The sequence below is a fragment of the Lagenorhynchus albirostris genome, chromosome 11, assembly GCF_949774975.1.
Source record: "Lagenorhynchus albirostris chromosome 11, mLagAlb1.1, whole genome shotgun sequence".
NCBI classification, from domain to species: domain Eukaryota; kingdom Metazoa; phylum Chordata; class Mammalia; order Artiodactyla; family Delphinidae; genus Lagenorhynchus; species Lagenorhynchus albirostris.
In genome coordinates this window covers 83,075,826-84,074,099 of record NC_083105.1, presented here as the reverse complement: position 1 = coordinate 84,074,099, position 998,274 = coordinate 83,075,826, and the positions used below count along the sequence as shown (strand labels likewise).

The following is a 998,274-nucleotide window of genomic DNA, read 5'->3' as shown; positions in this document are numbered from 1 at the left end:
GCGGGGGCCGGGCCGGCGGAGGAAGCAGTCGGCCGGGGCGGTGGAGGGCTGGGGGCGCACGGCCGGCGAAGGTGGGGCCGTTCTGGGCGGTGCCTCGGCGCGCGCGGCTGGGCGGGAGGGGGCAGCGGCGGACCACGCGGGACCCGCCCCCAGGCTTCATCTGCAGCGCCCAGCTCGCAGTCGCAGGTTCGGACCCGGGACGCCGCACGCTGCACTCCGCGCACCTAGGAGACGCCACAGGCACCCCACGGCGCCCCTCTCGGGTCCACACGGTGGAGCTGCGAAGATCCCGCCACCCCTGGGGTCGGCCTACACTTGGGCACATTCATTTACTATCATTTACTGCAAGTAAATAAACATGCAGTCACCCAAAGTGGGAGGCGACTTGGGTGATTTACGGAGAGACCTGGCCGCCAGTTCCCCGACCCGGGGCTTTCTGAGCACGCCTTGGTGAATACCATTCTCCACACTCTGGGGCTGGGAACCTAGCCCCAGGCCCAGACAAACGCGACAGAGCCTTTCATCACTAATTAAGGGGGAGGGGGTCTGTTGTTTTTCGTTGTTGTTTTTATGGATATTTCGAAGCCATCAAGGGTCACTCAAAACGGCGACCTCAAATGTACCTATTGCCCCTGACAGCACAAGTAGGCGACAGACTATTTTTAAATAGAAGTGCCCTTAATAGTCTAGACCTGAGGAGAATCATTCAAACATTAATTAGAAGACAGATTAATCACTTAACGTTCAGGGAGTTAACACATTAAACAATGGAACCATTAAAACTGCTAGCATGCCCAGAGCCTGCGTTGATAAACTACCTAGCAAGGTTTGGGGGAGTTTTCTTCTAAAGATTGAGGCCTGGCAGACCAGCGCCTATACCTAATAGGACCTCCCATCTGAGTCTCTACTTGCAGTTCTGTCCCTCTACTCCGCCTCATAGAACAGGAAGAATAACACAGCTATGTTAAATCCCAACTAGTAAGTCTGTTAACCTAGGCCTGACACCAACTGTCCCCTTTTCTTCCTACCCCTTATGTGGGCTGTACTCTGCAAGGCTGAGTCCTGCCTCCCCCTTCTGGCCCTTGGTACCAGGTGGAAGAGGCAGAAGAGAGGAGGTGGAAACAGGGAAGGGAAAAGAATATACCTGCTCTAGTTCAGGTAGATGCTAAACGTTTTGCACATATCATCTTATTTAATCATCACAACAACCTCATGAAGTCCGATGCTTTTCTCTAGTTTACACAAGAGGAAACAAATTTAGAGAGGTTAGAAATGGGGCCCAAGTTCACACAGCTGAAAGGAAGTATCCTTCATGTCAGATCGCGTTTGCTCCTCTGCTTCCCACTCAGAGGGGCTCCCATCCTGCTGAATATAAAAGAACGCATCTTCTCCAGGTTCTCCATGGGCTTAAATTGTTTGACACCCCTGCCTCCTTTCCTCTCTGAGCTCTTACCCAATAGTCCACCTTCCTCACTTCCAGACTTACATGCTCGTTCCTGGCTGTTCCTTGAAAATGCAGGCAGGCTTCTGCAGGGAATTTGCACGTGCTGCTTCTGTATATGGAACACACTGTATATCCACAAAGCTTCCTTTGACACTTACTTATAAATCGTTGTTCAAATGTCTTCTTCTAATGAGTTTCCCAAAAGATCATGTGATATTGCATCTCTCCCTCCTCCAAAATCCTCTCTCTCTTCCTGGTTTTTTTTTTTGCGGTACGCGGGCCTCTCACTGTTGTGGCCTCTCCCATTGCAGAGCACAGGCTCCGGACACACAGGCTTAGCGGCCATGGCTCACGGGCCCAGCCGCTCCGCGGCATTTGGGATCTTCCCGGACCGTGTCCCCTGCAACGGCAGGCGGACTCTCAACCACTGCGCCACCAGGGAAGCCCCCTCTCTTCCTGTTTTTCTCCAGAGCACTTATCACCTTCTAATATACCATATAGCTTACTTATTTTGTTTTCTTGTCTCTTTCCCGTCAGAATATAAGCTCCATAAGGGCAGGGATTTTTGTCTGTTTTACTTACTGCTACAAACACAATAGGCACTCAGTAAATGTATGGAATGTTGAATGAGTGAAGTTATGTACCCTGCTTCAGAACTGTGTGAATCTAAATCCTTCCTTAGACACAATGCCTTAAAGTCTCTGTAATCTCTGTTCACCTTCTTACAAAATCTGCCTTTAAACTCACCCACATCACTTTCTGATAAACCACACCCTAGGGAGTCTAGAAAAGTCTGCACATAATGGACACAGTTTTTGTTAAGTGAATGAATTTGCACTTATGTGTACGTTGCTTTGTAGTCACTCTTCAATGTAAATCACAGATTTATTTTGTCCAACTTCAAGTACATGATAAGCTCTTGTTTTCTCTGACAGCTGCTAATACAATGTTCTCCCTGTAGCTGGTGCTCCATAAATCTTAAAAGGACTGTAATATAGAAGAGGGAAAAGCTTTATATAGCACTTTTATGCTGAGTGTGAAAATTCTGGCATTAGCAGAGACCTAATCGTCCACGTGTCTCAGTTATCATCTGGGTTCAGGATTGCCAAAACAGACCTGTATCCCACTCTCTGTTCTGTGCACTCTACACCCCTGCCTCACCTCACACACTTTCTCTCTTCTTCCTTTTCTCACCTACAGTAATGGATACACATGCAGGACAAGCCTTTCCACCATTTGGTCCCGAGCGCTCTCTCAGAGCAAGCATCCTTCTCCCCCACACTCTTTCCTTGACCCAGGGCTTAGAGCAGTGGGTCTCAAGAGAAAGCACTTCATGAATCACCAGGCATACTTACAAAAATGCAAGTTCCTAGGCCCCTGATCCAGATATTCCATTCAGTTGGTCTAAGGTGAACCGGAAATCTTCATTTTTAACCAGGTGATCCTAAGGTGGTGGTTGGCAGTCTGGACATTGAGAAACTCTGATCTAGTTACTCAGATTCCTCTCTCCTTGGCAGCTGCACTTTCTGCTAGCTTTGGGGATTTCTATTCCTCAAGCCCAGTGGCTGCATTGAATAGCCTTGCTGGCTCTCCCTTTCTTTGCCCTCCTCAAGGACAAGTGCACAGGCCGGCACGGTGATCGCAATGGGAAAAGAGAGAGGGAATAACAAAAAATATAAACTTGGGGCTTCCAGACTTGCTCTAAGATGTAACTGAAGTTTCTACCCTCTACTGTTATACTCTTCTGGGAAAGCAGCCACGTATACACATGCACACACACACATCCTTTTGATCTTGCTTAATGAAGATCATACTACCCTTTTCTTCACGGGATGCCCTGTGATATAATCAAAGCCAAAACAACAGGAATACCCTTGTGTTAATTGGGCTTTTATGAGATATAAAATGCCAGGACATGTTCAGAACACTGCAAATGCTGAGGGTTTATTTAAAGGAAATTAGGAAACTTTAGAAAACTGTATCCCATCATCAGCCAGAACTCCTGTCCATTCCGGGAATCCACTGCAGTTCCTGTGATCCAACAACAGGCTCCAGTGCCTTGGTCAGCCCCTCATTAACAAGCATCCGTTGCCTATACTCTAGTAACTTTGCCATTCTCCCGAGAATCAGCGCCCCCCTGCTTCTTTCTCGTACAGTCTCCGCTTCTACTGCTACCTCTGCTTCCAGTGACCACTCGCTGTGAGTTGCCTTTAAAACATCCCAAGAGAGAGGATCTGAATGCATGTCATTCATTATTCAATAGGGAGGGCCTTTATGGGACACAGTTTTCCTGATGGGCCCACCTGATTGGTGGCTGGCCTTCTTTATGTCTGCTTAGAGACTGTTGCCTTTGTTTGGGTGCCAATCCTGGATCCAGACAATGGTGGCCAAGCAGCAGGACACAGAGCAGGGAAAGTTAAACGGAGGAACCACCTAGGGATGCTCTCATGGACCCTCCATCAGTTTTCTCAGATGGGAAATTTGTACCGCTGAAGAGGTGCTATTGAATTCACTTACCCAGCACATAGTCTCCTCTGGACACATTTCATTAGACTTTTGTGTTCCTCTTTGACATATCTTTTTTCTCCACTAGGTTGTTAATTTCTCAAAGTCCCTGCCCCATTTAACTCTACATCCTCTAGCACATAGTAGGGCCTCTATTTCTTGTAGTGAATGAAATTATAACAAAACTTCAGCCCTGTCTCTACACAGTTACTTCATCTTCTCTAGCTAATTTCCCATATCATTTCTTAATGAATATCCAGTCATCATCTCAAATGCCTGTCCAAACCAAAATTCCCCATCTTATTCCCCAAAAGAATTCCCTCTTCCAATTTTTTCCATCTCACTTATCACTCTCATGATCCTTCAGAACATTTAGATTTGAAAACTTAATGTTTAACCCATTCTGCATGCAAGTTCCTTGTAGTGATACTTCCTAGTGTTTTCTCATATCTGCCTCTTCTACATTCCTTCCTTCACACCTGTGTTTCTAGAACGGCTTCCTTAGGACTCCCCTACCTCCTGTCTTTCTTCTTTTCAGTTCAGGTGCTGTTGCCAACTGAATCTTCCTGACACATGTCTTTCATCATCATCAAACATTTACTCTGCACCTACTGCATAGAGGCTGCACTCATACAGATTACATATTTTAGAAGTGCAAAGAGTTACTAGCTAAGTTCCTAATGAATACCTAAAGACTGATAATTACCTTAGAAAATTAGAGAGGGAAATGATCACTGGCCCCAGCTAAGCCTTCACTAAGACTGAATCTTGCTGATACATCTTTAATAACTGCATCAAGTCCAAATTTTTGGCTCCCAGCTTTATATAGCACACGTGGTCCAGCACCATCCTGTCCTGCGATTTCGTCCCGCACCTTTTCCCAAAGCAGATGCCTTCCACTCCTCAGGCAAATCTCCACTGTGCCACAAAGCTAGGATATTATGTCTTTGCTCCTTTTTTTCACCAGGTACTTTTTGCCCTTCTCTTTGCTAAAATTCTCTTTCAAGATCTAGAACGAGTCCTTCCTCCTTTTTGAAAGCTTTCTTAATGATGCCATCTCTTTTTCATCTCTCTCTCTGTCTCTATTATTTCATATGGGTTAATCGTCACCCCACGTAAATTCTAAAATCCCAGAGGCTGGGGACGTGTGTATGCATATGGCTGATTCGCTTTGGTGTACAACAGAAACTAACACGGTATTGTGAAGCAATTATACTCCAATAAAAATCTATAAAAGAAAATAAATAAAAAAATAAAATAAAATCCCAGAGGCAAGAACCATAACTTAGGTGTGTGACCCCACCCACTCATACAAGCCTAGTTCCGTGCAATTACTCAATAACTACATGAATACATATAACGCTGTTATCAGCAAGGTAAACATGAAGAAAGCAATGTTTGAGGAAGATTACAATGGCAGCTAAAGACAGAAAAGATTAGAAGGAAAAAAGACCTCAGGTAAGGTGTTTTGGGGATGGTATAACAGTACCCAGTGAGAGTGGGAATGGTGCACTGGCTGGATTTGGTGAATCAAATTGGTGAATCTCTTCAAACTTTGTGTTTAAGAATGGGGCGGTGACGTAAGAGCTACCATTTGTTAAACTCCTCCTACAAGCCAGACAAGTTTTATATACTCGTTAAAACAAAGAGCACATCTGTCCCATATCTGTCCACTTCTGTTCCTCACTGCGACCCCTGTAGTCCAAGTCCCCCATCCAGGGGGACAAGTCATCTGCTAATGGGTCTCCCAGCTGCTACTCTTTCTCCTCTGGAATCATGTCCCATAGTTGAGCAGCCAGACTGATGCTTTTCAAAATGCAAATTGAATCATGTGACCAGCTCAAGTTCTCCAAAGATTTTTTATTGTACTCAGAATAAAATTCAAAATCCTTCAAATGTTTCATGAGGTAGTTTCTACCTATTTTGGGTCCCACCACGCACGACCCTTCTCCTCAGTAGGCTCCAACTACACTAGCCATCTCTTCCTTCCCCACAGGTATCAAGCTCATTTCCTCCCCAGGGCCTGGTTCCTGCCTTCTCCTGCCAGAGAGCCTCGGCCTGTCTTTCAGGTGTCAGCTTAACACCACCACTTCAGCGAGGGATTCTCCCACACCCGGTCCAGATCAGCACTCCCCACCCTGTTCCCTTACTTCTGCCCTCCAACTAATCCCTCTTTAGCACAGTGGCCTGTTTTATTCCTTTACTTAGCACTTACATCTGAAATTATCTTGGTCATTTGTTTGCTTGTCTGTTCCTCCCCTGAAATATAAATTTCATGAGCCCGAGACCACTGAATCCTCAACGCCCAGAGAGAGCTTAGTGCATAGTTGGCACTTAATAAAGATTTGCTGATAAGTTGCTCTAAAGAAAATATAAGAACTAATCATCCACTCTAAGTGAGGTCTTTGCAAGTTAAAGTCTCTTGCTTTTATTTCTGTCTACCTAATGCAATAAGACTTTATTGAATGCTTGTTTTGTTTTTAAGAAAATTAGAAATCAGAGGTATATTTTAAAACTGCTTCCTTTTAATTCCCCAAGGAGGTGCTCATTGGATGACCTATTGATTATAAGCTTGATTTTCCTACTTCCCGTCTCTCCTCCTTAATCAGTTATTAGATAAGTTGTAAGTTTCTTCTGTTCCATTTGTGGTAATGTGCATTCAACAGAGCTTTACTTGTACGTATCAGTTTAACATTCTGGAGTCTAGGGGTATTAACCCTTTGGGACCAGGTGTTTAATTCAGTATCCATATGTCCTCAGTTGAAAGAAGCAAGTCACTTTTTTTTTTTTTTTTTGCTAAATTCTTCTAGTCTCTGTGGAAGATTATTTGCCTTGTCAAATATCCAGTGAAAATAACTATGTTTCTAAAAGTAGTGAGAAGAGTAGCATTGTTTTAACGTGTTTGCAAATCTCTTAAATGTCTGGCTTAACAGAAGAAGCTAGATTCTCATATCTGCTCATGCATTCTCTGTTTAGACATGACAGGTAGCATCTAGCAAACTCCACTATACACTCATAAGAGAAATCAAAGTGAGAAAAGAAAGCAACATCTAGGTATTGTTACGAATATAGGTTTGACCTTGCAGAACACCCAAAAAGGTCCTGGAACCTCCAGGGGTACCTGGGCCACACTTTGAGAACTACTGTTCAAAAGAACTCTTTCTTAAATTTTTGCTAGTAAAACGGTCAAATTTAATAAAGACCAATGCAATGGTTAGCTTTTATAAAGTTATTGTTTTACTTCTCAGAGCAGGCTCTCTAATACAGTCCATATTAGATGGCATCTACTGATAATGGTATGTGGGAGAAATTATCGCTAAGATAATATACACAGGTAAAACAGAGGCCTCAAATAATGGACTTCTTGCAATAATTGAAAACTTGTTTTTAGGCCAGTTTTGTGTTCTTCAGGATCTTGAAGCCCTTTACAGATGTTAATTAATTTAACTTCCCAGGTCACCAAAGAATTGTTTCCAGATATAATTTTTGTGCATTTTGCAGACAGTTTAACTGACAAACAGGGTAGCAGGGCTTGTCCTGGCTTGAAGGAAAGCTGTAAACAAAAACAAAGAATTTATCATCTACCTATTGTGACTATAAATGCACTATATGTTCCCCAGGTTGTTTTAATTTACCAGGTTTGTCAGGAGTATGGATAATGTCGTTATAATGGAAGTGTCTATGTCTCAACAATACTTGACTTTTTTTACTTCCTTCTTTCCTTCCTTTCTTATTTTTTTGAAAAAATACCAAAACTATGAAACTTCTCAGACACTAAATCTTAGCCCAGTTCCATAAAGTACCTTGGCCTTCTAGAAGTCATCAATTAAGTGACTTCAGACTCTTACTGTATCCCATCCACTGATGTTTGTCAGTCACAACAAAATCTTGTCACTGCTCCGTTGAACACCTCCAATAGCTTACCGTCTCATTCAAAAGCAGAACCCTCAAAATGACCCATGAGAGACCGCCTTACCTTCCTAATGGTGTGTCTTCCTCCTCTTTTGTTGCTACACTGGCCTCCTCTTGTTCCCTGGACAGATCAGCAGATGCTCACCTCAGAGCTTTTGCACTTGCTGTTCCTGCTACCTGGGAGGCTCCTTCCCTCAGATCACCCCATGATTCACTCCCTCATTTCCTTCAGGTCTTTGCTGAAATACCACTTTCTCAGTGAGGTCCCTGACCACCCAATTTAAAAATGCAACTTCCACTTCAGAACTGTCTCTTTTCTTTATTTGCATTTCTTTTCTCCATAGAACTTATCACCATCTGTCATACAGTATGTCTCACTTACGTATTTGTTCATGATCTGTCTTCCCCCAACTAGAGACTAAGCTATATATGAGCTAGGATTTGTGTCTGTTCTATTCACTGTTGAATTCCCACCACTAGAACACAGAGTAGACACTCAAAAAATATCTGTTGAGTAAAAAAACAAATGAACTTTGACGTGTGTCAGAATGGTAAGAATGGGACCAACCACAAAAATACACTAAAATATAATAAATATGTATTTCCAGAAAACCATCCTGAAACAAGCTATTACATCAACAAATGAGGACTAATGGACACTCCACTCAATTGTTTCTCCTGGCTTCAGAACGTTGTACAGCTTGTATCATTTTTTAAAAGTTAATGGTAGAACTACCCAAATGAATTCTTTAATAGATAAAATTGTAAGTGGTGTGTAAATTCTCCTCATGATTTTGATGAGAGAAGGTACTCTACCTTTGAACATATGTTGAATATTTCTTGTTCTTCTCTTTGTGGTTTAGATTACTTATTAGCCTGATGTAAGTTTCATGAAAACAAATCAAAATGAACTGATAACCAATCTAATTTTCTAAGTGAAAATTCGTTGTGATTAAATATACTTACATATATAATCAAAGCGCAAGTTCCATACAAGTGTATGTAATTGTTGACAGAGTTTGAAAAAATTGAAGTTCAGAAAACAGAGGTAAAAATGAAAAAAATATAAGAGTCTATGTCTAGTTAAGACTGAGAAGGTGCACACGTCCGGATGGTGTGGGAGTATGCTTTGTGTGTGCTTTAATCACACTGAGTAATGCTTACTGGTGACGGCGTCATCAAGGCCTGCAGCTGTCAACTAAGCAAGGTGTTGAGATGATTTAGTTGTGAGAATATCGCAAGTCATTTGTAACTAATATTAAGATATTTCATTCTTGAGTTGGCTTTAAAAAATTTAATTCACGTTCAGCGTTATCCCTAGCACATGCTTCTCAAGCTGACTTGAATTCTCATGTGCTTCCTTGCGTAGGAGTTGCAGCTAGTTCCCGTGGGAGTATATGATGAATGCGATGATCTTCAATCGTTTCTGTCTCAGAGAGAAAACATAGAGAATCAACGGTCTGGTTCTTTTTCTAAGGAAAAGCAGAAATCCTGCAAAATAAAGAAAAAGGAGAAAGAAAAGAAAAGCTTTGATGCCATTATCAATATACTGTTGGGCCGTCTTTTTCAAATATTTCTTGAATAGAACACTTGAAAACCATTCATCATGAGCTTGCTTTCAGATGGTTAAGGGCAGGCTGCTGTGATTCATGTAAGTTCACAGGGTGAAATGTAAGTCTGTAAAATCCTAAACGGTGTCATGTTATGCACTGAGACATTAACATATGAAACTCAACGTCCAAAGGTTGAGATTGCTTTTGGTTTTCTTTCAAACCTAAGAATTCTCAGAGCATCTGAGAAAAAAAACATTACTTTGTAAAAGGATTTGGGACTGGTTAGGTTCAGAAACATCTCTACCCGAAATAGTAAACAGTGTGTGGAGTGGTTTTTATTTTTCCTTATGTGCTGTGGAAGAAACAAGCTGTTATGGAATTTTGCATCTTATCTTATTTCTATAAATTAAAGAAAGATGTGTAGTATTGCTGTGGTACTGACTTACCATAAAGAGCTGGAATAAATAAATAATGAGGATGCCTATAAATGCAAGACATTTACACAAATAGTAAATTGTAACACTGGAAAGTATATAGTTTTGTATTGATGATAATCCTCATTACCTTTCACCAGGGCTTTTGTGCTGGGTTCTTAACTTGCCCCACCCCTGCCCCCGTACGCTATGATTTTTTTTCCCTCTTTAAATCCACTTCCTATGCTATTTTCAGATTAATCCACTTGAAGCACGATGCTGACATCCCTCCCTCGTTTAGAAATCATGATTGCCTACAGCACAGATACCTACAGAATAAAGTTCAAATCTGAATCTACTTTTCCAACCTCATTTCCCACTAGTATCCTCCTTCAGGTGCTTTATTAGAAGCTAAACTTCCTTACTTCCCTACTTTTCCTGCCACTAAGAATTTGTCTGCTGACTGGAATTCTTATTTTCATGTCTGAATTCTCTCTAATCCTCAAACAGGAGCGAAAACCGGTTCTAATGGGGGAGGAGTAGAGACCCAGGTGTAAGAACTCTTCCTTGGGTTTATGGGGCAGTGAATAAAGTCGGCCCCCCATATCCATGGCTTCTGCACCTGCAGCTTCAACTAAGCTCGGATTGAAAATATTTGAGAAAAAAATTTTGGAAAGTTCTCAGAAGCAAAACTTGAATTTGCCTCATATGCAGCAAGTATTTGCACAGCATTTACATTGTATTAGGTATTATAAGTAATCGAGGGGTGATTTAAAGTATATGGGAGGATATGTGTAGGTTATATGCAAATCCTATGCCCTCTTACACAAGGGACTTGAGCATCCTCGCATTTTGGTATCTGCAGGGGTCCTGGAGCCAATCCCCATAGATGCTGAGGGACCACTGTACCTTCAAATGGTGCAACCCTTTAACTGCTCTTTTCCTAATGTCCTCTCCAATGTATTTTCATCTTGCCCTTAAAAACTTTCATGACAACATAATAAGTTTAAAACCATTTAAAAGTCCCATTTTTAGAGAATATGTTTGGAGCAGCAGTCCCTCCCTCATTCCCAATGAGGCACCCTCTGACTTCAAAGCTCTGTTCAGATGACACTGACTCCATAAAAGCTTGTCTCTGATTCTCTTAGCGAGGAGTAATTTCCACTCTTCTCAACTCTCATTATACTGTATCCACTTCTTTTATTCAATATCTGTGGGGACTTCTAGGTGGCTGGTGCCCAAACTACAAGGTAAGAATGATCCTACTGCTAAGTATTTCATTTAACCCTTTGACCCTCCCGTGTTTTTGTGGTGTTAGGAGGGTCTTTTCAGTGTGCAAGGAATAGCCACACCCAGGTTATCCCCTAATTGATAGAAATACATTGTGAGGGACTTCCCTGGTGGCCCAGTGGTTAAGAATCTGCCTGCCGATGCAGGGGACACGGGTTAGATCCCTGGTCGGGGAAGATCCCACATGCCACGGAGCAACTAAGCCCATGAGCCACAACTACTGAGGCTGCATTCTAGAGCTTGTGAGCCACAATTACTGAGCCCGCAAGCCACAACTACTGAGCCCGTGCTCCGCAACGAGAAGCCACTGCAATGAGAAGCCTGTGCACTGCAACGAAGAGTAGCCCCTGCTCACCGCAACTAGAGAAAGCCCACGCAGAACAACGAAGACCCAAGGCAGCCAAAAATAAATTAATTAATTAAATTAATTTATTTTTTAAAAAAGAATACATTGTAAAACTCTGTAGGGAAGTAAGAAAAAGAACCACAGTCTCTACTCTCAAATCAATGGAGAGGCTGAACCCAGGGCATAGCAATGCTCTGGACCCTCTAGGCTCAGAAGAAGCTCTAGCGATCAGCTCAGCTAGCTGTCCGCATTCTAACTCAAGTAGCACATCATTGCTTGCTCCTTATTCTAGCTTTCTGCTGTCACAGTGACAGTGACCATTTATCTCTACTTCTTCAACTTCAGCCACATTAACTTCTGGAAGGTGAACTTAATCAAGCTGGCTGGTGAGGGACTCACCAATTTTGGACTCCTGTCTTGGGCAGAGCTTGTGCCCCAGACCGCTTCTGGAATTTGGTGTTGGTCTCAAATCCAATCTTCAAAGCATTGGGATGCATCATGTATATTTAAAGTAACAATTTTCAGCTCTTTTTCTTTGAAGTTGGCTATGAATATATCAGACAACAGAAGCTTCACACCAGACATACCTTTATTATAGCTGGTTGTAATGTTTCATATCTCCTAGTTGGATTGCAACTCTCTTGAAGACATAATTGTGTTCCATTCATTTGTGCATCCTCCATAGAGACTGGTTTTAGTACCTAACACAGAGTAGATGCGCAATAAATATACGTTGCTATGTGCCAAGATTATACCCCGAATATAAACCCTACACCTCTCAACCAAATGCTGTAAAGTCCAATCTGGCATTGGTTATTCTCTAAGGTGGTTGTGCATCACCCCTGTTCTCAGCAGCCGTCACACTAAAATAGAGTTTCACTGCTTTTATATATAGTTCTAGCCAGAAGGGTGCAAAGCCAAAGGTGGCGGGGGGAGGTGCAGGCTCTTTGTCAGTTTGCTTTTTTCTCTACTGTGATATGTTATAAACAGTTGCATAAGATTTCACTAGAGCCTAGGGCCTCTACATACATACGAAATGCTGAACTAATGACCAGTTGATTATTTAAATGTAGTAGAAAAGAACTTCAGTGGTGGAGCAAGAATGTGAAACAAAGTTTAGATCCCTTAACCACATTTCTAGTCCAGCCCTGGTTTGGCAGCCCTCCAGAGGGGCCACATTAAGATATAGGTGACGGGCTTCCCTGGTGGTGCAGTGGTTGAGAGTCCGCCTGCCGATGCAGGGGACATGGGTTCGTGCCCCAGTCCGGGAAGATCTCACATGCTGCGGAGCAGCTGGGCCCGTGAGCCATGGCCACTGAGCCTGTGCATCCGGAGCCTGTGCTCCGCAACCGGAGAGGCCACAACAGTGAGAGGCTCGCGTACCGCAAAAACAAAAAGATATAGGTGACATTCTGAAAACAGAGACTTACTAGTACATTTTGTTATATATATTTTTTTCTCTGAGTAATTTGTTGTTTCCCCTTCTTCTTTATATCTTCTGGATTGTATTTCTAGGTAGTGGTCCAATGCTCACGTAAAGCAAAACATTTTTATTTTTTTGTCTTTAACACTACTCTCCTAGAAATTTTATCACTAGGTTCTGTCTCACGTTCACTTTGCAAGATTGTTTTCTCTAACACAAATTATCTATAACTGTACTTTGTCATACATATTTCTGATAAGTGCATATTTCTTTTAGTAATGATCTTTCCTAGAAAGAATACCAATAAAAATAAGTCCATAAAAAATGTAAGATGTTTATGTAAAATCTCATTTGACTTTCAAATCACTTATCAAATATGAATGCTTTCACCCCAAAAGAGAATGATTTATTTGCTCTTCCTGTGTGATTCACTTAGATTGTGAAAAGAGAAACACAAAATCATTTTGTTAGACATTTAATTGGAAATTTTTCCGTTAGAAACATTGCTACTTGAACTGAAAGAATGAGAGGAATGAATGTTACATGCATAGTAAGAAAAATTTTATGAATTTATGAAACAGCACCACCCCTGTTTAGAGAATAATTCTAGTCTAAAGCATTAACGAATTAAACAAATGAATATTTAGCCTTTCCACTGGAAAAAAGAACAGGATGAATTCTTTAGACAGTTCTATTTCAGCATATGATCCATCAGTTTTAACCTCTTGAGTTGCCTTGGGAAATTATGTAAGTAGTTTCCATATTAAATGTTTTGTTACCCAGGAAATGCAGGCTTTTGTGGCACAGCTCTTCAATATTATACATAATGTATGACCACCGTCAGCCTCAATTTACATTCAGCAAGTCTTCCTTGCAAAGCATCCATACCATTAACAGAGATAAACGTATTTACCCAAAACTTTACAAACCACTCTGCATTTGCCATAATGAAAACTTTAATAGCCCAAATGGCATTCTATTATTTGCAAATTAGGCGATGTCACTCACGTACATAAACTGGTATCCTCAACACACGGAGTGCCCTTCAAGAATCTCAATATAATACGCCATCTGTGCATTGCTTCTGCAGGAATCTGTGAGCGCTCACAATATGTTCAGAGTCAGAGGTACTCTCGTAGTTGAAAATTTCTGCTAGAGAATCCTTTCTGTGCTGACTTGGGAACAAGGAGCTGTAAGGTAATGTTCAAAAGCATAATTTGCTTTCCTGTAGAAGATAATTTCCTTTCCTAAAAGAATATATTTTCTTTTTTAGGCCTAAGCCAAGGGATTTTCAAGATAGAATACAAATTATTTTATAACAGAATAAAGTGGAAGTACAGCTAGCAACTGGGCTTGAGCGTCAACTTTCTCCCTCACTTATTTAGAGTAGAATGATATGGTGAAAGCCTTTGACGGCTTTACTTTAAACTTCTAGTTTGTTCTCTGATGAAAAAAGTTCCCTTTAATATTTAGAGCACTTTTTAGAAGTTAGGGCCCCCTAGTAACTCAGTAACCCACAGGACCCCCTGCCCCCATCTGGTTTTATTGTTCTAAGGGCCTATACTGCTATTTTTCCTCTTCTCCTTCTCTGCTTCACTTTCATACTTGATCAGAAACCACAATGCTTATAGCAGTGGTAAAAAAAAAATTAATTTTATATTAAAAATTATTTACAGAAATTTATATTTGGACTCTAGTGATAGACAATAAAACAGAAATAGATATGTTCAAGGTATACCCAACCATGAAGAAAAACTAAAGTTATAGCTACACCTAGTAGGAAACTGACTGAGAATAAAAACTTTGCTTCAGTTCAACACATTTTGTCTCTTGAGCAGAACCCTTTGGCTAGGAGATAGAAATATTTGTTTTCGCACGATCCCAGCCTTACTGCAGCCTGTGGCAAACTGGGAAGGCCAAATTCTTTAGTCCCCAGTCTTCTTAAACCACCTCCAGACTGCGTTTGGTACCTTTGCTCCCACTGTGTTCATCCCTGTAGGAGCTATGGTCTTTGTTTCTTGTTCACTAGAATGTAAGCTTCTTGAGGTCAAGAGTCATGTCTTGTTCACTCATACATCCAACAAATATTCACCAAATGTCTACTATGTACCAGTCACTATTTCGGGCACTGGAGATACAGTAGTATAAAAACAAAACAAAGCAGAACAAAAAAACTCCCTGCCCTGGTGTAGCTTGGAGTCTTAAGAGGTTCAGTGGTGTGTTGTATTGCCTTTCTCAGACCTGCTTACCTGTGTGTTTTCCATGCTCTGATGTCTCTTGTCCCTTCAATGTCTTCATTCAGTGCCTCTGTTCCAACTTAGTCTTGCTCAGCCTCTGGTATTCAATAAATATGTGTTGAATTGAATAATTGTTTCTCTGTGTTCAATGGAGACATGGCCCGTGGCATCTCTAAAGTTATAAACAACATGAATACCTTGCTGTGGGGCCCACCCAAAGGTAATGTGGGACCTGAAAAGAGAGAAAGATTTGTGGAGACGACTCAGGTTTGCAGAACAGAAGAAGTGGTCCAGGGTCACTGTGGCAGGGCCTGTGCCGTCCAAGATCGGCTCAGGATCTTGGCTGAGCAGAGATGAAAGTGGCTAGAAACATAAAAAGGTAATTTGAGAGGTACCAGGAAACTCCCTTTCACCACCTAAGAGCGTAAGCCTTAAAGAGCTGGGCAGAAGCCAAAGAGCTGGTTGAAACAGGGAGGTCACCCTAAGAGATACACATTTTCTTCTTGAATCTTACCCTGCTAGGATTACATTTTCTGGCTGGGAATGGAGGTAAAGGGAGAATGGACGTGAAGATGGACCATTGGTAATGAAGCTTTCCTAAAAAATAAGGGGCAGAGCCTATTCTCAAGATAAATCAAAAGATGGATGGGGATGAGGAAACTACAGTGGGGCAGCTGACTATGATTAAGGTTAAAGACGGCCTATAGGCCCTTGGGGGGCCCTGTGGACTCTGAGAGTTACCAACTCTACTATCCAGGTTTAGGCCTTCAGTATTTTTCTCTCCGGTTAACCTCAGCCTTCAGTAAAAACTTGTTCAATGTTTGGAAAGAAATAAGATTCGTATTTAGCATAGCTGTAGTAGCAAAAAATGGACTAAGAGATCGTTAATATAGAATATAATATAGTCACTTAAGAATGTCATGTTGCCACTAAGAATGGCAATACAGAAGTACATTTATTTATTTATTTATTTATTTTTGGCTGCGTTGGGTCTTCATTACCGTGCACAGGCTTTCTCTAGTTGCGGCGAGTGGGGGCTACTCTTTGTTGTGGTGCGTGGGCTTCCCATTGCAATGGCTTCTCTTTGTTGCGGAGCATGGGCTCTAGGTGTGCGGACTTCAGTAGTTGTAGAGCGTGGGCTTTGCAGTTCTGGTGCGTGGGTTCTAGGGCATGTGGGCTTCAGTAGTTGTGCTGCACGGGCTCAGTAGTTGTGGCTCACGGGCTCTAGAGCACAGGATCAGTAGTTGTGGCACATGGGTTTAGTTGCTCCATGGCATGTGGGATCTTCCCTGACCAGGGATTGAACCCGTGTCCCCTGCATTGGCAGGCGGGTTCTTAACCTCTGTGCCACCAGGGAAGTGCCAGAAGTATATTTATTATAATTTATTCCCAATATATTGCTAAATGAAAATAATAGATTATAAAATTGTATCATCCTGTTTCTGTAATAAGAAATAAAGATTTACATATGTGTTCAGAAGGCTATTCAGTAAATTATTCACGGTGAAAAATAGTGGGTGGTGAAATTTAAAGTTTTTAATTATTTAACAATTTTAGCAATAAGTTTGCTACTTGTAAAATAAAACAATACATAACTTTAAAAAATAGAAATAAAGAAGTAAAGGGAATCAAGGATAAGAATCACTCTTGTAAAAGCCGTACAATCATTACAGCTGCCAATTTGTATCCACAGGCACTGCTCAGGGCACTCCAGTGAGCAGGTCAGATGTGACTCCCATTCTCTCAGAGTGGAGAACCTAAGAGCAGAGCCATGCTAACAGTTTGCCACTGTCTAATCACAGTGGAGTAGAACGAGGTCTGGCTTTGCCATCAGGCAGAGGTGGGTTCCGCCATTTTACCTGTGAAGTCCCTGAGTGAAGAACTCAGTTACTGTTGCCCAGGTCTCAGGGCATCCATGGTACACAATCTTCACCTTACTGTCTAGAATCATACTCCTTAGTCTTCCTTGCCTGGACTCCAGAAGGCTCTTTCGAGCTGTCACATGCCCTTTAATAGAGTTCTTCTTCCTTTCCTAAGGCTGACTATGCAGTAAGACTTTCCCTTTATTACTTTGTTTAAATGAGCATTTATTCACTTAAGGAGCAATGTTTTAAGTGGTGCAAGTTAGACAGTATGGCTAGTGAATGGAGAGAATGTTAAAGCGTGTGAGTGTGTGTGTGTAAGAGAGACTGGGGGTGCATCCTCAGAGCCCCTTAGAGTCTCTCCCATCCTAAGGGACTTAATAAAGCAGTAAGTCCCTGCACTGTTTGTTGGTTGAAGACCTTAATGAAAACAATGCCTGACAATAAGTTTGATAAATTAGTGGTATTTACTCATTGCATTTCTTACAGGCCACCAAGGAGAAGGGAGCATGTATTCATTCAATACATATTTAATGTGTATTATTTTGAAAGGCAAAGATAGAACAGCGAATAAGACAGACAACACTCCTGTTCTCAAGAAGAATACAGGGACTTCCCTGGTGGCGCAGTGGTTAAGAATCTGTCTGAGAATGCGGGGGACACAGGTTTGAGCCCTGGTCCGGGAAGATCCCACATGTCGTGGAGCAACTAAGCCCGTGAGCCACAACTACTGAGCCTGTGCTGTAGGGCCCGCGAGCCACAACTACTGAAGCCTGAGTGCCTAGAGCCCATGCTCTACCACAAGAGAAGCCACTGCAATGAGAAGTCCACACACCGTAAGGAAGAGTAACCCCCGCTCGCCGCAACTAGGGAAAGCCCCCGAGCAGCAACGAACACCCAACGCAGCCAAAAACAAATAAATAAATAAACTTATATAGAAAAAGAAGAGTACAACCCAGCAGCAAAACAAAGACCCCACCCACATAATGGTTTCATCTTATTATAAATCCCATATGCAAGCACTAGGAAGGCAGCAAACCATAGGCTCTTTGCACTGAAATCAAGACAGATCTCGGTTTATTCTCAGGTCTAGTGATTTTTCAATTTCAGATTCTATGTTTTAGAAATTTATTTTTTTATTCAACTTTTTTTATGAGGTTTTCCATTTACAAAGGAAATGTTTTAATTTTATTTTAAAAATAAACTTTATATTTCAGAACAGTTTTAGATTTATATAAAAATTGCAAAGATGGCCTAGTACAGTGATTTTAAATCTATGAGCCTTTGAGCAAGTGACAGTCTATTTGAGTTTCGGTTTCCTTATCTGTAAAGTGGGAAATATAGGGTGGTTTTCATAGGGTTGTTGTAAAAATTAAAAATAATATTTATAAAATATCTCACAGTTAGTAGGTGTTCGATAAATTCTAGCTCTTATTATGGCCCTCCAGCCTTGTGACTGGGTTCAGTTAAAGGCTAATGTCATTCCTGGACTTACAGGCAAGTCATTTATGGCCTTTCAATTTCTGTGTCATCTATCCAAGGGACACTTGGGCGGTGGCCACATCTCCAGGGTGACCTGAATACATACTGTTCAAGGTCAGAGTCGTGCCAGTGTTGGAAAAAGAAACCCTTACTCTAGGAATTCCTGACTATGTAACCATTAAATCATGGCCCCTCTTTTAGACAACTGACATACTTATTAGGCTGGAAGAATCTAGAGTTACAACGCTTCACACTTTTCGGCATGCCTGCTCCACAGCCAACTGAATTCATCCAGAAATGAGTAAGACTGAATGACTCACTAATGGTGAGAATGGCCAGCCAGCCAATTGGAAGGAAAAAAAGAGGTTTACAAGAGAGCGTCACCAGTGATGCTTCAGGCTGTGCTCATAAAATGTGCATGACTACATCACAATGCGTGTTTAAAAAAAAAAAAAATCTATCTTCCTTTGGCCTTTGTAAAAACTGTCTTTTTTTTTTATTAAAGAAAAATGCTGAGATTCATTGCTATGGGCAAATGATTACTTTTACAGAGAACATTTTTTTGAACACTACCAATATGCCAAGCACCTTGCTCAGGACTCTATGTGCATTTTTCATCTAATCCTTCCTACAACTCAGTGAGGCAGTCACCGTTGCTCTATCCACTCTGCAGAGGTGGAAAATGACACTGAATTTGATTCCAGTGCTTTTAACCCCTAGACAGTACTGTGTCTGTGTGTTATAAGGTTTTATTGAACAAACAATTTGAACACCTACTCTGCTAGGTATTATGCTGGTTCTAGGGATAATGGAGAACAAAGCAGACATGGACCCTACCCTCACACAGTTCACGCTGCAGAGGAAATATGGTCCATTATGAAGGGATTTCAATAAAGTTTGATGATTATTATAATGGGAGCAAAGTAGGGTATCAAGGGAGTAGAGTCAAAATATAATTTCACACTGGCTGAGCTCTCCAGCTAGTTCTGAGACTGCATGCATTCCACAGAGAAGTTTCGATTGTTGATTACATGTCATTTAGTTTACAAACCTATAATCCTTTATCATCTCACTAGTTCTTTTTTCTTCTTTCTCTCTGTTTGTTCTTCTTCCCTTTTATCCTTTATTTTCTTTCTTTCTTTTTTTTAACACCCAGATTAAGAGCATATTTGGTTTCTTCCCTGTTGCCATTAATTTTCGGGAATTCAAATTACTGTAGTTTTGTTCATAACTGGAAGAAGGGAGATTTTTCAGAGATTACTTTTTTCTATTATACAAAGGAAGGAAAAATATTTGGTAAGGTTTGAAGGCCAAGCTCTAAGACCCTTTTGAAAAAACATCTAATCCAACTCTTTTCTGAAAAGGCACTATCAACTGTCCAGAAACACCTCTTAGTTAAAAAACTCATTGAATTTTTAAACATCAATCAATTCCTATTAAACAATACTGAGTTATGTAAAATGAGTTAGAAATATGTACATTACATTTCCCGTGAGGACATTTGAATGCTGAAAAGAGAAATTCCTTTAAAGAATCATTTTGTTTTTGCCAAGCCAATAATATTTGAAAAATAATTTGGAATATTTTGTGAAACCTCATATCCCAAGAGATTCATCCATCTCTCCCAAATTGTTCGAACATGTGTTTTATTTCCACACCTAAACTTATCCAATTTAGTCACTCTCCTCGAATTAATAAAACCTTTAAAGGAGGAGGGGAAATAAAAGCTACCAAGCTACAAATCCCAACTAACTGTGACTCAGATTTGAGGATTAGTCTTCAGTTTTTGCTTTTGCTTGAAGAATCTCTTTGCAAATAAGAATAGCCACGATACACGGAGCTCCCCTTATATTCCAGGCACTGTGCGCTTGCTTTCAGTATTGTGTTAATTCTATTCTTCGGGGGTGCAAAAACAGAGAAATGGTCGCTTGGCTCAATTACTGTCGGTTTCTTTAAAAGGATACGATATGGGGAAGTAGAAGAGATAGATAAAAGTCTCATGGAAGCCTCATGGAAAACTAGATTTTTGTTCTAGCCACTCAGCAACAACTGAGTGAAAGCTCTGGTCTAGTCGTATAAGCGACCCTCTGGTGACCTCACAGGAACTCTTGGCTTGTTGCCAGGCACATGACTCAGCTCCTCTGTCTGTTTCTCTCTACCTGCTTATTTTTCCAACTATTGCTACTGACTCCACGCCACTCACGTTCTCTCTGCCTCATGGCTTTGCTTACTCATGGCTTCTGTTTCCTGTCACCCTTCTCCTCACTTCTGCATTTACCCAACGCTGACCCTCCCTGGATGTTTCATACTCAAACTCTGCGAGAGAGAAGAAAGTGCGCGCCTCTCGTGCCAGGCTTCACCACGGGCCACCAGACTCCATCACAGGCCGCCAGACTCCAGGCCTTGTCAATCCCTGTCGAATTGGCAGGGTTACATGGCAAAAACACAAGGTTAATATGCCTATACGGAACCTCTCACAAAGAACTACTCTGACGCTTTTCAGGAGAGAAGAGTGAAGCTGGCTGGGTGCCTGAAAAGGCCTGCACATGTGTTATTATTTCAGTTTGAAACTAAACAAATGCCATTTATGTAGAGAGTAAATCCTATCATCATCATCATCATCATCATATCTACCTTGTATAATAATATCTAAGGCTTGACAAATATTACCTTGAATTAGTGTGTTGCTCTGGTTTGTCAAATATTCTTGTTAGTAGAAGACGGTTTGGTACTCTGAATGAGGATTGTTGACTTTAGAGAAACTAGAGTGAGAAGGCATAATGGCATAACCCAGTAGTTTTCAAACTGGGGATGTTCCAGGGCAGTGGAGGGACAAGGTAGGAAGAGAAGTAAAGCAGCAAAAACAGCTGTTCAACCGAAGCATCCAGGAATTTGCCTGTTTTCTATTTTTCACATGCACGGAAGCTTTTGCCTTAAGAAAAGATTCCATAGCTTAACACAAAGTTTGAAAGCTATCCTAAGAGATATATGTCAAATCCCTGTTCCTCCTCTTTTTTGTTATATCAAAATGCATAAATTAATTACTTTCTTTTGCCTTTCTTTCTTCTTTTTGAAAACAGGGAGAATGGTACCTCTTTCACAGGTTTGATGTGTGGATCTAATAAGACACAGCGTACAATGCACCAGGGTCATTGTAACTAAATGAATGTTAGCTCCTGTCCACATCAAATACTGAACAGTATAATTCTACTAGTCATGACAATCTTTCATTATTGGTTTAGAGAAGGATTTTTCAGGAGTGTCATAAATAAAATGCTGACTAACCGAGTTACATTCAGTCTTGCTATAGAAACGTTTATATTGTATAATAGATATTGAACCATACAATTATTGTGAAAATTCAGCCTTCCAGAAACTTTTCATTGTACAATCAAGTAATTAGGAAGAACATAGGAAGGGGCATTACCCCATTGCGTTATTCACACAGATTATCTAATAAGCAATTCAGTTGTCATTTAAATCATAATTTCTTGAAAATATTAAGTGGTTTTCAAATATAAGGTATTATCATTTTTATAATTATGACTCATCCCTGGCTTCTAGGTACTTTTTCTTAACAACATTTTAAAACATTCATTTTACCTTGTTGATAATGTTTCTTTTTCAAAAATCTTTCCCACAGTGAGATCATTGTACAAAATGCAGTTCCAGGCATCAAGAACACGAGTGTGACTAAAATCTATTGCCTTACGCATAAAAATGATGATTTTTCTGAAGTGGCAGTTTACAAGGTGGATAAATAAAGATTCAATATTCAGTGACTTTCCCAATTTTATAGAATTTTAGGATTTTACATGTTCAGGGCATTTAATTGATAAATGAGAGAAATAAGTACAGAGAAGGTATGTGAGTCACACCATGGTTAATGCTGGGACCACAAACAAACATGGGTCTTTTGGCTTTCCAGCCTCTGCCTCACATTGAGATCAGTGGAACAACCACCTACAACCATTGGCTGAGTTATCATCTGAGGCTGAATCTGAACTGAATTCCATGAAAAAAAAAAACCACATGTAATAATTATCAAAACTAGAGAACATGGAAAATAAAAGCAGGGGAAAAAAGAGTAAATATTTAATGCTATTTAACAAGCTTACAAACACCACATGAAAAAATAAAACTTTGTATTGTATTTGTGTATTATACTCTAATACATCAAGGTAAAAATCCAATATTCTAATAGAGAAGCCAATTAGAAAATCCAGTGATTAGTCCTCCTTAGATGATAATAAGAGAAGTCTTCAATTACTCATTTGTCTGACAGAAAGTCTTACCTTTATTATATTGACTAGTGGGAAAAATGTGTTTAAATGTCTACAAGAAGTTAATATTTATTTTTCTATGAGTAACAGCAACTGAGATTTAATATGTTTGAGTCAATATAGAATCTTATTTAAACCAACAGATTATTCTTTGCGTTGAAATGGAATTCAAATGAGTTGATTTGCTATTTTTCTTCTATATTGAGATAATAGTTTCTGTGAGGGTTGGTGCTAATGTGTATACCAAGTTAAGTGTGCAAAGCAGATAGGATAGGAATACTGGGTATCAGCGGCTGCCAACTTAGTCTCTGACTATCTCTCTGGGAAAGAACTATATTATTGTAGTAAGTTTCTCACTTTTCTTTCCAATATTCCTTCAAAGCTGTGTGAGTTATCTGTTGTGATATTGATGATATATTTGTTTGGGCTAACAAATTATCCCCAAACCAGTGACTTAAAATAACAATAAACATTCATTATCTCTTACATTTTCTAAGGGTTTAGGATTTGGGTGTGGCGTGGCAGGGGGTTTTAAATCAGGTGTCTCATGAAGTTGCAGTCATCAGAAGGCTTTTCTGGGGCTAGAGGATCTGCTTCCAAAGTGGCTCACTCACATGGTAACAAGTTGGTGTTGGCTGCTGGCAAGTGGCCTTACTTCTTCTCAATGTGGGTCTCTTCTTGAGACTAGTTGAGCATCCTTACAACATGGCAGCTGGCTCCCTTCTCTGCAATCAACGGGAGAGACCAAGATAGAAGCCTTAATACTTTCTATGATCTAGCTACAGAGTCATGGACCATCACATCTATTGTACTTTATAGATCACATTCCTATTCAATCTATGAGGATATTACACAAGGGAGTGACCATCAGAGTTGAGGATCTTTGGCAGCCATCTGTAGACTGACTACAAAAAGGATAATGTATTAGTCAGGACACTTTTTGTTCTCAAGTGACAGAAACACAACTCAAATTCACTTAGGCAAAGGGAAATTTATTGGCTCACATGACTGAATTATCGTTAAGTATAAGCTGTATCTGTGCCTGAAACATTAATAAAACCCTAGGATACACAAACACCCTGAGAACGCTCTGTCTTTCCCACGAATCTGTTTCTCTTTGCATGTCAGTGATATGCTCTCAGACCTATCACATGGTCAGGCACACCCCTGCTCCTTTGCTTTCTTTGGCGAAGAACAACTCTCTTTCCTAAATCCTGGGGAAAAACTCATCATATCATCATATCATCATTTTTATTGCATCATATCATATTTTTGCATCATATCATCATATGCATCATATCATCATTGCATCATATCATCATTTTTATGGCCATTGGTTTGGGTACTACAGTCAGCCATTACCACCAGAACCACCATGTTGGAGTTCAAGGCAGACAAACTTCCCAAAATAAGTGGTGCTGGTCCTAGAAGAAGAGAAGAACCAAGTAATAGTGGTCTACAAAAATTAAATATCTTAAGTTACCTAAAAAACAGCCAAGTTGGGCTTCCCTGGTGGCGCAGTGGTTGAGAATCCGCCTGCCGATGCAGGGGACATGGGTTCGTGCCCCCGTCTGGGAAGATCCCTCATGCCGCGGAGTGGCTGGGCCCGTGAGCCGTGGCTGCTGAGCCTGTGCGTCCGGAGCCTGTGCTCCGCAACGGGAGAGGCCACAACAGTGAGAGGCCCGCGTACAGCAAAAACAAAACAAAACAAACAAAAAAAACCCAGCCAAGTTGGCAGTTTTTTTTTTTAATTAATGCACCTTGAATAGGCAACAGCTGCCTCTCCCCACTGCCACCATTTCCTTTCACTCACCTTTCGTCATTAATACACTTTAAAATTTTTTGCCATCAAGGGCAGTATTTGTTAAACAAGAAAGCCTTTTAAGTCCTTTATCAAAGGTTTATTTTGAAACCTATAGGTGCATTATTTTACTTTGGTATAAATGTCATTTGCAAATAGTTCAAATGAACAGTGCAGGTGCTGAATCATGTGAAGCTAATAAAAGATAGTTACGGGCTTCCCTGGTGGCGCAGTGGTTGAGAGTCCACCTGCCAATGCAGGGGACACGGGTTCGTGCCCCGGTCCGGGAAGATCCCACATGCCTTGGAGTGGCTGGGCCCGTGAGCCTGTGCGTCCAGAGCCTGTGCTCCGCACGGGAGAGGCCACAACAGTAAGAGGCCTGCGTACCACCAAAAAAAAAAAAAAAAAAAAAAAAAAAGATAGTTACAATGGTAGAACGGACAAATAGAATATTTGAAATCTGGAATGAGACGAAATTTGATGAAAATGCTAAGGACATAAAAACTGATTCTCTATTTGTCTACCTACATGTATGTAATATTCAGAAAAAGAAGATATTATATTTATATACATATGTATATATTAACATAAATACCTGTACATATATATAAGCATATTCAGAATAGAAGAATAAGGAAGAGATATACTCACTGCTGACAATATATGATAAAATACTAATGGACCAAAAAAATGCAGAATTCCTCAAATCCTCCTTCCTTTTTCTATGTAGAGAACACTGAACTTTCAACTGGAAAGTGTAGATCAATCGCCACTAAAGGGCATCCGAAGCTGGAGATAGATAAGAGGATAACAAGAGAGCACCTAATTGCTTTAATGAATTTAATACTCCTGAGCCAGCCAAAGACTTATTAAGTTACTACACAACTTGTAAATGTGCTTGAGGACTTGATTTCAGTCATCTTCGAGAAATCATGAGGTTCTTCAAGTAGAATGTGCTGACCAGCTGTTATTACTGAACTGAACCCAGAAGTATTTCCCCTTGTGGATGTGAATAAACCACATAGAGGTACTTTCAAAAAGTAACCTCCACAAATCACCTTATCTGTCTAGTAATAACAAGGGCCATATGCTTCAGAAGTGTCATTTGGAGAGGCTCAGTTCAATCCCAGTGTTAGAGTCAATCCACACAAGTTACCCGGAGATCAGCCAGTGTCATTGACATTTCATAGAAGCTGAGCAAGCGATCCCAGAAAGAACCTGAGGTCATTTATTTGAGCCAGCTGGCCACATCCTTCCTTTTGGAACCCTCAGAGATGACTTTCTCACAGATCCTATGAGCATTTAAAAAAAACTGTTTCAATGATAGGACAGCTGTAGGACACATTGAAATTGAAATATAACACATCAACAAATGTGAGTCCCGTATGTAAATTTAAATACAGTAGCTACATTAAAAAAGTAAAAAGAAACATGTGACATTAATTTAACGATGTACTTTATTTAACCCAGTATATAAAAAATGTTATACTCTCAACATGTAATCAATACCAAAAATTACTGTGATGCATTTCATGTTTTTGGTACTAAGTCTGAAATACAATGTATGTTTTAAACTTACAGTTCATCTCAATCTGAACCAGTCACCAAATGCTCAATGGCCACATATCCGTATCGCAGGAGGCTGCTGTGTTACCTGACAGCACAGGTCTAGTTTAGGATTATGGACAGTGGTCCTCAAAGTATTGTTCTTCCTTTCCAGGAGGACCTGAAGACTTACCAAGATTACTCTTTGCCAATGTAAAGGGAGCTTCTAAACCCGTTTTACACTTCTTCAGCTTCTTGGCATCCCCTGTCGCATACGTGCTCCTTTTTTCAGTTAATTTGATAATGCTAAAAATGGGGGCAATTCAACGCATTTCCTATACTTTTCTCCATGGACCAAGCTGTTTTAGAAAGACTTTGAGGGCAGGACATATGTGAGTTCAAATCCCGTCTGTGCCGTTTTGACTACCGCAGAGGCTTCTGGTTGTCCCTAATATCTGTCTTCCCCTCTGGAGATGTAGAAAACTTGGCTAGGTACAGAGACACTTAGAAAAGGAACAACTACATTTCCAGCATAATTTGCAGCAAGATATGGCTACCTGCCTAAGTTCTGACCAACAGGGTGTAAATGCAAGGGTCACGGGGAAGCTTCTCGGAATCTTCCTAAAAAGCAGCATGGTGCCCTTTTTGACCTCTCCTTCCTTCCGCTTGCTTAGAGTACATATGCAGCCATCTTGGACCATAAGGTCAAGGCCATGCATAGTTTGAAACATCATATCAGCTCACGGTCTTTCATACAAGAGAGAAATAAACTTCTATACTTGCCACTGTGGTTTTGGATTTTCTGTCACTTGCAGCAAAATCCTAATACAATGATCTTGGGTAAAGATTTAACCTCTAAACTTATAAGAAAGGTGACGAACATGTCTGTTCTAATGCCTGGTACAAAGTAGTTACTTTACACTGTTAGATTTTTCTTAAGTATATTAAAATGACAAATCTACTCAACTCTGTAGGTTTCTAAATAAACTCATTTGTTCCTCTCCCAGCTCAGTTCCCTGGCTTCTTTCTGAACTTGCAGATGATGCAAAGATCTTCATTGCATTTGCATTTCTTTCCAGAAAATTGCCTGACTTCCAGTTTACTCATGTTCATGAATGCCGGATGGCTCAGAAAAGCCTCTGCAAGAACCTTTCAAATAAATATTTAGAAAGGCATTATGAGAGCACTTAGCAGTGCTATTCTAGAATTTCTAAAGCAGCAAGATACCAAGATCATGAGGCCCTTCCTTACTTTAAGTCACATCTCTCAACCAAGCAGATCTACTTACTGTGCTATTATTTTTAATAGGAAAACAAAATCATTCAAGCATTCTTTTAACAGATTGCTCACTTTCCAGGAGAGTGAGAAGCATAGGGAATACTCAGTGTTCTATCAGTTGTTTTCCAAGTTCCTTTTTTGATAGTGGAACAACATGTGAAAAATTTCAAGGAACCTCACTTTTTTAAAACAAAACTTCAAATGAAAACAGTGATATCAAGAAGTATTTATTGAGAATGCCATAATTAAAGGTACCTGTCAACATACATTAAGTTTCCAGAGGATGCCAATGTGTTTAAATCATATATGACACACTCTTGTGTGCGTTGTCACTTATTATGCTTTCGAAGAATGGTTAAAAACCAAAAAGGATGGGAGTATGTCAAAAAGACACAGGAGTTAACCCCAAAGAACTCCCAAGGACCAAACCTAGAAAATTTGAGCAACAAAATAGAGTATTGGTTTATAATTCAAGAAATAAAATAAATATCCATAAGTCCACACTGCTTTAAATAAATGATGGAATAAATAAAGAAATTGGGGATAAGGGACAAATCTTTCTTATAAGAAATTGCAAATAATATACTTAGACACTCCTGCTCCAGGAGGTGGAGCTTCAGTCCCTGCCCCTTGGGTATGGGCTGCACATAATAACTTGCTTTCAAAGTGTGGAAAGGAAAAAAAAAAAAACCAGTAACCTTCCAGCAGAGAAACCTGGCACACAGTGCCTTAACAACGAGATTAAGGTTAATATCATCAGTGATAAGTCATGTGGGTGTCGTGATGCAAGGACAATGACAATTCACCCTGTAGAATTCTTCCCCAAATCCATAGTCCTAGTCTAATCATGAAAAAAAGGCAAACCTACAAAATGCCCAACCAGAGCTCTTCAAGATTTTCAAGATCATGAAAAATGAGGAAAGACCAGGGCACTGTTGAGATAGGAGGAGACTAAGGAGACATGACACCTAAATGTCATGTGTATCCTGGACTAGATCATGGAATGGGGAAAGGACATTAGTGGGAAAAAACTGGCAAAATCAGATAAAGTCTGTAGTTTAGTGAATAGTTTTGATGAATGTACCATAGTTACATAAGATGTTATCACTAGGAGAATGTTAAATGAACATTTGTAGAAAGTCTATTGGGTGCCCAACACTGTACAAAATTATAAATATAAAATAATGGATATATTTATATAATATTCATATTACGCATAGTTCCCTCAAGAGTTATTAAATAAAAGAAATATGGTTGCCCTCAGGGAGTTAAGCTATAAAAATGAATTAGAGAAAAAATAATGAAAATCACCTTTAAACGATGGCTAACATTTAAATAATGCTTAATATATACCAGGCACTATTCTAAGGACTCTGCATATACACATCAAATTATTTAATCTTTATGAAACCCCATGAAGTAAGTACTATTACTATTCACATTTTTTCTAACTTTTTTTTATTTTGAAATAATTATAAATTCATGGAAAATTTCGAAGAAATGTATAGAGAAGTCCCATGCACACTTCCCCCAACTTCCCCCATATTAACATCCTACACAACTATATAGTAGACTATCAAAACCAAGAAATTGATATAATCCACAGAGCTTATCCAGATTTCACTACATATATGTGCACCTGTTTGTGTGTATCTCGCTCTATGTATTATTCCCATTCTACAGATGAGGAAACTGAGGCCTAGAAAAACTAAGTAATGCTCCCAAGGTCACTCAATTTGTATGTGATGAAGCTGTTATTCAAATCTGGGTTATTTGGCTGCAGAATCCATACTCTTAACCATTAAGTTCTACTGTATCGCAATTTAGTCAAATATTGCAGTAACTTGAATGATTACATCAGCATATCTAAAGAAAGAATGTAATCACAAGTTACCTTTAAGGTTCAGGGGAGGGGTCAGATAAAGCTTAGAGCAACTGGCTCTACTCAAAAGAACAGAGTAACTGTGCCCACCCTGTATCTATATGAGGATGAAGATTTGGGACCAACTGACCTCGAGTTTTATGACACAGTCATCATAAAAAGCAATTCTTATAATTAAAGGAGTATCTCAAGCTATCTTTTTGTGTGTGGTTTTTTTTTTTTTTTTTGCGGTACGCGGGCCTCTCACTGTTGTGGCCTCTCCCGTTGAGGAGCACAGGCTCCAGACACGCAGGCTCAGCGGCCATAGCTCACGGGCCCAGCCGCTTCGTGGCATGTGGAATCTTCCCGGACCGGGGCATGAACCCGTGTCCCCTGCATCGGCAGGCGGACTCTCAACCACTGCGCCACCAGGGAAGGGAAGCCCCTCAAGCTAACCTCTCAAGCTCTCTTAACTGAAGAATACATCTGGGGAACAACAAATAGCCCTTGTCCTTATTCATGACCACAGAACATTATAGCCGTACATTTACTTGTAACGTCTCATAAAAAATGGAGTCCTCATAACTACTATGTAAACTCAAACAGAAGCTCCTTGAGGACAGGAATGGTGTCTGTCCTGTTCATAGTACCTCTTGTTGAATGAGTGAGAGAATGAACGAATGAATGACTGAACTGATCACTGGTATTGTCAGCAGGACTTCCCGCCAAACAAACACACACATTCATCCATAATGCTGGAAACGTTTGAGTGCTTGTCAGTCCTCTTCCATTCCTAACATCCAATCAGTCCTCAAGTCCTAGGGAGTCTCTTACCACTTTTTCACGCCTTCATTTATTTTATTTTGTTTTTCCATAACCCAAACTACCATCCTACCTACACTAGTTCCCACATACTCTGCTCCCCTTCCTCTTATGATGGAATAAATATTTCTTCTCCTGTCCAAGGCCAAGTTCTCCTTTTGTGCTCTTGATTTCATTTCTTCATTTTAACGAGGTTTATTGTCTGTTTATATGTTCATAAATCAAGTAACAAAGTTATTTTTTCATATTGGTCTATTTAATAAACAGTTTAAATAATAAAATAAAATTGAGTTATAATCAATTTTTTAGAACACTCTGCCTCTCAGTTTTCCAGGGTCACGTATGAAGATGGACTTTCTCAATTAATGCATTTCAGCGAATGCCAACATTTCATGGCATTTCAGTCATTGCCAACAGGGAAATACTGATAGAAAATGGAGATGGATGATAGATTTACTAATTAGAGATTGTATATTTTAAAATGTCACTAATACTACATTGATCTTTATAATTATGCTTCAGACTGAGGAGTTGGAAAATAGCAGGAAAAATCAGCAAATTTTGTTCAGGGGATACTATTTGATGTGCTTCCTCCCTTCCTTTTTTTCCTTATGTAAGTCAAGTATCTTTCAGTTTCTGCTTTGTTTTAATAAAACACTTTTTTTGAAAAAATAAGGAACAGTTATTAGATTTTGTAAATTCTTTCAGCTCTATTGAGGTGTAGTTGACAAATAAAATTGTAAGATATTTAAAGCATACATTGTAGTGATTTGATATATGTATATATTGCAAAAGGATGCCTGCCGGGGCTTCCCTGGTGGCGCAGTTGTTGAGAGTCCGCCTGCCGATGCAGGGGACACGGGTTCATGCCCCGGTCCGGGAAGATCCCACGTGCCACGGAGCGGCTAGGCCCGTGAGCCATGGCCGCTGAGTCTGCGCGTCCGGAGCCTGTGCTCCACAATGGGAGAGGCCACAACAGTGAGAGGCCCGTGTACCAAGAAAAAAACAAAACAAAACTTTAAGCTTGTAGATATTAAAAATGAAATGTTGGGGGAAAGGCAGGGAGATGTGAAGGATGTGGGGAATCCTAGACAGTGTTCAATGGCTGGAACTTGGGGTAGTTTGGCAAAAGATGAAGCAGGAAAGGCAATCAGAAGCATGACTGTGATGCCCTTTCATGCCACACTAAGGAGTTTGTATTTTATCCTGTGTAGCAATATTGCTCAATTGTCTTTGTATTCTAACTGCTAGTGTTTTTAGTTATGCCCTCATTAAGCTTCATCTAGGATTTTGCAGTGTATTTATTTAGTCGAATTGGATATAATTGAATTAGATATGAAGGATGCACTTATATTCCCTGTGAGTTTACATAACTTTTCCAGCTTTAATGTCAGTCAACTTGAGATGTTTGTGTATAAACAGACATTGCTGTTTGAATGCGTTGCCGGTTGACAGTAGTTTCAAAACTGTATTTGTGTTTCTAACCCTTAGCACTGTACTTTGAATTTTTCCTCAAATGAGCAAGTTTTACAAATGGACAATGAGAAATTAATTTTTTTTCTCAGTATAAAATACTCAAGCAAATGTTGAATATAAAATATCCTAGTAAACACTAGGGGGTTGCATAAATTATCTAATTATAAAAAATAGCCTCTGCTTCCAAGGTGTTGATAGTCAAAATTCCTACATTTTATGAAACACAAATATAATTCTTTAAAATGTATGCTTCTTTAGCCGGACAGGCATATATTTGTCAGATTCTGTGAGTCTTTCCCCCTTTCATTATTCTATTCACATTTGATAATGAGGTAACTATTTGCAAAGGTATAATGGTCAATGATATCATCAGTTTGAACACATTAAGTGTTTACCATCTATGGAGATAAGGCAACAGGGACTGAGATCCTTATATTTCCCAATAGCTTCTTCCAAAATGCAAATTCACCTCCACAAGAAGCTTTTAAGAAAATAATACTTTTTTTTTTTGGCTGTTTCTCGGAATCCTAACTCCCCGACCAGGGATTGAACCCAGGACCATGGCAGTGAAAGTGCAGAGTCCTAACAATTGGACTGCCAGGAAAGTCCCGATAATAATTCTTAAAACACCATATTATTTATGTACCAGACCATTTCTCCCTTTGAATAAAATTTGGCTATTTAAAATTTTCTTTCTTACTTCTTGCAGTCTGTTTACATTTGGATGATTTTAAAAATATGGGTATCCCTCAAGAGATTAAATCTTCTCAACCTACATCCTTGTTGGTTATCCATTTTAAATATAGTAGTGTGTACAACAAGGACCTACTCTATAGCACAGGGAGCTCTGCTCAATATTATATAACAACATAAATGGGAAAAGAATTTGAAAAAGAATAGATACACGTATATGTATAACTGAATCACTTTGCTGTACACCTGAAATTAACACAACATTGTTAATCAACTATACTCCAATATAAAATAAAAAGTAAAAAAAAACCTTCTAAACCTACTATGTGAAACATCTATTTGTTCACGAGAATTCTTTCAGTTTTTGCCAAACTTTGTATTCTTAGTTTTGCTTAGTGCCTGGTATAAAATATATAGATAATAAATACTATTTGAATGAATAAATGAATGAATAAATAACAGCCATGATACCAGAATACTAGAAAATACAACTAATGACGATGCATCTAAATATTCAATTAAACAACATATATTCTCCTCTTAGCACTAAATCACAAAATATTAGGTACCCATGCATGTATCAAGTTACCTTTTCATTAAATTATACGGCACATGTAGTATTTTGTCTGTGAAACCATTATCGCAAAAATTAGTTGTTTTATACTAGCTTTGGTTGGGAAAAGGAAGTATCATGTCCTAGTTAGTATATTCAATAATTCTATTACTAGACTGTTTCTATTAACAGATACTTGGCAAATAGAAAATCTCTATTGACAAGTGTTTCTGTGACTGATGTACAATTATAATGGATATTACTTAAAAATAAATTTAAAACCAGAGTTGAACTCTAGGCAAAAGTTTGAAGCTTATGAATTTTGTATTCGGAGCCCTCCCCCTCTTGTGTCTTCCCCTCTCTTTCACTTCGTAGGATTGTGTATCCTTTACCAAGCAGACACTGGTTGCATAATCAATAACCAATTTCCTTGACTGTTCTGCCTAACAGACCCCCACTTTCTTAGGTATCCATCCTCCTCCATGGGGCTAGGTGCTTCAAGGGATATTGGCTCTACTTCCAGCTTCAGGGGCTAAATTCTGATTGATCTAAGGCATTCATGGCGTTCTCACTCCCCTGGCCAGAGATTGATTTAGGCACCCAGTTGTGACATAATTCCAACCAAAACGGCATAATGGGGAAGTTTGGGGGCTTCGGGAGAAGGTTTGGCCCTCCTGCAGTGCCATCTCCCTTTGGATATTGTTGTGTTGTGTCTGGAATTGGCATCTGGAGTTGTTACAGCCTTCTTTACTAGGCTGCTGGTGAAGCCAACACGCAGAGAAGGGCAGAGGCAAGAGATTACAGAGAAGTAGAGCTGAACTCTGTGTTTGTAGTCTACTGGAATTCAAAGCCAATCTTGCTGCTAAAAGTAGCCTAACTAATAACCTTTCCTCTGAGTACTGGATATTCTCATATTTTCCTTTGGTATCCCAAAGCCTTTCACTAGAAACGATCCAATCTACCCTCTACAGTGTTCCTCCCTCTACTTCGCCACTACTTCTAGCTCATTATTCATTAAAACTTTCATTATCTGACTGCCTCTATTTTCAACTGGATTCTAGGGGGAAATCCATCTGATGCTAATTTTCACTAGAATATTTCCAGGAGACAACCAATCGGATACTGAATGGTACTAAGCTGAGAATGACTGGGCCCCTTGAAGTGTCCATGTTCTCAATGGAGAAGTTGTTAATTGAAATAAAATTCGGATTTGTTCAAGTTTAGAAATGTGACAAAATGAAGAGAATTTCAGGCAATGTGGGGTGATATCTAAAGTTAGCTGTTAACTCATTCTTCCTGAGGCTAGGTTAAACTATATCGATGTATTTATAATGTTATGTAGATTTTATCAACTCAATCTTGGGACCCTGACCACCTATGAATGACATACATAGGGAGATAATTAACCCGAATGTTTGCCTTTCATTCTCAACCTGGTCTGGAAGATGAGAATTTAATATGTGTGTGTTTAATAATTAACATAAAGCCTTTCCTTAAAGTCTTTTTGTTAGGGCAAAAAAAAATATGTGAAATAGATTACATTAGAAGGGAAGAAAATTATTTTCTTGAACAAAAGGAATGCCTTAGCATCGTGTCTTGAATAGCTCACCCTAAAAGCTGATTGCGAAGAGTAAAGCTTACTTGATGGTCTGTGATTTTTTACTTTCTAGATGGCCTGCACATCTAAAGGATTTCATTCAAATGGGGCTAGATAGCCCCATGGTCACATGATGGACTCTCAAACATGATTGGCGCCACTTAATAGGATCGTGGTTAGTATTGCCGTCTGAGAAAGGAGAACATGTGACTGAGGATCAATTTCACATCATCACAACTGAAGATTCTTTTGTCAAATCAGATTCTTCTGGGGATACTTTGAAAACCTCAGGTCAAGTGACAGAGAAGCTGAGAAAGGCTTGTATGAGCCTTTATGATGAAAGGAACTATTTTAAAGGCTAAGATAGAAAAAGAAAAGCCGATCCTTTCTGCATAGGATATTCCAGCCCTCTCCTATGAGTGAAGGCAAATAGGAAATATTTTTCTCAGACCCAATGGTGGTAGGTCCATTATTCCACCAGGTATAAAGAGCTATGAAAATGGGATTATGATTCATTGTGTCCCAGCACCTGGCACAGTAACTGGTACAGAGGAAATGTCTAATTGTCATTTACTGAATGTCCATGGAGTTGAAAGTCTTAAATGAAAGGGTCAATTCTCTAGCAGTGGCCATTGCCAGGTCCCTCAAAGGAGTTTCCTTATTCATTTGCTACCATTGTTTTTATCGTTCATAAAAATTAGACAAATAAGGAGAGTTACATTTTATTGGGCACTGATAAATAAATATATATAGTACTATTCAGGTACTAGGTATTATTCAGATACAAAGATCAATAAAATGGGGCTGCTATTCTTTTTTTTTTTTTTTTTTTTTTGCAGTATGCGGACCTCTCACTGTTGTGGTCTCTCCCGTTGCGGAGCACAGGCTCTGGACGCACAGGTTCAGCGGCCATGGCTCAATGGGCCCAGCCGCTCCGTGGCATGTGGGATCTTCCCGGACCGGGGCACGAACCCGCGTCCCCTGCATCAGCAGGCAGACTCTCAACCACTGCGCCACCAGGGAAGCCTGGGGCTGCTATTCTTGAAGAAAGATTGCAGACTTACAAAACAATAATCAGGAGGGGAACCAAGTCACTTTGGGAGCCCAAAGCAGGAAGCAATTAAATGCCTGGGGGAGCCAGAAGCCTCTCCCTAAGGGTCTAACAGCCTTACAGCCAATGTGCACTTATTGAATGCCTACTGTGCGCCAGTGGAAAGAAATGGGAAGCTTACACAGACACAGGAAGGCTGGGTTGGGACAATGCCCAAAGGTTCAGTGTAATTGTAGCATAAGTTATCTCTGGAGTCCAGGGGACGTGGGGGGAGGGATTGGTGTCAGGAGATAAAACTACAGGCTGAAATGAGCCACCAGGATTTCAGGGAGAGGGACTGACACAATCGAACCTTGTTTTGGAAAGTGTTTCACATGAAGAATGAATTAGAGGAGAGAGAGATTAAAAGCAGAAGAGCCAGTTAGCATGTCTTTTTAATAACTCCTAGGAGGAAACTAAAATCATTGCCAGTGAGAAAGAAGAAAATACAGAATCCAGAGCTTTTAAATAAAAAGACAAAAGTACAATCAGGAGGACCAGGTGACTGATTATATTATTTTTTTAATTAATTAATTTATTTTGGGCTGCACTGGATCTTCGTTGCTGCGCACAGGTTTTCTCTCGTTGTGGCGAGCAGGGGCTACTCTTCGTTGCAGTGCACGGGCTTCTCATTGCGGTGGCTTCTCTCGTTGCAGAGCATGGGCTTTAGGCGTGTGGGCTTCAGGAGTTGTGGCGCCGGGCTTAGTTGCTCCACAGCATGTGAGATCTTCCAGGATCAGGGATTGAACCCATGTCCCCTGCACTGGCAGGCGGATTCTTAACCACCCCAGGTGACTGATTATTTGTGGAGTGAGAAAGGGGGAAGTTGAGGATTATTCCTAGGAGATATACAAAATCCCAAGGAGATACATAAATGATTTCTCCCATAAAAACTCCTGTCTTTATAGATGACACTAAATCACTGAAGAGAGAATAGTATAATGAAAGTAGTAATTTATTAATAATAATAGGTAACAGATTGCAGACATGGTAGGGTACTGATAATTGAAGAAAAGATCCTCATTAAGTTCACAAAGAGAATGATATGAAATAAAACATCCCCTGAAATTCAGCACTATTTATTATTATTAATTTTATCATAGATGTTATCAATAGTAATAAATTGTAATTGTTTAAAATAAACCTCAACTATATACAAAAAATTGGAAGAAACATCATTTAAATTATGCTTCTAGATCTTCAATTAGAATTTTTCTCCTTGATTTTCAATTCTTACCTTGAGTTTTCTAACTTAATTTTCACATATTTAGCCCCAAAGTCATATCAATAAGCATTACTAGTCATATTTAAAAAGAAAAGGAAATAGCTAAGTCATCTGTTTTCAGTTTTGATGCTGAGTTGGTCTAGACAGGATGAATTTATTTTAACAGAGTTTTCAGCTGGTAGCCATTCTGCCCTTAGAAATGTGATTTTTCAATTGAGGATATGTTATTCTAGTATTGGCATTGTTAAGAATGGCTCTTTGGTTCTTTATAGTTATTCGCCTATTGTTATTGATAGAAACAACAATAGTATAAATATATGGTAGATTATAGTTTTAAAATGCCTTTAATTTGGTATTTAACTTAGACATTTGATATAGATAGGGCTGATAGAATTAGGTCCTTTAAAATAAAGTTTAACTCCTTTATTATGAAATATAACACACATACAATAAAGCATGCAAAACATGTAGCTCAAGGAATTAACATAATCACGTGTGTCACCATCTCCAGATCAAGAACCATTGTCAGATCCCCAAATCCCCTCATACCTTCCTCAACTCTCACCCTAACCTCTACTGCCCAGGTGACCACTTTTATGGCCTGACTTTATGGCCATCATTTTCTTTCTTCTCTTTATAGTTTTACTACCCATCTATGCATCCCCAAATACTATGATTTTTGTTTGTTTGTTTAACTTGATTTATACAGAACATATAAATAACAGAGTAAAGAAAACTGTTTTCCTTTGTGCATGGCTTCTTTCACTCAAGATGTTTTTGAATTTTACCAATGTTGTTTCCAGCTGTAGCTCATTCATTTTCATCGCAATGAAGTATTTTCATTGAATGAGTACCTCACAACTTATTTATCCATTTACTGTTGATGGAAATTTGGATTGCTTTCAGGTTAGCTAATGCAAATAATGTTTTTATGAACTTTCTTGTACATGTGTCCTGGAGTGCACATGTGCATAAGTTAGGGTAAATATACCTGGTACTGAAATTGTTTAGACACAAAATATGTACTTACTAGATAATGCCAAATTGTTTTCATTTGGTTATACCAATTTATACCCTTGTCAACGGCATACAAATGTTCTTGTTTTTCTTGCTATTCACTATCATATTGCGATTGTTGGTCTTTAATTTTATCCTTTCTGGTGGGTGTGTAGGACTATCTCCCTTTAATTTGCATTTTTTTGATTACTAACAATGGGATTGAGCACTTTTTCATGTGTTTATTGCTATTTGGATATCTTTTCTTGTGAAGTATCTGTTGAAATCCCTTGTCCATTTTTTTCTGTTGGATTATGTGTCTTTCTTATTGACTGGTAGGTGTTCTTCATTTATTTTGTATATGAGTTCTTTGTCATTTATTTATATTTCAGCTTGTTTTTTTCTGGTTTATGGCTTGCTTTTTCACTTTCTTCTTGATGTGTTCTGATAAAAAATTCTTAATTTTAATGTAGTCCAATTTATCAGTCTTTCCCTTTATGGTTATTGATTTTGTTTGTTTTGTTTGTTTATAAGAACTCTTTCCCTACCTCCAAAAACTTGAAGCTTTGTAGATTAAGAAATGGAGATGTATGAGTAGAAATATGGGGTGGTTTGGCAAACTTGAATTCAGGTATTTTGATACCAAATTCTGCTTAATCTCCATTACAGCATGCTAATATCAATTTTAATGCAAAATTATTTGTATTTAGTTTAGTCACAAATCTTTCCTCATTGCTTGAAGTAGTACAGAGTTTTACAATTATGGAGGAGGAGGTGATGATACTTAGGGCTAAAAATCCATAAAGCTCCCACTTGTCCCTTTATGCCCTCAGCCAGGAGTGGAAGGATATTTTGCAAGTATTTCCAACTTTGATGCTTGTATAGCATTTCCTCAGCTGATTAATATTCCCATACCTCCTCTGGCCCCATTTCTGTTCCGCACACACAAGACCAGGCAAAATACAGTGCAATAGGGGATTTAAGTTTGTAGAGTATATATATACTAAGCCAATAAATCACCTCAAAATTTTTTTGGAATAGCAAAGGATATGGAAAGTTATAGAGAAGGATATGTAAATAAATCAATAACCCAGCATGTTCCCTGTTGAACACGGGCCTCACTAAGTTTCCATAGGCATGTACAGCTACATATGATACCACCTGTGCTGAATAAAGATTCCACCAGATTTGAGGAGCATCCAGAGTTCCTTGTAAACACTCTGGCGACTTCCCCTAAACTTCTAACATGCCTAGCTGCATTCTTGTTTGCTCACTAGGAGCAAATGACTGTTAACAAATCAACTCCAGCACATCCCTAACATACAGCAGTGTTAATTATATGTCATGTTGTACATGTCAAGTACTTATTTATCTTAATTGGAAGTTTGTACCTTCTGATGGACTTCATCTAATTCCACCTTCCCTCACCCCCCACTTTTGGTAGATACAAATTTGATCTCTTTTTCTGTGACTTTGTTTACTTGTTTGTTTTTGAAATATAATTGACCTATAACGCTGTTAGTTCCTGGTACACACACAGTGATTCAATATTTCTATACATTTCAAAATGATCACCATAAGTCTAATTGTCATCTGCTACCATACAAAGGTATTACATAATTATTGACTATATTCCCACAGTATACATTTTCTACCTGTGACCCATTTATTTTGTAACTGAAAGTTTGTACCTCTTAACTTCCCTCACCTATTTCTCTCCTCCCTTCACCTTCTTCCCCTCTGGCAACAACCTATTTATTCTCTGTATCTATGACTTTGTTTCTGTTTAGTTATGTTTGTGCAATTATTTTGTTTTTTAGATTTCACACATAAGTGAAATCATACAGTATTTATCTTTCTCTTTCTGACTTATTTCACTTAGCATAATACCCTCTAGGTCCATCTATATTGTCACAAATGGCAAGATTTCATTCTTTTTTATGGCTGAGTAATATTTCATGATATATATATATATATATATATATATATCTCATATCTTCATCATGCATTTATCTATTGATGGGTGCTTATGTTGCTTTCATATCTTGGCTCTTGTAAATAATGCTGCAATGAACATAGGGGTGCATGTATCTTTTCGAATTAGTGTTGTTGTTTTCCACCCAGAAGTGGAATTGTTGGGTAGTTCCATCTTAATTTTTTTGAGGAATCTCCGTACTATTTTCCATAGTGTTTGCACCAATTCACATGTCCACCAACAGTGCACAGGGTTCCCTTTTCTCCACATCCTCACCAATACTGTTGTTTGTTGTCTTTTTGATAATAGCCTTTCTGACAGGCATGAGGTAATATCTCATTGTGATTCTGACTTGAATTTCCCTGATAAGTAGTGATGCTGAGCATCTTTTCATGTACCTGTTGGCCATCTTTATGCCTTCTTTGGAAAACTGTCTATTCAGGTCCTCTGCCCATTTAAAATTTTTTTTTGATTAAGTTGTTTGTGTTCTTTATATATTTTGGATATCAACCCCTTGTTGCATATAGCATTTGAAAATATCTTCTCTCATTCGATAGGCAGCCTTTCCTTTTTGTTGATAGTTTTCCTCACTGCACAAAAGCTTTTTAGTTTGATCTAGTCCCATTTGTTCATTTTTGCTTTTGTTTCCCTTGCCTAACGAGACGTATTCAAAAAAATATTGTTAAGACTGCTGCCAAAGAACATACTACCTATGTTTTCTTCTAGAAGTTTTATGGTTTCAGGTCTTACATTTAAGTCTTAATCCATTTTGAATTTATTTTTGTATATTGTGTTAGAAAGTAGTCCAGTTTGATTCTTTTGCATGTAGTTGTCCAGTTTGCCCAATACCATCTCTTGAAGAGGCTGTCTTTTCTGAATTGTATACTTTTGTCTCTTTTGTTGTGGATTAATTGCCCATATAAGTGTGGATTTTTTTCTGGCCTCTCTATTCTGTTCCATTGATCTATGTGTCTGTTTGTGCCAGTACCATACTGTTTTGATTACTGTGGTTTTGTAACATAGTTTGAAATCAGAAAGCATGATATCTCTTATTTTGTTCCTCTTTCTTAAGATTATTTTTGTTATTCAGTGTCTTTTATGTTTCCATACAAATTTTAGAATTACTTGTTCTAGTTCTGTGAATAATGCCATTGGTATTTTGATAGGGATTGCATTGAATCTGTAGATTGCCTTGGGTAGTGTAGCTATTTTAACAGTATTAATTCTTCCAATCCATGATCACAGTATATCTGTCCATCTGTTTGTGTCATCTTCAGTTTCTTTCACCAGTGTCTTATCAGAGTATAGTTTTTACCTCTTAGTTAGATTTATTCCTGGGTATTTTATTCTTTTTGATGCAATTGTAAATGGGATTGTTTTTCTTAATTTTTCTTTCTGATAGTTCATTCTTAGTGTATAGAAACACAATGGATTTCTGTATATTAATTTTGTACCCTGCAACTTTACCTATGAGTAAATTCATTGATGAGTTCTAGAAATGTTTTGGTGGTGTCTTTAGGATTTTTCTATGTAAGATTTTCTATTGTGTCATCTGCAAACAGCGACAATTTTACTTCCTCCTTTCCAATTTGATTTCCTTTTATTTCTTGTTATCATCTGATTGCTGTGGCCAGGGCTTCAAGTACTATGTTGAATTAATCATGAAAGTGGGCATCCTTGTCTTGTTCCTGATCTTAGAGGAAATGCTCTCATGTTTTCACCACTGAGTATGAGGTTAGCAGTGGGCTCATCATATGTAGCCTTTATTATGTTGAGGGGTGTTCCCTCCATACCCAGTTTGTTGAGAGTGTTTATCATAAAAGGAAGTTGAATTTTCTCAAACTTTTTCTGCATCTATTGAGATGATCATATGATTTTTATTTTTCAATTTATTAATGTGGTGTATCACATTTATTGATTTGTGTATATTGAACTATCCTTGGGATAGCACCCATGGGATAAATCCTACTTGATCATGGTGTACGATTCTTTTAATGTGTTGTCAAATTCAGTTTGCTAATGTTTTGTTGAGGATTTCTGCATCTATGTTTATGAGTGATATTGGCCTATAATTTTCTTTTTTTGTGATATCTTTTACCAATTTTGATATGAGGGTGATTACTGGCCTTGTAGAATGAGTTTGGAAGCATTCCTTCCTCCGCAATTTTTTGGAATAGTTTGAGAAGGATAGGTGTTAACTTTTCTCTAAATGTTTGGTAGAATTCACCTGTGAAGACTTCTAGTCCTGGACTTTTGTTGGTTGGGAGTTTTTTTAAATTACTGATTCAAATTCATTACCGTATTTGAGCTGTTCATATTTTCTATTTCTTCCTGAATCAGTCTTGGGAGATTATACATTTCTAGGAAATTTTCCATTTCTTCTAAGTTGTCCATTTCATTGGTATATAATTGTTCATAGTAATCTCTTCTGATCCTTGGTATTTCTGTGGTGTCGGTTGTAACTTCTCTTTTTTCATTTCCAATTTTATTGATTTGGACCATCTCTCTTTTTTTCTTGATGACTCTGGCTAAAGGTTTACAATTTTGTCTATTTTTTAAAGAACCTGCTCTTAGTTTCATTGATCTTTTCTATTTTATTTTTTGTCTCTATTTCATTTATTTCTGCTCTGATCTTTATGATTTCTTTCCTTCTACTAACTTTGCATTTTGTTTTGTCTTCTTTCTTATAGTCCCTTTAGGTGTAAGGTTAGGTTGTTTACTTGAGACTTTACTTGTTTCCTGAGGTAGGCTTGCCTCACTATAAACTTCCCTCTTAGAACTGCTCTTGCTGCATCCCATAGATTTTTGGTCATTGCATTTTTGTTTCAAAACAAAAAATACATGTGTTTGTCTCCGGGTATTTTTAAAATTTCTTCTTTGATTTCTTCAGTGACCCATTGGTGGTTTAGTAGAATATTGCTTAGCCTCCATATCTGTGTGTTTTTGCAGTTTCTTTTTCTTGTATTTGATTTCTAGTCTCATAGCATTGTATTTGCAAAAGATGCTTGATATAATTTCAATCTTTTTAAATTTAATTTACTGGGACTTTTGTGTGTATGTGTGTGTGGCCTAGCATGTGATCTATACTGGAGAATGCTCCATGTGCACTTGAAAAGAATGTGCATTCTGCAGGTTTGTATGCAATATTCTGTATATATCTATTAAGTTCATTTGGTTTTATGTGTCATTTAAGGCCAGTGTTTCCTTATCGATTTTACGTCTGGATGATCTGTCCACTGATGTATGTGGAGTGTTAAAGTTCCCCACTATTATTGTGTAACTGTCAATTTCTTCCGTTATGTCTCTTAATATTTGCTTTATGTATTTAGCTGCTCCTATGTTGCATACATATATATTTACAATTGCTATATCTTCTTGGGTTGATCCCTTTATCATTACGTAATGTCCTTCTTTGTGTCTTGTTACAGTCCTTGTTTTAAAGTCTATTTTGTCTGATGTAAGTATTTCTTTCCTGGCTTTCTTTTCAGTTTTATTTGCATGGAATACCTTTTTCTATCCCCTCACTTTGTGTGTGTATGTCTTTAGATCTGAAAAGAGCCTCTTGTAGGTAGCATATATATGGGTTCTGTTTTTGTATCCATTCAGCCCTTTACGTATTTTAATTGGAGAATTTAGTTCATTTACATTTAAAGTAATTATTGAGAAGTATGTACTTGTTTCTATTTTGTTAATTGTTTTGGGGTTGTTTTTGTGGTTCTTTTTCTCGTTTCTTCTTTTAATCTCTTCTCTTGTGATTTGATGTTTATATTTAGTGTTATGTTTGGATTTCTTTCTCTTTTTTGGGTGTGTCTATTATAAATTTTTGCTTTGTGGTTACCATGAGTTACATATATAATATATATATTTTAATTTTCTAATCTCTTAAGTTCAAATGCATTTTAACAACCCTGCATTTTCACTCCTCTCTCCACCTTTACTGTTTTTGACATTATATTTTACACCCTTTTGTTTTGTGTATCCCTTAACTATTTATTGTGGATATAGATGATTTTACTACTTTTATCTTTTAAATTTCCTACTTGACCATTACTGTATATTTGACTTTACCAATGAGCTTCTTCCCTTCATACTTCTAGTTGTGGCCTTTTCTTTTCTGTTTAGAGAAGTCCCTTTAATATTTCTTGTAGAGCTGGTTTGGTGGTGCTGAACTGTTTTAGCTTTTGCTTGTCTGTAAAAGTTTTGATCTCTCTATCTGAATGATAGCCTTGCCAGGTAGAATATTATTGGTTTGAGGCTTTTCCCTTTTATTGCTTTAAATATATCATCCACTTCTACCTGGCCTGCAAAGTTTCTGCTGAAAAGTGCACTAACAGCCTTATGAGAGTTCTTTTGTATGTAACTTTTTGTTTTTCCCTTGCTGCTTTTAATATTCTTTCTTTATCTTTAATTTTTGCCATTTTAATTACCATGTGTCCTGCTCTGGTCCTCTTTGAGTTGTTTCTTTTTGGGACTCTGTGCTTCCTAGACCTGGATGTTTGTTTCCTTTCCCAGGTTAGGGAAGTTTTCAGCTATTATGCCTTCAAATATGTCCTCTGCCCTTCTCTCTCTCTCTCTCTCTCCTCCCTCTGGGGCTCCTATAATATGAATGTTAGTACTTTGATGTTGTCTCAGAGATCTCTCAAACTCTCCATTTTTTAAAATTATTTTTTCTGTGAGCTTGAGTGATTTCAACCACTGTGTCTTCTAGTTTGCTGATATATTGTTCTGTATTATCTAATCTACTGTTGGGCTATATCATTTAAGGGTACCCTTCTGTGTGGACTGACTACCGTGGGTGTGCTGGTAGCCATGGCTGACCCCCAGTGTAGTTGGTTTCCAGGCCCTGCTTTGTACATAGGCTGCCAGCTACTGGTGGCTGGGGTCAGATTCTGGCTCTGCTGGCTGTACAGCCAGAGGAGTCCTGGTTCTAGTTCTGGTTCACAGCTGGGCATGAGGTGACTGGCTACAGAGTCCCGGGAGGTTCCAGGGCTAGTGCTAGCCTAGTGGTAGCCAGAGTCGGATCCCACAGTAGCTGGCTATGGGACTAGGGGTCCTGGAGCTAGTGTTAGCCTGATGATGGGCAGGTCCATGACCCAGGGAGAGCATGGGGCTGGTGTTTGCCTGCTGGTTGGCTGCGTCAATTCCTGACATGACTGGCTAGAGGGTCTGGGGTGACTTGGAGCTGGTGATTGCCCCATGGTGGATAGAGCTGGATCCTGACAAGGCTGGCTGAGGTGCCCAAGGTATCCTGGAGCTAGTCTAAGCCTTCCAGGGCACAGGGTGTCCCCGTGCTTGTGCCCACACACTAGTGGGTGAGGCTAGATCTTGAAGCTAGTATTGGCCCACTGATGGGTAGATCCAGGTCCCAGTGTTTCTGATTGCAGGGCCCTAAGTGTTCAGGAGTTGGTGTTGGCCTGCAGGTGGGCAGGGTCACGGCCCATGGGGTCCTGGAGCTTGTGTTGGTCTGCTGGTGAGTGTACCATGTCCTGACCCAGCTGGATGCGAGGCCTCAGTGGTCCCAAGGCTGGTGTCTGCTTGCTGGTGGGTGGAGTCACGTCCTGGGGTCTTTGGCTGCAGAGCCTGTAGGTTCTGGAGCTGGTGTCACCATGTTAATGGGTGGGGCTAGGCCCCAGGGGATCCTGGGGCTGGTGCCCACCTCTGGTGGGTGGCACCATGTCCTGGATTGGCTGGGGGACCAGGGGGTCCTAGGGCAGCCGGACTGCTGATGGGTTGGGCTGTGTTCCAGCTAACTGCCTGGCCTGGGACATCCCAGGACTGGTGCCGATGGATTGTAAGCAAAGCCAGGTCCCGGGACTAATAACCTAGAAGGATGATTCCCAAATGGCATTTATGAGCACAAGTGTCCTTGTTGTGGGATGCACTCCCCAAAATGCCTGCTGCCAGTGTCTATGTCTCCAGGGTAAGTTTCAATTGCATTCTGGCTCTGCAGGAGTTTCTCCAAGATCAGCAAGTGTGTTTGACCCAGACTCCTTTCAAACTACTGCTTCTGCCCTGAGTTTTCAAGCATGTCTTTTGTGTGTGCCCTTTAAGAGTGGAATGTCTGTTTCCCACAGCCCTCTGGGTCTCCCAAAAGCAAACTCTTTCGGCCTTCAGAGCCAAACATTCTTGGGGCTCATCTTTTCGACGAGCAGTGCTCCCAGGCAGGGGAGCCCGATGAGGATCCTGGACCTCATGCTTACTGGGGAGAACTTCTGTAATTGTAATTATCCTCCCATTTGTGGGTTGCATACCCAGAGGTAGGGGTCCTACATACACTGCGTCTCCGCCCCTCTACCCATCTTGTTGTGGTTCCTTCTTTATATCTTTAGCTGTAGAGGATCTTTTTTGCTAGTCTCCAGGTTGTTTTCATGGATAGTTACTCTGTAAATAGTCGCAATTTTGCTGTGCCCGTGGGAGGAGGTGAGCTCTGGGTCTTCCTACTCTGCCATCTTGGCCCTGTGTCTAACATACATGCTTTTAAAAAACAAAATTAGGGCTTCCCTGGTGGCGCAGTGGTTGAGAATCTGCCTGCCAATGCAGGGGACATGGGTTCGAGCCCTGGTCTGGGAAGATCCCGCATGCTGCGGAGCAACTAAGCCTGTGAGCCACAACTACTGAGCCTGTGTGTCTGGAGCCTGTGCTTCGCAACAAGAGAGGCCGCGATAGTGAGAGACCCACGCACTGCGATGAAGAGTGGCCCCCACCTGCCACAACTAGAGAAAGCCCTTACACAGAAATGAAGACCCAACACAGCCATAAATAAATAAATAAATAAATAAATAAATAAATAAATAAAAAGCCAAGCATTTGAAGTCCTTTAAAAAAAAAACAAAAAAATACAAAATTAGAATTATATTGCATGTACTGTTTGTAGCCTAATTTTTATTTCCCTCTCAACACTGTATAACTCGTATTGTTCTATAATATAATCAATGAATTACTTTGTCTATAGTCTAAGTAAATTATTGGCTAGCAAATGTGAAAAGTAGATGAGGAATCCTGTAACATGATGCTACTTTCCCTAATAATAAATCTAATTTTTTTTTTTTTTGGGCCACGCTGTGTGGTTTGTGGGATCTTAATTCCCTGACCAAGGATTGAAACCAGGACCCAGTAGTGAAAGTGCCAAGTCCCAACCTCTGGACCACCAGGGAATTCCCAAGAGTAAATCTAGAATTTACATTTTGATGCTAGAAGGACACTTGTCACTAACTTTTTCTCATCATTTGCTTTTCCTCTTAGGATATCCGACAGATTATTACTTAGTGTCTCATTGCTCGATTTCTCTTATCTCCTGCTGGGATAACCTTTGGTTAGGGATAGCACTGGCAGAATAATTTGGTCTATAATTCAATCTTCAACGTCTTTTTCCCCTTGCCTCCAGTGTACCTCTCACTGTTTGTCACCATCCCCAAGAGAAAAGGGCTCAGAAAGATTCTGCTCTTCTGGGAAACTTTCCTATACTAGTGTCTTTTATTGAGATCTCAGAGTCAGCCTTACTACCATGACCATCAGTCCTATTTCCTGGGATCCACTGGACTTCTCAGGATGCAATCATTATCTATCCTACCCTCTATTTATCAGAGCATGCTACATGCTTCTGCTGGGGTAAATTTTGTCAGGCAATTTCTTCTACAGAGTATTCTATTTAGCTGGTTAGGTTTCCCAGAGCAAGACATGTAACCCAATTTGCTGTTTGGTTTACCTCACTTGCATGGAAATATGACATTTAGAAATTTTAATTAATCAAGTAAGAGAATGACTTCTTAGAGTTAAGATTTTTAAAGTCCCCTTTCCCTGGGTCCCCATTTCTCTGCTTCCCTCTGACTTGAAGCTATTTGTGGACTTCTGTGCTCTTCTTTTCCCCAGAAACCAAAAAGATTATTTGGAGAAGATCACCATTTATACCTAGCTCTCAGGCCCCCCTCCCCTATACGATCTCTGACTCTGCTTGTGAAAAACAAGTTGAGCCCCTTCTTGTCTTGAATGGTCATTTTCCTCTCCCTTTTGAAGAGGAAGATTTGTGAGAAGCAAGTTTCTCTATTAACCTATTACTCCTACATGTTGGTAGGTAATTCCTTCCACTCTTTTTTTTTTTAAAATTATTTATTTTATTTATTTATTTTTGGCTGTGTTGGGTCTTTGTTGCTGCGCGTGGGCTTTCTCTAGTTGTGGCGAGCAGGGGCTACTCTTCGTTGAGGTGCTCAGGCTTCTCATTGCAGTAGCTTCTCTTGTTGCAGAGCACGGGCTCTAGGTGCATGCGGGCTTCAGTAGTTGTGGCACACGGGCTCAGTAGTTATGGTTCACGGGCTCTAGAGCACAGGCTCAGTAGCTGTGGTGCACGGGCCTAGTTGCTCCGCGGCACGTGGGATCCTCCCAGACCAGGGCTCGAACCCGTGTCCCCTGCATTATCAGGTGGACCCCCAACCACTGCGCCACCAGGGAAGCCCCCGTTCCACTGTTGAATAGATTCCCAAAAGCTTCTCTCACCTTCGACCCTGACTCCACTTGGTCCTCTCCAGTTGAGTTTCTATTATCCACACTAGGCATTTTCTTCCCTCCTTTGTTGGAAGATTCGATGAGGACAAGCTAATCCACCATCTTATCTCTCAACTGGGGTCCAACCAAAAGCCCCTGATATCAAAAGATGTGCTGAGAATGAGCTGGGATTTTGGTAAGATATAAGTCTCTCTCCTCTGTTTAACATTCCTCTTAGATTTCTTTTTTTTTCTATAAATTTATTTATTTATTTTATTTCTGGCTGCGTTGGGTCTTCGTTGCTGCGCACAGACTTTCTCTAGTTATGGCGAGCAGGGACTACTCTTCCTTGCGGTGTGTGGGCTACTCATTGTGGTGGCTTCTCTTGTTGCGAAGCACAGGCTCTAGGCGCACGCGGGCTTCAGCAGTTGTGGCTCGCGGGCTCTAGAGCGCAGGCTCAGTAGTTGTGGTGCTTGCACTTAGCTGCTCCGTGGCATGTGGGATCTTCCCCGACCAGGGCTTGAACCTATTTCCCCTGCATTGGCAGGTGGATTCTTAACCACTGCACCACTAGGGAAGTCCCCTCTTAGATTTCTTAGAGCCATACCACAGTGCCTTGATAATCTATCATTGTGTAACAATTCATCCCTAAATCTAGCAGCTTAAAACAGCAAACAGCATTATCTCTGAGGGTCAGGAATCTGGATTGATTTAGTTGGGCGGTTCTGGCTCAAGGTTTTGTATGAGGTTGCAGTTAGATAACAGTCAGGGCTGCAGTCTCTGAAGTCTTGACTGGGGCTAAAGGATTTGCTTTCAAGCTCATCCGTATGACTATTGGCAAGTAGCTTTAGTTCCTTACCATGTGGTCCTTTCCGTTGGGTTGCTTATGATATGACTTCTCCCAGAGAAAGTGATCCACGAATAAAGATAGATAGAAAGGTAGATAGAGAGATAATCTCCCAAGATAGAGGATGGAGCTAAAATCTTTTTTTTAAACAGGCTCTAATCACAGAGTCCCCCTTGCTGTGAAGAGTAATCCTCACAATGTAACATTTCTCCACACAACACCTGTCATTCAAAGCACATATTTTAACTGTGTGAAAATTCTCTGTACCTGGGACGGTAAGAGGATTTCCTATCAGGTGCCTGGAGGAATGGTAAAGTTACATTCATGATGAGCAGCAAAGAGTCTATGACTGATCACAGATTTCTGCATTTGGGTATGAATGGTCTTATTGTAGCCCATCTGCTGTGAATAGGCTGTGCCCATCCTAAAAAAACTGTCTGTTTAGTGGTTCTGGGATCCCCCTAGGTTCTTTGACCATCGGCCCATTTGGACAAATGTGTAAGATGCCCAGTCCCAAGGATCTTGAGGAAAAAATGTCTCCATGCATTCTCTGCCCCAGACCTTGGAAGGTGAACTCCAATAGTTCTTTTTGGTTGACAAGTTCAACCAAAAAGAACACGTAAAATAAAATTTCTCTTGTGCACACTTTTTTTAAAAAATTGCATTTTAAATGGAAAAGGTTTAAATCAGAAGAATTTGAAAGAATTTATGAAGTTGCTACAAATATCCAATAACACACACTAGCATGAAGCAAATTGTATTTGAAAAGAAGCTCAAGAGGACAATAGTTTCTCTTAAAGCGAAGGGGGGAGAAACCTCCTGACACGATTTTATAAAACAAATATTTTAGGCATTCATGAGAACTAGTTCTGGAAGCTTGTGTAAAGAAAAGACATATTCTTTTCCAGCACCCACATAGCTGTGACTACCCTGTCAACAGTCTCCAGACTTCAGATAATTGGCCCCAAGATTTTCAAATACTTTAGCCAGATCCCTGGGGTAAAATATTTGCCATTTAAATGTCCTTTGCTTCTTTCAGTCATTTCTCTTTTTTTAGTATCTTACTTGCTTCTTTGTCTAATAATTAATCTTACGGATCTATGTAACCACGAATTTTTTTTTTCTCTTTTAGGATGAACATACAGTTTTAGGACAAAGACGAGTTTCTGTGATTTAGGATATGCTATATTACTCAGCATTAAGTATCTTTATGATGGTATATGTAGGGGAGAGGAAGAAAAACATTTTTCTATACACTTGAAAATGAGAAGGAGTTAAGGAGTTACTAGTAATTAATGGTTCATCAAATCTCCCTTTAGTTTACCAGCTAACATTTAAAGTAGTATAAATAATTCAGTCAAGCAATTTTTGAACCCCATAAATATTTTCTAAATACTTACTCTGAACATTGTGTCAACAGTGGTGGCTATAAAGATTAATAAGGCAGAATCCTTGCCCTGAAAAACATACAATCTTATGAAGAAGGTAGGTACACAAGAATAATTTCCAATTTTTCTGTGATAATTGAGTAATATTGGATTATGGGTAAATGGGCATGCTCCCATTCCAAAAGAAATATGGTTTTAGATCTTTTAAAAAAATAAGATAAAGAATAATCTCTTCCATAAAGCTAAAGTAGAAATGGAAAGGATTGGGGTGTTTATACTTGGGGCACCAACAGTCATGTTTTACATAGTTCACAGTGTATGAAACATCACTCTGGTGGGATATAATGATCCCACATAAAGAAATTGAATCTCATAAAGATTATTATATTCCTTGAAAGCCACATAGCTAGTAAGAGTTAGAACCAGGACTCAACCTCAAATATTTGTACTCCAAATTCAAATATGCAGTATATGCAAGTAATTTTTCTCTATATCTATGTAAGCATCTTTGATGTCCAGGACAGCCCCACATGCAGGAGTACACAATTCAGTAACTCTATTTCCTAAGTTTTTTCATGTTTCTTCTTAAGAAAGAGAAATGACTCTAAAGTAATTACACAAACTTACTTAGTGGTTGTCAAGCTTCACTGAAGAGAGGAAGAGAAAGAAATGTCAGAGAGAAGATTAGATTAGCAGCATGACTCCAGCTTCTAAACACTACAGGAGGTTACTGGTTGTAGTTGTATAATCTACTCTAAAGGTATCTCAGAACAAGACCAATTCTCAGCTGCTCAGGGAGGTTTTTAAACATAGTTCTGCCTGAAGGTCAGAGAGTAGAGCCAGTAACTTCAAAATCCCTATAATTACATGATTTCGGGGAAAGGGCAATAAAAACTTCTTTTTTAACCCAAGTAGAAGCAAAACATTGAGTGTCTAGGTTGCTGGTCAATAATGAATAGAATGAACTTTACTTTGTGTAACCTTGTAAAACGGAGGCAATAATCTCAAACTTTTTTTCTGCCATTATTAAATTCTAGAGTTGGAGACTTGTGACAAATAACCCAGTCTTTTCTATGTTGTAACAGACAACTTTCCCTGAGGAAAACAAGTTTAAATTTCAAAGACAAAAAGAGAAAGTGTTCCAAACGTATGGACACAAGAGGGGAAAGTGGCTGGGGGTGTGGTGGTGTGATGAATTGGGAGATTGGGATTGACATGTATACAATAATATATATAAAATGGATAACTAATAAGAACCTGCTGTATAAAAAAATTAAATAAAATTCAGGGCTTTCCTGGTGGCGCAATGGTTGAGAATCCGCCTGCCGATGCAGGGGACATGGGTTCGTGCCCCGGTCCAGGAAGATCCCACATGCCGTGGAGTGGCTAGGCCCGTGGGCCATGGCCGCTGAGCCTGCGCGTCCGGAGCCTGTGCTCCACAACAGGAGAGGCCACAACAGTGAGAGGCCCGCATACCGCAAAAAAAAAAAAAAAGAAAAAAAAACTATGGCAGGAAATGGTGAAAGAGGAGGGTTTGGATTACTCTCTCTTCTCATGCCGTTTAGGTGCCCCTCAAGCCATTCAACTTCAGCAGATCATTATTTGCATCTACTTTTTTGAAGAAGCAGAGATCAGGTAACACGGGCTTCCTTCACATGCTGCCTATCACCATGAGTTTCTCTGGATCTCTGAAGAGAAAGGGGCTTACTTCCTGTCCAAGGAAGACTCCCCATCTACACGTGATCTCATCCTCTCCATTCTTCTCTAGAGCCTTGTTCTCCATCGGTGAAGTTCCAATCACCCTTGCTGACTTAACTTCTCCTCAACCTATAAACATGTTCTATTTTCCCCACCCCGTCCTAATGTCCCACCTGCTTTTCTTCATTACCAACCCTTCACTTGAAAATCTAGGTCTACTCCTTCCACTCTCCTAAAATGGTTCTCCCAAAGGTCCCAGTGGCTTCCAAATCCACTGGCCTTTTTCTGTGTTCTTACCCTCTCTGATCTCAACAGCATCTGACACTTGACCACCTACTTCCTGCTGAAATTCTCTTCCTTGAAGTCTTGGACTCCCCTCCCTGGTCTTTGACCTCACTATGATTCACAAACTTTTCTCTCTCTTCTACCCATTAAATGAAGTGCTACTGAGGACCTTTCTTGACCCTCTCTTATCTTACTCTTTTTGTGCTCTCTTTTGCAGAGCTTATCTCAACTCTTTTTCCTTTTTGCAAATGATTTCTAAAGTTATGTTTCCAATCCTGACTTCTCTCCTTTTTCAACGCCTGAACTTCCAATTGCCTACCACATGCCTCCACACTCCAAAACAATTTAAAATTTAAAATCAAAGCAAAAGGAGTCATACCATCTCTGAAACTTGCTCACCTGGATTAATGCATTTCTAGCCTCCAAGAGCATTTAGGAGCACATTCAGCTCCTTGCTTTCTCTTGTTTCCTCCATGAACATAATCAGTGGAAAAAAAAAAAAACAACAGACCTTGGAACAAGATTGACTCGGGTTGAATCCGTCTTCTGCTGCTTTGAACTGTGACCTCAGACTAATTGCTTAATCTCCCTGAGTTTCTTCATCTGAATTAATCAAGCATCCATATTTACCAAACCTACATGTTGCACCAGTTAAATGAGATGTTTTACAAACCGCATGGTACATGCCTGACCTATAAAAATATGCAAATAATTTTTGTTTTTTTAGTTTTGCTTACAAATATTCTTTTCTGTCTTAGCATTTTCTCTCTCTATGTCACTGACATGTCACCACCTTAGTTTCGTGTCTCATCATCACTTGCCTAGATCATTGCAAATTTTTGAAAAATATTTTCTTGCCTGCACAATCTCCCATCCTCCTGTCCATCCTCCTTACTACTACTAGGGTTCTTTCTAGAGCACTGACATAATCTTGTGATGCCACATGGCTTACAGAATAGATCACAAGCTCCCCATGTTGGTATTTGAGTTACTCCAAAACCTGGTCTTTTTCAACCTTCTGTAGTCAATACTCCATGTACAGCCCCCTGAGCCCACTGCCTTAGCCATACTGGGCTCTTAATTAGACACTCTTCACTTTCCCACCTCCTTACCTTTGCTCACTCAATGCTCTTTGTCAGCTAGGGTGTCCTAGGACCCAGTTAAGCCATAGAGCCATTAGACCTGTTGTCTGCAGTTTAGTGAAGCGGTCCTGAGAGGAAACCATAGGAGGTAAACTTTATTTAACACAGATATTATGTGCCAGGAACATTTCTAAGTGCTTTGGAAGTATTAACTCATTTTGTTCTTATAAGGGCCATGTGAGTTAGGTACTATTATACTCCTAATTCAAAAGATTAAGAAACCAAGGTATCAAAAAAAAAAAAAAGCATATGTCATGTGCCCAAGGTCATAGTAAAGAACTAAGAAATAGCAGAGCCAAGCTTCCAATACAGATGGTCCAGATAGTTAAGAGTCTGTGCTCTTAACTAGTCGCCATGCTGTCTATCCTAAACGTTTGCTGGGGCAGTGCCAAGGTCAGCAATTCCAGCTACGATTTCCAGTCCAAGTGAAGCTATACACCGACAGGCAGGACCAAGATAGAATGCCAGACAGGTCAGGAATGAGATGCATTGATGTGTGAAGAGGTTCAAGGCTGACAGCTGCAAGATGAGCAGACAGGAGTGATGTCGAGCAAAGTTCAGGGGCTCATGACCTCTTTTAATGCAGTGTCCGCCATGACCTCTGTGTGGTCAAGTTGAGATCGGTTCAGGGATCCAACACAGGCAAGTCTATCTTGTTAACTGTTATTTATGTGTCCCTGTCCCCCATGAGAGATGAGCCTCCAGAGAGGAGGAATCATGTGTTCCTCATCTTTGTAGCCTCCACAGTATCTGATATAGCACATTTATTTAATCAACAAATATTTATCAAGTGCCTATATGTGTTATGAACACTGTAGAGTTTAGGACCATTCCATGGTTCCTTCCCTCAGAGTTGCTTTCGTGTTTTTCTCTAATTTAATCTCTAAATTGTACAAGACATCTGACTGCTACGAGCTTTCTCCACAGTCTTAGCAGAAGCTATACAAATCACCTCAAAACTGCAAGGCTGTCTGGAAATGAATTAGGGCTGAGACTTAAAGAAACGACTCTGGGACTTTTAATTAGAAGTGCAGATGCACCACACAGATTCCTTGCCATTTGGCGAAGCAAACCTGATCCCAGTAAAATTGCTACACTTGGCTCAATTACAAGTGTTGTGCCTTGTCCTTCTCTGTATTCCCCCTGGTGTCTTGCACAGATTCTAAATATAGTAGGTTTGCTATATATTCCAGTTGCTAAGAAATGTAAGTGAAAATTTCATACCTGAACACTTTCTCTTTTTTTTTGAATTTAACTATTTAATTCTATGAGAAAAGTGAAAATTCCAAAAGAGGATACAATTATAGCAAACCAGTAAATAAATAAACAAAATAAGATATAATGGCAACTGTTGCTATAAAAATACTGAAATAACCACCAAAGAGATTTTTTGGTGAATTCCTAAAAGTGATAGTTAAACCACTTAACTATACTTTGTCTTAGATGACCAGCTACATTTTCTAAAGCCTCATGCTAGAAAAATGAGAGGCATGTTTTTACTTTTAATGATTGTTCCTCACACTGCATTTGCCCTATTTCAAGACAATAAGAAACATCTTTGCACAGTGTAAGTAACAACATGGCTGTTGATGATAACAATAATAGAAACATTTCCAGTTCTCCCAAACTGTAGGTCAGCCAACCTCCTGCGAAGTGTTCTCCACTTCTCCATTTTTCTAGCGATATGACTGGTGTAACAAGTGGTCTCAGGATTTTCCCGGTTGTAGAGAAAGAGTTCGTATGTGGCTGCTCTGGTTCAGTTCTCACAGCTCTCCGAGGAACACAGAAAAGAGCTGGATCCAGCAGCCTGCTCAGCCAAAACCTCAGGAGAAAACGTGAGAGGAGGGTGGTGCAATTAAAGCCTTCCTGTATGGTGCAGTTGCAATGTGGTTGAAAGAACTGGTCAGAACATCACTTTTCTTTGTTACAACATTTTTCATTTAAGGAGCTCAGACATCTTTGGCCTCCAGAAATTCCCATTACGTGGATAGACACAGTAACAAGTACAGGGCAGAAAAGTCACCCAGGTATTCACTTAGTTTGCTTAGTAAAGGCAGAGTTTGGATCACATCTTACGTTTGACCTCTTCAAAATGTTTTCCCCTAAGAAATAATTTCCCCATGCATTATGGACTGTTTACTAAGTGATAGGCTCTATGTTTCATATTTCCATAAGTTAACTTGTTTAATATTATCAACAATCCTGAAAGGTAGCTTTTATTGTCTCGGTTTTTTTTTGGCTATGTTGGGTCTTCGTTTCTGTGAGAGGGCTTTCTCTAGTTGTGGCAAGCGGGGGCCACTCTTCATCGCGGTGTGCGGGCCTTTCACTGTCGCGGCCTCTCTTGTTGCAGGGCACAGGCTCCAGACACGCAGGCTCAGTAGTTGTGGCTCACGGGCCTAGTTGCTCCGCAGCATGTGGGATCTTCCCAGACCAGAGTCCAAACCCGTGTCCCCTGCATTGGCAGGCAGATTCTCAACCACTGCGCCACCAGGGAAGCCTTATTGTCTCAGTTTTATAAGTGAAGACACCAACTGTCTGAAAATAAGTAACTTCCCCAAGATCATTCAGCTAGAAAAATGTGGAAGTGAATTTTGAATGTAGACTGTATGGATGCAAAGCCCATGGTCTTTACACTCTAGGAAGCTACTTATCCATGGACACCCTACTCCCACCCACACATACACTATCATCTTCCCCCTCAGGCATAGTCTTATTCTTTGCTTTGGTTTTTAAAAATCTTGCTTTTCAGTAAATTTATTCTTAAGAACTGAAGGGGACTTCTCTGGTGGCTCAGTGATTAAGAATCCACCTGCCAATGCAGGGGACACGGGTTCGAGTCCTAGCCTAGGAAGATCCCACATGTCGTGGAGCAACTAAGCCTGTGCTCCACAACTACTGAGCCTGCACTCTAGAGCCCACGAACCACAACTACTGAAGCCTGCGTGCCTAGAGCCCATGCTCCGCAACAAGAGAAGCCACCGCAATGAGAAACCCATGCACCGCAATGAAGAGTAGTCCCCGCTCGCCGCAACTAGAGAAAGCCTGAGTGCAACAACAAAGACCCAATGCAGCCAAAAAATAAACAAATAAATTAATTAATTAAAAAAAGAAAAGTACTGAAGAAGAGAGCTCCATAATTTGATTTCTGAAAAGTAATCACCAGTGTTACAAATGCTCTTTCTGTATTAAATTTTATGGGTCCAAACTACTTCAAGATATATATGTAATAATGTACTTTGAGAAAAATTAGAAAATACATAAACATTTATAATTTAGAATCCACTGAAGTCTGGTTTCAAACTCAGTATTCAGCCAAAATTTACTGTGGCTTCAGTTTCAGACTTAACTTTCATTTCTGAAAGTCAGAGTAGCTGATTCTATAACGTGGCATCAGTAACATAAACAAGGTATGTTATTCAGTTTAATATTAGTATCTGAATATTCAGTTTCAAATATAAGTGATTATAATATTTATGCATTATATATCTATAATATAAGCAGTCTAGAAATAAAATATTATAATGAAATTTATAATATATGTATTTATAGAAATATTATAATGCTTTTAATATGAACATTCTAGAAAGTACTTAGAGTAAAAGTTCACTTGTGTGCCTTTTTCAGATTTTGTCAGCTGAAGCATAAATGCATTCTGACTTCTGAGAATAAAACGCTGCAATAATTAATAATGTTTGTAAGCTTATGAATTTTATGTACCAAAAATGTCCTTTAATTATTAAGAAACTTCAAATATTTAAAGATTGACAGTTATTGTGAATATAGATCCATAATTCCTTGTCCCAAATTTCTCATGGAATGCAGAAATATTCAGATTTTAGGAAGGTAATACTGTACATTACATGTACTGTATCTATCAATTCTTCCAGAGGGTAAAAATGGGGGACTGGGAAACAAAATAATGAAACACATTACTGCCTAGTAAATGCATGAATGCTTCTACAAAGCTTCACATCAGATCAGACAAATTTTGCAGCCAAATGAGTTATGAAAATATTTTCATTTCTCAGAGCTTTGGGATATTTAAATTCCAGATAAAGGATTGTGGACTTTTTAAAAGGAGACATTAGCAAGATAGCTTTAGGAAAAATAACAAACGTTTTACAAACAAATGTTCAGACACATAAAAGTAGTAACTTAAGACAGAAAAAGAGAGATAGATATTGTTAACATCATACCATAATGCTAATCTAATAAAGTCGTTTTGTGAATGAGGATTCATAACATTAAACAAAAACCGTCTTTTAAAATAGTATTTAAGTCTTTGTTAGTATTTAATTCCATTTTAGGCTATTTTTTTCAAAAAGAAGCCTCTATTTGTGATTTCTTTGTACCTTGTGAGGATGAATTAAAATAATTCAATGTTACCATATATAAATTCCGCAAGGATAAAAAGCTCTATAAGTATGTACAATAACATTCATGATGAAGATAACATGCATGCAGGAAAGAAGATAACCTTAGAGAAAGATGAGATACTCAAAGTATACCTTGTACTCACTATTCAAACTTCAAAACAATAGACTTTGTAAGAGTGCTTTATAACAGTGGTCCCCAGCCTTTGTGGCATCAGGGGCAGGTTTCATGGGTAGCAGGCGGCGGGGGACTGAGGGGGGAAGGTTTAGGTGGTAATGTGAGCGATGGGGAGAGGCAGTTGAAGCTTCTCTCACTTGCTTCTCACCTCCTGCTGTGCCGCCCGGTTCCTAACAGGCCAAGGACCAGTAGCGGTCCGTGGCCCAGGGGTTGGGGACCCCTGCTTTATAAGATACTTTCTTATGGTTTTGAGTCCATGGACTCAAAAAATGTATGCAAAAGGCTAGCTAAAATGATTGGTATAACTTGCCAACTATGAAAAGATGAAGGATTTTTCAGACTTAACCACACCATGAATCCTATGTACAAATTTTCTTCCAGAAAATGTTACTGAAAAACATTTTCTGCTTTTTTTTTTTTTTTTGCGGTACGCAGGTCTCTCACTGTTGTGGCCTCTCCCGTTGCGGAGCACAGGCTTCAGACGCGCAGGTACAAATTTTCCTCCAGAAAATGTTACTGAAAAACATTTTCTGCTTTGCACAAGAGTGATGTTGCTTGAAAGGGGGCATCTCTCCAATAACACAAATGTAGGCTCTAGAACAATCTAACAGCTGACTGTGCTAAGAAATTATTGTTCCTGAACTGTAACATCAAACTTATAAAATTTGTCTAATTTTTAATAATAAAATTATAATCATAAAAAAGTTTTTAAAAATAACACTTCAGATTTATTTTTGTATCCCAGAAGTTGACTCTATAATGGTGATATTAAGCTTCAGCCCCACCAAAAATAGATTTTAATACATGGCCACTTGTGTGTATTTGGTCACTTATATATATTTGAAATATATATATACATATCACCAAATATTTGGTATATATATAATTATTATTTTATAAACAGAATCGTAATGTGCATTCTGACTAAATCATTCTTTTATTATTGGATAGATTACCTTTGCTGCCCAATTGAAGTGTCAAATGTAATTTTCAAGTTTGGACTATAAAAAACTGTATAGTGACAAATTTTGACAGATTGTTACTGATGAAAAATCAACTACTGTTTATCTAAATCCTATTATGTGTCACATATTGAACTAAGTACCTTCAACCAATAGCTCTGTGAGAGAGGAGGTTTTAGTATTATTCCACTTTCACAGATGAGAAAATTGAGGCTCAGAGAGATTTAAATGTTGAGTTTGAACCCGATTCTTTTTTACTTCAACTTTACTGTTCTTTTCACCATATCAATGTTGTTTTTCAAAACTGAGTAAAGAGGGAGGAAGAATCTTGAAGACCCCAAGTGTTGACAAATTATCTTTATTATAATATGATTTAAAAATATATATATATATATAAGACTAGGTAAAACTCCTAATTATTGTGGCTCTCATATGACAATAAACCAAACCAAATTTATAAATCAAAGTCAAATAAAACCAACACAATATAAATCCACAATATTAACATAATGGTTGATGTAGTTTTGCTGAAACTAAATCGTCACTTTTGCATTAAATAGTAGAAAGATGGATTTTGTGGGTTTTACTTTACTTATCTACATGATTTCTTTGCTTTCCCACATGATGAATCCTTTGATGCACTGCCATTAGCACTGCAGTTATTTTTTCTTTTTGATATTTGACTATCACTTATTATTTTGTTTTACTAGTAATTTTAATAATGTCCTGCAAAATACAATAATTAGAACAATTTTGTAAATTTTTACAATTTTAAATATGCTAATGTTAATAAACTGTCATAAGTTGGAATGTACATACAGAGACACAATATATACACTAGAATCCTGCTCTAAGATAATAAGTTATCAACCAGAGCAGTTTCTCTTGAGTTCAACCAGTCTATACACCATGCTCAATGTAATGCTTCAATTTTCCTACCACTTTCCTCTATTCAGACTACTGGGAAATCTTTACTTGTGCAACATATCATGATTTTACTTGGCTTGCTATTAACCCCATCATAAACAGAAATGCAAATGAGGACACTGAAATCATATGACGCTACTCAGTATAACATAGTCATTCTGATTTTTCAAAAGATACTTGTTTTCATTGTTTTAGGTAACAAAAAGAAGCACAAAATTTTAAAAAATTCTCTTTGAACTTCCAGACTCCTGAGAAGACAAAATGGACATAAACATAGGTACCATTAGATGTTAGTAAGTGTGCTGTAAAACAAAACAAAACAAAACTTCTATCGTTGAATATGTTTGGGGAACTCATTACCACGTTAAAGTTTCTGAGAAATTCTCGTTAACTTCGTTTGGTTTATGTAGTGCAGAGCAGCCAAGAAACGCCTCAGTTCAAACTGGAATGCATTTTGGTGAATGCCACTCTAAACAACAATATACAGGGCACTAGAATCAATACAGCTAGAGAGAATCTCATAATTTCAAGGACTGATCATCTTGAAATATTGACTGATGAATTGTTTTTAACTCAGACTTTACAAAAAATTCTTTTCATAGCTCAGTCTTCAAAGGTTTATAGAAATCAGTTATCTGTTTATACCATATTAAGCAGCTAGTAATAATATCTGGGTTTCACTCTTATTTTAGAGAGAAAAATTGTATCTTTCATTGTGAATATGGCCACAGTGCCTAATACAGTGTCTCGCCTGTGGTAAACACGCACTAACTGTTTGATATTTGACTGTTGATGCAATTTCTCTATGCCCCAATTGTAATTCACAGGCGTGATTTCTTCGATAATAACCAAGACCATAGGGACTGAAGCACATGATTATAAGTGACAAAGCCATGGTACTGGCAGGAAACTCTAGCCCTGTTCCTATTGAATAAATGTGAATAAAATTTATGGTATATGCATGAATAAAATATACAGGACATTTTTATTTATGAATACAGTAAACAGGGTTGGAAAGAACACAGGATGTATTTTTAGCCTGTATTTTCCCTTCTTATAACTGGATGGTTTGATGCTTCATGTTTTAAAAAGATGTTTTCATTTCCTTTGAGATTTTTATGAGTTCTTTTCATTTGGGAAAAACTGCTACCTCCTGTGGCACATAGGTCTGCAGAAGCTGCTGTGGATTTTGGCCCTGGGGATGTAGGCGTTATTGTGTATTTCTACGATAAATTTTCAGGGATATTAACTTGCCTGTAAAAATATGCCTGTGGGCTGAATCTTGGCAGTTAGCATTTTAGTAAGAGAATATATTACTAATATCTGAATGTCTAAACAAGTAACACATAGGTAAGCTATTTTAAAAATTGAGTGACAAAAAAATTGGCTGTCATTGCTACCTTTTGAATGTGTTTGGCTATAACTAAATATCAACTTTAAATTTATTTTTTAAAAAACATTTGAGAAGTAAGGATTTGAGTTCGCCCTGCATTGGCTCACCTCATCATGAAAAACAAATAACTCAAGTCCTTCATTTGGAAAATTGGTGACACTGAGCTAGACTCTGAGTCAATATTAATACCTATTGACTTAGGTTCTCGGGTTTAAACTTTGAAGGATAGCAGTGATTTGGGGTTCTCATTATGACTTCCCTTTTTCTTCATTAATTTAGTTAGTTTAATAAGTATGTATAGAGAGTATTTAACATCCCTAGCTTTGTCCTGAAAGTCTACAATGGCAGCACCTAAGAACCGGAGGGCATTAGCTTTGTTTAACAGGTGACTGTAACTTGAAGTGAAGATGAAACAAATACAAGTAAACCACATTGTAATGTAAGTCCATTGTTCAGAGGTATTGCCATTAATAGTTTATGGAAAGGGAGACAAATGAACTAATTAACCCACAAATTGAAAAAACCAAATGAATAAATAATAAGCATATTGGGAAGACAGTTTAGTGTAGTGAAAGCTTCATGCTTTGAATCCAGACTGTACCACTGCCACCTAATCTCTTTTAGCCTTAATGCCTTCTTTTGTAAAATTGGGATAATTATAGCTACTTTGCAGGGTTGTTGTAAGGATTAGACAAATACAAATGCTCAGTAAATAGGGACTATATGATGAATATTATTTTCATGGCCAAGTCTCCGTTGGAGTTTCATGGCAAGTACTATGGGTAGTACTCAGTAAGGGAAGGTTTATGTAGTGCAGAGCAACCAAGAAATGCCTTATCTTTGCAAAGGTAAGAGCTGCATGAGCAATAGACAGTAGAAAAGGCAAAGGAAGAAGCTTGACTTTAGGAAGAAGCCTTTCTTTGATGTCAAGACCTATGCGCTAAAGTCACATGGTGTTACCGATCCAAACTTGGGTCCCCTTGCCTGCTACACAGCAAAGCCAATCTTCTGACACCGTGCTGTGGTAAAGGAAAGTACAGCATTTATTTGCAGGGCACCAAGCAAGGAGAATGAGCAGCTTGTGCTCAAAAGACCTGAATTTCCTGATGGCTTTCAAGGAAGGGTTTTTAAAGGCAACATTTGGGGTGAGGGCTGCAGCTCATGGACTTTCTTCAGACTGGTTGGTGGTGAGGTAACAGGGTGATGTTTCTGGAATCTTAATCATTAACCTTCTGGTTCCAACCAATCTGGGGTCTATGTGCTTGTAGTCAGCATGTAGTCACCATCCTCTACCTGGGTGAGAGTCTTAGTTTCTGCAGAACAACTCAAAGATATACATCAGATTCGTATGCACATCCCTTGGGGAGGAAGTAGGACCCTGTTTTAATACTGAACTATTGTTCAAGCTATCTTGCTTGACTACTTTTCCTTTGTTTCTGCATTCCCTCACTTCTCTAATTAGTAACTGCTTGAGTCTACTCTTTGGGACTCAGGGAAGACCTAGAAAATTAAAGCCTTTTTCTGCAAACAAGAAACGGGAGACCCAGAGGTGCTTTTGTACCCAGGAAGGCCCCATAGGGTCCTGCTTTGTTTCAATCCCCCCTTTTCTTTGATACTCCTCAAGCTTGAGGGGAACTGGGGTATGACAAGAAAGGGAATAAAGTTTTGGATAGAGAGGTTAATCATAAACTTGGCAAGGGAGCTCCATTTTAGGGAGACTTGGTTTCAACGGGAGGATCGTAAATCCAAAACCTCTGCATTTTCACAGTCAGTAGTATAGTACATTGTTTTTAACACCATGTTTCAGTGGGATGTGGTTATTAAGACTAAAATTTCTTTTGTCCAGAACTGAGAAAGAGCTGACGGGAGTCCTGTTGCAAAACTAATGAAGGAAAATAATCAGACTATGGAAAAACTCATCTGTTATTGGCCATATTTTCATGTTTTGAAAAATATACTGGTTTATCATCCAATCACACATGAAGTTGAGCACTAGGCTTGGTGTTTTCAAAGACATGGTCTCATTTCATCCTGACAACAGTGTTGATTATCCTCATTTTAACTGTGATAAAATAGGCTCAGAGAGACTAGCAGAGCCAGGATTAGAACATAGGTGTTTGCCTTTAACCACGATCTTGCACATCACATACATGCCCATATTCCTATCACGTATCACAATGAATTTATACTCCGTTCTTAAATATCCAATGGATAACTGGGGGAAGGGCGCAGAGGGTGAGGGAGTCAAAGCGTGGAGGGAGATCAGGAGCTATTGGGGTGGAGATGGGAGTAGAGTAGATAAACAGAGGGACTGAAATGGGGATGGGTAGGGGGGAGACCATCAGACATATTCTAAGATCATGGTCCAAGGTGCTCTTAATTCACCAATCCTGAGGTTCTCATTGAGACCCCAGAAACATATGTCCTATTTTCTCATTTACTACAACATCTCACAATTGGGGTGGGGGTGGTGCATAATTTGATATTGTGCTGATTTCTATGATAATCTTTGATACCTGTTTTTGAGATAAGCAGCTGCTGAAACTCCATCTCCTCCAGCAAGCTTTCCAGGATGGCCGCCAAGGAGCAAGGACTCCCAGCAGCTCCACCCAGTGCAGACATTGGTGAACCCCTTGGACTCCTTCACATTTGTCACTCTTCCTCTTCAGGCCAGCTGACCTTTCTGTTTATTCACAGTAAATCTTACCCCTTTATTCAACACTGACAATAACATCTCTTTTATCATCCACATAGTGTTATCTGGTTATCTGTCTGCCTCATCTTGGAAAACAGAACTTCCTATCTACTGAAAGACTTGGGAAAAATCTTGAATTTGCAAACCTGTGAGCGTTTCCATTTCAAGGATGGAGGAAGAGCTCCCAGGAGCCAAACTGGCCTGTCACTGAAGCTTTGGGATATTTTCTGGACTCCTTTCTCTCTCTGCATTTCCAGGTTCACTCTTGTATGATACAGGCGAAGTTTTCAAAGACAATGAATTTCAGCCAAGCAGAGCCCCGGCCTCGAAAGCCTGTGGTGTGACACTGCAGTCTAAGCCCCTGCCACTGACAAACAAGAGCATCTAGACGACCAGTGAAAAAAGTTGAAAGCAGATTATAGAATTAAGCATAATTTTAAAGCCTATTTTACTTTATTACATAAGGAACCCATGTTTATTGAACAAACTTTGGAAAATGGAAACATTTTGATATGATTAATTAATTAATAACAAAGGCAGAGGCATCTCTTAGCTGGTTTGGGGGCACTCTCCACTTTCTCTGCTCCCATTAAAGGACAGATGTGATAAGAGGAAGTTCTTTTTCCTCTTTCTTTTTTCAAAACCTCATCTTACAGGGAGTGGCAGATCTAGAATTTTACACAGAGGGGCCTAAGGGCCATGTCCTATTATTTATTATAAGGAGAGGGTTAAAGCTGTGAGTTTGCATAGCACTTGACATGAGACGTAGAACACATATTATTCATTTTAAAGAATGGCTCACGGAGATGTTTTGGAATATAACGTCCTCCTAAGCCATACTCCTAGTGTCAAAATTGCTGCAGAGGAATATTCAAGAGATTATTCAGTTATCTATTCAGTAAACAAGCATTTATTGAACACCTTCTATGTGCAATGCCATTAGGTAGATTCTAAATGAAAAGGGAGACAAAGACATGAACAAACTTTGGTCCCAGCCTTTATAGAACTTTTAAATAACAAAAAAGATTTGTTTGACATTTAGGTCATTTTCTACTAAAAATAATACTGTGATGAAATCCCTGTGGTTAAATTCTTTTGCACATATATAAATACTTCCTTGGAATACATTTTTAGAAAGGGATTTGTAAGGTGTCATTTTGATGATTTTAGAACTTATGATAAAACAACCAGACAAATCCATGAGACATAGATAGAATTTAATGGATTGTTATTTTAATACCTACAAGCGTTGGGTGGCTCCAAAACTTTAAAAATATATAAAAAGAATACAAGCGTTTGACTCAAAAAAACTTTACATATCTTGAAAGCCAAAGAAATACAAAATCAAATGAGGCAGTTTCAAGAGTGGGTGTCACAAACCTAATATGGCTTGAAAATTAGGGGATAAAATGATTCAAATCTAAGGTCCTTGGCTAAGTGACCACCTTTTGTTTTAAACGATGAACCCTCTGTTAGATGCTATAAATAGGACTCAGTATGCCAGGTGCCCCTCCCGTGTTACAAACAAGGATCCAATGTTGTCTCAGCCTGGACCATCTGGTCCTTATGAAGCTTTGGCAAGCTGAAAAGACAATGTAAAAATTTCATGGGGAGGTAACCATCCAAACTGTGAAGGATGACATAATTACTTCCTTGGTGGTTAAGCATCTTTCAATTCCAAGAAGATTTAGAAAGTTTTTCATGGTATTAACATATTTTGTGTTAGGAAATCTGTGTATACTTAGTATTTTTGAGATGTTTGGAATTTGTTAACAGATCAGTTTTTTGGTTACCACTTTCAAACCGCTAATACACGACAGATTTAGACTTGTGATTTAAGTTGAAATCTTATCGAGGTGATATATAATACATATTAGAGTAGCTAAGAGATCTTAAAGTTCATTGTACTTACAAGCTTATTTTATTTTATTTATGGTTTATTTGGTACCAGGAAGATTTTGTTTGTTAAATCAGAAAATTATAGTGTAAAAAAAACCTATATTTTAAATTTGTAAATAGAATTTAAGATGTTCAAAGGAGTTCCTTTAACTGTAAATGAGATCAAACATTAAGTGATGGCCCTCAGATGTGACTGAAAATATTTACTGAACTTAGAATATTATTTGTAAACTGAATTTAACACCTTAATTTAAAAAACTACTGTTTAGAAATTTGTAACTTTAGTTTAGAAATTCTGAATAATTCTTTCTACACAAAAAACCCTCCCTGTAAGATTTTTTTTTTTTAATGTGACTTTTAACACAGGATTAATACAAATGAACAAGTCTAGGCCTCTGATAACTACTGGGTTGTCTATGTCTGAAGTTTCAAACTCTTTATTCCTGATTGAGTTATTCCTATGATACACTTATAAGCTGATTGGCATAATAGAGTTTTAAGTAAAGAAAATAAATTATTTAAAGATACATAATTTTCTTCAGTGAGGATATAGATACATGTTTTGAATTCAGAGATTCAAAAGAAACTTACTGATTGAAAAGTTTTCATGCTATTCGGGAGAAAAGAAAGAATTGAGATGACTTTATGAAAAAACTAATTAAAGAGTTGTGAAATAGGCCCCATAGGAAAAGGTTTAAAGGTCTGGAATATTTAAACTAGAGAAAACCAAGGTGAAGTGTCTCAACAAAGTGGGTTGACTAAATTTGGCTTATAAATACTAGTTGAAGTACCTACAGCAAATTCCCCCCTCTCTCTGCCCACATTAAAGCAAATAAAGCTAGTTTTTTATTCTTGAGCTTGCCTATTAAGTACAGAATTTGAGGATCTCTGGATATAGGAAGAGATATTCTATGAATTATTTGTTAAACAGATATTTTCTTTCCATTAGAGAGAGTGCAAAGAAAGAATAAGCTTAAACTACAGCAAGAAGATTATAGGTGGACATTGAAAAAAATTTCAGATCTCAGATGGCATTATACAAATAATGTATTATTTCTTTTTGCTGGGAAAAGGAACTAAAATACATAGAGACTATTCTTTCTTGATTAGTAGAGACAACCATAAAAAGATGCTGAGAAAACTCACAGGGTAAAGGTGAAAGGGAAGGAAGGGAGGATTCGTAGCCCTTGGGCATAGTCAAGTCCTAGGCAAAATTTTAGAGGGCAAATTCAGCCATTTAGTTCTTCCTACTTCCCCACTTCCCATTCAGGTCCCAGGAAACTAGCTCCTCAGGACCCTCACGTTCATAGTCCCTGTTCTGAACCACATGGTCTTACTCTAACCAACTTGTCCTCATCCCTCAGGGCTTTGTTTTTGATTAGATAAAAACCTGCCCAGGACCTCCCTGGTGGTCCAGTGGTTAAGACTCCATGCTCCCAATGCAGGGGGCTGGGGTTCGATCCCTGGTCAGAGAACTAGATCCCGCGTGCCGTAACTAAGAGCCCACATGCTGCAACTGAAAAAAAAAAGATCCTGCATGTCGCAGTGAAGATCCCACATGCTTCAACTAAGACCCAGCGCAGCCAAATAAATAAATGTTTTTTTTAAAAAAAACCTAAACAAAACAAAAACCTGCTCATCTGACAAACAGTGCTTATTAAGGTGTTAATGAGTACCCCTTGGCTAATGTTATCTTTGCTCAAATAGCACATTTACTTTATAATCAGATTCTTCTGAGTATTTATAACTTCACTCAAAGCAATGACTTTAACAATAGAATTCTCTGGAACTTTATTAGATCTGGGTGGGTAAAGCAGACTTGAGGAGATTAAATACTCCATGTATACAAATAATTATTAAGCACTTCTTTTATTCTACATAGATTAGATAGTGATAAGTGCAAAATAGACAAGTAAAGCAAGAAGGTGGGGTAGAAAGTGTTGGTAACATTGGGGAGTCAGGTGGGGAAAATTTTCAATTTTAAATGGGAAGGTCTTATTGAGAGGACATTCACATACAGACTTGAGGGTGGTAAGGGAGCAAAAGCCATGCGGATATCTAGGGAAAAAGTATCCCCAAAAGAGAACAGCAAGTACAAGGGTCTTGAGACAGGAGCTAGCCAGGTGTGCTTAAAGAACAGCAAGGAAGGACATATGACTGGAACAGAGTGAGCAAAGGTGAGAGCAGTAGGAGATGAGCTCAGAGACATAACAGAGTGCCAGTTATGAATGACCTTATAAGCTGACTTGCCATTGATGGAGAAGGAGACTGTGGGAGGAGCTGATCTGAGGAGGAAATATCAAGAACCCAACATGCGACATGTTGTGGAAATGTCAAGGAATTATTTTACCTATGAGTCTAGAACTCAAGAGAGGTCCAAGTTGGGGCTATAATTTTGGGATATATATTTAGCCAAATTATTTATAAATTTGGGGTTTATATCTATCTATATCTATCTATAGATATAAAGATATATCTATATCTGTAGACATAAAGAATTGTGAGGATTGAGCCCTGGGGAATACACCAGCATTTCTCTGTGACCCAAACAGGGCAGCTTGGCCTTATCTATTCTCCACTAGCAATCTCATCCACAAGGCTTAAACTGTCCTAGTTCCATCTCAATAAATTTAAAAGACCCTGTGGGAATACACTCAACAATACTGTATGAGTTTATTACAGTAGCTGCTGTGACATGTGGTTATTCCTTGGGGAGCAGTGTTTTGATCCATTTCATTTGCTCCAGACACCTTCCAGTACTGATATATTTCAGGACTGAGCACAGTCATGCTCTAGACATCTTCCCGTCCAGATATTTTCCATTCCTTGAAAGGTTACAAATTATGATAGCAATTTCCTTACCATGAAATAAGAATTTAACAGCTACTTCACAAGATCATCTTGATAAAATAGAGAATGCATCTAGTAGAGCATCTGGGGGCATAGTGTAAAATCCACAAATGTTTATTATTTCTTTCCCCAGATACAGTCTGGAAGACATTTTGGTTTTGTTTTTGTTTTTTTGGTTTTTTAAAGCTAAACTATAGTTGATTTACAATATTGTGTTAGTTTCAGGTGTACAGCAAAGTGATTCTGTTAAACATATATATATATATATATTCTTTTTCAGATTCTTTTCTACTATAGGTTATTTGAAGATATTGAATATAGTTTCCTATGCTATACGGCAAATCCTTGTTGTTTATCTATTTTATATACAGTGGTGTGTATCTGTTAATCTCATACTCCTAATTTATTCCCCTCCCCCTTTCCCTTGAAGACATTTTAAAAAAATCCATTGGACCAGAGTGTAAAGATATGTTTCAGAAAATCGCCTAATGGTACCTGCAATTATTAAAAAAAAAAAGAAGAAGAATGTGCAAGGAACTTCCAAGATTATCTTGGAATTGTACAAAAATATTAAATGCATAATCTTCTCTCCTTTTGTATTGTAATGCTTTAATGCTTTGTATCACTGAAACAGTTCTTTATACTGCTCAAATTGTGTCAACAATCCTGTTAGCAATAATATTTGTGTTAATATTACAGACTGGTAATAAAAATCTAGGCTTTTAGAAGAAAGAGAACTTTCCTAACATGGTGCTCCTTCATACTTGTAACATAGCACTGCTTACCTAGCGGTCATTAGATTATATATTAATGGATGTCTATGTGTTCCTTTAACAACTATTATTTGAAGGATTTAACATGTACTGGGCAGTGTACTAGCCATTGGAAATTCGTTGTGAATAAAACATCATCTGTGCCCTGGGAAAGATTTTTTTTTTATTGGAGTATCGTTGCTTTACAATGTTGTGTTGGTTTCTGCTGTACAGCAAAATGAATCCTGAAAAAGATTAATGTATGGTGAGAGTGAAGAATAAAATAGAGTATGGCAAAATTTACAGTAGGAATAAGTTCAATGCACTATAGAGGACAAGAACACCATGATTTCCCCCCAAATCTGCCATAACTCATTGAAGATTTAATTTATTGGAGGTCTACCTTCTGGTGTCACAACTCTATGAGTAGCAGATAATTTCAAATATAGCTTTGAAATGGAATAGCTCATTAGTATCCTTAAAGCTTCCTTTTTCCTTTCTACAACCGGAAGTATGAATATGAATGCCTGATTGGCCAGCAACAAAAAGGATAGGTATTACAGTCATTTTGTAAGTCAAGCCTGAATCACTGTTTTAATGAGTAAATCTTTCTGTAAAGGTGCAAGAGTATAAATGTCTTGGCTAAAGAACACCAGCCTTGCTTTCCTCCAGGAAAATCAGATCTCTTGAAAGTATTTTGATTTTCTCCCTGGAGTATTTACATTCAGTGGTTCCTGGAAGCAAAATCTCTAACTGGACATAGTTCCTGTGTGTGATAAGCTCTTAAGCCATTTCACGGTTAGTATTTTTCACCTGAATTTCAAGGTAAATTGCTAGCCTCTCTCAACACTTACTGAGCATGTACAGGTTTGGGTTCTGTGGGGTGAGGAACCTGATAATATTCACCTCATAGCCTCACACCTGTCTTTCTGGACTTTGTGAATTCTCTTTGATCAATTTTCAACCACAGAGGTCTTTGTGATCTCTGTTCATGGAGGTTTACCATGTGACGCTCATTAAGGCAAGAGAAAGGCAATAATTAAAACTCAGCAATACTCTGAAGCACCTAGAAATGATCCATACTTAGTGGGGAGCAACCTTATTCAAAATTCCTTGCTGATTCACTGACAAGTAACTTCAGAAAACATCCCTGAAAAGGCTGACATTTCCTACTTTTGAAAACATTAAGTAATTCAATAAGGTTGAATTAGGGGCAAAATTCTGAGGAAAATAGTCATGGTTTTAAATTATTTCCTGTTTTTTTTTTTTTTAAATTTAGGAGTATACTTTCCATTTCAGTGGGAAAGAATTATTACAGTATTTGCCTAAAATAAAAAAGTCTCCTTTAAAGCTAGGCTTGTACTGTAATAATTTATCTTGCATATTTTCCAATGAAAAATACGACTCTAACACTCAAATTCCTATCCTTCTTGCTTCTTCCTAGACGTCAGTGAGTGTATATATAGATTTGCATTTTGAAGTGGATTTGAGATTTTTAATCATGCTTATAATTTTGTTAATAAAGATAAAGCACGTACTAATGAGGTCAATTAGTGAAGGCCTTAGAAACCTGGACTTAATAAATGAGCTATATTGTGTGTGTTTATTTACATTCTCTCTGTTAGACTGTCAGTTACTAGAGATCAGGGACTGAAATCATTAAGTATGCACAGACCCGGCACATAATGGAAGCTCAATAAATAATTCTTGAACTGGACTCTCAAACAGGCCCTAAATCAATTAGACTATGGATAAGTAAGAATAGAAATGAAAATTAAAAATAAACTTATAACTCTGGTCATATATTTCTTTAAGATATGGATATGCCCCAGCACTATATATAGGATGACTAAGGTACTATAGGTAGGAGGTAATGCAGACCTCCAGGGCAGTAATACATTTTATGAGCAAACCAGTCTGAAAGTAGATTTTTGTTGTTGTTGTTGTTTTCTTGGTTGTTGTTATTTCTCATATCTGCAATTAAATGAACCGAACTGCTGCATCCAACAATTTTCGGTGCTTATTCTCTATTTAAAACCATATATAGCAAGATTCCCAGAGCAGTGGAGTCTTATAATGGTTTCACTTCTTTCCTCTCTCAACAGCTGTGTGTCCGTGTGTGTGTGTGTGTTTGTGCGTGTGCGTGTGTGTGCGTGTGTCTGCTTTTTCACATCATTACTTATCTATTTAATGGGGAAAACTGCTGAGAAAAATCATTGTAAGACTGAATTTTGCCTGCTGTGACAAACTAAAAAATCTGAAAACAAAAATGAATCAGTTTCAGCAACTCATCTCTTGCTTCACTTTCCAACACTGGATCTATCTGCAAAATTTAAAAGTTTTAACTTAAATGTTGTCTTTCCCTAAAAATATACAGTATGAGAAGAAAGTATAATAAGACCGTAAGATGAATGCAAAGGCTTTTGTTTGTACCAGGTTTCCAGGTTCCACATTAATGCATATGAGCTAACATCATTCAGAATGTCTCCCTCTAAAACGTTGGGCTCGGGCTTCCCTGGTGGCGCAGTGGTTGAGAGTCCGCCTGCCGATGCAGGGGACGCGGGTTCGTGCCCCGGTCCGGGAGGATCCCACATGCCGCAGAGCGGCTGGGCCCGTGAGCCATGGCCGCTGAGCCTGTGCGTCCTCCGCAGCGGGAGAGGCCCGCGTACTGCAAAAAAAAAAAAAAAAAAAAACACAAAAAATCGTTGGGCTCATTCTATCCTCTTTGGCCAGAGGACAATCCTGGGTGTGAGGAAGGGGTCTTTTGAAAACACCTCCTTTCCAGTTGTTTTCCTTTCATTAATTGATTAAGTCCATAACTATTTGTTGAGTGCTTACTAAGTATCCCCTCCACTACAAGGACACAAAGGTGAAAAAAGCTAAGTCCTTCTCCTTGGAGCAATGGAAGAGTTACCCTGAGATGTATCCAGAGTGTCTTTTCAGCTGCATCTGGGAGGTGGAGGTACAGTTGGTGTGTGGGGAAAGCTGGGAAGAGGAGAGTGAATAGCACTTAAATTCCTTAAGAAGGAATGTGGGCTTGTTCTTTCGGATTTCAGATGGCTGCTTCTCAAACTGCTGTGTATGTACTCACCCAGGGGCATCTGAGGCTTTAGGATAAACATAGTGCAGCTCCCTAGAGTAGCAATTTACCATGAAGATTTGGGGAGAGAAAAACCACCATTTTTATATAAAAATAAACCTGTATATATTGTAAAGTAGAAAGCAAAATTTTCTGTTTGACACAATTGCTTAGGGCTTTGCCCAGATTCTCAGATTTCCTCTCCCTCTGTCTCTGCAGCCATTACGTGTCCTTTGTAATATCTGGGAAGTACTGGGCAGTCATTGATGAGCTGGCATACAGCCTGGCCCTGCACATGGTCACCCAATCCTTATCAAGAGGCTGGTAGTACCTTCAGACTGGCTGCCCTCCCCCTCCAAAAGGAAAACCACCTGTCAGTGCTAGGTCCATTTCATCTTCCTCCCTTCTCAGGTTTGTATTTGAGTAGGTGTTCAAAGTTTAAGTGAAAGGATAGTAATTATAGCACCACTTACCAAGACTACTATGTGCCTTGCACTTTACATACATGATGATATTTAAACCTTACCCTCCTGCTAGGAATTGTGTTTGTTTTGCATATGAGAAAACTGAGACCTAAGGTCACATAATTTGGAATGGTGGGATCAGAATTTGAGGTCAGGGCTATCTGACCCCGCAGCCCATTTTCTAAGTCTTTCCCTTTATGCAACTTGGCTTGGGAAAAAAAAAAAAAAATCAGACTTAGTCAACCATTTCTGCGGTCAATGAGTCCTGATGCTCAAAACATCATACTTGTACACAGTGTCCTAAACCCACAGAGACAAAGCCATGCCTACAGGTATAAGCCTGTCCATTGTGCACTCGTGGAATCTCCACCCTGGTTGCCACACCTTTTTCAAAGCCACAGGACTCAAAACAAACACCGGACAGGGGTGGTGAAATGTAGGTGCCTTAAGCTGGGGTGGAGCCCGACTTGGGCCCAGCTTCCCACACAAGGAGTGCGTTTTGTATATTATTAGCTTTACACCTGGTATATGAGAATTAAAACCAAACTAAAAAAGCTAACACAAGCAGCCTCAGTGAGTGCCCCTCTAGGCTTTTGAGACCACTGCCTCTCCATATAAGTGGCCGGTGGGATTTGTTTGCAAATGTATGTAAATTGGCACCTAATTTCCTAGTCAATCAATGTTTTTCTTACACCGTTATTGTAGAAAACCCTACTTTATCTGGCAAAGCATTAATTCACTAGAAACTTGTATATTATTTTACAGACACTTGCAAATCATTTTACAAAAGACGTTTTCAGAATCTTGACCTGCCTTCATATATTTGCATGAAAAAAAATGAGCAGTTGAAGGGCAAGAAACATATTAAATATCTGGTAAGAGCCTAGTTATGGGACTTTAGCCTGCCTGAAGAGCCACATGTGAAGTTCATTAAATGTCACTTCTGATTTAGTACGACTGGAGGGCCCATGAAGCGGCAACATTAACAAGCAAATGGGAGATTCTGAAGCAGATCACATTTCTGAGGAATATTGTTCTGGACTACTGTTCTGGAATGCTATATACATGATCGCTTTTCTTGCTTTCTAATTTTTCTAGTTTTGAGAATGTGTTATTTTGTAATCAGAACCAAACATCTAGTGTTAACAAAAAGAAAATTATTCCAGCTGCTGCCTTAGGCTACCATAAATACTTTCCAAGATTCCCAACGTATCCTATGATTTCTTACTGAATTTTAGTCACTAAAAGATATGCAAGTGGTAGGTGCATCGGTACTGTGAACTAGGGAGTGTGATGAAACCATTAGCTTCTAATTTATTAGGATTTAAAAGGCACTGCTGTATAAATACTTTGTCAAGAACTAGCAGCAGGGCTTCCCTGGTGGCACAGTGGTTGAGAGTCCGCCTGCCGATGCAGGGGACACGGGTTCGTGCCCCGGTCCGGGAAGATCCCACATGCCACGGAGTGGCTGGGCCCCTGAGCCATGGCCGCTGAGCCTGCGCGCCCGGAGCCTGTGCTCTACAACGGGAGAGGCCAAAAAAAAAAAAAAAAAAAAAAAACTAGGAGCAGAGCTCCTGTGGAGCAGAACTAGAAAGTCAGCCCGTGCAGCAATATACCAATCAGAATGGGCAAAGCTTGCTCTTCATGGCTTTCCCTTCATGGAGAAACCCCAGCTTTCTCCAGGCAGTCTTCAGGGTTCCTGGGCTTTAGGGTCTATGGTTCTCAGGACAAGAAAGCCTGGACTAGCCTGTTGAGGTGGTTTTAGAAAATACCTCATCATCCAGATATTTGCTCTCTTCCCAGGATAAGAAAATCTATCCTGAAGGGAGTTGGACCAGTTTCAGGGACTCCTTGGAGAGAGACTCATCAGCTCTACACAGGTTCCCAGAGGTATGAGCTGAGCAAGAGGACGTCATATTTGACGAGTACCTTGAACTCCAGACAAGATACTCTATTAGGCTTTCACATATATAGAACCGCTTAATTTCATCCAAGCCTTGCAATTACTGTACATTGTAGATAAGGCTCAGAGAGGTTAAGCAATTCTCCCAAGTTCACTCAGCTGGTAAGTGGTAAATCCCAGTATCGAATGAAAGTCTGTCTGACTTTCAAGCCCAGAATACCTTACATCCAAGAGGGTCACAGGAGAAACCCTGAATAAGATCTCAAAAGGCATAAAAAATAATCTGGGGATGTTCTAATGCCTAAGGCCAGTGTAGCACTGGAGGTGGCAAATGGGAGACTGCAGAAATTAAGGAATGATGATGTGTGCTATGAGGTCAGTTTCAGCTTTTGGGTTGCTTTTGGACACTATGAAGCATATTTTAAAGGAAGACTTGCATCCATAACAGCTAAGACAGAAAATAGACCGAGGGAAGGAAGAGGTGCTTCTGCAACTAGTTTCTAAATAGAACTATGTAATCAACAACATCAGCAGCTTAATTAAGAAGAGATGATGATCAAGGGGCACGTTTTCAATTAAGAACAGCACCATTCAAGATCAACTTAACTGATACCTGTTCCTCAATACTGAAAACCATTATATAGCCATGATATTATCTTATTCATAGAGAGCTTAATGTACTAGGAAAGATTTGTTCGATCTTGTTTCAGTTCAAATCAAAACTCTATAACATTTTTTGTCAGATAAGCAGTGAAGAGATGTTAAATGTGGGTCATAAAAAGGCTTCCCCTGGCCAAGTCCTCTATTATTGCCACTCCAGGTTTTCTCTATTGCATTGCCCTGTTTTGTTTTCTTCAGAGCACTCTGAACTACCTGAAATTATCTTAATTTATACATTGCTGTGTTTGTTTTTTTTTTTTGCGGTACACGGGCCTCTCACTGCTGTGGCCTCGCCCGTTGCTGAGCACAGGCTCCGGACGCGCAGGCTCAGTGGCCATGGCTCACGGGCCCAGCCGCTCCGCGGCATGTGGGATCCTCCCTGACCGAGGCACGAACCCGTGTCCCCTGCATCGGCAGGCGGACTCTCAACCACTGCGCCACCAGGGAAGCCCCATTGCTGTGTTTTATATATATTCTCTACTAGAATATAATCTCCACGGGAGACGTCTGGTTCATCACCGTATACCCGGTGCCTACATCTGCGCCTGGCAACTTGTAGGAGCTTGTTGTAAATTTTATTCAAGAAATGAATAACTAAGAAAGTCAAAACATTTGCTTTAGAGATTTAAAAATATATGTACCTGGCTAAGTTTTGTTTTGGATCTGGTAGTGGAAGAATGATGGCTACATCTAAAAATGTTGCCTCATTATTTGGATTTTTAGTTACTATTTTGTATTTTTTAAAAGAATACCCTAAAATATGTATTATGGGTAAAATATAAATTACATATAAAGGCCAATATTTATTGTGTGCTTACTATGTGCCAGGCATATATTATCAACTCAGTTAATTCCACTACAACACCATGAGGTAGGGCAGTATTCTTACCTCCTAAATTTTATAGATGATAAAATTGAAGCACAGGGTTGTAAGGTAACTTATGAAAGCTTTCCAGCAGAAAAGTGGTGGAATAGGGATTCAAACCCAAGCCATCCAAGTCCAGAGGCTATAGTCTCAGGACTATATTCTATATTCTACTGGATTTCTACTAGATATGAATGTTATATATGGATACGTTCTATTAGATATTCTGCTGGATTTCTATTAGATATGAATGCTATATATGGATATGTTCACTTTTTTTACACAAACATAGCAGGAATCATTACATACTTAGAGAAAAGAAACTTTGAACATTCTATAATGGTCCTGACATATGGTGCAAACCCTGGTCTAAAAGATAGATGTGACCCCATAGGTTGTGTACTAGTCACACAGGGGGAAACCAGTGACTACACAGGGAGAAATAAGACTACACCTTGACTAATTTACCAAAGTTAAATTGCTAGTGAAGAAAGATGGATATCATGTGTCCATCATGGATGGAATACCTTGAGAAGAGCATAACATCTCTTATGTAAGGATGCATAACCTGAATCTAATAATAAGGAAACATCAAACAAGCCCAAGTAGAGGAATATTCCATAAAGCAAACATCTGTAAAGCAAAGATGTCAACGTCATGAAAGACAAAAGAAAGCTGAGGAACTAGTTCAGGTTAAAGGAGAATGAAGAGAAATAACAATCAAAGGCAATGCATGGCCCTACACTGAGTCCTGTATTGAAGAGAGAAAATGCTACAAGGTTCATTATTAAACACATTGACAAAGTTCCAACACCGACTATAGATTAAAGTATTCTAGCAATACTGAATTTCCTCCATTTGATAACTATACTGTGGTTCTAAACACAAAGAATATCCTTGTTCTTAGGAAATACATGCTGAAGTGTAAAGGGATAAAGGGGCACGATGTACGCCACCTACATTCAAATGGTCCAAAAAATAATAGAGTGATAAAATATGTAGCAAATTTTAAAAATTTGGTGAATCTGTATAAAGTGTATTTTAAAGTTCTCTGTTTTATTCTTGAAACATTTTGGTAAATTTGAAATTATTTCTTCAACTGAAAGTTTAAATTGAAAAAGAAAAAAATGCTTCAGGGAGGCACTGAGTTTATTACTTGATATACTATAACTGACTTATATAGACGGTATTTCAAGAAAGAGGATTTGTTCAGTATCTTATGCAAACTAGGGCACAGATATAGTTACTTTACAGGTTTGAGCTGTTGGATTGTCATCGTGATTCAGTCACAGGAAACACCAAGTTGTCATTAATTGTGATCACTGGTTATTAGCATTGTTTCTCATTTGTTATACAGTGAGATGTTTGTACCTGTATACTTTAAAGATTCTCTGATACTAAAAGTGCTCAGAATCAGCTCAAACAACTGGGTATCCTGCTATGAAGTAGAGAGAGTTACTGAGTGATCTGCAGTACTGAGTGATGTGGGTGTGGGGAAAAGACTAACAAACTACAGCGTGTTAGACCTAGGATGTTACTAGCTCTTGAATTTACAAATTAAGCTGTAGAGGAAAGAATGTAATAATTGGCCAAAATTATGTATTAGTATGAAAAAGAGAGAAATAAAGAAAAAGTGGATTTGGGAGGTGGGCAAAAATAACAAGAAGTAATAGAATGCCCACTTTTTGCACTGTTATGTAATAATTTTTATGTCTAGACTTTGGCTAACTCCTATACGGCACACATTGGTTCCTAACCTTTATCACAGTTTGTGGAAGCAAGAGTTTGCTCCGTTTTTACTTGTTACTCTAATGTTTAAAAATTCCCAGTTTTGATAGAGTTCTTTTTAAAAAATAGCTCTTTCAATCATGGGGTAATTTGAACAGAGTACCCAGGAGTTCCCTGGAATCCTTTTTATCTTGAGGTCACATAGATTCCTTACAGTTTGAGACAGCCACTTAATTTTGTGTGATGGTAATCATTAGGGATAATAGAATGTAAAAATTTCCGCCCATACACAGTAAGAAATGGGGGAAAAAATCTAGTACCAAGTCATTAAGATACATTTTTAAAATTGTCTGCAAATCTGCTTGTAACAATGATTCTAGCCACCTAAATTCAGCTGTTGAATGGCGAATCTATCCAAGTGCTGTGCAATTCAACTTGACTGCATCATATTACCTTTCAGAGGTGAGGCTATCTCAAGACAGAATAATATAAATACAATCCAGCTAATATCTATTGAATGCCTACTACATTCCAGGCACCAGACTTCACATAATCATCTCATGTAGCCCACACAAGTCTGCAAATTAGTTGTTGTTGCTATAAAATATGTGTATGTATGAGATATATATATATATATATATATATTTTTATTTATTTATTTATTTCGGTACGCGGGCCTCCCACTGCTGTGGCCTCTCCCGTTGTGGAGCACAGGCTCCGGATGCGCAGGCCCAGCGGCCATGGCTCACGGGCCCAGTCGCTCCGTGGCATGTGGGATCTTCCTGGACCGGGGCACGAACCCGTGTCCCCTGCATCGGCAGGCAGACTCCCAACCACTGCACCACCAGGGAAGCCCTATATATATATTTAAATTCATTTTTATATACCTAAATATATATGTGTGCATATATTTAAATTTAGATGTGGAAACTGAGGTCTATGAAGGTTAAGTCCCATAGGTCAAAATTCACACTGCCGGTAAGTAGACCAGGATTGAAATGTACATTTATTCATGTTTGTCCCCACTGTCCCATACTTGAAGTGCACGCTTGGCAAATCCCTAGCCAACTAGTGCCCACTTTACCTCGGACCCAGGCCATTTTCTAAAAAGCTTGTCTTAGGTGTACAAAAGTCCCTCTGGAATTTCAGGGACGAAACAGCTTTTCTTACCTACCTATAGAGGCTGACTGTTGTTGTTGTTACTATTCTCATTATTATTATTATTTTGCCTGAATACTCAAGTAGGACAAACATAATGTTGCAAAAATTGCTCTCTTTAATTTTTACTTTCATATTGAATTTTACCTTCTTAGTGCTTTGATACTTAATGTCATATTCTTCTCAACACTTATGACAGCTATAGTCGATCTTCATTCTTTCAAATATTCACAACTGTGAATGCCACTTACACCTTTAAGATTTCAGTTTACTTCATGGGAAAGCACTTCACTGACAGAAGACATTGTCCGTGAACAGCAAACAAAACTCTTGCTGAAGAATTGTGCAGGAGAATACAGACTACATTTTGTACCGTATAAGGGATCTGGAGCAAGTTAGTGTTCAATAAATACTGAAGAATACACCAATTGAACTTAAATTACCATTAAACATTTCAGGCTAATTTTATACCTTAATGGAATGATATCATTTTCATAACAGTAGAAAGAAATGATTAAAACCGCTCCTTGTATCTTGCATTTATTTGATATTGGAGCCCTCGCTCCCCGCCCCGCACTGGTATATTAAACCTTTAATAGTATTGGTATTGTTATGCTCATGTTTGAAAAAGAAAAGGAAATCAGATAAATTGTGATTTTCCCAAGGTAATACAAAGATTGCAGGTCAATTAATAGCTCCTGGTTTTGTCAACTTATGCTTTAGGTCTTATGTCCTAATTTTTTTGTTTCACAGAGAAATGTATTTTCATTCATTCTTCACATCATCACTGAAGATATGAAGACATTCAAGCCCCTGGTCCAGGACAACATAAGAAAGTACTTTGTATTAGTTGTAGTCAAACCAGATGATTTCTGAGGTTTCTTACAAATTTGATATTACTTCAGGAGAAAAGCATTTAATACTGAAACCAAACAAGCATATAATATAGATCAATGTCTTTTCAGAGTGTTATCTATCTGTTATAAAGTATATGAACAATACAGAGTTGTGGTTAACACAAAAATTTGACATCTGTTGCCATACTTTTAATGATTTCCCCAGTGACTATGTCAGAGCCAGTATTTCTCCCTATTTCTCTTTCTATTTAAAGGGCAATTCCTTCTCCCTCACCCTAGACATTGCTTCTGAATAGTAATTGCCAAATTCTTGAGTGATCCCACAGTCCTGGCCACAGGCTCAAGGAGAGGGCATGCGAACCAATTTGGGTAATAATAGTAACTACATCCTTGGCCACAGGAGTGGTGCAGGAATGGGCATGTGACCCAAACCAGGCCAATCAGAATCCTTTCTTGAGATTTTTGCTGACCTAAGATGGGACAGGAAAAACTTTCTTCTCTGATACCATGAACAGGTGGGTCTAGAATCTGCCAGCAATGACCATGTCCCCACTGGGTGAAAAAAGCAAGCCCATAGTTAAGGAGGAATACAGCTGAGATCCAGAAAGAAAAATAGCAGAGAGTTTTGATGGCATTTAGATCCTTGATTCCAGATATTCCTCAGGCCTGCTTCACCCATGTCCTTTGGAAACGTGATCCAGTAAACTCTCTCTTTGTTTATGATAGCTCAAATAGGGTTTCTATCATTTGCAGCCACAAATATTCTGAGTAGTACAATTAATACGTAAAATTGAAAATGGAATCCTCCTAAACCCCTTCTCAAGAGGTATTCGTCAAGGCTTATGGATATAAGTTTCAGAAACCCAATCTGGTCCATCTTAAACAAATACAGAGATTTATTTGCTCCTATAACCAAGCTTTCGGAGGGGCAAGTGTGTGAGCTGGCCTTGAGGACTCTGGAAGCCGGGACTCATGACTAGCTCTGTCCCATCTTCACTTTTCCCTGCTTGTTAACTCCATTCTCTCAGACTGATTCTTTTCCACCAGGAATGAAACTGGCTACTGGCAGCCCAAGAATCATTTTGTGACTGGGGAGAGAAGAGGTCTTTCTCCTCTTACAAGAAGCCAGTTACAAAAGCCCCCGGCAAGGACTCTGATTAGTTTGACTTGAGTCACAGTCTAATCTCTGAACTAATCACTGTGGCCAGGGGCCCTGGGGTAGTACAACTGAGCAATTCCTGCAGCCAGAGGGACAGAATTGAGAGGAAAATGGCGGCTTCCATCTGGAACAATTGACAAGAGCAAGAAGAGGTGGGGTTTATCAGATAGAGTGGGTTGCTGTTTCTAGAAGAAAAGAAAGGTGGGAAGCAGATAACAAGTTACTGTTCACATGCTCTCTGTTAGCATTTTGATGCATACCTTCCTTTTCTTTTGTGAGCAAATGTAGAAAAATAGGAAAATTCCAATGTATCTACTCATGCTGGATGCATCCCGATATTCAAAATAAAGCGTGTCTAGAATCGACATTTCTCTGTGAAAAGGGGACATGTCATGCTATATCTGGTGTTAATAGGTAGGGGAAAAATGTCCTCGTTTCTAATAGGTGGCATTCTGCTTTCTTTCAGGACCAGGAGAAAAACAGAATTTTCCCCAAAGAATTTGGAGCTATAGGCATAAACCTGAGGACTGGGGTTGAATTCCCTGTCTAACTTTGGCAGAGGACATCCTTCTTCAAAGATGTTACAAAGATATCCTTCAGATAAAATTCTGAGATGACTCTGTCACTTCTGCCACATCCCTTAACATATGTTTCTAGCCTAGTTCTAGGCGAATAGCATATTTTCAATGAGTAGATGATAACTGCCTTGGAATCTAAAATAGGTATGTATTTTCACCAGGCCATTGTTGTGCACTGGGGAGATCACATTATATATATAAAATATTACATATATATTTTACATATGTGTACTATAATACACATTATATTACATATATAAAATATATAATGGCTACATATATTTAATATGTAATATATAAATATAGTTAATGTATAATATAAATACATATTTTTTATATATGAAAAGAAAATAATGCCTTTGCATTCTGGTAACATTCAAAAATTATCTGCAAGGTTTTATAGTCTAAGCTCTGTAGCCGGGCTCCAAGAGGGCCCCAGGGCTTCTCACCTCCTTGGTGTTCATGCCCCTGTATAGCCTTTTCTGACAATGAACCAAGGCTGCTCTGTGTGACCAATAAAGTAAGACAGAGGTAATGGTGTCTGAGACTAGGAAACTCTGAAGCTGTGCCTTGTCCTCTTATTATTCACTCTGGGAGAAGTCAGATGCCACGTCGTGGGTGCTCCACAGCTCTACGGAGAGCCCTACATGGGGGGAAAACTAAGGTCTCCTGCCAACAGCTGCCACCAACTTGACAACCACAGGAGTGGGTCACCATCAGCCCCAGTCAGGCCTTTACATGAGGTCAACCTCGCGGGACAGATGAGAGAATCTCTTGAGAAGACTGAGCCCGAACTGCCAGGGGAGGCCTTTCCCTAATTCCTGGTGCCTCTAAATTTGGGGGGGGGTATTTGTTACACAACAATAATAACTAATATACAAACTAACCAAAATAAATTCAACAAATGTATCTCAGTTAAGTTTAATAGCAACCTTTTTTTCTGAAATCCACTTTTCCTCTCAAGTCCCCTTTAAGACGTCAAATTGGACGACGTTACCACAAAAGGAATATGATTTCTGATTCTTTCCTCCTGCTGAGGCTACTATTCTGAGCAAGGCATATCCCTAAGGCACTCTATTTCTAATAATTAAGCATTTGTCTTCAGCCAATGAGATCTCTGTTACAGAGAGAACTACAAACACTGTTTTCTTTGCCAGTAGTAAAAATTCAGGCGCCAGCTGAGGTCACTAGTAAAAGAATACAAAGTAGCAGTTAGGCAACATCTCTCCACCCCACCCGACAGGTTTTCCTTTAAACGCTAAACAGAAATAAACCTTTAAAAGCACATATAACAAAAATGCTGCTGTTCATATATTTTAAAATTTTTGTTGTTTACTTTCACTAAGTAACTTGTTGAGAAAATGTGTGTTACTGAAATATTTTTAGTTATGTAAACTTCTTGTTAATTGCTAAAGGAAGGGGTTTTGGGAAATATTCATGCTAATATTTGCTTTCCTGAGCACCAACCGTCCCTTAGCTACATGTTCAAAGGATTCAAAGAAAGAGCGTTAAAAATTGCAAAGAAGGAAGAAAGGGAAAGATCTATTTTTTTTAAAAAAGAACTAGTTTCAGGAAAATTCAAATTGAGCTAGGCATTCTGACAAAGGTAACAACAAATTATGCCAAGTTAATATTTAAAATTACAGAATTTAACATGAGTAAATATTAAAATGTGGCCTCTTTTTAGCTACAGGGTTAAAAAAAAAAGCCTTACGTTAAAAATCACTGCTATTCAGAAAGTAGATTAGCCTAGGGCTGGGGGTATGAGGAATGGGGAGTGAATGCTAATGGGTTCAAGGTTTCTTTTTGGGGGTGATGAAAATGTGCTAAAATTAGATTATGGTGACGGCTGCACAGCTACGTAAATATACTAAAAAACATTGAATTACATACTAGAAATGGGTGAATTTTCTGAAATATAAACACATCTCAATGAAGCTGTTTTTAAAAATTGTCATGGATGACCCTGAAAACATTCAGTTAAAGGATTAGCAGCGTGCAAAAAGTCACCAAAAGAATGGTTCTAGTTCAAATGTTGTTTTCCTCCTGCTTCTAAGCAGTTGCATGTTCACAACCAAAGCTAAACTCAAATTTTAAGATGCCCCAGTGGTACATTTAAGCAATTCTCTAACAAGAAATACAACTAGGAAGCTCTTTTAAGCTGAAAGTTATGCTTCACCCTGTGCTCAGACAATAAATCTGACAGACTTTGAACTTGCCGTCAAAACTGAAGAGAGAATAGCTACAGTTTGCAGTTACTATCAAGGCAAATCTACGGTGCAAAACTGAAACTCTTACGAGTGCAAAAGGCATGCTTTTCGTAGACATTACTGTCACCAGAACAAAGTGTACCAGATATTTTGCATTTCAGTTCTTTCAAAGGATTACGAGGAAATTGTTTTTCCACAGGTTACCTTATATATGTAACAGTGGCTCCCAAATATGTAAAAGCCCAGTTTTTTGTTTAGTTCAGTTTTTTACTCCTGGAACAGCAGCAACAACAAAAAACCCCGTTAATTAGACTTTGTTGATTACCTGTCATGTAAAAGTTTTTGAGGGTTAGTTCTTAAATAAAAGGCCAAAGCTAACTAAAGGCACCCTAACTATAACTCCGTGTATACATTTACAAGTTCGTTAAAAGCTTCTTAAATATCCAAGGCCCAACTGTATATTTCATTTAAAAATATATCATGAAAATATAATATTTAAAATAAAATATAATATGTATAATGAAAGAAGCCAGAGACAAAAGACTGCTACTGTTGGTTCCATTGATATTAGGCTCTGGAAAAGCAAAAGTAGAGGAACAGAAAATAGATCAGTGCTTCCCAGGAGCTGTGGGAGAACGGCGCTGACTACAGAGGCACATTAGGGACCTTCTGGGCTGAAGAAAATGTTCTGTATCTTGATTGTGGTTGTCATCCCTTGACTTTGTGCGTTGTCAAAACTCACAAAGTGGAACTGTACATTAAAAGAGATAAATTTTAATGTAAGTAAATTATAGCTTGTACTCTCATATAAGTAAATATATTATAAATATTAAGCTATTTTGAACAAGGAGTATGCTGTTAGAGTTAACTGAATGATGCTGAAAATACATTATGACATGAAAAAAAATTGAGTCTACAGGTATTGGAGGTTTTATGATGTCCCCAAATTTTTATCTTCATTGTAGAAGCTTGATGAGAAAAAGTTTTTAAAAACCAGTCTGGATGGTTTAACTCTACAGGCTAAAATTAGCTCCTACAATGCAGATGATCAAATGTTTTACAGGGTTATTAACCTTCATCACTCACTTGATTATTTATCATTTACTGCATCCTCTTATTATTTCTCTTTGCTTTTATTATTACAACTACTTAATAGCTATAGTTTATTAAGGGCCTACTAAGCCATTCTCTATTTTCCTTTTCATTCTCTCCCTCTGTGTGTGTGTGTGTGTGTGTGTGTGTGTGTGTGTATATATATATATATATATATATATATATATATAGCAATTTTTAACAAGAGTTCATTTGGCTTAGTTCCCTTGATGTGAACACTTTCTTACTGTTTATTGGGGTAGTAGACTACGTACATTATAATTATTCTTGGTATGTGTATATATCTATGGCAATGTTACACATCTGTTAAGTAAACTAGGAGAGATGAACCTAGATTTTTCAATTGGAAAAACCTATCTTTTCATGTTTATTTCTATTTCCCACTATAATGTGAGTTGTAGGAAGGGGCAATGTGGGTTTACTCATTTTCAATCTCTACTATACCTACCTCAGCGTAATGCAAAGAGCAGATGTGCATATACTGTTGCACAAGGACAGAACTGACCACTAACAGTCATCACAGAGAGTTGTAGGCTAATGTAATATTAATCTTATATCAAAATCTTTTTGGAGGTATATTTAAGAGTTAGAAAGAAGGGCTTCTCCCATCTTGCATAACAAAACTGATTTATAATTTATCCTTGAAAGTGACGGCCGTTTTATTTTTTGAAAGGTAGTTCCACTTATCCTGTAAGGCTTGGAGGTATAACTTGTTTCCATTCCAATGAATTTATGATGCCATTTGATTGTGGTTGTGATGGCTTTTGTAGATTGGTGCTCAACATCCTTGTCATCATCTTTCTAACATGCCTGCCGATTCTACAGAGGCTGGAAAGTCTCCCAGATTCCTTGCAGTTGGGTCCTAGAATTTTAGGGTCAGCCAGAGAGGCTGCGCGGCATGCGGGATCTTAGTTCCCCAACCAGGTATCAAACTCTTGCCCCTGGCAGTGGAAGCGCAGAGTCTTAACCACTGGACGGCCAGGAAAGTCCCTCCCTGGTGTAGTTCTGTAAGAGCAAATCATCCTTCTCTTGCCCCTGCTTGCAAGCACGGCTCTGGAGGTGCTGAGTTTTTCTGTGGCAGCATCAGTACAGCACCCCTGCTGTCCAGTCACTAGCTTCAAAGGCAGGGGCTGGAGCATCTATTTGACTGGTGTGGGCTGTAATGAGTATGAAGGGGTTCTGAAGCCAGCAGCTGTGGCAGTAGCTCCCTGATTTTGGCAGTGGTAGTGTAGCTGGTCCAGTGGAGTGGCTTTGCAAATTGTCCTTAAAGCTCAACGTTGAGTCTGTTTCTTCAGCCATTTCAATGATTCTTAAGCCATTGAATACCCCATAATAAATCCTTTCCTCCTTAAACTAGCTTGAGTAGATTTTATTCTCGGCTAATGAACCCTGACCAATACAGAAATGAAATGGGTTATAGTGATCTATAGACAAAAATTAAATGGAGGATGGCACAATACTGTCCATCAATATAATGACCAAGATGACTCCTGAGCCTAGCTAAAAGGAATAGATTTACATTGTTTAGATGGATATTGTCTATTTGTAATCTAATGAACTCCAAAGAGAAGGCTAGATATTGCATGCAAACTGAACATTGCCTGAAATAAGAAAGCATCGATCAGGACCCTTAATGGACTCTATTTTCCTTTTGATAAGCACTATTTAAAAGTGATTTTAGGCATGATTATTAGAAGTAGGAGGGAGGACAATAAATGATTGAACCATGTGGAAAACATTTTTGAAGAGAAAATTTTCTGAGATATGCTAATTTTATGAAAGTCTACTGATTTTAGTTAGTCATGAGAAGTCTTAAGCAAGGCCTGTGAGAAGTCAAAGCCTCCCAAAAAGGAGGACCCCCAAGAACTAATGGACAAAGCATTTGAAAGTACTAGAGGAAAAGAGGAGCCCTTCATGAAAAGTTTTGCTTGGGGGTCTAAAATCACATACGGAATATAAGTGTAAAATTTTATTTTGAAACCATATAATTAATTGATGTTACACAGCTTATTGTAAAGGATTTTGAACTATTAGAGGTAAAAATACCCTTACAATGTAGACTATGATGATGATGATCTATTCTGAAGCACATTTTTCTTGAAGGGTAGTTATAGCCACCATAACAACTTTCATGATGCTTTAACTTAAAACAGTTAAAAGGAAGTCTTACAGTACCACCTAGGTGTGCAGGTTACGTCATGGTGAATGTGTCAGCAGTGTGGACCTGCGATTTAAAAAGAGCTGACAGGATCCTACTGTATACAAACCAAAATAGGACATGCAAAAACCATGCAGTAATTTTTCCCAATATATGTAGGGATGGTTAAACCCATAGTAGAAACTCACATCCAGTCTGAGGCTTCATATTTTTAAAAGAATGTGGAGAAACCAGAAAGGGAACAGCATAGCACAAAGACTGATTAAAGAACTAGAAAATAGGGCATAAAAATGGTAAGGAATGGGAACTGGTTTTTTTTTAGCCATAAGAAGGTTAAATGGTCTTAATATGTAACTTAGCTGGCCATAAAAATAAAATAGACAAATAACTCTAGACATCCTAACCACCTAGACAGTAAGAGCATAGAATTAAATAAATAGGAACATAAAATTTGCCACAAAAATCGCTTAAGTGAGAACAGGTTCTACCTTTTGATTCCAAAATAGCTGGCCAGATCGGCTGAGAGAATCTCTACAATGCAAAAACACCAGGCAAGTGGAACTCTGGCTGAATGCTGGAACTCCTGTGGTGTCTATGGACTGCTAGATAAATATTCAAATATTTCATTTTAAGAAGAAATACTCCAACTGTTATTTATTATGGGGAAAACCATGAATGGAGAGACTAGCATACTGTACCCATTGCAGATATTTCCAGAAGTAGAATGGCTAAATCACATAGACATCTAGCTAGCTGTATTAGCAAGTTACAGCAAGTTTTGTGAATAATTGCGTAGGGCATACTTAACAGGTACTGACAGATTTGAACATCCAGTAGTAGCACTTAGGCTTTAAAGCTAGGCTCCATGCCAACAGGAGAAAAACAAATGATTGGCTCGTGGGTTCCTGTCTACTTTCTGTGAGGTATCTGCCTTGCCACAGTCTCAGCGTTTTAAAGAATAAACTTGGTCATTTTAGGCTGGTTTCTAAAATAAACGAGGCTAGGATTAAAGATGGCAAAACAGCACATGGCTGTATCAAATGTTACTTATTACTTCTTGTGAAATCTTCTGAAATATTTTGATAATAAAATGAGAGTCTTTAGTTGTTTCCTCCTGACCCCCCTCAAAAAATCACGACTGATGCCAGAACAATGTGTTAGACCCTAGACCCCACTAATGACCACACATATCAAGAAACCCAGTGTTTCTATAGAATCACGATTTAGATTCCTCGAAGGAAGATGGGAGGGGAGTTTGGAGGGGAGGGAGTGGGGAGTAGAAAAGTGGTGTTGCTAGAGAGGTTCTGGATGTTTTCTGGAGTTAGATATAACCCTGATGCTTTAACTCTGCCCTTACAGAACCCTAGAATTCCAAGTAAAAGTGTTACTAAAATAAAGAAGTGTGGGGAAATGTCCTCAGCCCAAATGAAGGAAAAAAATGCACAATTATCCAATGGTCTTGAAATAGTTCCAGGATTCTGTTTGGACAAGCAGGTAAAATGAGAGTTCCACATGTTCCCTGTTGTGGAAATCTGTGACTTTTTTTGTTGCCCTATAGGCCCTGCTCTGATCAATTGCTTCTGTTCTCCACTCCATGGGCTTCTGATAGGACTGTCAATCAGACAGCTCTGCCTGCCCCATCACAGGCCTGAGCATCAGAGGACTCCCTTCCCCAGATATAGTGGTTAGTCCAGCATGGCTACAGGTTCAGGCTGGGCCTTGGAGATTAGCATGGTTTCAGGGGAATAGAGGTCATTTCTCCTTCTGGGACAACCAGCTAGCAAGGCTATGTACACCTGGGATGATGGAAGATGACCTTTCTTGCCACTGGGAGAGAGTCTGCAAGAGAATGAATCCAAGGAAGAGATGAAGCTAAGAGATGGAGAGTAAAAGAGAAGCCTGATAGCAATGTTTGAGACATGTATAGCCATGGCAGAGACAAACCAACCCTGGGAGTTTTTATTTCAAGTGAGCTTCTTTTTTTTGTTTAATCTATGTGCACTTAGATTTCTGTCACTTGCCACCAACAGTCCTGACTAATACACTTCCATTTTACAGACTGCGAAACAAAAGCACCATAACTGTTAAAATCTATAGTGAACAAGATGTGAGAAAAGCCACTGAAATATTCACTAATCCATAAGCAACTGGATGTGTGGACACCATTATATTATCACAGTTTTATTTATTTGGACTTAAACTCTTTTGGAGTTTGTGCAAGGTTTTGCAGTGCACAAGTGAAGGGCATAGGCTTTGAGTCAGACAGCCCCAAAGTCCCAGTCCCAGCTGACACTTACTGGCTGAGAGGCTTAGGTGGGAAGGGGAACCTCCCCAGACATCAGTTTTCTCAACTGTAAAAAAGGAAGAATAATCATCTCAACCTCATAAAATTATTGTAAGGCTTAAATGAGACAGTATATGTCATCTTTTGTTTGTAAACTCTCTGTAAACCATCCAGTGGATGGCACATGGTAAGGATTCAATAAATTCCTCCTACTTTTTTAAGTAGATAGCAAACATTAATGTTACAAATGAGACCTAGGGGAAGGTTAAAGTACTGGGGAAAAGACTTTGTGCATTTTAAAGCATTGAGGACTTTCCCCCGTCTTACTGTAAAAGACACTTGTTCTGAACACAAAGCTGTTCTGAACACTTGTTAAAACTATTCTTTTAAAATAAATTCTACCTACGAATCCTGTGTACAGATAGCAATACTACTGTGAAGGAGTGTTGAAAAGTCAGGTTATTTTTGTCCTTATCTGTCTCTCCTCCCTCACCCCTTTCATCCCCACCAGCTTCCTAATCTCAGGTTCCGACACTACCATCCAACCTCAATCCAAGCAAGATGGCAGGAAGGAATTAATCTACTTCTCCTTTACCGTCGTGCCTTATTAAATTGACTGTTTATGCTTGGATCTATTTTTTCATCACCTTCTGCTTTGCTCTTCCTGCAAAAGGCCAAACACAGCAAGCCACATTTCCCAGGCCCTGTTGTCAAGTAGCTCCTAGTTAGGCTTGGACAACAGAGATAACAGGGCCAGGGGAGGGCATGTCTTCCCTCTCTTTGCTTCAGGTGACTGCATCTCTTTCATGGCCCAGCTTCCCCCCAGCAGCCACAGTTCCTGGACGCTGGTGACACCACCTGTCCCTTTGGTCCCTCTAGTCTTGGGGGTAGTATCCCTGCTCTTCCTAACCTTGGGGTTTCCAACTGTTTCCTATTTGCCCTTCCATTTTTCTAACACTCTTTACAATAATTCCCACGTTAAATTTCTTCTGTGAAACCTGCTGGCCTGGGTTCTGCTTTCCTGATCAGACACTGACTGACAGAATTTTCTCTATCCAACTAGTGACCGCGCCTTGTCAATTTTTGACTCTCTTTTTCTTCATCCCTTTCTCACTGCCCTAATGCAGGCATCATCTCTCACCTGGACTGATCTAATATCTTCAGTCTAGCTCCCCTTAAAGACCTTTTCTACATTGCAGCCGGAGTAAGCTTTCCAAAACACAGTCATCGGGCTTCCCTGGTGGCGCAGTTGTTGAGAGTCCGCCTGCCCGATGCAGGGGACACGGGTTCGTGCCCCGGTCCGGGAAGATCCCATATGCCGCGGAGCGGCTGGGCCCGTGAGCCATGGCCGCTGAGCCTGCGCGTCCAGAGCCTGTGCTCCGCAACGGGAGAGGCCACAACAGTGAGAGGCCCGCGTACCGCAAAAAAAAAAACCCAAACAAACACAGTCATCTTATTGTGACCTTGTTACTAACCTTCTTAAAACCCCCTTCAGTGGCTCTTCCTCTCATACAAGAGCTAAGCTCCTTAGTGCGACAAAGCTTTTCACAACCTGTCTCCTTACCCTTGCCAACTTCATCTCTAGCTTCTCAGTGTTCTGGTAACACCAACTTGCTTACAACATTGGCTCACACACCCACTCACACAAAAACATCCTGCTGTTCCACCTCTCTGGCCTTTGTTATAGTGTTCCCGTCCTAGCTACCTACTTGTGGCTAACTCTCCTTCAAAACTCCGCTCAAAGATGTCTCCTCTGGAAAGCTTCCGTGAGGACCCAGGCCATGCTTCCTCTGCCTACATTTACCCTATTTTATTAACGTACTCTGTGATGAGTCTCTTTCATCTAGAGTCTGTTTCATCTCATCAAGAGTCCCAACTGTGTCTTCCTCATTCGTATGGGTTTCTGTACTTCCTATCAAGAGATACTGGTTGAAGTGAACTGAACTATACCCCCTTGCACTCTGGCAGGCCAAATTAGGAACCCATGAGTTATCCCAATTTCCTTCTCCTTTATTCCCACATCCAATTAGTTAACTAATCTTAATTTTACCTCAGAAATTGCTCTGATACCTCGATCATTCTTTCTCACCCCACAGCCGCTGCCCCTGTCTTCTAAGTCATTGTTTGTAAGCTTCTTTGACCATCACCCACGCTGATAAATACATTTTGCATCATGACACAGGATATGCATTCTGCAGTTCAAGTTTTTAATAAAGTCACTTCTAAGACACAGATAATTTGCAAAATGCAACCAAGAGAAAACTTACTCAAGACTGACATCTCGTAATTAATCACCCATTTTTTCTCACTTTTGTCTTTTATCTTCCAGGTAATAAACCCTACATCATACTAAATGGCTTCAACCCTGTCATGCTTTGTATCTAAAACAATGCTGGCTATGTTAAAACACAGAAACTTAAACATGCTAAATTTTAAGTAAATCCACTTTGTTCATTTTGAAGATTTAAATCTATTGTAGAAGTGAATTTATTAAAAATTCAAATTGCCTGGAAAGTTTATGCATAACAAACAAGTAAATCAAATAGCAGCTTTATGAAACACTGATCCTTATTTCATAAGACTCTTTAATATTTTCTTTTCCATTTAACCTTACTTTTTCTAAATGCAAGTGTGACCCATGAAAATTACTTTAAGATCCACTTATGGGTTGTGACCCACAATCTGAAAACCACTGTTCTAGGCTTTCGTGATCACGTGCTTGAACTACTGCAATTACTTCCCAATTTGCCTCCTTGTCTCCTGTCTGGCTACTAGGCCACTACCTTTCTAAAAGAGACAAACCTATGTCACTTTCCTCCCCCCTGCAAAAAAAAAAAAAATGTCCTGGGAGTCTGACACCACCACCTATAGAATAAAATCCATATTTTTTGGCATGACATATAAAGAGGACCAGGATTAGTGCCAGGTCCTCTTTTCACCCTTATCTCCACCCACTGCCATCACCCTTCACACTATACCCTGCAACTTTTACCTCTCCCCTCACTGACTGACACCTTCCTAGCTCCATCCTTTTATCACTGCGATTTCCTCCACTTGACATGCCCTTCCCCTCCTTATGGGTCTGTTTATCCTACTTTATTCTTCAAGGCCCAAGTACCAATGTCGTTATTTCTTTTTGTCTCCCTCACCTTTCCCCCTCACCTCTGAGAGACTAGCAGATTAACAGCTCTATCATCTGTATTCCCATCTGACAATTTGACATTATCATAGCTGCTTTATATGAATATATATATTTTTAATTTATTTATTTGGCTGCATTGGGTCTTTGTTGCGGTGCGCGGGCTTTTCATTGCAGTGGCTTCTCTTGTTGCAGAGCACAGGCTGTAGGTGCGCAGGCTCAGTAGTTGTGGCACATGGGCTTAGTTGCTCCACGGCATGTGGGATCTTCCTGGACCAGGGCTCAAACCCGTGTCCCTTGCATTGGCAGGCAGATTCTTAACCACTGTGCCACCGGGGAAGTCCCTATATGAATTTTTATATGTACCTGTGGCATCTTTCTGAATATGAGCCTCTTGAGTGCAGAATCTTGGTGCTGTTAGAAGAGATAATGACTATAAAACACTTGGAACAGAAGTTGGCAGGATCAATAAATATAAATTCCTTTTCTCTTTCACTCATATTTGTGCCCTATCACTTAACCACATGATACACAATAAATGTATATTAACTTCCAATCTATAACTTAATACCTTATATGTACAATTATTTAGTGTATGAACAATACCCTGCATTTATGTAGTACTTTACATTTACATCTTACACGGTATTTCTGCAAATATACCCCATTGGTCAACCAATGGGAAATGCTGTAGGACAAATGGAATCCTACTTTATCAAGGAGGAAACCAAGGATGGATCCAGTGAAGCTGGCTATTATTGACCAAGGCCACATAGCCAAACTCAAACGCAGACCTGACTCCAAAGCCAGCTGCATCTTGTTCTCTTTTGGGTAGAACTACCCCCAGCCATTAATGCCTCGCAGCCACCCATCTGCTGGCAGACCCCCGCCCAGACTCAGGGAAGAGCCATGGCTCTCATCTGCCTCCAACTTACACCCTTCTACCTCCGGTCTTGACTCCCCTACTTCTTCAAAGACAATCTGAACAAAGTTCCTTTTCTGAAGATGGCTTCCCCTCAAAAAAGGATTTGGGGAGACATATTTCTCCTTTAAAAAAACAGCAAAACAAAACAGAGACAAACCAAAAAACCCCACAGCAACAGAGAAACAATAAATATGAGGCAGTTTGCTTACTAATAACAGGGTCAGTCAAAAATCAGGCCCAGGTTCCACAGGATGTTTTTTAGTTTGTTTTGTTTTTGCTTTTTGTTTGTTTGTCTGTTTTTAACAGCTGCAGTGAAGTGGCAGGGCTCTAGGAACCTACTGTAAATATCTTTCACTTTCACTCACCAGGGGATAAAGGGTGACAAGGATGGCAGACAGAAAGCATTAAATAATAACTTCTAAGCTCTATTTTAGCAAGTGGAGGGCAAGAAAATCCAGATTTACCCAATGCCTGTTATATCCTGGGGACTCAATATACATATTTGATATAATTCCCACATCCCCAATCAATCAATCAAGTACTTTTTTTCTTTTTTTTAACATCTTTATTAGAGTATAATTGCTTTACAATGGTGTGTCAGTTTCTGCTTTATAACAAAGTGAATCAGTTATACATGTACATATGTCCCCATATCTCTTCCCTCTTGCGTCTCCCTCCCTCCCACCCTCCCTATCCCACCCCTCTAGGTGGTCACAAAGCCCCGAGCTGATCTCCCTGTGCTATGCAGCTGCTTCCCACTAGCTATCTATTTTACGTTTGGTAGTGTATATATGTCCATGACTCTCTCTCGCTTTGTCCCAGCTTACCCTTCCCCCTCCCCATATCCTCAAGTCCATTCTCTAGTAGGGCTGCATCTTTATTCCTGTCTTGTCCCTAGGTTCTTCTGACCATTCTCTCTCATTTTTTTTTTTTAGATTCCATATATATGTGTTAGCATACGGTGTTTGTTTTTCTCTTTCTGACTTACTTCACTCTGTATGACAGTCTCTAAGTCCATCCACCTCACTACAAATAACTCAGTTTCGTTCCTTTTCATGGCTGAGCAATATTCCATTGTATATATGTGCCACATCTTCTTTATCCATTCATCTGTTGATGGACACTTAGGTTGCTTCCAGGTCCTGGCTACTGTAAATACTGCTGGAATGAATATTGTGGTACATGACTTTTTTTGAATTAGGGTTTTCTCAGGGTATATGTCCAGTAGTGGGATTGCTGGGTCGTATGGTAGTTCTTATTTTAGTTTTTTAAGGAACCTCCATACTGTTCTCCATAGTGCCTGTATCAATTTACATTCCCACCAACAGTGCAAGAGGGTTCCCTTTTCTCCACACCCTCTCCAGCATTTATTGTTTGTAGATTTGTTTTTTTTTTTGTTTTGTTTTGGTTTTTTTGCGGTACGTGGGCCTCTCACTGTTGTGGCCTCTCCCGTTGCGGAGCACAGGCTCCGGATGCGCAGGCTCAGCGGCCATGGCTCACGGGCCCATCCGCTTCACGGCCTGTGGGATCCTCCCGGACCAGGGCATGAACCCGTGTTCCCTGCATCGGCAGGCCGACTCTCAACCACTGCGCCACCAGGGAAGCCCTGTTTGTAGATTTTTTGATGATGGCCATTCTGACCGGTGTGAGATCATACAAGTATTTCTTGAGTATTTTCTACTCTGTGCCTCACACTGAACCAGGTGCACGGGGAATAATGATCCTTCCTTACGGAATTGCCAGTCTAGTGCAGCGGTTTTCAACCTTTCTTCCACCCCAATACACCTGAGGGATACAGAACATCATTAGTACCAAGGGCTCATCGTGTTCCAACTTTTAGGATACACTTATGGCAGACTGGGAGTGGTGAGGGGTGGATGGGGTTTCGTGGTGCAGGCTGATGAAGTACCCTGAATGATTCTGATGTAGTCCCCTTCTACACGAATGAGGACACAGATTCAGCTAAGTTAAAAGACACTCAGTCTACAGGGTAACGGTGCTGTGATGGGAAAGCACAGTTCTTTGAACAAGCTGGAGGTGCACCCACAGTGGAGCTGGGTGGAGCTCGAAGAGCTTTCTGGAGGAAGTGACACACCATGAGAACTGAAAGCGTTAGTAGGAGCTTTTAGTCAGAAGAAGGGGCTTGTGGATGAGATGACATGGTACGGCAGGCAGCATTCTCAGAATAGCCTCTGCTAAAGCTCAGAGAAACAACAAAAGAATTTGGCGCCATTAGGAAAACTGCAAGGGACTTCCCTGGTGGCGCAGTGGTTAAGAACCCACCTGACAATGCAAGGGACATGGGTTCAATCCCTGGTCCGGGAAGATCCCACATGCCGTGGAGCAACTGAGCCTGCGTTCTGGAACCTGCGTGCCACAACTTCTGAAACCCGCGCGCCTAGAGCCCGTGCTCCACAACGAGAGAAGCCACCGCAGTGAGAAGCCCGTGCACCGCAACGAAGAGTAGCCCTTGTTCGCCGCAACTAGAGAAAGCCCGTGCGCAGCAATGAAGACCAAACGCAGCCAAAAATAAATAAATTAAAAAAAAAAAGAAAAACTGCAAGAATTTAAGAATGGCTGAAGGGTGGAGTGTGAGCAAGGGGAGCAGCTAGAGACCTCGGTCTGGACCCACTCTTGAGTGGTTTTGTAAGCCGTGCCAGGCTGCATTCCAAGGGCAATGGCATCCACTGAAGGGGACTGACGGAGGGGACATGGCTGCATGGTGGAGGAGGTTTTTGGGGTTGGTAGACAGAAGGCACTTAAGATCCTGACCCATGGTAGGAGTTGGCCATTAGTTGGATATATGGGTTAAGAGAAAGTGGAATTAGCCAGGCTTTGGCTTGAATAACTGAGTAGGGATGTGCAGAGATAGGGCTGACCTTTCATCCTAGGTGGCTGGGAGACAGAAAACGAGCAGTTCAGTTTGGAACATTTAAGTTTGAAGTGTTCAAGTGGGGATGTCCTACATATAGATCTGGAGCTCAGCAAAGAGACCTGGGCAAGACAGAAAGACTTCAAATGGTAACAGGGGACATGACCTGGGTAGAACCATCCAGGAGAGTGTGTTGAGTAAGAAGAGACTGAGGCTAGGAGGGAACTTTGAGAAACACAAGCATGCAGAAAACTAGAGGGGGAAGAAGAGGCAGCGGAGGAAGATGTCAGGAGCAAGGCTAGGGGTAGATGGGTAGCAGGTTACTTCCATTTTACAGATGGGAAAATTGGGTCTCATATTCCACAGATGGTCTACCGCTTTCCAGCTGGCATGAGGCAGAAACGTTCTTCAATCTCCATCAGGTTCCTGGCTTTCAAATCACTTGTTTCTAGTACACAAAATTGTAATTGTATAAACAGGTATAACCTTCTCCTCCTTAACTCTTCCTCCTTTGAATTTGCCTTCCCAGTCACTAATCACAGACAATCTGCCAACACCAGGTTCCCTTCAGTGGCTCTCTCTCCTGCCTAGACGATAATGACAGCGGAATGATGCAACCAAAGGGAAAAGCAAAGAGAGGACTCACTGGACCTTGAATTAGGCCCCTTTCCCAATTTACATGGTAACTCACTCAGTTCTTTAGATCTGACGTTATCCAATGGCCTGAGCTAGGAATGAAGTGCTGTGTAAAGTTTAATCATTAAACGACTTTATAAGGCTGTTGCAAACATGGAGCAATGAGAAAATTGGCTTAAATAATTCGGGTGTCCAGGAGCAGTCTCTCTTACTTGAGGGGATTAAACATGCCACCTGACACCCACCATGTTTACCCAGGACTAGGTTTATTGTAGTTGACAGGTAGCAGGGACGAACGAAGGCTCTTGCCTTTTCGGTGAGATGCGAGGTGAGCCTGGAAGGTCCCCTGATCAAAGCCAGCTCCCGGCCCCCAGACAGTGCAGGCTTCGGAGTCAGATTGCCTGGTTCCCATTCACGGTCGGGCACACACTGATTCTCAGAATCTGTTTCCTTATCTGCAAAATGGGGATAATAGCACTCACCTCACCCAGCTATTGCGAGAATTAAATGAGACAGTCTGCCAGAGCACTCAGCACACAGCACAGATAACCATGAGCTGCTGTCACCACCTTTTTTTGTGCTAAGCTTTGCTCAACGGTGGAGTGGGCCCGGACCCTAGGAGAACTGGTAGTAACCCTACCAGGGTTATTAAGGGTGGTAACTGCCCTTACCTTATAATGACCCTGAGCCAGGAATGAGGGAGCAGGTGAGACTGCTCAACGTTTTCCAAGACAATGTACTAATTCACGATATTCTCCTCAAGAGATTTCTAAGAAGCAGTGGCAAGGCCTCAGGAGGTGGGTCCCTGGCAGAGAACAAGTTTCTTGTGACCATGCCCCTCAATACTGAGAAAAGATCCCTGATAAGGTGTGGAGAAGCCGTCCTGCTCTACACACGGCTGGGATTCCTCCCCCTTGGCCACCTGCTTTCCTAAGGGCAGCAGCTGACATTTGGTGCACTTCGCCACCCCCCTCCCTCCTGGAATTTAGGACATCCAGCTAAGCGCGGGGCTAGCTTTAAAAGGAATTAGTCGTGGTTCCTAAAGAGCCCGCCGGGGACGGCATGTGGTGGCCCAGGGCTGGGGCTCCGGGCACCCGGGCCCGGGGTCCCCTGGGCGCCGCCAGCGCCCGCCCTACGCATGAAAGCCCGCAGTGCCGCGCCGGGACAGCACCGAGGGCCCGAGCCCGCGGAACCTCTCCGATGAAAAAGGAAGAGCCAGCCCTGCAGATGCAACCGTTGCAATTTGGGTCTCTTTCTCTCCTCTGACGTAATGCCAGTTTCCTGCTTTCGCACTGCAGTGTGCAGCTCGCTGGCCTGGAAGTCTGAAGATCAATGGACTGAACGCCAAGATAATCACGGCCACTATCTTGCAGTTTATTTTCCACGAATACACCCCGCCCCCAAATTCCACGACTCTTGGCTTTTCAGGCGGTATTGTTCTCCCTTCCCCCCAGGAAGGCCGCCTCTACACATAGCCCAGCACCAGGAAACGGCGTCGGTTTGTGGCTCAAATGTGGGGCCGGGGCGGGGTCGTTCAAACCTTCTGTCTCCCTCCCCATCCCCACCCGCCCTACAGCTTTGAGATTTCATATCCCTGGCTTTGTTTTAAGCAAAACTATTGTCGGAGCTGCAGCATCTCCCCCCCTCTCCAGAAGCCGAGCTGGGAAGTGGGTAAAAACTACTGAGGAACGTGCTCGGACGCTCCTCCACGCCTAACACCCCCACAGGGAAGAGACCAGCAGCGACAGCCCCGCCACCGCACTCGCGCAGGGCCAACTGCAGCGCCACCGCCGCATCCGAAGCCGCAGCGGCCGCCGCCGCCGCCGCCGCCGCCGCCGCCGCCGCCGCCGCCCAGCTGAGCCCGGGTAGACTCCCAAGGGCTCTTTAAATACGATCTATAAATACTACGGGCTCTCGGCGCGCGCGTCACGGCAAAGCCGGCCTCCGATTGGCTGTCGTAACCCCGCTATTTGCATAGCCGGATTGCTCAACCGGGCGGCGACAGCGGCCGAGCGCGCCCCTCCCCCTCAGCGGGCGCGCGGGGCGCGCGGGCCGGCGGGCGGGGACAGCGGGGTGGCGGCCGCGCGGGCCGGGAGACGAGTGCGAAGCGGCGGCGGCGGCGGCGGCGGCGTCGGCGTCCAGAGCGGCTTGAACTCGGGAACCTTTCGAGCCTTGAGTCATGCAGCCGGTCTTCCGGGACGCTGGCTGCCTCCCAGAGGATCAATTTTGGCAAGCCGAGGGCCGGCGCTTTTTAGACTGGGTCTTTTTGCTTTCCACAGAAAGAAAAAGAAAGTTTGCAGGGTTTCACCGGAGCAAACGCTCTGGGTGGCTTGCGAAGGCACCACGTGACACCTGGACACGCAGCTAGAGGCCTGTCCAATGACTTGCGACTTGGGGTGTTCAAAAAAGGCTTTTGCACGATCACAAGTAAGACCTCGTTAGCTTGAAAACGGAACAAGGCGTGTTCGGAAAATGCAAGATGTTTAAAGCTAAGTCTTTTAAAAAAAGCACCAATTAGCCAATATGAAGCGGCGATGCGGAAAGTTTCCCCCCTGTGGTTCTATAGGGGAAGAGAATCTCTTGTAGCGACTGGAAATGTTCAGCAACTTGGCCCTGACCTGAGCTGGTTGGCTCTGGGAAGGCGGGTGGTGGCAGAGAGTGTCAGAGAGGGAGAAAAAGACCACGCTTTGAAATTCGGGAAGCAACCCGATGTTGCGGAGTATATTGGCACCCAGGATTCTGTCGAGAGGATGGCATTGATCGCGGGTGATAAATGTGCAGATATTGTTTTATATTAGTATTCAGATGTTACAAAATCATTTATCTGTACAGAAGGTAAAGTGAGAATAGGAACTGTATCTGCCGTTTGTTGCAAACATTTTAGGTAAAATCTGTGACATAGTGAATTCCTTACTTTTGAATGCGAGAAATACGATGACTTCCAGTTTCTTCGTTTTGTTTTAAAATGTCCTCCCCTTAAAGCGCACACAACACATGCTAAGGTTACAAGCATTCCCGTAACAATATCCGGGGATGACGCTGAAAGTATATGTTGGTGTCTTACACCTAGTCGGTCCTCAGAAAATAGTGGCATGAATCACACAAATACATCATTTAGAAGATTTTTTTTTTTGCTAAAAAATCTAAGGTCTCATTCAGTTATGTTTCATAAATGTTCTACTTCGATATCCTTCTCCCTTAAAAAAACTCAAAGCTCATACGGACTCATTTTTTGACACTTAACTACTGTTATTTGGACGCTAGCGAGTATGCGGCTCTAAAAGGTTTTAAAAAAGAACTTCGGATTTTGACAGAAGAGCGCCCTCTGCTGCCGAATAGTTTATGGGCAACGCTCCTGAAAAGTGAAACACTTGGGGGTATGCCCATCGCAAAGCTGGCAAGGTGAACTTTAAGGTATTTTTCACTAATATCTTTTTTGTAAGTCACTTTGTAATTCTAGCCATTTTAATCATTACTTCTAAGCTAGCAGAATAATTCAGTTGTGAATACTACCTTAAATACCATTCTCGTTTCCATAGTAATTCATACCAGTTTATGCTTTAAAACCAATACTAAAGCAGAAGATAGACCTGTTTTACAGTCGTTATTCTCTGCGTTAACAGATACCAAAGTAAAAAAAACGCTTTAATCATTGAAATACTTTTTCCAATAATTTTAGCGCTGTGTCATATGAATCATTAAAATGGACTGATTTGAGCACAGACTACTTGCGATCATCTTACATCAGCGTTTTGCTTCTCTGCTTGTTTCCCTCTGTCTTAATTAGTGTTTCTGATGTCCCAGGCCAAGTATAAATGCACCTATAATCGCTGACTTTTTGGTTATCGCCTCTTCACCATAAAGACTGTCACTTTATTATAGTATTAATTTATTATACTTTCACAGTATTTTCTTTTTCCTTAAGTTTTCCTTAAGTTACATTTCTTTTACTAATTCATTTCTTTGTTGTCTGTATTAATATGCTCAGATGAAAACAGATTTTAAAAAGTCCCAAGTAACTGTGTAAATTGAAAACTGCACATCTTGACTGCTACTTCCATTGGTTCTCATTTTTTAGAGCTGCTCATCTTGAGGAGGAAGGAGCTACATTCAGAGGTTAGCTGCTGGTACAGCTTTGAGTCACTAGGAGGTAAGAGGATAACTGGTAAACCACAAATGAAGAGCTAAGGGAGGTGTATATCTCCTGCTGTAAATGCTAATATGGGCATTTCAGCTGCGTTCCTCACAATAAGCATTTTACCACTCTTTATAGAAACATACAGATAATGATCATGAATTAGTCTGTGGTTCTCAATTCTCTCTCAGTAGCAGAGGCAGAAATGGAAATAGAGACCATTATTATGCTGAGAAATGTACTTAGAAAAAGTAGTCTCCAGGGCTAGAGAGAGACTCTGTCCTTGTATAAGGCGGGGGTGAGCAGCCCAGTACTCTCACAGAAGTCAGGTGTTCCAGATGCTCTGTGAATTGGGCTCCCTTCTCCCAGTTAAGGGTGCAGGAACAGCATCTTTTTCACATGGATGCTCATATGATCACCACATCTCAAGCCATTTCTAAAGGTGGAAAATAAATGTTGGAAGTTGCTGCCATGGGAATACGCCTGGCAATTGTTTATTTCCCCCCATTTATTTAGTGGTAATTACAAACTGTTCTATCCACATTCTACTGTGCACACATAGTTGATAAACATGTCAAGCTAGGGGGCAGACTGGATACATGACAAAAGGCTTATGAATTGGCCCAACTTCGTTGCGGTTAGGTCAACACATCCCTGAGATCCTGGGGTGATTAATAAATTAATTAATTTGCAGTGGACTGCAATGCTGGCTTCTCAGTCCATTGACCAAGGGGTAGTCTCTAAACTGTGTTACCAATGTCCTTGCTTGACAGGGAGATTATATGACCCATAGCATGTGAATATGGGAGTATGTATATTCACTATTGGCAAAAGTGGTTTTCTTTCTGTATTAAAATAGGACTCGAGTTTTGTATACACTGTCTATTGAGGAGCTCATAAATTCTGCTTGTAATCCAAAAATACTTTTGTTTTGGTAAAAATGATTTTATAACAAAAATCCAGTTGACTTTCATCTTTTTAAATTACTCCTTCACAGTTACACTTACTCATTTAAATACACCCCCCGCTTTATGTAATTTTGCCCTGTACATCAGATGGCCTAAAGAATATTATTAGTAGAATTACGATTTAATGAGAATTTAGTATATATCAGGGACCAACCAAGGTCTCTTGTAACCCTTATTTTATAAGGGCAGTCCTATTGCTATTTGCATTTTACGAAGAAGGTAACTGACCCTTAGGGTACATAACTGGCTCAAAGTTAGTGTCAGAGCTGGGGTTCAAATCCGAGTCCATCTGACTCCAGGTCAAACCCTCAGAGAATATTGCAAATATATAAAATTAAAAATGAAAGCCATAGGCTTAATACTAATCACTTTCTATGGTATCCTAGAGCAATACTTCCCAAATTATATATCAGAAAATGTTAGTTCCACATGATCTGTTGTGAATGGCATGAAGAAACAGAAAAGTTCCATGATCAAATGTTTTGGAAATAATGGGTTAAACCAATATTTTTAAACTGTAGAACTGTGCAACGTTAGTGGGAGCCATTCATGCTTGTAGTCATTGTGGATTTGTATAGTTATTACAGCATTTTTCCAGGCGATGGCAAAAACATGTCTTTCTGTTTTGCACAGTGGTGCCATTTGAACTCTCATCGGTGCTAGAGGTGGGAATAATATGAAACGCATAACAACTGCACACTGTTCCCTTTTGTGCATTGCTAACATCATCACTTTCTGGTGTTTGTTGAACTGACAGATTATTTGTATCAGATGGATTTAAAAAAACAGCTAATTATTTTTAGGGTTCTAAATGCCTTACACTATTACTTGTTACACCTAAAAGATATGTTTGGAAAGTTCAAAGATTTTCTTGCTAGTTAGAGACTTCCCAAACGTAGTATAAGGACATTGGAATAACAAAATGTAAAACTATTTTTATTATTTATTTTGGCAGCGCTGGGTCTTAGTTGCATCATGCGGACTCTCTTAGTTGTAGCATGCAGGCTTCTTAGTTGCAGCATGCACGCGGTGTCTAGTTCCCCGACCAGGGATCAAACTCAGGGCCCCTGCATTGGGAGCACGGAGTCTTACCCACTGGACCACCAGGGAAGTCCCTAAAATTATTTTTTAAGTAGGCTAAGAATAAGTAGTTGGTTCAAGTAAAAATACTTGAAATATGTGTGCATGCACTAATATGTATGCATAATACACATTCGTTTAAACTTGTTGAGAGGAGAGGCTATTTTTGTTTCTTTATCCTTGCCAAACACCTGGCCCACAGAAGGCATTTATGCATTTAGTTAGTGTTTATTGAGTGCTTTCTTTTACCCAGGCATGGTTCTGTTCCAGACGCTAGAGATAAGGGTGAAAAAGTCCTCATGGAGCTTACATTTTATTGGGGAGAAATAGACAATAAATGGAAAGAGGGATGTGAAGCCAAAAAAGTGAATAATGGATATTGAAACACTTGTAGGGTTAGTAGATCAGAATTCTCAGTGAGACAAAAGCACTTTTGAAATGGGTACCAGAGGAAATGCACTGGGAGGAGAGGAAAGGTTTGAGATCACTTTTTAGGAGGTGATGTAATGATTGGTAATAATAAGGAGAAGTTATGACTTTAGAGTTGAGGGGATTAAATGGAAGAAAATAAAAGGACTATTGGAGAGAAAAAGATCAAGATGCTGAGGGACCTGATGTTGAATGGGGCAGCGCGTGAGTGATGCAGTCATTGGAGATGGAGACAGAGACAGAGCGAAGAGGAAGACAGCGAGCTCTGTGCTGCTTCTCATAGAAGCAACTGAAGGGATCGTAGGTGACGGCGTGAGGAGGGGCAAGTGCTGGTTAAGCGGGCTGGAAACTTCATAAAGGATGGAGTTTCTGAGACAGAGGAGGAGAAATGGTTTGGAAATGGCAGTTTATATAAATATAAAAAAGTAAAAGGAGGTGAGAGGACCGTGGGGAGGTGTGTTCCCAGGAGCAGCCAGAGTTGAATTAGGTCAAGACTGTGATGGAAACATCATTTTGATGAATGAATAAATATTGAATTTTCTTTTCTTAAAAATTTTATTTATTTTATTTTTGGTTGCATTGGCTCTTTGTTGCTGCACGCGGGCTTTCTCTAGTTGCGGCGAGCGGGGGCTATTCTTTGCTGCGGTGCGTGGGCTTCTCATTGCGGTGGCTTCTCTTGTTGCAGAGCGCGGGCTCTAGGCACGCGAGCTTCAGTAGTTGTGGCACACGGGCTCAGTAGTTCGCGGGCTCTAGAGTGCAGGCTCAGTAGTTGTGGCGCACTGGCTTAGTTGCTCCACGGCATGTGGGATCTTCCCGGACCAGGGCTCAAACCTGTGTCCCCTGCTTTGGCAGGCAGATTCTTAACCACAGCACCACCAGGGAAGTCCCTTGAATTTTCATATAGATATAATTATTTTGAATAATTTTTAACTTAACCTTTTAATTTAATATTAAAGTAATGCATTCCAATTCCCTTTGTTCATGCTGTGATTTGTGTTTCAATACACTCATAAGGATCAAAGTTGGAAGTAGAAGAGAGACTTCTTAGTTTAAAAGTATGTGTTGAGAGGGCAACTATCTATTTTTTACTGTATACATGTCAGTATTTTTGAATTTATTGCAAGTAAGTACTCCTTTTATAATAAAGGGGAAAATGAATTATTTTTCTTTACCATAAATATCTGAAAATAAGGCCATCAAAAATTAAAATGGATATCCTGAACAATTTTCCTTTTATTCTGGAGTAGGAGAGTTTCAGAAAAGGAAAATAGTCAATACGTTTTTTAAGATTGTTCTGCCGTCTCCATCTCCCTACCAAAACATGAGTTGGGGTTGGATTTTCTCCAAATACTTGAGCAGCTTCCCCTATCTCTTTGCAGAACAAGATGCTCTAACAACTTCCCATATTATATCCAGGTTCTCTTTGATATTTACTCATATTAAGGAAGGGTATATAGGAGTTCTGAGGAGAAAAAAGACTTCCCTCTGTTTCCCATTTTCTAAATAATTGACTCACTTGTGTATTGTGCTAGTGAGCTCTACCAAGTCTTTTTTGTTTTGTTTTGTTTTGTTTTTCCCAGCTTTATTGAGATACAGGTTTCCTCCACTATCCGAAAGTAGAGCTTTCCTATGAAACCTTCGTAAGCCAAAATGGTGTAAAGCGAGGAAGCAATTACCTTAGGACACATCTTGCTAATGGATGCACAAAATAAATTGAGGCAAAGCACAGATGCTCACAGACACAGTACGAAGCTATGGTGGCTTGATGCTGAGATGCTGAGTGTAGTTCCAGGGAAGGAGATTGGCAGGGCCCCTCTCACTGCCCTGGGTGCCCTGGGCCTCTACAATGGCTCACTGAAAAACACTGATTGCTATTTTTGCTTTTCTCCTTTTTTCATAAAAGTGAAAATCCTCTTTGGATTTCTTTCAGTTGGCAAAAACAGGTACTAATGTAGGTCTTTTGTAAAAACTAAGTGGCTTGAAGCAGACTTTCAGAAAACAGGGATTCCTGCATAATTGACAAATAACATTGTATAAGCTTAAGGTGTACAATGTGATGATTTGATATATGTATACGTTGTGAAATTATTACATTAAGGTTAATTAACAGATCCATCACCTTGCATAGTTATCATTGTGTGTGTGTGTTGAGAACATTTAAGGTCTATTTACTCTCTTATCAACTTAAAAAATTATTATTTTTAAATTAATTAATTTTATTTATTTATTTTTGGCTGCATTGGGTCTTCGTTGCTGCGCATGCGCTTTCTCTAGTTGCAGCGAGCAGGGGCCACTCTTCATTGTGGCACACGGGCTTCTCATTGTGGTGGCTTCTCTTGTTGAGCAGCATGGGCTCTAGGTGCGTGGGCTTCCATTGTTGTAGCATGCGAGCTCAGTAGTTGTGGCTCATGGGCTCTAGAACTCAGGCTCAGTAGTTGTGGCTTGTGGGCTTACTTGCTCCGCGGCATGTGGGATCTTCCCGGACCAGGGCTTGAACCCATGTCCCCTGCATTGGCAGGTGGATTCCAAACCACTGTGCCACCAGGGAAGCCCTCTCTTATCAACTTTTAAGTATACAATGCAGTATTGTTAACTACAGTCACCAGGCTTTACATCAGATCCCCAGAAGTTACTCATCTTATAAATGAAAATCTGTACCCTTTGACCAACATCTCCCCATTCCTCCTGTAAAAATAGAGCTACCATATGATCCAGCAATCCCACTTCTGGCAGATGAAATGAAGTCACTATGTTGAAGAGTTATCTGCATCCTCATGTTAATTGCAGCATTATTCATATTAGCCAAGACAAGGAAATACCCTAAGTGTCCAACAACAGATGAATGGATAAAGGAAATGTGGTATATATACACTGGAATATTATCCAGCTGTAAAAAGAAGGAAATCCTGCTGTTTGTGACAAAAGGGATGGGCCTTGAAGGTTTTATGTTAAGAGAAATAAGTCTGACAGAGAAAGACAAATACTGCATGATCTACTAAATCTTTGAGTAAATAATTCAACAATCCTTTAGGCTGAATATTGCTTCCTCTTGGGTCATACTTTATCAACTATAGATAAAACAGGCCTATTTAATAAATAAAAAGGAAAATGAGCACTTACTATGTGTAAGGCATTATGCTAAGAGCAAACCTTAGATTACCTCATTTAATCCTTGTAACATCTCTTTGAGGTAGGTTGTTGTCTAATTTACAGATGAGGAAACGGAGACACAGAGAGAATAAGTAGCCCTAGATCATACGATTATTAATTCCTGGAACTAGGATAGGAACCCAAGTCCGCCACACCCCTGAACACACAGCCCTCTGTTTAGGTAGATATTTTCATTTTTTTCAGTAGGGATTTTCATTTTTACTGTGTTTTGGAGCTGAGATTGTCACTAAAACTGGATATTTCTCCACAGAGCTTTAGGGAAATGTCTTTAGGGTAGGAGAAGCTTCAACTTTCCATAAAAGATTATCTCAAAATCACTATATAATGATAAGAATAAATGATGTTATCTATAGTGCAATGAGTGCTATTCATGATGTTGTTCTATGTGACTTGAACCAAAAGTTTGGAGTACTTGTGACTCTTTAGGAAAAAAAAAAGAAAAGAAAGCCTATCGAAACCCCTCAATGATTTTAAGTGGCATATCTGTGCCAGAATCCTGACAGCACACTCAGCTGGGATTTTTTACCCCCCAGCTTTATTGAGGTATATAAATGACTAACAAAAATTTGGCATATATTGAAGGTGTGCAATCTGACATTTTGATATACATATACATTGTGAAATGATTGCCACAATCAAGCCAATTAACATATCCATCTCCTCACACTGTCATGATTTTTTTGTGTGGTGAGAACACTTAAGATCAAGTCTCTTAGCAAATTTCAAGTATTTAATACAGTATTATTAAGTATTGTCACCTTGCTGTGCATTAGATCTCCAGACTTATTCATCCTGCGTAACAGTGGAATTTTTTAAACAGATGTGTTTATTAAAAGAATTATTTACAGAGGAGTGGGTGTATTAAGGGACTAAGGGACCCAACAAGGGATGTTAAGATACCCAGGGGTAACAGCAGGAAGCCATTACTTTCATAGATCTGGAGGGCAGGAGAGGAAAGGGTGTTATCAGAGCAGGTGAGAGTGGTGATCTTGGAAGTGGCCTCCAACAAGAGCTATAGTTGTTGCAGGACCAGCCATGGCCAGAAGGGGGTGAGCAGACACATAAACAGGAGGAATCAACGCTCCAACCAGAAGCCAGGGGGCAAGGGCCTGGGGTAGGGGTGAGGAGTTTCCTACCACAGAGGTCACCCTTCTAGGGCACAGAGCAGGATGGAGAATGGATTTGGGGACAAATTGAGAAAAACAGCCAGTTATCTATCAAGGACAGACCTAAGAGTGGTAATTTAGAGCTAAATAAGTCTCCATTATTTAGTAGGAACACAGCTATATTCAATAAAAGGCAATACTTTAGGAAATAGCTGAGATCTATAGAACGTTATTTTAGATTTGAACTACAGTGAAAGGCACTTTGGTATATGTCAGCACTTAGTAGCTTAATTGGTGTGTGAGTCAGCTCCAGCTGCCATAACAAAATACCATAGACTGGGTGGCTTAAACAACAGACATCTGTTTTCTCACAGTTCTGGAGGCTGGAAGGCCACAATCAGGGTGCCAGTAAGGTTGGGCTCTAGTGAGAGCTTTCTTCGTGGCTTGTAAATGGCTGTCATCTTGCTGTGACCTCTTTTCTGCATGCTTAGGGGTGGGGGTGGTGGGGATTGGGAAGGGGGGTGAGGGGAGATAGAGAGACAGACAGAGAGAAAGAGAGAGACACCTCTTTCTCTTCTTTTAACGACACTAATCCTATCAGATTAGGGCCCCACCCTCATGACTTCATTTAATTGTAATTATCCTTCAAAGGCCTCATCTCCAGATACCATTTACATTGGGGATTAGAGCTTCAACCTAGAAATTCTGGAAGAAAATTTAGTCCATAACAATTGAGATCTCGCTCCAAAAAAAAAAAGAAAAAAATAGAAAAAAGAATTAAGAATTTGTTCGCTGATACTTCTTTTTAAACTTTTTATTTGGAAATAATTTTTTTTTAAGTTGCAAATATAAGATAGGGAGTTCCTGTATATGCTTCACTTGGCTTCCCCTAAGGTCAATACTTATATAACTATTGTATAAGTATAAAAACTAGGAAACTACTATTGTAACAATGCTATTAACTAAACTTATTCAAATTTCACAAGTCTTCCCCCTAAAGTCCTGTTTTTATTCCAGGATCCCACACTAAATTTAGTTGTCTCTAGTCTTCTCCAATCAGTGACGTTTTCTCATTCTGTCTTTTTCTTTAATGACCTCAACATTGCTGATGAGTGCTGGCCAATTACTTTGGAGAATGCCTCTCATTTGGGTTTTTCTTAAGATTAAATTGAGATTCTGCATTTTTGGCAAGAATACCCCAGAAATGATCCTATATCTTTCTCTGTTTATCATTTCAGGGGACACATACGTTGATAATGTCATCTTACTGGGTTTTTCCAGTATAATATTACTATTTTTCCCTTCATAGATAAATATCCTTAGGGAGATTGTTATCTGCTTCATGATCGTTTTGTGATACCTTAAAACAGAAGTGGGGAAGGGAAGGAAACTTCCTGCCCTTAATATTTTATGTACTATCACTCTGTGAGATGCACAGAGTATGAGAGAGAGCAATGTGAGGTTATTATTCCTATTTTAAAAAAGAGAAAACTACATCATTTTTAGATTAAGTGATTTGGCCAAGGTTACAGAGGGAAGCCTATTTTTAAAATTTTGAATAACTGTTGGATTTTCAGAAGAACTTACAAATATAATCACATTATGTGACAATAGACTCTAAAATTCAAATTGTTTGATACCAGAACATAAATTGACTTTTTCATTCATTTTCAGGTGCCTGCAATGCGCTAGGATTTATACAGTCTTTAAAAGTAGATCACAGCTCAGACTGAAGCACTAGTTTAAAACCATGGCACATCTCCAAAACTCATTTAAGGAACCAGGTGGTTAGTTAAACCTTCAATCAGATTATTATTTAAGTGCTTCTTAATAATCATTCTGTGGTTTAGGCAAAAATGATAGAGGAACACTCTGAAAATGTTGCGTCCTGATTTGGGGGCCAATACAAGGACCATTTACCACAGATAAATAATTATAAAATGAATAACTATAATGATGACAGCAATTTTTGAGATATTTAGGATAAGAATTTGTCAAGTAAATTGTTGTGAATACCTTCTGAATAGAAGTTAAATTTGAGTGAAGGTGGAAAATGGCACCTAAATTTTAATTATATTTATATTGACATAGATAATTGTGTAACATTGCCTAGAATATCTAAGGATCAGAAAGCTAAACGGACGTAAGCACTAGATATGTGAATACATAATAATTACTCCCACTGAAAAGATTTTAAAATAAGTTAACCCAATTCTCTGAATTGAGATTTCATCTAATAAAAGCAAGAATTAAAACTTTAAAAAAGATTTAATAGTGATATTCTTTTAAAAATGATTTTAATCTCTCTCTCTCCCTACGTCTGATTCCAGTTCCCCAGAGGCAAGCATTTTCTTAGAGCTTCTAGTATTTACTTCTACAATTGGAATAACCTGCTTATACTGTATTTCTTGATTTTTAATAAATGTTTAATATTACCAATTGACTTCCTACTGTGGAAGGTGAGGATTTAGCTCACTTACAGCCAATACTTTACTCCCATTTCAGCTTTCTTATCATATTAATATGATTTTACCATAATTTTTGGTTAGATGATATTCAGTGTTGATAATATTAGGACTGTGTAAAGATTACTTGCAATTGAGCCATGTAGGGGATTATGTTCCTTCTTTGAGCAACTTTTTGTTTTCCCTGACATTCATGATTGTCTTTTTTGTCGCTTGCTTAGTTTTCTTTTATTAATTAATTGTAAAACTCTCAGCTATTAAGTATCACACATTATAATAAGGTGATACAATTGCTTCCTTCCCTTGCCTTCTTTTCCTTTCCTATTTTCTCCTCCCTCTCACTCTGTCCCTGATGATTCATAATGCTGAGCGCCTGTTCACAGACCTGTTGTCCATTTGTGTGACTTCTTTGAGAAATATCTATTCAAGTCATTTGCCCATTTTAAAACATGATTATTTGTTTTCTTGCAATTGAGCTGAGTTCCTTCTGTATTTTGAGTATTAACTCCTTTGGTTTGCAAATATTTTTTCCCATTCCATAGGTTGTCTCTTCACTGTTGATTGTTTTCTCTGCTGTGCCGAGCCCTTTTAGTTTGATGAAATCCTATTTGTCTATTTTTGCTTTTGTTGCCTGTGCTTATGGGTAATTATTATTTTTGCTTCTTTTTTTTTGTTGTGGTAAAAAACACATAACCTTAATTTTACCACCTTAACCATTTTAAAGTGTGCAGTTCAGGAGAGGGACGTCCCTGGCAGTCCAGTGGTTAAGTTTCCGTACTTCCACTGCAGGGGGAGCCAGTTCGATCCCTAGTTGGGGAACTGAGATCCTGTACGCCGCTTGGCCAAAAAAAAAAAGATTTTAAAGTGTGCAGTTCAGTAGTGTTAAGTATATTCACTTTGTTGTTTGACGGATCTCTAGAACTCTTTCATCTGTACCCATTAAACACGAATGCCCACTTCCTATCCCTCCTAGCCCCTGGCACCATCATTCTACTTTCTGAATTTGACTACTTTAGACACTTCACATGAATTGAATCATACTGATTTTGGCCTTTTGTGTCTAGCTCACTTTGCTTTGCATAATGTCCTCCAGGTTCATCCATGTTGTAGAATGTGACAGAATTTCCTTCTTTTGAGAGGATACATAATACCCATTGTATGTATGTACCACATTTTCTCTATCCATTCATCTGTTAATGGACATTCTTGGCTACTGTGATTAATACTGCAATGAACATTTTTATGCAAATATCTGTTCGACATTTTTCTTTGAATTCTTTTGGATATATACCCAGAAATTTGATTGCTAGATCATATGATAATTCTATTTTTAATTTTTTTATGAACATCCATACTGTTTTCCATAATGGCTGCAACGTTTTACATTCCCATCAGTACTGCAGAAGGGTTCCAATTTTTCTGCATCCTTCCAATGAAAATGTTATTTTCTGTTCTTTGAATAGTGGGCACCCTAATAAATGTGAGATGATATCTCACTGTGGTTGTAATTTGCATTTCTCTTAGGATTAGTAATGTTTTCATATGCTTGTTGGCCATTTGTATATCTTAATTGGAGAATTGTCTATTCAAGTCCTTTGTCCACTTTTTAAATAGAGATATTTGTTGTTGTTAATTTGTAAAAGTTCCTTATATATTTTGGATATTAATCCTGCATCAGGTATATGATTTATAAATTTTTTTCCCATTCCATAGATTGCCTTTTTCCTCTGCTGATTGTTTTTTTTTAATATGCAGAAGTTTAAGGTTTGCTATAGTCCCATTCGTCTATTTTGGCTTTTGTTGCCATGCTTTTGATTGTCAAGTCCAAAGTGCTAAAGCTTTTTCCCATATTATCTTCTAAGAGTTGTATAATTTTAGATCTTACATTGAAGTCTCTAATCCATTTTGAGTTAATTTTTGTATATGGTATAAGGCAGGGGTCCAAGTTCATTGTTTTGCATGTGGATATCCATTTCTCACAGAAGCTTTTTTTTTTTTTTTTTTTTTTTTTGCGATACGCGGGCCTCTCACTGTTGTGGCCTCTCCCGTTGCGGAGCACAGGCTCCGGACGCACAGGCTCAGTAGCCATGGCTCACTGGCCCAGCCGCTTCACGGCATGTGGGATCTTCCTGGACCCGGGCACGAACCCGTGTCTCCTGCATCGGCAGGCAGACTCTCAACCACTGCGCCACCAGGGAAGCCCCACAGAACCATTTTTTGAAGAGACTCACCTTTCCCCATTGTGTAGTCTTGTCACCCTCGTCAAAAATCATTTGGCCATATACAAAAAAATTATTATATAAAGTAAAAAAATGAAAATACAACTTACATTTCTAGGAAGATGGTGTAGATGTACATTTCCCTATTCCTCCCACTATGTACAACTAAAACCCCTGGGTATTATATGTAAAACAAATATAAGAATCTGAAAGGTAGAGATAAGAAGGCAGACTTACTAGGGACCTTGGAACCCAAGGACCAGCATGGTGGTAAGTATTCTGAGTTTTCTCTTTGCTTCATATATCCTAGACTTGGAGCTGAAAAGCCGGCAACTCAGAAACACCAAAGAGCATTGATAAAAACCCCCAAAACAAAAATCCCAAATTGATATACAGATTTAACATAATTCATATAACAATTCCTACAAGAATTCTTGTAGATTTGTATAAGATTTTTCTAAAATGTATATGGAAAGATAAAGAAATAAGCATAGTTAAAACAATTTTGAAAAAGAAGAATAAAGGTGGGGGGGAATCCATCTACCTAATTTCAAGACTTATGATGTACCTGCAGTAATCAAGACTCTCTGGAGGGATAGACACATGGATCAGTGGGACAGAATAGGGGACCTAGAAACTGCCTCAATCACACAAATATGCCCAATTGATTTTTGATAAAAGTGCAAAAGCAATTTGATTAAGGAAAAACAACCTTCTCAACAAGTGGCAGTAGGACAGTGGGACATCCATAGGCAAAAAAAAAAAAAAAAGCCTTGATCACACCTTATACAAAAATTAGCTCATAAAGGGCCACAAAATTAAATGCCAAATGTAAAACAGTAAATTTTTTTAGAAAAAAATAGGACAAAATCTTTGGGAGCAAAGAGTTCTTAGCTCTTAACTGTTAGGCAAAGAGTTCTTAGACTTGAAATCATAAGTAAAATTCATAAAAGGAAAAAATTGATAAATTATACCTCACCAAAATTTAAAAATTTGCCCTGCAGAAGACCCTGTTAAGAAAATGAAAAGATAAGTTGTAAATATGAGAAATATTTGCAGAACACATATCCAAAAAAAGGACTAGTAACTAGAATATACAGAGAAACCTAAAATGCCAAAAGTAAAGAAACAAAACACTCCAAAAATATATGAAGAGACAGCTCACTGAATAGTATATACAGATGGTCAATAAGCTCATGAAGAAATGTTCAACATCATTTGCCATTATGGAAATGCAAATTTAAGCCACAATGGTATATTGTTACATACCTATCTGAACGGATAAAATAACAACTAGAAAATGGCAACTACTGGAGGAAATGCTGAGTAACTGAGTCCCTCATACATTGTTGGTTGAAATGTAAAGTGGTATAGTTACTCTGGAAAACAGTATGGCAGTTTCTAAAAAAATGAAACATGCAATAACTGGATGACCCAGACATTATACTCCTGGGCATTTATCCCAGAGAAGTTAATACTTTTGTTCACACAAAAACCTGTAGACAAATGTTTATAGTAGCTTTATTTGTAACAAAATCTGGAGATAATTTAGATGTCTTTCCACAAGTGAATAGTTAAATAAACTGTGGTACCATGGAATACTGCTCAGAAATAAAAAGGAATGAACTACTGATATATGCAACAACCTAGATGAATACCCAGAGAATTATGTGAGTGAAAAAAAGCTTAATCCCAAAAGGTTACTTACTGTGGGTTCTATTTATGTAACATTCTTGAAATGACAAAAGTATAGATATGGAGAAAAGATTAGTGGTTGCCAAAGGTTAAGGAGGATATAGGGGTGGGAGAAAAGTGGGTGTGGCTATAAAAGGGCAATTTGAGGGATGCCTATGGTGATGCAAATAATCTGTGTTTTGACTATGTCAATATTAACATCCTGGTTGTGATTTTGTACTATGTTTTTGTGAGACATTACCAGTGGGGAAACCTGGGTAAAGAGTACACGTGATCTCTGTATTATTTATTGCAATGGCATGTGAACCTACAATTATCTTAAAAAGTATAATTGTAAAAAGTGTAAGTACTTCCCTTACTTTTCTTCAATTTAACTACCATTAAACATTTTGGTGCACTTTTTCCAAATAGTATGTCAAGACAAAATCCAGATTTCAGATAAGGACTCCATGGTCTTTTAGACCATGTTATACATACTGGTCTGAAATGCTTACCTTTTCCATTTGATAATATAGCTCAGACAGCTTTCCAGGTCAGTACATCTCTCTCTCTCTCTCTCTCTCTCTCTCTCTCTCTCTCTCTCTCTCCCTCTCCCCCCCACCCTCCTTAAAGACTGTAGGGTTATCCATTGTAGGGATGTAGAATTCCATTCCCCTGTTAATAGACATTTATGTTTGTTATGGATTGAATGGCACCATCCTTTCCCCTCTCTCCCCAAAAAGATATGTTGAAGTCCTAAAGCCCAGTACCTGAGAATGTGACCTTATTTCTAAACAGAGTCTTTACAGAGGTAATCAAATTAAAATGAGGTCATTAGGATGGGCCCTAATCCAATGTGACTGGTGTCCTTATAAAAAGAGGAGATTTGGACCCAGAGACAGACATGTACAGAAGGAAGATGATATGAAGACATATATTCTCCATGTAAAAACAGAGGATGGGAGTGCTGCATCTACAAGCCAAGGAATGCCAGAGATTACTAGCAAATCACCAGAAGCTAGGAAGAGTAAAGGAAGGATTCCCACAAATTTCAGGGGGAGCATGGTCCTGCTGACATCTTGATATCAGACTTCTAACTTCTAGAACTGTGAGATAACACATTTGTTCTTTTAAGCCATTCAGTTTGTGATACATTGTTACAGCAACCCTAGGAAACTAATACAATGCTGTTTCTTTATTTTGCTATTACAGATTGCTACAATGAACATTCTTATACACATAGCTTTATGCCTTCTTGTTATTTCTGTAGGGTGAATGCAATTATGAATCATTGTGTATGTGTATGGTGCATGTTAATATGTGTATTAGTCTTCATGGGCTGACATAACAAAATACCATAGATTGGGAGGCTTAAACAACGGAAATGTAATTCTCACAGCTCTGGAGCCTAGAAAGTTCAAAATCAAGGTGCCGGCCAATTCAGTTCCTGATGAGAGCCTTCTTCCTTGCTTGCAGAGAGCTGCCTTCTTGCTGTGTCCTCACATGGTAGGGAGGGAGGTAGCAAGCTCTGGTGTGTCTTCTTAGAAGGACACTAGTCCTAGCAGATTTGGGTCCCACCCTCATGACCTTATTTAACCCTAGGGTCCCAAAGGTCCCATCTTCAAATACCATCACACTTGGGGGTTAGGGCTTCAACATAGGAATTTTATAGGGACACAGTTCAGTCCATAGCATTCTGCCTCTGGCCCTCCAAAATGCATGTCCTTATTGCATGCCGAATACATTCATATCATTCAAACAGCCCCCAAAATTCTAACTCTAGCATCCACTCTAAAGTCTAAGTCTCATTTAAATATCTAAATTGGTGAGATTTGAGATATAGTTCATCCTGAGGCAAAAATCCCTCTCCAGCTATAAACCTGTGAAATCAGACAAGTTACGTGCTTCCAAAATAAAATGGTGGGATGGGCATAGGATAGACATTCCCATACCAAAATAGAGAAATAGAAAAGAAAGAAGGGATGATGCATCCCAAGCAAGTCCAAAACCTGGAAAGACAAATTCCAGTAAATCTTAAGGCTCCTCTTTGACTGAATGTCCTCCTTCCAGATCCACAGGGGCAGGGTCCTGCCTTATGGACCCACTGGCATGGTGGTCCCACCCATCAGGCTCTCCTGGGCAAGGTCTGCTCCCAAGGCTCCAGGTACCCCTAATCCCATGGCTCTGCAGGGTGGCCCCACCTCTGAGGCTTCAGGCAGAGACCATCTGGCTGGTTGAAACCAAGGTGGTTGCCCCAGCCTTTGAAACTGAGGAGGCAACCCCAATGATCTGAATCACCTTTGGCATTATTTTTTCCTTTTCTTTAAGAATAGTATATATTCTCAGCCAAATAGCTCATGATCCGTTCCTGTAGGATCTCAGAAGTCCAATAGTCTTCCTTCATTCTGTCCCACATTTTCCTGTTTCCTTTAGTCCCACCTGTTAGTGATCCCATCTCTATTCCTGGCTTCTGCTGAGATGGCTGATTAAATCCATGAGTCTCACCCCTGATCTTTTTTTTTTTTTTTTGCGGTACGCGGGCCTCTCACTGTTGTGGCCTCTCCCACTGCGGAGCACAGGCTCCGGACGCGCAGGTCCAGCAGCCATGGCTCACTGGCCCAGCCGCTCCACGGCACGTGGGATCCTCCCGGACCGGGGCACGAACCCGTGTCCCCTGCATCGGCAGGCAGACTCTCAACCACTGCGCCACCGGGGAAGCCCACCCCTGATCTTTTTATCTAATGGTTATTGAGCCACACCCTTAGTGTTCCATTCAGAACGAGCTTTCTCTTTTTTTTTTTTTTTTTTTGCTATATGAATAGACTGAGAAATTTCTAAATCTCTTAAGTTCCTTTTTGTTTAACAATTCCTTCTTCAATTCATTGCCTTCCTTTTGCATTTTACTGTAAGCAGCCAGGGGGAACCACGCTGCTCTTTCAACACTTTGCTTAGAAACCTCCTTGGCTAAATATCCAATTTCATTGCTTATAAATTCTTCCTGCCACAAAACATAAAACGCAGTTCAGTCAAGTTCTTTGCCACATTAAAACAAGTGTCCCTTTTCCTCCAGCTTCCAATAACCTATTCCTCATTCCTTCTGAGACCTCACTAGAATGGCCTTTAATATCCATATTTCTACCAACATTTTGTTCATAATTATTTATGTATTCTCTAAGAAGATGAAAACTTTTTCTCCATCTCTCCTCTCTTCTATCTGAGCTCTCATCGGAATCACGTTTAACGTCCATATTTCTAGCATGCACCTCAAAACTCTTCCAGCCTCTACCCACTCTCCAGTTCCAGAGCTGCTTCTGCATTTTTAGGTATTTGTTACAGCAGTATCCCACTTCTTGGTGCCAAAATTTGTATTTGTCAGCTTGGGCTGTCATAAAAAATACCATAGACTTGGAGGCTTAAACCATAGAAATCTAATTCTCACAGTTCTGGAGGCTGGGAAATCCAAAGTCAAAGTACCAGCCAATTCTGTTCCTGGGGAGGGCCCTTTTCCTGGCTTGCAGATGGCTACCTTTTTGCTGTGTCCACACATGGTGGAAAAAGAGGCAGCAAGCTCTCTGGTGTCACTTTCTTAAAGAACACTAATCCTAGCAGATTAGGGCCCCACCCCATGACCTCATCTAAATGCAGTTACCTCTCAAAGGTCCCATCACATTGGTAATTTGGACTTCAGCATATGAATTTTGGTGGTACCTAATTTGGTCCATAGCAGTACGTATATGATACACGATTCACTTCCAAATTACCCTGGTTGGCATTATTTTAATGTGTGTAACCAGGAGAAATATTGTCTCTTTTGGGGATTGGCGCTGAGTTGCAGGATCCATGGTAATGAACTTCCTTATATAGCGATTATTATACTGCCTAGACATTTTAATCACAGTTATGTGTAAATGTGTATTATTGTTTGTCTGTTAACATTGACATCTCAGAGAATAGCCACAACTTGCTACTACAGATACCATGGATTCAATAGCAGAGACCAAAAACAGAGTTGGTCTTCTCTACTTCCAGCCTGGCCTTTCTATACCCTTTCTCTTGGCCCATCACAAGTCCCCCCCTCATTCCTTTCTTCTCTCTCTTCACACAACCTGTCAAAATTTCCTTTCTGAAAAAGACTGTAGTAACAATAATTTACACAATTTTAAGGATTTAACCAAATTACCTTTTCATTCACAAAATTTGCTTTTTAAGCCTGAAATTTTAGGCATTAATGAGCAGACAAAAGGAGGGTTTGGAAAAACGAAGGACCAGTCCAAGTGCACTTAAAAATCAGATACAGATGACCTCTAGTCCTGTATGGACCTGGTTAGCATGGTATTTCCTACCTTCCTTCCATCTCTGAACCCTTAGGCTGTGCACATATATGATGTGCTGCTGCTGCTGGTTGATCTTCAGGCACCTGTGACCTATTCCCCCTCTCTCTGTCCAACTTAAGAGCCAGGAAGGGGGAAGGAAGAAGACATTTCAACATGGAGGCGGGGAGAGGACAAGTGGCTGAGCACCTCAGCAATTCCTAAGCTCAAGTTAAATCTTCATTCTCCTGTTGCCCTTTGGAAATACAGTGGGTAACACACGTGGCTTGGGTATGGAGAAAATTCTCGGAGGACAAGCTATGAAAAGATGTTGAAGTCCAAACCCAGCTTCAAAGTAGGGCTCACATCTTTTCTTTTTTTTCCTCCCAGCACCATCCCTCTCTTCTAAGGGTTTCTCATCTGCTTTGTTCTCCTGGTCATGAGGTTTTTTCATTTGCTGCTGACAACATAAACTATGAATTTAGTAAGGGTTTGGTTTAACTTTGGAGTAAAGCTAAAGCACAGCTGCTTCCTTTCTCTTGTGCCTTTTCCTCCTCCCCATCATTTTTCCCTATAAGTTTAGACCTTTACTATTTTAAAAATTTAGCCAAATATCTGTATTTTACAATCAAAACTGTTTTTTGAAAACATCAGTCTCATTTTTCTTTGTTAAAGAACTGACATGCCTGAAAGTTCTAGGACTCTAGCCACTCACTGCTACATATTATTAAGAAAAATGATTGTTGGACTGTTTTGAATGGGAGTGTAGCTGTGGATTTTTTTTTTCTTTCCCCTGCACACACCTCAGGAAGGAAAATACAGAAACACCCTTTTGACTACTCTCTTGAGAAGTACTCCTTAAGCCCAGAATAACTCCAAACAAGTAAAACCTTTGTGTTTAGCATAGAGTGGATCTGGAGGAGAAGAGGATGTAGAGAAAGACACAGAGCATTGGGCTCTTCTCACAAAGAAATTCTGTGCTTTTAGTCTCTGTGCTTTTAGTGTCTCTAAAAGCTGTTTACTGAGGGGAGGGGTGGTAGAAAATGTACCCATTACAGGGGTTGTTTGAATCTCTAAATCTGACTTCAGTTTCTAAGGTAAATGACCTGTGTAAATAAAATTGAAATTACCTCAGGTTTCTTTTTGCAATATTCTTCCCTCCTTTTTTTGCCCATGGTTGGCATTCCAGTTTGGGTTGTGCTTATAAGTAAAGCACCAGGTGTGTAGACAATAAATAGTTCCAGGGACTGGGGCTTTTTATACTCTCAGATTCATCAACTCACAACACCTCAGTGGAAACCAATCTTCATTTGGGGAAGCAAAATACATTTTTGATATTAGTCCCGTGGAACAATGGACTCTATTCACCATGGAATTCCCACATTTTCAACTCTTACAAATTTTCTAACTTCTTGCCTTGTCGTTATTTCTGATTCATTCTGTCTAAAACCGAATTTATCAGCCCCCTCTGGTCCCTCACTGAATTTGTTGAAGAAAAAATTGGGTGTTTTCTTCTAGGCACTGGGCTAGGTGCTTGGACTACAGTGGTGAAGAGGCAGTAATTCTCAGCCCTTATGGAACTTCCATTTGAGCAGGAGAGGTCAGATAGTTAACAATAATGATCTTAATGACTATAATTTCAATGGAGACAAATGCTATGAAGGAGATGCACAGGTACTATGAGTGAGTTCAACTGGAGGAATCTGTCCTAATCTGGGGGATCAGGAAAAGTTCATTAAGGAAGAAGTGTCCAGGCTGAGCTCTAAAGATGCTTAGATATCCACTGTGGGGTACTGTGTCTCCAGGGGAATCAATAGCTGTGGAAAGTGATTGTGAGGAAGCATGTGTTAAAGAAATTGAGCAAAAGCTCTGGTTTCTGGAATAGAGAATGAAGGGAGAGTGATGTAAAATTCAGTCTTGTGAGGTAGGCTTGGAGCATGAAGGCCTTTGAGTCACCTGGGAGATTTAGAATTTTGTTCTAAGAGTAGTAAAAAGCCATAGAAAGATTTGAACCAGGAGAATCACTTAAATAGAATAAACTAGAATAACTGACTGCTGTCAGGAGAATGGAAGCAAACTCTGGTAGTTAAGATTTTTGTTCATCTAGCACACTTCTTGCCCTCCACTTCTGGTAACAGTACACCTCTCCTCGTTTTTGTTTTTTCTTTTTTTTTTGGCTGCATGTGGCTTGTGGGATTTTAGTTCCCCGACCAGAGATCGAACCCAGGCCCCCTGTAGTGGAAGAAAGGAGTCTTAACCACTGGACTGCCAGGGAAGTCCCAGCACCCCTCTGCTTGTGGAGAACCCCTTCCATGTGATTTGGGTAAGGTTTGACTCCCTCATCCCCTATCACAGGGATGGGCACCGTAATTTATCTAAATGTAACTAATCAGAGTTTCCTGTTCTCTTGGCCTCAGGGTTTGGTTCAGCAGTGGGCAGTGACCCAAGTCAGACTAATATCCTCTCCAGGACGTCTGCTCAAATTCTCAGGAAAGAGATAAACCCTGTCTCTCTGGGATTGTCAGCTGTAAGGATCAGGTCAGATCAATAGGGAAAAGATCAGTAATCTTTTCTATCATTTGGAGAGAGCCATCTGAGACTAAAACCAACCTAGAGGGAAGCATATCTAAGAGATGGAGAGAAAGATGGATTCCTGAATAAATTAGGCAAATCTATAGATCTAATCATGAATAGTTCATTTCCTCTTGGTTATGTGATGCAATGAATATACTTCCTTTTAAAAAAAGTAATCTAGGGCTTCCCTGGTGGCGCAGTGGTTGAGAGTCCGCCTGCCGATGCGGGGGACGCGGGTTTGTGCCCCGGTCCGGGAAGATCCCACATGCCGCGGAGCGGCTGGGCCCGTGAGCCATGGCTGCCGAGCCTGTGCGTCCGGAGCCTGTGCTCCGCAGCGGGAGAGGCCACAACAGTGAGAGGCCCGCGTACCGCAAAAAAATAAAAATAAAAAAAGTAATCTAGTTTGAATAGAATGTCTGTCATTTGCAATCAGAGTCCAGACCAATACTGGAAGTAAGAGTAGATGCAGGGAGATGGATTCAGTAGGTAGTAGTGATATAGGTGAGAGATGATGATTGGACTAGTGTGGTCATAATAGAGATGGAGAGAAGCCAACACACTTGGAATCTGTTTAGGAGATACAATTGGAAGGATTGAACAATTGATTAGATGGGGGGGTGAAGGGAAAAGGGGAGTGTCAAAAATATTGGCTGGTTCTCTACCTTGCATATCTGAGGATGCCATTCACTAAGGCAGGAAACACCCAAGTAGGGATAGTTTTGGGCTAGCGGTGAAAGGAAGTTTTTAGCTCAATTTTGCTCATGTTGTTTAGTGTTCCTGAAAGACATGTGTCTGTTAATGGCACTATCATTTCTGCTAATAAGTGAGACTTAAAACTATTACCTTCTTTGACTTAACTCTCACTATCATTTCTGAAAATTCAGGAAGACCTTAAGGTCTACATTTTAAAAAATCAATTTTTTTGAAGCATAGTTTACCAAAAAAATTGCATACATTATATATGTACCGTACAATGAGTTGTGATAAATGCTCATATCTATATAACCATCAACACAATGAAGATACATTTCTGGGCTTCCCTGGTGGCGCAGTGGTTGAGAGTCTGCCTGCCGATGCAGGGGACACGGGTTCGTGCCCCAGTCCGGTAGGATCCCACATGCCGCGGAGCAGCTGGGCCCGTGAGCCATGGCCGCTGAGCCTGCGCGTCCGGAGCCTGTGCTCCGCAACGGGAGAGGCCACAACAATGAGAGGCCCGCGTACCGCAAAAAAAAAAAAAAAAAAAGATACATTTCCATCACCCAAAAATTTCCTTTGTGCTCCTTCCAAATCTATCACCTGCTCCCCCCAACCCTTGGTCCCAGGCAAACGCCAGTCTTCTTTTTATCACTAGATTAAATTTGCCTTTCCTAAAGTCTTTCATATAGATGGAACTGTGGAGTATGTACTCTTTTATGTCTGGATCCTCTTACGTAGCATAATGTTTTTCGAGATTCACCAATTTTATTGTTGAATTATTCCACTGTATGGATATACCATGATTTGTTTTTTTGTTTGTTTGTTTGTTTGTTTTTTTGCGGTATGCGGGCCTCTCCCTGCTGTGGCCTCTCCCCTTGGCGGAGCACAGGCTCCGGACGCGCAGGCTCAGCGGCCATGGCTCACGGGCCCAGCCGCTCCGCGGCATGTGGGATCCTCCCGGACCGGGACACGAACCCGTGTGTCCTGCATCGGCAGGCGGACTCCCAACCACTGCGCCACCAGGGAAGCCCCCCATGATTTGTTAATTCACTCTCCTGTTAATGAATGAATATTTGAATTGTTTCTAGTTTTGGACTTTAGAAATAAAGGTGCTATATACTTGCCACGCACAGGTCTTTGTGTGAACACAGTTTTTATTTTTCTTGAGTAAATCCCTAAGATTTGCATTGCTGGGTCATATGGTAAGAGTATGTATGTCTAACGTTATAAGAAATTGCTAGTGTTTTCCAAATGGCTACTTCTCCGGCAATTTATGAGAGGCCCAGTTACTTCCACATTCTTGTCCATACTTGATATTGTTATTCTTTCTAATTTTAGCTATCTTAGTGCATGTGTAGTGGTATTTCATTGTGGTTTAATTTGCATTTTCCTGATGATTAATGATGAGCATTTTGCTATTTTTTTATTTGCCGTTATTAAATGAGGTGCTTATTTGCTATTTGTAGGTATACTTTGGAGAAGTGTCTATTCAAATTCTTTATTTTTAAAAAATACTTTTTTATTTTGAAATAATTATAGGCTCATAGGAAGTTGCAAAAATAGTACAATGAGTCTGATGTACACTTCTCCCAGCTTTCCAATAGTGACATGTTATGTAGCTTGTAGTACAGTATCAACACCAGGAAATTTACATTGGTATTACTGTTAACAGACTTTATTCAACTTTATCTTTAATAAACCTGCATTTTGTTGGTATGTGGATGTGTGTGTGTGTTCCATGCATTTTTATCCTACGCAAAGATTTGTGCAGTTACTACAACAATCAAGATACAGAATTGTTCTATTACCACAAAATGACTCTCTCATGCATACCCCATCACACAATCCATCCCATCCTTTGTCCCTATCCTTTAGTACCAGTGTTTGTTTTCTATCGCTATGATTTTATCACTTTGAGAATAAATAGAATCATATAGTATGCCTCCTTTTGAGACTGGCTTTTTCACTCAGCACAATTCCCTTGAGATTTACTCACATTGTTGTGTCTATCAGTAGTTTGTTCCTTTTTAGTGCTGTGTAGTATTCCATCATATGATAGACGTATCAGAGTTTTAACACTTACTCGTTGAAAGACATTTGAGTTGTTCTAGTTTTCGGCTATTTATAAAGCTGCTGTGAACATTCATGTACAGATTTTTATGTAAACACAGGTTTTTATTTTTTTTTGGATAAATGCTCAACAGTGCAGTTTCTGGGTTGTATGGTAAATGCATGTTTAATTTCACAAAAAGATGCCAAACTATTTCCCAGAATGGCAGTACCATTTTGCATTCCTGCTAGCAAGGTATAGGAAATCCAGTTTCTCTGCATTTTTGCCAGTATTTGGTATTGCCACTTTTCTTTCCTTCCTTCCTTCCTTCTTTCTTTTTTCTTTGTTTTAGCTGGTTTAATAGGTGTATAGTGATATTGCCTATGTTTTTAATTGGGTTGTCTTCTTATTATTGACTTAAAAGTATTCTTTATACATTCTGAATGTATGTCTTTTATGAAATATATGTTTTTCCAACACTTCTCCCAGTTTGTGGTTTGCCTATTTACTTTCTTAACATCTTTTAAAGAGCAAAGGTTTTTAATTTTGATAAAGTCCAATTAATCAATTTTAAAATTCTCTTTTTCATGATTTTTTCTGTCATATCTAAGAAATCTTTGCTTAACCCAGGGTCAAATAATATTCTCCTATGTTTTTCTTATACTCATATAGTCTTTGCTTTTATCCATAGGTCTGTGATCCATTTTGAGTTTATTTTGATATATGCTATGAAGTAAGGGTTGAGGTTTGCTTTCTTTTCATGTGGATATCCAGTTGTTTCAATGCCATTTGTTAAAGAGCTTATCCTTTCCATACATAATTACTTTGGAAACTTTGTCAAAAATTGACCATATATGTATAGGTCAGTTTCTGGACTTTCTATTCTGTTTCATTGATCTGTATGTTTATTCTTACGCCAATACCACACTGTCTTGATTACTCTAGCTTTAGAGTATGTCTTAAAATCATGTAGAAAAAGCAACTTTGTTGTTCTCTTCAAAATTGTCTTGGCCTATCTAGTTCCTTTGCATTTCTATATAAATCAGCTAGGATTTTAACTGAGACTGCATTAAATTTATTAATTAATTTGGGGAGACTTGACACCTCAGCGATATTGTGTCTTCCACCCCATGAACATGATATGTCCCTCCATTTATTTAGGTCTTCTTTAATTTTTCTAAACAATATTATGTAGCAGTCTTTCACAATCTTTGTTAAGTTGATTCCTAAGTAGTTTGTATTGCTTAATGCTGTTTTAAATATTATTTAAAAATATTAAGTTCCAAATCGTTCATTGCTAATATATAGCAGTTGATATTTTACATGTATTCTGTGACATTACTAAACTCCCATATGAATTCTAGTAGTTTTTTTTTTTTTAGATTTCTTAAGATTTTCTACATAAGTAATCATACTGTCATAAAAACACTTCTCTTTACCTTTTCCTATCTGTAGACTTTTTGTTTCTTTTGCTTTCCTGATTGTATGGGCTAGGACATTCATACAATATTAGATAGGAGTGGTGAGAGCAGATGTCATTGCCTTTTTCCAGATCTATCTGCTGAATTTGGATTGCTATTACTTTATTAAAGAATTTTACACTAATGTTCATACGGCATATTAGTAATTTCTTTTAATACTTTTGGTTTTGGTTTCGGGGTAATACTGACCTTGTAAAATGAGTTGGGAAGTGCTCTCTCCTCCTCTGTTTTCTGAAAGACCTTAGGTAGGATTGATATTATTACTTCACCAGTAAAGCCATCTGGATCTGGCATTTTCTTTCTGGGAAGGCTTTCAATTATAAATTCAATTCCTAGATTAGAGTTATACCTACTCAGATTTTCTGTTTCATTTTGAGCCAGTTTTGGTAATATGAGTCTTTCAAGGAATTTGTCCATTTCATATAAGTTGTTTATTGTCAAAAGTTTTGTGTCATTTTCCTATTACCTTTTTAATGTCTGTACACTCTGTAGTGAGTCCTGTTTTGTTTCTGATACAGTTAATTTCTGTATTCTCTGTTACTTTCCTGATCAACTGAGCAAGAGGTTCATAAAATTTATTTTTCTTTTCAAATACCATATTTTCCCAATTTGTAGTCTCCATTTCATTGACCTTCCCTATTGTTTCTTTTCTATTTTATTGATTTGATTTTTCCTCTCGTTTCCTTTTACTATAGTTTTAATTGATATTCTTTTTCTTGCTTCATAAGATTGGAGCTTACAGCATTGTCTTGGACCTTTCTTCTGTTCTATAAATTTAAAGTTATGTATTTCCCTCCAAGCACTGCACTGTTGGCATCACACGATTAAAAAAAATCGAAATATAATTCATGTACCCTAGAATTTACTCTTTTGAGGCATGTACAATAAATCGGTAGTTTTTCGTATATTTACAAGGTTGTCCAACCCTCACCACAGTCTAATTCCAGAATATTTCATCACACCAAGAAGAATCCCTATACCAATTAGCAGTCACTTTCGATCCCACCTTTCCCCCAGCCACTGGCAACCATTAATCAATTGGACAACATTTTGTTTACTGTTCATCAGTTGATGTACATTTTGATTGTATCCTCTTTTTGGCTTTTATGAATATTGCTTCTCTGAACATTCGTGTACAAGTTTTTGTTTGAACATATGTTTTCAGTTCTCCTGGGCATATACCCAGGAGTGGAATTGCTGAGTCCTATGATAACTCTGTGTTTAGCTTCCTGAGGAGCCACCAACCTGCTTTCCACAGTGCCTGCACCATTTTGCATTTCCACCAGCTCAATTTATCCACATTCTCTCTAAATTTGTTATTTACATTTTTTATTATAGCCATCCTAGTGTGTATGAAGTGATATCACATTGTGGTTTTTTGTTTGTTTGTTTTTGTTTTTCAGGTCATCTTTATTTTTACTGATTTTCTGTGTTCTTTCAATTGTGTGTTCACATTGTGGTTTTGATTTTCATTTCCCTAATGACTGATGTTGACTGTCTTCTCTCTTACTCAAGGGGTAGTCAGCCTTTTTCTTCAATGCAGGCCTTCAATTGATTGGGTGAGGCCCAACCACACTGGGGAGGACAGTTTGCTTTACTCAGTCTACTGATTTAAATGGTAATCTCATCAAAAACACCCTCATGCAAACACCCAGAGTAATGTTTGGCCAAATATATGGGCACCCTGTGACTCAGTCAAGGTGACATTTAAAATTAGCCATCATAAAAAAAAAAAAAAAATCTTAAAAATGCAAAAAATCCATGACTAACAAATACCAAAAATTTAAATAAAAGAAGGATCAGTAAAAATAAATAAATAAATAAAATAAAATAAATAAATAAATAAATAAATAAATAAATAAAATTAGCCATCATGCCCATCTTCAAGATTTTGGTGTGGGGGGGTTAAGCTCCACCTCCTGGCTTGGGGAGTGTCTACAGATTTTTGAAATTCTTCTGTAAGGAAGATTTGCCACTTTTTCCCCATTGAGTAGGTCTTTGTTCCTCACAACCAACCAAAGGTGCCCTAAAACAGAAGGCCTAAAAGCCATGAAGGAGATAAATGTTCCTTTGGTATGATGTTTTAGATTAAATAATAGAATATTATTAAATCTAGAATATTTTAGATTTAAACAATAGAAATTTAAAAAAAAATCCAGATCCTTCCCTCATATCCTACAGAATTTAGTGTCTTTCTGGTGACATTTGGTGAACCAGACCTCCCACAATGGTATGGTTCCTCTCAGTTTATCAGATATTTACTGAGTAGCTATTATGTGCCAGGGATGATGCTTAGACTGAGAATATGATGACAAGAAGTCCTGTATTCAAAGAATTATAATCCAGTGAGTCAAGCACAGGTGTAGAGATAGAAAATTTGGGTTGAGTCCTGCTTTGTCACCTACTCTGACCTTAGGCAGGCAGGTTAAAAATTCTTTGAATGTCAGCTTCCTCATTTTTCAAAAGAACATAATGGTAGTGATGATAATGATAATAATAATAATAATAATACCTGGTTCACAGGGTTGTTGTAGTAACTAAATAAAACAGTGTTTGTGAGGAAAAAGTTTTTAGATTGCTTCTCAAATGCTATTGTTCTCAATAACAACAATAGGCAAGATAGGCAAAATAGATGTCATTATCTCCAACTTTTGTAGCTTTGGCATAATGATTAAGTATCTTGTGCAGAATCACACAGCCAGTTATGTGCGCTGCTCACTTCAGAACACAGGTCTTTGCATTCTGTTGTTTCCACCCCACTGCACTGCAAGAATCTGATGCATTCCTCTGTATAAGGGCAGCCTGTCTATTTTTTAAATTATTCTGGAACACATTTAAAAATCCATAATGTGAGATTAAAAAAAAAGAAAAAACTTCTGGTTTGCATTTATCTTGGCAGCTTGGAGAAAACATATTTTTCTGGGCATGTTTGGAAATGGATGATCGTTTTTGATTCTTAGCCATAGCCTCCAGGCTTTCTTTGGGACACTTTCAGAGATTATCTTTGGGATTCAGGAAAGCATAATGTCATTTTATTTTTCAAATCCTCAGGGTGTTAGGAGTTTTGCGTCTTATTTTTCCAGACTGCCCTTTCGTTGTAGCTATTATTTTTTAAATCTAATATTCATAATTCATTTTGTTGAAGAAGAGATTTCATTTTATGCCAATAAATATGTATGAATATTGGAAGATGAAAAAAAATGCCTGAGCTCTGAGTGCTGGCAAGAATTATAGGGCATGGTATAGTGAAATAGAATGTGGGGATTAAGTCACTGTGCTCCTCTGTATAAACCACATGATTGAGAAGAGAATGGGAATCATCTTCTGCTGAAATTCCTCTTGGAAATACCTTCAAAAGCATATTGGAAAAAGATAATTAAATTAAAAGGACACAGTTTATTTTATTTGTAGAATCATAATCCTTCATGGGAGATCTGGGTAAATAGACTTCAAAATTTTGGCTTTGTTCAAGATTCCTTGACACATTTGGTGGTTTGAAAAAATAATTTAAATTCACTATCTGAAAATTAGAACAACTATAGTTCATAACACTGTACTTGGAACTTGGGAGTTAATTATATTAATGGCTGGCATTTAATATATGATGACTATGTGTCAGACCATATGCTAAGCATTTAACTAGCTATTAACTCATTTAATCCTCTCCACACTACGGGAAGTAAGTATAATTATTGTTTCTATTTTATAGATAAGAAAACTGTAGTAGGAAATTTTCAGTGTATTATAATCATCTGTTTACATATTGGTCCGTTCCTCTGGACCTGAGGGTAGGCATTGAACCCTCATACTATTCATCTCCCATGCTTAGCACAGACTGTGGTTCATAGGCAGTCAATAAATATGATCTAATCTATGCTTCAGGAAGCCACTGAGCGTACGATGGATTGAAGTTCATTGTTTAGGCAAAATCCAATAAGAATTTATATTTGGATGAAGAAAGTAGGAAAAGAAATATAGAGATGTGAAAAGGTAAATAGTAAGTGATATAAGATTTTAAGTAAAGGCAGCATTATAAGCTATCTCTAAAAGAGCTGTTTGGGACTATGTTAATGGGTTAAAGACCATGTACAGGCTTACCTTGTTTTATTGTGCTTCACCTTATTGTACTTTGCAGTTATACATTTTTTTAAAAATTGAAGGTTTGTGGCAACCCTGCATTGAACAAGTTCATCAGTGCCATTTTTTCCACCAGCATTTGCTCACTTCGTGTCTGTGACACATTTTGGTAATTCTTGCAATATTTTAAGCTTTTCATTATTATGTTTGTTATGGTGATCTGTGATCAGTGATCTTTGACGTTACTGTTGTAATTGTTTTTGGGAGCCGCAAGCGGCGCCGATATAAGATGGTGAACTTGAGAAATGTGTGTGTTCTGACTGCTCCAGGGACAGGCCACTCCCCCATCTCTTTCCCTCTCCTTGGACCCCCCATTCCCAGAGATACAACGGTATCGAAATCGGGCCAATTAACAATCGTACAATGGCTTCTAAGTGTTCAAGTAAAAGGAAGTGTCACACATCTTCCACTTTAAATCAAAAGCTGGAAATGATTATGCTTAGTGAGGAAGGCTTGTTGAAAGCCAAGATAGGCTGAAAGCTAGGCCTCTTGTACTAAACAGTTAGCCAAGTTGTGAATACAAAGGAAAAGTTCTTCAAGGAAATTAAAAGTGAACACACAGATAATAAGAAAGCAAAACAGCCTTATTGCTGATATGGAGAAAGTTTTAGCGGTCTGGATAGATCAAGCCAGCCACACATTCCCTTAAGCCAAAGCCTCATCCACAGCAAGGCCCTAACTCTCTTCAATTCTGTGAAGGCTGAGAGAGGTGAGGAAGCTTCAAAAGAAAAGTTTAAAGCTGCCAGAGTTTGGTTCATGAGGCTTAAGGAAAGAAGTCATCTCCATGACATACAAGCGTAAGGTGAAGCAGCAAGTATTGGCATAGAAACAGCAGCAGGTTATCCCGAAGATATGCCTAAGATAATTAATGAAGGTGGCTACACTAAACAATAGATTTTCAATGTAGATGAAATAACCTTATATTGGAAGAAGATGCCATCTAGGACTTTCGTAGCTGGAGAGGAGAAGTCAATGCCTGGATTCAAAGCTTCAAAGGACAGGTTGACCCTCTTGTTAGGGGCTAAAGCAGCTGGTGACTTTAAGCTGAAGCCAGTGCTCATTTGCCATTTTGAAAAGACCCTTCACAATTATGCTAAATCTACTCTGCCTGTGCTCTATCAATGGAACAACAAATCCTGGATGACAGCACATCTGTCGACAACATGGTTTACCGAATATTTTTAGCTCACTGTTGAGTCCTACTGCCCAGAAAAAAAAAGATTCCTTTCAGTATATTACTGCTCATTTACAAGCAACTGGTCATCCAAGAAGAGCTCTGATTTTCATGCCTGCTAACACAACCTTCATTTTAGGGCCTATGGAACAAGGATTAATTTTGCCTTTCAAGTCTTATAATTTAAGAAATACATTCTGTAAGGTTACTGTTGCCATAGATAGTGATTCCTTTGGTGGATCTGGGCAAAGTAAACTGAAAACCATCTGGAAAGGATTCACCATTCCAAATGCCACTAAGAACATTTGTGATTCATGGGAACAGGTCAAAATATCAACATTTATAGGAGTTTGGAAGAAGTTGATTCCAACCTTCATGGATGACTTTGAGAGGTTCAAGACTTCAGTGGAGGAAATAACTGCAGATGTGATGGAAATAACAAGAGAACTAAAATTAGAAGTGGAGCCTGACTGTTAGCATTTGCCTTATGTATTGAGGTTCTCCTATGTTGGGTACATAAATACTTACAATTGTTATATCTTCTTCTTGGATTGATCCCTTGATCATTACGTAGTGTCCTTCTTTGCCTCTTGTAATAGTCTTTATTTTAAAGTCTGTTTTGTCTGATATGAGAATTGCTACTGCAGCTTTCTTTTGATTTCCATTTGCATGGAATATCTTTTTCCATCCCCTCACTTTCAGTCTGTATGTGTCCCTAGGTCTGAAGTGGGTCTCTTGTAGACAGCACATACACGAGTCTTGTTTTTGTATCCATTCAGCCAGTCTAAGTCTTTTGGTTGGAGCATTTAATTAATTTACATTTAAGGTAATTATTGATCTGTATGTTCCTATTACCATTTTCTTAATTGCTTTGGGTTTGTTATTGTAGGTCTTTTCCTTCTCTTGTGTTTCCTGCCTAGAGAAGTTCCTTTAGCATTTGTTGTAAAGCTGGTTTGTTGGTGGTGAATTTTTGTAGCTTTTACTTGTCTGTAAAGGTTTCAGTTTCTCTGTCAAATCTGAATGAGATCTCTGCTGGGTAGAGTAATCTTGGTTGTATGTTTTTCCCTTTCATCACTTTAAATATGTCCTGCCACTCCCTTCTGGCTTGCAGAGTTTCTGCTGAAAGATCAGCTGTTAACCTTATGGGGATTCCCTTGTATGTTATTTGTTGCTTTTCCCTTGCTGCTTTTAATATTTTTTCTTTGTATTTAATTTTTCATAGTTTGATTAATATGTGTCTTGGCATGTTTCTCCTTGGATTTATCCTGCATGGGACTCTCTGCGCTTCCTGGACTTGATTGACTATTTCCTTTCCTATATTTGGGAAGTTTTCAACTATAAGCTCTTCAAATATTTTCTCAGTCCCTTTCTTTTTCCCTTCTTCTTCTGGGACCCCTATAATTTGAATGTTGGTGCATTTAATGTGTCCCAGAGGTCTCTGAGATTGTCCTCAATTCTTTTCACTTTTTTTTCTTTATTCTGCTCTGCGGTAGTTATTTCCACTATTTTATCTTCCAGGTCACTTATCCGTTCTTCTGCCTCAGTTATTCTGCTATTGATTCCTTTTAAAGAATTTTAAATTTCATTTATTGTATTGTTCATCATTGTTTGTTTGCTCTTTAGTTCTAGGTTTATGTTAAACATTTCTTGTATTTTCTCCATTCTATTTCCAAGATTTTGGATCATCTTTACTATCGTTACTCTGAATTCTTTTTTCAGGTAGACTGCCTATTTCCTCTTCATTTGTTCGGTCTGGTGGGTTTTTGCTTTGCTCCTTCATCTGCTGCGTATTTCTCTGTCTTCTCATTTTGCTTAACTTACTGTGTTTGGGGTTTCCTTTTTGCAGGCTGCAGGTTTGTAGTTCCCCTTGTTTTTGGTGTCTGCCCCCAGTGGGTAAGGTTGGTTCAGTGGGTTGTGTAGGCTTCCTGGTGGAGGGGACTGGTGCCTGTGTTCTGGTGGATGAGGCTGGATCTCATCTTTCTGGTGGGCAGGACCATGTCCGGTAGTGTGTTTTGGGGTGTCTGTGAACTTAGTATGATTTTAGGCAGCCTCTCTGCTAATGGGTGGGGTTGTGTTCCTGTCTTGCTAGTTGTTTGGCATGGGGTGTCCAGCACTGGAGCTTGCTGGCTGTTGGGTGGAGCTGGGTCTTAGCATTGAGATAGAGATATCTGGGAGAGCTCTTGCCGATTGATATTACATGTGGCTGGGAGGCCTCTGGTGGACCAATGTCCTGAACTCGGCTCTCCCACCTCAGAGGCTCAGGCCTGACACCTGGCCGGAGCACCAAGACCCTGTCAGTCATGGCTCAGAAGAGAAGGGAGAAAAAAAGGAAGAAAAAAAAAGTTATTAAAATAAAAAAGAAGAGAGCAACCAAACCAATAAAGAAATCCACCAATGATAACAAGCGCTAAAAACTATACTAAGATAAACATAAAAATCAGTAACTAGTCAGTCACATACAGCAAACCCCAAGACTTCAGTTGCTCCCAAAGTCCACCACCTCAATTTTGGGATGATTCTATTCAGGTATTCCAGAGATGCAGGGTACATCACGTTGATTGTGGAGATTTAATCCGCTGCTCCTGAGGCTGCTGGGAGAAATTTCCCTTTCTCTTCTTTGTTCGCACAGCTCCCGGGTTCAGCTTTGGATTTGGCCCCGCCTCTGTGTGTAGGTCACCCTGTGGCGTCTGTTCTTTGCCCAGATAGGAGGGGTTGAAGGAGCCGCTGATTCGGGGGCTTTGGCTCACTCAGGCCAGGGGGAGGGAGGGGTACGGATGAGGGGCGAGCCTGCGGCGGCAGAGGCCGGCGTGACGTTGCACCAGCCTGAGGCGCGCTGTGTGTTCTCCCGGGGAAGTTGTCCCTGGATCACGGGACCCAGCCCGCAGTGGCGGGCTGCACAGGCTCCCCGGAAGGGGCGGTGTGGATAGTGACCTGTGCTCGCACACGGGCTTCTTGGTGGCGGCAGCAGCAGCCTTAGCGTCTCATGCCCGTCTCTGGGGTCCACGCTGATAGCCGTGGCTTGCGCCCGTCTCTGTAGCTCGTTTAGGCGGTGCTCCGAATCCCCTCTCCTTGTGTACCCCGAAACAATGGTCTCTTGCCTCTTTGGCAGCTCCAGACTTTTTCCCGGACTCCCTCCTGGCTAGCCGTGGTGCACTCGTCCCCTTCATGCTGTGTTCACGCCCCCAACCCCAGTCCTCTCCCTGGGATCCGGCCTCCGAAGCCCGAGCTTCAGCTCCCAGCCCCGCCTGCCCCGGCGGGTGAGCAGACAAGCCTCTCGGGCTGGTGAGTGCCGGTCGGCACCGATCCTCTGTGCGGGAATCTCTCTGCTTTGCCTTCTGCACCCCTGTTGCTGTGCTCTCCTCCGCGGCTCTGAAGCTTCCCCCGCCGCCACCCGCAGTCTCCGCCCGCGAAGGGGCTTCCTAGTGTGTGGAAACCTTTGCTCCTTCACGGCTCCCTCCCAGAGGTGCAGGTCCCGTCCCTATTCTTTTGTCTCTGTTTATTCTTTTTTCTTTTGCCCTACCCAGCTACGTGGGGAGTTTCTTGCCCTTTGGGAGGTCTGAGGTCTTCTGCCAGCGTTCAGTAGGTGTTCTGTAGGAGTTGTTCCACATGTAGATGTATTTCTGATGTATTTGTGGGGAGGAAGGTGATCTCCACATCTTACTCTTCCACCATCTTGAAGGTCCTTCCTCTCATGGTTTTTAATGAGAAATATGAAGTGAGTTGGATCATCATTCCCCTATATTTCAGGTACCATTTTTCTCTGGCTGCTTTCAGGATATTTTCTTTGTCTTTTGTTTTTAGCAGTTTGGCTATGGTATTATCTGGGTATGGATTTTTTTGAGTTTATTCTGTTTGAGGTTCAGTGAGCTTCTTGAATCTGCAAGTTTATCTTTTGCCAAATTTGGGCATTTTAAAACCATTTATTTCTTTAAGTATTTTTCTGCATGATTCCTTTTGTTCTCCTTTGGAGACTCCAATGACATAAAGATTAGACCTTTTGGTATTGTCCCATAGGTCCTTTAGGTTCTGCTTATACAAAAACTTTTAAAATCCCTATTGTTCAGATTGGATACTTTTTACTGATATCTTGAAGTTTGTTAGTGAGCCCATCCAGTAAGGTTTTTATTTCAGTTATTGTACTTTTCCAGTTCTAACCTTTTCTTTTGGCTCTTTTTTTATACCTTCTATTTCTCTCCTGAGACTTTCTATTTTTTCATCTGTTGCAAGCGTTTTTGCATTTACTGATTAGAGAATGATTTTAATAACCATCTTAAAATCTTGGTCCAATTTCAACATTTTTGTTCTTGGATGTTGATTGTCTTTTCCCTTGAGAAATGTCAAGATTTTACTGATTCTTTATATGTTGAATAATTCTGGATTTGATCCTGGGCATTTTGAATATTATGTTATGGGATTTTAGGTTTTGTTTAAACCGGTGTAGTAGGCAACTGAACAGTTTAGGTTTAGCTTGCAAGTTCTTAGCCTGCCTCCTTTTGTCTGTGACTCCAACATCAATGCAGTTTTCAAAGCCTTTGCTGTGCTACTTGTGTCTGTCTCATGTGTGTAACACCAGTGAGCAGTCTGGGTCTTAGGCAGTGGTCCATCTTGTAGATCAGTTCTTAATGCTGTTTATTTAGGGTCAGGTCCATATATGCAGAACTCAGAGATGAGCCCAGGAGTTCATACATAGTTTTGTTTGTTTGTTTGTTTGTTTGTTTGTGGTATGCGGGCCTCTCACTGTTGTGACCTCTCCCGTTGCAGAGCACAGGCTCCGGACGCGCAGGCTCAGCGGCCATGGCTCATGGGCCCAGCCACTCCGCGGCATGTGGGATCTTCCCGGACTGGGGCACGAACCTGTGTCCCCTGCATCGGCAGGCGGACTCTCAACCACTGCGCCACCAGGGAAGCCCCATACATAGTTTTAAGGCATTGCTTTCTGGAACTTCCTTCTGTCTGTTATTCCCCCCAGGGAAATCTTTCCTGCTCTTAGGCATCCCCTTCCTGGTCTTCTAACTAGAAACTAGAAAGCCATGGCTCTCATTTCCCTGGTCTCTTATGCACTTCCCACAACTGTGTCTGCTACTGGGACCAAGTAGTGAGAGATCAGAGAGAAAAGAACAAAATTGGGGGCTTCCCTGGTGGCGCAGTGGTTGAGAGTCCACCTGCCGATGCAGGGGACGCGGGTTCGTGCCCCGGTCTGGGAGGATCCCACATGCTGCGGAGCGGCCGGGCCCGTGAGCCATGGCCGCTGAGCCTGCGCGTCCGGAACCTGTGCTCCGCAGCGGGAGAGGCCGCAACAGTGAGACAACAGTGAGAGGCCCGCGTACCGCAAAAAAAAAAAAAAAGAACAACATTGGATTCCCCTTACACTCTTGGATCAGTGGTTCCTCTGGTCAGAGACAAGGGTTTCCTCTCTCTAAGTTTTAGGCATTTGTTCTGCTATTGTTGCCTCTGTGTCACTGTAGGATTACCCAGGGGCTGGGGCAAGAGAGGGAAAGAAAAACCCAGAGGATTTCCCTCGATCTTTCTGATCCATAAGAGGCCATTTTCCTGCTCCTTGGACAAGAAAGAGAGGACTTTTTTGGGAGCACTTTCCATCTGCTCTGGTATATAATTCTGGATTTTAGGTTGCCTTTGAGTCCAGGCTGGGAGAAACTAGATTTCAGGAAGACAGAAACTCACCCCCAGTTTAGTGGCTCTCAGATATCTGTTTGTCTTTACCAATCTACCGCTACCATTTCCTTTTCAAAGTTCTCCATATATCCTTTCCAAGGGGCTTAGTTGCATTCAGTGGGAGAGAGAGGGTGGGGTATGTTATCTCCATTTCATTTGGAACTCAGAGAGCTCTTCTTTGCTCTGAATTACTTCAACGTAATATTTCTTAAGATTAAGGACTTTCTCTTATGTGACTACCTTATAATAATCAGAATCAATAAACTTAACATGTCCATAATACTGCTATCTAACCAAAGTCCATATTCAAATTTTATCAGTTGCCCTAATAATTTCCTTTATAGTTATTCTTGTCCCTGGCTAAAGATCTATCCAAAGAGCATGCATTGTATTTAGTTGTCACGTCTCTTTATTTTCCCTTAATCTGGCTCAGTTCTTTAGTCTTTCTTTGCCTTTTATGGCCTTGATGTTTTAAAGATATAGACCAATTATTTTATAGGATATCTTTAAGTTTGTGTTTGATGTTTCCTCATGATTAGACTCGGTTATGTATTGTTGGCAGAAGTACCACATGAGATGTTGTGTTCTTCTTAATGTATATTACAGGGGGTACATGATGTCTATTTGGACCACTATTGGGTTGTTATCTTTGATCACTCAGGTAAGGCGTTGCTTAACAGTTTTCTCTACTGTAAAGTTAGTATTTTGTGAATATTTTTAGGGGTTGGAGTTTGAATATGATTACAAGGTTAGAAGGAAAACTCTAGACTAGTGCTGTCCTATAGAACACTCTGTAATGATGGAACGTTCAATTCTGCACTGTCCAATAGGTAGCCATTTGAAATGTGGCTAGTGCAACTGAGAAAATTTAAGGGGTAACATTTGAAGTTGAAAGTTTCCAGAGAAACTACCAGTTCCTAAAGAGTTTTTTCATACCCTGGTTTCCTGAAATGCTCTGAGAAGAAAAGAGTTGCAAGGTCAAATAAATTAGGGATCAGTCTTCAGAGCATATTTGGTGAAACACAGTACAATATGCAGCCATCTTGTAATGGCAGCATGTAGTATTTTTTCATTTGTCCTAGTGCTAGGTGTAGGTGAAATTGTCAGCTAATTATTTTGTGAGTCCTCCCAAAACTTCTTAAGTGGTTTTTATAAATTAATTACTGAAAAGTACAGCCAAGTCGATGGTAATGATGGGGTTTGCACCTGGGCCAGTCATCTGACTCCAAAAGCTGAGGTATTTCTAGTACATCAGCAATGGTCATGGAGAAAATGTTATTGAAGTTCAGGTTGCCTCATGAGACTTTGAAGTCTCATGATATAGGCAAGAGTGCTTCAAACATTTATTTCTAGTACTTGGATTCCATTTTATCAATGCAGACCCAGGAAATGTTTAGCATTTATGGAATGTGGTCATCTCAGTCTTTCTAAGGGAATTAATATTAATATTAATGGCCCTTATCAATGCACAGCATAGCTATCTGAGGATGTGTTTCTTTCTATTTAAGTAAATGAAATCTCAGAACAGATTGCCTTAGTGAAAGTCATTCAGAGCATCAGAGCAAATATTCTCATGCAAATATATAGTTATCACAAAAGGGTCTAAGTGTCTGTCAAAATCACACACATAATTAGTTACTGAAGGGAGCATAGGATAGTTGGAAGGTGTGAGGAAAGGAGGCTTGGAGCAGAGAGAAAGGAGAACAATTTGCAGAGACAAAGAACTGTTGAGCCAGAGACTAGAGCCAGCAATTGGGTGGTTTGAATTAGAGGAGAGTAAGCTATGTACAGTGTCTTCTTTCTCTTCCTTCAGCTGTAGTTCCTTTGGGAAGCTCTTTGCTGAGCCTGGGTTGGAGAAATTTCATTCTCATAACAGTAACTTGTTTTGACTGGCTCACGCCAGCAGTTGAGAGCTGTAGTTTGAAGAATTCTCAAGCAAAGGGATTTTGTCTAGTTGATGAGCTCAGAATTCAGATAAGATCTTGAAAGTGGTAACAAGAGTCATTTGTTGTGTGAAGCTGTAATTCTTGAAGGTAATTGGGTTTAAAAGCATAAGTATTTCAGAGATTGATTTCATCCTCAATAAAAGTAGATTTTACTTTCTTTTAAGGTACACATTGGAAGTTGTGACCCAGAAATGCCCCTCTAAGACATTACAGATGGCTATTTTCATGTGCTGTTTGGCATATGTTCAGGGAAACCACAAGGGAAAATTGGCTTTGAAATGCTTGTGCTGTAAGGTATATGCTGCGATACTTTGTAAAGACTCATTTTCTTGCCAAATATAACATTCAGTTACCAACTGGAAGTGTAAAAGTTCATATTTTCATGAAAATCTTAGCAATGAGTTTGAACATAAACAATTAAGCAATGCTTAATTATGTTTCATTTTTTCCATTCTTCAGTGCCTACTTACTTTACCACTAGAGGGCATTGTTGGCAGGGATATCAAGAGAAAGTAAAACAAAGAACTTTGTCTTTTTTTTTTTTTTGAGATTTTTTTCAGTTTTCATTTCAGCCAGTTAATAATAATGTACATTCAAAGCATACTTTATTTGTTACCTTTTTCTTCTGTTTTGCATCCCAAATACTTAACTTTTAGCCTTTTTTTGGTGCATTAATTTAATAAAAAACAAATTGTAAAATTTTTTTCAGGTTTCTAACAAATTCTAAATCTAGATTTTTTCCTCCTCAAATGTTACATATTCTTGCAGATCTTCTTTTGGTATATCATTGCACAGTTAGGGACTCATTCTTATTTTTTACTTGCTAAACGGTTGAAAGAATTCCATTTTCCATATCATACCTTTCCTGATATTTGTCAGAGGATCAGGGGCCTATTTATAACAGGCAAAGTCTCTTTTACACACAGATGTTGAAATCTAAAAATGATAAGAGAAGTTCTTTCCATTTGGGGACAATTGTATAATTTATTGGAAGTTCTTCATGTGCAAAGTTTGCCTCTAGAATTCATTGTATTAGACACGGTCCTTTAGTTGCCAGTAATAGAAACCAAATCAGTCATGCTTGTGCAAAAAATAGGGGGTGATGGTAATTTATTGTCAGGAAACAGAGATGTCTTATGGACTGTGGCCAATACAAGAACTGGAAGCTAGAGATCTATCAGGATACTCTCAGTGTCTTGTGTCTGCTGCTGTCTATGTCATTACTTTATTCTGTTCTCTCTGTATATCACTATTCTCTGCCTCTTGCATCTCCATGGCAAAGTATGTCAATAGAGTGAGTGAAAATGACAAAAGGTCTCTTGCTTCTCAAGAAGAGGCGGTTCTAGCGTTCTGTGAAGCTGGCTCCCTCGGGGTGGTGCAATACTGAAGTGATGAGTGGATTCCATGGTCATGGGCTCACTCCCACATCTTCTTCATGGTGAAGTAGGTCTCCTGGTTGGATGCCTTGTGTGGGTTTCCAGGCCTGTGGTTGAGATGCTGCATAGGCCCCTGAGTGTGGTGCTGGCTGAGGCTCTGGAATGTGTGTGTATCCCTGTGAGGACGAATGGCTGGCCTTTCCAGGATGTAGGGGTTCCACGTAGTCAACTTACTACTAAGTGGCTGGTTGACTTCCTTGAGGAATAATGCCATATTGGGGGTTCAGTACTGGTCTCTGTTGCTGACAAGTCGGATATTCAAAGGCAGCAGTAGCTAGATTGGTCTCGGTAAGAGGGGTCCATGCTCTTGGGCTCACACATAACTTCTGTTTCTACCACCATGTTTGCTCTGTTTGTGTGTCTATCCTGCTTGCTCTGGGTGACTGATGACAAAGACTGGCTAATGTCAAGTGACTATTCATTTTGTCTCCTTGGTTGTTCAGGGCTTTTTCTGTGGTAGATGCTTTCTGGTCAGTATTCACATATAATACACAAGTTTTCACACTTCATGCTGTCACCTATATGTCTATCCACAAGACTCCTTGTTTCTCATCTTCCAGTTCTTTTCCTTCCAGTTCCCTAGCCAGACAGTCAGGCCATTGGATGCTGCCCAGGGATTTATATATATCCTCACCTTGGATCACTTCTCCTTTCACCCAAAGCCAATGAGCAATTGTAGTGTTCACAGGTCTACCATTGAGAAGAATCTCCTCTCTGTTGTCTTTCCAGGTGTAGCACAGAGGTACTGAAGTTTTAGTTTGCATTAGAATTATCTGGACAGCTATTCAAACCATAGATTGCTGGGCTCAACCCCCAGAGTTTCTGATTAAGTAGGTCTTCAATAGGAACCAATACTTTACATTTCTAACAAGTTTCTAGGTGATACTTCTGGTCTGGGGACTGTATTTTGAAAGCCACTGCTCTAGAGATTATAAAATGCATAATCTACACTTATTACAGTCTATAAGTAGCATTTTACCACTTCATGAACAATATAAAAAGCTTTTATCTCTAAAACTGCCCTTACTTATGACTACTCTTTTTGCTTTTATTGTCATGTATTTTACTTCAACCTATGTTATAAACTCTACCACATGTTATTTTTTAAATTATTTGTGTTGTTTTAAATAGTCACTAGTCTTCTAAAAAGTTTTAAACGAATTAATCTTTTACATTTATCCATATGTTATCCTTTCTGGAGCTTTTCATTCTTTTTAAAAATTTCATGCTTCCATTTGTAATCATTTCCTTTCATTCTGAAGGACTCCTTTTAGAATGTTTTGTAGATCTGCTGGCAAAAATGTTCCTCAGCTTTGCTTTGCTTGAAAATGTCTTTATTTAACCTTTACTTCTGAAAGATATTTTCACTGGGTAAAGAGCTCTAGGTTGGCAGTTTTCCTTCTTTTTTTTTCCTAGCACTTTGAAGATGTCATTTAATTGACTCTTGGCTTCCACCATTCGTATAATTGTTCCCTTGATGACATCTTTTTTTTTCCTCTGGCTACTTTTAAAATTTCCTTTTATATTCAGTCTTGAGCAGTTAATCATGATGTTTTTAGGAGTTTTTTCTTTGTATTTATCTTATTTGGGGTTCACTGAGCTTCTTGTATCTGTGGTGATGTCTTTCATCAGTTTTGGAAAATCCAGAGACATTATCTCTTTAAATATTCCTTCTCTCCATTCTTTTTTTCCTCTTCCAGAACTCCAGAACACAGGTTAGACCATTTAACAGTCTTTTTCTTTTTTAAAATTATTTTTCTTATCTGTGCTTCAGTCTGAATAATTTATTTTGAGTTGTCTTTGAATTCACTGACTCATTCCATGAAATCCTAATTTTGTACACTGTATAGTCCTAGAAAGTTCATTTAGTTCTTTTTAGAGATTCCATTTCTCTGCGTAAATTCTTCATATTTTCAGCCACTTTGTCCATCTTTTCCTTTATTTAACATGTTTATAATAGTTTTTTTAGCTTGCTTCTTTTTTTTAAATTAATTTATTTATTTAAGGCTGTGTTGGGTCTTCGTTTCTGTGCGAGGGCTTTCTCTAGTTGTGGCAAGCGGGGGCCACTCTTCATCGAGGTGTGCGGGCCTCTCACTATCGCTGCCTCTCTTGTTCTCTGCGGAGCACAGGCTCCAGATGCGCAGGCTCAGTAATTGTGACTCACGGGCCCAGTTGCTCCGCGGCATGTGGGATCTTCCCAGACCAGGGCTCGAACCCGTGTCCCCTGCATTGGCAGGCAGATTCTCAACCACTGTGTCACCAGGGAAGCCCCTAGCCCCTAATTTTTTTTATTGGAGTATAGTTGATTTACAGTGTTGTGTTAGTTTCTGCTGTACAGCAAAGTGAATCAGCCATACATACACTTATATCTACTCTCAGTTCCAACATCTGGGTCATCTCTAGTTTTACTTCTATTATTTTCTTGATTAAAAGTTACTTTTTCCTACTTCTTTGCATGTCCTTTTTTATTGTTAATTTTTAAAATTTTATTCGGGACGTTGTATTAAAAACCTGTAGATATTGACGTAACTGTGTTTCTTTTCAGGTAGGGCACATTTTCCTTTACCAGGCAGCAAGGTTGAGGGACTAATCACTTCAATTCCATCAGGAATTGAGTTGGGATGGGAATGGGTTACAGCTTTAGGTTGCTTTGGTTCTCATCTGGCTTGAAATGTGTTGAGAATGAGATCTGTCCTGTTTTTAGTACAGCTGCTCTCCCCGATCTGACTTGGAGATTTAATCACTCACGCAATGGGGAGCTCTCTCTACCTTTCCAGCCTAGTGCCCCAGCTTCCCAAGCTGCCCAGCATTCATCAAAAGTCTCAAGGGCAAAGACTGACTGGTGGGGAGAGCTGCTTATTCTTTTGTGGATTCCTCTAGGCTCAAATATATCACTCATGCTACTGTGGCTGTTATAGACGCTGTTAGATTTTCCTTTCCCTTGGAAGAAGAATCCCTTTTCTCATGGCAAGCTCAATTATCTACCTAGCTCAAGCTTAGCAGATGCTACTAGGGAGGAAAAGGTTCTTCCCTGTCTGGAAGATAATTCCTTTAGACTTTTTGGCATCCATTTTTTCTTCTTTTCAGTTTATCCATTTTCCCCCTACAGTGAGAGCTATAACTTTCTATAGACTTTTACATCATAACCTAAAATAGAACTCATCTAAATTGTTTGTAACCCCTATGAAAACCATGCAAATTAGATATTATCACCTTTATTTGAAGGTGAATATCACCTTAAAGATTAAGATGAAGCTTAGAATGGACCACTTGCCTGACATTATCCTATTTGAAAGGACAGAATCCGAATTCCACTGCAGGCTGAACTTGCCATGCCTCCAGAGCTAGTGCCACCTCCCTTCCCCACCCTGCACTTTACTCCTTTCACTATAAAGGCACTGCTGTAAGGAGGCTCAGGAAAAAAAAAGTGTTCTGTGGTAGAATTAATCTAAGAAATGCTGCAGGCTATCTTCCCCTCTTTAAGATTCATGATATCCACCAGCATGTTAAAGTCCTACAGTAAATAACTTGTTTAATACAATGTTTTCTAAACTTGTTTGACTTCAGGACTTTCCCCCACCTCAGCAAATAATAGCAATATCACTCCACAGAACTAGAGTTGTGTGGAGTACATTTTGCACAGAACAGCACTACATTATTGTCTCCTGATTCTGCTGGTTATGTCTTCCAAAAAGGTCATTTAGGCATTATTTTATAATAATTCACCAAAGCATTTAATGAAGAACGCAGCACTAAATTTTATTAATTTAATTATTTCCTATAGAAGAAATACACGTTTAACTGAATGTTTAGAATAAATCTGTTTTAAGCCGTGCCTTTACCAAAAAAAAGGTAAATATGAGAGAACAAAGTTAGCATAATAAATTATATTGTTTTATTTAAAATAGATTATCTTACATGAAGCAAGTTGCTCTACCCTTATCAATAATGAATCATTCTGCAACATATAGAAATGGTACTTTAGAAATATTTTATGTCAGAAGAACAAGGAACTTCAACGACTGAGAAACTTACAGCTGTCCAGACAGAGGTCATAAAAACAGAAGTATTTTCTCCATTAGGTAGATTCACTGGATATCACTATCTTGCATTAATATCTTTACCTGGATTTCACTGTAAAGGTTAAAATAGAACTTATACAATATGTATGTTGCAGGAAATATGTTAGAGTGTATTAATTTGGTTAAGACTCATGATATAAAATTTCTCGTGAACTAAAAATCAAATTGATTTCCACTGGATCTTCTGGAATTTCTACCAGATTCCAGGGTCAATGAATGTCCACGTTGTTCTTTGAGACAGGAGTCCTTTACGTGGTTTAAAAGCATCATTGGCCATGATCTGCTGGGTGAGAAAGCTCAGTGTATTAGACTCAGATGCACTAGGCAGTTACTATATCCAGGACATGATGATATGTTCCCTGACCCTGAATACCAAATGTTTACCGAGAAACAGGTGGCTACCCTTGACCAAAAAATCCACACTTCATTCATCTTCCCACTGTTACGTGAATAAATGCTGATCAGTGGTTCCTGTTACAGGGACTATAGAAACATGACTTTTACTTTTACAGAAAAATAGTGACCCCTGACATACTGAGTTTCAGCTTAATCAATTATAATCTCTTGGCCAATCTTGTTTTATGTATGCTTCCTCCCATTTTGCACTATCTCCAATCCCTCCACCACTAAGTGGATTATTTTAAGGCAAGTACTAGACATTGCACTTCAGAATGATTCTCTAGGACTTTCTGTTTCCCGTACATTACTCTTTTTTTTTTTTTGCGGTACACGGGCCTCTCACTGTTGTGGCCTCTCCCGTTGCGGAGCACAGGCTCTGGACACGCAGGCTCAGCAGCCATGGCTCACGGGCCCTGCTGCTCCGCGGCATGTGGGATCTTCCCGGCCGGGGCACGAACCCGTGTCCCCTGCATCGGCAGGTGGACTCTCAACCACTGCGCCACCAGGGAAGCCCTGTACATTACATTTTTTTAGAAAAATTAAACCTTTTATTTTGGAAGCGTTTTAGATTTATAGGAAATTTGCAAAGATAGTGCAGAGAGTTTCCATAGTACACAGAGTTTCTATATACCCTATGACAATCTCCCCTATTATTATTTTACATTAGTATGGTGCATTTGTCACAATTACTGAGTTAATACTAATGCATTTGTATTAACTAGCGTCCACAGTTTTTTCAGATTTCTTTAGTTTAGTTTTTTTTTTTTTTTTTTTTTTGGCTGCACCACGCGGCATGTGGATCTTAGTTCCCCGACCAGGGATCAAACCCACAGCCCTGCAGTGGAAGTATGGAGTCTTAACCACTGGATGGCCAGGGAAGCCCCAGATTTCTTTAGTTTTTACCTAATGTCTACCTTCTATTCTAGGATCTTATCCAAGGCACTGCATTACGCTTAGTTATCATGTGTCCTTAGACTCCTCTTGACTGCAGCAGTTTCTCAAATTTTCCCTGTTTTTTTTTTTTAAATACTGGTCAAAGTATTTTTTTTAAATTATTTATTTTTGGCTGTGTTGGGTCTTCGTTTCTGTGCGAGGACTTTCTCTAGTCATGGCGAGTGGGGGCCACTCTTCATCGCGGTGCGCGGGCCTCTCACTGTTGCGGCCTCTCTTGTTGTGGAGCACCGGCTCCAGACGCGCAGGCTCAGTAGTTGTGGCTCACGGGCTTAGTTGCTCCGCGGCATGTGGTATCTTCCCAGACCAGGACTCGAACCCGTGTCCCCTGTATTGGCAGGCAGATCCTCAACCACTACCCCACCAGGGAAGCCCTGGTCAAAGTATTTTTGTAGAATATTCCTTAATTGGGAATTGTCTGATGTTTTTCTCAAAAGTAGACTGGGACCATGGAATTTGGGGAAGAAAACTACAGAGGTGAAGCGCCCTTCTCATCACATCATATCACTGGTGTATACTTTTAAAACCACGTATCACGATAGAGGTTAACCTTGATCACCTGGCTAATATACTGCTGTCAATTTCCTTTACTGTAAAGCTACACTTCCCCCGCTATTTCCATACTGTACTCTTTGAAAGGACGACATTCTGTGCAGTCTACATAATGAGGGGAATTATGTTCCACCTTCTTGAAGGGAAATATCTACGTAGATTGTTTGGAATTTGGCTGGGAGGTTTGTCCATTCTCTCCTATTTACTTATTCAATCATTTATTTATAGCAGTATGTACTCATAGGTATGTCTTATATCTTGAGTTATAATCCCATACTAACTTATTTATTTGTTGCTCCAATTGTTCCAATTTTAGCCACTGGGAGCTCTTTCAGTAGGTTCCTGTGTCCCTTTGACATATAGCTATCACTGTGGGTTTTTTTAATGTGATTGACTGTTTTTTGAGCACTTCCTTACTATGCTTTAGGCCCATATTGTGTCTTTCCAGCCCCAGTCCTAGAATCAGTCATTTCTGGCTCCTTTATTGGGGGATGGCACTAGAACTGGGTGCTAGATGTGCTCATCACTACTGGGGTGTCACTGCTTCCAGGTTCTCTCAGTTGACAGAGCAAAGAAATACACCTGTGTATGCACATATCAATAAGTATTTCTATATGTAACCATCTGTATATATAATAAGCTAAAAATGAATTCATAGTGATGTCTCCAACTCTAATTCAATACCACATAAACCCATTCAAGCTTTTTCCCCTTTGTAATCTCCCTCCATCAGTGAGAAGCCTGGCTCTTGCCATCTGCCATCCATTTATATGGTAATTTAATTCCCGTATACATGTATAATGGTTTCCAAAATGTTAACCCAACCTCCATGGAAACAACTTTATCAACTAAAATATAGTTCTTACGTATAATTTCTTTCATCTTCAGTCTTAACAGTCTTCATTCATTTCCAAAGTTATTTAGGTCAGCACATTATTTCCCCACCCCTCTAAGGATTTATAAAATCCAAAAGAGCACAAAACTATAATAACAGAGTAAAAGCAACCCATAGGCCATTTCACCCCCCTAAAATTAACAATAATTCCTTAATATTATTAAATACTTAGTCAATGTTCATTTTTTCTATTATCTCATAAATGTTTTATTTTAGTATTGGCTTGAGTCCCAAATATAAACAAGTTTCACCCATTGAATTTGGCTGATATAACTATTAATTTTCTCTTAATCTGTAGGTTTTCTGCTCTCATTTCTACCTTGCCATTTATTTATTTATTTATTTGTGATACGCGGGCCTGTCACTGCTGTGGCCTCTCCCGTTGCGGAGCACAGGCTCCGGACGCGCAGGCCCAGCGGACATGGCTACGGGCCCAGCCGCTCCGCGGCATGTGGGATCTTCCCGGAACGGGGCACGAACCCGTGTCCCCTGCATCGGCAGGCGGACTCTCAACCACTGCGCCACCAGGGAAGCCCGCCATTTAGTTTTTGAAGATATGCTTCGTTTGCATTTCTTCCTACAGAATTTTCTTCCTACGGAAATTCTGTCCTATAGAATTTTCCATTTGCTGGATTTTGCTGATATTTAATATCTTACTTCTTTCTCTGTATTTCCTATAATCCAGTATTTCTGTAGTCTGTATTTCTTGTAATCTTGTATTTAGATCTAGAAGCCTAAGCAGATTTGATGGGAGGAGGAAGAGGACACTAATATTTCATAGGCAGAGTTGTGTACTTAGGACATTCCATCTAGAAGCACAGTGTCTACACATCTCTCTTTTTGTGATGTTAAGAATGATCAATGCGTTAAGATATTGTTAATCTGTTATAAAGTTCATCATCAGCCTTTTACCTAATCATTTTAGCAACCACTGATGATGGTTACTTAGATCTAGTATTTCATCAGGGTTTAGAAGTCAAATCTGATGTATTCAGTTTATAAGTGCCAAGAGGAACTAATATTTAACTACCCATTCTCTGCAAGAAAAATATGGTATTAGAGTCTGGATTAATTGTGATAAGGTGAGAATGATGGCATATAAGAGTGACATTTGGTTTTACTGCATTGTTCTAACAGTATAACTTGAGAGCTGAGTTGGAGAGCTGGGAAACACTGAGTAATGATATACTTCTTCTTTCTAGGAATGCTAACTGATTTTCCCAATGTCTCTTAGCTAGTGAGTGGTAAGGCTGGAAACAGAATATAGGTCTCTGGACTATGGATTCAGTGTCCTTTCCACCAAACCCTGATGCCATCCTGCTTTTGTGTGCTCTTCAGCACTGGGTCAGCAGACACAATAACATCATTTATTTGGCAATATGGAAAGATATAGGATTTCCCTATTTTAATACAGAGGAAAGCTTGCTTTATTAGTAATCAGTTTTGCTTCACAGAGAGAAGAGGTGGTCTATAACTCTTGGTAAGAAGAAAGACTCTGTTCTGGCTGGGGGCGGGGGTTGTCACTGGATGGCTCCTTGCTGATTTGATCACCCAGGGTGAATGGTTAGTGAAGCACTTATTTATTTATTCTTAACCCCGGCTAAGAAAAAATGGTGACTGAAAGTAAAGAACTGAATGTCTGACCTTTACAAAATAAAGGCATTCCACATATTGTCTTGGCATTTTGCATTGTTTCTATCCTTTTCTGTGCTAGCCCCTGTACCTCTGGAGCTGAGAAGGCTGTGATTTACATCTCCACACTCCCTTTCCAGCAGAGGTTTGGATTCAATTTAAATAATGAAAACGAGATGCATTCATATGAGATTTAGAATGTAAAGGAAAGTTCCTCAGGCATCAGGGGCAGGTGTGTGAACTTCCGCAAATGTGGGTTTTTGCAGTTGCCTACTATAATTCCCTGCCAGTTACCCTCCCCAGGGCTGCAGGCAGCTGTGACTTTTAGCAGTGGTTTCCTGCAGTTTTTAGACCGATGGGCAGCAGCAGGAACCTGCTGATTCTCTGGACAAAAACTACACCTAAATACTGAAGGCTAAATGATCCCCCATCCCCTGCAATTTTTGCTCCCAGCTCCTCCAGTGGTTTTGAAAGCATCTACTTCAACGTACGAATTCTTTTCTGTTTGAAATGCACAGAGTAGTTTCTGTTTTTCTAATTGAACTCTGATATAAAAAGTAATTAGTGTCCGTGTCTGAAGTTCAAATGGTAGGATCGATTTATATCTCTGATAGTAAAGAAAATAGGAAGATGCAAAGTAAGCTGTAAAGCAGAAGAAAGAATCACATAGTTTTAGTTAAAAATGAAAAAGTACAGAAAAGTCATAACTGTCCACATTTCACTTTGTCTTTTTTTAACCTTAAAGACAAAGCTAAGTCTACTTTAATCTTCGTCATCCGCCCAACATCATGTTCCATTCCCTTCCCCATTTCCCAGAGAAACAACCCTATTGAGTTTGTTTATATACTTGCAACCCGTATTTTACATATAAGTATGTAGTAACATTTCATGTGTTTTAAAAACAACATCATATGTACATATTCTCCATCTTGCCTGTGTGTCTTCAGCCTCACATTTTTGAAGTTGATCCAGGTTCAGTTGCTTCAGCTGCTGCGTAGTGTTTCCTGGTTGATTTTGTATTAATTTTGTATTAATATGTTCACCTACTGATGGGCATTTAGGTTGTTTCCAATTGTTCGGTATCATGACTTTTATGCTGTCAATACTATAATAAGCTCCTCTTGTTCTGAATGCTTTCTGAGTCTTGAATTTTAACGAAGCTAAGACAACATATATATTTCAAAAATATCTTTCACCTCTTTGTATTTTCTTGGAAGACAGTTACTTAACAGTGATGGGGTCCACGTACCCTAAAAACAGAAAAGTCTGATTCTAAATGATCAAAAAATCATACAGTTTAGATGAACAGGATTTTCTCAAATTCTTCATCCCTTCTGACTAGATGAAGCCATGGAGACAGAAGGGAATCATCCGCGTTAATAATTACTCGTGAGTCTTTGGCTTTTAAATTGTGCCATTGCAGTGTTTGCTTCGTAGTGCCTTGTGCCCACACCAAAAAGTAGCCGTAGGAAACTCCATGCCTCGTTTGGAGGCTGCTCATCTATACCTTTTGCTTAGGCTCAATGTCAGTTCTTGCTCCCTAACAAATCCCCTGGCAGTACAGAAACCAATGTTGGAGCACAGACTCTAGCAAGTGTGACAGTTATGCTTAGTGACTCTCTGGTGTAGTCCTTCACAAGCGTATTTAGTCACTCACTTGGCATGTTTCATGTAGAGATATGCTTTGCAGAGAAACAATTCCAAGAGGGTTGAAATGAGTCATAGTAGTTGATTAGTCTGTGGTGGTGGTGAGTCACTGGAACCAAAACATTTTGCAAAGTGCCTACTGACAGAGGACCAGATGCTCTGGTTTGAGCTAGTGAGATGTGACATTTTGGAAAATAGGAAGAAAATTGTGATATCTTACTATCTCCCCATGGAACATGCGGCCAGCTGCCTAGAGGAATACTTTCATTTTTGTGTAGACTGCTTCCTTGACTTAGAACACCCACTCCAGTGCTACCACTCTGACTTGCAAATTCCTATTACTCATCGTTCGAGATCCATCTCAGGCCTGAAGTGTTTCCTGAGACACAGTTACTCACTCCCATCACGGAGCCTCACAGCTGTTGGTTTCTACTGTGATTAGACCATCTATCGTGTGATACTGTGATTTACCTGCCTTTGTATTTATCTTCTTCATCATTCTTCAGGGGCAGAGACCTTGTGTTAGTTGTCCTTATATACTGAGCACGTGACACATAGTAGGGCTTGATTCACTTTTTAAAAATATTTATTTATTTATTTTATTTTTGGCTGTGTCGGGTCTTAGTTGCGGCGTACGGGCTCTTTCATTGCAGTGTGTGGGCTCTTTGTTGCGGCACATGGGCTTCTCTCTAGTTGTGGTGAACAGGCTCCAGAGCATGCAGACTCGGTAGTTGCAGCACCTGGGCTCTCTAGTTGTGGCGCACAGGCTTAGCTGCCCCGTGACATGTGGGATTTTAGTTCCCCACCCAGGGATCGAACCCACATCCCCTGCTTGGAAGGCAGATTCTTAACCACTGGACCACCAGGGAAGTCCCTCGATTCACCTTTTTTTAAAAAATAAATTTCTTTATTTAGTTTTGGCTGTGTTGGGTCTTCATTGCTGTGCGCAGGCTTTCTCTGGTTGCAGTGAGCGGGGGCTGCTCTTCATTGCAGTGTGTGGGCTTCTCATTGCGGTGGCTTTTCTTGTTGCGGAGCATGCGCTCTAGGCGCGCGGGCTTCAGTAGTTGTGGCATGCGGGCTCAGTAGTTGTGGCTCACGGGCTCTAGAGTGCAGGCTCAGTAGTTGTGGCACACGGGCTTAGTTGCTCCATGGCATGTAGGATCTTCCTGGGCCAGGGCTCGAACCCGTGTCCCCTGCAGCGGCAGATGGATTCTTAACTACTGTGCCACCAGAGAAGTCCCTCGATTCACCTTTGTTTCTTTGTTAAGTGGGTGTGTTACTGTTTATGTAGGCACCAGGAGATGCTAATACTTATAACAGTAATAGTTAACTTTTACCAAATGCTTCTTATTCTAGGAGTTTCATGGTTCAGGTCTTACGCTCAGGTTTTCAATCCATTTTGAGTTAATTTTTTTGTATGGTGTAAGATAGTGGTCCAGTTTCATTTGTTTGCATGTGGCTGACCAGTTTTCCCAAGAGCATTCATTGAAGATACTGTCCTTTTCCCATTGTATATTCTTGGCCCCTTTGCTGTAAATGAATTGACCACATATGCATGGGTTTATTTCTGGGCTCTCTATTCTGTTCCATTGATCTATGTGCCTGTTTTTATGCCAATACTATACTATTGTGATTCCTACAGTTTTGTAATATAGTTTGAATCAGGTAGCATGATGCTTCCAGTTTTGTTCTTCCAAGTGCTTCTTATGTGCTAGGCACTGTCTTAAGTGCTTTAGTTGTATTAACTCATTTTATTCTCCAATACCATTCAGGAGGTAAGAACTGTAATCTCTTTTACAGATAAGGATGTTGAAGCACAGAGACATTAAGAAACGTATCCTGCCATAGAGCATCTAAGTGGCGGAGTTAGGAATAACACTCAAGCATTCTAGCATCAGAGGTTGCATGCTTAGACACTATGCTATATTGCCTCTATTTTATGTTAGGAAGATAATCTAGAGATAATTTTAATGAAACAGAATAAATAATTTTACATTGGAAAATAAAATTGCAGTCACTAAAAGAGAATGTTTCAGGATTAATTTGAAGACTGTACTCGAATGAGTTAGAGCTGTATGTGTTTGCCTAGAGGGAAATCTCTGATGTATAATTAAGAAAAACAAATTTTAGAGTAACTTGGTGTTATAATTTCTCGTGAATAAGAAGAAAATAATAGAAGGGTCATTCAGGCTGGACCTCTTCCTTCCACATCTTTCTCTATGCTGACAAAACATGTGCATGAAGGCTGGGCCGTAAATATGGGTTATGACACAGAAGGGGACTAAGTAGGGGAGTGAGCTTATTAATTTTCCTTTTGAATTTATTTCATGATTTCAGTGGCAAAATGTCATTCTTTTAATATTTGAAGAAGAATTTACTGAGGAAAACGTTATTGAAGGTGAATACAGTAAAATTCTAGAGAGAAATTCCAGAGAAGGTGACTTGCCAAGTCACACCTGGTAGGTGAAGTTGACTTAGTTCAAAGCGGTTTCCATGAAACGCTCATTTTAGCAGTGGTTGTTTCATTCTTAAGGACTGTGGAAAATGAAGAAACTGTGGTCTGAGGCTGGTAGGCCAGGTCTAGTGGGGGCACCATACTCATTTATGCATCTCCCTGACTCACGTCGCCCCACTTGCCCCTCAGGCCTGGGCGACTTGCTCAGGGAGGAACCCTGGCCACTTGCTGTCCTCTGCTAGCTCAGCCTGTTGTGGGTGAGGACTCCTCAGGCATCCTTGTCTGACTGAGTGTCTCACAAGGGCTCTGGCTCCTCCTGCCACTTCCGGGTTCTGAGGAAGTACTTGCTATGGGACAGGAGATCTGGCTTCCCCGGCAGCTGCCCCAACGGGATGGAAACACAACCCGGGAGTACAGGGGGAGGTGCTGCTCCGTGCAGCTCACTTGGACAGGAAACAGAAGAGGGCCAGAACACAAATCCTTCTCTCATCCTCCCCTTGATCAATTCTTCTGAGGCTCAGTGGTTCCAATGGCCTTTTCAGAGACGTCTGTGCAGCAAAGCAACAGACTAGGTCTTCTTGTGGGGCTGCGGCCATCACTGTAATGTACCGCCTTGTGTTTGCTTTCTCTCCTTCACTGTCTCCCTTCCACCTTTGCCCTCAGGCTCTTGCTGTCCTGGGAGTAGGAGTGGTAGCACACAAACTGTACATCAGGCTCTGTTTTCTAGGGGACCGGAGCCAAGATGTGGTGGGATATAACCTGGTTTAGAAGCATGGGTGCCTGATGTTATAAATAGTCCTTTGTGCTGAAAATTGGGAAGCACTATTTGAAGTCTGAGTGCTTGACTTGTGGGTTTTAAAAATTGGTTTTTGTCTGATACAAGGAAATGTAAGTTAGACACAATTATTTAGGAAAAATAAGTTTTCTCTAAATTATATAGAAAGGAATTAACTTGGGATTTTTTGTGAAGCAAATTGTGTGAATGAATTTGTTGAAATACCTTGATTCTTTTATTTTATTGATTTATTGATTTTATTGATTTCTGCCTTTACTAATAGGATATGTCTTTTGAATTAACACCCTGTTGTGGCCAAGTAAAAAATGTCAGCTTTATCCGACAAATATTGGCATTTTGACCAAGGCTAAATATATAGTTAAAATAAATTTAAATAAAAGTAATACATACTTATCTGGAAACCTGATAAATACAATAATGTATAAAAACTAAGAATCAGCTATAGTCCTACCATCCAAATACAGCCATGTTCACATTTTGGTATATGTCTACCCATGTTTCCTATGGATAGGATATGTATATATTTTACATTGGTATGCGTAATATGGCAATATATACACCAAGTAAACATGTAGAATAGTTTTCACATATTAATATCTGTATATATTTTATAAAACACAAACATTTTATATATGATTTGGAGTATTATTGTTTAACTTATATATTATGAGATATTTCCTAAGTTATCACATATTCTAAAACATGAATTTTAATGGAGACATTCGGTATTTCATTGTATGTACAGGTCAGAGCTTATATTTAACCAAATACTTTGTTGTTGGACATTTGAAATGTTTTAGATAAGGGGGCTTGTATAAGTTTCCTTTTTCTTTACAAAAATGGTATAGAATTTAGAGAGATAGAAAGGGCCTTAAGAGATGGTCTGGTCCACGCCTCTGTGTACGACCCTTTAATCATCCCTATAAGCTGGACTGAGACAGTAAAATTGTAAAAAGGCTTTATTCCACTCTATTTTCTTTTATCTCTCTTCTTGCTCAGTTGCCCAAAACCTTCAGCCCCTTCTCTCTCTGTTTATTGCCAAAACTAATTATCAAAACCTCATCTATCTGGTTTTAATAAAAATGACAACAGCAGACAGAGCTGAGGCATGTAGTGTTTACTGTGTACCAGGTTCTAGTCTAAGCACTACATTTATTTTAACTCCTTTAATTCTCTCAAAACCTTCTGAAGGAGACACCCTTACTATCCCCAAGTCAGAGACAAAATGGAATCACAGAGGTGTTAAGTTAATTATTCAAATTCACTTAGAGTTAGCAAGTGGTGGGGCTAGCCTTTAAGCCCAGGCAGCTAAGGTTTAGAACCTGAACTTTAACCACTATGTGATAACAGATGCCCCCGAGCATAAACATGCCAAAGAAGTTTCATTCTGAGTTCTAATTTCCATCATTGGAAAGGGCTGCCTGGAACGATGTGTTGAGAAGGATTCTGGGGCTATATCTGGTTTTAGAGGGGAAAAGGGCCATGATATATGAACAATGTCTCCCTTCTGTGAAACGAAAGAGTGATTGCATATTTGCCATCTTTGCCTTACGGTTTTTGTTACGCTAGAATTAGTTCATTTCAAAGGGATAAAACTCCAGAGATAAAAAAAAAAACATTCTGTAGGTGGAATAGAGTTTACTTATACTATTGTTTTTGTTTTTGCAGGAGGCAGATGAGAGAGCAGAGGTTAGGGCGATTTCAGGCTTTTGAATTCACCCTCTTGGTCTACCACCTTCCTACCAACTGACATGCTTCCCCTATCAGTTCAAATGACTCATTTGAAGATCTTTATCTTTATATTCGTTTTAAAAAATTGCCTCTTTCATTCTGTCTGTCCTTAGTTCGAATGAAAGCAGAGGACAATGAAAAGCACAAAGAATCTGGGGACAGAGTTATGGGCTTATAGTTTTTGCTCTATCAAATTAACTGTGTTTTCTTGTGTAGTATTTACTAAACCTCCTTTTAGCCTCCATTTTCTCATCTGTAAAATAATTCTTACGTAAACTGTTGTGAAGATGAAGACAGGTAATTGTACAGGAAGTGCATTACTGGCAGGTGATGAATGTTCTCTCCATCACTCTCATATTCATCAATACATTGTATCCTTTTTTTTTTTTTTTTTTTTTTTTTTTGCGGTACGCGGGCCTCTCACTGTTGTGGCCTCTCCTGTTGCGGAGCACAGGCTCCGGACGCGCAGGCTCAGCGGCCATGGGCCACGGGCCCGGCCGCTCCGCGGCACGTGGGATCTTCCCAGACCGGGGCACGAACCCGTGTCCCCTGCATTGGCAGGCGGACTCTCAACCACTGTGCCACCAGGGAAGCCCCATTGTATCCTTTTATATTCTTGTTTTCTTTGATTATTTCTGACAGAGGCCATTTACTAAAATGTTCACTAAATTTTTTGTTGTTCTTGCTTTTTGGCTATATGGAGATATCCTTATCAAGCTTCAGCTATGGATATTTCAGAAATGAACACTCAGTTGAAGACCTGGCTAGTGCTTGGTAACTACACAAAACTGTATTATGGGTTATCTTGGTGCTTGAATTATACTTTAAGAAGAATTATGGAAAGCCTGCTCTCTCTTAAGTTGCTAGTGCCATCATTTTCTAGATTGCTCAAGGCAGAAATTTAGGGGTCATCATATTCATTTGCTTTTGTTTTAGATGACTTCTGTTGCTCACTGATCTGATGTTCATCTCATCTGTGCAGGAAAGAGTTTGCGCACCTTTTAGAAGGACTACTTGGGGGGCTGGCCCTTGGACGCTATCTTGGAACTTGGCTTTGGAACTGATACATTGATAAGGCTGTTTGGCCCACCTGGGCCCTGACCCTGCTCTACCAGCTTGCCTAGATTAATGGTACAGATGGTGCATTCATGGTGAACGCCTGCTTTCCTACCGGGAGTCTGGAATTTTGGTAGTTGTGGGTCGTCACACAGGCAGAGAGGGCCAACGTGACCGGCCTCCAATGAAAACCTTGCACTTTGAGTCTTAAAACTGGTTTCCCTGGGAAGAAACACTGATTTCTGTTTAAGAAGGAGCGTGTTCTGTGTGACTATCCGCCTGGCTCTCCCCATTCCAGCCCCAGAGGAGAACTTGGGAAGCCTGTGTCTGAATTCCTCCAGACTCCACCTTATGTGTCTTTTCCCTTTGCTGGGAATGCTGTGTATTGTTGCACTGTAATAAACCGTAGCTGTGACTATACTGCCTCTGTGGTGATGAGCCTGTGAGCCCTTCTAGTGAGTCACCCAACGTGTGGGTGGTCCTGGGACACCCGAAATACCATCTGTTGTATTTTTCGTGTCTTAAAGTTTAATTTGAGTCTTTTTTGTATCATTCATGTCTCCTTTTAACAAGCTAAATCTTTTCTCTACCTTCTTGAACATATGGAATATATTTATTATAATTGTTTTAATGTTCAAGTCTGCTAATTCTATCATCTGTGTTATTTCTGGGACTCTTTCCCTTGAATGATTGGTTTTTTTCTCCTCATCAGGGGTTGTATTTTCTTGCCTTTTAGCATACGTAGTAAGTTTTTTTTTTTTTTGCGGTACGCGGGCCTCTCACTGTTGTGGCCTCTCCCGTTGCGGAGCACAGGCTCTGGACGCGCAGGCTCAGCGGCCATGGCTCACGGGCCCAGCCGCTCCGCGGCATGTGGGATCCTCCCGGACTGGGGCACGAACCTGCGTCCCCTGCATCGGCAGGCGGACTCTCAACCACTGCGCCACCAGGGAAGCCCTAGTTTTCAGTGTTTAAGGCGGGAGGGTAAATCCAGCCTGTTACTCTGTCATGGTCACAAGTGGATGTCCAGACCTCCACACACTTCTTTGAATCAGGTAGTTGAGGGTCTTGACTTCTCATCACTGAGATACTGCCTGGCACATAGCAGTTGTTCAAATATTATCTGTTGAAAGACGAAATGAATGAATACTATATAGTTAAAGGTACAGTAGTATTTTTCATTTCCCCAGACTAGACACTTAATAGTAAAACTTCAAAAAATTATGTTTAGATGTATGCAGCCTTGAGGTAAAATCCCTGCTCTCACTTAGTAACCGTCTGACCCTGTGGCCTTTTCCCTTCTGAGGACAACATGTACCTTGCAGGACAGGGGTGAGAGTTAACTGAGAGGTGCTGTACAAGGAGCACACAGTCAGTTCTGAGTGAGATGGGAACACTTGCTATTGTTCTTGGCCTGCTTAAGTAGTAACCCTATATTGATATAAGGCTTTATAATTCATGTGCTTTCCATAGATGTGTCATATATAATCCTAACAATATATTTTCTCCCAAATAATTACCTAAGGTTAAAGTCCCAAGAATCTTATGAAAGAAGAAAAAAATAAGACAAGCATTTGAAGACTTGAGAGCAGAGCCTTACTTTTTTTTTTTTTTTTTTTTTTTTTTTGCGTTACACGGGCCTCTCACTGTTGTGGCCTCTCCCGTTGCGGGGCACGGGCTCCGGACGCGCAGGCTCAGCGGCCATGGCTCACGGGCCCAGCTGATCCGCGGCATGTGGGATCCTCCCAGACCGGGGCACGAACCTGCGTCCCCGGCATCGGCAGGCGGACTCTCAACCACTGCGCCACGAGGGAAGCCCCAGAGCCTTGCTTTTGAACATCACACTCTATCTCTGCCTTTGAAGATGAACATCCAGGCTTGCATGATAGACTTTGTCTCTCAAGCTTTTAACCTGCTCTTCACCTGGTTGTTTATGCCAAAAGCTGTCTTCACAGACTCCCCTTTGTGCCCACCTTCTGTGATGTAAAGCCTATGATTAATATTATGTGTTACCTTGACGGCTGATAAATTTGGGAGGGCCTTGAGTGGCCTAATGCATGTCCCCCTTCCCACTGTGCTCTCATGGATAAGGCCCTCTAGCCAAACAACCGTCCTTATGAAGGGGACCAGGCGCAGTTTCAGCTTATCCTCAAGGGATGGGTTTTAGTTTCCTGCCAGACTGTGGGATTATTCAAACAAACCAATCTCATTCTCCTGTGGGAACCAGGGGGCACCCTGACCTCTTGATACTACAAAGCCTGCTTCCCACCCCCCTGGTTGTTCACTCGCCCCTGACTGCAAACTCCGTGTGGCCCTGTGTGGGTGCTGTGTCTTCTTCCCCTGAGCTGTGAGCTTATGTGACTAGTACTGTTCAGCCCATCTGTCCAGAATTGGGTGTCATGTGTTTGGTCGTCCCCTCAGAACCCTAGGACAGGAATCTTTCCCTGGATAGTAGGGTGAATGTTGTGCTAATTTCTGCTATATAGCAAAGTAACTCAATTATACACATATATACATTCTTTTTTTAACACTCTTTTCCATTACGGTTTATCCCGAGAGATTGGATATAGTTCCCTGTGCTATACAGTAGGACCTTGTTGTTTATTCGTTCTAAATGTAATGGTGTGCATCTACTAACCCCAAATTCCCAATCCATCCCTCTCCCTCCCCTCTCCCCCTTGGCAACCACAAGTCTGTTCTCTATGTCTGTGAGTCTGTTTCTGGAAAACTCTAGGAGCTTATAGACACAGTTTCCCAGAAGAGGTCAGGAGGGGGACTAAGGAGCCAACCCCGGCTTCTCCTTCTCTGGGTCTGAGTGCTGGCCCTCCCACACACTGGGAGAAGGTAACGGAGTGTGGCAGGACAGGGTGTTCTTTCTCTGCACGCTTCTTCCTTTCATCCTCACCCCTGATGGGAAGGAGGCTTTTAATCTGATTACGTATCTAAGTTATGCTGTGAGAGGTGGTCCATATTAGGAGGAGGAAGGTTTGCCTGCCTAATAACCTCTTTGGTCAAGGATCCCACTGGAGAGGTTGGGAGCCAGTTATATCCCAATTGGAACCAGGAGCAGTAGTTGAGTTGGCTCTGGAGAGGTGGTGGGTGGGAAGGATGAGCCAGAGCCTTTGAGTGGGAAAAGGGATAGAAAATGAAGAAGTACCAGTAAAGTGCCTGTTCTGTTGGAACTCACATATTTCAGGATATAAAACATCCTGAATTTTTAAATAACAAGAATACAATTAAATGAGAAAAGAGAAATATATGAAATGTGACTATACTTTATTCTCCCTGAAAATGCCTACTGTTAGATTTATTAAATTGAATAAGTTGGGAATCCAAAAGTTAGTTTGAGCTGAAAGGAGAATTTGTTGAATCAGGATATTCTTCATAGGCCGCTGATTGAAAAACCTTTCTGCTAGCTGGTGACTAGTGCGGTTGTTTTAGTTGGTAAAGATCTCTTTCCACATTGAATGAATCAGAATGGTCTCGCCTAAGAGAGTGAGACAAAGAATCCTACTAATACTCCTCAAACAGCTTGGGAACAACACAGATGATACACCAGGCTCTATTCTAAGCACTTGTTTACATGCATTATCTCCTTTAATCCCCAGAACAGCCCTACGAGGTGGGTGCTATCACTGGCTGTGTGACTTCTGACAAGTTACTTACCCTTTCTGAATCCCGTCTGTAAAATGAGTGGAGCCACAGTACCTACTTCAGAGCGTTTTTGTGAAAATTAAGGGATAGGATCAATGTGAAGCGCTCAGCCCATTCCTAGAATACATTAACTGTGAAGGGGAACAGAATAGGCCACCCCAAAATATGCCTCTTTGGCATAAGGATTATTTTGAAGAACTGCAGACACAGGAGAAAACTCTGAAAACAGAGTAGAAGGGAAATTTACATTAGAAAGGGGGCCTGTACCAGGAAGAGAGCTACCAGCAGAGATAAGGGTTTTTGCCTGAGCGTAACAGGGAAGCCTTTGTTTACTTCTCTTTGAAGTCCCAGTTCCCGATGCTTTTCCTAGCTCGGGATGGTATATAAGCCTCAATTTCTGGCCGCTTTTGGTATCTCATATTTTTTGTGGGACTCCTGTACGTACATACTTAAAATTTTTTTTTTTTCCTGTTAATCTTTTATTACGGGGGGTCTCGACCAAAGAACGCAGGCGGGTAGAGGCAAAATTATGTTCCCTCCCCTATAACTGCTAAAAGGATTTCTTGTTTAAAAGCTACGCTATTTTTGGGCTTCCCTGGTGGCGCAGTGGTTGAGAATCCGCCTGCCGATGCAGGAGACACGGGTTCGTGCCCCGGTCCGGGAAAAATCCCACGTGCCGCGGAGCGGCTGGGCCCATGAGCCATGGCCGCTGAGCCTGCGCGTCCAGAGCCTGTGCTCCGCAACGGGAGAGGCCACAACAGTGAGAGGCCCGCGTACCGCAAAAAAAAAAAAAAAAAAAGCTATGCCATTTTTATTCCCGACTGTCCAAGGGAAGAGTTTACAGACTATGGGTGTTAAACATATTTGAAATTTTCAAAGCGCTCAGAACACTAAACATTCCATCACTGGGCCATCACGTGAGTTCAAGCCCTGGATAGTGCAGGAGGCAGGTGTGTTAAAGCTAGGTGTGTATTTGCATCTTCTGGCCCAGATGCACACAGTAGGCAGTGCAGGGCGTGGAACAGTTCAGTGGCCAAGACGTGTGGCGCCAGATTGCCTGGATTCGAATCCCAGTCCTGGCATTTAGTAGCTGTGCAACCGTGGGCATTTAGTTAACCTCCCTGCACCTCAGTTTGTCATCTGTAAAGTGGGGAGAACAGCAGCACTGGCCTCAGAGGATTGTCATGAGGATTAAGGGAGACAGTGCAGGTGAAGCCTGCCGGGCATGTAGGGAGCACTAGTGAATGGAGTTAGGACATGCTGGTGAACGGCATTCGAGTAGAGGACTGTGGGACGTAGATCCTAATACAAAATGCTAATAAGGTGTCAACCAGGAGTTCTCACCCCTGTCGTGTGGAGCACTTTCTGGAAGGAATGATTTTTGGATGCTTAAACAGCTAGCGTGTTGAGTACAATTTGCAAGATGCCGTGCTGAGTACTTTACCTGTTTTAACTTATTTGATCTCAAATAATGCCGTAAGATAGGCGCTGTCGTTCTTCCCATTTTACAGATGAGAAAATAGAGGCCCAGAGAAGTGAAATACCCATTGCTCTGAGCAGTAAGCAGGACTGATGCTGAAGGGCCGTATGGCTGTGGGCTGGAGTGCAGAGCTCCCTCGACCATCGCGTTCATGTGCTGCAGGCTGGACTGTGATTCAGGAGGCAGCTGCCTGGTCTGGGAGGGGCGGGATGCACCCTAAACCTCTGCAAATTCACCTACCTGTTCGCAGAGCGGGGAAGGTGTGTGGTGGTGGAGAGGGAGCGGGACACGTTCCTTACCCTTCCCCGGAAGCCACTGCCACAAGAGGCCACCTCGATGCTGAGCCTGTTAGCGGAGGAGGTGGGTGCCTGGCGTTCCTGTGAACTGATTAAAAGCAAGAGAGAGGGATGGATCTGGCTTCGTGGGGCGACAGGCCTCTTCGTTCAACACTGAGGTGAGGCGGAGACGGCTCCTTTATGCCCAGAAATATCCATCCTACCACCTGTCTGAAAACGCCTCTGTTTCTAGAATTCCCTGTTTACAAAGGGAAGGGCACAGGGACCACATTAACTGTCTTCAGGTAACACTGATCAGTTCATCCTTGGAGTCCCTGCTTCACGTGTGTTTGTCGAAAAGATTACATATAATGTCCTCCAGCAGAGGGCAAGAAAAGGGAAACAGAATAGGAAACTACGTGATGTGTGGTTGGGTGGGAGAAGGGATGCAGTGGGGAGGAGAGGGGCTCTGAGGGGGAAATTGCTAGGGCAGCAGAGCCAGTGCTGCCTGCTTCCAATTTCTGTTACGCTGACCTTAAACGTCATTCAGGAGGACTTCATGTGAGTCTTTGGCATGGATGTTTCGCTCTGACCCTTGGGAGAGAGCAGACAGGAGTACTGTCTCTTTCATCTTTAAGAACACTTTCCTTTCTATTCAGCAGCTGCCTTATTGCAACTGAAGTTCCCATCAGTCAAGTAGACATTAAGTGGCTTCTTATACAAATACTTGCTGACTTTGCAAGGGCCTCTGAAAAGCATTCTATTTCTTATAAATTCTTTGAAGTTTTATTTTGGCTCCAGCAAGTGTGTACAGATATATCCAGAGATGGAAAGTGTTCCTGTGCAAATGAACTCCACAACCACGAAGTGATGGGAAAGACAATATGCTCACAATTCCCTGTTGGGGCAGCCCCCAAAGGTCACCTCCAGGTAACGTGATGGGGAAGTTGCTTTTGCTGTTAATTATTGTCCACGTTTAGACTAGAAACTTGGCGAGCTAAAAAAAATTTAAAGTGTTCATGATAGTCAGTTTGAAGGATATGGATAAATGAATTGAAGAAAATAAAAATCACTTGTAATTACAATACTGAGACGACTTCCATTAACGATCTTTGCTCAGAATATATCTGTATCTCTATCTTTGTCTCTACTGATCTACCGATCTATCTATGGCCATAATAGTGTTTTGAGATATTAACCAATTTTTATTGTAAATTTTATCAAAGTATAATATACAGACAGAAAAATGCACAGATCATAAGTGTACTTTTGGACAAATTGGTGTTTTGTTTTTTTTTTAACATCTTTATTGGGGTATAATTACTTTACATTGGTGTGTTAGTTTCGGCTTTATAACAAAGTGAATCAGTTATACATATACATATGTTCCCATATCTCTTCCCTCTTGCGTCTCCCTCCCTCCCATCCTCCCTATCCCACCCCTCCAGGCAGTCATAAAGCACCCAGCCGATATCCCTGTGCCATGCGGCTGCTTCCCACTACCTATCTACCTTACGTTTGTTAGTGTATATATGTCCATGACTTTCTCTCGCCCTGTCACAGCTCACCCTTCCCCCTCCCCATATCCTCAAGTCCGTTCTCCAGTAGGTCTGTGTCTTTATTCCTGTCTTACCCCTAGGTTCTTCATGACATTTTTTTTTCTTAAATTCCATATATATGTGTTAGCATACGGTATTTGTCTTTTTCTTTCTGACTTACTTCACTCTGTATGACAGACTCTAGGGCTATCCACCTCATTACAAATAGCTCAATTTCATTTCTTTTTATGGCTGAGTAATATTCCATTGCATATATGTGCCACATCTTCTTTATCCATTCATCCGATGATGGGCACTTAGGTTGTTTCCATCTCCGGGCTATTGTAAATAGAGCTGCAATGAACATTTTGGTACATGACTCTTTTTGAATTTTGGTTTTCTCAGGGTATATGCCCAATAGTGGGATTGCTGGGTCATATGGTAGTTCTATTTTTAGTTTTTTAAGGAACCTCCATACTGTTCTCCATAGTGGCTGAACCAATTCACATTCCCACCAGCAGTGCAAGAGTGTTCCCTTTTCTCCACACCCTCTCCAGCATTTATTGTTTGTAGATTTTTTGATGATGGCCATTCTGACCAGTGTGAGATGATACCTCATTGTACTTTTGATTTGCATTTCTCTAATGATTAGTGATGTTGAGCATTCATTCATGTGTTGTTGGCAACCTGTATATCTTCTTTGGAGAAATGTCTATTTAGGTCTTCTGCCCATTTTTGGATTGGGCTGTTTGTTTTTTTGTTATTGAGCTGCATGAGCTGCTTGTAAATTTTGGAGATTAATCCTTTGGCAGTTGCTTCATTTGCAAATATTTTCTCCCATTCTGAGGGTTGTCTTTTGGTCTTGTTTATGGTTTCCTTTGCTGTGCAAAAGCTTTGAAGTTTCATTAGGTCCCATTTGTTTATTTTTGTTTTTATTTCCATTTCTCTAGGAGGTGGGTCAAAAAGGATCTTGCTGTGATTTATGTCATAGAGTGTTCTGCCTATGTTTTCCTCTAAGAGTTTGATAGTTTCTGGCCTTACATTTAGGTCTTTAATCCATTTTGAGCTTATTTTTGTGTGTGGTGTTAGGGAGTGATCTAATCTCATACTTTTACATGTATCTGTCCAGTTTTCCCAGCACCACTTATTGAAGAGGCTGTCCTTTCTCCACTGTACATTCCTGCCACCTTTATCAAAGATAAGGTGTCCATATGTGCATTGGTGTGTTTTTTATAAGCTGAACATACCTGGGTGCCTAACAGGTAACTGAAGAAATGGATGTTTCCATGAACCGGTGTGCATTCCCTCTGCGTTTACCTGTACGCTGAGGTCCTTTCTCTACCTCAAGTAGGTAGAGTTTTCCAACTTCATGTCTTGGGTAAAGGAGGCATCTTCAGATCACAGAGAAAACGGACCTGACTTTTTGACAGAGATCCAAGAAGATGAGAGATTTAGAAGAACATGAATCAATTTGAGCCAATTTTTTTTTAACCCTAAGCCTAGATAAAGGATTCTTGGATGGGGGAAGAGGAGAGAAGAAAGTAAGCAAATCAAGCAAAGACGTCACTGGGTCTCCTAGAAGGGGCGTTGGCCCAACCCTAAGTTCACAAACTCTATCAGAGAAACTGTGGACTGGAACTTGGATCCACATGTAAAGGTTTCCAGAGCCAAGAGCATCCTGCTTTCAGTACAGTGAAGGCCTGAACCCTCATTCAATGCAACCAAAGTAGCTCCCCATGCTCCATGTGTCAGCATAGCCTCCCAAGTCCTAAAGTGCACATCTTAGACGTGAGGGTGATTCTGGTGCAGAGAGTCCTTGGTCCTCGCTTTCAAAAACATGGGTGTAGGTTTTTGTCCAGGCCATGACCATGCTTCCCAAGCTTGTCTGTGCATCAGAACTACCTAGAGGCCTTGTTAAATACACAGATTTCCAGGACCCACTACTGAATTTGATCAGGTCTGGCCATCTGAATGTTGACCAACTCTCCCAGGGATTATTATGCAATCAGTCAGGCATCCACTGGAGGATTAGATTTGACATCGGAGGATTAGAAGTGCTTTGCCAGTGGCCTGTGAAGTATATCACTTTATAAGAACAACGATTCAGTGCAATGGTGTCCAAGTGACCCAGTGGAGCCCACTTAGAAGCTGTTGATGGAAGAGGAGCAGCTTAGGTGGTAAGGCACCTCTCCTGTCCTTCATTCAGGCAGACAGACCCCCTTCTACCTAAATGGACTTGCATAAAGTATTCCAAGGTCAAGAGAGTTTAGCAAACCACTCTCAATTCCATAGTATCAACCATTATCAGCCACATCCTTTGCTCTGTCATTTATTTTATCCACAGAGGAATTTATGTGAGGATGAGGGTACCCCTGGCAAGAGCTTTGCCGGCCAAAGTCCTCTCTTCATTCCCTGAAGAAGAGACGTGCAGCTATGACACTGTTGCTCTGTGCTTTCTAGCATCATGCCTGCATCCGCAGGCCTCCTGAGGCTCCCAAGAGATTCTGCCATGGATTAGCTTATGCCCTTCTGACTAGAGAGTACTCTGGGCCTGGCTTGGAGGCGTTTAGAGCTCTGTTCCTAATTATTAAAAGCATAGCAAGAGTGCAGAGAACATTTACAATAGTAATAATAATAAAAAAGAACTTTAAAAGCCAAGGCTATAACAGACAAATAGTCTATTAACCTCTTCAGATGAGCTAATTTAAAGTGAGTGTTCCAAGTGTAATACCTGCTAGGATAATGTATGAGCCATTGACTGGTAACATCTAGAATATGTACTGCTGAAGCCAGCACCAGTGACCAGGCAGACCTTTTCATTTAGGGCTGCCGCTTAGTGGGATGAAAGTACAGTTGAGGCTCCCTGTCTGCCAATGGGAGTAAATGGAAAAAAATGGAAAAAGAAGAGCCAGGATGGAAAGAAAGCTAGAATTTGAGTGCCCCCAAAATAATCTTTTGAATGTGATACTGGAGGAGAAGTTAGACAAGATACAAAAGGAACTTGTAGGAACCAGATGATTTATGTTCAAAAATAGAACTATCCAGAAAAAGAAGGATGGAGAAGAGGTAATTACTGTGTCACTCAAAATCCTGGTGCTGGCTGCAGGGTAAGATGGTGAATGTTCTAACTTCTCAGCTAGATTCGGGAAGCAAGGATGGGAAAATCAAATCAGGTGCTGTTTGTTTATTTCAATTTGATTTTATCAAAGTAAACTTCTTATTGATGTATGTCTTACATACATAAAAGTACAAAATCATAAATTGATAGTTAGGTGAATTTTTACAAAGCGAACTTAACCCTTATATAAAGTGAGTGCAGGATGAAGAGGTAGAACATTAACGGTTCCCTGGATGCAACATCCTGCTTCCTCCTAATCATTGGCTCCCACGAAGGAAACCACTATCCTAACTACAAACATGGGGGATTTGCCTACTTTTGAACTTACATAAATGGACTCATACAGCCTGTACTCTTTTGTATCTGCCTTCTTTTGCACTGCACTGTGTTTGTGAGTTCACCTATGTGTGTGTGTGTGTGTGTGTGTATGTGTGTAGCTGCTCATTTTTTTGACTGTATCATGTTTCTTCCTATGGATGTACCACAGATTCTCTGTTCTGTTGTCAGGCCATTTAGGTTATCTTCAGCTCTTTGCTGTTACAAGCACTGCTGCTATGAACTTGTTTGAGTGGATTATTTTTAAATAATCTTGGGTGACGGGGTTCAAGATGGTGGAATAGAAGAATGTATGCTCACTCCCTCTTGCGAGAGCACTGGAATCATAACTAACTGCTGAACAATCATTAACAGGAAGACACTGGAACTCACCAAAAAAGATACCCCACATCCAAAGACAAAGGAGAAGCCACCGTGAGATAGGAGGAGGGCCACAATCACAATAAAATCAAATCCCATAACTGCTGGGTGGATAGCTCACAAACTGGAGAACACTTATACCACAGAAGTCCACCCAGTGTAGTGAAGGTTTGGAGCCCCATGTCAGGCTTCCCAACCTGGGGGTACGGCGATGGGAGGAGGAATTCCTAGAGAATCAGACTTTGAAGACTATCGGGATTTGATTGCAGAACTTCGACAGGACTGGGGGAAACAGAGACTCCACTCTTGGAGGGCACACACAAAGTAGTGTGCTCATCGGGACCCAGGGGAAGGAGCAGTGACCCCAGAGGATACTGAAGCAGACCTATCTGCTAGTGTTGGAGGGTCTCCTGCACAGTCAGGGGGTGGCTGTGGCTCACCATGGGGACAAGTACACTGGCAGCAGAAGTTCTGGGAAGTACTCCTTGGCATGAGCCCTCCCAGAGTCCACCATAAGCCACACCAAAAAGCCTGGGTAGGCTCCAGTGCTGGGTCGCTTCAGGCCAAACAACCAACAGGGAGGGAACCTGGCCCCACCCATCAGCAGACAAGTGGATTAAAGTTTTACTAAGCTCTGCCCACCAGAGCAACAGCCAGCTCTACCCACCACCAGTCCCTCCCATCAAGAAACTTACACAAGTCTCTTAGATAGCCTCATCCACCAGAGGGCAGACAGCAGAAGCAATAAGAACTACAGTCTTGCAGCTTGTGGAACAAAAACCACATTCACAGAAAGATAGACAAGATGAAAAGGCAGAGGGCTATGTACCAGATGAAGGAACAAGAAAAAACCCAAGAAAAAAGACTAAGCGAAGTGGAAGGCAACCTTCCAAAAAAGAATTCGGAATAATTATAGTGAAGATGATCCAGGACCTCGGAAAAATAGTGGAGGCAAAGATCGAAAAGATGCAAGAAATGGTTAACAAAGACCTAGAAGAATTAAAGAACAAACACCTAGAAGAATTAAAGACCAAACAAACAGAGATGAACAATACAATAACTGAAATGAAAAATACACTAGAAGTAATCAATAGCAGAATAACTGAGCAGAAGAATGGATAAGTGACCTGGAAGACAGAATGGTGGAATTCACTGCCACTGAACAGAATAAAGAAAAAAGAATGAAAAGAAATGAAGACAGCCTAAGAGACCTCTGAGACAACATTAAACACAACATCATTCGCATTATAGGGGTCCCAGAAGGAGAAGAGACAGAGAAAGAACCCGAGAAAATATTTGAAGAGATTATAGTTGAAAACTTCCCTAACATGGGAAAGGAAATAGCCATGCAAGTCCAGGAAGCACAGAGAGTCCCAGGCAGGATAAACCCAAGGAGAAACACGCCGAGACACATAGTAATCAAATTGACAAAATTTAAAGACAAATTATTGAAAGCAACAAGGCAAAAATGACAAATAACATACAAGGGAACTCCCATAAGGTCAACAGCTGATTTCTCAGCAGAAACTCTGCAAGCCAGAAGGGAGTGGCATGATATACTTTAAGTGATGAAAGGGAAGAACCTACAACCAAGATTACTCTACCCAGAAAGGATCTCATTCAGATTCGATAGAGAAATCAAAAGCTTTACAAACAAGCAAAAGCTAAGAGAATTCAGCACCACCAAACCAGCTCTACAACAAATGCTAAAGGAACTTCTCTAAGTGGGAAACACAAGAGAAGGAAAGGACCTACAAAAACAAACCCATAACAATTAAGAAAATGATAATAGGAACATAGATATAGATAATTACCTTAAACATGAATGGATTAAATGCTCCAACCAAAAGACACAGGCTCGCTGAATGGATACAAAAACAGGACCCATGTATATGCTGCCTACAAGAGACCCACTTCAGACCTAGGGACAACTACAGATGAAAGTGAGGGGATGGAAAAAGATATTCCATGCAAATAGAAATCAAAAGAAAGCTGGAGTAGCAATACTCATATCAAATAAAATAGACTTTAAAATAAAGAATGTTACAAGAGACAAGGAAAGACACTACATAATGATCAAGGGATCAATCCAAGAGGAAGATATAAGAATTATATATGCACCCAACATAGGAGCACCTCAATACATAAGGCAACTGCTAATGGCTATAAAAGAGGAAATCGACAGTAACACAATAATAGTGGGGGACTTTAACACCTCACTTACACCAATGGAAAGATCATCCAAACAGAAACTTAATAAGGAAACACAAGCTTTAAATGACACAATAGACCAGATAGATTTAATTGATATTTATAGGACATTCCATCCAAAACCAGCAGATTACACTTTCTTCTCAAGTGTGCACGAAACATTCTACAGGATAGATCACATCTTGGGTCACAAATCAAGCCTCAGTAAACTTAAGAAAATTGAAATCATATCAAGCATGTTTTCTGACCACAACGCTCTGAGATTAGAAATGAATTACTGGGAAAAAACCGTAAAAAACACAAACACATGGAGGCTAAACAATACGTTACTAAATAACCAAGAGATCACTGAAGAAATCAAAGAGGAAACCAAAAAATACCTAGAGACAAATTACAATGAAAACACAACGATCCAAAACCTATGGGATACAGCAAAAGCAGTCCTAAGAGGGAAGTTTATAGCAATAAAATCCTACCTCAAGAAACAAGAAAAATCTCAAATAAACAATCTAACCTTACACCTAAAGGAACTGGCAAGAGAAGAACAAACAAAAACCAAAGTTAGTAGAAGGAAAGAAATCATAAGGATCAGAGCAGAAATAAATGAAATAGAAACAAAGAAAACAATAGCAAAGATCAATAAAACTAAAAGCTGGTTCTTGGAGAAGATAAACAAAATTGATAAAGCATTAGCCAGACTCATCAAGAAAAAGAGGGAGAGGACTCAAATCAATAAAATTAGAAATGAAAAAGAAGTTACAACAGACACGGCAGAAATACAAAGCATCCTAAGACATGACTACAAGCAACTCTATGCCAATAAAATGGACAACCTGGCCGAAATGGACAAATTCTTAGAAATGTATAACCTTCTAGGACTGAACCAGGAAGAAACAGAAAATATGAACAGACCAATCACAAGCAATGAAATTGAAACTGTGATTAAAAATCTTGCAACAAACAAAAGTCCAGGACCAGATGGCTTCACAGGTGAATTCTATCAAACATTTAGAGAAGAGCTAACACCCATCCTTCTCAAACTCTTCCAGAAAATTGCAGGGGAAGGAACACTCCCAAACTCATTCTATGAGGCCACCATCACCCTGATACCAAAACCATACAAAGATACAACAAAAACAAAAAATTACAGACAAATGTCACTGATGAATATAGATGCAAAAATCCTCAACAAAATACTAACAAACAGAATCCAACAACAGATTAAAAGGATCATACACCACGATCAAGTGGGATTTATCCCAGGGATGCAAGGATCCTTCAGTATACTCAAATCAATCAATGCGACACACCATATTAACAAACTGAAGAATAAAAAACATATGATCATCTCAATAGATGCAGAATAAGCTTTTGACAAAATTCAACACCAATTTATGATAAAAACTCTCCAGAAAGTGGGCATAGAGGGAACCTACTTCAACATAATAAAGGCCATATATGACAAACCCACAGCAAACATCATTCTCAATGGTGAAAAACTGAAAGCATTTTCTCTAAGATCAGGAACAACACAAGGACATCCACTCTTGCCACTATTATTCAACAGTGTTTTGGAAGTCCTAGCCACGGAAATCAGAGAGAAAAAGGAAATAAAAAGAATACAAACTGGAAAAGAAGAAGTAAAACTGTCACTGTTTGCAGATGACATGGTACTATATACAGAGAATCCTAAAGATGCCACCAGAAAACTACTAGAGCTAATCAATGAATTTGGTAAAGTTGCAGGATACAAAATTAATGCACAGAAATCTCTTGCTTTCCTGTACACTAATGATGAAAAATCTGAAAGAGAAATTAAGGAAACACTCCCATATACCATTGCAATGAAAAGAATGAAATACCTAGGAATAAACCTATCTAGGGAGACAAAAGACCTGTATGCAGAAAATTATAAGACACTGGTGAAAGAAATTAAAGATGACACAAACAGATGGAGAGATATACCATGTTCTTGGATTGGAAGAATCAATATTGTGAAAATGACTCTACTACCCAAAGCAATCTACAGATCCAATGCAATCCCTATCAAATTACTAATGGCATTTTTTACAGAACTGGAACAAAAAAATCTGAAAATTTGTATGGAGACACAAAAGACCCTGAATAGCAAAAGCAGTCTTGAGGGAAAAAAACGGAGCTGGAGGAATCAGACTCCCTGACTTCAGACTATACTGGAAAGCTACAGTCATCAATACAATATGGTACTGGCACAAAAACAGAAATATAGATCAATGGAACAGGATAGAAAGCCCAGAGGTAAACCCATGCACATATGGTCAGCTCATCTTTGATAAAGGAGGTAAGAATATACAATGGAGAAAAGACAGCCTCTTCAATAAGTGGTGCTGGGAAAACTGGACAGCTCCATGTAAAAGAGTGAAATTAGAACACTCCCTAACACCATACACAAAAATAAACTCAAAATCGATTAGAGACCTAAATGTAAAACAGGACACTATAAAACTCTTAGAGGAAAACATAGGAAGAACACACTTTGACATAAATCACAGCAAGATCTTTTTTGATCCACCTCCTAGAGTAATGAAAACAAAAACAAAAAGAAACAAATGGGACCTAACGAAACTTAAAAGCTTTTGCAAAGCAAAGGAAACTACAAACAAGAGAAAAAGACAACCCTCAGAATGGGAGAAAATATTTGCAAAGAAATCAATGGACAAAGGATTAACCTCCAAAATATATAAACAGCACATGCAGCTCAATATTAGTAAAACAAAGAACCCAATCAAATAATGGGCAGAAGACCTAAATAGACATTTCTCCAAAGAAGACATACTTATGGCCAAGAAGCATATGAAAAGCTGCTCAACATCACTAATTATTAGAGAAATGCAAATCAAAACTACAATGAGGTATCACCTCACACCAATTAGAATGGGCATCATCAGAAAATCTACAAACAACAAATGCTGGAGAGGGTGTGGCGAAAAGGGAACCCTCTTGCACTGTTGGTGGGAATGTAAATTGATACAGCCACTATGGAGAACAGTATGGAGGTTCCTTAAAAAGTAAAAATAGAATTACCATCTGACCCAGCAATCCCACTACTGGGCATATACCCAGAGAAAACCACAATTCAAAAAGACACATGCACCCCAACATTCATTGCAGCACTATTTACAATAGCCAGGTCATGGAAGCAACCTAAATGCTCATCGACAGACAAATGGATAGAGAAAATGTGGTACATATATACAATGGAATATTACTCAGCCATAAAAAGGAACGAAACTGGGTCATTTGTAGAGACGTGGATGGATCTAGAGACTGTCATACAGAGTGAAGTAAGTCAGAAAGAGTAAAACAAATATCTTATATTAATGCATATATGTGGAACCTAGAAAAATGGTACAGATGAACCAGTTTGCAGGGCAGAAATAGAGACACAGATGTAGAGAACAAACGTATGGACACCAAGAGGGGAAAGTGGTGGGGTGGTGGTGGTGGCGTGATGAATTGGGAGATTGGGATTGATATATATACACTAATATGTATAAAATGGATAACTAATAAGAACCTGCTGTTTAAAAAAATGAAATAAAATTCAAAAAAAACCTTTATTATTATCTTTATATTATTTCAAAAAATTCAACTATTTTTCTTTTAGAAGAACATAATGCATGGCAAAATATTTTCTGAGATCTAAGTTACACTTCAGCACTACCATTTTCTTTTCATATAACAGTAAAATATTAGTATGCATATTATCAATGGTACTCATCACAATCTTCTGCTTGACTTTTTGAATAGTGGGAGAAAACTGTAAACACATGATTAGAGGATTGAGAAAGTATTAAGTATCAAGAAAATTACATTTATGGGCGAGGCTCCTTTGGTTGAGGAGAGAAATTTATTTATTTAAAAAATTTTTATTGAAGTAGAGTTGATTTACAATGTTGTGTTAGTTTCAGGTGTACAGTAAAGTGATTCAGTTATATGTGTATAATATATATATTCTCTTTTACATTCTCTTCCATTATAGGTTATTACAAGATATTGAGTATAGTTCCCTGTGCTGTATAATAGCTCATTATTAGTTATCTATTTTATATATAGTAGTATGTATATTTTAGTCTCAAACTCCTAATTTATCTGTCTCTCTACCTCCTCTTTGGTAACCATAAATTTGTTTTCTATGTCTATGAGTCTATTTCTGTTTTGTAAATAAGTTCATTTGTATCCTATCTGAGATTCCACATATAAGTGATATCATATGATATTTGTCTTTGTCTGATTTACTTCACTTAGTATGATAATCTCTAGGTCCATCCATGTTGCTGCAAATGGCATTATTTCATTCTTCTTTTATGGCTGATTGATAGTCCGTTGTATATATGTACCACATCTTCTTTATCCATTCGTCTATCAATGGACACTTAGGCTGAGAAGAGAAATTTATAATGTAGTTTTCTGTATTTCATTATAGTCCATAATCTGGATGATCTTTTCATGATAGGAAATCCTTAAACCAATTCATGATATCTTATAACCCTCAATTAAAGTTTCATTTAAAAGTGTTGTTTCCCCATGAGTGTGTTCTAATTCTGGTGTTGTCCTGAGGAGGGCATGGTGGATGGGGTGCATGGGCGCTATCTCACTGCTGTTCTCTCTGCATGTTCTGTAACGTCCATGTTGCCTCTACGTAGCTGTTAGGATCAGGTTTAGCTCCACATGACAAAACAACAATATGAGACAAGACGAAATAACAGGGACTTAAACTTGATATGGTTTATTTCTCCCGTAAGCAGTCTGGGGATATAGGATGATATCTTTAAGATAGCATCAGTGATCCTAGCTTTTGTTTCCCTTGTCTGTTGTCCTAAGCCGATGACTTCCATTCTTATACTTACCCCATGGTTCAGTATGGTTGCTAGTGATCCAGCTGATAGCATGTCTATGTTATAGGCTGGAAGCAGGAGAGAAGGAGGAGAAAAGGAGGTAGGGAGGGGGGAGGAGGAGACAGAGGGGGAGGGGGAGGGAGAGGGAGAAAAAAGGCATGACCTCTGTCTAGAAATAGTTCCTGAAAGTGACAAGCACTTCCATTACATTCTCAAAGCCAGAATGTCATTGGGAAATATGGTCCTTATCTAGTCATATTGCTGCTGCGTATATATTGGGGCTTTGTTAAGGAAGAGGAGAAAAAAGGGTGTTGGGTAGAGGTAGGCATTTAAAGTGTTTGCGACACTTTCAAGATCTTAGGCACATGCTGGGTTTGCTCAGAGGTGGTGCAGCAATGTGGTAGACAGCAGAGAAGGGCACGGAGGACCCTAAACATAAAACTGTACCCGAGAAAAGCCGGCATCAGACCTGCCTGACTTGACAAATTCCTTATTTTCTCGGGAGCACTTTATTTAGCAGTATGTTTTTGCAAAATGTAAAAGATAAAGATAGGAAAAGTAAGTCCTTAACTTTCATTAAGAGCATGAAGAGACAGTGTGTTTGGTTTGTTGGCTGGTTTTATTTTTGTTGGTGAGGCAAAGAAAGGAAGATGACAGAGCCTCCTCTGGTGATTTTCACTGGTAAAGGAAAGAAAGTCTGGCCAAGTTTTTCTAAGTGTGGTCCTGCCCGAAAGTAGGAGGATGAACCAATTACATTTTAATAGATTTTTTAAATTACTAATGGAAAATAAACAAAAGTTTAAATGGCTCTTATTGGATTTACTTTATATTTACCAAATGACTATTATTTAAATATTACATAGTTAATAACTATAACTATTACAGCATATAGCATAGTCACATTTTTAAAACTTTAAAACATTCAAATTTTTTTGAAATACAGTTCTCACTGTTTCTTAGTCTTTGACAAGTGACTCGGATTCTGTACTGCTCATTCTCTGAACCTGTCTGGTGTGTTTGTAATAATAATAATAATGATAGCAGCAACAACAATAATAAATATGATGAAACCATGTGAGTTTAATATTATCATTTAAATAAAATGGGCATGTAGGCTAAGAATAATCTTGAAAATCAGGGAAGAGTATTACTCAGCTGTGTGGTTAGGCAGGAATCCCATGGAGGAATCAAAGCCCCCACTGAATATTTAATGAAATGTGGCACAGTTATGAGGGAAGATACATACTTCAGTGTAAAATGGCTAAGCAATTGCACATGCTCTCCTTTTGTGAGCTTTGTACCCAAAATAACTTGACTAAAAAGAGAAATCTAGGGCAAATAATTTTATTCATTTAACAATGCTATATAAGCTTGTTTTTCTCAGGAGTTTGGAAGGCAAATGTGGCAGAACTCTCCATTTCACCAAGTATCTATCACACACCAATTTTATACAGTACTACAAAGTTTTGGATCCCTCTTATATATAAACATGTGATATTTCTCCCTTCTCGTGGTACAGTGGGGAGGGTACTGGAATAGGCCTTGTGGACCTGAGTTTTCTTACTTTGCTAGTAATGGGCGGGGGTGGACCAGATTAGTAAGAATCAAACAAAAAGGAGAGGGACCTCTTACTGAGCTCCATGTGTCACTGCGCTAAATTCTTCACATTCCGTCTCGAGTAATTTAATGCATTAGCTCTACAGCTCTACGAGGTAGGTATGTTTACTCTCTCCACTTTACAGGTAAGAAAACCAAGGAATAAAGAGGTTAAAAACTGGCCCAAGGTCACATGGATGCTGTGGGGTTGACCTGGTAGAACTAAGAGATCTAGACTAGATATTTCTAGGGTTTCTCCTTGTGCTGACCTCCTTGGACTCTATATTTCATTTACGTGGATATTAAAACCACATTGGAAAGTCGTCTGTGAGCGTGGTGGGCAGCATTCCTGACTGAAAGGAGGAGACACACCCCTGGATGGCTGAGTAATGGAATATGGTCCTCAGTGTCATTTACTGGACTGATTCACATAAATGATATTTTGGGACTCTCTCAGGATTTCCAGTGCTAATCTGAAAAGTAGCTGAGGTGCAGCTACTACTGGTGGCCAAAGTCATCCAGTGCCATCGCCACTGTACTAAGGTGAGTGACCTAAGTCAGCGCAACTTCTATGCCCTCTGCCCCCATCTCCAGAACCCTGGAGTCCATGGAGGGGCTGCAGGGGATTCATTACCTCCTGAAGTCAGGTGAAAATTTTGTATGTAGGTGATATGAACATTTTTTTCTGAGGGGAAAATCCATAGCTTTCCTATGGGGAAACATTACCTTTGTTTTTTGCCAAGAAGTTTGGCATCAAAGGGAAAGTTAGATAGTAAAGATATCTTGAAGGGAGAGAGGAGGCATAAGTCTATTTTAATATATGAAGGAGCCTGGCACGTCTTTCATCTCAGTGGAAGAAGGCAATAGAGGGGGAAAGATGGAGGACACAGCGAAGAATGACCAGTAGAGCATTGTTCTAATGGGGATGGGTAGAGACAAAATCAAGATCACAGATTGTGGAAGAAAGCAGCAGGGGCAACTTCTTCTCTGGAGAGGAGAGAGGCAGATGGGGAAGACAGGGACTAATGAGTTGGAAGGAAGAAAAGTTGAAAGATAAGTTACCGGTTAAAAGTCAGAGGTCAGGGTTAAGACTAGGATTGGGAGAAAAGTACATGAGTTTGGAAAAGCTGCCTTGGGGGATGCAACCAGCACGGAGGCCCAGCTGGAATGGAAAAACATGGATTTGTTTTGGAACCAATGAACATAGTCATGAGATTCCCCCGCTCGGGGCGGCCCCAGATTAAAGTGCTGCTGCCCCGCCTTATTCACGCCTCCTTCTACCTGCACAGCTGCTACGCGCGGCCGCGCAGCTCGTGCACTGTGCAACGCGGGAGGACGCGCTCCCACTGTACGCGCAGTGCGTGTGTTTTATCCTGGCGTTCTGGCAGATGGCGGTAAAGCATCTTTTTCTCACAAAATCAGTATGCTCCAACTTTCTAACCAATGGAAGCAAAGTGTCTTGAAGAGGGGGAGCCTTTCTCAAATTGGCAGAAAGGTGCTGTATAGTCTAGCAGCGGCTCTGAGTGTAGAGGGCTAGGAGAAGTAATGTGGTGGGTGCCAAGATGCAAGTCAAAAAAATCAGGCCTCTGCAGAACAGACCTGTGCTCTTCTGCCTCAGCTAATGCACAATTGTCCTAGTTCGTGCCGCTCTTAAGCAAATACCACGGATTGCTGAAAACCTAGCCCCATTCTCCCTTTCTCCTAAATCCTCTTCTGAGTTCAATACCTGATTTTCTTTTCTGCTGAAGTCTATTTGCCAGCACCTTGTCTGCTACTCACAAGGCACCATGTTTTATTACTATATATATTTTATTACTATATTATTAGATATATTTGTCTTCATAATCCTGAAATGATTTGAAATCTGAATATGACAGAGTTATAGTGGAGCCACTAAGGCGCCATATTGGTCTGTGATGGTCAGTCATGGGCTAGAGAGCCCCTTCCTCTTCAGGCAATCTGTCTCCCTTGTTGCCTGAAGATATGAGGCTTATGACATTCTTTAAAATCAGGAATCCGGGAATTCCCTGGCGGTCAGTGGTTAGGACTCCGTGCTTCCACTGTAGGGGGCCCGAGTTCGATCCCTGTTTGGGGAACTAAGATCGGCATGGAAAATCAGTGGGCTTCCCTGGTGGTGCAGTGGTTGAGAGTCCGCCTGCCAATGCAGGGGACACGAGTTCGTGCCCCGGTCCGGGAGGATCCCACATGCCGCGGAGCAACTAAGCCCGTGCACCATGGCGGCTGAGCCTGCGCATCCGGAGCCTGTGCTCTGCAACGGGAGAGGCCACAACAGTGAGAGGCCAGTGTACCGGAAAAAAAAAAAAAAAAAAAAATCAGCATGGAAAGTCAAATCAAATCATCAAATCAGATCAAATCAAATCAGGAATCCTTAGGCCTCAAGGTACCTTGTTCCATAAGGCTCTACAAGACCCACTCACCCCTTGCCTCTCTGATCTGACCTTCCTCTACTCTCCTCCATGCTCCCCAGTTCCAGTCATGCCTCCCTCCTGTTCCTCACACACACCAGGCCCATTCCCACCGTAGAGTCCCTGTGCTTGCCATCCCTCCTGCTGCAACTCCTCCATGTCTCCACTTGGCTTGTTCCCCCATCTTCACAGTATCAGCTGACATGTGACCTTCTTAGGGACACCTTCCCTGTCCAACCTATTTAAAATTGCAATAAACCCCCTCCACTCTTTCCTTATCACCCTTCCCTGTTTTGTTTTCCAGCCTAAAAGCACCTTCTAACTTGCTGCGTTGATGTACTTACATATTCTGTTCATTGTTAGTCTCCCACCACTAAAATATAAGCTCCGTGAAGGCAGAGATTTTGTCTGTTTCCTGCCTCCGCTCTGGTCCAGGATACCCCCCAGCATGGTGAACAGCCCATGAGAACAGAGCCGGCACTCAGTCATTCTATGTTGAATACATTGCTTGAAAATAGTTTCATATATTACTTTTCTAAATCATATATACAATGACCAAAGTATTTTCTAAATCAAAAATCGGTCTGACATTTGTAAATCACAAATTGTAGGGTTTGGGCACAAATGCTGCATTCTGGGGTTGATGATTCAAAGACAATGGAACAGTGATTTGAAGTCGGGATGGCCCTGTAAAATCCAGAACTTACCATGGCTAAACGGTGCCTGGATAGACAATAGCTGAGTCCTAGTAGAAACCCTTTAAACCCTGAAAGGGGATCTGGTGTAAATGTTGACAGTAGAGAGATTCTTCAGGAGCCACAGCTCCCGAGACTTCTTTCAATTCAAAACTTAAGTAACCACTTAGTTTACATAATAAGTTAGGTCAGTGGGTATGTACTTAAGTCACCAACCTATAGTCATACATTATTTCTTCTTCTGATTATATACATTCTTATATATATGTTCTGATATATGTGTTATACTGTATGTATATGACTGAAAATAAATTCCTCTGGGGTTCCATTTAAACACCCCAAGTCAAGCAATACGTTTTTTTTTGAAACCCAAATCTCTTCAGCGGTATTTTCCTTTGTGGTAATGGAAGATAGCTGGTTGTAGATGATTAGATGGAAGTGAAGTAATTTGGAAAACAGTTCAGAGCAAGTTTGAGAGGAAAATGGAGGAAAAAACAAACAACAACAGTGAAGAATACACATTCTCTAAACTTCAGGCTGTATAATGGCTGTTGTCAGCAGTACACATTTGAGTTATGAGGTAAAGTGATGAATTGGCTGGGTCTCAACAGGAGATGACATTGGGACCCGATAACTGAACATTGCATATTGAGCCCAGAACCACACTAGCCTCAATAAGTCCCCAGCATCCTTAACTGTACATTTCCCACTAATTATATTTTTTACGGTTGTCAGAGATCATTAATCTTGAAGTTCTAAGACAGTCTACTTTCATGAGAAAACAATAATTAAAGCCCAGGACTTAACACAAGTCTAACTGCCATGATAATGAATTATTAATACTTATCTGTTGACTCGTTGTACTTTTTGAGAATGATCTGGGTTTATCTCTTTTCCTTACGGACAAAATCAGTTACATTTTGGATAGATCCTTTGCTAATGTTCCCAAGTGACAATCAGTATTGAAACTCAAGAGGCACAGGCAAATGGCTCCTCCTAAAATGAAGAGACAGGAGGTAAAGTGGAATCTATCTCATTTCCATGGTTTTCAGAAGACGTACCTCTCCCGTCTCCAGAGCAAGCTCAGCGTGTTCTCTGAAGTCCCATCCTCCCAGCGCCTGCCTGGTGACTTTTATGTTTAGGCCCCTCACTTTGAAAAGGCACAGGCTTAGGAAACAGCTGTTCACAATTAAATTAATTATCATTTGTCAACAGCATTCTGAGCTCAGAAGTTCTGTGTTCGCAGAAGAGAAAGCTGCCAGGCCACGGTGCTCTTCAGAATGCGCCTGCACTTACATCACCCATCTAGTTTGGGAAGGCGGCTTTAAGGTTTTCAAAGCAGTGACAGTATCTTTGTAAAACTATTGTCACACACTCCACTAATCTTTTTCTCTTAACTTTAGAGCATTTGCTCATCATTTGTCTGAGATTTTATTTCCCTTGGATTTTGACACACCACTTCAAAATGGAAGACCAACAGCAGAGAATAAAGTGGGTATAAGAAAATCAGTGTGGTCCTCTAAGAATGAACACTTAACGGATGACGCTGAAGTTCCTTGGCAGTGACTCTGTGAAATTTAAGAATCAGAATTCTAACCATTTAACTCTTGGTTAAAACTTTTCTTTGCCGACGTAAGTAATCTGAAGAGCTAACTAATACTTGGAGGACCCAGAGCTTTAACTGTACTGACTAACCCTAAAGACTGTGTATGTTCACGTAATGCAAAGTTCAGTCAGGAAGGGAATTAACCTCAAACTTGAGAAAAAAGCAAGTGTGTTTAAGTTACCTGGGTAGGTACTTTTGAGTTCTTCTTCTTTTTTTTTTTTAAATTTTTTAATTTGAAAATGGGGGAGTCATTTAGAAAGGGGGAGTCATTTCTAAAATATTTAGAAAATATTTTATCCAATTAGAGTTTTCAGTTAAAGTTAAATCTTCTCCCTATTTTAGTCTAATTTATTTTATTTTAGCATTTTTGAACACCCCTCAAAAAATCCAACATGTAGAAAAGCAACATGCATGAATATGTTTCTTGAAAATAGGAAACATTTGGGAAGTGATTTAAATGTCCTATAGGTGAATAGAAAATAAATTATGAGATTTGACCCAATGGCCATTTTAGTTTATTATGAAGACTACGGAGCAACATGTACTGTGCTTATGATAAAATTACATAAGAAAATCCAATGATATTATTGAAAAACAAAAAGAAGGAAAAAACAGGATATAAAGATTGTTATGTACTGATTTCAAGTGTACCTGTTTCTGTAGCTTTCAAAATCTTTATGATATGGCTATAAATTTATTATTTAATTCAAAGTAATATATTAGACTTATTTTTATACCAAAGAGAGTCTGTGAAAACCTCGCGGATAAAATCTAAAGGAAACTAGAAAGTTTAGTTTTTGAAAAAACTATTTGAGTTTAAATTAAAAACCAGTTCAGCAAATCTCTTTTTTTTTTTTTTTTTTTTGGTACGCAGGCCTCTCACTGCTGTGGCCTCTCCCGTTGCGGAGCACAGGCTCCGGATGCGCAGGCTCAGCAGCCATGGCTCACGGGCCCGGCCACTCTGCGGCATGTGGGATCTTCCCGGACCGGGGCACGAACCCGTGTCCCCTGAATAGGCAGGCGGACTTTCAACCACTGCGCCACCAGGGAAGCCCAGCAAATCTTCTCTTGAGCTTCCTGCTCCACCTCCCCCCGACATTTGTTCAACATTTAAAGGTTTTGAATAAGCCTGTAATGTGTAATTTATTCTTCTGTAATGCTATCCCATATTTTTTCTAATCTCTCCTTTTTAAAAAGATAGCAAAATAAGCAAATAAACCCACAGTTAGCAAAGAAACACTGGATAATGATGGACATCTACAGTGGTTTTTGTTAGCTGCAAAAGAACTAGCAAAAGCTCCATTTGGCAATTTCAAAGAGCATTTACTTATGTTCATGAAATGTTCCTAACATAAGTGAATTTTAAACTGTAATACTTCCTTCAAGGACGTCATTTCTAAAACATGTGGCAATTACAGATCTTAACGAGGTGTATATTCTTCAGTTGCCAACAAACAAGAGTAACAAATTTATTATCTAGAAGGAGAAGATAAATTCACAAAATTTAAAAATGAAGCATTTACAAAGGTATGGGAAAAAGGAAACCTTATTTTATGGGGCTATGAAAGGGAACTAGAAATACGAAAATCACTTTTTAAGTTTTTGCGAATAGCTTCAGTTTAGAACTAAAGCCTTTCCTTTCTCTTTACTTTTGCACTATTAAACTGTTTTGCTTTTTAGTGGTGGGGAGCAGATATAGGGCCATCGACATCCTCTTAACGTTGAGCCAGCAGTCCTAGTTGAATACAGAACTTAATGAACAAGGATTTGTGAAGTTTCTGTGATCCTAGAAATATACTGAGTACTCTAATTAGTGCTTCTCTAACTTCAATGTGCCTACGGACAACCTAGGGATAGAATTAAAATGTGGATTCTAATCCGGTGGGTCTAGGGTGGATTCTGAGGTGATGGATTTCTAATAAGCTCCCAGGTAATTCAACGCAACTGCTCTAGAGACTAACATTTGACTAGCACCACAGAACACCAAAAGGCAAATTTGCATGCCTTTGAGAAAGTGAAATACAGTAGACAATTGGCAGAAGTAAACCCTCGCGCACTTGGCCAGATGTAAGTAAAGCAGCTGCAACAAAACTCCAGCTGACTGCTGGTGTCGGGGGCTGACGTTGACTGAGGATGAAATGAGAGCTTAAAGTATCTAGTTCAAGTGGCTGGTACCAGGTAGGTAACTGTATTTTCCTCTTCTTTCCATAAAAATAATTACCAAATGAAACGGTTAGGGAACACAACCTGATAACATTTCAGCATTTTATACTGATAAAATCAAATGCTGATTGGAGAATGGGCCAGTGGGTGTCATGTAGTGTGCAGAAGACATTACTTAATATACTTGAAATCAGTGTTGCTTTTGCTAGATGACTGGCTTTATTTAGCAAAAAAAGCTGGAAAAAGTGACTTTCCATAAGAGAAGTAAGAGGGAAGTCATCTGTGGACGTGGTGGGTAGGTGGAGAGTTAGAAATGGACTAGGAAGCTAAGGAAATGGGGCTAAGAAGGAAGGTTGATGGAGCAATATGCCTTTATAGGTGGAATGTCCTTGAGAAGTTCCGGGAGATGGTGTGATATTGTGATTTACAATAAGAAATATATATTTGGTCTTCCGTTCCTGGCACAGAGTTCCCCAAACCCTTGGAATTTCCTGTGATGAGAGCAAAGGTGTCTTTTGTCATGTTAATAAGTGACTTTTGGAAACTGTCTGAGGATGCAGGCTGGTTGCCAGGGTAACCAACCATGTGATTATAAGGTTGGACCTTTCAGTTTCACCCCCCTGACTTCCAAGGAGGGAAGGCAGGCTGAATTAATCACCATCAGCCAATGATTTAATCAATCATGCCTCTGTAGTGAAGCCTCCATAAAACGCCAGAAAGATGGGGTTTGGAGAATTTCTGGTTGGTGAACGCATGGAGATTCGAGGGGAGTGGTGTGCTCTGGGGGAGGTCATGGAAGCTTCTAGCCCCTCCCCCATACCTTGCCCTATGCATCTCTTTCATCTGGCCGGTCCTGTGTTATGTCCTTTTATAATAAACCAATAATCTAGTAAGTAAAATGTTTCTCCGAGTTCTGTGAGCCACTCTGACAGATTAATCTACCCAAGGAGGGGGTCATTGGAACCTCTAATCTATAGCCGGTTTGTCAGGAGCACAGGTGACAACCTGGACTTAGGATGGGTGTCTGAAGTGGTGGTGAGAGAGGGCATCGTATAGGACCGAGCCCTCAACCTGTGCGATCTGATAATATCTCCAGGAAGACAGTGTCAGAATTGAGTTAAATTGTTGGACACCCAGTTGGTGTCTGAGAATTGCTTGGTGTGGGGAAAAAACCCACACTTTGCAATTGGGTGCAGAGTCTTATATGGGAATGCTCAAAAGACTTCAGAACAGAGATGTTAAGACATTCAGTTCTAAGTTACTTGCTATGCTGTAGGCTAAATGACACAAATCCTCTCTATTGCCCCGAGGCAATGTGTCCTGGACACATACAGCCTTGTAGGAAGCACTTTGGGGTGTGGAGGATTCTGGTCATGTCCAGCCTGATGGTTGTGTTCAGCCTGTGGGAAAGGACAGCAGAAGGCAAGACAAGACTAGCCCATGTTGAATTCAGCAGGAGGTCATCAGTGACTTAACTCCCTAAACAATCAACAATCCCCAGAGATACTGGAGAGATGGGGGTTTCACATGTTGGGAGCAGGATAATGAGTCTTTGAGAACATTTAGGGAGTTGACAATTTACATAAAAATAAGGTGTTAATTGAAGCAGTAATGTGCACAAAAATATGGAATGGAGAGATATCATGTGACCAGAAATCAACTCGAAGACTTAACACACCTTAGATTTCACTTGAGATTTCAAACTATAGGGGAGTAAGAGCCATCATGGGATCTTGAACTGTAATGTGTTTAATTTTCACTTCGTAGATTTTCACTTTGGCAAAACTAATAGGACAGCTTTAGAAAAGCATATTGGTCAATCTGATTAGGACATTTTTCAAAAGTCTTTAAAATTAGAATATCTCCCTATCCCCCATGAAGTTTTTACCTGAAAATTTTATAAAACATAGGTTTAGAATAGCTCAAGCCAACTTTTCAATTTAGGTTCATACCTCCCATCCTTTCCCTTAATAAGATACCTTCCTCACTTCCTGAGACAGCTCCTTGAACAATTTCCCAATAGCATATTTTCATAATGAAGATTGACAATACACCATTTATTAGCTAGGGAACATGAGTTACATTGTACAGGTTGATATTGCCTTAACACTGAGGGGCAGGGGCGGGGGGACTGTTACACAGACCATGGCTGCCTTCTCTGAGTATTTGTATGCTTTGTTCTAACAGTAGGTGATGCAGGTGAGAAGCATTTTAAGAGGCCCATGCTGACCACGGAGACAGACCTTTACTCAAGCCAAAGCTCAGTGTAATCAACCACCATATTTGCTTAATGATTTTTAGTTTTTTTGTTTGTTTTTGTTTTTTGCGGTACGCGGGCCTCTCACTGCTGTGGCCTCTCCCGTTGTGGAGCACAGGCTCCGGACGTGCAGGCTCAGTGGCCATGGCTCACGGGCCCAGCCGCTCCGCGGCATGTGGGATCTTCCCGGACCGGGGCACGAACCCGTGTCCCCTGCATCGGCAGGCGGACTCTCAACCACTGCGCTACCAGGGAAGCCCGATTTTTAGGTTTTATAATGTACATGTATAGCTAGAAATGCTCTACTCCATATTTATTTTTTTCTCATTGAAAAAAAAAATTTTTTTTTTAAAGCCAGTCTTACCAAAAGCAAATTTGGAAAAGTTGAGGTTTCTTAGAAAAATAACTGCCGTATTATAGTGGGATAAATTCTATCTTTATATGTCACCGTCCAATGTACTGCCAGATTCCAACAGAGAATCTGGAATTGTTATTTCCCTTCTATAACATATGGGAGCAAGTTCAAACACTTGGCCCCAGAACACAAAGCTTATGATTTGGTTCACTCTCCTTTTCTTGCCTCATTTCCTTGTTCCTTCTTTTATTCCATCTTCTAAATGCACACCAATATGAATGACCATTTTTCAGAGCCACCCAGAGGCTTCCATTTATTTTCTGTATGTGATCAGCTTCCTTTTCTCCATTTGCTTGAACCATCTTCACTTGTTTCTTAAAGTCAGCTCCATGGCACCTGTCTGGTATTCATTCTCCAAAGAACACACAAGATTTTATATTTAGCTTTATTGTAGTACTTCTTTGATACTTTATTTTATTACAAGTATCTTTTCCACTGGTCTATGACTCCCATAAAAGCACAAATTATATTTTGAAAAATTCCGGTGCTTAGCATATAATAGACGCTCAAAAAAAATTAGTGATTAAGAATGCATGACAGGGAAAAATAAGTTTGCAAAATACAAACTCAACAGACAACTACAAGCCCTTCAAGACATGTCTCCAGCTAATCCACATAGATTTTAGTGATTTAAGGAAGAGGAGAAAAGGTTAAGGGCTTCCTGAAAGGTGGTTCTAGAAATTAAGAGGAAAATTATAATCTCTAGAGCTACTTATTGCTTCAGGGCAATATTTCAGATTTCCCTTGTTTCAGGTAAGCTGACAATATACCCCCAATAAAGGTAAGGTCACAGTTTCTTGCCTGTTGTGATGGGATTCTTTGAACATCAGGATTCACCAGCTGAATGATGGTGAATTGGGGATGTCTTAATTTTCCAAGATTGGGGCAGACATGCTCAGTTAAGATTAAAAGGGAAAGATCAAGTTAAAAAGAAGTATGTTTTTTTTTCTTGGTGATTTATACATAGTGTTGTTGTTTTTTTTAACATCTTTATTGGAGTATAATTGCTTTACAATGGTGTGTTAGTTTCTGCTGTATAACAAAGTGAATCAGCTATATGTATACATACATTCCCATACCTCCTCCCTCTTGCATCTCCCTCCCACCCTCCCTACCCCACCCTCCTAGGTCGTCACAAAGCACTGAGCTGATCACCCTGTGTGTTGATTCTTCCAATCCAAGAACATGGTATATCTCTCCGTCTGTTTGTATCATCTTTAATTTCTTTCATCAGTGTCTTATAGTTTTCTGCATACAGGCGTTGTGATCAGAAAAGATACTTGATATGATTTCAATTTTCTTAAATTTACCAAGGCTTGATTTGCGACCCAAGATATGATGTATCCTGAGAACGTTCATAGTGGTTGTTTTAAAATAAGGCCTCCTATAGAGAAGTGGTGTCTATGCCTCCTCCTCTTGAGTATGGGCTCTATAACTGCTTGACTAAGAGAACATGGCAGAAGGATGCTGTGTCATTTTCTGCATCCAGATCTTGAGAAATTGGTAGCTCCCACTTCCTGTTTCTTAGGACACTCACTCTTGGAACCTAAGTAACTTGTGTGAGGGAGCCCAAGCTGCCTTGTGGAGAGCAGTCAGCACCAATTTTCCTGCCATGTGAACGAACCATCTTGGGAACGGATGTCTTCCCCATGCTACCCCAGTCCCCGAGCCCCTTGTGGTTCCCCTGTTTTCAGCAGAGCAGGAAGTATGAGACACAAGCTTGGAAAGCAGTTCCTATGGTACTTCTGCTCATGGTTACAATGTTCCTCCTTCTAGACCTAAAATTATTATTGGTTGACTAATATAAATATAATGTGTAATTCAGGCAGAAGGTAGTATTATTAGTCACCTTTGCAATCTGTGGATATTAAGGCAAAATTTGACTGCCTGGCGATCCTGTTGGTCTCTTGCTTAGAGAACCTTTTCCCCTCTTTCTCAGGACCACAGTACAGACACAAACACAACCTATTTAGAACAGACAATACTGTTTTCAAACGATTCCTAAAGTTTTACATTTCTCATGCTGTGGTAACATATAAGCAACAGGCTTATATGAAATTTCACAGTATTCAACACGCTGAGACTGTCTTCAGCCTAAGAAAAAGAAAATATTAGGAAAAAGAAAACTCCTCTAAAAGTAAAATTTCTATTGCATCTGTTTTGTCTTGTAATGTATTCCAAAGAATATGGCTATGTTATGGATATGTCTATATAGATATATTTCAAGTCAGTATTTTTGTAAACATAGATAATTGAGTGGTAACCATTTACATTATCTGAGCACAAAGTTGTATTGCTACCACGCATTTTAAAACTTACTCAGATGGCTAGATTCTAAAGCCTCCTCTACTTGGACTTGGCATTAAGTGCCAAGGGCAGGAGTTTATCCCCGAAAAGAACTCTAGCCCTGACACTGATCTGAAAATTTGGATTCCTCTGCAAAGCTCTTTGGCAATTAACCAAAAATACTTCATCATCTGAACAGTGTTTATCCTTTCACAATTTCTTTCACTATTTCATGCCAAAATAATGAAGTAAGTGTGTGTGTGTGTGTGTGTGTGTGTGTGTGTGTGTGTGAGAGAGAGAGAGAGAGAGAGAAGAAAAGTGCTGGGGTACAGCTCAAAATGTTCACCTATTTTGGGGCGTATTCAGCGGTAGGTAAAGTTTTGGGTTTATTTTCATTGTAATTCATGTAGTTCATCCATCTGTAGATGATTCTGTTTCCCTAAACAGTGAATATTATTATTATTTTAAACATCTTAATTGGAGTACAACCGCCCCACAATGGTGTGTTAGTTTCTGCCCTACAACAAAGTGAATCAGCCATACGCATACATATATCCCCATATCTCCTCCCTCTTGCCTCTCCCTCCCACCCTTCCCGTTCCACCCCTCTAGGTGGACACAAAGCACCAAGCTGATCTCCCTGTGCTATACGGCCGCTTCCCACTAGCTAGCTATCTTACATTTGGTAGTGTATATATGTCCATGTCACTCTCTCACATTGTCCCAGCTTCCCCTTCCCCTTCCCCGTGTGCTCAAGTCCATTCTCTACATCTGCGTCTTTATTCCCGTGCTGCCCCTAGGTTCTTCAGAACCAAGTGACTATTATTTAACAATGATCATTACTCGGATGTTTTATGAAATAACCCTCACTGCTCCTGTAAGATGATTATAAGCAGAGTGCTGCTGCCAAATTGCAGAGGCAAAAATGAAGTAGTGAATTTCTGGGACCATGAGATAAAGCTCACTGCTGTCTAAGGCTGCTGAAGCCTAAATGATCAATCTTATACCTTTCATTCAGAAACTTAGGAAAACAAAATGCTCCAAACCCACATTCTTTCTTTGTAATCCCTGAATAGTCTTGCCTGAGTATTACCACTTAGGTAGTTAATGATTTGTACCAGTAGAGGTAGGTCATTCTTCCCCTTCCTGTACTGTTCTAGAGAGACTGATAGCCCTTGAGCAGGAAGATAGTTGAGGCTTGTGCTAGAACACTCCATGGTGATGTCACTGACAAGAAATCTACCACACTGAGCATTTATTTCTCTTTTTCTTGCAAGAGCAAAAGGTTATACACTTTCTGAGAGCTCGCTTCACAAAAACAAGCAATACTTAAATGCACCATATTTTTGACCACCCAGAGAGGAAGTGTTCTTACAGAAGAGCTCAGAGGGGATATTGTTGTTGATGAAGTGTCAATGAATCAGATATGTAGGTGAAATTCTTCTGAAGCTACACAATCTTCAAATATAAGGAAGACTATTTGAGCTGAAATATGTTTTGGATTAGGAAACCTCTCCTCAGTCGAGGGAAATAATTGGAAACACCTGAGGCTCACATGCCGTTTCTTTTATGTGTTTCTATCGCAAATCTTTGAGGGAAGGAGGTTGGGAGGGATGCCTGCACGGGTGAGGTCGCTTATTGGCTTTAGTTCCCAGAGCCCTTTGGGTTGTACATTTATACTCCCAACTTGAACACGATAATCACAAATGGAGGCAGCTGGAAGAGATTATGAACCATGAAATGTTAACTTTGATTGTACACTCTCGGATGCTCTTATTGTCTCCTCAAATACCGTGACTACACAGTTTCTATGGTAACTATGAAAAAGAAAAGCCTACACAATTTAGCCAACGTGTGATTCAAAGATCATACATAATGGTTCAGAGTGGCATAAGGTGTTATTCAGAGTTGTCTGAAAAGGTAGAAGTCTACTCCTAAGTGTCCAAAGACTAAAGAATTAATGTGATCAGTGTGACTTGGTGACTAGAAAATATTTGTGCTTCATCATTATGCATGGGTTAAACGTGAATCCTTTTTATCTCCAACCAAAAAGCATATGACAAATTATTTTCTCAAGAAATATAACTCTTCTCAGATGCTTTAGACTGGCATATGGCTTTTCTTCCATCTTGGAAATACTAATCTGATTTTACTAGAGTTTTGTTTATTTACCATTTTAACTATTTTTAAGTGCATTCACAATACTGTGCACTATTTCCAGAACTTCTTCATCATCCTGAACAGAGATCCTGCACCCCTTAAACAACAACTGCCCACTCTCCTCTTGCTGACGCCTGGTAAAAGCTATTGTACTTTCCACTTCTATGAATTTGCCTATTCTAAGTACCTCAGAAAAATGGAATCCGAATATTTGTCCTTTTGTGTCTGGCTTATTTCACTTAGCATAATATTTTCAAGGTTTACCCATGTTGTAGCACATATTAGCATTTTATTTTTTTACTGGATGAATAACATTCTATTGTGCGTATATACCCTATTTTAAAAATCCATTCATCTGCTGATGGACACTTGGGTTGTTTCCACCTTTTGTCTCTTATGAATAATGCTGCTATTGGTATACGTATATGTTTGAGTTCCTTGGCGCATGACTTTTTAAAAATAAAGTATTTTTAGCCCTTGATATTTGGATATAGTAAAACAAAACTCAATGATCACCACTAATGACCATTTTTTGGGTTATTTTACGTTTATTTTTTTAAACAGAGTATATCGGGGGAAGGTCCTCACTTTGCTTGCTCTACCTCACCTTCCAAGACTGTATATGCCCCATCTTCCTGCATATGTTACATAAATAAGCAGAAATTAAATTAAATGAAGCTGGGCTACCAGGTATAGACAGGATTTGTTCTCAGAAGCTGACGCAATCATACCTTCTGCGTATAAAGAGGGTCACCATTAAAAATGAGCAAGTTCATTAGTTTTTCAGCTTCTATACTCTTGATGGGTATAGAATAAGATTTCCAAAGACTAAGAAGTGAGAATTGTAAAAAAAAAAAAAAAAAAGTAGCTCTATCAGATTATTTAATTAAACCACTCTTGGCATTTCCTATCTGTGGGATTTTGTACCTAGTATCACGAGGTGGAAGAGATTATTTTGGCATTTGAGTTGCATGTAGGCAGGTTTAAAAACCCCCAACTAGTTACTCCATAGAAACTTCATCTATTACTTCCAGCCATTAAGAAGCCGGATTAATGCGTGCTTTTGGGAGACAGATTCCAAGTGTAGAGAATCAGACCACAAGATTCAGAATTCCTGAAACACGTGCTTTTGGAAGATGCATCTGCAGAAATGGCAGAAGTTGTCGACCTAACAGCTGGGCAGGGTATAAAAGGCTGAAATTAGTGACTGGGAAACTTCATGTGCGTAAAATGAAAACAGTGATGGTTTTGCTTTTGACCAATGTTTTTCTTCATAACAGCCTAGAAAGCAAATGTTTTAACTTGTCCACGAACTCTCTCTCCTGCTTTAAGAAATGGTTACAGGAAAGTCCTGAGGAATTATCTTTTCTAAAAGAAACCGTGTTCTCGCTTGCTGCTGGTTTCCTCTCCTGGGTGGAAGGCAGGCTGCGTCATGTCAGGCATCCTTGTGTTGTTCTCTAGACTTGGATATTATTGTCCTGAACAAAAGATAAAATGGCAATGCATGATGAAATATAATACAAACTGGAAGTATGTTGAAATTGTCATAGCAATATAAAGTAGAGATGATGAGTCTTTCCTTCTCATTAATCTTAAATTAAGACCAGGAAATAGCAGATCTAGATCATACTCATGGATGGGGGATGATAACAGGAGGGAGGAAATTATTCAGTGATGCCTCACCTTTTGCCAGGGTGAAAGGATTATTCATTTTGGTCTCCTTCTAACTCAACTCTGTAACTTGTGTGCTTGTTCAGGTTACAGTTCTTAGGCTGATTTGTGATGTGCAGGGTTTTTTGACTCCTAAGCAGCGTAGCTATTTCAGACTAACTGGTCATGGATACTATTTACTTCTGGTCTTAAATACGAAGATCAAAATGATTCTGAGACAACCAGCTTAATGACTTGTTTCTAAATGTTCACACCCTTCATTTCCTTCTTGGTGGTACTTAAGTAGTACCTAATTATCTCTGCCATTAAATATCTAAGAGGTGCCCTAGATTTAAAATATACCAGGTAACATGCACACAAATGTAATAAAGAAGAGAAGGTTTTGTTTCTCTGTTTGCAATTGCTTGAGTCTTCTCTAGGAGACTTAGCAGGAGACTCCTCAGCCTGAGATGTTTATGTTCTACCCTCCTCTGTGGAAATGGAGCTGGACACATCTGCATGGGCATGTCGTTTCCTTTAAACGATGGAATACCTCTGACCCAGCATGGTGAAAAGTCTAGATTGCAGGTCTTTTTATTCCTCCTGTACGGCCTAGCCATGGCACAGTAAGGTGAGGCTGGGAAGACAGAGGACAGGGTAGCTGACAGACTTTGAAGGAAAGAAGTTATAGGAAACAAATATTCATGAAATTTCAACTGACTGAAGAATTTTGGAAATAGACCACTTTGAGGGCAGAGAGGAGAGAGATATTAGTACATATATAGAAGGAAAATATAACAAAATACAGATAGAAAACACTGACATCAGAAAATTTAATCATTAGACTTTCAAAACTCCTTTAGCAAGGTTTCATATTAAAAGTATTAAATATTAGTCCTCCTTTCTATGCTGCTAAATACTGACTCTTAAAACTCACTATTTATGAGTTAAATACTCACTCATAAAAACTGTCCCCAGGAGGAGAAATTGTTATGGAAGGTTCTTGTCAGGGTCCTAAGAAAGTTTCAGTGAAGGGCTAGAAGGACACCCCGTGTTTGAGTTGTCCAGTTTGGTCCATTCAGAACAATAAGTATTGTGTGAACACATGTCAGTTCATGGAAGGACGCTATCACTGGTACTTTATTAGGAGTCCTAATACAATACACGGGAGTATCTCGTAAATGTAAGAACTTTTGCCAATTGTGAACTCAATATCCCATGCTTGCAATTTTGGTGCTGTCTTCCCAGGTCCTAATCAACTGCATACTCTTGAGGACAGTGCTGGTGATATGTAACAAGTCCCACTTCTGCCCCTGATCCTTCTTCCCTCTTTATTCTCTATCCTAGATTGTCATGTCTCCTAGCAATCTGCGAGTTCATGTGCCAGGTGGGACATGATGTGGCCTTGCTAGAGTTCTCTTCTCTAACCTGTGGAAAGTTCTGTTTCTGCAGCATTCTGTGGCATTACCCATCTGCACTGCCCATTATTCAGACAGCAGAACTCTCACACATTCCTCGCAAAGAACTAAGCAAAGAGAGCTTTTGAGAGCTGTGACTCCAAGTGCAATGGCATGGAGTTATTCAATTGTAGCCTAGACGTGATTAGCAGTTAAAGAATCTAGAGATTGAACTTTAATTTTCTGTGTTTGTACCAATAATTGACACTCTTAACTTAGCAATTTTGGAAATAGGACTTGAATCTTTTTTAGTGTGTGGAGAAGTCTTAAGATTCTCACGGTAGCCAACTCCTTTCTTGTAGCTCAAGACAATCTTTATTTATTTATTTATTTATTTTTGGTTGCATTGGGTCTTCATTGCTGCAAGCGGGCTTTCTCCAATTGCAGCGAGCGGGGGCTACTCTTCATTGTGCGAGCTTCTTATTGCGGTGCCTTGTCTTGTTGTGGAGCACGGGCTCTAGGCGTGTGGGCTTCAGTAGTTGTAGCATGTGGGCTCAGTAGTTGCGGCACGTGGGCTCTAGAGTGCAGGCTCAGTAGTTGTGGTGCACAGGCTTAGCTGCTCTGCGGCATGTGGGATCTTCCCGGACCAGGGATTGAACCCATGCCCCCTGCATTGGCAGGAGGATTTTTAACCACTGCACCACCAGGGAAGTCCCAATCAAGACAATCTTAATGCTTGATTAGCAGAGTGATGTGGAAGAGCGTTGGCATTAGGCTAAGATTCTAGTCTTCACTTTGCCAGTTCCTATCTAAGTGACTTTAGGAAAGTCACTGAATCTCACTGAGCTTAAGTTTCTTCAGCCATAAAAGGGAGATAATATCAGCCCTACCTACCTCATAGGTTCAAACAAGATAATGTGAAAACCGTGAAATCCTGTACAAATGTGTAACAATACGAGTCACCAAGGAATGGTCGTGAATATCATTGAGAACTGAATAATGACTTTGTCTCTGAACAGTTTTCCATGAATAGATATACCAGACTCAGGAGCTGACTGTAATACAGAAATTATTCACTGACAAATGGAGTAAAACTTTGCTCCTAGTAAAGACCTCAGAAATATTCTGAGAGCACACTGATGGTCCATCCTAAAGATGTCACCAGATGGGGACGGAGGCTCTGAGAAGACAAAAGTAAGGCATCCAAGGAACCTAGAACTTTTCAAAACAGAGTGGGTAAAAAAAAAAAAAAATCAGAACTACCAAAGAATCTCCCACAGAGAGGTTCAGTGAACAAATCTGTGACCATGGTAGTTAAGCAGAATAATGACTGAGGAAGACCAACAGAGGCTAAAAACTTTTGCCAAAATTATGTTATTCAATATCCCATGAGAGGATTCAGAACATTTTTTTCCAACCAAAACCAACAACAACAAAAAATCCTTGTTTTTGTATATAGTAAAACTCAACTGCACATTCAGTATTCAGTATAATTCCCTTCTGGCTACAGAAGTGAAGGGTAATTGAATTGTAGAAGGGCTGGTTGCTAATGTCTATGGCAGATTTCAGATCCCATCCTTTGCATTTCAACGACATGCCGCTTAGGGCTATGCCAACTGGAAGAAATGGATCTCGGTATAGAGGAAACTCTAAGACTTCTGGGAGCAGAGGTTATATCAGTGGAGGCCAAGGCTGGATTCTTCAGCTTTTTGCAATTAAAAAATCTTTAGTTTAATTTTGACCCTGTGGTTGATTACTAGGTGAATTTTGGTAACTTGTCTCTACAGACTTCTGTTTCTTTCACTCTAAAATGAAGTGGCTGTAATAAACCCCTTTACAGTCCCAACGTTCTACGAGAAGTGTCTGAGAAGAAAGGTTCTCGGAAGAATAGGAAGAGGTAGCCATCACATGTTTAAGAGTTTGGAAGCTGAAGGATAATGAGGCTATAGAAATGGAGAGAGTGGGCTTGTAAAAAAGTAGGTAACCTTCAGAAAAACAGATGTTGATTAGGAAAAACCTAGGAAGAGACAAGCTGAAAGAAACTGAACAGCTGAGCAATCAGAGAAAACTGGAAAGGTTGGTACACAGATGTGGGTAGCTAGTGGGACCATGCAAGGCCAGCAGGCTGTGTAAAGTCAAGTCACTTCTGCCAGAAGAGTTTAGAATACTAAGAAGTTGGTGATCGGGTGGCTGTAACTTTATTCTTAAATCAAGGAGTGAATCTAAAGCTTAGTCAGAAAAAAAAAGAGCAAGAAGACATATAAGTAGATTAGTCATGGACTAGGGCAACAAAGGATGTCAACTAGAGAAGAACACTGACCAAAAGGATTCCTTGACCAAAAAACACCTTGTCATCAGCACTTTGGGGAAGAGTTAAACACAACCACTTACAAAACAGAAAGCCACTGAAATCTTCCTCAGTTACTTAGATGTTGATATCAGCATGAAAAAGATGAGGCAATGCAAGAAGTGACTGATTAAATGATGCAAAGTCATTTATCAACTGAGTAGCTGAGGCCAGAGTTCTTAATCTTCCCTTTCATCACCATTTAAAAGCCACACAACTAGAGAGCTTCTGCAGTCTCTTTAACCAGAATAACTTCTGTTATGCTATTAATAATCTGTTGCTCATAGGAATTAAAATGTACTGGTATAGTTGTAAAATTGATTTTTTAGTATTTGAAGTGACTCTGGATTTCAGTCACTCTTACTTGTCCATCCACAAGGATAGGATGAGGATAGAGGGCAAAAAGTAAAGATGTGATATTTCTTTGTTTCCCATTCTTAAAAAGTTTATCATACAACAGAGACGACAAAAGCTGATGGTTCCAAAAGCAACATAAATATTTAACAGAAAACTGATCACTACAGGATATATGAGAACAATCCATGTTCTGAGGGCTCTTAAAGATGTATCTACAAATTATTTTAGTCATTAGTTTTCTGCAAAGAAGGCAAATTTGCAATATCTTTATATACTTACCTTTAAAAGTTGAATTGTCTGCTTATTGCTTTTGTAACTCAGACGTCCTGTTTTTCCTTGATCTCTGCAAACCCAAAAAGGAGGGTGGGGGGCGGTTAGGGGGATGGGCAGGATCCAGTCCTATATGCCAAGCATTGATTTTTCTCATTGAAACAAACCATGAAATAAACTAACAACAAAAGGATTATCTTTCATTTGAAGAAGAAATCTAAGGTTTAAGGACAGTATATAATGGTAACTTGAACTAAAGGGTTTAAATACCACTTGAAAAGTATTATTTGATTATTAAGTCCAAGTTTTCAATGAGTCATTTTAAAAGGAAACATAAATTTCAAGATATAATTAATTAAAACTTTGAGAGAAGAAATATCTGGAAGATATATTTTTTAAAACTGAAGTTGCAGAATAATTTTACCAGCCTGTAAAATTCCTCAAATGCTTTCTACAATTCCAGCAGCCACAATGATGAAGTAGCTAGTGAAGGGAGGTACAGGAATAAGGCTTCATCCGGAGGGATATACAAGGAGATGTGTGGACAGAAGCAGACACCGCCTAGCCTGCCAATTTAGGCGGCTCTACTCTGGTGATGAATGAGGTGACTGATTCATCACCAGGGTAGAGTGGTGGCTTCCCTCACTTCCATATATTTAGGCAGGGATTGAAAGTCACTTTGTTGAAATATAATTCCTACCTTAAAAAAAAAAAAGTGTATCACATTGAAATAGTGCTGGATGGATGACCCCAAGTACAAATTACTTCCAACCCAGCGATGAGATGTTATTTTATTCTTGTAAAATATGAAAGGAAAGAAAAATAATATTCTAGGTACAGACAACAATGAGCTCCTCTGGAAAAAACCACTACAGGAAAGCTCTTCAACTATACCCAACCCTTTCTTCTTCTCTGTGAGCTCAGAAGAAGAACTATCAAGTGAAATTGCTAGTATTTGATTACAAAGAAACAATATCCAGAAGCTGGATGTGAAAATGTGATTGGCAAGGAAGAGTAACAAAAATGCAGGGTGTTTCTAGTTAACACAGTGTTTCCCTCAGCCACTAATAGGTTTCTAAATCCAATGAATCAGGATGCTGTTTGGCACATCACAGGGTAAACTTTCTGAATAGTGAGTTATGGACCTGGAATATAAACAGGCTTCTAAGATATTTTCCTTACATAGGCAGTGGTTTAGATAGAACAATCTGGTCATCACGTCTCATCTTCTGGAGCAATTTGTTGGCCTGAAACAGATTAAATATTTTATGTGTGTCCTTCCAGACTGACTAGCCTGAGGATGAAGGTTTTGAATTGCACCCTGAAAGTGAGTTCTTCAGCAAAGTACTGTATTTTAGAGCTAAAAACACTTACAGAAAATTCCCATCTATAATTTCTTTAAGTTTAATGATGGGATTATCACTGGTAGTGGTGCTTGTTTCCATTTCAGAGTGTGATGGTAATTTCTTGGGGTTATTTGAGCCCCAAATATTTAACACTTAGTAACTTTAATCTGAATACTTTGACTTCCTAAAATAGTATTTTGTTTACTTGTGTGAAGAAGTGGATCATTAATGACGTATTTCCATAAATGAGATTATAATCTTTCGTAACTTTAAAATACTTTTGTTTTGTAATGTTGAAATGTTTTGAAATAAAAGACCTAGTCATGAAGTTACAAATCATTCTGTCATTAAGACTAATATCTTGTCAATGCAATAGGATAGAAAGCCCAGAGATAAACCCACACACATATGGTCACCTTATCTTTGATAAAGGAGGCAAGAATATACAGTGGAGAAAACACAGCCTCTTCAATAAGTGGTGCTGGGAAAACTGGACAGGTATATATAAAAGTATGAAATTAGAACACTCCCTAACACCATACACAAAAATGAACTCATAATGGATTAAAGACCTAAATGTAAGGCCAGACACTATCAAACTCAGAGGAAAACATAGGCAGAACACTCTATGACATAAATCACAGCAAGATCCTTTTTGACTCACCTTCTAGAGAAATGGAAATAAAAACAAAAATAAACAAATGGGACCTAATGAAACGTCAAAGCTTTTGCACAGCAAAGGAAACCATAAACAAGACCAAAAGCCAACCATCAGAATGGGAGAAAATATTTGGAAATGAAGCAACTGACAAAGGATTAATCTCCAAGATTTACAAGCAGCTCATGCAGCTCAATAACAAAAAAAAACCCAATCCAAAAATGGGCAGAAGACCTAAACAGACATTTCTCCAAAGAAGATATACAGATTGCCAACAAACACATAAAAGAATGCTCAACATCATTAATCATTAGAGAAATGCAAATCAAAACTACAATGAGATATCATTTCACACCAGTCAGAATGGCCATCATCAAAAAATCTAGAAACAATAAATGCTGGAGAGGGTGTGGAGAAAAGGGAACCCTCTTGCACTGTTGGTGGGAATGTAAATTGATACAGCCACTATGGAGAACAGTATGGAGGTTCCTTAAAAAACTAAAAATAGAACTACCATATGACCCAGCAATCCCACTATTGGGCATATACCCTGAGAAAACCATAATTCAAAAAAAGTCATGTACCAAAATGTTCATTGCAGCTCTATTTACAATAGCCAGGACATGGAAGCAACCTAAGTGTCCATCATCGGATGAATGGATAAAGAAGATGTGGCACATATGTACAATGGAATATTACTCAGCCATGAAAAGAAATGAAATTGAGATATTTGTAGTGAGGTGGATGGACCTAGAGTCTGTCATATAGAGTGAAGTAAGTCAGAAAGAGAAAAACAAATACCATATGCTAACAGATATATATGGAATCTAAGAAAAAAAAATGGTCATGAAGAACCTAGGGGTAAGATGGGAATAAAAACACAGACCTACTAGAGAATGGACTTGAGGATATGGGGAGGGGGAAGGGTAAGCTGTGACAAAATGAGAGAGTGGCATGCACACATGTACACTACCAAACGTAAGGTAGATAGCTAGTGGGAAGCAGCCACATAGCACAGGGAGATCAGCTCGGTGCTTTGTGACCACCTAGAAGGTTGGGATAGGGAGGGTGGGAAGGAGGGAGATGCAAGAGGGAAGAGATATGGGAACATATGTATATGTATAACTGATTCACTTTGTTATAAAGCAGAAACTAACACACCATTGTTTTTTGTTTTTTGTTTTTTTTTGCGGTACGTGGGCCTCTCACTGTTGTGGCCTCTCCCGTTGTGGAGCACAGGCTCCGGACGCGCAGGCTCAGCGTCCATGGCCCACGGGCCCAGCCGCTCCGCGGCACGCGGGGGCACAAACCCGTGTCCCCTGCATCGGCAGGCGGACTCCCAACCACTGCGCCACCAGGGAAGCCCTAACACACCACTGTAAAGCAATTATACTCCAATAAAGATGTTAAAAAAAACAAAAAAGAAAAAGTTAAGGTTATAACAAAATATATTAAAAAAAGACTAATATCTTGGAATTCTTTATAGGTTCATTAAAGAAACCTTTATTTCAGCTCTGAGAAGAGACATATAAATGGTTCTCACTTGTCTATTTTTTTAAAAAAGAAACTCCTACAGAAGTATTGTGATATTGCAATCAGAATTTTCTGAAATCAAGCAACAGAAGAGAAAAATCATTACTTTTAAATACATGATTTAGGGGCTTCCCTGGTGGTGCAGTGGTTGAGAGTCCGCCTGCCGATGCAGGGGACACGGGTTCGTGCCCCGGTCCGGGAAGATCCCACATGCCGCGGAGCGGCTGGGCCCGTGAGCCATGGCCGCTGAGCCTGCGCGTCCGGAGCCTGTTGCTTCGCAACGGGAGAGGCCACAGCAGTGAGAGGCCCACGTACCGCAAAAAAAAAAAAAAAAAAACATGATTTAATATGATTTTCTTTTATAAAAGAGTTCCTACTTTTTTGATATTATTTGATAATAAAAAATGAACTGAAACCCTTGGCATTTTGTAGTGTTCTTACAAGTAATTATATTCTATTCAGTGTGATTGTAAGAGGTCCAAGTAATTGGCCTTCTATATTCCAGAGGATAGGTATTTTGTTTTAAAATTTCTATATATCAATTCATACAATTTCTAGTTATACTGTTGACTAATACTGCCATATGTATATATATACACATTTTTATATATATATATATATATATACACACACACACACACACATACACACACATATATTAACTGAAAATCTGGCCAGTCATAGAAGTGACATTCGACGTTCCAAATTCTTAATCTGGTAAATGTAAACAATGCAATACAGGTCTAAACACGAGTAAACAGAACAGATACTAATATGAAGGATACGTAAAGAACATTTATTTCAAACTTGTATTTGTTTTGCTTTGTTACCATCATGGATTGGAAGTATATTCTTTTTTTATTTTTATTTTTTGCTGTTTTGGGTCTTCATTGCTGCGTGAGGGCTTTTCCCTAGTTGCGGCGAGCGGGGCTACTCTTCGTTGTGGTGCGCGGGCTTCTCATTGTGGTGGCTTCTCTTGTTATAGAGCACAGGCTCTAGGTGCGCGGGCTTCAGCAGTTGTGGTGTGTGGGCTCAGAAGCCATGGCTCACTGTCTCCAGAGCGCAGGCTCAGTAGTTGTGTCGCACGGGCTTAGTTGCTCCGCGGCATGTGGGATCTTCCTGGACCAGGGCTCGAACCCGTGTCCCCTGCATTGGCAGGAGTATTCTCAACCACTCTGCCACCAGCGAAGCTCTGGAAGTGTATTCTTATGGGAAAATAAATACTTTGATCCCAGAACAGAGAGGCTGGATCTATTGAAATGCAATGAGTCAGGCCCACAGTTTAACTAAAGTAAAATTCCATAAATGTGATCTTACTATAGAGCTTACGCTGATGAGATTTTTTTTTTTTTTTTCCTGCGGTACGCGGGCCTCTCACTGTTGTGGCCTCTCCCGTTGCGGAGCACAGGCTCCGGACGCGCAGGCTCAGCGGCCATGGCTCACGGGCCCAACCGCTCCGCGGCATGTGGGATCTTCCTGGACAGGGGCACGAACCCGTGTCCCCTGCATCGGCAGGCCGACTCCCAACCACTGCGCCACCAGGGAAGCCCCCTGAAGAGATTTTAACTGTTCCATTCCTGTATGCTGTTATCTAAGTTTCCTTTGTTTTCTAACTGATTGACTTTTAAAGTGTGGCTTTGCAACCCTCAGAAACTAAGGAACATTATTGTTATTATTACTATAATAACATTTTTATGGAAGACGGTAGCAGCTGTCGAGTCCACAATTAAAATGAATGCCACTGCAGTGTGTAACATGGATGACAGATGATAGGCAAGCGTATTAGACAGTGTGCAAATACAGTGCCTTAAACAGGGTACACCCCCACACTGTTAGCTTAAAGCAATGTCTGTAGGATAATCTCTGCCGGCTAGTTTCTGCCATTTGATTTGAGTTACAGAAGGAATCTGACAAAGTTGTCCACAGTCTGTCAGCTATTTTCAGCAAGAAGAAAGCGCATGCTTGGACTGGGAACAATGGCGGCAGAACAATGCAAACACATCTGCTTTGTTAAAGGGTCCATAGCCTTTCCAAGAGCGACTCTGTTATGCTGTGGTCAGTGCCTTGCCTCTGTGCTCTAATACAGCGGTCCCCAACCTTTTTGGCACCAGGGACCAGTTTCGTGGAAGACAATTTTTCCACGGACGGCGAGGGGTGGGGTGGGAGGATGGTGTCAGGATGATTCAAGCACATTACATTTATTGTGCACTTTATTTCTATTCTTATTACACTGTAATATATAGTGAAATAATTATACAACTCATATCATGCAGAATCAGTGGGAGCCCTGAGCTTGTTTTCTTGCAACTAGATGGTCCCATCTGGGGGGGATGAGAGACAGTGACACCCAAGTGTGTTACTTACGTTCAGTCTACTCTGTGATGTTGCTTTGGTCACCGTCACTGCAGAAAACCCTGCTTCACAAAGATAGGATGTTGGAAATGGAAGCAGGTTCCTCATGCATTTGTGGCAATCTCAGGATATTCCGGCTTGACTTCAATCCAGAACGTATGGAGATTTGAAGTTGTCTCACACATACCTTTAAGGCCACCGTCATTTGCGATCTCAAGCAGTTGATCCTCTTCTAGCACGGACAAAATCGATTATTCACAAATGGGTCGTGGATCCATTCCTTCCCAGTTCAGGGGTCTTCTGTGGTTAAGAAGTAACGCTCAAACTCTTTTGAAAGCTGAGATAGGTGATCGTGCACCAGCTGGGAGAAAGAAGCCCCTGGCTCAGTCTCCTTCAAAATCTCTGCTAATGTTTGAAACATGTCAAAAATCCCAATGTTCACTCGTCACCCCCATAATTCCAGTTTGGCTTTGAATGCAGCCACTTTATCTGCCGACTTGAATACAGTTGTCGTTCTTCCCTGAAGTGACATTGCGCTCGTTGAGCAGGTTGAATATGTCACACAAGTAAGCAAGTTTTGCGACCCATTCTGTGTCACTGAAATGTGCTGCCAGTGGTGATGGTTTTTCTAAAAGTAATCTCTGGAGTGGCTCTCGTAAGTCAGAAACTGTGGCCAGTGATCTACCTTTAGAAACCATCTCACTTCTGTGTATCAGACAAGACGTGTGTGCTCTGCACCCATCTCCTCACAGAGCTGTGTGAACAGACATGAGTTAAGGGCATATACTTTAATGTGGTTGATAATTTTAATCACATCCTGCAAAACACTGTTAAGTTCAGGTGACATTTTTCGGGTAGCCAGCATTTCTCTATGGATGACACAGTGCATAGACTCACGTTCAGAAGCGACCTCTTTGACCTGAGTAGTGAAACCAGAAAGCCGTCCAGTCACGGCAGCACCTCCGTCTGTGCATATACTGACACAAAGTGACCAATTCAGTTTTCCTGTTACGTAATCATTCAACGACTGTGGTGTTGGTTGGCAACAAAAGGGCACATAACATATCCTCATGCACATCCTCCTGAAAAATATATTGCACAAAAACAAGCATTGTTGCCTTGTCAACATCAGTAGACTCGTCAACCTGGATTGAGAACCACAGTGAGTCATTAATCCACTCTAACAATTGTGCCTCAGTATCCTCTATTTCATCAATTCATCTAATTATGGTGCTAGCCGAAAGAGGAACACGTGCCACCTTTTGAACTGCAGCCTCTCCTAAAAGTTCATGACAAATGTCCTTAGCGGCAGGCAGGATCAACTCTTCACCAATACTAAGGGCTTCTCAGCTTTAGCAATGCGGTTAGCCACTAAGAATGATCCTCTCAGTGCAGACACATTTGAGGAAGTTGTGGCCTTCAATAATTGCTTCTGTTCTTCGTGTTCATGTTTTTTTCTTTTGAGAAACTCCAAAGGCTTGTCTTTTAATGCAGGGTGCTTGGTCTCTATGTGGCGAAGTGTTTCATGGCTTCGTTGGATAGTGGGTCACCACATATTATACAAAATGGGCTTGGAGAATGTGAAACACCTGTTGCAATGAACCCGTATTTAAGTAGGACTCTTGGTATTTTCTTTTAAATACAGCTTTCATTTTGTTGGCAGTCTTAGAGTCTTCTGCTGTCTCATCATTGGGTCTTTCCCCCTTTTCAAAGCAGCTCTCCAGCGACATTTGTGTTTTACTCATTTTGGCTAGGGTTAGCTTGTGGGCTTACCAAAACTGTGACTGAGACAAGTGCGCAGTGCTGGAAAGAGGTGCGGACAGAAGTGGTAAATAAAATAATGGGTGGGCCAGGCAAGGACTAAAATAAGTGGATTCTGACTGAAAGCCTGCCACCAGATGCAGCCGTACAATTGAAGTACTTGCCACTATAAAGCCTGCCACCAGATGCAGCTTAATTGTCATCTGCCACTCACGGATAGGGTTCTGATATGAGTCTGCAAGCAGTTGATTTATTGTGGTCTCTGTGCAGTCAGACCTCTCTGCTAATGATAATCCGTATTTGCAGCCGCTCCCCAGTGCTAGCATCACTGCCTCAGCTCCACCTCAAGTCATCAGGCATTAGATTCTCTTAAGGAGCGTGCAACCTAGATCCCTCGCATGTGCAGTTCACAGTAGGGTTCTTCTCCCTTGAGAACCTAATGCCGCAGCTGATCTGACAGGAGGCGGAGCTCAGGCAGTAATGCGAGCGATGGGGAGCGGCTGTAAATACAGATGAAGCTTCGCTTGCTCGCCTGCTGCTCACCTCCTGCTGTGCAGCCCGGTTCCTAACAGGCCACAGACCAGTACCAGTCCATGGCCCAGGGGTTGAGGACTCCTGCTCTAACATCTCCAAGTGCATACTACATTCTATCAAAAGTGTCTTTCTTGTTTTTTATTTTTCTAAATTTTTATTGTGGAAGATTCCATACATACAGAAAATATGAAGGGATAATACAACCACATCTGTATACCTGTCACCCAGATTCACTAATTAATATTTTGGCACATTTGCATTATCTATCTATGCTTATACCACACCAAACCGTTAGGAAGCAAGTAAAGATTTCTGTATGGATCTATGAACAACGAATATAACCTCAGTAAAATTAACACACCTAAGGAAAAAACAGTGATCTGTCCATATCTAACATTCATTATATATTTATATTTACCTGATTGTCTTAAAAATGTCCTTTCTAGCTGAGATTTTTGTTTCCTTTTTGATCAGTAGTCTGTTAAGTGAAACTAAATGGTAATGATCCCATGTGGGCCATCTCGTTTAGACTTAACAAGGGCTGACACAAGATGGTTTCTCTCTATCTTAGTCTGGAGATGTGCCAATACAGGGCATTTAGGATGGCTTTTCTATCCTCAACACATGGCTTCATCCCTGACTTGAAAGATGGCAGCTCCACCCTGTAATCATGGCACAGAGGAGACACAGAGGAGCACACTGTCCAAGGGCATGATCCAGATGCTGTGTACACAATTTCTGTTCACATTCTATCATACAGAATGTAGACGCATGGTTCCGCCTAGATACAGAGACTGAGAAAAACAGGCTTTATTCTTGGTGGCCATGAGTTTAGGTTTCCCTGGACCTATGGGTCTTGTGTCTAAAGGAACAACCGTTTAGGGGCAGTAATTAGCCATCTCTGCCATGAGATGTTCCTGGAAATGACTGCGCTCTGATGAACTATAATAAGACGAATACATTGCAATATATTGATATGCTTAGACATATTTCAGGTAAGACTATTTTTCTCCTACACTAAATAAGCCTCATATTATTCACATTTATTTTGAGCTCATCAGTCTATTTTTTTAGGTTTTCTTTCTCCTTCCTTGTCAGGGTATAAGTTGTCAGTGCTCATTACTGTAACTATGCTTTCTTCCCTTTCTAATTTTCCTTTTCTTTGTCATCAAGTTTCTAAAAATAAACTTTTATAAGTATAACATACATGCAGAAAAGTTCACAAGTCATAACTGCACAGCACGATGAAAACAGTGATTCATGTAAACACCACTCAGATCAAGAAATGGAATATTGTTAGTATTCTAGAAGCAGTTTTGTGTAATCTTCAAGTACTATTCCTTTCTTTCTTCCAGAGATAACACTATTCTGACCTTTAACACCATGGCATAGTTTTGTATGTTTTTGAATTTTATATAAACGGAATTGTATAATATATGTTCCTTTCAGTATGGCATCTTTTGTTCAATATTATGATTCACTGGTGTTATTGCATGTAACAGTAGTTAGTTTTCATTGCTTATGGGATTGTATTAATATATCATAATTTATCCATGTTATTGTTGATGAACAATTGGATTGCTTCTATATTTTGGCTAATACAAATAGAGTTGCTATAATTATTGTATTTGTCATTTGGTCCACATGTGTATGTATTTGTTAGGCATATATAATTCCTGGGAATAAAACTGATGAATTATGGGATATTTGTAAATTCATTTTTCTTGCCTTATTGCACTCGGACTTCTGGTACAATGCTGAACAGAAGTAATCATAAAGAGAATTCTTGCCTTGAGCTGAATCTCAAGGGGAAAACTTCAATTACTTCACCATTTAGTATGATAGTTTGCATTAGGATTTTTGTAGATATAAAGGAAATTCTTTATAATCCTAATTTTCTAAGGTTCTCTCCTCACGGGTGGGTATTGAATTTTATCAAATGATTTTTCTATATCTATTGAGATGGTTATAATTTTCTTCTTTATTCTGTTAACTAATTAATTTTCAAAGCTTGAACCAACTTTGCATTCTTGAAATAAATCCACTTTGTTTGTGATATATTATCCCCAAATAGCCCATGTATCAAAGAAGGTCACATTGAAAATTAGAATATATTTTGAACTGAATGATGATGAAAGTATGGAATATATGTCAGCAACACAACATTCGTATACTATTCTTTCAGTGTTTATCCCAGATTCCAGCATGCATACTTGATTTACTAAAGTCTAATATAAATTGTTACTTTTATAACTTATTGGACAAATCATGAGATTTAGAGTACTTTAACTCCATTTACTCCCCTCCCAATTTTTGTGCTATTGCTGTTGTTATTATAGGTTAATTGTGTCCCTCCTAAATATATGTTGAAGTCCTAACCCCTTGAGGTTGTGAATTGGAAACTGGGTCTTTGTAGATGTAATGAAGTTAAGATGATGTCATACTAGATTAGAGTGTGCCTTAATCCAATGACTCGTGACGTCCTTAAAAGAAGAAGGAAGTATGGACACAGATACACAGATCATGTGAAGATGGGGGCAGAGGTTAGAGTGATGTATCTACAAGACAAGAAATACCAAGGAATGCCAGCAACCAACAGAAGGTAAGAAGAGGCAAGGAAGGATAATCCCCTAAAACCTTCAGAGACAGAGTGTTTGGCCCTGGTGACAACTTGATTTGACTTCTAGTCTCCAGAACTGTGAGAGAGTAGATTTGTTGTTTTAAGCCACTGAGTTTATGGTACTTTGTTACGGTAGCCCTGTGAAACTAATACAGTTGTCATGTATTTAAATTCTCTCTATATTTTAAACCCTATGAGGCAATATTAGTATTGTTTTGTGTAGTGAATACTCATTTATGTTGATCCATGTTTTGACTGCATTTTTTTTTCACTTCTTCCAACATCTCTGTGCATCCTTCTAAGATCATTTTCTTTCTAGTTGAAGTATTTCCTTAATGTGGGTTTGCTGTTGATGAATTCTCTCAGCTTTTGTTTGCCTGAGAATGTCTTTATTTATTTCACCTCATTTTTTGAAGTTGATTTTTGCTTGGTATAGAACTCCAGGATAGTTCTTTTTAGTACATTAGCACACTGAAGATTTCATTCCATTGTCTTCTGACTTCCATTATTTGGTTTTCTGAAGTTTTATTATAATATATAGGTGTAGTTTCCTTTGGATTTGTGCTGCTTAGAATTTATTTTTCTTGTTTCTGTGGCTTGATGCCTTTCATCTATTTTTGAGATTTTTGTCATTATTTCTTTAAATATTACTTCTGCCCCAGTCTTGCTCTCCTGTCCTTTTGGGACTCAAATTATAACTCTACAAGACCAACTTGTCCCCAGTCTCTTTTTCTAACCTGCTTTGTTCTTTGTCTTCTTCTTACTTTTCTATTCTTTCCTTCCTTCCTTCTTTCCTCCTTGATTTTGGAATATTTTCCACTCCACTTCATTTTCAACACTGCTTCCAAAATTCTCTTTAAAATGCAGATATAACTCTATAAGATGCCTGTTTAAAAACCTTCAGTGTCTCCTATTCTGTCTGTCCTTCATCAAACATGTATTAAACTATTGTGTCATGCGCTGTATTTAGTGCCATTTATGTAAATTAAAAATACATCAATTATACTATACATGTTTTATGAATTAATATATATGTAATTAAAGTGTGATAATGAGGACCAGAATGACTTATTCCTATTTCATATCAGAACTCAAAAGAAGATCAAAGGGGATTTCAAATTTATGGGATTTTTGGTAATGTGAAGCAATATGACAAAATGTTAGCATGCATTAATCTTGAAGGATAAGTACATGGGTGCTTTTAACGTTATCCTCTATACTTTCTGTATTTTAACATGTTTAAAAAACAAAATGTGCTTGGTATAAAGTAAGCATGAGATGTGTAGATGTTTCTTTAAAATTATCTTAATTGTTAGTCTCTAAGCTCTTCTATAATATATTTGAGAGGCACAGTTAAAAACAAGGCAGCTAGTCCCAGTAGAAGAGTCACGTGCAACTGAGATTCTTTCTTCTGTAACTCAGCAAACTAGCTTATTTATCACTGTAGGGGGAAGAAGCAGGATTGAAGAAATTTTGAGTAAAATTGGTGAATTTTTGTTTTATCTCTTTTTTTCTTTGTCAATTGTTGAGGAATGTGCTACTGATAGCAAATAGCCCAATGGTAGGCAAATTAAAAAGAGACTGGCTAATTAGCAAACAAGGTAACTTTCGCTTGAAGAATCATGTTACATATTTTTTCAAGGAAATGAACTGTTGATTCAGGGACTGCTGTTACCCAATCAATGATCAACAAGTCATTCATAACATCTGTCTCTTTGTGGCCATCTTTCTCAATTGAAATAAAAGAAAAACTCTTAAAATTCTCATGTATATCTGTTAATATTGAAAATTTAATGAATAGAAAATTTAAAAAGTATGTAATGATGAACAGAGACCCTGAAGGTATCAAAGCAACTCTCTTTTAAAATTACCATTACAGGGCTTCCCTGGTGGCGCAGTGGTTGAGAGTCCACCTGCCGATGCAGGGGACACGGGTTCGTGCCCCGGTCCGGGAGGATCCCACATGCCGCGGGGCGGCTGGGCCCGTGAGCCATGGCCGCTGAGCCTGCGCGTCCGGAGGCTGTGCTCCACAACGGGAGAGGCCACAACAGTGAGAGGCCCACGTACCGCAAAAATAAATAAATAAAATTATAATTACATAATATACAAATACAGGACTTCCCTGGTGGTGCAGTAGTTAAGAATCCGCCTGCCAATGCAGGGGACATGGGTTCAAGCCCTGGTCCAGGAAGATCCCACTTGCTGTGGAGCAACTAACCCCATGTGCCACAGCTACTGAGCCTGTGCTCTAGACCCTGTGAGCCACAACTACTGAAGCCCCTGTGCCTAGAGCCCGTTCTCCGCAACAGGAGAAGCCACCACAATGAGAAACTCGCACACCACAACGAAGAGTAGCCCCTGCTCACCGCAACTAGAGAAAGCCCACATGCAGCAATGACCCAACGCAGCCAAAATTAAATAAATAAATAAATTTATAAAAAAAATACAAATACAGTGAAATTTATGTTGAATAGAAAAAATTACTGAATAATCAAGGTGAGTTGCCACCACTATAAAAAGGTGCAACAAGAAAATTTGAAGTCAAATTTCTCTGGAAAACAAGTTGTTCAAAATAAGTAAAACAGTCAAGGCTATCATTAATTGGCAAAAAACATGAATGTACTTCTTGGAAATCTCAAATCTAACTCATAAAGTACTAAATATGTGTGTCTATAAAATATGTATATTAAATGTATATGTGTATATAAAACATTACTGAAAGAGTCTTTAAATATCAGACACAAGTCTTTTACTTTACAGATGAAGAAACTCAGGCACAAAGATACAGGATACTTAATTTTAGGCAATGGAATACATTCAGGAATTTACAGAATTTCCATCATTCCACTTCTAAAAGGTATTATTTTGGAGGGTGCTATTTCCCAACATGTGTTAGCTTACTAACATGGTGGTTCTTATACTGTGTGTACAGAATCCTGTGATTCCAGAGAGGTGTCTGAAAGGTCACAGGGAAGGAGGAAAGAAGAAGATGGGTGTAGTGGGTAGTGGGAATCACTCTTCATCTTGGACGGGTCTCCTTTTATCCATTTCATATACTGGGATTCTGCAAAGATTTCATTTAAAAAAGCATCCCTGGGGCTTCCCTGGTGGCGCAGTGGTTGAGAGTCCGCCTGCCGATGCAGGGGACACGGGTTCGTGCCCCGGTCCGGGAGGATCCCACATGCCGCGGGGCGGCTGGGCCCGTGAGCCGTGGCCGCTGAGCCTGCGCGTCCGTAGCCTGTGCTCCGCGACGGGAGAGGCCACAGCAGCGAGAGGCCCGCGTACCACACACACACAAAAAAACAAAATAAATAAAATAAAAAAGCATCCCTCTGCTAAGTATAGGTTTGTAAATCATTATAACCTCACCGGGATACAGCTGCTCCATGAAAGTCTTTCTCCACAGCTTAGAATCTGCACTGTGTCTAATCAGTTCTTCTTAATCATTTGGCAGCATCTGGTAAACCTCATGGACTTTCTTGCCAGAAAACATCATATAGGCATACATTTTTTTCTCCAAGTTTAGCCATATTCATGGACTTCCTGAAGTCCATTAACAGATCCTAGGCTAATAACACCAACTCTAAAAGCTTTATTTAGAAGATTTAAATAAGAAATTTCTGGGTGAAAAAGAATAAGAATTTGGTAATAATATTAGAGTGTGTTTGGAAAAGATGGATATTTTTAGCACAGCTTAACTTATAGGACCAATTTATCTTGCCGAATGAAAAACAAAATATACTTTTGACCAAACTTCAAGAAGCCTATGTACTCTTTTTTTTTTTTTTTTTTTTGCAGTATGTGGGCCTCTCACTGTTGTGGCCTCTCCCGTTGCAGAGCACAGGCTCCGGACGCACAGGTCCAGCGGCCATGGCTCACGGGCCCAGCCGCTCCGCGGCATGTGGGATCTTCCCGGACCGGGGCACGAACCCGTGTCCCCTGCATCGGCAGGTGGACTCTTAACCACTGCACCACCAGGGAAGCCCAAGCCTATGTACTCTTGCTGGCCATGCTGTTCTTTGGATTCATTGATGCACTCAGATAACTGTGCTAGAGCAAATAAGTGAATGGCTCATGGTACTTGCTTTCGAGGCCATCTGTTCTTGAGGATATGAATACTTTTTAATACTTAGAGACTTTTACAACTTAACCACCTTTTCACCAGTTCCACACACACACACACACACACACACACACACACACACATACTCACCACTTACTCTCCACTGGAATAAGTATCCCTTTGACTTACCTGGCTAGATCAGGCTTGGCTGACTGAGACCTGGGCTGTCTGTCTAAGCTGCGTTCAGTCATGTAGGTGTTGTGAGGATCAATCAGTGAACAGTAAGGATGTGCAGAGACATGAGGACTGTGGCACCAGGGGCTGTGATTGGGGAAAAGGGTTGGTGGGATTTCTTTTTCTCTGTAAAAGAAAAATTAAGCCCAAATTGAACCCCAAAGGCACTTCATACGGTGGCATTAATAATGAAAGCTCAATTAGAGTGAAAGCATGTTCCAAGACCAGAGAATATGGCTTTTCTAGACTTTGTGGGCAGCCCCATTATTCACATCAGAAGCATTTGCCTACAAATGAATAACATAAATTCTGTTCTTTCAGCCACAGCCAGCTCTTGATCCAAGATGAAAATTCTAGATGATGCAAATCTTCCTCCACCTAAGCACTGCCAAAGGTGTGGTGATAACTTCATCTCTGCACTACTCCACGGCCTTACCTCTAACAGCAGTGCTGTTATGGAATGAAATGACCAGAGGGGTCTTGATATCACCCAGTGGAAATTGACAGCCTTTATCATCCCATGAGTTTACCCTACTAGCTCTGTGTTTTTATGTTTTAAAACATAAAAGCTATTATGGTTTTTATGGTCTTATTCAAAATAGGAGTGTTTTGGTCTTTATTGATTTACCTATTCATCATATATCTACTTGTCAGCCAGTCACTCCCACCGGTTCGGCCCTTATTAATTGTGGGAAGGACTTAATTTAAAAAAAAAAGAAAACAAGCAACTTTTACCTTGTAAGAGAAGCTTGAACTCGTTCCACCTGATATTTTGAGATATCTTGCTTAGATTGGTCTTGTTTTTCTTTAGTTGTAGTTGTAGCTGCTGGCCAATGAAACATGTGCCTTTGAGATGTTGGACTTACTACTGAGCATCTGTCACATTCAATGTCAGTCTCTAATTTCTCCCATGCTTGCTTCCAGTGGATAGGAGTGTACCAGGCAACAGCCTAACAAAAATGATTTATTAACATGAAATACTATTGAAGTTATAGGTTTTCTTTTTTAAATGACATAGGCTTATTGCAATAAAATTTCAAAGTCAAACTGTAATGTCATTTACGTCCTGTGTAAGGATTAGTGAAACACATGATGAGGCTGTAGTAAGACATCCTGGCCTTAGTTTCCAGTTGTGAAAATTACAAGCTGTATAACCTCAGGCAGATTAGTCACCTACTGTCTTGGACTGTGTCCTCATACGTAAAATGGGGAGGGTGGTGGTGAGGGTGTTATATGAGGGTGTGGTGATATTCAGTTAAGCTACTGAATTTTGTAACTATAAAGAACTATGCAAACAGTAGTTGTAATATTAATAAGTTAAATTTTTAATAGTTAAGACTCTATCTATCTATATATCTATCTAGTCTTATTTGAGATGGGGAAATGGGCATTAGAACTAAAGACATGGAGAGGAAACCACATTCTCCAGGCTAGAATCCTAGGTAGGCAGGTTTTTTTTTTTGGTTTCCTGAATATGTGGCATATATGTGCACATATATGTGCAAAAATTATTCAGAAAAATCATGTGTAGGGACTAATAATTATGTTTTTGTTCAACATGAGAAAAGTTAGGCACCGAAGTGTGCCCTATCATTCTACTTGTTCTCATGATCTGTTTTTAGTTTATAAAATTAGAGGTTTGGGTTGATGCTGTAACCATTGCCAAACCCTTTGTTTGCCAGCTAAACAGACATAAAAGCAACACAAGGCAAGTGCAGCTAGGCTAGGCCCACAGCAAAGAAAGAGAAAGATGAAATCTTTCTTAAAAGGTTTAATTTCATGGCTCACAGCAGGAAAACCCCACGTTTGGTTCAGTTCATCAGTTAGGGATTCTCTTTTTTTGCAGCTCAAACATAGATATTTGCGTGGCAAATATGTTTATGATCTTTTGAGTGCAATCTCTCTCAGTTAGATTGTATGCCTTTCCTAGCCAAGGGCAATATTTTATTTCTTCCTGTACTATAGGGGGCTTAAAAACCTCTGATGATAATGACAGTGATAATGTGATAAAATGATGTTTTAATTTCACCTCTGGAATGTTGACCATAGGAACCCTGTAGGCTCTTTTGTCTGGTTTTATTTTACTGTTGCCATTTTGCCTATCATGTGACCTGGAGCCAGCCATTTAACTTTCCAAGCCCCATTTTCTTCCTTTGTAAAATGCTTAAATAATCTGAGAATCAAAGGAGATAACGTACATATAAATAGCCCTTTGAGTTCCTGTGGCACAGGAGCGGTCTGTTCCATGTCTGAATCTCTAATAGAAAACAGTGTATTGGGAAAGTCCCAGGCGTTGAATCATATAAGATGCCTATTAAATTTCTGACATGTAATATAGAGGCTACAAATCATATAGGACAACAATGTGGTGGGTGAAAAATATCTAGCCCTGTTTAAAAATCAGTAGACTCGGGGCTGCCCTGGTGGCTCAGTGGTTAAGAATCTGCCTGCCAGTGCAGGGGACGTGGGTTCGTAGCCCTGGTCCGGGAAGATCCCACAAGCCGCGGAGCAACTAAGCCCGCAAGCCACAACTACTGAAGCCCGCATGCCTAGCGCCTAGAGCCAGTGCTCTGCAACAAGAGAAGCCACCGCAGTGAGAAGCCTGCGCACCACAACGAAGAGTAGCCCCCGCTTGCCGCAACTAGGGAAAACCCGTGTGCAGCAACGAAGACCCGACGCAGCCAAAAAAAAAAAAAAGAACAGGACACTGACTTCACCATTAGGTTTGCACAGGATTGTTGTACAATTGGGGCTTGTCCTAAATCTGTTTTGTTCCTTCCAAAGAAAATCTGATGGTGGCTGGTGCTTTGCTTCAGATGCTGCTGCCCAGACCTGAAAGAAAATAGTTCGTGAATAACAGTTGCCATTGGAGTTCAACATAGTTTTATAAATGTCAGAGGGTTATTGCAACACATCTTTCTAAGCAGGTGAGGTTTTTAAAATATAATGACTGTATAATATGTAATGTCAAGCTGTGTAACTGAACAGCTACTGTATGTGGTTTAAAGTAAAGCCCAAGAAAGAGAGGGGAACTCTCCAGTGTCACCTAAACAAACCCTCTCTTTGTTTTTTCTTTAAAGATTATGTTTGCTGAGTTTTAGGAACTTAGGTATTTTATTTTGATAGTTAAATCATAAAAGCACAAAGTATTGTATGCCAAATTGAAGAAAGCTATGGAAATTTAATTATGGGTATTCATTTATATGCAGAGATGGACAAAGTGGCACAATTAACCAACAACAACCAAAAAATCACATTTAACAGAGAGATCAAGGGATGAAGAAAGCACTGGTGCTAAGCCATGGTCTGACTGGGTAAATGAGTTTTCCCTGAACAAATCTAGCTCATAGTATTTATATCTTATACTCACTGTTACCGTGGAATTGGCCTGCATTTTGATATTGGGAAGGAATTGGTACAGAGAGACTGTTTGTCCATCCACATTTTGTTGGAGAATATGATTTCCGATTTCCAGTTCTTTGTCAAGGGAAGAGTTAATGAGCTTCACGCATAAACCTTTGACATTCACTTCAGCTATTTTAATGTCTCCAAGAGCACTAGAAAATAAAACTCAAAGATTATAAGGTGCCTTCAGATGAGCGTGTCTTTAGCTCACTTTAAGGACTGAATAATAAATATGCTTTGGAAGTTGTTCCTAAGCTGTATATTCTGTTGGACAAATTCCATGTAGAAATAGTGTATTTTGTGCCTTAAGCAAATGGCTTGATTTCTTAGTTCTGTTTGGTTATCTGTGCAACAAAATGATCTTTCACATAAAATAAACTTTAAAAATGCTTTAGGTATCAAGATAAAAATGCCATTGGGAGGTACTATTATTATTATTTAAATTTCCTACTGTTCTTCACAAGAAATACTGAGACATGAAACTCTCAAGTAGATCAAGAGGAAAGTTAAACTATTTAGTTTATTTCTGATAAGGTTACTGTGAACATGAATTGCAACTATATGCTTAAAAGAATTCTGCAAACTTAAAACATACACATATAAGATGGTATTTTTTCCCCTTCTAACATTTTGAGAGCTTAGTATGTATCAAGGACCAGGTTAAACATTTATATATCAGCATTTTTCAGAGTGTGGGTCACAACCTATAAGTATTGGGTTGGCCAAAAAGTGCCTTCTGTGTTTAAGTAAAAATAAAAGACACATTTTTCATTTGCACCAAGAACTTTATTGAACAACGTATTCATCCTTTTATTCCACTATCTTCTGCCATTTTTCAGGCAACTTCATAATTCCATCTTCCCAAAACTTTTTATCTTTTTGAGCAAAGAACTTGTCCAGGTGCCTTTTACAGTCTTCCGGGGAATTGAAAATTTTTAGTAAGAGAATTTTGTAAAGACCCAAATAAATGGAAATCCGAAGGTGCCATGTTTGGTGAACATGGCAGATGAATCAGAACTTCCCAGCCAAGCTGTAACAGTTTTTGCCTGGTCATCAAAGAAATATTATCCTGATGGAAGATTATGTGTTTTCTGTTGACTAATTCCGGATGCTTTTCATCGAGTGCTGCTTTCAGTTGGTCTAACTGGGAGCAGTACTTGTGGGAATTAATCGTTTGGTTTTCTGGAAGGAGCTCATAATAAAGGGCTCCCCTCCAGTCCCACCATATACACAACATCACCTTCTTTGGATGAAGACCCGCCTTTGGTGTGGTTGGTGGTGGTTCATTTCGCTTGCCCCACGATTTCTTCCATTCCACATTATTGTACAATATCCACTTTTCATGGCCCATCACAATTTGTTTAAAAAGCGGAACGTTTTCATTACATTTCAGTAGAGAATCGTATGTGGAAATATAGTCAAGAAGGTTTTTTTTGCTTAACTTATGTGGAACCCAAACATCAAAGCGATTGACGTAACTAAGCTGGTGCAAATGATTTTCAATGTTTGATTTGGATATTTTGAGTATGTCGGCTATCTCCCGCATGGTATAACGTTGATTGCTGTCAGTTAATGTCTCGAGTTGATCAGTATCAACTTCAACTGGTCTACCTGACCATGGAGCGTTGTCCAGCGAGAAATCTCCACCACAAAGTTTTGCAAACCACTTTTGACACATTCGATCAGTCACAGCAACTTCTCCATACACTGCACAAATCTTTTTTTGCATGCGGGTTGCATTTTTACTTTTCTTGAAATAATAAAGCATAATATGCCGAAAATGTTGCTTTTTTTCTTCCATCTTCAATATTAAAATGGCCACACAAAAATTCACCAATTTTGATGTCTTTTTTTAAATGCATGCTTATATGACAGCTGTCACATACAATCTAACAAAATTGTTTTGAATGAAGTTAAAGACAACTAAGTGCTACTAGAGTCATCTTACGGAAAAAAAACGAATGAAACTTTTGGCCAACCCAATAATCCATGAAATCCCTTTGGTGGGTTAGGGACATAACTTTAAAAATGAAATATACCCCTACCAATAATAGGAACCAATACTTATGATGTGCCAGGCACTTTTAAGATATTATCAATAAATCTATGATTTCATATCTATAATTCCAAAATGCAAACATATCTGAAAAACCAAAAGATTCTTAAAAAAACACACTTAAAGCAAAATCTGACCTGAATTCCTTTGGTGGCAAAACCTGACCTGAAACTGAGGACAGGCTAGTTACTGTCTTCATTCATGATTTGTGTAACTATTCATAAATTTGGCTGTGGAAAGATTACTGTTTGATTTTGGATACTTCTCCAAGCCCTATTGGGGTGTTACGTAATATGTGTTCTAGTCACCATATTACTTTCTTAAAATCCTCCAAATTCTGAATTTGGAAACATGTAAGTCTCCAAATGTTTTGGTAAAGGCATTGTGGACTGGTAGTTACTTATTTAATTCTCACAAAAGGCTACATATTTCTTATTGAAGTTCACCATAAAAAATTTGAAAAAAACTGTATTACCTCATTTAATTCTCACAACAACCCAGTGAGACAGGTACTATTTTTAGTCCAACTTTATAGAAAAGGAAACTGAGGTTTAGAGAGATTAACTGCCATGTCCAAGTTCTCTCAATAAATGTCAGTTCTTGTTCTTCTTTTGCAGCTAGTAAAATCTCAAAGAAGTTTGATCCAACAATTCAAATTGTTTAAATTTTGTATACACCCTGGTGGTTGAGCACTGCTAGAAGATACACACACACACACACACACACACACACACACACACACACAGTATAGACTGCTGCCAGCAAATGAATTAGTGGCCTCCAGCCACATGTGGGCCCTTAGCGATTGGCAGCAAACTGTGTTCTTCATGAGCTGAGCCAGCACCTTCTGTCATTCCCTCAACAACATTCAAATCCCTGCCTCACATCTCCAGTTTTATTGTCAGAAAATGATCTCACTAAGAAAATAGAGCCATCAGAAAGAAGTGTGTTTTCCTGCTTTCCACTTAGATGCAGGTTCACCCATGCCCACACTGACCTCTTCGTTCTAGCCACCTCGTTTCAGTGCAAGAGGAACCCTTCTCCCATCTAAAGTGAAACTCTGCTTACCACCTCCTGCTGCTGCTTTGGTGTTTCAGTCCCATTCATTTTTCTCCTTTCACACCAACCTCTCCCTCTAGACTGCCTCTTTCCCCCAAATATGTACATATCTTCCAAGTGCTATAACCTTAAAAAAGAAAAACACAATCCTCCTCTGGCTTCCACTTCCTACTGCCATCACAACCGAGCTTTTGGAAAGACTACGGCATGAGTTCTTCATCTCTTACTCACTCCCTCAATCCACGACCACATATTTCTGCCTTAGACCAAGATGATTAAGGCCCTCTTAAATTGGTCATCAATTAGTAAATTGAGTGGTAACTTTTCAGTCTTTGTCTTTTTTTAAATAGAGGTATAATTGACATATAACATTATATTAGTTTGGGGTGTACAACATAATGATTCAGTATTTGTATATAAGGCAAAATGATCACCACAATAAATCTAGTTAACAACATTGATCACCATATATAGTTACAATTATTTTTTCTTGTGAGGAAAACTGTTAAGATCTACTCTCCTAGCAACTTTCAATACAATACAGTATTAGTAACTGTGGTCTCCATTCTGTACATTACATCCCAATGACTTATTTTATAAATGGAAATCTGTACTTTTTGACCCCCTTCTCCCATTTTGCCCACTCCCCACCTCTTGCTTCTGGCAACCAATCTGTTCTCTGTATCAATGAGTTCTTTTTTTTTTTTTTTTAGATTTCATTGATAAGTGAGATCATATGGTATTTGTCTTTCTCTGACTTATTTTACTTAGCACAATGCCTTCGAGGTCCATCCATGTTGTTGCAAATGGCAAGATTTAATTCTTTTTTTATGGCTGAATAATATTGCATTTTATATTTATACCACATTTTATTTACCAGTCATCCACTGATGGACACTTAGGTCGTTTCCATATCTTGGCTATTGTAAATAATGCTGCAATGAATATGGTGGTGCATATATCTTTTTGAATTAGAGGTTTTGCTTTCTTCAGATAAATACACAAAAGTGGAATTGCTGGATTATATGATAGTTCTGTTTTTAATTTTTTGAGGGACTTCCATACTGTTTTCCATAGTGGTTCAATTTACATTCCCACCACTCAGTCTTTGTCTTAATGTCTCTGTGATACCTGCCTCTGCCAGACAGGTCCTTCTCTCCTTGTTTCCCCAAGTCCACTGTTTTTCTTCTACCAGTCTGGTTGCTCCTTTATAGTCTCTTTTTCAGATTTCTCTTCCTTCATCCATTTCTCAGACGTGAATCCCTGGGATTCTGCCCTTAATCCTCTTTTATTCCCATCACACTCTATACACGTGATATCACCCACAAACAGGGTTTTCAGCAACCATTAATACACTGATGACTGCTAAATCTAAATCCTTTTCCTGCTGAGCTTCAGACCCATAGACCCCGTAGAAAGAAAGGCCCCAAAGATACCTCTAAATCAACATGCCCCAAAATGAATTCATCATTTTAGAAAAGTAGAAAACCTATTCCAGGAAATTTCATCATCATTTATCCTGTTGGCCACGCCTGAAACTTCTATTACTCTCCTGCTCTCTTATCCTTTTTGCCTTATCTGTGATGATGTTCTATTAATATTACTCTTTAGTATCTTCTGTATATAGTGCCTTCTCTCCATCCCTATTGCTGCTGTCTTCATTAGGCTCTCATCACCTCTGTGTCACAGTGTAACAGTGTCTTAACTGGTTTCTCCAGTCTTGCTCCCTCCTAACCATTCAACATTTTGCTTCCAGAGCAATCTTTGTACAAGGATAAATCCTTCAAAGTCTGACCATTTCTTTCTAGAGAAAAACACCAATGTCACAGCATGGAAACAAGGCCCTACGTGATCTATCAGCCTCTTTAATTTCTTTTTTTTCCCTACTTCCTATCTTTGCTTAAATTGCAAAACCACAAGAATTTCTCACAAGACTTGTGATAATTCATGTCATTGCATGCTTCACCCATTGCCTATGCATGCGCTGTTCCTTCTTCTTGTTCCACAACACTTGAAATTTTCAGACTTCTTAATACTTAATATCTTGGGTACAAAATATCTCATTGTTATTTTAACTTGATTTTCCCTGTTTATAGTGCAGTTGAGTAAGCTACTTATTGGCTACTCAGTTTTCTTTTGAAAATTGTCTTTCATATAATTTAGTCCATTTCTATAAGGTTGTTTTACATTTTTAAGATGGATTTATAGTATAGTATTTAAATATATACAGAAATTTTTGAAAGAACTGTGTGGTAATAAGTGGGTATTATCCATGTTAAGTTGCTAATAACTTCCTATGACAGCAAGAGAAAACTAACATACGCTTCTTATGAATTGTAGAATCACAGTGCTAAAAATATTGCCTGCAGTTTTGGTCTCAATGCCCTCACCAGAGATTTATTCCAGAGTTTTCTGTTTTCTATTTTTCTGTTGATAAACCAGCTACCAATCTTTTTGTTGTTCCTTTGAAGGTAAGTGTCCTTTTTCTCTGGCTGACTAAGATTTTCCTTACTTCTGTTTTAGAAGTTTTTCTACATCATACCTAAGGTTTTGTTTGTTTGTTTTTTCCCCTATGTTTTCTCTTGCTGGGAGTTGGTAGTGTTGTTTGTACCTGTGGCTTGATGTATTTCATTTTTGGGAAAATTCTCTGCCAGTATTTCCACCAATACTGTTCTACCTCAGTCCTTCTCTACTCTCCTTAGTGACTTCAATTACAAGCATTTAGATTTTTTAAAATCTTGCCCTAATTTTTCCTTATGCTTGTTTTTTCTAATCTCTTTGCTCTCTATAATTCAGCCTGGATGTTTTCTTCTGAGAATGTTCCGGTTCAATAATTCTCTCTTCTGTTGCATCAAATATATTGTTAAACTCATCTACTTTTGAAATAGTAATTTCTGTTATTGGATTTTTTTTCTAGAATTTCTTACTGATTCTTTTATTTTTAGTTTCCAGTTCTATGCTAAAAATTTTTCTTGTCATTTAATTCCTTGACTGTTTTAGTCAAGGTTATTTAAAAAATCCCTGTCAGATAACCATAATATCTGGATCACCTAGGGCTGTTTTTATTGTCCATTTTTAATCTTAGTTTTGGGTCAACTTTTATTGTTTGTATGCCTTGTTATTTTTGACTTAGTGCCTAGTATGATAGATTAAACATTGCAGAGGTAATTTAAAGCTATGTATAATTTTTTCTTGATCCAGAGAGGATTTACTTTAACTTCTGGCAGCCATCTACATTGGGGGGAAACCACTTTAATCCAATCAGGGTGTGAAATAATTTGACACTAGGCTTTGGCCCCAATTAGGCTGGTTTATTTTGAAGATAGCCTTAATACTGTGTGTACCTTTGAAGTTACAACTGAAAGCCTGGGGTGTTTATCAATGACCCTCCTTCTTGACAGGCCCTGAATCAAGCCAATTTTTAATTCACCCAGTCCCGTGAGACTGCCAAAATCTCTGAATAACTTCTCAGCCTCTTAGCTGCTGCTTTCAAATTGACAACTGTTTTGAGGAGAAAAGTGGCTCCAAATGTCAGGTTATTACTCTGAGTTTCCTCTCCTAGAAGAGGACTTGTGAGAATATAAGATGTAAAATCTATGAAATCTTTATGTATTTATTTATTTATTTGGTTGTGCCGGATCTTAGTTGTGGCAAGCGGGCTCCTTAGTTGTGGTTCATGGGCTCATTAGTTGCAGCTCACTGGCTCCTTAGTTATGGCACATGGCTCCTTAGTTGTGTCATGAGAACTCTTAGTTGCAGCACGCGTGTGGGATCTAGTTCTCTGGCCAGGGATCAAACTGGGGCCCCCTGTATTGGGAGTGTGGTGTCTTAACTACTGTGCCACCAGGTAAGTCCCAATCTATGAAACCTTGATCTACACTACCAAACTGCCTTCAGTGGTCTCACTTTATACCCATACTACATTGTATGAGGTTGCCTGTTTTGTAGAGAGGTTCACTTTTGAGCAATGTATATACCTGTTCCTTTCTTTTACATTACTGTTATGGTTTTTACTAAATTGTAGATATAACGTTTTTACTCTTATATAATAGCCCTAGAATTTCTCTATGGCATCCTCATTCTAGTGTTAACTGAATTCTCTGTGGGATGTTCTTATTTTTTGACAGAATTCCTTTTTGTTTTTGAGACTTGCTTTTTCTGCCTGGGAAGATGAGCAGTAGTTTGAGTTTTTCTTTTAACCAGATAAGACTCTAGAATAGCTCAGTTATCTCTTTGTTATCATATATGTAATTGGATATGTACAGTTGCTTTTCAAAAACATTTCATTATTCAAGTGAAATGTTTATTCATTCATGTTAAATTTTTTATTTTATGCATATAAGTAGAATAAATTAGCTTGTCTGAAGGAAAAAATACCATTGTTCATATCAGGGCTAGCCACTTCATTTGCCTTCCTTTTGATATAAGGCCAAAAGTTACAGGAAAATACTTCACATAATACATGGAAATTCACTGAGCCAGGGCTGTTAATCTGCTATCACACAACGTTCTGTAGTTATCTTTTTTTTCTTCCCTGTAAGCCTTCCCATTTTTCCTTAGTAGGAAAATGACTTGAAACCTCTAAGTTGTGACTGGCTGAGAGTATAGAGTGATGTACCAATCATTCTGTCAGTAGCCTTTGCATGGTCTTGATTTATAGAGATTGAAAAGACAAATGGCTATATCACTTCTTTAAAAATGACAATTTTTCGTTATTTAAGCTCTGATTTCTCTAGTTGTTGGAGTCTACTTGATAGCTCCATGCTACTTTACTTATCTTACTTTAGATTTTTGCTACTCTAAAGTTTATTAAACTTATCTTTAGCATTTCAGTTCTTCCAATATGCATCTACCTAACATTATCTATGAAAATTGGCACCTGTGTTTATAGTTGCCATTAACACAAGGAAAGACAAAGACCACATGATCACACTTTTTAATCAGATTCAGAAAAAGCATTTGACAAAATTCAACATCTTTTCACTACAAAAACTCTCAAAAAATAGGTAAAGAAGGAACATACCTCAGCACAATAAAGGACATATATGAAAAGCCCACAGCTAACACAATCAATGAGGAAAAACTTCCTCTAAGATCCACAACAAGGCAAGGATGCCTATTCTCACCACTGCTATTCATCTTAGTACTGGAAGTCCTACCCAGAGCAATCAGGAAAGAAAAAGAAATAGAAGGTGCCAAATTAGAAGGGAATAAGTGAATTATCTCTGTTTGCAGATGACATGATCATATAGGTAAAAAACCCTAAGAACACCACAAAACAAATTCAGTAAATTGTAGGATGCGAAAATCAACATACAAAAATCAGTGGCATTTCTGTACACTAACAATGAACTAACCAAAAGAGAAATTAAGAAAACGATCCCATTTACATTAGCAACAAAAGAACAAAATACTTAGGCAATAACTTAACCAAAAAAATGAAAGATTTATACACTGAAAACTACAAAACACTGGTGAAGGAAATTTAAAAAGACACAAATAAATGGAAAGACATTCCATGTTCATGGATTGGAAGAAGTAATGTTGTCAAAATGTTCATACCAGTCAAAGTGATTTAGAGATTCAATGCAATCCCCATCAAAATCCCAATGGCATTTTTAAACAGAAGCTGTAAAAAAAAAAAAATCCTAAAATTTATGTGAAACTACAAAAGACCCCAAATAGCCAAAGCATTCTTGAGCAAGAACAAAGCTGGAAGTATGACACTTCCTGACTTCAAATTATATTATAAAGCTAAAGTAACTAAAACAGTGTGGTACCAGCATTAAAAAAGACATATAGACCAATGGAACAGAATAGAGAACCCAGAAACAAACCCACACATTTATGGTCTACTGCTCTTCAACAGGAGTGCCAAGATGGGGAAAGGATAGTCTCTTTAATAAATGCTGGAAAAGTGGATATCCACATGCAAAAAATGAAATTGGACCTCTATCACACACCATACACAAAAATCAACTCAAAGTGGGTTAAAGACTTAAAGGTAAGGCTCAAAACCATAAAACTCCTATAAGAAAATATGGGGGAAAACCTTCTTGACATTCGTCTTGACAATAATTTCTTAGCTAACACACCAAAAGCACAGGTGAGAAAAGCAAATATAGAAAAATGGGATTACCTCAATTTAAAAAGCTCCTGCACAGCAAAGGAAACAATCAACAAAATGAAAAGGCAACCTACAAAATGGGAAAAAATATTTGCAAATCATATATTTGATAAGGGGTTAATATCTAAAATATATAAGGAACTCACACAACTCAATAGCAAAATATCAAATAATGCAAATAAAAAATAGGAAAGGACCTGAATAGACATTTTCCCAAAGAAGATATGTGAATGGCCAACAGGTACATAAAAAGGGGCTTAACATTACTAATCACAGGGAAACACAATCAAAACCACAATGAGATATCACCTCACACCTGTAAGAATAGCTGTTATCAAAGAGACAACAATAAGTATTGGCGAAGATGTAGAGAAAAGGGAACCCTGTGCACTGTTGGTGGGAATGTAAATTGATGCAGTGCTATGGAAAACAGTGTGGAGGCTCTTCAAAAAATTAAAAATAGAACTACCATATGATCCAGCAATCCCACTTCCGGGTATTTGAAGGAAATAAAATTACCATTTGTTGAGTTATCTGCACCACCATGTTCATTGCAGCATTATTCACAATAGCCAAGATACAGAAACAAAGTGTCCATTGACAGATGAATGGATAAAGTGAATGTGGTATTTATTTTATAAATACAGTTGATTATTGAACAGTGCAGGGGTTAGGGGTGCCGACCACACACACAGTGGAAAATCAGCATATAACTTTATAGTCTGCCCTCCATATCCATGATTCCACATCCACAGATTCAGCCAAACACAGATCATGTAGTACTGGAGTATTAATTGAAAAAAATCCACCTATAAGTGAACCCAAGCAATTCATACCTGTGTTGTTCAAGAGTCAGCTGTATATATATATATATATATATATATATATATATATATATATATATATATATATATATATGTATATATATATACACACATACACACACACACACACATATATATATGTAATGGAGTATTATTCAGCCATAAAATGAAGGATGACCTGCCATTTGTGACAACATGGATGGATGTTGAGCACATTATGCTAAGTGAAATAAATCAGACAGAGAAAGACAAATACTCTATGATCTCACTTATATGTGGAATTTTAAAAAGCTGAATTCATATAAACAGAAATTAGAACAGTGTTTGCCAGAGGATAGAAGGTAGGGGAAATGGGGGAAATATTGGTCAAAGGATAAAAACTTCTAGTTATAAGATGAATAATTTCTGGGAATCTTATGAACAGCATGGTGACTATAGTTAAAAATACGGTATTATATACTTGAAACAGTGGATCTTAAATGTTCTCACCAGAAAAAAAAAAAGGTAATTATGTGAAGGATGTGTTAACTAATTTTATTATGATAATCATTTCACAATACATATGAGTATCAAATCATCATTATGTAAGGTAACTATGTGAAGGATGTGTTAACTAATTTTATTATGGTAATTATTTCACAATACGTATGAGTATCAAATCATCATTATGTAAGTTACACAATGTTATTTGTCAATTATATCTCAATAAAAACCCCCAAAAGACAAAAAAATGAAGTTGTACGTCTTAAATATATGCAATTATGTCAATGATATCTCAATAAAACTGTCTAAAAAAAGTGAAAGAAGAAATGGTTATAAGCAGATCCATACTACAAAAAACGTTAAAGGAAGTTCTTTTCAGGTACTAGCATAATTAAAATGGATGGAAATATAATTTATAGATCAAAAAAATAAACAAAACAAACAAACAAAAAGAACTAAAAAGCAAAGCAGTGAAAATACATAAGGGTAAATATATAATATTTTTCTTATCATTTAAATTTCTTTTAAAAATTGATTATTTAAGCCAAAATAACTATGGAGTATGGGATTTACACCATATGTAGAAGTAAAATATGTGACAGCAGAAGCACAATGGCTGGGAAAAGAGAAATGAAATTATAGTATTCTAAGGCTCTTATACTATTTGTGAAGTGGTAAAATATAAGATGAGGGTAGTCTGTAATAGGCTCAAGATGTATCCTATAAACCTGGAAGGAACCCCTAAAATAAAAGAGTTATAGCCAATCAGCCAACAATGGAGATAAAATGGAATATAAATAATGATTAATTTCAAAGAAGACAGAAAAAGAAGAAAAAGAGAACAGAACAGTTGGGACAAATAGAAAATGAACAACAAGATAATAGAATTAATCAACCATATTAAAAATTACTTTAAATTGTTTAAATGCCCAAATTAAAAGACAGAGATTGTCAGAAGATGAAAGAGCAAGCCTACTGCATGCTACCTGTTGATACAAAACATAATATTAAATATAAAGACACAAATAGGCTAAAAGTAAAAGGATAAATAAAGATATACCATGCTAACACCAGTAAAAGAAAGCTGGAATGCCTATATTGATATTAGACATAGTAGATTTCTGAGCAAAGAATAATGCCATGGATAAAGAAGTTTATTTCATAATGATATAGACATCAATTCTATATTGGAAGAAGATATAACAATCCTAAATGTTTATACACATAAAAACAGGGCTTCAAAATACATGAAACTAAAACTGATAGAACTGCAAGAAGAAATCAATGAATCCACAATTATAGTTGGAAATTTCAACACCCCTTTTTCAATAATTGATGGACATAAAATCAACAAAAAAGACAATAGACTTAACACCATCAATCAATTTGACCTGATCAATATTTACAAAACACTCCACTCAACAATAAATATATTTACCAAAACATTTACCAGGATAGACAATATCTGCTATAAAGCAAGTCTCAATACATTTAAAAGGACTCAAGTCATATAAATTATGTTCCTTGACCACTATGAAACTGAATTAGAAATCAGTAACAAAAGATATCTGGAAAATCATCAGAACTGGAGAAGTCTGTAAAATATTTGGGAGCTAAATAATAGACTTCTTATTACTCAAGGATCAAAGAAGAAATAAAAATGGAAACTAGAAACTATTTTGATGCCACAGCTAAGTGCTGAATCTTGGGAAGACTATCCCTGGGAGAGGACTCAATCTAGCTATGCAGAGATAGCAAGGAGAGCCTGGAGTGTGTTCTGGGTGGAGCAGTGGTGGCCACTGTCAGCACACTCAGGAGTACACAGCAGCTCTCCCAGTGAGAGTGCCCTGGGCTCTGCCCACTCCATACTGCAGCTTAGCACTAGATCTGGGTCCTGGAAGAAGACTGCCACAGAGGCAGCCCAGATCTCAGGCAGCAGCTGAACCACCTCAATTCCTGCAGCCACAATACCTCAACCCCCAGCCCCAGCCTACTTCACATCACAGCTTTGCACTAGATTTAGGACAAACACAACAAAGAAAGGTAAGTGACCTTGGTGCTGCTTCTGATCAGAACCGTGGACACCTACACAAGTGGTGCATAGGTCCTCTGTGACTGCACAGACCTCATTGCTTCAGCAATCACCTCCTTTGGGGAAGGGCGTGCACTCAAGGGCAACAGAGTCTGATTGAACCTGATCCTCAGGGCTTCTGCTCCAACAACTGGGAAGTAGACCCTGCTCCTGACAGGGCAGCAACAGCCATGGAGCAGAGAGTAAGTCCAGCCTCACAACCTGCACAGGCTCTACACACTACAACACCAACCACACCCCTATCAAGGGGATAATGGCCAGCACACCTTTAGGAAAGACATGGCAAATGTCCATATCAAAAGCAGTCCTCACACCAAAAACGCTGGACACACAAAGTCTACACAGGGATGTTCCCACATAAAAACACCTCTTCAAGTGATGTTCAACACCACAGCAATCAGACAAGAAAAATTGAAAGGGAAGAAGGTAAAACTGTCAGTATTGCAGATGACATTATACTCTATATGGAGTCTCCACACAAAAACTATTAGAACTAATAAATGAATTCAGCAAGGTAGCAGGATACAAGATTAATATACAGAAATTTCTTGCATTTTTATACACTAATAATAAAGTAACAAAAAGAGAAATTTAAAAATCTTATTTCAAATCTCATCAAAAAGAATAAAATACTTAGGAATAAACTTAACCAAGGAGGTAAAAGACCTATATGCTGAAAAATATAACACAGTGACAAACGGAAGTACAGATGATTCAAAGAAATGGAAAGATATATCATGTTTTTGGATTGGAAGAATTAATATTGTTAAAATGGCCATAGTACCCAAAGCAATTTACAGATTTAATGCAATCGCTATCAAAATACCGTGACATTTTTTTCAGAACCAGAGCAAATATCCTAAAATTTATATGGAATCACAAAAACCCAGAATTGCCAAAGCAATACTGAGGAAAAAGAACAAAAGCTGGAAGTGTAACTCTTCCACACTTCGGACTGTACTACAAACCTGCAGTAATCAAAACTGTGGTATTGGCACAAAAACAGACTTATGGATCAATGCAACAAGATAGAGAGCCCAGAAATAAACCCACACACCTATTATCAATTAATGTATGACAAAGGAAATAAGAATATACAATGGAGAAATGACCGTCTCTTCAACAAGTGGTGTTGGGAAAGCTGGACAGCTAAAGCTGGATGTAAATCAATGAAATTAGAACATTTCCTCACACCATATGCAAAAGTAAAGTCAAAATTGTTTAAAGACCTAAATGTAAGACATGACACCATATAACTCCTAAAAGAGAACATAGGCAGAACATAATTTAACATAGGTTGTAGCAATATTTTCTTAGATCAGTCGCCCAAGGCAAAAGAAATAAAAGCAAAAGTAAACAAATGGGACATAACCAAACTTAAAAGCTTTTACACAGCAAAGGAAACCATCAACAAAACGAAAAGACAACCTATGGAATGGGGGAAAACAATTGCAAATGATGCAACCAACAGGGGGTTAATATCCAAAATGTATAAGCAGCTCATACAACTCAATAGTGAAGAAACAAAAAACTACATCCAAAAATGGGCGAAGACCTAAACATTTTTCCAAAGAACACACATGAAAAGATGCTCAACATCGCTAATTATTAGAGAAATGCAAATCAAAACCACAATGGGGAATCACCTCACACCTGTCAGAATGGCTATCATTAAAAAGTATACAAATAATAAATGATGGAGAGGGTGTGGAGAAAATAAAACCCTCCTGCTGTTGGTGGGAATGTAAATTGGTGCAGCCACTATGGAAGACAGTACAGAGGTTCCTTCAAAGCTAAAAATAGAGTTACCAGCAATCCCACTCCTGGGCATATATCTGGAAAATGTGGAAACTCAAATTTGAAAAGATACATGCACCCCAATGGTCATAGTAGTACTATTTACAATAGCCAAGGGATGGAAACAACCCAAGTGTCCATCAACAGAGGAGTGGATAATGAAGATGTGGTATATATATATATATATAAAAAAATGAATGAAATATTGCCATTGGCAGCAACATGGATGGACCAAGAGAATTTTATACTTAGTGAAGTAAGTCAGAGAAAGACAAATAATATATCACATGTGGGATCTAAAAAATAATACAAATGAATCTATATACAAAACAGAAAGAGACTCACAGATATAGAAAACAAACTTATGGTTATCAAGGGGAGAGGGAGGGCAGGGGAGGGACAAATTAGGAGTATGGGATTAACAGATACAGACTACTACACCTAAAATACATAAGCAACAAAAATTTACTGTATAACACAAGGAATTCACTATCTTGTAATAATCTATAATGGAATATAATAAAAAATGAATCACTATGCTACACACCTGAAACTAACAAAATATTGTAAATCAACTCTACTTAAATTTTTAAAAAAAAGGTATTTTGAAGTGAATGAAAATGAAAATAAAACACATCAAAATTTGTGGGATTCCACTAAAAGCTGTAGTTAGGGGAAATTTTACAGTGCTAAATGCTTGTATTAGAAGAGAAAATGTTTTCAAATCAATGATCTCAACTTCCACCTTGAGAAACTAGAAAAAAAAAATGAAACCTGAAGTAGGCAGAAGAAAGGGAATACAGATCAGAATGGAAATCTATGAATAGAAAACAAAGCAAAAAAATTAGAGAAAATCAATTAAATGAAACACTGATTCTTTGAAGCTCAACAAAATTGATAACTCTTGAGCAAGATTTATCAGGAAAAAGAGAGAAGACACATATGGCTATTATCAGCAATAAGAAATGTGACATCACTACAGATTCTACAGATACTAAAAGGATAATAAGGGAATATTATGTATAATTTTACAACAATAAATCTGACAACTTAGATGAAATGGACAAATTCCTTGAAAGACACAAACTACTCAAGTTCACTCAAGAAGAAATAGGTAACCGGACTATCTTGACATCTATTTTAAAGAAGTAAAATCTGTAGGTAAAAACCTTCTCACAAAATAACTCCAGGCCCAGATGGCTTCACTGATGAATTCTATAAAATATTTAAGGAAAAAATAATATTACTTCTACACAAACTCTTCTAGAAAGTAAAGGAGGAGGGAATATATTCCAACTCATTTAATGAGTTGAGTATTACCCTGATACCAGGGCAGACAAAGACATTAACAGGTAAAGAAAACTACAGGCCAGTATTCTTCACAAACATAGATGCAGAAATTTGAAACAAAATTTTAGCCAACTGAATTCAACAATATATGAAAAAGATAAACATTCTGACCAAGGGAGGTTTATTCTAAGAGTGCGGGGCTACTTTAACATTTAAGAAATAAAAAATCATATGATCATCTCAACAGATGTATAAAAAGCATTTGACAAAATCCAGCATTCATTCATATATTCATTGCCACAGATCAAATATTCTGAATCAGAATCCTGTCACTCCTTTGAGTGACAGGATTGAAAGTTTGAAACTTTCCCATTGCTTCCCATTGCCCATAGTGAAGTCTACATTGTCTGGTATTCAACGCTCACTGTGATCTGTCTTCAACCCTGATGCCTACAACCCTGTTATACCTCTTCACGCACTGCTCAGTACATCCATGCTTATACTCATATCTGATCTTAGCTTTTCTGCCTCCCTCATTTTGTCTATGCTGCTCCTTTGTTCAGCCCTGGCTGTGCATTAGAAGTACCATGGCATTTAAAACAAAAGCCAAAAACACAAAATACGATGCCCAATTCCACTAGAAATTTTGATTCAAAGAGTCTGGTGTAGAGTCAGGACATTAAAAGCTCCCCAGGTGATTCAATTTTGTGGGTAGAGTTGAAAACCAATGGTCTAGAATATTCTCAGAGACTCCAAATTTGCATATCCAAAATGTACTTATCTTTCCAAGATGTTTTCCATGATAACTCCTTCACAAAATCTTCCCAGACCATCTCTCCTGGGAAGAAAGCTATCCTCTGAATGCCTTATTACTTTACTTGCTTCTCTCTTGATCCTTACCTGAAGGTCTTCATGACCTTCTTCATGATCTGTTTGAGTAAAGTTTCTTAAAACCATATTCATAAGTTTTTTTTGAAGTTTTGCTGAAAATAAGTCATCATTTTTAACATGGTAAGTACTGTATGAATAATTTGATGAAGTGCTTTTAGATGGTTGAGAGAACACTTGGGTATTCACTACAATTAAGTGGCAAAAGTGGTTGATTTTAGGAAATCTGACATAAGGGGGAAAAGTTTTCCTTTATGTTTGACCCTTAACTTTGGCTAACAACTTCTTTTAGTCCTCAAACACCCTCTATCAACATATGCTTATCACTAATGGGCAGAAGACGTAAATATACATTTCTCCAAAGAAGACATATAGATGCCAAAAGGCACACGAAAAGATGCTCATCATCACTAATTATTAGAGAAATGCAAATCAAAACTGCAGTGAGGTACCACTTCCCACCGGTCAGAATGGCCATAACTAAAAAGTCTACAAATAATCAATGTTGGAGAGGGTGTGAAGACAAGGGAACCCTCACACACTGTTGGTGGGAATGTAAATTGGTGCAGCCATTATGGAAAACAGTATGGAGATACCTCAAAAAAATAAAAATAGAGTTGCCATATGATCCAGCAATCCCACTCCTGGGCATATATCCAGACAAAACTACAATTCAAAGAGAAACATGCACCCCAATGTTCATAGCAGCACTATTTACAATAGCCAAGCCATGGAAACAACCTAAATGTCCATTGACAGATGAATGGATATAGAAGATGTGGGGTATCTATCTATCTATCTATCTATACATCAGCCATAAAAAAAGAATGAAATAATGCCATATGCAGCAACATGGATGGACTGAGAGATTATCATACTAAGTGAAGTAAGTCAGAAAGAGAAAGACAAATACCATATGGTATCACTTATATGTGGAATCTAAAGTATGACACAAATGAACATATCTATGAAACATAAACAAACTCACAGACATAGAGAACAGACTTTTGGTTGCCAAGGGGGAGGAGGGGTGGGGGAGGGAAGGATTGGGAGTTTGGGATTTGCAGATGCAAACTAGTATACATAAGATGGATAAACAACAAGGTTGTACTGTATAGCACAGGGAACTATATTCAGAATCCTGTGATAAATCATAATGGAAAGAATATGGAAAAGAATGTATATATATGTATAACTGAGTCACTTTGCCGTATACCTGAAATTAACACGACATTGCAAATCAACTATACTTCAATAAAATTTTTTTAAATTGTGTGTTTATTACTAAAAATTCACAATTTAATCTGTTGTTTGTGCAACAAGAAAAACAGGGTTAAGTAAATGCATAGATGCGTCAGCTTTTATTTTAGTTCTAATATCAACTTTCTTCCTGATCAATTCTTTTTTTCTACAGATACTAATAACCATAAAAATAGATCAGTAAGTTATAAATCCATCTTTTTCCTTCTGTCTTGAACTCAAGACAGATAGGAAAGAATTCTAAATCCATCTGATTGATTTGCCAATAATGAAAATTTTCTTGAATAATTGAGTTAACTTTATTGGTAAGCCTTATGTAGTGCTGTTTTCTCTGGCATCTTTGAAGAATTAACTTTCCTTGTTTGGTTCCCTAGAAAGTTATATTGATTCCTTTTAACTGCCCAGAATATGAAACAGTTATATTTTAATGGATTGCTTAGGGTCTTAGATGAGATCATGGATCTAACAACAGTTTAGAACTTTATTTCCTACTAATTTATTACTCCTACCCCAATAGAAGATATTAAATAATTCAAATAGAGTATTTACCTGGATCTAGATTGGCCCACTTCTTCAAGAATCATAGAAAAGTGCTTCCAAGTTTTCTTGGTGGGGAATGAGTGCGTGACAAGTTTCTTTGAATCACCAAACAAAGATAGGAAATAATCTTCCCCTTCCCCAACCACAGCTAGCTGAGAAGCAAGCACCGGCATAGTGTGTTTCTTTGGAATTTTGAAGTTGTTGAGTCCTTTCAAAGAAACCAAAGAAGGAAACAATAGAGAGAGAAGTAAATAAAAGATTAAAAGAAACCAAAGCTACTATCTTTGTTCTTTGTTTCTACAAAATGATATTCTTTATACTTTTTACTGTCACAGTCAAACTAAGTGAGGATAGTTCGAAGCTTTAAACCAGTCTATAAAATAACCAGTGATTATTTTTAGTGACACTCAATTCCTAGAGATTACTGCAGTTATCTTAAACTATCAATTGTATCATCAGCATAATTACAATTTAACTGATTAAGTTGTACTACAAGCATCATAAGTTTTTGAGTAGGTAAAACATTTGAGTTTCTCAAATTTGGTACGCTATATGTAAGTACAACTTTATTCTATTTTGTATTAGCTTTTCTCCCCAAATTGCTACTCATAAACTAAAGTCTCAAATGAGTCCTTTCCTACCAATGGTTTGTATTTTGCCAGGTAAAGACTTAAATTTCCTCTCATTAACTAAAATACTTTATTAAAAAGATAAAGTAATGCTTAACCAGATTCTTGTAACCTCTTACTCTTTTAAAATTCTCAGTAGTAAGATTCAAATACAAAATAAGTTTCAAGATTTTGCATAGAAAGAATCATGCTGGATAAATCTAATTATGTATCTGCAAAGAGAGAGTAACAGTACAGACAGGCATCATGATGAAATAGATAGAGCAATGTGTCTTGGATTTAGACACATCTGTACCCCAGCTCTGTCACTTACTAAGCCAAATGATTTAAACCTTCCAATTCTCAGTTTTCCTGAAAATAAAATAAGGATACTACTACTTTGTGTGAGGCGATGTGAGGATTGAAGATAATATAGGTAAGTGTCTAGCACAGTACCTGGCATTTAGCAGGTACTCAATAAATGATAGCTATTATTGTAGCACAGGGACTTTGGTCAATGTGACCCTGAATCCAAAATCATCGAAGGATTAAGACAATCTAGAGTGTGCTTTATCTTCTTGTGTCTTTAACAAAGCCAAAGCAATGTGAAAGGTGGAAAAAAAAAACATAGTTCCTAAAGAGGATTCCTCAGAGTATTTTGTTTAGAAGAAATATTTGGAATTAAGTTAGTTCATTCCCATTCAAGTGAGTATTTCCTTAATCTTTAAATTCCTTTGGGGGAAGAGAATATATAGCATCCTTAATAGCTCATCCTGAGGGATGAAAATCTTTGTATTCTAAAAGGAAAGAAGACACATTGATTTTAGTTCCAGTTATTATCTCATCTAGAAATGAAATGAACCAAATGCAACAAGTCTTGGTAGACTCAGCCATGTATCTACAGAGTCAGAACCTACAGTAACTGAAGAAGACTTCATCCCAGCACAACTCTCATCTTGCCAGGCGAAACCAGTATATTTGTTACCCTCCCCCTCAATACTAGGAGCTTTCACAGTTCAACTCAAATATAGAACATATACCATGATGATACAGTGCCAAAGGATGAGAAATATTACCTCCTTAGATATAAAATGTGTATTTTCACTTTTAAGCATATAGATTTTGGTCATTGCTAAAGGTCATTGTGAATTTAGGAGGCTTCTTCAAAAAATGTATCTTAGGCATACAAACAATGAAGCACAGGGAATATGACAATAATGGCAGTAGATCAAAATCCTATATAACACTGTGTCAAAGGCTTAGGAAAATACCAGGAACAAAATGAAATGTAGATAGGAAGGAGGAAGGCTGTAAATGTCCACAGAAGGGTAGAGGAAAATGAAGACATCAGGTAGTCATGGGTGTATTCGTGTTAACAATTTTGAAACTTGTTAGTTGACTCGTAATACAGACCCCAAATCTAGCCTATTCTATGAGAAGGTACTTACAGATACATTCAGATTCACAACTAATTTTATTGAGCACACTTGCTGTGTGCTAGGTGATTTTCATAAATATCTCATTTAATTCTTAGGATAGCCCTGTGAAGCTGATATTTTAATCCCCATTTTGTAGGTGTGGAAAATGGGACTCAGAGATGCTAAATACCTTACTTAATGTCCCATGTTATTGGGACTAGAAAGGGGATTTGAACCTAGGTCCTCTGTTTCCAAGGGCAGTGGTCTTTTCAGTAAACCTTGATAACATACCCTCAGAGTTCCCTAAACATGGTGAGGAACATACACCTCATGGTGTGAGCACTGCTGAGTGCATTGTTGGCAACTGTCAAAACTTTACTGCTGTTTTCATTTTCCTCTTCTCCAAATTCTTTATTGTTTTTCCCTTTTCTCTCCACCATTTTATTACCTACTTTATGTTTCTTCTTTCTCTTATCTACCCATCTTTCGTTACTTAAGCCATAGTCTCCTAAAGCATAACATACATAAGACATTGTTAATCTTTCTGGTAGCATTCAGAGGAAGAGCAGTTAATGCTATATATCAGAATTTTTAATCATTTAGCAATTCTAGAGCATCTAAGTGGTCAACCCATGAATTATTATGATAACTCAAGATATTTTAATCACAGAGATGATGTACTTGGCCACATATGTTTACGTGACTTGAATATGACTCCAGGGCTAGAATCAAGGATGGGCAGAGTCAAGTTATTCTGCATATGACATTAAGAAGTTAGTATTATTGGAGACAAATAATAAAACATCATTCTGGCTTCTAGGCACATAAAGACTCTATTGAACTATATGCTTTAAAAGTAGTCTAAAACACTTGGTACATGTTTTGCTTACCCAAGCTGTCTTCTGATTGGGAATGGCTCACTAGAGCAGGTTTAAGAGGCTTTGGTCCAATTGTTGAAAAAGTTACTCCACTAACTTGAGGGCTGGACAGATAGTAACTGAGAGGTATTTCATTGGATAATGACCATGAACATGGCAGTGTAGTGGTATCTGAATCCGTTGACGTTGGAAAAAAATGTACTACAGATCGCTGTGTCTTTGGGAGATTGTCACATGTGTCTTCAATTCTGTGTACAAAAATTAGTATAATAAACAAAGTGAGAAAGACAAAATGATAGACTGTGAGCACAAGAAGCATTAATTATCATTATTACTCAGGATTTTGCTTTTCAAAGATATTATGCATCTAACACAAGCACAAGAACATCTTATATTTCTAGTTTTAACAATCTACATAAAACACTTTAGTGTCAAGTCATGCTTTTCTCTTTTCTATTTAAAAATCAATAAACTCCTACTTCAGATAGTTTTGCAAAAGTGTAAATGCTGAAAGAAGAAAATAAAAATTACTATATTCCACCAACTAAAAATTTTACCATTTCCTGCCATGCTTTTTATATTTTATTAAATTTTTTTAATAAATTTTTTATTGAAATATAGTGATTTACAATATTATATTAATTTCAGGTGTACAACATAGTGATTCAATATTTTTTCCTTCCAGGCCTTTTAATGCATTGGTTTTTTTTTTTTGCGGTACGCGGGCCTCTCACTGTTGTGGCCTCTCCCGTTGCCGAGCACAGGCTCCAGATGCGCAGGCTCAGCGGCCATGGCTCACGGGCCCAGCCGCTCCGCGGCATGTGGGATCATCCCAGACCGGGGCACGAACCCGTGTCCCCTGCATCGGCAGGCAGACTCTCAACCACTGCGCCACCACGGAAGCCCTAATGCATTTTTTTCACTCAAAATTGAGACTCTATAAACCATTTATATCCCACTTTTATCACTTATTATATTTCCCCTTTCCATTAACATGAAAAACATGATTATCATTTCTGTTTAATATGTAATAGTTTACTATACTTTTTCCTTTAATTTCTCCTGCTGCTTAACTAATTTTCCTGTATTTATAAAGATTCTAGAGTTAATGTGTGCTTTCAAATGCACTTTACAAATTAATAACTATAAATACAGCTCACATGTGTATGTTTGTGTGTATCTGTGTATGTGTATGTGTGAATGCTGAAGGGACTAGCACAAAAGAGGGCGAAGAAAGACTTACTTTCCAAGTATTATTTTTGTAAGTAAATCCTACTATATGAATAAAGATTTTCCTTTCTTTCTTTTTTATATATGTAAAAGTATAGTGTGCAAGCATTTAAACAAAATCCTTAAACTACAGTACACTTATTTTACAAGTAAAACAATATTCTCACGGAGTACCTCATGGAAAGGCTTATGACAACTGCATTTTATGAGTCACGTTGAGGCTCTTCTTAGTAACTTCAAAGCAATCCATGTGTGTGTGAATGTGTGTGTGTTTAATGCTTGAATTGTGAACAAAGTCCTGGGGTCCAACCCTTTAGCTCTCTGAAAACCAGACACTTGGCCAGCCCAAGCCCTGCCTTCCTGGGGGCCAAACGTCTATCCACTATAAGTCAGGAACTAAGTGTTTTGCCTCCAAGCACTGTCTCTATTTTGATCTCTTTGTTTTCCAGAGTTCCTATAATGTTATTTTAGCCAGTCTTCTGTTCTTTGTTTTTGTTTTTCCAAATCTTTCCATAACGGAACAAGGGCCTGAAGCTTCCTAATCTGCCATCTTGCTGATGTTACTCTCAATCTCTTTGTTTACCAGGAGGTATTCACAATTGTTTTGTTCTATAATTTGTAAGTTCCTTCATCAGAAATATTATATCTGGAGAGCTCTGTATTCAAAATCAGAATTCTCTAAGTGTGCCTCTCACAAGGCACAGATATCTCAGGCAATTTTTAAAAATAATTAAATGGCATTGGCTTTGGAAACGGCATTATTATTAGCCCAGAGCTTATCAAGCTTGAGCACGTGCCATTCTACCGACTACCCAACCACTCATCTTTGTCAAAAACCTCTAACCCATGAAGATATGCTCTTGAGTATGACTGTGGTGGTAACGAAAAGGAGACTACAGAGGTCTATTGTCAAATGACAAATATTTCATCTCTGTCTAAACTGAGACAGATCATATGACATAATTTTTCCCTGACACTGTCTAGAATAAGCAGGAAAAGGACCTTTCTCTTTCAAAGTTCCTTACATCTGGGTTTCATTACAGACAACTGGCTACATCTTTTCAGCATGTTCATTTTATAAGCTCTGAATTTTTTTCTTCCACTGGTAAAACAATAGCATTTCCAAATAAATTTAATTCCACAAAAGATTCCCAATAAGCCTTTGCAAATGTTGTGATCAAAGAACTTCAGTTTAGGGCCACAGGGGATTCTTGTTTTTGTAGTTGAATAAGAAATTTCTAATGGCAGCACACACCGTTGGAAGAGCTGAAACATTTCAGGAAGAGATGAGCGTGATGTAGCCCATTGTCTGAGCCCTGCACTCACCCACCTATTAGACTCCTTTTGGAAGATGAGAGATTTTCTTCCTAGTGCTTAGTGAGGTTTCCCTTTCCCATGTGGAATTTTCCAAGCCCTTACTTGGTATTTTGCTCCCTCTGTAATTGATTAGCACTAAACCAGAGGCAATTATAAAAGTTCAATTCCAGCATTTCAATGTTATTTCAACGCTGCATTGGTAATACTGACAACAGTTATTTCTCAGATGACCTCTAAGAACAAATATTTAAAAAATAGACTTGAGGGAGATTGGTTCAAGATGGCAGAGTAGAAGGACGTGAGCTCACTCCCTCTTGCGAGAGCACTGGAATCATAACTAACTGCTGAAAAATCATTGACAGGAAGACACTGGAACTCAACAAAAAAGATACCCCACATCCAAAGACAAAGGAGAAGCCTCGATGAGACAGTAGGAGGGGTGCAATCACAATAAAATCAAAATCCATAACCACTGGGTGGGTGACTCACAAACTGCAGAACAATTACACCACAGGAGTCCACCCTCTGGAGTGAAGGTTCTGAGCACCGAGTCAGGCTTCCCAACCTGGGGGTCTGGCAATGGGAGGAGGAATTCCCAGAGAATCAGACATTGAAGGCTAGTGGGATTTGATTGCAGGACTTGGACAGGACTGTGGGAAACAGAGACTCCACTCTTGGAGGGCACACACAAAGTAGTGTGCACATCAGGACCCAGGGAGAAGGAGAAGTGACCCCATAGGAGACTGAAGCAGACCAACCTGCTAGTGTTGGAGGGTGTCCTGCAGAGGCAGGGGTTGGCTGTGGCTCACCATGGGGACAAGGACACTGGCAGCAGAAGTTCTGGGAAGTACTCCTTGCCATGAGCCCTCCCAAAGTCCACCATTAGCCACACCAAAGAGCCTGGGTAGGCTCCAGTGCTGGGTCGCCTCAGGCCAAACAACCAACAGGAAGGGAACCAACAGCCCTACCCATCAGCAGACAAGAGGATTAAAATTTTACTGAGCTCTGCCCACCAGAACAACACCCAGCTCTACCCACCACCAGTCCTTCCCATGAGGAAACTTGCACAAGCCTCTTAGATAGCCTCATCCACCAGAGGGAAGACAGCAAAAGCAAGAAGAACTACAGTTCTGCAGCCTGTGGAACAAAAACCACATTCACAGAAAGATAGACAAGATGAAAAGGCAGAGGGCTATGTACCAGATGAAGGAACAAGATAAAACCCCAGAAAAACAGCTAAATGAAGTGGAGATAGGCAACCTGCCAGAAAAACAATTCAGAATAATGATAGTGAAGAAGATCCAGGACCACAGAGAAGAATGGAGGCAAAGATCGAGAAGATGCAAGAAATGTTTAACAAAAACCAAGAAGAATTAAAGAACAAACACCTAGAAGAATTAAAGAACAAAGAGAGATGAACAATACAATAACTGAAATGAAAAATACACTAGAAGTAAACAATAGCAGAATAACTGAGGCAGAAAAATGGATAAGTGACCTGGAGGACAGAATGGTGGAATTCACTGCTGAGGAACAGAATAAAGAAAAAAGAATGAAAAGAAATGAAGACAGCGTAAGAGACCTCTGGGACAACATTAAATGCACCAACATTCACATTATAGGGGTCCCAGAAAGAGAAGAGTGAGAGAAAGGAACCAAGAAAATACTTGAAGAGATTATAGTCGAAAACTTCCCTAACATGGGAAAAGAAATAACCACCCAAGTCCAGGAAGCACAGAGAGTCTGAGGCAGGATAAAGCCAAGGAGAAACATGCTGAGACACATAGTAATCAAATTGACAAAAATTAAAGACAAAGAAAAATTATTAAAAGCAACAAGGGAAAAATGACAAATAACATACAAGGGAACTCCCATAAGGTTAATAGGTGATTTATCAGCAGAAACTCTGCAAGCCAGAAGGGAGTGGTATGATATATTTAAGGTGATGAAAGGGAAGAACTTACAACCAAGATTACTATACCCAGAGAGGATCTCAATTCAGACTCGATAGAGAAATCAAAAGCTTTACAAACAAGCAAGAGCTAAGAGAATTCAGCACCACCAAGCCAGCTCTACAACAAATGCTAAAGGAACTTCTCTAAGTGGGAAACACAAGAGAAGAAAAGGACCTACAAAAACAAAACCAAAACAATTAAGAAAATGGTAATAGGAACATACATAGCGATAATTACCTTAAATATGAATGGATTAAATGTTCCAACCAAAAGACCCAGGCTTGCTGAATGGATACAAAACCAAGACCCATCTATATGCTGTCTACAAGAGACCCACTTCAGACCTAGGGACACATACAGACTGAAATTGAGGGGATGGAAAAAGATATTCCATGCAAATGGAAATCAAAAGAAAGCTGGAGTAGCAATACTCATATCAGATAAAATAGACTTTAAAGAATGTTACAAGAGACAAGGAAGGACACACATAATGATCAAGGGATCAATCCAAGAAGTAGATATAAAAGTTATAAATATATATGCACCCAACATAGGAGCACCCTAATACATAAGGCAAACTCTACCAGCTATAAAAGAAGAAACTGACAGTAACACAATACTAGTGGGGGACTTTAACACCTCATTACACCAGTGGACAGATCATCCAAAGAGAAAATTAATAAGGAAACACAAGCTGTAAATGACACAATAAACCAGATAGATTTAATTGATATTTATAGGACATTCCATCCAAAAACAGCAGATGACACTTTCTTCTCAAGTGCACATGGAACATTCTCCAGGATAAATCACATCTTGGGTCACAAATCAAGCCTCGGTAAATTTAAGAAAATTGAAATCATATCAAGCATCTTTTCCAACCAAAACGCTATGAGATTAGAAATCAATTACAGGGAAAAAATGTAAAAAACACAAACACATGGAGGCTAAACAATACATTACTAAATAACCAAGAGATCACTGAAGAAATCAAAGAGGAAATCAAAAAATACCTAGAGACAAATGACAATGAAAACACGATGATCCAAAACCTATGGGATGCAGCAAAAGCAGTTCTAACAGGGAAGTTTATAGCAATAAAAGCCTACCGCAAGAAACAAGAAACATCTCAAATAAACAATCTGAACTTACACCTAAAGGAACTAGAGAAAGAAGAACAAACAAAACTAAAAGTTAGTAGAAGGAAAGAAATCATAAAGATCAGAGCAGAAATAAGTGAAATAGAAACAAAGAAAACAATAGCAAATATCAATAAAACTAAAAGCTGGTTCTCTGAGAAGATACACAAGATTGATAAAACTTTAGGCAGACTCATGAAGAAACAGAGGGAGAGGACTGAAACCAATAAAATTAGAAATTAAAAAGAAGTTACAACAGATACCACAGAAATACAAAATATCATAAGAGACTACTACAAGCAACTCTATGCCAATAAAATGGACAACCTGGAAGAAATGGACAAATTCTTAGAAAGGTATAATTTTCCAAGACTAAACCAGGAAGAAAAAAAAAATATGAACAGACAAATCACAAGTAATGAAATTGAAACTGTGATTAAAAATCTTCCAACAAACCAAAGTCCAGTACCAGATGGCTTCACAGGTGAATTTTGTCAAACATTTAGAGAAGAGCTAACACCAATGCTTCTCAAACTCTTCCAAAATTTGCAGAAGAAGGAACACTCCCAAACTCATTCTACAAGGCCACCATCACTCTGATACCGAAACCAGACAAATATACTACAAAAAAGAAAATTACAGACCAATATCACTGATGAATATAGATGCAAAAATCCTCAGCAAAATAGTAGCAAACAGAGTCCAATGACACATTAACAGGATCATACACCATGGTCTAGTGGGATTTATCCAAGGGAGGCAAGGATCCTTCAATATACTCAAATGAATCAATGTGATACACCATATTAACAAATCAAAGAATAAAAACCATATGATCATCTCCATAGATGCAGAAAAAGCTTTTGACAAAATTCAACACCGATTTATGATAAAAACTCTCCAGAAAGTTTGCATAGAGGGAACCTACCTCAATATAATAAAGGCCATTTATGACAAACCCACAGCAAACATCATTCTCAATGGTGAAAAACTGAAAGCATTTTCTCTAAGATCAGGAACAACACAAGGACATCCACTCTTGCCACTATTATTCAACATAGTTTTGGAAGTCCTAGCCATGGAAATCAGAGAGGAAAAGGAAATAAAAAGAATACAAACTGGAAAGAAGAAGTAAAACTGTCACTGTTTGCAGATGACATGATACTATATAAATAGAATCCTAAAGATGCCACCAGAAAACTACTAGAGCTAATCAATGAATTTGGTAAAGTTGCAGGATACAAAATTAATGCAAAGAAATATCTTGCATTCCTATACACTAACAACGAAAGATCAGAAAGAGAAATTAAGGAAACAATCCCATTCACCATTGCTACAAAAAGAATAAAATACCTAGGAATAAACCTACCTAAGGTGGTAAAAGACCTGTTCTGAGAAAACTATAAGACACTGATGAAAAAACCAAAGATTACACAAACATATGGAGATATACCATGTTTGTGGATTGGAAGGATCAGTATAGTGAAAATGACTATACTACCCAAAGCAATCTTCAGAGTCAATGCAATCCCTATCAAATTACCACTGGCATTTTTTACAGAACTAGAACAAAACATCTTCTAGACACAAAAGACCCCGTATAGCTAAAGCAATCTTGAGAAAAAAAAAATGGAGCTGGAAGTATCAGTCTCCCTGACTTCAGACTATACTACAAAGCTACAGTAATCAAGACAATATGGTACTGGCAGAAAAACACAAATAGAGATCAATAGAACAGGGTAGAAATCCCAGAGATAAACCCACACACCTATGGTCAACTAATCTATGACAAAGAGGCAAGGATATACAATGGAGAAAAGATGGTCTCTTCAATAAGTGGTGCTGGGAAAACTGGACAGCTACATGTAAAAGAATGCAATTATAACACTCCCTAACACCATACACAAAACAAACTCCAAATGGATTAAAGACCTAAATGTAAGATCAGACACTATAAAACTCTTAGAGGACAACATAGGAAGAACACTCTTTGACATAAATCACACCAAGATCTTTTTTGACCCACCTCCTAGAGTAATGGAAATGAAAGCAAAAATAAACAAATGGGACCTAATGAAACTTAAAAGCTTTCGGACAGCAAAGGAAACTATAAATAAGATGAAAAGCCAAGCCTCAGAGTGGGAGAAAATATTTGCAAACATATCAACAGACAGAGGATTAATCTCCAAAATATATAAACAGCTCATGGAGCCCAATATTAAAAACAACAAACAACCCAGTCAAAAAATGGACAGGAGGCCTAAATAGACATTTCTCCAAAGAAGACATACAGATGGCCAATAGGCACATGAAAAGCTGCTCAACATCACTAATTATTAGAGAAATGCAAATCAGAACTACAATGAGGTATCACCTCACACTGGTTAGAATGGGTATCACCAGAAAATTTACAAACCACAAATGCTGGAGAGGGTGTGGAGAAAAGGGAACACTCTTGCACTGTTGGTGGGAATGTAAACTGATACAGCCACTATGGAGAACAGTATGGAGGGTCCTTAAAAAACTAAAATTATAATTACCATACAACCCAGCAATCCCACTACTGGGCATATACTCAGAGAAAACCATAATTCAAAAAGACATATGCACCCCAATGTTCAATGCACAACTATTTACAATAGTTAGGTCATGGAAACAACCTAAATGCCCATCGACAGATGAATGGATAAAGAAGATGTGGCACACATATACAATAGAATATTACTCAGCCATAAAAAGGAACGAAATTCAGTCATTTGTAGAGACGTGGTTGGACCTAGAGACTGTCATATAGAGTGAAGTAAGTCAGAAAGAGAAAAACAAATATTGTATATTAACGCATATATGTGGAATCTAGAAAAATGGTACAGATGAACTGGTTTGCAAGGCAGAAATAGAAACACAGATGTAGAGAACAAATGCATGGACACCCAGGGGGGAAAGCGGGGGGTGGGGATTGTGGTGGTGGTGGGATGAATTGCGAGATTGGGATTGACATATATACACTAATATGTGTAAAACAGATAACTAATAAAAACACTTTAAAGAAATAGACTTGAGGGCTTCCCTGGTGGCGCAGTGGTTGAGAGTCCGCCTGCCGATGCAGGGCACCCGGGTTCGTGCCCCGGTCTGGGAAGATCCCACATGCCGTGGAGCGGCTGGGCCTGTGAGCCATGGCTGCTGAACCTGCGCGTCTGGAGCCTGTGCTCCACAGTGGGAGAGGCCACAACAGTGAGAGGCCCACGTACCACAAAAAAAAAAAAAAAAAAAAAAAAAGACTTGAACTGATCAGTAAACACAGGGCATCTAGATCTAAAGTAACATTAGCCTTAAACTGTGTATGTTCAATATTAGAGGTCATTTTCTAGAAAACATTGGAAAACCAATGCTAATGCTTTATTTGATAGAATGATTTACATTAGTAGTAAAAAGAGAGCTGTAGCTTTTATTTAACATCCTCACAGACGTTTCCTAAACCAAAATTCTCTAGCAGTTCTCTGTCCCCAGGTTAAGAAAGTAGTTTTAAAGAAACTGTCTGCCAATTACCTTAAAGAAACAATTAACATGCTAGATATGAGCTTTGGAATCTCAACCAGGTCTGATATGGTGGAGATCTGTCTAGGTGAATTTTTACATTACTCAAAGACTATACCTTATAAAACAGTGGTTGGGGAAATTGTATGTTATCATTAATTAATTTTAGGAAATTTGTAGACTCGATTCTAGTTCTAACTTTTTATAAGCTGTTTTGAAACAAAGAGGTCAAATACTCCAACCTCAACTTCTAAAACTCATTTGTGCCTTTCTTACTGCGCTTGATTTTCCATTTTATTTTCCTGCTCATGGACTTCACTCTGCGGGACCGCCGAAATTTCCTGAGTGGCTTGTGTGTCTTTCATCTTGGCTGGAAGAGAACTCTCTTTTCTTTTCTGGGAAAACAAATCATGACATTAGTCAGTGAATAGAGCTGAGTTTCAAGGCAGATTTTCTTTTTTGAGTGACCTCACTTGTTAATCTAACTACCTTAAAGCACCTGCCAGACTTCATGATTTCTTAACCAAGCTGGGGCCAGAACCAGGATTCTAATATGAATATGTAAGCACTGATATAGCCAATACTGATATAGCCAATACTGATATTGGCTAAAAATATTAAACACATCAAGATGAAGGTGTGTAGCACTCACTGGAAGCAACTCAAGAGTCAGTGCAGTAAGCCAGCAAAGCTACCTTTATGATTACAACTTTCACATCTGGCCAACACCACCTGTTAGAACACTGTGAAGTAATGTCTCCATAGTTACAAAGTTCCAGTCTCTGAACAATTACTATGTTAATGCTGCACCTGCTTTGCAGTTTGCAGACATCAAATAAGAGTAATTTGCCTTTAAGAGAGCTGTTTATCCTACCAGACAAACTTTGCCATCAAAATGTTTGATATCCTATTTTGGATTTCTTAGGATTAAGGCTAGTATGCAAATATTGGGGGAGTTAATCACTGTTTTTTGTCTTTTTGTTTGTTTTGTTTTGACAAATGCTCTTTGAGCACATGGCAACAGCTAGGCAGCAGGAACAGAAAACTTATATATTTTAAGGCGAAAAGAAACCTATTGGTAGAAACAGTGAAATCAAAGCCAGGAGTTCTAAATTCTTCTAGTTACACCAGCAATATGATTTAGAAGAAATCACTTAATTCAGATTCTATCTTGTGTCATGATAATAATGGCATGGGAATAAAATTAACCCGTATGAAAGTAAATGATTGTACACAGTAATAAGATATAGAATGATGATGATTACTGGATGAGTAAGTTCATTCAATAAATATTTAAATAAGCATCTACTGTGTACCAGGAACCAGCAAGTTACTATGAACAAATAATTCCCACTTCAAGGAATAATGATAAAATATCTTCCAATTTAGATTAGAAAATGGCTTCCAAAAAACTAAAAATAGATCTACCATATGACACAGCAATCCCTCTACTGGGCATATACCCTGAGAAAACCATAACTCAAAAAGAGTCATGTACCACAATGTTCATTGCAGCTATATTTACAATAGCCAGGACATGGAAGCAACCTAAGTGTCCATCGACAGATGAATGGATAAAGAAGGTGTGGCATACATATACAATGGAATATTACTCAGCCATAAAAAGAAATGAAATCGAGTTATTTGCAGTGAGGTGGATGGACCTAGAGTCTGTAATACAGAGTGAAGTAAGTCATATAGAGAAAAACAAATACCATATGCTAACACATATATATGGAATCTAAAAAAAAAAAATGGTCATGAAGAACCTAAGGGCAGGACAGGAGTAAAGACGCAGACCTACTAGAGAATGGACTTGAGGACACGGGGAGGGGGAAGGGTAAGCCGGGACGAAGTGAGAGAGTGGCATGGACATATATACACTACCAAATGTAAAATTGATAGCTAGTGGGAAACAGCCACGTAGCATAGGGAGATCAGCTCGGTGCTTTGTGATCACCTATAGGGGTGGGATAGGCAGGGTGGGAGGGAGAGGCAAGAGGGAGGGGATATGGGGATATATGTATATGTATGGCTGATTCACTTTGTTATAAAGCAGAAACTAACACACCATTGTAAAGCAATTATACTCCAATAAAGATGTTAAAAAAAACATAAAATATATAGATGTATACCTTAAAAAAAAAGGAAAATGGCTTCCATCTTGGAATGATGAACAGTATTTAAATACAAAGGACAATGAAGAAAGTAACTCTTTTAATAAAAGAAAAAGGCAAGAAGTATATCACATAATGAGGCAAGTAAACGAGAGGAGAGTAAACATTTGACTATTTTCTGCATCTCAGAGATAAAGAGAAATTCCTTATCAGCATTATAGGCCAATTGCATAAATACAGCATAAAGAGATTTATAAATTTACACTTATGTTTAGAAAAGAATTAAAAATGGATTTATTATTTCATGCCACTGTCCCAGTTTCCCTAAATCTACCTGTCTGGATGGTTTCCTAGCTGTAAAAATTTCTGTACTTGAACCACATATGTTAGCATGATGTCATTATGACCTCATTTGTTTTATCAGAGCACCTATCCACATTTTCCAGCATAGTTTGGAGAAACAAAATTCTGCCAACTGAGAAAAACTTTGAAAAGCTTTGAAATTGTGAACGTTTCAATAGTTATTTCCCACACAGGATATTTTCCTTATTTCCCTTCTCCAAATTAGAGCATATATGCAATTAAAATCAATTTCCTCTTTTACTGCTTCTCAAACTAAGCCAGTGGTTTTCAAAAGGAGTTGAAGTGAATCATAGCGGGAATTTTGTAAATATGAAGGGACATTAATAGTAGTCATAAAGATTTGGTGGGGTGCTAACTGGCATTTAGCAGACAGGATCCAGAAATGCTAGATTTTCTGAAATGTGGCAGATAATCCTACTTGGCAAAGAATTTTCCCACATACCACATGACTTGCCAGACATTCATGTAGATGAAAAATAGTTTATAATTATTTGAGCCTAAAGCCTAGCTCCATATTACATATAAATGCAAAATATTTTTGTACACTTTTAATTATTTTGTATACAATTACTTACATTGAGGGAAGGTTATAGATTGGTTTGTTCAGACCTTTTCCAATAATTTTTCATCAGTTTGGAAAAATTACATCAATGGCAATACCACTTGGTGTATTCATGTGGCTGTTATAGGTAATAACCGTAGCAACAATAACAAAATCAACCTCAATCTGATGAATCCTTTAACTTACATAAAATACAGAGAACAGAAAAGCACGTTAGCTAATAGATCAAGAGATTTAAAAGACACCCTTTGTCATTTGTGGATATAATTTATAACCTAATTCAAGCAAACTGTAAAAAGTGCGTGACATTGGAAATTTAAGTACTCTGGGTATTTAATGATATTAGGAATAAATGTTAAATATTTATGGTGTATTACGGTATTATGATTGTATTTTTTAAACAAGATTCCTTGTTGTTTAGAAATACATACTGACACATTTAGAGATAAAATGATATGATGTCTAGATTTGCTTCAAAATAATACAGAGGGTAGGGAGTGGATGGAGTTGTGGATGAAAATGATGGAAGTGACTTGTAATAGTTGAAGCTAGGTAATGGGTACTGGGGGTTTGTTTATTTTTTCTATAAATGTTTGAAATTCTCTGTTGTAAAAAGGGAGGATCAGGGCTTCCCTGGTGGCACAGTGGTTGAGAATCTGCCTGCTGATGCAGGGGACACGGGTTCGAGCCCTGGTCTGGGAGGATCCCACATGCCGCGGAGCAAGTACGCCCGAGAGCCACAACTACTGAGCCTGCGCGTCTGGAGCCTGTGCTCTGCAACAAGAGAGGCCACGACAGTGAGAGGCCCGCGCACCGCGATGAGGAGTGGCCCCTGCTTGCCACAACTAGAGAAAGCCCTCGCACAGAAACGAAGACCCAACGCAGCAAAAATAAATTAATTAATTAATAAACTCCTACCCCCAACATCTTCTTAAAAAAAAAAAAAACGGAGGATCATTTGGGAATGTGTAGACTCCACACATTGATAGCATCATCTTCATGGCTGTCTCTAATTCAGGAAGGACAGAGTCAAGATAGAGCTGAAAGCAGAAAAGCAGAAAGCAGAGAGCAGAAAAGCAGAAACACTTACTGTTTATGAGGTTCAGTAGCCTTCACACAGGTTCTTTCACCTCAGCTCTGGAAGATGGGAGTCTCCCCATTTTCCCAAATGAGGAAGTGGAAGTTCAGAGAGATGAATACCTCTTCCAAGGTTATATGGTCAATAGATGGCAGAGCTGGGATTTGGTCTCACATCCATTTGTTACAAAATCCCCTTCACGGGCTTCCCTGGTGGCGCAGTGGTTGAGAGCCCGCCTGCCGATGCAGGGGACATGGGTTCATGTCCCGGTCAGGGAGGATCCCACATGCTGCGGAGCGGCTGGGCCCGTGAGCCATGGCCGCTGAGCCTGCGCGTCCGGAGCCTGTGCTCCGCAACGGGAGAGGCCACAACAGTGAGAGGCCCGCGTACCGCAAAAAAAAGAGGCTTCCCTGGTGCCGCAGTGGTTGAGAGTCCGCCTGCCGATGCAGGGCACACGGGTTCGTGCTCCGGTCCGGGAAGATCCCACATGCCGCGGAGCGGCTGGGCCCGTGAGCCATGGCCAATGAGCCTGCGCGTCCGGAGCCTGTGCTCCGCAACGGGAGAGGCTACAACAGTGAGAGGCCCGCGTACCGAAAGAAAAAAAAAAAAAATCCCCTTCACTATATTCCCTGTTTCTCTGCTGTAATTCCTGTCCAATGTCTTCCTAGCTCCTTCCACGGTAACTGCCTAACCATTTACCTACTCCCGAACCAGCTTTGTCCCTTTCTTTCTCTTCGCACTGGTCTCAGATCACTCTCTCCCAACTTCCGGACTCTGTGTCATTTCTCTTTGGCCTTATCCTCTATTGGGAACTCACCAGAATTTTGCATGAGAAATTGAAGCCCCATAAGAGTAGATATAGGGCAAAATAAGATGATGAAAACTGAGTTTTATATTATGAGCTTTTACCTTGATTAAGAAAAAATTAAAAGTGGCAAAATACCAACATATTCAGTAATCAAAAAAACCCCAAAATATTTTATGTCCATAATTTTTTAAAAGTTGAAAAACACAAAGAACTGGCTTTATGCATCCTGGACCTCTGTCTCCACATATGGAGAACATTTGCACAGTAGGGGATTTTTTTTATTAAATCAGTAATATAAATAAAATGTCTTGTGTGAATGAAGGTTGTATATATAAAGAGAATTTTCTTCCTCTCTCAGGCCATGGGTGGAAATTTCCAAACTGAGTAATATGCAGTTGAAGATTACAATTTAAAACATGACATGTTCCACTAAGATTCAAAGAGTTTGTATATATAGGAATACAGTTTCACATTTGCACCCATATTATAGTATAAATTCCTATTGTGAAGCATCTTACTAGTCTAAAAATATACTGTATTTCTTCATTTCCTTCACACAGAACCACGTGTAAATAACACAGCCTTGAACAGAGATGCTATTATTTCACCTTGACGTCAGGGTCATGTGAAGGTCCTACAGGACGTGTTCACAGAGAGGATAAAGGACCACTTATTGGGAGGTTCGAGTTTCAGATAGCTTGCTCAAATACCTTAATGGCTCTTCCCAATCACAAAATTCTATTGCCAAACAGCACTAAGAATGTCTGCATACGTGATACTAAACATCAAACAGTGGTTTGAATCCTCGGACATATGTACCAGTTTTAGCAATGGTTCATAAATAACTGCATGGTTACTTCACACACAGGGTACATGTACTGAGGCTCAGCCTTTATCCACGAATCATTTCTACACATGTTCTTTAGAGGAATAAAATACTTATTCTAAGACAGGGCATCTCAGACTTTTTCAGAAAGGCAGAGATCCAGAACATACGCTCTTACTTGCAGAACACCATTTTCCTGTAAAATACTTTAAAAAATACAATATATTCAATATATTTTTTACTTCATCTACACACCGTTTTTATATATTTTTACTAGCAACAAGAAATGCACTTCATATTATTTGGATACCATGTAAACGCATAACCACCGGCTCACACGTTTTAAAACAAAATAAAACACCCAACAAACTGCTGAGCCAAGAATAAACGATTGGTTTTGAGTTTTCCTGTGGATATGAATTTGCAGTTTCAGTTTCTTCTCTCATCGACTGGCAACCTTAAGCAGGAAAGTGGTGTCTGGAGCCAAAGACTTGTAGAAAAGGATTGGAGAACAATTTCAATTGAGAACATGCGATCCATTAACTTTTTTTCTTTTGCACACACGGTAAAGGCGATCATTACTCTATATTACAGTCGAACGCTCCCTCTCTACAGCTTATGGAACACTAGTGCCCCGTGGGAACAAGTACGAGCAGCAGTGGATTAAAGGAGTGTGAAAGAGAGTTATTAGAAGCCTGAATGTGAGCCCAACCCATGGCATCAGGCACAAATATACGACTGAATGGAGCCTGGCCCAGCTCACTGTGGAAGCACACCCAGGCGAGGAGGGGCCTCAACCCTGCCTCAACCCTTCTTCCCTGGTTAGGGCACACGTAACAGATTTGATCAGTTGTAGCTACTGCCAGCATTACTCATGACTGATGATGGCAATAGGTGGCCATGAGGGGTACAGTTCACTAAGGGCGGATTCGTTACTCTTGAGAACCCCCCTGATAGTTCTGTCTACATAAATGAAGCTGCTTTCATTATTCTCCCGACAGTTTGAAGTACAAGCAAATTTAAACTGGTAAATTAAATTTAAGTTGGCTAGCAGCTTTTCTCCTCATGTGCAAATGAGAGAACAGAAGAAATTGAGAGGCTCCTAAGGATATTAAGGACCCCGAGGTTCACGTTATGACTTTTGCAAGAAAAGGACACCTCTAACCTTCACTAGGAACAGAAAATAAATGATCAGCGTGGATAATACTGTGCCTGAAATTATCCTGTGTCATTTGTTTGAGACCCTGCCTGTTAGAAAGAGGTGAGAAACCAGACATCTGAGATGGAATGAGAAAATTCATGCAGTGTGAGGGAATGGAACTCTCTGACCTTTGGCCACATGTAGATTAGTTTGTAGGAGAAGAAAGACAAGCTGGACATTTTTATACACTGGAGATTTTCATTGGCTATTCTATTATCCTTAGTTTTGTTGTTATTGTTCTGTGTTCATGTTTGTTTCTCCCTTATTTTCTGAGTAAATGCTTTTACAATTCAGAGCCATAATCAATAGTGAATACTACTACTACTAGCTATCATTTAACATACATTTCCTATTTGTGTTAAGTACTCTATGTATATTATTTCATTTCATCCTTTTAAGGATGTGTAATTATCCGTCTTTCACAGATGATGAAACTGACACTTATAGCAGTCAGATAATTGCCCAGAGTCACACAGCTATGAAGTGGCAGAACCAGGGCCAGAGTTCTGGTCTGTCTGACTTTAGAGATTGTATTCTTCATCATTATACTCCATCATTCTCTGAAAAATACAGAGCACCACTGTTTAAAAGACTATTGGACAGGGCTTCCCTGGTGGCGCAGTGGTTGAGAGTCCGCCTGCCGATGCAAGGGACGCAGGTTCGTGCCCCGGTCCGACAAGATCCCACATGCCGCGCAGCGGCTGGGCCCGTGAGCCGTGGCCGCTGAGCCTGCGCGTCCGGAGCCTGTGCTCCGCAACGAGAGGCCACAGCAATGAGAGGCCTGCGTACCGCAAAAAAAAAAAAAAAAGACTATTGGACAAACAGTCTATAATGATATAAATAGGTGACAGCCATGTTCCTTGCTCTTCTGAAATTTATTCTTTTGATGGGGCAGTAGTATCTGTGAATATGAAAAAATAATGCATGACAGAATGTGATAAAAATCAAAGGATAGTTCTGTTAAGAACTAGAAGAACTCAGGGAAGAATTAGTACTTTTGCTGTTGTGGTTAGAAAAGACTTCACAGAAGAGATGAGATATGTGTGGACCTCAAAGGATAGATAGGATTTGGAAAAGCAGAGAACAGGAAGGAAGGCATTTATTATCTTATATTTTCATGCATGTGTTCACTCAACAAATACATATTAATTGTCTGTTGTGACTAGACAGTGTTGAATGTACTTTTCTGGCGAGCATCAAAATCCAGGGGTAGACATGGGGTAGGCATATTAATGGCTGAGGCAGAGAGATGGCCTGGGTGTGCAGTCCTAGGTAGAGTCAGATAGATAGGGGAGACCAGATCAGGGAGGGCTGTGAACCAGGCCAAGGAGTAGAATATATTCTCAGTATGCATTATCTAGCCATTTACTTGTTCCTAATGGCTCAATAATTATATTAATTACTGGATATTTCAGGAGTTTCTTGCTTCTGTTTGTATGTAAGAATGTGTGTGTATGTTTTTCTTTTCCTTTTGTTTTTGGATTTATAAGAGTTATTTATTTAATCCAGGTCAAAGTTCTTTGCTGGATTTATGTATTACAAATATATTCTCTCAGATTGTAATTTGTCTTTTTATTCTCTGAAAGGTGCATTTTATGACTAGAGATTCTTGATTTTAATGAAGTCCAATTTATCAATCTTTTCTCTTAATGACTTTGTGTCCTATGTAAGAAATATTTATTTAAATTGAGGCCATGGAAATATTAGACTATTTTTTCTCCTGGAAGTTTTACTTTTGTACCTTTAATATTTATGAACCACCTTAAATTAATTATTGTGCATAATACGCAGAAGGATTCAAGGTTTAGTTCTTTTATTCACAGAGTTATCCAGTAGACCCTGCACTCTTTACTGAGAAGACAGCATTCCTCCCATTGAAAGACAATAGTACCTCAGTTGTAAGTCATGTGGCCATATGTGTTTGGGTCTCTATTATGTTCTATTAATTTATTTGTCTATCCTTGTGCCATTACTGTACTGTCATAATTAGGGTAATTTTATAGTATAGTATATAGGTCTTTCAAAAAATTTGTTCAATACTATCATGACTTCTAGGTTCTTTGATTTCCATGTGAATTTTTAGAATCATCTTGTCAATTAAAAAAAAATACCAGCTTATATTTTGTTTGGGATTGCACTGAATCTACAGATCAATTTGGAAAGAATGGATTATCTCTAATCTTGCTTTCTGGTAATATTCTTGTCAGGTTTGGGTATGAAGATTATGCTGGGCTCTGAAATAAAAGCAAAAATAAATAAATGGAACCTAATTAAACTTAAAAGCTTTTGCACAGCAAAGGAAGCCATCAACAAAATGAAAATACAACCTACAGAATGGGAGAAAATATCCACAGATGACAACCAACAAGGTGTTTATATCCAAAATATATAAACAGCTCATACAATTCAATATCAAAAAAACAAATAACACAATAAGGGAATGGGCAGAAGACCTGAATAGATATTTTCCCAAAGAACACATAGAGATGGCTAACAGTCCCGTGAAAAGATGTTCAACATTGCTAATTATTAGAGAAATGCAAATCAAATCAACAATGAGCTATTGCCTCACACCTGTCAGAATGGTTATCATCAAAATGTCTACAGATAAGAAATGTTGGGAAGGATGTGGAGAAAAGGGAACACTTGTACACTGTTGGTGGGAATGTAAATTGGTGCAGCCACTGTGGAAAACGTTATGGTCAAAAAACTAAAAATAGAACTACCATATGATCCAGCAATTCCACTCCTGGGTACATATCTGGAAAAAAATGAAAATATTGATTTGTAAGGATATATGCACCCCAATGTTCATAGCAGCACTATTTACAATAGCCAAGATATGGAAGTAACTCAAGTGTCCAGGAACAGATGAATAGATAAAGAAGATGTGGTATATATACACAATAGAATATTACTCAGCCATAAAAAAATGAAATTCTGTCATTTGCAGCAATATGCATGGATGTGGAGAATATTGTGCTTAGTGAAAAAAGACAGAGAAAGACAAATAGTGTATGATATTACTTATATGTGGAATCTAAAAAATAATACAAATGAATGTATGTAGTAAAACAGAAAACAGACTCACAGATACAGGAAAAAAACTAGTGGTTACCGGTGGGGAGAGGGAAGAGGAAGCGGCAAGTTAGGGGGATGGGATATAGAGATAAAAACTGCTATGTATAAAATAGATAAGCAACAAAAATATATTGAATAGCACAGGGAATTATAGCCATTACCTCGTAAAAAATAAAAAAAAGAAAGAATGAAAGATCATGCTGGTTTCATAAAACAAGTTGGTAAGTGTTTTCTCTTTTTCCATTATCTGGAAGAAATTGTGCAAGATTGGCATTATTACTTCTTTATATCTGGGGCAGAATTTACTGGTGAAACATTCTGGTTCTGGACTTTACTTTCTGGGCAGTTTTAAAGTTCAATTTTAGTTTGAAAAATTCAATTACAGTTTTAGGACTGATTATATTTTCTGTTTCTTCTTTGTTGATTTCTGGTAGTCTGTGTTTTTACCAAAATTTTTTCAAAAGGAATCTGTGATGTTTTCTCCCTTTTCATTACTGATATTGGTTATTTGCCTCTTCTATATATTTTCCTCTTTGTTAATTTAATCAGTCTTTTTAAAGAACCAAGCACTGGCTTTGGATCCTTTTTATTATACGTTCTAAAACTTTCTTTGGGTTCAGTTTGCTATTATTTTTGTGAATACTTGAGATGGCTATTTAGATAATTACTTTACAGCCTATTTTTATTTTCTAATATAGGCAGTTAAGGCTTAATGGCATTTCCCACTAAGCATGGCTTTAGCTTTATTCCATAAATTTTACTATGTAGTATTTTAATTAACATCTCTTTAAATATATTTTTAAAATTTACATAATCTCTTAGATAGCTATTGCTTAATTTCCAAACATATGAAGATTTTCAGGTTATTTTTTTGTTAGTGATTTTTAACTAAATTCCTCTGTGCTCAGAGTACATACTCTGAATAATTTAAGCTATTTGAAATTTTGTTGAGTTTACCTCACAGCAAGCATACGGTCCATTTTTGTAAAAATGTTTCTGTATTTTTGAAAAGAGTGCATACTTTGAATTTGCTGAGTACAGTGTTTTATATGTCTCAATGAGACTAATTGCAATAATTGTGTTATTTAAATTATTTTTAGCCTTACCAATTTTCCCTACTGATTATAAAAATTACAGAGAGAAGTATATGAAAATTCATCATTTTTTTGCAAATTTTGTCTGTATTTTACATTTCTACCAGAAGTGCACAAGGATTCCCTTTTCCCTACATCTTCACCAACACTTGTTATTGCTTGTCTTTTTGATGAAAGTCATCCTAGCCGGTGTGAGGCGACATCTCATTGTGATTTTGATTTGCATTTGTCTGATAATTAGTGATGTTGAGCACCTCTTCATGTACCTATTGGCCATCTGTATGTCTTCTTTGGGAAAATGTTTATTCAGGTCCTTTGCCCATTTTTTTTACCAGATTATTTTATATATATATTTTTGCTATTGAGTAGTATAAGTTCCTTATATCTATTATTTCTGGCTGTGTTCAGGCACCTGTCTTGTTTCCTCATATTTTTGAGTATTCTTATTTTTTTAACTAAATTTATTTATTTTATTTATTTATTTTTGGCTGCACTGGGTCTTCGTTGCTGCACGCAGGCTTTTCCTAGCTGCGGCAAGAGGGGTCTACTCTTCGTTGTGGTGCATGGTCTTCTCATTGCAGTGGCTTCTCTTGTTTGGAGCACGGGCTCTAGGCAGGTGGGCTTCAGTAGTTGTGGCACACGGGCTCAGTAGTTGTGGCTTGTGGGCTTACTTGCTCCGCGGCATGTGAGATCTTCCTGGACTAGGGCTCGAACCCGTGTCCCCTGCATTGGCAGACGGATTCTTAACCACTGTGCTACCACGGAAGCCCTTGAGTATTTTTCATTGAGTAACAAACATAGTTTATGAAAAAATTATAGATGTAATTTAGGCCTAAAGTGATACATTCCTTTAGAGAGTATCTATTAGGCAGCTAGGGAAACTAGAAAGTCCATATTAACTAAATCAGTTCAGTCAGGGGTTAAGATAATTTGAAGCTGGGTTTCAGTTTCTGTGAAGGCCAATCTATGTCTGGTTTATTCTTACTCCTAGGGTTTGACTTTTAAGGTTCCAACGGTTTGACTTTCAAGGTTCCAACCAGAAGTCTGGAGGGAGGTGTTACCAGTGCTTCTACTCTTTGTTGGACCTTGAACTTCAACTTTTGTCTGCCATATCCATAAATCTGTAAAATCTCTGTTCATTTTCTCAGCCAATTCTTCCTAAATAACCTGATAAATTTAGGGCAAATATGGCTGTAAAGATGGGTTATCTTTCTGGGTCTTTTCATTCTTCTGAGTCTTGGAATCATCATGCTTGACTGACTTGATACTTTTCTGGTGTCTTTAGTTCTGTTACATTCTCTCAGCTTTTCTATTTGTTTTCAGTAGGAGAATTAGTCCAAAGTACCTGGGCAGCCCTTACTAAATCCTTATCCTCATATTGTTTAAATAAAATATTTCTATGCCTTTTAGTTCATCTATTTGCTATATTGGTGTCGTCAGTCAATAAAAGAAATATTCCTTTTAGTATTGTGCTTAGACAAAAGAGCTGGTCCTATAGCCTGTATGTTCTATGACAAATTTAAGATGAGATTCAAATTTATTTTGTTACTTGGAAATTTTTATTTGGCCCATTTTCTAGCTTTTTTATGGCTACTTCACTCTTCTCCTCCTTCTTTCACAGTGTGTTATGCAAATTTAATAAGAAAATACCTGTGAAAGGTCTTTGTAAATGTATAAAGAATAATACACGTATAAGGTGGTATTACTATTCTAGATTCATCATCGTTTTTCTTGTAAAAACCTTGTACACATATTTTAGTGCCTCTGAGAAGGTTTTGGTGGGCCATTTGGCCCACCAAAGAAGTATTGTTCTGTACTGAATGATGACAACTGATTTATTCAGATCTTCTCCTGGGAAGAAGGATCACAAAGTAAACAAAGTGAAATGGTTCATCTGCACATGAAACATGTATTATTAAGTAACTTGTCAAAATCATACAGCTTGTGCTTAATGGAAAAGGTAAAGCTAGTACATGGCAGCAGGGACTGAATCCAGGACCCTATGAATCTAATCCCATGGCATGAAATAGAAGCAGTAAGACAATGAAAATTTGAGAAAATTATTTTCAAAGACAAAATTTCAAAGATTTGAAAATCAAAAAGAAAAACTTCTCTCAACTCTGAGCTACTATGCTAGCATATTTCTCCTTCCCTCCCTCCCTCCCTCTTTCCTTCCACAGCCAAATATCTCTTGGGGGAAAAAGCTATATTGCTTTCATTTCCTTACTGCTTACTCACGTTAAATCCACTGTGATATGATTTGTTCCTTCATGGATAAATCATGCCTGCTCTTAGGGATCACAATGACCTCCTAGTAGACCCATCTAACGGCTTTAATCCTGCTCTGTTTCTATATGATGTCATTCTCTCTTGGCCTCTTTTCCTCCAAATTCTTGTCCAACTCCCCTTCCTCCTCTTTTTCTCCAAGTTCAGAGGATCACCTTGTGTCAGTCTTTGGCCCTCCCTCTCTTTGCTTTTTCCCTTTCCTATTTCCTTCAACAATTTCACCTTTTTTTTTTTATATACCTGCAACCATTGTATCTTTATGACTCTAAAATCTCTAGTTTATGCTCTCCTCTTAAACTAATCCAGCAATTTCAACTGCCTACTGCAAGTTTCAGATTTTTCCAACCCTACTCAGTTGTCCCTAATTGTTAAGGACCTCCCGGATGGAAATAGAGCTCAACCCAGTCCTAGAATTAATGAGAACTCAGGCTGGCAGGAGATACCAGCTACCTTCCCTGTGAACAAACAAGGTCTAGAAATAATGTAATTCTTGACTTCCTCCTGCCTGAGGTCAGGGTGCTTTGAAATCAACAGATCCATAAATAGGTGGAGAGCATAACATTTCAGTCTTTCATTGAAAGACCACAAGCCCCAGCCAGAAGGCTTTATGGCTGGTCCTTCTGCTTAGGTCTCTGATGTCCAATTTTTATGCCAGTTTACCAGATGTTAGAATGCAGCGTATCCTCATTAAAGGTCAACCTTGTACACTAGGAGACTGGTAACTAGAAGCGGGGCAGAAGTGGCTTTCATCAACCCTTTTAGCATAAATCAGTCCTCTTCCTTGTGGCTCAGTTTTGCTCTCAGCTTCTCTCGTTGGGCACTGAAAGTCTTCCCTGATGAGAGTCAGTCTTCACCTACTTCATGAGTCACCAAGGTCCATGCTATGAGGATCACTTCTGGTACATCATGGTACCTCCCTGAACCGGATTTGAGTTTGAAGCACTCTGGTTAAGATTATCCTTCCATGGACATTAGCCTTGATGTTCAGGACTTTATAAACCCTACCACCACTGATTATATCCCACACCTTGCTTAGCCCTCCCCCCTAAGCTCTTACTCTATTGGCACAGACAGTATTAGGACATTTATAATTGAACTCATTGGGACAGGACCTTGATGTCCCATATTCTCTTGTGCTCACTATTTCTTCTAGTATTACTTTCACCCAGACGTTCAATCTCTGGATCACTTCCTCATCTTTGACAAATATTCCTCCTTTGTTAGAATTCAATAAATCATCTATCAGTTTATTTTATTCTATCTCCATGACAACTCTCATCGATTCCTCCATTACCCAGCTAAAACAAAATACTCAGTTTTATCTCTCTTATCACTTGCCTTTACTCATCTGATGCTCCAATCAAATTGATCTATGTAGTATCTTTGTATGTGCCCCTGGCTTTCCCACATCCATGCCTTTGTTCCGACTATTCCCACTGATAAGTATCACCCTTCCCAACACTGCTTTTGCCTCTAAAAATCTATTCAGTCTTCAAAACTAGTTTTCTCAGCCGTAAAATGGAATTAACATCTATTTCATAGAGGACTACATAAAATAATGTAAGTAAAGCATTTTAAATGGTTATTATTTTTAATAAAACGTCATTATTATTTTTATTCTTAATATTTATTACCCATATCGTCCATAAAGTAGTTTTTCATTCTCCCAAACTAAAAATGATTTCTTTCTCTCCTGAATATCCATGGAATAGGTTTTCCATTTCTTTCCCATGGCATTATCACATTCTACATTACATTACATTACATTACATACATTACATTACATTACATTACATTACAGTTGTTTAGCACATGCCTTATCCAATCATAATAGACTCTAAGCTCCCCGAGGTCAGGGGCCATTTTTTGGGCATCTTTGCTCCTTCTCCAGTGGACAGAATAGATACCTTATAAGTATCTGCAAAAGCAATGAACGGATTCACCACAGTGGTAATTATAGCTTTATCACCATCTTTACTCACAAATTACATCTTGATGAAATTACAAATTAACAAATCCCATTCTACCTACAAATTACACAGTGAATCACTAATCTGGAGGGTGATTACCCGGTTCTTTCTGGGAGGTGTTGGCAGACTCTGAAAGACAAGTGAAGATCTGAAGAAGGCAGTGTTGCTGTTCATAGGTCAGAAACTGGGAAGAATGTTTGTCCCTGGTGAACCTTTTCAATTCCAATATCAAATTTCTTCAATTCTTTTGGCTATAAGATATACCATTATTTTATCTACCACCAAGAAAAAAATCCAAGATAGCGAATCTAATAAAAGACCCTGGCATAAAGCTGGGATCCCCAAGGGACAACTTGAATTTTTCAACCTGAGCCTGGTAAGAGAGAAAAGAAAACTCTCCCCTGAGATTTTGAACCACAGTCATTACTCACATAGGTATGAGGTCTGCATTCACACCACCAATGTACTGTAAAAAGAACTCAGGAAGATAATTAAATTTAAAGTGGTCTCAGGTTGGTAGTGGCCCTAGGTAACTGTTGGAAATAAATGTTTATATAAGAAATTCAATCCAGGCAACACCAATGTCATAGATTGCCATTGATCATATGATGCATCTCAATTTCAGAGGTGTTAAATTGTGAAAAAATATCATCGCAGACTTGATGTAATACATTGTTTCCATTAAGTATTGAGAAGGTCTGCAAATAACTCAGTGAAGGAGATAGAAAGTAAAACCAAACCTCTCTTTCTTTGACATTTTGACCAGGACCAGTTGCTTCTCTTCCAGAGACCCATTAGGAAGTACCCCTGCATTCAGAAAATAGATTCAGAGAGGGTAGGGCATTTCAGGATCTGTGCTGGTCTCATTGTCCTGTTTTATAAAGCCCATGGTGGGAGACTATTTGGGATTTGGGAAGGGATGGTGAAAACCCATTCTCTAGTCCCAATGGACTGACTCCTACCCACTAGGGCTTCAACTTCACTCCGCTGAGAGGCTTCTTGTTTTGTTCACCTGCCTGATTGTCCACCTGCTTAGTTATCTTCCTTCCCCCATCTCACAGAGCACAACAGGAAGCAGGTCACTTATGCAAGCAGACATTTTACATCATGGGCCACACCTGTGTACATGTGTGCATGTACACACACACACACACACACACACACACACACACACACACACTGGGACGATTAGCTGATCATTTTTATACTACTGTGAATAAACCTAAATCCCTAAAACATGATGTTTTCTTAAATGGGAGTTTAAATGACACCAGAGAGGATGAGGAAAGGTGGTCCAGGCACATGGAAAGGGCAGGTTTGAGTGAAATACTTTAGTGGTGCCTTGGGGCAAGCACAGTAAGTTTGAGGACTTAGGTGCCTAAAGGTTGGGAAAGCAGTGACACTGGTAGGTGAGAATGTGCCAAAAACAAACTACTCAGCTCTGTAGTTTTTTTCCTTGGGGAGCCCTGTGAGGACAGGTAACCAAATACAAATAGAATACGCTTTCCGTATGACTAGAAATACTAATCACACAACATATTACATGTATATGTGAATTGGTTTAATGCCAAACCATGTAAAGGAGGAAGCGGTTTAATACTCCAATGAAGACTCAGTACCATTGGAGTAGACTAGAGCTGATTCAGACCATGCATCAATATTGAGCAATTCCCGTGGTTGTCATTTGCTGAGTCAGTACTGGAGTTTTTTTTTTTTTTTTTTTTTTAGTACTGGAGTTTTATGTGCCATCTGTTACTATACGACAACACGCAATCTTGAAATTCACTAGAGCAAAATAGTAAAAAGACTTTTCAAAGACTTGTCTCAGGAATATTTGCTAATCAAACTCACTCGTAAGGCAATCAAGATCTAACCTTGGACTTGTTAGCTCAATGAGATATCCAAATAAGCCAAACTTAGTTTTTGAATACTTTTGATATTTATAAATTATGATATGCGATTTATAAATTGACTCAAACCATAAAACTACATATCTTAGTTTTAAAGTGTTTCCTCCTTAGGCTGTGAGTTATCTATTAAGTTAAAAAATATGCATATGCATATATATATGGATATCTATCCAGATGGTATAGAACAGGTACTGTCCGTCATCTGTATTTCCAATTGCCTATTTCATTTCACCATCTGGGTGTTCCACATGACATGCTGTGTACAGAACCAAGATAATTATCTTGCTCACTTTCCAAACATACTGGAGATATTATCTCCATCTGCCTGTACTATCTCAAGTAAAATCAATAACGTTGCTCAAGCCAAGTGCTTTGGACTCCTTGATTGTTTCTTCTCCACCTCAGTATACTCAATCAGCCATTACAGATAGTCAAAAATGTCTCTTGTCTCCATCCCCTTCTCTTTGCAACAATACCATTATAGACTTACATCCTATTTCCCCTAAACTGTTGAAATAGCCTCTAAATGGTATCCCTCTAGTATATTCTCTACAATATCACCAAAACTGTCTGAAGCAGAGATGTAATTGTTTAAGTTCTCTGATGCCCAGGGAAGAAAGTAAAAAATTCTTAGCTTAGTTCATGATTTGGCCTAAATGACTCTCCACCATCATCTCTAGCCATTACTCCCCACAAGCCCCATAATCTAATCACAGCAGGTTACTAGATATTTTTCAGTGCTGCCCATCCTTGGTTTGTTTGATTGTTTATTTATTTATATTTAATTTTATTTTATTGTGATAACACTTAACATGAGATCTACCCTCTTAACAAATTAAGTGTACAATAGAGTCAACAATTGTTGACTATAGGTACAACGTTGTACAGCAGATCTTGAGAACACACCCATTTTGTTTAACTGAAACTTTATGCTTGTTGATTAGTAACTCCCCATCCCCCTCTCCCCAGCCCTGGCAACCACTATTCCACTCTGATTCTATAAATTTCACTGTTTTAGATACCTCATATGCAGCCTTTGTTTATTATAGTTGTTTCCTCTGCCTAAAATGTCCTGTCCTCTTTTGTCCAATGGAAACTCCCACTTATCCTTCAAGGTTCAGATCATTTGTAGTTGTACATGACCACCTTCATCCCTGCCTTCCATCCCTCTCCATCTATGCTCCACATTTCTCTATTTGAGTATCAATTACATTATTAAAGGCAAAGCTGATAGGCAATAAGTATGCACTTCAGCCATACTAGCTATAGATAGCCAGTGTCTATTCTGATTACTTGGTGCTTTTTCAGTATAGTTAGTAAACATCTCGAATGAAACTCCTGATTATAGACATTATTTCAGGTCTATCTGGATCATGACGCTGTGAGATAAAGGGTATAGGCTATCTTATTTATCCTCATATCTCCAGGGACTGGCATAATACCACAGATGTGCCCTGTATGCTTGGTGAGATTAATAATATGTAGACAGTCAGTCTTTATAGTAATTCGTTGAAAAATAGATTACTTTTATCAAAAAAATTACTTTTATCTTAATAACTATGAAGTTTGCCTGATTCATACCCAAATGATCATCAACCTCTTTTATGATCGAAGCTACACTATGGATTTGATATGTTCGGGGGCCAGTTATAACAAATGGTTTGGTTACCCTCGGGACTTTTCCTTCTTGAAACTAGGTTGGAAAAGCCTGGCCTTTGGAATCAGACAAACCTCAAATTGAATTGAGAGCTGTCTCTCAAAAACTATGTGACTTTGGTTAGCTACTTAACCGAGATCTATTTCCTCTTCTTCAAAAACAGAAAATAGATACCTCCTTTACAAAGTTGTTACAAGAACTAAGTGAGATCATGTATTTAAGGACATGGGATATAATCGGGCATGAACAGTGAACTTTGGTCTCCTTGGAACTAATTTAAGTTAGTAGATAAATTTTCTATTTTGAATACCAACCTCTCCAACCAGAAAAAGAGCAAGAAAAGGCATATGAGGTACAGTTTCCCTGGTAGCATCCCAGAGAAGCTGTACATAAGCTATCATGATGGACAACATGCCTGTTACTGACCCAGTTCTGATTATGCAGCAGAGAAATAATCATATGGCTGTGTTATGTACTAGGGGTAAGTTAAAGGCCAAAGACAGCTTTCTCTTTGTCAAAACAGGAACTACTATATATTTTTTTTATCCCTAAAGAATCTGGTTCTGAAACATCTGAATTCATTTCCAATGGAGGCATCTCTTTTGCTGATGAAATATGAGGAGCAACTAGGTAGTGCAGTTGGTAAGTCAACTGTCAAGGTTGGTAATGTAATCATAGTTATTTTATTTCTCTGACCTCTGAACCTATTAGAACTAGGAAGGGTGATTCTGAGACAAAGAAATGTTGAATACCTCTAAGTCACAAAGTTTAGTAGAAAACAAAAATTGTTCCAAACTCTTTTGATTAAATTCTATTATCCTAGGCATCTACTTCTAACATGGAAAATTGACAGATAGGAATAATTGATATTAAAAAGGATTAAATCTAGGTTGGATAATGTGTTTACTTTTATTTCCCCCGATCTCTTTGGCTACCCTACTTTTATCCCTCCTTGTCCATGTGAAGATATAAAAACCCTGGCATCATGGGCCCCGTAGCCAACAAATATGAAATGTTTCCTTACTGAGGAAAAGGAGATTATATGTTAGCTCTATGTTTTTCAAGACTTAACAAGGATGCTAGAGTGGCCAAAAAACTTGATGGTTTCTTCCCTTCACCTTTAAGTACCATCTGTTTCACAATTTATTCAGATCTAAATAGCCCAGTCTATATATCTGTATCAACAGAAGATGGTCAAGTTGATGTGCAAAGTTTACTTTCAAACTTATTCTATAATTTAACAATTAACTTAAATCAGCTGTTATTTTCATACCTGTTCATCAGTAGATTGCATACAAAGACATAATTCACTTTAGGGAGGCCTGTCTCCAAATGACAATATTGCTCAGGAACCTATAAAAAATCACAACAATCACTTACTTAAAAGATTCTATAATTAAGAATAATCTCATTGTCAGCTTCAGCGAGAAACAGGTATGAACTAAAGAAAAATCTGCATAATTCTGAAAAATTTCTTAGGATCCTTGCTCCTGCTTCCTGCCCCAACCTAGGTCCTATAATTGAGAAGTTTGGGCCAAAGTAGTGGATATTGTTGGCACAGAGGCCTCAGGTTACTTGCCCTCCTTATTCTTTGAACTAAGATCCTTTGGCTTTGTGGTTTACCTCTTGGGAATCTACAGATATACATAGACTTTGGAATTTCTCCAAATTCAGAGCTGAAAAAGATGCTGTATATAAATGTAGCATTATCTGAAGACTTAAAAGTAAATCTTAGTAACTGTGGAAGGGTCCTGAATCAGGATTAAATTATAGAAGACCACTCCTTCAAGAGAGGGAAAGAGGTCAGGGGAAAATAAAAGTCAACAGATTTTCTAATCTAGATTTAACGCTTTTTAATATCAATTATTCCTATCTGTCAATTTTCGATGTTACAAGTAGATGCCTAGAATAATAGAATTTAATCAAAAGAGTGATAAATTTGGGACAATTTTTGTTTTCTACTAAATTTTGTGACTTAGAGGTATTCAAATTTTCTTTGTCTCAGAATGATCCTTCCTAGTCCTAATAGGTTCAGAGGGTCAGAGAAATAAAATAACTATGATCACATTACCAATCTTGACAACTGACTAACCAACTGTACTGCCTAGTTGCTCCTCATATTTCATCAGCAAAAGAGATTCCTCCATTGGAGATGAATTCAGATGTTTTAAAACCAGATGCTTTAGGGACAAAAAAATAGTAGTTCCTGTTTTGACAAAGAGAAAGCTGTCTTTGGCCTTTAATTTACCCCTAGTACATAACACCAGCCATATGGTCATTTCTCAGCAGTATAATCAGAACTGACTCCTAAAACCCTTGGAATTGCCTAAGTTATGATAGTGATCAATATGTCTTTTGTTATGTTAATGATGTGGCTTTTGGACCCCACCTAAGGATGGGGGCTGGTTGCCAGGGGAGCCATCTGTGTGATTAGCAGGTTAGAACTTTCATTCCCACCCCTCAGACCTCTGGGTATGTGGTAGGGGCTGGAGATTGAGTTCAATCTCCAATGGCCAATGATTAATCAATCATGCATATGTAATGAAACCTCCACAAAAGCCCAAAAGGAGAGAGTTTGCAAATACTTGATTCTTATCTGTTTCCTCTATTAGACTGTAAACTCCATAAGGGTAAGACTCTTTTTATATTTGTTTGTGTTTTTTGTTTTTAAGTCATACTTAATGGGGAAAACTGAAAGCTTTCCCCCTAAGGTCAGATCTCCATAAAAGAAGGATGTCCACTCTTGCCTATTCAACATTGTACTAGAAGTACTGTCCAGGGCAATCAGGCAAGCAAAAGAAATAAAAGGCATCCAAACTGGAAATGAAGAAGTAAAACTATCTCTATTAGCAAATGACATGATATTATATATGGAAAATCCTAAAGAATCTGCTAAAAAAATATTAGAATAAAGAAGTTCAGCAAGGTTGCACAATACAAATCAATATGCAAAAGTCAATTTTATTCCTATATACTTGTATGAGCAATTAAAAATAAAATTAAGAAAAATTCCATTTACAATAGCATTAGAAAACTATAAAAAATTGTTGAAAGAAATTAAATAAGATCTCAATAAATAGACATCTTATGTTTATAGATTGGAAGGCTTAACATTGTTAAGATGGCTATACTCCCCTAAATGATCTACAAATTTAGCATAATCCCTATCAGAATCCTACCTAGCTTCTTTGTAGAAATTGACATGCTGACTTAAAATTCATGTGGAAACTCAAGGAGCCCAGAATAGCCAAAATACCTTTTAAAAGAGAAACAAAGTTGAAGGACTCACACTTCCTGATTTTAAAACTTACTATAAAGCCACCATAGTCAAGGCAGTATGGTACTGGCATAAGAATGGATATATAGATCGGTGGAATAGAATTGAGAATCCAGAAATACGCTCTCACATCTATGGTCAATTGACTTTTTACAGGGTGCTACAACTATTCAATGAGGGAAAGAATAATCTTTTCAACCAATGGTGCTGGGACAACTGGACATTCACATGCAGTGGAATAAAGTTGGATTCCTACTTCAAACCACATACAAAAATTAGTTCAAATGATCAAAAATCTAAGTAAGAGCTGAAACTATAATACTCTTAGAAGAAAATACAGGAGTAAATCTCCATGACTTCAGATTTGGAAACAGATGATTAGATATGACACCAAAAGCATGAGCAACAAAAGAAAAAATCAATTGGAATTCATCAAAATTAAAAACTTTTGTGTAATAAAGGACATTATCAAGAAAATGAAAAAATCCACAGAATGGTAGGAAATATTTGCAAATCATATATCTGATAAGGGACTATCTAGACTATATGGAAGAATGCTTACAACTCAATAACAAAAAGATAAATAACTCAATTTTAAAAACTGGCAAAGGATCTGAATAGGCATTTCCCCAAAGAATATATACAAGTGGGCAATAAGCACACGAAGTGATGCTTGACATAGTCATGGCGGAAATTCAAATCAATACCACTTCATACATATTAGAATGACTATTATCAAAAAGACAGATAATAAGAAGTGTTGGTGAGAATGTAGAGAAATCCGAATCCTCAAACATTGCTGGTAGGAATGTAAAATGGTGCAGCTACTTTGGAAAACAGTTTGGCAGTTGCTCTAAAAGTTAAACATGGAGTTGCAATTTGACCCAGCAATTCCACTCTATGTAAGAACCTAAGAGAATATGTCAACACAAAAACTTGTACACAAATGTTTACCGCATATCCATAGAGACAGAAGCTAGATTAGTGTTTGCCTTGGGCTGGGGAGGTGAGGGCTTATAGCTAAAGGGTATGGAGATTCTTTTGAGAATGATTAAAATGTTCTAAAATTATTTGTTGGGATGGTTGCACAACTCTGAATATACTGCAAACCGTTAAACAGCACACTTTAAATGAGTGAACTCTACTGTCTATAAATGACCTCTGAATAAAGCTGCTATATAACAATAATAATAACAATAAATATAACAACAACTGTATACCCAGTGCTCTTAACAGTGCCTAGTGCCTAGCACAAAACATATGCCTGATATGTTAAGGGAATATTTTCTATATATTGACTTAGAATCCTCAAGCAATGCTCATTAGGTTCTCATGCAGCAATCTTCAAATTTTAACGTATGTAAGTTAACTAGGGGAGCAGATTCCTGCTCCAGCATTAGAGATCCCTTTCAGAAGGTCTGGGATGAGACTCAAGCATCTGCATTTTTAACAAGTGCTCCTCTAACGTGCTGTGCACATACTGCTTTAAAGAAACTGCAGCATGAGGCAAAGGCAGAAGCCTTGCTCTCTGGATAGGCTATGAAGAAGTTAGAACTATTTAAACACTTTTTTTTTCCTTGGCATTGGGTCATGGGACAGGCAGGGAGAACCTTTCTTTATCTGATCCACGTAGGTTGAAATACAAGTTCCTTTTTTTAAAAATACCAGTCTTACTTTATGCATACAAGAAATAATAGGTAGCTGAGTTGCCCCAAATCGGTGACCCATTTAAATTTTTTGGCTTGTGGATGAACTAGTGAATTCATTAAACACACACACACACACACACACACACACACACATCCAGTCTCTCAAGAGAAAGGTGGAATGCTCAAAATGAGATCTCACTAGGCAAGAAAATTAAAAGTTCATTGGTTCTCAGTAAATTATTTCTGGAAGTAGAAAAATACTTCTCATAAGACCACATAGCTGAAAATTTTTTTCTTACATACAGTAACCTAAATCTGGTATTTAATTAAGACTGCATCAATATTCTATAAGCACAGTTATGTGGGAAAGCATATCTGTATTTGATTTACATAATTATTTTTTAGTACTGGTTAATTATAGAATTTTAGAGTTAGAAGATACTTTGAAATGCTGACTTTGAAATGCTACTAATTCCATACCTGAAAAACTTTATGTTACATAATATATAATGTTATTTAATAATATAACAAAATATTTTAAAATCTTTAGTTAATATAGGAACATAGATTTATTTTTACCCTTTTTAATCCCCTTGCTTCAATTTGTCACTGAGTTTTATAATATCTTACTCTTAAATGTGCTCTAGAATTACTATACCTTTTTCATTCCCAATGATTCAATGTTAATATTTTGTCCTTATTAACTCAAAGTTGGGTTAGTAAACCAGGCTCTGCTGGCAGAGGAAGCAACAATACAGAGATCTGAGGCAAGGGCTGTCTGGCAAGAGGCTGGTGAGGCTGGGGCAGAGGGACCAGAGGCAGGGGGGAGGGGTTAGAGAGTGATGGGAGAGGAGTGAGACTGATGGAGAGTCCAGATCCTCAGTGTCTGATGGGTCACTGAGCCAAGGACTGACAGGATCTTATAATAGGGAAGAACATTTGTATTCTATTATAAGTTAATCACTAAAGGGATGTTGCCTGTAAGATTAAATTATACCTAATGGTCCATCTCTGGGAACCCTACTTCCCAGGTAATAAGCATTAAGCTAAAATACCTTTGTTTAGCTCACAGGAAATATCCTCACCAGGCCCACCTGTGAATGACTGCAGGAAGGAAGAAATGAACACATCCTTCGGGAAGCAGATGGGAACCAGGAAGTATTTGACTTTACTCCCTCCCCTTTTAGCATAAAAGGAGCCTGAATTCTAACTAACTCAGGCAAGATGGTTCTTTGGGGCACGAGCCCGCCATCTTCTCCGTTTGCTTGGTTTCCAAATAAAGTCACTATTCCTTGTCCCAACAACTCGTCTCTCGATTATTGGCCTGTCACGTGACGAGCAGTATAAGCTTAGGCTTGGTAACAATCTGACTTCTGCTTTAAAAAGCCCACGTTGGCTTCTGTATTGAAAATAGCTTGAAGGAGCTAAAAGAAAAAAAAAAAAAAAAAGCATGCCATCATCGAAGGAGAGCTCGTGGTGCTGGGCTCAACAATGTGCAATGAAGGCGATGAGACAAGGTCAGATTCTGGGTACATTCTGAAGGAAATGCTGGCAGAATTCAGTGGTAGATTTGAAGTGAGCTGTGAGAGGTGAAGAGACAAGATGGCTCCTGGGATTTAGGCTTCAGCAACTACATGAATTAAGCTGCTAGTTTACTGATTGATAGATAGACGTTGATAGATAGATAGATAGATGATAGATGATAGATAGATATAGATTGGACAGACTATCTATCTAACATATGCAATATATTCATGATCTTTCTCACTTAAAGAACTGAAACAATCAGAAATTAATTGTGTGAGAGAGGCTAACTGGTTTACCCAAGGTCACCTTGCTAGGGAGGTACAAGCTTGGCCTTGAGCAGCGGTCCCCAACCTTTTTGGCACCAGGGACAGGTTTCACGGAAGACAATTTTTCCACGGACGGCGGGGGGTCGGTGGGGTGGGGGGATGGTGTCAGGACGATTCAAGCACATTACATTTATTGTGCACTTTACTTCTAGTCTTATTACACTGTAATATATAATGAAATAATTATACAACTCACCATCATGCAGAATCAGTGGGAGCACTAGGCTTGTTTTCCTGCAACTAGATGGTCCCATCTGGGGCTGATGGGAGACAGTGACACCCAAGTGTGCTGCTTATGTTCAGTCTACTCCGTGATCTCGCTTTGGTCACCATCACTGCAGAAAACCCTACTTCACAAAGACAGGATCTTGGAAATGGAAGCAAGCTTTGCAGTGCTTTTGTGGCAATCTCAGGATATTCCACCTTGACTTCAATCCAGAACGTATGGAGATTTGAAGTTGTCTCACACATACCTTTAAGGCCACCGTCATTTGCGATCTCAAGCAGTTGATCCTCTTCTAGCACGGACAAAGTCGATTATTCGCAAATGGGTCGCGGATCCATTCCTTCTCAGTTCGGGTGTCTTTTGCAGTTAAGATGTAATGCTCAAACTCTTCTGAAAGCTGAGACAGGTGATCATGCCCCAGCTGGGAGAAAGAAGGCCCTGGCTCAGTCTCTTTTAAAATCTCTGCTAATGTTTGAAACATGTCAAAAATCCCAATATTTACTTGGCGCCCCCATAATTCCAGTTTGGCTTTGAATGCAGCCACTTTATCTGCCGACTTGAACACAGTTGTCGTTCTCCCCTGAAGTGACAGATTGAGCTCGTTGAGCAGGTTGAATATGTCACACAAGTAAGCAAGTTTTGCGACCCATTCTGTGTCACTGAAATGTGCTTCCAGCGGTGACTGTTTTTCTAAAAGAAATCTCTGGAGCGGCTCTCATAACTCAGAAACTCTGGCCAGTGATCTACCTTTAGAAACCATCTCACTTCTGTGTATCAAACAAGACGTGTGTGCTCTGCACCCATCTCCTCACAGAGCTGCGTGAACAGACGTGGGTTAAGGGCATGTACTTTAATGTGGTTGATAATTTTAATCACATCCTGCAGAACACTGTTAAGTTCAGGTGACATTTTTCGGCTAGCCAGCATTTTCCTACGGATGACACAGTGCATAGACTCACATTCAGAAGCGACCTCTTTGACCTGAGTAGTGAAACCAGAAAGCCATCCAGTCATGGCAGCCGCTCTGTCTGTGCATATACCGACACAAAATGACCAATTCAGTTTTCCTGTTATGTAATCATTCAGACTTGAATAGCTCTGCAGCTGTAGTGTTGGCTGGCAACAAAAGTGCATATAACATATCCTCATGCACGTCCTCCTGAAAAATATATTGCACAAAACAAGCATTGTTGCCTTGTTGTCAACATCGGTAGACTCATCAACCTGGATTGAGGACCTCGGTGACTCATTAATCCTCTCTAAAAATTGTGGCTCAGTATCCTCTGCTATTTCATCAATTTGTCTAGTTATGGTGCTAGCCGAGAGAGGAACATGTGCCACCTTTTGAACTGCAGCCTCTCCTAAAAGTTCACGACAAATGTTCTTAGCAGCAGGCAGGATCAACTCTTCACCAATACTAAGGGCTTCTCAGCTTTAGCAATGCGGTTAGCCACTAAGAATGATGCTCTCAGTGCAGACACATTTGAGGAAGTGGTGGCCTTCAATAATTCCTTCTGTTCTTCATGTTCATTTTTTTTTCTTTTGAGAAACTCCAAAGGCTTGTCTTTTAATGCAGGGTGCTTGGTCTCTATGTGGCGAAGCGTTTCATGGCTTCGTTGGATAGTGGGTCACCACATATTATACAAAATGGGCTTGGAGAATGTGAAACACCTGTTGCAATGAACCTGTATTTAAATAGGACTCTTGGTATTTTCTTTTAAATACAGCTTTCATTTTGTTGGCAGTCTTAGAGTCTTCTGCTGTCTCATCACTAGGTCTTTCCCCTTTTCAAAGAAGCTCTCCAGCAACATTTGTGTTTTACTCATTTTGGCTAGGGTTAGCTTGTGGGCTTACCAAAACTGTGACTGAGACAAGTGCACAGTGCGGGAAAGAGGCGCGGATGGAAGAGGTAAATAAAATAATGGGTGGGCCACGCACGGACTAAAATACGTGTCAGATTCTGACTGAAAGCCTGCCACCAGATGCAGCTTAGCTGTCACCTGCCACTCACGGATAGGGTTCTGATATGAGTCTGCAAGCAATTGATTTATTATGGTCTCTGTGCAGGCAAACCTCTCTGCTAATGATAATCTGTATTTGCAGCCGCTCCCCAGCGCTAGCATCACCGCCTCAGCTCCACCTCAGATCATCAGGCATTAGATTCTCACAAGGAGCGCACAACCTAGATCCCTCGCATGCGCAGTTCACAGTAGGATTCCCGCTCCTATGAGAACCTAATGCTGCCGCTGATCTGACAGGAGGCGGAGCTCAGGCGGTAACGCAAGCGATGGGGAACGGCTGTAAATACAGATGAAGCTGCACTTGCTTACCCCCTGCTCACCTCCTGCTGTACGGCCCGGTTCCTCACAGGCCACGAACTGGTATCAGTCCGTGGCCTGGGGCTTGGGAACCCCTGGCCTTGAGTATTGCTCAGTGGTTACACGAGCCTTTTCCTTTTGCAAATAGCACAGTGGCTCTTGCACACATCTCAAGTTTTTGGTTGGCCAAAGTCCTACACAGTGTTTGGGATTTTGAGAATTCACAGATTTTGCATAATTTAAGATATTTTATAAACCTAATCAGGTATGCAGTATTTTGGTGGTATCAGCTGTAACCCCGAACTCCAGGTCCCATATCCTGAAAATGGGCCTAAATGTAATGCTTTGATCAAGAGTAAAGACATTTGCATTTTAAGGCCTGTTTTTCAAGTGCAAAGGATAATTAATTAAAAAATACAGCTGACAGCGTTGAAGATTATTTGGGAACCAGAGGGATACAAAACTGTGGCTTCAAAGTTGATTATATCATCATAGTTTTATTAGCATTTGTTTTCTTTTGGCCACTTAGAAAATGTGTGTTTTCACAGTAGACGGAGATCTAATACTTATTCAGTAAAGAATATTTTTCTTTGGCTGAGGAATGTAAATTTGGTGCTAAGAGATGAGTTCAAAAATATTATATTTATATCAGATTTCCAAACTTTTTTGTATCAAAAGAAATAGTAGTTGAAACACTTTCCAAGTAAAATGGATTATACCTGCTGAAAACACTACTGGTTCTCATTTAAGTTGCTGATTTTTTAAAAAAGAGTCTGACCCTGAGGACAGCTGCCTGTAAGCACAGAACACAATGAAGATGAGAAGAGAGACACCCGCCAAAGCAAACATCTGGGTCTACTAGTTGTGTCCTGCAGACTCTTTCACATCTCCATAAGGCATTTGGGGTCTTGGGTTTGAACATTCCTTTCTAAAGGCTCATCCTTAGCAAACTCCCTGCTAGTCTAGATTCACTGGCATTTTACAAAGCCTGGTAGCATCCTTGGGTCCTGCTTGTTAAGACTTGCAAAGTACCGTAGACTCAGGCTGCAATCTTCAGCTGAATTTGGATATAGGAAATTAGCAATTACAAAGTGTTCTTTCTGCCAAAAATAACATGCTGTGGCCATTACTTTGCTCTGTGATGAAACAAGTCATTTTAATCCTTTGTAGTAGGTGGAACAATGTGTACTTGACCAACCAAAAGGGAAAATACTTCTTAACTCAAGGGAGATATTTTAGGCTACCACACATAGACTTATGTACATAATAGGAAAAGTAATCCTTTTCCCCCAAGCAAAACCTTCTAAAGTGATCTTGAAATGAAATTTGCAAAACCACCTCCACCTTAATGAGAGATTTTGTAAATTTGCCGAAGTTACCACACTGCACTAAACTAGGTTTCCAACAGCCAGGTTGAAAAAAGACGTGAAACAATTACACAGGAAATTGTGTTTACTTGAACTTTAAGATATTGCCTCAGTTTCTTTTCTCCATTGGCAAGGAATGCATGGACTGGAGTGACGCAAGGTTGTGTACTTCATCCTGATGGTTAGCACAGGTGATTGATTAGTGAATCAAATAGTTTTACAGCTGATGAGAACTTAGACATTGTCTAGTGAAACTTTCTTATTTTACAGATGAGAAAATTGAGGTCCAGAGGATGAACTCACTTGCCCTCAGTCCTTGTGTCAGTTAGGTCTGGAAGTTTTCCTATCCCACTGTCTTGAATGGAAGGAAATGCCCAACATCCTATGTTATTTGGATACTTGTATCTCCCCTTTTGCTTTTAAGTCAAATCTAAACTATTTTGCTTTTTGTTTCTCATTTTGTTTTTTTTTTTCTTCTATCTGTTTTATGATGGTGAAAATTCCCCATGGTGATACTTCTAGCTACTCAATCACTCAAGCCAGAAACCAAGAGCCATCACCCCATTCACTAGATCACCAACTCTTAAACTATCTGCTCCCCAAACAGCTCTCAGATCTTGCCTTCACTCTTCATCTTCACAAACACAGTCCCTATTATTTCTCACTGCAATACTGCAGTAGTAGTCTCTTTATTGCCACCCCGCCTTGCTTCCATGTCTTATTTCTCAGTGGCAAAACCTGCCAGTTGCCTGCATTTCTGTTTTTTTCTGCTACGCTGCCCTGATTACCTTGCAGCTGGGTGTGACCATGTGACTAAGCTCTGGCCAATGGGAGGTAAGTAGAAGGGTCATGTGGCAGTTTCTGGGAATCTTCTTAAGAAGGCAGTTGGTGGGCAGTTTGCCCTCTTTTACTGTGTCCCTACTTAAGTTTGCTGCCTGTATTGTGGATACTGCCATCTTAGACATTAGATTGGGGCCACACACGAGAGCAACAATATAAAGAGTCTGAGTCTTTGACACCATGGGGACTCTGATGCCATATTAGCCTTGAACTGGATCTCTGGACATAGCGTTTTAAAGTAGTGTTATTTTGGGTTACTATCAATCAAGCCAACCCTAGTACCCACTATACAGCTAGCAACCTAAATTCCACAACAGCTTGAAGGTAGTATTCCTGAAACATAGATTTGATCATGTCCCCATACTTAAAGGGCCTCCTATTGCTTGTAGAATAAAGCTCAAACTCCTTGATAAGCCATAGGGTACCCTTTGTGATCTAACCTTGGACTTTCTCTGGAACCTCATCTCTCTTCATGCTTCCCCTTTGTGCTTAAAGCTCCGGCAATAATGAATCACTGAACTCATTGTAACCTCCAGGCTTCTGCCCAGCCTGTTTCCTCTGGTTGGAAATTTTCTACTCATCAGTTTGGACACTTCCTTCTTCTGTGATACCTTCCCCTAAAACCCTGAATTCTGAGTTAATCACTCTCTCCTCTATGTGACTTTCACCTTGTTCCTGCTTCTATTATTGCCCTTAAACTATATGGTAATTATTTGTCTATATGTATGTATTTATGGCAATTTCTCCTTTTATGTCTGTTAATATTTAGGTGCTCCTATATTAGGATGTTATATTGGGCTTCCCTGGGGGCGCAGTGGTTGAGAGTCCGCCTGCCGATGCAGGGGACGCGGGTTCGTGCCCCGGTCTGGGAAAATCCCACATGCCGCGGAGCGGCTGGGCCCGTGAGCCATGGCCGCTGAACCTGAGTGTCCGGAGCCTATGCTCCGCAACGGGAGAGGCCACAACAGTGAGCAGTCCACGTACCGCAAAAAAAAAAAAAAAAAAAAAAGAAAAAAAAGAAAAAAAACGGTATGACAATATCAAGTCTTGGTGAGGCTATGGAAGAACAGAAACTCCTATAAGCTGCTGGAGACCAAATTAAAAAACAACTGGAGCATTATCTAGCAAAGCTAAGACATTTATGCCCTATAACCTGGCAATTACTGTCCAAGATACATATGTAAGGCTGTTAATAACATCATTTATAACAGCAAAATTTTGGAAATAATCCAAATGTTGATCAATAGGAGAAAGAATAACATTTCTATTTATAGAACTGTCAGAAATAGATTAACTGGAGCTACACACATCCACATGAATGAATCTCATAAACACATTAAGGAAAACAAGTCACCAGGAGAAAAGTATGATTTCTTTTATATAAAATTAAAAACTCACAGAATTACACACATGTTTGAGATACATATATAAGTGGTAAAATTGCAAAGAAAAGCAAGGAACTGATAAACACAAAACTCAGGGTAATGTTTGATGGTGCCTACTGGGGGCTGGGATTGGGGATGGACACACAGGTGACTTCAAGACATTGTTAATGCTCTATTTGTTCTATTTCTCAAGCTGGGTGGTAGATATAAGTTCATTCATTTTACTTCTTTTTTTAAATTAATTAATTAATTAATTAATTTTTGGCAGTGCTGGATCTTCGTTGCTGCGCGCGGGCTTTTCTCTAGTTGCGGCAAGCAGGAGCTACTCTGTTGCGTTGTGTGGGCTTCTCATTGTGGTGGCTTCTCTTGTTGCGGAGCACGGGCTCTAGGCATCCAGGCTTCAGTAGTTGTGGCTCACGGGCTCAGTAGCTGTGGCTCGCGGGCTCTAGAGCGCAGGCTCAGTAGTTGTGGCATATGGGCTTAGTTGCTCCGCAGCATGTGGGATCTTCCCAGACTAGGGCTCAAACCCATGTCCCCTGCATTGGCAGGCGGATTCTTAACCACTGCGCCACCAGGGAGGTCCCCATTTTACTTATTTTTAAATTACATAAACTTTACATAAGCTTTTTTTTTTATTATGCTTCATCTTTCATTTTATAAATTGTTTACATTAAGAGTAAAGAGTCTAATTATTGCTTTGATGTTCTAGATACCAGACAAGTTGCCAGGAAGGGATTATGAGGTTTAAAATCTTTATGGCAAGACTATTCCACATGGAATAATTATAAAAAATGCTTTCTAGTCTACCAATTAGACTTAAGAGAGTGTAGACTGCATACAGCAATTATTCAGGGTGCAGATACCCCACGTCCACTTACTCTATAAGTCTCTGCACTGGCAGAAGTGTTTTACACCAAGGCTGAGCCCAAAGCAGCCACCATTATCTACCCACGTTACTACAGAGAAATCATAGAGAAGATTCAATTCTCCTGCAAAACAAAGCTAATGCTTTTGAAACACAAGGTGCAAGTTTATAAGAAAAGAAAATCGATACTTAATCATCAGTCCTCATGTTCTACTCTTGCTGAAAACCAAGTTAATTCTTTTCTGAATGGTCTCTCAACACTTTAATGCCTATGCCATAATGTTAGAAAGCATATTTTAGGTAATGTCAGAAAGTTTGATTATTTTTAACCATGCTCCTTTTATATCTAGAAATTTATTTTAATTAATTAATAATACCAGAAAAAGAAGGAAGGGGGGCCATATGAAATTTTAGTATATTTTAGCCTCTTCATCAATTCATCAGAAAAGTATGAAATCAGACTTGTAATTGGGCAGCGTGACTCTGGTTGCAACTTGTTAATCCTGAATTTTTCTTTCTTAAGAGCACGCATCCAGGTGAAAAGAAGAACACTCGCAACCTTCTTGCTGATTGGTTTTGGACCGTATCATTATGACTTTCTCTTGTTTAGGCTGAGAGGGAGGGGAAGTCAGAGGATAGAGGGGCAAGTGGCAGAAAACATAAGCCGTGCCTTGAGGAAAAATCACTGAGTTTTGTTCATTCCTGAGGTGCCCACGAGGTGAGGGAGTTGCAGGACTTCCTCTTCTTTGTAGCATCACGTTTGCCTCAGGCCCGCATGGAAGAGTTTTCTCTCAAACTTTTTCTAAGGGGCTTTTAATGACTAACAGTCAAAAGATTCCAAGGATTGTTTCCTAAGAAGGACCAAAAGTAAAAGACCCTTCTGACCTGAGCAAACCATCCCACTAGACTCCCATATACTTGGATTTTCCTGGAGGTGGAGGTCATGACTTTCAACAAATTTGGCTTTTAGCCCCACTAATCTGAGTCATCGAGAACCGAACACAGATGGGAAGAGGAAAGGGGGGAAATAGTTGAAACAAATAAAAAATTCAGGCTTAGTTTTCTAAGTTGCTCTGAGTTTTGTTTTGTTTTTTTCCCTTGTTTTATCTAACCTAGTCTTAGAGCCCTTCTTCTGAAATTCAGACAGCACCCGTTTCTATAAATGCACAGTGAGAAACATCTGGACTCTTGGAAGCAACTTGCCAAGCAGAAATCGGCAACAATGGAAATGTTCTGTACTGCTATAAAGAGCAGGAAGAAGTGGTAGAGATAGATGAGCGATAAAAATTTCTGATATATCACAATAAGATGTTCCCTTTCTTAAGTCTTGCCAGAGTTCACGTTTACCTTTTGTATGTTCTTAATTATACAACCTTTAACTTTGCGGAGCGCTGGTTTAATGTCACTTAATTTCATAAAAATATAACCAGATGTGCAATTCTTTTAATGTTCAAAATTCTATCAGGAACATATTTTGTATATTTCAAGAGGAATGTTGCAAAAGTTCTTAAAAAATAAAGTCACCTACTTTGCAAAATCAGATTTTAAAAACTTTCTTACAACACCAGTGTGACATCAGCATATGTGACTCTGCACTCATAGTCAATATGGGCACAAGGAGGTCTTTGTACATTCATTATTAAATAAGTTCTAGAACCAGATTCACAGACTTTTTTTTTTTAGGTTGGAAGGCTCTTTAGAGTTGATTTAGTATAGTCTTTTAATTCTAAAGAAAAAGAAATGTATGCTGAATGATTAGGAAAGGAATTTTATTATACCAGGTCCTATAGAGGACATAAAGGTAATTCCTGCCCCATGAAGTTGACATCCTATTAGGCAAAAGGAGAAATATACACCAATAACATGAGCGAGAATATTAAATGCCTCAAAACGGATACATGAAGCACTGAACTTTTGGAGTGGAAGAACAACTCAAAAATTCATGGTGGGGTCTGAGAAAGGAGGAGAGAAATTTTCTTTAAAAAGGTAACATAAGATTTGGCCCTTGAGACCTAATCAAACTTACAAGCTTTTGCACAGCAAAGGAAACCATAAAAAAAGTAAAAAGGCAAACTATGGAATGGGAGAAAATATTTGCAGATGATGCGACAGACAAGGGCCTAATCTCCAAAATATACAAACAGCTCATACAACTCAATGACAAAAAAACAGACAACGCAATCGAAAAATGGGCAGAAGACCTTAGTAGACATTTCTCCAAAAAAGACATATGGATGGCCAGTAGGCACATGAAAAGATGCTCAACATCACTAATTATTAGAGAAATGCAAATCAAAACTACAATGAGGTACCACCTCACACTGGTCAGAATGGCCATTGTCAAAAAATCTACAAGGAATAAATGCTGGAGAGGGTGTGGAGTAAAGGGAACCCTCCTACACTGTTGGTGGGAATGTAAGTTGGTGCAGCCACTATGGAAAACAGTGTGGAGCTTCCTCAGAAAACTAAAAATAGAATTACCATATGATCGAGCAATCCCACTCTTGGGCATATACCTGGACAACACTATAATTCAAAAAGACACATGAACCCCTATGTTCATAGCAGCACAATTCACAATAGCCAAAACATGGAAACAACCTAAATGTCCATCGATGAATGGAGAAAGAAGATGTGGTACATATAATACAGTATAATGGAATACTACTCAGCCATAGAAAAGAATGAAACAAGGCCATTTGCAGCAACATGGATGCAGCTAGAGATTATCACACTAAGTGAAGTAAGTCAGAAAGAGAAAGACAAATACCATATGATGTCACTTATATGTGGAATCTAAAATATGGCACAAATGAACCTATCTACAAAACAGGAACAGACTCACAGACGTAGAGGAAAGACTGTGGTTGCCAAAGGGGAGGGGGGTTGGGGGGGAAGGACTGGGAGTGTGGGATGAGCAGATGTAAACTATTAAGTATAGGATGGATAACCAACAAGGTCCTACTGTATAGCACAGGAACTGTATTCAATATCCTGTGATAAACCATCGTAGAAAAGAATATAAAAAAGAATGTCTCTATGTGTATAACTGAATCACTTTGCTGTACAGCAGTCATTAACACAGCCTTGTAAATCAACTAAACTTCAATAAAATCAAAAAAGATTTGGCCCTTGAAAAATGAGTAAAATATTGACAGGAGAAACTGTAAGTCAAGGAAATTACAGCTAGGAAATAGCATAGATATGTATGGAAATTGAGAGAGAAAGCTGGAAAAGTGGGCTGGTCTTCCCTGCTAGACTAAGAAAGAGCTATGCAAACAAACAACTGCCTGGCTGAAAAGAAGTATATTCTTGAGTCAACTCTATAACATTCGCACAAACGCATCTAGTTTAAATAACCACCTCTGATAACAGAATCTGCTACCTCTTGAGAGTTCCTGTCCCAACTTTGGTTGGTTCTATTTTCTCTTTATATTGAGCCTAAATCATTTTTCTTATGGCTCCAACTTATTTGTTCAAGTTCTACCTCTTATGGCCACACAGAACAAAGTCCATTTCCAAAGTCATCTATCTTTTTTTTTTCCAGCTGTGGTCCTTATGGCCAAAATATCTCCATTTTTTTAAACCACTTGTTATATGATACGGTCATTGATCATTCCCCATCCCTGATCACTGTATTCTGATTAAACTCAGTGTTTCTTATATCCCCCTTTAGGTGAAACACTTCCACAGGACACAATTCCGCTGACATTAATGTGCAGTGGAGCAGTCTACTATCCCTCTTTCTCTTTTCATAGACATCCCAATGTAACTGAGGTCCCCTTCATTTATATTTAGTTTAGTAGGTAATGCAAGGCCACTGAAGGCTTCTGAGCACGGACTTATGGCTGTCCGTGGCTACAGTTGCACTAAAAGAAGAGAGAATGGAGGCGGGGGGGGGGTGCAGAGTATTAGGAAATTAAGGCAATGGCCCAGGAAAAAGGCAATGAGAGGCTGAGTTAGAGTGGTGATAAAGCAGAGAGTGAGTGATGGGAGGGGTATAGGGAAGTAGACACCATGTCAACCATGAGTTGACATCTCATTAGATGGGGGGAGGGAGAAGCCACAGAAGTCTTTTAATTTAGACTGGGAAAACAGTGGTCTCATTAATCAGACATAAGGAGAAAGTCTCAAGGCACAACTTCAGGGGAAAATGTTGGGCTTGGTTTTGGACATAAGAAGTTTGAGGTGGCAGCAGAGGCTAAGAATGAAGGAGAATTGGGGAGCCTTCTTCCCTCAACAGTTGAACCTGTGGGAGTGGGTAAGACCCTCAAAGCAAAGTCTTTAAAGAGAGAAGAGAACCTTGAGAAACACCTACTTTTAGGGGTTTACAGGAGTCAGAAGAAGCAGAGAAGGAGAGTGAAGAGCAGTCCTATAATCCAGGGTAGGAGTGTTAAGGGAGGGATCAAGTTTTTGTTTGTTTTTACATTTTTATTGGAGTATGGTTGATTTACAATGTTGTGTTAGTTTCAGGTGTACAGAAAAGTGAACCTGTTATACATATATCCACTCTTTTTAATATTCTTTTCTCATATAGGCCATTACAGAGTATTGAGTAGAGTTCCCTGTGCTGTACAGTAAGTTCTTATTAGTCATCTATTTTATATATAGTAGTGTGTACATGTCAATCCCAATCTCCCAATTTATCCCTCCCCTCCTTTACCCCCTGGTAACCATAAGTTAGTTTTCTACATCTGTAACTCTGTCAAGTTTTTTTTAATCATCAAATGCCAGGGAAGTCAAGGAGAATAAAAACTGAGGAGAAGCTATTGGATTTGGTGATTAAGAATACATATTATTAAAGGACACTTTTAGTGGGGTATCAGACAGAAATTATATAAGATGTTAGGATATGAGTAGGTCACAAGGAAGAGGAGACCGCAAAGATAAATGAGTTAAAGAACACTGCCATTCAAGTGAAGGAGAAGATTAACAGGATTGAAGGAAGAGGTTTGATAGTTTTGGTGAGGGTGGGAGGGCGTTGTTGGTTTTGTTTAGCATGGGTACACCTGAGCACAGGCAGTGAAAAGGAGTGAAGTGAAAAGGGAGGGAGTGAGAGCAAGTACATTGTGGAATCCTTGACTATGTAAGTGAGTTGAGATAGTTAGGTATATCCTATCCATGTTTTGCTCAAACATAATGGTTCAGCACTAGTATTCAAGTATTCCACCTGAGGACATTTACAGCATATTACCTTAAAGGACAAAAATTTAATGGAAAAACTCTTAAAATATGATTTAGAAATAGAGCACTGCCTTTCCTGCCTCTCTTTCTGTGTCTTCCTGTCCATCTTGGTCTGTCTGTCTCTCACACACACAAAGAGCCATGAGCACTTCCAAAACATTTCTTTGACTCTATTTCCCAGGCAAGTGTTTGATAAGCCAACTTATCTTCATATTGACCATGAAATTATTTCACATGGGCAGGTAAGTTAAGTAAAATGCAAACATTTTTGGTGCTGAATCCTAATCCTAGGTCTTGCGAGAACAAGAGCTTTCCATCAAATATGAGATTAGAATGGGACTCATTTTGTGCCAACCTGATCTCTTATTTAAATGGTTCTTTATAAATTTAAGTTTCCTTTGCTCACCATTTTGGCCACTTTCCCTTTATTGTATGTGGTAGACTAAAGAGTAAATGTTTATCAGTCAAAGATATTTTTCCTTGAAACAGCAAAACTTCAGTTCAGGAGTGGAGCATGCCTATTCAACTTGCTTTACCATTTTAGCCTTTAACATAATTGGACCTATTCAAAGGTTTTTGTGTGTGTTCAATGAGGTGGAGCTTTTCTTTCCACTGCTAACTGCAGAAATAAGAAAAGCGCCATGGCATTTGATAGAAACACAGCAAAATGAGCATTTTTAGGAGAAACTCAAATGTTTCTTGTTAAAATAAATGAATAAATTGCCTGAAAATCATGTCATTCCCTATAATTAATCATCTCTATCTGCAGTCGCTAACACGCACACACGCGCGCGCACACACACACACATGCTCATAATGTTTGGTAGTGATAAGTTCTGTGAAGAAGATAAATGAGGCAGGTTAAAAGAGAGTGACATGACTGATACTATTTTAGACAGTGTGGTTAGGGAAGGGCTCTCTAGAAAAAAATATTTAAGGAAAGACTTGGATGAACAAGAGCCAATATTTATTGAACACTTACTGTGTGCAGACATTTGTGCTAAGCTCTGTATCATTGAATCTTTACAATGATTTGCTTTACAAAAGAGGAAACTGAGGCCCAGGGAAGTTAAATAACTTGCCCAGTACCTTACACATTCTGGTAAGGCTCACAAGTTCTGGCTGAGACTTGCTTTTTCCCTTGCTACTATTAATATTACTATTAACTTTAATATTAACATTAATGTTAATGGATGGATAATGGCCCCAAATTAATATTAACATTATTGTTAATATTAAAGTTGAGGCCTTCTGGGTATAGGGTTTTCCTTTATTTTTAATGAGTAACACCTAGGTAAGAAGTGAATTCTATAGAACTCCAGTGTCCCTGTGCAATCTTGAGGACCATTTGCCTCTTAGAGTCACCATAAACACCAGACACTTCACTGATATTGCTCAAGCCTAGAAGGCAGGTATCTCAGTAGACAAGAATGGATGAGACCTCATGGACCAGTGGCGGGGGTGGCCTTTACTAGGAGAGTGGGTCATCTATCCGTGGCAACAGAGGGAAGGTGGGTGTATTGGCATGGAAGCAGGTGGTGTGTAGAGGTGGTGGTGTGTAGAGGTGGTGGTGGTAGCTTGCAGAACTCTTCAGGTGGCTTCTGCTTTCTCAGAGAGTTAAAATAGGAAAAGTGTGGGCTTCCCTGGTGGCGCAGTGGTTGAGAGTCTGCCTGCCGATGCAGGGGATGCGGGTTCGTGCCCCGGTCAGGGAAGATCCCACATACCGCAGAGCAACTATCATAAGAGGGAGATAGACAGGAAGAACATCAACTGCAATGCCAAGTGATAAATAGCTAAATAATATTAGTCAGTGGAGAAAGTGTGAGGCCAGAGAAGCAAGTGGTTTACTCTTTCTGAGTGATTCAAAGGAAGTTTTACAGAGTAGGTGAAATTTGAAGCAGTACTGGAAGGATATAATGGTAATGGACAGACACTGTTCTAAATATTTCTATTCATAGTGGTCCTATGAGAGGTAGGTATTATTCTTGCCCCCATTTTACAAGTCAAGGGATTGATGTACACGCCCACACAGCTAGCGTGTGCATCACTGGCACACACTTGCCTAGTCTGACTCCAGAGCCTGCTCTCTCAATCACTTCCCCAATCTTAACTTTTATAGATGAATACCATTACGATTTAAGAACTGCCTTTTCAATCTCCTGTTTGTCCCTCTGTGGTTGTTTATGCATTAGCTAACTGCAAGATTTTCCTTGAGATGGACATTTTGATTGATTTCAACCACACCTGCCTATGAGGGTTACCAGGGGAGCTCTTCGAAAATTCCAAGTCCCAGGCTGTACCCTTGGGAATTTTGATTTAATTGGTCTTGATTGGGGCTCAGGCAACAGTGTTTTTAGAATCATTCCCCAGGTCATTCTAATGTGCAGCTGGGGCTGAGAATCACTGACTTCAACGAAAGAAAAGAGTTCTGAGGGGTAGATAAAAGAATTTGATACTTGCAGTACCATTGCTTTGGGTTGAGAATTTTCTCTCTTAAAAAGGAAATGCTCTAAGAGGCTGGAGCAACATGTTAAGTCTCTAGAAAGATCCTAGTGGGAGTGATTTTATCAACTCTCCTTTCTCCTTGTGATGAGACCTTCAGGAAGGGCCAGCAGTAGAATCAGAGAAGCCAAGGTTGACTAAAAAGCCAAGGATTTGCTCTGTTCTTAGTAAAATCACTTGACATTCACTTGAATATTTGTCAGTGTAATTTAATAATTGACTCCAAGACCAAAGCAACTGCTAAAATGATCTAAAGATAACTCTAAATAAATTTTAGGATCATACTTTGGTTAGTAAAGTACGAAGATGGCCAGGCTATAAGCTTCGTGAAAGCAGATGTTCTGTCGCCGTATCCACAGCACCTAGCATAGTACTTAACACCTCGTAGCCATTCATCACACACCTGGTGAATGAGTGAAATTCGTCATCCATCTTCATGCGTGTGAAATGCTTTGCCCCAGAAGAGAAAACAAGTCTGGTGCCTGATTCACAGTCTTTGCCACACTACTGTAAGAACATTAGGTAACTCGCTCCAATTTATTGATCCATTTCCCTATTCGGTGACATTTGGATTATTCCCAACGTTCTGCTCTTAAAAACGATACAAAAAACACCTTTGTATATGTTTGCCTGTGCATTCACAGAATATATCCATAGAAGTAGAATTGCTGGGTTGGTGGTATGTGCTCGTCAACATTTTGTACATTGTTAACTAGTTTTCCAACTTCGTACTCCAAATAATACACAAAATGCAAAATATGAAGAAAAAGATGATCAATTTGATTTAAAGTATAAAAATTCTAAATGACAAAATATACAATAAACAAGCTAAAACATATTATAGCTCTTTTCACTTCTTTCCAGTACAAGTAAACAATATAATAAACAAACTTAAAGTTCCAAGTTCCCCTTTTGTTTTTTTTGCGGTACGCGGGCCTCTCACTGTTGTGGCCTCTCCCGTTGTGGAGCACAGGCTCCGGACATGCAGGCTCAGCGGCCATGGCTCACGGGCCCAGCCGTTCCGCGGTATGTGGGATCTTCCCAGACCGGGGCACGAACCCATGTCCCCTGCATCGGCAGGCGGACTCTCAACCACTGTGCCACCAGGGAAGCCCCAAGTTCCCCTTTTGTAATCAGCTCATGAAATGGCTAAGAAAGACTAGCACCCCACCCCTCTTGTGTCTGTCTTTGCCCAAGAAGTTGTTTAGGAGAATATTCACATCTCCAGATGGTTCTTCAGGGCAGTTTGCCTGATGGTAGTCCAGCTGAGATCCAGGAAAGAATGATCTAAGACTGCAGGTGCTCATTCTGCCATTTTTCCAAAGCAAACTCCCAGCCCTTGGAGGGTGGGGCAGAACACAGGGCCACCTGGAGCCCCTCCCTGGCGTGCCTGCCTTTCCCTCCTACTCACCCCTCAGGGACAGACTAATTTTAGCAAACTGGGCTGTCAAGCTTTCCTGGGCATAACTAATGCAAGAGAATTCTCACCAAGGCTGATCATAGACAGATTTGCTAATTCCCCCTTTTTTTTGAAGCATTCATTATAAAATTTTTGTCCAATATGTAAATTCTCTCTATAATCAAATAACTCAGAGTAGAAGTGTCTGACCCTTCTCAGGGAATCCTTTGAACTCTGTATCTCCCAAAGCTTTAGCTTTTAAATATTTGAGAGATGTGAAATACATATATAGGTGACCATGCGTACTTTATGATGTAGACTCGACTTTAACTCTACTTGAAATTCGGGGGTACCATGCCGAGAAAAAGAAAAAAAAGCTTAGCTATTGCCATAGTTTACTTCCAGTTATGACAGAGCTGCCCTTCCAGAGGAAACGATGTGTTCCCGTGTACGACCGTATTTTAGATGGAATAGCGATACCTATGGCAATTTTCCATACAAGGTTTTAAAAGGACATTTCAGAAAAACAAGAAAAAAAAAACCCAAACAGGCCTTTTTTAATGTTAACAGGAAACTTCAGCACCCTCTCAGTCTAACTCCACTTAGCTCTACGTACTCAATTCTCATTTTCAGCATTAGCAAAATAAATTTAATGGATCTGTTTTGTTGTGGTGGTTTCTCTGAAGCATCAGAAAATGATACAATGTACCTTTTCAATGTAAATATTTCTTTTTCTTCAACACAATAGGAGTAAAGCTACTAGCTTTTCCTACCACGGCAAAACAAAAGCTGCTGCTACTGCTATGTGAGTGGTCCCTCTGAATGGTCTCCAGGGACATGCTAGCTTTTCACAGAGCAAGTCATTCAGTTTGACCTTTTTCCTCTGTGCCTTTTCTCTGAACTGACGCCGTTTCTTGTGTTGAACACAAAAGTCTAAACTCAGCACTGCAGCTTCAGGCACCAGGTCACCTTGGTCCTCTCACAAAACCTCGTGTGGATTGTATTCATCTCTAAAGCCATTACTATTAGCTTCCATGTCTTCATTTGCTCTAATAATGGTCAACATTTATTGAATCCTTGCCATGTGTCAAATGTTTTATGTGCACCTTGTCATGTAATTCTCCCCAACCTTATGCAACAGATATTTCACCCCAATTTGACAGACGGAGAGAAACTGAAGCATCAGAGGCTTAAGTAACTTGTTCAACATAGGCAAGTGGCAGGGAGAAACCTCAAAGCCAAGTAAGCTGCCATCAGAGTCGGGCTCCTAACCACCGTCCTGGGCTCCCTCCTGTCTGTATCCTCCATCTCCATGCATTGCTATATCCGACCTCCACAAGACTGGATCTCTCTGGTTTGTTCACTGAAGTATTCCAAGGGCCTAGAACAATGCCTACATGTAGTTAACACACAATAAATATTTCTTGAATGAATACATCTCTTTGTTATTTTTTTCTTTCACTTATTCATTTGTTTAGTAAACAAATGTTGATTGAGCCCCTAACACCAGGACTTATTCTACACACACGAGAGGCAATAATGCACAAAATCCCTCCCCTCAAGAAGATTACTTTTTTTTTTTTTTTTTTTGGCCAGGTCATGCAGCTTGTGGGATCTTAGTTCCCTGACCAGGGATTGAACCTGGGCCACAGCAATAAAAGTGCCTAATGCTAACCACTAGACCACTAGGGAACTCCCAAGAAGATTACATTCTCGATGGAAAAGACAGACTAATAAATATTTAATAGTTAGGTAATGAGTTGTTGTGAAGACAAAAAGTAGGGTAAAGGGGCTAGAAAATGATGGGGGAGTACTATTTTAGCTTGGGTAGTTGTGGAAGGCTTGTCTGAAATGCAGACATTTGGGCAGCCACCTGAAGGAGGGAAGGAAATGAGTCATTTGGTTATCCAGGGGGAGGGGGCCCAAAAAGGAGAAAAGGCAGGTGCCAAGGCCATTAGGTGGGAGCATGTTGGGCGCGTTCCAGGGACAAGAGGGAGTCCGTGTGGATGCTTCTAGTGAAAAAGGAGGAGGGTAACAAGAGAGATGATCAGAGATGTGGAGGAAAGGAAAGTGCTGGGCCTTATAAGCCATGGAGAGAACTTCAGCTTTTATACTGAGTGACATGGGAAACTAATAGATGGTTTTGAACAGAGAACTTATGAGATTTACTTCCTTAATAAAGGGATCTCCCTGTGGGGAGAACTGAAAGAGGGCACACATGGAAGCAGATAGACCAGTCAGGGGATCTTACAATAGTCCTGGCTAGAGGCAATGGTAGGTTAGACCAAAGTGGTAGCAATAGGGGTGATGAGAAATACTTAAATTCTAAATATCTTTCAAGGGTGGTATAATTTGCTGGTGGAGTGAATGTGGGATACGAAAGAAAGAGAGGAACAGCCCTTAGATTTTAGACATTTGAAGCAGGGCACTTACTGAATTGGGAGGCTCTGGGAAGAGTAGGCTTGGAACTGCAGGGGAATCAAGAGCTTGGGTTTTGAACATGTTTCTCACCATCTTGTACTGCTTCGTATGCTGAGCATATTCAATAATGATTATGCAAGACAGCAACTCAGGGACCTGAAAATCTAAACAGCCTTAGGGTATACCAAGCAGGTAACCTAACCATATGACACGGCCAAGTACAAAAACAGCAAAGCAGTGGTGAGATCACTGAACTAGAGAATTCATGTATGATCCACAGGCACTAGCAAACATAAAACAAAAAGTTGCTCTGGCCCGTGTTGCCCTTGACCTTGAGTTTGCGAGCCCTGAAAAATGATTTCAGACATCGCTGGCTTTCATCCACATCATTCTTAGTTAATACTGATATGTACCTTCTGCTAAACTGGGCATGCAGCTGAATTTTGTAGGACAGAAACTGCACATCCTGCTTTCATTCATCAATGAATGTTGTTATTCTTACAACAAATATTTGTTAAACCCTCACTCCGCCAGTCACAGTTCTAGAAAAGTCATGACAGCAAATGGATAGTGCCAAATAACATTTCAGATTATGTTACTACCTCAGAGAGTCAGAGATAACCACTGACAATCTCAACTATGAGAAAAACAAAACACTCTACACCTGAAACTAACATAACATTGTAAATCAACTATACTCCAATAAAAAATTAAAAAACAAAACAAAACAAAAAAACCAGAACAAAATATAAAGCCTCTAAGAGGGTTCTGAGTAGTTTAAATAGATGTTTGAAGTTGGGCATTCATGCATTAAAGTTTATATGCTTAATTCATATGACATTTTTTCAGGACCCCCTTCTTATTTCACACATAATTTTAACAAATCCAAACATCTGTTTTGTAGCCCAAAATAGATAAATCAGAAATAAGTTGGCAGAAGAGGAGAAGGGAAGAACAGTAGTAGAGGTGGGCACACTGAGAAGGGTTAGCTGTAATAAGAAACACCACTTGGGGCTTCCCTGGTGGCGCAGTGGTTGCGAGTCTGCCTGCCGATGCGGGGGACACGGGTTCGTGCCCCGGTCCGGGAGAATCCTACATGCCGCGGAGCGGCTGGGCCCGTGAGCCATGGCCGCTGAGCCTGCGCGTCCGGAGCCTGTGCTCCGCAACGGGAGAGGCCACAGCAGTGAGAGGGCCGCGTACCGCAAAAAAAAAAAAAAAAAAAAAAAAAAAGAAACAACACTGCACTGCTAGAGGGAAAAACATACAAAAATAAATAAACACAATTTTTGAAAAAATGTGGAAGTCGGGGGAGACTTCATATTTTCTATATGGACAAGAAGTCTGTTAAAGTTTAATAAACCTGAAGGCTTCACTGTTTTAAAGCACAGTACAGTCAGCGATGGTCATCTAGTAAGGTTTACATTAAACTCATACGCTCTGCCTTAAAAAGTCAGGAAACATACAGTCCATTTAAAAGATTTCTCTGGAAATGTTGAATGTACACATTTAGAAGGATTTGCTTCAGGTATTTGGAAAAATCTGTCCAAGTGAAATACCTCATTCTCCAATAATGTTGGGTTTCTGCTCTGATCCAGTCCTCTGGCCTGTGTGCCACACACAGGCCCACATACATGGTGAACAGACAATAAAAACACACCCTCAGACGTGCTTTCCTGTTTTTAGCAACTGCCCCAGACCCTCTCACATCACTTGCCTCCTCTCTCCCTCCCAATTCCATTCCAGCGTTCAGCCAGCCTCTGTTCCACAGCTCTGGCCTGCCCTTTGCTGCCTGCACTCATAGTTGGATCTGATGACAGAATTTAGCTTCCCTGCATCTGACCTTTGGAGTTCCCTGGGATGTGGCTGCAGGTGTGCACATCAGGTACCCACCAGTTCTCACTGGGCTTTTGCACTGCAGAGCCCACCCCAGCTTTAGCCCAACCTTGACTTGTACTTGGATTGGACCCCCAGAGCTTGCCATGACTGTTCTTACATTCAACATGCACAGAAGACACCTTTCACATATGAAAAGGACACAACCAACACAACATCAATGAGGATGCAATTTGAGTTTTTCCTGAGTTAGTGATCTTTCTTTTTAGAAGTGGTTAACTCATAGAATCATAAATCTTAGGCTTAAATTATCCTTAAAGTTTGCCATCAGTCTTAATGTGAATGCTGTCTGCAAAGCTACTAAACTCTTCCAGTTTTCATGCGTTTCCCTCGTTCTTCAGAAATATTCATTTACAAAACAGAAAACTAGGAAGAGGTACTCAGTCCATAGCTGTGACGTAGACTATAGCTAAAGAGTTAATGTAAGGATTAAAACAGTGACCTTTGCTTGTTTAAAGTAGAAAAAAGAGCTAGCCAGCCACAGCTAGAGAGCCAGACAGTGTGGATCTAAGTGAACAACCCAAACCAATCCACTAGATTTTACAAGTTTTTAATAATGTTAATTTTTGTCCAAGGTAAAGGAGGATTAAGTGACCATTGTTTGCATTATTCAGGTGTGTGTTCTTTAACTTAAAACTAATTACATTTAACCATGTGACCTGGATTTCAAAACACATATAGACCACAAACTCACTTTTATAAAAGAAGTTATCTATAACCTCTGTCTAAAGGCAAATAAAATGGCAAACATTCCAGTGTCCACATATTATCCCTGCAATTGAAACTTTCTTTCTACTATTGTTCAGTTGCTATGGAAAAACTGAGTTCTGTAGACCAAAAGTAAATATGTAATAGCATTACAATAACCGCAAGAGATCTGAGTGTGTTGGGCACACATATACACACACACACAAACACACACACATGAACCCCCCCCCAGAGCAGAGTGTTAATGGACATATCTCTGTAGCTAGGTCCTTTTCATTTACATTACTCCTCATTTTTTCCTAGCCAACTGAGCATGATGTTAGCGTGATGAGCTCTGTTTGGATAATAACATATCTGATTTCACAGCAACCCTCAACCAACAGCTTTCAGAACTGCCTGGCTCTAATTTTCAACTTGTATTTTTCAGGCCCCTGAACCATAACATCTTTCCGACACAACTCAGGAATACAAAGTTGTAAAATAATCTGACTTGAGGAATAATAAAGAACAAAATGAACTCTGGAGACTGGGAGACGGATGTTTTGGTTCAAGCTTCACCGTTTATATCCCTACTACCGGGAACACCTCTCAGGCCTCTGTTTCTCTACTGATAATATTAGGGAAGTCACTGAACAATTTCTGTGAAATGGACCCCATAGTCTGGTCTGCTGCCTCTGAGGGATTCTAGAACGTTCTCTTCCTCTTCCAGCTCAACTCTTTTCAGCTCCTGCTTATTCTCTTAAACCTGCCCTTTTCAGAACCCTCTGCTTACTCCTTCCCTTCCTGTCATCATCTGAGCAGTGAACTTTCTTTGTACAGAAAGACTTTTTCTGCCTGATGGTTGGCAGAGTGCTGCCTGGGCCCTGGCCTCACCACCAGCAAGACAGGCCCAGGTGATGGCCCCAGAGAAGCTTGAGCCTGGGTGGTGCCTCTGCCGCCCTCTAGCTGTGGCCTCCAGCAGCCTGGGCTGTGCACAGAACTTGTTCCTTAAACTTACAGTCTTCAAGAGTCTGAATTTAAAACTAATAATTCAGTCCTCTTCACAAATTGGTTGTGCTGGGTGCTGGTTACATAGGTGTGTTAAATTTGCTAAAATTAATAGGCCTGAATACTCATGATATCTATATTTTTTGTACATATGCTATAGTTCAACAATTTAAAAAAAATTTTTTATACAATTTTGAAAGATTACTTTCCATTTACAGTTATTACAAAATATTGGCCCTATTCCCCGTGTTTTACAACACATCCTTGAGCCTATCTTACACCTAATAGTTTGTACCTCCCTCTCCCTGACCCCTATCTTGCCCTCTCCCCACTGGTAACCACTAGTTTGTTCTCTATATCTGTGAGTCTGCTTCTTTTTCTTATATTCACTAGTTTGTTGTATTCTTTTTAGATTCCACACATAAGTGATGTCATATAGTATTTGTGTTTCTCTGTCTGACTTAACTCACTTAGCATAATGCCCTCCAAGTCCATCCATGTTGCTACAAATGGCAAAACTTCATTCTTTTTTATGGCTGAGTAATATTCCATTGTGTGTGTGTGTGTGTGTGTGTGCGTGTGTATTATATCTTCTTTATCCATTCATCTGTTAATGGACACTTAGGTTGTGTCCATGTCTTGGCCATTGTAGATAATGCTGCTATGAGCATTGGGGTGCATTCAACAAATAGTTTTTAAGTTAAGTGAACAGACCATGATTTTTAAAATGCCACCATATCACTGATATTTTTCCCTTATGTAAACAATAAGTAAAATTCCTTTTCCAGAGGAGTAGGAATCGTTAAAAAATTCATGTTTTGTGAACATGTATTAAGTACAATTTGATAAATATATCTAGTGATTCTCTGGGCTGAATTTCCTAACAGCACTTACTGGAACCTAAGAGGTTTGTCCTTTCCCACTAAAAAGGCAAGGCACATATTACTTAAAGGGTAGAGTACAGTAGAGATTGGAAACCTTGTTCTATAATTTTTAAACAAATGTTGTACTGTGTCACTATTTCTTCATGTTTATTTCCAGGCTGAGGAGTTCTATGCAACTGATAGAACTTTCAAAAGAATAATCATAAAAAATTGCTCCTACCCAACCTGAAACCTCAAAAACATTCTCAATGAGCTTGAACATCCCTTGAGAATACATCAAACAATGGCTTTTCTTGATTAAAGAGATTTGTTTTATGATTCTTTTAAAGGGAGCCTTTAAAGTCAGTCATTGAGAAAATTTTTGATGTATTTTTGCACTCAATTTATAGACTAGTAGTAAATCTGTAAGTCTAATATAGAATATTCTACAATAAAAGAAGGATCTATTTTACAGAACCCAAATCCTGTGCCCAGAAAACACCCCCATGCTACCTTTTTTCCTTTCTCTGAGCTGATACTACAAAGGGAATTTTACATGCTAACGAGAAGGTCAGATCAAATCTCTTTGGCAGTGTAATCTATCCCTTTCAAGGGCCAGATTCTTTCTCTGTAACTACTGCTTATAACTGACAATAGCTTATTGTTCAACTTCTTGTTGAGTGATGATGATGTGCCTGAGAAAGGCATCTGTGGTGGGAGAGGGGGAGGGAGGGAGGGAGGGAAAGAGGTGTATTCTTTTTTTCTTTCTCTTTTTTTTTTTTTAAGTGAAATAGCTTTGAAAAACTCTAAGCGCAGACACTGTTGTTAAAGGAACATTTCCAGCTCTCACGATGACTTTTTCCCTCAAAGTACTGTGTGCAATCATTAATCAGTTCTTTCCATGGGTCATTTTATGTTATAGAGAAATGTTAGCATGCTCTGAACATCCTTCAGGAGCTGGTGGAAAAAAGAGCCCTAGAAAAAAAGCACTGGAGAGAATCACACTTTATAAATTTAAATTAGTGCAAATATTTTTTGGAAAGAGACCCTCTCATATCACACACGGTTCATTCAATTAAATTTTCCTGATTTCTTCTGAAATTCTGGATAATTTCTCTCATTTGGAATCACCAAATGACACATTCTTCATAAATTATATAAATGTGCATATGTTTATTCCACAGTGCATATGGTAATAATTGTGTTTTATTGCATATATACATGAACATGAATTAAATTAACTTGGGGAAAACATCTTTTTTTTTTTTTTTCCTTTTTCTTTTTGGCTGTGCCGTGCGGCCTGCTGGATCTCAGTTCCCCGGACCAGGGATCAAACCCATGGCCCCTGGATTGGGAGCATGGAGTTTTAACCACTGGACCATCAGGGAAGCCCCTGATTTTCTAACTATTATTTTTTTTTTGCCACACCCTGCAGCATGTGGGATCTTCCCTGATGTGGAACCACGTCCCCTGATGTGGAAGCACGGAGTCTTCCCACTACCAGGGAAGTCCTGGGGAAAACATCTTGCTTGCAGCCAACCCTTATCTTTAAAAGGCAAGGGATGTTATAAAAGGTAAAATTTGAATACAACGATTGAATTGAATATATTATTTTTAAGTTGTCTTCAGATAGTTTTGATAAAAACTAATTTTGTGTTTTCATAATTCGCCGATTTAAAATTTATATCTATGGCTTAGAATCCACAAATAATATTTTTATTTTTGTTTCATCATTCAGATGTTATGTTCTAAAATAGGAGTCTGGAGATGTGGTTCTAGCTCTGTCACGCACTAGTTATAAGACCTTCACTATAATTGTAACAATCCAAGCTACAGTTTCTTCATCCACAAAGGGTGAAACTCCTTCCAAACACTAAAATTGTACAATTCTGAAAAATTGCACCTCTCCCCCTTGCCCCTGCCCCAAGATGTTTATGTACTAATCACCATAACCTGGGGAATGTTACTCTACATGTCAAGAGGAAAATTGCAGATGTGATCAAAAGTTAAAAATCTTGCAATAACATTATGCTAGATTATCCAGGTGGGCCTGATATAACCACAAAGGTCCTTTTAAAAGGAGTACAGGAGGAGTCAGAATCAGAGAGAAGGCTTTGTGACAATGAAAACAAAGATCTGAGTTATGTGGTCCCAAGCTAAGGAATGCCAGCAACCTCTAGAAACTGGAAGAGGCAAGGAATGGATTTTCCCCTTGAGCCTTGAGAAGGAACCAGCCCTGCCAACACCTTGGCTTTAGCCCAGTGAAACTGATTTCAGACATCTGGCCTCCAGAACTGTAGGAGAATACATTTGCATTGTTTTTAGCCACTAAGTTAGTGGTAGTCTGTCACAGCAGCTGTAGGAAATTAATACTCCATATTAGGGAGAAGCACTTCTCATTGGTGGTGTGAGGAAATCTATGGACCCCCTGCTCAGTGAAAAAAATCATCCCTAATGAAAATTATACAAACAACAACATTTTAAAGCATCTGGAAATTGTCCTAAAGATATACAGAAACTGGAGAAATAGTTATTTAAGAAAATCTACTAAATCTCATCAAGAACATCAAGCCTCTAGCATTTGAGCTACGACTTGCTCCCCACCCCCCAGTTCAATGAAATGGAAGCTCTTCTCTGGTGGGTGTGGCCAAGAAGGATGTCATCTTTCTTTCTTCAGCCCAGTCTAGTCAGGGAAAATTAGGCAACAGTATAAAATAAAAGGCATTCCGATTGGAAAGAAAGAAGTAAAACTACCCCTATTTGCAAATAGCATGAGTCTGTATATAGAAAATACTAAGGAATCCACTAAAAACCTATTAGAATTAATAAATGAGTTCAGCAAAGTGGCGGGCTACATGATCAATATATGTAAATCAATTGTATTTTTCTCCATTAGTAATTAACAATTGTAATTCTACCCATTGGTAATAAACAATCCAAAATCAAAATTAAGAAAACAATTCCATTTACAATGGTATCAAAAAGAATAAAATACTTAGGAATAAGTTTAGCAAAAGAAATGCAAAACTTGTACTCTGAAAACTAAAAAAACATTGTTGAAAGAAATCAAAGATCTAAATAAATGGAAGACATCCTATGTTCATGGATTGGAAGATTTAATATTGTTAAGATGACAGTACTCCCCAAACTGATCTACAGATTCAGTGCAATCTTATGAAAATTCCATCCACCCTTCTTTTTTGTGTGTGTGTGGAAATTGGGAAGTTGATCTTAAAATTTATATGGAAATACAACCAGTATTCATACAAAGAATACATAAAGAACTTTTGCAACTCAACTATGAAAAGAAAAATAATCCAGTTTTATAATGGGCAAAGGATGTGAACAGACATTTCTCCAAAGACAATATACAAATAGCCATCAAGGACACATGAAAAGATGCTCAACATCATTAGTCATTAGAGAAATGAAACTTAAATCCACAACGAGATACCATTTCATACACTAGGATGGCTTTAATAAAAAGAGACACTAATAATAATAAGTGTTGGTTAGTATGTGGACAAATTGTAAGCCACATACATTTCTTGTGGGAATGTAAAATGGTGCTGCTGCTTTCGGAAACAGGCAGTTTCTGAAAGTATTAAACACAGAGTTACCTTATGACTCATCAGTTCCACTCCTAGATATATACCCAAGAGATATAAAAACATATGTCCACACAAACACTTGTACATAAATATTTATAGCAGCATTGCTCATAATAACCAAAAAGTGGAAACAATCCAAATGTCCATCAACTGATGAATGGGTAAACAAAATGCAGTACATCCACACAATGGAAAATTATTGAGCAATACAAAGAAATAAAGGGCTAGTACCTGCTACAGTATGGATGAACCTTGAAAATATTATGCTAAGTGAAAGAAGTCAGCCACAAAGACCACAAATTATAAGCTTCCTTTATATGAAATATCCAGAATACACCAATAGATAGGGACAGAAAATAGGTTAGTGGCTGATTCAAGCTAGGGGACAAGGGAGGCAGATGAGGATTGATTGCTAATGGGTACAGGGTTTCTTTTGGGGGTGATTAAAATGTTCTAAAATGATATTGTGATGATTACACAACTCTGTGAATATACTAAGGATCATTGCTTATATCTCAATAAAATTGTTAAAAATTTTAGTAGTTATCCGAAACATCACAGTTGTAATAACATATCAGCCTACTGAAAGAAGATGTCTTTAATTTGAAGTGTATTTTAGTTTTCTGTTCATGCTCATACTGCAAACGTTTATGGGACACCAGGAAGTGCTCAGTACTGGGAAATTAAACAAAAAATAGTTTCTGCACCTACTACTAAGCCTGGCGTATACTATGTACTCAACAAATAAGTTTTGAATGGGTGGATAGATGACCATAGAATGGGTCTGGAAAGTAAGAGTGTTCTGTTTGTATTTATAAAACTCTATTAAGGTATCAAAAACGTAATTTTACCAAGAATAGGTAACGTTTATGTCCTAAGTTCCTTTCCTTTACAAGTTAGGTGTTTTAAACTAGTAGCTTGGCTGCAAAAACACACAGCAATAACAAAATTATTAGCTGATATAGTAAGCTAGGTGCAATGAAAATGTTCTGGGGCTTATTGTCAGGAAGAAATGGTTTCAAATATTGTCTCTGGCACTTACTACCAGTGTGACCTAAGATAAGTTATTTAAGTCTTGGTTACCTCATCAGTTAGAAGGGAATAATAATAATATATCCCTTACTGGGTAAGATTATTAATATAGGCGTACCTCGGAGTTATTTGGGTTTGGTTCCAGACCACTGCAATAAAGTGAATATTGCAATAGAGTCGCAAATTTTTTTGGTTTCCCAGTGCATATAAAAGTTGTATTTACACTAAACTGTAGTCTAGTAAGTGTGCCATAAACTAGAAAAAAGTGTACACACCTTAATTTAAAAAATACTTTATTGCTAAAAAATGCTAACCATCATCTGAGCCTTCAGCCAGTTGCAATGTTTTCGCTGGTGGAGGCTCTTGCCAGGATGTTGATGGCTGCTGACTGATCAGGGCGGTGGTTGCCAAAGGCTGGGGTGGCCGTGGCCATTTCTTCAAGTAAGACAACAATGAAGTCTGCTGCATTGATTGACTCTTCCTTTTAGGAACCATTTCTCTGTAGCACGCCATGCTGTTTGATAGCATTTTACTCATAGAACTTCTTTCAAGATTGGAGTCAATCCTCTCAAACTCTGTCACATCTTTAGCAACTAAGTTTACTTAATGTTCTAAATCCTTTGTTGTCATTTCAACAATCTTCACAGCACCTTCACCAGGAGTAGTTTCCATCTCAAGAAACCCCTTTCTTTGCTCATCCATTAAGAAGCAACTCCTCATCTATTCAAGTTTTATCATGCAGCAATTCAGTCACATCTTCAAGCTCCACTTCTAATTCTGGTTCTCTTGCTATTTCCAACATGTGTGCAGTTACTTCCTCCACTGAAGGCTTGGAACTGTGGAAGTCATCTGTGATGGTTGGAATCAACTTCTTCCGAACTCCTGATAGTGTTGATATTTTGACCTCTTCCCTTGAATCATAAATGTTCTTGATGGCATCCATAATGGTGAATCCTTTCCAGAAGATTTTCAATTTACTTTGCCCAGATTTATCAGAGGAATCACTATCTATGGCGGCTATAGCCTTAGGAAATGTATTTCTTAAATTGTAAGACTTGGAAAGCCAAAATTACTCCTTGATCCATGGGCTGCAGAATAGATGTTGTGTTAGCAGGCAGGAAAATAACATGAATCTCATTGTATGTCTCTATCGGAGCTCTTGGGTGACCAGGTGCATTGTCAATGAGCAGTAACATTCGAAAGTAATCTTTTTTTCCAGGCAGTAGGTCTCAACAGTGGACTTAAAATATTCAGTAAACCATGTTGTCAACAGACGTGCTGTCATCTAGGCTTTGTTGTTCCATCGATAGAGGACAGGCTGAGTGGAAGTAGCATAATTCTGAAGGGCCCTAGGATTTTCAGAATAGTAAGTGAACATTGGCTTCAACTTAAAGTCACCAGCTGCGTTAGCCCCTAACAAGAGGGTCAGCCTGTCCTTTGAAGCTTTGAAGCTAGGAGTTGACTTCTCCTCTAGCTATGAAAGTCCTGGATGACATCTTCTTCCAATAGAAGGCTACTTCATCTACACTGAAAATCTGTTGTTTAGTGTAGCCACCTTCATGAGTTATCTGAGCTAGATCTTCTGGATAACTTGCCGCAGCTTCTACATCAGCACTTGCTGCTTCTCCTTGCGCTGTTATGTTATAGAGAGGGCTTCTTTCCTTCAACCTCCGCTAACTTCAGACTGAAATTCTGCAGCTTCCTCACCTCTCTCAGCCTTCATAGAGCTGAAGAGAGTTAGGGTCATGCTCTGGATGAGGCTTTGGCTTAAGGGAATGTTGTGGCTGGCTTGATCTTCTATCCAGACCACTGCAACTTTCTCTGTATCAGCAATAAGGCTGTTTTGCTTTCTTATCATTTGTGTGTTCATTGAAGTAGCACTTTTAATTTCCTTCAAGAACTTTTCCTTTGCATTCACAACTTGGCTAAGTGTTTGGTGCAAGAGGCCTAGCTTTCAGCCTATCACAGCTTTCAACAAGCCTTGCTCACTAAGCTTAATCATTTCTTTTGATTTAACGTGAGAGACCCCCAACTCTTCCTTTCACTTGAACATTTAGAGATCATTGTAGGGTTATTAATTGGACTACTTTAAATACTGTTGTTTGCCAGGGAATAAGGAAACCTGAGGAGGAGGGAGATGGGGGAACAGCCAGTCAGTGGAGCAGTCAGAACCTACACATTTGTCGAGTTCACCACCTCATATGGGTGCAATTTATGGAGCCCCCAAAACAATTACAAGAGTAACATCAAAAATCACTGATCACCATAACAAATATAATCATAACGAAAAGTTTGAAATATTGTGAGAATTACCAAAATGTGACACAGAGACACAAAGGGAGCAAATGCTGTTGGAAAAATGGTGCTGATAAACTCGCTCGATGCAGGGGTGTCACAGCCTTCAATCTGTAAAAATCGCGATACCTGCAAAGCTCAAAAAACTGAAGAGCAATAATACGAGGTTTGTCTATACTGTATATTTAGAAAGCAGCATAATGTTCAAAATATGGAAGGTATCCATTAAATTTAAATGAATTTGCCTTAATTCAGCAAGTAATATAATCAGTTTGTATTATTACTTGTCCACAATGGTAAGCATTTAAAATGCATATTTGCTATGTTGCATGAAGCTTTGTGATAAACAATAAGAGAAACATTATGTAACTCTAGCATTCCACAGAAAATAATTTGAGATATACAATTTAGAAATTAAACAATTGCTGAAAACCTGGTCCATTGAGATTTCTCTGCTTTCCCATTTTAATCTTCTTTACTCTTGAGTAATAAATATATCATTATTATTTGTACTGTTTCATATAATTATAATAGGACTTTCCATTTTTTTAAGTAGCTTGGAATTATTTATATTTAAAAAATTGGGCACTTGCAATCAGAAACTCTAAAACTCAGTTTTGCTACCCAAGGGCTTTTGCTCACTGCACAATCTCCTCTTTAACCCAACTACCAAGTTTCTTCCAAAACTTTAAAGAATAAAATTATCACATTACTATGTTGTACACCTGGAACTAATCTAATATTGTAAGTCAACTATAATTTTAAAAAATGTCCCCAGTGTTAACCAAATTAATTTTATGACAGATGCCATTTAGAAAATAACATACGTTAAAGAATCTAGGGTAATTTTTGTCTCGTTTGGATCTTGAGATAAGGAAGCTTGTTGTTCACAGTACCTCCATGTTATAGGCTGAATATCTGTGTCCTCCTCAGATTCTTACATTGAAGCCCTCATCCCCCACCATGATGGTGTTTGGAGATGGGGCCTTTGGGAGGTAATTAGGGTTAGATCAGGTCATGGAGCCCCCACGATGGAATTAGTTTCCTTGGAAGGGGATGGGGAAATCAGGGCTCTCTCACTCCACCATGTGAGGAAACAGGTAGAAGGCAGTTGTCTGTGAATCAGGAGTGGGGCCCAGGCAAGAACCCGGTCATGCCAGCACCTCCCAGCCTTCAGAACTGTGAGAAATAAATGTTTGTTGTTTAGGCCACCCAAGCTGCGGCATTCTGTTATCACAGCCTGAATAGACTAAGACACCTCATCTCTCTCTGGCTATGTCTGCTGGCAGGTGCCAGAGAATAGCTGGCTTTTATGTTAGCTCTATTTTCCAAATATAACTTTCTCTTTCAAAAACTACATAAACAACAAACCTGTCTTTTGATCTCCTTTCCCCTCCTCACTTCAGAAAAGAAAAGCATTGAGAAACTGTTTCTTAAGAATTTCTATTTTGAGACAGAGCTACCTTAGCTGATGTTTAGTGGATTAATTTCACTCTGAGCTCAATTTCAGTCAATTGAAATAATATATATACACTGCCTGCAAATCAGACCTCTCAGGACTGTATTTTCCAGTGTACTATTTGGTCATGTCATATCTATCACACATTTTCAATATTAGAGGTCAGAACACATTCAGTGATTCAGCAAATACAATATGCCAAGCACTGTTCTAGGGATTGGAAATAACACACAAGATAATAGCCTTGAAGAAAGATGAATATTCCCTCAAGAATATACTTCTCAAGGATCAAATATTCCAAGATAAGTGGATAAGATGGAAAAGAAAGAATATAGACATATAAAAATAGCAATTTTAGATTGTGATAAGGGTTAAACAGTAAATGAGTCATAATGGAAGAAGCAAGGGAAGCCTTTCTAAAGCAGATGACATTTAAGTCATGCGTGATATGAAGGAGCAAGACATACAAAGAACTGGAGGAACCAGACAGGGTGAAGACTCTGAAACTTTGGTGTACTGGAAAAATAGGAGCATGATGAATAAGCAAAGGAAAGAATGGCATGAAATGAAAGACGTAAGCAAGGGACTGATTGTAGAGGGCCTGTAGACAGTAGGGCGTGGGATAAACAGGGAAGATAGGATCTGATTTACATATTATTTTTTAATAACAAGGAAAATTTCCCTGGAGGCTCGGCAGCAGACATTCCTTTCAATTCATTGGCCAGAATTGTATCACATGCCCTTTTTTAAATTGAAGTATAGTTGATTTACAATACTGTGTTCGTTTCAGGTATACAGCAAAATGATTCAGTTATATATATAACTGATATATATGTATGTATATTTCAGATTCTTTTCCATTATAGTTTACTATAAGATATTGAATATAGTTCCCTGTGCTATATAGTAAATCCTTGTTGCTTATCTATTTTATGTGTAGTAGTTTGTATCTGTTAATCCCATACTCCTATTTATCCACCCCCCTTTCCCCTTTAGTAACCATAAGTTTGGTTTCTATGTCTTGTGAGTTTGTTTCTGTTTTGTAAATAAGTTCATTTGTATTATTTTTTAGATTCCACGTATGAGTGATATGGTATGATGTCTTTCTCTGTTTGACTTACTTCACTTAGTATGATAATTTCTAGGTCCATCCATGTTGCTGCAAATGTCAATATTTCATTTTTTAAGGCTGAGTAATATTCCATTGCATATATATATATATATATATATATATATATATATATATATATATATATATATACATACACACACCAGATCTTTATCCATTCATCTGTTGATGGACACTTAGGTTGCTTCCATGCCTTGATTATTGTAAATAGTGCTGCTATGAACATAGGGGTGCATGTACCTTTTCTGAATTAGAGTTTTCTTTTTTTCTGGATGTATGCCCAGGAGTGAGATTGCTGCAACATATGGCAGCTCTATTTTTAGTTTTTTAAGGAACCGTCATACTGTTTTCCATAGTGGCTGCACCAACTTACATTCCCACCAACAGTGCAGGAGGGTTCCCTTTTCTTCACACCCTCTCCAGCATTTATTATTTGTAGACTTTTTGATGATGGCCATCCTGACCATCCTGAACACTGTAGTTTTGATTTGCATTTCTGTAATAATTAGTGATTATTACTGAGCAACTTTTCATCTGCCTATTGGCCATTTATATGTCTTCTTTGGAGAAATGTCTATTTAGATCTTCTGCCCATTTTTTGATTGTTTTTTTTTTTTGGATATTGAGTTGTATGAGCTGTTTGTATATTTTGGAAATTAATCCCTTGTCATCACATCGTTTGCAAATATTTTCTCCTATTCCTTAGGTTGTCTTTTGTTTATGGTTTCCTTTGCTGTGCAAAAGCTCATAAGTTTGATTAGGTCCCATTTGTTTATTTTTGCTTTTATTTATTTTGCCTTGGGAGAGTGATCTAAGAAAATATTGTTAAGATTTATGTCAGAGAATGTTTTGCTGATGTTCTCTTCTAGGAATTTTATGGTGTCATGTCTTATATTTAAGTCTTTAAGCCATTTTGAGTTTATTTTTGTGTATAGTGTGAGAGAGTATTCTAATTTCATTGATTTACATGAAGCTGGCCAGCTTTCCCAACACCACATATGGAAGAGACTGTCTTTTCTCCATTGTATATTCCTCCTTCCTTTGTCGAAGATTAATTGTCTGTGGGTGTGTGGGTTTATTTCTGACTTCTCTGTTCTGTTCCATTGATCTATATGTCTGTTTTTGCAGCAATACAACACTGTTTTGATTACTGTAGCTTTGTATTATTGTCTGAAGTCTGGGAGGATTAGTATTTTTTTATTTTTAAACCAACAGCTGGCAGTAGGAATGGAGCTACCATGATTGCGCCATGACTAATCAAATTTCACCTGGATGTCTAATCACCTGGTAACCACATAAAATCGAGGTTTTGTTAGCAAGGAAGAAGGGAGAAATCCCTCTTGGGTAGGCTTCCGATGGAAAAAGTACCACAGAAAACCTATGTTAGCCAAGTGAAGATGACAAGTAGTCAGTTGATTATACAAGTCTGGGAATTCAGGGAAAGGTAATCAGATCGTTGGCAGATGAGGTCTTCCACAAATGGCTGATATTTAAGGTTACAGATTGGATGAGATCACCTGGAAAGACTGTTTATATATTTAGAAGACAGCCCAGTATTATGCTCTGGTATATCCCAATGTTTAGAGATCAGGTAAATGAGGAGAAAAAAAGAAAGGACTGGCCAGACCTAGTTGCAGGAGAGTATTTGTCTTAAAAGCCAAAAGAGAAAAGTTTTCCAAAAAAGGATTGGGCAGTTGGGTCAGATGTTGCTGAGAGAAAGGTGAGTACATTGAAAACAAGAGAAATGTACACAGGCTCTGGCAATAATGAGATTGTCGGTGCCCCTGACAAGAGCTGATTCAGTGAATGATTAAGCAGAAGATTGACAGAGTATCCAAAGAATGAATGAAAGCTGGGGAAATATTTTGAGATTTGCTGTGAAAAGTACAGAAAAATATAGTGGAGAGAATCACGACATGGGAAGGTTTTGGTTATTATAATTTGAGCGATTATACAAATGTTTGTATGTTGCCTGGAATGATCCAGTGCAGAGAAAGACAATGATGGTGTTGAATAGAACAAAATATAAGAACAAAATCCTTGGAAAAGTGAGAGTGGTGGGATCTGAGTATGAGTGGAAGGATTGACCTCTGATACGAAAAGATATTTATTCCATTTCAAAAAGAGGGAATACAGAGAGAATATGGGCACAGAGACCGAGAGGTGTGTAGATTTAATAAGATGCAGGCATTCCTGTAACATGGCTTAGATTTTTTTCAATTAAGCATGAGTCTAAGTCATCGGCTAAGAATGAGGATGGAGAGAGTGTGGGAGGTTTGAGGCGAGAGGAAATATGAAACAGTTATTTCAAAGACCCCAAAGGGAACTTTATTAGGGAAAGATAGTGGGGCTCTTTGGCAGTAATGTGGGCATATTTGAGGCTTGGGATCACAGATTTAAAGTGCAACCAGCAGACAATTGTGATATAATCTCCAGTAGGTCCACACATAGAGAAGATGGCTAGTAGATTCATGTAGCATTGGGGTCTAGCCAGGCAGGTACAGGAAGAGTGGGGCCTGTACTTGAACTGAGCGTGTTTTCAGGTAGATTATTTTAATAATGGGTCATGAATCGTAAGCCGGGTATAAAGAGAAGCCAAGAGAGTAGTGAAGATTATGAAAAAGTGGCTGCATCAATGGACCAGAGGCTTCAATAAAAGTAAGAAATAATTGCAGTGAAGGCTCTAGAGTAAGGGAACTGAAAGACTAGGGGGTCGTGACCATCAGAACAAGTTCCCACTTTTAAGAGTTAAAGCGCTCATACGTTATTACTTTGCATTTCCTGCAGCCTTTTCAAAAAGCTCAAAGTACCTGCTGTGCCCAGCTTGCTAGTAAAGGGTACAGTTACGTGTGGCTAAGAAGCAGCCATGTGATTAGGGAGTTGGTACTGTGCTAATTCAGCAATGACATGGTCAAATGGACCACATAACATTAGATCTGAACAATAGGGCAACATCACTGCATAAGGAAAAGAGCTTGGGTTTGAAGTCGGAGCAACCTGATTCAGACCCCAACTGTGACATGTAGAGGCTATATACCTTGGAGCGTATTTCTTAACCACCCCGAGCCCTGGATTATCCTTTTAAACTGGGATATTGCTACCTCCCTCCAATGGGTTGTTATGCACATGAAGAAAGGTAATATATGTAAAGTGCCTGGAAAGAATAGGTTCTCAGTAAATATTAACTTCTGGAAAATAAGGCGCCATGTTCCTACTGCTGCATAGAAGTTTGGGATCCATTTCGGAAGCCTGTGCTCTGAGTGTAGGTGGTAAAAGGATGTGTCAACTAGAAGGGCAGGGAGAGGATTCTCCTTATAGCGTTATCATGAGTGAGGGTGAAACCTAGCTTGGTTATTGCATTATATATAATAGTTTTGATGATAGGGATGAAGGTCTAATTTTTGGCTAGTGACATTTAGAGATCAGAAATAAAATCACTGTACCTGGATTCATGTTTTTTAAATAAATTATGAACCCCGAACTAGGAGACAAGGTGGTGGTTTAAATGGTGTGTGGGGGCAGACTTAACCCAGCCCAGCAAGAGCTGGTCAGTTATTCCCAGACAGTCCGTGGCAATTAGAGTTCAGTGTTTGTAAACGGGTTTCAGAAACCATCTTAGCCTTTACCTGACTCTCAGCTCTCTCTGATCTCTCACAGCCCTCTCCTGTTGCTCTGATTTCTTGTCATTTGATAGTTCTATCTTCCCCAATTCATCTTGGTTTATAGCATCTAATCTCCCTCCCTTTTAAATGGTCTTCTGCTTTCCTGTTGATGGACTGCCAGTGCCCGACTTGGCCCTGGGATCTCTTTTTCTTAACTTGTGATTTTCTCAAAGCTCCTTCGAGGGACAGCTGGGTTGGGACTGATGGTGTCTGCTACTGTGTATTAACCCAAATACTCCCTGGCTTTGATTATTACAAGAGGAAAAAGTAGACTGAACATATGCAGCAAGGAAGCATCAACCATATGTCAGGGAGAGATCCCCACTAACTGAACAGGTAGCCAAAACAAAATTCCAATAGTAGCGAGTTGCAAAAACTTTCAAATATAATGTCCTGGTGGCCTTAGAAAATCCCTATAAGGTAGGTGGGATCTACTGGGGCTCAGAAAGTTTAAGTGCAACCCAGCTTTTCTCTAGAAACTTTGCTTTCAGAGTAAGTATTTACGTTTTGGTCTTTAAACTTTATAATTCATTAACATGAAAACTCCATAGCTTGTATATATTACATACGAGAGATGGTTGATATACCTTGTCTAAAACCCATCAACTCAAAAAAAGCAGAAAAAAGGGGCATATTTTAAAAATGCCTTATCTAGTATTCTTGAATGAGAATAATTTGGATTTTCTTCCAGTAACTTCTGAAGTACGACACTGTCATTTTTTAAGATGGTAGAATAGGGTTTTGATGCCTTTATATCTAATAGATTGTTTGGCCATTCCATAATGCTGTGTTCCAAAAATAATATATATTTTTCTTACGGAATTTTTATAATCCAGCACAAACCATTTTTGGAAGTAGTTACAATATAAGTAAAAATATATACATACATATATGTGGTTAAATCTGTGATGGAGGGACTGTGTCCATCTTGGCCACTCTTTTATCCCTAGCAGGTTGCCTAGTTCCCAGCATTCATCAGTTAAATGGATGAATAAATAAATTAGTCTTATGATCTACTGAGTTCCTAGTATTATATACCCAAAATGCATTATTACTATTTTAAAATGAATTTATTTCATTTAAAATCTTGAAACTGGATCAACTGCCTCCAGTTGACCAAAATGGTTCCTCTTGACTGAGAGTTTAGTAAAAACATCCAATTTCATAGCAACTGTCAAATAATTTTGAAAATTAGTAAAAGTAGAAGTTTTAGGACAAATTAGAGGATGTTTCTACATTTTCTTTCTTTTTTTATTTTTGCCTGTCCTGTTACTATGTTACTATTATTATTACCAGAGGATTATTTAGTTATTCAAGATAGAGAATGTAGTTTTAAAAATATAGTGCTGGGCTTCCCTGGTGGCTCAGTGGTTGAGAGTCCGCCTGCCGATGCAGGGGACACGGGTTCGTGCCCCAGTCCAGGAAAATCCCACATACCATGGAGCGGCTGGGCCCGTGAGCCATGGCCACTGAGCCTGCGCTTCCGGAGCCTGTGCTCCGCAACGGAAGAGGCTACAACAGTGAGAGGCCCACATACCGCAAAAAAAAAAAAAATATATATATATATATATATATATGGCTATTTTTATTATAAAAGTAATGTGTATATATTGGAGAAAACTTGGGGAACACGGATAAGCCAAAAGAAGAATCACCTAAAAGGCCACTTCTGTGAGATATCTCTGTTTATGCTTCCGTACATCTTTCCTGTTTTTATTCTATAGCATATTTATTTCTACAATCCTGGGATCATATCATATATCTCTTAAACGTTCTTCTGCACTTCACAACAGACTGTATTATGTTTTGCTCAGAAACAGACTTTTAATTCATGCCATTTTCATTACCTTACAAATTTCATTAACACATTTATGAAGAAATATTGTTCTTTCGTATCAGTGGTGATGACAAATATGACCATTTTCTGGTGTCAGGTGTTAATCGTGTAGCAAGGCAATGAGGTAAGCCAGTTAATTGCCTGATGGGAAAAATCCAGCATTCATTTCCCATTTAGTGTGATGGGCCTGGACTCTAGAAATGCCAGAGCTGCCTGCTCTTGCTGGCTGTTGAAAACAGCTTCCCCTAGTTTTTCTCCTGTTACACTCAGACCTGGAAATCTGGCACACAGAGTCCTCGTAACAATTCAGGCAGCCAGCTTTTCGTAGCTACGCGTCAGTGAAAAGACAGGACGGCTGTCCTGAAGTGCCTGCTTGGGGTGGTGACTTGGAGCACCCAGCATGCGGTGGGATGTGCTCCTACCTCACCCAGAGGGGCAGTCACCTTAAAAGGAAGTCAGCCCATGAGTTTACTGCTCTCATGCTTTGACAAGGCTCTCACAAGTTTTATAGGTTTTCCGAGATCTTATCTGCTTGATAACCCAGGTTAATCATACAGAAAATTTATTTCAAAATATTTTACCTTATACGAATTAGCCTGTAAACAAAGGACTTTTGACGAGTATTTTCCTAAGTAAACTCTTTCCACGTTACATATTAGGTTAACGAGTGCAGCGGTCATTGTAACGATATATGTGTGTGCCATGGTGGTTATTCTTTATCTTCCTATAATACGTGCTGCATTTACTGATTTCTCATTTCATTTAATAAATATGTACCAGGCACTGTGCTAAGTGCTGGGGAATCTTAGAAGGAACTCAGCAACCTCTCTCAAGGACCTCATATTCTAGAGCTGTACTGTCCAGTATTGTAGGCATTACCCACATGTAGCGATTTAAATTTAAATTTTTAATTAATTACAATTAAAGCAAATTGAAACTTCAGCTTCTCAGTCACACTAACCACACTTCGAGTACTTAATGGCCACATGTAGCTAGTGGCAACCATATTGGGCAGCACAGATATACAAATTTCTATCATTGTATATAGTTCCATTGGCCAATGCTAGTGGAGACACTAAGAGAATATCAAAGCTGTTAATAAATTATGTTTCTGAACCTATCACATTGGATCCATCCTTCAAAACATTTTGATGACTCTCCCTATGCTGGCTTTGTAATTATAGAAACAATTCTGTAAGGAAGCTTCAAGGGAGATTTAGGAAGAGGGTGTTGACGAGTATATACTCATTGTTAAGGCAATTGATCGTCAAACTTTTTATAATTGTACACTACTATTTTCAAGCAAAACATTTTTGTACACAAACTGTACACAAAATATCAAAGCACAGTATATACTTAGGGCTCATTCATGATAGTTGATATAATTCACCTTTCAAATAACTTACTGATGATTTCGAATTTCAGGGGCTAACTTCTTGTTATATGTAAGTAATCATCATTGTTGTCATTGCACAATGAAGCTGAAAAAGAGCTTTTTGTTCTATGAGTAGGAAGGAGTGTCTGTCCTGCACTTTTCACGTTCACTTGCATTTGCGTATTATCTTCTATCTACCATTTGTTTGCAGGCTTCTTTTTAAGTTACGTGTCCGTTTTGTGAGGGTAAGCTTAGTTCATGCTAAACAATGTGATTTGGAACTTCAGTTAAGTAGGCACCTATCAGGTGCACCATTTTTCAGTACGCCTTCACGGAAGAACCAGTTTGTGCACTTCAGTCAGCCATGAACTCCCACTCCCCTCCGGCTGTCTCACACTTGACTGCCGTGATGTGGACTAAGTGAGATATGATTGTCAAATTTAGTAAATATTAGGAACGCTTATTCCCTTTCTTTTTTTGCTCATACTAGCTCTAACATTTTTTTCCTTCACCTGAATGGATCATCTCATCTCATGGGGTGGAGAACCCTGATTTGGAGGCCACTCACGTAGACGCTGGTGGAATGTTATCAATCCTGTCGTGTGACTTATGAGTGATATTCTTTGGGCATCAGCCTTATCTAAAATTATCTTTATGTTTAACTTAATTTATCCCCTCAAAAATTTACAGCAGCTTAATAAAAGTCTACATGGTACCAAAAGATTTTTAAACACACAAAATAGCATGTCTGGGATCCTGTATACTTGGGCTACAAATTTGGTTTTTAGCTTCCTAGCGGCCAGTGTAAAGAAGGAAGTATGAACCCCACTAGGATGATCTCCATTTTACATAAGGGCAAATGTAGGCTTAGGAAATTTTAAACCATTTGTCGAAGTTTTTCTAGCTAGTTAGTGGCAGACCAGTATGTGAATTCAGTTCTATCTAATCTCAAAGCTATTTCTTTTGAAATAAGGGTAGTTATAAAAAAAAAAATCTAGTTTCTAAGTGGGGCTAATACTACTTACCACGTAAATTCTTATAAGGATTAAATTAGAAGGTATATTAGTTTCTGAGGGCTGCTGTCAAAAGGTACCACAAACTAAGTGGCTTCAAATAACTGTTCACAGTCTTACAGTCTGGAGGCTAGCTCAAAAATCAAGGTGTCTGCAGGGTTGGTTCCTTCTGAGGGTTCTGAGGGACAATCTGTTTCCTCCATGCCTCTCTTGGCTTCTGGTGACAGCCAGCAATCCTTGGTGTTTTTGGCTTATAGACGCATCCCTCTATAATCTCTGCCTGTGTCTATACATTGGGATCTTCCTGTGTCTCTGTGTCTTTTCTCCTCTTCTTATACAAACACCAGTCATATTGAATTAATGTCCCACCCTACTCCAGTACCTAATGACATCTGCAACAACCCTATTTCCTAATATGGTCACATTCTGAGGTACTGGGATTAGGACTTCAGCAAATCTTTTCAGAGATCACAATTCAACCCATCACAGATGGTGTATGTATTGACAAAATCCTTCCACCACGGCTGGCGCATGGTAGTTTTCAGTATATATGAGTTTCCTTTGCCCTCCACTAGATTGAACTACTGAAGAGCTATAACTTTGTCTAATTCCTCTTTGTGGTCTCAATACTTTGCACACGTATACACACAGTAGATGTTTATTAATGTTTTTGACACATGGTGAACCCCAAACTAGGAGACAAGGTGGTGGTCTAGCTGGTGTGTGGTGGCAGACCTATCCCAGCTCAGCAAGAGCAGGTCAGTTATTCCCGGAGAGTCTGTGGCAATTAGAGTTCAGTGTTTGTAAATAGGCTCAGAAACCATCCTAGCCTTTACCTGCCTCTCAGCTCCCTCTGATCTCTCATTTGCCCCTAATTTGTCATTTGATCGTTCTATCTTCCTCAATTCATCTTGGTTTATAGGATCTAGTCTACCTTTTTTTTTTTTTTTTTTTTTTTTGCGGTACGCGGGCCTCTCACTGCTGTGGCTTCTCCCGTTGTGGAGCACAGGCTCCGGACGCACAGGCTCAGCGGCCATGGCTCACAGGCCCAGCCGCTCCGCGGCACGTGGGATCTTCCCGGACCGGGGCACGAACCCGTGTCCCCTGCATCAGCAGGCAGACTCCCAACCACTGCGCCACCAGGGAAGCCCTAGTCTACTTTTAAATGGTCTTCTGCTTTCCTGTTGTTGGACTGCCAGTACCCAACCTGGCCCCAGGATTTCTTCTTTTTTTTTTTTTGTAACTTGCGATTTTATTGAAACCCTTTAGAGAGGCACCTGTGTTAAGACTGATGGTGTCAGCTACCCATGTGTGTTAACCCAAAGGTCTGGTTTTTCAATACTCCCTGGCTTTGATTATTATAGGAGGAAAAAGTAGACTAAAAATATGCAGCAAGAAAACACATTTCAGAGAAATATCACCATAAGCAAATCCTCTGAGTTGTTATACTATAAAACACTGTATACTGTAATACAGACTGATGTGAGTGAAAAGTTAGAATTAAAATATAGTCTATATTCAACTCTACCACTTTCATTATTTTCAGTTATAAATAACCACCAAAGCTAGGTTAAACTAGTAGATAATATAATGAATAGATAAATAGTGTCTGTAATTAGCAAAACTAGCAATCCACTGGCTATATTTATATATAAATGGCGAATACTTGTAGGTGATTATAGTATGTAGGTAAACTTTCTCATTATAATTTTCATACACCACACTTGCCTAAGACATTTTTTTTCTATCAGTGGAACTAATTAAATCCTTAGTCTCTGAGACTCCAGATGACAAGAATTACTGAATTACTCATTTTCACTTAAAAGAAATGTGACAATACAAAATTCAGTTGGAAAAGGATACTCTATACATACAAAAACACCAGCTAATTAGAATAATGGTTTTCCAACATAAGTCTGTTTACTTTTGCATTATATTATCATGAGTTGGATAAAGTGATTTTTAAATTCTTTAAAAGTCCCTTCATAAGTGTGTATTTTCCGTGGAAACAAGTATCTCATAAACTAGGTTCTTATCCTAATTTGGTCACAAGTTTGCAGGGAGAAACAGACCTTGGCAAGTCACTTGGTCTCTCATGGGCCTCTCTTTGCATGCTTGTCTAATAAGGGCATTGGAATATATTATTTTTTTAGGTCTCTTCCAGCTCTACAATTCTCAGATTCTGTGAATAGAGAAATAGTTTTGAACTATACTATTCATCTTTTTACAGACAGTTATTTTTAAACTATACGACGCTTACACTTTTATTGGCCAAGAAATCAAGTATTCATTCAAAAATAAAAGACAATCCAAACCACAAATCGACCTCTACAAATAATAATTATAACAGAAAAGCACGCTGGGCATAGACCCATGATACGGTTTCTACATGGTACCTGTATAAATCACACACTGATTTCTTAACTAAATGAGGTCCTTCAGGTTAAGCTGTGATTTTTAATGTTATGAGAGCAAAGGGCATGTTCAGTGAATTTCCATGGTTGATTCTGCACAAGTAGTCATTTTGCATATACAGCAAGCTGAGCCTATTTAAAGATAAAAATCCATTCACCAAAGTCACCTTCCCAAATTTTAGCGAATGTGTTGTTTCAGCAATGCCTACAGTGTACTAGATTGATTAGATTTTTTTTAAAAAAGACACTTTGAAATTGCACTTAATTTTGAACTAAATGCAAATTTTCTAGGCCGTGTATGAAACTGAGCACACCCTTTCTGTGTTGATTGCATCAGGTGTCTTAGACAAAGCAGCAAATGGGGTCATTAGCTCCTAAAGGAGCAATTAGGTAAAAGTGCTGTAATTTACCAAATGTATAATGTATGATGCTTCTGGAAAGGTTTCAGTCTATGCAAAACGGGTCAAAATAATAACAGATGTTTCTTAAAGGGACACTAACACAATTCGCTTTCTTCCTTCCTTTGTTTTTTCCTTCTTTCTCTCTTTCTTTCCTTCTGTCTTTCTTGTTCATATATATCTAAAGTTCATTTCCTATAGGATATTATATCGGCCAATTTAGTGATTATATCCTGCTTCAAAAACACAATTTTTTAGTGCTGATGAAAATGTAAGATTACATAATTTTCAAATTTTATGACCTGAAATCCTTGTATCTTCTTTTATTCTCCAAGGCAGCCTTTTCAATACAATACTTCTAATGTATTTAACGCTTTATACAAGCAAAAATACTCCTATCATCTGATGAGCATGGATGACACTTCAAAGTTACTCGTAATCCCACCAAGCCAGAAGGACAGCATTCCAGACTCTGGAAATTTCCTTCTAGAGGGACTTAAAAGTCTGTGCAAGCCATTAAGAATTAAGGAGATGACATGTAGTGAGAAAATTGGTGGTGAAAACACACCACTCATTTTAGTATTTTGGCTTTGAAAAGAAGAAAATCATCAGAAATTAAGAAAAAAATATAGGTAGAATTTATTTTCAAGAACCCATCGAAGGCAGAAGAGAAAGTACCTGGGGAGAGGGAGATAGCATGCTTTATAACGGGGGATGGGAGCAGATGTGTGAGGGAGCCCACTGTGGATGGGAGAGCTGGGGCAATAGGTCAGCACAAGAGGCTTGACAGCCTTGGAGATGCTCTTCCCTTCCTTTGGGAGAAACTAGGAAAAGGGAAGAAAGAAGGGATAAGAAACTGCTATGTGTTGAGCTGGACACCCTGCAAGTTCTGTTACAGAAATTTCATCATTTGGTCATTAAAAGGTCCCAATGATACATGGTAGTCCTCATTTTACAGATGCCTTCAACAGATTATCTATTTATTTTATGCCTAGATAAGTAATTTATCTAGTTATATGCCATTCCGCTAACAAGTGACACATACAGACTTTTAGGCCCCAAACCCATATTCATCCCCCCTTTTCACCACACTGCATCCCAGAGAAAAAGGCTGAGGAGTCAGTGTATATAATACTGTGTGATATCGCTTACATATGGAATCTAAAAATAATACAAATAAATGTATGTGCCAAACAGAAACAGTCTCAGAGATGTAGAAAGCAAACTAAATGCTTACCAAATGGGAGAGGGAAGTGGGGAGGGGCAAATTAGGGGTAGGGGATTAAGAAACACTAACTATTATATATAAGATAGACAAGCAATGAGGATATAGCACAGGGAATTACGGCTGTTATCTTGTAATAACTTTTAATGGAGTATGAGCTGTAAAAATACTGAATCACTATGCTGTATATCTGAAATTAATATAATATTGTAAAAAAACTATACTTCTATTTTTTTTATTTTAATTAAAAAAAAAAAAGAAATGGAGGATGAGATTGACAGTGGCTTACTTTTATTCCAGCGTTAAGAGGACATGGAGTTGGAGGTTTAAGGAGAATATAGAAATTTTCATCTGTGATACACAAATTAGTCTCTAATGTAGCTTTTCTTTAATCTGCTCTTACTGACTAACTGTGACTGAATAAAACTTCGGAAATCAAGTCCTATTGATTTAAATATACTTTGCCTTTCTGTCTGCTTAACTGTCTATCAGTAATGTTCTTGACACTGTTTCTCTGTCTCTCTATCTCTGTCAGTAGTTAGGAATGCGCCAGAAAACTATATAAAGGAACTCTCTGTTGATATTTTTCATAAACCCATTTTAAAGCCATTTACTATCACCCAATTTGTTTGTCTTAGCTCAGTTCATTTTCATTGAGTTTCTTAGAGAGAGCACAACTTACAAGGCACACCATAATTGGGCAAATCTTGGCAACAAACATTTACTGAACACAATAAATTGATGCAGCTTCGCCAGATTCGCCTGGTTATGTGAAGATGATGGAATAAACCAGGATGCTGACTGGTAAAGTCAAAGAATCACTAAGAACAATAATGACTTGAAAGGACCTTCTGTCCCTCCAGGACATAACTAGTTACAGGAGAGGAAGTAGGAGCATCAGGACCACGGGGCCAGCCTGCTTGGAGAGGACTGGCGAGTACTACAGCCAGCTCGGGGCAGCATGAGGGCTGGACAATGTGTCAGATAACAGCTCTAACAGGCAGAAAAGAAGGGCGTGTTCTCTTACCCTGCACACAGATGCATGAATGTATGCTGGGACCTCGGTGGCAAATGCCAGTAGACAAGAAGAGGAAACAAGAACTACAATCCTGAAAACTGACCCAGCTATGGCTCTGACCTCCCAGAAAATAGCCAGTAGCCCGAATATGCAGTCAAAAGTGAGTGTGGCCACGTCAAGTTCTAGTCCAGCCTAGGTAGGTACCCAGAGGAGCACCAGAACGATGCGAAGCAGGACTCCGGGAAGTGGGACCCATGCATTCATAGTGGAGCCATGCGATCAGTCCGTTGAAAGACTGGAGACAATGCAACAGGGCTGAGTAAAAGTGAGCCAGGGGCTTCCCTGGTGGCGCAGTGGTTGAGAGTCCGCCTGCCGATGCAGGGGACATGAGTTCGTGCCCCGGTCCGGGAAGATCCCACATGCCGCGGAACGGCTGGGCCCGTGAGCCATGGCCGCTGAGCCTGCGCGTCCGGAGCCTGTGCTCCGCAACGGGAGAGGCCACAACAGTGAGAGGCCCACGTACCACAAAAAATTTAAAAAAAATTAAAAAAAAAAAAGTGAGGCAGGGTGGTGTGTCCCAGCTAGCCAGCCGAGCTGAGGGTAAGAAGGGACATCAGGCACTTCCATGTTCAATGGAAGTCCAAGGCATAAACGCAGACATACAGAAGGGCCTGGTATGGCACAGGTCACATAGTGATTACCCCTAGATTTCTGGATCTCTTGTCTACATCTGCAAGACTAACTCCAGACCTCATCTGCTGCGTACAGAGGCAAATAGCTTCTGCCCGATTTCATGCTTCCTGTTAGGCGTGGGTCAGCAAGGACAAGAGCCTACGAGAAGATCCTAACCAGGACAGGGACACCCACAGAGTTACTGGGATCCGGGAGTGTGAAAACTTCCTCAGCTCAGCGGCCTACACAGATGTGGGAGAGGTCATGCCAGGTCAGTGACCATGGCATCTGGGGCTGAGATCATTTTTCAAGGTGACCCTTCAAAGCCTGGGGTCATGAAACCGAATGAGGGTGGAACATGGGAGATGCCAGTTCACTGCCCAGGCAGTGGCCCCTGAAGAACGTGCTAAGCAGGATTTTCCTGTCTTCCTCATTCCATCCCTTGCTTGGGTCTTGCTGAGTGCTGGTGAGTCCACCTCTGCCTGATGGTTGCTTTACAGAGTTCTGGAAGTTACTTTAAAACATTTTAGCTTATATATATTTTTATCCCCACCAAAAGTTTTTTTGATAAGCGATAAACATTAAATATTTTTAAATTAAATGTTTTCTGAGTGCCCACTGTGTACAGATCATTCACCATCAATGAAAAGAAAGAGCTTGACCTGCTCACTTCCATACATTTTCAGTCAATCATATTTGAACGTCTATATCATCCCTCTCTCGCCCATTATTTCCCTCCTCCCCACATGATACAGGTTCCAGAGGAGTTTTGAAAAATTAACCATTTCGAATAGCCTGAAATTTAAAATAAAATAAAAAACAGCCTGGACAGGTGTGGGGCATTACCAGAGCAAATTCCTACTTCCAGAAATCTCTTTACTTTTTTTGCCAATCAGCCCAAGACTGCCTACATTTGGAGAGAAACCCAGGCTGCTCTGTAAGCAATTTCTGGGGAACCTCCCTATTTTCCGGCAATCTCTCTCAACGGGAGATTGCCCAACTCGATTCCAGAGTCTTTCAGGAATCGAAGGGCAAGGGTGTTGAGGGTATATTTCAAATCCTTCCTTGGATTGGGAGAAGCTGCTGATACCACAGGCATAAGAATGTTTTCTCCCCAGCTTTTCTTCTTCACCCCATCACCCCACCACCAGCCTTCATCACACACACACAGCTTGCGAGAGAGCAGATTTTATTCAAATGTAAGGCCAAAGTGACTCTGCCACTTATATCTAATCAAATAGATTTACAGACAGGGATGTAAGAAAACAACTTAAGAAATGATGCAGTATGTCATGATGACCTGACCAAAATAATATAAACTGGTGAAGTACTGAAGGCGGACAAGTATTTCAAAAGTCAACGTAGAGCCTTGCTCTTCTGAGGACTAAATGGCAGCTAAAGGAAACAGCTGAGCCTTGGTCTGGATTGTGGAAGTGAATCAATAAAAAAGAAAGGCAGAAGAGCCCATATCCAGGCATGGCTGGAAATTAAGGAAAACAAAGAAAACTTGAAGGAGGCAGATCAATGCTGTAAACCTGAAGCAAGCCCAGGGCAATGCTGAGATGGTGTAAATTACAGCTTACACAATCTCCACAGTCTGTACATTTCAAAATAAGTTAATTAATGTAGAAGGAAAAGGAGAATGTGTTAATTCTACAATATAATAAAATCAGTTTCCAAATCTGAAAAAAAATGATAGGCTCATTAGCTTATTAACATTTTGACTTCAATGTTTCAGAATTTAGAATGTGAATAGAAATAATCTTTCAGAGGGAAAATGTCATAATATCCCCTGTGCACATGTGGGTTCTGCCACTAATTAACCAACTGGCAGGATCTTCCAAAGGACTGCCACTGCCCTCCTCTGGTACAGGCTGTACTGTCAGAAGAAATGGGCTGAAACACCATGTTCCACCACCCAGAACTCCTGCTAATGGTTCTCCTATTGCAATGTTCTCTGAATTGGAAAGGACCACAATGCCTCTGTGTGAAGAGAATTAATGGGGGTACGTGGAGGATTGCGAGTGGAAAAGAGAGGTCTGGGCACAGGGCTCAGAGCCCGACAAGCTCCTATGTGAATAGTTTTTCCCTAAGGTTTCATCAGAAATGCTGTAGGTCTCAACTCTGTCAACTATTCAGCTTGGTGAGGTTCTTCCTCAAAGGCACCTGACACAATACAGTCGTGTTCCAATCCGGGAGAGCAAGATTAACTCAAGGACAATAGGGCATGACCCTGATGGTCTGAAGATTAACAAGTACTTGAAACAAAACAAAACAAACAAAAAACCCAAACAAACAAACAAAAAACTTTAGAGGAGGAAGGGAACAGCTTGTAACCCTTAGAAATGTATCTGCGCAAGTTTCTAGAGTCAGGATTTCCCAAGAGTTCGGTGTGAACACCCTGTTTTGCTCAACCCTGGCTATTGTTGTAAAACAAACATTTCTATTTGGCTGTATACAGAATTTATAAAGCACCTTAGAATTATTTGCAGAATATGATCTTCAATCCAGGTAAAGAAAGCAAACAATTATTATCCATGCCCAACGTTGATCATGAAAAAAAGCAGATCAAGTGCGCTTACCTCAATCGCTGCAGTTGTTTTATGGCCGCAAAAAAATATAACACCTACGTGTTGTCCAGCAAAGTCGCCAAGTCAGTGCAAGGTTCTTTATGAGACAATAAAGAATAAATACAGTCAGAAAAGAACACAGGAATTGACACAGTGGGTGGTCCAGTGTTCCTGCAGCTCTGTCATCTATTGCCAGCATAACCTCAGCAGGGAAGGGAGGGCTTGGTTTTCCTTCCTAACTGTATGCCGTTCCCAATTCTCTTCATCCCACAGTGCAACCTCTGTTTTATAGGCTCCTTAGAAGAATGCACACTCCAAATCTTTCAGGTTTTCTTAGTTGCTAGGAATGGATCTGCCATTCATAAAACTGTTCAAATTCTTTCAAAATTCACTTATATCTTCTTCCATTACTACCTCCCAAAGTCGTGAGTTCCACAAAAGAACTTTCTATGTAAAATTGTAAGCTAGACAGTGAAAAGTTGAACCTTCTTTTTTCTGTAAGAAACTACATGAAAATATCCCAAAGGCATTTTTTAGAGCAATAAAGCATACTTGGAAAACTTTAAGGAATTTACTCAAGAGAGGGACAAAATATAGAGTCCTAAAAGAATTGGAGGTCTCAAATTTGGGGATTGCATTAGAAGTATTAGGGCCTTGAATATTTTAAGCTCTAGATCTGAGTCCATGTCTCACTTTTCCCAGCAATGATCTGAGTACCTGACACATAGAGGGTCCTATTCAATCTATATTCATTTAAAGAAAATGGCTGAGGTACTGGTATATGCATATGTAATCTACATCTATCAGGCCTAGTTATAGGTAAATTAAAATATTATGGTTTTCTTGAAGCTTTTAGTTTTTCAGGATTTCCCTCTTCTTTCAAAAATCTTCCTAATACTTAATATGCTTTATATTTCTTCATAGCTGCTATTACTATCTGATATTATTTATGGGTTTAACCTGTTTGGTTTTGGCCTGTTTCCACCACAAGAATGTGAGTCCAGGTAGTAATTTTGTCCATTTATTCAAACACTGTGTCAGGTACTGAAATAGTACCTGGTATGTAGTATGCACTCAATAAGTACTTGTTGATTGGTGAGGGAATGGATTTTCATCCACACGTTATTACTGACCCAGTATTTCCCACCAGGGAGAGGGCAACAAGGCCAAGTGAAGGGACTCAGAGTCCAGTCAGGACAACCAAGAGATCACTGCCCAGCTACCAGCAGGTCACAGATGGCATACTATGTGCTTTGAGCCTAGCTCCCTTATTTAGTGCCCAAATTTGTTTTGCAGTATAGTTCTTATTACTGTACCTGTATTCCAACCATTCGAGAGCATAAAGGCATTGATTTTTTATTTTAAAATAAAAATAATACTAATAAAATGTTCTATTTCCTTCTGCTCAATAATCAGGCAGACCAGAGAAACTCTAGTCTTCAACTGACAACCTGTTGGCATAGTAACAATAACAAGCTTGATTTCTTAGGGAAGGTGAAAAACTATTTTCGGTTCTTCTAATTAGGGAACAGTCTCTTGTTTTTAATGTTTCCATTTATTTGGGTGCAGAGAAAAAAAAGACTATCTTATCCTTTAAAAACTTAGTGGCCAATCATTATGATTGTTTTGATGTTTAATTTTCCCACAAAGACTTTTTTAGAGAAGGTAATTTTTCTCAGCAAGTGGAAGATATAGCATCACCTTCATTCTATGTGATCAGCTTTATTTCCATTTTACAGATGAATAAAGAGAAGTATCACATTATGGGTGATCTATCTCGGCTCAAAATGAAAATGACTGACTCAGATGATTAGAATTGTAATCAAAGTAGATCCAATTAGAATCCAAAGATGATTTTAAAGTTCTGCAAACTCTTCTCCTTTTACATTTGGTTTGGTTTTCCATTGACTCTATAAATAAGGAGATTCAACACAGACACCTATTAGTGAGATGAATGACAAATGGAGAGTTGTAAGTGATTATGGATAGGGTGAGCATTCATCGATGTTTGGGGCAAATTGGGTTATTTTAGACTAAATGCTGCTTTGGGAAATTATGTATAAAGCTTTTGCAAGGGGGCACTTTCTGGAACATATTTTGTACTCTAAAAGGCAGGCAGATTCTAATAATCAGTGATTTTTTTTCCAATATATGTATGATGTAGTACACAGCACAAAATAATACTAAAATTGCTTTTTTAATGAATGACCTTGAATAACATTGACTTTTATTATCACAACCTAATATTTATGATTTTCTTTTTTCAGGTTCAGTCTGCCTTTCCTGATATATTTTACACTTTTTGAGGGTATTGATCATGCCTTCTTCTTTATTTGTATGCAATAGTCAAGAAATGCTTATTAATTTATCACTTTCTCTAATAGAGAAAATGAAAGTAATCAAAATGTTTCATTTTTCTTGAAGAAGAATGTTTACTGAGAGACTATTAGTTCTACTCTAAAAATAATGCACATTCATTTTAGAGAAATGGGAAATAATACAAAATAAAATTAAAATTTGCTATTTTTCCAACCTGGAAATAACTTACACTAATAACATTTAATTTACTTAATTTTTCTTGGTGTATGTAAAATATGCCCTTTAAAAGAAATCGAAACCACGATTGCCATCTTGCTTTGTATCCAGCTCCATTCATTTGATAAAAGATAAACATTTTCCATTTAGGTACAATTAGCACAATATAAAAGCAAGGAATGAAAATAGAACACCTTATATTTTAAATTAGCATGAATCACAAACGTGCAATGTTCCTTCTGAAATGTATTTTTAAAACCATTCAGCTATTATTAAATTCTAATGCAATAAATAGAATTGCCTGAAGCCCTGCTCTTAAGTACAAACAAAAAAAAGGATGATCTTCAGGTCTTGGTGTGCATTTCTAGGTTCTATCCCCCTATTCTTCCCACTTCAGTTGCAGCTTGTCCTCTGTCAAGGAGGCCCAAGCATGAGGAAGTGGCATTGAGCAGCTCAACCCTTCCCATCATTTCCTTTCATCAATCCATATGTGCAGCTACCTGCTGTATCCCCAAATACAACGCTGCTTCTCAGCTTCTTTGAGCCCTTCTTTTCAACACATCACAGGTCAAAGCCCTAGTCAGAATCACGGGCATCACCAATGCAATAGCTCTTGCCCATATCCCTGTATCTTCTCTTTCAGTGTATTAGTTTTCAGGAGTCATAGCATTTCGTGTTTTGGGGTTGGTTTATTTATTTGTTCTATGTTTAAAGCAAAAGCTTTCACGTGCTTTAAAGTAATGAAATGACTGAATCACTCCTTATAAGCTATGAAAAAAAATCTTCAGTTTATAAAAGAAGGTAATATTTTATTGCATTATTTTATTTCTAAAAAAAATCATTTAGTTTTCCAACAAATCTGTAATATAAAAAATGGAATAGAAGTTAGTGGCTTAAAAACAAAAGAGCCGTTTTTTGTTTTTCTTAGCACTTTTAAATTGCATATCAATTTAGCATATCAGACAGAAAGTGAAACATTTGATCTTATTGTTGGCTGACCAACCATCTATGTTTGCCTGGTACTACCCCAGGCTAGTGGTGGTTTCAGAGGCACTGAAAGTCACATATCCAGGGGAAACTCCTCAGTCCCAGAAAAGCCAGGATAGTTGGTCACCCTAAGTCTTGTTCCGTGAGATACATTATATTTATCAGAACACTGATGTTCATGATGCTGGTGGTATTTTCTAGGGAGTGAAAAATAGTTTAAACAAATCAAACTTTTGCCCATTTTATGGTCGAATTTCTGTCAAGTCTAACAATAGGCTATTGTGGTAATTCTGGGAGATGTTTTCAGCCCTCTACATTTCTTACAAGAATATATGATCTGAAAAACTGTTTGTTAATTGCCCAAAAGTCCATATGTTGATGCAGGCATCCAATAGCGATTGGATAAAACTGCAAGGACTCCATTTTCCATTGCCCTTTCGTTTCCGGCTACTTTTAGCTCTGAACAGAACCAAAGCCCCGACAATTCCAAACTTTATGTCTTTCAGATGTGACTTTTTTCCCCCAAATCTTTAGCACTGCGGTCTCTACTAAAGCTAACATTTCCTGTAGTTCTCCAGAGCTGCTTCTCTGCACCAAAGCAAGGCATCCACCAAGAGGCCCGAGAAAGAGCACCCTAATTGGTGGTACCACACTTGTGAACACCTGCCATCCTTCTGCCTATTGGAAGAAAATAATCTACCCCTGGAAGCCTCCCTCTCTCTCTCTCTCTCACTTTTTTAGCAGATTTTGCTAGCAATCTGTCCTCAAGCTGACCTTACGTCAGTGCTCTTTTGTTAACACTGCAATGTGGTGACTGCCTCATCAATTCATCCTGGGGTTGAAGACTATACGTCACATAATTGTCAACATCTTGATGCACGGTCATATTTTGTTAATATGAAAATTCATCACTGTTCCCACACTGGGCACAGAAACATTTCATAACATCTGGGAAAAAAAGGTTTTATGAGAAGAAACAAAAAATACTGACATTTTCTTTTCAGCTTGTACTAGTTTATAACTTGCGCCCAGGAAACTCCAATGTTAATGCTCATTGCTCGAGCATCTGGAAAATGGAAGCTCATTGTTTTTGGTAAATTTCGCCCATATCCTATAATGTCATTTGTAAATTTGGGAGGCACTGGGACATTTTTTTATCCTGATAAAAATATCAAAGACCAATTTTTTTTTTAAGTCACTAGGTACAGTTTTGAATTTAAATAGAGACCATGATTTGAATGGTGATTAACATAATTACTGTGGGACCATATTTTATTTTTAGAAAATATTTCAAGAGAAAACCTATATCACTAAAAGACATTTTGGAATTTGTTTTGTACCTAAGATTAAAGAGGCATAATTTTAATGCACCAATATAATAGAAGATAAATGGAACGTTGTTTTGAAATATTATTTTTAAAAAGAACTCTCAGACATCCATTGTAAATAACTAGATTCCTTAAAATTTGTCAGTTTATAAATATTACATGAGGATTATGTTGGCTCCATATACCTCTTTGAGGGTTTGAATTTTCTCTGGAATATTGGTGGTAGATGCATAAAGAAGGAATATATATTATATCAAGTTGTAACAAGAAAGGCAATGTGGCCTCATATTTCATCTTCTGGACTTTCTAATCAGTTAGATATAGATATAAGTTTCAGCTCTGCCACTGACTACGTGGGCCACTTTGGACAAATTACCAAAACTCTTTAAGCCTTGGTTTTCTCATTTGTAAAATGGGGAGGCTCTTACGAGAATTAGATAAAATAAGGTAAAAACAGCATTTAACACAATGTCTGGCGTGTGTTAAGTACTCAGTAAACGATAGACACTATTACTAGTTTCATTAATTACCAGAGATACTGGGATGCTCAATGAAAGCAACATTTTTGAAGCTGTCTTAGGCTTCTGTCTCTCCAAAGAATGCCCTACCCGGACTTATGATGGTGGACAGCCCAACCAGAGTTCCAGGTACATACAAATGTCTTTTTATCCAAGAAACCCTCCCGGATCCCCTCAACTATATGTGAACATTTACTCTTTTACATGCCCCATTCTTATCAGTTGCCTAAAGTAAAGTCCCCAAATATACAGAGGCATTGGTATTTACAGTTCTTTGTGTTCTTACCACCCTGGGGGCAGGGGTTTTGTTTTCCTCCTCTAAGCTCCTAACGTCTAAGATAGATGAATGTAGGCAACTAGAAGTCCAAGCAGCATATGATATGAGCAGAGAAAGTAGTGTAAACAAAGCTGTCAATGTTCAGAAGAGGGAGGGGTGGTAACTTGTGGCGGAGGTGATAAGAAAAGATCTGTCTGGAGGAAGTAGCTTTGAAGTGGAACAGAAAGGCTTAAGAGGATTTCAAAGGAGAAAAATAGAGAGAAGGCAACTTCATGAAAAAACAAGTGAACCACAAAGAACAAGTCAGGTTGATCAGAGCAAGTTGAGTGTGTGATGGGTGGGAGATAATCCCCAAAGGGAAGCTATAGTATGATTGCAGAGAACCCTAAAGGACAGGAAAAGGAGGTTGGATTTTATTTGGGGGTCAATGGGGAGTTGCCAAAGCTTTGAGAGCGGAAAGTGACGCAGAGAAGAGATGCCAGCTGCTCCCATCGTGACCTTCCAACTCTGTATTCATCCAAACTCATATAAACTTGCTAAATATCTCCAAATTATCTGTCCCATATGGGTCTTTGAGACATAGCCATGCCACATGCTAAGTCTTGAAAGTATGTAAGCTAGCAGTCAACCACAGCTCTTGTTTCTGCAATAGAAAGTAAGTTTCTGTTCTAGTTAAGAGCAGGGGTTTGGGAGGTAAAAGGTCCTGGATTCAAATCTTAGCTCTGTCAGTTACTAAAGAGTGATCTCAACAAATTACTTAACCACTCTAAGGCATAGTTTCCTCACCTCTAGATTAGGTAATTATATTAACTCATAGGGTTATTGTGAAGTTTAAATGCCATGCATGTAAAGAACTTAGCAGAGAAACTGCTCACATGACTCTACTATGATTCATCATTTCTCCATCTCATCTCTCTGGTTCTTTAAATCCATGGTTTTCTTTGGCCTCCAGCTTTTTTCTTTTCTTTTCTTTTTTAACATCTTTATTGGAGTATAATTGCTTTACAATGGTGTGTTAGTTTCTGCTTTTTAACAAAGTGAATCAGCTATACATATACATATATCCCCATATCTCCTCCCTCTTGCCTCTCCCTCCCACCCTCCCTATCCCACCCCTCTAGGTGGTCACAAATCACTGAGCTGATCTCCCTGTGCTATGCGGCTGCTTCCCACTAGCTATCTGTTTTACACTTGGTAGTGTATATATGTCCATGCCACTCTCTCACTTCGTCCCAGCTTACCCTTCCCCCTCCCCGTGTCCTCAAGTCCGTTCTCTAGGTCTGCGTCTTTATTCCTTTCCTGCCCTTAGGTTCATCGGAGCCATTTCTTTTTATTTTTTTAGATTCCATACATATGTGTTAGCATATGGTATTTGTTTTTCTCTTTCTGACTTACTTCACTCTGTATGACAGACTCTAGGTCCATCCACCTCACTACAAATAACTCAATTTCGTGTCTTTTTATGGCTGAGTAATATTCCATTGTATATATGTGCCACATCTTCTTTATCCATTCATCCGATGATGGGCACTTAGGTTGCTTCCATGTCCTGGCTATTGTAAATAGAGCTGCAATGAACATTTTGGTACATGACTCTTTTGGAATTATGGTTTTCTCAGGGTATATGCCCAGTAGTGGGATTGCTGGGTCATATGGTAGTTCTACTTTTAGTTTTGTAAGGAACCTCCATACTGTTCTCCATAGTAGGCCTCCAGCTTTTGATACTGTTTCCGGTTCCCCATCATGTTTGACAATATGATTAGGCTCCCTCCTCTAGTATCAGGGGCATTGCAGGAAAGGCTGATCCACTTCAAATGGCTTAAGCCTGAAGACAGTGTAATAAAGAGACTATTTACAGAGATAGGGACTGGGTTGAGAAAACAAGGGATGGTGGATTGCCAATGAATGAGAAATAATGATCACCTTTAAGTTTAAAGTAGAAGAGGGACTAAAAAACTAAAAATAGAGCTACCATATGATCCAGCAATCCCACTCCTGGGCATATATACAGAGAAAACCATAATTTGAAAAGATACACGCACCCCAATGTTCACTGCAGCACTATTTACATTAGCCAGGACATGGAAGCAACCTAAATGTCCGTCGAAAGAGGAATGGATAAAGAAGATGTGGTATGTATATACAGTGGAATATTACTCGACCATTAAAAAGAATTAAATAATGCCATTTGCAGCAACATGGATGGACCTAGAGATTGTCATACTGAGTGAAGTAAGTCAGACAGAGAAAGACAAATATCATATGATATCACTTATATGTGGAATCTAAAACAATGGTACAAATGAACTTATTTACAAAACAGAAATAGAGTCACAGATGTAGTAAACAATCTTATGGTTACTGGGTGGGGGGAAGAAGGGGGAGGGATAAATTGGGAGACTGGGATTGACATATACACACTACTATATAAAATAGATAACTAATAAGGACCTACTGTATAGCACAGGGAACTCTACCCAATACTCTGTAATGACCTGTATGGGAAAAGAATCTAAAAAAGAGTGGATATATGTATATGTATAACTGATTCACTTTTCTGTACAGCAGAAACTAACACTAACATCATAAATCAACTATACTCCAATAAAAATTAATTAAAAAATAAAATATGTGGCACATCTTAAAAAAATTTTTTTTTAAATTTTTAAAAAAAGTAGAAGAGGGACAAAGGTGTCTGGAGACAAGTGGTCACTAGAGCTGTGGCCTGGGAGGAATGCAGCTACCCCTGAACAACAGTGAGGCAGGGAGGGAGCTGTGTGTGTGCAGGGGAATAATCCAACCTCTTTCCCTGTTTTCCCTCCAATGTCTTGCCAGTGCCTTCCATTGGCTGAACCCGGTTCGAAGCAAATCAATAAGAGAACCAGGTGATGCAGTCTACAGAGGCCAGTTTTCTGGGGCACAAGCAAGGCAGAGAAGACCAGAGAACAGATGGTGCACTGGGGCTGGGGCAAAATGTGTTGTTGCTTTCCAAATAAGGGGTAGAAGTGTTAGAAGCAACCAAACATCTCAATGGAAGGTTACCACTGCCTCCATGACAGATGGAGGGAATGAAGCTCAGAGAGGTAGTGACTTGCCAATGTTATCAGCTAGAAGAAGGAACCAATTCAGAGCCCTAAATGGTGCCTCAGGCCTACTCCATTTCCCACTACGCTGCGCGGCTCCACACAGAGTGATGGCTGAAATGACCTTGGTCTCGTCCAAGCAGTTTCTGCCCTGAGATAAGCCAAGGGTATGAAATCATATCTTGTTTTTTACCCCTGCTTCAGTTCCCTACGTTCTTGGTCTGAATCCATTCGTTGGGATTTTCCAAATAATCTTTCAGAGAGGGTTTCTTAAACATTAACTTTGAAAGTTATTGACATTAGGAAATTGGGTTCCCTCCTTTTTAGGGAGAGGGAAGGTTAGATCGAAGATATAAAGGCATCTGAAAGAAAGAGAGAGAAAGAAAAGCAAGAAAGAAAGAAAAAAGGAAGGAAGGAAGGAAGAAAGGAAGGAAGGGGGACTAACCAAGTGCCTATCAACAACAGTAGAACGGAAAACTGTGGAATATCCACATAATGGAATATTATACAGGAAGGGAAATAAAACTGCATGCAAAAAAAGGAGTGAAATTCATAGATACAGTATTAATGGAAGGCAGTATTAATAGAACCCATTTGTAAGATTTCAAAAGCAGGCAAAAATAATCTATGGTGTTAGAAGATAGGATCGTGGTTATCTTAGGGGCTGGGAAATGGAAAGGGGTTTCTGTGTTGTTAATAATTTTCTGCGTTTTGTCTATTTGTTTGTTTTAGTTTATTTGTTTAATCTGGGTGGTGGTTGTACAGGTGTGGTCATTTTGTGAAAATTCATTGAGCTGCCCGTTATGAATTGTGCCCTTTTCTTTTTATTTGTTTTTTAACATCTTTTTTTTTTATTAGTCATCATTTTATACATATCAGTGTATACATGTCAATCCCAATCGCCCAATTCAGCACACCACCACCACCACCCGCCGCTGCTTTCCCCCCTTGGTGTCCGTACATGTGCCTTTTTCTATATACACAGACATACAATTTCAGGTAGCCAGTTGCATTAGTCAGTTTTGGTGCAGTAAAAATCAATCTTCCAAAGTCTCTGTGGCTTTCCACACAGTTCTCTTTGTGCTATGCAGAATTCTAAGAAGGCCCCCATGGTCTCCATCCCTTGGTGTTACTCCTGTGATGTGTTACCTTACATGGAAAAGGGATTGTGCAGATTGTGCTGGGCTCCCCGCCCTCCAGGTCCAGCCCCTGCGTGTTCCTCTGTCCTGACGCTGGCCCTTCCTGCCCAGCTCCTTCCCACACCATCCAGGGTCCCCAGGAGCACCACACCAGACCCCCTTACGGAGCTGGCAGCTGCACAGGCTCTGGCCCTGCTGGCTTCCTTGGGACCTCCTCTTTATGAATCAGCTGACTTGAAGGTAAGGAGATTATCTGGGTGGACCTAACCTAATTCCATGAACCCTTTAAAAGCAGTGTCTTCTGGTCAGAGACTTGACAGGAGGGAGATTCAGAGTGCCATTACTGGCTTGAGGATGAAAGATGACACACTGAAAAGACCTGAGAACAGCCCCTAGGAACTGAGAGCAACCCCTGGCCCACAGCCAGCAAGAGGACCTCAGTCCTACAACCACAAGGAAATAAGTTCTGTCAATGACCAGTGAGCTCGGAAGAGAACTCCAAACCCCAGTGAGAACAGCAGCTGACACCTTGATCTCGGCCCAGTGAGACGCTGAGCACGGTATCCGATAGCCCCATGCCCACACATCTGACCTACAGAAGCTGTGAGATGATACATTGTGGTTTTAAGGTGCTAAGTTTGTGGTAATTTGTTTGCAACAATAGAAAACGAACGCACATTTGTTCACATTTTGGCGGCTTTGTGTTGGCAGCTGCTGAGACCCTGCTCAGCTCTGCTCCACGAGTCTTCACATTCCGGGACCCATATTGAAGGAGCTTCCATATTTGGGACATTCATATGACAGAGGGAAAAGAGCAAGTGAGATCACAAAAGCCCATGATGCCTCTTAAAGTATGTAGTGTTCATCACATCTGCTCACACTCCAATGGCCAAAGCAGGCCACACAACCAGGACCAAAGGTGATGGGGCAGGATGTATAATCTTCTTACAGAAAAGGGGAGATTGAATAATATTAAAAAACAATGCCATCTATCACCATGGGCTGTTATAACTGTGGCCTAATTGGAAAGAGCAGAGTCTTTGGTGTCAGAAAGTCTTGAGTATGAATCTTGGGACCACCACCTTACTGGCTGTGTGACCACAGGGAAGTTAGGAAATTCCTCTGAGCCTTGGTCTCTTAAATGGTAAATACCTATCTTACAGGGTTGGTGTGAATGTTAAATGTACCAATATGATGCCTGGTAGACACTCTAATATGTGTTGATAAATATTAGCCTGAGACTCTTACCTCAGGGATTAACCAGAATGCAATTCTTCCAAAGGGAGAAGTCAGGGAAAGGAAGCCACATCTAAACACACCTCCTTTCCCCCATTTTCCTAATAAAACTAATGCAGAGTCCAAAATATATAATTCCTTTATACACTATATCTCTTTGAATGTTGTAGTAACAAATGGCTTAAAGGGAATATAACATTACCCTTCTGAATGGAATTGTTGAATGCAATCAATATCAGAGGTGGAATTACTTTATAATTACCTTTCTAAACTGATGATTCACTTTAACAGCTATTTTTTGCCTTATGAAAATGTTGTCATAAAGCCACAGTTATTACAGTTGGAAAACTGACAAATCAAACAGTCAATAATACTTTGTCCTCAGACCATTTAGACTTTCTTTTTAACTTGCCCAGGTAGTTTTAAACACTATTTCAGGTTTCTAGTTCACAATTATCTCTTTTAAAGTAACTATTGATATTATTAGTTGTTATTTTTTAAGCCCCAATCCATTATTTGGGGTTTTAACTTTTTTTAATCACATAAAAAATAACCATCTCTCTCTCTCTCTCTCTCTCTCTCACACACACACACACACACACACACACACACAGAGTTAGTACACTTTCTTCAGCAGAAGAAAAAAGTCACGTCTCGCAAAAACTTACCAGATGAAGACAACTGCAGTCAACATTTTGGTGTGTCTTCCAATTTTTCTTCCTGAATAGATAAATACATAGACTTTATGACTGTATACATATATAGTATATGTTTGTATTTCTGTGTATTTACATATATTTCTTTCACAAAAATGGGGTTATATATTATATTCTATTTTTAACCTGCTTTTCCATGTAGTTATATTCATATATACCATTGCTTTAATGATTTTGTTTAATGATTTTTTAAAATTTATTTTTGGTTGTGTTGGGTCTTCATTGCTGCAAGCGGGCTTTCTCTAGTTGCTGCGAGCATTGTGGTGTGTGGGCTTCTCATTGCAGCTTTTGTAGCTCATTGTAGCTTCTCTTGTTGTGGAGCATGGGCTCTAGGCACGTGGGCTTCAGTAGTTGTAGTGCATGGGTTCAGTAGTTGTGGCTCACGGGCTTAGTTGCTCCGCGGCATGTGGGATCTTCCCGGACCAGGGATCAAACCCATGTCCCCTGCATTGGCAGGCGGATTCTTAACCACTGTGCCACCAGGGAAGTCCCAATGATTTTATATTTATTTTTCAACCAGTATCTTACTATTGAATATTTAGATTATTTGTTAATTTTCTATTATCTACTCTCTGAAACAGAGCTTCCACTAGCCCATATATATGAATTAGAGGAAGTCAGGGTGTAAGGCTTGCTGGCCAAGGAACCTGTCTGATTTCAGCCCTACTCACCCCTCTGATCAGATCCCATATACGGCAGCTCTGCTCTTAAATTTCCAAATGTATACTGGAAATGTTAGAGAATCTCTCTCAGAATGGATGAGCCTTTTCTTGAAATTTCCAGCCATTCTGTATTATCAAGAGTTGCCATATGGTATGTAACAGTATCCACATCTTGGTTTATTACCTGCCCCTTCTATGACTTGTCTTTATTGACCTGTTAATTTCTCTGTGAAAGGGCATCAGAAGTGATTAAAGTGTTAAGACTTTACAGGTCAGAGATGCATAGAGCACCCCCCCACCCCACTTCCAGTGTCATCACAAAGGTGCTCATGATTAAAGCACTCAGGTGATGTCTCTTTTTATTTTGAAAACAAAAATGGAAAAAGAGAGCCTTGTGTTCTGATTCTTCTTTTGCTTCAGACCTAGAAAATGGTTGCTCATAAAGTCCCCAAAAGAACTGGCAATAATGACTCTCGAGAGCCCTGAATGAAGCCATTGTTATAGAAACATGACTGCCTTTATGGGTGAAACAATTACATTTTTTTATACCACATGGAATTAAATGGAAGTCTCCATCTGCCTCTGTTAAGAGCTCCCTTTGGAGAGACTGGTAGCCAGTTAGCCAGAAGCCAGTGGACACTGACCTCTAGCCCAGACCCCTGGTCCCAGCCTTCCGTTGTCTCCTCCTGGGCTCCGACCGCAGCTCTTCTCATGCAAGTGCTATTGTTGGTGTCTTCAGAGAGAAGCTGTTAAAGGAAAGGGAAGTTTATTTGCAAGTGGGTAGGAAAATGTTCCAACAAAAGAATGAAATGATTAGCTTCCTTCTATATATCAGCACCAGCCCTGTTGCCACATCTTCAGGCTGTAGTGAGTGAGGAAAACAATGACATTCCTGATGCAAGGCAGAGTCACCTGCAGCCACTGACCAATCACAGGTAAGGCCACCCTCTTCTTTACCCTGGGAGAGGGTGGGAGGTGGGGAGACTGCAAAGTTATCCTAGTATATTTCTCATCTTATTAAAATCTTTTAAAATGGGAACGATTCTTTTTTATATGTATATTTTTATTGGAGTATAGTTGATTTACAATGCTGTGTTAATTAATGCTGTACAGCAAAATGACTCAGTTATACACATATAGACATTCTTTTTTTATATTCTTTTCCATTATGGTTTATCACAGGAGATTGGATATAGTTCCCTGTGCTATACAGTAGGACCTGGTTGTTTATCCATTCTAAATGTAATAGTTTGCATCTACCAACCCCAAACTCCCAGTCCATCCCTCTCCCTCCTGCCCACCACTTGCCCACAAGTCTGTTCTCTATGTCTATGAGTCTGTTTCTGTTTTGTAGATAGGTTCGTTTGTGCCATATTTTAGATTTAAAATGGGAACCATTCTTGAATGGAGGGACTATGTAAAATGACAAGCCCTAAGGGGCCTAATTCTTTTTAACATGATATGATATGACCCTTTAAAAGTAGAAGGTTGAGAGATTTGTGGGGTTAGCTGATCATTAATTTTTCCTATGTGTGAGGTATAACTATCACTCAAGAAAGTCTAGAAAGCTTACCACCAGGCTATTGTGGTGAGCCTGAGGTCTGACAGGAATCTCAAGGCTCTGAGAGAAGGCTTCTTAACCTGATCTGTGCTGTATTATTTTGGAGGGGAGATCATGGGTTGCCCATTTCTTATAGACAATTTGACATTGTAGACAATTAGGAAATATGATCAGACAAATGCACTATTGGAAAAACGTGTACAGCAGAAGGATAAAAAGAGAACATCTGGACATGCCCTTCGTTAGCTATAAGTTAGCTGATAGCTTTGTCCAAGAGATGGATGATGGGGCTTCAATAAAGGGATGAGGCTTCCTCATTTTTGCCTTGAGGAGAGACTTGAAGAAAGGGAGCTGGTGGGTTTGCTGAAGAGCTGGGAATGTCTGCATGAAAAACGGCTGCCACAAGTGAAGGAAAAAAGTGTTTATTTAAACAATGGAGGTAGTGGGATGTGGAGAGGGACAAGAGTTAGAGGAGTGAGAAGGGAGAAGAAAAGGCAGAAGACATAAGAAAGATTTGCATTTTGAGGTCTTTCACAAACTCCCTGGCTTCTTACCTTTCTATGTTGTCTCAGGTCTAACACTAAATAACACCGCCCTTAGGAAGCTTCCTGCTCCCAGCCTGAGTGAGATGCCCTCATCGGGGCTCTTGGAGCTCCCGGTGTCCCCTCTTATTTCAAAGGACTGCAATGGCCTAAGTTGGTTTATCTGAGTGTCCAGTGGACTCTGAGCCTCGTGAACTCAGTGATGTGCCCGCTTTGCTCCCTGCTGTGGTCTAGGCATGGGGAACGATGCCTGGTGCATAGTTATTGTTCAAAAAGTACGTTGGATGAATACATTGCAGGGGGGAGGGTGCAGAGATCATAAGCAGAGAGGAGAGGCTGATTAGAGAGGAGCAGGTTCATGGGGATGGCCGGAGTCCACAGGTAGAGAACTGACACAGTCTGGGAACTTAGAGAAGCACCGCAGAAGGAATGGGTGGGTAGCAAAAGATGGAGCTTCAGCGGTGAGCAGGCGTGATCGCTAAAGGGCCCTTTAAACCATGTGAGAGAGATTAGAATTAATGTCGAGGGCAGTGTGGAGACACATGAACAGGAGAGTTGGGAAGCCATGTGATTAAATTTGCATGCTTAGAAAGAGGAATTTTGCTGCAGCCTGTAGAACAGATTCGAGAGGGGCCAGCATGGAGGCAGGGAACCCGTTTAGAGACTGCTGCAGAAATCGATGGGAGATATCATCGTGGGTTGAACCATAACAGTGCAGAAAGGATGGAAAAAGTGGTGGAATTTAAGAAATATTTCAAAAGTAGAATTGACAACCTTGATATTGATTTGGGAATAAAGAAGAAAGAGAAGTCAAGACTGGTATCTTTGTTTCAGGCTTGAGTAACTGGATGATCAGTGGTACCATTCGCTAGGGAAAAAAAAAGAGAGAAAGGAGTATTTGCTTGCATTTTTGTAAATTCAGTCCCAGGCAGGTTGAAGTCGATGTGTATGTGGAATATTCGAGAGGCAGCTAGATAAGCGCATCTTGAGAGCTCAGGTGATGAATGGGGCTGGAGAATCAGAGCTGGTGGTCGTGGACATAGAGGTGGTAAGGAAAGCCATGGAAATTGATGAGGTTGCTTACAGGAGGGCATAGAGGGAGGAGACAAGAAGACTCAGGACTCTGAAGAACAGACACACTTTTTGTTTTTTGTTTTTTTTGGTGGTACGCGGGCCTCTCACTGTTGTGGCCTCTCCCGTTGCAGAGCACAGGCTCCGGACGTGCAGGCTCAGTGGCCGTGGCTCATAGGCCCAGCTGCTCTGCGGCATGTGGGATCTTCCCGGACCCGGGCACGAACCCGCATCCCCTGCATCGGCAGGCAGACTCTTAACCACTGCGCCACTAGGGAAGCCCCAGACACACTTTTTAAAAGGCAGGAGAAAGGAGCCTAAAAAGAACAATATGATGAAGTAGCCTGTGAGATAAAGAAGGGTCACAGAAGCTGAGGGGAAGATTTATTTCTAGTAGAAGAAGTGGTCTAAATATCAAAGTCTACAAGGAATTAGGTTGACAACGGAGGCACATCTATCAAATGTAGCACCAGGGCAGTAATTGGCAACCTTGATGCAAACAGCTTCAGTAATAAGTTTGGGGGCAGAAGCCGTATTACACTGGGTTGAGAAGTGAACAGGAAGTAACAACTTGAATACAGCGAGTGTGGACAAATATTTCAAGAAGTTTGACAGTAAAGGGGCAAGTATGCTTACAGTTTTCAAGGCCCTTAATCATTCAACCTTTATAGGAAGAAATAATGGGCAACAGTGGCCTAAGGAAGAGCAAAGAGCAAAACAGATCCCCCAGAGCAAAAGAGATCACTCCAAAACCTTGAGGTGGTGGTCCCCCAGACAGAAAGTGGGGGAAAGTGAGTTTGCTGGGAAAGTTCCATTTTATTTTATTTTTTTTTAAATTTATTTATTTATTTTTGGCTGCGTTGGGTCTTCGTTGCTGCACGCGGGCTTTCCTTTCTCTAGTTGCCGCGAGCAGGGATTACTCTTTGTTGCGGTGCGCGGGCTTCTCACTGCGGTGGCTTCTCTTGTTGTGGAGCACGGGCTCTAGGCGCGGGGGTTTCAGTAGTTATGGCTCGTGCGCTCTAGAGCACGGGTTCAGTAGTTGTGGTGCACAGGCTTAGTTGCTCTGCGGGATGTGGGATCTTCCCGGACGAGGCCTGAAACCCGTGTCCCCTGCATTGGCAGGCAGATTCTTAACCACTGCGCCACCAGGGAAGTCCCGGGAAAGTTCTATTTTAAACTCTGGTGTGTTGGATGGTGTTTTGCCATGGAAGATACACAACGGCAATGGGAAAGAGAAGAGTGGAACTGACAGAGGTGCCCTATCTGAGATGGACACTTACAGAGTTCTCTGCAGTAGTGGCAGCCGAGACAGCCCACAGGAGTAAGACTCCCAGGGAAAGAATGTGAATGAGAGGGACAAAAGATGGAGGACAGTCATGACAGCCGTCCATTGATATTTGTCACCTAGGAACTAGATATTTTTCCTGACTGGACAACTGGATAAGGAAAGTCAAGTCATCATTTCTATGCAGACTTTTTAACCTTTACTGAATTATCTTATGTATAAGGGAAATCTAAACTGCTTATTTCAAGACAAGTTAACCCTCCCCCACCTCCACCCCCAGACTATAATTGTGCAATACTCTTGACTTTACAACTTGAAGTGTATTCAGCAAAATGGATTCAGATGCTTTCAGCATTTTCTGTAATATGTAATTTCTATGAACAATATATTTCTCACCATCAAATACTATTTTCTATAATGAGTAAATTGATGAGGAATGCAAATATGAAGTTCACCCCAGCCTCTCTCAGGATGAATGCTGAAAGGTGTCATGTGTTTGGGCAACAGCCAGGGTGTGAGTGATGAGGTTAAAGGACGTGGTGAAGTGCTGTGTTAAGAAGCCGAAGCTAAAAAGGGGGGTGGAAATCAGATCCCTGCCGGTCTTTAATATTCTGCTAAGTAATTTTAGCTTCATTATGTAGACAATGGAAAGGCATTGAGTTATTGTGAGTAGAGGAGTGAGAGGCTTAGATCTGAGTTTTAAGAAGGTAATGGTGGTAATTAGTAGGCTCCTAGAAATATTTGTTAACTGAATGGAGAAAATGATGACTGAAGACTAGGGGATCAGATAAAACGTGCTGTTACTATTCGGGAGATAATGGGAGATACGGTGGAAGGTCTCCCATTAAATGAAGTCAGGGACTGAATTTGATCAGTCATTTGCTTTAACAAGTAGGGAATTAAGAAAAGATATATACACTTTCCTCAGAGATTATATTTTCAACCTAAGACATATATGAGTACACTCATCCAGCAATTGTATAATAGAGTGCCAAGGCCCTTCCTCTGAGTATAAGTTTGCTAATTGGAAATGTATCATTTTTCTTACGTGAGTCACATTCATGTTTCCATTTCTCTAAATTGCAGCAAAGAGCAGAGTGCAGAATCTTAAAGACATGTTTACAAACTTTTCCCAATCATGTTTGGTTCACCTTTCTCATACTTATTTGAATTATAATATTTTCAGCCACTCAGTCTCACCAAGTCTTCCCAAAGAATTACAACTTAGTTTGCATAGGAACAGCTCTCTTTCACACTCAGGTTTCATTGGTTTACATAATATTTAATTAAATGCTGTAACATATTGAAAAGTACAACTGCATTGACTGGCTTGTGAACAAGATACAACTGTTTCTTGGTAAACATACAACTAAATTGATGGGAGCAGGAAAGTTTAGTGCAGCAGACAATCTCCTACTAGTCTCCAGTGATGAGTGTGAAAGAGGATCGGAAAGGGCTGTTAATGAGGGGATTTGGCTAATTGGGGATCTGCTAACAGAGCTTCCACTGTGATGATGTGAGCTCGAGCAACAGCAGTGGAAAAAGACAGGACAGGACAAACTGAAAAGACATCAAGACACCAGCTTTGGAAATAAACAGGCTAGAGTTCAAACTGTGACTTTATCACTTAGCTGTGAGCCCCAAAGTTTCTTTTTTCTTACATATGAAACAAGAATAATGCAGTGCAGTGAAAGATTGATAGGGAAAACGCAGCTAATGTACTTAGCAATGTGCCTGACACAAGTAAGGAATCAGTATGATATTATCAGCAGAATTTTATGTTGAATTGAGGAAAGTGAAGCCTCAGAGATGATTCCCTATGGTCTACCTTGCCTGAATAAAAGATAATAGGATTAAAAATGTAATACCACTAACTGAAACAGGAAAACCAAGAGAAGAAATAAGAGAATGGAACATGTTTTCAGGCTGAGGGGAGGGAGCAGTAGCAAGAGAAATTTTTTTAAAAAATTAGAAATCAAGAGTGGCTTTCTCTGTTGTATGAAATTGTAGGTGGTTTTTGCATTCATCTTTGTTCCTTTCTGTATCTTCCAAATTTTCTACTTTGAGTGTATAAATACTGGACTCAGAGAAAAACACTATTTCCTTCAACATGAGATATGAGATTGGGGATAGTCTAAGAGACAATGTTCCAGAAAAAGTGGAATGGGGTGGTATGGGAACACAGGTGGAGAAAAAAAGCTTAGGAAGGGGACAGGGACATTTCTCCCACTGAGGAAAGAAAGAAAAGAGAACAAATGAAGGTTTAGAGAAGTTTTAAAGTGGACGTAAGAAAATTTGAGGAAAATCACATCATTTGGCCTCTACATTTTTTTTTTTTTTTTTTGCGGTACGCAGGCCTGTCACCGCTGCGGCCCCTCCCACTGCGGAGCACAGGCCCTGGACGCGCAGGCCCAGCGGCCATGGCTTATGGGCCCAGCCGCTCAGCGGCATGTGGGATCCTCCCGGACCGGGGCACGAACCCGTGTCCCCTGCATCGGCAGGTGGACTCTCAACCACTGCGCCACCAGGGAAGCCCTGGCCTCTACATTTTTAAGTAAATTAAGAGGCAAGGTAGTTTGCTAAAACTGAGGAGGGAAGATAGAACTGGAAATATGGAAAGAGTAAAAATGGTTTTAAAACTTCATATGAGGAACAAAAAAAGATTTAATTTGAAATTAACACAAATCTTTCCAAAAAGCCAGGAGGCCCAGCTGAGGGTGAATAATACGCGTGAGTTGTGGAGCCAGAGGCCCAATTATCTCCGTTGCCACAGTTGACTGTGTGTGAACGGCGGCGGCAGTTCAAACTGGCCAGGCAGGTGTGGGAGAGTCATGGGTGTGGAAACCTGGGGGAACCCTCACTCCACCAAGCCTGTTCTTCTTCCTCATCTCTCGCAGGCAACTACCACCGTGCCCTCTGTTGCTTTTCACAGAAACCTTGGACTCATGCTAGATTCCTCTCTCTCTTTTATGAACCCCCATCTAAACAATCCCCAAGTTCTGCTCACTTTTTCTCCTAACACTTCTCCTCCTTCACTGTCACCACGGTTGCCACTGTCATCCTCTTGCCCTAACTATTGCCTTGGCCTCTAACTGCTCTCCCACATCTGCTCCTGCCTCGCTCAGTTCCATTCTTTGCATTGTCTTTGTCTTCAAAAAAACACATCAGGTATTGTTTCACCCTTTTAAGACCCTTAAAAGGCTTCTGATTTCTCTTAGAATAAGGAGCAAAGTTCTCAATACAGCTCACCAGGTCATTATGATCCGGTCCCTGTGACATCCCAGACTCACCTGGCAGAGACCCTCCTCTAGCTCTCTATTCTCTGGGCACATGGACCTTCTCTTTGCTCCTCAAAAACATGGAGACAATAAAGTGACCAACAGAGACAGAGATGGGGGCGGGCTCTCGTATAATCAGATGCTATGGATTTCATAAGGAAGAGAAAAATAAAGAAAATTAAATTACATTTTAAAATACCAAACGAAGACCGAGCACTGACCCAAAGAGTTTGAATAATTTAAACTAGTAAGAAAAACGGTGATGTTTACGTATTGATTGGCTTTCCCTTACACCCTCCACCCTGGCTACCCAGTGCTTAGGGACTTGTGGGGAAGTTCAGATCTGTTTTAGGGAATAAAATCCAGATGCTTCACAGACACCAGACCCTCCAAGACAATTGTCTCTGAGCACTTTCCTTGGACGTCCCAAAGGCATCTCAACACCAGCAACTCCCTCCTCCCCATCTACCCCCATCCATCTCCATAAGCCAACCAGGACAGCCGAGCAGAGCTGTCCTGGTTCCTCCCACACCTGAGCCTACTGACATGGCCCTGCAGTCCTCTCTCAGCCAGGTTCTCAGCTTGTCTGGATTTGGCATCTGTCCCCAGCCTAATTCCCTGTTCCAGTCCCCCCTCCCATCCATCCTCCTCTCAGATACTGGGCTGGTCCTTCTAAAATATCAACTTGCTCCCATCACTCTCAGGATGAAAAAGAAAAAAGAAGAGGAAGTAGTAGAATGTAAGAAAAAAAATATGCTGACATTGACCCCAAGGAGTATGGAGGGAAAAAGGAATGACCTCTGTTTGAAAGTATTGTGATTCAAGTGGGCTTATCAGCAAAAAGCCAAATTTTAGTTGGTTGTACTCTTAGATTTTCATTCATTTAATCAGATAATATCATAAGTTTAATACTTCTCTAAATATCTGTGAAATGTCTGAGGCATTGAAGACGATGCATACTAGTTAGTACAAAAGGGCAGACTCTTTCTGAAATGAGCCACAAATTTCTGCAAAGCTTAAGTTATCTTCCACACAAAAATGTCAGAAAAAATTCTCAGGCCTTTTGTTTCATGAGAGTAGTATAACACTTAGGATGGTCACTGAAGAAAACAATCCCTTGGAAACTGGTTGAAACACATTTCCCCACTCGGTGGGCGACTCAACCCTTGTTCAGCAGGGCCACAGGGACAAGTTATTGCTGCCTCAAGACCACATTATACAAACCGGGTGATCAAAGTCCTCTTTTCTAGTGGGCAGAGGGCTTAAAAAACCATATCTCTCAAACAGCACGTTTGTTTAGCAAAGAGCCTTAGGTGCAGGGACCATGGGAAGGGAGCCTCTTTCTGACTTCTTTATGTAAATGCCAAAACACTTTCCAAATGTTATGAACTTGAACTGCTGTTTTTTGACAAGTGAACAGTGGTTTTCAGGCAGCTCCTCAAATTACAGTCCCAGACCTGGTAAATAAAGGCATTTAGGAGTTGTCTAGAATCTCAGGCTGCACATATCATTTGTCTAAGTAGATGATTGATATCCCAGCCTGAGCCTAAACTGGGTTCAGACATCCTGGATGTGTACAAAGGGATATCCCAAAGCGTCTTTTGGAGAACTCAGAACTGTCTTGTTTTTCAAATAAAAAAATTTAAATTGAAGTATAGTTGACATACAACATTATATTAGTTTCAAGTGCACAACGGAGTGATTTGACATATTTATACATTACAAATTGATCACAACAGTGTAAGTCCAGTAACTACCTTTCACCTTACAAAGTTATTACAGTATTATTGACTATATTCCCTATGCTTTACCTTATATCCCCATGACTTATTTATTTTATGACTGGAAGTTTGTACCTCTTAATCCTCCTCATGTATTTTGCCCAACCCCCATTCCCCTCCCCTCTGGTGATCACCAGTTTGTTCTCTGTATCTATGAGTCTGTTTCTACTTTGTTTTGTTTGTTTGCTTTGTTTCTTAGATTCTACATATAAGTGAAATCGTATGGTACTTATCTTTCTCTGACTTATTTCACTTAGCATAATACCGTCCAGGTCCACTCATGTTATCACGTTATCGCAAATGGCAAGATTTCATTCTTTTTATGGCTGAGTACTATTGCATTTTATAAATACATATTTTTCTTTATCCATTCATCCATCGATGGATACTTAGGTTGCTTCCATACCTTGGCTATGGTAAATAATGCTGCAGTGGACATAGGGGTGCATATATCTTTTCAAATTAGTATTTTCATTTTCTTTGGATAAATACCCAGTAGTAGAATTGCTGGATCATAGGGAAGTTCTATTTTTAATTTTTTGAGGATCTTCTATACTGTTTCCAGAAACATATCTGCAGTTAGAATATAGGAATGATTCTCAGTACAGTTTGGTAGCTGTCTTCTGCTCAGCGTCATGAATCATAACTGGATGAAGGAGGTGAAGGAGGGGGTTGGAGAGGGAGAGAGAGGCGTTGGAAGCTTGATTTGGCTTTTAAGACACCACGACCCAGAGGGTAGTGGGGACATCCCCCCTCCCCTCACTCCAGACCTTCATGCAGCTTTAGCACCACAAGAGGACTTTTATGATGTCACCCGGTGTGAGATGGACGACTGGGAGCCATCCGGAGTCACATGTGGCCAGAGGGGACTTGTCGGGAACTTCACAGTAGACTGTGAGCCATACTTGTTGTAGAGGGTCATTCTGCAGGGAGAGTAAAGTCTAAGATAATTCATAAATTTCTGGCCTGGGGACTTCCCTGGAGGTCCAGTGGGTAGGACTCCAGGCTCTCACTGCCAAGGGCCCGGGTTCAATCCCTGGTCGGGGAACAAAGATCCCACAAGCCACACGGCCCAGCCAAAAAAGAAAAAAGAGAGAGAGGCTTTAAGCATAACTTTCTGGCCTGGCCAACTGATAAGTGTTGGGTGGTGGTGCCACTTCCTGAAAGAGAGAACAAAAGAGAAGCCGATGATGGCCATTTCAGTTTGGGAGACGTCAAGTTTGAGATGACTGAAATCTCCCAGGGAAGGTGTCAATAAGGCAGTTCAGAGCTTTAGAGAAAGTCTTGGGTAGAGCTATACATTTAGTGCCATGGGTTTAGAGATGTCATTTGAAGTAATGGCTATGGAGGAGATGGTCCAGAGAAAGTACATGAGGAGAGCCCAAAAGACAGCAAAACCCTAACATTATCCATATTAAAAAGAGTAGCAAAAAGTGCGCTTAATAGAATAATAATTGAATAACAGGGTAAGCCCAGGGGTGTAGGAAGGAGATCTGGGAAAGTTGCTATCCAAAGAAATCCCACTTATAACTTAATCTACAGAGTCGTTTTTGGAAAATGATACCACTTCTTTGTTTCTAGATCTTCCCTTTCAGAGAAACTGACCATAGAGTATTAAATCTGAAATTGGACTTTCAAGTAAAAGAAATAATTGTTAGGACTGCTTTAAAGATATAAATCAGTGAGTAGTTAAGCCAGGAAATAATAAACAGTCATTAGCGGAAGCATAGCAATGTAAGTCCTAGAAACTTTTATTTCTTTTTAAAAATTGATTGTCCAGTAAGACACCAATAGCATATAGACCCACATTAATTGGTGCTTATAATGTGATTAATCTCTTTATTTCCCCTCCAGTCATTTGAAATGTTCTATAAGATGCCCTACTGAAAAAAGGTAATATTTTAACAGGGACTTTACAAGGGCTTTCATTTTGCAAAGTTTTAGAGTGTGGTGGCACCCTTCTTGGCATCATAATTCAACACCAGCCTACTTCAAATCAGATGTTTATATGTAGGTTCAGAAGATATGCAGGACCATGAACTCCAAGACTGAAATTTCAGAATGTAACTCTTTCATTTTTTAACTGGAAAATAAACAGACCACTACCTTCTTTGTAAAAGAGGTCCTACGTGATAAATAATAAGGAGGACAGCTTTGCCAAGTCTCTCCCCCTTTTTTTACCATCTTTTCTAGAGAGTTTGTAGGTGACCAGTTGCAATGCATTTTGTAGTGAGAAGCTGTATTATTTCAAATATCCTCTGTAATCCTTTACAATAATTAAATGCTTATTCCTGCTATAGGTAAATAAGTCTATTCCACAGATTTCTGCCTGTAATCTAGAAGCTTATAGTGAGTGTCTTTTTTTGCTTCTGAAATTCTATACAGCTGACACATGTGCCATATTTAAACTCAGATTCTGCTATCTCTTCTCCTACTCCTGGTGAAATCATTATGCCCTCAGTTGATATTTCTCATTTTCCCTTTAATAAAACCACAGTGAATCTTTTTGTATGCCTCCTATATAACAAAACCCTCAAGAATCAAATAGGTTCAAATTTGTCATGATTTCAACATGGTGAACTTCATTTACAGTTGTTCTGGACATAACACACCTGGCTGGAATATACTTAGTCTGGATTCTACATTCATTTTAAATTCAATTTTAAATTGACAGAGGAATGGATAAAGATGTGGTACATGTATACAATGGAGTATCACTGAGCCATTAAAAAGAATGAAAAAATACCATTTGCAACAACATGGATAGACCTGGAGATGATCATACTCAGTGAAGTAAGTCAGACAGAGAAAGACAAATATCATATGATATCACCTATATGTGGAATCTTAAAAAAAATGATACAAATGAACTTATTTGCAAAACAGACTCACAGACTCACAGACTTAGAGAATGAACATTTCTTCTTTCTTTAAGAATAAAGCAACCACTTACATTTGCCCTGATGTGAGATGACTTGGAGCTCCTGCCCAAGTCCCACATTCTCCAAGCCTTTCTCTATGAGAAATCCTACCCAGAGCAAGCATCTGTTCTCCAGAAGATCTTAAAAGGGATGTTGAAGAGGGTAACGCATGCAAACACAGTATTAATGGGTGTTTCACATACATTTCTCACAAATTGAGTGGGTTGAAGACTACCGTGACTTCAAAGTTGGTTTCTCTGCTTAATTCCCAGAAGTTCCAAGTCATCCGTAATTGAATGAGCAGTCGCTGCACCTGACAATTAGTTGACCCTATTTCCTCTTTTCTTGTCTGCCACTGGCTGGTTATAATGATCATCCCATCTATAGGTTCAATCCTGCCCTTCTCAGGCAGGAAGTATTTAAAAAGCCTGGGGCCCTTGATCTCTTCACAGTCATGAGAAGTTTGATATTAAATGTCTTGAAGGGATAGGTATAGTGGATTCACTTTGTTATAAAGCAGAAACTGGATTAGGAGCCAAGATGGCGGAGTAGAAGGACTTGCTCTCTCTCTCTTGCGAGAACACCAGAATCACAACTAGCTGCTGGACAATCATTGACAGGAAGACACTGGAACTCATCAAAAAAGTTACCCCAATTCCAAAGACGAAGGAGAAGCCACAATGAGATGGAAGGAGGGGCGAAATCACAGTAAAATCAAATCCCATAACTGCTGGGTTGGTGACTCACAGAAGGGAGAACACTTATACCACAGAAGTCCACACACTGGAGTGAAGGTTCTGAGACCCACATCAGGCTTCCCAACCTGGGGGTCTGGCAACGGAAGGAGGAATTCCTAGAGAATCAGACTTTGAAGGCTACTGAGATTTGATTGCAGGACTTCGACAGAACTGGGGAAAACAGAGACTCCACTCTTGGAGGGCACACACAAAGCAGTGTGCGCATCAGGACCCAGGGGAAGGAGCAGTGACCCCAGGGGAGACTGAACCAGACCTACCTGCTAGTGTTGGAGGGTCTCCTGCAGACATGGGGGGTTGCTGTGGCTCACCGTGGGGGCAAGGACACTGGTAGCAGAAGCTCTGGGAAGTACTCCTTGGCGTGAGCCCTCCAAGAATCCACCATTAGCCCCACCAAAGAGCCCAGGTAGGTTCCAGTGTTGGGTTGCCTCAGGCGAAACAACCAACAGGGAGGGAACCAAGCCCCACCCATCAACAGTCAAGTGGATTAAAGATTTACTGAGGTCGGCCCACCAGAGCAACAGTCAGCTCTACCCACCACCACTCCCTTCCACCAGGAAACTTGCATAGGCCCCTTAGATAGCCTCATCCACCAGAGGGCAAACAGCAGAAGCAAGAAGAACTACAATCCTGCAGCCTGTGGAACAAAAACCACATTCACAGAAAGATAGACAAGATGAAAAGGCAGAGGGCTATGTACCAGATGAAGGAACAAGATAAAACCCCAGAAAAACAGCTAAATGAAGTGCAGATAGGCAACCATCCAGAAAAAGAATTCAGAATAATGATAGTGAAGATGATCCAGGACCTCGGAAAAAGGATGGAGAAAAGATTGAGAAGACGCAAGAAATGTTTAACATAAAGACCTAGAAGAATTAAAGAACAAACAAACAGAGATGAACAATACAATAACTGAAATGAAAACTACACTAGAAGGAATCAATAGCAGAATAACTGAGGCAGAAGAACGGAGAAGTGACCTGGAAGACAGAATGTTGGAATTCACTGCTGTGGAAAAGAGTAAAGAAAAAAGAATGAAAAGAAATGAAGACAGCCTAAGAGACCTCTGGGACAACATTAAACGCAACAACATTTGCATTATACAGGTCCCAGAAGGAGAAGAGAGAGAGAAAGGACCCGAGAAAATATTTGAAGAGATTATAGTCGAAAACTTCCCTAACATGGGAAAGGAAGTAGCCACCCAAGTCCAGGAAGTGCAGAGAGTCCCATACAGGATAAACCTAAGGAGAAACACACCAAGACACATAGTAATTAAATTGGCAAAAATTAAAGACAAAGAAAAATTACTGAAAGCAGCAAGGGAAAAACGACAAATAACATACAAGGGAACTCCAATAAGGTTAACAGCTGATTTCTCAGCAGAAACTCTACAAGCCAGAAGGGAATGGCATGATATACTTAAAGTGATGAAAGGGAAGAACTTACAACCAAGATTACTCTACCCAGAAAGGATCTCATTCAGATTTGATGGAGAAATCAAAAGCTTTACAGACAAGCAAAAGCTAAGAGAATTCAGCACCACCAAACCAGGTCTACAACAAATGCTAAAGGAACTTCTCTAGTGGGAAACACAAGAGAAGGAAAGGACCTACAAAAAGAAACCCAAAACAATTAAGAAAATGATAATAGGAACATACATATCGATAATTACCTTAAACATCAATGGATTAAATGATCCAACCAAAATACACAGGCTTGCTGAATGAATACAAAAACAAGACCCATCTATATGCTGTCTACAAGAGACCCACTTCAGATCTAGGGACACATACAGACTGAAAGTGAGGGGATGGAAAAAGTATTCCATGCAAATGGAAATCAAAAGAAAGCTGGAGTAGCAATACTCATAACAGATAAAATAGACTTTAAAATAAAGAATGTTACAAGAGACAAGGAAGGACAGTCCACAATGATCAAGGGATCACTCTAAGAAGAAGATATAACAATTATAAATATATATGCATCCAACATAGGAGCACCTCAATATATAAGGCAACTGCTAACAGCTATAAAAGAGGAAATCGACAGTAACACAATAATAGTGGAGGACTTTAAAACCTCACTTACACCAATGGATCATCCAAAATGAAAATAAATAAGAAAACACAAGCTTTAAATGACACAATAGACCAGATAGATTTAGTTCATATTTATCGGACATTCCATCCAAAAACAGCAGATTACACTTTCTTCTCAAGTAAGCATGGAACTTTCTCCAGGATAGATCACATCTTGGGTCACAAATCAAGCCTCAGTAAATTTAAGAAAATTGAAATTATATCAAACAACTTTTCTGACCACAATGCTATGAGATTAGAAATGAATTACAGGGGAAAAACAGTAAAAAACACAAACACATGGAGGCTAAACAATACATTACTAAATAACCAAGAGATCACTGAAGAAATCAAAAAGGAATTAAAAAAATACCTAGAGACAAATGACAGTGAAAACACGATGATCCAAAACGTATGGGATACAGCAAAAGCAGTTCTAAGAGGGAAGTTTATAGCAATACAATCCTACCTCAAGAAACAAGAAACATCTCAAATAAACAATCTAAACTTACACCTAAAGGAACTACAGAAAGAAGAACAAACAAAACACAAAGTTAGTAGAAGGAAAGAAATCATAAAGGTCAGAGCAGAAATAAGTGAAATAGAAACAAAGAAAACAATAGCAAAGATCAATAAAACTAAAAGCTGGTTCTTGGAGAAGATAAACAAAGTTAATAAAACTTTAGCCAGACTCATGAAGAAACAGAGGAAGAGGACTCAAACCAATAAAATTAGAAATGAAAAAGAAGTTACAACAGACACCGCAGAAATATAAAGCATCCTAAGAGACTACTACGAGCAACTCTATGCCAATAAAATGGACAACCTGGAAGAAATGGTCAAATTCTTAGAAAGGTATAACCTTCCAAGATTGAACCAGGAAGAAATAGAAAATATGAACAGACCAATCACAAGTAATGAAATTTAAACTGTGATTAAAAATCTTCCAACAAGGGCTTCTCTGATGGCGCAGTGGTTGAGAGTCCAACCTGCCGATGCAGGGGACGCGGGTTCGTGCCCTGGTCCGGGAGGAGCCTGCATGCCGTGGAGCGGCTAGGTCCATGGGCCATGGCTGCTGAGCCTGCGTGTCCGGAGCCTGTGCTCCACAACGGGAGAGGCCACAGCAGTGAGAGGCCCGCATACCACAAAAAAAAAAAAAAAAAAAATCTTCCAACAAACCAAAGTCCAGGACCAGATGGCTTCACAGGTGAATTCTATCAAACATTTAGAGAAGAGCTAACACCTATCCTTCTTAAACTCTTCCAAAAAATGGCAGAGGAAGGAACACTCCCAAACTCATTCTATGAGGCCACCATCACCCTGATACCAAAACCAGATAAAGACAGTATAAAAAAAGAAAATTACAGAGCAATATCACTGAAGAATATAGACGCAAAAATCCTCAACAAGATCCTAGCAAACAGAATCCAACAACACATTAAAAGGATCATACACCACGATCAAGCGGGATTTATCCCAGGGATGCAGGATTCTTCAATATACGTTAATCAATCAATGTGATAAACCATATTAACAAATTGAAGAATAAAAACCATATGATCATCTCAATAGATGCAGAAAAAGCTTTTGACAAAATTCAATACCCTTTTATGATAAAAACTCTCCAGAAAGTGGACATAGAGGGAACTTACCTCAACATAATAAAGGTCACATATGACAAACCCACAGCAAACATCATTCTCAATGGTGAAAAATTGAAACCATTTCCTCTAAGATCAGGAACAAGTCAAGGATGTGCACTCTCACCACTATTATTCAACATAGTTTTGGAAGTCCTAGCCACGGCAATCAGAGAAGAAAAAGAAAGAAAAGTAGTACAAATCGGAAAGGAAGAAGTAAAACTGTCACTGTTTGCAGATGACATGATACTATACATGGAGAATCCTAAAGATGCCACCAGAAAACTATTAGAGCTAATTAATGAACTTGGTAAAGTTTCAGGATACAAAATTAATGCCCAGAAATCTCTTGCATTCCTATTCACTAACAATGAAAAATCTGAAAGAGAAATTAAGGAATCACTCCCATTTACCATTGCGACAAGAAGAGTAAAATACCTAGGAATATACCTACCTAGGGAGACAAACTACCTGTATGCAGAAAACTATAAGACACTGATGAAAGAAATTAAAGATGATACCAACAGATGGAGAGATATACCATGTTGTGGGATTGGAAGAATGAATATTGTGAAAATGACTATACCACCCAAAGCAATCTACAGATTCAGTGCAATCCCTATCAAATTACCAATGGTGTTTTTTAAGGAACTAAAACAAAAAATCTTAAAATTTGTATGGAGACACAAAAGACCCCGAATAGTCAAAGCAGTCTTGAGGGAAAAAACGGGGCTGGAGGAATCAGACACCCTGACTTCAGACTATACCACATAGCTACAGTGATCAAGACAATATGGTACTGGCTCAAAAACAGAAACATAGATCAATGGAATGAGACAGAAAGCCCACAGATAAACCCATGCACCTATGGTTAACTAATCTATGACAAAGGAGGCAAGGATATACAATGGAGGAAAGACAGTCTCTTCAATAAGTGGTGCTGGGAAAACTGGACAACTACATGTAAAAGAATGAAATTAGAACACTGCCTAACACCATACACAAAAATAAACTCAAAACGGATTCAAGACCTTAATGTAAGACTAGACATTATAAAACTCTTAGAGGAAAACATAGGAAGAACACTCTTTGACATAAATCACAGCAAGATCTTTTTTGATCCACCTCCTAGAGTAATGGAAATAAAAACCAAAATAAACAAATGGGATCTAATGAAACTTCAAAGTTTTTGCACAGCAAAGGAAACCATAAACAAGGGGAAAAGACAACACTCAGAATTGGAGAAAATATTTGCAAACGAATCAATGGTCAAAGGATTAATCTCCAAAATATATAAACAGCTCATGCAGCTGAATATTAGAAAAACAAACAACCCAATCCATAAATGGGCAGAAGACCTAAATAGACATTTCTCCAAAGAAGACATACAGATGGCCAAGAAGCACATGAAAAGCTGCTCTACATCACTAATTATTAGAGAAATGCAAATCAAGAATACAATGAGGTATCACCTCACACCAGTTAGAATGGGCATCATCAGAAAATCTATAAACAACAAATGCTGGAGAAGATGTGGAGAAAAGGGAACCCTCTTGCACTGTTAGTGGGAATGTATATTGATACAACCACTATGGAGAACAGTATGGAGGTTCCTTAAAGAACTAAAAATAGAATTACCATATGATCCAGCAATCACACCACTGGGCATATACCCAGAGAAAACCATAATTCAAAAAGACACATGCACCCCAATGTTCATTGCAGCACTATTTACAATAGCCAGGTCATGGAAGCAACCTAAATGCCCATCGACAGATGAATGGATAAAGAAGATGTGGTATATATATACAATGGAATATTACTCAGCCACAAAAAGGAACGAAATTGGGTCATTTGTAGAGATGTGGATGGATCTAGAGACTGTCATACAAAGTGAAGTAAGTCAGAAAGAGAAAAACAAATATCATATATTAACGCATATATGTGGAACCTAGAAAAATGGTACAGATGAACCGGTTTGCAGGGCAGAAACGGAGACACAGATGTAGAGAACAAATGTATGGACACCAAGGGGGAAAGCCGCGGGGGGGTGGGGGTGGGAGTGGGATGAATTGGGAGATTGGGATTGACATGCATACACTGATGTGTATAAAACTGATAACTAATCAGGACCTGCTGTATAAAAAAAAATTAAATGAAATTAAAAAAAAATATCTTGAAGGGAGTCCACTGGCTTGGATTAGGCTAGGGATCCAAGTAAACACCTTGCAGGCTGCCCCACATATGGGTGTGAGGCCCTGTGTGCAGGTCCACACATTGCCTCTCACTCCTCCTAGATGTTCCCATGCGCCTCCTGGTCTTGCCTTGCCCTTGAGAACTGGTCCACCTTTGCTCTTGGTAGTTCTACCCAGAAGCTGAAGCTTTGCCTTGCATTCCAATTCAGGGCCCACATCCCTGTTACTCTTACATAGGCCAACTGGCTTCAGGCTGTCAATCTCTCTGAACTTGCATCATGGACTTCTGGGGCTGAGCACTTGCTGGAGGCTGCAGCCACCTTGAAACTTAGTGTTTCCTGCCTCCCAGGTGGATCCTGTCAGCCCTGGAATTGGCACAGTCCTCCTTGGGCCAGGCCTACTTTACTAAGGGGGCCAATATCAGATTAATTACACTGCCCTCTGATCTGACTTGCTACGAATAAATATTCGATGGGTCCCTGATAAATCCCAAACTATATGATTAGCATCTAACGTGTGACAATGCTTTACATAAAAACTGTATCATCAGTTATCCGTGTAATGAACTCCCTTGATGAAATTAACAAACTTTAAAAATGTGTTCAGATTACATGGATGTGGTACCTGAGTATTAGTAACAACCTTAACAAATAATCATTTTTCAGTAAATGTAGGGTTACCTACTATCCAGGTTTATCCAGGACTCTTCCAATTTTAGACTGAAAGTCCTGCAAACTGAGATGGTTGGTCACCCTGGGAAAATGAATCAGCCTCTCTTATTGGTATTGATCTGAAAAATGAGAAAGGACCCAATTATAACTGTATATAAAATTACAACCTGACTATTCTATTTTTAATTACAGCCTCTTCCTGCTCACTTAGCATACTGTAGCTCTACTTCCAGCTAAATGGAATCCTTTCCACCTAGACCTCTCTCCCTTTTAAAGGACATTTTCCTTTCCCTACATGACACTTTCTGTTCCTAAGACCATAATTAACACTGCCTTCTAGATTTTAACAGATCATCCTGACCCAGACAGTGAACCTAGTTCCACAGGGAGGTCTTTTATCTAAGGCTAGCAGTTGTCCCGGTTTTCTCATCGTTTTGACTGCTGCATTGCAGAGCCCCATTTCTTCATCCTACAGAGAGTGTTTTAAGTGTTTAAACCAGGAAAGAAATAGAAACTCAAATGCTAGGTTAAGCTAAATAAACAGGTTTTTTTTTCTATTTAGCAGTCCTTCTTAATGTCTAAATTTCCTAAATATGCACTGTGAATCTCCAAATAAATTGACGGCATCCAGTGTTTCACAAGCATATTTGATCACGGATGTCATTTTAATAGCTTGTGGAATTCATGTCTGGCTGTATAAAGTTTGAGAAGTACTAGTATAAGTGGAAAAGCACAGACTTTGCTGCCAAAGAGCTCTAGGTTCAAATCTTAGCTCCAATGATTTTTAGTTGGGTGACTTATTCACTTAACCTATCTGTAAATCCTTTCTTTAATTAAGTTTCCACATTGTTATAAAAAAGGAGGCAGAGAAGGAAGGAGATTTAAAGGCAATTTCTGTTTCCAATTTTGTATACCAGGTACCTACCTGTTGGGGCTCTTGTAAGGATTTATAAGCCTGTGTATGAAAGGCACCTGCCATACTACCTCAAAATTCCATGGTGTGGGGCTTCCCTGGTGGCGCAGTGGTTGAGAGTCCACCTGCCTATGCAGGGGACACGGGTTCGTGCCCCGGTCCGGGAAGATCCCACATGCCGCGGAGCGGCTGGGCCCGTGAGCCATGGCCACTGAGTCTGCGCATCCGGAGCCTGTGCTCCACAACGGAAGAGGCCACAACAGTGAAAGGCCCGTGTACCGCAAAAAAAAAAAAAAAAAAGAAAGAAAGAAAGAAAGAAAAGATACACGTACCCCAATGTTCATTGCGACACTATTTACAATAACCAAGACAGGGAAGCAACCTAAATGTCCATTGACAGAGGAATGGCTAAAGAAGATGTGGTACATATATACAATGGAATATTATTCAGCCACTAAAAAAAAACAAAAAGAAAGTAATGCCATCTGCAGCAACATGGATGGACCTAGAGATTATCGTACTAAGTGAAGTAAGTCAGACAGAGAAAGACAAATATCATATGATATCACTTATATGTGGAATCTAATTTTAAAAAATGATATAAATGAAATTCTTTACAAAACAGAAACAGACTCACAGATTTCAAAAACAAATTTATGTTTACCAAAGGGGAAACGTGGGGTGGGGAGGGGCGGGATAAATTAGGAGCTTGGGATTAAAATACACACACTACTATATATAAAATAGATAACCAACAAGAACCTACTATACAGCCCAGGGAACTCTACTCAGTATTTTATAGTAACCTATTTGCGAAGAAAATCTGAAAAAGAATGAATACATGTGTATGTATAACTGAATCACTTTGCTGTATGCCTAAAACTAACACAACATTGTAAATCAACTATATTCCAATAAAATGTTTTTAAAAAGATAATGGGAGAAAAAAATAAATGGATAGAAAGAGAAGAGAACCAACGTATGCTCTGTTCCCCCACTTGGAGATCCACAAGGCATATTAGCATAGTAAAGTCTCCTCTTGGGGGATAGGAGAGGCAGAAAGGTCATAAAGAAGGTGGAAAGAAGAGGTCAGAAGGCATTAAAGATACAATTCACACCCTTCAGTCCACAAATAGTAAGAGGTAAGATGGTTGGAGACCTAATTGCTAAATTCCAGAGCCATGTGTTCTATTTGGGAAAAAACTTCCAAATCTATACTCAGTCTCATTTCACAGACTAGATGTGTTTCAGAAAAACTGAGCTTCATACAAGTTTATTAAGCACATTTTCCCACAGGCTTCCATTATAAGAGCAGAGATACATTTCCTGGGAGAAGGACTAGACCAACATATAGTATATCATTATGTTATGATGAAAAGAACCCCAAATTTTTTCTGCTGTGCTGTGCAAGGAATGACATTTCCCTTCATGAGGTTTCAGTTTTCTCTTGAAAACAGGGATAATAATAATAATAATAATACCCTTTCCCAGGATGATTATGGGGGTCAAATTAAACAAGTTATGTGAAAAGCCCTGTAGACGGTTACCATCCTGAGGACAGGAACCATGTCTGTCTTGCTCGTCATAGTATTTCCAGCACGGTCTCAGGGGGTGGCAGGTACATGGCTGGCAACCAGTATATTGATGCTGAATGAGTAAATTACTAGTTTATAAACTCAAAAGCCCTGAGCAAATTCCTGTTTGATGTTTGTTCATTGCTTTATATATCTTAGGAGTATTTCATTACAGTGTTCTAAGACTTTGATTTCACTGCATTTACTGTCAAGTCCATTTTATGCAAGAAACAGCATTTTCAGATCAAAATAGTAGGAATGATGTCATCTCTGAATATAAGCAGTCCTTCCCAAGGAAGAGCCATTAGCATCCTTAACCTGTCCCCAAATAATAATATTATTAGCATTTATTGAGCACTTACTGTTCTATATGTTTGTATATAATAACAACAAATCTTCGTAAGTATCTTTGCTACAGCTAGTATTATTACAGCCATTACACAGATGAGAAAACTGAGGTGCAGAAAGGATATGTAACATCCAGAAGATCATAGAGCCAGAATTCAAGCCAGTCTGACTGGCTCCACGGCCCTCACCCTTAACCGTGGTGCCCTGTTGCCTCTCACAGTTCCTGGCATTGTCTTTATTTTTCACTAGAGAAAAGTTCATCATGAACCAGCACTGGTCTGAAGCCTGGAGAGCTGATTTATTTTACTTGAGGGTTCTTTTTGCCATAGCTATCCTTCCCTCTGAAGTCCCAGATCCCAGGAATTTCATCCACAACTTGGGATAAAAATGATGACTAGTTCTGATCAGAAGAAAATAATGTGGAAAAAGAAAAAATAAACACTGGCGGGCTTCTGTTTGTAAAAAGAGAGGAAAATCAGAAATACATACCAAGTGGGAGTTAAATCTATTCTATTAAAGGGGGAAATGTATGAGGAGCAACTCCTGAAGTTAAAAAGAGTTAAGTCAGTGGACTCAGGTACCAGTTACTGAGTTGTGGTGGACAACCCAGCAAATGTTACCTTTTTTAATCCACTAGAGTGAACTGAGCCAAGATCACACCAAATGGAACCAAGGGTATAAATGAGACTGAACCCCGCATACATGGGGCCCTGCCTCCAAGTTCATGAACCAGTTAGGGCGGAGGTGGGTGTCATTAGTGAAGAGCAGTGAGCGGTTCAGAAGCAGACATTTCTGCTCTGCCGGCTGGGTCCCTGCCAGGCTCTGCTCGTAGCAGCAGACTGCAAGGCTGAAGGAGGAGAAGGGAACTTGTTTCTCTGTCTGCTGTCTGGGCATCCTGGCTGCTTCCTACTCCTTTGAGGGTCTGCCCAGCGATGTCTTTTTATTTTCATCCATAGCAGTTGCAGTGACAATTGGTTGTGGTTTTCAGATTCCACTCCACCCCCAGCTTCCAGGACCACTTTACCACCCCCTTTCAGAATTACCCCACCAGCCAGTCAGTGCCCCCTCCTCAGAGGACTGCCTCTACTGGGCAGGGCCCCTCCTCCGAGCTTTTAAGTTCTGATAGCTCCAACTCCCATCTTTGTTCCTACGGCTGCCGCCTGCAGTTACCTCTGGCTTCCTTCCCCTTTGCATTTTCAGTCCTCCAATACCCATCTGGTCAATTTCTTCATGAAAATGCCTGGTGTGGTTTCTGATTTCCTAGCTGGACCTTGGTAGAACAGTGCCCACGTCCATCTGTTTCTTTGATAGGTACTCTTCTTACCCCTCACCTGTCACTTGGTATTCGCAGATTTGCATTACTGTTGAGGGCTTCTTTGTTTTTGTTAATGTATGTGTTATGACTTATCACTTCGATAAAAAACTGCTGGAAGCACAGAAAACATTTACAGGGTTTGGATTCAGAAAGATGTAGATTTAAGATCTGGTTTTTCCATTTCGCAAAATAAGTGACGTTGAGCAAATTATTCCACAATTCTGTAGGCCACTTTCTCATCTATAAAATGGTAACAACAGTGCCTGCCTCTTATTGATGTTGAGAGGATATGAGTAGTGTGTGTGTGTGTATATATATATATATATATATATATATATATATATATATACACACACACACACACATATATATGGTGACTTAATAAAGGCACTCAGCAAAGGGCTTTTTATTTTTTGGGTGTCTGTGCATGATTACCTAGGACACTGGCTTGTACATGGTAGGCACTAGTATATACCTGGTGGTGATGATGATGATTTAAGGTTTGTGTGTGTGTGTGTGTGTGTGTGTGTGTGTGTGTGTGTGTGGCTGTAGCATGGCATCTCACACTGCCTTGTACACAGCAGCTCTCAATGAATATATGTGGGTGATGACAAATGATGTAAGATTGGACTATTTGATTAATAGCCCATTACACGTTACAATCTATTTGTTATGCGTTATTTACTAAAAAATAGACTGCTGCTCTGTCTGCAAAGAATTCCAGAGTGTGCTATTTGACCGAAGGTCTGTCTTACCCCTGTGGGTACATTATACATTGACCACGTATTAGTTCAGTGTGTTTGACACAAAAGGTCTGTTACCTGTTCAAGTGCTCCTTCTATTAGGAAAGAAATGAAACTCTTTCTGGATGATCTTCCTTGAGGCAAGAAAAAGTCTGTGACTTTCATGACGGACTCTTACTTTCAATGAAAATGGCAAATGGGCACCACCAACAGTTCGCAGGAACCCAGAACAGCCCCGAGGACAGCACACCACGTGATTTGCTAGTAGCACAGCAGAATGAGAATTCCTGCAGCACCTCTGATTGTGCTTGAAGAGCCCAAGAACAGAGCTGCATGTTCAATCATGGGGAAGGAATAATAGAGACCCGGGCGCCCGGCGAGGCAGCACCATGGAACTCCGGCAGGCTCTGCTGAACTCCGGGTAGTGTAAAAATGTCATATCGTCCCCGTAGCCCTCTTGCCTTAGATAAGGTCCATCACACATGAAAAATAAAAGCAGTTCGAATCCTTGGGGGTTTTGAGGCGAGCTTTCTTGCCTGTTTTCAGTTAGTCTTTAGAATATATTTATATTGAACAACACCAAGAATAAATATCCAACATATTTATTTATATATATGTTTATTTATCCAACACTCATATCTATATACACTAAACTCATTAAGAGAGATTGGACAACCAGGGCTTCCTGGCTGTTACTGAAGGGAAGATATGCTGTCAAAATGGGCTAGATCAGGCAAGCAACATTCATTTGTGATATCTGAAAATAAGTAATGACTCAGGAGGTTAACTCTGCTGGTGTCAAAATTCTGCCCTCCTGGCTGGTCAGGTCAATCCGGGACATGTGCCTTGAGCACAGTGGTTCTTAAGCTTTAGTGCCCATCAGGGGGCTTGGCTAGACACAGGTTGCAGGGCCCCACTCTCAGGTGGAGCCAATAAGATTGATTGGTTGATTGATTTAAAAGAATTTGCTCATGTGGTCATGGAGGCTGAGAAGTCCCAAGATCTGCAGTAAGCAAGCTGGAAACCCAGGAGAGCTGATAGTGTGAGCTCTAGTCCAAAGGCTAGCATAATTCGAAAAGATACATGCACCCCAATGTTCACTGCAACACCATTTACAGTAACCAAGATATGGAAGCAACCTGAATGCCCATCGAGAGAGGAATGGATGAAGAAGATGTGATACACACATATAATGGAATATTACTCAGCCATAAAAAGGAATGAAATAATGCCATTGTAGCAACATGGATGGACCCAGAAATTTGAGTGAAGTAAGTCAGATAGAGAAGGACAAATATCATTTGATATTGCTTATATGTGGAATCTAAAAAAATGGTACAAATGAACTTAATTACAAAACAGAAATAAGAGTCACAGATGCAGAAAACAATCTTATGGTTACCAGGGGAGAAAAGGGGAGAGCGATAAATTGGGAGATTGGGATTGACATATACATACCACTATATATAAAATAGATAACTAATAAGGACCTACTGTATAGCACAGGGAACTCTACTCAATACTCTGTAATGACCTATGTGGGAAAAGAATCTAAAAAAGAGTGGATATATGTATATGTATAACTGACTCACTTTGCTGTACAGCAGAAACTAACACAACATTGTACATCAACCATACTCCAATAAAAATTTGAAAATTAAAAAAATTAAAAGGTTAAAAAAAAAAACAAAGGCCAGCAGACTTGAGAACCAAGCAGAGCCAATTTTTAAGTTTAAGTCCAAATGCAGGAGAAGACCGATACCCCAGCTCACGTACTCAGGTAGGAGGAGTCCCCTCTTACTCAGCCATTTTGTTCTATCCAAGTCTTCAATTGATGGATTGAGGCCCACCCACACTGGGGAGGGCAATCTGCTTTACTCAGTCCACCAATTCAAATGTTAATCTCATCCAGAGACACACTCACAGACACATCCAGAATAATGTTTGGCCAAACGTCTAGGTGTCCGATGGCCCAGTCAAGTTAACAGATGAAGTTAAACATCACAACAAGGAATGCTGCTGCTGGGTCAGGGTCTACACTCTAAGAACCACTGCTATAGCGTAAACTGAGTCAGGAGTCGAAACCCAGCTCTGGCTTTATCCTTATCACAGAGGCTGGAACATTTGCAGGTGCTTAATAAAAAGTTCATCGAGTGAGTGAGGAGTGAGGAGTGAGTTTGTAATAGAAGGAAGGAAGGGATGGAGGGAGGGAGGGAGGGAGCAACGATCTCTCTGTATAAAGAAACTCCAGTGGACATCAAGTGATCAGGATTCTTGTCTGACTGGACCTCACTTCTCAGCTCTAGGGTTTGGCCCAGATCCTCGCAGGTCTCTCAGGCTCCATATTTCTAGGTTCATTTCTAGTTCAAAGTGGCAGTAATGCTTAAGGATTGTTTAAAACAAATAATTCACTCAAACAATAGCAGTGAGCATTTATTGCAAGCTGGTTATGTGCCAGGTACTGTACTAAAAACCTTATAGCATTACCTCATTGAATCCTCACAATAACTCCATTATTTCTATTTTGCAGATGAATAAACTGAAATCATGCATTGAGGAAGTGGCTGAGCTGGGATTCCAATCCCAGTTCCTTTGGCTCCAAAGCCCTACACTACACTGTACCACAAACATTTGTGACATCCAATATAGGCAAGTCACCACACTATGGGGAAAACCTCAAGGCTAGTGATAACTAGGATTTTATTTAAAAAAAAAAAAACCTAAAGAAATTTGGAACAGAGGATTGGTCAAAATGTTACTACAGTAGAATGTATCATTAAAGACTAAGGCACTATGTATAGGGGTTTTAAAAGAGTGTTGAATTTGGGATTAGACTATCTGGGCTTGAATCCCATTTTCGTCACTTACAGGATGTATTAGCTTGGCCAAGTTACCTACCCTTCATGCCTCATTTTCCCCATCCATAAATACTTACCTCATAAGGGTGTTTACAACCTTACAGGATTAAATGAGTTAATATATGTAAAGCATTGACAGTGCTATTCACAGGGCAGTTAGTATATGACTGTTCATTAGTATTATTGTTATCACATCCCCGGCACCAAGCTCTATGCCTGACATGTGGAAGACTATATAAGTATAGAGTGAATTCCGAGAAGTCATGTTCTCTGGAGACTGTAGCAGTTATCCATATAGCGATGATACTTAACTATATAACTGACCTTCTAGAAACTCAGCCTTTAGACGGCTTCTTCCTTTCCTCAAGGCACTAATTTTTTTTTTTCTTTTTTTTGCGGTACGCGGGCCTCTCACTGTTATGGCCTCTCCCGTTGCGGAGCACAGGCTCCGGACGCGCAGCCGCAGCGGCCATGGCTCACGGGCCCAGCCGCTCCGCGGCATGTGGGATCCTCCCGGACCGGGACACGAACCTGTGTCCCCTGCATCGGCAGGCGGACTCTCAACCACTGCGCCACCAGGGAAGCCCAAGGCACTAACTTTAATAACAGTTATCACTACCTCTCAAAGTGCCTGCCTATTGCTGGCTCACTGATATTATATTAATATGGCTTTAATGTGCTGCATAAATACAGAGTAAGAAAATAGACAAAACCCTGAAATTCACCTTAAATACCCGAAAATTTTCAGTTCTCACAGCTGACAATGATTGAGACTTTAAGAGAACTTTAAAAAAAATTTAACCAAGAACTTCTGAATTTGCCTTTTAATTAATACCCGTGTAAAAATCACAGGCGATGACCTCTTGTTTTGCTTGTCAGACCAACTGAATAAAAATCTCTGAAAATTCAAAACTTGACCCATACTTTCTTTAAAAAATGGAATGTGGCCGAAGAGTTCAGAGCAGAGCATAGTGAGAGCTGTGCTTTGTTCTCTGACATTTAAAAGTACACCTGAGCTCTTTAGCACAGGGATACTGAATATTCAACAACACTGAAATTTCCAGTACTGCTGCCTGCTTCAGCACTTTAATTCCTAGGATATGCCAGGTTGCACATTAGCATTTAAATAGACAGCCCTGTCCTGCAGAAACCTAAGATTTATGTCCCACTGTAACCAGCTTCAGCTCGTGCAGGGGCTGTGGAGTTTCTTTGCCTCCTCTGACGTTCCAACTTCTCTTTCAACTTGTGCCTTTGTGGATTCAGGATGATCAGTTATCTGCAAGATTTATAACCAACAGCTTTGATGTTGAACAGATGTATGGTGTCAACATTCTGCAATTCAAGAAAATACTCTCTCTAGGACGTAATGTGCTTTTCTCTCTGCTGACGGCTCACTTTGATATAATGAAACAAACTTCAGTTCCCTGGGTTTTTCTTAGAGAGGAAAAATTTAAATCAGTCTTCATTCCAAGTTGGAACTTAATTTGGTATAATATCCCTAACTTCACTAAACCACCAGGCTAGGTCAAAAGGGCTCACTCTTCACACACCTAAAAATCCACAACTGCTTTTATGTCACAGAAGCAAATCCACAAAGTTCTAACTACCAGAGTGTTTTTATTTGGATGTGATTACCCACCTACTGAAACTCAGACTTACTACACAACTTAAATCACATGTTTCTCTAAGGGCCATCCTATCCTTTGACCTCGAGCGTGATAAAGGTAGGTCTTACCAATATTCCCGGACAAACTTTTATACTGCCTTGTCAGTATAACAATGGATACAGGTCATAAAGCTGGGGGGTTGTGTCAGACACGTGTGCAATTGTACCATTTTGCACTAAACATCTCACTAATGAGCATTTTCATGGTAGCACCTAGGGCTGCGCTGTTCCGTATAGTAGCCACTTGTCACGTGTGGCTACTTATATTTAAGGTAATTGAATTAAAAATTCAGTTCCTCAGTTGCACTGTCCGCATTTCTGGTGCTCAATAGTCACATAAGCTATTGAATTGGATCGTGTAGCTGTAGAATATTTCCATCGTTGGAGAAACTTCTGCTGGACAGCACTTGATCTAGAGTCTTAGGATTTAAAGAACCTCAGAAAGGGCAACCAGCCATCCTGGTTTCCCCAGAATTTAGAGATCCCTGGGTTTGGGGACTTTCAGTGTTAAAATTGGGTTAGTCCCCGGAAAATTGAGACAGCTCCTCACCCTAAGAAGTCATCTAGTCCAACCATATATCTAATGTACATATTTCTTCTGCAGCATTCTTGACTTTGGACATTTCTAAGCCTGCCAGCTAAGTGATGTTAATAACTGATGTGGCTGAAGCAGGCAGGATTTGGAGAAAAGTAGATCAAGCTAAAATAAATGAGAACTGTTTCCGAGTTTCTCCAAGAGGTAGGAAGTTCAGAGGAGCAAGGTACATTGTTTAAGTAACCACAGCGAAATGGTCCCACCCACTGAAAAGAAGCCCATTTCATAAGTAGCCTATAAGATCAGCAACAAGTCTAGCGTCAAAGGCACTTGTCAGAAACGGCTGGGATATTTACTGGTAAACCAGAGTCCCGTGTCATATTAACGGGCAGGATTCCGCTGAATTATTTTTTTCCCGCAAAAACAAACAAACATATATTTTGATGTCACTGAGTTTAAGAACTGAACGAAGCCACAGAGATCTTCCAGTCCAACTTCAACTTTTCAGAAGAGAGACCTGATGCCCAAAGTGCGTAAATAGAGGAGAAAACCTCTATCGCTTTTCCAAACAGCAAGAGCAAAAGCACAGACTAGTCTAAATTCCTGCAAAGGAAATTAACGGCATTTTAACTGAGCATTACATTTTTACTACTTCTCTATGATTTTTTTGTTTAGTATTGTTAAAAACTGTTTACTTGATGTTATTTTATATTTGAAGTAGCTTCCTACTGAGAAAATTTTTAGCAAACACAGTCTTAGTAAATATTGTGTGACGAGCGTTCAGAATTGACAGCATATACGGATAGGAAATTGTTTAATGTCATCAGATGGCAGAAGGAATGTAGAACTATTCCCATCTTATTTTGCTTTGTCTTCTGCAGCCTGGATAGTAATCCAACATTGTCATGGGGGACTGAAGCCCAAGTGAGGCAAGGAAACTGGAAGAGAAATTTAGGTCTCCTTAAACCTGGTAAAAATCCAGGCTCCAGACAGAGACAGACCTAGAGTTTCAAAGCTGATTCCGAAACTGTGTGACCTTGGGTAAGTATTTTACCTCTCCATTCCTCAGCAAGGTCATCTATAAAATGGGGATTATAACAAACACCATCCCATAGTTTAGATAATATCCCATAGTTTAGATAATATCCCATAGTTAGTGACATGTATAAAGTTCTTAGAACAATGCCTGACCTAATTATTATAATGATTATCACTAAATTACAAAAATGATTTCACGTCTCCAGATCCAGATGAATTATACACCAGGGTAGTGAACAACATGCAGAAATATTTGTTGAATGATGAATACACAAAATACAACAAAGCCTGGTAACTGTAGCTTATGACTATTGCCTTGATCAACGACATAAAACACCTGCACTCAGACACTTGCTAAAGCAATGTTTCACAAATGTCAGTCATCTGCTTGCTATCTGTATTAGTTTCCTATTGCTGCTGTCATAAACTACCATAGACTTAATGGCTAAAAACAAGAGGAATTTATTCTCTTACAGTTTGGGAGATCAGAAGTCTAAAGTGAGTCTTATGGGATTAAAATTAGGGTGTTGGCTACAGTGGTTCCTCCTTGCAGTTCCAGGGGAGAATTCACTCGTCTTTTTCAGTTTCTAGAGGCCACTTGTGTTCGTTGGCTAGTGGCCCTTTCCTCACATCACTCTAACCTTTGGCTTCCCTTATCACACCTACTCCTTTGTCTTTGACCCTTCTGCCTCTCTTTTATTTTATTTTTTTGCGGTACGCGGGCCCCTCACTGCTGTGGCCTCTCCCGTTGCGGAGCACAGGCTCCGGACGCGCAGGCTCAGCGGCCATGGCTCACGGGCCCAGCCGCTCCACGGCATGTGGGATCTTCCCGGACCGGGCCACGAACCCGTGTCCCCTGCATCGGCAGGCAGACTATCAACCACTGCGCCACCAGGGAAGCCCCCTCCTGCCTCTCTTTTAGAAGAATCCTTGTGATTACAACAATGCGCCCACCCAGATACTCCAGAAAAATCTCCCATCTCAAAATCCTTAACTTAATCATGTCTGCAAAGTCCCTTTTACCATATATGGTAACATTCACAGATTCTGGGATTAGTATGTGGATATTTGGTGGGGGGTGAGGGTGGGGATTATCCAGGCTAAAACATCATCGTTACCATTTGATTTTGGCCACGTGTGTCAACATACTATTTTTTTTTAATTTTTACTTTATTTTTTTTTAAACAGCAGGTTCTTGTTAGTTATCAATTTTATACACATCAGTGTATACATGTCAATCCCAATCTCCCCATTCATCACACCACCATCCCCACCCCCTGCCGCTTTACCCCTTGGAGTCCATACGTTTGTTCTCTACATTTGTGTCTCAACTTCTGCCCTGCAAACCAGTTCATCTGTACCATTTCCTAGGTTCCACATATATGCGTTAATATACGATATTAGTTTTTCTCTTTCTGACTTACTTCCCACTGTATGACAGTCTCTAGATCCATCCATGTCTTAACAAATGACCCAATTTCGTGCCTTTTTATGGAAGAGTAATATTCCATTGTATATATGTACCACATCTTCGTTATCCATTTGTCTGTTGATGGGCATCTAGGTTGCTTCCATGACCTGGCTATTGTAAATAGTGCTGCAATGAACATGGGGGTGCATGTGTCTTTTGGAATTATGGTTTTCTCTGGGTATATGCCCAGTAGTGGGATTGCTGGATCATATGGTAATTCTATTTTTAGTATTTTAAGGACTGTTAAAATACCTCCATACTGTTCTCCGTAGGGGCTGTATCAATTTACATTCCCACTAACAGTGCAAGAGAGTTCCCTTTTCTCCACACCCTCTCCAGAATTTGTTCTTTGTAGATTTTCTGATGATGCCCATTCTAACGGGGGTGACGTGATACCTCATTGTAGTTTTGATTTGCATTTCACTAAAAATTAGTGATGTTGAGCAGCTTTTCATGTGCTTCGTGGCCATCAGTATGTCTCCTTTGGAGAAATGCCTATTTAGGTCTTCTGCCCATTTTTGGATTGGGTTGTTTGTTTTTTTTATAATGAGCTGCATGAGCTGTTTATATGTTGTGTAGATTAATCCTTTGTCCAATGATTCGTTTGCAAATATTTTCTGCCATTCTGAGGGTTCTCTTTTCATCTTGTTTATGGTTTCCTTTGCTGTGCAAAAGCTTCTAAGTTTCATTAGGTCCCATTTGTTTATTTATTTTTTAAATTTCCATTACTCTAGGAGGTGGATGAAAAAATATCTTGCTGTGATTTTTGTCAAAGAGTGTTCTTCCAGGCTTCCCTGGTGGCGCAGTGGTTTAGAGTCTGCCTGCCGATGCAGGGGACACGGGTTCATGCCCCGGTACAGGAAGATCCCACATGCTGTGAAGCGGCTAGCCCCGTGAGCCATGGCCGCTAAGCCTGCGCGTCCGGAGCCTGTGCTCTGCAACGAGAGAGGCCACAACAGTGAGAGGCCCACGTACAGCAAAAAAAAAGAAAAAAAAAAAAAAGAGTGTTCTTCCTACGGTTTCCTCTAAGAGTTTTATAGTGCCCAGTCTTACATTTAGGTCTCTAATCCATTTTGAGTTTATTTTTGTGTATGGTGTTACGGAGTGTTCTAATTTCATTCTTTTACATGTAGCTGTCCAGTTTTCCCAGCACCACTTATTGAAGAGACTGTCTTTTCTCCATTGTATATTCTTGCCTCCTTTGTCATAGATTAGTTGACCATGTGTGCGTGGGTTAATCTCTGGGCTTTCTATCCTGTTGCATTGATCTATATTTCTGTTTTTGTGCCAGTACCATATTGTCTTGATTACTGTAGCTTTGTAGTATAGCCTGAAGTCAGGGTGTTTGATTCCTCCAGCTGCATTTTTTTTCCTCAAGACTGCTTTGGCTATTTGGGGTCTTTTGTGTCTCCATACAAATTTTAAGACTTTTTTGTTCTAGTTCTGTAAAAAATGCCATTGGTAATTTGATAGGGATTGCATTGTATCTGTAGATTGCTTTGGGTAGTAGGGTCATTTTCACTATATTGATTCTTCCAATCCCACAACATGGTATATCTCTCCATCTGTTGGTATCATCTTTAATTTCTTTCATCAGTGTCTTAAAGTTTTCTGCATACAGGTCTTTTGTCTCCCTAGGTAGGTTTATACCTAGGTATTTTATTCTTTTTGTTGCAGTGGTAAATGGGAGTGTTTCCTTAATTTCTCTTTCAGATTTTTCATCATTAGTGTATAGGAATGCAAGAGATTTCTGGGCATTAATTTTGTATCCAGAAACTTTACCAAATTCATTGATTAGCTCTAGTAGTTTTCTGGTGGCATCTTTAGGATTCTCTATGTATAGTATCATGTCATCTGCAAACAGTGACACTTTTACTTCTTCTTTTCCAGTTTTTATTCCTTTTATTTCTTTTTCTTCTCTGATTGCCACGGCTAGTACTTCCAAAACTATGTTGGATAATAGTAGTGAGAGTGGACATCCTTGACTTGTTCCTGATCTTAGAGGAAATGCTTTCAATTTTTCACCATTGAGAATGATGTTTGCTGTGAGTTTGTCGTACATGGCCTTTATTATGTTGAAGTAGGTTCCCTCTATGCCCTTTTTCTGGAGAGTTTTTATCATAAATGGGCGTTGAATTTTGTCAAAAGCTTTTTTTACATCTATTGAGATGATCATATGGTTTTTATTCTTCAGTTTGTTAATATGGTGTATCACACTGACTGATTTGCATATATTGAAGAATCCTTCCATCTCTGGGATAAATATCACTTGATCATGTTGTATGCTCCTTTTAATGTGTTGTTGGATTCTGTTTGCTAGGATTTTGTTGAGGATTTTTGCATCTATATTCATCAGTGATATTGGTCCGTGATTTTCTTTTTTTGTAGTATCTTTGTCTGGTTTTGGTATAAGGGTGATGGTGGCCTCGTAGAATGAGTTGCGAGTGTTCCTTCCTCTGCAAGTTTTTGGAAGAGTTTGAGAAGGATGGGTGTTAGTTTTTCTCTAAATGTTTGATAGAATTCATCTGTGAAGCCATCTAGTCCTGGACTTTTGTTTGTTGGAAGATTTTTAGTCACAGTTTCAATTTCATTACTTGTAATTTGTCTGTTCATATCTTCTATTTCTTCCTGGTTCAGTCTTGGAAGGTTATACCTTTCTAAGAAATTGTCCATTTCTTCCAGGGTGTCCATTTGGTTGGCATAGAGTTGCTTGTAGTAGTCTCTTAGGATGCTTTATATTTCTGCGGTGTCTGTTGTAACTTTTCCTTTTTCATTTCTAATTTTATTGATTTGAGTCCTCTCCCTCTTTTTCTTGATGAGTCTGGCTAATGGTTTATGAATTTTGTTTATCTTCTCACAGAACCAGCTTTTAGTTTTATTGATCTTTGCTATTGTTTTCTTTGTTTCTATTTCACTTATTTCTGCTCTGATCTTTACGTTTCTTTCCTTCTGCTACCTTGGGTTTTGTTTGTTCTTCTTTCTTAAGTTCCTTTAGGTGTAAGGTTAGATTGTTTATTTGAGATTTTTCTTGTTTCTTAAGGTAGGCTTGTATAGCTATAAACTTCCCCCTTAGAACAGTTTTTGCTGCATCCCATAGGTTTTGAATCATCTTGTCTTCATTGTCATTTGTCTCTAGGTATTTTTTGATTTCCTCTTTGATTTCTTCAGTGATCCCTTCGTTATTTAGTCATGTATTGTTTAGCCTCCATATATTTGTATTTTTTATGATTTTTTTCCCTGTAATTGATTTCTAATCTCATAGCATTGTGGTCAGAAAAGATGTTTGATATGATTCCAATTTTCTTTACTGAGGCTTCATTTATGACCCAAGATGCGATCTATCCTGGTGAATGTTCTGTGCACACTTATGAAGAAAGTGTAATCAGCTGTTTGTGGATGGAATGTCCTATAAATATCAATTCAATCTACCTGGTCTATTATGTCATTTAAAGCTTGTGTTTCCTTATTAATTTTCTGTTTGGATGATCTGTCCATTGGTGTTAGTGAGGTGTTAACATCCCCCACTATTATTGTGTTACTGTTGATTTCCTCTTTTATAGCCGTTAACAGTTGCCTTATGTATTGAGGTGCTCCTATGTTGGGTGCATATATATTTATAATTGTTATGTCTTCTTCTAGGATTGACCCCCTGATCATTATGTAGTGTCCTTCCTTGTTTCTTGTAACATTCTTTATTTTAAAGTCTATTTTATCTGTTATGAGTATTGCTACTCCAGCTTTCTTTTGATTTCCATTTGCATGGAATATCTTTTCCCATCCCCTCACTTTCAGTCTCTATGTGTCCCTAGGTCTGAAGTCGGTCTCTTGTAGACAGCATATATACGGGTTTGTTTTTGTTCCCATTCAGCAACCCTGTGTCTTTTGCTTGGAGCATGTAATCCATTCACATTTAAGGTAATTATCGATATGTATGTTCCTATTACCATTTTCTTAATTGTTTTGGGTTTGTTTTTGTAGGTCCTTTACTTCTCTTGTGTTTCCCACTTAGAGAAGTTCCTTTAGCATTTGTTGTAGAGCTGGTTTGGTGGTGCTGAATTCTCTTAGTTTTTGCTTCTCTGTAAAGCTTTTGATTTCTCCATCGAATCTGAATGAGATCCTCTCTGGGTAGAGTAATCTTGGTTGTAAGTTCTTCCCTTTCATCACTTTAAGTATATCATGCCATTCCCTTCTGGCTTGTAGAGTTTCTGCTGAGAAATCAGCTGTTAACCTTATTGGAGTTCCCTTGTATGTTATTTGTCATTTTTCCCTTGCTGCTTTCAGTTGTTTTTCTTTGTCTTTAATTTTTGCCAACTTGATTACTATGTGTCTTGGTGTGTTTCTCCTTAGGTTTATCCTGTATGGGACTCTCTGCACTTCCTGGACTTGGGTGGCTATTTCCTTTCCCATGTTAGGGAAGTTTTCGACTATAATCTCTTCAAATATTTTCTTGGCTCCTTTCTCTCTCTCTGCTCCTTCTGGAACCCCTATAATGCGAACATTGCTGTATTTAATGTTGTCCCAGAGGTCTCTTAGGCTGTCTTCATTTCTTTTCATTCTTTTTTCTTTATTCTGTTCTTTAGCAGTGAATTCCACCATTCTGTCTTCCAGGTTACTTATCCGTTCTTCTGCCTCAGTTATTCTGCTATTGATTCCTTCTAGTGTAGTTTTCATTTCACTTATTGTATTGTTCATCTCTGTTTGTTTGTTCTTTAATTCTTCTAGGTCTTTGTTAAACATGTCTTGCATCTTCTTGATCTTTGCCTCCATTCTTTTTCCGAGGTCCTGGATCATCTTTACTATCATTATTCTGAATTCTTTTTCTGGAAGGTTGCCTATCTCCATTTCATTTAGTTGTTTTTCTGGGGTTTTATCTTGTTCCTTTTTCTTGTACCTAGCCCTCCGCCTTTTCATCTTGTGTGCCTTTCTGTGAATGTGGTTTTTGTTCCACAGGATGCAGGATTGTAGTTCTTCTCGCTTCTGCTGTCTGCCCTCTGCTAGTGTTGGAGGGTCTTCTGAAGAGGCGGGGAGTGGCTGTGGCTCACTGTGGGGACAAGGGCACTGGCAGCAGATGTTCTGGGAAGTACTCCTTAGTGTGAGCCCTTCCAGAGTCCGCCATTAGTCCCACTAAAGACCTGGGTAGGTTCCAGTGCTCGGTTATCTCAGGCCAAATATCCCTGCCTACATACTATTAATATTTGTCTTAAATTTTTCTCTTTTTTTTACCTAACCTTATCTGCAAACTCAAGGTTTCAATGGATTAGTTATATTTTTTCTAAAACATATTAAGATAACATTTTAAGTATTAAAATGAAATTTGTTTATATTCTAATATTCTTTTGGGCTATGAGTGATGTACATACTGCAATTTAGGAAATACTGATTATGAATTCTGATATAAATTGACCTCTATTAAGGATTGGCCCACGATCTTCCCACTATATTAGGTAATTGGGAACATCTATCTTAGTCTAATGAGCAGGCTTATTATCTTTTCTGAATTCTTTAAGTTCCGACCCAGTACTATTTTAGAAAATAGGAGTCATACTATTAAAGCCAGACATAGAAATTCTTTGAACAAGCTACATTTGAATGTTAAGTCCTCTATGTTAGGGAAGGTCAAGAATCATCTCCTTGAACTGCATTTCTGATCCTTTTGTAAACCCATACCTGGAGATATGACCCATTATGTTAGTGAGTGTTCTATGCACAGGGAAGCCAGTAACAAATTCCTGCTTGCGTTTCATTCCAGGAAAGAAAGATGGCCTCCAATGGTACATTTGTTGGCTTACTTTTGCCATAAGAAGAAAACAAGTGTAGCCTAATGTATTTCTGTTTTTGCCTAAGCCATACATAGTCAGATTTAAGGTGTAAATGAAATCAGTTCATCACTGGGACCTTGGCAGTAAGATTCCTTTTCTCTGGACTTATGAAGTATGTTGTTCTGAGGAATAATTGTTTTACTTCATATTGAGTCCAATAATTGTTTTACTTCATATTGCGTCCAGTAATAATATAAAAGTCTTCCTGTGATAGAAATTGTAATTAGGTGGATTTGGAAAATTTATATGAAAGTAATTCCTGAATCCTGGACTATATTTAAAAATTTTAATATAATACTTGTAGTGGGCATGAGAAAATACCTTGCCCACCTCTAAGCACAGAGAACTTGATCAAAGGCCCCAGCTGCAATACTCTCAAATCCATCCCTGTGTTTGTACTGAGGCCAAGCTTCCCATGGGCTTCTTCCAGTAAGGACTGAGCACAGCAGGGATACAAAGACTGGCCATTCCTGGGAATTCAGGACTCCTCTGATGGCCAGTTTTGGTGTGAAGACTCCCTGAGGACCTTGCTTAACCTTAGATTGCGTGGTAGTCTAAGATATTTCCATTCGACCCTCCTTCCCTCTTCGTGTTCACTATTCTTGCCTTGTGATCAGAGGAATCTCAGCCTTCTCTGTCTCCCTTCACCTTTTCTCTCATAGGCATTTCCCTAATTATATTTTTGCGTTTAATCCCATCTTGGCATCTACATTTGGGAGGACCTGGATTAACAAGTATTTTGTCACTTTCTGACCCTTAAAATAATCAGAACTCTTTTTTGGGAAGGCAGACATGCATCAAATTTATAGAGTGGTTGTATCAAGTTGTTTGGCTGCATATTTAAAAGGAGAGGGCATCATACACAGCTTTCAACTTGGGGTTGTATCTGTCTCCTGGAGTATTTTGTTGCAGGTTCCACAGTGGAACCAACAGTTAGGATCAACGTGGTATAGTTAGACCCTAGGCCATCAAAAGGCTGCTGATAGAATGACGAATGATGAAAATAGACTTCAGTAGCTATCATGGGTTTTTGTGATGAGATGGAGTAGAAAGAAATAGAGTTATAACAGTGCCCAGGTGTGAAGTTATTGAGACTGGATCTTGCTGACAATTTATTTAAGATAGTACATGGGAAAATCAAACCACAACTGTATTGAAAAGAAAAAACCTGGCAAAGAAATGGCATAATAGAATAGTTGGCCTGAAGTTTCCTTTTGAAAAGATTGGGTGTTTATACATAATACTCACCTTGAAGGAGATACAGTACGAATAAGTTTTAGTCTTCCTCAATGCTTCAGACCTTTAAGTAGGGATCACTTCCTTGTGTTATCCCATTCTGAGTGATAGAAATTTAGTGTCTAGGCCTTCAGCCCTGGTGGGGCTTTAGGTTTTGACAAAGGGGCACTCTCCCATGATATAAACCTTAACTCCACGCAGCTTTTTGAAATTCCAGGGTTATACTTCTAATTGCAGTCCTGACTTTTAACAAATACATACACATAAGCAGACGGCAAAGTGGATGTTCATAAAACACAGTAAGTTTTAGAACTAACATATTCATCATACGTATGTGTTATCATATATCATGTTATCTTGGGTGCTTCTTCAGGCACCCAAGATGGTACCTTGTGTTACAGCATAATCTCTTTAAATTTGCCTTTATGTAGTATAGACAATCAGGGTTATTATAAGGCTTCTTTCACCAACTTCATCTTTTTGTCTAAAAAGAGCTGATAAGAGGTGAGTCACTGGTACTGAACAGGACTGGCTGTACACAGTGCTCAAGAGAGATTCTCATTTTCAATAAAACATATGAATCAAAAATTGTTGGTGAATATATATTATGCTTGAAATTTTTACATTAAAAGTAGCTGATCTTATAAAATATGACAATAGGTTAATGCACAGTTTAATTTAAATTTTCTCCAAAGTCCCTCAATTGTCTGGGTAATTGAAAGAAATATCTTGTAATAACCTATAATGAAGTATAATCTGCACAAATATTGAATCACTATGCTGTACACCTAAAACTAACACAATATTGTAAATCAACTGTACTTCAATGAAAGGAAGGAAGGAAGGAAGGAAGGGAGAAAGAAAGATCTTCTTAAAAAGAGTGGGGGGTTGAAAAATAGAAAAAGCCATGGAGGCGTGGAATTATTTTCCCATTAGTTTTAACTTTCTTTTTTAAAAAAATTGACACCATAATAATAACTACCTCTAAAACAATGCATATTGGAAGGGAGAGGGCAGGAATTGGGGAAAGAATCATAAGGCCTACAAGAATATTTGTGATTATCTTAAACTAGTCCTATATTTTTAGGACTACTTTATTATCTTAAACTAAACTATATTTTTAGTAATGGAAAACATACACTACTACTCCTCTACTATTCACAATGCTTCACTTCTGACACAGATGTGTGGGTTTTCCACACCAAGCAATTCTCTAACTTTCTGGACTGGGTGTCCTCCAATTTAACTCAATTCTGACACTATCTGCCTGGAATTAGCATCAGATTCCACAGTTTAAGGGCTCAGTCCCACAAAACTACCTCCTGCCCCCCAACTTTAGCCACCAATTGTAAATTCAGGTTGTTACCAGTGTTAGATAAAATAATAAGGAATCTACTATAGTTAGAGAGTGCTATGGAATGAACTGTGCTTCCCCCAAATTCATGTGTTGAAGCCATAACCCCCAATGTGACAGTATTTGGATCTGGGGCCTTTGGGAGGTCATTAGATTTAGATGAGGTCATGAGGGTGGGCCCTCATGGTAGGATTAGTGACCTTATAAGAAGAGACACCAGAGAGTTTTCTGTGTGTGTCTCTCTCTTTGCCATGTGAGGGCACATCCCAGAAGGTCGCAGGTTGCAAGCCAGGAAGAGAGCCCTCACTAGAACCCAACCATGCTGGCACACTGATCTCAGACTCCCAGCCTCCAGAACTCTGAGAAAATAAATTTCTGTTGTTTAAGCCACCCAGTCTGTGGTATTTTGTTATGGCAGCTCATGCCAACTAAGGCAGGGCATCAAGTGGTGCTTCTCTCCTGTAGTAATATTTCAGCTGAGACCTAAAGGATGAGTAGGAACCAGACATGTGAAGAATGAGAAAAGCATTTCAGGTTGGAGAGAACATGTGAAAAGGAAGTGCTGTTAAGAGGAGAAGGATGCCTTTGAGGGACTGCAAGAAGGACAACATTACCAGCAGTGAGGAGCACAAGACAGGGCTGGAGAGGTGGGCAGGGGCCACATTAGACAGGAGCTTGAAGGCAACAGTCCACATTTTGGTTTTTATCCTATGGGCAAGGTTTAAATCAGGGTAATGATATAACCTAATTTTTGTTTTAAAAAGATCACTGACTCTTGTCTAGAGAAGCCACATAGGAAACTTAAATTTTCTATTAGTCATATTTTTAAAGTAAAAAAATACATACTAAATTAATTTTACTGATATATTTTATTTAACCCAACATATCCAAACTATCAGATCATTATCACAAGCAATCTAAAAAATTGTTGACATCCTACTTTTTTTTCATACTAAGTCTTGAAATTCAGTGTGTATTTTAAACTTACAGAACATCTCAATTCAAATGAGGAGCATTTCCAGTGCTCTGTAGCCACATGTGGCTGGTGGCTACCTGATGGACAGTGCAGCTCTAGAGAATGAATCAGAGGGACTGCAATGCAAGCAAAGAGCCCAGATTGGAGGCTACTGCAGAAGCTGAGATAAGCACTGCTTGGATTAGGATAGTAACAATAGAGTTGGCAGAAAGTGAATGGATTTGAGACTAGTCTGGAAGGAGTTAAAAGAAATAGACATGAAGGAATGTGAGGTAAAACATTAAAAGGTAAAATACAACCAGAAATAAACCATAGGATAATTCTAAGACTGTTCCTAATTAATGCTTTGATCTTGTATTTCCTCTCTGTAGAAAGGTTATGTTTTTACTGTCACTTATGATTTAATTATTTTCCTTTTTGTATCTACTTTCATTTTTGATCAACTGCTTTTCTGCTTTGGTCTGCTTCAAAATTCCTGTTTCATCCTCTTTTCATCTGTTTATTTAATTCAACTTGATTTAACAGACATAATTGAGTGACTGATTTGTGCTAGGCTTTGTACTGAACACCGGGAAGATAAAATAAGGAAAGGCACTCATATTAAGAGGCCAAATATAATATATGAGACCTAAAGCATTTACTTTTTTTCTCTCAATTGTCTTGGTTGTTTAACAATAAAGCATGTTCTAGTTTCATCCAGAACATTCTCAGAGGATTGTGTATATCCCTATTTTTGGCATAGTGTCTGATCATTCAATCAGGGTCAGTCAGAAAGACAAAAATCACTCTACAGATTTTGAATAAAACATGGTTTAACACTGGGAATTAAAGATTTTTTACTACACCATTCCAAGGGCTAGGAGAACAAAGGTCAGGAAAGCCCCTGCAAGCTTTCAGGAAATCTAAAAGTACAAGATTATCAGAAAAGCTGCCTCCACGGACCTCAGCTGTTTCAACAGATAAAGTGATTCCTAGGAGAATGCTTGGAAGCCACTGGCAAAACCTCATGTGAACCATCCACCAATCCCCACCTGCCTGCCAATGGCTGCCACAGTAGAATAATGGATTTTCCTCTTTGGCTAGGGATTCTGGGAAATGTAGTTCCCAGGCTCCTCCCCTGTGAGGCAAGGAAAATATAGAAAGAGGGTGGGCATGAAGCTGAGATACACAACCAGGCATATGTAGATTGGGCCTGTGGTTGGTTCTGGGATAAAATATTGTACGGCTGTAAGCCTCAAATACTCAGTTTCAATTTTGTGCTGTCAAATACATTTTCAATTAAATTTCTAACATATATATCTTGAATAATGTTTTTCTCCAGAATCAGAAAGTACCTTGAGGAGTTTGAAGGCAACTAAGCCCTAAAAAAGTATTGAGAGGTTGAATATACAAACAGGAAATGGCCAGACCATATATAAAAATAGAACTTTGATCTACAACCTGCCTAGGAAACCAAACCCTTTATGTATAATAAACAACCCAGGAAGCCAGCCAGCTATAAGTCTGGTTGAGGAAACCAGATTGCTATCTCTAGTGACAATCCAGGAAACTAAACAATAACTTCCGTAACTATCAGCCCCAGATGGCCAGGACTTGATTAATGACTGTCAGCTTCCCTCATTTTTGTCCCCACTTCTAACTTAGTACCAACAAGGGGAAGTTAGGTATGCACTTCTCATCAATCACATAAGATGCCCCATTTCTAGCTAGCCCTGCCTACAGCTTCTCCATGCCAACAACACTCAATCATGGCACACCTGCAGCCTCTCCTTTTTTTCCACTATGAAGATTTCCCACTTTGCTCTTCTCATCGGTTGGTTTTCTTTTTTTCCACAGTATTAATCAAGCTAGGATGTGATCTAAGAAGAAACTGTACTTTGTAAGGTAAATACTACATAAATTTCTAGACACCAATTTTCTCATAAGTAGCAGGCAGTAGGGCACAATGGTCAAGTGCTTGAATTCTGGAATCAGAAAACCAGACTTTAAATCCCATCATGTTCACAGTCTAGCTGTGTTAAGGTTATTAATTGCTTAACCTTGATAGCCTGGGTTTTCTCATCAATAAAGTGGGTAAAATAATGGTATCTGTTCTTTGGGGTTGTTGGCAGGATTGAACCAGGTGATGGTTGTAAACTGCATTACTTAATTTAGTATTATCATTATCTTCTCTTTCCAAGCTCATGACCTCCGTCTTGGTCTACACATAAATTACCTCTTAATTCATCATCCTTCCTCCATCTGATCCTTCCTTCAGCGCATTGAACAAGAAGCAACCAAGTAAATCTTCCTCAATGGTTATCATCTCATTCCCTTACTCAAAACTCCCCAGGGCCTTTAAAGATAACCTACCTTTCCACAACTTCTCATACTCTCTCCTACAAGAATGACCTTCTGCTGAGGCCAAATGTGTATATCCATTGGTCTAGAGGCATCCCCCAAAGTCCCATACACAAGACCATTTTCCCTCCACTGTTCACATTTGGAATAAACCCTATCTCCTTTCTCAAGATCTGAATCCTACATTTCATTTATGGTCCAACTCAAATCCTCTCCCCCGCCCATTAAACCTTATCACACCACAGCATTCCACAGCAATTTCTTTCTCTCTAGAGTCCTAAAGCTTTTACTAAGCTCACTGAATCATATCCTGAGTTGTAATATATGTAACTTTCATGTATGTGTATCAAAACCTCAGTGAGACGATAATATTCCTGAAGCAGGGGCAACAGTTTATTCTTTTTTGTTTATTGCTGTATACCAAGCATAAAAACAATAGTTGTTATTCAGAACCAAAAATGTTTCTGTTGCTTTGCCAAACACTTCATTTTATCTGATTTAATTCGCTCTAGAACTCTTGAGGGAGGGAGGGAGGGGCTATAATTAGCCATTCATCAGGTGAGAAAATTCAAACACAGAGGAGTTGAATTATTTGCCCAAGGTCACAGAATTAGTAATGATGGATTTGAATCACCTAGGTATCTCTGACTCCACAGTTTATGCTATTAATTAACATTCTGTGGATCGATTAAACATACTGCTTTATGAGATCTTGCCAGACATGCATATAAATTTTCTCTCTTTGTTGCCAGTGTCTCCTTGGGAAACCCAAATACGGGATTCATTTTAGAGATTGTGTCTTTCTACAGTAGAATCAATTTCCAGAGACATTCCTTTTTAATTTGTAATAGAAATCTTGAAATAATCAGGAAAGTACCAGAGAGTACATCTCCTTAGCCATGTAGGTTGTTCAGAATTGAGACGCTGAAGAAGAAATCACGTCAGGCTTGTGATCTCTTCATGTTTGCCATTCATTCCTATTTTGAGCAGAATTGAGTGCCACTATTCACTACTGGATTTGAAGATACATTTCTCAGGTTCCAGCTAAGAAGAAGAATCATTTTTATTTATAGCATTTCAAAAATATATGAAGGGCTTCCCTGGTGGCGCAGTGGTTGAGAGTCCGCCTGCCGATGCAGGGGACGCGGGTTCGTGCCCCGGTCCGGGAGGATCCCGCGTGCCGTGGAGCGGCTGGGCCCGTGGGCCATGGCCGCTGAGCCTGCGCGTCTGGAGCCTGTGCTCCGCAACGGGAGAGGCCACAGCAGTGAGAGGCCCGCGTACCGCAAAAAAAAAAAAAAAAAAAAAAAATATGAAGATCAAAACTATTGTGAACTTTTAAATATTGAATATACCATGACTTTAGGGTGAAAGAGGGTATTTTGGCATTTTGGTTTTTTTACTTGTCTCTCTCAATAATCTCTGCATTCATTTTCAAAATGGTGTGGGAAAATAGGAAGATGGTACAGTTAGAAAAAAACCTTGTCCAAAGTATCTTACAGTATTAATTCTTTAATCGGATAAGCACATGAACTCTCCTGAATCTTACTGAAATTTTAAAAATGCCACCTAAATTTTAAAACTTGACCATTCAAGGATGTTGAACTGACCTGGCTCTTCCTGCAATCCATGGTGAGGTAAGTTGGGAAAATGCAATCCTGACAAAGAAATTCTAACCCAAAGAGGGTAATGTTAAGCAAAGATCCTTCTCAAAATATACTTAAAGAAGCCATGTCTTTATTTTATTCTTGTTTGTTCTATAAAAATACAAATGCATAAGAAGGAAATGATAATTTCAGTCAACATTCAGTGGTAATTAAAAGCAACTGTAGTCCTCAGGCTGCTTCTTTCCAATAAGATCCAGTGATCAGAAGGAATTGGAAATGATTACATGTTAACTGGAACACATTTCTGTCCAGAACTGAGCTTTGAAGCATGAAAAAGGCACAGTGGTGGCCCCTGTTTGTGTTTCCATCTGGGGCTCTAATTTGAACTTCAGTGATTATTCTGTCAGACTTCTGGCTGTGCAAAGATCCAGAAAGTCAAAGCCACCTTATTCTTGTACTCTGTTTCATGCAAAAAAAATAAAATAAAATTCCACCAATTACCATGCTTGCATTTTGTGGAATAGCTCTATTTAAATCTATTATAGGTTAAACAAGAGCATTTGTAAAATTCACAGCTCAGAGTTAATCTGGCTATATCCCAGGGCACCCAGTCTGAAAAGTGATTGCAAGCACTCCTGGAAAAGAAGTTAGCAATAGCCTATAATGGAAAACAGTCTGGAACAATTAAATTTAGCTTGGTTTTCAAATTAAGAAATTCATCCCATGGTTGGTTTTTCATTTGAAAGCCTTCTTCAAGTCCCATTAAAAATGCTCATCCTTTTCTGATACTCAGTTAGTGCCTCCAAAATGACATCATCGTCAGTGATAAGGGTAAAAGCAGTGAAAGCTGTTGTGCCTCATGCCAGGAATTACTCGGTCATGGAAAGCACCTGGAGGCTCTTGTGGTTGCTCTGACTTCACAACTCTGGACTGGGAATTCTGTTTTCTGTGGCCAGGAGGGAACAGTGAATTCATAGAAGTCCTGGTGGGGAAAATGAGGATGGCTTGTGGCCCCTGAAGAACTTGGTAACTTACTATATTTGATGTGAAGTATACAGTCCTTTTCTTTTCTTAGTCTAAATGCACACGAATCTTTTTGATTCGTGAATCTCTGCTCCTCATTCTTGTAATGAGACTCTAATAGCTTTTTAGAATATTTTATATAAAATTTTCAAAGGACATGATGTCACTCTTGGAGCTTTTAAAATTTCTTTTTGATATATGAAAACTGAATGCCTATAAAAATAACAAGAATATGATCCTCCTACCTCTATCCATGATCATTCATGTTTTGCGGTACGCGGGCCTCTCACTGTTGTGGCCTCTCCCGTTGCGGAGCACAGGCTCCGGACGCGCAGGCTCAGCGGCCATGGCTCACGGGCCCAGCCGCTCCGCGGCATGTGGGATCTTCCCGGACCGGGGCACGAACTCGTGTCCCCTGCACCGACAGGCGGACTCTCAACCACTGCGCCACCAGGGAAGCCCCATTCGGTGGGCTTTTATTACCAAAACATTTTCCTCAGGAAGATAAAGGGGAGAAATGCTCTAATGGAAAAGCAGATTATGATTCATACAAACAAGCTGATGCTCTCAGATGGCGTATTCTTGTCATTCATTTCATTTCATTTCATTTCACAAATGCCTTTATAATGCTTCCTATGTTCCAGGTACTGTTCTCAGCACTTTACAAATATTAATTCATTTAATCCTCATGTCAACAGCATGAAGTAGGTACGATTATTAACCCCACTTTACAGATGATGAGACTGAGAGACAGAGAGGTTAAGTAACTTGCCTGCAATCAGATAATAGTGGAGCCAAGATTCTGAAGCCCTGCAGTCTGTCTCGTGTTTATTCTAAACCCTCATGGTGTGAACAAGCACACGGCCCACACAGACCATCAATAAAAGCTGTTCAGTGGTATGGTCTTTGAGATCAAATGGTAAAGTCATTAGTATTTGGTTATATAAATATTACAGCTTAGAGGCAGTTTTTCATGTTTGTCATATTAAAAGGCAAAATTTTCTAATGCTGCCATAAAATCTCTAGCTGCATATGATAAGAAAAAATGTACACGTCAGATGTTTTGTCTGTATGGCTTTTCTTATTAACATGCAGTGGCTAGATCTTTAAAATATAATGCTAAAATGAAAACTAGAAAGAAAATTACATACATATCACAATAAATCACATTTATGTAAATTAAACATATGCAACATGAAACCATAATACATGTTTTACAAGTACACATGCAAAAACAGAAAAGGATCTACAGCAAACACATTAGAAGACTTTAAAGAAAACAGGACCAGAGCTTTACAGGGACCATTAATCATGAGCTGAGGCTTGAGATTAACTCAACCCTCTGATCCCAAGTCTGACGCAGAGAGAAAGCATCTATCTAAATATCTATCCATGCATGTACAGAAGAATCCTCTTATCTATGTATTCATTCACGCCAACAAGGGAAAGTGAGATGGTTTTCTGTGTTGTTGATTAGATTATTAGATTATTTTATTATATAACAATTATATAATTAACAATTATATGATTAAGTATCCTAAAGAGTTTATAGCCTAAGGAGATGTTTATATCAATTTGTGTCTATTGATATTTACCATATTAAAAGTTAATACTGAGGATATTTAAATATTTGTTTATTAATTAAAAGATAACAGTGGGCTTCCCTGGTGGCTCAGTGGTTGGGGGTCCGCCTGCCGATGCAGGGGACGCGGGTTCGTGTGCCGCGGAGCGGCTGGGCCCGTGAGCCACGGCCGCTGAGCCTGCGCGTCCGGAGCCTGTGCTCCGCAACAGGAGAGGCCACAGCAGTGAGAGGCCCGCGTACTGCAAAAAAACTAATAATAAAAATAAAAGATAACAGTGACAAGCCCATTACATGTTAATATAAATAACCTATTTTTAATGAGAAATAACTATATTTTCCAAAACAAAAATTTTAGTAAGAAGGGAGTCGCTTTTTTACATTTTTGCAAATATCTTGATGTTTGGGTGAACTGAAGACGGTTGGATCCACATGCCTGCTTCTGCATTCTCTCTATTGCCACGTGTTGCTTTGGCTGAAGTATATGAAGAAAAGCTGGCCTCACACAGATACGTAGTTGGAAAAGGAAGGCCATATTGTAATGGTCTTTCAAATAATTGTGGCTATTCTTCTTTGATACAATACCAAAACTTGATAAACGCTAGTTTATGAATGGTTATCACAATGTGGAATCTGAAACCATATCAATGAACTTTTCATACTGTTTTACGTTAGAATTCACAGAAACTAACACAACATTGTAAAGCAACTATACTCCAATAAAAAATAAAAAATAATAAGAAATAAATAAAATTCACTGGTCTATGTTATACTTTGAATGGGTCTTTCACCCATGCTTGCTTTTGTAACAACATGTGTGGATCATTTGAAAAATATTGGTTCCCTGAGTTATGCACATCTCCCAAACGTTGACATATTTCATTGAGGATTATAAAAATATCACATTTGTTAATATCTGCATAATAAACACAAATCTCATCCTAAAATTCCCTTTTAAATTTTGGGAAGCTTCAAGATGCAAATTTTTCCAAAATTTACATTTTCATTTGAAAGCTTACATTTTATCATTGGTACCAAATGTCAGTTATTTTCCTTGAAGTGACAGACCTACTTTATTCATTTTTGATACAATGATAGTTTGTAGCTATCCTTTTAAGTAAAAATGTTGTTCAGCTTGCAACTCAAACCATGGCTTTTCCTACAGATAATCCATTTTGGGTATGCAAAAGTAGTGATTAATGTGTACAGACTATTGGAAAGATGTGTACCCGGGCTGAGATTTAATAAATTTTCACGGCTTCATCAAAGACATGGTAGGACTTGCATCTTTTTTAACTGTGAGTGCATGGCAGTGAAGAACACGGTATCTGGGGCTACCTCCTTGATTCCTGAAAAGACACCAGCAGGGTTCCCTACCATTGGTGCAGATGTTAACACAGTAAATAGAGAATGACATCTCAGCATCATTATCATCATCTTAACATCAAAATAGTTTCAATGTCACAGGGTCCCCAGGGGTCCACAGACCACACTATTCAAACTCAGCACCTAAAGAATTTACATGCTAAACATCTCCTAACATACCTAATGCGAATTGAATCAGGCACGTCCTAAGCCTCGAATAAGAATGAATCTGGAGATTTCAGGGCCATCTGTTCCTTAATTAATATTATTTGCCTTAGTGATATTTGAAGTGTCAGTTTTTAAAAGAATCAAACACTTACGTGAATTTTCAAAGGTTCTTAACTTCCTATTTCAAAAGAATTTCACAGCTTCCCCAATAAGATTGTCAGTTAAATCAGTGACCAGTTCTTTTACTTTATGGCTTATTCAGAAGGTAGTTCTGAGGCTGTTTCAGACCTGAGCTGGGTCACTGATCACTACTTAATCAACCTACAGACTACAATTCACTAAATCAGTTTTTTGGAGTCACCCATCCAATTCTGGTTCCCAGATCAGCCCTACTACATTAAAATCTACAGAAACACTGCCAGAAGTATTCTAGTTCCGGCCCTAGAGGCAGACTCTCAGGCCCCTGAAATTGATACTCTGAGGATAGTTTCTGTGTTTCTGTACCCGCCTCCCCACCACACCCCCTTTTCTTTTGCTGGTTACGGAGCGTGCTCTTACATTATCAGACAGGGAAGGGGAGTAGGAGTGCCTTATAGCACATATATGCATCAAGAGCATGAGTAAATCCCACTTCATTCAGTCAGTGAACACTTCCTCATAGCCTCATAGAGGCACTGGACTGAGCACAGGGAATTAGGAGCAAGAAGGATGGTAGAGACAGTATAAAGAAGGTGAGGTTACAGTTCTTAGCCTCCATAAACCGAAAACAGGTTTGAGAGGAACAGCTCTGAGCCATGTGAGAAGAACAATAATGAATTGAGGCGCTAGCCAATGAGAAGTCAAATGAGTGATACCAGGTCAGCATGGTTCCTACAACTCCACACACTCCTGTCTGCATGGCCTTTACGCTCAGTGGTCCTTCAGCCTGGAAACTTCTTCCCTCAGCTCTCCGAACTTTATGCACCTTTCTGCTCAAATGTTACCTTAGCAGAGAGACTTCACTCTAAAATAGCACTCCCCCACCCCAACTTTCTCTTTCTTACTGTGTTTTCTTTTAATTCACAGGTGCTACCACCATATGACATTATATATTTGTGTGTTTGATACTATCTCCTTGCTCCATTTGAATGTAAGTTCTCAAGAACAAGGATTTAATTATTCACTGCTGTATCTCAGAGCCTAGAAGTTCCTGGTACCTACTAGGACACATTAAATATTTGCCGATGGAATGAATGAATACATGAATGCTATAGCAGATCAGAGGGGGGAGAGGAGATCAGAGGCCCTAACCAGATGGTGAAGAAGTATTTCATGGGCTGAGGTTTGAGCCGCGTCTTGAAGGGTGTTTCTCATAGGGTGGGCCAATGAACAGAGTAGCCTACTTGTCTTACAGGATGCAAGTGAGATGTCATCTTCTCAACAAGTCTTGTTGGGGCCTCCAGGACCGGATGAATTGCTACTGCTTTGGTGTCCTATAATTCTCCATGCTCTCCACCATGGTAGCATTCCCTCCAGTGGACCTTGTCTCCTCATTACTTGCATGGCTGCTCCAGTAGCATATTTGCTCTGGGATGATAAAGGCAGTATCTTATTCCTAGTTGCATATCCAGCCATAGCACAGATCCTGCTACCCCATAAATACTTGTTGACTGTATTATTTGACGAACTAGGCAGAAAGCTCACATAGAGGAGTGAAAAGCAGGTATGGACCAAATTAGGGAGATTTGTAGAACTAAGGAATGGAGGTTGGGTGTTGATCAGGGAGATGCTGTCACAGTCTATTGTCTTAGCAAGGCCATAGGAACATGGTGAAGCAAGTGAAAAAATATCCAGTCAGAGAGACAAATTGTAACCATATTGCAATGTTCTAGGCACAAAATAATGAAGCCCTGGACCAGGTTGGGGGCAACGGGAATGGTCATGAAGGAACAGATGTAGCCAAAGTTCTTGGTGATTGATTTGATGTGAACAGCAGCCATAGATGATGGCGTATTTTAAGCTTGGTTGACTATGAAAGGGTGATGCAGTCACTTTGGCCTATGTTTCAAATCTTAAGGCTCTTAAGAAAAGAATATTTGGCAAATTATTCACCGTAATGGCACCATTTCTTTATCGTGGTTGTACTTCATACTAGAAGCTGCCAGAATTCATTTATGTAGCCTATACCCTGATACTAAGCTTTTAGACAAACTCTAAAATTCTAAGATTAAATTCCTCTCCTAATTGCTACCAGTTATCTATGAAAAGAAATTAATGTCAGGAGATGAAGGCAAAGATAATGAAATGCTAAATTCCATCAAATTATTCTTTGGAAGGATCACAGAATAGAGGGCTCTAAGAAATCTCAAGCAAATAAAGCAAACAGGGTTTACCTCTCATGAAAATTACTAAGGCAGAATATGGGCTGAGGGATTCCCAGGCCAGGCCGAGGTGGGTGGGTAGAGGAGGTGGGAACACAAGTACCAGGGTTTTTCTCTTCCTGCCTTAGAGGTCAGCTCTAGTGCCTTCTATTTTATTTTTTTTATTTTTTATTTTTTGCGGTACGCGGGCCTCTCACTGTTGTGGCCTCTCCCGTTGCGGAGCACAGGCTCCGGACGCGCAGGCTCAGCGGCCATGGCTCACGGGCCCAGCCGCTCCGCGGCATGTGGGATCTTCCCAGACTGGGGCACAAACCCGTGTCCCCTGCATCGGCAGGCGGACTCTCAACCACTGCGCCACCAGGGAAGCCCGTGCCTTCTATTTTAGAAACAAGAAAGTTGCAGTAAGGTGGAGAAGAATGATGAGCTACCTAAAAATCAGTTGCATCCAAATGTCATGGACCTCAGTGAGGAATAATAGTTTTCTTAGAGAAGAATCAGTGTACTACTAGCAAAACAGAGCGCATAGGTGTTGGGTACACTGAAATGGCAGCAGTCCACTGTACTAGCTCAACCTCGTTCAAGTCAAAGTGGATTTTCTCGAAGGAACCATGCCAATTGAAATTGGGCCTGGAATGTTTTCAGGAAATGAGGCAGCTAGAAAGACTCTGCTCCACCTCTCCTCCTTCTTTGCCTCTCTCTGCATATGCTTTCTGGTCTTTTCTTATAGATTTCTTCAGCTTAAGCATAGTTTTTGCTTTCTCCTGACGTTAGCTTGTTATGGCCCTGACTCTACCTAATAGCACCTCTTACTGTTCTCCTTCAGTTTCTGCACTGTCTGCTAATTGCCTCATTCTTTCAGGTTCCTAGTTCCAAATTCCTAAGAAAGGAAACTGATTGCTAAGATCATTGTATGTCAAGGTATTCGTGTCAAATGTGATACACTGCACACTAGACATTGCTATCTATGGATTTCCTACTAGTCCGGTGCTAATTATTATTCCAATCAGCCTAGTGAGGGTGGGAAAAAAGTGTTCTTAACCCCCCTGGCCAGACCACAGGCAGAAAAATTTCCTTTAACAGAGGGTATTGGAAGAACAACTTTTGTTAAATAATCTCTCATAAGTGAAGTACCAAGCATGATGTCAACTATATTCCCCTAGTAACTTTACTTTCCCACTCTCTCAATCAATTATTTCACCCATTCTAGTACCCTCTCACTACTCACTCTCACTGCATTCTTCCCTGGAAAACATATGAAACAAAAAGGGACTATTTTATTCCCTTTTCCCCAAATCCACCACCCCCTGGTCCTATCCAAGGCTGTACCCACCACTTGTGCTCTGAATCCCACCCTACTCCCCTTCCTGAGGATTTCCTTCCAGCCATTATCAGTTTTCTAAACTACATTATGTATTTCATTATGTGTCTATTATCTATGTTTTCCACTTATGTCTTCCCACTAGAAAATAAGCTCCCTGAGACAAGAATGCCACCTGTCTAACACTATTCCCAACACCTGAATTACTTAACCACAATTAATTTTTGTGGTCTATTTGACTAATTTGAGTCTGGTAGCTGCTCAGTAATAGTACTACTCTTTCCTTTAACTTCATCCAGTGTTTATTTGGGAATAATTTCTATTTATAGAAACTTTCCTTAAGATACACAGACAAATCTATATGGTAGAAAAGAACCTTTATTTTGTTGGTCTTGAAAATCGGTAACATGTTGATGTGCATATGTTTTCCAAAAAGATGAATGTGTTTTCCTGATGTATTTTTCAAGACCCATTTAGCTTAATCAATCAATACCTTCAAATCAATGAGCTTCGTGTTATGCACAAAGCAGAAATAAAATGCTTTACTCTCAGGGAGCTTATAATCTAATAGGACAACCATAGTTTCACATGCAAGAATGCTCATCATACTTCGGTTTATAAAAAGAAAGGTTTGAAATAATCCAAATGTCCTTAACAACATATTTGTCAAGTAAATTGTAATTGGTAAAGAAGGCTGTCACATTTCTGGAATAGTAAAGTACCAGGAAGAACCCAAATGCCCACTTATCGTGTGCTGCTTGAATAAACTTAGGTCACACCAACAAAACGAGTACTATGCCTCTGTGATCATAAAGATATACTGTTAAATGAGAAAAGCAATGTGTGTAGCATGTGCATACTATGCCATCTTAGAGCTGAGAAAGAGAAGCAATACAAACACACACCTGTTTATTTTAGAAATGCTAAACCAAAAGCTAATGACAACGTTTACCTTTAGTGAGAATGGGAACTGGGTGAGGGAATAGGGACGGAAGTTCGATTTTCAAAATATTTAGTAGATTTTACTTTGGAAACATATAAAGGCTTTATATCATCCTTAAAAATCAAAACTTAAAAAATAAATCCCTAGGGCTTCCCGGGTGGCGCAGTGGTTGAGAGTCCGCCTGCCGATGCAGGGGATACGGGCTTGTGCCCCGGTCCGGGAGGATCCCACATGCCGCGGAGCGGCTGGGCCCGTGAGCCATGGCCGCTGCCTGCGCGTCTGGAGCCTGTGCTCCGCAACGGGAGAGGCCACAACAGTGAGAGGCCCGCGTACCGCAAAATAAATAAATCAATAAATCCCTAAAGTTAGAAAGCTAAAAGAAAATAGTAACTTATTTTTTGAGTTTTGTGACTTAACCACTCAGAGAGGGGTTATTTCAAGGTTACTTTAAAACAGTAATTTTGCTGTTTATCCCTGGTGGGATATATTCTAAGGACAAAAGGAATGTAAAAAAAAAAAAAAAAGTCTTTTCAATAATAAAAACTTTTCAATAATCATAATGTTAGTACAAATATATTTTCCTTCTGAAATTTTTATACGACAAAGCAAATAAATAATTATATTATTCTATTTAGGAATCAAGGTTTTCAGTGAAAGAGGAAAAAAAAAGATACAAATACAAACTAAATAAAAATCCTGTAATCAAAATTTGAATCGAAGGCATCCCCTGGTGGTCCAGTGGTTAGGACTCGGCACTTTTACTGCCATGGCCCAGGTTCAATCCCTGGTTGGGGAACTAAGATCACACAGATGCACAGTGAAGCCAAAAAAAAAAAAAATTGAATCGAAAATATTAGTATGAACTTCTCAACTCTTTTCTTAGCTTTGACTACTGAAAAGGTCTGAAAGCAAATGATGACCCAGCAACAAACCTGGAGATTCTAAATACCATTCTCCATGAAAAGGAACCTTGAAGTTGATTCAAGATCTAGGTCAAGAAATGTACAAGATGAATGTAGATCATCTGGTTGAACCAGAAAGTCCTGAAAAAAACCCTCAACATCTAATTTGAAGATGCTCTCGCTGCCCAAAGACAGGACAGTTTGAGCATAGAAAGGAATAACAACAACAGTAGACTGGAACACATTAAATATGTTTTTAAACCATTTGTTTACAATAATACTTAAAAGTCCATTGGTAAACATTGCCAGATGTTAAGGAATTAGCTTATTATTCTGAAAATTAATGAAGAAAAGAATCAAGCATTTATATGCCTTTCCTATACTTTAAGGTAACCACATAGTTGATGTAGGAAAGCTATGCTTTACAGAATTTCAGCTAATAAATGAAGAAGAAATTATAGAATGAGATTATCTCAATTTTGCAATCCCTAATGGAATAACTGGTTTAGGTGTTCATCATAAATGGCTGTTAAAATTGTTGATGAAATGGAAAGTTTATATAATGAAAAGATTTGCCTGACATTACTTAACAAAAATTGATCAATTTTATCATAAATTGAGAGACAACTAAGCACTATGTCCTCCTGATATGATGCAATAAGAAGTACACAACACCATCTATGAAGTGTTCTTGTAAAAAAGAAAAAACTTCAAACCTGATTCTGATCAATTTACAGAATTACAAGGGACTGAGGAAAACAATAAATGACACCACAGGAACACAACTCAGCGAAATCCACAATGTGAGATGCTTTATAATATTTTTTCAACTAATAAATTGCATGAAAAATAAACAGAAGAAAAATGAACCTATATACTAAAAGAACACCAATTGCAATAGTGAACCTGCTGGGATTCTGATTAAAACATACCAACTGTTGAAAAGAGGAGAGAAAAAGAGAATAAACATATCATGTTCTCAATATCATTATTACTTTTTGCAGAAGGGATATTCTGTTTGGGCATATGTTTTAAAAAAAACAAGAGTCCATATTTTGCATAGGTTCATAATGAAGTATTTACAGATAAATGAGATGATGTTTGAGATTTACTCCAAAATAATCCAACGTGTAGAAGGGAAGGAGATGGGGGTAGAGGGGAAGTTGAAACAAATTGGCCATATGTTGATAGCTGTCGAAACTGGGGGATGGGCGCTTGGCAGTTCATAATAATATTCTGCCTATTTTTTAATGTGTCTGACAATGTCTGTAATAAACATTTTTAAAAAGTTGTCTCGGTATCTTTATTCCATTTTCTTTCAGTTCTTTTTGGAAAACTATGACATGACTTATGGAAATAAAGAACTATGAAAATCTCTTTTAAGAACAGTCTGAAATAATAATGAATTCTCTAAGCATCAAATCTTCCCTACCCTTCATCAGTTATTGAAAAAGAGGGCTATTTCACACACCAACTGACATGAAATATTTATAGAAAGGACCCTTGACTAGAAGGTTTTGATTTCATCTGAAGGAAATACAATAATTGAGTTAGAAAAAATACGAATTAAAAAAGATTGTTTTGAGATTAGTTTTCCCCTAAGGTAACATTCTATTAATTTGACATTCAGTAGGACTAAGGTATGTTTTCCAATTTGCCAAACACCTGTCACTGTATAATGACTAAAATTTTTATTTTTTTTCCTGTACAATCAAAACAATAGGACAGCTTTTTCTAAACTAAAATCAACACCCGCCCCCTAAACCTGTTAATCTTCTTTTCTACAATAAGCCTGTCATCCATCACGTGCCTGAGTTGACAATGCTTCACAACAATTTGGCCATTCCCCAACCAGACTGACATCACCATCTTGAATCATGAATATATCTCAACTACAGCTATAAGAATAAAATGCTGCAAAAGAATGAATGCACTGAGTCAACTGAGCTTAATCAAAACAAACTTTACATAGTTCCAAATTTCTAGGAAGCCGAAAAATAAAGACAACATGTAACAAATGAAAGACGAGGTAGGAGCAGGATGTCACCACTAACAAATTACATGAGTTCAGAGGATCTCCTGAAAATTGTATATCATGTCCAAATGAAGGCATAGATATAATATTTTCAAATATGTGCACATGTGTTGTCATAATGAAGGCAGCATCACAGAGTCCCTGAGAGTTCTGCCACGGATTATGCTGAAAACTTCCTAGAAAGGCAATGTTTCTATGTTACTTTACAGACAACACAGTGATACAGTTAATAGTACAGGTTCAGGGATCTGACTGCTTGGGTTCAACTACCAACTTTACCATGAACTGTGCGGTTCTCAGTCTTGGTACACCTTGAGGCATAATAGCAGCACCTTCTTCCCAGGTTTTCAGGAAGAATTCTGGATGTAGCTCTTAATGAATAAACTATGCACAGTGTTTTGATGTATAGTTACCAAAGGGAAATGTCCACACCACACTGACATTTAAAATCACTGTATCTGTATTGAACTTCTCTTGCCAACACAACATTTGGGCTCTTGGGTGAAGACTGCTCATTGTCCAGTTTGTCATTCATTGATTCCTTTCTCCATGATAGTGGGGCACACTGTCACCTGGAGTAAAAAAGCTACCAACCTCCTTTGCTGCTGGAAGCAGCCTTGTACCTATGTTCTAGTCAGTGAGAATCAACTAGAAGTGATGCGTGGAACTTCCAGGAAATTTTCTTGAAGAAGGTGAGTCAGCTCTCCCTTCTTTTCCTCCATCCTGCCTCCTGGAATGTGGATGTGATGGCTGGTGCTACAACAACCCAACTGGACCATGAGGCCATGCACTGAGGACAACAGGGTAGCTGAACAGAAGGAATCCAAAACTGTGTAACCCTGCAGCTGCCTCACCAGCCCTGGACTTCTCACTTCCAGACCTTTTCATGTGGGAGAAAAATAAAATCTCAGCTGATTTTAACCACAAGGCTTTTGTTTTGATTTGTTTCACTATTATTGTTATTGTTCTGTTTGTTACATGCAAACAGTCAAGCCTTTTAGATCTGGTCAGAGACAATAAACATTGGCTGAAAAATATATTCCATTCGTCAACATCTGTGCCAGTCCATGTGCAGGTGAGAAGAGAACTACAGACACGCAGAAGATGCTTATCTGAGATTGTGGACAGGTTAAGAAAAAATAGAAGCCCAGTAAAGGAACAAAGGCACACAGTCATGTGATCAATATATGGATCATGTGACTCGATGTATGGCTATGACCCATAATTAATATAGTACACAGAATTTCTTTGGAGACTTGGGACAAAAGAATTAAATAAAATTAGAAGAAAAGGCATCTAGAGATATTGTTGATGGCTCTGGAGCATGATGAGAGGAAAAATTTATGCAATTCTCGGGGCTTGAGAATGAGTCAAAGTATTTTGGCAGCCAAGCACTAAAGTCAGTAATCTATAGCAAGTGACAGCCTCTAGACCAAAATTGTCCCTAGAATGAATCCACTCTGAATTTAATAAGGAAAACATTCCTATCCATACTAAGAATTATTAATTTAACAGCAGCCTTTTTTATTTTGTTTGTTTCACCGGTTATGGATCAACACATGACACTATTCTAAGACATTGTTGGTTGCCCCTTTCGTAACAGCAAATGCAAATCCAACATAATCAACGCTAAAAATCCCATCAGTCTGGCTGACCTGGATTGTCTGTTAGAAGCTGACTGATGGGTCTCACGTTGTGCTCTGTGTAACAGCCAGAGCATGCTAAAACGCTCGCCTCTGCTTTGTGGCTGACCTACCTCTTCGATAGATTGATTTTTAATTGTGCAACATGTCTTATATATGCAGCCCCTTGGTATTTTCTAGTTATATTCCAAAGCTAGAAAGAACCTTCAGCATTCATCTTGTGCAGCAACCTGGCTTAGGTAGATGCCAAATTGAAAATAGCTAGGTCTGGTGATTATCCAGAAAGCTTTAAGACAAAATTCCCCATTACAGACCCCATAACTAACTCAGCAGTCCAGTCGACTATTTTATCACAAAGTTTGCAGTAAATTCTTCCTTACACAAAATGAAAAACATGCAATACACGTTTTAGTGTACTCCTTTTCCCTTGTTTGGTCCTCTGTGGACACAAGGAATAGCTGATCTGAATCTTTAAGAAAAGCTCTTCTTATTCTTGAAAACAAACAAAGTCATCCTTGACTTTCTTGAAGCTAAACAGTTTCAAATCTCTCAATTTATTTCGTATAATATTTGCATATTTATGATTCTTTTCTCTGCATCTGTTCCAGTTTCTCCGCATTCTTTTAAAGGTCTGATGATCCAAGCTGGACACTTTGATCTGATAACATCTAATATGAAGTATGGAGGAAAGATCAATTTCCATATATGACCCATAAACTTGTATATATCTTGGTATCATTTCTCATCCCTAGCACACACATGTGGACACTCACACATACACAATACACACACATGCACACAAACACACACACCATATGGTCGATGATGGAGTCAAATTCCTTTTCTATTATACCTCTATCTAGATGATGGTCCCTGACCCATATCTGTGTATCTTAGACCCCCATCAGGGATCTAAGAATACAACTAGACCTCACCCCCTTTAACCTCCATTCTGTTTTTATATATGACTATTTGTGTCTGTTGTAACAAGAAGGTTGTGAGCAGTAGCTGTGGTTTAGAAGTATTCATACCCAGTATGGAAATTATTTTCAGGGTAAGATAGGAAACATAATGCAAAACTGGCTCCAGTGAAAATCTGATAAATTACAGTGGAGATCTACATGATGATTGCCAGTATACTTGTGCCAGGGACCTTGCAACAGGTGCATGAAGTATATATTTTACTCCATGTTACAGATGAGGAAAGTGAGTCACAAAGAAGTTAAATAACGTCCTTGAACTAACCATGACTACAAAAGACAGGATTTTAACCCATGACTGTCTGACTCCTGGACTTGTGCTCTTAACAATTTCATTAAAGTACCTACAAATATGGATGTGTCTAAAGAAAAGAGAATTTGGGTGAGATTTCTCATACTAAAGAAACTGAGAAAAGCTAGAAGATCCACCAGAACCAAGCAATGGTAATTGTTTAGTCAATACAAAGAGTTTCTGTTGAGTGCCTACCCTTAGCTTAAAATGGTTTTAGTATTAATTCCAGAAGGATGATGTTCAGAGGCCACTTGATTATTATTTCATTGGTGATAGCAACTGTTTTCTTTTTTTTTGAATTTTATTTTATTTATTTTTTATACAGAAGGTGCTTATTAATCATCCATTTTATCCACATCAGTGTATACATGTCAATCCCAATCGCCCAATTCATCACACCCTCACCCCCACCCCCCGCCGCTTCCCCGCCTTGGGGTCCATACGTTTGTTCTCTACATCTGTGTCTCAATTTCTGCTCTGCAAACCGGTTCATCTGTACCATTTTTCTAGGTTCCACATATATGCATTAATATATGATATTTGTTTTTCTCTTTCTGACTTACTTTCCTCTGTATGACAGTCTCTAGATCCATCCACATCTCAACAAATGACCCAATTTCATTCCTTTTTATGGCTGAGTAACATTCCATTGTATATATGTATCACATCTTCTTTATCCATTCATCTGTTGATGGGCATTTAGGTTGCTTCCATGACCTGGCTATTGTAAATAGTGCTGCAGTGAACATTGGGGTGCATGTGTCTTTTTGAATTATGGTTTTCTCTGGGTGTATGCCCAGTAGTGGGATTGCTGGGTCATATGGTAATTCTATTTTTAGTTCTTTAAGGAACCTCCATACTGTTCTCCACAGTGGCTGTATCAATTTACATTCCCACCAACAGTGCAAGAGGGTTCCCTTTTCTCCACACCCTCTCCAGCATTTGTTGTTTGTAGATTTTCTGATGATGCCTGTTCTAACGAGTGTGAGGTGATACCTCATTGTAGTTTTGATTTGCATTTCTCTAATCATTAGTGATGTTGAGCAGCTCTTCATGTGCTTCTCGGCCATCTGTATGCCTTCGTCGGAGAAATGTCTGTTTAGGTCTTCTGCCCATTTTTGAATTGGGTTGATTGTTTTTTTAATATTGAGCTGCATGAGCTGTTTATATATTTTGGAGATTAATCCTTTGTCTTATGATTCATTTGCAAATATTTTCTCCCATTCTGAGGGTTGTCTTTTTGTCTTGTTTATGGTTTCCTTTGCTGTGCAAAAGCTTTTAAATTTCATTAGGTCCCATTTGTTTATTTTTGTTTTTATTTCCATTACTCTAGGAGGTGGATCAAAAAAGATCTTGCTGTGATTTATGTCAAAGAGTGTTCTTCCTATGTTGTCCTCTAAGAGTTTTATAGTGCTCGGTCTTACATTTAGGTCTCTAATCTATTTTGAGTTTATTTTTGTGTATGGTGTTAGGGAGTGTTCTAATTTCATTCTTTTACATGGAGCTGTCCAGTTTTCCCAGCACCACTTATTGAAGAGACTGTCTTTTCTCCACTGTATATCTTCACCTCCTTTGTCATAGATTAGTTGACCATAGGTGTGTGGGTTTATCTCTGGGCTTTCTATCCTGTTCCATTGATCTATATTTCTGTTTTTGTGCCAGTACCATATTGTCTTGATTACTGTAGCTTTGTAGTGTAGTCTGAAGTCAGGGAATCTGATTCCTCCAGCTCCATTTTTTCCCTCAAGACTGCTTTGGCTATTTGGGGTCTTTGTGTCTCCATACAAATTTTAAGATTTTTTTGTTCTAGTTCTGTAAAAAATGCCACTGGTAATTTGATAGGGATTGCATTGACTCTGTAGATTGCTTTGGGTAGTATAGTCATTTTCACAACAAGATAGCAACTGTTTTTTTGACATGAGTTTTGAAGTGGTTTTGTTACTGCTTATGGATGTGCACTTAGAAATAACCTGGAGTCTGGGCAAGAGTAGGGAATTAGCACTATATAATAACAAGTGGAAAGTGCAGTTGCAAGCACTAGTTTAAAAAAAAAGTCAATGAAAATGAATTTTCTTTATATACATATACAAGGCCTATTTGAGATTTTTTTTTTTTAATGTTCCCCAGATGGTTTGGCAAAGGAGAAATATATAAGAGAAAAGATGGGAACAAGTGAGGTTAGATGTTAACAGTAAGTTAGGGCTGTCAGATTTGCCAAAAAAAGACAAGATGCCCAGTTAAATTTGAATTTCAGAGAGACAACAAATAATTTTTTAGTATAAGTATGTCCCAAATACTGCATGCATACTCATACTTAAAAATTATTCATGATTTATCTGAAACTCAAGTTTAACTTGGAATCCTGCATTTTACCTGGCAACTCTACAGTGGATAAATTCAGATAGGGGTATATGAGTGTTCATTGTTCTTTACTCAACTTTTCCATGAGTTTGAAATTTAAAAAAATATTAAGTGCTTTCTATATATTTATTTATTTATCTATACTGTCAGTTGTCTTCATATTATTTTAAAACGTTGTTGTGTAGAAAGGGAGAATGATTTACATTGTATAACTGTATTTACTGCCTAAAGACTTCAGAATAGGAGTAGGAGGAATGAAACTGGCAAAAGGCACTCAGCTATACAGCAAATGGTCTGAACTGGGAAGGCTCTTTGTCCCCAGGGGCTCAAGATTCTCCTTCCTTGTCCCGAAACACCAGGCAGCTTGGGGGCGCCAACTGGGAAAATGCCACCATACCCCTCCCAGACTAAGAGACATCCAAGTGGCCTGGCTTGGGGATACCGCTTCACTCCTTCAGGCAGCACCGGCGGGGACAACTGAGAACTTATCAGCACGAGATAAACCAAGCAGACTAAAATAAGGGTCCGAAAATTAAACTGCCATTGTAATCACAACACGTAAAAGTAGACCAAGTGCTAAATCTAAATCTGCTAAAACAAAATATTTAAATAGGAATCCAGAGTCTCCTAACATAAGAGATAGGACACAAAGAACTAAGAAAATCAGAACTTGAATGAGGAAAGACAGTTGATTGACACCAACCCCGACAGGAGTCAGATGTTGGAATTATGTGATAAGGCTTTAAAGCAGCCATTAAAAAATGCTTCAACAATCGAGTACAAATTCTCTTGAAACAAATGAAAAAAACAGAAAATCTCAGCAAAGAGATAACATCAATTCTCTTCAGGAGTGTATTACTACATTGAATAGTATTTATTATTCAGTGGATAATGTAGATTTCTCCAAAGCAAAGTCTTTGAAGTAAATGTAATAACAGTAAATATAGTCAAAGAAATGTGATAGAGACAGCTTAATCAAGTACAATCAATGTCCAAAATGAAAGAAATGATGTTTGAAAGGTCAAGAAAGGAATACATGCTATCTGAGCTTGTTTGGAATTCCTATTCTCAGAGTACCAGTGTTAACAGAGGAATAACTTCAAAGTTATACTAATCTAAGCAATTGGATTCCTACTTGCCTTAAGGCCATTGCCAAGAATTTAGCAAGAAGATCAAATGTCAGAAGTCTGTAACAAACAAAAGGAGCTGGGTTATCCAGCTATTGCTCTACAATGGGAACTGAAGCATTGCTGAGTTGAGCAAAAGGTTCCCCGAGCTATTTTGTGCAGGCTTATGCCTAGCGGAAGTGAAGTGTTATAACGGCAACATAGATGTAGTCTCTAGGTTCCCACCTGGTAAGAAGACACATGCTAAGAACAGTTGCACCAAACTGCAATTAACCAACAGAAGCATTTGGTCATTACAGGTACGATTAAAACAGATAATTTCCACTTCAGAAGTTTTCCTAGCCCTACTAGGTGTTACAATAGCAATAATTCTAGCACACGTTTATTGTGTACTTACTATGTATCGGACACTGTGATAAGCATTTTATTTGTGTTATCTCATTTAATGCATATAGCAACTCTCATGGTAATTATTATTATCCCCATTTTATATATGAGGCCACACATCTTGCTTAAGAAAACTGCAACTCCTTGTTGAATCCAACTCCCTGCTTACTCTCTAACTGCATCCCTTCAGTTGAACATTATTCCATTTTAAATTCATGATAGTGAACCTTAAGGAATTTCTTGATGCTGCCAGCATTCATACTACACTTCCTTAGGTCACTAACTTTTACACTCGTAGGCAACCATTCACAACTTCGCCTCAAACTTCCTACCCCTCCCCACTGCGCTCACTCACAGCTGATTACTTCTTACTTTACTGAGAAAATACAGTCAGAAGAGAAATTCTGAATCTGCACACTCTGCCTTCTCTCTTGTTACTATAGATGAACTATGTGCTCTGTGTTCCGGTCTCCGGGGACCCTTCTCCTTGTGTCTTAGACCCCACCCTCTCCTATTCAGGGGCATCCTTCAGCAATTCTCCCATTTCTCGCCTACATTATTATTTTTCTCTTTTCTACTGAATCATACTTCTTAGCATACAAACATACTGTTATTCTCCCATCTTCATAAAACAAAATAAATGAACACAAAACAAAATTCCTCTTCCCTCTCTAGCCACTAACCATATACTGTTCTCTTTGTAGCAAAATTCATTTGTCTATACTTGCTTTCTTCAGTTCTTCTCTTTAAAACACACTCTAAACAGGTTTTGTTACCCTAACCCCACTGAACATATTCTTGCCAAGGTCAGCAATGACCTCCACATTGCTAAATTCAATGGTCAATTCTTAGTCCCGTTTGCACCTGGCTTTTCAGCAGCATTTGACACAGTGAATCACTCGTCTCCTTGATAAACATTCCTCAGTTGGCTTCCCTTGGTTTTCCTCCTTCCTCCTTGATGCTCCTTCTCCTTTGCTGGCTCCCCATCATCTATCCAACCTCTTAACATTAAAGAGTCCAGGACATATATATACACTACCAAACGTAAGGTAGATAGCTAGTGGGAAGCAGCCGCATAGCACAGGGAGATCAGCTCGGTGCTTTGTGATCGCCTGGAGGGGTGGGATAGGGAGGGTGGGAGGGAGGGAGATGCAAGAGGGAAGAGATATGGGAACATATGCATATGTGTAACTGATTCATTTTGTTGTAAAGCAGAAACTAACACACCATTGTAAAGCAATTATACTCCAATAAAGATATTAAAAAAAAAAGTCCAAAATTCAGGTCTCAGTCTTCTTTTCTCTATCTTTTTTCACTCCCTCAATGATCTCATCAAGTCCCCTGGTTCTAAATATCTTCTTTCTGCTAATGACTTCCAAATTCTTATCTCTAGGCTATGTCAGTCTCCTGAATTCCAGACTCAAATAACCAATTGCCTACTCTCATCCCCCCTTTGATATCTCAGTATGTCCAAAACCAAATTTCTGATCTTCATCCCATATCAGCCATAGTTCTGGCAAGAAACAGATGGCACACTTAATTTAGGTAATTTGAGGACAGTTTAATAAAGGAGCTATTTACAGGGTGTAGGGAAACCACAAAAGATAGCACAACACTCCAGTGCTAACAAAGGCACTACTGTCCCATCAACCCTGAAGGGTAAAGGAGTAAAGGGAGGAAGCAGTTGTCACCGGGGTGCAGAGGGAGGGACAGAGAGACAGAAAGACGTAGAAGGTCCATTGACAGGAGCTGTGATCCTTGGTGGAGAAGTACAAGAAGTTTAAAGCAACTCCTCCTACCCTTGAATCTCTTAGTGTTCCCAATTAATTGAACATACCTGGAAAGCCAGGGAGCAGAGCTGAGGAGCTCTGTAGAGGTCAGCCTCGTGGGGCACAGAACAAAGTGAAGAAGGGTAGACAGTGAATTTATAAGGAGCAAAGAAAAGATATCCTTCCCACTCCCAAAACAACTGCACCTAGGGTCTCCCCCCTATCAGTTGATGGAAAAGTCCTCCTGCTTTTTGCTCCAGGAAAAAACAAGGAGTCATCTTTGATTCTCACGTTGAATCTATCAGGAGGTCTCACTGGCTCTACCATCCAAATGTATTCAGACTCTGACCACTTTTCACCACCTCCACTGCTACCACCCTTGTTGAGTCAGCATCACGTCTTGCCATTTACATCTAACAGCTCTCTCTACTTCCACCCTTACTCTACATGAAATTTTAAACACAGTAAACAGAGTAAGTTTTTATGTCTTTCTAGGAATTTATCTATGTCTTCTAAATTGTCTAATTTCTTTAAGGTTGGTAGACATGTTCCCTGTTTTCATTTATGATTCTAGTAATTTCAGTCTTCTTTTTTTTCTTGGTCAATCTAGCAAAAGGTCTGTTAAAATTATTAGTCTTTTTAAAGAATTAGCTTTTGTTTTTACTGATTTTTCTCTAGTGTTTTTCCATTATTTATTTCATTAATTTCCTTTCTCTATTATTTCCTTTGCTCTGCTTGCTTTAGGTTTAGTTTGATCTTTTTCCAGTGTGTTAGACGGAAATTCAGGTTACTGATTTGAAATTTCTGTTTTTTTTAATATAGGCATTTACACCTATAATCTCCATCTAAGCACTGTTTTAGCTGCATAAAGTTTTGACATGCTATATCTTCCCTTTCATTCATCCAAAGTATTTCATAATTTCTTCTTGATTTCTTCTTCAAGCCATTAATTATTTGGGAATGTGTTGTTTAATTTCCACGTATTTGAGGATTTCCCAAATTTCTTTCTGTTGTTGATTTCTAATTTCATTCCACTGTGGTCAGAGAATATGTTTTGTGTTCTTTTATTATTTTTACCCTCTAAAATCTACTGAGGTTTGTTTTATGGCCTGGTATATGATATATCCTGGAGAATGTTCCATGTACACTTGAGAAAAATGCATATTCTGCTATTGTTGGGTGAAATGTTCTATTGATGTATGCCAGGTATACTTGGTTTATAATGTTGTTCAAGTCTTCTATTTCCCTGTTGATCTCTTTCCTAGTTGCTCTATCCATTATTGAAAGTGGAATATTGAAGTTTCCAACTATAACTGTTGAATTTCCTATTTCAGTTTTTGCCTCATGTATTTTAGTGCTCTGTTTTTAAGTGCATATATGTTTATAATTGTTGTATCTTCCTGATAGATTGACTTTTATCATTACAGACTGTCCCTCTTTATCTCTAGTAACACTTTTTTTGTTTTGAAGCATATTATGTCTCACACTCTAAATTTCTTGTGATTGATGTTTGAATGATTATTTTTTTTCAAACTTTTACCTTCAAGCTGTATTATTATTAATTTATTTTTTTGCGGTACGCGGGCCTCTCACTGTTGTGGAGCACAGGCTCTGGACGCGCAGGCTCAGCGGCCATGGCTCACGGGCCCAGCCGCTCCGCGGCATGTGGGATCTTCCTGGACCGGGGCACGAACCCGTGTCCCCTGCATCGGCAGGTGGACTCTCAACCACTGCACCACCAGGGAAGCCCCAAACTGTATTTTTGAATCTAAAGTGTCTCCTATAGATAGAATACAGTTGGATCTAGTTTATTTTTATCAAATCTGACAATCTCTGTCTTTTGATGGGACTTTTAAATCGATTCCCATTTACTGTAATTATAAATATAGTCGGATTTACATCTGCCACTTAACTTTTTGTTTTCTACATGCATTATGCCTTTTTGTTGTTGTTGTTACTCTTTTCCTCCTTTACTGCTTTCTTTTGTCTTAAGTGAATATTTTCTACAGTATCTTTTTAACTTCTTTAATGATTTTTCTCACCATATTTTTTGAGGTATTTCCTTAGGGGTTGCTCTGGGACTTACCTTAATTTATTAGAAGTAGTTTCAGATTCATACTAATTTAGTCCCGATGAACTATAGAAACATTACTCCTATATAGTTCTACTCCCTTTCTCCCCTTTTTGTGGTATTATTGTTATACTAATTGTATCTATAAATGTTACAAATCCAAGATTACATTGTTATAACTATTACTTTATGCAATTTTATGCCTTTTAAAGAAGCTGAGAGAGAAAAAGAATGGCAAGTGTATACTTCTAGCTTTTCTTATATTAATCTTCTTATTTATTGTCATCAGCTCTCTTCATTTTTTCCTGTAAATTTGAGTTCACATATGGAGTCATTTCCTTAGCCCAATATATCTTTGCTCCTGCTCACATTCCATTTCTACATGTTATAGGGCCCCAAATACATTCTATATGTGTCATTTTATACAGTTACTTTTAGAATCAGTTAAGAGAAGAAAGGAGAAAAATATGCATTATTACTGTTTTTTATAATTGTATAACTACCTTTGTCGGTGCTGTTTTTTTCACATGGATTCCAATTAACATCTGGGGTCACTTGCTTTCAGCCTGAAGAAATTCCTTTAGCATCTCTTCTAAAGCCAATCTTCTAGCGGTAAATTCGCTCAGACTTTATCTGGGAATGTCTTTATGTCTTTATTTCACCTTCATTACAACAAAATAATTTTGCTGGATACAGGATTCTTGACATTTTTTTTTTCACTGAGTACTTCAAACGTATTATCCCACTGCCTTCTAGCCTCCATTTTTTCTAAGTCAGCTGTTAATCCCACTACAATTCGCTGTAAGTGACAAGTCATTTTTCTCTTGCTGCTTTCAAGATTTTGTCCTTGTCTTTGGATTTCAGACATGTGTTTACTTGTATATATTTTTTTGTGTTTATCTTAACTTGGAAATCCTTAAGCTTCCTGGATGTATTAATTAATGTTTTAAAATAAATTTCATTAATTTTCAGCCATTACTTCTTCAAACATTTTCCTTCTCCTTTCTCTATCTCCTCTCCTACTGGTATTCCCATTACAACTATGTTGGTGCACTTAATGCCGTCCCACATTTCTCTGAGGCCCACAGTTACTCTGGGATGACAGTGGTTTTGGCAGGGCTCTCTTTGACTGTCTCTTTCCTTGACCACACCGAATCATCAAGTGCCACTAATTATAGACTGATTGCTTTCTTGTTTTCAGCAGTGCATTGGTACGTAAATTACTACACAGACTGATTCAATCCAAATTTGGTTCCTTTGAAAGGGATAGTTCCCAAAGTCAGCATGTGAGATTTGTTCTGACCCCAGAAAAGCTCTTCGCAGCTGTCTCTTTTCTCATTTCTCTCTGGAAAGCTACCTGGCCTATTTAGCTTTTACTTTTTAGCTTTTACTTCCAAAGAATCTATCAATCTCCTCCCAATGAACTTTCACCAAAAATTCCACTGCTTTTGAGAGTGAACTTAGGCTTGAACTATTGCAAATGAGGTCTACACGGTCGCAGATGGAATCAGTCCATTGGGGAGGGATTTCAAGCTCTCTGTTTTATGGCCTGTTCCTCCTCTTAGGCAAAAATCTCTGAGTCGTGTCATTGATGCTAGGGATGGGGACAATGGCACCCTTTTCTCTGAGTGACATTCCTCTTCAGAAGCTGCACATTCAGTGGTTGGAAAGTTAGCAGCCCCAGGTCTCCTTGGCTTGCCTCTTTCAGCACAGAATTCCCACCCCACAAGCCAAGGACAGAGCAATCAGGGCTCTAGTATTCTCAGTGGTGCTGTGGCCACAGTATGGCCTCCATCCCATCAATGATGGTTAGGCAGAAGGAGTCTCCATTTCTCAGCCACACTCACCTGGAACTTAGCTTCAGCAATAGGTAACTCAAGGTAAGATGAGCAGAGCTTATGCATTGCCTCTCCCCACAAGATATCCCTTCCAACTGGGGGCTGGGCAGGGAGAACCCTGTGTTCATGGCTGTACAATTTTGGAGCAGAGTTTTCACCTCACTGAGCTGGAAGGGAGCTCAGGGATCTTGGTTCAAATACTACAACTTCTTGTAGTTTTTACAGAGTTTCAGTAGATCTCTTGAATGAATGTTTCTTTATCTGCTGTATGCTCTCTGGACCACTTCCTGAGACCTTAGATGGTTGATTTAAAAAATAATTTTTACCAGTTTCCATGGGGAGGGGATCTGTGGAGCTTCTCACACTGTCACACCAGAAGTGGAACTCTCTTCCACAGTAAGCTTTTAAAACAGAGGTCAGACCGTGCTATTCCTCTGCTCAGAATCCTCCAAGGACTCCCATCCTCCCTTAGGAGAAAAGCCAAAGCCCCTACAATGGCCTATAAGACACTGTGTCCTGCCTCCCTCTCCCAAACTCTCTGAACTCATTTTGTACTTCTCTCCCCGCTGCTCACATTCTTCTAGATACTCTGGTCTCCTTGCTGTCCTCAAACACATCAGCAAACGTCTGCTACCAGGCTCTGTACTTGCTTCTCCATCTTCCCAGAACCCTTCCCTTAGATATCCACAAGGCTAACCCTCTCACCTCTTTCAAGCAATTACTCAAATATCACCTTCTCAATGAAAGCCACCCTGACCACACTATTTAATATTATAATCCACTCCCAACCCTCCCAGAATCCCCACCCCCTTATATAAAAAATATGTACAATGTATCACCTTTTAATGTGTTAAACAAATTGTTAATAAATTAAGTTTATTCTATTGTTTTTATTGTCAGCCTCCTTCAGTAGTGTGTAAGCGTCAGAAAGGCAAGGATTTTTCTCTCTTTCATTCACCAATATCTTCCAATCATCTAAAACATCTAGTGCCTATCACTAGCAAGTACTGAATAAATATTTGTTGAACAGGTATTATTTTATGAAATAGTGGAGTCAGGATTTGATCAGGAGATCATGCTTTTCATCATGACCCTATAGCTGAGATGACTTTCAGTTATTAAGTCCTATTTAAATTCATGGGCTGAAACAATATTTTACAAATATTTATCAGCACAATGAATTCTTTAGTGTTCATTTTAAAGGTCCTTGGAGAGCTTCAGGTGACTGACGTTATTGGCAGGCATCTTCGCAGAAATACAAACCATAATATTTAGGAAACAGAAAAGGAGAGAAGTTGAGGACAAACTTTATATTCAACCAACAGAATGATAATCTAGATAACCATGGAAGATGAGACTTTATTCTGATTTTTAATTGGTATTTGAAGTTGTTCCAAAATAATTTTTTAGTGCTAAACTCAGATATCATATTGTTAACAAAGCTTCCAGTCGATAAGGATTCGTTTGGATAGATTTTGTGAATCATAACCATTTGTTAGCTTAAAATTTCATGGCAGATTTCGTTACAAGAAAGTGTCAACTGAGATCCAGTATTCTCTTTTGAAAGGTGAGACTCTGGACGTGGGAATGGAAAGGAAGGCTGGCATTTGCTCTATGAAGCTGTGACTTACTCTGAATGTCTACTGAAATAAAATTCATGGGCTGAAATAACATTTTACAAATATTTGTCAGCATAGTAAGTTCTGGCAGCAAAATGACGTATAATTTTCCAGGTCACTTTTTTAAAGGTGAATATAAAATCTACCCTCAGGCGTCACCTTTTTGTTTCTCAAATATTATGATTTGTATTTCTGCAAAGATGCCTGCCAGTGACTTCAGTCACCTGAAATCCTGTAAGCACTTTAAAAATGAGCACGAAAGAACTCATTTTGCTGAAAATGCCAATCTGCTTTCTTCCTCCTTGGCTGCACAGCTTGGGTCTCTGTCTAAAGCTTCTCTGCCCAACTTTCTCGACTTGACTGTCCCTGAAGCCTAGACCTTTGTGAACCTCTGTGTCCTGGAGAATTCTACTTTCTTAGTGATCTGTGCAAATTCTGACAGCTGTTCTTCACATTGCCTAAAGACACCAGCCAGGTACATTAACCTTTACTGTTTGTAGCCTTTCAGCCTAGATCTGTGTTCTTCAACCCTGGCTGCGTGTTAGAATAACCTAGAGACATTTTTTTTTAATGCTGATACCCAGATTCCACCCTTAGGTTCTGACTCAATTGATTGTAATGCGGATTGGTACTGTTGTATTTTAAAAGCTTCCTGGCTGATTTTAAGTTCAGCCAGAAATGAAAACCCTAAGTCTAAGAAATTTAGCCTTGCTGGGTCCTGAGGGACTAAAATATTGGAAATTACTTTTAACTATCATATTTACACTTTATCTTAGTATAACTTGGTTTAATAATTTTCATTTTGAAGTCATGAATAGAATGCCTGCAGTCTGCCAGACACTGCATTTTGCTAGTGATATGGAGTTGAACATACCTCCCGCCCTCATGTAGCTTTGGGTATGATTATAATATAAAGGACAATATGGACACTGAACAAGAAATCACAAGTGCAAAGAGTGATCACAACAGTCATTTACTCCTTAGGAAAGATGATTCCTCCTCACTTCATCCCTAGAACCTGGGTGTAATGAGAGATGTATTTGATAAGTGTATGTTGGGTATCTGAATGATGTTAAGACACAAAACTATTGAGTGTAACTGATTAAAAAATGTGTTTCAGTTAATAAAGTCCCTCTTTCAATGAAAATACATTAGCAAAGATTCTTTCACATCTTAGTGTGAATTGCTTTAATGAGACCTTCAGTTCTTCTCATCAGTCATGTAGTTATATAAGCGTTGACTTGTATAAAAAGGATAGTGGGACGTCTGACTTCCTCAGAGATATTTGCCTTTAAGAATCTTTGGATTATCAGAGATCAATGGGTGTCTGGAAAGTAAAGGAAAAGAAGTAGGAAGTGAGAGGAGAGTCTACTCCAGGCGTACGCCTCTATGTGATCCTTGATCTTGCCAAGCTTAGGGTCTCTGCACTGTTACTTAGAATGCTCTCATCTCCATCCATGTGTGACTGGTCCTACTTGTCATTCAGATCTCAGCTTAAGTATCACTGTTTTAATTAGGATTTGTTTTAATTAAGATTTGTTTTAATTAGGTATGGTAAGACATGCAGACATAGAAATGATTACTATGAAGAAAGAAGATTTTTATACTTATAGGTCCAGGAAATGGAAGGCATGGCACAAAGAGACACATGGGGAAGCACCGAGGTTGGTCAGGAAACAGAAAAAGGGCGAGAGGAAAGCATGGTCCTGAGGCTTTATTGTGGTTTTCATGGGGAGGAATGGGCAAGGCAGTGTAAGCAGCTGAGTAAATTCAGGATTGGATAGTTTGAGTAACTTTGGCAGGCTTTGGGCTATAGGGGTGGTTCCTAGTTGTCTGGTACCTGGCCCTGGGGTAGTTTGGGGAAGGGAATAGTGTCCTACACTGCAGAAGCCTGATAAAAGGAGGTGATGGAGGTATGGACTCAGGTTTGCATAGCGAAGGCATGCCCCCCCCGGGGGAGTCAACTGCTCTCTCCAGGAATTAGCTCAAGCTGGGGGGCGGGGTGGGGGGCAGTCTCTCCAGGATTAGCAAGGCCCCAAGATGTCAACACATCATAAAACACAGAAAATGAGGAGCGTGAATATCCCAACCACCTCCTCAGGGAGGCTCTCCCTGATCTCCCAGGCCGATGTGCTCAGCAGTCGCGCTCTATCACATCACTCCACTTTAATCGCCCCAAATACTTCACTGACATTTTTCCATTTCTATAATGGTCTGTTTCCTTTCTTCTCCCATTATAAGAATAAAAACATTGCTCATCTTGTTTACTTCTTTAACTTCAGCATTTGAAACCGGGATAGATGTAAAATATTCAATAAATATTTGTTGAATTAAATGGATGCTCTCCTCTGTTTTCCCACTTCCTCTCATTAGAGCTGTCATGAGAGTCAGCACGAAATTTAACCCCGTGACCATGAGTTTTTCTCTCTGTCTAAAACCTTCAGAATATTGTTCCCAGAGAGCCACAAAGGTCTATGGCGTAAGGGCACCAGGAGAGGAAACGGGACAGAAATGTTCTCAGCTCACACAGACCAACGGATCTGCTGCTGGCAAAGGAAAAGAGGGACGGTAACAGGGGGAAGGAATGGAACAGCCTGTGCAGTATCACTTGAAAATTTCTGAGTTTAATTTCATCCATTCATTTTTATGCAAAACTCCATGTTGCTTACCTTCCTTGTGCCAGGAAACAAAATACTCTCCAGCTTCCCCAGAAAGGAATGTCATTAAGCACTTGCTCTATACACTCTGTGCTGGGCCTGGAAGAATACCGTTTGGGCCTCACATTTGAAGAAAGAAATGGAGGACCTAAGGCAGGCGCAGAACGTATTCAAAGGCATCCAGACAACTGCACATGTCAAAAGATGGTCAGCAAATGGACTCAATATGAAAAAAGTGAGAGTTTTACTTCCTCCACATAGGATATTCAACATATATATTTAATATTTGTTGAATGAGTGAATTTGAGGGGAGAAGAAACAAAGATCTGACCAGCACAAAATACGTGTGGAGCTAAACGCCTTCTACTTAGTTAATGAATATTAGGATAAATGTTGTAAAAACACAGTGGTTCAGTTTCTCTTGTTTGTTTTCAGTGGTAGAGAAGTGGATGATTAAGAAAGCCTAGAACTTGTTTGAGGCTCCCAGCACGTTCATAGTTAATTTTAGAATCATACAAATGATATAATTCACAGCGTTTTTACATTCAGCAGCATAGAAATAGGTCTGAATTCCCTGGGGACTGAGGGAAGTGTGGTTGATATGTTTAACTCAGTTTAGATTTTTTTTTTAATGATTGGCTGCATAACAGATGTCCACAGAAATGAGAACAGAACAAGGGTTGTACAAACGTCAATAATACAAAGAAAGTAAAGGGAAGAAAAAAGAGAAGCCCCAGCTTATAACAGGGCCAGCCCAGATGAATCGCCTCAAAGGGACTTGCTCTAGTCAAGATATACAGATCTGCTCCTAATAGGCCCCAGGGACGTAGGGGGCAGGCCTCTGATGTATGAGCTGGTGCATCCTTATCTGCATATTAAATACATAAATAACCAGCAGTGCAGGGAAGAGATAGGGGGACAAATAGGAACATGACATTGAAAGGGTGTATTCATCTAGTTTTTTAACTAGTTGGCTCACAACCAGATTCACAGCACATACAGACAAAGCCTCATCTTTCTGTAGCAGGGCCTGAATCCAAAACAAAAGCAATACACAGTCCTCACCTGACTGATACAGTGCATGGAGCTGGAAAACAACTTGCAGATTACTTGTGTGACTCTCTCCTTCATTCTCAGAGAAGTGAACTAAGGCAGGTCAGGCTGACTCAGGTAACATTAGGAAGCATACGTTATTAACTATGTCGTGGTATGTAAAGGATGAACTAGACATGATGTTGCTAAAAGACTTTACCTTTTAGAGGGGACGGGAGACAGATGAATAGTGAAATTCTACATAATGTGACAAGTGAAGAGATCCAGGTTTTGTACAGAATGCTGGGGAGCCCAGGTGGTGTGACAGAGAAGTGGGGAGAAGGTTCCTTCGGCTGCAAGTAGTAGAAATTCAATCCAAGACAGCTTAATTTTCCGTGCCCACCCCTGATGGTGGGGAAGGTGTGAGGGGATTTGGTAGTTCACTCTACTGCTTCTATGTCTGCATCTTGCTCCCTTTGGCATTAGTAACCTGGTGCCAGATTGCCTATTTTATGACTAACTCAGAAAGCCCATGGAAAACCACTACTACAAATTTCTCAAGGCTCCATGCGGGATCTGCCATTGGGCTATGCAGCACTCTTCCCCCATCTGCATTTCAGGGGCATCCCTGGCTGGGCCCCTGCCTCCAATTGCTCTTGAAACAAGATATTCAGCTCTGGCATTTCTATTAGATAGGCAAGTGAGAGGTTTCCTTCTCTGTTTATAAAAATCAAACAAGGTCAAGGTTTTATGACACCATATATTCACCCAAAGTTCAACAAATATTAATTGAGCCAAGTCTTGTAGGAGCCAATGCTGGCATGGCGGGAGGCGGAGGGGTGGGAGTGGGGGAAGTTTCCCTACACTACACCAACAAGCAGTTCTCGGACACCAGCTGAGTGTCCTACAATTCAACTCAATTCTGACACTTGTCTTCCCGGAGGTAGTGTCAGATTCCACAGGTTAAGGGTTCAATCCTACAAAACTGCCACTCCCCCGAAACAGCTATAGATCAGGGGTCCCAATGACCCCTCTCCTCAAGTTCCATTAATTTGCTAGAGCGGATCACAGAACTCAGAGAAACATCTTACTTCCTAGATTACTGTTTTATTATAAAAGGCTCTAACTCTGGAACAGCCCAGATGGAAGAGATGCATAGGATAAGGTATGTGGGAAGGGGTGCAGAGCTTCCACGCCCTTCCCCCAAATCTACACATGTTCACCAACACAGAAACTCTCAGAACCCTCTCCTTTTGGGGTTCCATGGAGGCTTCATTCCGTGGTCATGATTGATTAGGTCATTGGCCATTCGTCACTGAACTCAACCTCCAGCACTTCTTCCCTCCCTCAAGATCAGGGGGTGTGGGACTGAAAGTTCCAACCCTCTAATCACCTGATTGGACTCTCTGGCAACCAGCCCCCATCCTTAGGTGCTTTCCAGAAGTCACTCATTACTAACAAAAGACATTTTTTATTGCTCTCAACACTTAGGAAATTCCAATGGTTTTAGGAGCCCTGTACCAGAACCCAGACAAAGACCAAATATGCATCTCTTCTTACAAATCACAAGGTCACAGAAGTTGATACAGTGGCACACAGGACATGGACGTTCTGTCCTCTGGGGATGACTGTGATGGGAGGCAGCCTTGCCTGGCGGTTCAGATTAGACACTGGAACCAGACTGCCTAGGCTTGAATCCTGGCTCCCTTTCTGAAACATGAGGTAAGTGACTTTCTTTCTTTTAATCTCAGTTTCTTTATTAAAAATTAAAAAAATAATAAAATGGGAATGATATGGGACACTTCCCTGGTGGTCCAGTGGTTTTGACTCTGTGCTCCCAAGGCAGGGGGCCCAGGTTCGATCCCTGGTCAGGGAACTAGATCCCGCATGCCACCACTAAGATCCCGCACGTGGCAATGAAGAGCTCATGTGCCGCAACTAAGACCCAGAGCAGCCAAATAAATAAATAACTAAATAAAGGGAACGATAATAGTGCCTATCTCATAGGATGACTATAAAGATTTTAAAAATTAGTCCATGTAGAGTACTTAGAAGAGGGTGAGGCTCATAGTGGCATCAACAACGCCCACCGGGGTCCCGGGGAGGGGGGAATAAGATGGAATCTAGGTGATAAGGTCTTACCTCTTCTTTTGTGCTTGCCTGTAGGGGGCCGAGTGCAGAGGTCTTACACCTAATGTGTTGGATTAGAGTTTCCAGTACGGAATTGATGTTCCTGACACCCCAACTTGGAGACACACGGAGAAGCACTGCCCATGACCCCTCCATTCAAGATGGCGGCAGCAGTCTGTGTGCAGAGACGCTGCGCCCAGCGCTTGGATCTGGGGCACCGTGAGCAACTCGCCCGCACGGGACCCTCGAGAGCTCTGCCCCTCCCTCCTCAGACAAGAACCCTATAAAGCAGCCCTACTGATGGTCTTTGCGGGAGCACGTGCTCTACAGCCCGAGCCCACATCTCTCCATTCTTTGATCAAAGAATAAAGCTTTCCTTTGCTTCTCAACTGAACTCGGTCTGGTTCTATTGGCGCAAGTGACACCAGGCAAAAGGATCCTTATTGGGGACTGACTCCAGAGGCAAGTCTAGTAACTATTATTTATTATTATTATCGAGGAGTTTGAAAGAAAGTTAGCAATTCAATCGGCAAAATAATTTTAGATAGTGATAAGTATTGTGAAGGAAATAAAACAGGACTTTGACAGAGAAAGTGATTGTGAAAGTTATGTTCGATTGGATCATCAGAGAAGTCCTCTCAAAGAGCTGATTCAAGCAGATCTGGGGAACAGCACTTCAGCCAGAAGGAGCTGCATTCCAGCCAGAAGGAGCTGCAAGAGCAAAGACCATATGGCAGGATCGTGCTTGGCATAGTCTACAAAAAGTAGGCAGGCAGTGTGGCCAATCTAGAGAAAGAGTGACAGGTGCTGAAGCCAAAGAGGTAGGCAGAGGCCAGATCATAAAAGTCTGTTGAAGACTAGAAATAGTTTCTTGTTTCTCTCAGTGAACAGATCTTACACAGAACATGGCTCCACAAGGCATGGGTAGGTGCAAACAAATGAGGTTAGAGGCTCCCTTCTGTTTTCCCAAATCCCACGTGGAGAAGAAAAGGGATAATCTCCAGCCAAAAAGGGAAGTCGAAGGGTACGGCTTCTCGCCACTCCAGGTGGGGTACAAGCAGAGAGGGAGCGAAGGGAGGTTGGTATGGTAGCTGGAGACCGGATCTTTCCTTGTCTGTAGAGGCAGGGTCCACAGTCCACCAGGGGGTCTACAGGTAACAGCAAACGTGTGGCTTGGAGGGTAGCCTGTTGACTCAGGCTGTGCTGAAGAGATGGCCGAGTCCCTCTATAAAGAAGGCAGGGCTTGGGGCAGAGCTACCCACATACAAGGAACTCCCGGATTCTTTTAAAATTCAGCAAAAAGCTAATCAAACTAAATTCAAACTTCAGTATTATAATCAAATTTCTTCAAGCTTTGTGATTAAGGCTTATGGAGCTTAATTAATTTAGGGGGTGACCTCCTCCCCAGAAGATTTATTACCAAGTAATATCTGGGTGAAGATGCTTCAGGTGCCATAAGTAGGGTAATCATATAATTTATCATCTAAGTCAGTACATTTCTGAGAGTGAAAGGAGGTGCTATTAACGATAACCCTAGAACAACAGTATAAGCTAAGATTGTCTTGAACAAACTAGGACCTACTAAGGAATTACGTGCCCCTTTCTGAGACAGAGACCAAGGGAAAAACTTGACATTTATTTAAATGAGGTAGGAACAGCCAGCTGCAGGCAGAGCCAGGGTTGGATTTTTCTGATTTGGGAGCTCTGGTTCCAGACTCTGCCTCTTAACCCCATGTCTTTCTGCCTGTCTGCTTTACTCCATGATCCCTAATTTTAATTATTTGCCTCCTTAGTTGCATGCTGTTGGAACCAAGGGTCTCAGGTGATAAAGGGAGTTGGCTCACCTTAAAATACTCACTGAGATCGGAACACACACCCCTCTTCCCCAAAGATGCTCAGGAAAAGAGCCACTGAAATCAGAGGGTCCTGCACGCATCCTAAACGGGACTGCAATTCCATGGAATAAAGGAGTATTAATCCTGTGTCTGCTGCATTTTGTCAACTAGGAGGAGGCATGTTATCTTCCTCAGCCTTGTTTTACGCATTTGAAGTAACAGGAAACACCATGCATTAATTATCTGGGAGGCAGCCCTGTAGTTTAAAAGGTTTAAAAGGCTGTTCTGGGGTCAGATTCCTGGGTTCAGATTTTCTTGCTTACCACGTGTTAGGTGACTTCGGTGTATTACTTAACCCCTTTATGTTTCAGTTTACCCATCAGTAAGGCAGGGGCAGTAGTAACACTATGCCAGAGACTGGCCAGTTTTTCACCAAACCCAATTACCTTGTCTTCTGGCCGCACACGTAGACTGTATTTCCCAGCCTCTCTTGCCAGTTGAGTGTGGCCAGATGTGCTGGCTGTTAGGATAAGAGCAGAAGTGACGGATGCCACCTTCAGGTCTGGCCAGTACAAATCTTCCAAGTGACACTCCACATTCTTGTTTTCTGGATCAAATCAGAGGATCTAACAGACTCCAGGGCCGCAGGGGATGACAGAACCACAGACTGGAAGGTGTCTGAGTCTCTGAATGACCTTGTGGAAGTCCTACTGCCAGGTAGGACCAACCACTTTGGACTCTGTGTAAAACAGAAATAAACCAGTGTTTATTTTATTGTGTTAAGCTAGTGAGAGTTGGGGTGGGGGGTGTTTATTAAAGCATCCTGAATTATCCCAACTAGTATAAACTCTGACCTCACAGGGTTACTTCAAGCACTAAAGTATCCATAAAGTCTTGGTGTAAATGTGCTCTCAGAACATAGAAGGAAAAGTGTCTCCATGAATCTCTTTTTCCAAATTCTTTGTTACAGGCAGAGGGTAAGGTAGACCTCATAGGAAATCATTGTTCTCCATGTAAAGCATCTTATTGTGATTGACAACACAGCCTATCGGTACACAAAAATGGGGGAAAGCAGATTATATAAAATGAGGAGAGCAGCAGGGAGGAAACGCAAACGTGACCTGGGGTCAAAAGTCTGTGCTCCAAGGCTCCTCTCATCCTTCCCAGAGTCCCCAGGACCTTGTCTGCAGTCAAGGCTATAGGATCTCCCAGTGTGACTGCACAGCCTTGCTGAAGATTTAAACCTTTGGGATTATTACAACCCATTGACTTTCTTTGGGGTAGGTTCAGGCTCGTTGGTGGTACCCTGTGACTCCTATAACAAGTGGGCTGAGAGAGGACTTTAAAAGTTAGGAAACTGATGATATTATATAGAATCAGAGATGTATGCTTAGAAATGGAAATTATTCTTGAGAGATGTTTAGATTTTTCCTTTGAAAATCTTTTATTACTGCTATAAAGTCCAAGTCCCAGAAAAACTTCAGAGATACAAGTCAGCAAGTAATCAATTAGGATTCTACCCGATAGGAAGATTTTGAACAAAAGAAAGACTAGCGACTTGATAGCTGACTTGTATATTTAATTGTTTCTACACACCCTGCCAAGTTTTCTCTAGACTAATATTGGCAAATAAATCTCTTATATCTTGATTTTACTTTTTTCCAGTTCACCTTCAAGCTCTTGAGATGTTGTGCTCCAACATCATCACTCACCATCTTGCATCTCTAACGATGTCACAAATCTTTTTTATGATATTTTTATGATATGATTTTATGATATAGCATTGTCAGCATATATACTGCTTGATGACACAGAAAATACTTCATAGCCTTTAGATAAATAAGCCTATCGGTTCACAGATATTCATACACCCACAGAAACCTCTCATCATTGGAAATTTTCCAGTGTACCAAAATGTGTCTGAAGTAGGAAACGCCCAGAGAAAAAGCCCATTATAAAAGCTCATAACTATCCTACAGATATAATCCCAAGGAAGCCATGGTCACTTGGCTCAGTCCCAGAAGGCTGTTACATTCAAAAATATATAATTCAGATAGGACGTCCGATGTTTATGTACACATTTCAACATCTTTAAAGAGGATACAAGTACATAAACAACAAAACTCATTAAAATCCTCTCTTTCCCTATTTTATAATGCCTCAAGTCTCTGGAAACCTTCCACTTTCCTTCCAAAAGTTCATCATTTCTTTCCAGAGTCCCCTACCAAAGGATATATACCTTGTCTACAGACCCCTGGACACGCGGGCTCTTCTGTGCTTTTCTTTTCTGTCAAAAACCCATCCGCTTTGCTTTTGGCCTATCTTATCTTCATTCCATCATAAAAGCCCCAAGAATTGCCTGGAATTGGTGGAGCCTTCCTTCATGTGCATGAAAGATAGGGAACTGAGCAGGCCAAGCCAGAACCTTCCTCATATGTTAATTACATTTGTCCCATCACACCTATTAAGTATAAGGCAGTCAAATGATGCCCTAAATGTGTACATGTTGCCGGTACAGGCTCATTTCCAAAGAGCATTCTAATCCAAAAGCAATGCTTTGTAGAAAATGGAGACAACCATTTGCCTCTGGTAAGTGATTCAAGGAAGTCCGACATGATAGCACCATCTCTCAAAAGGCTTCACCCAGCTGAGCTTTACATGACATAAAAAGTCCCCGTCTGTCGCCTAGGAAAAGAAGAATAGCTTATTCTCCTACTGGGATTAAATTAAAAGATGCAGCCATTCCATCATATTTAGCAGCACTGCTATATAACACACAAAAGCTTCTGCGGCACTGATTGAAAGGAGAAAATATCATCTGGCTGGTAGAAAGGATCTGTAACTAAAACAAAAGTATTCTCACCCTTGACTAAACATTTACTGTCAACAATCTGTCTTCTGTATGTGCCCGGGAAAACAACACTCCCAAACACACAAATGTTCTATTCATAATAAATCTGCTTTAAGGAATGATTACCTAGGAATAATTTTTTTTTTTTTTTTTTACCTTTTAAGCTAAATTCTTTATAAATGAACATCGGGATAAATGTACCTCCCCCAGTAGAGGAGGTCCACAGGCCACTTATGTGGCTGATTTTCAAAGGAGAAAAAAAGAAAGGAAGAGGGATGATTTTCTTAGCCCTTATCATGCTCATTATGTGTGCACTATTTCTACAAATAGGTTTCATTGATCCAAAATTAACTGTCTAGGATTTTTACCCTGGGCTTCAACTAAACGGAGGGCATAGGCCTGATTTTCCTCGTGCATGTGTAAGAGCCTTGCTGTGGACAAGGAATCTCTTTTCAAAAATTGGATCAAGTTCATCCAATATAGCTGTTGTTTACAAAAACACAGCTTCTCTTTGGATTTTAAGTCTTATTTATGTAAGATCCAAATGTTGGGTAACCTCGGATAAAAGACTTGTCTTCCTTGTAACAATAAAATAAAATGTTTCTTTGAACAATAGATAAACATTTTTTTGCTTTACTTCTTAAGCTGTTAGTACCTGCAAAAAGGAGAAATTCCGATCTAAAGTACGTTATTGTTACTTACACAATGTTATATGTCAACTGTATCTCAACAAAGGTGGAAAAAAATGTTAACGTTTTTGCTATTTAGAAAATCGTGATTATAATTTATAATCATCTCAGTTTAAATCTTTCTTATACATTGTCGAAGTGTTTTCTTTGCGAAATAAATCAGGAAAGAAACAGAAAAAACTGTGAAAAACCAATTTCATGAATATTGTTCTAATTTTCTTATTTTCCAGTAGCTTGAGACAGTATTCCAAATCTCATTAATTTCTCTTAATGTTAACTATTTCTATATAAAATGGGGAAGTTGTTTGTTACAGGTAAGAGAGAAAAATCTAATTATATATTGTACTTAATAACTTCTTAATTTTGAGGTTTGCTATTCTGTAACCCTATTTTTCATGTACCATTTAAAATTCCTCTGGAAGAATCAACATTGTGAAAATGACTCTACTACCCAAAGCAATCTACAGATTCAATGCAATCCCTATCAAACTACCACTGGCATTTTTCACAGAACTAGAACAAAAAATTTCACAATTTGTATGGAAACACAAAAGACCCCAAATAGCCAAAGCAATCTTGAGAAGGAAAAACGGAGCTGGAGGAATCAGGCTCCCTGACTTCAAACTATATTACAAAGCTACAGTAATCAAGACAGTATGGTACTGGCACAAAAACAGAAAGATAGATCAATGGAACAGAATAGAAAGCCCAGAGATAAACCCACACACATATGGTCACCTTATTTCTTTTTTTTTTTTTTTTTGCGGTACGCGGGTCTCTCACTGTGTGGCCTCTCCCATTGCGGAGCACAGGCTCCGGACGCGCAGGCTCAGTGGCCATGGCTCACGGGCCCAGCCACTCCTCGGCATGTGGGATTTTCCCGGACCGGGGCACGAACCCGTGTCCCCTGCATCAGCAGGCGGACTCTCAACCACTGCGCCACCAGGGAAGCCCAGTCATGTTATCTTTGATAGAGAAGGCAGGAATGTACAGTGGAGAAAGGACAGCCTCTTCAGTAAGTGGTGCTGGGAAAACTGGACAGGTACATGTAAAAGTATGAGATTAGATCACTCCCTAACACCATACCCAAAAATAAGCTCAAAATGGATTAAAGACCTAAATGTAAGGCCAGAAACTATCAAACTCTTAGAGGAAAACACAGGCAGAACACTGTATGACATAAATCACAGCAAGATCCTTTTTGATCCACTTCCTAGAGAAATGGAAATAAAAACAAAAATAAACAAATGGGACCTAATGAAACATCAAAGCTTTTGCACAGCAAAGGAAACCATAAACAAGACCAAAAGACAGCCCTCAGTATGGGAGAAAATATTTGCAAATGAAGCAACTGACAAAGGATTAATCTCCAAAATTTATAAGCAGCTCATGCAGCTCAATAACAAAAAATCAAACAACCCAATCCAAAAATGGGCAGAAGACCTAAACAGACATTTCTCCAAAGAAGATATACAGACTGCCAACAAACACATGAAAGAATGCTCAACATCATTAACCATTAGAGAAATGCAAATCAAAACTACAATGAGATATCATCTCACACCAGTCAGAATGGCCATCATCAAAAAATCTAGAAACAATAAATGCTGGAGAGGGTGTGGAGAAGAGGGAACACTCTTGCACTGCGGGTAGGAATGTGAATTGGTACAGCCACTATGGAGAACAGTATGGAGGTTCCTTAAAAAACTACAAACAGAACTACCATATGACCCAGCAATCCCACTACTGGACATATACCCTGAGAAAACCATAATTCAAAAAGAGTCATGTACCAAAATGTTCATTGCAGCTCTATTTACAATAGCCCGGAGATGGAAACCACCTAAGCGTCCACCATCGGATGAATGGATAAAGAAGATGTGGCACATATATACAATGGAATATTACTCAGCCATAAAAAGAAACGAAATTGAGCTATTTAATCCACCTCATTACAAATAGCTCAATTTCGTTCCTTTTTATGGCCTAGAGTAATATTCCATTCCATTCCATCTATGACCTAGAGTCTGTCATACAGAGTGAAGTAAGTCACAAAGAGAAAGACAAATACCGTATGCTAACACATATATATGGAATTTAAGAAAAAAAAATGTCATGAAGAACCTAGGGGTAAGACAGGAATAAAGACACAGTCCTACTGGAGAATGGACTTGAGGATATGGGGAGCGGGAAGGGTAAGCTGTGACAAAGCGAGAGAGGCATGGACATATATACACTACCAAACATAAGGTAGATAGCTAGTGGGAAGCAGCCGCATAGCACAGGGAGATCAGCTTGGTGCTTTGTGACCGCCTGGAGGGGTGGGATAGGGAGGGTGGGAGGGAAGGAGACGCAAGAGGGAAGAGATATGGGAAAATATGTATATGTATAACTGATTCACTTTTTTATAAAGCAGAAACTAACACACCATTGTAAAGCAATTATACTCCAATGAAGATGTAAAAAAAATAATAATAAAGAATTAAAATAAAATTCCTAATATTTTTTCTGAGCCTTTTAAATCACATTATCTGATTTATTTTTGCTTCTTAGAAAGGAGGGCTTTTACCCATTTACTTTGTTACTTATTGCCCCAGCATGTCAAAATCACACCCATTGATACTTAATAAAATTATCTGAAGATAAATTACTAACCATATATGCTGCTCACATTGTAATGAGATGAACAGAGGAATAAACTTGGGTTATCCCTCCAAGTCCTACATTTGGATGACGCAAGGCTTCCATTAGAATAGAGGATACAGTCTGGTGCCTCACATGCAAAGAAGAGAGAGCTCTGGAAGCAATCCTGAAGGAAAATGACAAACATGTTCAATTACTGGAAAATGGACCAGATGGGGAAAGCAACTGCTCTTGCATAGTGTAGAAAAGAGTTTGTTCACACATGGTTTCCAAGCAAATGAAGGGTAGTTATCAAGAGGAAGATAGTTATTCATCCTCCTCTCCTCTCCTCTCCTCTCTTTCTCGAAAAGACTCAAGAAAATATTTACTGAAAATAACTGTATATAAATTTTTTATAAAATGTTTTGACCAGAGGCTGAGTCAGGTTAAATTTATCACTGGCATTTTTTTAATAAATTAAAAAATTTTTTTTCACTCTTTTCAAAAAATTTTTATTTTATATTGCAGCATAGTTGATTGCAGAATAGGTGATTAATGTTGTGTTAAGTTTCAGGTGTACAGCAAAGGAATTCAGTTATCCATATACAACTATCTATTCTTTTTCAAATTCTTTTCCCATTTAGGTTATTAGAGAATATTGAGGACAGTTCCCTGTGCTATACAATAGGTCCTTGTGGGTTATCTATTTAAATATAGCAGTGTGTACATGTCAATCCCAAACTCCCAATCTATCCCTCCCCCCTCTTCCCCCTGGTAACCATAAATTCCTTCTCTAAGTCTGGGTTTCTGTTTTGTAAATAAGTTCATTTGTATCATTTTTTTTTAGATTCTGCATATGAGCAATATCATATGATATGTGTCTTTCTCTGACTTATTTCACTTAGTATGATAATCTCCAGGTCCATCCACGTTGCTGCAAATGGCATTATTTCATGTTTTTAATGGCTTAAAATTCCATTGTGTACACGTACCACATCTTCTTTATCCATTCATCTGTCGATGGACATTTATTTAGGTTGCTTCCATATCTTGGCTATTGTAAACAGTGCTGCAATGAATATTGGGGTGCATGTATCCATTCGAACCATGGTTTTCTCTGGATAAATGCCCAGGAGTGGGACTGCTGGATCATATGGTAGCTCTGTTTTTAGTTTTTTAAGGAACCTCCATACTGTTCTCCATAGTGGCTGTACCAATTTACCTTCCTACCAACAGTGTAGGAGGGTTCCCTTTTCTCCACACCCTCTCCAGCATTTGTTGTTTGTAGACTTCTTGATCATGGCCATTCTGACTGTTGTGAGGTAGTGCCTCATTGTAGTTTAGACTTAGTTACAGGATACAAAATTAATACACAGAAATCTGTTGCATTTCTATACAGTAACAATAAAAGATCCGAAAGAGAAATGAAGAAACAATCCCATTTACCATCGCATAAAAAAGAATAAAATACCTAAGCATAAACTTACCTGAGGAGGCAAAAGACCTGTACACCAAAAACTATAAGATGCTGATGAAAGAAAGCGAAGATGACACAAACAGATGGAAAGATATACCATGTTCTTAGACTGGAAGAATCAATATGTCAAAATGACTATACTATGCAAGGCAATTTACAGATTCAATGCAATCCCTATCAAATTACCAATGGCATTTTTTACAGAACTAGAACAAAAAAATCAGTAAAATTTGTATGGAGACGCAAAAGACCCCGAATAGCCAAAGCAATCTTGAGAAAGATAAAAGGAGCTGGAGCAATCAGGCTCCCTGACTTCAGGCTATACTACAAAACTACAGTCATCCGCAAGAGGGAAGAGATATGGGAACATATGTATATGTATAACTGATTCACTTTGTCATAAAGCAGAAACGAACACACCATTGTAAAGCAATTATACTCCAATAAAGATGTAAAAAAAAAAAAACTATAGTCATCAAAACATTATGGTACTGGCATAAAAACAGAAATATAGATCAATGGAACAAGATAGAAAGCCCAGAAATAAACCTACACACTTGTGATCAATTAATCTACGACAAAGGAGGCAAGACTATATAATGGAGAAAAGACAGTCTCTTCTATAAATGGTGCTGGGAAAACTGGACAGCTACATGTAAAAAAATGAAATTAGAACATTCTTTAACACCATACACAAAAATAAACTAAAAATGGATTAAAGACCTAAATGTAAGACTGGATACTATAAAATCCTTAGAAGAAAACCTAGACAGAACACTCTTTGACATAAATCGCACCAAAATCTTTTTCGATCCGTCTCCTAGAGTAATGGAAATAAAAAGAAAAATAAACAAATGGGACCTAATTTGTTTGCTTTTGCACAGCAAAGGAAACCATAAACAAGACAAAAAGACAACCCACAGAATGGGAAAAAATATTTGTAAACGATGCAACCGACAAGGGATTAATCTCCAAAATATACAGAGAGCTCATGCAGCTCAATATCAAAAAAACAAAAAACCCAGTCAAAAAATGCGCAGAAGACCTAAATAGACATTTCTCCAAAGAAGTCATACAGATGGCCAAGAGGCACATGAAAAGATGCTCGACACCACTAATTATTAGAGAAATGTATGTCATTGGCTTTTTGTACTTCTTTACCAATTCAGCAACCCCAATCTTCTCATTCTGTAAGGCGCCAAAGACTCTTGCTATTTTTTTTTGCCTTCCCTATCAAATCTATCTCAACAAAAGATCTGATAAAGTAATTCGTATTATGGTTAGTAACTTAGATTAGTAACACTTAAACATATACTCTTCAATTCAAGGCAAGGAACATTTTTAGAGCTCTCACTGAGAATCAGGCTTGTTTTGTACATACTATCCAAAAGCTTCCAGAGCTTGTTTTTTTTTAGCCATTTTTAAAATTGAAATATAGCTAACGTACAATGTTGTGTTAGTTTCAGGTATACAGCAAAGTGATTCATATATCTTCTTTTTCATATTTTTTTTCCATTATAGGCTATTACAAGATATTGAATATAGTTCCCTGTGCTATACAGTAGGTCCTTGTTATTAACCTGTTTTCTATATAGTAGTGTGTATAAGTTAAGTTCATATGTATATGCGTATATATGTATATGCCTGAGGAGCTCTGAGCCCAGGACCCAGCATCGTGAAGTTCTCTGTGGAGTTAGGAGGACCACTGCTTCTACTTGTTTCCTTGATTTGGATGTGTTCTGGGCAACAGCCAGTGTTGGTGGAATGTAGCTGTTTTAATTTTGGGGCTATGGCTAAAAGAACACTATTTTATAAAGATGAATTGGTAGGTCCTGTGAATAATTTCTGGGACCTGGATGTCTGGCAATTCAAGTGCAACCAGATGAACTTGAATTTGATTATCCTGTCAATTTGGAATTGAAATACAGGTTTTCTATGATGGAGCTGTCATTCATTCCTGGCTTACCTATAAACCAAATAATTTCTGCTGAACTCCATTTGGAGTGTACAGTTTCCGGCTCCTGTGTCTCATCTGATGGATCCTCTAATAACACTGAAAGGATTAATAGCTTAATCAAATCCCCACCTGCTCAACACTGGTTCTTGATACAATACAGATACCAGGCTATGCCCACTTCAGAGAACTCTGGTCAATGTCTTTCTATGGACCACACAATTACTCCCTTCCAAGGAATTTGACTCTTCCTTTCCTCTATGAACTTTAGAAGCTTGTGCTCTTGGACATCCAGCAGCAACACAGAAGTAACCCAATTTAATGATGTCATGTGGCATTTCATTTTTATATATTTACATATATTTCATTCATTTTAATCTACTGTCATCCCCTTAAGAAGAGGCCATTTGTGTTTTTAACTTTCAACATGGCCAAAAACCATTAAATAAAAGTTGACATATTTTATTGTTTAAAAAAATGAGCTTGGTTTTTAGAGGCAAACTTGCCTACATTTGAAAAAGAGAGAGAAAGCCTTGAGCCAAAGGAGCATAACCTTTGTTGCTATGTAGCATATATATAGTGGTCATGAAACTACTGAATGCTATGCATGTGTCCCCATCTATAAAAGCAGTATTCTTAACCTCACAGATTAAATGGTTAAATGAAATGATGTATGTAAAATGTTGATTTTGTTGTTATTGTTTTTATCTTTACACCACCTTCTAGGTTCAGAAACACTCAGAAGAATATACGTGACCTTTCTGTCCAAAAAGTCAACACGGGAAAAGGAAAAGAGAATGATGCAAGCATAGGTAAGTTTTCCTAACAGGCAAAGTAGGGTTATAAAAGTACATATAACAGTAACATTAATAGTAAATACCATTTTAAGCACTTGCTAGGCACCAAGCACTATGCTAATTGCTTAAGATTATTTTCCTGAATCCGCACAAATCCTAGGAAATAAACATTATTACCATTCCCTTTTTATAAGTCAGAGTGACTGAGGCTCAGTCCCCAAGGTGACACAGCTAGTAACTGATGGGGCTGGGATTAAACTCAAACTATCTGGCTGCTTAGTCTATACTTAAGTGTATAGTTTCCTTTCCCTGGATCTAATGCTCAGTAAACATAGATCACCCTCTGTTGCTACTCATCTCTGATGTGATTTAATTAATTGGATTAAGATATATGTATTTTCTGAGCACCGGACTTTGAATACTATGTACAAGTTTAGTTAAAATAAGTTGTCTTGATTTGATTTATGTTGTCTCTTTGAGTGTATACCTACTTTATTATTTTTTAAACAAATTGAAACTTACAGAAAAATTTCAAAAGCTGTATAAAAACTTTGATTTTCCTGAACTAATTTAACAGTTTGCTGCTGATATGATATGATAATACCCAAATACTTTATTGGGAATTTCCTCAGGTAAGGTTATTCTCCCATACATAATCACAATAAACCATCAAACTAAGGAAATTACATTGATGCACTACAAAAAAACAAATCTCCAGACCCCAATGGAGTTTTGCAAATTGTCCCAATAATTTTTTTTTTGTGGTACGCGGGCCTCTCACTATTGTGGCCTCTCCCGTTGCGGAGCACAGGCTCCAGACGCGCAGGCTCAGTGGCCATGGCTCATGGGCCCAGCCGCTCCGTGGCACGTGGGATCCTCCCGGACTGGGCACGAATCCGTGTCCCCTGCATCGGCAGGCGGACTCTCAACCACTGCGCCACCAGGGAAGCCCCACCAATAATTTTTTTTAAAGAAGAAGGATCCAGTCCAGAATCACATGCTGCATTTAGTTGCCATGTCATCTAGAGAGTTCCTCAGTCTTTCCTGGATTTTCATATTCTTGACACTTTTGAAGATTCTAGGTGGTCCATTATTTTGTAGAATACTCCTCAGTTTGGGTTTGTTCAATGTTTCCTCCTGATTAGATTTAGATTCTTTGGCAGGAACATCATGGAAGTGATGCTGTGTTCTTCACATTGCATCCTATCCATGTCTACTTGTCCCATCACCGGTGATGTGAAATCACTTGATTAAGGTGTCTGCCAGAATTCTCTTCCGTGAAGCTACTCTTTTTCCCTTTGAAATTAATAAGCATTTTGTGAAAAAGTACTTTGAAACTATATAACTATCACATTCTTTATCAAACTATCAACTTTTTCATTTATTTATATCAGTATGGACTCATGGATATAAATAACTAATGGATTCATTAGCTTTAATCCATTACTATAAATATTTATTCTGATGCTCAAATTGTCACAGGTTTGACCTGGGAGCTCCTTCAATCTGGTCTATGTCCTTTTTTTATTTTTAAATACGACTTTTTTAAAGAGCATTTCAAGGTTTACAGAAAAATTGAGGAGAGAGTTCAGGGATTTCCCACATACCCCCTGCCCCACACATGCACAGTCTCCCCCATTATCAACATCCCTCCCCCACAGTACATGACTGTCTATGTCCTTATGACATGTCTCCATTATTCTTTGAGCCCATCCTTGTTTCTGGCACATTTCTGGCAATTCATTTAATACTCTTCCAGCCCTGAACCTGGGATCAGGGGTTTTTTCAAGATGCCCTGGTTCTTTTTAGTAGAGAATGGTACTTAGAAACGGAGATATTTGTGTTAGGCGTACTCCTTATGAATCCAGACGCACATATTTACTTCTATATCTAGCTCCATACTTTGGAAAGCATGAGTTCAAACAGCTATTTCCAATTCCAATCCAATACCATGCGTTCCTTCTTGTTTTCTCTTTTCATCTTTGTACTCCCTCTTCACTGATGGTGTGGGACCTAGCTGCCATTACCTTTAATGTATTTCTTATTTGATCAATCCTGCATGTATAACCAATCTCTTATTATTACCACTGCCTCTCCCCTCTGCTGGCACAGATGTCCTCACCCCAAAACTCCAAACCAGGCTCCCCTCATACACGTTCCCCCCTCGCTCTGTTTGGACTGCGACACCATGCTCTAGACATTCTAGTACCACCTGCCCACCCCGATTCCCCTACTTTGCTCAACCCAATTTAATGAAATTTGGACAGAATTGTTTGGGAAGAGGAAATAAGTGAATGCACAGTCCTTGAACATGTTCATCAAACCACGCAATTCTTTTTATTTGTGGATTTACTGAAAAAGAATTAGTTCTACGATAATTCATCCTAAGCCACAATAACTTATGTTGGGCTCAGAGTAAGAGAAACTGATTTTATTCTCTCTTTTCTAACTGCAACAGGTAAACATTTCCAGTGGATCTCTTAACTTTTCCTACGAAAAGAACCCTTAAAACCACTCAGCAGGCATAACTCATTCACAGTGTCAGTGGTTCTTAAACTTTTTGGAATCATTGAACACATTGGGGATTCTGAAGAAAAATTTGAATCCTTTCATCACTTAAATGTTTGCATCCAGGAACCTTAACTTTGCTTAACTTGTAACAGTTCATTACATACTTACTATATGCCATGGCTCCTCTGACTCTGCTAGATGCTGAGGATACAACAAATTGAAAATAATTCCAGAAGATTCACAGGCAACGTACTACAAACCGCTCTTCTTTATGAAAGGACTTTGGAATACTTCAAGATGACTCCATATTAAAAGGACTTCTACCAAATTCAGAGGGAACAACTTGCACATTGAGTCAGTCGTGCCATTTATGTATAGAAGAAAATCTTAACATATCAACTTCTAAATCATGGATGGGCATAAACATATGAAATATACTCAACCTCATAAGTAATGAGGAAAATGCACCTTAAAATCACAAGGTATGATTACTCACCTAACACATTAGCAAAAATTAAGAGTCTGACACCACCAATGTTGGCAAGATTGTGGATCAACGGAAACTTCTTACATACTGTTTGTGAGAGTCTAAATCGGTACAACCACTTTTGAAAACAATTTGACATTTTTAGTAAAGGTGAAGATATATAAACTATAAAACACCAATTCCACTCCTACCTGCGTGTATACCCTAAAGAAAATCACAATATACAAGAGTATGTGTAGCAGCATTGTTTGTACTACCAAAACAATGGAAACAAACCAAAAGTCCTTCAGTGAAAGAATGAATGAATAAATGTGATGAGATAACATATAGTAGTGAAAATGACTGATCTGCAGCTAAACAACATGGATGAACCTTACAAACATGAAGCTGAGTAAAAAAAAATCTGAGAAGTAGTCATGTGGTAAAAATCCATTAATATAAATTTTTTAAAAATGAATCTGTTGTTTGATAATACTTGCTTACATAGTAAAAAGAAAAACCCAAATTCAAGATTGTAATTACCTTGGGGGGAAGAGGCTGAAATCAGATTGGGTAGAGGCCCATAGAAGACTTCAAAGATATTTGTAATGGAATTTGTATTTCTTACGTTAATGGCCAATATACAGATGTCAATTTTAATATTTTAAAATTCTTAATTTTTTATACACATGTAAAATATTCTTTTCTTGTTATTAAATATGTAATTTTTAAAAGTTAAAAACAAAGGAGCTGCCTTCTTGAGGTTCATTGCACCATTATAATTTCTACAGGTAATTATTTTATTGCTTGGAGGAATGAATATTCTAAGGCCAAATATATATGAATTTTTAGACGTTCTTCTTCTTAACCTATTTTTCAGGTAGATAGTTTAACCCCTTCTGCAGGTGAAGAAACAGATTCACAATGTGTAAATTATGGCCCCAGGGTCTTCTGGATGAGTAGAGGTAAGGTGAGAATTTGAAACAGTCTTTCTAATTCTAGGGTCTGTGCTCTTTCTGCTCTACCAAATGCTACGAAAGGTTCCCACATAAATTATCTCATTTGATCCTCTCAACAGTTTTCCAGGTGAGGCATTGATATCTTCATATGTAAAATGAGTAAACTCAGAAGGATTAAATGGCTTTCCCATAGTCTTGGAATACAAGAATTTAAGTCCAAGTCTTTTGACTCCTCAATTCAGTGATTTACTGACCAAGAAGACTGTCATCTTCCCAATGATAATTCTAGAATAATTGAGGGAGGGGGAGGATTTAAATTAACTTGTAATACCATAATCGAACCTCCAGTTATCTAATTAAAATCTTCTGCATCATTTTAGTTTTCTTCTCTCTAATATAAATAACCTCAGTAGGGCTTCCCTGGTGGCGCAGTCGTTGAGAGTCCGCCTGCCGATGCAGGGGACACGGGTTCGTGCCCAGGTCCGGGAAGATCCCACATGCCGCGGAGTGGCTGGGCCCATGAGCCATGGCCGCTGAGCCTGTGCTCCGCAATGGGAGAGGCCACAACAGTGAGAGGCCCGCGTACCGCAAAAAAAAAAAATAATAATAACCTCAGTAACATTTACCAAGAACTATTTTACATTCCAATAGCCTCATAAGTACTGACTAATTTTCTTAGTTCCCAGGTGCCTGGCTCACATGTCCTGTTTTCTAGAATGGGAAGCCCAGTCAGATAAGTTAAATGATTTGCTCAAGATCACAGAGAGTTCTCCGCAGTCATACCTTCTAACTGCCAGGTCCATGCCCTCATAATCTAAATTGACTTTGCTTAGCAGTGAAAGAAAATTCCTACTTATTTCTTTATGTCCACCTCAACCTCTAGCTTATTTATTTCACCCCATGTGGCTTCCAGTACTTTGTTCCGTCAGCCTTAAGGAACTCTTAATCTCTGACAGCCAGACGGTCAAGAGTGCAGAGGGCACATTCTACCTCAGAGGGCTATTTTGGTTCAACTTGAACGGTGAGATCTTGCAAAGGTTGTCATTGTTATGATTCTTACTTTTTGATAATTTACTTTTAACACAAAATAATTCATGTAAAAAATAAAACAAACCCCACCCTGGTACTGAGGTATAGCAATGGGAATTATATTTTCTTTTCTCTGAAACACTGGTCACTTAAAATCAGTAAATAATAAAGTGACACTGGTCACGTCAAGTGATAAACTTTATAGGACATTTCAATTGGTGGTTCTCTTTTAATTTTACTTGATTTGTATAAATTTTATTAATTCGTATAAATGTAGAGGAATTAAATGTTGCCATAGCTCAAGGAAGCAAGTAGGGCATTTTGTGGGGTCCAAGGTGTGGAGATGTATGAGATGGGAGAATGCAGAAAGCTGATGATAATTTTTTTTACTTGATTGGGGGAATCAGGATATACACATCTGTTGGTTCATCAGTCAATCAACTGCTCAGTTCATTGATGTACACGCAGATAGACAAACATGCAAATATTCACATACAAAGAGTAGCTACAGACATGTACTGACATACAACAGTTGGAAAATGCAAAACAAATCTCCCATTTTTAACACTGCAATTTAAATCTAAGTGAAGATGCTGTTTAAGTTGGTCTGGAACCTAGTATTTACATTATTCTTTACCCCAAGTGTCTAATATTAAGAAGGCTGAGCTGTTATTCTAATGTTAATGACAGGAAAAATTCTGAGTGAGGCTAGGTACCAAGTGTTAAGTGCATTTTACATATGTTCTTTTTTTTAATCCTCAAAACTTTCATAGGAGATAAGTACTGCTATTATCCTTGGCATTTATTCAGCAGAGGAAGCTTCAACAGTTTAAATGCCCAAGGTCATAGAGCCAGCAAGTGTGGAACTTAGATTCAAATACATGTCCTCTGGCCTCTCAGTTGATTGCTCTCTGCTGTGCCATGCTGCCCCAGCAGCACCGACCTTCTTCTTTAACACAGAACACTCTGATTCTATTCTGGTCAGACAAATGCTTTCCTGTTTCTAAGTGGAATAACTTGTGTTCTGTATTTTCTAGAGAAGGAATGGTGATGTTGGGGAAAAGAGGGAATTCTGCCTTGTGAGGAACTGCTTAGAAATTTTCCAGACCATGTCATGGGAATAGCTTAACCCCAGACCCAAGACACTTAGGTGAGTCAGGATGGATGTTTTCGAAGAGGAAAGGGTCAGAGAAATATTTCATACAGTCATTGTCCTTTACGGATCCTCTGGCCTCAGAGAGTGCAGAACAATAAGGTCAGCCAAACAGATATGAGGGCAAAGCTCACCGTGTGCTAGCTTTCTCCAGACACTAAAATGAACATCAAAGACAGCTTTGAAGTTCAAAAGAAGAAGTCACAAAGACAACCTGAGGGTTTGTGAACCTGTGAAGGGCGTTGTTTCCTTGGCAGTACTGCTAGGTTTTGAAAGGAGAGAATAAAGGGAGAGGTTATTGAGAAAACAGAGTACCTAGGCTCCACTTGATCATCCCATAAAATGGCAAATTTCATGAAGATACCCAGGATCTAGAACTTTGGGTGCTTTACTATCTGCCTAAAGCCTAGTTCAGAGCAGGTACTAAATAAATAATAAATCATCCATATACTCAATTATATGTATTAATATTGATCCATTGAATGATTGACGGAGCACCTACTATGCGCTTCTATTCTAAGGGCTAGAGATATAGAAGAGAATGAACCAAAGACCCTGCTCTAATGAAATAAACAAATCAATATAAATATATGTTAAGTGGTATAAGTGCTAATAAGAAGAATAAAACAGAGTAAGGAGAAAGGGAATGAAGAATAACAGAGTAAGGTAGTAGATACAGATAGAGTGTGATCAAGAAAGACCTCTCAGGACTTCCCTTGGTGGCACAGTGGTTAAGACTCGCGCTCCCAATGCAGGGGGCCCAGGTTCAATCCCTGGTCAGGGAACTAGATCCCACATGCATGCTGCAAGTAAGAGTTCGCATGCCACAACGAAGGAGCCCGTGAGCCACAACTAAGGAGCCTGCCTGCTGCAACTAAGACCCAGCGCAATCAAATAAATAAATAAATATTTTAAAAAAGAAAAGAAAAGAAAGACCTCTCTAACAGACTTGTGGTTGCCAAGGGGTAGGGGGGTGGGGGAGGGATGGATTGGGAGTTTGGGATTAGCAGATGCAAACCATTATATATAAGATGGATAAACAAAAAGGTCCTACTGTATAGCACAGGGAACTATGTTAAATATCCTGTAATAAGCCTTAACGGAAAAGAAAAAAAAGTTTCCAATGAAAATTTAGTGTCCATATTGAGATATACTGTGTCAAATATACACTAGGTTTCAAAGCTTCAGTACAAAAGAGTAAAGTGTCTCATTAAAACATTTTATATTGATTACATGTTTAAATGATACTATTTTGGCTACATTGGGTTAATAAAATGTTATTAAAATTTTAAAAAAAAGAAAGACCTCTCTACTAAGGGGAATTTAAACGGAGAGATTTCAAGGAATTGAAGGAGTCAAAGTACAGATATGGAATAACAATCTAATATAATCAATTAATAATTTTAATTTCCTAATCCCAATGCCTCCAATTCCCATTTGCCTGAGTGCAGAAAGTGCAGTCTCCCTCCCAGGAATATCTAGGAATGACCAGGTACATTGCCATGTGTTCTTGAATTAGACTTGGTAATTGGCTTAATAGCCTGCTACATACATATAACCACATTTTATCATTTTTGGTATCAACTAGTGAGTACAATTCCTTTTCTGCCTGTTGGTCATTTTCCTAAAAGGTAAATGGAAGAAGAGACTATTTCCAGTTTCCTACATCGAAGGGAGCTTCTATACTATTACATATAATTGAAATGAAATTTGAAGTTTCTACTCCAACTAGAACTGTTTCAAGCTGTCCTAATGAGGTCCTGGAGAAGCTGTCACATATTTAATCATGTGGATAATTCAAGTATGGACCACCATCATTGGCTGCCACTGACCAGGCTAACGTACATGAGGATTTTGCCACAACTTCAGTCTAAGGGTCAGAAGTACAATGCCCTAGGGCACGAGAGTAATAGTTGTTCAGTGGGGCCATCATGGGAGTGGGTGACCTGGAGAATCAGTAGACAAGCAGTCAAGTTCTCCATAACTTTTTCAGTATTCATGGGTATGATCAATCTTTATTTGATTCAAATCTAGCAAACATTTATTTAGCACTTTGTCTATGCAAAATACCTATGCTAGGTGTATAAGGGGTTTGTAATTTTAAAGAATGAAACTCTTTATCTCATTGTGCCTCTAGCTGCAGCTACTGTCCTTTCACAGAGCTTACTCATGTCATGGATTTTATAGTACAAATGTAATGCACATGTGTTGTTTGAATTATGTAAACAGTTGCGTTTATAAATGTGGAATGTTGTTGAGAGACAGTTGGCCCTGTTAACAGACTCACTCCCAATTCTCTTCTTTAATGTTCAACATTTCCACATTATACTTGATCTATATGAAATTCTATGTTTAACAGCTTTTCCCCCAAGTGGCTAGTTTTTAAGTGCCAGATGTAGATGCATTCAGCTATAAGAGAATGTATAAAAGTCAGTGTGGAAACCGGCACCCAGATAGCTTTGTTCGTTTATTTAAATGTTCAAGAAAGACTTCGTTCATCTAGGAAGAATTTACTAGAACTTATTTGATAGGCACATATTATCAACAACTCATCTCAATGTTTCTCATCTTCACATGATGAGCAGATGAGGACAATGTTTCAGTTGAAAAACTCTCATTCCAATAGTAAGAGGACGTGGTTCCCAGGCTCTGCCTCATTGTGGGAAGGTGTTTGGGAGGACAAAGGGGACATAGATAATATTTCACAGCATGATGATAGAGAAGAACTGGTTTCTAGTGAGGAAAAATGCCACAAGGAAGGCTAAGGTGAAGCAGAGCCAACACTGATATTCTACGGCTACTCAGTGGCTCAGCCTCACTCATGGGTCATTCCAGGGGATCAAAACCCTGCATCTGCCCTGGGACAATACAGGGTTACTGTGATAAGAAAAACTCATCTAAAAATGACCTTCTCAGGTGATCATAAATCCAGAAATATTGAATCCAGAAATTATTTTGCGATAGTCATAATTCTAATTGTAGCTAAAGCCTTTATCACGCCACTTTTTGAATTCTAACAATAAAAGTGCACGTTGGCTGTGGAGCAAAAATTCTCTAGCATACCAACGTGTGAGGGTCTCAGCTTCAAGCAGTACACAAAAATGATGCATCAGGCCTTTGAATATATAGATGATGCTAGTAAACCACCATCAGTGGGAAATAGGTTTTGACTTACTTTTACGTGGTCACATTGAGATGCATTACGGTATCTTGCTCATCCTTTCTGTGGGACCAACGTGACATATTGGGCTTAATTAGGAAAAGCGTATATTATACATTCTTCTATGAGCCAAGACTCAACACATAGGCTCCAATAGAACACTGTTTGTTGGTAGGTTGTTAAAATTCACTTTTAAGGAGGAAAATTTATTAGCAGAGGTCTATACGGAGTGTCATATAAAAAGAAAACAAATTGGGCTTTCCCAACAGATGGAGATTTAAACCTTAGCTCTGCTATTTACTAGCTATATGATTTTGTATTAACTATTCCAGGCTCTGTTTTACCTACCGTTTTAGTTCTTGGTATTTATCTCTCATTGTGGTTGAGATAATGTGAACTGAATATAGTGCTCCAAACAGGAAGGCCTCAGTAAATGTTAGTTTCCTCTTCCATTGAAGATCTAATTGTCATAATATTTCTAAAAATAGTTGACTCAGACTTCCATGTCCAGCCAAGATGTAGTAAAAGGACATGGATTTACCCTCCTACTTAAAACAACTTTGAAGATGGGCAAAATATATGAAACAACAGGACATCAGGCAACAAAAAACAATGACCTTATGAGAAAGGAAACAAGCAAAGTGAGGCAGTATAATTGCTGCAGCCTACGGCTTGGAGAACATTTTCTGGCCACAGCACAGAGAAGGGGAACCCAGGCAAAGTCTGGCAGTCTCCCTGAGATAAGAAGACACAGCCAAGAATCTGGGGAAGTCAAGGTGGCTACAGTCCTCAGGGCATAGTACAGAAGAGGAGAGAGCTGCATAAAGACAGAACTCTAAAGAACTGTAGATGGTCCCTCTCAAGTATTCAGCTGAGTACTGATTAGGCATGTGTCTGAGAAAGGTATCCACACTGGGTATTTCTATTTCCAGTGGAAATTATTAGAAGAACAATGTCTGAAGCTCACAAAGGGGCAGGAACAGGGTCTAATTTCAATAGCCAAAATGGAAAACTTCATGGGGTATAAATTAGAATATTAATAAGGGTTTTGCCTCAACAGTGGGGGAAAATGATTAACTCTAGATTAAACATTTTCTTAACAAAGTTTAAAGGAATGGTCCCAAAGGATCAACTGTTCCCGAGTAACTCAACCATGTCCCAGATCAGGGCTCAATAATAATTATAGGAATACAAATACAGCACTCAACAAGGCAAATTACAAAATATGTACCATCCCATCAAAAATTACAAAGCATGCAGGGAAGAAAAATAAAATGTATAATGAGAAAAAAAATCAAACAATCAAAATTGACCCAGAAATGACACAGGTGATAGAACTGGTAGACAAAGGCATTAAATCAATAATTACAGTTATACCTCATATGTTCAGAAAGCTAACAGAAAAACTGAACATATTAAATAAAGACATGCAAGATATAAAAATGTCAAAAATTGAACTTTTAGAGATGAAACCTATAATGTTGAAATAAAAAAAATACACTGGATGAGATTAAGAGCAGATTAGACTTTTCAGAAGAAAAGCTTAGTGACCTTGAAGTCCTAGCTATAAATACCACCCAAAATGAAACACAAATAGAAAAAGAAAACCATCAGTGAACTATGGGACTCTTTCAAGTAGCCAAATATATGTGTGATTAGAGTCCTCAAAGGAGTGGGGGGAAAATATTTGAAGAAATAATGGTCAAACTTTTTCCAAATTTGATAAAAATGATAAGCATACAGATTTAAATGCTTCAAAAATCTCCTAGCATAATTAACAAGCTTACCAAGGTACATGTAATAAAATTCCTTAGAGTCAAATTAAAGAGTAAATCTTAAAAGCCACAGGGGGGTGGGGTGGGGGTGGGTGATATGTTACATCAGAGGAACAATGATAAAAATGACAACAGATTTCTCATTGAAACAATGCAAGTCAGAAGGTACAGAAGCAACATCTTTAAAGGACTAAAAAGAAAAAAAAAGTTGTCAACATATAATTTTTCACCCAATGAAAATATCTTAACAAAGATGAAATGAACACTTTTTCATACAAATAAAAAGGAGAAAAAAATAACGAGACAACACAACTACAAAATATTTTAAAGGAAATCCTTCAAGCAGAATGAAATGATATCTGATAAAAACTTGGACCTGCAAAAAAGAATAAAGAACACCAGAATTTGTAAGTAACTACCTTGGTAAATATTTTTTAAAAAAATCTTATTATTTAAATCTCTGTAAAAGTTAATTAACAGATTGAATCAGAAATATTAATAATGCATTGTGGAGATTATAACAGATATAGAAGTAAAATGTATGACAACAACAGCACAAAGTCTTGGAGGGGAGAAATGGAGGTATGTTTTGTAAGGATCTTATACTTGAAGTATACTAGTGCTTGAAGTTAAACTGTGATAAGTTAAAGATGTATGATATAAATCCTAGAGCAACAAGTAAACTAATGCAAAAAGTTAGCCATAGCTAATATACTAACAAAGGAGATGGTATGGAATCATAAAAAAATACTCAATCCAAAACTACTGGGGAGAAAGAGAGAAAATGGAATCAAGAATATATGGGACAAATAGAAAATAAATAGGAAGATGACCGATTAAAATAATCACATTGAATGTAAAGGATCTGAACATATCAATTAAAAGCAGAGCTTGTTATATTAGGTAAAATAGACCCAAGTATATTTCTTGTATGAAAGCTACAAATAAGTTAAATGTAAAGGATACAAAATGATGTAGCCTGCTAATGTGAATCAGAACCCTGGCATAGTTACCTTGATACCAGAGCAGACAAGGTTTCATAATGATAAAGGGGGTCAGTTCATCAAGAGGGCATAATAGTCCCAAACATTTAGACATCTAATAACAGACCTCCAAAATATGTGAAGCAAAATGGATAAAACTTCAAGGAGAAATGAACAAATCCACAATTACAGTCTGATATCATTTATTAGCTCTGATAGTTTTCTGTACGTTACTTAGATGGGCAACTGATTTTTGACAAATGTGTAAAGGCAATCCAGTGGAGAAAGGGGAGCATCTTCAATGAATGATGCTGGAATAAGTGAACACCCACATGTGAAAAAAAAACCCAAACAAATACTCCCATCCATTCCTCACACAACATAGACAAAGCTAGAGGCACAATCCATAAAAGAAAAAAAGTTGATAGATGAGACTTCATCAAAATTAAGGACTTTCTCTCTTTGAAAGATGCTGTTAAGAGAGAATGAAAAGATAAGTCACAGACTGAGTGAAAATACCTTTACTTCATGTATTTGACAAAGAAATCATATCCCAAATATATAAGGAACTTTCTAATCTCTATAGTGAGAAAACAAACAACCCAATGTTTTTTAAAATGAGCAAAAGATTTCAACAGCCATTCATCAAAGAAGATCTACAAACGGCAAATAAGCACATGAAAAAATGTTCAGTGTCATTACTCATGAAGGAATGCAAATTAAAAAAACAACAAGACACTACTACACATCTATTAAAATGGCAAAAATTAACAAGCCATACAAAGTATTGACAAAGAACTTGTATACCTTGCTTATGGAACTGTAACATGGTTCAATGACTTTGAGAAACAGTTCAAGAGTTAAACATCCACCTACCATATAATTCAGCTTTTCCATTTCTATGTATTAAGGGAAAGGAAAGCATATGTCTCTACAAAGACTTGCACACAAATGTGCAAAGCAGCTTTATTGTAATAGCCAAACACTAGAAATAATCCAAATGTTCATCAACCGGTTAATGGATAAAAAAAAAAAATAGTGGTATAGCCATAAAATAAAATACATTCAGTAACGAAAGAGAATGAACTACACATGCAACAACATGGATGAATCTCAAAATATTTATGCTGGGTGAAAGAAGCCAGAAAAAAGAGAGTACATACTGTGTGTTAGTCAGTTTGGGCTACATAACAAATTACCATAGACTGGGTAGCTTAAGCAGCAAACATTTCTTTTTTCCAGCCCTGGAGGCTGGGAAGTCTAATATCAAGTCACCGGGACGGGCATTCTGGTGAGGGCCCTCTTCCTTGTTCACAGACGATGCCTTCTCTCTTTGTCCTCACGTGGTAGAAGGGGTTAGGGATTTCTCTGGGGCCTCTTTCACAAGGCATTAATCTCATTCATGAGGGTTCCACCCTCATGCCTTAAGTATCTCCCAAAGGTCCCATCTCCCAATGCCATCATCTTTGGGGGTTAGGATTTCAAGGTGTGAATATGGCGTGGACGTGGGGTATACGAACATTCACACCATAACGTATATTTATTTTATTTCAGTACAGCTGTAAAAATTATTTAGGTCCAATTTATTTGAAATAAAGCATTTCACAAGTGCATTATGCAGAACTTTTCTAAGTATGTTCCTCAGAACCAACATCCCATGGATTTTACTCAAAAAGGGTATTCCATGGTTTAATAATTGAAAAAGTCTGAACTAAACACAGTTAATTGATTTCTTTTGGGCAGGACTTCTGGGAGATTTTAATATGCAAATATGCATTGTAAATTTCCAATAGAGGACTATTATTCAGTATTTCCCTAATTAGTTTGACCATAGAAACTTTCTTCCAAGACCATTTTGTAGGATTAACATTCCTTAGGCTTTTAATTTGGAAAATGCTGGCATAAAGACAGTGTAATGATTTAACAGTAAATACGACTGCTGTAGTAAGAACTTTGAACTCATCAAGAACTATTACAATTTATAATTAGACAGTATGACCTTCATCTAAATTCAAACAATTGAGCAGATTTTAGAAAGACCCTTAAAAACATGTTTGCCAAATGAATAGCTAATTGCCCCTAATGAATGCTAAACATGAGATCCTTTTATTTCTTTTTTAATGAATAGACTTCATTTTCTTAGCAGTTTAAGGCTTTTAGAAAATTTGGGTGCAAAGTACAGAAAGTTCCCATATCCCCCCACCCTTTTCCAGATTTCCCCTATTATTTACATCTTGCATTAAGTGTGTTACATTTGTTTTAATTTGTGAGCTAATATTAATACTTGACTATTAACTGAAGTACATATATTACATTAGAATTCACTCTTTGTGTTGTACATTCCATGGGTTCGGACAAATGTATAATGACATGTATCACCATTTGGAAGAGCTTCACTGACCTAAAAATTCCCTGCGCTCCACCTATCATCTCTCCCTTCCCCCACCCCTGCCAAGCATTAATTTTTTTCAGTCTATATAGTTTTGCCTTTTCCAGAATGTCAAATAGTTGGAATCACATGTTATGTAGGCTTTTTAGATTGACTTCTTTCACTTAGCAATATGCATTTAAGCTCCCTCCATGTCTTCTTATTACTTAACAGATCCTTTCTTTTTATTGTTAATGATATTCCATTGTATGGATGTACCACAGTTTGTTTACCTGTCCATCTATTGAAAGATATCTTGGTAACTTCCAAGTTTTAGCAATTATGAATACAACTGCTATAAAACTGCTAGGTTTTTGTGTGGCCTGGTCTTCAGTTCATCTGGGTAAATACCAAGGAGTGTGATTGCTAGATCTTATGGTAAAAGTCCAGTTTTCTTAGAAACTGACATACTGTCTTCCAAAGTGTCTGTACCATTTTGTATTACCGTCAGCAATGAACGAGAGTTCCTCTTGCTTCACAACCTCATCAGCATTTGGTATTGTCAGTGTTCTGGATTTTGGCCATTCTAATAGGTGCATAGTGGTATCTCATTGTTATTTCTTTTTAAAATATTTATTTATTTATTTGGCTGTATCATGTCCTTTTTTTTTTTTTTCTTTGCGGTACGCGGGCCTCTCACTGCCGTGGCCTCTCCCACGGAGCACAGGCTCCGGAAGCGCAGGCTCAGCGGCCATGGCTCATGGGCCCAGCCGCTCCGCAGCACGTGGGATCCTCCCAGACTGGGGCACGAACCCGTGTCCCCTGCATCGGCAGGTGCACTCTCAACTACTGCGCCACCAGGGAAGCCCTGCATCATGTCTTTGTTGCTGCACATGGGATATTCATTGCGGCATGTGGGATTTTTCACTGTGGCACTCGTTGCGGCATGGGGGCTTCTCTCTAATTGTGGAGTGCAGGTTTTCTCTTCTCTAGCTGTGGCATGGGCTCCAGAGGGCATAGGCTCTGTAGTTTGTGGCACATGGGCTCTCTAGCTGAGCTCAGTAGTTGTGGCGCGTGGGCTTTGTTGCCCCGCAGCATGTGGGATCTTAGTTCCCTGACCAGAGATCAAGCCCGCTTCCCCTGCACTGGAAGGCAGATTCATTACCACTGGACCACCAGGGAAGTCCCTCTCATTGTTATTTTAACTCGCATTTCACTGATGACCTATGATGTGGAGCATCTTTTCATATTCTTTTTTGCCATCTGTATATTTTCTTTGGTGAGGTGTCTCTTCAGGTCTTTTGCCCATCCTTGAATTTGGTTGTTTTCTTATTTCTTATTATGAGTTTTAAGAGTTCTGTATATTTTGGATACCTGTCCTTTATTGGATATGTGGTTTGCAATTTATTTTTACCAGTCGTGGCTTCTCTTTTCATTCTTTTAACAGTGTCTTTCACAGAGTGGAAGTTTTCAATTTTAATGAAGTCCAACTTGTCAATTTTTTCTTTCATGAATTGTGCTTTTTGTGTTGCATCTAAAAAGCCATTGCCAAATCCAAGGTCATGTAGATTTTTCCTATGTTATCTTCAAGGAGTTTTATAGTTTTATGTTTTACATTTAGGTCTATGATCAATTTTGAGTTGATTTTTGTGAAAGGTGTAAGGTCTGTGTTGAGATCCACTCTTTTGCACATAGATATTCAGTTATTCCAGTACCGTTTATTGAGGAAACTATCTTTGTTTTAATGTATTGCCTTTGCTCCTTTGTCAAAGATCAGCTGTCTATATTTTTGTGGGTCTCTTTATAGGCCCTCTATTCTGTTCCATTGTTCTATTTGTCTATGCTTTCACCAATACCACATCATCCTGATTACTATAACTTTATAATAAATCTTGAAGTCAGATAGCAGCAGTTCTCTGACTTTGTTCCTCTCCTTCAATATTCTGTTGGCTATTCTGGGTCTTTTGCCTTTCATATTAAATTTAGAATAAGTTTGTCAGTATTCACAAAGTAACCTTCCAGGATTTTGAGTGGGATTGTGTTGAATTTATAGATCAAGTTGGGAAGCACTGATATCTTGACCATATTGGGTCTTTATCCATAGGCTCCTTTAATAAATTAATAACACTAAGAGCCATAACTTCCTTCTTGCAGCTTTTATTATCTTAGGTTCTTTCTTTCTTTCTACTAAGAAAGTTTCTTATGTCCTTTTTTCCACTCATCTGCCTTTTTTGCACTATAAAACATGATTTCTGCCCAGAGGTTATAACCTAAACTAGAGAAATGAGAAACTCAGAAATAAGATGGAAAGGAATGTTGTCGAATGAAAAATATGCACTTCATCACCTATACAAAACCTTAGCACCTTGCAGAATGCCTTGCCATGGCACTTAATCAAATTAGTTAAATATGATTTGCAAATATGGAATCTTAGACATTTATAGGTAGTAGAATCCATTATAACATTAATAGAACCTCTTTGAATTAGCCTTGTCTCTAGGTATGCTTAGATTGTTGACAATTCCTTATATTTCTGTAAGTACAAAGCATGCTATTATATGTTCCATTAAAAAATACAAATATTCTTCCTAGAATACATCTATCCCTAAACATAGGAATCAACACCAAAAATACATTCCACAAGGTACATTTCTCCATGTATTTCAATTCATGAAATAATCAGTTACAAAATGGATAATAGTTTGACAACACCATTACACTGTGATATCTGTATGTGGATCTATGACTCAGAGATTGGATTTCTTCTCACCCAAGGAGTTTTTGATGAGATCTCTTAACTGTGAAATAGAGAAGGCAGACAGCAGAAGCAAGAAGAACTACAATCCTGCAGCCTGTGGAACAAAAACCACATTCACAGAAAGACAGACAAGATGGAAAGGCAGAGGGCTATGTACCAGATGAAGGAACAAGATAAAACCCCAGAAAAACAACTAAATGAAATGGAGATAGGCAGTCTTCCAGAAAAAGAATTCAGAATGATGATAGTGAAGATGATCCAGGACCTCGGAAAAAGAATGGAGGCAAAGATCGAGAAGATGCAAGAAATGTTTAATAAAGATCTAGAAGAATTAAAGAACATACAAACAGAGATTAACAGAACAATAACTGAAATGAAAACTACACTAGAAGGAATCAGTAGCAGAATAACTGAGGCAGAAGAATGGATAAGCGACCTGGAAGACAGAATGGTGGAATTCACTGCTGAAGAACAGAACAAAGAAAAATGAATAAAATGAAATGCAAACAGCCTAAGAGATCTCTGGGACAACATTAAATGCAACAACATTCACATTATAGGGGTCCCAGAAGGAGAAGAGAGAAAGGATCAGAGAAAATATTTGAAGAGATTATAGTCGAAAACTTCCCTAACATGGGAAAGGAATTAGCCACCCAAGTGCAGGAAGCACAGAGAGTCCCATACAGGATAAAGCCAAGGAGAAACACGCCGAGACACATAGTAATCAAATTGACAAAGATTAAAGACAAAGAAAAATTACTGAAAGCAGCAAGGGAAAAACGACAAATAACATACAAGGGAACTCCCATAAGGTTAACAGCTGATTTCTCAGCAGCAACTCTACAAGCCAGAAGGGAGTGGCATGATATACTTAAAGTGATGAAAGGGAAGAACTTACAAGCAAGATTACTCTAGCCAGCAAGGATCTCATTCAGAATCAATGGAGAAATCAAAAGCATTACAGACAAGCAAAAGCTAAGAGAATTCAGCACCACCAAACCAACTCTACAACAAATGCTAAAGGAACTTCTCTAGTGGGAAACACAAGAGAAGAAAAGGACCTACAAAAACAAACCCCACAAAATTGAGAAAATGGTAATAGGAACATACATATCAATAATTACCTTAGGGGCTTCCCTGGTGGCGCAGTGGTTGAGAATCTGCCTGGCAATGCAGGGGACATGGGTTCGAGCCCTGCTCTGGGAAGATTCCACATGCCGCAGAGCAACTAGACCCATGAGCCACAACTACTGAGCCTGCATATCTGGAGCTTGTGCTCCGCAATAAGAGAGGCTGTGACAGTGAGAGGCCTGCGTACCCCAACGAAGAGTGGCCCCCGCTCGCTGCAACCAGAGAAAGCCCACGCACAGAAACGAAGACCCAACACAGCCAAAAATAAATAAATAAATAAAAATTTAAAAAATTGGATCATATATTAACCAAAAAAATAATAATTACCTTCAACGTGAATGGATTAAATGCTCCAACAAAAAGACACAGGATTGCTGAATGGATACAAAAACAAGACCCAGATATGTGCTATCTACAGGAGACCCAAGTCAGACCTAGGGACACATATAGACTGAAAGTGAGGGGATGGAAAAAGTATTCCATGCAAATGGAAATCAAAAGAAAGCTGGAGTAGCAATACTCATATCAGATAAAATAGACTTTAAAATAAAGAATGTTACAAGAGACAAGGAAGGACACCACATAATGATCAAGGGATCAATGCAAGAAGAAGATAAAACAACTACAAATATATATGCACCCAACAAAGGAGCACCTCAATACATAAGGCAACTGCTAACAGCTATAAAAGAGGAAATAAACAGTAACACAATAATATTGGGGTACTTTAACATCTCACTTACACCAATGGACAGGTCATCCAAACAGAAAATTAATAAGGAAACACAAGCTTTAAATGACACAATAGACAAGATAGATTTAATTAATATTTATAGGACATTCCATCCAAAAACAGCAGATTACACTTTCTTCTCAAGTGTGCACGAAACATTCTACAGGATAGATCACATCTTGGGTCACAAATCAAGCCTCAGTAAACTTAAGAAAATTGAAATCATATCAACCATGTTTTCTGACCACAACGCTATGAGATTAGAAATGAATTACAGGGAAAAAACCGTAAAAAACACAAACACATGGAGGCTAAACAATACGTTACTACATAACCAAGAGATGACTTAAGATCTCAAGAGGAAATCAAAAAATACCTAGAGACAAATTACAATGAAAACACGACGATCCAAAACCTAGGGGATGCAGCAAAAGTAGTTCTGAGGGGGAGGTTTATAGCTATTCAAACGTACCTCAAGAAACAAGAAAAATCTCAAATAAAATATCTAACCTTACACCTAAAGGAACTAGAGAAAGAAGAACAAGCAAAACCCAAAGTTAGCAGAAGGAAATAAATCATAAAGATCAGAGCAGAAATAAATGAAATAGAAACAAAGAAAACAATAGCAAAGATCAATAAAACTAAAAGCTGGTTCTTGGAGAACATAAACAAAATTGATAAACCACTAGCCAGAATCATCACGAAAAAGAGGGAGAGGACTCAAATCAATAAAATTAGAAATGAAAAAGGAGAAGTTACAACAGACACCGCAGAAATACAAAGCATCCTAAGACATGACTACAAGCAACTCTATGCCAACCAAATGGACAACCTGGAAGAAATGGACAAATTCTTAGAAAGGTATAACCTTCCAAGACTGAGCCAGGAAGAAACAGAAAATATGAACAGACCAATTACAAGTAATGAAATTGAAACTGTGATTAAAAATTTTCCAAGAAACAGAAGCCCAGGGCCAGATGGCTTCACAGGTGAATTCTGTCAAACATTTAGAGAACAGCTAACACCCATCCTTCTCAAACTCTTCCAAAAAATTGCAGAAAAGGAACACTCCCAAACTCATTCTATGAGGCCACCATCACCCGGATACCAAAAGCAGACAAAGATACTACTGAAAAAGAAAATCACAGACCAATATCACTGATGAATATAGATGCAAAAATCCTCAACAAAATACTAGCAAACAGAATCCAACAACACATTAAAAGGAGCATACACCATGATCAAGTGGGATTTATCTCAGAGATGCAAGGATTCTTCAATATACGCAAATCAATCAATGTGATACACCATATTAACAAACTGAAGAATAAAAACCATATGATCATTTCAATAGATGCAGAAAAAGCTTTTGACAAAATGCAACACCCATTTATGATAAAAAATCTCCAGAAAGTGGGCATAGAGGGAACCTACTTCAACATAATAAAGGCCATATATGACAAATCCACAACAAACATCATTCTTAATGGTGAAAAACTGAAAGAATTTCCTCTAAGACCAGGAACAAGATAAGGATGTCCACTCTCACCACTATTACTCAACATAGTTTTGGAAATCCTAGCCATGGCAATCAGAGAAGAAAAAGAAATAAAAGGAATACAAATTGGAAAGGAAGAAGTAAAACTGTCACTGTTTGCAGATGACATGATACTATACCTAGAGAATCCTGAAGATATCACCAGAAAATTACTAGAGCTAACCAATGAGTTTGGTAAAGTTGCAGGATGCAAAATTAATGCACAGAAATCTCTTGCATTCCTATACACTAATGACAAAAAATCTGAAAGCGAAATTAAGGAAACCACTCCCATTTACCACTGCAAGCAAAAGAATAAAATAGCTAGGAATAAACCTACCTAGGGAGACAAAAGACCTGTATGCAGAAAACTATAATACACTGATGAAAGAAATTAAAGATGATACCAACAGATGGAGAGATATACCATGTCCTTGGATTGGAAGAATCAATATTGTGAAAATGACTATACTACCCAAAGCAATCTACAGATTCAATGCAATCCCTATTAAATTACCAACAGCACTTTTTACAGAACTAAAATAAAAAATCTTAAAATCTGTATGGAGACACAAAAGATCCCGAATAGGCAAAGCAATCTTGAGGGAAAAAAACGGCTGGAGGAATCATACTCCCTGACTTCAGACTATACTACAAAGCTACAGTAATCAAGACAATATGGTACTAGCTCAAAAACAGAAACAGAGATCAATGGAACAGGACAGAAAGCCCAGAGATAAACCCATGCACCAATGGTCCACTAATGTATGACAAAGGAGGCAAGGATATACAATGGAGAAAAGACAGTCTCTTCAATAAGTGGTGCTGGGAGAACTGGACAGCTACATGTAAAATAATGAAATTAGAACACTCCCTAACACCATACACAAAAATAAACTCAAAATGGATCAGAGACCTAAATGTAAGACCGGGCACTATAAAACTCTTAGAGGAAAACATAAGAAGAACACTCTTTGACATAAATCACAGCAAGATAATTTTTTGATCTACCTCCTAGAGTAATGGAAATAAGAACAAAAATAAACAAATTGGACCTAATGAAACTTAAAAGCTTTCTCACAGGAAAGGAAACCATAAACAAGATGAAAAGACAATCCTCAGAATGGGAGAAAATATTTGCAAACGAATCAAAGAGAAAGGATTAAATCTCCAAAATATATAAACAGCTCATGCAGCTCAATATTAAAAAAGCAAACAACTCAATCCAAAAATGGGCAGAAGACCTAAATGGACATTTCTCTAAAGAAAACATACAGATGGCCAAGAGGCACATGAAAAGCTGCTCAACATCACTAATTATTAGAGAAATGCAAATCAAAAACTACCATGATGGGCTTCCCTGGTGGCGCAGTGGTTAAGATTCTGCCTGCCAATGCAGGGGACACGGGTTCGAGCCCTGGTCCAGGAAGATCCCACATGCTGCGGAGCAACTAAGCCCGTGCACCACAACTACTGAGCCTCCGCTCTAGAGCCCGTGCTCCACAACAAGAGAGGCCACCGCAATGAGAAGCCCGTGCACCGCAACAAAGAGTAGACCCTGCTCGCCACAACTAGAGAAAGCCCGCGTAGCAACAAGACCGAACGCAGCCAAAAATAAATAAATTAATTTAAAAAAAGAAAAAAACGAAAATGAGGTATCACCTCACACCCGTTAGAATGGGCACCATCAGAAAATCTACAAACAACAAATGCTGGAGAGGGTGTGGAGAAAAGGGAACCCTTTTGCATTGTTGATGGAAATGTAATTGATATAGCCACTATGGAGAACAGTATGGAGGTTCTAAAAGAACTAAAAATAGAATTAGCATATGACCCAGCAATCCCACTACTGGGCATATACCCAGAGAAAACCATAATTCAAAAAGACACATGCACCCCAATGTTCATTGCAGCACTATTTACAATAGCCAGGTCATGGAAGCAACCTAAATGCGCATTGACAGACAAACGTATAAAGAAGATGTGGTACATATATACAATGGAACATTACTCAGCCATAAAAAGGAACAAAATCAGGTCATTTGTAGAGATGTGGATGCATCTAGAGAGTGTCATACAGAGTGAAGTAAGTCAGAAAGAACAAAAGAAATATCGTATATTAACGCATATATGTGGAACCTAGAAAATGGTACAGATGAACCAGTTTGCAGAGCAGAAATTGAGACACAGATGTAGAGAACAAACGTATGAACACCAAGCGGGGAAAGCGGCGGGGTGGTGGTGTGATGAACTGGGAGATTGGGATTGACATGTATACACTGATGTGTATAAAATGGATGACTAATAAGAAAAAAAAAATACACATTAAAAAAAACCTGTGAAATAATTTTCTCATTTTAACTAATTGTTTTTCTCTCTAATGTACTAGGAATCCAAAGTTTTCCTACTGAGTATTTAAGTTTGGCCAGCCAGGAAAACATTCTTGCAAAAAATGTTGAAGAAAATTTGGAAGCAGGGAGGAAGGTGCAAAATAGAAAAGTACTTTCCAGCAGTGTAAAATGATGCCAGCCTCTCAGCAGACATATATAATGAGTTAATAACAATAATACCATTTTACAATTGTATATTTCACTTTCCAAAGCACTTTCACCGATGTAACATATCTTACCTAATTGTCACTTGAAATCTGTGAAGGAGAGACCAAATGGCTTGCCAAAGATGAAAGTGGCAGGATACTACCTCAAAACCAGCTCTCGTTGCTTTTTTACCATTTCTGAGCCTTCAAGTCATTTAGTCATCACAAAATTTTGCATTTAGTAGATAAGAACTATATTTTAAGGGTGTAGATGAAAATCTTAATTTTAAACTTTTTCTCATATTATTTCATCTCCTCTGGCTGAAAGAAAAGTTATGCCTTTATTTTCTCAATTTGGTTAGCAACCAAACTTCTTACAACTTCAAAGTAGTAAAGTTTCATTGACCGTTCTATGCAGTGAAATCGATGGGGACTTGCTTTTCCACTTTTGATAAAAATGAGACATATATATATATATATATATAAAAGAAATTTTATGATATCTGGAAGAAAACTTGTATTTCTCCTGTACTATCTGTCCTCCCGTGACCCTCAACTCTGCACCGATCTTCAATGGTAGAATGAATCAAAATTCAAAATTATGGGAGATCCCAACTACAAGGAATGAAATGAGCTACTTTTCAGCTAAAATATATATGTTTGTATGTGTGTGAGCGTATGACCGTGTAATCCTTAAATTCTAATACAGAGAAACGTACGCTTTAGTGCAGAACAGGAAAGCCTAGATAGTTGTATATCAACTCTTCAGTTAAGTAAAAGTAAAGTATAAAAATAAAAAGATTGGGTAATTGAAAAAAATTAAGTCAGATGTAAGTTTTAAGGCTTTGAGATTGACTTGATTTATATATTTTAAGTTATGTAACTAAAAAAAATTGCTCTCTTTGGGCAAAGTAATAATGGCATACTGGTTTTCAGAGAATTTGGTGCTAGTCCTGGAGCCATTACTAACAGTATTTTATGATTATTCCATATTTCTTGGTCTCGGCATGTTCATTTGCAAAATGGCAGGTTGAGACTAAGTATTTTTCATCTCTAATTTTCTATCACTCTAAATTCCTTTCCAAGGTCCTCCAGCCACTGATAGAAGTATGTCTGGTGCTCAAGAAACTTCTTCATTAGAGCGTGGTGCTCATTCTTTAATACCACACTGAAATTGTGAATTGCACGTAAAATAACATCCTGTGAAACAGAATGCTTGATCTTCAATGGTTACATGTCAACAGTACAAAAAGTACAGAAAGGTAAGTGATTTTTCCTTACTGAGAACCTTCGTTTCCTTCTTTTTATGGTCACTTAAAATGTTGAAACACTTTCAACACATGTATGTGAATGGGCAAACACCATCTAGAGATTTATCTTATAGTTGATACTTTCATTGAAAGATTTCACTTCTGACTGCTTTTTTAATTGATTTCTTAATGTTGCACCTTTTACTGAGAGATGTTTTGAAATAATGAAACACATCACATCAAACATCTGAATTGCACTGTTTACAAAGTAATTTTTACATACTTCATCTTGTTTAATCCAATTATAGCAAAACTGAGTTAGGAGTCATATATAGAGCATCATTGCTTTCTCCTACCTCTGCAAAGACTGTGAAAATGCTATTCATGGCCTTTCGGTATTTCTGGTAAACAGAAGTTATAAAATTAATTATCCTTTACCTTGGGGACCTACATCTCAGACACATATAGAGAAGAGACTAATTCATGCATTGAAGGAAATAGGACATCAAAATGTCCAGGATGATGCTCAGTGTGAAAGGGAAAGCGCACGAAACTTGAGTCATAAAGGTGCTGAAGCATGTAAGATTTTTCTGGAAAAAGGTGTGACCAATTTTCATATTAATTTATACAGCATTATTTGGATGCCATCAGTTCAATATCTTAACTTTGACACTAGAGCATTTAAATATACTTTTAAGGGAAGTACAACACATGTCCAGAGAAGTACACAAGGCACGAGTGTACAGCCTGATGAGTTTAAGAAACAGAGCACCTCCAGCACCCCAGAAGTGCCCTCCGTGCCCTCTCCCAGTCACTAGCACCCCAAAGCAATCACTATCCTGGCTTTGTTTTTGAATTTTATATAAATGGAATCACACAGCAGGTCCTTCTTTTGCCCAAAATTATGTTTCTGCGTTTCATGCATATGGTTGTATGTAGCAGTGGGTCGTGTAATCTCATTGCTGTGGGGTATTCAATTACATAAGTATATTTCCATTTATTTATCCATTTCAATGTTGGTAGGCATTTGGATAGTTACTAGTTTCTGGCTAATATGAATAGTGACGCTATGAACATTCTTATGCGTGGTTTTTGATGAACATAGCTATACTTTTTTTTAACCCTTGCTGTGTCATTGGGTATGAATATATTCAGCTTTAGCAGATACTGAAAAATGGCTTTCTGAAGTGATTATACCAAATTACACTCCCATCAGCAGCGTATGAGAGTTCCAGTTACTTTTCACCCTGGCACCTGCTATTACTAAGTACTTAACGACACGTTTATTTTTCTTGTACACCTGTAGTTAGAAAAGCAAGTGATTTTGAAACAGTGAGTTTTTATATATTAACAAAGAAAAAAATTAAATAATCGGGTTAATCTTTGCAGTAAAGTTAGACATGCTATGTCTGTCCTGAAAGTTTTGAGAAAACTTAGAAAGTTTTGAGAAAGATGCAAAACATATGCGCTCACTTTATGCTGTTTGTATGAGAAAGCACTAAGTGACATAATTGCTTTAATCTGTGAGTCAGAGTCAATCTGGAATTTTTAGCTTTAGAGACCTGATCTAGTTTGGAAGATACTGAGTTCATTAACATGAGGAAAGTCTGGATGTTTTGGAGGGGGTAGGAGGTGATGTAAGCACCTTGCCCTGGATGTACGAATCCCAGGAAGAATTTATTTTGAGATACTGCAAGTCAGGATTTCTATTCAGTTTATAATATGAAAATAAGTTGGGCAATATTAGCCTAAGGAACTCTCAAACGTTGATTGTTTGTAACCCCAGACGCCACAATTCTTTCCTACTTTCCTCTCAGAGAGCCAGACGATGTAATTTACAAGGGAAATCAGCAAAACCAAAGGTACATTCATAATTCAAGTCATATTTTGGTTTAGAGAAAAAAAAACCCAGAATAATTATGGATCATTCACCTTCATTTTTTAAAATTAGAAATGATGAAAAGATTTAGTTGACATAAGAAACGTTTCTCCCTCAAATGAAGTGGAAAGCGCAGAGCTGTGAAAATCCAAAGCACTGTGTAGCAGCAATAGTGGTAGGAAAACTCATCCCCATAAATCCCTTCTAGCAAACTGGCATTGCCAGTTTCCCACTTTCCTTTACTGTCAGCTAATCTCTTATCACCTTTATTTGGATTGTTACCAACATCAACATTTCCCTCTTTCAGCTATTGCTATTAAAGTTCTCTTGCAATGACATGCCCATATATTGTGCCATCTAAACACCACTGAACTTCATTTAGCTGTGATTCCCTTTATTCAAAAATATTTGTTGATCCCTATATAGAAGAGCTACCAGAAGCAGTCTGAGGATAATAATATTATGGACTCACTAATGTAATCCGATGAATACAATATTTTAAAGGCCTGGTATAAAATTTAAATGAAGTTTAAATTTGTAAAATAGCCCTTCCTAAGTATCCCTAATTTTAGGCTATATTTGTCTCTGATGGAAAAAGTTGTGGAATACATCCTACTTCCGAATTTCTTAATTCAGTGAAGATCCAGTGAACCCACTAAGAAAACTTTTCTCTTCCCTGTGTCTAGATGAAATGACTCATGTCTACATTACATTTAGAGCAGACTGTAAACTCCTAGTGGGAATGAAGCTTTCTTTGTATTAATCATCTCACAATACCCAATAAAATGACACATATAAAAAGTTATATAATGATAATCATCTGATTATTTGTTAAGAAATAAACTCTAAAAGATTATGATGATAGCTAACTTTGATTGAGTACTTCCTATGTGTCAAACTCTACATACACATTTATTTTTATCGATGACCCCTAGAATCATTATCTCCTATTACAAATGGGAAATCTGAGGATCAGAAAAGGCAGCCTGCCCCAGGCCACTTGAACCCATGTCTGTCTGTGCCCTTAACCACCATGCTTTCAAAGAAAGGGCTCTTGGCAAAAGAGAGAGAGAGAGAGAGAGAGAGAGAGAGAGAGAAGAATGCCGTCACAAGAGCACTGAGTAGTCATCAAGAAAAAATATATTTCAATTTGCACCTCGAACATTGACCACAGAGTGGATATCCACTCTGAGCATTCTCCTGACCTCATTACAATAATAATGCATTTTTTCTTTTAAGTCTTTCATTTCAGGAAGAAGTCATGTTTTGCAAAGAAAAGCATTATTGAAACACTGTACAGCACTAGGCTTTCTCAACTAGAATTTTGCTCCTATAAGGACTAAAGCCAAAATAGAGATAATAGCCTAAATTCTGAGGATGAACCTGGGGACTCAGATTATGGATTGGTTGGAAGGACCATCTCTGCATTCACAATATTTAAAAGGCCAGATCCAGACAATAAATGTCATGCATGTAAGGGGAGGGGGCATAGGTACACAACAGCACCCCCCCCAATCCTAAAATGTCAGTCCCATAACTAGAGTTGAAACAAAATTTTGTGGAAGTTCAAAGAAGGGAAATACCGTTTGAGTGGGTGTTCTTCTACCTTCAAGCACCCTGCTTAGGACTCCTTTGCAATACGGGGCCCCTCAGCTCTGGTCTGTCGAGGAGGAGTGTTTAAAGTAAAGCTCTTCCCTGAAACTAGGGGTTGGGGATCACAGAGCTGAGGCCTTTTGTCCCATGGCCAAAGACTGGGCCAGGAAACTGTTTCACCAGATCATGCAATCGGGGTTATTTTAATGGTTAGTGACACTATATCTATCTCTATCAAAGACAGACAAAAGGAAGTGGATTTTAAACTACAAGAGGAATGATTAGGTGCCCAAGTGAAAAAAAAAGTCCTGATAATAGTAACTGGTAGAAGTAGTCATAAATTATAAATAAATTATTGAGCACTTGCTGTTGCCCAGGTACTGTTAGGCACTTTACAAGAATTATTTTAATACTCATTAGACCCTACATGGGAAAGTATTTCCTATATTTTTCAGATGAAGGCATTGAAGCTCGCCATGGTAACAAGCTTCTTTAAGCTCAAGCAATTAATCTGTGGCTTAAGCAGACTTACCACCAAGTTGACATGACTCAAAAAGTCACGTTCCTTTTCCCACAGGACATTTCTCAAGCCGTGTATTTTGGAACACTAGTTTTATGGACCATGAGAGTTATAATGTTTGAAATAAATATGTTTGGGAAATACTGAGTTAAAGTTTAAACAAGTTTCTTCGCTACCAACTTTGTCAACTGCACTGGTAATACGCATTGTGAATCTCCAATGGAAGGGTCTAGTGTCTAGTATCCAGCATTTTCCAAACCTGTTTTGTCACAGAACTCTTATTTCTGGCATAACTGGAATCTCCAAGAACTCATATTGCATGGGACTGGATTTAGGAAAATCTGTACTACAACTTATCTGCATTAAAGTCTCCAGTAGAGACCTTGTGAAAGATGAGTTAAATCACAGAATCACAGAGACAGGACAGTTCAAATCCCCAGTGGCTACTTGATTTCCCTCATCTCCAACCTGTGGCAACATATTCCTGGTTTGTCTGTGCTATGAACACCAGATGGGTAGCCAATACTACCTTCACACTATTCTTAACCGGCTGGAAATTCTCCACTTCGTAACGTATCTCCTTTCTCCTCCAAGTTACTCTATAAAGTCAATTCTTACCACCAAAGAGCAGTAAAACAAGACTTTCACTGCAACTGGGTGTGGTCACCACATACTTCTTGTGTTTACTGTGTCGTTTGTAGCCAGCCTTCACTGTCTGAAGGTTATAGGCTGTAGCGATCCAATTTCTGATGCAGTTTGGCATGAAAAATATGGAAGCAGAGAAGTCCTAGATTAGGGATTCTTCATCCACACTCCATCCAAGGGTACAGCAAAGTGACTCCCATCCAGTGTTGCAGGACCCCAGACCCTCTGCCCTGTGGTATTTCTCACGCCCTCAGTCTTGGTGTAGATGGAAAGACAACTCATGTTGCAGTTGCTGCAGAGATAGATAGCCACGCTCCCTACTCCTGCGCAAGGGTTCTCTTAAGCTGCTTTGTGATGCAAAACAGCAGCCTTCAAAGCAGTGCTGACATGAATGTCAGGCACACCCAGATGCCTAAGGATTAGGGCAGGTTGTGTTTCAAAACGGACAGGGTTTGTGCACTGTATCAACCCTGGCATCACCAGACAAAAGATGACTCCTCTCTGCACCACAAAAACTTTCTTTCTGGTGATAAAGCATTTCCCCCTATCAATATGGTCTTACAAAAATGGTATGTTTCTTCTCCCTTCTTTGATATAAGGTAAGTGGAACAAGAAAAAAAAATAGAAATATAATATAGAAATAACTGATACATTCTATTAGTTCTTTGAATGTCTGAATCCTGTGAGTATATAAACATAATCCTATACTGAGGGCAGGAATTGTGTCTTATTTATTTCTCTGATCCCCACAATTCCTGGCAGTGATCTACACTTGGTAGGCACTCAGAAATAGCAAAATGAATTAATGAGTTAGTTTCTTCTAATTACTTGATTAGAAGAAAAAGTAGAAAAATCATTGTTTAAGAAATAGACTCCCACCAATTTCAAATGAGGCCTCTTCTTGGATAAAATTCAGGAATATTTTTATAAAATCCTGTAGGACCATTGGTTCCTTGGAAATACAATATTCCACTTAGGATTTTAAGTAGGAATTTAGTAAAAGTGATTTGTCCCTTAAATACAGAACCTGCCCAAACTATCCTACAACCATATTCTCCTTTCTTAGAACTAAAAATGTAATGAAACTATCTTAAATTCATGATTACTTAGAAATAACTAGAGAAAAAAATCACTCGTGTGCACACACTGTATAATCCCAAATACACGTACAGGAGAATGTGAAAGGTATTTCCAATTATATCAAACAATATTTCTGACTTAGGTATTTATGCTAGTTCAAGTGCAATCCGAGACCATGCATGTTAGGCTGGCAACTACCATGGAAATCTGCTAAAAAGCCTTTCCCTCCTCATCTAATAAACAAGGGAATTGAAACCCAGAGGGGTACAGTAACATTGCCTAACTCAGCATGCCATGTTACTGGCAAATCCAGCACTAGAGCCCAAGCTTCCCAGTTCCCAGCCCAATACTCCAGTTTGCTCCTCTCCAGAGTTGATCTCTCAGCTTTTCCAGACTAAATCAGCTCCACCCCCGTGGACGAGGGAGCCTCTCCCGATGGGTCAGATATCAGCCTCATTAGAAACAAGGTTGTTTGTTTCTTGAAAACACAATGTTTTGCACCATCTTTTCCTAGCGCCTTGGCTTTAAGAATTTTGTTCCTAATAGAGATCTTGTTTGTGTTGACAACACACTTCAAGAGCTAAGCAGTGATATGGTTGCACCTTAAGCAAGACATTGAAAGGAAGATTTGTCTGATAACTACACGTGGACAAGGAGCGGAATAGTAGATTTAATAGTGAATTAGTCCTTCAAGAATCTCACTTGGGGCTTCCCTGGTGGCACAGTGGTTGAGAGTCCGCCTGCTGATGCAGGGGACGCGGGTTCGTGCCCCGGTCCGGGAAGATCCCACATGCCGCGGGGCGGCTAAGCCTGTGAGCCATGGCCGCTGAGCCTGCGCGTCCGGAGCCTGTGCTCCGCAGCGGGGGAGCCCACAACAGTGGGAGGCCCGAGTACCGCAAAAAAAAAAAAAAAAAAAAGAATTTCACTTGAAGTTCATTAGCCTTTTCTTCTGTTATTTAGAGAATTTTCACGCAATTAGCTAAAATCACTTATAGGACATATCCCTTAATGTTTTAGCATCACAAAAAAACAGGCAATCCTGGTGAAAGTACAAGTCAACTCTATGGTTAACCAAATCAGATTTTCTTGAAATACAGAAGAATGAAGTTATGGATAGAAGGAAAACAAAACAAAACAGGAAAACAAAACAAGTGCTTGATCTAGGATCTAGACCCCAGCTATAACTCTATCCTTAAAAACGGTTCACTTGGTGACAACTTTACTACTGCATAATGGGAACATTGGGTGTAAAGTATCCTTTAGACAGGCTTTGCTTATTTTATGTAGCAAGTATTTTTTACAAGTTTTGCCAGAATAAAGAGAGCCCTAAAACAATCTAAATAACATCTGCTCCTTAGGGAAGCAAAGACCATTTTTCTTAAATTATAGTGTCTCCTGGCAGGAAAGAGGTTAGGTCTATTTCTTCAGGGATAGTTTCCAGTTCTCCAGACTTAAAGGAATCAACAGACTGAGGGAAAAAAGGAGTGCATAGCAGAAGTCCCTGTGTCACACTGGGTCTGCACTGACTGCCCTGGAGTCCCTTTCCATCTGGGAAAGGAAGAGGGTGAGGCTGGCTGATGCAGGAGGACAGGTCTGCTCTGTGTCCGGCCACTTAGTGTCAGCTGGCAGAGGCAGGACTCCAAGAGTCAGCAGCTTATCAGCCTTGGGGCTCTCGAGAAAGCTCACCACTGAAAGATGGGCCCTGTGGGAGCAGAACTTCATCAGCTTGACCATCTGAGTTCTGCTTCCTATTACAACTCCATTTAGCAGGAGAAATGATTTCCTAGTGGTCGGGCATGTTCAGATTTATTGCTTTATTTGCTGTCTGTTGAATTAAGGAGAAAAATCCACCACAAGAATTCCTTAGCAATGCTGAAAGGTCATTTGTCTCACAAAATTCTATCCTTTCATTGCACTCTTTCTATCTAGAATTTCTCTAGTGGTCCCGTAATAATCCTAGCATTTGGTCTCAGCAGCCTTCTCTGTATGAAATACCAGTTTTGGCCAAGTTCAAATTGCCTCTGTACACACTAAAAGTGATCTGTTTGGGGGAGTGCATTTGTAATAATTCCGAAGTTTTTATTTCCATTGTCAGCATACCCACATTCAAGCTATTGCAAAACATGCACACACATTTTAAGTATCTAGACCCTCAAGCACCTTTCTGAAGAAATTCATCTGCAGATCGACATAATTGGCACTGAAGCAGAAGAATTCTTTTTCAATAATATAGGATGTGCATTATTGACATCATGCTTTTCCAAAGAATAATGTTTATTTTGATTACTATTCATGATAATGGATAGTATTATGATTACTATCCATATAAGGCTACATTAATTTAAAAATCTGGTTCTAAGCAATAGTCAATGTTTTAGTTGCATAATAGATTAGATGTATTCAGATAAATTTCTTAATGTTCATTTAGTTTCTAGAAACTCCAGTAAGTATATGATAGTCTTATTCTTCTTATTATTAATAGGTCCCGTTTGACTTTTTGCCTCTAAGCTACCTCTCATGATTTATGGTTATTCACACATTTTAACTCATTTTGAGATACTGTGGTCAGCTCTGTATTGACCAGAACGCAGGTCCCTTGAGGAGTCACCATGGCACAAAGTTAACAGATTGTGACTTGCAGCTGGACAAGTTGGATGGACTTTTAGGCAAGGGTCCTCCTCTGGCCCCTGCTCATGAGCTAGCACCCTGGGAGGGTCCTTGACCAGATGGTGCCAGGCCAATAAACTGCAGGTGCCAGGATGTGGCACAAGTACTTGGCAACATCTCAAATGAAAGGCAGAAAAGCACAGTGGAAGGTGGCTTTGGAGTCAGACAGACTGGGTTTAAATCCTGCTCTGATACTTAATCTGTGAAATAACCTTGGGCAGGTTACTTAACAGTTCTTTGACTTCCAGAGAGAAAATTAATCATTAAGAGTTATAGCTTGGGAGATTGGTTCAAGATGGCAGAGAAGAAGGACAGGCGCTCACTCCCTCTTGTGAGAGCACCAGAATCACAACAAACTGATGAACAATCATCGACAGAAGACACTGGAACCCACCAAAAAAGATACCCCACAACCAAAGACAAAGGAGAAGCCACAATGAGATGGTAGGAGGGGCGCAATCAGCATAAAATCAAATCTCATATCTGCTGGGTGGGTGACTCACAAACTGGAGAAAAATTATACTACAGGATTCCACCCACTGGAGTGAAGACTCTGAGCCCTACCTCAGGCTTCCCAACCTGGGGGTCTGGCAACGGGAGGAGGAATTCCTAGAGAATCAGAATTTGAAGGCAAGCAGGATTTGATTGCAGGACTTCGACAGGACTGGGGGAAACAGACTCCACCCTTGGAGGGCACACACAAAGTAGTGTGCGCACCGGGACCCAGGGGAAGGAGCAATGACCCCGTAGGAAACTGAACCAGACCTACCTGCTAGTGTTGGAGGGTCACCTGCAGAGGAGGGGGGTGGCTGTGGCTCCTGTGCAGACAAGGACACTGGCAGCAGAAGTTCTGGGAAGTACTCCTTGGCATGAGCCCTCCCAGAGTCCACCATTAGCCCCACCAGAGAGCCCGGGTAGGTTCCAGCGTTGGGTCACCTTGGGTCAAACAACCAACAGGTAGGGAACCCAGCCCCACCCATCAGCAGACAATCAGATTAAAGTTTTACTGAGCTCTGCCCACCAGAGCAACAGCCAGCTCTACCCACCACCAGTCCCTCCCATCAGGAAACTTCCACAAGTCTATTAGATAGCCTCATCCACTAGAGGGCAAACAGCAGAAGCAAGAAGAACTACAATGCTGCAGCCTGTGGAACAAAAGCCACATTCACAGAAAGATAGACAAGATGAAAAGGCAGAGGGCTATGTACCAGATGAAGGAACAAGATAAAACCCCAGAAAAAGAACTAAATGAAGTACAGATAGGCAACCATCCAGAAAAAGAATTCAGAATAATGATAGTGAAGATGATCCAGGACCTCAGAAAAACAATGGAGGCAAAGATCGAGAAGATGCAAGAAATGTTTAACAAAGACCTAGAAGAATTAAAGAACAAACACCTAGAAAAATTAAAGAACAAACAAACAGAGATGAACAATACAATAACTGAAATGAAGAATACACTAGAAGGAATCAATAGCAGAATAACTGAGGCACAAGAACAGATAAGTGACCTGGAAGACAAAATGGTGGAATGCACTGCTATGTAACAGAATAAAGAAAAAAGAATAAAAAGAAACGAAGACAGACTAAGAGACCTCTGGGACAACATTAAACACAACAACATTCACATTATGGGGTCCCAGAAGGAAAAGAGAGAGAGAAAGGATCTGAGAAAATATTTGAAGAGATTATAGTTGAAAACTTCCCTAACATGGGAAAGGAAATAGCCACGCAAGTCCAGGAAGCACAGAGAGTCCCAGGCAGGATAAACCCAAGTAGAAACACACTGAGACCCATAGTAATCAAATTGACAAAAATTAAAGACAAAGAAAAATTATTGAAAGCAACAAGGGAAAAACAATTAATATACAAGGGAACTCCCATAAGGTTAACAGCTGATTTCTCAGCAGAAACTCTACAAGTCAGAAGCGGGGGGCATGATATATTTAAAGTGATGAAAGGAAAGAACCTACAACCAAGATTACTCTACCCGGCAAGGATCACATTCAGATTCGATGGAGAAACCAAAAGCATTACAGACAAGCAAAAGCTAAGAGAATTCAGCTCCACCAAACCAGCTCTACAGCAAATGCTAAAGGAACTTCTCTAAGTGGGAAACACAAGACAAGAAAAGGACCTACGAAAACAAAGCCATAACAATTAAGAAAATGGTAATAGGAACATACATATCGATAATTACCTTAAACGTGAAGGGATTAAATGCTGCAACCAAAAGACACAGGCTAGCTGAATGGATACAAAAACAAAACCATATATATGCTGTCTACAAGAGACCGACTTCAGACCTAGGGACACACAGAGACTGAAAGTGACGGGATGGAAAAAGATATTCCGTGCAAATAGAAATCAAAAGAAAGCTGGAGTGGCAGCAGTCATATCAGATAAAAGAGACTTTAAAACAAAGAATGTTACAAGAGACAAGGAAGGACACTACACAATGATCAAGGGATCAATCCAGGAAGAAGATATAACAATTATAAATATATATGCAGTCAACATAGGAGCACCTCAATACATAAGGCAACTGCTAACAGCTATAAAAGAGAAAATCGACAGTAAGACAATAATAGTGGGGGAATTTAACACCCAACTAACACCAATGGACAGATCATTCAAACAGAAAATTAAGAAAGAAACAGAAGCTTTAAATGACCAGATAGATTTAATTAATATATATAGGACATTCCATCCAAAAACAGCAGATTACACTTTCTTCTCAAGTGCACAACGAACATTCTCCAGGATAGGTCACATCTTGGGTCACAAATCAAGCCTCAGTAAATTTAAGAAAATTGAAATCATATCAACCATCTTTTCTGACCATAATCCTATGAGATAAGAAATCAATAACAGGGAAAAAAAGTAAAACCACAAACACCTGGAGGCTAAGCAGTATGTTACTAAATAACCAAGAGATCACTGAAGAAAACAAAGAGGAAATCAAAAAATACCTAGAGACAAATGACAATGAAAACACGACGACCCAAAACCTATGGGATGCAGCAAAAGCAGTTCTAATAGGGAAGTTTATAGCAATACAAGCCTACCTCAACAAACCAGAAACACCTCAAATAAACAATGTAACCTTACACCTAAAGGAACTAGAGAAAAAGGAACAAACAGAACCCAAAGTTAGTAAAACGAAAGAAATCATAAAGATCAGAGCAGAAATAAACGAAATAGAAACAAAGAAAACAATAGCAAAGATCAATAAAACTAAAAGCTGGTTCTTGGAGAAGATAAACAAAACTGATAAACCATTAGCCAGACTCACCAAGAAAAAGAGGGAGAGGACTCAAAATCAATAAAATTAGAAATGAAAAAGGAGAAGTTACAACAGACACGGCAGAAATACAAAGCATCCTAAGAGACTACTACAAGTAACTCTATGCCAATAAAATGGACAACCTGAAAGAAATCCTTAGAGAGGTGTAACCTTCCAAGACCAAACGAGGAAGAAACAGAAAATATGAACAGACCACTCACAAGCAATGAAATTGAAACTGTGATTAAAAATCTTCCAACAAACCAAAGTCCAGGACCATTTGGCTTCACAGGTGAATTCTATGAAACATTTAGAGAAGTGCTAACACCCAATCATCTCAAACTCTTCCAAAAAATTGCGGAAAAGGAACACTCCCAAACTCATTCTATGAGGCCACCATCACCCGGATACCAAAACCAGACAAAGGCAGTATAAAAAAAGAAAATTACAGACCAAATATCACTGATGAATATAGATGCAAAAATCCTCAACAAAACACCAGTGAACAGAATCCAACAACACATTAAAAGGAGTATACACCATGATCTTGTGGGATTTATCCCAGAGATGCAAGGATTCTTCAATATATGCAAATCAATCAATGTGATACACCATATTAACAAACTGAAGAATAAAAACCATATGATCATCTCAATAGATGCAGAAAAAGCTTTCGACAAAATTCAACACCCATTTATGATAAAAACTCTCCAGAAAATGGGCATAGAGGGAACCTACTTCAACATAATAAAGGCCATATATGACAAACCCACAGCAAACATCATTCTCAATGGTGAAAAACTGAAAGAATTTCCTCAAAGACCAGGAACAAGACAAGGATGTCCACTCTCACCAGTATTATTCAACACAGTTTTGGAAGTCCTAGCCATGGCAATCAGAAGAGCAAAAGAAATAAAAGGAATTCAAATTGGAAAAGAAGAAGTAAAACTGTCACTGTTTGCAGATGATATGATACTATACATAGATAATCCTAAAGATGCCACCAGAAAACTACTAGAGCTAATCAATGAATTTGGTAAAGTTGCAGGATAGAAAATTAATTCACAGAAATCTCTTGCATTCCTATACACTAATGCTGAAAAATCTGAAGGAGAAATTAAGGAAACACTGCCATTTACCATTTCAACAAAAAGAATAAATTACCTAGGAATAAACCTACCTAGGGAGACAAAAGACCTGTATGCAGAAAATTATAAGACACTGAAGAAAGAAATTAAAGATGATACAAATAGATGAAGAGATATACCATGTTCTTAGATTGGAAGAATCAATCTTGTGAAAATGACTCTACTACCCAAAGCAATCAACAGATTCAATGCAATCCCTATCAAACTACCACTGGTATTTTTCACAGAACTAGAACAAAAAATTTTACAATTTGTATGGAAACACAAAAGACCCTGACTAGCCAAAGCAATATTGAGGGAAAAAAATGGAACTGGAGGAATCAGGCTCCCTGACTTCAGATTATACTACAAAGCTACAGTAATCAAGACAGTACGGTACTGGCACAAAAACAGAAATATAGATCAATGGAACAGGACAGAAAGCCCATAGATAAACCCACACACATATGGTCACCTTATCTTTGATAAAGGAGGCAAGAATATACAGTAGAGAAAAGACAGACTCTTCAATAAGTGGTGCTGGGAAAACTGGACAGGTACATGTGAAAATATGAAATTAGAAAACTCCCTAACACCACACACAAAAATAAACTCAAAATGGATTAAAGACCTAAAGGTAAGGCCAGACACTATCAAACTCTTAGAGGAAAAAATAGGCAGAACCCTCTATGACATAAATAACAGCAAGATCCTTTTTGACCTACCTCCTAGAGAAATGGAAACAAAAACAAAAACAAACAAATGGGACCTAATGAAACTTAAAAGCTTTTGCACAGCAAAGGAAACCATAAATAAGACCAAAAGACAACCCTCAGAATGGCAGAAAATATTTGCAAATGAAGCAATGGACAAACTACTAATCTCCAAAATTTACAAGCAGCTCATGCAGCTCAATAACAAAAAAACAAACAACCCAATCCAAAAATGGGCAGAAGACCTAAATAGACATTTCTCCAAAGAAGATATACAGACTACCAACAAACACATGAAAGACTGCTCAACATCACTAATCATTAGAGAAATGCAAATCAAAACTACAATGAGATATCATCTCACACCAGTCAGAATGGCCATCATCAAAAAATCTAGAAACAATAAATGCTGGAGAGGCTGTGGAGAAAACGGAACACTCTTGCACTGCTGGTGGGAATGTAAATTGATACAGCCACTATGGAGAAAAGTATGGAGGTTCCTTAAAAAAACTACAAATAGAAAGACCATACGACCCAGCAATCCCACTACTGGGCTTATACCCTGAGAAAACCATAATTCAAAAAGAGTCATGTACCAAAATGTTCATTGCAGCTCTATTTACAATAGCCAGGAGATGGAAACAACCTAAGTGTCCATCATCAGATGAATGGATGAAGAAGATGTGGCACATATATACAATGGAATATTACTCAGCCATAAAAAGAAACGAAACTGAGTTATTTTTAGTGAGGTGGATGGACCTAGAGTCTGTCATACAGAGTGAAGTCAGAAAGAGAAAAACAAATACCGTATGCTAACACATATATATGGAATCTAAGAAAAGAAAAAAAAAAGGTCATGAAGAACCTAGGTGTAAGACGGGAATAAAGACACAGACCTACTAGAGAATGGATTTGAGGATATGGGGATGGGGAAGGGTAAGCTGTGACAAAGTGAGAGAGTGGCATGGACATATATACACTACCAAATGTAAAATAGATAGCTAGTGGGAATCAGCTGCATAGCACAGGGAGATCAGCTCAGTGGTTTGTGACCACCTAGAGGGGTGGGATAGGGAGGGTGGGAGGGAGGGAGATGCAAGAGGGAAGAGATATGGGAACATATGTATATGTATAACTGATTCACTTTGTTATAAAGCAGAAACTAACACACCATTGTAAAGCAATTATTCTCCAATAAAGATGTTTTAAAAAAAATGGATTGAAGACCTAAATGTAAGACTGGACACTATAAAACTCTTAGAGGAAAACATAAGAAGAACACTCTTTGAAACAAATCACAGCAAGATTTATTTTGACCCACCTCCTAGAGTAATGGAAATAAAAACAAAAATAAACAAATGGGACCTAATGAAACTTAAAAGCATTTGCACAGCAAAGGAAACCATAAGCAAGACAAAAAGACAAACCTCAGAATGGAAGAAAATATTTGCAAACGAATCTACGGACAAAGGATTAATCTCCAAAATACATAAACTGCTCACGCAGCTCAATATTAAAAAAACAAAAAAACCAATTAAAAAGTGGGCAGACGGGCTTCCCTTGTGGTGCAGTTGTTGAGAATCTGCCTGCCAATGCAGGGGACACGGGTTCGAGCCCTGGTCTGGGAAGATCCCACATGCCGCAGAGCAACTAGGCCCGTGAGCCACAACTACTGAGCCTGCGCGGTTGGAGCCTGTGCTCCCCAACAACAGAGGCCGCGACAGTGAGATGCCCGCGCACAGCGATGAAGAGTGGCCCTCGCTTGCCAAAACTAGAGAAAGCCCTCACACAGAAACGAAGACCCAACATGGCCATAAATAAATAAATAAATAAAATTAAAAAAAAAAAAAAGGGCAGAAGAGGTAAATAGACATTTCTCCGAAGAAGACATACAGATGGCCAAGAAGAACATGAAAAGCTGTTCAACGTCACTAATTATTAGAGAAATGCAAATCAAAACTACAATGAGGTATCACCTCACACCCGTTAGAATGGGCACCATCAGAAAATCTACAAAGAACAAATGCTGGAGAGGGTGTGGAGAAAAGGGAACCCTCTTGCACTCCTGGTAGGAATGTAAATTGATACAGCCCCTATGGAGAGCAGTATGGAGGTTCCTTAAAATACTAAAAATAGAATTACCATATGATCCAGCAATCCCACTACTGGGCACATACCCAGAGAAAACCATAGTTCAAAAAGACACATGCACCCCAGTGTTCACTGCAGCGCTATTTACAATAGCCAGGTCATGGAAGCAATGTAAATGCCTATCGACAGATGCATGGATAAAGAAGATGTGGCACATATATACAATGAAATACTACTCAGCAATAAAAAGGAAAGAAATTGGGTCATTTGTAGAGACATGGATGGATCTAGAGGCTGTCATACAGAGGGAAGTAAGTCAGAAAGAGAAAAACAAATGTCGTATATTAACGCATATATGTGGAACCTAGAAAAATGGTACAGATGAAGCGGTTTGCAGGGCAGAAGCTGAGGCACAGATGTAGAGAACAAACGTATGGACACCAAGGGGGGAAAGTGGCCACGGGGGGTGGTGGTGGGATGAACTGGGAGATTGGGTTTGACATATATACACTAATATGTATAAAATGAATAACTAATAAGAGCCTGCTGTATAAAAAAATAAATAAAATAAAATTCAAAAAAAAAAGAAAAAAGAATTATAGTTGGGTTTAATATGGTTGGCTGTCCAGATCAGTGTTTCAAGGTATAGTTTTCTACGTTTCATCCTGCTCTGCCATTTTCTAGTTGCTCAACCTTGGGCAGGTTCACATAAATCATGCTATGTCTTTGTTTCTTCACCTGTAACGTGGGGGTAATAATTGTAACTCTCTTAGGGCTTTGGAAGGATTAACTTTTTAAAATAAATGAAAACCATCTTTCACAATACTTGGCACGTAGTAAGCGCTCAGTATTAGTTATTTAATTTTATGAAGTGGATCTCAAGTTGATAGCATTAGTGGGTATGCCATTCCCTAAGCCTAGTGTCTCTTTTAGCCATCCTTCTGTCCATGGTTTCTGTTCTCTGTGTTCTAAGACCATGAGACCACAATTGTGAGAATGAGAGTAACTGCAGAGTTAGTGAAAGGAAATATACTCTGTTGTTCAACTTTGTAAATCTTATTTTTAAGCTGTTAAAACAATTTCTATCTTTGAAATATCTAACCCTTAAGCCAGCTATGTTGAAGAAAAAGCATACATCACTTATCCTCTCCACTGAAATATCTATGCTTATTTTTTTAGTGAAACAGTTGTAGCTGATGTAAACACTTCCAATCAAGTTACTTCGGAAATGTTTTCCTATTTTCTTTAAACATTGTTTATCCCAAAGAGAAATGTTTTATGCCTTCAGCATTACTTTTAGAATGATACATATTTATGACATAATATACCACTTTTGGAACTTTTTTGCATTTAAGTTTCTAAAAAAATGATATTTACATAAATTTTCCTCACGCATTTGTGTAATTTTCTCAAGTACACTCTTTGATGATTTTACATATACATGCTCCTTTCATCTTCTAATGGTAGATTTGTTTATCTCCTCATTCAATCAGAATATTTTAGATGAATACTGAAATAATTATTGGCTTTAAAAAAATCATGTAATCATAGCTGGGTATGGATGTAAATGATATACATATTTCATCAGTTTTAAAATATACTCATTCTTTATACCAAATTTCATACAGATGGATTTTTAAATTACTTTTGGTATACAGTTTATATTTATAAATAAAGTTGGCTTAACCCTGCTATCATCTAAAGAAAGCTTACTGTCAGTTTCTAAACACTGGAAATGTAAAGGACATTTCTATTTACTATTGGTGCCTAATTTATGCATATATTATCTGTGTACATATATGCCAATATATTACATATAAATATATAGTATTACATATTAAATTAGCAGCAGTATATGCTACTAATGCAACCAAGGTACCATCTTGACATCCTCTAATCCTCTAGACATCCTCTAATTTTTTTGCAACCTGTCCCTTCTATTACCATCTCTACTGGTCATGATTATTGTACCATCCATACCCATTGAATAATTATGATGGAAGATGCCAAGGAATTCTGTGTTTCTGTGCTCTGCTTTCCTTCTCACGGTATCTCCATCCTCCCCTAGCCTCCATCCCTATCCCAACACACCCACATGGGCCATGCACGCCTATGGGCACGCACACACACACACGTACAATGATACTTCTTCAAGTCCATGCCTACAATGAAAGCTGCCTTAACCATGTTTAAAAACTTGTTATTTTCTATTGTATTTGTACATAGGTAAATTGTACCTATATGATAAAAATATATATTAATTTATATACACATCTATATCTTTAGGGATAACATATAAAAGTATGTAATTATACATATGACCACACACAATTTTGTTTCCTTCTTTTTCGTCAAAGAGTGATTTTCCTTTCAGCTGTTAATACGGTGCACAGAGGAAGTTAAATACTCTTCTTCCAGTGACTCTACAAACTGGGAGCCAAATGATGCCTTTTACAGACATCCCCTTTCCGTATACAGTATTTCTAGGCTATAACTCAGAGCAGGTGAGAGTTGCAAATAGGGGAACGGCACACACTCTTTTGGGTATTTCTTTATATGTGAAGCTGCGGCCTCCATAGGTGTTAGGTTTGGATGTTCTTCTACACTGCATTTAGATTATGTCGAAAGGAGTCAGAGTTCATACACACAGGCTGTGAGAAAGTTGGTCTTTTTTTAAAACATAAGTGCAAAGACCCTTTTATTCCAAGTTCCTGGCTCAGTACCTAGCACACAGTGGGCACTCAAAACATATACATTACGTGACTGACTGACTGAATGAATATAGTACTATCTTGGTTCAAGTAAAAATGAAAAGTGGGGAGCATGAAATTTCTCTTCATTTCCAGGGATGCATCACTATGTCTCTGAAGACAGAGACGAGAACCTGGTGGCCTAGAACGCATGTGTAGTTTCCCAATCACGCAGAAAGAAACTTGACGAGTTTTCCGTTAGAGAATCAGAGTCATGATCTGGTTACAGAACCCTAGACATGGGCCAAGATCAAACAAAACAGTTGAAGAGAGGTCACTTAGTCTAAACATACTCATATTTCTTAATCAATAAACTTGTGAACCAATGAAAACCTTGTTCTCACCATGTGGCCTCAGTCAACCCCGGGAAGTGAGCTTCAGACTCAGCAGAAAATGTGTGAAAAACAGTCTCATAATGACACTCTGGTGTTACCCGTGGTCTACTGACCACAGTGCAGGTACCTTGTATTAATGATTGCTTAGGGTAAATGACATACTAAAGTCCAATAAAAACGTCTTCCATGTATAGAGACAACACTCTACACACTCCCTAAATTTAATCCTACTACTGAAAACAAACAGGGGGCCTGGCCACCGCCACCTTTAAAGAAAGTGTCATCAGCAATCTAACCTTCTTCACGGTCTTTCTGGACATAGGTGGCCACTTTAGGAATGGCTCTGCAAAGCTGCTCAGTGTACAGTTGAGCGGGCTCTTTGGAAAAGAGAAACCCAGCTGACCTTCCTGATCCCCCCTGACTCAGCATTTGCTTAGACTGATGCATCTGCATACATTCCGGGCAGCCTAATTCTTTCTCACTTAGTAATAAAAACATGGCAAGATGAGATACACACCATGTTTCATGCATTTTAATGTCCTAATATTTGTGAACTTGGAATGAAATATAAAATATATCCAATTTGAGCAGCCTAGCAAGCTGCCTGCCCGGCCATCTGTTCATTTCTAGCTTTTCTACTTCTTAGTCATTTCATTTCTGTTTTTAATTGTAACTGCACTTTTATGCTGATGGCACAAATCCTGAGGCCCTTTTTCATGCCGCTCGCAGTCCTGCCCCTGACCCCTGCTCATCTAAAGTGATGGCTTAATCTCAGTTGCTTTTAAATGTATATTTATCCTCAAGAAGTGTTTTCTGGAATAACAGAGTTCCATTAAAAGAATCTTATTTCTTGTTTCATTTTTCACATTGGCTAACCAGGTCCAGAGTCTGGTCCCCAGGACTGTGTCATTTTTCTCTCTTGTCTTACTCTCTCTGCATTCCATCACAGCTGAAGCTTTCAATCACATTATCCTGTTGCACGTTACGATTTTGCTTTCACATCGCCACCTACTCTGCTTAATTAAATAATTTGTTGACACGCTCAGATTTCTGTTTACTCTAGCCCAGGCATTCCAGCCAAGATAATTATATCTAGGGTTTCAGGATATGCCTGTGGTAAAATGTTGAAGAAGGGAAAATTTGTCTTTGAACTTTCTCCCAGACAACTTATCAACTCTATTTCCTCTCTTTGCTCTTTCCTTTCCCTCCTTTCAATTTGTCCCCAACATGTGAAGTGATCATCTATTCTGGATAGTCTCATCCATTCCTGATTTTAAATATTCTTCCCCATTGACCTTAAACCTAATTATAAGTTCATTGTCTCTATCTGGTTAAAAATGTACTGAAATTAGCAAAACTCCAATCCTACTATTCCCGCTAAGATATTAATAAATAAGAAGGCTGCCAGTTCTTGAGCGCTTAAGGTAGTTCAACAATGTTGAAAATAAAGTACTTATTGAGTGTCATGTGTGCTCAAGGCCCCATGGCAGGTGCCAGGGGTATGAAAAGGAATAAGACACTAGTCCTTGAATTCCCAAGGCATGGAGTCTAGTAAAGAAAAGAGACATAGACATAGAAGATCATAATGTCTTATGATGAGTCCCACAATGATTTTGTATCATACGGAATTTGGGAACACAGGTAATGGGCAACTACTCTGAGCTCCCCACCCTTCATCTATACATTCTATGTTTTCTTTCTGAAATAGGTGTTGTTTTTCCTGGTTTTTGATAAATAGTAATTGCTAACAGTTACTGAGAAAATACCAGATGATAATTAGGGGTTGCTCTAAATATATTATATATATTAACTCATCTAATTCTCATGAATGCTCCCAAAAGTTGGCACTTATATCCTCATTTTATAGATGATAAAACCAAGGCACAGAAAGCTTATATTGCCTGGGTAAAGCCACACAGACAGTAAGTGTTAGACATCATTTAAATCCAGTTGGTTTGGCGCTAGAGCAGCAAGGTCCAAAAGAAGTTTCTGTGATGATCAAAATGTCCTATAATCTGTGCTGTCCAATACAGCAGCCACTAGCCACATGTGGCTATTGAGCATTTGAAATGGGGCTATTTGCCACTGAGAAAACGAATTTTAAATTTTATTTAATTTTCATAGGCACAGCTCCTGACCTGCAGGTCTGCTCCTGACCACCAGGCTCTACTCCTTTCCAGGGCAAGGTGGTGGCGAGATGGAAAAGAGGGACCTGTCTGAACAGAGATATCTAGCGGGACCTTCCATCGGAGATGCTGACAGTTTAATAGGCTGCTCTAGAAAATACTTCAAGACTTGCAAAAATAAATGCTCTCGAGGTGGAATAATTAGTATGGAGTTGAAATTTGAAGGGTGGTGCCTCCTACCAGTAACCTCTCATCAAGGCACTTCCATCCACCAACGGAAGGTACCAGTTAACTTCAGCCTTGCTCCTTCCAACACTCAAGAGAGAGGATGATGGACCTAAAAGACCTTAAGAGTGGAATTTAAGTGCTACCTTTTATTTTAAGCACTATGAATTCCCAGACAACCAGAGACAAATCCAAAATATAAGTTTAAGGAAGAGAGAGAAGAAAGACTTCTGACATGGGTGTAATAATAATATTGACAACAGTAATAACAGCATTTATTGAATATCTTCTATAAGTCTAGCAGGCAACTTTGATGCATTTTATATCTGCTATCATTTTGTCCTTACAACACGGTAAGGTGGGAACAATTGACTTCATTTTACAGATGGAAGCATAAAGGGGCAGGGTGGTTATGGAGCCTGTCCAAGGTCATGTGTCATATAAATTGTGGAATCATGATTTGAACTCCTACGTTGTAAGTCTGGATCCAAAGCCTATGCTTTTTCCTCTGTATAAACTATGTTTCTGCTAAAACCTCCCCACAAAGCATCTGATATCCGGGTGTCCAATTCTAGCCTCTAGTCTCAGCTTCAATATCTGTCCCCTGGATTACTTAACAAAAACAGTAGAAGAGACTGAAAAAAGCACCTGGGAGGTTCCCCATAATATTGGTTTCCTTGTATAGCTCATCTTATTCAGTACCAACAGATCAATCTTTCTGTTACCAAGTTTCATCCATGTTACTCAAAACTCCTAGAGTGCTTGTAGGATTAGGCATAAATGCCACAATTTGTCACAGAAGTAGTCCGATTCCACTGATTAGTAGAGGTCTATTTAGTAGCATGTGTCAATATATAATCTCCATTGCTGTCCTCACCACACACAGACATGGCCAGACCCTTCATTCATTCTCTTCGTCAGTCTGGAGTTCCCTCATTCCCTCCATCCGTCCAATGTCTAGGCATGTGACAATGTCTAAGTCAAATCCATTCCTCCATAAATCTCTCCTGACGAATCCAGCACCCCCATCTCTCCAAGCTTGACCTGCCTCACCACTTAGCGTCCCTGCCACACAATTGGACACTTAATTGTACAGCATGCTGTTATTGGGTTTTTCCGTGCATATAAGTCTTGGTTCTCCAATGAGACCACAAGATGCTTAAGGTCAGGAATACACTATAGAGAGTATTTGGTATCCATTTGGTCATTGAAGGATATTATAAAGGAGTGTGCAATGATTAGGAGGGTTAGAGCTTCTAGTTCAGGTCTTACACCATTCAACTGTGATCTTCTCAGGGCACAGTCTGTTCATTATTTATTTTTATACTTTCCTAAGCGTCCTCAGTGTCTCTTCTAGTACCTTCAAATAGTGAATTCTTTATCAGTGTCTACTGAATAATATTTATAGCAAACTGTATGCCAGTCACTGTATAAAATGCTGCTCATGGAGCTTCTTATGTAACCCCCACAGAACCACACAAGGCAGGTGGCGTGGGTGCATGGCATCCTGTCCTGATCTCCCCTGGAGAACTGATGCTCTCATTTCCCTGTGTTCCAGCAGTGCTGGGGGCTTGTGTTACTCTTCGGGAATTGCCCTCTGCTGAAGAGAGCCACATCACACATGGTCATGCTTCCTCCCCTGACTGACTGATGCAAGGTGGGTGACTCTGAAGGGCCACCTTAGCTGCTCACCTCCTTGTGGCATCACCTGAGGTGTTTGCTGTGACTGAGCTGTAGGTCAACACCACCCTCTGTCCAGTCCTGTTTCCTTCACTCTCCCACAGACGTGGATACCGCGGTGTCCACAGTAAACCCCCTGCCTGCAAATCTCAGAGTCTATTTCCCCAGGAACGGACCTAAGACAGTAGGTATTACTATTATCATCATTTCCCCATGATTCATACTAGGAAAGAGAGGCTGAGAGAAGTGAAGTAATTTGATTAAATTTAAACAAGTAGTAGAGGAGGAATGCAGGCCAGGGTGGACGGTCCACCTTCTGTGCTCTTCCTGCCATGATGTGCTGCCTCAAGAACAAATGCTGGCATCTTGAGGTATATATCTCCCCGTCAAGGTTACTGATGCCTTTGGGCCTTTCCACCAGGGCAGGGCAGCAGGAGTGGACCCAATCTGTGGTGTTTGCTCAGGATAACACAAGGGTCTGGGACCTCCAGATATGCTGGGATAATGCAGCACCGGGATCCTCGACCACCTTCGACCACCTTGTAACCCTCCTTTGGGATCTCTGACATCACACAGGCCTTATCTTTGAACCACTTTTTAAAAATCCACAATTATTAAATGACAGAAAAGAAGATTGAGGTGAGACTAATTAGAGGGGAAAAAATAATTTTCTTTTGAGCATGGTGATCAGCTGTTTTCTGTTTAACATGACTAAACAGAGGCAATGATTGTAAAGGTACTCATGCAGTGTCTAGGGTAAACATGAGAAACGCCTTTCTGGCAATGAAGAAAGGTTGTGAGTGACTTCTAAGCATGGTTGTCATTTTGGAATCTCTTCCTCTGAAAGAAAATCATACTAATCACAAAAATCAATAAAAAATTTGGGAGAGAGTGTGAAATATTAAGAGGGTACACTCAGGTTCTAGAAACTTGGCATGTATAGAAACTTCCCTACCTCCCTTTAAGATGTAGAACAACTGTGTCTGGAGGACCTTGAAAAGTGTCTGGATTGATTTCTTGGGTGGTTTCAGAAGGTAAGGAATGGACCCATATCTTCTCAAGATAGTTGTGCCTTGAAGAGCTGACCCCTGTGATTAATTTGGATTGAAAAAAATTAAGGTGTGAAAACAGGCCTCTCTTTTCTATGTCTTTATTTTTCAATTTTTCCTGAGACTCTCTGTTAGTGTTTATGGGTAGGAGGGAAACATTTAATTTAACCAAAGAGCTATTTAAATCTTATAGTAATAGAGGAAAAATGACAAAAAAGGATGTGACACTGAAAAATATGAATGATTAAATATAAATTTTGCAGGCTATTTTTCTGAGCTTGTGTGTGTGTGTGTGTGTGTGTGTGTGTGTGTGAGAGAGAGAGAGAGAGAGAGAGAGAGAGAGAGAGAGAGAGAGAGAGAGAGAGAACCTTTTTCTTAAAAGTATTTATTCTAGCCTAACAGTTTGATTTGAGATACACTGCAGTACAATTCTGCAGTAGTTGCACAAAATACATACCTGACAGACACAGAAGATGGTAAAAGGCTCTCTTGATTAAGGACCTGATAAGAGGAAAGGTTTATCTAACTCCAAAGTCCACACAGAATGAAATTTACACCCGCCAGTTTGTGTGCCCATTTTTAATTTATATAAATTTCTTTAATATCATGTCTTAATTCACCTTCTTTTTCTAAAAACATTTCAAAACATTAAGATCAATATTTTTAGATTTCAGCCCACAAATTAATTCAAGTATTTGATATCTCCCACATGGCAAGCAATATACTAAAAGGTGAGGAGACCTTCACTCTAGTTATGGCCTAAAAACATTGGTCCTGAGGAAGCCATTTAACTTCTTTCTATCACTGTGTTTAGATCGCTAAAATAAGACTACATTGTGGCTCTCAAATGCTTACAGGGTCAAGCAAATAGCATAAATGTACTTGAAGCCGAGATGCTTCATTTGCATATTAACCAAAAGGCACATTCTTCTCTTCCACAAAGATGCTTGCTTTCTTCTTTCTTTTTAAACACAGTACCCCCTCAGATTATATTTTGTTTTCCCATTCCTGACAAAGACAGAAATATTTTCTTTCTTCTTAACTGTACCACAAGAAAATAATAATACAAACACAATGATTAACGTCAACAGACCACTGACTACAACACTGCCAGCCCATCAGGGAATGCCCCGATGGAGTCACACTGGAGAGATCAGCCCCCATCTGCAGAAGCACCTGCTATCCACTGTGGCTGGTGGCTTCTATGCAGGAATGCAGGCCCAGTGCTGCCTAATATTCCAAGTTTTCAAGAGAAGCCTAACATTTAGATTTTTATTTGAAATACGCTTGCTTGAAAATTTTGGCAACCAATTCAAAAAATTATAAGAATTCAACTAGGGTCATCACTGTGATGAACAAACAACGAGGCCATCTGTGGCCTGGGGGCTGTCAGCTTGAGACTTTGGGACTCGTTGATTTCTAAGGTTTCCCCCTACTCAAACAGTTCTGTGATTTCCATTGGGAGATCCTGAAGTTTGGATCACAGTGGCATCACTCCAATTAAAATCACAGCTACAGCTGCCAGAAAGAGTCTCATTGTACCTGCACCCTGAAAAAAGGAGTTGCCTAAGAGAAGCCATTCGTTACGTTTAATAAAGTAGCCAGTAACAAGAAGCTAGGAGGGAGTTCATTAAATTCTAAATTAGGAAATGTGTATGTTTAGGTGCTGGTGACAATTCTCTTGAGGCCTATGGAATAACAGGTCTTTGATATTCGATGCAATTAATATTGATTATAAGTTGTATACGTTTTCTGAAATGGAAATATCAGTTTGGTATACTGTTGATCAAATTTTTACATCTTCAGCAACCACAAAACCCAATGTCAGGGAGAAAATGCAAATCAGATCCTTGAACGCACTCCCTGGGCCATATTGGGAACTCACTGAACCCCTTACTAGTCCCAGGAGTTCCGGAGACACATGGCTTCCATTGTGATATATGCTTCTATTGTGTCAGCTTAAGGGGTCTCAAAGTGATTAATGGTATCTAAAAATAGTTCCAGAGAACATGAACTGACATCTTGGCACGCCGCTTATTTGTTGTGTATCCTTGGCCAAGTTACTTAAACTCTCTGGACTCATTTTTTACGTCTGCAAAATAGGGATTATGTGAGGATTAATCAAAACATCATATAGGCTGACATAAGGTAGATATATAGACTCAGGAAATGTTTATTGAAGTGAAAGAGTATGAGTAACCAACTGGTTTTGTTTAGTAGATCCCAGAATATCTAGGACAGGGTTTCTCATGAGAATATTCTAACACACTGGGGAGTTGCACCAGTGGTGAGAAAAGACAGGAGTTAGAGTGTGAGCGTAGGAAACTACACGTAGCCCAAAGCTTATCTTATCTCTATAGCAGCCGGACAGTCAAAATCTGAACTAACTCGGGGGGGCTTAGACATATGAACATATACTCTAATAATAAAAGACACTGAGAAAACCCAAAGATCCTTTTCGCATTTTAAGAAACAAACTCCTTTATTACTTGAGCAGTTTGTTGTACTTCAGATCATTATTGAAGTTCGACTAAAAAATGGCCCACTTTATTTTATCACATTATCAGGGCAGAAATTAAAGCAGAATTGATATAGCTAAGGAGGAGCCGGGCTGGAAACTCATGCTATCTAAGTTCAGAGTGTGCCAAGAATTCAATTTAGTTTATGAAAATGTCAGAGACTGTCTCTGTCACAGCCGCCCTGACCGCATGAGACACTCTCCATCCACAAGGCCATGAAATTATCCCAGGTGGCCAGTTTCTAGGCCATCACAACCCTTTAAATCGTAGGGAAAACAAAACACAAGAGCATTTATCAAGAGTAGAATTGCAGGTTGGGAGAAAACTTTCTCCCAACCTGCTGGATTGGCTGATGGATGACTGTTGACTTTTTGGGGGGCTAGTAATTTAAAACTTCTGATATTCCAAGTTAGTGCTAATATTTGGCACTTTGGGTAGGTGCCCTCTCAGTACTGATTTTTTATTCTTCTAAGACTTGCATCTAACCTTTGGCCCATTTTGTAATCTCTCCTACCTAAAAGATGGTGTACAGATTGCCTGAGATATAGACTAACAGCTGTGTTTTTTCTGGCAATTCAAACACTTTGAATATAGGTTTTAGTAGTTGAAGTGCTAGTCTGAAAACTCTGCACTGAAGTTCTTTGAGAATTTATCAATTTGTGTTTAGGGACTTTTCAAATGGAAAAATGAAGCTATTCATGTTTTCACAGGCAGTTCCAAATTCCAAACTGTGTCAAGGGTAAAATGTTTCTGTGCTTGAAAGGCCAAGGCAGACTTACGTAAGCCAGAAGAGGACAATGTAATGCTACCCCAGAAACAAATGATGGAGCTTTTAAAATGTGCTATTCTATAACTTGATGCAATAGGAAGTGGTTCTTTCTCACCCCTTAGGGGAAATGAATTTGGTTTTCATAATAAACCTGTAAGGCCTAAAGAATTAGAAATTCAAATAGTTTTTATAAATAAAGAAGGTTTTGTTTTATATTTTCCATATTTGGGAAACCAACTCTCTGAGGAGTTTTGCCAGTGGCATGCTCTATGGGTTTTTCCATGTTGCCACTGGTAATTGTGTTCTTTGTACTTTTTTCTTTTTTTTAAACAGTTGAGACTTCAGAGTCTTTGTCTGAAAAGCCCAGCTACCACATAGGTTTGCAGAATTCCTTAGATATTTTTCCAGGCCAGGTCCTTCTTACTAGTCCATCTTTCACTCACGTTTTAAGCTACGGAATGGGAGGACAGCTACCTAAGATTAAAGGAAAGTACAGAAAAGTGTAGGGTACGTTGTAGTTGTTGAGAAATATGTGGAAGGTTTTCTATTTGGAGTAAGGATTTACATACTTGAGTTCGTAGAGAAGTAAGAGTTTCTACAAAGACAGTAAGCTGGCTAAACCAGCAGTAGCAAAGAAACCAAAACTAAGTCCTTGATTGGTTTGGAACTGAGGGACTCAAGAGGTAAATTTTAGATAAGGAATTGTGGAGAGATGAAAAGGGGGGTGGTGTGCATCACACACCACTGGGCTAGTGGCTTTTAACTCCAAAGCCCATGGTTTTTCCACAATATTGTCTAGTTGCATTCTGTCTGCAACTATTTCCATTTGGGAACCCAGTAACTGATTTCCAACCATAGGTATATATAATGGAATATTTGCAAGCAATGAGCTTGGTGAGGAATGGTGGTGATTGAAAAAGCAGTATTCATCTTTAAAATAATTTGGTAAGACAAATATTCTTGGAGATTGTGTGCCAATGTATTTTTTTTGAAAGCTAATGTTTCTAACAGAAACTCTGATACATACCCTAAACCACCACAGAAAAACTACAGGATGTTGTAAGAAAAACTTTAAGAAGAAAATAATAAAGGACTGGCACTCCAAGTCTCCCAGAAGTTTTTTTTCACCCATAGCAGGATAAAACCGTAAAAATTAGTAACCAAATACTTTGTTTTAAGGGTGGGACAAACTATTTTTTTAAAAAGCATATAAAAGCTAATCCAAACCTTTATTCAAGCTGATATCTGTTGTGATTTTCTTGCTTTTTGGTGAGCAGAGGTAGACAAAATGTTCTCCAAAGGCCTTGACAATGGAAGATCGTGTGGTCATTGCATTTCCCTTTAGAAGGGTGTAAGACCGTTCTACTACTCCTTGCAAAAACCTAAAATTTGATAAAACAGATTAATAGGTATAAATCTTAGAAAGATAAATGCACTGAACAAACTGACGTTGTTAACATAGCAACACCTACGATCATCCCAACTCACTTTCCTGTTTCTTTGCTAATACATTAACCACTGAAGCCATCTATATTTCTTCCTTGCAGTGTTTTAATTACAGACCATATTTTTTTCAGCTCGCAGTTCTCCAAAGTTCTTTCTCAATTTGGTTTTCTCAGCAAATGAGAAAAGCTAAGAGATCGGTAATGCATAGAATTTCATTATCTGCAAGGATTTAGTGATTTGGAGTGAATAAGTTTAATCAATTTCTATATTGGGAAGTTCAACGTAATTCATGTAAGCCTACAATATCTGAAAAGTTACAAATTTCAGAAGGCCTATATTTTTTATTTTCATCCAATTTTTAATTTCACCATATATTTTTTATTTTCACCCAGATAAGAACTTATCAACCAATTCATACTAAGGAAGTAACATTCATTTACTTCACAAATATTTATTAGACACCTGACATATGTCAGGAAAAAGCTAGGCACTGGGATCAGATAGTAATATCTAAAAAGAATCTTTGCTCTTGCCAAATCTGTAATGATCCAGCATAGAAGACAGATACGCAAGAAATAAAGGGTGCTAAATTATAACAATTTTAACATATGCTTATAGGGGAGCACATGTCAGAAACATGTAAGTTAGTTTAGATGGAATAGGGAAAAGCTTATAAGAGGCAGGTCCCACAAAAATCTCCCTGGTGAATATTTGTCAGTACTTAAAATCATTATTCATTTATTTGTTTCCATGCTTATTGTCTGTGTGCTCCCAATAGTATGTAAGTTTTGACCATATTTCCAGAGCCTAAACAAGGTCTGGAACACAATAAATATTTCCTAACTAAATGACTAACTGGTAAGAAATGATGCTGAGGAGGTGGGTAAGAGCCTTCTAAGTTATGCTGAGATGTTCAGACTTCATTTCCCAACCAGTGGAAAGCATGGAATGGTTTCCAGCAGGAGAATGGCATGATGTGATGTTTAGTACCACTCTAGCTCCATAGAGAAAATGGATTGGGCAGAATAGGAAAAGTTAGTGACCTTCAGTGAGGGATCTACACCCGAGTATGGGTCAAATTTGATGGTGACCTAAAGTTAATGATGGGGATGGGGATGGAGAGAAGTGGACAGATTCAGGAAATGTTTAAGAAATAGAACCAACAGGCCTTGGCGATTGGATGGATATGGTGCAGGGAGAGAGGGGATTAATCAAGAGAGATTTCAGGTCTGAACCATTAGATGGTTGGATGATATTAATATTTATTAAGATAGGAAACACTGGAGCAAGAAGGGTTTTCTTGGGTAATGTCAAGAACTCAGTTTTGAGCGTAGGCACTTTGAGGTATCTTCATGATATCCAAGTAAAAATGTCCAGTAGATAATCAAACACATGGGAACAAAACTAAGAAGGGTGCCTGGACTGGAGATAGAAGTTGAACTTCTAGATCGACAGAGAAATCAGTTGCAACCCAAACTTGTGAGGAAGCTATAATCAGAACAGAGCATTATTTTTCTTTCCATTTTCATGACACTTGGCGTGCCACACTTGCTAAGCATTAGCTGATGATGACAATTTCCTGGTGTCAGACTAGTCTTCAAGTTGAAGTGCCAAACTGCACTGACAAAGCCTGGCCTCGTGCAATTTCCAAATTGCTTGGCAGCTGAAAGAGGTGAAAAACTCATTACCAGCCCATCTGTCCTGAGATTCTGCGCTGATTTCTAGGCTAGAGAAATTTGAATAATTTCAAGAAAATTTAAATAGCACACATGGATCAGTAAATTCCTTCACTATCAGCTCTATATTCTAGTTTCTTGGACATGAGCGAAAACCTCAGAAAGTTGAGCAAGGTGGCGGTATTAGCAAGTAGATACCCTAAATGTTGCCTTCATTTCAGTAGAAAACATAATTGAACAGAGAATCAGAGGTCTTTCCATTAAGTATACTACATTTTTGTTACCAACACTGATTTTTCTCCCCTCTATTTCTATGATCTGTGTTTAGGTCTATATTAAGGTACTCCTGTACCATAAAATTAAGTAGGAGCAATGAAATTAATGGAATGGTCAATTTGACTCTCTTGCTTGTTGCAGAGAAACTTTCCTGAATTCAAATCTTTACTCCCCTACTTGCCTTCAGTCCTTTTCTCCTCTTTTCTTTCCATTCTTCCTGATTTCTCTCCCTTCTTCCCTCTCTTTCTTTCTTTCCTTGTGTAATGAAAGAGGATGGGATTTTGGGTGCGTGGGATTCTGAGTGAGAGAGAACTGGCTTTGGATCAGAATTCTACTTAATTTTTATTAAAGGCTCTGAACCTGTTCCCTAAGTTTTAAATTATAATAATGCTGATGATTTAAAATATCACAAGGTGGGGGACCTTCAAGGTGGTGGAGGAGTAAGAGGTGGAGATCACCTTCCTCCCCACAAATACATCAGGAATACATCTACACGTGGAACAACTCCTACAGAACACCTACTGAATGCTGGCAGAAGACCTCAGACCTCCCAAAAGGCAAGAAACTCCCCACGTACCTGGGTAGGGCAAAAGAAAAAAGAAAAAACAGAGACAAAAGAATAGGGACGGCACCTGCACCAGTGGGAGGGAGCTGTGAAGGAGGAAAGGTTTCTACACACTAGCAAGCCCCTTCCCTGGCGGAGATGGGGGGTGGTGGGGGGGAAGCTTTGGAGCCATGGAGGAGAGCGCAGCAACAGGGGTGCGGAGGGCAAAGCAGAGACGTTCCCGCACAGAGGATTGGTGCCGACCAGCACTCACCAGCCCAAGTGGCTCGTCTGCTCACCCGCCGGGGCGGGCAGGGGCTGGGAGCTGAGGCTCGGGCTTCAGAGGTTGGATCCCAGGGAGAGGACTGGGGTTGGCTGTGTGAACACAGCCTGAAGGGGGCTAGTGCACCACAGCTAGCCAGGAGGGAGTCCGGGGAAAAGTCTGGAACTGCCTAAGAGGCAAGAGACCATTGTTTCAGGGTGCACAAGGAGAGGGGATTCAGGGCACCACCTAAACTAGCTCCAGAGACGGGCGCGAGCCGTGGCTATCAGCGCGGACACCAGAGACAGGCAAGAACAACGCGAACGCTGCTTCTGCTGACACCAGGAATCCTGTGTGCAAGCACAGGTCACTACCCACACCCCCCAAGGAGCGTGTGCAGCCCACCACTGCCAGCGTCCTGAGATCCAGGGACAACCTCCGCAGGAGAACACATGGCGCGCCTCAAGCTGTTGCAACGTCACACTGGCCTCTGCCACTGCGGGCTCGTCCCACCTTCCAACTGTGACTACCGTATGCCTCCCTCCCCACGGCCTGAGTGAGTCAAAGCACCCTAATTAGCTGCTGCTTTAACCCCCTCCTCTCTGGGCGGGAAACAGATGCCAGAGGGTGACCTACACGCAGAGGTGGGGCCAAAATCAAAGCTGAACCCCGGGAGCTGTGCAAACAAAGAAGAGAAAGGGAAATTTCTCCCAGCAGCCTCAGGAGCAGCAGATTAAATCTCCACAATCAAGTTGATGTACCCTGCATCTCTGCAATACCTAAACAGACAACAAATAGTCCCAAAATTGAGGCGGTGGACTTTGGGAGCAACTGTAGACTTGGGGTTTGCTGTCTGCAACTGATTTGTTTCTGATTTTTATGTTTATCTTAGTTTAGTTTTTTGTGCTTGTTACCATTGGTGGATTTGTTTGCTTGCTCTCTTCTTTTTTTATTACTTTTTTATTTAAATAATATAAAACTTTTTATTAATTTTATTAAAAATTTTCTTTTCTTTCTTTTTTTCTCTGTTTTCTTCTGCTATGTGCTGACAGGGTCTTGGTGCTCTGGCCTGGTGTCAGGCCTGAGTCTCTAATGTGGGAGAGCCGAGTTCAGGACATTGGACCACAAGAGACCTCCTGGCACCAGGTAATATCAATTGGCAAGAGCTCTCCCAGAGATCTCCAACTCAATGCTAAGATCCAGCTCCACCCAACGGCCAGCAGGCTCCAGTGCTGGACGCCCCATGCCAAACGACTACCAAGACAGGAACACAACCCAACCCATTAGCAGGGAGGCTGCCTAAAATCATACTAAGCTCACAGACACCCCAAAACACACCACTGGGCATGGCCCTGCCCACCAGAAAGACAAGATTCAGCCCCACCCACCAAAACACAGGCACAAGTGCCCTCCACCAAAAAGCCTACAAAAGCCACTGAAACAACCTCACCCACTGGGGGCAGACAACAAAAACAATGGGAACTACAAACCTGCAGCCTGTGAAAAAGAGACCCCAAACACAGTAAGTTAAACAAAATGAGAAGACAGAGAAATATGCAGCAGATGAAGGAGCAAAGTAAAAACCCACCAGACCTAACAAATGAAGAGGAAATAGGCAGTCTACCTGAAAAAGAATTCAGAGTAATGATAGTAAAGATGATCCTAATCTTGTAAATAAAATGGAGAAAATACAAGAAACGTTTAACAAGGACCTAGAAGAACTAAAGAGCAAACAAACAATGACGAACAACACAATACATGAAATTAAAATTCTCTAGAAGGAATCAATACCAGAATAACTGATAAGTGGCCTGGAAGATAAAATAGTGGAAATAACTACTGCAGAGCAGAATAAAGAAAAATGAATGAAAAGAATTGAGGACAGTCTCAGAGACCTCTGGGACAACATTAAACACACCAACATTCGAATTATAGGGGTCCCAGAAGAAGAAGAGAAAAAGAAATGGTCTGAGAAAAGATTTGAAGACATTATAGTTGAAAACTTCCCTAACATGGGAAACGAAATAGTCAATCAAGTCCAGGAAGCACAGAGAGTCCCATATAGGATACATGCCAAGACACATATTAATCAAACTATCAAAAATTAAATACAAAGAAAAAATATTGAAAGCAGCAAGGGAAAAACAACAAATAACATACAAGGGAATCCCCATAAGGTTAACAGCTGATCCTTCAGTAGAAACTCTGCAAGCCAGAAGGGAGTGGCAGGACATATTTAAAGTGATGAAAAGGAAAAACCTACACCTAAGATTTCTCTACCCAGCAAGGATCTCGTTCAGATTTGATAGGGAAATTAAAACCTTTACAGACAAGCAAAAGTTAAGAGAATTCAGCACCACCAAACCAGCTTTACAACACATGCTAAAGGAACTTCACTAGGCAGGAAACACAAAAGAAGGAAAAGACCTACAATAACAAACCCAAAACAATTAAGAAAATGGTAATAGGAACATACATATTGATAATTATCTTAAATGTAAATGGATTTAATGCTCCAACCAAAAGACACAGACTGGCTGAATGGATACAAAAACAAGACCCATCTATATGCTGTCTACAAGAGACCCACTTCAGACCTAGGGACACATACAGACTGAAAGTGAGGGGGTGGAAAAAGATATTCCATGCAAATGGAAATCAAAAGAAAGCTGGAGTAGCAATTCTCATATCAGACCAATAGACTTTAAAATAAGGAGTATTACAAGAGACAAAGAAGGACATTACATAATGATCAAGGGATCAATCCAAGAAGGAGACAGAACAACTGTAAATATTTATGCACCCAACATAGGAGCACCTCAATACATAAGGCAAATGCTAGCAGCCAAAAAAGGGGAAATCGACAGTAAAACAGTCACAGCAGGGGAATTTAACACTCCACTTTCACCAATGGACAGATCATCCAAAATGAAAATAAATAAGGAAACACAAGCTTTAAATGATACATTAGACAAGATGGACTTAATTGATATTTATAGGACATTCCATCCAAAAACAACAGAATATGCTTTCTTCTCAAGTGCTTATGGAACACTCTGCAGGATAGATCATATCTTGGGTCACAAATCAAGCCTTGGTAAATTTAAGAAAATTGAAATCATATCAGGTATCTTTTCTGACCGAAACGCTCTGAGACTAGATATCAATTACAGAAAAAAAAATGTAAAAAATACAAACACATGGAGGCTAAACAATACGCTATTAAATAGCCAAGACATCACTGAAGAAATCAAAGAGGAAAATAAAAAACACCTAGAAACAAATGACAATGAAAACACGATGACCCAAAACCTGTGGGATGCAGCAAAAGCAGGTCTAAGAGGGAAGTTTATAGAAATACAATCCTACCTTAAGAAACAAGAAAAATCTCAAATAAACAACCTAACCTTACACCTAAAGCAATTAGAGAAAGAGGAACCAAAAAAACCCAAAGTTAGCAGAAGGAAAGAAATCATTAAGATCAGATCAGAAATAAATGCAAAAGAAATGAAGGAAACAATAGCAAAGATCAATAAAACTAAAAGCTGGTTCTTGGAGAAGGTAAACAAAATTGATAAAACTTTAGCCAGACTCACCAAGAAAAAAAGGGAGAAGACTCAAATCAACAGAATTAGAAATGAAAAAAGGAGGAGGTTAGAGAAGATGGTGGAAGAGTGAGATGCGGAGATCACCTTCCTCCCCACAGATACATCAGAAATACATCTACACGTGGAACTACTCCTATAGAACACCTACTGAACGCTGGCAGAAGACCTCAGACCTCCCATTAGGCAAGAAACTCCCCACGTACCTGGGTAGGGCAAAAGAAAAAAGTAAAAACACAGACAAAAGAATAGGAACGGGACCTGCACCAGTGGGAGGGAGCTGTTAAGTTGGAAAGGTATCCTCACACTAGGAAGCCCCTTCGCGGGCAGAGACTGTGGGTGGTGGAGGGGGGAGTTTCCGAGCCTCGGAGGAGAGCACAGCCACAGGGGTGCGGAGGGCAAAGCAGAGAGATGCCCGCACAGAGGATCGGTGCCGACCAGCACTCACCAGCCCGAGAGGCTTCTCTGCTCACCCGCTGGGGCGGGCGGGGGCTAGGAGTCGAGGCTCAGGGTTCGGAGGTCGGATCCCAGGGAGAGGACTAGGGTTGGCTGCGTGAACACAGCCTGAAGGGGGCTAGTGCACCACGGTTACCTGGGAGGGAGTCCGGGAAAAGTCTGGAGCTGCCAAAGAGGCAAGAGACTATTTCTTCCCTCTTTGTTTCCTGGTGCGCGAGGAGAGGGGTTTAAGAGCACTGCTTAAAAGAGCTCCAGAGACGGGCGCGAGCTGTGACTATCAGCGCGGACTCCACAGACGGGCATGAGATGCTAAGGCTGCTGCTGCCGCCACCAGGAAGCCTGTGTGCGAGCACAGGTCACTGTCCACACCTCCCCTCCTGGAAACCTGTGCAGCCCGCCACTGCCAGGGTCCCGTGATCCAGGGACAACTTCCCCGGGAGAACGCACGGCGCACCTCAGGCTGGTGCAACGTCACGCCAGCCTCTTCCACCGCAGGCCCGCCCCTCACTCCGTGCCCCTCCCTCCCCCACGGCCTGAGTGAGCCAGAGTACCCGAAGCAGCTGCTCCTTTAACCCCTTCCTGTCTGAGTGAAGAACAGATGCCCTCCAGCGACCTACAAGCTGAGGTGGGTCCAAATCCAAAGCTCAGCAGTGAGAACAAAGAAGAGAAAGGGAAATCTCTCCCAGCAGCCTCAGAAGCAGCATATGAAAGCGCCACAATCAACTTGATGTGCCTGCATCTGTGGAACACCTGAAAAGACAACGAATCATCCCAAATTGAAGAGGTGGACTTTGGGAGCATCAATATATTATATATATATATATATATATATAAAAAAATATTTTTTCCCCTTTTCCTCTTTTTGTGAGTGTGTATGTGTGTGCTTCTGTGTGAGATTTTGTATGTATAGCTTTGCTTTCACCATTTGTCCTAGGATTCTGTCCGTCCGTTCTTTTTTTCTGTTTTTTTTTTTTTACTTTAAAAAATTTTTTTCATAATAATTACTTTTTATTTTAATAACTTTATTTTATCTTATTTATTTTATTTTATCCTCTTTCTTTCTTTCTATTGTTTCTCCCTTTTATTTTATTTTATTTTTTCGGTACACAGGCCCCTCACTGTTGTGGCCTCTCCCATTGTGGAGCACAGGCTCCGGACACGCAGGCTCAGCAGCCATGGCTCACGGGCCCAGCCGCTCTGCGGCATGTGGGACCAGGGCACGAACCCGTGTCCCCTGCATCGGCAGGCAGACTCTCAACCACTGCGCCACCAGGAAAGCCCTGTTTCTCCCTTTTATTCTGAGCCGTGTGGATGAAAGCCTCTTGGTGCTCCCGCCAGAAGTCAGTGCTGTGCCTCTGAGGTGGGAGAGCCAACTTCAGGACAATGGTCCACAAGAGACCTCCCAGTTCCACGTAATATCAAACAGCGAAAATCTCCCAGAGATCTGCATCTGAACACCAAGACCCAGCTTCACTCAATGATCAGCAAGCTACAGTGCTGGACACCCTATGCCAGACAACTAGCAAGACAGGAACACAGCCCCATCCATTGCCAGAGAGGCTGCCAAAAATCATAATAAGGCCACAGACACCCCAAAACACACCACCAGATGTGCACATGCCCACTAGAAAGACAAGATCCAGCCTCATCCACCAGAACACAGGCACTAGTCCCCTCCACCAGGAAGGACACACAACCCACTGAACCAACCTTAGCCACTGGGGACAGACACCAAAAACAATGGGAACTATGAACCTGTAGCCTGCAAAAAGGAGAACCCAAACACAGTAAGATGAGCAAAATGAGAAGACAGGAAAACACACAGCAGATAAAGGAACAAGATAAAAACCCACCAGACCTAACAAATGAAGAGGAAATAGGCAGTCTACCTGAAAAAGAATTCAGAATAATGATAGTAAAGATGACCAAAAATCTTGGAAATAGAATAGAGAAAATGCAAGAAACATTTAACAAGGAAGTAGAAGAACTAAAGAGGAAACAAGCAATGATGAACAACGCAATAAATGAAATTAAAAATACCCTAGAAGGGATCAATAGCAGAATAACTGAGGCAAAAGAACGGATAAGTGACCTGGAAGATAAAATAGTGGAAATAACTACTGCAGAGCAGAATAAAGAAAAAAGAATGCAAAGAACTGAGGACAGTCTCAGAGACCTCTGGGACAACATTAAATGCACCAACATTTGAATTATAGGTGTCCCAGAAAAAGAAGAGAAAAAGAAAGGGACTGAGAAAATATTTGAAAAGATTATAGTTAAAAACGTCCCTAATATGGGAAAGGAAATGGTTAATCAAGTCCAGGAAGCAGAGAGAGTCACAGACAGGATAAATCCAAGGAGAAACACACCAAGACACATATTAATCAAACTGTCAAAAATTAAATACAAAGAAAACCTATTAAAAGCAGCAAGGGAAAAGCAACAAATAACACATAAGGAAATCCCCATAAGGTTAACAGCTGATCTTTCAGCAGAAACTCTGTAAGCCAGAAGGGACTGGCAGGACATATTTAAAGTGATGAAGGAGAAAAACCTGCAACCAAGATTACTCTACCCAGCAAGGATCTCATTCAGATTTGATGGAGAAATTAAAACCTTTACAGACAAGCAAAAGCTGAGAGAGTTCAGCAGCATTAAACCACCTTTACAACAAATGCTAAAGGAACTTCTCTAGGCAAGAAACACAAGAGAAGGAAAAGACCTACAATAACAAACCCAAAACAATTAAGAAAATGGGAATAGGAACATACAGATCGATAATTACCTTAAATGTAAACGGACTAAATGCTGCCACCAAAAGACACAGACTGGCTGAATGGATACAAAAACATGACCTATATATGTGCTGTCTACAAGAGACCCACTTCAGACCTAGGGACACATACAGACTGAAAGTGAGGGGATGGAAAAAGATATTCCATGCAAATGGAAATCAAAAGAAAGCTGGAGTAGCTATTCTCATATCAGACAAAATAGACTTTAAAATAAAGACTATTACAAGAGAGAAAGAAGGACACTACATAATGATCAAGGGATCAATGCAAGAAGAGATATAACAATTGTAAATATTTATGCACCCAACATAGGAGCACCTCAATACATAAGGCAAATACTAACAGCCATAAAAGGGGAAATTGACAGTAACACAATCATAGTAGGGGACGTTAACACCCCACTTTCACCAATGGACAGATCATCCAAAATGAAAATAAATAAGGAAACACAAGCTTTAATTGACACATTAAACAAGATGGACTTAATTGACATTTATAGGACATTCCATCTAAAAATAACAGAATACACATTTTTCTCAAGTGCTCATGGAACATTCTCCAGGATAGATCGTATCTTGGGTCACAAATCAAGCCTTGGTAAATTTAAGAAAATTGAAATCGTATCAAGTATCTTTTCTGACCACAACGCTATGAGACTAGATATCAATTACAGGAAAAGATCTGTAAGATATACAAGCACATGGAGGATAAACAATACGCTATTAAATAGCCAAGACATCACTGAAGAAATCAAAGAGCAAATCAAAAAATACCTAGAAACAAATGACAATGGAGACACGACGATCCAAAACCAATGGGAGGGCTTCCCTGGTGGTGCAGTGGTTGAGAGTCTGCCTGCCGATGCAGGGGACACGGGTTCGTGCCCCAGTCTGGGAAGATACCACATGCCGTGGAGCGGCTGGGCCCGTGAGCCATGGCCGCTGAGCCTGTACGTCCAGAGCCTGTGCTCTACAACAGGAGAGGCCACAACAGTGAGAGGCCCACGTAGAGCAAAAAAAACCCCAAAAACCTATGAGATGCAGCAAAAGCAGTTCTCAGAGGGAAGTTTATAGGAATACAATCCTACCTTAAGAAACAGGAAACATCTCAAATAAACAACCTAACCCTGCACCTAAAGGAATTCACGAAAGAAGAACAAAAACCCCCAAGTTAGCAGAAGGAAATGAATCATAAAGATCATATCAGAAATAAATGAAAAAGAAATGAAGGAAACGATAGCAAAGATCAATAAAATTAAAAGCTGGTTCTTTGAGAAGATAAACAAAATTGATAAACCATTAGCCAGACCCACCAAGAATAAAAGGGAGAAGACTCAAATCAACGGAATTAGAAATGAAAAAGGAGAAGTAACAACTGACACTGAAGCAATACAAAGGATCATGAGGGATTACGATAAGCAACACTACGCTAATGAAATGGAAGACCTGGAAGAAATTGAAAAAATTTTAGAAATGCACAACCTGCCAAGACTGAACCAGGAAGAAATAGAAAATATGAACAGACCAATCACAAGCATTGAAATTGAAACTGTGATGAAAAATCTTCCAAAAAACAAAAGCCCAGGACCAGAGGGCTTCACAGGTGAATTCTATCAAACATTTAGAGAAGAGCTAACACCTATCCTTCTCAAACTCTTACAAAATATAGCAGAGGGAGGAACACTCCCAAACTCATTCTATGAGGCCACCATCACCCTGATACCAAAATCAGACAAAGATGTCACAAAGAAAGAAAATTACAGTAGGCCAATATCACTGAAGAACATAGATGCAAAACTCCTCAACAAAATACTAGCAAACAGAATCCAACAGCACATTAAAAGGACCATACACCATGATCAAGTGGTGTTTATGCCAGGAATGCAAGGATTCTTCAATATACACAAATCAATCAACGTGATACACCATAGTGAAAAATTGAAGGAGAAAAACCATATGATCATCTCAATAGATGCAGAGAAAGCTTTCGACAAAGTTCCACACCGATTTATGATAAAAACCCTCTAGAAAGTAGGCATAGAGGGAACTTTCCTCAACATAATAAAGGCCATATATGACAAACCCACAGCCAACATCATCCTCAATGGTGAAAAACTGAAAGCATTTCCACTAAGATCAGAAACAAGACAAGGTTGCCCACTGTCACCACTATTATTCAACATAGTTCTGGAAGTTTTAGCCACAGCAATCAGAGAAGAAAAAGAAATAAAATGAATTCAGATTGGAAAAGAAGTAAAGCTGTCACTGTTTGCAGATGATATGATACTATACATAGAGAATCCTAAAGATGCCAACAGAAAACTACTAGAGGTAATCAATGAATTTGGTAAAGTTGCAGGATACAAAATTAATGCACAGAAATTTCTGGTATTCCTATACACTAATGATGAAAAATCTGGAAGTGAAATTAAGAAAACACTCCCGTTTACCATTGCAACAAAAAGATTAAAATATCTAGGAATAAACCTACCTAAGGAGACAAAAGACCTGTATGCAGAAAATTATAAGACACTGATGAAAGAAATTAAAGATGATACAAATAGATGGAGAGATATACCATGTTCTTGGATTGGAAGAATCGACATTGTGAAAATAACTCTAGTACCCAAAGCAATCTACAGATTCAATGCAATCCCTATCAAACTACCACTTGCATTTTTCACAGAACTAGAACAAAAATTTTCACAATTTGGATGGAAAAACATAAGACCCCGAATAGCCAAAGCAAACTTGAGGATGAAAAATGGAGCCTGAGGAATCAGACTCCCTGACTTCAGATTATACTACAAAGCTACAGTAATCAAGACAGTATGGTAGTGGCAGAAAAACAGAAATATAGATCAATGGAACAGGATAGAAAGCCCAGAGATAAACCCATGCACATATGGTCACCTTACCTTTGACAAAGGAGGCAAGAATATACAGTGGAGAAAAGACAGCCTCTTCAATATGTGGTGCTGGGAAACCTGGACAGGTACATGTAAAAGTATGAAATTAGAAAACTCCCTAACACCATACACAAAAATAAACTCAAAATGGAGTAAAGACTTAAATGTAATGCCAGACACTATCAAACTCTTAGAGGAAAACATAGGCAGAACACTTTATGACATAAATCACAGCAAGATCCTTTTTGACCTGCCTCCTAGAGAAATGGAAATTAAAACAAAAATAAACAAATGGGACCTAATGAAACTTCAAAGCTTTTGCACAGCAAAGGAAAACATAAACAAGACCAAAAGACAACCCTCAGAATGGCAGAAAATATTTGCAAATGAAGCAACTGACAATGTATTAATTTCCAAAATTTACAAGCAGCTCATGCAGCTCAATAACAAAAAAACAAACAACCTAATCCAAAAATGGGCAGAAGACCTAAATCGACATTTCTCCAAAGAAGATATACAGATTGCCAACAAACACATGAAAGAATGCTCAACATCATTAATCATTAGAGAAATGCAAATCAAAACTACAATGAGGGCTTCCCTGGTGGCGCAGTGGTTGAGTCCGCCTGCCGATGCAGGGGACACGGGTTCGTGCCCCAGTCCAGGAAGATCCCACATGCTGTGGAGTGGCTAGGCCCGTGAGCTATGGCTGCTGAGCCTGCGCGTCCGGAGCCTGTGCTCCGCAACGGGAGAGGCCACAACAGTGAGAGACCCACATACCACAAAACAAAACAAAACAGAAAACAACTACAATGAGATATCATCTCACACAAGTCAGAATGGCCATCATCAAAAAATCTAGAAACAATAAATGCTGGAGAGGCTGTGGAGAAGAGGGAACACTCTTGCACTGTTGGTGGGAATGTAAATTGATACAGCCACTATGGAGAACAGTATGGAGGTTCCTTAAAAAACTAAAAATAGAAGTACCGTGTGACAGAGCAATCCCACTACTGGGCTTATACCCTGAGAAAACCATAATTCAAAAAGAGTCATGTACCAAAATGTTCATTGCAGCTCTATTTACAATAGCCAGGACATGGAAGCAACCTAAGTGTCCATCTACAGATGAATGGATAAAGAATATGTGGCACATATATACAATGAAATATTACTCAGCCATAAAAAGAAACGAAATTGAGTTATTTGTAGTGAGGTGGATAGACCTAGAGTCTGTAATACAGAGTGAAGTAAGTCAGAAAGAGAAAAAAAAATACCATATGCTAACACATATATATGGAATCTAAGAAAAAAAAAAACAATGTCATGAAGAACCTAGGGGTAAGACGGGAATTACGACACAGACCTACTAGAGAATGGACTTGAGGATATGGGGAGGGGCAAGGGTAAGCTGTGACAAAATGAGAGAATGGCATGGACATATATACACTACCAAACGTAAAATAGATAGCTAGTGGGAAGCAGCCGCATAGCACAGGGAGATCAGCTTGGTGGTTTGTGACCACCTAGAGGTGTGGGATAGGGAGAGTGGGAGGGAGGGAGACGCAAGAGGGAAGAGATATGGGAACATATGTTTACGTATAACTGATTCACTTTGTTATAAAGCAGAAACTAACACACCACTGTAAAGCAATTATACTCCAATAAAGATGTTAAAAAAAAAGAAATGAAAAAAGAAGTAACGACTGACAGTGTAGAAATACAATGGACAAGCAACTCTATGCCAATAAAATGGACAACCTGGAAGAAATGGACAAATTCTTAGAAAAGCACAACCTTTTGAGACTGAACCAGGAAGAAATAGAAAATATAAAAAGACCAATCACAAGCAGTGAAATGGAAACTGATTAAAAACCTTCCAGCAAAACAAAGCCCAGGACCGGATGGCTTCACAGGTGAATTCTATCAAACATTTAGAGAAGAACCAACACCTATCCTTCTCAAACTCTTCCAAAATATAGCAGAGGGGGGAACACTCCCAAATCCATTATACGAGGCCACCATCACCCTGATACCAAAACCAGACAAGGATGTCACAAAGAAAGAAAACTACAGGCCAATATCACTGATGAACATAAATGCAAAAATCCTCAACAAAATTCTAGCAAACAGAATCCAACAGCACATTAAAAGGACCATACACCATGATCAAGTGGGGTTTATCTCAGGAATGCAAGGATTCTTCAGTATACACAAATCAATCAATGTCCTGTAGCATATTAACAAATTGAAGGAGAAAAACCATATGATCATCTCAATAGATGCAGAAAAGGTTTCAACAAAATTCAACACCCATTTATGATAAAAACTCTCCAGAAAGTAGGTATAGAGGAACTACCTCAGCATAATAAAGGCCACATATGACAAACGCACAGCCAACACCCTTCTCAGTGGTGAAAAACTGAAACCACTTCTGCTAAGATCAGGAACAAGACAAGGTTGTCCACTCTCATCACTATTATTCAACACAGTTTTGGAAGTTTTAGCCACAGCAATCACAGAAGAAAAATAAATAAAAGGAATTCAGATTGGAAAATAAGAAGTAAAGCTGTCACTGTTTGCAGATGACATGATACTATACATAGAGAATCCTAAAGATGCTACCAGAAAACTACTAGAGCTAATCAATGAATTTGGTAAAGTAGCAGGATACAAAATTAATGCACATTGATCTCTTGCATTCCTATATACTAATGATGAAAATCTGAAAGAGAAATTAAGGAAACATTCCCATTTAACATTGCAAAAATAAGATGAAAATACCTAGGGATAAACCTACCTAAGGAGACCAAAGGCCTGTATGCAGAAAATTATAAGACACTGATGAAAGAAGTTAAAGACGATACAAACAGATGGAGAGATGTACCATATTCTTGGAATGGAAGAATCAACATTGTGAAAATGACTCTACTACCCAAAGCAATCGACATATTGGACGCAATCCCTATCAAACTACCACTGGCATTTTTCACAGAACTAGAACAGAAATTTTCACAATTCGTATGGAAACACAGAAGACCCCAAATAGGCAAAGCAATCTTGAGAAAGAAAAACGGAGCTGGAGGAATCAGGGTCCCTGATGTCAGACTATGCTAGAAAGCTAAATAACTAAATCAAGACAGTAGGGTACTGGCACAAAAACAGAAATATAGATCAATGCAACAGGATAGAAAGCCCAGAGATAAACCCACGCACATATGGTCACCTTATTTGTGATAAAGGAGGCAAGCATCTACAGTGGAAAAAGACAGCCTCTTCACCAAGTGGTGCTGGGAAAAATGGACAGCTACATGTAAAAGAATGAAATTAGAACACTTCCTAACACCCTACACAAAAATAAACTCAAAATGGATTAAAGACCTAAATGTAAGACCAGACACTCTAAAACTCTTAGAGGAAAACATAGGCAGAACCCTCTATGACATAAATCACAGCAAGATCCTTTTTGACCCACCACCTAGAGAACTGGAAATAAAAATTAAAAAATGGGACCTAATGAAACTTAAAAGCTTTTGCACAGCAAAGGAAACCATAAACAAGACCAAAAGACAACCCTCAGAATGGGAGAAAATATTTGCAAATGAAGCAACAGACAAACGATTAATCTCCAAAATATACAATCAGGTCATGCAGCTGAATATCAAAAAAACAAACAACCCAATCCAAAAATGGGCAGAAGACCTAAACAGATATTTCTCCAAAGAAGATATACAGATTGCCAACAAACACATGAAAGGATGCTCAACATCACTAATCATTAGAGAAATACAAATCAAAACTGCAATGAGATATCATCTCACACCAGTCAGAATGGCCATTATCAAAAAATCTACAAACAATAAGTGCTGGAGAGGGTGTCCAGAAAAGGGAACCTTCTTGCACTGTTGGTGGGAATGTAAATTGATACAGCCACTATGAAGAACAGTATGGAGGTTCCTTAAAAAACTAAAAATAGAAGTACCATGTGACCCAGCAATCCCACTACTGGGCATATACCCTGAGAAAACCATAATTTAAAAAGAGTCATGTACCAAAATGTTCATTGCAGCTCTATTTACAATAGCCGAGACATGGAAGCAACCTAAGTGTCTATAGACAGATAAATGGATACAGATGATGTGGCACGTATTTACAATGGAATATTACTCAGCCATACAAGAAATGGAATTGAACTATTTGTAGTAAGGTGTATGGACCTAGAGTCTGTCATACAGAATGAAGTAATTCGGAAAGAGAAAAAGAAATACCGTATGCTAACAAATATATATGGAATCTAAAAAAAAAAGGTTCTCATGAACCTAGGGGCAGGACAGGAATAAAGATGCAAAGGTAGACAATGGAGTTGAGGACACGGAAGGGGGAAGGGTAAGCTGGGACGAAGTGAGAGAGTAGCATTGACATATATACAGTACCGAATGTAAAAGAGATAGCTAGTGGGAAGCAGCCGCATAGCACAGGGAGATTAGCTCGGTGCTTAGTGACCACCTAGAGGGGTGGGATAGGGAGGGTTGGAGGGAGATACAAGCAAGAGGGGATATGGGTATATATGTATATATATAGCAAATTCATTTTGTTATACAGCAGAAACTAACACAACATTGTAAAGCAATTACGCTCCAATAAAGATGTTAAAATAAATAAATAAAAAATCACAAGGTTACTGTGAAGCTTAGATGAGAAATTATACATAAAATTTACTGCATAAAGATGGCTTACAGTAGATGTTTCATAAGCATAGTCTATATTCTGTTTCCATTTTTGTTTTCCTCCATAAGGAAGGCTATTGGACGTTACCGTAATAAAGCTTGTTAAACGAGGTTACATTTGATTCAATGAGTGATGGAAGAGAAAACTGGAGGGTAACAGGTTCTGAAATGAATGAAAAATAATGATTTATAGACGGTAATTGATAAAGCTACTCTTTCAAGAAGAATGAGAGGGTAATGGGATGTAGAACAAAGGAACAATAGTGTGAAGGAGAATCGGGGTGAAGGAAAAATGTTTGTGGGTGGTGGTGGTTGTTTTTTTAGGATGGAGGTTTGAGTGTGCCTATAACAAGGAAAGAAAGGGACTTACGAGGAGGAATATAAAAATGAGAAAGAGTAATAATACAGAAAATACCTTCAGGAAATAGAATATAAGAGCGGCATTGATCAAAGTTACAGTAGTTATAAAAACAAATTGCCAAATGAAGACAAACCCCTTATAGGCAGTTCAAGCCGGGCCTTCGGAGACCTGGGCTCACTTGAATCTAGCATTTCAATAGACAGTTACTCTTAGCCAGCGGTACCAAGGACTCCAGTGTTCAGGGCTGAGGAGTACTGTAGGAGCCTCCTACCTGCAGCTGCCTCTCCCTAATGCCTGAAATGGCAATTACTCATTAATATGTCAAGAGATTAACAGCTATGTAGCCTATTAAGATCCTATCTGTGGGCAGTACAGACTTCAGTTTGAAAGCTCCGTCATTTATTATGTGTATAAGCTTGGGAAAGTTTTTAGATTTCTCTAAGCCTTAGATTCCTTTATTTTCTGGCCGTGCCACGCAGCTTGTAGGATCTTAGTTCCCCGACCAGGGATTGATCCCTGGCGCTCAGCAGTGAAAGTGCGGAGTCCTAGCAACTGGACTGCCAGGGAATTCCCGAGCCTCAATTTCTCGAACTCTAAGGATAACGTTTCCTACATAACAGAATTGAAGATAATGTACACTAAGTAATTAATAGTGATTAGCATACAGAAAATAATGTTCCTTGTGGGGTGTTAGAGTACTGTAATTTGCCTATTTGCTTACTTTTGAATAATTTTTTCTTATCTTTTCATAAAACTTTGACCCCATCTAATATAACATGCTTACAGAGACTTGAGCTGAAATCACTATTACTGATGTTATCCTAGGGTGGTCAGATGAAGAGACTATCCCAGGATTCTGAATGCGGCTTGAGCCAATAGAACTGCGACATTCCCCCAAAGAAGCCTAGGCCTTTTGGGACACAGACATGTGTGACTCAAAAACTATCCACGGTATCCAGCTTCAAGAAGAGAAAAGAAGAAACATTTTCTTTTAAATTTTCAAATGCTGAGGACATTATCTTCGGGAACCTTCCCTAAGACTTCGGCATCTATTTACCTATTTTCTTCAGGTTGAAATCAATATGGTCCTTTGCCAAGGATGGCACATTATTATACCAACAAAAGCACAAAATACAGAAATTCCGAGGGAAAAAGAATTCTCATTCTCCAATTTCATGTATGGATGTTATTATCGTAATTATCAGTATTTAAGAAGTATTGTATTTAGCCAGTAGTTTTGAGTAGACCAATCCATTAAGAATGCATTTTTAATGTAACACTCTTAGAACATCTAAGACTTAATTTATAAATGTCCCAGTTTTTGTATTGCCATTCTTTAATCCTGAGTTCATATCCTACCAGAAAAGGCAGACTCTAACATGGAATCCCTATCTGTAGGTAATTAAATTGAATAGTAAAGACTATCTGGAATGGCTTAAAGTAATAGGGCAAAGGGAGGGGTTAGCAAAGTCCAAATAGAATGAATCTTTGATTCAGTAGAGGAACGCTTCTCAAACTTTCACGTGCCTATAGGTCAGCTGGAGATCTTTTTAAAATGCAGATTCTGATTCAGTAGACCTAAGGGTGGGGTCTGAGGTCTTGCATCTCTAACAAACTTCCAGGATCGAGGATGCTACTGACCCCCACCACACTCAAGTAGTGAGGGAGAATCTAGAATTGGGTAATGAGTAGGGAGGGAGCCTGCCATGTGCCCTCTAACTCAGCATCACAGAAAACATCAGAAAACTCAACCACCAGCCACCTGCCTTTTGGAGTCCTTCATCTTCTAACACAACAGCTCTCTGACATTTTGATGCTAAAAACTGACTTATCCACAAGCAGAGGCATAAACTCTGGAAACATTTCTTTATCTAAAAACCTGATGGACATTGATCAAGTAACTAGAGAAGAACCGTAACAAGGTGACATCATCTGTTGAGGTGAAAAAGCAAAAATAAGACCAGATACCTAACCAACTGCCTTTATCAGAACTACGCCATTCCATACACCTGAAAGCAATACAGTGTTATGCGTCATTTATATCTCAATAATAAACAATTGGGCCATTCCATCACATATGCCAATGGTGATTCCCAAGATAGATCCTTTGGGAAAATGATAGCAAATCTTTCTATCGAAAGTTTTTTCTGAGGGGCCAATCAGTGTGAAATAGTTACTCTCCACTTTCTCTAGTATAAAAGAAATTCAGATTCACATTTGATTTCAATAGATTTTAATTCAATAATAAGCAATTATCTTAGAAGGAAGCACATGAGAAAAATACTTGAATATATGAAAACATTAAAGAGGTGGTATGCCCTAATTGCTTGTAGAATTATTTGCTTTGCTGAACACAGCACAAGAATTATAGTGGAAATCAATGCTCTGGTTTACCCCTTTTTAAGAGTGTCTATTTTTATTAGAATATTTCCTTTTCTAAAAGCAGTCACCATCTTTAAGCAATGAAGACAGGCTAGCTGTACCCAAGCGCTTTCAATTGTGGTCAGAGGGAGCACACATCCTCTAATGACCTCAGGAAAGATTATCAAAGATGTACTGTGAATGAAGATGTTTACTCAGCAGTGAGCTAGCACACATATTTAGGCGTTTTATTTTTAACAGCCAAAAAGAATGTCAGAAGCCTCATTTCCTGGTCGGATAATAAGCATCCTGCCCTAAGCATGGATGAGCACACAGCACATCATCTCAAATGTAGCATGAGTGATGGCTGTAAGTATGACAGCTGACACCTTCCCTAAACCATTATTCTTGGAAACAAGGCAATCTATACACTCAGAGAGGAAGACTTTGCTAGCTGGGTGTTTACATCTATATTTGCCACCTAGGGAGAATAACAGCCTTATTTCAGAACAAGTTGTATAAGTAGAGATACATCTTAAATTTTACAATGGAAGGGCCAATACTTTTGTTTCTTTCAGTCATTTGTTTTCTGAGTACCTTAATGTAAAATGACTCTTGAAAGGCTTTTGCAAATTATCTTCTTGAACTGTACCCATCCTCTGGGATAAAGAGTTGTTGCAATTGCTTCAGAAATGGAAGTCTTGATTTATATTTCACAGGTGCTGTATTTTTGAAGGCACAGCAGCACAGTGGGACCTACGTCCACTTGTCTTCGTTCCCCTGATAAGGAGCAAAGCATCATGGGGGAGAGGCAGGCTCAGGCTCTCACTGAGAAGCCAGAGTTCGGGCTCCTTGTGAGAGCCATTCACCCTGTCGCCAACAGGATGCCTTACTTAAACTTCCCAGACAAAAACAGATATTCACTTGAGCTGGAAAAGCAGGGGGATGGAGAGGTGTAGAGCTACAAGTTTAAATATTTCAGCTCTGTCTGTGAAAATGACTCCCTGTGTGTAGGTAACCTTGGCCAAGTTAATTCACTTAAGCTGCAAAGAGTTGCTCCACCTTTCCTGTCAATCAAACGAACAACTACTGTTTAAAATAATGATGAACACGAAGACAATGCATCAAATTAACTTGAAGTGGCTATGACAGCAGGCTGCGCCACCACTGATGATATTCGGATAGGAAACAAAATACTGGATTAAAAGCACGTTTGCCTTTTTAAAAAAAAAAGTGGTAAATTTTGAAACATATAACCAATTTTAATTAATAATGCTTTATTATATCAATTAGCTTTTTCTAGGATGTAGCTATTAAATTAAACCCCACAGTTGGACAATTACCTTTTCTTCATTACTCTCCAATTGTTTCACAGGGATTGCTATCTTCCCTAGATTATAAACTAGATTATAAACGCGTCAAGGGCAGCAATATGCCTTTTTTGTTCACGATTTAGGGTTAATCACAAGATCTCTGTGCTACCCATGAGCTCCACATGAATAGAGAGATGGGGAAGGATTCCACTCCACCCTCCAAGAGCAGTAAGGGAATAAAATGTGCTCTTGTGCCACCATCTCCCTAAGTACTCTATTCCTTATTGCTTATTGTGGCACAGCTGGATTAAACTAGAAGTTGAATGGGGATTTGGGGACAATGGAGAAGGTGAGGACATTTTGTACCCTTGTCTCACCTTATGGGTGTCGGCCCCGGTGCTCTGGCACTAACTCATTTGTCCTACTGCTCCTAGCTCTGAGATCTGACTGCAGGAGTTTAAATTTCTACTCCTTTGTTTGAATAAAATTGAAGTATCTCTGCACAGTGATTCTTGGTACAGCCATCTATTCTGTAATTATAATACCACTAATAATTACTATTTACTGAGCATGTATTAAATAATTAGTTCTTTAAGTAGATTATCTAATTAAATCTACTCGAAAACACTGTGTGGCAGCTATTATTAGTCCCAAGACAGAGATAAGGAAATCGAAGCCCAGACATCTTATCTAACTTCATATATCTGCTAAGTGAAGGAGGAAGTATTTGAAACTGGGTCTGACTACAAAATAAGCCATCTCTATGTTTGTCAGATTGTATGGCTACTGAATAAACTCCGCACAGTGAGGTAGGGAAATCAATGGAGCAGTCATTTGTTCCAGGGACAGCTAAAATACCACTATAAAAAATGTTGCCCATATATACAGGGAGAAAAAAGGCTCATAGCAACACTCTATGTAATAACCAAAAAAAAAAAAAAAAAAAGAAAAGAAAAAGAAAAAGGATAAAAGAGAAGCAACCCAAAGATCAACCATAAACAAATAAGTAGATTATGGTATAGCCATGGGATAGAATATTATATAACAGTGAAAATAGTGAAATACAACTACAGGTAACAATGTGAATGAATCTCAGGGATTAAAGATTAAACAAAAAAATATTGCAGAAAAATACATGGCATGCGATTCCACTTATAAAGCTCTTTGACACGCAAGACTAAACAATACAACAAGGGAATAGGAACACAAAATTCATGTCAGGACAGGGATGGGCTGTTAAGACAGAAGTGGAAAGAAGAGATCTTAGAAGGACTCTCATAAGATGGCAAAGTTAAATAAAGTGTTCTTCTTAAACTTGGTAGTGGGGGTCCAGGGAACACTGCATAGTTATACTTTAAATTTTTTGTGTTTTTTTAAAATTATAGCAAAATATATATAGTACCAAATTGACTATTTTAACAATGTTTAAAATGTACAGTTCAGTGTCATTAAACATATTCACATTGTTATGGAACCGTTATCACTACATAACATTAATTATTCTTTTTGTCTAGTAACATTAGATTAAAAGAGTTTGTAGCAATAGCTGGTGATACTTATATAATCTTCATATCTTTGGTAAATTCTAAACAACTCATGATTGTAAGAAAATTTCTCTCATTTTGTAGTGAGAAATCTGGCTTTTGTTGCTGAGAAAAGTACATTGAGTTAGTCTTGGGGTAATTAATATAATACGTGGAGAAAGGTTAAGATGTTTGATCTGAAATAAATAAAAAGCAGCAACATATTTTCAATGGGATCTGAAGGTTCAAGGATACCTTGAGTTTAAGGAGTTCTATCTACTACATGTTGGGTTGATTGTAAAGCAAATTTTAAGTCAGATAGTTTTTACTATTGCATTAATTAAATTCCATCTCTCTTTCTAATTATTATATAGCCCAGTAGTTTTTTTAAAAAAAGTATGACAGCTGCATCTGTGCACTTTCCAAATATGCAGCATAGTTAGAAATGGCAAGTAACTGTTTTATAATGTTTTCCATAATGCCAACTGTCCATGGGTTATGTGAAGAGCAAGCATAAATAGCAGGTAGGAAGCCCAATGGAGTTATATCCTATCTTCCATCAGCTCACACTTTTGAGCACTATTGGTCTCAGGTTTTTCTCCAACGCTGGCATTTCAGACCCAAGTTTAGCAATTTCTTGCTGCAGTTGTTCATTTGTTCCCTGTGCCTGCTGCAGCATGACTTGATCATTGTTTAAATGCATTTGTAATTTCAGAAACCGAGGGAAGGAAAAAAAAGGGAGTGGGGCTGTTTTAGGCTATAATGCTCTGTTTTATAATAAAAGAAGCCATTGAAAGCTGATTATGTAACAAATCCATCAAGGCTGCAAAAGTACACCAGAGAATGAAGCATGATGGGAATTTTTAAGTCAGATATAATTTCTTTTCTGCCTGCAGGAGTTCTTTGTTAAAAAGCAATATATTAACTCATTTAAAAAAATCTGGAAAGACTTCAAAAAAAGTAGCTTAATCTGCTACATTTTATGACATTTTATAGCCAATTCATGTTTTAACAAGTTCATTCACTTAATCATTACAATAGATTATCTGATACATTTCTCTTTAATAAACTAGATTTTTCCTCATGAAGTATAGCTTGTTTAGATTTTTTTAAAGGCTCAGTTTCTTTATAGGATAATTCCATAAATATTCACAATGTACAATTTTGTGTTACACATTTTTATAAAGGGTCTAGCCAACAATGCACCATGAATAATAATGATGATACACTTTGCTGGTTCTTCTTCTTTAGGATTTTAATTAAAAGTAAGCATATGGCACTTAGAAGGCAGCATACAGATGATTTGTAAGGAATGACATGGCAAAGTAAACTAAAATTGTAAATAATTGTTTCATCGTCCAAATACCTGAGTTTCACTGAATTCTGAGAGGCAGCAGGGTCCAGTGGAATCCCTTGGATGATATAGCCAGATTTCTGTTTTCTCAGTTGTCAACTGTAAATGAAAATATCATCAAGTAACTTTATTGCAGAAAGAAATGAAACACCAGGTGGACAATCTAAACCTAATTATAATTTGTTGGGAGCATTCAGTTAAGCATTTTCTGGAAATTCATATGTAGGGAATGCACATAGACCCAATTTGATAATGCTGCACACAGTGCTGATTCATTAAATTTCTATAAATCTCTGAAATAGTTTCTTTTTAAAAGTAACTTGTGTATATGGGTGCCTATGTAATACACACACATATATGCATTACAATAAACGTTATGCGTATATATGTCTCTCCTCCACCCCACCCCACCCCACCCATGCTCTAGGTACCTTCTCGGTCAGTGAGATCTAGCCAACACACTGTACTGTAACATATTCCTGGCTAAAAAGCATTAATCCACCATATTGCAAAGGTCCTCTGCCGAACAGTACTCTACCTCATTTTCCTGAGTTGAGTGGGTTCTAAAACATGTATTGTTTACTACGCTATGGCTGTTCTTTCTACTATTTATTGTGTGTTATGGTGAACAGTTTTGACCCATAACATCTGACAAAAGTCAAAAAGTATGCAAGCAACACTTACACCTAAAAAAGGTGGTAAGGAGATAAGCAGACCACAATGTGTCTTCAAGAAAATGACTTAGGAATCAGAGAATAAATATCATGAAGCACTTACTTATATTTGAAAGCCCTTTGACCTTCATAAACATCATAAACATCACTGAAAGCTGGAGGACTGACCAGCAAAGAGAGACTGTCCGTGTTGACTGTCTGGAGAGCATCTCCTTAAGGCTGTCCTCCAATGAACCCACATAGAAATGATCCTACCGTTTTTGGGAATACATCCTCTGAATTAAACCAGGTGTGCCATATCTAAAAGTTTCTGGAAACATGGTCTCTTTCGGAAAGTAATTTAAAAGATACAGCTTTTTGATGGGACAAAGGGTGTTAAAGAAACTGGCCGATTCACGAGAGATGCCTCACCAAATAAAGAGAGGGACCACATCTGGTGAAAGTAACAAGAGTAAAAAGGGTGAAAGTATGTCAAGAGAGAGAAAACAAATGATAAGCTGATATAAATTTAAATCTCATGCCTAACCTGGCACACTTAAGGCAAAACAGAAGTCACTCTGGCAGAAGACCATCAGTATCAGCGCATAAAGGTTAAGCTTGCTCAACCAACACACTGCCCGGAGCATTTTTACATATATAGTAAGTGGTTAGTGAATAAATCCACAAAGAGCCTACATGACCCAAGTAAAATTAGCCTCTAACTAGAGAGGTCAGTCTTGTTTTCCAGATAGTAGGCAAAATGTTACAAAAATTGCACCAGCAGGAAGAACCCACAGCAAGTAAACACTTTACCTCTTTTTGATATTAAAAAATAAAGATAACTCTAAACTATATATTTAATCACAAGACAAGGAGATTTCTTACACCTACTTACTCAGGGCAAAACTTTATGAAAAACCATAAAGGGTCTTTTTTACATCTTTCTTTCCAACTTCTTAAACCTCCCAATTCATCCCACCCCACCCCACCCCACCCCAGCTTTCCGCGCTTGGTGTCCATACATTTCTTCTCTACATCTGTGTCTCAATTTCTGCCCTGCAAACCGGTTCATATGTACCAATTTTATAGATTCCACATATATGCATTAATATATCTGTTTTTCTCTTTCTGACTTACTTCACTCTGTATAACAGTCTCTAGGTCCATCCACCTCACTACAGATAACTCAGTTTCATTTCTTTTTATGGCTGAGTAATATCCATTGTATATATGTACTACATCTTCTTTATGCATTCATCTGTCGATGGGCATTTAGGTTGCTTCCATGTCTTGGCTATTGTAAATAGTGCTGCAATGAACATTGGGGTGTAAGTGTCATTTTGAATTATGGTTTTCTCAGGGTATATGTCCAGTAGTGGGATTGCTGAGTCATATGGTACTTCTATTTTTAGTTTTTTAAGGAACCTCCATACTGTTCTCCATAGTGGCTGTATCAATTTACATTCCCACCAACAGTGCAAGAGGGTGCCCTTTTCTCCACACCTCTCCAGCAACTGATGTTTGTAGATTTTCTGATGATACCCACTCTAACCGCTGTCAGGTGATACCTCATTGTAGTTTTGATTTGCATTTCTCTAATGATTATGATGTTGAGCATCTTTTCATGTGCCTCTTGGCCATCTGTATGTCTTCTTTGGAGAAATGTCTATTTAGGTCTTGTGCCCATCTTTTGATTGGGTTGTTTGTTTTTTTAATATGGAGCTGCATGGACTATTTATATATTTTGGAGATCAATCCTTTGTCCGTTGATTTGTTTGCAAATATTTTCTCCTACTCCAGCATTGTCTTTTCCTCTTGTTTATAGTTTCCTTTGCTGTGCAAAAGCTTTTAAGTTTCATTAGGTTCCATTTGTTTATTTTTGTTTTTATTTCCATTACTTGAGGAGGTGGGTCAAAAAAGATCTTGCTGTGATTTATTTCAAAGAGTGTTCTTCCTATGTTTTCCTCTAAGAGTTTTATAGTGTCTGATCTTACATCTAGGTGTTTAACCCATTTTGAGTTTATTTTTGTGTATGGTGTTAGGGAGTGTTCTAATTTCATTCTTTTACAAGTAGCTGTCCAGTTTCCCCAGCACCACTTATTGAAGAAACTGTCTTTTCTCCATTGTACATCCTTGCCTCCTTTGTAATAGATTAGGAGACCATAGGTGCGTGGGTTTATCTCTGGGCTTTCTATCCTATTCCATTGATCTATATTTCCGTTTTCGTGCCAGTACCATATTGTCTTGATTACTGTAGCTTTGTAGTATTGTCTGAAGTCAGGGAGTCTGATTCTTCCAGCTCTGTTATTTTCCCTCAAGATTGCTTTGGCTGTTCAGGGTCTTTTGTGTCTCCATACCAATTTTAAGATTTTTTGTTCTAGTTCTGTAAAAAATGTCATTGGTAATTTGATAGGGATTGCATTGAATCTGTAGATTGCTTTGGGTAGTATAGTCATTTTCACAGTATTGATTCTTCCAATCCAAGGACATGGTATATCTCATAATCTGTGTCATCTTTCATTTCTTTCATCAGTGCCTTATAGTTTTCTGAGTACATGTTTTTTACCTACTTAGGTAGGTTTATTCCTAGGTATTTTCTTCTTTTTGTTGCAATGGTGAATGGGATTATTTCCTTAATTTCTCTTTCTGATGTTTTGCTGTTTGTGCACAGGAATGCAAGAGATTTCTGTGCATTATTTTGTAGCCTGCAACTTTACTTTACTAAATTCATTCTTTAGCTCTAGTAGTTTTCTGGTGGCATCTTTAGGATTCTCTATGTATAGTGTCATGTCATCTGCAAACAGTGACAGTTTTACTTCTTCTTTTCCAATTTGTATTTCTTTTATTTCTTTTTCTTCTGTGATTGCTGTGGCTAGGACTTCCAAAACTATATTGAATAATAGTGGTGAGAGTGGACTTCTTTGTCTTCTTCCTGATCTTAGAGAAAATGCTTTCAAGTTTTTCACCATTGAGAATGATATTTGCTGTGGGTTTGTCATATACGGCCTTTATTATGTTGAGGTAGGTTCCCTCTATGCCCACTCTCTGGAGAGGTTTTATCATAAATTGGTGTTGAATTTTGCCAAAAGCTTTTTCTGCATCTATTAAAATGATCATATGGTTTTTATTCTTCCGTTTGTTAATACAGTGTAGTGTATCACACTGACTGAATTGCACATATTGAAGAATCCTTGAATCCCTGGGATAAATCTCACTTGATCATGGTGTATGATCTTTTAATGTGTTGTTGGATTCTGTTTGCATTTTGTTGAGGTTTTTGCATCCATATTCATCAGTGACATTGGTCTGTAATTTTCTTTTTTTATAGTATTTTGTCTGGTTTTGGTATCCGGGTGATGGTGGCCTCATAGAATGAGTTTGGGAGTGTTCCTTCCTCTGCAACTTTTTGGAAGAGTGTGATAAGGATGGGTGTTAGCTCTTCTCTAAATGTTTGATAGAATTCACCTGTGTAGCCAACTGGTCCTGGACTTTGGTTTGTTGGAAGATTTTCAATCACAGTTTCAATTCATTACATCTGATTGGTCTGTTAATATTTTCTATTTCTTCCAGGTTCAGTCTTGGAAGCTTATACCTTTCTAAGAATTTGTCCATTTCTTCCAGATTGTCCATTTTATTGGCATAGAGTTGCTTGTAGTAGTCTCTTAGGATGCTTTGTATTTCTGCGGTGTCTGTTGTAACTTCTCCTTTTTCATTTCTAATTTTATTGATTTGAGTACTTTCCCTCTTTTTCTTGATGAGTCTGGCTAAAGGTTTATCAATTTTGTTTATCTTCTCAAAGAACCAGCTTTTAGTTTTATTGATCTTTGCTATTGTTTTCTTTGTTTCTATTTCATTAATTTCTGCTTTGAGCTTTATGATTTCTTTCCTTCTACTAACTTTGGGTTTTGTTTGTTCTTCTTTCTCTAGCTCCTTTAGGTGTAAGGTTAGATTGTTTATTTGAGATTTTTCTTGTTTTTTGAGGTAGGCCTGTATTGCTATAAACTTTCCTCTTAGAACTGCTTTTGCTGCATCCCATAGGTTTTGGATCATTATGCTTTCACTGTCATTTATCTCTAGGTATTTTTTGATTTCCTCTTTGATTTCTTCAATGATGTCTTGGTTATTTAGCAATGTATTGTTTAGTTTCCATGTGTTTGTATTTTTTATGTTCTTTCCCTGTAATTGATTTCTAATCTCATAGCCTTGTGGTCAGAAAACATGCTTGATATGATTTCAATTTTCTTAAATTTACCAAGTCTTCATTTGTGACCTAAGATGTGATCTACCCTGGAGGATGTTCCGTGTGCACTTGAGGTGAAAGTGTAATCTGCTGTTTTCAGATGGTATGTCCTATAAATGTCAGTTAAATCTATCTTGTCTATTGTGTCAATTAAAGCTTGTGTTTCCTTATTAATTTTCTGTTTGGATGATCTGTCCATTGGTGTAAGTGAGGTGTTAAAATCCCCTGCTATTACTGTGCTACTGTCAATTTCCTCTTTTATATCTGTTAGCATTTGCCTTTTGTATTGAGGTGCTTCTATGTTGGTTGCATATATATTTATAATTGTTACATCTTCCTCTTGGATGAATCCCTTGGTCATTATGTAGTGTCCTTCTTTGTCTCTTGTAACATTCTTTATTTTAAAGTCTATTTTATCTGATATGAGTATTGCTACTCCAGCTTTGATTTCCATTTGCACAGAAAATCTTTTTCCATCCCCTCACTTTCAGTCTGTATGTGTCCCTAGGTCTGAAGTGGGGCTCTTGTAGGCAGCATATAGATGGGTCTTGTTTTTGTATCCATTCAGTGAGCCTGTGTCTTTTGGTTGGAGCATTTAATCCATTCACCTTTAAGGTAATTATAGATATGTATGTTCCTATTATAATTTTCTTAATTCTTATGGGTTTGTTTTCGTAGGTCCTTTTCTCCTCTTGTGTTTCCCACTCAAAGAAGTTCCTTTAGCATTTGTTGTAGAGCTGGTTTGGTGGTACTGAATCCTCTTAGCTTTTGCTTGTCTGTAAAGCTTTTGATTTCCCTGTCGAATCTGAATGAGATCCTTGCCGGGTAGAGTAATCTCGGTTGTAGGTTCTTTCCTTTCATCACTTTAAATATATCATGCCACTCCCTTCTGGCTTGTAGAGTTTCTGCTGAGAAATCAGCTGTTAACCTTATGGGGATTCCCTTGTATTCCCTTTGTTCCCTTGTTGGTTTTAATAATTTTTCTTTGTCTTTACTTTCTGTCAGTTGGATGACTATGTGTCTCGGTGTGTTTCTCCTTGGGTTTATCCTGCCTGGAACTCTCTGCACTTCCTGGACTTGGGTGGCTATTTCCTTTCCCATGTTAGGGAAGTTTTGGACTGTAATCTCTTCAAATATTTTCTCGGGTCCTTTCTCTCTCTCTTCTCCTTCTGGGACCGCTATAATGCAAACGTTGCTGCATCTAATGTTGTCCCAGAGGTCTCTTGGGCTGTCTTCATTTCTTTTCATTCTTTTTTCTTTATTCTGTTCTGTGTCAGGGATTTCCACCATTCTGTCTTCTAGGTCACTTACCCATTCTTCTACCTCAGTTATTCTGCTATTGATTCCTTGTAGTGTATTTTTCATTTCAATTATTGTATTGTCCATCTTTTTTTGTTTGCTCTTTAATTCTTCTAGGTCTTTGTTAAACATTTCTTTCATCTTCTCCATCTTTGCCTCCATTCTTTTTCTGAGGTCCTGGATCTTCCTCACTATCATTATTCTGAATTCTTTTTCTGGCGGGTTGCCTATCTCCACTTCCTTTAGCTGTTTTTTTGGAGTTTTATCTTGTTCCTTCATCTGATACATAGTCTTCTGTCTTTTCATTTTGTCTATCTTTCTGTGAATGTGGTTTTCGTTCCACAGGCTGCAGGACTGTAGTTCTTCTTGTTTCTGCTGTCTGCCCTCTGGTGGATAAGACTTTCTAAGAGGCTTGTGCAAACTTCCTGATGGGAAGGACTGGTGGCGGGTAGAGCTGGGTGTTGCTCTGGTGGGCAGAGCTCAGTAAAACTTTAATCCCCTTGCCCGCTGATGGGTGGGGCTGAGTTCCCTCCCCGTTGGTGGTTTGGCCTGAGGCAACCCATCACTGGAGTCTATAGGCTCTTTGGCAGGGCTAATGGCAGACTCCCAGAGTGTTCACGCCAAGGATTACTTCCCAGAACTTCTGTTGCCAGTGTCCTTGTCTCCGTGGTTAGCCACAACCTCCCCCCACCTCTGGAGGAGACCCTCCAACACTAGCATGTAGGCCTGGTTCAGTCTCCTTTGGGGTCACTGCTCCTTCCCCCTGGGTCCTGATGTGCACACTACTTTGTGTGTGCCTTCCAAGGGTGGAGTCTCCATTTCCCCCAGTCCTGTCAAAGTCCTGCAATCCAATCCCGCTTGTTTACAAAGTCTGATTCTCTGGGAATTCCTCCTCCTTTTGCCAGCCCTCCAGGTTGGGAAGCCTGATATGCGGTTAAGAATCTTGACTCCAGTGGGTGGACTCCTGTGGTATAGTTGTTCTCCAGTTTGTAGGTCGCCCATCCAGCGGTTATGGGATTTGATTTTCTTGTGATTCTGCCCCTCCTACCATCTCATTGCAGCTTCTCCTTCATTTTTGGATGTGGGGTAACTTTTTTGGTGAGTTCCAGTGTCTTCCTGTCGATAACTGTTCAGCAGTTAGTTGTGATTCTGGTGCTCTCTCAAGAGGGAGTGAGCGCATGTCCTTCTACTCCGCCACCTTGAACTAATCTCCTTAATTTTCACACTTTCTACAAAAATTTTCCCCTTCTCATTTCTACATCTCCCGGGTTGGGGGGGGAAATATGTGAACTCTTCCACACTCCTCTGCCCTACCCTCATCTTTCCTACCCACGCATATGTTTAGTGGGAAAGAAAAGTTTTCAAAAATATATAAGAAAATCCTGGGAATTCCCTGGTGGTCCAGTGATTAGGATTCCACACTCTCACTGCCAAGGGCCTGGGTTTGAACCCTGGTCAGGGAACTAAGATCCTGCAAGCCTCATGGCACAACCAAAAAAGAAAAAAAAAAAGAAAAAGAAAAGAAAAGAAAATTCTTTTGTTGGCAAATAAGACAGAGTGTTTAACCTCTACGAATCATTCTTCCTGCTCCTATTGAATCTTCAGAGGCATGAGGGCTGAGGTTGTGGAGGAAGAGGCAGAGGAAGTGGGAAGGACCCAGGAGAAGTGACGCATTCATTCTTTAAGCAGTGTCCAGGCTCACTGACCAAGCTGGAGGAGATACCACAGTCAGTAAGATGCAGCCCCACTCTGATGTAACTTTCATTCTAAAGGTAGAAAAGCTAACAAATAAACAAATAATAATAAAATAATTATAAAATTGGAAATGTTATGAAAGAAACTAGGGCTGAAAGATAATAATGGCTGTTGTGCATTGGGGGTGGACACCCACTTTAGGTAGAATACTCAAGGCTAAATGAGGAGTTGGTCACGTAGGAAGATGGGGAAGCACTTCCTGGGGAAAATAACCAGGACAACTGGTGCTGAGCTGGAAAGAGTGTGAGGGGCAGAAACCCCAATGACTGGTTCTGCAAAGATTGCTCTGGTTGACTTACAGAGAATAGACTGCAGGAGGCCAAAAGCAAAAGCAGAGGGCCTGTTGCAGGAGCCTTGGTAAGAGAAGTGGGCTGCTGGACTCAGACGGGGCAGAGGAGATGGACAAAAGTGAAGAGATGAGGCTTGACAATGGAGTGGGTTTCGGGATGCAAGAAAAGGGGAGAATCAACAGTGACTCTTGGGTTCCAACCTTGAACATCTAGGTGGCCACTGGTGGCATGCATTGACCCATGGGTTAAGACCAGAGACTGGGAACAGATTTGAGGGAAGGATAGAGTGACTGAAATCAAAAATTTCCTGTAATGCACTTTTTGTGGATTTACTCTGTCAGAATTGGCAATAAGCAGAAATCCACCTACAAATAACTTCATTGCTGATCCTGTTTGAGCTGTGAAATATCTGCTTTATAAAATGAAGGGATTACAAAACTAAATACTGTAATTATTCCTCTCAACCTGGTATAACAATAACCATGTGAGAACTGTAATGAGTCTCACTTAATGCACAGCACATTCTGAGCTTCTCAGAGGAAAGTACTGAATATGTGTGGAAAGCTCATTAATTTAGTATCCAGGAATGTGTCATTAGATGCAGTAGTGTTAAAAATAAGAGTAGAGGTCTAAACATAGTAGCATAGTTTCCTCTGCACAAAATACTATCTGTAACAGATTAACAAGTGACCTTGTTACTGTTCATGGATCCTGGCCTAGTTTGAGTCTGTGAGCATTGAAGCAAGTAATTTCAGAAATCTCACAATCCGGAAAAGTATCATTGCCTTATTTGAAGTAAAGTCCATTGTATTTAGGGATGAGATTCTTCCCCTTTTCTTTGACTTCTGTGCTGTTAGAGTTGAGGAGACTCCCACAGTTTACACATGGGTTTACTTAGTTCACGATCTCGACTAGAGGACAAATGATTTATTGTACAAGATTATTCATAGAAGACTAAACACCGCTCTTCCTGCCATATCAGTTGTTCCATTGCATTAATATTTCAATGTTTTACATGAATTCATGTATGGGGTAATAGTTATTGACCAAATTTCATTGTCCCCTGATGCATACATCAGCAAATCTTCAGAGGTCTGAAGTGATGCGATATATAGCCCATTCCTGAATGTCTCTAGAGAAAAGAGACTTCCCAGTTGGATCAATTCAAAAACATTAAGAGTCTGTACCATGTATGAGAAACTGTGTTAGGGGCCAAGGATACAGAGTTTGTGTTGCATCATGTCTCTATAAACTGCCTCAAACTCCCACTTATATTTTTTTATATCAGCTAATATTTATTGAGCGCTTAGTGTGTTCCAGTAAGTATTTTATGTAGTTTCAAGGAATAACTCAAAGACAGTTATTTTGCATACAAATGTTCTCACATAGGAATAAGATGATCAGCTTGCGCCAGTTTGTCTGGGACGGCCTCTGTGTTTTTTGTAATTGAAATGAGATTCACATAACATAAAATTAATCATTTAGAGTATACAATTCACTGACACTTAATACATTCACAATGTTGTGCAATCACAATCCCTATCTAGTTTGAAAACATTTTCATCACCCCAAAAGAAACTCCCTCCCCCATTAAGTAGTCGCTATCTCTTCTCACATCCCCCAGTCGCTGGCAACCACCAACCTGTCTTCTGTTTCTATGGATTTACCTACTCCTGACATTTCACATAAATGAAATCATGGCATAATGTTTTAGAGGTTCAATATTGTAGCAGGTATCCTTTCAATGGCCAAATAATACTGTGTTATGTGTATATCCTAAATTTGTTTATTTGTTGTCAGTGGATGGACATTGGGTGGTTTCCACCTTTTAGCTACTGTAAATAGTGCTTCTATGGACATCGTGTACAAGTATTTGAGTACCTGTTTTCAGTTCTTTGGGATATATACCTAGGAGTGTAATTGCTAGATCACATGATAATTCTGCGTTTAACTTTTTGAAAAACCACCAAACTGTTTTCCACAGTGGGTGTACCCATTTTACATTGCCACCAGCAATGTACAAGCATTCCAATTCTCCACATCCTCGCCAAGATTTGTTATTCTCAGCTTTTATGGGTTTTAGTCTGTTTGTTTGTTTTTTTTTAAATAGTAGTAATCCTACTGAGTGTAAAGTGGTATCTCCGTGGTTTTGAGTTTCATTTCCCTAATGCCTAATGATGTTAAGCATCTTTTCAGGTGCTTATTGGCCATTTGTCTATCTTCTTTGGAGAAATGTCTATTCAAGTGCTTTGTACATGTTTTAATTGGGTAGTTTGTCTTTTTGTTATTAAGTTATAGGAATTGTTCCTATATTCTCAATACTACCCCCTTATCAGATACATGATTTGCAAATAATTTCTCCCATTGTGTAGGATGTCTCATCACTTTCTTGATAACATCCTTTGATGATCAAAAGTTCTAAATACTGGTGAAGTACAATTTATCTATTTCTCCTTTTGCTGATTTTGGTATCATATCTAAGAATGCTTTTCAAATCCAAAGTCACAAAGATTTAGGCCTATGTTTTCTTCTAAGAGTTTTATAGTTCTAACTATATTAGGTTGTTGTTTCATTTGACATTAATTTTTGTATATGGTGTGAGGTAGTGGTACAGTTTCATTCTTTTGCATGTGGATATCTAGTTATCCCAACCCCATTTGTTGAAGAGACTATTCTTTTCCCACTGGATTGTCTTGGCACCCTTGTCAGAAATCAGTTGACCATACTGTGTGGGTTTATTACTAGACTCTCATTTCTATTCCATTGGTCTACATGTCTGTCCTATGCCAAGACTCAAAGCCTCACTTCTTGAAGTAGAGGTGGGTAAGGGCAGAGAAAAGTTCATACAAAAATACACATAGATTAAAAAACACAGTTACCACCATTGAGGAGCTCACAGTCTAAATCAGGGATGCACAATCCCTTGAAATTATACAAAAAAATTTCATGAATGGACAGATCACATTTATCGATGGAGAAAGATCCACAGTTTTCCTGAGGTTCCCAAAAGTGTGTATAACATAAACAAAAAAATAGGAATTAATTAAGATAACAGCTGTTTCAGTCCTAGGTATATATTAGAATCTCCCAGGAAGATTTTAAAAACTAATGATTCTTTGGACTCATACCTAGAGATTCTGATTCAATTGGATGGGAGTTGGGCCCATGTTATTAACATTTTTTAAAAGCTCCTAAGTAATTAAAATTTGCTGGGAGTGTTGAGGACCCCTGATCTAAAAGGAGAGTCATCATTATATATAACAATGTAGGTTATTACATATTATATAAATAATTGCAATATAGTATGATAAATGCTAAATATGGAAATTTACAATAACTATTCTCTTTTTCCCTAAGATCTCACAAAGTATAATTGGGAAATTTCTGATATAATAGAAAGACTGAGCGAAAATTTAAGAGAACTTTTAACCCAAATCCCTGTATCTTTATTTTTCTCTGTTTCTGGAAGCTGCCACAAAATGTCTTGGTACTGAGTCAAGTTTGACTACAACGATACGAGAAAGCCTGAGCCAGGTCCATCAGCTAAGCCCCTCCTGGGTTCCTGCACCTCAGAAACTGTAAGATTATAGATGTCTGTTGTTGCAAGTGACAAAGTTTTGGGATTGTTATGCAGCAACATACAAGAGTACAGATGGTAAATAAATATTCAAACACATTATTAAAAAGAAGCACCCTTTCATAGGTGATCCCGTGTGTAGCAGAAAGACAATGGTTGGCCTTGGGCTCAGGAACCTGGGTTCTAGTTGAGCCCCATCACTTGTTCTGTGAAATGGGAATAATAATGTTTGTCTCCTTGGCCAGAACTGCATCACTTGTCCACAGCTAAAGCAATTATGATTCTTCCCTTTCAGCTCAGGTTGGGGCTGTTCATGAAGTGTGTGACTGAATAGAGGAAAGTTGAAACATACACTCCATCAGGGTCTACTTGGAGAAAGGTTAAATGTTTTCCGAGTAAGCGACAGAAACCATCTCCTGCCATCACATAGTAACACAATGACCTTGAACAAATAGCCTCTCCAAACTTCCCGGAACAGAAACAGCTGAAGACCTGAGTACTTACACTGGGATAAGTAAATAAAGGAAACGAATGAATATAAAAACTAAATTTAAAAAGTGTTATATGCCAAAGAAGATACAGAAATATAATTTTGATATAGCTTCCAAAAGTATTCTGTATCTGTCATATATAATTTAGACGAGAAGCTTTGGCCATCCCTTTTGTAATCATCTATGGCAACAGTAGGAATGAACTATGATATAAATGTGATGGTAGGTACTACATACGAGATTGATAGTATCCAAACCATCTTCCAATCAGTAAAAATAAATAATATTTTTCAGAAGTTGAAAAGTTGTAATTTAGAAGCTTACTTAGGATCCTTTTGATTCCTATTCAATGAATAATATGGTACCAATAGAGAATGATTTCCTTATGCCAAGAAATAGACACAAATGAAAATGAAAGGGTGATAAAATCTTACTTTCTTCACAAACAGTGAAACAGCAGAGGCAAATTTCCTATAGACAGGAAATTGAAACTGAAAGCACACTCTAGGAGAGTTTTATCAAACACTTAAAATCTTCAGTTTCTATAGATTCCCAAGTTTGATGCATAAGTTACTTGGGACCCACATTTTTTTAAATAGCATTTTTTTCTGTACTACAAATGATTTTCCATCAATCTTTTTTCCAAAGCTAGTGAAAAGTTACTAGATTTCACCATCCCTTTGTATGACCTGCATTCTACAATATGGGCAAAGAAAACAGCAATAACAATTAACACTGCATGGGCTTTATATATAGTAGTGGAAAACAGATCATCAGGATAGTATTATTTTACAACTTCTCTTAGATATTTGATAGCTCCCCACAGGCAGTGTACAACGGAAGCAAGAGTTTGTTTTAACCTTTTATAGTAGCTTCTCCCCGGGATCCTAGTTTGGACATTCAAATTAGTGTTTCATGCCTCAAGTCATATAAAATGTGGGGTGAGGAGCTGTGGGGGAAGGAATACACATAAAGTAGGGGAGACTCTTGCAAGTATCAAAATATCACGGTACTAGCTTCTGGAGGTTTTTAATTCCAAGTTCTAAATATGTTTTCTTGCTAGGCAAAACTTGAATTATATACTTGGGTTAGTTTGAGGTATCCTCTTCATTCAAGGACTACCAGGTTTCTATTATACAATATGTCCTGGTTGTTTCTCTCTCTAAATATAAGTATAAACATAAAGATATTTTATTTTAGTTTTAGTTGTAAGACTGCTTGAGTTAGAATCCTAGACTCACCACTCGTTACTTAACCATTTCATGCCTCATTGAAGTGGCATGCCTGTGCTTGCTTGTTTGACCTCTGTAAAATGGGGATAATAATAATGTCTACCTTACATCGGAGGTTGCTGTGGGAATTAAATGAGTTCACACCTGTGAAGCACCTAGAACAATGCCAGGCACAGATATTATTCATATTTCTAAAAAAAAGAGAAAAAAAGTGAAAATATACTCAGTATTTCCTCATCTCTCTTTTGTGCAAAAGCTGTTTTTTTACTGGATAGGCTGCTGTGGTTCCTAATCTTGGCGTGAACAGTTTATTTACCTGAACATGTGAAATTCACGGATTTATAGGGTTCTGATCCTTTCACACACAGGCCTCTGGTTTACACTTTAATTTATTATGACAATGACTCAGAATCACTGCCAATCCAGCTCCCCTGGCTGCTTCTACATAATGACTTAGTTTTCTGTGTTCCAGCTCATGAGGAACAGATGTTAAAGTGAAAAAATAACACCATAACCATTTCCCTTAATTAGCACCTTTGTGAGTAAACTGAAGAAGAGTGAACCGTCCTAGAAACTAAATTACTCTCCCGTCTTCAGGCGAACCTTCCAGCTCCGCGGGATGAGTCACTAGCCAGCGCAGATAACTCCTCCGCGCCTCGCGCCTCCTCTGTGAATAAATGGGGCCGTTAGTCCTTCAGCTACAAATCTGGCCATTTTTAAGAGCACTTTAATCATTTTCCATTTTTTAAAAGCTGATGTTTTCATACAGTCTTTCTTCTTTTTTTTCCTCTTCCTCTTCGTAAACACAAAGGGAGATGACTGTGCTTTTCATGCTGTCACTGACTCAGCAATTCCTCTATTTTTTATGAGCTCCTATCAGGGGCAGCATAAAAATACTACCAAATTAAGAACTAACAAGGTAACCTCTAGGGCAAAAAAAGAAAGGGGGCTGAGGGGAGGGAGAAAACCTTGTTTTATCCCAAGAAGTTACCAGCCAAAATCAAAGATGCAAAATGATGATTTTTGTTGTTCTAACATGAAATCAAATATTCATTTGAGAACATTTTTTCCCGGCTTAACATTCAGCACCCCCTGGTAAGATTAATTTTAATATCATGAGAGCAAGTTCCAGCAACTCAACTACTTCATTTGCATACTATGATTTCTATATGATTCAGATTCGTATCGCTTTGAATCCCAGAAGCCCCAAATAAATGTAGCATTATCACTGAAATGCAGCACTTTTCTCTTTTTATAAAGATGAATTTATGCTTGAAATAAATTTATTCTAATCCAACTTGAAATATACAGGCACTATCACAGATTCTGAGGACTGAAGAAAACTCAAGGGGTTCTCCAGTCTAAGCCAGACCACTCTTAGGATCCATCAGGTAGAGGGGTTTTAAACCTAGTCTTATGATTCTCCAAGGAAAGAAATTTTGTTAACACCTCCCAATAACTTCTGCAGCTTTGAGCATACAGGGTGTGACTCTACAGTAACAAAACAAAACATATTTCCATAAACCATTCTTGAAAATTTTTCATTTCTTAGTCATATTCCACAAAGGGAATTTCTCAGGTCATCAGACCAACATTTTCCTTTTTTTTTTTTTTTTTTTTTTTTTTGCGTTATGCGGGCCTCTCACTGTTGTGGCCTCTCCCGTTGCGGAGCGCAGGCTCAGCGGCCATGGCTCATGGGCCCAGCTGCTCCGCGGCATGTGGGATCTTCCCGGACCGGGGCACGAACCCGCGTCCCCTGCATCGGCAGGCGGACTCTCAACCACTGCGCCACCAGGGAAGCCCTGACATTTTCCTTTTTGCATAATTTTGTACAAGTTGTTAGGATGAAATTTTTAACGAGTTCACCGTCTTTTTATTTAGCCTCTCTTATTTTCTCTTGCCTTTAGTGCCTTTCAACAAATGATGTAATCTTTACTAGAAATTCTTTGAGTTAAGGGATTTATTGTCAAACTGCCTTTATGATGATCTTGATCATCAGAGATCATATTGCTATCTACGATGTCCTTTGTAACAGCAACAAAAAAAGCACACACAGACACACATAGGTGATGGTGCAAGGTCATGCATAGTCGGAATATTTTTGCTGCAGGAAAGCTAACAAAATCAATCCTTTTAGGAATTAACGACAAATGCAAGTTTATGAAAGTCTATCAGCTTTTACAGCTTATAAAATGAACATTCACTTCTCAAAAGGACTCATAAATGTTTTTGTTTCACAAAGAATGTTTATCTTCCTGACTTTCTTTCCTATGCTCCTAAAGAGCAATGTGGTTTTGTTTAGTAGGTATTTATTGATACCCACTATTTACCAGACACTGTTCAAGGATGAGGATACAAAGGCGAGAAAACAAGGTCCATGCCTGGTGGAGCCTGCAGTCTTGCAGGAACCACGATTACAAAACACGTCATTTCCATACAAGTGGCAAGTGCCATGAGGAAAGCCTCTACTGGAGGATAGGAAGCCAGAGAGGCGTGAAGTCAGGGAAGACTTCCTGGAAGAGTTGCTGTAAGTAGCACAATTTCTAATTTAATTTTTAAGAAAACAGTCTGTATAAAAGAAATTTTAAAAATACTCCGTATCTAGGAAGACATATATTGGAGGATGGGAGCGAGGAGGAGGCAAAATATTATCAAACTGTGTCACAGACAAAGGGAGAAGAGTTCCTCTTCAAAATGCCTAAGCAGAGTCGGTGAACATCCACATATCTGCTTCTGAGATTCTGACACCAATTCCAATGTGTGGGTTTTTTCCCTCACACCAAGCAATTCTCGGACACAAGCTGGGTGTCCTACAATTCAACTCATTTCTGACACTATCTACCTGGAGGTAGCATCAGATTCCACAGGTTAGACCCACAAGACTGCCCCTCCCCCACCACACACATTTCAGATGCCAATCACAAGTCCAGGCTGTCACCTGTGCTTCAACTGACCTGCTATATATAGATTATAGGTTTCCATCACCCCCTCCATGGGTTTAATTAATTTGCTGAAGTTGTTCACACAACTCAGAAAAACATTTTCTTAGGTTTATCAGTTTACTATAAAAGGATAAAACTCAGGAATAGCCAGATGGGAGAGATGCGTAGGGCAAGGTATGTGGGAAGGGGCACGGAGCTTCCATGCTCTCTGAGATTGCCACACCTCCAGAGAAAGGAGGTCTTGGAGGGCAACTCAGGATCCACAGAACCCCAAATGATGGTTTCATAATAAACTTTCCTCTTCCAGTATTCGGGAATCGGCTTCTAAATACTCTCAAATTTTGATGCATTAAAGAATAAGTAGGGTCGGGACTTCCCCGGAGGTCCAGTGGTTAAGACTCCACACTTCCAATGCAGGGGGTGCAAGTTCAATCCCTGGTTGGGGAACTAAGATCCCACCCACATGCTGCACAGCGTGGCCAGAAAAGAATAAGTGGGGTCTCTGGCTTTTGTGTTTGGTACTGTTTTCCTATGAGATTCTCATAGGAACATCCACCTAATGTAAGAAGCTCTGGTCAACAGATGTGATTGATTTGATTTTGGTCTCCTTAGGTGCCATGCACATGCTGTATAAGAAACTGGAGATTCTAGACAAAATAACAATACTAACAAAGCACACCCATATTTGGTGAAAGTTTTTAAGCGCAGCAGCCGTGTCTGTGCCCACCCTTACTCTTTGACCTTTCAGTGTGCTTGGGCCTTTTCCAACTGCCAATATTTGCATCTCTGGCCTGAGGACTGAGGGCCAACCTGCCCACATACCTAACAAAATGGAAGGACCGGGAATGAACAACCTCCGAAGCAGCCCTCAACCATGTCCCAGCTCCCTGCCTCTCAGGCTGGGTAATTCTGAAGCTTGTGTTTACACCGCTCACTAGAATTTACCAAGAGAAGTAAGCACTAGTCACTCACTTTAGTAGCTGCCTTAATAATGCACCTTTTAGGGCTTCCCTGGTGGCGCAGTGGTTAAGAATCCACCTGCTAATGCAGGGGACACGGGTTCGTGCCCCGGTCTGGGAAGATCCCACATGCCGCAGAGCGGCTAGGCCCGTGAGCCACAACTACTGAGCCTGCGCGTCTGGAGCCTGTGCTCCGCAACGGGAGAGGCCGCGACAGTGAGAGGCCTGCGCACCGCGATGAAGAGTGGCCCCCGCTTGCCGCAACTGGAGAAAGCCCTCGCACAGAAATGAAGACCCAACACAGCCAAAAATAAATATAAAATAAATTAATTAATTTAAAAAAATGCACATTTTATTGGCTGCCTTCCTCTCCCTGTATTATTTCCCTGCTCCCCTATTGGTGTTTCCTGTACCGCACAAGCTGCACTCAAATACTTACCTCAGGGTCTGCTTCCAAGGGACTAAATCAAGAGGACATGACTGATTAAGTATAATGGTATCTTCATGTTCAAATAGTATTTTATAAGTACACAAAATATACAACCCAAATTGCAAAGATAAAGAAATAAAACAAGACATTTTAACAACAACTATGTTTTCTAAAACATATTAGAAAATAGACATATGTTCAATTGCCTAATTTTGGTCCCAGAAGCATAATGTGGAGTGTACATATTTGGAGGAAACCACAGTAAGGGCTGTCACCAAGGAAGGACAGGTTAGTCACCTTTCCAGGTACAAGGGCAGAGAATGGTACAGATGGAGAGAGAGGTGTCAAGTGGAAACCAGAAGAGAGGTGTTGCTTTTTTGTAAGTATGTTAATGTAAGCATGCATACTGAAAAATACTGGGGGACCGGCAAAACCCACTGCCCCTCCAGCTGATTCTGATCAGAACAGAGTAATTAATCAATCATGACACGCTGATGTGCTGGAGCTGGCTCAGACCAGCTCATGAGAGCCTGAGACCTGACTGCTAATTTCAGGAATTTTGCAAGCCAGATGACTTCATGGTGTAGTCTGAAATAGACCACGGTGGGAGTATCTGCACCACAGAAATGGGCAAATGCTATAAATCAGGCTTCCTTTTCCCCCAAGAGCCAGTTGTTAAACATTTACCAGCACACCATTGAATCTTGACATTGTCATATTCACGTTTATTAATTAGCCAACCTCACTACAACAAGGAAACCAAGGACTAAGAGTAGGTTGAGACTCACTTCCTTGGTGCCTTGAAAAACTGTAAGAGATCTGTAAGAGATCAAGGAAGATACTGCCTAGATAATTGGTCTTTACATCGGGCTTTGCAAATGCTCAGGGGTTTGTATACACGAATAATTTTAACGGACTCAGTTTCCAGATCTTCCACTTTCACATGTGCTCTTTCTAAAAATTGGTTTGCCTGAGAATGAGGCTACCTCTCCACAGGCTTTCTCCCGTTTTACAGAAGAAAGGCATACCTACACACACATACACACCAAATCTCACTACTGGGCATTTCCCTGGGGTGTAAAGGTCTCCAAGTCCCCAAACAAAGGTATACAGGGAAAGACTACTGGGAGAAGCCTCCTTCGTGATTAATTAAGGCATCTTAAGCAGGGCTTCCTATCTTTCCCGGTTTTATATATTTATCTGTTAAGGTGAGGTTTGCATTAAAAGGAAGGTATATTAACCCATTTTGTAATTTTTCTGAATTCAAAACAACTGAGGAAATATATCAGTGGCATTGATTCTTTTGATTGTAGTTAGAGTGCTTTGCAGGACTACCAAAAAATTTAAGATACTTTGGAAAGCCCCATGGCTATAAATTTCACATGCCTTCTTTGCTGTTCCGTGTGCTTTATTTCATAAGGTAATTAAAACGTATTTCATCAAATCATATCGTGAAATAGTTATCCAATTACAGCTCAATCTTCATCTCATTTAACAAGATGTTCAATACTTTCTATCTCCTAGAAACAAAAAAAAAGAACTTATTTAAATATAATTTTTAAAAATATAGATGTCGGTTTTAAAATGATCGAAAGGTGCATAGTTTTTTTAAAAAAAAATTCCTCTCGTCAGGAGCAAAGAAGTTTGGCACTGTGGCCCGAGGTTACTCTCACAGCTAGCCTGAAGAGTCCAGAGGTGGATTAGACAGGGGCAAACAAACCCTTCCAGAATACCCAGAAGTAAAGAGAGAAAAGAATCCCTTGGAAGAGTTTAGTAATTCACTGCAAATGTTTCATTACAGTTGTTATTTTTAAAAGTACCTTCATTGATGTGTGAGAAAAAAAAAAGTCTGTGGAAAAGGAATCTAGAAAACAGTAGTTTTAAAACACGGTGAACTTCTTTGAAAATGATTGTGTGTATATATATATTCAAATATAGAAAAGTCAAAAAATGACGCGTCATTTCGTAGAAGAAGATCTTGAGCAGAAAAAAGAAAAACCTTTGATATCTATGAATAGTCACTAACCCGCAGCCAAGAGTATATCTCATCACTTTGTTTTTTCAAGTGTACCCAAAAGTCAGCTTTTCTTAGATCCTGTGATCTAAGTGTGCTTGATGTAAGCTCTCCTATGGAGTCATACCAGATAGTAAATGTCTGTATTATTAATAGCATCAAAGCAATAAATGTGTTCCTAACATAGGTGAAACCTGGGTGTTTACGAGGCACCTGCACAGCCTTTAAGGCTGCTGGCAGAGTAGGTCGAATTGTTTCTTCTAAAAGCATCCACTAAAAATAACCATTTTTTTCTTCTTTATTAGGAATTCCAGAAGTTATGGTTGCCTATAAAATCAAAAGCATGTGGGAGTAAAATGTATATTCTTCCAGAAGGTTCCTCCGAGCATTCAAGGCGATGTATTTGTGGCCCTTCATGCCGTGATGGTGGTAGCCATTTATGTTGATTGTTCCAATAAAACTCTCAATTTAAAGGCAACTTATTTTGGCAACTTGATGATTACATTTAGTCAGGTTGGAAGTAGGAAGGCAGATAAAATTGCCTTGATCAAGAAAAAAGAAAATGTATTTTTTTAAATCAAAAAGCAGGCAATCTCAGTGGCAACACTTTATCCAAATAACTACAGATGTTGCCTTACTCTTTGGGCGTTAAACAGTATAAAGAATGACAAGAAATAAACTCTTTCTGTTCTAGTGGAAAGAATCTATTCCTATTCTGTTTTCTAGAAATGAGAGGAATAATCTATCCCGGCAGTTCATCTACTTGTGTGCCTAGGAAAGCTTATTTAAAAATTCTTTCCTCTTGCACATGGGTTCAGTGGTATTGATTTAGCCACTGCTTCTTACATCCAGGGCATGAAATCAACTGATAACTTATGTGCTCCGCGGGGGCTGGAGAGCACAGAAGCGTTCAGGTACCCCTTCCCCTCACTCCACTCTCCACACTCACTCCACCCTACCCTGCAAACTGTCTTGGCAATTATCTTGGGATCTCCCTTCCTTGTCTTGGGAGGTGATAATGTATATATGCAGAAATAATAACTTCTCTGCACAAGAACAGCACCTTTTTAAAGGCAGCATTTTATCTCCCTCTCCCCCCATGTTAACGTGGGGGCCTTAGTTGGGAGGGAAAGCAGGGAAGGTGGTTGGCCGGTTCTCGGCACTGGCACCCCCCACTACACCCTGGGGGTAGTAGCTGGCCTTCCTGCTGCTGTCGGTCTAAATGTAGAATGTGAGGTACGTGGTGCTTTTAATCCCCCAATGATGCAACAGGAAAACTCCCATTTCACATCCTGTTCCGTGTGGGCTGATCTGGACAAGTCGCTGAGGCAGCCCCCTGCCCTTTGGTCCACTTGAGAAAGGGTCCTGGACCCTCGCTCCTGCCTTGTTGGATGCTCAGTCCTCCTGACTGATATTTGGCAATGGTCAGGCAACTCCCTGGTCCTCGTCAGCTCCAGAATAAGACCTGGTACATAGTACATTTCTCCTTGTCATCACAAAGACCAAAACTCCTCATTAACTCAGCTGCTCTGATAACATCAAAATATACCACAAACTGAGTGAGAGGGAGAGACCAAGGAGCAGAATGTTTGCTGACAGCTCAGATCTTCTGTTCATTTTCCCAAGGACCCCCCACATGTATCCCAGCTCACCTCCTCATGCAACAGCCTCCTCTGGGTACCCATTTTATAGTGCAAACCAGAATACTCTGAAATTACCCCCCATCCTTCCCCAACCCCTAAGGAAAGAACATATTGGACTCCCTTGGTTTATGATTATTTTTACACTTATCTAAAAGACCTATGCTTTTCCCCAGGTGATAGATTCCTTTTGATTTCACTAACTGTGTCAGATTATCTAAATCTCATCACCTCAAGGCAGAAGTCCACAAAGTTTAGCAGTATCGTTCTAAATTGCACTAGAGTTAAATATGTAGATACCTGTTGCTGTCACAGATATCAAAATGTATGTGTTAATGGAAGGCAACCTATGGCAAATTGCGAACAACTGCCCAAGGCCCTGTGCTTTGGGAATCACAGAAAACACTGATGCTTGGGTAGCAACTGAGAATATATCTATTGGGGGAAGAGCAACAGCTGGTTAGTTAGTGGGGTGCACAACACAAATATCTTGATTACACAACCAATCTGTAATTTCTAACAGTATCACCAAGGAAATGGGGTTAAGGTTACCCATTCTTCAAACACTTCTTCCTCTACAATGTTTATAGTAGTAACATTGCCCTTAGTGGTTTTATTACCGAGATTCAGCCTGTTTCAAAATGTAGACAGAGGAAGGAAAACAGATGAAGAGATAGATCTGTATGAAGTGACTTCACGATGCTGAAATTATGAATCTGTTATAAATGAGCTTCTAAGTGGCTACGACTCCAGAATTGTTTTCAGCTCTCTGAATTTACAGGCAAGAGGTTTACTTTTCCATAACCACAGATGTATGATTAGAAGTGAAAGTAAATGACAAAATGTGTCTCTCTTTTCTCTAAAGTTTATGTTGTGAATGAGTAAAGGAAGAAATTGAACTGCCTAGGAAACCCACTGCGTGGTTCCAACCTCTTTCTAAATATTGCAAATACGACGTCACTCCATTCTTCAACTATATTCTATGTACAGGTACATTGAAGGTTTGTAACTTTGATTTATTAATTTACCTGTCTTGATAACCAACCGAGATTGTTATAAATCATTTTATTATATAGAGATAATCTCTAATTTGGTTTTCTGGAGGCATAAAAGAATTAATCTTTCTTTCCCCAATTAAGTGTATCAATAATTTCTTAGAAGTAAGTTGCCCTTCAGAAAGATATTTAGAGAGAAAAATTAGAATCTTATTCCCTAGGAATTTAATGAAGAACTTTGGGTGGGTCACTTTACCTTCCTGAATCTTAATGTCATTCATATAATGGAGATAATAATAATGATGATGATGCTTTATTATAACCTAAAAAGACTATTATAACGATTGCTATGGAACACTTTATAAACTATAAAATCTGATATAGACATTAGTTACCTTCAAAATCCTGCTATAAGGCTCTGTACTCTCCACGTCGACCTATATTATAATTGAGAATGATTGTCAACTAGGTGTGTATTTCCAAAGATATAATCATGTACACAGAATGTCGTATGTCTATCAGGATCGTTTCTAAACACAGCCCTTAAAGTAGTGCTGTATTTGAAAGTGCTTGGCACATTTTAACTAAGTTAATAACCCTCCAGCTTCAGAGGGTTCTGTAATTCTTGTGTTGCTTAGCTATTGCTCACTGGAGGCTAAAAGAATTAAATCCTGAGCTGCAAGAGCCATGTCAGGAATTAACCAGTATGCTCCAGGCACACAACTCTGTGCCTTTTCCAGAGAAGCAGGAAGTAAAAATAACAGCAAAAGCTGATCTGTGGAGCCCTTACAACTGCCTGGCACAGCGCTAAAGGCTTTCCAAACACTTCCCGCTTAACACTCATGACAGCCCTAGGAGATAAGTATTGTTTTCCCTATTTTTGAGATGAGAAAATTCTAATTTTCTGATAAGGAAAGATCCGGGACTGGGGCTCCTGATTGCTACAACATGGTTCTACCCAGTAGATAGGGGCTGTGTCCTTCTAAGCACATTTAAGGGTAGCTTGACATTAGTTTATCAGGCCCAAAGATAGAGCTTTTGCTTGGACTTTTGCCTCTTCACACTTAGGACGAGGAGAGAAGGAAGATAAAACAAAGCAGGTCATTTTTTCTGTTCACATGTTTAAAAGGTTTCAAAGTCCCAGTTCTAAAGGGAAGGTGGGACAACCTTCCAGATTTAGTTGGCTTTGCCTCTCTTTCACACTGAGATGTACCCAATGACAGCCCCCTCATGAAAATGTAAGCAGCACAAACTCTCCAGAACATTTGTCCAAGTGCAATAGCACTTGTGCTGCATTCCCCAGCAACCTTTTGAAAATCTGCCTGATATTAAAGAGTTGTTTTTCCATCTGCAACACTCCAATCATAGCAGCCTGTGATGAATTTGCTTTTTGTTTTTGTTTTTTTTACATTTTATCCCAGTAAATGAAAAGAATTTCAAGGAGTGAGAGACAGTGGAGGCTAATCTTTACCACCTGGGTGACTCCACTGCACAGGGCAGCAGGGGAACCCGACTTCAGCAGCTAAATCCTGCACCAGCTGATTCGCAATTACGTGCAGCCTCATTCATTCCAGGCTGTCAGAGAAGAGCACACCAAAGCCTCATCATACTCCTGTGCCCAAACAAAGTAGAATGAGTGCCAGTGAAGATGTCATAGAAGATGAAGCTACAGGATCCTGGAAACTTAGAACGAATGCTTAGATGAGGTTTCTTTATTCCATCACTCAGCCAGGAGTCCCATTTGTCTAGACATAACAGATAACACGTTTATCTACTGCTGGGTGACAAACTGCCACAAACTAGCAACTTAAAGCAACATTCATTTATTATCTTGCAGTTCTGTAAGTTGAAAGACTCATGGTTTTGGCTGGGCTCTCTGCTTAGGGTTCCACAAGGCCAAAGTCAAAGTGCCACAGAGGCTGAGCTCTTATCTGGATGCTCCAGAGAGGAATCTGCTCCCAAATGCATTCGAACAGTGGGCAGAAGACAGCTCCTTGTTACCTAGGGCGGAGGCCTCCATCTCCTTGTTGGCTCTTAGCCCAAGGCTGCTCTCAGTTTCTAGAGACCATCTGCATTCCTTGTCACGTGACCCCCTCCATTGTGACGCCAAAAATAGTATATGAACTCCTTCCTGCTCCTGCCTTGCAACTCTCTTCCTCTTCTGCCATCAGCAAGAGAAAGCTCTGCTTCTAAGGGTTCCTGTAATTAGATTAGATTTACCTGGATAATCTCTCTTTCAAAAGGTTAACTCTGCTATATAATACACCTCTTTCACAGGTTCCAGGGATTGGGGGGCATGGAATCTTAGGGGACCCTTTTTAGATTTCTGCCTACCACACTTAGCCAGTAGAATTAATAAAAATGTTGTTAGGCTGGTCATATGCTCAAAAGATAAAGATATTGTAAGTATAGGAAGGAGCAGTTAGAAATAATATTGAGGGACTTCCCTGGTGACGCAGTGGTTAAGAATCCACCTGCCAAAGCAGGGGACACGGGTTCAAGCCCTAGTCTGGGAATATCCTACATCCCGTGCCGTGGAGCAACTAAGCCCATGCGCCACAACTACTGAAGCCCGCACGCCCTAGAGCCCGCAAGCCGCAACTACTGAGCCCGCGTGCTGCAAATATGGAAGCCTGCGCGCCTAGAGCCCGTGTTCCGCAGCAAGAGAAGCCACCGCAATGAGAAGCCCGTGCACTCCAATGAAGAGTAGCCCCAGCTCGCTGCAACTAGAGAAAACCTGTGCACGGCAACAATGACCCAACGCAGCCAAAAATAAAATTAAATTACAAAAAAATATTGAGAATTATGTCTAAATTTCTGGACATGAAACTTGCGAAGTTTAAATGGTGTACTGTTTACACTCCAAAGAAGTATCTTAAAGACACCAACCATGGTCCTTTGAAGAAAGTAGGAACAATTCTTCAGGAGCCAATTCTCCTGAAGACATGATTTAAGAAAACGTGCTAAAATATCCAACCTTGCTCTACAAAAAATAAGACGCCACAGCTGTCCTGCTGACTCCACACTTTTAATTCGACAATACCTTTATATCCTCTCTTTCATTCATAGCTAATGTCTTGAAATCAGCCTGGACCCATCTTGCACTTCATCTCCTGACCTGTTCCCCAGGTCCTGAGCCCTTGACGCAGCTCTGTTTGCTGCCTTCTATCACCCATCAGGCTCCTCTGGGACTAATGTAGTAGCTTTCCCCTGACCAGGTCTGCACGGCTTTTGGCTGCTCTGTAAGCAGAGTGTCAGGAACTCCCTCTCTGCTGAGATGGGGGACCCCTGTGACTGAGCTCTCTCAGCCTCACACCACCTGAAAAGAAAACCTACTCTGTGCAAAGAATAACTGGTTCTTTCGTGGCTAAGCTTATAAATCTTTTGAATTCCCTCTGTTTGCCATGCCACTTTTATGCACTTTGTTCTTCCATTTACATGTGATAAAAAGATATCACATTATTTATTTTACTCAATTGCTTATTTAAGATGACTTGTGTCTCCTTTATCACAAGGGTCGATTTTATCTCTTGCAGGTGGACAACAAGGTACTAGCAAATGTTAAAGTGCTTTGTGAATTATTTGCTAGGGATGATAGCAATCATGGTATTGAGGTGTGCTAGGTAGATATCCTAAACCAATTTAATGCCTATATATTGCCCAAATGCCCAAACCTATGAGGTTATTAAGATGAGCCCAGGTTTATAAATGGTAAATTACCAGCCACGTTGCTGAAAGCTGAGAAGTTAATAGAAGAATTTTGAGGTGCTTTTTTCTGTATGGCTGGAACAAAAGTTGCTCCTAGCTAGTTTCCTGGTAAGTACATCCCTTGCTTCCTGTACACTCAAGCCCATCTCTGAGGCCAGTGTCAGGAGGTTTTTTTTTTTTTTTTTCTGGTCATTAAACATGGATTTTGATTTTGATTAATAATTGATGTATTCATGCAAGTATAATGAAGTTTTCTTCCTGCATTCAGTTTTTTAAAAATGTGTTACCTATCTTGGCTTCCTAAGCTGAAATGCAAGCCTTGTTAAATTCCACACTTTTTTGTTTATTGGGGAATCTTTATCAAAGCAGAAAACTTCACTTCAAAAATAACTTTTGGGAATCTAAACATAAGCATAATTTTTAAATTTTTAATAATAAAGAATATTCTAAGTATTCTTAGCCACAGACTGAAAATTGTCTTATCATTTAAAATATTTTTTAAGGAATTTTTTCTTTTTCTAAAAAATTTAATTTATTTATTTTTGGCTGCCTTGGGTCTTTGTTGCTGTGCACGGGCTTTCTCTAGTTGCAGTGAGCGGGGGCTACTCTTCGTTGTGGTGTGTGGGCTTCTCATCGTGGTGGCTTTTCTTGTTGCGGAGCACGGGCTCTAGGCGCATGGGCTCTAGGCACGTGGACTCAGTAGTTGTGGCTCACGGGCTCTAGAGGGTAGGCTCAGTATTTGTGGCACACGGGCTTAGTTTCTCCCCGGCATGTGGGATCTCCCCAGACCAGGGCTCTAACCCTTGTCCCCTGCATTGCCAGATGGATTCTTAATGACTGTGCCACCAGGGAAGCCCCATCGTTTAAAACATTTTGTTTGTTTTCCCTCTACGTCATCAGGTAAGTTCTCCTCCATTCCAGATAACAAAAGTGAAGCAGTATGACAGTAGACAGAATCATTTCCTGCTAATATTTCCAAGAGCATCAAAATAAACTTAAGGAGCAGGCAGGTGGAAGCCCTTCAGGGGTGGAAGCAAAGTCATTACCAGACCTTTGCCCTGGACTTCACCCTGCAGAATCCCTGTCAGATCCCGCCCCCCACCCGCCTACTGGATCCAAAATAAAACTTTGTAGCCAAAACATTCAGTGACAGATGGCTCACTTCATTGCTGTAATGTTACCCTTTGGGTCTCTGAGGGGATGATTCCAGGAATAGAAAGCAGGGCAAATACAGGAGTGGATGTATAACAGAATCTAACACAAGTTAAGGTTTCTCCAGTTGCTGATGGAATCAAGACCTTCCCTCCTAAATTCTTTACGTTGAACAACAGGGAGTGGTCCCTCCCTCTCTCCAAATTGTAATTAGTGCATAGACTGAGGCATGGGTCCAATGCCGCCTCTGACCCTGACCAGCTTGGTGATTTTTAACCTGCTCCTCAATTTCCTCATAAATAAAATGGGCATCATAATAGTATTGATACTTACCTTTAGGATTTAACTCAGTGCCCAGTCTAAGCCTAAGTTAGTTGAGCCTAAGTGCCCAAGCACTCAAAAATGGTAACTGTTCATAATTTCTTCCCACAATTTGATTAACTTGGCTTTGTAGAAAGGAACAACGCATAATAGAACATAAAACAAGATGCACAACATAGGAAACCTACCAATGGAAATGATCTTTTGTTAAAATTCCTAATTCAAATAGGACTTAAACAAAATTAGAGAAAAGCCAGCATTTTATTATGTTATTACGGAATCAGGAGATTTTCCCACTGAAACAGGCCTTAAGAAGCAATTAGTTACTCTTTTCACAGTTGAGATCTCTAAAGCTAGAGGGGAGATGGTGACTTACTCCTAGTCACATCGAGTCACATCGAAAAAGCTCCCTTGATCAAATTTCTCACATTGTTTATCAGAATTGCTTCTAAATTTCATTTTTTGTTTGCTTTTCTTTTTGAGAAAACGTATGAATTTGTTCTATCACATGCATTCACAAAGTTGTAATTCATGAGGGTCCTGTGTTTTTTGTTTTTCTAATTTGGCATACCCTAATCTTTTCCCAGAGGCCTATATTTGTGCTGCCCTTTTCCAGTTTGTCTGGCATCACTGCTTCACCTTTTGGCACCTAATTCAACATACTTTTATCACCATTATCTGAATAGTACCACCCCATCCGAATGTACTTTACAGCTACCCTCTTCTGCTCCATGCCTGTGCCTGGGTCTGCTTTCCTGTTACGTTACCTGTCCATCTGTTCCTAAAAAATGCCATGAGGGAGTTATGGTGCTTCACGTAGGTTTTGAAAATCTTGACCTTCATTAGGGGTTAGTCACTGCATATCACTGGATTTCTCACTTCCTTTCTTCAAAATTCTTTCCCAACCGAAAACCACACGAAATTAACCAGGTTCACGTTTTCTAAGATACCGTCACTAGATTTTGCTCTTATTATGATTTAGGCTGAATGCCCTTCAGAGTTCATCACTGAGTGCCAGAATCTCTACATACGTTACTTTTAATTTTATAATAATCCTATGCGTTAATGAGTGCTATTATCCCCATTTTATAGATGTGGAAACCAAGAATCAGGGAATTTAAGTAACTTCCCCAAGAGCCCGTAGTGCAGGAAATGGCTGCCTTTCCCACTAAGCCAGGACGCCCAAGAGGGTCCTTTGGAGGACACAGCAATTGTTCTCAAATACTAGCATGCATGAAAGTTATCTGACATGTTTATTAAAAGTGTATACCACAGAGTGCATCCCCCAAATTCCAGACTCCATCGTCCAGATTCTGATTCGGTGGGTGGACCCAGGCTCTGCCTTTCAATAAGCTCCCTGGGAGACTCTGATGCAGGCCATCTGCACAGCACACGCAGCTCAGGAGAGATGCAGCCTGGCTCTGCATTCCCAACTACGCACCAGCTCCAAACCAGGCACCGCATTTCCTGCTTTTCTTCCCCTTAACAGCTATAAATTAAGTGCTGAGATTCACATTTATAACAAAACTTAAGCTGTGTGGGGTTTTCCAGAATTCGGGTTTAATTGGGAGGCAGAATTCTAGCCTGGATAGGACTGTTTCCTCTGTCTCTTCCCTTTACTGACTTCTCATACGTCATTTGATCAAATAACTTAAACCTCATTGTGTCTCATTCTTCTCCTCTGTAAATGGAATGTGAAAATTGATGTCCACTACACATCGTAGAAGACCTCTCTAAAGACGAAAACTGTGACCACGGGAGAAGCGTGAAAAGCTCCAGGCAAAGAATGTGTGAGTCCTCAAGATGAATTACCCTCTTACAAGAGGGGCATGTTGATTTTTATCATGGTTACCATTTACTTTACAAAACAACCATTTGGCATTTGTGAGAGTGGAGGGCAGTAGCTTGCAATGCACAGGTTTTGTGTTCTTGGAAAAGTGATTTTAAGTCTATGCACCTCATTTTCTTCATATGTGAAATGGGAGTAAAAGTATTATCAGTCTCGTGGAGTGTTAAGCTACTTCATGCTTCACATAAATAAGCTTTCACAAACTGCTCAGCCCAGATATTTTTATTCTCAAGTGCTTGGCTTCAAACTATTGATAATATCAGCATATTCATTCTCAAGTCCCTGCTATATGCTGTGAGATACTGGGTCCTCCAGAAAACAAATATGATACTGTCCCTGCTCTTAGGAAAGTTACTCTCAAGCAGATGAGACACTCTTACATTATACCTAATGCAACTGAGTTGGGGGGACTTTTACAATGTATTATTAAGGGGGAAAAGCCCCTTAATACAAAAAGTGTCTATAATATGACCCTAGTTTTTAAAAACAATTTTAAAACAATGACTGATTCCTCCATATTTTCATATCACACATTATAAACACACATATAAACATATATATATTTACAAAATACATACTTTACTAATTATATATATATAATTAAGTTGTTTTGGAGAGAGAATAAAGAAATGAAAAAGAGAAGAAGGAACACACAGAAAAATCATAATAACAAGATAATTTTTAAAAAATATAGAGATGTCCATGATAAAAGAGTATATGTGATATGACCCCATTTAAATAAATTTGCATCTACATGTGTGTATATGTGTGTGTAAGTGTGTGTATATGAAATGCATGAAAACATAGTCAAAATACTAGCAGTGGCTACTCAAGGTATTGAAATTTAAGTGATCTTAATTAGGTGATCTTCTTCTGTACTGCTAGGCTGTTTCTTAAAATGGCAAAAGTTTTTATTATTTTTAATAACTGAAAACCTGGGACTGTGTCAAGATATTTATTATTGCACATGATGAACTGCTTTATTTTGCTTTTCTCAAATTGTCCCTAAAATGTATGAATTACTTTGAAATGATAAAAATTATATTCTTTAAAGTGGTATTCTTAGTAATGATAAAGCGCAGTGAAACAAAGGTATTCTCGATAGAAGGCTAAAGCTGCTTCATTACCCATATGAAGCTGCCTACACAATGAACTTGTTTTGCCAGAAGAAACTCAGTTCCTGAACTCTCCTTTCTCTTTTTTCTTTTCCTTCTGTTTTCAATTACGTAAATCTTGGATTTGTCGAAAGAATCTAGCTTTTTAAAAACTTTGCTGTATGGTTTCACTTATATTTTCCCAACTTATTATAATTTTCTACAGCTTATCATGTCCCAAACTAAACTCATTATCTTCCTTCTGCCTCAACTGACTTCTCTTCTTATCTCTTTTTTCAGTAAGAATGTCACCCCGAACCTCGAGTCACCCAAACTGGATATCTGGGGACACCCTGCATCCTACTTTTAGTTCATTGTCACTTCTGTAGACACTACATCTTAATATCAGACCACTCTGATCACATCTCTTCCCCACAGCTACTGGCCTCATTGGTTCTGCCTAAACTGCAGCTGTCATCTTTAACTCAGTCCCCCGACTCCACTTTGAAACTGTGATGAAGCAGGAGAACGTCTAAACTTCTTTACACGCTACGCGAATTGTCCGCCTATCTTCACTTCCTTGAGGAAACGATCTTCCCCAAACATGCTGCCTTGGGGACTTTTGGTCATAGCGCTCTCACTCCCCGTGATGCTACAAGCCAGGCAGTGAGAACTCCATCCCCCTAGACTCCATGCCTGGTTCAGAGAGAGGCATATGATAAGAGAAGGGTCAGGCATTCTGTCCCAGGACTTCTCTGCTAGAGTAAGAAGAAAAACTCTCTCTTGCTTTTAGTGGGTCACAGATTAATTTAGCGAATTCCTCTGGAAGACTTATTTTCTTGAAACTTTCTTGGAGGCCATATTCAAATAGTGTAGACACAAAAGAGCAAGTCATTTCTTTTGGTTGTCCTAGAAATAGGCATATATTTTCTCTTTTTTAACTATTTTTAAAATAAATTTATTTTTTTATTTATTTTTGGCTGTGTTGGGTCTTTGTTGCTGCGCGCGGACTTTCTCTAGTTTTGGCAAGCGGGCGTTACTCTTCGCTGGGGTGCCGTGCACCGGCTTCTCATTGCAGTGGTTTCTCTTGCTGTGGAGCATGGGCTCTAGGCGCATGGGCTTCAGTAGTTGTGGTATGTGGGCTCAGTAGCTGTGGCTCATGGGATCTAGAGCACAGGCTCAGTAGTCGTGGTGCATGGGCTTAGTTGCTCCACGGCATGTGGGATATTCCCGAACCAGGGCTCGAACCCGTGTCCCCTGCATTGGCAGGCGGATTCTTTTTTTTTACAATGTGAAAATGTCATTTCTTTTTTTTTAACATCTTAATTGAGTATAACCGTTTTACAATGATGTGTTCATTTCTGCTTTATAACAAAGTGAATCAGCTATACATATACATATATCCCCATATCTCCTCTCTCTTGCGTCTCCCTCCCACCTTCCCTATCCCACCCCTCTAGGTGGTCAAAGATCACCGAGCTGATCTCCCTGTGCTATGCGGCTGCTTCCCACTAGCTATCTATTTTACATTTGGTAGTATTTGTAAGTCCATACCACTCTCTCACTTTGTCCCAGCTTACCCTTCCCCCTCCCTGTGTCCTCAAGTCCAGTCTCTTAAGTCTGCATCTTTATTCCTGTCCTGCCCCTAGGTTCTTCAGAACTCTTTTTTTTTTTTAGATTCAATATATATGTGTTAGCATAAGGTATTTGTTTTTCTCTTTCTGACTTACTTCACTCTGTATGACAGACTGTAGGCCGTCCACCTCACTACAAATAACTCAATTTCGTTTCTTTTTATGGCGGAGTAATATTCCATTATATATATGTGCCACATCTTCTTTATCCATTCATCTGTCGATGGACACGTAGGTTGCTTCCATGTCCTGGCTATTGTAAATAGAGCTGCAGTGAACATTGTGGTACATGACTCCTTTTGAATTATGGTTTCCTCAGGGTATATGCCCAGTAGTGGGATTGCTGGGTCATATGGTAGTTCTATTTTTAGTTTTTTAAGGAACCTCCATACTGTTCTCCATAGTGGCTGTATCAATTTACATTCCCACCAACAGTGCAAGTCCAGCATTTATTGTTTGTAGATTTTTTTGATGATGGGCAGGCGGATTCTTAACCACTGCGCCACCAGGGAAGCCCTAAATAGGCATATATTTTCATCCAGTTTGGGAACCAACTCCAATTTTCGAAAGGTAACCAGGTTAGTGGTGATTTATGATGATTTCTACTTTATTATCAGTGTGGTGTTTCCAAAAAAAGGGAAGCTATTAATTCTAATTTCTAATTTCAACTAGGCTATAAATGTCTTCATTTTTTCACACTCCACATTATAGGATTATCATAGAAATTATTTATTTTTTGTTCTACCTTTTTATTGATAGATAACATGCATTAAAAGTATACAAAGTGCATAGCTCAATAAATTTTCAAAACTGAAAACAACTTTTTTACTGTATATTTTTATGCACAAAAATAAAATTTAATGTGTCTAAGGTCAGGACCATGTTTTCATTTTTCTCAACCCCTAGCTTAATCCCACACCCAACAGTAATGCCCAATGTTGATGTCACTGTCCTTTACCTACCAGACAAAGACATTTTATACCCAAAAGTCATCAGGTAGAGGGGTTACTCCAGCATATTAATTTAACAATAATTATTAACGTAGAACAATTATCAAGCGCTTATATGTACTATTATTATCTCAGTTTTATAGATCAGGAAACTGGTGGACAGAGATTTAGAAAGAGACTGACATCAAATAGCCAGTAAATGGAAGAGAGCAAGACTGCAAAGATAAAACTCAATTTCCCAAAAATAATTTATACCACCTAATTCCTCCACTAGGAAAACTACCATTTTCACTGAGACTGAGAAAAAACTCAATTTTTCTTAAGACCAAGAGATGGAATCCACTTTCCTTTAGTAAACATTAGCAGTGATTCAGCCTTGGATGAGGAGAGCAGTTGAGTGAACTCTAATAGTGTTTAAAATTCTCCAAAGAAGACAAGGAAGAGCACATATTAGAGATTACAGACTTACTTTTTATTTGTGGGCATCTTCCTGCATTTCTTACTGCATCCAGATCACCTCTGCAGCGCCACCTTCTTTTCTATGTAGGTCCTTGTATGGAATCTTTGGGATCCTTAATTTGGGAGCTCTTCCTGAAGGGTGAGATGGTACTTCTGAGTGGGCAGCCTGCCTCTCATCTCTCTAAATGCCTGTCATTTAATTACAGAAGGATGGATGAGAAAGTCAGACCTTCCTTGAGGCTATTGAGAAAATCCCAAACAAAAACCCTACAAAATCCCATTTACCCAAATTGCTTAAGGTGAAGAAATTCTTCAGATTCCTTAAGATATGTTAAAAAATAATCCAAGACTAAATTTTAATGTGTAGTTTGAAAAGCTAACAATACTGCTAAGAGATTTCTGGGTGACACATTTATATTCTGATTCTGATTTTATTGTAAGAAGTTCTCTTAAAAATAAGAAGCAAACAGTAGGCATTAGGGATTTGGTACCTGCCTTTTTTTGTTATGTTTTTTATTTAATATAGCTAAGATGAAGAAAAAAAAATTGGTGAGACTTTAAATATAGTTGAAGTGAAGAAAAAATATATACACTAATTTGATGTCTCTGCCATGGAATGTTCTAAAGAATACAGTGGAAGCAATATATCTTGAGTCTGAACTAGCAGAAACTACACGTGAAGACTGAGTACATTATAGATCTGTAGACAAGGGAGATAAGATAGAATAAAAGAATGATTTTGAAGTTCCCTTCTAACTAAAGTTAATGCATCACTGGAACTTTAAAAGCAAAAATAAATCTCAGGAATTTATTGTCTTTTTAAAGTAAGATTCTCAGGGACTTCCCTTGTGGTCCAGTGGTTAAGAATCTGCCTTCCGGGCTTCCCTGGTGGCGCAGTGGTTGAAGAGTCTGCCTGCCGATGCAGGGGACACAGGTTCGTGCCCTGGTCCGGGAAGATCCCACATGCCGCGGAGCGGCTGGGCCCGTGAGCCATGGCCGCTGAGCCTGCGCTTCTGGAGCCTGTGCTCCGCAACAGTGAGAGGCCACAACAGTGAGAGGCCCGCGTACCGCAAAAAAAAAAAAAAAAAAAAAAAAAAGAATCTGCCTTCCAATGCAGGAGATGCAGGTTCCATCCCTGGTTGGGGAACTAAGATCCCACACGCCACGGGGCAACTAAACCCGCACGCCGCAACTACTGAGCCCCTGCGCTCTGGAGCCTGTGCGCCACAACGAAGAGCCCACGTGCCACAACAAAGAGCCCGCGTGCTACAACTGAGACCCAACACGGAGAAATAAATTTTAAAAATAAAGTAAGATTTTCATTCTTTCACGAGTAAAAAAAATTGCAGCTGTAAAAGACTACGATATACAATTTATATTGAGGATAAAGAACCATGGTCCTAAATGTTAAGAAATTATCTCTTGCTCTTTCTTTGCCAAAGCAACTCTCTCAATAAATGTCTTTCCAATCAAGTGGTAGCAACCACAGAAGCTATGCCCATCTGCATTTGCTTTGTGAACTTGATGATCTGAAGAACGATGAAAGTATGATAACTCCATTAAGCTATCAGCCCAAACTGCTTTGCATGCAGCCCTGTGAATTATCCATTTCTTCACTGATCTCCTCTCATTTTCAAATATTGGTGGGATCTGCTTAGGTGAGAAGGGTCCCAGAGGCATCACCTCTGCCCCTGCCTGCCCTGTCTTCATCCTGTAGTCTCATGACTACATGACACTCCAAACCTCATCTTGCTGGAGTCACAAGGTCATACTGACTGGCTTCTATGCAGTTCCAAACAATAGGTGTCTTTTAAAATACACTTTTTTCCTGATTTATAGTAATTTTAATATTATCACCAATATGCACTAACATTATTTATCTTTCTAAACTAAACTAGCATACCAGGTAAATGCCCCATCATGCCCGGAATTAACTTAACATTTGATTAGGCAGAACGAGCTTTCCCATCAGTACAATACTCAGCCATTAAGCAAAGCAACTGGCAGATAAAGACTGAGTTGATGGCTATATGATGGCTCATATTAAAGAACAAATATCAGCTACTGAACATTCACTATGTTCCATTCACTGTGCTTATTTCACATCTCACAACCTCTGAGTTAGGTGCAATTGTTTTCCAAATTTTACATATAAGGAAACAGAAGCTTACAGAACCAAAATGTACACTGCTAGAATCTGGATTTGAACTCATGCCCTCTCGTACTCAGAGTTAATTTTAGATTTCCTCACACAGGAAGCTGTGCATGACAATGGTCCAAACACACCAAGAAGCCCAAGCTTGGCCCACCATGAAGTGATGACATAAAGAGGAAAGTATTGTTTTTTCCCAAAACTTCATGTGTCTAGGAGGGTATTACACAGGCAATTTTACCCAAATGCCATTATGAAACAAAAGAAAAACTAAAGAACATGGAAAGCTGGTACTCTTCAGGAATAATAATAACGAGGTAACACCCTTAAAGCCCCCAACTAAAGACCTTGCCTTTTTTTTCTTGTTAGGTTCCCATCTGTGTTCCTGCAGGCATGAAACTGGAAGAAGAGATATGCATTTGCAAATACCCTCACACCCAACAAACTCAAATTCCTTACCTGAATTCCCTAGAATGTCTCCTTTCTCAACCAACTTATTTTTATTTTGTTCTTTACTTGGTTCCATTGTATTCTGTACCAAAGCAATGTTTCCCAGCCTCCCTTTCAAGTCTCTAAATCTTGTTGCCTTTATTCAGTTTCTCTCACTGTATTGTACTGTTTTCATTGTTGTGGTCCATCTTACTCTTTCTAATTTCTTCTGTGGCTGTGAACATTATTAACATCCCTGCCCTGGCCCTGTGAATGTTATAAATCCTTCTGCCTACAGCATTTTTATTTTTCTGACTTTGTCTGGCATAGCTAAAGTAAATCCTATATTTACATAATAGATAACAGGTATATAATCTCTTGTGTGTATATCTGCCAAAGACATACAAAGACATATGATAATTCATGGATTTATTTCAGATTGAGTTTGTAGTGTTTATCCAGAATGTGGATTAATTGTATAGATTCACAGACATTTTTTTTCTTCCATTTTTGTTGAGATGTAATTGACATACAGCACTGTATAAGTTTAAGGTGTAGAGCATAATGATTTGAATTACGTGGATCATGAAATTATTACCACAATACGTTTAATGAACATCCATTATCTCATGTAGATAAAAAATTAAAGAAATAGGAAAAAAATTTTTCCTTGCATTGAGAACACTTGGGATTTACTCTCTTAACAACTTTCATATATTAACACACAGAAGTGTTAATTATGTTTATCATGTTGTACATTACATCCCTAGTGCTTACTTATCTTAACGGGAAGTTTGTGCATTTTGACTGCCTTCATCCCAATCCACCCCCCAACCAACCCCCGCCTCTGGTAACCACAAATCTGATCTCTTTTTCTATGAGTTTGTTTATTTGTTTTTGAAGTATAACAATACTATGTTCCTGGTACACAAAGCAGTGATTCAATATTTCTATACATCTCAAAATTATCATCACAATTAAGTCTAGTTACCTACCATTTGTCTACTTACCAAGATATTACATAATTATTGATATATTCCCTATACTATACATTCATACCTGTGACTCATTTATTTTGTAACTGGAAGTTTGTACCTCTTAATTTCCCTCACCTATTTCTCTTCTATCTCACCTCTGGCAACCATCAGTTTGTTCTCTGTATATATTAATCTTTCTGTTTTGTTACATTTCTTCATTTGTTTTGTTTTTTTAGATTCCACGTGTAAGTGAAATTACACCATATTTGTCTTTCTCTGACTTACTTCACTTAGCATAATATCCTCTAGGGTCCATCCATGTTGTTGCAAATGGCAATATTTCATTCTATTTCATGGCTGAGTAATATTCCATTTTATATAGATCAACTTATTCTTTATCCATTCATCTACTACTGGAGCTTAGGGTGCTTCCATATCTTGACTATTATGAACATAGGGGAGCATATATCTTTACAAATTAATGTTTTCCTTTTCTTTGGATAAGTACCTAGGAGTGGAATTGTTGGGTCATAAGATAATTCTATTTTTAATTTTTTGAGGAACCTTACATTGTTTTCCATAGTGGCTGCACCAATTTACATTCCCACCAATAGTATTGGGTTGTCCAAAAAGTTAGTTTGGTTACTGAATATGTTGTTCAATAAAGTTCTTCGTGAAAATGAAAAATGTGTCTTTTTGTCTTACTTAGAACCAAATGAACTTTTTGGCCAACCCAATACATAAGTGTTCCTTTTTCTCCATATCCTCATCGACACTTGTCATTTGTTGTCTTTTTGATAATATCTATTCTGATAGGTGTGAGGTGATATCTCATTGTGGTTTAGATTTGCATTTCCTTGATGATTAGTAATATTGAGCATTTTTTTTTTCATGTGCCTGTTGGCCACCTATATGTCTTCTTTTGAAAATGTTCATATACTCTGCCAATTTTTTAATTAGGTTCTTTGGGTTTTTTTGATGTCAACTTGTATGAGTTCTCTGTATAATTGGGATATTAACCCCATGTCAGATATATCATTTACAAATATCTTTGACCATTCAGTAGGTGGCCTTTTTGTTTTCTTGATAGTTTCCTTCACTGTGCAAAAGTTTTTTAGTTTGATGTAGTCTCATTTCCATTTGTTTAATTTTGCTTTTGTTTCTTGCCTGAAGAGACATATCCAGAAAAATATTGCTAACTACAGTATCAAAGAGATTACTGCCTATTTTTCTTCTAGAAGTTTTGTGGTTTCAGGTCTTATATTTAAGTCTTTCATCCATTTTGAATTTATTTTTATACGTAGTATAAGAAAGTAGTCCAGTTTGATTCTTTTCATGTAGTTGTCAAGTTTTCCCAGCACCATTTATTGAAGAGGCTGTCTTTCCCCACTGTATATTCTTGTCTCCTTTGTCATAGATTAATTAACCATATAAGTGTGGGTTCATTTATGGGCTCTCTATTTTGTTCCACTGATCTATGTGTCTGTTTTTGTGCCAGTACCATACTGTTTTGATGACTGTACCTCATTTGTATAGTTTGAAATCAGGGAGTGTGATATCTCCAGTTATGCTCTTTCTCAAGATTGAGAAAATTACAGCTAATTGGGGTCTTTTGTGTTTCCATACAAATTTTAGAATTATTTGTTCTAGTTCTGTGAAAAATGCCATTGGTATTTTGATAGGAATTGCACCGAATCTGTAAATTACCTTGGGTAGTATGGTCATTTTAACAATATTAATTCTTCCAATCCATGAACATGGTATATCTTTCCATCTGGTTGTGTTGTCTTTAATTTCTTTCATCAGTGCCTTATAGTTTTCTGAGTACAGGTCTTTTACCTCCTTAGTTAGATTTATTCCTAGGTACTGTATTCTTTTTGATGCATTTACAAATGGGATTATTTCTTTAATTTCTCTTTCTGATAGTTCATTGTTAATGTATAGAAATGCAACAGATTTCTGTACATTAATTTTGTATCCTGCGAATTGACCAAATTCACTGATGAGTTCTAGTAGATTTTTGGTGGTGTATTAAGAATTTTTAATGTATATTATCACGTCATCTTCAAACAGTAACAGTTTTACTTCTTCCTTTCCAACTTGGATGCCTTTTGTTTCTTTTTCTTGTCTGATTGGTGTGGCTAGGGCTTCCTATACTACGTTGAATAAAAGTGGTGAGAATGGGCATCCTTGTCTTGTTCCTGATCTCAGAGGAAATGCTTTCAGCTTTTCACCATTGAGTATGATGTTAGCTGTAGGCTTCTCGTATATGGCTTTTATTATGTTGAGGTGTGGTCCTTCTATACTCACTTCCTTGAGAGTTTTTATCATAAATAGATGTTGAAGTTTTTGAAAAGCTTTTTCTGCATCTATTGAGATGATCATATAATTTTTTATTCTTCAATTTGTTAGTGTGGTGTGCCACACTGATTGATTTGTGGATATTGTACATCCTTACATCTGTAGGATAAATCCCACTTGATTATTCTGTATGATCCTTGTAATGTGCTGTTGAATTCACTTTGCTAGTATTTTGTTGCGGATTTTTGCATCTATATTCATCAGTGATATTGGCCTGTAATTTTCTTTTTTGTGTGTGATACCTTTGTCTGGTTTTGGTATCTGGGTGATGTTGGCCTTGAAGAATGAGTACGGAAGCATTCTTTCCCTTGCAATGTTTTAGAATAGTTTGAGAAGGATAGGTGTTAACTCTTCTTTATGTGTTTAGTAGAATTCACCTGTGATGCTGTCTGAGCCTGGACTTTGTTGGGAGTTTTTAATTACCAATTCAATTTCTTTAATGGTAATTGGTCAGTTCATATTTTTTATTTCTTCCTGATTCAGTCTTGAGAGATTGTACATTTCTAGGAATGTGTCCATTTCTTCTAGGTTGTCCATTTTATTGTGTATAATTATTCATAGTAATCTCTTATTATCCTTTGTATTTCTGTGGTGTTGATTGTAACTTCTCCTTTTTCATTTCTGATTTTATTGATTTGGGCCCTCTCTATTTTTTTCTTGATGAGTCTGGCTAAAGGTTTGCCCATTTTTAAATTTTTTCAAAGAACCAGCTGTTAGTTTCATTGATCTTTTCTATTTTTTTAAGTCACTCTTTCATTTTTATTTCTGCTCTGATCTTTATGATTTCTTTCCTTATACTAACTTTGAGTTCTGTTTCTTCTTCTTTTTTTTTTAGAAATTTAGTTGTAAGGTTAGGTTGTTTATTTGAGATTTTTCTTGTTTCCTGACATAGGTGTATATTGCTATATACATACCTCTTAGAGTCGCTTTTGCTGCATCCTACAGATTTTGAATCATTGCGTTTTTGTTTTCATTTGTCTTCAGGTATTTCTCTTTTTTAAAATTTCTTCTTTGATTTCTTCAGCAACCCATTAGTTCTTTAGTAGCATATTATTTAGCCTCCATATGTTTGTGTTTTTTGCAGTTTTCTTCCTTGTAGTTGATTTCTATCCTCATAGTTCTGTGATTGGAAAAGATGTTAGATGTGATTGCAATCTTCTTAAATTTACTGAGACTTGTTTTCTGGCCTAGGATGTGATTTATCCTGGAGAATGCTCCATGTATTGTACACTTGAAAAGAATGTGCATTCTGCTGCTTTTGGATGTAATGTTCTATATACATCTATTAAGTCCATGTGGTTTAATGTGTCACTTAAGACCAATGTTTCCCTATTGATTTTCTGTCTGGATGATCTGTCCATTGATATAAGTGTGGTGTTAAAGTCCCCTACTATTATTGTGTTACTGTCAATTTCTCCCTTTTTGTCTATTAATATTTGCTTTATGTGTATAGGTGCTCCTACATGGGGTGCACGTATATTTACAATAGTTATATCTTCTTCTTGGATTGATCCCTTGATCGTTATGTAATGTCCTTATCTCTTGTTACAGTCTGTTTCAAAATCTATTTTGGCTGATATAAGTATTACTGCCTCAGCTTTCTTCTCATTTTCATTTGCATGGAATAACTTTTACATCCTCTCACTTTCAGTCTGTTCATGTCTTTAGATCTGAAGTGAGTTTCTGTAGGCATCATATATATGGGTCTTGTTTTTGGATCTATTCAGCCACTCCATATCTTTTGATTGGAGCATTTAGTCCATTTACATTATTGATAGGTATGCATGTATTGCCATTTTGTTAACTGTTTTCTGGTTGTTTTTATAGTTCGTTTTTGTTCTTTGCTTCTTTTACTCTTTTTCCTTGTGATTTGATGACTAGTGTTATTTTTGGATTCCTTTTTCTTTGATGTGTATGTTTCTATTTTTGATTCTGGTTTGTGGTTACCATGAAGTTTATATATATATATAGTTTATATGTGTTTATATATTTCAAGTTCCTGATCTCTTAAGTTTGAACGCATTTTACCAATCCTGCATTTGTATTCCCCCACCACCATGTTTACTGTTTTCGATGTCATATTTTACTTCTTTTTGTTTTGTGTATCCCTTAGCTAGTTATTGTGGATATAGATGATTTTATTACCTTTGTCTTTTAACATTCCTACTCACTTTATATGTGGTTGATCTACTACCTTTACTGAATATTTGCCTTTACCAAAGAGATTTTTCCTTATATAATTTTCATATTTCTATTTATAGTTTTTTCCACTTAGAGAAGTCCCTTTAACATTTCTTGTGAAGCTGGTTTCATAATGATGAACCCTTTTGGCTCTTGCATCTCTGTAACCTCTTGATCTCTCCTTCAGATATGAGTGATAGCCTTGCTGGTAGAATATTCTTGTTTGTAGGTTTTTCCCTTTCAACATTTTAAATATATTGTGCCACTCCCTTCTGGCCTGCAGGGTTTCTGCTGCAAAGTCAGCTGATAGCCTTATGGGAGTCCACTGTATATAACAAGTTGCTTTTCTCTTGCTGCTTTTAATATTTTCTCTTTATCTTAAATTTTTGCCATTTTAATTACAGTGTGTCTTGGTGTCATCCTCTTTGGGTTGATCTTGTTTGGGACTCCCTGTGCTTCCTGTGCTTGGATGTCTGTTTCTTTTCCCAGGTTAAGGAAGTTTTCAGCTGTTACATCTTCAAATATGTTCTCTGCCATCTTCTCTCTTCTCTTTCTGGGACCCCTAATGTTAGTGCTAATATTAGTACACTTGATGTTGTTCCAGAGGTCTTTTAAAGTGCCCTCATTGAAAAATTTTTTTTTCTTTTTTCTATTCAGCTTGGGTGATTTCCACTACTCTGCCTTCCAGCTTGCTGATCTGTTCCTCTGTATTATTAATCTACTTTTGATTACTTCTAGTATAATTTTTATTTCAGTTATTGTGTTCTTCATCTCTGTTTGGTTCTTTTTCATATTTTCTAACTTGTTGTTAGAAACTTCTGATTTCTCATCTGTTCTTCTCCCAAATTCTTTGAGCATCTCTATGATCATTACCTTGAATTCTTTATCAGGCAGATTGCTTATCTCCACTTCACTTAGTTCTTCTTCCATAGCTTTATCTTGTTCCTCTATCACTTTATTTTGCTTAATTCTCCATTTTTATTTTTATGTATTTGGTAGTCTGGCTACCTGATCTTGGAGAAGTGGCCTTATGTAGGAGATGTCCTATGGGGCTTAGCAGCACACTCCACTCTGGTCACCAGCATTATATGCTCTAGAGGCAACATCTATGTGGGCTGTGTGAGCCTTTCGTTGTGGTGGGCTGACTACTCTGGGCGTGCTGGTAGGCATGACTGACCCTCAGTCCAGTTAGTCAGCAGGCCTTGCTGAGTACAGAGGCTGCTGGTCACTGGTAAGCAGGGCCAGTTGCTGCCACAAGTGGCTATTCATGGCCTGCAAAGTCCCAGTCCTGGTGCAGGCCCACTGGCGTGTGAGGTCAGGTCATGAGGTGGCTGGCTGCAGAGCCCTTAGGGGTGTCCCAGGGCTATTGCTGGCCCACTAGTGAGTGAAGCCAGGTCCTGGGGTGGCTGGCTGCGGCCCAGGGGTACAAAGCAGGTGTGGGCTTGCTGGTGGGCAAGACCAGAGCCCAGGGTGTCCCAAGGTTGGTGCTCACAGGTCCTGGATCTGGTGTTGGCCCAGTGGTGGGTAGGGCCATGTCCTGGCAACTAATTGTGGGGCCCTGGGAGTCCAGGCTAGTGACTGCCCACTGGTGGGTGGAACCAGGTCCTGGGCCCTCTGGTGGATGGATCCAGGTCCCATGGAGGCTGGGGGTTCAGGGGGTCCTAAAGCAACTGCCCTACTGGTGGTTGGGGCTGTGTCCTTGTCTGGCTAGCTCTTTGGCATGGGGTATCCCAGGACTGGTGCCAACTGGCTGGTTGGTGGAACTGGGTCCCAGCACGAATAAGATAGTGGGAGGATTCCAAAATGTCATTTGCCAGTACTAGTGTCCTTGTGGTAGAATAAACTCCCCAAAATGGCTGCTGCCAGTGTTTATGTCCCCAGGGTAAGTCCTAGTTGCCTCCTGCCTCTGCAAGAAGCTCTCCAAAATCAGCAAGTGGATTTGACCCAAGCTCTTTGCAAATGCTTGCTCCTGCCCTTGATCTCAGAGCATGTGAAAATTTGTGTGCACCATTTAAGAGTGGAGTTTCTGTTTCCTACAGTCCTCTGGCTCTCCCAAAAGTAAACCCTGCTGGTCATCAAAGCCAAACACTCTGAGGGCTCATCTTCTCAGTGCAGGATCCCTCAAGTGGGGAGCCAAGTATGGGGCTCAGACCCCTAGCTCCTTTGGGAGAACCTCTACAATCGTAATTATCCTCCCACTTGTGGGTTGCCTACCTGGGGGTATGGGTCTGACTAATACCACATTTCTGCCCCTCCTACCCATCTCATTGTGGTTCCTTCTTTATATCTATAGTTGTAGAAGATCTTTTCTAGTCTTCAGGTCTTTCTCATCAATAGTTTCTCTGTAAATAGTTGTAATTTTGGTGTGCCTGTGGGAGGAGGTGAGCTCAGGGTCTCCCTACTCCACCATCTTGGCCACTCTTGATTCACTGACATTTAATTATACATCTAGCAATAATTTTTTTTAAAGAATCACTAGAAAAAGAATTATATTAAATGATAAATATACAAAATCTCACATAATGGTGATAATTATGATTATGATAATTTATATTATCATTATCATCTTGAAATGATAATAAAGATGATGATGACAAATCTATGAACTAAATGTCATTATACTTATATACACACAAAAAAAACCTTATCTTCTTTAGGTGATTGTAAAAGAATAAGCCTATGATGATGGTTAGGCTGGAGTCATCTTACTAATATTATCTTTTTCACAACTCATACTTAGTTAATTTGAATTCACTATACTTCCAATGGATACATAAATAATAGGAAATAGGAAAAATACAACAAATGCCTTTAAACATTATCAAGTATCAGTATAATTCTCTATTGTCAACTTATAAAAAACTGTAATTCCCATTGTGCCCTACATCATAGATAATCTTGGTTTACATTTACTTATATAATTACTGCTGTCAGGAGGCTCTGTTATTTTAATTTATGGAGTGCCAACAGGATTTTAAGATATTGTCCACATATGTTGAGTCATGCACAGTAAAGACAGAACAAAAGAGATGAGACATAAAAACCCAGGAGTAGGTAGGAGTATTAAGTCCTTGTTCCCTCTTTTTGTTTGTTTATGCAACTTTTTCCTGGATGACAGAGGAAGAAAGCATCACTGTCCTTGATCAAAGAAGGAGGGGAGAAAAAGGAAGAAATTGTGGAGAAGGGGCCTCTGAAGCTGAAAGGCATTGCAGAGCTCGGAGTGACTAAGCGGAAGAAGAAAAAGAAGGACAAAGACTAGGTGAAACTCTTGGATGCAATGGAAACAAGCAAAAAGAATGAGGAGGAGAAGCGGTGCAGCCTGCACAAGTGGACACCGGCCCACGCAGCCTTCGAGAAGATGCAGGAGAACGTGTTTGGTGCTCCTGGCCTAAGGACACCTCAAAGGTGATGGGACCAAGGCAGAGCCCCAAGCACAGACATATGTGGGTGTAGTCGAAAGGAAGGACTCAGGTTCCCGTGCTGGAGAGCCAGGATCTTTGAGGGCCTATGTGTACCCACCAGATGAGGATCAGATTGCATATGCTGTTGGGAAAAAGTGTGTTGACATAGATGCTGACAGAATAAGAAAGGCAGAAAACAAAACCAAGTGTTGGGTTTGGGACTATCATATGAGAAATGCAGAATAAAACAAGAAAAAAGTCATAAAAAAAAAAAAAAAGAAAGAAATTCTGGCCAAAGTAAGGACATGTTAAAGAAATGGGAAAAATTGCCTTAATTCATCTATTATAACTCTAACTTTAGGAAGAATAAGAAAAGGATATTATTCTTGCGAGTCCCAGAAAAAAAAAAGTCTAAGAAATGAATTTGTGAATCAAACTTTTTAAGAAAATAAATTGAGTATGAAAAACTAAGATTGGCATTGACGCTTGATCGATTGAATTTTACTGTTGCTCTCTTTTTACAGCAAATTGTGTAACTGACATTAAAATACTGAATAAATATCCACCAAAAAACTATTAGAACGAATAAATGAATTCAGTAAAGTTGCAGGATACAAAAATAATATACAGAAATCTGTTGCATTTCTATATACTAATAATGAACCATCACAAAGAGAAATGAAGAAAACAATCCCATTTACAATTGCATCCAAAAAAAAAATTCCTAGGAATTTAATTTAACCAAGAAGGTGAAAGACCTATACTCTGAAAACTAGAAGACTTTGAAGAAAGAAATTAAAGACAACACAAATAAACAGGGAAAAAAAAAAAGTGCTCATGGACTGGAAGAAACAATATCGTTAAAGTGTCCATACTCCTCAAAGCAATCTACAGATTCAATGCAATCCCTATCAAAATACCAATGGCATTTTCACAGAACTAAAACAAATAACTCTAAAATTTGTATGGGTCCACAAAGGACCCCAAATAGCCAAAACAATCTTAAGAAAGAAGATACCACATTCCCTGATTGTGAACTATAATACAAAGTTACAATAATCAAAACATTATGAAACTGGCACAAAAACAGACACATGGATCAATGAAACAGAATAGAGAGCTCAGAAATGAATCCACACTTATATGGTCAATTAATTTATGACAATGGAGGAAAGAATATCCAATGGGAAAAAGACAGTCTCTTCAATAAATGATGTTGGGAAAACTGGACAGCTACATTCAAAAAAATGAAACTGGACTCCTTTCTTACACCATATACAAAAATAAACTCAAAATGGATTAAAGACTGAAATGTGAGACCTGAAACCATAAAACTTCTAGAAGAAACTATAGGCAGTAATCTCTTTGACAGTGGTCTTAGCAACATATTTTTGGATATGCCTCTTCAGGCAAGGGAAACAAAAGCAAAATTAAGCACATGGGACTACACCAAACTAAAAAGTTTCACACAGGGAAGGAAACCAGCAACCAAAATGAAGGCAATCTACTGAACCAGAGAATATCTGCAAATGATATATCCAGTAAGGGGTTGATATCCAAAATATATAAAGGATTCACACAACTCAATATCAAAAAAAACAAAAAACCTGATTTTAAAATGGGCACAGGACCTGAATAGACATTTTTCCAAGGGAAATATATAGGTGGCCAATAGACATATGAAAATGTGCTCAGTGTCACTAATCATCAGGGAAATGCAAATCAAAATCACAATGAGATACCACCTATCAGGATGGCTATTCTCAAAAAGACAAGAAACAACAAGTGTTAGTGAGGATGTGGAGAAAAGGGACCTCTCATGCACTGTTTGTAGGAATGTAAATTGATGCAGTCACTATGGAAAAGCGTATAAATATTCCTAAAAAAAAATTAAAAATAGAACTACCATATGGTCCAGCAATTCCACTACTGGGTTTTCATCTAAAGAAAGAAAACACAATTTGAAAAGATATAGGTGCCCCTATGTTCATTGAAGAACTATTTACAATAGCCAAGATATGGAAGCAACGTAAGTGTCCATTGATAGATGAATGGATAAAAACGTGGTATATATATACAATGGAATATTACTCGGTCATTAAAATGATAAAATCTTGCGCCCTTTGCAGCAATATGGATGGACCTAGAGGGTATTATGTGAAGCGAAATAAGTTAGACAGAGAAAGACAAATACTGTATAATTTCACTTATACATGGAATCTAAAAAGCAAAACAGATGAACAATCAAAACAAAACTAAAACAGACTCACATATATAGAGAACAAACAGGTGGTTACCAGAGGGGCAGGGGGTTGAGGGACAGATGAAATAGGTGAAGGAGATTAAGAGGTACAAACTTCCAGCTATAAAATAAATAAGTCACAGGGATGAAATGCATAGTAGAGGGAATATAGTCAATAATATTGTAACAACGTTGGTGACAGACAGGAACTAGATTTATTATTATCATTTCATAATATTTAAAAATATTGAATCACTATGTAATATACCTGAAACTAATGTAATATGTATATTAATTATAATTCAATTAAAAATATAAAATAATTCATATTCACTTGCCATTAGTTCAGTCAAATAGCTCTGTTGGTAACTCCTATGATAAAGACAACTAATAATAAAATAATGATAGAATTGAGAAATACATACTGTGGCCCATGTATCATTTTTTCAATACTATAATAAGTGCTAGAGGTAGACTAAGATCCAGGATCCTGGAGCCAAACTGTATAGGTTCAAATACCGACTCTGTCACTTATTAGCTATGTGACCTTAGGCAATTTACCTAACCTCTCTGTGTCTCAATTTCCTCATTTTTTAATATGGATAATAATAGTATCTACCCCATAGGGTTTTTGTAAAGATTACATTAGTTAATAAATGTAAAAACTTAGGACAATGCCTTCCACATATTTGGCATTATTTAAGTATTTGCTGTTGTTCTTTGAAATTTATATTTGAAAAGAGATGTGATTGATCATGACATTCATTTCTGGTTTTAATAATACTTATAGGGACTTCCCTGGTGGTCCAGTGGTTAAGAATCCGCCTTCCAATGCAGGGGACGCAGGTTCAATCCCTGGTCGGGGAGCTAAGATCTCACATGCCATGGGGCAAGTAAGCCCATGCACCGCAACTACTGAGCCTGGTGCTCTGGAGCCCGCGCATGACAACAAAAAGATGCCGCAACTAAGACCCGACGCAACCCAATAAATAAATAAATAAAAATAAAATAAATATTAAAAAAATAATACTTATAAAACTAGGAATAGAAAAAAGTGTTCTTAACTTGAAGTACTGGTTAAGAATGCTCTGGTGGAAAGTAACAGAAAACTCTGTGAATGGTGGTTTAAGCTATAATAACATTTTTGTATTTATTTTACAAGAATTTCAGAAGCAGACAGTCTCAGAACTGGGTCAGTGAGCTAAAAATATAACGCGGGACTCAGGCTCATTCCAGCCTTGTGTTTTGACCATGCTTAGCTGTCAGCTCTTCATTCTCATGCTGGTTGCTTATTATTAGGAGGGCTGCCACAGCTCTAGGCTTCAAGACTGGATGTAGGAAAAGGAGAACTGCCAACAAGCTCTGCACTCACACACGCACTGATACCTAACCCTTAAGAGGATGATCTCTTAAGAGATCATTAAATGATCTCTCTCTTAAGATGCCAGCAGACTTCCCCTTAACAGAGAAAGTAAGTAACTGGCTCTCCAGCATCCATAGTTAGAGGTTACAGAATGGCTTTGAGGGTAGCCCACTAGCACTTTCTGTTACTCTGATGAAGACAACCTATCAGAAACCAACAACAAATGTCACACATAAGATGTGACTCTTGAAGAATTCTGATTAAAGCTCAGAACAAGAAAAGTCTGCTTATTCACACCTATTATTCAATGTTTGTATGGATGCCCTAGCCAGTGGTCATAAACCAAGAAAATCAAAGACAATCAATTGAAATTTTTAGATTTAAAGTGAAATAAAGGGACTTCCTTGGAAGTCCCTTCCTTGGCGAACGCAGGGGACGCCAGTTCGCTCCCTGGTCAGGGAACTAAGATCCCACATGTCATGGGGCAACTAAGCCCACGCACCACAACTACTGAGCTGGCGTGCTCTAGAGCCCGCATGCCACAACTAGAGAGAAGCCTGCGTGCCACAATGAAGAGCCCGTGTGCTGCAACTAAGACCAGATGCAGCCAAATAAATAAATAAATACTTTTAAAAAATGAAATAAAATTAAAATTTAGTTCCTCAGTTTCACTAACAACATTTCAAGTGACCAATGGCCTCATGTCACTAGTGGCTACCATACTGGACAACACAGAGAACATTTCCATCATCTCCGAAAGTTTGATTTGACATTGCTGCATTTTAGAGGGAAAGTCGTCAGTACCCACAAACCTTTAAAATGTGAACGTTAGTTGAATGCACAATTGCTCTACTGACAATAATTTGTCCTGCCGAAGTACACAATTGCACAAATCTGTGTGTATAAAATTGTAATATTATTAGCAGTACTCCCACACTGGAAGTGATATGTGTCCATCAGCAGAGGAGGGATTTAATAAATTATACTACATTCAGATTATAACATATTATGCAGATATTTGAAAAAATGATACAGATCTATATATACTCACAAGGAAGGATGCTTGCCATATATTGCTGAGTGAATCAAGCACGTTACACCCATACACTATGATCCCATTTTGATTTCAAATATATTGTATGTAAATTTGTATAAAATTGTATACATATAATTGCACATGTTTCAGGACCAGGACTATGGGGAGGTGAGTGAGATGCCTAGGGCACAAAATTCTCAGTATCTCTGTGAATTTTAGACCCTAGATGCCTCACTTACCATACCCTAGTCCTGGCCCTGATATGTTTGCATGTATATAGAAAAATCTTTGAGAATAATCACACATGAATAAAGGAGTAGTTTCATTTTAACATTTTTCACTTCTATATTATTTGCTTTTTTAAGGAAGGATGTGATCTGAAGCAAGTTGTTTATTAAAGCCTATACCTAAGGGAACAGTAGAGACCAAAACATCAGTGAAAGACCTGCTCTAGTCTGGGGCCTGTTACAGACTAGCAACATGTTAATATTTGAGCTGGTTTTCATGTTGAGTTCCACATAATTTCTGAAGATTTTCATTTGACCCTTTGAACAGAGGAAATACTACCAGCATTTTTATGATATAAACAATCATGTTTGCTTCTATTTGTATTTTTTCACGTTATATTCTCAATGCTTATTAGTAATAGCTCTTCCATGCCACAGTTTCTGTATAATTACCATGTAATCAGCCGAGCAAAATTTTAATGACTTTTTAACAACACAGAATGTGGTCAATCATTTGCCAAATTATTACAGTAGCTCAAGTCGCTGGTCTATGTATCAATACCCAAAATGCTGCTAATCATAGAGTTTCCAACATGATTTGAGTGGCTTCAGTCTTTTTCATTCAATGTCTGTTTATATTTTCTTCTGATCAGTGTTCATGCCTTTGTTGTGTTTTTTCAATTTTTGAGCTTTCAATGATTATTTTAAATGAGACTTGATAACATTATTTTTTCAGGAGAGCATACTTGCTGTAACCTGTTACCTTTCCTGATTAAAGCTAACAATGGGCTTAGCTTTGTTTTAGTATGTATATTTTTCACAGAAGATAAAGTGTAGGAAGTGTGCCCTTTGTTTATACTGACAATGAATTGACACAATCCTCTCAATATTTATATATTATCTCCATATGGTGTGAAATATTTCCATTGTGTTTTGCTGTTTTTCAAAGATGGGATGAATAGTTCCTTTTCTGTTTTGAAACCTTTCAAATCTGCCCATAGAAAGTCCAACCCATAATTCCACAAACATTCAGATTCACAATTATAAGTTAGTAAATGACTAAAATAAATAACAAAACATATTTCCAAGTACCAATCACCTGGGTTTTATTTTTCCCAAGTGTAATTTTTAAAGACAAATGCAGTGTCCTCAAATCCTCTGCTGTGATGCCAGCATTTCACGACAGTCAGTTTATGGAAGAGTTAAAGCTATCTATGTCAGCCAGCTGTTTGGGCTCCATGATGTCCATTTTTCCTCATGACTACATCAACTTTGTAACGGGAAAATACTGATAGTTACTTAGATATTAAAGTTAATTTATGATTAACTATAATTTTAACCAAAGTTCCACTTCAACAGGGTTAGTGTTTATTATTTCTTTAAAGAGTAAACAAACTAGATTAATATCTTAATATTATATAAACAGACTCATGTATTTGGATGCATATCTGTTTGTAAATTTTAGCTACATTTCCTAGTTGAAGGAAGAGCAAAGACACTTTTAAGGAAAAAGAATTAACTGTTTTTTAAATTAGTAATAATGGGGCTTTCCTGGTGGCACGGTGGTTAAGAATCTGCCTGCCAATGCAGGGGACATGGGTTCAACCCCTGGTCCAGGAAGATCCCACATGTCACGGAGCAACTAAGCCTGTACACCACAACTACTGAGCTTGCTCTCTAGAGCCCACAAGCCACAACTACTGAGCCCATGTGCCACAACTACTGAAGCCCGAACGCCTGGAGCCTGTGCTCTGCAACAAGAGAAGCCACCACAATGAGAAGCCCGCGCACAGCAACGAAGACCCAATGCAGCCAAAAAATAAATAAATAAAATTTTTTTAAAAAAATTAGTAATCACATTCTATTTCACTCCAGAGGTTCTTTTAGGCTACATTAAACTGCATGAAAAACAGTATTGATTTGGTTCCTAATATTCACAGTTGCCCTTGAGAAATTGAAATCTTTTAAGAACCTTCAGCAGTCCAATATTCACTTCCATTTTTATAATCACATGGGAGCATCTGTCAATAACCTTTACCGAATATTTTAGATGTTTCCTTCTGGACCTCAGTTTACATACTTATACATTTAAAATTAGAAAGTTGAAAGGAGTAATCTCTGTAGTCCTAACATTCTATTATCCTATCTAAATTTTGAAATGGTCTAATAAAAATATATTCTTGCTTTGTGTGCTATTTGATGTGCATACATTTTTTTCTTTTAAAATTTCTGCCTAATTATCACGTTTCTCTGACACTTCTAAAATAGCTACTTATTGCTACCACTATCTGAATTACGTGTATTAATAAGATAACTTGTTTGTAAGGGACGGAACATACTATCGTGTTAGCTGAAGCAGAAGCAAAAATGATGACTCACATATCTGGGAGCTTCAAGGGCTTTGGGTAGAACAGAACCCAAGTGTTCAAACATCCTCAGGTATTTGCTTCTCTCCATGTCTAAGCTCTTCTTCGTTTTTGGTTTATTTCCAGGCACATATTTTATGTGTAACATTAAAAATAATTACCATTAGCTTCATTCATCTTTACATCCCATGAATTCAGCAACCCCATTGTTGCAACAGTGCATATCTTTCCTGGCAGCTCCAGAAGCCCTGAGATGAACTCTAATTGGCCTGACTTGGGTCAGGTAGCCAAATCTGAAGCAATCCCAGTGGCCAAGAGGATTTGAATTCTCACTGGCCAGGCCTGGAACATGTACCCCACCCCTGATGTCAAGTATATAGTCACCTGATTGGAACCATGTGGACTCAGAGTGGAGGGGTGATCCCCAAAAGGACAGACGTGTTATATTTAAGAAGAAGGAACACTGAGCAAGCAAAACACCAGGTGTCCACTGTGCTAACTCCTGATAGCATTCCATCAACCTGAGTCCCTAAACAACACACTCTAGTATTCAATCTATTTGTGCAGCTGTTAATGCAGCTGAGTCCAGAATGTTTACTTTATGGCATTGACTTGATATTTTCCATAGTATGGTACATTACATGCAGTGATGAAACATTAAGAAAACAAGTATGGAATTTAATATGATAATAAATAGATCAGTAAACATTATTCTCTTGTTCACTTTCCAAGTTCTAAGATTTGAGTCCCAGTAAATTTCCTACTCATTCTCAACTTGCGTCATTACTAAGCTTTTCAAAGGATAAACACTGTTTAGTATACTCGCTACCATATTCTCTTCAAGGATCTTCTTTATGGAATCTACGTATAGCATCTACCTACCTACAATAAAATCCTTATATTATTATTAACTAAAGAGGCTTGTATAAGGCCCAAGACTCGGCAGCTAGAGTCTAATGTGCTTAGCACTTCTTTAAAAATTGACTTGGGGCAACTGGACCTTCTGAGTAAGTTTCTTTTTAAAATATTTGAAATTGTCGGTAACAAAAACAAATTTAGCACCCTGATTCAAAGTCATACTTGTACTTTCCCTAGGCATTTTAATTGTATATAATTGATCATGATTTATCCAAAATATTTTTACTATAAGGTAATAAGTTCTTTAGAGAACTCTTCACCTAAGTGGGTCTCCTCAGACAAGATCTACTGCATTTGTGAACAGTATCATTTCAGATGCAAATGAGAATAGATTGGAGTCTAATGTGACTCACAGAGCCAGATATTCTGAGCCTCCAAATAATTTTATGTTGATTAAGCAACACTGGATACCTTTATGCCATTAGGGGACTAATTTACCATGCTTGTCAGCATAAACAACAATTAACATTTTTTTTCCCCTCTTTCTTTCTTTTTTTAAAGAGCATGACATTTATTTCTCCTGGCAGTTAACCAGGTTCTGAGTGGGTGAATTTTTGCTTCTTAGGGTAAATTATGCAAAGGCATTCAATAAGTCAATGGTTCTAATTTGAAATATTTGTAGTGCTGGATAAAAGCCAGCCACCTCCTTTTCATGGAACTGTAATACTTTTAGGGAAGCAATGGTAACAGCCATCATTTGCTTTTAAATATATATCTTTTTAATATTTGGTTATAAAGATTGCAGGGAGACCTGATCCACTGATTATGGAGAAGGCTCTTGGGGCCTTCCAATGGGGGAAATCATAGCAGAAGTGTCTAGCTCCATTGCATGAGGGAAAATCTAATGGCAATAGCCAGAAAGCAACCATGATCCCTTCTCCGGGGGAATAAGAGGAAATTGTTGCTGAGAGAGACTAAAGTACCGATGGACTCACTCTTCAAGCAAAACTACAGGTCGTGGGCAGCGGGGCATGCTTTGATTTTCCAGTGTATCCCTAGTTTTCTCCTTCGGTGGGATCTTCTTAGATACCACATATCCTGGGTGTGGCATCCATGGTCAGGGTGACTGATCCAGGTAGTGGGAAGTAAGAAAGGGCAGAAATGTTCCATTCTGCAGACTGGCTAGACAGGATCTGATTCCAGCGGGCAGCAGCTCAGAGTGTGACCTGGGAATCCATCCACAGTGAAAGGATGAAAGAGCAAATAGAATGCTTTTGAGATGGACTTCCGGGCCAGACGGACCTAAGCTCCAAGGTTGGCTTTACAACTCACCAACCTAGTTGAGTGACTAGGGAAGTTGTCTTGCGTTTCCACACCCCTCTTTCCTCATCTAGAAAGCGAAGATAATAATAGTATCGTCTTGTAGCAGTATTGTATGTTCCTGGCATATAATTAAGTATTCAGTCTAGAGTAGGGATAGAACAGTAGCCCAGTGGACTGACAGTGATGTTGGGGAAGCTGACTGACAGGGAAGGGGAGGAGTAGAAGAAGGAAATGGAGTGTCCCTTTATTGCAGTCAACCACACTGTCACAGCAGTCAGGGAACGGGCATCTGTCCACACCCACACTGGGCAGCCTGTTAGCCATCTTCCTAAAAATGGAACGTGTGGTTGCAGTACCAGAACCACACGTACCACCGAACCAACTTCAAGAGTCCTACGGCAAAGTTTAATCATGGTTAACAAATAAAATAAGTAAGCTTTCTTGTTTGAAAATAATTTCCTTAATCATCTGGTCTGTCTCCCTTTCACTAGGCAGAGTTCAATTTAAACATCCCAAAATATATAACGACTTTAATTTCAAGTATTTGTAGAGAAATAATTTTAATAAATTAAAATTAATAATTTTCTATGAATAAACTCTATTAATAAACTATTTCAGCAGCTCACAATCTTTACCTCAAAAAGATTAAAAAATCTGATTGGCTATATAGTGACCATTTCCAGTGTGTGATGACATTCTGTCTCTAATGATCAGTTCTTAGTCATTCTGAAGGGTTTACTTCCAGATCAGTATATCAAATCCTTAATGGAAAAAAAAAATCTAATATTATGAGAAGTTAAAGAGTTCCATATAAAATATCATATTTAGAGCATTCAGATTTGAAACTGTGGATGTGAATTTAAGTTCCAACTTCCCACTACAGTTCAGATTTACTCTCATAAAAGACAGTCTCCAGTACTCCCCTCCATCACATCTCTTGCTTTCATTGTCCTCAGCCCAGCTGCACATTAGACTCACCCAGAGAGCATGTTAAAAATTTCTGAGGCTTGGGTCCCACCCCCAGAAATTCTGGGGTGTGACTTGCCATCGGTTTGCTCCTTAAAATTCTCGATTCTAGTACCATTGAGAGCCACTGCTTTCTGTGGAATTATATATGCAAAGGCAGGAAGTACTCTTTTCTTTCTTTTGTCCTTAAGTTTCACAACTTAGTCATTTTTTTAAAAGATTATGGTATGAACATTATCTCTTTAATTAAGAGTACTTAGATGATTGCATAATGAGTCCGTCTTTCCGTTTGAGTGATTTAGAGAGAAATGATAAAGTGTCTCCTACAGTTACTATGAAACAGTCTCATAAATTGTATTTTTAAATTATTGAAACTATGTTCACCAGCTAATGAACTTTTTTTTGCTATAAACTAAGCAGATAACAATTTCTATAAAAGTAATTAATGAGCCTTTTCACCTTCCATAGAGATATGTCTTCTCTATTTCTAACAAGGTTACCACCAGTCTCCCAGGCATCTATGCCTTGAACCTTGCGTCTCTACTGCGGTGCCTTGTAGAGGGCAAAAAAGGAGCTCCGTTTATTTTCAGTTTATAAATAAAATGTCCCATTTGGTGGTGGAGGTTTGGGTAATTGATGCCTCTTTCTGCTTCACAATGACCTTCACCTGTGATCCTATTGGTGCAACTCTGTCCCTGCTGTCTCTGGGGCTGTCTGGGTTCCTGCCTCTCCATGCTGTTCCCTGGCCCTTCATTTAATAAATATTCCTGAGGCACTTAAGATGTGCCAGGCACTATTTAAATCTGTGGGCCTGTGGCAGTAAGCAAGGCAGGCCAGAAGAGCCAGTTCTCTTGTGGAGATTACATTCCAGAAGGAGAGACAGAGAATAGAGAACAAGTAAATAAATAAGAAAATGTACTCTGTGCAGTACAGAGAATATTGCAATCTCATGTTCCATGGAACACACTTTGGGAAATTCTGGTCTATTATGTGCATCTAAGAAAAGTTTCCCCCTCCCTGGTTATCACAAACTCTAAAATGACTGAGTTATTTTCTCCCAAGAAAACTTTCATTTCCCCTTACCGACAAACTCCTATAGAATTAACAGAATTAACTCCTATAGAATTAACAGTTTCCAGAATTTCATCTGTTGAAAGCTCGCTCTGAGTATTTCATCTTGAAGGTCAGTAGAGGAATGTTGAGAAGCATATGGCCATAACATTTCAAATGAATTTACTCTTGCTTCGGAACTCCTAATATATTGATTTTCTTCCTCTTGTTTCTTTGTCCTTTTCTGTTGGCTTTGACTCTAAATTTGCTTCATATTTTAGTTCTTACAGTGATCAAAGATGAGATTGTCCAGCTCCTTCCATTAACCTGGTTATTCTTTCTCTTAACTCAGCTCCTGAATTTAGTTTTTCCCCAGGGCTGTTTATTCTACTCTTCTCAAGTTTTGTTGACAGACCTGGTGACTCCCCAGTATCAGGACTAAGCAAAAACATATGCCACTTTCAACTCTGTTGGCACAGTAATTATTTAACAAACATTTACTGACCATCTGCTGTGTTCTAAGATCCATATGATACACAAGGGTTACGAAGATGAACAAGATATGGCCCCTCTTCTAAAGTTAAGAGTTCTGTGGAAGAGTCAGGTACTTAAGCCAACACAGGATAAGGTCTGTGGTCAGTGGGCTAAACAGAAACTATTAGAGTGGAGAATCATAACACATAAAAAACTGAAGTGTATATTTTTAACTTAGACCTTTAAATATACATTCACTCATCCAACTTAAACACAGAGGGTCAAGTCCTTTGGGTCGATTGCTGATTGGAATTTTGCATTGTCTTTTTTGTGGAGCCATAACACATCATCTATCATTTCTATTTTCAGTTTATTTAAAATAGAGTAAAAATGTAACAACACTGTAGAAGTATTGGAGTCCTAAAATCATGTAGACTTTTGTGATTCTTTTCCCAGTCTACAGTTGTCTTGTTCAAAATCTATCCTGACAGCACTTGTTTTAACATCTTATTTTTATAGTCTTTCGAAAGCATTCAAATAAGTTTACAAGAAATAATAACTCTTTCACTCCACACTTAAAATCTCATCAGTTTAGTATTTAATTAAATTACATGTTTTAAAATATCAAGTATAATGGACATAATCAGGTTTGAATACACACACAACTGAGTCTTGTTAAGCACACACCCCACTTGGAGAGAGGCAAAGGCATGAGTACAAGAAAGGGAGACCCCCAGCTGGGAGCATCCAGTGTGCCTTCAGTATCAAGTAGTATATTTTCCAGACAGCAGCGAATTCTCTGGTTAATCTGGTAAATTGCTTAAGAGGTTTACTCATATTATATGACTGCAATACAATATAAATGGTTTAATAAAAGCTACACAAAATGTTATGTTTTATCTTAAAAGGGTCCTTCCCTGTTACCCAGCATAAATGTTAATTTGGAACTTTTTCTTTTTAAGGGGTGTCTTTGATCATTTTAACTTACCTTTGGAATAAGCAATAGAATTGCACACTTCAAAATTTCTAAAGTAAAAAAAAAAAAAAATGTTAAAAGTATCTCTGCTATCCCTGTTCCCCAGCCACCAGCCCTCTTTCCCAGAGGCAGCTAATGTTACCAGTTCCTCCTGTGTCCCTATAGAGGTTTGTAAAATAAGTATTAAAATGCATCCAACACATAATCATATACATTTTCTTTTCCTTTTTATAAAAATACAAAATGTTAGCATACTGGCTCTGCCACTTCAAGGATGTTTTGACATTTTCCTTCACTCTCTGGGAGTCAGAATTTTCATCAAGCAAGTCAAGAACTTGTCAGATGCTCTGTATTTGGCTGACTAAGGCTTCCAGCATATGGCCAGATTATATCCCCATTACTACTATATCTTGATTGTCTGCCAGTTTTGTAAAATATATCAAGAACACATCATCTGTTTCCTCGGTAAAGTCAGTTCAACATCACTTCTGCCTCTTTCATCCACCTGTAAGGTATATATTTTGTGGATATCCTTAAAGGTGTATTTTCTTGACATATCATACTATTATACATTCCCTTCTATCAGATTTTTAGTAATTATTTATTTGGTGCATGAGATAAACTGTTTCATAAAAATATTTCCAACAAGTCTTAGTACTTCCCATATGTGTATACATTTTGCAACATGCATTTGTTTTATTTACAATCCATGTGCTTTACATGTGTTTTGGTATTTGAATTTCTAAGTAATATTTTCAGTCTTTTTAAATTATTTTCTCATGCGAATCACTGAGAAGCTCCCTCAGTCTTGTTTTTCTTTCCATTCCTATCTTTTCTCCTCCAAAGAAATCAGCATCATGGCTTTATCTGGGAATTTGTTTTTCTTTCTCTACATTTTCAATGTAGAACCTTCTTGAACAGGTCGGCTAACCTCTGGGAAAACATGTTTGTTCTTCCCCATTTTGCAATATGCATCTCACTCTAGCCAAGAGCCTATCTTTGCAGGATATTAAGTCATGATACAGGTATCTAAGCCCATTTCATCAATACTAACTGCATTGCCAGTAGTTCCCTTCCCAGAGATTCCTTTATCTTTCACATGTCCTACTCCAATGAAAAAGAAACAATGGAAACATGACTTACACTTCACTAGTTTCCTGCCTAAAAATTCAGTCCCTAAAGATGTTTCCCTCTTCTTTTGCTAGTGTCTTTTTTCTGTTCAAGAATGAACAACTTGCCAGATTTGTTAATTAATTCATTAATTTACCCAACAAATATTTGTTTAGTAGCCAGGGGCTGAGTTGTTAAAATTTAACTTATTAAAGTTTATAGTAATTTATTACTGTATGTCCATAGTATCTATAATTTTAATTGGTAAGTATTACATAAAAGTATGTTACAAAATATGTGGGAGTATACGGATGGCCCAACAGGCACATGAAAAGATGCTCAACATCACTAATTATTAGAAAAATGCAAATCAAAACTACAACAAAGTACCACTTCACACCGGTCAGAATGGCCATCATGAAGAAGTCTACAAATAATAAATGCTGGAGAGGGTGTGGAGAAAACGGAACGCTCCTACACTGCTGTTAGGAATGTAAATTCGTGCAGCCACTATGGAGACCAGTATGGAGGCTCCTTAAAAAACTACAAATAGAGTTACCATATGACCCAGCAATCCCACTCCTGGGCATATATCTGGAGAAAACTATAATTTGAAAAGATACATGCACCCCACTGTTCATAGCAGCACTATTTACAATAGCCAAGACATGGAAGCAACCTAAATGCCCATCAACAGATGAATGGATAAAGAAGACGTGAGATATATATATATATATATATATATATATATATATATATATATATATAATACATATATATATATATATATATATATAAATACACACACACACTGGAATATTACTCAACCTTAAAAAGAATGAAATAATGCCATTTGCAGCAACATGGATGGACCTAGAGATTATCATAGTAAATGAAGTCAGAGAAAGACAAATACCGTATATCACTTATATGTGGAATCTAAAAAATGATACAAATGAACTTATTTACAGAACAGAAATAGACTCACAGATATAGAAAACAAACTTATGGTTACCAAAGGGGAAGGGGGGAGGGATAATTGGGAATTTGGGATTAACATATACACATTACTATATGTAAAACAGATAACCAACAAGGACTTAACTGTATAGCACAGGGAACTATATTAAATACCTTGTAATAACCTATAATAGAAAAGAATCTGAAAAATAGTAATATATATATATATATGTGAACTGAATCACTTTGCTGTACACCTGAAACATTGTAAATCAACAATGTTCCTTGCTGTTCCCATATCTTTTTTTTCCTTTTGTTCAGTTCCGACTCTACAGAATTGCCAGGGGTATGACAGAAAGCTAAGCTTTTAGATTCCTTCCACTTCTCCTCCATTTTCAAGGGCAAACCAGACCTGTTGAATGTTTTGGTCTCACACAATTTCTACCCCCATACTCATTTACAGAATGGAAATTAGAAAAGACATTCTAATACAAGTTACATGAGGGTAGCATTGCTTTTAGTTTAAAATTGTATCTCCAGTACGTAGGTCAGCACCTGGCCCATTGCAGCTGGTCAGATATTTGTTAAATTAAATAAATGCATTCTGTTATCTATCCCCAACTCCATTTAACTGTCACAGACTTTGACTATCACAAGAAGTACTTTCCCATATCTCCTTTGCAAATCTACTGAAAGATCTTCAATCAATGTAGCAACAGCTATTAGAGGAGCAATTCTTCCTCTAGTCTAATCTATCAAGAGGCCACTGTAATGCCTTCATATTCTTCGGAATTTTAAGGAAAAAAATTACATTAAAATGTAGATCTAACAGATGTATGTATGAATTGTAAAAATCTTCACTTGAAACACCAATGACAGTAATAGTAAAGGCAGCTATAACTTGCAAGTTCTGCTTCAATATTCTGATTTATTTTAAGTAGCTAATGAACTCTGGGCAAGGAACAGTGCTGACCCAGTTTCTTTTGCCTCATATAACTTCAGTCAACTGTTGGCATCTCTATTGCATTTCTCTTTATAATCCAGGACAGAGGTCATGTTTAAGTTACATACCAATCTTCCCTCTTTACTTTCTTCATGGTACTTTATCTCCTGCAGAGATCATTTATTTACCATCTGCTACGTGTTAGGTCTTGGAAATACAAAGGCAAATAATACTTAGACTCTCCCCTCAAATAGTATATAAACCAATGGAATAAACCAACAGTTATAATATTTACAAAATGTACTGTGGTTGCCTATAGGAAAGGCAGGTAACCCTGACTTCCCAAAAAGAGGCAGCACATGGCCTGAGTCGTGAATGACAAGTAGAAGTGAACCAAGGAAGTAGCATGTGAAAAGGCATGGAATCAAGGTAAACCATAGCACATGCAGGAAGCTTTAAGTAGTTCTTTAAAGATAACATTGATAGTGTGAGACTAGATATTAAGCCTCTCTGCCATCCTAAGGAGTTCAGCTTTAACCTGAACTCTATATATAACCATTGAAAATTTTTAGTTGAGGATAACATTTCCATAATAGAAAAAGCTCTGTGATGACACAATTGAAAGTACTGAAGGCAGAGCAAGAATGCAGGCAGAAAAACAGGTTAGGAGAAGCCATTATAGTACATTAGAAAAGAAATGATATCTGAACTATGGCATCGACAGAAGGGAAGCTTAAAGTACCCTAACCAGTTAGGAAGAGATTACCACAAACCTCCAGGGAAGAAATGTTGTCCTGAACCAAGGCTGAGGCAATAGAGATGAAAAAATAAATAAACAAATAAAGATGGATTTAAGAGATTTGATGTCTCTTAATTTCTATACAACATGCCTATTGTTTTGAATTTCTCCTTAGAATCTAAGTATATGTAAGTAAAACCTTTTCACTTTCTTGTTCCGTGCACTGGATAAAATTGTCTAATGTTATTTTCATTTGTGGCTATTTGAGATTAAGAACTAAATATAAGTACATTTTTAAACATACCTTTTATCTACTCTTCCCTGTAAGTACATGCTATAAAAGAATTTAATAACCAATCAGAACCCTAGAGAGTTGGCTTCTTAAATGGATAAAAGCAGTTGATAGAAGAAAGAGCTTGAACAGTGATCCTGTTAAAATGTAAGTTAAATCATCTCACTCTCACTTAAGATCTTTCAGTGTCTTTCTACCTTGCTCTGTTAAAAGTCAGTCTTTATAATGACCCACAAGGCCCTACAAGAGCAGGCTGTCGCCTCTCTGACCTCAGTTCTTCAAGTCCGTTCCCTGCCCTCATTTTTTTTTTTTTAATTTATTTTTGGCTGTGTTGCTGTGGGCGGGCTTTCTCTAGTTGCAGCAAGCAGGGGCTGCTCTTCCTAGCGGTGCGCAGGCTTCTCATTGCAGCGGCTTCTCTTGTTGCGGAGCACGGGCTCTAGGCATGCAGGCTTCAGTAGTTGTGGCACGCAGGCTCAGTAGTTGTGACTCGCGGGCTTAGTTGCTCCGCGGCATGTGGGATCTTCCTGGACCAGGGCTTGAACCTGTGTCCCCTGTATTGGCAGGCGGATTCTTAACCACTGAGCCACCAGGGAAGCCCTCCCCACCCCCATTTTGGGGCAGACATGCTGGCCTTCTCGCTGTTCCTAAGTCTCCAGGTACGCTTGCACATTGAGCACTTGCTCCTCTTGTTTCCCAGTTATCCTCCTGGCTTGCTCCCTCACCTCCTTCAGATATTTTCCTTTCTTTATCATTTTATTTAAAAATAAAATATACCTCCCACTCAGCACTCTCTGTTCAATTTACATTTCCCATAACACTCACCACAATCTAATAGACTTTTATTTTACTTACTGTTTAGTATCTGTCTCCCACTTTCCCACAGCTAGAAAATAAGTTCCTCGTGGGCAGGGATTTTTAATGTTTTTCTGTACCTCCAGTACCTAAAACAGTATCAGGCACATGGTAAAAGAATGAATGAATAACCTTCTAGTCTAGCATAACTGTCAGTTGTGGTGTTCCAAAGACCTAACGGATTGACCAGCAAAATCATTACTATGGAAAGAACCCTGCAGTTAGTTATTGTTTTTTTCCATCAGGAAGTCACTAGCAAAGTCAGATATGTCTGAACTGTTTCCATCAACACAGAAGTTCATATAAGGTACTATAATTAGAACTTGGATCATAAGAATAATTAAGTTATAAACAGTTTTCACCTGGCATTTAACGACTATAAAACTATGTTAGGGCTTCCCTGGTGGCGCAGTGGTTGAGAGTCCACCTGCTGATGCAGGGGACGCGGGTTCATGCCCCGGTTGGGGAAGATCTCACATGCTGCGGAGCGGCTAGGCCCGTGAGCCGTGGCCGCTGAGCCTGCGCGTCCAGAGCCTGTGCTCCGCAACGGGAGAGGCCACAACAGTGACAGGCCCGCGTACCACAAAAAAAAAAACTATGTTAAATTCTTTAACATAATATAAAATTTGTGCTTATTCATAATTGTACCTTTCTATTCTATCTGAGAGCAACAAAACACTCACTGTTCATTACTACTGAGGAAGGTTTTTGTTGAAAGTGATTCCACTGCCTTCAGCTTTGTACTTAGACATTGTAGGATCTTCACTTGGAGGTGACCATATCAGCCAAAGCAGTCCTCACAATTAACGAAACTAAATTACTGGGTGATGCATACAAAACTGGGGTTTTTTTTAATAGTCAATTTTTGGAAGGTTTTTATTGCTATTTCATTTTATAATTAAAAATGATTGCTCACTGTAAAAAAAAAATACACTTAAAAGAATAAGTTTACCTTCACTCTTCTTAATTCCATGGTCCTCCCCAGAAGTTAACAAATATTAGCAGTTTAGTGTGTATTTTTCCATGCTTCTTTCTATGCATTTATACAGATATGCACATCCAGAGTTTTAGTATTGGAAGATTCAAATATATATTCCTTTCTCCCTCCTCTCTCCTCCCTCCCTCCCCCCCCCTTTCTTCCTTCCTTCCTTTCTTTCTTTCTTTTTCTTTCTTTCTTTCTCTCTCTCTCTCTCCCCCTGCCTCCCTCCCTCCCTCTCTCCCTCCCTCCCTCCCTGCCTCCCTCCCTCCCTCCCTCTCTTTCTTTCTTTCTGTTTTCCTTACCTAACACTATGTTTTGGACATTTGTCTGGGTTTATCCTATTTTCCTGGATTAACTATTAACAGTGCCCTTTTTTACTATCAAAAGTAGCCTAGTTTGGACAATAAATTGTATGGTCCTAATATAAAGTTGTCTGATTAATGAATTCATAGCAGTCTATAAAACCATAATTTTTGTCATCATCATTACCCTGTAAATGAACATTTAGTTATCACCCCTTTTAGTATTATGAACAAGGTTGCAATGAGACTAATATACATATAACTTACTGCATGTATATGAATACTTCTACAGGATAAATTCTTTATGTCTAATTGTGAGATTAAAGGGTATATACAGTTACATTTTTTATATACTGTCAAATTGTTTTCTAAAAAGCTATACTCTTTTATACTGCTATCAACAGCAACCATGTCCCTATACTGTCACCAACCAGCTCTGGATATTAGACATTTTGGGGACCAGTTCAATGGGCAATATATCATATCTCATTCATTACAGTTGATTACAGTTAAGGTTCAATTTTTTTCAGATTACCTCATATATTTTGCCCATTTTTCAATGGGATTATTTTTCCTTGTATTAATTTGTAGGTATTCTTTTATATTAAGTGTGATATAATATATAAGTTGTAAATATATTCTCCCAGTAGTTCACTTATTTTCCCAATAGCATGGAAATAAATTTTTTTTCTACAGCTATACTCACCAATATTTTGATTCTCCAAAAATGGTTAAAATACATAGAACAAAACACAATGTCAAATTTTCTCATCTTCCAAAGTTAAAAGTATGTGTATATATACACACATATATATACATATATATATATCCCAACGGTACACAAGTATTGTGAACTACGGACAGGTATGCTCTGCCACTGAATATGTTGTGAGTCATTTTACTTGTATATATTATTTCTCCAAATTTTACATTCCTTATTTTTCCAAAAATAAATACTTTACTTACAATTTTGAGTGTAACAAACACAAATGTATTGAATGTAAATCACTTTAGCTCCTACACATAAAATCTCATCTCTTTAGAGGAAGCAAAACTTAATCAGATTCTTTGCATTTTTCATGCTTTGACTAAATTTCCTAATTTTATTTTCAACAAATTTCATAAGGGTTGAATTAACCTTCAGTTCAAGGTCACAACGAATTGCATTGTATGTCATCGTAGCATAGAGTTGACAACTGAAGTGTTACTCATATCATTTTTCTCAATAATTCATGAAGAATTGGAGATAACAGGCTTCCTCACCTGGAGAAAATGTTGAATTGTTTCCAGAGTAACAGAGAACAAGCAATATAAATAAATGAATAAACAAACAAACAAATAAACAAATGTATATACACATATATTTATATATTTATATATAATATATGCATAAGCAAACACTCTTTCAATACTTTGCAGGCAAAAGATTCCCCCAAACACTTTCTCAGGTGCATACATGCTGTTTGCATGTTGATTGTCAAATAATCTTTCCTTTGTGTTTGTATGAAAAAGCTATTTAATAAGATATTGTCTTTTCTCTAAATAAACACACTGTTCATTAATTAACAAAAATTCAATATAAAAATAGAAATTAGCAGCAGGAATTCTGATTAACATAATATTCAAACTTTAGATATAATAGGCTTTGTGTTTTATCAAAATCCCATTGCGAGTAACAACAGGCATTAAAGTTGGATTCCAGTATTTTTATTATAATCTGATTTATGTCTAACAAGGCCTTATCATTTCCACACACCACCCCTTTCAACAAGTGACATAAAGGCAAAATCTGGGCTGTTCAAATGATACCACCGAACAGCAACTGGAAATAATTGATCTCTTCCTATTTAGGGTCAACTTAATCAGCTGTGGTAAATTAGCTGAACTGGAATTTTCAGGCCTAATTTATCTATGTGTACAGACATATTCTCAAACAAGACTTCCAAATTACTAGATAAAAATTCTTTTTACAGTAATTGTGTACCTCTGTCCACTTTGCATAAGATCACCTGCAGTAATTTATGACATTCTTCGAACTCTCAAGACTGTCCACAGGGTTTCACTAATAACAGTCTAAATGTGAGGAATAAAACTCGGTTTTCCTGCCATTCGACCCTGCGCAATTGTTATAATCCCCTTGGCTCTGATTCAAGTTGTCATCATTATATTAGATGCGATTGGAAAGGCAATATCTTGCTGGCTTATTCTGCTGAGTATTACAAAGCATTGCCATCAGAGTAGAGCTTTAATGGTAATCAAAGTCCACCTTAAAGGGTTTGAGTAAAAATTTTTAAAAAGCAAAAGATCTTTTTTTTAATCCCTTAGAATACTGAAGCATTAGTCACATCCAACCCCACCCAAACCCCAATTTGACAGAATTCAGCTTGTTTTCTGCCAGATCTGATCACTTTTTACAGAAAGCAGTTCTCACAAAGAAATCATTCACATGTTTTACAACTAGATATTGATTTGAAGGTTTTTAATAGCCTGCAATTAAGGTGAAGATTTGGCATACTTGACTGATTCTCTCCATCACCACTTATTAATAGTTGTATATTGAAATTGGAATCAGTAGATTGAATGGTTTTTTCCTTTATGCCATCTGCTGATACTGAACGAGGAAATGTTCTAAGGCTGCCCTTCATTTCTGACAACGAATGAGCCTGTGAATCATTTAAGCAAATCAGCTCACTATTGCTGCCCACAGTGAATCCATGCGAGGGATTTGGAGCTGGAGAACACTGGATTAAATTTCAATTCTACCACTTATTAATTATGTGACCTAGGCAAATTACCTCCAGTCTCCAAGTCTCATAAAAAAGAAGATCATAATACTAACCTCATTAAGTTGTTATGAGAATAAAATGTTAAAGGTTCAAGAGCATGCCTGGCACTTTTTAAGCATTCAGAAAAGTGATATTATTGTTATACCTTTTCTTTGGTGGATTATTTTATAATAAATCATGCTAGTCCTTCATATCTTTCAAAACCATGGTAGAAATTTAACTCTCATACCAATTTGCACCTTTAAAATTAGGAAAATTTTAACGTTGGCTAGGGTATCTTTTAAAATGAGTACTTTTACACATTGCTAGTAAAAGTACATGTGGGTATGTTCCTTCTGGAAAACAATTTGGCAAATATATCAAAAATTTTATATATGTTCACATACTTCTGGTCAGTATTTCCTTTCCTAATAATCTATCCTAAGGTTTTAGACATAAAGATGTTCACTGAAGAATAATTTATAATACAAAAAGTCAGAACCAATTTATATATTCACTAGTTATGAATTATGGCTCAAAGATAGGCACAGAAGGAGTTCAATTAAAACTCTAGTCACTATATATAAAGTAAACATAAGAAGACTTTGAAAGGTAGAGAGGAGGCAGACCGGCACAGGACCTGGGGAAAGACACTGAAGTGAGTTCCCTGGGCTTTCTTTTTGCGAGAGAAGCAGTCACCTGTTAAGTGCCAACAGGCACCCACAAGGAGGAGGAAAAAAAGCCCCAAGAAGAGACAATTCTCTCTAACCAAAGGACTAGGAAAGGCGTAGCCAAGCAAAATAGAAAACATTTAGACTATAACCGCCACTACCCCAACCACCTTGGCCTGAGGGAGAGAGGCGCCTCATTACTGCTCCCCACATGGTCTCTACCATCAGTGCTATGGGGGAGAGGTGCCTTGCTACCACAAAGTGAGGGTAGCAGTCCAAATGGCCTCCGCTGACACCACCCCAGTGGTGACAGAAAAATGTGCAGCCCCACTCCCAACACTGTCAGCAAAGGCTGAGGGGATTATAGATTTGCTGGGCACGACTTCTCCCTTAGTGGAGTCAAGAATCTCATCCCAGCCTGACCATAACAATGGCCCTCCCTCACAATGTCAGTAGAGATCACAGGTGGAGCCTGAATCCTCTGCCCACCTATCACTTATAGGACTACGCCCGCCCACCCTGTCCCCTGGGTGTCAATAGAGACCAAGTGGGTAATCTAGACATCTACCACCACTTGGCAGTGAGGAGGCAGCTTCCCACCCACTTCCCCTCTGGAACAGTGTCAGATAAAGTCTCCTAAACCAGAAGATTTCAGTAAGATCCAGAGTTTCATAACATAACACTGTAAATGTCTAGGATACAATTGAATGTCACTTGTCATGCAAGAAGCAGCAAAATCTCAACTTGAAGGAGAAAAAAATCAATAAACAGACGCCAACACTGAGATAACACAGATGTTGGAATTATCTGACAAAGATTTTATAGCAGCCATAGAGCTTCAACAATTACGAACATGCTTGAAAAAAATGAAAACAATAGAAAGTTGCCGTTTTTATAATGATGATATAAATTAGAAACAAATGGAAATTTTAGAATTGAAAAATGCAATAAACAAAAAAAGAAAAGAAGAACTCAATGGATAAGCCCAACAGGAGAATGGAGAGGACGGAGAAAAAGATCAGTAAACTTGAAGACAGAACAATAGAAATAACCCAATCTGAACAACAGAGAGAAAATGGACTAGGGGAAAAAAAGAAAAAAAAAAAACAAGGACAGAGACCGGGGGACTACAACAAAAGAGCTAACATTTGTGTCATTGGAGTTCCAGGACAGGAGAAAAAAGCAGGGCTGAGAAAGCATTTTTAGATAAGGGCTGAAAGTTTCCCAAATTTGGCACAATGCATACATATTCAAGACACTGAGCAAACTCCAAAGAGAAACTCAAAGAATTCTGCAATAACACACGTCATAGTCAAACTTCTGAAAACCAAAGGCAAAGAAAAAAATCTTAAGAGCAGCAAGAGACAAATGATGCCTTACCTACAGGAGAAAAACAATTCAAATGACATAATTTCTCACCAGAAGCCATGAGGGCTTGTAGGAAGTGGCACAACATTTTTCAGGTGCTGAAAGTAAACACCCATCAACCTAGAATTCTACATCCAACAAAAGTATCCTTCAGTAATGAAGAGGAAATCAAGACATTATAAGAGGAAGTAAAACAAAGAGAATTTGTCTACCAATAGATTTACTCTAAAAGAATGACTCAAGGAAGTTCCTGAAACAGAAAGTAAACAATAAAAGAAGGACTCTTGGGGCTTCCTTGGTGGTGCAGTGGTTGAGAGTCCGCCTGCCGATGCAGGGGACACGGGTTCGTGCCCCGGTCCGGGAAGAGCCCACATGCCGCGGAGCGACTAGGCCCGTGAGCCATAGCCGCTGAGCCTGCGCGTCCAGAACCTGTGCTCTGCAACGGGAGAGGCCACAACAGTGAGAGGCCCACGTACCTCAAAAAAAAAGGAGGACTCTTGGAACATCAGTGTACACTTTTGTGTTCTGTCTCCATTTTCCATGAGTGTGGGTAATTTAACCAGAATTTTTTTTTAATGTTAACAATAATAACAACAACAGCACTTATTTTCCTTTTACTAATTCAGTTAATAGCAAATTATTTCATCTATTAAAATATTCATTTGCACTTTTTCTTCTATTTTTCTGTGTATTTATCTTCTATCTCTTTAACTTGGCAATGGGAGCCCCATGAACAATATTCAATTTTTCATTTCTTTCTCATCTCTGTAAACAGAGGCTTACAGAGTTTAAGCAACTTCCCCCAATTCATAAAGCTAATAAATATCAGACAAAGATTCAAACCCAGGTTTGTTTGATTCCAGATACTGAACTTTAAACCGTAAAGCTATATATCTTCAATTTGCCAAGAATATACTGTCTCTGACAATCATACAGTTCAATCAGTTCCCTCTTTCCTGGAATAAAGCTGAGTAAAGGTTTAGAGCAGTTGATGAGTTATAAAACAAGGAATATTTTCTTCCCCTTTTTTGCAGATGAAAAACGATGTATTTTGGAGAGGTGCTTTTCCTAAGCTTCATTGCTTCGGTGACTTTGAACCAGGAAAGACAATTCCACTCCATTCCAACCCTTTAGGTAAATTTAGCCACCTTACTGAGTCACACTGGTCTCTCCTAAAGCATGACTCCAGTATTGGCATTACTCTTCTGGAACTGCTCAGACCAGCATCCACTATACGTAGAGCTCCACTCTCCTGATACCACCTTGCCCCCCTTATTTTTGGTTCTTATCAAACTTTCTCTTAATGGAGCCTTTTGCTTGGTGACTCAATTTAGACTAGGACACACAAGAGTGCGTTCAGTCCTCTGGCCCTATATGCTAATACGTTTGATAAATGACACTTCACTTGCCTCCCATCTCTGGGCCCAGGGACCCTACCTTCACCAAACTATCTCCCATCCTCACAAACACACACACACACAGAGCAGGGAAGGAAGGTGTGGCAAGAGAAGCAGGTTATGCTGATGGAAGCAAGCAACACGTACTTCCCTCCAGGTCACATTTACAGAGATTTAGGCATTATTTAATAGGCATAAATCTTAGATAGAAGAGCCTGAAAGAACTTCCTGACCTCTGTCAAGGGAGTTCAGGGAAATCACGGAACAAAAAGGAGTCTTTAAAAATCCAGTAAGATTCCGCATATTTATCTGAGAAAAAAATCTCCAGGGAAGAAGTTCTTCAGCTTCTCTGTGTCACTTATTTAAGGTCTGATAATGTATTTTGCAGAAAGAATAGGACAAAGGAAGGCAGTTTCTAGTCAACAAAATCATACTGAGACACCAGGGGGCATGGAAATGAGAAGTGGATGAAACCAGAGGAAATAAAATGTAGGATTTGTTGGCAGTGTTGAAGAAGGAAGAGGAGGAGAGACAAGGAAGGAAGGGAGGGAGGAAAATAAGAACTATTCAGCCTGGCGAGGAAGAAATGAATTTTTTGTCAAAAACATTTTCATTGCTGAAATTCCATTAATGTCTCTAGCACACTAGAATATTCTCCCTTTCTCTTTTTGCTCAAATGTTTCTTTCTACTCTGTGAATCTCACCTCTTCCTTCAGACTTCAATGATCAAGGCTTTCCTTCACCGTGATATTTACACTCTATGTTTATGGCCTTTGACTCTTCCCGCCTAAATTTCAGCAGCTGCGCACTGCCTGGTTCATCACCCCAACCCCACGGCCCGTCCGCCTCCTGAGCTTGGCTGCCTCTGGACAGCTCCTGTGGCTCCACTCACCCTGCTCACAAAACGTCATCAAGTCCGAATCTGCCGGGCAGATAAGGCCTTCCACTATTTGGCTTCAGCCCATGCTTCCAACCAACCTTATTTTTCAGTTCTTTGCTTCTTGTGAATAAAGTTTTGAGGGCAAACAGGTGGTAATATCCACTGAGTCCCGACTGCAAACATGTATCTTGCTATCAGGAAAGTTGTAAAGGAAATAGCAGAGGTAGTCCCTCCCCAGAGAAACTCAAAGCCAAGGGAAGACGAAATTAACTTCAGCAACGAGCTTAAGAGTTATAGTTAAGATGCACTTGCACTTATCAGACACTTGCTAAGGAGGACCTGAAGAAAGGCAGGAGCCAGAACACATAAAGCATTTATGAGGTGACATTAGAAGCATATATATGTGAGGGCTGCGTATAGGTAATACTGTTCATTAAGCTTTGTTACAAGATTAATGGGGGAAACAAGGTCTTTCAAATATATCTTTATTTATTTACAATCTTCTATAATTCTGATCAACTCAGGGCTGGACGAATGTGCCCTCTTCTTTAAGGGGCAGATTTGGGTAGACAAGAAATACGAGATTCTGATCATGCTGAACCAGGTTATTTGCTGTTATAGAGTTAGACTGCAATTTCCAAATAGGCTTTCAAAATAATGAGGAGGGGAGGGACCCATCAAGCCAACATTTGCATGAGCCTTGAGGGAACTCAGTCACCAAAGGCCCTGTCAGATCTGTTATTGAACTAGTCAGTCATAGAAATTTACTCTGATGAACAAAAAGAGGCATTTTTCACAATCACCATTACTTAAAGATGCAAATGCGGTGTGAAAAATAGTACCTAAACTCAGCTGTGATTTAACACTACCTACTCCCATGATGAGTGTTCAAAAGGATGACTCAATAGATCCTACAGAAGAACACGCAATTGCTTTTAATCATCTAGGGGATTCTTTAATGATGTGAATTAAAATCAAAATTGAGAAGTAAAAATCAGAGCTTCTTTCGCTGGAGGGCTAACTGTATACCACCAAAGAATGTACTCACAGCAAACAAATTTTCATTGGTTTGCATAAAGACATTATATCTGAATCAAAAATGAATAATTCAAGAAAGGAAATACAACCCGCTTCATATTCAAATGTTGATATATGCTCGTGACATTAAGAAACTGACTATTTATTGGTTTGGCTTATTTTCTATTCATAATAAAATTTTAAAATCCTGTGACAATATAATTTACCCTCTCCCATAAACATTAGATTCTTCAGTTTTGGAGCTAAAGCAAGAAAGAATCTCTGCTTTTCATTTGTTCGCTTGCTTTTTACATAACTCTAAAGCAGTTCAAAATTTTTTTTTTAATTTTAAAAACATTTTTAAAGATATAAAATTATCTGTTGTCATTTAGATTAAAAATGTTTGAACTAAAGTCAAACTCATTTGTGTATATATCATTATCTTCATGTGATCTTATATTTCTTTTTTAAAAGAGGGCATTTTCTACTCTTGTAACATGAGTATATTCAACAAGCTACCAAAGAGAGTTATTTTTATAACTCAGATGGCAATAGCATTGACTGAATTTCATCCCTCCTACCCTAAATCCTTCTGACAGATCATGTGGTTTAATTTAAATCATCTGACAGATCATGTGGTTTCCTCTTTCTGTACCCATAGATCACTATGACTTAAAAGAATGGATTCATGGTTTTCTGGGGGGTTTTTTGGAAGTTTCTAAGCATAATTACAGAGTAGCAGAGAAAACACACCAAGAGCATCACTACAGATTTAGTGACCATCTCCTGAGACACTGATCATATTCTGCCTGGTGTTGACATTATTTTGTTTAAACAAGGGGTCCCCAACTTCTGGCCCAAAGGGGGTAGAGAGTGGAACTCGGGCTCAGTCTGTGCGCCTCCAATGCTCATAGTGGTTTAGACATCACAACGTCCCTGTGAGCTGCTTATCTATTGGATATCTCACCAAGAAATGCCTCAGGCGATGAGTGGAGATGAGACACCTGGTGCTGCCAATTCCTGAGCCTTTCTGTGGTCATGCAATGTAATTTGATTTGATTCTTGGCTTTTTTCCGATACCAGCTTAGGATTCAAACTTCTCACGTCTTCCAAGTCCTCCAAATTTCTATATAAGTTTCAAAATCAGATTGGGATTTTGATTCGGATAGCACCAAACCTATATATGAACCTCAGGAGAATGGACATCCTAACCATATTGAATCTTCTGACCCCTGAACGAGCCAAGTGGCTGCCAGGGTCTTGGTGCTCTAGCCTGGTGTCAGGCCTGAGCCTCTGAGGTGGGAGAGCTGAATTCAGCACATTGGACCACCAGAGACCTCCCGGCCCAACATAATATCAATCAGCAAGAGATCTCCCAGAGATCTCCGTCTCAATGCTAAGACCCAGCTCTACCCAATGGCCAGCAAACTCCAGTGCTGGATGCCCCAAGCCAAACAACTAGCAAGACAGGAACACAACCCCACCCATTAACAGACAGATTGCTTAAAATCATACTACGTTCACAGACAGCCAAAATCATACCACCAGATGCGATCCTGCCCACCAGAAAGAAAAGATCCAGACTCATCCACCAGAACACAGGCACCAGTCCCCCCCCTGCACCAGGAAGCCAACACAAGCCACTGAACCAACTTCACTCACTGGGGGCAGACACCAAAAAAAACGGGAACTATGAAGCTGCAGCCTGCAAAAAGGAGACCCCAAACACAGTAAGTTAAACAAAATGAGAAGACAGAGAAGTATGCAGCAGATGAAGGAGCAAGGTAAAAACCCACCAGACAAAACAAATGAAGAGGAACTAGGCAGTCTACCTGGAAAAGAATTCAGAGTAATGATAGCAAAGATGATCCAAAATCTTGGAAATAGAATGGAGAATATACAAGAAACATTTAACAAGGACCTAGAAGAACTAAAGAGTAAACAATGATGAACAACACAATAAATGAAATTTAAAATACTCTAGAAAGAATCAGTAGCAGAATAACTGAGGCAGAAGAACGGATAAGTGACCTGGAAAATAAAATAGTGGAAATAACTACTGCAGAGCAGAATAAAGAAGAAAGAATGAAAAGACTTGAGGACAGGCTCAGAGACCTCTGGGACAACATTAAGTACACCAACATTCGAATTATAGGGGTTCCAGAAGAAGATGAGAAAAAGAAAAGGACTGAGAAAATATTTGGAGAGATTATAGTTGAAAACTTCCTTAACATGGGAAAGGAAATAGTCGATCAAGTCCAGGAAGTGCAGAGAGTCCCATACAGGATAAATCCAAGAAGAAACATGCCAAGACACATATTAATCAAACTATCAAAATTTAAATACAAAGAAAAAGTATTAAACGCAGCAAGGGAAAAGCAACAAATAACATACAAGGGAATCCCCATAAGGTTAACAGCTGATCTTTCAGCAGAAACTCTGCAAGCCAGAAAGGAGTGGTAGGACATATTTAAAGTGATGAAAGGGAAAAACCTAAAACCAAGATTACTCTACCCAGCAAAGATCTCATTCGGATTCGATGGGGAAATTAAAACCTTTACAGACAAGCAATAGTGAAGAGAATACAGCACCTCCAAACCAGTTTTACAACACATGCTAAAGGAACATCTCTAGGCAGGAAACACATGAGAAGAAGAAGACCTACAAAAACAAACCCAAAACAATTAAGAAAATGGTAATAGGAACATACATGTCAATAATTACCTTAAATGTAAATGGATTGAATGCTCCAACCAAAAGACACAGACTAGCTGAATGGACACAAAAACAAGACCCATATATATGCTGTCCACAAGAGACCCACTTCAGACCTAGGGACACATACAGACTGAAAGTGAGGGGATGGAAAAAAGATATTTCATGCAAATGGAAATCAAAAGAAAGCTGGAGTAGCAATTCTCATATCACACAAAATAGACTTTAAAATAAAAACTATTACAAGAGACAAAGAAGAACACTACATAATGATCAGGGATCAATCCAAGAAGGAGACAGAACAACTGTAAATATTTATGCACCCAACATAGGAGCACCTCAATACATAAGGCGAATGCTAACAGCCATAAAAGGGGAAATTGACAGTAACACAATCATAGTAGGGGATTTTAACATCCCACTTTCACCAATGGACAGATCATCCAAAATGAAAACAAATAAGGAAACACAAGCTTTAAATGATAAGTTAAACAAGATGGACTTAATGGATATTTACAGGACATTCCATCCAGAAACGACAGAATACACTTTCTTTTCACGTGCTCATGGAACATTCTCCAGGATAAACCATAACTTGGGTCGCAAATCAAGCCTTGGTAAATTTAATGAAATTGAAATCGAATCAAGTATCTTTTCTGAATAAAACGCTATGAGGCTAGATATCAATTACAGGAAAAAATCTGTAAAAAATACAAACACATGGAGGCTAAACAATATGCTACTAAATAATCAAGAGATCACTGAAGAAATCAAAGAGGAAATCAAAAAATACCTGGAAACAAATGACAATGAAAACACGACGACCCAAAACCTATGGGATGTAGCAAAAGCAGTTCTAAGGGGGAAGTTTACAGCAATACAATCCTACCTCAAGAAACAAAAATATCTCAAATAAACAACCTAACTATTCACCTAAAGCAATTAGAGAAAAAAAAAAAAAAACCCAAAGTCAGCAGAAGGAAAGAAATCATAAAGATCAGGTCAGAAATAAATGAAAAAGAAATGAAGGAAACTATAGCAAAGATCAATAAAACTAAAAGCTGGTTCTTTGAGAAGATGAACAAAATTGATAAACCATTAGCTAGACTCATCAAGAAAAAAAGGGAAACGACTCACATCAATAGAATTAGAAATGAAAAAGCAGTAACAACCGACACTGCAGAAATACAAAGGATCATAAGAGATTACTACAAGCAACTCTATGCCAATAAAATGGACAACCTGGAAGAAAGGGACAAATGCTTAGAAAAGCACATCCTTCCAAGACTGAACCAGGAAGAAATAGAAAATATAAACAGACATATCACAAGCACTGAAATTGAAACTGTGATTAAAAATCTTCCAAGAAACAAAAGCCCCAGACCAGATGGCTTCACAGGCGAATTCTATCAAACATTTAGAGAAGAGCTAACACCCATCCTTCTTAAACTCTTCCAAAATACAGCAGAGGGAGGAACACTCCCAAACTCATTCTACGAGGCCACCATCACCCTGATACCAAAACCAGACAAAGATGCCACAAACGAAGAACACTACAGGCCAATATCACTGATGAACATAGATGCAAAACTCCTCAACAAAATACTAGCAAACAGAATCCAACAGCACATTAAAAGGATCATACAACGTGATCAAGTGGGGTTTATCTCAGGAATGCAAGGATTCTTCAATATACTCAAATCAATCAATGTGATACACCATATTAACAAATTGAAGGAGAAAAACCATATGATCATCTCAATAGATGCAGAGAAAGCCTTTGACAAAATTCAACACCCAATTATGATAAAAACTCTCCAGAAAGTAGGCATAGAAGGAATCTACCTCAACATAATAAAGGCCATATACAACAAACCCACAGCCAACATAATTTTCAATGGTGAAAAACAGAAACCATTTCCTCTAAATTCAGGAAGAAGACAAGGTTGCCCACTCTCACCACTATTATTCAACATAGTTTTGGAAGTTTTATCCACAGCAGTCAGAGAAGAAATAAAAGGAATCCAAATTGGAAAAGAAGAAGTAAAATTGTCACTGTTTGCAGATGACATGATACTATACATAAGGAATCCGAAAGATGCTACTAGAAAACTACTAGAGCTAATCAATGAATTTGGTAGAGTAACAGGATACAAAATTAATGCACAGAAATCCCTTGCATTCCTATACACTAATGATGAAAAATCTGAAAGCGAAATTAGGGAAACACTCCTATCTACCACTGCAAGAAAAAGAATAGAATACCTAAGAATAAACTTACCTAAGGAGACAAAAGACCTTATGCAGAAAACTAAAAGACACTGATGAAAGAAATTAAAGATGATACAAACAGATGGAGAGATATACAATGTCCTTGGATTGGAAGAATCAACCCTGTGAAAATGACTATACCACCCAAAGCAACCTACAGATTCAATGCAATTCCTATCAAACTACCAATGGCATTTTTTGCAGAACTAGAACAAAAAAACTGCACAATTTGTATGAAAGCACAAAAGACTCCGAATAGCTAAAACATTCTTGAGAAAGAAAAATAGAGCTGGAGGAATCAGGCTCCCAGACTTCAGGTTATACTACAAAGCTACAGTAATCAAGACAGTATGGTACTGGCACAAAATCAGAAATACAGATCAATGGAACAGGATAGAAAGCCCAGAGATAAACCCATGCACATATGGTCACTTTATCTTTGATAAAGGAGGAAAGAATATACAATGGAGAAAAGACAGCCTCTTCAATAAGTGGTTCTGGGAAAACTGGACAGTTCCTTGTAAAGGAATGAAATTGGAAAACTTCCTAATGCCATACACAAAAATAAACTCAAAATGGATTAAAGACCTAAATGTAATTATGGCCAGACACTTTAAAACTCTTAGAGGAAAACATAGGCAGAACACTCTATGACATAAATCACAGCAAGATCCTTTTTGACCCACCTCCTAGAGAAATGGAAATAAAAACAAAAATAAACAAATGGGACCTAATGAAATGTAAAAGTTTTGCACCGCAAAGGAAACGATAAAGAAGATGAAAAGACAACCCTCAGAATGGGAGAAAATATTTGCAAATGAATCAATGAACAAAGGATTAATCTCCAAAATATATAAACAGCTCATGCAGCTCAATATTAAAAAAACAAACAACCCAGTCCAAAAATGGGCACAAGACCTAAACAGACATTTCTCCAAAGAAGATATACAGATTGCCAGCAAACACATGAAAGGATGCTCAACATCATTAATCATTAGAGAAATGCAAATCAAAACTACAATGAGGTATCACCTGACACTGGTCAGAATGGCCATCCTCAAAAAATCTACAAACAATAAATGCTGGAGAGTGTGTGGAAAAAAGGGAACCCTCTTGCACTGCTGGTGGGAATGTAAATTGATACAGCCACTATGGAGAACAGTATGGAGGTTCCTTAAAAAACTAAAAATAGAAGTACCATATGACCCAGCAATCCTACTACTGGGCATATACCCTGAGAAAACCATAATTCCAAAAGAGTCATGTACCACAATGTTCATTGCAGCACTATTTACAATAGCCAAGACATGGAAGCAACCTAAGTGTCTACTGACACATGAATGGATAAAGAAGATGTGGCACATATATACAATGGAATATTACTCAGCCATAAAAAGAAACAAAATTGAGTTATTTGTAGTGAGGTGGACGGCCTAGAGTCTGTCATACAGACTGAAGTAAGTCAGAAAGAGAAAAACAAATACCATATGCTACCATATATATATGGAATCTAAAAAAAAAAGGTTCTGATGAAACTACGGCCAGGACAGGAATAAAGATGCAGACGTAGAGAATGGACCTGAGGACAAGGGGAGGGGGAAGTGTAAGCTGGGACAAAGTGAGAGAGTAGCACTGACATGTATACACTACCAAATGTAAAATAGATAGCTAGTAGGAAGCAGCTGCATAGCACAGGGAGATCAGCTCTGTGCTCTGTGACTATCTAGAGGGGTGGGAAAGGGAGGGTGGGAGGCAGACACAAGAAGGAGGGGATATAGGGATATATGTGTACATATAGCTGATCCACTTTGTTATACAGCAGAAACTAACACAACATTGTAAAGCAATTATACTCCAATAAAGATGTTAAAAACAAAAACAAAAACAAGGTGTCCCCAACCCCCAGGCCACACAACAGGAGGTGAGGTGAGCAGCGGGTAAGCGAAGCTTCATCTGTATTTACAGCCGCTCCCCATCACTCGCATTATCGCCCGAGGTCCGCCTCCTGTCAGATCAGCGGTGGCATTAGATTCTCTTAGGAGCACGAACCCTACTGTGAACCGTGCATGCGAGGGATCTAGGTCATGCCCTCCTTATGAGAATCTAATGCCTGATGATCTGAGGGGGAGCTGAGGCGGTGATGCTAGCGCTGGGGAGCGGCTGCAAATACAGATTATCATTAGCAGAGAGGTTTCACTGCACAGAGACCATAATAAATCACTTGATTGCAGACTCATATCAAAGCACTATCAGTGAGTGGTAAGTGAAAACAAGCTCAGGGCTCCCACTGATTCTGCATTATGCTGAGTTGTATAATCATATCATTATATATTACGATGTAATAATAATAGAAATAAAGTGCACAATAAATGTAATGCACTTGAATCATCCTGAAAACATCCCCCTCACCTGGTCTGTGGAAAAATTGTCTTCCACAAAACCAAAAAGGTTGGGGACCGCTGGTTTAAACACAGGCAAATTGTGTCTTATTCATCTTTCTATCCTTCACAGTGCCTAGCTATGCACACTGTAGGAGCTCACTAAATATTTGTCAAATTTCTGACCAAATAAATGAATAACTAATGACTGCCGCCTTATTTCTATTCAGAAAAGTGTGAAACAAACCCGCCTGTACGCCTTTCCCAGATGAAATGAAGAACTAGATTCTAATGGAAGTAGTCTGGGTCTCAGGATGGCTAACCAAGGTCCTTCTAGGCTCAAAATCACAAATTGAAAAAAGAAAAAAATATGAGTGTGCCTCTTAAATTTCTTAGAAGCCTTCTATTATCCTGATGGAGAATGAATGACAAAATTTGGAGGATTTTCAGAGTTGAGGGTCTTGGGAAGAGTTGTTTTGTTTTAGCATTAAAGTGCATTCTCTAATCCCTTCTTTACACACACACACATACATACACACGCGCAAAGAAGATGTCACATCTGAAGAAGTTTGGGTACCTCCTAATTACAGCCTAGCCCTTAAATGTTAACGTTTCCTAGAGTTCCGTCGTTGGTTCAACTCTCTGTCTACTCTTCATGCTCTCTTTAAAGCCCTTAGTGACCCGAGTGGACCTGTCCCTGTAGCCCCATCCTCTACTATTCTCCTCCTCCTAACATTTACTCATGGTTCATAGATATTCATAGCTCTCCAATTAGCACATCTCATTCTGTGTCTTTCCACCTTTGCTCGTGTTATTCCTTCTGCCTGACTTGCCTTCTAAACGCCCCAACCTCACTTCTTTTCCCCTTCCCCACCCCAGTCTCCCTTAGCCTGCCACCTCCTTTTCACACTATAAACACAGTTTAGGCATTATCATCATCCAACAGCATCCATCCACCCATCCATCACTGGGCTAAATGCAGTGCCCTTCGTCTGGATTCCTAGAGCATCCTGAGAACAACTCCATCATAGCCTTTGCGATATTTTTCAAAGTGTCCATTTTATGTTCCTGTCTCCCCCATCAGATCTTGATTTACTTGAATGAAGAGACTGTTTCTTCTTCATCTTGGTATCTCCAGCACCTCATTTGATGCCAGCACCTGTGGATGTTCAGTAATTATGTGCTGAGCTGATCTGAACTGAAATAAACTAAACTGATGTTTAGTTTAAACCCTCATGTCCTTAATTTTCATTGTGGAGAAAAAAAATAATCCTCTACCTTTGTACTCTTAAACTGGGAAAATTGGTTTTCTCCTTCCTTTTTAAACACTATTTTCCCTTTTAGAATATGATTCTTCAAGACTTAAGACTTTCCAGAGGAGGTAAGAATTTAGTGAAATGTTCTACAGAGGTTTGATATTTCTCTAAATCTGTTTTATTCTCCAAGCCATTTCGGACTAGAAAATGATTCTTGGTATCAGTAACTGAAAAAAAAGAGCAGTCCAAGTCTTTAACACCAAGCACTCGAGGAGCGTAGTGAAAAACACCAGCGACTATGGGCCGTGTGGGTGGACTCAGCATGGCCGGAGTGCTCTGACTCCTGGAGAAGCCCCCTTCAGGGCAGTGTACCACCAGCTCTAGACGAGATAGTTTTGAGCCTTTAGTTAACGGAGTGGAAAAAGCTGTCACATTTTTGCGGGGAATGGGGAGAATGCCACCATCAGATTTTTCAGGACCATCTAAGGTGAGGTGTGTGGTGAGAATTCATCCTTGGAAAGCACACGGAGGGTTCTGCCATCAGGTCTTTTAGAACACCCCCAAATCCACGATAGGTAGCACTTAGGAAATTACTCAACGGTGGAGACTGTTTACCATTCCTTGATTGCTCCAGGGATGACTTATGCTTTTTAAAAAAAATGAAGAAAAGAAAAGAAAAAGAAGGGTGGGGAGGAGAAGAGACCATTGTTGGCATCCCAGGTTTTTTAAAGCTGTATATGGTCTCACTGAGCAAATAAAATAGTTCTAGGCAATGCAGTCTTTTATGTAGAGGCCAGCAAACTCAAATGAACCCATGCACAAGGTAGCAGGTAGACTGAGCACTGTGCCATGCATTCCAAGCAAGGAATGTAATGTTCAATGAAACTTGGCTCAAATACCCCTACATTAAATATTTTATTGGGTATAGTATTTATACACACTCTGGTGAAAAAATCTTGTCTTACAGCTTTCCATTGACCTTTTCAGATAATATAATCTCTGGTTCCTCTGAACCTGGATTAAGAATTTTTTTTTTTCCTCTTTTTTTTTGCGGTACAGGGGCCTCTCACTGTCGTGGCCTCTCCCGTTGCGGAGCACAGGCTCCGGGCGCGCAGGCGCAGCGGCCACGGCTCACGGGCCCAGCCGCTCCGCGGCATGTGGGATCCTCCCGGACCGGGGCATGATCCTCAACCACTGCGCCACCAGGGAAGCCCTGGATTAAGAATTTTAATTTGACAATTCAACCAATCTTAGAATTGCTGTCATCACTAAATTTTTTTAATACGGTGGTAGAAAAGACATATGTTCTGCTTTCACTTCAAGCTACATTATAAAACCAAAAATACACCTTCTCCCTAGTTCAGAGAAAGAGCCTAGACTAAGTACAAACCCCTAATGTGTCAGGACAACCAGTCCACAAAACCAGTTCATCCTTTTCTGAATCCTTGGCTCAGTACCAGTGGGAAGTGTAATACACTGAGCTACATAAATATACTCCACCAATGTGTTAATAAATTAATGACTTGAGAAATACATATTTAGACTTCATATGAGTAGGAGTGATTCCAGAGTCTGAAATATCTTATTGAAACATTTGGCTATAAAAAATAACAGAAAATATTTACTATGAGAACATATTTCTCATCATCTTGTGGATACTTTGGTATTAGATAGAAAGTCTAAAAATTCCTAATCTCTTTTGCTGTCTTATAAAAACCTTATGGTTAGCATATCGTTTTAAGATAGCAGAAAAAGACTTACAATACGCTTATGGCAAAACTAAAACAGCTTATTATCTATTTCACAAGATACTAGTATAATAACACACACATACATATAAAACTTCTTTGTCTATTGCCTAAAGTCAAAATATTATGAAAGAAAGAGTTCAGGATCTTGAAAATTAATCAATGCACTCAACATCAAAATTCTAAGTGTACAAATGTTCAGCAGGGAAATGTGTTCAAAATAGATAAAAAGTAGTTTTCCAGTAATGTTGACAATGCAAGATTATTGTGATATTTGCAAAAGAGAATTTCAACAAAAGAAGACTTGCATATTTAATTCACTAGCTTTAATTTCTCCCTGAATATAATGGAGATTGAATTCATTTGCATCAGATTTTGGTGTTAATGCTGAAGAATTTATTAGTCCCTTTTCCAGCACTGTGTTAGAAGTACTTACTTTCTTTCCTCTCTAAGATTTTAACCTCATGGGAGTCAGGAAGTTTCAACAGAATATCAGCGTAAAATCACCAGTCTCAGGCTTGGATTCCTGGGGCAGCTGCAGCCAGGTTTGTTGTGTGTTGTCCTAGGCACCGGCTGTGCCGATAGTTGCAGGGGGAATGTCCTCTATTTATCTCGGCATGGTGAACTGCGTCAGGTGTGAGTAAATAACAGCCAAGGTCTAATAGCCGCTGCACTCAAAACATTTACTGTATGAAAGTTTGTGCCTGACTGGCTCAAGTATGCTTATTATAATAGACTAAGAAAAAAAATGCAGATGGTATATGGTTACAAAAACATGGTGGCAATTGAAAACTCTGTAGCCTTTCTTTATTCTGAAGATCGCTACCCACCTCCCTGACTACGACTGTCTTTGTTCTAAGAAGGATGACCATGTTAAGATCAAAGTTCTGGGCCTGTAAGATGCATCATGTAAAAGGCAGTCTTCTTGGTTGTCTATAAAATGACAAAGAAAACACGAATAGAAATTCGTCCTTTGTTTCTTATAAGAAAAACAGTAGCTGTCTATAATTAGGGACCATATATTTTCATTAAAACCTGAAAAATCTAAATTTATAACTTCTTAATCAAAAAATTCCAGCTTTGGCTAACACCCCCTTTTTAAAAAACTTTCATCACATAACTGGCACAATTTTAGATTGGCTAGTTTCTGCCCAGTTTTCTGCAAATATTCAAAAGCAGCAGTAACATTTCCTTTCTTAACGCAAAGGACTTGGTCAAGGTCTTTCATCAAATCATTGAATCTATTTATCCAAATGTATCTGTCCAGATTCTGGTCTCTAAAGGCATTTGAATCTAAGCCACTCAGAGATCTGACGTTTTATGTTTGCATATCAGATTATTCTGCTGTGCTGCTAAAAGTACATCTTCAGTGAAATGATATTGGATGATTTCTAATCTTTTATGTTCAAACTTTTTACGTTTTAGAATTCTCCAAGGAAACTGGTATCATTTTCAATGGTAGTGCATTTCATAGCTTATAGGCCTCAAAATCTGGAGTTCTTTCTTAATGATTTCTGCAGTAATGACTGAGGCCTTTTACTGTCATGTACACAGGAAACGCAGTTGGTTTGGGGATGGGAGAGAGAACAAGTCATGACAGGTAAAAACAAATTGAAAGAGAAATACTAGCAATGTTGTTAGAAGCAGAAACTTTCTAATTTTCTGTTGTCATTGAGCCGAAAGTGATATGAACTAATGAAAGCAACAAATCTCGGTGCGGCATAAACATGGGGACTAAAAACATAAAAGGGGGAACATAAGAAGTCCTTCTAATGAGGTTGCAACATGATGAGATATCATCATTTTCAAAAGAAGCTGAACTTCCGAAGAAACACACAGCAGTCCCACCACTGGTGTTCTCATGGGAAGTTGTTTTGGGAAAGAAGGAAAAGGAAAACTGACAATATTCTAGCAACGTGAGGCTCCTGTGTTATGTACTCAGGAGATTTAACTGAACAGAAGGATGACAGCGTAGAGGTTTTCATGTCTACCTTTATTAGCTTAAGAAATTTAACATTTAGATTCACTGTCCATGTTTATGTGTTATTTTCACCATGTTATTATAAATATAAATACATGAGAGATACATTCTCCGAGATGTACACCAAACTCCTAATGGTGACTATTTCTGAAGAGTGACGTCGTGGGGAATGGGATGGGGGAGGACTTCCACTTTTTAATTTGTATGATTCTGCAGTTTAATTTTTTATGTGTGTGTATTTTACACAATAAAATGTATACCTGTTTCCTTTGTAATTCATAAGCAGAAACTATGATATACCCTATGTTTTAAAAAAACCCAACCTGTCCTGGCCATCCATGCTAAGAATTAATTTATGCTGAGCTAGACCCTTGTGGTAAGTTTAATAACTAAAACCTCTTAGCTTTACTTATGTAGTGAGTTTTTCTCTATCACAAATACTTTTAACGTGAAATTCTAACGTAATATGAACAGGTAATATTGTTTCTAATGTTACTGCTTCTTTTTAGGAATAAAAATGTAGCACACCACTTGACTCAATCACTGCCTGCCAGGGGATACGTGATCACAACTCAGGGTTTACCAATTTCCCCAGGAGCATGCCATGGGCAGGGAAACTTGGGGACTTCTTTTGCTTTCCATGTTTGCACTTCCCAGTGGACACAAGTGATGGAAACTACATGTAAGCAGGCACAGAGCCTAAAGGACTCACAACTGACACTACTCAAGGTACAGCACGAGCCAGGGGTTAGAGTTGCCATGACCAGCCACTTCTATCTTGGCACCCCCATCTAAATCCTATCACCCCTCCAAAAATCATCATCAACGTATCTTCCATTTTGGTGCCAGCCATACTGGTAGTTATTTCATATGCATGTCCACATACATTGTGTCTAAAAACAGGACTTCCCTGGCAGTCCAGTGGTTAGGACACCGCTTTCACTGTGGCGGGCCCGGGTTCAATCCTTGGTCTGGGAACTAAGATTCCCACAAGCTGCAGGGCGGGGCCAAAAAAAAAAAAAACAAGTAATTCACCAAACCCTCATCCTTCACAAAATGGTGCAGATTCAATTCTCCAAGAAACAGACCCTAAAACAGAAAGCTGTGCACTGGATGTTACAAGGTGTGTTCTTGGGGTCAATATTTGTACAGATGTTAAGGAATTAGGTAGGATCGGGCAGAGGGAGCAATTGGGCTGCAATGAAGTCCCAACAGAGCCTTACCCAGTCCTACGGGGGAGCTCTGCAGCTGGGATGGCCCTGCAAAGCTGTCTGGAGTTGAAGCAAGGTCCCCCTTGGAAACCAGTGTTTAGACGCAGGCAGGGGCAGCACCTTGGGTAAAGTGGCTCTTTTCAGCCCAGTGCAGTGACCAGAGAGGGACGCTCGCTCAGCTGCGAGCAGTCAGCATCATACTGCCAGCAGCAGGAGGCACAAGTGCTTCCATCCCGAAGGGTGGATGGGAGCAGTGCTCACAGCGACCAGCGTACTAAATACGTCAGCCTCTTTCTACAATAGAATGTTGGAACGTATCTGTAAGACTGAGAAGTTGGCACCTATTAACTGAGATTTATTCTGTCTGGCTCATTTGTACACTCTTAATGGGCCACCATGCATAAATATTCTCTAGCTCATTCATTAATTCATGTAATTTCATTCAATTAAAAAACTGTAGGTTGAGTACCTACAGTGTGCAGAGCACTGCTTAGCTCTGGTGATAGAAGAATGAACAAGGCAAAGTGCAGAAGGATGATAATCACGCTATCAAGTATTTATTGAGTTGTTACCTTGAGGCAGGCTCTGTGCATCTCATTTTAATTTTCTAACAACTTTGTAAAATTAAATTCTATTTTCATCTCCATTGTGCTAGTTGGGGAGACTCAAAATTGGAGGGGTTTAGTAACTTTTCCAAGGTCACTCAGCTAATAAGGTGTGGAACAGGGTTTGCGCCCAAAGAGAGTAATTCCAGAACTGGAGCCCCAAGCCTTTCCATGAAGGAAAAGTAACATAGAAAGACTGTCTCGGTATAAAGTGATAAGCGCTGAATGGTAACAGAGGAAGACAATCTCGGTATAAAGTGGTAAGAGCTGAGGAAGAGTGTTGAGCAAGAATGTGCAGGAAAGAGCAGTTCAGCCTGGAGACGTGGGGTGAGGATTAGGGTCATCAGAGCGAAAAAGGGTTAAAGAGCTTTCCAGGCAGATGGACTACCACAAACAAGGCAAGGACTTAAGGTAGAATTACAAGTAGTTCAAGGTTACTAGAGCATAAAAATGCAAAGCAGGGAGCAGCAGTAGGTGAAATGGGGCTAGGTCAAGGTAGGTCGGCTGTGCCCTGCTCAAGAATGTCTACTTGGGGGGCTTCCCTGGTGGCGCAATGGTTGGGAGTCCGCCTGCCGATGCAGGTGACGCAGGTTCGTGCCCCGGTCTGGGAAGATCCCACATGCCGCGGAGCGGCTGGGCCCGTGAGCCATGGCCGCTGAGCCTACGCGTCTGGAGCCTGTGCTCCGCAACGGGAGAGGCCACAGCAGTGAGAGGCCAGCGTACCGCAAAAAATAAAATAAAATAAAATAAAAGAATGTCTACTTAGGGACTTCCATGGTGGTCCGGTGGTTAAGACTCCGCGCTTCCACTGCAAGGGGCACTGGTGGGGGAACGAATATCCCGCATGCCCAGGCGCGGCCAAAAAACAAAACAAAGAATGTCCGCTTAATCCTAGAGGACAGAAAGCTATTCAAAGGTTTAAAATAAGGAAGAACAAGGTGGGATTTGTGTTTCAAAAGATCTCTCTACTCAGTGGAGCATGTAGGGTGCGGTGCCAACCTGAAGATGGTGAATGCTGTGGGGGGAGGGAGGAGAGAGAGCGCACTGATGGCTGGAAGCTGACCAGGTCCTTGGTGGTGTTGCTGACTCACACAAGGAGTCAGAAGGAGCCTTCGGTGGGGAGAGGGAGGGTTGCACTGTGATGAGGAAAGGCTAGAGGGCAGATGTTTAATTCAGGTTAGCACTGTGTTTAAGGAGGTTACGGAACATACAAATATATATGTCCAGTGGGCAGCTGGATATTCAAATTGGAAGTGCAGATGAGAGATGGGGGCCGGATGAGAGACCTATTAGAAGGTAAGTGGTAGTGAAAACTGCAGAGCTAAAATGACACTGTGGAGGTTTTCTACACTGAGAGCAGACAATAAGGACAGTGGTAGACTGAGGCCCAAACCTTCGAGAAGGGCAAGAGGAGGAGAGTTTACAAAGGAGGACAAAGGGTTTGAGAGGGCAGAGGACTGCCCAGTGTCAGAAAGAAAGAGAGAGAGCGAGCGCTTTCCAACAAAGAGAGTAGTTCCAGTGTCAAAGGCATGTGATAAATCAGTTAAGTATTGGAAAGTGTTTATGGGGCTTGGCAACACGTCAGCATTGCTGACTTTTCCAGGAGCACTTCTTAGAAGCGGAGACGGTAGGAATCGAGTACCCTGAGGTGGAAAGGTGAATCGGAAGTAAAAGGGGAGAGCTACAAGGCATTGACAATTCGTTCAAGAAGGTTGAGGGAAATGAGTGCAAGGTGGGAGCTACAGGGAACCCAGTGTAAGAGGGTTGTTGCTTTTCTGTTTTGTTTTGTTTTGTTTAACATTTCCTAGATAACTAATATATGTCAGACACTAGGAAGATAATTTTATCTTGAGACCTGGTCCCTGCCTTCAAGTTACTCATAGTCTAGTGCCAGAGACAGAAACGTGAATAGCCACAGAAAAATGTGATGAGGGTGGTGATGGCCGTGTGATGCAAGAACCAGGGGAAGAGGGAGGAGAAAGCCCCTGTCTTTGCTTAGAGGTCAGGAAGTAGGTGAATCAGCAGAAGAGCAGCAGATGATCAGCAGAAAACGGAACAGCTGTGGGACAGCACGGCGCAGTGTAAAAGACGGGAACATTCGCTGAAACGAACGTTCCGTGTGGCTGAGCGCAGGAGAATGATAGAGGCAAGAGATGACACTAGGAGGGTAAGACTGAGTTCCATTTACCGAGGGCTTTGTTTGCCGCATTAAAGAATTGAACCCTTTTCAAAGTAATGGGGGAGCTGACTGAAGGGCTTTAAGCAGACCAAGTAATATGAACACTAGTGTTTTATAAGACCCTGAGAGAAAAGAGGGCAGCTTAGAGGAAGCAACTATGGAGTCAGGAAGACAAGTTATGAGACCACTGCCGTTTATGCTGGGGGAGTGACTAATGTAGCCAGGATGGAAGTGAAGAGGAGGAACAGATTTGAAGGGAAATAAGAGATAGAATGCACAAAATATGATTATACTTATGTGGGGTGGCAGAAAAGGAACAGTAAACGATCATTCCAGATTTCTGAATTGGTGGCTGGATAGATGTAGAACCTATAACGAGAAAGTTTTAACGTTTTTAAAATATAAGGAGTTTGATCCTAAGATGCCCGTGTGATATCCAAGTGCACAAATATCCAAGTACCCACATTATAATGTTGAATTAAAATAAAAGCAGAGGCAATCATCTGTAAGCTATGGTTGCAACCACATACACCATGTGGAACTGAGACATGAGTTGTGCAGATGGTGGAAACGTGAGGATTCTCCCCCTCTATTTTCTAAAATGTAATTATATCATTTTTACAGCAAAAAGAAAGTCCATCTGTGCTTGGCACAGCTAAGAAATATATAAAGCACATTCAACAGATATGATTCTCTTCCACGGGAGCCTATAAATCTTTTCTACTCTAATGACCTCAGCTCAGTGTACTTTGGAAACCAGGTCCTGAAGCTTTTCCCTCACTCGCTGGAACAGCTAAGCCTCTGGAATCTTAAATCCTGTGTTCCACCCTCAGACCACTGCTGCCTATCTTTCTAGCTCCTTCATGCCTATCATTCCCATGATACGTGCTTTTCAACTTCATCAAAAGCTCCAGTTCCTTATAACCTCAACTTGACATCTCCAAATCTTTGACTCATCTTTTCCAACTAGGATGACTGATATAACTTCTTTTTATATTTCCTTGTCTAAATTCCAAAGCCTTGCTCATCCTCCCCCACCCCCAGATGCATGATATTGGGAGGACATCTAATCTTATAGACATACTAAGATATTAAACCCCAATCAGGAGGCAACTTTGACCACTACTTACGGCAGAGATTGGTAATTGCCTATCCCATATCCTTCTTCCTTCCTAATAGAATCCAATTGTCTTCAGCATGACAGTGTGCATAGCCAAAGATTACACTTCTCAGATTCCCTTACAAATAGAGGTAACCAATGAGATATATGTAGTAGTCATCTGGGTAGGGGTCCCACAAAGATCTTTAAAGGGAGCTGACTCATCTGGGAGGTCTGCTTCCTTTTGTCCTTTCCCCTTTCTTCCCTCTTCATTACTGAGATATAATGGCTGGAACTTCAGCAGCAATTTTACAACCATGAGGAAACCTTTAAAAAGTCTCTGCATGCTAAAGATAGTGGGACAGAAACATGGAAGGAGCCTGAGGGCATTGACAATATTGCATAGTTACTATATAGCCCTGGACTTCCTGCTTGCAGGCTTTTTTTGTTTGTTTTATGTCAAAGAAAACAGACACCTACCTTTTAAAAGTCACTATTATCAAGTAATTGTTACTAATGATTTGACAATTCCTAATAGACACACTACTTCATTCATTCATGCATTTGCCGACTGCTGTTCCGACTTCAGCATTATTTGAGAAGTTTGGGTAAAAACAGAAAAAGGTATAAGAATAGTCTTAGAGTATATGTAAATCCCTATTTCTTCTATTTAAGGGAAGACAGATATATCTTAAAAATCAGGATGAACTCCATGGCAATCTAGATTTTTCAAACACACTAAAAACTATGGACAGTAAGCGCTGTGCATTATCAAAGATGGCAGAGGGAGAAGTGGGACACAGTGATTGAGAAGGAAGGCGATGGGGTCAAACCATTCCTTCTCAGGCTGGAAGGAAAATCATGAGCAATGGATCAGGAAGGAAAACATAAAGCATAATTTCAGGAGGTACTAAGGACTACAGTCTGGCTGGACTCATTCTGCTGTGAGCCCTCAGGTAAAACGGCCATCCTCTCTGTTCTGGAGCTTTCCCCCTTGCAAAACCACATGTTTATAACACGCTTAGAGGTTGTTGGGTGAACTCGGTACAACACTGTCAGTGGCACAGGATTTTTATTATTGTACCACGCTTACCTTTCTTCATAAGGTTGCTATGAGATTAATAACTTTACACGGCATTAATATTTCACAGACCTTCATGTCTTCATGTCCTAAGTTGTCTGCTAATGCCTATGGGGTTTGTGCTAAACGAAATCGCTCTTCAAGGTGTATTTTGTGGGGTCCTCCCTGGTATGGCCTCCTTTGCTCAGTGCGTGTGCCTTACTATGTTTCTGTCCTGTTGCGCTGTATTGGCTAATGTATCATGTCACTAAAGGTTTTGTTGTAATCTTTTACCAAACAATGTCATAAGCAGAATACACTCATCTTTCTATGGTCACAGTTCAGAAAGCTACACTGCTATTTGTCACTTAAGTGACCTGTAGGCAATGTTTAACCATCTGTGTACCACTGATATAAGACAGTACAAAAACTGACTACAGTAAAAACAAATACATTTCTATCTCCTCCTTTTCTCTCCAGTACGGATCCTAACTTGTCTCTAAGTCTTTAGTTAACTGACCCTACTCCTCAATTCCTTCTTTTCTCGTGACTCATTTCCTCTCTCTTCAAGTCTTTAATAATATTAAATGGCGTTTTTCAGATTTCTTCTACAACCATTGAGTATTTCAGCAGAAGGCTAATCTTTCAGTAACTCAATGCCTGGAGTAAAGGCCTTAACCTGCTTCAATCTGACAATCTGACTTCGTTTTCTAAAACCTGGTACTGTTTAAGACAAAAGTATCATGGGCTGTGTGCTGGGCATGTCAGAGACCAAACTTACTTAACCTGTGGAAGAAACATCTTTGGGGAGGCTCTTGGGAGATGGGAGAACAAAGATCTTTATCCATCCTGGCTCCAAGATAAGGACTAATGTGCCCTCACACTGAACTTTTTTTTTTTTTTTTTTGCTCCTGACATGGGAGCAAATGGCAAAGATCAGGGTCCTCCTCTCTGATTGGAAGGCACTAAAGCCAATCATATTCACCTTGCCGAGCAATCATTTAGGTAATGGCATTCTTTTCAGATGTCCCCCATGAAAAACCAGCACAAAGGGTCTTAAGTTCTTGGATAAGTTTACCAGCTTCAATGTTAGATATGATGGAAAAATCCTGTAAACAACATTTAAAGGCAAACTCTTTTGAGTTTGGATGACAACATTGTTCAATTGTATTCTGCATATTCCTGTTCAAGCTCCTGCTACAAATGAAAAGTTAACTATTCTCTTGTCATGGAAGCCCACACCAGCTGGGAGAGGAAAATTCACCACCTTCTACCAGGAAGATCAGAGGCTGTTTCTAGCAAGGCAAAAACCAGTTATTAAGGTTTTCTGGTTAAAGACTGTGTGTGTTACTGGGGATGTATAAGCAATTAGCTCCTGCCATCGCACACAGGATACATAAAGTGCACTGCAGAAGGTGGGCAGGAGCATAAGTACAGCCCTATTTACCCACTCCTAAATCCATTTTCTTGCCTTTCGTCTTGCTAACATCTACCCCAAGACACCCCAAATGAGACGCAAGGAACTTCAAACCCCTTTTCACAGAGAGGCAATGTGAATTCAGGATCTGCCCAAAGTGCTTCTATCACCTGCTGGCTGTGGCTCATGAGCAATTCTCATAAACTCTTTGAGCAGCAATTTCTCATTCTACAAAACAGTGTGACTGGGCTCCCCTGGTGGCGCAGTGGTTGAGAATCTGCCTGCTAATGCAGGGGACACAGGTTCGAGTCCTGGTCTGGGAGGATCCCACATGCCGCGGAGCAACTAGGCCCGTGAGCCACAACTACTGAGCCTGTGCGTCCGGAACCTGTGCTCCACAACAAGAGAGGCCGCGACAGTGAGAGGCCCGCGCACCGCGATGAAGAGTGGCCCCCACTTGCCACAACTAGAGAAAAGTCTTCGCACAGAAACGAAGACCCAACACAGCAAAAATAAATAAATTAATTAATAAACTCCTACCCCCAACATCTTCTTTAAAAAAAAAAAACAACAGTGTGGTTAATACCTACTGTGCAGGTTATTGGGATATTTAGCAATAATATACATAAAGTATCTGGCATATAGGCAGCTTTCAATACATGATAAACATTGCTGTAAATATATAACAAATCTCCATGTTTTCCCCAAAACACACACACACACACACACACACACACACACACACACACACACACACACACACAAGGGTGGGGAGAGAAGAGAAGGGGAGAGAAGGGGGCAATAATTCTATGCTGTTGAGAAAGGAGAAGCCTATAGAAACATATTTTTGTTATTTTATCATTTCACCATTTTGGGTTTAATATAGAATTTACCTGAGCTATAGATTTTACACTAAGTCAGCTTCCATCCGGAGGGATATATTACTTTAATTTCCCAGACAGTGGGCGAGAAATTTTCTTCAAGGGAGAGGGAGTGGGAGATATTGCCCATCAGTCATAACCTCCCAGAGACTGACAAGTCTGAGTCCACCCGACCTCGACCTCATTTTGCAAGAGCTTTGGTAATCCACCCACAGAATGGAAAGAAGTGGGAGGGGAGATAACATTCTCTCCCTCGTTCCTCGTTCCTGCTTACCACCCCCGACCATATAAACACATCATTCTCCATAACACTATCTGCCTTTCCAAGGCAGATGAACACTGCAGAGAAACAGCAGGGAACTCCTTTCTCAAAGTACTACGGCCAACACCGGCCATTTCGCCATGACTCTGAGGGTCTACAGTGGATGCAGATCTCCCTGCAGGCTGTGCCTCTCATTCCCTCCGCTGCTGGGACAGTTGCCTGCTGTTGCTTCACAGTTCACTCTCTCCCCAGGAATGGCTCTCAACCAAAAGGAGCTGCCTTGCTCTCCTCGGGCAGCCTGCGTCCAGTGACTACTTGAGGTAGGGATACTAAGGCCCTGCACTGTTGCCTCAATTCAGGAAGGGGATCTCAGCTCTAGAACTTCACACGGGGTCTGCTGAGGCCTCTGTTGCAACTGCATCACAGTCCAAGTCTGTCCCCTCTGAGTGGATGCTGACTCTTCCCTGTTCCCTCACTCCCTGATAGGTGTTCCTAGGAGCTCTCGCCAATTAACTCCCTGCACGCATACCTCCATCTCGGAGCCTGCGTAAGGAAATCAATCTACGAGGATTTTGTAGACCGTCAGTGTCCTTTGACAATGAAGGACAGAATCTGGCAGGACCATCGGTGAGGCTCCTGACAACCCACTAATCATGTGCACAGCTGCTCAGCGAGAGCCCAGAGGGAGCAGGGTGGGTGCGTGCTGAGAGTACCCGCCTGCCAAAGGCTGACTGGAAACCTGCGTTATCACAGACGCAGCCTAGGGCTGGGAAGATAAGCACCTGGTTCTAGAGCCAGCTGCCTGGGTAGAATCCCACCTCTTTGCCACTTGCTTGGGCATATGACCTTGAGCAAATTCCTTAATATCTGTGAAATCTGAATATATAATAGTACCTATAAGTTGAATATATAATAGTATCTACCTCATACAAATATATTTAATATTTATATTTTATATATATATATATATATATATGAATGAATCAAATAGTACCTACCTTATAAGGCTGTTTAAGAGGATTAACTGAGCCAACATGTGTAAAGAGCTTAAATTAGTCCCGGCACATGGTATATATTCAGTAAATGCTAGCTGTCATAAAACATTTGGATAGTCTATGTGTGTATCTTTCTTTAGGAACACCCAGGTTACCAGAGCACTTGCACGTATTTATCTCCATCCTTCAAGACAGTAAATTTCTTGAGAGCCAAGATAATGTATTTAATGATTAAATAAATATTTAGCCACACATTCATACATTTATACACATCTATGTATATGTAAATGCACATGTTTATATGTAGAGTACGAGTATGTGTCAAGCTACCTAAAACTCTATTTGTTTTATGTTTATAAGAATCTGAGATTGTAATGACCCTGGGCAGAGTAGCTAGAAAGAACAAAAGTACAGTTCCATTGAGCTCTCCAGGGGTCCACACTCTCCCCTGGGGCTCTGATCCCTCACTTTGAGAAGGCTTCTCTCTAGCAAATAAAGGAATACATTAGAAGACAGAACCCTAGATCTTGGCTTGAACTGCTCAGGCCCACATCTAAAGATGTACCATGGAGACAAAGGGTTATTCTGCTTATCTGGTGCCTGGAATTGTGATGGTTAATAACCGTTTTGATTTGTAGGGTAGTAACTCTGACAGGTTATACTCATGAAAAGCTTGAAACAGAGATGATAATACCTGTGGGTGTAAAAATTTAATCTTTCTTAATATTAAGTTCACTTAAAGCACCCCGAGGTCAACAAGTTGGTGGGTGACACTGAGTTAACAGAAAGTTCTTTAGCCAAATAGTTTCTAAAAACATCAATCCATTCTAAAATAGGGAATCCCTATTACACATGGCATGCCTATTTGGTGCTATTTTTTAACCATTTAGGGAGACATTACAGTAACATCATAAAAATTCTAAGTTGGAGAAGATGCAGAAGATATGTAGTTTAACCTCCTTCAGAAGTGAAAAAAAAACAAGACTTGCAAAGATTACATGATTTGTCCAAGGTCACATAGAATTTTTTTAATGTTTTATGAATTCTGAATATCAAGCAAAAACCAGATAATTAAATACTTAACGACTTGTGTGTATCTTTTTTTTTAATCAATTTTATTTATCTATTTATTTTTTGTTGCGTTGGGTCTTTGTTGCTGCATGCCAGCTTCCTCTAGCTGCGGAGAGCGGGGGCTACTCTTCGTTGTGGTGTGCAGGCTTCTCATTGCAGTGGCTTCTCTTGTTGCAGAGCACAGGCTCTAGGCATGTGGGATTCAGTAGCTGCAGCACGCGGGCTCAGTAGCTGTGGCTCGCGGGCTCTAGAGCGCAGGCTCAGTAGTTGTGGCACACAGGCTTAGTTGCTCCGCGGCATGTGGGATCTCCCCAGACCAGGGCTCGAACCTGTGTCCCCTGCATTGGCAGGTGGATTCTTAAACCCTGCACCACCAGGGAAGTCCCCACTTGTGTGTATCTTAAGTGATGCAATTGAAGGCAGGGCTATAAAGAGTCTAAGGGGAATCTGAGCTTACATTAGTGCTGTAGGATGCAAAAGAGAAGCCCACTCTGGCTCTTGAGACAATGATTGGACACCTGCCAAGGGTGCTGCACTGTGTGCTTCTGGACTACATGTGCATAGAAAGCACAGGGCAATGATCAATTGACGGTCATTGCCCACTTCAAACAATTCAGAATCTATCCAGAGGCTAGCTGAAAACTGGCTTAAGAAATAACAATGGCATGAGCATTGTTATCAAATACAAGAAACAATAACAATAATGAACATTAGTAGTGTTCTACAGATTACAAAGTATCTTCAAACACAACCCTTTCCATCTTCATAATGGAAAACCACCAGACGAGTAGCCTTGCTGTTGTTATTATTACTACTACCTCCAAACCTGGAGACGTAGGTTGGTTGAGAGAACTACTCCTGTCACTCATCTGAGCCAGGACTCAGGTGCAGTTGTCACTCCAAGCCCTGGGCACACTCCCCTAGTCAAAGATGCTGATCCTCAACAGTTTGATGCTCTCTGCTGAGCTCTTGCATCACACACAGTTGAGTATGTAAGGTAAAAAGTGGACTCAGAGATACGAGCCACTTACTCCATACAGAAGATTACCTCTCTGCCCAGAACAGGGACACTCACTCAGTATCAAAAGTGTGTGTGAATGGGGCTTCCCTGGTGGCACAGTGGTTGAGAGTCCGCCTGCCGATGCAGGGGACACGGGTTCGTGCCCCGGTCCGGGAAGGTCCCACATGCCGCGGAGCGGCTGGGCCCGTGTGCCACGGCCGCTGAGCCTGCGCGTCCGGAGCCTGTGCTCCGCAACGGGAAAAAGTGTGTGTGAAGGACCAAATCTCTGATTCTTTAGAGACTACCTGATTTAAGCCGTTGAACTGGAATGCATTTGGTGTGGACCTACGGAACTTTTGTACTCTTATACTTGATAAGTTCAGCCTTTGTTTCCTATGAGACCAAAACCACTCAGACTCTTTCCTCAAGAGCTTTTCTGAACTAAGTGTCACACAGACTTCTTCAGTATGTGAAGATGAAGGGATTCGGAGTAACGGGTAGGGCAACTGAATAAGGATCCTCTTAGAATTGTGAGCAGGAAAATGGAAGAATGTTATCACCTGTAATTGCTTTCATGATTGAATCTCCTTGTGCCCTACCTTACCCCACGAACATTCACTATTTTTACTGCCTGACCTAAGCAGAGATGTATCTGAGAAAGCAACCATGACTGTGATTTTCAAGTATGTTTATCCAAAAAACCTTATAAATGTGCAGGCTGCTGAAAAAAGAGCTGAAAGGAAGATTGTTATGCTCACCTAAATGTTGCACTGAGGTGTATGAGGACTAAACCAAAGAAAAATGATGGCTATCACATTCCACAAGGGAAATGTGTGTTAAATATTCTTTGTTTAACATTCTACTTAAGTTTTCTTGAACAGGTAAAGCCTTTTTCACTTCTTAAACTGCATTACTAGAGCCTACAGGGAGGCTCAGACCTAAATTTGTTAATAGAATATACTCAGAGCTTAAATGGGTGTATGTGATTTGGGGAAGCATGTACTTGGTTACTGCTAGATGGATCTCACATTTGCTCCAGTTTGATTTGCGAGAGGCTATTCTTAAATTGTTCTACTTATTAGTTATTCTGATCTCTAGGGTGCCCATTTATGGAATGCTGGAGGGGAGCATAACATTAGGAGCAGAGTTTTCTTAGTGCAAAGTGGGAAATCTGCATGAACTTTTAAACAGAACTTTGAATGCACTCCAATCTGGAACACATAATTATTTCACGCTGACTGAAATCAAGAAGTAAATATGTGACTATACTCACAGATGTAATTACAAATTACAACCTGTGCCTCATCATTGCCATCTACTCAAAGATACTCTGCTGGATTTCTTAAAACGACTCCTTTTCTCTGTAATTTAATGGAATTTTGAGTATAATGTAACACTATGCCATTTCTAGGCAATTTATGATGCCTGGTGACATTGGTTAGAAGTTGAGGAACGTTTCTAATGACACGAAAATATTTTCACAAGCACACACAAACATTTTTTTCTCTCCTTTTCTGTTTATTTAATTGTCCTTTTAAAACCAGGAGAATAGGAATAGTCTACAGTAACTCCTGGATTCCTTTTCAGAAGTGTGACTAAATATTGAAACTCATCATTTGATAAATACAGTTTGAATTATTTTTCCATAAATGCATGATAACCTATGTTTGTCAGAAAGAAACCCATTTGCCACTTTCCTGTCCATTAACTCAGCCTCTGAGATATTGCTTCAGATTTTCCCTTTGTAGCTGGCATCTTTCCACCTAGAAAAATATCATATCATTTGTGAATCTGAAGTTTTCACTCATTTATAAGAATTTTAAATAAACCCAATTCTAGTCCTGTCCCCAGGTAATCCTACTAATTGTAATTCTATTTTATTTAGAAAATACTTATTTATGCTTTTGTTTTAGGTCTCCAAACTAGTCATTTATCCATGACAGAATTTGTTCTTCAATCCTTGGACAACTTTTAAAAAGAAAAGTCTTCCTCAAAAACTCTGCCCTGACCAAATGCTTGCTTGTCTCCTTAGAGGAAAATAAACCCTTCCCCCAATAAATTATGTTTCTTGTCATTTAATGAATCTCTACTTAATCTTGGCTTCCAACTGCATTCCAGGTATAGAAATAAAGCATTCTAGGCTGTAGTTTCTATTTCAGTAACCCTTCCAATGAATGGAGGCCATTCTGGAAATCCATGAAGAATGTCCTACCATAGCACTACAACTGGGAAACCTTTTCTTACCTTTTCTCCATGTACACTAATCCTGACATTTTAACACCCAAATTAACTTTTTTCTCCTCTGTGAAGTTCTCTATGATTCATTCTACTCCTATTTGAGAAGTAACTCATCCTGCTTGCATGAGCAAAACCAAGTATATTTGAGAATCAGTGACTAGAAACACTTTATCCTCAGAGTCCCGAGGGGTAGAAAACTGGTTGGATGGGCCCATAGAGACATTTTAAGGTGAGTAGGCAGAATAGTAGGAGAGTTTTTGTTGAACAGCTTTGACCACTTCATTGCACAGTGGCTTTGGAGTCAAACAAATCTAGGATGGACGCAGCTAAATGCATACAAATTAATTACTTCTATCGATATAAGGCTATTCATGTTCTCTAGTTCTTCTTGAGTGAGGTCTGCTGATTTGCACCTCTTTAGGAATTTGTCAATTTTATGTGTTGTTTATAATATACCCTCATCATCCTTTAAATGTTGGGGCTGATAAAAAACAAAATTAAGGATAGACTCATTGAATGTGTAAGAAATAAAATTTAATTTGTTGGATTTGTAGTGAGGTTCCCTTTTTCATTTGTAATATTGTTCATTAGTGTTTTCTCTCTCTTTTCTTTTTTCATATTCTGTCTGGATAAAGTTTTGTCAAGTTTATTAATCTTTTCAAATAACCAGTTTTTAATTTATCTGATTTTTTCCTATTGTTTTTCTGTTTACTCTTTCATTGATTTCTGTTCTGATCTTCATTATTACCTTCCTTCTGCTTATTTTGAGTTAAATTTGTTTCTCTTTTCCTAGTTTTATTGATATCCCTGTTTTAAAACCTTTCTTCTTATCTAATATAAGCATTTAATGTTTTAAATCTGTTTCTAAAACTGCTTTGACTTCATCCCACAAGTTTTTATATATACGTTTTATGTTCATTTTCATTCTGTTCGAAACATTTTCTAAATTTTCTTGTGATTTCTTCTTTTACCCATAGATTTAGAATGTGTCATTTGGGGATATTTGGAGATTTTCCAGATAACTTTGTAATTGAATGTTGTTTAATTCCTGCTCTCCATATGGTCCTGAGTTTGAAGTTGTGACTTTATCTCCTCTCTAGGCTATGATGATGAGTCCCTAGTACTATTTGACCCCTGAAATGTGCCCTCCAGCTTTATGCCCCACCCTTTTGCCCTTCAGTAGTCCCCGTGGGGCTCATCTGGATGTGTCTGACTCCTCATCTTCTACATGATGTGATAGAGGAATCACAAGCAATGATAAATTTCATAGGAAATCAAATGTGGATCAATTAAAAGACCACCAAAGTGCATTAAGGGTTTGGAAAAGATTAGACAAATAATATACAGAGTGAATTTCTCAAGAAATACTCATTAACTGAGGAATAGGGCACTGAAAATGTATAATGGGGTTTTACGCAAACTTGAGAATTAACAGAGTTGATGAGATCAAGGTACCAAGGACTTTCAATCGTTAGTAAGACCCTTCTTTGACATAACTCCACAATTCTTTCAAAATTATCTTCCCATTTTTTCCATTTGCTTCTTAGTACAGATATCAAAAGACTGGTATGAATTAGATATTCTATTTGATACCAGAGTCACAGCAGAAAATATTATCAGGTTCAGGAAAGGTGTAACCCTCGTTCTTCATCAATGATTGTAATCACACCTGACATTGGCAATTCCTCTAACATCCAGACAATATCAACTTATTGTTTACAATTATAACTATACAGTACAACCTAATCTATTTCCCAACTTTTCAAAACTTAAATTCATGTTACTAATGTTTCAGGTGTGAGAATTATAACAAGGAGAAGGTTTTTTTTTTTAATTACAAAGAGTTCTTATTTTTTAGAGATACATACTGAAATATCTGCCCGTAAAATATTTTTATAAAAATGTAAATTTGGAACTACCCTGGTGGCACAGCGGTTAAGAATCCACCTGCCAATGCAGGAGAGACAGGTTCAATCCCTTGTCCAGGAAGATCCCACATGCCGTGGAGCAACTAAGCCTGTGCGCCACAACTACTGAGCCTGCGCTCTAGGGCCCATGAGCCACAATTACTGAGCCTGCGTGCCACAACTATTGAAGCCCACACGCCTAGAGCCCGTGCTCTGCAACAAGAGAAGCCACCGCAATGAGAAGCCCGCGCACCTCAACGAAGGGTAGCCCCTGCTCACTGCAACTAGAGAAAGCCTGCACGCAGCAACAAAGACCCAACACAGCCAAAAATAAGTAAATAAAGATAAATAAATATATAAATATATATATAAATTTAACTACTTCTTTATTGAAAGAGACTATACCTGAAAATTTTTTCAATTACTCTCAAATGAAGAGTATGTGATAGAATTTTAATATATCAGTACATGTGGAAAAACAGCTCAAACACATAGGATCTCATGTCTATATCCTCTCCATATAAAGTCTTCAGACAGACATCTCAGACAATGATGTACAAACAAACCAATTCATAAAACCAACTCCTCATAATCTGAGGAAAGTCATAATTGATCTCCATGGAAGCCAGACCCTATAAAGTATATTCTCTTTATGGCATCTGGAGCAAATCACCAACAAACAAGGGATATGTTTAAACAGGCAATTTTAAAAACTTGAGGATGTCACTTAATTTGATTACAGACAAAGCTGGGGCCTACCTTAGGTTGGCCCCCTCAGTGTTTCCTAACTCGTGATTCCCCTTTTAAGACGGCCTGAAAGAAGGAAAAATCGACCAGCCCTGATTAATAAGTTGTGTCTATATGCACAAATGAAAAGGGTAACTTCTGAGCTGAATTTTGTCTCTCTCTACTCAAGAAGCACAGGGTCCTTACTCATTTGTAAAAGTAATATTTATTTCTATTACTGTGTATTTATTAATATAAATACATCACCAACTGTATTTATAGAGTTTAAACCAGCATAGTTCAAATACTACGAAGGTGCCAGGTATTTCCATCAATACTTTTGTGGTCATTGATTTTTTTAAATCAGCAAATTAGTTTCTAATGCTGCTGAAGGTGACCAATATAATTTGCTTTTTTGTATTAATGCTATGACACTATCTGGTATCGCTAACTGAACGAGGATTGATTACACTATGTTAAAAGTTTTGGGATATAAGGGGTTTTTTTAATGTTTTATAATCACAAAATATGTCCTAGAGATAAAAATCAGATTCCATTTTATAATCAACGTGCCTTGGGACACTTGGCTGAACCAGAGAAAGGACAAGGCAAAGCAGAAGGAAAAAAGGAAACAAACGGAAGGCTAACATTGAGGTTTTATCTCTCAGGAAGGACAAAGACCAGTCCTATAATCAAAACTTGTGGTTATTTATTATCGACATGGCAGAGAGACTGAATTTAAAAAAATCTTTCCATCTGTCCACACTCTGTGTGCTGCTGCTCTGAGGAAAAATAAATATATCCTGGGTTGACACCAAGAATACCGGGTTTACTATTAGTAATGTTCTCACTAAGGTGCCTCAATCAACCCTCCTGCAGTCTAAAAAATGTAAATAAAAGTTAGATGACGGATTGTGAATTGATCAGGAGCTTTGATGTCATGTTTAGCATTTGGGTTTTTGTTTTGTTTTGTTTTGTTTTGTTTGTTTGTTTGGGCCTGTTCTGCAACTCTTAACGGCTAGAATTCCATTTCAATTCACAACAGGAACTAAAGAATTCTGAACACTACACAGTCCCAGTTTTTAAAATGAAGCCTGAAATATCACTTAGAACAATGGCTGGGGAAGAAAACAACCATAAAGTTTGTTTTGTTTGACAGTGACTGACAATGATATTATTGTCTACACATGTATGTCTGTAAACACTGTTGTGCACCATGCAGCTCTTTCCCCTGGAGTATAATCCAGCCCTGGAAATAGTAGATCAACCCGTCACCATGGATACCGAAAAATCTGGCCAAGTGACCTAAAATGTAGATTGTGAATAAAATTGTGTTGGTATCTGTTGCTGCGACTGATGTCAGTGCTCTGTCTTTCTCATTAGGAAGAGTAGCCCTGAAAAGGGGCCCAGTGTTCCCGGAGATCCCAATCCCCATGGGTCCTGCTCTCATCCTTTACCTGCCTTGGCTCCACAGGCTGTCCTGAGGTCCTGGACCCACAGGTTGTGCTGTTTGTCCACACAGGAATCCAACGGTACCACTGCTAGTGCCAACTATTTGTCTCTGAGATACTCACATCTGGCCTCTAAAGATTTATTAGTTTCTTTATCTCAACCAAGTGTGAAAAATCTCTTTTACATTTGTTTTGGCTGAAACAAAATGCATGATCCAGAAAACTAAGAGGAAAACAATGAATTTAAAGACAAACTTCAATTCGAGTTCTTGTTCTAACTCACTACAGACCTTAAGTAGTTACCTGACTTTTCATTATTCATTCAACCAACATGTGCTGAGGGCTTACTGCGTCAGATATGCTTAGGCAACAGGTATGCAAAGAAAAATGGGAAACAATTCTTGTTCTCAAGGAGCTCACAATGAAAAAGAGAAGACTGACACACACGCCAATGTTCACAATGCTGGGTGAGACAGATCATGATAGGAGGAAACAGAGGAGAAAGAGGGTCATCTCACCAGACTGGGAAGGTCACGATGGGCTTCCAGGAGGAGTAGAGTCTGAAATGAGGCCTGAAGGATGAGTGAGAGACGTTCAGTCCACAGGAGAAGTCCACAGGAGAAGGAGAGACGTTCAGTCCACAGAAGAAGGACAGGAGAGTGCAGAAGGAGGAAAGGGTGAAATGATAATGGACTTGGAAAGGAGAAAATGTTATCCTGGCACGCTACCTGACCCAGCATGAAAAAGTGTCATAATAATATAAATGCCATTAGTTAGCTTTTAAAGGCAAACTGTAGATAAAAGTATTGTCGATGGTTTCAAAAACAGTTAATAACATTTCAGTGTTAACACTATTTAACCATGTAAAAGAAAATTATTACATTTACCTTATGACTTAGTTATTCCACTGCTGGGTATTTACCTGAGAGGACTGAAAATGTATGTCCTCACAGAGACTAAAATAAAGATGTTCTTAGCAGCTTTATTCATATTAGCCCAAACTGGAAACAACTCAAATGTCTATTAACAGTGCAATGAATAAACAAAGTGTGTATATTTATACAATGCAATATTTTTCAGCAGTTAAAAAACATGCAGCAACATGGATGAATCTCACAGACATTATACTAAGAGGAAAGAAGCCAGACATACACACACACAAAATCCACTGTGACTTTATCTATGTAATTTCTAGAAGAGGAAAATCTATTCCATAATGGAAAAGGTCAGATAAACTGTTGCCTCTGGAAGGGGCAGAGGACTGACTAGGAAGGAGCGCAGGGGTCATTTCTCAGGTGATGAAAATGCTAGAGATGTGGGTTACACAGGTGTAGGTGCTGATTAAAACTCATTGAATTGCACAGGTAAGACATGTGGCTTTCACTGTATGTTTTTGATATAAAAAATGAGAACAAACACTAATTAGTAATTTTGCTTTTTTTCAGTGGTATAAATTAGCCATTCTGAGGCTACCTCCTGTATATTCCAGGCTTGAGCAAAATTCTAGGCTTCTGAAAATAATGGGAGCCAGGTTTTTTGTTGTTGAGGGATGGGATAACCAACACAGAAAGTAAGAGGACTCTGCTGTGCAATACGGCAGCTATTAGCCACATATGGCTCCTGAACCCTTGAAATGTGGCTAGACCAGACTGAAGATGTGCTGTAAGCATCAAATATACACTAGCTTAGGAAGAACTTACTACAAGGGGAAAAGAAGTGCAACATCTCACTAATAACGTCTTATTTGATTCTATGTTGAAATGGTAAAAATTAGGATACATTGTGTTAAATAAATACATTATTAAAATAGATTTAAATTGTTTCTTTACTTTTTTAAACATGGCAACTAGAAAGTTTATAATTACATATGTGGTTCACACTTGTACCCATTGCACAGTACTAAACTATAATGTAGCTTGTGCTGTTGGACTGGAATTGCAGCTATTATATTCCAATATGTGAACTCATAGTTTGATCTATCTATCTATCTATCTACTTATCTTTTTTCCTCTGAAAGGACCTGGAAATAATGCCATACCAGTAGAAATGAGCACACTTAGCACTCAGATATTGGTATCATTCTCTATTAAAACAAAATATAGCTGCTTGGAGAAATGGTTGATTTCAGGGCTGGGGCAGAGAAAGTACAAGATGAGCTTGGAACATCATACTTCACAAAAAAGTAAAGGATTTTTCAAAAAATAATGGGATATGTAAAAATGACACAGAAGGACTACTGGGGCTTCCCCTAGCCAAATCTAGGCTAATTTGAGCATCAAAATAGATGGCGATAGTAATGGATCATAACCTATTTAATAAAATAAGAATCCGTGAGTCCCTATCCAAATAAATAAATAAGTAAGAAGGGACAGTGCTTCCTTAGAGTAGAATATCAACTAATAAAGAAAAACAATCATGGAGACAGAAGATCATCAATGGATACTAAAACTAGTTGGGTAAAAGTTTTATGAGAAATAACGTTATTTACCTATTTTCAAAGTGTCTCCCCACATATTAATTTCAAAGAAAAAAATATATATTTAGTTTAGAAGAATAATTTTTCAAAAAGACACATGCACCCCAATGTTCACTGCAGCACTATTTACAATAGCCAGGATGTGGGAGCAACCTAAATGCCCATCACCAGACGAATGGATAAAGAAGATGTGGTACATATATACAGTGGAGTATTACCCATAAAAAGGAACAAAATTGGGTCATTTGTAGAGACATGGATGTCATACAGAGTGAAATAAGTCAGAAAGAGAAAAACAAATATTATATATTAATGTGTATATGTGGAATCTAGAAAAATGGTACAGCTGAACAGCTTTGCAAGGCAGAAATAGAGACACAGATGTAGGGAACAAATGTATGGACACCAAGGGAGGGAAGTGGAGGGGGCGTGGTGGGATGATTGGGAGTTGGGATTGACATATATACAGTAATATGTATAAAACAGCTAACTAATAAGAACCTGCTATAAAAAAAAATAAATAAAATTCAAAAAAAAGAATAATTTTTGAACTTTACAATTGAAAGAATTATCAAGATAAACCCAGAATTAATTATACAATCTTGCTGCCTTTGAGTTTTTAAATATCACTGAGAGATTAAAACTATCCCCCAACCCCAAATCTGATGAAGGAAAATTAACCTTATCTAAGTGTGGTTTATGAATCACCCTTAGAGTCATCTGAATTCTTTTTACAAAATCTTTATAAGATATAAGAGGCAGAAAGCCTTCAAGCCTTCACATCCCAAGGAACATGGCAGCAGTGGGTGCAATTAAAAATATTATTTACAGGGCTTCCCTGGTGGTGCAGTGGTTGAGAGTCCGCCTGCCGATGCAGGGAATACGGGTTCGTGCCCCGGTCCGGGAAGATCCCACACGCCGCGGAGCGGCTGGGCCCGTGAGCCATGGCCGCTGAGCCTGCGCGTCCGGAGCTTGTGCTCCGCAACGGGAGAGGCCACAACAGTGAGAGGCCCACGTACCGCAAAAGAAAAAAGAAAAATTATTTACAGAACTAATTAGCAAATTTAATCAGGAAACAAGTGAGACTAAGAATACATAAAATTACAATGTAATTTTTCATAGTTATACTTCTTATTGTCACTTTTTAAAATGATATAATTTTAAGTAGTGTCAGAAATCTTTTGTAAACCTTGCACTGACACTTCTAAAAAATAGTTCATGTAATTTTGAAAACAATAATGATTATAAAGTTAAAAAAATTTCATAGTGACAGGTCAAAAAATAGGAAACTACCTATAAAATTAGATATTCTATATATATATACATTTTTTGGTCACACAGCATGGCTTGTGGGATCTTAGTTCCCCGACCAGGGATTGAACCTGAACCTGGGCCCCAGCAGTGAAAGCACAGAGCCCTAACCACTGGACTGCCAGGGAATTCCCCTGGATATTCGATTCTTAAACAGACTGTACAACAAAAAAGCCAAGTTTATTGCCCAGCTAAATAACTTTGATATTAAAAAAACAATGATGCCATTACCTACACATACACCATAGGCAGAACAATTTAAATCAAGTAACAAATTGGCACTAACTATGATATCTAGCCTCAAAATTAAAAATTCAATCATATGTCAATAGCTGTAAAAACACAAGAAGATCAAGTTGATTTATTTATTAATTTGTCTGTTTGATTATTTATAAGATAACCTCTTTGGGGTGTGGCCAAGATGGCAGAGTAGGAAGACTCTGAGCCCACCTCCTCCCATGGGCACACCAAAATTACAACTACTTACAGAATAAAAATCTATGAGAACGACCTGAAGATTAGCAGAAAAGATCTTCCACAACTGAAGACATAAAGAAGGAACCACACCAAGACAGATAGGAGCGGCAGAGATGCAGTATAGTCAGGACCAACACCCCCGGATCAGCGACCCTAAAGGGAAGAATATCACAACTGCAGAGGTCCTCCCCAAAGAGCGAAGGGTCCAAGCCCTACATCAGGCTCCCCAGTCCAGGGGTTATGCACAAAAAAGACGAGCCCCCAGAACATCTGGCTTTGAAGGCCATTAGGAAACAAAGACTCCACTTTTAAAGGGTGCAAAAGAGTTTCACATGCTCTGAGTATGAGCAAAGAGGCAGTAGTTTGAAAGCAGCCTGGGTTAGACCTACTTGCTTATCTTAGAGAGACTGCCAGAGAGGCAGGAGGTAACTGGGACTCTGCCTGAGAACAGAGACTCTGATGGCAGCCAATTTTGGAGCTCGATCTACCTTGATGACGCCTGCACTGGCAAGCACCATTTTGGAATCCTCCCTCTGGCCTAATAGGTGCTGGAGCTTAAGCTGCCCACCAGTGGGCCCACAGCCACTGCAAGAGACAGAACCTCACAGCCAACTGAGCCAAAGGCAAACCCCAACTACCAGCATGCCCAAAGTAATCGACCCCACCACAACAAATAAACCCATGCAGCCCACATATGGGGCACCCCTAAAGCATATCATTATGGTGACCACAAGAAAGCATGCTGATGGGCCCCAAAGGACATCTCCTATATAAGGCCACTTCTCCAATATCAGGAGACATAACCACCTACCTAATACATAGAAATAAACACAAAGAATTAGACAAAATGAGGAGACAGAGGAATATGTTCCAAATGAAGGAACAAGACAAAAACCTCAGAAAAAGAATGAAGTGGAGATAAGCAATCTACCTGCTTGATTAATGATGGTCATGATTAAAGGTGCTCACCAAAGTTAGAAGAAGAATGGATGAACACAGTGAGAATTTCAACAAAAGAGTTAGAAAGCATAAAGCAGTACCAAACAGAGCTGAAGAATACAATAACTGAAATAAAAAAAATACACTAGCAGGAATCAACAGTAGATAGATGATACAGAGGAATGGGTCAACAAACAGGAAGACAGAGTAGTAGAAATCACCCAAGTTGAACAGGAAAAAAAAAGAATTTAAAAAAATGAACTCAGTTTAAGAGACCTCAGGGACAACCTCAACTATACTAACATTCACATTATAGGAGTCCAAAAAGGGGCAGAAAACTTATCTGAAGAAATAAGAGATGAAAACTTCCCTAACTTGGAAAGGAAACAGATATCCAGGTTCAAGAAGGACAGAGTCCCCAACAAGATGAATCCAAAGAGGTCCAAAGCAAGACATATTATAATTAAAATGACAAAAATTAAATATAGAGAATATTAAAATCAGCAAGGGAAAAGAAATTAGTTACATACAAGCAAACTCCCATAAGGCTATTAGCTGACTTTTCAGCAGAAACTGCAAGCCAGAGGGAGTGGTATGATACATTGAAAGGAAAATCCTAAAACCAAGAACATTTTACCTGGCATATTATTCAGATGTAAAAGACAAATAAAGAATTTTATACACAAGCAAAAGTTAAAAGAGTTCATCACTAAACTAGTCTTACATAAAATGTTTAAAGGGGCTCTTCTAAGCAGAAAAGGTTACAACTAGAAATATGACAATTATGAAAGACAAAAATCTCATTGGTAAAGGCAAATATACAGTACAGGTGATATATCAACCAAGTATAAAGCTAGTAGGAAGGTTAAAAGACAAAAATAGTAAACTTATCTATATCCACAATAACTAGTTAAGGGACACACAAAACCAAAAGATGTAAAATACAATGTCAAAAACATTAAACATGGAGGGTGGGTAAAAAGATAGGGTTTTTAGAATGCATTCAAACTTAAGAGATCAATTTAGAATAATCATATACAAGATATTCATCAAATCACAAGAAGAAAAGAACAATAACAAACTGAAAAAAATTCGCAAAATGGCAATAAGCACATACCTATCAATAATTACTTTAGGGCTTCCCTGGTGGCGCAGTGGTTGAGAGTCCGCCTGCCAATGCAGGGGACACGGGTTCATGCCCCGGTCTGGGAAGATCCCACATGCCATGGAGCAGATAGGCCCGTGAGCCATGGCCACTGAGCCTGCGCGTCTGGAGCCTGTGCTCCACAACAGGAGAGGCCACAACAGTGAGAGGCCCGCATACCACAAAAAAAAAAAAAAAAAATCCTCAACAAAATACTAGGAAAGTGAATTCAGCAGTACATTAAAATGATCATACACCATGATCAAGTGGGATTTATCCACAAATCAATATCCACAAATCAACCTATGTGATACACCACATTAACAAATAGAAGAATAAAAATCATATGATTATCTCAATAGATGAAGAAAAAGCTTTGGACAAAATTCAACATCAATTTTATGATAAAAACTCTCAACAATGTAGGCATACAAAGAACATACCTCAACATAACAGAGGTCATATATGACAAACCCACTGCCAACATCATACTCAATGACGAAAGCTGAAATCATTTCCTCTAAGATCAGGAATAAGACAAGGATGCCCACTCTCACTACTTTTACTCAACACAGTATTGGAAGTCCTAGCCACAGCAATTAGACAAGAAAAAGCAATAAAAAGAATCCAAATTGGAAAGGAGGAAGTAAAACTGTCACTGTTTACAGATGACATGATACTATATATAGAAAATTCTAAAGATGGCACCCCAAAACTAGTAGAACTCATCAATAAATTCAGTAAAGTTGCAGGATAAAAAATTAATATACAGAAATCTGTGGCATTTCTATACGCTAATAATGAACTATTGGAAAGAGAAATTAAGAAAACAATCTCATTTACAATTGCATCAAAAAGAATAAAATTCCTAGGAGTAAATCTAACCACTGAGGTAAAAGACTTGTACTCTGAAAACTATCAGACATTGATGAAAGAAACTGAAGAGGATACAAACAAATGGAAAGATACACTCTGCTCAGGGATTGGAAGAATTAATATTGTTAAAGTGACTATACTACCCTATGTAATCTACAGACTCAGTGCAATCCCAATGGCACTTTTCACAGAATTAGAACAAACAATTCTAAAATTTGTGTGGAAACACAAAAGACCTCTAATAGCCAAAGTGACCTTGAGAAAGAACAATGCTGGAGGTATCACAATCCCTGGTTTCAAACTACACTACAAAGTTACAATAATCAAAACAGTATGGTACTGGCAGAAAAACAGACACATAGATCAATGGAACAGAATAGAGACCCCAGAAAGAAACCAAAGTTCATATGGTCAATTAATCTACAACAAAGGAGGCAAAAATATACAACTGGGAAGACAGACTCTTAAATAAATGTTGTTGGGAAAACTGGACAGCTACATGCAAAAGCATCAAACTGGACTACTTTTTCACACCATATACAAAAATAAACTCAAGATGGATTAAAGACTTAAATGTAAGACCTGAAACCATAAAAGTCCTTTTAAAAAAAAAACATAGGGCTTCCCTGGTGGCGCAGTGGTTGAGAGTCCGCCTGCCGATGCAGGGGACGCGAGTTCGTGCCCCGGTGCGGGAGGATCCCACATACCGCGGAGCGGCTGGGCCCGTGAGCCATGGCCGCTGAGCCTGCGCGTCCGGAGCCTGTGCTCTGCAATGGGAGGGGCCACAACAGTGAGAGGCCCGCGTACAGCAAAAAAAACAAAAAAACAAAAAAACAAAAAAACCCATAGTAAGTAATTTCTTTGACATTGGATTTACCAATATATTTTTTTGATCTGTCTCCTCAGGCAAGCAAAACAAAAGCAAAATAAACAAATGGGACAATATCAAACTAAAAGCTTTTGCTTAGTGAAAGAAATTGCCAATAAAATGAAAAGGCAGCCTACTGAGTGTCAGAAGGTATTTGCAACTGATATATGTGATAATGGGTAATACCTGAAATACACAAAGAACCCATACAACTCAACATCAAACAAACCAGCAACCTGATTCAAAAATGGGCAGAGGACCTGAACAGCCATTTTTCCAAAGGAGGTATGCAAATGACCAACACACATATGAAAAGATGCTCAACATCTCAAATCATCAAGGAAATGCAAATCAAAACCACAATGAGATACCATCTCACACCTGTCAGAATGGCTATCATCCAAAAAAGACAACAAATAACAAGTGTTGGTGAAGATATGGTGGAAAAGGAACCCTGTGCACTATAAATTGATGCAGCCACTATGGAAAACAGTTTGCAGTTTCCTCAACAAATTAAAAATAAAACTACCATATGATCCAGAAATTTCACTTCTTGGTATTTTCCCAAAGAAAACCAAAACACTAATTCCAAAAGATATATGAACCCCAATGTCCATTGCAGCATCATTGAAAATAGCCAAGATATGGAAGCAACCTAAGTGTCCATGGATGGATGAATGGATAAAGAAGATGTGATACATACACACACACACACACACACACACACACACACACACACACACACACACAGGAATATTACTCAGCCATTAAAAATGAAATCTTGCCATTTGTGACAACATGGATGACTCTAGAGGGCATTTTGCTAAGTGAAATAAATCAGACAGGAAAAGAAAAATACTGTCTGATCTCACTTATATGTGGACTCTAAAAAACAAAACAAACAAACAAAGCAAAATGAAAACAGACTCATAGATACAGAGAACAGATGGACGGTTGCTAGAGCAGAGGCAGGTGGAGGGCTGGGTGAAACAGGTGAAGGGAATTAACAGTATAAATCTCTAGTTACAAAATGAATAACCCACAGGGATATAATATACAGCATAAGGAATATGATCAATAATATTGTAGTAACTTTGAATGGAGACAGATGGTACTTGACTTACCGTGGTGTTCATTTTGTAATGTATATGCAAATGTCAAATTACAATGTAGTATACCTGAAACTAACACAATATTTTACATCAACTATATTTAAATTTTTAAAAAGATAACTTCTTTTCAAAAGATTTTAGTTGCTTACAACAGAGGGCCTGCAGAATCTGTATCAAAATGAAATACAAAAACTTACCATGTTAGACCTGTGGCAGGTTCGGACACGAAGAGGAAGCTGCTTGCTTTCCAGAGTTCTCTGAAAAAGCAAAAGAATGCCCATGATATCTAGCAGTTGACTCCAAGGGAGCTTAAAAAGACAAAAGGAAGTTTCTTTATGAAAGAGTTAAGTGCTATCATCAGGAATGCGGGTAGGAGTGCAGGAATAAAATTTGAATAAATAAATAAATGGCAAGAAAAACTGGCAGAGACTACGCATCTTTGAACTTCAAATTAACATTTGTCATAAGCTTCAAAAGAGTCCTAAACTCCTCACTGTCCAAAACCTCCTGGCCATCACTAAAACACTTCATGAGGCCAGTGAAGTAATATATTTCACAGGTTCTGTAACACTTAGAAGACCAAGAAAGAACAAACCATCCTGATCTTTAGGTAAATATGGCATCATCTGCAAGTAGAACATAATCAGATTTATTTGATGGTCAAACCCTTCAGAGCTGCAAATAATTTACTGCGTTTTATTAAATTTATTTTCTTCATATGTTGAAAAGAAGAAAATAGTACACTGGCGTGTGTGTGTGTTTGTGCTTCTGTGTCTATGTGGAAAATAGCAAGGTTGGCTAATGGAAGAAGAGCATAAAAGACTTTTTTGCAAAATCAACTGAAGGTATCTACAGTGACTACTTTAAAAGTATGATCATTTTTAAAAAAATTTTTTTAACAGTTTAAAACATTATGAAAGAGAAAGAAAATTCAGACCAAGGGAAAAAGAGATAATGTAAGCATGCCAACTCTGAGAATTGTCAGAGTTGCCATGGTTATTTCAAATCTGCTTTGAGCTTCCTAGCAGCCAGGACAATGGGCTCACTAAATTACAAAGCTTTGTTACTGGAATAAGAAAATATTCTAGTTCCTCAGAAAAAGAAAGGCTTTCCTTGATTTTAAATTCCAAAGGTATCTCTCATGTGAAGAAAAAGAATACGGTATAATATAGTATATACTATCTTCAATTGGATTTTTATTGCTAACATCAAATGATTGTTTAAAGCACTGCTGCTTAGTGAAGGCATTTCTGGGAGGTCTAAGGAATCCTCACTAAACATACAGCCCTCCCATGCTCTAGAAATATCACTGTTCTCTGGAGAACACATTAGGATCTTCATGGTACACCTAAGTGAATATATTTTTCCACTTGATTGTATCCTGTCATATAAACATAATCAATAGAATCAACTGTCACAAAATTCATTCATTAGTTTTTTAGATGAACACAGGAACTAAGGCTCTGAAAGTTGGAAAGGATTTCAGAGAGCTCTTGGTCCAATAATAAATTATAGCAGCTAATGTCACAAAAGGCCTCTCTGACAATCAGTATAGGAATTTGGCATGCAGGCTGTCATGGACAGTTGGATCACTCTCTCACAAGCCCATCTATCTACTCCACTGCTGTAGACAGTTGTTCTATTATGTTATGCTGAAAACTACTGGACTGTAATTTCCACCCGCTTTTTTTTTTTTTTTTTTTTTTTTTTTTTTGCGGTACACGGGCCTCTCACTGTTGTGGCCTCTCCCGTTGCGGAGCACAGGCTCCGGACGCGCAGGCTCAGTGGGCCCAGCCGCTCTGTGGCATGTGGGATCTTCCCGGACCAGGGCACGAACCCATGTCCCCTGCATCGGCAGGCGGACTCTCAACCACTGCGCCACCAGGGAAGCCCTCCACCCGCTTTTAAAGTCTGTCCTCCAGATCAACTGAGCAGCTCTCAAGTATAAGAAGACACTTTTGCTTTACCACTTCCGTCTTACCTTCCCTAAGCTAAACATCTTCAGTTTATGCTATTCGTCCATTTAAAATGATGCTGATTACTTTAAAAGTCATATAACACTTTAAATTTTTTTCAGTGCTTTGTATACATGACCTCATTTTTACCCTTATATCTATGAATGCTCTACAACAGGTATTTTAATCATGAGAACACTAACTGGCCCCTAGATCATACCACTGGTTTATGGCAGAATGTAGACTAGAAGCTTGGCCTCTTCACTTTCTTCCTATCTCTGTGTTTAAACGATCAGTTTACTACACTGAACACTCATTAACCGCAGTGAATATTCAAGAGAAGAAAGTCTGAAGACATTTTACTCATGTTAAGAAAATAATCAGGAAGACTCATTTATGGTAACTAATACTTGTAAATTTATAATTTTTCCAAGTGTTAAGAATTTTATATAGGTGTTTGGAACTTCTGAAAGAGATATTTTTAAAGTTTTTCTCTCGTTTTTAGCTAAAATTTTGACGAAACTATAGGTCTGAGTTCAGGTTCATGTTTAGGTTTGAGTTCAGGTTTAAGTTTGCTGATTATCCCAACCATAAGATAATAAAACTAGTATAAACCCTCTGGTTTGCCAAATAAAAATAGAATTCTTTAAGTAATAAAAATGTGTGAAGGTTCTAGGACTTTATGTACTTCAGTCAGTTCAGATACCATTTTCCTGCTGTTATTTTTTCCTATATTCATTTTCATCCACTCAATTATTGAGTTCCTGGGCATCTTCTGCTTTCTCTTTTGTGTTCCTAGCAAGAATTATCGGAATTCAAACATTTTCCCTTAAACAGCAACAACAAAAATCCACTGAACACATAAAACTTCACCTGTTGGGGTAAAATCCTCAAGGGCCCTAGAACTATATATACGGTACTCAAAGGCACAGAAGCAGCAGTCGTTAATGGTCTGTAATTAAAATCTCAGCTTTAAAATGTGCCTCCAGGGGCATTTCAACAAAGTCCAACTTAAAGAACTTTCACTGTGCCAAGGAGGTGCTCTACTAAGCACGAGCACATTGGAAAGTCAAGTGGTGAGAGCCCACCCTCATCCACTGTAGGAGGCCGTGTGCATCACTGCGGGAACTCGCGGAGCGCAAGCTGTCACTGCAGCGACAGGGCAGAAGGAGAACTGAAGAGGCTCTGCACTTCTACGGACATGGAGCACAAACCTCTGAGGATGTGATGAATTGAGACTAATAGCAGGTTGAACTACTGGAAATATTAGTCTGATTGCACATTGTTTAAGGAGAATGAGCCTGCTCTTCAGTGTCTTTTTTCCTTTCCAAATGTGTCCAAATGTCAATTTGAGCCATTTTCCTAAGGAACAAACTAAATGGCCATCAGAATATAGAAAACGAAAACGAGTCAAAATGGCCACAGAGAGAAGCAGACTCGGAAGCCACGTGTGAAATTTAGATCAACCAGCCTCTCCTCGGGATACTGACCCAGCCACCAGCCAGGCCCACTTCCAGTGTTTAGTCTTGCAGGCAATCCCCTGTCGTTGGGCACCAGTAATTCAAGTTACCATGCTACCAAAATACGGCATTGGTTCCTTCATCCTGCATCTTCCTGGGATTCTTTACTACTCCCGAATCTTGGTCGTGCTTTCTTTCTAGAAGTGACAAAACCATATATATATATTTGGCCGCGCAGTGTGGCACACGGGATCTTAGTTCCCTAACCAGGGATCAAACCCGTGCCCTCTGCAGTGGAAGCGCCACAGCCTTAACCACCAGACTGCCAGGGAAGTCCCAACAGAATCGTTGAAACGGAGCAGGCTTTAGAGGGAAATAGTCTGCTTTTATGCTAGGTTCACCTACCTACAGGGAAAGGATGTTTATTCCAGGCTCCTGATGTTTTTCCTTGCATCTAGAGAGACCTCAGCTCATGTAACATTCCCAACCTCTTTACTCTTTCACCACTCTGCCTCAGAGAATGAAAAGCAAATTATGTGAATGGTAACTTTCAGAAGAGTAAATAGGGCTTGCTAAGCTCAGCCCCTGCCGTGCTCTCCTTCCTTGAGGAATGGCCACAGTAATGCCCAAATTCATGTCTTATCTTCCATGTTGGAAATTTTCCAAGGGGAGGGCCCCACGGGAGGAGACATGTCCACCTGGCCTGGCCCGAGAGACCGGTCTGTTTCTGACCAGCAGCACTGGGAAGCCCACAGCTGCTGCACTCCTAAGCCACATCATCTCTCCCAGCCTGAATCAGTAATAAGTATGGTACTCTGATCTCCATCTTGCTCCTTGTCTATCTCTTAAGTGGCTTGGAGCTCAGGACCATGTTTTAACTGTGTTGACCTTGCAAAGCTATTTTACTACAGTCATCATTATCCACTCACATTTGTCAAGTTTTTGAACATCTTGTTCCTCTTCTGGATATTATTTTACCTACCTGGCAGGAATGTGAATGTAAAGTGCCTAGCACAGGGCTTGGCCTTCAATTAAAGTTTACCTTCCTTTGCTTTTTTTAATTTTAATTTAGTCATCACCTGTTGTCTTGATTCCTTCTTCCCTTTAATTTCCTCCAATAAATTGGCTTCTTCTGTCTTCCATCATTGTCTTCCACACTTTCTTATTTCTTCTTTCTGTCTCTAGACACTGCCCTAAATCAACCTAAATTTAGTTCTTAAAGTGTGGTCCCAGAACCAGTAGCGTCAGCATCTTTTGGGAATTTGGTGGAAAGGAAACTCTCAGGCCCTATCCCAGATCTGCTGAATCAGAAACTGTTGGTGGGGGGCTAGCAATTTGTATTTTTACAAGCCCTCCAGGTAATTCTGATGCATGGTCAAGGCTCAGAAGCAGAGGCCAACATCATTCAGTTTCTGCTCAGTTCCATGATTTGTCTCTGCCCACATACTTTTCTTTTTGTGCCTTACTCTCTTTGTGATTACCAACCATTTTGTTTGGTATCATTATCCATTGTTTCATACCTGAAAGCCCTGATACCCTCCATCTCCATCCAGAAAGGGGGGGAAAAGGGTGACCATTTGGCCCTCAAATGATTTAAAATTAGGATCTATGGTCTCTTTTATACAGATTTTTTTGGTCCACCCCAAATTATTATACCTAACTTATTGAAAATTTAGGCAATTCAGTTTGTTTTAATTTAGTTTACCAAGTTTTCATTTTCGAAGCCACTGTATAACATAAACCCACTCACAAATCTGCAAGCCTTTGCTCTGTGTTTTGTTTTTAACGGGTAAATAGAAAATCTCCTACCACAGGAAACTACAGGTAGCACTGAAAAAAACTGGTTTTCACAGCACTGGTTTCCGAACAACTTGAAAAGCATCAAGCAACTCAATTATCCTAAAATTGTCATCCAATTTGCTTCTCTGTGGGAAAGCTAGTATTCTTATGTCATGAAGACCAAGAAATTATTTGCTTTCTGGAATATGTGAATATTTTCCTTCCTACCACTGCCGAATCTCTGAAAGAATATCTAGGGGCAGCAAGGATGGGATGGGCATTGGGACCAGGGGCAAGGGGAGAAGAGGTAAATGGGAGCTGAGAAAAAAAAAAAGATGCTTTTCATTTCAAATGACCCCCAAATGTCACTATTTAATTTGATGAATAAGTTTTAAAATTATCCTTTAGTAAATTTTAGCTAAGTCTAGGTACTTCAAATAATTGGATGGTTCAGGTACTTATTAACTTTCCTCCTTCCATTCCTCAAATATTGATGCAAATTAATTTTCAATCAACAAAATTTATAGACATGCATGAGTCTATAATAAATTAGTGTTCATGTGCAACATTTTGGGGAAATGTCATTCTTTCTCATGCCATTCATTAGGATGCATTTTGAGGGGAAGCAAGTCAACCACTTAAGTTGTAATGAAAAGCATTTAGTATTTATTAGTGTGTAGGAGTCTTGTTCTCAAAGGAGCATTTCACAGCTATTATTCATTCAATCTCAGTTCCCCTGGGAGGGAGGGAAAGGGTGCCCAGTGAGACAGTCCATGAGTTGAGTCATTGTTCAGATCCATTCCAAAGGACTACTCAGTTTCAACTAAACCCCTTAGGTTCAAGTTAAGATTCTCTGGCTAAGGCTTTTCTCTGTGATCTACTCCCACTGGAAACAGCTCAGACATCACTTATCTGGCCTCCGATCACCTTCCAGCTACAAGACCCTGGGACGCATACAGGGACAAGAAACCTTGAGGAACAAGAGCCTTCCAGGATAAAGCAGCTGCATCTTCAGATTTCTTCTGAGATTCCCATAGTCCCCATGACAGCCAGATCTTACACCTTATTTTCAATATTCCAAGATCTTTCATTTGGTGATAGTGATGATAGAAGTCCTCCTTTCTGATTTTATCTTCATTGATTTCTATCTTTTGTACTTCCTTCACCTTACAGAAATGACACTTCTGTCTCATTTCTTTCTTAAGTCTTCTTTCTAATCCTAGCTAGTCAAGTTCCCTCTGGTTTCCCTTGCTCTACCAACCAGTCTGGACTCCAGGACGAGTTGCTTCAACACTGTCTTCTTGAACAGTCCTTCCACGTGTTACCTTTTCTGGAGTCTTTCATGTTAATCTTAGCCTCTTTCAACTTCTTTTCCATCTCCACACCTAAGCTACCAAACTTTTGGGAAAGACTCCAAAACCATATCAAATACTTTTCCTCAGCAGTCCTTTCAGACACTCCAGTGGACTTTGTACAGCTTCACGCATGATGGTTACTGGTTTACCCCCCTAAAATGCCCCGTTGTTATTCCAGCTTCCTTATTCTATATAGTTAACCTCGCCACTTAATGTTATCACGTCCTTTTTGGCCTCCCCCTTCAAATTTTCTTTGTGTGTCCACTCTTTTCTTCCTCATTGTTCCAGAGGGAGCTGTGCCCCTTCTATATTCAATTTAGGCATCCCTTCAACCTTTTCTCCATTCCTTTCCTCAGCTCTCTGTCTCCTCTCTTCATCTCCATCTCTTGAATGCTTCTGTTAGGCCTACAAACACTCTCAGTATTCTATGAAAAACAACAAGCAAGGAAGCAGACAAATGTTGGTCTCCTTTCCAGGGCAAATCTATTTGCTCCTGGACCTCTTGAAAACTGGCAAATGCCGCACTGTTTCATAGAAATCTCTTTCTTGGGGGCCACCAATGACCTCTAGTCACCAAATCCAATGAACTGTTTTATCTCCAGTTTACCTGATCTCTCTGACATGTCTGCTGTCACCAACTCACTCCTTGCTTGGCTTTTGGGACACCCACCGTGTTCTACCTGTGCCTTCTTTCCTCCCTTCAGGGATTCCTTCCTCTCCCAACTTATCGAAGTCATCTTCCACAGGTGCTTTCTCCAGACCTCTTTTCTCGAATCTCTTCTTGACTTCCTCAACTCCCACATTTTAAACTACTGCTTCTTGTGGATTATTCCAAAAATCTAAATTCCAACTGCCATTGGACATTTCTACCTTGAACATTCTAGAGGAAGGTTTGCAAAACTAATTCTATAAAGGACAGCTAGTAAATGTGTTAGGCTTTGCAGGCTGTACGGTCTCTGTCATGACTGCTGAACTCTCACTGTTGTGGTGTGAAGGCAGCCACAACACATAAATGGAAGGGTGTGTCTGTGTTTCAATAAAACTTTATTTACAGACACTAACATTTGAATTTCATAGAATTTTCATGTATTACGAAATACTCTTCTTCTTCGGAATTTTAAAAAATCATTTAAAAATGGAGAAGTCTTTCTTAGCTCTTAACAAAACAGGCAGCAGGCTGGATTTGGCCCTCCGACCGGCTGGCCCATCCCAGAGGCATTGCCACAGTCACATGCTCCTCAGCCACTTACTCCTCCTTCCCCATTGTGATACTGTTTCCTCTTTAAGGCTGTCTTTATTTTTGCTTAAAGTTAAGAGTTGTGTGCCGTGTAATTTCCTGCAGGTACAGACTTCTTCTAGAGTGGGCTTAGGAAAAACAAATATTAATAAAGTATTCCCATGTCCAGATAAGGAAGCTAAGGCCCAGCTTGGATCTGTCGTAGAGTTGAGTAGCACTAAACCCAGCATTAGACGACTCTTTGGACCAAGACTCTACATGAATTGTCACACAGCGGTCAGTTACTATAATGTGGGTATATATATATATATATATATATATATATACACATTAAAGCAACTTCATTTATTTATTTTATTTATTTTTTGGCTGCATTGGGTCTTCGTTGCTGTGTGCGGACTTTTTCTAGTTGTGGCGAGCGGGGGCTACTCTTCGTTGTGGTGCGCAGGCTTCTCATTGCAGTGGCTTCTCTTGTTGCAGAGCACAGGCTGTAGGTGCGCAGGCTTCAGTAGTTGCAGCACGTGGGCTCAGTAGTTGTGGCTCACGGGCTCTACAGCGCAGGCTCAGTAGCTGTGACGCACAGGCTTAGTTGCTCCGCGGCATGTGGGATCTTCCCGGGCCAGGGATCGAACCCGTGTCCCCTGCATTGACAGGCAGATTCTTAACCACTGCACCACCAGGGAAGTCTCTGTGGGTTTATATTTTTAAACACAGAAACCAAGAAGTAGAAAACCTAAGAACCTTGATTCTTTTCAGACCTATGATCCATACTGCATTCTATCCCATACTGCATTCTATCCCCCTTACAGAACGCTATAAGCACGTTCTCTCGTCAGTCTGACGGCTGGTTATGTCAGGCAGCCAGGAACTGGTGGAAGAGGGGAAGCAATGTTTACTAGAGCGAAGTTCCACAGATGTCCGTTTAAGGTTGAAGTCGACATCATCGTATGAGTAAAGAAGATCTAGATTACAAGTACCATAATCTCGATACTGGCAGACAGAGTTAAAGTCCAGTATTGCATTTAAAGAAAAAAAAAGTGGGACTTCCCTGGCGATCCAGTGGTTAAGACTCCCCGCTTCGACTGCAGGGGGCGTGGGTTTGATCCCTGGTCCAGGAACTAAGATCTTGCAAGCTGTGCAGCGTGGCCAAACAAAACAAAAGAAAATTTAAAAAAAAATAAAGTGAGATGAATTTGCTACTAGTTAAAAATATGTACAGAGAGAATGGATTATTTTCCTGTAGCTAATGCCTATTTTATCCTCTTAAATGTTTTGTCTCAGAATTCACCCAGAGTTCTGAGTTCTACGAAGAATACTGTAATATTCACTTAGTTTTTTTAATGTTATTAAGGTCGTAGATTCTTTCATAACTCCTTTTCCTACCTCTCCCGTTTTAGGATTTTGAGGAATGAATTCATCCCTACTTCGTTCAGGGCTTAGATGTTTGTTTTTTCAGCCATGGGCCGATTTGGCACTATTTATTTTAACTTTCATATTTTAGATTATCTTGTTAATATATATTCTAATGGAAGAACTTTATGAAAAACCTAAATTACAAATGTTACTTTACTTTGTGAGAAAAACAAAGCAACCAACAAATACACAAGAGTATTCAGCAAAGAAGTACCATTAGATACGACACCAATTGTGGTATAAAAAATAAACCATGAATATGTGTGTGATTCTATCCTCATTCCAATTTATAATTTTTTTTTGAAATTCAATGATGTTAACCTTGCTTTATTCTTCTTTCACTATTGTATTATAAAGTGACCCTGGAAGAATTTTGTTTCTTGAGACTGCATTTGATCATAAGCAGAATTTGGCCCTAATTAAAATGGGATTATCATGGGATACTATATCAAAGAAATGTGCTTCTGAGGTGGGTATTCTTTTACTTTTTTTCCTTTAATAGATATAATGCAGGCCAGAACATATTACCCCTTTCAAATAACAACTCTTTGGAAAACATGTCTGGCTTTGGTAAACAGACTTTTATTTGATGGAGTTTGAATGGAGGATTAAATTAGCCTTATCCATTTCTTAATATATAGAGAAATACACTAGCAGAATCAAAACCAAAATGTCTAGAGTTTTGTTTTTGGAAGAAAATTACTTTTTGCTTATGTAGTTTTTGATTATTCAGTATATTTTGGTAAAATACTTTACAATAGGACATCTTGTGAAATAATTTTTGTAGTACTTTTATAGAGTAGGCTAAGCTGCTGTAAGAAAAAGCGCCCCAAAATGCAGTGGCTCGAAGCACAGTGAAGTGTGTTTGTCTCCCAGGTAACAGTGCAAGACAAGTGTCCCAGCTTGGTGGGCAGTTCTGCTCCAGCCAGTCACTGGGGACCCAGGCTGGCAATAACTCTGCCATCCACAGCTGGCTTGCAGGGTCGCTCTGGTCTAGGTGGCTACGTGGGGGAAAGAGAGGGAGTCTCAGGCCAGGGAGATCCTCTTAAGCAGATGAGGCAGAAGTTCCTCGAGTCACTTGTACTCGTATTCCATTGGCAAGCACCCACTCCCATGGCCACACCTAGCTACAAGGCAGACTGGAAAATACAGTCTCTCCACGTGCCCAGGAAGAGGGGAAAAACAGAAACGGTGTACAACTGCAGTCTCCGCATATCTCTGGTTATGAAAAATTATGAATTACCAACAACATGCATTTCAAGGTCTCTAGAACGTTATACAAAACACAATAAAATGTAAGAAATAAACAGGTTAATTTTTTTCTATTATGAAAATATTCAACAAGGTAAAAACCAAGTCAGCTCTCTTTGATTTTATGTCACCAAGTCAAAAAGATTTTTTTTGTACCAAACACAGAGAGGAAATATCCAACTTAAAATAAATCATGTCCTAAAAGCTGGGAATTCATTTTCTCATAGAAACAATTTTCTAAAAGTGGCCAGGTTCCAAAATTACTTCAAAAGGGCTCATTTACCTCCTGTGGTACATCTGCATTGAAAAGGCAGTGGAACGCAACACAGTAGTGTAGCACTCAAAACGTGAGCTAGAAATAATTTTTTTAAATATTTTTAATATGGAAATTTATGTTTAATTAGAGAAGGACGAGGTGAGGGCCGTGGGGAGTGGGAAATGAATACTTTAATGCAAAGTCAAAGCGAACTTTCAGACGTATTCTGGCAGTGGTTCTTCAGTTTGAAAACACACCAAAATGTGTTTTCCTCCTTCGAGGTTAATCATAAGCGAAATGAATATGCTTATCAGCCATGCATTACAGGTAGATTTCTGGAACAAAATGGGAGGGAGAATATAATGAACAAGGTGTAGGAGGAGAGAAGTCTATAAGGTAACCAAGAAAGAGAAGGGAAGGGAAGAAAAATCTCACATGCTCATGTCTCTAGTCTACAAGGTATAAAGAAAGAGCTAAACAGAGGGAAAGACAAAGATGAGGGTGGAAGACAGGAACCAAGACTGACATAGGCATGATCTCTCAGGGGGGAAGGATGGGGACAACTTGGGATTGAGTCTTCCCTGACCCCATCTCCAGGAACTTGATTACTGACTGCAGTGAGGGTCTCAGATTAGAAGAGGCAGCATGCAAGCAACCATGGCCAGAGAAAGAATGTTCGCGAGCTAAGAGGAATTTAGGGAGTGACTGACTTCTATTTCTTTTTTTGTTAATTGGCACAAGGAGAGTTCGTGGTTTAAAATTAAGAAAAGGAAAACATATCAAAATGAAAATTAGAAGAATCTTCATGGCAGAAAAGATACATCTGAACAGGGCCCTGATGAAGACACTCCTTTGCATCTTTGAAGTACACATTTGTTTTCTTCTTTCTAGCTGTTCTATTTCATTACAACTTAATAGTTCCCCTACTGCGTACAACATGACTTCTGAAATGCTTGATCTTGAGTAAAACGGCAATTTTGAACAGCTTGATCTGGGGGTAAGTCCTGTGTCTTAAGTACCGTGGAAGGCTGTTCCCCGTGAGGCTGACTGACTGCTCACAGCCCACTGATTGCGGAGCTCACCAAGGGATGTGGTTTCTCTCGCTTGACAACCACACGTACTATAATCAGAGAGGCATGACATGGGGCTCCTCTGAAATTACCTCGAATTGCCTTCCAAGCAGTACTTGGTCTAACAGTGGCTCTGGCAATAAGGAACCATCGCCATGGGTATCGAAAGCCCACCCAGCCTTTCTGAAGCCTGAGTACGAAAAAATGATTTCTTTAACTTCGGAAAATGAAAGCACCATTTGAAAATAAATACGAATTCTCAAATTGGCTGCAAACTATTTAATCAAATGCCTTTTGTGGTTTCAGAGAATATGAAGACAACCCCAAACATGTTGACACAATTTCACAAATTTCTCTTATCCCAGCTTATTGTTGTCTTAAGTATTTTGCAGAGAGATACAAGTTTATGAGACAAGGAATCGAAATGAAGTTGAATAAATACAAGTGTTTGTTTGTATTCCATCTTGAGTCTTAACTCTGAGCCTAATTAGCTGCGTTATCTTGAGCAGGTCCTCAGACATCTCTGGATTTGATTCCTCAACTGGAAATCGAAGGGATTCGATGAGATGAGCTCTAAGACCCCTTGCAGCTCGACAGGCAGTAATTCAAGTTTTTTCAGCTTCAGCTTTGCCGTGACAGGGGACTTTACTGGGTTTTGGGAAGACGGAGCTACTGCTTCACGCCTATGCAATACTGCCCTGAACAGACATGTCACAGCTGCTCTGGTTCCTTCTGACAGAGGCTGCTTGGATGGGCGTGAAGCCAGTGAAATTCCAGCAATAAAGACTTGTGGAAAAGCTGCCATGGGACTCTTAAGGTTTTCCACTATAACCTGATGACCCTCAGCCAACTTTACAAAGTGATGAACAAGCATTCCCAGTCAACAAAAAGAAACCCTTCAACCATGGCTCAGCCCCTCCCTGCCACTGGAGCTCTCACTCAGAACGCTAATGCCAAAATACTGGTTTACCAGTATTTTTCATTTGCAGTAATAACCTCTGAGTGAGGAGGTTTATCAGCAGAATGGACCCAAAACAAAAACAAATAAGTGCATGAAGAAACTTTTCTGTCTCATATTGGCCCACCTGGTACCGGTGCTCATTTCTGAAACATCACCAGGGCATCAGTGCCCTCCCTCCCGCTCCTCAGAAGCTAGGTTTCTGGTCTCACACTGTCTCCCTGTCCCACCATGAGACAGATTCGGGAAAGCATCTCACTAAAAGATCAGGCCTCTGACCTGAAACTTCTGATTTCAATAGTAAGAGTAAGGATAAAGGCTACCTTGAACTGGGGCCTACTCTAGGTCAGATCACTTTATTTGGTAAACATTCTTTTTTTTTTAAATTTTATTTATTTTTTTATACAGCAGGTTCTTATTAGGTGCCTATTTTATACATATTAGTGTATGTAGGTCAATCCCGATCTCCCAGTTCATCCCACGAGCACCACCACCACCACCACAACCGTCACCAACACAGGCAGAAACTGAGGCCCAGACAGATAAAATAAATTGCCCAAAGTCAGCCCCACCGGCCCCACCCTAGATGCTAATCCACTCACTTCACAGCTTACCTGGAACCATCTACAGGGCTCTGTCCTCTGGGGTGGGTGAGAGTAGCCAGGAGGATGAAGAAGGGTTAGAAACTGACAACCAGCATTGGAAGACTTCAATATATTTCATCCTCAAAGAGTCTATCCTTTTGATAGCTGTCCTCACTCAGGCTCGGGTCTCTGAAGGTCGCTCTGAAAAGTGCATTAATTTGCTTTTCATTTATCTAACAAAGACTCACTCAAGCACCTCTTACATGCACAGTAACTACTGAACTGGCTGCTGGAGAGTAGGTCTGAAAGAAGAGGAGAGCACTCCAAGATGCTGTCCTCGCCCCAGGAGGATTAGAGTCCTGTACGCAGCCTGTCAGACCTCCTTTAAACCCATGTAACCTCCCAATGCATCTTGTCTTCTGCCTACGTTACCTTCTGCCGACATTAAGAAACTAGAATTATTAAATAATTCTAATTAATAAATAAATAATTAAGAATTATTTTCTCTCAATTTTAGAAATTTGAATTTTAATCATTCATGTGAAGTTTTCACTATCTCTAAAATATACCCTAAGGATGTCCCTGATTGCTCACAGTAAACTATTGGTTATGTGCAAAGTAGTTCTTCCCCCAAATCACCACTTCTTCCCTTTTCCAACTCCAGCCTATTAGAAAAACAGAAATTAAAACCACCTGCCTTGACTGACACTGCCATGGGGTCTCCAACGGTTTCCTTTTTCTGCATAACACCCAAGCCTGGGGGTTGACTGCCAAGGACTGGAATTTTAGCTCCCATATTTCATTTTGTCTTGCTCGTTTTGCTTTTGTTTTTAATAACTCCTTTTTATCCCCTTATTTGCTTCTACGTCAAATGGCCAGACAGAACTAGACCCCTTACCTACATGGACCCCAGAGTACAATCACAATTATTCTTTTATTACAGGAGTAGGGAAACTGACATGCTACTCATCTTTGATTAATTTCTGACACTTGGTTCTAATAAACAGAGGTTTTTGTTTTAACCAACACTTCCCTAGGGAACAGCAGGGGCTAAAATTAAAACACAGAACCAAAAAACATCTCTGCCCTGAGGAGAATAAAAAGATTTCTTTCTTTTGACTTACTCTCTGAAGCTACCCGGGGCTGAATTGATTATCTACTTCCGTCTAGAATCACTGAAGTATTATGCAGTTTTTTCTGCAGTTTGACGTGCTGTTGTGACCCCTATTAGTATGGGGACGTCCCAGTTTTGAGGGCAACAAGTAACACGGGCATTCTTCATAGGGCATCCACTCTTCGTCCATTTATTTGTTATAAAGCTCTAGTGGCCCACATTGCTCACAGGATAATGACGTTTTTGGAAACCAATGCTTAGAAATCAATATATAAATTGAATGCTACGAGTGAAGTCACAGAATAAGGTAAAAAATAAATAACAGAATTATATTCACTGAATATTATGTTCGTGATACAAATTAAGTCTAACTCAATTTTTTTTTTTCCTGGATTTTTTAGTTGGATTTTTGAACTGTTTGGGTCATTGTTAGAAGCTGGAGCAAGCCTATTCTGCCATGTCTCTTCTCTTTCTGTGACACCAATTATTTCAATTTATGATGCATATATTCAGAATATTAGAGCTAGATGTGACATATAAGGTAATTCTAGAAGCCCTTGCTGAAAGAACAATGCAGCCCCACCTGGATGTCCGGCCCTCCTGGAATAAACGCACGGAGGGTACACAGGGAACAGTGGAAGAGGAAAGACCTCTGTCAGACCACGCTTCCACCTTAGAAAGGTCCAGGAAGGCAAAGGGACTCATCCAGGGTGAAAAAGTTTATTAAGCCGAAGAACTAGCACTCACTGGGCTATTTCCTAGGATGGTCCCTTACCTGGTAAAAGACACGTAAGACCAGGAATGTCCTTGAAAATGCACACTGTTGTCTTCATCATAGTTTACCTGTGGGTTATGTGCCCAATTTGCTTGTAAACTGACTTGGAAACATCAATCATTCTCCAATAGTAGGTTAACTTATTTTGCTGGGTGAGCAGTCCATGACGAGGAAGTTGTGATGCTGCCGGGGCTGCCTGACCGTCACTCCTCAGCCCTCACCCTCAGCACGCTCTGGGCACCAGGTGAAAGGAACCGGCCTAACCCAGACCTCAATTTGCAATTCCCTTCTAATCTTTGCACCCTGAACCTTTGCCAGTTCTATGCTGCATTCTCTCAGCCCTTTTTGAGTCTTGCCTCACTCTAATTACAGTGGTAAAGAGTACAGATTTTGAAGTCAGACTTCCTGGGTTTGAATCCCAGCTCTGCCGCTATCTAATGATGGACTCTTGAGTGAATTACTTAATCTCTCTCCGTTTTGGCTTCCTAATCTATAAAATGGGTGTAATAGTATACCTGATAGGGTTGTTGTATTTAAAAAGTTATTATATGAGAGGTATTCAGAACAATGTTTGGCACAGAGTATACTGAATGGGAAAATTATAATTATTGGCTTTGTTTATATTCTCACCTACAGGCCTGTAGATGATGATGATAATATAATAATAATGGCAACAACAACACTTACGTACCAGGCACTGTGCTGAACGCTTTACACACATTATTCCAGTTAATCACAGTAAGTCTTTACGTGCTACTAGTATTATCCTCTTCTCTTCTACCCCTTATTTTTTGCAGATAAGAAAACTAAGGTCTCAAGTAGTAAGAAGCAGAGTCAGGACTTGAACCAAAATCTGTCTTGGTATCTTCCCAATCTTTCTGAGAAAAGAGGCTTGGAGTTCTTTGAAAGTTCTTTTACTTAAATGGGTTGCCTTACCTCCCATACAGGTCAGGAAGACTGAAATCCCCACATAGGCTGAAGGGCAGCAGCAGGAAGGGAAGGGTCTCTCCTGGAAGATGTCAGTCATAAGACGATGACACCATTAATGTCTTAACCTGCCCACCCTGCCTTCCACCGTGTCACACGGCACCCACGTGGGCTGTACTGCTGAGGCCACCCGGACCCTTTACTTATTTGAGTACAGAATTAGAAAATGTTCTGATTCCAGCCAAAGTGGTACTATTTGTTATCTCAATGTCAGTAGTTCTGGGGAGTCATTTATTTCTACCCCAGCCTTCGGGTAAAGGGAACATCTCTTCCTTTCCCAGATTAGAAAAAAAAAAAAATTATGATTTTCCTCCCTTCCTTCAGGGCTTATAATAGCCAGTATTTTACACTCTTGCCTCACACTCACCTAGTCTCAGTTGTCAATGTATCTTCCATTAGTCTAAACTGGTGTCTTCAGTGGAAGGTCTGGGGCTGAAGGACCAGGCGAGAGAGAGAAGGAAAGTGCCCAAGTTTGCTAGAGGAACACCATGCACAGCCTTGTCCCTGCTCCTGTACCACCTGCCCACACGTGTATCTCCTCTGGGGCTCTCTGCCCCCTTTGCTCCCAAATTGTACCCCAGAGCGTCACCCAGCACCTCCCAGGACAGCCTTTGGGTGCTCCCCTGAAATGCAGGTGAATCAGCAGCATGGCCTCTGTTTTTCCCTAAGACCCACCAGTGGCACCCACGCTACACCTGGCTCATGGGGCTAAATTTAGGAAGGGGAATAGCATGGGAAGGATTTTTACTCTACTCCCTTTCCCCACACCCACCATCATATTTAGCCGTCAAACTATTAGAAGGTGTTGCAAAGCTGAAGTTGAATGTTTGTTATATTAAGAGTGGTGGGAAAAAGAATCTGAGAAAAAAATATATATATATATAAAACTGAATCACTTTGCTGTACACCTAAAACTAACACAAAATTGTAAATCAACTATAATTAAAAACAAAAAAAAAGAGTGGCGGAAAAGCTGTTTGAAGACAGACAAACACAGCTCCAGCGGCCAGGGGAAATAGAAACCCTAGTGGGCAGCTGAGGGGCTGACAGAGGAAAGATAAGCAAGCAAGTACATTTCTAGGGCCAGTGGAAGAGAACAAAGGGGGAGGTTAGCAAGTGGCCTCAGACATAAGCCTTAACCCAAAGGTCCCCTTGTCCCGTCCCAGCCTGTCTGGATCTATCCTAAATTTTCCTAACATCCTTAGTTCCTTCCTTACTGGGCACTTCACCTCAGTCACTGAAGCCACCACCAGCTGCCACTGCTTGGCACAAAAGGTAGGTGAGGAGAGAGGGAGTTCCCAAGCCTGTGCTGGAAGGAGAGACGGCCTCCGCACGTCCCTAGTTGTGCTCTGCGCATGCTTTCCTTTAGAGACAAGGCTGCACGTGGTGCTTGGTCTCCGCAGTACTTTTAGTAGTGTGCTTCAGTTGTTACAGGATCCTTAAGGGCTGGGTGTGGAGCTCTAACCTATCCATATATGATGTGTCATGGGTGCTATCCATATACGATGTGTCATGGGTGCTGTCGGTACCCTTCTCAGATCCCTTCCTGGGGCCAGTATGTGCATCCCTAGCTGCTGTGAGTGTTGGTTGCTAAATGCAGCTGCCTCTCTCTCAGAGAACCACCTGTACCCTTGGGGGGAACGGGAGGTGCCTTGCATTAGGGGTTACCACCAACCTACAGCCAATGAGTGACTGATAATAGGAGTGCAAAAGGGCAATCTCTTTGCCCCAAGGAACCAACTCTGTGGTCCAATTCCTGCTCCAGAGTTCCCCACAGGATCATGCTAAAGCTGGTCTCCAGCTGAGGCCTTGTCTTGTCTTTGCTTTTATCCCCCTTACCCTATGCTACCTCCCTGGTTCCCCTTCTCCTGAGGCACACCCTCAATAAGTCACTTGCACAAGAATCCCTGTCTCAGGCTCTGCTTCCAGAGAACCTGATCTAAGACACATGCTCATTTCATGTTTATTAGAGGCCCTTTATTGTCACCAGAGCAATACATCTCTGAGAAAACCAAGGGTGAGAAGAGGAACAGCTTGACAGGACCCTAAGCCAAATTTGGACATACAAGGCAACTCAATTTATAATATTCCTGGGCCTACGCCTAAATGAAGATTTACTTATTCATACTCTAAGGTAATTTTTCTCTTTCTACAGAATATGAGTTATTATACTTATTAAAAGAATTAGATGCGTAGCATTTATTATTAATCAATACATTTGTTACAATTCTTTCAAATGTGGCTGGATGATTCTAAATTATTTTATAATAATTATTCTTACTATGGTCATATAAATCTCACATTTTAAATCAGTTGTTGGGTTGTTTTCCCTCCAAGAACGATAAACTCTGTTACTGTGGATGATTGGGTCCCTGATAACGAGGCTCTGGTTAATCCAGCAGTGTTATAAACAGATCAGATTTCCAGTTTGCAATTAATAAAAATATAATTAAACCCATAAAGGCAAAGCAGAAGATATTTTAATCTTTCTGCTATGATTCAGCAGTCATATCGGGGACATCATTATAAACCTCAATTATAGCATTGGAGAAGTGTAGGGAGATTGGTGAGTGGCATTCAGGTGGAAAGAATGCCAGACAGTCCAGATTTTACTGCACGTGTTTACAAAGATGCAACTTCTTAACATCAGGCACCACATTCACTGTTTTTCCCCAGTATTTGGATCCTAGTATAGGCTCTTGTGGAGGCCCCCCATAGTTAATCTCAGCTGACTAAATCCATTCTCCTAGCCTACAATTAAAAAACCAAGGGCTTCCCCGGTGGCGCAGTGGTTGAGAATCCGCCTGCCGATGCAGGGGACATGGGTTCGTGCCCCGGTCCGGGAAGATCCCACATGCCCCGGAGCAGCTGGGTCCATGACCCATGGCCGCTGAGCCTGTGCGTCCAGAGCCTGTGCTCTGCAACGGGAGAGGCCCCAACAGTGAGAGGCCCGCGTACCACAAAAAACAAACAAATAAACAAAAAAAAACCAAGACTTTCATTTTCGTGGGATTATCCTCTCAAAAAACTTCTGCCTAAATAAGAAGTCAATCATATTTTAAATCCTATTTCTGAATACATTTGTATTTATTCCTTTTGGTATAAACTGTTATAGTTTCCATTTATAGTTTATGCTTTATTTTCTTTCTATATTGTACTTTGCTATTTAACATAATAAAATTTTAATCACCCTCCTGCTCCATCAAATTATTGGAGGCTCCTTTAAGGAGTTATTTATGATTTGGTCTCTAAACATTTTATTATTTTTTTAACAAGAAACTATCATTAAATAAAAAATTCCTACAGATCTGAGAACTGTTGGTTGTTTCTAAAAAGGCCCTTTATGTGGGTCAAATAAATCACAATATTTATAGATCTTTGCAGTGTTTCAGTATGTGTACAAGATTTTCACTAGGAATGGCGAAGAAAACCACATTTAGTTGCTTTCTACACACATATACTGAAGAGAAGAGGAGAGATGATTTTTTTTCCTTCCAAACTTGTCAGTAACAGTGACTAAATGCAGGCTTGGTAAGATAGGCTGAATAACTTTAAATGATCCCATTTGTACAAATTTTAGTATATGACTTCAGGCTTCAAGGTAGCCTTGATATCACAAGATTGTTGCTGTAACTCCAGCTATTACATCTGTGTTTCAGGCAAGAATAGTGCTTGACTCAGCCCTGCTCATAAATGAGGACACACAAAGGAGTTTTCCTAGAAGGCCCATATCCACATGGCCAACACTTAGTAACCCCTATCTGCAAGGAAGGTTGTGAAAGAAAACTTCTCACTGGGCACAAAATCAGGTTTCTATTACTAAGAAAGATGTGGAGAAAGGGAATGGGATGGGCAACTAGCATTATCTACCTAATTTTCTCTTTTAGCATCTCTTTCCTCAGATGGCCTGTGAGCTCATATTAATATTAATTTTGTCATTAATTTTTGTAAGCCCAGAACTAGCACAGTACCATATTTATTATGTTTATAAATTAATGACGAAAATGGAACTCTCAGCTCGTCATAGGTTAGAAGGAAGAAGATCCAAGGCAAGTATAACAGATGAGTAGATGACATGAGTTTACTGCATTTATACTATCATTCATTCATTTAATTGTTATTTCAACTAATATTAATTGAGTTCCCAGTCTGAGCCAGGCCCTGTGTCAGGCATGGGGGATAGAGCTATAAATACAACAGAGCCCCCGGCTTTAAGAAGGGGGTGGGGGGGCGAAGTTGGAGGACGATAGTGAGGGCTCCACTGGTAAACAAGCAATTTCAGGGTCACATGGTAAGAGAAGTGAGGAGTGGTCCTGAGCCACCGTTTGAGGTTAGTAAGCTGTTAGTAGTCTGGGTGAAACACAGAGTGGGGAAAGAAGCAGCAAAAGAGAAGGGAAGATAGGTGGGACTAGACAATAAAAAAATGTGTAAGTTATACTCAGAAGTCCATAATTTACTCTTTCCAGCACACACACCTACTTGTTTCTGACAAAATGTTTGTTTCTCCCTTGGACTTCCTCATGAACGGATTTCCTGACACGTGGCCCTTAATGGATCTGACCCACTGACAAGCTTCTTCTGGCCTAACCTGTAGTCACAACTGTGTTCCATGAGCCTTATCTGACATGGTACAACTGTCTTCCCAGCATCCCATCTTACAAGGTGGTGTTCCCTGGTGGACCTGTTTGGGAAGTGTTGGTCCAGATACATATTTCTCAAGCTTAGCAATCTGATTCCACTGACACAATAAAGAAAAAGTTGCCAGGGATTTCCAGAGAAAGGAATTTATCCCCATATGTTTCTCTCCCTTCAGATTCTCTTCTTTTCTGAATCCATCCTCTCAGATTCTTTTCTTGAAAATTAAATCTGATTACATCACAGGGCTTGAAGTGCATGAATACTCACTCATCTAGTTAGGTTACTTTCAGGGAAAATAATTAGAAAGCAGAAATAAGGGTTGTTTACAAATCCTGCCAAGGACATTTGGTGTGATCTCAGGAAGGCTTAACAGGGATGTGATTATGGCTAAGAAAGCTCAAAACAAATTATACTATATGCTGAGGAAAGAATGCATTAACCACATGGGGCTGAGGTAGGGAAGAGATTTTTCTGGGTTTATCCGGGCTGGACAGAGGTAACTTCACTGACTTCTGCAGCCACCAGTAAGGCACACTCTGATTCGGAGGTGGGGATACCTTATCAGGTACCTGGATCCTCGTGCTTTCCCTAAATAGTGGACACAGATATTCAATCATAGCAAATTTCATCTGATTTAAATGCTGGTCACATGAAAGGTAGCTGTCATGAGTCAGTCAACTTGTTCACCTCTGGATGCATGATAAAATCGAGGTCAGGACCCTCCTGGTGACCAAGAGAGACTAGATTAAGGTTCTTCTACTTGGTGAGCTCCTGAGTCCTGGTTTAACAATAGCCACACTCCTTCCTGTTATCACTCATCCCTGTTTCAAGACCTCCATAAAAGAAGCATGACTATGGCAGATTCATTTTGTTGTGCAGTGGAGGCTAACACGACATTGCAAAGCAACCATACTCCAATAAAAGTTAATAATAATTAAAAAAAAGAAGGATGACTATCACAGCAGAAAAAGGGAGGAAGGTCCTAAAAAAGAAGGAGGGGTCAACATTGGCAAATGCCACAAAGGGCACCAGAAGATGGGGACTGAATTTTTCCATTAGATTTGGCAATTAGGCAGTGACTGGTGTTACTCAGTGGAATTAAAGGTTGACAAGGGAATGAGAGCTTAGGAAATGTTAACATTAAGGCTGGAAAACTTCTCAGGGAAGAGGATCCATGCCCTACAGAGTCTCTTAAAAAAAGTTCCCTCGGGCTTTACACTTGAATCATAGAGAGCTTTTCTTGTCTCCAAATCCTCCAAATGTAGATTAGCCAAAGTGGGGTCTTACCATCCCTCTCCTCAGTTCACCTCTGAGGTAGAGGAACTAATGAGCTGTGCAATAACTAAAGGTCAAAATAAAAAGAGGAAGAAACAAAAAGCCTACAAACCCAAACTCCAAACAAAACGAATCAAGCCCTGAGTAAGACGAGCGGTAACAAGTTGTGCTTCAAATGTAATATTCCCGTTTCGATGATTAAAAAAGCAAAAGAGCAAAGAAAAACAAAAACCCAAAAACTGAGTGTCTGGAGAATCAAAAGGGACATTTTATAACTGGAATGCTTCCTTGCACCTCATCCATTATTCATCCTCATCCCATTTCCCTCCAAACTGATAGCTGTTCCTGAGTTGTGGGCTTGTGTGAGCACAAGTCTGGCCCAAAGACTGGATTCTGTCTGGTGGCTAGAGTAATCGCATGCCGTAAAAAAGAGGTGGAATGGTGAAAACAACACACACATCTGCGTTTCCATATGAAAGCACTGCTTTCCTTCATTGACAATTTGCTATATTTAAAGGTAGATGCGTGTGCATATGCGTGTGTGTGTGTGTGTGTGTATGTGGTGGAGTGGGGAGCGGTTTTCTGAATCTGAGCCCAGCTCTTTCTAAACTTGGTTACTCACGTCTGATTCATTCGCTGTGTTTTTCGTCTCCTGTCTCTGTCACTGCCTGCTGCTGAGAAGGGGGTCGCTGAATCATTGCCACTCCAGATGAAAAGCAATTCAAACCCAGTCCTGAGGGGATGGAAGGGCTTTTTTTTTTTTTTTTTTAAAGCGTCCGCAGAAAAAGCCTCCTACTTTCCGGGGTGACGGTGGAGGGCAGTTTTGCAAGTCTCATCCCCGGGCTATGGAAGATTTTGCTCCGTGAGAGTCAGCGAGGCACCGGTCATCTCACCATTTCTGGCTTTCAGGTCCACGGGCCTCGGCTGGCTGGGGGTGTGCGACCGGCCGGGTGGCGTGGGGGCCGTGCCGGGGGGTATGGGGCGGGGAACCGACAGCCCGAGCGGCTGCGCCACGCTCCCCGCCGCTTTAAAAGCTCCCACAATGCAGCGCTGGCGTCCCAGTTCCGTTACACTGTCTCCCGGCGCGGGCGAACCGGCGAGGCGCGGGCGGGGTAGCAGGGGAGCGGCGGCTGTAACCCGAGCGCCCGGCCGAGGGGGGCGCCCCCGCGCCGCCGCTCTCGCGCGCTCAGCCAGCGGCCCGGCGAAGGGGCGGAGCCGCCAGCCGCCCGGCCCGGCCCCCGGCCCGGCCCCCCGCCCAGAGGCACCGGCCGCGGGAGCGAGCCGGCCGCGGACTCCGCCGCCTACGCTCGCCCGGCGTCCCGCACCGCGCCCGCCGCCCGGTGCCCGTCTCCTTGCCCAGCCTCGCCTGCCCGCTGGCCCGCGGCATCGGCGCAGCGCTGGGAGCGGCTCCCGCCGGCGGTGCCGCAGCTGCCCGCGCGCTCGCACACCCAGGCACCGCCGCCTGGGGCGTCCGCGCTCACCTAGCGCCGGCCGGGAGGTGCGCGGAGAGGGCGCGCCGGGGAGCTGGGGCCTCCCGCCGGTGCGGGGCGCGCTGCCGGAGGAGCGCCGGGGAGCGAGGCGTCCCGGGCTGCGTGGCCGGGGACCGGCGCTGGGCGGCCGCCGGGCGCCGCCGCGTCCCCAGCGCCCCGGCCGGCCCCGCGGGGCGGCCTGCGGGGGCGGCGCAGTTGCGAAACTGAGTAAGTATTAACTTTACTAGGCGGCCGAGATCTCTGGGCAGCGTCCGGGACCCCTCCCTCCTCCTCCTGGAGCCTCCGGGCTCCCCCTTCCCCGCCCCTCTCTCTGCACCTCGGATTTCTTCGTCCGATCTGCCCCCGCCCCGCCGCCCCCGCCGCCGCCGCCGCCGCCGCCGCCGCCGCGGGCTCCAGCTTCCTCCAGTTCACCTTTTCCCTCCTGTCTCCCCTTTGCGCGTTCTCCTCGCCGCACACACGCGCTTTGACCGAGAGTACGAGCTTGTTTCCAGCCTCTGTTTCCTCCCAGTGTCCTTGGCTGGGGAGTTTAGAGGCCACTTTTGTTGGAAAGGGAAATGTATGTCTGGCTTCTTTAATTTCGCTCCAAATGGAAATCGGATGCTCGCTTGCCGAGCGACTGCTTGGTGAACGCTTATTTTTTTCCTCTGAAAAGATGATTGGTTTACAGGTTTTTAAATGTTGTTTGAACGATTAACCATCCTCGGTGCCTATTTCCCCTTGGCGCCAACCCGTCTGGGGAGGGGAGTCCAGAAGAGGGGACTTTCAGAGTAATTCCGTTTTGCAAACTAGAAACTTTGAGAGGGTATGTCGCGGAGAGCTTAATAAGATTGAAGCCAAAGGGACGTGAGCTTTGAGTGTGGGGTTCTCGTGTAGCACAGGATCTTTCACGCCAGGTACCTGGGCTCGTAATCGAGTGTTGCGTTGTTATTTTAGCATCCTAGAGCCGCCTGGTTGCTGAACCACTACTTTCTCAGCATCAAACGGCATCTTGAGCAGTGCAGGCGTTGGCTATAATTGCGGGTCAGTATTGCCCCTGATCTTTAGGCATTAGACGGGAAATAGATGCAGGGCACGTTTCATAGCTGACTTAAACCCGTCAGGTTAACCTTGTCAATACATCAAAGCATTGCGTTAAAAAAACAGCCTGATGACACAGAGGGACGAACATTTATGGATTTTCCAGTGTAATGTGCCACAGGAATTCTTCGTTAGATCTGTTTTGTCTGCAGGAAGCACCTTTAAATATGGATAGATTTCTGATTTTCTGTCGGTGGGATTAACCACCCATTCTGGTAGAAGGCCCCAGGTAATCTTTTATTTATTTATTTATTTTTAGATTTATTTATTTTTGGCTGTGTTGGGTCTTCGTTGCTGCGCGCGGGCTTTCTCTAGTTGCGGTGAGTGGGGGGCTACTCTTGGTTGCTGTGCGTGTGCTTCTCATTGCGGTGGCTCCTCTTGTTGAGCTCTAGGCGCGCAGGCTTCAGTAGTTGTGGCACGTGGGCTCAGTAGTTGTGGCTCGCGGGCTCAAGAGCGCAGGCTCAGTAGTTGTGGCTCTGGGGCTTAGTTGCTCTGAGGTATGTGGGATCTTCCCCGACCAAGGCTCGAACCCGAGTCCCCTGCATTGGCAGGCGTATTCATAACCACTGCGCCACCAGAGAAGTCCCAGTCTTTTATTTTTTAATTTTCTTTTTTCTTAAGTCTTTCATCTCTGGGTTGCCAGGAGTTGGCAATCATGTTGTGAAGGAACAGAAAAATGGGAAGCTTTCTTAATGGATTTTCAGCATCCCGTCCTTTGCCTGGGTGAGGCAGTAGTGAATGCCAGCTAGCCCTCTGCAGGGAGAGGTACTGCATGGACACAGGAATCAGGAGGCAGGACAGAGCAGTATTGTTTTGGAGGATGGTTTGTGTGAGATTTTATCTTTTAGCTGGCATATCAATTGTACTTTTAATTCTATTTATCCCCATGGGGAACTATCCCAAACCATAAATATTATATGTGACCATACCCCACTTAAAGAAGACTGAACATAATTTGATGATTGGACTTTTGAAGGATCAGACACAACAAAAATATAATTTGTAATGTAGACGGTAAAACCTTTCAAAAATCCTCCCCTTCCTCATTTTCTCTCCTTTTAAGAGTCTTAAGACGGTACTCTCGATACACAGTTGGCAGTAATGCCTTGAATTCTTTCTAGGTTCATTGATAAGACCTAATTTGGGGGCTTCAGTAGCTGAGGGGGACATCAGAGAGCTCAGAGAGGGAGGAAATCATGGGACTGTGCAGGGAGGAAAGGCATTTCAGTTTGCTGAAGTGGCAGCATGCTGCAGAGAAAAACAGTTTAAAAGAAGTGAGAATGTTTAGATTGTTTTTAGTGTGCATGTTTCCTGAATTTGTCATTCGGTTGAGATATTTAGGAATTGCAGAATTTAAATTCTGTGAGGTTGTGGTATCATTTCTTTTTGCCTAGTATTTTATTTTTATTAAGTTTTCGATTTTTTAATGTGAATCTCAATGCTTGGCTTTTGTAGCCTCTGTACTGTGTGGCTTGCATTAATTTTTGACTTGAATGACTTGGTCATTTTGAGAAATGATGAGTGTTTCAGAGTTTCTTACTCATTAATTGATCTGTCTTATGTTGATGTAGGTAATGAGAGTAAAAATGTTCAATGTTGAATATTGTTACTCTTTCCATTATGGCTGATTCCTGGCATAATGGGTTTGCTCATTTATTGTAAACCATTAGGGTCCTAGATATCTTGCTAGTGTTCAAAACATAGCAAAACTCTTTGCGGGTAGCAGTGGCGTGGAGATGGGAGTGGGATAGGAAAATATTGTGCATCATAACTCTGAGGATTGGATTTTAAAAATAATGTATCACCTGTTTTCTCTCCTGCTAGCTTGCTCCAACCCTAAATAGATTTTAAACTTCAAAGCTTTCTGCAAAATGGGGATATTATTACTAAGAGCGATGCTGTGACAAGTAGAACACCTAACTTGGTGCCTGGCCCATCTCAGCCAGTAAATAAATGGCAGCATCTGTGACTTCTTGAAAACTGAGCTCATGATTACTCAACCTTTCAGACTGTTCCTCCTCAGTTTTTCATCTCATCCATCTAATGAGTGGCTCAGGCCAGGAGGCTGGAGTTATCTTCCACTCTGTGTTCTGTTCTGTCACCCCCCAGCCAACCAGTTTGTCACAAAGTCCTGTCTACTTTTCGGGCATAATCTCTTTCAAACCTGATTTTCAGTCTCCACTATGCTCCCATCCTGGTTCAAGCCACCACCGTCCTCTTTCCCACTGCAGAGGCCTCCGGCTCACACTCTGCCCTTCCTTCCAGTCCCTCTTCCACCAGCAGCCAGAAAGAGAAAAAAGAAGTCACTTGCTCTTTAAAGTCTTCAGAGTTCTTATTATTGGGGTAAAATATAAAATCTTCAACATTCCTACAAGGTCCTGTGTCATTTGGTCCTGTCCCCCATTTTCATCTCTGGCCAGCCACGTGATTCAGCGCTCTAGCAGACTCACCTCAGGGCTCCTGCTGGTGGTCTATTTCAGGACCACCTCCTGGAGTAATTTCTCATCCTTGGGTGCTGGTTCAGATATCCTCTATAAACGTCTTCCCTTAGAAGGCCACCCGTGTCGTCATGCGACTTAGAACCCCTTGATCGTCTCCCTCATAGCAGTTATCTTTTCCTTCTTAATATTTACCACAGTTTATAATTATGTGTTATTTGTTTAATATTTCTCTCTTGCCCCTGAGGGCAGAAATAATGCCTGGTTTATTCACCAGTCTATACCCAGTGCCTGGTGTGTATATAGTAAATGCTCAATAAATAGTTATTGTTGTAATGAATAAGATAGTAATACAACTTGTGATTTGTATATTGATTGCCTTCTTTATCACTGTTAAATCTGCTTCTAACACAAAAGCCAGGCTGGCTGTCTCCTACATTCCTTCTTTTTTGGTTTTATGTATAACATGAAATATCCTTTGCAGATATCAGGTAAAATGAATACATTGGAGCTCTGTGGAAAATTCATAAATAAATTGAGACACCTTTTAATTGGTGTTACCCTTGTGATTTTCTGTTGTAGATAATCCTTTTTCTAAGTACATCATTAAAGGAATTATGGTTTTTTCATCAGCACAGGATTACTGAAAGTAAAAAAAAACTTACCATGTCACATTAGTTTGCACATGTCATATGATAACATGTTAGTCAGCAGCTGCGGATTGCACCAGTGCTCGAATTCAAAGGAAGAAAGGGCAAACTGGAGTAGAAAAAGGAGAGTTATAGTTCTAAGGATGTTTAGTACTGTCCAGCTATTGCTGTGACTTGAATAAATAACTAGTGTCACTTGGCCATTTAGTTAAGGTGGAGAGGTAGTTGCTTAAAAATGGGAGCCACCTAGAGGTCTGGAAGTTCTTTTTTCCCTCTCACTAAAGCAATTCCTTGCTTTAGCCAAAAAAGTCTCATGACTTTCCAAGGCCAAGGAAGGCTTAAAGCTTGGAGTGTTTTTGTCATGTGGTTGCTCTTTACAAAATATTAGCTTGATGTACTATAACTCTTAAGTACTTGTGTCTTGATTAATGTTTCTGGCCTCTACTTCTTACATAATCACCCACATTTTCTTTTGACTTTAGTTTTTTAGGGCTTTAGTTTCCTCTTAGAACTTTCCCTCACACCCTAGAGTGAAGCAATTCCAATTATTTTCTAGTTTGGTATCTGGTGGGTCACTAAGTGTACAGGGAACTTGGGGGTTGATTGTAGGATTTATTTCTTTGCACTCAACCTCTAGGTTTCCCCAAAATGTTACACGTCTTTGTGGTTTGGACCCTGAGATTTTGCCAGCCAGAAGCCAGATGCCCTTGGGTTGGGAGAGCAGAGCAGGGAGGATTAAAGCATTTTTAACCCCCTATTATGTGCCAAGTTCTGGGCTAGGTGCTCTCACAAAAGAAGAGTGAGTAGTTCACCTGGTCAACATCATGAAGAGGAATCTTAAGCTTTTCATACATTTGCTTCACTCAAGGAAGTTGTCCCTGTTGTTTCCTCATTTCCCCACCTTTTATTTTCTAGTCGGGAAGGCATGACAAGTAGAGATGTCCTGTCTAGCCAGCCCCTTTACCTCACCTTGGTACTTATTTAGATCTGATTTTCCTTGTGTAAAAATACTGGGAGTGGGGCTGGAGAGGGGCACACCACGTGATTTGCCTTTGTGGGAGGTCTTTGTGCCCCCAGGACATTTGCATCAGGAGTAGCCACCATATGCCCGAGAAGAAAGTTCTGGTTGGGAGCCCTTGTTATTCTTTCCCTCAGGTATACATGCTTACAGGCTACTTTGGGTGACCTTGAACAAGTTTCCTGGAGCTTTTCAGCACCAATAATATTTATTGCCTATTTATTTCACATCCTTGCTGTAGGATTTAGAAGACTTATTTTGGGCAGTTTTTTTTGTCATATTCAGATGTATCACAAATCTCATTACAGTTAACTCCAGTGCTGTCCAAGTTTTAGGCATTGAGAAAGATATTTTCTTATTCAGCAGTGTATTTTTTTTATTTTTTTTATTTTTGCGGTACGCGGGCCTCTCACTGTTGTGGCCTCTCCCGTTGCAGAGCACAGGCTCCGGACGCGCAGGTTCAGCGGCCATGGCCCACGGGCCCAGCTGCTCCGCGGTATGTGGGATCTTCCCGGACCAGGGCACAAACCCGTGTCCCCTGCATCGGTAGGTGGACTCTCAGCCACTGCGCCACCAGGGAAGCCCAGCAGTGTGTGTTTTATTCTTTGTTTTGATAAGAAATCCGATATAAATACAGGTTGTCACAAGAGGAGAATTGTGATAATTTTCCACCAGGTTTTATTCATGTGGGTGATATATTTTGTCACTCTTGTTAACTGTCATAGACTTCTGAGTGCTAAGTCATGTTTATGTTTAATTATAGTAATTTTATTATTGGAAGATCACTTTAAGTTATTCTAGATATAAGTATATACATTGAAAAAATTAGGGTTCTCCTAATGGATAGATGCTGGACAGAAAAGTTCTTACTTTTTTTTTTTTGGATTCAGATATTTACTGAGCAGCTAAGGAGATACAAAGGTGATTAAAACATGGTCAAATGGACTTCCCTGGCGGTCCACTGGCTAAGACTCCGCACTTCCAATGCAGGGGGTGCGGGTTAATCCCTTATCGGAGAACTAAGATCCCACATGCCCCGCAGGACGGCCAAAAAAAAATGGTCAAAGAGGTGAGGCAAGTGCACAAGTAATAGAAAGCAAGTATAAGGCTCACAGAATCAAAGTGGGATTTTAGTTCCCCAACCAGGGATTGTACCCGGGCAGGCCCTCAGCAGTGAGAGCAGAGCGCAAGTCCTAACTGCTGGACCGCCAGGGAATTCCCCAGTAAGCTCTTACTTTTATTTTTGCTTAAAATATTTGAATAGGTATATAATCTCTGAACCTAGCTCATGCCCTCCATTGTAATTTGTCTAGTCTTGATTACCTGTCTCTTCTGTTATAGTCTACTGAGTATGGACATACGGTGCATATTTGAAAGAGTGCACTTCAGTTAAAAGCCTGGCTAGACCTGGGTAGCCCTAGGGAAGTTATGATACTGGCCCAGCCTCATGTTTCCTGATCTTTAAATGGGGCTACTAATTTGTCACTCAGGGCTAGTTTGGAATAAAAGAGGTGTCTGTGTGTGTCTCTGTATGGAAATGAATGTATATGAAGTGTCTCAGTGAGGACTTAGCACCTTTCCTTCACGCAGCTCCAGTGAGCTCTGTCTGAACTGGGAGTCTGAACAGGCCTCAGGGCTCTTTGTCTGTCCAGACCGATGGTCTGGGAGCACCTGAGTTAGAGAAAGCACTGTCAGTGTAGATCATACAAGGGTGGGAGTAGAACGTTTGCTAGTTGACATGGAAGACCCTTCCCACTCACCACAGTCTGGAGGTGTCTATCTCCAAGGCCTTTCTCCATTGGTAATGCTTCCTCTCATTGAATTTCAATCTCACTTCCCCTTGGCTCCTGACCCTCAGCGTGGAAAGAACATGCTGAGGTCTCTCTTGACATTGCTGCTCCTTCTAGCTGTCTCCTCTCTCAGCCACCTTCTTACAGGAGCCATCTATGCTTAATACTTCTGCCACATCGCCGGCCAACTCGCTCTCCAAAGGTACCATTTCTTAGAAACATGTCTTGCCACAGGTACCAATATCTTAATTGCCAGAATCAATGGAAGCTTTTCACCCCAGTATAACCAAAGCTTTTTGTAGCGTGTTCATGCTGTTGAGCGATCTCCCTCTGTCTTTTTTTTTTTTTTTTTGGCTGCGTAAGGTCTTTGTTGCTGAGCACAGACTTTCTCTAGTTGCACCGAGTGGGGGCTACTGTTCGTTGCGGTGCATGGGCTTCTCATTGCAGTGGCTTTTCTTGTTGTAGAGCACAGGCTCTAGGCGCACGGGCTTCAGTAGTTGCAGCATGCGGACTCAGTAGTTGTAGCACGTGGGCCCTAGAGCCTGCAGGCTTCAGTAGTTGCAGCATGAGGGCTCAGTAGTTGCAGCGTGCGGGCTCTAAGGCATAAGGGCTCTAGTAGTTGTGGCTCACAGGCTGTAGGACTCAGGCTCAGTAGTTGTGGTGCATGGGCTTAGTTGCTCTGCAGCATGTGGGATCTTTCCGGACCAGGGATCAAACCCATGTCTTCTGCATTGGCAGGCAGATTCTTAACCTTGCGCCACCAGGGAAGTGCCTCCCTCTGTTTTGAAATTTCTCCTTGGCTTCCTTGTCACCACTCTTTCTTTGTTCATTCATTCATTCATTCAAAATGAACTGCATGTCCTTCCATGCATGGGGCTGTAACAGCACAAAACACATAGAACTCCTGTACTCATGGAAAGCATACTCTGTTAGGGGGAGTTAGATAATAAATGAATGAGTAATTTTACATTCTTTATATAATGATAAATGTTTTGGAGGAAAAATATATAGCAAGGTGGAGGAATTGAGAATGCTGGGGGTGGGAGTGGAGGTGTGATTTGGTATTGGATGGGCAGGAAGTCCTCACTGAGGAGAGCACATTTGAGTAGAGATGGTAATGAAGCAAAGGAGCCAACTCTGTAGCTGTCTGGAGGAAGACACTCGAGGTCCAGGGGACAGTGAGTGCAGAGGCCCTGGAGCAGGTGCATACGGGTGTGTGCACGTCAGAGCAGCCAGACCAGTTGCAGGAGATGAAGTAAAAGAGGTAATGGGGACCCCTACACTAGGGCCTTATTGGCTGTTACAAGGATCTTGGTTTTTACTCTTGAGTGAGAAGACTGTTAAGGGTCTTGAACAGAGGAATGAATGAATTGGAGAATAACGTGGAGTAGTCGGCAAGAGTATGACTTCTGGGGCTGGCTGTCTGGGTTAAGATTTCAGCTCCACACTTACTGGCTCTGTGACCCTGCAGTAGTCCAGTAACTTCTCTGGGCCTCATCGGTAAAATGGGAGTAGGAATGATACCTATCTCCCAGTGTTGTGAGGTTTCAATGAGTTAATATTTGTACAGAACGGAGCATGGCGGATCCTAAGTATTATAAAAGTGCTTTTTAAATAAAATTAGTAAAATTGAAAAGGTTCACATTGCTGTCATACAGAAAGGGCTTGTCAAGGGAAATTAAGAAGTAGGAAGCCAAAACATGGAAACAGCCTAAGTGCTCATCAGTGGACGAATGGATAAAGAAAATGTAGTGTGTGTGTGTGTATACACACACACACACACACACACACACACATACATATACAGTGGAATATTACTCTGCCAGGAAAAAGAAGGAATCCCATCATTTGCCACAAACATGGATGGACCTGAGGACATTATGCTAAGTGAAATAAGTTAGAGTAGGACAAATACTGTATAATCTCACTTATATGTGCAGTCTTTAAAAATTTCACAAATGAGGGGTGGGGATGGAGAGGTGGGGGGGTAAAATGGGAGAAGGGGGTCATAAGGTACAAACTTACATTATAAGTCCTGGGGATGTCATATATGGTATGGTGACTTAATAAAAAGAGAAGAAAAAAAAAGAATTGAAGCAGGAAGACCAGTTAGGATATGATTGCAATAATTCAGGCAAGGGATGGAGTAGATAAAGTGCTAGTGGCGGAGGTGGGAGAATCGTTGCGTAGTGGTGTGTTTGGAAATGGGGATGACCTATTGGCTGGAGGGTGAGATCTGCTTTTCCTTCCATCTCCGCTCTTTCAGACTAAGCCTTCTTTGCTGCCTCCTCTCCCTTTTGGGTTTGGCTCTCAAACACGGGTACCATTTGGAAATAGTTTGGTTGTCATAGAGTCTAGGTTGTGGGTATGTCTGGTGGTCAGTGGGCAAGGGCTGAGACGGGGTGCTCAGCATCCTTCGTGGTGAAGCCTTGTCCCTTGTACTTCGCCAGTAGCATGCTGGTTGAGAAATGCTGCTTGAGACCTTCCCTCCCTGCCCCCCAGGTCCAGGATTTCTTAACCTATTGTTCTATGTGGGCAGCAGAGGGCTTATAAGCTACCTGGAATATTTTCCAAGATGTTTTTTGTTTATATGCTCTGTACTCTGACTTCCAGACCCCTCCCCACTGAACCACACAGCAATCCCTTTGGATCAGCACGCCTCCCTACTTCTTCCTTGATTTCCTATCCAGATAGGATAGGATATTTTTGGCATCATCCTCCACTTTGTTCCTAATCTTGACTTTCCCGTGCCACCTCACCTTGACTAATTCATGTGGTTGTGATTGTACCTTCTGGATAGCTCAGGAAATCTTTTCCATTTCTCCATCATTCACTATCCTAATTTAGCATCTCTCATTTAGACTGTTGCCACTTCACTGGTCTCCCCACCTGAGACCCATCTTCTACATGTCGCCAGATGAGCTTTCGGATACACAGATCTCACTGACTTGCTAAGAACTCAACTCCATCTCTGCCTACAAGGTTGAGTTCTGACTCTGTTGCCGCCCACAGGAAATTTGGCTCTGGTCCCCTGCCCTGTGGCTGCCCTCCTTCCCTGCTTGGCTGCCCTCCAGCTCTCCCTCCCTACTCATCCTCATGTGCCAGGCTCTAGCGGAACTAAATTAATACACTGATGCTGAAACATCTAAACATGCTATTTGATCACATGAAAAAAATGGTTCAACCTCTCCCTTATGTACCAAAATACCCTATAGCTCTAAAACCCAGCCTGGCTAACCTCTGTTCCTGAATGAGGTGCTCACTCCCATAGGAGTCCATCTTGCTTTCCTTCTCCACCATATGCATGTATATTTCTCTTCCTTTGCATTGTAATTTCAAATGCTCTCTACTTCAAACAGCTGAGCTTCCGAGAGGCTCTTCTTAAGCTCATTTGTTCACAGGTTCAAAGTAACTAAGAAGACTTCAAGCTTGCAGTTCCCTGATCCAGTTCAAGGAGTCTAAGTTTGTTCTTTGAAGCTTTGCAACCAGTCATGCCTTTGCTGCTGGATGTTTTGCGTGGCATCTCTTTCTAAAGTGGGGCAGCTTTGTCTACATTAAAAATCTCTTGAGACAGGTGGCTCCTTCACGGTCTCTTTGGAGCCCTGGGGACCTCTTTAGTAGTCCTTGGTGTCCAAGTTCACTTGTCACCTCTTGATTTGTAGGAGCCTTCAGTGGGCTCAGTCCTGGCCGTGCTCAGCCTTTCTGTTCTGGAACAGTTTCCTGGCCTCCCGAACTAACTTTGGACCAAGTTTCCACCTTTGGTTCTGATCATCCTGTTGTATTCAGGATGGAAAATCTTCTGAAGGTCTCTCTTCTGTTTGGCTAATTGTTATTGCTAGGTTATAATAGGTATAGGTTAGCTTTTTTCACCCTCGCCTCATTCATCCTTTGCTCTTCAGGCTTCTTCCCAGTATTCCTTCCATATGCAAAAGGAAAAAAGAAAAATATTTTTCACCATTCTCAACTATTTTTATTAGCTCTCCTTTTGTGTCTGTCATAATTGTGTCTCTTTTTTTATTAGCACTTTAAACACGTACTGTACTTTTGCATTATCGATATGATGGGGTTAATAATGTTTGTAAAATTATTTAAAACGTGTTTTAAGTACAGCAAACACCTTCATTCATAGACTAACGAACATGAAGGCACCCACCCAGGCCAAGTTTTCAGAGTTTGGCTCTGGGGCCGGTATTTGTTCCCATCTGTATACTTGTGATTTGAAAGCTTAGGAGTGGAAGAGTTGGGATTTGTTTCACATCACCTTTCCTGCTAGACTGTGTGTCTCCTGAAAGCAAGATCCCTATTCAATGATCCACCAACTGTAAGCTCTTTGATGAGAGGAACTTGTCTGATTCTCATTAGATCCTTGGGACTTGGCACTGTTAGTTGTTGGATGAATTCAGTACAGTGGCTAGTATTTATACCCTCAAGGGGAACCGTGCTAAACTGCCTCTAAGCATTTTTAGCTGTGCAGACTAAATGAAGAGCTGGAATATAGCTGAATGAAAGATTCATTTTACATGGGTGATTGAGGTGGTACTGAGATCTAGGTTGGTAAGAATGAAGGTTTTGCTTGGCTTTTGAAAACACTTCAACAAATAATAAGTACCTACTGTGTTCAGAAGTAAGGGTCTGTAGAGGGTACAAGGAAGGGTGATGTGGGTCTGTGGTTTGGGGAATCTTATTATGAACAATGAGGGTATGATAAGTACATAAGTGATTACATATGGCAGAGTATGTTGTGAGATAAATATTATCAATATATAAAGCAGAGTAGGAGGAGAGAGTGGCTAAATGACTTAAAGGGTAAAGGTATTCACTACCGCAGCACTTGTAATAATAAACATTGGAAACATCTAAATGGTTGATAGCAGGGCACTGGTACAGGCACCAGGTAGTCTGTTATACAGCCATTAAAAGTATTTATGAAGCATTTATAGTAATTTGGGTAAATGCATATGCTTTTTGTTAGGTGAAATGACGGAATATAAACATATATACAGTGTGATCATAATTTAAAAAATAGTTTTTAAACAAGAATACCAAAAGGAAAAAAAAGCACCAGGAAGAAAACACTCCAAAATATAAACATTTCGTCTGACTTCAAGTATATTATATGTGTGTGTGTGTGTGTATATACGTGTACAATTGCGTGTACATATATACACATTTACACATCATAAATTATACTTCATTGAATTTTCATACACTGAGCATACCCATGCAACAAGTGCCCAGATTGAGAAATAGGATATTATCCTCATTTCCACAAGCCCCGTTGTGCTCCTGACTTCTAATGGCTTTCTGTAGTTCTGACTGCTTTCTGTTCCTTATATAAATGGGTCGTACAACATGTACTCTTTAGTGTTGGATTTTTCACGCTCAGTATTGTGTGATTCATCCATATTGTGTATAGTTGTAGGTTGTTCATTCATATCATTTATTATGGATGACTTTTAATCTTACTCTTTCATCTTTTTATGTTTTCCAGAGTTTCCTGTAATGAGTATGTATTTTATAATCAGAAAAAGATAGTACTTGTTTTTTTAAAGAGGCAAAGGCAAGTTTACTTATAAAGCGCTTGGGTAGATTAGGTTAGACCATGGGACGTGTGGAGGAGAATTGAGAACGTCGGTTGAGGTTGTCCTGAAACAGATGTGGTGCAGTGCAATGTGAAGTGAGCGTCAAGAGGCCCAGATTCTATCTGTTTTGTCTTTTAGTGGTCACGGGACTGTAGACACATCCTTTAATCCCTTTAACCCTCAGTTTGCTCATCCATTAGTCAGCTGGGTGTGATGGTATCTCCCTTACTGGTCATGAGGATTAACTGGAGATCATATGATGAGTCTCTGAGGTGGTCTGCCGATGGCGAAGCTCTTCCTTTAAAATCTGGAGTTAGAGAGGACGGATGCCCAGGGAGGGAACTCCTGTCCAGTTGCCATTAATTTTCTCTAGGAAGTGAGGGGTGAGGATTATTTGCAAATGAAAGTACGTAGCTTTGAGGTGGGAGTTTGAGCATAGCGGAGAAGCTTTGGGGCAGGTAGCCCCTGAGTCCTCGGTGAGCTGGGGGTTCCAGGGAAAACGGAGGGAGAGCTCAGCAGTGTTGAGGGCCCAGCCACGGTGGGAGCATAAACGTGCATGTAGTGTGTGAGTTTTTCCTCCAGAAGATGTGTTTATCATGTTTTATCTGGGCTAATATTAAACTGATTCTTCCTGATCATACAAGTAGAGGAGGTAGAAAAGAGGAGGAGGAGGAAAGCCCACCTGACACATAAGAAATGCCATGACTGATCCACAGAGAGAGTGCCATAGAGCCCATGGTGATTTAGGACTCAGGAGATCTTTCTCCAAGGGCGTTTACACTAAAAGGGAGGGCTAAGATTTTAGTCTAGCCCGCAAAGCAGGCAGGGAACTTTTATTAATACAGGTGTACCTCAGGAATATTGCAGGTTCGGTTCCAGACCACTGCAGTAAAGAAAGTCATACCAGTTTTTTGGTTTCCCAGTGCATTTCAAGTTATGTTTACACTAGACTGTAGTCTATTAAGTGTGCAATAGCATATGTTTAAAATGACAATGTACATACCTTAATTAAAAAATATTGCTAAAAAAATGCTAACCATCACCTGAGCCTTCAGCAAGTCGTAATCTTTTTGCTGATAGAGGGTCTTGCCTCCATGTTGATGGCTGCTGACTGATCAGGGTGGTGACTGCAAAGGCTGGGGTGGCCGTGGCAGTTCTTAAATTAAGACAATGAAGTCTGCTTCATTGATCGACTCTTTCTTTTCACAAGTGGCTTCTCTGCAACGTGCAATGCTGTGTGTTAGCATTTTCCCCACTGTAGAACTGCTTTCAGAATTGGAGTCAACCCTCTCACCTTGCTTCTGCTTTGTCAGCTAAGTTGATATACCAATATAAATCCTGTGTTGTCATTTCAACAATCTTCACAGCATCTTCACCAGGAGTAGATTTCATTTCAAGAAACCACTTTCTTTGCTTGTCCTTTAAGAAGCAGCTCCCTACCCATTCAAGTTTGGTCATGAGATTGCAGCAATTCAGTTACATCTTCAGGCTCCACTTCTAATTTTAGTTCTCTTGTCTTTCCCCCACATCTGCAGTTATTTCCTTCACTGAAGTTTTGAATCCCTCAAAGTCATTTATGAGGCTTGGAATCAGCTTCTTTCAGACTCCTGTGAATGGATATTTTGACCTCTTCCCATGAATCACTAATGTTCTTAGTGACATCCAGAATGGTAATTCCTTTCCAGAAAGTTTTCAATTTATTTTTCCTAGATTCATCAGAGGAATCACTATCTATGTGAGCTGTAGCCATATGAAATGTATTTCTTAAATCATAAAACTTAAACACCAAAATTACTCCACAATCCATGGGCTGCAGAACGGACGTTGTGTTAGCAGGCGTGAAAACAACATTAATCTCAATGTCTGTCTCCATCAGAGCTCTTAGATGACCAGGTGCACTGTCAATGAACAGTCATATTTTTAAAGTAATCACTTTTTTTTTTTTTTTCTCTGAGCAGTAGGTCTCAAGAGTAGGCTGAAAATACTCAGTAAACCGTGTTGTAAACTGGTTGTGCTGTCATCCAGGCTTTGTTGTTCCCTTTATAGAGCACAGGTAGAGTGGACTTAGTATAATTCTGAAGGGTCCTAGGATTTTCAGAATAGTAAAGGAGCATTGGCTTCAACTTAAAGTCACCAGCTGCGTTAGCCCCTAACAAGAGGGTCAGCCTGTCCTTTGAAACTTTGAAGCCAGGCATTGACTTCTCCTCCCTAGCTATGTGAAAGTCCTTGATGGCGTCTTTTTCTAACAGAAGGCTGATTTCATCCACATTGAAAATCTGTTGTTTAGTGAAGCCATTTTCATGAATTATCTGAGCTAGATCTTCTGGATAACTTGCTGCAGCTTCTACGTCAGCACTTGCTGCTTCACCTTGCATTTTTATGTTATGAGGTTCTTTCCTTCAACCTCATGAACCAACCTCTCAGAGTTCCAACTTTTCTTCTGCAGCTTCCTCACCTCTCTCAGCCTTCATTGAATTGAAGAGAGTTAGGGCCTTGCTCTGGATCAGGCTTTGGCTTAAGGGAATGTTGTGGCTGTTTGATCTTCTAACCAGATCCCTACAACTTTCTCCAGATCAGCAATAAGACTGTTTCACTTTCATATCATTTCTCTGTTCACTGGAGTAGCACTTTTAATTTCCTTCAAGAATTTTTCCTTTGCATTCACAACTTGGCTGTTTGGCCTAAGAGGCTTAATTTTTGGCCTGTCTCTGCTTTCAACATGCCTTCCTCACTGAGCTTAATCATTTCTAGCTTTGGATTTAAAGTGAGAGACATGCGATTCTTCCTTTCACATGAACACTTAGAGGCTATTGTATAGTTATCAACCGGCTTAATTTTTTTTTAACATCTTTATTGGAGTATAATTGCTTTACAGTGGTGTGTTAGTTTCTGTTTTATAACAAAGTGGATCAGCTATACATATACATATATCCCCATATCCCCTCCCTCTTGCACCTCCCTCCCACCCTCCCTATCCCACCCCTCTAGGTGGTCACAAAGCCCCGAGCTGATCTCCCTGTGCTATGCAGCTGCTTCCCACTAGCTATCTATTTTGCATTTGGTAGCGTATATATGTCCATGCCACTCTCTCACTTTGTTCCAGCTTACCCTTCCCCCTCCCCATGTCCTCAAGTCCATTCTCTAGTAGGTCTGCATCTTTATTCCTGTCTTGCCCCTAGGTTCTTCATGACTTTTCTTTTCTTTTTTTTTTTTTTTTAGATTCCATATATATGTGTTAGCATACGGTGTTTGTTTTTCTCTTTCTGACTTACTTCACTCGTATGACAGACTCTAGGTCCATCCACCTCATTACAAATAACTCAATTTCGTTTCTTTTTATGGATGAGTAGTATTCCATTGTATATGTGTGCCACATCTTCCTTATCCATTCATCTGTCAATGGACACTTAGGTTGCTCCCATGTCCTGGCTATTGTAAATAGAGCTGCAGTGAACATTGTGGTACATGACTCTTTTCGAATTTTGGTTTTCTCAGGGTATATGCCCAGTAGTGGGATTGCTGGGTCGTATGGCCTTTCTATTTTTAGTTTTTTAAGGAACCTCCATACTGTCCTCCATAGTGGCTGTATCAATTTATATCCCCACCAACAGTGAAAGTGGGTTCCCTTTTCTCCACACCCTCTCCAGCATTTATTGTTTGTAGATTTTTTGATGATGGCCATTCTGACTGGTGTGAGGTGATACCTCATTGTAGTTTTGATTTGCATTTCTCTAATGATTAGTGATTTTTTTTACATCTTTATTAGGGTATAATTGCTTTACAATGGTGTGTTAGTTTCTGCTTTATAACAAAGTGAATCAGTTATACATATACATATGTTCCCATATCTCTTCCCTCTTGCGTCTCCCTCCCTCCCACCCTCCCTATCCCACCCCTCTAGGTGGTCACAAACCACCGAGCTGATCTCCCTGTGCTATGCGGCTGCTTCCCACTAGCTATCTACCTTACGTAGTGTATATATGTCCATGCCTCTCTCTCACTTTGTCACAGCTTACCCTTCCCCCTCCCCATATCCTCAAGTCCATTCTCTAGTAGGTCTGTGGCTTTATTCCTGTCTTACCCCTAGGTTCTTCATGACATTTTTTCTTCTTAAATTCCATATATATGTGTTAGCATACGGTATTTGTCTTTCTCTTTCTGACTTACTTCACTCTGTATGACAGACTCTAGGTCCATCCACCTCATTACAAATAGCTCAATTTCGTTTCTTTTTATGGCTGAGCAATATTCCATTGTATATATATGCCACATCTTCTTTATCAATTCATCCAATGATGGACACTTAGGTTGTTTCCATCTCTGGGCTATTGTAAATAGAGCTGCAATGAACATTTTGGTACATGACTCTTTTTGAATTATGGTTTTCTCAAGGTATATGCCCAGTAGTGGGATTGCTGGGTCGTATGGTCTTTCTATTTGTAGTTTTTTAAGAAACCTCCATACTGTTCTCCATAGTAGCTGTATCAATTTACATTCCCACCAACAGTGCTAGAGGGTTCCCTTTTCTGCACACCCTCTCCAGCATTTATTGTTTCTAGATTTTTTAATGATGGCCATTCTGACTGGTGTGAGATGATATCTCATTGTAGTTTTGATTTGCATTTCTCTAACGATTAATGACGTTGAGCATTCTTTCAAGTGTTGGCAGTCTGTATATCTTCTTTGGAGAAATGTCTATTTAGGTCTTCTGCCCATTTTTGGATTGGGTTGTTTGTTTTTTTGTTATTGAGCTGCATGAGCTCAATTTTGGAGATTAATCCTTTGTCAGTTGCTTCATTTGCAAATATTTTCTCCCATTCTGAGGGTGGTCTTGTTTATGGTTTCCTTTGCTGTGCAAAAGCTTTTAAGTTTCCATTTGTTTATTTTTGTTTTTATTTCCATTTCTCTAGGAGGTGGGTCAAAAAGGATCTTGCTGTGATTTATGTCATAGAGTGTTCTGCCTATGTTTACCTCTAAGAGTTTTATAGTGTCTGGCATTACAATTAGGTCTTTAATCTATTTTGAGTTTATTTTTGTGTATGGTGTTAGGGTGTGTTCTAATTTCATTCTTTTACATGTAGCTTTCCAGTTTTCCCAGCACCACTTATTGAAGAGGCTGTCTTTTCTCCCTTGTGTATTCTTTCCTCCTTTATCAAAATAAGGTGACCATATGTGCATGGGTTTATTTCTGGGCTTTCTATCCTGTACCATTGATCTATATTTCTGTTTTTGTGCCAGTACCATACTGTCTTGATTACTGTAGTTTTGTAGTATAGTCTGAAGTCAGGGAGCCTGATTCCCCCAGCTCTGTTTTTCTTCCTCAAGATCGCTTTGGCTATTCGGGGTGTTTTGTGTTTCCATACAGATTGTGAAATTTTTTGTTCTAGTTCTGTGAAAAATGAACTGGCTTAATTTTAATACTGTTGTGGCTCAGGAATTAGGGAGGCCCAAGGAGAGAGAGAGAAACAGGGGAAAGGCCAGTGGGTGGAGCAGTCAGAACACACACATTTATCTGTTAAGTTCTCTATCTTTTATAAGCGGGGTTCATGGTGCCCCCAAACAATTATAATAGTAACATCAGAGATAGCTAATCAGAGATCACTGTGACAAATGTGATAATAGTGAAAATGTTTGAAATATTGTGAAAATTATGTAAAAGCGACACAGAGACATGAAGCAAGTGCTGTTGGAAAAATGGCTTGAACCCATAATGCTTGTTCAAAATGAACAAGCATTATGAACCCATAAGCTTGTTCAACACAAGATTGCCACGTGCCTCCAAAAAATGCATTATCTGTGTAGCTCAATCAAGTGAAGGGCAGTAAGATGAAGTGTGCCTGTATTATGTTTTCTGGCTCTGAGAGTCCTAAAATCACTAGCAATATTAGCTATTTTAGATCCCTTCAAGTAGAATGGGGCTTGAAGGGCCAGCCTGGAGCCGCATTCTTGGGTGGTATTGTTTCTATGGGAGTGGTACTCAGGTCCGGTGAAAACTTCTGGGGATGCACCCCTGCTTGTCGGCCTCTTCCAAGGAAAGCAGTGGGTGAGCAGCTCATCCTGAACCCCTTGTAGAAGGTTAGCTATTTGTAGATAAATGAGGTTGGTAGCTTGTGAGACACCTTTACTCATTGTTGATCCCTTCAGATAGTATCTTTTGAATGCCTGCGGGCTGGCTATGCAAAAGTAAAAAAGAACCAGTCTTATCTTTTAGATCCTTTTTATCTGGGCTGGGCATTTAAAGAAGTAATTTTTGGAATGTGATAATGGATAAAATGGAGATGTAGGTTCCTAGGGTGGTGTTGGAAGTGAGTGCACTGGAAAGGTGTTCCGAAGTCTGCCTTGAGGAAATTGGGGGAGGTTTAAGAGGAGAATTCACTCTTGAGCTAAGACTTGAGGATGAAAAGGCGTTTTCTCCCCTGTATACTCCATACAGATAGAATAGTAGGTATGAAGGCACAGTGGGGGAGGGAGGACATGGTCTGTTGGAGAACTGCAGATGGTCTTGGTGTCACTAAAGTTAGATGTGCAGTGTGGGGTGGGGAATGGCAGGAGCTGAGCAGAGGAGTAATTTATCCCCCTGGGGGAAAGGATATCATGTTGCCCTAAAGTCTCTTTAGCTTTTTGTTGATGCCAACATTGGTTATGAGAAACACGGTTTTTCCACCTCTGTCCTGAATTAAGAGTTCTACCTCTTCAGATTTTTACATTGGGAAATGTCGAGATTGCTTCATAATTAGCTGGGGCTCAGTGCCTTCCAGTTCAGTGTAGAGATCACCTTACTTTTATTCAGTCCACAAACATTCATGAAGCACATGTTAAGTCAAAGGAATTCTCCTTGCTGTGGTTGGTAATACAGAGACAGGAAATGGCCTCTGCCTTTCAAGAAACTTATAGTCGAGTTAGCAAAGCAAAACTTGAACTTTCAAAAGCCCTCTTACAATAACAAAGATAATAGCAAAAGGAAAGAGGAAGGGCTTGTTCCTTACAACAGTGGGAAGCAGAGAAATCTATGTAGAAGACAGTGCACTCTGATCAAGGACTGAAGGACCAAAAGAAAGGTGATGGGTCGACAGTGGTGTGAAGGTGGGCCCAGGTGATCGGGGACTGGAAGGAGGCCCCCCAGCTAGAGGAGCTCAGTGGAGACCAGCCCAGGAGCGCGGGTGTTCGGGGTGCCCTTGGGAGGTAGCGTGCTGTCTGGAGTCACTCAGTGTGGGTGTGTGGCTGGGAGTAAAGAGAAGCGGGGCTGGAAATGTGGCCGGGCCCCAGCAGTGGGGGTCTTACCTAATGCACTGAGGGATCTGGACTTCATTCCAAGCTTTTATGAACAAGTCTTCTATGCGTCTTCCCTCCGACCCAGACCATCACTGTCTCTAGTCTCCTTCCACCTGCTGTGTTCAAAACAGTACACCTTGGGACTTCCCTGGCGGTCCAGTGGTTAAGGCTCCAGGCGCTCCCGTGGCAGGGGGCACGGGTTTGATCCCTGGCTGGGGAGCTAAGATCCCGCACGCCACAGGGCGTGGCCAAAAAAACCCAATACACCTAATCCTGACACCACGTGACAGGGACTCTCCTGGTTTTGCACAGATTACCAGGAAAGTTGTGATTTTGGTTTAGAATCTTAGGATATTTCCCTGGTCGAAAGTTTAATCCCTCAGTGTTGGTTCTCCTCACCTTAGTTTTTGCAGCCCACAGTTCAGTTTTTCAACCACTTTTGTGTCCATTATATAATTTGTTAACAGTTATTGGAAATAGTCAGATCAGACCATTTATAATTAGGGAAATCCGTTCAGAAAGCCTAAATGAGTCGGCCAAGATGATTCAGCAGTGAAGGTTTGAGGAGCGATTAGAAACAGCGAGTTCACGGCCCTGTTTGGTCCAGGGTTCCTTCCATTAAGTCATTATGCCATGGCCTTCCACTCCACGATTCTGACTGCTGATGAATACATGCCTGCCGTGTTGTTACGGCATCGTGGAGATGTTTGCATGGATTCATCCCGTTGGGTGTGAGTTAAGTATTTCGAAATTGGCTGAGATAATGGGTTACATCCATAATCATTACACAGACAAATCAACTGGCTTATATGGGAGTTTGCCCATAACCTTCTTTTTATTTATTTTTTCTCTATTTAAGGAGCAGCCTAACTTCTTAGTAAGCCTCTATCATTCAACTGATAATTTTGATTTTTTTTTTCTGGAAATAATCCACCCAAATCATCTGAGTTTTTATTCTTAATCTCATATATTTAGCAGGAAAATTGTTTTCCCGTCTTTCAGATATTTAGCAAGCTAACAGAGCTAAGTGTGTACTACTTTTGTGAATCATTTTTAAGCAATAGGACTTGCCAAGTTAAGTACACAACTTAAAATGTTTGTAAGACAAAAAAATGGAGAATCTTGCTTTATAAATACACTCTTTGATTTTTGTCGAGAGCAGCAGGGTTGGCCTCTTAAAAGTCATGATTGAGAACAAATAGATTGTGAGGCAGCTATGGTATGGACAAAGATACTAGTTTTTATAATGAAGGACCACTGACATCGAATACTAATCTGTAGAATTCCTATAGAGATGTGGTGGTGTTGACCCTGGGAGAGACTTGGTAGGTCATGGTACCATATTCTCTTTCAGAAGAGCAGCCCCCGAAGAAGAGTAAAGGTCACGTAGTTAGTGGTAGATGTGGGACTAGAATTTGCCACACTTACCTGTTCACATCCTCAGCTGCTCCCTGTTACCAGTAGGACCGGACCTAAACTCCCCCGCCTGGCCCTTCTGCCTCTGAAGGGATTGTGGGAGGTGAAGGCATTTCCTCAAGTCTGGTAACAAAGGCACAGAAGAGAGAATAGCTAAAAGTAAGTACATGTTTATCAGCACTGAGTGAATGCAATTAGATGGCATTATATTAATGACAATAAATTTTCAGGCCTGTCTCGGAAATGAAGATGGAACTCTTCTAACATACTTTTAAAATAAAATAAAATAGACTCTAGTTGAGTATGCAGAGGCTTCTGAGCTTCCAATAGAGAGAGCTGATCTGGAACACTTGGTTCGATTCTAAGGTCAAATCAAGTTATTTTTAAGCTCCTAAATGACTGGGACGAGGCCTAAATATAATACCCATACATATCTGGCAGCCAGACTGGCCAACCTCTCCTGTCTAGTAAGAGCACCTGCAGTGGTGGTCGCAAAACCTCCAGGCTCCCTTATTCCTATCTTTATGAATTCTTATTTAATATTATATTAATTATATATGTACTATGTATAATTTTGTTAATAATGATATTAATCGTGTTAATAGATAATAAATATTGGTTATTTCATTTGCAGTCCAGAATGTGTTAGATTTTAGACAGAAACCTGTGTGCCTGCATGTATTTGGTGGGGAGGGGTTCAAAAGCAACAGGAAGAGGGCCTGAAAGAGGCAGGCACGTGGATAAAGTCGACATCCAGGAAAGAGGCGGGGCGATGACTAGGCCAGCTTCCTTCAGTTTCAAAGTGTCATCAATAAGCTTGGAATAATATTGCACACGATTATGGTACCTTATGGTTTTCAGGTTATTTTCACCTTTCAAAAATTTCCTATTAAAAAATTTCATCTTTTAAATTATTTGATTGTCACAGCAAACCTGTGAGAATGGTAGGCTAAAACATCGTTCACATTCTCCATGTCAAGTCATAGAAAGACTGTGCATTGTCTAATATAACAGCTATCCAGAACATTCTTCCTCAGTCAGTTTGGTCTTGCCCAACTCCTAGGTGTCTTTTTTGAGGGAATAGGTTGGTGATGGTATCTGCCAAAGAAACTTGAAGCAGTGGGAGTTCCCTGTTCTCTTACAACCTCACTACCAGGTTAGAAGCAAGTTTCGACTAAGCTACTACACCTGCGGGTGATTTTTAGGTAAACGTTTGCTGGCCAGCAGCACAAAACGGTTGGTACAGCCTGGGCTATGAGCTCCGAGCTTTGTGTTTTTAGGTGTCCTTGTACAGCTTTCGAGGAATGCTTACGCAAAGCTGACGACACAGCATGGCAGAGGAGGTTCTTGGTCTTTCAGTTACCATCAGAGGCTTAGGCTCTACCAGATTATTACACCCTGTTCATTCAAGGGTGGAGTGTCTCTAAAACATTTGAGCAGGCTCACTTACTTGAATCCTTTAATTACACCAGTGTGATCCTCTTTCTAACATTCATCATGCTAATTAGCAAGCTGCTGATTCCACCAAAGAAAATCCATCCAGTAGGTAATGAGCAAAGGGTCCCCAAAGCATTTTCTGTCGTAACCACCTCTCAAGTATGGGCTTCCTGGTTGGAGCCCACCAGACCTGCCCTGGACAGTGCACTCCTGCTCCCATCAAGGTTAGTGCCTAGCCTAAGCACTGTCACAGACTATCACAGGCTGTTCGCTGAAATGGTTCCAAAAGTGTATTATAGATGTTCAGACACATCTAGGCTGTTGAGGTATCTTGGAAGGTTACATTACTATTTGTGTACTCTTTTCAGTAAAACAGAGAAATGTGCTTGTTAGCAGGCACATGAATTTGATTAGAGAATAGTCTTGACAAAATGTGGAAAGTGGGTTTTGCCCAAATTAATGCAGCGTGTGTAGGACATGTGTGTATTATATCTGCTTAGTGCTTGTTTGCGCTATATCAACTTCATACAGCCTGAAGACTGAGTGAATCTCAGGTGTAATTTTCTAAGAAAAAATGAGGGCTAAAGATTTAAACATTTCTGTTACTACTGAGGTAAAGCTAAGGTTTTCACACCCACCCATACGTACAAACACTTTAAACAAGGTACAGCCTGGTGAATGCTCTGTGCAAATATTTACACATTCAAGTATGTGGTAGATGCAGTTTGGTAGTTAAACTTGATATAGATGATTTGGGGGGATAGGTTGGATATATTACCAGTGGAATAGGTGTGAGACAATGGCATGCATGTATATATTTTTTCTAAATTTTCATTCAAATTTAGCCTATATGTAGCTATAATCTATAGCTATCCCCAAAACTAAAAGTATATTGAATTTTCCACTCTGCTTACCAACATGTGGCGGTAGTTAACACATGTGGTAGTAGTTGAAGAACAATTCATAGATAAGCTTGTCCTGGAAGCAGGTAAAGGAGAGAGTCAGGTAGCAGGGAGCTCTAGCAGCTGGCCCAGGCAGGATGATAAGTCAGATAGAAAGAGTGAGAGCACTGCCCTCCCAAAAGCGAAGGAGAAAGCCTCAAGGACAAAGAGCTGGCCAGCAGCATTGAAGCTGAAGATGGAAGCCAAGTAGGATAAGGGCTTGACTTTTCGCAATGAGGAGGTCCTTTGTGACCTTCCCACAGAAGAGTGAGGTAGCATTGAGTTGAGGAGTCTGAGGAAATGTAGGCTGATTTTTAAATAATAATGGTAATTTTATTTATAATGTATCTGATGTGCCTGGTCCTAAGCACTTTAGATGCATTAATTCATTTAAATCTCACAACCACCTTATAGAATCTGTACTTTTCTCCTCCCATTTTGGCCTATGCCAGAATTGAGGCACAGAATAATTTGCCCAAACTCATGTGGGTGGGGAGAGTGAAGAGTGGGGCAGGGCTAGGATTCTAACCCAAGCGTGGCTCCACCACTGGAGATTTTAACTGCCGTTCCACGCTGAAGCTTTGCTGCAGAGGAGAGAGGTCTGTGCTTATGTGCTCCTTGTCCCGTGTTGGGTGATGGGGACACAGAGACAGTCCCTCGCATTGCGGAAATCTTACAAGGTTTGTTGGGAGGATGGGTCAACAACACATGTAGTTTCCATTGCTGTGGTGGAGCCAGGACACAGGAAGGCAGGGGCCAGTTTTCGTCGTTGGAGGTGGGAGAGGAGAATGAGGAAAGGCCTCCTGGAGAAGATGACCCTCAAACGAGGTTCACACTGGCAGACTTCGGAGTGGTGGTTCAAAAAACCAGGTATGAGAAGCTGCATTTCATTCTTAGGTCTCCTTCTTTGTGTTTTTATCAAATTTTGTAAGTACCCTTCCCCCCATGGTTGAAAACCGATTTAAGCAAGCATGCCATGTGTTTAAGTCTCCAGCGAGTTTGTCATAACAAGGTATTCAACCCACAAATGTGAACGTTTTGTTGTTGTTATTTGTTTTGGCTAGGTGGGTCAGTATGCTCTATTACTCATAATTATATACAGCATTCTCTTTAGAGAAAGAAAAACCAAAGACTTCCCTCGCGTATTCTATTTCAAGAAAAAAGCAAACACATATACACAGCAACATGGTCAGTATTTTTGGTTAAAAAATGCAGCAACCATTATGCTTTCTGTAATGGGTGGGAAAGACTCTTCTTCCATAATCATTTCTGTGCTTTCATTAAAAGCACCTTACGAGAAATGAAATTGTTGCCTAAATGAGGAGAATGGGGAAATCAGCAAAAACATCGTTCTGGAAATCTTGCCGGCCCTTCTGAGTGACTTTCCTTCTGTGCCACAGGTGCCCTCTCTCCATTATGTGGTTATGTGATATAACTACGTTTATTCTTTCTTATTTATATAGTAGTTTTGTTATCTGTTCTTTAAAAGCAAGCAAATTATAACTTTTTTAAACTCAATAAATTCCATAAAACAAAGTTGTGGGGTTTAAAAAATTTTTTTTTACTGAAGTGTGGTTGATTTACAAAAGTTGTTTTAATACAGTGTCTCACTATTGTTTTTACTTTAGGGTTTATTGACCTAAATAATAGTAAGAACCATTAACTAAATGGTTATCATATGTGCAGGGTCCTTTACCCACATTTTCGTTAATCTTCACAATTCTGCAAGGTAAATTTACTCATTTAACAAATGAGAAAACAGCTTTGGAGAGATTTCTTAAACTACGGAAAGTTGACTAAACGCCCAGTGGGGGAAGCTGGTCTGAGACAATGAGGCCAACACACGGGGAAGCAGCAGAGGTGAGGGAGAGCCTGCAGTGAGCGAAGGATGAGAGCTCAGGTGGACCGGCTGGCAGACTGGCTGGTTGGTGCCCTGGTCTTGTGGAAGTTAGCCTTCTCTGTCTATGTGGGTGCATGTTTACTTACAGACACTTTATGGCAGGGATTTGCACTCATTACGGCAGTCGGGCAGGTGGCATTAAGGGGAAGAGTGGGTTTGGTGTCAAGATGAGTGGTTAGGACCGTGGCAAATTAGAGAGCACGCGACTTACCTGAGGGGGGCGGGTACCCTCCCCCCCAGCTGGTTACTGCCCTTAGGATGTGTGGCGGAACCAGTGTTCGACAGATCTTCTGGTTTCTTCAGAGAAGCCATATGTCTGGAATTTGGGGGTGATTTCCATCCTTAAAAAAAAGAAAACCACTACTTTGCCCCAACCCCCCAAAAAAAACCCCACGAACTAGAAGGTGGCTTTGTGCTTTGCAGCCTTGATCACTGGCCTCCGTTAGCTGGTGGGAGTGGGGCGGAGGCAGCGCTGAGCTCCTAGGCTTGTGAGAGAGGGCTCCTTGGCTACCTGAGGAGCCTTTGCAGCCGCTGCCCGGGCTGAGCCAGGGCAAGGGCGGTACTTATAAATGTCCTCATTTAAGTTTTACACCACAGGGGATGTAAATGTTGGACTGTCAGGATTATCTCATTGCAAGAATAATTTAAATTCAAGCTGATTCTTTAAAAAGATTCATGGAATGAGATATTTCAATTCAGTGAATTTTTTAGATGACATAAATTCCTTTAAAACTCACTTTAAGAATGAAGGATATCAAACTGCCTACTTTAACAAACAGTATATTAAACATAATATTTGGGAGGGGGTGTTGAAGGACATTATTAGCATATTATCCTATAAATTTAGATTTTGTCCAGTAGAAAATAAGCGGTGGATGAGCACTTTTTAATGTCTCTACGGGCGGCATAAGGAAATACTGAGGCCGTTGCTTTATTAAAAGGTAAAAGATGTATATTGTTAGGGTGAATTCTGTCCTGGGTCAGTCCTGCTTCACTCCCCTTGTTTCGGCATAATAATAGGACCTTTTGTCCTGGATGATAAATTATTTGGTCACCCTATATAACATTAATGTGTTTTTTAGTTGCTGGTCCCTTTCTCATAAAGGTGGAATGAGGCAAGTGTGCTGGATGGCTTTGCTGCTTCTTGTAAAATAAAATTAATCACTGAAGCAAAGGCATCTTCACCTCAGAGTGACTCTGTCAGCCTTCCCTGAAGGATCTTTGCTGTTGCTGTCAGGGTTTTTACTTGTCAGCACCATTTAAAGCGTGATTGATTATTTCTACATCATAGCTTTCAAAGGCATCCTCCTCGTTAACTTTAACCTACTCTCACGTCTGTATCCCATTTAATTTGTGGTATGTGATGGCGGCATAGTCAAGGATCTATACTAAAAATTCTTCATACTCGTCCTTAAAGGACACTTAGCAAAAGGGAATAAAACATTGATTTTAGAAAAGCACATTTCCGGGCAGACATCTTTTATTGTATAAAATTGGAGATACTGGGTGCTGCTTTCCGGATGTATCACTTTTTTTCAGAAATCATTTTTATAGTGAATCACATGCTGAATAATATGATATCCCACATCTTTTTCAACTTGGAATAAATATATGGTAAGTATGTTAATCAAGTTTGTGAATGAAAAAGTTTGAAGATGTAGATAAAATCTGAAAATGACAGATTGAGAATTCAGAAAGATTTTAATGGCTTAAAATAAGGGCTGAAACATTAAAAGACTAAATTTAACGGGTCAGAATATGAATTTCTGCATTTAGATTCAAAATAATAGCAGTTATGCAAGTACAGGAATGAGGAAACTTAGCACAGCTCATATGCAGAAGACCTAATGGGTTTGTTTTGAACATGAGCTCAGTATAAGCTAATGGGAAGTATTGACTGTTTAAAAGTTAGCACAAACTTTCATTTCTGGTGGTTTGTGAGACTAGATACTCTAAACTGCTCTTCCGCCACAAACTAGAAATAAAAATGCTAGGTAAATTACATAAAATATGGCTTTAAATGGCAAGAAAGAAACATTGGCCTGAAAGTGAAAGTGAGAACTCAGAGAGGTAAGCAAAACATCCAATATGAGAACACTTGCTGAATTCAGCAAATGTGTGTTTTGATTTCCTTGGTCTCCTATTGCTTTGGAGACAGGAGACAAAGCCCAGAGTCCATGCTAGGGAAAAAGTTTAATAGAAGATGTCTCCACATAAATGTGGGACCACCTAAAGGCTACCTTCATAGTGTAGTGTTAAAACTAGAAATACTACTTTCCCCCTCATGTCCTCCCAGCCCCCAGCGATTCTAAGGAAAACTGCCTATCTGCTATTTCATAACCAATAACCAACATTCATGCAGGTTTACAGTCCTAATTCAGACCTACCTGGGTAGGCCAAAAAAGGGGCAAATACATACAGTTGTAAAGTGGCTCCAGCATAGTACCTCAAGGCAGAAGCAGGTGCAGATTCTTTCTGGAGGAATCTTGCTTTAACCCAGGCCTCAAAGAGTTCAAAATATATCACTACAAGAAAATTTAACTCAGAGCCAAAAATTATAAAACAGACAAGTAAAGCAAAGTGTCATGAATAGAACGAGCCAAAATAGTAGGAACAGAATTAGACACGTAGTGATCTCAGATATAGTTGTCAGACAGAGAAATGTAAAATGACTTTGTTTCAAAGAAATGAGAGGGTTAGGGCTTCCCTGGTGGCGCAGTGGTTGAGAGTCCGCCTGCCGATGCAGGGGACGCGGGTTCGTGTCCCGGTCCGGGAAGATCCCACATGCCGCGGAGCGGCTGGGCCCGTGAGCCATGGCCGCTGAGCCTGCGCGTCCGGAGCCTGTGCTCCGCAACGGGAGAGGCCACAACAGTGAGAGGCCCGCGTACCACAAAAAAAAAAAAAAGAAATGAGGTTAAAAATGTGAGTAAATAGCAAGTGAATATAAAAATGACAAAGGAGGTCTGAAAAAACTAAATAGAGCTTTGAGAAATTAAATATATAATTGGAATTTAAAAATCAGCAAACAAGCTTAATGGTAAATTTTGACATAGGCAAAGAGAGAATTAGTCAACTGTAAGACAGTTCTGAGCTTTTCGACTGTGACCTATAGTAAGGAATTCATTTACTGACATGTGTATACATATGACACACGTGTGTAATTTAAGCCAAAGTTTTGAGAAACTGATCATATCCTCCTAAGGGTAGTGTTCTGTGCTATTTTTTCTTTCTAATTTACTCTTTTTCATTAAAAAAAAAAGTTGGATTTAATCTAGGAAATTTTATGAACCACAATGGTCATGACCAAAGTTTTGAAGATAACTGATTTGAATCAAGTTGAAAATATGGATACTCTACAACCTAGCATATGGCCACCACTGTTCATAGCACTTTATGTGGCCCACCACAAAAAAATCTGGAAGAAAACGAAACATCGATTGTATAAAACATAACTATGGTGTGGTGTTTTTTTGTTTTTGACCTCGGTGCGCGGCTTGTGGGGATCTTAGTTTCCCAACCAGGGACTAAACCCAGGTCCTCAGCAGTGAAAGTGCAGAGTCCTGACCACTGGACTGCCAGGGAATTCCCTATGGTGTGGTTTATACAGTGGAGTACTGTAGGACTGGGGTGATACTGAAAATGATGAACAACCGATACAGCGTGGGCACCACCCCGTCAGAGTGGATGCTGCCCGGAAACAGCCAGCCTCAGCCCGCACCTGTGCATGTCACCCCTTTTCCCAGCTTTGAAAATGAATGGATCACTGATTCAGACATCAACATAATGTTAAGTGGAAAAAGCAGGATGCAAAAAAGATCGTATATAGTCTGATTCCACTTATATGAGGTTCAGAGATTTGAGCAAACTAAATAGTATATTGTTTAGGGATACACGAACATGTGATTAGACTGTTTTTTAAAAGGCAAGTGTACACACAGAATTTAGGAGAGTTATCACCTGTTAGTGGAGGATGAGGGAGTGGATGAGGAAGCATCAAAAGGAGCTTCAGAGGTGTTAGTAATTTAGTTTTTCTTCGTAAAATTGCTTGTGGATACACGAGTGTTCCTTTGTAATTCTTTATATTTTGTACCTGTTTAACATTCAATGAAAATAATTTAATTTTTAAAAAAGCCAAGGAGGGATCAACACAGGTAATAAATCTTTTGTGCTGATCAGGCCATTTTTGGAAAGGCATCTTTAGTTTTGGGGGCCAAATTTTATGAACATTAGCAAACTGGAATATGTCCAGAGGAAAACATCCAGGGTAGTGGTATAAACGTGGTCTCGAGCCTTTCATTTTTCAGATGCAGATCACGTGGATTCTGAGTGTGGGGAGTTTTGTTCTCCCCCAGTCTGTTGGCTAGTAGAAGTGGGAAGTGAACTCTGGTCTGTAAACTCTCAGGGTCATGTGCTTTTGCTGCACTGTGCAGAAAGGCGTTCCAAAAAAAAGTCCCACAGTTGTTCTGTAGTTTGCTAAAGGTTTTGTGTTTTTCTGTCAAATGCTGTAATTGTAGACCCTGTGGCATGGTGTAATATACCAAATAACAGCTCAGAAACGGGATCTTTCATTGCTGGGTCAGGCAAGCCCTCTGCTGTCCATAGCTCCTAAGGGCAGCTCTAGACTCAGGTTGTGTCCATCGCAGGGACACACACACGGGTAATTTAGTTTGGTGCCTTTTGGGGAGAGGCAGGCTCAGTCCAGGGTTTGCTCTTTGGCTGTGCAGGGAATCAGTTTGACCAGGGCCTTAGCTAGATAAAAGCATGGAGGGCTGGGCAGATTGTGGCCTTTGTCTAGGTAATGATTACTTGAAGTAAAGGAGTAAATTAGCAATTACTGAGTGTCTGCAATGTGCTAGCTGTTGTTGGGCATTTAAGACAATTTTTTTAGAGCAGTTTTAGGTTTGCAGTAAAACTAAGGGGGAGTTAAGATTTCCCATTTACCCGCTGCCCCCCTCACACGCATAGCCTCTCCATTATCAACATTCCTCACCAGAGTGGTACATTTGTTACAACTGATTAACCTACAGTAACACCTCTTTATCACCCAAAGCCCATAGTTTACATTGCAGTTCACTTTTGGTATTGTACATTCTGTCTGTTTGGACAGACGTATCCAAATGACATACAAATAATGATAGGTATCCACCATTATAGCCTCATACCAAGTATTTTCACTGCCCTAAAAATCCTCTGTGCTCTGCCTGTTCACCCCTCCCTCTCTCCTAACCCCTGGCAATCCCTAATCTTTTTACTGTCCCCATAGTTTTGCCTTTTCTTCAATGGCATATACTTGGAATTATACAGTGTATAGCCTATTCATATTGGCTCTTTCACTTAGTAATAGGCATTTATGTTTCTTCTGTGTCTTTTCATGGCTCATTAGCTCATTTCTTTTTAGTGCTGAATAGTATTCCATCGTCTGGATGTAGTTTATTTATCCATTCATCTGTTGGAGGACATCGTGGTTGCTTTCAAGTGTTGGCAGTTCTGAATAAAGCTGCTGCAAATATCCATGTGCAGGTTTTGTGTGGACATAAGTTTTTAACACCTTTGGGTAAATACCAAGGAGAGCAGTTGCTGGATTGTATGGTAAGAGTATGTCTAGTTTTGTAAGAAACCACCAAACTGGCTTCCAAAGTGACTGTGTCATCTTGCATTCCACCAGCAATGAATGAGCTCCTGCTGTTCCACAGTCTTACCAGCATCTGGTGTTGTCAGTGTTCTGGATTTGGGCCATTCTAATAGGTGTGTAGTGGATCCCATCGTATTAATTTGCATTTCCCTGATGACATATGCTGTCGAGCATCTTTTCATACGTTTGTTAGTCATTTTCACATAAAAATATTCTGTTCCATTGGGAAGAAAGTGGTCTTACCCCATCTTACTGATGTGGAACTTAGGGAAGGATGGCTGAAATCGGTATTTGGGGGAGAGAAGGCCTTCCTGTCAGGAGAGCCAGCTCGCCGAGTCCTGGCTAGAGGCAGTGTTTGGGGGAGGTTAGGAGCACAGACTGCAGTAGCAGGGCTGGGCACATGTACAGACACTCTGCTGTTTGCTGGCTGGGGGACATAAGTTATCTGACTACCTCAAGTCTCTCGCCTCATCAGAAAACGAGGGATTGTTCTGAGAAGTAAATGAATTAATATGCATAAAGTACTTAGAACAGTGGCCTGGCCCATAGAAAAGGCTACAAACTGACGTGTCTAGAGAAATGTTTTCCTGACTCTGGCTTATGGCAAGCAGTTCGCCTGGTCTCTGTGGCCCTGTAGCAGAGCCTGCCCTCAGTCTGAAGGGGGTGAGGTAGCTACATCCAGTCTGGTTTCCCCAGCATCCCAAGTTGGGTTCTCCCCGCACGGAGAAGGTAGGAGTGGCCTTGATGATTTACATACGTCAGGTCATCCTCCTCCAGGATCCTGCATCTTCCAGGGCCATTGAGATGTTGCCAATTAAAAGACACACAGCTGCACTTAGTCCTAAGAGCTTGCTATGCAGATGAGAAACTGAGGCTCAAGGAGGTTATGACTGTTCCAAAGTCACTTCAGCAGAGCTGGGATTAGGACGTGGTCTGTGCTACCTCCAGAACGTGTAGAGGACGAGGCCAGCTTTCTCTGTGGAGCCATGGTCCACTGTGTGGATGCCCTCATGTTTCTTGGGTCAGCTGGACCATTGAGACTCCTGGGTTCCACATGCCCTTTGGGGCCTATGAGGTGCAGACTGTGCCGGCTTCCGAGTCATGCCAGGGCAACTTGCCCCTCTGTGAGTACCTCTGCTGCCCGCTCCTCTTAACCCAGTTTCTTTCTAAATTGTGCGGAGATTAGACATCCATTGGCTTCTTCCGTGAGTTTCCCTCGTGCCTGACCTATCGTGTCCTATGGTCATTGGCTTCTCACAATCCTGATGAAGTTCTTTGTTACTTGCTGCCACTTCCGTTGGCTTTATAATTTTCCCTTCTTCATTGCCATTTTCCCCCTTGTGACCCTTGTGTGTTTCTGCCATATTTCCTGTACCTGGGGGTCCATCACTAGGCAGTGAGCTGGTACGAAGGGGGACATGGTATGAACCGAATCAACGATATGTCATGTGATCTGTGCAGTCTTGCCTCTCAGCTTTCTTTTGATGAACCTGGAGCCAAACAGGACATTATTAACACAGCATTGCAGTCAATACCATATGCTTTCAGCAAGGGGAGAGAGTACACCAGAAATGGACCAAAAACTGTGGGAGGCTGTAATTCCAGAAATGATCTAAGGACGTCCCTTCCCTAAAACACTAAGGCAGGAAATGATAAGGTTTCAGAAATAGGTAAAGTGTGGTCTGCACAAGTGCCTGGCATAAGTAGTGTTTAAACATAAAGATACTCTTTTCTTCAGCTTAAGGTAGCTTTGTTGCTTACGCTTTTCTTTTCACCGAAATGAGGACATTTATTCAAGATTAACATAATCATGAAATAGTGCAATTTAGGAAATTAGATAATTATTTAAAGCATGCTTCAACATGCCAACATACTATAGTAATTTTCAATTTTAATAGTAGAATATTCCTTGCTCTCTATTTTTTGCCTTTTAAACATATGCTAAAAATTTTCTACCAACTCTCGTTTTAAATGGAGAATGAAAATCATTGTCACTTGAAACTAATTCGTGTTATTTAAAAAAGAAATCCCTCATATTTGAACTCACTCTTCTTTATGGCAGGGTCTTTTTAAAATGAGTTCTTTTGAGACCATTAGGAAAAAAAATGGGAGAAAGTTTAAAACGTCCATGCAGAGAACCTTCCAGTCAGAAGTGTCAGGTCTTTAAAAGCAGTCTTGGGATTTTTCTTGTTGTTTGGTAACAGTATTGAACAGATGGTTAATTGATAGCAATAAAGCTGGATAATCAAATCTGATAAGCTAAGAAGAGGTTAACTAGAGCAATCTGTAGTATTTAGAAAAATTTCCAGGGTGATTGGGGAGTGGTGGCTGAAATCAACATTTGAGATTTCATTTGTGTTAATACAAAAATAAAAAGCCACAAGTTTGTTTGCTAATTAACAATTGTTTTCTTTCATTTAAAAAATAACCCCCCTCCCACCTACCCCCACCCCGATCCAGTCCTTCCTTCTAGGGAGAAAAGGAAGGGAGAAATTTGTCAGCCAGCTGCCTGCATTGCCACCTCAGGAAATAGCATGTCAAATTCCTGCTTTCTCTAGACCCTCCTCCTGGCCTTCCCTTCATCCTCATTTATTGAGTGTGCCAGATTTGGCGCTAGGTGCTGGGACTATAAAGAAGAAATGAGGCATAATTCCGTGGTGCAGTAGGGGAGTGGGTCTAACAAATAACACAGAACAGCGTGGAAACCTCCGAAGAATCCTTTCAGTTTGTTTAGAGAAATTGTATGTGCTGAAGGGCTGTTCACAACCTTATCAGGGCTTTTTTTTTTTTAACCTTTGTAGTTTACTTCATTTAAATTAAAAGCCAATTAACTTCTTTGTGTTTTTCCCAATCTCAGAAGGCATCTCTTTCAGAGGGGTGTAGCGATTCCGCCTAAATTCTTCTGCAAACTCACTGTGCCTTTGCAGAGCCTTGTACTTTCTGAGCAGCAGTAAAGACAGCTTTATAATGTCTCCTTTGCAGAAGGAGCCGGCTTCTGCTTCCTTTTCCATTCTTCAGGTCTTTTTCCTTCGTAACATTTCTATCAGTTTGATGTTTTCTCTTAAAACTTTGGCCCAGCCATGTGTTCTGTCCTAATCACTGGACCACACCAAGGATCATACTGTTCCTTTCTTTAATACGTCCCAGTATCACATTTGTCTGATAAGTGTTCTATAGGGAAACACAGCTTCTGTTAGTGTGGTTATGTTTGTCTTTAATCTATATGCATTTAACAGCGTGTTTGGGTTTTTGCCAACTCCAATTGGAGTAAAAGATCTTCAGTAAAGACACCGAGATAATTTGGTGAATACTTTATCCAAACTCTGTAGTTCATCCTCTGAAAACAACTCTCTGGTGTGTGGGATATGAACATGTTATCCAGGGGAAAGTAATCATTGGATAGCTTGTCTTGGTAAAGTTTATAAAATGCATTTGTAAAATGCATTGGTAAAGTTTATAAAATGCATTTCTCAAATTGGCCTAAAGAAAAATGATTGCTCAGCTATTTAAAAGACAATTGATCATGTCCTTTGCTTGTCGTATCCTTCTCCTTTGTTATTCTTCTGAGTTCCTGTATGACATTTAATAACAAATCAGAAGACTAAAGTAACAAGGATGCATTTGAATTCCTATGGTTTGTGGATCAGTTTGTTAGGCCAGAAAGGGAAGGGGCAATAGAGTGAGAACACTTATCACTAGGACCTGCCTGGGTTATGTGAACTAACCTGGGATGGGAGTCTGGTAGGAAAAAAGCAGGATCTTTGAAATCTTGTGCACCTGAATTCAAATCAGGCGAACCTGGAAAGGAACCAAATCTTTCTGAAATCTTAGTTTCCTCTTCTGCCAAATGGGGACTGTAGAATTTACCCTCACAGGGTTGTGAATAGTGGCTGGATTGTACAGTGTGTGGCCAGGCACTTATTTACTGTGTGCCTATTATTACTTCTTAAAGGGTAGGGACTGTGTTCAAATCAAGTCATCTAATCTTTCTGAATCTCAGCTTTGTCATCTGGGGACTTCTAACACATTAATATGAAAAAGCTCAGAAAATTTACAACATAATACAAGTATAATGACTTATTTCACAAAGGCTTCCTGAATATCCACCAGGATATGAACTCTACTATAGGCTTTCTTTTTCAAGTCTCTTTGGTGCTTCCAAAACATTTATTTGGTATTATTATCACTAGATATTAGTTACATCTCACAAATATTGCACAGTTGATAGAAAGGAATACATATCTTATTTACCTTTATAATTTCTCCTGTATTTTAAATGTAGTAAGGGCTTAGTAAATGTTTATTAAAAGTGAATTTTTTTGTTGTTATTACCATTGCCCTCTGCTTTACAAACTGATATAGCTGATAGCATCATAATGGATTCATTTCCACAGAAAATCTACCTCATTGTCTCTGTAGTCATTTTATGGTTTTAACATTACATATGGAATATGTAAAACCCAAGATACTTTTCTTATTACCATCGTATGTTGCTCTTAGCAGAGCCTGATACCATCATAATGGATTCATTTCCACAGAAAATCTACCTCATTGTCTCTGTAGTCATTTTATGGTTTTAACATTACATATGGAATATGTAAAACCCAAGATACTTTTCTTATTACCATCGTATGTTGCTCTTAGCAGAGCTGAATTATATTCAGAGATGTACGATGTCTGTGAGTTTTCGTATCGAAGAAGAAAAAAGAAACTTTGAATGTTCCTACCCTTCTTTCCAATTTTTGTATTTGTGGTTTTAATTTTTTTTGTGAATACTTATGAAAATGTGCTATCGCATTTTATTTACAGTTGGGTATTTAGAGTTGAATATTTAGATGGTTTTCTCTTTTCAATAAGAAAGAAGTGTGCTTTTTGAACTTTTCTGGCATCTTGGAGAGTAGAGAGTAGCTTCCTCCAAACCTTTAGACTTTTTCTTATATCACCTGTGAGACTTGAACAGCCAGAGCAGTAAGCTCTTTTCTGGTTTCTACAGTAATAAAAATGACCCTACTGTCCACTGATTACCCATCCTGGTGGGCCTAGTTTGGAGGAAGGAAGAGAATATATCCAGCAATTAATCGGCAGCCACTAAGAGACATCTACAAGCAAATGAAGGGCCTGCATTCTTTACTGATGAAAAAAAAAAGAAAGAAAAAAAGGCAACACCTCTTGAAACTGGAATTTACTTTGCTCTTGAGTTGTTCTTAGTCATTCTGTTTTGCTTGTGCTCAGTGTATAGGAGTTGCAATAAGCTGATATTGTGTTCATTTACGTCAACAGCTTCTGTTTGCATTCTTATAGACTAATTTAAATAAAGGCTGTGTGGGTGATAGTAGAAATATTAGTTATCTATAGCTGCAAACAAGTTGCCCTGAACTTAGGGACTTAAAAACAATAAACAGTTTTTATCTCACCTTGTTTCTCTGGATTAGAAATCCAGGAATGCCCTAGGTGGGCAGCTCTGGCTCAGCATCTTTCATAAGGTTGCAGCCCAGATTTCCTCCCGTATTGTAAGTAGTCCACAGGAAGTCTTCACTGGGGCTAGAAGATCCGCTCCCAAGGTGGTTTGCTCACAAGCCTGGCAAATTTGAACTGGTTATTGGCAGGAGGCCTCTCTGTTCCTTACCACGTGGATTTCTCCATAGGGCTGCTTGAATGTCTGTATAACATGAATAAGTGACCAAAGAGAGCAACATGGAAGCTGCATAGTCTTTTATGACCTAGTCTGGAAGTCACACATCATTTCCACAATATCCTACTGGCTCTACAAGTTAACTCCACTCATGTGGGAGGAGAATACACAAGGATATGAAGACCAGGAGGCAGGGATATTTGGGGATTATCTTGGAGGCTGGCTACCGAAGTAGGAGAATGTCTGATCCTTACACATATTTAGAAGTGTCCAGTGGATGTTTAAATAACCTTAATTTTAACTTTAACAAAAATAATATAATTATTGGAATGTAGAGGTTTCCAATTTTTATCCCTTTTTTCCCAAATTGCACATGTTGGTATAAGTTGATTATTGGTCCATTTCAATTGCTTATATAATACCTATTTTTCAGAGATATAGTCATAGAATTATATCTAGGTAAAAGAAATCATTTAGCTAGGCAGGGCTTTCACTGATGATAAGCTCAGCACCTCTCAACAACCCGTTACTATTCTGTAAAACCCTCTGAATTCATCGAGCCCTCAGTTGACATTTACTGAGCACCTCTGATGTGCTAGGCAATATCAGTGCAAAAGGTCTCTGCCCTCAAGCAGAGCCAACAGTCTGTTATAATCTGTGCTAAATATTACAGTAGAGATACATAGTGGAGATGGTGAGGTCGGTTGTTGAAGGTCATGGGCTCTGAAGTCCGTTTGCCTAAGTTCAGCTCCTGGCTCCCCTACTTATTAGCTGTATGACCTTGGGCCAGTTATTTAACCTTTCTATTGAGTTTTCTTTCCTGATCTTCCCTTGTTACAGCCTGCCTACCTCATCAGGCTGTGAGGATTTAGGAAGCCGTGCCAGTGAGTAGTGTTAGCCAGCCACTTGGGAGCACCTGGAATGATCAGTTTGGATGAGGGAAGGTACCAGGGGCTGGGAGACTTTTGGGTAGTCTCTTGGAGGGTGAGTTGGTGGGGCCTCGGCACGGGACACCAGCATGAAGGAGGGCTAGAGGCCGAGAGGCTGAGCCATGGGTGAGGCTGGGCATGTCATGTGGTGGCTTCGGGAGGGTGTCTGGAAATGAGCTAGCGGCATCCTCTGCGAGGATGCAGAGAGACTCATGTAGAGCACCGGGACGTTGTCCACTCTCTGAGAGCACCCCAGTTTAAATCTCAGCTTTCTTACCGCCTCTGTGAGTACTCTCACAGTTGCCAGATCTTACGTCTGTATTTGCAGTGAGGAAAATATTGTCACTGCAGTTACGGGCCAAACAAAAGAAGTTTGAACTTCTTTGGTGGAGGCTTTTAAAAACACTAGAATGATAGGATTTGTTCTTTTTTTGTTTGCTTTTTTAAAGTGGTCTGGCTAAAGGGTGGACGATGGGTTGAATAGTTAGGATGGTTGCAGTAATTGGTGGGGAGACGATTGAGACCTCACTGGGGACTAGAGAGGTGAGGAGAGGTTTATCAGAGCTGAGTCCTGAGGACTGAGTCCTTCCTGTCGGGTGTGGCATTTCCCACATTCCTAGGCCACCGGCAGAACTAGGACACATGCCGTCCTATCCTAAAGAGCCTCGACTCATCCAGAATTTTACAGTGATAAAAATCTGAAAAGGAGAGATTTTAATGTCAGCATATATGTAAGTTAGTGTCATTTTGAATTATATATGAGGGAATAAGCACCATAATCATCTTAGCCTTTAAATGTCTGGCTCTGGTAGTGATAACGTTATTTTATGGACAAAAGAAGATAACGATTATGTCAATTCTAGAAACTACTTTTCAGGTGCCCACTTCCCATTTCCAAAAAACTTTCTTGAAAACAAAACTTAAAAGAGTGGTGAGGCTTTAAAGAAGAAAAGATGGCTAGGAAAAGAAATTTTGAATTAGATAAATAAGAATCCCTTTGCCAAGCAAACTGGATTCCAGATAGCTTCTAGGCCCAAGGTGGGAATCAGGGTGGTTAGTCTATTTCGCCTCTTCTCACATGGCTCTGAATTCGCCACCCAGTCCTCTGCCAGTCCTCTCTCCCAGCAGAGTTGACCCTTCCTCACTTTTTGGGTGATATAATGGTCCGTGGACAGGCTCTTTTACCAAAGGTGCATCAGCTTCAAATGTGTCTGTCTTCTAGCTTCTTTAGGAGGTAGGTCTAGTTGAAGCCAGATGGCTCTAACCCATCTAATAGAAGAGGATGAAACAGGAATTCTATGGTATCTAGTTGGCTTAAAGCCTGTTCATTTTCATTAGAAAAATATTTTAATGTGACTGCTACTCTGTCTCTTTTAAAACTTGGAAGCATGCACTAATGCACTTTTGCACTTGCAGCTATGACACCATGGAAAAAGTAATCTGGAAATGAATGGCATTTTTATAACAACTATTAACTTATATGAAGTACTTGTCTAGTAACCAGATTTGGAAACAGTGTCTCTGTCCAGGGCTGTAGAAGCTGAGCAGGGAGAACCCGGCTCTGGAAGGGAAAACTTTGGACTGACTTCCCGCTTCCTCAGTTGTGTTTGAAATGTATATATGTATATATTTTCTTTTTTTTTTTTTTCCAAAACAGCACATCAAAAATTTTTGTTACAATTCAACATGCTGTTCTAACAGTGCTGTGGCCAAGTCACCCAACGTTTTCTTCACTTTCCTTCCACACAAGTTAATTTGTTTCACAAAGTGGAACTAAAGTATATTTAAGTCATTCAAATGCAAGCTACATAGATTCCTTATAAGTTACTGTATTAAGGTAGAAAAGAGATGCAAGAAAAAAAGACATCACAGAACTTATAGGATATCAAAATACTGGTACACAGTCTTTCCCAAGCTGCTTCATAATGATCCTAAAATTACCAGCATGAAAAAATAGTACAAGAATAAGGTTTATGGCTCCTTCAACTCTGTGTCTATCATAATAATTACTGTAATACTTATTGTTGTAATAATGCTCATAATTATCCTCAGAGGGCTTCCCTGGTGGCACAGTGGTTAAGAACCCGCCTGCCAATGCAGGGGACACGGGTTCGAGCCCTGGTCTGGGAAGATCCCACATGCCACGGAGCAGCTAAGCCCGTGTGCCACAACTACTGAGCTTGGGCTCTAGAGCCCACAAGCCACAACTACTGAGCCCGTGTGCCACAACTACGGAAGCCTGCGTGCCTAGAGCCCATGCTCCGCAACAAGAGAAGCCACCTCAATGAGAAGCCCGCGCACCGCAACGAAGAGTAGCCCCCGCTTGCCACAACTAGAGTAAGCCCACTCACATCAACAAAGAGCCAATGCAGCCAAAAATAAATAAATAATTAACTAATTAATAAATTTAAAAAAATTATCCTCAGAAGGATCTCTACGAAACCGGCAAAAACGACAGCTACATCTAAATCTTTGCTCTCTTGATCGAGTCTCAGTGTCATTCTGCTGTGGTTCTCTTTGAGAGTCAGACCAAGGAACTCCTTTGCCATAGCGTTTTTTTAATAGATTGGATCAGCCCCTCCATCTTATCTCTCTGATCAGTTAACACAGTCCTCACCCCTCTCCTATAGGGTATGTTTTCACCAAGTAACCACCCAGTTGGTTGAGGTAGACATTCTGGTAGAATGAATGACAATTTGATGCTAGGGTTGAGCGTCAAGTTACAGAGGTTCTTTATTAACACTTCAGGCATAGGTTGAGAGGCAACTGGAATTGCCTGGGAATTTTCATCAATGGACATTTGAGGAGACTCCAGGGTCCAGGTTGGGTTAACCTCAAATGAATCCATTGGGAGTCTTGTCACAGCTTGAAGCTCCTCCTAGACCTTTGCGTTCCAGTGGAAGGTGATGCTTTAGACTCAGATTGCTACAAAGTAGCCTGGAAGAACTATAGAGTTAAGAAAGAGGGAGAAAAATCCAAGCTGACACACCATGGTGAGAGAAGAATCCAACCAATGTATATATTTTCTGATAGCTTGCATCACATTTGGGGTCCACCAGTTCTTTCTCCTTACACTATTTTTGTTTTTAATATTTATTTGGTTGTGCCGGGTCTTAGTTGTGGCTCGCAGGCTCCTTAGTTGTGGCATGCATGTGGGATCTAGTTCCCTGACCGGGAATCAAACCCAGGCCCCCTGCATTGGGAGCATGGAGTCTTAACCACCGCACCACCAGGGAAATCCCCTTACACTATTTCTAATTTGATATTTCATATTATTTCATAGCTAAGAACTTAAGGATTGTTCACTTTTGGGGGTGGTGTTTCCTATTCATAATAAAAGTAGTTCAGTGTCTTGGTATATTAAAAAAATATGGTTAATGGAGGATGGTCTTGTTACTAAAGTAAACCTTTCTATAAATAAATGCAGAAACATCTGCATTAAGGGCATAGTCTGAATGTGGCAGACATAAGAATTGCATCAATTCCTGTCTTGTGGCCAAGATTTCTTTCTTTGGCTTTCTTTATAACTAATGTCATGGCAGAGTTTCACATTCTCACAGTATCATGCAATAGAATGGTCAAAAGAACTGGTGCCAAGTTACCCTCTTTCTTAGGTTAGCCAATGGTTGTCAGTTGTACTCACCAAGGAAGAATGCGGCATGTTTTTGTTTTTATTTTTTAAGACTGAAAACCTGAGTTCTCTTCAACTTCAACTTCATTTTTAGGCCCTGGCTTTAGGCAATTTTCCAAACGTCTGACTGCTAAACTGCTTTCAAGAAATTATTGTGGTATTGCAGGGAACTTTGGTCAGGAGAAAAAGAAGGCACAAAGTCTTTCCTAGAACACCATGGGCCCATCAAATAACCTTTTAAAGAAACAACTAAAATTCCTTTTTCAAAGGCACAAAAATACTAATTCAAACCAAACCAAACGAATCTACCCCACAAGTACTGCAATTCAAATGACTAGCGGAGAGGGCCCAAGAGGGGAGAAAAAATTGTTTTGGAAAAACCATTTGAAGCTAAAAGCTTGTGTATTTTGCTCTTTGATTAGAAGTTAAAATGGGGTGATGTAGCATTTCTAAGATAAAAATTAGCCAGGACTGTAAGGACACTGTGTACCTTTTCAGGTGCCTGTGTAGCTCCTCCTAGAATACCTGTCTGGTGCTCTACCCTTCCTCAAGACTACCTCACACTGCTCCCACTTGGGGACTCCAGCACGGCAAGGTGAGTCTGAAAATTTGTACTCCTTGCATACATCCTAGAAGTGTATCACTTACAGTGACTTTTTTAAGAAAACTTTTCAAAGTCTTGGGAGACTTTCAGAGATTGTGTTCACTGGTGAATCATCATTTATAAACCCTTTATTTAAATAAGTACAAAGTGTAGTTAGCAGTAGTTGCCACTATGTTACAAATTCGAGATTCAAATTTGGCGTCTGAGGCAAAATTTTGCACACTGGTGTATCACCAGTCTTGGGCTCCCTGAGCACTGTTCTACTAATGCTTTAAATCGGCAGCCTCTTTTAAAACAGTGGAGTATGTCTAACAGTGAAAGGGTAGAAGGTCTTGGTAAGTCTGAAATATATCCTGTAGTTTGAACTTCCATCTCTAACAGTGTCAATAATAGGCTTCATTAAATAAAGGGGGCACAAAATCCCTTGAGGAGGGAATATACAACTAAATTATTCTCCACTTGCTTTTTGTATGCTTGATGTGTATAGTCTCTTGTCTCTTGAACATTAAAGTGACTTACTGGTCTCAGGAGGGGAAATAATTTGACCTTGTTTGTAGTAAGTGAATGACTTATGAATAAACTGTTCACATTTTACAGGTGAATAAACTCTTTAAGGGCACCAACCAGTGTGCTGTCACATAAATTCCTTAGTCCCTCACTTGCAAAAGTTATGTGCTTGCATTTTTGCCCAGATGATGAATTTTGAAGGTCTCACATAAATTAATTTCCCCTTAGAGCCTTCTAGTAATTGCTAGACTCTGTGGAAGGCGCGGATTCCTAAAAACACAAGTTCATATCCTCACTGGTTCAGTTCTCCTGTGGACTCTGCTACGTTGCTCGGGCATTAGGGAAAACCATGACTAAAAGTCTCCAAGTGTTGAGAATAAAAGATAGTCTGATTCTAATAAGGTGATTTCATTGCGTCCATGTGAGAGCTGAAAAATCCTAGTTGAGCCCTGCTATCGGTAATACAGTCAAAAGAAGAAAAGCATAAGGAAAAAATGTATGCTGTAGCTCCATTGACCAAAGTTCTCCTCCATGATTGGATAGTCACTGAAATTTTAGTTTTAGCTTTGAACACTTCAGTTATTTTGTTTCTCTTGGAACACTAGTACTTATTTACTAATACAGGTAGGAGAGAGGTATATGAGTTGCTTGGAGTTTACTGCTGAGGAGTTTTCATTTTTTGCTATTCTCAAATGCTCGGTAACAGTCTGATTCTTGACTTCAACAGCAAAGAGACTCCTTTAGCATTTAGCATACTGCTCTGTTTTTCTTTTTTAAATAAAGCTTTGTTTGAACTTACAAAACTTTTTTGCCTGTTCTGGATACTGAGCCAGTTTACTCATACCAACAGGGTCTATGAGTTCCCTAAGCCTTTCAAAAGGAAGCATTTAATTTTTAGTTATGTTAACTTTGATGAGCAGCAAAACCAGCATTGAAAATTCTTAGTATTGCTACATTGTAAAACTACCTTTTTTTTTTTTAAGGAGCTACTTTAAATTTTTACTGTCTTAAAATCAGAATATCTGTACTAAATCACATTTCTCCATAGTGATGCAATTATTCCCAAGCCATTCTTCTCTTAGAGAATGAGGATAGAGAATAATTCACACTGTTAGCACAAGGCATTTTTGTTAGGTTTATAAAATTGAAGCTGTGTGAGAGCAAACCATAAAGCCCATGTTTTGTGTAAAAGACAGATTAGGTAAAACAAGTTTAGATTTTACAGATTGCTTATTTGTTTCTCTTTCTGTTCTAAATAGGACTGCAATATTCTCCCACCCTCCTTTTCTGGTACTTTCCTGGAAAAAGCATTAGTGAGGGGAAAATAATGGTAAACAAGGCTTAGTTCTATAATCTTCTTTAACAACTGCCTTGCAAGTGATTTCCCGTAGTTTCTGTAATGAAGCATATGGTGGTAATACACCCTGTGCTTCTGGTAATGGGGAGTAGTTTCAGAGTACTCTCAACATTTTATATTTTAAGCTTTGTACGTGTATTTTCAGGTTAGGTTTTCTGTCCCGTGTAGATTTAATGGAATTTATTTTTATATGCTTGTTCTTGGTTTTAAGGGTTTAGATGGGGGCATTTCTGAATAAAACTTGTGAAGAGATGTTTTTTGTTGTTATAAGTAATCCATGCATACAGATTTTAGGAGGCTTGAAATGGCCTTGTGGAGAAAACAACTTGATAGAAGGGGGGATATTTTCTGTAATTTAAGTTGTCATAGTAACCTGCATCAAGACATGTACTTGGAATCCAGGCCTGAAGAATTTCAGTGACAATAAACATTCCAGTTGCATTCATCATCATCTTTTTTTTTTTCTCTCTAAGAAAGAAGCCATCTATTGTGACCTAATTATTTCATTTCTGTTTTTAGAAAATGGGTAGCAGTTTGCATTTTTTAGCGCTATGAAACTTCCCTGGTAGAGTAAAAATGAAAAATTTAGCTGCTTATATTGGAAGTTGATATATTTTTCTGATAATGTATCTCAAACTATTTCAGATGGTAACACAGGTTCAGTATAGTGGTTACTTAACGAAATATGAAAGAAACAGGATTTGATGAAGACTTGAAGAGATTGCCACAAACATTTATTAACATGCCAGTCTTAATATTAACAGTATTAGAATCTGGTTTTCATGGATGGAACTCTGATCTGGGAATGTTATGAATTTCCTAATATCAAATTGTTAATATTTTATTTTATGGCATCTCGTACTATAGTCTTAAATAAGCATGAACGTATTTTAATAAAAAGGATGAAGTATCTTTTTTGTTAGCAGAATATACTTTGAGAAATTTGTATCCAGACATTATCTTTAGATTTGCTGTCTTTTACAAGGAACAGTACAATGTTATTTCTAAAGAGAAAACTTTCTAGGGTTTGCTTCTCTCTTGCCTTCTGCAAGATACTGATTGCTAACCAAGATTATTTGGAGTTAAAAATGTTCTCCTGAAGCAAGGAACATTAAGAGAAATAGTGAGTTAAGGATGTGTCTGTCCATTCATTTTAGGAAACTTGGAAAATAAATTGGAAGTGTTTGTGGCTAGTCTGATTTTACAAATATATACAAAATGAGCAGTTATGGGATCTAACTGTAGTTATCTGTAATTGAAAACTAATAATACTTTTGTAGATCTTTTCCACATATGTTTGAGAAACTTAATCAAATGGATGATGTTTTTAAAAGCATAAATCAATAAAATTTGAATTCTAAAATATAGAAAGGTAGATTTAGAAATCCTAGATAACTGTGAAAATGTGAAGGAAAATAAAATCACCCATTATCTCACAGTTTCGAGATATTTACTCTTTCTATTTTGTAGGAAGTATCTATAATTTTATAAACAAAATCGGGATCCAGCTATTAATAGCCTAAATACTGATAATGGTGAAACACAAAAATTTTATCTCCTGTTAGAGTTAGCAACATACCAGCTGTCATCATTACAATCTAACGTAGCTTTGAAATATCTAGTTAGTGTATTAAGAAAAGAAAAAGGAGTAAGAGAAAGAACTATTGGAAAGGAGGATAAAATTCTTTGTAGATAATGAAAAAAATCACAAAGACGCTGAACTAAAAATAATAGAATGTAGTAAAGTTCCATTGTAAATAATGGAAGTATCATGATGTATATAGTAATAATAACTAGTTCCAAAATGTGAGAAAAAAGGAGCCCATTCATAGTAGCAACAAAAAGTATGCTGGGGATTAAACTTCGTGAGAAATGCGAATGGTATTTAGGAAGAAAACCATTAAACTTTTCTCTCAGGGTGCAGAGACTCAGTATGGAAGACAATTCATTAATTATTTTTGATCTCTTTATATTGATTTGTAAGTTTAATATAATCAAAATCTCAGCAGGAAATTTTCACAGGTCAGTGATTCTGAATTTCGTATTTATAAGATAAGAGCCAAAACATATTTATATAAAGATAGTAATTAAAATGGGAGATTGGGATTGACACATATACACTAATGTATAAAATGGATAACTAATAAGAACCTGCTGTATAAAAAAATAAATAAAATTCAAAAATTCACACAGAAAAAGGATCCCAAATAAAATAATCCCAAAGAAATCCACAGAAAGATGCATTATAGTCAAGTTATCAGAAGTCAAAGACAGAATTTTTTTATTGAAGTATAGTTGATTTAGAATGTTAGTTTCAGATGTACAGTATAGTGATTCATTTTTTTTTTATAGATTATACTCCATTTAAAGCTATTATAAAATATTGGCTATATTCTCCAACTGTAAAAAATAATAATAATATGATGTTGATAAAGTAGACAAATACTTGAAACAGAATAGAAAGCCGAGAAGAATGTTTTATTGATTAAAAATTATAAATATAAAAATGTAATAAATATACTAGAAGAGAATATTCATAAATATCTGATTTTGGGTTTAGGGAAAGTTAAACTAAAATACAGATGCAAAGATTTAAAAAGGAATGATTCATATATGTAATTACATTAAAAATAAAATAATTGAAATTTGCATATGTCAAATCACAAAAAGTATTCTATATAATGTATATATATATTATCATATATATAACTAAAGTTAATACCCATATGTAAAGAACTACTTAAGATCAGTAAGAAAATAATCAACACCCAATTTAAAAAATTAGTTTGTAGCTCTGTTTTTAGTTTTTTAAGGAACCTCCATACAACTCTCCATAGTGGTTGTACAAATTTACATTCCCACCAACAGTGTAGGAGGGTTCCCTTTTCTCCACACCCTCTCCAGCATTTACTGTTTGTAGACTTTTTGATGATGGCCATTCTGACTCGTGTGAAGTGATATCTCACTGTAGTTTTGATTTGCATTTCCCTAATAATTAGCGTTGTTGAGCATCTTTTCTTGCGCCTCTTGGCCATCTGTATGTCTTCTTTGGAGTCTGGGATTGACATGTATACACTGCTACATTTAAAATAGGTAACCAACAAGGACCTGCTGTATAGTACAGGGACCTCTGCTCAATATTCTGTAATAACCTAAATGGGAAAAGAATTTGAAAAAGAACAGATACATGTATATGTATAACTGAATCACTTCACTGTACACCTGCTACTAACACAACATTGCTAATCAACTATACTGCAGTATAAAATAAAAATAAAAATTAGTTAGTAGTTCCTACTAGTTTAAGAAAGAATACAAACATGGGGCTTCCCTGGTGGCGCAGTGGTTGAGAGTCCGCCTGCCGATGCAGGGGACACGGGTTCGTGCCCCGGTCCAGGAAGATCCCACATGCCGCGGAGCGGCTGGGCCCGTGAGCCATGGCTGCTGAGCCTGCGCGTCCGGAGCCTGTGCTCCGCAACGGGGGAGGCCACAACAGTGAGAGGCCAGCGTACTGCAGAAAAAAAAAAAAAAAAAAAAAGAATACAAACAGATGTAGATCTAAAGATTTGTTTAATTTTAATATATTTAGTATATCACATTATTAAAGATTAAAAAAACATGACATATATATGAGTGACCTGTAAACAGTAACATAATAAAATGTAATTTTTTAATTTTACAATAAAATGTAACAGACACATGTAATTCGTAATGTTGGCAGTGGGAGAAGTAAGAAAGATCAAAATGCTCATATAATGCACCTAGAAGGTAGACTAGTACTCTGTAGCCAATAATGGAATCTGTCTGTCTGTCTACCTACTTCTTCATCTGTAGATAGTTTTATTTTTTACTATTTAATGAATGGAAAAATGATAGTAATCTAAAAAGTGACAGCATAAGGACGTAATATAAATTATAATCTTGTATTTTTTAACTGTATTTATGCAGAAAATAAACAAGGAGGTAATATACAAAAGTGTTGATGATTATCTCCAAGTGGTAGAATTATAGGAAAATAATAATTATTATTAATATTACATTATTATTACAGATTCTCTAAAACAAATGTGTTTGTATTCAGAAATTTGAAAGATTTTTTTAATCTAAGATCGACCAAATGTCTAAGATTTCATCATATGCCTTATTGAAAAAAAATTACCATAAAGATATATTTATTGAGATGGACTATACACAGAGTCAAGTAATGAATCAAGATCATCAGTCTCTGGGCAGGGTTGAACAGACTGCATTTCCAGGCTACCATTCATATTAGACTGTGGTATATACCTGTGTATCTGGGATCGTGTTCCCTGGAAGGGTAGGGTCCAGCATCCCTGGGAATGATAAAGAGCAGTGTGTCCCTAGGTTTAAATCTTAGCCCTTTCCCTGTGCCTATTATATCAAGTGTCACAGCAGCTTAAATGTTCAAATATTGATTGCCAATGACATTGAATCAAAGTTAAAGTCTTTATAGATTAAATGAGAGAACTAGGACATTTATTTTAATTCCAGATATTTTGATTTATTATTTATCTCTGCTCCACTTCCCCATTGACTCCACTGTTTTGTTTACAATGATTATATCTGAGCAGGAAATTTAAGGAATTTTTAGGAAATAACCAGTCTCCCTTCTATCCCGTCTCCTCTTTCACAGAGATACTGTGCCTCTCAAGTCTTAAGTATTATTTTGTTTAATTTACTTGTGCTGTTTTTCCTGAATATGGCTCTTAATGGTGACCTTGTTTTTTTCAGTAATGCTAATGGATGTGTTTACCTTTCATTAATCAAAGGTAACCATTGTTAACAGTTTCTTGGGTATCTTCGTGTACAAAGAACATGTATTTATGTTTTTTTTAAATTTGTAGCCGTGTGTGTGTGTGTGTGTGTGTGTGTGTGTGTGTGTGTTACACAGGATTCTTTGCAGGTTGACTCCTTTAATTGTCAGAATAATCTTAAAGGCAGATATGATTATCAGATTACACGTTGAATTAGTCAGAGTTCAGTGAATATTTATTGCTGGTTTGCATTCTTCCATGTGTCTGAGTTTGTAAAAATGAGTTTAGTATGTAATTACATGAGACTGTGATCACATCTCCTCCTGATTGCACCGGTGACTATCGTTTTAGTAGAGTCATTCTCTATGACCTGGTTTCTATCCCAGTAAATTGAGGCAGTGCCTACACCTACCTGAATGCAACAGGGAGAATATACAAAATCATTTTTTGTTTTTAAGATCTACTAAGTTAGTAATAATGTTATAACCCTCTTTCTAATTTTGCAAAGGCAGTTATCTAAAGTGGATTTTGTGAAAGTTACAGAAGAGGATGGAGTTCATGGTTTCTGCTTTTAAGGAACATATAGTCTCACCAAGTAAAAAAGGTTCACATCAGATGGGAAAAACAAAGTTTTTACTGCCAAGTAATACCATGTTATATCAACAGCTGAACTTATACACTCCGTCTCTTTCACTCTTCTTCTCTTTTACATTTCAGCTGGGTGTACTTGCTTCTTAGAAATTTAGGGAAACTTATCCTGAACCTCCAGTTTCAAAACTTATGAAAATCTCCCCGTGATCTTGCTCAGTCTAGAGTCCTGTGTCAAGTGAGCATCCCTTCATCTGTCTGACTTGCCTCTGTGTATGGTCTTCACTTTTGCCCAGTGTTAAACCTGCTTCCTTTAAAAGTGATTTCTATTTCAAACACGCGCACACAACCCCACTTAGTGGTTCCACTAAAGACCAAGGAGTTAGAGGAAAGAGACTCACTTTGCAAGAAAGACACCCTTGGTAGCCTTCCTGGCCCCTCACTTCATCCTTATCCCTTCCTTCCAGGATGTCCCAAAGAGCTGTGTGTGTCTGTAGTTTCAGAAATTGCCACATATCATCAGTATTCATCAATCTGGGTACCAATCAGCTTAACCCATTGTTAACTGTGTGACCTTGAATTCTCTAAAATGCAGTTTTCTCACTTGAATGTTGGGTAAGAATAAATTATATATGTAAAGGATTTTGTATATAAAAAATTCAATGAATGATAGCTGTCATCATTTTTATTAAAATAGTGTCATTTTTCCCAAATGCTTCAGTCTTGTTTCAGACACAGGCTAGATATATTTTTATGTAAGTAGACTTTCACTCTTTTATACTTAAGGAGACTATATAATTGTTCAAACCAGACACTTTGGAGAGTGAAACATGGTACTGTTGGTAATTATGCTGTGATAACAATGTAAACCATTGCTGTTCCAGGCAGACCCGGATGAGTGGTCACCCTGGGTATACTTGTATCCCTAGTGCCTGATTTGTGGTGCAGGCTCAGAGGACTCAGGCCATTGTCCATTGAGTGAGACGGGGGACATGGGACAAGTGAGGTCACATTTTTCTTTCTGAGCTTATCAGAAATCATTAAATCGTTAAATTGAGGTTAACAATAGCTATCTCACAGGGTGACTATAAAGATGAAATGAAATTGTGATCTCATAAAGCATGGAGCATACGTCTGGAAATTGGATACCTGTTAAATCCCCTCACCATCTGTGCAAATTACCTTAGTGGCACTGATGGATAAGTTTTGTGTATAGATGTTTCTGCTGCGTTATGCACTTACCTCTCATACTTCCTTTCTGTTTCTTTTGACCGGACATTGTAGGTGGCAATCATAACTAACTGCACACATGGTTCCACAGTTTACAGTGGAGGTTTAGTCTATATTGTTTCAATTAAGCACTTTTTGACATTGAAAGGCATGAATTGCGTTCAGTAACCACGCCTACTTTCCCTATAAGCTCTCTGTGGTATACTTTTTTTTTCTTTTGTGCTTCCTATTTTTTGGATGAATCATAATCTAAATAGGGGAATTTTTTTTTTGGTAAATATCTGTTAAGTATGAATGTTCATATGCATTTAATAGACGTGTGAATCAAAAGCACTTGTTTTGGACATCAATTGTAGAGATGTATTTCTTCCCTTGGGAAAAAATCTGTTAGCTCAACCTTGAAAATTGATAATATATGTAATATACATACCAAATTTGATTTTCTTATACTAATTTATAAATAACACAAATCTGGGGACTTTCCTGGTGGTCAGTGGTTAAGAATCCGCCTTCCAATGCAGGGGACTAGGGTTCGATCCCTCGTTGGGGAGCTAAGATCCCACATGCCGTGGGGCAACTAAGCCCTCATGCCGCAACTACTGAGCCGGAGCGCACTGGAGCCCGCCCACAACTAGAGAGAAGCCCAGGAGCTGCAGCAAAAGATCCCGTGTGCCACAACTAAGACCGACGCAGCCAAATAAATAAATAATCAATATGCAAAATAAATAAATAACACAAATCTGGAGGAAGTAGTAGACCTTAAGGTTTGGATCTTTTGCAGAAGGATAAGAGCCTTTCACCATAATTTTCCATAGCTGTTCATTTCATTAGCAATTCTTTTAGACATGGTACTGCCCAGTCTTTTGGCTTACAGAGAGTCTACTGGGGGATAGACAGATAGACAGGTGGTGAATGGTTATGGTCATGTTATAAATTACACACCAGTGGAATGAAGGAGGTGCTATGGGAGCACATGGGGAAGTAATGTAACTGCAGAGGTTAAGGAGAGATGCTTGTGGAGATCATTTGAGCTGAGTATTTAAAAGTGAGTAGGTCTTTAGGGAGGCAGCAGAAGGCCTTCTAAAATAGCCTGGGAAATAGCATATGCAAAATCTAGAAAGGCACATAAGGAGCATGATGTGTTTGGAGATAAACAAGTACATCTTGGTGTGAATATGAATATAGATGGGAAGGAGATGGCTGATTTTAAAAACCAGGATTCTTAACTGATTCACTTTGTTATAAAGCAGAAACTAACACACCATTGTAAAGCAATTATACCCCAATAAAGATGTTAAAAAAAAAAACAGGATTCTTATTCTAGTTTGATAGAAACAAGCTTTTCTTTTAGGGGCTCTGGGCTTTATGGTAATTGAAAGGATCAAAATTATTTATAAGTAAACAAAGTTCTAGTTGAAGGATAAGTAGAAATATTGATGGTTTGGAGTAACCTAAACTTCAGATATTTCTGTAAGGAGAAAATTTATTCACACTTTTTATTCTTGATAATTTCTTTATAGTCTCAAGAAATTAAATATTTAACATATCTTTATTCTTCAAAAGGATATTGCTACTTTAAAATATTCTCACTTAAAAAAATAGGTGTGAATAGATAACATTCAAAGCTATACTGTTTCCAGGCCATTGATTTAATATTCCTTTCACTTTAACATTTTCTCCTGTTAGCTGCTCCAGCCACTGGACAATTTTACTGTGCAGATTCTTTGCCAATTTTGCCTTGTCAGAATGGGAATTGTGTGACGGATGAAATGATTAAAGATTGTACTTTTTTGATACAACAAATAATAATGCTTTCAGGAAAACAGGCTGGTATTAACTGCTGTTTCTATCCCATTTTGCTTTCAAGGATCATTTGAATGTATACTCTCTATCTTTTCACTATATCAATCGAAAAGCAGAAATATAAATAGTGGTTTTTACTATTAACCAAGTAGTAATTTCATATAGTAATGTTATATTTATATCCTCACGTGAAAAGACAATAATGTCACATGGGTGACCTTACCTTAGTTCTGGCACCATCATGCCAGCGTCATTCCGTGTTTTCCCTGTGAAGCACCATGGCATCTTGCAAGCACACACATAAAATCTTAATTTTATTTTTTACTTGGAAGGTACTTTGAAGATTCACATTTGAGGCTGAAGAAAGGAAGACGCATTTGGGGACTGATCTGCTCCCTCTAGACTTCTTCCTCTAGGGTAAAAATTCTCTGTTCTCTGTGGTCCCAGTGCTGCCTAGCCCGTAGGTAAAGATCGGTCAAATAGGTAAATACATCTCTTTGTTTGCAGAGCCTGAATTACAACCCAGATCATTTGATTCCCAGTCAGTCCAGTGTTCTTCCCTGCACACTGGTACTTCCCCATACTGCAAAATGGATTTACGTAGTAGCAGATTCCCAAGGTTTCAAGTTATGTGTCATGTGTGGTTGCCAGCCATTATAATCCCACCGCCACCTCACAAGAAAGCCAAGCTCACCAACGTGTTAGGACAAGGGGACTATCTGGGCTGAGAACCGATGGATATATTAGGATATTCTTGAATAAATTTTAATCCCTTCCTCGAGATGATGGCACTTGGTGCTTTTCAGTATGTTGCTCACACTTCTTTTGATCAAACCATGAATCAGCAGATGCTATAGGATTGTAGACTTATTTCCAGAGTAGTGTTTCTAATCAGGAGAGGTTCCTCTACCAAGAGTGTTTGGGACATTTGCGATGCCATTTGTGAGGACATTCAATCACTGGTTGCTACAGTGATTGAAGAGGTACTACCAGCAGTTACTGAATGGGTGACAGAGAGGCCAGGCATCCTATCATGCACAGGTCAGTCCCACACAAAAAACTTAAGCATGGCCCACTGTGCTTTACCAGTGAAAGTCCACAACTGGACTTAACTTTTTACACACATACACAAAGCACTTTTGCATTGTCTTAAAATACAATTAGTTTCCCAGGAATGAAACTATTATGTAAATTAAGGGAAAGCGTACTTAATGCAGAACTTGAAAAAGAGTTGTCCCCTGACTTAAAAAACTGTGTCCTAGACAGCAGTGCCCCTTGTAGTATTCGAGTTTCCTATCAACGTACCTGTTAGCAGCCTGCATTTATAACTGTTGGAGTCAGGATATAGGTGTGAGTATCGTCCCTCAGTACCCGTGGGGGGTTGGTTCCAGGACACGCCTCAGATACCAAAATTTGAGGATGTGGAAGTCCCATAGTTGGCCCTCTGTATCCGTAGTTCTGCATCCACAGATTCAACCAGCCGTGGATCGTGTAGTACTGTAGTACTTATTGAAAAAAATCTGCATATAAGTGGGCCCACACAGTCAAACTCATGCTGTTCAAGGGTCAACTGTACTTCATTATGTCTTGTCCTTTACGTACTTAAGTTCCTGTCTCTGTTTGTTTTATTTCTCTTCTTTTCTGGCTTCTGTGTTGGGAATGGGAGATTTGGAGGTGGAGGAAGCGCGGGTGGAAGCAGTGAGACTCGTCAGGAGGCTATTGGAGTAACTCAGAGGAGAGTATGTATGGCAGGGTGGGTAGAGGTGGAGCCAGCAGGATTTCCTGACACACTGGATGCTGGGTAGTGAGAGAGGGGAGTCAAGATTAACTGGAGGCCTTTTGGCCTAAGCACCTAAAAGGCTGCATTCTGGGTGGTTTGAACTGAGATGAAAGAGTGTGGGTGCAACAGATTAGGGAGGTAAGATCAAGAGTTCCTTTTGAGGCGTGTTGAGTTCAAGTTGCCTACTGGACGTCCAAGTGCCAATGTTGAGTTGGCATCTGGATGTGAGGCTGAAGTGAGCTAAAAATGTGAATGTGGGAATTGTCAAGTGTATGGCATTTCAAGTTGTGGTAAGTTGAATGAGATCACCCAGGGTGTGAATATGGGTAGAAAGAGTAGAGGACCAAGGACAGATTTGGGACACTCAGACAGTAGGAAAGCATAGGGAAGAGGAGCTTGAGAAGGGACACCAGTGAAGACAGGAAAACCAGGAGAGCGCCGTGTCCTAGCAGCCAAAAGCAGAAAGTGTATTGGGGGGGGGGGTAACTGACTCTAGATTTAGTGCCCTGAAGGTGGTTGGTGACCTTGATGAAGGGGTTTGGTGGAGTATGGGGGAAAGAGCCTGACAGGAACGGGCTCAGTAGAGTGGGAGGTAAGAAAATGAAAAGGGACAAGAAATGAAGGATAGGTAGTGGGTAAAGTGGGAGCAGAAGAAAGCTGTTTTTGTTTTTTGTTGTTGCTGTTTTTCAGATGGTAAGGTAGCTACTGGTTTATTCTCTGATCCAGTATAAAAGTCAGTGGACAGAGTGGTGATGTTGGAGCAGATGTGGGCAGGCCGGCACCCTGGTCCCCTACGGGGCTCTTGTGGCTGTAGCACTCGTTTTCTAGGCAGCTGAATGCCGTAACCCTGGAAGAGCTAACTGATACCTAATAGATTTTGAGGCCCTGGGGCCAGAGGCTTTCTCACTCACTAGTGTTTCTTTTTTGTTTAGGAAAGTTGGTCAGCCACCAAACAAGAGCTTAGATTTTAGCCAGAAACTAAATTAGAAATCATTGGAAAATGAGAAGGGAAGGTAGAACCAGTCGCTTCTCCTTAGACAGTGACCAGAGAGCAGCTAAAGTTTTTCCTTCCTGTCCACTGGGACCATCTTAACCGTTTTGACTTGCAGGCAGAATGGTGCAAGGTCTTTAGAATAAGTAAAGTGAGGCACCTAGGAGGGCACAACATGTAAGGATGCACTCACTCTCAGAGGCGTGCAGGTAGTATTGGCACTTGACAATGATGCCTCCTTACATTTTGTGCCTTGCTTGCCACCCCTGAATTCCCCCGGCCCTGAGAATGGGCACTGTGATTTGTTCAAGGGACAGTAGGAAAGCTCTTTGCCCTAATTATCTCTTCTCATACTACCAGTTGGAGATGAATTTAATGTGCTTTAGTTAGTCAGATATTCCTCTTCCCCCTTAACGTCTAGTCGACGTCATCCACTGAAACCAACATAAAGAGGACTTGATGAAGAAGAAAAGTGTTTCTGGGCTGCAAAATTCTGTTGTTGGTGATGGCAGAGCAGGAGATAGTTGATTGGAGCCTTTGGATAGACAAGGGGCAACAGAAGGGACTGTTGGATCCCTACGAGGCCAGGGTACAGGGACTGGGAATACAAGGGAGACTGGTTAGGATCAATCCTGTTTATGAAGACTGGAATAGATTAGTTAGATATTTCCCAGATGAGCAATATTATTTTTGATAGTGGTAGTTACTCTCCTAGGCCCTTGCTTCCTTTTTACGTCCAATCCCACAAGCACCTGAGTCAAATAAATGTGATGATATGATTAATTAAGTAATAAATGGAGATGACCCATGAACTTCTGTTTAAATCTAGTGTCTTTAAAGGTTTTGTTGTCATACATGTAGCAATAGTAGGCCTTTAGGAGATGCTTTTTGAGACAAGTATATATTCTGCTTAATTGTTTATTTTATTAGATGGTAGAGTATATATTAATTCAAGGTTGCAGACTGCCTAGATTCAGGTCTTGGCTTTTCCCCTCATGAGGTGTGTGATCTTGGGCAAGTTTTATAACTTCTCTGTGGCATGGTTTCCTCTTCTAAAAAGTAGGGACAATAATAGTACCAGTCTCTAAAGATTATTATGAGAATTAAATAAATTGATACATTCAAAGCACTTAGCACTTGTTAATACTTTAAGAAAAACTGTCAGGCATTTCATATTTTAAAAGTGAGGAAACTCAATCTCCGCTTCTTCCCCAAATAGCATTATAACCGGCAATGAATGCTTGAGTGTTGGCTCTGTGAACTGTAGTTATTTAGCCTTTTTTCAATGGCTGTAAACAGCTTCTTGTATTTCTGAAGATGGAGGAATAGAAGACATCTTCCCATCTGGCCTCATGTCTATACATATCACTCTTGACACCTAAACATAACTGTGCTCATATATTATTTTGTTATTTATTTATATCTTTACTAATCATGTGAGTGAGTTGGATTTTTAAAAATGGGTGGGGCCTATGATTAGTATCCAGATTTGTTTCTTCTTGGGCGTTCTTTGTCCATGATATTTCATTTCATGTGTTTGTCCATCTTCATGCTCGGTCCCTCCACCCAGATTTATAGAACCAAATTAAAGGAAACTATCTCCAGAATTTAAAAAAAAGGTGAGATTTCCGTGCAGTCAGTAGCCTGTTATCCGCAGGGCCTGTGTTGGCATGGTCTCGCCCTCAGGGAGCTTGGCAGTTGTGCCCAGTAATGAGAGCAGACTTATTCTTGTGTGGTGTGCCCACGGCACTGCCCTCCCAGCTTCTCTCCTGTTCCCAGTAAGCCAAGTCTGTTTCATACACCCATGGTAAGGTGTGGCTTCGCTAGCAATAGTCACCTGGTGGGACAGCATTTTAGCGTTTGTATAACACTTTGAAGTAGAAGAGTCTAGTTTGATGCGCACAGCAAACTAAAGAGGGAAATAGTCTTATGAGTATTCTGCAGATGGAGAGATGAGCATCCAGGAGTTTAAGGAAGTTCAGGGTTAAAAGGTTAAAATAAGTAGTGAACCAAGGTCTGCTGACTCTTTAAATCCTATGTCCTTCCATTTTCATTGCTTTCCAATCAGATTCACTCAGGCTCAGTAAAATAATATACTGTAATAAGACCTGGAGTAGTAGCCAACCCTATTAATTAGAAATCATAATCATGGAGTCAGAATTTCAAGCAATATTGTAATATTTGACACTGTTTTTAGCTGTTGAAAACTACTTTTTATAATAAAAGGATCTAGTTTCCTTTTAGTGATACTGTTCATTCTCCTGGTTATATATCATAAGCATTTTCTATCTAGCTTTAAAATTTTAAAGGTCTTTTCTTCTCTCTCTCTCCCTCTCTCTCTCTCTCTCTCTCTCTCTCTCTCTATATATATATATATATATATATATACTTTGTCATTAAAGTAGATTTCATGTAGGTTGAAGTCTGTTTTCTTTCACTGCAGCTGGTGTTGAGTAGGCCTAGATTAAGACTCTGAAATTCTTAGAAGAGTGTGATTACCAGTTCCTATCCCATACTTGGTAGGTAGGTGAGTGGTCCCAGGAAGAGTAAAAAGGTTCTATTTTTGTAACCATTATTTTCCTAAACCTCATTCTGAGTAAATGGCACATTTCTGTATTGCGTGGACAGACCTCAGACCTGTTGCGTTGGTTTGGGGATGAGAGGATGGCCCTGGGCCTTGGTTGCTTCATGGAGTTGTGTCCGTGGGCCCTGCGTGAGCTGCCGGTGCCTCTGCTCAGCAGATGCAGCCACAGCTGGCTGGTGCCGTAAATCCAGTGACTTGCTGAGTGAGAGCTCACTCACCACAGCAGCAGATTTGGTCAGGGACCTGCCTTTCAAGATCACATTCAGTGATCGGTCACTAATGAGCCCTGAAAGACTCAAACTCCTATAACGTTACTAATAGTAGCTATTTTAAAGTAATTACTGCATGCCAGGTTGTATTTAAGTCTTCTTGTTCATTGTAACTTAGCTCTGACGAATTTAAGGATTATTATTCCCATTTTAGAGCCAGGGAAGCTAGTAATCTGTCTAAGGTCATACACCTAATATGTAGAGAGGTCAGGATTTGAACCCAGGGCTGTCTGACCACTAAAATGTGTTCTTAACCAACAGCTTCCGTAGGAGGGATGGTGAAATATGTCACGTGTGTATGCTGCCTGTGTTCATAGCAGACATAATTAATTGATTGTGGTATGTGTTTATGTTGAGCCCGATAATCCTTTTCAGCATTGCGTCCTTGGCATCTGTAGTCCAACAGCCTTAGAAGGCAAGATAAAACATATGTGCTGTCCTTAACTGCAAATGTGCCTGTATTAACTTTCTCCTAAATTCCAGTGGTGTGTTGAGATTGGGCTGATTTTGCTTTTGGGAAATAATAAATAAGGTAGATAATTGCTGTGTTTTATAGGAGGAACAAACATGCAGTATTTTTCTATAGAAGTCTTGATTGAAGTGGAAAATTGAATTTAATACAGGTTAAATTCCATTTTAAATAACATAAAATCATCTCCATGTCAAAAAATGTAAAACAAGTTGATTACTGATTTATGTTTATTTATTTGAAATTTTTCTCAAATGGATATTTGAAATAAAAGAACAAATTTTGACAGTGCTCATGGAGTTTGTTATTGTGAAATTAGATTTTTAAATTTTTTTTACAATCAGCAAAAACTGGCTGTGGAGTCTTCATTAAATTTTAATCATAGATCAAGTACTAATCCTTCAAGAATTGAATTTAAAACTCTGTGTTTTGGTTAAAATTGTGGAAATTATTAGGATTACAGCTTTAGTTAGTCAGTCCTTTTTCCTTTCGACCTTACTACTACTTCAGCTGAAGATAGTGTTTTCTTTTTCAAATTCCACATATGGTCAGATAGACATTCCAGTGTCTCTTCTGACCCCTTGATATAAAGGGGCTCCACCCAACTGCGGGATTATTGAAGAGCATCTTTTTTTTAAAAAATAAATTTATTTATTTTACTTATTTATTTTTGGCTGCGTTGGGTCTTTGTTGCTGCGCTTGTGCTTTCTCTGGTTGCGGCAAGCGAGGGCTACTCTTCATTGTGGTGCACAGGCTTCTCATTGCGGTGGCTTCTCTTGTTGCGGAGCACGGGCTCTAGGTGCGCAGGCTTCAGTAGTTGTGGCACGAGGGCTCAGTAGTTGTGGCTCGCGGGCTCTAGAGCGCAGGCTCAGTAGTTGTGGCTCATGGGCTTAGTTGCTCCGCAGCATGTGGAATCTTCCCGGACCAGGGTTTGAACCCATGTCCCCTGCATTGGCAGGCGGTTTCTTAACCACTGTGCCACCAGGGAAACCCCTGAAGAGCATCTTGACACAGAATTTTCAGGGTCAGTTTTTGAGCCAAAGACCAGTAATACCTACAATATTAAACTGTCATTCCTGTCTGCTGCTTAGTGTTCACATTTCTAGAAAATGCACTCTTCATTTTTCTCCTCTGAAATATGAGACACAAAACTGAGAAATAGAAAATAATTTATGTCAAAATATGTATTCATAGATAGGCCATTCTACCAGCAAAGAGATTACGGTGAGATTTTATCCAAATTCATGTGTAAGGTCATGGAAAATTGCTTATCTTTTGTGTGTATCTTTAAAGTTAAGTAACATTATACTTTGTTACCTATCTCAGTTTGCAGAGAAATGAAAATTTTCCATATTTATTTTCATAGTGATGTTGTTAGGAGAAGAGAATATATAATAGCTAAAGTTAGATGATCCATTATTGTGCTAATACGAAATGCTGATTTGAATGTGCTTTTTGGAAAAATGAATGAGATTAAGAGAAATAACTCATTAGTTGTGTTTCTTTAGTCACTCTGCTTTTTCTCAGTAGTACCATTTCTGTTTTTTCTTTTTTTTAAATTTTATTTATTTTTTTGGCTGTGTTGGGTCTTCGTTGCTGCGCGCAGGCTTTCTCTAGTTGCGGTGAGCAGGAGCTACTCTTTGTTGTGGTGCGTGGGCTTCTCATTGCAGTGGCTTCTCTTGTTGCAGAGCACGGGCTCTAGGCGCGTGGGCTTCAGTAGTTGTGGCACGTGGGCTCAGTAGTTGTGGCACACGGGCTCTAGAGTGCAGGCTCAGTATTTGTGGAGCACAGGCTTAGTTGCTCCATGGCATGTGGGATCTTCCCAGACCAGGGATCGAGCCTATGTCCCCTGAATTGGCAGGCAGATTCTTATCCACTGTGCCACCAGGGAAGTTCCTACCGTTTGTTTTTTCTTTATTGATAAGGTTCTAGCTACTCATACTTTAAAAACAGAAGATAGTACTTCTCTGTAACACTGTGACCACAGACCCCACTAACTCTAACTAATGTTTACTTTGAAGTGCTGGTGGCCAGTTGGAGTTTATAATTTGTTACCAAATTACTATTATCTTTATTTTCATCCTGTATTTTGCCTGTCAGGCAGTCATACTTTCCAAAATTGTAGAGTCAGAACCTTCAACTGAAGAGTTTGTTTAAACTAGAGACAGGAAGAGCCTATTTATCCTTGAAACACATGAGAAATTCATTCATTTTCTTTTGTTTTAAACTTTTAAAAGCTGGAAGTTATTAAGGGCTGTTTTGGGGTTTGTTTGATTGATTGGTATTTTTGTTTTGTTTCATTTTTGGATTTTATGACACTGCCTGGTCCTAATGTCTAACCAGTGCTTTTTCTTTGCTTCATGTATAGTGTTCCTTTAGATAAAGAAATAGTTTCTTGCTAAGTTTTACATATCTCAATAATCTTGGACCATGGCTTGCATGTCCAGGATTTTTCATGCAGTGGTACCTTAATTAATCTGCATATTCTTGCTGTCTGTTCCAGAGAGTTGCAGTTTGGGATTTGAGGGGTGGTACAGGGTGGGTGGGTAGAAATGAAGGTGGGCTTTTTTAATGTGTTAATATTTTATGAGGTATAAGTGACACATAACATTATGTTAGTTTTGGGTGTACAACGTAATGATTTGATATTTGTATGTACTGTGAAATAGTCACTATGGTAAGTTAACACCACCTCCTTAACAAAAATTTTTTTTTCTTGAAATGAGGACTTTTTTTTTTTTTTTTGAGGTGAGGACTTTTAAGGTCTCTCTTAGCGACTTTCAAATATGCCGTACAGTATTATTAACTACAGTCACCATACCATACATTATATCCCCATGCTTATTTATTTCATAGCTGGAAGTTTGTGCCTTTTGACCCCCTTCACCCATTTTGCCCACCCCTCCACCTCCTGCCTCTGGCAACCACCAATCTGTTCTCTGTATCTATAAACTTGGAGTTTTGTTGTTATTCCACATAAAAGCGAGATCATATTATATGTCTTTTTCTCACTTATTTCACTTAGCATAATGCCATCAGGGTGCCTCTTGCAAGTGGCAAGATTTCCTTCCTTTTTATGGCTGAATAATATTCGTGTGTATGTATGGTGTGTGTACATACCACATTTTCTTTACCTGTTCATCCATCGGAGGACCTTTAGGTTGTTTCTATTTCTTGGCCATCATAAATACTGCTACAATGAACATAAGGGTGCATATATCTTTTTGAGTTTGTGTTTTTTCTTCTTCGGATGAATACCCAGAAGTGGAACTGCTGGATTGTATGTACTTCTATTTTTAATTTTTTAAGGAACCTCTGTTTTCCACCAAATTTACATTTCCACCTACAGTGCATCACCTTTTTTTCCATATCCTCACCAACACTTGTTATTTGTTGTCGTTTTATAATAACCATTCTGACAAGTGTGAGGTGATATCGTGATTTCCATTTGCATTTCCCTGATGATTAGTGCTGTTGAACATTTTTTCATGTGCCTATTGGCAGTCTGCATATTTTCTTTGGAAAAGTGCCTACTCATGTCCACTGCACATTTTTTAATTGGGTTGCTTGGTTTTTTGTTTCTGAATTTTGGTTTTGGTTTTGGGGGGTTTTTTTGTTTGTTTTTTGGATATTGAGTTGTATGAGTTCTTTATATATTTTGTATATTAAGCCCCTTATCAGAGGCATATCATTTGCAAATATTTTCTCACATTCAGTAGGTTGCCTTTTCATTTTGTTGAGTTTCCTTTGCTGTGCAGAAGCTTTTTAGTTTGACGTAGCCCTACTTGTTTATTTTTTGCTCTTGTTTCCTTTGCTTTTGGAGTCAGATTCAAAAAAATTATCATCAAAACCAATGTCAGGGAGCTTACTGCCTATGTTTTCTTCTAGGAATTTTATGGTTTTAGGTCTTTCATTCAAATCTTTAATCCACTTTTACTTAATTTTTGTGTATGGTGTAAAATAGTAGTCTGGTTTCATTCTTTTGTATGTGGCTGTCCAGTTTTCCCAAAACCATTTTTTGAACAAACTGTCCTACTTCCATCATATACTATTGGCTCCTTTGTCGTAAATAAATTGACCAATTATGCAAAGGTTTATTTCTGGGCTCTCCCTTCTGCTTCATTGACCTATGTATCTGTTTTTAGTTCAGTACCATACTGTTTCGATTACTATAGCTTCATAGTATAGTTTGAAATCAGGGAGTGTGATGTCTCCAGCTTTGTTCTTCTTTCTCAAGAATGCTTTGACTATGTGGGGTCTTTTGTGGTTCCATACAAATTTTAGGATTGTTTACTTCTATTTCTATGAAAAATACCATTGGGATTTTGATAAGGATTGCATTTACAGAAATCACTAGTAGTATGGAAATTTTAACAATCTTAATTCTTCCAATCCAGGAGCACAGAATATCTTTTCATTTATTGTGTCTTCTTCAATTTTTCATCAATGTCATATAGTTTTCAGTGTACAGTCTTTCACCTCCTTGGTTAAATTTATTCCTATTCTTTTTGATGTGGTTGTAAATGGGATTATTTTCTTAACTTCTCTTTCTGATAGTTCGTTAGGAGAGATCTTTTTTGTTGATATTATTATTATCTACATGTAAGAGTCTTTGAGAAAGACATTTATTAATTTGCTAGGTTCTGTGCATGTTTTATATTGAATGAGAAGATTGTTTTTAGATAATTAGATAAAGTATAAAAATGAGCAAACTTTTTCATAATTTAAGTTTCTTATAAAGTTGTTTGCTGGCAGTTGTTCACGTCAACCCACTTAATAAGGTGTGAAAATATTTCCTTTTACCCTTTTTTCTTGCTCTATGCTCTTTGATTTGAATCTGTGCTATTATATAAATGTTTATATTTTTTACTCATATTAACAAGACAGAATAAGTAATGAAAATATTATCTGAAGTTCATTCATTAGATGAGGCCATTTCTTTTTTATTCCATTTCTAGTGGTTTGTAAAATTGACTTGATTCTTTTATTTCTCTGCTATATACAAACTAGGCAAGTATTTTCTTCATGAAAGTTCTGGCTTCACATTTTTCATATCTTTAACTGGATTTCTTTTTCCTACAGATGAATAATATTAAATGAGAAAACATCCTTACTTGTTTTTCTTCGGTTTTTCATGTGGTTCTGAAAGCTATAGAGGATTACATAAATAAAACATATATCTTTTAAAACAACTTTTTCTGATTTTTAAAAAAATTACATCAGTGTAGCTAATTGTTAGTAGGGATATTTATCCTAAGATACACAAAGAATTGGAAAACAGTGCTTTCTATTGCTGGATAAGCCTGGGTCCGGTCAGGAGAGAGGCACCACATGTTCATTTGAACAGGGGAAGTTTAAAAGAAAAGACTGTAAATATAACAGGGGCTTGGAACTGAGAGATTGATGAGGTAAAGAGAACTCTGTAGAATACAGAATAGCAGATATAATATGATCTTAATAACCACTTATTGAAGAGGCTGTCCTTTCTCCAGTGTACATTCCTGCAACCTTTATCAAAGAAAAAGTGTCCATATGTGCGTGGGTTTATCTCTGGGCTTTCTATCCTGTTCCCTTGATCTATCTTTCTGTTTTTGTGCCAGTTCCATACTGTCTTGATTACTGTAGCTTTGTAGTATAGTCTGAAGTCAGGGAGCCTGATTCCTCCAGCTCTGTTTTTCGTTTTCAAGATTGCTTTGGCTGCCAACAAACACATGAAAGAATGCTCAACATCATTAATCATTAGACAAATGCAAATCAAAACTACAATGAGATATCATCTCACACCTGTCAGAATGGCCATCATCAAAAAATCTAGAAACAATAAATGCTGGAGAGGGTGTGGAGAGAAGGGAACACTCTTGCACTGCTGGTGGGAATGTGAATTGGTTCAGCCACTATGGAGAACAGTATGGAGGTTCCTTAAAAAACTACAAATAGAATTACCGTATGACCCAGCAATCCCACTACTGGGCATATACCCTGAGAAAACCAAAATTCAAAAAGAGTCATGTACCAAAATGTTCATTGCAGCTCTATTTACAATAGCCCGGAGAGGGAAACAACCTAAGTGCCCATCATCGGATGAATGGATAAAGAAGATGTGGCACATATATACAATGGAATATTACTCAGCCATAAAAAGAAATGAAATTGAGCTATTTGTAATGAGGTGGATAGATAGGATAGACCTAGAGTCTGTCATACAGAGTGAAGTAAGTCAGAAAGAGAAAGACAAATACCGTATGCTAACACATATATATGGAATTTAAGAAAAAAAAATGTCATGAAGAACCTAGGGGTAAGACAGGAATAAAGACACAGACCTACTGGAGAACGGACTTGATATGGGGAGGGGGAAGGGTGAGCTGTGACAGGGCGAGAGAGAGGCATGGACATATATACACTAACAAACGTAAGGTAGATAGCTAGTGGGAAGCAGCCGCATAGCACAGGGAGATCAGCTTGGTGCTTTGTGACCACCTGGAGGTGTGGGATAGGGAGGGTGGGAGGGAGGGAGATGCAAGAGGGAAGAGATATGGGAATATATGTATATGTATAACTGATTCACTTTGTTATAAAGCAGAAACTAACACACCATTGTAAAGCAATTATACCCCAATAAAGATGTTAAAAAACAAACAAACAAATATGGATCCCGGCATTAGTAGCCAAACAGAACATGATTTTAATTTCTCAGAGATGATAAAGATATATGGAAACGGAACACTTAAAATTATTTAAATTCAATGACCAGAAATTTCATAGGTAAGGGAGGACCAGCAGAAAGTATCTGTAGGTGAACCCTTGTTGTTCTGGTTGTATCCCACAACTCTCCCAGAGAAACAAGAACATAGAATGGTTACTGGGCTGAACCAAGGATACTGGTCTACCTTCCAAAGAGCCTTTCACTGCATCACTCACTTCATCTGACCCAAGGCCTGATGTCTTGATGTTGGCCCCTTTATAGTCAGTTAATTTATTTAGAATAACTAGTTCATGAGTGGCTTGAGTAGATTTATGCAGAATTGCTCTATAAACCTTTCTTCTCTAAAGAGCTAGACTAAATTCTAGTGAATCTGAACCCCTCTTATATCATGGCAAAGTGCGACTGTTGTCTCCTACCTGATTTGGCTTGGTCATAGTGGTGAAGCTGTCCTTGAATCAAGTCAACATTTCGAAGAGGTCCTTTGGTTATGGGTGGCATGGAATAGACTGCACAAAGGTGACTGGAGAGCTGGTCGCCTTAGCCTATTATGTAGTGGCCATAACTCTTCCTTGGAGAGTGTCTCCATTGGGACCAACAGATCTGCTTGACAGAATTGTTACAGATTACAGTGCACCAGCATTGGTGCTAGCCTGTTCACTGGATTTGAGCAGCATATAGTCTAATGTGGTATGTGCTTTTAAAATAATCTTAGTAATAGCAAAAACATGTTACATAGGGTAATTTTGCTTTTTAAAAACTAAGAGGTAACTATCTCAAGTTCAATGAAAGGTAATCATGAGTGAGCTTAGGATGCGAAACTCATACTTTTTAAAGAAAGTATGGCCATTAAAAATAAGACTTCCGTGCATAATAAACTGATATAGAAGAAATTTCTAAAAGAAGAATTCCAAATATAGTTTGAAAAGTGGCAAAATATAAAAAGGTATATATTTACCAAATTGCCTACCCTAATGGGTTACAGCACCCATCTGCATGTTAAGTATGAAATTATATATTAAAGAAAAATGTAGTCTCATTACTTTGTATTCATAACTCTTAGAAATGGCCTCCCAGAGCAGACTAAATAACATAAATGTTCTTCTGCATAGGCTTATGCGCTGGGGGGGGGGGGTGGTGGTTGTGAGAGTATCTGTGTGTGTGTGTGTTACTAAATTGAATTTAAAAGATATCTTGAATTTTAAAGATTCCTGATTGTAGAAAACAATTTATCATTTTGCAGAAGGACATTGAATTGTTCTTTTAAAGGAATGTCTGGATTAGGTTAAAAGGTACTACTTAGATTTTAATACCACATTTTAAACTGTGATGTTGTAGATAATTCTCTTATGAAGGGGAATTTAATTTTCTGGATATCCATTGTTTGATAATCGTTTTTAAATTGTGTCTCTGGAGGTGCCTCGGGGCTATAGTTTAAAATTTACAGCTTTCTGACATTTGTCTAAGATGTAACAGGAAAAACATAAAGATCTCATTTGGTGTATACTACAAGTATATTCTTGTGGTAAAAGAATGAATATTACCTTACATGGAAAAAGCAATAAGTTGAGGATCTTAAATCCTTCTGCTGGATTATCTGGATGGGCCCTAATGCAATCATATCTATCCCTGTAAGAGAGAGGCAGAGGGAATTTTTGAGACAGAAGATGATGAGTCAGTGGGACCATGGAGGCAGAGACAGTAGTGAGGTGGTCACAAGGCAAGGAATGCCTGGAGCCACCAGAAGTTTGAGGAAGCAAGGAAAGAATTCTCTCCTAGAACCTTTGGAGGTAGCATGGCTCAGCTGATACATTCATTCTGGTGCAAAATCAAAACTGATTTTGGACTTCTGACCCCCAGAACTGTAAGAGAAAATTCTTTGTTGTTCACTTAGTGCATGGACTGAGTGTTTGTTTCCCCCTAAAATTGATGTGTTGAGATCTCACCCCAATGTAATGGTATTTGGAGGTGAGACCTTTGGGAGTTAATTAGGTTTAGATGAGGTCATGAGGGTAGAGCTCTTATGATGGATTAGTGGTTGTATAAGAAGAGACCAGAGAGCTAGTTATCTTTCTCTTGGTCATGTGAGGATACAACAAGAACGTGACCATCTACAAACCAGGAAGTGGGCCCTCATTAGACAACAGATCTGCTGGCATCTTGATCTTGGACCTCCCAGCCTCCAGAACTGTGAGAAGTAAATGTTTATTGTTTAAGTCATCCAGTCTATGGTATTTTGTTACAGCAGCCTGAACTAAAATACTAAGTAATGAAACAAATGTAAAAATAAAATGTAGATATAAGATAAATCAACCATAAGAGAAAATATTTTACAAAGAGAATGACAATTATATTTTAAAAGACAGTATTGTATTTATTGATAAGAGATAATGAGACAAGCATTTTCCTACACTGCAAGGTGGAACAAGATTATGGAGCTAAATATTAGACACTATTTTCAAAGAAAGTTTAAGGTAAAAAATATGACTACCACATAATCCTAAGTAAAAACAGGATTGATATTTTTTTAACATGATGAACCAAATTTTAAGTATCTAGTTATCTATTCATAGAAAAAGAAATGTGAAATAAAAAGCAGCCTGTGGAGCAAATTTGCCTTTATTTAATCCTTGCTTTTCCACTTCTTAGCTATGCAACCTTGGGCAAATCAGTGAAACTTCCTGGGCCTCTGTTTCCATCTATAAAATGAGCATGATAAAGCAACCTATGCAATTTACAGAGGACTAAATGTGTTAATATTTTCTGAGCACTCAAAACAATGACTAGCATATTCTAAGTGTGCAGTATACATTACTTAGGTTTTTGTTTGTGTATAATATATAATGGAATAAAAACTTTTCAATCTAGGAGAGTTCTTCACCTGATTACTTCAAAAGCCATTTCCTTCTTCCTGCACTTGAAATACAGATACTGAAGAAAGGCTCCACTTTCAGAATGGCAGACCTGCCCCACAGCAAAACAAGCATAACTGGTAGAAACTATTAAAAACAAAAATTACACATCATCCAAAACGAAAATAAATAAAGAAACACAAGCTTTAAATGATATATTAAACAAGATGGACTTAATTGATATTTATAGGCTATTCCATCCAAAAACAACAGAATACACTTTCTTCTCAAGTGCTCAAGGAACTTTCTCCAGGATATATCATATCTTGGATCACAAATCAAGCCTTGGTAAATTTAAAACACTTGAAATTGTATCAAGTATCTTTTCCCACCACAATGCTATGAGACTAGATAATAATTACAGGGGAAAAGTCTGTAAAAAATACAAACACGTGGAGGCTAAACAATACACTGCTAAATAACCAAGGGATCACTGAAGAAATCAAAGAGGAAATCAAAAAATACCTAGAAACAAATGACAATGAAAACACGAAGACCCAAAACCTATGGGATGCAGCAAAAGCAGTTCTAAGAGGGAAGTTTACAGAAATACAATCCTACCTCAGGAAATAAGAAACATCTCAAATAAACAACCTAACCTTACACCTGAAGCAATTAAAGAAAGAAGAACAACAACAAAAAAAAAAACCCAGAGTTAGCAGAAGGAAAGAAATCATAAAGATCAGATCAGAAATAAATGAAAAGAAGTGAAGGAAACGATACCAAAGATCAATAAAACTAAAAGCTGGTTCTTTGAGAAGATAAACAAAATTGATAAACCATTAGCGAGACTCGCCAAGAAAAAAAGGGAGAAGACTCAAAGCAATAGAATTAGAAATGAAAAAGGAGAAGTAACAACTGACACTGCAGAAATACAAAGGATCATGAGTGATTACTACAAGCAACTCTATGCCAATAAAATGGACAACCTGGAAGAAATGGACAAATTCTTAGAAAAGCACAACCTTCCGAGACTGAACCAGGAAGAAATAGAAAATATAAACAGACCAATCACAAGCATTGAAATTGAGACAGTGATAAAAAATCTTCCAACAACCAAAAGCCCAGGACCAGATGGCTTCACAGGTGAATTCTATCAAACATTTAGAGAAGAGCTAACACCTGTCCTTCTCAAACTCTTCCAAAATATAGCAGAGGGAGGAACACTCCCAAACTCATTCTAGGAGGCCACCATCATCCTGATACCAAAACCAGAAAAGGATGCCACAGAGAAAGAAAACTACAGGCCAATATCACTGATGAACATAGATGCAAAAATCCTCAACAAAATACTAGCAAACAGAATCCAACAGCACATTAAACGGATCATACACCATGATCAAGTGGGGTTTATCTCAGGAATGCAAGGATTCTTCAATATATGCAAATCAATCAATGTGATACACCATATTAACAAATTGAAGGAGAAAAACCATGTGATCATCTCAATAGATGCAGAAAAAGCTTTCGACAAAATTCAACACCGATTTTATGAAAAGCCCTCCAGAAAGTAGGCATAGAGGGAATTTACCTCAACATAATATAGGCCATAGATGACAAACCCACAGCCAACATCGTTCTCAATAGTGAAAAACTGAAACCACTTCCTCTAAGATCAGGCACAAGACAAGGATGTCCACTCTCACCACTATTTTTCAACATAGTTTTGGAAGTTTTAGCCACAGCAACCAGAAAAGAAAAAGAAATAAAAGGAATCCAAATCGGAAAAGAAGAAGTAAAGCTGTCACTGTTTGCAGATGACATGATACTATACGTAGAGAATCCTAAAGGTGCTGCCAGAAAACTTCTAGAGCTAAGCAATGAATTCGGTAAAGTAGCAGGATACAAAATTAATGCACAGAAATCCCTTGCATTCCTATACACTAACGATGAAAAATCTGAAAGAGAAATTAAGGAAACACTCCCATTTACTATTGCAACAACAAGAATAAATACCTAGGAATAAACCTACCTAAGGAGACAAAAGACATATAGGCAGAAAACTATAAGACACTGAAGAAAGAAATTAAACATGATACAAACAGATGGAGAGATACACCATGTTCTTGGATTGGAAGAATCAACATTGTGAAAATGACTATAGTACCCAAAGCAATCTAAAGATTCAGTGCAATCCCTATCAAACTAGCAATGGCATTTTTCACAGAACTGGAACAAAAAAATTCACAAGTTGTATGGAAACACAAAAGACTCCGAATAGCCAAAGCAGTCTTGAGAAAGAAAAATGGAACTGGAGGAATCAGGCTCCTGGACTTCAGACTATACTACAAAGCTACAGTAATCAAGACAACATGGTACTGGCACAAAAACAAAAATATGTATCAGTGGAACAGGATAGAAAGCCCAGAGATAAACCCATGCACCTATGGTCACCTTACTTTTGATAAAGGAGGCAAGAATATACAATGGAGAAAAGACAGCCTCTTCAATAAGTGGTTCTGGAAAAACTGGACAGCTACATGTAAAAGAATGAAATTAGAACATTCCCTAACACCATACACAAAAATAATCTCAAAATGGATTAAAGGCCTAAGTGTAAGGCCAGACACTATAACACTCTTAGAGGAAAACATACACAGAACACTCTGTGACATAAATCACAGCAAGATCCTCTCTGACCCACCTCCTAGAGAAGTGGAAATAAAAACAAAAGTAAACAAATGGGACCTAATGAAACTTAAAAGCTTTTGCACAGCAAAAGAAACCATAAGCAAGACGAAAAGACCTCAGAAATGGGAGACCCTCAGAATGGGAGACAGTATTTGCAAATGAAGCAACTGAGAAAGGATTAATCTCCAAAATTTACAAGCAGCTCCTGCAGCTCGATATCAAAAAAACAAACAACACAGTCCAAAAATGGGCAGAAGACCTAAATAGACATTTCTCCAAAGATATACAGATTGCCAACAAACACATGAAAGGATGCTCAGCATGACTAATCATTAGAGAAATGCAAATCAAAACTACAATGAGGTATCACCTCACACCAGTCAGAATGGCCATCATCAAAAAATCTACAAACAATAAATGCTGGAGAGGGTGTGGAGAAAAGGGAACCCTCTTGCATTGTTGGTGGGAATGTAAATTGATACAGCCACTATGGAGAACAATATGGAGGTTCCTTAAAAAACTAAAAATAGAACTACCATATGACCTAGCAATCCCACTAGTGGGCATATACCCTGAGAAAACCATAAATCAAAAAGAGTCATGTACCACAATGTTCACTGCAGCTCTATTTACAATAGCCAGTATATGGAAGCAACCTACGTGTCCATCAACAGATGAATGGATAAGGAAGATGTGGCACATATATACAATGGAATGTTACTTAGCCATAAAAAGAAACGAAATTGAGTTATTTGTAGTGAGGTGGATGGACCTAGGGTCTGTCATACAGAGTAAAGTAAATCAGAAAGAGAAAAACAAATACCGTATGCTAACACATATATATGAACTCTCAAAAAAAAAAAAGCTCTGAAGAACCTAGGGGCAGGACAGGAATAAAGATGCAGACGTAGAGAATGGAGTTGAGGAAATGGGGAGGGGGAAGGGTAAGCTGGGACGAAGTGAGAGAGTAGCATTGACATATATACACTACCAAATGTAAAATAGCTAGGTAGTGGCAAGCAGCCACATAGTACAAGGAGATCAGCTCGGTGCTTTGTGGCCACCTAGAGGGGTGGGATAGGGAGGGTGGGAGGGAGGTGCAAGAGGGAGGGGGTATGGGGATATATGTGTATGTATAAGTGATTCACTTTGTTATAAAGCAGAAACTAGCACACCATTGTAAAGCAATTATACTCCAATAAAGATGTTAAAAAAATAAAGAACTGCCCAAATCTCTCCAAAAATAAATAAAAGAAAAATTAAAGTCACTGGGTATTGCCCCACTGATATATACCAAATTAAGAAACATTTATCCAAGAAACTGCTAACATTTGGTAAGAACACCAGTATGTCAGCAAAGCCATGATCTGCTCCTACCTTCCACCACTGCCCCCAGCTCAGCATTAAAATAGCTCTACTTTCAACAGGTGTGGCTAAGAAAATGGGCTCCCTCTCCTTTCATCTTCCAGTGAAAGGATAGCATGTATTACCTGGAGGGTGGGCTGCCAGCACCTCTCATCCCCTCCCACATCGAGTTACAGAGGCTGGATTCCTGGTGAGTGCAGCCAAGAGGTCAGGAGCTCCGTCACCCAGCCCCTACTGATAGAATGGAGATTCCATTGCAGGTATGGCAGCCTAGAATACTGGCGCTCCAGTTGCTCCCACCCTGTCTTGCTTGAAGGGCAGAAGTTCCCCACTGGGAGAGGCAAGCCAAGGAGACCAGAGGCTACTGCTTCCACTCAGCCCCTGGAGCAGTGTCTCAGAGATTTTGCCTAGGGGAAGGGGCAGCTATAACAACAGAGAGCTTCAAAGCTCTCCCCAAAGGAACTGATTTGAAACAGAGTGTGGGGAAGTTTAAGTTTCAGGACGCTCTGAAAAACAATGGAAATCTCTAGAGTAAGCAAAAAAAAAAGGAGCCTGGTATATCCTTGTAAAAGCAGAATGCTAAACCATAGGCCAGCTACTTCACAAAAGAGAACCAGGGAAAGAGCTAAGAAAAGCCTTCCTGAAGTCAGAAAAAACCTCAAAGACTGGCCAGAAAAACTGCTACTGCCCACACTTAATTGCATCAGACTGTGAAACAACCTATGCCCCAGAGCATTGTTTACAACAGTAGAGCAATCAGCCAGCAATTCCTTAAGCCAAAGAGCTAAGTAGGTACCTTAATAGAGATAAGGGAAAGAGAGGCAAAGAGAGCTCTGCTAACATGACACTGTCATTCCCTGGTGACTGTGTGCATGCCCTAGACTGTACCTCTGAGGAGCAACAGCCAAGGCTTCACACTGCAGGGGAAATGGACTTTCTGAAACAATTTAGCCAAGTCACTGAACAAACAGCAAACAACAGCAAAACAAAGAAGTCCCCGAGAGAAGGGGAGAGAAACCAGAGTTCATACAATATATTGTGTCCAGTTTTCAGCAAAAAACTATGAGACATGAAAAGAAATAAGAACTTGTGATTCATACAGTTGGGGGGGAGGGGGAAGCAGGTAACATAAACTGCCTGTGAGAGGACTCAGATGTTGAATTTAACAGGAAAAGACCTCAAAGCATCTATTGTAAAGTTATTCAAATCACTAAAGGAAACTATGCTTAATGAAGTAAAGGAAGCTATAATGACACTGTCTCACTAAATTGAGAGAATGAAGAAATTATCAATATAGAAATTATAAGAGAGCCAAATGGAAATTCTAAAGTACAATAAAAAGTACAGTAACCGAAATGAAAAATTCACTAGAGGGGCTCAACAGTTGGTTTGAACTGGCTGAAGCAACTAATGAACTCGAAGATGGATTGACAGAAGATCATGCAATCCAAAAAAAAATAGAATGAAGAAAAATGGACAGAGTCAGAGAATGGCACTATTGGGGCACCAACATAGGTGTAATGGGAGTACTAGAAGGACAGAGGAAAGACAGAAGAGCAGAAAAAAAGACAATGGAATTAAATAACAGCTGAAAATGTCCCAAGTTTGATGAAAAACATTAATCTATACATCCAACAAGCTTGATGAACAAAAAGAGATCCACACTCAGACACATCATTATAAAATGCAGAAAGACAAAGAAAATCTAAAAGCAGTGAAAAGAAAAACAACCCCTCACTTAGAATGGAATCTCATTAAGATTAATAGCTTACTTCTCATCAGAAACAATGGGGGTCAGAAGGATGATAAAGAAAAAATTGTCAACCAAGAATCTTATGTCCTATAAAACTGTCTTTCAAAAATAAAGTTGAAATTGACATTTTCAGATTAACAAAATTCAAGAGAATTTTTGCTTACAGATTCGCCTTGCAAGTAATCCTTGGAAGAATTAAAAAAGGAAGGTCTTTTTGTAAAAAAATTAGTAATAACATGAGATTTACACTCAACAAACTTCCAAGTGTACAGTACAGTATTAACTGTAAGTACAATGTTATACAGTAGATTGCTGGAACTTTTTCATCTTGCATGACTGAAATTTTATACTTGTTGAACAGCAGTTCCGTGTTGCCCCCCACCCCATCCCCTGGCAGCCACCATTCTCTGCCTCTATTTGACTACTTTAATTCCTCATATAAGTAGAATCCTGGAGAATTTGTCCTTCTATGACTGCCTCACTTCACTTAATAATGTCCTCCAGGTTCATCCGTGTTGTAACATGACAGGATTTCTTTCTTTTTTTATGGGAGAATAATATTTGGTTGCATGTATATACTACATTTTCTTTATGCATTCATCCATCACGGACATTTAGATTATTCCAGCTCTTGGCTATTGTGAATAGCGTTGCAGTGGACATAGGAGTACCAATATCTCTTTGGGATCCTGACTTCAGTTATTTTGGATAAATACCCAGAAGTGGGATTGCTGTATCATATTGTAGTTCTATTTTTAAGTTTTGGAGGAACCTCCATACTGTTTTTCATAGAGCCTGCACCATTTCACAGCAGTGCACCCGCCAACAGTGTACAACAGTTGCAGTTTCTCCACATCCTCACCAACACTTCCTGTTTTTGTTTTGTTTCAATAATCGCCATCCTAAGAGTTATGAGGTGATGTCTCATTGTGTGAGAGGAAATGTCTCATTTCCATGATTAGTGATGAGCATTTTTTCGTGTATCTGTTGGCCATATGTATGTCCTCTTTGGAAAAATATCTATTCAAATTTTTTGCCCAGTTTTAAATTAGGTTATTACATTGTTTTTGTTTTTGGTGAGTTATAATAGTTCTTATAAATTATGGACATTAAAATCTTATCACATATATGGTTTACAAATATTTTTTCCCATTCTGTAGGTTGCCCTTTCGCTCTGTTGACTTTTTCCTTTATTGTACAGAGCTTTTTAGTTTTATGTACTCCCACTTGTCTGTTTTTGCTTTTGTTGCCTGTGATTTTGGTGCCATATCTAAATTATTGCCAAGCCTAATGTCATGAAACTTCCATCATGTTACCTTCTAAGAATTTTACAGTTTCAGGTCTTAACATTTACATCTTTAATTCATTTTGAGTTGATTTTTGTGTATGTTGTAAATTGGGTGTGCAATTTCATTTCTTTACTTGTGGATATATTATAATATGTTGTTAAAAATCACAAAGTGTGATGCCTCCACCTTTGTTCTTCTTTCTCAAGATTTTTTTTTTTTTTGGCTATTTGTGGTTATTTGTAGTTCCATATGAATTTTAGGATTTTTTTCTCTCTTTCTGTAAAAAATGTCATTGAGATTTTGATAGGGATTGCATTGAATGTATAGATCACTTTTGATAGTTTGGAAATTTTAACAATATTAAGTGTACCGGTACATGAGCATGGGATGTCTTCCCATTTGTGTATTCTTTAATTTCTTTCATCAGTGTTTTGTCATTTTCAGTATGCAAGACTTTCTCCTCTGTTGTTAAGTTAATTCCTAAATATTTTATTCTTTAATGCTATTGTAAATGGGATTGTTTTCTTTATTTCTTTTTATGGATAGTTTATTGTTAGTGTATAGAAAACTGATTTTTGCATGTTGGTTTTGTATCCTGCAACTTTACTGAATTTATCTGTTAGTTGTTACAGATTTTTTGTATGAGTGGATTCTTTAGGGTTTTCTACATATAAGATAATAACATCTGCAAACAGATAATTTTACTTCTTCCTTCCTGATTTGGATGCCTTTTATTTCTTTTTCTTGCCTAATTGCTCTAGCTAGGAATTCCAGTACTATGTTGAATAGAAGTGGCAAGAGTGAGAGTCTGCTTCATTCTCAATCTTAGAGCAAAAGCTTTCAACTTTTCACTTTTGAAGATGATGATAGATAGGCTTTTCATATATGGCCTTTATAAATTGAGGTAATGTTCTTTACTCCTAGTTTGTTGAGAGTGTTTATTATGAAAGGGTGTTGAATTTTGTCAAATGCTTTTTTACATTTACATTGATTGAGATGATCATGTGATGATGTGGTACATATATACAATGGAATATTACTCAGCCATAAAAAGGAACGAAATTGGGTCATTTGTAGAGACATGGATGGATCTAGAGGCTGTCATACAGAGTGAAGTAAGTCAGAAAGAGAAAAACAAATATCATATATTAATGCATATATGTGGAACCTAGAAAAATAGTACAGATGAACCGATTTGCAGGGCAGAAATTGAGACACACGTGTAGAGGATAAACGTATGGACACCAAGGGGGGAAAGTGGCGGGGGGGGGTGTGATGAATTGGGAGATTGGTATTGACATATATACACTAATATGTATAAAATGGATAACTGATAAGAATCTGCTGTATAAAAAAATAAATAAAATTCAAAAAAATAAAATAAAAAAATACATGTTTTACTTATTTATTTATTTTTGTCTGCTTTGGGTCTTCATTGCTGCGCACAGGCTTTCTAGTTGTGGCAAGCAGGGGCTACTCTTCATTTCAGTGCGCAGGCTTCTCGCTGTGGTGGCTTCTCTTATTGCGGAGCACGGGCTCTAGGCATGTGGGCTTCAGTAGTTGTGGCTCACGGACTCTAGAGCGCAGGCTCAGTAGTTGTGGCGCATGGGCTTAGTTTGCTCCGCAGCATGTGGGATCTTCCCAGACCAGGGCTCAAATGCGTGTCCCCTGCATTGGCAGGTGGACTCTCAACCACTGCACCACCAGGGAAGTCCCAATCATGTGATTTTTGTCTTTCACTCTGATAATGTGGGATGTCATATTAATTGGTTTTTGTATTCTGAATCATCCTTATATTCCAAGTATAAATCGCACTTGGTCATAGTGTATGATCCTTTTAATGTGCTTCTGAATTTGGATTGCTTGTATATTATTGAGGATTTTTGCTTCTACATTCATCAGGGATATTGGCGTATAATTTTCTTTTCTTATACCATCTTTGTCTGGCTTTGGTATCGGGGTAATTCTGGCCTGAACATAAGTTTGGATGTGTTCCCTCCTCTTCAATTTTTTTGTCAGAGTTTGAGAGGGATTTGCATTAATTCTGCTTTAAATGTTTGGTAGAATTCATCAGTGTAACCATACTCTGCATGGTTTTTTTTCTTGGGAGATTTTTGATTACTGATTCATCTTATTAATTATTTGTCTGCTTGGATTTTCTCTCTTCGTGATTCAGTCTTGATAGGTTGTAAATTTCTAGGAATTTATCCATCTCTTCTAGGTTGTCCAGTTTGTTGGCATATAATTTTTTATAGTAATCTTTTGTCCCTTGCATTCCTTTGGTATCAGTTGTGATTCCTTCCCATAATTTCTGATTTTATTTATTTGAGTCTTCTCTCTTTGCTTAGTCTAGCTAAAGTTTTATTTATTTTGTTAATCTTTAAAAACCCTTTTTATTGATTTTTTTCTGTTGCTTTTCTGTTCTCTGTTTTTTTATTTCTGCTCTAATGTTTATTAATTCCTTCCTTCTGCTAAATTTGCACCTAGTTTATTCTTCTTTTTCTGATTCCTTGAGATATACAGTTACGTTGTTTATTTGAGGTTTGTTTTTTTTTTAATATAGGTGTTTACTGCTGTAAACAATCCCCTTAGTACTGAGTTTGCTGATCCATAAATTTTGCTATATTGTGGTTTTTATTTGTCTCAAGATGTTTTCTAATTTCTCTTTTGCTTTTTGACCCACTGGTTAAACTTCCACATATTTCTGGATTTTCCAGTTTTCCTTCTGCTGTTGATCTCTAATTTCATTACATTGTGGGTAGAAGAGATATTTGTTATGACTTAAGTCTTAAATTTGATAAGATTTTTTGTTGTTACTTAATATTTTATTTATCCTGGAGAATGTTTTATGTACACTTGAGAAGAATATATATCCTACTGTTGTGGGGTGGAATGTTCTGTATGTCTTTAGGTCCATTTGCTCTGTGGTGTTGTTCAAGTTCTCTGTTTCCTAATTGATCTACTCTGAATGATCCATCCATTGTTGAAAGTGGGGTATTGCCGTCCCCTATTATTATTATTGTGTTGCTGTCTGTTTTTCCCTTCCGTTCTGTCAGTGTTTTCTTCATATATTTAGATGTTGTGGTTTTGAGTTCATGTACTAAACTTATAATTGTTTTGTCTTCCTGGTGAATTTGACCCATTATCATTACATAATGACCTTGACTCTAAAAATATTGGCAGATGATTGTACATGTATTTGATTAATGTCAAATATGTAAAATGTTTGTCATGTTTTATGGTTCACTGCCTAACCCACTTTTACAATTAACCAGCCAATTACCATTCTTAGGTGTAGTAGATAGGAGGCTTCTGCTGTGGGGTTCTGCCTTGGAGCTAAGAACTTCCTGGAGATTGGGTTTGAAAGTCATTAAATCATTAATAAAATTAAACATTTATTAAGCATCTATTGTATGTTAGGCCTATCAACGTGAAGCTCGTAGCTGATACCGTGCCAATGACTTTGGTCACTCAGGGAGAGGGTATAAATGAGTGGCATAGAGGACAGAGCCAGAAGTTTAGTAGTTAACGTTAACCTGAAAAAGAGCAGCCCACGATGATGACTAATGGAGAATGACCAAATGGATGGGAGAAGCTGTGGAAGGTAGGGTGTAAGAAATCCGGACAAGAGAGTGTTTGCAAAAGACTGGTCAGCGGTACTAATGCTGTAGACACGTCAGAGAAGGTACAAGGAAAGAGTAAACTGAGTATGAAAATATGGCCCACAAAGCATGGGATTCTTGGGGAACTTGTTGGGAATATTTCATTGGTAAACAGAGGACAGGTTATAGTGGATTTTGTGAGCTGAATGGAAATGAGCTATAATTATAAAAACTTGAACCATGTATAAATTTAATATTTTGCATATTTGAAAATGTTCCACTCAGAACTTCGTTCTCTTTCCCCATATTCTATGGGATTATAGGTGACTTTATTTTCTTGGAGCCTTTCTTCATTTTTTGAATATTCTGTAATGAACATATTTTGCCTTTGTAGTTGGGAAAGAAAGTTGTTATGTATCCAAAAGATAAAATGATGTGCAATAGCCTTATTTGCCAATATGTTGGAATATAAAAGAATGTTTTCTAAACAAGTATTTCACAAACTGCTAAGGACTTCTGGGCTACTAAAAACGCTTTTCTTTGTAATTTCCTTTAGTGCTACATGGAATAAGAAAAATTGTGTTTTGGAAAGTTCTAAACCCCTGGGTAATCATAAGGGTCTATGCTGAATTGCCTCTTGGCTGCTGTAATCCACATACATGAAATTATAAAAAACCTGTTCTATCCCTTGAATTTTATTTCTACCTGTAGCTATAGTAGAGTGGCAGCAAATGGAGAGAATGGGGGCCCTTACCTAATGGGATTGAAACAAAAGAGATTGAAACGTTCGATTGTCAGCTCTTTCTTGTATTACATGTGAGATGGGGTGAGTGGGGAAGAGTGTTTACTGACCACATATTTTGTGCAAGACACTATGACGAAGGCAGGGTCTTTTTCTCTCCAGTTTGATTGTAAATATATGTTTGTTGAACCCTGAAGGAGCCCTGGCTAATTTGCTTTTTCCTGAAAGCCAGATTTGGTAGATAAAATTTAAGTTTGACATGCAAAACTAGATTTTAAAAGCAACATAAATCTTTACTGCAGCCTTTAGCTGAAAATGTCCAGGAATGGTTATAATACACAGTAAAAATTCTTGAAATCTCTTTCATCCAGTTCTCTGCATTTTCTCTCACTAGCATGGTAGCCTTCCACAAATCTTACTTCTCCCAGGAACTGCATCCCCTCCATCCATCCCTCATTGCTTGACTCAACTCTGTTATGTATATCATGTTAGCCTCTCAGGCAAGTTTCACTTCTGTTCTCCAGTACCGATATGTCTGCATTAAGGGGCAAGGTGGAGGGGATGGTTCCATCCTCAGATATGGTTCAGGTGGGGAGAGAAGAATGTTGCAAACATGTGTATTTTTTTTTTTAATTATATCCTTATAACAAATACACAACAAGTGGCAAGTGCTTCACAAACCCTGCTTTTCATCTCTCTGGGGAAGGGTGACCTCTGGTGGCTAAAACAATAAGCCCCAAATTCAAACGATAAAGCTCGAGATATCTCATCTCTGCTCAAATTGTGTGCATATGTTCATGTTTTGTCATTTTTTGTAATATCCCATGTACTCATTGCAAGTAAATCAATGTCTCTGCCACCATTTTTAAATGCTTCGTCTTCTGTTACTTATCACTTGTGTTCTGTATTCATGCTTGGCCTTAATTAAAGTTCCAAAATATTTTCTTAACAGTGTATTTCTTAACAAGACTATCTGCTTGGTACTCTTTTACATAATTAAAACTTAAAACTTTTCTATTAGTTTTAAGTTCTTATTGTTAGTGATGATTCTAATTAGAAAAACAATTTTACCTAATGGTTAAAGAAACCATCAGTCTGAAGTTATGCTGTCTGATTTATACTCCTGGCTTCTGTGTATCTTTGAATCAACCCTCTCACCAATATTTAATTGAGTTGCTTCCTCAGAGATACTTATCCGTAACTTGTTTAGTCCATCAGTAAATGGCAACCAAATTGTCAATTTTGTTTTCAGGTCAGTCTTCATTGGTTTGGTTATTTTACCTCACTTTGTTTTTTAAAAAAGAAAAAAAAAAAAGGATTTAGGGTAACAAAGGCCTATTATTAAAAAAGGTAAAAATTATTTTAAAAGAAAAATGAGGCAAAAGAGATAAAAGTATCTTTCTCTTGGGGTACAGATTGTACTATTGTATGTCTAAATTTTCTCAAAGTTAATTTTAATTCATTTGTTTTTTAATAGATAATTGATAAATGTTACAGTGATTAATGTAGTTACAATTAATGATTAAGTAATTCTTGGTAGTTTTTCCCCATGATCAGAAGAATGCTTTATTTGGGAGAAAAGAAAAAGCTGTCTTATTCAGGAGCCATGATTTTCAGAATTTTTGTGTGACAGTTTAGACCTGCATTGTTTCCCATGCCTTATAATCCTGAGTAATGGGACTATAAGAAGCAAAGTGAATCCATTCCACATAATTTTATTTGTTTTCAAAAAACTTTCTATGAGGCTCTGTAGGATGACTTTTTAAAACCACTTGTCTAGATAGGATGGATTCTATTCTTTTGTAATCCATTATTGAGTTTTTGTCTATCATACACAGAATTATCAGCCTGTGATGCTCTGCAGAACTGTTACTCACTCCATAGGCATTTTTGCTGAGGTGTTTGGTATGAAACCAAAAATTCCCATGTTACTCTAAATGTAGTAGAAAACTGTATTCTAATGGACAATAGTTAACCTTTTTTGTAAATTAAATAGGTATCTTTGAATTTCTCTTTTTTCCTAGAATTGGATTTTAATAGATAAGCAACTTCAGGTTAACAGAACAAAGTTAGGACTCAAAAAGCTTTTTTTTACACATACTGTACCGGCAAGTGGTTAGTTTTCAAGGTCAATTGTGTATCACAAAATATCAAAACTGTGGCACAAAGAAAGCAATTAAGTCAAAAGCCAGACTGTGCTTAATTACTACATTTCTTGGACCATTAACCACTACTCTATTGATAATCTAAGACATCTTAATTTCACAGATACAAATGATGCACTATTTTAATATATTATTTCCTATAGAAACATAGTATTTCAATGTCCTATAGTAACAAAACAATACAGATACTATGTAGTTGGTTACAGAAAGAATGTACTAATTACCCAGTATTTGTAAATATGTTTTACAGAGTATCAGTACCATGGAGATGATCTATAAAGTACAAATATACTATAGCATATGTAGAAAGCATACATCCAAGTACTGTGTTTACAGAATTTTAAAATAAACATAATTGTATTTTAATCAGTATTGTTTCCTATCTTTATCAAAACTATTCACTGTTGAAACACGCTGTTAGAAAATCCTCAATGCTCCTTAATGTAAAGAAGAAAAAAATAGCTTATTTGCTACCATACCTCTTATGGCTGTACTTCACATCATCAGGGTTATCTTACATTTCATCATCTAGTCAGGGATCTACAAACTGTTTTTGTAGAGGGCCGGGCAGTAAATATCTTAGGCTTTGCTGGCCATGTGGTAAAACTACTCAACTCCCACACTGTAGCACATCGAAGCCATAGACAGCAGGTAAATGAATGAGCATGACTCTGTTTCAGTAAAACTTTACTTACAAAAACAAGCAGCAGGCTATCCATAGCTTGCTGACCCCTGCAACATGATCATAGAGATAGCAAGCTGAAGCAGTACAAATATCTGATTTCTAATCAGCTTGACTGCTGCTGCTTCCACTATAAATGAAGATTGTTTACAGTGATATAATGTCTGACAAAACAATGCAGTAAACTTTCTTTCATAACCAGTAGCTTGACTTGCAAACTTTTTTCTTCTATTTTTTGAGGTTTTTGGGGGTTTATGATATTCTGCCCCTCCATTAATGAAGCATTTTACAATGCCAGGGTCTCTTTCATATTATTTTTATCTTGCCAGCGTTACAATCTCCATACCTCGGGTGTAGATTTGGGGAGTTGCATTGTGCTAGATTTCTGGGTTACTTTGATTTTGCCAACTGCCAAACCTTTAAAATGTCAGCACTCCAAGGTACTGAAATTTGGTTAGGTTTTTTCCTTTTCCTTTTCAACTGTATCACTTACTTGGGTTCTCAGAGTATACTTTGGCTCAGTGTCACACTTGGGACCCATCCTTACTCATCAAGATGTTGTGAAGTCAGTATAGATTTCTTGGGCTGGATTACCCACCTTTTCTTATACCTCTGCCATGGTGCTTCATAGAGGTGCAAACCAGATTTGAGCCAGGCTTAAGGAACGGTAGGATTTGGTGGCAGTGGGCCAGGTTGACTGGCACAGCAGTTATAAAATTGCAGATGCTGGAGATGATAAAGGTTTTGAACTATTGGCAGTGAAAATGGCAAACAGTTGATCGAGAAACTCTAAAGTAACAGACTGGAAAACAAGTGTCTGCTTCTAAAGGTGCTTGTTAAGTCTGAGCAATCAGTTGGGGTAGGAGAACTTGAGAGAAGAGGATTTACTAGAGATTTCAGTATCAGCTATACATGTAAAATTACAGCTGTTCCCATCATTATTGAAAATATTTCTTATTCAACGAAATTCACAAAACATGAAAAAATGCTTTAATGGTTTGATCTGACCTATGTTTTACTTATAAATACGTTCCAGATAAATTTACCAAGATATCTTGTTTCTCATCATCATGTGCTATTTTAATGAAATGTATGTTTGTGTGTGTTTAGCTTAAATTTATGTGCATGATACAGCAACCTACAGCACATGAAGGAAACGTCCCATATCCCAGGAGAGCAAGTGACTAAAATACGGTCTTGGGAAACTTGGAAATTTTATATCTGGAAAACTTCTGGATTAGGAATTTTTCCATTGAGCTTGCTTCACTGAAAAGATCCTTCCTCTAAGATAGTCTGTAGCACTTTTTTTAGCTCACTTCATCCATTTTTTTCGTGATGATCTACTCATTTATTTTCACATAGAAAACTTCTGAATGTCTTTGGAAAATTTGTGGAAATACTATGTTTGTTGTTGCTTCATTTTTCCTAAAAGGAAGTGGGAGAAATTTGAGTCATTAATATAAAACAATTCTACTGTGTCTGTATGCTTTTTGATTCACAGCAGGTTGTTCAGAATCTTCTAGGTAAAGAACTTTGGAATGTTTATTCAAAACAAACTTCTAGCACTGTTTGTATAGAGAAGTATATCCCAAAGTCAAGTTCGAGGACTCATGGGAAACTTTCACGGCTAAGTCAAAGCTTCCCTTGGGATAGATGAATTTTTAGAAAGAAGAACAATAACAAAAAAGAATTTGGAAATTGCTACACTGGTGTGAAGCAAAGATTTAGAAGAAAATATTTCCTGGCAGTTTTTATATTATATTTACCTGTGTTTATATAGCCTAAGAGAATTTTTCATCCATAAAACCTCCAAATCTATTAAAAGTAAAAGGGGCTAGATAGATTTCATTAGTATGTGCAATGCCAATTTCTTTACTCCTCTATGATTATTTAAAACATGATTAGTAATGGGAATATCAGCTGAGAAATTCTGATAATGTTTGAAATGCCTGGGGTGCCAACATAATTAAACAGCATATGTACATACTTTGGCCCAAAACCAGGGAGGACGTGTCTAACATTAATCCTGTGTGTCTACAAAAGCTGCTAGAGTAAACATCTGGAATCTTTTACTACCAAAACTAAAATATTACCTAATCAGTTAAAAGAGATTCTTGCCCACAGATGTCCTACAGAGAGCAATTGTTGTGTGTGATCTTATATTAAAACAGACATGTTAGGAGCTAGACATATCAGATACTTCAGCCATCCGTGAGATGTGACTTTTCCTCTAAGGTAAAAATAAGGACAGGTTAAATGTTGCTAAAGGGTTCAGTTCAACCCCGAAATACTCCATAATGAGACAGAACGGGATAAGTTGGAGATCAAATTCTTACCAAAACTGTGTGGCTCAGCTCCCAGGCGGCTACAGCATCTGCTGCGGCTCCTTTGATCGAAAGCGTTTGGTATCTGTTCACATAAATACTGAAGCTCTAAGTAAAACTTGTGATCTTTCACGTTGCAACAGAAGACCCACAAATTGTTTGTAGCATTTTTTGGTTTTACAACATAAAACAACAAGACTAGTGAGCTTTTCCATGTCCTTTTCTATTTTTTCCACTATATTCCTTCTTAACCTAAGGTATGCTTTTAGTAAGTTATTATCACGCTCTTTCATCCTAAAGCACATTAAAATTTTCCAGAATACAAATGGTTTCTCTAGAAAAATCACTTTAATTATCCAGATTCTTATTTTAGAGGGAAAATGAATAACAGAACGTCTGTTGGTTTTCTTATGGTAGATATAATATGAAAGTGAATATTACCCACCCTCATAGAAAGAAACTTAAAGGGTCATTAGGTTTGGTTTGGTTTCGTTTAAGCATATTTCTTTGTGGAGGTGAAAACTGTTTCTTTGCCTTTAATATTGCAAACCTGCCTGATCCCTGTGGGTTTTGCCACCCTCCAGGTAAAGATTAACAGCAAGGACTAGAGTCGGACTCAGTTTAAAATCCCAGCTCCATCTTGTACTAACAGTATTGTATTAATTACCTGTCAAAGCCTCTACATCCTCGCTTTAAAATGGACATGATGATAACATTTCCTCGGTGTTCTGAGTTTACATATGTCCTGGCCTAGAGGAAGCGCTCAGCGTCTGCTGGTGCTTCTTTGCTGCCACCACTTCATCAAGCGGGGACCGGAGGGTTCCTGGCGCTCACCTGGTGAGGTGGGTAGGAAGGAGGAAGATGTTCTAAGCAGAGAAAACTGTACATGGTGGGGCAGGGAGATATGGCTGCCTCACAAAGGGGAAGTGTAGTTAAGGAAGGGGCTGGAGTGACGTTGGCAATGGTAGGAACACGGACTTTATCCTAAAGTCAGTGACCTTTTTTTTTTTTTTTTAAAGAAATGTTAAGTATATGAAAAAGCTCTTTTTCAACCCAGGTGATTTATTCTTAAGCAACTGTGAAGATAGGGATGGACTATCCTTAAACTGTACAACGTAACTAAGCAAGAGCAAAACTGGCAGACAGTCATGCCCATGCAAGAGGGGTCAGTGCCTTGGTACAGCCTAGAAAAGAAGTTCATTAACCTTACCTCTAGAAGTTAATAATTTTTATTAATGGTATTGGACAACTGGAAAAATGCCTATTAAAGTTTATAGGGAAACAGTGGAGTTATCTCATAAATCTCAAAAATAGGATAAAGTTCATAGCGACTAATGCACATAGAAATTAAAACCATTCATAGCGACTAATGCACATAGAAATTAAAACTGTTTCAATAAGTAGAAAGTACCTGGAAAGGTAAAAGCAGTCTACAACAAACCAATTAGAACAATTGTATAGCTTGTTGGTGAATCTGCTATATGGCATTTTTAGTCAGATGGACTTTAAAACAATTCTTAATCCAATATCACACATTTTAATGGGTATGTTACATAGAAAAGATATAATAAATAATTTGCTGTATTTGGACCTTATCCCACCCTTGTTTGATTTCCCCTCCCTTTCCCCTCTGCATTTTAATAAGGAAGCAGGAAGTTTTGCAGAGTTCCCTGATTTTGAAATACGGACAGTAAATGCTGGAGACAAGGAGTTACTTAGCCTGTCAGAAAAAAATAATGAATAATCTTTTTAAGAAGATTCTTTGTTTGATCATTTCCACTCAAAAGTTTTAATTTTTGAAGTAGTAAGAGTGATAAAAATCCTAGGTAGGGCATGGGGCTATTTCCTCCTGCCCCTGTGGACACATCTCCTCCATCCCCCGCCCCAGCCCTTGGCCACTGTGTGTCCTGGCCCTGTGGTGTAGGGGCTGGAAAACAGACAGAGAAACCCTGACCCAGATGATCTCTAGGTCCTTTCAAGTGCTAGAAGTCTGCATCCTTTCAAATGCATGCAATTGCTACTAAAGAACTACTGTGGTAAAGTAGATGGGAGACTATCCTACAACAAAAAGGGGAGAAGCAGTTGAGCCTGGTGATGTAGCATGGATGTTTCAGTGAGTTCTGAATATCTCTCTGAAGTGGAGCATGTTAAAGCAGACTAGTAAGGAGATAGGGAATTTGGTGTAGTCTAGCACTGTTTTCCTCAGAATTTGTTAAATTACCGTCTTTTAATAGGCAGCAAGGAGAAATAGGAAGGAAACAAGGCGAAAAACCATTTCAGCCTCTCAAATTAATTTAATATGGAAAAGAGCAGAACGTGCAGAAAGTTGGTGCTGATTTGCATACCTACATTTAACTTGGGTAACATCAGATATCTTCATTAAAAGGTTTCTGTGGTCTCCATGGTGTTTCTTTCTTCTTGCTTCTGTACCCACATTTTGACAAGAGTTAGAAACAACTGGCTTAATGAATTTTTAACTCAGTGGTGATAGAAACCATCTGAATATTCTTTGTAAATCATACCTCTATGATTGCAGTGCGTGTCAGAGGGAAATCTGTGACTCAGTGTATAGATTCATCTCAAACCTTTTGACAAGGACTTCTCTTTTCTGAAGTGGAAAATTGTAACTGAGGAGTAAGTAGAAAATTATTTAGCAAAAATTTAAGTTCAGCTGTTATTGGAAACTTGATACTTTCAAGATTTATTATTTTTTAGAAACTTCATATATTTGCTACTTAGAACAACTTTTCTTTTTTTAGTGTAGGAATTCTTAGTTTTATTTATATTTTAAAAGAGCTAATAACATGGCTGTGAAACTAGTCTTTAACAAAGCCCAGAAGGTTGATAATTGGAATTTTTAAAACGTGTGTGTATGTGTGTGATCGGGTAGTATCTAATTGATCAGAAGTTGATTTTTTTCCCCCTTGTATATCTTGGAGTTTATCTAATTTTTCTATCAGCATCATTTATTACTTGTCTAATGATTTTTTAAAATCCCTTTTTAATAAAAATTGTTTGAGAAAGTTTGCCCAGTGACATTACGACTTTATAGACTGGATTTGGACTCTAATTGTTGTGCGCCAAGGGCAGGACAGTAGAAGAGGTTGCTGTGGTGCAGACAGTAGTGCGGTTGTCTAGAGGATTTAGAAACAAACAATAATGAAACTAAGATTCCTAAAAGTCATTCTTCCTTTCATTGTCACCGTGTTGCAGAGATTCTAAACAATATCAGTGATGAAATACTCTCCCTCACCTCGGTGAATCACTGCTTCCACCAACCCCACTCCTTACCCTCTTTGGTATGCTTTTAAAAATGTGAACTCTTTAAAAGCACATTTAAAATTTCACGTAAGTTACTTTGTATAGTTTTTGTATGTTGTATACTTTGGGGGGGGGTATTTTTAGAAGTAGGGTAGAGTTTATAATTTTTTACTACCAAGATCCTATTTTATTTTCTCTTTTGTCAAAGTCTTCATCCCACTTTTAAACATTACCAAATTGTATTTGATTAGTAAATGTCTTGTTTTTTTTAGTTAGACTTATAACCAGCAGTCAGGTTAGCATTGAAATGACAAGTTTAGCACAATAAATTTAGGTACTTGTTTTCAAAAGCAAATCTGTTTCATAGCATGGACAGCCTTTGTATGGCTGGTGGACCTCCATGACTGCTTCAATGGGCGTCTCTACAACTTGTGCGTGTGTTGGGGGAGTGAGGATGTGTGTGCGTGCACACGTTCGTGAACACACATTAAGAGAGAAGGAAACGGGATGCAGGGGAAAGAGCTTCAGAGGAGTGGCTGTGTCCTGAAATCAAGAGCTGCCTCCAAAGGTCACCACTGTCCCAAGAGTCAGAGACTAAAGGAAAGTAATGGCCCAGCCAACCTCAGTGTGAAACAATTTAGTTTTTAAAAGAGAGAGAGAAGCAGGTATGTATTAAACCAAGCCCAGCTCAGTTCTTGACCTGAACTTGAGTGCCTGTGATGTGTGTACACTTACAGTCTCACTTCCTCTTTGGGATATTGTCGTTCCACCCTACATGTCTCCACTGTCAGTTAACATACTGAGTTGTGATTGTCTGTAAACAGGCTTTATGTAGTATATGCGATTGGGATGAACTAATTCCACTGTAATAAAATAGTTTGCTCCCTGAATAGTGTCTTCCCTACTGTTATACTTTTATTTTTAGAAATGAAGCTTTGTTTCAGGACCAGAGTCTCAAAGGAGAACGTCCTAAGCCCTTTTGGAAATAGAACTGACTAGAAGTAAAAAAAAAAAAAAATGCAATGAAGACCACAAAGACAAAGAAGCTAAAATACATGGTTTTGACAGTTTCCTGAAAGTATTTTACATTCTCAATTGATTATGAGCACCCCAGATCCTGCATAAATTACTTAGTATTTTTATACTTTGTGTTTAGAACCCCAGCTTCTGGGGCATGTTGTTGGAAAGCCCAAAACTATAGAACTGTATATTTGGCTTTTAAATACATCTTCAGTGTACACTTTGATCATTGTTACCCAGGGCATGTCAGAAAAAAAAATTACTAGTATAACCTACTCTTTAATTCCCAAGGTTAATTTGGTAAAATACTTCAAAATGCTTTGTTCTTTAAAAGATTTTTTTAAAAAAACCCAAAAAAACAAAAAAACCCACCATTTAAAAGGGAACATATTTAATTTGCTTCATTTCCAACCAGATATAATTAGTGCTCAGTGAAGCCTCAGCTCCCAGCACACAAAACTAGGACATTGCTTTGTCTCTTGTTAGTTTTATTTAATTTGACTTTAGTGTCTTCACAATGAATTTATTGGCCTGATAAATTACTCCTTTGTTTTCGAAGACAAATCCTTCCTATCACTCAGGTCTCTGTCAGTCTCTCCTACTTAGAGACTTGTGGAACATTCACAGATGTTTATTCTTCCTACATAATTGTAAGACTTTTTTTTCCCCTAGAAAATGTTTACATTCTTCAAGTTTGTTTTTGAGTTTTCTTTTAAAAACTACTTTAACGGCACTCACAGTGTGAGGCATTAGAATCACAGGACTGGAAGGGACATCATGGGTGTTCCTCGTGATTGAGCTGGAAACAGGATCCAAGGCTGAGGGTTCCTGTGAGGCTCCTCCTCTCGCGAAACTGAGCGTACCGCTCAGGATCAGGCTCCAAAGGGTCAGGAAGGGGACTTTCACAGCATTTCTGGAAGAATTAGTTTTGCTAAGTAGATAGGTCAGTCTCCATTCCTTGGGTTTTCTTAGGCAGGTGTAAAGTGGCCTCTTTGTTCATCTGCTGCTTATACTTCCCTTGTGATAAATCTGGGGAGATGATAGGGGTCTGAGTGGCTAGCGTTGTATGGTAGATTCCTATTGGGGCTGGATGTAGAGGACTGAAGATTGGAGACCTGAGTTCTTTACTTATTTAACTTAACCCTTGAGCAGATCAGTTAGCCAGCTGTTTTGTTGTTTTGTTTTGTCTTTGGTGGTAGGAAGGGGTGTAACAAAATGACAGTGATAACTGCCTTGCCTAATTTTATAAATTATCTAACACTTAATCAACACTATTTGAATTTTTCAGGATAAAAAACAGAAAGTGTTATCTCGGGGTTGTAATGATTCTCACACTGTGGTCAGTTGTGGAAAACTTCATGGTCTGTAAACAGCACTAGTAATTGATGATTTCTGTGTCATCTTCCCCTGATTTTTGTAATAGTATGATTTTCACGTTAGTGCTCTTAGCCTTCAAAGGAATCTGCCTGTGACCTGGGAGTTGAAGGGGTGACTTTTTCTTCTACTTGTTATTTAGTTCTTGAGTGGATTTATTTAAATAAAAGATTATAACCTGGCTTAATTTAGAGAAAGCACCTGATTTGCCTAGATTTAATGAGTAACTATAAAAAGAAGAGTATTTGTTGTCTGTGTTTTTTCTATATAATCACGTGTTACTGAATGTCTGACCCTGGTGGTATCATGATTAACAAAGAGCATGCGAATCACGTCGTGTATTTAAAATTAAATCGTGATTTTATTTCCTTGACTTTGATCATTCTCTCCACAAATTTGAGTATTGGATTCATTTAAACAGTGGCCTTTTTGTTTTGTTTTTGGTAAGAGTCTCATTGCTTTTGCTTTTTTAGTTATTGTTGAATAATAACTTTAAACATATTGGTATTCTTGATTTAAAAAAAAAAGAAATTAAGACATTGTTTCTCTCCATAATGTAAGATTTTTCGTTCAGTAGCTAAGCACAAATGATGGGTTCCTTGGATTTGAATCAAAATTAGCAACTTCGTCGTCATTTTGCCACTACTAGGTAAAGCTTGAGCAGTGGGAAAACTTTCAGGAGTCCAAGTTTATGCTTCTACTCGTGCCTCAGTTGACTGGCTATAGATGCCTCTTGGTCATGAAAACATCTATCCTGTGTTACAATGTGGAAACCTCCTTAATGCCCTCCCCCACACCTCTTGAGCAGTAAATTCCTTAGGCCTTGAATCCTTGATTCCCATTTTATTAATGAGGTAACTGCTGACTCTTTATTGGACTTTGACCTTTATTGTTTCCTGAGCACTGAATATAGAGAACTAACATGGATATTTTATTTCATCTTTTAGACCGTGATTTACATAGTTTTATTCTGTGTGATTTTTTTCATAGTCTAAAATTTTGTAACTTACTTAATCTATCTTCTCTCCTGAATATATTGTTATCCATCACATTGAACACAAACCATGAGTTTTCTTGCATTTGTTTTCATACATACGGCTTTCAGAGTATTTCATTGTTTAGGTTGTTCCTTAGAGGTCTGTACTATTTTGCTTCTTTGGGAACTCAGTTAGATTCATATTATTGTAGATTTGTGGACATTTAGGCAGTCAGAAATGCATAAATCTCCTGGCTTTGACATTGGATGATTGTATAATTTGAAGAGTTATCTACTGGGTAATTCATTAATTAATGAGCCTGCAGTATGTTCACAAAATTAACAGTTAGAAAGAAGGGGGAACCCTCATTTCTAGGTTAAACTAGTTAAGGAGAGAGAGAGTGTGTATGTGTGTATGTGGGTGCTTGTGTGTAGGTATATACATATAATATAGATACACACACATATACATACATATATATGCATGCATATGTGTATACACAGATACATATATTAAAATACTAAATTGCAAGTCTAGATCAGACTTAAATGGAAGCATAGGACAACCTGATATAAATCTGTACAGTAATGCTAAAGAGATACTATTTAAGGGCATAATTAGAGTATATATGAGTTTTACAGCTTTATGTCACCTCTCTGACACTTTGATGTGTTGGATCTGTCTTCTCACCTAAAGAAGCTAAACATAGCAATTTAAGAACACGTTGATTGAGAAAACAAATAATATATTTGAAGGAAGAATTGGGTAAAGAGCATATGTTGTGTTCACTCTGTATATTCCCAGGCCATGAAACAGGAGAGGATATTAATACAGTCTATCTATGGGTTTATTTATCTTCATAATCTTAGACAAGTTTTTCAGATAGGTAATTTATAAACCAGAATCTGAAAATGGCTTGAGAAGTCTGTGCTCTTTACTTTTATCAATTCCTTTGTTTTGATTTCATTAGATTCCTTACATTCTTTTTATTAAAAACCCTCTTAGTTTGTAGGGTGGTGCTTGTGTTTCTTCTTGACTGGTGACATTTGGCCTATTTTGATTAATTTGTTTTTAGAGAGGGAAAAGCTTTGCTTAAGTGATAAGGTGTTGAGAAAGAGCTGTGTCAGGAGAGTTTTATACTACACTGATTTTTTTCCCATTTCTGAACATTAGACATTATTTTTTGCAATCATTTTTCTGTCTACTCTTTCATAAGTATGATTTACTTGCACATTTCCTTTCACTGAGTATTTAAAAATTAATATCCCTAAAATTATTTAAATTAAATGTTTTATTTGAGAAGTCACAAATTGTAGATTAAAACAATAGTATTCCTTCTCTAGGTATTGCCTTGGGATATATTTAAGAATTTTACAATGTGGTTTAATATTCACAGTAGCATCATTAATGGGAAGGTTTAACCTTTATTCCAGAGTTTAAATCAATATTGTAGGGCTTTACTTGGCTTAAAATACTTGAATGCCAATTTTATCACCTCTCAGTTCACACTTACACTTTCTCACTAGAACTGTGCTTTTTTTCCCCAATAAAATGTAAACTGTAGTCTCTGTGCTGTGCAGTTAGCACCTGTGTTATACAACAAACACATATGTTGCATCCACTATGTGTCAGTCACTGTGCTGAAGTGTTCAAGGAGGTAGAAGGAGAATCAGAGGAGTTAGGCAGATAAGCACTTTGAGAGTTGCCACGGTAAAACCAAAACAGTGATTTGGAAGCACAGGGAAGAGTGGACACCTCCAGATCAGAACAGGGGCCGGAAGACTGGGGAAAGATGCCTGGAAGGAGATTAAAATGAGCTTGAAGGATATGCAGGAATCAGAAGCGTTTTCCAAGGAAGGAGAGCAGCATATGCAGGGCAAAGATACTTGAGAGAATGATGTATCCAAAGAACTGAAATGTCTTGGCACAAGGGCGAAGGGGAGCTGGGAGAGTTGCGACATGATCAAGAGGCGGTACCCTGAGGGCAGTGGCGAGCCATTAGAGGACTCTAAGCAGGAGTATGGAATCAAATTTGTGTTTAAGAAAGATCTTCTGGGGCTTCCCTGGTGGCTCAGTGGTTGAGAATCCGCCTGTCGGTGCAGGGGACACGGGTTCGTGCCCCGCTCCGGGAAGATCCCACATGCCGCGGAGCGGCTGGGCCCGTGAGCCATGGCCGCTGAGCCTGCGCGTCCGGAGCCTGTGCTCCGCAACGGGAGAGGCCACAACAGTGAGAGGCCCGCGTACCGCAAAAAAAGAAAGAAAGAAAGAAGGATCTTCTGTAGCAATAATGTATAAAATGGATGTGCAGGGGGGAGAGACAGGAGGAAGGTAGAGGGATCATTTGGCAGGCAGCTGCAGACTGGAGCAACTCCACTCCAAGCTATGCAGCATTGTTTGTAAGAGCCCCAAATTGGAAACAACCGTGCTGTCCATCAACAGAAGATAGATGAATAAATTGTGGTGTATTTGTACAATGGGGAATCCCTACTGCAATGAGAAAGAATGAAGTACCTGCTATGAACAGCAACGTGGGTGCAGCTCAGCAAGCATACTGTCAACCGAGGAAACCAGGCCCCACCTCATACGATCCGGTCCATTTATACAGAATCCCAAACCGGGCAGAACTAGTCTGTGATGATGGAGGTCCTTTCAGGGAGGGGCCAGAACTAGGAGAGGGCTTCTTCTTGATCTTGGAAGTGATTAGACAAGTGTGTTTGCCTTGTGAAAATTCATCACACTTAAAATTGCTGACTTTTTCTGTAGTATGTTATACTTTAATTCAACTGCTTCTTCAAAAACCCACTTTTCTCCACTGCAGTACCGTTCCCAGCTCCCTTCTAAGTAGTGACTTATTACCTTGCTGCTACTTCCCTCCCACTTTGCATGTCACTGAGGCAGGGGGTGGGTTTTAGTGACTGGTGGAGTAGTCCTTGGCCACATTTTTTGGACCCATTTTGTTCCATGGGGTGATCCTTCTGCAAGTGACCTTCACCAGGTTAACTGCTAGACTAGCAGTGCTTGAGCTTTGCTCTCTACTCTGAACATGTAGGGCTTGATGAAATACAAACACATTGTGGAAATCAGATATACTAATGAAATGCAAATACATTTATTTGAACATAAAAAACTAGGGCCCTTTTCCCCCTTAAACAAGCAGTTTAACTTGGAAAGTGTACTAGGATTTTAAACAGTCAATTGCTTTAGTTGCTGCGCCCTACAGTTGAGCCATTTCTATTTATTCATGTGCTCAAGGTTAAACGTGTAGCTTTCCTCGTTGCATCTGGCTGCTGACTGACCAGTCACAGCCATCTTCACCTGGACACTGTAGTTTCAGTAAAGGGCAGGGACTAGGCCTAAGCCCAGTTCTCTAAATAGAATATTGTCAAGTCGAGGACCACTTTAGTCGGCATCACTAATGATGTTTACAGTAAATATCAGGTCTTTTGCCCTGAAATTTCACAGTGCACGTCTCAATATCTTTTCAAATAATATTGAATGCTCATATAACAACACAACACTTCCTGGATTATTTGAAGCCCAAAACTTCCCCAGCTTAAATGCAGAGCAGCACAGAGTGTCTCTTTAAAGAGAGTGGCAACTAAAGACAGTGTGAAGAATAAAGTGTGGAACATTATGGAATAGCATTATTTGTTTCATTACACGGAATAATTAAACTCTCTATTAGAATTTCGCTACATGGAAAATACCTATTACAGGCATACCCCGTTTTATTGCCCTTCCTAGAATTGTGTTTTTTTACAAATGGAAGTTTTGTGGCAACCCCGCATCGAACAAGTCTATTGCCACCATTTTTCCAACAACATCTGCTCACTTCGTGTCTCTATGTCACATTTTGGTAATTCTCGCAATATTTCAAACTTTTACATTATTATTATATTTGCTATGGTGGTCGGTGATCTTTGATCTTGCTATTACAAAAAGATTAGACTCACCGAAGGCTCAGATGGTGGTTAGGATTTTTTAGCAATAAAGTATTTTTTAAGTAAGGTATGTACATTGTTTTTTTGGAGATAATGCTATTACACACTTAATAGACTACAATATAATAAACCTTTTATATGCACTGGGAAGCCAAAAAAATTGGTGAGACTCACTTTATTGAGATATTTACTTTATTGCAGTGGTCTGGAACCAAACCCACAATATCTGTGAGGTATGCCTGTACTTTAAAATATCACCAAAAGATGCAGCTATTTTTGCATATCATCTAGGGATTTCATTACATAACTGACTTACATTTTCTTCAGGAAATATGTAGAGTAAGCAGGATTATTTTTGGCTCTTAAAGAATAAGGGAAAACTACCTTTTCAAATTGTTTGAATGGATACATTTGAAATGTTCTGTGAGTTGAAATAGTTCTAGTTTAACAAAGATTCTTAGGGATCATGCATGTTTAATTTTGCCAAATATAATTTCTGCCTTCCACACTCTTAAAGCATTTAGTACTTTAATCAACTGGTCGCAGGAGAAGGTGGTACAGAAAAGAAAGGAAGCCGTGGGTGGCATGAAACAGTGGACACTTGGTTGGTACAAAGGAGCGTCATAAAAGTGATGGAAACAAACTAAGACCGACACACAGAAGTGAACAATTCAGTCTAGTCAAGGCCTCCAGCAGCCCCTACAACCCCCTCACTGTCAGCCAGGTCCTGATGGCAATGAGTGGAGAGCCATTGGAGCGTTCTGAGCAGGAGTGTGGGATCCAATTTGTATTTAAGAAAGACCAACAGTTACCCTTTCTATACTGTGTTAATTAACTCTGAAAACTGAATTTAGTAGAAAGGTTTATAGTCTAGCAGCCACTTTGACAGTAAGTCAAAGAAAGTCGGGTGCTCACTTTTTCCTTAATTTTATGTTTATTTTATTACTATTTCCTCCCCAAAGTATTTTATTTTGGCTTTGAAATGTTTACATACTAATTTAGCTTAGAAATATATACCTGAAAAGGAACATGTTTGATATATAAAGTTTGCCTATTTAAAGTCACCCTCATAGTCATTAGTCAAGACAATGTTTTGTTGAAAAGTTTGTGAACTTAATTCATTGTAACTGTAAGAATGGGCTTGTCAGAATTAATGGGCTTGATATTTATATTATGAGTGAGAAGTCTGTAGATGAAAAAGACATTTATTTTTATCTTCTGTTAAGTAAAACAGTGGGTTTCATTGTAGAATGTCATAAATACTAAATTAAGGAAATAGATTCCTTATACCTGAATGGAGGCTATAAAAGTTTTGAACATAGTTTAATATCACTTGCTGGCTGAGTGACTCTGGCCGAGTTACTGATGCCTCTATACCCCAGTTTCCTCACTTGTTTCATGATAATTCATGTCACACAGAGCTATAGATGAGTATCAGAAGGATTCAATCAAATTTTATACACACACGTATATTATAATATATAAAATACATATAAATATATATATACACAGTTAACTTTGCATCTGTCACATAGTAGAATTCAGTACGTGTTAGCTGTTTATTATTGTTGTTGCTAGATTAAGTAACAAAAACATGTTTTCATTTGAAGGGTTTGGTTTACAATCAAGGTACCAAAGCGTATCTGCTCTCGGAGCAATAACACAAATCTATGTGTACTTACATCTGTCTTTTAAAGTGTCACCAAGTTTTCAGTAATTTTTTTTAGTAAAAATACATTATAACATGATTGCTCATTGCCAGTTTTCCAATGAGAGAGAGCCATGAAATAGCATACGTAGTAAAAAGCATGATCTAATTGATGCCAGAATTCAGGGTTTTTTCACGTTAAGACTTGGAGAGTGTGATATCTTTCCCAGTCCTGGGAGCTCAACGGGAGTTAAACCATCACAGAACTTTGGCACTGCACACATGCCTCCAGCTTTCTCTAAAGGGCCGCAAGGTAGACTGGGACACCAACAGAAGATGTAATTGCAAAACAGATGGCGTTTTATGTTCCTTTTTAAAAATAATACTGCAGCAAGAAATGCAACGCAATGGTACATTATTTTTGTATTTTTTACTTAGATTTTATACCAATAAAATCAAGTTGTAAGGTCCACCTTCCATGAACATTTAAGAAAATTAGCAAGAACAAGCAACACAGAGTTTTTTCATGGCAATGTTCCTATGTCAGTGGCAACCCCTATTTTATGTTCTGTTTTCATGAGCGTTCTTTACAAGAGCAACTCCCTCAACATCTTCTGTACTGGACACTTAATTAAGTTTAATCATTTAATTTCAGTTTTCAGAATAATCTAAATTAGTATTATTCCTAAGATTGGCTAACATCCATCCAGTGACCTTGATCGAATGATAAAATTTGACTAGACCTCAGCCTTCTGTGTTCAGTGAAATTATTATACTAGTTGTTGGCCAGCAGGTTGCTAGCTCCGGAAGGAAAGATATCTTATCCATTTGGTTTCAGTGAACTCTATGAAATGAGTGACCTTTATCTGTCTGGAGAAAGTACCATCCCTCCTTGACATCTTTAGGTGTAAGGAATCCGCAGCTTCCTTTGAACTTTCACCACATAGAGCCAAATTGTTTTTGAGTGATTTTGGTAGGCTTGTGACTTGGAAAGAAGAATACTGCAAGGCTGGAATAGCAGAAAAAAATAAGAAAGATGCACATGTTATGGTTAGTAGCATTCGTGTGGAGTGGTGGCATTCCAGTTAAAGCTGACTCAGGGTTACTACCACTAGAGAGATGTTGACCATCATGAACTGGCTTACAGTGAGGGCTGTAGGGGCTTTTGGAGGCCCTGACCTAGACTGAATTGTTCATTTTTATGTATTGGTCTTGGTTCATTTCCATCACTTTTATGACATCCCTTCAGACCCACCGAGTGGCCATAGTCTCATGCCACCCTCCCCGGCCTCTCCATGCCTTGTTCTCCTGTGACCCTTTTCAAGGTATGAATTTCCAGGTTAAATTCCCAAGCAAAACACTTCCTTTATCAGTGTTCTGTCAGCCAGAACTCAAAGAAGAATTCAGTCTAATAAACATGTCCTTGTATTTCCGTGGGGTATCAGAATGATTTTACAAATGGTAGCCATTTTGAAGGGACTAGGGAATAAATGACTTTTTGGTGGTGTCAGGTAGTATTAGATTAGTAAAAGGAATTATTTCGAATAAGAACTTGCTTTTGAGATTAGCTATGGTTACTGGAAATATCTCTCTCTATTCTCTAAAATGGGTAAATGTAAAGATTTTGCTTTTTCTTAAGTTATAATTATTACATAGAAATCCTGTATTTCTGCTCAGAGCTTTCATTGGCAGGTCAAAATTTACTCAGATTGTTAGTTCAGAAATAAGTACTGTCCTGACGAAGTACTGTGCTCCCAAAAGGTTTTTGATACTGCTCTGTGACCTGTTAGTTTACACCTCTGGGTATGGAAGAAGTCTCCATTTCAAAATCATAGTATAGGTTTAACATTATATGTGATTTAGAAAAATATAATTGTCCATAAGCTATCTGGAGATGAGCTTTGAATAAGAAACTCACCTGAAAATAATGGCTCTTCTAACACCAAATTTGATGCTAAATAAAAAAACTAAAGTTACTAGTTATATTTATTTTAAAAGTTTATTTTTGGGGCTTCCCTGGTGGCGCAGTGGTTGAGAGTCCGCCTGCAGATGCAGGGGACACGGGTTCGTGCCCCAGTCTGGAAAGATCCCACGTGCCACGGAGCGGCTGGGCCCGTGAGCCATGGCCGCTGAGCCTGGGCGTCCGGAGCCTGTGCTCCGCAACGGGAGAGGCCACAACAGTGAGAGGCCCGCGTACCGCAAAAACAAACAAACAAAAAAAAAAAAGATGGTTCTTAGTAGAAGGATCAATATTTTCATATCAATAACTTTAACTTGATTTGTATCATGTTTATACCAGATGCAATTGAAATTTTTTAATATGGGTGCTAATCCCAATTATCATTTCTAATCTCCATTTAAAAACTTTGAGAGTGTTGGCTGCTCTTAGGTACACGGTGTCATAATCTAAAATGTCTTTATTTTCAGGTGCTCTTACTAAAATAAAAATAATGTTTCCAAAATGTCGCTTTTCTATTGATTTTTTCCTTCAGGAAAAGAAGTTTCTAATTTTTGAAAGTTATAATTTTTACTTCCATACACAGAACAAACTTTTATTGAATTTACACTTTGAGCCAAGCCCCGCACTAGGTACATTTTTTTAAAAGGCATTCTATTTCTCACACATGCCACTTGAAAAGTTATGCATCTTAAGTAATAGACTCAGGATTTGAACCTTGGTAAATGCTATCTCCACTAAATCAGTGGTCCCTTGGAAAAAATGGCTTATTCCAGGAAGTAGTTTTTAATGCTGTGAACTTAAAGAAAATGCCGGAAATCTCTAAGAAGCTTTGCTTAATATTAAAGGCAAGAGTTAAAAATTAACACAAATATGCAAACATATTTTATTTAGGCCTCTGTAAAATAAATGTGGACATAATTTTCCAAGACTGGAGGAATAATTTGTTGGCACTGAAAAATGAATCTGACCATGAGACACTCATTTTGCTGGCATGAGCATTTATTTATCATAGGTTCTCTGAATTAAAACTGTAGTTTCTTAGCACGATTTAGTTGTTTTACCTCTTCTCTTTCTCCTGGAATGGCAAGTTTATACCTACTGTCTGATTGTTGTTTATTAATAGAAATAAATTTCCAGGAGGTGATAGATGAGTTTTCTTAGTATAATTTAGGACATTTTAAGAACACTTATTTAGGTACAATGAATCCTTTTGGAGAAGCCTGCCTTACTCATTCCTTAGTTTCTTTATTCACCCCAGTTTTGAATATATGCCCCCACATTACAAGGTTCGAGACCTTGGGAGAGTTACTTATTTAAGCTCTCTGAGACTCACTTTTCTCACCTTTAAAATGAGGCCAGTGATACCTAACTCACTGAATTGTGCTGTGAGGAATAAATGAGACACGATACACTGTGCTTGGCAGGTGGTCGGTGCTCATGCCACTCCTCACCATGGTTTTGGAGTGGTCATGTGCACGTGTAATATTTGGGAAATGTTAGATCGTTGCATGTGTTTGAATGCTGTGATCTGAGGATGATGAGTGATAGAGGAAAGAGCATGGGTGTATTGGATTTAATAGTTAATAATGCACTTACTGCTTAGCTTTGAGAACTTCTAAAAACATACTATTAAAGAAAAATCCTATGATTTAGACAGGTCCCTGAAAAGAAAAATATAAAACCCATTTTTAGAAGGGATGGCTTCATCCTGGCAATGAAGACTTTTTGTATAAGCAAAAGAGAAAGCTAGGGTTCTATTAAATATTCTGATTTGTTCTGTATTGTTCCTGCAAGTAAAACTTTAAACAGTGTATCCATCACTACTTCTCAGTGCCTCAAATTACATTAAAGGGCTGGTAGAAATCTTATTTTTACATATAGGCAAATTTTCTAAAAGTTAGACGTTTGCATCCTATAGTGTAAAATATATTTTATAGGCATTGTTCCCCCTTCCACTCCCCACCCGCCATGCTAAGTCACTGAGTAAGTTTAACAGAGTTTGACCAGTTTCTCTACCCTGGGGTATCAGAACCTTTATCTTGCTGCGCATTGTCTCCCAGAGATGACATGTTATGAAATGTTTCTCAAAATCGTTGGCCTGGGGAACCTTATTTCCCCATGGTACATCTCTCAGGACTGCTGTTCTCAAGAATTCATTTTGGGAGGCTCTTATTTTTATTACTAAGGTCATCTTCCTTAGCACCGCTTTTGACATTGTGTACCTTTTTGTAACAGCCGATTTCCGTGACACCATTTGCAGAACTGCATTATAGCAAAATAATGGTCTTGATAAAAGCAACTTACTTTTAACTGCGTTTCCAAAATACAGAACAAGAGTGTCAAACATGCATAACCTGAACATTGCAGTTCAGGGGCAGGTAACCTATGCCTGGCGTCTGAGGCAGTTTTCCAAAAACCGTTACCTGTATCTGCCAAATTCTGGTTTCTCTTGCCTCTTTTTTTCCTAATGTGTTTTCACTCTCTCTCTTCTCCTCTCACGTTGTGCTTCATCCTGTCACACTCTCCAGGTTGTTTTTCATCTTCAGTTCCTTTCCCATTTCTACAGGCAGGCAGCAGGTACCCATAGACATTTTTTTCCTTACATCAGTAATATTTAAACATTAAAAAGTTAATAGGGGCTTCCCTGGTGGCGCAGTGGTTGAGAGTCCGCCTGCCGATGCAGGGGACACGGATTCGTGCCCTGGTCCGGGAAGATCCCACAAGCCGCGGAGCAGCTGGGCCCGTGAGCCATGGCCGGTGAGCCTGCGCGTCTGGAGCCTGTGCTCCGCAACGGGAGAGGCCACAACAGTGAGAGGCCCACGTACCGCAAAAAAAAAAAAAAAAAAAAAAAAATGTGATGGTATACTAAAACCTTAATGGAACTTAATAATGAGCCTCATAAGTTCCTTTGAAATAATATAGGTTTCTTGGGGGGTGGGGAGAACTTTTAATGAGATCTGCTGTCTTTCGTGTTAGGTTTCCCAAGTTTAATATCTTTTTTAAAATAATGCTGTTTACTTTTTTATTTTAATTTTTTAAATTTTTGTACAATTTTAAAGGTTACTTTCCATCCACAGTTATTATAAAATATTGGCTATATTCCCCATGTTGTACAACACATCCTTGAGCCTATCTTACACTCCATAGTTTGTACTGACCAGTCCCCTATTCCCATATTGCCCCCCAGCAACTGGTAACCACTAGTTTGTTCTCTGTATCTGTGGTTCTCCTTTTTTGTTATATTCACTCGTTTATTGTATTTTTTAGATTCCACATATAAGTGATATCATATAGTATTTGTCTTTCTCTGACTTATTTCACTTAGCACAATACCCTCCAAGTCCATCCATGTTGCTGCAAATGCAAGACGTTCGTCATTTTTTATGGCTGGGTAGTAGTCCACTGGATATGTATACCACATCTTCTTTATCCATTATCTGTTGATAGACACTTAGGTTGCTTCCATATCTTGGCTATTGTAAATAATGCTGCTATGAATATTGGGGTGCATGTATCTTTTCGAATTAGCGTTTTTGGTTTTTTTGGATGTATACCCGGAAGTGGAATTGCTGGGTCATATGGTAGTTCTATTTTTGGTTTTTTTGAGAAACCTCCATACGGTTTTCCACAGCGGCTGCACCAGTTTACATTCCTACTAACAGTGTAGGAGGGTTCCCTTTTCTCCACGTCCTCGCCAACAATTTGTTACTTATGTTCCTTTTGATGATAGCCATTCTGACAGGTGTGAGGTGATATCTCACTGTGGTTTTGATTTGCATTTCCCTGATGATTAGTGATGTTGAGCATCTTTTCATGGGCCTATTGGCCATCTGCATTTCCTCTTTGGAAGAATGTCTGTTCAGTTCTTCTGCCCATTTTTTAATTGGGTGGTTTGTTTTTTTGATGTTGAGTTGTATGAGCTATTTATATATGTTGGATATTAATCCTTTATGTCATATCATTTGCAGATATTTTCTCCCATTCAGTAAGTTGTCTTTGTCAGTGGTTTCCTTTGCTGTGCGAAAGCTTTTAAGTTGAAAGGTCCAAGTTTAATCTTTTAATGAAACATAAGGGACTATGTATTAAATAAATTTTAATTCAGCTTTAAAAATTCAGCTGTTTTTCCTTTTAATAAAATAATTTAATTTTAATAATTAATTTAACACAATATATTAATGTTTGACCGTTTTTTCATCTTAACTTATCCCAAGGAAGAATAATACATATTCTATTTTTAGTAAATAGAGTGCCTAGCAGAGAAGGAAACAAATCTTATTTTAAGTCAGAACTCTTATGTTTCCTTTCCTTAAATGTTCTCTAAATGTATTAGGGACAGTAGCACATAAACCTCTTATTTGACACTTGGAGTGCACACCAGCCTATATAATGCTCAAAGAACCTAGCAGTAAAGGAACTTTTTAAGCTTTGTTTACTGGATTTCTTACATTTCCTCGGCCTTGGAGCCCTTTTTCCCCAGAAATTTAACATCTTACAGATTTCCTAACTGAGGAACACAGTTTGGGAATCAGCTTGCTGGGGGCAGATGGTCCTTCCTCTGGGCATAAAGGGGGTTAGTGAAGCCACCTTGGCGCTGCAGTGGAAGCAGAGAGAGCTGAAGCGGCACTCTGGGAAATTACAGTGTGACAAAAAGGTTTCTTTTAAGACTTATTTATTATTTATTTGTTTTATTTATTTTTGGCTGCGTCAGGTCTTAGTTGCGGCACGTGGGGTCTTTCGTTGTGGCGTTGGAGCTTCTCTCTAGCTGTGATGTGTGGGTTCCAGAGTGTGTGGGCTCTGTAGTTTGCAGCATGCAGGCTCTCTAGTTGAGGCGCGTGGGCTCAGTAGTTGTGGCACGTGGGCTTAGTTGCCCCACAGCATGCGGGATCTTAGTTCCCCAACCAGGGATCGAACCTGCGTCCCCTGCATTGCAAGGTAGATTCTTTACCACTGGGCCATCAGGGAAGTCCCAACAAAAAGTGTTTTTGTACCATCCCTAGAAAAAGTAATTAGGTTTATTCTCATTCATCTCACATGTGTTCTGACTCATCTACCCAGGTGACCAGGTACCCTCAAACTGTCTTAGGTCCTTTAACAGAATGTAAAAGGACTAAGTTACTATTTGTAGTAAATACTATTTTATAGGAAAAGTTCGTATTGTTTTTTAAATAAGTTTTTAAATGATCAATTAATCCTGAAATGGCCGTGCCATTGTAAACCATTAAATTTAAATGTTTTCTTTAATTAAATCAATGTTTATTACATCTCATAAACTTTTAACATTCTTTTTTAAAAACAGCAAAGAAATAGGAAGATCACAGGACAATGGGCAAACAAATCATAGATTGATTAAAGATTTATTAACACAGGAAGTGTTGAGATTTTAAAAACCCACAGAAAAAAGAATTGTGTGTAATTGATTTTTAGTAGGCTAATAATAACATTCTAATCAATAGAAAAAAATCAAGACATATTGTTTGACCATATGAGAATGCAGAATTTTCTGCTTCACCTATAATGCAGCTAAACAAAATATTAAACACTGGGGAAACACAGCAAGTTAAAAAAAAGTTTACATTATTAGAATAACTCTTAAATTGAAGACAGTTAGAAAATGAGTATTTGCAGTGCTGGACACCCTATGCCAAACAACAAGCAAGACAGGAACACAACCCCATCCATTAGCAGAGAGGCTGCCTAAAATCATAATAAGGCCACAGATACCCCAAAACACACCACCAGACGTGGACCTGCCCACCAGAAAGACAAGATCCAGCCTCATCCACCAGAGCACAGGCATTAGTCCCCTCCACAGGAAGCCTACCCAACCCACTGAATCAACCTTAGCCACTGGGGACAGACACCAAAACAATGGGAACTACGAACCTGCAACGGTAACCTCCTCCTGCTAAAAGGAGACCCCAGACACCATAAAGTGAGATGAATGGGAAGACAGAGAAACACACAGCAGATGATGGAGCAAGGCAAAAACCCACCAGACCTAACAAATGAAGAGGAAATAGGCAGTCTACCTGAAAAAGAATTCAGAATAATGATAGTAAAGATGATCCAAATCTTGGAAACAGAATGGAGAAACTACAAGAAACGTTTAACAAGGACCTAGAAGAACTAAAGAGCAAACAAACAGTGATGAACAACACAATAAATGAAATTAAAAATACTCTACAAGGGATCAATAGCAGAATGACTGAGGCAGAAAACCGGATAAGTGACCTGGAAGATAAAATAGTGGAAATAACTACTGCAGAGCAGAATAAAGAAAAAACAATGAAAAGAATTGAGGACAGTCTCAGAGACCTCTGGGACAACATTAAACACACCAACATTCGAATTATAAGTGTCCTAGAAGAAGAAGAGAAAAAGAAAGGGACTGAGAAAATATTTGAAGAGATTATAGTTGAAAACTTCCCTAATATGGGAAAGGAAATAGTTAAACCAGTTCAGGAAGCAAAGAGAGTCCCATATAGGATAAATCCAAGGAGAAACACGCCAAGACACATATTAATCAAACTGTCAAAAATTAAATACAAAGAAAAAATATTAAAAGCAACAAGGGAAAAATAACACACAAGGGAATCCCTATAAGGTTAACAGCTGATCCTTCAGCAGAAACTCTGCAAGCCAGAAGGGACTGGCAGGACATATTTAAAGTAATGAAGGAGAAAAATCTACAACCAAGATTACTCTACCCAGCAACGATCTCATTCAGATTTGACGGAGAAATTAAAACCTTTACAGACAAGCAAAAGCTAAGAGAATTCAGCACCACCAAACCAGCTTTACAACAAATGCTAAAGGAACTTCTCTAGGAAGGAAACACAAGAGAAGGAAAAGACCTACAATAACGAACCCAAACAATTAAGAAGATGGTAATGGGAACATGCATATTGATAACTACCTTAAAGGTAAATGGATTAAATGCTGCAAACAAAAGACATAGACTGGCTGAATGGATACAAACACAAAACCCATATATATGCTGTCTACAAGAGACCCACTTCAGACCTAGGGACACATACAGACTGAAAGTGAAGGGATGGGAAAAGATATTCCATGCAAATGGAAATCAGAAGAAAGCTGGAGTAGCAATTCTCATATCAGATAAAATAGACTTTAAAACAAAGACTATTACAAGAGACAAAGAAGGACACTACATATGATCAAGGGATCAATCCACGAAGAAGATATAACAATTGTAAATATTTATGTACCCCACATAGGAGCACCTCAATACATAAGGCAAATACCAACAGCCATAAAAGGGGAAATAGACAGTAAAACAACCATAGTAGGGGACTTTAATACCCCACTTTCACCAATGGACAGTAGATCCAAAATGAAAATAAATAAGGAAACACAAGCTTTAAATGATACATTAAACAAGATGGACTTAATGGATATTCATAGGACATTCCATCCAAAAACAACAGAATACACTTTCTTCTCAAGTGTTCATGGAACATTCTCCAGGAAAGATCATATCTTGGGTCACAAATCAAGCCTTGGTAAATTTAAGAAAATTGAAATCGTATCAAGTATCTTTTCCGACCACAACGCTGTGAGACTAGATATCAATTACAGGAAAAAATCTGTAAAAAATACAAACATATAGAGGCTAAACAATACACTACTTAATAACCAAGAGATCACTGAAGAAATCAAAGAAGAAATCAAAAAATACTTAGAAACAAATGACAATGAAAACACAACAACCCAAAACCTATAGGATGCAGCAAAAGCAGTTCTAAGAGGGAAGTTTATAGCAATACAATCCTACCTTAAGAAACAGGAAACATCTCAAATCAACAACCTAACCTTACACCTAAAGTAATTAGAGAAAGAATAACAAAAAAAACCCCCAAAGTTAGCAGAAGGAAACAAATCATAAAGATCAGATCAGAAAGAAATGAAAAAGAAATGAAGGAAACGATAGCAAAGATCAGTAAAACCAAAAGGTGGTTCTTTGAGAAGATAAACAAAATTGATAAACCATTAGCCAGACTCATCAAGAAAAAAAGAGAGAAGACTCAAATCAATATAATTAGAAATGAAAAAGGAGAAGTAACAACTGACACTGCAGAAATACAAAGGATCATGAGAGATTACTACAAGCAACTCCATGCCAATAAAATGGACAACCTGAAAAAAATCGACAAATGCTTAGAAATGCAAACCTTCCGAGACTGAACCAGGAAGAAATAGAAAATATGAACAGACCAATCACAAGCATTGAAATTGAGACTGTGATTAAAAATCTTCCAACAAACAAAAGCCCAGGACCAGATGGCTTCACAGGCAAATTCTATCAAACATTTAGAGAACAGCTAACACATATCCTTCTCAAACTCTTCCAAAATATAGCAGAGGGAGGAACACTCCGACACTCATTCTACAAGGCCACTATCACCCTGATACCAAAACCAGACAAAGATGTCACAAAGAAAGAAAATTACAGGCCAATATCACTGATGAACATAGATGCAAAAATTCTCCACAAAATACTAGCAAACAGGATCCAAGAGCACATTAAAAGGATCATACACCATGATCAAGTGGGGTTTATTCCAGGAATGCAAGGATTCTTCAATATACGCAAATCAATCAATGTGATACACCATATTAACAAACCAAAGGAGAAAAACCATATGATCATCTCAATAGATGTAGAGAAACCTTTCGACAAAACTCAACACCCATTTATGATAAAAACCCTCCAGAAAGTAGGCATAGAGGGGACTTTCCTCAACATAATAAAGGCCATATATGACAAACCCACAGCCAACATTGTCCTCAATGGTGAAAAACTGAAACCATTTCCACTAAGATCAAGAATGAGGCAAGGTTGCCCTCTCTCACCACTATTATTCAACATAGTTTTAGAAGTTTTAGCCACAGCAGCCAGAGAAGAAAAAGAAATAAAAGGAATCCAAATCGGAAAAGAAGAGTAAAGCTGTCACTATTTGCAGATGACATGATACTATACATAGAGAATCCTAAAGATGCTACCCGAAAACTACTAGAGCTAATCAATGAATTCAGTAAAGTTTCAGGATACAAAATTAATGCACAAAAATCCCTTGCATTCCTATACACTAATGATGAAAAATCTGATAGTGAAATTAAGAAAGCACTCCCATTTACCATTGCAACAAAAAGAATAAAAGGTAGGAATAAACCTACCTAAGGAGACAAAAGACCTGTATGCAGAAAATTATAAGACACTGATGAAAGAAATTAAAGATGATACAAATAGATGGAGAGATATACCGTGTTCTTGGATTGGAAGAATCAACACTGCGAAAATGACTCTACTACCCAAAGCAATCTACAGATTCAATGCAATCCGTATCCAACTACCACTGGTATTTTTCACAGAACTAGAACAAAAAATTTCACAATTTGTATGGAAACACAAAAGACCCCGAATAGCCAAAGCAATCTTGAGAATGAAAAACGAAGCTGGAGGAATCAGGCTCCCTGACTTCAGACTATACTACAAAGCTATAGTAATCAAGACAGTATGGTACTGGCCCAAAAACAGAAATATAGATCAATGGAACAGGATAGAAAGCCCAGAGATAAATCCACGCACATATGGTCACCTTATCTTTGATAAAGGATGCAAGATTATACAATGGAGAAAAGACAGCCTCTTCAATAAGTGGTGCTGGGAAAACTGGACAGCTACATGTAAAAGAATGAAATTCAAATACTCCCTAACATCATACACAAAAATAAACTCAAAATGGATTAAAGACCTAAATGTAAGGCCAAACACTATAAAACTCTTAGAGGAAAACATGGGCAGAACCCTCTGTGACATAAATCACAGCAAGATCCTTTTTGATGTATCTCCTAGAGAAATGGAAATAAAAACAAAAGTAAAAAAATGGGAGCTAATGAAACTTAAAAGCTTTTCTACAGCCAAGGAAACCATAAGCAAGACAAAACGACACCCCTCAGAATGGGAGAAAATATTTGCAAAGGAAGCAACTGACAAAGGATTAATCTCCAAAATTTACAAGCAGCTCATGCAGCTCAATATCAAAAGAACAAAAAACCCAATCCAAAAATGGGCAGAAGACCTAAATAGACATTTCTCCAAAGAAGATATACAGATTGCCTACAGATACATGAAAGAATGCTCAACATCATTAATCATTAGAGGAATGCAAATCAAAACTACAACGAGGGGGCTTCCCTGGTGGCACAGTGGTTCAGAGTCCGCCTGCCGATGCAGGGGACACAGGTTCGTGCCCCGGTCCGGGAAGATCCCACATGCCATGGAGCGGCTAGGCCCGTGAGCCATGGCCACTGAGCCTGCGCGTCTGGAGCCTGTGCTCCGCAACGGGAGAGGCCACAACAGTGAGAGACCTGTGTATCGCAAAAAAAAAAAAAAAAAAACTACAATGAGATATCATCTCACACCGGTCAGAATGGCCATCATCAAAAAATCTACAAACGGTAAATGCTGGAGGGGGTGTGGAATAAAGGGAACCCTCTTGCACTGTTGGTGGGCATGTAAATTGATACAGCCACTATGGGGAACAGTAAGTATGGAGGTTCCTTCAAAAACTAAAAATAGAACTACCGTAGGACCCACCAGTCCCTTTACTGGGTATATACCCTGGGAAAACCATAATTCAAAAAGAGTCATGTACCAAAATGTTCATTGCAGCTCTTATTACAATAGCCAGGAGATGGAAGCAACCTAGGTGTCCATCGACAGATGAATGGATAAAGAAGATGTGGCACATATATACAATGGAATATTACTTAGCCATAAACAGAAGTGAAACTGGTTATTTGTAGTGAGGTGGATGGCCCTAGAGTCTGTCATACAGAGTGAAGTAAGTCAGAAAGAGAAAAACAAACACTGTATGCTAACACATATATGGAATCTAAAAAAAAAAAAAAATGGTCATGAAGAACCTAGGGGCAAGATGGGAATAAAGACGCAGACCTACTAGAGAATGGACTTGACGATATGGGGAGGGGAAAGGGTAAGCTGAGACAAAGTGAGAGAGTGGCATGGACATATATACACTACCAAATGTAAAATAGATAGCTAGTGGGAAGCAGCCGCATAGCACAGGGAGATCAGCTCGGTGCTTTGTGACCATCTAGAGGGGTGGGATAGGGAAGGTGAGAGGGAGGGAGACACAAGAGGGAAGATATATGGAGACATATGTATATGTATAACTGATTCACTTTGTTATAAAGCAGAAACTAACACACCATTGTAAAGCAATTATACTCCAATAAAGATGTTTTAAAAAAAAAAGTTTAAGACAATTATCAAACTCCAGTTAAATAAATGGGTAGAGGACAAGCAGATCATAGATGGGGAAGTTGTTAGCCAACGAAGGAATTAATATCCTTCAGCTAATATTTTCTGCACACCTATGCCTTATGCTGCACTTGGTGTTGAAGTTTCAGTGGTGTAGACAACACTCTCGGTCCCTTGGCCAAGAGTGTGAGGCAAGGGACACAGGGAACAAACAGATGGTGACAAGGCTGCGGAAACTGGTTCAATTGTTTTTGATTCCTAAAATGACAAAAAAACTTTTCTTTTTTTTAACCTCAGAAATTATCCTAATGAAGTAATTTTTGTAATAAATTAGTTTGTATGTTGAGCAATAGGGCTTGGTCAAGTAAATAAGATTTCTTTGGTCAATGGAGAGTGACTTTATGATTAATATTCTAATCGTGGAAATAGTACCATGAGGTGTCATGATTGGTGGCCATGGTTGCAGTCACACTTCTAAGTTCAGTTCTGTGAATAAGTAAGCCCATGGTCATTAATGGTAGTAGGACTATGATATATTAAAATTTGTTTTGGTAACATTTACTTACTAGGAGAAATGGTAAGATTTGTTTTATTAAAAATGTTTTTTCCTCTTTTTAGCTGACTACACAGACTCTGCCTTTTCCGTGTTTTCGTGGCCAGAGACATGACCTGACGCCTTGATGACCAGTCTCAGGGCCCTCTGGTGACTGGCTGGGGCACCATGGAACTTAAAGTATGGGTGGACGGAGTTCAGAGGATTGTTTGTGGTGTCACCGAAGTCACAACTTGCCAGGAAGTTGTCATAGCGTTAGCTCAAGCGATAGGTAAGTGAACTCTCGGGGTGTCTGAGATAAAGTAGGTTGATGCTTATGCCTCCTGTTGTTTTTGTTTGTTTTAAATATAGATGTCCTGTGGTTTCTGTTCATTTGGTTCCATAATACATCTCTCAGGCACACTTTTACTTATTACTGTCCCCTGCCTCCAGCTTAGGTCAGTCTGTGAAGATACTTGTTCTCTGCCTCACCGAGAGTTTACTGATCTTGAGTCTAGAGTCTGCACTGTCTTCTCCTCACCTGTTGTGATCGTAAACAATGATTTCTGGGACTAAAAAGGTTTTCTTGAGCCAAAACATAGATTTCAAGTTCCCAGACTCTTCATTAGGCAAAATCCGATTTTTTATTCTGAATACTTGCAGAAAAGAAATTTGCAACAAATTAAATGACATGGTTCTTCATTAGAAAGATAATGTGTACTTTTTAAATCTTACAGAGTGAAGATGAAGTAGTCAAATCCGTGCTTATCGGCTCCATCTTATTCACTTACCCCGTTGCAACTTTTCTTCTTATTTACTCTCAGTTTATCTTTACGATATTTTATGCATGTTTTTTAGTTGCCATAATTCCATTTGGAACATGATGAGGGCATAAACACCTACATCAGTAAAGCCAGTAATGTGGGCTAAAGTTTGTATTTGCATCTTAAATCCATCACTTAGCAAACATGTGGAGTTGACCCTTGAACAGCACAAGTTTTAACTGCCAGGGTCCACTTATATGGGGCTTTTTTTCTCAATAGTAAATCCTACAGTACTGCACGATTCAAGGTTAGTTGAATCCACGAGGAACTGCGGATAGAGAAGGCCGGCTGACTGTAAGTTATGTGCAGATTTTCAACTGTGTGGAGAGTTTGCGCCCCTAATGCCTGCATTGTTCAAGGGTCAACTGTATTGAGAATGAAACTGTGTGTTCACCATGCTAGGTGCTCAGTGCCTCTTTGTCTTTGAGCTCCTTGTCAAAAGTTTGTTTTTATATAGTGCTAGTTTATATTGGAAGCGTGTCAGGTTAGCTCAGGATGGAGACAAGTCACTGTCACGATGGCACCTTAGCATTTTGTAGAGGTGGTTGTGCCCCTGCAGTGTGGCAAGTGCACTGTTTGAAGTTGGCAATAGCCCTATACAAAGACAGAGGCTTTGTTTTAATACTAACATCTTTTGATTTTTCCTGAAATACTATATAGCACACTCATATATTAAAACAATGCTGAGAATCCTAGGCTTTCACATCCCATGAAATTTTCTTGCGTTTGGCACTAGTAGTATATTTGTGGACTTAAGTTTAATTATTAAAGAGGAGGAAATTAAGGCATTTAATTGTATTTCATATTCTTTGCAACCAACTGATTTAGTCATTGCCCCTTTTGAAAGCCTCACATAATTTATTTGAATTAAAATATTAAGCATTGTTGGGTTTTTTCTGCTTAGTGAAAACTAAAATTAGCAAGTGTCAAATCTAAGTTTCTTTGTTATATTTGAGAATCAAGCCATGGACAGTGGTTAAAAAAAACGAGTAGTTTTTAGAAAAGTCAAGGTAGTTGAAGAGTACAGTAAGCTGCATCTGTCCATATGGTAACCATGTTCTCTACAGAGAATTTCAAGGAGAAACTGTCCAGATGTACCAGGTGTGTGTTTATCCGTTTGGACTAAAGAGTGTACTTCTTTGTGGCCAAGCTATTGATAAAAAGAAGCTTTAACTGAACCTACTCCCCCCACCCCATATTTGCTTTCTCAATAACTCAGTCCAGAACTGCTTTGAAAAGTTGACAACTTGAGTACAGATGCTTTACGATATTTCTCCAAACCTGGCTAAACAACTCTCTTGCTGAATCATAAATACTTCATTGAATTCAGAATTCACCTGAGACATGATTCAACTGGCAACCAGCGAGCACTGTTGATCCTTGCTTCTGTTGTGCCATAGAATTTTCTCAGCCTCAGATTCAGTATGCTTCTCATACACACTTAGATACGTATCTCCATTGTCACGAAAGTTATTGGTGTTCCGAGTCTAAACACGAAATGAAAATGTTACAGTATTTTGACCTTATTTATACTGTAAGAAATAATAGAGGGTTTATTAATTAGGGAAAATTGCTGCTGTAACAAACACCTGCAGAATCTCCGTGGCTTCACACAGTAAAATGTTTAGTTACACTACTAGCAGCATATATGGACTGACTGAGCAAAACTGCAGATGGGGCTTCCCTGGTGGCGCAGTGGTTGGGAGTCCGCCTGCCGGTGCAGGGGACGTGGGTTCGTGCCCCGGTCCGGGGGGATCCCACGTGCCACGGAGCGGCTGGGCCCGTGAGCCATGGCCGCTGGGCCTGCGCGTCCGGAGCCTGTGCTCTGCGGCGGGAGAGGCCACAGCAGTGAGAGGCCCGTGTACAGCAGAAAGAGAAAAAAAAAAAAAAAAAACTGCAGATGTTCCTAAAAAATTTATAGTGATGCAACATATAGAATAGCTTCTTAAGTTAAAGTCCACATATTTGCCCATGGGGGAGGCACTGTATATATGATTAGGGATTATTGAGTTTTTCTGGGTAGCTAAAATTGCTTTCAGGAAACCATCATGATATAAAAACATGTATACGTATTGGCAGTCTGCAGATATATATGACAGCTAACATTTTCTGACTCAATGGTACTAATCACTCCAATCAAGTTAGAAAAGAGCTAAAGACAGAACATAATTTGATAAAGGATTTTGAATGTTAGTTACTAGTATAGAAGGAAATCCTTTCTCCTCTGATCTTTGACTACCTTGACAGGTTATATTTAGGTGATAGAAATAGAACATATTCCCAAATTATAAGAGACAGTAACTAAAAGTGAAACGATGATTGACACACTCAATTGGCATGAGTGCTTAAACTTCCCAGCAGGAACGCACTGTTTGGATACCGTACACCCTGGGCTTTCTGAAACATTCCCGATTTTAAATACTCGACCTTGTTTTTCCCATAAACTATCCCAGAAATGCCATTATTTCAAAATAGAGTTCAAACTACTTCTCAAATCTGTATGTGAAACAGAAAGCCTTAAACAATTCATCCGTCTCAAGTTAAGTTGAGAAAATGCATTTGCTTTTACAAAATCACAAACGAAAAATATGAAAAGAATGTACTTCTGCCCTCAAGTAGCTTAGAACTTAAAGTACAGATAACAAAAGATTAGAGAGGAAAAAAAGAGGAGGAAGAAATCAAGGAGACTGAGGGAAGGGTTTTCTCATTCACACTGCTTTGTTGCCTGGTGCCATTTAAAGTGCTGAAGGTTCAGAAGTTTTCTCTGTTCACACTTCTGATGGTCTTGTCCCGTATCTCTTTCAACCGGGGCCAGACCTAGCATTTAATACAAACAAATTGATTGGGGCTGGGGCCCAAGATGGCGTGGATTGTTCCCAAAAGCCGTGTTTCATAGAGTTTGCCCCAACAAAATCAGTTTTCAAACAAACACCTTTTATGCTGATCTCTGGTTTTATTATTTGTTAATATTTCTTTCTCTTCTCTGGAAGTCTCTTCAAAGTAGGGGTCCTGCTTATTTATCCTTCTTATACCATTGCTTTGCCTAAAGTAGTAGGTACTCTACAAAACATAGTTTCTAGAACAGTGCTTCCCCATAGAACTTTCTGCAAGGATGGTAATGTTCTGTATCTGTGCCGTCCAGTACAGTAGCCACTAGCCACATGTAGCTATTACCTACCTGAAGTGTGGCTAGTGTAAATGAGGAAATGAATTTTTCATTAAAGTTTAAGTGTGGCTCGTGGCTAATAGCTGTTGTAGTGAACAGCGCAGTTCTAGAAGATGACTAACTGGTATCTCAGACTTAAAATGTCCAGACCCAAGCTTCGTGTCCCAACTGTTGCCCATCCTCAGATTTCCTCCCCCTCATCTCAACAAATGGGAACTATTGCTTTTAATTGATTAGATCTAAAACTTTTGTGTGATCTTTGGTTCTTTTCTTTCTCTAATACTTTATAACTAATCCATCAACAAATCCTCCCTGTACTATCTTCAGTATATATCCAGAATCTTGTTGCTTCTCTCCACAGCCACTCTTACGACCGTGATGTAAGCCACCATCATTTCTCACTTAGATTTTTGCAGTGGCCTTCCAACTCATTTCCCTGTATCATCCTGGTCTCCTGCAGCCTATTCTCAACAGATTTATTTTAAAGTAATACTTTGAAACTACGCATCATCATCACTCTTCTGCTCAAAACCCCTTAGTGGTTTCCGGACTCACTCAGAAAATTTTAAAGTCCATGCGATGGTCTTCGGGGCCCTAAATGAATCCCTGCTTTACCTCCAACCTCATTTCCTCCCACTCACTTTTGATTGCTTCCTCTTAAACGTGTCAGAGACGGTTCCGCCTTAGTCTTTGCACCTGTTCTTCTGTCTGCTGAGAATACTGTGCGCCCAGCGCTCTTCCAGATTCACTCCCTCGGCTCACGGCTCCCTGACCGCCTGTCCATGCACACACGCGCACATACTGCCCATCTGCCGTACTCTATTTTTCTCTATTGTGCCCCCCCCCGCCCCTGTGACATATTACATATAGGCCACAATCCATTATCCACATTTTTGCAACCTAAAAAATTTTGAAAGCCTAAAGCTTATCATACTTAATTTGTTAGCCATACCTGGCATGGCTTGAACTCATTTGGTAGTAAAAGTTGATCTGATTCGATGCGAGGCTGAGGCTGCTTTTAATCTGTATTTATTCCATTTGGTATGAAATTGATATATTTTACTTTAGAATTTTCAACATGTTTGACTACAGACCTGCAGGATAGCACTATGCTACCTTCCTAGAATCCAAAAAATTCTGAATGTTTAGCATATCTGACCTTAAAGCTGTTGGTTAATGGACAGTAGACATACATTCTTTCCTTTGTGTGTTGTGTATTGCCTGCCACTCTTCTGTTATTGCTTATTCTCATAGCTTAAAACCATGTCTAGCTTGTAGTAGATACTCAATACCTACTTGTGAATAAATGAATGAATTTTTTTAAGTTTCTGTGAATTACAGGCTGAACTTGGTGATGTCCCATTCGTCTCTAAGATTATATGATCCTTTAGAAGATAAAGAAAATAATATATTTTATATTGTCACATTTAACTCTTAATTTCATATATAAATTATCAATTTTAGAAATTTATAAATTGGTTAATTTTGCATCTGTTTACAAGTAGTACTATCCATTGTAGACTATTTTGAAATTTAGCAAAACACAAAGAAGGTAAAAGAAGCACTCATGACCTTGCTTTCTAGAAGTAAACACTATAAGCAATGCTTTTTATGTACCTACAGATGAGTCTAAAAAAAAAAAATTCACTCTAATGCTTCATAGTTTTAAAGTCCCACTTTTCATTACTGAATTGGGAATTAAATTTTCCACATCATTTAACAGTCTCACAGCAGTCTTATGAGGAAGGCCCTGTTATGATCCCTATTTCAGAGATGATGGAACAGAGGCACAGAGATGTTTAAATAACATGCCCAAGCGCCCGTAGCTGGTAAGGAGGGTCCTGGGATTCAAACCAGTAGTCTGATTCAAGAACCCTGCTCTTAACTACTATTATACTATGTTATTTATATCCCCTATAATCTCAATGGACAACTGTTAGAAAATATAGTCACCGACTGAATTACATTGAAACAAAAACTAAAAATCCTTAGTACTAAAATATACTGCTTTTTTATAGCCAGGGTCATCTTTTACAACTTTTATATTTATAGCAGTAGTGTAGTATGTCATCCATAATTCTGAGTATCCTCCATAATTCTAAGTATCTTCTATATTTTCCACATCCATAAAAGATTATTTTAATGAATGTGAACACGTGTAATTCACAGCACGCAGCAGTCAGGATGGGTAAGATTATGCTACATTAATAATCCCCCAAACTTTGGTGGTTTATAGTGATATGTTAGCAGTTATTTTGGTTAATATTATTTATGTAAAGTAACCAGCACAAAGCCTAGCAAACAGTGGGCATATTAAATGTTAATCATTATGAAATCAATAAGTGTTTTCATTATTTTTAGTCATAGTATATTTATAATAAAATCCTAAGTAAGTCCTAAATTAATATGCAGTAATTCTGTGATTACATGATAGTCTCATCAACACACTGGGAAAATATACTGTGAATGATTTAACTATGGGTTGAATGCACAGCTAGCTGACATGTTATACTCAAAGATATTCTTGTACCACTGTCATCATAAGATAAATACTCTATGGTAAGAGTTATCTTAATAGCTACACACAGGACTTACAGAAAGTTCATTGACAAATTTTCAGAATAGTTGTACGTCATTGGGAAATTGCTTTAAAATATATATATGTATATATATGTATATATATGCTTTAAAATATATATATGTATATATGTATATATATGTATATGTATATATATGTATATATATATGTATATATATGTATATATATGTATATATGTACATATACATATAAAAGCATCAAAAGCATTTAACAGACTATAAAATGTTACAATGTAAGTTCTGTTACAGAGAGCAATGTTTATTGTAAGAATTCTAAGTCATTATGGAATGAATTAGTTTTGTTCACTAGATTCTGCATAAGATTTCAAAATGTTTGTAGCTCAAGGAGAAAAGTATCTATTATCAGAAAAACTGAGTGGGGTAGGATAGTTTATTCACCACAGATAAAGAATAAGTCAGGTGTTAACTGACATTACTTACAATATGTCCAGAAACAGGAGGATATGTTAGCATTAAATTCATGAGAGGTTAATGCCAGCTCTGTCATGTCCTTTTGAAGAACATAGAGTGTTCATCTTTGGGGTAAGGAGGATTTCATACTGAAGAAACGATCAAATGTCAGTTAAAACTAAAATTTCTGAAGAGCATTCATGATCAGTGTGTCTAATAGAATATATTCCCAGGGCCTGACACTATTTCTGACAAATGTTTGTTCACTGTATATTTGTTGAATACATAACAAGAAGTGACACTTTTTTTTTTTTTCCCCACGGTACGCGGGCCTCTCACTGTTGTGGCCTCTCCCGTTGCGGACGGAGCACAGGCTCTGGACGCACAGGCTCAGCGGCCATGGCTCACGGGCCCAGCCGCTCCGCGGCATGTGGGATCTTCCCGGACCGGGGCACGAACCCGTGTCCCCTGCATCGGCAGGCGGACTCTCAACCACTGCGCCACCAGGGAAGCCCCCAAGAAGTGACGCTTTTAAATGATTTTATTTTTTTGGCTCTAAGGAGAAATTTCCTAAAATTGTAAAAAAAAATGGTTACAGTTTTTTAAATGGTTGAAATAAGAGCATAATGTTTCTGGGTGACTCATATTTGAGTGTTCGAAGTTTGGTGTATATTTCTAAAACTTCATATTACTTCACCTAAATATTCCACTTTAAGTTAGGTGAAAGTAGTCTGTTATCTCCTTTTTTTTTTTTAATTTGTTTTAATGTCTTTATTGGAGTATAATTGCTTTACAATAGTGTGTTAGTTTCTGCTGTATAACAAAGTGAATCAGCTATACATATACATATAACCCCATATCTCCTCCCTCTTGCGTCTCCCTCCTTCCCACCCTCCCTATCCCACCCCTCTAGGTGGTCACAAAGCACCGAGCTGATCTCCCTGTGCTATGTGGCTGCTTCCCACTAACTATCTATTGTACATATATATCAGTCGTCCAGTGAGATTCCACTGGTGCACTAAAATCTCTTTGTGATTTTCCTCATTATATGAAGTTAATGATTCTTGGGATTACACTCAATTGCTTCAGCTCTTCAGAAGTATAGTCAATGTTTTATTTATCATTACAAATTGTGGCATACAGGCCTAGGTAGCCAAAACAGTTTAAACTACAAATGCCATAGATAGATAGATAGATGTATGTTCCTTTTTATTAGTCTTAGGGCTACATCAAGATAGTATGCAAGGTAGAACTAAGTGTATCCACTTAATAAACTGCAGTAAAAGGAGTTTTGCAGGAGGAATTGGAATCTGTCTAAATGAAGTATTCACGTTCTGTAGGGCCTTGCCAAGTATACGCATTCAAATTCCAATGATTGTGGAATTTAGCTCTTACATAAACGATCTAAAACCCTATTTCTGTAATAAAATCAAAGTATTAATTCATTTACTTTTTAAAAAAGCTTTTTTATATAGCTGGATGGATTTTTTTGCCTAATTGCACTAAATATGCATTATTTAACAAAAAGGAAACGCTAGCAATAAAAGCAATCCTAAATAATCTACCAAGACATTCTCACAGAGTAGCAGTACCATTAAACATTGGAAAAATAAGCTTTATATTTAATTATGACTGAATTAGAGTCCTTAAAATTTTTGATTTCACTCATATAATGTAATGATTCAGTTTTCTTTTTAAAGATGCTTCATGGCCTGGTAGGATTAGAGAGGGTTCTACTGGTCTAGTCCAACCCTTCATATTTACTGATGAGGACACAGGGTCCAGATAGCAGGAGTGAGATCTAAAAGTAGTTGATAGACAGCAGAGCCAGGAACACAAAGTGCTGTGATCTTTGAAGCAGTGTGTACATCTGGAACGAGTTTAACCTTGAAGATTTGTTGGGTGGTTTTTCTTGGTATAATTACAGTAATTTTTAACTTGAAAATCTTTAGAAACATTTTTTTATTCCAAGAAGCCAAATCCAGTGTGCTAATAAGGCTTTGCATTCCCCTTGTTTGCCCAGGTATTTTGATAGTAGCAACAACTGATACTTATATAGCACTTTTCAATGTTATAAAACATGTTTATATTTTATATCTCACTTAACTCTTACAACATTGTCAGGTAAGAAAATACAAGTCTCACTCTACAGATGAAGAAACCAGAGCTGAAGGAAATTTAATAATTTGTTCAAATCACGTAAATATATGGCAGAGCCGGACCTGAAAACAGGCCTTCTGACTCCAGAGAGCCCATATTCTTTCTTTCCACTCTGTCCAGCTTTACATAGCTAGGAGTTGCTGCAAGTTGATTAAGAATTCTTTTAGTCAGATTGTTGTCGCGTCATGTCACTATTTAAAGGAGGTCTCTGGTCAGCCCTTTTGTCATGTGAATAGCAATGTGTTCAATTAATGATGGCCGCCATGTATTGAAAACCTGCTACGGGCCCTGATTCTGACTCTCAGAACCTATGAGGTACTGCCCCTCTCCCCACTCTAGAAGTGAAGTTAGGCTACTTATCCAGCAAGTAATTTACCCGAGCTTAAAACTACTAGTCTGTTTGCTTTCAAAGCTCCAACTTTTCAGCTGCACCCAAAATTCAGGTTTCCTTAAAGACGAACATACATGTATGCTTAGAGCAGTTTCACTCTTCATCTGCTACTTTGGAATAGCACATGTGGGTGTTCATAGTACATATCCAGATTTCCATTTATTGGCCCAGTAATTGAGGAAATACTACTATTGGTTCAGAAGCTCATGAAATAAAAAAGAAGACAGGGAAGTCAAATCAGTAGCTGTATATGCCAATATGATAATTGCTAGATGGCAAGGTGAGTTCTTTTTCTTTGTAATAATATTAACTACTAATGGACACTTTTTTTTAATTGAGATGTAATTGATATATAACCTTACATTAGTTTCAGATGTCTAATGGACACTCTTAACAAAATTAATATTTTCCATCTGACCCACACACCTTAAATGGAAATATTTAGGAAGTGTATTCAAGCTAATGACATTATATTGTCTTCTGAATCTTTATCTTCCATAATTACTGTTAGATTCAGTATATTTTTAACATAAATTTATTCTACTTTTGTTTTTTAATAATATCATTTTTGCCTTTTTAATGTTTTTTAAAAGACCCTTTGAAGCTATTACTTATCAAAACTGAACAAGACTTCTCTTCAGGCCCCACTCTGTTTTTTTTTTTTTTTTACGGTGTGTGGGCCTCCCACTGTTGTGGCCTCTCCCGTTGCAGAGCACAGGCTCCAGATGCGCAGGCTCAGCGTCCATGGCGCATGGGCCAAGCCGCTCCGCGGCATGTGGGATCTTCCCGGACCGGGGCACGAACCCATGTCCCCTGCATCGGCAGGCGGACTCTCAACCACTGCGCCACCAGGGAAGCCCAAATACACATTTCTTTTTTTTTTTTTTTTTTTTCCCACTCTTTATATGAGACTATTTTGAGAGTTGTTTTCACTGAGGTGATTTTTTATTTGCCACAGGTATGCAGGACGGTATGGGCAAGGAAAGGCCTACCCAGCACCTGTAGCTGAGTAGCAGGTCCTCCACTGGCTCCATGTCTCCTTTCAGGAGGAGGGACGGGGGCTCCAACCTTCCCAAGTCCTGATGTGCAGAGAAATCAGAGGGATTCCTCAAGTGGAAGTTTGCTCAAGTTCTGAAGTCCTGCCTGGTTCCTGGGACCAGGCCCTCCTGGCTTCCAACAGGACACTAGTGCTCTCCTTAGTTTCAGCTGGAGGTCTTGCCGCAAACAAGGTCTAGGCGGTCAGGCATTTGACAAGAGGGTAGATTAAGATTCCCATTGAGGTTTAAAGTGTAAAGATGAGTTTCTAAGTGAGTCTGAAGAGTGTATGCAGTTCACATCCCATAGTTTTGTGTGTTACGTATCTTAAGGAGTTCAGTATCCTCAAGCGAAAGTTTTAAAGACATCATGGGCTGGACTTTGATGCTAATTAAGAAGACACAGTTATCAAATAGTGTCCTGCGTCTGGAGGCATTATTTTAGCTGTTGCGTATCCCTTTTTGACAATTTATTCTTATCTTTTTTTATCTAGGTCGAACTGGAAGGTACACTCTTATAGAAAAATGGAGAGATACTGAAAGACACTTAGCACCTCATGAAAATCCTATCATATCCTTAAACAAATGGGGGCAGTACGCTAGTGACGTACAGCTGATTTTACGTCGAACGGGGCCGTCTCTCAGTGAGCGGCCCACGTCGGATGGTGTGGCTCGAGTTCCTGAAAGAACTTTATGCAGGCAGAGTTTGCCCCCCTTAGCTAAACTGAGGCCTCAGATTGACAAAGCAATCAAAAGGAGAGAGCCTAAAAGGAAATCGTTAACATTTACAGGAGGTGCCAAAGGGTTAATGGACATTTTTGGAAAAGGTAAAGAAACTGAATTTAAACAAAAGGTGCTGAATAACTGCAAAGCAACAGCAGATGAGTTAAAGAAGCTGATCCGCTTGCAGACAGAGAAGCTCCAATCCATTGAGAAAGAGCTAGAATCAAATGAAATAGAAATACGATTTTGGGAGCAAAAATATAATTCTAACCTTGAAGAAGAAATTGTCCGCCTGGAGCAGAAGATCAAAAGAAACGATGTAGAAATTGAAGAGGAGGAATTCTGGGAAAATGAATTACAGATTGAACAGGAAAATGAAAAACAGCTGAAAGATCAACTTCAAGAAATAAGACAGAAAATAACAGAATGTGAGAGCAAATTAAGGGACTATTTGGGTCAAATCCAGACTATGGAAAGTGGTCTTGAAGCAGAAAAATTGCAACGGGAAGTTCAAGAGGCACAGGTCAATGAAGAAGAGGTTAAAGGAAAGATCGGTAAGGTCAGAGGGGAGATTGACATTCAAGGCCAGCAGAGTCTGAGGCTGGAAAATGGTATTAAAGCCGTGGAAAGGTCTCTTGGACAAGCCACCAAACGACTACAGGTAAGGACACTTTTATTAGAATGTTTCATCTATTTAAAAGAGTTAAATATTTGGAATCTAAAACACTGAACTCCTCTTTTTCTTTCCTCATGGAAGCTTCTTAAACTCTGTGTTTCTCCAAATCACTGTAGGTTTGCTCTTAATTTTCCAGAATGATAATGCCTTTATTTTCATCACTGGTCATGGAAAAGAATCTGAAAATAGAAAAAATGTTCAATAAAACACAGAAAGTTGACTGGAAATATATATAGAGAAAAAAGAATTAAATATATTTCGGCATCTTCTTTACTGATTATTCATTTTCTCTTACATTTAAAGTTAGAAACTTACTTTGGTTTATCATTTTCTTAGAATTTCTGTGACTTATGACAAAGCTAAGATATGAGGCCAAAACAAAGATGAGAGCTGAAGCCACACAGATCCTTTTCCACAGAAGAAGCTTTTTTACTGTGGCAGTGATAGCATTAGGTAATCGGATACAGGAGATGAGAATCTCAGAGCTGGAATGGACACTAATGATGAGATAGTGAATCTGACCTTCTCCTTTTAGTGATAGGGAAACAAGAGCTGAAAGAGATTACCAAGGATTGGTTCACCAGTGATTGTGCGGCTAGCCGGCTGCTTCTCTCTCACGTCTCCTTTGTTGCTAACCCCACCTCCTCCCCTCTCCCGTAACTGTCCTTTGCTTGCCTGAGGAGAGGGGCAGGTTCCTCTTTGATTTTTCCCCATCTCTAGTGGGTACGAGAACATTTCTATTTCACACTTACTGCATGATCACTCAGCTTGTATTTCTTGGATACCCATTCTTGAAAAGACAGTGTGGTAATGTTAATGGGAGTTGCAAAGAGCTATCAGTTTCTAACAGCTGAAAGAGAAAGAGACACAGTTGATTATAATACAGCTACTTATATTTAAATAAATTAAAGTTAAATAATATTCAATAAAGCTCTTTAAAAATATTAAATACATTTACATTTCTGTTTTAGTCACATTTGGCCACATTTCAAGTGCTCAGTAGCACATACGTGCAGTGGCTGCTGAACTGGACAGTGCCGGTTTAGAAGCTTGTGATCATGGATCAAAGCGTGAACCGTGAGGCTTGCTGGTTAGAAACTGAGAGTGTATGTAGTAACAGCATCTCCAGATAGTGCCTGTGCGCACCGGAGTTTGCGAAGAGCTGCTGTAGAGTAGGAACAGTTCCACAAGCAGAGAAAGCTGATGTTTCAGGAAGAACTGATGTGATTTCCTTTCTCTGCCACTAACTGCAGTGAGAGGTAGAACTACCACCAAAATTTGCAGTCAGGAATTTCTCATATAATAGAAGGTTGTTAACTTATGATTTGTCAGCATTTTACTATTTGGATTCACTTCAACACAAAACGAGTGCAGTTGGAAATTACATTGCCTTGATATTACAGGAAACACTAATTGGTGACAGTTGTTACTAATAAACCCCACTACCTGTGAAAAGTATCTAATAGGCAAACTACTAACGTATCTCCAAGTACCCCCTACACTCAAAGTAGCGAAAAACCCTGCCTTTCTGTTTTCTCTCCCCTATATCCCTACCACGTCCTCTGACTCAACCAGCTTGGATGCGGCCTTGCCACTTTTTCCTATAGTGCCCTAAAGGAGAGAAAGAGAAGAAAGTCCATCTGATAACAGAATGCCTCTCCTTGCTTTTGGAGCTTTCTGGCCGTCCAAACTTGGTCTCCTTACTTTAGCGCTCTTCAGTTCTCAGATCTGCTCATCAAGGATTAAAAAACCCCATAGTGGGAATCTTGCTCTCCTTGCTTTCCTTGCTATGATCTAAATCTCAATAATGGATCCCATGAAAACTTAAACAGTTTAAAAAAAACAAGAACCCTGAATCTCATGGACCCAAGTGACTATTAATTTTGCAGTCAGTTATGAAGTAGATAATAAGGAAGTTTAATTGTGAACAGCTTAGCAAGCTTGCTGTAAACACCAGGATGGATGGAATCCAGTGTTTTATTCATGAAAGTTTATAGACATATATTTATTTCATCAGGTGCATAGTATACTCTTAACAGAGGAAAGCAGGACATTTAAGAGAACAGACTGAAGAAGTTGGCCTTTATTTGCTTTAACTTTTGGCCCATGCCACAGAGTGAAAGTGACCTCCTTAGCCCATTACATCGATAGAAACCAGGTTTGTTAAATGCATTCTTGTGAAAAGTGTCCCACATTCAACCCTTGTAGCAGGTGGGCTGTCACCAGGATGTCTGTAGCTGGCCAATAGTGAATCCTCAAATTTTAGAAAGCATTTAACTCCCATCTAGGACAAAGAACAAGAATTGGAGCAGCTGACCAAGGAGCTGCGGCAAGTCAACCTCCAGCAGTTTATCCAGCAGACAGGGACGAAAGTCACCGTTTTGCCAGCAGAGCCCATCGAAGTGGAGGCCTCGCATGCAGACCTAGAAAGGGGTAAGATTTGAGAGATCGCTTTTTAAAAAGCTTTACGCTCTTAACTTGGAATAAACTGCTTACATTCGGTTAAAATGTTCTCCTACCATTCAAAGCTAATTCTTGGGCCGCTTAAAAAAATTTTTGACGTACTTGCTGTTTCTGGGGAGAATCAATAATATTTAGGTTATTTATTTACTTAGATGACCAGATAGCCTATCATTAGTTTTAAACTGCTTCCTTACAAACTTTTCCTGAAATGTGTGAGTCGTAGTCTATTAATTGAGTTTATTAATTGAGTTTTAGCTTCTCTCTGTTCCTAATGCCCCTTCTTCCTCTCCTAAAAGTCTTTGTTATTAATTTGGGCTGATATTTAAAAGACACTTCTAAATCTGTATATGCATATAATCTGAACAACCCAGAAAGAGAAGCAAAATGTTCACCTTTTAAGAAAAGATCATGAACTGTTCAAATCACTGAAAACTATTTTATCAACTGAGGGGGTCAAGCAGACGTAACCTCTCCTCTCACCCAGGACTCACAGGGGGTTGCAATCGTTACTGTATATTATTTGGTTCTTGAGAGCAGGAAAAGGTCTAATTTTTCATATTGCTAAGTACTCCAGGTTACTGCAAACATCAAATGACTTTCTCTGTTTCCTGTTTAGAGGCACCATTCCAGTCGGGGTCTCTGAAGCGACCTGGTTCCTCTCGGCAGCTCCCCAGTAATCTTCGTATTCTACAGAATCCTATCTCGTCTGGTTTTAATCCTGAAGGCATATATGTATAACATTATCTGTCTTCAGGGGAGAGACCCAGTAAAGGTACCAAGGACAGTGAAAATTCCTTCTTTGATTTTGTGCCAATGATGAACAGAGGATATATTTCACAAGCCACCGTATCTTTTTTCTGTCCTAAATTGCATACCACTTGGAGCCATACCCTGTGCACTGATGCTAAAGAACAAAGAAACTGTGTTTTCACACAGCCACAGTGTTGATGTTTTTGTCCAGCAGCTGTAATGCAAAGCCTTCGTTTTTATTTGTAGCATTTCGAGAGCATTAGGAAAGTATTATACTGTGTGTATACATAAATAAAACCGTGACTTCAGAATGAAGAGAAATATGTGACTGGCTTAGTTTATTTATTCCATGTAATCAATTAAGGAGTGAATGTTGACATTTTAATATTTTTTATTAATACTTATCCTGTGACTGAGTTACATTGCATATTGTGTGGCGATGACTTTGTGTGCATGTTGCCAGACTCCATGCATTGCTGAATTACAGCTACACAAGTGTCATAGGGGGCTCCGCCATGGGAACTGACTCCAGAAGAACTGACTTGCATTTACCTTGTGAACCCATCCTAGCCGCTGCTTAATTAGGTGAGATAATTCAGGTTTTCTTTTTAATCTGGTGTTTCGTCTTTTCTTTACAGTATTTCCAGCATATGAATGAACCACATACAAGAGCAGAAATATTTTCATGAAGTAAATTACATGTTTAAAAGGTTTGCAGTGCTTCAGACACTGTTGAACAAAAATGTAATTGTTGAATATCTATCCAAACAGGCATGGGGTTTCCTGATACATTATGTGTTTTGTTTCTGCCCTGCCTTATTATTTTAGTCTCATGGGTCCTCAGAGTTGCCATCATACATAAATTAGAAATGTCTTAAAAAAAAAAAAAGAGATGTCCAAGGATATCTTCAGGAAGGTTGCTTTAAGTGGTATTTTTTTTATTTTAAAATAACCCACTTTATATGTATGGTCTATTGGTGTAAGCACCCATGGATAAGTTATTGCTTGCACAGAATTTACTGTGTACATTATGATCTATTGCAATTTTTCCAGTCACTTAAATAGAAAGTAGATTGGAGTTAGTTACTTTTTACCAAGGAAATAAAGGTAAAGTCAGTGTTCGTTTTTATTAATTTTCAGCTTGACCTTTGCAGGACATTAATCGCCATTTGTACATATATTATTTTCTTGTTTATAAAACCAAAAATGAGTCAACACCCCTCCCATGAGTACTGACTTAACTAAGATGCACAAGAGTATCTAGATGGATGTGGTCAGATACTTCTTAGCCATTTTTACTTTCCCTCTGATCAGAATTTGGTACAATATAATCAAGACTTTCATCTAAAATTTAAAGTAGTTTTTTATTCTGAGGAAAACATATTGTCTGTATTATTTACATGCAACAAAATAAAAGTGGATTAGTATATTAATGCCATGGTAACAATAAAAAGGTGTAAGTTATATCCTATGCATGAGGGCAATTTTTGATGTTTTAAACGCATCTGACTTATTTTGGTTTAATGAATGCTGAGAATGCTGCTATATTTAGGTTTCCAATGAAAATTTTTAAGAATGGCTATGACAATATGTAGAAGCTTCTAGAGGACTGAAAGTAATAACGCATAGTTGCCTTTTCTAGTCCAGCTAAATGGCAGACCTCAACTAAAAATATTTTCTTTGGGTTCTTGGAGTTATCGAGTTGACCTTGCCATTATATTGTTTTGCAAAAAAAAACTTGAGAAATAAATGATTCTTATATAATAGCCACAATCTAAACACATTTGCTCTCAGTTTATAATAGTTATTTCATATCCATATATATTTAAAAATTAGAATTAAAAAATCAAAATAATTTGTAGATTTTTGTGACAATAATGGTTTATGTATGCCTGATATATGCCTTATTTTTAAAGGGTTCCATTCTATACTGGGTCATTTTGTTATTGTTGTTCAGAGAAATTGAGATCTTATTCACAAAGAAAAACATTTTTATAAGTTGATCACATTCTATTTAAATCAAAATGTTAATAAACCTAGATATATGAGACTTCGCAATTTGTAATTGCAACGATGCCTGGGCATGCCATGAAAAACACAAAGTATCCAACTTAATTGTTGTAAATTATTATCAGCATTAACCTAATAACTTTAAAGAAAGACTGGGAGTAGGATTCTGACAACTTCATCTGAATTTTCAAGCTGCCAAATAATCTTCACAGACCTAACTACAGATAGAAATACTATTTCCTAGATGAGAAGAGTATATAAATGTGAATTTGATTAATACAATGAGCAGCTGTACTTTTTAAGCAGTTATATTTACCAACACTTCTGGAAGCACATCTCTAAGAAATATTTTCTAAGTATTTTTTTTAAATAGAGGAAAGAAAACTCATTTCCCTAGAACATCTTAAAAATATCTTAGTCTATTTCTGATTATTTTTATCTCTTGTGAATACAAATGAGTTAGATTAAGTGCCACATCTTTGGATACATTTCAGAGGGGAAGTGGGCAATGGTACGCAAAAATACCAAATAGAGAATTTTGCATCTGGGGGCATATTCAGGTTCTGAATACTAAATTAGATTGTAAGTTTTTTAAATTATTATTACACTGAAAGTTGTTTTGTTGTGATTTTCTACAAGTATTAAATACATTAGAAGATTTTTTTTTCTTACCAGGGAGTAATTTGAAATAGTATTGGTATATTTGACCCTTTTGAGTGTTTGTCATCCTCAGCGAATGATCCGTAGTCGTTTGCCTCAATCCTTTTGTTGTTCTTATGAGATATTTTGGTTTGTTAGCTTTTTTTCTTCTTTTTTTCTCCTGATGCACAGGGTATTTATATGTGAGACTTCGGTTGGTGTTAATAGGAGTTACCCATTTGAATCCCTCAGCCATCACTGAGCTAGTCATCAATTTCTGTAGTTCAAATTAATCAAACTAGAGCTCAAACAAGACTAATACAGTAAAAATGTAAAAGTTACAGTGTGAAATGTGAATTTTAACAATGTTTAAGGAGAACAAATAAGCACTTGCTTCCAGAACATAAATACATTTTGCACCTGCGTTAAAAGAAAAGTTTCTTTGTGAATAAGAGCAAAGTGGCCTTTAGAGAAAAGAAACTTCATTTAAAACCATTTCTGTGAACATCTTTCCAAGTTACAACTATAATAATGGATTGAGGAGACAATATGGAAAAGGCAGAAACTCTTGATTTCAGGTGCGCAAAGGGCACGGGCAGATGGACGGTTCCTTGTGTGCATTGCCTTTGAAAAATTGGGCCTTAACTTATATGTAAATAAGGATGCTGTGTTCACATCCCTCTTCTACCTAAAGTTGTCTTTATTAGTCCATATTGTATTAAATTTAGCTCATAAGTATTACTTTTATATTATGTCAGTTTTTTTAAGTTGCATGTTTATACTGTTTGCTACAGTATTTTTCAGTTTTGGTTTAAGACCATCAGCTGTACGGAGAAGACAGAACAATCACTATTTATTCAGTGTTGCTGCTTTACATTTCCAGAGTAAGCTTTTGATGCCAGGACAGTGACTGCTTGAAAGCTGCAGGAGCTCTATTCCAGTGCGTTTTATATATTTTTAGAAACCAAATAAATGCAGATAACTATTTAGTATACTAATTGTATTAAACCAGCAGAAATATAAAGGCAATAAAATATATACATATATATATGGGGGGAGGGAAAAGATTAAAAATAGGTTTACAGCCAGACATGGTGATAGCCCTAAATGTATTTCTCAATCTGTCTTTCTTTATTGACCCGAAGAGGATTTGAGTTGCTGCAGCTTTAAACAGAAAAATGCCATGTCCACTAACTGTGGACACATAAATATGCTTTTAGTACTGCTTTGCTTATGTACAAGTAAAATGTCTGTAATCTGTATTATATGTAATTGTTCTTTTCTTTTGACTTTCATTTCAAAATGTATATTTTCTGATTACTATCATGAGCTGTAAAACAAAGGATCAATATCTGATATTCTCCCAAATAATAAATCTTCAGGATTCACTGGGGCATTACAGTTGCTGGTTTGTTTCTTACGTATGTAATATTTTAAACTGTAATTGTTTTTCCTTTAAAAGATGCCTAAGAGAAAAGGTCTGCATATCAGTGACACAGAATTACATTTTTCTAAAAGTAATGTTAATTATAAGTAAAGAATTATCTTTTCCTGCCAAGGCAGCTGCTTCATCTGAGTGACACTGAATTAAGAAACTAATATGCCTCCCTTCTATTTCAGAAGTAAAAGAAAAAATTATTTAGTATTGAAGCGCTGTATTCCCAGAGCTCTTTAAAACCACAAGTGAGAGGAAGAGCAGGAACAATTCAGTCCTTCCCACTTGCCGGGCACAACAGGAGGTGCATTCTTCCATCCAGGAACTTCTCCCAAATCACATAACTGATAAGTAGTTCTTAGGGTCCTTGAATGTAGTCCTTTCAGATACCGAGGTACTGTCCTGTATTCCACAATAAAGCTGCGTAATAAGGTTTACAATGCCCAGCTTCTACATTTTAACCACTTTTCAGTGTGGAAGTATATAAATTATCTTCGGGGTTTTTTTGTTTGTTTGTTTTTTGCGGTACGCGGGCCTCTCACTGTCGTGGCCTCTCCCGTTGCGGAGCACAGGCTCCGGACGCGCAGGCTCAGCGGCCATGGCTCACGGGCCCAGCCGCTCCGCGGCATGTGGGATCTTCCCGGACCGGGGCACGAACCCGCGTCCCCTGCATCGGCAGGCGGACTCTCAACCACTGCGCCACCAGGGAAGCCCTATCTTTGTATTTTTTACCAGTAGAAGTTCGATCTTGTTCATGAAATTATACATGTGAATAATAGGATGTTATAAAAGCGAAGAGAAAATGAGAAACATTAACTGAAAATGTAAATTATTCTGTGTCCTAGTTTGAACTTTTAGAATTTTAATTTCCATCCTGTCTTCCTCACCTGCTGCCCATTCCATGTGTTTGTGCTTGCCTCCCTGAAGAAAGACCAGCAGAGTTCTATAAAATGGGCATAAACACGCTGGGCACATTCATGCTTTCTGCAGACATTCAGAGAGCCTCTGCTGTTGGCCAGACACTGGACTGAAGTTAATATGATTTGTTCTGCACCTCAGGGAGGTTTACAGTCTAGTGACCACCATTAAAGGAGGGCTTCACCCCAGCGCGGGGTGTTGGCAAGCCCTGGAGAAGGGGATATAAACTGGAGAGGGCTGCCGGCACAGACAAGAAGATAGAAAGATGAAGAGGCTGGGAGGGCTAAGAGAGAAGGTAGGCGTCGATCATGAAGGGCCTTGGTTGCCATGTAAGAGTCTAGACTTTATCCTTAGAGCCACAGAGGAGTTTTAAGCATGGGAATGAAACGATCAGATTAGCGTATTAGGAAGATCCTTCTGACTGGCATCATGAAGAGCTGCCTGAAGAAGGGTCAAGGCTAGAGGCAATGAGGACAGCTTATGAGGTCTGCGGGAGTCTGGGCCAGAGGTGGTGGTAACCTGAACTAAGTAGGCTGTTAGGGTTTATTCAGTAACAAGTTCTTACTAAGCACCTACCATGCACCCGGAGAAGAGGAGAACCAAAGAGATCATAGGCATCTGAAGTAGACAGTAGCAAAAGGATATGATGTTTAAATGGTGGAGGAGGGAAAAAAGAATCCAAGAAACCCCAGGCGTTTGACAGCCCTCCGCAGCCTTAAATGAAACGGTGGAAACGGTGCCGTGGGACTCGATGAGTAGTCACAGATACTCTGTTCTGTGTGCTGGGTGGCAAGAGATTGGGACAGGAGGAAGGGAAGGGAGAGGATAAAGACACAGAAAATATGTATTTGAGACATGGGCCTTCAAATGAGTCTCCCCCTTGTAGACAGCCCCTGCAGGCTTTCCTGCAGGAAAACCATGGTTTTGGGGGAAAAGCTCTTTGCAGCACCAAATTTAAACACCCCAGTCTCTTAGTCTGGTGTGTTGGAATCCTGTTTTCCCAGCATTATACTTAACTTTGTGTTCTATTGATATATCTGCCACTTTCATTCATCTGCCATGGGTATGTGTCCACGATGACAGAAAGGTCTGACTGTGGTCCAGAATGAAAGGAAGCGAAGGGAGAACGGACAATACCGACGCATCTTCGTTTATGCCAAGCCGACATTTACAAGTTTCCTGCAACTGCCCAAAGCGAGAAAATCAAGTAAGTGAATTGGAATACTTAGTGTCATGCTGTTTTTAAAGAACAAAGCAAATCACAGACACTTCAAGCAAAGAGCACAGTGAGCTAACATGCTGTGCAGCCACAAGCAGCTGGCAGGAGGAGGCTGGCGAGAGCAGGGCGCGTGCAGGGTGCACCAGGGGCCGCCCTCTCAGCCCAGAGGGCCGCAGCGTGGCAGTCGCTGAGCACCGCCTGATGGCTTCCACACCATCCCCACCAAACCCCAAAGACTAGACCCGCACGGGCCACCTTGGGCTAAAACGGTCTCCCTTTGGGGCTTCCCTGGTGGCGCAGTGGTAGAGAGTCCGCCTGCCGATGCAGAGAACACGGGTTCATGCCCCGGTCCGGGAGGATCCCACATGCCGCGGAGCGGCTGGGCCCGTGAGCCATGGCCGCTGAGCCTGCGCATCCGGAGCCTGTGCGCCACAATGGGAGAGGCCACAACAGTGAGAGGTCCGCGTACCGCAAAAATAAAATAAAATAAAAAAGGTCTCTCTTTGATTGAGCCAAAATAGATTTCCTTATAATTTCCAACTTTCCTTAAGATCTCACAGAAGAAACAATTTTTCATCAATATGACAGCACTGCAGAAATTTGAAGGCATCTCTTATGCCATCTAGTGTTCTCTTTCCCGGGCTAAATATTCCCAGTTCTTTCAAATAAGTATAATTTCCAGTCTCCACACTTGAGAATGTGTCAGCTAGGACTGATCATGAAACTCCATCTGTGATTTAACCAGGTCACCGTGGAGGAACTTGATTCATCGTTATGAAGCCTAAAACTAAACTGGGTTGGGTGGGAGTGTGGGCGGTTGGTTAGTCTTTTGTGAACTCCGTCCCATTATTGAGTCCTTGAGCTGATAGTTCGCTGAAATCCTGTCTTTTTCCCATTTTCTGCTGTTAGTGAAATCGTTCCTAATTTGTAATGTGTGGAATTGAGTTTGGGAACGCATGTGCAGCATCCTAATTGATCAAAATACTTATCATCTCTGAACACTCTGAAAGTGTGTTTAATCCCAGAAGGAAGAGGTGAGCTTTAACGTCAGATCAATCATGAGGTTACTTTTGTGGAGGGCCGAGTCCTGCCGGAGCACATTGGAGGTGAGCAGGAAAATCAGGACAGGCTCCATGGAGGAAGTAGATTAGGCTCTGGAAGAGTTAACAGGCTTTCACTCAGTTGTGTTTATTGAGTTTCTACTATGTGGTGGTCACTGGAGATACAGCAGTGAACAAAAAAGACCAAAATCCCTCCTCACATGGAACTTGTATTCTAGAGGAAAAGACAGAGGAACAAAGGAGTAAAATATTTAGTATTTTTGATTGTGATAAGATCAAAGGAGGGGAAAAAAAGCAGCAAAGAACGATAGGAAGTGCCAGAGGTTGAGAAAAGACTCAACCTTAGGTGGCTCCGAAATCCTCTCTTAAAAGGTGACCTGCCTGCAGACATGAAAAGGAGGTACCTGGGCCACGCAGCCCACGTTCGGCTCCTGTAAGCGGAGTCCTAAGTGCCCGAAGAGCCTGTGGAGTCCAGCTTTCTGTTTCCAAGCAACTGACTCGGAATATACAGTCCTTTTCTGGCTGTGAGCTAATAACCCCTTCTCCCAATTATTCGTTCGGTCGATCCTCTCAAATCTAATAAAGTGAAGGGAGAAGATACTTTTAAATGTTTAAAATTCAAATTGAACTGACCTCAATCCTTCCCAAATTAAAATTAAATTCATAGACGTCTATGAATAGATTAAAACCCGACCTACCCTTTTTTCCAAACAGTGGCTAAAGGAATACCTTTGATCTAAAGAAGCTTTGTTCTGTTAGACATCCTCTCCAAATTTAATGCAGCTTTATACCCTAAAGATATGTGTTTTTCCAGGCAAGCTCTTACACAAAAACAAGCCATTGTCAGGTGCCCTACCATATAATGATCAGTCTATGTTTATGGAAGGCATCTGTAACTTGAGTCCATGGACTCATAGGAAAGGTTTCAGAGGTTCCTTGTACAGAGACTCCTAATATGGACATTGGGGGGTCGTGGAAAAGTAGAGAGTACGCTGAGTTGGGGTAAGATGAGGGAGTGATAGATGGGGCCGTATTGTGAAGGACATTGAGTCTCATCAGGCAGGCAACGGAGAGCCAAACAGGGTCAAAGGAGCCTTAAGATTAGTTTGCTTTTTCGAGAGCTGACTCTGGCAATCTTGGAGTGATCGGGCTGCACTGGGAAGAGATTGGTCTTAGGGGAACCTCGTGGAAGGCAGTTGTAATAGAACTGCTTAACTATCTTCTGTGAAAACTGTCCTGAACATCCACCCCCTCCAAACTCTAATAAATAGCATTGACAGTTCTTCACCTTGTGTCACCATTTTGCCCTGAACATACGTGTAATACAGCCCGTGAAAAAATCCCAGGTGGACATAAATGGAAAATCCCTAGGCTCTGCAGTGCAAGGACAGATATGGAGAAATTGCTCAAGTGATGGCACAGCAAAAATTTCACGGCCTGGCATCTGGCTCAAGGCCCAGTCAAGGTGACCCATAAAATTAACCATCAGAGTGTGTGTGTGTGTGTGTGTGTGTGTGTGTGTGTGTGTGTATTTAGATTATAATACATATAATAGCAGCCAAATAAAAACCTTTCATCTTACTGAATACCACTGTGTACAAACTCTCCAGTATGTCTCAAGTAAACCACTGGAATCGCTATTGCTATTTGACCATATCTCTCTTGCCAAGGGCTCTGACACCAAATAAACGTATAAGATTTAAAGAAAACAGTGGCTCAGTCCTTTACACAGTCCTCCCTAAGCAAACACTCTTGGAGAGCTCCCCTCTGCAGTGTGGTAAATGGAACTTCAAGTGAAGCTACCGAATAGAAGTTTAGGCAAATTCTTGAAAACCTGTTTGCTAGGAACCAGTTCTATCTAACCATAAATCTCTTGTTGCCGTGACTGTTTCTTCTTTTATGACACAAGCAAATAAAGATAGAATGCTTCCAAACCAGATTTTCACTTCTTTTCGTTTGCTCTTGCCTCAAAATTATATCCTTGATTCTTCCAAATCAACAAACAGTGGCATGTTTTTCAGGTCCATTTAGGGCACTGGGGAGCTGGTAGTCATCGTTCTGGAATTCCACTACTTCATGATATCTTTCACGGGGGTGGGATCCACTGGGAAAGGAGCTATTGAGAGGCTGGTGACTCAAGTTGTGTACTTGTCCTGTTGAGATGCTGGTAGAATCCACATTGATGTTTCCAGACAGCATTTGAATATGCAGGTGTGAAGCTTGGGCAGGAAACAAAGCTGAAGGTGGACATACAGAAACTACCTGCACTGAGGCATTTTCTCTTGAAAATGCAGAGACCGCTCCCCCTCCCCAAAATAACATACCAATATATTTTTAAAGGAAGAAGTAAGTTTCTCAAGGAGAAGTATACATTATCGCTGTGCAGTATGGTCAGAGGACCAGCAGCCTCGGTGTTGCCTAGGAACTGTTTAGAAATGCAGAATCTCCAGCCACACTCCAGACTCTGTGAGTTAGAATTTGTATGTTAGTGAGATCCCCACGTTATTCACATGCGCGTCTGCATTGGAGGAGTCCTGGAGTGCACCCAGGAGAGGGCCAAAGGCAGGAGCTGGAGGAACATCTGCATTTATGAGGCTGACAGAAGAGACTTGAAAGCAAGACCAGGAGAATCAGAAGCTGAAAACATCGAGAGAAAGTTCTAAGAGCAGATGATAGAACACCAGTCTAGAAGAATTATACTTGGGTAAGAGGGCGATATGAGGACAAAGTTAACCAATGCCTTTTCGTTTTTAGTTTCTTTTGTTTTTGTCTTCAGCAACTCCAGATTTTCTAGAGAATATTAACAGCATCACCTTTCTCTGCTCTTCTGGCCTCCATGCCCAGACAGGATGAAAATATCCCCAAGTATCAAATATCTAGGCTCTTCTTACCTTTTAGGGTGGCGAATTGCTTTTTGTAGGTGGGTGATTTAGGAGAAGTGAAGAGAATTTTGAGATGGGAGTAGACTGCCCTGAAAACAGTATGATTTAAAGGTAACAGGCCAACAAAACAAATAGACTGGCTTGGGCCTGAGGACCGAGGGCTGAATAGGGAGGAATAACCAACACCTGGAGATGGGCCCAGCCAAGACGGAGAGGCCGTGAGGTTTGTGGGCCGCAGGGCCATCCATCTGCAGGGCTTCTGAGGCTTCAGGGCAGCTGGGACACACCCACGTAGAGATGGGGAGGGCAGAGCTGCTAGCACAGCCTCCCGCTTTCCAGCGCTTCTCCCACAATGGGGACTGAGGACCAAGCCCTTCACCTCTTCCCCTGAATTTTGTGGTCCAGGGCTTCTTGTGCTATCCAGAGGGGTGGAAAAAAGGAGGGTAGGGAAAATGCCCAAAATTGACTGATATATACTGATATAATTAAGAAAAACAACAGGGGCTTCCCTGGTGGCGCAGTGGTAGAGAGTCCGCCTGCCAATGCAGGGGACACGGGTTCGTGCCCCAGTCCGGGAAGATCCCACATGCCGCGGAGCGGCTGGGCCCGTGAGCCATGGCCGCTGAGCCTGCGCGTCCGGAGCACAGGCAGCGGGAGAGGCCACAACAGTGAGAGGCCTGCATACCGCGCAAAAAAAAAAAAAAAAAAGAACAAATGTGATATTTATTTAACTTTTACTGTTGTGGAGAAATTTATGTCTGTTTCATTTAGTTTACCCTCTATTGCCACCAGAGTTGCTTTTTTTCTGATAGACTTTATTGGAAGTGGTTTCTCACAGATTAACAGTCAATAACTCCTAAAACATAGGATGAGGATGCAGTCTCCCTACTCCGTGTGACTGGACAGAACCTCTCTGGCTAATACTTACCCACTCCCACACCCTCACTGCAGGGTGTCCTTAGACATCAGGCTTCCCACTGTGCTTAAAGACTGACCCTGCATGAAGACCCCTCTGTCTCCAATCCTCACACCTTACCTACTGGCTTTAGCTAAAAAACTTGACCTAACATACTCCCTTTCTTGTCCCCCCCATCAATTAAGTTCACCTATTATATGCTAATAGCATCCTTTACTTCCTATCACAGAAGTTATCATAATTAGATAGTGATTTGTCTGACTATTTAATATCTATCTCCTATAGATCATTTAATGTCTATCTTACTATCCTGTAAGCACCAGAAGGGCAGGGACCGTGTCTCTTTTGTTACCCCTCTATTTCCAGTACCTATCACAGGCCCCGGCATATGAGATGCAGTCAATAAATATTAATGGAATGAAAAGATGAATGAATTTCATCTTGCATACGAGAGGATGAAGACTCATTAGCCAAGTCAAATCACTAGCAAGTGAAGTACAGAAGCATGGATCTGTTCTCACTGGTTCCATCGCCTACCCGTCCTCCACACCAGAAGGGACCTCGTCTCCCTCTAGACTTCAGTGTCCTGGCAGAAGCACTGGTGCTGGACAAGGTGGTGAGGGGGAAGCAGGCACAGAGGTAGCTCTGGACTGGTCCCTTCTCACTTGCCCTTTCTCTGCTTGTTCACCAATTTCAGTATATACTGTATGAACATTAACTCGGCACCTACCGAAAATAGTCTGCCTGTTTGCAGAAGTCTTAGCATCTCTGGCCCAATGGCCTTAACCCTCATGTGGAAGGTCATAGAAATATCCAAAACCATGACCTCTCACTTATCCTCCACCTTCATCTATATCATGGACTTGTTGACTGGGAAAAAAAAAAAAGCACAACCTAAAATTTAAGAATTATGTTTTATTCGGTGAACTTTCGGAGGACTAAAGCCCAGAGAGGCAGCCTCTCAGATAGCTCTCAGGGACAGCTCCCAAGGGGTCAGGGAGGAGCCAGGTTATATAGTTTTTGCAACAAAAACCCAGGTAGTTGGAACATCAAAAGATTACTGTTAAGAAAACCAGACACCTCAAGTTAATGAATTTAGTACTTTTCTGTGTATGGGAAGGTGCAAGAGTTTGGGGCTCATTGAAATCATTCCTGTGATACGCACCTGAGCTATCTAGGGCGTATCCTGCTTTGTTCCATCCTGAATCCCCTCAGGGTGCGCAGTCATGGGCGGCCGCAGTGGCTGATAGCTTGATGGCTGCAACATCGTTCGTTTACTGATACGGCCGGAGACATTCTTCATCCACGGACTCTGGTACACGAGCACTCAAGTAGATATATGGTACTCGTACAGTATTTCTCCAATGGACAGGATCACCTCTCATTCCTAATGCAGCAATTCCGTCTCTGTCCCAGATACCTGGGTTATATAACCTGAGGCTGGTCCTTGATCCACCAAGCAAGCTTGAGGTCCATTTCCAAAGCCCAGGTGTCCTTTGCCTCAAATTCCTTTCTCTTGCCCAGAGCTACATTCCTCAACATGTCTACTCCATCTGCTATATCTGCTTACCTCCCCCTCTCTCTTCCATGCCCATGGTTCCCTCATTAAAATATTTCATGGGAGTTTGGGATTAGCAGAAGCAAACTATTATATATAGAATAGATGAACAACAAGGTACTACGGTATATCACAGGGAACTATATTCAATATCCTATGATAAACCATAATGGAAAAGAATATAAAAAAGAATGGATATATCTGTATAACTGAACCACTTTGCTGTACAGCAGAAATTAACATAACATTGTAAATCAACTATATTTCAATGAAATAAAATATTTGTTCAAAGCTCCGTTAGGCTTAATATCTCTAAGATAAAGAGAGTAAACACATTCTTGCCTAAATGGAAATTAGTTTAACTACACTTCTTCACCTTATAATGTCATTGAAGCAAATTCTCAACGTTTGAATGGTTCGAAGTACTTTTTAATGATTCTTTTACTTGTTTGTTCTATTTATCACAACTCAGAGAAAATGCATTTTCCATACATTTTCCTTCACCTCTGTTGACCGTTTCTTGGATTAAGAAAAAGCCTAACTTTCTCCAAACCAGCCTGCAGCACCGAGAACACATGTATAAAGAGTGGGGAATTTTGCCTGCGGGGAGCACGTAGTTAAAGCCTGACACTGCGTCTTTCCAGTTCCAGTTGCTCCTGGAGTGTGATGATGGATCAGAGCCTGATTTAAGAGGGGCTCCCACCTTCCAGGGGGACGCAGTGCGCCGCAGCCGTGCTCTCCCTGCCTGTTCGCCGGCGCCCTCTGCAGGAGGACTCTGTGTTGGCTTTACTGTATCCAAAGTTCCCTCAAGTTAGGCTCCTGCAGTCTTCACACAACTGGAAGCTTGATCTTGTGACATTGTGAATATTAGCTGTATTTGCCCCACAAATTCCCATCTGTTTAAGGTTGGGGATTTGTTTTCATGCTGCAAAATTTCACTTAAAAAATTCCGTCTACACAGAAACTCTGGTGCTTGGCAGGTGTTCAAATTTGGGGAAAGTCCCGACATGGATATTCATGTTCAGATTTTAATTTATTTTTAAAATCCCTTGGCATATAAAAATAATTACCTTCTTGTTTTCCCTTTGTTCTAGATCTTTACCCCAAGTCTGTATTTTTATTTGATCTTCCTACTGAAGAGGAAATATTTGGAGCAGGCTGAGCTGAAGAGTAGAAAGGGTTGTAGTGAGAGAGAAATTAGGCTCTAGGCCTCACTTGCTGCAATTTACTGTGATGCCTTGAAAAGCCATCTCACTCCTCTGGACTCTGGCATTATCTTCTGTAAAATTAAAGGACTGACCAGAATGATTCCTATGATTTCTTCCAGCTCTGAAAATTAGTCACCTTATGCTTACTCCTGGATTATGCTTCTCTGTCAATATTCATCACTTTTTTAAAAGTCATATAATTATTTTTATCTCCTACCTTGTCTTTTGTGCCTTTTAATGGTCATATTTATGGCTCTATTGCATTTGCTGTATTCTCTTTTTTTTTTTTTTTTTTTTTTTTTGCAGTACGCGGGCCTCTCACTTCTCTCCCGTTGTGGAGCACAGGCTCCGGACGCGCAGGCTCAGCGGCCATGGCTCACGGGCCCAGCCGCTCCGCGGCATGGGGGATCTTCCCGGACCGGGGCACGAACCTGTGTCCCCTGCATCAGCAGGCAGACTCTCAACCACTGCGCCACCAGGGAAGCCCTTGCTGTATTCTCTTAAACAGAGATCAATGATTTTATGTAAAGATCTTTCAAGAAAAACAATGACACAGTCATTGTGGTCATCTTTTTAAATTAAAAAAAAAAAAAGGTTTTTTTTCACCATCCCCTTTCCAAATTGCATATTACTTAGCTGTTTCTTTACTCTGTAGATTCTTTAGTATCCAGCATCAGTCTCTGATCCAGGGATACTTGTTAATGATCTTTTATCATCCAACAATAAAAACATTTATTGAGCACCTAATATGAGTCAGACATTCTGCCAGATGCTATGAATACAAAGACAGACTAACCCTGGACCCTGTAAATTAAGGCTAAGGGGAAATGACCCTGTATGTTTAGAGGTTAATGTGCTGCTACCTACTCTTCATTATTCCTGCTCTATCCCAAAACTCAATTCAAAGATATGACACTGGAACTACACTCCCTGATGTGGACAGATAATCTCAGGCAGAGGAACACGATCTTCATACATAAAATATGGCTTCTGTCATATACATGTGGCAAATGAAAATTCTTACATGATTGCCACAGCTTCTTTATCTCTAAAATATGAAAGTTTTTTGTATGGACTTAGGGCAGGGATTGGACTCCATGATTCTAAGATTCATTCTAATTCTTATGGGCCTGTGGTTTAGACTTATAGCTTAATTCTACAATGCTTTCAATAATTGATAAGAGGCAAGACTTTACTTCTTCATAAAGTCTAGCAGAAATGAAACCAAATCCATGGAATCTTCCAGTGTAGGAAAACCAAATACATATCTACAGTGGTGGACTAACTGGTCAAGGTCACAAGATCAGTGGAATAAAAACTTACTCCATTGGGGCTTCCCTGGTGGCACGGTGGTTGAGAGTCCACCTGCCGATGCAGGGGACACGGGTTCGTGCCCCGGCCCGGGAAGATCCCACATGCCGCGGAGCGGCTGGGCCCGTGAGCCATGACTGCTGAGCCTGCGCGTCCGGAGCCTGTGCTCCGCAATGGGAGAGGCCACAGCAGTGAGAGGCCCGCGTACCGCTAATGGCTGGTTGTGAAGATCATTATCATCTTTCAAAAAAAAAAAGTGAAATAAACAAAGTTGAAGGGATCCACGGCCAAAATACCTGCCCTACAAGAAATGTTAAAGGAAGTCCTTTGGGCAGAAAGAAAATGATACCAGTTGGAAATATGGATCTACACAAAGGAATAAAGAGCTCTACTTGGATACAGATTTCATTAGCTGATATTCAGCCTCTACCATATGAGAGGCAGCAAATGAAGAAATGGTAGAAACACACAGAAGGTCTGGTAGAAACATACGCTGATCATTCAGGGAAGGAAGAGCCGATAACTCTACACCCAGGGAAGAAAACAGGAGAAAGAAATTTCTTGGAGGAGGAGAAGAAATAATTTTAAAATTCTAACGGGCTAATGCCAATGTGTGTTGGACATCAAGGAAAAAAATCAAACCACGTTCAAGATACCCTTTGAGAGGGTAGGAAACCAATTATGTCTTTAAGAGATTTTTGTCTAAATTGAGTAAGATAAAATTTCATTACTAGACTAGAAAAAATTTTAAAACTGGCCCTTCTACCGTTTCTTCATAATTTCGTGGCTATTGTTCTGATTTCCAAACCAGATGGGTCTTGGAAGGCAGGAACTTTGCCTTCTACCTCTGGACTCCCTCACTCTCAGCACGGGCTCTAAGCCTGGTACTCACAGAACAAGTGCATTTTGATTGAATCCTTGGTTTCATAAATTTTCAACTAAAATTCAGCCCTGCTACCAGGCATATTTAGACACATTTTGAAAGGTTACGCTGAAAAAACACTATTACTAGTCTATTCCTTAATATTATGAAGTTTAAAAATTTAAAAGTTTGCCTCTTGTCACAATTATTTCTTTACAGCAAATATCCTTCTAGTCTTTTAGAGCATGCCCCATTAGATGTAGTAAACCTTCTCTCACAATCCCTACAATAATGATCTTTATCCCCACCTCAGAATGATGGCTCTGAATGAAACCATGGTACCACACCCCACCCCACCCCATCCCACCTTCCCCCCCCATCCCCCCGGGCCAGGGCCCAAGCACGAGGCTCCAGCCACAGAATCCCACTTCAGCTGTCCCTGCCTGCAAGTAACTGTTGACTGGTGATTGTACACTAAGAAAAGTCTCTCCACATTCTCCCAAAGACCCTGAATTACACATTCCCATTTGGAAATAATGGAAGTCCAAACAAGCAAAACAGATTTGGGGTGTACATTTGTGTAACTGATTCAAGTTACAAGAGGCCAGATTCATGGGCCTGCAACCTGTACAAGGTCCTGAACTCGGAGGGGCCCTCCCTGTGATTGGTTTAATGCTCTGCTGTCACTGTCATGAAATTCTTGATAATTTGATTTTTGACCTTGTGAATTGTAAGTGAAGTTAAATGCGACAGTGGAGCGAGCACATGAGCAGAGGAGATGAAACATGTGTGTCCATCATTCCTTAGCTCCCCATCTGCAGACAGCATTCTCCACGTCCCATGAACACAGAATTCCAGTGGGTCTACAACACCAGGGAGTTCAGCGACATTCAAAGCTAGTACAAGATAAGTGTGCTGCATCTTTTTTTTTTTTTAAGTCTTGATTGAATCTGTTACAATATTGCTTCCGTTTTATGTTTTGGTTTTTTGGCCGCAAGGCATGTGGGATCCTAGCTCCCCTCCCAGGGATTGAACCCGCATCCCCTGGCATTGGAAGGTGAAGTCTTAACCACTGGACCTCCAGAGAAGTCCCCAAATGTGCTACATCTATGATTGAGTAAATGGGGGCACTGAGAGCCCCGAGAGGCCATTCTTTCCTTTGGAACCATAACTTGCTCCTAATGCAAATAGAAGGCAAAGGTGTTTAAAAAACACAAATGACCAAGAAACCCTATCATATTCTTTCCTCCTCCTGTTACCTAGCCAAGCACTTATGCTGCATATTTTGACATAGAAGAAAAGGGAAAGATCGGGCAACCCATAGTCCCTTTTCCATTCAGTCCTTACTTACTCATCAGTAAGCCAAAGGTAGAGAATGTTGGTTGAATGTGCATGAATCAGGAAGTGAAATAAAAACATTTGAAATACTTTTTTTTACCATTTCCATTGTTCTGGGAAGAACAAAATACATAAGTGTGTATAAGCTACAAAATATGAATTGTATAGTTTCAGTGATTTCACAGTATGAGTTAATTTGCACTTACTACAATTATATTTGTTCTTATATTTGCACTTAAAATTTGCATTGCACAGTATAAAAATGAATGATAAAATTCATTCAACTAATTAAAAATTTCAAAAAAATTTACATTAAATAGCAAATAAAAACCACCATAACAAGTCAAGGGAGAGGTTGAAAAAGAAAGGAAAAACTATTTTGGTACATATTTTAGTACTTTTAATGGCTCTCTTGTCCTGTTTTTTAAACAAAGGGTCCCACATTTTCATTTATCAGTGGGCCCTGCAAATTACGTAGCCAGCCCTGAAGTGGGAAGAGCAGAAAATGATGATGAGAACGTCAGACTCTAAGCAATGACAGGAAAACATTTAAACGACTTTTTCTTCAAACAATTACAAAAAAGTGTTGTAACTACTCGTTCTAATAGAATGATATACTTGAAAAAGTTCTCAATTATCTGCATCATTTAAACACAACACCTTTGTTTATTTCCTATGCATTTGGCAGTGGGCTTCTGGTTATTCCAACCCAGTGTGTGCAGTAACAAGGAGTCCTACACTAGGGGGCAGCAGCTACCGTCCATCAACCTTGTGGGGCTCCAACGCTGCAGGATTAGGGTAATTCCTTACTTGAAGAGACCCGGAGAAAATGAAGATACTCACTACCGAGGAAGTTGGCTGTTTATCTTTATATTAATTTGCCTTGCTGCATTGGATTTGAAAGCGTATGGGCCTCTTACTTCAAGGACTTAAAGTGTTTCTTTGCCAAAAAAAGAAATAATAGTAAAACGTATTTTATTTGCTGGCACTCCCTGACTCATTTCTAAAGTGACAAAGTAACAATAGTTTGAAAGTTTTAAACTTAGTTTCTCTGTAAAGCCTAGCAGCCATTGGTCATTTTTATCTACTATGGATTTGATCAAAAGGAACAACTCATTTCACTGAGGCCACTTAGCAGCTGTCAAGTGATAATTTTGTAACTCATGAAGGGTGTGCAGATTTCAGAGGGAAACTGACAAGACAAGGGATTAGTAAACCATTACAAAGTCCACACTCACTCAACTTGCCTTGAATCATTGAAGAATTAGAATGTCCTAAATAGAAACAAGAATCTAAAGTCCATATTTTTAAAGGAAATAATTTGCAAAGATGACTGTATTTGCCTAGATATGAAAAGATATTCAGTTAGCCTGAAGTGAGAATGGCATTGCCCTACAGATGAGTTGGCTCAAACATATATATTGTATTCAATTGCTCCAACAAGATTTCCCAAATAAAAATTTTATAAAAAGTGGATTGAAAGTTCAATGAAGCAATATACTAGGAAACCACTGTTGGGTATTCCAGACTCTTTGGCAAGACAGTAAAAAAAAAAGTATCCCAGCTTATTACAAATCTCCAGGGAGGTGCTTCTCAACGAAGGCGGTTCTACCCACGAGGGGCATTTGGAAATTTGCAGGGGTGTTTCCAGTGATCCCAGTGATCAGAGGCACCATGTAATACAGTGAAGAGCAGGGATGGTAAACCTTCCACAACGTACAGAGCAGCTGCAAACAATGAAAAAGTATCATCACATGTGTCTCACAGCGTTTAACGCCCTGCCTTAAATTTACTGGTGAAAAAATTGTGTATAATTTTATGAGCCTAGAAACTGTCTCTGAAGATCATGTCACCAGCAACATCTCGGCTTGTGGAACTGAGTCCTCAATAAAATGCACTGGCAGGGGCTTCCCTGGTGGCGCAGTGGTTGAGAGTCCCCCTGCCGATGCAGGGGACACGGGTTCGTGCCCCGGCCCGGGAAGATCCCACATGCCGCGGAGCGGCTAGGCCCGTGAGCTATGGCCGCTGAGCCTGCGCCTCCGGAGCCTGTGTTCCGCAGCGGGAGAGGCCACAACAGTGAGAGGCCCGCGTACCGCAAAAAAAAAAAAAAAAAATGCACTGGCAACAGTTTGTGTCAGTAACTCTTGATTCATGTTGATTCTATGTGTACATTTAAATATACCTTTTCAGTCTTCATTCATAATGTCAAATATAAGAAGAATCAACTTGCAGATTTTCCTATATCTCTTAAATTCCAACATTTTATCAATGTAAGTATATGACTACTTCATTATGTTTTATAGTAGAGCTATATTTATGTATTTTCATACATATATTTCTTTCCTTTTATTTCTCCTTTATATTACAGCGAAGGTATTCTATATTTTTTTAATTATGTGTATTATAGACTATATTTTCTATGGATTTTGTTTCAGGGTAGTAAAGGAGGATAACAAAATATTTGTCATAAAAAGGAGGCTTTGAGTCTCATAGGTTTGAGATCCAAGGCTCTAAGTGTTCCCCTTCCATGTGTAGCTACCTCACCATCCCTCCCTCCCTCCCCACCCTACCCTTGATGTTTTCACAGAAGGGAATAGTTAGTAACAAGAAATGGTTAGTAGCTAGCCCATGAACAGATTTTTTTCTGATTAATAATTTTTTAAACCAACACTTGTAAATTAAGCATTCTCATATGATATGATATAAATATAGTATTGTGAAAAGTACATATTAATTAATTAATTTTGTTCATTAAGTATTACTAAGTAGCTACCAGGTGTTAAGACATTTTGCTGTTAAATAGCGTCTAACTAGCAACAAAATCATTGCTACCCTAAAGAAAAGCTCTTTCTGGAAAAACAAAACAAAACAAAAAAAATGGATTTAAAAGGATATTACTATAGGTGACAAAACAACTGACTGGGTGAAGTTTTCCTCTGGATATATTGGAAGCATTTAATTTGTATCCTATGCATATTAGGCAGGTTAGGTCTCAATAAGCCAAAATCAGAATAGACATGCAAGAAAAAAATAAGGATAAAACTTTAATAAGATTTCACATTAGGGGGATAAAGCAATTTTTAAGGGAAAAAACTCATTAATAAAATGATGATACATTATTTTTGACACAAATATACATTTTTTAGAGTCAGAATTACATGACTGTAAAATTAGTCCAGTTTTTAAAGTTCTTTTATATGACTGTTTGGAATCAAATTCTTTATAGTAAATTTAGTGAGAGAAAGAAGTAGTCTTCAGCAATTATTAGAGACAAATTAAATGTTACTATGGGGATTTTTTTTTTTTTTTTTTTTTTATCCCTCTGACTTGTTGCTAAAATCAGGTATGGACTAGCAAAGGGCAAAACAAGCCTAGGGAAGGGTGGCCGTGTGACTAGGAGCAAGTTGCTTAACCTCTGGGTTTCCTTATATGGTAGCACCTACCTCATAAATTTAATAAATTAGTACATGTTACGTGCTTAGCAGAGTGCCCAGCATATATAGTAAGAGACACGTAGCAAATAGCCACTGTCATATCTCTTTTCCACACCAGAAACGTGAAGATTGTTCGTGGGAACAATTGCCTAACTCAGGAAGAGCCATCGTGACCTGACTAGACTCAGGTGACTTGCCTAGCAGTTTAGGGCTCCAGATATGAGACGCCAATCAGTCTGAATGTAATTAAGGGTGTTTGACAGCCTGGGACTCCTAGGATGTTCCTGACTAAGGGATGTTCAATTGCGCTAGTTAGAAAAACGGAAGATCTGTGTGGATTTGAGATATTGGAGTGTGTCACCCAGCAACAGACTGAAGTTCCAAAGAAATCCTGAATTATCTCGTTAGTGAGGCAACTTCCTGTTAGGTGGCTATTGACTCTGACCACAGTGAACCCAAGAACTCATGATCCTCTGACCCAGAAAGACACTCACGTGAGAACTGATTAGATGGCAAGACACCAAGAAAACTAGTTTTACAACCTATCCAGTGGCTGCATGTTGCTCACATTGTCTGGGGCACAGGAAGGGCAGGGCCACTGCACCTCACAGGGGGCCGCTGCATAGAGTTCACGCGTGGGAATGGGCTGCAGAGCCCTGTGCAGCGCTGTGGCCCCAGAAAGGGCCCAACGCAGCTGGGCTATGCAGGCCCACCATCCCCAGTGGAGGCCGCATCTGTCTTCCGTCCTTCCGGGCTTCCCACAGTAGTTCATGGCCACAGAATTCACCCAGAAAGAAATGCAAATACAGGAGGTTTTAGATTGTGTCATTTAATCCTTATAGCTATTCTAGCTCATTAAAATCATCCTTTTTACAGGCAAGGAAACAAAGAATTAGAGAAGTAACACCTAAGGTCATGATGCTGGTAAGTGAGACTCAAACCAGACTGCTTCACTTCAGAGTCCATGCTCTTGACCTCTATGCTAGACTGCCTCCTAAGAACCAGCTACAACTAATGTTTGTTTAGCATTTGAACGTTCACGGAGCTCCAAACACTCGTGGACCTTATACCATCCCCATTTCTTTACATAGATAAGGAAACAGACAGAAAGACATATAAGCGATTTTCCCAAGTTTATGCAGTTAGGTAGTGGAGCCAGGATTTGCACCCCAGGCTTTTTGAATCTCAGCAGAATTTACAAGTCAAATGCTCAAATGGAACGGGGTGAGCTATGCTGAGCACCCAGCTTAAGAGGAAAGAGTTCTGAGGCCAAGACCGTAGCCTATTTTTGCCTTTGCTTTGCCTGTCCAGACAACACTTTCACATGGATAGAATTACCTGATGATAACCTGTATCCTGATTACTGCATTTGTACGTTCTAGATACGTTACTTTTCTCTAGATGATATATAGGATTGGTATAATCTGGAAATGTCTTGTCTATTGAAGATGAGTATTGGAGAGAGCACTTCTAGATTTAAGCAATATCCTTAAAGTAACATGTCAGGAATACTCCGCTCCACGTGGTAATCCTTCCAGGGTTAGTGAGCAAGTACTATCGGTCCAACATGCCAAGACTCAGAAGAAGGTCACAAGATGAGACTCTTCCACCGCACCCCAGGACAAAAATCTCTGAATTGTGGGGTGGGGGGGAATGCCATTTTCAGACTCATTCACTACTGTGATCTAATAACCTAATGCTTACTATGGATTTCAGAAGGTCTGGTGAGGGGAGAGTTGCTGAATCCATAGGGGATTGTCCAGCATGAGAAAGGAAATAACCAGGAGCAATCTCTGTTAAAGTTGATCCCCTGAGCTGGTCTTGAGCCTCTGTGGTGCCTGGTCTCATAACACTGGCAGGCACCACGAGGAAGTTTTGTGAGCTCCATGAGGTCTGCCATCATAGGGACCTTAGCGTCTAAAGGAAAAAGAGAGTTATGAACATCAGTTACCTCATACCCGTTTCACTACATTTTTCTCCTTACAGGGACTGAATATATTCATCTGGAAAACTATTTTTTCTCAGCTATAAAACATGATACCATGTTTCATCAGTTTATCCCTTTAGGCTCTATTGTAAAATGTATTTAACGTTATCTAGTTAATTTATTATCAATTTATAATAAATGTAGAGTATACTATTCTCTCAAGATAGAACTTCCTCAAAAAATATTTTCAAACCATGAAATAAAAGGTAATGCAATGCTTCTCTCAACTGCGTAATAAATTGTCAATACCACCCAATATTACCTATTTCCAATATTAGAGACATTAAAACTTTAGAAGGGCCATTCATTTTATGAATGAATGAGTGAATGGATGAATTAACTAATTTAAAAACATATTTACTGAATGCTAGGCATGGGATATCCGGATTAATAATGAACCAAAACCCAATAGCCCACCTGGTCAATAGAATCAATATAATTTCATGAGCAGGAATGAGAAAGGTTAAGTACATCAGAAGTATTCTAAGTGAAGACATTTGGGGAAAATTCAAAGATAGAATTTAGGAGACATTATTTTTGCCCTATTCTGGTTCAATTACTTTGTGCTGTGTGTGAGCTGGAGAGCACACGTTCTCCCCGTGTGAGAGGAAGGAGGGGACATACACTCCAAACCAACCCCATGTGCTTTGGGCAGAAAGTATCAAGGTTAAGGCAAAACAACTACAGTTTATCATAAACCTAGATCCAAACTGAAGGAAAAAGATTCCTGAAACATGCCTTGGATGCTTGATAACGGTGCTTTGGAGCTTGACAGATGTAAAGATGGGCAATTCGCTTTTTACCTTTGCCAACGTACATATTCCCCAACAACCAGAAAGAAGAAATGACTAAAGCCGCAAATGTGGGGAGGGGAGTGAGTATTAAAATTCCAGAGGTCTTGCAGGCTGATGCTAAACCCTGTGAGGAAAACCAGCACGTTAGGCTTCTTACCACAACGAACTTCCCAGAAGAGGACCGCTACTCTCCAAAGGCAGGCGTCAGAGAGTTTGCTGGTGAGAAAGGAATGGAGCCACACTGACCTTCAAAGCGGCCAGGACCGTGGCACGCCAACTCATCAACCTGCTAACCCATCCCTCGAAACCGGGCAATCTGGGTTCCAGCCGGGTCAGCTGTATGAGAAGAGGCCTTCGTCAACAGGTAAAGGGGCCGCACAGCAAGGGTGATCCAAATGACCACTCTGATGAATGGGGCTGGGTAGTGGGCGACAATGGCCGAGCACCTGATTTCGCAATGTCCTAAATTGCTCAGGACTCTAAAATTAGAATAAAGTTGATAAATTCACACATATCATCCTCATTTCTCTAGAGACAGATGCTACTTAAATTAGGTAGAAGTAAATGGAATGGCTAATATTTACCCTATTTGAAAAGTCATTTAAGGAAAAGTGTATTTAAGGATACCCATTAGTTCTTAATTTGGGTTATAAATCTTGAGTAAGAAAATCTGCTCATCACATAGTATCAGTGGGTACGTGACGTCCACATGACTTAACAGCTGGTGATGTCAACCTTGATCACCTAGTGAAGGTGGTGCTTGCCAGGGTTCTTCACTATAAAGTTACTATTCTTTCTTTCCATACTAACTCGGGACGTGAAGCCTAAGCCCAGTCCACACTCAAGGGGATGTTTTGTTCACTATTTATTTTGAAAACATTTCAAGCTTCTAGAAAAGTTAACAAAAATAGTGTGATGAATTCCCGTATACACTTCATCTAGATTCTCCCCAATAGCATTTTCCACATATACTTTATCAATCTCTCTCTCACTCTTGCTCCCTCTACAAATCTACGAATTAATACTATTTGTATTATTATTGTTTTGACTAAACCATTTCAGCGTAAGTTGTAGACAGCTTTATCCCAAGTACTTCCGCATGTATATCCTAAGAACAGGAGTTCTTTCATAACCACATTATAATGATCAATTTCAGGAAATTTTACATTAATACAATACTATTATCAAATATATAGTTCAGCATTTCTGCTTTTGTCTATGATGCAGTATCTGGTACTAACCCTCTTGTTTTAACTATAAAGCTAGGCAAAATGTCTAAGGCAAGTGTTTTCAGACATTGGAGAAGCAGCAGCACAGGACAGAGCCGGCAACGCAAGACTGCAATCAATCCCTGTAGGCAGGGAAACCTAAGAGGTGAGCCTCATGACTCCTGGCTGTCTGCCTGGGGAAATTCTCCTGACTGCAGTGTAGCAATCTGGAATCCAAGCAGAGAGCGGCAGTCCCTCTGAGCTAAGGAGGAGGAGATCAGGGGTTAGGGCAGCTGAGCACTGGAATCTGCAAGGTAGGGCCTCAGAGAGACAGGAGCTGTGCAGTTTATATAAATATCATCATGAGTTCATTCTAATCCCTCTAACTCTGATCTAGTATCACAAGGCTTTCCCTAGTTTTCTAGTCCATACTTCTGGCTCTTTTTTAGAAACCCAGAGCAGACTGGCAAGGTAAGTCACCACTTGCATTGTCAAGTCTCTCAGCTGAAGAAGAGTGTGCCCGGGGTGAGGTGCCAAAAAGCGGGACATGGGGCAGCCATCACTTGTGTGAACCCCTGAGAATGAATGATGGAAACCCCAGAAAATAATGGATTTGTTGAGAGAGGGCACCAAACATAAGCAGAAATTTAGGGGGTACACGATAACATGTTTGTCTTCTAGAGCTCCAATTATTATATTATTTAACCAAAATTCCAAGGTATTTAGTTGTAGTTTATTTTTTATTTAATTCAATAGTTACCTCAACCCAGCTTCTTCATTTTTGAACTCTTTCTTTTGATTCATTTCTTTGTTGTCTGGTGTCCATCTTTCAGTAATTTTTTCAGGACGGGTTCATGGATTTGGTTTTCCTTGATTCAATGATTTTCAGCCTTAGCTGTATATTGTAATGACATTGGGAGCTTCTGAAAAACTGGCCATCCTCCCAGACCAATTCTGTCAAGTTCTCTGGGGGTATGATCCATGCACGTTTTAAAAAAAAATCCCTCAAGTCGTTCTAATGTGCAGACAAATATCTCCAATCTCAATTAAATTACATAAACAGGCTTTCTCAGAAAAAAGAAAAAAAAAAAAAGAAGACCAAAGAAAATTGCAAGCAAAGTTCAAAGAAGCAGCCTAGAAAACACCCGAAAATCTGGTCAAACGCAGATTCTGATTCAACAGCTATGGAATGGCAACTGAAATTCTGCGTTTCTAATAAGCTCCCAGATAATGCCAATGCTGTTGGTTCATTGGTTCTGGGTAGCTTCTGGGTAGCAATGGTACTCCTCTGTCTTCTGTAGTAAATATTGCTATGGAGGAATCTGGAGCTACCTGAACTTTTTAACCTTTTTTTTCCCTTTTGTGTAGCTTGATTCTTATTCCTGGATCTCCATATGATTCTCTTCTTTGAAATTCAGATTTTGGTAGGTTACCTGTATTAACAAACAATAGAATGAAAATTCCCACTTTGATATTACATTTGCTTCTGAATTTTGTTTTGTTTTGTTCTAGTGACCAAATCCACAGCAGTTCCAGCTCTTTCTGAGGATGTCCCATAGGATAGGCATGATGCCTGGCCTACATAGTGGGTGAGATTCCTGCTTCCTCTTTTGCACATTCATTCTTACAGTAAAATGCCCATCACTTGAGGTAATTGGAATAAGTTTGTTCCTTGCAACCAAAAGAAATTAATTAAAACAATTAGAAACCATAGATTTAAAGATATACAATATGAAACTAAAGATTGCACAGAATGCTGTGTCAAAAAGGCAACATGAATGCAAAATACAAAACAAGTACTTACAGTGATGGTCGGCAGAAGTGGGGCAGGGGCAGAGAAGTTTTCTTAATTTCAATGTGCTTCTTACAAATAATTAGACTAGACTGATTGACAGATAATAAATAAGAAAAAATGTAGAAAAGTTATAGTGTCAAGAAGGAATTGAAGAGAGAATAAAGATTAAAATGTGACGCTAAAAGATTCTGGAAGATTTAAAACCAATTAAAAGCTGAAAACTGAGAAATAAGAAAATCTTAAAGGAATAGTAAGGCAAAATTTTAAACCAGGAGAATTATGAAAACTCATAAAACAGAAGTACAACATGGACTATAAAAGAAGCTGACTAAAGATGAGAACAAGAAAATAAAGTTTGAAAGGATACCAGAAGGTTCAAATAACTTGTTAAAATTAAAATAAGAGTGAAGTTATTTATGAAATAATTTTAAACAGATGAAATTCAAAAGAAGAAAAGGTTGAAGGTGAATAGGGTAATAAGGAAGATATAAAATAGAATATGAGAGTAGGATTAAAGTTAAGTATAATTAATTTATACAGACTTTAATATACCATCAAAATATTTTTTTAAAGGTTTAAAGGTTAGAGGAAAAGAAAATAGAAAAATGTCTCAAAATATACAAGGAATAAGAAAGCTTGGTGCCTATCGTCTTTCCCCAAGGGACAATCTGCTAATGCAGTGTGGTGTCCTCAGGTGGAACCTGAGGGGACAGACAACAATGTGACACCTTGGACGTGGAGGCTTCCCCCTTGCTCCCCTCAGCAAGTGCCAGAGGCCAGCCTCACCAGCAGTGATCAGAGAAGACAAGTAGGAGGTATTAATACAGCAAACTCACAGCTGGACGGCACTGACCTGACCCAGGAGGAACTCCCTAGCCTGCCAGCCACATTCCCTCCTGGATTATCTCCTCCAAATTTAGCCCACTCTCAGAGTCAGGGGAAACTACTCTCTCTATATCAATAACCCATGAAGCATCAGGTGTCAACAGTTGTCTTACGTCTCTAGACAATTTTTAGGAACTGTGGTACAGCCCCCAGATTAAAAAAAAAAAGCGTTTATTCGATAAATGCTTATTGGGCATCTTGCCTGTCCCTGGCAGTGTACTAGACTCCAGGAGTACAATGATGAATGAGTAACAGAACTCCCTTAACAGAGATCCAGACCCACTGTGTGGAAAGGGTAGTGGAGTTTTAACAGTTATCAGGCAGTTATCAGACACAGATAGAAGGACTGGCTCTGAGCAGAAGGGCTACATTTCCCTCTGCAGTGGCAGGAAGGGAAGCAAGGGTGTGGGAGGAGGGAGGTTGGAAGGGTGAAAGTTAGGGAGATGATGCCCCATGGTTTGAATTCTCCTGATGAAGTAGGGAGACTGGGGAGATAAGCAGAGAGGTCTTGAGGTAAGTGGGAGAGAGGTCTGGGAGGGTCATAAAAGAAACTTGAGCTAAGGACAAGTAAACAGTCACAGCAGCGAGGGCCAAGTGAGGCTGGAGGTGGTGCCCGTCTGAGCAGCAGCAGTGTTTGAGTGCCCAGGTGCGGGAGACACACCCAGTTTATTACAACATAATGTGAAGAGTCCCAGGCGTGACAGGGTAATTTATTGAGACATTGTTGGTGTCTGTTCTCATTGCATTTTTCCCTCCACCCATTTTCAAGAATGACTTCAGGGCTACTTATATCAGGGAAGTTTGGAGTTAAATGCTTGAAGGAAACCTCACATCAGGCCTTTTTTCCCCCCTCTTTAAGCAGAGGTCTCAAAGTGGGCTTCTCCAGGCTAATACTTTGACAGATATGCTTCATTTATAAGGAATAGTGTTTTGAGGTTTTTAAAAATAGTTGTCAACATTTTGAGAGTAGATTTCACATTAAAATCTAGACTTCAGCTTCTCCTGGAAAAATCCAACGGCCTGGCAGTCCTGGGCTACCTTTTCACCTGGCTACAATTAGTTGGAGCTGTGTAATGTCTGCCCCTCTTAAGGGGGTACAACCTCCGATTCACTGTGGTCCTTATTATTCTCTGTGGTCTTATTCTCAGCCAACATCACTCATTTAGGTTAACTGCCTGGTCCCTGTAACCCTCTCCAAAGTTGGAGATTATGTTAGGAGGAAGGAATACAGGCAGAAGCAATAAGGCAGTGGGGTCACAAGTCTGCAGTTCCTTTGATGTGGCAAAGGCCCAGGCAGGAATGGGGACTCAACGGCCCCAAGGCCTGGCTCTTCCCGCCTCAGCAAAGACACCCATCCAGAAAGCGGCAAACTTGGATACTGACAATTATCTCAGACAGTTTGAGTATGAGCAGGTCCTTTCCTTGTGAAAATCCCAGGTCCTTGTAAAATCCTAAGGAGGGTGGGAGCGGGACAGCCCACAATGCCTGAGATTATTTCCCACCAGCCCTTGGGGAGGTGGCTTGAAGTTAGACTTAATGAGAGAAATAAGGACATAATTTCTTTCACACGCATGTTTGTGGAGTGAGAGTTTAAACAGCCAAGTGGAGATTTAAAGAAAGGGCTAAGAAAACACAAAGCAAAGGAGTGGGTGAGGTTACTTTTTGACTCAGAGAGTTTTGGAAATTTTCACAGAGGGGATGTAATTTGGGCTGAGTTTTGAGAACTGAGTAGGAGACCTCCAAATAAGGTTATTCTACCCAAGGACAAACATTTGAGAGTGCAGAGCATACAGTATTCAGGAATTTGTGGTAGTTCAGTGCAACAAGCGCAGTCGATGCCCATCGTCTGGTTGGGGGCAGTAGGAGAAGGGACAGAGTAAAGGGAAGTGAAACTAGAAGGGAAGTTGAAGCTTTCATGCCTTCTTCATGTAATGGGTTGTTCCTAACTATTGTTTAGTGCACTACTGGTGTTTAAAAAGTTAACTGAGCTGGGAGTGTGGCCAATGCATGGGAAAGGAAGACTGGACCATGACCACTGAGCAGGTTCTTGCAATAACCCAGGTGTGAGATGATAATGCTTGGAACTAGGACAATGATTGTGGGAATGGGGAGGAGAGTTTGGATTTCAACAGCTGTTTATTGAGTGCTTACTGTATGCCAGGCATTGTGCTAGGTGCTGAGCATACACTGATAAACAGATACTGGCTCTTGCCTTGAAGAAGCTTATTGCCTAAGGGACAAAGCTTACCACAGCTGGCAGAGCCGGTGAAGAGCAGAAGCATCTGGGACCTTCAAGCCCTAGTAACATGTGTTGTACATTCCATCAGGGGTTGAATTCAGTTGGTCCCACTGAGTTTCACACAGGTTCAGTGGCCATCTGAGAGCTGAGATACGATCTGTTTTGACACTTACTTCTTCTACAGGTTTGTTCTCTCTGACTCAGGGGATGGAGAAATGATCAGACTCTAATTTTAAATTTCAAAGAAGGTATCTCAGTTAAGTGAACAATTTCTTTTAACATAAGATGTAATCATTTGGACTAAGGTGAAAGTGATATTAACTCTATTGTTAGGGGAACTCTATTAATGCTTAAATACTGTATCTATAATTTTATTGCGACAATAAAATCCAATCAGTTTCCAAGTCACTCCGAGTCTTTTCCCATTTGCAGGTATCAGATGTTAACTGCCTTTGACTCCTTACCACTTGTCGATGTCTGTCACACAGGTGCTCAGTAAGTGTTGGTGAAATGAACTTTAACATGGACGGGGATGCTTTGAGAGGCCAGTGTTGTGTTGTCTTTGGTGAGGTCATCAAGCTGAAGTGCTTGCCAGAGATTCATTCATTCATCCAGCAAATGTCTGTTGAGAATCAATACATGTTTATTTAAAAAAGGCAAATAAATAAATATTTATTTATTGCCAGGTACCATTCTTGGCATTAGACAAATAGCTGTGAAAAAAGTCCCTATTCATCCTAATGAGACAGACAAGCAATAAACAAACAATATGTCTGTGTATTCATATACATCAGTATATACATAATGTCAGGAGTAATACCTGCTATGAAGAAAAAACAGATCAAAAATAATGATGGAGGGGTGGCATTTTATTTATTGCCTATGGGATGCTCAGGGAGGGCCTCTCTGAAAAAGTGGCATTTGAGCAGAGACCTAAAAAAAAGGTAGACGTGGGCTTCCCTGGCGTTCCAGTGGTTAGGATGCTGCGTTTTTCACTACAGGGGGTGCGGGTTCGATCCCAGGTCTGGGAAATATCATGCCCGCATGCCCAGTGGTATGGCCAAAAAAAAAAAAAAAAAGGTGTGGGTGCAGTTGTAATCAGCTATCCCCCATCTGGGGACTGAGTGTTGCAGGCAGATGGATGAGCAAGTGCAAATATTCTGAGAAAGACCAAGCTTGTCCTGTTAGAAAAGGAGCAGGGAGGCTAGTATGGCCCCAGAGAGTTAAGGGAAGGGAGAGGGGACAGGAGAAAGGGATGAAAATTGATGCCTTTTGCCTGGCATCTTCCTAAGCTCCAAATGAAAAAAAGATCCAGTGCAGAGGGATATAAGTGCTAGCTGTCATAAATAATAATTGATTAGCAAATGCCTGGGAACTTGGGAGGCGTTACTGCAAGTTTTGAGCACCATGATGGGTGATGAATTTGTATGGGTCACTGCTGTATCCCCAACGCCTGGCACATAGGAAGAGCTCGATATATATTTGTTGACTAAATGTTGGAAGTCTACCTTTGCTTTTTCAACTTTCAGAGCGTTATTAATAACTAAGCTGTTTCGTACAAACAGTTTGGGTGGTAGCGAAGTGTTATTCAAACTCAACCTATAGGACATTATGCATACGTATTCATTACAAAGCAAACAGCAAACAATGAATTCATTTTGTGCTTTGTGAATGTGTTAGCTCATACCAGTCTGTCTCCAGGGTGGCACTCACTGTGCCCTTTACGCTGGAGAGTTTGCAACCACTCTAGGATGTCTTAGCACATACTGGCACCTGACTTGTCCAAATATTACTGGCAACCCCCGAGATCGCTTTCCATCACATGACGCAAACTAAATCTGCAGAGGGGTAGCGGTGCTTCCCTATCTTTGTAACACTGCTGTCTGCACCCGGTTATCCAAAGGGTGTCATGAACTCCAAATTCCTCCAAAGGAATTACTCATTTCAGATCCTTTATAAACATGCACGTTTCCAGACGTGTTACAAAATCAGCCTGTGATCACTTCAAAAAGTGAAAGTGTGCGACTTGATCATTTTTCCTAAGAGAAAGTGTTTCTACATATTTTTTAAAAAATACAACTTAAAAAACCCATCCCTCAGCCCCTGACTACATTAATTTCCTTCACTTTACGGCACCATGCAGAATCCATCAGGGCCATAAAATCACTTCTTTTCCTTTACACCTTCCCCGTTAAGTCCCAATATATTGACCACAGTTAACTAAATCCCCTAGTGCTTAATTAGTGGGAATTCAATTTGCAAAACTGAGATCAATGAAAGATACTTCACCACACCCACACCTACTGCCAGGGGTTTCTCTAGCAAGACGAGCCCAGGTCAGGCCAGGGTCTGGCCCGCTTCCCGGCGCCGCTGGGTGTGTCACGGTGTGTCACCCCCCCCCCCCCCGCCTGTCACTTCCCCCGGCTGCGGCCGGCCCAGGCTTGAAGTGCCCGCCCCAAGGCCCTCCGAGGCGGTTGTCGACCTTCCTCTAACCCGCGCCGGGAGGGCTGCTCGGAAACTGCTGTGTCAGAATGGTTCGAGGAGCACCGAGTCACAGCCGGCTTTAATTCGGGATGAATGACTACCTCGGGCCGGCCCGCTAGGACTCGGCGCGGCAGGGTGCGGCGCAGCTGTCGGGAGGGCGCGTCCCCGTCCCCGCCCCGCCCTGCCTTACCCTGCCCTGCCCTGCCCTACCCTGCCCTACCCTGCCTTACCCTGCCTTACCCTGCCTTACCCTGCCCTGCCCTGCCCTGCTTTCGGCCGTAGGCCCTCGGCCCTCCACCTGGCCGCCCTCCACTCGGCAGCCCGCCAGCTCCCCGGAGCCCGTTTCAGGGTAAAGGCGGGGGCAGGGGCCAGTGCGCACGCGCAGAAGGCGGTGCACCAGAGCCTCCCGGCCCCCGCCCCGCCCCCTCTCACGTGCCGCGCAGCGTGCGCCCAGGCATGTGCGGGCGCACGTGACAGCGCCGAGTCCTGCTCAAGCTCCCTCACCCCGCGCCGCTGTACTTTGAACCCGGGCGTGGGAGGGGGCGAGGAGGGAGAGTGGGGAGGGAGGAAGGACAGCCGGGCGGGGACAGGAGGGGGAGGCTGGCCTCCCCGAGAATGATATCATCGGCAGATTTATCGCTAGGCAACCTAAGAATGCTTCTCTCTTTCCAATCCTAGAGCTCCTTGAAGATCTCCAGGCTGGTGACATTATTGCCCTCGGCTTTAATTCCCTCACTGTGCAGCGCTCAAGCGGCGATTTCAGAGCTAGGGTTGGTTTTCCAGTTTTTAGATGAGTACGCTTCAAACACAGAGCTCAGAACTGGATCCTTTATCGCGCCCACTTGTGTCTGCAGAGCTCTGCAGGGTGTGGGCATATAGTCAGGTTTCTTCACCTGTTCGGTCACGTGCGGGTCACACAGCTACGTTATAGAGATGCAGATAAGCCCTGTTAACGCAATATATACTCGAAAACCAAACCCTGCTTAAGGTGTCACAGAAAGAGACGCTGGTATCTTTAAAATGTCCTATCAGAGGGAATTTTCTGATTAAGTAACTGAGGTCTTCAGGAATTGGATACAGGGTGAAGTACCCCTGTCAGAACTGGTTTTTGAAACACTGCTGAACCTGTAAAGCCGTATATGAAAGCGAAGTTTATTACCGAGTTATGTGGCGGATACTCAGTGTGTCCACTGTGAGGCATTTGATATTCTGTGTATACACATGAGCAAACACATATGTAAAAGACTTCAAATTGAAACCGTAGCTGATGTTTACAACACCCTAAAAATACCCCATATAAAAACTGTAGCAAATCGCCCTCTTTCCTACTTCCTCAATTCTAAAGGTTCCCTCTGTCCAGATTCAAGGCTTGCTTTAATCCCTTCTTTCATGGCGAACCTTTGGAGTTCAATAGACCCACTAGGTACGGAGGGGAGGGGTAGAGGCAGAGATGGAAAGCTCACCAGATCATGTGGGGACTTCCAAACCAAGGAGGACACATTTCTGGATGTCTCCAAATTGAGTAGACAGCAAAATTGTTTAGCTCTGTCTGTGGATGTTGAAAATTGTTTTTCCAGAATTTCTCCATCATAATTTTTGCATGCTCTATGCCATAATTTGGAAAGGCTACTACCATGATTAATCTTCCGTTGTCCACCAAAAACATATACTCTGCCTCTTAAGACCGCGAATGGACTAGCGAATGTTTCTCATTTCATGAGAAAACAGCCTATTGCCTTCCTAACTACTACACGATGGGTAATAATATAAAGAGCAGTGGAATCAAAAACCAAAACATCTTGTTCCAATCTTGGTTCTGCTACTTACTGAGCTATGTAACCTTGGACTAGTGGCTTGCTTCAGCTTCCTCCCAGAGGTTTCAAAAAACAGGCTTTAGGATTCCTTGTTTCCCTCTAGGACTCCTATCTCTCATTTCCCCTTTGGGTACTGAGTGGAGAACATGAATCATCATGCCCCTACTTGAAGGAGAGGAAGTCACCCTTAGTGGTTTTTGTTTTTTTTGTAAGACGGATGAGGTGAGACAGAGCTGCTTGCGAGGTACTGTTTTTTCCCCCTCTACTTCATTAGATATTATCATGCTATGAATGCTATTCTTTGCAGTAGGAAATATCATGACCCCTCAATCCCACCTTATGGTCCAGATCCTCAGGAGGAGATGATGGTGAGAGTCAGTATGGCAGTCAAGTTATAAAGAGACTGAGAAGTTAGGAAGTACTTGCTCAGACCTCAAGTCAAATATAGCCGGTTAAACTGTCCTGGTGCTTAGCACGGGGCCAGAGTGTGCCAGAGCCTTCTCTCTGGAGATGGACTCAGCTCCTTCTCAAGGTCTTCTCAAGGTCTTCTCAAGGTCTTCTCAAGGTCTTCTCAAGGTCTTCTTCTCAAGGTCTTCTCAAGGTCTTCTCAAGGTCTTCTCAAGGTCTTCTCAAGGTCTTCTTCTCAAGGTCTTCTCAAGGTCTTCTTCTCAAGGTCTTCTCTGGCCCACCCAGACGAAGTTAGCAACCTTCACCCCCAAGTATTGTAATCACCCCTGCGCGGCACATGTAATTTATTTTGGTGTGGGTCTGTCACCCCCGATAGACTTTGAGATCCTCAGAGATTGTTCATCTTTGATTCGCCAGCACTTACACAGCACCTCACATATAATAGGAGCGAAACAAATGCCTGAATCCCCATACCCACTATTTCTTCAAACTCTAGGCTCAAGGAGAAAGGAACGTGTTGCAGTCCACAGGGAGTCTGAAACCTCTCACCAAAGGATCGACAATGGCTGCGTCTAAACTCAGAGGCAGCGTCAGGGCCTACACGTCCTCCCTGCCAGTTCCCCAGAATGCTTTAGCTGGGCCTGCCACCCAAGATGTCCAAAACCCAGAGGCAGAGATAACACACCAGAAGCAGGGTCCAGGGTCATCCATGAATCAAAATGCAGTATCAGTTTTCACTGAAGGCCCTTGGTCCCCTATTCCTATCATCCTGAGAGAAAGAAGTGCTCATCAAATCAAACAATTTGCTTCTGCACGGGAATTTCCTTATTTTGAAGTTACTGTGGGATAAAACCATTTTTTTGTGTGTAATAAAGATGATTAAAAATATATAAAGTGTCTGAAGGCTTTTGCATAAGTGTTCTGCTGACAACGTGAAAGTTCAATGGAGAAAAGAAGTTGGCGGGATCAACACGTCACTGCCTCTACAAGCTCACACAATTTAGAGAGGTGCCCCTCAGGTACTCTGTTAGAACCTATTTATTCTAATTTTAGGCGCATTTCAAATGGGTGTGGTTTTGGTTAAATGGTTTCCCAGCCCACAGTAAGTCAGAAGTGGCAAATCAGATAAGACTTAGGCAGGCGCTCTGACACATCAAGAAGTGAGAGTTGGCAGCCTGACCCTGAGTAAAGAGACTGAAAAACCTATAAAAACGGGTATAAGAACTCAAAAAGAATTCTGTGCAGGTGCCAGTACTCCCAGATGACGTGTGTAGTGCAAAAGTGATGTTTATAATCATGACCCTGAATTATTGAGAAAGGTTAACTTTCTCAGTAGGGTATTTTTTTCCTAAGACATGTGTAACATATTTTACTAAGCTTTTCACTAAAAATAAATAAGTAATAAAGGTAAACAATGTTGACACCTGAACATAGAAGCTTCCGTTTTCTCAACCATTGTTTCATGGGGGCACCTATCATTCCCTGAAGCCACATAAATTGGGCATCACTGAATTCAGGATTTTAAAATATCAACTTTTTAAAAGGTTTTGTTTGGAATTTTGAATATGGAACCACTGAACAAGCGCAAGAAACTCAATTTTATTGAGTCCGGAGCTCTCTGCTGCGAACGGGCTTTCTCTAGTTGTGGCGGGCGGGGGCTACTCTTCGTTGTGGTGCTCAGGCTTCTCACTGTGGTGGCTTCTCTTGTTGCGGAGCACGGGCTCTAGGCACGGGCTTCAGAAGTTGTGGCATGCGGGCTCAGTAGTTGTGGCACACGGGCTTAGTTGCTCCGCGGCATGTGGGATCTTCCCGGACCAGGGCTCGAACCCGTGTCCCCTGCATTGGCAGGAGGATTTTTAACCACTGCGCCACCATGGAGGTCCCTGGAGCATTTTTTTAAAGTACATGCTGCACATGTTTTTTAGTATAAATCCCATCTTAATCACAGAAAATATGTGATAATTTTCCATGTCAATCCCTATTAAATTCTATGAAAAACTGGAACTTACATTGGACTTAGGCATGCACTGTATATTCATTTTGAACTTATTTAAAACAGCACAGTTAGAACAATGGGTGGGCCTAAATATGTTGATCTGAGGGTCCAATAGATTAAGGATTTTTGTTTAATGAAAAACATCAGATTGCTCTCTGAAATAAAATACTATGATCACAATAGTACAGCCAGCTTTTAGCATTATAATGGGCTTAACTCGTTCATGAGGGCTCTGTTCTTCCCCCCCCGTACGCGAGCCTCTCACTGTCGTGGCCTCTCCCGTTGCGGAGCAGAGGCTCCGGACGCGCAGGTTCAGCGGCCATGGCTCACGGGCCCAGCCGCTCCGCGGCATGTGGGATCTTCCCGCACCGGGGCATGAACCCGTGTCCCCTACATCGGCAGGCGGACTCTCAACCACTGCGCCACCAGGGAAGCCCAGCTCTGTTCATTTCTGTCTAAAGTAAAAGCCTCTAGTCTGTCCAGCCTTGTCTTCCCAGAACCTCAAATGGCAATCACCGCCCGTGGAGAGGTTCAGAATTGACCCGTGACATAGACGGGAACAGCCTGAGGCTTCTTTGACATACTTTTGATGGGCAATAACAAAATGTATGGCCTGTATGGCTAGTAACAGAGAACTAAATGAAAAATAGTTTTCACAATGATAGGAACTAAAACTCCAGTCATACTTTAAAGAGCTATTAAAATGTAGTGTCTAGTGCCTTAAAAGTGTGCTTAGCTCTTTGCGGGAGGAAAGGATGTTTATCAGTTCAATATAAACTTTGCTAAGAGATATGTGTATGTAAAATTAATTCGTGTAATACTATACGTGTAAAATATTATTGACTCAAGATTCATATTTGTCGTATATTGAAAAATCACATATAATACAAAGGGTTTAGGCTAAACTTGACTGCTCTAGGTATAGAATCCTCCTTAGCAAATTATAATGACTCCAGTCTTTTGGTTCATTAAAATAAATCAATGACCAAAATAACATTTTTCAGATGCAATACAGACAATATTATTTTGCAGTTCTATCCTCACTAACTTTATCCTATTACTATGCTAGTATATTTTATTATCCTCTGACTTACTTTGCATCTTTTTTGGCTATGAAACACATGATTACAATATGACATTAACATGTAGCTCAAAATATTTAAAATGCTACTTTTTTCCATTATTCTGGTTTGGACATAACATTTTTCTAAAGTTCAATAACTTACAATGCTCAAAAATCCTACATGGTTTTGTAATGTTAATTTTTATTTCCTTTTCCTGTGCTTTATTCATGATGTTTCATGAATGCTGCCCAAATTCGGTTTATTTGGTTCAAGATGCTGCAACGGGAAGTAGGTCACTGACTGGGGGATACAACAGACCTGGCCTCTAGTGCTGGCTCCAGGTAGCTTTGTGGCCTTGGGAAGATATCTGATATCTCTGGGCTTCATTTCTCTCATATTAAGAAGGCAGGGGCTGGACAGCTGATCTCCGAGGTTCCTTCCGGCTCCACTTTCTATGACTTGCAGTTTGGTTGCCATAAAGTCAGCAGAGGGAGCACTTTTTCTACATCTCATAAATTTTGACTATTATTTCAACACCTTTCAAAAATCAAGGGGTTTGTGAAGAACATTATTGAAACTAAATATTGACAATCTTTTGCACAGTTGGTATCAAATTACAAATTTGATTATAAACTTGAGAAAAGTCTAGAAATAATTATTTCTGTTCCTTGAATTCCATGATAAAGTCCCACAAAAGAATTATTTTATAAAGGCTAAGAAGCTAAAATATACCGAGAAATTAACCACCCCTAAGTGATAGAGTATCTATACGGGATCCAGTGAAAGAGAAGCACCAGACCACACAACAGAGGCTACCTGGTGTCAAAGATGAAAAGCTCCATCAGTCATAAGAACATTAGCAAACTGGGTCTAACATAAACCATGGAAGTGACTGGTAGGTTTTTCTTTTGCACTTTTCATGTAGATACATTGGGAACAACCAAGTAGACACAGCCAGAGCCTGGAGGCTTGCAAGAGATTGCAAATGTGTGATATCAAACCAGTGACAAATAAAGTTGTGTATCTGAGAACCTAAATGACTTTTATCCCTATATTCATAGATTATCTTAAAACTATCCGAGCATCCATTATGTCTTTTTAATTATTAGAGAATCTCATAGCGTACGTATATTAAAGTTTTTATTCCTTAGTAAGAATTTTAAAATCACAAAATAGCGTGGCAATATTAATTTTAGGTAATAGAATTTGTGGAGTGCTGAAAATACTAGAATATAAAGATAATTTCTAGTTTATCTTCACATACTAAACTTTTCTAAACCAGCTGGTTTCTTGCAGACAGTGTTTATTTATTTTTTTTAATAATTTAAGACAGCATAAGCTTGTACCAAGCATAAGCATTGTAACAAAAGTGCAACTTTTCAGCAAATCCTCCCCCAAAGATATTTTAACTCAAAATATCATTAGCACATATTTTCTCCCTACAAAAATAGCATGTCAGACATCATTAATTGGATGTATTAACAACTATGTACATAAGAGCCACCTTGTAGGCTAAGAGTTTAACGTTGTTTAAACACAGCGTTTGAGGCAAACAGTAGCAACAGCAGCAGCAAATGCACCAAACTGACTAAAAGACCCAGATATTTTCTTCACTCATAGTCAGACTGTTGTGTCTCACCCCTTACATAACATTCAAGTGAGATTTCTCACAGTGCTACCTTGGCAACAAACTAAAAATATCTAGACAAGGTCTTGGTTTAAGCCTTATTAAAAAAGCTTTCTTTGTGATTATCTGGTATCTGGTTTGGTCTCCAGAAAATACATAGACTTGGAGATAGGAAGGCCTCACAGGGCTTCATTCCACATCTTTACAGCATTTCCAACCCAAACGGACCAGTTTAATGCTTTCCTCCTCCACTCTTGTGAATTAACAGAATATAGGATAAATCAGTTTGGACTTGTTTTTCTTTTTTTTTTTTAAAGTTCAGCGCACATTCTTTTTTTGTTTTTTAACACCAAGATGATACAAACTTAGAAACATGATGGATAAAATAATGACAGGGTGAAAACAGATGCACTCAATTTCATATATATATCTATATATATGAAATTAAGATGAGTTAATTGATTCACGGTCAATTTCTCAATAAAGTGCTAGCAAATGTACTGAGAATGACTCTGGCCTTCCTCATCCATCTCCTTCCCTGACTTAGTTCTGACGTTGGCCCAACTCCGCATCTCCTTAAACAAGCGCAACTTACTAAGAGACCATTCACACCACTTCAGAATAGGTTGCAACGTGAGCGACTGCATCCTCACCGCTTCCTCTTTGAAAAATATACGCCTCTTGAAAAGCTGAACATTATGAAATACTGAAGACTAAGTTGAATTCTAAAAGGTCCTCCTTCTATTTGTGGAAATCTTCCTAAAGCAAGCAGGACAGCTTTGAGACGCAGGCAGACAGCAGCTACCTGCGGTTCCACGTCAGCTCCTCCGCCACCTTTCCCCTACCCTGGTTCAGCGAGCTCACTCGCTGAGCAGACCCTTCTCACTTCCTCGAGAATTCGGTCCTATATTTTAAAAGAAAATGGAACGTGGCCTAAAAGAAGGCAAAACTTATTACGGGGAGTTCTTTAAAGAAAAAAGAATACCTATGAGGTTCTTGTACAGCTGGTGGGAGAAGAAAGGGATGTTAGTGTGTGGAGGTTGGTGGGCGGTGAGGGATGAGCAAAACAGGAACTCCAAACGTACACAAAACACCTGTGGTTTTTTTGCTTGTTATGTTTTGTTTTCTTTTAAGCCCGTCGTGCATCTCTTACACTTCCTCCCTTGAAAACGTTAAGGGTGTTTTAACTTATGATTCCGCGTGAACCCGGGTCCCTTCTAAGCGGAGCAAGGATTCAGGGGGTTTCCTTTCCTGGCTGCGAGTGATCTTCCCGAGCGGAGCTCTCCGGGTTCCCCGGCTCGCTGCGGCCCGCGAAGGGCAGGTGGGTGCGGCCGTGCGGGGGCGGGGGGTGCAGCGCCCCAGGGGGCGCCACCTCGTGCGGCAGGAGGGTCGCGGCAGCGGCGGCTGCCGCCTTCTCGGGAGAGGGCGACAACACAGAGGACAGGCAGGGGAAGGCGGCGGCGGCGGCGGCGGCAGCGGCGGCGGCGGCGGCGGCGGCCGGGGCGGGGATGCCGGGGTACAGTAGTGGGAACGGGGCGGCGGCCGCCGCCGGGTACAGGTACTTCTCCAGGCCGCTCTTGTCCAGGAAAGGCTGCACGTAGGCGGCGGCCGCCGAAGGCGAGAGGAAATAGAAGGGCAGGCAGAAGGGGGCCGCGGCGGCCGCAGGCTGCGCGAAGGGCGCGCCCCCGCCTCCGCCGAACGCCACCAGCGAGCTGAGCAGGGCAGCGTCGGGTCTCAGCAGCGCGGCCGGGGCGGCCGGGTCGGGCCCCAGGAGCGCGGCGGCCGCCGCCGCCGCGCCGCCCCCCAGGCCGCCGCCGCTGCGGGAATCCAGCTTCATCCTCTTGGGCGCCGGCGAGTCCTCCCCGGGGGGCTCCTGCTTGATGGTGACGCGGCTTGCCCCCGCGCCTTTGCCCTTCTCGCGGTCCGGCCGGGCCTCGGCCTCGCCGCCGTAGCCGCTGTCTGTGTCCGTGTCGTTCTCGGCGGCGAGCTCGGCGCTGGGCTGAGTCCGCTGGATGACCGGCACGCAGTGGGCGAGGGGCTCCAGCTTCTGCCCGGCGCGCTCCAGGCAGGGGGCGGCCCCGGACCCGGCGGGGGTGGCGGCCGAGGGCACGCCGGTGCCTTTGCTCAGAGGAACCTGTTGAGTCAACAGCTGGGGGGTGGGCAAGAACTGGGTGGCCACGGCGTGCAAGTGGTTGATCAGCTGGACACACCGCGGCTCCCTGGGCGTCCAGCTCTCAAACCGGGCGAGGTATTGCAAGACTTCTTTGGCGCATGTTTGAAATCCCGAATGGAACGCATCCAAGTCGGACTGAATGGGCGATTTCAGAGATCGCTCCCCTAGGATGAGGAAGGGGTGAGGGGCGGGGGTGGGGAACAGAGGAGTGGAGGCAAGAAGAAAAATACCGACGTTAAAACATCTGCTTATCACGTGGGCCCTGCATTGACTAAAGTGATCTCGGTTTTTCCTCCGTATTCGAGTGATATAAGCCACCGGTTGCCCAGAGGTGGGAGGAGTGGGGAGCGGGGGAGGCGCTCTACTCCCGCTGAAAAACCGAAGTGGAGAGGGCGCAGCCGCCACTTTAAATACAAATCTGACTCCTCTGAGTTCGGCTGAAAGCCTTTAGGATGCTTCGGGAAATGGGCACTTTCCAGTGAAGGGAAAGTGTAAGCAATTTAACAAATGAAAGTGAGCCCGTGGGCCCCAGGAAGGAGGTGGGGCTGGGGGAAGAGTCCTAACACTGCTCCTCTGTGGGCTGCCCGGCTTCCTCGGGGTGGGCTGGCTTCCCTGAACTGACTTACCATTCTGTAAAGCAATTATCTTCTGATGCTGCTGCTCCGTTAAGGCTGTTAAAGCTTTTAAGTGTTTCAAAGTTAATTCCAAGACCACTGCTTTCTCCAGGTGCCCCAGAGTCTGCAGTGCAAAAAAAGAAGGGGGCACTTGGTGACTTAAAAACACACATTTGGCTTCACTGGCTCTCCAGTCAGCACATCAACTTAAGCAAACACTTTGAAAGAAGTACTATTCCTATACTTCTTGAGCTTTCCACAATACAGGTTATAAATGATTTCTTGCCTTCAGTTGTGAACACCTACTCTTGAGTTTGCAGGAAACTCTACCCTCTATAGCACAGGTTGTAAGGAATCTGATATTTACATTTATTCTTATATCCTGGGAGTAGTACCAGGCTATTAACACGCCCTTGGAGAGCGGCAAAGAATAAAAATCTGCATCTTACTGTCAACTTTAGATGTTCAGGCAGTAAGTCTTTCAGCTGAGCGATGCATTCATTAATTCGGTCTCTTCTTTTCTTTTCTATTAATCTGTGCGGTAATTTGTAGGTATCCTTAATATATGAGAGTCATGGAAGAGAGAAAACAATAAGCTAAACATTCATTTACTGGATATTACAATACCGCCGCCCCACCACCAAAAAAAAAACTGTGAGAAACTATGCCCAAGACAACTCTTTCCTCTGGACTGTTCTGAAATGCAATTTAAATTCAGGTATGATGTTTAATCTCCCCTTGAGAGTATCCCGCAAACCACTTAAAATTCACAGTCGGGGAAGCTGGAATATATTTGCGGGCAGAGCTTCGCTGTGAAATCAATGGCCCTAATTAACTATCCAGACAGGTTATGAGGAACATCAGAAACTTACACTTACCTTGCTGTCGTCTCGCTTCATGCTCCTTTTCGGCTTACACATATACAAAGAGGGATAATCCAGTCTGCAAAACAGAAATCAGCATCAGGCATCCATTCGGGGAGGGGCTCTGCCCTCGCCCGCTCCATACCACTTTCTGGAGAAGAAAAAAATCAAACTGAAGCCTAGACAGATATTCGCAAGGGTGCGTGCACCTTACCCTATAAAATCTCTATGTTCCAGTAACTGTCTCTCTTGCAAATGAGGAATTCCTTCGTCCATGTTCCACCGCTGTCCGTTTCCTCTGTTTCGATTTTTGGGGTTCTGTTCTATAATCTGTGGGACGGTAGCTTTGGGAGATCTTGGGGGGATCTGTACGTCTCCAGTCTCTCTCTCCCTCTCTCTCCCTCTTCAGTGCAGTGTTGAAAGTGTGAAGCAGTTGGTCCCCTCCTCCCACCGTGCTCGCTCTCTCGCACACACACGCACACACACGCACGCACACTCGCGCCGGCCCCACTGCGCTGGTAGTTTGCTCTCACTCCGGGCAGTGTTTGGCCACAGGGCACGCGCGTCGCCGGCCAGACCAGCACCCAGCTCACGTGCGGAACGTACCATCCGCGGTCCAGCCCAGAGGGGGGCGGGGGAGGAGGGGCCGGGCCGGGAGGGGGCGTCTGGAGAAAGCTGCGAGGGAGGGCAAACGGCGGGAGGGGGCGGGGACACCTGATCAGGGCCACCGGAAAGGAAAAACAACTTCAGCCAAGCTATTCATCTTCCCGAGGGCGGTGCAGTCAGCTGGGGGAGTGTGTGTGTGTTGGGGGGGGGGCGCCGGGGGGTGCAGGGCAACCAGGGCTTCCTCGGCTCGGAAGTGCGACTCCCTCAATCCGTCCGTCATTGCGGTTCAGGAACGTGAACGTGGCTTTTTGCTTTTCCACCGACTGTGCTATTGGTTTGGACCAGAAAAAGGAAAGAGAAAGAGAATTCGCGGTGGGTCAACTTCAGTCCCAAAGGACAATTTGGAGACTTGTTTGCTCACCGCTCGGTTGCCGGCGGGGACCCCTTAGCCCTGATTGGAGGTTGCCCCGAAAGGGGACAACTTGAAATCCGCTCCCTGAAGGATTTAAAATAAACGAAAATGTAGCCAGTGGGTCAGAATGTCGCAATCCAAGTGTCTTTCGGCCACACAGTGTCCCTGGGCCACCCAAACTTCCCGCAGCAGCCGGAATTGCGGTGCCACTAATCACAGCCGCAGATGACGATGTTTGGGGCCTCAGGCTCTCCCCGAGGAACGCGGCAGGGAGGGAGGGGGTGAGGATGGGGTGGCACGAGAGGGGCTACCGCGGAAAGCGATGCAGCATTATCACTCGCTGGCTAAACTCCGCCGTGCCCCGGGTGGCGATGCGTGCCTTCCCCGCCCCCTCCCCCCTCGTGTGATAAGCGACTCCGGGAGTGTGCAGAGCCCACGTTTACTACCGCTGGCACCTCCAAAGCCTCCCTCCTTAATCTTGTCTCAAACGGGTCCCAGCACAGGGCCAGCAACGTGATCCGACCTGCAGCTGCTGCCACATCACTGCGCGGGGAACCCGTGCGCGCGCGCGCTCGCCCTGCAGCCGCGGCGCCCGGCGCGGGGAAAGCACAGGCCAGCACCAGCCGGGCTACCTTTCCCCAGAGCCACCTCGGGAGCATGACTCACTGCTACTGAGAGTTACCGGGAGGTGCCCGCAGTTGCGCACTGCCCCTGCCGCTTGGAACGGCGGACTGCAAGGGGCCTTGGAGGCCGGAGGAAAAGCGCGTCCTGCGGGACTCCCGGGTCTCCGGTCCCGCTGCCGCCGCTCGGGTCTGCCAGGGCGGGGATGGAGAGAATAGATATTAATCTCTCTATATACAGGTAGATAGATGGCAAACCAAACGTCTTTCCTTCCTGCATTCTCCCGGGTGATCCCCGAAACATTCTTTATTGCCAGTGGCGCGTGAACCAAGGGGAGAACTACGCCGAATGCACGCGCACCAGGGCGCAGCAGGGACTGGGGCCGTCGCTACGTGTCCCACGGCCCGCCCCGCCGAGCGCGGGTTCCGGGGACGGATCTGGGTCGCGGGAAGCGGCGGCTGGGAGGAGGTCACGTGTCTGCCGGAGTCGCGTCTCTTCCCAGCCTCCTGGAGCAGCCGGGGCCGCGGCAGCGCTGCTGCAGTCTCCCGAGTCCTGGGCGGAGACGCGCCGCGTCTGGCTTCGTGACTCCGGAGGCGGCGGCGGCGGCCCAAGCTCACCCCCGCGTGAGGAGACGCTCGCGGTCCGTCCACTTCATCTGCTTAGAGGGCCCTTTAAGGTCTCTCGACTTTCTCCAAGAGGGAGGCTTATTTGCACCAAATAGGCAATTTAATCATGATAATGCTTAAAAGAAAAAGTATTTTTTAAAATCCTAATTCTACTTTATACCTAGAGCCAGCCTCTCTCTTGTTTTCAAGTGATTAGGTGATTAATTCCCTTTGGTGGGGAGGACAATTTGTAGTCCTAAAAGCGGCATACCCCTGCAGCACTGTATCGTTTGGTCCTCTCGTTCTAAATTGACACCCCTCCCCCCAAAAAAAAGCAGGGCGGGGGGAAGGATGTCGTCAAGGTGAATAATTTAAAAAAATGAAATACCAGCTCCCCTTATAGGTTTCTGACGGTTTGGAGAAGGAAGAGGGTGTAAATATAAGTATGGCTGGAGTATTTAGTGAAAGTGAAGTGAAGATTGGATCACTGCATCTTGGCTTTGTCGGTAGAGCGGACCAGACGCAAGTCAGACAGCTCATCAGGGCAAACCTTAGGGGGCAAGTCTGGGGCAGACTCTAAGGCAATAAGAGAAATTGGGAAGGAAGTCTAGAAGATCAGAGGTGTTAATTTTGGATGTAAACTTCCCCTAATTCAAAGACAAAGAGGCCTTGCTGCAAATGAAGCCTTTCCTGTTACCACTCTTATCTCCCCTCTCCCCATGTGTTCTGTTCCAACATTTCTGTTTTCTCTTTCACTCCTTTCTTTTTCTGACACCCAGCTCAAGCTCTAAGTGGAGTCTTTTCTAATGTTTGGTCTCCTTTGTTATCCTCAGTCCTTCTTTTCTTCTTCTTCCCTGTTTCATGCCCACCTTTTTATTCTTGTTTCCCTTTTCTTTTTTTTCACCTTATATTTTTCTCTTTCTACCTTTCCCCCCATTAAATGTCTGCTTTTCCTCTTTCCCTATAGCTTTCGTTCTCTTATTTGCTTTTTGTCTTTTTCAGTTTCTCACCTTGATCACTCTTCTTGCTATTCACGCCCCTTAAACTTGAGTCCTATTCTTTTCTTTCTCAGACTTTTGCCTTCTGTAGCATCGAGGCTCTGAATGTCCCTTTGCTGCAAGGAGGATGTAACAATAGCTGACAAATATATAGCATTTAAGATTAGAGTCCAGACACCATTCTAAGGGCTTTTAATATAGTAACTCACGAATCCTTTCCACAATCTTATAAGGTAGATACTATTATTGTCTCCATTCCTCAGATGAGAAAATAGACACAGAGGGAGATTACAGAATATGCGCATGGTCCCAGACCCAGGATTTAAGCACAGACAGTAGGCTCCAGTGTCTATGCCCTTCACTATTACCGCCTGATGTGAATAGTGAGGGCCGAGATCTAAATGTTAACTAGCTGTTTCAGGGATGTTTTTTAATTTACCAGTGTGACTGTGCACATTTGTTGTAGTGTATATGTGTGTTCAAATGTACTGGAGCTCGTGGCAGAGAAATAAAAAGGTATGAAAAAAAGAAGGGTGGCAGTGTTTTGTCAGTAATTCCATTGGCATCTAGCTCCAAATGTATTGATTTAAACCCAAATATCTTAATTAATTGTTATAATTTCATACATATGGACAGATGGAAGTACAGTTTAGAAGAAGGCTAATGATGACCAGCAGTTCATTTCCACTGAGCAAACTAAGCCAAACTCTAATGTGAAGGCTCAGGTTAGTAATAGGAAAGTTCACCTGTGGTGAGGTTAGAAAGGGAAAAAAACTCCCCAGTCTAACAAAGGAACAGAAGACTAGAATGTCCTCTTTGGGTATGTTTAAAAATAGGTTGAGTCTTATCTTTTCAGGAAGGTTTAATACTGTCCTGCTGAAAGCCAAGGAGCTGCAAGATGAGCCCAAAACCCCTTTGAGCCTATAATTAAAGAATTCTGTGATGCTTTGATTTCAATTAAAGATACCCATCTTTCTCCTTTTAAGGGTTAGGCTGGGAGCTGCTTCCATTGCTTTCTTTTGGTTAAGTAGGGAAATCACTACCTATAGAGACTCTAATTAAAGGAAACACCCCAGGTCCCACCCATCTCCTCTCACCCCTGCCTAAGTATTCTAAGCCCGACACTCATTCTAGTCACCTTGTGACTTTGCAAGTTCTTATCGTGTTTGCTTGCAAAGTCTTGAATTTCCAACAGAAAGCGAACTCTCCTGGGAGCATTAACGTTTCCATGGAGAAGAGGTTTTCTGCCTTTTTAGGGTTCTACAAGCCTTACCACTCTCCTGGAGAGGTGACTAGGGTGTTTGGGATAAACTACTTGTGCATCTCTAATGGCTTTAAAGGCCCTGGATCTGCCCAGGGGTGTGGCGTCTCCTGCCTGTACTGCTGTAAAGATGTACCATCAGGTGTGCAGATGCCTTTCTTCATCACCTCTGTTTTGGGTAGTGGACAAGAATTTAGTCATTCTACATTATTTTACATCAAAAACTTCATCAATCAGTGTAAGAAAATCTAAAAGAAAAAGTTTAGGGTTGATGCTAAAATCAAGATGGGGACCATGGGGGGCAGGGACCAGAGTGGGATGATAGATCAGGGATGTGTGAAGCTCCTTGGAATCCCTCCTTTGGGCGTGCACACTGCTGTCACTGTTAGTGTTTTCAGGCACACCGCTGGAGGAAGGTACATCGCCTCACAGGAGGATCTTAGGAGAAGAGAAACCCCACTGCTATTCACCAGAAGCCAAATATGACTTTAAACCATTGATAACGCTATTTGCTAAAGGCACCAGATTTAAAATCCCAGAATAGAAGGCTGGCTTTTCTAGTTGCATCTTCAGTAAATTAGCACAAGTAACCCTATTTATAATCCTTTCCTTTCTTTCTTTCTTTCCCTCCCTCCCTTCCTCCCTCCCTTCTTCCTTCCTTCCTTCCTTGCTTCCTGGCTGAGTTGTGTCCGGGTCTTTGTTGCTGCAAAGTTGTGGTGAGCGGGGGCTACTCTTTGTTGTGGTGCGCGGGCTTCTCATTGTGGTGGCTTCTCTTGTTGTGGAGCACGGGCTCTAAGTGCACAGGCTTCAGTAGTTGTGGCACACGGGCTCAGTAGTTGTGACTCGTGGGCTCTAGAGCGCAGGCTCAGTAGTTGTGGAGCACGGGCTTAGTTGCTTTGCGGCATGTGGGATCTTCCTGGACCTGGGCTCAAACCCGTGTCCCCTGCATTGGCAGGTGGATCGTTAACCACTGTGCCACCAGGGAAGTACCCTGTTTAATTTGTAAAAGAACTTCAGGGGCTTCCCTTGTGGCGCAGTGGTTGAGAGTCCGCCTGCCGATGCAGGGGACGCGGATTCGTGCCCCGGTCTGGGAAGATCCCACATGCCGCGGAGCGGCTGGGCCCGCGAGCCATGGCCGCTGAGCCTGCGCGTCCGGAGCCTGTGTTCCGCAACGGGAGAGGCCACAACAGTGAGAGGCCCGCGTACCGCAAAAAAAAAAAAAAAGAACTTCAGTCTTTCTGTAGACTATCAATTAATGTGTTTTTGTGGTTGTAAACATACACATGAATCACATTTTATGTTTATGTAACATTGCTCAAGAAGTTTATACACTTATTAGTCTTTGCATAGCAACACAGAGCAGGTATTATTAAGTATAGGAAATGAATTTTATTACTGCTGAAATTATCTGTAGTTTTGTGATTATCATAAACACTCATGCATGTGGTCCCAAATTTAACATATGCTCAACGTTCCTGGAGTTCTTACATACAAAAGACAACTAGGGGAGAGCCAAGTCTAAGACCACTCACTGTAGGGGGATCTCCCTGGCTCTTCTCTTCGTAAGTATTTGCCTGTTCCCTCCCATGCCCAGGTGCTTCTCATACTGATTGAGGTTGATCCAGAATGAGACTGAAAAGTAGAGTGAGAAGCAGATGACAAATCCATAAGGATTTCCACAAAGTGATCCCTGCCTTTTTCTGGGTTCTCCTGGCCTAGCTGTATAGTGGAAACAAGAGAGGCTGCATGAAGAGGGAGCCTTTTAACTCCTGTGTTTCCCTTGTCACTGCTGATGAAAATCCTTAGAAATGCTTCAGAGAGATGCATGTTTGCGTTATTGCGAAACACAAATAGGAATAAGATGTACTAGACAGCCACTTACCTCACCTGCCCATTAGGGGCCCTCGAATCCATTTTCAGATGGTGTCCACCCAGTGCAGAGAGCTAGCTGTAATAGAGACTGGTACTTTATAAAGGCAGCAAAAGACTAGATTTAACCTACACTTAGAACTATTGGCATAAATTTTATTCAATAGTTAAATTAAAACAAGAATTCATATATAATTACCCAAAAATTATGATGTCCCTGACATTAACTTATAATCCTCATTCACAAGGAAACTAATGGAAACCTACGCTAGGTGTGAGTATCAGTTAAGAACTGCATTTGAGCCAAAATAACAGCAGCTTAAACAAATTAGGAATTTCTTTTTTGGTCCCATAAAAGAAGTCTAGAGGAAAGGAGTCCAGGGGTAATGTGAAGTAGTAATAGTGCCATCACTATACCAGACTTATGCTCCATTCTACACCAGCTTCCATCTGTCCTCAAGATTGCCTCATAGTCATAAGATGGCTGCTGGAGCTCCTGCAGGGAAGGATAAAAGGGTGTCTACCGGCTGAGCAAGTCTCCTTTAAAGAGCTTTTCTTATAAGCTCTACCCAATGACTTCTGCTTTGTTCAATCCTATCACAAGGGACTAAAATACAGTTTTTTATTTAAGGCTCCTCCAATAATGTAGGGAGTTCTTTAGTAAAGAGGGAGCAGAGAATGGATATTGGGTTGGCACTAGCCATCTCTATGGTGGTCCAACTAAAGGAAATAGTTTGTTCGGGTTCTCTTTTTTTTTTTTCTTCAGTGCGTCGTTTTTTCTCCACTATGCCATATGTGTTGGCAGTGTCCCTTTATCGTATGAGGGTATTTAATACCAATTTCAGAAAATTTTCAGTCTTTCCATCTGCAATTGCGTGTGTTTAACTAACTCCTTAAGCCATGGTCTTTAACATCTGTATTTTTAAGTTCTAATAATTGCAGAAATCTGCTTAGGGAGGGAATTTAAAAGGCTTTGCTCTACTTCCTTTAGAATGCAAATTGCAGCTGCGTGTTTTCTGGGAAATGATTTTCTTCCTTTTAACGTAGTGCCATCTGTCCTCTAGCTATGACTTCTGCCCCCGGCCTTTGAATTGAAGAGAGCAACTTCCCGCAAAAATGCACCTTCTGGTAGTTCCCACCTGAAGGGAGTTGGATTTTGCTTTTCATCTACTTCAAGACACGTTGATATAATATACAGTGGCTTTGGGGTCAGGAGATTAGGAGAAGCGCTTTGTGACTGTGTTGGGTTCTGGAGCAAATGAGGGAGGAGAGAAGAGGTATGTGAGTACAGTAGAATGGGAGCAGCGGAGCCAGTCTCTAAGGCTGGAATTGGGAGGTGAATTCTGGAAGAGAATGCAGCTTTGGAACATTTTAGTGGACAGGTATTAAGGCAGGTGTCTTACAAACATTAGTTAGTTCTCTCCATTCTTTGAATGAGGCACCACTAACTCCGCTTTATAGATAGGCAAACTCAGGTTTAGAGACTTCAGATAACTTGTCTTTGCTGTGTACTAAGTAGCAAAGCCAGGCAATAGGGAACCGAGGCCTGAGGTGTGCTCCTGGGGTTGTCACCGGCAGGAGTGTAGGGTTCTAACAGCCACCTTCTCCCTTCAGCCCCCAAGGGGATCCCCCAGCCAAGACTTTCACCTCCCTTAGTAAGGCCCCTTCTCCAGGCTTTGGGAGCCATCCCCAGAGGCTGTTTCGAGGAGTTGCTGAGAAATGAAGAAAGTGGTGAGAGGGGCCATTCTTGATCCCATTCTAGTTGTGGAGTGGTGATCCTGACATTTGAGTGGGAATTCTGGGTGTATTTCCCCACAGATAGACGCATGGATAGACGTTGTGGTTAGCCCACTGGATAAAGCTGCCCAATGTCTTGGAATCTGCTATTCTGTCTTCATCTGTTAAGCTGATATTTATTGTACACTGTGAGGAGCATTAGGGATTCAATATGGAACCTTGTCTTCAACAACCTTAGACTCTAATGGATCATAATTTCTTAAAGAAGGGAGATCACTGAGGAAGCTGAGTAGTTATCCTAAAGCCTTCACATATTCCAAAGGCAGTACTCAGGTACCTCCTCTTTGGTGCATTTGAGAATCCCGTACAGCTATGCTTCTCAAGAATGCGCTTTAGAAATCATTCCAGAAGGTGTAGTCAGTGACCTCAGTCTATGGGTAAGCCTTGTCCTCCTGTAATCAAAACATCCCTGAAAGGAAAGATGGGCAAGGAAAATACTATCTGCCCCACTCCCATAAGCTGTCGAGACCATCATTACCCTCCCCCAATTTGCCCTGACTTCCCGATGTTGGTGGGAACGCCCCCTTACCCACCCCCTCCAAGCATATACAACTTTATATGCTCTTGATCTGCTCTGTCTCTGATTCTGCCATCTCCCATGACATATATTGTGATCTTCTCTTCTCATAGCTTAGTGCTTGAACTTTCTCTCTTTGGTATTTGAATCTAAACTTTGCCTTGTGGCTTTTAAACTGGTTTGCCTTCTTGGTGTTTCACCTCCTCTGTAGTCTCCTGTAAGAAGCTCCTTCTCTATCCCAGTCACTCAGCCCTCACCCTGACCCTAGCTGCTTGGTCATTTCCCTAGCAGCCTCCTTTTAGAGGCAGGTTTGGACAGAACTTGGCTTAACTGACTTCCTCTGCTCTAGAAGAGGCTGGCGCAGCTTTGAAAAAGATGATAAGCCATTACAGTGGCCCTTAGCATCCAGCCAAAGGGCACATCTTCTTCACCATCATACTGTTGACTTCCTTACTTCTTCTTTGGCCTCAGTGCTTCAATCTGGAAAGGAGCCCTGATAGGGCTGGCCACTTGGGACAGCCTGATGTCCACACCCCTCCCAGCTACGTGGACTGTATGGCAAATTTAGCAAAATTGCTTGACCTTAAAGCCAAAAACTTGGTGGTCATTTCTGAGCCCTTCATCTCCCTTCTTCCTCCCATCCAGTTAATAACAATGTCCTGTAGATACCACTTCTTAAATGTATATTAAATCCATCCTATTTTTTCCATCCTCACTGCCTATACCCTAGACCAAGCCCCCATAATTTCTCACCCCCAGTACTGCGAGAACTTCTTAACCTCCTTTAACCCTTGAACAGTTGGGGTTTAGTAGGGAAAACAGAAACCATTCTAGATATTTCAAGCGGGAGGGATTTAACAGAGGGGATTAGAAGCATTTGTAACCTTTGGATACGTAAGCTAAGGCAATCAAGGTTGCGAAAACCAGCTACTAACTTTAAGGAAATCTTGCCAGCCAGATATTTTAGGGTAACCTGAATGCCATTGAGCTCAGCCACCTGCCTTGCTGAAGAGGCTGAGTTTCAGGAGCTTGCCTGGAAGCCAGTGTGAACCTCACATCTGCACGCAGCCGCTGACACCGCTGGAGGAACGTGGTGTGTCTCCTCCACTTTCCACCTCTTGCACAAGGGCCTCTCATTGGCATCATCTGAACTCCCCTGTGGGCAAGGGAGAGTGCAAAATGTCATTCCCAACTTCCCACCTGTGATGAGAGCCCATGGAGAAGGCAGTGGATCTGGGGTGGAGTTGACAACAGACATCTCACACCCATATCCACTGTGTAGGCATGCCTTCTCCCTCCACCACACCTAATTCAATTCCACACTGTGACCGGAGCCATCTTTCTGTCCATGTCATTCCCTTCATCAAAACCATTTGTTTCCCATTTCCATCAGGTTAAAATAATAAAAACTCTGAGTGGCCTGAGAGACACTTGCCTTTATACATCCTCTGTGTCATCTCTCATTTCTCTGCCTCTTTTCTATACTCCAGCATGCCTACTTCCTTTCAATTTTTCTTTTTTTAATGTACCCTGAACTTTCAGGTCCTTCACTAAGTTGTCCCAACTTCCCAACTGATTGGAATGCTTTTCCCCACGTCCCCAACTCCCTTCAACTCTCTTCCTCTTACTCATCCTTCAGGTGTCACCTGAACTGAAGCCTTTTTCCAGTAACAGGCTTGAAGGGCAAGTCATCACCCAGCTACATAGCATCTGAAGGGTCCTCATAGGTGCAGGAGGTGGAAAATGTAGTCTTGGTTCCTACCCTCCCATCCTCCTGCTGGGACTTCCCCATACTGGTGCAGCTCTGATGGGCTGGGGCACCCTCACTGCACTTGGGGTGCTGCATATTTCTTTCTTGGCCTCACCAGGCACGTGAAGATCAGGAAGTAGGTAGCATAGAGGATTGAAAGGTGCTCCTGAGATAGTGGGAACCCCAGGAGACTGGCCGGGTCTTTAGTGGAGTGGTGGGCAGTTCTGCTGGGGTGTAGGGCCCATGCCTCTGGAATGGCTGTTGTCACTGTGGCAGGATGGACATGTTCTGTGCCCAGAAGGCAGTAAACTCTGCCAGTGTGCTCCCTACAAGTCTTGGTAAGTTGGCGTTTCTGACTCACAGAATTTTACTTCCTTTCACAGTGTGCATGGGCAAGGCAGAGACGTCAGGGGCTGGAACTAGCCCAGCTGAATTCCACAGGTGCTCTAGAGACCGTGGGCTGGTGAAGTGACATCCAGGGCACGGCTCTGCGAGACCAGAGGTGGGGAGGGGGTGCAAAGTTTGGCATGGCAGGCTGTGTTTACAGGTCTGCTGGGCTCAGTGGATCACAGGACGGCGTCCTGGGGCAGTGCCAGAGAGCTCCGTTACCAGGAGTACAGAAAGAGACAATCGCCGGGCCAGGATGAAGGAGTCGAGCCTCAGACTGTGGAACAAAGTGGGAGGGTGGGGAGCCAGTGAAGCAAACCCATCAGAATGCCAAACTGCTAGGCACAGAGGAGACAAGAAGTGAGGGGTCAGTGCAGACAAAAGACAGCTGGAGCAAGTCACGGGAGGCAGGACCCCGGTCGGCATAAGATGCTGCTGATGCAGCGGGATTCTCCCCGGGGTGGTCAGTCATGCGCCCGAGAGTCTGGAAATAGGGGCAGGACCACTTCCACCCTCACATCCCCAAACCAACTTTGCATTTACTCACACTTGCAGAAACACAGAGGTCCCTTTTCCCTAATTATGTATTCAGACAGACAGCATGGATTTTCCTGCTCACGAGGTTGCAAAATAAAGACTACACCCATCAAACACAGCCCGGGGATGGCGAGATGTCACCAGGCCTGGGCCTGAGCTCACACCTGCTCAACAGTCCTGCATTGTCCTTGGTGATCCAGCCCATAAACTTCTGAGCCTACTGTGATTTGGGATAGTAATGCTAATGATTTTTCTGGGATCTGTGGTGTTTTAATATTTTAGAAATTCTGCCTCAGACATACTGAGAGTAATGAAATAGACACATCACATATTTCTCTCCTGGTTCATATTATTTCATATTCCTGCTTACGGTGGCAGAGTGATGTGGGCTCTGGCTTTAAGACCAAGGAGACCTGCCTTCACATGTTGTTTTCCCCTGACTAGCTGACCTTGGGCAAGTTATTAATGCGGCAGTTTTCTCAAATGTAGCGCAGAGGTACCGATGCCTACCTCTGCCTGGCTTTTGTGCAGGCTGGTGACAATGTATTCAGAACCCCTACAGCATGGTAGGTGAGCAGTAAATGGTAGCTATTATTGTCCTCTTTTAGCTGCCTGGTTAAAATTATGGGTATCATAGAGTATGGTTTGAAAATAATTGCTAGATTAAGTAAAATATTTTAAGTTCAAGAGGTAAACCTACTGCTTTCAATTATCCTTTCCTTTCCTAATAGGTGAATAACAATAAAATAGAGGGCCAGACCTGTCACTGTGATTTTCCATTAATGAGATGTAGTTTTATTTCATGGACTGGTTGAAAATAGGCAATACCGGGCACAACCTTATGATTTCAGAGTGCTCTTCTGAGAGGTCACACAGCTCCATATTTGTGCACGCACGTGGGGAGATGCTGTCAGCCCACGCTTTGTCATAAATTAAAGTCTTGTTCAGGTCTTAAATGAATGACATGCCTAAATTCAGTTTCAAGTTCTGTTCTCTGGCCATGGAAGATACAGTGACTGATTTCTTTTTTATGCCATCGACCCTAATAATATTAGCAAGCACTTCTGTAGCAGTGATTTGGTGCCGTGCTCTGTTTCAGTGTTTTACAAATATTAATTCATTTAATTGCTTAACGGTCCTCTGAGATGGGAACTGTGATGATGCCATTCAGAAAAGGGGGAAGCTGAGGCACACGATGCAGCAATTTGCCCACGTCACACAGCTAGTAAATGGCAGAGCCAGGGTTCCACAGTCAGCGCCCACAGTCTCTTGTTTTACAGCCTCTCCGCACAGCGGCCTCCCCAATATCCAGAGGAAAATGGAATATTTCTATTCACCATCCATGACTTTTGTTTAGAGAAGAGAGGTTCACGGTGCCGGAAGGAACATGGGCTTTGGAGTCTGAAACTCTGGGCAGAAGGTCAAACTTTGCCACCCCTTGTTTGCCTGCCTGTGAAAGGCAACGCATCGAACTTCTGCAAACCCCAGCGTCCTCACTGTTTACAAAGTGGAGATATTATGTACCTATTGTGAGTGTGACTAATATTATGTCTACCACATAATAGATGTGTAATTATGTGTAACATAATTATGTCTACCACATAGGAGATGCCCAAGAAGTATGTCCCGACCTTGTTTACTTAATATCTAAATATATCCAAATATGCAATTATTGGTGGTTTCTTTTCTCCTGAAAGTTAAATTCTTGACTTCTTTTAGCTTTTCAGCTTAAAAGTCTAGGGTAAAATTGGATCACTCAGTTAATAATATAGAGCATCTATGTGGAAAGCATCTTCCACGTCGGTGCTGTTCAGCAGAACTTCTTGTGATGATGGAAATGTTCTGTCACCTGTGCTGCCCTGTATGGTGGCCCCTGGCCTCATGTGGCGATTGAGCTTTTGAAATGTGGTTAGTGTAACTAAGGCACTGATTTTTCAATTTTATTTCATTTTAACAAATCTAAATTTGAGTTTAAATAGCCAGATGTGGTTAGTGGGTATTGTATTGCCTAGTGAAAGTGTAGATGCTTTAATCAGGTCCAAATAGTTGATCAGCAGATAATTCTTTTAAGAAAGCCAAGTAAGTTTCTTTTTTTTAATTTGAATTTTATTTTATTTTTTATACAGCAGGTTCTTATCAGTTATCCATTTTATACCTGTTGGTGAATATACGTCAGTCCCAGTCTCCCAGTTCATCCCACCACCACCACCCCACCCCACCTACATTCCCCCCTGGTGTCCATACGTTTGTTCTCTACATCTGTTTCTCGACCAAATAAGTTTCTTAACCTGTTCTTTTTCTAAGGTGTCTAAGACCTCTGTGTAGGAAAGAAAAAATATCAATTATCAAGCACAAATTCAGGCAAATAAACAGAAGATATAGCCTCAGTCTCTAGGTTTTATGATATTTGACAGATCCATTTTAATTTTACTGGAACTCAAATGACATAACTTATCAACATTTTGATCATGAATTTGCTATGAATATTTTAGTCACTTCCCATAAATAGATAGTAATATAATAATTTTAATACTGCAAACACTACCATATGCCTATTGGGTCTGTATGTAAGCAGTGGTATGTTGGTAAAGGATTAACTGGTTCTCTAGGGAAAATGTGTGCATACAAAATGTTTGTGTGTATGCGTATAGTTTATTGTACATTTTACTGTTATGAAGGATATGAAGCAAAAACTATTCCTTTAAACTCCATGTAGCCAGTTGATTCTCACTGAATGCTTTTATTGATTTTTGCCGAACTCTTTATCCCTTGCCAACCTTTGGTTGTAATTAATTCACAAGTGTAATTCCTACATGAACCTCTGTTGATTTTTTATTTGTTATGTTATGAGTTGCTATGTAAATGTTATATCATTATGTTCACGAGTAAGGTGAAAGTGAAACAATGAAGACATTTGTTAGAACCTCACTCACTCATATCCGTGATATGAGCAACTTCTTTACTAAACCAGATAATTTTCACATTCTGGAAAAATATTTCCTGAAATTTTTGTGCTATTCACAATATGATGCCTATAGACATGACACAATTTTAGGTTCAGTCTGAATGATTAACATTTTCTCCTTCACTTTCTTGAGTCTAACAATTGACAAAATAATAACCCAAGCCCTAATTAGTAGCCCTTGCCAATTTCCACGGCATACACATTCCCACCACTAGCAATTTCAAGCTACCAATGCAACATCACTGAACGCAGAGTTGGGAAGTTACAATAGACATAATTAATCTCAAGAGCATAGAGAATAGTAAAATGTAGTAAAACAATTAGGAAGTGATGAGTTTTGAGTATTTATTACTTTCATTCTTTTTTTCCCCTTTTTTAAAAATTTAAAAATAATTTTATTTATTTTTTTAACATCTTTATTGGAGTATAATTGCTTTACCATGGTGTTACTTTCATTCTTAATATGGTTTATTTAGTTATGTTTATATAACCTAATTTCTAATAATGGCTAGCCCAGAATTTCTCTTGCATTCATCAGCAATCTATTGAGGGGCTGCTCTGTGCCGGGACTAAGTATAAATACGAGCAAGGCCTGCCCAGGATAGGCTCTTGCCCTCTTCTCTACCTACTTTTTCTCCCTGGATGATCTCATCTAGGCTCATGGCTTTAATATCGTCTTTATGTTGATGACTTACAGATTTATGTTTCCACCTCCATTTTCAACTGCAAGCTCCAGACTCATAAATCCAGCTGCCTACTTGATGACTCCCCTTGGATATCTTAAACTAGTTATCTTAAACTTGCCTATCTCAGCCTGAGACATCTTAATGTCCACCTTCTGCCCCAATCCATCCACACTTCCTCTATTCTTCACAATTCTCAGTCAGTGACTCTACAGCTCACTAGCTGATTGAGCCCCAAATTTAAGACACAATTTAAGGCCCTTCACCTTTTTTCCTTTCTGTATCCAGTCCAACAGCAAGTCCTGTTTTTTTCTGTACCAAACTATTTCCTGAATGTGGACAGTCTTCACCATCTTCAGTGCTGTCAGACTAGTCAGTTGCACTCTCTCCCCTTGGGACTAGGAAGAGACTCTCATTTATCTTCTTATTCCACTTTTTCCCTTATCTAACTTTACACACACTATGAAGAATTAACTCTTAAAAATATAACGCAGGTGGTGGCGCAGTGGTTGAGAGCCCGCCTGGCGATGCGGCGGACGCAGGTTTGTGCCCCGTTCCGGGAGGATCCCACATGCCGCGGAGCGGCTGGGCCCGTGAGCCATGGCCGCTGAGCCTGCGCGTCCGGAGCCTGTGCTCCGCAACGGGAGAGGCCACAACAGTGAGAGGCCCGCGTACCGCAAAAAAAAAAAAAAAAAAGATGACTGGAGTGTATCATGTTGATACACTTGATCATTCTGAGTTCTCATGTAGTCATAATAGAGAAGTATTTATTGAATGCTTATGGTCACAGACATTCTGTCAAGAACTTTAATACTTATGGTTTCATTTAATCTTCATGATAACCTATGGGGTTGTCGTTATTATTATTCCCATTTCACAGATGGAGGATAGGAATCCCAGAAATGTTAAGTTCCCCAAGATCACAGAGTCACTAAAAAGGCTAAGATTTAAAGCTGGAAAGCCTGTCTCTAGTGCCTTTCAGGTGACATTGTAGGAAATCCTGAGCCAAGGCAAGTAGGGTACAGGAGGGGCACTTCAGAGACCCGCCAAAGGATTTTGCTAATTTAATTGTCCATAACCATTTTGAATGGTTAGAAATAAAAACCTGATATATTTGCATGTGAAACAAATAGTTGCGTTTTTTTTTTTTTTGGATGTACCTTAAAACAAAGACTTGCTGATTGAAACAAATACTAGAATAAGATCAATTCATTTAGTAAGAGATTTAGGATGCAGAATTTTGCCATGGTATACAAGAGCACAAAAATCACATCCTGGCCACCTTGCTCTAAGGCAGGAACAAGTGAATATAATGGAGTAAAAGACCCAAAGAGGTTTTAGAGCCCAAATTATGTGAGCTTTAAGAGAGATTGTTACTGCAGCCCTAGTAGTAATAGCCAGTCCTCCTGGCTCTTTACTGTTTAACAGCAAGGTGGGGAATGGTCTTTGTTCCCACTGGCCTGTTAAAATTGTAATCTATAATGTATAAATTTTATCTCCCTCAGACTGTGAGCCTCTCGAGAACAGAGCTCAGTTTTCCCATTATTCTGTAACAAATACAAAACAAGAGCTAGCAATGAATAGGATACAACCTGTAGCAATTTTTGCAATATGAGGCAGGTATAAGCTCTAGGATGTAAGGGCTTTGCCATTTTTGTTTACCACTGACCTTCAAGGCAGATCTGGAACTCATTCTCACCTCTGTTGGGACCATTTCAATTTATGACGTGTAAGGGACATTTATGCTGTTAAATTGTGTCCCCCAGGAATGATTCTTTGATATCAGTTGATTTAGTCATCTGCATAATTTCTCAAAATGCAGATTCACATTAACTTTAGTAGTAATAGGAGCCCTCCACCCTCCACACATAACTATTAATTTTTTAAAACGTGCAGACAGTGAGTTAAGGCAAACTTACTGTTTGTAAATTTTTAATAACAATTTTATTGAGATATAATCACATACTGTAAAATCCACCCATTTAAAGTATACAGTTACTTTTTAGTATATTCACAGAGTTGTGCAACCTTTACCATAACCAACTTTAGACCATTTTCATCACCCCAGAAAAGAAATCCCTTATCCATTATCAGTCACTCCCCATTTCCCCCCTCCTCTCTCCCTAGCCCTAATGCAGCCACCCATGTACTTTCTCTCTCCATGGATTTGCCTATCCTGGAAAACACACATAAATGGAAACATATAACATGTTGTCCTTTGCCACTGGCTTCTTTCACTTAACATAATGTTTTCAAGGTTCCTTGATGTTGTAGCATGTATAAATACTTCATTCCTTTTTATGGCTGAATAGCATTTCATCAAATGGATATACCACATTTTATTTATCTATTTATCAGTTGATGGACATTTGGGCTATTTCCACTTTTGGCTATTATGAATCATCTGCTGTTAACATTCACGTAAAAGTTTTCTTTTTTAAACAACTTTATTGGAGTATAGTTGCTTAACAATGTTGTGTTAGTTTCTGCTGTAAAACAAAGTGAATCAGCTATACATATACATATATCCCCATATCCCCTCCCTCTTGCGTATCTCTCCCACCCCTCTAGGTGGTCAAAAACACCGAGCTGATCTCCCTGTGCGATGCAGCTGCTTCCCACTAGCTATCTATTTTACATGTGGTAGTGTACATATGTCAATGCTACTCGCTCATTTCATCCCAGCTTCCCCTTCCCCTTCCCCGTGTCCTCAAGTCCATTCTCTAAGTCTGTGTCTTTATTCCTGTCCTACCCCTAAGTTCATCAGAACCTTTTTTTTTTTTTAGATTCCATATATATGGGTTAGCATACGGTATTTGTTTTCCTCTTTCTGACTTACTTCACTCTGTATGACAGATTCTAGGTCCATCCACTTCACTACAAATAACTGAATTTTGTTTCTTTTTATGGCTGAGTAATATTCCATTGTATATATGTGCCACATCTTCTTTATCCATTCATCTGTCATTGGACGCTTAGGTTGCTTCCATGTCGTGGCTATTGTAAATAGTGCTGCAATGAACATTGTGGTACATGGTTCTTTTTGAATTATGGCTTTCTCAGGGTATATGCCCAGTAGTGGGGTTGCTGGGTCGTATGGTAGCTCTATTTTTAGATTTTAAGGAACCTCCATACTGTTCTCCATAGTGGCTGTATCAATTTACATTCCCACCAACAGTACAAGAGGGTTCCCATTCCTTCACACCGTCTCCAGCACTTATTATTTGTAGATTTTTTGATAATGGACATTCTGACTAGTGTGAGGTGATATCTCATTGTAGTTTTGATTTGCAATTCTCTAATGATTAGTGATGTTGAGCATTCTTTCATGTGTTTGTTGGCAATCTGTATATCTTCTTTGGAGAAATGTCTATTTAGGTCTTCTGCCCATTTTTGGATTGGGTTGTTTGTTTTTTTGATATTGAGCTGCATGAGCTACTTGTAAATATTGGAGATTAATCCTTTGTCAGTTGCTTCATTTGCAAATATTTTCTCCCATTCTGAGGGTTGTTGTTTTGTCTTGTTTATGGTTTCCTTTGCTGTAGAAAAGCTTTTAAGTTTCATTAGGTCCCATTTGTTTATTTTTGTTTTTATTTCCATTTCTTTAGGAGATGGGTCAAAAAGGATCTTGCTTGGATTTATGTCATAGAGTGTTCTGCTTATGTTTTTCTCTAAGAGTTCTATAGTGTCCGGCCTTACACTTAAGCATTTAATCCATTTTGAGTTTATTTTTGTGTTTGGTGTTAAGAAATGTTCTAATTTCATTCTTTTACATGTAGCTGTCCAGTTTTTCCAGAACCACTTATTGAAGAGGCTGTCTTTTCTCCATTGTATATTCATGCCTCTTTTATCAAAGATGAGGTGATCAGATGTGGGTGGGTTTACCTCTGGGCTTTCTATCCTGTTCCATTGATCTATATTTCTGTTTTTGTGCCAGTACCATACTGTCTTGATTACTGTAGCTTTGTAGTATAGTCTGAAGTCCGGGAGCCTGAGTCCTCCAGCTCCGCTTTTCTTTTGCAAGATTGCTTTGGCTATTAGGGGTCTTTTGTGTTTCTGTACAAATCGTGAAAATTTTCGTTCTAGTTCTGTGAAAAATGCCATTGGTAGTTTGATTGGGATTGCATTGAATCTGTAGATTGCTTTGGGTAGTATAGTCATTTTCACAATGTTGATTCTTCCAATCCAACAACATGGTATATCTCTCCATCTGTTTGTATCGTATTTAATTTCATTTATAAGTGTCTTATAGTTTTCTGCATAGAGGTTTTTTGTCTCCTTAGGGAGGTTTATCCCTAGGTATTTTATCCTTTTTATTGCAATGGTAAATGGGAGTGTTTCCTTAACTTCTTTTTCAGATTTTTCATCGTTAGTGTATAGGAATGCAAAGGATTTCTGTGCATTAATTTTGTATCCTGCTAATTTACCAAATTCATTGATTAGCTCTAGTAGTTTTCTGGTAGCATCTTTAGAATTCTGTTTTATAGTATCATATCATCTGCAAACAGTGACAGTTCTACTTCTTCTTTTCTGATTTGGCTTCCTTTTATTTCTTTTTCTTCTCTGATTGCCATGGCTAAAGCTTCCAGAACTAAGTTGAATAGTGGTGAGAGGGGACAACCTTGTCTTGTTCCTGATCTTAGAGGAAATGTTTCAGTTTTTCACCATTGAGAACAATATTGGCAGTGAGTTTGTTGTATATGGCCTTTATTATGTTGAGGGTAGGTTCCTTCTATACCGACTTTCTGTAGAGTTTTTATCATAAATGGGTGTTGAATTTTGTCGAAAGCTTTTTCTGCATCTATTGAGATGATCATATTGCTTTTCTCCTTCAGTTTGTTAGTATGGTGTAACCCACTGGTTGATTTGAGCATATTGAAGAATCCTTGCATTCCTGGGATAAATCCCACTTAATCATGGTGTATGATCCTTTTAATGTGCTGTTGGATACTGTTTGCTAGGATTTTGTTGAGGATTTTTGCATCTATGTTCATCAGTGATATTGGCCTGTAGTTTTCTTTCTTTGTGACATCTTTGTCTGGTTTTGGTATCAGGGTGATGGTGGCCTCATAGAATGAGTTTGGGAGTGTTCCTCCCTCTGCTATATTTTGGAAGAGTTTGAGAAGGATTGGTGTTAGCTCTTCTCTAAATTCTTGATAGAATTCACCTGTGAAGCCATCTGGTCCTGGGCTTTTGTTTGTTGGAAGATTTTTAATCACAGTTTCAATTTCACTGCTTGTGATCGGTCTGTTTATATTTTCTATTTCTTCCTGGTTCAGTCTTGGAAGGTTGTGCTTTTCTAAGAGTCTGTCCATTTCTTCCAGGTTGTCCATTTTATTGGCACATAGTTGCTTGTAGTAATCTCTCACGATCCTTTGTATTTCTGCAGTCAGGTGTTACTTCTCCTTTTTCATTTCTAATTCTGTTGATTTGAGTCTTCTCCCTTATTTTCTTGATGAGTCTGGCTAATGGTTTATCAATTTCGTTTATCTTCTCAAGGAACCTGCTTTTAGTTTTATTGATCTTTGCTATTGTTTCTTTCATTTCTTTTTCATTTATTTCTGATCTGACCTTTAGGATCTCTTCTGCTAACTTTGGGGTTTTTTTTTTGTTGTTGTTCTTTCTCTAATTGCTTTAGGTGTAAGATTAGCTGGTTTATTTGAGATTTTTCTTGTTTCTTGAGGTAGGATTGTATTGCTATAAACTTCCATCTTAGAGCTGCTTTTGCTGCATCCCATAGGTTTTGGGTCATCGTGTTTTCATTGTCATTTGTTTGTAGGTATTTTTTGATTTCCTCTTTGATTTCTTCAGTGATCTCTTGGTTATTTAGTAGCATATTGTTTAGCCTCCAAGTGTTTATATTTTTTACAGTTTTTTTCCTGTAATTGATATCTAGTCTCATAGTGTTTTGCACGGAAAAGATACTTGATATGATTTTAATTTTCTTAAATTTACCAAGGCTTGATTTGTGACCCAACATATGATCTATCCATGAGAATGTTCCATGAGCACTTGAGAGGCAAGTGTATTCTATCGTTTTTGGTTGGAATGTCCTATAAATATCAATTAAGTCCATCTTGTCTAATGTGTCATTTGAAGCTTGTGTTTCCTTATTTATTTTCATTTTGGATGAATGGTCCATTGGTGAAAGTGGGATGTTTATGTCCCCTACTATTATTTTGTTACTGTCGATTTCCCCTTTTTTGGCTGCTAGCATTTGCCTTATGTTTTAAGGTGCTACTATGTTGGGTGCATAAATATTACAGTTGTTATATCTTCTTCTTGGATTGATCCCTTGATCATTATGTAGTGTCCTTCTTTGTCTCTTGTAATACTCTTTATTTTAAAGTCTATTTTGTCTGATATGAGAATTGCTACTCCAGCTTTCTTTTGATTTCCATTTGCATGGATTATCTTTTCCATCCCTTCACTTTCAGTCTGTATGTGTCCCTAGGTCTGAAGTTGTTCTCTTGCAGACAGCATTTATCTGAGTCTTGTTTTTATATCCTCTCAGCTAGTCTATGTCTTTTGTTTGGAGCATTTAATCCACTTACATTTAAGGTAATTATCCATATGTATGTTCCTATTACTATTTTCTTAATTGGTTTGGGTTTGTTACTGTAGATCTTTTCCTTCTCTTGTGTTTCCTGCCTAGAGAAGTTCCTTTAGCATTTGTTGTAAAGCTGGTTTGGTGGTGCTGAATTCTCTTATTTTTTGCTTGTCTGTAAAGCATTTAATTTCTCCGTTGACTCTGAATGAGATCCTTGCTAGGTAGAGTAATCTGGTTGTAGTCTTTTTCCCTTTCATAACATTAAATGTATCATGCCCCTCCCTTCTGGCTTGCAGAGTTTCTGCTGAAAGATCTGCTGTTAACCTTATGGGGATTTCCTTGTATATTACTTGTTGTTTTGCCCTTGCTGCTTTTAATATTTTTTCTTTGTATCTAATATTTGATAGTTTGTTTAATATGTGTCTTGGTGTGTTTCTCCTTGGATTTATCCTGTGTGGGACTCTCTGTTCTTCTTGGAGTTGACTGAATATTTCCATTCCCATATTAGAGAAGTTTTCAACTACAATCTCTTCAAATATTTTCTCAGTTCCTTTCTTTTTCTCTTCTTCTTCTGAGACCCCTATAATTTGAAAGTTGGTGCATATAATGTTGTCCCAGAGGTCTCTGAGGCTCTCCTCAAGTCTTTTCATTCTTTTCTCTTTATTCTGCTCTGCAGTAGTTATTTCCACTATTTTGTCTGCCAGATCACTTATCTGTTCTTCTGCCTCAGTTATTCTGCTATTGATTCCTTCTGGATAATTTTTAATTTAATTTATTGTGTTGTTCATCATTGTTTGTTTGCTCCTTAGTTCTTCTAGTTCCTTGTTAAACTTTTCTTGTATTTTCTCCATTCTATTTCCAGGATTTTGGATCACCTTTACTATCATTACTCTGAATTCTTTTTCAGGTAGACTGCCTATTTTCTCTTCATTTGTTTGGTCTGGTGGGTTTTTACATTGCTCCTTCATCTGCTGTGTGTTTCTCTGTCTTCTCATTTTGCCTATCTTACTGTGCTTGGGGTGTTCCTTTTCGCAGGCTGCAGGTTCATAGTTCCCCTTGTTCTTGGTGTCTGCCCCCAGTGGGTAAGGTTGGTTCACTGGGTTGTGTAGGCTTCCTGGTGGAGAGGACTGGTGCCTGTGTTCTGATGGATGAGTCTGGATATGTCTTTCTGGTGGGTAGGACCATGTCTGGTGGTGTGTTTTGGGGGTGTCTGTGAACTTATTATGATTTTAGGCAGCCTCTTTGCTAATGGGCAGGGTTGTGTTCCTGTCTTGCTAGTTGTTTGGCATGAGGTGTCCAGCACTGGAACTTGCTGGTCATTGAGTCTGGTCATTGAGTCTTGCTGGGTCTTAGCATTGAGGTGGAGATCTCTGGGAGAGCTCTTGCCGATTGATATTACATGGGGCCGCAGGGTCTCTGGTGGACCAATGTCCTGAACTTGTCTCTCGCACCTCAGAGGCTCAGGCCTGACACCAGGCTGGAGCACCAAGACCTTGTCAGCCACACAGCTCAGAAGAAAAAGAGAGGAAAAAAAATAAAAAAATTTAAAAATTAAAAATAATTATTAACTTATAAAATAATAATTAAAAAAAGAGAGCAACCAAACCAATAAACAAATCCATGAATGATAACAAGCACTAAAAACTAAATTAAGATAAACATAAATATCAGAAGGAAATAAGTCACAGACAGCAAACCCCAAGTCTACGGTTGTTCCTAAAGTCCACCGCCTCAATTTTTGGATGAATCGTTGTCTCTTCAGATATTCCACGGATGCAGGGTACATCAAGTTGCTAGTTAGGATTTAATCTGCTGCTCCTGAGGCTTCTTGGAGAGATTTCCCATTCTCTTCTTTGTTTGCACAGCTCCCAGGGTTCAGCTTTGGTTTTGGCCCTCTGCTTGTAGGTCACCTTCAGGCATCTTTCAGGAAGTCTGAGGTCTTCTGCCAGCGTTCAGTTGGTGTTCTGTAGGACTTGTTCCACTTGTAGATGTATTTTTGATGTATTTGTAGGGAGGAAGGTGATCTCCACTTCTTACTCCTCCACCACCTTGAAGGTCACATCTCATGTACAAGTTTTTGTGTAGACAAATGCTTCCAGTTCTCTTGGGTGTACACCTAGGAGTTGAATTGCTGGGTCATGTGGTAACTGAACTGCCAGACTGCTTTCCAAAATGGCCACATCATTCACTCCCACCAGAACTATATGAGGGTCTTAATTTCTCCACATCATAAGGGATATTTTAATAAATGACATGATAAATGTCAAAGTGAAGCATGTGAAGTCATGATCTCTCTTAATTTACTGGCCATAAGCTCAGGTAACTTTAAATTCTTAAGACTTGATGGATTCAACCTGAAAAGTAGTATTTAAAATACACGTCTACTGGAGAACGGACTTGAGGATATGGGGAGGGGGAAGGGTGAGCTGTGACAGGGCGAGAGAGAGGCATGGACATACATACACTAACAAACGTAAGGTAGATAGCTAGTGGGAAGCAGCCGCATGGCAGAGGGATATTGGCTCGGTGCTTTGTGACAGCCCGGAGGGGTGGGATAGGGAGGGTGGGAGGGAGGGAGACGCAAGAGGGAAGAGATATGGGAACATATGTATATGTATAACTGATTCACTTTGTTATAAAGCAGAAACTAACACACCATTGTAAAGCAATTATACTCCAATAAAGATGTTAAAAATATATTAAAAAATAAAATAAAATACATGTCTATGCTGTATCTAAGACAACTTTTTGGAGTGTAGAATACATCTTAATATTTATATAATGAAGTAAGAGCTTCACTTCACAAAGAGAAATGGCCAAGGATTATAAGATAATTAATAGATTTTATTTTGTAGTTTGGAATTCTATTACGTGAATTTCTGTTAAGGGAGGGACTCAAAGAACTCATCTGTTGATAACAACCCATAAATTAATATGGTCTACTTCTTAAGGGCCTGTATGATCTGGCCCTGGCTCCTTTTCCATTCTCCTACCATCCTTCTTTTCATTCGCTGAAAGTCAGGTTATCTCTGTGGCTTTGTGTGTCTCAGCCTTACTTTGAGGAGTCACCAGGCTTCTTCCCCAGATTCTAATTGGGTGGAATGGCCTAGGTTTATGCTATCATGGAGTAAATAAAATAAGATGCTGCCTAGTTTGTGTTTTTGTTTTGGGCACTGATGGGGAGGAAACCCTAAATCGTCCTGAATAAAATCAAGACAGTGAGTAATCCTGTTGAATGCTTTAGAACTGACTTTGTGAGATAAATATGAACACTGTGGGCTTGTGTGATGATAAAGAATAGACCAACGTGATGTGCTGCTTTGTAGAGTTTAGGTAAGTGAAAAATTGAGGGGTTGAAGCAAGCTATAGTTCCTCTACTTCTGGTTTTATGTTTTGGCATCTCATATTCTATAATATTTAAACTCAATTCCACCTTGTTTCAAGCATGGCTTTCTAAAACTGTGTCTACATGAAGTGAACACATGAACCCAAAGGATTGTAACATGGTGAATTTTTCTTTTTAAAAAAGCTTACTTTATCTCTCAGTTGTGCTCTTAGGTGACATTTGCATTCAGCATTGTCTTGAAAATAAATGAAGACTTTACAGGAATCACAGTGGACAAAATGCTTTGTCTGTCCATTCATTACTGGCTGATCTTAGTGCAATTACCATTCTCATCTGTATTGTTACACACTCAGACCTGCTGGGTGCCCCATGCAAATGCCTGAAATTTTTTTTTAAATCAGAAATTCTCTTTGTTCCCCATCAAACATTATTCCTGTTTAAGGTTTGCAATTAGAAAACTGTCAAGCTATCTTGTATTTTAAAGTACTGGTAGAGGTTGAATGCCCTTCTAGTTCTCCAAGGACCCAGTGCAGGGAGAAAATTAAAGACTCCAATGCTGCTCTCCTCATCCCTGCAGGGAAGGCGAGAAAGCACAGCTGCAGAAAGGTTAAGAAACCTGTACCAGGTCATTCAGCTGATCTCATAATGTCCCACAGAGACACAGTTGGCACTGACCATCACTGCAGACCCCAGCCTTGGACCACGACTCCCCGCAAAGACAGAGAGGCCCCTTGTGCCTCACTGCACACAGCTGGTCAAGTCCATGCTGATATGCCATGTGGCTGACAGGGTCTTAGTGCTCTAGCTGCGTGTCAGGCCTATGCCTCTGAGGTGGGAGAGACAAGTTCAGGACATTGGTCCACCAGAGACCTCCCGGCTCCAAGTAATATCAAATGGCGAAAGCTCTCTCAGAGATCTCCATCCCAACGCTAAGACCCAGATCCACTCAAAACCCAGCAAGCTACAGTGCTAGACACCCCATGCGAAACAACTAGCAAGACAGGAACACAGCCCCGCCCATTAGCAGAGAGGCTGCATAAAATCATAAGTTCACAGACACCCCAAAACACACCACCGGACACAGTCCTGCCCACCAGAAAGACAAGATCCAGCCTCATCTACCAGAACACAGGCACCAGTCCCCTCCACCAGGAAGCCTACACAACCAACTGAACCAACATTACCCACTGGGGGCAGACACCAAAAACAACGGGAACTATGAACCTGCAGCCTGCAAAAAGGAAACCCCAAACACAATAAGTTAATCAAGATGAGAAGACAGAGAAAAACACAGCAGATGAAAGAGCAACATAAAAACCCACAGACGAAACAAATGAAGAGAAAATAGGCAGTCTACCTGAAAAACAATTCAGAGTAATGATAGTAAAGATGATCCAAAATCTTGGAAATAGAATGGAGAAAATACATGAAACCTTTAACAAGGACCTAGAAGAAATAAAGAGCAAACAAACAATGATGAACAAAACAATAAATGAAATTAAAAATTCTCTAGAGGGAATCAACAGCAGAATAACTGAGGCAGAAGAATGGATAAGTGACGTGGAAGATAAAATAGTGGAAATAACTTCTGCAGAGCAGAATAAAGAAGAAAGAATGAAAAGACTTGAGGACAGGCTCAGAGACCTCTGGGTCAACCATAAATGCACCAACATTTGAATTATAGGGGTCCCAGAAGAAAAAGAGGAAGTAAAAGGGACTGAGAAAATATTTGAAGAGATTATAGTTGAAAATTTCCCTAATATGGGAAAGGAAATAATCAGTCAAGTCCAGGATGCGCAAAGAGTCCCACACAGGATAAATCCAAGAAGCAGCATGCCAAGACACATATTAATAAAACTATCAAATATTAAATACAAAGAAAAAATATTAAAAGCAACAAAGGAAAAGCAACAAGTAACATACAAGGAAATCCCCATAAGGTTAACAGCTGATCTTTCAGCAGGAACTCTGCAAGCTAGAAGGGAGTGACAGGACATATTCAGAGTGATGAAAGGGAAAAAGCTACAACCAGATTACTCTACCCAGCAAGGATCTCATTCAGATTTGACAGAGAAATTAAAAGCTTTACAGACAAGCAAAAGTTAAGAGAATTCAGCACAACCAAACCAGCTTTACAACAAATGCTAAAGGAACTTCTCTAGGCAGGAAACACAAGAGAAGGAAAAGACCTACAGTAACAAACCCAAAACAATTAAGAAAATGGTAATGGGAACATACATATCGATAACTACCTTAAAGGTAAATGGATTAAATGCTGCAACCAAAAGACATAGACTGGCTGAATGGATACAAACACAAAACCCATAAATATGCTAGGTATGAGAGACCAACTTCAGACCTAAGGACACATACAGACTGAAAGTGAAGGGATGGAAAATGATAATCCATGAAAATGGAAATCAAAAGAAAACTGGAGTAGCATTCTCATACCAGAAAAAATAGACTTTATAATGAAGACTATTACAAGAGACAAAGAAGGACACTACATATAATCAAGGGATCAATACAAGAAGAAGATATAACAATTGTAAATATTTATGCACCCCACATAGGAACACCTCAATACATAAGGCCAATGCTAGCAGCCATAAAAGGGGAAATCGACAGTAAAACAATCATAGTAGGGGACTTTAACACCCCACTTTCACCAATGGACAGATCATCCAAAATGAAAATAAATAAGGAAACACAAGCTTCAAATGACACATTAGACAAGATGGACTTAATTGATATTTATATGACATTCCAACCAAAAACAACAGAACATACTTTCTTCTCAAGTGCTCATGGAACATTCTCATGGATAGATCATATGTTGGGTCACAAATCAAGCCTTGGTAAATTTAAGAAAATTGAAATCATATCAAGTATCCTTTCCAACCAAAACACTATGAGACTGGATATCAATTACAGGAAAAAAAACTGTAAAAAATACAAACAGATGGAGGCTAAACAATACGCTACTAAATAACCAAGATATCACTGAAGAAATCAAAGAGGAAATCAAAAAATACTTAGAAACAAATGACTATGAAAACACGATGACCCAAAACCGATGGGATGCAGCAAAAGCAGTTTTAAGAGGGAAGTTTATAGCTACGCAATCCTACCTCAAGAAACAAGAAAAATCTCAAATAAACAACCTAATCTTACACCTAAAGCAATTAGAGGAAGAAGAACAAAAAAACCCTACTCAGCAGAAGGAAACAAATCATAAAGATCAGATCAGAAATAAATGAAAAAGAAATGAAAGAAGGAATAGCAAAGATCAATAAAACTAAAAGCTGTTTCTTTGAGAAGGTAAACAAAATTGATAAACCATTAGCCAGACTCATCAAGAAAAAAAGGGAGGGGCTATCCTGGTGGCGCAGTGGTTGAGAGTCCGTCTGCCAATGCAGGGGACATGGGTTCGTGCCCCGGTCCGGGAAGATCCCACATGCCACAGAGCGGCTGGGCCCATGAGCTATGGCCGCTGAGCCTGCGTGTCTGGAGCCTGTGCTCTGCAACAGGAGAGGCCACAACAGTGAGAGGCCCGCGTACCGCAAAAAAAAAAAAAAAAAAGGGTGAAGACTCAAATCAACAGAATTAGAAGTGAAAAAGAAGAAGTAACAACTGACACTGCAGAAATGCAAAGGATCGTGAGAGATTACTACAAGCAACTATATGACAATAAAATGGACAACTTGGAAGAAACAGACAGATTCTTAGAAAAGCACAATCTTCCAAGACTGAACCAGGAAGAAATAGAAAATTCAAACAGACCAATCACAATCATTGAAATTGAAACTGTGATTAAAAATCTTCCAAGAAACAAAGCCCAGGACCAGATAGCTTCACAGGCGAATCCCATCAGACATTTAGAGAAAAGCTAACATCCATCTTTCTCAAACTCTTCCAAAATATAGCAGAGGGAGGAACACTCCCAAACTCATTCTACGAGGCCACCATCACCCTGATACCAAAACTAGACAAGGATGTCACAAAGAAAGAAAACTACAGGCCAATATCACTGATGAACATAGATGCAAAAATCCTCAACAGAATATTGTCAAACAGAATCCAACAGCACATTAAAAGGATCATACACCATAATCAAGTGGGGTTTATCCCAAGAATGCAAGGATTCTTCAGTATATGCAAATCAATCAATGTGATACACCATATTAACAAATTGAAGGAAAAAAACCATATGATCCTCTGAATGGATGCAGAAAAAGCTTTCGACAAAATTCAACACCCATTTTATGGTAAAAACCCTCTAGAAAGTAGTCATAGAGGGAACTTACCAAACATAATAAAAGCCATATATGACAAACCCACAGCCAACATCATTCTCAATGGTGAAAAACTGAAAGCACTTCCTCTAAGATCAGGAACAAGACAAGGCTGTCCAGTCTCACCACTATTATTCAAGATAGTTTTGGAAGTTTTAGCCACAGCAATCAGAGAAGAAAAATAAATAAATGGAATCCAAATCAAAAAAGAAGAAGTAAAACTGTCACTGTTTGCAGATGACATGATACTATACATAGAGAATCCTAAAGATGCTACTAGAAAACTACTAGAATTAATCAATGAATTTGGTAATGTAGCAGGATACAAAATTAATGCACAGAAATCCCTTGTATTCCTATACAGTAATGATGAAAAATCTGAAAGAGAAATTAAAGAAACACTCCCATTTACCGTTGAAACAAAAAAAATAAAATACCTAGGGATGAACCTACCTAAGGAGACAAAAGACCTGTATACCGAAAACTATAAGACACTGATGAAAGAAATTAAAGATGATACAAACAGATGGAAAGATATACTGTGTTCTTGGATTGGAAAAATCAACATTGTGAAAATGACTATACTACCCAAAGCAATCTACAGATTCAATGCAATCCTTATTAAACAACCAATGGCATTTTTCACAGAACTAGAACAAAAAATTTCACAATTTGTATGGAAACACAGAAGACACCGAGTAGCCAAAATAATCTAGAGAAAGAAAAACGGAGCTGGAGGAATCAGGCTCCCAGACTTGAGACTCTACTACAAAGCTATAGTAATCAAGACAGTATGGTACTGGCACAAAAACAGAAAGATAGATCAATGGAACAGGATAGAAAGCCCAGAGATAAACCCACGCACCTATGGTCACCTTATTTTTGATAAAGGAGGCAAGAATATACAATGGAGAAAAGACACACTCTTCAATAAGTGGTGCTGGGAAAACTGGACAGCTACATGTAAAAGAATGAAGTTAGAACACTCCCTAATGCCATACACAAAAATAAACTCAAAATGGATTAAAGACCTAAGTGTAAGGTCAGACACTGTAAACTCTTTGGGGAAAACATAGGCAGAACACTCTTTGACATAAATCACAGCAAGATCCTTTTTGACACATCTCCTAGAGAAATGGAAATAAAAACAAAAGTAAACACATGGGACCTAATGAAACTTAAAAGCTTTTGCACAGCAAAGGAGACCATAAACAAGACAAAAAGACCACCCTCAGAATGGGAGAAAATATTTGCAAATGAAACAACTGACAAAGGATTAATCTCCAATATTTACAAGCAGCTTATGCAGCTCAATAATAAAAAAATAAACAACCCAATCCAAAAATGGGCAGAAGACCTAAATAGACATTTCTCTGAAGGAGATATACAGATTGGCAACAAACACATGAAGGGATGCTCAACATCATTAATCATTAGAGAAATGAAAATCAAAACTACAATGAGGTATCCCCTCACACCAGTCAGAATGGCCATCATCAAAAAATCTACAAACAATTAATGCTGGAGAGGTTGTGGAGAAAAGGGAACCCTCCTGCACTGTTGGTGGGAAAGTAAATTGATACAGCCACTGTGGAAAACAGTATTGAGGTTCCTTAAAAAACTAAAAATCGAACTGCCGTATGACTCAGCAATCCCACTACAGGGCATATACCCTGAGAAAACCGTAATTCCAAAATAGTCACGTACCATAATGTTCATTGCAGCACTTTTTACAGTAGCCAGGAGATGGAAGCAACCTAAGTGTCCAATGACAGATGAATGGATAAAGAAGATGTGGCACATATATACAATGGAATATTACTTAGCTATAAACAGAAATGAAATTGAGTTTTTTGTAATGAGGTGGATGGACCTAGAGTCTGTGATATAGAGTGAAGTAAGTCGGAAAGAGAAAAACAAATACCGTATGCTAACACATATATATGGAATCTAAATTTAAAAAAAGGTTCTGATGAACCTAGGGGCAGGTCAGGAATAAAGATGCAGACGTAGAGAATGGACTTGAGGACACGGGGAAGTTGGAAAGGGTAAGCTGGGACGAAGTGAGAGAGTGGCATGGACATATATACACTACCAAATGTGAAATAGATAGCTAGTGGGAAGCAGCCGCGTAGCACAGGGAGATCAGCTCGGTGCTTTGTGACCACCTAGAGGGGTGGGATAGGGAGGGTGGGAGGGAGGGAGATGCAAGAGGGAGGAGATATGGGGATATATGTATATGTATAGCTGATTCACTTTGTTATAAAGCAGAAAGTGACACACCATTGTAAAGAAATTATACTCCAATAAAATTTTAAATAAATAAAGTTGTGGTAGATTTTCCTTCTGGAACGTTTATCTTTTGTGGAGAATCACTTAGTATAAATTGATGAATACAGGGCTTACTACTTTTACTTGGTATATAAAAACTTTTAAAATTAGCTATAAACGTGATGCCGTTTATAAATTCCACCTCAAAAGTACTATTTCTGTTCGCTTGTGTTGCTGCATTCATAAGCATCCAGTAAAGTTTACTCATCTGTAATTCTCAGGATTGGAAATCTTAATGCTTTCTATTTTTTATACATTTACTTTATGTGGTAATTAGTGACCAAATTGGTGATTCAGAGGCACTGAGACAATAGGGATTTTAAAAAAATCATCAAAGAAAGAAGAAGTTTTGTTCCTAATGAATTCATTTTATTTTAGCATTAAAAAAAAGAAGGCTTTGGAGAAGCCAAACATGAGACTTGAAGCCCAGCTTCATTGTCTTCTAGTTCTGACCTTGGGCAAGTTCTCTCACCTCTCAGCCTCATTTTCCTCTTCTCTCTTTCACTGATAATCACATATAGCTCATAAGTTTCTTGTGAGAATTAAGCCAACACATAATGGCTTGTCTGGCACATAATTTGTACTCAGTAAATGTTGCCTCTTGCTACTGTCAACAACAGCAATGACAATAATAATAATACTTTGGAAATATGTGTTATTCTATGTGGGGCATGTGTTGTTCTATGTGGGGCATGTGTTGTAATCTTTATTAACCAAATAATGTGATACCCTATGACTCAATTACTATACCTTTTATTCTGCAGGTTATATAGTAGCTGTGCACGCAGGTACAGGCGTGCACGCACTCACACACACACACACACACACACACACACACACAAGTCCATACGTACTGCACCTGAAGTTTTTAAGGTCCTAGAATATAAATCCTCCTATATTGGGATACATATATTCTCAAGGTCAATACTGTCTCATGTCTTCTCAAATGTAGGAAGAAACATGGGCACATAACTATGCTATGTGGTACACTGTCTCAAACTTGAAGACAATTCTAGCTGACTGAACACTGTCTTAACCTAGGGCACCCATGGTTTATAGCTCCTTCTTTATTGTGTCAGGAGGGCTCAAGGCCAAGCTCGCATTAGCCCAAAGAAAGAAAGCACTTGGCAGAGAGCAAAATGTGGATTTGACTCTGGGGCAGCACAGGGGTGCTGTGACTGTCCTACCCATCTGACACACAGTACACTTCACACAAAGCACTGTGGCAACATCACAGAGCTAAATATTCTAACACTGAACAACACATTTCTGTGAACGCTTTTGTCAATGTCTATATGACACTGTCCCCAAAATGTCACCCTCACATTTTAGTCTATTGACCAGTTATAGTTTTACATACTGATGCTATAAAACTGGTTTAATTATTTTTTCACTTAAGCTACTGATTTTATTTTTCCAGGAATGACTAAGTTGTTTCTTTCTCCTAGGCATAGAGTTTAAATCTGCTTCAAAAAGAACTTGTTTGTGTGTCCTTTAAAAAAAAAAGTCGAGTGAAAAGTCATATTTTTTCTTTTTGCACAAATCCCTGTACATTTTTAATTTGGAGAGTCATCTAAGTCACTACAATCTACTTGCCCACTAAAAAAAGTATTAAGGGGGACCCTTGAGACCCTTGAGCCGAGGACACTTTGTAATAAGTGAGCATAAGGCCCAGTGCTATGAATGCAAGTGGATTTTGGAAGGAGGCTTTTGTTTTTCCAGACCCTTCTTAAAACCTGGAAAGAAAGTCATCGTTGGGATTTGTGATGTATTCTGCATGAGGATAATTTTGCCTCTGGGAAAGTCAGAGTCAGGCCAAAATCACTCCTGGGATTCTCAAGTCTGAAGTCACTTGTTTGGCTCTGCTCACTAGAGAACTCAAGAATGCTATTCATTGGCCAGTGTGGACAGTGGTTAAGAAATGATTTGCTGTAACAATCATCTCCACAATTTGTTAAGATACAGAAATTCTTCTTCATTGCTTTTCAAGCCCTGGAAAGACAAATCTGGGTGGAGTTTTCAGGTGGGACTTGGAAATAAAGGGCTAGTGTATGTTTAAAAATCTCCATGAGCGTTCTTCCTCTCAGAGAACTTTGAAGTGCCTGTTAGTCTTTTGAACAGGTTTTTTTTTGAAAAACAATCGTGCTACAATGCCAGCATGAGATCAGCTTTTGTTAAAATACCCAAGTGAAACCATCAAACTTTACCAAATTGTTTTGGAGATGTAAGATGAGAGCAAGGAGCGAAAGTAAAGGAAATAAAGTGAATTCTGGTATATTCAGATTAGTATTGGCATTATTTTCCTATTTAGATCTCTTCTCAACCATGAAAACAATAGTCACATACATTGTGTTAATTTTTTTCTTGCTGTTACCCTGCATGACTGCTTCTTACAATCCTCAGCTGAGTCTCTAAACTTCTGTTTGGAGGCACTTTTTCATATAAAGTTTCACTATCACAATTAAAAAATTCAACACATATTTATTAAATGTCTAGTGTGTATTGGGAGCTGTTCAAAGTTCTCAGGATACATCGGTGAACAGACAAATCTCCCTGCCCCCATGGACCTTGCAATTTAGCTCACACAGAACATCTGACATATCTGTGCATGACAAGACCCAGACTTCAACATGCTTAAAGGATCCCTGTGGCCCAAGGGGGTCTATTACAAATTGCTTGTAGTTTGTCTGCAAATTCAGTAACACATTACACTCAGACATGGAGAAAATAAATATTTTTAAAAATTTGTCTATACCTGATTTAATCTTCCTTATGTGGCCCTGCCCGGTAGAAAACGAAAATGAAAACAAAACAAAACAATACAAAACAGCTAGATTTTTTTCTCCTCCAGTGCAACAATCTAACTATTGTTTTTGGGTAATGCTTAGTCTCTAGACTGAAAGAAGAAGTGCTGCATCAGATTATACTTCTGGATACTGGAAGACTATTTTCTCAATATTTTGTGCTATTCATAATTCAATACTACAGATACAACACACTTTTAAGTCTAATTGGCATTACTAACATTTTCCCCATTATTTTCGTAAGTTTAGACAGTCAACAAAACAGTACGTCAAGATCTGAGTACAGAATTTATGATTTCCATGGTGTAAATACTCTGACCGTGGTTGATTTCAAGCTACCAATGTGATGTCACTGAATGTAGAAAAGATGTGCAACAGCTCATCATTACGTACTATTTCCACCAAACAGATATGTAGCCATAGATGACTTCAAGATCCTAGATGAGTAAACATGTAGTAGAAATAAAACAATTAGGAAGTGATGAATTTTAAGAGTTTGTTACCTTTTAAAATTTTAATATAATTTAATTATAAATTTATATAATTTAATTTTTAATAATGGCTATGTTTAACAACTGGCTTACAGAATTCCTAAACGTTTAACCATTGACTCTCACAAGTCACTATGTCAGGCCAAAACCATAGTAAATCATAAATAATCTCTTTAATTTCCTTATCACGCTCCTTCAATCCAACAGCACATCATGTTGACTCTCCCTCTGAAGCATACCTTGACTCGCTCCCTTCCCTGTTCCCATAACAGTTCTCATCACCAGCACGTCTCACCTGTGTTCCTGCAAAACCTTCTGACTGCTCTCTCTGCCACCACTTCTAACATACCTGCAGTCCATTCTCCTTACAGTAGCCAGTCATATTTCTTAAATGTACATCACATTGTATCAGTATCACTTCCCATCTTCAACTCTTTAACATTTCCCTGTTGTCCTTAGAAGAAAACCCAAGCTCTTATGACTCCCAGTAAGACCCTACATCATCTGGCTACAGCCTGCCTTACACCTTCATCTTACCCATTGTCCTACTCAAGCACTACATTCCAGCCACACTGGCCTTTCTTCTTCTAAAACATACTGATCTCAGGGCTTTGGCACTCATTCCCTCTGCTGGGAATGCTCTTCCTTCATGACATTCCAGTCCTGGCTCCTTCTCACTAGGTTTCCGTGAAATCACTCTGTGATGGTTAATTTTATGTGTCAACTTGACTGGACCGTAGGATGCCCGGATATCTGGCTAAACATTATTTCTGGGTGTATATATAAGGGTTTCCCAAAGAAATTACCATCTGAATTAATTGACTGAGTAAAGTCAATCGCCCTCCCCAACGTGAGTGGACATCATCCAGTCCATTGAGAGCCTGAATAGAATAAAAAGGCCAAAAAGGATTAACTTACTCTCTTCCTGACCCCTGGAGTTAAGACATCAGGCTCCTCCTGCCTTTGGTGCTCTGGTTCTCAGGCCTTCAGACTCAGACTAGAATCTCTGCTTCCCTGGTCGTTGAACTATAGTAGCACCGGCTTCCCTGAGTCTCCAGCTTGCAGGTGGTAGATTGTGAGATTTCTCAGCCTCCATAATTCTATAAGCCAATACTTTATAATAAATCTTTTTGTTGTTGTTTTCTTTCTTTTTTATGGCCGTGCTGCGCGGCATGTGGGATCTTAGTTCCCCAACCAGGGATCGAACCCATGCCTCCTGCGATGGATGTGCAGAGTCTTGACCACTGGACTGCCAGGGAAGTCCTGATAATAAATAAATAAATATGTATATAAACATAAATATATTTATATTATATTATTATAGTGTATAATATATTATTAATATAATATTTATATAAACATATATATTTTTTATTTTATATATATATATATATATATCCTGTTGGTTTCCTTTCTCTGGAGAACCCTGACTAATACAGATTTGGGTTCTGAATGGTTCTAGAGGAATAGCATTTTATGGATGAGTTTCCTGAGTTGGTTCTGGGGCTTCTGAAATTGGCCTTCTCATCTATTTAGATTTAAAGACCCTAATGACTTTATTTCCAATAGTAAAGAAAGCACTGGTAGTTAATGGAGTGGACTTTGTAATAGAGGTATGCAAAATACCTGCACTGGATCCTCCTAATCAACAACTTATAAGGAGCAAAGAGCTGAATGACTGTGTATGTAAAGCTTTTGAACACTTTTGGAAAACTAACAAATATAATGACATTGGTTGGCAGCTCCTAATGTCTTTGGACAAAGTGGTAAAAAGAGGATGAGCTCAGGGATTTGAATTCCCAGCTCAAATGCTGTACAAATGACCCAAAAGCTTCTCTGTGTGCCCTTATGAGACCCTTGGAGATGCAGAGCTGAGATTGCTGAAATCAAACGCAGAATCTCATCCTGTGACTGGCTGAATTACAATGTACGTTGAACTTCCACCCTTGCAAGGTGTCTACCATAAAAGTAAGGGCATTGATTGGGAAAGAATTGGATCCTCTAAGCTGGGATGGGGACATGCGGGAACACACTGATGAAGCTGGGAGAGACCCTAATGATGCCGGAGACATTGAGCTCCTAAATTCTGATTAGTCCCCTTTGCCAGTGGAAGAGATCTCCCCACTCCGAGTATAAGTGATCTGCCCACACTGGTGGCAGTAACCTCCTCGTCCCCAGTAGAAGTGGTGTCCTCATTCCCACTGGCAACAGCATCCCCACCCCCAGTGGTATTGGCCTTTCTACTCCCATCTGAGGGGGTTAACCCTGTATTGCCTGAGAATTTGTAAAGGCCTCTTCTGAAGCAGCTGCCATGCAAGACAATGTTGCTTCTCCTCAGGACCCACCCCTACCACCTGCTTTGCTTCTAGACCTATTAATAGACTTGGGTCCCAGCAGGCCCCTAAAGGTTAGGTACAAAGTGTGACCCACAGGGAAGTACACTGTAGTCCAAAAGAACTACTTGAGTTTTCTGATTTATACAGATAAAAACCCAGAGAACATGTGTTGGAATGGATACTAAGAATGTGGGATAATGGAGAAAGGAACACAAGGTTGCATCAGACTGAAATTATTGATATGGACCACTAAGCAGAGACTCTGCAATTAATGTTATAGCTTGGAAGTTAGAAAGTTTGGTTGGTTGGCTGAAACATAGATGAAAAAGTGGCCCAAGTGAATGAATTGAAAATGCCCAACTTGCCTTGGTTTAAAGTAGAGGAAGGGATTGAAAGGCTTAGGGATATTGAAATGTTAGAGTGGATTTGTCATTTAAGACCCACTCACCCATACTGGGAGAATCCAGAAGACATACCTTTCACCAACACCGTGAGAAATCAATTTGTGAGCGGAACCCTGACATCTTGAAAGAGCCCTGTGATTGTTCTCTGCAGGCCAGTCCTCACAGTGAGAACTGTAGTCGCTGAATTGGGAAACTGAAATGCACTGGGATTTATTGGATCTCATGGTGGCCGGGGCCAAGTGGTGGCACTCAACATGAATGGCAAGGTGAGCGTGGTCACTGTAATGAGTAGTAGAATCAAAGCAGAAATCAGAATAGACTGACTCATGAAGACCTATGGAGTTGGCTATGGTGTTGATCATGGTGTTTCTAGCAATCAATAGATAGGACGCCGACTAAATTCTTTTTTTATACGAAAGAAAGTTCTAGGTCAAGCGAACTGAAGTCTAACCTGAACAGGGTCATGGCCCTTTAGTCAAATCCCAGACTTGAGCCAGTTTACAGACCCAAAGCCTCTTGAATGAAACGGAGGCTGGATTCCCTTGAGGAATGCTATGGACTGGATGTTTCTGTCCCACTCAAATTTGTATGTTGAACGCTAATCTCTAATGTAATGGTATTTTGAGATGGGGCCTTTGGGAGATAATTAGCCTTCATGAATGGGATTAGTGTCCTTACAAGATGAGATACAAGGTAGTTTGCTGCCTCTCTTTCTGCTCTTCAACATGTGAGGATACAGAGAGAAGACAGCCATCTGCAAACCGTTGGAATGCCTCAGGAGACACAGGATTTTCTGACACCTTAATCTTGGACTTCCTAGACTCCAGAATTGTGAGAAATAGATGTTTGTTGTTTAAGCCACCCAGTCTATGGTATTCTTGTTATAGCAGCCCAAACTGACTAAGTCAACGAAGGACCCCAGTACACTACCCAAAATTTATTGTGTTAACCTTTCTCCTAGCCTTCCGCAAAAGGACCTATGGCCTTTTACCAAGGTAACTGTGCATCGGGGAAAGGAAATAATCAGACCTTTCAGGACCTGTTGGACATGGGCTCTCAACTGACACTAATTCCAGGAGACCCAAAAAGTTATTGTGGTCCTAGTCAGAATAGGGACTGATGAAGTTCAGGCAACCAGTGGATTTTTAGCTCAGGTCCTTCCCACAGTGGGAAATGACCTGAACTAGGGTCATTTCCCTAGTTCCACAATACATAATTGGAATAGATATACTCAGAGGCCGGTGGAATTCCCACATTGGTTCCCTGACCTGTGGAGTGAGAGCTATGATGGTGGGAAAGGCCATGTGCCACTAAAACTAAAAAAAACTCCCTCTATCTAGGAAAAAAGTAAGCTGAAAGCAGTACTTGGACTGAATGCCGAGATTAGTACCACCATCAAGGACTTGAAGGATGCAAGAGTGTTAATTCCCACCACATCTCCATTCAATTCACCAATCTGGCCTGTGCAGAAGGCAGATGAAACTTGAGGAATGACAGTGGATTGCTGTAAACTTAACCAGGTGGTGATGCCAATTGTAGCTGCTTAACTGGATGACGTTTCATTGCTTGAGCAAATTAACACCTCCCTTTGGCCTGGTATGCAGCTATTGATCTGGCAAATGCCTTTTTCTCCACCCTTGTCCATAAGGTCCACCAAAAGCAGTTTACCTTCAGCTGGCAAGGTCAGCAATATACCTTCACTGTCCTACCTCAAGGATATATCAATTCTCCAGCCATACATCTTAATTTAATTTGGGTGAATCTATATCACCTTTCTCTTCCACAAGATATCATACTGGTCCATTAAATGGAGGACATTATGTTGATTGGACCTAGTGAGCAAGAAGCAGCAACTACTCTAAACTTATTAGTAAGACATTTGCATGCCAGAGGGTGGGAAATAAATCTGACAAAAATTCAGGCAAAGTTTTTCAGTGAAATTTCTAGGGGTCCAGTGGTGTGGGGCAGGTTGAGATATCCCTTCTAAGGTGAAGGATAAGTTGTTGCATCTGACCCCTCCTACAAGTGAAAAAGAGGCACAGCGCCTAGTGGGTCTCTTTGGATTTTGGAGACGACATATTCCTGATCTGAGGTGTGTTACTGTGGCCCATTTACTGAGTGATCTGAAAAGCTGCTAGTTTTGAAGTGGGACCCGGAACAAGAGAAGACTCTGCCACTGGTCCAGGCTGCTATGCAAGCTGCTTGGGCCATTTGATCCAGCAGATCCAGTGGTCCTTGAAGTGGCAGGGGCAGATAGGGATGCTCTTTGGGACATTTAGCAGCCGCTATAGGAGAATCATAGTGCGGGCCCTTTAGAGCAAAGCCCTGCCATTCTCTGTAGATAATTACTCTCCTTTTGAAAAACAGTTGTTGACCTGCTCCTGGGTCTTAGTAGAGACTGAACATTTAGCCATGGGCCACCAAGTTACCAGGCAGCCTGAGCTGCCCATCATGAACTGGGTGTTGTCTGACCCACCAAACCGTACAGCAGCACTCCATCCTCAAATGGAAGTTGAGTATCTCTGATCAGGCCCGAGCAGGCTCTGAAGACACAAGTAATTTGCATGAAGAAGTGACCCAAATGCCCATGGTCCCCACTTCTGCTGCACTGGCTTCTCTCTCCCAGACTTTACCTGAGACCTCATGGGGAGTTCCCTAAGATCGGTTCACAGAGGAAGAGAGAAGACTCAGGCCTGGTGTATCGTTGCATGGTTTTGCATGACATGCAGGCAGCACCAGAAAGTGGACAGCTGCGGCCCTACAGCCCCTTTCTGGGACATCCCTGAAGGACAGTGGTGAAGGGAAATCCTCTCAGGGGGCAGAACTTCAAGCGGTGCTTCTGGTTGTTCCTTTGCTTGGTGCTTACAGAAGGCAAGGGGGATATGGAGTGAGTAGCGGAAGCAGGTAGTTATAAATACCCTGTGACCAGTCACAGAAATGAGGGCTGTTATTATAATGAGCATTTCCTCCTTAGTTAGTTATGAATATGTGTGTGTATCAAATATCTTCATTTGTTTTCCTCTCTTATTCCCTTATCGTGTAACATAAGATGTATTGATTTTATATCATAGTATTTAAGTACTGTTAATTTTACATCAAGAGTATTTAAGTTATGAGAAATCAAGGAGAAGAGTCAACACCACTCAAGGCCTTGACCTCTTCTTCTGAGGAAGAGGTTAGAAAGTTTTAGTTCGTACGCAGGATAGGTTGATCATGTTAGGTGGAGTTATGACTTTGTTGTTGTCTTTATTCGGAGATTAAGTAGGGCTGAAGATGTGTATGCTGCCAGATTGACAAGGGGTGGACTTGTTTCCGTGGAATCAATCTGTGATGGTTAACATTATGTGTCAACTTGACTGGACCGTAGGATGCCCAGATATCTGGTTCAACATTATTTCTGGCTGTGTCTGTGAGAGTGTTTCTGAAAGAGATTAGCATTTCAAATGGGTGGACTAAGTGAAGCAGATGGCCCTCCTCAGTGTGGGTGCCCCTCATCCAATCCTTTGAGGACCTGAATGGAATGAAAAGGCAGAGAAGTTCAGTCTTCACCTGACTGCTGGAGCTGGGACATGGACCTTCGCCTGATCCTTGGGTCCTGGTTTCAGGCCTTCAGACTTGGACTCGCTCTCTGGCTCTCAGGCTTTGAACTACACCATTGGCTTTCTTGGGTCTCCAGCTTGCACAAGGCAGATGGTGAGGTTTCTCAGCCTTCATAATCACACGAGTCAATAGCTTATAATAAATCTTTCACTCTTTATCTTTCATCTCTCTCTCTCTCTATCTATCTCCTGTATTGGTTTTACTTCTTTGGAGAGCTCTGACTAATATAATGTCCTAGGAGAGTCTTCCCTGACGATTTTATCTAAAGTAGCCCCCACTCCCCATATCACCACTCTCTGTCACATTACCTCATTCCCACGAACTCAGGCAAATTACTTAGCCTTTTTATGCCTCAACTTTGTAATTTGTTAAATGGAAGGAACTGTAATACTTTCCTCACAGGGTGTTAAACTCTCTGAGTTTTCTAATCTGTAAACTAGGAATAAAAATGGTACCTATGAGGATTAACTGAGAAAGTGTATGGAAACATTTTAGCCCAGAATTCGGTAGCTACTGTGAGTTCAATTACTGGAAGCTGTAGAGTGCTGTTCATTTGCATATTATCAGCAAGCAGATTAAGGGGCAGGGGTGTGTCTAGAGCACAATAGAACTGGGTCCAATAACACAGAGTCATAGCAGATCCTGGGCCAGAATTGTGTTAGGAAGGAGTGGAGTTTGGGCCTGGAGATTGGGGCACCATGACGGTAGGTGTGAGTGAGAAGGTTGCTCATGACAATAGAATGACAGAGGAAACCCAGGAATAGTTCAATTTTCATAGATGGAAAATTTTATTAGGAATGGTATCTGGATATCTATCAAACTACTGGAGAATCTCTATTCTTCACTGAATATCTATTTTTTTAGAGAAAAAAAAAAAGCAAAACCATGTTCTAAGACCATTGAATTAGAACAACTTGGCAGTTGGCTCTTTTTAAATGAATGACTAGTGTATTCATCACATAAAGCCAGGCCACTGGATGACTTCTGTTTCTTCTAATATTGGGTAGGTCAAATAATAGAGAGTGAATCATGAGTTAAAGTTACTGGTTCAGATTGATCAAGGAGAGGTGAATCACTAGATAAGTGGGGAAAAATTAAAGAAAAATTGTGAACACAGAAGAGGGCCACAGAAAAAGGGAATAGGAGCAGGTATCTGAAATAGAAGGACATGATTGGGGGTCGAGGGGAAAAATGAGAGAGAAGCAAGCCTTCAAAATGTAAAGATGACCCAGGCTTTATCCCTAAATGGCTATAGCATACAATTTTAAGACCTCAAAGGAAAAATACCTTAACATTTAAGAAAGTGTCTCCTGGCCCAGTAATAACTGATGCCCCTTGAATGGTTTTGGAATAGGTGTGTAGGCAAGAGAATGATTTGGCAGAAAGGGGAAGAGTTCATCTGAAAGAGGAAATTTGAGGTTAGAAGGACAGGAAAGCAGATCATTCATGATGAATGTAAAGGAAAGAGCAAGGTTTAATAATGAATCAGGGGGACAATGATTAGAGCTAACAATACTGTAGTAACCATGTACTTAACACACGTGGAGCCCACCATGGCAAGCTTTTTACCTGTACCACTGCGCTGAATCACAACGACCCATAAGATAGGTCCTTGGTTAGCCCCATTTAACAGAGTAACTTGGTAACTTTGTGGAGATGGATCTGGGAGGCAGGAGATCTGAGTTTTACATCTATGGTCTCCGAGACAATAGCTCCTCCACAGCACCCAGAGAGCAGAGAGAAGATGATGGAGGTTGGGAAAGGACCAGGAAGGGAGTTACAAAGAACTTTTTATTTTTTAATTTTTTTTTATTTTTGGCTGTGTTGGGTCTTTGTTACTGCACACGGGCTTTCTCTAATTGCGGTGAGCGGGGGCTACTCTTCGTTGTGGAGCACAGGCTCTAGGTACATGGGCTTCAGGAGTTGTAGCACACAGGTTCAGCAGTTGTGGCTCATGGGCTCTAGAGCACAGGCTCAGTAGTTGTGGCACATGGGCTTAGCTGCTCCGTGGCATATGGGATCTTCCCGGACCAGGGCTCGAACCTGTGTCCCCTGCATTGTTAGTTGGAGTCTTAACAACTGCACCACCAGGGAAGCCCCAAGAATTTTGATGCTAAAGAATTTTAGAATGAAAGTTAAGACACAGCAAAGAAGAAAACATTTAATTCATATTTATTGATCACCTTGTGGACTCAGGAGCACATATACAATCTCCCTTCATCACCCAAGAACCCTTGAAATAGACATGATTTCCGTTTACACAGATGAGGGGATCGAAGTGCAGAGAAGTCACCGTTAATCACTGAGTTCTTAAATACCAGAGCCAGGATTAGAACCGCTGTCGGCAGCGTTAGAAAGCCCACAGTATTTCCATTCGAACAGCTGCCTTGGGAAAGGAAGTGCTGAGGCTGGGTGTGAGAGAGCAGAAATGGCATCTCCTTCGAATGGTGGGGCAAAAATGCAAATAAAGCATGACTAGAAAGACAAAAAAGGGAAATGAGAAAGGGAGGACCACAGGGTGATAATTAAGCTCACACCACCTGTTTTTCCTTTGGCCAAAGAGGTCTCTTTTCAAGGCTCTGAGTGACAAACAAAGCAACCGAGTGGCTCAGAAGGGCCAACATGGGTCATTGCATGAAACGTTAAGAGTTGTTAGACATGTGATTTGGAGAAACCCCAAACTGTGACAAGAAAGATTCCAGACATTGGACGTACTGACTGACATACTGCTGACTGCAACAGATGCTTCACAGAAAACAATAATTTTAAAAAGGGATAAACACAGAGGGGAGCTCAGGAAGACACACTCTGTAGAGGTGGTTGGCAGGAAGTGTGGTTACTATGTAGGATAGAGAGCCACATAGCTGGGGATGAAAAACAAGCCTTCAAAGCTGGTAAGGTAGGTTTTATTATCACCATTTTGCATAGAAGGAAACTGTGGCCCACGGAGTTTGAGGACTTGCCCGAGGTGCCTAAGTTTTAGACTAGATGTCAGAGTCTAAATCAAGGGTGCTTAATACTGAACCATTTGTAACTTAAAGAAATATGTTTCTAATGGTGAATTTGGAGATTCAGATAATGGGGGAAATATTCTTGAGCAGGACTCTTTACTTTCTGCTGTACCGGTAGCTCTTTTTTAAAAAAGATCTGGTTCTTAATACAAACAACCTTGTTTTCCAGATGAAAATGACATTCAGCTCAGTCTCGTTAGTGCTGTGTTTGGTTGTGGTAGTGTTTTCCAGGTGCAGATTCATATAGAACCTTAACCTTGTATGGGCTAATAATTAACAAAGGTGGACACTGACTTCACAAAGTGATTGAGGATTTGACTGCAGGTCCTTTTGTTTGCAGCCGTCCAGGATACAGTGATCCGCTGGAAAACAGTTCTTTGATGGCCAGCTAAATGTTATCCACAGAAGTAAACCGACAGCTGGGAAATACACCACGGCCACCCCCCCACCTGCATCCCCTCCCCGACCCTGGAGTCTTTGTTTCACACTTAAGCATGTGTGAGTAAAATGGACTGAATTAACCCTGGCCCGTTTAGAATAGAATCAACTCATTTTGGCCCACAAAACTTTATATTGGATATGCTCACAATTATCAATGCTTGCTGACACTCTTGGCTGTGCAGATTACTATTTTTGCTCCTTCTTCAAGGAAATCTGGGAGAATGCCCAGCTTTCCTGCCCCAGTTTCTGTACTAGGATGAGTAGGAGACACTAGAAATTGTAGTCAAAGTGATCTTAAAGTTTACTGTTGAATGTTTCTAGACACTTCGTGCCTATATCCCACACCCCTGCTTTATTCCATTTGGATAAAATAAATATTCTCTGGTATCAATAAGATTAAGTGGCTCATTGGCAGCATGGCGACTCCAAATCAGGGGACAAAAATCAATGCCTTGACCACTAGCCAGCCTCTTCATGAAGAATCAGCTATCTCCTGAGTCCAGATGGGTGACATGCTTGATTATTTCTCCTTTTGACACGGTTTGTTCAGGATTCAAAGTATTTTTACAAGAAAAAGCACGCAAATCTCATCATCTACCTTCTGAGCTGTGGTAGAGTCATCTTAAAGGGGTAGTTACTTTCTCTTTTTTCTTTGCTCAAAGTCTCAAATCCAAGGCAACTAGAAATGGAGAATAAGTTTTGTTTTAGAAGGTAGAAAACATGTTTGTTTTAATATAACAAAAGACAGAAGTGGGATATTGATCAGTGTAGATTGATGTGGGAGAAGATTAAGTGCTACTATCCCTATTCACCGTTCAGTCTCTTCCTCACCTCGCTGTATTTCCTCCCTCCCTCCCTTTTGTCACTTCTTTCCTTCTCTCTCTTTTAACCTCTTTCCCTCCTTCCCTTCCCCTCTCTCTCCTTCTTCCCGCCTCCCTTCTTCCTTTCCCTCCTCTCACTCTGTCTCCTTTCTTCCTTTTGTTTTTAATTTTTCTGTATTTGTACGTCCTTACCTATTTCCTGTCTGGACCTCCTCTTTCCCAGGACATGACCATGTACGAGGCCACCCTGTCCAGGTTCTGTAACTTCCTGGCCACATCTAACATCCCCAGGCAACAAACTGGTCAGGATGGAGACGGTTTAACAGCTTAGTTGTAGCACCTTCAGGCTCTGAATGACAGAACTGCTTACCACCTGCATCACAGATCTGCAGGAAGTCCCTCTGACTATGCTCATTGACTCTGAAGGGTCCTGGCAATTCTTGCTGTAACCAGAAGAGGCAGATAAGGTCCTAGCTGAGGGAAGCTGGATGGAAGGTATCTAAACAAAGAGAGCTGAAGAGCCCCAGCAGGGAGGGCTGCTGCCAATGCAGACCATTAGGATCCCATTTAGTTTTAATGTCTAGGACACACTGATTTGCTCACTGTCACGTAGTGGCCCCTTTAAAGCCAGGTGCTGTGAATCCCAGTTGAATGCTGTCGCAAGACTGTTCTCAAATTGTATGTATGTATATAATTTTATTTATGTAAGTATATGTAAAGGATACTCTGTGTACTTGAGCATAGGAGAGAGCTGGAGCTGTAGAAGCCAAAATGTTCCAAGTGATTATTAGTGGGACTTTCGCTGATTCATATTATCTGGGTTTCCCCCCACCTTATCTGTATTATCTAATTGCTCACAGTAAATAGTTTTACGTTGTTCTCATTTTTCTCACCTCGTTTTGGGTAGTGGAGAAAAAGAGAACACAATACAAGCACCCACATTTTTGATCAATCATGGAATTAAAAAAAAAAAGATTGTTCTCATACCATGGGCATGACATTGACCACCCGCTCCTGCCAATATAGTGTGTAATACAAATGGACACTCATTTTATATTTCTCATTTTCCCCTGCCCCCCCAATGGTTTTCTACTTTCAAATTTATTTTTTATTTTCATTTCCAATTTATTTTTAAGTCAGTATACTTTGCAGACCCAAGTAGTCACCGCCACCTAAACACAAATAACATCGGTGTTTTAGGTTGTAAGAGAAATGACTCTGCTATTCTACAATAACTACCAGAGCAAGCCCATCCTTACATCAGATGCTGTCAGTCATTCTGAGAAATCATGCAAGCAGCAGCACTCAGCGTAAACATACAGTGGTTTATTTTGTCTCCTTGATAAAAGAAAGGAATGTGTGAATTTTTCCTTTATAGGTACAACTCGTCGATGGCATCTCTTGGGCCATTTTTCTTCCTTCTTTCTAACCTGCTATCACGTTGGTTCCCCCTCACTTATCGGAGCCACTGCCACCTGTGGTCTTACTGCAAGAGCCTCGGGAAGGTCACTCTGCTTCTGCCCTTGCTTTCTTCAGCCTGTTCCCAGCACAGCAGTCTGAGTGAGCATTTTTAAGTAAAGTCACATCCTGTCACTCCTCTGCTTAAAACCTTGCCATGGCTCCTGTGTCACTCACAGTAAAATTCAAAGCATTGAGCAAGGTCTACAGAGCCCTTCATGAGATGTTTTCACCCCTCTTACCTCTAACCTCCTCTTTTTTCTCTTCTCTCACTCCCTTCCAGCCACGTGGCCTCCATACTGTTCCCGGAACCCCTCCAGTGCTTTGTGTCTTAAAACCCTTGCGTTAGCTCTTCCCTCAGCCTGGGACAGTCTTCCCCAATGACAGACATTGGGCTCACTCCCTCTCTTCTGCAAATCTTTACTCAAATCTTTGTTCTCAGCGAGGCCTGCCCTGACCTCTCTAATTCTGCAACTTAGCATGCTCCTCTCCACACCTGATCCTGTAACCTAGCAGGACACTATGGGGCCTTCTCAGGACAGACCCCTCTTCCAAATCCTCTGCCTTAGCTCCTCTCTGGAGTACCTAGATAATAGTATCTGATGCACATTCTCTGTGTTGTTTTACAGATGCTAAAACCACCACCAAGTGGAACAAATTAACTGCTCGATGACCCTGAGCACATAGCCCCCAGACTGACTGGTGCCTAGGGATTGATAATGTGAACCTCTGTGACACTGCCCTGTTACCTCACCATCAACCAATCAGAGAACTGTGCATGAGCTGATCGCATACCCTGGGGACTCCTCCTCCCTCACCTTGCCCTTAAAAATGCTTTCCTGAAAGCCATTGTGCAGTTCAGGTGTCTTAAGCACCAGCTGCCCTGGATTCCTTGTTTGGCTCCTGCAATACATGCTGCACTTTCCTTCACCACAACCCCAAGCCAACAGATTGACTCTACTGTGCTCGGGCAAGTTGGACCCAAGTTTGGTTCAGCAACAATCCACCTTAACCGGCTCTACTTTTTCCTTTCTTTCTTGTCTTAATATACCTTATGATTTAGTTCTGTATTATATTTATTACTTACTTTTAGTGTCCCTCTAATAGCATGTAAACTGCACAAAGACAGGGATCTATATTCTGTTCAAGTGGCTAGAACAATATTTGTCATGTAGTAGGTACCCGGTACATATTGTGGAATGAATGAGTGAGCAAATGAATATTGTGGTGCACGTTAGTTTGTTCAAACCTTTGTCATCCTTCTGTGTAACATGTCACTGGCCAGTCCTTTTAGTCATCACCCCATTTGTCCTTTGGGTACCTGTTGCTCTCTCATTTGATCATCTTGCATGCAATGGTATCAAATTCTCCTTTTTTTTTTTTTTAAGTTGAGAAAAATCATTTCCACATTCACCCATGTAGTTGTGCTTTCTTTTTATCATTCATCCAGTTCCATAAGACTTCAAGAGAGCTTCTCAGCCAGGTCCTGCTTTTAGGCAAGTAAAAATCCGATGAGTTTGCTGTTCTCAGTTGACTGCTGCAACTGAGTTCCTCCTGCTGTTAAACTTGTGGCTCTCTTGCTTTAACTGAAGCCCTGAGTTTCTTCTTTATTCTCTCCATACATGGAAAACTAGTCACCAGACATCTCTTCCCAAGAAGCCCTTCATGTAGCTGAAGAAAGTAAATCTAACCCTCAGCATTCTAGTCTATAGAACAATATCATTAATCTTTCTCCAGGGGACATAATTTTTTTTTCTGAAAACATGCCACTTTAACAAGTATATTTCACAATGATTTACTGGCTACAACAGTTCACTAAAGCTCAGACTTCAGTGGTGAGCAAGGTTGCCTTTATGAGAAAACCAGAGCATAACTTGTCTTAAAAGAGTTTTGTTTGGTTTAAACACTAAAAGATTCATGGTAGGAGAAATCCCATTAAGATACAACTTTAGGGACTTCCCTGGCTGTCCAGTGGTTAAAACTCCATGCTCCCAATGCAGGGGACGCGGGTTCCATTTCTGGTTGGGGAATTAACATGCCGTGTGGCAGGGGGAGGGGGAAAAAGAAAGATACAGCTTCATAATGACCTGAAAGCTTGGGAAGATGAGTTAATATGTTATCTGAAAACAAGTTATACAGAATGACACCCAAATGAAGTTGGTAAGTGGGTAGGAGGAAGTTTAACTAGAGTGGACAAGAGAGGTTAGACAAAGAAGATTAACCAGAATCAAACACTGTATGTTTCAATGTGTGTGGGGGCCTGGGGTGGGGAGGAGGGAGTGCTAACCAACAGAACAAGAAAGCATGAGGTCTGGGACCTTGGAACTTGGAATACAAATATAAACACAGCATCACAGCGTGAAGAACTTGAAAGCAGTCTTTTCTTTCTTTCTTTCTTCCTTCCATCCTTCCTTCCTTCCTCCCTCCCTTCCTTCCTTCCTTCTTTTTCAAACTGAGGTATAATGACATATAACATTATATTAGTTTCAGGTGTACAACATAATGATTTGTCTAGTTTCCTTCTGTCACCATACAAAGTTACAAAATATGTAATACAGTATTATTGACTCTAATCACCATGCTGCACTTTATATCCTGACTTTTTTTATGACTGGAAGTTTGTACCTCTTGACCGTTTCAACCATTTTGCCCACACTCCAACCTCCTCCCTTCTGGCAATTACCAGTTTTTTCTCTGTATCTATTATGAGTCTTGTTTGTTTTGATTGTTTGATTGTTTTGTATTTTTAGATTCCATATATAAGTGAAATCATATGGTATTTGTCTTTTGTTGTCCGACTTAGTGTAATGCCCTCAAGGTCCACCCATGTTGTTGGAAACGGCAAGATTTCATTCTTTTTTAGGGCTGAGTAATATTTAATTGTATATATATATACCACATCTTCTTTGTCTATTCATCTGTTGATGGACCCATGGGTTGCTTCCATATCTTGGCTATTATAAATAGTGCTGTTATGAACATTGGGGTGCATGTATCTTTTCAAATTAGTGTTTTCATTTTCTTTGGCTATATACTTAGGAGTGGAATTGCTGGATCATATGGTACTCCTATTTTTAGTTTTTTGAGGAACCTCCATACTGTTTTCAGTAGTGGCTGCACTAATTTACATTCCCACCAATAGTGCACAATGATTCTCTTTTCTCCACATCCTTACCATTCTAACAGGTGTGATGTGGTATCTTATTGTGATTTTGATTTGCATTTCCCTAATGATTAGTGATGCTGAACACCTTTTCATGTGTCTGTTGGCCATCTGTATGTCTTCTTTGGAAAAATGTCTATTCATACCCTCTATCCGTTTTTTAATCACATTGTTTGTATTTTTGTTATTGAGTTGTATGAGTTCTTTATATATTTTGGATATTAACCCCTTATCACATATATGATTTGTAATGTTCTATATATATGTGTGTGTGTTTGTGTGTGTGTGTGGGGGGGTTATATATATAAAGTCCATCTGGTCTAATGTGTCATTTAAGGCCAATGTTTCCTTATTGATCTTCTGTTGGATGATCTATCCATTGATTAAGTGGAGTATTAAAGTCTCCTATTATTATTGTATTTTTGTGAATTTCTTTCTTTAGGTCTGTTAATATTTGCTTTATATGTTGGGTGCATAAATATTTACAAATGTTATATCTTCTTATTGGATTGACCATTTATCATTTATATAGTGCCCATCTTTGTCTTTTATTACAATTTTTGTTTTAAAGTCTATTTTGTCTGATATATGTAGAGCTACTCCAGCTTTTTTTGGCTTCCTTTTGCATGAAACATCTTTTTCCAGCACTTCACTTTCTGTCTGTGTGTGTTCTTACATCTGAAGTGAATCTCTTTAGGCAGCATATTTTATTTTATTTATTTATTTATTTATTTTGCGGTACGCGGGCCTCTCACTGTTGCGGCCTCTCCCATTGTGGAGCACAGGCTCCGGATGTGCAGGCTCAGCGGCCATGGCTCGCAGGCCCAGCCGCTCCGCGGCATGTGGGATCTTCCCAGACTGGGGCACGAACCCGTGTCCCCTGCATCGGCAGGTGGACTCTCAACCACTGCGCCACCAGGGAAGCCCTAGGCAGCATATTTTAAACATTCAGGTACTCTATGTCTTTTAATTGGAGAATTTAGCCCATTTACATTTAAATTAATTATAGATAGGTCTATACTTATTACCATTTACATTTAAAGTAATTGTAGATAGCAATGTACTTATTGCCATTTTGTTAATTGTTTTCTGGCTGTTTTGTGGTTTCTCTGTTTCTTTCTTCTTCTCTTGTTCTCTTTCCTTGTGGTTTGATGGCTTTCTTTAGTGTTATGTTTAGATTCCATTCTCATTATTGTTTTTTGTATCTACTATAGGCTTTTGCTTTATGGCTACCATGAGGTATATATATATATACCAGTTTAGTTTAAGTTGATATTACATTACATTTGAGTACATTTTAAAAAATAAATTTATTTATTTTTTTGGGCTGCATTGGGTCTTCATTGCTGTGCGTGGGCTTTCTCTAGTTGTGGTGAGTGGGGGCTACTCCTTGTTTCAGTGTTCAGGCTTCTCATTGTGGTGGCTTCTCTTGTTGTGGAGCATGGGCCCTAGGTGCTCGGGCTTCAGTAGTTGTAGCACACAGGCTCAGCAGTTGTGGCTCACGGGCTCAGTAGTTGTGGCTTGTGAGCTCTAGAGCTCAGGCTCAGTAGTTGTGGTGAAGGGGCTTAGTTGCTCCATGGCATGTGGGATCTTCCTGGACCAGGGCTCGAACCCGTGTTCCCTGCATTGGCAGGTGGATTCTTAACCACTGTGCCACCAGGGAAGTCCCTTGAGTGCATTTTAAAACTCTACATTTTTACTCCCTCCACCACACGTTATAAGTTTTTGATGTCACATTTTACATCTTTTTTATTTTGTGAATCACTTAACTAATTATTGTAGTTATGGTTATTTTTACTACTTTTGTCTTTTAACCTTTGTACTCACTTTATAACTGATTAGTCCACTACCTTTACTATATATTTACTTTTACTAGTGAGAATTTTCCTTTCATATGTTTTCTTGTTACTAACTAGTACCCTTTCTTTTCAGCTTAAAGAAGTTCCTTTAACATTTCTTGTAAGACCAGTTTAGTAGTGGTGAACTCCTTTAGTTTTTGCTCATCTGGAGGACTCTTTTTTTTTTTTGCGGTATGCGGGCCTCTCACTGTGGTGGTCTCTCCCATTGCGGAGCACAGGCTCCAGACTCGCAGGCTCAGCGGCCATGACACGGGCCCAGCTGCTCCGTGGCATGTGGGATCTTCCCGGACCGGGGCACGAACCCGTGTCCCCTGCATCAACAGGCGGACTCTCAATCACTGCGCCACCAGGGAAGCCCTGGAGGACTCTTTATCTCTCCTTCAGTTCTGAATGATAACCTTGCAGGGTAGAGTATTCTTGGTTGGAAGTTATTTTGCTTTCAGCACTTGAATATACCATGCGACTCCCATCTGGTCTGCAAAGTCTCTGCTGAAAAATCTGGGGGTTCCCTTGTATGTAACAAGTTGTCTCTCTCTTGCTGCTTTTATGATTCTCTCTTTAACTTTGACATTTTACCTATCATGTGTCTTGGTGAGGATCTCTTTGGGTTCAACTTATTTGGAACTCAGTGAGATTTCTGAATCTAGATATCTGTTTCCTTCTCCAGGTTAATGAAGTTTTCAGCCAATATTTCTTCAAATAGCTTTTCTGTCCCTTTTCTCTTTCTTCTCCGTCTGGGATCCTGTAATACAAATGTTGGTCTGCTTGATGTTGTCCCATAGGTCCCTTAAGGGGATTTTTAAAAATTCTCTTTTCTTCTTGATGCTGTGTTTGGGTGAGTTCCACTGCCCTGTCTTCCAGATCACTGATCCTTTCTCCAATTTCATCTGGTCTCTTCTGTTGAACTCTTCTAGTGTATTTTTTCAGTTCAGTTATTATATTCTTCAGCTCTATGACTTCTGTTTGGTATTTTCTTATATTTTCTATCTCTTTGTTGAAGTTCTCTCTGTGTTCACCCATTCTTCTTCCAAGATTGCTAAGTATCTTAATGACCATTACTTTGAACTCTTTATCGGGTAAATTACTTGTCTCTATTTCACTAAGTTCCCCCCCCTCCCCTGTCCCGGGATTTTGTCTTGTTCTTTCCTTTGGAACATATTCTTGACTCTCATTTTTCTTGACTCTCTGTTTATTTCTGTGTATTAGGTGAAGCAGCTACCTCTTCCAGTCTTGAAGGAGTGGTCACAGGAACACTGGTGTTGTGTTTCAGTCTGCTGTCTGTACAGTGCCCTGGGGTGGCAGCCTGCCAAGAAGTGTCTCTCTGATTGCTTCAGTCCTGTGGGGCCCAGAAATGCAAGTTCCCTGGCCACCAGAGCCAGATGTTCGAGGGGTGTCCCCTATGTGCACTGCACGCCTTCTGGGTTTGGCAGGGCAGGGCTGTGGGGGGAGTGCCGGGCCAGGCCAAGCCCACCCGCAGGGCAAGGAAAGAAGTTTTTCTTGAGAGGGCAGGTTTAGACCTGAATGGCCTGAGAATTCATTGTAGGGAGGCTAGTGAGACACAGTGTTGTTCTTAAGAAGGCATTCAATACCTTTCTATGATAAATTATAATCAGTTGTTAAGGTAATCTAAAACGGCTCTGAAGCCCTCAGCCAGAGCTGGAGAAATGAGTGAATGTGGAGTACAAGAATAAGTGAGAAAAAGTTTGCTATTCATAGTGATAAGGCTTGAATGTAAGTGGCAACTTCTTTTACTCTGTTAAAGATGTATACTTCTTTAATACTGATATGTTATATATCATATAGCATATCTTATAACATTAATAAATCAATACCATTGTGCTTAACATTCTACAAAAAATATAATTGAACTCCACTGTGCTAAGCGCTACCACCACCAGGGTGAACAAAACCAGTCCCTGCTTTCAAGAAGCTTAGAGGACAGAGGAATATTCTGATCATAGTGTATATCATTTGAGCAGTTGTTTCAATAAAGAGTTGTGTTTTAAAAGAAATAAAAAACAGAAGTGGATTGCTTGTAGATAGCCTTAATTCTCAGGCCTGTACAAAGCCCACTCAACTGAAAGTCACATCAGCACCACACACCAAGGGTAGATACCTGAACTGCAGGCAGAGTGACTAAAAAAGAATTGATTGCCCTCTAGAGTAATGCTTCTCAAAGCCTTGTCCAGAGACTAACCTTCATATGAATTATGTTTCAAGCTTGTTTAAAATACAGATCCTTGAGACCCTTCTCAAGAACTTCCTATGCCATATTTGCAGTGTTGGGTGCTTGAGTCTTCGTTTTAAAGAATCTCCAGGTAGTTCTCAGGCATTGTTTCAGAATCATGCTGTTTGGGTTTAACACAGAATGATTTTTACACATCTGAACTTATGACATGGTGACAAACATCAAAATATCCTAAATTTATATCGGCTTATCTCCTAATGACACTCCATTATTAATTTAATTCAGTTCATTGTCAAATATGAGCCCGAGTTCTTTTCTATCATTTGGAGACTTAACCAGTTCTTTCCTATATTGCATTTGTATTCTTGGTTGACTTTTATTGCTCTGTAGGTATATCCTTTTATATTTGTTCCTATTGGATTTCATCCTATTAAATGTCCCTATTAAGTTACATCATTTTGATCTTTAAAAATATCTAATCGAAACTATTTATTTTTTTAAATCTATTTTGAAATTACCTCTTTTCTCTGTAGTAGTTATCACCAGTTCAATATGATTTACAACCAGTAACATATTTACTAAGCTCACATTTGATTTCTTCTTTTATTTGTAAAGATACAGATTAGCAACCCCCCTCCTAACTTCTCTTCAGACTGATTTCTGTGGAAAACCACTCTACCCATTAGTGATCCTCAGCCATGAGTAACTTTGGTCTTAACTTTTGTGACCTTCCCATGAAGAGAAATGCTGTTTTCTTTATATGTAGCTTATGGCCTGGTTTATACAAACATCTCATAAAGAAATACTTAGAGCATGGGGGGGTTATATAAAGAAGAGTTCTTGAATGAGTATTTTTATTTGAAAGATTCTTAACTTCTAATTGGAATAAGAATAAATACCTTCTTCATATCTTTAAGAAATAACTTAGAAAAACTCTGGGAGATAAGCCATCACACATCTTCGGCCCCAAGTTCCATCTATAGAGAACTCTGGGGAAAGGGTTTCCTCTTTGTAAAGAGTTCACTGTCTTTCTTGGTCTGACCAAGTCCTTTGCCCCTCAGGACATCTTGTAAATCTGCCCCTTCTGGATTTTGAGAATCGTAACTGTCAAGCTGATATCTGAATGCACCAGGTTTTAACTGCTGCTGCTTTGTTATATGCGTCCTAATTAAATATTTCCAATTTTGTACTTATGGCCTGAAGCAATCTAATTATCCAGGATACAGTTTAATAAATTGAAAAAAACTGAAAAATGTACTGTAATGAATGGGACTAACTGGCATTTTGCTTCACACAGTGGAATGTAAGCAGTAGATGCTTAATAAATTTTAATTTATGACCATGACAGTTAGCCCTAGAAGCAGGGAACGTGGTTTTCCTTTTCTCTGAATCACCATGCAATCAGAAAACAGGTACTTTTATACTTCAGTTTCACAATCCAGAAAAGGAAATAGTTCTTGTTCATCATTATCAACCCAGGATAGAGAAAGAAATGCAGAGGGATTGTTAAGTTAATAATTGTCTTAGTGTTTGAAGGTGGCAGCTGGCCAGGTGTTCTCAGGTTCAACTGAAGAATTAGAATGAAATGTGTTTGAACTGGGAAGGTTAAGGTTAGATGCTGAAATTCTGGAATGCTCCTGCTGGACACCCTTTAACTAGGGCTTTTCTTGCTTCAGATGGCCACTGCAGAAGGTTGGACCAGATGATCTCTCATACAATCTCGTCGCTCTAAGTCAATTTCAAGAAAATGGTTACTGGCTAGAGGTCATAAACTGCAAGCATGGCTCTTTTGCATAGTCTCTTAATAATTATGTGGTCCAGGATGGAAACATTGACTATTTATTTAAATACCTAAACTTAGAAGTTTAACAACCGAGAAATATGGTTGAAGGTAGCCATCAAAAGCCCCTAGCAAGGGGCTTCCCTGGTGGCGCAGTGGTTGAGAGTCCGCCTGCCGATGCAGGGGACACGGGTTCGTGCCCCGGTCCGGGAAGATCCCACATGCCATGGAGCGGCTGGGACCGTGAGCCATGGCCGCTGAGCCTGCGCGTCCGGAGCCTGTGCTCTGCAATGGGAGAGGCCACAACAGTGAGAGGCCCACGTACCAAAAAAAAAAAAAATTACTAGCAAGGACCTGGCTGGTTGTGTATCCTTTGACTCAGTATCCCTGGACTCTAGAGCAAGCTATAGGCCATCTGGCCATATCTAGCCTGCTGCCTATTTTGTACAGCTTGTGGACTAAGAATGTTTTTTACAGTTTTTACATGGTTGAAGCAAAATTTTAAAATTCTAATATTTCATGACCCATTGAAAACTAAATATATTCAAATTTCATTGCACATGTATAAAGTTTTATCTGAACACAGGCTTGCTCATTCATTTATGTATTATTTATGACTGCTTTTGCATTATATCAGCAGAGCTGAGTGGCTGAGACAGAGACCATACGGCCTAAAAACCAAACAAATTTACTATCTGGCCCTTTACAAGAAAAGTTTGCCTACTCCTGATCTAGAGAATCTATCCAGAGGAAGTGGCCCACAAAATGTGGAATACTCTTGTCATCATAGTGTTATCTATAATAGCAAAACTGAGAAAAAATGTAAATGTTCCCCGAGTATATAGAAATTACTAAGTAAATTGTGTCATATCCACTCAAAGGAAGGCAATGACTAACAATATTGAAAAATAAAATGGTTATGTTAATTAAAGTAGAAAAAAAATCAGAGCACCAACTTGTATAACTGTATGATTATAGCCTTTAGTCATTCAATTAATTTAGTTACCCAACAAACATTTATTGGAGGCTAGAATATTATTGAGGTATATACATGAGAGGAAAAAACCTGGAAAACATTTATATGTAGAAAAATTATATTTGTTGATTTATTTTTCTCATCTCTATTTTGGCTTTTTTCTGTATGATGTTTATGTTACTTACATATTAAAAACCTTATCAAAAAAGATTGGGAAAAGCATCAGAATACACAAAAGGACAATGAACAGCTCTCTATAAGACTGAAACTGCCTGGTGGGGTTTGCAGAGGACCCTTGATATTGGTGTCTGTGGCCTGTTGTGCTCCAGCAACTTCTCAGTCTTTATCTCCTCATTTACCATATTTCTCTTTATTAAAGAAAAGAGCAGGCTTTCCTTTAAAAAATCTCTGCTTTCTACCCCCACCAACCCAAGGAGCCAATAGGCATGAAAGACTTTCCCTCCGTTCAAAAAAGATAAGCTTATTTACCAACAGTCGTACCATCTGAGCAAACTGCAAGTTTTTCTCTGAAGAGATTTAGTGGTATTCTGTGTTTTTCATGATGATCTAAGAACACACATGGGAGCAAGGGGAAGTGGGAGTTTTTCTGAAGTAGAAGTAGTTCTGGAATCTAGATACCAAACACCCTGCTCTTTCCCCTCTTTCCCCAGTGACAAACATAGCCATTAATCACATTACATTGCAGTCTTTAAAACAATAGTATCACCATTCCTTAACATTGCGGTTCAATATTTTGAGACAGTAAGAATGAAATGATAGCAAGGAAAACATATTCATAGGATTAAATTTGTGGCTGACACAAAACACTGAAGAAAGAGGCACTAAGAAATTATTATGCAATAAGGCATCCATAGAAAGACGAAGAAAAGAAGTTCAAAAAATGCCAGAATGATCCAAAGAGGAACCCATCTGACCCAGTATCCTGAGACGGTAGTGGACCACCCAGTGGGAGGAGGGGGCAAGCATGATGGATGGTTGCTCCATATGAATGAAATCACATTGACATTACAGACCGTCCTTTCTCCTTACCTCTGGATACAGTTCTTATGCTAGTCAGAGACATCTGTGCACGGATTGGAAAACTGAATTAAATCTAAGACGTACTTATTGAGCACCAACAACAGTGAGGTTAAGAAGTATCAGAAGATGATGTGTTCTGGGCAGCAAGAGGAAGCTGGTGTGGAGTGGTTGGACATCAAACTGCCATGGCTGTGATTCAGATGTGAGGACATGGTGACAGTAGAAAAGAGAAACAAGAGGAAACATGAGACGCATTTCCAAGGAAAAATCTGTATGACTTAGTGATTGATTAGATAGAGGACCTTATATAGAAGTTTCCCTGAGGCGGAGTTTGTGCCCTAGACAAACCACAGTGGCTCACATGGTACCTGCCGTTCAAATGCGGTTTGAATGAAATGGGCTGAAGATGATTGTCAGGCTGGGAGAAATGTGGTACCATTAACAATATTAAAAGATAAAGAAAGCAGGCTAGATTTTTTAAAAGAAAGATTCTGAGCCTAGTATTAGAAAAAATAATTCAAGATAATGGTGAGTCATCCAACATCAAATGTCTCGTTAGCTGACTGGAATTAGGGAATTCTAGGGGAACTTTTGAAAAGTATTCCCATATTCAGCAAGCATTAGTTCTGAAACTCCCAAAGAATTGATTCTGCGTTCTACCAACAATTTTGGCTGTTTCAGCCTTTCAAAAGCAGTTGGAAAGCTCTCAGTTAATATGCAAATTAATGTTGTCCAATAATACTGCCTGGATTTGGGGTAATGACAGTCACTCATAATGGGGGACATTTTTGAAATATATTAATTAGGCTTTCTCATATATTTTCCTATTTCTTCCAGAAGCACCCATTTGCCTTAAGAGGATTTAAGAATGTTATGGAAGGAATGAATGTGAAGGGCTTTCCTAGGGTTAGTATTTAGCCTCTGACATTAAAATAGGATTTTAAAAAAGACAATAGTCATTTAAGCCAGATTTTGCCCAGAAAGAAAGAACTTTCTAAATTTCTTTAACTATCAAGACGAAGCCATGATAATTCAAATCATAGACTTTCTTCCATAGTGCAGAGAGGATAGCTCTTCTCCCGTAAGAGAGTTAAGCTATGAGGATGGATGAGGGAGGAGAAAAGAGGATATGACACAGAGGAAGCAGAAAGGCTGAATCCTGCCCTTTCTGGTACAAGGGAAGGAAGACAAGAAGTTTGACGGATGTCAGATAATCAAACTCACTCCTATCTCCCACGTGAGGTTGAAGGCTTAGTAAGTAAGGTTTTAGAAACACCCAGATAGGTATATGGAAGCTGAAGGACATTTGGACTGATGTCTTACTTTTCTGAGGTTAGTGTAGAAGAGGCTGTGGCCCCTAGAAAAAGCTCCAGCCTGTGGCTTGATACACATCAAAGATGGAGTGAAGGAGATGGCATTGGGGTAGAGGACAACACGGGTCAAGAGGTGAGCAACTGCTTCCTCCTACTCACATATGTGACCTTAAAGGGGACTCTCCTTGAAGGGTCCCAGGGGTGCAGAAAGAGCCTATAGAGCAGCAGAGGCTTAGGTACGGAGAGGGGCAGCTAAAGAGTTGAAGACTTAGAGGCAAATAATCTGAACCAGATTCCAGTGTTGGGAACTAAGTTTTCACCTTCAAAATTCAGACAGCACCTGTCACACCTCAGCAGTCACCAGTCCAAGGAGCAGTGCCCCCTGCATTTCCCCTAAGCTCCTCCTATAAGGTTGCAAAGCCTCAGCCCCCTTTTCTATACCCAGAAGCTTTCAAAGAGAAGAACAGAGGAGGGAGGCGACTTTTGAATGGCTGAGCACTTACTGAAGTCATCCAAGCAGAAGCTGAGTTCTCTGAAGAGACAGTGCAAGTGTTTGGATAGCATTAACATCTGCAGATTAAACAAAATGTGTACCCACTGGCCACCCTCACACTCTCCAACCCCCCAAAGATGTGGGGACTTAAGAAATCTGAAAAGTTATAATGAAATAAAGAAACTGCATTTTTTGGCACATCTGAGTGTACACCATGTAAGTGAACGTTCAGCACTACTACACATCACTAAAATTAGGAGTTAAATGAGGATTGACTGCAATAAATTATTCTCAGTGTGACTCAATAAGTATAGGATGAAGCTGAACTAAGAAACTTGCCTTCAAAATGTATGGCATTATTTCCAATTGCTCTAAGTAAGAACTGTCCTAAGCCATTATCAGACCATCTTCCTCCAGTGACCTTAAAGGAGACTTCAGAATATAGACCTCATTTGAGTTTTCATGTATTTACTAAGATCCAAACAAGTGGACTGATTACCACTAGTGAAATCCTTTCAAAGTAACGAAGTGCTATGAAAAATCTATACAAACATCCATGAATTGTCTCACCTCTTATTCTCTAATCATCTATTGTCATTACTCTAATTTTCCCCTGTGGTCTATGATTTGTTAATTCCAAGTAAGCTAGAGGAAATTTGCTTGAGTTCAAAATCTGATATTTTATATTTTGAAATTCATTGAATAAATAGTCATTGAGCAAGATCTTCTTCCCAGTGAGGTATTTTTCCCCCTTTTTTACCTCACTTATTAGTCAAAGGGTGGAGATAGAGTGCCAGCTTTGCCCGTTCAGTGATAGACGTAATAATAAATGTAAAAGTGCTCATAATTTGTCAAGCATTATAAAGAAAATTACTTTACATAAATTATCATATTTCACCATCACAGTAGCTTTACAAGTAGGAATTATTTTTATCCTTATTTTACAGATGAGGAAACTGAGATGTACTATCTTGCTCAAATGTCAGACAGCTAGTAAGTGGCAGAGATACAAATCAAACCCATTCATTTAACTTGCTAGCTTTTCTTAACAATGCCACTGTATTCTAGCTTGGTTGCCCTACTTCTCTACCAGAACACTCTAGCTCATACTATTGTGGTATTTTGGTACATTGTGTTGGGCTTCGTTTATTTATTTATCCCACAGTGATTATTTCCTACTATATCCCCCTGTATTAGGCACTGGGTGGGGACCGAACCAAAGATGAGTTCACAGCTTAGTAAAGGGTGTGAATTTGTCAACAACTATTATACAAAAGTTAGGACTAACTTGAGGCTCAAGGGATGAACTGTGGGAACAACACTGAAGCTGATTGAATTCTTCCTGGGGAGACCAAGGAAAACTTCCTGAAAAAGTGGAATCCCAAGTAGAGTCTGGAGGTCCTGGAGGTCCATGAAGCCTTTTCAGGGGGGTTATAAACTCAAAACTATTTTCTTAATTATACTAAGATATTATTTGCCCTTTTTACCTGTACAGTGGAGTCTTCCCAGAGGCTACTTGATGCGTGCTATCACAACACAATGAGTGCAGAGCAGTTATAAGAACCCAGCTGCCTTCCATCAATCCAGAGATTTACAAATATTTAAAACAATGTCCCCATTTTCACTCTGCTTTCTTTCGGAAATTATACTTATGTTTATTAAAATATGTATGTTACTATATTGGTGTTTATTTTGTTTTTAAATGGATTAATAAATAAATATTTTAAAAGATCTCAGTTTGAACTTTTAATACAGTAAATATCAATAGGTGTGATCCACTTAAACAAAATGTCTTTGGGCTTCTTAATAATTTTTCAGAGTATAAAGGTCAAGTGGGGTTTATCCCAGGAATGCAAGGATTCTACAATACACGGAAATCTATCAATGTGATAAACCATATTAACAAACTGAAGGAGAAAACCATATGATCATCTCAATAGATGCAGGAAAAGCTTTTGACAAAATTCAACACCCATTATGATAAAAACTCTCCAGAAAGTAGGCATAGAGGGAACTTACCTTAACATAATAAAGGCCATATATGACAAACCCACAGCCAACATCGTCCTCAGTAGTGAAAAACTGAAACCATTTCCTCTAAAATCAGGAACAAGACAAGGTTGTCCACTCTCACCACTGTTATTCAATATAGTTTTGGAAGTTTTAGCCACAGCAATCAGAGAAGAAAAAGATATAAAATGAATCCAAATCAGAAAAGAAGAAGTAAAGCTGTCACTGTTTGCTGACGACATGATACTATACAAAGAGAATCCTAAAGATGTTACCAGAAAACTACTAGAGCTAATCAATGAATTTGGTAAAGTAACAGGATACAAAATTAATGCACAGAAATATCTAGCATTCCTATACACTAATGATGGAAATTTGAAAGAGAAATTAAGGAAACACTCCCATTTACCATTGCAACAAAAAGAATAAAATACCTAGGAATAAACCTACCTAAGGAGGTAAAAACCTGTATGCAGAAAACTATAAGACACTGATGAAAGAAATTAAAGATGATACAAATAGATGGAGAGATATACCACGTTCTTGGATTGGAAGTATCAACATTGTGAAAATGACTATACTACCCAAAGCAATCTACAGATTCAATGCAATCCCTATCAGACTACCAATGGCATTTTTCACAGAACTAGAACAAAAAAATTCATAATTTGTATGGAAACAAAAAAGACCCCAAATAGCCAAAACAATCTTGTGAAAGAAAAGCGGAGCTGGAGGAATCAGGCTCCCAGACTTGAGACTCTACTACAAAGCTACAGTAATCAAGACAGTATGGTACTGGCACAAAAACAGAAATATAGATCAATGGAACAGGATGGAAGGCCCAGAGATAATCCCACACACCTATGGTCACCTTATTTTTGATAAAGGAGGCAAGAATATACAATGAAGAAAAGACAGCTCTTCAATAAGTGGTGCTGGGAAAACTGGACAGCATGTAAAAGAATGAAATTCAAACATTCCCTAACACCATACACAAAAATAAACTCAAAATGGATTGAAGACCTAAATGTAAGGCAGGACACTATAGAACTCTTAGAGGAAAACATAGGCAGAACACTCTATGACATATATCACAGCAAGATCCTTTTTGACCCACCTCCTAGAGAAATGGAAATAAAAATAAACAAATGGGACCTAATGAAACTTAAAAGCTTTTGCACAGCAAAGGAAACCATAAACAAGACTAAAAGACAACCCTCAGAATGGGAGAAAATATTTGCAAAGGAAGAAACTGACAAAGGATTAATTTCCAAAATTTACAAGCAGCTCAGGCAGCTCAATATCAAAAAAACAAACAACCCAATCCAAAACTGGGCAGAAGACCTAAACAGACATTTCTCCAAAGAAGATATACAGATTGCCAACACACACACGAAAGGATGCTCAACATCATTACTCATTAGAGAAATACAAATCAAAACTACAATAAGGTATCACCTAACACCAATCAGAATGGCCATCATCAAAAAATCTACAAACAATAAATGCTGGCGAGGGTGTGGAGAAAAGGGAACCCTATTGCACTGTTGGTGGGAATGTAAATTGATACAGCCACTATGGAGAACATTATGGAGGTTCCTTAAAAAACTAAAAGTCGAACTACCATACGACCCAGCAATCCCAGTACTGGGCATATACCCTGAGAAAACCATACTTCAAAAAGTCATTTACCACAATGTTCATTGCAGCTCTATTTACAGTAGCCAGGACATGGAAACAACCTTAGTGTCCATCATCAGATGAATGGATAAAGAAGATGTGGCACATATATACAATGGAATATTACTCAGCCATGAAAACAAACGAAATTGAGTTTTTTGTAGTGAGGTGGATGGACCTACAGTCTGTCATACAGAGTGAAGTTAAGTCAGAAAGAGAAAAACAAATACCATATGCTAACACATATATATGGAATCTAAAAAAAAAAAAGGTTCTGATGAACCTAGGGGCAGGACAGGAATAAAGACGCAGATGGAGAGAATAGACTTGAGGACACGGGGATGGGGAAGGGTAAACTGGGACGAAGTGAGAGAGTGGCATAGACATATATACACTACCAAATGAAAAATAGATAGCTAGTGGGAAGCAGCCACATAGCACAGGGAGATCAGCTCTGTGCTTTGTGACCACCTAGAGGGGTGGGATAGGGAGAGTGAGAGGGACGGAGACACAAGAGGGAAGAGATATGGGAACATATGTATGTGTATAACTGATTAACTTTGTTATAAAGCAGAAACTAACATACCATTGTAAAGCAATTTTACTCCAATAAAGATGTTAAAAAAATTAAAAAAAAAAAAAAGAAAAGTCAGCAGTGTTCTATACTGATTAACTGCCATGACACTAGTTTGTCATTGTTTCATATTCAGGTTTAATACATGAGTTTATACCCTGGTATATGATTTCATAGATCTCATTTACAATGAGCATATACACTTACATGTTTTCACCCTAAATTTATATTATATATTTGATTTAAAAATTTGGTAAATATAAATCTTAGGAATATTGCAAAAAAAAAAAAGAGTATAAAGGAATGTGGAAACGAAACATTTGAGGACCACTGGTACAGAAGAAAGAATATTGAAGGTGGCATCAGAGGACTTCAGCTCAGCCTTTACCTCTGCCACTTATCACCTGGTGCATGGGGGGAGCCAACTAAATGTGCCAAGTCTTGGTTTCTCCCTGCTACAAGAAAGCAGCACCTCCTTCCTCACTAGTTATAGATCAAATAAGATAAAGTATGTGAAATTGCCCCAAATCCCAAGAGTCACTCATAATATTTGATGGGCAATAGATCCTTCTTATTTCAGTGTGAAGGCTATACACTCACTTTAGAATTTTTAAAATATGTGTGAAAATAATTCAAGAACGTGGTTAAAATATCCAAATATTCCCGAAGGATTTTTGTGGGCAAAATGTCTCCTGGTCTTTAGTCCGTCACTCCCACTCTCCAGAGGTAAATATCTACTCTTATCCATTACTGTTTCCAGTTCCAGGGGTAGTTCCCATCACAACTCTAAATAACAGGGTTATGCCCCTACTTTGATTGGAAATATTAAGCAGTATCTAAAAGGTCCCTGCTGTGAAAGATGGGGCTATAGCTCAGTGTATTGTGTTATCCCTAATTAGATGCTAATATAGCATTTTAAATATAAAGAAGATAATTAGGGCTCTACTTGCTCCCCCACCTCTTTTCCCTCTTTTACTCCATTACCTTTTTAGACAGTCTCATGACACTACCCAATGAAAGAAGGTACAACTTGCTTAGCCTTACCTCAATCTTTATCCTTCTCTTCTGCTTCCCTATTTCTGACAGTGTATACTTCACATTGTCAAAGCTGATAGCATTTTTGTCCTGTATCAAGTTATTCTTCCTACATTGTGTGTATTTATTGATTGAACTGTCACTGAACAGTTGAAGGTTTGGAGAAAGTTTCCAGCCTAAAAGTTAAATGTGTTTTCAGCATATACTCAAAAATATCCTGATTTTTAATCGTTAGTTATAAGAAATCTACTTCCTTTACAGAGATCGCTCTCATTTTCTCTCTGAATCATCTGACTTCTTGTTCCAATCTGCTATTTTGGTAGCTTCCAATTCTTATTTTATGGATGCAATATCTTCATTGACAGCCTGAGGATACTGATGAAAAACTTTAACTAGTCCTCTTCTGTTTCCCCAATTCTCCCTGTTCCTTTTGAGGGCTGTTCATTTTGATCCTTCTGTTTTGTGCTGTTGATTTTATCTACACATTCTGTGATCCTTGGTTGCCTGTTCATCCTTAGACAAAGGGATATGATATAATGACTGGCAGGTGACTTCCAACCTCCAGAACTGGGGAAACTTTACTCTGGGGCATGACCTGCTATCTAGGAATCTCAATTTATTTCATTTCTTTAGAAAAGAGCATGGGGGTAAATGTCAGGGTGGTGTGTAAGGGTGCAGTTCTGCATTGAAGAGTAGAGGTGGAGATAGGGATGATGAGTGCAGCTGTTCTCTAAAGAGATTTTTAATTAAGTCCCCAGTTTTCAGGTCCTCCTCTGAGCTTTGCCTTCTATTCCTGAAGATTCAGAGGCCAGAGCCTCCCTAGGGCTCTCCTGAGAACCCTGACTCTGGAACCCTTCTTTTGGGGGATAATCAGGGATGCTCCTCCTGTCAACATGCTCCTTTCCTCTTCCCAATGTCCAGATATTTGTTGATCTCCTTTGTATGCTGATGACTCCTTCCCTTCCTCTTTACTCTTATATCCTTATTCTTTTCTCCTCCTCCTCCTCCTCCTCCTTCTCTTCTTCTCCTTTTTTTTCTTCTTCTTCTTCTCCTTCTCCTTCTCCTTCTCCTTCTCCTCCTTCCTCTTCTTCCTCTCCTTCCTCTCCTTCTCCTTCTCCTTCTTCTTCTTCTCCTTCTTCTTCTCCTTCTTCTTCTTCTTCTCCTTCTCCTCCTCTCCTCCTTCCTCTTCTTCCTCTCCTTCCTCTCCTTCTCCTTCTTCTTCTACTTCTTCTTCTTCTTCTTCTCCTTCTTCTCCTTCTCCTTCTTCTCCTTCTCCCCCTTGTCCTTCTCCTCTCCTTCTCCCTCTCCTCCTCCTTCTTCCTCTCCTTCTTCTCTTCCTTTTCCTTCTCCTTCTCCTCCTCCTTTTTCTCCTCCTTCTTCTCCTCCTCCTCCTTCTTCTTCTTCTTCTCATTGTAGTTTTGATTTGCATTTCTCTAATAATTAGTGATGTTGAGCATCTTTTCATGTGTTTGTTGGCTATGTGTATGTCTTCTTTGGAGAAATGTGTATTTAGGTCTTCCACCCATTTTTTTTGAATTAGGTTGTTTGTTTTTTGATATTGAGCTGCATGAGCTGTTTGTATATTTTGGAGATTAATCCTTTGTCAGTTGCTTTGTTTGCAAATATTTTCTCCCATTCTGAGCATTGTCTTCATAGTATTTTTCTTAAAAAGCTATTTTAAGGATTGATGGACTAGCCATTATACCTTCAAATCTTATGTTTCAAGAAATGTGGAAGCTAAATCCTGGTACATTAAAATATATTGCCCTGATCATTTTTCTTATTTCTTTTTGTTATTATGTTGACTGTGGCCCATGTATGTGGATAATTAAGCTTAAATAGTGCCTTCAAGGATGAATGATGAAGTGGAGATTTATTTAATATCATAAAACTGGTAGATAAGGAAATTTTCATTTGCAACTATCAAAAACTCAAATGATATATGTGACACATATGATTTCTGTATTAAGTTCATAAATTTTAGTGGAACATCTGAAAACAAGGAAGACAGAACTCTCATGGTTAAAAGTACCCTAGGGAGGAAATGGCCAGGGTTTCACTGGCCACCAACAAAATAAACACACCTTGTTTACAACCAAGTAAAGATGAAGTAAAAATAAATCAGGAAACTTCCTCACAGTAGCCGCAAAAAAATGTTAGACATTTGAAGGTCAAACTCACACTCCAGGGCATCATCACTAACTTATTTACACACCTGATCTTCAAATACTATCTTGGTTAAACATTGATTTTTCTTCAGGTTCTACTTAGACCACAAATACTGACCACATGGTTTTTTTTTTCCATTTTTAACAGCTTTATTGAGGTTTGACTGACATATAATAAATTGCACATATTTAAAATGTACAATTTAATAAGTTTGGACATATGTATACACCCATAAAATCATCAGAATAAAAGTAGATATTCCTTCAAAAGAATTGAAGTTGTATGATTTAGATATTCTTTGGAAGTCACTTAATCCTCTATCATGGAAACATCATCCCCACCTTGCTTAAGTCAGATACTTGGGCACTTTTCTTTCCGCCCTCATACCCAGTTCTCTACCTTGTCCAAGCCAACGGTGTCTCTCTGCTGGGTGTTTGCAGCAGCCTTGCTGCCGATGTGCCTGCTTCCATTCTTCCCCTCCATTAGTCCATTATCCACACTACAGCCCCGTGATGCATTCAAAATGTAAATCTAAACACATTACTCTCCTGCTCAAATCTTGGCCAGGGCTTTACATTACCTTAAGAATAAAGTTCAAAATTCTTAGCGTGACTTTGCAAGACTCTTCACATTGAACTTTATTCTTAAGGAAATAAGAATACAAGAACAGAGGGAGACAGAATCAAAGGAAGTTCAGAATATAAAATTAGCAAAGCTCAGTGACCGAATAGATAGAGGATTGCGGCAAGAATCCAATGAGGTGATTTAAGTAAAAGGGTTTTGTGAAACATAAAACATTATTTTAATGCCATCATTATACTAGTATTATTCCTTTCTGTCTCTCAGTGAATCTTTGGCATTACTGAATACCAGAACTTCACTTTTAAGTGGCTTGCTATTCCAGCCTAGGCTCATGAAAACCTGGCAAATGGGGTTGGTTGCTACGTGGCTCTGAACACTCAGATCAAAGCTGTACCACTGGGCACCTTTGCTCGCATCCCCAGTCATTAGAGGTGCTCAGCTTTGAGCAGTCATGCTGCCATGTGGGTACTCAGTCAGGGTCATCCCCGGGGAGGGACTGGAGGTGACAGAAGCCCCCCAGGGGTCAGGACCACCTGTTGCTTCCCCTGCCATCAAAGAGGGGAGGCAACAGGTGTTGCTTGTTTCTCCTCTTGGGTTCACCTGGAAGGACTAACTGGGGTCCTTGGGGCCTAGAAATCTTGAGGCAATGGGTTCTAATCACAAATCCTTTGGTTATAAGGAACAGAAATCCCAGAAACTGGGAACTAGAAAAATCAGGAGCTGGAGTTGGTCTCTCTCAGTCTTAAGTGACACATGGTCTCTCTCACATCTGTTTCTGACTATATGTTCTGCTCTTCTGCTTCAACCAGCTCTTGACTTTAGTAACCGTACAAGACCCCACACGGCCCCATCCAATTCTCTATATATCATGTATATCAGGACTGGCTATCTCTGACATCCACTAATGTCGGGACTAATGCTCATATCCCAATTCCAGACTTTCCAGAGAGGAATCTGATTGGTCCATATTGTCATTTGAACAAGGCCCCAAGTCTCAGTTCACTGTTGGCCTATGGATGAAATCTCCTGTGTCAGCTATCTAGCAGCTGTCCAGTTACTTGAGGCCATGAAATGCAAGGTCACATGCTTTGATGCGCACTGAGGAGGGACTAAGAAAGAGGACTCCTGAAGGAATTGATGTGGTCAGGGCAACAGGTATCCCTAACACATGGGAAACACTAAAGTGTAGTTAAGAGCATGGAAAATATTTATTTGACGCTTGCTGTGGGCCAGGCTCTGTGCTGGGACTGTGGCAGTACACACGTAAGAGCTCAGACACTGACAGGCTGATAACTGAGGAGGGAACACAACATGACATGAAAGACCAACCCTGACATGGGGACTTTCAAAGGAGAAGCAGGGGTAATCTAGGAAAGGGCTTGAGGGGCAGAGCTGACCAAGGCTGCAGGGTCACGGCCAGCTTCCTGGGAGATGGCTGGGGGAGAGGGGAGGAGAGTGTTCCCGGCATGGAGAACAGAGTGTTCAAAGGCCCAGCAGCAAAAAGGGAGCAGAGCTTGTGGAAGGAAAGGACCCTTGTGAGGCTGGAGACAAGACAGAGAAGAGAAGGTGAGGGTAGAGCGGGCAGCAAGGGAGTCAGGCTAAGAGGTTTGCACTTTTATACGGAGGGTAATGCGAAGGGGTGGACGAGATTAAGCTTGTCACTTACGGACTGGATATCACTCATACTGATGGATCGTCCTCCCCTGTTTTGCTGGGGACAGGAGCCAGGCACTATGACAGGGGGTGGGGGTGAGGGGTGGTACCATCAGGACACAGGAGGATTCAAAAGAGAGGCAGGCCTGTGTCAAGAAGAAGTCCCCTCAACTTCACAATTTTGCTTGTGGTCTCTGTATTCCTCAAACCATCACCAATAAACAAAAGCTCTGCATGGGCGTATTTTCAGTTTCTCATGACTGTACCCGTAACGGCATCAGAAACACTGGCTGTCTTGTGTATGGCCTTAGTTCCAAGTGCCTCCTAAGAGGCCTTACAAAATGGGGCCAGCAAACTATATGGAAGTCATCAAGAACCAACAAACTAAATCTCATGCCTCTTAGTTTAAGGCTACCTGTGGAAGGAGGCAACAGAGCCAATCCGTTTTCAACTGTGTACACTCTGTATGTGTCACACACACACACACACACACACACACACACACACACACACACACACGGTGCTGCAGTCTCTCTGCTCAGGTCAGCACTTGGGTAATTGAAACCTTCAGATGGTTGGATCCTGGGTTTAGCCAGGCTTTTTTTTTTTTTTCTTTCAGTGCCATAGTCAAATATTAACTTCGGATACTGTCTTTCTGTTTGAAGAGGACTCCGTTGGTCCTGATGTGAGGAAGCGTGCCCTGTGTTACATTTTTGTTGGCACAGCAAAAGATTGCTCCCTCAACTGTTCTGTGCTCTCCCACAAGCCCTCTTGGAACCAGAGAAGTTTGGCAATGAGGATGTAGTTGAAAAAAGTTGATGAATTTATGTTTCATCTTCTTTCTCCACTTCTTCTCCTGGAGGTGTGAACAAATAATGAAACTACTAAAAAAAAAAAGGCAGCATGCAAGGAGAAGGCCACACAATTAGCCCTTGAAAATTCAGAATCTAGATCATTAGCCATGAATCTGAGCTGGAGGTGCTGAATATTCATTCACACGATCGTGCACAGAGAGGTGAGGTTTCTTTTCTTGACACAATGACCCGAGTGTCCCGATGCCTTTAGACACTAGGGTGCTTGCAGAACCTCGTCAGAGGCAACGACAAGGGAAGGGACTTTCTACTTCACCTCCAGGCCACCTCAGATAGCCCCATCATACAACATGACATACACAATCTCATGCTACGAAATATAAACTGCACCTCTAAACTTAAGAAATTCGATTCCTCCCATGTAACTGTCCCCTGGATGTTCTGGGTACACGGCATATTTTTCCCGGATCTAAAATTTAACTTTAAACTTCACGGTTTAATAACTAAACAATTTTAGTCCAGAGAGATATTCTGGGGTGAAAGAAACACTACTTTAAGATACAAGAAAACTTGAAAGGTGTTTGAGATCTTTTGAGAGGAATGGAGAGGAAATTAGATTTTTTTTTTTTTGTCTTTTCATTTTCTCCTGAATCGTAGAGCAGCTCATACAAGTAAGGGACTCAAATGTTGAGTTCAGCTCTAAGCTAAACATCTATCAAGGATTGTTTGCACACATAGAGCATCCTGATGGTAAGAATAAAAGTGGAGGGACATGCAGCAGAATTTATAGGTTTCGAAGGAAGGATTAAAAATTTCCAAGGGGCAAACAATTCCTATTGTCTGCCAGTCCTTTCAGAGGTACGCACTGATGTACCCACCATAATCCTTGCTGGTTTGGCTGTGCTCCAGGGAAGATACTGTTTGAAGACAAGAAGCAGGCTTAACAAAAACCAGAATGATTCTCTTACACTGCACAGAATCTCATGCAAGTTTTACTTTTGCTTAATGAGGATATATTTTCTTTCTCACTTTGGTCATATCAGTAAAAAAATGTGATCTTTGTGAAAATCTTTTTCCTTTCCTAGACTTTAATACTCATTTTCCCCCCTCCTTTTTATCCAAAGAAGCTGGTCTCATTATAGTTGGGGCAACTTTAATTTTATCCACTTCTTTGTTTCTCCGAATTCTGTGTTACCTTCTATTTGAAGACATGATAACAGCAAAAATTATGTTGTAAAACAAAAGTTATTATTTAAGACCAAAGTCCTACTCCAACATTCTTATTGTGGGAGGGAGACTGGTCAACAATGGTAGCCCTCTTGTCCTGTCTTATTGTTATAATTTTTTTCCCCAATGGTGGCTTAAAAAAGGGGTGTGGTGAAAATGCATTAAAAAAACCCCTACAGTTTCTCTTGGTTTACACAAGTCAATTAGGTAGGCAATCTGGCAGTCTTATCTAAAAAGGTACAGTTGTGAAAACAGAGGCACCAATTAATTACAGATCAAAGTTTAGTTTTTTTTTTTTGGTAAGGTGATCTGAGTCAAATTTTTCCAGTGAGATACTGACCTGAAGGAAACTAATAACTAAACCTGGCACATTGATGCCCCTCATTGGAACAATATATAAGTGGAGGGTGTATTGTGCAACTTAGAAATCAAAGACTGAGTTTTAAGAACCAGAACTTATATGTAGAAATCGTGTCTCTTTCGAAGTACTCACTTTGGAAGGCATTCCACTCACACGGTGTTACTGTTGCTAAGTATTTTTGTCAATTATGTTTATAGAATTGTGGTACATTATTTGTAATGCTCTCTATGGAAGCTAATAGCATTCTTGAAGGATGGACTTTGGGGACAATCAACAGTTGTTTGGAGGTGAGTAAATCATGTGGCAGCATGGGAGGACTCGAGCACTGAGAATGGGCTTTCTTGATTTTGAGTCCCAACACTGCCATCAACGAGTAGTGAGTCCGTGGGCAAGTGGCACGACTGCTCGGAGGCTCATCTGTGAAAATGAGGAAGAAGAACCGTTCATTCATTCATTCATCAGAGGCTAATCGAGCATTCACTGGGGGGAGCAGATAATGGGAATGGAGGGATAAGGTGATTACCTCTGCCTTTACATTTCTGTCCCAAGTTGGTAATCAATCTTTAATACAATAAAATTAGCAGGCCAGGTTTACACAAGCATTAAGTAATAAGGATGATTATCTTGGGCAGCTCTTAAATCATCTTTGATGAAATTTCCCAAAGAAAAATGCCAAGTGTTTGAGCAACTATAGCTTTACTAAGTAAAAGTTTAACTTCTCTTAATTGACAAAGTTGAAGGACCCAGGTCATTTCAGATGCATTAGTTGGCGCCTGGATTGATTGATTCATTTCATTTGGAATAATGGCTTACAATCCTACCTCTGCGTCAAGATTATCTATAGAGCCTTTGAAAAGTGCAGATGCTGTATATCAACCCACTTCCTGAATTAGAATTTCTAGAGGAAAGTCTAGGTCACAGACATTTAAAAAGAGTATCATGGGTGATTCTGATACACAGTCAGGGATAAGAACCACTGGCTTATTATAATCCCTCATACTTTCAGAAATTTTTCCCTTTACCTTAGTATATTATACTTATCTCTCTTTTTTTTTTTTTTTTTTTTTTTTTTTTTTTTTTTGCGGTACGCGGGCCTCTCACTGTTGTGGCCTCTCCCGTTGCGGAGCACAGGCTCCGGGCGCGCAGGCTCAGCGGCCATGGCTCACGGGCCCAGCCGCTCCGCGGCATGTGGGATCCTCCCGGACCGGGGCACGAACCCGTGTCCCCTGCGTCGGCAGGCGGACTCTCAACCACTGCGCCACCAGGGAAGCCCTTATCTCTTCTTTTCACAAACTTTCTTTTAAAAATATTATCTTAGCAGCATCTCATTATTGAAACTAAATTCAATTAATATATGAAGATTCAATCCAGAGAGAATTTCTCAATCTACCAAGTGTAATATCTTTTTAATTGAACATCCATTATGTACCTAATTCTCCATTGTTTAGGTGACTCTCAAATAAATCTAAGACCCAATCTCTACTGAAGTGAGTTTCTTTTGAAAACTAAGCGTTTTGGGGGGTGTTTGTTTTGTTTTGTTTTGTGTTTTGTTTTGGTTACATCATAATGTAATGTGCCCGTTAGAGGACAACAGAAAAATAGAAAGAAGAGGAAAACATTATCCATGTCCCACTGCCCCCAAGCAACTGCTTTTAGCATCTTGATGAGTTTTTCTAGGTGCTAGTTTCATGCTTATTACATCTCAAGCAACTTCCTTCAATAAGCATTTCACATGCTTCCCCTACTCTCTCTAAACAGGATGCACAAGAAAATTAAATTATTTTTTATTTAAAATATGGATTGTTTAGGCTTTTAGGAACAGAACAAAAAATAATGCATGACATTGAAAAATGCCCTTTCCCAAAATCTGCATGGCGTACTACATGTTTATTACAGATTGCTTAGGGATAAAAATATGACTAAGTAAAAAATAGATGTTGAAGAAAGTTGAAAATGATTGACAGGCATGGGGTTCATGAACTCCAGCAAGACCTTGGCTCTTCAGTATTCAGGGGAGTTGAGAGAGGGCTATCCTCCTAGGGGCCAGCAATATGGTTGTGTATTGAGAGTCAGCTCCTCTCGCCTTGTCCTGGTCTGATTATACCTTTACTACCCTGAGGTGGAGCAGCAAAAAAGTGAAACTAGGAAGGTTTGTCTCCAAGGACTAGGCACAGGGAAGGAGCTGTTGGCTAGGTGACATTGGTGATGTAAGTCTGAACCAGTAGGTCCAAGCTGACACACTCCAGAGTCACCCCATAGATAAAAACCCACAAGGCATGAATAATTACTCTGCTATGCCACATGCTTCCCAGGAATGCAGGCATATGACACTGATTATGACACCGTCTAGTAGAGAGTGCCTTCATGCCTTGCTGGACCTCACACACAATTCTGTCCTCGCACACGTAACACTTTATTACACTTCCCTGTTTATGTGTCTGTCTCCCTCCAGTTGGATGTGGGCTCCTTGAGAGCAGGAACCTGCTGCCTTTTTACCATCAGTGACTGCTGGCTTACTTGGCCATCTTAGGCATTCATTAAATGTTTATTGAATGAACTCAAGAAAGAATGCTGTACAGGCACTCACTCCTGAGAAAAAGGTACCAAGAAGAAATAAAATGATAAAGTTACAGTCAGTCTTTGACAAAGGAATGTTCCTTCTGCCTTAGGGGATGGCAAGAGTGTTAAACTTAGCTTGGAGCGTGTCCTGGGCAGGTTTTCAGAGTGGGACTTAATCACAGGGGTACATCCCAAACGTACTAACTGCCTAGACTCCACCTAAAATATAACTAAGTCAGACATTAAAAACAAAAACTGTACCAGATACTCTACAGGTGATTCTGACCTGCATCCCTGGCTTTAAAAGCAGTGCATACAAGTATCTGCTAACCTACTACTTAATTTTATGATTACGCTAATAAAAGAACAACAAAAATTCCAGGTATAATTAGCTAGTTGAGCATAATGCTCATACAAATACACCTAAGCTGAAAGTGGTGTGGATTATAAAATAGCACTTGGCATTTCCTTATATGCCACATTGCAAAAGTATTGTAAATAGAAACTTTATAAAATATCTACCCTGCCCTACAATGGCTTCATATCTTCTGATACAATTTGACAGAAAAAAAAAAAAAAACACTCACCACTCACTTGTCACTCCTGTGTGGTTTTCTTAGACAACAGCAGGTCTATTGTTGCAGAGACAAGGATGCTCATGGCAGTGCTGAGATTCACCTGGGCGGGAGCATTGGTCAGGGTACCTTCCGTTTCAAGGGACAGAAATAATTAAACAAAAGGAATATCTGTTGACTTGTTTATTGATTTAACCATTCAGCAAATACTGATTGAGCCCCTTGTGTAGGCCAAGAATGATAAGCTAGGATAACAGCTTAACAGTTACTGATTACTTATCCATGCTAGGAAATGTCCTCCATGTTTTCAAGAACTATTGTATTTATACTTCATAGAGACCTTCTGAGATAAGTACTTTTAATATTCACATTTCACAGATAGGAAATCAAGGCTTAGAGAGGTGAGGGAACATGTCCACATTATACAGCTGGTAAGAATTGGAGCCAGGACTGGAACCCAGGCAGACTGAGTCTGATGTTTGCACTCACGGACGCACTGAAAATGGGAGAGAATTTATAGAAAAATGGTAGGAGGAAAAGAACACGGCCTATAAAGATTTGTCTTAGGGCCAAAGATGTCTTTAAAGGAGGTGATGACTGGATATGGAACCAAATGCAGGGAGTTGTAAGTCTATGGAAACCTGCATATTATGAAAATGAAAGAAGATGTCAGTCTGGCTTGGAGTCAGACAGTGACTCACTTACTCTAAAGAGGAAGAGTAGTGGTCAAATTGAAAATCATATAGTTTGCTTATAACACATAGGCTATTTAAAATTACTTTATGGTGTTTTCAATGTTATTATTTAGAAAACCCGATTATAATTCATCCAAAGTGTCTCGGTTGAGTTATTCCTAAAGACAACTCTTAAAAGAGAAAGAAAAATGGACGCACAAAATATGCATTCAAGGATGTTAAAGATTTATTGTTTATATCAGAAATATCTGAATCCAGATGAATCTTGTGTGTAAATTGTATCACTATTTAGGATCTATAAATATTTATTAAAGCCTTGCAATGTTCTTTGCACTGTGCTGGGTACTGTGGAAACAATGATGATAAGAAAAGCAAGATGTCTGTCCTCACGGTGCTTATGGTCCAGATTCTACACAGCATCTGTTCTCACTACCCTGGAGCTTGGCAGGGATGTCTATGCACAAAGCACTTCTGCCCTTGTGATATTGTGATTTATAACAAAAGATATATATTTGGTCTCTGTCCCCATTTCTGGCACAGACCTTCTAAAATCCTTGGAATTTCCTAAGTGAGGAAAGTGACAAAGGTGTCTTCTGTTATGCTAACGAGATGACTTTTGGAACACACCTAAGGATGTGGGCTGGCCGCCAGGAGAACCAACCACGTGATCAGAGGGTGGAATTCTCAGTCCCACCCTCCAGACACCCAGGGAGGAGAGAGCCTCCACCCCAGGCTGAACCAATCACCAATGATCATTGATTTAATCAATCATGCCTGTGTAATGAAGCCTCCATAAAAACCAAAAACAAAAAACTGAATTCGGAGAGTTTCCAGGTTGGTGAACCAGAACACTTCCACATGCCACCGTGCACAGCCCCAAGCTCCATGAGGACAGAAGCTCCTTTGTTTGGGACCTTGCCCTATGTATCTCTTTCTCTGGCTGTTGATTCGTATCTGTTAACATCCTTTGTAATAAACAGGCAATTTAATGAGTAAAATAGTTTCCTGAGTCCTAAGTTAATCAAGACCAAGGAAAGGGTTGCAGAAACCTCTGATACATAACCAATGGGTCAGGAGCACAGATAACCATCTAGACTCGCGATCTATATCTGAAGTAGGGGCAGTCGTGTGGCACCAGGCCCTCAACACCTAGAATCTGATGCTGTCTCTGGCTAGACAGCGTCAGAATTGAGTTGAATTGTAGGACACCCAGCTGGTGTTGGAGAACTGCTTGGTGGTGTGGGGAGAAAACCCACACATCGGAATTGAGAGCATAGCTCTAAAGATGCATGTTTAACATATATGTTAACACGTTTAACGTGTATATTAGCACACATTTGCCCTTACCACGCATGACTGCTTATGCGTGCAATGTATTAATGCCATGTCTCTATGCAATAAAAATCCAACTCATCAAGATATATACAGTCAACTTGTGCGATTTTTGTGTGGTGTACCAATCATATCGCAATAAAGCTAAAAAATCCAAGTCATTCAGCTAAAATATACATGGCAAGAGCAGATAACTTAGAGCTTAGGTCTTGTAGCCTTCAAAAGGGATAGTGGGGGTAGGGGGAGATAAATTAGGAGTTTGGGATGAACATATACTGTTGAATATAAAACAGATAAACAACAAGGACCTACTGTATAGCACAGGGAACTATAGTCAATATCCTGTAATAACCATTAATGGAAAAGAATCTGAAGAAGAATATATATATATATATACATACATATATATATAAAACAGAATCACTTTGCTGTACACCTGAAACTAACAACATTGTAAATTAACTATACTTCAATTTTTAAAAATGGCTAAAAAAGGGTAGCCTTGAGCAAGTCACTTAACCACTGAAAAAATTTCGACTTCATAGGGTTTTGGTGAGATTTAGAGAGTAATAATTTGAGTACTTTGTAACCTATAAAATATATGTATGTATGTGTGTGTGTATATATATATATATATATATATATACACAAATACACATTGCAGACATCATTTATTATTGTAATTTACAGAAAATCATGTTTTTGTTATTTTAGAGAAATTTTTCAGAAAATGATACAGTTTCATTAAATCTATACTTATGAGATATAGCAATAAAATGTGCTGGGGGATAGGCTATGGAAGTAGACTGGCTCTGTGGCTAACATCTGCATCATTTAGGAGAATGTTGGTACTATATTGGTTGTAGACGAGGGCAGAGATATGAATTCCCTCAACTGCCTTCCTCACACACCAGCAAACGTAACTGTGTTTTATCTAATTTTACATTCTTTCTTTCTATCTCAGCCTGTGAAGGGACTTTCCTTCTGACTAATTCTGCCACCTCAAGGAATTTAGCTGATCAATTGTCCAAAAAAAGAGAGGCACACTTTTCCTCAACTTTATATTATCCCTTTAGCTATAGCTTTTCCTCTTTCTTTCCCTTCACAGTTAAGCTTTTCCATAGATAATTTTCTCCCCCCTTCATCACCTCCCACTCACTTTTAAACTCACTGGAATCTTGAAACTCTATATGGATTGCTCTTTGCAAGGGCAACCAATGACCACCTTGCCACTAAAGTCTATGTACACTTTGTGTTTATCTTACTTGATTTCTCTGTGGAGTTCAAGGATAGGGTGAGTTTGAGGTACATTTGGGATATTCAAATGGAGTTGTAAGTGGGTATTTACATCTGCAGATCTAGAGCTAAGGAAAGACGTCTGGATTCCTTAGATTTTGGAGTCTTTGATGAAGCCATGGAACGTGTAGTGTACATGCCCTTTCCCTATGCAATAAAAAATCCAATTCATCAAGATATATACATTAAATTTGTGCAATTTTTTGGTCTCTCAGTCATATCTCAATGTGGTGATACCTAAATGTGGTGGTTTTAAAATATGCTTTTGATACTCTTTGATTCTTTAATACTCTTTCTTTCAATGCACGGATCTTAATTCTTTTCCCCTTGAACGTGGGCTGGAGTTAGTGACTCGCTTCTGAAGAATAGAGTGTGGCTCAAGTGTTGCTAAGTGACTTCTGAGGCTGTGTCATTAAAAGGATAGCTTTTGTCTTGTTCTCTCAATCTCTGAATCTCTTGTTCTTGTTGAAGTCAGCCACCATGTTGTGAGAACACTCACACAACCCTGTGGAGAGGCCAGTGCACGGAGAGGCCACATGGAAAGGAGCCAGCCTACCAGCCAGATGAGTGAGCCACCTTGAAAGCAAATCTTTCTGCCTCAGTCAAAACTTCAGATGGTTCCAGGCCCCAGTCTTTAAGTCTTTCTGCTGAGACCCCAGAAAATGTGAAGAAACAAATGATCCCTGCTATACCCTATTTGGATATTTGACCCACAGAAACTATGAAATAATAAAGAACTACTGTTATTCCAAACCACTACGCTTTGGGTGATTTATTATGCAGCAATAGATAATTAATACAGAGGAATCAGAATGGCAGGAGAGAAATGAAGAGAGTTTAGTAAGATAATTTAGATTAAAAAAAAGAAACTTTACTTTTTCTATTGTTAATAACTGATGGATATACAATGACGTCCTATAGTTCTCCTCTTATTACATTTCAAAAATTGAGATACTGTTGCATACAATAATAGGCACAGATCTTAAGTGTTGTTCAATGAGTTTTTCACAGTGGTTTATACCACGTAACCACCACCCAAACCAAGATATATAAGACTTCCATCACCCCAGAGAATCCCGTCCTGCTCCTTTCTGGTCAATTCTCTCATCCCAACTCTACAACCACTTTTTAAATTCAGTTATCATAGATTTTTACCTTTTTACATAAATGGAATTATGCAGTATTTATTTTTTGTGTCTAATTTCTTTCACTCATTCAAGTCATTGACTATATCAATGGTTCATTCCTTCTTATTAGCAAGTAGTATTCACTGTATGAATATACCACAATTTTTTATCCATTCTTCTCCCTATATTTCTTAACTATAATAATTTAGTTATTTCTACCTTATCATATGCAGTGCACACATCGAAATTATATAGACAAAAATACATGTACAAACTGCATGTAGAAAAATTTGATATTATAAATAACATCATATAAATAGGTGGAATGCATTAGGAAAGGATTCATAGTTAGCATTGCTACGGACACTCTATAGAATGAGAAAGTTATAAGCCCTATGTGACCCATAGAGGGTACACTGCACATATGACATTTAACTTGAAAAGTTAAATACAACTTTATATATAAAGTTGTAAAATAACTTTTAGAATAACTTTATAAAAAAGTTATTCTAAATTAACTGCCACACAAAGATCATAAATGGGTCAATTCTTTGGAGAAAAACTTGAGCCAAAAGAAATGTTTAGAATTAATGATACATAAATAAAGAAAATACAAAACAATTAGATTTTCTTTTATTTGTTGTACACACACATGTCAGCAATATCCCCAGAGTTACTTTAGATAGGGAGACCAATCGTGCTGCATATCATAAATGAGTTCTCAGTTGTTCTCTGTAGAATATTTGATACTTCCTTAAATCAAATCTAATTGAACATTTAAAATATATGTCATTACATATTAAAGAGACTTGACACAGACCTTGAAACTGTAATAATTTTTCCTATGAAATCTTTTTTGTTCTTGGTGAATCTAAGATCATGTGTTCAGAAATAAGTTGGTTTAGAGATTATTTCTAGTCGTATTCCCTAAGGACATCTTGTTAATGACACTAACTTTTTTCCCCAGTTCTGAATTTCTGAAGCATAAGTACGTCCAAATAATGTTGGATTTGAAATGCAGCAGACACAGAAATACTAAGCTTATTTTTGTTATTTTCCTCACAGGATCAAAATAATCTCAAACCTTATATTAACTACTCTCCTGTAATTTCTAAGTTACCATCTCTGTCAGTTTTGAGTTATGGGAGCAGCCAGTAGAGTATCTGAAAACACTTTGTTTCTACTTTGCCTTTTTTCCCGGTAATATAAATATCTGAAGAGGTTATTGCTTAGCCTATAAAACAGAGACATTATAACTTATGAATGCTAAAAAAATCCTGCTCATTTCTGTTAAACTATATGATGAGCTGGAAATGGTGATTTTTTCTGTGGAAAGGATATATTAAAGGAAGACCTTTTTTGTTGTTGTCCTTAAAGACCCTTTGATACCATTTTAGCCTTGATTACTCTTCATCACTAACCTTCTGACAACTTTTGTCATCCTCTTCGTTGTTTCTACTTCCTCACATTAAGTAAGTGAAAATACCATCCTCATCACTATCACCTTGTGGTATTGCCAAAGACCAGACCCCCTCGGACACAGATTCACGCATGTGGCTGGGAATCTGAGTAGGTGTAAGGTTCCCCATACTACTACTGCCTTCCTTTGCTGGAAGCTGAAAATTGTAATCAGACTAGAAGGATTACAATTTATCTGGGCTGTTGTTCACTGCTACTGATTTCATTTGTAACTTGTCTCACCTAGTCAGTTAAAAGTAAGCCTTCATTATAAGAATTTATGTGCAACTGTAAGCCACACTTGTTCTGAAACTTAGAAGACAAACCTACAGGAATACCCTATTATTTTGTTTACCTATTCTAACTTAACGTCTAATTTAAGATATTGAGGGAAAAGCTAAGAATGTTTTACTCTTAACTGACAGCCCAGCAGTATGGTCAGCAAATAGAGCTTGTATCTAGCGATAAATTATTAACAGAAATAACAGTCTCAGTCAACTATCACATACATTATGGTGGTGGATCAAGATATTTTTGCAAAGTACTCAAATAATCTCAGATTCAAGGCTAATAGCTAATTCTGTGATAGATGAAGTACTACCTATGATCATTAAATTGTTTAAAATCACAAACGATTTAAATCAGTCCATCCACTTATTTGCCTACAAGAAGTAATTAACAAAACAGGTAATCCACAAGAGTTTACGTTTGGTTCCCCTCACTCATCCCTAACTAGGCGAGTGGCCCAATAATCTGGCTACTTAATGATTCTGCTACTCCATTTTTTCATCTTTAAAAGAAGAAACTATAATTACAACGAGTAACTGTCAAGAATGTAAAGTACCTAGCATGTGCTTGTTACAGAATAGATAGATACTCAGTAACTGGTAGCTATATTATTCGTAAGAACAAATAATTACTTCCATGTACTCAGCTTCCTAAAAATGTTTTCTTGGTTTATGTAGAAAAACCAAGTATTGTTCTTTTTTGTCATTTGGGTTGTTCTCAATCAGGCACAAGTCACATGGGTACCTTGATGTAACACTGGCTATTATTTGTCTGTTCTCACTAGAAATCCTAATGGTGTAATGGCCCCAAAGCTGACAATGACCTTTCCTCAGCCCCTCTGCTCCTCTTGTGAGAGTGAGTGCTGTTTCTACTGCTTCTAGGGGGAGCGCTGGGATGTGCAGTTTGGTTTCTGCTTTTTAAGCTACTGCATTTGTTCCATGGACCATATTTTCCTCACTGATCCAGAAGGAAGGTATAAGGAAAACACTGAAGTTCATAAAATAAGAATATATTTTATACCTTCAAAGGTACCCAAGGAGAGCTGATGATTAGTTTCTAATTCTTTGGAGACACAGCAGGGAGTTAGATTTTCTTTAAATTAGCTGATAGCAAACAATCTAGGAGTAGGCTTTATCCTAGCATCTTGGCAACATCATTTTTTTTAAATAAAGCTTTCTGAATGCTAAAATGGCCATACCAAAGTAGATATAAATACTCTAAAGTGATGGGGTCATTTCTGAGTGGTTTCACTGAAATTTGTTCTAAGTGCTACCGAGGAGAGGTATGTGGGAATAAGAATAATCGGTTTTATTGATTTGTTCGGTGACTTTTGGCAGGGACCAAATCTACTTTGAGCATCCTTATTTTCTAGCACACTGTAGGTGCATTAAAAATATCTCAAACGTGGACTGAATTAAATTCTCTGCATCCAAAGTGTGTAATAATCCCCGTAGGCACCATTGTGATTAGCGAAGACTGGCTAGGGACTTCATATAAACGATTAAAAGAGGTTTTAAAAACAAATAGGGTCCATCGACAGATGAATGGATAAAGAAGATGTGGCACATATACACAATGGAATATTACTCAGCCATAAAAAACCAAAACTGAGTTATTTGTAGTGAGGTGGATGGACCTAGAGTCTGTCATACAGAGTGAAGTAAGTCAGAAAGAGAAAAACAAATACCGTGTGCTAACACATACATATGGAATCTAAAAAGAAAAAGGTTCTGAAAAACTTAGCTGCAGGACAGGAATAAAGACACAGACTTAGAGAATGGACCTGAGGACATGGGGAGGGGAAAGGGTAAGCTGGGACGAAGTGAGAGAGTAGCATTGACATATATACACTACCAAATACAAAACAGATGCTTGTGGGAAGCAGCTGCATGGCACAGAGAGATCAGCTCAGTGCTTTGTGACCACCTGGGGGGGTGGGATAGGGAGGGTGGGAGGGAGACGCAAGAGGGAGGGGATATGGGGATATATGTATACATGTAGCTGATTCACTTTGTTATACAGCAAAAACTAACACACCACTGTAAAGCAGTTATACTCCAATAAAGATGTTAAAAAAAAATACATGTGAGAGAGTTCCCAATGAGCCCCGCATCTGTACAAATAGTAATTTCAAAAGCAAATACCTCAATGGGAAAAATACCTTGATTTGTCAGCAGGATCGCAGAATTTAAAAAGAAAGAGCCCATGCCTTTTTTGGAAAATAAAGAACAATTTAACTTCTGGAACTTCACAGCTTGGAGCCTAGCAACGCCTCTTTCGGATTAAATTTTCTACTAATTAAACTCAAATGATTTAAACATTCATCACCTTGCACTGCACCTCTCAGAAAACAAAAACAAAACCGAAAAAATCCTGGGGTTTGGAGTGGGAGACATGCAGCACACACACACAGACACACACACACACACACACACAGACACACACACACGCGTACACAGACGTGCGCGCACACATACACACACGCGCGCGCACACGCAGCCTGTCTAAAGGGCGCTGGGGTTTAGGAGGCGCGGGGCCACCCTGCCCGAGCCGGCGGGCGCTGTGTCCCGCCCGGCGAGTTGGCAGTTGGCGACCCCCCTCGACTCCCCCGCCGCCGCGGGCTCCCCGTGGCCTTCGGAGGCTCGGCGAGTCGCTCCAAATGTTTGCCATATTTGTTCAGCCTCCGTAACTCGCCGAGCAGGGCCAGCGCGGCCCGCCCCGCGCCGCTCTCGCCGTCGCCCCCGCAGCCGCCATGGGCAGGGAGCGGCCGGGCCGCGGCGCGCGGAGCCAAGGGGGACCGCCGGCCGCCGACGCCGCGGGGCCTGAGGACATGGGGCCGAAGAGGGGCGCGGGGGCCCCCAAGGAGTGCGGGGAGGAGGAGGCCCGGACGTGCTGCGGCTGCCGGTTCCCGCTGCTGCTCGCGCTGCTGCAGCTGGCGCTGGGCGTCGCCGTGACCGTGGTGGGCTTTCTCATGGCCGGCATCAGCTCCTCCCTGCTAGTCAGGGACACTCCATTTTGGGCTGGGATCATTGTAAGCATCGAGTCTGTTTTGCCTGAGCGCGTTTGCCAGACAGGAATGCCACGCCGCATGGTCGAGTTACCACTAACCCACCTGCATGCGCCCTTCCCCGGCTCCACGCCTCTAACTCGCCCTCTGCTTGGTGACCGATGCCCGCCGCCCCGGGTCTGCTCAGGCCTGGCGCGGCGGGGCTCGTGCCCTTGTCCTGCTTGTGGCTCCGAACGCCTCCGCCTCCGACAGGCCTGACCCTCACGCGCTGGAGCTGCGGAGGGAGGCACAGGCTGCTTACTTTGGTCACACTGAACAGCCTCGATAACAACAGCAGATTCACTTCGGCTTTTTCTTTCTCCTCGCCCGCGGACCCCACCCTCATCCCTACAGAAGTAGCAAAAAAGTGAATACGTTCATCCTGTAAAAGCAAGTTAGGAAAAATCCTGTACTTGGAGTGGCCACACTGGGTAGAATTGATTTTATTTTTTAAATCTGAGGTTCCGGTAGTAAGTTTATAAAACAGTGGTTGAAGGCAGGAAATGTGAATACAGCAAGCACAGCCTTAATCCACTGGAATCTAAAGTGGGATAAACCCAGGGTGCTGGCCGTGGCAGGAGCCTTATTTGGGACTCTGCTAATGGATGTACTGTTCAAAGCAGAACACTGCTCAGCTGTTGTGAGTTGAGTGTTTGGACACAGCATACTTGGCTTAATTAAACGGATTCTCTGATATGAAGTGGGTACCATTTATTGAGCACCTACTGTGGGCCTGTCCTGCTAGAGGCCTTACACGTATTATTTCTGATCCCCACATCAGCCTTATGGGATAGTTATTATCCTTCCATTTCTCAAATGAGAGAACCAAGGGCAAACCCACTGAAGGTCATGAGTTTCCAAAGTTGGCAAATCAACCAAGTTGATTCCTTTTAGCACCAGACTACATCTGCGTTTTCCTCATTGAGCCATGCTGCTCCCACATTTAGTTTGTAATTTTATTATTATAGTGCCTCGGGCTTACTAAAATCTCACGTGCATTATTTCATTTGGTCCCTGAAACAACGCTTTGAGGTGGGAACTGTTATTCATCTGTGGACACGAGGAAGCAGGCTAAGAGAAGTTAAATGGCATTCTCAAAGCCCAGAGGTGAAAAGTGGTGGAGTCAGGTGAGACCAGAATCGACACCTCTGGCTCCTAGTCTCCCATTGCATCATTACTGCTATTACTGACCACAAGAACTGTACCTTATAAAACAACCCTCAAAATAATTTTGGATCAGGGACAGGTGTTAAAAACACCTGATTAAGTATGCATTGATGCAGGTATTTTCTATTTAAGATTATTCGAACTCCAAATTCTTGCAGAGTAATTTAAAACTTTTAATTTGTGTACTGAGAATTCCCATGAAATTATCATGATTGGAGTTTTCTAAATCAAGTGATTTTAAAAATAGCTTTTCACTAAGATATACTGGGTATTTTAGTCACTTCAATGACTGTTAACATACTCAGAGGGAAAAAAAGGTCTGTTCTTCAAGGCTAGGTGAATTCAAAGAAGAAAGGAATGAAACTTCTCATTCAGTGGTTTTGAATATCATTTACAAATGATATTCTTTCTTTATTTCAACTTTAAAAAGTCCAGTACGAAAAAAGCAAATTAGGTGGGGAAAATTTGTCTTAATGTTTAAGACGGGAGCGTACAAACCTTGCAACTCTGAAATTTCATGAGCTCCTCGTAGGAGCATCACATGCTCCTCATTGCCCTTGGAAGCTCCCTGGATATGGTGCAAAGAGCATTATCTGCAGCCAGTTCTCTGTTTGTTCCAGTTTTCTCAGTTATAATCTGGGATCCACTCGAAGTTTTCTTGTAGTGACATCTGTATTGATGATATCTGTAATCTTGTCTTTCAGCAGAGAGCATATGCAGAGCAGAGCAGTTAGTGGAGATGGCCTGAGACAAGAGAGGAGGGGCCCTAAGGAGTGGGCAAGGAGAATCTCATCCCAGCTGGGCCGGAGCTGCAGGCAACTTGTCCCCATCTCCCACAGACTCCGTGCTTGTTGTTCTCCTCAGGCTGTCTGTGGTTGGTCCTGGGGCGCTCTTCCAAGCTTTCAAGGAAGGGAAAAGGCAGGGAGGCTGGGTGGTGAAGTACAGAAGCGGAAACACTGCACCTGGTGTTGAGCTCCCGCCCGGGCATTATTCACTGAATAACTTGGGGCAAGTTACTTAACTTCTCTAGGCTTCTGTGTCTTCATTGATGAAATCAGAATGGTGGTAATAATTCCTCTCTCTTAGGGTTGTCCTGCGGAATAAAGAAATGAATACATGTTCTGATACTTAGAACAGTGCTGGCTCCCGGTAAGCGTTCAGTGAGTTCGCACTTTTTCTTAGCCATGAGTGGAGCAGTCTCTGGTAGTGGCACTCTTCGAAGTAGCAGTGGCTCTATTTTATCTCTAATCACGCAGAACAGTCACTTTGGACTTGCTCCATTTCCCAGACCAGTTTGAACCCTGAAGAAGCTATCAGTTCGGCCATCTCACCTTTCTCTGATCTGAGCCAAGTTACTGTTAGCAGTCTTAGTGGTATTAGATGAGTCCAGTACTTTCTGAATCTTTCTGGAGGATTATAAAAATTAACTTGGGGGAGAAGGGCCTCCTCAGGGTCATTTTCCCTAGGGACGTGGACTGAGTCTGGTCTGGTATATCCCCCAGGGAATACTGGAAAGTTAGACCGAAACAGTACAGGTTAATCCCTGAGGCTGAGACAGAGTCAAACCTGTTTCCGGAATTTACGCTGAATTCAAGCAGGGCCCCCAGCCTGAGGCACCCGCCCCATCGACAGTTTGACGGCTTCACTCTTCTATTTCTGTTTATACTGGTTGCCTCTGATCATGTGACACTTACTTCATTTTACAAGGTTTGCTATCGCATTACTTTGGGATTTGGGTATCACCATTCCCATGATAGAATCTAGGTATATGGATAAATTTACTTCGGCAACTTCTTCTTGACCAATATCTGGGTGGCTTGATGAATATTCAGTGAAATTCTAGTTATAAAAAAAAGCCATTGGTAATCTCTAATCAGAGATTTATGTCCAGAGGAATTTTAGAACAACAAATAGGTTATTTCTTACCTACCTGTAAATATGACTCCTCTCACCCTCCATCAGAGACATGACTGAAGTCTTTTTACTTCAATCACAAAAGATTCCCGTAAAGGAAAAAGAAAAAGAATGGAGCTGCTCTGGAGACCGCGTAACCTGTAAAAGTGCCATTCTTCTCTCAAAATTCTTTCTACATGGCTTGAGGGTTGCAAGTCACTCCACAAGGACAGCACAAAGTGAAACAAGGTCTTTGAGGATGAACTTGGCTAGGGGCAAGGGATCCTAGGAAACAGAAGTTTGCATTTTATTCTGTTAATGGCTTGATTTAGCTGGGTGGAATAGACCTTCATGTTTGCGTGTCATTCCAGAATTCTTATTGATGAAAAAATGTGTAAGGATTGAAGAAATCTAAGAACTTTGGGGCCTTTACTTATTTCTTACTCAGATTAATACAATTTTGGTTTAGGTGAAGGATAACGTGTTTGAACTTTGGCTTATTTTTTTCATTCGGCAACATTTGTTGGGGATGTCTGACGAGCTAGGCATTGGTCTAAAAATAATGAATCATATGCAAGGAGGAGATCTCCAGAGACCCTGATGGACATGTGGCCTTATCTGACAGGAATGAATACTTCCGATTAAAAAATTTAACCTACGCAAATATTTTTAAAGTCCATTTACCTTTTAAAGTATTTCACTTACTGTGATTTATTTGCTTTGGCATTTCTCTCTGAAGTCAATTTAAGAGCAAACTCTTGCTTCTCTTCCCCAATGGGGATAGTTAGCGTTTGTTAGTTTCTTGGCCCTTGTAGGGAATATTCCCATGGAAAGTGGGAATTTATTTGCCTTATTGTTGCTTCTTTTAGTTTTCCTGACGCTTGCTCCATTGTTCCCATACCCCATCCCCCTGGAATAAAATCCCTGAGATATATACTACAGTAATCACATTAGAAAGTTTAAGGAAAGAGCTTAAAGGGAAGAATATTTCCTTTTCTTAATATCATTCATAAAACTTATCATATGAATCTGTAATGATTAAGAGTGCTGTCAGGAATTTCAATAACAGTTTTCATATGTTAACTTACTCTAAGGAATTCAAAATGCAGGTGTATTCGGATTTTTGAAATCTATTTTTAATCTTGACTTAATGGAAGGGAACATTGGGTGGTTATTTATTTTAAAAAAGAATACACCCTGAAATTCACAAGTAGATATATGACATATAGCAAGTTATTATCCGCAATTTATAAGTGGAGAGACTGCGACATGATGGTTTGCCTAAATGGTTTGATCATGGTTATGAAGAAAAACTGGAAGTGAGAAAGATTTGGCACTGGGCTTTTGGATAGACCCTAAAACAAGTCAAGAAGCAAAACAATGATGTCAATTTTCTATATATGTGTATTGACATTTGAGAATTTAATCTGGAATTATATTTTTAGGAACACATTGCATAGTAGTACATTATTTTTCATATTGGGGCTTTAATATGCTTCCAAAACTTAAAATTGCATCTCTAGTACCACTGGGAAATAATTTTGATTATAGCAATTGTCACAGGAGAGTTAGGGACTGAGGAGTGATAATCCCATGGCCTAACCCAGTCTCCATTGAGTACGTATAATAAGTAATGAGAGGATAATTATCTTATAGGTACATGAAGTTGTTGTAGTAAGTCTAGAAATGGAATGTAATTGGATTAATTTGGAAAAAAATTAATTTTAATAAGTGTATGAACACAAAAGGGAATATTCAAGAATTTGGTGACATGCTCTCTGAAAGAATTTTAGGAATACTGAATAAAGAATAAGTAAAGTTAAGTTAATAATAAAACAACAAAAAAGGGCTTCCCTGGTGGCGCAGTGGTTGAGAATCTGCCTGCTGATGCAGGGGACACGGGTTCGTGCCCCGGTCCGGGAAGATCCCACATGCCGCGGAGCGTCTGGGCCCGTGAGCCATGGCCGCTGAGCCTATGCGTCCGGAGCCTGTGCTCCGCAATGGGAGAGCCCACAACAGTGAGAGGCCTGCGTACCGAAAAAAAAAAAAAAAAAATTAAAGAATAAGTAAAGTTGGAAAAAAATCATTAGATGCTTAGAATCATTAGGAGACTGTATTTTCACTTCTATTGCTAGCTTCATACTAAGCCAGATATGCAAAGGCCAAGGGAATGCTTATACAATGAGGAAATTATCCCTGAATTTCCTTTCTCTTTTTAAAAAAGGAGGAGAAGGGACAGCTTCTGATATTTTTCAACCTGTATTATGGATATATTCAATCTCTAGAAACTTTTAATATTGACAATTATCATTTTGGTTTTATTTTTTTATGGTAGAAATAGTAGTGCATAGAATTCGGGGATAATCAAATAAAAAGTAAAGCAATTAATTCTCTTTAAGTATATTATGTGTCCACGGGGCCATTATTTATCCCTGACACATAACGGTGTCCAGTGTGTTAAACCAAACTCTATTCCATATTTGCCATTATTAGAGTTTCTGTTTGAACTTATGTATATCCATTTTTAAACTATGGTTTGAGAAATGACATACAGTTGTATTTTCCAATATAGAAAAGTTTATTGATAATGTTGAAAAGAACTAAGAGGTAATAATAAGGAGTGTGTTATTACTCTATTTTGGGCCCTTGGGTTCCAGAGATATTCAGAATGTGTTAACTTAGCATTATTGAGATATTTTATTTCATGTTATAAAATGACTGCAGGATCTAAAAAAGAAAGAAGTCACGTGACTTACTTTGCGTTCCCCTAACTTGAAAAAATTAGGACAAATTAGGATTGATGTGGCTGAATGCTAGATGCCAATATTACCATCCTTACCTTCTACAAAGAAAGCAATGGCATAGGTTTCCCTAATATTTGGTCCAGTAGTTTTATAGATTGCCATTATGATGTCCACTTTCAGTTTGGTCTGAGGAAATGGATATTTTCTGGACTTTTTCTTCCCATTAACCTTGTCCATGACATTTCTATTAAGGGTGTTCTTTAACTGGGTCCACTTGCCTGTGTTGTACCCTGAAGGGTTGGCATCAACATTAAAGGATACACACAAGATAATGTGAGGAGTTCAGTGTGCATATTTCTATGTTGCTGTAGGATACGAATGGAATCTAGTCATTAAATTTTAATTAGATACCATTTCACTGCAAAGTACAGTTCAGTTTTAGGACTTAGATCCTGGCAAACTAGAGAAATGCTGCTCAGAAGAGCCCATTAAAATCCAGGGTTGGATTCAAGTCTAGGTTTATACAAGTCTAGGTTTATTACAATGAGTTCATAAGCTGAAGGTGATCTTCTTTTAAAAAATGGATGTTGGGAACAGTATTTGTAGCATAAACTATATAAGAGCCTATTTCGGAGGCTTGTCCTCTTTCAGATGGTTTGGATGCTACCTCAGATCTCAGTGTATTGAGATAAAATTTGGCAGGAGTAACTGTTAGATGACTGAGCGAGGCAGCTGACTCGATCACCCTGGTAGATTTTAAAATTCATATGTGTACGCTTCCACACACAGCAATAACTAAAATACATTTTCCTTTCTGTCTCAGCCTGCTCCAGTACGGTGGGTTCTAGTGAGGGGCTCTCTTCCCAGCTTGCAGATGGCCACCTTCTCACTACATGCTCACGTGGTCCTTCCTTGGTGCACGTGCCTGGAGAGAGGGAGGGATCTCGCTCTCTCCCTCTACTTCTAAGGTCACCAGTCTTGTAGGATTAGGACCTCCCCCTTACAACCTCGTTTAACCTTAATTACCTCCTAAAAGGCCTGTCTCCAAACACAGTCACATTGAGGGTTAAGGCTTTAACATGTGAATTGGGGGAGGGTGTGCATAATTCAATCCATAGCCTTGTCAGTGAGGAATATCAATTTGTACAGCCACCTCAGTGATTCTTAAGTGTGTTTCTCAGCTGATTCAGGAAGGCCCTGTGGCTTTCATGGAACGGCTACAAGCCTGAATGTTTCTGATGAGGGTTCTGCACCAGTAAGCTGACACTTGGCAGTGCAGCGGGGTGGCGTGGCTCAGGCCCATGCCTGTAGTGAAACATATGGAGGAGGGTGTTTTCAGTGCATTTACGGATTGCTTCTTTTGTCACATTTCAGTAGAAATAAAATCAAGTAGATTTAGCCGGTGCCTACAATTCCAAGGGTAGCTTAGGCGTTTCATCTGTTGCCTTAGCTTTAAGGCTTAGGACCCACCATTAAGTAAATCTCTGCCTTTCTTGGCTGCTTCTGGAGTGAGTCGCTATCAGAATCTAGCTACATGACACCTTGGCCTCTGAGGCAAGAAAATGAGGGTGGCTGACTGAGCCCTGCTGGTGGCGGATGCTCAGATTTTCAGCAATTAGATGAGCCCTCTGGCCTCTGGGAGCAGTGATCTCAGGCTTGGTCTTTCTAGAACTCAAGGGAAGCCCGCTCTCAGGTCTCCTTTATAATATGCAGCTGATGCTTTCATTTTTGATGATGGTTCTGAAAATTAGATGAACACTCTTTGTTCTGTGGAATGGGTCAAAATAAAACCCTGAGGGTGCTCCCACCTGGGGCCTCATGCTGTCACAGCCTCCAGGACGAGCATGCAGCTCCTGGTGGATCCTCCTTAGGTACACGGTCAGGGCTTCTCGTTTGATCCTGTTTGTCCAGCTTAAAACCCCTAAAACTTCTAAGGGTCTCTGCTTTACTTTAACAAGCGCTGCACAAATCCAAACCATCCCAGAGGGGAAAACTAGAGAAGACTGAGTAGAACCATCCAATATGCCACCTTTTGGTCCAATCCGAGTCCAAAATGAGTAGCAAACCAAAGGCAAGGAAGGCCACGGTTCCAGACACAGGCTGGAATATCGCTGGTTTGATTTTTGAGCATATTTAACGTTGATGCTCTCTGATCTAAGGTTGCTAAGCAACATCCGCTGCCTAACACAGTCATGAACGTGAGTGTTTCAGTGCTGTGTTTCCTCACCCTGGCCAAAGGCTGGTAAGTGACTGGCTGTTAGAAAGCAAATGGTTTGCTCACAAATAAGCATTCTCACGTCCTGCTGAAGAAGTTCGGTTGGGGCTGCTTCTGTTGCTGCAGAAATGAGCAACTCCCCCTGGCTGGGAGAGGCTGCGGAAACCTCGAGGATGCTGTTTTATCAGCATCCCACTCAACTGTTGTTGTGAAAGTGTTTGATTCAGCATTCACTGTAATTAGCCATTAAAATCCCATTAAGATACGTTGTTATCAAGACCTCTCTCTTGTGTGGAAGATAATGACAGGTGAGGAGAAAAGAGGGGGACTTGCTAGTGTGTTAACTAGACCCTAACTAGGGAGAGAATTTTCGCTTTATTGCTAGGGAAAAACGTACCACTTACCAGCTTCCTTCTAAAGTATCAGGTGTGGCACACATATCAGGCCATTACCTGTGCCATTTAGCTGTGCCAGGAAAGCTATAAAAGGGGCCTTTTCCAAGATAAGGGAAACAGCATTTCAGCCTTCATCCTTTCTGTTGGAGGATGGAGGGTGCTCGGTTATGGAGATGAACACAAGGCGACTGTCCCCGCCTCAGTGAAGCGGTGCAGCGTCAGAGGCAGCAAAAGGGCAAACGAGGTCTCCGTAAGGTGGACACTTTATAATCAATGCAAAATAACTGCTCCATGACTGCATACTGATGGAAGACAGAATTCAGCCATTTTAGTGCACGTTCAGTAAGTTTATGCATGTCTCTCGTGCGCTCGCTACTCAGATTCTGAAACAGAAGGATCAAACCCACGCAGGTTGGCTTTGTCGCATAATCTTTTCATGAACAAGTGGTTTGGGATGCCTATGAAAGAGTTTCCATCTAAGTTAAGGGCTGTGAGGCCAAACATAATTTTAAAAATGAACATAGTGTGACCGTAACTATTGTGTTCGAGAACCCTCGATAAATACTCATTCAGTCACCGAATCTAGTGCGTCACAAATTTTTCCACCTGGAGACCTCCCTGAAGCCTCGCTCCCCTTCTCCCCATCCTCACACACACATCACAAAAAGCTCAGTGTCTAGCTAACCCATGTTGCCATGGAAGGGAAGAGAGGAAATGCGGGAGAGGCTGCAGGCTGCCTGGGGACACTAACCTCATGATGAAAAGGACAAAAAACTTTTTAAAGAAGTAATGTTACTATATATTACTTAATGGTCCATTATATCCTTTGTGTATGTGTGTGGTTTTTTTTTTTTTTTGGTAAAAAGTGCTCTTAATTAGAAAAGCCACTTGATAATATTTTTTAAAGATTGAACAGGATGGTTCTCTCATTTACACTCTTGTTATAATTGAATTTATATTGATTTACTGTATAATTTCTATATACTGTACAATTTCATCAAATTCTATTTATTGTACTGTTTCAGATAGATGGACCCAGGAGTATTAACACAGAATTATCTGCACAATCATTTCTGAAGTGGGACCTAATTTGAGAACCTACTTAATTATGCTTGAATCATAAAATTCAGCCTATCTCTATACCTCTGGAGTAGGCTAAATCCACATTTATAAGATTCCTTTCCCTTCTGAGAACTTCAAAAATTTTTAAGTGAAACAAATGAATTGTAGTAGTTTATTTTTCCCACAAATAGGTAGCACTTCTACCCCTCATGTTGATTCATGAGAAATGCTGAAACAGAATTTTGTTTCTCTTATATTCTTTGAAAATGGATTACTTTGCAAAAGTAGGTACTTATAGAACCTATGGATGATTAGTTTCTGATAAGTTACCACAAGAGTGAGTTAGGCGGTTGATGAGCCACAGAACAGAAGCCTATCAACGAAAGAGTACCTGCTTGTAAAACAGAAACCTTTCACATCTAGCCATTCTCCCTGTGTCTTTCCATACGCCAGTGCGTCACTCCCAGGAGCTGTGTCTGGGAGAGGGCACACACACACACAACCAGCTACGATACAGTTGAAAAAACCAAGTGTTAACTTGGTGCCCTAAAGAAGGTGGCACAGAGGAAGGTGTGATTAATCCTGTCCGGGGAGGATCAGAAAAGGCAAGGAGAGGGGGCCTGAAACTGCAGGAGGAGCTTCAACTTTGGAATAAAACACATGTGGGTAGAATCCCAGATCTACCATTTTGAAAAAACTTAGGTTATGATTTTTATTTTTGTGTGAGTTTGAACAAGTATGGGCAATTCTATACAATCCTATGATTTTAATTATGAAAATTTCTAAGTATATAATAGCATAGGCAGAATAATAAAGCAGCCTCAGGTTCATCAAGTTTTAATATTTTGTCATAATTGTTTCATTTTTTTAAGAAAGAAAACATTGCAATATATTGAAGTCACCTGTTTCCTTTCTTAATCATATTCTCCTACCCCATCGTCCTTCTCCAGAGGTATCTACTATCCTGAATTTGATATCTGTCATGCCTATGAATGTTTTCATACTTTTTATATGTATATATCCATAACCAATAATTAATGTTGTTTTCAATATTTTAAATTTTATATAAATGGTAGCATAATATCATGTTTTTCAATATTGTTTTTGAGGTTTATTTATAATAGTTCATGGATATCATTCATTCATTTTTGCTATACTATATTTCATTATAGGAATATACAACAATTAATTTATTCATTCTCCCGTTGATGAAAATTTAGGTTGTTTTCAAAAGATTATTTTTTTCTTGCAATTACAAACAGTGAGACAATGGACATTCTATTCCATGGCTCTCTATGCATGTATTTCAAAGTTTTTAAAGGAATATTCCTAGGAATTGAATGATTGGGTCTTAAGATATAGGCATTTTCAACTTATTAGATATCGCCAAATCAGTACTGCAAACCCAAAGCTGTACAAATCTACACTCCAGTAAGTCAGAATTTCCACTGATCTACATATATGCCAACTTTTGTTACTGTCAGACAATTTTAATTTTTAAAAAATCTTTTTTTTTTAATTAACAAGTTTTAATACAATTTTAAAAGGTTACTTTCCATTTACAGTTATTACAAAATACAGGCTCTATTCCCCGTGTTGTACAATACATCCTGGAGCCTATCTTACACCTAATAGTTTGTGCCTCCCAACCCCCTCCCATATTGCCCCTCGCCCCACACTGGTAACCACTAGTTTGTTCTATCTGTGACTCTGCTTCTTTTTTGTTATATACATTAGTTTGTTGTATTTTTTAGATTCCACATATAAGTAATATCATACAGTATTTGTCCTTTGTCTTTCTCTGTTTGACTTATTTCACTTAGCATAATGCCCTTCAAGTCCATCCATGTTGCTGCAAGTGGCAAAATTTCATCATTTCTTTTGACCAAGTAGCAGGCAATTTTAGCTTTTGCCTATCTTATTTGTATGCAATGATATCTTATTTTAATTTATATTTCTCTGATTACTGATAGAGTTGAACACATATGTTTATTGACCATTTAATTATGTTTTCAATCCTTTATTTATTCAACAGATGTTTTCTATGAGTTGTTTTTCTCCTACTTATTGATTTATAAGATTTATTATCTTTGTTACTTAGCCTTTGTGGTTTAAGGTACTGCAAATATCTTCTCCTAGGTGGTATCATGTCTTTTACTTTTGTTTATGGTGGCTTTGTTGAGGAAAAGATTTAATTTTAATGTATTTACCTATATTAATCTTTTTATGGTATATGCTTTGATATATTTTAAAGAAATCTCCCCCTACTCCGAGGTCAGAAGGATATTTTTCTATATTGTTTTCTGAAATGTTGAAGGTTTGCTTTTGTATTTATATCTTTAACCTAAGTGGTCTACTTTTTGCATATGGATGTGAGATAATGTCCATATTTTATTTTTGGAGTGTTAATTGTCTTAGTACCATAAATAATCAGTACTTTCACACTGATCTATTTCCATTTATCATCTATCAAGTTTCCATATTAGATTTGAGGAGTGTGTCTGTGATCCTCTTCAATCCCATTGTTTTTTCTGTCACTCTGCTGATATCACACTGTCTGTATTAAAATAGCACTATAATGCATCTTGTTATAAAGGTGATGGCATAAGCAGCTCACCTCCCCGACCCCCATCTTCCCCATACCCCCTGCACTGGAAGGCGAAGTCTTAACCACTAGATCACCAGGGAAGAATATAAATTCTATATATTTTAGAATTGGCTTCTCAAGTTCCAAGAAAAATACTTTTGGTATTTTCATTCAGTTTGTACCTTCTATGCAAGCAAAGAATACCTCACCAGTTATTTGGGTTTTCTCTAATGTCCTTTTTGCTTATCTTTTGATTATTGATTTCAACTGAATTGCTTTGTGCTCAGTTCATGTGCTTTTCATACTCTCAATTCTTTGATATTATACGAGACTTACTTTGTGATCTAGTATGTGACTAATTTTTATAAACATTCCATTTATGCTTGGAAAAAAATGTGGATTTTCTCATTTTGAAATTTACAGTTCTGTATTATTCAGTCTAAAAATCAAGCTTTTTAATCAGGTTGTTGAATTTTCTACATCCTTACTAATATTTTTCAGCTTGATCTAAAGATTACTGAGAGATGTGTATTCAGATTTCCCAACATTAGATGAATCTATTTCTCCTATTTTCTTCCCATTTTCATTAAACATTTTTAATCTACTTAATGACTACATACAAGATAATGATTATAAAATACTTCTTTAGTCTTAGATTAATAGCTATCTTCTCCCATTAAAAAATATATATCATTCCATTGTTTCCTGACTTCAGTTATTGCTGCTAAGCAGTTTGGTAAATATCTAATTGTTTTTCCTTTATAGATAACGTGCCTCTTTCCTCTGGTTGCTTTTCTGATTTTCTTTTTGTTTTTGAGGGTGCTGTAGTTTAGCTCCAGTGTGCCTATGTGTGGATTTGATTATATGTTTCCTGAATCCAAGATTTTTGTGTCTTTCATCAATTTTGAAAAAAATTCAGCCATTATTTATTTTTTCCAAGTATTGTTTCCCTCTTCTCTTTAGTCACTTTGCCTGGAACTGCTATCAGTTGTATGTTTGGACATTCTTGTTTTATTTTCCTTATTTCTCAACCTCTCTATTATGTTTCTTTTCTTTTTTAAAAAATATTTATTTAATTTATTTATTTGGTTGTGCTGGGTCTTAGTTGCGGCAGGCGGGCTCCTTAGTTGCGGCTTGCCAGCTCCTCAGTTGTGGCATGTGAACTCTTATTTGTGGCATGCATGTGGGATCTAGTTCCCTGACCAGGGATCAAACCCGGGTCCCCTGCATTGAAAGCGTGGAGTCTTAACAACTGTGCCACCAGGCAAGTCCCTCTATTATGTTTCATCTCCCTGTGTCTCTCTGTGCTGTATTTTAGGTTATTTCCTCAGATATACCTTCTAGTTTACTATTCCCCTTTTCAGTTGACTTTAATCTGCCTGTTACTTGTCCAGGAGTTTTTAATTCCAATGATTTTATTTTTCATTTCTAGAACTCCTATTTTGTTGTTATTGTTGGTTTTTTAATATATTCCTGGTATCTTCAAAAGTGCCCTGCTCTTTATTCGTGTTTTCAATTCCTTTTTTCACATCTGTTTATTTTGAATGTACTTTTTAATATGTTTAGTTATTTATTCAAATATGTTCACAGTAGATGATTATGTAAAAGAATAGTTCACGTATATAATATAAAATCATTTTGTAAACAAATAATATAGTTATATATTGAATGTACTTTTTTTTGTTTTTGGCAGTACGCAGGCCTCTCACTGCCGTGGCCTCTCCCGTTGCGGAGCACAGGCTCCAGACGCGCAGGCTCAGCGGCCATGGCTCACGGGCCCAGCCGCTCCGCGGCATGTGGGATCTTCCCGGACCGGGGCACGAACCCGTGTCCCCTGCATCGGCAGGCGGACTCCCAACCACTGCGCCACCAGGGAAGCCCTGAATGTACTTTTATAGGCTTTATTTGTTAGTTCTGCTATTTGAAATTCATGTGGCTTTAATTCTGAGAGAGAGAGAGAATGTGTGTGTGAACATGCATACAAGCTTATATGCGTGTGAATGCTGGCCTTCCCTAATGAATTGATTTTTCATATGTTTGCTATAATTAGTCTGTGAGTTCATTTTCTAAGAGCATTTATATGTGATAATTCGGTGTGGGCTATTTGAGGATGTAACCCTTCCAGATGGTCTGTCTTGCCAAGTGTCCCAATGGTATCATGATCCAAGAGCCACCTTATCTTAAATTTACCTATTTATTAGGGAAAATTTCAAGCATACTCAAAAGTAGATAAAATAGTACAATGAATGCCTATGGTCCCATCACTCAGCTTCAATAATTATTAAGTGATGATCAATGTTGCTTCATTTGTATATTCCTGTACTCCTTCCATACTCACACACCACACACTGGATTATTCTGAAGTAAATCCTGGATATTACATCATTTCATCTATAAATATTTCACTATGTAAGTCAAAAGATGAAGACTAAAAAATAATCAAAATAGCAATCACACCTTACAAGTTAACAATTTCTTAATAGGTTCAAATTCTTAATAGGTTCAAATATTCATGATTAACTCATGAATATTTCTTCACAGTTTGTCAAAATAAGGATCCCAGTAAGATCCACGAACTGCAATTGGTTCATATATTTCTTATATCTCCTTTTCTCAAAGATTTACCTATTCTCTCTTCTCTCTCTCTCTCTCTCTCTCTCTCTCGCTCTCTCTCTCTTCTTCTTCTTCCCTCCATCCTTCCCTCTCTCTCCCTCTTACAATTTCTTTGTTGAAAAAAAGTTGTTTTTTTTTCAGGACTGTGCAAGTAGCAGAAAACTCTCAAAACCTCTACCCCACTTCATCAGCTGAGACAGAACAAGTTTCTTGATAAATTTTAGTGCTAGTGGATTAATTATTTTCTAGTAGCCATTTAGGGTATAGCCGTTTAAGGGTGTAGCCACTTAGGGGCCTACATTTATGCCATGGGCTTGGTTCCACCCTTAGCCTATAGAAGCTCAGTGCATTTGAAAGTGTTTTTTGGGAGAAGGGTTTCGTATAATTTAGTCCTTAATATTATGCAGAAATGGAACCTCTTGATGCTTTAAAAAATCTTCTTTGGATCAACTTGAAAGTTTCTTAACCTCTCTAAGTGACAGTGTTCTATAAAATGAGGTACATTTTTTTTTTCTTATTTCACTGTTTTAGGGAATAAATGAGCTAATGTATACAAAGTGGATAATGCAAAAAGGGTACCCTTTCTAGGTAGAGAAGATCTTTGAGCTGAGTTTGAAGAATGAATATTACTGGATTCAAAATGGTTGAAGGAAGAGTAGTGTACCAGGATGATAAAGAAGTAAAAGGACATTTTAGCTCAAAGGCACAATTCTTGTCCTATGACTATTAAGCCCAATTTTTATCCATAACCAACTTCATTGCTCCACAATTCTTTTGTTTGTGCTAATTCAATCTTTTGAGGGTGTAACTGCAAAATTCCCAGCAGTTCCTATAAAATATGTATCTTAGCATAGTTATGCAAATCTGCATTGTAATATTAAAGTAAAACCCAAACCAAAGGGATTCTACTTGAATGTCTGCATGGTAAGTCACACACTAGGATAGTTGTCGGATTTTTCTCTCTGTTTCCTGTAAGTGATTTGATGAAACACTCAGTTGTGAGATTCATTGGTTTAAAATTATGAGCTGGGCTTCCCTGGTGGCGCAGTGGTTGAGAGTCCGCCTGCCAATGCAGGGGACACGGGTTCGTGCCCCGGTCCGGGAAGATCCCACATGCCGCGGAGCAGCTGGGCCCGTGAGCCATGGCCGCTGAGCCTGTGCGTCCGGAGCCTGTGCTCCGCAACGGGAGAGGCCACAACAGCGAGACCCGTGTACCGCAAACAAACAAACAAACAAACAACAAAAAAAAATTGTGAGCTATTTGCAATCGTTTTCAAGCAAGGTTTTTGAAACTTAGGAATTGTAGCAGCTTTGCACTGGCACATGTCTTGCAGATCTCGTTAGCTTTCCAGCCTTATTTTGGCAGGAACATCAAGGGAAGCACACTATATCCATAGGATTTAAGGGACTCAGGCTCCCTTCATCCAGCCGCTGGTCACAAGTTCCAACTCGTTTTTATCAGTTCCATCAGGATAGTTTTCTAGTATCTTCTAAAGCAACATAGGAGGTATAAGTGAACATCTGCAAGACACAATGTGTGCTAAGAAATAGGGCAGTCACTTTGTCCTTCGTGCTCTTTTTGTGTTTGTACAACAGATCTGCCTAAACTACACAGCAATGCAAAGTACAATGCAACATTGGTTAAAAATTTTTTTAAATACATATATAAAGTCTATCTTTCTATATATCATGAATTATACATATATAATCTTTCTATATGTAAAGATAGATTATATATAAAGATATATAGCTATATTAATATGAAAATAAAGATATAGATATAAAATTCTGGTTATTGGATAGTTTCAAATCATGATAAAACCCACCACTTGGAATTAGAAAGGTTGTATTTTACCAAACAAAGGACTTCGGTCTGGTCTGTAAGTGCTTCTTAACACTCCATACTTCTTGACCAACCAATCAGACCTTTTGTCACAGCAGAGCAGGTGAATCCATTCTCTGCTGCTGGCAATTGCATGAGTAATAATGTTCTGAAGTTCCTGAAGTGGCCTCATAAGTTCTTAGAAATTGTATTTCTTTTTTTTTTTTTTTTTGTATGCGGGCCTCTCACCGTTGTGGCCTCTCCCGTTGCGGAGCACAGGCTCTGGACGCACAGGCTCAGCGGCCATGGCTCACGGGCCCAGCCGCTCCGCGACATGTGGGATCTTCCCGGACTGGGGCACGAACCCGTGTCCCCTGCATCGGCAGGCGGACTCTCAACCACTGCGCCACCAGGGAAGCCCTAGAAATTGTATTTCTACAATTTATTTTCCAAAGCGATCTAGATTTAAGAAAGTTCTAGGTGATGATAGGCCTGCTTTTGTTTTTTAATTTAATTAATTAGCACATAAATCATTAATTTTGATTCAGTTGGAATGTCTTTACATACTCATATATGAAAAGTCCATAGAGTTACAGTCATTGGACATAGATCTGTCAGGTATCAACTCCTCAGGCAAAAGGACAACGATAATAAAAAAGGAGAAGAAAAAGTTTGAAGGGATGTTATAGATGAGCTCAACTTAGGTGTGGTTCAGCAAGTGTCTTTTCTCCTTAGACTCTGCAAAGAAATAATTTTCTGTGAAAGAATTTGTCATCTAGAATTACCTTTGTGCTGAGAAATTTTGACCTGGATCTCTACCAGCCTCTTTAAAAAATAATCTTAACTTGCAAACTAAAGATTCCAAATTGTTCCCTCCAAGAAATATGTAGAAATGCACAGATGGGGATGTATGTCATAACCCAAACTCTTCCTGGGCCAGGCGGAATTTAACCCTTAGATGAAGAGACTATTTCTGTACTATAGCTCTTCATTGGCAACTTTTACTCTAATGGAAAAATAAAAATAGAAAGAGTAGAGCAATGAAGCTCTGGGGTTGTAGATTCCTAAGGCAGATGGAAAGGCATTGAATATCTTCCTAATATATTATAGGCCAAATAAAACACTCCTTAGCAAAACTTACTATCTATAAAAAGTTGTTGCTAGCTACAGTTTTATTTGTAGTAGAAAAGAAGTTGCTATTTTGGGCTTAGTTTAATAAAAACCAAGAAGAAACATTTTTTCAAAATTATGATTAGTGTTCTAGGTTTTAATGCTTATACTGATGTTTGTAGTGTTTAGAGACAGATAGTTGCAGTTTACCCCTCATCTTTTTTTTTCTTGTTGAAATTTATTTTTATTGAAGTACAGGTGATGTACAATATTATGTAAGTTACAGGTGTACCAAATAGTGATTCACAACTTTTAAAGGTTATAGTTATTATAAAATATTGGCTATATTCCCTGTATTGTACAATATATCCTTGTAGCTGATTTTATACATAATAGTGTGTACATCTTAATCCCCTACCCCTAGATTGTCCCCTCCCCATCTTGCCACTGGTGACCAGTAGTTTGTTCTCTATATCTGTAAGTCTGCTTTCTTTTTGTTATATTCACTAGTTTGTTGTATTTAGATTCCACATATAAGTGATTATCATATAGTATTTGTCTTTCTCTGACTTATTTCACTTAGCATAATACCCTCCAAGCCCATCCATGTTGCTGCAAATGACAAAACTTCATTCTTTTTTATGGCTGAGTAGTATTCCATTGTGTGTGTGTGTGTGTGTGTGTGTGTGTGTGTGTGTGTGTGTGTGTATCACATCTTCTTTAACCTTTCATCTGTTGATGGACACTTAGGTTGCTTCCATATCTTGGCAATTGTATTTAATGCTGCTGTGAACACTGGGGTGCATGTATCTTTTCAAATTAGTGTTTTTGTTTTTTTCACGTATATATACCCAGGAGGTGGAATTGCTGGATCATGTGGTAGTTCTATTTTTAGTTTTTTGAGAAACCTCCATACTGTTTTCCACAGTGGCTGCACCAATTTACATTCCCACCAGCAGTGTAGGAGAGTTCCCTTTTCTCTACATCCTTGCCAACATTTGTTATCTGTGTTCTCTTTGATGACAGCCATTCTGATGGGTGTGAGGTGATACATCATTGTGGTTTTGATTTGCATTTCCCTGATAATTAGCAATGTTAAGCATCTTCTTATGTCCCTGTTGGCCATCTGCATTTCCTCTTTGGAAAAATGTCTATTCAGGTCTTCTGTCCATTTACTGATTGGGTTGTTTGTTTTTTTGATGTTAAGTTGTATGAGCTGTTTATATATTTTGGATATTAACCCCTTATCCACCGTATCATTTGCAAATATTTTCTCCCATTAAGCAGGTTGTCCTTTCATTTTGTAAATGGTTTCTTCATTGTGCAAAAGCTTTTAAGTTTGATTAGGTGCCATTAGTTCATTTTTGCTATTATTTCCTTTGCTTTAGGAGACAGATCAAAAAAAATATTGCTACGATTTATGTCAAAGAGTGTTCTGCCTATGTTTTCCTCTAGGAGTTTTATGGTTTCTGGTCTTACATTTAGGTCTCTAATCCATTTTGAGTTTATTTTTGTGTATGGTGTTAGGGAGTGTTCTAATTTCATTCTTTTACATGTAGCTGTTCAGTTTTCCCAGCACCACTTATTGAAGAGACTGTCTTTTCTCCATTGTATATTCTTGCCTCTTTTGTTGTAGATTAATTGACATAAGTACATTACTCTCTCATCTTGATGTTCAATTTTGCCATAAACTCTGGTTGATTTGGAACCTTTACTTTTACATGCCTATCACTTTTGGAACTTCCTATTAATATCTGTACACTAAGTCTGGCTGAAACAATTTCACTTTTTTTAAAAAAAGTAATATTAATTTTGGATCTGTTATGGATAGAAAATACTTTTAGCTGAATGGCATTTTGTTTTCAGAAATTAAATGCTTATCTTTGTAAAGCAACAATAGTGTTATCAGAGAAACATATACAGCTTGGTATGTTTACCAAGATTGGCATTTCCTGAGCAGTGGATAATAAACAGTCTTGTAGCAGAAAGGAAAAGACTCAGAAAAAGAAGTTTTATAACTCTCAGGTGTTTGCAAACTGTTTATGTTAACATTATTAGAGAGAGTTTTGAAAAGTGGGTCCTTGCTATGAAAGCAAAAGTAGCCCAAGTCTCTCAATGAATCGGTTCATTTATGTGACAAATTAGTATTGACTGCTTCATATGTGCTGGTACTATAATAAGCCTTCTACACATGCTGTCTTATATAATCTTCACAGCAATTTATGAAGTAGGCACTGTGGTTATCATCCCACAGATGATGAAACTGAGGCTCAAAGAGGTTAATTTGTCCAAGGCCAAAAGCAAAAAAGTGGTGGAGGTGGGTTCTGAACCTAGGTCTGTCAGTTCCAGAGCTAAGATATACTGCTCCAGTTTCTATCCTTTGGATGCAGCCCATTTTGCTGTAAACCTTTTTGTAGTTTTGCCCCTTCTCTGGGGTCACGGATGTGTTCTCTTTCATAGAGCCTGTGAGGTCTTAGACAGCTTATAGTGGATATGTGTTGTTGGAATAACAATCAACAAGGTTCTCATAAGAAACAATCTTGAGTCTACCATCTTTTCTTAAGGGGTTGCTAGGATTACCAATTCCTTTTTTAGGGAGAACATATCACCTTAAGGATTTATTGTTTGTATTTTGCTATTTACTATATGTCATGTTTGTGTGAAAAAGAAGCTACGATGGTAAGTGCTATGCTCTCCATAACTCTTCTCAATGACTGATACATTATATTTCTACTTATTCGTTTGTTTACGGTCTGCCTCTCCACTTGAAAGCATTGGTGCTATCAAGGCAGCGACTTTTGTCTCTGTTAACTGTGGTATCTCCAGAGTCTCAGAGAGTTTCTGGCACATGGTAGGTACACAATGAAAACTTTTTAAATGAAGAGAATGAGATTACTTCTAAGATGTGAGAGAGGGCTACCTTTATATATATTACTCATTTCAGCTCAAATTTCAGAGTAAGTTGTATTGGCACAGTTTAAGGTCATATGAGATGGAAAAAATAATACCTACTACCATTCCAGGCACGTTACTTATGATCCTTAAATTATAAAGTATTATTTTTTCTATTTTATACATGATGAGACTGAGTCTCAAAGGCTGTGTCCCATTCCCTCAGCTTGGACAGTGTCTGGATCTCAAAGACTGGTCTTCCCACCTCAGGACCAGGGCTTCCTGCCATCCCACACAGGAGAGGAGCAGATGATGGAAAGTTATCCAAATTTCTGCAGTTCTCACTTCATGTATTAGGGCTGTCCAGATTCCTCCAGAGAGGTGACCGGGGTGTATAATGGTTAAGAGCCAGCTCTGTACTTGGACACATACAGCTTAGAGTTCTGTATTTGCTATGTAACCTCGAGCATAAAACCTTTCTGAGCTTAGTTTCATCATCTATAAAATGGGCTAATAACAGCGACTACATCAAGGATTTTTATGAAGACCAAATGGGATAATTTACAAAGAGAGCTTAGTTTAATGCCTGGCACGTAAAACTGCTCAATATTAGCATTAAAATGTCAAACCATCAAGACTTGTTAATTCGTTTTTCTTACATAAATATAAAGACCACACCAAGTATCCATTGGTGCTAATAAAAAGTAGACTATGCGATATTTGTAACCAAGACAGTAGGTGTGTTATCAATTCTAAACCTGTTTAAGTTGGTAATACATTTCTGACCCCTGAAATATACTCTAAATTTGGCCTACTGTGATAAATGTATGAGTGACTCTAATTGCAATAATAATTATGGTAGTAATCACTACCAGTTACTCTCCAGCTATTTGTTAAGGTATTATACTATACCCTTTACTTGCATTATCATTAATCCTTGAATTAACCATCAAAAGAAGGCCTTCTTGTTTCCATTTCATAGATAAGGAAACCAAGGCTAAGAAGAATTAAATTGCTTTGTCCAAGAACATTTAGTTAGTAAAGCAGCAGTTCAAGCTTCAGGCTCTAAAGCCCACATTTTTTCCACTATGCCACACTGTCTCCTTGACTGTAGTTCTAGACTTGGTTCTAACAAAATTAAAGAAGCAGTAACCACCAGTTGAGTGAACTGTTACTTGATGTTTCATGCTTTTGAGAGTTATTTTTACCTTTCTTGCCTCATCTGATTAGAGTATTTTTTAATCCTATTATCTTGCTTTTACCTTAAAATGCAACTTAAAATAATAATAATAATAATAAATGTGGGGAGGGATGACTTCAACATTCTACCATATTTAAATCCTATCTGATTAACACCAAACTTTATGTTGTCTTTAAAAAGTAATGCACAGCAGGGAAAAGACAACACAGTTGATTCAATGTCCCTTACATTACAGAAAGAATGAGAGATTTTGATGAGGGACCAGGAGGGAGGGATTTGAATGAGCTGCTGTGGGCTGCCCTTTTTTTTTTTTTTTTTTTTTTTTTTTTGGCAGTACGCGGGCGTCTCACTGTTGCCGCCTTTCCCGTTGCGGAGCACAGGCTCCGGACGCGCAGGCTCAGCGGCCATGGCTCACGGGCCCAGCCGCTCCGCGGCATGTGGGATCCTCCCGGACCGGGGCACGAACCCGTGTCCCCTGCATCGGCAGGCGGACTCTCAACCACTGCGCCACCAGGGAAGCCCCTGGGCTGCCCATTTTTACACCTGGCATAGCCTGGTCAGATGGTATTACCCATGGCAATCAATTTTCCTGTGCTTCAGTTTCTCTGCAAAGTGGGGCTTAAACTGTAAATTTCTAAAGAGCAATGACCATATCTTATTCTGCATATTCCTAGTGCCTACCACAATAAGTTGTTGAGCTCGACTCAGCTGGGGAGTGATACCTTCACGGGGGTGGCCGTGAATAACAAGATCTCAAAGATTACGTTGCTACGATTCTTACTCCATTTTCACAAATTAGGAAATGAGTACTAGGATTTCTCCCTGGCTCACTCCTCTGCACCTTTATACTGATTCTGTAGGCTGGTTTCAGGGATTCCAAACAACTAATAAAGAGTAATGTGCCAAACTTTACTCTTTACTTACAAACTAATCCCACTTGGTAACCAGATGCTTCTAAAATAAGAGGAGGGACTCCAATGGGCAGACAGTGTGGTAGGGGTGCAGGGTGCCTAGGGCACCTCTGATGGGCTCGTGAAAGCTGATTGTGCGCATCTCTTCCCAACCCTGTGCTCAGTGACTTCACATCGGTAGCTTGAAGGCAACACTGGTAGAAGTATTTATACCATGGAAATTAGCAAGTGCTACAAATAGCAGCTCCCACCCCTAAGGCTGGTTGTTAAACGTTTACCAGCACACCAACGGAGAGGTGGTCCACTTTTGGATGATTGCTTTGCTTTGGCTTGCAGTGGAGTGGGCATTGGCTGTCAACAGTAGCAGAGGGCCACATCACACTAAGTGATGATTTAGAGATGATCCCAAACCATCAACCACACTCGCTGAGGCCACGGGCTCTAGAATGAGGTCATATTTAAGAAGTGATGAAGACGAAGGATTTTTTTCCCTCCAATTTTAAGGAACTTTGCTACAATAGCCATGACTATATTTATTTATGGGGAAACTATTATTGTTACATCCCATTATTACTTGTAATAAACAACTCTTCTATAGGAAACTCCACTAATCAGTGTAAAACTCCTAACTCCTAACCATTCAGATAAAACCCATACTAGGCGTCAGCATTTAGAAGACTATGTTTTTTTATTTATATTTTTTTATCTTCTTCTTTTTGTTACATCTTTATTGGAGTATAATTGCTTTACAATGGTGTGTTAGTTTCTCTTTTATAACAAAGTGAATCAGTTATACATATACATATGTTCCCATATCTCTTCCCTATTGCGTCTCCCTCCCTCCCACCCTCCCTATCCCACCCCTCCAGGCGGTCACAAAGCACCGAGCTGATCTCCCTGTGCTATGCGGCTGCTTCCCACTAGCTATCTATTTTACGTTTGGTAGTGTATATAGGTCCATGCCACTCTCTCACTTTGTCACAGCTTACCCTTCCCCCTCCCCATATCCTCAAGTCCATTCTCTAGTAGGTCTGTTTCTTTATTCCTGTCTTACCCCTACGTTCTTCATGACATTTTTTTTTCTTAAATTCCATATATATGTGTTAGCCTAAGGTATTTGTTTTTCTCTTTCTGACTTACTTCACTCTGCATGACAGACTCTAGGTCCATCTACCTCATTACAGATAGCTCAATTTCATTTCTTTTTGTGGCTGAGTAATATTCCATTGTATATATGTGCCACATCGTCTTTATCCATTCATCCAATTATGGACACTTAGGTTGTTTCCATCTCCTGGCTATTGTAAACAGAGCTGCAATGAACATTTTGCTACATGACTCTTTTTGAATTATGGTTTTCTCAGGGTATATGCCCAGTAGTGGGATTGCTGGGTCATATGGTTGTTCTATTTTTAGTTTTTTAAGGAACCTCCAAACTGTTCTCCATAGTGGCTGTACCAATTCACATTCCCACGAGCAGTGCAAGAGTGTTCGCTTTTCTCCACACCCTCTCCAGCATTTATTATTTCTAGATTTTTTGATGATGGCCATTCTGACTGGTGTGAGATGATATCTCATTGTAGTTTTGATTTGCATTTCTCTAATAATTAATAATGTTGAGCATTCTTTCATGTGTTTGTTGGCAGTCTGTATATCTTCTTTGGAGAAATGTCTATTTAGGTCTTCTGCCCATTTTTGGATTGGGTTGTTTGTTTTTTTATTATTGAGCTGCATGAGCTGTTTGTAAATTTGGGAGATTAATCCTTTGTCAGTTGCTTCCTTTGCAAATATTTTCTCCCATTCTGAGGGTTGTCTTTTGGTCTTGTTTATGGTTTCCTTTGCTGTGCAAAAGCTTTTAAGTGTCATTAGGTCCCATTTGTTTATTTTTGTTTTTATTTCCATTTCTCTAGGGGGTGGGTCAAAAGGATCTTGCTGTGATTTATGTCATAGAGTGTTCTGCCTATGCTTTCCTCTAAGAGTTTGATAGTTTCTGGCCTTACATTTAGGTCTTTAATCCATTTTGAGCTTATTTTTGTGTATGGTGTTAGGGAGTGATCTAATCTCATACTTTTACATGTACCTGTCCAGTTTACCCAGCACCACTTATTGAAGAGGCTGTCCTTTCTCCACTGTACATTCCTGCCTCCTTTATCAAAGATAAGGTGGCCATATGTGTGTGGGTTTATCTCTGGGCTTTCTATCCTGTTCTATTGATATATATTTCTGTTTTTGTGCCAGTACCATACTGTCTTGATTAATGTAGCTTTGTAGTATAGTCTGAAGTCAGGGAGCCTGATTCCTCCAGCTCCGTTTTTCATTCTCAAGACTGCTGTGGCTCTTCGGGGTCTTTTGTGTTTCCACACAAATTGTGAAATTTTTTGTTCTAGTTCTGTGAAAAATGCCAGTGGTAGTTTGATAGGGATTGCATTGAATGTGTAGATTGCTTTGGGTAGTAGAGTCATTTTCACAATGTTGATTCTTCCAATCCAAGAACATGGTATATCTCTCCATCTATTTGTATCATCTTTAATTTCTTTCATCAGTGTCTTATAATTTTCTGCATACAGGTCTTTTGTCTCCTTAGGTAGGTTTCTTCCTAGATATTTTATTCTTTCTCTTGCAATGGTAAATGTGAGTGTTTTCCTGATTTCACTTTCAGATTTTTCATCATTAGTGTATAGGAATGTCAGAGATTTCTGTGCATCAATTTTGTATCCTGCTACTTTACCAAATTCATTGATTAGCTCTAGTAGTTTTCTCGTAGCATCTTTAGGATTATCTATGTATAGTATCATGTCATCTGCAAACAGTGACAGCTTTACTTCTTCTTTTCTGATTTGTATTTCCTTTTCTTCTCTGATTGCTGTGGCTAAAACTTCCAAAAGTATGTTGAATAATACTAGTGAGAGTGGGCAACCTTGTCTTGTTCCTGATCTTAATGGAAATGCTTTCAGTTTTTCACCATTGAGGACGATGTTGGCTGTGGGTTTGTCATATATGGCCTTTATTATGTTGAGGAAAGTTCCCTCTATGCCTACTTTCTGGAGGGTTTTTATCATAAATCGGTGTTGAATTTTGTCTAAAGCTTTCTCTGCATCTATTGAGATGACCAAATGGTTTTTCTCCTTCATTTTGTTAATATGGTGTATCACATTGGTTAATTTGTGTATATTGAAGAATCCTTGCATTCCTGGAATAAACCCCACTTGATCATGGTGTATGATCCTTTTAATGTGCTGTTGGATTCTGTTTGCTAGTATTTTGTTGAGGATTTTTGCATCTATGTTCATTAGTGATATTGGCCTGTAGTTTTCTTTCTTTGCGACATCCTTGTCTGGTTTTGGTACCAGGGTGATGGCGGTCTCATAGCATGGGTTTTGGAGTGTTCCTCCCTCTGCTATATTTTGGAAAAGTTTGAGAAGGATAGGTGTTAGCTCTTCTCTAAATGTTTGATAGAATTCACCTGTGAAGCCATCTGGTCCTGGGCTTTTGTTTGTTGGAAGATTTTTAATCACAGTTTCAATTTCAGTGCTTGTGATTGGTCTGTTCATATTTTCTATTTCTTCCTGATTCAGTCTTGGCAGGTTGTGCATTTCTAAGAATTTGTCCATTTCTTCCAGGTTGTCCATTTTATTGGCATAGAGTTGCTTGTAGTAATCTCTCATTGTCTTTTGTATTTCTGCAGTGTCATTTGTTACTTCTCCTTTTTCATTTCTAATTCTATTGATTTGAGTCTTCTCCCTTTTTTTCTTGATGAGTCTGGCTAATGGTTTATCAATTTTGTTTATCTTCTCAAAGAACCAGCTTTTAGTTTTATTGATCTTTGTTATCATTTCCTTCATTTCTTTTTCATTTATTTCTGATCTGATCTTTATGATTTCTTTCCTTCTGCTAACTTTGGGTTTTTTTTGTTCTTCTTTCTCTAATTGCTTTAGGTGCAAGGTTTGGTTGTTTATTCGAGATGTTTCCTGTTTCTTAAGGTAGGGCTGTATTGCTATAAACTTCCCTCTTAGAACTGCTTTTCCTGCATCCCATAGGTTTTGGGTCGTCATGTCTCCATTGTCATTTGTTTCTAGGTATTTTTTGATTTCCTCTTTGATTTCTTCAGTGATCACTTCGTTATTAAGTAGTGTATTGTTTAGCCTCCATGTGTTTTTATTTTTTACAGATCTTTTCCTGTAATTGATATCTAGTCTCATAGCGTTGTGGACGGTAAGGATACTTGATACAATTTCAATTTTCTTAAATTTACCAAGGCTTGATTTGTGACTCAAGATATGATCTATCCTGGAGAATGTTCCATGAGCACTTGAGAAAAATCTGTATTCTGTTGTTTTAGGATGGAATGTCCTATAAATATCAATTAAGTACATCTTGTTTAATGTATCCTTTAAAGCTTGTATTTCCTTATTTATTTTCATTTTGGATGATCTGTCCATTGGTGAAAGTGGGGTGTTAAAGTCCCCTACTATGAATGTGTTATTGTTGATTTCCCCTTTTATGGCTGTTAGTATTTGCCTTATGTATTGAGGTGTTCCTATGTTAGGTGCATAAATATTTACAATTGTTACATCTTCTTCTTGGATCGATCCCTTGATCATTATGTAGTGTCCTTCTTTGTCTCTTCTAATAGTCTTTATTTTAAAGTCTATTTTGTCTGATACGAGAATTGCTACTCCAGCTTTCTTTTGGTTTCCATTTGCATGGAATATCTTTTTCCATCCCCTCACTTTCAGTCCGTATGTGTCTCTAGGTCTGAAGTGGGTCTCTCGTAGACAGCATATATATGGGTCTTGTTTTTGTATCCATTCAGCCAGTCTGTGTCTTTTGGTGGGAGCACTTAGTCCATTTACTTTTAAGGTAATTATCGACATGTATGTTCCTATTCCCATTTTCTTAACTGTTTTGGCTTTGTTATTATAGGTCTTTTCCTTCTCTTGTGTTTCTTGCCTAGAGAAGATCCTTTAGCATTTGTTGTAAAGCTGGTTTGGTGGTGCTGAACTCTCTCAGCTATTGCTTGTCTGTAAAGGTTTTAATTTCTCCATCAAATCTGAATGAGATCCTTGCTGGGTAGAGTAATCTTGGTTGCAGGTTTTTCTCCTTCACCACTTTAAATATGTCCTGCCACTCCCTTCTGGCTTGTAGAGTTTCTGCTGAAAGATCAGCTGTTAACCTTATGGGAATTCCCTTGTGTGTTATTTGTTGTTTTTCCCTTGCTGCTTTTAATACTTTTTCTTTGTATTTAATTTTTGACAGTTTGATTAATATGTGTCTTGGCATGTTTCTCCTTAGATTTATCCTGTATGGGACTCTCTGTGCTTCCTGGACTTGATTAACTATTTCCTTTCCCATATTAGGGAAGTTTTCAACTATAATCTCTTCAAATATTTTCTGAGTCCCTTTCTTTTTCTCTTCTTCTTCTGCAACCCCTACAATTCAAATATTGGTGCATTTAATGTTGTCCCAGAGGTCTCTGAGACTGTCCTCAGTTCTTTTCATTCTTTTTTCTGCTTTGCAGTAGCTATTTCCACTATTTTATCTTCCAGGTCACTTATCCGTTCTTCTGCCTCAGTTATTCTGCTATTGATCCCTTCTAGAGTATTTTTAATTTCATTTATTGTGTTGTTCATCATTGCTTGTTTCATGTTTAGTTCTTCTAGGTCCTTGTTAAATATTCCTTGCATTTTGTCTATTCTATTTCCAAGATTTTGAGTCATCTTTACTATTATTATTGTGAATTCTTTTTCAGGTAGACTGCCTACTTCCTCTTCATTTGTTAGGTCTGGTGGGTTTTTATCTTGCTCCTTCATCTGCTGTGTGTTTTTCTGTCTTCTCATTTTGCTTTTCTTACTGTGTTTGGGGTTTCCTTTTTGCAGGCTACAGGATTGTAGTTCCCTTTGTTTTTGGTGTCTGTCCCCAGTGGCTAAAGTTGCTTCAGTAGGTTGTGTAGGCTTCCTGGTGGAGGGGACTGGTGCCTATGTTCTGGTGGATGAGGCTGGATCTTGTCTTTCTGGTGGGCAGGTCCATGTCTGGTGGTGTGTTTTGGGGTGTCTGTGGACTTAGTATGATGTTAGGCAGCCTCTCTGCTAATGGGTGGGGTTGTGTTCCTGTCTCGCTAGTTGTTTGGCATAGGGTGTCCAGCACTGTAGCTTGTTGGTCGTTGAGTGAAGCTGGGTGCTGGTGTTGAGATGGAGATCTCTGGGACATTTTCGCTGTTTGATATTATGTGGAGCTGGGAGGTCTCTTGTGGACCAGTGTCCTGAAGCTGGCTCTCCCACCTCAGAGGCACAGCACTGACTCCTGGCTGCAGCACCAAGAACCTTTCATCCCCACAGCTCAGAATAAAAGTGAGAAAAAGAGAAAGAAAGAAAGAAAGAAAGAAAGAAAGATGATAAAAGAAAATAAAATAAGGTAAAATAAAATAAAGTTATTAAAATAAAAAAATAATTATTAAGAAAAAAATTTTTTTAAGTAAAAAAAAAAACAAAAACGGATGGATAGAACCCTAGGACAAATGGTGAAAGCAAAGCTATACAGACAAAATCTCTCACAGAAGCATACACATACACACACACAAAAAGAGGAAAAGTGGAAAAAAATAATAAATCTTGCTCTCAAAGTCCACCTCCTCAATTTAGGATGATTCATTGTGTATTCATGTATTCCACAGATGCAGGGTACATCAAGTTGATTGTGGAGATTTAGTCCGCTGCGCCTGAGGCTGCTGGGAGAGATTTCCCTTTCTCTTCTTTGTTCGCACAGCTCCCGGGGTTCAGCTTTGGATTTGGCCCCGCCTCTGCATGTAGGTCGCTGGAGGGCGTCTGTTCTTCGCTCAGGCAAGAGGGGGTTAAAGGAGCCGCTGATTCGGGGGCTCTGGCTCACTAAGGCCGGGGGGAGGGAGAGGCACAGATGAGGGGCGAGCCTGCGGCAGCCTCTTGGCGTGACATTGCACCAGCCTGAGGCCCGCCGTGCGTTCTCCCAGGGAAGTTGTCCCTGGATCCCGGGACCCTGGCAGTGGCAGGCTGTACAGGCTCCCGGGAGGGGAGGTGTGGAGAGTAACCTGTGCTCTCACACAGGCTTCTTGGTGGCGGCAGCAGCAGCCTTAGCGTCTCCTGCCCATCTCTGGGGTCCGCGCTGTTGGCCGCGGCTCGCGCCCGTCTCTGGAGCTCCGTTAAGCAGCGTTCTTAATCACCTCTCCTCGCGTACCAGGAAACAAAGAGGGAAGAAAAAGTCTCTTGCCTCTTTGGCAGGTCCAGACTTTTCCCCGGACTCCCTCCTGGCTAGGCGTGGTGCAATAACCCCTTCATGCTGTGTTCACGCCACTAGTCCTCTCCCTGCGCTCCAACTGAAGCCCGAGCCTCAGCTCCCAGCCCCTGCCCGCCCCGGCGAGTGAGCAGACAAGCCTCTTGGGCTGGTGAGTGCTGGTCGGCACCGATCCTCTGTGCGGGAATCTCTCCGCTTTGCCCTCTGCACCCCTGTTGCTGTGCTCTCCGCGGCTCCGAAGCTTCTCCCCTCGGCCACCCGCAGTCTTCGCCCGTGAAGGGGCTTCTAGTATGTGGAAACCTTTCCTCCTTCACAGCTCCCTCCCACTGGTGCAGGTCCCGTCCCTATTCTTTTGTCTCTCTTTATTCTTTTTTCTTTTGCCCTACGCAGGTACGTGGGGAGTTTCTTGCCTTTTGGGAGGTCTGAGTTCTTCTGCCAGAATTCAGTAGGTGTTCTGTAGGAGTTGTTCCACGTGTAGATGTATTTCTGATGTATCTCTGGGGAGGAGGGTGATCTCCGCGTCTTACTCTTCCGCCACCTTCCCCCTCTCCAGAAGACTATGTTTTCAGCTTAGACTAGTGGTTCTCAAAGTATGGCCTTATTTATTAGAAATGCAAATTCTCGGTCTCCACCCCAGACCTATTGGATCAGAAATTCTGGAGATAAGGGAGATTTCACCAAGCCCTCCAAGTAACTCTGAACCACTAGCTTAGACATTGTCTTACCAGAGGCAGTGGCAATGAGAATCTAGTAAAAATGCTTGAGTTATGCTAAAATATTCTATCCCATCCTTCTGAAATCTTGATCCAATAAACATCCTTTAATAGATTCTCATGAAATATTCTTTTGTATATTATGTAAATCTCTGATAAACTATGTATTAATAAGCAATTCTCCTGAGTGAGACTGCATTCATTTGACATATTGCAATATATCTATCATTTGTTGAAAATTATTTCTAATACTCTACCTTAAATTCTATTAAATAGGTGAAAACCCATAGAAATTCTCTTAAGAAATATCCAGAGAAATATGTACAGTTCTGCTACATCTCTTGTTGATCAATTGGCTGTGCAAATATGAGAGGAGAGTTCATCTTGTTACTATATTGACTGAAATAAAGTGCTTTAAATACACAGGTGAACATTGATTAACTAACAGAAATAGAGTCACATTTCAGGCACACAAATGAAAGGGGGGGATGGAAGGAGGAGAGAAACCTTGAAAGACATTTGACAGAGGAGGTTGTATTCTCCAGATAGCCCTGTCAAGCAGCTCTGTCAACAACAAAAAGAAGAAAACAAATAAATTGGAGGTTGTGTGAATGTCACAAGACCAGAATATAAATATGACATGGAGCGAAGTAAATACCAATAATTCGCATTCTCACAAAATGTTTTAGGGTGATACCTTCTAGCTATGCCAAAATGAAAAGAAAAAAAATGATATGTAGGTAAATCTCCAAGACCCGGGTCCATCCACCGTTCGCTTTTTATTCATAATAAGCCAATCCTCAAAAGGTACCACTGCAGGAATAACACAAAGTGTGACAAGACTCAGGACTCGTACATCTAGAAATGGATTTAACATTCAGAGAACATTTCAACTCTGCTTAACTTTCTAACTCTCAAGAGAGAATGCAGTCTTCACTCTGAGCAGTCAAAGAACATCTTTAGACAGAATATGGAGTTTGTGACTTAGGTTTTCTCTTCTTGCTAAACAGATTGCAGAAACATGCATCCAAAAACAGGTTTAAAATTATGGGATTTTTTTTCACTAAAAAAATCTTTTCAAGCTTTTCTTATCAACATAATTATCCATCTGTACATGAACTAAATCTTCACAAGCTCTTCAGGGCTAGCTGCCCTTTCAGCACTAGACAAGACCACCCAGGTCTTGTCTGGTTTTGTGTTCAGTGATACCACCTGTCTGTCCCTGGTCCAATGGGTGCCTTCTTGAAAATCTTATGTAACTGCCTTTTTCCTCTTCCATGGGTCTCACCTCACCATATCCAATGGAAGCCCTGGCCCAGAATCCAAGAATGTTGTTCCAGAGAGGCCTGGCGAGTATCACCACTCATTAACAAGAGCTCCTCCTTCCCTGCCCTGGGAAGCCAGAGCACCCTGTCTTCCTGGTGCGCCCACGTCCTGCCCACTCAGAAAACAAGACCCTTAGTCTGGCATGAGAAATCTGGTTTCCTCCCCGTGGCCATAAAGTCTTCAGTTTTTGGATTTTTTTAAACATCTTTATTGGAGTATAATTGCTTTACAATGGTGTGTTAGTTTCTGCTTTATAACAAAGTGAATCAGTTATACGTATACATATATCCCCATATCTCCTCCCTCTTGCGTCTCCCTCCCACCATCCCTATCCCACCCCTCTAGGTGGCCACAAAGCACCTAGCTGATCTCCTTGTGCTATGTGGCTGCTTCCCACTCGCTACCTATTTTATGTTTGGTAGTATATATATGTCCATGCCTCTCTCTCACTTCATCCCAGCTTACCCTTCCCCCTCCCCGTATCCTCAAGTCCATTCTCTAGTAGGTCTGTGTCTTTATTCCCATCTTACCCCTAGGTTCTTCATGACCTTTTTTTTTTTCCCTTAGATTCCATATATATGTGTTAGCCTAAGTTATTTGTTTTTCTCTTTCTGACTTACTTCACTCTGTGTGACAGACTCTAGGTCCATCCACCTCACAACAAATATCTCAATTTCGTGTCTTTTTATGGCTGAGTAATATTCCATTGTATATATGTGCCACATCTTCTTTATCCATTCATCTGTCGATGGACACTTAGGTTGCTTCCATGTCCTGGCTATTGTAAATAGAGCTGCAATGAACATTTTGGTACATGACTCTTTTTGAATTATGGTTTTCTCAGGGTATATGTCCAGTAGTGGGATTGCTGGGTCATATGGTAGTTCTATTTTTAGTTTTTTAAGGAACATCCATACTGTTCTCCATAGTGGCTGTAACAATTTACATTCCCACCAACAGTTCAGGAGCGTTCCCTTTTCTCCACACCCTCTCCAGCATTTATTGTTTCTAGATGTTTTGATGATAAGCCTTCAGTTTTAAGTGTTCAATAAATACTACTCTTCTATAAAGTGCTTGCATTCTAAACTCCAATAAACCCTCTGATAAAGAAGTATTGTTCTAATATGAAAATCTGTAGGTAAGAAAATGAACTCCCCACCCCCTCCCAGAGCCGATTGAGCCCTATCAGAAGGCCAAGAAATTAAAAGATGTTGGATTGGGACTTCCCTGGTGGCGCAGTGGTTAAGACTCCTCGCTCCCAATGCAGGGCGTCCAGATTTGATCCCTGAGATCCCACATGCATGCCGCAACTAAGAGTTTGCAAGCTGTAACAAAGGAGCCCACCTGCCAAAACTAAGACCCGGCACAACCAAATAAATAAATAATAAATATTAAAATAAAATAAAATATGTTGGATTGACCCAGGCTTTATAGCAAATATCCTACACTAGGACCTAGAAGTGAAACTTTCAAAAATCCAGAAGGATGATCAGTTTCATAGTATTTAGACATGTCATGATGTACAACCAAAGTTATATGAAATATATTTGAGATGCTTTCTGCTCAAACTATTCAATGGTTCTTCATAACTGGGTAACTTCCTTGGCCTTTTTTTGTTTTGCCTAGACTGTTTCTGGGTGACCCAGCATTTCTGATGGTTTCCATTGCTTTAAGGGCTTATGTTCAGCTAAGATCCCTTTCCTGAGTTCTAGGCCCACGTGTCTGAGATTTGAGTTCAGGTGGGCATTATCGGTTTCCATTCCCATTCCGCTCTTCCTCTTGTATCTTGTGCCTTACTAAATGTGAACTCCATCCACCTGGCAGCTCAAGTCAGGTAGCTGAGCACCTTGCTTAATTCTCCCTCTCCTTCAACCCTCACACCTAATCAGTTCTTAGAGCCTTGGATTCTGCTCCCTTAACATCACTCAAACACACCGACTCTCGGTTCCTACTGCTACCTGAGCTCAGGCAGTCATCATTTCTCCATAGATGGAGAACAGCCTCCCAGCTGGTCTTCCCTTCCCAATCCATTCTTCACAGCCGGAAAGACCATTCTAAAAGGCAGCGTTGATCACATGATTCCCTTGCCTCAAATGTCCTAGGTTGAAATAAAAGTTCCTTGTGACCTACTTCCTGCCCATCTCTACAAGCTCATCTTTGGCTTTTTCTTCTCCCATCCTCTGCACCAGAGCTCTGGGAGACCTCAATGTTTACTCTGCATTTCTCCATGCTTTTGTACCCACTAGTACTTGCTCTACTCTTCCTAACATCCTTCTGCTTAATTTCTGCTTACCTTTCAAAATCCATCTTCCTCCAGGAAGTTTCTTCAAGTTGCCTTCAGGTTAATCACCCCTTCAGTGTATTACAGCAGACACGGTCTTAAAATTTACATGGTATTGTAACCTCACTCACCTCTCTTTCCCACTGAACTGAGAGCTCCTTGAAGGCTGAGACTGGTTTTTCAGCGCTCAGTTCCTGGAGCTGTTAAAAGAGTCTGGCCTCAAAAAGAGTTCTGTCGACTAAGTGAAATAGTCTAGAGTGAGGTTATATGTTCTTGTGCAACTTCTTGCTGGAAGCCAGGCTAAATTAAGGCTTCAAAGAAGTAGACACTACTGAAGTAGAAAAATTTGTTCAAGGAAGACAGAGTCAGATTTTTAAGATACTGGTCATTTAGGCTCGATTGTTGGAATGTGTGTCTCATGAAGACAAAGGGGAGAGTTTTGGCAATTGCCAACTTCTCAATAGCCTCTAGGGACAAAGACAGTTATGTAGGAGAGAGCCTGACCCTGTGCACCTGCAGACAGATGCTAACAAGTGAGCCCAGGCACGTACTTAGGGATCTAACCATCCCCACAAGCAAGTTTAGAAGCTTCCATTGGGTTTCTTGCCAATAAACAAAAAAGAAAAGGTCTTTCTTCCATTGTTTTAGTTCTGCAAATTCTTTTTTTTAAAGCATTTAAAAAATTTTACTTATTTATTTTCTTTATATTTTTGGCTGCTTCGGGTCTTAGTTGCAGCTCGAGGGGTCTTCGTTGAGACACGCAAGATCTTTTCATTGCGGCGTGGACTCTGTTGTGGTGTGCAGGCTTCTCTCTAGTTGTGACAGGCGGGTTTTCTCTCTCTAGTTGTGGCTCGTGGGTTCCAGAGTGCGTGGGCTTTGTAGTTTGCGGCACGTGGGCTCTCTCGTTGAGGCGTGCAAGCTCAGTAGTTGTGGTGTGCAGGCTTAGTTGCCCTGTAGCACGTGGGATCTTAGTTTCCTGACCAGGGATCGAACCCACATCCCCTGAATTGGAAGGTGGATTCTTTACCACTGGGAAGTCCCTAGCTCTGAAAATTCTTAATTTGAAAATACATAGTAAGCCATTATAGGCCTTATCAAACTTATACCTCAATTAGATATATTTTTTAGATATATTTTTTAAAGTTTTGAAAAGGAACTTCACCCCTGCCTTTGAAATACGGCCACGTTGTGGGTTACACAAACAACTTCAGTGTCATTACCTCCACATCTGCCCGTGCTCTGCTGAAAAGCTGTCTCTGTGGGTCCTATCTGCTTTGTTTTCTACCCAGCCCTCTCCAGCCCACACTGTATCTGTTGAACTAGGAATGTCATCTCTGCTTTTAACCATCAGCCTGTCCTAATGGTGGAAAACCCTGAAAACAGCCTGTACTCAAGGAAGGCTTGGCTTTTGGCTTCACAGTCCGGTGGAAACCTAAACCCGCAACTTGGGAACCAGTGAGGGCACAAGCCACTTATTGATTTTGTAATCAAGAGGAGAATAGGATAGAGGTGCTACGTTAAAATGTTGTGTTGGCTTTGTAAATAAACAGCTCTACCACCCTAGCAGGTCCGAGGTTCAAAGCTGGCCCTGGGGATAGGAGTTATGAGTATCACCAAACCAGCCATCTAATGACTTGCTGGGTGACTCTCAGCCACCCTTCCAACATTGTCTCTAGGAAAATTGTGCTTATCAGAAAATGCAATTCTTTTGCTTATGTTTTTCATCCTAAAGTAGAACTTAGCAACCTTTTAGGGCTTCCAAAGTTGAGTGTGAATAGGTATGCTTTGCTTAGAAACTCTAAATCACAGTTTAAGAAACTCCAATGCACTAAAAAGAAAATCAAATCGAGTAGGTTTTATATACCACATCTTCTTTATCCATTCATCTGTCGCTGGACACTTAGGTTGCTTCCATGTCTTGGCCATTGTAAATAGTGCTGCTATGAACACTGGGGTGCGTGTATTTTTTCAAATTAGCGTTTTCTCTGGATATATATATATATATATATATATATATATATATAATGGAACGTTATTCAGCCATAAAACGGAATGAAATAATGTCATTTGCAACAACATGGATGGACCTAGAGATTATCACATTAAGTGAAGTAAGTCAGACAGAGAAAGCGAAATATCATATGATATCACTTATATGTGGACTCTTAAAAATGATATAAATGAACTTATTTACAAAACAGAAATAGACTCACAGACATAGAAAACAAACTTATGGTTACCAGAGGGGATAGCGGGGGGTGGGGGGGGGTAGATAAACTAGGAGTTTGGGATTAGCAGATACACACTACTGTATATAAAGTTGGTAAACAGCAAGGACCTACTGTATCACATAGGGAACAATATTCAATGTCTTGTAAAAATCTATAATGGAAAAGAACCTAAATATATATATAAATAACCGAATCACTTTGCTGTACACCTGAAGCTAACGCAACATTGTAAATTAACTACACTTCGGTTTAAAAAACTGTTTTAAAAATTGAGTATGTTTTCCCTCAAAGTTGCCATGCCTCCTGCCAGCCTTCTTTGGGTCAGTTGCACGCCCCCCCCACTCTTTCCATCACTGACACTCAAGAATTTGGAGATGGCTTTCTATTTCTCCCGCTCCAGTGTCCTCCCACTGGTCATGCAATAGCCAAGATGTATATATTTTACTTTCACTACACCTTTCCTCTCACCTCTTTCTCTGACTTCGTCCACCACCCTCTGAGCTCTGGCTCACCTGATAGATTAATCTTGCTTAGATTAGTAAAATAAGATTCTGGTGTTCTCACCGCCAACCCACCCAACACCACTGCTCATTTTCCAGAAACATGTCTTGAATCATGTCATTCCCCTGCTCAGAAATGTTCAAGGGAGCCCCACTACTTCCTAAATCAGTTCTACAACCCCAGACTTTCCACCTACATTTTCTGCTCTATATTTTGTTATTTCAACTGTAGATACACGTTTGCTATTCTTTCCACACACAGTCCTGCATCCGCCTGCGCTCGTACTGTTTCACCCAAGCTACCTGGTTTGAGGGCGGGTTCCATCATTTACTAGCTTTGTGCTTCTGTTTCCTCACTTATAACGTGAGGATCATAATAGCACCTACTTCATAGGGTTTTGTGCTGATTACTTGAAGAAATCCATACAAAAGGCCTTAGAGGAGCCCAAGCACAAGGTAAGTATTCAGTAACTGGTAGTGATCATTATTATTATCATCATCCCTTTCAAGGACCATTTCAAATCCACCTCTTTAGAGAAGGCTTTTTTAATTGCCCAATTCAATGTTATTTTTTCCTTCTTTTTGTACTTCTCTGAATAGCATTTGACACAGAATGCCCTGCCGTAGAATAGTGTGTGCGCTTATCGTGGCCTGCCTGGACCGTACAATTACTGAGGTTGAGGAAATTTTGTTCATCATTGTATTCGCTGAAGGACCTTCTACAGCACCTGGCACATCAGAAGGACTTAATAAATACTGGCTAAATTGAAATAAATTGATTTTCCTATTTTTAAAACTCTGTTCCACAAGCTGAGCAAAAATAGCACATAAAGATAAGCAAATGAAATGAGCACCTTGATAACAAGGATGTTACTGGTGAAAGACACTGAGATTGATGTCATTAGAATGCACGGCTTTCCTTGATAACAACCTTTCCTCCCTGTTCTCCATTGCAGGTCTGCTTAGTGGCCTATCTTGGTTTGTTTATGCTTTGTGTCTCCTATCAAGTTGACGAACGGACTTGCATCCAGTTTGCCATGAAAGTAAGTTGTCCTTTTTCTTTCTCTTTTATCATCACATAGAAGGAAACACAAGTACAAAATTAAGGAGGACTTTTTAAGGGGTTGTATATCTGATTATTCTAGAAATTGCATTTTTAGACAGGCCAAAAAATGTTTTAGGAGGGCATTCATCCAGACCCCAAAGGTAATGCTGATTTTTTTTTGTCTTAATTTCCATGAACTGGATTGGCACAGAGCATATGAAGTGTCCTCCAATGCCCTTAAAAGGAAAATTGAAAACTCATCAGTTCAGCGAAACACTTGGCCAGGGAAAAAGTGTCCATATCAGTGCTCACTTCCCCATCTTGGGGTTTTTTTAGAATGTTTTAATAATGAAGCAGTCTAAGTGTATTTCCCTTGGTAGGTGGGATCACCGAGACAGAAAAGGTACGTTGGGTGAATCCAAATGACCTGTGCCAAGAATCTGAGGGCAAAGGCAGGAGGTTGGGGCATGCTTGGTTTAGCAAGTGTGTGTGCCTTAATGAGGGCCTTTTTTTTTAGAGACACTGTGTTTGGTTGGAGCCAATTCAAGTACACAGCATTTTCACTGCACAGTAGAATCTGCTCCAAAGGGAAACACAGACACACCCTTTCAGAGTTTAGGGAGATAAACAGCCCACTCAGAAATCAGTTGGTAGAAATCAAATTCCTACATTTTCTTTCAACTCCTGCAGCAGAGAACAAAAAGCTTTCTGTAATGTTGGTTTGGTTTGGTTTTGGTTTGGGGGTCCAGTCACATTGTTTACTTTTCTTCTATAAGAAAACACATAAAAACTGGATACTCCTTTGTAAGATGTTAGTATATTCTAGTATATTGATATAAAAGCTACTGACATAAAAAAGCAATGTGCTCATATATACATATATATATTTAAGTCATGTCGTGAAAGAGTAATTAGTGAATAAAATATTCAAATTATTTTAACTAGCAAAAAGAAACTGGCTACACAAAATGTATGCTATGATCCTACGGAGATTAAATAAATAGCTCTTATATGCACAGAAAAAATAGTTTCTCTGAGTGGTGGGATTATACCTACATTGTGTAGTTTTTTTCTTCAATTTTGAGATGTTCTCCAATAGTTAGATGTAACTCTTCTAATTTAAAAATTTAATGGATGCTATTTTAAAAATTGATAGAGTTATAATTTTGGTGGATATGCCCCACCCACCCACCTTGGAAATTTTACTTTTTCTGTCTGAGGGTGTCCCTTAAAAGAAGGCCAGATAGAGCAGACATCAGTCCATGTTTACTTTTTTGGTAGAAGTCTGAATAAACTACAAGGCTTAGTGATGATTTTGTTTTTTAAAGCCTAGTAAGAAATTATCTGTTAAATTATGGGAATTTCATTCATTATGTAAAAAGGGCTCTAAACTAGGTTCATCAGTTTCTGTGAAATGCCCTCATCCCCCTCTCCACCATGATCCCAGGAAACAGCAGAGGCAACAGCAACATCTTCACAGAAGCCCCTAAAGCCATCTCAACGTCTGCATTTAAAATAAGGAGCAAGGACAAAAAAATTAAAAAATAAAAAAGTCACTGCCAATGTCAGCCAGGTTGAGAATTCACCACTAGGAAGATCTCATTAACTATCTTTTTTTTTCACCTGTGACAGACATTGACAAATACAGAGGCACTTTTCTCTTCTCCTGAATGTGACCTTTAGTGATGCTTGCTACCAGCTCTCTAAGGTGCCCGCTATATTACCTTCAGGTCGAAAATGAGCTCCGTCAATCTCCAGGTTTTCCAAAGGCACAACAGGTTACAGCGGACTTCCCTTGTGCTCCTGACATCATTTGGGGGAGAAGGAATAAAATGCATCTTCATGAGGTGTTTCTCACTAGCAAAACCGCATTTTAGTGCTTACGTGTTGATACCCTGCACCAAGCTTTGGTGGCGAATTTACTTCCTTCTGTTGAATGCCCAGATAGTCAGGACAAGCAACACGGGGGTGATGCCAGCGCTTTACTGCAACCTGTGCTAGCGCGCGCGCGCGCGTCCACACACACACACACACACACACACACACACACACACACACACACGCCCCACACACTTCCCTTTTCCTTACAGACAGTGGCCACGGGGGTTTGTCTTTTCATCTCAAGCTAGCACAGTCTTCTCTGGCGGCCCTTTGGCGAGCCCTGTAAGCCGCCGGCGCCTTCCATCTTTCTCCCCAGGCCCTGCTCCCGAGTTCTGCTCCTGGGCTCGGCGGGCCATCCGGCCGCTGATTGGGCTTCCTGCCTATCCTCTTGGCCCTGTTTTCTCGGGGCTCACCTTGATGATGTTCAGAAACGTGTCTGGTTCGTGTGCGTGCAAAAACACTCCGGGGCACATTCCCCACGAGGGCATTGCAGTCGCAGTAGCCTCTGAACTTTGAAGCGGCGGCCGGGTACCAATTAGAGGCGGCGAGCGCGGGGCGCGCCCCCGGGCGCTGTGGTTACATAAGCGCCGGGGGCGCCCGCCTCCGCCCGCTGCGCAGTGCCGGCCGCCCGGACTGACACAGGCAAGACAGATGCGTCCCGAGCCCCGCTGGTATCAAAATATATTTGCTGGCCTTCCCAAGGTCATCGTAAACACTCTTATTGATAGTTATGCGTGCCGTGTACGTAAAGCAAGCCACTTGATTTTAAATTACAGATTCTGCCCCAGAAGCTTGTTGCTGTCAGCTGAGTTAAAAGCCGCGAAGGAAAAAATGCTACAGCGCTGCAGATGTAGCCCACAGGCTTTGGCCGATCAAGTCTATATTTATGTCTCGAAATGGATAAGAAACTTGATTCTGCGGCTCACTCTTGCTTACTTGGCCCGATGCTTTCCTGCAGTGGGAGAGGCAGAATCACAATGTGTGAGCTAATGCGCCAGTGAAAATGTATTCGTATTTAAAGGAGCTGAGGGGCATGGCTTTTGTCTGCGCTCTTGAGGCTTCTAGAATATTTAATATGCTCAATTAAAATTGAGCAGTCTCTGTGCTTGTGTAAATGTTCACGTCCTTTCTACAAGCCAAGGATGTGTTGTTACTCTCACGTGACATAGAATAACACAAAGCCAGTATAGGGTGGATATCCTAAAAGTCCTGAGAACTGGCAGCTCTTTCCAGGTCTGCTAATGTGTTCATTTCAAGAATACTTAAATATTTAAACCAGGAAAGCCCAGTATCGATTATTTTGATCCTTAGAGTAATCCTGTGACTTAGGTGCTAGATGAAGAAACAAAGGTACCCATGGGATTGATTTAATTTGCCCAAGGTTCATAGTTATGGAGGGGAGAACCGGGATTCTAACTCAGGCTGTCTGCTCCCCAATCCATGCCTGTAACCATCACCGGGCACTGCTGTGTACTTGGTAAAAGTCTTGGGCAAATCTTTTGCTCTTTGGGCCCAAAGAAGAGACAGGGGCTTCCCTGGTGGCGCAGTGGTTGAGAGTCCGCCTGCCACTGCAGGGAACACGGGTTCGTGCCCCGGTCCGGGAAGATCCCACATGCCGCGGAGCGGCTGGGCCCGTGAGCCATGGCCGCTGAGCCTGCGCGTCTGGAGCCTGTGCTCCGCAACGGGAGAGGCCACAACAGTGAGAGGCCCGCGTACCGCAAAAAAAAAAAAAAAAAAAGAAGAGGAAAACTCTCATTTCAGCAAACGGATTTTTGTGATGGTTATGAGAGAATATTTTTTGCAGCTATTTGAATAATTTACAGATCGAGAATGAGGGATTATTGTCATTGTTTCAAGATAATGCCCTAGCGGATGTTATAGAAATTCTCTATCTAAGGATGAGTGTGTGGGAGAGAGTTATGACAGGACCTCCGTAGCCCCATCCACTGATGGCAATATAGTGTATGAAGAAAACTCCAACTGGGGCCATTCTGCTAAGCAGATGACTCTCAGGTGAAAAATCATCCCTTAATTTGGGCCCTCCCTGCTGGTATAGTCACTCATGTCGCAGGCACTGGAAATGCAGCTGTCATGGGCAGGCACGCACAACACGGCCAGCACAATTTAATTTGGCCCTTGGCATCAAGAGTTTGAAGTCAGTTGTCAAGCCTGAATATTTCAAAACAACCCAGAATAATTCAAATATTCTGTCCCAATGGCCCCACAAAATAAATCCATACTTTTTAGCCCAAGAACTACTTTTTTTTTTTTTTGCAGAAAATATGGCCACTGAAAATTTGGCGACAGGCAGGACCAAGGTGATGCATTCAATAGCACAGATTAAATATTTCCTCTTACATTTTTGAAATGGTTTGTTTCACTGTGTGTTTTTCTGGTTCTCTTCCTCCAAGGGAGGCTAAACGTGTTCAGTATAAGTTATCCTTGTTATGTCCCTGAGATAGATGTTTCCATAAACTGCTTCACAGATGAAGAAATGTGGGTTGTATTTGACAGTCCTTCGTGTAATTTGAAAATGAAAATGAGAGTGTGTGTTTAAGATATTTTTGATGAGAAGATCCAAAGAACCCCTGCACTCTTTGTTCGTGCAGCCATAGGAAGATGAAACGGCTTTAACCAGGTCCACTCTCTTCCTGTGTCCTCAGTGAAGCTTCCAAGCAAACCATACACATGCTCAGGGCACTGACACACACACACACACACACACACACACACGCACCAGTCAAGACAGAAAAAATAAAATTTTAAATATTCTATATTTAAGACTTGAAAACATTTGAAATTGTCCCTGTGTGCAAAATCACTCATCTGGAGGACTTATGCACACATATTTTATAATCTTGCATACATGTTTTTATTTTGAGTTGCAATTAGTTGAAGGCAGTGGGAGGGCATAATCTTTTCAGAGCAACTTTCATCTGAACCTGGACGTGGCTAATCTTCCTTTGAGGAGTTCACATTCAGCAGAATTGCTCTATGAGCAACTTTTGACTATGGGAATGTAAATCTTGCACTAAGAACTGGGTTCAGTACACCAGTCCCAACAACTGGGGACTCTATTCTTTATCTAGATCCTCAGTAGGTTGGGCCATTAAAAGAAAGGTTTTCAGTAGGGAAGTCCAATCACAAGATTTCTTGTTCTGTAAAATGGTTTATATTGTGGCCACGTCAACAAGCACCCACAATTTTTGATCAAAATATTTCAGGTGGGGGGCTTCCCTGGCAGCGCAGTGGTTGAGAGTCCACCTGCCAATGCAGGGGACACGGATTCGTGCCCCGGTCCGGGAAGATCCCACATGCCGCTGAGCGGCTGGGCCCCTGAGCCATGGCCACTGAGCCTGCGCGTCCGGAGCCTGTGCTCCGCAACGGGAGAGGCCACAACAGTGAGAGGCCCGCGTATCGTAAAAAAAAAAAAAATTTCAGGTGTAGGGTAAATGTCTGAGCTGTTCAGGGATTCCATGGTTCTTTAATAGCAGAGTTAGAACTTTAACTAGACTTTTCCATTCCAAGGCTAACACATAAGCCAACGGTGTTCAGAACCTTGGGGCTGAGGGATCATTTAGTTTATTTTTATGCTCAGAAACTACATGGTTATAGGTGGACTTGGGATGAGACTTGTAGGTGATCAAGTCACCTACCTTCTGGAACCATAATTTTTTTTTCTCCCAGCAACCTCTCACTGGGGACCCTGGCCTTCCTGGACATAGTTTGGCAACCACTCCATTGAATATAGTCTTTTTCATTAACCCGTGTTGCTAGTTGACCAATCATTGCCAATTTGGGCCAACACAGTGTTTATATTGAAGAAATTTGTTCTCTACTTCCTAGTCTTGTTTCAGTCTTTATATCAGCAGTTGTTAAGGTCAAAACAAGCACAGTATGCCTTTCAGGGATGGCTCTTGTGTTTGGGAGTCATCTAAGCTGCCTGCTACGTCCATATACAAACATCTCGAAATCAAGCTAATATTATTGGCTCAATTCATGAAAAACACCCGACATCTGTACGACAAATGAAAATACGATCAGAGTTTTTCAGATTGTGATCAGATTGCTCACTAACAGTCCATAAGGAGCCATTGCCATGTCTTGGGTACCATGTTTCTGAGGAGAGACAGCCCCTCCATCAGGGAATGGAGGGAGAGAAGGAATCTTGGGAGAGAAGAAGAGCTTTTCTTTATTAGCTTTGCCAATAGTCATCCAACGTTCTCTATAACTGGAAAGGTTTTCTTCTGCTTTCTTGCAGCTCTTGTACTTTCTGCTGAGCGCCCTTGGCCTGACGGTCTGTGTGCTGGCCGTGGCGTTCGCCGCTCACCACTATGCACAACTCACACAGCTTACCTGTGGAACCACGCTCGACTCCTGCCAGTGCAAACTGCCCTCCTCCGAGCCCCTCAGCAGGACCTTTGTGTACCGGGATGTGACTGACTGTACCAGCATCACTGGCACTTTCAAACTGTTCTTACTCATCCAGATGATTCTGAACTTGGTCTGCGGCCTTGTGTGCTTGTTGGCCTGCTTTGTGATGTGGAAACACAGGTACCAGGTCTTTTACGTGGGTGTCAGGGTGTGTTCCCTGACAACTTCCGAAGGTCAGCAGCAAAAGGTCTAACATTCTTGTTCAAAGGTGGGAGAGCAAACAGCACCCTAACTAGCTGAGATTTTTTTTAAAAGGATAAAAAGAGAAAGAAAATGAAGAAAAAATGAAATTTGACAATAACTAATATTCACTGTTCTAAATGAATATTTTTATATTTTTCAGGAAATGAAAGAGCATTTCTTCAGGTTTCCATAGTATTTTTTTTTTTAATTCTTAAGATCTAAACTGACTTTGGGATATTAAGAGAGCACGGTACAGGGAAAGAATGGTATAGTTCTATCTTTAAAGTCTGGAGTCTATTCCTAATACTCATGTTACCTATTATTGATAATCTTCTTTCCTGTTAGTCCAGTTCGATTTGGACAGTTTCAGACCCACTTGCTAAATTTTGTAGGATCTTCCTCCAGGCCTCTCCCCGCTCCCGCCGTGATCCTCACTATGACTCCGAGAAAAGCAGGGGGCAGGAGGAGGGGGAAAGCTGAACAGCCAGTGTGTCTTTCTCTATTTTCCCTGGTAGAGATGTCTTCAAGGCATGAAACAGCTTAAAAGAGCAGAGTAGAAAAGGAAGAGACTTTGCAAAAGGCTAAATAATTACAAACACCTGGGTTGGGGCCCCTGGCCTTTTTCCTCTGCTCCCTCATTTCGGATCTGTAAATAGATCACTTAGTGAATGCTTTGGGTGATTGCTTCTCAGTAACTGAAAGCTGGTGGTAGTTGTATTCTTAATGATATAGAAGGTTTAAAAATAATTACATTATGCTTCTATTCTGTCGTCTAAAACAAATCATTAAAACTAATTTCTAGCTAATGGTTAATTATAATTATGCTCAGAAGTCTATTTAATGAGCCCTGGCTGTGCTTACGTGGCACTGTCGGTATTTGGAGAAATTACTATCACAAGAGAGAAGGCTTAAAGATTCTTTCTTCTGAAAGCCAAGCTTTACAAGGGAGAAAAAAAATTTTTTTTTTTTATTAATAGCTCAGGTTAAAAATACTCATTTAAATGAAAATGAGAGCATTTGTAATGGGAAATGTTTATGCAAATAGCACATTTGTGATACGTTGTAAAGTATCTCTCTTGGCAGCTAAGTACTTTTGACGAAGATTGAGTAATGCTGAGGTGTCCCATTCATGAAATTATATTTGATATGTAATCTTATTATTGATTTGTATGCACAGTCAACTAGAGCCTTAAACTAATGTTTTCTGAGGTCATTATTTGAACATTTGGCCATTGACTTGGAGGGTAATTTTTGGTTTTGTTTTGAAGTGACTGCGACTTAAAAGAGCACAACTACTCTATGGTGGGAGACTTTTCTCTCTAGTTATTGGTATCATTGAATTTGGAACAATATCAATGTTTTAAGGAAGGAGCTCAGAATGCAAATTCATGTAGCATAAATGTTACCAAAAACTTTCTCTATTAGTATGCTCTGTTGAAAGCAGAAATTCAAGATAATTGAGCTTAATTTGCTTCTCCATATTGCCTATTGATATATTTTACTAATCATTAAACTCTACTCTAAAAAAATCATTTCCTTGTTTGCCTTAAGAGGTATATGAATAATTCCATCGATTGTGACAACAGTGTCGATTATTACATGATATGAATATCCATATAAAAAGGGAAATGTTAAGTTAGTTGGAGGATTGTAAATATATTTTATGCCCTCCAGATAAAACACCTGATTAACAGATGTTAAAACCTTTTTATGTATTGACTTGCTTTAAAAATGGCCTTCCTGGGGCTTCCCTGGTGGCACAGTGGTTGAGAGTCTGCCTGCCGATGCAGGGGACACGGGTTCGTGCCCTGGTCCGGGAAGATCCCACATGCCGCGGAGCGGCTGGGCCCCTGAGCCATGGCCGCTGAGCCTGCGCGTCTGGAGCCTGTGCTCCGCAACGGGAGATGCCACAACAGTGACAGGCCCGCATACCGCAAAAAAAAAAAAAAAAAAAAGGTCTTCCTACACACTAGCTCAGGCCAAAAATGCACATCAGTTGCTTAATGGATGCTTCTGGAGCAGCGGTTTAATACACAAAAATTACATCAACACACACCAAGCCTCCTGATGATGACCTAAAAAAATACATTGTACCCTGTTAAAAAAATTCCAATAACTGAATCCATTTTGATTTTGACAGTTTCCTACAAAAGAAAATGACTGATAATCTGTGGGCTCCTTTTTAAAGAGTGAGAAACCAGTGCTTTAATGCTAATTACTATGAATAAGTCACCATTGGAATCACACCCTGAATACCTTGAACAATTTTTTATAGCAAACACTACAAGTTTTTCTATCAGAAAATTAAATTCTACACAACACTAAGGTGCTCTATGCTTTACAAGCGATTCACAGGGTATTTCAAGTGGTAGAGTAACTCTAGCTTATGTGCTTCCTTTTTCTAAATAATGCAACTGGTAAGAACTGACATGGTGATAAGCTTGGTAATAATCAGGAGATATATATATATATATATATGTGTGTGTGTGTGTGTGTGTGTATTATATACACACACACACACATATATAATGTATATATATATATACACATTTTATATATATATAAAATGTGTATATATAATGGAGATTTTGCTATTGTGTGCTTGGATCATTCTTAAATCCCTAAAGAGAGAAAAAATTCATAAGTGAAGAAGAAACAAGAAATAAAATGAAAAAATTAAAAAGGAAAGAAAGAAAAGATTTCTGTGCTGCAAACTCACTGTGTATTGATACATGTGAGAATTGTGTTGCATGAATAACAAACTGCTTTGGGCTGGATTTGAAGCATTTTGAGGTTGTGTTTTGCAAATATTGAAGTTACAGGAATGGCAACAGAAAAGGAACAGATACCGAGCTTTACACTTAGCAAAATGTTACATTTGAAATCTGACAAGGTGCCAAGATGGTGACTGTCTCTTCTAAACCATAAAACAGTAAGATTTGCACAATCCTCCTTCTCTTCCACCTCCTTCAGGAGAATTAAATGAATCAAGACTTTGGAAAGAAGGCAAACAGCCGGGACTTGGCAGCACTTGAAATAGGAGGAATACAGCAGCCTAAGTGTGCAGACTTTGTAACTGAGCCCACCCAGTCGGTCTGTGCCTTCACGTGACCACCATCTGTGCCTCCCTCGCTCCATCCAAATTTGTGCAGGCAGATCCTTGGAGCCATTCCTAAAAATATAGCTACACCAGGCCCTAGAAACTGTAGTCAAGTAACAGGCCTAACTTTTTTCCTTCCTTGAGTGAAACCTCCGTAAGATCTCTTTTAAGGGGCTTTCAGCTGCAGACATCAGTGTGTTCTGACAGCGAGAACCCGTTATGTGTTTTCTATTTGTATCCAGGACATTAGAATCTGTTCACATTCTCATACTTCCTCTCTTGCATGCAGTATATCTGGAATATGTTTATAGGTTTGTTTAGTAAAGGGTGGGGTGGAGGGTATCCGAGGGAGATTCCAGGGGACAGTGGTGGATCGGTTAATGATGATCAGAAATGAACTGAAAAATTGCCCTGAAAAACTAACTGCATCCTATCATGAAGCATACCTTTACATTTTCTAGTGACTGTCGCTGAACCATTGCTGTGCAGCAATACACACAGCCTGTGAATCAGGCTGGCCCTCAGTTCTTACTGTACTCAAAGAACTTGATCATATTTTTAGATGTACGCTGTGTTTTCAGGGTAGTGTTACAAAGAGCTGACGGCCACGTATATTGACTCACCGTGGAAACGTTCATTTGGATAAAGGTTCAGTGGTTCAGCCTGTGAACTGAATACCTTGATTGGTTTCTTCTAATTTTCTAGTATTTTATTATCTCAAACAATTATCCCCTTCGAAAATATTGGTCTGTACTTTGGTGTTGCAGTTTTCTTCTTCTGGCATTGAGGGTATAATGAGTAGAAAACAAAGTGTTTCCTACACGTTTGAGGTGGTTGTTTTTAAGGGGGTGTGTATACTGAAGATTTTCTTTGTTAATAAAATTTTCATAATCTCTGAAATTTCCTTGTTTGGATGTGTTTTAAGGTGATGGTACATTGCACATGAACTGGACTACATAACATCTCTCAACTTAGTGTTTACAGAAAAAAATCTGGGTTTGGAATAGACAAGGACCAATATGCATTTTGACTCCTTTGTTCCAGGGGCTGTCTCTCTTTGGGTACACTGTCGAAGTCAAGGTTGTAAATGCTCCCCAGCCAGAGGGAGCCTGAGCTGGAAAAAAAATTTTGCAGAAGATGCTTTGAATGCTGATTTTACACCTATTAATATCAAGTAAAGCTTGGCCTAAAGAATGGGATACATGTCGAATGTTACGTGCGCAGTCATATTCGACATCGAATTATATGGAAAAACAGACAGCCTATTCCATTTCAAATCTGAAAACAAGGGCTCCTTCTCACCAACTCCGAGGCAATTTAAATAGTTGACTCTACTGTAAAATGCAGTGGCTCTTTTTCTCTAATTTAGTTAGAAAAGCTTGTAGAGTACCAAAGGAAAGAGATAACGATTTAGGACACATGCTCTGAGCTGGACTTCCTATCCTCCGTCCTAAGGCTGCAGGTCCTAGGCTTGGAAATCTGACTCCCACTTTCCAGCTGTGTGACTTCGGACAAACCATTTAGTCCTCAGTCTCCTCATTTGTAAAGTGGAGAAAAGTGGAACTGCCTCACAGCCTCATGGGAAAGGTTAAATTAAATAGCACTTAGCAAAGTGGCTCATAGCAGTGGCTTGATAAATATTTGGTTTCCTCCTTCCAGCTGGGTTCTACATAGCCTTCTCATTGACGCCGGCTCCAGTCCCCACATCCAACTAGAAAAGTGTCTCTGCATTGCTATCCCCTTCTGGGACTTCCTTTTTATAAGCCAGAAACTTTATCAAATGGGCCTCAAAGAGAAATTCTGCTTTTAAAATAAGATAGTACCAATCTTTTTTTTTTCTTTTTTTTTCCTGTACGCGGGCCTCTCACTGTTGTGGCCTCTTCCGTTGCGGAGCACAGGCTCCAGATGCGCAGGCTCAGCGGCCATGGCTCACGGGCCCAGCCGCTCCGCGGCATGTGGGATCCTCCCAGACCGGGGCACGAACCCGTGTCCCCTGCATCGGCAGGCGGACTCTCAACCACTGCGCCACCAGGGGAGCCCAAGATAGTACCAATCTTGCTGATGATATGCATGGAATCCTGTGCTGGCTGGATCCTTATTTGTTGGTTTACACATCTGGATGTTTCTTGAATGTGGCCACCTTCTCTCAGCTCTTCTCTCAGGCAGAAGTAGAAACTGAGACATTTCTCCTGATTTTCAGAGCCCTTTGAATTTAATGTAACAGAAGCGTGTTTAACCCCAACTTTTAAAAGTGATGCTTTATTGAGCTTTGGTACGTTATCCGTCTACTGCATGTTAGGTTGTAACATACAATCCCTCATTTATTTAAAAACCAACATCAAGCACCTTTAATATGCTTGACTCTGCGGGTCACTGATTCTCATCCAAGAATCATAAAAGGGTTTACTTTTGAATATAGTCAGAAAATACCAGCTGGAACTTCATTCTCCAGGCTGGGTAGGAAAACACTCATATGAATTTTTAAATTGGTGGCAAATTTAATTATTAAAACACTACAGCCAGAAATCTACCCTTTCCCTTGACAGGGTCTATCTATCTTTGTAGTTCATGACAAACTGTTACAAATTATTTTTTCATTTGACAGATTCATCTTTAATAAAGTAGTATTTATGAAGTGCAGGACTAATATCAGCTATTGCACTTTTAAAATTCAGATTGTAAGCAAATGAAAATAAAACTAATACATGGGGATGATGCCAGCTTGGAGACAACAGTTCATTCTTCTATTTCTTTCCAACAGATATCTATATGTTTATTGATCCCTCCCAAAGCATGGGTTTTAGAGGAAGTCTTTTCTTGTTTGGAAAGGTCATCAGAAAGATCCCGTGGGATGTATACTCAGCTGTTATTCTTGGGGGAAAGCAGATACTAGGGCAAGAATCCAAATACACGATTTCAACTGAGACATGAAGCCTTTTGTTTAACAAGACCCTGTGATTGGGGCGAGGGGTGGGGGGAGGGGGGTGGGGAGGTCTGGAGATTCATTTGTGGGGCCTGTGCTGCTTCTTCCTCCTCCACATGGATCTTGCTGGAGAAGGAGGTAGACGTCCCTGGGATGCTGCTGCCAGGAATTGTGGAGGAGGCTTGGACAGTGCCTGAGGAGGGGCTAAACAATGAGATGTCAGCGGGCAATTTGGGGTCTCTGAACCTGGACACTTTGGAGACATCTCTCTCTGGGTGGGGTGCACTGTCTACTCTGTTTGGCTTTCTACCCAGACCCTTCTCCCCAGAAACTCAGTGTGTTGTCTTTCTGACCAGGTGTCCTTGTAGAGAGCAAGAGGATGATTCTCAAGGACCACAGGAAGCAGTGGCACTTGTGACCAGAGAAGATGATTGTAATCTCATGAAACCCACCCCCAGCTCTTCTCCCTACATCTTCCTAGGCATGTGTTTAATAGACTATTGGTACCCAGGGCGGGTGTGAAAGTGGTGCACCAGCCAGAGTGAACTGTCAAGTAGAGGGACCAGAGTCTGAAAATTATGGGATTCAAGTTATCACTAGCCTCAGTGGATTATTTTTACTTCTCTTTCAGTCAGGATAGAATTCACATATTCTTACAAAATAGGCAATGTTCCCACAGATACCTTTATGGGTAAGAGTAGACTTACAATTTTTTATTAAAACTTTTTTCTAGATTGCAACAAAAGTGACCAAAGGATGGTTATACAACTGAAAGGAGAGAGAGAGCTTATTTATTTTAATATAGAGAAGTTTAGAATGTGGGACATGGAGCTTGGCTACGTGGCCAGTGGCTGGGAACGTCCCCTCGGACCAGCGTAGGGAGAAGTGACATCTTGAGTGTGTCTGGGGTTGGATGAGTGGATCACGAGTGAGAACCTGGATTCCATTTGGCCTAGCTTGGCTTGGAGTAAGAGCAACCATCCTGCTGCAACCCTCACACCCACCACTGCCAGATTCCCAAGCTGCCCAGACAGCTCTGGGTCAAGTGACCAAGAAGGCCACCTCCACTTCTGGGATGTATATCTCTCTCTTCCAGAGAAGAGACTGCTCTCCCCACCACCTCATTCCACAGCAAAACCTCCCCCTCCTTCATGCCCTGGCCCACGGCTATGAGACTCAACTAAGGTGCTGTTAACTCCTGTGCTGGGGGTGAAGACCTTAAATGCAGAGATCCCTATAAGTATGGTTTTCATTTCCATAAGTGATTCCTGAAGATCAGAAAACGTCTCTGATCCAGAGAAAAGAGGTGTGATGCCTGTGAGGGGAGCCTTGCCCAGGTGTCCTCCCAACCCAACCCTGTAGGCAGCCACCCACTCTGTATGGGCGGAGGAAGCAGAGTTTCAGAGCTGGCGGGACGTGGAGAACATTTGCCCTGGGCCTCGGCTCGGGCTCTGGCTTCGGCATCCGCGTGGGTCTGCAGAGGCTCGGGCCGCTGCTTACAGCTGAGCAGACGGCGGCTGAGACTCGTGGAAGGGAAACGCGCAGAGTCTGCGGGAAGGGCTCTCTCCTCCCAGCATCTCAGAGGGCTCTTGATTGTGGAAAGCAGAATGGGGAGGCAAAGAGAAGAATCCATGCGGAACCTCGTTGCCGCCAGGGCCCGGCTCCATGAGCGCCGCGGGTGACAACGCACCCAGGTTGACCGCGTTTGCTCGGACCTCCGGGCTCCTCTATTCATCCCACACAGAACACCCTCGGAGGCTGGCTTGGCTTCACGCTGCTGCCTGGAGAAAGATGTGTCAGGCAATAAGCAGGAAAAAAATGCTCACGTCTTATTGGAAAAGGGCCCAAATTGTAACTTAACTGCGTGATTTTTATTTATTTATTTTTTCATTTCCAAAATGTGTTTTTCCCCCAGAGCCCTTGAGCAGAGACATGCGGTTTTCTCTCTCGGGTTTTACAGTCTCTCTGCCTCAAGCCAAGAGACTTGGCTCTGCTCCCCTTGAGTCAGAGTCCCGGCTGGTAGCTGAACCCAGGAAGCCCTGACCCCACATCTCCCCCTGGAACCACCAGACCACACAGCCTCCTGTGCTCAACCCTTTGGCTGGGTGTCCCGCCTCCTCTTTGTTTGGAAAGAGATGTCTTACGTAACCGCCAGCTTACTAAATGCTCCATTGTCTTCCACTTGGGAGAGCTCAAAATAACCCATTAGTGACTTGTGACTTATCACAAAGATGGAATCTATCACCCACATAACCACACCCCCACAGAGCAAACCTCACCTGCCTTAGATCAATGATCACCAACGAGACTTCACAACTGTGGTTTTGGGGAATTATAAGTTCAGGACAAGGTGCAGGAAATACAAAGCCTGGTTCATCTGTAGGTCATGGTTTTTTGCTCAAGCAGCACAAGAAAGTCATTTGTAATTCAAGGTCGAGACAGGCGTAAACAATTCTGATCTGATGATTCTCTTACTAATCTGATTTTGATAAACAGCTGATGAAAATGGAAGGTGTCTGATCACCAGAGGAGAGATACCCAGGCAGTGAAATCAGTTTCTCTTATCTCACTGGGCAGGGATTTATTTCAGGCCTCCTATTAACAGCCCACCATGCCAAGAACTGTGATCACTGCCCTGGATGGCAAGAACCTTCTGAGCAGAATGATAGAAACCCATTGGGTAAGGTCTTCTCCTCCATCTTTATTTTCTATGAATCTCTGATTAGCCCTGCTGGGAATTCTAGTAATTAAGCTGACACCTCTAGAAAGAAAATATACCTCAGGATTCAATTAAAAATGAGAAGAACCTCTGCATGGTGTGGCCAAGGAGCTTTCACTGCATAAGGCAGGAGTGTAGACCGGGACAAATAAAACACTCTGCGTTAGGTGATATTTCCATCTGGTTCTGCTGCCAGAGCAGCCCTGGGGAGAGGAGCTGGAGAGACAGGGGAGACAGCCTGCTTCAGCCTGCTCTCTCTTCCCCACGGACCTCACAGTCTTTCAAGGATCCCTCAAGGCTCTTACTCATCTCTTCCTGCAGCAGACATACTCTCACCTGGGACACGCTACGTGATTAGTTTCAGATGGAGACACATTTCTGTCCCTGCTCAGTGACATGTGAGCCCTCAGCCCAGCTTTCAGAAAGGATCCCTCCCTGAACTTGGTGGAGGGCAGCCCTCTCCAACTGCCTCGTGAAGCCTACCCGGGCAGCCTGGAGAGAAGAGGTGAGGGGCTGCTTCCCCCTGTACCAGCTGCCCCCTGCCATTTCCTCAACGCCTCTGTATCAGGTACCAGTCTACCAAGTGCAGTGCATGGGTCTCTGGACAGCAGCAGCCAATCTACGCATGTAAGTAATTCTGCTGTGCTGGGTCTCGTGTGCAAACATGGCTCCAGCTCTCATCACCTTCAGCTCACTGTGTTAGCAAAAGCTGAGAGTAGAAGGGGGCTTCCCTTCTGGCTTAACAAGAGTGATTTCCACAAGGATCTCTGCAGCCCAAGCTCCCACAAGTAGTGGGAGCTACTTGCCTACATTGCAGGGAAAAAATTTAGGGCACGTAATTTGAAAATTGCAACCAACCTTAAAATAATAAGAAAAAAATTTTGCTTCTTATGGTTTCTGATTTCCAGGAGACAAAGTGGAGTTCAAGTCCACCTCAAGTAAGAAAACCGGATAGTTTCCATTTTATTTGAACACAACCTGCATCCCAAAATGGGTGAGGGCTACTTTTACTGCAAAAGCTATTCATCATAGCTAATGGAAGTGTCACTACAAATCTATCTTCCTTTTTAATGCTACCTTGCTGTGTAGGAAGGATTTAGAATACATATTAGAATGACATTCCTAACTATGAATGTGTAAGATATGGAAGAAATTACCAAAGGAATTACTGTAGAATCCCAATCCCTCTTATCTGAAGATTATTAATAAAATAGTACACAATTCTTTTTCTAGAATGTCTTCATTCAAATCCTACCCCAAGTTTATAAGAAAAAAATTCCTTCAACTGTAAATCATGGGAATTTACCAAACCAACAGATTTCTAATGGTGTCACGCTCTCTTTTTATTTGTCTCCTGGTCTCTTGTATCTCTAAAAATACTTCTGGCTTGGGGAATTTTGGAGACAGAGTCAAAAATAGGGAAGTTAAGGGACAGGAGATAGGAGTAGATTTGAAATATCGAATTATTATTTTAAGGTAGCAATAAAAATAAAATTTAATGAAAAAAATCCTTAAGCTTAGGCTACATATTTTCGCATATACATGAAAATAATATGCAAAAACACAGTCCTGTTTAACTAGATTTGGGAAATCCCAGAATGCTATTTTAAGGACTCTTTGAATTCAGTGTTTATATGCATTCGAGAGGCTATATATATATATATATATGCATATATATATACACACACATATATATCTATATACATTATGGTCATTAAGAGCATGGTTCTAGTCTGGATTTGAATTCCAGTGTGTGGCCTTGGGCAAGCCAGCTACCCTCTATGTGCTTCTCTGCCTCAGTTTCCTCATCTGAAGGGTAATTATAGGGCTTTTGAGAAGAATAAACTGTTGAGTGATTGAATGAATGATTATCTGTAAAAGATTTAGAACAGTGCCTATGGTCAATGCTGTGTAAGTGATGGTGATGATGTTGATGAGTATAAACTGCAACAAACTGAAATTCAGGGGTGCATCAGGACAGCAGGAAAACTGGTAGCACCTGTAATTCCTATAGCAAAGCACGGTGCAGAAACGTACAAATTAAGAGTTTCCATCTTCTGGAGCCTAACTACGAAACAGTGATCCCTCTGCCCCTTGCAAACACTGGAAGTGCAATTCAGATGATATTTTTGTGTTTATTTCCCAGCCATGGTCTCTACTCAGTGGGCAGACTGGATTAGGGCTTTAAAGTCCTGGCACCTGGGAAGCCTGAGGCTCACTGACCTCACTGGATGACGTCCCAGGGCCAGAGCAAGACTTTTAGAGCCCAGAGCCATCCTGTGGGCCACTCCACTGCTCCCATAGATCCAGGTGATAAGAAATACCTCATGTAGCCTTTGAGGGAGAAAAAAGTCACAGAGAGCTTCCAACCATGGGCACTACCCACTGGGAAGGGCAACCCACCATCTCTGCTTTGGAGACACTGGTGGGTTTATGAATTAAGTGTTTACACAGATACATTGACTTCTTTCTTCAAACCTAGCCGGCAGAATTGTTTTCTTCCTACCCATGCATCAGCTCTGAGTCCCTTCCCAGCACCGGGCTCCACACAGGGACAGGACCTTGGCTAAACCCTAGTAGGGACCTCTGTGTGACAGTAAGATGGCTCATAACAAACTGGGATCTTTGAACTTTTTGGATCCATGTCTAGCTAGCCAAGGTCAGCCCTAGAATCCAAGAGATAAAATCTGCAGAGGACTTTTTCAAATCTGTTCTTACCAGGCTACCTCGCCTGCCCCAGAGGCCCCAGGGGCTGGGGCCAGAAGTAGGCAGAGTTCTATAAATTGACATCTTGGGTACTCTGAAGAGCTAAGAGACATGAGACTTAGACTCACAGCATGCCTGTGCATTAAAAATAGAAATTATATACAGACATGAGCAAGCTACCCTGTTGGGGAGAGGTACCTTCCTTGCCTTTAGGAGAAATGTAGTGAGATTTCATCTGACCACCAGCAGACACTCCAAGCCACATCCATTACTCCAACAGTTGTAGAACTAGGACACAGCCAATACTACCCTTGACCTCAAACCACCTCCCCTTCTGCCCCAAGTTCACTCTCTTCCGCCTGCTTTTCTTTCACGCAGAATAAGACGCAACACAACAGGGCAGGGCTGGGAGTGGGGATAGGATATTTGCCTGCAGAGTTATGTATTCTTTCCTACTGTAACACAAAAGCAGTTCTGGATGAAAAAGAGTTGGAAGGTAAGAGTGAATAAACATGTGAGGGACCCAGAAGCACCAGGATTTTTTATACTATGTTCTATGGAAACCTGGGATTTACTGAAGGTCCATGTACCCTTTTGCAAGAGGATTTAGGCTTCAGGTGTTTTTCTTTTAATGAAATTATCAGATTTTAAAATGTTTTTTAGAAATAGTATTTCTCTTCTTTGACTCCCAGATTATACTCCCCTCCAAACTCTACATCCTTGCATTTTTCTCCAAGTGCAGTCAGGGCCCTTGACATACATCAAAAAGGAGAAATGTTTGTCTGCTCTCAAGTTCTAAATATTGTCTTGTTATTTACAGGATCAGTTATTTATTTCATTTGTTTTATTGTAATAAGGAAAAAATATGAAAAGGGAAAAGAAAATGTTTTACAATTTCTTTAGTTTACTCCCAAATCTTTCTCCTTAGCACTTACGTCTTATCTTAAAATCATTGCGTTCATGGGGGAAGGAAGCCTCTCGTTCAACATATTTCCTTTTACAGAAAAGCAAACTGAGGCCAAATGAGGGTAAGGGATTTGCTCAAGTTTACTCGGCTCAATCCCTCTCTCTTTTTCTCTGTTTTTTATTTTTATTTTTATTTTTTGTGGTACGCGGGCCTCTCACTGTTGTGGCCTCTCCCGTTGCGGAGCACAGGCTCCGGACGCGCAGGCTCAGCGGCCATGGCTCACAGGCCCAGCCGCTCCGCGGCATGTGGGATCTTCCCAGACCGGAGCACGAACCCGTGTCCCCTGCATCGGCAGGCGGACTCTCAACCACTGCGCCACCAGGGAAGCCCTCTTTTTCTCTATTTAACCCAAGTCTTGGCATAAGTTCCTCTTTCCGTGTTTTGGTTTTTTTTTTCTTTACTCTTTGCCTTATTGGGACCTGCAATAACACACACTCTGACTTCAACAAATTGGAAATCCCTGCTCAATATGCCCAAGGAGACTGAGCATGGTTTTGTATTTTTCTGGGACAGGGTGAAAACCCCACCTTCATTTTGCTAATATATTCCAGGACATTTCTTCTAAACTTCTTTTTAGAATCAAATGAAGTAATAAAAGTAATAAAATAAAATAAAAGTTACTCATCTGCTCCCAACCTCAATGACCCCGGGGGAGTGGAGGAAAGGAAAGGGTGATTCAGGGGGACCCAAGAGCCCACTTAAAGAGGAGTAGCTCTGAGTGGCTGGGGAATACTGGGGGCAGACCAAGCAGCTCCTCTGGGGTTGTGCACTTGGTACTGATTAGATGACGCTGGTGACTGGAATCCTTCAGGGAGCTGCTGTCAGCCTCAATTAAAGACACGGACTCCAGAGCCAGTCAGATTGCTAAAGGTCCAAGTCTAGGTTTTTCTACCATTTACTAGCTACAGACACTTGGGACAAATTCCTTAACTACTTTATGCCTACATTCCTTCCTGCATAAAATGGGAGTAATAACAGCACCTACCTCACAAGGTCATTGTGAAGCTTGCAAGAGTTTGTATCTGTAATGTGCTGGAAACAGTGCCTGGAACATTCTGAGGGCTCAATCTATGCTTATTATTTTCATTACCTATTATGAACCCTGTTTCCCAGCCCAACTTTAAATCTGAAAGTATAGGCCAGAGACGGAAGAGGAGAGGAAATGTTTTATTATGTTTAACGAGGTGCTCAGGAAAACGACGCAGTCGTATCTGGATTGAACAAGGAGGAACCCTTTCTCCTATCCCTAAACCCAGCTTTAACCATCAAGGCACACTTGCTCACAATTAACATTCAAAACAGAGAGCAGTTTCCAAAGCATGCTTTCTTAGAGAACTTTCTGGTAGGCTCCAAACTTTTAGATTAAAGTCTGGTCTCTGGTTGGTTTAGCAAGCCACTCTGTATCTAATATGCACCGGGTTTTCTCAATATGGAATGAGATCTACAAAGGGAATGACAGTCCCACCGACCTCAAGTCTTCATACGTGGGGTTACTTTTAGACTGCTCCAAAGGTTCCTTGAAATAAGCAGTAGCTGCTTCTTCTGAGTCACCTTCCTGTGCCTTTAGTGATGTCCTTTTCAAAGCTGGACTTGTCCCCTGGGGAGGTACCTGCTGATACTTCTAAGATGCACCTGGATTTTGGAGCCAGCCCTTCCAGATGCATGAAGGGGTTTGGTGTGCAGATAATGAGACATTTCTCTCCTTCATCAAATCATCAATCTTTCCAGTGTTGTGTCAATCCTTTTGCCTTTAGTGGGGTTGCAGTGGACCTCTCAGGAAGTATCACATAATATAAAAAAAAGTAAGGAGGGGAGGTAAAGAAAATTTCTGATGGCAATTAATTGGCCTGACACCAGGAGATTCTGAAAGCCATTTTATGCTAGGAGGAAAAACAGTGATCTGGGAATCCCTGATGATGCTAATGGAACCATGCTGCTAGAGAACCTTCCACAGCTTCTGCTTTTTCATCTATGTCTTGTGTACAACCACCAAGGCAAACACACAACACGCCCTGTGACTGGAGAAGCTGGTGAATTGCGTAAACTCCTTCCAAAGCCCTCAGGATTATCCCTCCCCACTGCATTTGACGGAGAAATCAAATATGCAACTTAAAGCTAAAAAACATTGGACTTTGGAGGCAGTAGGTAAAACAAAAACAAGCACCATCATCGGTCAATGCCACCAGAACAGCTAGAAAGATCCGTCACCTGCTCAACGTGCAAAAATGACCTGGCTCCTGTTTATCTCCTGCCGACCAAGTGACTAATACGAAATCAGCCATGGGGAAGCCGGCCATGGCCTCCAAACAGGCTCCGCCGCTCAGTGCGGTGCCCTTGGCAACACAACAGAAGACTGGGGGAGCTGGGAGAGGCCTGACCAAGGAGAAGGAAAGAATGGCATGAAATACGATGCAGCTGCTGAACTTTCTTTTCATTAACTTTAAATTATATCTATTTCTAGACTTTTGGATACCTACTGAAGGGAGAAAAAAGGCTGAAAAGACAATCTGTCTGCTTTTAGCCTAACTCAAATTGAGCAACAATGAGAGTAATTCAGCCTCTGGGGCAGAAAGACAGGACCACCACTATCCTTGCTCCCTACCCTCCAATTTTATTTAGCTAGACGTTTCCATTCCAGCTCTCCTCCTCTGAGACAAGAAAAACACAGCTCCAGAAGGAGGCTGTCCCCACAGCTGGCTCCTCTGCCAGCCTTACCCCCACCCAGAGTGACTCAGCCGAGCAGCCACTTGCAGGGTGGGAACGGGGCAGGGAGCTCGTAATGTGGCTGTGGACGTGTGTGCCACCTCTCCAGATGGCTTATTCTCGCTCTCCCAAAGCTCATCCACTAGAAATGGCCAGTAGCGCCTGGATCATTAAATTATTTTTGTACTCCATATTCCAAGTGCCTTTTGGGGAAGAGGTGACCAGGAAGATACTTCTTGGCTATGCTAGGCCAGCTGAGATGGGGGTGGATGGATAGGAATGTGGCAGGTAGAAGGGTAGGTATCATCTCTCATCACCAAATCCCCAAGTGTTCAAGATCTTAGCACTCCAAGCCCATAACTGGTCTTCTGCCCCAAGGTGCCTTTTATTATAACTGGATCCATAGATCTTTGAATGCTCTGAGCTTTTCCAGAACACCTGTGCCTCTTGGTCACAGGATAAAAAAACAAGGGCAAGAGGAAAAGGAAATGGAAAAGATTCAATTCTCCAATACGTGTTTATTGAATACTTACTTTGTGTCAGTCGTCATTCTAGGAGCTGGATGTGTAGAGGTTAACAAAGCTTATATTCATGCAGGAGAAACAGACAATCAAAATGTAAGCAAATAACGGAGCGGCTGGGCCCGTGAGCCATGGCCACTGAGCCTGCGCGTCCGGAGCCTGTGCTCTGCAACGGGAGAGCCATGGCCACTGAGCCTGCGCGTCCGGAGCCTGTGCTCTGCAACGTCCGGAGCCTGTGCTCTGCAACGGGAGAGCCTGTGCTCTGCCACAACAGTGAAAGGCCCGCGTACCGCAAAAAAAGAAAAAAAAAAATATATATATAAGCAAATAAATAGAACATTTTTGATAGCAGTAAGTATTATGAAGAACAGAGTCCTATGGGAGAGAGCAAAGGGGCAGGTAACACTGAGATGGTAAAGGGAAGACGGCTTTCAGGACATACCATTTGATCTGGCACCTCAGTAACGAGAAGGAATGAAACATGCAATGATCTGGGGGGAAAAGCATTCCAGGCAGAAGGAACAGCGAGAGTTCATGCCCAGGAATGAGGTTAGGCCACCAGAGAAAGAGAAAGAAGATGAAGGAAGCTTGATCAGAGTGTCAGAGGGGCAGGCTGCTACCAGATGGGGGTGAGGAGGTAAGTTGGGGTCAGATCTCAGAGGTATTTGTAGGCCAGGGAAAAGAGTTTGGGAACCACTGGAGTGTCTGTAAGCAGTGCATTCACAGGAACTTTACCTCTCTGTTTCCCATTCCCACATATGACACATACACACGTACACACACACACAGGGAAGCTACGTAGGGTAGAAACTGAGTTTAGATTATGAAAATGTTTTGCATATTTATAATTGGAGGTTACTTTAGATTTGATATTTAGAAGGATGAACGCTTTCTCAGAAATGCAAGAGGAAGGGCTAGGTTGGAAAGTAAGGCAAATGTTTCCTTGAGGCCTTTTTATAAAATTAATACCTGAAATGGAATGGAGCCATCCACACACAAGTCATGGGGGTCTTTAATCTTTCAATGACCACTCTTAAGATATTTTGTTATGACTAGAACAGAGACACAACAGGGAAGAGAAAGCTAGACGGCTCTCTCATTAAGTCCCCAGGGCTTACATATCCCTTAAGAGAAGGCACGACTTGGTTTAAGAAACCAATAACGGGTAATTTACAAGTGGCATGGTTTATCGATATTTGCGGAGGGTACCAGGTCTCTGTCTGAGATCCAGACGAGAACCTTCAACTTTACTCACTTGTTTAACCACAGTGGTTTCTCTTTGTTCCAGGACATTGGCACCAAGCTGGAAGACCCAGTTAATGAAAGGACTTGAACAAGTACAGTAAATGTTTTGGGGTGCTGACCTATGAAATTCCTTCAAATATTCCTTTACTATGTTGCTTTCTTTCTTTCCTCCCTTCTTTCTTTTTTTCTTCCCTCCTTCTTTCCTTCCTTCCTTTCTCTTTCTTTCTTTCTTTCTTTCTTTCTTTCTTTCTTTCTTTCTTTCTTTCTTTCTTTCTTTCTTTCTTTCTCTTTCTTTTTTCTTTCTTTCCTCTTTGTTTCTTTCTTTCTTTCTTCCTCAAGAATTTTAAGGAAAGGAAAGGAAAATCTGAGCGAAAAGGGAGATGATTTTTATTACGAACTGTGATTATGTCTAATATGGCTAAAATTACATAATGCTATTCTTGTAAAAGGATGAAGTTTTAAACACCTAGTGATTAGAGGCATTTTCCAGACTACAAGTAAGCAGAGACTGCATGCCCACAGAATTTCTTGTTGTCTAAAGCAAATATGTACAAAGGTCAAACACATAACTTTTTACATAACAAAGTTAATGTCTGAAGAAAAACTATGATGGACTTGGGCAGAGTAGTTATTAACAAAGAATAAATGAAAACATGAATTACTTGTAGATATATTTTTATTCAGTTCATCACATTAATCCTTTGCCAACTTAAAGACATAATGAAAGACAAAATATTTAAGAGAGTAAGAAAAGGACAGTGTACATTAAAGAGTAGGAAAAGCTACTCTAATTAAGCAAAATACTTAACTCTGAAAAATGTGGACACTTTCTGCCATCACATATTTTATTTTCACAGTGATTCGGAGCCCTAAATAAGTTAGATTTTTAAATTTCATTTTTACCTCAGAGATAGTTCCTTCATTTGAATAGACATTGGAAGTTAACTCAATGACTAAAAATCTAAAGAAGTATGGGAGACTGAACGTTGGCCCCCCAATAGATATCCATGTTCTAATCCCTGGGTCCTATGAATGTTATCTTATATGGCAAAAAAGGACTTTGTAGATGTGATTAAGTGAAGGATCTTGAGATGGGGAGATTATCCTGGATTATCCAGGTGAGCCCTCAACATAATTACACATATTTTTATAAGAGAGAGGAGAGGGGAGTTTGACACAGAGGAGGATAAGACAGTGTGAGCACTGAGGCAGAGGTTGGTGCGATGTGGCCACAAGCTAAGGAGTGCCAGCAGCCACTGGAGCTGAAGGAGTCAAAGGATGGGTTCTTCCGGAGAGCCTCTGGAGGGGGCTACAGCCTTGCCCATACCTTGGTTTTGGTAAAGTGAAACTGATTTGAACTTCTGGACTCCCAACCGTGAGAGAATAAATCCCTATTGTTTTAAGCCACCCAGTTTGTGGTAATTGTTTACAGCAGCCATAGGAAACCAACGCAAAAAGGCATTCTGAATTAATACACACTGACATCTTAAAAGGAGTAAAAATAGCTGTGAGAGGGCAGGAGAATTTTTTTTTAATGAGGCAGCATTGAAAATTATCTGATTTCTGTATCAGAGGAGTAAAGCACAGTACTTATTTCATTGTTTAGTACACACAACTTCTTCAAAGAAAAATGGATAATATCTAGGTCATATTGGCTCATACAACTTCAGTACTAACCATATTGAAAGCATTGCTTCTTCACTTGTTGAAAAAACTATAAACTCTTAAACATGTTTTATGTCAACATAATACAAGCACATAAGTTAAAAAATCAAATGGTACAGAGAAGTTTAAGCTGAGAGCTAATTCTCTTCCTTGAGAAATTAAAAGGATTAAAAGGGAATTTTATGAATAACTGTATGCCAATAATTTCAACAACTTAGGTGAAGTGGGCAAATTCCTAGAAAGGCACAAATTACCAAAACTGACTCAGGAAGAAATAAAAAATTGAAATAAATCTACAATAAATAAAGAAACTGAACTGGTAATTAAAAATCTTCCCACAAAGAAAAGTTCAGGCCCAGAGAGTTTCACTGGTGAATTCTTTCTAATATTTACAACAGTAATAACAATCCTTCAAAAAATCTTCCAGAAAGTAAATGTGGAAGCACTTCCCAACACATTTTAGGAGGCCAGTATTACTCTGATACCAAAGTCAAACAAAGACATCACAGGAGAAGAAAACTACAGACCAATACCCTTTATAAATACAGACACAGTAATAATTAAGACAATTTTAGCTAACTGAATCCAGCAACATAAAAAGTGAAGACAAGGTAGGATTCATTCCAAGAATGCAAAGTTGGTTCAAGATCTGAAAATGAACCTAAAATATGAAGGACAAACACCACATGATCAACTCAATAGATACAGAAAAAGCATTTGACAAAACATCATATTCATTCATGATTAAAAACTCGCAACACACAAAGAATAGAAGGGAATTTCTCCAACCTGTGGATGTAGTGATGCTTTCTGAATTCTCTAAGTTTACTGCAGTCATCTAATTGTGATAAATTTCATTATACACAAATTATACCTCAGTGTAGCTATTATAAAAAAGCAAAAAATGTCTAAGGTCTTTAATTCTTATCAGTAGAAGCTGCTACAGGCCAAAAGTGTACCTTTACTATGTTCTCTTTGGAACACAGCTCATTAAGATTGCTCAATCAATCTTTAGTAGTTTACTCAATTGAGATTTTAAAAACTAACCGTGTTCCATGGACTATACAACCTATAGCCTGGCATTCAAGTTATTACATGTCTTTGCTACAACTTATTCTCTACTCTCTACTCTGTTTCCCTCAAAGCAGGTTTTTGTACCCATTTCTCATCTCTGAGCCTTTGCTCATGCTGTGCCTTTCATCCACTAGGTGGTACTTTTGGCACTTGTAGCTTCATTGCTAATCAAAATACCTCAGGGTAGTTTGAAAGAGGAAAACGCATTATTGAAACAGGCCATTAGTTAGTTGGGTAGTCATAAGCTGAAGAGGGCCTTTATCAGGTAGGCTTAGACAAATTTAACTCACACTCATAGAATAAATCTTTTTCTTTTCCTCAGCAAATGTTGAATATGAAGGATCTCATGTTTCAGAACTTTTCCATAATGTGGGTTCCTTGAGCTGTATGCACACAAAAGCCAGTCTTATGAGGGAGCAAGTGGGCAGCTGCACTAGTAATGGGGCTTCACTCATTAATTCTTCAACCAGTATTTATTGAGCGACTGCTTTGTGCCAAGCGCTGTTCTAGATATTGGAAGTGTAGCAGTATACAAAACAAAGTTCCTGCCCTCGTGGGGTCTGCAGTTGGGAGAGAGAGAACCACTAAACAAATAATTACTGATGCTTGGTCTGTAAGGGCTTTGGAAAACCCTGAAAAGCAGGAAAGGGAGAAATGGGAATGGTGGAGGTGGCAGTCACCATTGTATGTGGAGTGGACGCCCAAAGCTTTTCTACCAAGATGATATTTAGTACCTCTGTAGGAAGCAAGGGAGGGTGGGGGGAAAAAAAAAATCATGCAGCTCCCTTGGGACAAAGCAGCCCAGGCAGAGAGAAAACACAATATACAAGGGATTGTAGGTAGGAGTACTCTGGGTATATTCATGTAAGAGCAGGAAGGGCACGTGCATGGGTATGGCACGGAGTGGAGGCGGGTACATGACGGAGATTAGGTCAGAGCGGTAGAGGTGGTGTGGCTTGTAGAGCGTGAAGGGCCTTGCGGGGCATTTTAAGACCTTTGACTTTACTCTGAGTGAAACGGGAGCTACTGAAGGATTTTGAGCAAAGAAGTGATACTATCTGACTTCTGTTTTAAAGGGATTACTCTGGTTGCTCTGTTGACATTGACTGTAGTAGGGCAGAGGCAGAAGCTGGGAGACCAGTTAAGACACTATTGCAATAATCCTGGCAAGGGGTGATGGTGGCTTAGATCAGGGTATGAGCAATGGGAGAGATGAGAAGAGACCATGTTTCGTACATATTTCTAAGGAAGAGACAACACGATTAGCTGATGATTAGATACAGGGTGTGAAAGAAAGAGAAAAGCCAAAGATGATGATTTATTTTAATTATTTAACAGCAGTTTATGTAGTACTAATGATATGCCAGGCACTGTTCCACTTTCTCGAGAAATATTGACTCATTTAATCTTTGCACCAGGCTCATGAGATAAGTACTATTTTTGTCCTCCTTTTCCTGCCTTCAAGGTTTTGGCTCTGAGAAGCTGGGAGGATAAAGCTGCCATTTACCGAGAGAGGGAAGACTTATGTGAAGAGCAGGTTCAAGTTGATATGTTAAGGTTGAGAAGACTGAAACAACTGTGTGAAGATGCCAAGCGGGTGTTGGTTATGCAAGACTGGAGTTAAGGAGAGTGACCTGGTCTGGAGACACACACTCAGTGTAAAGATGGTATTTCAAACCCCCCAACTTGATGACACCTCTAGGAGAGTAGAGATCCAGCGGAGAAGAGGACCAAGCACCGAGCTTGAGGGCGTCCAGTATTAATGAGGACATCAGGATGACGTATCCAAGAAGACAGAGCAATAGCTAAAAAGCTTGGCATCCTGGAAGCCAAGTGAAGAAAGCAAAGGAGGAGAGGGTGAGAAACTGTGTTCAATGCCACAGCTTGGTCCAGGAAGAGGGAGCTGAGAATTTATTCATTGCTTACTTTGAAAAGAGCTATTTCACTGAGTGGTAGTGATGAAAGTTGTAGTGCAAATGGGGTGAAGAAAAAATAGGAGGAGGAGTATAGGAAATGATGAATAAACAGAACTCTTTTGAGACGTTTCCTATAAACAGGAATAGAGAAATATGGCAACAGTCAGAGAAGAGTATCGATAAAGTCAACAGAGGGTTTTTTGGGGGAGTGTTGTTGTTTTCTTTTGTTTTAAAGATGGGTGAAATTATGGCATAGTTGTATGCAGATGGAAACGGTCCAGTAGAAAAGGGAAAAAAAATGTTGATACAGAAGAGAGGAGATTAAATGATGTTAGTGAGTTTATGAGAGAGGATGATAATGTACAGGGCTTGGATTAGATAGAAGCAGAGACTATTCATCTCTTGGTAAACGGAGGGAAGGCAGGATATATGGTGATAGATGCAATTATGTGGGGAGATGTGGTTGACATCTGTGGAAGTTCTCTTCTGATTGCTTCTCTTTTCTCAGCGAAATAGGAAAGAAGTCATAAGCTCAAAGAGAAGGACAGAAGAAGCACTGGAGCTTTGAGGAGAGCAAAGTTGTGAAATGAACATCTATAGGAAAATGAGGACTATTATCCAAAACGTTAGCTCAACCACAGGTCAGCCCATCATTACAGTCCCATTACTGGAGTCTAGAAAAGTTTGATTTTCAAGAGAACCCTATGAAAATGCAGGTACTTAGAAGCCCAAGTGCTGTTCAGCAGGCTTTCTTGTGTAACACATTCGTATCAGAAGGCGTCTGAGTTGTCAGACCGCTGGGAGTGAGATCCCTCAGGTCACGATGTTTTTACTCTCTTTTTCAAAAAGGAAATCTAAATTTTACTTCGTTTTATTTTTCTTCAAGAAAAGTAAGTTGTTAACGTAGAACTGAGTGTAATTCATGTGAAAATCTTTGCAAGATTTAATATAATTAAATCCACATATTAGAAAAATAATTCCTCAACCCACTTGGCCCATTTTTTTTCCCCTGTAGAAATATGACATAAGTCCAGGCCTTTGGCAGGAATCAGAGTCGGGTAAGGAAAGACATTTGTTCTTAGAAAGGATGAAAGCAGCTTCCTACAGGAGGTAAGTTTTTCCAGACCAATAATTACAGTTAACGATTATGGGGGCCTTCTCTGTGTCTATCAAACCTAAATGTATGTCATTTAGTTAATATCCCCTCCAAAATTAATAACTACTGAGCAGGAACATATTTAGTTGTCCTCTTTTGTACAACTGTGGCTAATAAATTTCTAGAATTGTCTTTTTTAAAAATGCACAGATTGGGCCACGTATAGGATGGCAAGAGAATGCTGTACGTAAGGCCCAGAGGCTCTGACATATACTTTAATCTTGAGTTAGAACCCCAGTTCTACCCTAACTTTGTGATGCCAGGGAAGCCTCTGAGCCTCACTGAGCCAGTCTCTTTTTCATAAATCACGGGCTGATGAAGGTTATCGTAAAATCAAATGAAGCAACCTGTCAGAGTAAATGTCTGGCACATAAATGGCTACTATTATTGTCTGTATGTTGCTAGATACTTAGGCAGTATCTTCCCTTGTACCTGAAGAAACATCTAGAGGATTTCTGTTTATACTCGATCCAAAGAAGCAGATACCACTAAAAAGAGTTAAGTAAATGGAGGAGGGTTGGAAATGTGCAGGCTATGTTTTGTTTGTTTGTTTGTTTGTTTTTCTTAGAAACATCTTTATTATAAATGTTCTTTTAAGGGATAGATCTGGGACTAGATCTCACTTTTTAAAAAATTGAGATATGACTGACATATAACATTACATGAGTTCCAGGTGCACAACGTAATGATTTAATATATGCCTGTATTGCAAAATGATGGTCACAATAAGTCTAGTTAACATCCATCACCATACAAAGTTAACAATTTCTTTTCTCTTATGATGAGAACTTTTAGAATCTACTCTCTTAACAACCTCCAAATATACCACACAGTATTATTGACCATAGTCACCATGCTGTACATTACATCTCAAGAACTTATTTACTTATTTATCTTATGACGGGAAGTTTGTAGCTTTTGACCACGTTCATTTTGCCCACTCCCCATTCCTCACCTCTGGCAACCACCAATTTGTTCTTTGAATCCATGAATCCATTATTTGTTGTTTCTTTTAAGATTCCACATATGAGAGAGATCATACAGTATTTGTCTTTCTTTGTCTGACTTATTTCATTTAGCATAATACCCTCAAGGTCCATCCATGACGTTGCAGATGGCAAGGTTTCCTCCTTTTTTATGGCTGAATAATGTTCCATTGTGTGTGTGTGTTTCCATATCTTGACTATTGTAAATAAAGGTGCAGTGAACATGGGGGTGCAGATATATTTTGGGGTTAGACCTTTCATTTCCTTTGGATGAATACTCAGAAGTGGAATTACTAGATCATATGGTAGCTCTATTTTTAATTTTTTGAGGAAATAGCCTTTTCAGGCTATGTTTTTAATTGTCTCCTTGGTAATATAAACATGTCACGGACTGCTATATATTTTTTCATCTCTAGCTTGCTTAAGACTCTGGGAATTTTTAGCCAACTGAAGAGAAGGACATCTTCATTTTACCATAATATTTAAGAAATTCCAGAAGGGTGGGGACCATGTGTCTAACTGAACTCAGTGGGGCTACTTAATAACTCATTAAATGAAGAATAATAATCTAACAAAAATGTGTGAATTTCCTGAGTAGTTGAGTTTCAAAGGACTGTGGCCACGAGCTCCATCTCATACTGGCGTGGCCCTGGGAAGTGAGTGGGTGGGCTGACGGCTGGCCGTGAACCTGGATTTACTGATATCCTCCAACACTGCATCCTTTGCTGGTATAGCTGTTTGAATCTTGCAGCTGTTTTGCTGTTGTGTGTATTTTCTTGTATATTCCAGTTTAGAATGAAGAGAACAGGATAAAATCTTTGGAGCCACATGTGGAACCTCCATGGGCAGGGTGTCCTCAAGCTGGGGTGCTTATGGAGCAAGAGAACCAAGGTACTGTGTTCCACAAAAGCCTGTCCTTCTGTGACCTCTGTGTATCAGTCAGCTCAGATTCCAGACAGTCTGGCCTATGGAAAAGGCTAGGGCCCCAGGACAGCCCTACCAGACAAAACCCCAGTGGATAACTCAAACTGTTATCCATTAACCTGACCAGATGGGAACGAGTCTGTGCCTGACACACTAGTTTACAGGCCACAGCCATAACTTTGACAACCAGCTGAGTGTCGGGCTACTCCCACACTTGTCACAGGGCCCTCTTCTTTCCTGGCAGGTAACTATCTGCTCCTTTTCCATTCTTCCAGAAGCCAGGCTGGGGTACTCGGTGAAATTTACAGGTTACGCCATTCAAGGGTTTTTAGCATCTTTATTTAGCTGTGGAACATCTTCTCACAACAAAATCTCACACCAAAGGCAAATATTTAAAACAGTTAATGCTGGATGTATTTGGCATGAAGTGGAAGTAGATGATCCAAAGCTAGCTGTCTCCGCCCCTCCCAAATCCATCACATACACACACACACACACACACACACACACACACACACACTCACTCACTCCTTGAGGCACCTCTAAAGGATTCCTAGGACTCTAAGCAGAGAAGTTTGAAAATCCCTGATGCTGTTAACTTCTCATTTTACGGATGAGAAAAGAGGTCTAGATCTGCCCTGTCCAATGTGGTAACCACTAGAAACACGTGGCCACAGAGGTTTTTTGTTTTTTTGTTTTTTTTTTGCGTTACGCGGGCCTCTCACTGTTGTGGCCTCTCCCATTGCGGAGCACAGGCTCCGGACGCGCAGGCTCAGCGGCCATGGCTCACGGGCCCAGCCGCTCCGCAGCATGTGGGATCCTCCCGGACTGGGGCACGAACCCGTGTCCCCTGCATCGGCAGGCGGACTCTCAACCACTGCGCCACCAGGGAAGCCCCCACAGAGCTTTTGAAATGGCTAGTCCAAACTGAAGATGCTGTAAGTGCAACACACACACAAAATGCCAAGGACTTGGTACCAAAACAAAAGAATGTAAAATATCTCATTGATACATTTTTTAAATTGATGGTCTGTTAGTATGATATTTAAGATAGATTAGGTCCAATAAAATATATTAAAATGAATCTCAAGACTTCCCTGGTGGTCAAGTGGGTAAAACTCCACGCATCCAACGCAGGGAGCCCAAATTCGACCCCTGGTCGGGGAACTAGATCCCACATGCATGCCACAACTAAGGAGTCCGCATGCCACAAGTAAAGAGTCCAAATGCCACAACTAAAAGATCCCGCAACTAAGACCCAGGTGCAGACAAAATAAATAAATAAATATTTTTAAAAAAATAAAATAGGGCTGCCCTGGTGGCGCAGTGATTGAGAGTCCGCCTGCCGATGCAGGGGACGCGGGTTCGTGCCCCGGTCCGGGAAGAACCTACATGCCGCGGAGCGGCTGGGCCCGTGAGCCATGGCCGCTGAGCCTGCGCATCCGGAGCCTGTGCTCCGCAACGGCAGAGGCCACAACAGTGAGAGGCCAACGTACCGCAAAAACAAAACAAACAAACAAACAAAAAATAAAATGAATCTCACCTGCTTCATTTTATTTTTTTAATGTGACTACTAGAAAATTCAAAATTACACAACTGGCTCTCCCTTGTGGCTCATGTTATAACTCTGTTGGATAGCACTGATCCAGATTGTTCTGCCCAGATCATAGGAGACAGGTAGGGACTTGTGGTCCTCAGTGTTCTCTCCAAACCACCATTCTCACATTACTCATTTACATGGAGACAGAGTGGATAGATAAGAGCTTAACATGACATCCCCGGGCAGTTTCATTTAATGTGATGGGGTGAGAGAACTCGCAGGCAAAGGTGAAGGTGGGGTAGGATTAGGCCCACGGATGGCCTTCCCAATCACATATAGTTATCTGGCATCTAGGAGGAAATCTACCCAGGGAAGGAGCATTGATTTAGAAACAAGAAGGCCTGGGTCTTAGCCCCTTTTATGATGATGCTCCCTTTCTGTGAAGATCACCAACCTTCTGGGTCTCATTTTCCTTGTCTGAAAAGTGAGGGGGTACGTTTTCAAGGCTCAAGTCCTCTTCCTTCTCTGTAATTCTGTGATTTACAATTTATGTATTCACCTATATGCGTCCCTGCCAGCAAATAATTTTTGATGAGGTGTTCCCACATCTACTTCTCTTCCCTTCTTATTTTACTCCTCCTAAAAGCTAACTTCAGTCAAGAGAAGTTGGGTTGAGAAGGTAAGACAGCTCCAGGTCACTTCCCTTTACCCTTGACGCTGAGAGCAATGAGAGAGCTGTTGTGCTCTCAGGAGAACCTGGAGGAGGAAAGGGCAAGGAATGGATGAAGGGGAGGCGGAGACTAAAGGATAGGGGAAATAAGAAGAGGAAGAAGCAGGTGAAGCAGGAAAAGAAAATGGGTATTAGAACTACGTATCTGCATGCACCCCTATGTTCATAGCAGCACTATTCATGATAGCCAAAACATGGAGACAACCTAAATGTCCGTCGACAGCTGAATGGATAAAAGAAGATGTAGTATATGTATATATATGTACATGTGTGTAGGTATATACACACACACACACACACAATGGAATATTACTCAGCCATAAAAAGAATGAAAGAATGCCATTTGCAGCTACATGAATGGACCTAGAGATTATCATACTAAGCAAAGTAAGTCAGAAAGAGAAAGACAAATACCATATGGTATCACCTATATGTGGAACCTAAAATATGACACAGATGAACTTATCTATGAAACAGAAACATACTCACAGACATAGAGAACAGACTGGTGGTTGCCAAGGGGGAGGGGGAACAGGGGAGGGATGGATTGGGAGTTTGGGACCAGCAGATGCAAACAATTATATAGAGAATGGATAAACAACAAGTTCCTAGCACAGGGCACTATATTCAATATGCTGTAATAAACCATAATGGAAAAGAAAAAAAATTTTTTTAAAGAAATAGGCATCTGAAGGGTTGATTAGCCGTCTATCTGGACTCCTTCGTTTATCAGCTCCAAGAATGCAGGGACCATGTCCTATTATGTGCGGGTGGAGGTGCTTGTCTTATACAATAGCCGAGCACACTGCTACACGCTGGACAGGAACCATGAAGTAGTCTCTTCATTTGGCTCGCCGAGTTTTTTACAGCTCACCTTTTCTGGCTGGTACATCTAATGAACGCAGATGAAACACATAGGTACGCAGGGTAGGAGAAGCCAAATCAAGCAACACATTTATTAAACTTTTTGCCCTCCTTCCAAGCTCCTAGGAAGCAGAAAACACCCAGACATTGTTTTAAGTCAGGGAGTTTCCAGTTTTGCAACTGAACTCCCTGGACGAGGACCAGGCCTGCCGTCAGTGCGTGGGAGAGCACGGCATTCTCGGGGCTGGGTTGGAAGTTCCAAGTTTATGAGGTATCTATGTTGGGATTTAGCTCTTACCTATGGGTCCAGGGTTGCATTTTTCCTCCTAAATACACTTCATCTCTGAATGGCAACACTTTGCTAAGACATTGGTTTATGCTCTGTTTGCTTCTTAACGCTTCTCGAAATTTTGTCTCAAAGAAAACGATGAGGCTAGAAGCTTCTCTCAGGCCCCACCCACAGCTGCCAGCCCCAAGGGAAGAGCAGTATTAGGGGAATTGGCTCTGGGGAACTGTCCTGAGACACTGATGCCCTATTGTCCTCATCTTCATGTAGGCGTGGGCGGTGTGGCAGGGGGAAGAGATGGGGGCAGCTTTGAAAGGCAGCTAGGACTCGTCCTTTCTTGCCCACTGCAGGGGCACTCACAGTGGAGGTGAGCTTTGCTGGGAGCCAGAGAGCATTTCATTAAAATAGACTTTTAAAAAGGAATAAAGGAAGGAAGGAAGAAGGCAAACCCAGAATGTTCAGTTAAAATATCAGATTTAGGGAATGTGAGAAAAGACTAAAACTGGAATAATTGAGACGGAGGTGGTGGGAGAGAGGGGGAGGGACTCAGTCGTTAATCCTTCGGGGTTTTTATCCTGTTCATGCTGGTGTCCAACCACTGCCTCTCAGAAGAGAGAACATAAAACTAGGCTCTAGCAAAGCAAACAGCCAGCTATCTCACCCTGTGTTATCAGGCAGGCTTCCTTCCTGAAGGGTCCACTAAGACCCTCTCAGACAGAGCCTAGGATTACTTTCCCTTGATATACACGAGGCACATGGATAAACCACTCCTTTGGCAGGTTCTTAACTGAGATGGGGCTGCTGGAGGGCCTGGCCGGGCTCCAGGTATAGGGGTTGTAAAGCGGGGCTTGAGGAGAATGCCCCTGGGTTGAGCACACTCTGTTGAGACAGTCAGTGCTGGTTAGAACATCCTGGAGAAGAAGGCCCACAGAACTGCATTTCCTCACTAGGGCCTTTGGAGACTCTTACACTTCTCTGTACCAGGGTGTATGAGCCTTTGTAATTTTTCTCAAAACACTCGGGGACCCAGTCCCCACAGCTCCATTTATCCTCAGGACTGTAATGGGGGCAGGAAGCCCTCTCTCTCTATCTGCCTTAGCTTATCTTCCGAGAGCCACCCATAAAAGGGACAGGCTGTATCTTCACATGGGCTTCCTTCTGCCTGTGTCTATGCCCTAATTGTCTCTTCTTATAAGGAAGCTGGTCATATTGGAGTGGGGCCCACCTATGACCTCAATTTAACTTAATTATCTCTTAAAAGGCCCTGTCTCAAATATAGTCACATCCTGCGATATTGGGGCAGGGGTGCGGGTGGGTTAGGATTTCAACATATCAATTTGGTGGTGGAGTGGGGACACATAATTCAGCCTATGATGCCATGTCTATACCATATATCATATCATAGTATACCATACTATGATGCCATGTCTATACCATATATCATATCATAGTGCACCATACTATGATGCCATGTCTATACCATATATCATATCATAGTGCACCATACTATGATGCCATGTCTATACCATATATCATATCATAGCATACCATACTATGATGCCGTGTCTATACCATATATCATATCACAGTGCACCATGCTATGATGCCATGTCTATACCATATATCATATCATAGTATACCATACTACAATACCATGTCTATGGCTGCGAACCTCAAGGCAGCCCCCCACTCATGGCGACACACCACATTTAGATAACCCAACAATGCCATTCCATCTCTATCTCTTACCAAATGCTCCAGTTTTACTGGCCTTCCTGAGCTCTTTAGGCCAGTCTTCTCCAGCATCTCATTTCTCTGTGTGTCAGGGATGTTTCCTGGAACATTCCTCTTGAGGATGGCAGCCTTGCCAAGCTGGAGGCCACTGTGTTCCCTCACCCACCGCTCCGCCCTTGCAGGCCCTTCCCAGCTCCGCTCAAGCAGACAACCACGCCCAGTTAAGGAGAACCGTGGTCTTGTCTAAGAAGCCAGGTATATACACCCGCAAGCCCCTCAGGGATGGCATTCCAAAAGATAGCTTTCCCTTCATCAGCAGGAACTTCCTGTGGTGTCTATAAGCAGGCCTTCTCTGCGTGTAGCAGGTTCCAGAAATGGATGTTCAGAATTTGTTTTGCTTCCCACCGCTCCTCAAAAGTCATTCCTTGGTAACGCAGGCTGGAAAGGAGGACAGGATTACTGGGCCTAGCGAAGATCCGTCTAACCCCTCTGTATCTTTCGAAGAGCAAGTTAAAGTCACTTCTCTTCTCCCTGAACCAGAAAAACAACTGTCTCCTGTACTCTGAGCTTTGCAATTCAACTCTATTTTCTATGATCACAGTGCCAGGCTTATTACACAAAAACAGCCCTTTGAACTGTCTCCCTCAGATGATATTCCCGGGTGGTCCTTCTTGGTTGATCCCTGGGCACAGGGGGCCCTCACCATGCTTCCTCTTCCGTCCAGCGTGCCGGGCAGAACCTGCCACATAGACCTGAGCTCCAGCTTGTCAAGAGATAAGATCAGAGACGCTGTGGAAGGGCCCTGTTTTGACAAGGCAGAAAATACCGGCTGTGTCAACCATCAGGCCTACTGTGCAAAGAACAACCCCCCGCGGTACACCTTGGCTTTGGGGGCCCTCTCCCGGAGAGGTTTCTCCCCTCGTCAAGCCTGGGACCATGGGGTGAGGACAGAGTCACGTCCCTGCCAGCCAGGCTTCCGGTCAGAAGGGCTTCATTTTCAATTACCCAAGAGCAGCCATCCACAGCTGCTTATGTAACCGCCTGGCCCCTCCTTCTCAGATGGAGGGTGTGGAACCATTTGGTGTTTGCTGAATAGTGAGTCACGGTCAGATTTAGGGAGTAGAAACAGTGAATTTCTCCCCTGCATTGCTTCACCCAGAACTTCTAGTAAAGAGGATGAGCAGTGAGTCAGCGGCTGGGGATGTCAGCCTTGGGAAGGGAAAGCACCCCAGAGGGCCCCAAAACGCAGGCTCCCACCCGACTTGCACGTGGAGCTGCTGAAGGGACGTGGGGGCATTTGAAGCTCGGCTGGGCACTCTGTGAGGAGAGTCACTGTTTATTTAGGCCTGTGGCTGACTTGAGAGGAGATTTCCTATCTCGGGGAGTTGTAGCCTTCTTCCAGGCCCCAGACATGAGGCTTCAAAATGAACAGAGCTTTCTCCAAACCTCATCTGAACCCTAAGAAGTGAACCAAATCTGAGAGGTGGGGCGTATTTATATCAACTGAGAAGTTAAAAGCTTTGCTTTCAGCCAGAAAGAAGAAAGAAATTAAGATATGCTATTGATTATCACATTCTGAGGTAAAACAAACAAGACCCTGAGGAAACAAAATTAAGCCCTGTAAGAAAATGGACCAAAATTGTTTGTCCCTCTTCGTGTTTCTAAGAAATCCAGTCAAACTTTGTAGAGTTTTCGCATCAGGAAATGATTTCTCGTGACCCCTCTCCCTGCTCCCTGAGATGTTTCTTACCACGCGCAGGAAGAAATCACAGCCTTTACTGGGCCTCTTGAGCAAGTCACAACCCAAATCTGCGCGCTTACACAGGGATCCCTTACAGAGTCGGTGGGTCTGCCTTATGCTGTGGGGATGCGGCAGGAGCTTCAGGGCGTCTGGCTTGATGAATGATGTTGGGAACGTTTTCCTCAGTGCACAAAGGTTCAGGAGGCTTCCAGCTCTGCCCTTGGGAAGTCACATGGCACAGAGGTCAAGGTCAAACTGCCTGGGCTTGAATCCCACCTCTGCTACCTACCACCAACCAGTTAAGTGGCTTTGATGTGCCTTTAGCTTCTCTGCTGGGTTCCCTCATCTGTAAAATGGAGACAGTGAGAGTCTCCACCTTATAGGGCGGTTGTGAGTTCTAAGGCACAACTTCTAAGGCATTTTAAATGGTTTTTAAACACTCAGTACTGATAATGACAGTGATATTATCGTTACCATTATTATCTTGGTTATTTTGTTCCTCTCTAGTGACTTCTACCCCCAAACACAAGTAGAACTGCATGAGCAGACCTTACGCTGAAGCAGATCTGGGCTTTTTATAACTAGTACACTTTTTCTCTAGCATTTTCATCTGTAAAATGGGGGAAATAGTGCAGATTTATAGTGGAGATTCACTAGAAGGAAGGATATAAAGGTTTTTAGCTTGGAAAGTACTCAATCCATGGTAGCTACTTTGGTTATTATTATTAAGTTCATGAACCTGAATCTCTGCTCAAAGAAGTTCCAGATTTCTTTATCCCATGTAAAAAAATGAAGTTCCAAGACCCAGATCACAGACATCCCTTTAGAGTATTTCTACATATATTTAGGATATGAAATTCCAAAAGGAGGCAAACCGGTAGAATTCTAATTTAACACAAAGGTCAGAAGGAACCTAGTCTGATGTGTGGTCAAGAAAAGAGAAGGCGATGTTTTAGATTCTTTAAGAAGGGCCCTTTCGGTTGAGCTCTATCGATTTACTTCATGGTATTTTGACCACAGGAAGCAGATGACACACCTCCTTTGAGACTGGCTCTGAGTGCTCTAAGGACGGGGTTGGGGGCGGCCACAAAAGTGACACCATCATCATCATCATCATCATCAGCCCATACAGCCCCCACATTTGTGGAGCTCTTACTGTATGTCAGGCACAGTGCAAAGGATTTGTATCTCAGTTTTATTCTTAAGACGACCCTATTCTTTTAGGATTATTACCTCTATCTAAAGGACGAGAAAACATTGCTCCTTAGAGAATTGCAATCTGCCCACGACCCCACAGGTGTAAGCAGTGCAGCTGGGGTTAGAATCTAGGTTTTCAACTTGGAAGCGCTGCCTACCAGGCTATATTGCCATTACTGCTCGGGAGGGGATGCTACGTGGAACACCCCCGGCAGCTGTGGCATATAAATCATCGGTCCTCACATCCCTGCTGGTCAGCTGTCAGGTGACTTGCTGTCCAGGAAAGCTCGCAGCAGTCTGTGTTTGAGGGGGGACTGCAGCCATTGCTGACAGGCTGGAAGAGGCCGTTGCCATCCTTGGGCTCTTGGTGTAACTGAGACGAACTTGACAGACACGATCCAGTTCCACGGGAGAATGAAATGCCCCATGGCACTGCCAAGTCATTGTGCGGAGTCAGGGAGAGCGGGAGGGGCGCTCCCTCCCCACCCATCCTTTGGTGTGGAGGCCTCACATGAGAATGACCCACCCCCAGTGTTTTCACGCAGCTATCAGAGCTGCGAGAAGGGCAGAGCTGACGGCTTGGACAAGTTTCTTCTCTTGAAGCAACGCTAATTTGTCCAGTTTTGTGGCTTTTTTATGTGGAACAACATTAGCTCATCCAAGCTTGTGGTTTATTTGAAAACGAAATTCCGGTAAATCTTTTGCACCATCTGGCAGTGTGGTGATTGGCCGTGAGTTAGGAACAAGCCACGGAGCACACAAAGAAACAAAGCGAAGGAAACCCGCCCCAAACAGAGAGGCTTTCTGTAATCTCTGCGCCCGAGCAACCCCACCAGGCTCTCAGGACCGGGCTGCCCCGTGAGCAGAGCTCTAATCTGTCACTCTCAGGGTGGGGATGGCTTTCTCTAGATCTCTGAGACCCAACGGAATGTCTCAGCTTCAGCTTTAGCCAGGGTCCTACATTCTTTCTGTAGATTAGAAGGGGCCCTCTGAGAACACATACAGAGGATCTAGAAACCAACATGAGTGATCAGGAGAAAAGGAGTCTTCAGACATTGGCGGTTGACCCTTGGGCTGTGGGAAAATGACTAGGCCTGGGTCCCTGAGGGATGCCAAAGATGCTATTCTTACTTATATGTTTTCCACACCCACCAGTCCTGTCCCCACCTTCATTATATGTACAACAAATGTTTCCCCAGCACTGGCTCTATGCCTTGAACTGTCTTGGTCACAGGGGACCGAACTGTGAACAAGACAGACATGGCCCTGCCTTTAAAGAGCTTAGAGTCTAGTAGGATAGAAGGACTAGAAAACAATCACATAAAATAATACTTTCAAATATAAGTGTTATGCAGGGAACAAATAAGGGGCTGAGAAGGAGAATCAATGCAGGAGACAAGGGATCAGGACCATTTTTAGCTGGATCTCTCCGGGAGGGCTCTCAGAGGAGGTGACATGTAAGCTGAGACCCTCATGAGGAGATGTTGCTGGCTGTATAAGGTGTGGGAAAGCAGAGGGCGCTGGAGGAACTGAAGGGCCTGAGTAGGCAGTGAAAGAGAAGGAGGGACGCATGAGACAAGGATGGAGGCATAGGCAAGGGCTACATCCATAAGGCGTGAGAAGACATTTCCCCCTTTTGCATAGGGGCCACGTGAGAAGGCACGATCTAACTTACATGGAAAGAAGAGCATTTTTGTCACTTGGGAGAATGGACTGTAGGAGGACAAGAATGGGAGAGAAAAACCAGTTAGGAAGTTAGTTCAGTTGTCCAGGCAAGAGGTGATGGTGGCTTGGGCCAAAGGGATGGCAGTGAAAAGGGAGAGAAGAGATCTGAGGTAGAACCAATAGAAGTTGCCAATGGATTTGACATGGGTGGTGGGGAAGGGGAGAGATCCAGTAAGGATGTGCCTAGGTCTTTAGCTTGAGCAACTGGGTGGATAGTGACACCATTTACTAAGATGAAAAAGCACAATGGGAGCACAATATTTGGGGGGGAAAATCAAGAAATCTGTTCTAACTATGTTAAGTTTGAGGCATCAGATATATCTAACTGGGAATACCAATTAGATATTCTAGAGTTCAGCAAAGAAAAAATATAAATTAAGATGTCATTAACATGAAGCTGGTATAGCCCATGGGAATTGATGAACCGACCTAGTAGATGGGGAGTAGAAAATTATTCCAGAAAAGAATATTTGGGGATTTCTTATGGCCTAGCCTGCAAGGGCCCCTGGGCAGGAATACACACAGAGGCTCTAAAGCCACTTCAGGAGGGACCTCATGTACATATGTGTGGAGACCCCAGTCCCTTGTGTACAACCCCCAATCTCCACCACTCTCTCCATACACAGCACTTATTGTCCACTAGTTGGGGGTGAACCTGGGGAAGAGGCCCAAGGCTGGTCCTGAGAATGGGTCTTGGGCTGTTGGAAGGAATTCCAGAGCCCTGGAGAGTGGTCAGAAGGGACAGTATATGTGCTAGGTGGGTCCTGTGGACGCTCACTCATCCGGGTAAGGCTCAGAGCAGGGGCCTCTAGAGCACAGGATAGAGGCAGGGGCCCAGCTGCCGGATCTAAGGGTGGTTCTGTGCATGTTACATTCACGAGGTCATCAAGGCCGTTTCTCCAGGCAGCTGATGTACAACCCTGGGAAGGGAGCCTACACAACTTACTCTGCCGGGGAGAGGCCGTCCCTCAGGCTGGGCTCCCTATGGGAGTTCCAACCCCTGAGCGATGTGCGGGGAGGTGAAGAGCAGCATGGCTTGGGCTGGCCGGTCCATTCCAGTCCCAGATCCAGCCAGGTGTTGACTAGCTGAAGAACAGAATCCATCCAGCGCCCCTGGATGCCAAGGGCTGGGAGTTAGCAAGAGCCAGCTAAGGGATGTGAGCCTTAGGACTGTCTTCCGGTTTTAGTGGGTTATGAAGGTGCCGGGCAAGACAGCTCATTTTCATTTTGTGAACTGGGTCAACATTTTGGGAGAGGCAGGGGTGCTGAGGACGAGATACACTTGCTCATTCACAGTGTGTCACCCGCTCACACCTCCAATATTGGGACTGCTGACATCACGAGTTAATTCCCTGCTCTGTAGTAGAGGGCTAAGCGGCCTGCCTTTGACCCAGTTGGCTCAAGCCAAGATAGACTTGCAGGGAAGGCCTACCGACATTCCCTTTTCAAAGACTCAAGGACTGGCAGCCCTCCCGTCAGTTCCAGAACTGGGGACCAGGCCTTATTTGCTGTCTGAATAATGAAATCCTTAGCATTCCTCATCTTACTGAACAAATTCACAAGGGGCAGATGTCACATACAATAGGGCTATAAAAATAATACAGCTGCAGGACTCTTTCTAACTCATTTCTTTTACTCTTCACAGCAACCCCAGTATCCCTGTAGCCAAAAAGAGGTAAGGCTGTCAGGGAACGGTCCGGAGAGCCAAGAATGATATGTCTCATTCCAAAGTCCGGTGGTGGCACATTCTCTGGCCTTGGGCAAGTCATCCAATCAGTCTGCTCCTTCTTTGCAAAATGTGAAACAACCCAAAAAGGAGCAGGGAGAATTCATTAGTTTGGTAGAAAGGCCTGAGCAACTTGGTTCCTTCAGTGCAATAATGACCTCTTTCTATTTACAAGACGTTGGCTGCTCTCCGCATTTCACTTTTGATAGTCAAGAGAATTTGCAAGTAAATGGGAGCTCTCATCAGCAATCCGCAGAGCATTCTAAAAGCTTCTGGTTTGCAGCCTCCAGAGAAAATGTCAGGGACTCTTCAGAGTGTTACTTAGAGTGGCTTTCAAAAAGACTTAAGACCATTTTGAAGCAAGTTTTATGTAGGAATGAAACTATGCTCTATTCCTTTTTTAAATTAAGGCAACTTGAAATTTGTTTCTTTGAATTGTGGCCTTGAATGTGATATGTCCAGTTACTGCAAAAGATGGACTCACATCTAGTGCATGGCTCTGCCTGTGTCACATTTAAATGCTTAACGAATGTTTCTGGCCAGAGAGATGGAGGCATGGATGGCTTAATCTTGCTTAGTAGAAAATCACCTGCCGTTAAGTTTCACCCTTGCTCTGGAATTCTCAAGATTTGTGGTTTAGGATCCTCAGGCATACTTGATGTTAACTTACATCCTCTTACTTCAGCAGAGTTCAAGCTTCGCTTGGATTGAGGTGAAACCAAAAGCAGATTCACTATGCTTCCTTGCAGCTGTGGGAAAACACTAAAAAGTACAGTTTGTGTATGGCAAAAACCCTATGGTTATGGGTATGGTTTACAGAAGAAGAAACGAAGGCTTGGAGACATTGAGCCTTTAATGTGGTCTTAACCCTAGGTAGCTACCTGTGATTTGAGAGCATTGAAAACCCCCCACCCCAAACTTTAGCCTGCCATCTTGTTTACAATTCTCCAAATGGTCGTAGATGCTCTGTGTCAGCACAGGAAGTCTATGCCATTCACAGTATCTTCACAAGATCAGTTTTTCAGATTTGCTTCTGAGAGTCTGAACACCATCAGGCCCAGAGAAGAGACTAGTTAAACCTTAGTGGTCACCAGTCTGTAGAGCAGCCCAGACCAGCCACTTCATAACAGAGGCCAGTGATGATCCAGACGATTCCATGTGGCTTCATAGGTACCATTTTCCCTTTCCACCATGAGAGCTAATGGACCTCTGATGGACTAAGTATTTACTGTAAGAGAGACCAAAGAGCTACATAAGGAGACTGTTGAAATTTAATAGCAGACTAAGTTTATTGCAGTGTCTAAAAGCCTTACTACCCAAAGCGTGGGCCCCAAATCAACAGCTTCGGCTGGGAGGCTCATTAGAGATGTAGAAGTCAGGACGCCTGTCAGACCTCATGAATCAGAAGCTGAATTTTAAGTAGATCCCTAGATAATTCATTTGGATGCACATAAAAGTTTGAGATGCACTGGTCTGAAATACAGAATCCTTCTCTGTCCCTTCCCCATTGTCAAGTAACGGTGACTACAGCAACTACAGCACAATATGAAACTACTTGTAATCTATGCATCTCAGTGTACCCTAAGTAAATTTGTAACCCTACCACAGTCGAATGGAAGCAAAGAGCAAACTGCAGAGAAAAGTGGGAACATCTGGCACCCCTCTGAGTGAAAAGGAGCCAGTAAAACCTTGCTGGCAATCAGGTGTCAGTTCCCATGTCACTTCTCTCTGTTGACAGCTGCTGTATCGAGTGCTGTGTTGAGAAGGATTCTGAGTCACCCCAAAAGTCAGTGGGAAAGACAGTCATGCCAGATTAGCTATGACTGTCATGGGTGAGGGATGGGAGAGTACCAGCCTACCTTTCCCAAGTTTGCCAACTCTGAGGGAGGAGATGTGCTGAGAAGGACCAACTGGGAAAGAGCCTTTGATCCTATCTCTCAAAGGCTGCAGCTGGAGAAATTGTAAGTGCTTTCTGATCTTTTTTTTTTTTTTTTTTGCTGAGCCCATGCAACTTGTGGGATCTTAGTTCCCCGACTGGGCCCCCAGCAGTGAAAGCACGGAGTCCTAACCACTGGACCGCCAGGGAATTCCTGCTTTCTGATTCTTAAAGAAAGTGTGTCAGTGGATCACATGGCCGTATAGCCAGCTTACCTCACCATAGGAGAGGCCATGAGCCTCCTTCCTCAGGATCCCACTCATTTGGCTTCATTCTCATTAAGATGGGAGTGGCCAGGAGAAAGGGTTTTGCTAAGCACAGTATCAGAAGACCAAATTATCAGGACCAGGCTCACCTTGTTTGTGAAAATGTTGCTTTCTTAAGTTGTAGAAGCACTGATTATACACAATTTAGATCTCTTATGAATTCAACCGGCAAAAATATTTTTTGCAAATATTTTTTGCAAACTGTATTGTTTAAAAGAAATTCCGTAGTTAATATTTTAAAGATCAGACATCTTATTTCCTTCCCTTCTTTATGGCATTATGGTAAGAACACTGGACTGGGAGTTGAGAAGATGTGGCTTCCAACCCTGACCCTCCTTTGTACTACCTATGTCTACATGGAAGTTAATAAATCTCTCTAAGCCTTAGTCTCATTGGTGCCTGGTATATACGAAGCAATCAATAACTTTTTTTTAAAGAAATCAATCCAAGCTTCCACTATAACTTTTACTTCATACATATTATTGTTAATAGAGAGACTTTGATCTGTGAAATTTTCAGGGCGTCTGGCAGATGCTGGAGGTGGGAGGAGGACAAATCTTTGCTGCTAAAACTCATTCCTCGACTGTCTTGATTTCATGGCACAGACCTCCCTGGCAGCAAGAGACCCGGCCAGAGGACCCCCGGGAGGTCCCTGATTCCCTAAATAAATGTGGTCACGTTGAAGAATATTAAGAGAATCAAAAGCACAACAAGAATTTGCTACAGTCTGCCCCTCCCAAATGGCTAAAAACAAACAAACAAAGAGACAAAACAAGGCTCCTTCAGATGGCCATGCCTGTGCTACGTCTCCGGCCATCTGCCCCAGGAACGCAGATGAGGCTCTCCTGATCCATGAGGGGCTGGAGTCCCCAGACAGATTGTTTACTTCCTGATTTCCAGGGACCCGTTCTAACATCGTTCACAAGCAATTGCATCTGCTGGGGGTCTCTGGCAGCTACAATGGTCCCACCCCGGACAGCCAGAGAGCAGTAAGGTTAGCGGTCGAGGCCCACCACTTCTAGTGAACAGGGCAGGAGAGAGGGAGAAGGCTGAGATCCCGGACCTATTCCCAGCTGCCAGCTCTACTTGGAGGTGGAGAGCAGGGGCAGCAGATGGGAGAGCGAAGATCTCCTCCTGCTGCAGGTGATTCATAGGGCATCCGGGCACGCGGCCCGCCTCCAACACCAGTGGGAGCAGATTTTATATGGATCCAAGAGCCTCTGCTGACACATGAGAACTGCATGAGGCTGGGAGGTGGCAGGGGAAGGTGGGATGGGGGGAGGTGAGTTCTCACGCCCGGGCCATCATGGTGCCAAGCTCACGGCATCTTCTTGCTTTTCTTGTCCTCAGAGGCCTTGGTCCATTTCTCCATTAGCCTGCTTAAGGCAGCTGCGTGTACAGCCATATTTGCCTTTAACCTGTTCCAGCTGCATTCCCCACCTCACTTTCACAGGCACCCTCCATCTCTAACTCTTTTGGGGGCGACTTCTATGCCTTCTCCACTGACATCCTCACCGAAGGAATCCCAAACCTTCTAGCAGGATGGAGCCACTTTCTCCCCCACAGAAAAGCAGCTCTGGCCGGGTCCCCTGGCATCCTGTCGCCTGTGAAGTTGTGTGAGGCTTGGGCTCCCTGCCTTAAGGGTGAGGACTCTTAGACTACAGGGAAATAGAGTAGCTCAGCTGTTTGTCTTTTCCCCATGCGAGTCTCCAGTGGGATTCGATCTCTTTCCTCCTCTCCTTTCTCCTTGCCACAGAATGCCTGGGTCAGGATACTTGCACTGGAGATTCATCATGTGCCAACCAGGAATTAAGGTGTCCTTTGTCCTTGGGAATCCAGATGCTTCCAGCATCTTCTGGAAGAGAGTGGCTTCTGGAGAGAGTGGCTTCTGTCTCCACATCGTCTGAGGGGTTTTCTCCCTTCTGGACACCTTGAAAGTGTTAAATCACTGTGCCCTTTCCTCTCTTGCTCCATCCTTCTCCCAGGGAAGGAAACTGAGAGTTCTCTCCTCATGTGATTTCTAGACATGGACGTAATCCTGAAGTCAACACTGGTTTACCAGAGCTTGTGTCTGTGGTGCCTGGTGTCCTTCCCTATCCGCCTGGTTGGGCATCACCACAGCAGGAATCAGGAGCTGCTTCCCAGCTCCCAGCATGTGACCCACACATGCCCAGAAGCATGAGATGCAGCATTAACCTTTTAGGGGATTTTCCAGAGCAAATGAGACAGTCCATGGAGTGTTATTTATGTCTCTTCTTCTACACTCCTGCTTTTGGAAGTAGCTATTTGGAATGGACAGAATAAAACAGAAGTCAAAGAACTGTCTGTGCATCCTTTCCCAAGCTATAATTAAGGTGGAAGCTCATTTGTCATCCTGAGTAGTGGTGTAATCAAGCATATGACAGAGCAAGATTTTGGAACGTTTTTATCAGTTTTGGAACCACAGCTCTTCCGTGGGCAAATTTCCCTTCATGTCTCAGGTTTCAGAGCATAGACTAACATTTCCCGCACAGACAGGCCATGCCTCTGCTCTTCTGCTTCGGCTGACCACTGTTCCCTGTAGCTGCATGCAAGGGATAGGAGTGGATGCCTTCCAGCTTGCTGGGGTTTGGAACGGCACCTCTCATCCCCAGAGAAGGGATTCTCTGTGGGGCTGAGTTGGCAGCGCTCGAGCCTGCCTTGTGGTCGGCACGTAGGCCATCAGAAATCATCTGGGTGTCAACCTGCCAAGCTGAGGCCGTCCTGGGGCACAAGGATTGATTGCTAACAGAAGAAAGAAAAGAAGCCATTTCCCTAACACTGCTTTGCCGTCCACTGTCATAGAAAGGGACTCCACCGCTGCCCCAATCGGTTCACTATCTAATTCATCATGGCTCTGTCCCTCCCCAGCAGTTCAGGCCTGTCTGCTACCAGCGACAGGTGCCAAATCGGAGTGTGGAATTTTCCCAGTGGGCCCCAGGGTGTGCTGCTGCCAAGGCAACTGTGGTAGGCTTGAGGAGTAACGAGTGAACCACAAATCCCGAAAAGGAAGAAGAGGCCACCTTTTTGGTGTGGGCTGACTCAGGTACAGGCTGTCCCTTGAGGAAAGATGTGGGTTCTGAAGAACCCCTCCCCCATGCCAAGGCCGGACAAGGCCAGGGTGGGCCAGGCTGGGTCCCACAGAGCAGCTTCCCAGAACTGGGTTAATCAGACCAGGTGAGGACAGCGGAGAGTGGCCGCCCGCTAAGGCCACAGCGGGCTCTGCCCAGGAGGAGTAGCAGAAAGCAGTGGGTTGCCAGAGAAGTCCTGAGACCTCTCATCAGTGAGCAAAAGCAGCACCACGTGAGCATCCGGAGTGAGGTCTGGAGCTAAGTGGTGCTGGGGAAGAAACAGAGCTGTGTGCCACATAGGGGCAGGCCTGATCTTCAAAAAAGCAGGAGCAAAGGCAGTGACAGCCAAGGAGATAAGGTCAGAAGTCCAAGCCAAACGAGTAGAAACAGAGAAGCAAGCTCTTTGGGGTCAATCAGGAGCAAATATGTGTTGGCATCCTCTGATAGAGCCTGCTTCTCCTCATTCTTGTGAAGACAACTTCACCCATGACCAACATAGAACACCTAGACAGACAGAAGACCCGTAACCAGAGCTGCTCACCTGCCTTCACTTGTTCTGGGCTCTGCAACCTTGGCTGCAATTCTGAGACCACATCCAAGGTCAGAAGGAATGAGTGACATGGTGTGACGGCTGCTGTGGGAACAGGAGGGGAGACTGAAGGCATACTGGCCATGGCCATGGTTTCTCCTTCCTGAAGTTTTACTTCGTTAACTTCATGAGACAACTAAACATTTTGCCAAGAATGACTGAGACCATAATTTGAAATGAGACCATAGTTTTACATTTTACTTTACATTAATTTAAACAAAATTGTCCACAGCAAATTAAGGACCCGGGGTGAGATTTGACATGAACGTCCAGATTTTCATCACTAATCCAATAAACAAAATCAGTGTACCTGATTATTTTTTTCTCACTGAGTTTTGATTCATCTACTTCTGTTGTTCCTCTTCTATGTACACACTTTTTGGATAGGATTAAGATTTTTCTGATTTGAACTTGGAATTGAAATTCCCACTAGGCTGAAACATCGATACCATGACACTCCCTATGTTCCAACATCAAACATCCATTGGCAGTAAAACTTGAGATTCTCCTTTCTAAACACTATTGAAGAGGCATAGAAGGGTTGTTCTAACCATGACCTCTTGGGGAGGTGGAACAAAACTACTTTTGTTCCACTTTTTAAAGGGGAAGAGCTCTGCATGTCTAATATTTATATAGGGTCTAAAATCTCAGAGTTTGGACTGGTCATCTGGTAGGAAGAAAAGTAAACACTTATTGAGTAATCAGGTGTCAAGCACCATGCTGGTGCTTTTTCCTATACATTGTGTCATTAAATCCTTAGAACAACCCAGAAAGGAGTCTTCGCTTCCATTCTTATATATGAGTATAGGAAAGTTCAGAGAGATTAAGTGCTACAGGCTAATAACTGATAGACCTGAGGCTGATTTAAATCTAGGTCTGATTCTAAACCCCATGGTGCTTCTGGATTCTATTCTCTTGGTGGGGGAATAATTTGAGCGACTTATTTCTTCAAACACATCATGCTATAGCTTTATAGCTTGAAATATTAGCTGCATTCATAATTACATAAATAAACTGACTAATCACTTTGGAAAAGAGATTGATGTTCCATCTCCCAGTACCGTAATTATTATTGTTTAATATTGTATCTATAACTTAAATGGGGCAGATGTTCCAACAAAATTTTTGATTCAGAGGCAGATTATTCTGCAAGGTTTATTGTATGCGATAAAAGGCAAAAATGTGCAACATGAGCTGACTTCATCGATTCTTCCATTTTCATTTGGATGTTTTAAAAGTTTTCAGATAATCCATGGGCATTATAATTCTTGCCTAGGAATTGGGCTCATTTTCCTCTATCATTTCTTTTTTGTGTTCACCTGCTCATTCTCCCTCAGCTCTCCTGCAGATCTCCTGACTCTGGGATTTCCACTGTATAAGGAACTACATTTTGAAGCATGAATAGTTCTGGTATATTTGATGGAAAGATCTCTGAGGTATACAAAAGTATGGGGACAAAGAATTTGTTGGCCTGCATCAAAATTGATTGTAAAGAGATGCTCAAAGCCCAGACCTGCCCACAGGAAACCTGGCTGCTGCAGCAAAGAGAAAAGAGAGAGGCAGCATTTGAGTCTGAAAACAGAGAAAATCTGAAGCTCTCAAGGAAGAGTCTTTAGAGAATATAAACTTTTGAACAACAAAAAATTACTTGGGATACAGGTGCTGTTTTTATCACTTAATTTTACTGAGAGTATGGATTTGAGATGAAAGAGAAAGAGCTAAGAGATCAGTGATTGCCTGTCCAGATAGTGTTGATGAAGTAGATTTGGATTGGGGGCCCATTGGCTTAAGATACTGGAATACTGGGTTCTTGGCCACGGGTGGTTCACATTTCACAGCACAGAAAGAATGTGTCTGCCTAGAGGCTAGACTGACAGAACTAGAAAGTTTTTAACTCAATATAGTGGGGGAAGGAGAAAAACAGATAAACCTGGGAAAACGGCTACCATGGAGGGTGGCAGGTAGAAACATGGAAAGAAGAAATCGACAAGGAAAAGGCATGGTGAGTCACAAGTGTGATGGGGAACAGCCTTCCATATCAGCGCATAGAGTGTGAGGAGTTCACAAGGGGAGCTGGAGATGATGATGCGGGGATCTGGTCCTCTGTCAAGGGGGTCTGTGGAAATGTCAAAGCAAGGGCACAGCTTAGGTGGGGAGTAAGGCAAGAGACAAGGAGGCAGCGAGGCAGAAACAGTTTGTGCATTTGATCCCAGAGTGGGTTGTAGTGACTGGGTTCAAGAAGTAGGCTGGATCTTTTCCAGGTTGCAAAGGGTTATTCAGACTGACTAATGTATATGCTTAGGAGGTGGTGAGTGGAGGTTAGCTTGTTAAAAGGCCTATGGCTGTGCCAAAAATACATCTTTGGGCTTAATTTCATACACATTAATAAAACTGGGTAGAATTTCTTACTGAGTTATTTGTTCAACAAATATGAACCAAGTGCCTACTTTATTGGGGAGCTGAGGATAGAGCACTGAATGAAAGAGGCAAGAGCCCTTCAATGTTGGAGCTTAACTAAAAAATGGGAGGGAAAGAGACAAAACATAAACAGGATAGTAATTCAATTAATAAGAGTATTTCACATGGTGATTTGTACTATGAAAAAAGTGATAAGACTGAGAGACTGGGACTTCCCTGGCGGTGCAGTGGTTAAGACTTCACCTTCCAGTGCAGGGGGTGTGGTTTGATCCCTGGTCGGGGAGATAAGATACCACATGCCTCGTGGCCAAAAAACCAAAACATAAAACAGAAGCAGTGTTGTAACAGATTCAATAAAGACTTTAAAAATGGTCCATATCAAAAAAATAAAAAGAAGAAGATTGAAAGAGTGCCAGTGGAGATGTAGTGTGGTGGGCAGTCAGCCTGGATGGGGAGGTGGTCAGGGTAGCATCTCTGAGGATGTACTATTTGAATGAAGTCCTGAATTATGAGGTGGATCCACAACGTGAAGAAATGGACACAGAATGATCCAAGCAGAAGGAACCACATTCAGAATGGCCCCGAAGGAGAACCTACCTGGAAAGTTTCAAACAGAAAATAAGCCAGAGTGACTGGAGGGTCGTAAGAGGTTGGAAAGGTAGACAGGGCCTGATCATGCAAATATTTGAGAGTAATAGTGAGGAATTTGGATTTCTATCTAAGTATAATAGGAAGCCGTTGGACCCCCATAAGACTATCAGTGGATTTCTCAGCAGAAGCTTTGCAGGCCGGAAGAAAGTGGGATGACATATACGAAATATTGAAAGAAAAAATTTATAAACCAAGAATACTATACCTGGCAAAGTCGTTCTGGAGAAATGAAGGAAACATAAAGACTTTCCCAAACACACAAATGCTGAAGGAGTTCATCACCACTAGACCTGCCTTAAAAGAAATGCTAAAGGCATTTTTCAAGCTGAAATGAAAGGATGTTAATCAACATTGTAAAAACATATGAATGTGCAAAACTCACCAGTGAAAGTTAATAGTCAAAGTTAGATTTTCTAATCTTGTAATGGTGATGTGCAAATCACTTACAATTCTACTTGAAAAGTTAAAAAAGAAACACATTAAAAATAAATATAACTATAGTAAGCTGTTAGTAGACACACAGTATAGAAATGATTTAAACTGTAACATCAGTAACCTAAAATGTGAGGGGAGGAAAAGTAAAAGCATAGTGTTTCAGTATGCTGTCAAAGTTACATTGCTATCAGCTTAAAATAGGATTTTATAGCTATAAGATATTTTATATGAATTTCACTATAACCAAAAAGGAAAACCTGTAGTAGATACACAAAGGATTATGATAAGGGAATCAAGCATACTGCCACAAAAAGTCATCAAATCATAAAGGAAGAGAGCAAGAAAAGAAGAAAGTAACAAAGGAACTACCAAACAGTCAGAAAATGATGAACAAAATGGCAATGGTAAGTCCTTACCTATAAATAATTACTTTAAATGTAAATCAGTTAAATTATTTGATCAAAAGATATACAGTGGCTGAATGACTAAAAGGAAAGCAAGAAAACAACAATAATGTACAACAATATGCTGCCTATACTTAGCCTTAAAGACACACTTAGGCTGAAATTGAAGAAAGGAAAAAGATAGTCAAAGCAAACGATAACCAAAGGAAAGCAGAAGTAGCTATACCTATATGAGCCAAAATAGATTTTAAGCTAAAAATGGTCATGAGAGACAAAGAAGGTCATTATACTATGATAAAGGGGTCAATTCATCCATAAAATATAACAATTGTAAATATTTATGCACCCAACTTGAGCACCTAAATATATAAAGCAAATACTAACAGAAATAAAAGGATAAATAAACAGCAATGCAATAATAGTTGGAGACTTGACTACCTCACTCTCAACAATGGACAGCTCACCCAGACTGTGAATAAATAAGGAAGCAGTGGGTTTGAACCACACTATAGAGCAAATGTACATAACAGACAGAAACAGAATATTTCATAAAATAGCAGCAGAATACACATTCTTCTCAAGCACACAGAGAACATTTTCTAGACTAGATCTTATATTAGGCCACAAAACAAGTCTTAACAAATTCAAGGAAATGATTTGGATGGATGTATGGGAGTGAACACAAAGTGTGAAAATCTTGGCATTACGTATTACCTACATACCAGATAGCATCAACCACAAACAAAGCATAAAATATTAAGTAGACAGAATGACTTAACTAGTTGACATCAGCAAACCTCTGTCATTAGTCACTCCAGTGCTGGCACTATGGATGTGTGAATGGAGTACCATGGTAGCATGGTTGGAGGCTCTTCATGGACTCAGTAACAGGGACTTCCACTCACCAAGGCTGATATAGATACTCCTACTGCCAAATGTCCAATCTGCTATCAACAGAAACCAATTCTAAGCCCATGATACGATCTCATCCCTCAAGAAATCAACCAGCCGCTTGATGGCCAGTTGATTACATTGGGTCCCCTCCACCTGGAAAGGAGAGTGGCATGTATTCTGGGTGTGGGTTTGTCTTTCCCAGGGTTTCAGCTTGCACTGCTATTGAAAAGTTTATAGACTAACTGATCCATTGATTTGGGATCTTACATAACAATACATTGGATCTACAGACTCATTTTACAGCAGTGGTTCTCAAAGTGTGGTTCCTGGACCAGTAGCATCATCATCACCTGAGAACTTATTAGAGATGCAGTTTCTTGGATCCCACCCAAGAATTTAAATGAGACTGAGGTAGGGTCCAAAAGTCTGTGTTTTAAAGAGCCCTCCAAATGATTCTAATGTACACGAATGTTTGAGAACTACTTTTTTTTTTTTTTTGCGGTATGCGGGCCTCTCACTGTTGTGGCCTCTCCCATTGTGGAGCACAGGCTCTGGACGCGCAGGCTCAGCGGCCATGGCTCACGGGCCCAGCTGCTCCGCGGCATGTGGGATCTTCCCGGACCGGGGCACGAACCCGCGTCCCTGGCATTGGCAGGCGGACTCTCAACCACTGCGCCACCAGGGAAGCCCCTGAGAACTACTTTTTTAATAGCAAAGAAGATGTGGCATTGGGCATCTGACCATAATATCTATTGGTTGTATCACATAGTGTACCACCAAGAAGAAATGGTCTTTTGAAAGTACAGTGCCTGCTTGGAGATACTACCTTGTGTAGGTATGCCATCCTCTGGGGTAGAGGATATACCCTTAGTCTTTCTTAATCAAAATTCCATGAGAGATTTAAGCCACACCCAAAATTATTGGACTGACTATTTTCTCAATTTTGTCAAGGATGATCCATAGCTCTTAGGAGGAAAGTTGATTCGTAATATCTAACGGATGCATTAGGGCATTAGGGCTTGATTATCATGGAGAATCCTTGTTAAGAATAGCTGCCGTAAATCAATGACCATTACATTGTGCTGTGCCTCCAGTAGGTAGAATAAATGGGCCTAGAAAATAAGGGGGAAAGTAGGAGTGGTCCTTCTTACCATCATTCCCAGTGACCCATTTGGGAAATGTGTGCTTCCTGTCCCTACAACTCTGGGCTCTGTGAGTCTAGAGGTCCTAGTTCCCAGAAGATATGCTCCAGCACAAAGAATGAGTAAACTGTGAAAGAGCAAAACATGTTATCTAGGAAAGGGTGGATTCAACTTAGGAGATGGTGAAGACTTAGGATAATAACTACACAACCTACATTGAGAACAATCTGGATAGTTTGAAACGGCAGGATGGGGGGCTTAGGAGACAGGTATCCAAACTCAGTAGGGTAGATACTATAGATGATAACGTGACGGAGCATCCAGAAAAAATTAAGAATATGCAAATTATGAAAGTGAAATTAAAATGTTTTTTCAGCTAACAGTAGAGAAATATGTATATAAAACAATTCAGGTAGAAATAAGTACTATGAAGGAAAAAGAGAGTTGGTGATGGAGAGTGCCCTCCTGGCTAAGTTGTTTAGGGAGGACCTGAACGAAGACATGAATAAAATGAAGGAGTAAATCATGAAGTTAAGAGAGTCAGGGGAGAAACATTCAAGGCAGGACAACAACAAATACAAATAAACAGAAAGGGCATTAGTATGTAGAAGGTCAGTGGGAGGGAGGAGGGGTGGATGCTGGGTATTTGAGGAGTAAAGAGCTGTATGAAAAAAGTCAACTTAGGAGAGTGACAAATCTACTACTAGAGAAATGATGTGGTGTGGCAAGCAGTGCTGTGTGCCCATTTGAGGTTTGTGGTCATGAATTTAAGTGAGACTACTCAGCATGGTTCTGTGATTTTTTTCCAGAAACGTTAAGATTTAAGGATGTGGGCACAATATAGGATGTAATCAGGACCAGAGTTTAACCAGGTGAGTATGATGAAGGGAAAAAGAGGAAGAGATCTGAGATGCTTGTTCAGTTATTTTAATGATGGAATTTAAGCTCACTAAGGAGGGAAGTGGGGACATGAAGGGGGCTGATGGATAGTGAAACTTTTCTAGGCTCAATAGATTTAAAAAGATCTAACCTTATAGGAGGGGATGCAGTTTAGCTGCCTGTCAAGAAGTTGTACACCTCTGTAAAAGTGTAGAAATGTATAAATTTGAGGATGAGAACACCACACAGACATATGGGTGGTTTCAAGAAGAACATACTTGGGCTCAGCTGGCTGAGAGGATACTTTCCTGACCCAGATCTCAACACAGCTTAGAAGGCTACTCTAACCAAGAGGGCACCTGCAGGGAATCTCATTTGGCTAAAAGCAGAGCATCTGACAAATTCTTGTCTTACCCTACTGACAAAATCATCAGTCAGTAAGTGGAGGCAGAGACAGGGACAGCTTCTACTTTAACAAGGAAGAATGTCTTGGTGAAAGTGAAATTGATGAGAATTTAGAGAGAAAGCGGTATGATTCCCTTAACTGCTCTAAATGAGCTCAACTCTCCTGGCTCATGAGATCACTGAATTCAATATTGGTGATTTTTGTGGAACTGTGAAAAAATAAAATAATGTTGGCAATAGGTAAAGGTTCTGACTTCAAGAAAGAAGCTATCTTCTTTCTCTGCAAAATAGACAAAGAACTACTGGAGAAAAGGATAATTAGATGGAAACATGAATAGTTGCTGACCTCATCCAAAGGATGAAGATTAATCAGAAGATATTTCTGGTGGCAACTGACAGAAAGCAGGGGTGAAGGGTTAACATAAAGAGGCTATAATCTCCATCCCAAATGGCCCTCAAATGTTGTTACAGTGACTTAAATCTACTAATGGCAATAAATTGGTTTTTAAAAAATCTATTTTTTAATTGTGTACTTATATGGACTAGCTTCAATATACCTTATTTCTAACCCTTAAAGCAACTCTTTAGTGGAATCCTTATACTTACCTAACTGTTGAGGAAACTGAGATTAGATAAAGTAATTGACTTTCCTGAAGTCTCATAGGATACAATACAGCCAAGATTCAAACCAGGTCAGTCTCTCTACAAAGATCGTTCCATTATGTCACTTGCATCTGAAAAACAACTCTTGACTTAAAGTGTGTGTCAGAGAGCTCTGCAGTGATGAAGACAGTGGTTTTAGTTGACAGTAAGCCCATTTAGAACCAACAGCATGGTTCAGTGATCACAAAAACTAAAATGATTTTAGTTTACATAAACATGGGGTCAGAATCTTGAATGGTAACCACGTGTCTCAGCCATACCTATAGTGTTGTGTCCAACTGTGAGTACCGCCCTTGAAAAAGAGATATAGAGAAACCAGATTATATTTGTAAAGGGATGATCAATCTAATGGAAACTCAAAACCATGTTGAAGGCTCAGTGAAGAAACTCAGCACTTGGAAAAGGGAATACCTAGAAGTGATACAATACCTTTCCTTAAACACTTAGTGGGCTCCATTGTGGAAGAGAAAACAGGCTTACTCTGTATGACATCCAAGTGATAGAACAAGGGCTAGTTGATAAAAATCAGAGACTCAAAACAGGGGCTATGTGAAAAATATATTAAGTTTCTCATCCTGGTATGTCTGCCAACTACTGAGCACAGATACTATGTGCTTCAAGCCTCAGATGGGTGATTGTGTTACATGATTTTTACATTCCCCATACAACCATAAGGTTCTATGATTCCATGACTTCTCATTTTTAAAAAGTCAAGTTTCTTTATACACACAACTATATGGTTTTATAATGCATGAATGCTATTATGTCATACCTGCTGTTTTGGGTTTTTTTTTTTTAAGTCTGACGTGTTTCTTTTCCTTTTTTAACCTTGGATTTCCCCTCTTATTCTCCCTACTCCACTCATTTCAGCAGCTCTGGACCTCTAGGGATTCAAATGTCAGCTCTGCCACTTACTAACTGTGCATGCTTGGACAAGTTACTCAACTTCTCTATGATAATACCTAGTTCATAGGGTTATTATGAGCACCAATGAGTTCATACATGTGAAGCACTTAGAACTGTGCCTAGTATTTAGGAAGCACCAGATAAATCAGGGCCATTATTATTCCTCATGTAATTCTGTCCATGTCAACCGGCAGAGCACTGATTGACTGTAATGGCTGTATAATATTCTATAACGTACTCAGTTCCTCTTCATTTCACGAGTATTCTCTTTGTTCCAGTATTTTCCCCCTCATACAAATAGCACTGCAATATGTATTTATGTGTTTTGTATTGCTGCTTTTATTTCTATGAGATTGAAACAGGAGCGGGTTGCTGGAATTGAGTCTACATGTATTTTTAATTTTAAGATGCCGCCATTTTGCCCTCACCAATAAGGCTGTAAGTCTTCATATCTCCTCCAGTAATGTATGAGTGCACTTTTCCATACATTCCCACCAACAGTAGGTAGTAGAGCTCTTTTTTATTTTTGCCAAAGTAATAGGTATTACTATTTCTTTAATTTGCACTCCCATCATTTTAAGGAATTCGAGCACACTTTCAGGTCGGTTAGCCATTTACTCATTTTTCTACTGGGTTGCTTGTATCTTTCTTGTCAACTTCTAAGAGCTATTTGTATAGCGTATATATTAAGTCCTCATGAGTTCCCTTAAAACAACCTTGGTTCTAACCATGGGCACAACCATGTCCGGCTCACTTCTGCACTGTCATTTCTACTTGAATCTTCCCCCCTCTTCTTCTCTCCTGAGTACCTGAGTTGGAGATTGGTCTGGGAGGAAGTACAGCATCCCACAAGAACACAGTGGGGCTCCAATGCAGAAGGCACAGTATCCCAGAGTTCATGAGACAGAAGGAACAAAGACTAAATGACAGGGTGAACAGGATGAGAGATTAATCTGCAGAGGCCAAAGACATAGGATCAAAGTCAGAATCTCAGAGCCACAAGTGTGGAGCCAGAGAAATGAGACCAAAGTATAGGCAGGTCAAGGTGAAGGGGCAGTGGGGTGCGGTGGGCCATTTGCTTAAAACACCCATGAATGTTTGAAACTGTTTTTATGGACCGGCAGGAGTATAATGTGGTGGTAGGTGGACCTGATTTCAAATGCTCAGGCAGGGAATTTGCTTGTTCAAAAATCTTTATTGTAGCCTTGGAGCCTAAATAAATATCAGAGTCCCTGGTACTTTAACTTGATCTTCAAGGTCTTCTAAAGTCTGATCTGACCTTTCCTTTCTCACTTTGAACCCTCTATTCCTTTATTGCTCTTCAAATTTCTTTCATCTCCTGGTTTTTGCCTGGAAGGTCTTTCTCTGGCCTCTCCTTCTGTACAATTCTATTCATTTTTAAAGGCTCTGTTTCTCTAAATACTGTCCTGACCACTCTGGCCTGATGTGAACTCTCCCCATTCTGAACTCTCACAACAATTATTATCTGCCCACGCATTTAGCAATTGGTCATTGTCTCCTTGAGATCCTTTTGGAAACAAATCCCCCACCAATCCAGCTTAAGCAATAAGGAGATTTATTATCTCATGTAGCAGGAAGCCTTGAGTTAAGAGAGGCTCCGAGGTTGATTCAGGGACTCAAATACATCATTGGAGACCCAAATTTTCTCTACTCTGCCACCCCATGTCTGGTTTCTTCGTGGTCATAAGAGGGCTGCCAAATGCAGCTAGGGCTACACTCTCTTCTTTGCCCACATCTAGTGGCAGAGAATGGGAACCCTCTCCCCGAGCAGTGGCTATCAGTTTCCCTCAGTTGGCTTGAGCCAGCATTGGTCACATGTCCACTGTTGGACCAATAACAGTAGCACAGGGAATGTCACATGTTAATTGTCTTTACTAATTAGGACCTAAACCTGGTCTTGGGAGAAGGTCATCTTCCCCTCTAGCACCTGGGATGAGTGGATACTTGAATAAACTTGAGCTGCTGGTAGGAATCAAGAAGGGGAAGATGAATGCTGCATAGTCACAGGCTGTCCTGTGACAATGTTCATTTTCTTGAATTGACTATTTACCCCTTTTCATATTTTTTATATCTTTTCTCCCCAAGTAGATGGCAAACAGCTTGAGAGAAAGCTAATATCTTCCATACAGTAACCCCCAAATGACTCTCTTGTAGATGTCAGTAAATATTTATTGATTGGATTTGACTTCTCTGAGAGTCATTACGTTCTCTACTTCATGAGCACAGAAGATGCAATGGAAATTTCTAAGTTTCAGATGATAAAATTAAAAATTATAAGGCTTTGGAGACCCTAAGCCCAGAAAGCTGTAGGTCTGTTTGGAATCATGTTGTGTTCCTTCTCTACCTCTGGCTCAGGACTGCATGTGTATTAGCATCAAACTCTGATCAAAAGCGTAAGACCAAGGAGACAGAAAATTCTGTAATGCAATAGATCTTTTTCTTTGATACTTGCACTTGAGTACAATTCACTGCTGAGAACTACAAAGTTTGTCTCAGAGATAAAGCATGCATTTTATTATAGTCCTCTCAGGAAAGACAGTAATCACAAAATTGATATTTAAGATATTTCCTTCATTCATTTGACATGTTTTTTGAATACTTATTACCAAGCTCTGTGCTAGGCCCAGGAAATAGAAAGTTGGATAAAAAATTATTCCTGCCCTCGCCTTGCTCATTAGTAGACATGTTATCACTTCTTCAAATGTGGTAGCAGTTATTTCTGTGCAGTCACTGGGTTTAGACCTCAAATAATCACCTGAAGTGTCTGCTCTAGAAGTCAGTGTTTTGCTGTGGACACTTTGCTAATTTTGATGGTAAGAAGAAGTACAGTTTCAGACTCTGTTCAATGTCTAGCCTAAGGTGATTCACTTAGCTCAGCTTCTACCTCATTAAAATAGGAATTAATACTACTAGCCTACTTCTGGTACAAGCTGTAAAACCCATTACCCACGTGTGAGGCATAATTCTGACAGCCTGAGCTTCAGAATATCATTAGCTAAAGTATAGTAAGATTGGTGACGTGGTTGTTAAGAGATTTCTGAATGAGTCAGGCCTCTGGCGTTAAATGTATTAATGAGTCATTTTCCTTGCCTAGCAGACACTGTGGCAGAAAGTGAAAGAAGAGGCCATTCAATGTCTGTTTTTTAAAAAGTGTGTTCTGACCCTCAATCCACTAAAGTAGATTTCAACATATTTTCACATTTTAGACCTAATACTTTTCACCAAAACATTCTTCTGTTTCCTCTCAGTTTGGAAAAAGCAAGTGAGGACTTTTCTTCAGGAATGGGGAAATTGGTTTTCACCTCCTTTCCAGGGTTTCTGATGATAAATTCCTAGTGGCTGGACATGGTAACTATTACCTTGCCCTGTGCAGCACCTAAAATTCAAATCTGATTATTCCAGCCTTTACTAAAATCTTCTTAATGACAACGATGATGACAACTTGTTGACCTCACATTCATCTGCCTTATATGACTTAAGGAGCCTTCATTTCCAGTCCATGCCATCTTTCTACCTGCACAGCTATATCCTGAGTCTCTTCATGAGAAATTTCCCAACCAAGATCTCAAATTGGTCCTTTCATTTCTCTATTGCAATCTCTTCATCTAGCCTCTCTTTCATTCACTCACAAGAACTAAAAGTCCTCTTCTACCCTTTTGCTAGCTTCAATTACTTATTATTCTTTCTACAACACCAACATCTAGGAGCCCTTCTAACTCCTCTGGATGCTTCACTCAGCTTGGGCTCCATAGTCAACTATTATAACATTGCCCCCATCATCCTAGATGCCTTTACCCATTTGGCATTGTTCCAAGTCCATCATGCCAACCCCAAACTGTAGTCTACACCCACTATGTTCTCTGGAGCTACCTTTGTCATCTGAGACCATGGAATAAAGATTCAAAATCTTATAGGATTTGTCTTCTGCACATTTACACTATAAACTTCACCTGAACTGTAGGGCAATTTAAAAATTCTGTCAGAAGACTTAAAACATTCCTCCCAGTTAACATTTCCAAATGCTCCATCTTCTTCAAATATCTAGCTACGCCATCCTTGATCTTCACAAATTAATTTGCCTTTTTAATTTATAGAAAATACTAATTCTGTTTCATAATTCTTCCTCTTCTTCCTTCTTCTCTCTCTCTCTATCTCTCTCCCCTTGTGTGTGTGTGTCTGTGTGTGTGTGTGTGTGTGTCTGAACACATCTATCTATCAATCAATCTACCTAAAACATGATAGCCATCTTGGCTCAGGTCTTGTGGTAGACTTGGAGATACATTGTCCAGATCCCCCTTGAAGGAATGATTTGCTGCCCAGCTGTGGGCAATGTGATCTGTAACAATCTTCAGTGTCAGCTCCTTCAGAGTCTGTTTCAGCTGCAGAGAGTTGCCTTGCCTGACCTCACATCCTTATAAGAGTGGCCCACATCTATAACTGAGGAAAGCAAAAACAAAGTCCCAGGTAGTTCACCTCCCTGCAGGATGACTTATGAGCAATCCTAGCTCTTGGGCTCCCTACCACATTCAAATTTCTCTACCTAATCCTGCTCCTTTATACTTCCTTTATAGGCATTCATCCCTAATGCATATCTTGATGCCAAACTCTGTCTCCGTGTCTCTTTCTGGGGAAATCCAGTCTAGAAGTGGTCCTATAACATAGGCAGAAATTAGATTTTGACTGCTGGCTGGCAGTGAGGAGACCATTGATGGTGGAAGGTGAATCACAGATAGCTCTTGGCACAAACTGGTTATGACATAAGCCTATGTTCTAATCCCCATGACGACTCCACTACAATCCCTACCTTGATACCACTAGAAGGATATTTAACCACCACAGTCTGTGCCAATAATTTTGGCCTTGAATCACTACTTTATATCTATATGGTTTACTTATTGGAGAATATGGGCACTGGTTTTTGAATTATCTATAGTATCTGGCAGAATGTTAGGTCCATTGTGATTTGAAAAAGATCTGTTGAAATAATAAATGATTTAAGGGCTAAATGTGAAATAAGAAAACACTGACTTGGTGATCTTGCATTCTGCTTCCTTCTATTTACTGTGCCCTTTATGGCTTTCTTTTCTCCCTCCCAGGGCACCCAGTCAACATAATCCACTCTGGCTGCCCTAGTGTGAAACCTCAGTCAAAAGGTGAAACCCCACTCGAGAAATGAAAACCACTTTGGGAAATACCTATGTCTTTGACATTTTCTTCTTCATTCTTAGATATGACTTTTTTCCCTCCTCAAAAATGACTGTCTAGTGGTGCATTCCCATAAGGTCTTTGCTAGAAAACAGGCAAATCTGAAAAGCTACCTTGAAATAAGGTGCTAATGGCCTGTGATAGCTTAATAGAATCCTTTGGTTTACATAGCAACCTTGAATATGCAACTCATTCAGATTAAACATACTCTATTGAGTATCTTCCCTGTTAGATGACACAGGGTGTTGTCTTAGATGTTCCCACAAGTGTAATATCATTTAATGATTATAACAACCATGTAAGGTAGCATCCCTACTTTAAAAAGGAAAATCCAGAGCCTCAGAAAAGGTAATTTATTTGCTGAAAGTCAAAGAAAGCTGAGTTCTAACCGAAGGGGAGTGTCCTGTCCAGTCACTAATGGAGAGCATTCAGCTTCTCCAGAAAACTGGTGATGTTTATAGCCAGCGGAACTTGTGGCATCCGTTACACTGTCTGTCCTTAATCAGTCTATGCAGTAGCAAGGCCTAGATGAGCACCATGCTTTTGTCCAACATGAAGGAGGTAGAAGACCACTTTTCTATATGTTTCTACATTATTTGCAAAGTTGCCATTCAATTGTATTTTCAAATAAATACAAACAAAACGTGTAGTTACTTTGTTATTCTATAGCTTCAGTCACAAGGAAACAGACTCTGGGAGCAGAATGGGTTCCAAATTCCCTCCTTTAAGGGAGTCAATAGGCAGAAGAAAAAGCTAAACAAGAAAGCTAAACAAGAGAGTCCTTTTCAACACTGTAAGTGCATAGCAACATGTATACAACAGGTGGATATTATTGTGCTATCTTCTGCTTTGGAAAATGATTAATTACGACCTCTGATCCTTTTACAATACCTCAGGCTTTTTGCATTAAGTTGCTTTGTAGTTAAGTTTTTGAAAGAAAAGCTTGTTTGCTTGCTTGACTGCTTGCTTGCTTGCTTTGTCCTTTGCTCATTATCATATAGAACTTGGTCAATTGTAAACCTTAGACTATTTAGAGTGTTAAAAATAAATAAATACTTTTTCCTAATTTCATACAAAATATTAATTTTATTAGCTGTAAAAGAAAAAAATTGATAAACTGGACTTTATAAAGTTAAAACCTGCTTTTCAAAGAAAGAAAATAAAAGGCAAACTGGGAAAAATATTTTCAATACATGTATCTGGAAAATAACTTGAACCCAGAATAATAAAACTCCTGTAACTCAATAGTAAGAAGTAACACAAATAAATATGGGTGACATGTGAACAGAAAGTTCACAAAAAAAGATCTATGAGAGAGCTACAGATGGCAGCATAGGAAGTTCCTGAAGTCACCTCCTCCCACAAACACAACAAATCTACAACTACATATGGAATAATTCCCTCTGAAAAAGGTCTGAAAATTGAATGAACAGAGTCTCCACAACAAAGGGTAAAAGGACAGCACTGAGATGGATAGGAGAAACACAGATACAGAGGTATGATCATATCAAGGAAAAAAGAGCACACCCCAGATGCGGTGATCCACAGTCAGAAGGATCATAAAGATACAGATCTTCTCTCTGAAGAATGAGAGATTTGGGTTCCACGTCAGGGGCTCCAACCCTTAAATAATACACAGGGGAGATGAGGCCCCAAAACACCTGGTTTTGAAAATCAATGAGGAATATGTCTAGGAAAACTATAGAACTAAGGAGAACAAAAAATCCACTGGTAGAGGCTTATGTGTAGGCTCACTTGACCTGAAAACCAGCACAAAAATACCAGCTTGAAAAACTCACGGAAAATAGGTGAAGGAGACCCACTTACTTATCTTGAAGCATCTGCTAGAGAGGCAGGAAGCAGTTGGGATGCACCCTGAGAACTGAGATGCTGGAGGGAATCATCTTTGTGACCTCAGGCTACCTTGCTAATACTGGTGCTGGAGGGTACCATTTTGGAAATTTCTATCTAATCTGTCAGTTCCAGTGGGCATACCTCACCCCTGAAACTCAGCTGGGCCTCACAGCAGGCTGGGCAATAATCTCACCTCCAGCACGCAGCAGCCACTGTGGCCAGACCCCACAGCCATTTGAGTGTCAGCCTAACACACCAGCACACAGAAGCTGCCACATCTAGGTTCTGCTGCCATTCTGGGAGCCAGCTGCACCCATCAGCATGCCATAGCAACAGCCACAACTAGATAGTGCACGTGCAGTCTCCATAGGGGACACCCTTTGAGCACCTGGCTCTGGTGGTCAGGGGGAATTGTGCTTCTGAGCTCCCCGAGACATCTCCTACATAAGGCCACTCCATCTAGAATGGGAGAGGTAGGTGATATACCTAACACACAGAAACAAACACAGAGAATTAGGCAAAATGAGGAGTCAGAGGAAAATGTTCTAATCAAAAGAAAAAGTCCAAAACCTCAGAAAAAGAACTGAAGAAACAGAGATAAGCAGCCTACTTGATAAACAATTTAAAATAATGGTCACGCAGATGTAGAGAATGGACTTGAGGACACGGGGAGGGGGAAAGGTAAGCTGGGAGGAAGTGAGAGAGTAGCATTGACATATATACACTATCAAATGTAAAATAGATAGCTAGTGGGAAGCAGCTGCATAGCACAGGGAGATGACCTCGGTGCTTTGTGACCACCTAGAGGGGTGGGATAGGGAGGGTGGGAGGGAGATTCAAGAGGGAGGAGATATGGGGATATATGTATATGTATATGTATAGCTGATTCATTTTGTTATACAGAAGAAACTAACTAACACAACAATGTTAAGCAATTATGCTCCAATAAAGCAATTATACTCCAAAAAAATTACAAAATAAAATAAAATAATGGTCATAAAGATGTTCACTGAACTTGGGAGAAAAATGTATGAAAACAGTGAGAACTTCAACACAGAGATAGAAAATATAAGAAAATACCAAACAGAAGTTATAACTGAACTGATCCTGTGGCTTGCAGGATCTTGGTTCATAAGCCAGGGGTCAGGCCAGAGCTCCTGTTGTGGGATCTCCAAGTCCAAACCACTGGACTAACAGAGAACCTCAGACCCCAAGGAATATTCATCATAGTGAGGTCTCCCAGAGGTCCTCATCTTGGCACCAAGACCTGTCTCTACCCAAAAGCCTACAAACTCCAGTGCTGGAAGCCTCAGGCCAAACAACCAGTAAGACAGGAACACAATCCCACCCATCAGGACAAAAAAAAAAAAAAAAAAAAGTGGAACAACAAAAAAATATGTCACAGATGAAAGAGCAAGGTGAAAAACTAAAAGACCAAATAAATGAAGAGAAAATAGGCAACCTACCTGAAAAAGGAGTAATGATCAGAGTAATGATAGTAAAAATGATCCAGAATCTTGGAAAAAGAATGGAGGTACAAATTGAGAAAATACAAGAAATGTTTAACAAAGATCTAGAAGAACTAAAGAACAAACAATCAGAGATGAACAATACAATAACTGAAATGAAAAATACACTAGAAGGAATCAGTAACATAATAACTGAGGCAGAAGAACGAATAAGTGAGCTGGAAGACAGAATGGTGGAAATAACTGCTGAGAAGCAGAATAAAGAAAAAAGAATGACAAGAATTGAAGACAACCTCAGAGACTTCTGGGGCAACACTAAATGCACCAACATTCGAATTATAGGGGTCCCAGAAGAAGAAGAGAAAAAGAAAGGGTCTGAGAACATATCTGAAAAGATTATAGTGGAAAATTTCCCTAATATTGAAAAGGAAATGGTCACCCAAGTCCAGGGAGCACAGAGAGGCCCATGCAGGATAAACCCCAGGAGAAACATACCAAGACACATATTAATGAAACTAACAAAAATTAAATTCAAAGAAAAAATATTAAAACCAGCAAAGGAAAAGGAAAAAATAACATACAAAGCCATCCCCATAAGATTATCAGCTGATTTTTCAGCAGAAACTCTGCAGGCCAGAAGGAAGTGGCAAGACATATTTAAAGTGATAAAAGAGAAAAACCTACAACCAAGATTACTCTACCCAGCAAAAGCAAAGGCTTTTCAGACAAGCAAAAGCTAAGAGAATTCAGCATCACCAAACCAGCTCTACAACAAATGTTAAAGGAACTTCTCTAGGCAGGAAACACAAGAGAAGAAAAAGACCCACAGAAACAAACCCAAAACAATTAAGAAAATGGTAATAGGATCATACATATTGATAATAACCTTGAATGTAAATGGATTAAATGTTCCAACCAAAAGACACAGGCTGACTGAATGGATACAAAAACAAGACCCATATATATGCTGTCTACAAGAGACCCACTTCACTCCTAAGGACACATACAGACTGAAAGTGAAGGGATGGAAAAAGATATTCCATGCAAATGGAAATCAAAAGAAAGCTGGAGTAGCAATACTTGTATCAGATAAAATAGACTTTAAAATAAAGACTGTTACAAGAGATAAGGAAGGACACTACATAATGATCAAGGAATCAATCCAAGAAGAAGATATAACAAGTATAAATATTTATGCACCTAATATAGGAGCACTTCATTATATAAGGCAAATGCTAACAACCATAAAAGGGGAAATCAACAGTAACACAATAATAGTAGGGGACTTTAACACCTCACTTACACCAATGGACAGATAATCTAAACAGAAAATAAATAAGGAAGCACAAGCTTTAAGTGACACAATAAACCAGATAGATTTAATTGGTATTTATAGAACATTCCACCTGAAAGTGGCAGAATACACTTTGTTCTCAAGTGCACATTGAACATTCTCCAGGAAAGATCACATCTTGGGTCACAAATCAAGCCTCGGAAAATTTAAGAAAATTGAAATCATATCAAGCATCTTTTCTGACCACAACACTATGAGTTTGGAAATGAATTTCAGGGAAAAAACTGTAAAAAAAAAAAATACATGGAGGCTAAACAGTGCACTACTAAATAACCAAGACATCACTGAAGAAGTCAAAGAAGAAATTAAAAAATACATAGAAAAAAAAGACAACAAAAACACAAAGACCCAAAGCCTATGGAACACAGCAAAAGCAGCTCTAAGAGGGAAGTTTATAGCAATTCAATCTCACCTCAAGAGATAAGAAAAATCTCAAATAAACCTTATGCCTAAAGCAACTAGAGAAAGAAGAACAAAGAAAACCCAAAGTCAGTGGAAGGAAAGAAATCATAAAGATCAGAGAAGAAATAAATGAAATAGAAACAAAGAAAACAGTAACAAAGGTCAACAAAACTAAAAGCTGGTTCTTTGAGAAGATAAACAAAATTGATAAACCTTTAGCCAGACTCATCAAGAAAAGAAGGGAGAGGATGCAAATCAATAAAATTAGAAGTGAAAAAGGAGAAATCACACTGACACCACAGAAATACAAAGGATTATAAGAGACTGCTACAAACAACTATATGTCAATAAAATGGACAACCACGAAGAAATAGATAAATTCTTGGAAAAGTACAATTTTCCAAGACTGAACCAGGAAGAATTAGAAAATATAAACAGACCTATCACAAGTAATGAAATTGAAACTGTAATTAAAAATCTTCCAACAAACAAAAGTCCAGGACCAGATGGATTCACAGGGGAATTCTATCAAACATTTAGAGAAGAGCTAACACCTATCCTTCTAAAACTCTTCCAAAACGTTGCAGAGGGAGGAACACTCCCAAATTCATTCTATGAGGCCACCATCACCCTGATACCAAAACCAGACAAAGATATCACAAAAAAAGAAAATTACAGACCAATATCATTGATGAACATGGATGCAAAAATCCTCAACAAAATACAAGCAAACAGAATCTAACAACACATTAAAAGGATTGTACACCATGATCAAGTGAGATTTATCCCAGGAATGCAAAGATTCTTCAATATATGAAAGTCAATCAATGTGATAAACCATATTAACAAATTAAGGAATAAATACCAGATGATCTCAATAGATGCAGAAAAGCTTTTGACAAAATTCAACATCCATTTATGATAAAAACTCTCCAGAAAATGGGCATAAAGGGAACCTACCTCAACATAATAAAGGCCGTATATGACAAACCCACAGCAAACATCATAATGGTGAAAAACTGAAAGCATTTCAACTAAGATCAGGAACAAGAAAAGGGTGTCCACTCTCACCACTCTTATTCAACATAGTTTTGGAAGTCCTAGCCATGGCAATCAGAGAAGAAAAAGAAATAAAATAAATACAAATTGGAAAAGAATAAGTCAAACTGTCACTGTTTGCAGATGACATGATTCTATACATAGAAAATCCTAAAGATGCCACTAGAAAACTACTAGAACTAATCAAAGAATTTGGTAAGGTTGCAGGATACAAAATTAATGCATAGAAATCTCTTGCATTCCCCTACACTAATAACTAAAAATCAGAAAGGGAAATTAAGGAAACAATTCCATTTACCATAGCAACAAAAAGACTAAAATACCTAGGAGTAAACCTGCCTAAGGAGGCAAAAGACTTGTACTCAGAAAACTATATATAAAACATTGATGAAAGAAATCAAAGATGACATAAACCAATGGAGAAATACACCATGTTCTTGGTTTGGAAGAATCAATATTGTGAAAATGACTATACTACCCAAAGCAATCTACAGATTCAGTGAAATCCCTATCGAACTACCAACGGTATTCTTCACAGAAGTAGAACAAAAAATTTTACGATTTGTATGGAAAAACAAAAGGCCCCGAATAGCCAAAGCAATCTAGAGAAAGAAAAACAGAGCTGGAGGAATCAGGCTCCCCGACTTCAAACTATACTACAAAGCTACAGTAATCAAGACAGTATGGTACTGGCACAAAAACAGAAATATAGACCAATGGAACAGGATAGAAAGCCCAGAGATAAACCCATGCACCTATGGTTAACTAATCCATGATAAAGGAGGCAAGGATATACAATGGAGGAAAGACAGTCTCTTCAATAAGTGGTGCTGGGAAAACTGGACAGCTACATGTAAAAGAATGAAACTAAAACACTACCTAACACTATACACAAAAATAAACTTAAAATGGATTAAAGACCTAAATGTAAGACCAGACACTATAAAACTCTTAGAGGAAACCATAGGAAGAACACTCTTTGACATAAACCACAGCAAGATCTTTTTTGACCTACCTCCTAGAGTAATGAAAATAAAAACAAAAATAAACTAATGGAACCTAATTACCCTTAAAAGCTTTTTCACAGCATAGGAAACCATCCGTAAACAAGACACAGAGACAACCCTCAGAATGGGAGAAAATATTTGCAAATGAAGCAACGGACAAAGGATTAATCTCCAAAATACACATACAGCTCATGGAGCTCAGTATCAATAAAATAAACAACCTAATCCAAAAATGGGCAGAAGACCTAAATAGACATTTCACCAAAGAAGACATACAGATGGCCAAGAGGCACATGAAAAGATGCTCAACATCACTAAATATTAGAGAAATGCAAATCAAAACTACCATGAGGTATCACCTCGCACTGGTCAGAACGAAGGCCATAAAAATCTACAAACAATAAATGCTGGAGACGGTGCAGAGAAAAGGGAACTCTTTTGCACTGTTGGTGGGAATGTAAATTGATACTGCCACTATGGAGACCAGTACGGAGATTCCTTAAAAAAATAAAAATAGAACTACCATGTGACCCAATAATCCCACTACTGGGCATATACCCTGAGAAAACCATGATTCGAAAGGATGCATTACCCCAATGTTCATTGCAGCACTATTTACGATAGCCAGGGCATGGAAACAACCTAAATGTCCAAAGATAGATGAATGGATAAAGAAGATGTGGTACATGTATACAATGGAATATTGCTCAGCCATAAAAAGGAATGAAATTGGGTCATTTTCATTGACCCAATGAATGGGATGTGGATGGGCCTAGAGTCTGTCATACAGAGTGAAGTAAGCCAGAAAGGGAAAAATAAATATCGTATATTAATGCACATATGTGGAATCTAGAAAAATGGTACAGATGAACCTAGTTGTAGGGCAGTAATAGAGATGTAGATGTAGAGAATGGACATGTGGACACAGCGGGGAATGGGAGGGTGGAACGAATTGGGAGTTAGGTTTGACATAAATACACTAACATGTGTAAAATAGATAGGTAGTGGGAACATGCTATATAGCACAGGGAGCTCAGGTCGGTGCTCTCTGACAAACTAGATGGGTGGGATGAGGGGGGTGGGAGAGAGATCCAAGAGGGAGGGGATATAAGTATACATATAGCTGATTCACTTCATTGTACAGTAGAAACTAACACAACATTGTAAAGCAATTTTACTCCAATAAAAAATTAAAAAAATTAAAAAGTGAAGACATCTTAAGGGACATTTCAGACATCAAATGGAGTAACATTCACATTATAGGGGTCCCACAAGGAGATGAGAGTGAGAAAGTTCCAGAAAATATTTTTGAATACTGTCTGAAAATGTCCCTAATTTGAGGAAGCAGAAATCCAGGTCCAGGAAGCCCAGAGATTTATAGAAAGATAAAGCCAAAGAGACACACATGAAGACACATTAGAATTAAATTATAATTAAAATGGTAAAAGTTAAGGATAAAGAAAGAATCCTAAAAGCAACAAGAAAACAACAACAACCACAACTCATTACATACAAGAGAAACCCCAAAAGACTATCAGATTTTTCAGCAGAAAACTTGCAGGTCAGAATGGAGTGGAATGACATATTCAAAGTGCTGAAAGTAAAAAACTTCCAACCAAGAATTCTCTACCTGGCAAGGTTATCATTTAGAATGGAAGGAAAGAATAAGAGTTTCCCAGATAAGCAAAAGCTTAAGGAGTTCACCAACACTAAACCAGCCCTATAAGAAATGTTAAAGGGACTTTTTTTAAAATAAAAAGAAATAGCATTAATTAATATTAAGAAAAACCTGCAAAAGTAAAAATCCCACAGGAAAGGGTAAATATATAATAAAAGTAGTGGATCAATTACAAATGAAGGACAAGCAAGATGAAGAGCAGAGGCTAAACGAGGAGGAGGAGGAGAAGAAGCGCAAGGAAGAGGAGGAGGCAGACGAGGAAGATGAGGAGGACAAGGATGAGGATGAGAAAGAGGAAGAGGAGGAGGGAGATGCTGTCACTGGCCAGGACAAGGATGAGCTGTAGGGGCCACACTGCTGCCTCCAGAGCTGGACTGAGGCCTGAGTGCTCCTGCTGCAGAGCCGGCCACACCAAATAATGTCTCTATGAGACTGGAGAACTTTCATTTTTTTCCCAGGTGGGTTCCAATTTGGGGTGGATTTTATTTTTGTTCTCCCCCTCCCTTTTTCTTTTTTTAAGCTTTTTTTTTTTTTAAACTGGTGTTTTGTCTCTGATTCTCCTTCACCCTCACCCCTTGCCTTCATCTTTCTTGATATGACATCTTTGCTTTCTGCTGTCCCCTTATCTCCCCAGATCCCTTAGTTCCCCTCCAACTTGGGGACTCAGGGTGGGGTGTGGCATGGAGGAGAAGCCCCAGGCCCAAGATTCTATCTGCTGTCCTTCCTGTATCCCACAGGGGGGTAGGAGAAGAGGGTGGCATCACCAGCCCCCCAGCACTGAGAAAGAATGGGGATCCTAAGGCCTGAGCTCTGACCTCTCTCTCTCCTTTCTCCCCTGCCCCCAGAACTGGGCCAGTTCCGAGTGGCTCAGGGGGTTCTAGCTTGGCTCATACTGGGAATGTAAGAACTACAAACAAAATTTCTATTAAATTAAGTTTTGTGTCAAAAAAAAAAAGCATGAAGCTTAAAAGACAAAAGTAATAAAATTAACTAAACTTACAAGAATCAGTTAAGGGTTATAAAATAAAAAGATATAGCATGTCATTAAAAGTTTAAAATGTGGGGCAGGGGAGTAAAAAGGTAAAAATTGGGGATGTGTTCAATTTAAGTTGCTACCAACTTAAAACAGACTGTTGTTTACATAGAATGTTACATGTGAACCTCACAGTAGCCACAGGAAAAATTTAGTAAACACACAAAAGGAAATGAGAAAGAAATCTAAACACAACCCTAAAGAAAACCACCAAAACACAAGGGAATAGAAAAAAGAGAAGAATAAAGAGCAGAGAGGCACCACAAAAACAGCCAGAAAATAATTAATATAATGGCAATAAGTACATATCTATCAACAATTACTTTAAATGTAAATAAACTAAATTTGCCAATGAAAAGACATGGAGTGGCTGAATGGATGACAAAATAAGACCCATCTAAATGCTGCCCACAAGAGACTCATTTCAGAAGTAAGGATACACAATGACTGAAGGAAAAGATATTCCATGCAAATGGAAATGAAAAGAAAGCTGGAGTAACTATACTCATATCAGACAAAATAGACTTTAAAATAAAGACTAATAAATACAAAGAAGGGCATTATATAATGATAAAAGTGTCACTTAGCAGATGATATAACATCTCTACATGTACATGCACCAAACACTGGAGCACCAAGATATATAAAGCAAATTATTAACTATTTAAAAAGAGAAACTGAAAACAATACAATAATATTCAGAGACTTTAATACTCCACTTACATCAGTGGATAGATAATCCAGGCAAAAAATCAATAAGGAAACACTGACCTGTTTTTTCTTTTTTTTTCTTTTTGTGGTATGCGGGCCTCTCACTGTCGTGGCCTCTCCCATTGCGGAGCACAGGCTCCGGACACACAGGCTTCGGACTCACAGGCTCAGTGGCCATGGCTCATGGGCCCAGCTGCTCCGCAGCATGTGGGATCTTCCTGGACTGGGGCACGAACCCGTGTCCCCTGCATTGGCAGGTGGACTCTCAACCACTGTGCCACCAGGGAAGCCCAAGGAAACACTGACCTTAAGTAACACATTAAACCAGATGAACTTAATAGATATAAACAGAACACTGCGTCCAAAAGCAGCAGAATACATATTCGTCTCAAGTTAACATGGAACATTCTCTAGGATAGATCATATACTAGGTCACAAAACAAGTCTCAATAAATTCAAGAAGACTGAAATCATATCAGGCATCTTCTCTGACCATAATGATATGAAACTAGAAACCAAGTACAAGGAAAAAAAGGGGAAAAAACACAAAAACATGGAGATTAAACCACATGCTACTGAATAACGGAAGGGTCTTCAAAGAAAACAAAGGGGAAATCAAAAATACCTAGAGACAAATGTGAACAGAAATATAACATACCAAAACCTGTAGGATGTAGAAAAAGCAGTCTGAGAGGGGATGATCATAGCAACACAGGCCTACCTCATGAAACAAGAAAAATCCCCCCAAAATGTCTAAATTTACACCTAAAGGAGCTAGAAAAAGAAGAACATATGAAGTCCCAGATCAGCAGAAGGAAACAAATAATAAAGATCAGAGAGGAAATAAATTAAATAGAGACTAAAAATTAAAAATAATCAATGAAACTAAGAGGTGGTTCTTTGAAAAGATAAACAAAAATGACAAGCCATTAACAAGACTAATCAAGAAAAAAGAGAGAAAACTCAAATAAATAAAATCATAA

The 998,274-nt window shown here is 39.7% G+C and overlaps 4 protein-coding genes, 2 long non-coding RNA genes, 1 other non-coding gene and 1 pseudogene across 13 annotated transcripts; 5 read left to right on the top strand and 3 right to left on the bottom strand.

The window, feature by feature from the left end:
* Positions 1-99,401: 99,401 nt before the first annotated feature.
* Positions 99,402-211,792, top strand: LOC132529775 (uncharacterized). Of its 3 annotated transcripts, XR_009543567.1 has the most exons (4): positions 99,402-99,744; positions 100,582-100,731; positions 101,396-101,467; positions 211,131-211,792. It is a non-coding gene; the product is annotated as an uncharacterized LOC132529775 (long non-coding RNA). The 3 variants fall into 3 exon arrangements; XR_009543565.1 differs by having other exon boundaries at positions 99,402-100,731; XR_009543566.1 differs by lacking the exon at positions 211,131-211,792 and adding an exon at positions 157,760-159,514 and having other exon boundaries at positions 99,402-100,731.
* On the bottom strand, positions 190,216-633,178 carry LMNTD1 (lamin tail domain containing 1). The gene is made up of 18 exons (XM_060166722.1): positions 632,720-633,178; positions 623,339-623,509; positions 610,188-610,247; positions 556,074-556,111; positions 531,690-531,868; positions 498,008-498,094; positions 411,039-411,331; positions 332,235-332,336; positions 330,881-330,932; positions 244,986-245,104; positions 235,547-235,782; positions 232,640-232,838; positions 214,180-214,366; positions 213,522-213,641; positions 211,545-211,759; positions 210,765-210,935; positions 195,718-195,781; positions 190,216-191,165 (listed from the first exon to the last, which is right to left on the bottom strand). Exons 10-18 carry the CDS (start codon positions 245,072-245,074, stop codon positions 191,145-191,147), a joined length of 1,302 nt encoding a protein of 433 aa, XP_060022705.1. The 5' UTR covers positions 245,075-245,104; positions 330,881-330,932; positions 332,235-332,336; positions 411,039-411,331; positions 498,008-498,094; positions 531,690-531,868; positions 556,074-556,111; positions 610,188-610,247; positions 623,339-623,509; positions 632,720-633,178; the 3' UTR covers positions 190,216-191,144.
* TRNAK-UUU (transfer RNA lysine (anticodon UUU)) lies at positions 386,638-386,710 on the top strand. Its single transcript has one exon. It is a non-coding gene; the product is annotated as a tRNA-Lys (tRNA).
* Positions 633,179-633,725: 547 nt separating the features above from the next.
* On the top strand, positions 633,726-763,312 carry RASSF8 (Ras association domain family member 8). Of its 2 annotated transcripts, XM_060166704.1 has the most exons (6): positions 633,779-633,794; positions 675,431-675,527; positions 744,165-744,370; positions 755,157-756,046; positions 758,350-758,494; positions 759,141-763,312. In XM_060166704.1, exons 3-6 carry the CDS (start codon positions 744,268-744,270, stop codon positions 759,260-759,262), a joined length of 1,260 nt encoding a protein of 419 aa, XP_060022687.1. In that variant the 5' UTR covers positions 633,779-633,794; positions 675,431-675,527; positions 744,165-744,267; the 3' UTR covers positions 759,263-763,312. The 2 variants fall into 2 exon arrangements, with proteins under 2 accessions (XP_060022688.1, XP_060022687.1); XM_060166705.1 differs by lacking the exon at positions 675,431-675,527 and having other exon boundaries at positions 633,726-633,794.
* LOC132530008 (developmental pluripotency-associated protein 3-like) lies at positions 673,187-674,149 on the bottom strand (annotated as a pseudogene).
* Positions 763,313-784,439: 21,127 nt separating the features above from the next.
* On the top strand, positions 784,440-789,625 carry LOC132529048 (uncharacterized). The gene is made up of 4 exons (XR_009543363.1): positions 784,440-784,525; positions 785,423-785,478; positions 785,567-785,643; positions 789,406-789,625. It is a non-coding gene; the product is annotated as an uncharacterized LOC132529048 (long non-coding RNA).
* Positions 789,626-798,025: 8,400 nt separating this feature from the next.
* Positions 798,026-802,666, bottom strand: BHLHE41 (basic helix-loop-helix family member e41). 2 transcript variants are annotated; one of them, XM_060166702.1, is made up of 5 exons: positions 802,231-802,663; positions 802,032-802,095; positions 801,603-801,710; positions 801,166-801,277; positions 798,026-800,703 (listed from the first exon to the last, which is right to left on the bottom strand). In XM_060166702.1, exons 1-5 carry the CDS (start codon positions 802,290-802,292, stop codon positions 799,601-799,603), a joined length of 1,449 nt encoding a protein of 482 aa, XP_060022685.1. In that variant the 5' UTR covers positions 802,293-802,663; the 3' UTR covers positions 798,026-799,600. The 2 variants fall into 2 exon arrangements, with proteins under 2 accessions (XP_060022685.1, XP_060022686.1); XM_060166703.1 differs by lacking the exon at positions 801,603-801,710 and having other exon boundaries at positions 802,231-802,666.
* Positions 802,667-885,680: 83,014 nt separating this feature from the next.
* On the top strand, positions 885,681-932,589 carry SSPN (sarcospan). Of its 3 annotated transcripts, none has more exons than XM_060166699.1 (3): positions 885,681-886,189; positions 924,087-924,173; positions 930,318-932,589. In XM_060166699.1, the coding sequence occupies exons 1-3, from the start codon at positions 885,911-885,913 to the stop codon at positions 930,681-930,683; spliced, it is 732 nt and encodes a 243-aa protein (XP_060022682.1). In that variant the 5' UTR covers positions 885,681-885,910; the 3' UTR covers positions 930,684-932,589. The 3 variants fall into 3 exon arrangements, with proteins under 3 accessions (XP_060022682.1, XP_060022683.1, XP_060022684.1); XM_060166700.1 differs by lacking the exon at positions 885,681-886,189 and adding an exon at positions 887,237-887,331 and having other exon boundaries at positions 930,318-932,588; XM_060166701.1 differs by lacking the exon at positions 885,681-886,189 and adding an exon at positions 888,479-888,520 and having other exon boundaries at positions 930,318-932,588.
* The last annotated feature ends 65,685 nt before the right edge of the window (positions 932,590-998,274 follow it).

Excerpts from the sequence above, each read along its gene's own strand:
- RASSF8 (XM_060166705.1), top strand. The coding sequence starts at position 744,268 with ATGGAACTTAAAGTATGGGTGGACGGAGTTCAGAGGATTGTTTGTGGT. Across the intron at positions 744,371-755,156 it reads AGCGTTAGCTCAAGCGATAG|GTCGAACTGGAAGGTACACT; the intron begins GTAAGTGAACTC and ends TTTTTTATCTAG. Across the intron at positions 758,495-759,140 it reads GCATGCAGACCTAGAAAGGG|AGGCACCATTCCAGTCGGGG; the intron begins GTAAGATTTGAG and ends TTTCCTGTTTAG.
- SSPN (XM_060166699.1), top strand. The coding sequence starts at position 885,911 with ATGGGCAGGGAGCGGCCGGGCCGCGGCGCGCGGAGCCAAGGGGGACCG. Across the intron at positions 886,190-924,086 it reads CATTTTGGGCTGGGATCATT|GTCTGCTTAGTGGCCTATCT; the intron begins GTAAGCATCGAG and ends TCTCCATTGCAG. Across the intron at positions 924,174-930,317 it reads GCATCCAGTTTGCCATGAAA|CTCTTGTACTTTCTGCTGAG; the intron begins GTAAGTTGTCCT and ends GCTTTCTTGCAG.
- BHLHE41 (XM_060166702.1), bottom strand. The coding sequence starts at position 802,292 with ATGGACGAAGGAATTCCTCATTTGCAAGAGAGACAGTTACTGGAACAT. Across the intron at positions 801,711-802,031 it reads TGAAGCGAGACGACAGCAAG|GATACCTACAAATTACCGCA; the intron begins GTAAGTGTAAGT and ends TCATATATTAAG. Across the intron at positions 800,704-801,165 it reads GATAATTGCTTTACAGAATG|GGGAGCGATCTCTGAAATCG; the intron begins GTAAGTCAGTTC and ends TCCTCATCCTAG.
- LMNTD1 (XM_060166722.1), bottom strand. The coding sequence starts at position 245,074 with ATGAAAGACACACAAGCCACTCAGGAAATTTCGGCGGTCCCGCAGAGT. Across the intron at positions 211,760-213,521 it reads TGTGCAAACCTAATGGTGAA|GCTGTTGCCTGGTACACTCC; the intron begins GTCAGTGTCCTG and ends CATTTTTGTTAG. Across the intron at positions 210,936-211,544 it reads GTTCAAGCTTCTCTTACAAG|AGAAAAAGAAATCCCACCAA; the intron begins GTAAAAGTTGCT and ends TTTCTTTTACAG.